The sequence below is a fragment of the Homo sapiens genome, chromosome 11, assembly GCF_000001405.40.
Source record: "Homo sapiens chromosome 11, GRCh38.p14 Primary Assembly".
Classification (NCBI taxonomy): domain Eukaryota; kingdom Metazoa; phylum Chordata; class Mammalia; order Primates; family Hominidae; genus Homo; species Homo sapiens.
This window is the reverse complement of record NC_000011.10, coordinates 66030861-67051865: the sequence shown is the minus strand read 5'-3', so window position 1 is coordinate 67051865 and position 1021005 is coordinate 66030861. Positions and strand designations below refer to the sequence as shown.

General features: G+C 49.5%; 35 protein-coding genes, 6 long non-coding RNA genes, 6 other non-coding genes and 9 pseudogenes across 169 annotated transcripts, besides 175 other annotated features; 25 read left to right on the top strand and 31 right to left on the bottom strand.

Moving 5' to 3' along the window:
• Positions 1 to 1002: 1002 nt before the first annotated feature.
• On the bottom strand, positions 1003 to 45095 carry SYT12 (synaptotagmin 12). Of its 9 annotated transcripts, XM_011545346.4 has the most exons (11): positions 44411 to 45095; positions 41744 to 41987; positions 40872 to 41043; positions 29953 to 29997; positions 21688 to 21744; positions 17028 to 17221; positions 11663 to 12055; positions 8013 to 8228; positions 7153 to 7273; positions 5989 to 6122; positions 1003 to 3282 (listed from the first exon to the last, which is right to left on the bottom strand). In XM_011545346.4, exons 3-11 carry the CDS (start codon positions 40906 to 40908, stop codon positions 3109 to 3111), a joined length of 1371 nt encoding a protein of 456 aa, XP_011543648.1. In that variant the 5' UTR covers positions 40909 to 41043; positions 41744 to 41987; positions 44411 to 45095; the 3' UTR covers positions 1003 to 3108. The 9 variants fall into 9 exon arrangements, with proteins under 9 accessions (XP_011543648.1, XP_006718800.1, XP_024304534.2 ...); XM_006718737.5 differs by lacking the exon at positions 40872 to 41043 and having other exon boundaries at positions 44411 to 45075; XM_024448766.2 differs by lacking the exons at positions 40872 to 41043; positions 41744 to 41987; positions 44411 to 45095 and adding an exon at positions 30092 to 30110.
• Positions 2563 to 3091: an enhancer, noted in NCBI's record as "H3K4me1 hESC enhancer chr11:66816246-66816774 (GRCh37/hg19 assembly coordinates)". NCBI's record gives its function as "activates a minimal SCP1, AML or CMV promoter by ChIP-STARR-seq in primed H9 embryonic stem cells {active_cell/tissue: H9 hESC(primed)}" and the evidence as "EXISTENCE:reporter gene assay evidence [ECO:0000049][PMID:30033119]".
• Positions 5461 to 5540: an enhancer, noted in NCBI's record as "active region_5066". NCBI's record gives its function as "activates an Ori minimal core promoter by ATAC-STARR-seq in GM12878 lymphoblastoid cells {active_cell/tissue: GM12878}" and the evidence as "EXISTENCE:reporter gene assay evidence [ECO:0000049][PMID:35858748]".
• Positions 5641 to 5770: an enhancer, noted in NCBI's record as "active region_5065". NCBI's record gives its function as "activates an Ori minimal core promoter by ATAC-STARR-seq in GM12878 lymphoblastoid cells {active_cell/tissue: GM12878}" and the evidence as "EXISTENCE:reporter gene assay evidence [ECO:0000049][PMID:35858748]".
• Positions 6158 to 6223, bottom strand: MIR6860 (microRNA 6860). Its single transcript, NR_106920.1, has one exon. It is a non-coding gene; the product is annotated as a microRNA 6860 (primary transcript).
• Positions 18779 to 19618: an enhancer, noted in NCBI's record as "H3K4me1 hESC enhancer chr11:66799719-66800558 (GRCh37/hg19 assembly coordinates)". NCBI's record gives its function as "activates a minimal SCP1, AML or CMV promoter by ChIP-STARR-seq in naive H9 embryonic stem cells {active_cell/tissue: H9 hESC(naive)}" and the evidence as "EXISTENCE:reporter gene assay evidence [ECO:0000049][PMID:30033119]".
• Positions 24020 to 24089: an enhancer, noted in NCBI's record as "active region_5064". NCBI's record gives its function as "activates an Ori minimal core promoter by ATAC-STARR-seq in GM12878 lymphoblastoid cells {active_cell/tissue: GM12878}" and the evidence as "EXISTENCE:reporter gene assay evidence [ECO:0000049][PMID:35858748]".
• Positions 27300 to 27800: an enhancer, noted in NCBI's record as "H3K4me1 hESC enhancer chr11:66791537-66792037 (GRCh37/hg19 assembly coordinates)". NCBI's record gives its function as "activates a minimal SCP1, AML or CMV promoter by ChIP-STARR-seq in naive H9 embryonic stem cells {active_cell/tissue: H9 hESC(naive)}" and the evidence as "EXISTENCE:reporter gene assay evidence [ECO:0000049][PMID:30033119]".
• Positions 27801 to 28301: an enhancer, noted in NCBI's record as "H3K4me1 hESC enhancer chr11:66791036-66791536 (GRCh37/hg19 assembly coordinates)". NCBI's record gives its function as "activates a minimal SCP1, AML or CMV promoter by ChIP-STARR-seq in naive H9 embryonic stem cells {active_cell/tissue: H9 hESC(naive)}" and the evidence as "EXISTENCE:reporter gene assay evidence [ECO:0000049][PMID:30033119]".
• Positions 27973 to 28072: an enhancer, noted in NCBI's record as "active region_5063". NCBI's record gives its function as "activates an Ori minimal core promoter by ATAC-STARR-seq in GM12878 lymphoblastoid cells {active_cell/tissue: GM12878}" and the evidence as "EXISTENCE:reporter gene assay evidence [ECO:0000049][PMID:35858748]".
• Positions 29243 to 30442: an enhancer, noted in NCBI's record as "P300/CBP strongly-dependent group 1 enhancer chr11:66788895-66790094 (GRCh37/hg19 assembly coordinates)". NCBI's record gives its function as "activates an origin of replication core promoter dependent on BRD2, BRD4, P300/CBP, MED14 and CDK7 cofactors, with strong dependence on P300/CBP, by STARR-seq in HCT116 cells {active_cell/tissue: HCT116}" and the evidence as "EXISTENCE:reporter gene assay evidence [ECO:0000049][PMID:35650434]".
• Positions 49005 to 49664: an enhancer, noted in NCBI's record as "OCT4-NANOG-H3K27ac-H3K4me1 hESC enhancer chr11:66769673-66770332 (GRCh37/hg19 assembly coordinates)". NCBI's record gives its function as "activates a minimal SCP1, AML or CMV promoter by ChIP-STARR-seq in naive H9 embryonic stem cells {active_cell/tissue: H9 hESC(naive)}" and the evidence as "EXISTENCE:reporter gene assay evidence [ECO:0000049][PMID:30033119]".
• LOC124902849 (uncharacterized) lies at positions 56241 to 56388 on the top strand (annotated as a pseudogene).
• Positions 69554 to 69848: a silencer, noted in NCBI's record as "tiled region #11253; K562 Repressive DNase unmatched - State 5:Enh". NCBI's record gives its function as "represses a minimal TATA promoter and a strong SV40 promoter by Sharpr-MPRA in K562 cells {active_cell/tissue: K562}" and the evidence as "EXISTENCE:reporter gene assay evidence [ECO:0000049][PMID:27701403]".
• C11orf86 (chromosome 11 open reading frame 86) lies at positions 74857 to 76562 on the bottom strand. 2 transcript variants are annotated; one of them, NM_001353554.2, is made up of 2 exons: positions 76228 to 76562; positions 74857 to 75689 (listed from the first exon to the last, which is right to left on the bottom strand). In NM_001353554.2, exons 1-2 carry the CDS (start codon positions 76501 to 76503, stop codon positions 75615 to 75617), a joined length of 351 nt encoding a protein of 116 aa, NP_001340483.1. In that variant the 5' UTR covers positions 76504 to 76562; the 3' UTR covers positions 74857 to 75614. The 2 variants fall into 2 exon arrangements, with proteins under 2 accessions (NP_001340483.1, NP_001129957.1); NM_001136485.3 differs by having other exon boundaries at positions 74857 to 75686.
• Positions 75378 to 75881: an enhancer, noted in NCBI's record as "H3K27ac-H3K4me1 hESC enhancer chr11:66743456-66743959 (GRCh37/hg19 assembly coordinates)". NCBI's record gives its function as "activates a minimal SCP1, AML or CMV promoter by ChIP-STARR-seq in primed H9 embryonic stem cells {active_cell/tissue: H9 hESC(primed)}" and the evidence as "EXISTENCE:reporter gene assay evidence [ECO:0000049][PMID:30033119]".
• Positions 93046 to 93405: a silencer, noted in NCBI's record as "silent region_3608". NCBI's record gives its function as "represses an Ori minimal core promoter by ATAC-STARR-seq in GM12878 lymphoblastoid cells {active_cell/tissue: GM12878}" and the evidence as "EXISTENCE:reporter gene assay evidence [ECO:0000049][PMID:35858748]".
• Positions 93476 to 93525: an enhancer, noted in NCBI's record as "active region_5062". NCBI's record gives its function as "activates an Ori minimal core promoter by ATAC-STARR-seq in GM12878 lymphoblastoid cells {active_cell/tissue: GM12878}" and the evidence as "EXISTENCE:reporter gene assay evidence [ECO:0000049][PMID:35858748]".
• On the top strand, positions 93483 to 203446 carry PC (pyruvate carboxylase). 15 transcript variants are annotated; one of them, XM_017017869.2, is made up of 24 exons: positions 93483 to 93544; positions 93870 to 93997; positions 97430 to 97617; positions 99398 to 99436; positions 179707 to 179842; positions 179995 to 180179; positions 180386 to 180551; positions 180669 to 180814; positions 180974 to 181091; positions 181413 to 181564; positions 182902 to 183020; positions 185517 to 185679; positions 187910 to 188092; positions 198483 to 198627; positions 199030 to 199119; positions 199206 to 199427; positions 199920 to 200076; positions 200586 to 200826; positions 200943 to 201192; positions 201402 to 201646; positions 201750 to 201929; positions 202007 to 202255; positions 202496 to 202636; positions 202719 to 203446. In XM_017017869.2, exons 5-24 carry the CDS (start codon positions 179707 to 179709, stop codon positions 202965 to 202967), a joined length of 3537 nt encoding a protein of 1178 aa, XP_016873358.1. In that variant the 5' UTR covers positions 93483 to 93544; positions 93870 to 93997; positions 97430 to 97617; positions 99398 to 99436; the 3' UTR covers positions 202968 to 203446. The 15 variants fall into 15 exon arrangements, with proteins under 15 accessions (XP_016873358.1, NP_001426284.1, NP_001035806.1 ...); NM_001439355.1 differs by having other exon boundaries at positions 93870 to 94126; NM_001040716.2 differs by lacking the exon at positions 93870 to 93997.
• Positions 93726 to 93825: a silencer, noted in NCBI's record as "silent region_3607". NCBI's record gives its function as "represses an Ori minimal core promoter by ATAC-STARR-seq in GM12878 lymphoblastoid cells {active_cell/tissue: GM12878}" and the evidence as "EXISTENCE:reporter gene assay evidence [ECO:0000049][PMID:35858748]".
• Positions 94689 to 95068: an enhancer, noted in NCBI's record as "active region_5061". NCBI's record gives its function as "activates an Ori minimal core promoter by ATAC-STARR-seq in GM12878 lymphoblastoid cells {active_cell/tissue: GM12878}" and the evidence as "EXISTENCE:reporter gene assay evidence [ECO:0000049][PMID:35858748]".
• MIR3163 (microRNA 3163) lies at positions 117360 to 117432 on the top strand. The gene has a single exon (NR_036121.1). It is a non-coding gene; the product is annotated as a microRNA 3163 (primary transcript).
• Positions 126871 to 127522: an enhancer, noted in NCBI's record as "H3K27ac hESC enhancer chr11:66691815-66692466 (GRCh37/hg19 assembly coordinates)". NCBI's record gives its function as "activates a minimal SCP1, AML or CMV promoter by ChIP-STARR-seq in naive H9 embryonic stem cells {active_cell/tissue: H9 hESC(naive)}" and the evidence as "EXISTENCE:reporter gene assay evidence [ECO:0000049][PMID:30033119]".
• Positions 128296 to 128796: an enhancer, noted in NCBI's record as "H3K4me1 hESC enhancer chr11:66690541-66691041 (GRCh37/hg19 assembly coordinates)". NCBI's record gives its function as "activates a minimal SCP1, AML or CMV promoter by ChIP-STARR-seq in primed H9 embryonic stem cells {active_cell/tissue: H9 hESC(primed)}" and the evidence as "EXISTENCE:reporter gene assay evidence [ECO:0000049][PMID:30033119]".
• Positions 129777 to 130717: an enhancer, noted in NCBI's record as "H3K27ac-H3K4me1 hESC enhancer chr11:66688620-66689560 (GRCh37/hg19 assembly coordinates)". NCBI's record gives its function as "activates a minimal SCP1, AML or CMV promoter by ChIP-STARR-seq in naive H9 embryonic stem cells {active_cell/tissue: H9 hESC(naive)}" and the evidence as "EXISTENCE:reporter gene assay evidence [ECO:0000049][PMID:30033119]".
• Positions 131818 to 131917: an enhancer, noted in NCBI's record as "active region_5060". NCBI's record gives its function as "activates an Ori minimal core promoter by ATAC-STARR-seq in GM12878 lymphoblastoid cells {active_cell/tissue: GM12878}" and the evidence as "EXISTENCE:reporter gene assay evidence [ECO:0000049][PMID:35858748]".
• Positions 132044 to 132103, bottom strand: RNU7-23P (RNA, U7 small nuclear 23 pseudogene; annotated as a pseudogene).
• Positions 146085 to 146732: an enhancer, noted in NCBI's record as "H3K27ac-H3K4me1 hESC enhancer chr11:66672605-66673252 (GRCh37/hg19 assembly coordinates)". NCBI's record gives its function as "activates a minimal SCP1, AML or CMV promoter by ChIP-STARR-seq in naive H9 embryonic stem cells {active_cell/tissue: H9 hESC(naive)}" and the evidence as "EXISTENCE:reporter gene assay evidence [ECO:0000049][PMID:30033119]".
• Positions 159259 to 159328: an enhancer, noted in NCBI's record as "active region_5059". NCBI's record gives its function as "activates an Ori minimal core promoter by ATAC-STARR-seq in GM12878 lymphoblastoid cells {active_cell/tissue: GM12878}" and the evidence as "EXISTENCE:reporter gene assay evidence [ECO:0000049][PMID:35858748]".
• Positions 168415 to 169152: an enhancer, noted in NCBI's record as "H3K27ac-H3K4me1 hESC enhancer chr11:66650185-66650922 (GRCh37/hg19 assembly coordinates)". NCBI's record gives its function as "activates a minimal SCP1, AML or CMV promoter by ChIP-STARR-seq in naive and primed H9 embryonic stem cells {active_cell/tissue: H9 hESC(naive and primed)}" and the evidence as "EXISTENCE:reporter gene assay evidence [ECO:0000049][PMID:30033119]".
• Positions 169153 to 169890: an enhancer, noted in NCBI's record as "H3K27ac-H3K4me1 hESC enhancer chr11:66649447-66650184 (GRCh37/hg19 assembly coordinates)". NCBI's record gives its function as "activates a minimal SCP1, AML or CMV promoter by ChIP-STARR-seq in primed H9 embryonic stem cells {active_cell/tissue: H9 hESC(primed)}" and the evidence as "EXISTENCE:reporter gene assay evidence [ECO:0000049][PMID:30033119]".
• Positions 172847 to 173585: an enhancer, noted in NCBI's record as "H3K4me1 hESC enhancer chr11:66645752-66646490 (GRCh37/hg19 assembly coordinates)". NCBI's record gives its function as "activates a minimal SCP1, AML or CMV promoter by ChIP-STARR-seq in primed H9 embryonic stem cells {active_cell/tissue: H9 hESC(primed)}" and the evidence as "EXISTENCE:reporter gene assay evidence [ECO:0000049][PMID:30033119]".
• Positions 174312 to 174812: an enhancer, noted in NCBI's record as "H3K4me1 hESC enhancer chr11:66644525-66645025 (GRCh37/hg19 assembly coordinates)". NCBI's record gives its function as "activates a minimal SCP1, AML or CMV promoter by ChIP-STARR-seq in primed H9 embryonic stem cells {active_cell/tissue: H9 hESC(primed)}" and the evidence as "EXISTENCE:reporter gene assay evidence [ECO:0000049][PMID:30033119]".
• Positions 174813 to 175313: an enhancer, noted in NCBI's record as "H3K4me1 hESC enhancer chr11:66644024-66644524 (GRCh37/hg19 assembly coordinates)". NCBI's record gives its function as "activates a minimal SCP1, AML or CMV promoter by ChIP-STARR-seq in primed H9 embryonic stem cells {active_cell/tissue: H9 hESC(primed)}" and the evidence as "EXISTENCE:reporter gene assay evidence [ECO:0000049][PMID:30033119]".
• Positions 182985 to 183094: an enhancer, noted in NCBI's record as "active region_5058". NCBI's record gives its function as "activates an Ori minimal core promoter by ATAC-STARR-seq in GM12878 lymphoblastoid cells {active_cell/tissue: GM12878}" and the evidence as "EXISTENCE:reporter gene assay evidence [ECO:0000049][PMID:35858748]".
• Positions 191391 to 194802, bottom strand: LRFN4 (leucine rich repeat and fibronectin type III domain containing 4). Of its 2 annotated transcripts, NM_001363524.2 has the most exons (3): positions 194570 to 194802; positions 192773 to 194131; positions 191391 to 192229 (listed from the first exon to the last, which is right to left on the bottom strand). In NM_001363524.2, the coding sequence occupies exons 2-3, from the start codon at positions 194119 to 194121 to the stop codon at positions 191671 to 191673; spliced, it is 1908 nt and encodes a 635-aa protein (NP_001350453.1). In that variant the 5' UTR covers positions 194122 to 194131; positions 194570 to 194802; the 3' UTR covers positions 191391 to 191670. The 2 variants fall into 2 exon arrangements, with proteins under 2 accessions (NP_001350453.1, NP_076941.2); NM_024036.5 differs by having other exon boundaries at positions 192773 to 194802.
• Positions 194917 to 195026: a silencer, noted in NCBI's record as "silent region_3606". NCBI's record gives its function as "represses an Ori minimal core promoter by ATAC-STARR-seq in GM12878 lymphoblastoid cells {active_cell/tissue: GM12878}" and the evidence as "EXISTENCE:reporter gene assay evidence [ECO:0000049][PMID:35858748]".
• Positions 195187 to 195716: a silencer, noted in NCBI's record as "silent region_3605". NCBI's record gives its function as "represses an Ori minimal core promoter by ATAC-STARR-seq in GM12878 lymphoblastoid cells {active_cell/tissue: GM12878}" and the evidence as "EXISTENCE:reporter gene assay evidence [ECO:0000049][PMID:35858748]".
• Positions 200464 to 201042: an enhancer, noted in NCBI's record as "H3K4me1 hESC enhancer chr11:66618295-66618873 (GRCh37/hg19 assembly coordinates)". NCBI's record gives its function as "activates a minimal SCP1, AML or CMV promoter by ChIP-STARR-seq in primed H9 embryonic stem cells {active_cell/tissue: H9 hESC(primed)}" and the evidence as "EXISTENCE:reporter gene assay evidence [ECO:0000049][PMID:30033119]".
• Positions 201043 to 201622: an enhancer, noted in NCBI's record as "H3K4me1 hESC enhancer chr11:66617715-66618294 (GRCh37/hg19 assembly coordinates)". NCBI's record gives its function as "activates a minimal SCP1, AML or CMV promoter by ChIP-STARR-seq in primed H9 embryonic stem cells {active_cell/tissue: H9 hESC(primed)}" and the evidence as "EXISTENCE:reporter gene assay evidence [ECO:0000049][PMID:30033119]".
• Positions 205314 to 208425, bottom strand: RCE1 (Ras converting CAAX endopeptidase 1). 2 transcript variants are annotated; one of them, NM_005133.3, is made up of 8 exons: positions 208226 to 208425; positions 208005 to 208107; positions 207827 to 207910; positions 207502 to 207580; positions 206830 to 206997; positions 206629 to 206700; positions 206304 to 206366; positions 205314 to 206006 (listed from the first exon to the last, which is right to left on the bottom strand). In NM_005133.3, the coding sequence occupies exons 1-8, from the start codon at positions 208408 to 208410 to the stop codon at positions 205771 to 205773; spliced, it is 990 nt and encodes a 329-aa protein (NP_005124.1). In that variant the 5' UTR covers positions 208411 to 208425; the 3' UTR covers positions 205314 to 205770. The 2 variants fall into 2 exon arrangements, with proteins under 2 accessions (NP_005124.1, NP_001027450.1); NM_001032279.2 differs by having other exon boundaries at positions 207827 to 207906.
• Positions 207848 to 208554: an enhancer, noted in NCBI's record as "NANOG-H3K27ac-H3K4me1 hESC enhancer chr11:66610783-66611489 (GRCh37/hg19 assembly coordinates)". NCBI's record gives its function as "activates a minimal SCP1, AML or CMV promoter by ChIP-STARR-seq in naive and primed H9 embryonic stem cells {active_cell/tissue: H9 hESC(naive and primed)}" and the evidence as "EXISTENCE:reporter gene assay evidence [ECO:0000049][PMID:30033119]".
• Positions 207848 to 208634: a biological region, named in NCBI's record as "NANOG-H3K27ac-H3K4me1 hESC enhancer GRCh37_chr11:66610783-66611489".
• Positions 208195 to 208634: a silencer, noted in NCBI's record as "silent region_3604". NCBI's record gives its function as "represses an Ori minimal core promoter by ATAC-STARR-seq in GM12878 lymphoblastoid cells {active_cell/tissue: GM12878}" and the evidence as "EXISTENCE:reporter gene assay evidence [ECO:0000049][PMID:35858748]".
• TOP6BL (TOP6B like initiator of meiotic double strand breaks) lies at positions 208350 to 307097 on the bottom strand. 2 transcript variants are annotated; one of them, NM_024650.4, is made up of 17 exons: positions 306947 to 307097; positions 303349 to 303487; positions 295361 to 295513; positions 292770 to 292823; positions 263597 to 263706; positions 255502 to 255585; positions 251170 to 251225; positions 250764 to 250835; positions 247676 to 247868; positions 237851 to 238001; positions 235667 to 235813; positions 230102 to 230223; positions 229192 to 229302; positions 223502 to 223600; positions 213421 to 213499; positions 208797 to 209017; positions 208350 to 208697 (listed from the first exon to the last, which is right to left on the bottom strand). In NM_024650.4, exons 1-17 carry the CDS (start codon positions 306974 to 306976, stop codon positions 208632 to 208634), a joined length of 1887 nt encoding a protein of 628 aa, NP_078926.4. In that variant the 5' UTR covers positions 306977 to 307097; the 3' UTR covers positions 208350 to 208631. The 2 variants fall into 2 exon arrangements, with proteins under 2 accessions (NP_078926.4, NP_001289013.1); NM_001302084.2 differs by lacking the exons at positions 295361 to 295513; positions 303349 to 303487 and having other exon boundaries at positions 213421 to 213496; positions 247676 to 247871.
• Positions 208745 to 208884: a silencer, noted in NCBI's record as "silent region_3603". NCBI's record gives its function as "represses an Ori minimal core promoter by ATAC-STARR-seq in GM12878 lymphoblastoid cells {active_cell/tissue: GM12878}" and the evidence as "EXISTENCE:reporter gene assay evidence [ECO:0000049][PMID:35858748]".
• Positions 210102 to 210228: a silencer, noted in NCBI's record as "fragment chr11:66609109-66609235 (GRCh37/hg19 assembly coordinates)". NCBI's record gives its function as "represses an EF-1alpha promoter that drives an FKBP-Casp9 reporter gene in an ReSE screen in K562 erythroleukemia cells {active_cell/tissue: K562}" and the evidence as "EXISTENCE:reporter gene assay evidence [ECO:0000049][PMID:32094911]".
• Positions 238505 to 239288: an enhancer, noted in NCBI's record as "H3K27ac-H3K4me1 hESC enhancer chr11:66580049-66580832 (GRCh37/hg19 assembly coordinates)". NCBI's record gives its function as "activates a minimal SCP1, AML or CMV promoter by ChIP-STARR-seq in naive H9 embryonic stem cells {active_cell/tissue: H9 hESC(naive)}" and the evidence as "EXISTENCE:reporter gene assay evidence [ECO:0000049][PMID:30033119]".
• Positions 279996 to 280417, top strand: FTLP6 (ferritin light chain pseudogene 6; annotated as a pseudogene).
• C1QBPP2 (complement C1q binding protein pseudogene 2) lies at positions 289410 to 290463 on the top strand (annotated as a pseudogene).
• Positions 306239 to 306328: an enhancer, noted in NCBI's record as "active region_5057". NCBI's record gives its function as "activates an Ori minimal core promoter by ATAC-STARR-seq in GM12878 lymphoblastoid cells {active_cell/tissue: GM12878}" and the evidence as "EXISTENCE:reporter gene assay evidence [ECO:0000049][PMID:35858748]".
• Positions 306509 to 306608: a silencer, noted in NCBI's record as "silent region_3602". NCBI's record gives its function as "represses an Ori minimal core promoter by ATAC-STARR-seq in GM12878 lymphoblastoid cells {active_cell/tissue: GM12878}" and the evidence as "EXISTENCE:reporter gene assay evidence [ECO:0000049][PMID:35858748]".
• Positions 306769 to 306878: an enhancer, noted in NCBI's record as "active region_5056". NCBI's record gives its function as "activates an Ori minimal core promoter by ATAC-STARR-seq in GM12878 lymphoblastoid cells {active_cell/tissue: GM12878}" and the evidence as "EXISTENCE:reporter gene assay evidence [ECO:0000049][PMID:35858748]".
• Positions 307019 to 307408: a silencer, noted in NCBI's record as "silent region_3601". NCBI's record gives its function as "represses an Ori minimal core promoter by ATAC-STARR-seq in GM12878 lymphoblastoid cells {active_cell/tissue: GM12878}" and the evidence as "EXISTENCE:reporter gene assay evidence [ECO:0000049][PMID:35858748]".
• Positions 307021 to 307044: a repeat instability region, noted in NCBI's record as "repeat instability region; expansion of the (CGG)n trinucleotide repeat is associated with fragility at FRA11A". NCBI's record gives the evidence for it as "EXISTENCE:polymerase chain reaction evidence [ECO:0000082][PMID:18160775]" and "EXISTENCE:Southern hybridization evidence [ECO:0000078][PMID:18160775]".
• Positions 307021 to 307046: a tandem repeat, named in NCBI's record as "fragile site, folic acid type, rare, fra(11)(q13.3)".
• SPTBN2 (spectrin beta, non-erythrocytic 2) lies at positions 307184 to 369369 on the top strand. Of its 20 annotated transcripts, XM_047427493.1 has the most exons (39): positions 323723 to 323880; positions 324445 to 324562; positions 325142 to 330516; positions 330604 to 330782; positions 335885 to 336036; positions 336471 to 336644; positions 337459 to 337550; positions 337695 to 337775; positions 338120 to 338235; positions 340837 to 340949; positions 341097 to 341284; positions 342847 to 342964; positions 343567 to 343725; positions 344048 to 344350; positions 346029 to 346182; positions 346398 to 347268; positions 350145 to 350282; positions 350584 to 351340; positions 352258 to 352460; positions 352784 to 352874; positions 353081 to 353227; positions 355326 to 355589; positions 357503 to 357727; positions 358005 to 358094; positions 358420 to 358680; positions 358766 to 358896; positions 359126 to 359330; positions 360208 to 360582; positions 361583 to 361827; positions 361923 to 362061; positions 362686 to 362770; positions 363017 to 363213; positions 363555 to 363697; positions 363787 to 363862; positions 363948 to 363998; positions 364219 to 364439; positions 364699 to 364872; positions 365426 to 365468; positions 365762 to 369369. In XM_047427493.1, the coding sequence occupies exons 4-39, from the start codon at positions 330626 to 330628 to the stop codon at positions 365993 to 365995; spliced, it is 7173 nt and encodes a 2390-aa protein (XP_047283449.1). In that variant the 5' UTR covers positions 323723 to 323880; positions 324445 to 324562; positions 325142 to 330516; positions 330604 to 330625; the 3' UTR covers positions 365996 to 369369. The 20 variants fall into 20 exon arrangements, with proteins under 20 accessions (XP_047283451.1, NP_008877.2, XP_016873663.1 ...); XM_047427495.1 differs by lacking the exons at positions 323723 to 323880; positions 324445 to 324562 and adding an exon at positions 307184 to 307324 and having other exon boundaries at positions 330334 to 330516; NM_006946.4 differs by lacking the exons at positions 323723 to 323880; positions 324445 to 324562 and adding an exon at positions 322650 to 323125 and having other exon boundaries at positions 330426 to 330516.
• Positions 307370 to 307870: an enhancer, noted in NCBI's record as "H3K4me1 hESC enhancer chr11:66511467-66511967 (GRCh37/hg19 assembly coordinates)". NCBI's record gives its function as "activates a minimal SCP1, AML or CMV promoter by ChIP-STARR-seq in naive H9 embryonic stem cells {active_cell/tissue: H9 hESC(naive)}" and the evidence as "EXISTENCE:reporter gene assay evidence [ECO:0000049][PMID:30033119]".
• Positions 331033 to 331990: an enhancer, noted in NCBI's record as "H3K4me1 hESC enhancer chr11:66487347-66488304 (GRCh37/hg19 assembly coordinates)". NCBI's record gives its function as "activates a minimal SCP1, AML or CMV promoter by ChIP-STARR-seq in primed H9 embryonic stem cells {active_cell/tissue: H9 hESC(primed)}" and the evidence as "EXISTENCE:reporter gene assay evidence [ECO:0000049][PMID:30033119]".
• RN7SL12P (RNA, 7SL, cytoplasmic 12, pseudogene) lies at positions 338857 to 339146 on the top strand (annotated as a pseudogene).
• Positions 356549 to 357049: an enhancer, noted in NCBI's record as "H3K27ac hESC enhancer chr11:66462288-66462788 (GRCh37/hg19 assembly coordinates)". NCBI's record gives its function as "activates a minimal SCP1, AML or CMV promoter by ChIP-STARR-seq in primed H9 embryonic stem cells {active_cell/tissue: H9 hESC(primed)}" and the evidence as "EXISTENCE:reporter gene assay evidence [ECO:0000049][PMID:30033119]".
• Positions 365588 to 366088: an enhancer, noted in NCBI's record as "H3K4me1 hESC enhancer chr11:66453249-66453749 (GRCh37/hg19 assembly coordinates)". NCBI's record gives its function as "activates a minimal SCP1, AML or CMV promoter by ChIP-STARR-seq in primed H9 embryonic stem cells {active_cell/tissue: H9 hESC(primed)}" and the evidence as "EXISTENCE:reporter gene assay evidence [ECO:0000049][PMID:30033119]".
• Positions 373777 to 374056: a silencer, noted in NCBI's record as "silent region_3600". NCBI's record gives its function as "represses an Ori minimal core promoter by ATAC-STARR-seq in GM12878 lymphoblastoid cells {active_cell/tissue: GM12878}" and the evidence as "EXISTENCE:reporter gene assay evidence [ECO:0000049][PMID:35858748]".
• RBM4B (RNA binding motif protein 4B) lies at positions 373979 to 386868 on the top strand. 7 transcript variants are annotated; one of them, XR_247214.4, is made up of 5 exons: positions 373979 to 374102; positions 374775 to 375198; positions 382575 to 383251; positions 385373 to 385594; positions 386288 to 386868. XR_247214.4 is itself a non-coding variant. In NM_031492.4 (4 exons), the coding sequence occupies exons 2-3, from the start codon at positions 374787 to 374789 to the stop codon at positions 383240 to 383242; spliced, it is 1080 nt and encodes a 359-aa protein (NP_113680.1). In that variant the 5' UTR covers positions 373979 to 374102; positions 374775 to 374786; the 3' UTR covers positions 383243 to 383251; positions 386288 to 386868. The 7 variants fall into 7 exon arrangements, 4 of the variants coding, with proteins under 4 accessions (NP_113680.1, XP_011543599.1, XP_016873891.1 ...); XR_247213.4 differs by having other exon boundaries at positions 386206 to 386868; XR_007062509.1 differs by having other exon boundaries at positions 382575 to 385594; positions 386206 to 386868.
• Positions 374257 to 374366: a silencer, noted in NCBI's record as "silent region_3599". NCBI's record gives its function as "represses an Ori minimal core promoter by ATAC-STARR-seq in GM12878 lymphoblastoid cells {active_cell/tissue: GM12878}" and the evidence as "EXISTENCE:reporter gene assay evidence [ECO:0000049][PMID:35858748]".
• Positions 383486 to 413163, bottom strand: RBM4 (RNA binding motif protein 4). 3 transcript variants are annotated; one of them, NM_002896.4, is made up of 4 exons: positions 413114 to 413163; positions 411743 to 412166; positions 407726 to 408416; positions 405398 to 405839 (listed from the first exon to the last, which is right to left on the bottom strand). In NM_002896.4, the coding sequence occupies exons 2-3, from the start codon at positions 412152 to 412154 to the stop codon at positions 407734 to 407736; spliced, it is 1095 nt and encodes a 364-aa protein (NP_002887.2). In that variant the 5' UTR covers positions 412155 to 412166; positions 413114 to 413163; the 3' UTR covers positions 405398 to 405839; positions 407726 to 407733. The 3 variants fall into 3 exon arrangements, with proteins under 3 accessions (NP_001185773.1, NP_002887.2, NP_001185772.1); NM_001198844.2 differs by lacking the exons at positions 405398 to 405839; positions 407726 to 408416 and adding an exon at positions 383486 to 386010; NM_001198843.2 differs by lacking the exon at positions 407726 to 408416.
• Positions 402332 to 402532: a silencer, noted in NCBI's record as "peak1306 fragment used in MPRA reporter construct". NCBI's record gives its function as "represses an SCP1 promoter by STARR-seq MPRAs in K562 erythroleukemia cells {active_cell/tissue: K562}" and the evidence as "EXISTENCE:reporter gene assay evidence [ECO:0000049][PMID:32103011]".
• Positions 405398 to 435236, bottom strand: RBM14-RBM4 (RBM14-RBM4 readthrough). 2 transcript variants are annotated; one of them, NM_001198845.2, is made up of 3 exons: positions 434809 to 435236; positions 407726 to 408416; positions 405398 to 405839 (listed from the first exon to the last, which is right to left on the bottom strand). In NM_001198845.2, the coding sequence occupies exons 1-2, from the start codon at positions 435143 to 435145 to the stop codon at positions 407734 to 407736; spliced, it is 1020 nt and encodes a 339-aa protein (NP_001185774.1). In that variant the 5' UTR covers positions 435146 to 435236; the 3' UTR covers positions 405398 to 405839; positions 407726 to 407733. The 2 variants fall into 2 exon arrangements, with proteins under 2 accessions (NP_001185774.1, NP_001185775.1); NM_001198846.2 differs by lacking the exon at positions 407726 to 408416.
• Positions 408059 to 408582: an enhancer, noted in NCBI's record as "H3K4me1 hESC enhancer chr11:66410755-66411278 (GRCh37/hg19 assembly coordinates)". NCBI's record gives its function as "activates a minimal SCP1, AML or CMV promoter by ChIP-STARR-seq in naive H9 embryonic stem cells {active_cell/tissue: H9 hESC(naive)}" and the evidence as "EXISTENCE:reporter gene assay evidence [ECO:0000049][PMID:30033119]".
• Positions 412287 to 412998: an enhancer, noted in NCBI's record as "H3K27ac hESC enhancer chr11:66406339-66407050 (GRCh37/hg19 assembly coordinates)". NCBI's record gives its function as "activates a minimal SCP1, AML or CMV promoter by ChIP-STARR-seq in primed H9 embryonic stem cells {active_cell/tissue: H9 hESC(primed)}" and the evidence as "EXISTENCE:reporter gene assay evidence [ECO:0000049][PMID:30033119]".
• Positions 412287 to 413712: a biological region, named in NCBI's record as "hESC enhancers GRCh37_chr11:66405625-66406338 and GRCh37_chr11:66406339-66407050".
• Positions 412865 to 413234: an enhancer, noted in NCBI's record as "active region_5055". NCBI's record gives its function as "activates an Ori minimal core promoter by ATAC-STARR-seq in GM12878 lymphoblastoid cells {active_cell/tissue: GM12878}" and the evidence as "EXISTENCE:reporter gene assay evidence [ECO:0000049][PMID:35858748]".
• Positions 412999 to 413712: an enhancer, noted in NCBI's record as "H3K27ac-H3K4me1 hESC enhancer chr11:66405625-66406338 (GRCh37/hg19 assembly coordinates)". NCBI's record gives its function as "activates a minimal SCP1, AML or CMV promoter by ChIP-STARR-seq in primed H9 embryonic stem cells {active_cell/tissue: H9 hESC(primed)}" and the evidence as "EXISTENCE:reporter gene assay evidence [ECO:0000049][PMID:30033119]".
• RBM14 (RNA binding motif protein 14) lies at positions 421932 to 435236 on the bottom strand. Of its 3 annotated transcripts, none has more exons than NM_006328.4 (3): positions 434809 to 435236; positions 426188 to 427652; positions 421932 to 425405 (listed from the first exon to the last, which is right to left on the bottom strand). In NM_006328.4, the coding sequence occupies exons 1-3, from the start codon at positions 435143 to 435145 to the stop codon at positions 425198 to 425200; spliced, it is 2010 nt and encodes a 669-aa protein (NP_006319.1). In that variant the 5' UTR covers positions 435146 to 435236; the 3' UTR covers positions 421932 to 425197. The 3 variants fall into 3 exon arrangements, with proteins under 3 accessions (NP_006319.1, NP_001185765.1, NP_001185766.1); NM_001198836.2 differs by having other exon boundaries at positions 427542 to 427652; NM_001198837.2 differs by lacking the exon at positions 426188 to 427652.
• Positions 434353 to 435286: an enhancer, noted in NCBI's record as "NANOG-H3K27ac-H3K4me1 hESC enhancer chr11:66384051-66384984 (GRCh37/hg19 assembly coordinates)". NCBI's record gives its function as "activates a minimal SCP1, AML or CMV promoter by ChIP-STARR-seq in primed H9 embryonic stem cells {active_cell/tissue: H9 hESC(primed)}" and the evidence as "EXISTENCE:reporter gene assay evidence [ECO:0000049][PMID:30033119]".
• Positions 434991 to 435220: an enhancer, noted in NCBI's record as "active region_5054". NCBI's record gives its function as "activates an Ori minimal core promoter by ATAC-STARR-seq in GM12878 lymphoblastoid cells {active_cell/tissue: GM12878}" and the evidence as "EXISTENCE:reporter gene assay evidence [ECO:0000049][PMID:35858748]".
• Positions 435651 to 435760: an enhancer, noted in NCBI's record as "active region_5053". NCBI's record gives its function as "activates an Ori minimal core promoter by ATAC-STARR-seq in GM12878 lymphoblastoid cells {active_cell/tissue: GM12878}" and the evidence as "EXISTENCE:reporter gene assay evidence [ECO:0000049][PMID:35858748]".
• On the top strand, positions 436776 to 436902 carry RNU4-39P (RNA, U4 small nuclear 39, pseudogene; annotated as a pseudogene).
• On the bottom strand, positions 445847 to 458681 carry CCS (copper chaperone for superoxide dismutase). The gene is made up of 8 exons (NM_005125.2): positions 458566 to 458681; positions 458152 to 458224; positions 452613 to 452750; positions 452230 to 452407; positions 451317 to 451377; positions 446450 to 446527; positions 446274 to 446377; positions 445847 to 446164 (listed from the first exon to the last, which is right to left on the bottom strand). Exons 1-8 carry the CDS (start codon positions 458602 to 458604, stop codon positions 446011 to 446013), a joined length of 825 nt encoding a protein of 274 aa, NP_005116.1. The 5' UTR covers positions 458605 to 458681; the 3' UTR covers positions 445847 to 446010.
• CCDC87 (coiled-coil domain containing 87) lies at positions 458803 to 461690 on the top strand. The gene has a single exon (NM_018219.3). The coding sequence runs from the start codon at positions 458851 to 458853 to the stop codon at positions 461398 to 461400; it is 2550 nt and encodes an 849-aa protein (NP_060689.2). The 5' UTR covers positions 458803 to 458850; the 3' UTR covers positions 461401 to 461690.
• Positions 458817 to 458906: an enhancer, noted in NCBI's record as "active region_5052". NCBI's record gives its function as "activates an Ori minimal core promoter by ATAC-STARR-seq in GM12878 lymphoblastoid cells {active_cell/tissue: GM12878}" and the evidence as "EXISTENCE:reporter gene assay evidence [ECO:0000049][PMID:35858748]".
• Positions 458817 to 459427: a biological region, named in NCBI's record as "H3K4me1 hESC enhancer GRCh37_chr11:66359910-66360498".
• Positions 458839 to 459427: an enhancer, noted in NCBI's record as "H3K4me1 hESC enhancer chr11:66359910-66360498 (GRCh37/hg19 assembly coordinates)". NCBI's record gives its function as "activates a minimal SCP1, AML or CMV promoter by ChIP-STARR-seq in naive H9 embryonic stem cells {active_cell/tissue: H9 hESC(naive)}" and the evidence as "EXISTENCE:reporter gene assay evidence [ECO:0000049][PMID:30033119]".
• Positions 458937 to 459046: an enhancer, noted in NCBI's record as "active region_5051". NCBI's record gives its function as "activates an Ori minimal core promoter by ATAC-STARR-seq in GM12878 lymphoblastoid cells {active_cell/tissue: GM12878}" and the evidence as "EXISTENCE:reporter gene assay evidence [ECO:0000049][PMID:35858748]".
• Positions 459217 to 459276: an enhancer, noted in NCBI's record as "active region_5050". NCBI's record gives its function as "activates an Ori minimal core promoter by ATAC-STARR-seq in GM12878 lymphoblastoid cells {active_cell/tissue: GM12878}" and the evidence as "EXISTENCE:reporter gene assay evidence [ECO:0000049][PMID:35858748]".
• Positions 459428 to 460017: an enhancer, noted in NCBI's record as "H3K4me1 hESC enhancer chr11:66359320-66359909 (GRCh37/hg19 assembly coordinates)". NCBI's record gives its function as "activates a minimal SCP1, AML or CMV promoter by ChIP-STARR-seq in naive H9 embryonic stem cells {active_cell/tissue: H9 hESC(naive)}" and the evidence as "EXISTENCE:reporter gene assay evidence [ECO:0000049][PMID:30033119]".
• Positions 472337 to 473150: an enhancer, noted in NCBI's record as "H3K4me1 hESC enhancer chr11:66346187-66347000 (GRCh37/hg19 assembly coordinates)". NCBI's record gives its function as "activates a minimal SCP1, AML or CMV promoter by ChIP-STARR-seq in naive H9 embryonic stem cells {active_cell/tissue: H9 hESC(naive)}" and the evidence as "EXISTENCE:reporter gene assay evidence [ECO:0000049][PMID:30033119]".
• Positions 476581 to 476781: a silencer, noted in NCBI's record as "peak1305 fragment used in MPRA reporter construct". NCBI's record gives its function as "represses an SCP1 promoter by STARR-seq MPRAs in K562 erythroleukemia cells {active_cell/tissue: K562}" and the evidence as "EXISTENCE:reporter gene assay evidence [ECO:0000049][PMID:32103011]".
• Positions 477392 to 478142: an enhancer, noted in NCBI's record as "NANOG-H3K27ac hESC enhancer chr11:66341195-66341945 (GRCh37/hg19 assembly coordinates)". NCBI's record gives its function as "activates a minimal SCP1, AML or CMV promoter by ChIP-STARR-seq in naive and primed H9 embryonic stem cells {active_cell/tissue: H9 hESC(naive and primed)}" and the evidence as "EXISTENCE:reporter gene assay evidence [ECO:0000049][PMID:30033119]".
• Positions 478143 to 478894: an enhancer, noted in NCBI's record as "OCT4-NANOG-H3K27ac hESC enhancer chr11:66340443-66341194 (GRCh37/hg19 assembly coordinates)". NCBI's record gives its function as "activates a minimal SCP1, AML or CMV promoter by ChIP-STARR-seq in naive and primed H9 embryonic stem cells {active_cell/tissue: H9 hESC(naive and primed)}" and the evidence as "EXISTENCE:reporter gene assay evidence [ECO:0000049][PMID:30033119]".
• Positions 481474 to 481768: a silencer, noted in NCBI's record as "tiled region #510; K562 Repressive non-DNase unmatched - State 23:Low". NCBI's record gives its function as "represses a minimal TATA promoter and a strong SV40 promoter by Sharpr-MPRA in K562 cells {active_cell/tissue: K562}" and the evidence as "EXISTENCE:reporter gene assay evidence [ECO:0000049][PMID:27701403]".
• Positions 483142 to 483211: a silencer, noted in NCBI's record as "silent region_3598". NCBI's record gives its function as "represses an Ori minimal core promoter by ATAC-STARR-seq in GM12878 lymphoblastoid cells {active_cell/tissue: GM12878}" and the evidence as "EXISTENCE:reporter gene assay evidence [ECO:0000049][PMID:35858748]".
• CTSF (cathepsin F) lies at positions 483260 to 488402 on the top strand. Of its 2 annotated transcripts, none has more exons than NM_003793.4 (13): positions 483260 to 483592; positions 483784 to 483882; positions 484204 to 484422; positions 484545 to 484620; positions 485462 to 485575; positions 485699 to 485844; positions 485939 to 486035; positions 486115 to 486195; positions 486860 to 486979; positions 487060 to 487124; positions 487218 to 487308; positions 487720 to 487778; positions 487859 to 488402. In NM_003793.4, the coding sequence occupies exons 1-13, from the start codon at positions 483380 to 483382 to the stop codon at positions 487931 to 487933; spliced, it is 1455 nt and encodes a 484-aa protein (NP_003784.2). In that variant the 5' UTR covers positions 483260 to 483379; the 3' UTR covers positions 487934 to 488402. The 2 variants fall into 2 exon arrangements, with proteins under 2 accessions (NP_003784.2, XP_011543630.1); XM_011545328.3 differs by having other exon boundaries at positions 483260 to 483695.
• Positions 486605 to 487104: an enhancer, noted in NCBI's record as "H3K4me1 hESC enhancer chr11:66332233-66332732 (GRCh37/hg19 assembly coordinates)". NCBI's record gives its function as "activates a minimal SCP1, AML or CMV promoter by ChIP-STARR-seq in primed H9 embryonic stem cells {active_cell/tissue: H9 hESC(primed)}" and the evidence as "EXISTENCE:reporter gene assay evidence [ECO:0000049][PMID:30033119]".
• ACTN3 (actinin alpha 3) lies at positions 488532 to 505471 on the bottom strand. 2 transcript variants are annotated; one of them, NM_001258371.3, is made up of 21 exons: positions 505080 to 505471; positions 500513 to 500627; positions 500219 to 500338; positions 497735 to 497821; positions 497243 to 497330; positions 496658 to 496736; positions 496499 to 496580; positions 495636 to 495721; positions 494641 to 494733; positions 493937 to 494167; positions 493692 to 493839; positions 492480 to 492630; positions 491790 to 491898; positions 491555 to 491695; positions 491111 to 491293; positions 490505 to 490639; positions 490229 to 490408; positions 489698 to 489844; positions 489544 to 489609; positions 488912 to 489070; positions 488532 to 488831 (listed from the first exon to the last, which is right to left on the bottom strand). In NM_001258371.3, the coding sequence occupies exons 1-21, from the start codon at positions 505353 to 505355 to the stop codon at positions 488673 to 488675; spliced, it is 2835 nt and encodes a 944-aa protein (NP_001245300.2). In that variant the 5' UTR covers positions 505356 to 505471; the 3' UTR covers positions 488532 to 488672. The 2 variants fall into 2 exon arrangements, with proteins under 2 accessions (NP_001245300.2, NP_001095.2); NM_001104.4 differs by lacking the exon at positions 505080 to 505471 and adding an exon at positions 504782 to 504963.
• Positions 502354 to 502648: a silencer, noted in NCBI's record as "tiled region #1034; HepG2 Repressive non-DNase unmatched - State 10:DNaseD, and K562 Repressive non-DNase unmatched - State 22:ReprW". NCBI's record gives its function as "represses a minimal TATA promoter and a strong SV40 promoter by Sharpr-MPRA in HepG2 and K562 cells {active_cell/tissue: HepG2 | K562}" and the evidence as "EXISTENCE:reporter gene assay evidence [ECO:0000049][PMID:27701403]".
• Positions 505216 to 505265: an enhancer, noted in NCBI's record as "active region_5049". NCBI's record gives its function as "activates an Ori minimal core promoter by ATAC-STARR-seq in GM12878 lymphoblastoid cells {active_cell/tissue: GM12878}" and the evidence as "EXISTENCE:reporter gene assay evidence [ECO:0000049][PMID:35858748]".
• Positions 505336 to 505395: an enhancer, noted in NCBI's record as "active region_5048". NCBI's record gives its function as "activates an Ori minimal core promoter by ATAC-STARR-seq in GM12878 lymphoblastoid cells {active_cell/tissue: GM12878}" and the evidence as "EXISTENCE:reporter gene assay evidence [ECO:0000049][PMID:35858748]".
• Positions 505516 to 505645: a silencer, noted in NCBI's record as "silent region_3597". NCBI's record gives its function as "represses an Ori minimal core promoter by ATAC-STARR-seq in GM12878 lymphoblastoid cells {active_cell/tissue: GM12878}" and the evidence as "EXISTENCE:reporter gene assay evidence [ECO:0000049][PMID:35858748]".
• Positions 505818 to 531241, top strand: ZDHHC24 (zDHHC palmitoyltransferase 24). Of its 10 annotated transcripts, none has more exons than XR_007062470.1 (5): positions 505818 to 506143; positions 507885 to 508162; positions 522378 to 523409; positions 524860 to 524930; positions 530400 to 530487. XR_007062470.1 is itself a non-coding variant. In NM_001348571.2 (5 exons), exons 1-4 carry the CDS (start codon positions 505863 to 505865, stop codon positions 524907 to 524909), a joined length of 786 nt encoding a protein of 261 aa, NP_001335500.1. In that variant the 5' UTR covers positions 505818 to 505862; the 3' UTR covers positions 524910 to 524930; positions 530400 to 531241. The 10 variants fall into 10 exon arrangements, 7 of the variants coding, with proteins under 7 accessions (NP_001335500.1, XP_005273931.1, XP_011543196.1 ...); XR_949860.4 differs by lacking the exon at positions 522378 to 523409 and adding an exon at positions 527590 to 527711 and having other exon boundaries at positions 530400 to 530482; XR_007062471.1 differs by lacking the exon at positions 530400 to 530487 and adding an exon at positions 527590 to 527634.
• Positions 505826 to 506065: a silencer, noted in NCBI's record as "silent region_3596". NCBI's record gives its function as "represses an Ori minimal core promoter by ATAC-STARR-seq in GM12878 lymphoblastoid cells {active_cell/tissue: GM12878}" and the evidence as "EXISTENCE:reporter gene assay evidence [ECO:0000049][PMID:35858748]".
• Positions 506544 to 506653: an enhancer, noted in NCBI's record as "active region_5047". NCBI's record gives its function as "activates an Ori minimal core promoter by ATAC-STARR-seq in GM12878 lymphoblastoid cells {active_cell/tissue: GM12878}" and the evidence as "EXISTENCE:reporter gene assay evidence [ECO:0000049][PMID:35858748]".
• Positions 511496 to 512266: an enhancer, noted in NCBI's record as "H3K27ac-H3K4me1 hESC enhancer chr11:66307071-66307841 (GRCh37/hg19 assembly coordinates)". NCBI's record gives its function as "activates a minimal SCP1, AML or CMV promoter by ChIP-STARR-seq in primed H9 embryonic stem cells {active_cell/tissue: H9 hESC(primed)}" and the evidence as "EXISTENCE:reporter gene assay evidence [ECO:0000049][PMID:30033119]".
• On the bottom strand, positions 518268 to 541231 carry BBS1 (Bardet-Biedl syndrome 1). The gene is made up of 17 exons (NM_024649.5): positions 541160 to 541231; positions 540777 to 540853; positions 540627 to 540661; positions 537188 to 537460; positions 536280 to 536326; positions 536135 to 536173; positions 535933 to 536005; positions 532118 to 532249; positions 530490 to 530596; positions 528290 to 528410; positions 527984 to 528142; positions 525674 to 525743; positions 525059 to 525217; positions 521914 to 522047; positions 520838 to 520972; positions 520124 to 520210; positions 518268 to 519915 (listed from the first exon to the last, which is right to left on the bottom strand). Exons 1-17 carry the CDS (start codon positions 541204 to 541206, stop codon positions 519829 to 519831), a joined length of 1782 nt encoding a protein of 593 aa, NP_078925.3. The 5' UTR covers positions 541207 to 541231; the 3' UTR covers positions 518268 to 519828.
• Positions 519913 to 520490: an enhancer, noted in NCBI's record as "H3K4me1 hESC enhancer chr11:66298847-66299424 (GRCh37/hg19 assembly coordinates)". NCBI's record gives its function as "activates a minimal SCP1, AML or CMV promoter by ChIP-STARR-seq in primed H9 embryonic stem cells {active_cell/tissue: H9 hESC(primed)}" and the evidence as "EXISTENCE:reporter gene assay evidence [ECO:0000049][PMID:30033119]".
• Positions 520491 to 521070: an enhancer, noted in NCBI's record as "H3K4me1 hESC enhancer chr11:66298267-66298846 (GRCh37/hg19 assembly coordinates)". NCBI's record gives its function as "activates a minimal SCP1, AML or CMV promoter by ChIP-STARR-seq in primed H9 embryonic stem cells {active_cell/tissue: H9 hESC(primed)}" and the evidence as "EXISTENCE:reporter gene assay evidence [ECO:0000049][PMID:30033119]".
• Positions 541320 to 541369: an enhancer, noted in NCBI's record as "active region_5046". NCBI's record gives its function as "activates an Ori minimal core promoter by ATAC-STARR-seq in GM12878 lymphoblastoid cells {active_cell/tissue: GM12878}" and the evidence as "EXISTENCE:reporter gene assay evidence [ECO:0000049][PMID:35858748]".
• Positions 542209 to 571432, bottom strand: DPP3 (dipeptidyl peptidase 3). Of its 3 annotated transcripts, none has more exons than NM_130443.4 (18): positions 571401 to 571432; positions 569396 to 569673; positions 566604 to 566693; positions 565189 to 565326; positions 564524 to 564598; positions 563859 to 563952; positions 560483 to 560613; positions 560242 to 560372; positions 560110 to 560168; positions 558956 to 559150; positions 558687 to 558799; positions 558233 to 558325; positions 556598 to 556660; positions 556377 to 556501; positions 556116 to 556236; positions 554389 to 554568; positions 547092 to 547254; positions 542209 to 542787 (listed from the first exon to the last, which is right to left on the bottom strand). In NM_130443.4, exons 2-18 carry the CDS (start codon positions 569663 to 569665, stop codon positions 542615 to 542617), a joined length of 2214 nt encoding a protein of 737 aa, NP_569710.2. In that variant the 5' UTR covers positions 569666 to 569673; positions 571401 to 571432; the 3' UTR covers positions 542209 to 542614. The 3 variants fall into 3 exon arrangements, with proteins under 3 accessions (NP_569710.2, NP_005691.2, NP_001243599.1); NM_005700.5 differs by having other exon boundaries at positions 569396 to 569670; NM_001256670.2 differs by lacking the exon at positions 566604 to 566693 and having other exon boundaries at positions 569396 to 569670.
• Positions 559997 to 560947: an enhancer, noted in NCBI's record as "H3K27ac-H3K4me1 hESC enhancer chr11:66258390-66259340 (GRCh37/hg19 assembly coordinates)". NCBI's record gives its function as "activates a minimal SCP1, AML or CMV promoter by ChIP-STARR-seq in naive H9 embryonic stem cells {active_cell/tissue: H9 hESC(naive)}" and the evidence as "EXISTENCE:reporter gene assay evidence [ECO:0000049][PMID:30033119]".
• Positions 566749 to 567110: an enhancer, noted in NCBI's record as "Amplicon_11_11:66008803-66009164 (NCBI36/hg18 genome assembly) insert fragment". NCBI's record gives its function as "drives selective reporter gene expression in differentiated C2C12 myotubes {active_cell/tissue: C2C12}" and the evidence as "EXISTENCE:reporter gene assay evidence [ECO:0000049][PMID:22144875]".
• Positions 571293 to 571462: an enhancer, noted in NCBI's record as "active region_5045". NCBI's record gives its function as "activates an Ori minimal core promoter by ATAC-STARR-seq in GM12878 lymphoblastoid cells {active_cell/tissue: GM12878}" and the evidence as "EXISTENCE:reporter gene assay evidence [ECO:0000049][PMID:35858748]".
• Positions 571603 to 571652: a silencer, noted in NCBI's record as "silent region_3595". NCBI's record gives its function as "represses an Ori minimal core promoter by ATAC-STARR-seq in GM12878 lymphoblastoid cells {active_cell/tissue: GM12878}" and the evidence as "EXISTENCE:reporter gene assay evidence [ECO:0000049][PMID:35858748]".
• DPP3-DT (DPP3 divergent transcript) lies at positions 571617 to 578376 on the top strand. The gene is made up of 4 exons (NR_120586.1): positions 571617 to 571827; positions 576762 to 576936; positions 577641 to 577722; positions 577999 to 578376. It is a non-coding gene; the product is annotated as a DPP3 divergent transcript (long non-coding RNA).
• Positions 572039 to 572606: an enhancer, noted in NCBI's record as "H3K27ac hESC enhancer chr11:66246731-66247298 (GRCh37/hg19 assembly coordinates)". NCBI's record gives its function as "activates a minimal SCP1, AML or CMV promoter by ChIP-STARR-seq in primed H9 embryonic stem cells {active_cell/tissue: H9 hESC(primed)}" and the evidence as "EXISTENCE:reporter gene assay evidence [ECO:0000049][PMID:30033119]".
• Positions 573545 to 574138: an enhancer, noted in NCBI's record as "H3K4me1 hESC enhancer chr11:66245199-66245792 (GRCh37/hg19 assembly coordinates)". NCBI's record gives its function as "activates a minimal SCP1, AML or CMV promoter by ChIP-STARR-seq in naive H9 embryonic stem cells {active_cell/tissue: H9 hESC(naive)}" and the evidence as "EXISTENCE:reporter gene assay evidence [ECO:0000049][PMID:30033119]".
• Positions 574529 to 585539, bottom strand: PELI3 (pellino E3 ubiquitin protein ligase family member 3). 6 transcript variants are annotated; one of them, NM_145065.3, is made up of 8 exons: positions 584839 to 584961; positions 583586 to 583738; positions 582962 to 583033; positions 580495 to 580624; positions 579396 to 579497; positions 578431 to 578625; positions 577941 to 578129; positions 574529 to 576268 (listed from the first exon to the last, which is right to left on the bottom strand). In NM_145065.3, exons 2-8 carry the CDS (start codon positions 583735 to 583737, stop codon positions 575699 to 575701), a joined length of 1410 nt encoding a protein of 469 aa, NP_659502.2. In that variant the 5' UTR covers position 583738; positions 584839 to 584961; the 3' UTR covers positions 574529 to 575698. The 6 variants fall into 6 exon arrangements, with proteins under 6 accessions (NP_659502.2, XP_011543186.1, NP_001230064.1 ...); XM_011544884.3 differs by lacking the exon at positions 584839 to 584961 and adding an exon at positions 584308 to 584469; NM_001243135.2 differs by lacking the exons at positions 582962 to 583033; positions 584839 to 584961 and adding an exon at positions 585421 to 585539 and having other exon boundaries at positions 580495 to 580518; positions 583597 to 583738.
• Positions 574776 to 575596: an enhancer, noted in NCBI's record as "H3K27ac-H3K4me1 hESC enhancer chr11:66243741-66244561 (GRCh37/hg19 assembly coordinates)". NCBI's record gives its function as "activates a minimal SCP1, AML or CMV promoter by ChIP-STARR-seq in primed H9 embryonic stem cells {active_cell/tissue: H9 hESC(primed)}" and the evidence as "EXISTENCE:reporter gene assay evidence [ECO:0000049][PMID:30033119]".
• Positions 584474 to 584823: a silencer, noted in NCBI's record as "silent region_3594". NCBI's record gives its function as "represses an Ori minimal core promoter by ATAC-STARR-seq in GM12878 lymphoblastoid cells {active_cell/tissue: GM12878}" and the evidence as "EXISTENCE:reporter gene assay evidence [ECO:0000049][PMID:35858748]".
• Positions 584834 to 585043: a silencer, noted in NCBI's record as "silent region_3593". NCBI's record gives its function as "represses an Ori minimal core promoter by ATAC-STARR-seq in GM12878 lymphoblastoid cells {active_cell/tissue: GM12878}" and the evidence as "EXISTENCE:reporter gene assay evidence [ECO:0000049][PMID:35858748]".
• Positions 585995 to 586494: an enhancer, noted in NCBI's record as "H3K4me1 hESC enhancer chr11:66232843-66233342 (GRCh37/hg19 assembly coordinates)". NCBI's record gives its function as "activates a minimal SCP1, AML or CMV promoter by ChIP-STARR-seq in naive H9 embryonic stem cells {active_cell/tissue: H9 hESC(naive)}" and the evidence as "EXISTENCE:reporter gene assay evidence [ECO:0000049][PMID:30033119]".
• Positions 586495 to 586996: an enhancer, noted in NCBI's record as "H3K4me1 hESC enhancer chr11:66232341-66232842 (GRCh37/hg19 assembly coordinates)". NCBI's record gives its function as "activates a minimal SCP1, AML or CMV promoter by ChIP-STARR-seq in naive H9 embryonic stem cells {active_cell/tissue: H9 hESC(naive)}" and the evidence as "EXISTENCE:reporter gene assay evidence [ECO:0000049][PMID:30033119]".
• On the bottom strand, positions 597126 to 597777 carry LOC100505524 (chromosome 5 open reading frame 63 pseudogene; annotated as a pseudogene).
• Positions 599240 to 599433: a silencer, noted in NCBI's record as "fragment chr11:66219904-66220097 (GRCh37/hg19 assembly coordinates)". NCBI's record gives its function as "represses an EF-1alpha promoter that drives an FKBP-Casp9 reporter gene in an ReSE screen in HepG2 liver carcinoma cells {active_cell/tissue: HepG2}" and the evidence as "EXISTENCE:reporter gene assay evidence [ECO:0000049][PMID:32094911]".
• Positions 612770 to 613029: an enhancer, noted in NCBI's record as "active region_5044". NCBI's record gives its function as "activates an Ori minimal core promoter by ATAC-STARR-seq in GM12878 lymphoblastoid cells {active_cell/tissue: GM12878}" and the evidence as "EXISTENCE:reporter gene assay evidence [ECO:0000049][PMID:35858748]".
• Positions 613018 to 616791, top strand: MRPL11 (mitochondrial ribosomal protein L11). 6 transcript variants are annotated; one of them, NM_170739.4, is made up of 6 exons: positions 613018 to 613234; positions 613607 to 613702; positions 614423 to 614516; positions 614603 to 614762; positions 614957 to 615050; positions 615754 to 616791. In NM_170739.4, the coding sequence occupies exons 1-5, from the start codon at positions 613112 to 613114 to the stop codon at positions 615027 to 615029; spliced, it is 546 nt and encodes a 181-aa protein (NP_733935.1). In that variant the 5' UTR covers positions 613018 to 613111; the 3' UTR covers positions 615030 to 615050; positions 615754 to 616791. The 6 variants fall into 6 exon arrangements, 4 of the variants coding, with proteins under 4 accessions (NP_733935.1, NP_733934.1, NP_057134.1 ...); NR_120589.1 differs by lacking the exon at positions 614957 to 615050 and having other exon boundaries at positions 613018 to 613084; NR_120588.1 differs by lacking the exon at positions 614957 to 615050 and having other exon boundaries at positions 614431 to 614516.
• Positions 613120 to 613259: a silencer, noted in NCBI's record as "silent region_3592". NCBI's record gives its function as "represses an Ori minimal core promoter by ATAC-STARR-seq in GM12878 lymphoblastoid cells {active_cell/tissue: GM12878}" and the evidence as "EXISTENCE:reporter gene assay evidence [ECO:0000049][PMID:35858748]".
• A 2172-nt stretch (positions 616792 to 618963) lies between the features above and the next one.
• LOC124900311 (small nucleolar RNA SNORA43) lies at positions 618964 to 619103 on the bottom strand. The gene has a single exon (XR_007063006.1). It is a non-coding gene; the product is annotated as a small nucleolar RNA SNORA43 (small nucleolar RNA).
• Positions 619104 to 625158: 6055 nt separating this feature from the next.
• Positions 625159 to 642708, bottom strand: NPAS4 (neuronal PAS domain protein 4). 6 transcript variants are annotated; one of them, XM_047426764.1, is made up of 11 exons: positions 642404 to 642708; positions 641818 to 642006; positions 640893 to 641713; positions 630512 to 630864; positions 629595 to 629746; positions 629313 to 629415; positions 628925 to 629192; positions 628634 to 628743; positions 628153 to 628288; positions 626596 to 628031; positions 625159 to 625905 (listed from the first exon to the last, which is right to left on the bottom strand). In XM_047426764.1, exons 3-11 carry the CDS (start codon positions 640943 to 640945, stop codon positions 625877 to 625879), a joined length of 2640 nt encoding a protein of 879 aa, XP_047282720.1. In that variant the 5' UTR covers positions 640946 to 641713; positions 641818 to 642006; positions 642404 to 642708; the 3' UTR covers positions 625159 to 625876. The 6 variants fall into 6 exon arrangements, with proteins under 6 accessions (XP_047282720.1, XP_047282721.1, NP_849195.2 ...); XM_047426765.1 differs by lacking the exon at positions 641818 to 642006 and having other exon boundaries at positions 640893 to 641010; positions 641498 to 641713; NM_178864.4 differs by lacking the exons at positions 640893 to 641713; positions 641818 to 642006; positions 642404 to 642708 and having other exon boundaries at positions 630512 to 630831.
• Positions 629942 to 630256: a silencer, noted in NCBI's record as "fragment chr11:66189081-66189395 (GRCh37/hg19 assembly coordinates)". NCBI's record gives its function as "represses an EF-1alpha promoter that drives an FKBP-Casp9 reporter gene in an ReSE screen in HepG2 liver carcinoma cells {active_cell/tissue: HepG2}" and the evidence as "EXISTENCE:reporter gene assay evidence [ECO:0000049][PMID:32094911]".
• Positions 629942 to 630785: a biological region, named in NCBI's record as "Sharpr-MPRA regulatory region 12876".
• Positions 629954 to 630248: a silencer, noted in NCBI's record as "tiled region #12876; HepG2 Repressive DNase unmatched - State 12:CtcfO, and K562 Repressive DNase matched - State 8:EnhW". NCBI's record gives its function as "represses a minimal TATA promoter and a strong SV40 promoter by Sharpr-MPRA in HepG2 and K562 cells {active_cell/tissue: HepG2 | K562}" and the evidence as "EXISTENCE:reporter gene assay evidence [ECO:0000049][PMID:27701403]".
• Positions 630189 to 630785: an enhancer, noted in NCBI's record as "H3K27ac-H3K4me1 hESC enhancer chr11:66188552-66189148 (GRCh37/hg19 assembly coordinates)". NCBI's record gives its function as "activates a minimal SCP1, AML or CMV promoter by ChIP-STARR-seq in primed H9 embryonic stem cells {active_cell/tissue: H9 hESC(primed)}" and the evidence as "EXISTENCE:reporter gene assay evidence [ECO:0000049][PMID:30033119]".
• Positions 633128 to 633628: an enhancer, noted in NCBI's record as "H3K4me1 hESC enhancer chr11:66185709-66186209 (GRCh37/hg19 assembly coordinates)". NCBI's record gives its function as "activates a minimal SCP1, AML or CMV promoter by ChIP-STARR-seq in naive H9 embryonic stem cells {active_cell/tissue: H9 hESC(naive)}" and the evidence as "EXISTENCE:reporter gene assay evidence [ECO:0000049][PMID:30033119]".
• Positions 633629 to 634129: an enhancer, noted in NCBI's record as "H3K4me1 hESC enhancer chr11:66185208-66185708 (GRCh37/hg19 assembly coordinates)". NCBI's record gives its function as "activates a minimal SCP1, AML or CMV promoter by ChIP-STARR-seq in naive H9 embryonic stem cells {active_cell/tissue: H9 hESC(naive)}" and the evidence as "EXISTENCE:reporter gene assay evidence [ECO:0000049][PMID:30033119]".
• Positions 637263 to 637781: an enhancer, noted in NCBI's record as "H3K27ac-H3K4me1 hESC enhancer chr11:66181556-66182074 (GRCh37/hg19 assembly coordinates)". NCBI's record gives its function as "activates a minimal SCP1, AML or CMV promoter by ChIP-STARR-seq in naive and primed H9 embryonic stem cells {active_cell/tissue: H9 hESC(naive and primed)}" and the evidence as "EXISTENCE:reporter gene assay evidence [ECO:0000049][PMID:30033119]".
• Positions 637782 to 638300: an enhancer, noted in NCBI's record as "H3K27ac-H3K4me1 hESC enhancer chr11:66181037-66181555 (GRCh37/hg19 assembly coordinates)". NCBI's record gives its function as "activates a minimal SCP1, AML or CMV promoter by ChIP-STARR-seq in naive H9 embryonic stem cells {active_cell/tissue: H9 hESC(naive)}" and the evidence as "EXISTENCE:reporter gene assay evidence [ECO:0000049][PMID:30033119]".
• Positions 642906 to 642965: a silencer, noted in NCBI's record as "silent region_3591". NCBI's record gives its function as "represses an Ori minimal core promoter by ATAC-STARR-seq in GM12878 lymphoblastoid cells {active_cell/tissue: GM12878}" and the evidence as "EXISTENCE:reporter gene assay evidence [ECO:0000049][PMID:35858748]".
• RNU1-84P (RNA, U1 small nuclear 84, pseudogene) lies at positions 658254 to 658417 on the bottom strand (annotated as a pseudogene).
• Positions 661698 to 662257, bottom strand: BRD9P1 (bromodomain containing 9 pseudogene 1; annotated as a pseudogene).
• Positions 665394 to 665688: an enhancer, noted in NCBI's record as "tiled region #15247; K562 Activating DNase unmatched - State 4:PromP, and HepG2 Activating non-DNase unmatched - State 4:PromP". NCBI's record gives its function as "activates a minimal TATA promoter and a strong SV40 promoter by Sharpr-MPRA in K562 cells, with weaker activation in HepG2 cells {active_cell/tissue: HepG2 | K562}" and the evidence as "EXISTENCE:reporter gene assay evidence [ECO:0000049][PMID:27701403]".
• Positions 668312 to 668812: an enhancer, noted in NCBI's record as "H3K4me1 hESC enhancer chr11:66150525-66151025 (GRCh37/hg19 assembly coordinates)". NCBI's record gives its function as "activates a minimal SCP1, AML or CMV promoter by ChIP-STARR-seq in primed H9 embryonic stem cells {active_cell/tissue: H9 hESC(primed)}" and the evidence as "EXISTENCE:reporter gene assay evidence [ECO:0000049][PMID:30033119]".
• Positions 668813 to 669313: an enhancer, noted in NCBI's record as "H3K4me1 hESC enhancer chr11:66150024-66150524 (GRCh37/hg19 assembly coordinates)". NCBI's record gives its function as "activates a minimal SCP1, AML or CMV promoter by ChIP-STARR-seq in primed H9 embryonic stem cells {active_cell/tissue: H9 hESC(primed)}" and the evidence as "EXISTENCE:reporter gene assay evidence [ECO:0000049][PMID:30033119]".
• Positions 679420 to 689345, top strand: SLC29A2 (solute carrier family 29 member 2). Of its 10 annotated transcripts, none has more exons than XM_017017632.2 (14): positions 679420 to 679508; positions 679601 to 679856; positions 680255 to 680303; positions 680541 to 680622; positions 682334 to 682497; positions 682667 to 682806; positions 683195 to 683329; positions 683997 to 684094; positions 684318 to 684402; positions 685302 to 685435; positions 685635 to 685740; positions 685845 to 685930; positions 687442 to 687641; positions 688319 to 689345. In XM_017017632.2, exons 3-14 carry the CDS (start codon positions 680275 to 680277, stop codon positions 688428 to 688430), a joined length of 1371 nt encoding a protein of 456 aa, XP_016873121.1. In that variant the 5' UTR covers positions 679420 to 679508; positions 679601 to 679856; positions 680255 to 680274; the 3' UTR covers positions 688431 to 689345. The 10 variants fall into 10 exon arrangements, 9 of the variants coding, with proteins under 9 accessions (XP_016873121.1, NP_001287797.1, XP_047282818.1 ...); NM_001300868.2 differs by having other exon boundaries at positions 680220 to 680303; XM_047426862.1 differs by having other exon boundaries at positions 680087 to 680303.
• Positions 679651 to 680410: a silencer, noted in NCBI's record as "silent region_3590". NCBI's record gives its function as "represses an Ori minimal core promoter by ATAC-STARR-seq in GM12878 lymphoblastoid cells {active_cell/tissue: GM12878}" and the evidence as "EXISTENCE:reporter gene assay evidence [ECO:0000049][PMID:35858748]".
• On the bottom strand, positions 688102 to 703875 carry B4GAT1-DT (B4GAT1 divergent transcript). Its single transcript, NR_135761.1, has 2 exons — positions 703796 to 703875; positions 688102 to 688597 (listed from the first exon to the last, which is right to left on the bottom strand). It is a non-coding gene; the product is annotated as a B4GAT1 divergent transcript (long non-coding RNA).
• Positions 703077 to 703577: an enhancer, noted in NCBI's record as "H3K4me1 hESC enhancer chr11:66115760-66116260 (GRCh37/hg19 assembly coordinates)". NCBI's record gives its function as "activates a minimal SCP1, AML or CMV promoter by ChIP-STARR-seq in primed H9 embryonic stem cells {active_cell/tissue: H9 hESC(primed)}" and the evidence as "EXISTENCE:reporter gene assay evidence [ECO:0000049][PMID:30033119]".
• Positions 703604 to 704193: a silencer, noted in NCBI's record as "silent region_3589". NCBI's record gives its function as "represses an Ori minimal core promoter by ATAC-STARR-seq in GM12878 lymphoblastoid cells {active_cell/tissue: GM12878}" and the evidence as "EXISTENCE:reporter gene assay evidence [ECO:0000049][PMID:35858748]".
• On the bottom strand, positions 703665 to 703746 carry TRS-GCT3-1 (tRNA-Ser (anticodon GCT) 3-1). Its single transcript has one exon. It is a non-coding gene; the product is annotated as a tRNA-Ser (tRNA).
• B4GAT1 (beta-1,4-glucuronyltransferase 1) lies at positions 704237 to 706492 on the top strand. The gene is made up of 2 exons (NM_006876.3): positions 704237 to 705376; positions 705626 to 706492. Exons 1-2 carry the CDS (start codon positions 704321 to 704323, stop codon positions 705815 to 705817), a joined length of 1248 nt encoding a protein of 415 aa, NP_006867.1. The 5' UTR covers positions 704237 to 704320; the 3' UTR covers positions 705818 to 706492.
• Positions 706472 to 707022: an enhancer, noted in NCBI's record as "H3K27ac hESC enhancer chr11:66112315-66112865 (GRCh37/hg19 assembly coordinates)". NCBI's record gives its function as "activates a minimal SCP1, AML or CMV promoter by ChIP-STARR-seq in primed H9 embryonic stem cells {active_cell/tissue: H9 hESC(primed)}" and the evidence as "EXISTENCE:reporter gene assay evidence [ECO:0000049][PMID:30033119]".
• Positions 706587 to 707016: an enhancer, noted in NCBI's record as "active region_5043". NCBI's record gives its function as "activates an Ori minimal core promoter by ATAC-STARR-seq in GM12878 lymphoblastoid cells {active_cell/tissue: GM12878}" and the evidence as "EXISTENCE:reporter gene assay evidence [ECO:0000049][PMID:35858748]".
• On the top strand, positions 706762 to 714527 carry BRMS1 (BRMS1 transcriptional repressor and anoikis regulator). Of its 4 annotated transcripts, none has more exons than NM_001024957.2 (10): positions 706762 to 706894; positions 709625 to 709770; positions 710243 to 710333; positions 710533 to 710660; positions 710820 to 710899; positions 710996 to 711092; positions 711653 to 711745; positions 713081 to 713145; positions 713584 to 713623; positions 714059 to 714527. In NM_001024957.2, exons 2-10 carry the CDS (start codon positions 709632 to 709634, stop codon positions 714196 to 714198), a joined length of 873 nt encoding a protein of 290 aa, NP_001020128.1. In that variant the 5' UTR covers positions 706762 to 706894; positions 709625 to 709631; the 3' UTR covers positions 714199 to 714527. The 4 variants fall into 4 exon arrangements, with proteins under 4 accessions (NP_001020128.1, NP_056214.1, XP_024304194.1 ...); NM_015399.4 differs by having other exon boundaries at positions 713977 to 714527; XM_024448426.2 differs by lacking the exon at positions 713584 to 713623.
• Positions 714098 to 714952: an enhancer, noted in NCBI's record as "H3K4me1 hESC enhancer chr11:66104385-66105239 (GRCh37/hg19 assembly coordinates)". NCBI's record gives its function as "activates a minimal SCP1, AML or CMV promoter by ChIP-STARR-seq in naive and primed H9 embryonic stem cells {active_cell/tissue: H9 hESC(naive and primed)}" and the evidence as "EXISTENCE:reporter gene assay evidence [ECO:0000049][PMID:30033119]".
• RIN1 (Ras and Rab interactor 1) lies at positions 715092 to 721625 on the top strand. Of its 6 annotated transcripts, none has more exons than XM_047427919.1 (10): positions 715092 to 715192; positions 715708 to 715888; positions 715990 to 716104; positions 716184 to 716256; positions 716368 to 716459; positions 716615 to 717352; positions 717828 to 717947; positions 718208 to 718339; positions 718457 to 718608; positions 719114 to 721625. In XM_047427919.1, coding segments are annotated over exons 1-10 (2082 nt in total). In that variant the 5' UTR covers positions 715092 to 715190; the 3' UTR covers positions 719591 to 721625. The 6 variants fall into 6 exon arrangements, with proteins under 6 accessions (XP_047283875.1, NP_001350488.1, NP_001350489.1 ...); NM_001363559.2 differs by having other exon boundaries at positions 717642 to 717947; NM_001363560.2 differs by lacking the exon at positions 715092 to 715192 and adding an exon at positions 715432 to 715549.
• Positions 724820 to 725569: an enhancer, noted in NCBI's record as "H3K4me1 hESC enhancer chr11:66093768-66094517 (GRCh37/hg19 assembly coordinates)". NCBI's record gives its function as "activates a minimal SCP1, AML or CMV promoter by ChIP-STARR-seq in naive H9 embryonic stem cells {active_cell/tissue: H9 hESC(naive)}" and the evidence as "EXISTENCE:reporter gene assay evidence [ECO:0000049][PMID:30033119]".
• Positions 731819 to 732318: an enhancer, noted in NCBI's record as "H3K27ac hESC enhancer chr11:66087019-66087518 (GRCh37/hg19 assembly coordinates)". NCBI's record gives its function as "activates a minimal SCP1, AML or CMV promoter by ChIP-STARR-seq in naive H9 embryonic stem cells {active_cell/tissue: H9 hESC(naive)}" and the evidence as "EXISTENCE:reporter gene assay evidence [ECO:0000049][PMID:30033119]".
• Positions 732319 to 732820: an enhancer, noted in NCBI's record as "H3K27ac hESC enhancer chr11:66086517-66087018 (GRCh37/hg19 assembly coordinates)". NCBI's record gives its function as "activates a minimal SCP1, AML or CMV promoter by ChIP-STARR-seq in naive H9 embryonic stem cells {active_cell/tissue: H9 hESC(naive)}" and the evidence as "EXISTENCE:reporter gene assay evidence [ECO:0000049][PMID:30033119]".
• Positions 734624 to 734893: a silencer, noted in NCBI's record as "silent region_3588". NCBI's record gives its function as "represses an Ori minimal core promoter by ATAC-STARR-seq in GM12878 lymphoblastoid cells {active_cell/tissue: GM12878}" and the evidence as "EXISTENCE:reporter gene assay evidence [ECO:0000049][PMID:35858748]".
• CD248 (CD248 molecule) lies at positions 734822 to 737372 on the top strand. Its single transcript, NM_020404.3, has one exon. It carries the CDS (start codon positions 734839 to 734841, stop codon positions 737110 to 737112), a length of 2274 nt encoding a protein of 757 aa, NP_065137.1. The 5' UTR covers positions 734822 to 734838; the 3' UTR covers positions 737113 to 737372.
• Positions 735377 to 736073: an enhancer, noted in NCBI's record as "H3K27ac-H3K4me1 hESC enhancer chr11:66083264-66083960 (GRCh37/hg19 assembly coordinates)". NCBI's record gives its function as "activates a minimal SCP1, AML or CMV promoter by ChIP-STARR-seq in primed H9 embryonic stem cells {active_cell/tissue: H9 hESC(primed)}" and the evidence as "EXISTENCE:reporter gene assay evidence [ECO:0000049][PMID:30033119]".
• Positions 739416 to 739665: a silencer, noted in NCBI's record as "silent region_3587". NCBI's record gives its function as "represses an Ori minimal core promoter by ATAC-STARR-seq in GM12878 lymphoblastoid cells {active_cell/tissue: GM12878}" and the evidence as "EXISTENCE:reporter gene assay evidence [ECO:0000049][PMID:35858748]".
• Positions 755202 to 759972, bottom strand: TMEM151A (transmembrane protein 151A). Its single transcript, NM_153266.4, has 2 exons — positions 759778 to 759972; positions 755202 to 757544 (listed from the first exon to the last, which is right to left on the bottom strand). Exons 1-2 carry the CDS (start codon positions 759850 to 759852, stop codon positions 756213 to 756215), a joined length of 1407 nt encoding a protein of 468 aa, NP_694998.1. The 5' UTR covers positions 759853 to 759972; the 3' UTR covers positions 755202 to 756212.
• Positions 762407 to 762546: an enhancer, noted in NCBI's record as "active region_5042". NCBI's record gives its function as "activates an Ori minimal core promoter by ATAC-STARR-seq in GM12878 lymphoblastoid cells {active_cell/tissue: GM12878}" and the evidence as "EXISTENCE:reporter gene assay evidence [ECO:0000049][PMID:35858748]".
• Positions 762407 to 763106: a biological region, named in NCBI's record as "Sharpr-MPRA regulatory region 5915".
• Positions 762414 to 762708: an enhancer, noted in NCBI's record as "tiled region #5915; HepG2 Activating non-DNase unmatched - State 1:Tss, and K562 Activating DNase unmatched - State 1:Tss". NCBI's record gives its function as "activates a minimal TATA promoter and a strong SV40 promoter by Sharpr-MPRA in HepG2 and K562 cells {active_cell/tissue: HepG2 | K562}" and the evidence as "EXISTENCE:reporter gene assay evidence [ECO:0000049][PMID:27701403]".
• Positions 762647 to 763106: a silencer, noted in NCBI's record as "silent region_3586". NCBI's record gives its function as "represses an Ori minimal core promoter by ATAC-STARR-seq in GM12878 lymphoblastoid cells {active_cell/tissue: GM12878}" and the evidence as "EXISTENCE:reporter gene assay evidence [ECO:0000049][PMID:35858748]".
• Positions 762723 to 767286, top strand: YIF1A (Yip1 interacting factor homolog A, membrane trafficking protein). Of its 2 annotated transcripts, NM_020470.3 has the most exons (8): positions 762723 to 762911; positions 763574 to 763785; positions 763950 to 764054; positions 764190 to 764268; positions 766108 to 766165; positions 766330 to 766485; positions 766900 to 766993; positions 767083 to 767286. In NM_020470.3, exons 1-8 carry the CDS (start codon positions 762881 to 762883, stop codon positions 767227 to 767229), a joined length of 882 nt encoding a protein of 293 aa, NP_065203.2. In that variant the 5' UTR covers positions 762723 to 762880; the 3' UTR covers positions 767230 to 767286. The 2 variants fall into 2 exon arrangements, with proteins under 2 accessions (NP_065203.2, NP_001287790.1); NM_001300861.2 differs by lacking the exon at positions 766330 to 766485.
• A 373-nt stretch (positions 767287 to 767659) lies between these two features.
• Positions 767660 to 773691, bottom strand: CNIH2 (cornichon family AMPA receptor auxiliary protein 2). 4 transcript variants are annotated; one of them, NR_073078.2, is made up of 6 exons: positions 773329 to 773691; positions 769513 to 769607; positions 769086 to 769133; positions 768719 to 768831; positions 768475 to 768618; positions 767660 to 768296 (listed from the first exon to the last, which is right to left on the bottom strand). NR_073078.2 is itself a non-coding variant. In NM_182553.3 (6 exons), exons 1-6 carry the CDS (start codon positions 773407 to 773409, stop codon positions 768269 to 768271), a joined length of 483 nt encoding a protein of 160 aa, NP_872359.1. In that variant the 5' UTR covers positions 773410 to 773691; the 3' UTR covers positions 767660 to 768268. The 4 variants fall into 4 exon arrangements, 2 of the variants coding, with proteins under 2 accessions (NP_872359.1, XP_047282664.1); NR_073079.2 differs by having other exon boundaries at positions 769539 to 769607; positions 773333 to 773691; NM_182553.3 differs by having other exon boundaries at positions 769539 to 769607.
• Positions 768917 to 769420: an enhancer, noted in NCBI's record as "H3K4me1 hESC enhancer chr11:66049917-66050420 (GRCh37/hg19 assembly coordinates)". NCBI's record gives its function as "activates a minimal SCP1, AML or CMV promoter by ChIP-STARR-seq in naive H9 embryonic stem cells {active_cell/tissue: H9 hESC(naive)}" and the evidence as "EXISTENCE:reporter gene assay evidence [ECO:0000049][PMID:30033119]".
• On the top strand, positions 773341 to 779709 carry LOC107984340 (uncharacterized). The gene is made up of 2 exons (XR_001748274.1): positions 773341 to 773371; positions 779274 to 779709. It is a non-coding gene; the product is annotated as an uncharacterized LOC107984340 (long non-coding RNA).
• Positions 773586 to 773915: a silencer, noted in NCBI's record as "silent region_3585". NCBI's record gives its function as "represses an Ori minimal core promoter by ATAC-STARR-seq in GM12878 lymphoblastoid cells {active_cell/tissue: GM12878}" and the evidence as "EXISTENCE:reporter gene assay evidence [ECO:0000049][PMID:35858748]".
• Positions 774374 to 783227, bottom strand: RAB1B (RAB1B, member RAS oncogene family). Its single transcript, NM_030981.3, has 6 exons — positions 783173 to 783227; positions 779997 to 780069; positions 779614 to 779709; positions 779406 to 779501; positions 775931 to 776062; positions 774374 to 775822 (listed from the first exon to the last, which is right to left on the bottom strand). Exons 1-6 carry the CDS (start codon positions 783184 to 783186, stop codon positions 775628 to 775630), a joined length of 606 nt encoding a protein of 201 aa, NP_112243.1. The 5' UTR covers positions 783187 to 783227; the 3' UTR covers positions 774374 to 775627.
• Positions 778781 to 779980: an enhancer, noted in NCBI's record as "BRD4-independent group 4 enhancer chr11:66039357-66040556 (GRCh37/hg19 assembly coordinates)". NCBI's record gives its function as "activates an origin of replication core promoter dependent on BRD2, P300/CBP, MED14 and CDK7 cofactors, and independent of BRD4, by STARR-seq in HCT116 cells {active_cell/tissue: HCT116}" and the evidence as "EXISTENCE:reporter gene assay evidence [ECO:0000049][PMID:35650434]".
• Positions 782127 to 783008: an enhancer, noted in NCBI's record as "H3K27ac-H3K4me1 hESC enhancer chr11:66036329-66037210 (GRCh37/hg19 assembly coordinates)". NCBI's record gives its function as "activates a minimal SCP1, AML or CMV promoter by ChIP-STARR-seq in primed H9 embryonic stem cells {active_cell/tissue: H9 hESC(primed)}" and the evidence as "EXISTENCE:reporter gene assay evidence [ECO:0000049][PMID:30033119]".
• Positions 783169 to 783498: an enhancer, noted in NCBI's record as "active region_5041". NCBI's record gives its function as "activates an Ori minimal core promoter by ATAC-STARR-seq in GM12878 lymphoblastoid cells {active_cell/tissue: GM12878}" and the evidence as "EXISTENCE:reporter gene assay evidence [ECO:0000049][PMID:35858748]".
• KLC2-AS2 (KLC2 antisense RNA 2) lies at positions 783455 to 784317 on the top strand. The gene is made up of 3 exons (NR_186342.1): positions 783455 to 783567; positions 783658 to 783811; positions 784035 to 784317. It is a non-coding gene; the product is annotated as a KLC2 antisense RNA 2 (long non-coding RNA).
• Positions 783619 to 783668: an enhancer, noted in NCBI's record as "active region_5040". NCBI's record gives its function as "activates an Ori minimal core promoter by ATAC-STARR-seq in GM12878 lymphoblastoid cells {active_cell/tissue: GM12878}" and the evidence as "EXISTENCE:reporter gene assay evidence [ECO:0000049][PMID:35858748]".
• Positions 783969 to 784018: an enhancer, noted in NCBI's record as "active region_5039". NCBI's record gives its function as "activates an Ori minimal core promoter by ATAC-STARR-seq in GM12878 lymphoblastoid cells {active_cell/tissue: GM12878}" and the evidence as "EXISTENCE:reporter gene assay evidence [ECO:0000049][PMID:35858748]".
• KLC2 (kinesin light chain 2) lies at positions 784006 to 807928 on the bottom strand. Of its 11 annotated transcripts, none has more exons than XM_047427414.1 (16): positions 801527 to 807928; positions 793044 to 793319; positions 789894 to 790124; positions 789674 to 789743; positions 788830 to 789052; positions 788119 to 788206; positions 787914 to 788015; positions 787647 to 787820; positions 787422 to 787521; positions 786794 to 786843; positions 786631 to 786698; positions 786103 to 786211; positions 785854 to 786012; positions 785649 to 785773; positions 785376 to 785433; positions 784006 to 784993 (listed from the first exon to the last, which is right to left on the bottom strand). In XM_047427414.1, exons 2-16 carry the CDS (start codon positions 793269 to 793271, stop codon positions 784910 to 784912), a joined length of 1869 nt encoding a protein of 622 aa, XP_047283370.1. In that variant the 5' UTR covers positions 793272 to 793319; positions 801527 to 807928; the 3' UTR covers positions 784006 to 784909. The 11 variants fall into 11 exon arrangements, with proteins under 11 accessions (XP_047283370.1, NP_001128247.1, NP_073733.1 ...); NM_001134775.2 differs by lacking the exon at positions 801527 to 807928 and adding an exon at positions 794378 to 794578; NM_022822.3 differs by lacking the exon at positions 801527 to 807928 and adding an exon at positions 793995 to 794163.
• Positions 784129 to 784448: a silencer, noted in NCBI's record as "silent region_3584". NCBI's record gives its function as "represses an Ori minimal core promoter by ATAC-STARR-seq in GM12878 lymphoblastoid cells {active_cell/tissue: GM12878}" and the evidence as "EXISTENCE:reporter gene assay evidence [ECO:0000049][PMID:35858748]".
• Positions 784469 to 784518: a silencer, noted in NCBI's record as "silent region_3583". NCBI's record gives its function as "represses an Ori minimal core promoter by ATAC-STARR-seq in GM12878 lymphoblastoid cells {active_cell/tissue: GM12878}" and the evidence as "EXISTENCE:reporter gene assay evidence [ECO:0000049][PMID:35858748]".
• Positions 784775 to 785657: an enhancer, noted in NCBI's record as "H3K27ac-H3K4me1 hESC enhancer chr11:66033680-66034562 (GRCh37/hg19 assembly coordinates)". NCBI's record gives its function as "activates a minimal SCP1, AML or CMV promoter by ChIP-STARR-seq in naive H9 embryonic stem cells {active_cell/tissue: H9 hESC(naive)}" and the evidence as "EXISTENCE:reporter gene assay evidence [ECO:0000049][PMID:30033119]".
• On the top strand, positions 786180 to 792299 carry KLC2-AS1 (KLC2 antisense RNA 1). The gene is made up of 6 exons (NR_186327.1): positions 786180 to 786514; positions 786646 to 786723; positions 787004 to 787162; positions 787986 to 788175; positions 789854 to 790141; positions 792024 to 792299. It is a non-coding gene; the product is annotated as a KLC2 antisense RNA 1 (long non-coding RNA).
• Positions 792597 to 793565: an enhancer, noted in NCBI's record as "H3K27ac-H3K4me1 hESC enhancer chr11:66025772-66026740 (GRCh37/hg19 assembly coordinates)". NCBI's record gives its function as "activates a minimal SCP1, AML or CMV promoter by ChIP-STARR-seq in naive H9 embryonic stem cells {active_cell/tissue: H9 hESC(naive)}" and the evidence as "EXISTENCE:reporter gene assay evidence [ECO:0000049][PMID:30033119]".
• Positions 792992 to 793071: an enhancer, noted in NCBI's record as "active region_5038". NCBI's record gives its function as "activates an Ori minimal core promoter by ATAC-STARR-seq in GM12878 lymphoblastoid cells {active_cell/tissue: GM12878}" and the evidence as "EXISTENCE:reporter gene assay evidence [ECO:0000049][PMID:35858748]".
• Positions 793202 to 793451: a silencer, noted in NCBI's record as "silent region_3582". NCBI's record gives its function as "represses an Ori minimal core promoter by ATAC-STARR-seq in GM12878 lymphoblastoid cells {active_cell/tissue: GM12878}" and the evidence as "EXISTENCE:reporter gene assay evidence [ECO:0000049][PMID:35858748]".
• Positions 793742 to 794351: a silencer, noted in NCBI's record as "silent region_3581". NCBI's record gives its function as "represses an Ori minimal core promoter by ATAC-STARR-seq in GM12878 lymphoblastoid cells {active_cell/tissue: GM12878}" and the evidence as "EXISTENCE:reporter gene assay evidence [ECO:0000049][PMID:35858748]".
• On the top strand, positions 794279 to 807156 carry LOC124902694 (uncharacterized). Of its 2 annotated transcripts, none has more exons than XR_007062737.1 (3): positions 794279 to 794546; positions 805493 to 805690; positions 806754 to 807156. XR_007062737.1 is itself a non-coding variant. In XM_047427981.1 (3 exons), the coding sequence occupies exons 1-3, from the start codon at positions 794324 to 794326 to the stop codon at positions 806815 to 806817; spliced, it is 312 nt and encodes a 103-aa protein (XP_047283937.1). In that variant the 5' UTR covers positions 794279 to 794323; the 3' UTR covers positions 806818 to 807156. The 2 variants fall into 2 exon arrangements, 1 of the variants encoding a protein (XP_047283937.1); XM_047427981.1 differs by having other exon boundaries at positions 794279 to 794373.
• Positions 797773 to 798274: an enhancer, noted in NCBI's record as "H3K4me1 hESC enhancer chr11:66021063-66021564 (GRCh37/hg19 assembly coordinates)". NCBI's record gives its function as "activates a minimal SCP1, AML or CMV promoter by ChIP-STARR-seq in naive H9 embryonic stem cells {active_cell/tissue: H9 hESC(naive)}" and the evidence as "EXISTENCE:reporter gene assay evidence [ECO:0000049][PMID:30033119]".
• On the bottom strand, positions 807122 to 981594 carry PACS1 (phosphofurin acidic cluster sorting protein 1). Of its 3 annotated transcripts, none has more exons than NM_018026.4 (24): positions 981024 to 981594; positions 858293 to 858380; positions 841415 to 841504; positions 840607 to 840732; positions 835603 to 835747; positions 835255 to 835346; positions 835091 to 835171; positions 832061 to 832120; positions 831075 to 831235; positions 830619 to 830712; positions 824282 to 824362; positions 821203 to 821318; positions 820926 to 821061; positions 819590 to 819694; positions 818800 to 818906; positions 817927 to 818081; positions 817624 to 817734; positions 816463 to 816565; positions 815926 to 815968; positions 813020 to 813062; positions 812589 to 812724; positions 810213 to 810439; positions 808835 to 808954; positions 807122 to 808701 (listed from the first exon to the last, which is right to left on the bottom strand). In NM_018026.4, the coding sequence occupies exons 1-24, from the start codon at positions 981377 to 981379 to the stop codon at positions 808586 to 808588; spliced, it is 2892 nt and encodes a 963-aa protein (NP_060496.2). In that variant the 5' UTR covers positions 981380 to 981594; the 3' UTR covers positions 807122 to 808585. The 3 variants fall into 3 exon arrangements, with proteins under 3 accessions (NP_060496.2, XP_011543466.1, XP_011543464.2); XM_011545164.3 differs by lacking the exon at positions 981024 to 981594 and adding an exon at positions 967636 to 967888; XM_011545162.2 differs by lacking the exon at positions 981024 to 981594 and adding an exon at positions 950992 to 951085.
• Positions 812147 to 812658: an enhancer, noted in NCBI's record as "H3K4me1 hESC enhancer chr11:66006679-66007190 (GRCh37/hg19 assembly coordinates)". NCBI's record gives its function as "activates a minimal SCP1, AML or CMV promoter by ChIP-STARR-seq in primed H9 embryonic stem cells {active_cell/tissue: H9 hESC(primed)}" and the evidence as "EXISTENCE:reporter gene assay evidence [ECO:0000049][PMID:30033119]".
• Positions 812659 to 813170: an enhancer, noted in NCBI's record as "H3K4me1 hESC enhancer chr11:66006167-66006678 (GRCh37/hg19 assembly coordinates)". NCBI's record gives its function as "activates a minimal SCP1, AML or CMV promoter by ChIP-STARR-seq in primed H9 embryonic stem cells {active_cell/tissue: H9 hESC(primed)}" and the evidence as "EXISTENCE:reporter gene assay evidence [ECO:0000049][PMID:30033119]".
• Positions 828090 to 828590: an enhancer, noted in NCBI's record as "H3K4me1 hESC enhancer chr11:65990747-65991247 (GRCh37/hg19 assembly coordinates)". NCBI's record gives its function as "activates a minimal SCP1, AML or CMV promoter by ChIP-STARR-seq in naive H9 embryonic stem cells {active_cell/tissue: H9 hESC(naive)}" and the evidence as "EXISTENCE:reporter gene assay evidence [ECO:0000049][PMID:30033119]".
• Positions 828591 to 829091: an enhancer, noted in NCBI's record as "H3K4me1 hESC enhancer chr11:65990246-65990746 (GRCh37/hg19 assembly coordinates)". NCBI's record gives its function as "activates a minimal SCP1, AML or CMV promoter by ChIP-STARR-seq in naive H9 embryonic stem cells {active_cell/tissue: H9 hESC(naive)}" and the evidence as "EXISTENCE:reporter gene assay evidence [ECO:0000049][PMID:30033119]".
• Positions 828591 to 829136: a biological region, named in NCBI's record as "H3K4me1 hESC enhancer GRCh37_chr11:65990246-65990746".
• Positions 828897 to 829136: an enhancer, noted in NCBI's record as "active region_5037". NCBI's record gives its function as "activates an Ori minimal core promoter by ATAC-STARR-seq in GM12878 lymphoblastoid cells {active_cell/tissue: GM12878}" and the evidence as "EXISTENCE:reporter gene assay evidence [ECO:0000049][PMID:35858748]".
• Positions 829197 to 829296: an enhancer, noted in NCBI's record as "active region_5036". NCBI's record gives its function as "activates an Ori minimal core promoter by ATAC-STARR-seq in GM12878 lymphoblastoid cells {active_cell/tissue: GM12878}" and the evidence as "EXISTENCE:reporter gene assay evidence [ECO:0000049][PMID:35858748]".
• Positions 861630 to 867541, bottom strand: LOC105369354 (uncharacterized). The gene is made up of 2 exons (XR_950219.2): positions 866213 to 867541; positions 861630 to 862299 (listed from the first exon to the last, which is right to left on the bottom strand). It is a non-coding gene; the product is annotated as an uncharacterized LOC105369354 (long non-coding RNA).
• Positions 899141 to 899245, bottom strand: LOC124902833 (small nucleolar RNA U13). Its single transcript, XR_007063018.1, has one exon. It is a non-coding gene; the product is annotated as a small nucleolar RNA U13 (small nucleolar RNA).
• Positions 912797 to 912956: a silencer, noted in NCBI's record as "silent region_3580". NCBI's record gives its function as "represses an Ori minimal core promoter by ATAC-STARR-seq in GM12878 lymphoblastoid cells {active_cell/tissue: GM12878}" and the evidence as "EXISTENCE:reporter gene assay evidence [ECO:0000049][PMID:35858748]".
• Positions 915961 to 916010: a silencer, noted in NCBI's record as "silent region_3579". NCBI's record gives its function as "represses an Ori minimal core promoter by ATAC-STARR-seq in GM12878 lymphoblastoid cells {active_cell/tissue: GM12878}" and the evidence as "EXISTENCE:reporter gene assay evidence [ECO:0000049][PMID:35858748]".
• Positions 923865 to 924524: an enhancer, noted in NCBI's record as "H3K27ac-H3K4me1 hESC enhancer chr11:65894813-65895472 (GRCh37/hg19 assembly coordinates)". NCBI's record gives its function as "activates a minimal SCP1, AML or CMV promoter by ChIP-STARR-seq in naive H9 embryonic stem cells {active_cell/tissue: H9 hESC(naive)}" and the evidence as "EXISTENCE:reporter gene assay evidence [ECO:0000049][PMID:30033119]".
• Positions 924355 to 924414: a silencer, noted in NCBI's record as "silent region_3578". NCBI's record gives its function as "represses an Ori minimal core promoter by ATAC-STARR-seq in GM12878 lymphoblastoid cells {active_cell/tissue: GM12878}" and the evidence as "EXISTENCE:reporter gene assay evidence [ECO:0000049][PMID:35858748]".
• Positions 924774 to 925068: an enhancer, noted in NCBI's record as "tiled region #6316; HepG2 Activating non-DNase unmatched - State 16:ElonW". NCBI's record gives its function as "activates a minimal TATA promoter and a strong SV40 promoter by Sharpr-MPRA in HepG2 cells {active_cell/tissue: HepG2}" and the evidence as "EXISTENCE:reporter gene assay evidence [ECO:0000049][PMID:27701403]".
• Positions 924774 to 925074: a biological region, named in NCBI's record as "Sharpr-MPRA regulatory region 6316".
• Positions 925015 to 925074: an enhancer, noted in NCBI's record as "active region_5035". NCBI's record gives its function as "activates an Ori minimal core promoter by ATAC-STARR-seq in GM12878 lymphoblastoid cells {active_cell/tissue: GM12878}" and the evidence as "EXISTENCE:reporter gene assay evidence [ECO:0000049][PMID:35858748]".
• Positions 938447 to 938536: an enhancer, noted in NCBI's record as "active region_5034". NCBI's record gives its function as "activates an Ori minimal core promoter by ATAC-STARR-seq in GM12878 lymphoblastoid cells {active_cell/tissue: GM12878}" and the evidence as "EXISTENCE:reporter gene assay evidence [ECO:0000049][PMID:35858748]".
• Positions 944063 to 944906: an enhancer, noted in NCBI's record as "H3K27ac-H3K4me1 hESC enhancer chr11:65874431-65875274 (GRCh37/hg19 assembly coordinates)". NCBI's record gives its function as "activates a minimal SCP1, AML or CMV promoter by ChIP-STARR-seq in naive H9 embryonic stem cells {active_cell/tissue: H9 hESC(naive)}" and the evidence as "EXISTENCE:reporter gene assay evidence [ECO:0000049][PMID:30033119]".
• Positions 950535 to 951442: an enhancer, noted in NCBI's record as "H3K4me1 hESC enhancer chr11:65867895-65868802 (GRCh37/hg19 assembly coordinates)". NCBI's record gives its function as "activates a minimal SCP1, AML or CMV promoter by ChIP-STARR-seq in primed H9 embryonic stem cells {active_cell/tissue: H9 hESC(primed)}" and the evidence as "EXISTENCE:reporter gene assay evidence [ECO:0000049][PMID:30033119]".
• Positions 950813 to 950892: a silencer, noted in NCBI's record as "silent region_3577". NCBI's record gives its function as "represses an Ori minimal core promoter by ATAC-STARR-seq in GM12878 lymphoblastoid cells {active_cell/tissue: GM12878}" and the evidence as "EXISTENCE:reporter gene assay evidence [ECO:0000049][PMID:35858748]".
• Positions 951263 to 951362: an enhancer, noted in NCBI's record as "active region_5033". NCBI's record gives its function as "activates an Ori minimal core promoter by ATAC-STARR-seq in GM12878 lymphoblastoid cells {active_cell/tissue: GM12878}" and the evidence as "EXISTENCE:reporter gene assay evidence [ECO:0000049][PMID:35858748]".
• Positions 951443 to 952352: an enhancer, noted in NCBI's record as "H3K4me1 hESC enhancer chr11:65866985-65867894 (GRCh37/hg19 assembly coordinates)". NCBI's record gives its function as "activates a minimal SCP1, AML or CMV promoter by ChIP-STARR-seq in primed H9 embryonic stem cells {active_cell/tissue: H9 hESC(primed)}" and the evidence as "EXISTENCE:reporter gene assay evidence [ECO:0000049][PMID:30033119]".
• Positions 951463 to 951532: an enhancer, noted in NCBI's record as "active region_5032". NCBI's record gives its function as "activates an Ori minimal core promoter by ATAC-STARR-seq in GM12878 lymphoblastoid cells {active_cell/tissue: GM12878}" and the evidence as "EXISTENCE:reporter gene assay evidence [ECO:0000049][PMID:35858748]".
• Positions 971354 to 971403: an enhancer, noted in NCBI's record as "active region_5031". NCBI's record gives its function as "activates an Ori minimal core promoter by ATAC-STARR-seq in GM12878 lymphoblastoid cells {active_cell/tissue: GM12878}" and the evidence as "EXISTENCE:reporter gene assay evidence [ECO:0000049][PMID:35858748]".
• Positions 973677 to 973796: an enhancer, noted in NCBI's record as "active region_5030". NCBI's record gives its function as "activates an Ori minimal core promoter by ATAC-STARR-seq in GM12878 lymphoblastoid cells {active_cell/tissue: GM12878}" and the evidence as "EXISTENCE:reporter gene assay evidence [ECO:0000049][PMID:35858748]".
• Positions 980650 to 980854: a silencer, noted in NCBI's record as "fragment chr11:65838483-65838687 (GRCh37/hg19 assembly coordinates)". NCBI's record gives its function as "represses an EF-1alpha promoter that drives an FKBP-Casp9 reporter gene in an ReSE screen in phorbol 12-myristate 13-acetate-treated (for megakaryocytic differentiation) K562 erythroleukemia cells {active_cell/tissue: K562(+PMA)}" and the evidence as "EXISTENCE:reporter gene assay evidence [ECO:0000049][PMID:32094911]".
• Positions 980915 to 981064: a silencer, noted in NCBI's record as "silent region_3576". NCBI's record gives its function as "represses an Ori minimal core promoter by ATAC-STARR-seq in GM12878 lymphoblastoid cells {active_cell/tissue: GM12878}" and the evidence as "EXISTENCE:reporter gene assay evidence [ECO:0000049][PMID:35858748]".
• Positions 981075 to 981204: a silencer, noted in NCBI's record as "silent region_3575". NCBI's record gives its function as "represses an Ori minimal core promoter by ATAC-STARR-seq in GM12878 lymphoblastoid cells {active_cell/tissue: GM12878}" and the evidence as "EXISTENCE:reporter gene assay evidence [ECO:0000049][PMID:35858748]".
• Positions 981355 to 981404: a silencer, noted in NCBI's record as "silent region_3574". NCBI's record gives its function as "represses an Ori minimal core promoter by ATAC-STARR-seq in GM12878 lymphoblastoid cells {active_cell/tissue: GM12878}" and the evidence as "EXISTENCE:reporter gene assay evidence [ECO:0000049][PMID:35858748]".
• Positions 981415 to 982034: a silencer, noted in NCBI's record as "silent region_3573". NCBI's record gives its function as "represses an Ori minimal core promoter by ATAC-STARR-seq in GM12878 lymphoblastoid cells {active_cell/tissue: GM12878}" and the evidence as "EXISTENCE:reporter gene assay evidence [ECO:0000049][PMID:35858748]".
• SF3B2 (splicing factor 3b subunit 2) lies at positions 982558 to 999502 on the bottom strand. Of its 4 annotated transcripts, none has more exons than NM_006842.3 (22): positions 999349 to 999502; positions 999147 to 999193; positions 998762 to 998839; positions 996551 to 996790; positions 996281 to 996331; positions 994911 to 995028; positions 994491 to 994600; positions 993716 to 993812; positions 993461 to 993552; positions 992821 to 993036; positions 992528 to 992665; positions 992271 to 992351; positions 991857 to 992084; positions 991135 to 991284; positions 990091 to 990180; positions 989868 to 989975; positions 988750 to 988857; positions 988324 to 988466; positions 988137 to 988238; positions 983821 to 983920; positions 983533 to 983718; positions 982558 to 983192 (listed from the first exon to the last, which is right to left on the bottom strand). In NM_006842.3, exons 1-22 carry the CDS (start codon positions 999479 to 999481, stop codon positions 983121 to 983123), a joined length of 2688 nt encoding a protein of 895 aa, NP_006833.2. In that variant the 5' UTR covers positions 999482 to 999502; the 3' UTR covers positions 982558 to 983120. The 4 variants fall into 4 exon arrangements, with proteins under 4 accessions (NP_006833.2, XP_005273783.1, XP_011543042.1 ...); XM_005273726.5 differs by having other exon boundaries at positions 994491 to 994597; XM_011544740.4 differs by having other exon boundaries at positions 996281 to 996328.
• Positions 983442 to 983491: a silencer, noted in NCBI's record as "silent region_3572". NCBI's record gives its function as "represses an Ori minimal core promoter by ATAC-STARR-seq in GM12878 lymphoblastoid cells {active_cell/tissue: GM12878}" and the evidence as "EXISTENCE:reporter gene assay evidence [ECO:0000049][PMID:35858748]".
• Positions 983582 to 983741: an enhancer, noted in NCBI's record as "active region_5029". NCBI's record gives its function as "activates an Ori minimal core promoter by ATAC-STARR-seq in GM12878 lymphoblastoid cells {active_cell/tissue: GM12878}" and the evidence as "EXISTENCE:reporter gene assay evidence [ECO:0000049][PMID:35858748]".
• SNORD13F (small nucleolar RNA, C/D box 13F) lies at positions 998638 to 998722 on the bottom strand. Its single transcript, NR_145738.1, has one exon. It is a non-coding gene; the product is annotated as a small nucleolar RNA, C/D box 13F (small nucleolar RNA).
• Positions 999295 to 999464: an enhancer, noted in NCBI's record as "active region_5028". NCBI's record gives its function as "activates an Ori minimal core promoter by ATAC-STARR-seq in GM12878 lymphoblastoid cells {active_cell/tissue: GM12878}" and the evidence as "EXISTENCE:reporter gene assay evidence [ECO:0000049][PMID:35858748]".
• Positions 999675 to 999884: a silencer, noted in NCBI's record as "silent region_3571". NCBI's record gives its function as "represses an Ori minimal core promoter by ATAC-STARR-seq in GM12878 lymphoblastoid cells {active_cell/tissue: GM12878}" and the evidence as "EXISTENCE:reporter gene assay evidence [ECO:0000049][PMID:35858748]".
• Positions 999953 to 1000504: an enhancer, noted in NCBI's record as "H3K27ac hESC enhancer chr11:65818833-65819384 (GRCh37/hg19 assembly coordinates)". NCBI's record gives its function as "activates a minimal SCP1, AML or CMV promoter by ChIP-STARR-seq in primed H9 embryonic stem cells {active_cell/tissue: H9 hESC(primed)}" and the evidence as "EXISTENCE:reporter gene assay evidence [ECO:0000049][PMID:30033119]".
• Positions 1000085 to 1000134: an enhancer, noted in NCBI's record as "active region_5027". NCBI's record gives its function as "activates an Ori minimal core promoter by ATAC-STARR-seq in GM12878 lymphoblastoid cells {active_cell/tissue: GM12878}" and the evidence as "EXISTENCE:reporter gene assay evidence [ECO:0000049][PMID:35858748]".
• Positions 1002705 to 1011101, top strand: GAL3ST3 (galactose-3-O-sulfotransferase 3). 2 transcript variants are annotated; one of them, NM_033036.3, is made up of 3 exons: positions 1002705 to 1002855; positions 1006339 to 1006575; positions 1008189 to 1011101. In NM_033036.3, exons 2-3 carry the CDS (start codon positions 1006451 to 1006453, stop codon positions 1009357 to 1009359), a joined length of 1296 nt encoding a protein of 431 aa, NP_149025.1. In that variant the 5' UTR covers positions 1002705 to 1002855; positions 1006339 to 1006450; the 3' UTR covers positions 1009360 to 1011101. The 2 variants fall into 2 exon arrangements, with proteins under 2 accessions (NP_149025.1, XP_016874008.1); XM_017018519.2 differs by lacking the exon at positions 1002705 to 1002855 and having other exon boundaries at positions 1006495 to 1006575; positions 1007949 to 1009914.
• Positions 1006224 to 1006423: an enhancer, noted in NCBI's record as "active region_5026". NCBI's record gives its function as "activates an Ori minimal core promoter by ATAC-STARR-seq in GM12878 lymphoblastoid cells {active_cell/tissue: GM12878}" and the evidence as "EXISTENCE:reporter gene assay evidence [ECO:0000049][PMID:35858748]".
• Positions 1006534 to 1006583: a silencer, noted in NCBI's record as "silent region_3570". NCBI's record gives its function as "represses an Ori minimal core promoter by ATAC-STARR-seq in GM12878 lymphoblastoid cells {active_cell/tissue: GM12878}" and the evidence as "EXISTENCE:reporter gene assay evidence [ECO:0000049][PMID:35858748]".

Genomic DNA, 1021005 nt, shown 5'->3' with positions numbered 1-1021005 from the left:
CCCAGCGGGGGTTTCTCTTATGCCCTCAGCCTTACATTCAAGGAGCTGGGGAAGGGGGCGTTGTTGCTGAGTGATCCAGAGCACTGGCTCTGTAGCAAAGACAGGCCGAGCTTGAGTCCCAGCTCTGTGACTTTCTGGCTGTGTGGCCTTGGGCTAGTTACCTAACCTCTCTGAGCTCTTTTCCACATCTGCAAAAAAGGGGATAGCAGCAGCACTTACTTTGAAGTGTTGCAGGCTGAACACCAGCACTCGCTGAATGTGGAAGGCCCTTCTACCCTTCAGAACTCCCCCTTGGCTCTCTTCTTCCCACCCTGCTCACTCCCTCCACCATCCCCCACTTTATTCTGGCCAAATGGATACACTGGCCAAGTTTTCGCCCCCTTGTGCCCTTTTGTATATGGGGTTCCCTGCTAGGAATGCTTCTCCTGCCGTGTCTACCTGATCTCCTCCTTCTGGCCCTGAAGCCTCAGCTGGGTGTCACCACCAGGAAGCCTTCCTTGATACTCCCCATCATCCTACTCTCTCCTGCCAGAGCTGGCTCAGTGGCCCCTCCTCTGAGCTTCCCAAGGAGTCTGATGCATTGGTCCTTCCTTTTTTTTTTGAGACCTTTTTTTGAGTCTTGCTCTGTCGCCCAGGCTTGAGTGCAGTGGCGCGATTTCAGCTCACTGGAGCCCCTGCCTCCCAGGTTCAAGCGATTCTCCTGCCTCAGCCTCCCGAGTAGCTGAGATTACAGGCACATGCCACCACACCTGGCTAATTTTTGTATTTTTAGTAGAGATGCGGTTTCGCCGTGTTGGCCAGGCTGGTCTTGAACTCCTGACCTCAAGTGATCTGCCCACCTCAGCCTCCTAAAGTGCTTAAATTACAGGTGTGAGCCACCATGCCCAGCATGCATTGGTCCCTGTGATGGTCTCCCCAGCAGAGAGAGGCCTCACTCCCCTCTGGGCACTCTGTAGCAGGAAGGAGGGTGCACAGTAACACATAGGAGGCCTGAGTCCCTGATTCCTAGAGAAGAGACGAAGGTGATTCAGGGCCGAGCAGGGCTCCCTGGAAGCCCCCTCTTCCTGCCCCAACTTTATTTTGGTTCTAGAATCATTCCAGTTGGCATACCCGGTCCCCACCACGGCTGTCCTGGGCACACAGTTAACATGTCATGCAGTTAGGGGGAGGGAGAGAGGGGAGAGGGCAGGGGGGGAGTCAGTGGCCTGCACCGCACAGCCACTGGGTTAGAGAAAGTCGGGGTCTCCCAGGCTGCAAAGCCTTGTCCAGCCATGTGTCTCCTGGCCCTGGGCTGACCTCCTGCTGTGGCCATAGGGTAGACAGCCTGGCCTTGGGGCTGGGCCATGGCTGTGTCAGGTAGGGAAAGCCACCATCCTGCCTCCAGTCCCCTGGGCCCTTGTTCTAGCCCCTCCTCCCCCCATATCACTGGGGATAATTTGTTGGCCTGGGTCTCCATAGCTCACCAGTTATGGACCAAGGAACAGGGGCAGCCAGCCTGAGGGTCCATGCTGTCACCTGTGGGTGGCCCCACCGAGCAGATGATACCCCACCTGCTGGCCTGGGTGAGCTCAGCCCTTCCCAGCACTCAGCCATGAAGGCAAGAAGCGGCTTCCTGGGACTGCGGGACACCAGGCTGGGGATGACAAGCTCTGCCTGCTCTCCTCCTACTGGGGCTGGGGGGTAACCAAAGACTGATGCCAGTAGAGGTGCAACAGCCCAGCCCCTCTGCTTCTGGGTGGGAGCCCCCAGGGTGCCCCTCGTACTCCAGGCCCCTGCCCCCACAGCGATCAGGCCAAGGCGATGGATCTTGAAGCCACACTTGCGTGGCTTCCTCCATCCAGCCTGAGCTCCCTTTCTTGATCTGGTAAGTTTCTCTGAGAACACTCACCCGCAAGAAACTACTTGCCCCAGAATCCCCCTCTCAGATTTCGCTTCTAGGGAACTCAAGCTAGGAGACCCGGTGTCGGGGGCACCCACCCCGTGATCGAGAGCCGCCTCCTTCCTAGCCTGGCATTCAGTCTTCTCCTGGCGTCCCTCAAGCCGCCCTTCCACCCTGGCCTTCCCCGGCTTCCCATCAGGCCTCAGCCACCTGGGCTGTCCTTCCGCTGCCACCCCTCCAAGGCCCAGCCCGAGAGCCTCCTTGTCCACCACATCTTCGCAGGCACGTGCAGCCCACCAAGACCTCTGCTGTCAGTATTCTCTCTGCCCCACCCCTGCCACCCCCAGGCTGAGACCTGCCTGAGGCATCTTTCTCCCAGTGGGCCTGCAAGGGCATCAACAAATGCTTGCAGGGTCTGGGCCTGGTTTGCGCAGGACTGAGCACAAGGACCTGGGTCTGGGCCTCTTTGGACCTCTGGTTCTTGCCATGGTTGAGGTCCGGGGAGTAGATTTGACAGAGAATAACTCCGGAGCCAGTGTTCCACGTGGCCGGTAGGCTGCTGCCCGGGCCTGGTCTCTTGGTCTCTTCTCCGGCCCCGAGAAAGGCCCTTCCTTGTATCCACTGCAGTGGGCTGAGAACTGCATTTGCGATGGGGAAGTTCACATCCTGCCATTGCTCAGGCTGGGCCCGCTGCCTGCGACATGCTCAGTTCTTTTCCTGCCCCTCCAAGCACAGCTCCTACCTTGTCAAAGAGGCCCTTCCTGTTTCCCTAGCCCTCAGAGCCCCCTGAGTCCACACAGCTGGGCTGCCATCAGCACTGAGCAGATCCTCCGGGGCAGGGGAGCTAGTCTTCCTGATGCCCTAAGGGCCGGGTCTTCTTCGTGTTACCCCTGCTGGTGCCTAGCACAGTGCCTGGCCCCCAAGATTCACTGGGTTCCAGAACATAGCCCAGCTCGGCAGCTGGCCTACCGGGAGGAGCAGGGTTGAGTCCTCTGTCCTGGCCCAGCCACAGCTGGTCCTCAGCAGGAGCAGACCCTGGGGCCCTGGACACAGAGCCACGCCCACTCCTCTGCTGCAATCTGGACAGAGAGACCAGGATGGGTCATGAGGACTCTGCCAGGGGACCCCAGTGTTCACGGCTCCAGCTGGGCTATGGAGAGGGCATCAGACAGAGCTGAGTGGGTACCGGGCTCCAGCAGCTCCATTGCCCAACTGGCCCGCCCTGGTTGCTAGTTTCGCCGGACAGCGTGCCACATGGACACGGGCCTGCGCAGCGTGGCCAACATCTGGTTCCAATGTGTGGTTCCCATGCCACTGGCTGACGGCCCAATGATGACATGGCCCACGTTGTCCCCACGGCCGTCGCTGCTGCTCTCAGCCACCGTCACGCGGAGAGACAGGTCCTGAGGAAGAGGCAACATGGGTGCTGAGGACCAGGGGCAGTCAGAGGTACTTCTTGGCCTCTGGGTTCAAGGTTACAAATGTCAGGCCCCAGTGGGGTGCCAGGCACAGCTCCCTGAATCCTCACCTCTGATCTAAGAGGTGAGGAGACTTGCCCCAGGTCACTCAGCAAATAAATGGCAGGCAAGAGTTTGAACTAGGCCTGCCTAGGCCCTCAGGTTTCTCTTGCTGCCTCCCTCCACAGTGGCAGCACCTGCCTGCCAGGTTTCAAATGCTGGCCTCCCCAATTCCCCCTGATCCTTTTTTTTTTTTTTTTTGAGACAGTCTCACTCTGTTACCCAGGCTGGAGTACAGGGGCATGATCTCAGCTCACTGCAACCTCCGCCTCCCAGGTTCAAGCAATTCTCCTGCTTCAGCCTCCCAAGTAGCTGGGATTACAGGCTCCTGCCACCATGCCCGGCTAATTTTTGTATTTTTAGTAGAGATGGGGGTTTCGGCCGGGCACGGTGGCTCACGCCTGTAATCCCAGCACTTTGGGAGGCCGAGGCGGGCGGATCATGAGGTCAGGAGGTCGAGACCATCCTGGCTAACATGGTGAAACCCCGTCTCTACTAAAAATACAAAAAAAAAATTAGCCCGGCCTGGTGGCGGGCACCTGTAGTCCCAGCTACTTGGGAGGCTGAGGCAGGAGAATGGCGTGAACCTGGGAGGCGGAGCTTGCAGTGAGCCAAGACAGCGCCACTGCAGTCCAGCCTGGGCGAAAGAGCGAGACTCCGTCTCAAAAAAAAAAAAAAAAAAAAAAAAAAAAGAGATGGGGGTTTCATCATGTTGGCCAGGCTGGTCTTGAACTCCTGACCTCAGGTGATCCTCCCACCTCAGCCTCCCAAAGTGCTGGGATTACAGGCATGAGCCACCACGCCTGGCCTCCACTTCCTTGCTGTGTGACCTTGGGCAGTGACTTGGGCTCTTGCTACCTCAGCTTCTCCATCTGTGAAATGGTGATGATAATATTTGTTCTGGCTGGGCATGGTGGCTCACATCTGTAATCCTAGCACTTTGGGAGGCCGAGGCAGGCAGATCACCTGAAGCTGGGAGTTCGAGACCAGCCTGGCCAACATGGTGAAACCCTGTCTCTACCAAAAATACAAAACTTAGCCAGGCATGATGGTGCTTGCCTGTAATCCCAGCTACTCGGGAGGCTGAGGCAGGAGAATCACTTGAACCTGGGAAGTGGAGGTTGCAGTGACCAAGATCACTCCACTGCACTCCAGCCTGGGTGACAGAGCAAGACTCTGTCTCAAAAAAAAAAAAAAAAAATTGGGGGTGGGCACAGTGGCTCACACCTGTAATCCCAGCACTTTGGAAGGCCGAAGTGGGTGGATCACCTAAGGTTGGGAGTTTAAGACCAGCCTGGCCAGCGTGGTGAAACCCCATCTCTACTAAAAATACAAAAATTAGCCAGGTGTGGTGGCAGGTGCCTGTAATCCCAGCTACTCAGGAAGCTGAGGCAGAAGAATCATTTGAACCCAGGAGGCGGAGGTTGCAGTGAGCTGAGTTCACACCATTGCACTCCAGCTTGGGCAACAGAGTGAGACTCTGTCTCAAAAAAAAAAAAATTGGTTTCTATCTCATAGGGCTGTTTCAGGAACAAAAAGAGTGAACTGTGTAGAACGGCACCTGCGCACAGTCAGAACATGCTAGAGGTTGCGTTGCTATTACTAATATCACCACGTTGCACTCACAACCGAGGACGGGAGAGACTGCTTGAGATGAGAGCGGGAGCTGAAACTCAAACCCAGCCCGATCTCTCTCCTCCTCCACTTCCCCCATGGTCCCAAGAAGTCTCTTGCTTTTAGAGGCTGTGGAGAAGTGGCACTATGACACCCAGGGAGAGGCAGAGGACACATGGGCAGCCTGCTCCACGAGGGTGGCAGGTGAAGGCTACGATACCCAGGATGGGCCAGAGATGCTGGGGTGTGCCCGGGTTAGGAACACTCAGAGTGAGGCAGATTCTGGGCCTTTACATGCTGGCGGGGTCCCCGGGTTGGGGGAGATTAGGCGGGTTCTGTACAGCCCTGGGGCTATGGAGGCAGGTTTTGGCTCAAGGCACAAAGGACTTTCTCATTGTCAGGAGTGCCGAGGAGGGCTAGAGATAGTGAGGGAAGGTGGTGCGAGCCCCATCCTCCGAGGCATGCAAGCAGGGCCCAAGCCCTATCTTCAAGCCCCACCCGTGGTCTGTGATGTCCCTGCTGGGAGAGGTCTCCCTGGAGCATGTCACCTTCTGAAGACCACGCGAACCTGGGGAGTTCAGCAGAACCCTGAAATGGAGCTTGGGAGATTCAGAGCAGGAACTCTGGGTGCCTGGCTCACCCCAGCTCCTCTCCAACCCTCTGCAGTTCCCTCCACCAGGAATGGTCCTCCCTCAGAGCTGGGTATCCCCTCCTGCAGGAATCCCCCCTCACCTGAGGACACTCTTAGTGGATTAGGGACTCTCCTGCCTGTCCCTTGTGAGCACCGAGAAAGCCATGCCTGTGTCCCCAGCACCCACCCTAGGGCTGGCCCCAGTGGCACTCAATAACTGCTAGAAAGTGATGGCTGGAGGCAAACCACTACCCCTGCAGGGGCCCTGAGAAGAGAAGGTGGAGAGATGCGGCAGCCCCAGAGCCCTGGGGTGACCTGGCCCCTTCCCATCCCCCAGCCCCCCTCACCTGGAGCACAATGGCTGGCACCGAGAAGATCATGGCTTCGTTGAACACCGGGTTGGGGTCATCCCTCTTCACGGCTGTCTTCTTTTTGCTCATCTTCCTCCCATCCTGCAGCAGGTACACCTTGACGAAGGGGTCTGTGGGCAGGCGGACAGGTGAGGGCCAGTGTCACACTCACTCACCACAGCCCTGCCCAGTTTGGCTCCACCCACCGACTCCAAACTCCCCAATGCTTAACTGTTGCTGTGACCTCCTGCAGCCCTGCCATTGGTCCTTTATTATTTTTCCCATTTCACAGATGAGAAAACTGAGGCTCACACAGCACGTCAGGTGAGGGCTGGGCTTTGTGCTCAGGCAGCTGCCTCACAGCCCACGCGCTCCCCTCCTAGGATGCTCTGGGGAACTCAGCAGCCCCACCGTGTTCCTTCTATAAATGGCCCGAGTGCAGACGTCAGCCCTGAGTCACCGGGCACCCGCACAGCAGAGCCTGACTCAACCGTGTGCGGCTCTGAAATAACAACTTGCCGTCTGCCCATCACCTATTGCCCACGGGGTGTCCTTGCCGCACCTGCCTGGAGCTGCCCCCCCCACCTACCCCCGCCCCAAGGCTTGCAACTCCCAATAGATCAGGCTCCCCCAGCCCCTGGTCTTCAGTTCTCTAGAATACAGCTGCCTCCACGGTCACTGCTTTGAGAGGGACTGGGGACTCCTGCAGACCTAAGGCATCGGGTCCTGCCTGGCACCCACCCCAACCCCGTGGCCCTGGTCCCTTTTTGGAGTCTGGGATACTGCCCTGTCTCTGGGAATGGAGTCTCCACCATGAATTCCAGTTCCAGGGAACAGATGCCCACCTTGGTTCCCTGCCCAGTGCCCCCAGCCCTGAGTGCGGCCTCCTGCCCTGAGACCCCCGCATCACTCTGACCCCCTTCACTCTGCCCTCACAGGGGCCCCTGCCACCCTCCAGGGATCTCATGTTTCCCCGGCTGGATTAATTGTCCCCATGCCACCCCCTATCCATCTGCATGACTTCTGGGCTCAGCAAAGCTGAGGGGGACCTTGGCACTGTGTCCCACACCTGCCGATGCCTCCGGGTGCCCACAGCACAGCAGCTGGGCCACAGCTTCCACTGAGCTACGTGGAGGAGCCGGGCTGCCGGCTGGGCCTTACCCGCTGTGGTCTTGTCGTTGGTCCAGATGAGGTTCTTGGCCTTAACCACGACCACGGTGAGGCGCTCGGCTGTGGGGAGGTAGCTGAGGGAGAGCAGGATCTCCCCCACAGCATCGGCGGCCTGGGGGACAGACAGGTGGCTCAGAGGGCTTCTCCCCACCCGACTTGAGGGGTCCAGGGAAAGCCTTGGTTGCCAGGGAAAGGCTGGGGCTTCCTTCTCCATAGAGAAGTGGCTGCACTGGGGGCCCCTTACCACAGGGCTCCAGGCAGGCAGGGACAGCCTGGAGAAAGGGACAGCCACCCACCCCCCGCCACTGCATGGAGCATGCCCCACTCCTCCCTTCCACCGGGAGGGTCCTGCCTGGGGCGGAGGGTCAGAGGCGGCCTGTCAAATGTAGCTATCAAATGTAGTTTCGTTCCCTCATTGCAGGCCAAGGAAAACACTGCGGTAGTAATACACAGCGATCAGAGTGGAATGGAATTAGATTCTTTGATTAAACAACAATGATGTTCTGTGAGCATTCCTACAATTATAAAACTAAAGTGCAGCTTGGTGTCTGTCTGAAATCATCCCCTCTAAGGCTAGAGGAATGTTTCTCTAGCAGAAGCTCAGTAGGGGTAGAACCTCTGAAGCTTTGGTGGCAAAGCAGCAGACGAGCTGTAAACAGTGGTCGGGATGTTTTTGAAATTTGCCTGCAGCAAGCAGTTTCCTCGGATGTGGCTCAGGTCTTCTTCTCTGCTCTCCTAATGATGATGGGGCTCAGGCTATTGCAGAGGATGATGAGGATGATGGAGTCCCTTCCTGGAAGTGTATGTGTGTGCACGCTCTTCCGAGGTGGACGAGCAGGCAAGTCACTTACCTTGTTCTGGTCCTGTAAATAGAGCCAGCCACTGAAGGGCTGCAGCGGGAGGTCAAGCACAGAAAGCTTCAGCTCCACCACCCCCGTGCTGACGTTGCGCTCATCCTCATCGATGCCAAATACAGAAAACCGCAGGCTCTTCTCCTCCAGGGCTGTGGGATCCAGGGGGATGGAGAACTTCTCATCAAAGAAGATGGAGTAGGCATTTCTCTGGATCTGCAGGAGAAAAGGCCATGGAGGGCGCTAGGGGCCTGAGAGGCCACAGCAGGGAGACAGCACTGGACAGGGAGTCCAGAGGCCCAGGCTAGAGTCCTGGCTCTGTTGTCTTGACACCCTCAATGCCAATCTTTCCTTTGGTGGCTCAGCCTTGAAGGTTTAAAAGCCTCCTGTCCTCTCCTCAGTGGCGGCCAATCTAGTGGCCTGGCGTTTTAAGCTCCCACAATCTGATCCCAACTAATTTCCGTCCTCAGTGCCCGTGGCACCCCAGAACCCTCAAGATGCCCTGGACGAGCTGGTCTCCATCTTTCTTGCATCTGTTCGAGTCTAGCCCTAGGCCAGGCAAGCAGTGGAGTGGGACAGTTGCCTGTGGAGTCACGAGCCACTGACGTCCCAGGTTCCTGCAGAGCCTGGCCCAGGACTGTTTGAACACCGTAGGCTGGATGGGTGGATGGAAGGGAGGACTAGGCGAGGTTGGGCCAACTCGGTTTCCAAGCCCAGTCCTGCCTGGTGGGCACCACTGACCTCCTCCCAGGAAGTTGTGGGCAGGCCCCCTGGGAAGGTGCATTGCGGGCTCTGTCTCTGGGGAATAAGGGGGATGCTTTAGTCACTGCCTGGTGATATTTAAAGAAAGGCGCTCTCATCCCTGGACCCTGCCTGAGGCTGGGGGGCTGCCTAGCCTGGGGGCAGCACCCCCTGGTGGGATTGCCCAGGCTGTTAAGCTGGGAAGCTTGCCTTCCCTGGAATAAATCCCCCAGCGCCACCGGCCACCATGACCACACTCTTCTGTCACTGCCTGGGTGTGGGAAGGCTCCTCGCACAGTGCTCACGTTCCCTACACAATCCCCTGCTCTTGAAGGGCTCCTTGCCCCCAAGTGATAAAGCCCACCTGGCCTCCTGACCTCCTGACCTCGGCATTCAGGCTCTTCATGATCTGGCTCTGCCTCTCCCTCCTTCGGCTAAATTAGCCTCTCAGCTGTCCCCTGCTCATGGGGGCCTGGGCTCCCCAACCAGCCATTCTCTGAGCGTGTGCTTTATGTGCACATGGGTGGAGGAGGATGGAACCCTGGGTTTGAGTCCTGGACCTCCTGCTTCCTTACTGGCGTTGTCTTGGGCAAAGCACTTTCCCGAGCCTCGGTTTCCTCATCTGTAAGATGCCCTAACAATCTGTCCTGTTGGCGTCAGGGGCTAATGAGAGAATCATGGATGCACTGGGCTCTGTGAACCAGGTTCTCAGCACACATCAGGCTGTGGCGGCTGCTGTCTGCCAATGTCTCTCCTCAAGGAATGCGTCCCCAAACCACAGGCAACATGGCTGGGCACGACAGGAGCTCTGCACGGTCCTGAGAGCCAACCTGCTAGGCACTGACCCAGGCTGGGCTAAGAACTTCACATACATTAACCCATCTCTTCCTCAATAACCATGATGCCCATTTGACAGATGGGGAAACGGAGTCATGGGGTACTAAACTGACTTAACCAAGATCATACTGCTAGGAAGAGGTGGAACAAGGATTTGAACCCAGGCAGTCAGGCTCCAGGGTCCTGCTCCTAATCGCCCACTATACTGCCTCTCAGAAGCTGGGCCACCCCAACTTGATGCCCTAAACACGCCCTCCTCGCACTCTGCTCACAGGCTATCCCCACCCTTCAGCCCAGATGTGGCTCTGTTGGCTTGGTTCTGTGAGTTACAGCGATGTGTGGAGGGTAGCCTAAGGGACTGGGCACCTTCCCTGCCCCTCACGCTTTATTCTCCACCCTTCCCCCCTCTGCTCTGGCCCTGAGAGTTGACCTCCATGGGCTGTGTCAACAGGTTCCCTTGGCCTTTGGCTTCTGGTTGGGTCAGCCAGTGGAGGTCACCAGAAGGAAACTGGAGGGGGAGGGAAGTCCCTCTCTGCAGTATTGTTGCGGGATGACCATGTCCCTTGGCCAAAGGGCAGAGCTTCCACCAAGGTAGCCCTCTCCACACAAGGTGGCCCTCTATCCTTTTGGGCCCAGTAACCTCACCTTCCCCTCACCCCTTCAGATCTAGAGTGGGACAGCCCCTCCTGTTACGCCCTTCCAGGGTACCATGCCATCCCTGAGGCTGCCCCACACCCCATCCGCACCACTCTAAATGGTCTTATTATTTTCATTTTTAAAATTTATTTATTTATTTATTATTTTTGAGACGGAGTCTCACTCTGTCGCCCAGGCTGGAGTGCAGTGGCATGATCTCGGCTCATTGCAACCTCCGCCTCCTGAGTTCATGCAATTCTCCTGCCTCAGCCACCTCAATAGCTGGGATTACAGGTGTGCACCACATGCCCTGCTAATTTTTGTATTTTTAGTAGAGACGGGGTTTCACCATATTGGCCAGGCTGGTCTCAAACATCTGACCTCAGGTGATCCACCTGCCTCAGCCTCCAAAGGGCTGGGATTACAGGTGTGAGCCACTGCACCTGGCCCTATTTTTATTTTTTGAGATAGGGTCTCATTCTGTCACCCAGGCTGGAGTGCAGTGGTGCAATCGTGGCTCATTGCAGCCTCAACCTCCTGGGCTCAAGTGATCCTCCCATCTCAGCCTCCCAAGTAGCTGGGACTATAAATTAGCTGGCACTACCACAGCCAGCTAATTTATTTTATTTTATTTTATTTTTTTTGGTAGAGAAGGAGTTTTGCCATGTTGCCTAGGCTGGCCTTGAACTCCTGGTTAGGCTCAAGCAATCCTCCCACCTTGGCCTCCCAAAGTGCTGGGATTACAGGCATGAATCACTGTACCTGGACAGTCCTGTTTTATTTTTATTTATTTATTTATTTTGAGACAGAGTCTCCCTCTGTCGCCCAGGCTGGAGTGCAGTGGCACGATCTCGGCTCACTGCAAGCTCTGCCTCCCAGGTTCACGCCATTCTCCTGCCTCAGCCTCCCGAGTAGCTGGGACTACAGGTGCCCGCCACCACGCCCGGCTAATTTTTTGTATTTTAGTAGAGATGGGGTTTCACCGTGTTAGGCAGGATGGTCTCGATCTCCTGACCTCATGATCTGCCCGCCTCGGCCTCCCAAAGTGCTGAGATTAGAGGCATGAGCCACCACAACCAGCCCCAGTCCTGTTATTAAGCCCTCCCCAAATTAGCCTTCTTAAGCATGTCATCCCTTTTCTGCCGGGACCCCATGTTGACACAGGGCAGATGTGGACAACGACAGTTGCCACATTCTGTATTCACCTGGTGGGACCGCTAAGAACTCCACACAATGGGAGCCTTCAGGTGGAGCCCCCCACCTCCCAGCTCTGTACAGAGCTCCCTCTACAGTCTGAAGCTTCAGCTCTGGGATCAGCATCCATACTTGCACTCTACTGCCTTTCTGGGATCCTGCCGGGCCCCACCGCCATGCCTGCCTGGGAGGCATCTAGTGAGCCCAGAGCACCCTTCTGCCCCGCCCTGAGCCCCACTTACCCGAGAAATGCCCACGATCTGCTCGTCCGGCAGCAGGCTGACGCGCATGAAGCAGGACTCGAAGCTGGCCTCCTCCCGCTCCAGGAGGTCCTTGCCCTGCATCACCGCCACGTTCAGCGTGTGGGAGGCAGTGTCGTACTCCATGCTCACCTCCACCTGGCCCAGTGTGAAGTCCTGCCCAAAGGTGTTGCTCACGGAGGAGATGGAGTTCAGGGAGTCGGCCGACTGGGACTTCCGGAGGGTCCCATAGGGGGCCAGGTCCAACTCCCGGCCCATCAGCTCCAGAGGCCCCAGTTCACTGATGCTCTCAAAGGTGTCCTCAATGCTGAGACTGCCTTTGCGGCTGGGTGGTCCCCGCGTGCTGGCCCGCTGGGCATTCCAGGCAGGCACTCTCTAGGGGTGAGAAAGAGGGACGTGGGAGCATCATGGGGGCCATAGGCAAGGTCACTGGGAGACGGCAAAGAGATGAGTAAGGCCTGTTCATTCTCGAATCTCCAAGTTCCCCTTTCACAGAAGCCCTGCATCCCTTAGCTAGGAAGGTCGCTGTTTAATATTATTTCATGTCACTTATTTATTTACTCATTTTTTTGAGATGGAGTTTTGCTCTTGTTGCCCAGGCTGGAGTGCAATGGCGTGATCTCGGCTCACTGCAACCTCTGCATCCAGGGTTCAAGTGATTCTCCTGCCTCAGCCTCCTGAGTAGCTGGGATTACAGGGGTGCGCCACCATGTCTGGCTAATTTTGTATTTTTAGTAGAGATGGGGTTTCTCCATGTTGGTCAGGCTAGTCTCGAACTCCCAATCTCAGGTGATCTGCCCACCTACCTCGGCCTCCCAAAGTGCTGGGATTACAGGCGTGAGCCACCGTGCCCAGCCTAGGGGTATATGAAACATTTGTTTTTTTTGAGAGAGTCTCACTCTGTCACCAGGCTGGAGTGCAGTGGCTCGATCTCCATTCACTGCAACCTCCCCCTCCCAGGTTCAAGCAATTCTCCTGCCTCAGCCTCCTGAGGACCCGGGATTACAGGTGCACACCACCACGCCCGGCTAATTTTGTATTTTTAGTAGAGACAGGGTTTCTCCATGTTGGCCAGGCTGGTCTGGAACTCCCGACCTCAGGTGATCTGCCTGCCTCGGCCTCCCAAAGTGCTGGGATTACAGGTGCGAGCCACCACTCCTGGCCAACTATTTATTTATTTATTTATTTATTTATTTTTTGAGACAGAGTCTCGCTGCATCGCCCAGCCTGGAGTGCAGTGGCATGATCTTGCCTCACTGCAACCTCTGCCTCCTGGGTTCAAGCAATTCTCCTGCCTCAGCCTCCCAAGTAGCTGGGACTACAGGCGCCTGCCACCACACCCAGCTAATTTTTGTATTTTTAGTAGAGACAGGGTTTCAGTATGTTGGCCAGGCTGGTCTTGAACTCCTGACCTTGTGATCTGCCTGCCTCAGCCTCCCAAAGTGCTGAGATTACAGGCGTGAGCCACCACGCCCAGCCCTTCAACTTTTTCTTAATATGTATATTTGTAGGGACAGAATTCCATACATCAAGTTGTCGATTGCAGTGATGTTTAGAAAAAGGAAAAGCAGCTAGCAATCTAAGTGTCCCAGAAGAAGAATGGGTAAGAATACCAGAAGCCAGCTACTCAAGAGATGATGGAGCAGCCACAAGGGAAGTTTACAACACAGGAAGCTTTCATGTTGGGTGACACTCACCCAAATATTAATTTTTTTTTCCCTTGGCCAGGCACGGTGGCTCATGCCTGTAAAACCAGCACTTTGGGAGGCTGAGGTGGCGGATCGCCTGAGGTCAGGAGTTCAAGACCAGCCTGGCCAACATGGTGAAACCGTCTCTACTAAAACTACAAAAATTAGCCGGGTGTGGCGGCATGCACCTATAATCTCAGCTACTCAGGAGGCTGAGGCAGGAGAACTGCTTGAATCCAGGAGGCGGAGGTTGCAGTGAGCTGAGATTGCGCCGCTGCACTCCAGACTGGGCGACAGGGTGAGACTCTGTCTCAAAAATAAATAAATAAATAAATAAATAAATAAATAAATAGTTTTATTTTCCCTAAATTGACCTTGGGATTTGAGAAAACAAGAACCTTTTATTCCATAAGCATCTTCCATGCCTTCATTACCATAATTTTTTTTTTTTTTTTGAGACAGGGTCTCACTTGCCCAGGGTGGAGTGCGATCACAGCTCTCTGCAGCCTCAACCTTCTGGGCCCAAGCGATCCTCCCCCCTCACTCTCCCAAGTGTCCAGGACCACAGGTGTGACCTACTACACCTGGCTTTTTTTTTTTCTTTTTTTTTTTTTCTGAGGGGGAGCCTCGCTCTGTCGCCCAGGCTGGAGTAGAGTGGTGCGATCTCTGCTCACTGCAAGCTCCACCTCCTGGGTTCAAGCGATTCTCCTGCTTCAGCCTTCTGAGTAGCTGGGATTACAGGCATGCACCATCACACCCAGCTAATTTTTTGTATTTTTAGTAGAGACGGCATTTCTCCATGTTGGTCAGGCTGGTCTCGAACTCCCAACCTCAGGTGATGCCCACCTCAGCTTCCCAAAGTGCTGAGATTACAGGCATGAGCACTGTGCCTACCCACACCTAGCTAATTTTATTTATTTATTTATTTATTTATTTATTTATTTATTTTGGTAGAGATGAGATCTTGCTTTGTTGCCCAGGCCAGTCTCCAACTCCTGGGCTCAAGCGATCCTTCTGCCTTGGCTACCCAAAGTGCTGGGATCACAGACATGAGCCACTGCACCTGGCTGCTTACCATAATTTTCATGGTTCCCCAATTTTGCATTGAGCAGATAATCATAATTTAATTTACTCTTCCCCACTGTTGGACATTTATGTTGCTTGTACTTTTTCAGAAATACAAATACTGCAGTACTGAATAGCCTTCTTAAAATCCTGGCTCAGAGGACACAGTCCCTTGAAGGTTTTTTGTTTTTGTTTTTGATGGAGTCTCACTCTGTTGCCCAGGCTAGAGTGCACTGCCACGATCTTGGCTCCTAGGTTCAAGCAATTCTTGTGTCTCAGCCTGCTGAGTAGCTGGAATTACAGGCGCCTGCCACCATGCTCAGCTAATTTTTTTGTTTTGTTTTGTTTTATTTTGTTTGAGACAGAGTTTTGCTCTTGTTGCCCAGGCTTGGAGTGCAATGGCGTGATCTCAGCTCACTGCAACCTCCACCTTCTGGGTTCAAGCAATTCTCCTGTCTCAGCTTCCCGAGTAGCTGGGATTACAGGCATGCGCCACCACACTTGGCTAATTTTGTATTTTTAGTAGAGACCAGGTTTCTCCATGTTGGGCAGGCTGGTCTCAAACTCACGACCTCAGGTGATCCACCAGTCTTAGCCTCTCAAAGTGCTGGGATTACAGGCATGAGCCACTGTGCCCGGTCAATTTTTGTATTTTTTTTAGTAGAGACAGGGTTTCACCATGTTGGCCAGGCTGGTCTTGAACTCCTGACCTCAAGAGATCTGCCCGCCTCGGCCTCCCAAAGTGCTGGGATTACGGGCGTGAGCCACCACACCAGGCCTGGAAAATTTTTTTCAAATTTACATTCCCCCAACAGCGTGTGAGATAGTCCCCCCAGACACCCTAAGTGAGTGAACATGAGGGACTCTAATCTGGTAATAGATTCTGGCTGTGCTCTCTGGAACTCTACATGACATTCGGAAAACTCTCTGCCATGTGTTAAATGATAAAACTTTCAGCAAGGTATAGTGAGAGCCCTAAGAATGTGTGTGCCCCCAATACAGCAGTTACACATCTGGACATCCATCCAAAGCACACTATCCCAAATGAAGACAAAGTTTTACCTACAGAACATCCACTGCATTATTTATCATGACATTTAGTCAATCATGGCACATGTACAAAAAAGAATCTCATACAGCCATTAAAATAATGTTTATGATGTGTGTTCAACAGTATATCAAAATGCTTCAGCTACAAGGGAGGTGAAAAGAGAAGGACCTGGCACGGTAGTGCATGCCTGTAATCCTAGCACTTTGGGAGGCCAAGGCGGGCAGATCTCTTAGCCCAGGAGTTCGAGGCCAGCCTGGCCAACATGGTGAAACCCCGTCTCTACAAAAAATAAAAAAAAAATTAGCTAGGCATGGTGGCTTGGGCCTGTAATCCCAGCTACTCAGGAGGCTGAGGTGGGAGGATCGCTTGAACCCAGGAGGTGTAGGTTGCAGTGAACTGAGATTGTGCCAGAGCACTCCAGCCTGGCTGACAGAGTGAGACCCTGTCTCAAAAGAAAGAAAAGAAAGGAAGGAAGGAAGGAGGGAGGGAGGGAGGGAGGGAAAGAAAGAAAGAAAGAAAGAAAGAAAGAAAGAAAGAAAGAAAGGAAGGAAGGAAGGAAGGAAGGAAGGAAGGAAGGAAGGAAGGAAGGAAAGAAAAGAAAAGAAAAGAAAAGAAAGAAAGGAAGGGCCGGGCGCGGTGGCTCACGTCTGTAATCCCAGTACTTTGGGAGGCCAAGGCGGGCGGATCACGAGGTCAGGAGATCGAGACCATCCTGGCTAACATGGTGAAACCCCGTCTCTACTAAAAATACAAAAAATTAGCTGGGCATGGTGGCGGGTGCCTGTAGTCCCAGCTACTCAGGAGGCTGAGGCAGGAGAATGGCGTGAACCCGGGAGGCGGAGCTTGCAGTGAGCCGAGATTGCCCCACTGCACTCCAGCCTGGGCAACAGAGCGAGACTCCGTCTCAAAAAAAAAAAAAAAAAGAAAAGAAAAAGAAAAAGAAAAAGAAAAAAAAGAAAGTAAGAAGAAAAATATATCAGGTTACTCTGGGCATTTGGCCTATGGGGTAGCCCTGCTCTGCAAGGAGCATTTTGAAAAAAAAAAAAAAAAGAAAGAAAGAAAACGTTAGCAGTTAAAAAGCAGGCCAGGTGTGGTGACTCACGCCAGCACTTTGGGAGGTCGAGGCAGGTGGATCACCTGAGGTCAGGAGTTCGACACCAGCCTGACCAACATGGTGAAACCCCGTATCTACTAAAAATATGAAATTGGCCAGGCATGGTGGTGCACGCTTATAATCCCAGCTACTTGGGAAGCTGAAGCAGGATAATCGCTTGAACCCAGGAGGCAGAGGTTGCAGTGAGCCCAGATCATGCCATTGCACTCCAGCCTGGGCAACAAGAGGGAAACTCTATCTCAAAAAAAAAAAAAAAAAAAAAAAAGTTGAAGATGTGAAAGGGGAAGAGGGAGGTCTACTCCCCTTTCAAAGGAGGACATTAACCAGGAGGAGGTGGTGACGGAGGGAGAGGGGCTGAAGACTGATCTGAGTGGATGGTAGGGGCATGGGGTTGCACTCGCTGTGCACCTGCAGGAGCAGAAGCCTCACCTTCTCCCTGGCCTCTGCGCAGCTCTCGCCGTACTTCTGCTGAAGGTACCTGTAGTCGTAATTGGGGAACGGAGAGGGGCTGGGGAAGCTCCCCGACGTCCAGAGCTTCCACAGGCTCACAGCTGCGATTCCCAGCAGGGCCAGGGCCCCTGCAGCATAGACACCCACCTCCCAGCCAGGGGGGCTCTTGATGACTGCAAGGCAAGGGCAGCCTCTCATTAGGGCTTCCTAGTGGATACAGACCCCCACCCGGGGAGCAGCACCGACTTCTACATTGAATGGATATTTATTGAATGCCTACTATGTGCTAGGTGCTGGAGATCCCATGTCGAACAAGACATACACTTTCCTGTGTTGCTTGGGACCAGAAGTGTTTTGGGTTTCAGATTTTTTCTGATTTGGGGATATTTACATTACACTTATAGTCTGAGCATTCCTAATCCAAAAATCTGAAATCCAAAATGCTCCAATAGACATTTCTTTCAGCATCATGTCGGCCCGCAAAATATTTCAGATTTTGGATTTGGATTTTTGGATTTAGGATGATCAGCCTGTGTACATAATATCCAGAAAAGGCAAATCTATGTAGACAGAATTGACACCAGTCTATACAGTAGATTAGTGACTGTCAGGGGCTGGAAAGTTGGGAGAAATAGGGTTTCTTTGGGGGATGATGAAAATATTCTAAAAATAGATTGTGTGGTTGGTTGCACAATATACTAAAAACCATTAAATTGTACACTTTAAGTGGGTAAATTGCTTGGTATGTGAATCTTTTCTCTCTGTGAATCTCTTACCAAAACAAACAACTCAGCCACAAGTGAGAGGTGGCTGCAGGCTGTGCAGGGCTTGGAGACAAATCCAGATGCTCAGAGGCTTTTGCTCTGCTGATGAGTCAATAACCTTCTCTCTCTGAGCCTTGCTGCCCCCGAAAACGGAAATTAACAACCTCCTCAACTGTGGCAGGCGAGTCCTCCCCAGCACCGCGCTTGGCACGCAGCAGGACCATACACGTTCCAAGGTTTTGCCTCCCTCTCCCAGGAAACCTGGCTCTGCTTCCCCAAAGGAAGCCAAGGAGACACTGGGATTCATTGTGCAGGTCACAGTGCTGGCAAATACAGTTCTCTAAACTGCTCTTAGTACTGCGTCTGTCTCAATTCAAGTGAGGAAACTGAGGCACAGAAAGGCTAAAGAACTTGCCCAAGGTCACAGAGCCCAGAAGGGGTGGTGCTGGGACCCCAACTCTAGCAGCCAGACCCCAAAGCAAGTGGGGTAACCACTGCCCCACCCGGCCTCGACCCCGCACAGTTCCCTGGAAGCAAGGTGGGGAGAGGTGCGAAGAGCACCTCAGGGCATGAGATTGATCACTGCACATCCATTGAGCACCCATCCTGGTGTGCCAGCAGCCTATGGGCATGGGTAGCCAGGGTTGAGTCAGCCCCAGGCCAAGTCCCTGTCCTTAAGTAGCTGGCAGTCTAGGGGGTGGGGTGGGGCAGGCAAATAAATAGACAGATCAGGGTACTGGGAATGGGAGCAGCCCAGGAAGGCCTCCTGGAAGAGGGACATGTAAGCTGAGATATGAGGAGGGGCAAGAAGTGTGCCAGGCCACGGCAACAGGAGCTGGAAGTCAAGAGCGGGAAGAATAGAGGGGTATAAAAAGCCCAGAGTGGGCAGAGTGGCCGGGGGAGGGAGGGAGGGGACCCGGGGCTAGAGGAGTTCCTCATCACTGCTGCCCTGAAGCCCGGCCACACAGGAATGGATCACACAGTGGGGCAGCCCCTCTAGCCTGCCCTGCTGTCTGCTGAGCTGCCTTTGGCCAGAGTCCACAGCACTGACTCACTGGCCTCCAGCCCTGACGCCCTCCCAGCACTGAGCACCCTGTAAGGCTCTACTTTCTTTTCTTTTCTTTCTTTTTCTTTTTTTTTTTTTTTTTGAGATGGAGTTTCACTCTTGTTGCCCAGGCTGGAGTGCAATGGCACGATTTCGGCTCACTGCAACCTCTGCCTCCCCGGTTCAAGCGATTCTCCTGCCTCAGCCTCCCGAGTAGCTGGAATTACAGGCGTCCACCACCATGCCCAGCTAATTTTTTGTATTTCTAGTAGAGATGGGGTTCCACCATATTGGCCAGGCTGGTCTCAAACTCCTGACCTCAGGTGATCCACTCGCCTTGGCCTCCCAAAGTGCTGGGATTACAGGCGTGAGCCACCGCCCCTGGCCAAGGCCCTACTTTCTAAAAGAGGAAAACTGAGACCAAGGAAGGGTAATGAGCACATCTGTTTCTCCACTCAAGGCCAGCGGTGAGAAACGGCAGAGCCGGGCACCGGTACCTTGGCTTCCAGGCAAGTCACCCAGCACCTCTGGGCTTCATACTCCGTTTGGAAAATGCGGATGACAAGAACATCCCCCATCCAGCGGTCCCACTCTGGTGAATTTATTCTAAAGGGAAAATCCCAACAGGTTTTGTGTCTGGGATGAGTCATCGAGGCTGTATTTATAACAGCAGAAATCTGGAGACAGCCTGAAGGTCCCACCGAGGGGGCCAGTGAGGGCTGGTGGCTCTGTCTTGGGAGGAAATGTCACTGGCCTTCGAGAATGACAATTGAGGTCATTAGGATGGCACTGTGGCAATGCAGAGACACATTTCTGGCATTGTTAAGAGAGGAAAAAAATGAATCCCCAACATGGTCTAATCACGCAATCGTGTGACGTGCGCAAAAGTCACGCAGCACATAGTCACGGGCTGGGCAGACCAGGGAAAAACAGAAGGAATGGGTAACGACGGTGGAAGGGCTGTGAAGAAACCCTCCTTCCTCCTGCCGCTGTTGACAGAATGTCACCTGTGGGCTACGTATGCCCATGACAAAGAGATCCATGGAGGCTCCCGGGCCCCGCCCTGCTAAGGCTTGGTGTATTCTGGGAGTCCTGGGAACAGGGTCACAGCAGGGCTGGGTAGTAGCCGGGGGTTGGCTAGAGGGCAGGACCAGAGGCCCAAGGTCTCTAAGCAGGCTGTGGGCACAGCCAGGTGGCAAAGCAGGTTCAGGCTCCCCTGTGCCTGAGGCTCTTTGGGAGCTGAAGGGTGGAGCCCATGCCCGGGGTGGCAGAAAAGGGGGCAGGGCTGGGGGCACAGAAGGAAAAGCCCCAGGAAGGTGACATGAAATGACAATTCGCATTCATTTATTGATTTTATGGAATACCAGTCTTGGGGTGATATTGGAAGTGGGGTCTAGGCGAAGACCAGAAACGAGTGGGATGAGGAGGAGGAGGAATAGCTCCCCTTATGAAGCACTTACTATTTATGATTTGCCAGGCCCTGTTCTAAGCACGTCACGTATATTAACCCATGGAGTCAAGGCAATCCTGTGAGGTTGGTTCTATTGTTTTCCCCATTTTACAGATGAGGAAGCTGAGGGACGGAGGAGAGATCTGCCTCCAGACAGACTGGGTCCAGATCTGCACCTATAACCCCACCACCAGGTGCCAGGACTCAGGCAGGCAGTGGCAGAGGCAGGGAAGGACTCCAGGACAGGGGAACAGCGTGTGCAAAGCGCTGCCACTGGAAGAGTGGCGTTTGCACCATGCTGGGCGCTGCACAACCATCAGCTCTCTAAATCTTCCCAACAGCCCTGAGGCAAGCCTCATCTTTTGCATTTTACAGATAAGTAAGTAGAAGTTCCGGTTTCACCACTTGCCCAAGGCCATACGGGTAGGGGGCAGGGTGGGGGCAGGGGGGCAAGACCTGTGAGCCTGAGGGTGAAAAGTGCGGCTCCCTGGCTCACTTTTGGGAAAAAGTGATGGGAAAGGTGATTCCCGGGCACACCCTTCAGATCAGCCCTGGGCTCCCCAGGGGCTGCGTTAGGGTAGGGGCTAGAGTGATGGGGAGCACGGGGCTGGGAGTCAGGAGACCTGAGTGCACATCCTGACCCCGTTACTCTCTAAGCCTCACTTCTCCCATCTGTGAATGAGGAGAGGAACAAAGGGAGAAAAGACGGCTGGTATGTTTCTTCTCTGACCCCATCCGCTGTCCATGGGGAGGGCTGCAGGAGTATGTCTGGAGTCTCGAGGCATCTCCCAGCCAGCTCCCATCTCCCTGCTGAGGCAAAGGGTGACAAGGTGGGAGCCATGGCCCTGGACTGGGTGGCCTCTTTTTTTTTCTGATGAGACGGAGTCTCACTCTGTTGCCCAGGCTGGAAAGCTGGAGTGCAGTGGTGTGATCTCAGCTCACTATAACCTCTGCCTCTGGACTGGGTGGTCTCTGAGTTTAACGCCCCATGAATCTAACCTTGACCTTCCTGGGCTTATTTTCCCTTGGCTACTTGACAGTCTCCACAGAAGGCCTCGGTGAGTGGATTCCGAGTCACAGGCTCATCCCCAGGGTGCAGCAGGATGAGGGTCTCCCCGGGGACCCTTTCAAGTGAAAGAGAGAAAGTCACTTTAACAAGAAGGAGCCACTTGAGTGGCAAGATGAGGAGACCTCAGACTGGGCCAAGCTTGATGTCCCCAGGGCGGGCTGTCTGACCTTGGGCAAGTCACTGACTGTCCTTGACAGTGAAGACATTAATGGCAAGGACTAATTATTCATGTCCCACAGACACCTCCCACCCAGGCCTGGTGTAAGGGTCTCGCAGGCGTGATCCAGGAGGGGTTTGCCCTGGGCACTCACCGCTCAGATGGTATTCTGCCACATCCACAGCCATGATGTCTGCTGCAGTGACTGTGACTGGAAGGGAAAAGAGAGTGAGAGGAGAGGGCTGCAGAGAGTCAGCGTCCCGCTCCTAGGTCCTGGCCTCCTGGCACCCACGTGCCTGTCATCCAGAGCTTACACTCAGCTATAAGGGGAGTGCCACCAAAGGGAGGCTTGGCATTTTAAGAAATGATGTTTAAAGCTCTTTTCAAGCATTCTAAGACTCTTCTCAGGATTGCCAGATAAAACACAGGATGCCCAGTGGCATGTGAATTTCAGATTTTGTTTTGTTTTGTTTTGTTTTTTCAGATGGAGTCTCTCTTTGTTGCCCAGGCTAGAGTGCAGTGGCGCGATCTCGGCTCACTGCAGCCTCTGCCCCTGGGTTCAAGTGATCTCCTGCCTCAGCCTCCCAAGTAGCTGGGATGACAGGCATGTGCCACCCCACCCGGCTAATTTTTGTATTTTTTGTAGAGATGCGGTTTCACCATGTTGGCCAGGCTGATATCGAACTCCTGGCCTCAGGTGATCCACCAGCCTTGGTCTCCCAAAGTGCTGAGATTACAGGTGTGAGCCACAGCGCCTGGCCAAATTTCAAATACGTTTTTAATATGTGTGTCCCAAATATTCCACAGGACATATTTACGCCAAAATCTTTTCCATTGTTCATCCAAAACATCAATGCTCCTGGGTGTCCTGTTTTTGTATTTGCCAAATCTGGCAACCCCAGCTCATTTCCATCCTAACAACATCAGGCTGACCAGCGGCGACGCAGTAGGTGACTCATTAGAGCAAGGCCCCCCTGGCTTGAGCCAGAGCCTTCCTTCAAATGCTTCCATTTTGATTGGGAAGGAAAGGCTGCGTGTCTGCAATATTCTATTATCAGTCCTTTCACTGCTTGGCATGGTTTCTTCCCCACCCCATCCTCCACCCCCAGCTTTTAGGAATGACTGAGGCTTAAGTTGTTCTAGAAAGGTCTGGGAGCTCGTACAACCCATTACCTGAACCTAGGTGACTGCTCATTGTTTTATTAGTGTGCTAAGAAGTAAATCTGGCTCACAGATGTGTTCTAAGTGGGTGTATGTGGGAGTCCTGGAAAAAGGAATTTGGGATGGGCTGCACTGATCTCAGGTCAAGGGCACCGAGGGCCAGGATAATGCCCACCCCAATTTCTGGATTCCCTTGTAGTTCAGAGAGGTGGTTACACATGGTAAGCCTGCAGGCCTGGTGCAGGGTGGTAGGGCAAGGGGAAGGGGAGGTAAGAACTGCAGAGTGATGGCCTGGCCCAAGGGCAGCTGCATTTTTGCCCCAGCAGGAATGCCAACCACCGTGGCTTGATCTTCTGGCACTTTAAAGAAAAGCCAGATACCTGAATTTTTTATGTGCCATTTCCTGAGTTTTAAAGGTAGCAACCAATTTGCAAAAAAATGCAAACACCATTCAGACGCAGTATAAAAAGTCCTTGGGGAGTGTGACCCACCAATTCCCAACCCCTCGGAGCATCCTGTAGGTTCCCTTTGGGACTGGGGTCGAATCAGAGGGTAAAGCTAAGGCCCTCCACATTTTCAGGAATTCCGGGGTTCTCCCCAGTCTGTGGCTTTGGAGTCAAGAAGCTTCGGTGCCATGCTCCAGTCAGGGTTATCCAGCACATTTGGGGTGCCATAAGTCCTAGTCTACCCCCTTAAGTCCTGGAGGTGCCCAGGAGCCTCTAGAAGCAGGTCAGATAAGGTGCACAGCCAGCTCCTGGCTTCCAGTTCTCCTGATGCTGCCCCCACTCCCACAAGGAGATGTGCGTTGTCATGGTGATGGAAGGGTGGTGCTAAGCCAGGAAGGGCTTCACCCATCCTGACTAGAGTGGAAGCTCATTCCTGGGCCTGGGCTGGAGATAATGATAGTAATAGAGAACCTTGTCGAGCCCTTCTTACACATCAAGCGCCATTCTAAGCACTTTGCATTTATCTGACCTCATTTAATTTGCCTAACAGCCCCATGAGGTAGGTACTATTATTATCTCTGGTTTGCGGGTGAGAGTCCCAGGGCGTAATTTGCCCCAGGCCACACAGCTAATAAACTGTTCAACCCAGGCCAACTGGCTCCATGCTCCTAACCACTGTGTCTCACTGCAAGTGGGCATATGGTTTCCAAAAAGTTTCCTAAGAATCTGCAGGTCAAATGGGTCACCATGTACCTGCCCAAGGTGGTCCTAGCTCCTGGCGGAAGCTGGTCTGGATACGCTGAAACACATGCTAATGTACACACACGCACCTCCCAGCCTGCTTCTGCCTTGCCGGGAATCAGATAAGCCATCGGCTTTTTCCTGCTTACCTGGCACAAGCTGACTTTGCAAGAGTGGGGCCAAGCTGGGACAGCCAATGCCCGCAGCACGCGAGCAAGGTATGCATGGCAAAGTACACCCCACAGCACAACAGGCGTGGTACGGGACAAAGCCTCAAGCTGCATCTGGCCTCTGGCTGTCGGGGGCCCCATCACCTCCATGGCTGGCCCAGCTCAGACCCCAGACTCCCACGCTGTCTGTTCTTTCCTCTCCCTTTAACACGACATCCTTTCCCAGGGAGCTGAGATTTCAGTGAGGGTGTGAATGACTGCTAGGCACACCCCAGACAGAAGTTCCTTCTTTTTTTTTTTTTTTTTTTTTTTTTTGAGACAGAGCCTCACTGTGTCACCCAGGCTTGAATGCAATGGCGCGATCTCAGCTCACTGCAACCTCTGCCTCCTGGGTTCAAGTGATTCTCCTGCCTCAGCCTCCCAAGTAGCTGGGATTACAGGCATGAGCCACCATGCCCAGCTAGTTTTTGTATTTTCAGTAGAGACGGGGTTTCATCATGTTGGCCAGGATGGTCTTGAACTCCTGACCTCAATGATCCTCCCATCTTGGCCTCCCAAAGTGCTAGGATTACAGGCGTGAGCCACCGCCCCTGGCCTCCAGACATATGTTCCAGCCTGGTGCCCTGTGAAGGCAGAGCTCATTTGCCTGAGTGGAGGGAGAAGAGAACTGGGAGAGAGGTCGAGGCTCCTAGAGGGTGTCATCCTGAGCACAGGGTTTGTAGTCAGCTGCACCCAGCTCTGACTCCCATACCTGCCCCTGGCTAGCTGCAGTGGCCTTGGGTAATTTTCTTAGTCTCTTAGAGCCTCAGTTCCCCACCTGTAAAGCAGATGTGAGGCTGCCAGGAGGGTGGAATGAGAAGGTACGTGTAGTCAGGCTTGGCACATATTGGTTGCTGTGGTTAGCAGCCTGGTGATGGCCCATACAGACCCCCTAACCCCTAGTCTGGGCAGTGTGGGCAGCACTGCCAGCCTACAGATGTGTTTATTTGTCTTACATTTAAGTGAGTTGCCAACATTTTAAAATTGAAAAATTTAGCTGGGTGCAGTGGGTCATGCCTGTAGTCCCAGCTACTGGGGAGGCTGGTGTGGGAGGATCTCTTGAGCCCAGGAGTTCAAAACCAGTCTGGACAACATAGTGAGACTGTGCCTCAAAAAAAAAGTGTGTGTGTGTGCGGGGAGAGTTTCCCATTAAAAATTGATTTAAAAAGGATTTCCAGCTTCCCTTTGAAAATTAGAAGATCTGGCCGGGCGCGGTGGCTCAGGCCTGTAATCCCAGCACTTTGGGAGGCCGAGGCAGGCGGATCACCTGAGTTCGGGAGTTTGAGACCAGCCTGACCCACACGGAGAAACCCCATCTCTGCTAAAAATACAAAATTAGCCGGGCTTGGTGGCACATGCCTGTAATCCCAGCTACTTGGGAAGGCTGAGGCAGAAGAATCGCTTGAACCTAGGAGGTGGAGGTTGCAGTGAGCCAAGATCGCACCACTGCACTCCAGCCTGGGCAACAAGAGCAAAACTCCATCTCAAAAAAAAAGAAAGAAAAGAAAAAAAGAAAGTTAGAAGATATGGGGACAATGGGTTTGCATCCCCCGACTCCAACAGGAGTTGGAGCTAAGTCGGCATTGCCCCTTCCCTGGCTGCTCCCATCCTTCCATTCACTGCTAGAACCTGTTGAGCCCTGGAAGCATCCCTGCTCATAAGCCTGGTAAAGTGGGCTTTGAATGAGCTACTTTTTTTTTTTAATTAATTTATTTTTTTGAGACGGAGTTTCGCTCTTTCACCCAGGCTGGAATGAAGTGGTGTGATCTCACCACGCCCAGCAAAGCTGTGGGAGATTAAGAGAGGTTAAGTGACTTGCCCAAAGCCACACAGCCAGCGGTGGTAGAGCTGGGCCTGGCAGTCATTCCTGTAGCCCAGTCCAGCCCCTCTTCCATTAGCAGTGACAACCCTCATGCCGTCTTCCCCATCACCCGTAAGACCCATGGGGCAAATCCTGTTACTACCCCCTCCTCCACGGAGGAGGAGAGGGAGGCTCAGAGAAGGGCAGTGAATTGGCCCGAGGTCACCCAACCAGTGAGGAGGAAGCTCAGACCAAGCCGCAAGTGCTGCTGTGCAGCCAGTGCCCTTCTCAAGGGCTTTGCTCACTATCCCCGAGACCCCTTGACTCTGTCTCACCTGGGACCACCTCAGTGGGCTCCCGCTGGCAGCCTGGAGGTCTGCCAGGCAGAAGGACTGTGTCTTTGGCTAGAAGAGGATAGCAATGAGGTACAGTGGGACCAGGGCAGCCTGTGACCAGAGCATCCCCGGTGTCCAGACACACAGCAAAGAGCATAACATGGGGGACCAGAGTGGCTCCAGACCCTCACTGAGCTCCCAGACTGCACATCCCTACCTCTGCAGCACCCCTCCCCATCTGACCAATTCGTTCAGTCCCAAATCCCCAGACCCTAAACTGCACAGAGCTTACTCATTGAAAACAGCTCTAGGTTCAAATTCCAGCTCGATCATACCTACCTAGCAATATCTCCTTACTGCTACATGCATGTGGACATAACATGTGCTAAGTGCTTAGCACTGTGCCTGGTTGTAGTAGGTACACAATGTGGACATGATGATTCAGTGGATTAATGGATCCCCCTTTTATAGATGAGGAAGCTGGGGCCCCAGGTCACCTAGCATACAAGTAGCAACACTGGGATTGGTGCCAGGGTGCAATGGATCTGGGCCTGGGCTCTTGGTCACCATGCTGACTCCTGAACAGGCAGGCCTTTTGGGGTGGGGAGTTGGAAGAGCCCCCCACTTCCCCCAGCTTTGCTGGAATCAGACCATGGCAGAGGCCCCTCCTGGGCTTGTCAGAGAATTGGCTTTCCATGAATGTTGTGCCTCGGCGGGGGAGAGGGGCCCTCTGTCCCTGCCTTCTGCTCCACCCCACCTCCTTGCCCAGTGTCCTCACATCATTCTCTGGCTAGCAAGGCAATGGGAAGGGTCGGGAGTTGGGCCCAGGAGAGCCTCATCCTTCAACCTGTGAGCCTCTTCAGGATCTTTAGGTTGAAACCTTTTCAAGTACCCCTCCTCCGCTTTCTGAGATAACCACATCCTGCTGCCATCCCCCAAACAGCCCACAGAAACCGCAGGACAGACTGGCTGGGAGGTGCTGGCTGGCATTTATTGGGCACCTACTGTGTGACTTGCCCTGTGTTATCTCAGCACCGCAGCCCTCTGAGGGGGCTGCTACCCTGCTCCTTGTACTGGAGAGGAAACTGAGGTGCAGTGTGGGCAGCGCTGCCAGCCTACAGATGTGTTTTATTTGTCAGTCAGTCACCAGAGCTGACAAGTGGCAGAGTCCGGGTTTGAAACCCAGGCTGGGAGCCCCCACTCTGCAGAGCTGCTTAGGAAAGCTTTCAGACTTCAGAGTAGGGAGGCTGGGGGCTTGGGGACTTGTCCTAACCCTTCTTCACACTGGCTGTGGTAACTTCGGTGGGTCTCCTGCCCTCTCTGAGCCTCAATTTCCCCATTTCTAATAGGAAGCACTATTGCTGCTGCTCTCTAAAACTGTCATCCCCTGACGGGGAGAAGGAGCTGACATTCCATGGTGCAGCTTTCCCAGGCTTTTGGGAATGGAGGAGGGTGCACACAGTCTCTCTGCAGCCCCTGGAAGAGAGCTCCCAGGATGGCCAGCTCAGGGCCTTCCACCCACAGGCCAGGCTCCCGGCCCCCCACCTCCCTCCCCCAACTTCAGCCCAAATCTACAGCCTTGAGGCCCTGAGTCTGGGCAAGCTTCCTCCCCTGCCCCGCCATACCCCTCTCCTAAGCTCTGGAAAGCCCCCCACTCAGGCTGGTGCCACCGGCGGCTGAGGGTCATATCTGGCTCTTCACACGGCCAGGGCCTCCTCGGGCTGGGGTGCAACGTTCCCCTCCAGATTGGGACGGTTCCTGCAGACCCAGCGCTCCTGCCTCGGGAACCTCCAGGGTGTATGGGGACCGGAGTGTCGGGAGGGGGTGCGAAGCCAGAGCAGGGACAGTGAGGACAGTCAGGGCGCTGAATGCGAAAGTGAGGGGCGTGTGTGCAGCGTGGGCGCGGGGAGGCGTGTAAATGGCCGGGTGAGCCGCGTGTGTGCACATGCGGGGCGTGCGATGCGATGCGCACTGCGCGGAGTGGCCGGGCCGGGTAAGGGCGCCCAGCGTGCGCGGTGCCCGGCATTCGTTCGTGTGCAAGCGCGGCGCGGAGGTGCAGGAGCGCGGAGTGCGCGGGGCTCTGGGGTCCCGGGCCCAGGGCCCGAGGAGGGGGCTGCGTGCGTCCGCGATCAGGGTGCGATCCCGGCCGCGCACGGGGGTCGGCGGGGTGCGTACTCACCCGGGCTCCGCGGAGGGGCCGCCGCTCCGGCTGGGCTCCAGCTGCCGGCCCGCCTCCCGCAGCGCGCACGCACCTGCGCCTAGCCCGGCCGCCGGCGGCAACGCCACCCCTGCAGTGTCGCCGGGCTCCCGCCTCCGAGGAGCGCGGCGCGGGCCGGGGGCTCGGCCGGGCCGGGGCGGCGGACCGGAGCTGCGCCGCAGTCCGGGCACGCTCCCAGGAGCCCGCCGCGCGCTCCCTCGCGCTCGCCCGCTTGCCCGCCCGCTCCCTCTTGAATTTAAAGTGACAAGCTCGAGCGCTGTCTCTGCTCCTGGGGTCCGAGCCGGAGATCCCCAAGCGCGTCCGGGATCCAGGGACGCCCTGAGGCCAAGCCCAACCCCTCGCTCCCACGCCTGGGGACAGGGGTGGGTGGGGACGTGCCCACAGGCCTCTGAGAGGCAGGCCAAGCACTGGACTCAGAGCCAGCCGGCCTGGGTTCTAGCCCCAGCCTCCGCGCCCTGGGTTATCCTGTTCTCTTTCTAGGCCTCAGTTTCTTTACCTTAAAAACGGACCCGATACTGCGCACCTCCGGGAGCCAAGGAAAACAGCGACAGGAGGCGCAGCGGAAAGTTTCCCCTTTTCTGAATGGATAATTACTCCCTCCCACCACGATTGAGCTGTAGGTCAGCTCTGTGCTGGTGCCTTACAACATCATCTCAGTCCTCACCGTGGCCTAATCTGGTCGTGGTGACTCCATTTTTTACATGAAGAAACAGGCTCAGAGAGGTGACCAAGGTCACAGAGCCAAAGGTCAGAGCCAGAATTGAACCCAGGTCTGTGTGACTTCAAACTCCATACCTTTAACCACTAAGGGGTCGTGCTTTCTCTCCCAAAGGAATGAATGAATCATTCAGGAGATATTTATGACGCCCCCGCAGGGGCTGGGCACAGTGCCAGGTGTGGGCGATCTTCCATCTTCCGGGAACAGGGGACAGGTCCCTCCCTGCCCGCGCAGTCTGGCAGTGAGGCACGGCTTGCACTGGGAGGGGCTGGGTGCGGGGGAAGGTGCCACATGTTGTGGGCACAGTAACCAGGGGAGCAGGCTGGGTGGACACCTGGGGAGACCTCTCCAACGGTCTGGGGTGGGGGAGGAAGAGGGGCGAGGATCCCAGATGGGGAGCAAGTGTGCAAGGGTGGCAGTGCTTCCTGGCTCATCTACACTCTGGGCCTTTAGAGCTGAGGGCAGCCTGTGGGCACTGACCTCTCAGTGGAGGCTGGGTCTGTGCTGGCTTGGTGCAGTGTGGGCATCCTTGGTCTAGAAGACAGGATGCTGGGGAGCCCTAGAAAGAGAGTTGCATCTGGCTAACACGGTGAAACCCCGTCTCTACTAAAAATACAAAAAAATTAGCCAGGTGTGGTGGCGGGCGCCTGTAGTCCCAGCTACTCGGGAGGCTGAGGCAAGAGAATGGCGTGAACCCAGGAGGCGGAGCTTGCAGTGAGATCGCGGCGACTCCGTCTCAAAAAAAAAAAAAGAAAAGAAAAAGAAAAAAAGAAAGAGAGCTGCATCTTACCTTCACCCACAGGGGGCGCTTTTGTCTTCATTTCATTTCCTGGACCTGGAACAGAACAAAGAGAAAGGGCATTATCATGGGGCGGGGGGCCTGGGTAATGGGCCCTGAGCTTTCACTGCCATTTCCCATTTAACTCAACCTTCACAGCCAGCTGCAGCTTTGGTACGATTGAGTCCATTTGAGTCCATTTTCTTCGCAGGACACCCAGGCCTGGGGAATGAATGGCCGAGTTTCTGGTTTGGAAGGGAGTTGGGAGTCAGACACATCATCAGGGCATAAAAGGGGCCAGACTCTAATAGGGTATTCTACCCAAGCAACAAAAGACAAAGTTGAGGCCAGGCACAGTGGCTCAAGCCTGTAATCCCAGCACTTTAGGAGGCTGAGGTAGGGCGGATCACTTGAGGCCAGGAGTTCGAGACCAGCCTGGCCAACATGGTGAAACCCCGTCTCCACTAAAAATGCCTGTAGTCCCAGCTACTCAGGAGGCTGAGGGAAAAGAATTGCTTGAACCTGGGAGCATAGGCTGCAGTGAGCCGAGATTGGCCTGGGCAGCAGAGCAAGACTCCATCTCAAACAAACAAAAAAAAAAAGCAAAGTTGAGGCTGGTCCAGTTCTGGTGTCACACTGGGGAGCTGATGCAGGGGCGGGAGTGAGCTTGAAATGAGAGATCTTGTCAATTTCATGTTGAACACCCTTCAATGATCAGAAAAGCGTACACGGGTGCACCAAAAGACAAGGATAGAATGTTGACAGTAGCCCCAAACAGGAGACCACAAATGCCCATTATGAATCAAATGCACAGATGCATTGTGGTGTAGTGACACAATGGAAGACTGTGCCACTAAGAAGAGAAGCAAAACTACAACCACTAATGAAAGGCGAGTGAATCCACCTTTCAGGCTCACGCCTGTAATCCTAGCACTTTGGGAGGCCGAGGCAGGTAGATTGCCTGAGCTCAGGAGTTCGAGACCAGCCTGGGTAACAAGGTGAAATGCCGTCTCTACTAAAAAATACAAAATTAGCTGGGCGTGGTGGTATGCACCTATAATCCCAGCTACTCGGGAGGCTGAGGCAGGAGAATCGCTTGAACCCAGGAGGTGGAGGTTGCAGTGAGCTGAGATCACGCCACTGCACTCCAGCCTGGGCGACAGAGACTCCGTCTAAAAAAAAATGGTGGGTGAATCTCACAAACGTACTGCTGAGCAACAGAAGCTGGACACAGAGAACGCTGCTGATGGATGCATTTATAGGAGGTTCAAAGACAAGCAAAACTACTCTGTGCATGGGACTCTGGTCCCCATGGGGGTGGTGACTAGAGGGGCCTACGGGAGGATGCTGGGGTGCTGGTCACATTCTGGTTTTGATCTCAGTGCCCATCTCCTGGGTGTGTTCACTTTGTGAAAATTCATGGCATTGTACACTGATGATTTGTACACTTTTGTGCATGTGTGATATGCTTCTGTACAATTTACAAAAACAAACACATCTCATGTGGCTGCATGCTGCACTGGAAATGGAAGCCAAACTCCTTTCTGGGGCCTACAGACCCTGCTGGCCTCTCTGAACTTTCATGCCACCATCCCTGTCACCTGCTGAGCTCCTGCCTCCTGGGCCTTCTGGCCTTCCTGACGCCTGACAAGCCATTCTCCGCCTCAGGGACTCTCCCTTGCTGGTCCCTTTGCTTGGAGTGTTTTCCCTGCTCTCACCAACAGCTTCCTCCGTCTTCTGTGCATCACATCCTACAGAAGTCACCTCCTCCGAGCAAAGCCCCTACTCATTCTTCCTTGACCTCTGGGACCTTTGGGACCAGTTCCTGAAGAGCAGTGCACCTCAGGGGAGGCCCCACCCTGAGGTTGGCCTGAAGGATGCTCCATCTGAGCATCACAGAGATGCTGTGCGTGGAGTCAGTGACACTTAAAGGTGAAGAGACTAGAAAGAAAAGGCGCCCAAGGCCACACAGCTGGGCCCCAAGACTAGTGCTCCAGCAAGCGGCTCGCCACTTTTTTTTTTTTTTTTTGAGACAGGGTCTCACTCTTTCACCCAGGCTGGAGTGCAGTGGCACAAAGACGGCTTACTGCAGCCTTGACCACCCAGGCTCAGGTGATCCTCCCACCTCAGCCTCCTGAGTAGCTGGGTTACAGGCTCACGCCACCACGCATGGCTAATTTTTTGTATTTTTGTAGAGACAGGGTTTTGCCACGTTGCCCAGGTTGGTCATGAACTCCTGGGCTCAAGTGATTCCCCCCTCCTCGGCCTCCCAAAGTGTTGGTGATATGGTTTGGCTGTGTCCTCACCCAAATCTCATCTTGGATTGTAGTTCCCATAATTCCCACGTGTTGTAGGAGGGACCCAGTGGGAGATAATTGAATCGTGGGGGGCGGTTTCCCCCGTACTGTTCTCGTGGTAGTAAGTCTCATGAGATCTGATTTTTTTTTTTTTTTGAGGTGGAGTTTCGCTCTTGTTGCCCAGGCTGGAGTGCAATGGCACGATCTTGGCTCACTGCAACCTCCGCCTCCCAGGTTCAAGCGATTCTCCTGCCTGAATCTCCTGAGTAGCTGGGATTACAGGCATGCGCCAACACGCCCGGCTAATTTTGTATTTTTAGTAGAGATGGGGTTTCTCCATGTTGATCAGGCTGGTCTCGAGCTTCCGACCTCAGGTGATCTACCCACCTCAGCCTCCCAAAGTGCTGGGATTACAGGCATGAGTCACCACGCCCAGCGATCTGATGGTATTATAAGGGGAAACCCCTTTCGCTTGGCTCTCATTTTCTCTCGTCTGCCACCATGTAAGATGTGCTTTTCGCCTTCTGCCATGATTGTGAAGCCTCCCCAGTCATGAGGAACTGTGAGTCCTTTAAACCTCTCTTTCTTTATAAATTGCCCAGTCTTGGGTATGTCTTTATCAGCAGCATGAAAATCGATGAATACAGTTGGAACAGTAGGCGTTGAGCCACTGCACTTGGCCTCAGTTCTCCGCTTTCCAGGCCCCGGCTCAGCTCATGAGGCACCAGCCACTTGTCTGCCCTGTGCACCCCACAGGCCCAACTCTTTCACTTTTGCACTTTTGTTTTCTTTTTCTTTTTTTTTTTGAGACGGAGTCTCGCTCTGTCGCCCAGGCTGGAGTGCAGCGGCGCCATCTCAGCTCACTGCAAGCTCCGCCTCCCAGGTTAATGCCATTCTCCTGCCTCAGCCTCCTGAGTAGCTGGTACTACAGGTGCTCACCACCATGCCCGACTAATATTTTTGTATTTTTAGTAGAGACAGGGTTTCACCATGTTAGCCAGGATGGTCTTGATCTCTTGACCTCATGATCCGCCTGCCTCGGCCTCCCAAAGTGCTGGGATTACAGGCTTGAGCCACCGCGCCCGGCCTCTTTTTCTTTTTTAAGAGACAGAATCTTGCTCTGTCACCCAGGCTGAAATGTGGTGGTAAGATCATGGCTCATTGCAGACTTGAATTACAGGGCTCAAGCCACCCTTCCACCTCAGCCTCCTAAAGAGCTGGGACTACAGGCACATGTCACCATGCCCAGCTATTTTTTTTTTCTTTTTCTTTTTTGGTACTGCTCCTTGTGGAGCAGGGCTACCCCACAGGCAGTGTACCCAGAGTAGCCAGCCCAGTTATTTAAAAAAAAAAATTTTTTTTTTTGAGACAGAGTTTCGCTCTTGTCCCCCAGGCTGGAGTGCAGTGGCACGATCTCAGCTCACTGCAACCTCTGCCTCCCAAATTCAAGAGATTCTCCTGCCTCAGTCTCCCAAGTAGTTGGGATTACAGGCACATGCCACCACGCCTGGCTAATTTTTGTATTTTTTAGTAGAGACGGGGTTTCACCATGTTGGCCAGGCTGGTCTCGAACTTCTGACCTTAAGTGATCCACCTGCCTCGGCCTCCCAAAGCATTGGGATTACATGTGTGAGCCACCGCGCCCGGCCTTTAAAATTTTTTTTCTTTGATATGTAGCCTCACTCTTGTCCTCCAGGCTGGAGTGCAATGGTGTGATCTCAGCTTACTGCAACCTCCGCCTCCTGGGTTCAAGTGATTCTCCTGTCTCAGCCTCCTGAGTAGCTGGGATTACAAGCGCCTGCCAACACACCCAGCTAATTTTTGTATTTTTAGTAGAGACGGGGTTTCACCATGTTGGCCAGGCTGGTCTCGAACTCCTGACCTCAGGTGATCCACCCGTCTTGGCCTCCCAAAGTGCTGGGATTACAGGTGTCAGCCACTGCGCCTGGCCTTTAAAATTTTTTGTTGTGGCTGGGCGAGGTGGCTCACTCCTGTAATACCAGCACTCTGGGAGGCTGAGGCAGGCAGATCACAAGGTCAGGAGTTCGAGACCAGCCTGGCCAACAATGGGGAAACCCCATCTCTACTGAAAATATGAAAAATTAGCCGGGCGTGGTGGCAGGCATCTGTAATCCCAGCTACTCAGGAGGCTGAGACAGAAGAATCACTTGAACCCAGGAGGTGGAGGTTGCAGTGAGCCTAGTTCGCACTACTGCACTCCAGCCTGGGCGACAGAGCAAGACTCCGTCTCAAAAAAAAAAAAAAAAATTGTAGAAATGGGGTCTCCCTATGTTACCCGGGCTGGTCTTGAACTCCCGGGCTCAAATGATCTTTCTGCCTCCGCCTCCCAAAGTATATGGATTACAGGTGTGAGCCACCATACCCGGCCTCAACTCTTTCACTTTTAGAGAGGCTCAGCCTAATGCTATGGGGTCAGGAAGACATGAACTTGAATTACCATTCTGGACCAATGGCTTTCCTTCCTTGAGCTAAATGCCTTTCATCTGTAAAATGGGGATGAAGCTGTTCTCACTCATGAGGTTGGAGGACGATTAAAGGAGCTCATGCCTGGTATAGAGCAAGTCATCAGCAAATGAGAGCTGCAGCTATGACCCTCCTCACATCTTTTCTTTGAAATAACAATAATTACAGAATTTACGTAATATTTGACATTGTGCAAAGTGCTTTCTTATTTACGACCTCATGTAATCCTCAACAGCGCTGGTGCTGTTGAGGCAGATGATCCCACTTTATGAGACAACTGAGGCTGGCCACAGAGAACTTTCCTGAGCTCCCAGGCAGAGCTGAAGGTTCCTCTGGGGCAGTGCTGGCTTCTAGGGGGAAGTGTGAAGAGCTGAGGGCCTCTTGGGAATGGCTGCATGGGCACGAGCATAGCTCCCAGACACCCTCAGCTGAGACCCACAGTTCCAGAGCTGGGTCTTGCAGCACCGCATCCCATCATGCCAACTTCTTCTAGGCTCACAGAATAGGGCATACGGTTTCAGAACAAGACCACCTTGGAAAGCTTTTGGGAAACTCTTTTTTTGGATAATATACACTACTTTCAGGCTCTGTTTTAGCATATTTAAAGAAACACCAGTCTAGCATGTAAACTGGCCGAGAAGTGATTTACATCTTTCTGAAGCCTCTCTAGAAAATGCCAAAGAAGTGCATTCATAACCCCTGGCAAGAATCCTTTCTTCCCATAGTCTCTTACCCATGTCTGCTGCTCCCCAAATTTCTCTCTGCCCCAGCTCCAAGCTCCTTCCCAGGCCCTCAGTTCACGCCTTCTCAGCAGCCCACTTCCCTCCCGCAACATCTTTTATTTATTTATTTATTTTCTTAATGAGACAGAAATCTCACTCTGTCGCCCAGGCTGGAGTGCAGCGGTGCGATCTCGGCTCACTGCAACCTTCATCTCCTGGGTTCAAGCTATTCTCATGCCTCAGCCTCCCAAGTAGCTGGGATTACAGGTGTGTGCCACCACTCCCGGCTAATTTTTGTATTCTTAGTAAAGATGGGGTTTCACCATGTTGGTCAGGCTGGTCTCGAACTCCTGACCTCAGGTGATCTGCCCACCCCAGCCTCCCGAAGTGCTGGAATTACAGGCATGAGCCACCATGCCTGGCCCTCCCATCATCTTTTCGTGTATGATATTTTTCTCTAGCATGAGCCCACTGGCCTTCCCAGTGTGACCTGGCCAGGCCTCTGGCTTCTCAAACCCCCTTCCTCCTGCTCCCAGCCTCCTGAGATCCAGAGTCCTCCTTCCCAGCAAGGGAGGAGGGAGAGGCTGTGGACCCTCCTGCACTCACATGGCTTCTGGCTATGAACGTGAAGGAGCTTTACGAAGATCCCAGCGTTTACCATATGAAGGGATTTTAGCAGTGAAAGCCACAACAGCTGGGAAGTGTCACACATGTCCCAAACCCTCTCCATATTCATTACCTCCTTGACGCCATGAAGGCGATGCTGTTTCTAACTCTTATTGCTAAGGAGGAATCCACGTCCAGGACAGCGAAAATCCCTGGGCCTGGCCATGTGCAGCCCACCAGTCCTGGCTCCAAGTCCTGAGCGCTTTTCTCTCCCGAGGAGAGAAAGCCCTTCCCTTTCCCTTCCCTTTGTTCCCAGCTGGGACTCCCATCATGCCACAACCCCCCACCACCGCCTCCACACCAGGGTAAAGATGTGGCCCCTGGAAGCAGCTGTCCATAGCACAGATCATTGGAGAGCAGCCTGTGGGGTGCAGAGAGGATGCTGAGGAGCTGGGCCTGCATTGGAGGCCAGCACTCATGGGGCCAGGCTGAGGCCAGCAGGGGTGGCAGGGACTTGCTCTCCCAGCATTGGCCTTGGCCGCCCTGCCCTCCTGTTGCGACCCCCTGCCCAGGGACTACTGGTCTCTACTTCCACAAGACACCTGCGCTGCCTTTCCACCTGTCACCGGGATCCCCTTGGTTGGGGGAAGCTTAAGAAGGAGCCGCGGCTCTGGATGCAAGGCAGGGATCTCCCATTGTTGTGGGAAAGTAAGGGGCCAGAGAGACCGAATTGGGTGAAGGAGTTTATTTAAGGTGCACACCGGCTCAGCGGACTTGCATCTAGAAAGTTTGGCACTAGACAAAGAAAGCAGCTGTCTTTTAAGTAGTTTGTGGCGGGAGCTACGTGATGCAGGAATATTTTACTGTGAAAAATAATTTTTTTTTTTTTACTTCATTCCAGCCACCCTGCATATACCCAAGGCAGCCTGACTGCCACCAGCCTCCAGGGAGCGTCGAGAGTGGTAGTAAGGAGGCCACGAGGATCCCTGCTGCCCTGGAGGGCAGGACAGGGAACCTGGCCAGGTTTGTGGGCCACGGACAGCCAGCCAGGGCACCTAGGCCCCTCTGGGTTCTCAGACCCCCATGCCATGCCTCAAGGCTGCCTCCAAATCAGTCAAAACAGCCTTGGGGCCTGCCTGCTACCCCCACCTCCACCCCAGTCCTACCTCCACTGTGATCCCTCAGCCCCTTATTGTCCAGTCTGGGTCTCACCCACAAGGCCCCAAGCTCCCAGTTGCTGGGTCCCCTGCCTGGCTCACAGACCGGCCTCAGTGCCTGGCAGAGGGCAGCCCGGCAGGAGCCGCTTCTCCAACCCTCTCCAGAGAAGCTGGTGCTGGGTGCGTCAGGGAAGCCAGCCCTTGGATCTGTGGGTCCTCGCCTGTTCCCCGCCCTCATACTCAGCTACCCCAGGCATCTGCTCTGGGCGTGCTGCTTGGATTCACAGTCATCAAACTCATTAACAAGATCTTCACTCCTTCCAATGAGCACTTTCCATGGGATGTGGAGGTGAAGGGACACCCTCCCTGATCCCGGACACATCTACACACATCTAGGCTGATGGGATGGTTGCAGCAAGTTGACTTGTGACCCCCCAAAAAGATACATCTGAGTCCTAACACCTAGCACTTGCGAATGTCATCTTTTTTGAAAATAGGGTCTTTGCAGATGTAATTAAGTGAAGGATCTCAAGCTGTAATCACTTTAGATTTACAGTGGGTCCTACATGCGATGGGTGGTGTCCTTATAAGAAAGAAAACAGGGACATCTCAGCCATGAAGGCACAGAGAGAAGAAGGCCACGTGGAGACGGAGGCAGGGGCTGGAGTTATGAAACCCTCAGCCAAGGAATATCAAGGGTTGCTGGCAGCCCCCGGAAGCTGGGAAAGAGGCCTGGGATGGATTCTCCCGGAGAGCGTCTGGAGGGAACCAGCCCTGCCAACACCTTGATTCTGGGCTCTGGCCTCCAGAACTATGAGAGAATTAATTTCTGGTTTTGTAAGCTGCCAAATTTGCAGTAATGTGTCATGGCAGCCCCAGGAAAGGAACGCAGACGGCATTAGCCCCAGCCTGTGCTAAGGGCGCTGAGCAGACTGCAGCTGAGTGGAGGGCAGGGAGGCCCTGCGCCGGGGGCCACACTTGACAGGGGCCTGTAACCTCCTGAGAAGACACACAGACAGGGGAGGATCCATTCAGTAACAAGGTAACTGGCTGGTGGGATCCTGGCCCAGGGAGGGGGCTTGTGGGCCAGGAGCCTCGAAGGGTGAATGGGATGGGCTCAAGGACTAAAGGCCTTGACTGTCAGGGTTGGGGCTGGGACAAAGAGGAGAGAGGCAGGAGCCCTGGCTGAAGACGAGAAAGGCCCAGACGCTCACTCAGTTCCTGGAAGGGCTGCAGGGAGAAAGGGGAGAAGGTGCAACCCTGCCAGGCCCTGAGCACCAGCGCCCTGAGGACCAGCACCCTGAGGAAGCTGCAGGGAGGCAGGTATCAGCTCGGCAGACACAAGAGCTTGCATGGCCAGGGCCCCCACAGTGAAAATGACCCCGAGTTGGGGCAAGCTCCCCATCAAGGGAGATATGTAAATAAAAGTGCCTGGTAGGGATCCTAGCCCCAACTAAGTTATGTTATGGGTGGTCCCTGAAGACCCCTTTGCAACCTGAGACACTACATATTGCCTGGCTGAGCTGCTCCTCCCCACTCTGCGTGTCAATTACACTGAATTGATCCGGCTCAAGCCACTTATACCCACTTTCCTTCCGGACTCTGGGGCCTGCACCTGTGAGGACAGGGACTCACTCCTGGAGATCTGGAACTCAGGAATGACGGGCAGATTCCCAACCTCCTCCCAAAGGAAAGGATGACCCCCCCCAGGTTTCAAAAGCCTTCTCTCTTCACAGTCCCCTCCATTTGAAGGAAGAAACACAACAGCCCCCTTTCAGTGTGTGGTTACTTCATGCTAAATCTCTGACACAGCACGTGTGGTTAAGAACACTAAAGTCACTGTGTGACCTTGGATTAGTTTCTTACCTTCTCTGTGCCTCAGTTTCCTCAACTGCAAAATGTAGTTAATAACCGTGCCAACCTCCTAGATGAGTGAGACGCTGAAATGAGACCCTGAAATGTGACAGCTCTTAGCATTTTAAGGTGGACACAGAACCAGCCCCAGTGCTGACTTCAAGGTTCTTTTGCCTCGTTTCCCTGCTGATATTTATAAGCACTTACATTTTAAGAAGGATGCTGGTCTGAGGGCCAATGAATGAGACAGACCCTACCCTCTTGGACTCATAATCTGATGGAAGAGGCCAACTCGTAGCCAAGAAGTGACAAGGCAGTGTGATGTGGCAGCACAAAGGTGGGATAGCTCAGTCAGTCTGAGGTGGGAGAGCTTCAGAGAGGGTTTCTTGGAGGAGGTGACTTTTATTTATTTATTATTATTTTTAAAAATTTTTTGAGATGGAGCCTCGCTCTATCACCCAGGCTGGAGTGCAGTGGTGCAATCTCAGCTCACTGCAACCTCCGCCTCCCGGGTTCAAGCGATTCTCCTGCCTCAGCCTCCCCAGTAGCTGGGATTACAGGCACACACCACCACGCCTGGCTAATTTTTGTATTTTTAGTAGAGACAGGGTTTCGCCATGTTGGCCAGGCTGGTCTCGAATTCCTGACCTCAGGTGATCCGCCCGCCTCGGCCTCCCAAAGTGCTGGGCTTACAGGTGTGAGCCACCATGCCTGGCTGGAGGCGACTTTTCAACCAAGACCTGGCCCGGGCGCAGTGGCTCACGCCTGTAATCCCAGCACTTTGGGAGGCCGAGGTGGGTGGATCACAAGGTCAGGAGTTTGAGACCAGTCTGGCTAACATGGTGAAACCCTGTCTCTACTAAAAATAAAAAATTAGCCGGACGTGGTGGTGGGCGCCATTAATCCCACCTACTCGGGAGGCTGAGATGGGAGAATTGCTTGAACCCGGGAGGCAGAGGTTGCAGTGAGCCGAGATTGTGCCACTGCACTCCAGCCTGGGCGACAGAGCAAGACTCTGTCTCAAAAAAACAAAACAAAAACCAAACAACAAACAAAAAACAAAACCAAGACCTGAAGGATGATCAGGCATCAGCCAGGCAAGGTGGGTGGGAAAAGACAGTCCAAGCAGAGGAAACTGGGCAGATACCAAGAGCCTCTGTGGAAGCGTTTTCATAGCCTACTGCCTCAGACCCAGTGTGGAAAGAGCCGGCAATGCCTGCCATCTGGGGACAATGATTGGCTTCCAAATAAGAAAAGAAAATCAGGCCGGGCACAGTGGCTCACGCCTGTAATCCAGCACTTTGGGAGGCCCAGGCGGGCGGATCACCTGAGGTCAGGAGTTCGAGATCAGCCTGACCAACATGGTGAGACCTCATCTCTACTAAAAATACAAAAATTAGCTGGATATGGTGGCACGCGCCTGTAATCCCAGCTGCTCAAGAGGCTGAGGTAGGAGAATTGCTTGAACCCAGGAGGTGGAGATTGCAGTGAGCCAAGATCGTGCCATTGCATTCCAACCTGGGTGACAAGACCAAAAGTCCGTCTCAAAACAAAAAAGAAAAGAAAGTCAAAGTTAATATACATACACTTTATTATTTCATTTCATTTTGTTAGAGATGGGGATCTCATTATGTTGCCCAGGCTGGATTCAAACTCTTGAGCTCAGATGACCCTCCCCCTCAGCCTCCCAAGAAGCTGGGGCTACAGGTAGGTTCTACTGCACCTAGCTAAAGTTAATATTGACCGTGCACAAATACGTTGTCAACTAGAATACTGCACCTGAATATAGTGTGATAAAGAATTCTACTTACTGTGAAATATGATGTTTGTTTGTGTGTTATGTGACATATTTGTGTGGCGTGCTGTGGGTTGAGGCCTTTAGGAGAAAGAAGACCCAGGCCCTAGGCAAAGTCTTAAACGGCTCTGACCCCAAAATTCTTTCTCCACTTTCCCAGGTCTGGAATTCCTTTGGTTCAACTTGTTCTAGGAGTCAAGACAAAAAAAGGTGTGGGCACCATCAGCGACAGACGCCTGTTCACACAGGACAACCAGAAGAACCACAGGAACGCATCTCCTGACCCCTCCCCAGGCTCTGAGCCACAGCTGGAAGCTGCCCTTTCCCAGGCTGCCTAGGGACAGGTCCCAGGGCCTCACTGGCATAAGCAGGATGTAGGGCAGCCACAGAAGGCATTTGGAGGTGGTGGCAGGTGTCACCAGCAGGGTACTGGGCAGCCAGTTAAGATGGAGCTGGAACAGGCCTGGCAAGATGAAGGGGCATGAGCTCAGGGTTGGGCACAGAGCCCAGGGAGGGGTGGGGGGACCCGAGGGTTACTGGGGCTTGGCTACATCATGTTGTCCACTGTCTGGACACTACCCCTGTCTTGGCTGCAATCTCTCCTGCCCAGCCCTTGGGGCCCAGCATGTTAGAGCTGGAGCCTGGACCTGGGCAAGGTGGCTCGCTCCAGAAGTCACACTGTCACCACCCGGCTCACCATGAGGGAGTCTGGGAGAGAAATGGCACAGATGTTGCTGTGGGGCAGAGTGGATGAGTGGAGATGCTGCTTCAGGGTAATCCCTAGGACTCAGTTCTGTCTTTTTCTAGCCTGGGAGGGACAAAACCTTTTCTCTACATGTCTCCGTAAAGCCAGAAATCAAAGGTCAGATGGTTTCAGTGTTTTCTCACCTGTCACTTCAGCTTCTTGTCCGGCTGTCACTGTCCACGGGCCATACACTTTAAGCTTCTGCCACCACCATGCCCTACTCACTGTTTCTCAAACACACCAAGCCCTTTCTTGCCTCCATGCTTTTACTCGATGCAGTTCCTTTTGCCTGGAATGCCTTCTATTTGCTTCTTTCCAGAGGATGTAAACTCTTCATCCTTTCAAACTCTCTCCCATGGAGCTGAGATCGCGCCACTGCACTCCAGCCTGGGCGACAGAGCGAGACTCCGTCTCAAAACAAACAAACAAACAAAAAAAACTCTCCCATGAAGACTTCCATAAATGCTCCAGCAAGCCACTCACTCCCCTTTCCCACAATAGCTGGACTCTCCTTCTAACACATTTATAGTGTCTGTCCTGGAATTATTTGTTCCTGTGTCTGTTCCTACTAGATGCTGGGAACTTGAAGCAGACATGAGGTGTCTTATTCATCTCTTTAGCCTTCAGGCCCAGCATATAGCAGGTGTTTTGTCAGTATTTAAATCAAGGGCTGGGGCTGGGCACAATGGCTCCCGCTTATAATCCCAGCACTTTCGGAGGCTGTGGTGGGTGGATCACTTTAGGCCAGGAGTTCGAGACCAGCCTGGCCAACATGGTGAAACCCAGTCTCTACTAAAAATACAAAAGTTAGCCAGGTGTGGGGGCACATACCTGTAGTCCTAGCTACTTGGGAGGCTGAGGCATGAGAATTGCTTGAGCCTGGGAGGTACAGGTTGCAGAGCCAAGATCGAGCCACTGCCCTCAAGCCTTTTTCAAAAAAAAGAAAAAAAATCAATCAAGGTCGGGGCACAGTGGCTCACGCCTGTAACCCCAGCACTTCAGGAGGCCAAGGCATGGGGATCACTTAAGCGCAGGAGTTCAGGACCAGCCTAGACAACAAAGTGAGACCCCATCTTTACAAAAAATACAAAAATTAGCTAGGCGTGGTAGCACATGCCTGCGGTCTCAGCTACTCGGGAGGCTGAGGTAGAGGATCGCTTGGGCCTGGGAGGGCGAGGTTGCAGGGAGCCAAGATGCACTGTACTCTAGCCTGGGCGACAGAGCCAGACCTTGTCTCAAAACAACAACAAAAGCCCCAAGAACCCACATGCATGAAGTCCTTATATACCTGGCACCATTCTCAGTGCATTACACATATTGGCTCATTCAATCCTCCCAGGACTCTCTATCACCAAGGTTCCTTTATCAGCCCACAGGTTACACATTCGGAACCTGAGGTACAGAGAGGTTAAGAAATGTAGCCAGGCTGGGTGCAGTGGCTCACGCCTGTACTCCCAGCACTTTGAGAGGCTGAGGCAGGCAGATCACATGAGGTCAGGAGTTCATGACCAACATGGTTGAAACCCCGTCTCTACAAAAATACAAAAATTAGCCAGGCATGATGCCGCATGCCTGTAATTCCAGCTACTCAGGAGGCTGAGGTGGGAGAATCACTTGAACCCAGGCGGTGGAGGTTGCAGTGAGCCGAGCTCATGCCATTGCACTCTAGCCTGGGCAACAGGGTGAGACTCTGTCTCAAAAAGAAAAAAAAAGAGAGATGTAGCCATCTCACACCTGTAGTCCTAGATACTCTGGAGGCCAAGGTGGGAGGATCACTTGAGCACCAGAGGTTGAGGCTGCAAAGAGCTATGATCACGACACTGCACTTAGCCTGGGCAACAGAGCAAGAACTTGTCTCTAAAAAAAAAGAAGAAATGTAGCCAAGAATAAACACCAGCAGGTGACAGAGGTGGGATTCAAACCAATAGTAACAAGTAATAGTAAAGAGTTGATGAATAAGCAGTGAATAAAAGAACTGAAAGGAGGAAAAATCAGATTAAGAAGGGCTTCCTGGCCGGGTGTGATGGCTCAAGCCTGTAATCTCAGCACTTTGGGATGCTGAGGCAGGCGGATCACGTGAGTTCAGGAGTTCAAGACCAGGCTGGCAAACATGGCAAAACCCTGTCTCTACTAAAAATACAAAAATTAGCTGGGCGTGGTGGCACGCGCCTCTAGTCCCAGCTACTCGGGAGGCTGAGGCAGGAGAACCGCTTGAACCCGGGAGGCGGAGGTTGCACTGAGCCGAGATCAGGCCATTGCACTCCAGCCTGGGTGACAGAGCGAGACTCTGTCTTAAAAAAAAAAAAAAAAGTTAGGGCTTCCTCAGGATCAGGAAGGAAGTGCTCCTTGTCAAAAATGAAAAGGAAAAAACCCTCTTTCCAAATCCACTTTTTAAAAAATAGGCCCGGGTGCAGTGGCTCACACCTGTAATCCCAGCACTTCGGGAGGCCAAGGAGGGTGGATCACCTGAGTTCAGGAGTTCAAGTCCAGGCTGGCCAATGTAGGGAAACCCCGTCTCTACTAAAAATACAAAATTAGCTGGGCATGGTGGCACATGCCTGTAAGCCCAGCTACTCTGGAGGCTGAGGCAGGAGAATCGCTTGAACCCGGGAGGCGGAGGTTGCAGTGAGCCGAGGCCGCCCTGTTGCACTCCAGCCCGGGCAACAACAGTGAAACTCTGTCTCAAAATAAACAAATAAATAAATAAATAAATAAGAAAAGAAATATACGAATTCCTCCTCCCCACCCACTCCCTTTTATTATTGCCTCCCACTCAGGAACTGAGAACTCCGCAGATAAAAATAGCAAACCTGAAGGAGTTTGAAGGAAGTGTTCAGTGGAGCACCCCACACAGCTGTGACCCCTGGGTCCTTCAGAACCTGAGAGGGAGGCCCCTGGGTAAGGCTGGGGACAGGCCATGGTGCAGTCCCTGGGAAGGCCCTTCGCCCACGAGCCCGACGCAGGGCATGAGAGTTCCTCAGTCTCAGGCTCCCCTTAGGGATGAGTGTCTTCTGGGCTTCCCGTACCAGCCCCTCTGGGCCAGGAGATCTGGAGCCCTGCTGTGGTTCCTTCGGCCTCCTACTCACTGGGTAGCCTACCCTGCCTCTCCATCACCCCAGGTCTTGGCCTCAACTTGCCTCCCAGGTGTTCAGGCGCCCTTAACCCCATCAGGAAGTCCACTCCCTCACCATGCGGCCCACTCCCGTAACTTGCTCATCCTTCAGGACCTGACTCATTTTCCCTTCGTCGGCTAAGCCTTCCCAACCACTAGCAAGTAACAGAAAACCGCTCAAGCTGGCTGAAGCAACAGAGGTGGCTTTAACAAAAAGATAAAGCATTGCAAGGCACCTCAAGGCAGCAGCGCTGCCAAATGTCCATAAAGGACAGGATCAGGGTTGGAGAGACCATTATGAGCCCAAGTGCCCTTCAGCTTCCTTTTTCCTTCTCTGCCAGCCACAGCTCCCCCAATTAACATTTTCTAGAACTTCAACCTGAGCCAGTGTCAGGAGAGAGCTCTGATTGGCTAACTTGGGTCAGGTGATCAGCCCTCCTCCAACCCACAGTGACCGAGAGAGGGGGTCACGTGATACATACGAACATGGCTGCCGAAGCCTTCCCTTGACAAGGGGTAGAGTGAGGGATAGTGACAGCTAAGAATGCATCTCTGATGGCTGCTCATTCTTCACTTCGCTTTTCCTGTCTCTGCTTGTGTTCTGCTTGCTGTTTGAACTGGTTATATGCGTGCCTACCTCTGTGCATGAGCACATATGAGGACTCCAGCCTGCATTAAACACGGACCCCTGACCTCTGTATCTAGTTCAAGGCCTCCATCCTGAACCTCTCTTTAGGATTGGCTTCACAGGTGTAAAACCTGAGCTTGCACACAGGGCCCAGTACATGGTTAATGCTCTGCTGTTGCTGTCTTAAAATTCTCTCTCTCTCTCTCTTTTTTTTTTTTTTTTTTTTTTTTTTTTTTTGTCGAGACAGGGTCTAGCTCTGTTGCTCTAGGCTAGAGTTGAGTGGCGCAATCACCGCCCATGGTGTTACCGGATATGGGTCCTAGTCCAGACCCCAAGAGAACGTTCTTGGATCTTGCACAAGAAAGAATTTGGGACGAGTCTATAAAGTGAAAGCAAGTTTATTAAGAAAGTAAAGCAACAAAAGCATGACTACTTCATATGCAGAGCAGCCCCAAGGGCTGCTGGTTGCCCATTTTTACGGTCCTTTTTTTTTTTTTTTTTTTTGAGAAGGAGTCCCACTATGTCATCCAGGCTAGAATGCAGTGTCACGATCTCGGCTCACCGCAACCTCCGCCTCCCGGGTTCAAGCAATTCTCCTGTCTCAGCCTCCTGCGTAGCTGGATTACAGGTGTGCACCACCATACCTGGCTAATTTTTTGTATTTTCAGTAGCAACAGGGTTTCACCATGTTGGCCAGGCTGGTCTCGAGCTCCTGATCTCAAGTGATCTGGCTGCCTCGGCCTCCCAAAGTGCTGAGATTACAGGCATGAGATTAGTTCTTGATTATATGCTAAACAAGAGGTGGATTACTCATGCCTCCCCTTTTTAGACCACATAGGGTAACTTCCTGGCATTGCCATGGCATTTGTAAACTGTCACGGCGCTGATGGGAATGTAGCAGTGAGGACGACCAGAGGCCGCTCTCATCGCCATCTTGGTTTTGGTGGGTTTTTGCCGACTTCTTTACTGCAACCTGTTTTATCAACAAGGTCTTTATGACCCGTATCTCGTTCCGACCTCCTGTCTCATCCTGTGACTAAGAATGCCTTAACCTCCTGCGAATGCAGCCCAGTAAGTCTCAGCCTTATTTTACCAAGCCCCTACTCAAGATGGAGTTGCTCTGGTTCAAACACCTCTGACAATTGCAGTCTCAACCTTCTGGGTTCAAGGGATCCTCCTGCCTCAGCCTCCTGAGTAGCTGGGACAACAGGTGCGTGTCACCACACCCAGCTAATTAAAAAATTTTTTGTAGAGATGAGATCTCACTGTGTTACTCAGGCTGGTCTCAAACTCCTGGGCTCAAGCGATCCTCCTGCCTCAGCCTCCCAAAGTGCCTTGAAATTCTCAATAATTTTTGAACAGGGAGTCCAGCGTTTTCATTTGGCACGAGGCCCTGCAAATTATATACCTGGTCCTGCCTTTCTCCTTGAGCCATCTTGAGTCATTATTCCCAACCTGACAATATTAGTCTGCTGGGGCTGCCATAACAAAACAGCGTGGACTGGATGGCTTACACAGCAAAAATCTATTTTCTCACAGCTCTGGAGACTGGAAATCTAAGATCAAGATGCCATCAGGGTTGGTTTCTGCCCTCTTCCTAGCTTGTAGAGGGCTGCCCTCCCCTATGTCCTCACCTGGCCTTTTTCTCTTTGCCTCGTGGAGCCTCTTCCTTTTTTTTTTCTTTTCTTTTCTTTTCTTTCTTTCTTTTCTTTTTTTTTTTTTTTTGAGACAGAGTCTTGCTCTGTTGCCAGGCTGGAGTGCAGTGGTGCGATCTCGGCTCACTGCAACCTCCGCCTCCCTGGTTCAAGTGATTCTCCTGCCTCAGCTTCTCGAGTAGCTGGGATTACAGGCACGAGCCACCACGCCCAGCTAATTTTTGTATTTTTAGTAGAAACGGGGTTTCACCATGTTGGCCAGGATGATCTCGATCTCCTGACCTTGTGATCCACCCGCCTCGGCCTCCCATAGTGCTGGGATTACAGGCGTGAGCCACCGCGCCCGGCCGCCTCTTCCTCTTATAAGGACACCAGTCTTGTTGGATTAGAGCCCCACTCTTATGACCTTGTTTAACCTTAATTACCTCTGAAAAGCCTTATTTCCAAAAATAGTCACATTGGGGTAGAGCTTTAACGTGGATTTTGGGGGACACATGAAGTCCTAACACCGACCTTGCACCCTATGCCTCGCCCGGTGCCCATGCCTTGGATCTCCCTGGTGGCACTGCCCTTTGGGGTTGACCTCTGGTTACCTTGCTTTGGACACTTGCCTGCCCTACCCAGTCTATCATGGACCTTGTTTGACACAGCATTTTAGGGCCAGCCTGGAGGAGGATGGGGCTACACACTGTACTCCACTGGACAGGGAGATCTCATGCCCTCCAGAACTTTGTCATCTGCCTCGATAGTGCTTTCCCCATCTGCCTAACTCATACTCAACTCGGCTGAGACCCCTCTTCATCTCACATGCCATTTCTACCCACTGCCCGTTGCCCCCATGGCTGGGTTCAGAGTCCTTTATATATGCCTTTATCTTAACCAATTAGAGCTCCTACCATCCCCTATCACAATGGCCAACCTTGTGCCTGTTGGAACCACTAGTCCATTTTTGATGTCAGGGGCATTCAGTAACATTATTTATTTATTTATTCGTTTATTTATTTTGAGACAGTCTTGCTCTGTCATTCAGACTGGAGTGCAGTGGCGTGATCTCAGCTCACTGCAACCTCTGCCTCCCGAATTCAAGCAGTTCTGTGCCTTGGCTCCCGGAGTAGCTGGGATTACAGGCACCTGCCACCACTCCTGGCTAATTATTTTTGCATTTTTAGTAGACAGGGTTTCGCCATGTTGGTCAGGCTGGTCTCGAACTCCTGACTTCAGGTGATCTGTCCACTTTGGCCTCCCAAAGTGCTGGGATTACAGGTGTGAGCCACCGAACAAGGCCAGTAACATTTTTAAATTACAGAAGTAATACACTTATATCCTCACTGTGCCAAAAATCAAACAAATGGCTGTAGTTTAAGATCCTAAAGATAAGAATTGGTATGAAAAACGTAACCTTTTCTAACTCTCTAATAACCAAACTCATCTCACCAGCCTGACCTACACAGAGACTTTTTGTAGTCTTTGAGAAAATTTTTCCCATATTTTTGGCCTTGACTAACAGTGGGAAATCCAGTGCACTTTGAAACCAGCACAACATTTAATCAATAATCATGTAGCAAAAGTTTCATAAAGTAATACTCTGTTACTTGATTTGATTCTATTGTATTTTGTCAACCCACTGAATTTCATGAAACCAGTTTTTCTCCCTGCCCCTTATCCTCTTGTGCCAGGGCAGAGCCAAGCACCGCAGGTTTAAGTTGGTCCTAACATTAGGAAGGGGGCACCTAGTCCCCACACCTTTCTCTGTCCTTCCCCTGAGGGCCTCTTGCCTCTCAGCTCCTGGACATTGGCCTTTGTCCCTGCTGGCCAGGGTCTGACGAGACCTCTGTTAACAGGTAGGCAGGCCACATGAGGGCGGGCAGCGGCCTCCCTTCCTGGTGCCAGGTCCTCTAGTCCTGCAACCCTCTCCCATCCTTATGAGGCTCGAGAAACATTTAGAAGCCCTTCCGTCTCCATGGGATACAAGGGTGGTGGCAGGGGTCCCCCTGCAGTTTCCTGAGGCCTGAGGACCCAGACTCAGCCTCCTGACCTTTCTGGTTTTATTTTTTTATTTCTGGTTTTTCGGGCATGGCTAAGTTATTCTCCCAGGGGCTTGAAGGCACTCAGCACTCCCGGGGGCAGGGCCCGGGGAGGTGAGCATGGAGAGAATGTCGGGTTGGGGCAAGGCCTCAGGCTACCTCAGAAACAGGAAAATGTGCCTACCTGCCCCCAGCTTCTTCTATTCCTATGTGGCTGCTGTACACCTTTGGCTGTGAGCCTGTAGCTCTTTTCTCAACAAACCTCTTCTCCCTCAACAGCCCAGCCATGAAAGGCTCCTACATGGGAGGCTTGTTCTCAAGGCCATTGTTCCTGCTGTGGGCTTTGAAAAAGTCTAATTTGAAAAGCATAGCTTAGCAACGACTTCTTTGTTCCCCTGCATCCGCCCTCCCAGGAGGTAGTGCTGGGAGAGCTGGTCCAGTGGCCAGTGTCTCTGTGCTGCGGGTGGGGCAGCTGCAGGGAAGAGAGGAATGAAAGGAAAAACACAAAAAAACCCCACAGAATCAAAATAATACTCGTTCATGCAGATCCGTCAAAGTCTTATCCACTCCCCCATCCTCCCGCTTTGCCCTGGAAAGGTAAGATGCTTATCAGGTTGCTGGGCTGTGGAGACCTTTCAGGTGTTGTTTATGTATTTGCATATATGTAAGCATATGCACACGGATTTGTGTGGGTACGTGTGTGTGAGTACGTGTGTGTGTGTGTGTGTGTGTGTGTGTGTGTGTGTGAGAGTGTATATAGTTGGTGGTCGTGGTTTTTATTTTTATTTTTGTGAGACAGGGCCTCACTCCATCACCCTGGTTGGAGTGCAGTGGCGTGATGATAGCTCACTGTAGCCTCGAACTCCTGTGTTCAAAGGATCCTCCCTCCTTAGCCTCCCAAGTAGCTGGGACTACAGGCATGTGCCACCATGCTCGGCTAATTTTTTTTTCTTTTTTGTAGAGACAGTGTCTTGCTATGTTGCCCAGGCTGGTCTCAACCTTCCAGGCTCAAGAGATCCTTCTGCCTCGGGCTTCCAAGTAGCTGCGACTACAGGTGTGTACCACCATGTCCAGCTAATTAAAAAAAATTTTTTTTTTTGGTAGAGATGGGTGTCTCACCATATTGCCCAGGCTAGTTTTGAACTCCTGGACTCAAGGGGTCCTCCCACCTTGGCCTCCCAAAGTGTTGAGATTACAGGCCTCAGCCACTGCACCCAGCCTGTTGTTGTTTAAAGCAGCTTACTTGGGTTCAAATCCTCACTCTGCTATTTATTAAGTGTGCAATCTTGAAAAAGTTACTTAACCCCTCTCTGCCTCAGTTTTTCTCATCTGTAAAATGGGGATAATAATAGTAATTAACTCACAGAGTTGTGAAAATTACATTTTGAGAGAGGCTGGCACATGAGTGCTGCACAGTGTTAACGGGGATCATTGCTCTATTTGCACTGTAAACGCGCCTCAGGCTTTTTCGTCATTCGCAGAGTATTTCATTGTGTATGTGCATCCTAGTCTCCTATTGATGGACTAAGGTTGTTTCTGATTTTTGTTATTACAAATAATGCAGCAAGGAACACACTGGGTATGTGCATTTTTATCTTAAAAGTCATAGGCTGGGCGTGATGGCTCATGCCTGTAATCCCAGCACTTTGGGAGGCTGAGGCAGGTGGATCACGAGGTCAGGAGAGCGAGACCAGCCTGGTCAACACAGTGAAACCCCGTCTGTATTAAAAATACGAAAATTAGCCAGGCATGGTGCAGATCAGGTCAAACCCAAAGCTGAGCAATGATTTCTTTGGTCCCCTTGTTGCTTGGTGGCACACTCCTATAGTCCCAGCTACTTCAGAGGCTGAAGCATGAGAATTGCTTGAACCAGGGAGGCAGAGGTTGCAGTGAGCCAAGATCGTGCCACTGCACTCCAGCCTGGGCAACAGAGCAAGACTCTGTCTCACAAAAAAAGAAAAAAAAGAAAAAAGAAAAAGAAAAGAAAACTTATAGCCAAATTGCCTCCTCCAAAGGTGGTACCATTTTATCTGCCTACACCACTCATTTCCCCATGCCCTCTTCAACACGGGACGTCATCAATTTTCTCTAACTTTTACCAATCTCATTGGGAGAAATGATGGTTTATTGTTGTTTTCATTTGCATTCTTTGATGACAGGGTGGTCAGGCATCTCTTCATGTGCGTATTGACCTGTTTGTCTCCTCCTCTGTGAACTTGCCATTTCCTTCCTTTGCCCATTTTCCTGCTGGATTGTTTTCTACTGGGTTAAAAAAAAAATTATAGGCCGGGCGCAGTGGCTCACGCTTGTAATCCCAGCACTTTGGGAGGCCGAGGTGGGTGGATCATGACTTAAGAGATTGAGACCATCCTGGCCAACATGGTGAAACCCCGTCCCTACTAACAATACAAAATTTAGCTGGGCGTGGTGGCGGGTGTCTGTAATCCCAGTTACTCAGAAGGCTGAGGCAGGAGAATCGCTTGAACCCAGGAGGCGGAGGTTGCAGTGAGCCGAGATCGTGCCACTGGACTCCAGCCTGGCGACAAAGCGAGACTCCATCTGAAAAAAAAAATTATAGGCATTCTTATGTTTTCTGCCTATAAATGCTCTCCTCACTGCAGCCTCAACCTCCTGAACTCAAGGGATCCTCCCACCTCAGCCTTCTGAGTAGGTGGGACTCTAGGCGGATGCCACCACGCCCGGCTAATTTTATTTTTTGTATAGATGAAGTGTCCTTGTATTTTCTCCCAGGCTGTCTCTTGTCTGTTTTCTTTTTTAGTATATTATTTAATTTAGAATAGTTTTAGATTGACAGAAAAATCACAAAGATAGTAGACAGTTCCCATATAGCCCACACCCAGCTTCCTCTATTATTATTTTGTTATTATTATACATTTGTCACAGTTAATGAACCAATATTGATACATTATTGCTAAGTCCGTAACTTATTCTGATTTCCTTAGTTTTTACCTACTGTCCTGTCGTGCCTGACCCCTATTGATGCCAATAGCGATGGCACTGTGTCCAAGAGGCTGAAGAAGAGACCTGGAGGCAGGGAACGAGACATAGGGTTTATTTATTTATTTATTTATTTATTTATTTATTTATTTATTTATTTTTACTTTTTTGAGACAAGGTCTTGCTCTGTTGCCCAACCTGGAGTGCAGTGGCATGATCACTGCTCACGGCAGCCTCATCCTGCTGGACTCAAGTGATCCTCCCGGACTCAAGTGATCCTCCCACCTCAGCCTCCCGAGTAGCTAGAACTACATGTGCATGCCACTACACCCAGCTAAGTTTTTTAATTTTTTGTAGAGATGGAGTCTCACTGAATTTCCAGGGCTGGTCTTGAACTCCTAGGCTGAAGCAATCCTCCCACTCAGCCTCCCAAAGTGCTGGGATTATAGGTGCGAGCCACCACGCCTGGCTGAGACACAGGGCTGATTGAGGGGGACTTACATATGAGGACAGTCCAGTGGCAGCAGGCTGGACAAGAGAACTGCTACTGTTTATAAACGGCATGCAGTTTATATAGCATTTTTACTTAGCAACCTCCACCTAACCCAAAGCAAAAGGGCCTTGACCCTGTACATGACCTGAGTTCCAAGGGATGGGCCAAGGGTTCTTCATAGATAAGGGGTGAATCTCTAGAGCGGCCACTCTCAGATTCCTTAGCTCAGGACCGTCACGCGTGTTTCTTACGTCTTTCTCAGGGTATGCTTACATTATTGGCGTCAGATGCATCTACCACACATGTCCTCCTTCTGTCCCAGGGTCCCCCCTAGGACACCACATTACATTTACTCATCATGTCTCCTTAAGCTCCTCTTGGTTGTGACAGTTTTTCGTCTATCCTCATTTAAAACCTTTTTTTGGTTTTGTTTTTTGTTTTGGGTTTTGTTTTTTGTTGTTGTTGTGTTTTTGAGACGGATTCTCACTGTGTCGCCCAGGCTGGAGGGTAGTGTCACAGTCTCAGCTCACTGCAACTTCCACCTCCTGAGTTCAAGCGATTCTCCTGCCTCAGCCTCCCGAGTAGCTGGGATTACAGGTGTGCACCACCATGTCTGGCTAATTTTTGTATTTTTGGTAGCAACGGGGTTTCACCATGTTGGCCAGGCTGGTCTCAAACTCCTGACCTCAGGTGATCTGCCTGCCTGGGCATCCCAAAGTGCTAGGATTACAGGCGTGAGCAACCACACCCAGCTTTGGGTTTTTTTTTTTGAGATGGAGTCTTGCTCTGATGCCCGGGCTGGAGTGTAGTGGGGTGATCTCGGCTCACTGCAAATTCTGCCTCCTGGGTTCCATCAATTCTCCTGCCTTAGCCTCCTGAATAGCTCGGATTACAGGCGCCCACCACCACGCCAGGTTAATTTCTGTATTTTTAGTAGAAACGGGGTTTCACCATGTTGGCCAGGCTGGCCTCGAGCTCTTGGCCTCAAGTGATCGGCCCACCTCAGCCTCCCAAAGTGCTGGGATTACAGGCATGAGCCACCGGGCCAAGTCTAAAACCATTTTAAAATTTTACTTATTTTTTATAGATGAGGTTTTGCTATGTTGCCCAGGCTGGTCTCAAACTCCCAGGCTTAAGTGATCTTCCCACCTTGGCCTCCTGAGTAGCTGGGATTACAGGTTTCCTTGTTTGTTTTTTAAATGACCTTGACAGTTTTGAGAAGGACTGCCATCTGTTTTGCAGAATGTCCCTCAATTGGCATTTGTCTTTCTCATGACTAGGGAAGGCTTATGGGTTTTAGGTGAAAAGATCATAGAGGGAAAGTGCCTCTTTCATCGTAACCCTCATGTTGCTGGTGTCGGCCTTGGTCACCTGGCTGAGCTAGTATTTGTCAGGCTTCTCCACTGTATTTTTATTTTTTTTCGAGTGGGAGTCTTGCTCTGTCACCCAGGCTGGAGTGCAGTGGCACAATCTTGGCTCACTGCAACCTCCACCTCCTGGGTTAAAGCGATTCTCCTCCCTCAGCCTCCCAAGTAGCTGGGATTACAAGCGCCCGCCACCATGCCCAGCTAACTTTTGTATTTTTAGTAGAGACCTGGTTTCACCATGTTGGCCAGGCTGGTCTTGAACTCCTGACCTCAAGTGATCTGCCTGCCTCAGCCTCTCAAAGTGCTGAGATTACAGGCGTGAGCCACCGCGCCCGGACTTCTCTACTGTAAGTTACTCTTTTATTCCCTTGTCTCTTGTCTTTTACTGTGTTTATGGTGCCTTTCATACAGAAATTTGACATATTCAGTCTTGTTAGAACTGGACATCTGTCGTCTAAAAGAGAGCAGCTGTGGCGGTGGCAGCCCCTAGGTTTCAAGTGCTCCTGGCACACCTAGCCCTGTGCTAAGAGCTTCCAAACGTCACCTCACTGATGCCTCAGGACAACCCATAAGCTTGGTCCCAACATTGTCATAGATGAGACATTTTCAAAGATGAGAACACAGGATCTTCCAGCCATGAGCCACACTGGAGCTGGCAAGTGGCAAAGTCAAGATTCATACCCGGGTCTGTGTGACCCTGCACATAACAGCTGAAATGTAGAATCAAAGCCCAGAGATGCTTGTCCAAGCTTTGCCCAGGGCCCTCCCTATGGCCAGGCCACCTCTGGCACCACTGAGTCTGCAGTTAGTTCTCACCCACCACGCCCTGCCTGACCTCAGTGTCTGCTTCAGGCTGCCCATTCCTGACCCTCCTCCAGCTTGTGTCCTTCGGCTGCCATGGCTTCCAGCAGCCCCAGGGGAAGAGACCCAGACTTCCCAGCAAATAAACACCGCCCACAGATGTCCAAATATACAGAGATAAGTGCTCCCTCTTGCCACAGCTGAGACTGGCTGGAATTCTAAACATCTCATTTAGCTTCTGCTTCTCCTGGTGATGGCTCTGGGTCCTGAGTTCTCATTGGAACAGCACGTGGCCTCTTCTGTATGGTGGAGGTGATACCTGCACCGTGAGGCATAGTCACCATCAACAACGGCAGTAATAGGAACTAACAGCCACAGTCCTGGTTTGGATGCATTTTATATTTATTTATTTATTTATTTATTTATTTATTTATTTATTTATTTATTTTTAGGGACAGGGTCTTCCTCTGTCACCCAGGCATGAATGCAGTGGGACCTTGTTTTGTTATTGTTATTATTGTTGTTTAAGGCAGGGTCTTGCTCTGTCACCCAGGCTGGAGTGCAGTGACGCGATCTCAGCTCTCTGCAGCCTTGACCTCCCAGGCTCAAGTGATCCTCCCACCTCAGTCTCCCAAGTAGCTAGGACTACAGGCACGAACCACAATGCCGGGCTACATTTTTTGTATTTTTTGATGGGTTTCGCCATATTGCCCGTGCTGGAAGTGCCACCTTCTTAGCTCACTGCAGCTTCGAACTCCTGGGCTCAAGCAATGCTCCAGCCTCAGCCCCCATCCATCAGTAGCTAGGTCTTGAATACGTTTTATAGAACAATTGTGAGCAAAGTCTTCACAGACATCTTGGAAGCATCTTCACCATCAGATGGAGCCCCTTTGTGAGTTTTGGAACAAGGCTGTTGTTCCTCTAGTCCCAGCTACTCAGGAGGCTGAGGCAGGAGAATTGCTGGAACCCGGGAAGCAGAGGTTGCAGTGAGCAGAGATCACACCACTGCACTCCAGCCTGGGTGACAGAGTGAGACTCCGTCTCAAAAAACAAAAACAAACAAGAAAACCCACTCTATTTTGAACATATACAAAATTAGATACTCCCAGCCCCACCCAGCACCCAAGCTGATCTTGCTTCATGTACATTCTCGTCCATTTCCCTCACCTTTGAAGCAAATCCCAGACATTAGATTATTCCATTCATCACAAGGAAAATAATCTAAAAGATGAGGAGTCTTTTATCAGCGTAACTTTTTTTTTTTTTTTTTTTTGAGACGGAGTCTCGCTCTGTCACCCAGGCTGGAGTGCAGTGGCGCGATCTCGGCTCACTGCAACCTCTGCCTCCTGGGTTCAAGCGATTCTTCTGCCTTAGCCTCCTGAGTAACTGGGACTACAGGCGCTTGCCACCACACCCGGCTAATTTTTGTATTTTTAGTAGAAATGGGGTTTCACCATATTGGCCAGGCTGGTCTTGAATTCCCGGCCTCGTGATCCATTCGCCTTGGGCTCCCAAAGTGCTAGGATTACAGACATCAGCCACCGTGCCTGGCCTCAGCATAAATATTATACCAAGCAAAAAAAATTTTTTTAGGAATAAATAAGGACTGTACTTTCAAGGATCATTTCTATAGTTTATTACTAAAGAAGTTTCTCTGAACATATAAAGCAAAACATTTTTTAAGAAGAAAAAATAGACCAGATGCTGTGGCTGACACTTGTAGTCCCAGCACTTGGGTAGGCTGAGGTAGGTGGATCACTTGAGGTCAGGAGTTTGAGAACTGCCTGGGCAACATGGTGAACCCTGTCTCTACTAAAAATACAAAAATTAGGCCAGGCACGGTGGCTCACGCCTGTAATCCCAGCACTTTGGGAGGCCAAAGCGGGTGGATCACGAGGTCAGAAGTTCAAGACCAGCCTGGCCAACATGGTGAGACCCTGTCTCTACAGAAAATCCAAAAATTAGCTGGGCTTGGTGGCACGTGCCTGTAGTTCTAGCTACTCAGGAGGCTGAGGGAGAATTGCTTGAACCTGGGAGACAGAGGTTGCAGTGAGCCAATATCGCGCCACTGCACTCCAGCCTGGGCGACAGAGCAAGACTCTGTCTCAAAAAAAAAAAAAAAAGTTAGCCGGGCATGGTGATGCACACCTGTAATCCCAGCTACTTGGGAGGCTGAAGCACGAGACTCGCTTGAACCCAAGAGATGCAGGTTAGTGAGCCGAGATTGTGCTACTGCACTCCAGCCTGGATGACAGAGTGAGTGAGACTCCATCTCAAAAGAAAAAATAAATTGTTATATCATTTTTGCTCCTAAAAAAAGGAATAGTTCTATAATATCAAATATCTGGTCAATTTCTAGTTAATGTTCAAAGTTCCAAATGTCTCATAAATATTTTCTTTATTTTTTTTTTTTTTGCAGTTTGTTTGAATTAATATCCAAATAGAAATAATGCAATTGGTTAATAGGTCAGGTTTCTTTTCATCTAGAGCTTTCCCATCTCTCTTTTTTCTTCATAATTTATTTGTTGAAATAAAGTGGCCGGGCGTGGTGGCTCATGCCCATAATCCCAGCACTCTGGGAGGCTGAGACAGGTGGATCACCAGATGTCAGGAGTTCGAGATCAGCCTGGCCAACATAGCGAAACCCCATCTCTACTAAAAATACAAAAATTAGCCAGGTGTGGTGGCGGGCACCTGTAGTCCCCGCTACTCGGGAGGCTGAGGCAGGAGAATCGCTTGAACCCGGAAAGTGGAAGTCGCAGTGAGCCGAGATTTTGCTGCTGCACTCCAACCTGGGTGACAGAGCGAGCGAGAGTGAGACTCTGTCTCAAAAAAAAAAAAAAGTTGGGCTGTTTGTCCTGTAGGAATCCCCACACCTGCATTTTGCTGGTTGCAGCCCCATGGTGTGATTTGATATGTTTATCCATCGCCAGGGGTTCTTGTAAATTGGGGTTGGATCTAGAAGCTTGATAAAACGCAGCCTTGACTTATTTGGGCAAGCATGTTTTATAGATAGTACTGTTGCTCCCATCAGGAGGTACATACTGTCTGGCTACCTCTCTTTTTGTGATGTTATCATATTGCTTTATTTTCTTAATTTCTTATTTTGTTTTGTTTTTTTGTTTTTCTGAGACAGGGTCTCCCTCTGTGGCCCAGGCTGGAGTGCAGTGGCGCAATCTTGGCTCACTGCAACTTCTGCCTCCCAGGTTCAAGCGATTCTCCTGCCTTAGCCTCCTGGTTAGCTGAGATTACAGGCGCATGCCACCACGCCCCGTTAATTTTTATATTTTTAGTAGCGATGGGGTTTCACCATATTGGTCAGGCTGGTCTCGAACTCCCGGCCTCAGGTGATCCACTCACCTTGGTCTCCCAAAGTGCTGGGATTACAGACATGAGCCACTGCGCCCGGACTTATTTTGAAAAAAATTTATACCTACGGAAAGTTGCAAGGGTAGTACAATGTATGCTCATATACCCTTCACCTTGATCCACCAATTTTTGCCACATTTGTTTTATTGTTCACATTCTTTTATATGAATATGTAATATGTGTATATGTGTATATATTTCCTTAAAATCATTTGAGAATAGGTTGTAAACATTATGTCCCTCACCCCTAAAAACTTCATTCAGCATGCATCTCGTAAGAACTCCCTTACATAACCATCAAATTTGGGAAATGTAATGGTGATACCATTCTATTCTTTAATATCTAGATCATATTGCAATTTTGCCAATTATCCTGTGTTGCTTTTTTTCTTTTAAGACGCAGTCCTGCTCAGTTCCCCAGGCTGGAGTTCACTGGCATAATAATCGCTCACTGCAGCTCCATCTCCCAGGCTTAAGCAATCCTCCTGTCTCAGCCTCCCCAGTAGCTGAGACTACAGACATGCACCACCATGCCCAGCTAATTATTTTTTTAGCAGTAGACATGAGGTCTTGTTATGTTGCCCAGGCTGGTCTCAAACTCCTGAGCATGCCTGTAATCCCAGCATTTTGGGAGGCCGAGGTGGGCAGATCACAAGGTCAGGAGTTCGAGACCAGCTTGGCCAACATGGTGAAACCCCGTCTCTACTAAAAATACAAAAAATTAGCCAAGCGTGGTGGCAGGTACCTGTAATCCCAGCTACTTGGGAGGCTGAGGGAGGAGAATCGCTTGAACCTGGGAGGCAGAGGTTGCAGTGAGCCGAGATTGAGCCACTGCTCTCCAGCCTGGGCAACAGAGCGAGACTCAATTTCAAAAAAAAAAAAAACAACTCCTGAGCTCAAGTGATCCTCCTGCTTCAGCCTTCCAAAGTGCTAGGATTACAGGTATGAGCCGCCATGCCCAGCCCTGTGTTGCCTTTTGAAATGAACTTTAAAAGACTTATTTCCAAAACATCTAATTCTGGCAGCCACGAATTCATGGCCTCATAAGTAATTTATAAATCTATGTTAAATCTATTATTTGATTTTATTTGATTTGATTTGATTTTTTTTTTTTTTTGAGACAGAGTTTCACTCTTGTTGCCTAGGCTGGAGTACAATGGCGTGATCTTGGCTAACTGCAACCTCCGCCTCCTGGGTTCAAGCAATTCTCTTGCCTCAGCCTCCTGGGTAGCTGGGACTACAGGTGTTAGCCACCACGCCTGGCTAATTTTTGTATTTTTAGTAGAGACGAGGTTTCGCCACTTTGACCAGGCTGGTCTTGATCTCCCGACCTCAGGTGATCCACCCGCCTCAGCCTCCCAAAGTGCTGGGATTACAGGTATGAGCCTCTGAGCCTAGCCTGATTTAAATTTTTATCAAAGCAACCTATGTGCTTAGTTTACAAAATCAAATAGTTGAATTCAACCTGGGAAAGCTGATTTCCAAAAAAAAAATCAAATAGTTGAAGACTTAAGAAAACCAGCAGCACTTGGCCCTATCCCATGCCACCCCCAGGGCAGCTGCTCTGGGAGGTGTTTCCTCTGAGATTTACCTCTGTATTTCTAGATTATATGCTTGCATTGCAATTTCTTGGTTTTTCAAATTTGGACACTATCTATTGACTTCCTACTATGGAAGATGAGAGCTTAGCTCTTCTATCTCCCTCCCACTCCCCACATACATACACACCTATCCTTTCTTCTGGCCCTCCCAACAGAGTTCCGTCGTGATTTTTGGTTAAATAAGTATTTGTTGATTACATTATTTTTACTATGTAAATATCATTTACAGCTGAGCTGCTTAGTGTTCTAAGTGTTCATTTCCATTCTTGTATTTTTTTTTTTTTTTCATAGCTACAGGGCTGGGGCTTGATTGTTCTGGGCTCCCAGAGTCCTACCCAGAGCAGAAGTTGGTACACATTTGCTGAATGAGCGAATGAGGCTTGAGAGCTGAGCATGGTGGCTCATGCCCATAATCCCAGCATTCTGGGAGACAGAGGCAGGAGGATCACTTGAGCCCAGAAGTTCGAGATCAGCCTGGGCAGTATAGCAAGACCTCATCTCTACTTTTTATTGAAAAAAAAAAAAAAAACTGTGGGCTGCGCGCCATGGCTCATGCCTGTAATCCCAGCACTGTGGGAGGCTGAGGTGGATGGATTACCTGAGGTCAGGAGTTTGAGGCCAGCCTGGCCAACATGGTGAAATGCTGTCTATACTAAATATACAAAAATTAGCTGGGCATGGTGGTGCATCCCTGTAATCCCAGCTACTTGGGAGGCTGAGGCCACTCACTTGAACCCAGGAGGCAGAGGTTGCAGTGAGCTGAGATCACGCCACTGCACTCCAGCCTGGGCGACAGAGCAAAACTCTATCTAAAAAACATAAAAATAAAAATATAAATAAAAAATATTTTTTTTGAAAAGAGAGTCGGCCGGGCGCGGTGGCTCACGCCTGTAATCCCAGCACTTTGGGAGGCCGAGGCGGGTGGATCATGAGGTCAGGAGATCGAGACCATCCTGGCTAACAAGGTGAAACCCCGTCTCTACTAAAAATACAAAAAATTAGCCGGGCGCGGTGGCGGGCGCCTGTAGTCCCAGCTACTCGGGAGGCTGAGGCAGGAGAATGGCGTGAACCCGGGAAGCGGAGCTTGCAGTGAGCCGAGATTGCGCCACTGCAGTCCGCAGTCCGGCCTGGGCGACAGAGCGAGACTCTGTCTCAAAAAAAAAAAAAAAAAACAAAAAAAACAAAAAAAACAAAGAGAGTCAGGGCAGACATGTGCCAGTAAATTCAAAAGATTAGAGAGGGAACCCCAAATTCTCAAGTTCCGCTACCTGACCCAAGTAAGCCTCCTTCCATGAAGTTTCCTAAACTCTTTTGGATGCTGAAACCTCATTCAATAAGTCATTCATTCATTCAAGTCAGTTAACAACTTTTTTTTTTTTTTTGAGGTGGAGTCTCACTCTGTTGCCCAGGCTGGAGTGCAATGGCATGATCTCGGCTCACTGCAACCTCCACTTCCCAGGTTCAAGCGATTCTCTTGCCTCAGCCTCCCAAGTACCTGAGATTACAGGCATGCACCACCACAACTGGCTAATTTTTATATTTTTAGTAGAGACGGGGTTTCTCCATGTTGGTCAGACTGTTCTCAAACTCCCGACCTCAGGTGATCCGCCCACCTCAGCCTCTCAAAATGCTGGGATTATAGGTCTGAGCCACCATGCCCGGCCTCAGTTAACAGCTATTAAATGAGCATCTATTAAGCACCAGGTATTGGGAATACAGCAGGACACAAAACATATCAAATTCCTGTCTCATGGAGCTGACATTCTGGTGGGGGAGACGATAAGTAAATGTCAGCCAGAATAAACAGGTAAGGAACAGAGAGAAAGGATGGGTTGGGGAGAGCTGGGTTTGTTGTTGTTGTTGTTGGAGACTGAGTTGTTGGAGGCTGGAGTGCAGTGGCACAATCTTGGCTGACTGCAACCCCACCTCCCGGGTTCAAGCAATTCTCCTGCCTCAGCCTCCCGAGTAGCTAGGATTACAGGAGTGTGCCACCATGCCAGGCTAATTTTTGTATTTTTAGTAGAGATGGGGTTTTGCCATGTTGTGCAGGCTGGTCTCGAACTCCTGGCCTCAAGTGTTCCATCCACCTCAGACTCCAAGAGTGCTGGGATTGCATCTGGAATTGGTGGGTTCTTGGTCTCACTGACTTCAAGAATGAAGCCGCGGACCCTCGCAGTGAGTGTTACAGCTCTTAAGGTGGTGCTTCTGGAGTTTGTTCCTTCTGATGTTCAGATGTGTTCGGAGTTTCTTCCTTCTGGTGAGTTCGTGGTCTCGCTGGCTCAGGAGTGAAGCTACAGACCTTCGCGATGAGCTCCTAAGGCAGTGCCGCCTGGAGTTGTTCGTTCCTCCCGGTGGGCTCATGGTCTCGCTGGCTTCAGGAGTGAAGCTGTAGACCTTCGCGGTGAGTGTTACAGCTTATAAAAGCAGTGTGGACCCAAAGAGTGAGCAGTAGCAAGATTTATTGCAAAGAGCAAAAGAACAAAGCTTCCACAGTGCAGCAGGCGACCCTAGTGGGTTGCCACAGCCGGCTCCCGCAGCCTGCTTTTATTCTCTTATCTGGCCCCACCCACATCCTGCTGATTGGTAGAGCCCAGTGGTCTGTTTTGACAGGGCGCTGATTGGTGCCTTTACAATCCCTGAGCTAGATACAAAGGTTCTCCACGTCTCCATCAGATTAGTTAGATACAGTTTCGACACATAGGTTCTCCAAGGCTCCACCAGATCAGCTAGATAGAGTGTCAATTGGTGCATTCACAAACCTTGAGCTAAACACAGGGTGCTGATTGGTGTGTTTACAAACCTTGAGTTAGATACAGAGTGCCGATTGGTGTATTTACAATCCCTGAGCTAGACGTAAAGGTTCTCCAAGGCCCCGCCAGAGCAGTTAGATACAGAGTGTCCATTGGTGCACTCACAAACCTTGAGCTAAACACAGGGTGCTGATTGGTGTATTTACAATCCCTGAGCTAGACATAAAGACTCTCCACGTCCCCACCAGACTCAGGAGCCCAGCTGGCTTCACCTAGTGGATCCCGCACCGGGGCTGCAGGTGGAGCTGCCTGCCAGTCCCGCGCCGTGCGCTCGCATTCCTCAGCCCTTGGGTGGTCGATGGGACTGGGCGCCTTGGAGCAGGGGGTGGTGCTCGTCGGGGAGGCTGGGCCGCACAGGAGCCCACGGAGGGGGTGGCAGGCTCAGGCATGGCGGGCTGCAGGTCCCGAGCCCTGCCCCGCGGGAAGGCAGCTAAGGCTCGTGAGAAATCGAGCGCAGTGCCGGTGGGCTGGCACTGCTGGGGGACCCGGTACACCCTCCGCAGCCGCTGGCCCGGGTGCTAAGTCCCTCATTGCTCGGGGCCAGCAGGGCTGGCCGGCTGCTCCGAGTGGGGGGCCCGCCAAGCCCACGCCCACCCGGAACTCCAGCTGGCCCGCAAGAGCCCCGTTCCCGCTCGCGCCTCTCCCTCCACACCTCCCTGCAAGCTGAGGGAGTGGGCTCCAGCCTTGGCCAGCCCAGAAAGGGGCTCCCACAGTGCAGTGGTGGGCTGAAGGGCTCCTCAAATGCCGCCAAAGTGGGAGCCCAGGCAGAGGAGGTGCCGAGAGCAAGCGAGGGCTCTGAGGACTGCCAGCACGCTGTCACCTCTCAGGATTACAGGGATGAGCCACCTCGCTCAGCCAAGACCTGTTTTTGGTAGAGGTCAAGGAAGGCCTCTGTGATGAGGCAATTAATGAGCAGAGAGGCAAGGAAGTGAGGCAGGCATTTCGGGGAAGGTATTTCAGGTAGACGGAAGGGCAAGTGCAAAGGTCCTGAGGTGGGATGTGTGTTGGGTTCCGGGAACAACAAGGGGCCAGGGTGAGTGGAGCCGAGGGAGAGGCCTCCTGATGAATTTGGAGGCACCCAGAGGGTAGAGTGTCATGGGCCGTGGAATTTACTCTGCATGAACAGGGAAGCCATTTCTGAATTTTGATCAGAAAAGTGCCTGGACATGGCTTTTGTTTTGGACCTTGTGTGGTAAGTAAATGGCAGAGGGTGAAGCTGAACATGGGCCACCAGGTAGGAGGCTGCAGAAATTATCCCAGTGAGAGATGACGGTGGCTCAGCCCAGGGCTGTGTTTCTGAGGATGAGGGGAGGAGCTCAGAGTGTGGATATATTTTATTTTGAAGATGGGGCTGACAAGGTTAGCTGGTGGATGTGGATGTACAGTGCCAGGAAAAGCGTTCCCTGCTTGCTTCGCTGCTTCCTCCATTAGTGCAACCGAGCAGCCCCATTTTCCCTGCAAGATGTTTATTTCCATCTCTCAGGCTTTTTCCTCGCAGGAAGCTCACGGGAAGCTGAGGAAGGTGTCTGGTCAGGCCGAGAGTCACACTGGTTTAGGAAGTGGGGCCTCCGTTTAATCTCCCTCATCTCACTGCCCCAGTTAGCACTTAACTCTGTTCTGCTTCGTGGCAGAGCAACCAGTCTGGAAAGAGTCACCGACCATGGAGGTTTCCATCCTTCCAACTGTCTCTTGTCTGTGGACATTTAATGTCAGCACACTAACTAGACATTGTCTGTTGTCTATGTTCAGGAGGTGACAACCATGAGAGTGAGGGTGGGGAGGTGGGACCTGTGGCTCCAGCTTGGGCGCGGGGACAGAGCAGGGAAAGGCCCAGGAGGCATCCCACACAGGCACAGGCAGAAGCAGGGGCGCAGGCATGCCACCAACCATCATTGACACATCCGCCTCCTGCTGTCAGGGCTGATGGCCTTGGCGGGGGAGGGGAGGCCCAAGTGCTCCTGGCCTCTGGGAGCAGCTACTGGGGGAGGTGGAACTCGGGCAGGGGGAAACAAGACAGAAGGTAAAGCTATGCCAAGGAGGCCAGATGGGGTGTTGGGTATAGGGCACTCAGCTGTGTGTGGCCCAGTTAAGCCCGCCCCTCCCTCTGAGCCTCTGTCTGCACTCCTCCCAGTGGACCCCACCCAACCTCTGTGCTCACATGACCACAAGGAATCTTTCTAAGCTGCTGCTCTCTCTCTTCTACTGAACACTCTGCAATGGCTCCCTCGTGCTCCTCAGGCCAAGTTCAAACTCTTGTTCTTGTCTTCCCAGTCTTTTTTTTTTTTTTTTTTTTTCCTTTTTTGGAACAGCATCTGGCTCTCTCTCTCAGGCTGGAGTACAATGTCGGCTCACTGCAACCTCTGCCTCCTTGGCTCAAGCGGTCCTCCCACCTCAGCCTCCCAAGTAGCTGGGACCACAGGTGTGCACAAGCATGCCCAGCTAAATTTTTTTTTTTTTTTTGAGAGGGAGTCTCGCTCTGTCCCCCAAGTTGGAGTGCAGCGGCATGATCTTGGCTCACTGCAACCTCCGCCTCCCAAGTTCAAGTGATTCTGCCTCAGCCTCCTGAGTAAGTGGGATTACAGGTGTGTGCCACCGCGCCTGGCTGATTTTTGTATTTTTAGTAGAGATGGAAGTTTCACCATGTTAGCCAGGCTGGTCTTGAACTCCTGGCCTCAGGTGATCCACCCACCTTGGCCTCCCAAAGTGCTGGGATTACAGGCGTGAGCCACCACGCCAGGCCCTTCCTGGTCCTTTGAGCTCTGTCCCTTGCCAAACTCTCTGTCCTCACATCCCCCAGTTCCACCTTTTCCCCAGGAAACTGAGTTTGCCTTGTTCTCCCAATATTCCAGCTGTTCCATATCTGCATGCCTTTGCACCTGCCGTTCCCTCTGCCTCATGTGCCTTTCCAACTCTTCCACTGGGGTAGCCCACACTCAGCTCTGCCGGCCCCTCCTCAGGAGGCTGTCTCTGGTGCCCACCCTCCAAGAGCTAACCTTGCCTTTCTCAGGGCACCTTTGTGCTGGGATGTGGGCTCTACCTGGCTGGACTTCAGTGCGCAGGCGCGACTCATCTTTGCTGAAGTCCTCGCCCTAGCAGGGCCCTGAGTGAGCCTTGCCAACTATTGACTAACTGACTGCTTGTACCTGAAGCTCAGAGAAGGGAGACATGGCCTGGCTGGGGTGGGACAGGGAGGGTTCTTTGGCAGCCACAGTGGGAGTAGGGGGCCGGGAGAAAGCTCCTTCCTCCCAAACCCACGACCATGCAGGTCATTAAAGGACAGCCCACCTCCTGGGAGGCCCCAGGGTGGCCATCTGGTCTGGGGCTGGACCCACTTTCCCAGATCCTGATGGCCCTTCCCTGCTGCCCATGGGCCTGCCAAGGCCAAGACCAGCCAAGGTGAGCTGAGGACACACTGGGCTCCAAATGCCAGGCTTCCGAGGCACTCATTGAGCCGGCGCTTCTGTGGGCTGGCCCTGGGCTCAGCACAGTGTGTGCCTTGGCCCTGCTCCATCCTCCAGGTCGCCTCCAGCCAGGTGCTATTATTAACATCCCCATTTTTCAGAGGAGGCTGCTGAGGCTCAGAGATGAGACCTGCCCTGGGTTGCACAGGGAGAACATCCTGGAACTGGCTCCTAAGAACCAAGGACCAACTGCTCCACATGTTTTACATGTACTAACTCAACAATCTTGTAAGGAGGGACAGCCAATTCGAGGGACAGAGAGGTTAAGTGGCTTGCCTGATGTCACCCAGCTAGCAAGTGGCAGAGCCAGGATTCAAACCCGGGCAGTTTGGCCACAGAGCTTTTACTCTCTAACATGATGAAGAAGGTGGTGAGGAGCGGGTGATGGTGGTGTTGCCTCTCTGGACAAAGCATCTGCAATTTGCAAAGCGCTTACAACACTCAGCATCTCATCTGCCCTTCAGCCCAAGGGAGAAACAAAGATCAGGATCCCATTTTACGGAGGAGAAAATGAAGACCAGTGGTGTCCCCAGGGTCACTCAGCAGGCTAGTTGCAGGGTGGAGGCTTGGACTCAGACTTCCACCGGAGCCTGAGCCCCTCCTGGCTCTCCTGACTGGCTGGGCACCCTGAGTTTGGTGCCTCCCGGGGAAGGGGGCTTTGGATACCCAGTGCAGGCAGAGAACTCTGGGCTGGGAGGTAGGAGTTCTGGAAGGGGACCCCCAGCATTGCCTCTGGTTTGCTGTGGGAGCCTCAGTTTCCTCATCTGTAAAATAAATGGGTTGCATCTGTTGGACTCCTAGGGCCCTTCCAGCCTGAGTTTGCAGTCTTCACTCAGAGGTGGGTGGGGGCACAGCGTTCCCTGCTTGCTTCGCCGCCTCCCCTATTAGTGCAGCCAAGCAGGCCCATTGCCCCTGCAAGATGGTTTTTTTCTACCTCTTGAAGGCTTTGCCCTCACAGGAAGCTTGCAGGAAGCTGGGGAAGATGTCTGGCCAGGCCCAGAATGTCACACTGGTTCAGGAATGGGGACCTCTGTGTGATCTTCACCTTGCTGCCCCAGTGAACACTTACTCCATTCTGCCTCGTAGCAGAGCAGCCAGTTATGTGTCTGTTGGTCTGTCTGCCTCTCCAGCCACAGTGAGCATCTTGAGGGAAGGGGTCATATGCGCAGATCAAAGCCTGGTAAGTAGTGAGCTCCCCAGCCCTGGAAGTGTGAGGAGAGGCTGGGTGAGGGATGTTGGGATGTTGAGCAGGAGAGAGTGGAGCTTGGTGGGGAGGGACTGAGGGGGTCACAGGCTTCTCCAGATCCTGTCTGTAGGACCCCATGAGGAGTACCTGAGACCGCATGGCATGGGAGAGGACTGGGTTGCTCTGCCCACTGGGGGCAGCTGAAATAGAACATAGAAATGGACTCGACTGCCAGGCGCTGTGGCTCACGCTTGTAATCCCAGCACTTTGGGAGGCCGAGACGGGCGGATCACGAGGTCAGGAGATCGAGACCATCCTTGCTAACACGGTGAAACCCCGTCTCTACTAAAAATACAAAAAATTAGGTGGGCGTGGTGGCGGGAGCCTGTAGTCCCAGCTACTCAGGAGGCTGAGGCAGGAGAATGGCGTGAACCCGGGAGGCAGAGCTTGCAGTGAGCCGAGATCGCGCCACTGCACTCCAGCCTGGGCCCTTCCTCTCACCAGGTTTGAACCCAGCCCTGCCATGGCTCTGGCCCAGCTCAGTGCGGTCCACGCCTCCTCCAGTCACCTCACCCTGCCCTAAGAGCTGGCAAGGAAATTTATCATCTCCCTTTGACAGAGGAGGAAATGGAAGCCCAAGGGCATGAGTGTGTGGGCGGCAGTTCCACAGCCTGGCCTGAGGCCCAGTCAGTGTCTTTCCCAGCCACCCACCTGCCCCATGACCGTGAAGTTCGTATGTGCAGACAAAACCAGGATGGGCAAGACCTGAAGAAGTCTTGAATGGGGCAGGGAGCAGGGAGAGGAGATGGGGAATCATTTGCAGCAAACGTGTGCAGAGCCTGGGCCAGGGGGCATCTGCTGTGTCCTAGACCACGGAATGGGTTGGCACTTCCCAGGTGAACTCTGTTCTCTCCAGCCTCTGGACCTTTCCCATGCCGCTCCACCTTTCCCTTCACATGAAAGATTGATCCCCTCCCTTTATCTGGCCAACTCCTGCTCATTCTCCAGGTCTCAGCCTCAATGCATTCAACAAATGCTTCTTCCTACAATGTGGCGGCCACTGTGCAGGGTGGGCTGCTCATGGTGAGTGGGAGACATGGTCCTGCCCTCAAGGAGTTTCCAGTCTCCTGAGGGAGCCACGTGTTACTAACATGGAATGAGTCAGGGTAGGCTCATGACTATAAAGAGCAGCCCCCAAATCAGTGGCTTAACATGATGAAGGCCTATTTTGTACCCAAGACAGTCCAAATGGGAGGCAGGGGACTCTGTTCCAGGTGAATTCTACAAACACACCTTGTGAGTTTCCTGTGGCTGCTGTAACAAATGACACCAAATCCAGTGGCTGAAAGCAACAGAAATGGGTTCTCTCGCAGTTCTGGGGAACAGCAGCCTGAGGTCAAGGTCAAGGTGCCAATGGGGCCACACTCCCTCTCGAGGCTCTAGAGGAGGGTCCTCCCTTGCCTTTTGCAGCTTCTGTGGTGTTGGCAATCCTTGGCTTCCAAGGTTTGTGGCCACATCACTCCAATCTCTGTCTCTATCTTTGTGTCGCCTTTCCTCTGTGTCTTTCCTTTGTGTGCCTCTCTGACAAGGACACCTGTCATTGGATTTAGGGCCTACCTGGGTAATCCACAATGATCTCTTCCTCCCAAGATCTTAACTTAATCACACCTGCAAAGACCTTTTTTCCAAATAAGGTCACATTCACAGGTTCAGGGATTAGAACATGGACACATCTCTTTGGGGCCACCATTGAACCCCCTCCACACCCGATGTCTAAGTGCCTGGGGCCCTGGGGACGAAGCCAGGATTCTGGGAAGGTGAAGGGAGACCAGCTCAGTCTGGGGGAGCAGGAGAGGGAGACATCCCTGAGGATGAGATACTTGAGCCAAAGATGAAGAGAGAATAAGCTAGAAAAAGGGAGAGAAGAGTGTTCTAGGCAGAGGGAACAGTATGTGCAAGCAGTATGTGCAAGGCCGAGGCAGGTGGATCATTTGAAGTCAGGAGTTCAAGACCAGCCTGGCCAACATGGTGAAACCCCGTCTCTACTAAAAATACAAAAATTAGCCAGGCGTGGTGGCAGACACCTGTAATCCCAGCTACTTGGGAGGCTGAGGCAGGAGAATTGCTTGAACCCAGGAGGCGGAGGTTGCAGTGAGCAGAGATCCTGCCACTGTACTCCAGCTTGGGTGACAGAGTAAGACTCCATCTCAAAAAAAAAAAAAAAAAAAAAGAATGGATCTCCATTTCTTCACCTGTAGAATGAGGACAATGATGCCAGCCCTGTGTGGCTGCCACGAGGATGATTAGATCATAAGGATACTTCCTCTGTTCTGGGCAGTGCTAAGGACCTTACATTCATGAGAGCCCCTCAGTGACCCTAGGAGCTGAGTGCCGTTATTAGCTGCATTTTACAAATGAGGAAACCGAGGCAGAGAAGATAAGTGACTTGCTCAGGGTTATAAACCACCAAGTGGTAGAGTCAAGATTCAAACCCAGGTAGTCTGGCCCCAGCACCAGCGCGGTTAGCCACTGAATCCTATTGTCTCTCCAGATGGCCCTGGCTGAGTGCCCAGAAGAAGGCGTGGACCCCGTGAGTGATTCAGAAACGCTATTTTCCTTCTTCCTGTCTTCCTCTGTTTAAAAATTCTTCAGGGACTATTATTGACAGAAGAGCGGTCACCCAATTTAGAAACTCTGTGGCCACCCTTCTGGCCTCCAGCCTGGGGACAAGTTTTCTTTCTTTTTTGCCTTTTTCCCCTGCTTTTCCAAGTTACTGGTAAAGAGACAAGTTTTTTTTCCTTTCATTAATTTTTTTTTTTTTTTTTTTTTTTTGTGAGACAGAGTCTTGCTCTGTTGCCCAGGCTGGAGTGCAGTGGGGAGATCTCGGCTCACTGCATCCTCCATCTCCCGGGTTCAAGCGATTCTCCTGCCTCAGCCTTCCGAGTAGCTGGGATTACAGGTGCTCGCCACCACACCTGGCTAATTTTTTTATTTGTTTAGTAGAGACTGGGTTTCACCATGTTGGCCAGGCTGATCTCGAACTCCTGACCTCAAGTGATCTGCCTGCTTTCTCATCCCAAAGTTCTGGGATTACAGGTGTGAGCCACTGCACCTGGCTGAGACAAGTTTTCTAATGGACCTCAGAGCCTGTTGTAAAGGTTTTACCCAGCCGTGGCAACCAGTCTGCAGCACCGCGTAACTTTATTCCTTCCAGGAAGGTTATAATCAAATGCCTTGATCCTCTCTTGGCATTGTCCTCAAGCTACTGTGCCCCAGCTGAGAGCTACCCTGCCACCAGTGTCACGGGAAGGAGGTGTGTGTGTTGCCTATTACACATATCAAACTACCCCCCTCTACTGGGTTGAATTTTGTCTCCGCAAAATTCATGCATACCTGGAACCTGTGAATATGACCTTATTTGGAAACCGGGTCTTTGCAGATATAATCAAGTTAAGGTCATACTGGAGTAGAGTGGCCCCTAAACCCAATACAACAGTTGTCCTTACAAGAAGAGAGAAATTAGCTGGGCGCGGTGGCTCATGCCTATAATCCTAGCACTTTGGGAGGCTGAGGTGGGCGGATCATGAGGTCAAGAGATTGAGACCATCCTGGCCAACTCAGTGAAACCCCCTCTCTACTAAAAATACAAAAATTAGCTGGGTGTGGTGGTGCGCACCTGTATTCCCAGCTACTCTGGAGGCTGAGACAGGAGAATCGCTTGAGCCCAGGAGACGGAGGTTGTAGTGAGCCAAGATCGCACCACTACACTCCAGCCTGGCAACAGAGAGAGACTCCATCTCAAAAAAAAAAAAAGAGAGAAAGTTTGGCCAGGTGCAGTGGTTCATGCCTGTAAACCCAGCACTTTGGGAGGCTAAGATGGGAGGATTGCTTGAGAACAGAAGTTCAACACCAGCCTGGGCAACATGGCAAAACCCCACCTCTACAAAAAATACAAAAATTAGCCAGGTGGTAGTCCCAGCTACTTGGGGGGCTGAGGCAAGAGAATTGCTTGAACCTGGGGGGCTGAGGCTGCAGTGAGCCAAGACCGTGCCACTGCACTCTAGCCTGCGTGACAAAGTGAGACCTTGTCTCAAAAAAAAAAAAAAAATGCTGAGCGCAGTGGCTCAGCTTGTAATCCCAGCACTTTGGGAGGCCAAGGCAGGTAGATCACCTGAGGTCAAGAGTTTGAGACCAGCCTGGCCAACATGGTAAAACCCCATCTCTATTAAAAATACACATACACAAAAAAATTAGCTGAGCATGGTGGCGGGTGCCTGTAATTCCACCTACTCAAGAGGCTGAGGCAGGAGAATCCTTTGAACCCAGGAGGCAGAGGTTGCTGTGAGCTGAGATGGCACCACTGTACTCCAGCCTGGGTGACAGAGTGAGACTCCATCTCAAAAAATATATAAAAATAAAAATTAAAATAAAAAAATTAGCCAGGTGGCCAGGCGTGGTGGCTCACGCCTGTAATCCCAGCACTTTGGGAGGCCGAGGCGGGCAGATCATGAGGTCAGGAGATTGAGACCATCCTGGCTAACACGGTGAAACCCCATCTCTACTAAAAATACAAAAAATTAGCCGGGCATGGTGGCAGGCACCTGTAGTCCCAGCTACTCGGGAGGCTGAGGCAGGAGAATAGTGTGAACCCAGGAGGCGGAGCTTTCAGTGAGCCGAGATCATGCCACTGCACTCCAGCCTGGGCGGCAGAGGGAGACTCCGTGTCAAAAAAAGAAAAAAAGAAAAATCAGCCAGGCATGGTGGCACATGCTCGTAGTCCTAACTACTCAGGAGGCTGAGGTGTGAGGATCCCTTGAGCCCAGTAGTTCAAAGTTACACTTGAGCTATGGTCATGCTACTGCACTCCAGTCTGGGCGACAGAGAAAGATGCTTTGTGTAAAAAAAAAAATAAGAAGAGGGAAATTTGGTCACAGACACACAAGGAGAATGCCATGTGATGATGGAGGCATAGATTGGAATGATGCTTCCGAAAGCCAAGGAATACCAAGGATTGCCAGCAACCACAGGAAGCTAGGAAGAGGCAGGAAGAATTCTTCCCTAGAACCTTCAGAAGTAGTGCAGCACTGCCAACAACTTGATTTTGGACTTGTGAACTCCAGAAGTATTAGAGAACAAATTTCTGTTGTTTTAAGCCACCCAGTTTGTGATAATTTGTTTTGGCAGTCCTAGGAATGTAACACACCCTAAACCTAGAGGTGTAAAGCAAAAAGGGTTTCTTAGATCTCAATTCCATGGGTTGGCTGGGCTCAGTTGGGTGGTTCTTCTGCTCCATGTGGTGTCAGCTGGGGTGAGCCAGGCTGCAGTCAGCTAGGAGCTGGGCTGGGGGCTCACTTACATGACAGGCAGTTGGTTCTGGCTGTTGGCTGGGGTACCTTGGTTCTCTTCCATGTGGCCCTTGACCTCCACATGGCCTTCCTATCAGGATGGCCCAGAGTTCTTTTTTTTCAATCTTTTTTTTTTTTTTTTTTTTTGAGATGAAGTTTTGCTCTTGTAGCCAGGCTGGAGTGCAATGGCACGATCTTGGCTCACTGCCACCTCCGCCTCCCAGGTTCAAGTGATTCTCCTGCCTCAGCCTCCCGAGTAGCTGGGATTACAGGCTTGCGCCACCATGTGCGGCTAATTTTTGTATTTTTAGTAGAGATGGGGTTTCACCATGTGGGCCAGGCTAGCCTCAAACTCCTGACCTCAGGCGATCCACCTGCTGGGATTACAGGTGTGAGCCACCGTGCCTGGCAGGATGGCCCAGAGTTCTTTATACGGCATCTGGCTTCTAGAGGTAGAAACAGAGGACAGCGAAAACAGAAGCTGCAAGGCCTATTGAGGCCTAGGTGGCAAAGTCCCAGAACATTATTTCCAATGCATTCTATTGGCCAAAGCAGGTCACACGGCCCATCTAGAGTCAAGGAAAGGGAAAATATATCCCACTTTTTTTTTTTAAGAGATGGGATCTTGCTGTCTAGTCCAGACTGTAGTACAGTGGCACAATCACATCTCACTGCATCCCGGAACTCCTGGGCTCCAGAGATCCTCCTACCTTGGCCCCCCATAGACTCCACTCTAGATGAGAGGTGTGACAAGACAATGCATGGGGGAGATGTGATGGGAGAGACGGTTATGGACATCTTTGGAAGCAACCTACCTACCAGAGTGTGTGAATGTTTGGGGGAGGCCTCAGCCAAGGACCCCAGAGATGTGGTCCCTGTTGATGGGGTTGCTGACAAGGCTAGAATTCCTCTGTCTGAACAGGACCCCCCCAAACCCATGAGACTCAGGCTCAGTTCAGCCATCAACTCACTGGGTGACCTTGGGCCAGTCCCTCATTCACTGAATGATAATTCATTAAACACCTACTATGTGCCAGGCCCAGAGCTAGGCACTGGGGTCCTGGTAGTGAACAGACCAGGTTTCCGTGGAACTTTCAGTGTAATGGAAGAAAAAAGCCAGGCACTGTGGGTCATGTCTGTAATCCCAGCACTTTGTGAGGCCAAGGAGGGCGGATCACCTGAGGTCAGGAGTTTGAGACCAGCTTGGCCAACATGATGAAACCCCATTTCTACTAAAAATAGAAAAATTAGCCAGGAGTGATGGCAGGCGCCTGTAATCCCAGCTACTTGGATGAAGCAGGAGAATACAGGCTGAGGCAGGAGAATTGCTTGAACCCGGGAGGCGGACGTTGCAGTGAGCCAAGATCATGCCACTGCACTCCAATCTGGGTGACAGAGCAAGACTCCATCTCAAAAAAAAGCACATAACTAGACAAAAAAAAAAAAAAAAAAGAGAGAGAAAGAGAAAGAAAGAAAAAGAAAGAAAGAAAGGAAAATAAAAAAGCACATAACTAGACTAACTGGTCAGTGTGACAATTAGAACTGCTGGGAGTTGGGCTAGAGATTCTCTGAGGATAAAGAGGCTGGGACAAACTTGGAGGGCAGCGTCCTGGAGGATGAGAAGTCCTGCCCCATTCTGGGCGCCATTTTCCTCCTCCAGACATTGAGGAGGAACATTGAGAGGTCCTCCTCCAGACACTGAGAGGTGGGTCAGAGCTGTGAATTTCAATTCTGTTCCCTGGAGTCCTGGGGTTCCCCAGAGGCACCTCAGGTACTACTGCAGAAGAAGCTGAGAAGGGTATCTGAAGCATAAGACCGGCCGGGCTCAAGGCTTCTGGTGGGCTCCTACCATCTAGCTTCCCAGCCAGGCACCCTAGGCTTCCTGGAAGAAAATTTTCCCAGCTCCCCCCTTGTTTCTGAATGGCCCTGATGGGGCCTGGTCTCTGGGGAAACGGAAGCCTCCCCTCTGTCCACTGGACAACACCCCCCGGAACAGATCCTGGACCAGGATACTTAGCTGCTCCCTCACCTTTGTCCTTGGGCCTGCTTGAGCCTGGAGAGCCCCAGGGGCCCTGCAAAAAGTGCCAGTGTCTCTCGAAGAGCTCAGGCTTTTTGGGGTCAGACCCTCTCCTTCTGTGTGGCCCTTGCCTCTCTAAGCCTCAGAAGGAGCCCCACCTCAGTGGGGTGGGCACAGAGGCAGGACACTGAGAGCCAGGTCCTCTGAAGCTGGCCTTGAGGTCAGCACAGGGTGGGCACAATCCCTCTGGGGAGAAAGGTCCAGAGAAGTGGCAGGAAAGGCCCAGCCTGGTGGGGGATCCAGCCCGCCCCGGGCCCTGGTGCCCCTGCCCAAGCATTCTGGGATGCTTTGGGCTTAGCCTGCCTCACAGGGGTCAGCAGGGGTGGGGGGGTGGGGGTCTGAGCCAGCGAGTTAGTCACCAGGCAAATCGTTGACTTTTTCTCAGCATCTTTATTACTGTGTTCGACTCCAGTGCTGGACACTGGATGGGGTGGGGTGGGGTCGGAGATGTCAAAACCAAGAAATCCCTTCCCCACTCTGGGCCTCAGTTTCCCCCTCTGTCACACAGGGAGGAAGACTTCCTCTGCTTCCTTCATCAGGACACCGTGAGGTTCAAAGGTTTTCAGCACAGAGTGCTCAGCCAGGAGGGCCACCCAGCTGTGGTCCTTGCCCCAGAGGGCTCACCATCTGGGAGGGAGACCTGCGCCCTGGCCCACCATCAGCAACTGACAAGAAGGGCAGTTGGGTCATGGCCCAGTGACCAGGCAACGTCCGTGAGCCTCTCGGCCATGGGTCTGGCTTCATCAAGCTCCGTCCTGGAAGTTGACAGCTGGTCGTGTGGGGCAGGAGCGTCCACAGCCCCCATTCCGGGCAGGCTTCTTCTAAACCTTCATAGAATCATAGTCCAAGGCCCCTACCCAAGCCCAGAGGGCAGACAGCTGAGCCCCCTTCTTTTTGACCCTGCTGGGATCTTCAAAGAGAGCTAGTGCTGGAGTGGAAGGGCCAGAGCTAAGAGTGGCAGCCACGTGGCGACTCCAGTGAGCTGGTGGCAGAAGCCTCCTAGGGCCACCCAGCCAAAGTCCAGAGAGCTGTGAAGAGGTAGGTCAGCAGACACGGTGGGCTGGTCCAGGCACAGCAAGGGGGCCACGATGGCTTCCAGCATCTTTAGCTGATGGTGCCCAGTGTGGGCTACGGGGAGGCCGGCTGACTCAGAGTCACGCTGGGGAAGATGGCGACAAAGCTCTCCCACCTTCTTCTTACCTGCTGGAAGACAGAGGTGGGGGAGGTCCCATGGGCTGAGTGGTGGGCTTAGATGTTGTTCCACCCATAGCCACGAGGTGGGGGTAGACCCCAGGTAGAGAAGCACTGCTCATTGGAGACCCTGTCTCTTAGAGGAGGGAGCCTGCAGCCCCCCACAAAGGGGTCCAGATCTCCCCTTTTTCTCTGGGGTGAGAGGGTCACACAGTGTACTTCCCAGGAAGTTGCACTGGCTGATCTCCTTGCCTCCTGCTCTATTCCCCCATCCAGCATACTATCAATCAGCTAAAAACAGCGCTTACCATATCACCCTCCTCCTCTAAAACCTTCAGTGGCTCCCCAGTGCCTGTGGGATAAATCCCAAATGCCTTCAGGGCCCTCTGAAACGTGGCTCTGGGGTGTCTCTCTCTGCACCCTCATCTCCAGGCAGCTCGGTTGTCATCTTGGTACACAGCCTGGGCTGGCTCTGTCTCTGAACCTTTCCTGCCCTGGAATCCCTGCCCACCTGCTGTGGTACCCTCCATCCTTCAGCCCACAGCCATACCTGTTGGTACCGCCTCAGCCACCACCGGCTGCCTCTTCGCTGGGCTTGGATCAGCTGCTCTGTGTCCCCCAGGCTCCCCGGCACCCGCTCCTGGGCAGTGGCATCTGGCCCTTCTGTGCCTCTCTCGAGGCCCTGGGACCTGGACTTCTCTTGCCCCTGTCTGAGGCTTAGCGCCCTGCGGAGTTGGCCCTCCTGGGGCCTCCCCCAGGGCTCCTGCAGCTTTCCATAGGAGGGTCGGGGCTCTCGCAAGGACTGACTTCGCAGCCCTGTTCCCATGGCTCCGGAGGCTGCAGGCACAGGACTGCTCCGGCCCCTCAGCAAGACACTGGCCCTCTGAGGTGGCCCAGTGCCTCCACCCATCTGACAAGAGATCACTGGGGGCAAAGGTTGGTGCTGCCAAGGTGGCTTTCATAAATCAAAGGGCAGGCCACAGGGCCAAGCATCCCTGAGTCACCTCACCACTGCCTCCCCACCTTCTGGGTCAAGGAGTGAAGGCCAAGGGGAGGAAATTGCCACTCCCTCCTTCACCTATCCTTCCCCCCTCCCCCTCCCCTCCCCCTCCCCTCCTCTCCCCCCTCCCTCCTCCCCCATCCTCCCCCCTCCTTCTCCCCTCCCCTCCCCCTTCCTTCCCCTCCCCTCTCCCTCCCCCCTCCTCCTTCTCCTCCTTCTCCTCTAGGCAGCTTCCCTGACTACCTCATCCCTGAAGAGTTTGTTCTCCTCTGAATCTCTATGGCCCCGGCATCCATTGACACTGAGCACCATGGCTTAACAACCAAACAGAGACAGCCTTTTAAGAATTGGGCCAGGCCCGGTGGCTCACGCCTGTAATCCTAGCACTTTGAGAGGCCGAGGCAGGCAGATTGCCTGAGATCAGGAGTTCCAGACCAGCCTTGCCAACATGGTAAAACCCCGTCTCTACTAAAAATACAAAAAATTAGCTGGGCATGGTGGCGGGCGCCTGTAATCCCAGCTACTCAGGAGGCTGAGGCAGGAGAATCACTTGAACCCAGAAGGCGGAGGTTGCAGTGAGCCGAGATTGTGCCACTGCACCCAACCTGGGTGACAGAGCAAGACTGCGTCTCAAAAAGAAATATATTTTTCAAAAAAGCATCAGTATGGCTCCAAGCTAGAACAATCACATTCACAAAGACAGCAAGGAGGATGGCCGTTGCCAGGCACTGGGGGAGGGAGGAATGAAGAATTTAATGGCTGTAAATTTTCAGATTTCATAAGATGAAGAGTTCCAGAGATTGGTTGCACAACAATGGTTGAAATGGTAAACTTTATGGTATATGTGTTATACAATACTGGAGAATTTCTTTTTTTTTTTTTTTTTTTTTAAGAAACAGAAGGAAACAGGACGGCTCCAGGCTAGGAGTCAGGAGGCCTGGATTTTTTCCAGGCCCAGCGCTGCCCCTAATGTCCCAGCAGCACAGCACTATCCTTGAGCACTCAAGCTCTGAGGACCAACTGCCTCTGGGTAAACTGTAGCTTCATTCCTTGCAGCCTTGTGACCTTGGGCACATTTTTCTCCTTCATTCGTAAGAGGGACAAATAACTTGGGTAATTGTTGTGCGTATTAAATGTGGTCCACAGGGCTTGGCACACAGCAAGCCCTCGAACAAAGTGAGTTGGTGGTTGTATTTGTCCGTTCTCCTGCTGCTATAAAGAAAGACCTGAGGCTGGGAGCAGTGGCTCATGCCTGTAATCCTAGCACTTTGGGAGGCTGAGGCGGGTAGATCACTTGAGGTCAGAAGTTCAAGACCAGCCTGGCCAATATGGTGAAACCCCTTCTCTACTAAAAATACAAAAATTAGGCCAGGTTGCAGTGGCTCACAACTGTAATCCCAGCACTTTGGGAGGCTGAGGCAGGTGGATCACAAGGTCAGGAGTTTGAGACCAGCCTGGCCAACATGGTGAAACCCCGTCTCTACTGAAAAAATACAAAGATTAGGCAGGCATGGTGGCGTGTGCCTGTAATCCCAGCTACTCGGGAGGCTGAGGCAGGAGAATTGCTTGAACCCAGGAGGCAGAGGTTGCAGTGAGCCGAGATCGTGCCACTGCACTCCAGCCTGGGCAACAGAGCAAGACTCCGTCTCAAAACAAAACAAAACAAAACAAAAAATTATCCAGGTGTAGTGGTGGGCAACTGTAATCCCAGCTACTCGGGAGGCTGAGGCAGGAGAATCGCTTGAACCCAGGAGGCGGAGGTTGTAGTGAGCTAAGATTGCGCCACTGCACCCCAGCCTGGGCAACAGAGAGAGAATCTGTCTCAAAAAATAATAATAATAAAAATAAGAAATACCTGAGACTGGGTAATTTATAAAGACAAAAAGTTTAATTGGCTCATGGTTCTGCAGGCTGTACAGGAAGCATAGCAGCTTCTGCTGCTGGGGAGGCCTCAGGAAGCTTCCAACCGTGGTGGAAGGCAAAGCGGGGATGAGGCATCTTACATGATAGGAGCAGGAGAAAGAGAGAGCGTGGCGGGAGGTGCTGTACACTTTTTTTTGAGACAGAGTCTCAGTCTGTCGCCCAGGCTGGAGTGCAGTGGCGCGATCTTGGTTCACTGCAACCTCCGCCTCCCGGGTTCAAGTGATTCTCGTGCCTCAGCCTCCTGAGTAGCTGGGACTATAGGTGCCTGCCACCACGCCCAGTTAATTTTTTGTATTTTTGGTGGAGACAGGATCTTGCTATATTTCCCAGTCTGGCCTTGAACTCCTGGGCTCAAGTGATCTGCCCACCTCAGTCTCCCAAAGTGTTTGGAATAAAGGCGTGAGCCACTGTGCTCAGCCTACACACTTTGAAACAACCAGATCTCACAAGAACTCACTATCATGAAAACAGCACCAAGGGGATGGGGCTAAACCATTCACGAGAATCCACCCCCATGAGCCAACCACCTCTAACGCTAGGGACTACAATTCAACATGAAGTTTGGTGCGGACACAAATCCAAACCATATCAGTGGTATTCACTGCCGTGGGCAGATCCTTTCAGTCTCATCTGTAAAATGGGTTGTTTCTTTTTAAATTTTTTTTTGAGATGGAGTCTCTCTCTGGCGCCCAGACTGGAGTGCAGTGGCGCGATCTTGGCTCACTGCAACCTCTGCCTCCCGGGTTCAAGCGATTCTCCTGCCTCAGCCTCCCGAGTAGCTGGGATTACAGGCACATGCCACCATGCCTGGCTAATTTTTGTATTTTTAGTAGAGATGGGGTTTCACATTGGCCTGGCTGGTCTCAAACTCCTGGCCTCATGATCCACCTACCTCGGTCTCCCAAAGTGCCAGGATCACAAGCATGAGCCACCGCACCCAGCCTGTAAAATGGGTTGTTTCAAAAATAAGATGAAATCATGAGTGTGGATGCTTCTAAAGGTGAGACTACTGGCAGCAACTCTTTCCCCCAAGACAGGAGGAAGAGAAAGAAGCTTGGGGCTGGGCCAGCAGATTCCTCAGAATGGTTGTTTTGTTTTTTGAAACAGGGTCTCACTCTGTTGCTCAGGCTGTAGGGCAGTGGCACAATTTCAGCTCAATGCAACCTTGACCACCTGGGCTCAAGTGATCCTCCCACCTCAGCCTCCTGAGTAGCTGGGACTACGGGTATGTGCCACCACGCCTGGCTAATTTTTGTATTTTTTGTAGAGATGGAGTTTCATCATGTTACTCAGGCTGGTTTTGAACTCCTGAGCTCAAGCAATCTGCCCACCTCAGCCTCCCAAAGTGTGCCACCACGCCTGGCCTCAGAATGGTAGAATTTGAGTGCTGAAGGGACCTCATACATCTGTTCCATGCTCCTTTTTGTTTTATTTTTATTATGTATTTCTTTGTTTATTTTAGAGAGAAGGTTTCTCTATGTTTCCCAGGCTGGTCACAAACTCCTGGTCTCAAGTGATCCTCCTGTCACAGCCTCCTGACTAGCTGGGATTACAGGCATGAGCCATCACACCCAGCTCCTTTTTGTTTTAACCACTGTTTTGAGTCAACCCCTTCACAGATTTCATTTAAACCTCATGATAGTCCTATGATGTGGGGATTGTCATCTCATTTTATAGATCAGAAAACTGAGGATCAGGGAGATTAAGCACCTGGCTGGAGAGCATGCCCACTAAGTGGCAGAGCTGGTCGGCCACCCTGGTCAGCCGGGCTTTAAAAACCCATGCTTCAGTCACTCAGGTCTCCTTCCCCAGACTCGGCAGCAGAGGCAGGACTGGAAGCCAGCTGTCCTGCCTCCTCCATGTTTGGGGTACTGCAGAGGGCACCCCTATTCAGGGCCAGGGAAGTGCTGGCTGCAGCTCTTGGCTCACACTAGCCTTGTCCCCTAGGGCCTGGCCTTGCCCTCATCCTTTCTGCTCCGTTTCTGAATCTTCCCTGGGTGAAGGGTTGCTTAAAATCTGCCAGGCTCAGCTCCCAGAGGACCTATGACAGGGCCAGTGTGAAGAGAATGTAAAAAAGGAGCCCTGACCTTCTGCCCCAGCCTGTCCCAAACACTGGCTCTGATTTGTACCCAGACCTTTTAATTTCAACCCTGACAACACACCAAAGGTCAATCCTGACCCTGGTTAAAAAGCAACAAAACCATTACACAATCTTCAACGCCCTCACTTCAACACACGTAGTCAACTCAAATCCCCACTCTCACAAAGGTCTGAGCCCAGGAAGAACTGGCTGACTCACAGACTTTTGAGATGTGGTGGGATGAATCACTCACTCTTGCGTCAAGCACATAGCTGCGGAGTACCCTCTTGCCAAGGATGCAGTCTTAAAACAACTTCCCAAATCCACTGAGGAGAGGGAGAAAATCTGTGTTCTCCTCCTTCCCTCCTCACTGCTTCTCTGCCTTCTTCACCTGGTATCTTAGGCTGATTAGTGTTGCTGTAACAGAGACAGGTTAATTTCTAAACAACTGTTCATTTGATTCATGGTTCTGGAGGCTGGGAAGTCCAAAAGAATGGCATCAGCCTCCGATGTGGGCCTTCGTGCTATGTCATCCCATGGCAGAAGGTGGAAGGGTAAGAGAAAGTAAACGTGAGCAAGGACAAGAGGGGGTTGAACTCACTTTTATCAAGAACCCACTTCCTGATAATTGCAGTAATCCAGTCACCTAATCACCTCTTGATACTGTCATAATGGCAATTATAGTTCGACATGAGTTTTGGAACAGACATTCAAACTATAGCAACTGGCAAGCTCTTACTCACCTTTCAAAATTCTGCTTTGTGAGTGACACCTCCCCAAAAAGCCTGCCCTGACACCTCCAGGCTGTGTAAGATAGGCAGTCCCCTCTCCAGCCCACCCAATGACCCAATACACACAGTAACACAATCACACATGTCTGCCTTACCTCACCAGACTAGGTACCCCTTGAAGGCTAAAAGAACACCTTAATGTCCCCACGACCCAACACAGTAAATAACTGGCATTAAATATTGGAGACTGTTAGTTGTCTATTGCTATCTAACAAATTACCCCAAAACTTAGAGACTTAAAACAACACACATTTATTATCCTGGTTTCTGTGGGTCAGGAATGGGGGCGTGGCTTAGCAGGTCTCTGGCTCGGATCTCTCGGAGGCTACAGTCAACTCTTCTCCAGGTCCTTCTGGGGTGAATCTGCTTCCAAGCTCATTCTTGTGGTTGTTTGCATAATTCAATTCTTTTCGGATTGTGGGACTGAGGGCTTCTGTTTGTTGATGGTTGATTGCTGCTACTTGGGCCTCTCCAAAGACCATCTCACTATGTGGCAGCTGGCTTTAATCAGAGCAAGCGAGTGAGAGCAAGAGATGGCGAGAAAGACAAGCCAGGATCTTTGGGGACCTAACTGCAGAAGTGACATGTGGAGTCCAGAGCAGCTCCATCTTGGATGCTAATCCACCATGTTGACTTCTTATTAACCCCCATTCTGGGAATGCCTCTAAGATTTCTACTTTATCTACTGTTACCAGAAATCTTACCCATAGGCAGATTCATATCACATTCTTGCCTTTCTCTGAGGTCTCAACTTTACTTGTCTTACACATTCCTGCCCTGTGGTATATAAGCCCTGGGTCTGGGGCTTTATGGCCTGGGGATCCACCATCACGTCTTGCTGCAGCCTGAGACACAGACTTGGCTTCTGTTCCTAAATCTATATTAAATGTTTCTTTTTTACTGGGTGTGGTGGCTCACACCTGTAATCCCAGCACTTTGGGAGGCCAAGGCAGGCGGATCATTTGAGGTCAGGAGTTCGAGACCAGCCTGGCCAACATGGCGAAATCCGGTCTCTACTAAAAATACAAAAATCAGCCGGGCATGGTGGCGGGCACCTGTAACCCCAAGTACTCGGGAGACTGAGGCAGGAGAATCGCTTGAACCTGGGAGGCAGAGGTTGCGGTGAGCCTAGATGGTGCCACTGCCCTCCAGTCTGGGTGACGGAGCGAGACTCCGTCTCAAAAAGAAACAACAAAAAAAGAAATGTTTTTTCTAAGAAACCGAATTTGTCAGCCGCTTTCTTTGGCCTCAGCTTCCTTGGGTTTTGGGGATACGTGTACATAGACTTTCCCACCCAGAACATGACAACCCATCACTTGCTTTATTCTGTTCCTTAGAGGCAAGTCACCAGGTCCAGCCTACCCTCAAGGGGTGGAGATTACACAAGGGTGTGAACACCAGGAGGCTAGGATCACTGGGGACTGTCTTGGAGATGGCCTACCACAGACACCGAGGATTCCAGGCCTCCTCCATTACCTGAGTTTAAAGCCTTGCCCTTTCATGTACTGGCTCTGTGTCTTGGGTGAGTGGCTTAACCTCATGTGTCTATAATTTCTCAGCTATAACACAGGAATAATGCTTTATTTCATCAAATCTAAGAGGACATCTACGGAAAGGTGGCAGTATTTTATATACCATTAAGAAAGAATATCTGGGCTAGGCACGGTGGCTCACGTCTATAATCCCAGCACTTTGGGAAGCCAAGGCAGGAGGATTGCTTGAGCCCAGGAGTTTAAGACCAGCCTGCACAACATGACACCCTGCCTGTACAAAAAAATAGAAAAAAAAAATAGCTGGGCCTGGTGGCATGTGCCTGCAGTCCCAGCCACTTGGGAGGCTGAGGTGGGAGGATCGCTTGAGCCCAGCAGGTTGAGGCTGCAGTGAGCTGTGATTGAAGCCACTGCACTCCAGCCTGGGCAACAGAGTGAGGCCCTGTCTCAGAAAAAAAAAAGAAAAAAAAGAAAGGAAGGAAGGAAGGAAGAGAGAGTACCCATTACCCACTCATTGGAAGGTGCAGGCCCTTTTTAGAGAGGTTAAAATGTGGAGGAAAAAAAGTGTGGCTTGAAATTAACAAAACACAGTAGTATCTATTTCCTGAAGTGAAGTAGGAAAGAGGTATTTCCTGTATTTATTCATGTACATGGCTGATGTCATTTAAAGTTCTGGTGAGGCTTAGACATACTGGAAGGCTGCAAGCTGGGGCAGGCTACCATGTTCCTTAGGAGTGAGCCAGTGAATGTGATCTACATCTACCTGCTGTGGGCAAGACCTTGTTTTGGTGAACAGAAGAGAATGAGAGACCACATCTGGTTTGAGGGAGGGGAGGATCTAGGCAGGCCTCTCGGAGAAGATGATGTTGGAGCCCAGTCCCGAGAGCCCACTCGCCAGAACCTTGAGAATTAGACATTGGAAGTCTGACTGACCTTGGAGGGCAGCAGGGGTGGGGCGTGCCCTCTACCCTGGAGACTGACCTTTGTGAGTGCACTTCACCCTTGCATCCCTCTGGAACTTATCCTCATTTCCTCTTCTCTCCGTTGAAATGACAGAAGCATAGTCAGTGATGGGCCTGGAATCCAGCCCAGTTGAGTCAGCCCAGCACATAAAGTCTTCAGCAAATGTGTGTTCTACCCTCCATGGGTGGGGCCTGAGTCTTCATATACCCTCTAGGAGGATCAGACAAAATTATAAATCTAGCAGTTAGTAGTACTAGACTTTCTCCTTGAAAATATGATGCCCAGGCTGGACGCAGTGGCTCATGTCTGTAATCCCAGCACTTTGGGAGGCCGAGGCAGGCAGAGCACTTGAGGCCAGGAGTTCAAGACCAGCCTGGCCAACATGGCGAAACCCTGTCTCTAAAAAAAATACAAAAATCACCCATGCGGCTGGACGTGGTGGCTTATGCCTGTAAATCCCAGTATTTTGGGAGTGTGAGGTGGGTGGATCACCTGAGGTCAGGAGTTCAAGACCAGCCTGGCCAACATGGTGAAACCCCAACTCTACTAATAATACAAAAATCAGCGGGTATGGGGCACACACCTGTAATCCCAGCTACTCGGGAGGCTGAAGCACAGCAATTGCTTGAACCTGGGAGGTGGAGGTTGCAGTGAGCAGAGGTCGTGACACTGTACTCCAGCCTGGGCAACAGACTGAGACTCTGTCTAGAAAAAGTTTTTTAAATAAATAAAAAAATGAAAAAAATAATGCTCACCAGAAGTAAGATGAGTGACTGTGCAGATATACATTTATTTAATTTGAAATTGTTTGTGGGCCAAGTGCAGTGGCTCACACCTGTAATCCCAGCACTTTGGGAGGCCGAGGCAGGGGAGGATCACTTGAGGGCAGGAGTTTGAGACCAGCCTAGGCAACAAAGGGAGTCCCCATTTCTATAGAAATTTTAAAAATTGGCCAGGCATAGTGGCTCACGCCTGTAATCCCAGCACTTTGGGAGGTGGGCGGTGTGGGGGGCAAATCATGAGGTCAAGAGTTTGAGACCAGCCTGGCCAAGATGGTGAAACCCCGTTTCTACTAAAAATAAAAAATTAGCTGGGCATGGTGGCGGGTGCCTGTAATTCCAGCCACTTGGGAGGCTGAGGCAGAGAAGCATTTGAACCCAGGAGGCAGAGGTTGCAGTGAGCCGAGATCATGCCACTGCACTCTAGCCTGGGTGACAGAGCAAGACTCTGTTTCAAAAAAAAAAAAAAAATAGTTCTTGGGTTTATCTTCTGTCCCTTATTCCCTCCTCACACCTCTACAAGAGTTGAGTTTAGCACATAGTAAATGTTTAATAGTCAGCGAATAGGAGTGCCCCAGAGACCAAGCAGAGTCCACAGAGTCCAGTGGACGCCATGTTTATGGGGGAGGGAAAAGTTAAAGAGATGATAACCTGGAACAGGTCAAATTGGGGGCATGGACCGAGAGGAGCAAATTCTGAGGAATTTCTGAGGCTCTGACAGTGTCCCTGGGCCGGGAAGGAAGATGAGGTGGTGGGAGGATATTGAGCCATTTCTGCAGCACTATGAAAAATGAGCTACTTTCCCAGACTCGTTTTGGGGGACAGACCTCAAAGCACCCCATTTCAAAGCAGTGTGGTGCTGGGCTAGAAATAATGCCCAGGGTGTTATGGGAGTCCTAAGAGGGCCCCTTACACCATGAGAGTGGCCTTGGAGAGCTTCATGAAGGAGACAATGGCTGGGTTAAGTCTTGAGAGAGAGAGAGAGAGATATGACAGGAAGAGAGTTTATCAGGTGAATCTATTGAGAAAAGGAATCCCATGCAAGGAAAACAGCCCAAGCACAGGCAGGAAGGCACGATGGGGATAGAGGAATGATGATACCTCATACCATTGGGGTGTAGGGAGGACAGCATACCAGCAAGTTCAGACAGCATGGTGGCAAGGACAGGGCAGTTAGGAACAAGAAGGTTGGAGACATCCAGATGGATGGGAGCTCCCAGACAAAGCTACAGATCCTGGCTGGGCACAGTGGCTCACGTCTGTAATCCCAGCACTTTGGGAGGCTGAGGCGGGTGGATCACCTGAGGTCAGGGGTTCAAGACCAGCCTGGCCAACATGGTGAAGCCCTGTCCCTACTAAAAATACAAAAATTACTTGGGCGTGGTGGCACATGCCTGTAGTCCCAGCTACTTGGGAGGCTGAGGCAGGAGAATCGCTTGAACCCAGGAGGTGGAGATTGCGGGGAGCCAAGATTGCACCACTGCACTCCAGCAGCCTGGCAACAGAGCGAGACTCTGTCTCAAAAAAAAAAAAAAAAAATTAGCCGGATGTGGTGGCAGCTGCCTGTAATTCCAGCTACTCAGGAGGCTGAGGCAGGAGAATCACTTAAACCCAGGAGGCGGAGGTTGCAGTGAGCCGAGATCACACCATTGCACTGCAGCCTGGGTGACAGAGTGAAACCCTGTCTCAAACAAAACAAAACAAAACAAAAACCAACCAACAAACAAAAAAACAAAAAACAAAGCTACAGATCCCTCAAAACACAGCTGTTACTATGAGACTGGAAACAGCCCACCCCTCTGTGTTTAGAATCCAGAAGCCTGGCTTTACCCTGAGGATCTCATAAGGACAACCCAGATGTCTCCAATCCCCACTCCAGAGATGACAAAAGAAAGATTTCTCCCGCCAGCATGGACTGAGCAAGCAAGGCATTGGCCAGGAGTGTTTGTGGTGTGGAAACTGCAAGTGTGTGAGGTGGCCCTGTGCCCTTGCCTGTGGCCACTCAAGTACCATTTTTGGCTTGGAGGGAGCCTAAATTCCAATGTTTCCCTGCACTGTGTTCCCAGGCTCCTTTAACCCCATGGCTTCTCACCCCTAGAAACCGCCCTGTCTTTTCAGCCTCCTCCTACTTTGGCCGTTCAGTCTGGACAATTCCACTGGGCTCGTGGAACCCATCATGGGATCGCCACAAGGTGGTCAGACCTTCCACCGGCCGAGGTGGACCAAGGGCCAGTGTCTCCCCTGTGTTCTCAGACTGCAGAAGTCTCTGTCAATTATGAGATCTGCCCTCTTCTGTCTCTGAGCCTCTGAACATGTCCCTAAGAAGCAAAGGGATGGGTTAGCTACTCCCAACGTGCCCCCCAGAGTTACTGGGGTAACAGTAAAGCCAGTCCTTTTACCTATCCACAGCCCAGCCTCTTAGCTGCAACTTCCTGTTTTTGTTTTGTTTTGTTTTGTCTGAAGACTGGATCTTGCTCTGTTGCCCAGGCTGGAGTGCAGTGCAGTGGCACAATCTCGGTTCATTGAAACCTCCACCTCCCAGGCTCAAGCGATCTTCTCACCTAGCCTCCCCAGTAGTTGGGACTATAGGCACACCCCACCAAGCCTGGCTGACTTTTTTTTTTTCAATTTTTTTTTTTTTTTTTTTTGTGAGACAGAGTCTCACTCTGTTACCCAGGCTGGAGTGCAGTGGTGTGATCCCGGCTCACTGCAACCTCCGCCTCCCGGGTTCAATGATTTTCCTGCCTCAGTCTCCCGAGTAGCTGGGATTATAGGCATGCGCCAGCCACCACGCCCGGCTAATTTTTTGTATTTTTAGTAGAGATGGGGTTTCACCATGTTGGCCAGGCTGGTCTCAAACTCCTAACCTCAAGTGATCCACCCACCTCAGCCTCCCAAAGTGCTGGGATTACAGGCATGAGCCACCGTGCCTGGCCTTTCTTTTTCAATTTTTAATAGAGATGAGGCCTCACATTCAGGAGATTGAGACCATCATGCCTAACACGGTGAAACCCCATCTCTACTAAAAATACAAGAAAATTAGCCGGGCGTGGTGGCAGTCGCCTGTAGTCTCAGCTACTCGAGAAGCTGAGGCAGGAGAATCGCATGAACCTGGGAGGTGGAGGTTGCAGTGAGCCGAGATCGTGCCACTGCACTCCAGCCTGGGTGACAGAGCGAGACTCCATCTCAAAAAAAAAAAAAAAGAAAAGAAATGAGGCCTCACTATATTGCCCACGCTGGTCTCAAACTCCTGGGCTTAAGTGATCCACCCACCTTGGCCCCCGCAAAGTATGGAATTATAGGCATGCACCACCACACCCAGCTCCCACTCCTGTTTCAAAGCCCACTTGCCCAAGTCTCATGCCCCTAAAGCCTGTGGGAGATACCTCACCATGGCTGCATCCCTTTATCATGGTGCCAGGTCCATACCAGGGCTGACGCCCACAAGCTGGGGCAGAGGAAGAGGAAGAGCCTCCTCACCACTTTTAGCCTCCCAAAGTGCTAGGGTTATAGGCATGAGCCACTGCAGCCGGCCCAAGAATTTCCTTTTTTTTTTTTGAGATGGAGTTTCACTCTTGTCATCTAAGCTGGAGTGCAATGGTGCGATCTTGGCTCACTGTAACCTCCGCCTCCCAGGTTCAAGTAATTCTCCTGCCTCAGCCTCCCAAGTAGCTAGGATTACAGGCGTGCGCCACCACGCCCAGCTGATTTTGTATTTTTTTAGTAGAGACGAGGTTTCACCATGTTGGCCAGGCTGGTCTCAAACCCCTAACTTCAAGTGATCCACCTGCCTCAGCCCTACAAAGTGCTGGGATTACAGGTGTGAGCCACCATGCCCGGCCCAGCCCAAGAACATTTTAGAGTGTTAGCTATTAAGAAATAATAAAGCAGGCCTACACTCCTAGCCTTAGGGCAGCCCCTCAGCTGCTCTGTAAGGGCCCCCTGAACATCATTTCCCTCCCAACAGAGTCCTGCGGCCTGTGTTCTCTGCACCAGAGCTTAACCTTGGCCAGCCTTCCATAGCACATCTCAGCCCCTCTGTCTGGCTTCAGCTGCTGCTGCATCCTCCTAGGAGCTCAGCTAAGTTTCCCAAGCTCCCCAGATCTCAGGAATCAATTGAGTGCTTGCTAAAAGAAAAAAAAAAAAAAGCATTGAAAAGATTACTAGGCCCCACCCCAAACTGACTGAATCATTATCCACAGGGGTGGGTGTGGGTCCAGGAATCTGGTTTTGTTTTTATTTTTATATTTATTTATTTATTTATTATTTGAGACCGAGTTTCGCTCTTGTTGCCCAGGCTGGAGTGCAGTGGTGCGATCTCAGCTCACTGCAACCTCTGCCTCCCGGGTTCAAGTGATTCTCCTGCCTCAGCCTCCCGAGTAGCTGGGATTACAGGCATGTGCCACCACACCTGGCTAATTTTTGTATTTTTAATAGAGACGGGGTTTCACCATGTTGGCCAGGCTGGTCTCGAGCTCCTGACCTCAGGTGATCCACCTGCCTCAGCCTCTCAAAGTGCTGGGATTACAGGCGTGAGCCACTGTGCCCGGCCTTGGTTTTGTTTTTAAAGGGCCCTGGAAGAGTCTTACCATCCAGGAAGCCTAGATAGTATTTCTCTAGCCTCCCTGTGGGTCTTCATACTGACTCCATTAGAACCACTTGGAGAGCTTCTAAAACTAGCACTGCAGTGCAGGGGGTCTTGTTTCTGAAACACCAGGGCCTCCATCTAGGTCCTGCTGCTTTCTCCACAGAAAGCTAATCACTGAGACAATTATTGCCAAGGAAGAAGGCTTTAACTGAGTGCTACAGCCTAGGAGATAGAAGATCAGTCTCAAATCCATCTCCCTGAGTGACTAAAATTAAGAGTTAACACAGAGGGAAGAAATGTAACAATGTGTAAAAAAACAAGAACTAGGGGCCAGGCATGATGGCTCACGCCTGTAATCCCAGCACTTTGGGAGGCCGAGGTGGGTGGGTCACGAGGTCAGGAGTTCGAGACCAGCCTGACTAACATGGTCTACTAAAAATACAAAAATTAGCCAGGTGTAGTGGTGGGCACCTGTAATTCCAGCTACTCGGGAGGCTGAGGCAGGAGAACTGCTTGAACCTGGGAGGTAGAGGTTGCAGTGAGCTGAGATCACACCATTGCATTCCAGCCTGGGCAACACAGCAAGACTCCGTCTCAGAAAAAAAAAAAAAGAAAAAAAAACAGGAACTAGGGAGAAGTAAGGAAGCAAGCAGGGTGAAAGTGGGTTCTGGCATCTTGTTGTCTGGATGCCTTGATCTGGTGAGTTTCAGTTCTCTGATACTTTTTTTTGAGAGGCCTGAGTGTCCTTTCCTGAGGAAGGAACTCAGATAAAACAAATGTAAGTTTCAAGCTTTAAGACCAAAAGGGTCCATTTCTATGTTTATTAAAAAAAAAAGTCTATGGGACTATTGGGTCAGTTTCAGTCTCAGTCCCTAGAGATGGATTGAAGAGGCAAAGGTGACTCAGGTATTCTGCTGATGATTCTAAGACCTCTGAGTTGGTGGTTAATATGCATAAGAGCAATGGGATGGGGCTCAGGAATCTGTGTTTCCCACCTTGTCCCCAGGAGATTCTGTTGCTAGTGGCACAGAAGCCTACGCTGAGAAGTACTTTTTCTTTTTCTTTCTTTCTTTTCTTTTTTTTTTTGAGACAGAGTTTTTCACTCTTGTTGCCCAGGCTGGAATGCAATGTGCAATCTTGGCTCACTGCAATCTCCGGCTCCTGGGTTCAAGCAATTCTCCTGCCACAGCCTCCCTAGTAGCTGGGATTACAGGCATGCACCACCACGCCTGGCTAATTTTGTATTTTTAGTAGAGACAGGGTTTCGCCATGTTGGCCAAGCTGGTCTCGAACACCTAGCCTCAAGTGATCCACCCACCTCGGCCTCCCATAGTGCTGGGATTATAGGTGTGAGCCACTGCACCTGGCCAATTTTTATTTTTTGAGATGGAGGTTTGCTCTGTTGCCCAGGCTGGAGTGCAATGGCGCAATCTCAGCTCACTGCAACCAATTTTCCTGTCTCAGCCTCCCGAGTAGCTGGGATTACAGGTGCCCACCACCATACCCAGTTAATTTTTGTATTTTTAATAGAGAGGGGGTTTCACCATGTTTATCAGGCTGGTCCTGAACTCCTGACTTCAGATGATCCACCCACCTCAGCCTCCCAAAGTGCTGGGATTACAGGCGTGAGCCACCGTGCCCAGCCCATTTTTTAATTTTTTTTTTTTTTTGAGATGGAGTCTCGCTCTGTCACCCAGGCTGGAGTGCAGTGGCATGATCTCGGCTCACTGCAACCTCCGCCTCCCGGGTTCAAGCGATTCTCTTGCCTCAGCCTCCCCAGTAGCTGGGACTACAGGTGACTGCCACCACACCCGGCTAATTTTTGTACTTTTTTAGTAGAGACGAGGTTTCACCATATTGGCCAGGCTGGTCTTGAACTCCTGACCTTGTGATCTGCTGCCTCGGCCTCCCAAAGTGCTGGGATTACAAGTGTGAGCCACGGAGCCCGGCCCCATTTTTTAATTTTTAAAAGACAGAGATGAGGTCTTAGTGTGTTGCCAATGCTGGTCTCAAATTCCTGGGCTCAAGTATTCCTCCCTACTCAGCCTCCCAAAGGTGAACTGGGATCTTAATCCTTGTTCTGTTACTAAAATAGCTGTGTCGGATCCAACCCAAGGTTGGAGTTCTTCAGGACGGGTAGAAGGAATGACAGGGAAGTTGGAGTGAGAAACTACTTATACAAGAAGTCTGAGAGAAGAGTCAGATCTCTCCAGGCTCAATAAACAATTTCTAGTTAGCAAGATGTTCTCATAGTCTTTGATTCTCCTTTTTGGAAGCAGGTTATTTTTTCTCTTTGCCCTTATCACCATCTGATGTACTATGTATTAATCTGGGCCGGGCGCGGTGGCTCACGCCTATAATCCCAGCACTTTGGGAGGCCGAGGCGGGTGGATCATGAGGTCAGGAGATCGAGACCATCCTGGCTAACAAGGTGAAACCCCGTCTCTACTAAAAATACAAAAAATTAGCCGGGCGCGGTGGCGGGCGCCTGTAGTCCCAGCTACTCAGGAGGCTGAGGCAGGAGAATGGCGTGAACCCGGGAAGCGGAGCTTGCAGTGAGCCGAGATTGCGCCACTGCAGTCCGCAGTCCGGCCTGGGCGACAGAGCGAGACTCCGTCTCAAAAAAAAAAAAAAAAAAATATATATATATATATATATATTAATCTGTCTGCTCTCCTTTGAAGGCAGGATTTTGGTTTGTTTGGTCACTCCCTTATCCCCTGGTTGGCACAGACCCCAGTTTACGCAGCGGTGAATGAAAGTAAAAATCTCGGGACCCCCCCCCAGCGCCCCAATTCATGCGAAAGTGAAGATTAAGCCTTGAAGCTGAGTCACTGCAACACCCTCTTCCAAAAGAATAGCTGTTACTAGCATTAGGCATCAGCCATATCCACACGGAAAGGTAAAAACCTCAGGCATTTGGGAAGGGCTGCCCCCACAGATCATTCACAAGTAAATTCTTGCTGGCCTCCCATAAACAAGGACAGGTCAATTGTAGCTTCAGGTCTACAATCTAAGTCTAGCTCCTAAAAATTCCACAATAAGAATGTCATTACAAGCTTATTTTCCCAGGTGCAGAACAAAGTCAAAACTACCTACTCAGAGACATCTGCATAACTGACTCTTCCTTTACTCTCTTTTTCTCTTCAGACATTCATCTCATCTTACGTAGATTTACCGGGCATTAGCTAAAGTCCCATAGGAATGTAACTATTGTCCTAATCGCCTACTTGCCCTTCTTCCTACATGCCTTCCCCTCATTCCCCCTTTAAGGAAATGCATAAATACTAAACCTCCCGAAAACCTCTTCGGAAAAACAACCACGGATGTGTCTGTGGTTCGTGTTTTTCCCGAGCACGCCCTCAAACTGGATTAATAAGCCTCGATGACAGAGACTTATGCCTCAGTCACTTGTTCCACTTGTCAAAGCTTTCCTCTTTGACAAGTGTCTTGGGTCTTGTCAAGTGTCTTGTGTCTCAAACAAGGCTTCCAAACCCCCTAGGTCCTGAGTAGCTTCGCTCTGCAGATGACAAAACCGAGACTCAGAGGTTAAGTTGCTTGCCCAAGGTCACACAGACGTACTGTAGACCCCCATCATCATCTACGCAGCTGTTAAAGGACATAGTCATGTAACCCGTGTGGCACAAGCGCCTTCTCCTTCCTCCTGCCCTTCGCTAACGTTAGCTTTTCCTGCGACCTCTTCTCCGCTAGCCAGCGCGTATCTGCGTCTAGCCGGGATGCCTGAGCCCCAGTGCGAACTGTTGTGCTTGCAGCTTCGGGAGACACGTGCTACTCGGGTGAATGAATCGAACGTCCCCACCCCCGCCGACAGCCAATAACTGCGAGCCACAGCCCGGCCACTTCCGCCTATTGCGGGCGTCGGCTAGGGTCCGGCGGCCCACGTGAGGCTCCGGAGACAAGGGAGTAGGCGGTGGTGCGCCAGGGGCGGGCTCTCCCAGCCTCGCCACTTATCCAGGCGCTCGCCGGGGACGGGAGGGGCGGGGCTGACGTGGGGCGCCAAGGCTTAAACGTGACGGACAGGCGGGCACAGGGAGGAGTCCAGAGCCTAGGGGCGAGGAGTGACGGAGAACACTGCCCAATAACGGGAGGGGTTGGGCTGTCTGGGCCAATAGGAAGTCCGTAAGGCGGGGCCGGGACTGCAGCAAGTTCGGTTGCACGGAGACCGCAGCTGTTCTCTGTCAGTGGAGGCAGCAGCGGTAGAGGCGGCGGCGAGGACTGGCGACGGCGAGGAGGTGAGTGTCCGCCGCGCTCCGCACGGTCCTCTTCCCGCGGCGGGTCGGAGCGGGTGGACGTGCGCCGGCACCGCTGCGAGGGACGCTTATGTAAGGGTCGCGCGCGCAAAGGCGGCGCGGGCTCCGCGAGTGACGGCTGGAGGAGACAGCGACGGGCTGTGCGCGGTGCGCGACGCGACGCAGCGGACGGCGCCCCTCCCCCTCGCGCGGGGGCTCGGCCGGCTGGACCCGCCCCCGGACCCGCCCCCGGCTGCAGCCCCCGAGCGCCCCTCCGCAGCGTCCGCCTGCGGGCTGCCTCATTCTTGCTCTCGGGCCCATTTTGCAGATGGAGAAACTGACTAAAGCGCCTCGCGCGAGGTCCCTGAGGGTTCGAACCCAAGTCTGTCAGGATCGGGAGCCCAAGTTGTCCCCATCGTACTGGATGTGGCTCAGCTCTGCAGGAAGCCGCGGCGTGTAAGGCGAGGGCTTTCCTTGTTCCTTGCTCTCGCACTCCGCCTCCCGTAGGATCCTCTACTTTGTTTCAGACGGGGAAGCTCCAGGCGCCCAGACGCAGTGATTCGCCCAAGGCCGCTCATTCAGGAGGTGGGGCTGGGCTCAGCCCCTTATTTCTCCAGCTTTTAGTAGTTTACAAAGCGCATCAGAGTCGGAAGCCAAGTCCCTAGGTCCCTGGCAACTTTGAGATTCTTTTGTTTTCTTTTCTTTTTTAGACAGGGTCTTGCTGTCACCCACCCAGGCTGGAGTGCAGTGGCGCGATCTCGGCTCACTGCAGTCTCGACCTCCCGGGCTCAAGCGACCCTCCTGCCACAGTCCCCCAGTGCTGGGACTACAGGCGGGCGCCACCACGCCTAGCTAATTTTTGTATTTTTTGGTAGAGACGAGGTTCCGTCATGTTGCCCAGGCTGGTCTCGAACTCCTACGCTCAAGCGAGCGGCCTGCCCTGGCTTCCCAAAGTGCTGAGATTACAGGCGTGCCTCGTCTGAAATTCTAAAAAATCAGATTGTGTCTTTATTTTGTGAGAAGAGGTAGGCCTGGGCTCCTTACCCGTTCTCCAGCTGAGAAAACAGGCTCAGAGAAGTACCAACACTTGCTGATGACAACCAGAACCTCCAGAGTGCCTGCCATCTGCCTCCCTATTGCTCCCGTACCCACTGCCACCATCAGCCCTGGCTGGCCTCCCCCAAGGCACCCTTTCCCTGTATGTGATGCAAACACTTGTGCTGGGGGTGGATGTGCTCAGCATTTCTCTCACTTGCAGCTACAGCTTCCTGCCTGCAGGCTCTCCTTAACTGTTGAACTCTTAATCACATTCTTTTGCACACCTACAGTGTTCCTATCCCTACACTGGGCCGAGAGACAGCGTGGGCGATGAGGTCAATCCTTGTCCTGCAACTGCTGACAAACCCATTGGGGGAGAGAGAAAATAAACAAAACCTAAGCAGCAAGGCAGCCTGCTGCAGATGTTTGTAGAGAGCCTAGTGGGTGAGGTATTGGCCCTAGGAGGACATGGAAGAGGAAGTTCAGTAGAGGCCAGTAAATCACAGCAAACCACACACTAAAGCGAGAGAGAGGAGAAATGGCCTGGAAGGGGATGGGCTTGGGAAGGCTTCGTGGAGGAGGTGAGTTGTGGACCTCTTTTTGATGCCGCTGCAGTGGAGAAACAGTGATTGGATTTCAGCAGCTAGAAAGTTTTATTCTGGAGAGGTTTTGTTAAAGAGGTTTTTTTGTTTTTGTTTTTTGAGATGGAGTTTCGCTCTTGTCGCCCAGGCTGGAGTGCAGCGGTGTGATCTCAGCTCACCACAACCTCCGCCTCCCGAGTTCAAGCGATTCTCCTGCCTCAGCATCCTGAGTAGCTGGGATTACAGGCGCATGCCACCACACCTGGCTATTTTTTGTATTTTTAGTAGAGATGGGGTTTCACCATGTTGGCCAGGCTGGTCTTGAACTCCTGACCTCAGGTGATCCGCCCACCTCGACCTCCCAAAGTGCTGGGATTATAGGCATGAGCCATCATGCCTGGCCAGTTACAGAGGTTTCAAGCAATTAGAACTGGAAGAGGAAGGCTGAGGAAGGTGGAAGGAGAATGTGGGGGAAACAGCTTCACTGTTGGGTGTAAGAAACTTGATTGGTCACTGGGAAGAGGCCTCTACAGGAGATGTAACCAGGTGAGGGCACTAGGATTTGCTAAGGTGCAGGTAAGTCAGTGACTGGAAACCAAACTGAGGAAGCAAGATTAGATGCAAAGGTAGACGGGGCTGGGCGCGGTGCTCATGCCTGTAATCCCAGCACTTTGGGAGGCCGAGGCGGGTGGATCACCTGAGGTCAGGAGTTCGAGACCAGCCTGGCCAACATGGTGAAACCCCTTCTCTGCTAAAAATACAAAAACTAGCCAGGCCTGGTGGCGGGCACCTGTAATCCCAGCTACTCAGGAGGCTGAGGCAGGAGAATTGCTTGAACCTGGGAGTTGAAGGTTGCAGTAAGCTGAGATCACGCCCCTGCACTCCAGCCTGGGCGACAGCATGAAACTCCCTGTCAAAAAAAAAGAAAAAAAAAAGCCCAAAAGGCAGACAGGGCTCTGAGGGCCCAGCTGCAGGCCTGAGCTGCAGATTGTGTCCCATGGTGTTCTGGTAAGCTCCCTGAAAGCAGCCGTCATTTGTTTACTAATGGCTCCTTCACCCTGCTGTGCCCTGCTCTTAGGGAAGGGGCTTTGTTCACTACAGTTGCTCAGTATCTGCTTTTTGAATTAATTAGGCTGTCATCCAAAGTTTCCTCAGTTTACCCCAATGTACCCTCATGTGTCATAACGCCTTCTGTCTTTCTACTGAAGCCCGCTGCAGCCTGGCTGACTCGGTTCCCTGTGCCAGTCCTCACCTCCAAGATCTCCCCTAGAAGGTTGTCCCTGGTAGCCCACAGTAGGTCCCCCAGGCCCTTTTCCCTTTTTTGTCCTGCTCCTTGCTTTCACCCGGTCTCACTTCCAGTGCCCCAGGCACTGTGATAGGTACCTGTCCTCCCACCACCACTCATGGGGGCTCTGGGACCAGTGGCAGGGCAGGACCTCAGATTCACTACTCTTATCCCAAGCCACAGTTCCCTGTGTCCCTCTTCCCTCTGTCCTCTCAGTACCTAATAGTGCCAGGAACAAGTAGGTGCCTAATGAGTGTTTTGGGTGAATTAGTTGAAAAGGGGTCAAACTGGGAACCAGTGAGGAGAGAAGGGTGCAAGATGGGGAATACGGAAAGGAGTTACTTTTGGAGGTGGCAGGGATGGCCAGCACCAAGGTCAGTATGGCAGTAAATCTGGCAATCCACATTTCTCACTGGCACCTTCTGCATGGGCTGGAGGCCTCGTTCAGGTCAACGTTTTCTGTGTTTTTTTTTTTTTGGAGACGGAGTCTTGTTTTGTTGCCCAGGCTGCAGTACAGTGGCACCATCTTGGCTCACTGCAGCCTCTGCCTCCCGGATTCAAGTGATTCTCCTGCCTCAGCCTCCTGAGTAGCTGGGATTACAGGCACCAACCCTTTGCCTGGCTAATTTTTGTATCTTTAGTAGAGATGGGGTTTCACTATGTTGGGCAGGCTGGTCTCGAACTCCTGACTTCAGGTGATCACCTGCCTTGGCCTCCCAAAGTGCTGGGATTACAGGCGTGAGCCACTGCACCCGGCCTCTGGTCAACATTTTCATTGAGGATGAGCATGGCCTTCTCTTTGGCTGCCTCCCAATATCGTCCTGCCCCCATCTGAATGGGCCCCGTTTCTTGTATCCTGAAAGTTCCTGCTTTGGGGCAGGTTTCTCACCCAGAGGCCTCCTTCACAGCAGCAGGGCATTTTGCCTGCTCACTCTGAAACCTCACCTGGGCCTGACTGACCGTGCCTTCCTCTCTTTCTCTTAGCTGCCTTCTAGTCTCACCTGTGGACACTTTGCCAAAGGAGTCGGGCCTGACGGTGGAAGATGGGAAATGGCCAAAAGAATAAACCATTTCCTCTTACTTACCGAATGAAAAGCTTGCTTCATCTTGGCGTTCAAGACTCTCTAATATGATTCCACCTGTTGGGCTCTTTCTTCCATTTGCCTCCGCAGGTACCCTCTTCTGTGTCAGCCCCCATAGTGAGATTAGTCACTGTTACCCCAAACTCACTTCTCACGGTCCCCCCTCTGCTCTTGTTCTTGTTGACTTTGTTTTCTGCAGGGCCTTGCTTCTTATCTTGTCCTGTCAAAATTAAATTATTCTTCGAGACACAGGACTTTATTAAGGCTTGCCAAATCTATTCAGTTGGACTGGGCTCTCTTTTCATAACGATGATGATAAGTAATGATTTATTGTTATTAATAATAAAAGTCAACTACTGTGTGGTGGTGACGGCCTTGCTAAGCCCCTTACATACACATAATGTGATTATCACAACAATCCTATTACGAAGGTCCTATTAGATCCATCTCTTACAAATGACGGACTCTCATAGGTGAAACTCAGAGAGGTGAAATAACGCCCAGAGTAACACAGCCAGGCAGGCTAGGTGGCTCACTGCTGGAGTCCCTCTCACGTGCCATCCCATTTTTGCTTCTTTTAACCAGCCCCTAACAACTTGCTTTTTGGCACTTTGTGGGCAGGGCCTGAGTGTACATACAGTTCCTTGTGCAAGGCATGTGCTCAATAAATATTTTATTGACTTGAGTGCCCCAGACATTGAATTTCAGCCTTGACGTTATCTGTCAAGGCAGCTGGTTTTCTCTGAACAGGGATTTGAGCTTGCTGGCCTGTTTTTCCATTTTGCTGTTCATTGACTAGTGGCTAGGGTAGGTGTGGCTTTTTCGGAAATAAGCAGTCAATAAAACTCCGAAAAGTGATTACACAATACCAACTGTGGGCTCCCATGGGCATAAACACGAGGTGGGCTCTTACTTATGGCAGAGAGGGGTCTCTGCAGGAAAGGATTTGAGGAAATAGCCAGGAAATAGAGTACACATCTCAGGTCACGTAAGACAGCTCCTTATTAGTTTCAAGTTGTGGAGTGAGAGAAGAACCAGACTCCCAGTATTCAGAGGGAGCTCCTGAAGGATTAGAGACAGCTCTGCGGAGATGCAGAGAAAGCGGGCCTGAGGCTGGACGGAGTGGGCAGGAAGAGAAAGCACTTCAGATAAAACGAACTGTTTCTAGAACTTCTTGTTCATGTGTAGTGGGTGGCAGAAAAGGGTTTTACTTAAGCGCTTCCCACCTAGCCTGTCGGTTAACGTCCCAGTGTGTCCTCTGTGCCAGGCATGGTGCCACTGCTGTGCGTGTGCTGCCTCATTGGGTATTCCCTAGTACGCTGTGAGATGGGCATTGTTATTATTCCCATTTTACAGATGAGGAAACAGACTTTGAGTGATTACAGAGCGGCTGTCAGAGTAACAAGAGGTGCAGTCCAGGCAGTGGGACAGCACAGCTGGCGCTTCCAGCTCTGTACCCTCCTGGTGCCCTCAGTGGAAGCAAAGAAACAGTTCTTGGCCGGGTGCGGTGGCTCACACCTGTAATCCCAGCACTTTGGGAGGCCGAGGTGGGTGGATCACCTGAGGTCGGGAGTTCGAGACCAGCCTGACCAACATGGAGAAACCCCCATCTCTACTAAAAATACCAAATTAGCTGGGCGTGGTGGCACATGCCTGTAATCCCAACTACCTCAGGAGGCTGAGGCAGGAGAATCGCTTGAATCCGGGAAGCAGAGGTTGCAGTGAGCCGGGATTGCGCCATTGCACTCCAGCCCGGGTAACAAGACTGAAAAAGTTCTCTGGGTTCTAAAATCGGTGTTCTTGCCACTCCTGTTTTCTCTGGGAAGTTCCTGGAGCAATGAGGGTAATGCTGTTTTTTCTTTTGCTTTAGATAGTGTCTGCCTTCTGGAGAGCTGACCAAACACTAAGGGTAAGTCCTGTGCCTGAATCCAGGCTGGCGGGATGCATGGGGGTCTTCACCAGGAGCAGCTGTGGATGCCAGCAGTTTGGCATGTCAGGTCTTAAGCTCAATCAATAAAAAAAGGCTGCGCTCTGATTTGTGGATAATATCCGTTTAAGCAGTCTTGTCTGTTTCCAGTTGCTCCTGATTTTTACAGGAAAGTGACATCTGGCTCCCTGCTGGCCCCATTTGGCAGCTGGCCAGCCTCAGCAGAAGGCCCTGGTTCTGGAAGGGTATGGTCAGCTTGGGAAGCTGGGCAGGAAGAATCCCTGGGGCTGGGCCGTCTCTGAGAAGACCCCTTGAGTCAGCATGGAGAGCAGGCAGCTGTGGTGTGAGGTGGTTCTGCCAGCTGGTTGTAAAGTCACTTGACACGGGTTTCCAGAGGGTGACGCTCAACCTTTGCCAGTCACGGTAACAACGGGGAAAAAGGGACCTGCCCTTCTTCCCCTGCACATTTTACAGGCATGTGCCACCACACCTGGCTAAGTTTTTTTTTTTCTTTTTTTTTTTTGAGACGGAGTCTTGCTCTGTTGCCAGGCTGGAGTGCAGTGGCGCAAGCTCGGCTTACTGCAACCTCTGCCTCCTGGGTTCAAGCAATTCTCCTGCCTCAGCCTCCCGAGTAGCTGGGACTACAGGTGTGTGCTGCCATGCCCAGCTAATTTTTGTATTTTTAGTAGAGACGGGGTTTTACCATGTTGGCCAGGATGGTCTCAATCTCTTGATCTTGTGATCCACCCACCTCAGCCCCTCAAAGTGCTGGGATTACAGGCATGAACCACTGTGCCCGGCCTAATTTTTGTATTTTTAGTAGAGATGGGATTTTACCATGTTGGTCAGGCTGGTCTCGAACTCCTGACCTCAGGTGATCCGCCCTCTTCGGCCTCCCCAGATGCTGGGATTACAGGTGTGAGCCAGCGCGTCCGGCCTCTACTGCTTTTACAGTTCCCCCAACATGGATTTCCATGGTGGCAGGTGCCTGGGAGATTCAGTGGCCTCCCCTCAGCCTAAATTCCACAGCCCTCCCGCCGGTCCCCTGCTAGTCCAGTCCCCTCTCCCCCTGCTGGTCTGCAGGAGCAGCCGAGCCAGGGAACCAGGTGCTCTCCCAGCATTTGTGACAACAATAATGCTCTTCCCTTCAGGCCCGCTGTGGCCTTGGGGACTTTGTGGCTCAGGGACAACTTTCTCCAGAGCTCATATCCAGTGCTGAGTGGGGATTCCTTGGTATAGGAGTTTTTCTCGGTTTTCCACCCATTATGTGGGGGTTTTCCTCTGACGACCCTTCATGACGCAGGAGCTGGTTTCCTGTGTGAGATTTCCCGCAGTCCTCCCTTGGAGCTAGGTCTTGGGCCAGCAGGTGCCGTCTGCGTGCTACCATTGAGTAAGGGCAATGGGCTCATGGTGGGAATGGCCGTAACGTGGAAGAACTCCACCCTCCACGAGTTTCACCCCCTTGTTCTCTCTCTGCTTGCTCTGTCCTCTTATTCTTGGCTGCTAGAGTTGGATGTTATTTCTCTTACTTGCATCCCTACAATGAGAGGTGGGCATGTTGGGGAAGGTTCCCCCCAAACCACTTGTCTTATGGAACTGAAGAAACTGAAGCCTAGAGAAGGCTGCTTAGCAGAATCCAAGATGCTGATCCCATTGTTTATTCTTCTTTTAAAATTGCCATATTTTATTGATGTCTTCCCTTAGATCCATCAATAGAGAGGGAAAATCAGTCACCAAGAAGGGACCTCTTCTTCCAGGTTATGTAATTTGTCAAAGCTTGTTTGGCTCCTCAGTTCCCAAGGCACTGCTGACTTGAGCTTTGCCTAGGGACTAAGGCTCTGTAGTCTAAGCTTGTCACCCTCCCCTCCTCTTCAGCTTTCTCCTGGGGGGACATGGATGTGGCCCTTTGTTGTGTTGTTAAGTGTTATGCCTGAAGGCGTTACCCCAGGTACTCCCAGCACTACCTCGGGTTTCCTACTCTTGTGTTACCTCCTTGTCCTGATATGCCTCGAGGCCAGAGAAAGAGGTGGGGCCGGGAGGGCACGGGACAGCTGGGAGTACATTTCCACTGCCTGTGTGTGGAAGGGCCTGACTGCTTCTGTGGCAGCTCCTTTCCTGATGACATCCACCATGACATCACAACGAGGCTTTGGGAAAATTCCACGACCTGGCCATGCTGAGTCATACTTAGTCTCTGGGGATGTGTGTCACCTTTCTCTTGTCTGTCACTGAGTGCTGCAGTTACTATGAAGTGACACATGCTGCCCATTTATTACGTTTGCACATCACTTTATGCTGCTTTGGAGCCTCTTCTCATGTACATGCTGTGTATCAATGTGAAATGTATTAATATTAAATCATTAATAATAAGTATATTATTTATTCTGGAAAATATTTGTCTCTTGCAATGTGTGAGGAACCAGAGGTTCAGAGAGACTAGAGACTAAGCGACTTGGTGAGTTTCGGGTGACTGGTGCGTGGCATGTCTGAGGGAGGTTTGGATGCCACACCCACTCCTACCCCTGGATTTTTATGTAATGCAAAGATTATTCAGAAATTACTTTGGTCGAAAACAATTGATTTTCAATTTGTTAAAATTATGAATTCAGAAACCTAGTTATTTTAAGGGCCAGTCTTTTAAGTTTAGCTTATAAGTGTAGCCTATAAATCTTTCTGATCTATTTACGATTCTAGGACATTTTAACAGTCACTTTCAGGGGGCTTTTATTTATTTATTTTTTTTGCGATGGAGTCTCGCTCTGTCGCGATCTCGGCTCACTGCAACCTCCGCCTCCTGGTTCAAGCGATTCTTCTGCCTCAGCCTCCTGAGTAGCTGGGATTACAGGCGCCCGCCACCATGCTGGCTAATTTGTATTTTTAGTAGAGGCGGGGTTTCTTCATGTTGGTCAGGCTGGTCTCGAACTCCTGACTCAAGTGATCTGCCCGCCTCGGCCTCCCAAAGTGCTGGGATTACAGGCGTGAGCCGCCGCCCCGGCCTTAGGGGGCTTTTTGATTAATGCTTGGTCCCATTTGCAAATTTGATGAAACTTCTGAAATGTTTCAATTGAACTTATAAATCATATTCAACTTCAGTTAACTATTTTAATAATTCTTCTGGCCGGGCATGGTGGGTGGCTCACGCCTGTAATCCTAGCACTTTGGGAGGCCAAGGCGGGCAGATCACGAGGTCAAGAGATTGAGACCATCCTGGCCAACATGGTGAAACCCTGTCGCTACTAAAAATACAAAAATTAGCTGGGTGTGGTGGTCACGCGCCTGTAATCCCAGCTACTTGGGAGGCTGAGGCAGGAGAATCGCTTGAACCCGGGAGGCGGAGGTTGCAGTGAGCTGAGATTATGCCACTGCACTCCAGCCTGGCGACACAGCAAGACTCCATCTCAAAAAAATAATAATAATAATAAATAATAATAATAATTCTTCCATTTTTCTGATTAAAAAAACCCTCTAATACCTAAATGACTCTTGTAAATCTAATAAATGAAGCTGAATATTACACTTTTCTTAAACTTTCCTATACCGTTTTATGTTTTGTTTGTTTATTTTTGTTTATTTTGAGACGGTCTGATTCTGTCACTCAGGCTGGAGTACAGTGGCACAGTCTCAGCTCACTGCAACCTCTACCTCCTAGGCTCAGGTGATCTTCCCTTTTCAGACTCCTGAGTAGCTGGGACTACAGGTTCAAGCCACCACACCCGGCTAATTTTTGTACTTTTTGTGGAGACGGGGTTTCACCACATTGCCCAGGCTCATCTCGAACTCCTGAGCTCAAGCAATCAGCCCGCCTTGGCCTCCCAAAGTGCTGGGATTACAGGCGTGATACATTTTAGTTTTTACAATAGCTTTATTGGAGTATTACTGAGATATAATAAGTTGCACATATTTAAAGTATACAGTTTAGTAAGTTTTAACATATGTGTACCCTTGTGAAACCATCACTGCAGTCCAGAGAGTGAACACATTCATCACCTTTGGAATTCCTCCCTCTGCCTCCTCACTCTTCAGGAAACCATGGAACTGCTTTCTGTTACTATAGGTTAGTTTCCATTTTCTGGAATTTCACATAAATTGACTCATACAGTATATATTCTTTTTTCTCTGCCTTCTTTTACTCAGCATAATTATGTTGAGATATGTCCATGTTGTTGCTTGTATTGATAGTTCATTTCCTTCTTTTTTTTTTTTTTAAGACAGAGTCTTGCTCTGTCACCCAAGCTGGAATATAGCGGCGTGATCATAGCTCACTGCAGCCTTGATCTTCTGGGCTCAAGTGATCTCCCATCTCACTGAGTAGCTGGAACTACAGGTGTGTGCCACTACGCCTGGCATATCTATCTATCTATCTATCTATCTATCTATCTATCTATCTATCTATCTATCTTTAGTAGAGATGAGATCTCGGTATGTTGCTTAGGCTTTTTTTTTTTTTTTGAGACGGAATCTCACTCTGTCGCCCAGGCTGGAGTGCAGTGGCATGATCTCGGCTCACTGCAACCTCTGCCTCCCGGGTTCAAGCGATTCTTCTGCCTTAGCCTCCCAAGTAGCTGGGACTAGAGGCGCCCACCACCACGCCCAGCTAATTTTTGTATTTTTAGTAGAGAGGGGGTTTCACCATGTTGGCCAGGCTGGTCTCGACTCCTGACCTCAAATGATCCACCCCACCTCAGCCTCGAAAAGTGTTGGGATTACCTGCGTGAGCTACCGCACCTGGCCCTTAGGCTTGTCTTGAACTCCTGAACTCAAGCAGTCCTTCCCACTTTCCACCTTGGCCTCCCAAAGTGCTGGGGTTACAGGCATGAGCCACTGTTCCTGGTCAGTTCTTTTTTTTTTTTTGAGACTGAGTCTTGCTCTGTCGCACAGGCTGGAGTGCAGTGGCACGATCTCGGCTCACTGCAAGCTCCGCCTCAACCTCCCGAGTAGCTGGGACTACAGGCACCCACCACCACACCCAGCTAATTTTGTTTTTGTATTTTTAGTAGAGACGGGGTTTCACTGTGTTAGCCAGAATGGTCTTGATCTCCTGACCTTGTGATCCTCCCGCCTCGGCCTCCCAAAGTGCTGGAATTACAGGCATGAGCCACCGCACCCAGCTTTTTTTTTTTGCTGATTTCATTATATGGGTATTACAGTTTATCCAGTCACCTTTGTTGGTCATCTCAGGTGCTTCTACTTTTTGGCATCTACAAATAAAGCTACTGTGAACATTTGTGTATAAGTCTTTGTGTGAACATATATTTCCTTTTCTCTTGGGTAAATGCCTAGGAGTGGAGTGGCTGGATCCTGTGGTAGCTGTATGTATGTTTAACTTGAACTGCCAAATTTTCTGACGTGGTTGTAGTATTTTACATTCCTACCAGCTGTGTATGAGAGTTCCAGTTTCTCTTCATCCTCCCCAACACTGGCTATGGTTAGTCTTTTAAATTTTAGCCATTTAAAAAGGTATATGGTGGTATCTCATGGTTTCAATTTGAATTTTCCTAATGATAATGATGTTGAGCATCTTGTCATGTGTTTGTCATCTGCCAGTACTGATTTTAAACTTAGTAAAATTTCTATGTAAAATCACACGTCTAAACTAACTACTCAGTTACATGTTTTTTGTTTTGAGACAGGGTCTTGCTCTGTGCCCCAGGCTGGCTTGCACTGATGCGATCGTGGCTCACTGCAGCCTCGACCTCCCATGCTCAAGCGATCCTCCCATCTCAGCCTCTTGAGTAGCTGGGACCATGGCATGCACGTCATGCCTGGCTGATTTAAAAAAAATTTTTTTTTTGAGATGGAGTCTCACTCTGTTGCCCAGGCTGGAATGCGGTTTCATGATCTTGGCCTACTTGCAACCTCCGCCTGCTGGGTTCAAGCAATTCTTCTGCCTCAGCCTCCCGAGTAGCTGGGATTACAGGCGTGGCCCAGCTAATTTTTGTATTTTTAGTAGAGACGGGGTTTCACCATATTGGCCAGGCTGATCTCGAACTCCCGACCTTGTGATCTGCCCGCCTTGGTCTCCCAAAGTGCTGGGATTACAGGCATGAGCCACTGCACCTGGCCTTTTAAAAAATTTTCTTTGTAGAGGTGGGATTTCACTGTGTTGCCAGGGCTGGTCTCAAACTGCTATCATGCGATCCACCTGCCTCAGCCTCCCAAAATCATGTGGTTACAGATGTGAGTCACCACGCCTGGCCTCAGTTACATGTTTTAATTGGAATCTCAAGACTGATTTGTTATTCTAAACAGACCATATTCTCTTAGAGTACATAAAGTAACAGACAACACACAGATTTCTTTTTTTTTTTTTTTTTTTTTTGAGACGGAGTCTCGCTCTGTCGCCCAGGCCGGACTGCGGACTGCAGTGGCGCAATCTTGGCTCACTGCAAGCTTCGCTTCCCGGGTTCACGCCATTCTCCTGCCTCAGCCTCCCGAGTAGCTGGGACTACAGGCGCCCGCCACCGCGCCCTGCTAATTTTTTGTATTTTTAGTAGAGACGGGGTTTCACCTTGTTAGCCAGGATGGTCTCGATCTCCTGACCTCATGATCCACCCGCCTCGGCCTCCCAAAGTGCTGGGATTACAGGCGTGAGCCACCGCGCCCGGCCAGATTTCTTAACACAAAAATATAAATACTATGGTTTTTATTTTCCTAGCCTTGTCTATATTTAATCTAATATTTTCCTGGAATTAGAGAAGCTTACCTAATAAGGAATTAAATACATGATTTTAAAGTATAGTAAATTATTTTTCTAATTAACTTTTGGCCTTTCTTTCTCAACTGGATGACATTTTCTTTATAATTAAAGAGACCCCTGGCAGGGATGAAACTGGACTTTGAATCTAACTGCTAAGCAGAGCCTGCTCCACTGCCACCATTTTGCCTCCAAATGGGGATGGTCTCACAGCCCATGTGCCTCAAATAGAAGTATCACATTACTAATGTCTTCCTCTTCTCATCTCATGTAACTCTGCAGTTCCGACCCGCCCCCCCAAACCATTTGAATTCAGTTAATCTATTTAAGGCTTCCTTTTTGTTATGCAGTATGGCCACAAAAATAGGTGGAACTAAATACAAAATAGATACAGTTTAGATTCTTTAGATTCTCTGTATCTCCCAAGGCTTTCTCTGACCAAGGACTAGTAAAATCATGTCTGACCCACCAGGGCTAGAATTTGAGTCCCAGTCTTCTGAGTCCATGTCTGGCATTTCCTTCCATCTCTTAAACCTTTTCAAATAAAGAGAAAGAGGGTGGTACTTAAGAGTTCTTACTTTCTGATCACGCCTGGTTACCAATAAATTATAGCATCTGGAACCAGTGCCACCTTTTTCATGTTCTTCAGTTCACGCCCCTGGAAATGGTGAGAATTTTGGCCTCTCCCTAACCTCCCGGTGGAGAGCTACCAATCTTTGGAGAGCCCATTGCCATCAAATTCTTGTTAGAAATCTGCGTCTTGGATGATAACTAGATGCAGAATTGCATTCCTGTCCTGGTCACTGGGTATGGCCCCAGGAAGCTTGTAGGTGGTGAGTGGACCTGGTTGAGAATTATTAATGCAGTTTGACCTCTCCGTTGATGTCTGATGCACATGTGGCCCAATGTGAGTAAGAGCAGAGGTTTGTAGAGTGACAAGAAAAGGACATTTGGGGGAGAAATTGGCAGGAGGCTGACTTAGGTTTTTGCGCTGCAAGAGTTTTTCGTCCCCCATTTTAAAAAATTGTGGCAAAATACATTGTCTTCATCCCTTTGGGCTGCTATAACAAAATAACCTTATTCTAGGTAATTTATAAACAATAGAAATTTATTTATTTATTATTTTTATTTATTTATTTTTTGAGACAGTCTTGCTGTGTCACCCAGGATGGATGCAGTGGTGCAATCTCGGCTCACTGCAACCCCTGCCTCCCAGGTTCAAGCGATTCTCCTGCCTCAGACTCCTGAGTAGCTGGGATTATAGGTGTGTGCCACCATGCCCAACTAATTTTTGTACTCTTAGTAGAGATGGGGTTTCACCATGTTGGGCAGGCTGGTCTCGAACTCCTGACCTCAAGTGATCCGCCTGCCTTGGCCTCCCAAAGTGCTGGGATTACAGGTGTGAGCCATTGCGGCCGGCCTGAAGTTGTTTTTTCTGAGACGGAGTCTTGCTCTGTCACCCAGGCTGGAGTGCAGTGGTGCAATCTCGGCTCACTGCAAGCTTCTCCTCCTGAGTTCATGCCATTCTCTTGCCTCAGCCTCCCAAGTAGCTGGGACTACAGGCGCCCACCATCACACCCGGCTAATTTTTTGTATTTTTATTGGAGACGGAGTTTCACCGTGTTAGCCAGGATGGTCTCGATCTCCTGACCTTGTGTTCCGCCCGCCTCGGGCTCCCAAAGTGCTGGGATTACAGGCGTGAGCCACTGTGCCCGGCCTTTTGTTCTTTTCTTTTTTTTTTTTTTTTGAGACAGTTTCGCTATTATCACTCAGGCTGGAGGGCAGTGGCTCACTGCAACCTCTGTCTCCTGGGTTCAAGAGATTCTCTGCCTCAGCCTCTCTATTAGCTGGGAATACACGCGCCTGCCACGACGCCCGGCTAATTTTTGCATTTTTTAGTAGAAACGGGGTTTCACCATGTTGAGAAATTTCTTTTTTTTTTTTTTTTTTTTTTTTTTTTTTGAGCCGGAGTCTTGCTCTATAGCCCAGGCTGGAGAGCAGTGGCGCGATCTCTGCTCACCACAAGCTCCGCTGCTTCCCGGGTTCATGCCATTCTCCTGCCTCAGCCTCCCAAGTAGCTGGGGGACTACAGGCGCCTGCCACCACGCCCGGCAAATTTTTTTTTTTTGCATTTTTAGTAGAGACAGGGTTCCATCGTGTTAGCCAGGATGGTCTCAATCTCCTGACCTCATGATCCTCATGATCCGGGCCTCGGCCTCCCAAAGTGTTGGGATTACAGGCGTGAGCCACCGCACCCGGCCGAGAAGTTTATTTCTTAACGGTTTTGGAAGCTGAGAAGTCCAAGATCAAGGCAGCAGCAGATTCGGTATCTGGTGAGGGCTTGTTCCTCACAAATCATGCTGTCTTCAGGCTGCGTCCTCACAGGGTGGAAGGGACAAGGCAGCTCCTTTTGACCGTGACCCCTTTTTTTTTTTTCCTCCGACTCCTGGGCTCAACATCTTCCCACCTCAGCCTCCTGACTAGCTGGGATTATAGGCGCCAGCCACCATGGCCAGCTCGACCTCTTTTATTAGGATGCTAATCCTACTCATAGAACAGGACCCTCATGACAACCTCCTCAAGGCCCCACCTCTTAATACGATTGCATTGGGAGTTAGGTTGAACATGTGAATTTTGAGGGGATGTCCATATAACACATGTATTATGTACACCTGATATTAAACTTACTTTTTTTTTTTTTGAGATGGAGTTTCGCTCTCGTTGCCCAGGCTGGAGTGTGATGGCATGATCTTGGCTCACCGCAACCTCCGCCTCCCGGGTTCAAGCAATTCTCCTGCCTCAGCCTCCCGAGTAGCTGGGACTACAGACGCCCGCCACCAGACCCAGCTAATTTTGTATTTCTTTTTAGTAGAGACGGGTTTTCTCCATGTTGGTCAGGATGATCTCAAACTCCCGACTTCAGGTGATCCGCCCGCCTCGGCCTCCCAAAGTGCTGGGATTACAGGTGTGAGCCATCGCACCCAGCCGAAACTTTCTTAACCATTTTCCAGCGTACAGTTCAGTGGTATTAAGTATATTTATATTGAGCAACCATCACCACTATCTGCAGACTTTTTTTCATCTTGTAAAACTGAAGCTCTGTAACCCTTAAATCCTGACTCCTCATTCTCCACTCACCCAAGCCCCTGGCACCCACCATTCTACTTTCTGTCTCTGAATTGGACTGCTCTAGGCACCTCATATAAATGGAATCATACGGTATTTGTCTTTTTGTGACTGGCATATTTCACATAGCATAATGTCCTCAAGGTTCATCCATGTTGTAGCATGTGTCAGAATTTCTTTTTTTTTTTTTTTGAGATGGAGTCTCGCTCTGTCGCCCAGGCTGGAGTGCAGTGGTGCGATCTCGGCTCACTGCAAGCTCCACCTCCCGGGTTCACACCATTCTCCTGCCTCAGCCTCCCGAGGAGCTGGGACTACAGGCGCCTGCCACCATGCCCAGCTAATTTTTTTTGTATATTTAGTAGAGACGGGGTTTCACCGTGTTAGCCAGGATGGTCTCGATCTCCTGACTTCGTGATCCGTCCACCTCGGCCTCCCAAAGTGCTGGGATTACAGGCATGAGCCACCGCGCCCAGCATTTTTTTTTTTTTTGAGATGGAGTTTCACTCTTGTTGCCCAGGCTGGAGTGCAATGGTGCGATCTCGGCTCACTACAACCTCTGCCTCCCGAGTTCAAGCGACTCTCCTGCCTCAGCCTCCCGAGTAGTTGGGATTACAGGCATGTGCCACCACACCCGGCTAATTTTATATTTTTATTAGAGACGGGGTTTCCCCATGTTGGTCAGGCTGATCTCAAACTCCTGAGTTCAGGTGATCTGCCCGCCTCAGCCTCCCAAAGTGTTGTGATTACAGGCGTGAGCCACTGCGCCTGGCCGGAATTTCTTTTTAAGGCTGAATGATGGGGGCCAGGCATGATGGCTCACACCTGTAATCCCAGCACTTTGGGAGGCCGAGGCAGGCAGATCACGAGGTCAGGAGATCGATACCATCCTGGCTAACACGGTGAAACCCCGTCTCTACTAAAAAATACAAAAAATTAGCTGGGCATGGTGGCGGGCACCTGTAGTCTCAGCTACTCGGAAGGTTGAGGCAGCAGAATGGTGTGAACCCGGGAGGCGGAGCTTGCAGTGAGCCGAGATGGCGCCACTGCACTCCAGCCTGGGCGACAGAGCAAGACTCTGCCTCAAAAAAAAAGAAAAGGCTGAATGATATTCCGTTGTATGGATTTTACTTATCCATTCATATATCTGTGGACACTTGGCTTGGTTCCATGTTTGAGCTATTATGAATAATGCTTCCATGAATATGGGTGTACAAATATCTCTTTGAGACTTTGCTTTCAGTTCTTTTGGATATATACCTGATTGCTGGGTCAATGGCAATTCTATTTTTAATTTCTCAAGAGCCTGCTATGCTATTTTCCACATCAGCTACAGCATTTTACATTTCCATTAACAGTGCATGAGGGTTCCAGTTTTTCCACATCCTCACCAACACTTTGTTGTTTTGATAGTAGCCATCCCAATGGGTATGAGGTGATATCTCATTGTAGTTTGGATTTGCATTTCCTTAATGATTAGTGATGTTGAGCACCTTTTTTTTTTTTTTTTTTTTTTAGATGGAGTCTTGCTTGCTCTGTTGCCCAGGCTGGAGTGCAGTGGCACCATGTCAGCTCACTGCAACCTCTGCCTCCTGGGTTCAAGCTATCCTCTTGCCTCAGCCTCCCAAGTAGCTTGGATTGTAAACATGCACCACCATGCCTGGCTAATTTTTGTATTTTTAGTAGAGACGTGTTAGCCAGGCTGGTCTCGATCTCCTGACCTCAAGTGACCACCTGCCTCAGCCTCCCAAAGTACTGGGATTACAGGCGTGAGCCACTGTGCCTGGCCTTGAGCATCTTGTGATGTGCTTATTGGCCATTTGTATATCTTCTATCTTCTTTGGGGAAATGTCTGTTCAAGTCCTTTGCCTTTTTAAATTTTTATTATTTATTTATTTATTTATTTTGAGACAGGGTCTTGTTCTGTTGCCCAGGCTGGAGTACAGTGGCACAGTCTTGGCTCACTGCAGCCTCGACCTCCTGGGCTGCAGTGATCCTCCCACCTCAGCCTCCCTTGTAGCTGTATTTTTTTGTATTTTGTATTTTGTAGCTGTAGTTTTTGTATTTTTTGTGGAGACAGCGTTTCACCATGATGCCCAGGCTGGTCTTGAACTCCTGAGCTCAAGTGATCTGCCTGCTTCAGCCTCCCAAAGTGCTGGGATTACAGACATGAGCCACTGCACCTGGCAAACTCCCAAAATTCAACACACACACACAAAAAACCACCTGATTCAAAATGGGCAGAGGGGCCGGGTGTGGTCCCAACTACCAGGGAGACTGAAGTGGGAGGATCACTTGAGCATGAGAAGTCGAGGCTGCAGTGAGTCGAGATTGTACGACTGCATTCCAGCCTGGACAACAGAGTGAGACCCTGTCTCAAAAAAAAAAAAAAAAAGTTTTGGGAACTTTCTATGTATTCTCGATATTAATCCCTTATCAGATACATGATTTGTAAATATTTTCTTCCATACTGTGGATTGCCTTTTTACCCCATGATAATGTCTTTTGATGCACAAAATTTTTACATTTTCTTGAAGTCCAACTTGTCTATCTTTGCTTTTTGTTGCCTGTGCCTGCCTTTGGTGTTGTATCCAAGAAATCATTGTTAAATCTAATATAAAGCTTTTCCCCTATGTTTTTTCCAAGAGTTTTGTCATTTTAGGTCTTATGTTTAGGTCATGGATATGGTGTCAGGTAAGGGTCCAATTTCATTCTTTCTCATGTGTCTCTGCAGGAGTTGTTTTTTTTTTGTTTTTTCTTGTTTTTGGTTTTTTTTTTTTTTTTTTTTTTGAGACGGAGTTTTGCTCTTGTTGCCCAGGCTGGAGTGCAATGGCACGATCTCGGCTTGCTGCAACCTCTGCCTCCCGGGTTCAAGTGATTCTCCTGCCTCAGCCTTCCGAGTAGCTGGGATTACAGGCATGCGCCACCACACCTGGCTAATTTTGTATTTTTAGTAGAGACGGGGTTTCTCCGTATTGGTCAGGCTGGTCTCAAACTCCTGACCTCAGGTGATCCACCCGCCTTGGCCTCCCAAAGTATTAGGATTACAGGCGTGAACCACTGTGTCCAGCCTCTGCAGGAGTTTTAAGTACAGTCTGTCCTCACCTGTGGCTGTGTTCCCCTTTAAGGTGGTAAAGGAGCACTGTGAGATACAGTATTTCATAGCACAGTTGTTTCTTGCTATCCCCTGGGGACTGGTTCCAAGACCCCCCTATGGATGCCAGAATCCTCCAAGATGCTCAAGTGCTTGATAGAAAATGGCATAGTATTTGCATATAACCTATGCATATCATCTTGTGTACTTTAAATCATCTCTGGATAACTTAAAATACCCAATCCAATGTAAATGCCATGTAAATAGTTCTTATACTGTATTGTTTTTATTTGTATTATTTTTTATTGTTGTATTGTCATTTTTTATTTTGCTTTTTCGAATATTTTTGATCCCCAGTTGGTTGAATGAGTGGATGTGGAACCCACAGATACAGAGGGCTGACCATATAGTAAACGAAGGCAGTGATGTCACTGAGTGACGACTCTGCTCTCAAAGAGGAGGGAAAATGTGCTTCACCATAGGGCCAGTATTAAATGACTGGGGGGTGCAGAGAAGATGAAACCTAAAATGTCAAGTCATTTAACACAGCAATTCCAGTTCTAGAAATGTAACCTGTGGTATCATGGGACAGGCGTGCAAACATATGAGGTGATAGCAGAAAATGGGAAATCACCAAAACGTACATCAGAAAATGATTGCTACATATGAAGTCTGTTCTGTGTCATATGATGTAGCCTTTAAAAATAGCTCATGTATCCTAATCAAGCTGTCACTCTAAATTTATTACCATAGGACGAGAGCTATGATGCCTTTACACAAAAAATATATATTATAAAACAGAATGTATAATATCTCATTTTTTGTTATTTTGGAATGCTATACCAACAATTTGTTCAGGTTGCTGGAGTTACAAAATTATGTGTTTAAAAAATTTTCTATATAGTATTTTTTTCTTTATAGGATGTTTTAATTTTAAGTTATCAATTTAAAAAATCTAATTAGAGAAGGGTGCAATTCATAACACTACTTGGGGCTTACGGTCGAGTACTAGGTACTTAAATATCAGAGTTTGACTCTTTTACCCCTCTTTTCCAAAAAATTGTTTTGGGGGATGAAAACCTCTTTCTAAATGCCATATGAGATATAGATTGCTGGGGAGTGGTGGAGTGAGGACTTCATAAATGCTGTTCCTCCATTTAAAGGAATGAGAAAACTGGCAAAAATGATTAAAACCAACTTTTTCAGAACTCGAGAAATTAACCAAAGGCTTGCAACAATCTAAGACACATTTATTCAGGAAAAATCGCAGAAAAAAGTTATTCTTGTTTTCAACAAAAAGTTATGAGGCATGCAAAGAAACAAGAAAGTATGGTTCATACACAGGAAAGACACAGTCTTTTCCAGCCTAGATGTTGGACTTCATAGACAATGATGTTAAATCAACTATTTTAAATTTGTCTAAAGAACTTAAGGAAAATGTGAGAAGAGTGTCTCACCAAATAGAGGGAGGCCAAGGCAGGTGGATCACGAGGTCGAGAGATCGAGACCATCCTGGCTAACACAGTGAAACCCCGTCTCTACTAAAAATACAAAAAATTAGCTGAGTGTGGTGGCACGCACCTGTAGTCCCAGCTACTCAGGAGGCTGAGGCAGGAGAATCGCTTGAACCTGGGAGGTGGAGATTGCAGTGAGCTGAGATGGCATCACTGTACTCCAGCCTAGGCAACAGAGCAAGACTCAGTCTCAAAAAAAAAAAAAACAAAAAAAACCCAGAAATTCTGGAGTTGAACTGTGTAGTTACTGACATGAAAAATTCACTAGAGGCTGAACAGCAGATTTGAGCAGGCAGAAAAAAATCAGCAAGCTTGAAGATGGTACCTTGAGATTTTTCAGGCTAATGAAAAAAGAATGAAGGAAAATTAACAGCCTCAGAGACCCATGGTGCACCGTCACACAAATCAACATATGCATCATGAGAGTCCCAGAAGGAGAGGAGAGAAAGGGTCAGAAAGAATGGCCACAAGCTGATGAAAAACAGTAACCTACCCACTCAGGAAGCTCAGTGAACTCCAATGAGGATGAATATCAGAGATCCACACCTAGATATTTCATAATCAAAGTGTCAAATGACAAAGAATCTTGAAAGCAGCAAGAGATGAGCAACTTATCTTGTTCAAAGGATCTTTGATCAGATTAACAGCTCATTTCTCCTCAGAAATCATGGGAGCCAGGAGATAGTGGGATGAACACTGTTGAAGGCAAAACCTTCAACTGTAATTATTGGACTTTTGAGTCTTAGATGGTCCTGACCTCTTTGTCTTCAGGGACAGTTTTTCAATTTAATCCCTAATAACAATTAGTCAAGCTTCCTTGACCTGTAGGAAGGCCTGTCTTTAGGCCGGGCACAGTGGCTTACACCTGTAATCCCAGCACTTTGGGAGGCCCAGACGGGTGGATCATTTGAGGTCAGAAGTTCGAGACCAGCCTGACCAACATGGCGAAACCCCCATCTCTACCAAAAATACAAAAATTAGCCAGGCGTGGTGGTGCATACCTGTAGTCCCAGCTACTTAGGGGGCTGAGGCACGAGAATCGTTGCTTGAACTTGGGAGGCGGAGGTTGCAGTGAGCCAAGATCGCGCCACTGCATTCCAGCCTGGGAGCCTGGGTGACAGAGCAAGACTCCATCTTAAAAAAAAAAGAAGACCTATCTTTTATAGAGTTCCCTTCCCCAAGTTTTTCTACAAATACCCAGGGATGCTTATGTGTTCCACCAAGTTTGGAACATAGTTAGGGAGTGAAAAACATAGGTTAAATGAATGTCATCTGTCTGGCTTGGTTATTTCCTTGGCCAGCTGTTCTCTTCTGTATGTTGCCTAGTTCTCCCTGCCTCAGGGCTGTTGCTTCACCCTTCATACCATATTGCCTTAAATACACAAACGACCTGTCAGGCATTTCACAACATTTTACTGAATGCTTGGAGATAGCAGAATGGAATTACAATACAGAAAAAGATGTTTTGCTCACAAAGGGGAATTTACCCTTTACCTCAAGAAAAATAGAGCAATTGCCAATAACAATATTGGTGGCCTCTCCCCTGCCCATTAACCATCAAGACGTCAGCAAATACTGGGGTCTAATCTCAACTAGTGTTACTCCAGGACACCATATGGAGCTGACTGCTGATGTTCTGTTCTTGATAATATCCCTTATGTGTGTGTAGCACTTTATAGTTTTTTTATTTCATTTTTTTCTTTTTTTCTCTCCCCCCCCACCTTTTTTTTGTGTGTGTGTGTGACAGGGTCTTGCTCTGTCACGAGGCTGGAGTACAGTGGCACCATCCAAGCTCACTGTAGCCTCCACCTCCTGGGCTCAAGCAATGCTCCCACCTCAGCCTCCCAAGTAGCTGAGACTACAGGCATGTGCCACCACACCCAGCTGATTTTTTTTTTTTTTTTTTTTGAGACAGGGTCTCACTCTGTCACTCATGCTGGAGTGCAGTGGTGCAATCACAGCTCACTGCAGCCTCAACTTCCAAGGCTCAAATGATCCTCCCACCTGAGCCTCCTGAGTAGCTGGGACTACAGGCATGTGCCACCATGCCTGGCTAGTTTTTGTATTTTTTGTAAAGACTGTGTTGCCCAGGCTGGTCTCAAACTTCTGAGCTCAAGCGATCCTCCTGCCTCGGCCTCCTGAAGTGCTGGGATTACAGGCATGAGCTACAGCACTTGGCTAGTTTTATTTTATCAACCAGTTTTCCCTGGAACTGGTTATGGTTGTGGTTTTGCTGCTTATGGATGACAGACCCGAGGTTCAGAGAGGTTCAGTGTCTCTCTCAGCTTCACTAGGAAGAGTTATAGCCAAGCTCTGACAGCAGCAAACCAGATTCTGGCCTGAGGTTCTCAGAATATGCTGCCGTTCCACAGGATGTTGCAATATGGTGTGGCAGGGTGTTACAGTGCACAGGGCTGAAAAGACCAACCTGAGACCCTCCCCTTTCCTTCTGAAGTTATCACTTCATGGACGTTTGCAGCTTTTATCATAAGAGCCATTTGTTGTCGCATGGCTTGTGGCCAACTGGGAGTCTACCTCCATCTAAGGCAGGGCTCTTCTCCCTGCCATGTTGCCCAAGGCTGTTTCAGTAAGACTGTAAGGTTTTCTTCAGCCCTCCTGGCTTTTGACTGCCCCATTCCAACTGGTTGCAAAATAGCTATTTGTGTTTTTGCTGACCTGAGCCATCTTTCTGTCCATTTATACTTCTGATATTCTTACGTGGCAATCAGTATCTAGCAGAATGAATGCCCCATTTTCTAATCCTGCGTTTTCTCAGTTGACTGAGTGGCTTAAGGAGGACAAGTTATTACTGGGCAGTACTCCAAGAAATGGTTCTTTCCTTCAGCATTTACTGTGCATCTGTGCTATGCACAGCTCCTTACTGGATGCTGTGAGGCCACAGGAGGATCTGACAAGGTGGCCTTGCCCTGAGTTGTTTATCCGTGGTTGGGAGAGAGGGAATGCACGTGCTGGACAAAATACATGCTTGCATAGTGACTGGCTAGCGTGGAAGAGTAGTAATGACCTCATTGATCCTGCTTCTGTGCCAGGTGAGATGCTAAATGCATAAACATACACAGGGGGCTGGGCGCGGTTGTTCACACCTGTAATCCCAGCACTTTGGGAGGCCGAGGCGGGTGGATCACCTGAGGTCAAGAGTTCGAGACCAGCCTGACCAACATGGTGAAACCTCATCTCTACTAAAATACAAAAAATTAGCTGGGTGTGGTGGGAGGCTGAGGTAGGAAAATCACTTGAACCCAGGAGGTAGAGGTTGCAGTGAGCCAAGATCGTGCCATTGCACCCCAGCCTGGGCAACAGAGTGAGACTGTATCTCAAAAACAAAAACAAAACACACATAGGGAATTACCGGGGAGTGGCATAGCAGAGTTGAGAGCATGGACCCTGGAGTCAGGCGGACAGGATGGAGTTCAGGCTTAGCCCTGATCAGCAAGTTCCTTAGCTTCTTCAAGCCTTGGTTTCCTCATCTATAAAATGAGGGCAGTAAGACCTTCCTTCCTTGTCTTACTACCCCCATTTTATAGATGAGGAAACCAACCAGTGGGGGCTGTTGGGTAGAGATCAAATGCAATAACTTTTGTACAAATGAAATAACACACGTTCATTCTGTACAAATGAAATAACACATAAACAAATGAAATCACACAGTCATGTGCCTGACACTTGGACACACCGTAATGGTGGCTCTGTTAATGGGACCAGTGATGAACAGTTAGAAGTGAACCCCTTGAGGGTAGAATATGTGAATCCGAGGCCCTGCAAGATGAGGGGACTCTCTCAGGTGGGTGGAGGAGCTGGTCCTCGCATGTGTGATATTTGAGTTCGTAGGAGGCGGGTGCCCCCGGACAGTGGCAATGGGAGTGAGGCCAGGTGATGAGACAGAGGGTGATGCCCCAGCCTCGCTGGCGTGGAGGAAGGCAGTGGGAAGCCGGCAAGGGTGGAGGTTGTGCCTGCATTGATCACTGTGGAATCCTCAGGGCCTAGCACTTGGGAAGCAATGTTGGAGTGTGCTGGTGGGGCGTAGTGAGCATTAGGGCTGGAAGTTCATTCTGTGAACCCCAGCTGCGTGTTGGGATTTGAGACAATAAGAAGCCCCTGAGATGCTTGAGCCAGGACTACCCAGAGGTGAATGGGATTTTTGGAAAACCTCTGGGCGGAGTGGGTGGCTGCCTGGGAATGGGGAGAGGCAGAGGTTGGGTGGGGACTAGCTCAGCAGGGAATGTAACTCAGACATTCCGGAATGATGCAAGTGGAGGTTAGGGAAGTGGTTGCAATGGGAAGGAGGTGGCAAATATAAAGTGTCACAGAAGAAAAGTTGTCATGGGGCCAAGTGGAGGGAGGGATTGGAGAGCTCTAAATTGCAGCTCAATCTTCATCTTGAAATGCAGGATGGAAAAAGCCACCCCATTTATTTAGCTAAAGGGAGCTGACTCCAAGACCTGAGGTCGGGGAAAAGTGGAGAGACAAATAGAAAAGAAATAGGGAATTGGGACAGGGCACCATCTTTCGGGATGGTGGGCTTTTAAGCCCAACTCAGCATTTCCTGAGAAAATTGAGATAGCTTGAGACCAGAGCAATAAGCGTTGAGACTTACCCGGAGAAAATGTTACCCAGAGAGGAGAAAGGGCTGGTAGGGCCTGAAGATTCTTGAGCTGATTTTCCCCAGTTCTTGCCTCTTAGTGCCTCCCATTTCTCCTCATCTGACGGTTTCTGGGTGAGACAGTTGCATCTCATCTGTGGTAGGCTGCCTACTGCTTGGTGAGCCTGGGCTGAAGGGCTGAGGCCTCTGGAAGAGCTGTCAGGAGAGAGACACCTTCAGGGTACTTGGAGCTTTCGCCTTGCTTCCAGGGCGGGATAGGTGGAAGCTGAAACTGCCTCCTAGCAAACAGATTTACACTGATCAAAACAAAGTATTTGTAGGTGTTAGAGTTAAGAGGTTGAGGTTTTCCGTTGGATTTTTTAGGTGCATGGTGGAAGAGGTATTTTAGACGAAGGATTCTCCTAGCAGACACAAAATATGAATTAAGAACACTTGTTTCTGTTTTTCTCCCAACTACTTCTTGATATTCATAGTTCCTGGTGCTGGGACTTTGGAATGGGTTTTGGTGTGCAGAAAAGACAGGGCATTTGCTGCCAACAGGGGACATAATTGAGACTAAATTCACAAGATAAGGGATGGTATGATTTACCTTCCAAGAAAAGATCTGTGTCTGGTCCTGTATCTGGCTTCTTTCTTTATTGCTTTTGCAGTTCTGAATCAGTTTTCTTTCCCCGATGGCTAGCTTCTCCAGCTGGAGAGAACACACAGTTTAAAGAGGCTTTCCCCCCAGGGCCAGATTAAGGATACTTCTGGGCTAAAGGGCAAATGCAGCCATTCCTAGCAGATTTATGGCCCCGAAAGGACATTTCGGCCACTGCATCTGCGAGATTTTTGTCCCACATCAGCTAGCCCAGCAGCGTAAGCCCAAGGGTTTAGTCATTGACAGAGTCCAACCAAGGGGTCTCTGTGGAACCCTGGGCTTGAATGGGCTGGAGTTCTACCCTCCCATTGAAATCATTTGAGATGGTAGAGTGCCTTCCATGCTGAAAACAGGTCTCATGTAACAGTTACTGATGGGGCCAAGGAAGCCCAGGTATGACCTAGGTAACTCCTCAGAGATGCTACTGTTGAACCTAATAGTCTTCTAGCAGGTTACCAAGCGGTAATCCAAAGAGTTAGTGTTTAACTTAAAAAAAAAGGTATTCAGTTTAGCTATGTAATACTTGCACCTTGTACAAACATTGAAATGTATGAGTCTCCTTTTTCCTCTCTCCCCAGTAACCCAGTCCCCTCCCAGGAGGCCACTTCCGGTTAAATTATCTTGTCTGTCCTCTTGGAGGTGGTCTGCCCTTTGAAATAGAAACATATTTCCTTTTTTCTTTTTCTTTTTCTTTTTTTTTTTTTTTTGAGACAGAGTCTCGCTCTGTCGCCCAGGCTGGAGTGCAGTGGCGTGATCTTGTCTCACTGCAAGCTCCGCCTCCCGGGTTCACGCCATTCTCCTGCCTCAGCCTCCTGAGTAGCTGGGACTACAGGCAACTGCCACTATGCCCGGCTAATGTTTTTTGTATTTTTAGTAGAGATGGGGTTTCACCGTGTTAGCCAGGATGGTCTCTATCTCCTGATCTTGTGATCCACCTGCCTTGGCCTCCCAAAGTGCTGGGATTACAGGCGTGAGCCACTGCGCCCGGCTACAGAAACATATATCTATTGTTTGTTTCTCCTGTGCCCTTTCTGCTCCATGCCCTTTTCATTTATCAGTGTATCTTGGAAATCGTCCGATGTCAGCACAAATAAAAAGTCTGCAGTACTCTGTGTGCCATTGCATGTTTTTTTTTCTTCATTTTGCCATTTGTTTATTGCAAAATCCCACACTTAACAGAAGACATGTTTAAAACATATGAGTATGTTAAAACAAAATAGTAAAATGAACATCTATGTTCCCATCCCTAGGTTAAGGTTAGGACCATATAAGCCCCCTATGTTCCCTCCCCGGTTGAAGTCCCTTCCCTCAGCTATTCCTTTTTTTTTTTTTTTTTTTTTTCTTGAGATGGAATCTTGCCACTCTGCTGTCCAGGGTGGAGTGCAGTGGTGCCATCTCGGCCCACTGCAACCCCTGCCTCCTGGGTTCAAGTGATTCTCCTGCCTCAGCCTCCTGAGTAGCTGGGACTACAGGTGTGTGCCACCATGCCCGGCTAATTTTTGTATTTTTAGTAGAGACGAAGTTTCACCATGTTGGCCAGGCTGGTCTTGAACCCCTGACCTCAGGTGATCCGCCCACCTCAGCCTCCCAAAGTGCTGGGATGACAGATGTAAGCCACCACACCTGGCACCCCAGCTATTCTGAATTTTGTGATATTTATTCTCTTGTTCTTGTTAGTTTTCCCACCGATAGCCAACCTCTGAATAACTTATTGTTGAATTTTGCCTGGTTTTGAACACCTGGACATGGAATCCTACAGTAGATTTCTGTGACTTGCTCAGCATTACATTTGTGATTCGTCCATGTGGATGCACATGGCTCTGTTCATGTTCACTGCCGTAGAGCTTTCCATTGAATGAATATCCACAGTGTGTTGATCCTTTCTGTTGCCCTGTTGCCAAGAAGGCCTTGGTCTGCCTTTTGTTTTTTTTCCTCTCTCAGGAATAACCCTGCTGGGAACTTTTTTTTTTTTTTTTTTTTTTTTAAGACAGAGTCTTGCTCTGTCGCCCAGGCTGAAGTGCAGTGGTGTGATCTTGGCTCACTACAACCTCTGACTCCCGAGTTCAAATGATTCTCCTGTCTCAACCTCCCAAGTAGCTGGGATTACAGGGGTGTGCCACCATGCCCAACCAATTTTTGTATCTTTAATAGAGACAGGGTTTCGCCATGTTGGCCAGGCTGGTCTTGAACTCCTGAACTCAGGTGATCCGCCTGCCTCAGGCTCCCAAAGTGCTGGGATTACAGGCATGAGCCACCACGTCCAGCAGGAACATTCTTACATATGGCTCCTGGAACACATGAGCAAGAATTTCTGTGGGGTATAAACTAGGAGTGGAGTTGCTGGCATGTCTAACTCTTCTAGGTTATCCGAAACCAAAGATTTGAGGTTTTGAAAACTAATTTGCCCTTCTCCTGCCATCAGTAGGAGCACTGAGTATTTTCTGATCGCCCAGGTAGTACAACTTTGGACTGCAAGTCTGTGTGAGGGCTGTTTTGTGATTGCAGCTTCTTGGGGGGAGTTTTTTGTTTTTCTACCTGCTTTTGTTTTTCTACCTGCCAAGGATTTAGACAGTTGATTTTTCTTGCAGGTAGCTCTTGGGGACAGGGAAGGGTACATCAAGTTTCTTGGTGGTTCACTGTTACGTTAAGGGAGTATCCTTTGGAAGTCCCAACTTCACTGGGGGTAAGATCTCTTTAGATTTCCCACCGTGGCTGGGCTCTGGGCCGTGCTTCTGTGACCTTTTGAGGCTTTGAAAACTGAAGCTCAGGTTTGCCTAGTTCTGCAAATGCCATCTAGATAAAAGCTTCAGTGTTAACTTACCTCCCTGTTTCTCCTCCTTAGGGTTTTAGCCTGAATGTTCCTTATTTTCTTGCCAGCTTGCCTATGCTTTTAAGACAAAATTTAATCTGGCCAGGCGTGGTGGCTCATGCCTGTATTCCTAACACTTTGGGAGGACAAGGTGGAAAGATCACTTGAGCCCAGGAGTTTGAAACCAGCCTGGGCAACATAGTGAGACCTCCATCTCTGTTTCAAAAAAATATGTAAAAAATAAAAAGAAGGCCAGGCACCGTGGCTCACACCTGTAATCCCAGCACTTTGGGAGGCCGAGGTGGGTGGGTCACTTGAGTTCAGGAGTTCGAGACCACCCTGGTCAACATGGTGAAACCTTGTCTCTACTAAAAATACAAAAATTAGCCGGGCATGGTGGCATACACCTGTGGTCCCAGCTACTTGGGAGGCTGAGGCAAGAGAATTGCTTGAACCTGGGAGAGAGAAGTTGCAGTGAGCTGAGATTGGGCCACTGCACTCCAGCCTGGGGGACAGAGCGAGACTCTGTCTCAAAAAAACAAAACAAAAATAAAGTAGCACTTTCAAGATGAGCCTTTGCATCCCTAGGGTTATGGCTTCCATTCTCAGGGGTTGCTGGATTTCACATTTGAGAAGTAAGGCTGCCAGCACCACAGCGATGAGACAGAAGTGGTTTCGGCCACTCCCCCAGAATTTTAGTACTATGCCTGGGCCTGGAAATCTGACTCATATTTCAAACTCACATGACACTGATTTGTCCCAGAAGGCTACTTTATGGATTTATAATGGGAGATAGAATCTCTGGGGTCAGCCTCTTCTGGTTTAAAGATCCTTGGTTGACCTGTCGGTACTAGGTAAGTCTTAGATGGTGGCTAAGTCCATTCTAGCATTCAATAAATAGTACAGATAGGGTTGCTTACAGAGCAGGAATCATACACAGGCCCTTTTAAAAAATGGTATGACCCTATTTTAGACCCTGACCCTCCTTGTCCCTGGTTGCAGATTCCCACTTTCATGTAGTGTTTCTTTCCCAAATATTTTGCTATTTTAGCCTTTTGATTTCTGAAATTGCCCATAATAAGTAATGCTCATGGCCAGGCACGGTGGCTCATGCTTGTAATCCCAGCACTTTGGGAGTCGGAGGTAGGTGGATCACTTGAGGTTGGGAGTTCAAGACCAGCCTGACCAACATGGAGAAACCCCGTCTATACTAAAAATACAAAATTAGCCAGGCAAGGTTACACATGCTTGTAATCCCAGCAACTCAGGAGGCTGAGACCAGAGAATCGCTTGAACCTGGGAGGCGGAGGTTGCAGTGAGCTGAGATCGCTCCATTGCACTTTAGCCTGGGCAACAAGAGCGAGACTCTGTCTCAAAAATAATAATAATAATAATAATTAATGCTCACATTATTTTTTTTTTTGCACTACTAGGTAGACTGAACACCCCATGGTCATTCTGCTGCTGCCAAGTTCATCTTGGTAGGTGCTAATTTCAGGCTGGCCTGATTCTTGTTTTTTTTTTTTTTTTTGAGATGGAGTCTCACTCTGTCGCCCAGGCTGGAGTGCAGTGGCACAATCTCAGCTCACTGCGATCCTGCCTCCTGGGCTCAAGCAATTCTTCTGCCTCAGCCTCCCAGGTAGCTGGGACTACAGGTGTCCACCACCGCGCCTGGCTAATTTTTTTGTATTTTTAGGAGAGATGGGGTTTCACCGTGTTAGCCAGGATGGTCTCGATCTCCTGACCTTGTGATCCGCCCGCCTTAGGCTCCCAAAGTGCTGGATTACAGGTGTGAGACACCATACCCGGCCTGCCACAGGTGGGCTTCTGAAGGTGGTAGACCCTGGAGCCAAGCAGTGGCACAACATAGGCATCTGAAATCCACACGTCCCTTTGTGGCTTCATGTCTGTGGCCGAAACCAACAAGCAGATGTATAGTGTTATGTTTGCTTGTATTGTTCATCTTAGAACTTAGTTCCCTCTCTGTCTCTTCATGTAAATTTCTCCTTTACATTATTTTCTTCTTTCTCTTAGTCCCAATTCGACAAACCTTTCTTGTTTCCCATGATCTAGTCTCCAGGCTTCCTTACTACCCTCTCCCCTTGAGTAGGCTTGACACCATCCAGCCCTTTCTAGTGGGGAAAGCAGAACCCAAAGTTGGCATCCCAGATTCTATCTTTTTTTTTTTTTTTTGAGACGGACTTTCGCTCTTGTTGCCCAGGCTGGAGTGCCGTGGCACGATCTCAGCTCACTGCAACCACTGCCTCCCGGGTTCAAGCGATTCTCCTACCTCAGCCTCCCTAGTAGCTGAGACTACAGGCACCTGCCACCAGGCCCAGCTAATTTTTTGTATTTTTAGTAGAGATGGGGTTTCACTGTGTTGGCCAGGCTGGTCTTGAACTCCTGACCTCAGGCAATCCACCCACCTCAGCCTCCCAAAGTGCTGGGATTACAGGCATGAGCCACTGCGCCCAGCTTGCCTGGCTGATTTTTAACAGTGACTTTTAAATTTCTACTGCCATCCAGCGCATTCCTGGGCTGCTGTGTGTGTTTCCTATCAGAGAATGAAAACCAGAGGAGTACGGGAGTACACTGGTGTGGCTGGGAGTCGAGCTCTAGAGTCATACTGCTGAGTTCAAGTCCTTGACTAATTAAAGCATGACTAGGGGAGGCCAGCCTGGATAGTTAAAAATTACATATTTAAAATGTAATATATGTGTGAGCGTTCACAGCAGCGTTATTCAAATACAAAAAAAAATTAGCTGGGCATGATGGTGCATGCCTGTAATCCCAGCTACTCAGGAGACTGAGGGTGGGAGAATCGCTTGAACCTGCGAGGCAGAGGTTGCAGTGAGCCGAGATCATGCCATTGCACTCCAGCCTGGGCGACGAGAGCAAAACTCCGTCTCAAAACACAAAAAAAGAGCCAAAAGGTGGAAACAACCCAGATGTTCATCAACCAATGAATGGCTAAACAAAATGTGGCCTACCCATCCAGTGGAATGTTGTTCAGCCATAAAAAGGAGTGAAGTTCTGACACATGCTACGACATGGATGAACCATGAAAACATTGTGCTAAGCAAAAGAAGCCAGACACAAAAGGTCACATACTATATGACATTTCTAGGAAATATCCAGAATAGGCCATAGAGATGGAAAGCAGATTACTGGTTGCCAGGGGCTGGGGGTGGGTGGGAATGGGGAATGACAGCTAGTGGTACCAGGTTTCTTTTTGGAGTGATGAAAAGGTTCTGGAATTGGATAGTTGGTTACCAACATTATAAATATGCTAAAAACCACTGAACTGTATAGTACTGGTAACCAGAATATGTGCATCATTAGGCCTATATATTAAACAATTCTAGTTGGTCATGTCCCTAGACCCCGGTTGTGTTGACTTGCCATGATTTGTTTAACTGTTTGCCTACTGTTGAATACTTGGCTTATTTCCAGGATTTTGTGATCATTGATAATGGTAAGCCTTACTTTCAAAGTCTGATAAGCTTTTTAAAAAATTCTGCTTCCTATGTGATGCCAAGCACTTAAGAAGTACTCTATAAATATTTATTGAATTATCTTTGCTTGCTATTCCTGTTTCATTAGTGTAGATAATTACTTTCTGTTCCAGATTATTTCAAAAGAAAATATTCCTTAAACTGTTAGCCTTTCAGTAAGAGCTGTACATTTTATATTTGTAAGTGGTATATTTCAGATAGAAATAGTTTGCTTGCCTTTTCTGATCACAAGGGTAATATCTGCTAATTATAAGAGATTCAGATAATGGCCTTGCCTGGACAGTGGCCTTTATCACAGTCCTCCAAGCAATTCCACATCTGCAAAGAAACATGCTTCTTATCTTTTTGCCATATCATTTCATTATCTTCTCTGCATCTTGAGTTTGACTCATTTTCTTCTAAAAAACTTCTTAGATACCTTCTGCTAGACAGTAGCCTACGATGTATGATGCCATTGCCTTCTTTTTTTTTTTTTTTTAACTCCCCTCCCTGTTGCGGGAAGTCAGGAACCCTGAACGGAGGGACCCGCTGAAGCCATGGCAGAAGAACATAAATTGTGAAGATTTCATGGACATTTATTAGTTCCCCAAATTAATACTTTTATTTCTTATGTCTATCTTTACTGCAATCTCTGAACATAAATTGTGAAGATTTCAGGGACACTTATCACTTCCCCAATCAATACCCTTGTGATTTCCTATGCCTGCCTTTAATCTTTCAATCTTATCATCTTTGTAAGCTGAGGAGGATGTATGTCGCCTCAGGACCCTGTGATGATTGTGTTAACTGCACAAATTGTTTGTAGAGCATGTGTGTTTGAACAATATGAAATCTGGGCACCTTGAAAAAAGAACAGGATAACAGCGATGTTCAGGGAACAAGAGAGAGAACCTTAAGCTCTGACTGCCGGTGAGCTGGGCGGAGCAGAGCCATATTTCTCTTCTTTCAAAAGCAAATGGGAGAAATATTGCTGAATTCTTTTTCTCAGCAAGGAACATCCCTGAGAAAGAGATGCGTCCCTGAGGGTAGGCCTCTGAAATGGCCGCTTCGGGGGCAGCCGTCTTTTATGGTCTAAGCCGTAGGGATGAAATAAGCCCCAGTCTCCCGTAGAGCTCCCAGGCTTATTAGGACGAGGAAATTCCCGCCTAATAAATTTTGATCAGACCAGTTGTCTGCTCTCAAACCATGTCTCCTGATAAGATGTTATCAATGACAATGCGTGCCCGAAACTTCATTAGCAATTTTAATTTCACCCCGGTCCTGTGGTCCTGTGATCTCGCCCTGCCTCCATTTGCCTTGTGATATTCTATTACCTTGTGAAGCACATGATCTCTGTGACCCACACCCTATTAGTACACTCCCTCCCTTTTTGAAAATCACTAATAAAAACTTGCTGGTTTTATGGCTGGGGGGCATCACGGAACCTGCCAACATGTGATGTCTCCCCTGGACACCCAGCTTTAAAATTTCTCTCTTTTGTACTCTGTCCCTTTATTTCTCAGACTGGCTGACACTTAGGGAAAATAGAAAAGAACCTACCTGACTATCAGGGGCTGTTTCCCCCGATACCTCCCCTCCTTCATTGTCCTTTTGTCCAAAGATCATGTCTGTCTTGTTTGCAAATAAGAAGGAATAATAGGCTAGGCTCAGTGGCTCACAAGGCCTGTAATCCTATCACTTTGGAAGGCTAAGATGGGTGGATTGCTTGAGCTGAGGAGTTCAAGACCAGCCTGGGCAACATGGTGAAACCCTGACACATGCTAATTTTTTGTATCTATAAGAAATTAGCCAGGCATTGTGGTGCGCACCTGTAGTCTCAGCTACTCAGGAGGCTGAGGTGGGAAGATCACTTGAACCTGGGAAGCAGAGATTATAGTGAGCTGAGATGGTGCCAAAAGAAGGAAGAATAGTGTGCCATTTGTTTTGCTAAGTCAGCATCCTTAATTTCTAACTTTTTTCCTTTCTTTCTTTCTTTTTTTTTAATTGAGGTGTGCACTGTCATGCCTAGCTAATTTTTTTTTTTTTTTTTTTTGGTAGAGATGGGGTCTTGCTATGTTACCCAGGCTGATCTTGATCTCCTGGCCTCAAGCAATCCTGCTATCTTAGCCTCACAAAGCATTGGGATTACAGGTGTGAGCCACCATGCCTGGCTCAACTTTTCCTTTCTTTTCTTTCTTTCTTTCTTTTTTTTTTTTTTTCTGAGATAGAGTCTTGCTCTGTCGCCCAGGCTAGAGTACAGTGGCGCAATCTCAGCTCACTGCAGCCTCTGCCTCCTGGGTTCAAGCGATTCTTGTGTCTCAGCCTCCCAAGTAGCTGGGATTACAGGTGTGTGCCACCACACCTGGCTAATTTTTGTATTTTAGTAGAGACATGGTTTTGCCATGTTGGCCAGGCTTGTCTTGAACTCTTGGCCTCATGTGATCCACTGGCCCTAGCCTCCCAAAGTGCTGGTATTATAGGTGTGAGCCACTTTTCTTGGCCACTTTTTTTCTTTTTCTCTTTTTTTTTTTTTTTTTTGCCTTGAGGTCTTGTGACATTCTGAAGCTATGTGCTTTTCTGTGACCTTTTAAACCCTTTGTATTGGCCGGGCATGGTGGCTCACATCTGTAATCCTAGCACTTTGGGAGGCCAAGGTGGGCAGATCACTTGAGGCCAGGAGTTTGAGACCAGCCTGGCCAATGTGGTGAAACCCCATCTCTACTAAAAATACAAAAATTAGTTGAGTGTGGTGGTGCACCTGCACATGTGTAATCCCAGCTACTTGGGTGACTGAAGCGGGAGAATCACTTGCATCTGGGAGGCGGAGGTTGCAGTGAGCCGAGATCGCGCCACTACTACGCTCCAGCCTGGGCGACGGAGCAAAACTCTGTCTCAAAAACAAAAACAACAAAAACAAACCCAAATCCTATGTATTCCATAGCTGTCTTGTAAGGAAGGAATGAACCGATGGGTCTCTTTTCTCTTTCCCTGTGTCATGTGGTGGAGCTGTGCCTAGCACGACTTCTTTTTTTTTTTTTTTTTGAGACGGAGTCTCGCTCTATCTCCCAGGCTAGACTCTGTCTCCCAGGCTAGAGTGCAGTGGCGCAATCTTGGCTCACTGCAACCTCCGCCTCCCAGGTTCAAGCGATTCTCCTGCCTCAGCCTCCCTAGTAGCTGGGACTACAGTTGCATGCCACCCCGCCCAGCTAATTTTTTGTATTTTTAGTAGAGACAGGGTTTCATCGTGTTAGGATGGTCTCGATCTCCTGACCTCGTGATCCACCCGCCTCAGCCTCCCAAAGTGCTGGGATTACAGGCGTGAGCCACCGCGCCCGGTGCCTAGCCCGACTTCTTGCCCCACATTATTGTGTGTTCGCCTTTCCCTGCTGCGCCATCATTGCTCAGCACGCCTCAAGATGGGATGTGGCAGCAATGGTGGGCCATTCTGTCCTTATGAAGCTAGTGTTATTGACTATGCCTTGCTTTTTTTCTTCAGAGTCATTTTTCTAGGAACAAGGACAATCTCATACCTTTGCCTCCCTGTCTGAGACCCCTGTTTTAGCTAACAGCAAGCTTGGACAAGATGGTTTATCAGAGTCAGGGTTAAAGCCTAAGAAGTGAAGTGAAACTAATGAGCCATCTCAGTGATGCAGAAGCCTCATCTTCTCCAGCTGTCTGTGGCTCTGGGCTTCCTTGTGTTGCTGTGTTGCTGGCAGCCATGTGGGGATCTGGGCCAGAGACAGAAATGAAAGAGTGGAGGAAGACCAGGTACTTATCCCTGATGCACCTCTGGAAGTGCTGGAGTTGTGGATGCACCTCTGGAAGTGCTAGCTAGGCTCATTGCTTTTTTTTTTTTTTTTTTTTTTTTTAAGACAAAGTCTTGCTCTTTCGATCTCGGCTCACTACAAGCAACCTCCACCTTCTGGGTTCAAGCGATTCTCCTGCTTCAGCCTTCCAAGTAGCTGGGATTACAGGCGCGCACCACCACGCCCAGCTAATTTTGTATTTTTAGTAGAGATGGGGTTTCACCATGTTGGCCAAGCTGGTCCCGAACTGCTGACCTCAAGTGATTCGCCCGCCCCAGCCTCCCAAAGTGTTGGGATTACAGGTCTCAGCCACTGTGCCCGGTCTAGGCTCATTGCTTTTTCCAGCCAATGCTGATGACTGAAAGACTGTTTTAATCTTAGAATGGTGCAGTTATTTATTGAGTGAAAGTTCAACTGTCTGTAGCTGTCTCCTCATCTTTCTTGTCGTTATTCTGTTTAGATTTCCAGCCCCACACTCTCCTCTCTGACTTAAGACTCTCTGAAACCCCTTTACTTCGTCAGTAAATCTATTCTGGGATTGTAGGTGCTGGTTGGGCTTTATGGGGACAAAGGGACCCCTACCCTCATTCACAAGCACAGGGGAATTGTCATGAGGAAGATGGGGTGAGGGAGAGAACTCCTTGCGAGTGATGTCACAGTGGGCAGCTTTCTCTTTGTAGATCCTTGACAGTCAGATCTCAGGGACAGTTCCAAAGTGTGGGGAAAACGAGATTAGAACTCTTGGGTGGTTTTGGATCTGCTGTTTGGTTTTTCCTCATCTAGAACTAAATTTATATAAAAGAATACAACAGTAGAATAATCATGGCAACTAAGTTTGTTCTGCTGTCCTGGGGCCTCTTCATGTATTATCTCTACTTACTGCAACAGCTCTGGAGGTAAAAGGCGTTACCTTGAAGAAACTGAGGCTCCAAGGGGTGAACTGCTTGTCCAGGGCCATCCAGCTCGGGAGTGGCAGAGCTCAGATCTAGGCTCCTGTCTCCCACCCCACCGCCCATGCCCCTGCCTTCCCCTGCACCAGAACAAAGCCACCACCCCCAGAGGGCCGTGTGTTTGTGCTTTTATTTCCCTGAATGGCTCCAGGTTTTTGCTTTGTCATTTCTGTGCTTGTGTCCTTTGCAGAGTCTTTGGCTTCCTTTTATTTTTCCTACCCCAGTAGCATCTGACGCAATGCCTGGGGTCTGGGAGGAAGCAGGGTTCTTTGCTTAGACATCTTGGTTTTCATCTGTTTTACAAAATTATCCTTGGCCTCTGTTCTCTTTTTCCTTTTATTTCCTCCCTGAAATACTGGTTCTTTAAGGCTATCGGGAAAAGAAAGATAATCCTACCCAAGAGTTTGAAGAAATGTAAAGGAGAAGTGTTTTTAGCAAGCAGCTGGGTTTTTAGCGGGGTCGTTTCCACGCTCCGTGTTGCCCTAGTGAAAGTGGTTTGTCTTCCTCACGACTCCAAGGGAACTGGCACATAAATGGATGCAGTCAGGTGGCCGTTGAGCCAAGGGCCAAGTAAGGCATTTCGTCCTCAGCCACGTTGCCCTTGCCTCATGCCTGTATTTCTGTTCTTTTTTTTTTTTTTTGAGACGGAGTCTCGCTCCGCCACCCAGCCTGGAGATCTCGGCTCACTGCAACCTCTGCCTCCTGGGTTTAAGCAATTCTCCTGTCTCAGCCTCCTGAGTGGCTGGGACTACAGGCACCTACCACCATGCCTGGCTAATTTTTGTATTTTTAATAGAGACGGGGTTTCACCTTGTTGGTCAGTCTGGTCTCAAACCTCAGGTGATCCACCTGCCTCGGCCTCCCAAAGTGTTGGGATTACAGGCGTGAGCCACCACGCCCAGCCTCATGCCTGTATTTCCATGTCCTGAACATGTTACATTTGCATCCAGGCCCAGCTCTGTTCCCTGAGGAGGTTGGAGTTCTGATACCCCACAGAAGGAAGGAGTCAAGGCGGGGAGGCTGCTTGGAGGAGGGTGCGGCGAAGACAAAGAAATGGCTCTACGATTCTTGGGATTGCTGGGAAGCTGTTGCTTATAGGGTTGGCTCTCTGTCCTCTCTGATGCTCCAAACAGGTCCCCAGGGGACAGGCCTTCCCGGGGCTGCCACTTTCTCCAGTGTTAGGTCCATATCCATTTTCCTGTCCCCCTCCGCTTGTCCCAGCTTTATCATCCGAGATATGGGGCTTCTTTCCAAAGGTGAATTTAAGTTTCAGGTTTTCCTAACAGTTTCAGCTGTTAGGCAGGGGCTTGTGGCAGGAAAAAGAAGACAGAAATTTCTGTTGCCCATAGGAGGGTGACGGGGTGCTGGGTAAATACCAGTTACAGGGAAGTTCCCTCCAATGAGTAGCCTGGCACCTTTCTGCAGGGTGTCTTCTGAGCCAGCTGGATTCATCGTGTTGGCCTGTGAAGTCTGAGAACACCATCTCTCTCGTCTTTCCCCTCCTCCCCTCCTCTGTGCCACAGCAAGAGGCGTGGTATACTCTGGGTCCTCCCTCATCACTTACACAGCCTTCTCTCTGTGTTTGATTACCAGAATGAGCCAGCCTTGTTCTGAGTCCGTTCATTCATTTATTCATTCAACAACCGTTTTGTGCTAGGCACCATGGTAACCTACATTTCAAGGCTGTAACTGCTATTATCAAGCCATTTGCAGAAGTTTGGGTCACTGATGTGCCTTTGACCTGATGCCCATTTTCTAAACCCAGGCATTCCTCTTGAGTGATACAGCATCTCTGTACCTCTTCTCCAGGACTTATGGCTTAGGTTTTTGTTTTTATTTTTAATGGGGCTTTCTGGCAAAGACCTGAAAGCCTGCTAGACAAATTCTAAAAGTGCTGTAACACTAACGCCTAGGTTTCAGTTCTGACTTCATGCAAAGAGGATGCCTGAACCAAGCTCCTCACTACCAGGCCTCATTCTTTTCTCAGTGACTTAGATCCCTCTCCCCAACCTTGGTATCTGTTTGCTGTTCCTAGCACAGATCCTCAGCACTGGTGTATTCACTGCCTCTGGCTGGAGCCCATTTGACTGTTGTCACTACCTCGTCCCCCTGCCCTTCCTCGCCAGCCAATGACTTCTCATCTCTTCCCAGCTTGTCAAGCTCCTGGAGATCTCAGAGTCACAGGCCCCACCCAGGGCTCTGCAAAAATATTCTTTAAGGGTGTGGGCGAAGGGATAATTGTTTTATTTTTGAGACAGAGTCTCACTCTGTTGCCCAGGCTGGAGTACGGTGGCTCAATCTTGGCTCATGGCAACTTCTGCCTCCCAGGTTCAAGTGATTCTCATGCCTCAGCCTCCCGAGTAGCTGGGATTACAGGCATGTGCCACCACGCCTGGCTAATTTTTGTATTTTTAGTAGAGACAGGGTTTCATCCTGTTGGCCAGGCTGGTCTGGAACTCCTGGCCTCAAGTGATGCACCTCCCTTGGCCTCCCGAAGTGCCGGGATTACAAGCCTGAGCCACCGCACCTGGCTTGAAGAGAGAATTTGAAAATAGAAAGTTTTTTCCATTCATTTCACCTTTTGAGGCTAACCTAGACAGCTTGAGGTAATCCACCTGGGCCCACAGTCCCAGGATTATGTGAGTCTTCAGGGACTCTCCAGAAACCCTCTTGTTGATATGGGTGCTGGAAACTTGACGGGGCTTGGTTTAGTTCCTCTCTGAGCTGCCCTATTAGAGGAACTTCTGGATAGATGAAATCTTCCAGGGAGAAGTTCTGAATGTTCTGAATGTTGCTGCTCCCTCCTCCTGGGCCTTCTTCACTGGGCTGGGGCTCTGCTTTGAGGCCAGAGTGGGAAGACTATTTGGAGGTCACACGTGTTTGGCGTGGCTTAGGGGGTGAGGAAGCCTTTTATTTATTCTTCTGCCTCTTATCTCCCTACTTATCTCTATACCCACACCCCTAAAAAGAGAATGGCAGAAGTAGATTTTGTTGGGCTGGGCATGGTGGCTCACGTCTGTAATCCCAGCACTTTGGGAGGCTGAGGTGGGCGGATTACTTGAGCTCAGGAGTTCGAGACCATCCTGGCCAACATGGTGAAACCCCATCTCTACAAAAATACAAAAAATTAGCTGGACTTGGTGGCGCGTGCATGTAATCCCAGCTGCTCAGGATCTCTTGAACCCAGGAGGCGGAGGCTGCAGTGAGCCAAGATTGCGCCACTGCACTCCAGCCTGGGCAATAGAGCGAGACTCTGTTTTAAAAAAAAAAAAAAAAGTAGATTTTGTATATGTTTTTTGAAATAAGGTCTCACTCTGTTGCCCAGGCTGGTCTTGAACTCCTGGGCTCAAGCAATCCTCCTGCCTCAGCCTCCCAAAGTGCTGGTATTATAGGCATGAGCCACCACGCCCTACCTAGAAGTATAATGTTAATTGCAGAGTTGGTTCTAGTGGACTCAAAACATTATAGTTTGTGTACCTCCCTTCTACAGGACTTGGGAATGGAAAGAGGAATTTTAATTGCCTTGCATGTGAATTTTTCTTTAATGCAAAATTCTTTAAGAGGAGGAAAAAGGATTCTATTTGCTGTTTCTATCACCACCTAGAGGGCTCACAGGCTGCTGTGGGGGAAAGGACTTGGGCATTTGACTAAAGATTTTGCAATTGATGGTGGGTGCTCTATCAGGTATGTGCTAACTTAGGGGAAAGCTAACCAGCTTCCAGTTTGTCCCCTTCCTGCAGCAGGAGGTCCTCCTGGACCATCCCAGGCTCTAGGCTGCCCATGGAGGTCTTTCCCTGCAGCTCACCCCAGGGTATGAGTGCCGTAATCCTAGAAGGCTGAGGCTGGGCTCAGGTGCCTCTTGCCCCAGGTAACCCAAGTTCAGGCCAGATAAATTTCTCCGTTATTATACAGAATGCCAGGAGTTTTCCAGACCCTTTCCCCTTATCAGTAATTTCATGTCCACCAGAGCAGTGGACAGGCATCATGTAGGTGTTAGACATTCTGAAGCTTACGTCTAGCTAAGGCAACACACATACACAAGACAAGATTGAGGACAGCGTCCAAAGCAACAAACGCAGCCTTCAGAATAGCATCAGTCCTCCCGGCCTGGTTCTAGTTTTCCTTGGAGCTTAGTTCTAGAATTTCAGACTTGACCTCTTAGCTTATCAATTCTCTATGCTCTTGAACTCCATCCTAGGTAGGAAAAAGTGAAGGGTGATCTCTGGAAACCTACGCCAATTTGCATAGACCCTTCTGATAAGTAGAGTGCTTTAATATACATTTCTAAGTGGGGACCAGGTACAGTGGCTCACAGTTTGGGCCCCCAGCACTTTGGGAGGCCAAGGCGGGGTGGATCACTTGAGGCCAGGTGTTTGAGACCAGTCTCACCAACACGATGAAACCCCGTCTCTACTAAAAATACAAAAATTAGCCGGGTGTGATGGCGCGCCCCTGTAATCCCAGCTACTCAGGAAGCTGAGGCAGGAGAATCCCTTGAGCCTGTGAGGCTGAGGTTGCAGTGAGCTGAGATGGTGCCACTGCACTCCAGCCTGGGCAACAGAGTAAGACTCTGTCTCAAAGGAACAAAAACAAAAACATTCCTGCATGGGGTGAGGGCTCTTGGTTTGTAGATGATTTGCTCAGGGTCATGACGAACTAGGGCTGGAATCTAGGTTTTGTGCTCCCAAATATTTTATTTTATTTTATTTTTTTGAGACAGAGTCTCACTCTGTCACCCAGGCTGGAGTGCAGTGGCACGGTCTCGGCTCACTACAAACTCTGCCTCCCGGGTTCACGCCATTCTCCTGCCTTAGCCTCCTGAGTAGCTGAGACTATAGGTGCCTGCCACCACGCCCGGATAATTTTTTGTATTTTTAGTAGAGACGGGGTTTCACCGTGTTAGCCAGGATGGTCTCAATCTCCTGACCTCGTGATCCGCACGCCTCGGCCTCCCGAAGTGCTGGGATTACAGGCATGAGCCACCACACCCGGCCTTTCTGCTCCCAAATCTTTTGTACTTTCTGTAGTGTCATGCTTTTCTCCCTTCCACGTTTATTGGTTCCCTATCTTTACCCAGTGCCTTCTTGGATCACTGCTCTGTTAGCCTTTGGGGAGACTAAGGTGACTAAACTGTGGTCTCAGGACTGGCAGCTCCTAGGAACTCAGGTCCCCCAGAAATTGAGGTGAGTAATTTGCTGCCTATAAGCCAGATCTGCTTAGACGGTGAAGTCCTCCTTAACCCTGTTCAGAGCACAGACTGCACATACAAAACTGCTTGGCAGGTCGGTCACAGTGGCTCACGCCTGTAATCCCAGCACTGTGGGAGGCCGAGGTCGGAGGATCACCTGCGCCCAGGAGGTGAAGACCAGCCTGGGCAACACAGTAAGAACTCATCTCTACAAAACAATAGTAATAGTAAAATAAAACTGCTTGGCAACGAGCAGGACAGGCTTGCTGTCTACAGCTGTGGGCCTGGCCTGACCTACGCTAAGGGAAAGACCACAGGGGCTGGGCCAAGTGTGGTGAGTGAGAGCTGGGGAACAGACGTGGCCCCTGCACAGAGCGCATTTGTTCCTGCTGATCCCCTCCAGCAATAGGGGAGTTCCAGCAGAAGCAGTGGCTGAAAGAAACACAGTTGGTGTGTTTGTTTTGGAGGGTAAGGAGGAGGAAGGACCAAAGCAGAGGGAGTGGAGGCTGTAAAGAGCGTTGTAGGAAAGACTGAGACTATGGGAGGGGTAGTTAGTACTGAGCTCAAAGTGCCGAAAGAGGCAGTGGCTATTGCCTGTAAAGGACGAAGAAAGAAGGGAGACAGAACCAAATCTGGGGCCTCAGAGGATTGGGACCAGGCTTCCCCCAACACCATGTGCTTGTCAGCACCAGGATTTTTTGCCTGACTGCCCTCTCTGTTACGTTAGCGTGAGACTTTAGGATAAATCGAGGAAGTCTCGGAACCTGGCATGCCACCTCTGAGGCCTGTGGTCCCTCCCCTGGTAGCTCCCCCTGCGGGCAGGGCCCTGGTACACCCCTCCATGGATGGAGCAGAATCACCCCTGGAGCCCTTGCTCCCTGCAGGATCACAGGGCACGGAGTGGTCCACAGCTGGCCCTCAGCTCCAGGGGCTGCCGTGTGGCTTAGGGAGACTTGCCTTTGCTCTACAACTGTTTACCGAGCAGGACTGTGTTCTAGGCCGCATGCTTCATGCTGGAGACACAGCAGGGAGAAGGCCTCAGCCATCTCCTGTCATCAGGGGGGACTGGCAGAAGGCCATTCCCTGTTCAATTATAGCTGTGATCATTGCTGCACAGGCAGCGGGTAATGAGAGTGCCCTAACCCTGCTGGCCCATCAGGGGAAGCCTCCCTCCCACTGTGGTTATCTGCCTCTCGCAGCAGGCAGTGCCTTGCTGTGGAGCTTGGCAGAACATGGGGAACCTTAGGCAGGTTTCAGAGACTCCACCGTGCTCTCTGTGAAATGGAGTGGAGGGCGGGAGGAGCTTATGGCAGCAGCACCCTCCCTCCCTCCCTCCCTGGCTGGAGTCTGGTTGCTGGAGCTGTCTGTTTGCCTTGTGAGCCCTCCCCATTGGCGCACCCTAGGACCCTGCTGACACTAGTTTTTTTGTTGTTGTTGTTTTGTTTTTGAGACAGGGTCTTGCTCTGTCACCCAGGCTGGAGTGCAGTGGCACCATCATAGCTCACTGCAGCCTTGAACTCCCCCAGGCTCAAGTGACTTTCCCACCTCAGCCTCTGGAGTAGCTGGGATCATAGGCACGTACCACCACACCCAGCTAATTTTTTTTTCTAGACGTGGAGTCTTGCTATGTTGCCCAGGCTGGTCTTGAACTCCTGGACTCAAGCCATCCTCCCACTTTGGCCTCCCAGAGTGCTAGGATTACAGGTATGAGCCACCACAACCTGCCTGGCACTACTACTAAACAGTCCCTGGTAGTGTAATTGGAGGCGACGGCAGAAATGCCTCGAGGGGACAAGGCCTGTTTGGAGTTGAATTAAATGCCTCCTTGCCTGGCAGTGAATTATCAGTTTGTAGATTATCTGTGTTTGTTCTTTACTTACCTTTTTTGAGCATTTACTATGGGCCAGACTCAGTCCTTCCCTCAAAGGGATCCTGGCAAAGTCTTTCTTTCTTTCTTTTTTTTTTTTGAGACAGAGTTTCACCCTTGTTGCCCAGACTGGAGTGCAGTGGCGCCATCTCGGCTCACTGCAAACTCTGCCTCCCAGGTTCAAGCGATTTCCTGCCTCAGCCTCCCTAGTAGCTGGCATTACAGGTGCCTGCCACCACGCCCAGCTAATTTTTGTATTTTTAGTAGAGACGGGGTTTCACCATATTGGCCAGGCTGGTCTCGAACTCCTGACCTCAGGTGATCCGCCCACCTCGGCCTCCCAAAGTGCTGGGATTACAGGCGTTAGCCACCGCACCCAGCTGCAAAGCCTTTCTTTTTTCCTGGCTTCTTACCTGTTGACCTTATGGAGAGAGAGGGGCAGGAATACATTGTAAAAATCAAAACAGACCACCCTGTTTTATCCAGTAGGGAGAAAGAGAAAGACCTGCTGACTTACCGAAGTGTTTGGATTGCCCAGGTAGCTTGATAACCCCAGAGAGGAGGAAACGAGACGTACCTGGGCTTTGAGTTCCTAGATTTCTTTTTTGAGGGCAACATTCTTAATCCTTCAAACCCATCTTTGTGGCTGTGTGTCCTCAGGGTCAGTAGCAGCCTTAGGCCTGGGCACATGTGGCCCCTGTTCAGACTCTACACCTGAGGGGTACCTTCCTCCAAATTTTCCAGGTCCTCCTCCAGTGCCTGGGGCTGGCTGGGGCTCCCAGTACCATTCTGGCCACGGGTGTTGCAAACCCACCCTGGGATCCTTTGGGGTACTCTCCATCCCTCTACGTTGCACAGGGACAACAGCTGTTCTGTGGAGTCGTCCTGGGGCCCAGTTCCGGGAGATGGCTGCAGTATTTCTTTCTTTCTTTCTTTTTTTTTTTTTTTTGAGACAGAGTTTCTCTCTTGTTGCCTAGGCTGAAGTGCAGTGGCGTGACCTTGACTCACTGCAACCTCCGCCTCCCAGGTTCAAGAGATTCTCCTGCCTCAGCCTCCTGAGTATCTGGGATTACAGGCACGCCCGGCTAATTTTTGTATTTTTTTAGTAGAGATGTTGGTCAGGCTGGTCTCAAACTCCTGACCTTGTGTTCCGCCCACCTCAGCCTCCCAAAGTGCTGGGATTACAAGCGTGAGCCACTGCGCCCAGCCTGCAGTATTTCTTTAGTGGGAATCATGTGAGATTGGGCTGCCAGAATGGTGCTGATGCACTAATTTTGAGTGACTCAAGTTTTTATATAGACGAGTCCCCATAATGTATTTGTCTGGGGCCCCATGCATCCTAGATCTGCCCAGGGGCCACCCATTGGGCCCTCTAGCTCTGCTTAGCAGCTCTGCGCCTGAACCAGAAAAGAGCATAAGGGCCTATTGTGTGTCCCCAGGGCCTGAATGGTACTTTGTTTTCTGCCTTTGGCGCCACAGGCCAAGCGGCTTTACTACTGCTGCTGCCGTTCTAACAGTCTCGTCTCCAATGAGAAATTCATTCCCACCCGGGTTTCACGTTGTTTTACTGAATATCCTGTGAGGAATGGGCTTTGAGCCAGCTTGGGGTCTCGTGTGGGTTGCTGGGTGGGGGCTTATCACTGCGGTAATGAGAGAAGGAGCCTTCCCTACCCAGTGACCTCAGCTGTGGCAGGAGGAAGCCCTTCGTTAACATTGAACTAGGGGGCTAAATGGCAGGAAGGGAATGTGGTGGGAATTGTTGGGAGACCCCTCCCCACCCCAGGGTGAACTGAGGCTGGGGGCAGCTGGGCAGAGGCAGGAGCTGATAGTATTTGCCGTCCTCTTCCCTTGCTGCTTCTTGCCCTCCTTCCCCAACCATCCCCATTCCCTCTTGGCCCACTCTAGTGGGGAAGCAGGAAAAGGATCCTGTGAATCAAAGCTGCCTATTTTGTGTTGAGGTCAAAGGAATGGAAAGGGTGGAGAGGAAACCAGCGGAGAGCAGGTTGTTAGATTTGGAAGTGCCCACAGGAAGCGGCTGCTCAGCTGAACTCCACCCTTTACGGCTGTCAGTCACACAGCGCTGAGGTCAGCCATCCCACCTACTCAGTGCAGGAATCACGCCGCTCACCTCGCTGCCTCTTCTTGTGTCCCAAGGTGAAGAAGCTTGTTTGTTTTATTCCAAAACTGGCATTACTTTCTCCCAGGCCAGCAAGGAGTGTCTTCCTAGACTGGTGGTTCTCAAACTAGGGTCCCCAGGCCCTTACACCTCCTCAAGTCTGTTCCAGGGGGGTCTGTGAGTCAAAAGGATTTCCATAACAATACCAAGAGGTTCTTTGACTTTTCCAGTGTGTTGACATTTGCACCCATGGTGCAAAGGCAGTGGTGGGCAAAACTGTTGGGACATCTAGGATTGCGATGGGGATTGTAGGTCAGTGTGGCGAGTATTCCCATCTTAGCAACAGGAAGTCTCTGACCCATGAACATGTGGTATCTTTCCTTTCCTTTAGATTTTTAATTTCTTTTGAGGGTCTTTTATAGTTTTCAGTGTATAAGGTTTGCTTTTCTTTTCTTTTCTTTCTTTTTTCTTGTCTTGCTCTGTTGCCCAGGCTGGAGTGCAATGGCGCGATTTTGGCTCACCACAACCTCTGCCTCCTGGGTTCGAGGGATTCTCCTGCCTCAGCCTTCCGAGTAGCTGGAATTTACAGGCATGTGCCACCACACCCGGCTAATTTTTGTATTTTTAGTAGAGATGGGGGTTTCACTATATTGGTCAGGCTGGTCTCGAACTCCTGACCTTATGATCTGCCTGCCTCGGCCTCCCAAAGTGCTGGGATTACAGGTGTGAGCCGCCATGCCCAGCCTAAGGTTTGGATTTCTTTTGCTAAATTTGTTCCTGAGTTTGTATTCTTTTCAATGCTTGTCTTTCTATTAATTTAACTTTATATTGTTTAATCTCTTCCTCTTTACGCCTTCCTTCTTAACTAGACTAAAGACAGGGATGTGTCTTATTTATTATTACTTTTTTAAAGAGGCAAGCTCTGGCTGTGTTGCCCAGGCTGTAGTGCAGTGGCTATTTACAAGTGTGATCATAGCTCACTGCAGCCTCGAACTCCTGCCTCAGTATCCAGAGTAGCTGGGACTACAGGCATCTGCCATTGCACCTGGGTTATGGTGTTTTTTTTTTTTTTTTGTCCAGGCTGCTCCTGTAAAGAAGGCTGGTAATTATTATCCCTGGTCTAGTGGGGGAAGAAACTGAAGCCCAGGATGGCGGGGTGACTTGCCTCTTGGCACAGCACTGGTAACAGTAGCAGAGATAGGGCCATGACTGTCTGATTCACATCTCGCAGCTCCTTCCAGTTGCCATCCTACAAGGGACTGACATTCTGTTCTTAGCCTCCCTGAGCTTGTGTCTAGGTCTCTACCTCTCTTGTATTGAGGCCCTAGGGCATGATGGAAGAGAGAAGGACTAAGGCTATTATTACAAGGGCTGACCATTGGGGTCATTTTTTTGGACATCTCTACCGTGCTAGACTCTCGTAGGTATTTCAAAAATACGTTACCTCATTGGGTTCTCATAGCAACTCCACAAGATGGCTCAGATCATTCTGCATTTTATAGATCAGGAAACTAAAGTTCAGAAGGTTACGTAAATTCCCAAGTTGAAGAGCGACTTAAGTGTTGGAGTTGCAATTAAACACAGTTCCCAGAGCTCAAACTGCAGTGCTGGGAGGGGACAACAGTGGGTTTATGTGACTTGTGTGGAGGAGGAAGGACACTGGGGCATTCTGGGACACTGTGAGACTGTCAGCACTAGCGTTGGGTTGGGTCAATCCAGAGCCTTTGCTCTCTGGCCTGGAGCTGGTATCACAAAGTGGTTGGTTTGTTGCATCTTTCTAGGGGTCATGGACAGTAGAGGCCTGGAAACCTTAGCCCCTGTGACCCCTGCCCTGCAGCCTTATTCTTTGACAATTAACTCTGGGGGTGGATGCTAATTTGCCACATGCAGATCTTGCTTCCACCGGCCGTATGGTGAGTTCTTAAAGTGTGGGGCCATCACGCTCTCTCTGCTTCCCTATAGCACCTAGTATCTTTTGTGTTACATAGTGGACAGTCCTCACAAGCTTTCCGAATAAATGAAAGAAACTCTACTTGCTTGTCTTGCTCCATAGAAGTCATACGACATCAATGTATGTGTGGCTAGATTTGGGGTGGCAGAGGAGAATGGGGGACCAAGGCCATTAGAAGGGTCCATCCAGCTGCCCTGATGGCACAAGGAGCTTTCTGCAGGATGGACCATGAGCCAAGACAAGGACGAGACAGATGTAAGCACTACCCAGAGCTGAGCACAGAGCGACTCGTTCTCCACCTGGAACCTCCAGCTGGAAGCCTGGTTCTGTTTGTCACCCAGGACTAACAGTGTTGTTGAGCATGTGAGCGACTCGTTCGCCAGGGCAGCAGCGCATAACCTTGCTACCGTTTAAGCCAGACACTTACTCCCCCCGCTTGTGTTTTTCTCAGATGAAGAAAACACCTATAAAGTCGTCATAATTGTTGGTTTCAGGGTATTTTACAATTGCATGGAAGGTTAATTGTTGAATTTTTCAACACCGGGCTTTCTGTGTAAATTGAAGACAGCATGGATCATGCTGTGTTGCTCTGCCGCAGTGAGTGGTCAGGCCCCTGCGTCCCCTTCTGCTCATACCCGGTGTTCCAGCCATACCAAACTGCATGGTTTGTGACCATACAATGGCCCGTGTCCTGGCCACACCACTCTCTTCCCTTTTCCCTTCCCGCCGGTCCTCTGTCACTCACCTTGTCTGTGAGTCTCAACTCCCATGGTTTCCTGATACCTGAGTCCCCTCCTCCCATCACTAGTTCAGCACTGGCATTTGCTTCCTTTGGCTCCCACCACACTTGGTTTCTCCTCTTTGTTTACGTGTCTAGTGCCTTCCCTGACGTGAGCTCCTGGAGGGCAGGGACTGTGTCTTCTTGTCCGCTCCGGCTCCCCAGTGCTGATGGAGACTCAGGCAGGCTGCGCTGGACCAAATAGGACACGTGGTGGTGATGACATTTTTGGTCCAATCCAGTAGCAGCCTGTGAAGTGCTCATTGCAGGCAGAGCTGAGTAAGCTGTGACCCCACTCTCAGGCAGCTTCTCTTCGGGGGGGAGCGGCAGGGACACCTGTTCCGAAGATCATGTCCTGCATGATCTCTGTGTGCTGAGGAATGAAGCATGAGTGGAGATGGCTGGGGTCCATGACGAGTATGACCTTGGGCAAGTCACTGTGAATGGCACTCCTGGGTGAGGCTTAGGCTGAGTGCAGGCTCCATGCAGATACTTCCTCCAGCTCTGGCCCCACACCAGCAGCACACCAGCCAGAAGGCAAATCTCAAGGCGAGTACGGGAGTTGGTGGCACCTCTCTGCCTCCAGCTGTGGAAGAGGCACCCGGTGCCTGTCTGGGTGCTAGGATAAGGACAAGAATTGTCACAACCAGCAGCTGTAGCACTGGACACGGGGAACAGGGACTTTCTGCCATTTCCCACTTTGGCATTCCAGCTGATCCTCTACTCTTTATTCCCAGATAGGGCCCCTGGTTTGAGTCTCATTCTGAGCTCACCTTCCGGGTAGCCCCCTTCCTTCATGGGCTGGAAGGGAAGCAGAAAGCTGCTTATTGTCATCTTGGGAAAAGATAGAGAAGAGGCGGAAACAGAGGTGCCAGTGCTGGTCAGGATCCTGGACCTGAAGGAATGTGCAGGATCCCTCCACCCTGACTTTTCAGTTAACGCGTGTTCTCGGGGACATCGGGGTGTTCAGACCTCTGCCTGGCTTGGATCAGGGCGCACTTACGTTCCCGTAGCAGGCTCAGCCTACCCGCTCTCTTCAGATGCCAGCTTCTGTCACACAGTGAGCGCGCCGAACCATGCAAGACCTCCGACCAATTAGCCTCGGGTTCGGGAGGCCAAGCAAAAGATCTAACAGTGAGCTATTGACTGTGCCTCCTCCAAGGAGCTGGTCAGAGCTCAGCCTGGTGTTTTGCTTCCTTGCGATGGTGGGGTGGTACCCAGTAGGTGGGAACTCTGTTCTGGCTTCTTACTGGGGTGCCCTTTAGGATAACACTTTGTTAAATGAACTGAGCTGGGTGGTTTCATAGTATGTTCAAGCATGTGAACATCTGCTTGCTGATAAATCGTACTGGGTCACCAGCTCACACTAATCACCAGGTAACATGTGCCCTGGTGAGGGATCCAGTCTTCTGGCCCTGTGGGGAGACAGGCCCATGATGTCACCAGTTCCCAGGTGGACAACCCAAGGCATAGTGAGGTCTCGGCAGGAAGGAGGAAGACATTAGACTCCTTCTTTTTTCTTCTCCCCATTGAATCTTCTGCTCCTTTCCTTAGGCCAGATGCCCTGTCTCTCTCCTGGCTGGCTTTCCCAGCCCTGGCCCTGGCCCTCCCTTCTTTGTGAAACTCGAACACCACTGCCCTTTCATCTTTCCACCAGAACTTGTGAGCAGTGGCTTTTGACCGCCGCTCTTCCAGCTCACCCCTGACCTAGTGTTTGTTTTTTTATCCTTCCCTCAGTCTACTCAAGGCCCACCCCTAAGCCAGAGATTGGCTCCCAAGCAGCCTCTCTCTCCTGGGAGCGGTAAAGGAGGGGACAGTTCTGGAAAGTCATTGACAGGGGATTAACCTAGAACATCAATTATAAACAGGCAGCAGGCCTCAGGCCCAGACTTGGGTGTTACAGGAACAGTGTGGCCTCTCTGGAACTCTGCAGACCAACTGCCGTGGTAAGAGAACCGACTTTCAGAGGCCTCTAGGCACTTTGTCCTGGGTAGGGGTGCCCACACATCCTGGCCATTGTTGCTCTTCCCTCTGGAACTTGGCAGCTTTCTAGCAGTTAGAAGAGCAGAGGGTAGAAGGATGGGAACAGTCCTTAGAGAACAGGAATCTAGGGGAGGGTTGGACTAGATCATTTCTCAAGAGCTGTGGGGACTGTTCTGGTCAGGCATGGGCAAGCTGAGGGGCAGGAGGTAGGCAAACCCTACTTGACCTGAGAACAGATTTGTTGTTGTTTTGTTTTTGTTTTTGAGTCTCGCTTTGTCATCCAGGCTGGAGTGCGGTGGTATGATCTCGGCTCACTGCAACCCCTGCCTCCCGGGTTCAAGCGATTCTTCTGCCTCAGCCTCCCGAGTAGCTGGGATTACACGTGTGTGCCACCACACCCGGCTAATTTTGTATTTTTCGTAGAGACGGGGTTTCACCATGCTGGCCAGGATGGTCTTGAACTCCTGACCTCAGGTGATCTGCCCGCCTCGGCCTCCCAAAGTGCTGGGATTACAGGCGTGAACCACTGTTCCTGGCCGAGAACAGGTTTTGCCTGAGACCTTGGACAGAAGACCTTGGCCATGGATCCAAGAGCTCTGGGCCAGAACACCCTTGCATGATGGTGACAGTTGAGGGAAAGGCCACATGGTTCCTTGTGTAAATGGCATGGCTGCCAGTGGTCATGGGGAGGCCCTGCTCATAGTTCAGCACCAGCCGGCCCTTCGTGTGCTGTGCTCCAGCTCCCCAGCCGGCTCAGTCCTTCACAAAATGCCCTGGAGTTACAGAACAGAAAGGCCCGGCTTTCCTTTAGGAATCTGGGAAATAGGAGGGCTGAGGTCATGCTCTGTTCAACATGTGAGACCTCCCAGACAGCAGTGCAGGAAAAACATGTTACTACCCGTATTTTGGGAGACCAGACCTCTGGCGTTTGAGTAGGACTCACTGCTCAGATCTAAGGGGAGAGAACATCTCCCATTTTGAAGAAAACCTTTTCCTCAGTTTAGGAGGAGGAGAAACTGATCAGGTTCCAAATGGCCTCTTGTTCTTTAACTGCAAACGGGCCAGGCTCCCTGCCAGGTCATGGGATAACAATCCAAGGAGAGGGGAGAAATGCAGTGTGCATGTGTGTGTACATGGGCATGCTCGTAGGGGGAAAGACTGGGGGGATGGAGGTGACGTGGACATCTGTGTATGCTTCAGCTCTATTTCCCTCTGCTTAGTCCCAAACTGCTCGGGATTAGCAATTGTTAAGAACATGCCTTTCTCCCCACCCCGGGAGTTCTAGGCCAGGGGTGGAGGGATTGAGCACCGTGGCTTTGTTCTCTGTCAGGTGGTGCCTTTCTCTGTGACACCGAGGGAGACCTGCCATCAGGAGGGAGTCTGAGGCCAGGAGACAGTACTTACCGATCAGGATGGATCTTTGGTCTTGTTTGTGTGCTTGGTTTCCTGGCTGGAATGAAATGTCAGTTTCATGAGGACAGGGACCTGTTCTCTCCTGCACAACTTTCTCTCTGATGACCGACAGTGCCTGGCATGTTGTAAAGGCTCGTTCAGAAGTGACTGAATGAATGAATGCATACTTTTTAGGCGGGGCTGCATATCGTTCCCTTAAACCTCCTGATTCATCTTCCGTTGCTTCCGTGTCAGCTTCTCACTGGGTCATTGTCTGCTTTGGTGCTGCCCTTCCCCACAACTTTGAGAGTTCATGTTACTGCAGGCTCCCCGCCCGCCCACCTCTGCCTGAAACTTCTCTTTTGGGCTCCTGTGCTGTGACATACTAGCAGTATTTGTTTGCCCCTCTTAAGACCATCCCTTCAGTTTCATTCCTGCCTCAGTTTCTCCTCCTCACATTTCTGCTGTTCCACCTCTGCTCCTGTGCTCTTCTCAGGAAAGCAGGTGAGTGGTGATGCCCTGGGCTAAGCTCGCCAGGGCCTGGGCAGCCCAGGCACCCGTGGTTCGGGTGGGGAGGGAGCATGCTGGTGGCCGGAGCTGGGCTTGTGGGCAGCAGCCCTCCCCACCTTGCTGAGGCCAAGCTCTTTCTCATGGCTTTGGCTGTCACTTCTATGCTGATCACCCCCAAATCATTGTGTCTATATTTCTCTATTGGTGCTTCTGACCTTCCAAAATCTGATCCCACCCTGGCAGTCAGACCTTATTTGATGTCAAGGATTATTAATTTGTAGCATGTATTACATCCCTAATATGGACCAGTTCACATGCATTCTCATATTTCATCCTCCCAATGAACATACAAAGTCAAATAATTATTCTTATTTTACAGAGTCTCAGACAACTTAGTTCCTCTAGGTAACCAGATTAATTAGCATTAGGGGGTTGTGATCAGGATTTGAACTGGCTCCACTGGCCCCTGACCCTGAACAGAGTCAGCTTGGAGTCCGCCCTTGGAGACGAGGACAGCCGGTCCTGTTTCTCCCTCTCACCCCAGTGCACTCACACAGCAGGCGTTGGCACCCTTGCTAAGGGCCAGGCCAAGCGTCTCCTCTGTGAGCCTTCACTTAGCTCTCCTAAGCTGCTCGGCCTGCCTCCTCTCCCTTTTCTCTAACAGCAGTGCCTTTGCACACACTATGTGTTTGTTATATGTTGGCTGTGCCAGTCTTGCCTCGTCAGCAGATAGTGATTTTCTTAAAGGCAGAGGCCATGTTTTATATGATCCTCCATCCCTCAAGTGTGTGTTACAGGCAGTTTGTTGCTCAGTAAACACTTGATACCTCTGATGAGGTGAAATCTAATCACAGTCCTTTGCATATGTATTGTGGTTTACAGTTTCTGAAACCGAAGAGCCAATTTGAAGTTTCCTGTAAAACAGATCCCTTAATTGTCAGCGCTCTGTGCTGAGAGGGATAAATCTGTTTTGTAGACGGACTAACAGGTCCAGAGGTAGAGTGAATTCCCCAAGGTCATATGATGGATGATAGCAAAGCCAGAACTTGAACCCAAGGTTTAACTCTTAATGCCGTTCCTCTTAATGCCGTTCCCTTCCCACAGAATCACAGCAGCCTGTGGTCCAGACTTGGCCAGGTGACCCCTGCCAGGCCTTCCATCCCACTTAGTCATACAGTTCCTTATTTGTATTTGTCCTTTCTCTTTCATTAGAACTCGTGTCTTTTTGTGTGTGTGTGTGTTTTGAGACAGGGTCTCGCTCTGTCACCCATGCTGGAGTGTGGTGGCACAATCACAGCTCACTGCAGCCTTGACCTCCCAGGCTCAGGTGATTCTCCCACCTCAGCCTCCTGAGTAGCTGGGACTACAGGCGCATGCCACCATGCAAGGCTAATTTTTGTATTTTTTTAGAGGCAGAGTTTCACCGTATTGCCCAGGCTGGTGTCAAACTCCTGGGCTCAAGTGATCTGCTTGCTTTGGCCTCCCAAAGTGCTGAGATTACAGACATGAGCCACCGCGCCCAGCCTTAGAATGCTTGTCTCTTGAGGGCAGGGACCCTGGCTGCTTTTCCCATTATCCTTCCAAAGCTCCAGCTCTGGGGCCATGAACCAGAAATCATTCCTTCAAGGATGTTGACACAGTGAGTCACCTGAGAAGGGGCAGGGTGCAGGAGGGGTGGGGCAGGAGATCAGGAACTGGTGTGGGACATTAGGGGTGGGAGATAGGCCAGAAAGCCCCATGCTCTGTGTAAAAGCTTCTGTCAAATGAAGATGTGCTTGTCCTACCTACCAGGCGAGGTTACTCTTAGTAGCAAGTGAGAGTGTCTGCTAAAGCGCCTTCTAAACTGCAGAGCACTAGCAATATTGTTGTTAAATATAATTATAGTCTGTAGCTGGGCATGGTGCTGGGTGTCTGTAATCCCAGCTACCCGGGAGGCTGAGGCAGGAGTATTGCTTGGGCCTAGGAGGCGGAGGTTGCAGTGAGCTGAGATCGTGCCGTTGTACTCCAGCCTGGGTGACGAAGTGAGACTCTGTCTCTAAATAAAAAAAAAAAAAATGTATATATGTGTGTGGGTGTGTGTGGGTGTGTGTATATATATATATATATATTTTTTTTTTTTTTTTTTTTTTCCTGAGATGGAGTCTCTCACTCTGTTGCCCAGGCTGGAGTGCAATGGCACCATCTTGGCTCACTGCAACCTCCGCCTCCCAGGTTGAAGTGATTCTCCTGCCTCAGCCTCCCCAGTAGCTGGGATTACAGGTGCCTGCCACCACGCCTGGCTAATTTTTTTTTTTTTGTATTTTTAGTAGAGACAGGGTTTCGCCAAGTTGGCCAGGCTGGTTTTGAACTCCTGACCTCAGGTGATCCACCTGCCTCGGCTTCCCAAAGTGCAAGGATTACAGGCGTGAGCCACCACGCCCAGCCAAAAAATATATTTTTTAAAATAATAATAATTATAGTCCGTAGGGATGAGCTCAACAACATGGTTGGATAGAATCATACTGGCCTTGTGAGTATTGAGGAGACAATCAGGATGGTGCCTCACCCAAGGCCTGGCACTCCAGCTATTATGAATTATTCTTGTTTTCATAATTATTATAAGACATGCCCTCTTCCTTCAGATTGGGGAAAGGAGTTGGCAGTGCTGAGAATGCATCGCTTCTGGATTGGGACTAAGAAGATGGGAAAGGCAGTCTGGCCCTAGGGCTTTCGTAGATCCACTCACCACCGCAGGTCCCCGACTCTGAATACCTCCTTCCTCCCAGTGGGGGTTTTCAGCAAGCTAATTTCTCACCCCTGAGGAGGAACTGTTATATTCGGATGAACACCCCCCTGCTAATGTGGAGCAGAAAAGTAAGGCCTGGCGAGTCAGCAGCTGCTCAGCAGGTGGATGGGCTGCGGTGGTGTAGCGGGTAGGCGCCTGACAGCCCGGCTTGCCGCAGCCGCTGTGCTTCCCTCCCATCCCTGGGGTGTGCATTTTAGGGTAAAGGCAAACTGGAAGCTCTTGCTATTTGCAGAACTCCAAAACAACAAAACAAAATGTCCACTCAGCTGGGGGTTGGCTGGGCAGCACCACTGTGATTACACAGTTAGCCTGGGGGAAGGGCTGTGGTCAGAGTTTGGGGGACACACAGGTGTGACTGTGATGTGATACAGCTGGAGGAGGAAGAGGAGGGTGTGATCACAGGCCCGGGAGTGGCCAGGGCAAGAGTGATGGTGGAGGAGAGTGGCTGAGGTTGGCAGGCAGGGAGGAGAGATTGGTAACTACTAATCACTAGCATGATCAGTCTTGACAATCTATCTACAAGGGACTCCCAGGTGGCAGGGCAGGACCTGAGGCACAGCTCGGCATGACGGGCAGACAGGGGTCTACGTGGCTTTGAGCTCTGAGACCATAGGCAAGCTGTTCATCTGGGTGTCTTTCCATGCTTACAATAATATTCCCCTTACAAGCCCTCTGATGATTGAGATCATAGAAATCACTCAGTGCAGTGGCTGGCACTCAGTAGCAGCTCACACAAATGATCAGCAATTCCGACACTTGCTATGTGGCCATCACAGTAAAATCAGCAATAGTGGATGCCCAGAGCTGCATCTCCGGGAAGCCTCTGAGCCAGTCAGTGTTTGTGCTCAAACTCCAAAGCATAGGATGAAAGGTCAGATCATGGGGCTATGAAGATATGTTCTCCTAGGAGTCACGAATAGGGAGAGAAAACAGCAGCAAACACAGTCAAGGCCATGTCCTGCCTGGGTTGCTGTTTACTTTCCTCTTCCAGGAACTGAAGCTGTTTCCCATTGGATTTCTTTACTATCGCCTTGGCTCATGGACTGGGTACTTTGGTAATCAGTTCGCCCAGAGAACCAGGCTTTCACATTGACCTAGGTTCCACAGTGACTTCCTCCACGGGATGTCGGGGTGTGTCATCTAGCAGAATAGCAGTCAAGACTACCCAGGAATGGTTGAGGGTTGCACACTATTTTTAATAAATTGAATTAAATAGCCAAGAAAAGTCAGACACCCAACAAGGGAAGTTGAGGCACCAAGCGACAGTGGAAAGTCATTACTACCACTAGGCTTGAAGGGGTCAGGAGAAGAAATAGCATTTCCTGGCTGGGCGTGGTGGCTCACGCCTGTAATCCTAGCACTTTGGGAGGCTGAGGCGGGCGGATCACCTGAAGTCAAGAGTTCAAGACCAGCCTGGCCAACATGGCAAAACCCCATCTCTACTAAAAATACAAAAAAATTAGCCAGGCATGGTGGCAGGTGCCTGTAATCCCAGCTACTCCAGAGGCTGAAGCAGAAGAATTGGTTAAACCCAGGGAGGTGGAGGTTGCAGTGAGCCAAGATCGCGCCATTGTACTGCAGCCTGGGTGACAGAGCGGGACTCTGTCTCCAAAAAAAAATAAATAAATAGCCTTTCCTGCAAACACCAGTGAGGGCTGAATAGTGGACACTGGGATGCCAGCAGGAACTGTCATAGCGACAAGACACAGCCTGGGTCAGGATGGTGGCATCAAAGCTGGTAGAGAGTGAGGAAGGCACACCCCACGTTCTCTCTCCACCGCCTCCTACCTACCCTTGTCTCCCGCCTGTGCCTCTGTCTCATCGGCTGGACCTACAGGAAACCAGCCAGGAAGGGAGCCCAGGTGCCTCCACCCAGAGGGCTCAGCCCCGCTGGGTCCAGAGAAGGGCATACAGGGAGGCCGCCAACCAGGTAGCCTTTCCCCAAAAGGCAAAGCTGTGGAGGAGGCATCCACTCAGCAGGTGTGGAAAGCAGGGGGGATGAGAGCTCTGGCATCCTAGGGTCTGAGCGGCTGCTGCTGCTACTTTTTGGGAAGGGGCTGCCAAATCAAAACTAGTTACTAGTTCAAAATTTGATCATAAAGGGCAATTAGGAAAGATAAGGAAATAAAGAACATCCAGATTGGAAAGGAAGAGGTAAAAGTATTTTTATTTTCAGTTGACATGATCTTGTATAGAAAAACCTAGGGAACTCATTAAAAATCTATTTGAATTAAATGAGTTCAGCAAGGTTGCAGGACATAAGATCAGTATGCCAAAATCAATTGTATTTCAGTAGCAGTGGGCAAATTGAAAATGAAGAAAACAATTCCATTTAAGATAGCATCAAAATAAAATATTTGGGAATAAATTTAATAAAAGTGCAAGACTTATACTCTGAAAACTATGAAACATTGTTGAAAACAATTAAAGAAGACCCAAATAAATGGAAAGATACCCCATGATCATGGATCAGAGACTTAATATTGTTAAGATGGCAATACTTCCTGAATTGATCTGCAATCCCTATCACAATCCAAGATGCCTTCATTAGCGGAAATTGACAAGATGATCCTAAAATTCACAGAGAAATGTAAGGGAACCAGAACAACCAAAAGAATCTTAAGAAAGAAGAACAGGCTGGGTGCAGTGGCTCGCACCTGTAATCCCAGCACTTTGGGAGGCCAAGGCGGGCGGATCATGAGGTCAGGAGATCAAGACCATCCTGGCTAACATCTCTACTAAAAATACAAAAAAATTAGTCGGGCGTGGTGGTGGGCGCCTGTAGTCCCAGCTAGTTGGGAGGCTGGAGAATGACGTGAACCCGGGAGTCAGAGCTTGCAGTGAGCCGAGATCGTGCCACTGCACTCCAGCCTGGGCAACAGAGCAAGACTCCGTCTCAAAAAAAAAAAAAAAAAAAACAACGTTGGAGGACTCACACTTCCTGATTTCAGAATTTAACTGCAGTGTGGTACTGGTGTAAGGATAGACATATAGATATATAGATCAATGGAATAGAACTGAGAGCCCAGAATAAACCCTCACATTAACAGTTAATTGATTTTCAGTAAGAGCGCCAAGACAATTTAATGGGGGAAAGAATAGTCTTTTCAACAAGTGGCGCTAAAACAACTGTATATCTGCATGCACAGGAATGAACTGGACCCCACCTCATACCATATACAAAAATTAATTCAAAATGGACCAAAGACCTAAATGTAAGAAGAGCTATAAGGAGAAAAATAAGTGTAATTCTTTGTGACCTTAGGTTAGGCAATGATTTTTTAGATACGACGCCAAAGCACAAGCAATAAAAGAAAATGAACTGTACGTCATCAGAATCAACCTTTGTACATCAAAGAACACTATCAAGAAAGGGAAAAGACAACCCACAAAGTGGGAGAACATTTTGGAAATCATCTATGTAACAAGGAACTTGTATCTAGACTACCTCAAGAACTCTTGGCTGGGTACGGTGGCTCACATGGGAGGATGGCTTGAGGTTGGGAGTTCAAGACCAGCCTGGGCAATGTCATAAGACCCTGTCTCTGCAAAAAGTAAAAAGGAAAAAAAAACTAGCTACTTGGGAGGCTGAAGCAGGAGGATGGCTTCAGGAGCCCAGGAGTTTGAGGCTGCAGTGAACTATGGTCGTGCCACTGCCCTCCAGCCTGGGCGACAGAGTGAGACTCTGTCAAGTAAAATCAATAATATTATGGGACCACCATCGTATATGCATTTCATCATTGACTGCAACATCGTGTGGCACATACCTGTAGTCATATGATGGGATATTATTTAGCCATACAAAGAAGTGAAGTACTGGCACACACCACAACACGGATGAACCTTGAGAGCAATATGCTAAGTGAAAGAAGCCAGACCCAAAACCCACATAATTTATGATTCTGTTGATATGAAATGTCCAGAATTGGCTGGGCACGGTGGCTCACCCCTGTAATCCCAGCACTTTGGGAGGCCAAGGCAGGTGGATCACTTGAGGTCGGGAGTTCAAGACCAGCCTGACCAATATGGAGAAACCCCGTCTCTACTAAAAATACAAAATTAGCCGGGCATGGTGGCGCATGCCTGTAATCCCAGCTACTCAGGAGGCTGAGGCAGGAGAATCGCTTGAACCCGGGAGGCAGAGGTTGTGGTGAGCCAAGATCGTTGCCATAGCACTCCAGCCCGGGCAACAAGAGCGAAACTCCATCTTAAAAAAGAAAAGAAAAGAAATGTCCAGAATAGGCAAATCCATAGAGACTGAGAGTAGATGAGTGGTTGCCAAGGGCTGAGGGAGCTAAGGGGGTTGGAGCATGACAGCTAGGGGATAGGAAATGTTCTAAAAGCGGATTATGGCGGTAGATGCACATATCTGTGAATATATTTAAAAAGCCATTGAATTGCACTTTATTTGTTTCTTGAGACAGAGTCTTGCTCTGTCGCCCAGGCTGGAATGCAGTGGCGCAATCTCGGCTTACTGCGACCTCCACCTCCTGGGTTCAAGCGATTCTCCTGTCTCAGCCTCCTAAGTATCTGGGATTACAGGTGCCTGCCACCACGCCCAGCGAATTTTTGTATTTTTAGTAGAGATGGGGTTTTGCCATGTTGGCCAGGCTGGTCTTAAACTCCTGACTTCAAGTGATCTGCCCACCTCAGCCTTCCAAAGTGCTGGGATTATAGGTGTGAGCCACTACACCCGGCCATTGAATTGCACTTTATGTGTCTCATCTATATGGTATGTGAATTGTATCTCAGTAAAGCTGTTAAAAAACAAAACCCTGGCCCTGAAGGGCAGCGCAGTCGGCTAAAAGACTGTGATTTAATGAGGAAACTTTCCCACCGGGCTGTGACCGCTGGCCCTGGCTCCCTTTGGCCGGGTGGAGGTGCTGTCTGCCACTGAGGGCCCTCAGCTGCTTTTTCAGGATCTCAGAACATGGGAGGACCCCAGCTCCAGAAGAAAATCTTAATTCCAGTTTAATCTTAATTCCAATTTAATTTGGTTGAGTTAAACATTTTTGGAACTGTACTGTGAGCTAGGCACCAGGCTAGCTGCTCTCATGAAAAAACAGGGGCCCTGGAGCTGGGCAGCCTTAATTATTCTTGAGTTTGCTACTTCCTGTGGGTCCTTCCCAGCCTCAATTTTCTTTTCAGTAAAATGAGGGTTGATAATACCCCATGAGATTGTGGTGACAATTCAGTGGGCTAAAAGGAAGATGCCTGGAATATTGTAGGCAGAAAATGAAAGTTTCTTTCCAGTGCTCCTGGAGCAAGTTATCTCTACCAAGTGGACATAACAAAGATGAGTTAGTTATGTCTGCCCCCGTAGAGCTCAAGGCTGGATACATGACCTGTACTCGCTAACCAGGGCCTGGGGAGAAGCAGGCCAGGAGGAGGGTCCCTGTCTTACTCTGGTCCTGGGTTGGGAACCGGGGAAGGCTTCCTCAGGGAGGGGGCAATGAAGTGAGGCTTTGAAGGAGGATAGCTTTTCGCATGTTGTATTTTATTCGCTTTTTGTTTATTTATTTTTTGTAGGCAGGTCTCTCTCTGTCGCCCAGGCTGGAGTGCAGTGGCATAATCTCTGCTTACTGCAACCTCTGCCTCCCGGGTTTAAGCAATTCTCCTGCTTCAGCCTCCCGAGTAACTGGGACTACAGGTGTGTGCCACCACATCCAGATAATTTATTATATTTTTAGTAGAAACGGGGTTTTGCCATGTTGGCCAGACTGGTGACGAACTCTTGGCCTCAGGTAATCTGCCTGCTTCGGCCTCCCAAAGTGCTGGGATTATAGGTGTGAGCCACTGCACCCCGACTTAGTCACTTTTTGAATAGATAATCAAGTACATGGTGCCAATTCAAAAGGGTCAAGGCTGGGCGCGGTGGCTCATGCCTGTAATTCCAGCACTTTGGGACGCCTAGGCAGGTGGATCACCTGAGGTCAGGAGCTCGAGACCAGCCTGGCCAACATGGTGAAACCCCATCTCTACTAAAAATACAAAAAAATCAGCCAGGCATGGTGGTGCGCGCCTGTAATCCCAGCTACTCTGGAGGCTGAGGCATGAGAATCTCTTGAATCCCGGGGGCAGAGGTTGCAGTGAGCCGAGATTGCACCACTGCACTCCAGCCTGGGCGACAAGAGTGAGACTCCATCTCAAAAAACAAACAAACAAACAAACAAAAAACAAAAGGATCAGCAGTGAAAGAGAAACCTTTCCCAGAGGCAGCCACTGTTACCAGCTCCTGAAGTGTCATTCTAGAAATACTCTATGTTTATGAGTGTATGTGCGTATATATAGGCGGACGCTTCTCATCTAGGCAGATTTTCACAGCATCCACATTGTGGTCCGTGGGGATCAGGGGCCTCCTGCTAAGGTGTGGGTTAGGCTTCAGGTGTTATGTTCTTGCTGCTTTCGTGTCTTGCGGTCAGGTTCGGCATAGGCCCTCTCATCAGTAAGAGTGAGGCTTCATTTTCCTTTAGTTCCCCTTGAAGGGAGCCAGCGGCGCTGTCCATCCTCCTTGCCCCTCTGCTCCCTTGGCGTGCCCTCTCCCAGGGATTTCCTCTGTCTTTCTCCTTTGTTCCCCGCTCCTCTTTCTCGTTTGCTTGCTCCCTTGTTTGGGTGCAGCATATTGACAGCAGCTTCCTAACAAAGACCTTTGCCTTTTCTTGTTATTTTACTTTCATACATGGTTGATAGTTTAGCTGGATAGAGAATTTCAGGTTGGGGCCAGGAGCCATGGCTCATGCCTGTAATCCCAGCACTTTGGGAGGCCGAGGCAGGTGGATCACTTGAGGCCAGGAGTTCAAGACCATCTTGGCCAACATGGTGAAACCCCATCCCTACTGAAAATACAAAAATTAGCTAGGCATGGTGGCACATGTCTGTAATCCCAGCTACTCGAGAGGCTGAGGCAGAGGATTGCTTGAACCCAAGAGGTGGAGGTTGCAGTGAGCTGAGATTGTGCCACTGCACTCCAGACTGGATGACAGAGCCAGACTGTCTCCGGAAAGAAAAAAAAAAGAGAATTTCAGGTTGGAAACAATTTTTCCTTGACAAGTTTGAAGGATTGCTTTGCACTTTTCTAACTTCTGAAACTGCTAAGAAGTCCAAAACCTTTCTGATTTCTGATACTTTTGTCTTTTTTTTCTTTTTACCCTCCTTTGGGAAAGCTTACAGGATCTGAAATTGGACACAGTGCCTTGGTGTAGGCCTGTGTTCATCTGTTTCGTGAGGCTCTCAGCAAGTCCTTCCAGTGTGGAAACTCATGTCCTATCCTGGGAGTTTCTTGAAACATTCCTTTTCTTGCCCTCTGTTTTTTACTGTTCTGTCTTTCTGAAACTCCTATTATTTAGTTTTTGGATCTCTTGGACTGACCCTCTAATTTTTTTCCCTTTTTCACCTATTTTCCATCTCTTTGTCTCTTTTCTTCAGTTTCTAGAAGATTTCCTTTTATCTTTCAACCTTTCTATTGCTTTGTCTTATTGTATTTTTTAATTTCCAAGAGCTTTTTTGCTCCCCAAATGGTTCTTTAAAAATGTGTGTAGCATCCTATGTTTTCACTGATGTAATCGTTTCTTATTTCTGTGAGAATGTGAATGCCATGTTTGTCTCTAAGTTTTCTTCTCCCTGCATAGTTGGTTTCCTCCAAATTGCTTTCTCTGCTCTTTCCTTTGGTCTCCATCCTCTTTGAATGAATCTGCCCAGGGACCTTTGGTTGCCCACTCATAATTATTAGGAGGGTCTAAAATGCTGCCTGGGAGCTGGAGCAGGTGGGGGTCCAGTTCTGAGTTTACCAGTACATGATCTGGGCAGGCTGTTTGTTGGGGAACCTCAGTGTCAACACCTGGGAGCTCAGTTGGGGAAGGGGGTAGCATGCAAAGAGTCACGTAACCTGCCACCCCCATTTTTGGCAAGGTCCCCAGGCCCTCAACTGTGCCTCGAATTTCCCAGTCCAGAGACCCCACACTTTTCCCTCCCCAGAAAGTAAACCTCTGTTCTTCCAGGGCTGGAGAGGGGAGGTCTCTGGCATGAGATGGGGGAGGTAGGGGTCTAACTGCTATTTTTTTTTTTTTTTTTCCTGAGACGGAGTTTTAACTCTTGTCACCCAGGCTGGAGTGCAATGGCACAATCTCGGCTCACTTCAGCTTCCGCCTCCTGGGTTCAAGTGATTCTCCTGCCTCAGCGTCCTGAGTAGCTGGGACTACAGGTGCATGCCACCACGCCCAACTGATTTTTGTATTTTTAGTAGATACGGGGTTTCACCATGTTGGCCAGGCTGGTCTCGAACTCCTGACCTCAGGTGATCCACCCGCCTTGGCCTCCCAAAGTGTTGGCATTACAGGTGCGAGCCACTGTGCCCAGCCCTGATTGCTTTTTGAAAGCTTTCAGCCTGCCCTCTTTATACACGGCAGCCCGTTCAGCCCATTGTGGAGGTGGGAGGCCTGGAGCTGCAGTTCCCTGGCCTTTGGAGGATTCCTGGTGGATGGTGGGAACCCGGGTGTTCTCAGCCTGCTCCAGACCCAGGCTGTGAGGTCAGCTGACGCGAGCTGCGCTCCAGCTTCTGCAGTCATGTTGCTGTTGTCTCCTCTCCTGTTCTGCCCTTGGGGGTTCATAGCTTTAAAAATATATATATATTTGCTGAAGTCTTAGTGGGATTTCATAAGGGAGGGAGAAAAATTAGATGCATACCTGAGACAGGAGCAGGACTTGCATGGGCAAAAGCTGGGACGGGAAGGGTGTTCTAATGGTAGAGGGAGTGCTCTGAGGGAGAGGGGCAGGTGCTAGGATTTCTGAGAACAAAGAGGAGGCAGCTGGGCTGCAGCTGGAGAATCCGGGAGGCTGGGGCATGGGGGGACAAGGCTGGACAGGCAGGGTGCACTAATTTTGGGGGAGGTCCCCAAGGAGACTTGAGTTTCCCACCTACAGACAGTGGGGAGTCAGAGAATTACCCCACTTTTCAGGAAGAGTGCCGTCATGCCTGTATTTGGGGATGCTAGCTATCCCTAGTACCTAATGTGGATTGGTAGCTAGAGCTGTGGTAATGAGTAGGAGGTTTTTACGATAGTTAAGTAGTAAGAAGAGGACATTTCAGGGTCCTCTTCTTAGAAATGAAAAGAGGGAAGGATGTGAGGGATTAAAGAGGTAAAACTGCCCAGACTTCTTGACCAGATGGTAGGTGAGGGAGGGGAAGAGCTAAAGAAGACCCTAAGCTTAACCCTTGGTGACCAGGGAGAGGGTGGTGAGGAAGGAAGGAGGAGGTGTCTGGTTGGGTTTGGTGTATGTGTGCAGTTTGGGAGGGGGAGTGAGGGGGTAGGGGGCGGGGGCTAAGTTCTGCTATAGAATAGGCATTTGCCATGTCCACCAAAAAGCGTGATTTTACACCCCCACGCTTCAACCTCCAAGTGCCTGTGTTGATGGAGAGAGAGAAAGAAGGTGTTGAGAGCAGGGGTAAAGAAATCAGTCCCTTAGAAGACAAAAGAATAATTTTCCAGTTGTTAAATGAGATTCTCAAAAGAATTTTTATGTTGATATCCTCAAAGATTAATTCATGTTGCAGAATGTCATTGGAACTACCTTAAGACATTGATAGAGTGCCTGTCTGCTGTCTTCCTTAGCTCATCCTCATGTTTTGATCAAATTAAGTACTTGGACACCAGGTCTGTAAAAAAGAAAAGAGCCTTCTTTATTTGGGTTCTGTAGGCAAAAGGGAGAGTGGAGAAGCGACTCTGTCTACGCTGCTCCCCTCACTCCCCGTCTCTGGGCCCTTCTGGGATTTGCATGCCACCCACTGCTCTGTCAGGAGTGGCTCTTAGGGAAGTGAGGAAAGGGCCTTGATTATAGTGTTTGCCAATTTCTGTGGCATAAATATGCCCACTGTGGCCCGTGTCAGGCTACCAACGTGATGTCATAGCACAGAGCTGGAGTCAGGCAAGCCCGTGGGAGTGAGTCGTGCCCTGGGGTCACAGTGGGGGTCCTCACTGACACGGTGCAGCTGGACAGCAGAATCTCATCTTTCAGGTCGTCTGACTTGTTCTAAGGGTCTGTCAGGGTTGAATCATGCTTGCCAAGTAGCATCTTAAAAGATATTTCCACTGCAGCAGCCCCAGCCCTTCAACCTGGGCTTCTGTGGCCTTCTAATTCTTCCTTCTCTGCCTCCCCTCCACCCACCCCCACATCATCAGCAGCAGATCCAACATGAATACCAAACACTCACAGTTAATACTAAAAGCCAACAATTTTTTTTTTTTTGAGATGGAGTCTTGCTCTGTCACCCAGGCTAGAATGCAGTGGCGCCATCTTGGCTCACTGCAACCTCCACGTCCTGGGTTCAAGCGATTCTCCTGCCTCAGCCTCCCGAGTAGCTGGGAAGCTGGGATTATAGGCGCCCGCCACCGTGCCTGGCTAATTTTTTTGTATTTTTAGTAGAGACGGGGTTTCACCATCTTGGCCAGGCTGGTCTTGAACTCCTGACCTCATGATCCACCCACCTTGGCCTCCCAAAGTGCTGGGACTACAGGCGTGAGCCACCGCGCCCGGCGACATTTTTCTTAAAGTTCAATCTCTCATCTCTGATGCAGCTCGCACTCATTATTGCCATCCTTGGAGCAGCTGTGGCAAACGAGTAGCTTGGATGTCAGTAGGAAGTCTTGTCTCTACAGGCTGACCTGCCTGGACTGTTGCTTTGCCCTTTTGGTTGTGCGTTCTGGAACGTGATGCCTGTGCTTGTCAGCCTTGATGAGTCACATTGAAAAAGCTCTTAGTCATCCCAGGCCCTGGCTGAGTCAGTGTATTGGGTGACACCTGTGGCCAAGCACTGGCTGTTTTACAACTGAGACTGTCCCAGAACTCTTAGGCACTCTGGTCTCAGGGGAAGTGTTCTTCATCTAGTTCAAGGCCAGTCTTTCACCCGAGCCTCGCAGCCTTGTTCCCGGACTCGCCCCACCTTTTATTCTCATCCTTCCTTCTTCAACTTGTCATTCCCTCTCAACTCCTTCCCCTTCCTCTTCCTATAACTTGCTAAACATCCTCCCAAGCGTCTGCCATGGGTATAACAGAGAATGGATTCATGCCTAGAATACATAAAGATTTATTACAGCTCAGTAAGAAAAAGACAACCAGCCCAGCAGAAAAGTGGGCAAATGATGTGAACAGGCAGTTCACAAAAGGAAAAACCTAAAAATATATCCACAATCATAAGAAAATAGCCAACTTCAGTAATAATCAGGGGACTGAAAATTAAAATGATACCATTTTATACTACAAGGTTGACAGAAATCAAAGTCTAACAATATAACAGTTGGTAAAGATGTGGGGAGATAGACATTCTGTTGTATTTCTAGTGGCTGTGTAAATTATTAGGATAACTACCTTGAGACTTATTTGGCAATATTGATATTAAAAACTTGCCTATTGGCTGGGTGCGGTGGCTCACGCCTGTAATCCCAGCACTTTGGGAGGCTGAGGTGGGTGGATCACCTGAGGTCAGGAGTTCACGACCAGCCTGACCAACGTGGTGAAACCCGTCTCTACTAAAAATACAAAATTAGTCGGGCATGGTGGTGCATTCCTGTAATCCCAGCTACTCGGGAGGCTGAGGCTGGAGAATCGCTCGAACCCGGGAGGCGGAGGTTGTGGTGAGCTGAGATCGCGCCATTGTACTCCAGCCTGGGCAACAAGAGCAAAACTCTGTCTCAAAAAAACAAAACAAAACAAAACAAACAAAAAACAAAAAAACTTGCCTATTAGGTGGGCACAGTGGCTCATGCCTGTAATCCCAGCACTTTGGGAGGCCAAGGTGGGCAGATCACCTGAGGTCAGGAGGTAAAGACCAGCCTGGCCAACATGGTGAAACCCTGTCTCTACTAAAAATACAAAAAAAATTAGTTGGGCATGTTGGCGCACATCTGTAATCCCAGCTACTCAGGAGGCTGAGCCAGGAGAATCACTTGAACCTGGGAGGCGGAAGTTGCAGTGAGCCGAGATCGCGCCACTGCACTCAAGCTTGGGCGACAGAGCGAGACTCTGAAAACAAAAACAAAAACAAAAAAAAACCCCATGCCTATTGTCTGACGCAGCAATTCCAATTCTAGGTATATGTCCTAGAGAAATTTTTGCACATTTTCTATATGGGGTCAAAGTTATTCATTTTTTAACACTTTTAATCGACTACTTTTATATAGACACAAAAATAGAGCAAATAGTATAATGAACTCTATGTACCTGTCGCCCAGCTTCAACAATGATCATTTTGTCAGCCTATACAACACAGTTCTTAATTGCTAAAAATTGGAAACAACCGCGGCGGGGGAGGTGGCTCATGCCTGTAATCCCAGCGCTTTGGGAGGCTGAGGTGGGTGGATCGCCTGAGGTTGGGAGTGGAGTTCGAGATCAGCCTGACCAACATGGAGAAAACCCATCTCTCCTAAAAATACAAAATTAGCCGGGCATGGTGGCACATGCCTGTAGTCCCAGCTACTCGGGAGGCTGAGGCAGGAGAATCGCTTGAACCTGGGAGGCAGAGGTTGCACTGAGCCAAGATCACGCCATTGCACTCCAGCCTGGGTGATAGAGTGAGACTCCATCTCAAAAAAAAAAAAAAAAAGATGAAACTGCCTTATTTATTTATTTATTTTTTGAGATGGAGTCTCGCTCTGTCACTCCAGCCCAGGCAACAAGAGTGAAACTCCATCTCAAAAAAAAAAAAAAAAATGGGAAACAATCTATTTGTCACTGCCTTAGTCTGGGCTGCTATAACACAATACCATAGGTTCATTAAACAGCAGAAATGCATTTCTCACAGTCCTAAAGACCAGAAAGTGCAAGATCAAGTGTCAGCAGATTCAGCGTCTGGTGAGGGCCCACTGCCCGGTTCATAGATCACTGTGTTCTCACGGACAAAGGGGAAACAGAGTTGTCTGATCTCTTCTGTGAGGCTTCTAATCCCATTCAGGAAGGCTCTGCTACCAGCCGCTAATCTTCTCCCCGAGGCCCCACCTTCTGACACTGCCACATTGGTTAGGGTTTCAGCATAGGAATTTGGTGTGGACACAAACATTCAGGCAATAGCAGTCCCTCATTCGGCATGTACAGATTGCGATATGTCTAATAGAACATTGTGCAGTCATTCGTGAAGTAGGTCTACTGTATTAACATGGAGAGATTTCAAATATATATTGGGTAAAACAAGTTAAAATGATTATATCATTTATGAAAAAAATTAGAACATATGGTTATGGGCACACAAATATCCAGGTGAAATCAACAAAGGGGAAGTAGTAACTCTGCATTGTGGGCCCCCTGGGAGAAAAGGAGAAAAGGACCCGGAATGGTATTAGGAAGAATCACAAAGGAACTGCACCTGTTTGCAGAGTGTGGTTTTTTTTCCCTTTTGGTAAGTTTAACTTTTATTTTATCAAAATAATACATGTGAGACTGGGCACATTAGCTCATGCTTGTAATCCTAGCACTTTGGGAGGCCAAGGCAGGCGGATCACTTGAGGTCAGGAGTTGGAGACCAGCCTGGCCAACATAGTGAAACCCCCATCTCTACTAAAAATACAAAAATATTAGCTGGGCGTGGTGGCGGGTGCCTGTAATCCCAGCTACTCGGGAGGCTGAGGTGGGAGAATTGCCTGAACCTGGGAGGCGGAGATTGCAGTGAGCCGAGATCATGCCACTACACTCCAGCCTGGGTGACAGAGTGAGACGCTCTCAAATAATAATAATAATACATGTGGACACTTCTGAAAGTCAGATTGTACCCTGAGGCTCATTTGCCCCCGCCACCCCTGTCCCACTGCCCTCCCCATGAGTGCCTCCCAGAGGCTGCCCTGCAACTCCTGTTCCCCACGGCATTGCTCTGTTTAGTGGTCTCCTTTGATGGAAGATTGAGCTCACTTTTACTGCCCTCCCCATCTCAAACCCTGCCCCACACATGTACCCACTTTCCCTCCCTTCACCCTGCATGGTTATATAGAAACACTTTTAAGTACATTTTCAGAATTTACATTTTTGTTTTGTTTTGTTTTTTGAGATGGAGTCTCACTCTGTCACCCAGGCTGGGGTGCGGTGTCGCGATCTCGGCTCACAGCAACCTCCGCCTCCTGGGTTCAAGCGATTCTCCTGCCTCAGCGTCCTGAGTAGCTGGGATTACAGGCATGCACCACCACGCCCGGCTAATTTTTGTATTTTTAGTAGAGACGGGGTTTCACCATGTTGGTCAGGGTGGTCTCGAACTCCTGACCTTGTGATTTGCCCGCCTGGGCCTCCCAGAGTGCTGGGATTACAGGTGTGAGCCACTGCACCCAGCCAAGATTTTACATTGTTAACATTAAGTTAATATTCACATCTGAAAATACAGAGTGTCTACTATGGTGGCATTAACTTTTCATTTTCCTGGAGTTGATGTTCATCCCCAGACAAGTTGTGCGTTGCCATCTCCTCTTCATTCTTTCGGAGACACCAGGTAATCTGCCTTTTTGTTTGTTTATTTAAGGCCACATCCCCAGGAGCTGCTGTCCAGGTGCCTGGCGGGTCTCCAGGCCTGTGGACAGCGAGCGACCTGGGCCTCCCTCCCCATCGCCGTGGGAGTTCCCTTTGCCTCCTCTGTGCTGGCTGCCCAGGTGCCTGGATCCCTTGTCTTCCTTATTCTTGGTTTATTTAGTCCTTTGTTTTGTTCGTGCCCATCCCTGGGCTTCTTGGGCAGACAGGCTCACAGGTGGCACACCTCCCAAGGCCTGGCGTGTCTCAAAAGATTGGTATTTTACCCCCACTGGATTAGTAGTCTAACTGGATAGAGGACTCCAGCTTGGGAAGCGTTTTCCCTCCAAAATTGGAGGACATTACTCCAGAAGCTTCTGACTCCATGTCACTGCTGAAGACAGTTGTGTGTGACCCTTGGTCTTCAGAAGTGTGGTAGGCTGGAGATGGCCTCCAAAGGTACCCAGGTCCTAATCCTAGTTGTTACCTTAGAAGGAAGAAGGGCTTTTTCAGATGTGATGAAGGATTCTGACCTGGAAAGGTGATCCCGGATCATCCAGGTGGGCCCCGAATGCCATCACAAGTGTCCTTAGAGGACAGAGACCTATGCTGAGGAGAAGGCGATGTGGAGACAGAGCCAGAGGTGGGAGTGATGTGGCCACGAGCAAAGGAGCCCGGCAGCCATAGAGGCTGGAAAAGACTCGGGAGGGATTCGTTGCAGGCCCTCGGAGGGGCGCAGCCCTGCCCTCACTTGGTTTCGGCCTGTGAAAGTGATGTTGGATTTTTGACCTCCCAAACTGAAAGAGAGTGGGAGGTCTCTTTTGGCATCCCAAACTGATCTTTCTTCTGAGTGGGACTTTTGGCATCACTCCAGGCGCTCCAAGACCTTTCCACATGGATACGCGTCCTTCAGTCCCGGGAGACTTTCCAGCAGGATTCCCCTGCCCCTGGCTCTCTCGTCTCCCCTTCCGGGAGTCCCAGGCAGCTGGATGCTGGACTTGCTGGACTGAGTCTCTTATTTTCTTATCTTTTCTCCTATTTTCCATATGTTAGTCTTTCTGGGTAATGTCCCAAACTATCTTCTAATTCTCTATTTATTATGTTTAAAAATTTTGCAACTCTATTTTTAATTTCCTAGAGCTCTTTCTTGTTGCCTTTTTAAAATAGCTGCCGCCTCTTACTTAATGGATGCAATAGCTTTTCTTGTTTCTCTGAGGAGATAAATTATAGTTTTTCTGAGTATCTGTTCTCTATATTACTTTTCTCCTCAATGTTCCTGTTTTTTAAAAATCCCAATTTGTTTTGGTGAATTTTTTGGTCATTTCCTCAAATATCTGGTGGTGGTTCGCTGACCGTTCACACTGAAAAATGAGACACCAACACCCATTGGCAAGTCTGGGTTGGGGTGGAGCTTGGTGGCCCCTGGTCCTCTCGCTGGGAGATGAGACTGGGCTCCCTGGGGAGCCCACTGCATACCAGTAGCTGCAGGACTCCTGGTTCCTGGAACGGAAGCTTCCAGTTCGCTGCCTGGAAAAGAGCCCAGTAAGCACTCTGTGGAGCCGAGAGGACCTTCCACACATTCCCCAACAGCCATGTGATGCCTCACCTCCTGGGCCAGCCCTGATGGCCGGGGCTGGAGCCTTGTATCTTGGGAAAGACGCTGTGGCACAGTGGTCAAAGGCAGGACCCTAGGTTCTGAAGCCAGGGGCGTGCACCGTGGCACTGACACATCCTAGCAGCGTGCCTTCCTGCCTTCGTCTCTGGAGCGGGCTGGGATGACTCCCAGGTCTCTGCAGCTCAGAACTCTTTACACAGGAGACTCACTGTCTAGCTGTCTGTTCTTTCCAGCCGGATACTCTTCAGGTTCAAAGCTGAGTCACTGTTTCTACCCACATTGGCTTCGCGTTCTTTAATTTGGTGTTGCCATCGTTCACCTTAAAACCCAGGGCCACCCTTCCCTGCTGCCTCTCTGCCTCCCATCTAATGGGTGCTGTTGATGCCACCTCCTAAGTATTTCTTGGCACAGTCCCTCTTCATTCCTATTCCCACCACCGTGGTTCAGGTCCTCATTGTCTCTTGCCCACATTAGAACATCTTCCTAGCTGACCTTCTACTTCTCATCTTTCCTTCTCAAATCCAGCTTCCCCAGAGCTGCCACAGTGGTCCTGAGCTCTCAGTTGCAAATCTGTCTCCCTGCTGCCTGGTATTTCCATAGCATCCCGACATAGAGGACACTGCCCAAGCTGCTGGTGGGGCCCACTAGCTCTGGACTGAGTCTCAGGCTCAGCCCTTAGGCTCCTCTCCCTGCCTGCACTCCCTGCCTCAGCGGGCCACGCCAGGCTGTTTGCTTCCTGCCTTATCTGCCTTTGCTCCAGCCGCCCCAGCACCTGGACCTCCTCCCCTCCTCTGCCTGCCCCCCTCCCTCCCCTCTTCTCCCTCTGGACGTCCCTTCCTCCTCCCACCCTGGAGTCTTTCCTTCAGGCCATCTTGCTAACTCTGCCCTGCTCTCCACGCAGGCGTGGCCCGCCTCATCATCCTTCACTTCTCATCTCTGCTGCCTCTCACTCAGCCTGCCCCAGCCAGCTGATCACAGTCCCAAATAGCGACATGCTCTGAAAGCCACCGCTGTGGCCTGCATCAGGATGTGCGGATGAGAGGGGGGTATTTTTACCATCATTGTGCTTCTCCAGCCCCTGGTGTTAGGATCTGTATAGGATCTGGTTATTTGTAGGCAACCTGGGTGTATTAGATTCCTACAGCTGCCATCACAGGGTGCCAAAAGCTGGGTGAAAACAACGGTGACTTCTTGCCTCACATCTGGAGGCCAGAAACCCCAATTCAAGGTGTGAGCAGGGCCGTGCTCTCTCGGATGGCTCTGGGAGGGTCCTGCCTGGCCACTGCCAGCTTCTGGTGTTTGCCAGCAGTCCTTGGCCTTGCCTGACTTGTAGCTGCCTCACTCCAGTCATGTGGCCGTCATCTCCTGTGTCTTCACATCTTCATTCTGTGTGTGTCTGTGTCCAGATTTCCCCCTTTTTATAAGGACACTAAGCATATTGGATTAGGGCCACCCTAATGACTTTATTTTTACTTGATTACCCTATTTCCAAATAAGGTCACTTTTTTTTTTTTTTTTTTTTAGACAGAGTCTCACTGTTGCCCAGGCTGGAGTGCAATGGCGCCATCTCGGCTCACTGCAACCTCTGCCTCCCGGGTTCAAGCAAATTCTCCTGTCTCAGCTTCCCGAGTAGCTGGGATTATAGGCAGCCACCACCACACCTGGCTAATTTTTTGTATTTTTTGGTAGAGATGGGTTTCGCCTTGTTGGCCAGGCTAGTCTTGAACTCCTGACCTCAGGTGATCAGCCCACTTCAGCCTCCGAAAGTGCTGGGATTACAGGCGTGAGCCATCGCGCCTGGCCCAAATAAGGTCACATTCTGACCTAGGTGCTAGGGGTTAGGACTTCAGTGTATCTTTTTTGGTGGGGGACACAATTCAACCTCTAACACCGGGTGACACCCGCTTGTCCTGAGCTTGACAGGTCCCGAAGTCCCCAAGGCCTCTGGGAGGCCCTCTCTAATCCAGCCAGCATTCATGTCCTGTCATCTTGGAACGAGGGGAATTGAGTGGGGAGCAGGTCCTGTGAAGCTCTCCAGCAGGGGTGGGGTGGCCTGAAGAGGGTCGGGAAATGTCCTGGGCCACCTGCAAGTGTCTGCTGGGTCCTGGCATCTTCCTCCCTGCAAAGATTGTCCAGTTCTGTTTAGAATTGAGTCTTTGGTGCCCCTAGCCTCTGTCGCCCCTCGCAGCCCTGAAACTCAGCTTCCCTGGTTCCCATTGCCAGGCTGCGTCTGAGTCCTTTTGGGCTTTAGTGACAAAATACCACAGGCTGGGTGGCTTTTAAACAACAGACATTTATTTCTCACAGTTATGGAGGCTGGAAGTCCAAGATCAAGGTTTCAACATATGGGTGTGGGGGGCACAGGCACGCTCTGCATTAGTCTGGGAGGTGCTTTTTGCTGACCTTGTCCTTCAGACCCTCTCTCTGTCCTGTCAACATCACTTTGGGCTCTAATCAATATGTATGGGACATTTGTGTGTCCCACTAGTGTGTGTGTGCTGTTCCCAGGAGGGGCCAAGCCTTACTAATCTTTATCTGAATGCTCCATAATATTTCTAGGTAAATCTTTTTTTTTAACTAATTGATTAATTATTTTTTGAGACAGAGTCTTGCTCTGTTGCCCAGGCTGGAGTGCACTGGGACCATCATGGCTCACTGCAGCTTCAACCTTCTAGGTTCAAGCAATCCTTCTGCCTCAGGCTTCCAAGCAGCTGAGACTATCTATGGGCACCACCATGCCCAGCTAATTTTTTTTTTTTTTTTTTGAGATGGAGTTTTGCTCTTGTTGCCCAGGCTGGAGTGCAATAGCACGATCTCAGCCCACCGCAACCTCTGCCTCCCACGTTCAAGCGATTTTCCTGCCTCAGCCTCCCAAGTAGCTGGGATTACAGGCGTGTGCCACCATGCCCGGCTAATTTTGTATTTTTAGTAGAGATGGGGTTTCTGCATGTTGGTCAGGCTGGTCTTGAACTCCCAACCTTAGGTGATCCACCCGCTTCAGCCTCCCAAAGTGCTGGGATTACAAGTGTGAGCCACGTGCCAGGCCACACCCAGCTAATTTTAAAAAGTTTTTTTTTTAATTTTTTGGCAGAGACAGGATCTCAATATGTTGCCCAAGCTGATCTCAAACTCCTAGACTCAAGTGATACCCCTGCCTCGGCCTCTTAAAGTGCTGAGATTACAAGCATGAGCCACCACGCCTCACGGTGAATCTTAACAGCCTCATGCCACTCTGCAACCTCATTGTGACCTGAAGTATTTCTTCACTGATTCATTCCCTCAGACATTTATTTAGTTCTGGTCTTACGCACTGTACAGAGTGCCAGGGAGATGTGGGGACAAAAGAGACCAGGGATCCTGTGCCCAGGGCCCTAACAGTGTCTATTAAAGGAGACAAGACGGGTCAACAAATCTTTATAACATTAAATGCTCTTTGCTGAGGACACAGACGCCACGGAGACCTCATGGAGAGCCCCCTGAGCAGGACGATGGGTGGGGCACAGACAAGGACAGAGCTGAGGGAGGTGGCTGCCCGGGGAATATAGGGAAGGCATTCCTGAGCCTACTCCTATAGGATGTGGAGGAATGGGGACAAGTGACCTTCCCATGTGAGCCCTGCCCACACCCCGTGCTGCAGGGTCGGCAGGAAGCTGGCTCCTCGTGCGCCAGGGGGCAGTGTTGGCCCTGAAATTCTCACTGCTTTCCAGTGAGGCTGGGATGGAGCAGCCACCTCACTGCAGGCCCTCGGGACCCCTCACTCTGCTTTCTCTGAGACCCCCTTTGTCCCCCAGTCCACAAGTCCCGAGACCATGGCGCCAGTCGCCTCGGTGCCACCCTTTCCCCCTCGGCTGCTCCTTTGAATAGAGGGTTGCCAGGGCGATGAGGAGCCCTGCTGGCACTGTTCACTGCTGTTCGTCGCCGCAGTGCCACTTGGAGCAGCCGGCGCTCCTGGGGGCCCAGAGCCCGGACAGCTGAGCCTCGGCGAGCACCCGTGCTGTGTCTGTTTCCGTCTTTGGTATTGTCTCTCTCCTGTCTTCTGTGTCTGTCACCTGCATTGTTTCCAGCGTCCTCCCTTCTGCCCCCCCTGCCCAGAAATCTCAGCCTCAGTCTGTCCTCTCTTGGGTGCTTTGATATCAGCCGTGGCAGCCCTGAGAGCCAGGTGGAGTCGTTCTTTCATCTGTCCCTCTTGGCTGCCAGCCCTGGGGCCCGTCGGACATGTTTAGAGCAGAGCCGCCTGGGGAGAGCGGCCCCATCCGTCAGAGCTGCCACCGCCGCAGCCCCGAGTGCTCTGCCAAGAGCTCTTTCTTTCTGGTTCTGACCTGCTTTCACTGGCAGCTGTGGAGCCCAGCTGGGGCTAGGGGCACAGCCTGGTGCGGGTGCTGGTGCTGGGGGCAGCTGGGCCCATAGGAAGTAGGTGTGTGGAGCTTTGTTGGTTCGGAGGTTCCTGGGGCCTGTTTCTGAACCACACTTCTTTCTTCTCTGCCCTCTGCTGCTCTCCAGCACACCTCTGAGGATTTGCTGAGGGACCCAGGTGCTCTGCTGGGCTTTCAGAACCAACTTGCTGGCCACCCGCCCCTGAAGCAGGGCCTGGTCTTTCCCTTCCTCTGCGGCCTCTTGCCCACTGCTGCCCTCTGAGGCTGCAGGAGACGCTCTGTGAGGACAGGAATATGTAGGACGAAGCGATGTGGGGCCTCAGCTGCAGCAGCTCTTAGGTGGCGCCCTGCCCTGGTCCCCAGAAAGGCTGCTGAGCACTGGGGCCACGTTGTTGTCTGGAACAAAACTTGGGGGATGATGGCCTGACAGCAGGATTCTGTGCTCCTTCTGGTTGCAAGAGGCATCCTGGGAGATGTAGTTCAGGTCTGAAGTAGTGGGATTTCAGGGACATTTTGATGATTTATTAGACAAATTGAAACTGCCTTGGCTTATCTGGGACATGTGACTGCTGACATTGTTCGTCAGCTCTCGTTGGGAAGCTCTGAGTGCCACTGGTGGCCCTGCTGGAGGCCAGGCCAGTGACAGTTTTATCAGAAGTGGGGTTTTTGGTTTTGGTATTTTGGTTTCCAAGTGCCTGTCACACTGTGCTCCTGATGAAAGCCGTGACTTACTCCTTTAGTTGAGTGAAGAGTCCATAGGCCAACTCTGATGGGTCCGAGCTCCTGCTCTGGAGGGGGCCATATGAAGCGGGCTCCAGGCCGGCTCTGCTGGTGGCCTGGGTGTGTCACTTAATCCCACTGCACCTGGTCCCTTACCTGTACAGGGAGGTGATGAGGGGCTGTGAGGGTTACTGAGTGAGTCTGCGTGAAGAGCCACAGTGGCCCCTGCCTGGCAAGGAGCAAGGCTCTGCTGGGGTCACTGCCCACCATTGTGCCCTCCTCCACTGGCACTGGCCGGGCACCAGGTGGAGCTCAGTGAGTATGTGTTGTGTGCTATGGAAGCGGCAGCTCTGTCAGGAGCGGGGCAGGTGACGGCCAGGCCCTCGCCCTGCCTCAGCCTGCAGGTCGTCGTAGGTGCCTTCCTGACTCCCTTCTGGAAGGGGAATGCTGAGTTATTGATCTGAAGCTGAAGCTGGGAGGGAAATGGAAGCTGTGGAGTCACCCGAGAGGCAGCAGGGGAGGAAGCAGGTGCCCCACACACTACTGGCTTCACTGTGGCTCATTCTTGCTTGCAAGGAGTTATTTACACGTCCCAAGTGACAGTCAAAGCTGTCTTATTTCTTGGTCTCTTATGCACAACCCGAGGCCAAGAAAAGGGATCTGTCAGCTGGCATTTGCAGAAAATAGCAAGTGGGTCTCTGGGCTGTCAGCTCTCTGGAGAGGAAAACAGGGTGAAGGATCTTTGGGTGATGGTGGTTGCTTTTCTCTCACTCACTCACTACTGTTTCCCCATTTCTGAGGTCAGAAAGGGAGAGCTTTGCTTGTGTGTATCACCAGGAGCAAGCAAGACAGTGGCATCCCCCGAGGCGTGTAACTGTAACCTGAGCTGGTTGCTGGCCCTGGCAGCATCCCAGAATGCCCTTCACACCTGGGGCTCTAGCAGCCTCCCTTGAAGAGTTGCGGCTCAGCTCGAGGGAGCAGGAAACGGCTCTGTGGGTTCTGTTAGTAAAGCCCTCTGCATTTCCAGGGAAGCTTCTCAGCCAAACTTGACAACCTTGAGAACTTCTTGATTGCCATCCACCAACCAAATACCCAAAAGCAGGGTGCAGCATGGGACTGCAGCATGGGACTGCAGCATGGGACCGCAGAGGGAGCCTGGCCCCAGCCATTGCTGCCCCCTGCTTCCTGTGCCTGGCCATCGCCTATTCTGTGCCGTGCTGTGAAGATGGCAGGAAGTGCCTGGAATGGTGCCAGCCAGAAGGGCTGCAGACTGGTGGCACTTGCTGGGAATGTGCCATTGTGAGTTGAAAGGCTGGCATACTCCAGTGTCTGGGCTTGGTTTCGTACAGCCTGAGGACCGGGAGTGTCATTAATACCAGAGGCAAGGCTTCTGGGGGTCTCAGGAAGGCCGTCTCCCACCCTCTGCTGCCACTTCCGAGGGTCACCATAGGTGCCTCCAGCTGCAGGGGTTCCTTCTTCTATACCCCAAGTGCTGTGCAGAGGCCCCTGCTCCCTTCGGCTTTGGGGAATGGTCTAGTATTGGGGAGCAGGGGGAGTCTGCCCACCCAGCTCCTCCCTTTGAACCATCCCAGACCCCTCAAGCTCAGCATACCCAGAGTCGGCTTATTCCACCATAACCTTGAAGACCCTGCTTCCTGGAGAGAGGGTGGTGTGAGGGGGCCACGCCCATCTTACAGTGCGGTTTCTCCCAGCCGATGTTGATTCTGGAAAGGCCTGGGTTTCAGATCTGGGAAGGCAGTGCCATTCGATAAGGAAAAACTGGGTTAACCAAGTTCTAGGAAGGGTGCAGGCGCCCTGGGAATGCAGTGGTGTTTCAGTTCATCTTTATGTCTGTTGGGCCCCATCCGTGCCTGGCATTGTGTGCGGGTCAGGGAGAGACAGGTTGGTGGTGGGGGTCTTGTGTGACCACAGCGGTGAGCTTAGTTTCAGGGCCATAACTAGGTTCTAAGGAGCAGTGCAGCCCTCACCCTCCGTCATTCACAGCAGCTCCTGACAGCCTTCCCCAGCCCCACACTGCCTGCTGGCCAACATTTCCGTGTCTTCCGCCTCACTCGGCAGCACATCCCAAATCCATCACAGAAACCTGCCCTCCCGTCTCTGACTGCCTCCTGTCTCAGACCACCTCCCTCATCATCTTGCCAGGTCCCTAGGGGGCCGAGGGAGCAGGCTGTGGGCTGTGGATCAGCTACTCTCTGCGTGACCCAACCTCCCGCCTCCCTGCAGCCAGCGGCCCATGCCAGCTTCTAGGCCTCAGGTTCACAGCCTCTAGGCTCACTGCTGCCCCTTCCCCTGATTGCAGCCCAGGCCTCCAGCAGCCTTGTGTTGGGGAACTTTGTATTCTGGGCCAGTAACCTCAGGCAGAAGAGCAGCTGTCTGTGGCTCCTCAGACACCCTCCTCTGTGCACTGAAGGCCGGTACAGGGTGAGTGCTCTGGGACAGGTGCCCCCCTCTCTGCAACACCTGACACTCCCAACTACTTTTGTTTGGGGTGGGTCTTCCTTTGCAGAGGAATGTTGGGGACAGGTTTCTGCATTGGCAAAAGCACGTGGTGTCCTCGGGCCTGTGTGTTTGCTCCAAGTGTATGTGGGCATCACACCTGCTGGCTCCCCTATGCAGTGAACTCTGCTAAGCATTGGGTGCATGGTCAGCCTGGCTTGGTGGGTGGGCTGCCTGTGCTGCCTTCACCCCAGGACGGCCTGGCCTGTGGGGAGGTCAGCATGGAGCTGCATCATGGTGCGAGTGGGAGGGCGCAAGTGTGTGGGCCTTCCAGCTGTGTGGGGCCGGGGGCTTCCTCCCTGGCCCTCTGTTCATCTGGGAGGGGAGGGAGTTGGGAAGATAGTGACAGCAGCTGATGTTTGTCACCCAGGCATGGCGCTTTAGCTGTACTGTCTCAGTCGACCCCCAGGATGACCTGCTTAGGGTGGGCTGGTGGAACCCCGTTTTACAGATGTGAAAGCTGGGGCCTCAGAGGTGCCCAAACCATGGAGCTGGGGCAGCCCCCGGCCAGTGGACTGTGGGCCTGCGCTGGGCTGTGCCCCAGAGGAGGCTACTCTCTGTTCCACTTTTCCCTGCTCTGACTTCAGCCGAAGAGCCCTGATCTTTTCCCTTCCATAAACATCTGCCTGGCATGCTGCCACCCAAAGAGCTCCCGTGCCCCGGGGACAGTCCTCTTGGCCTCAAGTCTAGGCCTGCTTTCGCTTCCCTCTGAGGGACACAAGGACTCACGGAGGCATTCCTGTGCCCCCCGCTGCCCACAGCCTCCGGCTCTTGGTGGAGTGGGACTGCTAAGGAATCCTTTACCCACCAAGAAAAAATGAGGATCCAATGCAAGAATGTATGTGAGAGGGGCCGCCGAGGGGGCGGCAACATGTCAGCACTCCATCATTTTCCTGCCTGAGCTAAGCAGACACTTGGTGGCCACGCTGTGGGGCAGGGTGCAGCCTTCCAGAGGCTCTGGAGGTGACCGGCCTTTGGCATATCTTCTGAGGAAATCTCTTTCTTTGCATGGAAAAGGCAGTGGGGAGTGAGTGTGGTGTGGACAGGGGAGGAGAGCAACAAAAATGACCTGTTTACCCACAAACCACGGGTAAGTGCCCCTGTGGTCGCAGGGTAAACCCACCCAGGTGGGAGGAAAGGACTGGGGCTCCCTGGAAAAAGCTTGAAACTGCCCTGGAGGTTTGAGAATCTCGGTGCCAGTGGGCTGCTGCCAGCTGTGAGGCTGCTCACCTATAGGCAGGCCAGCAGGTGAGGAGGGGGAGGGTGCTAGGCTCCTGGGAGACACATAGCCAAGTCCTCCCACCCAAGGAGTCGGTGTAGCAGGAGCTCCCTTCGCCTTTTCCTGCGGAGCTCTTCCTGTCCCTTCTGTATATTTCTTCTTTTTTTTCTAATTATAAATAACGCATCCCCAATGGAGAAAATATGGAAATTTTCCATATGGAAATATAGAAAAGCATAAAGAAGGAGGAAAACACAACTCTACAGCAATTCCATAGCACGTGGGAGTGAGGAGGGTGGCATGCAAGCAGTCCTACAGTTGTTGCCATTCCTTTAAAAAAACTTCATGAGATCATGTTGTTTACCATTAAATTTTCTTGGCTTCACATTACATCACAAGCATTTCCCATGTCATCAAAACCTGTGCAAACACATTATTGTTAATGGTTACATAATGTCTGTGGGAGCCAGGGTGTGGAATCTTTAAATTGCTTCTCATGATTTTCTGTTGTAAATAATGCTGCTTTGAACATCTTTCTGCGTACATCTTGGTTCCCATTTTGGAATATTTCCTGGGGTTGGATTTCTGGAATAGTAATGACTGGGCTCAGGGGCATAACCCGCCACCATGCCTAGCTAATTTTTTTGTATTTTTTAGTAGAGATGGGGTTTCACCGTGTTAGCCAGGATGGTCTCCATCTCCTGACCTCGTGATGCACCCGCCCTGGCCTCCCAAAGTGTTGGGATTACAGGCGTCAGCCACTGTGCCCGGCTTTTTTTGTTTTGTTTTGTTTTTGAGATGGAGTCTCGCTCTATCACCCAGGCTGGAATGCAATGGCGCGATCTCGGCTCACTGCAACTTCCGCCTCACAGGCTCAAGCAACTCTCCTGCCTCAGCCTCCCGAGTAGCTGGGACTATAGGCGCCCACTATCATGCTGGGCTAATTTTTGTACTTTTAGTAGAGACGGGGATTCACCATGTTGGCCAGGGTGGTTTTGAATTCGTGACCTCAAATGATCCGCCTGTCTCAGCGTCCCAAAGTGCTGGGATTACAGGCGTGAGCCACCGCGCCTGGCCGGGCATAAATACCTTAAAGGCTCTTGATAAGTTTTGCAAACAGCTTCCCGGAGAAGCTGCCGTGATGCTCAGCAGTGCCTGCGGGCCGCCTCCTGAAGGCCTTCCTGGCGCTCAGCACTGCATTTACAAAGCTCCCAGGCAGGAGTGGCACCTCATGGTTGTATTTTGAATCTCTTGCTTTCTCGTGGGTTCAAGAGCCACTTGTGTTTGCTGTCTTGTTGCTGTGCTTGTCCCGAAGGCTCCCCTCGCCTCTTCCTGACTTTGCCCTATGTGGTAACTTGAGCTCTTTTGACATGGCCTTTCCCAGCGCTCAGCAGAGTAGACATTTGGTGCCCAGGAGGAGGGTGAGATTTACACCCCACACCTGCTCTCTGATGCCAGTGCCGCCTGCTCCCAGCTGGGAAAGACCTGTCCTCCTAGTGGGCAGCATCCGATAACTCGCCTGGAGCAGGGCTTAGAGGATTGTAGATCTGCATGTGGGAGATAGCAGGGTGATAACGTCTGACGTTCATCCTGCTCTGAGCAGGGTGTCTCCACACCTGAGCTCCTCGCTGGTGCTCCCGGCACCTCTTGAGCAGCAGGTGCTGGGGCATGCACTCCCTAAGGTTATCTCCTCCAGCGGCATTAGCGGTGGGTATGGTTCTTTTCACTTGTCAATTTGAAATGATTTCAGACTTTCAGTAAAGTTGCAAGAGTAAGACAAAGAATTCTCGTACCCCTGACCCCAGTTCCCCCAATACTAGCATTTGCTTCATTGTTCCCGTTTTTCCCTGAACCATGTGAGTGGGTGTAAATTGCAGATGTGGTGCTCGTGGACCCTTGAGTTCCTCAGTGTTTTTCCCTAAGAATGAGGCTGTTCTCTAACATAACCACAGTCCACTGATCAAGATCAGGAAATTGATATCAACGCAATCCTCTTTCAAACCTGCAGACCTTATTTAAATTGTATCGTTGTCCCCTGATGTCCTCTTAGCAATAGAAACCCGGATCCAATCCAGGATCGTGTGTGGCTCTCACCATTGTTGCTTTGGTCTCCTTTCATCTGAAACCGTTCTTGCGTCTTTGTCTCTCACGACCTTTGACATGTTTGAAGAGTCCAAGCCAGTTATTCTGTGGAATTTCCCTGAATTTGAGTTTGCCCCTTGCTTTCTCCTGATTAAATTCAGGCCGTGCACGGCAGCGGGAACCCCATCAGGAGGTGTGTGGTATCCCTTCGGTGCTAGTGATATTAACCTTCATCTCTCGGTCAGCGTGGTGTCCGCCAGGTTTCTCCACTGTGCAATGAATAAGGACAAGGTATATTTTAGAAAGAGGAGGAGCCCAGAGTCCAGCAAGGTTACTCTACCCACGTTCACCATAGCCGGGTGTGACCTGGGTGCCTCCTGGTCACCGCAGTGGCCCCTTCCCAGCCCCCATCTTACCCTGCCTCTGGGAGTCATGCTCTGCCCAACTCGCGCCCCATCCTCCTGAGAGCCGCTCGCTTCTGCCCAGCGACCCGTGCGTCCCTCCCTCCTCCAGGCATCCCCCCTGGGCTCCTTCTTGGCTCTTCCTCCTCGGCCAGACTCAACTCCAGTGGGCCTGAAGACGCAGGCCTGACCCACTTCTCCCAGGCTGTTCTCTCCCTGGCTTCAGACACCACCGCCCCTGTGATGCTGCCCAGGTTCTTGTCCCTGCTCTTCCCCCTCTGTGAGCTTGCCTCACTCCCAGCCCTGCCTTTTCTGTCTTGCCCTTCTTATAGCAGGAAAAGTCATCTCCACCCACCCATACAGGATTTCTTCCTCTACCTTGCTTTCTATGGGGGGTCTCTCGACGAATCTTGTCTGTCATAGCCCAGATGTTTCCTAAGCCCCACCCCGACCCCCATAGCTTCCCCCTGTCAGAGGCTCCGCGTCTCTCAGCTCAGCCTCTGAATTGCCCCAGACATGCGTCGTCTGTCAGCCCCTGCTGCTCGCCAGTCCAGAGAGATCCTTTCCACTGTGCATCGATCATGTCCCTCCTGTCCTGTCCATGGCTGAAGGGAGGCCTCAACCACTGGGCCCTGTCTGTGGCTGCAGCCCCACCTCAGGCCGTGGGCTCACACTTCCCTCTCTCAGGACAGCACCAAGCCTGTTCTTCCTGAGAACTTCACAATTGCTATCCCTTCTTCCTGGAGCTTTCTCTGCGGATCTGTGCGTGGCCGACTTCTCCCCATCCAGGTCCCAGCTTCTGTGTCCCCTCCTCAGAGAGGCCTTTTCTAATATCCAGCCCCCAAACCCCTGCACCCGCCCCAGATCATTCGCAAAATGTCACCTGTTTCTTATCTTCCAGGCACTTGTGATCTGAAATGTTCTGATTTGTGTCTTGTTTTTCTTTTCTTTGCTCCTTTCACTGCCATTCATCTTCCATGAGCAGAACCCTTCACTGTTGTGTTCTCGACTCCTAAGGCTTAGAACTGTGCCTGGCATAAGGTCTGCCCCTAGTGGGGTTTTCTGTTTTTCTCCCCTGGCTGTGGGTCTTTCCTCCTCCTCCTCTTCTCTTTCTTCTACTTATTTCCTTGTTTCTTCTCTTTTCTTTTTCTTCTGTCTTTATTTCCCCTTTTCTAGGTTGTTGGCTGTAATATGGCACTAAGGTTTTTGCAATATTTGTTTCATTTCTTGAGTATGTTTTTATGTTCCTTACTTAAAACAAAATGGCTGAGTCAAGTGTTTTAAACGTTTTCTAAGAAATGAATCAGATCGGCCGGGTGTGGTGGCTCACACCTGTAATGCTAGCACTTTGTGAGGCCGAGGCGGGTAGACCACTTGAGGTCAGGAGTTCAAGACCAGCCTGGCCAACATGGTGAAACCCCATCTTTATTTAAAATACAGCCAGGCGTGGTGGTTCACACCTGTAATCCCAGCACTTTGGGAGGCCAAGGCAGGTGGATCGCCTGAGGTCAGGAGGTCGAGGCCAGCCTGGCCAAGATGGTGAAACCCTGTCTCTACTAAAAATACAAAAATTAGCTGGGCGTGGTGGCGGGTGCCTGTAATTCCAGCTACTCGGGAGGCTGAGGCAGGAGAATCACTCGAACCCAGGAGGCGGAGGTTGCAGTGAGCCGAGATCGCACCATTGCGCTCCAGCCTGGGTGACAGAGCAAGACTCTGTCTCAAAAAAAAAAAGAAAAAAGAAAAGAAACAAAACAAAAACAAAATTAGCCAGGCATGGTGGTGCATGCCTATAATCCCAGCTACTTGGGAGGCTGAGGCAGGAGAATTGCCTGAACCTGGGAGGCAGAGGTTACAGTGAGCAGAGATCATGCCATTGCACTCCAGCCTGGGCAACAAGAGCGAGACTCCGTCTCAAAAGAAAGAAATGAATCAGATGGTTAGATGAGGCCCAGATGCAGGGGTGAAAAGAGTGTGTCTGGTTTGGCTTGGGCTCTGTGCTGGGCAGCTGTCTTTTTAGTCTCCACTGTACCTTGGTTTCCTTCATTTTACAAATGAAGGGCTGGCCAACCTCTGAAGCCTCTTTGCATTCAGGGATATAAGTTGTCGTCAGTTGATTTAAATATATATATAATATTATATAATATTATAATATTATATATAATATATATTATAATATATAATATAATATATAATATTATATAATATATATAATATTATATATTATATTATATATAATATATATTTTATATATAATATAATATATAATATATATAATATATTATATATATTTATATTATATTATATATAATATTTTATATTTTATATATAATATATTATATATAATATATATATATTTTTTAAAGATGGAGTCTTGCTGTGTCACCCAGACTGGTACAGTGGTGCCATCTCAGCTCACTGCAACCTCCACCTCCCAGGCTCAAGTGATTCTCATGCCTCACCCTCCCAAGTAGCTGGGATTACAGGCATGTGCCACCATGCCTGGCTAAGTTTTATATTTTCTGTAGAGACAGGGTTTCACCATGTTGCCCAGGTGGGTTTCAAACTCTTGAGCTCACACAAATGTGCCTTGGCCTCCCAAAGTGCTGGGTTTACAGGTGTGAGCCACCGTGCCCAACCTGAAGTATTATACTTTTTTTTTTTCCTGGGACAGAGTCTTGATGTCACCCAGGCTGAGGGCAGTGGCGCAATCTCAGCTCACTGCAACCTCTGTCTTCTAGGTTCAAGCGATTCTCGTGCCTCAGCCTCCTGAGTAGCTAGAATTACAGGCGTGTGCCACCATGCCCGGCTAATTTTTATATTTTTAGTAAGAGGCGGGGTTTCACCATGTTGGCCAGGCTGGTCTCGAACTCCTGATGTAAGGTGCTCCTCCCACTTCAGCCTCCCAAAGTGCTGGGATTACAGGCATGAGCCACCGCGCCCAACCTGATACTTTTATTTTTTTTGAGACGGAGTCTTGCCCTGTCGCCCAGGCTGGAGTACAGTGGCACGATCTCGGCTCGCTGCAAGCTCTGCCTCCTGGGTTCATGCCATTCTCCTGCCTCAGCCTCCCAAGTAGCTGGGACTACAGATGCCCGCCACCACGCCCGGCTAATTTTTTTTTTTTTGTATTTTTAGTAGAGACGGGGTTTCACCGTGTTAGCCAGGGTGGGCCAACCTGATACTTTTAAAAGTTATAGTGCATATTATGCTGGGTACGGCAGCTCACACCTGTAGTCTTAACTACTCAGGAGGCTGAGGTGGGAGGATCATTTGCGACCAGCCTAGGCAACATAGGGAGACCCTGTCTCTACAACAATAAAGTCACAGTTAGGATATCAGGCTGAGCTGGGGGTTCCATTTGGGGTTGGATTTGCTCCCTTCTCTAGAGCCAGGAAATGTTGGGCTTGGCCAGGCATCAGGAGGTAGATGGTGCTAGCCTTTCTGTGGGGCCACTGTGGGGTTGGGAAGGGCCCTCACTCATTCTGAGGAGCCTCAGTGCTGAGGCTGCGCTAACCTGGGCTCTAACTTCCCTCCCTAGATGCTGAAGTTCCGAACAGTCCATGGGGGCCTGAGGCTCCTGGGAATCCGCCGAACCTCCACCGCCCCCGCTGCCTCCCCAAATGTCCGGCGCCTGGAGTATAAGCCCATCAAGAAAGTCATGGTGGCCAACAGAGGTGAGCACCAGTGGGGCCGGTGAGAGGAGCCTCATGGCCGCCCCAGCCTTGGCATTCTTCTCCCACTCACTGCCCCAGGCCCTGGCTTCCCACTCCCCTTTCTGCTTCTCCTAGGACCTAGGAATCTAACTTCTTGTTTCTTTGCCCTCTAGGTGAGATTGCCATCCGTGTGTTCCGGGCCTGCACGGAGCTGGGCATCCGCACCGTAGCCATCTACTCTGAGCAGGACACGGGCCAGATGCACCGGCAGAAAGCAGATGAAGCCTATCTCATCGGCCGCGGCCTGGCCCCCGTGCAGGCCTACCTGCACATCCCAGACATCATCAAGGTGGCCAAGGTGAGCCCAGTGGCCTGGCTGGGCCTGGACAGCAGGGACCAGGGAGTCTTAGTTGCCGCGGGGGTCTCTTGAGGCTGGCGTGCTCAGCGCCTCTGTGCGTGGGTGGGTAAACGGATGCAGCTCAGCAGGTTAGGCAGGGGAAGAGGCTGGCCGAGGCCTTGGAAGGGACTGCAAGGTACCGTCCTCTCCCTGACCCCCACCTGCAGGAGAACAACGTAGATGCAGTGCACCCTGGCTACGGGTTCCTCTCTGAGCGAGCGGACTTCGCCCAGGCCTGCCAGGATGCAGGGGTCCGGTTTATTGGGCCAAGCCCAGAAGTGGTCCGCAAGATGGGAGACAAGGTGGAGGCCCGGGCCATCGCCATTGCTGCGGGTGAATATAACGGGCAAGCAAGGGGTGGCCCCGCAGCTCCTGGAGAGGGTCCAGCAGGGAGGGGTGGCAGGGATTCCCGCCTGTTACAGAGACTCCCCCACACCTTTCTCCCAACAGGTGTTCCCGTTGTCCCTGGCACAGATGCCCCCATCACGTCCCTGCATGAGGCCCACGAGTTCTCCAACACCTACGGCTTCCCCATCATCTTCAAGGCGGCCTATGGGGGTGGAGGGCGTGGCATGAGGGTGGTGCACAGCTACGAGGTGAGTGAAGATGCCCAGGGCTGGGAGCAGGGCAGGGCAGCCTGCCGTGGGGGCAGGGGCGGACCACTCAAGGGATCTGGAAAGTGGGTGGGGTTCATGGCAGGGGAGAGGTAGCGCTGTGGGGTCTGAGGTCTGGCTGGCCCCTGCCCGCCCTCGCAGGAGCTGGAGGAGAATTACACCCGGGCCTACTCAGAGGCTCTGGCCGCCTTTGGGAATGGGGCGCTGTTTGTGGAGAAGTTCATCGAGAAGCCACGGCACATCGAGGTGCAGATCTTGGGTGAGTGGTCCTGACGCCCCGCCTGGGGCAGCTGGAGGCGGGAGCTGAGAGGCCCAGTCCTGGTGCCGTCACAGTGGCTGGCCTTGGGGACAGCCCTGGGGCCTGTCGGGCGCTTTTCCAGAGGACTCTGGAAAGTGGGCTCTAGGGGCCGAGCTGGCAGTTGGTCCTCACAGCCTTGGTGATGCTGGTGTCTCTCCTGGCAGCCTCTGTACCGCTGGCAGCCGGCACTGACTGGCGACAGTGGTTATGTGGGGGTGATGGGGCATTTAGGAGGCGTGTAGATTCCAGTAAAAGCTAAGCCCAGTTTACCTCCCTCCCCAGGGGACCAGTATGGGAACATCCTGCACCTGTACGAGCGAGACTGCTCCATCCAGCGGCGGCACCAGAAGGTGGTCGAGATTGCCCCCGCCGCCCACCTGGACCCGCAGCTTCGGACTCGGCTCACCAGCGACTCTGTGAAACTCGCTAAACAGGTGAAGGGTGGGCTTCCCGTGTTGGGACAGGAGCCTGTGCTCACAGGCCGGCAGGCCTCACAGTGGGGCGCTGGTTGGGGAAGGGGACCCTGAGTCCCCTTCTGGGGACTGGGGATGGGGAGAAGAGGGTGAAGGACTCTCCTGGGGGCCAGAAGTGGGTTTGTGGCATCCTTCCCATGTGCAGTTGAGGCACCTGGCCCAGAGGCCAAGCTTAGAGTCCAGGATGGCTGAGAAGAGGGAGGGAAGGAGCCCCAGCCGCCTCCTCAGCCCTGCTGCTACACAGACCTGGCTTCTCTGTGGCATCAGCTCATCCCTGTCATCAGGAGAATGAGATTCCGTGGATTCTGTCAAGATTGAGGACCATTATGAAGGCAGTCCTCCCTCATGTGCTTCTGTCTCCTACATCATGTTTATTATGATCTGTTTCCTTGCTCTGCACCCTCTGCCCATCTCTGCTTTTCTGGGACCTCTGGTCGGGGGGTCCTGGGCTGTGGAGGAGGCTGAGGTGGCAAGCTATCTCCCCACAGTGACCTGCCCCAGGACTGGCCTGGAGAGCACCTGCTGTGGCCAGGTGTGCAGCGGGGTCCTGCCCCCTCTTCTTCCCTGGCCTATAGGCAGCAGAGGATGCGTCACCTCCCCATGCCGAAGGCCGGGGTGTGCACTCTGCAGCAAGGCCTCAGCCACAGCTAATGCGAGGCATCGACCAGGGTCGCGTTTAAGTCAGGTCTTATTTACTGGCTTATACTATTTCACATTCCAGAACAGGTTTAAGGGAGGTGATTCAGTCTGGTTTATCGTTTTGGTGAGACCAAAAGTGAAACTGGAATTAGGGCTGAAATTTGAGTTAGAGTCATTATCTGTTGGTACCTCTCAAATGAATTTCTTTGGGTGGTGGTGGCCAGAGGTGACTGCGCAGTAGACTAGAAGGGGACTTTCTGAAAACACCTCCAAGCAGAAGCAGCGGCTGGGAGAGGCCTGGGTCTCCGTGTCTGGGTGGATGACACAGCCTTGGCGGGCAAGCCCAGGAGGCAGCAGGGCAAGGTGCCGAGCCTGGGATGGGTGGGGGCTTCTGCCCATGTCTCGTCCCAGATAAGCTGGGTGCAGCCATCTGTGGCTCCGGGAACCCTGGAGCCTAGTGGACTACTTGGGGGACGTGTCCAGGCAGGAGCATGACCTGGGCCCTGGGGTCTGTCTGCCATCTGTGGGGGCAGGGTTTGCCACAGGCCATTCTTTTACGGAACCAACCCAATGGGTGGGACGGAATCCCTGTCCTGAGTCCAGTGAGTTTGCCCAGGCCCTGCCTGTGCCCTCCCCTGCTCACGTGGCCGCCCCCACAGGTGGGCTACGAGAACGCAGGCACCGTGGAGTTCCTGGTGGACAGGCACGGCAAGCACTACTTCATCGAGGTCAACTCCCGCCTGCAGGTGGAGCACACGGTCACAGAGGAGATCACCGAGTGAGTGTGGGCGGGCAGGCGGGGCGGGAGGCGCGGCTTCTAGGATTTGCATAAAGTACAGGCGAAGTGGCTCCTGGGGCCAGCCAGGGGGCTTGCTCACTCCCCACATTGGTGGAGAGCAATGGGGATCCAGGTACTTAGTGTTTTAAAAGTCATTATTCTAAAAGCATTACGTGGTTATTATAAAAATCAGCACAAAGGAGCAAATAAAAATGACTGACAGCCCTCCTCTCTGTCAGGACGCTGCCGATTGCTCAGGCCCAGGTGCTCCCATCTGTCAGAGGAGTAAAGCAAGGCTCAGAGACATTTGGAGAGTTGCTCGGGGTCACACAGCTGGCGCTGGAACCCAGGCATCTCCGGCTGTCTTTGGTTTGCTCCTTTCCCGGTTTACCTGTTTTACTAGAGACATAGTTTGATGCAATAGAGATGTTTTATATAGAATTTTTATTCTACTTTTCAAATTATTTAATATTTGTTGAAGGCATTTCCCCAGGCCATAATTCTGTCTGAATACTTTTAGTGGCTGCGTACTATTCCGTCTTGTGTGTATTTCTTAACTTACATAGTCCTCGATTGTTAGGCAATTAGTTTGTGTGTCTGGCTTTGGTGGTTATTAAGCGTGTCACTTATCATCTGTGTGCCTGAATGTTTGGCTTCAGCTCTGAAGAGTTCTGAGGGTAAACCCTTCAACAGGATTATCTGATTGAAGGATAAGTAGCATCCCTCGGAACAGCCCTCTAGAGAGGTGGCACTAGCGTGCTCCCTGCAGGCACTGAGGATGACATTTTCAAAATCCGCCTGGTTTCTAAATGACAGTCATGATGGCCCTCACCCTTCAAGGTCTCTACTATGAGCCATGTAATTTCTTGACGCTGCTTTGGGCCAGCCCATCTCACTGTGGAGCATCCCTGACCCCAGTTCTGCCCCCAGCCCCAACCCCACCTGAGACTGAGGATGCTGTCGGGGTGGCTGCTGTGGCTCGCCGGGGGCATGGAGGCCCCTCCCTCCCCTTAGGAGAAGCTTAGAGACAAGGCCAACACTTTGGCCGAGTGAGACTCTTCCCCTCAAGCTGCTGTGAACTCCTCGGTCTTGGGTCTGCTTAGAGCGTCCTGTTAGGGATGGGAGTCTGTCTGCTGTGGAGCACGGGTTTTGTGTCAGACAGATTGGGGCTCAGGTGCTCTCAGGTCCCAAGCCACGTGGAGCCTGGGTGAGCTCCAACCTCTCTGACCCTCGAGCTCCTCCTCTGGTGGGAATGACAGGGCTCTCAGCACACCGTCGTGGAGATGAAGCATGGGAGGAGTGCAGCCTGGCCTGTGGCACTGAGTGGAAGCTGTCATCTCTGCTGCGAAGTGGGCCAGCAGGCAGCAAGAACACGGGGAAATCCTGCCAGTGTAGGTTCCAGGCTGCCTTCACCACAAGCCTCAGTGGCAATACATGTAAAACCTTGAGTGGTTTTTTTTAAGACATAGTCTTGCTCTGTCACCCAGGCTGGAGTGCAGTGGTGCAATCTTTGCTCACTGCAACTTCTGCCTCCCGGGTTCAAGTGATTCTCCTGCCTCAGCCTCCTGAGTAGCTGGGATTACAGGCACACACTACCAGGCCTGGCTAATTTTTGTATTTTTAGTAGAGACAGGGTTTCACCATGTTGGCCAGGCTAGTCTCGAACTCCTGGCCTCGTGGGATTCACCCACTTTGGCCTCCCAAAGTGCTGGGATTACAGGCATGACCTGCTGTGCCCAGCCTGGTTTTTTTGTTTGTTTGTTTTGTTTTTTAAACAGCTGTTCCACTTGGACTTGTGACTGCCCTTAGGAGCAGTAAGGCTGAGCTTGGAAAACCCTGCAGAGGTGGGGAAGCTTGCACTCTCCAAGCATCTCTAGGGGGTTTTGGGCACAAGTCCAGCAGGAAAACAGGCCTCAGAAGGACAGGTCCTGACCCAGCACCCACTGTGCAACCCTCTCACAGCTGTGGTTACCATTTCGAGGAGCCCAGCCTTCACAGCACCTGTTCCCTTGCACACTGCCCCCCTCACAACCACCCACACAGCATAGCACATATGGCCCCAAGAATGTGCTATCCTGGCCCTCTGACCTAGAGATCTGCTGAGGCTTCAAATCTAGGCTTTACCAAGGGGGAGTTTAGGGGAGTGGGGAAAACAGACCTCAAGGAAGGAGGAGGCAGAGTACAGGGAGGAGCAGCTTAGGGCTGTGTGGACGGCACCGTGAGTCAGGAATGCAGGAGCAGGTGGTCCTGGTATTTCAGCGGGCCATCTCCAGCTGCCAGGCACTGTGTAGTTTAGTCGGCTCCCGGCGGGAGCAGGGCAGGGGCTGGTGGAGCCACTGGTTGGGAGGAACCGGCTGTTCAGGCTGGCCCAGAGCCTATGGGCAGGAGTCGCACTGTGTGTGGACGCCCCACTGGCTGCGGTGCCCCTCGTCTATCCCCCGCCTCATGTTTCCCCCTTTCTCCCGTCCTTTCCCCCCTCCCCCCAATGCCCTACAGCGTAGACCTGGTCCATGCTCAGATCCACGTGGCTGAGGGCAGGAGCCTACCCGACCTGGGCCTGCGGCAGGAGAACATCCGCATCAACGGGTGTGCCATCCAGTGCCGGGTCACCACCGAGGACCCCGCGCGCAGCTTCCAGCCGGACACCGGCCGCATTGAGGTGGGCGGAGCTCGAGCAGAGGGAGATGCCAGCTCACCTGTGCACAGGTTCTGCCTGGTGCCTGGGGCTGCAGTGCCAAGTTGCCACAGCCCGGCAGTTAGGGAGGACCCGCATGTGGGCTCTGAAGTGGACATAGAGTACACGGAGGCAGGCAGTGCCCAGAGGAGGGGCGGCGCCTCCCAGGGGAAGAGACTGCTGGGCGCCCAGGTCAGGAGGAAGCCGTGAGGGTGGGAGCGGGGAGCAGGCTGGCTTGGTGGAGCAAAACGCAGGGACCCAGACACAAAGCCAGCCCCTGACCCTCCAGCTCCCACAGGAGCCCCACGCCTGGCTGCCGACGGAGCCCAAGCACCACCTCCCATCTGAGGGATGGGCTGACATGGCAGGACCTGGGGGTGGGGGTGGCAAAGGACTGGGCCCAGAGGTCCCAATGGAGTCTGAGCCAAGCTCAGGGGCCCATCAAGGATGGGGGAGGGAGTCGGAGATGGCGGCACAGGAGGGAGACCGAGAGGTAGATTCGGGGCCGCGAGATGGCAGCCTTGGTGGGGGAGAGAGTGGTGTAGGGGGCGCTGAGGCGGTCCACGGCAGGCTCCTCAGCACAGCAAGACTCGCGCCTTCTCCAGGAGGGCTCCCTGTACCTTTCTTCCTCTCAGCACCGGGACCCAGTCATTGGCCTCCGAAACCCATCTCCCCCGCCTCTGGTCCCAGCTGTGGGCAGGAGCCCTGCGGCCTGCTCGGTGCCTGTTCCCAGCCCTGCACGTGCTGCCAGCACCGTGCCAGCTGTGCTAGGGACTTGCTCCCTATCCAGGGGCCTGAGCCCCAAAGGAGGCAAGACATTGATGGAGCTCCAGCTTTGCTCCAGAGTCCAAGGCAGAGGCCCCCGGGCTTGTGTGGGGCGGTGAGGGGAGCAAACATGAGTTTGGGCCAGGCTCTGGGCTTCTGAGACAAGGGAGGCTGGGGAGGCTGGGGGTAGGGACCAGAGCTCTCTGGATTCTGGAAGCAGCAGAGCCTGTGGCTTCAGCAGGGAGCTGGCCACCTGCCTTCTGTTTCTGGAAGAGTCTGTAGGTGGCGGCAGCCCCAGGCTGAGTGCTGCCCGGCGGCCCCTGACTTCTCTGCCTCCCTCCATCCCCACTTCCAAGCCCTGGCTCTTCAGAGCCTGCCTCATCACAGAGTATTTTTAGCCGACAGTTTCTGCTCTCAGCTGAGTGTTCACCCTTAAATATTTTATGAAGTTCCTTTTTATTGAACACAGGCCTCTGCCCCCGAGAAGCGGAAATGGGCAGTGGGTGTCCCGAGCCCCTCTGGGCGGTCCCCCCACTCCCCTTCTTCCTTACCTGGGCCTGACGGGTCCCCCACCTCCGGGGAGCCCTTCTCTGCGGGGCTCACTCGGGCGGCACGAACAGGTGCAGGCGGCACGAGCCACCTGTGTGTGTGAGTGTCGGCGCCTCTGTCTCCTCCTCTCCGCTGCCCCTCCCATTGCCGTCTGGCCCTGGCCCTGTCCCGCTGCCCCGCTGCCCTCTCCTCGCCCTTGGTTTGCTTCCCTGATGGGTGTGGACCCTGCCTCTGGCACTTTCCCTTCATTTCCTCTCCCACTTCCTCCTCGTTGCCTCCTCTCCCTCCCATCCTCCCTTCTGGAAGGAAAGGAAAGGAAAGGAAGGGAGCATGGGTGGATGTTGAGGCCTTCCCCACCACCCTGTTAAAAACAAAAACAAACCCCCGGTCAGCCTTGCCTCTTGCCTCGCACATGGTCCTTTGGAGGCCCTGTCGCCGGCCTGCCGTCCCCTCGCTGTCTGGGAGCCCACGGCGAGGCCCTTTAGCGGCCGGGTCAGCAGACCTCAATCCGTGCTGTGGAACGAACGTGGATGAGTCTGAAAGGCTAGAGGGTTGCTCAGGCAGGTGCAGCAGGTCCGTGGGAATAGAGGCAGGGCTGGCCCCTGCCTGCCCGGGCCCCTCTCCCGCTCTGCGGCAGGCATTCCCTTCCTCCTCTGCCCCCTCCCAGCTCCTCACAGGGAGCCAGTAGCAGTGACTGCGTGGCACGTAGAGAAGGGACGCACTCCTGGGTTTGGTGGCAGAAACAGCAAAACCTGACCAGCCAGAGCTGGGATTCACCTGCAGACACCCCACGCTCTGCTCTCAGCAGCTGCTGGGTGCACACCTGGCCAGCCTCGGGGTGGGTGGGGCACTTTTGACCGCAGTTTCTGGCGCAGGTCCTCACGCCTCACCCTTCCCACAGGTGTTCCGGAGCGGAGAGGGCATGGGCATCCGCCTGGATAATGCTTCCGCCTTCCAAGGAGCCGTCATCTCGCCCCACTACGACTCCCTGCTGGTCAAAGTCATTGCCCACGGCAAAGACCACCCCACGGCCGCCACCAAGATGAGCAGGGCCCTTGCGGAGTTCCGCGTCCGAGGTGTGAAGGTGAGAGGCTGCAGCCCCCGCCTGCCTTTGCTCCCGGCCCTTGGAGGGCCCCCTGACCGTTCACTTCCCCACCAAGGGCCTTGCACATGGCTTCACCTCAGCCTTGCCCCTGACTGATGGGTCGAGGTCAGTGGCTCTCCTTGGCTGCAGCTGCACGCCAGACTCCAGCTGTTTTCAGAGTCTGCAGGCGCCTGGGCAACCCGCTGCCAGAGTCCCTGGCAGTGGCCTGGCCGGAGCTCGTCCTCACATGCCTCCTGTCTAGTCTTGTTCCGGGGAGACCCACGCTGTGTCCCGCCCCTCTGGGGTGAGAATCACCTGGAATGTGTGTTAAATATCATCAGGCTTCCCTTCTGGAAATCCTGATCCCACAGGTTTGGGTAGAGGCGCCAGAACCTGTGTTTTGAACAAGTTCTCCAGATAATTCTTTTTTATTTTTGAAGTGGAATCTTGCTGTCGCCCAGGCTGGAGTGCAGTGGCGCGATCTCGGCTCACTGCAAGCTCTGCCTCCTGGGTTCAAGCGATTCTCCTGCCTCAGCCTCCCGAGTAGCTGGGACTACAGGTGCCCCCCACCACGCCCGGCTAATTTTTGTATTTTTAGTAGACGGGGTTTTATCACATTGGCCAGGCTGGTCTCAAACTCCTGACCTCAGGTGTTCCACCCGCCTTGACCTCCCAAAATGCTGAGATTACAGGTGTGAGCCACCGTGCCTGGCCTCCCAGATAATTCTTAATTTCTGGAAAATGTGGATCCCCCCCCACCAGGCAAGAGCCCAAGTCATGTAGATGCGGTCACTTTGCACAGTGTCAGGCCCCCGCCAGCCCCCTGCTCTCCTCACCTGGCCTGGTGCACACAGTGTCAGGTGCTTCAGGAGCAGCCGAGGGTGGGGGCGCAGCAGAGACATGAGCAGGAGGCTTGGGAGGCAACCTGCCCTTGGTGGGCTGGCAGCTCGGCTTGTCTTTGGGTGGCCTTGGTGGGTGCCCTGCCTGGCATGAGGACTCTAAATGGGTATTTAGGATCTAAAGAGCCCTTTGCTGGGCTCTGTTACTGGCGTCTGTAGCTAGAGAGGAATCCACAGCCAGGAAATGCCGCCTCGGCCTTTGAAGCCAGCACGTGTCCCGTGGGAGCCACCCTCAGAATGGCAAGAAGAGCCGGAGGACAGGGGCTTTGGCCCTCAGCCCCTGTGGGAGTTACCACCCCATCTTCTTCTTGGGGGTCCCCACAGGGCGGGCTGTGCTGGGCACTGGCACCGGCCCCTCTGCCTTGGCCTCGTGTCCTCCTTGCAGCTTCTTCCAGCCCTGCCTGTCATCGAGGCGCAGTTGCTTGGGGGATGGGGGGGCATGTGGGCCGTGCTGTCCCCTCAGGGTCCTGCAATCACTTCTCACATGTCCACATGGCTGCTTGGTCGCAAGAGCCCCTGGAGGCTTCTGGGCCTATGCCTGTGTGTGTGGCCAGCCTGTCTCCCACCTTAAGAGGGAACAGCGCACTTCCTAGAGGCCAGGGGGTGTTACTCTTCCGTGGGGAGCCTCTCAGCCTCCCTGTTGGGGGTCCCTGTCGTGCACATAGGCAGAGGTGTGTCGCGACATCAGCTGTCGACATCACGCGCTCCCCCTGCACCTTGCTGCGGCTCCTGGTGTCCTGGCGGGGATGTCCTGCGGCTGCTTCGGTGTTGAGGGGATGCGTGGCCATGCACAGGGGTGACCCAGGCCATCCCCCTCGCCTGCCCCTGCCCGTTGCTCTGTGGTCCTGGCTGGCTCCTGGGGTTGTGCCCGGTTCCTCTGCTCCCTCCTCACCCTCAGCAGCTCCCCACGTGCCAAGCTGGTCCCTGGGCCCTAGAACCTTGCGCCTGCTAGGGGTGCAGCTAGAGGTGGGCTTCTGCACCCTGGAGGGCCCGGAAAGATCTTCCTCTTTAGACCGTCCCCCGCCCCCCAGGTGGAGAAAGGGGCACTAGAGACCGTGACCACGGGGCCAGCAGCAGGATAAGTGTCTCTGGTGTCTGGGGGTGCCAAGTCCTCCCCAAATGTGCACCAAGACCAGGCCGCTGGCTCTAGCCGCCTCCTGAGCCTCATGCTAGCGCCCAGCGTGGCAGCCCTGGCCCTCCTGTCCCTTTGCCGTCTGTGCCCACCCACCCTGTCCCGCGCCCCCGCCCACTCCTCCATGGCGTTCGCTCCCCACACCCTTCTCTGTCGAGGACCTTGCTCCCATTCATCTAAACCAGGCTCTCGAAGCCCACCTCTAGCTGCATGTTCTGGGGCTGGGAGGGCAGGCACACGCGTGTGAGCCAGGTCCATGCACACGTGAACACACGTATGCCTTAGAGCACCTGCCTCACCTCGGCTGCCCGGTGGCAGCGCCTTGGCCCTCACACAGAAAACACCAGGGAGTCTGTGCAGCGTGTTTGCCGTGGCCTGGGGTGCCAGGGCCGCCTTCTGAGTTTTCATACAGCACCTGGGGGAGCTTGACCCTCTGCAGGGCTGAGGGCCACGTCTGCCCATGCCCCCCAGCCAGTGCCTAGAAGCAGATAGTTCAGGAGGCTGCAGGGGCTGGGCCAGGTCGGAGGCTGCCCGGGCCTGGCCAGGGGTCCTAGCAGAGAAAGCAGGGCTCGTGCCCATCCGGCTGCCTCCCTGCAGCGAGGGAGGGCGAAGGCCGCCTTCCCAGGAAGGCCCAGAGCACATCTGAGCTGGCAGCTGCGGTCCTGCTCGGACCCACAGTTCTGACAGGAACCTTCCAGAGGATCACGGGCTGATGGCAGAGCAGTGGGGTTCCCTGCCCTTCCAGTCCCTTTGGGATGGCGTTTTACCAGTCCACAAGATGCCCTGGGAGGTGGCAGACACAGCTGTCAGCACCTGGAGCCATGAGGACTTTTCACTGTACGCTCAGCCCAGGTCCGTTCTCCCAGAGGGCTGTACCGTCCCCCACCTCCTCCTGTTGCTTAGTCCAGTCCTGTGTCCGCCCCGCAGACCCTGAAGTGCCATGGGGAAGGCGCTCACACGTGCTCCCCAGGCTTTACACTGGATACGGCGTCCTGTCGCCACCTGGCAGGAAGGGGCGTTCTTTGCACTTACAGGCGAGGGTAGGCCGCCTGCCCAAGCCCATGCTCTTGCAGGTCAGAAGACACCAGGCACAGCCCTTGGCCGCAGCCCTGGGCCGCCCCTGTGGACAGGAAGCCAGGAGGCCCCAGGCTGCTGTGACTGCCCCCACCGGCCCTGGTAGCCCCACCCTTGTCCGTGTGCCACCAGCGGCCCGTGTCCTGTCCTCCCGTCTCGGGGGACCTAGCCAGACAACACCAGAGACTAGCACTGAGGTGTCCCCAACAATTTTATTATAAATAAAAACAAGACTCCCAGTGGGTGGCTGCAGCCCCTGCCTCGGTGGCTGTGAGCACCTGTTGGAGGGGCCTGCCCTTACCCTGGTCTGGAGGCCAGAACCGAGGAAAGGGCTCCCTGCCCCTCCAAGTACACAGGGGAGCCTGAGGTACTGAGAATAAAAACCAGGGAGGGACTCCCAGGCCAGGCGGCGGCCCCGGGCCCTCTGCCCCACGAGGCTCATCCCTTGGAGCACACAGGAAGCTGCCCGTCCATCACACCACACTCTCTTCCAGCCGCTCGGCGCTGCCTCCTACCCCCCGGCACCCTGCCCCGAGCAGCCCCCCATGCACAGAGTGGCTCCGTCGGGCCCAAGCTCCTCCCAGGCGCCTGGCATAACCGTAGCACCCGGCATCTCCCAGGTCCAGAGAGCAGCTGCGCTGCGGCCGGGGCGGGGGGCTCCGCGGCGGGTGGGCCTTGGGTGTGGGGCTGGGGCCTCCATTGGTCTGGGACTGGACGTGGCTGAGCTTGAGGGGGAGGCGGCCATTTCCGGCCCCCCGGCCCCGAACCAGCAAGGCCACAGTGAAGACCAGTAAGGCAGCCACCAGCACACCCCCCACGGCCACGGTCAGGGTCCCGCCCAGCACGTGGGCCTGCAGGGCGTGGCACAGGGGCGAGGCCGGCAGCGTGGAGAAATGGGCACAGCCCAGCAGCCTGGTGGCCGTGAGGTCAGAGGGCCCAGCGGCCGGTGACAAGGCCAGCAGGCAGAGGTCATAGTCAGCGCCGGGGACGAGGTGCTTCAGCAGGAAGTGGTGGCTGGAGGCTGGGACAATCCTGCAGGCAAGGGCAGGTGGTCAGAGCCCGGGGCTGGGGTCTAGCCCCATCCTCACCTCCCCACTCCCGTGCTCCCAGCTCCAAACACCCCTCCCCCTGGGGCCACTCGGGCTCTTGGGTTCACTCAGGAAGGTGAACAGGCTGGAGAGTGTGGCCAGGAGATGGGTGTGTGCACTGGCACAGGACGCAGGCAAGCGAGGGGAATGGGGTGGGGGGATGGCACCAGCAGAGGCAGAAATAACACGCGGGCGCGGGCCATGTGCTTCAGACAGACCCAACCGCCACCTGCTGCCGGGGAGGCCTGCACAGCTCAGTGACACCTGGGACATCTCGGGGTGGGGTCCTTCTGCCGCCCCTTGAGCTCCAGCCCCCTCAGGCAGCCAGGCCAGGCCAGGCCACTGCTCCTCCAAGAGTCCAGCAGCCATGGTCGGGGAGGGGGTGTCAGCCCCAGAGAGAGGAGGGGTGGAAGCAAAGCCTTGTGGGGAGCAGAGGGCGGAGGAAGGGCGCCGGGAGTGCAGCCGGGTGTGGGGCACGCATCCTCACCGGTAGATGAGGGTCTCATCTTCGCTGCTGTTGTACTGGATTTGGAACATCCACACTGGGTCGGCTGGCCGCCCGGGACCCCAGCTCACCAGCCCTGAGGTGGCGGTCACCTCCGTCACCTGCACGGCTGGCTCAGACTCCAGCGTCCCCTCACCCTCGGCAGCAGTGCGAGCGGAGGCGGCGATGTCCGAGGGCCCGGGGCGGCCCCCCTCGGCACTGCTGTTCCCACCATGGGGCAAGGCCAGCACCCGCAGTTCTACTCGGGCTGTGGCCTCACCAGCAGGGTTGGTGGCGATGCAGGTGTAGCCCCCAGCGTCCCCAGCGCCGGTCACCCCAATCTCTAAGGTCCCGTTGGGGAAAGCCCGGGCTCGGGAGGAGTTGCCAACCAACCGGTCGTCAGGACCGACCCAGTGCATGGTAGGCGCGGGGTCACCCAGGGCCCGGCACCGCAGCGTGGCCCGCTGGCCTTCCAGCACCCAGAGGCGCTGCGTGTGGCGGGCAATGAGGGGCGGCTCACAGGAGAACTCGCCCTCGGGCACTGCCCAGAAGTAGCGGCCGGCCAGGCCGGGCGGGGAGGCGCACGTTTCCAGGTCGTCCGGCCGCGCCAGCCGCCGCAGCCACAGCAGCTCACAGTTGCAGTGCAGGGGGTTCCCGCTAAAGCTCAGCACCAGGGGGGCGGGAGAGGCCTCTGCATCACGCCCACGAGAGAAAAGCGGGTCCGGAGCCAGCGTGGCCAGGCGGTTGGAGGTGAGGTCCAGGCGGGAGAGCTGACCGAGCTGGGCGAAGGCGCCTGGGGGCAGTGCGTCAATAAGGTTATGGTCCAGGTTGAGGGTGTGCAGGGCAGGCATGGCGCCGATGCCGGCCCAGGGCACCTGCCGGAGGTTGTTGTAGGACAGGTCCAGGTCCTCCAGGCTCTCTAGGAAGTCGTCGAAGGCTCCCGGCGCGATGCGGCCCAGCTGGTTGCCGCTGAGGATGAGGTGCTGCAGATTGACGGGGCCCCGGAGGCTCCCGGTGCCCAGCTCCACCAGCCTGTTGCCGTCAAGGTGGAGGGAACGCAGGCTCTCGAGGTCCCCAAAGGCGCGGGCCCCAATGCGGGTGATGGCATTGCGAGACAGTGTCAGGTCCACCAGTCCCGTCATGTTGCGGAAGTCAGGGGGCCCCAGGGCCTGGATGAAGTTGTCAGCCAGCCGCAGCTCCACTGTGCGCCGGTCCACGTTGGGCGGCACAAACAGCAGGCCTCGGTGGGCACAGAGGGTGCTGAGCGACTCGGACAGGTTCTGGCAGACGCAGGGCAGCGGGCAGGCGGCCGCTCCACTGGCCAGCAGCAGCAGCAGGAGCGGCGGGGCCATGGTGAGCGCCCTGTAGGAAGGGGCCACAGCCCAGGCACAGGTGGGGCTGGCGCAGGTGCCCACTTGGGCCCAGGACAGTCCCAGAAGCCAGCTTCTGTGAGCCTGGCCCGGGGAGGGGCTGGGTCAGAGGCCCAAGAGGGCCGCCAGAGATGAGGGAAGGTTGGGGCCTGCAGGGCCAGGCCCCCCAGAGCAAAGGTCACATTTCCCAAGCAGTTAAGGGGGAGTCCAGGCGCTGGGGACAAGGTGAGGCATGAGGCAGGAAGCGGAGGAGGACCGAGAGCAGGGAGGGTCCCGGAACTTCCTTTCCCAGGCGTCCCCAGGAATCGCCAGCCGCCTCCCCACTCCCCGCCATACCCTCCCCCGCCAGAGAAGGCGCCCCCCGAACCTCCCGTGGAGTCCGTGGCCCCTCCCTGGCCGGCCCCCGCGCTGCGCCCGGCGGCCCCCTCACCTGGTGTCCGTCGCTCAGGGGGCGCGGGCCGGCCTCCCTGCGAGCCCGGCCGGCCCCCGCCGACTCCTGGCCGCTCTCCCGCGGGGACGAGGCCCGGGGATGACCGGCCGCCCGCCGCCCACCCTCGGGCCCATGGCGCTCGGGCCCGCGGCCCCGGCTCGCTCGGTTCCCGGCACCTTTTCCCGGCGCGGTTAGCGGTGGCGGCGGCGACAGGCGAGCGGGTGCGCGCCGGCGGGCGCGCGCGCCGCGGACACGCACGTGGAGGGCGGACGGGGAGGGGCGCGCGGGGATCCACCCGGGCCCGGGCCGGCTCCTGAGGTCACGGGGACACGCGGCCGCTGCAGCGCCCACGGGTGGCGCCCAGTCACGCCCGAGGCCCGGGCCGGCGCGGGCCCTCCGCGCTGTCCCCCGGCGCTGCCGCAGCGCACTCACCCTGGCACAGGCGCGCGCGCCCCCGGCCATCCTGGCGCCCCGGCATCCTGCACCGCACGGGCGCCCGCCGCCGCGGCGCGAACCTCACTCTGCAGACAGCCAGACAAAGCGCCTGCTCGCGGGCCCCTTCACCATCTCCCGGAGACGGGCGTCTTTGTCACATGTCGCTGGGCACCCTCCCCAACACACCCACACATGCCCACACACCCACACGTCCCTGCACCCACGGGCAGGGCCGAGCGCAAACCCGCACTGTTGCTGGGACCCTTGCGTTCACAGACACACGCTGAAGGTCATAACCGTTCTGCATCACCGAGTCACGTGGAGGGTCCCCAACCGGCACGGGGTTCGGCCGTGGGGGGGGCTGGGGCGGCGCCCCTGGCAGGGCTGCTGCGGGGTGGGGCCGAGAGGGCTTGGCCTCCGGGCAGGCGCCCCGCCCCCGCCGCCCCGCCCTGTCCCCAGCTGCCTCTCGCCTCTCCCTCCCTCCCCAGCTGCCCCGCCCGCCCCGCGGGCCAGGCGTTCCGGAGCCAACCGGCCTCCGCCTCGGGCCGGATTGGTCTGCGCGGCGCGGCTTCCCAACCGCCGGGGGCACGCATTGGGAAGCTGTGCGTCCTCGCAGCGCCTGCGGCCCCTCCCTCCCGCTCTGTCGCCGCCGGGCCATTTCCCTGGAAGAGCGGCTCGGAACCAGCTCCTCTCAGAGAAAGGGCTCCCGGCGTGAGGTGGGGGAGGTTCTTTGCTTCCTGGTTGAGAAAGCTGGGGCTTCGGTGGCTCGGCGAGCCTGGTTTCCTTCCAGCTGTGCCCGCCACCACCAGTGGTCTGCCCAGTTGGGAAACAGGAAGTCACCACCTCCCCGTGTCTCCTGGTCCTTAAGCCACCTAAACCTCAGCCATCCTCGTTCTCCCTCCAGCCCTGATCCCCATGGGCCAGGTGGCAGGAAACTCGGGGAAACCCAAGATTGGAATTCTGATCCTGTCAGCACAGCAGTGTAGTCCTGGGCACGTTACCTGACCACTGAAAACAAGTTCCTCCTGTAGGCCAGGAGAGTTGGATGGTACATACATAAGCATTTCCTAGGGGCGAGAGGGGAGGACAGCTGCAGCTTGTGAGGGGCTTACAGGCAGCCAGAAGCCATTCTGTCACCACTCACTGGGCCTCAGCTGTGGCGTTTGTAAAATGAGGGGGATTCAGTCCTGGTGCAGGTCAACTCTGATGTGCAGTGGCACCAGCTATGTCTTTGTTCCTCTTCTCCCCATCAAAAATGTTTTCCACCGGGTGCAGTGGTTCATGCCTGTAATCCCAGCAGTTTGGGAGGCCGAGGCGGGTGGATCACTTGAGGCCAGGAGTTCCAGACCAGCCTGGCAAACATGGCGAAACCCCATCTCTATTAAAAATACAAAAATTAGCCGGGCGTGGTACCGCATGTCTGTTGGGATGAGGCACGAGAATCGCATTAACCAGGGAGCCACAGGTTGCAGTGAGCTGAGATTGTGCCACTGAATTCCAGCCTGGGCGACACACTTTGTCTCAAAAAAAAAGTTTTCATTCACTCTAAATATAGATGTTTACCAGCATCCACCATGGCCACCCAGTGCTGGGAGCCGGGTTCATCAGGAACCAGATGGGCCTGGTTCCTGCCCCCATAGAGCTTACAGTATGGAGGAGAGGATGGGCAACCCGACAGTCACAAAGGGGAGACTCAGTGGGGACCCTCCACATGACTCGGTGATGCAGAACGGTTATGACCTTCAGCGTGTGTCTGTGAACACAAGGGTCCCAGCAACAGTGTGGGTCTGCGCTCAGCCCTGCCCGTGCAGGTTCCTCAGCGGCCTGCTGGAAAGGTGAGCATCAGCTCTGCCGAGGGTGTGAGGACAGGGCGAAGGCCTCCAAGGGTCCTTCTCACTCTGCGCGCTCGGGGCTCTTTGGATGGTTTCATTAGCTGCCTCCCTTCTCCAGTGCCATGCCTTGGCCCAGCTGAAATGTCAGCATCTCTTCAGGAGAGGCAGGGGCGAGGCTCAGGGGCAGACAGGCACAGCACTGCTGGCGGGGTCCCACTCTGTGGTGAGCACCTGACAGGCTGGTGGGGGAGGCACCCTTCCTGTCCAGGCCTCCAGGTAATAGGAGCCTAAGAGACGGAGAGCTCAGAGGAGTCTGGGTGGCCTTGAGTCCCTGTTGAAGGTGCCGACAGGGATCATGAATAAGTGACGCGTGGAGGTGTTTTCTTCGCGGTGGAAGCCAGGGCTGTCGCTACACAGCCACAGGCCATGCTTTCACAGGTCTTGGAGCACCTGTCACAGTGCTGGCTCGCATGTCCCCGTTTAAGTCATACTCACCCTGGCCCAGCCTCATGTTGTCACCCAGGCATTTAATGAGTGGAACCGAGGGCCCCTGTGCACAAAGTGCACTGACACATGCCTCAGGCAGCACCCTGCCCCCAAGGGTTCCCAGGCAGACAAGCAGAGGATGAAGCCGATGGGTGTGCTTGCCCACAGCGGGTTCCTCAGGGGACTGCTGGAAAGGTGAGTGTCAGCTCTGCCGAGGGTGTGAGGACAGGGCGAAGGCCCTTGAGAAGTTCAGGGAGAGCTTCCCAGGCAGGTGCAAAGGTGTGGAGCGCAAGGCAAGTTTGATGTGGCTGGAGGTGGCCACAATGAGGAAGGCGGTGGAGGGTGTGGCCTGGAGATGGAGAAGAGGTCACAAGGTCCCAAAATGGCCGTGGTCGAATCCTCTGGCTTGACCAGTGGCATGGGAGGAGTGGGTGATGAGGGTGATGGGATGCAGGTTTTGGTAACTGGGGGGACAGTGGGGCACCCACTGGGCACAGGAGGACTGGGTGCATAGGCAGGAAGCTGGCCGTGGACTTGCTGAACTTATGCGAGGGGTGAACAAGGAAAGGCCCGGGAGGCAGTTGCACCTCTGGGTCTTGCCCTGGAGGCAGAGCCTGTCACTGGCGCCACAGCCCCGGGACGGGGCCTCCTGGGGAGCATGTGGTGTGTGAGGAGCTGGGGAGGAAGAGGACAGGAGAGCAAGATGGCTTGGAAGCCCAGGGAACGAGCAGCAAGGCGGGAGCATGCCCGCTGGACTCAGCTGGGAGGAGTGACTTAGAGTGCCAGAGTGTGGTCTGTTGCGGTCAAGGCCCTCTTTCGAGAAGCGTGGACGAGGGGCAAGGGTGACTGCTGTGGGCCACGCTGCTGGAGAAAAAGGCTGAGCCCTGTTCTAGGCTGCGGGGAGGCAGGAAGGGTGGCCTTCAGCACATGCTTTGGTGTAAACAAGTATGGAGGGAGCAGGCCCAGCCCGTGACAGCTTAGGGGGCTCTGCTGGAGTGAGGAGAGGGCTGAGGGACGGGGAAGTGCCCCTCTGCAGGGAGGCCCAGAAGCTGTGCTGGCCCAGGGCAGCATCTTCAGCCTTTTCTCTTTCAGCCTTTTCTCCTCTGCCTTCCCTGTCTGTGCTGCATGGTGACCCCCTCCCACCCGCCTCTGTCCTGCAGACCAACATCGCCTTCCTGCAGAATGTGCTCAACAACCAGCAGTTCCTGGCAGGCACTGTGGACACCCAGTTCATCGACGAGAACCCAGAGCTGTTCCAGCTGCGGCCTGCACAGAACCGGGCCCAAAAGCTGTTGCACTACCTCGGTCTGGCCCGAGACTGCCCTGCCCTGCCCTCCCCTCCCCTCCGCTCTCCAATCTCTTGCTCCTACCTCCTTGCCACTCCCCATGACCAAAGAACTCCTTAGTGCCCCCTGCCCCTCACCCCTGCCCTCATTCTGGCCCTGCGTCCTCTTGTCCTGCACCCTGCCATTCACTGCTCTCCTTGCTTCTGATCTGAGAGACCCCACCTTTCCATCCACGTGGTCCTCAAGACGTCCCCACTGCCTGTACCCAGGAGGCCCTGGCTTTGGAGAGGACAGGGGCCAGCTGGAAGCCCGGGGATCCTGGAGGGATGTGTCCCTGTCCCTGAGCCCAGCCACTCTCACTGCTGCCCTCGACTCAGCCTCTGCCCAGCCCACCCTGACCCACTGCCCGCTTTCTCCCCAGGCCATGTCATGGTAAACGGTCCAACCACCCCGATTCCCGTCAAGGCCAGCCCCAGCCCCACGGACCCCGTTGTCCCTGCAGTGCCCATAGGTAGGTGAGATCCATTCTGTCAACTCATGGGGGAGACAGGAGGTTGCCACCTGCAGGATGGGCACCAATGCCCCTGTCTACCCTAGGCCCGCCCCCGGCTGGTTTCAGAGACATCCTGCTGCGAGAGGGGCCTGAGGGCTTTGCTCGAGCTGTGCGGAACCACCCGGGGCTGCTGCTGATGGACACGACCTTCAGGGACGCCCACCAGTCACTGCTGGCCACTCGTGTGCGCACCCACGATCTCAAAAAGATCGCCCCCTATGTTGCCCACAACTTCAGCAAGCTCTTCAGCATGGAGAACTGGGGAGGTAGGCTGGCATGCTGCGCAGCGCCTGGTAGGAATGGGCGCCCGCTCTGTGGCCAGTCCCACAGGCTTAGGCCACTGGGGACAAGCTAGAGACGCTGACACGAAGAACACCAAAGAGGAAGGACCGAAGAAGGCACAGCGCCCTCTCCGGCCAGGCCTGGTGCCGGCACGAGGTTGCAGAGCTGAGACCAGGTGCATCCTGGGAGGTCCAGGGTCAGGAGGAGACACCTGCCTGTTAATTATAGCACAGAGAGGTAGAGGAGAAGATGGGATTATAAAGGGGGCATAGAAGGGACACAAATGAGCCTGGTCTCCCCCTTAGAGATCAGACAAGGGAAAAATCTGTGGGGGTTGGAGCAGGGAACACAGGTATGGCGAAGATGAGCAGGACCTGGTATTGGGGCCAGAGGCTTGTGCTGCAGAGCTAGCTCCAAGGCCTGGTGGAGTTCCCCAGGCATGCAGAGCTGATCTGGGCCTCTCGGTTCCTGTGCAGGAGCCACGTTTGACGTCGCCATGCGCTTCCTGTATGAGTGCCCCTGGCGGCGGCTGCAGGAGCTCCGGGAGCTCATCCCCAACATCCCTTTCCAGATGCTGCTGCGGGGGGCCAATGCTGTGGGCTACACCAACTACCCAGACAACGTGGTCTTCAAGTGAGCCTGGGGTGGGGTGGGCAGACGCTACCTGGTGTGGCCCAGAGGGTACCGAGCCATGTCGTGATGGCCTCTGTTCTCCACGGTCAGCCTGACACCAAGTCTCTCTGTGGCCACACGCAGCAGGGGCTGCTGTTTGGAAATATCGAGAAGTGTAAAATTGGAGTTGCAGAACCAGACAGGCTTCTAAATCACTCCCTCACTCCTGGGGCAGTGGAAGGTCTGAGACTTGCCTGGGTCACTCGGTGCAGGGCTGGGATTGGAACCCAGGCCTCAAGACTCCTTGCTCAGTACCCTCTTCCACAGCCTGCCACTGGCCTAGCTGATCCTCCAGGGCCTGGTCCACACTTGTGTGGCCACCCCCCGCCTGTGGATGCCACACCCCCTGCCAGGCGAGACCCTCAGATCTCATTCCCCAGGGGCCATAGAGTGGGTCAGGAAGGAGCCAGGGAAGACTGTTCAGAGGGAGGTGGGGTGGGGCTCAGCCCTGGGCTCTCTCACCCTTGCAGGTTCTGTGAAGTGGCCAAAGAGAATGGCATGGATGTCTTCCGTGTGTTTGACTCCCTCAACTACTTGCCCAACATGCTGCTGGGCATGGAGGCGGCAGGAAGTGCCGGAGGCGTGGTGGAGGCTGCCATCTCATACACGGGCGACGTGGCCGACCCCAGCCGCACCAAGTACTCACTGCAGTACTACATGGGCTTGGCCGAAGAGCTGGTGCGAGCTGGCACCCACATCCTGTGCATCAAGGTGCCTGGGCCACTTGTCCGTCCCTCCCTCTCTGCCCCGGCCATGTCCCCGCCACCCACAGGCACACATCCTGCCCTCTCTACCATCTCTCTCTCTCTCTCTCCCACTTCCCCCAGGACATGGCCGGGCTGCTGAAGCCCACGGCCTGCACCATGCTGGTCAGCTCCCTCCGGGACCGCTTCCCCGACCTCCCACTGCACATCCACACCCACGACACGTCAGGGGCAGGCGTGGCAGCCATGCTGGCCTGTGCCCAGGCTGGAGCTGATGTGGTGGATGTGGCAGCTGATTCCATGTCTGGGATGACTTCACAGCCCAGCATGGGGGCCCTGGTGGCCTGTACCAGAGGGACTCCCCTGGACACAGGTAGGAAGAACAGCAGCCCGTGGCCACACCCCTCTCAAAGCCGCAGCCACCACCAGTCCCAGTAGTGTTGGACCTGCCTAGGATCCAGATGCCCTGCTCTGGCCTTGCCGCCTTCTGTCACCTGAGTCAGACATGGGACCTGAGCTAGCCCTGGGTCCTGGAAGAGTCACACATTTCTAAGGCCTCCTCTGACTCTGGCCTCCCTGCAGAGGTGCCCATGGAGCGCGTGTTTGACTACAGTGAGTACTGGGAGGGGGCTCGGGGACTGTACGCGGCCTTCGACTGCACGGCCACCATGAAGTCTGGCAACTCGGACGTGTATGAAAATGAGATCCCAGGGGGCCAGTACACCAACCTGCACTTCCAGGCCCACAGCATGGGGCTTGGCTCCAAGTTCAAGGAGGTCAAGAAGGCCTATGTGGAGGCCAACCAGATGCTGGGCGATCTCATCAAGGTGAGCCCGGCCCGGTGCTCCTTACCTGACCCAGCCCTGCATGCACCTGCCACTGGCCTCCTTGAGGTGCCTGGCACCCTAACCTCCAGGGCCTTCTCCTCAGGTGACGCCCTCCTCCAAGATCGTGGGGGACCTGGCCCAGTTTATGGTGCAGAATGGATTGAGCCGGGCAGAGGCCGAAGCTCAGGCGGAAGAGCTGTCCTTTCCCCGCTCCGTGGTGGAGTTCCTGCAGGGCTACATCGGTGTCCCCCATGGGGGGTTCCCCGAACCCTTTCGCTCTAAGGTAGGGAAGGCCCAGCATGGTGTGAGGGTGGGGGCTGGATGCAGGACTTGGGACTGATCCTCTGCTTTGCTCCCCAGGTACTGAAGGACCTGCCAAGGGTGGAGGGGCGGCCTGGAGCCTCCCTCCCTCCCCTGGATCTGCAGGCACTGGAGAAGGAGCTGGTAGACCGGCATGGGGAGGAGGTGACGCCGGAAGATGTGCTCTCAGCAGCTATGTACCCCGATGTGTTTGCCCACTTCAAGGACTTCACTGCCACCTTTGGCCCCCTGGATAGCCTGAATACTCGCCTCTTCCTGCAGGGACCCAAGATCGCAGAGGAGTTTGAGGTCAGTGGCTCTGGCGCTTCTCCACACTCCACCCTGGCCCCCTGCCCCAGAGCTCTGGAGTTTAGCTTGGCTGTCACCCAGCCTCGCAAGCTTTGGGAGCAGAAAGGACCCTTGAGACCGGGAGCTAGGCCTTTAGGAACGAGGAGCCAAGGCCCAGTGTGGGGACTTCCTATGGCCAGGGCCGGGGGACTGCTCTCCCACCTTGGCGTCCAGCTCTGAGTCTGCACACCCTCCCTGCAGGTGGAGCTGGAGCGGGGCAAGACGCTGCACATCAAAGCCCTGGCCGTGAGCGACCTGAACCGGGCCGGCCAGAGGCAGGTCTTCTTTGAGCTCAATGGGCAGCTGCGGTCCATCTTGGTCAAGGACACCCAGGCCATGAAGGTATTGTCTCCCCCAGGGCCAGCCAGGCGGTGGGGCTTGGCTGGGCCCAGGATGTCATGTCCCCTCTGCCCTGTGTCTTCAGGAGATGCACTTCCACCCCAAGGCCCTAAAGGACGTGAAGGGCCAGATCGGGGCGCCCATGCCTGGGAAGGTGATAGACATCAAAGTGGTGGCAGGGGCCAAGGTGGCCAAGGGCCAGCCCCTGTGTGTGCTCAGTGCCATGAAGATGGAGACTGTGGTGACCTCACCCATGGAGGGTACTGTCCGCAAGGTTCATGTGACCAAGGACATGACACTGGAAGGTGACGACCTCATCCTGGAGATCGAGTGATCTTGCCCCAGACCGGCAGCCTGGCCATCCCCAAGCCTTCAACAGAAGCTGTGCTGCCACGGCAGGCCCAGGCCAGCCAGTGCCCGAGGCCAGGAAGGCCGGGCCGTGGAGGTCCTGTCCACAGCTGGACAGGAGAGACACCGCCTGCGGTGGTTCATTCCTTTCAGCCATCGTCCTTTCCTCCGGCGGACAGCTGCTTACATGTTCATCTCTTGCCAAATAAGGGTCCCCTCCTCACTGGAGACTACAAGTGGTGGGTCAGGTGGTCCTAGGACCCAGGGGAGGTTTAGGGGTCCTATCTCCTGGGGGAAGGGGAGATCTAAGATGTCCCAGGTCCTGGGAAGTTTACTCAATAAAGCTGGCTTTCCCCTGCCCTCCATGCTGGATCCTGTGCAGCCCCCAGCCTGCACCACTCAGCAGTGGGGGGCTGCCTTTCAAGCTCCCCATGGGTGGGCAGGTCAGTTGTGTCGTTCTCCTCAGAGGGTAGTGAGAATGACCATCGTGGCCCTGTTTTAAGTCACTATTGGGTGCCTACTGTGTATACTCCCCAAACAGGACTAGTAGTACTGAACTTGCTTGAGGGGTGGGGCCTGTTCTAAGTATTTAACACCTATTAACACAGGGAATTAACCTTCATCCTCTTATGGACACAGAAATCAAGTCACAGGAAGATTAAATAATTTGTCCAGGACTTCACAAGTAGTAAGAGAGAGAGATGAAACCCAGGCCGTTGGCAGACTCGCCTCCCAACCCCGCTGCTTTATTTTCTAAAACCCAAGGCCAGCGTCCCACCTCAGTTAGCAGGTAAATGCAAGCAGGTACCACCTTGTGGGCAGTGGGTAAGACCCTCGGGAATGGTGATCCGGGAGTCTTGTGTGTGCTCTGGATGTGAGAATGTTGGTGGGAGGTGAGGGGGAGCACCGGGTCCAGGGTCTCAGGTTCTAACCCTGCCACTCCCCATGACCACCCCTCCAGACTCCTGCTCAGTTCCCTTTCCTGCAGTGGGGACAGTAACCCTGCCTGCACCACTGCCCTCCTGCCCACCTGCCCACAGGTAGGGAGAGGATGGTGAAGGGAGCAGGAGGCTGGGCAGTTCCTGAGATGGAGGGGTGGGTGTGGGGAGGCCGATGCAGGAAATCAGCCTCTGGATGGGAAGCACCCAGCAGGCCTCTGCCCAGTGCTCCCAGAGCCAGTCCAACCTCTGGGATGGGCAACTCACAGTGGGCTTGAGCCTCTTCCTTTCTGGACCGCCATGTCCTAGATGTACCCCAGGAGGCAGATGACTGCGATGCTGCCCCTTCCATCCGGGTGGATGTCGTTGTCATGGCCAGCCTGCAGGCATCGTGGGGGAGTGACCGCACATCCTTTTTCCCTCAGTGGCCAGCCTCAGAGAAGGGACCTTGGGACAACCTCCTTGATTGGGGAATGGGACCTAAAGGGCTTTCTTCCCTCCCCCGCCCCCCCTGCCCCCCACCCCGGAGATGGAGTCTCGCTCTGTCACCCAGGCTGGAGTACAGTAGTGTGATTTTGGCTCACTGGAATCTGTGCCTCCCAGGTTCAAGTGATTGTCCTGCCTTAGCCTCCTGCCACCACGCCCCGCCTATGCCCGGCTAATTTTTTGTATTTTTAGTAGAGACGGGTTTCACCATGTTGGTCAGGCTGGTCTCGGACTCCTGACCTCAAGTAATCCAGGGCTAATACTCTTTCAGGAATCTAATTTTAAAAGAGCACAGGCAGGGAAACGAGAGCCCTTCCAAAAATGATGGAGAGCAGGCAGAACACTTGCAGGTGCCGAGAAGGACCCTGGAGTCACTGTGTTGCTTGGCAAAGTCCCTGCTGCCCTCAGGGCTGCAGCCTGTGTTCTGGGTTCCTCTGGGGCAGAGGTCAGAGGTGGAGAGAACCAGAAAAGCCTCTACTTATGGTGACTCAGGGACCTATTTCCTCTTGTGAAAAACAAGACTGGCAGACTGTGGAGGTCCTGGCAGAGGCTTCAGGCCAGTCATCTTCCCCTCAGAGGAGATACGTCGGAGGCTCCATCGCTGAGGTCAGGGCCAGGGCCATGGTTCCCACTCCCTGACCCGTCAGCCAAGGCACAGGCCCCAGGATGAGCTGGGCTCACACCTGGTACCTGCAGTCTCAGAGCCAACCACACTAGGACTTTGGGGCATGGTTCAGGAAGGAGGAAGCCACAGGCTCCCAGCAACCAGAGCTCCCAGCCCATCCTGTACTCCAGGGAACTACCCGCCTGGATGCACCGCCCAGATGTCAGTGTTCAAGGTAGCTGGGACAGGTGGTGGGCACACTCCCAAGAGCTGCCTAGAGTCTTCACACAAGATCCCAAATAGACCGATTCCCAAAGGCCCAAGGCCATGTTACCCAAGTTAAATCTCTTTAATATCCCAATACAAAGTACTGATGCAAAAAGACAATGAGAAAACCCAGGAAGTTGGGGGGTGGGGGGTGGGGAGAGGTTTTATAAATAAAAAACCCCGAGCAGCTTTTCAGAGGCAGAGGAGCTAAGAGAAGCAGCAGTCCAAAGTGAGGAAGGGAGTGTGTGGCTCCTGGGACCTGCCCCTTGTCCCCTCACTCACAGCTGCTCGTAAACACCCCTTTCAAAAGGGGCTGCACCCTTTGGATATCTGCTTCTTTCTCTTGGTCCCTGGGACGCAACTAGCTCTGGCTTCAATCCCCTACAAAAATTCCTGAGATCTCGGGGACCCCAGCCAGCCCTTCCCCTGCAGTACCCCTTGGTGGGGAGGGCTGGGGAGCCGGTGAGAGTTCATAGCGTATCCAGGAGCATAGGTCAGGAGCACAGGGGAGCCTCTGAGTCCCCTGCCCGCTCCAAAAGCACACAAAGGGGAAGGCTGCCGTAGAGCTTGGGGTCCGTGAGGGGCTGGAGCAGAAGCAGGAAGAGTCCCACACCCAGGGCATAGCCTGCCAGCAGGGGCCGCCTCTGTGGGTGCTCCAAGGCCGCGCAAACAGCTGGGAAACCCATGTAATTGCAGAAGGAATGGCAGAGAACCGGCCCAATCAGGTGTCCTGGGGAAAAGAGACAGCAGCTCAGGGAGCAGCCCTACCACCTCCTCTGGCCCTTCCAGGGCTAGTGACCCTCATCCCCTGAAACAGGAGATCAAGATCCCACTACCCCAGCCATCCACCCACACACCACGGCCTCTGCTCCTTTCCACCTCTCAGACCTCACCAGGCTGAGGGCTCTGGCTCAGCCTGTCTCAAGGACTGGAGTAGAAGAACTTTTGTTCCTAGAACAAACAGTATTCCCATTCTCCCACCCGCTCCTGTGGGCCCCCAGGGACCCATGAGGGACTGAGGACCAACCTGTGCGGATGAAGAGGAAAGCAGTGTAGGCACCGAAGACAGCTGTGTAGGAGAACTGGAACGCTGGAGACGGGGAGGCCACGAGTGACCACACCTGCACGCCCTTCCTGCCCCCACACTACATACCCATCAGCCAAAGACCGACCATCCCCTCCCCCCGGGGCAGTAGCTGCCTGCCCCACCACCTACAGCTGTCCTGCACCCCAACTTCCCACGGTCAGTGGCCTCTCCAATACTGTGGCCCTCAGTTCCCAATTCCTTCTCCAGAGTGGCCATTAGCGACATCATCATACACCCTAACCCAGGCCAGCTAGCCAGGACTCACCAGCAGACAAGAAGATGTTCCCCACGCTGCTCTGGCGGAAACGCAGCTGCTCAATAATATGGTGAAAATGGGCTGGGAAAAAGGTGACAATCACATCACAGTCATTCCTCCCAGCCTCCCTTCTAGGACTGCCCCTCACCTCAAGCCCCCTTCTGAGCTCTCATGCTGAAAACACACCAGGACTAATCTGGCCAGACTCACCAACTCCAAAAAAGAGCGGGCAGGTGAACACAGCAGGGCCCAGGCCCATGCACGGTGCTAACATGGGCAGCATACAGGCCCGGAACACCAGCTCCTCTGTCAGCGGGGCGATCACTTGGTTCCGCAGCCAACGCATGTCTGTGAGGCAGCGGGCCCAGGAGCGGGGGGCTGCAGAGGGAATTCAGGACAAGCTGTGAGTGACGGGCTGTCAGACAGTGAGACCCCAGAGGCTCCAAGGGCTCCTCTCCCACAACTTTACCCTGGCCAAACTCAGGTTAGGCATCAATACTGCTGAGGACGGGGGTGTGGACCCAACATAAACCCAATGTCTTGAGATGACCTGAATGGAAGGCATTAGCTGAGGCAAGGGCATCCTGGAAGTAAACTCTGGAGACACCAAAATTTAAGCAAGACTAGCTCTGGTTGGGGAAGCAGGGGACAGTGCTCTCTGATCCACACCAAATACTGCTGGGGGTTCCCAGGGAACTCCTTGGACGTTGGCAATCAACCCTTAGAGGCCACCTAGCTCTATGTTTCCATTTTACTGATGAGAAAACACACCCAGAGAGATGACATTTCACGTGTCCAGATCACACCCTGAGCCCGCTGACTCCCTGCCCCAATGTCCTGGACTGCCTGTGCCTACTTTTCCCTTCAGCCTTTAAGACTCACCCAGGACAACCTTCAGCCCATCTGCCAGGTCACAAGGGCAATCCATAGAGAGCTGCATCAGTGGGCCCAGGAAAAGAATCTGAGGGCAAGAAAACACTTTCACCATAACCCACCGCTTTTGCCCAGACCTTTGCCCATGCTCCCTGAGACTCCAAGCTTGAAATCCTCTCCAGCCACGATTTCCAGACCATGCATACCGGAGGACCCTGGGGCCATCTCAAAAGTCCTGTCTCCCATCAACCAAAAACCAAAAACAAGAGTCCACGGCACTGCCCATCAGGCTGATAACAAAGACCAGAAGAAAAAATACAGCAGGAGCACTCACCATGGTCAGCAACAGGGGCAGCAGCGCCGCTGGGAAAATGCCCTCCAGCCTGAAGCCCATCAGGGTGAGCAGGGATGTGCCTGGCTGAGCCACAGGAAAGGGGGCATCAGTTTTGCTTCCTCCCCTAAAGACCCCTGAGCTCTCACCGCCGTTGCCCTTTGCCCCGCCTCCTTCGCACCTGGATGCCTGTGAGTTCCCTCCAGAGCAGCACGCACAGGGGTGAGAGACTGGACACCACCAGGACGCTGGTGAAGCGTCGCTTGATGACCGCGGGATGGTCCCTACGGAGGGGACAGTAAGTTCAGGGGGCCCGCGGCTGCCCATGAGCACGGACCCGCCCCCGGCTCGCCCAAGCTCCGCCCGCAGGGCGCGGATTCCGGTCGCGCGCAGCCCCCGCACCTGGGCAGTTCGCTCTTCCAGACGTAGAGGCTGCCCACGTAGGAGCAGGCGAGGCTGAGGCAGGAGAACACTGACACCCAGCAGCACAGCCCGGGGCCCAGGCCGCCCAGCGCCGCCGACTCGGGCGGCCGCTCCGGCCGCGACACCGACAGCAGTCGCAGCCCATCCCCGCCCAGCGCCGCCATTGCGCCCTGACCCGCGGCGCGCACCAGTGACGCAGTCCCAGGGAGGTGTGGGTGACGTCAGGCCGCGGCGCGGCTCCACGCCCCGCCCCGCCCCGCCCGGGCCCGACGCGGAAGCAGACGCGGAAGAGGACTTGGTGAGCGCGCGGCAGCTTTATTAAACCACGGGATAACGGCTGCCCGCAGCCTCCGGATCGGTGGGCGCTTGCGGAAGGGGACCCGGCTCAGGGCCCAGGGCTGGGACTCAGCCACTCTGACAGGTTGGAGACCTCCTGCAGCCACAGCACGTCCTGCGGGAACAAGGGGGCCCGGGGTGAGGACCTCTCAGCAGCGGCCCGTGGCCTGCACCTCCTGCTGAGCCCTTCCCTGCGCGGCCCTCGCCCAGTTACCTCCAGGCGGCTTCCGAGGCTCGCCCTGCCCGGCGCCAGGGCCCTGCCGTGAGCCTCGCGGTGCTCCCTTCCTCTAGGAGTGAGGGGGGCCGCGGTGGCTTCCGGGCGGCGCGGGGCGGCCTCTGACGGGCTCGGGGCCCTGGCAGAGCGCAGAGCTCGCATCTCCTCTATGCGGGGGCTGCCCCTCTTGAGCCTCTTGTTTTCTGCTTGCCCGCTGGTATCTAGGAGAAAAACAAGCCTCTTCATCTTACTTTCATGGCCCTGTGCTAGGAGCACCCTTGGCCAAGGGGAAGCCTGGGAGAACGGGCGCCGAGGGGCTCTTCCCACCGCATCCCTGTCAGCAGGTCCCATCCACACCAAAACCCTGCAGCTGTGGGCGCTTCTGGAGCAGCCCGAGGCTGCAGAGACGTTTCAGGGTCTCCCTATTCTCTCACCCAGGCGGGAGATTGTCCCGAGCCCTCACTTGGGGGACTCAGGCCGCTCAGTAACTTTCTGTATAGATTCTTCCTGGAGTCTGCACTGACAAGCTCCCCTCCCTGCCAGCCTCTGTCCCCCCTCACCTTTCTGGCCTCAGTTCTGTCTCCCTTTGTTGCTCACGTTGCATTGAGCAGTGCCCATAGGCAGCTTTCCTACTCTTAACTGATTCATTTGTCAAATTAAAGCGAGTTTAGATGGATAGATTCTTCCCCAGCAGGTCTTGGGGATGCAGATCAATGAGCTTTTCCCTGAGAGAAGCTCACAGATGCTAGGAGGGGATGCAGACCTGTGTACAAAGCCCAGGGTTAGAATAGAGAAGGAAGCCGACCACCTCTGGATGTGAAGAAGGGTTTCCATGAGGAGATACCTGAGCTGACCTTTTGTTTTTTTGAGACAAGGTCTTGCTCTGTTGCCCAGGCTGGAGTGCAGTGGCTCAGTCCTGGCTCACTGCAGCCTCGACCTCCTGGGCTCAAGCGATCCTACTGCCTCAGCTTCAGCTTCCAGAGTACCAGGAACCACAGGCGCATGCCACCACACCGGCTAATTTTTTTTACTTGTAGAGACAGGGGTCTCACCGTGTTGCCCAGGCTAGTCTCAAGCTGTCCTCCCGCCCCAGCTCCCCAAAGTGACGGTATTACAGGCATAAGTCACCACTCCTGCCCCAGAGCTGGGTTTTGAAGGATGAAGAGTGATATGCCAGACAAGGGAGAGAAAGGGAATTTCTTGCTGAAAGTTAACACAAACCTTATGCAAAGGCATAAAACAACTTCCTATGTAAATTTTTACTTTTTAAAGATGAGGTCTCGCCTGTCACCTAGGCTGGAGTGCAGTGGCGTGATTGTAGCTCACTGCAGCTTTGAACTCCCGGCCTCATCCTCTCGAGTAACTGGGACTAAAGGCACACACCACCTTGCCTGGCTAGAAACAGATTTTCATCTGTAGAAGACAGGAAGCCAATAAAGAGTTTTAAGCACTGGTGAAATATATTGGTAATTTTGTACTTCAGAAAGATCGTTCTTTCAAAGGTGTGGCTTAGATCAAACTAGAGACAGGAAGACCTTAAGAGCCCAATAACAAGTAAAGACAGTGGAGATAGAGGCGTCACCAGGAATCAGAAGTGTTCATCAGGCCTAAGTGATAGGCCTTTGTGAGCGCCTGGATGTGGGAGAGGCCTCTTGGCCGGGCGCGGTGGCTCATGCCTGTAATCCCAGCACTTTGGGGGGCCGAGGCGGGCAGATCACGAGGTCAGGAGATTGAGACCAGCTTGGCCAACATGGTGAAACCCCGTCTCTACTAAAAATACAAAAATTAGCTGGGCATGGTGGTGGGCGCCTGTAATCCCAACTACTCAGAGGCTGAGGCAAGAGAATCACTTGAACTTGGGAGGCAGGGAGGTTGCAGTGAGCCGAGATCACGCCACTGCACTCCAGTCTGGGCAACAGAGGGAGACTCTGTCTCAAAAAAAAAAAAAAAAAAAAAAAATGAGAGGCCTCTTGAATGAATCCAAGATTTCAGATGTGATAAATTGGATTAATCATGAAACAGACTAAAAGTCTCTTTAGTCAGGAGAGAGGAAACTGAGGTACCAATGGGACCTCCACGAGGAGCTGCCTAGTGAGCAAATGAATCTCCCAGCTGGCACTCAGCAGAGGCCTTGGCTGGTCATACCAATTTGAGAGTCTTGAGCCCAGAGGCAGTGGTCAACAGTTGGGATGGAAGATAGCTGGGTGGGAGAGCAGGATGAGCACTATTTAGGCATGACCAGAGGAAAGTAGATGAAGAGAAAAGCCCAGGGAGGGAAAAACCAGGCGAGTCATAGCCTTACAGTGCCAAATTTTGCACATAGTTCAGATACAATGAAGGTAAATGCAAAATTTGGTAATTAAGAGGCCTTCCCTGAGGAGAGAAGTTTCAGAGGCCACAGAAAAAGCAAGTACCCTAAGTGAGGGAGAGAATGAGAGGAAGAAAGGGAGACAGGGTGCATGCAGCTTGTGGTTTTGAGATCCTTGGCTGAGATGTGAGGGAGAGAGGTTGAGGATAAGTGGAGGAAGTTCAAGGTCACGGGAGATTTTCTTCTGATGAAATGAGAGCTTGACCTGCTGAGGGAAAGGAACTCAGGGGAAGGCTGAAGGTGCAGCAGTGATAACTGATGCAAGCAGGTCCCAAGAAAGCAGAAGGGACGATCCCACTGTGAGCCTGGAGGAAATGGGTCCCCACACTGATGAGGTTCTGCAGTGGGAGGGTGCAAGTTGGGTGAGTTTACTGAGAAAAGAGATCCGTAAGTATGAAGCAGGAGGCAGAGACTGGGTAGATTTTTTAAAGAATGGAGTAGCCACTGAGGGACAAAGGCCAGAAAGGCAGGGGGAAGGACTGACAAACCAAAGGCTCCTGAGTGAGTGGACCACCAATGGATGGTGGCATCAACACACAGTTTGGTGATTTTCTTCAGCAGGGCTGCCCATGTGAGGCGTAGAATGGATGCTGAGAGCCACAGGTCTGTAGGACAGAACAGCCCAAGCCATCCTCCAGGGGTTCCACCAGATTATAAACACCTAGATTTTAAAGCTCATGTTGCACACTGGAGAAAACATGGGCTTTGGAGGCGGCAAACTGAAAGTCATTACCTCCTGCTAAGCGTTCTGCCTCACCTGAGCCTGGGTCCTCTAGTTTGTTAGGATCCATGCCTCCCCCTGCCCCCAGAAGGGCACTGTAAAGACTAAATGAGATAAGGCTGTGGAAGACCCCAGCATCTCCCCAGGGTCCACAGAAGGTACTGAATTAAATGTTAATTTTTTTCCTTGTATGGGAAGATACTTATTCCTTTGTCTCTTCTGACTGCATAAATACTGAATTGTATGTATCATATTTGCATTTTTTAAAATCTCCAGATCTAAATTTATAAAAATAGATTCTTTGCTTTGTACAAGCGTTCACAGCAGGGTTCTTTTCAGTAGCAACAGCCCCCACAACATTTAAAACATGGTTCAGTTGACAGTGATTTCAGGGACACATCTTAGGCCTAAGCATAAACGCGTATGTGTTGTGGTTGTGACCCTAGAAAGAGGGATTTACCAACCAAGCATAGGTGCTGACGTCACGATCCCCAGCTTCCCTTGACCCAGATACTGTTTTATCTGAAGGACTCAGGATCTGTAGGAGGGCATCCCTGCTAATTCGGCTCTTCCAGAGACAGCAGAGCTAGGCTGCCTGGGTTTGAATTCTTGCTCTGTCATTTACTGGCTGTGTAGCCTTGGGTAAGTTTATTGATATCTGTGGGCCTCAATTTCCTCATATGCAAAATGAGAGTTAATAACAGTACCTATAGCTCCTAGGATAGTTTTGAGAACTAAGAGCATTAGTACATTTTAAAAGCTCAGAATAGTACCTGGCATCTCTGCTAGTGACTGAATGTGAGAGCTGCTGTACCCCTGCTGCTGTGGGCTGGGAAGGCTGTTTAAGCACTGCAGGAGACATGTATGGAGAAAAGACTTCAGTATAATTGCAATCACAACCCACGCACTGACACTTTCCCATAACACACATTAAGAGTGACATGGTGCCAGGCCGGGCGCGGTGGCTCACGCCTGTAATCCCAGCACTTTGGGAGGCCAAGGCAGGCGGATCACAAGGTCAGGAGATCGAGACCATCCTGGCTAACACGGTGAAACCCCGTCTCTACTAAAAATACAAAAATTTAGCCGGGCGTGATGGCGGGCGCCTGTGGTCCCAGCTACTCGGGAGGCTGAGGCAGGAGAATGGTGTGAACCCGGGAGGCGGAGCTTGCAGTGAGCCGAGATGGCGCCACTGCACTCCAGCCTGGGCGACAGAGGTGAGACTCTGTCTCAAAAAAATAAAAATAAAATAAAATTCAGGGCCCTGAATCTGCGTATTACCTACCCCCACCCCATCATGTGCAGCTATCTGTAACTGCACAGACTTTAATACAAATTTCTAGTCCTGTCCTAACATCTTGGGGAGGGAAGACCTGCTGCTGCCTTGAAGACCCACAGTGGCAGCAACAGCCCACTAAATTGCAGAAGGACGCCGCTGTAGTAGAAGGTACAGTGGAATAGTTTGAAAGTTTGAACTCACGTTTTTTACTTCCTCTGCTGCAGTCCAGGGCTCACTTGAAAAGCTAAAACCTTACCTGCTAGGAGCTCCAGGCTGCTGTTATCAGGTGCGTCCTCAGTGCCCTGGGCTGAGTCCTTTTTTTCTAGGGTTAGCTGCTTAAAAAAATTAGAAGTCCTAAGTGAGTTTTGTAGAAACATGAACGAGCCCTAGTGAAACAGGAGTGTGCCTGGTGGCTTCACTGACCTCACAAGGTTATCTGCCCTCACCTGGAACTCCCTCTTCCTCCTGGCTCATGAATCCCCCTACCCACCCTCCAGTCTTCAAGGTTTCCCTCTGTGGATCCTTCTCCACTCTGGCCATTCACGGCACATCCTTTCTTCTCTGAGCTCCAGTCTCTTGGCTACTGCCTGCCCATTCCTCGGGCTCTGCATACTCTGCAAGTATCCTGTGTGCCCATTCATCAAGTAATGTGCAAATGTCCATTTTCTACACCCTAAATCCCTTCAAAGGCAAGGGCCATCATGCCTTTATCACTTTACAGCTAGCAGAGTGCCTTACACCAGGTAAGTTTGACTGAGAAAGTCAAACCTGGGAAGCCACAGGGTATATTCTGTAGTCATCGGTAGCCTCCTAGAGCCCTGCCACACTGGTTAGTTCAATAATTTGGACAGAGAAAAAGAGGTTCTTACTGAGACCAGAACCCAATCCTCCCAGCTCCTTTTCAAGAATACAGATGTATAAAAATAGGTATCTTCTTCCTCAAAATTAAAAATTCATAGCCAGGCGCGGTGGCTCATGCCTGTAATCCCAGCACTTTGGGAGGCCGAGGCAGGCAGATCACCTGAGGTAAGGAGTTCGAGACTAGCCTGGCCAACATGGTGAAACTCCGCCTGTACTAAAAATACAAAAATTAGCTGGCTGTGGTGGTGGGCTCCTGTAATCCCAGCTACTCAGGAGGCTGAGGCAGGAAAATTGCTTGAACCTGGGAGGTGGATGTTGCAGTGAGCTGAGATCACGCCATTGCACTCCAGTCTGGGTGATGAGTGAGACTCCATCTCAAAAAAAAAAAAAAAAAATTAAAAATTTGTGCTTCTCGGCCAGGTGCAGTGGCTCAAGCCTGTAATCCCAGCACTTTGGGAGGCCGAGGCAGGCGGATCATGACGTCAGGAGATTGAAACCATCCTGGCTAACACAGTGAAACCCCGTCTCTATTACAAATACAAAAAAATTAGCCAGGCGTGGTGGCAGGCGCCTGTAGTCCCAGCTATGCGGTAGGCTGAGGCAGAAGAATGGCGTGAACCCAGAAGGCAGAGCTTGCAGTGAGCCAAGATCACACCACTGCACTCCAGCCTGGGCGACAGAGTGAGACTCTGTCTCAAGAAAATAAAAATAAAATAAAATTTGTGCTTCCTATGAACAAAAGTGAAAAGTCAATCCACAAGAATGGGAGAAGACATTTACAAATCATACCTGCTAAGGTACTGTTACCCAAATTAAAGAACTCTTTTTAAAATTTATTTATAGGCCACGCACGGTAGCTCACGCCTATAATCCCAGCACTTTGGGAGACTGAGCCAGGCAGATAATGAGGTCAGGAGTTTGAGACCAGCCTGACCGACATGGTGAAACCCCGTCTCTACTGAAAATACAAAAATTAGCCAGGCGTGGTGGCGCACACCTGTAATCCCAGCTACTCAGGAGGCTGAGGCAGGAGAATCACTTGAACCCGGGAGGTAGAGGTTGCAGTGAGCTGAGAATGCTCCACTTCACTCCAGCCTGGGTGGCAGGGCAAGACTCCATCTCAAAAAAAAAAAAAAAAAATCATATTTTCTGTAGTGACGAGGTCTCACTATGTTGCCCAGGCTGGTCTCAAACTCCTGGGCTCAAGCGATCCTCCCACCTCCGCCTCCCAAAGTGCTGGGATTACAAGTGTGAGCCACCTTGCCTGGCCCAAGGTAAAGAACTCTCATAACTCAATAATTTAACAAACCAATTTAAAAATGGGCAAAAGAGGGCCAGGCACGGTGGCTCACGTCTGTAATCCCTACACTTTGGGAGGCCGAGGTGGGCGGATCACAAAATCAGGAGATTGAGACCATCCTGGCTAACATTGTGAAACCCCGTCTCCACTAAAAATACAAAAAATTAGCCGGGCGTGGTAGTGGGCGCCTGTAAGTCCCAGCTACTTGAGGCAGGAGAATGGTGTGAATCCGGGAGGTGGAGCTTGCAGTGAGCCGAGATAGCGCCACTGCACTCCAGCCTGGGCAACAGAGTGAGACTCCGTCTCAACAACAACAACAACAGCAAATGGGCAAAAGATTTGAATAGACCTTTCTTCAAAGAAGATATACAAATGGCCAATAAGCACATGGAAAAGATACTCAGCATCAGTATTCACTAGAGAAATGCAAATCAAAACCACGAAATTACTTCACATGCACTAGAATGGCAGTAAGAAAAACAATGACAACAGTTAATGAGGGTATAGAGAAATTGGAACCATCACACAGTGCTGGCAGGAATGTAAAATGATGCAGACTGTGGAAATCAGCTCGAAAGTTCTTTAAAAAGTTAGAACATAGTGTTATCATATGACTCAGCAATTCTACTCCTAGATATATACCCAAGACAGTTACAAGCATGTCCACACAAATATGCTGTTCGTAACAGCATATTCATAATAGCCGAAAAGTGGAAAAAACTTGTGTTCATCAACTAATTAATGGATAAAATGTGGTATATCAATACAATGGATTATTATTCAGCCATAAAGAATGGATGAAATTGTTATATGGTACAACATAGATGAGCCTTAGAAACATGCTAAATGAAAGAAGGCACATAAAGGCCCATGTTGTATGGTCCCATCTATATGAAGTGTCCAGAATAGGCAAATCCACAGAGATGGGAAGCATACTAGTGGTTGCCAGGGGTTGAAGGGAGAGGGGAACTGGGACTCACTGCGAATAGGTACTGCTAATGGCATGATGGAGATGTTCTGTAATTTTAGTGGCGATGGCTGCACAGCACAGTGAATATACTTAAAATCAATGAGTTTTATTCTTTAAAGTGGTAAATTTTATGGTATATGAATTATCTCCATGAGAGATCTATCATATATTGTTTACTAAAACAAGTTTTAGTTCCCAAGTAATTATATTCCAAGGAACATAGGAGGGGCAAAAATAATTCTAAAGACATAAAGAAAGAAACAGGATATTTTCTAAATATTTTTATCTTGAGACAGAACTTGGTTTTTTTTTTGGCTTTAGCTTGGAAAATCTCGTGTCATAGATAAATCTTTCTCCTATCTTGAAATTGGTCTTATCAAGGAACTACCCGCATTGAGATATGAAGCTCTGGGCCTCTCTGGTAGCCTTGCACACCCTTCATTCATCACCTGGTCCCCCAGATAAGACAGCCCTGACCTCAGAATACACCTTGGATTTAACATTCTATGGGACATTTATTTCTAGTCTACCCCCTCCCCCGACCCGCCGGAAACAATGCCTTTCCTTAGAAAATTGCCTCCTTGATACTACTCCTGCTCATTCTGGGTTTAAGTTCTCAGTCCCTACATATATCTATGACACTAAACCCTGGAGTACTATCTTGTTCACTCCTTCCTGGCCCACTGTCTCTGTTCAAACATTCAGGCTTAAAATATCCACTCCTCGCCAGGTGCAGTGATGCACGCCTGTAGTTCCAGTTACTCAGGAGGCTGACACAGGAGGATCACTTAAGCCCAGGAGTTCGAGGCTGTAGTGCACCATGATCACACCTATGAATAGTCACTGCACTCCAGCCCGGGCAACATAGCGGGAACCTGTTTCTAAAAAAATAAAAACAAAAATAATACCTTCTCCATTCCTGCATGACCTTTCCCTGAATATGTTCACTCTGAATACACACTCCCTCATTTTTTCAGTTTCTCAATAAAGCATATAATAGATGGTTTTCTTCCCTGTTACTCAAGAGGTCAGCTATTCTACCTTTCCTGTTTAGAAATGGAAACAGAATGGCCCAGAGGTCAAAGAATTTGACCTATCATCCTTAGTCTTGTAGTTCTAGCTGAAGCCACTGGGTGCCACTCTTGTACCACTAACAAGTTATTTATCACTAAATGGCCATTACCAGAGGATGTTGAGTGGAGAATCATGGGTTCTACTCAATGACCTGGATCACTCATCTGCCCTGGGCTTGCAACCTAGTCCTCTGTGTTAACAATATTACCAGGTTTCAGAGCCGGGAGCTCTCGGTACAAATTCTAGCCTTGCTATTTACTGACTGTGATTCTGGGCAAATTATGAAAGTTCTGTAATCAGTTTCCTCATCTGTAAAATGGGAAAACTATGACCTAATTTATAACATCTTTGCAGAGATTAAAGTGAAAATCTCGGCACAGATTAGGGATTCAGTAAGTGTTCCTTCTTTCCAAGACCTATGACTACTGGTAAGACCTTGAGTTCACTAGCCATATGCCAAATTAATTGGGCTATGAATGGCCCTGAGGCTATGAGCCATGACTATAGCAAAAGAACAGGGTAAAAGAGGTCAGATCTTTTTTTTTTTTTGAGACAGAGTCTTGCTGTGTCACCCAGGCTGGAGTGCAGTGGCATGATCTTGGCTCACTGCAACCTCCGCCCCCTAGATTCAAGCGATTCTCATGTCTCACCCTCCTGAGTAGCTGGGACTACAAGGGTGTGCCAACAGGCCTGGCTAATTTTTTTATTTTTAGTAGAGACGGAATTTTGCCATGTTTGCCAGGCAGGTTTCAAACTCCTGACCTCAAGTGATCCACCTGCCTTGCCCTCCCAAAGTGCTGAGATTACAGGAGTGAGCCACCGCACCTGGCCCAGATTATCTTTTTTAGGTCTTACTGGGATACCACAGAGGCCCAAGTAAAAGTACTTCAGAGGCTGAAGCACTCCTAGATCCTGAGGAGTCCCTCTGCGCTTATATCCTGGGTCCTATGATAACAGCACATGCCTTACCCTGAACCTGTCCCTAGAAAGCTGAAGATGTGGATGGCTGTAGTGAACTGCATTCTCCCCCACCCCAAATATGTCCAAATCCTAACCCCCAGAATTTGTGAATGTGAGCTTATTTGAGAAAAGTCTTTGCACATGTAATTCCAGATCGCAAGACAGGATTAGCCTGGATTTAGGGTGGGCCCTAAATCCCTAATTACCTGCCTGTAATCCCAGCACTTTGGGAGGCCAAAGCAGCCAGATCACCTAAGGCTAGGAGTTCGAGACCAGCCTGGCCAACATGGCAAAACCCCGTCTCTACTAAAAATACAAAAATTAGTTGGGCATGGTGGTAGGCGCCTGTAATCCCAGCTACTCGGGAGGCTGAGGCAGGAGAATCACTTGAACCCAGGAGGCGGAGGTTGCAGTGAGCCAAGATCGTTGCCACTGCACTCCAGTCTGGGCGACAGAGCAAGACTCGGTGTCAAAAAAAAAAAAAAAAAAAAAAAAAGGCAGAAAGATTTGAGAGACAGGGAGAAAGCAATGTGAAGATGGAGTTACAGTTTGGAGTTATGCAAACTACAAGAAACCAAGGTACAGTTTTTATCAGAAGCTAGAAGAGGCAAGACAAGGAAGCACTCTCCTCTAGAAACTTTGGAAGGAGTGTGGCCCTGCCAACACCTTGATTTTGGACTTCTGGCCTCCAGAACTGTGACACAATAAATTTGGATTGTTCTTAAACCTTCAAGTTGATGTTAATTTCTGACAGCATCCCAGGAAACTGATACAATGGATTTTAGCTTTATTTGCGCAAGGCGTGGACAGCGGCTTTCCAAGTCCGAGGGAAACTGGCAAGAGTATTTGCGGTGAAGCAGCTGAAAGGAACAGTGGACACGTTCCTGGGAAGTGCATCGTAGAAGGCACAGCCAGCCATGGAAGGGGTGGTGAAGGGAGCACTAACGGCTTTACTGCTGCTCTGTGCCTCTCTAATCACACTGAAGAGGAGGATGGTAAAGTCCATAAGATGCTTTGATCCTTGGGTGCCTGGGCACCTAAACTTCCCCACCCAATCAGGAAAGCAGAAGTACAAGGGGCAGAGCAGATGCAGAGGAGGTACCAAAGGCCCTGTTACTCATTTTCTCAGAAACAGTGTCCATAGCGCGGTGGCTCATGCCTGTAATCCCAGCACTTTGGGAGGCCGAGGCCGGAGGATCACGAGGTCAGGAGATCAAGACCATCCTGGCCAACACAGTGAAACTCCGTCTTTACTAAAAATAGAAAAAACAATTAGTCGGGCATGGTGGCAGGTGCCTGTAGTCCCAGCTACTCAGGAGGCTGAGGCAGGAGAATGGTGTGAACCCGGGGGGTGGAGCTTGCAGTGAGCCGAGATCACGCCACTGCACTCCAGCCTGGGCGACAGAGTGAGACTCCGTCTCAAAAAAAGAAAAAAAAAAGAAAGTGTCCATACTTGTTATAACTGTTGAGATATAAACTGACAGAGTAAACTGCATACATAGAAAATGTACAATTTTTTGTTTTTTTTTTTTTTTTTTTTGAGACAGAGTCTCACTCTGTTGCCCAGGCTGGAGTACAGTGGCATGATCTCAGCTCGCTGCAACTTCTGCCGCCCGGGTTCAAGCAATTCTCCTGCCTCAGCCACCCAAGTAGTTGGGATTATAGTTGCCTGCCACCATGCCCAGCTAATTTTTTTTATATTTTTAGTAGAGATGGGGTTTCACCATCTTAGCCAGGCTGGCCTTGAACTCTTGACCTCGTGATCCACTCGCCTCAGCCTCCCAAAGTGCTGGGATTACAGGCGTGAGCCACCGCACCCGGCCGAAAATGTACAATTTTTAAGTACACATGTGCATACCTGTGAAACCATCACACAATCAACATAATGAACATATTCATCTCCCTGCAAGCATCCTGCTGCCCTTTATAATCATTCCAACTCTCCCACCTCCCATCCTCTAGTAACCACTGACCTGTGTAGATTAGTTGGCATTTTATAGAATTATATGTAAGTGCAATCAAACAGTATGTACTCCTTTAGTTTTTGATTTTTTCACTTGCCATGCTATTCAGAGATTCATCCATGTCACTGTGTGTATCAATAGTTCTTTCCTTTTATTGCCACATAGTGTTCCTTTATATGAATCTACTACAATTTTTTTATCCATTTACCTGTTGATACTGGGTTGTTTCTCATTTTTGGGGCTATAACAAAAGTGCCATGAAGATTTGTGTATGATTCTTTGTGTGGAGATATGTTCTCATTTCTCTTGGGTAAATACCTAGGAGTGAAAGAGCTAGGTCATATGATAGGTATATATTTAACTTTTTAAGAAACTGCTAACTGTTCTCCGAAGTGCTTGTACCATTTTCCATTTCCACAAACAGTGTATGTGAGTTCTTTCTTCCACATGCTTGTTAACATGTGGTATAGTCAGTCCTTTTATTCCAGTGGTATGAAATGATTATCTCATTGTGGTTCTTTTTTGAACCTTTGTTGTGACTGATGATGTTGGGCATCTTATGTCTTTATCTGCCATTTGTGTATCTGTAGCTTCTTTCGTGAAGTGTGTTCAAATATTTTGTCCATTTAAAAAAACCGAGTTGTGTTCTTATTAATGAGTTTTAAGAGTTCTTTATATATTGAGGATATTATGGTAAGGTTTTTAAACATTCAATTTTAAAAACAGATACAGTGCTATCAGGTATATAGGGGTACTTCTTCTTGAGTGGGCTTCGTATCTTTCAAGGAATTTGTCCATTTCATCTAAGTTGTAAAATATACTGTAAACTTGTTCAAAATATTCTGATAATCCTTTTAATATCTGATGCTACCTTTCTGATTTCTGATAGTGATAATTTGTGTTCATTCTTTTTATTCTGATTAGTCTGGCTAAATGTTTATCAATTTTATTAATCTTCTAAATGAGCCACCTTTTAGTTTCATTGATTTTTCTCCATTGTTTTTCTGGTTTCTATGTTACTGATTTCCATTCTGATCTTTATTATTTCATTTCTTCTGTTTAATTTGTGTTTAATTTGCTCTTCTTATTCTAGTTTCAGTTGGAAAGTGATCTCATGGATTTGAGCCTTTTTTCTTTTCTAACACAGGCATTTTCCCCTCTAAATACTACATCAGCTACATCTCACAAATTTTGATAATTTGCTTTTCCATTTAATTAAATTAAAATATTTCTAATATCCCTTTGATTTCTGTGTTTAACTCATAGGTTATTTATAAATGTGTCATTTAGTTTCCAAATATTTGGGGATTTTCTAGATAGCTTTCTTTTATTGATTTTGCTGTAATAATTCTATTATAGTCAGAAACATACTTTTATGACTTAGATCTTTTAAAATGTATTGAGACATATTTAATGCCTTAGAATATGTTCTATCTTGCTAAAAGTGCCTTGTGCACTTGAAAAGAATGCATATTCTTCTGTGGTTGAACAGAGTGTTTTTATAAATGCCAGTTAGGTCAAAGTGATTGAAAGCATTGTTCTGACTGTCTCTGCTTATCATAACTATTAATTATTGAGAGAATTATGTTGAAATCTCAAAATATAATTTTGGATTTGTCTATTTCTCCTTATAGTTCTATTAGTTTTATGTTTGTTTATTTATTATTTATTTATTTATTTATTTTTGAGGCAGGGTCCCACTGCCACCTAGATTGGAGTGTAGTGATATGATTTTAGCTCACGGCAACCTCTGCCTCCTGGGCTCATGCAGTTCTTCCACCTCAGCCTCCCGAGTAGCTGGGACTACAGGCATGTGCCACCATGCCTGGCTAATTTTTCTATTTTTTTGTAGAGATGGGGTTTTGCCATGTTACCCAGGCTGGTCTTGAACTCCTGGGGTCAAGTAATCCACCTGCCTCGGCCTCCCAAAGTGTTGGGATTACAGGCATGAGCCATCGTTCCCAGCCCCTCTGTATCATGGTTTTGTTTTTTTTTTTTCTGGGACAGAGTCTCACTGTCGCCCAGGCTGGAGTACAGTGGTGTGATCTTGGTTCACTGCAACCTCTGTCTCCTGGGTTCAAGCAATTCTCCTGCCTCAGCCTCCTAAGTAGCTGGGATTACAGGTGCATGTCGCCACACCGGCTAATGTTTGTATTTTTAGTAGAGACAGGGTTTCACCATGTTGGCCAGGCTGGTCTCGAACTCCTGACCTCAGGCGGTCCACCTACCTTGGCCTCCCAAAGTGCTGGGATTACAGGCGTAGCCACCACACGCGGCCTGTATCTCAACCTCCCCAGTAGCTGGGACAACAGGCATGTGCCACCACATGCAGCTAATTTTTGTATTTTTAGTAGAGACAGAATTTCACCATGTTGGCCAGGCTGGTCTCATACTCCTGGCTTCAAGTGATCCACCTGCTTTGGCCTCCCAAAGTGCTAGGATTGCAGGTGTGAGCCACTATGCCCGGCCTCAGCTAATTTTTTTTTTTTTTTTTTTTTTTTTTTGAGACAGAGGCAGAGGTTGCAGTGAGCCGAGGTCATGCCACTGCACTCCAGCCTGGGCAACAGAGCGAGACTCCATCTCAAAAAAAAAAAAAACAAAAAACACACACACACTTTTATCTTTTCACCTTTTTGGATGCTGGAGATCTAGAATTTCCTTAGTTGGGGTCTTTACCCTCAAGGAGGTCAAATAGCTTTTAACTGGTTTTGTGATGGTCTCCTCTAATGAGTGAACGGAGATCCTAGCAGGAAATTCTGTTTCTCCAGATTCCAGGTGTAGCTGGTAGTAGTTGTCTAACTGAAGCCCACTTTTCTGGCTTTCTTGGCTCCAGTCAGTACGATTGACTTATCTGGAACTAAAAATGTAGGATGAATAAATAAGAGAAATTAAAGATGAAATTATCCTACAGTGTCTTCTGGACAAGATGGAGTAACGGGGACTGAATCTACCCTCCTGCCTGAAATAACAAAAATCCTGGATACAACACATGAAACAACGGTTTTCAAGACATTGGACACCAGGCAACCAGTGGGATAGTCATTCCTGAGAGATAGAAAACAGATGATTTTGTTTCACAGACTTCCTTGCTGAAAGGCTGACCTCAGATTATGCAGTCTGAAACACTTGTACCTACCCACCCTCAATTCAGGATTCCCATATATCAAAATGGAAGATTCCCACCAAAGTACTGATTATTTACACTTACCTGCTTCACCTCACATGAGCAGTGGTGAAGAAATTGGTGTTGGGTGATCTCACGAAATACTTTGTGCAGTTTGGTCCTGAACTCTTGTGTGTCAGCTGCCTAAAATGGGCCAGAAATAGAACATGCTGAGTTCCAGTACTGGAAACCAAGGGGGAAAGTTCTCACAGAAAGTTTATACAGGGAGATGAGGAGGCAGACAGTAGGCAAGCCATTAAAGTTAAGAGTTTTCTTAGTTTTCATGAAGGCAGTAGAGAAAAAAAGAAGGCCTGAGATACTTGGTGTAAGACAGGCAGTTGTGGCTCCTATATGTCTTCCCACTTCTGTCATCTAAGCAAGATCCTTCAAAGAAGGTCTTTGTTTTCCCATCTCTCTTTTTTTTTTTTTTTTTTTTTTTTTTTCTGAGACAGAGTCTTGCTCTGTCACCCAGGCTGGAGTGCAGTGGCACAATCTTGGCTCACTGCACCCTCCGCCCCCTAGATTCAAGTGATTCTCCTGCTTCAGCCTCCCGAGTAGCTGGGACTACAGGCATGCACCACCACACCCGGCTCATTTTTGTATTTTTCGTAGAGACAGGGTTTCACTATGTTGGCAAGGCTGGTTTCGAACTCCTGACCTCAGGTGATCCACCCGCCTCAGCCTCCCAAAGTGCTAGGATTACAGGTGTAAGCCACTGCGCCTGGCCTGTTCTCCCATCTCTGTAGGAGATAAATATCCAGAAGATCCATCTGTTCATGAAGGGGTTATATAAACTGCTCTTCTATAAGAAGAGTTTCCAAGACAGCACAGGTTCTACTGCATAACTGAGGCTGATATGAGACTTTTTTTTTTTCTGACGAGTCTTTTAGGGAGGAGAGGAACAAAATAATACAGTTTGCACCCACAGGAAATAGGTAACAGCTTTCTACTTTTAAATATATAATTATAGGATGTTAGAATTAAAGGGGACCAGGGTAATAACCTAATACATCACACTAATTTTATGGATGAGAAAATTGAAATTCAAAAAGGAGAAGTGGGCTGGGCGCGGTGGCTCACGCCTGTAATCCCAGCACTTTGGGAGGCCAAGGCAGGTGGATCACCTGAGGTCGGGAGTTTGACACCAGCCTGACCAACATGGAGAAACCCTGTCTCTACTGAAAATACAAAATTAGCTGGGCGTGGTGGCGCATGCCTGTAATCCCAGCTACTTGGGAGGGTGAGGCAGGAGAGTCAAAAATTAGTCAGGCGTGGTGGCACATGCCTGTAATCCTAGATACTCGGGAGGCTGAGGCAGGAGAATCGCTTGAACCTGGGAGGCAGAGGTTGTGGTGAGCCGAGATCGCGCCATTGCACTCCAGCCTGGGCAACAAGAGCGAAACTCCGTCTCAAAAAAAAAAAAAAAAAGCCAGGTGTGGTGGCTCATGCCTGTAATCCCAGCACTTTGGGAGGCCGAGGCAGGCGGATCACCTGAGGTCGGGAGTTTGAGACCAGCCTGACCAACATGGAGAAACCCTGTCTCTACTAAAAAATACAAAATTAGCCAGGGGTGGTGGCACATGCCTGTAATCCCAGCTACTGGGGAGGCTGAGGCAGGAGAATTGCTTGAACCTGGGAGGCGGAGGTTGCAGTGAGCCGAGATTGCACCACTGCACTCCAGCCTGGGCAACAAGAGCGAAACTCTGTCTCAAAAAAAATAAATAAATAAAAAATAAAAAAAAAAGAAGTGACCCACCCAAGATCTCACAGCTAGTTAGTACAAAAGTTAGGGCTTTAATGGATACCTTAGAATTCCCAATATAGTGTTCTTTTCACTACCCTGTGCTATCCACATGACCCAGAAAGTTGAAGCTATGATAAAATGCACTAGCTTATAAATGTGTTATACACTTTGACTCATAACTCCATTTATAGAAATTTGTTCTAGAAAATAATTCAAAAGAAGCAAGATATTACATAAAGGTATTAACTGAACCACTATATAAGCAAGAATGTAAACAAATGTCTAACAGAGGAATGGTTTATTAAATTAGATTTAAACAATACAGTGGGATATTAACTAAAAATTCTAAGACTGTTGAAATGGGGAAAATGGCAAATTATATATGAAAATAGAATGCTTTGGTTACAAATATATATGAGATAATGAGTAAAAATTATAGTGATAAATTTTATTAGTTATTATTTTAAAATTTTTTTGTGTTATACTAGCTTTTCAAGAAAACTATACCAAAAAAATGAAGCAGGCCAGGGCGTGGTGGCTCATGCCTGTAATCCCAGTACTTTGGGAGGCCAAGGCGGGCGGATCCCGAGGTCAGGAGATTGAGACCATCCTAGCTAACACGATGAAACCCCGTCTCTACTAAAAATACAAAAAAAATTAGCTGGGCGTGGTGGCGGGCGCCTGTAGTCCCAGCTACTTGGGAGGCTGAGGCAGGAGAATGGCGTGAACCTGAGAGGCGGAGCTTGCAGTGAGCTGAGATCGCGCCACTGCACTCCAGCCTGGGCGACAGAGCGAGACACTGTCTCAGAGAAAAAAAAAAAAAAGCAACAAATATGGAATGATAAGTTGCCCATTGATAATACCAGTTGGTCAGCACACATTCCTAAAGGAAGGGAAACACTAACATTTATTGAGAATCTACCGTATGCTATGCACTTTGACACTGTCTTAGTCCATTCGGGCTGCTATACCAAATTCCTATAGACTGGGTGGCTTATAAACAATAGAAACTGATTTCTCACAGTGCTGGAGGCAGGGAATCTGAAATTAAAGTGCCAGCATGGTCAGGTTCTGGTGAGGGCCCTCCTCTGGGCTGTAGGCTGCCCACTTCCTCCCTGTGTCCTCACATGGCAGAAGGGGCAAGGGTCTCTCTGGGGCCTTTTTTTTTTTGGTTGGGACAGAGTTTCGCACTTGTCACCCAGGCTAGAGGGTAATGGTGCGAACTCAGCTCACTACAACCTTCACCTCCCAGGTTCAAGTGATTCTCCTGCCTCAGCCTCTCAAGTAGCTGGGATTACAGGCGCCTGCCACCACGCCTGGCTAATTTTTTTTGTATTTTTTTTTTTTTTAGTAGTGACAGAGTTTCACCATGTTGGTCAGGCTGATCTGGAACTCCTGACCTCAGGTGATCCACCCACCTTGGCCTCCCAAAGTGTTGACATTACTTACAGGCATGAGCCACCACGCCCGGCCTGGGGCCTTTTTTATAAAGGCACTAATCCGGCTGGGCACAGTAGCTCGGGCCTGTAATCCCAGCACTTTGGGAGGCCAAGGCGGGTGGATCACCTGAGGTCGGGAGTTTGAGACCAGCCTGACCAACATGGAGAAACCCCGTCTCTACTGAAAATACGAAATTAAGTCAGTGTGGCGATTCCTCAGGGATCTAGAACTACAAATACCATTTGACCCAGCAATCCCGTTACTGGGTATATACCCAAAGGATTATAAATCATGCTGCTATAAAGACACATGCACACATATGTTTATTGCGGCACTATTCACAATAGCAAAGACTTGGAACCAACCCAAATATCCAACAATGATAGACTGGATTAAGAAAATGTGGCACATATACACCATGGAATACTATGCAGCCATAAAAAATGATGAGTTCATGTCCTTTGTAGGGACATGCATGAAACTGGAAACCATCATTCTTAGCAAACTATCGCAAGGACAAAAAACCAAACACCACATGTTCTCACTCATAAGTGCGAATTGAACAATGAGAACACATGGACACAGGAAGGGGAACATCACACACCAGGGCCTGTTGTGGGGTGGGGGGAGGGGGGAAGGATAGCATTAGGAGGTATACCTAATGTTAAATGACGAGTTACTGGGTGCAGCACACCAACATGGCACATGTATACATATGTAACTAACCTGCATGTTGTGTACATGTACCCTAAAACTTAAAGTATAATAATAATAATAATAATAATAATAATAATAATAATAATAAATACAAAATTAGCCAGGCATGGTGGTGCATGCCTGTAATCCCAGCTACTTGGGAGGCTGAGGCAGGAGAATTGCTTGAACCCAGGAGGCGGAGGTTGCGGTGAGCCAAGATCATGCCATTGCACTCCAGCCTGGGCAACAAGAGCGAAACTCCGACTCAAAAAATAATAATAAAATAAAAATAAAGGCACTAATCCCATTCATGAAGGCCTAATGACCTAAATCACCTCTCAAAGGCCTCATACCTCCTAATATTATCAGTTCGGGGGTTAGGATTTCAACATATGAATTTTGGGGATATATAAACATTCAGACCATAGCACACATTTAGCTCTCACCTTCATAATAACTCTGTGAGGTACTATTACTTTTTCCAATTTGTAGACAAGTCTCAGAACTATAGGCCTAAACATAACTAATAAGTAAATGAGTCAGGATTTGAACCTGAGCCTCTGATTCCGTACTGCCACATACACGTAATAGGTAAGGTTGCTCAGTTATTTCCAGTGTATTCTGTCACCATGAGATAGCATTTTTCAACAAGGAATTAGATTAGGAATCACTGATCTAGTCCTAGCTCTGTTCTTTTTTTCTTATTCTTTTTTGAGACGGAATCTCACTTTGTCACCCAGGCTGGAGTGCAGTGGGGTGATCTTGGCTCACTGCAACCTCCACCTCCCGGGTTTCAGCAATTCTGCCTCAGCCTCCTGAGTAGCTGGGACTACAGGCGTGCACCACCACGCCTGGCTGATTTTTGTATTTTTAGTAGAGACGGGGTTTCACCATGTTGGTCAGGCTGGTCATGAACTCCTGACCTCAAGCAATCCACCGCCTCAGCCTCCCAAAGTGCTGGGATTACAGGCATGAGCCACCACACCCAGCCCTAGCTCTGTTCTTAACTAGCTGTGTGACCTAAAGAAAGCAGAAATCTTAAATAATTTGTTTTCTCATTTGTAAAATGGTATACATACTACTATTCCAACAAATATTTCTTAAAACTTAAGCCTGGTACTATGTAGCATCACAGTGGAGCAAATAAAGTAATGTTTCTAAAAATACTGTACATTTTACAAAGATAAGCAGTAGAATGTCATTAAAATCCTGGCTTTTTTTTTTTTTTTTTTTTTGAGGTGGAGTCTCGCTGTTGTCACCTGGGCTGGAGTACAATGGGGCGATCTCGGCTCACTGCAACCTCCCCAACCTGGGTTCCAGCAATTCTCCTGCCTCAGCCTTCTGAGTAGCTGAGATTACATGCAACTGCCACCACGACTGGCTAATTTTGTATTTTTAGTAGAGACAGGATTTCACCATGTTGGTCAGGCTGGTCTCAAACTCCCGACCTCAGGTCATCCACCCGCCTTGGCCTCCCAAAGTGCTGGGATTACAGGCATGAGCCACTGCCCTGGGCATTTTTTTTTTTTTTTAAGACAGGTCTCAGTCTGTTGCCCAGGCTGGAGTACAGTGGCATGATCACGGCTCAGCCTCAACATCCCGGGCTCAGTTGATCCTCCTACCTCAGCCTCCTGAGGAGCTGGAACCACAGGTGTGCACCACTCCACCTGGGTGATTTTTTAATTACTTGTAGAGACAGGGTCTCCCTGTGTTGCCCAGGCTGGTGTCAAATTCCTGGGCTCAAGCAATCCTCCTACCTTGGCCTCCCAAAGTGCTGCGATTATAGGCATGAGCCACCGTACCCAGCCAAAACCCTGGCACTTTTAAGCATCCCCAATCCCAATCTCCTACTAACTTGAAGGGTCTGGAGACACATCTTTCGGAAGCTGCTCCTAGTGCTTCCAGTCAGAATACTCATGATGGAGTTCACAGCCACTGAGAGTGAGGCCTGTAGTTTCTGCTGAGCCTGGGGAACATAACAAGTAAGGGGGAGACTGCATGAATCCCAAGATGTGGTTTAGAGAATCCCAGAGGGCCCACACATTTCCATCAGAGCAGGATTTCAACAATTCTTCCTATCCATCAACAAAAGTTACTGAGATCCTCACATATTTTTACATCATAACACTTAGGGAATTAAAATAAAATTTTAAAATGTTCTTGCATTTCACAGAGGTGACTTACTGACACAGACACATCAGAGAAGACAAGCAATAGGACAATGATCAAGAAAACAGACACACTATTTGGGAAAAAAAAAAAAAGCTTTTAGTTCTGCTCTCTTAGTGTGGTTGTTTTTTCCCTGAAAAGGGGGCCATATGAGGTAAGAAATGTGTTACCAAAAGTACACAGGATGGATGGATGTAGAAAATCAGGTAAGGAGAGAAAGTGGTGGTGTAAAGAATTAGGAAAATGGGGGAAGAATGTAAGACACAGCGAAACAGCAGCTCCAGAAGTCTGTGTGGGAAGGGGAATTATATGCATAAGGAAGAGGTGTGTTATCAGCCATTTTTCCCTATTAACTATTTCCCTATTTACCCAAACACACCTACTAGGAGGTAAGACTAAGCAAGCTGGTTACAGTGATCCATCTAAGCTAAAGTTTGAGTTGTAGGCTAGATGCAGTGTTACAAGATCACCCAGGTGACAGAAGAGGAGAGGAAGGGGCATTAAGGGAGGAAGGGCTCCTGGGCCCTGCCTGCCATATATGCTTGCTATCTTTTTCTTAGAGAATAGGAGAAAAGAGGCTGTGAATTCCTTATTACCTTGGCAGCCTGGTGATGTTGCTCCAAGACCTTGTCCACAGTGAATTGGATGGAACCTTGCACTACACTGTGGCTCTCCACAAGGATGGCATTGAGATGAGTTGTGAGCAAAGTATAGACTCCTAAGGGGAGGGAGAAGGTAAAATTATCACTATATCTACCTCCCCTCACTGTGCATCTGCAAAAGCTAGTCTTAAATTACCAGATGTGGCCTGTAATCCCAGCACTTTGGGAGGCCGAGGCGGGCGGATCACGAGGTCAGGAGATCGAGACCACGGTGAAACCCCGTCTCCACTAAAAATACAAAAAATTAGCCAAGCACGGTGGCGGGCACCTGTAGTCCCAGCTACTCGGGAGGCTGAGGCAGGAGAATGGCGTGAACCCGGGAGGCGGAGCTTGCAGTGAGCCAAGATTGTGCCACTGCGCTCCAGCCTGGGTGACAGAGTGAGACTCCGTCTCAAAAAAAAAAAAAAAAAAATTACCAGATGTGTAAGATTTAAGACACTTGTTTACTAATACACTGATGAATTTCTTTTAAATCCAATACTGAGTACAACGACTGAGATACTGCAGGCCCTCAGAATCAAGCTAAACAGAGGTGTACAAATTATCACAGTAGTTCAGGAATGATAACACTGGTTTCTGAGGAATCCGAGTTCTTTAGAAATGTTCAGTAGGGCTCAGAACATGGTATCAGGCTTGCATTATCCAAGGATTAACCATGAGCGAGGATAACTACTTCAAGATTGCTGTTCATGTGCTTTGAGTCAGGACTGGGAGTGGGAAAGATGCCTCTTGGAAGAAGAGACCCCTACATATCCACAAATAATTACCTTTTTTTAGACAAAATCTCCCAGCAACTTACACACCTACCTAATTCCCACTCATAAATCTAAGAAAGCTCAGGAAAATTAAGGTGGAGAATGACATTATTTTTTAAAGAAACAAATAAGGGATCCTGTTTAATTCATAGCAGAAATATATACCATGTACTATAAACAACAATCCCAGTGACTCCCAAAGGAGAGGAGAAAGGGAGAAGCAAAGGTCCTATAGAGTGTGTCTAACCCTACTCTACGTCTATGTGAACATCACTGTTGTGGCAGTGCTTTCAGACGTACTGTGGTAAAGAAAAGGTTAAAATTCACAGAGATGACACAGAACTGTTGGTATGAGGTCCTTTTAAATGGGAGATTATCTCTGTTAAAGTAACCACAGGCACCACTGCTCAGTCTCATTCAGAAAAGCTAATATGTGAGAGCAACAGGCAAAAAAACTATGCCATCAAACAATAGGCCACCATTTAATGATCCCGATGCAGCAGGCACAGGAAGCCAAATTTACAGGTCACCTGGAGAAAATCCTTCTTGATTATTCTTTGTTTTCAGTGTTCAGAATTCTATGGGAAGCAGCCTAAAACTGGCTGGCTTTTTCCAGGACTGTATTAAAAATGCAAACCAGAAGAACATTTTCTACCACAAGGCACCATGATCCTTTCCTGGTAGGGAACGTAATATATGGTAAGCTCAAAAGGATTCTGGAGCTGGAGTCAGGGAGAACATAGATTCTAGGGCCAATTCTGCCATCAACTAGTGGTGATGAAATCTTTTCTTCAGTATAGAAAATGGCTTTATACCACCTGCTCTCACAGGTATGTTGTGTAGATAAACTGCGATAATGTACACAAAGTGTTTTGTGGGTTTTGTTGCCCAGCCTGGAGTGCAGTGACACGATCTTGGCTCACTGCAGCCTCGACCACCGGGGCTCAAGTGATCCTCCCACCTCAGCCTCCCGAATAGCTGGGACCACAGGTGTACACCACCACCATGCCTGGCCAATTTTTTTTTTTTTTTTTTTTTTAAGACAAGAGTTTTGCTCTTGTTGCCCGAGCTGGAGTGCAATGGCGTGATCTCGGCTCACTGCAACCTCCGCCTCCTGGATTCAAGTGATTATCTTGCCTCAGCCTCCCGAGTAGCTGGGATTACAGGCGCCTGCCACCACACCCAGCTAATTTTTGTATTTTTAGTAGAGACGGGGTTTCGCCATGTTGGCCAGACTGGTCTCAAACTCCTGACCTCAGTGTGATCCGCCCGCCTCGGCCTCCCAAAGTGCTGGGATTACAGGTGTGAGGGACCATGCCCGGGCAAATTTGTATATGTAGAGACGAGGTCTCGCTGTGTTGCCCGAGCTGGTCTTGAACTCTTGGGCTCAAGCGGTCCTCCTGCTTTGGCCCCTCAAAGTATTGGGATTACAGGAGCCAAGCCACAGTGCCTAGCCCATGAAGTGTTTTGAAATGTACACTGTACAGTTTCAAAATATTGCTATTGCTATGTTAATGTATCATCTAGATTGGTATTTTCCATAGTTTGGTTTTAAGAACAGCTTCAAGAAATCAGATCTCTTTTGAAAGCAGACATTTAATTTAAAAGTCAAAGTTCATTCCTAAAACTTTTGACCACCAAATGCTTTTGACATTGGGGAAAATAATGAGTTAGTCACAAGAAAAAAAAAATGAGTTAATCACAGAAAAGTTACCATGACAAGGTAGGTGGGCATAAGGCCAATTAAGTAATTTTCTTAAAGACACATGGAAACAGACTAACTTTGCACCATCTGTTTCCTAAAAAAGAGGCTCTAGAGAAAGCTTTTAAGGATATGAGAAAGAAAAGGGGGAAGAGAAGGTAAAATTATCACTATGTCTATATCTACCTTCCCTCACTGTGCATCTTCTTCAGAGGCTAGTCTTAAATTACCAGATGTGTAAGATGGGAGAGCCTTACTGTGTTTACTAATACATTGATGAATTTCTTTTAAATCCAATACTGAGTACAACAACTGAGATACTGCAGGCCTTCAGGGTCAAGCTAAACAGAAGTGTACAAATTATCACAGTAGTTCAGGAATGATAATACTGTGTTTCTGAGGAATCTGAGTTCTTAAGGAATGTTCTTTAGGGCTCAGAACATGTTATCAGGCTTGCATTATCCAAGGATTACCTTCTGACAGACCTTAAAAAAAGCCTGCCAGAAGGTAGCAGATCTTAAGTCTTAAGAGGGTTTTAGACCTGGAAGGGCCTTTGATGGGGCCTAGCCTAACAATCTCATGTTAAAGATATGAAAAGGGAGGCTCAGATTTACGTGACATACTTCCCAAAAATCATTGAGGAAGTTGGTATCAGTGCTAAAATTAAACCCAGGTCTCTTGATTCCACCCTGATGTCTTTTCCACAATAATCAGCTGCTGCTCTTACCAACCTCTGTCTATGTGAGCATAAGCCACAGGGAACAGCCCCAGGAATCCTCACATTAGTTTAGGTATCTTCTATTTTCCATTCCCCTGGTGTTAATCATCAGAACGGCGGTACACCAAAGACCATTAGCTCCTCAAATAAAGAGCTACAAGCCAGAGCCCCAGGAAACAGTGCTTCTCTCCTAGTGTGTACAGCATGTGTTGGGAAAAGGCAGGGAAAAGTTTGCCTTATCTTACTTCTGAGAGGCTCAGAAGGAAGGTAGAAGGAAGAATACCACAGCCAACAATGGTTTGTTCAATAAATAATTGACACCAGTCAACATGAGCTCTTTTGATCTGGTGTAAGCAGTCTCTTTTTTCTTATGACTCAGTAGGAGCAGGGCCACACCAAATAGCACTAGAGTGCCTGGAGAATAGAGTCCCACGAAAACACATTGGCCCATAGAGAAAGGAGAACAGAGACATATCAGAAGCACCAAAAGGGAGGCTTACGAACCTTTCCCCAAATTTGTATAAGCTCCACTTCTCCTTGTAACTTTCCTCAAAGATTAGGAGGGCATTGAGAAACACTTAAATTTATGTCCCAGGGTTTATTGGATTAAAATGCAGAAGTCAACTCCTGCTCATGCTCAGTGGTTTTCAAATTTTACTCTATTTAAGAATCACTTGAGGCCAGTGCGATTGCTCATGCCTGTAATCCCAGCACTTTGGGAGGCCGAGGTGGGAGGATCACTTGAGCCCAGGAGTTCAGACCTTGCCTCTACAATAATAATAATAATGGCCTGGTGTGGTGGCTCACACCTGTAATCCCAGTACTTTGGGGGGCTGAGGCGGGTGGATCACGAGGTCAGGAGTTCGAGACCAGCCTGACCAACATGGTGAAACCCCATCTCTACTAAAAATACAAAAATTAGCCAGGTGTGGTGGCGTGTGCCTGTAATTCCAGCTACTCAGGAGGCTGAGGCAGGAAAATTGCTTGAACCCGGGAGGTGGAGGCTGCAGTGAGTCAAGATCACGCTATTGCACTCCAGCCTGGGCGACAGAGGGAGACTCTGTCTCAAAAATCATCATCATCATCATCATCATCATCATCCAGTGATTCTGATGCATGTGTTTCATGGACCAGAAAATGAAACCACTGTTTTATCTCTATCATAGATAACCTTTCTGATTGATAACAAATTGTCACCCATCTAATAGATAAACACCAAAGGTTCCCTGTTGCATACCTGAATAAGAACAGGTGTGCATTTTTTAAATCCACCTGGAAAGGCAGCATGATGATGAAAAGTTCCCAAGCCTTGCTGTACATCAGAATCACCTGAGAAGTGATTTTATTTTATTTTATTTTATTTTATTTCTTGAGACAGAGTCTCAATCTCTTGTCCAGGCTGAAGTGCAGTGGTACAATCTTGGCTCACTGCAACCTCTGCCTCCTGGGTTCAAGAGATTCTCCTGCCTCAGCCTCCTGAATAGCTGGGATTACAAGAAGCTGCCACCATGCCAGCTAATTTTTGTATTTTTAGTAGAGATGGGGTTTCGCCGTGTTAGCTAGGCTGGCCTTGAACTCCTGGCTGCAAGTGATCCACCCACTTCAACCTCCCAAAGTGCTGAGATTACAGGCATGAGCCACCGCACCCAGCCTGAGAAACTTTAAAAACATACTGACAAGCACTTGGGGATGCCGAGGAAGGAAGATTACTTGAAGCCAGGAGTTCGAGAACAGCCTGGGCAACAAAGCAAGACCTCCATACAAAAAATAATAATACAAAATATAATTGAAAAAGTTATCCAGGTGCACTGGCATGCATCTGTAGGCCCAGCTACTTGGGAGGCTGAAGCGGGAGGACCACATGAGCCCAGGAGTTTGATGTTGCATTGAGCTATGCTCGCGCAACTGTACTCCAGCCTGGACGACAGAGCATCTCTAAAAATAAAAAAAATTTAAAAACATACTGAACCCTAAGCCCCACCTCAGTCCATCTGGAAATCAGAATCTCTGGGGAGTAAGCATTTTAGATGCTCTCCAGGTAATATATTGTGCGGCTAACGTTGAAAACCGCTGATCCCTAGGGAGCAATATATGAAGTATCTGCTGATTTCTGGCCAACCAGACTAGAAATGTCATCATTTAAGCGATGCATCAATATATGAATCTTTTCTATAGGATATGTTCATTTTATTAAGCAAGGTTTTTCACTGAACTTATTTATTCTACAGAAATATATCTAATTTAGATGTGTGCATTACACAAAGTTTCCCTCTCTCTTAGCATTTGGCACACCCCAGCTGGCAACCCCATTCTCTTATACTTACCCCAGATTTCCATTTGCTGGACTGGAAATGCACTGTGGAAATCCACAAAGAGAAAAAGCAGCAGAGTTTGTCCTTGAGGATCCATAGTCTGAGACTGATCCTCCTCACTGGATTCCACCTGATAACTCACATCTGGAAGCACCAAATCTAGAGGACAAGATATTACACGAATTTCTAAGATAAGTAAAGCTCTTGAAATACAAAGTGACTACAGAACCTGTATTCTGAACAAAGAAGGATCTGAGAATAGGAGATCTAAATCTGAACACCCATTTACCCTCCTGAACCTGTTTCTCTATCCACATGATGGAAGCAAATCATAATGACTCACAGGAAGAACATTAAAATAGTAACTATGTGTGTAAAATGCAAGCCAAACAGCACTCCTTTACATTACTGAGAAGCTCTACACAATAAATTCATTGATTCCTTGTACAACTTTCTAAGGCAGGTATGGCTGGTAAGAGGTTAGATTCACCTGAGTGTAATGACAACAGCTAATTTGTGTTATGTGCCAGGTACTGCATCAAATGCTTATGTACTATTTCAACATTTAGACTTCACAACAACAGTATCGGATAGAACCTATTCTTATGCCCTTTTACAGATAAGAAAAGAGGCACAGATAGGTTAAATACCTCGTCCAACGGGAGCCAGTAGGTGGTGGAACTGAGTTCTAGACTTTGCTAGACTGACTAAAAAACCTGTTCTCTTAGCCCCAATACTATATATTTGTATCCCCAAATGTAATCCATTGCCCAGTGGTCACTTTCTAGCACCTTGATCCTTTAGAATACAATCAGGATAGTCCCATATTTCAGATCCATGTAGAGAAGTACCTCCATGTGGATCCTGGTTCTGTCCTTTAGAGTAATAAGGGAGGGAGATGAGAGGACATTTCCTACGTTATTCATTTCCAAAGTTAACTGAGAAAGTTCAGGACCATGAATTGGCAAAAAACTAAACCAGCAAAGCCCAAAAACAAAAATGAAAGAGAAAAGGAGGTATGGCGATCCCTAGAAATTCACCAGTCATATCTCTATTCGAAATCGGTGGAGTCTATCATTCCCTCTAAGATACTGCCCCATCCCAGTAGGCTTCAATGTTCTCATACCAGTCATAGCCGCAGAATACCTCTTCCCTACTGGTCGTCTTCTTCAGGAGCCAGACGACCAGACTACCTTCTAAATTTCAAAGGATTCTAGTTAGAACAGTCAATCTCAAAACTGCAACCCCTCCTAGATATCAGCCCATGGTCGCATACTCCAATTTCCCAGTTTTATTAGCTCAGTTATTAACCTCCAGCTTTTAGCATGATTCACCCAAAGCTGGTGTGGTTAGAGCTTATGGGAATATTACAGCCAGCTTCCTAGGCCTAATACTATTACATCTTGCATTTGTATGCGTTTTAACTTTTTCTAAGGAATTTTATGTGGATTTTCTCAGTTCATTATGAAGCATTTCTCTTCCACAGTAGTTCAGAGGTATCATTGCTCCCTTACTCACCTTTGTAAAGGCCCAGAGTTGACAGATTAGGTACATTAGAAATCCTCTGAACAAGTATCTAACAGAAGGACCAGGAATAGAGGAGGCAGCAGAGGAAGTAAGAGGAGAACCAGTATCAACATGCAATGCCAGGCCGGGTGCGGTGGCTCACACCTGTAATACCAGCACTTTGAGAGGCTGAGACAGGTGGGCCACTTGAGGTCAGGAGTTCAAGACCAGCCTGGCCAACATGGGGAAACTCTGTCTCTACCAAAAATACAAAAAACTATTAGCCAGGCATGGTGGTAGGCACCTGTAATCCCAGCTACTCGGAAGGGTGAGGCAGGAGGATCACTTGAACCCGGGAGGCGGAGGTTGCAGCCAGCCAAGATCATACCACTGCACTCCAGCCTGGGCAACAGAGCAAGACTCTGTCTCAAACAAAACAAAAACAAAAACAAGCAACAAAAAAAAACATGCAATGCCAAAACAAGCTCTGAAAGAGCTTGCCTGTTTGACACCTGTTTGCCTCACTTCAAGTGGTCTCTCACATTTGGCCAGACCCTGACCCCCAAACCCCAACCTGGGCCATCAGATCTCTGGTCATATTTTTATACACACGTTCTATTCATATTTCCTTTCATTTATCTAATATTCTTCAAATGTCTTAATTCCTGTGCAGAAAGAGGGAGGATATACCTCTATCCAAATTGAGATCCAAATTGGGTATCATACACAAATGGTATTTTTTCCAGTCAACTAAAGAAGAGGTATCTTTGAAGAAAGTAGTCATCGGCTGCTCCCAAGTTGACAATATCAGAGGCAGACCCAAAGGTCCATATAGAAATATGTGTAGTTGCTAAAGAAAACTGCCAAATTTTAGTATCTTATGACTATGTATTCACTTGTATAACAAACAAACAACACTGACCTGGTTTACACTCCCATAAGTGTGCTATGCAGTTACTTTTTTTTTTTTTTTGAGATGGAGTCTCGCTCTGTCGCCCAGGCTGGAGTGCAATGGCGCCATCTCAGCTCACTGCAACCTCCACCTCCCAGGTTCAAGTGATTCTCTTGCCTCAGCCTCCCAAGTAGCTGGGATTACAGGTGCATGCCACTATGCCTGACTAATTTTTGTATTTTTAGTAGAGACGGGGTTTCACCATGTTGGCCAGGATGGTCTCGATCTCTTGACCTCGTGATCTGCCCACCTCGGCCTCCCAAAGTGCTGGGATTACAGGCGTGAGCCATCATGCCCAGCCTATGCAGTTACATATTAAGCCTTTTCCACACTGAAGACAGATGTGAGGCACCAGAGATAGATCCACTAGGATCCCCAGAAATTTATTCTGGGTTTAATAAGTGTGAGCTACAGATATAATATTAAGACAGTTTATTTATTCATCCGGTTCACATGGTCATAGATTTGAAAGGCACCACAGGTTAACATTGTTTTAAGTTCTAAGTTCTTGGGGTACAAAGACAAATATCCAGATAATACCTGTCCTCAAGTTTATCATATTTACAACATGGGAGACAGACATAAAAGCCGGTAAGCTGTAATACAATGTGATACATGCTAGAAGTATATACAAGAGAATATCTTCTAGGAAGTATTTGAGTATACTTAGATTGAGAAGGAAACTTCCTCGGATTGTCTCCAAACCTATTATCTAAAACAAAGGAAGGCATGCCCCTGAAATGGTTTCTATCTCTGAACTTCCCATTCCCACTCTCACCCTACCTGTAACCCAGGGTTTCTTAACCTCTGCACTAGTGACACTTTGGGCCAGATAATTCTTCACTGCGGTGGGCAGTCCTGTGCACTATAGGATGTTTAGCAGAATCCCTGGCCTCTAGCCACCAAATGCCAGTAGCACCCTTCTTACGTTACCCCCTCCATGACAATAAAAAACGTCTCCAGACATTGTCAAATGTCCTTTAAGGACAAAATTACCCCATTAAGAACCACTGCTTAACCTTTCTTGTCCCCTGAACCAAGGCCAGAGACCAGAATGTGTGCTTTCCTTTATCTTTCATTCGTTTTCATCCTCTTTCTTATGGGGTAAACACAAGGTATTGTGAAGATTAAAATTCCTACCCAGTGGGCACTGAGGCATTATGGAAAGGCTTTATACCCATAAATGAAGTCTCCCTCACAAATCTCAGAAGGCATTAACACATGAACTAAGGCTGACTCACTGTTTAGGGCAAGGGGATTTTTAAGATGCAAACTCAGGGCCAGGCGCGGTGGCTCACACCTATAATCCCAGCACTTTGGGAGGCTGAGGTGGGCGGATCATGAGGTCAGGAGATTGAGACCATCCTGGCTAACACGGTGAAACCCCGTCTCTACTAAAAATACAAAAAATTAGCCGGGCGTAGTGGCGGGCGCCTGTAGTCCCAGCTACTAGGGAGGCTGAGCCAGAAGAATGGCGTGAACCCGGGAGGCAGAGCTTACAGTGAGCCGAGATTGCGCCACTGCACTCCAGCCTGGGCGACAGAGCCAGACTCCGTCTCAAAAAAAAAGATGCAAACTCAGAATAAGAGGGGAGTGTTTGAGGAGCCAAGATGTGCAGTTGTCTTATAATTGGGTTGTTTAAATCATTTACTTGTAATATGAAGATAGCTATAGTGGAGTTTAAATCCATCATCTTTTTTCCATTTCTTGCTTGTATTCTTTGTTTCCTTTTTCCTCTTTTCTATTTTTGGATTAGAAATTGTTTTTTACATTTTAAAAAGTGTTTTCTCTCTCTCCCCACCCTTTTATAAGACACAAGGTCTCATTCTGTTGCTCAGACTGGAGTGCAATGATGTGATCATAGCTCACTGCAGCCTCAAATTCCTGTGCTCAAGCGAGCCTCTCTCTGCATCAGCCTCCAAGGTAGTTGGGACTACAGGTGAGAGCCACCATGCCTGCCAGGAATTTTTTATAACTCCATTTTATCTCCTTTTTAAGTTATTAGTTATAACTGTTGCATTAAACCAGGGATTGCCAGGCTTTATTAGTATACAACTTTAACTTATCACAGTCTACCTTCAAATGATATTATAACAATTCATATAAAGTTTAAGAATCCAACAATATACTTCCACTTCTCTCCTCTTGGCCTTTGTGCTATTGTCACAGGTTTTATTTCCATAGATGTTATAAACCTTATACATTATATTTTTGCAGATCCATGATCAATGAACCCTAAGCATAAGAAATATGAAGAGTATAGGCTGGGCACAGTAGCTCATGCCTGTAGTCCCAGCACTTTGGGAGGCCAAGGCAGGCGGATCACTTGAGGTCAGGAGTTCGAGACCAGCCTGGCCAACATGGCGAAACCCTGTCTCTATTAAAAATACGAAAATTAGCTGGCCATGGTGGTGGGCACATGTAGTCCCAGCTACTCGGGAGGCTGAAATGGCAGAGATAGAAATCATTTCAGGGGCCTGATTGATTGAACTCAGGAGGCAGAGGTTGCAGTAAGCTGAGATCACACCACTGCACTCCAGCCTGGGCAACAGAGTGAGACTCCATCTCAAAAAAAAGAAATATGAAGAACATAGAAAATGATAGCAAGATATGTCACACACACACATGCAAAATTAGCCAGGTATGGTGGTGTACACCTGTAGTCCTAGCCACTCAGGAGGCTGAAGTGGGAAGGTCACACGAGCTTAGGAGTTCAAGGCTGCAGTGAGCTAAGATCAAGCCACTGCACTCCAGCCTGGGAAACAGCAAGACCCTGTCTCTACATAAATGAATAAAGCCTCAGTGAACTGCAGGATAACTTTAGGTGGCCTAATTCAGGAATGTGTAATTGGAGCCTGAAGGGAGAGACTTCAAGACTTGTTTTTTAAAGATTTTTTTTTTTCTGGTAAGGTACTTGTGAAAGGAAAATTAAAACTCAAGACCCCAAATCACTATGCCAAAAGGAAATAATTTAGCTGAAAGCTGAGTCATGCAAGAAGCTGTCTCTCCTTTTGTTCCTAAGCAGATAGCTACAGATAAAGGGTTAAATACCTCTACAGGTAGCTACTGTAATGTTCACCTTCTATTATATAAAGGGCCACTTTACTGAGCACAAGACAAATACATAATTGACTGTTCCCCTACTTGCTCCTTTTCTCTTGTAACATATGGATTCAATAATGTGATCATCCCCTCCATCTTTCCTCTCCAGCCTGCGTTTCCCCTTTAAATACTGAAGACCTCAAAACCATCTTTAGAGAAAGGCACAGACCTGTCTCCCAGGAACATCCTTAACCTTGGCAAAATAAACTTCTAAACTGATTGAAACCTGTCTTGGATGCTTTTTGGTTTATATACTCAAGAAGGATATTTTGTGTTTTTAAAAGGACAAAAGTATTTTGTATCTACCCGCATAGCCACCACTTCCAGTGCTCTTCCTTTTTTGGGTAGATTCAGAATTCCGTCTGGCAACATTTTTCTTCTACCTAAAAGATTTCTGTTAACATTTCTTATAATACAGGTCTTCTGGTGATAAATTCTTTCACCTTTTCTATGTCTGAAAAATTCTTCATTTTGCCTTTTTTCTCTCAGTACTTTATAAAGATGTTACCCCACTTTCTTCTAGCTAACACTGTTTCCAGTGAGAAATCTGCCATAATTATTTTGTTCCTCTATACATAATGTGTCTTATCTCCAGCTGCTTTTAAGATTTTTTTATTACTGGCTTCAAATACTTTGATTATGATGTGACTTGGTATAATTTTCTTCATATTTCTTACACTTAGGGTTCATTGATCATGAATCTGCAGGTTTATAGTTTTCATTAAATTTGGAAACTCGGGGGTGAGACCCTGTCTCTACAAAAAATAAAAATAAAAAAATTAGCCAGGCATGATGGTGCATGCTTGTAGTCCCAGCTACTCAGGAGAGGCTGAGGTAGGAGGACTGCTTAACCCCAGAAGTTCGAGGTTGCAGTGAGCTATGATCGCACAACTGCACTTTAGCCTGGGCAACAGAGTGAGATCCCTTTAAAAAAAATAGTTATTTCTCTGAATTTACACTCACATATCTTCTATCTGATGCTAAAAACTTTGGTTCCTAACATTGTTAACATAATTATTTATCATAAGTATGCATACAATAATTCCAATATAAAATACCAATATTATTACTAACAATCATGCCACTGAATAAATTTTAAGAGGTCTTTGGACTTCCATTTCATCCTTAGAGTATATCCTGCTAAGAACGTATAGTCAAAACACCATGTTCTAAAGTCTGTTGAATTAATTCTTCTTGTTACGTGGATTATAATTTTAACATAATATACAGGTAAGTTTATTACCTTTTATGTTGAGGAATATTTGGATTGGATATGAAATTCTAGGTTGGTAATGATTTTATTTCAAGACATTAACACTATTAGTCTAACACCTTCTGTTGGTATGGGGAAGTCAACTGTTAATTTATCTTTTAAAGATGATTTGTCCTCCTGACTGATTTTAAGATTCTTCTCTGTTTTTCATCTCTTTAGGTGTAGAAATCTTTTTTATTTATACTGCTTGATTATTCTGTTCTTAAATCTGTCTCAGCCATCCTGGCTAACACGGTGAAACCCCGTCTCTACTAAAAATACAAAAAATTAGCCTGGCGTGGTGGCGGGTGCCTGTAGTCCCAGCTACTTGGGAGGCTGAGGCAGGAGAATGGCATGAACCCGGGAGGCGGAGCTTGCAGTGAGCCAGATCGAGCCACTGCACTCCAGCCTGGGCGACGGAGCGAGACTCCGTCACACACACGCACACACACACACAAATCTGTCTCAGTTGTTTCAGCCATTAACTCTTTAAATATTGTTTCTGCCCTATTTTCTCTTCTCTCTTCTCTTTTTGGACATCAATTAAATATACATTAGACAGTTTTACTCTTTACTCTGTTAACCCCTCTCTTCTGTATTTTCCATAACTTGTCTCTTTGTTTTATTTTTGCTAAGTTCTTGCTATCTTTAGCTTTTAGTTTACAAATTCACTTAAGTTGTACTTAATCTGCTGTTAAACCAGTGTACTGAATTTTATTCAACATTGGTTATTATATTTCTTGATTCTACAATTTCTGTTTTGTTCTTGTTAAAAGGTATTTCATATTTTACAGTTTCAGTTTTCTAGTAAAATTTTCAAACTTTGCTTTCATTTTCATCAACATAGTAAGCATAATTTTTCATTTTTTTTTTTTTGAAACTGGTCTCACGTCACCCAGGCTGAAGGGCAATGGCACGATCATGGCTCACTGCAGTCCTGACCTCCTGTGCTCAAGCAATCTTCCCACTTCAGCCTCCTGAGTAGGTGGCACCACAGGCATGCACCACACATGCACAGGTAACTTGTATAGAGATGGGGGTCTCACTGTGTTTCCCAGGCTGATCTCGAACTTGCAGGCTCAAGCAATCCTCCTGCCTCAGCCTCCCAAAGTGCTGAGATTATAGGTGTGAACCACCACACCCAGCTAAGCATAACTTTTTAAAGTCAATATCTGATATCACCAGTATCTGGAGTCCCAGTGGGTGTTTCTGTGATTTTGTTTTTGCTAGCTCTTGTTCATATTATCTTGTCCTTTCTTACACCTGGTTATTTGTGACTGTGCATGTGTGTGTGCATATGCACCATGGGACACTGTATTTGAAAAAGTGTTAAATAATTGGGAGCACAGGATGCAGTTATTTTCCTCTAGAAATTTTTGTTTGCTTCTATAAAACATCTAGAACTAACAAATCTAAAATCATCCTAATCCAATTTCAAAGTTCAAGATTTTCTGGCCTGCCTAGATGACCAAAAAGCATATACAGTCCATGTGAAGAGTAATTTATTTCAGGTTCACCTTACTCCTTAAAATATAGCCTTCTAGTTATCCCTTGCCCAAGGCAAGAGGTGTTTTTAGCAGCACTCCCAAGCTCAGCAGGTCCTGGATTCTTTGGCCTTCTTGTCCTGCACTGATTTGGAAGTATTAATACATCTTAGCCTCTCAACTGCTTGCTCTAATTGGCAAACTGCTCCAGGGCAAAAGCATCCCCCAATGCTAGGCTCAGCTCTCTGTAATTCAAACCTCTCCTAAATCATGGCACAGAAACTCTTCCTCTTCACTAGCTCTTTGATGCTTTTATGATTTTTTTGTTTGTTTGTTTGTTTTTTGAGATGGAGTCTCACTCTTGTTGCCCAGGCTGGAGTGCAATGGCGCGATCTCGGCTCACCGCAACCACCGCCTCCCAGGTTCAAGAGATTCTCCTGCCTCAGCCTCCTGAGTAGCTGGGATTACAGGCATGCACAACCATGCCTGGTTAATTTTGTATTTTTAATAGAGACAGGGTTTCTCCATGTTGGTCAGGCTGGTCTCGAACTCCTGACCTCAGGTGATCCATCCACCTTGGCCTCCCAAAGTGCTGGGATTACAGGCGTGAGCCACCACACCCGGCCTGCTTTTATGATGTTTTAATATTTCATCTAGCCTTTGCCTTCATTGAGAAGGTTGGTCTAAATTATCAAGTTTGCCACTTTCAGAAAGTAAAATCTCAACAGAATTTTCATAGCTAGCTCTCTCTCTTTTTTAAAACATCACCTCCTTAGAGGCTTCACTGCCCATATTTAAAATAACATCTCCATCATTCTCTACTACTTTGTTCTATTTATCTCCACTGCACTTATCACTACCTAATATCTATCTGTTAAATTTTCCCCAAGAGGACAAAAAATTTGTCTGTCTTATCCCTTCTAGATGATGGAATGAGGAAGAAGAAGAAACTTATTTATTCTATACTGTTCTGTACTATCTAGATATAAAGAAAAAGCATGTTTTAAAATAGAAAATGTCCAAGCATAGTCTTCATCACTATCCTGCTCCCTCCACCTCCCTAAAAGATACTATGGTATCTTTTGATATCTGATATGCAACATCAGATAGCTGACATCTATCATACCACGCCTCTTCTGTTCTCTCTTTTTTTTTATTTTGAGACAGAGTCTTGCTCTGTCGCCCAGGCTGGAATGCAGTGCTCACTGCAACCTCTGCCTCCTGGGTTCAAGTAATTCTCCTGTCTCAGTCTCCCGAGTAGCTGGGACTACAGTCATGTGCCACCATGTCCAGCTAATTTTTGTATTTTTAATAGAGACAGGGTTTTGCCATGTTGGCCATGCTGGTCTCAAACTCCTGACCTCAAGTGCTCCGCCAGCTTCGGCCTCCCAAAGTGCTGGGATTACAGGCATGAGCCACCGTGTCCGGCCTGTTCTCATTGTTTATAATTTTCTATAACTTCATTTACTCCTATAGCTTCAATCATATGACAATAACAATTATTAATATTATTGAGTACTCATTATATGCTAGGAGCTTCACATGGATTATTATACTTAATTCTAAAACGAGCAAACAAACCCCAAAAGAACAGAAAACCAATTTTTGCAAGGGAAACTAAACCTATGAGATAAGTATCATCCTCATTTTAAAGCAGAGGAAGTAAAGGCTTAGGCTGGTTAAGTGAGTTGCCTACAGTCACACAGCTAATTAGTAGTGAATCCAACATTTACACTCCTGTGCCATGCTCTAAACACAGCACTACACGACTCTTACCTATGGAGGAAACTGAGACTCTAAAATTCTGTATCTCTAAATCTGACCATTTCCAAGTTCCAGACCAAATTCCTATATAGCTCCTTACTATGTTCAAAGGATGTCTTGAGACACCATAAACTCAACATGTTTAATGTCAAACTCATCTTCTTTATCTCCTAAATCTGCTATTAATGTTTTTTTATCTTGCTGAAAGTATCATTATTCTGTCAGTTATTCATGGAAATATTTTTAAATAGCTTTATTGAGATACAATTCACATACCATACAATTCACTCATTTTAAATGTGTAATAAAATGGATTTTAGAATATTCAAAGAGTTGTGCAGTCACTACCACCATCAATTTTAGAACACTTTCATTACTCTGAAAAGAAGCCCCTCCAGGCCGAGCACAGTGGCTTATGCCTGTAATCCCAAAACTTTGGGAGGCCGAGCCTGGTGGATCGCTTGAGTCCAGGAGTTTGAGACCAGCCTGGGCAACATGGTGAAACTCTGTCTCTACCAAAAATGCAAAAATTAACTGGGCATGGTGGCATGCACCTGTGGTCTCTAGGAGGCTGAGGTGGGAGGATGGTTTGAGTCCGGGAAGCAGAGGTTGCAGTGAGCTGAGATTGTGTCACCGCACTCTGGCCTGTGCAACAGAGCCAGACCTTGTCTCCAAAAAAAAAAACAAAAAAGCCCCTCCATCAACTTTCTCTCTGTATTTGCCTATTCTAGACAGACATAGAATAGAAATCTGACATCAACCTTAGACATTCCCTGCCCCTAATCTCTCCCTACCTTAATAATGAACTGGTTACCACATTTTGTTGATTAATTCAGGTGATAAGTCTGGCCTTTCCGTGCCTACCACACTTTAGATTCAAGCACTCATTATTATTGTTATTTTATTTTTATTTTTTCTGAGGCAGAGTCTTGCTCTGTCACCGAGGCTAGAGTGCAGTGTCGTGTTCTTGGCTCACTGCAGCCTCCACCTCCCAGGTTCAAGTGATTCTCCTGCCTCAGCCTCCCAAGTAGATGGGACTATAGGCGTACACCACCACGCCTGGCTTTAATTAATTTATTTTTTTGAGACGGAATCTCACTCTGTTGCCCACGCTGGAGTGCAGTGGCTGCGATCTCGGCTCACTGCAACCTTTGCCTCCCAGGTTCAAGTGATTATCCTGCCTCAGCCTCCTGAGTAGCTGGGATTACAGGCGCCTGCCACCATGCCCAGCTAATTTTTGTATTTACTAAGATGGGGTTTCACCATGTTGGCCAGGCTGGTCTCCAAGTCCTGACCTTGTGATCCATCCGCCTCAGCCTCCCAAAGTGCTGGGATTACAGGTGTGAGCCACCACGCCCGGCCTAATTTTTGTATTTTTAGTAGACAGGGTTTCACCATATTGGCCAGGCTGGTCTCAAACCCCTGACCTCAAGTGATCCGCCCACCTCGGCCTGCCAAAGTGCTGGGATTACAGGTGTAAGCCACTGCACCCAGCCGTCAAGCACTCATTATTTTTAATCCAGTTCACTTACTTATTTACTTAGTATTACTAACTTCTGTCTCCCATCCGTACTCTATAATGCTGCTAAAGACTTCTCCCAAAACATTCAATGGTTTCTTACTATACAGAGAATAAAATTCACAATCCTTAGTATGGCACTCAAGATCTACCATATTCAACTCCAGACTACTTTTCTAGTCCCATCTCTTCCTCGTGCACCATTCATTTCATGCTTCAGTCATATTGGATTGTATGAAAAACGCATGGCATGTGTCACATTTTACAGTTTTCAGTTCCCTGGCAAAATTTTCAAGCTTGGCTTTCACATTAGATTATATGTTTTTATACAAATCATATATATTTGTAGATGCAGAATTCACATACTAAAGGCTTTCCTAAAACTGGGATATAAAAACCCATTTCAAAGATAATTGGATGGAACTTTTCATCAAAAGGATATGGAAACTGAAGAAATCCTGTTAAGCTGGTTGGAAGAAACCTTTGGGCTGGGGCACAGTGCAGCTGCTGGAGTCAGTATCAGTTCTCCCAACAAGTCCATGCCAGCCACGTCTTCAGGGATGAAAAGCATTACTGGATGTCCTAGCACAGGGTGAATTCTGCTGCAGTGTGATTCAATTGTACCAAAATTTGGTCTACTGTCAGAAAACAGACAAGTCAAATTTAACATTTTTTCCTCTTAAGAAATTATTTAAAAGAGCATTCAAAATTATTTTTGTAACCTCTAGCATATGTACAACCACACAACCTGCCATATCAGTTTTGTTGGAATAAATAACTTATGTCTCACTCAGGGAATCACAGCAATGGAAGTAGTAGAAAAACTGGCATTTCAGAGATATCATTGCTCCTGCTTTTGCTGCCACTAACGGATGCTTCTTAGTTTCTCTTTTTAAAAAAACATTTTAGACCAGGCATTGTGGCTCATGCCTGTAATCCCAGCACTTTGGGAGGCTGAGGTGGGTGGATCACTTGAGGTCAGGAGTTCAAGACCAACCTGGCCAACATGGTGAAACTCCATCTCTACTAAAGATACAATAGCTGTGCATGATGGTGCACACCTGTAATCCCAGCTATTCAGGAGGCTGAGGCAGGAGAATCGCTTGAACCTGGGAAGCGGAGGTTGCAGTGAGCTGATATTGCGCCACTGCACTCCAGCCTGAGCAACAGAGCGAGACTTTGTCTCGAAAAATAATTACTATTATTTTATTTTATTAGAGATGGGGTCTCACTATGTTTATTAGGCTGGTCTCAAACTCCTGGCCTCAAGCAATCTTTCTGCCTTGGCCTCCCAAAGTGCTGGGACTACAGGTGTGAGATATCATGACCAGCCTGTTTCTTATTCTCAAGTATACTTCCTCCACTAAAATTAATCTTTGGTTCTGAGCAAATTTCCAAATTCATTCAAAGGTCAGCATTGTGTGAGGGGGCCCATGAATCACAAATGGCCTAAAACTGGCCCCATGATACTTATAAGTCTGCTCTCACGCATGCTACACCTTCCGCTGAAGAGGTCTGAGGTTGCTGTTTGATAGTAACAATGAGAAAAAACCAGGCCATCTTTCTCTCCTAGAAAGAATCTAGTAAAATTTTGTTACTTTCCAATAGCTCTTTTCTAAACAGAGAGAAAACAGTCAACCTGAGAAAGCTGATTAAGAATGAATGAATTAATTAATAGAGAGGAAATATTAATGAACCTTTCCCTTTGTCTCTAATCAGGTCATCCAAGGAAACACATCTACAAAAATTGGCTCAAAGGCTTAAACTTGTGTCAGTACAACTATGATGATGAGCTGCTACCTGTAAGGATTGTTTATTATTAGAGGATCACTAAAGAAAGATATGGGGTGGGGAAATTATTACCTGCATATTAAATGACAAAAATATTCTCATCTGAGGTGTAATTTTGGGTGAGAATAAGAAAACAGACTAAGAACCACAGGCAGTCTCTTTAAGCCTTAAGAGACTTTGACTACTAGTGTTGCCTCTGGGCACATAAATAGAGGCAGAAACTAATGAATAAAGACTAAATTAGGGCTGGACACATTGGCTCACATCTGTAATCCCAGCTCTTTGAAAGGCCGAGGCAGGAGGATTGCTTGAGTCCAGGAGTTTGACACCAGCCTAGGCAACAACCTCATCTCTACAAAAAAAAATTTTTTTTAAATTAGCAGTATATGGGCTGGGCGCAGTGGCTCATGCCTGTAATCTCAGCACTTTGGGAGACCGAGGCAGGAGGATCACGAGGTCAGGAGATTGAGACCATCCTGGCCAACATGGTGAAACCCCATTTCTACTAAAAATACAAAAAAATTAGCTGGGCGTGGTGGCATGCACCTATAGTCCCAGCTACTCAGGAGATTGAGGCAGGAGAATCGCTTGAACCAGGGAGGTGGAGGTTGCAGTGAGGTGAGATCTGCACTCCAGCCTGGGCGAAAGAGCGAGACTCCGTCTCAAAAAAAAAAAAAATTAGCAGCGTATGGTAGCATATTTCTGTGGTCCTAGCTACTAGCTACTCGAGAGGCTGAGGTGGGAAAATGACTTGAGCCCAGGAGACCAAGGCTGCAGTGAGCTATGATGGCATCTGGGTTGAACAGACTGAGACCCTGTCTCAAAAAAAGAAAAAATAAATTAATTGGACTTAAGCATATGTTAGGTCTTTTCTTGACATAATTCATTTTCACTTTGGATTCTGTGGTAGTTAAATGGCACAGGAAGGCAAGACAGAAGGGCTCTGTGTGTTCCATATTGTTTACCACCTCCTCCATGGATTTTTTACATTTTTTATTTATTTATTTTTTTTGAGACAGAGTCTTGCTCTGTCGCTGGAGTGCAGTGGCGTGATCTCGGCTCACTGCAACCTCCACCTCCTGGGTTCAAGTGATTCTCATGCTTTGGCCTCCCAAGTAGCTGGGATTACAGGCATGTGCTACCATGCCCAGCTAATTTTTGTATTTTTAGCAGAGACAGGGTTTTGCCATGTTGGCCAGGCTGGTCTCAAACTCTTAACCTCAAGTGATCCATCAACTTCAGCCTCCCAAAGTGCTGGGATTATAGGCATGAGCCACTGCGCCTGGCCAGATTTACTTTCTTGGAGTCTGAAGAAGATGGAGATGGGCAGAGAGATGATTTCCAAACCTATGCAAAATGCTGATGCACAGAAAATAATGTACACTGAATTCCTTTGTATTCATACTATCTCTCTAGCCAAGAATTCAAGTAAAGTTTTAAATTCATAGTCTTCTCTTCTCATGCCTAAATGGGATTGGAACTAGCAGGGTCTGTGTAAAATAAGGCCTGAAGAGAAGAAGGCACATGTCTTCAGGTCATTTAGAATAGATTCAAATACATAAATAACTTAAAATAGCAGTTTTCAACATAAAAAAAAGTTTTACTTCTGCTTTTCTTATAGAGAAGCTGACACCTGGCACTTACAAATGACAAGTGAGACAATTTCCAATTTCTACCCACATTCGTACTCGAGAGGAGAGTAAAACATGCAGAGGGACAACAAGGCTTTACGCCTTCACCTCACATAATGCTGGGAGTCGACCAAAAGAGCAATTCCATTCCCAAGGTTCAAAGTGGGTTCATTCTCCACCCTGCAAAGCAAAGCAAAGCTAAGCCATCTCTCAAAGATTCTAAAATCAATCTCTGTTTGACATAAATTTTGGCCCATGACTACTACCACCCCAGCGATTACTAGAATTCAGTAACTAATTAACCAAGGGGAAAATGGCAATCTTTAAGTTTACCCCCTCTAGAGACAGGGATGAATCTACTAAAATAATAAAATGTGGGGGTGTCAGAAAATTAGTTTCAAGGTGACTTTGGGTCAAGATATCAAACTGTGAACCTTTTGGAAATAGGACAATAATAGCTGAGAAAAATTGCAGAGCCATAGCATCATCTTAAGCCATAGACCTAAGAACTTACCCAAAGATCTCTGTGGAGAGGATTCCATTTACCTTTACACTGAAATGAAATCTGACCTGCAAAACAATAAGTTAAGTGTGAGATTTAACATGAGCCAAGATACAGATTAAAAACTTCCATATCTAATCCCTAAAGGAAAAGAATAAGCTTAAAAAATTTTAAATTAACATTACTTTTAATTGATAAACTATAACTGTATACATTCATAGGGTACAATGTGGTGTTTTGATATATGTATATAATGTGGAATGATTAAATCAAGTAGATTAACATCTATCACATAACTTACTAGCATTTTTTGTGGTAAGACATTTGAAATTTACTCTCAGCTATTTTGAAATATATAATACATTATTATTGACTATAGTCACCCCCCTGTGAAATAAGATTCTAAAGACTTATTCCTCCTGTCTAACTGAAACTTTGTACACTTTAACTAACAACTCCCTATTTCCTTCCTTAACCCACTCCCAGCCTCTGGTAACCACCATTCTATTCTCTACTATGAGTTTGACTTTTTCAGATTCCACATATAAGTGAAATCATACAGTATTTGTCTTTCTGTTGATTAAGAAAATGTGGTATATACACAATGGAATACAGTTAGTTTTTTGTGGTTTTTTTTTTTTTTTGAGACAGGGTCTTGCTCTGTTGCCCAGCCTGGAGTGCAGTGGTGTGATCTTGGTCTCCCAGGCTCAAGTGATCCTCCCACCCCAGCCTCCTGAGTAGTTGGGACCACAGGCATGTGCCACTACACCCAGCTACTTTTTGCATTTTTTTGTAGAGACAGGGTTTCACCATATTGCCCAGGCTGGTCTTGAACTCCCAAGGTCAAGTGATCCTCCTGCCTCAGCCTCCCAAAGTGCTAGGATTATAGGAATGAGCCATCATACCCAGCCTAGTCAGCCTTTAAAAAGAAGGAAATCCTGTCATTTGTGACACGGATGAACCTAGAGAAACAAGACTTTTTTTTTTTTTGAGACGGAGTTTCAGTCTGTCGCCCAGGCTGGAGTGCAGAGTGCAATGGCGCAATCTCGGCTCACTGCAACCTCCGCCTCCTGGGTTCAAGCAATTCTCCTGCCTCAGCCTCCCGAGTAGCTGGGACTACAGGCACGCGCCACTGTGCCCAGCTAATATTTGTATTTTTAGTAGAGATGGGGTTTCGCCATGTTGGCCAGGCTGGTCTTGAACTCCTGACCACCCAAGTGAGTGATCCACCCACCTCGGCTTCCCAAAGTTTTACTTCTGCTGGGATTACAGGCATGAGCCACCGTGCTCAGCCAGGAAAAAGACATTCTTTTTTTTTTTTTTGAAATGGAGTCTCACTCTGTCTCCCAGCCTGGAGTGCAGTGGCAAAATCTCAGCTCACCGCAACCTCCACCTCCCAGGTTCAATCAGTTCTCCTGCCTCAGCCTCCTGAGTAGCTGGGACTACAGGCACGCGCCACCATGCCCAGCTAATATTTGTATTTTTTTTTTTTTTTTTTTTTGGAGACAGAGTCTTGCTCTGTCACCCATGCTGGAGTGCAATGACACAATCTCGGCTCACTGCAACCTCCACTTCCCAGGTTCAGGTGATTCTCCTGCCTCAGCCTCCTGAGTAGCTGGGATTACAGGCGTGCGCCACCATGCCCGGCTAATTTTTGTATTTTTAGTAGAGACGGGGTTTCGCCATGTTGGCCAGGCTGGTCTCGAACTCCTGACCTCAGGTGATCTGCCCACCTCGGCCTCCCAAAGTGCCGGGATTACAGGCGTGAGCCACTGTGCCCAGCCAATATTTGTATTTTTAGTAGAGACAAGGTTTCACTATGTTGGCCAGGATGGTCTCAATCTCCTGACCTTGTGATCCACCCACCTCGGCCTCCCAAAGTGCTAGGATACAAGCGTGAGCCACCACGCCCGGCCAAAAAATACATTCTTTATCACTTGTATTTTCCCTAAACATACTTAATGCTTGCCTGTGTTTAAATTCTAAATCTTAAATATATTGAGCCCTATATCACAGCTCCAGGTTGTCACAAATTATCAGAAATCATCCCTGCCTCTTTGCCATTCTCTCAACCCCTATCCCTTAACTTTTTTTTTTTTTTTTTTTTTTTTGAGACAGAGTCACTTTGTCACCTAAGCTGGAGTGCAATGGTGTAAACACGGTTCACTGCAGCCTCAACCTCCTGGGTTCAAGCGATTCTCCTGCCTCAGCCCCTCAAGTAGATGGGACCACAGGTGCATGGAACCACACCCGACTAATTTTTGTATTTTTAGTAGAGACAGAGTTTCACCATCTTGCCCAGGCTGGTCTGGAACTCCTGAGCTCAAGCAATCCGCCCAAGTCGGCCTCCCAAAGTGCTGGGATTACAGGTGTGAGCCACCACACCCAGCCCCTTCACCTCCTTTTTAAAGGAACTATCCATTTTTATTTCTATTATTTTCATATGTGGAACATTCCATGCTTTTTTCTTTGCTTTTTCTTCCTCTTCTCCATCTGACTTTTATATCCTCTCCAGTGTACCTCACTGTTCTAATTATTCTCTCCATTCACCTATATTTTTCTTTCTGTGTAACATAAGGTAAGAAGTGACTCTAGAACCAGACTGCCTGAGTTCAAATCCTGACTCTTCAAGTTATTTACTCTCTGTACCATAGTTTTCTCAGCTACAAAATGCGGATGATGATGATAAAACTTACTTCACAAGGGGTGTTGTAAGAGTTAAGTGAGCGAGTGCACAAAGAGCACTTAGAATAGTGACTGAAACAATAGGCAAAAAGTAGGAAGATGGCAGAAGGGGGATGTCATAGATATGCTTAAGTGTTTATCTTTATAAACATATCTAACTACAGATAATAAAAAATTTAGCTCTCTAATATTCAAAATATTCTATCAAAATTTCTTGGCCAGGCATGATGATGGCTCACGCCTGTAATCCCAGCATTTTGAGAGTCTGAGACAGGTGGATCACTTGAGGCTAGGAGTTCAAGATCAGCTTGGCCAACATGGCGAAATCCCATCTCTACTAAAAATACAAAAATTAGCGAGGTGTGGTGGTGCACACCTGTAATCCCAGCTACTCAGGGAGCTGAGGCAGGAGAATGACTTGAACCTTGGAGGTAGAGGCTGCAGTGAGCCGAGATCAAGTCACTGCACTCCAGCGTGGGTGACAGAGCAAAACCCTGTCTCAGGAAAAAAAAAAGTCCTTATTTGTTCTTATAGTCACTTTAGAAAAGGAGATAAACAGCAAGGTTTATTATCTAGCTTTAACAAAAAACAAAGCACAGAGGAGGGAAGAGGTATCTAAAGTGATACAATAAAGCAATAAAAAAAAGTGAAAATAACCCAAAACAAAGCTCTCTCTATCCAGAGGTTTCTCGCTATAACACATAACCAACATTAAGATTGCCTTGGCTGGGTGTGGTGACTCAGGCCTGTAATCCCAGCACTTTGGGAGGCTGAGGTGTGTGGATCACCTGAGGTCAGGAGTTTGAGACCAGCCTGGCCAACACAGTGAAACCCTGTCTCTACTGAAAATACAAAAATTAGCCGGGCATGGTGGTGCACACCTGTAATCCCAGCTACTAGGAAGGCGGAGGCAGGAGAATGGCTTGAATCTGGGAGGCAGAGGTTGCAGTGAGCCGAGATCATGCCACTGCACTCCAGCCTAAGCAACAGAGTAAGACTCTGTCTCAAAAAAAAAAAAAAAGATTGCCTTGGGCCAGGTGCAGTGCCTCACACCTGTAATCCCAGCACACTGGGAGGCCAAAGCAGAAGGATTGTTAAAGCCTGGGAGTTAGAGACTAGCCTAGGCAATATAGTGAGACCTTGTCTCTCTAAAAAAAAAAAAACAACTGTCTTAAGGACATAGAAACCAAATCAATTCAATATTGAAAGTTGAAAGTTGTCTTTTTTTTTTTTTTTTTCCAAAGACAGGGTCTCGCTCTGTCACCTAGGCTGGAGGGCAGTGGCACAATCATGGCTCACTGCAGCCTCAACCTCCTGGGCTCAAGCAATCCTCTCACCTCACCCTCCTGAGGAACTGGGATTACAGGAGCTCACTACCACACCTGGCTAATTTTTAAAATTTTTTTTGTAGAGACAGAGTCTCACCATGTTGCCTTGGCTGGTCTTAAACTCCTGGACTCAAGCGATCCTCCCGCCTCGGCCTCCCAAAATGTTGGGATTACAGGTATGAGCCACCATGACCTCAAATATTAAACGTTTTAATCATCTTCATTGAAAGAAAAAGAACCAATCACATCTGTCCATGTCCTACACAGTAAAGGTCTCTGGAAAACAATGACTTAAATAAGAGAATCATTATTGTACAAAGGAACAGCTTACCTTAGGGTGCACCATGATGATTTTACGTAAAAAATGCTTTATAACCAGACAATCTGTCATCAAGGTTCTGGGCTTTTCATCAACCTGTAATAATACAACAAAAACACCTACCACACATACACAATCTCAAGAGCACAAATGAATTAAAACGGTATTTCCTCTTCTAAAAGTAACTATACCTCAGAAAGCTTTTTGGACAACCAAAGGGAGACATCTTTGGGAATGAGAATTGTATGCAAAAGAAAATCTAAATAGCCATCACTTCTTGGGTTAGAGTATCTATTACACGGAACTTCAGAAGACACGAGAATAAAGATCAGAGTAAAACCCATAATGTCAAAACCACCTTTGGGGACAAATTTAAAAGTAATTCAGACTGAAGTTGGTAAGAATAACTCCACCATCCTAATGTGCTTTGGAACAATCTGTATTAAGAATCTGAGTTATGCTTTTTTAGAAAGAAATTTTAAAAAAAGAATCTGAGTGGAGTCGGAAGGAGCAAACACTAAAAGGAACCTATTTTTGACATCAATCCATTAATCCAAACATTTATTTATAAGGAAAAGCTGAAGAGCAAAAAGCTCAAAAGTCAGAAGACCTGTGTTCTAGTACTGGTTCTGTAAAAAAAAAAAATTACTTAAATACTCTTGAAAAAAAAAAAATCACTGCTCTGGACCTCATTTCCTAATCTGCAAAATAGGGATAAAACCTACCGCTTTGACCTCACAGAACTGTTTTAAGGATCCATATATTTGAAATTGTAGGCTGGGCGTGTTAGCTTATGCCTGTAATCCCGGCACTTTGGGAGGCCGAGGTGGGCTAATTACCTGAGGTCAGGAGTTCGAGACCAACCTGGCCAAAATGGTGAAACCCCATCTCTACTAAAAACACAAAAATTAGCCAGGTGTGGTGGCATGCGCCTGCAATCCCAGCTACTCAGGAGGCTAAGGCAGGAGAATCACTTGAACCTGGGAGGTGGAGGTTGCAGTGAACCAAGATGGTGCCCCTGCACTCCAGCCTGGGTGACAGAGCTAGACTCTGTCTCGAAAAAAAAAAAAAAAAGAAGGAAAGAAAGTGTATATTATACATGGTAACAATAATAGATATCACTCATTGAATACCTACTATGTGACAAGTGTTGTGCAGTTGCTATATATATACTACCTCACAATAATCCTGTAAGGTAGGTATTACAATCTCTTCTTTGTATATATATATATATTTTTTTTTGAGATGGAGTTTTGCTCTTGTTGCCCAGGCTGGAGTACAGTGGTGTGATCTCGGCTCACTGCAACCTCTGCCTCCCGGGTTCAAGCGATTCTCCTGCCTCAGCCTCCTGAGTAGCTGGGACTACAGGTGCGTGCCATCATGCCTGGCTGATTTTTTGTATTTTCTGTAGAGACGGGGTTTCGCCATGTTGGCCAGGCTGGTCTCGAACTCCTCACCTCAGGTGATCTGCCCACCTCGGCCTCCCAAAGTGCTGGGATTACAGAAGTGAGCCACTGCGCCTGGCCCCTTCTTTGTAGATTTTTTTAAAAAGGCTCAGAGAAGTTAAGCAACATGCCTAAGGTCACTTAGCTGTTCAGTAGTATAGCCAGAACTTGACTGTAAGTCTTTCTTTTTTGTTTTGTGAGTGACCTTAAGTCTTTCTAATACTAATTGCCCATGTTCTTGCCAATATACTACAAACACTTCCCTACAAATATAAGATTTACCACTAGGTGATGATTTTACAGCAGGGATGGTGCTAAGGTATCTTATTTATATTATCTCATTTAACCTTCACAAAAACTCTATTAGGTACCCAAATTTTATAAATAAAAGATTGTGCAGGATCTGGATTTTTAAAAATGAAGGAAAATAAAAATAAATATTTTACAAAAGAGTCTCAAAAAGGTTAAACAGCTTGTCCAAGGTTAGCCAGGTCAACTTGGCTATAAATCTTTAGCATTAACCACTTACCTATACTGACTCACTATTATAGTGTTCCTAAAACCAAAGTTAGAAACAGTCTCCTAGAAAATGCAGAACTCCAAAAAAATGAAAGAAGAAATACAATCAGAAATCAGTAGGTTTTTATTGTTGGCTCAGAGAATACACAGCCATGTACTAGGTATATGTTAAAAACAAAAAACAAAAAAAATGGTCCCAGATGTCAAAATATGATAATACAAAAAGAAGAAACATGCAAATATAGAAGGATAAACTATTACAATATTTTTATTTTATTACTTTTTTTTTTTTTTTTTTTTAGAAACAGGGTCTCGCTTTGTCACTCAGGCTGGAATGCAGTGGCATGATCATAGCTAACTGTAACCTCGAACTTCTGGGCTCCAGCAACCCTCCCACCTCAGCTTCCCAAATAGCCAGGACTACAAGTGTGTATCACCACACCTGGATAATTTTTATTTTTTAATTTTCTGTAGAGACAGGGTCTCATTATGTTGCCCAGGCTGGTCTCAAACTCTTGGCCTCAAGCAGTCCTCCCACCTTGGCCTCCCAAAGCACTAGAATTACACATAAGCCACTGCACCTGGCCTTTTAATGTTTTTTATAAGTACACTGAAAAAGAAGTCAAAAACTGTGGCAATAGGTTGGGATTAAAGATAGAAAAAATTGGGCCAGGTGCAGTGGCTCACACCTGTAATCCCAGCACTTTGGGAGGCCAAGGCGGGTGGATCACCTGAGGTCAGGAGTTCAAGACCAGGGCTGGCCAAGATGATGAAACCCCGTCTCTACTAAAAATACAAAAATTAGCCTGGAGTGGTGACGGGCACCTGTGATCCCAGCTACTCGGGAGGCTGAGGCAGAGAACTGCTTGAACCTGGAAGGCGGAGGTTGCAGTGAGCCAAGATCACACCACTGTACTCCAGGCTAGGTGACAGAGAAAGACTCTGTCTAAAAAAAAAAAAAAAAAAAACAAAAAAAGAAAAAATTATTTGAAAAAGTATTTGAAAAAATTAACAAAAATGGGCTGGGCACAGTGGCTCATGCCTGTAATCCCAGCACTTTCGGATGCTGAGGCGGGCAGATCACTTGAGGTCAGGAGTTCAAGACCAGCCTGGCCAACATGGTGAAACCCCATCTCTACTGAAAAAATACAAAAAAAAATTAGCCGATTACAGATGGCGTGCACCTGTAATCCCAGCTACTTGGGAGGCTAAGACACCAGAATCACTTGAACCTGGAATGGAGGTTGCAGTGAGCTGAGATCGTGCCACTGCACTCCAGCCTGGGTGACAGAGTGAGACTCCATCTCAAAAAAAAAAAAACATTATTACCAAAATGGATGGGGGATTATTAGAAAATTCTGTAAATATGTCTAGGATTATTCATGCATGTTAACAGTGGTAATTAAATAATAACTGCAATTGGTATACATATCATAGTCACATCCTTCATTTTTAAAATTTTAGTATAAAATGTTTAAACCAAAAAGCAATAGTCTTTAAAGCATTTTCTGTGCTTACCACTTCCAAAACAACTTCTTGGAACACTTTCAAAGCTTTGTAACCTTGGTGATTATAGGGCGTATCATAGAGAGGGCTAATTATATCTAACAGTAAGACAACCGAAGTGAAAGTTCCTTGAGCAACTACTGGAGAGAGACTACAATGAATAATGATGATATTTACTGACTACTTGCTACATGTCAAGCAGTTTCTATGCAAGTAAGAAATAACTCCATTTTATAGAAGAGGATAATGAGACTCAATAAGCTAATTAATTTGTCCAAGGTCATACACAGCTAGTTAAGTGGCAGCACTGGGATTCAAACCTAGAGCTGACTAACTCCAAAGTCCACATTCTACTATCCAATGCTGCCTCTCCAAAAATGTTCATTTTCTGTGTATACAGGTAGCTATCTGAATGGGGTAATATATAATCCATCATTATTTTTTATGGAGCCTGACAAGCAATGCTTATGTATGGCTACTCAATATATGCATTTACTCACTCATAAAATATTAATGTGGCTTATTATGTACCTGGGCTTATAAAAATAAATAAGACAATCTCAGAATTAGAAGAGTTCACAGTTCAGTAGATGAGACAGACTAATTTATATGACAATGTGAAATTTAGATAAATGAGGTGCTAAAGGAATACAGCAGAAGGACCGACACCTATCCCAGAGTTAGGATAAAGTGACTAATGTCAGGTCAGAGAGGATAATTAATACAACACAACTAACCCCTTAAAAGGGGTTAGAGGACCCTTTTAAGATCTACTCATAGAATTATTAGAGAGAGGAAGCTGGGTGCGGCGGCTCACGCCTGTAATCCCAGCACTTTAGGAAGCCGAGGCAGGCGGATCATGAGGTCAGAAGATCGAGACCATCTGGCTAACACAGCCCATCTCTACTAAAAATATAAAAAATTAGCCAGGCATGGTGGCGAGTGCCTGTAGTCCCAGCTACTCAGGAGGCTGAGGCAGGAGAATGGCATGAACCTGGGAGGCGGAGCTTGCAGTGAGCTGAGATCGCGCCACTACACTCCAGCCTGGGCCACAGAGCAAGACTCCCTCCCAAAAAAAAAAAAAAAAATTATTAGAAAGAGGAAGAGAGAGATGACAAAGCCTTTTACAGTTGGGTGTTGGGTGTTAGAGACCCAGTACCCCAGCCTGACATACCTACAGAAGCAGTGAATTTACTTATTTACTGTTATGAAAAAAATAGATGCTGCCAGCCGTGCACAGCAGAAACTACTATTGAATCATATGGTTTTAGCCTTCACCTTTAAATATGTCTAATTATATGACAGAATATAGAAGTATGTTTTCAAATATGAACTTATACAGTCATGAGCCCTTATATCACTTTCTAGAAGAAAGTCTGTCTCTCTCTCTTGCCCCCTCACCTTAGATACATACACACAGAAGTACAGATGTATAAATATATAGATATGTTTGTGCATATATATGTTTGTATGTATATATGTATAACTCCATTCACTTGATCACTTAGTATTATTACAAAAATAAATATTAAACTGGATAAAGCTGTCAAGAAGATCTTATAAAATCAGATTGCTTTTGAAGGGACATGTTACCCAGCCTAATGAACACCAAGATGTAAGACTAGCTGTGGGCATAAACACAAAACCCAATATCTCTCCTAAATGAAACTTTCCTCAGTCTTCCTTGCAATTGACTTTCCTCGCAGGCCCAAATTAATGGATCATTTATTATAGCTTTTCCATGGAGTCTCTATTAGCCTTTGCTGTGAACCTTGCTACTTAACCTTTCTCCTCAATTGAGGCATCCATGATGAAATCTTTTACAATCTCCCTTTTATCTCTTCTCATTCTCTTCATTCAAATATTGTCTACATAGCTGCACAGTACCAAAAACAATGAGATATAATGGAAGAAATGCATGAGGAAATCCTTGTTCCCTTGAGGCTAATGCCGTTTGACTATACTATTATTTTACTTCTCATCTCCATCACCAGCTGACTGCTGGTCACTAAGCTCACAGTTTTCCTCTGTATGCCAAATGCTGTCATCATCTTGACTGACATCCATATCCAAGCAGATAACTAGCCTAAGCAATAACTTAGTCTCACAGTTCCCTGACCTCTTCAACAATAATGACCTTGACCTCCACTCATTCCCAGCCACCTATTTCCATGGCCACGGCTTGGAACTGTTCCATTCTGAAAATCTTAAATTGAAATGTCCCACTCTATTGTGAAAAGATGTACACCAAGGTGTTAATAACGGCTGCCTTGAAAGGCCAAATTATGTGTATTCTAAATGTTTGTTTTGATCATACTTTGATTTTTCTGAGGGAAACACTACTTTTGCAATAAAGAAATAAGAGAAACTTTATCACTCTGATAACAACTTCCTATTCTTTCAAGTGTCAGAATCTCCTACACCCAGCAAATCTGTTTTTCAGTCTCATCAAGACCTCCAGACTTCAACCTCTTCCCATGGATTAGATGCCCTTCCTCCATGCTAACATAGCATTCAGGGCTCACTTCTATCATCCATCCTGGGAATCACACCGTATTGTAATTACGTGTTTACTTCTTGATCTTTCTATTTATATTCCAGGTTCCTTGGGATCAAGTAACATATCTTTTTTTTTTTTGAGGCAGAGTCTCACTCTATCACCCATGCTGGAGTGCAATGGCGCCATCTCGGCTCACTTCAAGCTCCGCCTCCCGGGTTCACACCATTCTCCTGCCTCAGCCTCCAGAGTAGCTGGGACTACAGGCTGCCACCACACCCGGCTAATTTTTTGTATTTTTTGTAGAGACGGGATTTCACCGTGTTAGCCAGGATGGTCTCAATCTCCGGACCTCATGATCCACCCGCCTCAGCCTCCCAAAGTGCTGGGATTACAGGTGTGAGCCACGGCGCCCAGCCAGGATCAAGTAACATATCTTAAGACACTGTACCTACAGATAGTATCTAGCTCACTGACACTGACTTGAACAAACACACGTCTGGATGAATAAGTAAATATTGAAATAGCCCTGATCTATATGAGTCAGACTTTGGTTCAAGTTCTAATTCTGCCATTTAACTGTTGTATGACACTGGGAGAGTCAGTCAAGTTCTCTGAATCTCAACTTTCTGGTCTGTAAAATGGGGTGATAATCCTCATCCTACCCACTTCATAGACTTGTCAGGATGCTTACATAATATATATAAATGTTATGTATACAACTTACTGCTTGTTCAGGCTGACTGAAACACAGAACCTCATTTCCTAGAATTGCCCTTCTTGGTTCACTGGAATCACCTTTTTATTGCTACTTGACATGAATAGTTTCAGAGCTGACTAACCATTAATTGCTCCAGATTGTTTACCCTCCATTCTCCTAAAGAAGATAAGGCACAGCCAGGGATATCTGTTGTCCTGATACCATACCCATTCCTTTCAGAATGAGCATATAATTATTCAAACATGGAGAAAGGCTGCCCAAGGGCTTCCTGGGAGAATGTTTAAAGCACTCTAATTCGTTATGTCTCCACCAACTCTAAGGAAGGAAAATAGGAGATGAGAGACCTGTTAAAGGGAATGGAGAATGAATTATCACCCTCATAAATCTGGACTACAAATAAGTCGATAAAGAGATCTCTAAACCAAACTAATAAAAATGTATCCAGGTAGGATCTGCACTGGGAGTCACTTTTAATTTTCTTTATTAGGAGATCCAAATTCAAATAAGGGCTTGTTTCAGTGGTTCTCAAATTCATCTGCATATTAGGAATCACCTGGGATCTAAAAAATGTTCCAAAGCCTATGCCATACCTATTACGGACTGAGTGTGTCCCTCAAAATCCATATGCTGAAGTTCTAAGCCCCAAAGTGACTGTGTTTGGAGGCAGGGCCCTCAGGAGGTTATTAAGATTAAATGAGGTCACAAGGGTAGGGCACTGACCCCAGGTCTTAATAGGACTGGTGTCCTTATAAAAAGATACACCAGAGCCAGGTGCCAGTAGTTCCCACCTGTAGTCCCAGCTACCAGCTACTCGGCAGGCTGAGGCAGGAAGATCACTTAAGCTCAGGAGTTCAAGTCTGTAGTGTGCTATGACTGCACCTGTGAATAGCCACTGCACTCCAGACTGTGCGACATAGCAAGACCACATCTCTACCAAAAAAATTTTCAATAAAAATAAAGAGACATTAGAGATCTCTTTCTTTTCATCCACATGCAGAAAAAAAGCCATGTAAGGACACAGTGACAAGGCAGTAGTCTACAAGCCAGGAAGAGAGGCCTCACCAAAGCCAGCCCTGACAGCACCTTGATCTTGGACGTCTAGCCTCCAGAACTGTGAGAAAATAAATCTCTATTGCTTAAGCCATCTAGTCTGTGGTATTTTGTTATGGCAGCCCAAGAAGACTAATAATTACAACACCCAGACCAATTAAATCACAATCACTCAGAGTGGGACACAGACGACAGTATTTTGGGAGCTCCTAGGTGATCTAATGTCTGCACAGGCAAGTTTGGGAACCATTGCCTTATTTCATTCCAGCTTGGAACTTTGATGGACCTAGGCTTTTCTTTCTTGTTATTAGATTGCAGAAAAATAAGAATAAAATCATTAGTAATTTATAAGACCACAACAAAACCTGCCTCAAAAATCATCTGGAAGGGTGTTACCCCTGTCATATCCTGAGAATAGCTGCCTTCCTCTGAAGTCCAAGTCAGCTTTGCAGAGATTCCGGGCAGTATGGACTGTATTTCTGTGTGAGAAGAAATGGCAACAAAGTCAAACAAGCAGTTTGGATAAGAACCAGGATTTCTGGATTTGTTTATTAAACTGGTGAGCCAAGAAGGCTTTTCCCTGATGAAAAGATTATCTACAAGATTTAAAATATGACTGGAAATGGCTATGCATCAGCAAATTGCTTGAACATTTAGAATTACTTTATGGGATTAGGACATTTAACCTCATCTTTTCAATTTTTTACATTTGCTAAATCAATTTTTATTTTCTGTTAATTTCCACAAGGTCATGTTTAATGCCAGATAGCTTCAGAACTGATAGTTCTGATATTCTTGTATTTTTTAATAAATCAACTCATTATGTAATAAACACAAGTCTAGTACATGAACTAATTTAGAGCTGAAGGCTGAAAAATTCAAGAATGACTCTCAGGCATGTACCTTTTTTTTTTTTTTTGAGTCGGAGTCTTACTCTGTCACCCAGGCTGGAGTGCAATGGCGCTATCTCGGCTCGCTGCAACATCCGCCTCCTGGGTTCAAGTGATGCTTATGCCTCAGCCACCCAAGTAGCTGGGATTAGAGGCATGCACCACCATGCCCCGCTAGGCTTTTTTTTTTTTTTTTTGTATTTTTAATAGAGATGGGGTTTCATCACGTTGGCCAGGCTGGTCTCGAACTCCCGATCTTAGGTGATCCGCCTGCCTCAGCCTCCCAAAGTGCTGGGATTACAGACATGAGCCACCGCGCCTGGCCTGCTTTGTTATTGAGGTTGACAATGTTGATATTACACAAAAATTAAACTTTAAAAACCTAACGATGATTAAAAAAATATGCCCTAAAATAACAGCACAAGTTTCTCCTAAGGCATTCATGCTACATATCTCATAATGTTTTAACCACCTCAAAAAAGTGTGCACATTCCCAAGATCAAATCCTAGCTATCGGCTGGGCACGGTGGCTCACGTCTGTAATTCCAGCACTTTGGGAGGCCAAGGTGGGTGGATCACCTGAGGTCAGGAGTTCGAGACCAGCCTGATCAACATGGTGAAACCCCGTCTCTACTAATAATACAAAAATTAGCCAGGTGTGGTGGCATGCTCCTGTAGTCCCAGCTACTCAGGAGGCTGAGGCAGGAGACTTGCTTGAACCTGGGAGGTGGAGGTTGCAGTGAGCCAAGATCGTGCCATTGCACTCCAGCCTGGGCAACAAGAGCAAAACTCCATCTCAAAAAAAAAAAAACAAAACAAAAATTGTAGCTATCAATCTTAATGGGTAATATTGTTCTTGCCATTAGTTTGTTTTTCAAACCTAATTCAGTTACAAAGCCCTTGATAATAGGACAGCAAGGGTATGCTACACTGAAGTTTAATGAACTTAGCACTAAACCAGGATGTCTTACGTCAATCTTCAGTTTCACCACTGATCAACTTTCTGACCTAAGGCAACCCCCCTTTTCTGTGATTCAATTACCATTCTGTGAAATAAGAAAAAATTGTACCTGAATCCTATTTCAGTTTGATTAGTAAGACAGTACAGAAATGGGGTAAATGTGGATATATGAGAAAAGGTTTGTAAATAACTGAATTCTTCAGAAATCTTACTAATTTAAAATAAATTGTGTAGATATTTGGGGGGAAATCAATTTCAGTAGTCTCACTCCACACACACAAACATACAAATCCAGATAGGTTGACTACAGTTAAATGTAAAAAGGTGAAACAAAAACTAAGTAAAAGCCTTTGATTTCAAGATGAATTAAGCATATGCTGAAATCTCATCTTCCTGTTCAAACATATAAAATAATACAAATATTTTTAAATCTTAATAAATACATAGTCATGGTGAGAAAAAAAGAAAACAGAAATTTTTTTTTTTTTTTAAGACAGAGTTTTGCTCTGTCACCCAGGCTGCAGTGCAGTAGCATGATCTTGGCTCACTGCAACCTCTGCCTCCCAGGTTCAACAGGGTCTCCTGCCTCAGCCTCCTGAGTAAGTAGGATCACAGGGTTGTGCCACCATGCCTGGCTAATTTTTGTATTTTTAGTAGAGACAGGTTTTGCCATGTTGGCCAGGCTGGTCTTGAACTCTTGGCCTCAAGTGATCTGCCCGCCTTGGCCTCCCAAAGTGCTGGGATTACAGGTGTAAGCCACCATATCTGGCCAGAAGAGAGAAATCTTTATAGACCAGAAATGGAAAGGTGTTCTTCTTTCTCCTCCTTTGAAAAGAACAACAAAAAGGGAACAAAAGAGAGATTCCACAATAGTAGACAAGAACTAAAAAGATGCATAGTATTTGGGCCTAGACTAGGAAAAAACATAGAGCTAATACTGTAACACTCATAGGTTTAAGAGCAAGAGCCACACACAGGAGGTCTAAGCAAGGGAGCAACACATGAACAAGGACTAGAGGTGCACTGCCTGTCTACCTGAATGTTGGTTACAGCCAAGGGGATTCTGGCAGCAGCCTCACTGATATGAGATGAGGGCCATAGAGCCATTTCATGTAAGTGGTGAAAGGACTCAGAACTATATAATCTATTAAGATGCAAGAGCTTTGCATCTTACCACCCATACAAAGATTAATCCTAGGTATACATCATACAAGGCTAAGGCTCAGCAACTCAGAGAGCCTCCTACGGGACAGTTGTCAACACAAAATGTGTTCAGATTAAACATATCATGAACAATTAGCTCTTAATTAAAAATTACCAGGCAAAGAAGATTAATACCATGAAAACGATAATACACATCAACCAATGCACTTATACCTAAGGAAATAAAGTTAATAGAACAATCTGGGAGAGATTTTTAAATAAGTATCTATATTTTATACCTTTAAAAAGAAAAAGAAGCCATGAAACAAGGAAACACTGTCGTAAATTAAACAGAAAGTAATGGGGTATTAGAAATCTTGGAAACTGGCTCGGCACGGTGGCTCATGCCTGTAATCCCAGCACTTTGGGAGGTTAAGACGGGTGGATCACCTGAGGTCAGGAGTTCAAGACCAGCCTGGACAACATGGTGAAACCCCGTCTCTACTAAAAATATTTAAAAAATTAGCCGGGCATGGTGGTGAATGCCTGTAATCCCAGCTACTTGGGAGGCTGAGGCAGGAGGACTGCTAGAACCAGGGAGGTGGAGGTTGCAGTGAGCTGAGATCACGCCATTGCACTCCAGCCTGGGCGATAGAGCGAGACTCTCAAAAAAAAAAAAAAAAAAAAAGAAATCTTAGAAATTAAAGATACAAAAAAAAGAAAAGAAATTAAAGATACAGTGTTTGAAATTAAAACTCTATGGATGGTTAGATTGGACACAGTAAAAGAGCAAATGTAAAAGAAAACTTAGTACATGAATGCTCATAGCAGGATTACTCAGAACAGCTAAAAGTGGAAACAACCCAAATGTCCATCAAATGATGAATGGCTTAACCAAATGGGGAGTATTCAGCCATAAAAAGAAATGAAGTACTGTTACATGAAACAACATGGATAGGCCTTGAAAATATAATGCTTAAAGAACCCACACACTAAATGCTACATATTGTATGATTCCATTTATATGAGATGTCCAAAATAAGCAAATCGACAGAGACAGAAAGTAGATTAGTGTTTGCCAAGGCATAGAGAATGAAAGTAAGCAGAGTGACTGCTAATGAGTACACGGTTTCTTTTTCTGGATGAAAATGTACTGGAATTGGATAGTGATAACAGTTATACAGGCAGGAAGCAGTGGCTCATGCCTATAGTCCCAGCACTTTGGGAGGCCAAGGCGGGAGGACCACTTGAGCCCAGAAGTTTGAGACCACCCCTTGGCAAAACCCCATCTCTATAAAAAATACAAAAAAATGGCAGGGTGCAGTGGCTCACGCCTGTAATCCCAGCACTTTGGGAGGCCAAGGTGGGCGAATCACGAGGTCAGGAGATCGAGACCATCCTGGCTAACACAGTGAAACTCTGTCTCTACTAAAAATACAAAAAAAAATTAGCCAGGCTTGGTGGCAGGCGCCTGTAGTCCCAGCTACTCGGGAGGCTGAGGCAGGAGAATGGCATGAACCCAGGAGGTGGAGCTTGCAGTGAGCCGAGATCGCGCCACTACACTCCAGCCTGGGCAACAGAGCAAGACTCCATCTCAGAAACAAAAACAAAACAAAACAAAACAAAAACCAAAAAAAACAAAAACAAAAAAATTAACTAGGTGTGGTGGTGCACAGCTCTAGTCCCAACTATTCAGAGGGCTGAAGTGGGAGGATTACCTCAGGCCAGGAGGTAGAGGCTGCAGTGAACCATGATCACGCCACTGCACTCCTGCCTGGGTGACAGAGTGAGACCCTGCCAAAAAATATTAGTTATACAATCCCGAAAATATACTAAAAACCACCAAATTGTATACTTTAAAATGGTTGTGTTTATGATATATGAATTTTATATCAATTAAAAGAAAAGGCAAGAGACATTAAAAATAGATCCAGAAGAAATAATGACTGAGAAATATAAAACAAAGACAGATGTAAGTGCTATCTGAACAGTTTTACCAAACGTCAAGCAGGCTAAATTTCGAAAAAACAAGGCAAAAGCAAAAATTAAAAAAGCCACATAGTTAACACATCACAGTGAAACCCAAAATAACAAGGATAAGCAGAAAACCCTACGAGCTACCAAAAAAATTAAATTAGCAAAAAAAACCCATGAGTTAGCAATGCTAAATGTCAGAAGATGATCCAGTACTATCTTCAAAGATCTGAAGTAATTTTGAATCTGGACTCTTTTACTTACTTATCTATCTACCTATCATCTATCTATCTGTCTGTCTGTCTGTCTGAGACAGGATCATGTTCTGTGGCCCAGGCTATGTGCAGTGGGGTGATCATAGCTCACTGCAGCCTTCAACTTCTGGGATCAAAGGATCCTCCTACCTCAGCCTCCCAACTCACTAGAACTACAGGTGTACACGATGCCCAGCTAATCTTTTTTCTTTATATTAAACTGTTTAGGGAAATTGTTGTAATTTTTTGTAGATACAGGGTCTCACTATGTTGCCCAGGCTGGTCTCGAGAGATCTTCCTGCCTCAACCTCCCAGAGTGCTGGGATTACAGGCATGAGCCACCTCACCCAGCCAAATCTGAACTTTTAAGAGAGCCAAACTACCATTACAAAATGAGAGACTTAAAATGTTTACCATCTACAAGTCCTCAAATAACCACTAAACAAACCACCATGTCCATTTAAACATGAGTTTACATTTTTGCTGAGATCATGTGGGGATAAGGAGGAAGAAAGAGATCATTATCAGTATCAAGTTACCTCTTCACATAGGTCTTCAACTGTTAAAGATGAAGTAGATAGAAAATTTTCAATCAGATGACATTACGAACACATAGCAAAACTATGTACTGGGGCTTCTCCTCCCAGCATTAATGAAATAACCAAATGAGCCCTCAAACCAAAAACTACTGTAAAACTGGATAAAATATATGAGACAGTTGTTTTCAGGCACTGGACAATAGATAGCACAAGGTTACAATCCCTTGAGAGAAGGGAAACTCACCAGGTTAGTCCTGTTATTTCCCTGGGTGTCTGCCTGGGGAAATTTTCCCATCTACAGAACAGGGACATGGAACCCAAGCAGAGGACAGTGGTCCCACTAAGCTGAGGAGGCAGAGAATAGATTTTGGAGTTGTGAAAGTACCTGGAATCTGCAGGGCAGGGCACTGGAGAAGAGGGAGATACAAAGAGCAGGGTACTAAAGTCTGTGTAGGAGCTCCCCATGAGTCCTTGGCCAAGGTCTGGACTATCCATGCAGAGAGTGAGACTACATATGATTTCCCACAGAGCAGGTGCTATGGAGTTGAGAATGTAACAAGACACTAGCAAGATTTTCCAGTGCTGAAAAATGTTGGCCTTCAGGCCTAGCTAGAAATGGGGAGACCTTGTTAAAACTGCTGGTGTCTAGCTGAGATGCCCCACAGATAATGCTTTAGTAATAAAAACCATACTGTCGATGAAGGTGTGCTCTAGACCCACCCCAAAAAAGTCTAAAGCCATTCCTTGACAAAACCCACAGAGGAGATAGAGTTTGGAGGCTAAATGGTATCAAATTAGAAGAGTTTGAAAAATGCATTGGCTTTCTACAGACCTACCCTTTAAAATGCATAAAAACAAGCCTGTACAAGGTCAAGGTGCATAGCCTACTAGAGCAAAAATTAATACTCTCCAGAGATAGATAACACAATATAGAATATGATCATATTGCCCAGTATAAAACAAAAATGTACTAAATATGCAAAGAAATAGGAAATGATAACCCACAGTCAAGGGGGAAAAAAAGCAACTAATAGAAACAGAACCTGAGGGCCAGGCTCATGCCTATAATCCCAGCACTTTGAGGGGCCAAGGCAGGGAGATCGCTTGAGGCCAGGAGTTTGAGACTAGCCTAGGCAACATGGAAAGACTCATCTCTACAAAAAAATTTAAAAATTAGCCGGGCGTGGTGGTACATGCCTGTGGGTCCTAGCTACTCAAGAGGCTGAGGTGGGAGGATCACTTGAGCCCAGGAGTTGGAGGCTGCAGGAGCTATGACTGTGCCACTGCACTTTTCAGCCTGGTGACAGAGTGAGACCCTGTCTCTGAAAAAAGAAAAGAAACAGAACCTGATATGGTACAGATATTACATTTAGGAAAGACTTTAAAGAATCTATTATAAATATGTTCAAAGGCTTAAAAGGCGGCCTTAATGAGTGAACTGATAGGAAATGTCAGCAGATAACACTATACAAAAAGAACCAAAAAGAAATTCTATAACTGAAAAGTTAAATAATTGAAATGAAGAATTCACTTGATAGGTTTAATAGCAGATTAGAGGTGACAGAAGAGTCAGTAAAATCACTGAAGACAAATAACAAAAACTATCCAATCTGGAGAATAAAGAAAAAAAAGACTGAAGAAAAATGAATAGTCTTAGAAACCTGTAGGAAAATATCAACCAGTCTAAAATATGTGCAATGGGAGTCCCAGAAGGAGGATAGGAGAATAAAATGAGAATAGGACAAGAAAAACATCAAAAAACCATGAACAAAATTCCCTAAAATTTCATGAAAAATATTAAGGTGTGAAAAGCTCAGCAAACCCCAAGGAGGATAAATGCAAAGAAAATCACACCTAGGTATATAATAGTCAAAATGATAAAAACCAAAGATAAAGATAAAATATTGAAAGAAGCCAGAGGAAAAGCACACATCATATACACAGGAGGTATAAAATGAATCACAGCTGACTTCTTACCATAAACAATAAAGGCCAGGTCCACGCGCGGTGGCTCATGCCTATAATCCCAGCACTTTGGGAGGCCAAAGTAGGTGGATCGCTTGAGGCCAGGAGTTCATGACCAGCCTGGTCAACATGGAAAAACCCTGTCTCTACTAAAAATCAAAAAATTAGCCAGGTGTGGTGGCACATGTCTGTAATCCCAGTGCTACTCAGGAGGCTGAAGCACAAGAATCACTTGAACCCAGGAGGCAGAGGTTGCAGTGAGCCAAGATCACGCCACTGCACTCCGGCCTGGGTGAGAGAGTGAGACTCTGTCTCCAAAAAAATAAAATAAAATAAATAAATAAAAACAATAAAGCGCAGAAGACAATTGACAACATCTTTCAAAATGTTGAAAAGGAGAAAACTATCAAGCCAGATATTCCAGTGCAATATCCTTTAAAAATGAGGTTAAGGTAAAGGCATTTTAAGATAGAAGATGAAATAATCTGCTGCTAGAAGATTTGCTAAAGGATTTTCTTCAGGCTGAAGATGGAAACCCAGCTATAAAGGAAGAAATGAAGAGCACCAGAAATCATAAATAAGTGAATATAAAAGACTATTTTTTTCCTTGAATTTTTCTTGACAGCTAGCTTTTCAGAGCAAAAATAATCTCATAAGGCAGGGAATTATAAGTATTTGAGTATTTAAAAATACTCAAAATTGAGCAAAAAAACACTATTTACCTATTCTTTTGCCAATACCACAGTTTCTTTTTTTTTTATGAAAGTTTTAGGGTACATGTGCACAACGTGCAGGTTTGTTACATATGTATACATGTGCCATGTTGGTGTGTTGCACCCAGTAACTCGCCATTTAACATTAGGTATATCTCCTAATGCTATCCCTCCCCCTCCCCCCACCCCACAACAGGCCCTGGTGTGTGATGTTCCCCTTCCTGTGTCCATGTGTTCTCATTGTTCAATTCCCACCTATGAGTGAGAACATGCGGTGTTTGGTTTTTTGTCCTTGTAAAAGTATGCTGAGAATGATGGTTTCCAGCTTCATCCATGTCCCTACAAACGACATGAACTCATCATTTTTTATGGCTGCATAGTATTCCATGGTATATGTGCCACATTTTCTTAATCCAGTCTATCATTGTTGGACATTTGGGTTGGTTCCAAGTCTTTGCTATTGTGAATAGTGCCGCAGTAAACATACATGTGCGTGTGTCTTTATAGCAGCATGATTTATAATCCTTTGGGTATATACCCAGTAATGGGATGGCGGGGTCAAATGGTATTTCTAGTTCTAGATCTCCGAGGAATCACCACACTGACTTCCACAATGGTTGAACTAGTTTACAGTCCCACCAACAGTGTAAAAGTGTTCCTATTTCTCCACATCCTCTCCAGCACCTGTTGTTTCTTGACTTTTTAATGATCGCCATTCTAACTGGTGTGAGATGGTATCTCATTGTGGTTTTGATTTGCATTTCTCTGATGGCCAGTGATGATGAGCATTTTTTCACGTGTTTTTTTTGGCTGCATAAATGTCTTCTTTTGAGAAGTGTCTGTTCATATCCTTCACCCACTTTTTGATGGGGTTGTTTTTTTCTTGTAAATTTGTTGGAGTTCACTGTAGATTCTGGGTATTAGCCCTTTGTCAGATGAGTAGGTTGCAAAAATTTTCTCCCATTCTGTAGGTTGCCTGTTCACTCTGATGGTTGTTTCTTTTGCTGTGCAGAAGCTCTTTAGTTTAATTAGATCCCATTTGTCAATTTTGGCTTTTGTCGCCATTGCTTTTGGTGTTTTAGACATGAAGTCCTTGCCCATGCCTATGTCCTGAATGGTATTGCCTAGGTTTTCTTCTAGAGTTTTTATGGTTTTAGGTCTAACATGTAAATCTTTAATCCATCTTGAATTAATTTTTGTATAAGGTGTAAGGAAGGGATCCAGTTTCAGCTTTCTACAAATGGCTAGCTAGTTTTCCCAGCACCATTTATTAAATAGGGAATCCTTTCCCCATTGCTTGTTTTTGTCAGGTCTGTCAAAGATCAGATAGTTGTAGATATGCGTCATTATTTCTAAGGGCTCTTTTCTGTTCCATTGGTCTATATCTCTGTTTTGGTACCAGTATCATGCTGTTTTGGTTACTGTAGCCTTGTAGAATAGTTTGAAGTCAGGTAGCGTGATGCCTCCAGCTTTGTTCTTTTGGCTTAAGATTGACTTGGCAATGCGGGTTCTTTTTTGGTTCCATATGAACTTTAAAGTAGTTTTTTCCAATTCTGTGAAGAAAGTCATTGGTAGCTTGATGGGGATGGCATTGAATCTATTAATTACCTTGGGCTAACTACTGTAGCTTTATAAGTCTTGAAGTCAGGTAGTGCCAGTCCCCTGACTTTACTCTTCAATATGGCGTTGGCTATTCTGGGTTTTTCTTTCCATATAAATTTTATATTTTATTTTTGGAGACAGTCTCACTTTGTTGCCCGGGCTAGAGTGCAGTGCTGTGATCGCAGCTCACTGTAGCCTTGACCTCTTGGGCTCAAAAGATCCCCCTGAGTAGCTGGGATAGATGACCTATCTTTCCATAGCCAACTGAGCATCTTGAAACAATGGCATTTTAACAATGAAACTGAAATTCAGGGATTTGTACATCATGGTGTCAAGCTAATGACTTAATTCATCCTAAATTTCATCCTAGAAGTTTGTCCCTAAAGACATGGAGAAGGCTGGGTGCAGTGGCTCAAGTCTGTAATCCCAGCAATTTGGGAGGCTGAGGCAGGAGAATCACTTGAGCCCAGGAGTTTGAGACTGTCTCTTAAAAAAAAAAAAAAAGAAAGAAAAGAAAAAGACACAAAGTTCAGAAAACAGAAAATAGAGGTGGTAAACACTTATTAAAAGGTTCAGAGAAATATAATTAAAACTTTTAACCATCTCATTAACTTGTAAATTAGCTTAAATATTTTAAGTAATTGAAATTCCCAATGCTGGCAAAGTACGGTGAAGTTGGTAACTTTGCTACAAATGTTAGCATTACAAGACACAACTTTTTTTGGGGGGATGGAGTCTTGCTTTGATGCCCAGGTTGGAGTGCAGTGGTGTGATCTTGGCTCACTGCAACCTCCACCTCCCGGATTCAAGTGATTCCCTTGCCTCAGCCTCCCGAGTAGCTGGGACTACAGGCTATTTTTTTGTATTTTTAGTAGAGACGGGGTTTCACCATGTTAGCAGGCTGGTCTTGAACTCCTGACCTCAAGTGATCCACCCATGTCAGCCTCCCAAAGTGCTGGGATCACAGGTATGAGCCACCACGCCTGGCCAACACTTTTTACAAAGCAATTTCAGAGCCATAAAAATGTACACAGACTTTGATCAAGTTAATTCTATCTCATAAAATTAATCCTAAAATTTTCAATATAGTAAAGAGCTATATGCATTAAGATATTCATTCCAGTGATATTAATTAGCACTTATTGAGAACTGTGTATTCAGAATAACCACTGTGCTACATGCATTATACGTATTACTTCACTTAATCCTCAAAACAATTTTATGAGGTAGGTGCTTTCAAAAGATCAAAAACTTGTTCAAGAACACACAGTATAATCTCCTAGACACTAAACTATCCTGCTATTCATAATAATGGGGGAAAAAAAAGAATAAACCTAAATGTCTATTAATAGAAAAATGGCTAATTTATGATACATCTTGATGGATAATTTAGCCATTAAAATAATGACTAGAAGACTATGTCATAACATGAAAAATGCTTATGTTAAGTAAAAAAAGACATAGGACAACATTATAGATATAGATATAGATATATAGATATAGATATATAGATATATATAGATATAGATATATAGATATAGATATATAGATATAGTGATTACAACAGTATTAAAAAAACATGATGGGCATGATTCTGGCTTAGTGTAGCCTCCACCTCTTGGGGCCAAACTATCCTTCTGTCCCAGGCTCCCAAGAAGCTGGGACACTACAGCTGCACACCACCATGCCCAGCTAATTTTTGTATTTTTTTGTAGAGACTGGGTCTTGCCATGCTGCCCAGGCTGGTCTTCTACTACCAGAGTCAAGTGGTCCTCCCGTCTTGGCCTCCCAAAGTGCTGGGATTACTAGCATAAGCCACTGTGCCTGGCCTAGAAAAAGCATTTCAGGAAATACAGCACTCATTCATAACAAACACGCTGGCAAATTAGGAATAGAAAATAATTTCCTAAACTTAACAGGAGCAGGTATAAAAACTATTGCAAATATACTTAATAATGGACTTTTTTTTCTTCTAAGAGATGGGGACTTGCTATGTTGACCAGGCTGGTCTCGAACTCTTGGCCTCAAATGATCCTCCAATCTTGACCTCCCAAAGTGCTGGGATTACAGGCATGAGCCACTGCTCCCGGCCAGTGGTAGACTTTTAAATAATCCTTCCTTGTTTAATTTCCTTGTTTAAGGAAAGCAAGACAGATGCCTAATATTACCCCTGCTATTCTATTTAATACTAGTACTATTCTATTCAATACAATATGACAAGGAAAAGAAGTAAGCCATATGCCAGGCGTGATGGCTCATGCCTGTAGTTCCAGCACTTTGGGAGGCCGAGGCAGGCAGATCACTTGAGGTCAGGAGTTCAAGACCAGGCTGGCCAACATGGTAGAATCCCATCTCTACTAAAAATACACAAGTTACCCAGGCATGGTGGTGCATGCCTGTAGTCTCAGCTACTCAGGAGGCTGAGGTAAGAGAATCACTTGAACCCGGGAGGTGGAGGTTGCAGTGAGCCGAGATCACGCCACTGCACTCCAGCCTGGGTGACAGAGTGAGACTCTGTCTCAAAAAAAAAAAGAAGCCATATAAGGATTGAAAAGGAAAAGATGGAGTTGTCATAATTTAGAGATGCTTTGAGTGCCCATATAGAGGATCCAAAAGAATCCACAGATAAATTATCCAAATTAATAAGGGATGAATTCAGTAGGGTTGAAAAAAATGAATATCATTCATAATAGCAACAAAAACTATAAGACTATAGAAATAAATATAGCAAAAGATATCTAAGACCATTATGAAAAGAATTTTAAAGTGTTAACATAAAAGATCTAAATAGGAATGCCATCAGCAAGATGGCGGGATAGGAAGCCCCAGGTCCTCGTTTCCCCCACAGAAAAACCAACTCAACAGCAATATCAAATTATCTTTTGTGAGAACTCCAGAAGCCAGTTAAGAGGTTGCAGAACCATAAGTGAACTCAAAGCCAACAAGAGCCACATCTAAGCAAGACCTGGGCTAAAGGAGTACCCCCTCATCTGAGACATCCTAGCCTCATGGCAAAGGAAAAGAAGCTACCAGCAAAATACACATAGACTCTTAAAGCTTCTCCTGGAAGGCGACACATGTCACTTCCACTCACATTTCATTGGCCCTGGCAAGTTACATGACCCAGCCTTATACTCATAGGGCAAAAAATATAAATCTCCCAGGAGAAGAGCAGGCAATATTTTGAACAAATAATAACACCTGGCAAAATGGTCTCTAAAGTCAGGCAGACTTTGGCTTATAGCCATTTGCTCTTGGTCGAGCCCCTTATTCTCCCTTATAGTGCCTATCTCTTAAAAGTGTGACAACTAAAATTAAATAACATTTTTAAAAGAAAAATCTAAATAAATGACAAGATATATCATCTCACAAAAACAATGCTAAAAATGTTCATTGCCACCAACTTAATCTATAATTCCATTTAATAGCAATGAAAATCACAACAAGATTTTTTTGTGGAGCTTTTTTTTTTTTTTTTTTTTTTTGAGACAGAGTCTCACTCTGTCACCCAGGCAGGAGTGCAGTGGTGCGATCTCAGCTCACTGCAACCTCTGCCTCCTGGGTTCAAGTGGGTCTCTCACTTCAGCTTCCGGAGTAGCTGGGACTACAGGCGCCCGCCACCATGCCTGGCTAATTTTTGCATTTTGAGTAGAGACAGGGTTTCACCATGTTGGCCAGGCTGGTCACTAACTCCCACCTCCGGTAATCTGCCAGCCTTGGCCTCCCAAAGTGCTGGGATTACAGGCGTGAGCCACCATGTCCAGCCTGGAACTTAACTAATTATAAAACTCATAGCCAAGAGTAAAGGTTTTAAAAACCAAAGACAAGGTCAGGCGCGGTGACTCACGCCTGTAATCCCAGCACTTTGGGAGGCAAAGGCGGGCGGATCACGAGGTCAGGAGATCGAGACCATCCTGGCTAACACAGTGAAACCCTGTCTCTACTAAAAATACAAAAGAAACAAAAAAACAAAAAAATTAGCCAGGCGTGGTGGCGGGCGCCTGTAGTCCCAGTTACTCGGGAGGCTGAGATAGGAGAATGGCGTGAACCCAGGAGGCGGAGCTTGCAGTGAGCCGAGATTGTGCCACTGCACTCCAGCCTGGGTGACACAGCGAGACTTTGTCAAAAGCACAAAACAAAACAAAACAAAGAAACACCAAAGACGATTCTGAAAAAGAAAAACAAGGAGGAGAGATTTGCCCTATCATATAGCAAGATTTATTCTAAAGCTTTAGGAAATAAAACTCTACAATACTGGCCCAGGCACAGAGATAAAGACTAGATTACCCAGAAACAGACCCAAGCATATATAGAATCTTAGTATATGACAGAATAATAATATAAATTACTGGGTAAAGTACTATTCAATAATAAACTGAGTTGGGACAAGTAGCAATCTGTTTGGAAAAGGATTTAAATTAGATTCCTAACTTACATCATAAATAAAATAAAAATAAACTCCATTAAAGTCAGCTGGTTAGCAAAGCAAAACAAAAATAAACTCCAGATTCACTAGATGTAATAATAAATATAAATTTAAAACTTTAGCACTATTAAAGAAATTATATAGGCTGGGCATGGTGGCTCACACCTAGAATCCCAGCACTTTAGGAGGCCAAGGCTGGTGGATCACCTGAGGTCAGGAGTTTGAGACCAGCCTGGCCAACATGGTGTCTCTACTAAAAATACAAAAATTAGCTGGGCTTGGTGGTGGGGGCCTGTAATCCCAGCTACTCGGGAGGCTGAGGCAGGAGAATCGCTTGAACCTGGGAGGCAGAGGTTGCAGTGAGCTGAGATCACTCCACTGCACTCCAGCCTGAGCAACAGAGCGAGACTCTGTCTCAAAAAAAAGAAAAAAGAAATTACATAAAATGTCATTATGACTTTAGCGTAGAACTGTCTCTAATCAATGATTGCAGCTTTCACTTTATAAAACTAGAAACAGAAGAGCAAGTAAGACCCCAAACGAGCAAAAGAAAGAATAAAAGATCAGAGTGTAAATGAATGAAATAGAACAACAGGAAGAACCTGGTTCTAGCCAGACTGATCAAGGAAAATAAAAGAGAAGATATAAATAACCAACACCAGGGAGTAAGAAAGAGGATATTGCTAGAGATTCTACAAACATTAGAAAGATAATAAGGAAAATTATGAACAATTTTATGTCAATAACCCAATAACTTAGATAAAATGGACAAATTCCTTGACACAAATTACCCATGCTCACTCAGGAAAAAAAAAAAAGGCCAGGTGCAGTGGTACGTGCCTATAATCCCAGCACTTTAGGAGGCTGAGGCAAGAGGATCGCTTGAGCCCAGGAGTTCCAGACCAGCCTGGGCAACACAGTGAGACCCTGTCTCTACAAAAAATACAAACCAGGTGTGGTGGTGCAGGCCTATAGTCCTGAATCTGAGGCAAGAGGATCGCTTGAGCCAGGGAGGTCAAAGCTGCAATGAGCTGAGATCGCCCCACCATACTCCAGCCTGGGCGACAGAGACCATGTCTCAAAGAGAGAGAGAGAGAGAGACTGTATAATTATTAAAGAAATTGAATTTGTAGTTAAAATATTTCCTAGGAAGGAAAAAATCAGGCCCAGATGGCTTCCTTGATGATTTGCACCAAATATTTAAGGAAGAAATTGTACCAAATATTTAAGGAAGAAATAATATCTTCTACAAACTCTTCTAGGCAATTGAAGAACAGAGAATATGTCCAAAGTCATTCTATGAGGCCAGTATTACTTGTACCAAAAAAAGACAAAGACATTACAAGAAAAGAAAATTACACATATCCTTTGTGAACATAGATGCAAAAATTCTTAATAAAATTATGGCAAATCAAATCTAACAATACAGGCTGGAGTGCAGTGGCATGATCTCAGCTCACTGCAACCTCCACCTTCCAGGTTCAGCTGATTCTGCTGCCTTAGCCTTTGGAGTAGCTGGGAAGAAAGGCACGCACCACCACACCCAGCTAATTTTTGTATTTTTTAGTAGAGACGGGGTTTCGCCATGTTGGCGAGGCTGGTCTCGAATTCCTGACTTCAGATGATCTGCCCGCCTCAGCCTCCCAAAGTGCTGAGATTACAGGCATGAGCCACGGTGCCCGGCCAAGATTTTTATTTTTTGAGATAGGGTCTTGCTCTGTCTCCGAGGCTGGAGTGCAGTGGCAAAATTATAGCTCACTGCACCCTACAACTCCTGGTTTCAATCACTCCTTCTGCTTCAGCCTCCTGAGTAGCTAGGACTATAGGCATGCAGCACCATGCCCAATTAACTTTTAGAAATGTTTTGTAGATATGGGGCCTTGCTATGTTTCCCAGGCTAGTTTAGCAAGCTTGAAAAATATATAAACATCAATTGTATTTCAAATACTAGCAAGAAACAGTTGGAAAATGAAATTCTTAAAAAAATACCACTTACTGGCCGGGCCACATTTACAGTTAACTCTTCCACTTAAGTACTGAACCCCTCAAAGTCATCCATAAGGGTTGGAATCAATTTCTTCCAAACTCCTGTTAACGTTGATGTTTTGACCTCCTCCTATGAATGACGAATGCTCTTAATGGCATCTAGAATGGTGACTCCTTTCCAGAAGGTTTTTAATTGACTCTACTCACTATCTATGGCAGCTATAGTCTTATAAAATGTATTTCCTAAATAATAAGCCTTAAAAGTTGAAATTACTTCTTGAACCATGAGCTGTTCATGGATGTTCTGGCAGTGCATTTGACAGTCCCACCCATCTGTCTCTTGCTTCAATAGTATTTGGATGGAACAAACCCAGGGACTCCCTCTCTTCCAGCCTCCAACTGCCCTCCACTGTCCTCTCCACTTGCAACCTCCAGGACCATCTTCTCGGCCATCTCCTGCTTCTGAGACCAGCCAACACTGTTTTTGTGGTTAGCTCCTTCTTGCCAACTAGACTCATCAGAATTATTTCATCGAGTTGGAGGCAGCTGTCAATCGCCTGGTCAATTTGTATCTGTAGGCCTCCTACATCTCTCTCATTCTGGGCTTCTATTTTGACCACAATGATGTGGCACTGGAAGGCACTGGCCACTTCTTCCACAAATTGGCTGAGAAGTGTAAGGGTGCAGAGGATCTCTTGAAGTTGCAAAGCCAGCATGGCAGCCACATTCTATTGCAGTAGAGACGGGGTTTCACCATGTTAGCCAGGATGGTCTCAATCTCCTGACCTCATGATCCGCCCACCTTGGCCTTCCAAAGTGCTGGGATTACAGGCGTGAGCCACCACGCCCAGCCTCAAATTTAAATTTCTTAAAAAGAAATTGGAATGGCTGAGGATGGTGGCTCATGCCTGTAATCCCAGCACTTTGGGAGGCCGAGGTGGGAGGATTGCTTGAGCCTAAGAGTTCAAGACCAGCTTGGGCAACATAGCAAGACCTCATCTCTAAAAAAAAAAAAAGAAAAAAAGAAATCCAGAAGAAGTGCCATTTGGATAACCTCAACCTTTTCAGAAAAATAGAAGGTAAAGACATTTATTGAGTGTCAGGTAATTTGAAATATACACTATGAGAATTATATAAAAGAATAAACAAGATAAGAGTACTGAACAACCCCAAGAAGTTAGAAATTCTCCTTAAATTTATAGCGTACCCAACATTCAGTTTTATGATTTACACAAGTAACACTTGGCAGCTTGGAAATAAGAATGAAAAAATAATAATAATGGTGATTACCCAAGCCTGGAGACTGATAAGAAAGAAAAAGTAGAAAGTCAAGGCAGCAGGGGATTATACTATGCTAAGTGGCCAACGATGGGTAAGGAGGCCAGAAGGGGTGTCAGGAAAGAGAAGAGGGAAGTAAAGGGGAAGATGGAGTTTAAAAAACTTCAATTTCATATTACCACTGGTGTGTGGAGCATTTGTTTTGAGATAGAGTCTGGCTCTGTCACCCAGGCTGGAGTGCAGTGGTGTGATCTCAGCTCACTGTAACCTCCACCTTCTGAGTTCAAGCCATTCTCCTGGGTCAGCCTCCCAAGTAGCTGGGATTACAGGCACCGGCCACCACGCCTAGCTAATTTTTGTATTTTTAGTAGAGATGAGGGTTCACTATGTTGGCCAGGCTTGTCTCCAACTCCTGACCTCAGGTGATCCTCCCACCTCAGCCTCCCAAAGCGCTGGTATTACAGGCATGAGCCACCGTGCCTGGCCTCATTATGTTTTTGACTTGCATTTTTCCCTAATGACTAATGATGCTGAGCATCTATCTTTTCATGGGTTTACTGGCCATGTGTGTATCTTTTTAGGATAAATGTTGTCTTAGTCCACTCAAGCCGCCATAACAAGAGACCATAAACTAGGTAGCTTAAACAAGAGAAATTTATTTCTCACAATTCTGAAGGCTGGGAAGGCCAAGATCAAGGTGCCAGTTGATTTGGTTCCTGATGAGGGCTCTCTTCCTGGCTTTCAGATAGCTGCCTTCTCATTGTGCCCTCACATGGCCTTTCCTTGGTGGATACAAGGGAGGGAGAGGGAAAAAGAGAATAATCTCTCTCTCCCTTCCTCTTCTTATAAAACTGCTAATCTCAGGCCAGCCGTGGTGGCTCACGCCTGTAATCCCAGCACTTTGGGAGGCCGAGGCAGGCGGATCACAAGGTCAGGAGTTTGAGACCATCCTGGCTAACACAGTGAAACCCCATTTCTACTAAAAATACAAAAAAAAAAATTAGCCGGGCGTGGTGGTGGGCGCCTGTAGTCCCAGCTACTCGGGAGGCTGAGGCAGGAGAATGGCATGAACCCGGGAGGTGGAGCTTGCAGTGAGCCAAGATTGCACCACTGCACTCCAGCCTGGGCGACAGAGTGAGACTCTGTCTCAAAAAATAAAAATTAAAAAATAAGTAAATAAATAAATAAATAAATAAATAAAACTGCTAATCTCATGAAGGCCCAACCCTCATGATCTAATCTAACCCCACTTACCTCCCAAAGGCCCCATCTCCAAATACTATCACACTGGGGGTTGGGGCTTTACCATATGAATTTTGCTATTTGTCCTTTAATTGTTGTTGTATAAGTTCTATATGTACACTGGATACTAGACTTTTCTTATCTGTGGATTATTTATTCACCTTTTTTTTCTGAGTTTTGGAACTAGAGACCTTCATTTTCCAGCTTTTTTTTTTTTAGGTATAATTGATCTTTTCACTTTCTTAGTATCATCTTTTGAAGCATAAGAGTTTTTAATATTGATTAAATCCAATTTCTCTACTTTTCCTTTCGTTGCTTGTGCTTTAAATGTCATATCCAAGAAAACATTGCCTAATCCAAGGTCATGAAGATTTAAACCTTTCTTTCTTTTCTAAGAGTTTTATAGCTTTAGTTCTTTGATCCATTTTGAGGTAATTTTTCTATGTGATGTCATCTGACCATTTTTCAGAATGTATTAAATGGCTAGCCATAAAGTCTACTCAAGAAAAAATACAGTATCCCCTCTTCCCATTCCAGCCAAATTCCACTATACCACTATAGGGAGACAACTCTCCTTGTGTTCCCAGCTGAGAAGATGAAAGATGTGTGGTAACCCAGAAGGACAGAGTTGGAACAGTAAGTGCCCAGCTGATTACTCAATGAGGAATTGTAACAGTTCAAGCATTTTAAGCCAGCCAGGTACAAGGCAGGTTAGCTCTCATGGGCTGCTGAATAAAAGCAGTTATGTACCACTCAGCCAGAGAATGAGCCAGCTCCCAGGATCTCTAATAATAAGAGCTATCCTTTTCCTCCTGTTTTATCTATCCAAGTTCAAAAGGAAAAGGAATATGTCAGGGTTGGTAAAAACCACTTCTGTCCTTTCCATCCCCTTCTGTCACATCAAATCTTGAACATGTTCTCAATAGTGAAGTGCAATTAGATAAATGTAACAAGGAAAAGAGTAAAGAAATATTAAGGAAGCAAAAAAAAAAAAAAACAAAAAACAAAAATCTGTTTTAGCGTGTCTTGATCTTCAGCCAACCTTTATAAAATCTTACCAAGCGTTAGGTAAATTTGGCAACAACAGCCTGTTTAGAATGTATCAAAAGCTTAAAATTAAGTGTAGTCTCTCACAGTTTAATGGATAACCAGCAACCTATGAGTCTACAAATGTTTCCCTTCTTAGTATATGAGGCTAAGTCTCAGTTTTCTCATCTCTGAAACAGAGATGATGATAACACTTATGTCTGACTGCTCCTCAAGAATGAATGAGATCATGTCTACAAAATGAGCTCCCGGGGGAAAAAGCGTTAGATAAATTCTGAGCCTTAGAGTTGTTGATTTTGTAAGATATAAAATTATAATAGATTTTTATTCTTGAATACAAGAATCTCAGACTTAAAAAAAAAAAACTTGATTACGTCAGACATTCAAGAGTTCACCATTGTGAGTTTCTTACTCAATGTTGAGCAAGTCTGGACCTGTCAATCTCTCTAACCCATGAAAAGCACCACTCCTCACTTTCTTTCCCAACAAATTAACAAAGAGGACAAAAGTAAACTTGAAAATAAACAGGCTGGGCATGAAGGCTCACACTTGTAATCCTTACACTTTGAGAGGCCAAGGTGGGAGGATCGCTTGAGCCCAGGAGTTTAAAACCAGCTTGGGCAACATGGTGAGATCTCATCTCTACAAAAAATAAAATAACTAGCTGGGCATGGTGGTACACACCTGTGGTCCCAGTTACTCAGAAGGCTATAAATGGGAGGATCCCTTGAGCCCAAGAGGTCAAGGCTGCAATGAGCTGTGGTCATGCCACTGCACTTCAGCCTGGGAAACAGAGCAAGACCCTGCCTCCAAAAAACAAAACAATGAACAACAAAAAAGTCTCCCTGACACCAAAAGGGTAGCATATAGGGAAGAGGCAAAAACTGAACTATCATAGCCATGTAACCATATATCAACAGCAAAGCAGTCCTCCCTGTTTACAAGGACTGGTATTCTTATCTAGTCTTATGAAGAAAAAAGAAGGCTGTAAATTTTATTTGGGAAAAACACTTGCACATCTTTTTAAAATAACTGGCCATACTGTATAAAGAGCTAAGTTATGTCAATAAACATGGAAATGAGAAGCTATTTTAAAAAGACAAAAATAAAAATAATATGAATAGAAGAAAGAGGAAAAAGCAGCAAAATAAAGATCTATAAACATGGATTTTTTTCATATTCCTCCATCCACTTTCCTTTCCTCACTTGAATAAGGACATAATAGGAAGCAGAGCTGAGCAAATAGGACAAACTGAAACAATCATGTTTCACTAAAAGACATTTATGATAGAAATAGTTCTATATAAATGGATAAGTATACACATAAATGAATATATAAATGGAATTATACCTAAGTAGATAAGTATTCAATGCAGACAGTAGCACACATTTAACATGTAGTGACAATTTTTTAAACACATAAGAACTTATCTATCTTAATGGGCATTATTCTGCAAAGTAGAGGGGATTATCCTCTTGAGAGAAGGCCTTAACTCTGGTCTGAAGTACTTAGACCTAATATAATAATAAATAAGGAATCATTAAGGGAAGAATGTAAGCTATGTTTAAATTAATAAGAATTTTATATTATAAAGGCAGAATTAACGAAAAATCAATTACATAATGAGGAAACAAAAAAGGAGAAACCCCACCATAAAAACCAAGATTTTTAACGCTGGAGAATTATGAGTATGTCAATATCACTGAAAGGAATGCAGACATTACACAATAAGTTCATTTCAAGAAACTGAACCCCATGTTAGACATGTTACACAGGATATTTCAGAGGAACTCTCAAATGGAATAGTCTAATTGACATTCAAAGCTATTCCATTGGAGTTTAGGAGACATGTCAGTGATCAAGAGGGGGAAAAATAAGTCTCATCAGCATAGTTAATGTTAGTTAAAGTCTTGAAAGTAGAAAAGCTGTCTGAATTGAATGTAGAATAATGATGCAGAATAATGAAGGGAAGAAAAGCACATTGGTGACTGAACTTTGGGGAATATCCTCTGGGTTATGAGAGAAGCTCTTTCAACTTACACCTCCATTACAGTACTAATCACACTGCATTTTATTTGCAGAGCTGCCTCTACTTCCTGTGACTTCTTTGTGGCAAGGTAGATGTTACAATAAAAGTTTACTGAATAAAAGTATAAATAGTTAGGGACCAGAGAAGAAAGGGGAAAAAAGAGAAAATAAACCAGTAGAGAAGTAGGTGAGTAGGGAGATTACAATGGTCATTGCTTATTAATCCAGCATAAATAAAATACACAGAAATATGAGCCTATTTGGTACAGGAATTGATCTAAAGTATTCCAGATCCAGAGAAAAAAGTACCTTGATACAACCCTGGTAGAACAGATTGAAGAGTAAAGGAAACTAAAGCTGATAGTTCTTCAACAGTTCAGCTCCCCTAAAGAAGGGTCAGACCACTTGTTTTAGACACTGAGAGAAATCAGCCAAATAATGAAGAAAACAACAGAGTTAAACTGAATTTACAGACATATTAACTTTGTATAGATACACAATTTTTTAGCATCTAGAAAACTGATGAGTAATGAATCCAGCTGCCAGAGACTCCCTGATGAAGCTAACTAAACAGTGTAAAGATCAGTAAATGGACCAATTTAAAGCAGTTTGCTATTAGCTTAATAGTGTCAGAAATTCTAAATAATAATAGTAAAAAAGGCATAATTAATGGTGCATAAACCAGGGAGCTAAGGGATTCCTGTCTTATTCTTCACCAATTTCCTTTGTGAGGTTCACTGAGTAATTTTTGTTACTAATTAGTAAGAATAACTAGGCCAGGCACAGTGGCTTACGCCTGTAATCCCAGCACTTTGGGAGGCCGAGGCGGGTGGATCACCTGAGGTTAGGAGTTCGAGACAGGCCTGGCCAACATGGTGAAATCCCATCTCTACTAAAAATATAAAAATTAGCTGGCCGTGGTGGCAGGCGCTTGTAATCCCAGCTACTTGGGAGGCTGAGGCAGGAGAATTTCTTGAACCTAGGAGGCAGAGGTTGCAGTGAGCCAAGATCACGCCACTGCACTCCAGCCTGGGTGACAAGAGTGAGACTCCATCTCAAAAACAAACAAACAAACAAAAAGAATAACTAGCATTATTGAGTGGAGGTTAATATTAAGAGCCCTAACAACTGGAGAGAAGACTTAGGCTACAGTTGGCTACTAAATGTGATTGAGCATGAGCAAATGATTCAATTTTAATTATGTACTTGATGTGCAGTACTTCCTCTTTGTACGAAGAGTTAGCCACTCACACTTTATCACAATAAGGATTAAATGAAATTGCTTTGAGTTTTTAAAGTAACAGTTAAATTAAAACTAAGTCACCATGACAAAAATTGTCTAGAGTTTGTATTGGCATGAGTATGTGGTTATTCCATAAATGATAACCCATAAATGATACTCCCTAAGAGTAACAATGATAATAAAACTATTCTCTTGTAGTTACACGGCTTTTCACTTTTTTCAAAGCACTTTCACAAATATTAGTCAAACAAGTAGCCTTATATATGATCTGACCACTCCTTGTACAAGCACATTAAGTGTGGGTTTATTTTGCAAGGAATGCTCCTATCTCCTCCCTAGTGCTAATAATATACTCCATTTATATAGCTTTTTTTTTTTGGAGACAAGATCTCACTCTGTCACCAAGGCTGTAGTGCAGTGGCGCAATCACAGCTCACTGCAGACTTGACCTCCTGGGCTCAAATGGATCTCCTGCCTCAGCCCCCTAGTAGCTGGGACCCCAGGCACACCTAGCTGATTTTCACATGCCTGGCTGATTTTTGTATTTTTTGTAGAGATGGGGTTTCATCATGCTGCCCAAGGCTCGAGCAATCTGCCTACCTCAGTCTCCCACAGTGCTGGGATTTTAGTCAGAGCCACCATGCTTGGCCAGATTTTCACTTCTTTATTTTTTTTTTTTTTGGAGATGGAGTCTCGCATTGTCGCCCGAGCTGGAGTGCAGTGGCATGATCTCAGCTTACTGCAACCTCCGCCTCCCAGGTTCAAGCGATTCTCCTGCCTCAGCCTCCCAAGTAGCTGGGGTTACAGGTGCCCACTACCACCCCCAGCTAATTTTTTTTTTTTTTTTTTTGTATTTTTAGTAGAGACAGGGTTTCACTATGTTGACCAGGCTGGTTTAAACTCCTGACCTTGTGATCCGCCCGCCTAGGCCTCCCAAAGTGCTGGGATTACAGGTGTGAGCCACCGCGCCCGGCCGATTTTCACTTCTTTCAAAGCAATTTCACAGACATTAACAGGAGCAGGGCCACTAGGAATGATCTTTCCCTTCTCTGCATCAACCCAAAGACAATAATTCAAAAATGAACAAGGAAAAACTTATAAATAATTAGATGTTTTTGAAGCAGTCAGCCCATGATTCTTGAACTTGGATTCAGATCTCCCAAAAGTCTCAGAATCAGAGCAAACTCTTCAGGACAATAGCTGATATTCCCTTTTTTCTAGGCATAGGCTTAAAGAGGCAATAGAATAATTAAGGTATCTTCACTAGGGGTATAAAGGGAGAAACCAAATCTGTCTTGTTCACTACTATAACTACCTTTAAGTGGAGCACAAGGCCTAATGCATAGTAAATGCTCAATAAATTATCATTGTGATTAATACTAAAGGGAGAACATTCTTACCAAATGCTCACAGAATGTTCTGGAGCTAAAATAAAAATCTTGGCTGGGCAGGGTGGCTCACACTTGTAATCCCTACGTTTTGGGAGGCTGTTGCATGAGAGCTTGAGACCAACCAGAAGTTTGAGACCAGCCAGGGCAACAAAGTGAGATCCCATCTTTAGAAAAAATTTAAAAAGTAACTGGGCATGGAGGTGTGCACATGTGACCCTAGCTACTCAAGAGGCTGAGGCTGGAGGATGGCTCAAGTCCAGGAGCTTGGGGCTGCAGTGAGCCATGATCACACCATTGCACCCCAGTCTGGGTGACAGAGCAAGGCCCTGTCTCAAAAATAATAATAGGACAGGTGCAGTGACTCATGCCTGTAATCCCAGCATTTTGGGAGGCCGAGGTGGGAGGACTGCTTGAGCCCAGGAGTTCAGGACCAGCCTGGGCAACATAGTGAGACCTCATCTCTAATAATAATAATAATAATAATGTTTAAAATCTCATTTTTTATTACTTTTCCTCCACAATTAGTTTTTAAATGTGCTCAAAATAAAACAAAAAACATTAATGTGCTCACACCAAGTAGAACCTAAACAAAATTAGGGTCACAGAGCAAAAGCCGAAGTCTGTAAAATATCCAAGGATACAGACAGTTGGAAGGTAGATTCAGAGGGCCAAGACAATTTACAAAGGAAAAGGGGAATACATCTGATCACTTCATTTAGCAACAAGCATTTTTAAGTCCTCATTCTTTTTTATTTTAAAAACAGTCTTACTCTGTCACCCAGGCTGGAGCACAGTGGCATGATCATAGCTCACTGCAGCCTCAAATGCCTGGGCACAGGCAATTCTGCCTCAGCCTCCTGAGTAGCTGGGACTACAGGTATGCCCCACCATGCCTGGCTAATTTTCTTTATTTGTAGAGATGGGGGTCTCAATATATTGCCCAGGCTAGTCTCTAACTACTGGGCTCAAGCGATTCTTCCATCTTGTCCTCCCGAAGTGCTGGTATTATAGGTGTGAGACACTTCAGCTGGCCTGTCTCCATTCTTCAACTAAAAATTACTTCAGAAAAGAAGTTTCAAAAGGTAGAATTGTTTCCTATATATTTGTGTCTTTAGAGTATTCATCTTGTAACTGAGTTGTAAAAATAGTTTGTTTTCTTTGATATGACCAAGATAAAGAAAGGTATTGGCCGGGCGCGGTGGCTCACGCCTGTAATCCCAGCACTTTGGCAGGCCGAGGCAGGCGGATCACGAGATCAGGAGTTCGAGGCCAGCCTGACCAACATGGTGAAACCCCGTCTCTACTAAAAATGCAAAAAATAGCTGGGCGTGGTGGTGCGCACCTGTAATACCAGCTACTCAGGAGGTTGAGGCCGGAGAATCGCTTGAACCCAGGAGGCGGAAGGTTGCAGTGAACCAAGATCTCGCCCCTGCTCTCTAGCCTGGGCGACAGAGCGAGACTCCGTCTCAAAGAAACAAACAAACAAAAAAGGGTACTCTGGGTACCTAGGCCTGGGTTGTCCTTTGCATCCGCACATGTTCGCAGTCCTCTCCGCCATGCTGCCACTGCTGCGCTGAGTGCCCCATATGCTGGGCTTCTGCGTCGCCGGCTTCCACACCCCCGGGGCCCGCCCCGCCTTTCCGGCAGCTCCTGGCCGGCGCCCCGGCTGTGCGCCCGCCCTTCAGGCTGCTCAGTTTGCGCGCGTGTTCTGCGGCCGGGCCCCCTGCGGCCTCGCGGGCCCTGCACCTCCGGCTGTGGGTGTGGCGTGCGAAGGAGACAAAGCTTTGATTGATTTCCTGAGTGATGAAATTCAGGAGGAAAGGAAAATCCAGAAGCATAAAACCCTTCCTAAGATGTCTGGAGTTTGGGAGCTGGAACTGAATGGGACAGAAGCTAAATTAGTGCGGAAAGTTGCTGGGGGGAAAAAATCACTGTCACTTTCAATATTAACAACAGCATCCCACCAACATTTGATGGTGAGGAGGAACCCTCGCAAGGGCAGAAGGTTGAAGACCCTGAATTGATATCAACTCCCCATTTCGTGGTTGAAGCTATAAAGAATGATGGCAAGAAGGCCCTTGTGCTGGACTGTCATTATCCAGAGGATGAAGCTGGACAAGAAGAGGAGGCTGAGTGACATCTTCTCTATCAGGGAAGTTAGCTTTTGGTCCACCAGCGAGTTTGAATGGAAGGATACTAACTATACACTCAACACAGATTCCCTGGACTGGGCCTTATATGACCACCTAATGGATTTCCTTGCGGACCAAGGGGTGGACAACATTTTTGCAGATGAGTTGGTGGAGCTTCGCACAGCCCCGGAGCACCAGGCGTACATTACTTTTCTTGAAGACCTCAAAAGTTTTGTCAAGAGCCAGTAGAGCAGACAGACACTGAAAGCCATAGTTTTATGGCAGGCTTTGGCCAGTGAACAAATCCTACTATGAAGCTAGACATGTGCTTTGAAATGATTATCATCCTAATATCATGGGGAAAAAATACCAAATTTAAATTCTATGTTTTGCACCCTCATTTATTATCATTTTTTTCTTTTTTCCTTTTTATCTTTTTTTCTTTTTTTTTGAGACGGAGTCTCTCGCTCTGTCGCCCAGGCTGTTGTGCAGTGGCGCAATCTCGGCTCACTGCAAGCTCCGCCTCCCGGGTTCACCCCATTCTCCTGCCTCAGCCTCTGGAGTAGCTGGGACTACAGGCGCCCGCCACCACGCCCGGCTAATTTTTAGTATTTTTAGTAGAGACGGGGTTTCACCGTGTTAGCCAGGATGGTCTCGATCTCCTGACCTCGTGATCCGCCCACTTCAGCCTCCCAAAGTGCTGGGATTACAGGCGTGAGCCACCGCGCCCGGCCTATCGTTGTTTTCTATACAAATCTATTATTTCTAGATTTTTGTATAACATGATAGACAATAAAATGGGTTTATCTCCTCCAAAAAAAAAAAAAAAGGTGCTTTAAGTAATAATTGAGTTGCTATAAATTTGGGTATAAATTCAAATTTTAATTGATTTGCATTTTACAAAGCACGAAGAAAATTTGTCATTAAAAAATGGTAATACATTTCATAAACATTTATTTTATAACATTATACCTTTCCAATGTAGCTTTTTGGTTGTTCCCTTTTTTTGTTTGTTTGTTTGTGACCAAGTCTTGCTGTCACCCAGGCTGGAGTGCAGTGGTGTGTGATCACGGCTTACTACAGCCTTTACCTCCCAGGCTCAAGCAATCTTCCCACCTCAGTCTCCTAAGTAGCTGGGAGTACAGGTGTGCACCACCTTCCCTGGCTAATTTTTTTTTTTTTTTTTTTTTTTTTTTTTGTAAAGATGGGGTCTCGTGATGGTGCTAGGCTGGTCTTGAACTCCAAAAAGTTCTACTGGATCAAGCAATCCGCCTGCCTTGGCCTCCTAAAGTGCTGGGATTACAGGCATGAGCCACTGTGCCTGGCCAGTTGTTGCCATTTTAATACACAGTATGTTTTCTTTTTTTTTTTTTGAGACAGAGTCTCTCACTCTGTCACCCAGGCTGGAGTGCAATGGTATGATCTTGGCTCACTGCAGCCTCTGCCTCCTGGGTTCAAGGGATTCTCCTGCCTCAGCCCCACCAAGTAGCTAGGACTATAGATAGGTATGCACCACCATGCCTGGCTAATTTTTGTATTTTTAGTAGAGATGGGGATTCACCATGTTGACCAGTCTTGAACTCCTGACCTAGGTAATCTGCCTGCCTTGGCCTCCCAAAGTGCTGGGATTACAGGCATGAGCCACTGGGCCTGGCTACAGTATATTTTCTTAAAGCAAGGACAGATATAAGCTTTTAAAAATCTATTAATATTCCAGATTTAGTCTGGGAAAGTTTATTTTTAAAAGTTATTTTGTAAAATTTGTAAATTAACAATTCATTAGGAAAAAATAGGCCAATGGATAATACTTATGTAGCAAACAACCATAAGAAATAAAAATGAAAGCGTAAGAGTTCTAAGGTCATTTTGGCTTCCTTAAAATAAATGTTATGGCCTTTGGCTTGTAGAGTATTCTTAAGTCCAAAAAAATAAAAAGAAATTCTGCCAGGCATGGTGGCTCACACCTGTAATCCAGCATTTTGGGAGGCCGAGGCAGGCAGATTGCCTGAGCTCAGAAGTTCGAGACCAGCATGGCAACACGGTGAAACCCCATCTCTACTAAGATACAAAAAATTAGCTGGGTGTGGCAGCATGCAACTGTAGTCCCAGCTACTCGGAAGGCTGAGGCAGGAGAATTGCTTGAACCCAGGAGGCAGAGGTTGCAGTGAGCCAAGATCGCACCACTGCACTCCAGCCTGGGTGACAGAGTGAGACTCCGTCTCAATAAATAAATAAATAAATTCTTAAAACTAAGGTCAGCAAAAACTCCTAAACCGTACCAACTCTGGCATATAATGTGGAAAACATTATTACTGCTAGCCAATCATTTACAGTAAAAGCATTCTCCACACATTATTTCTTTGAAGTAGATAGAAACAAATACCTACTAAAATTTTTATTTTACATCTGGGAAAATTTTGCCTAAAGTTGTATACAGAGTATACAGAAAAGCTACAGTGATCTAGGTATCTTGTCAATTCTATACAGTTTTATATTAATAGATCATCTTTTAATCAGAAGCCAGATAAAATGTAGGATAAAGTACTGCATGAGACATACTTATGTTAAAAAAATTATTATTTATCTGAAATTCAAATTTAAGTGGGCATCCTGTATTTTTATTTATAAATCTGTCAGCTCTTTCTTTCATTATAAATTTGTTTCAGAAAATATCAAATTAATTGTCGGGAAGATATTCAGTCTCATGGAAGTTAGGTAATTCTTTACCTTTTAGGAACTTCTTGAGGACCATGCCACCAAAAAGGCTTCCTGCAGAAGCAACTGTAAGAAACAGAATACAAAGAAATATCACAAATAAGTAAATGCATTCTATTGAAAGAATCAAATGAGAGTCTAAAAAACTGCTTACAGACACAGAACATTTAAAAAGTGACCACTACTAATGAGTTTGGTAAAAATGGAAACATCAAAGAAATACTATAATGGTACAATGACTGTTTTGAGGAAAAATAACTTCTTAGAGATAACCGAATAGCAAGTATTTTCACCTATATTCAACATCCACCCACAATCAACACCAGGACTGCCTCTTTGGATGATACTCTACTTGACAGAAAAAGATTATGTGAAGACTGCAAATTGCAGCTAGTAATCAGAATATATCGTGTCAATAACTCATATCCTAATATACGAGTCAATTCAAACTTTGGCTCTTCTTCTAACCAATTTTACCCTTAAATAGAAAATACCGGCCGGGTGCGGTGGCTCACGCCTGCAATCCCAGCACTTTGGGAAGCCGAGGTGGGCGGATCACAAGGTCAGGAGCTCGAGACCATCCTGGCTAACACGGTGAAACCCCGTCTCTACTAAAAAAAATACAAAAAATTATCCAGGCGTGGTGGCGGGTGCCTGCAGTCCCAGCTACTCAGGAGGCTGAGGCAGGGGAATGGCGTGAACCCAGGAGGCGGAGCTTGCAGTGAGCTGAGATTGCGCCACTGCACTCCAGCCTGGGCGACAGAGCGAGACTCCGTCTCAAAAAAAAAAAAAAAAAAAAAAAAAAAGAAAAAGAAAATACCAGTATCAGGTAAGAATTCTCTTACCTAGAGTTCTAACTATAAATATTAGAAATTTTAGAGCAATAATTATTCAGGGTAGACAGTGAATAAGGAAGCAGGCACCAACGAGGGGACAAAAAGATCAGAACTACCTAGAGGCTTTTTATTTTCAAATTGAATATGCCCTTCCCCAGAGAAACATGACCTCATAGTTCAGAATCTAAGAATCATTGCCATAGGAACCAATAGAAATATATCTATCCCTCAGAAAATGTGCATCTTTCAGACAGGGAAATAAGGTTGAGAATCACGGAACTAGAGTGAGAGGCAACATCATTCTGTAAACTGCTGTTCAGTACAGCAGCCAGAAACTACATGTGGCTATTTACATTTAGCTAAATTAAATTAGAAATTTAGTTCCAGCCGGGTATGGTGGCTCACGCCTGTAATCCCAGCACTTTGAGAAGCTGAGGTGGGTGGATCACCTGAGGTCAGGAGTTCGAGACCAGCCTGGCCAACATGGTGAAATCCCATCTCTACTAAAAATAACAAAAATTAGCTGAGCGTGGTGGCAGGCGCCTGTAATCCCAGCTACTTGGGAGACTGAGGCAGGAGAATCACCTGAACCCAGGAGGCAGAGGTTGCAGTAAGCCGAGATTGCACCATTGCACTCTAGCCTGGGCAACAAGAGCGAAACTCTGTCTCAAAAAAAAAATTTTAGTTCCTCAGTCACATTAGCCACATTTCAAGCACTCCATAGTCACATGTGGCGAATGACTAGTCTGCTAAACAGGAGACAGAGAACATTTCCATCATCACAAAGAAGTTTTATTGGATAGTAATACTCTAGATTTCCAGATTTTAAGTGATTCTGGATAAATGATACACACTTCCAAAGGCCTAAGCCCAAGCAGCACAGAACATTTAACAACAGATAGTCTTTTTCATTATTATTTTATTTTATTTTTCACTGAGACAGAGTCTGTCGCCCAGGCTGGAGTGAAGTGGCACAATCTCAGCTCACTGCAACCTCCACATCCCAGGTTCATGCAATTCTCCTGCCTCAGCCTCCTGGGTAGCTGGGATTATAGACATACGCCACCGCGCCCGACTAATTTTTGTATTTTTAGTAGAGACGAAGTTTCACTATGTTGGGCGGGCTGGTCTCGAACTCCTGACCTCAAGCAATCCACCCGCCTCAGCCTCCCAAAGTGCTGGGATTACAGGTATGAGCCACAGTGCCTGCACCCGCCCCCACCCCCCACCGCCGCCTCCGCCCTTTATAAAGACCATCTTATGGCCAGGCATGGTGGTTCACACCTGTAATCCCAGCACTTTGGGAGGCTGAGGTGGGTAGATATTTTGAGCTCAGGAATTCAAGACCAGCCTGGGTAATATCACAAAACCCCATCTCCACAAAAAATACAAAAATTAGCAGGTCATGATGGCACACACCTGTAGTCCAGCTATTCAGGAGGCTGAGGTGGGAAGATCAGCTGAGCCCAGGAAACAGAGGTTGTAGTGAGCCGTGATGGCACCACTGCACTCCACCCTTGGCAACACAGAGCAAGACCCCATCTCAGAAAAAAATTTTGTTTACATTGTTTTAAAAAGATAATCTTCTGTTCTATAGAGGGGATTTGGGGGAATGCTTGCTTTAAAATATGTATTTTACAGATAAGTCTCTACTGTCATCTTTGCATCTGGAGGATAGAATTTTATCGTTTTTATATAAAAGCATTGGAAATATAACTGAAAATTGAGGGCTGGATAGGATGTGGAGCAGGTGGAAGCACTCCTCACCCATAATTAGCCAGGCATGGTGGTGGGCATCTGTAATCCCAGCTACTCGGGGGACTGAGGCATGAGAATCACTTGAACCTGGGAGGTGGAGGTTGCAGTGAGCCGAGACTGCGCCACTGCACTCCGGCCTGGGTAACAGAGTGAGACTCCATCCTGAGAAAAAAAAAAGGGGGGAAAAGGGGGTTAACTGTATGTAGCATTTCCCAAACAGTATGTTTCATAGTCCACACTGGCACATGAGAGGTCCTGAACAGACCTATAGTTTAAAAACTTATTTTAACTAACATTTCCCAAATTTAAATGACTACATAACTCCTTTCTTATAACTCATATAAATATTCTGTGGCATACATTTTGGGAAACATCATGAAAATCATATTTGTTAAAGCCTTCAATAATTACTGATGGAAAAAACTAATTATCTCTTGGCTTCTGATAGATGAATCATCTCAGATATCAAATTTGCTAGTCTGTTGTGGGTTGAACTATGTCCCCCAAAAGATAGTTTTAAGTACTAGCCCCAGTGTATATGACCTTATTTGGAAATAGATGCCAGCAAGTTAAGACAAGGTCATACTGGATTAGGGTGTTCCTGAGTCCATTGACTGGTGTACTTATAAGAAGGCCATGTGAAGAAAGAGAGAAATACAGAGGAGAATGCCATGTGAAGGCAGGGAGTGATACACCTACAATCTAAGAAATACCAAGGATTGTCAGCAATCACCAGAAGCTAGGAGAGAGGCATGGAACAGATTTCTGAGTCTCCAGAGCAAACCAACCATACCAAGACCTTGATTTTGGACTTCTAGCCTCCAGAACTGTGAGAAAATAAATATATTTTGTTTCAAGCCATCCAGTTTGTGGTACTTTGTTACAGCAGCCCTAGAGAGCAGAGATTTCAAACCAAATTTAAAAGATACCACTGCACACTTCCAGGTAAAGACAGCCGATTGAACACACACGTTTATTTTCATTCCCTCCTGAAACCTCAATAAAATAATAGAAAAGAGATTTATAAGGGCACAAACCCACAAGGATGGAAAACAAGAGACAAACATGATTGTAATAAAAATCTAGACACTACAGGCTAGGCACAGTGGCTCATGCCTGTAATCCCAGCACTTTGGGAGACCAAGGCAGGTGGATCACCTGAGGTTAGGAGTTCGACACCAGCCTGGCCAACATAGTGAAACCCCGTTTCTACTAAAAATACAAAAATTAGCCAGGCATGGTGGCACACACCTGTAGGCCCAGCTACTCAGGAGGCTGAGGCAGGAGAACCTCTTGAACCCAGGAGGCGGAGGTTGAAGTGAGCTGATATCACACCACTGCACCTCCAGCCTGGGCAACAGAGTGAGACTCTATATCAAAAAAAAAAAAAAAATCTAGAAACTACAAAGCAGAACGACTAGTAGGAAAGGATTTAGGAGACCTGAGTAATCTAAGTATAAGGGGACAGGGAAGGCCAAGAAACAACCTGATTTATATAATAAAATTGCAAAACACTCAGGCATGGCAGTATCAGGAACCTCTGAATGTATGGGTGAGGTAGAAGATAAATTAAGGAGAGTCTGTTGAAAAATGAATTTAAATAAATCTTTAGATTCCCTCCTCCACTCAGCATTCAAGGGACTGGCTCCTCCCTAACTTTGGTGTGGATTGGGGAGAAGATACTTGAAAATGGTCAAGGTGTCAATCTTTGGGACGAGAATCAAAATTGTACTAAAAACAAGTGGAGTTAGTGAACAGAACCCCTGAATGCTGAGATACCCAATACCCCCTTTTCTCTCTCATTCCCAGAATCAAGTCTGGCTTTTACCCACTTGGTAAGAGACTGAAAGATCTGGTCATTCCAAGAGCAAAGACCTAAAGATATTGATATTGAAGAGAAGAGAAAGTTCCCCAGTTAAAAGCCCAATTAGATCACCTTTTAGTGATGCTAAAATTTCAAATCAGCTTTATAGTCTCTAACTCTTAAAAATGAGCAACCAGTAATTTTAAGATATTTGAAGAAAGCTTCTAACATGAAAACAGACACCAGACTAAGAAAAGCAATACAAGGGAAACAAGAACGAGGTGGAGAAAAGAAAACTTTAAAAAAATCTTTATATACTCAAAAAGATAATGCCTAGAAAGTAGAAGAGATAAAAATTATGAGAGAAACGATTTTAAAAAGGAAAAAGAACCAGTCTAGGAAGTCTAATATCTAAATAATAGAAGTTGCAGAAAGGGGGGAAAGAAAAGAGAGAATGCAAGGGAAAATCTCCCAGAACCAAAGAACAAGGGTTTCCAGGTTTAAAAGTCTTGCTGAGTGCTGAGCACAATGTTTGAAAACACACCCACACCCAGGTGCATCATTGTGACAATGGAGACCACAGCAGAGACTGCTGGTGCTCGCAAACAAATACCCCATTCTCCTTCTTCCTGAACACATAATCTGACTACGTTTTTCAGTCTTCCTTGCAACTGCAGGGCTGTGGCAATAAGACTAAGTCCTGGTTGGCCAGGCGTGGTGGCTCATGCCTGTAATCCCAGCACTTTGGGAGGCTGAGCTGGGCGTATCACCTGATGTCAGGAGTTCGAGACCAGCCTAGCCAACATGGTGAAACTCTGTCTCTACTAAAAATATAAAAATTAGCTGGGTGTGGTGGCAGACACCTGTAATCCCAGCTACTGAGGAGGCTGAGGCAGGAGAATCACTTGAACCTGGGAGGTGGAGGTTGCAGTGAGCCGAGATCATGCCACTGCATTCCAGCCTGGGCAACAGAATGAGACTCTGTCTTAAAAAACATAAAAACATGGCCGGGCGCGGTGGCTCACGCCTGTAATGCCAGCACTTTGGGAGGCCAAGGCAGGTGGATCACGAGGTCAGGAGATAGAGACCATCCTGGCTAACACGGTGAAAACCCGTCTCTACTAAAAATACAAAAAATTAGCCGGGCGTGGTGGCAGGCACCTATAGTCCCAGCTACTCGGGAGGCTGAGGCAGGAGAATGGCGTGAACCCAGGGGGTGGAGCTTGCAGTGAGCAGAGATCATGCCACTGCACTCCAGCCTGGGTGACAGAGTGAGACTCTGTCTCAAAAAAAAAAAAAAAAAAGACTAAGTCCTGGCCAATAGAACGTGAGCAGCAGTAACATACCAATTCCCGAGCCTACCCCATAAAAGTCTTCCATTTATAAGCTCTGCTCTCTTTCCCCATCCTTAGCTGGAGAGAACTTAGAGGACTTAGAGAAGGATACACCCGCAAGACAGAGATAGCATAAAACAAAATACTTGCCTGCTTGCCTGCATACACACACATTCATCTGACTGTGAAATACAAGAAAACTAAACATTTTATGTGTTAAGCCACTGATATATATATATTTTTTTTTGGAGACGGAGTCTCACTCTGTCACCCAGGCTGGAATGCAGTGGTGTGATCTTGGCTCACTGCAACCTCCGCCTCCCAGGTTCAAGCAATTCTCCTGCCTCAGCCTCTGGAGTAGCTAGGACTACAGCCGCATACTGCCACACCTGGCTAATTTTTTGTATTTTAGTAGAGATGGGGTTTCACCGTGTCGCCCAGGCTGGTCTCAAACTCCTGAGCTCAGGCAATCCGCTGGCCTCACCCTCCCAAAGTGCTAGCATTATAGGCGTGAGCCACCGCGCCTGGCCAAGCCACTGAGATTTTAGGGTTTGTTATAGCACCTACCCTTATTTACTGTAATTAATACAAGGATAAAGAGAAGATTCTAAAAGCTTACAGAGAGGCCGGGAACGGTGGCTCATGCTTGTAATCGCAGCACTTTGGGAGGCTGAGGTGGGTGGATCGCTTGAGGTCAGGAGTTCGAGACCAGCCGAGCCAACATGATGAAACCCTATCTCTATGAAAAATACAAAAATTAGCCAGGCATGGTGGTGTAACGCCTGTAATCCCAGCTACTCAGGAGGCTGAGGCAGGAGAATCACTTGAACCCGGGAGGCGGAGGTTGCAGTAAGTCGAGATCATGCCACTACACTCCACCCTGGGTGACAGAGTGAAACTCCATCTCAAAAAAATAAAAATGAAAGCTTACACAGAGGGGAAGAAAAAAGAAAAAACAGGTCACATACAGAGTAATCAGAAAGATTTTTAGATTTTTCAATAGCAACACCTTAAGTTAGAAAATAATGCTGCAATGTCATCAAAATTCTGAAGGAAAAATGAATTCTGGCTTAGAATCCTATATGGCCAAACTATCAATTAGGTATACGTGGAGATGTTTTCAGAGATGTAAGGTCTCAAGAAATTTACCTTCCAAACACTCTTTCCAAGGAAGCTACTGGAGCCTGAGATCCATCAAAGCAAGGAGTAAGCCAAGTAAAAAAAAAAAAAAAAAGAGAGAGAGGGATTCAGGAAGCACAAAATCCAATGCAAGAGAAAAACTACAGAAACACTCTGAATAATGATGAAGGGAAGATTCCAAGGTAACAGCTGTGCACCAGATACAGAAAGCATCAAGTCAAAATTAGAGCAGGTCAGGATACACTGGAAAAGAGTTTTTCAGGAGGATGAAACTGATATATTATCTGATGTACTGGAATATATTGAGTAGATTTAGACAAATGCTGGAAGTTTGCGAGTTGACTAGATGATAAAAACAGAAAATAAAATAAGTATTAACTGAAGGGAAATTATAAAGAAAAGTAATCATAGTTTTCTATATGGCTAAACTGCATTTTATGGTCATGATGAGTAAATATTGATCTACGTGGTTGGAAAATTATAACTATATTAAAAGAAAGACACATGGTAGAGGTGAAGATATTAAAGAGAGCCATCATCCTCTATGGTGGAAAATCAATAAATGCCTATAAAAAGGAAAATTAAGATATAACAATTTAGGGCTGAGCACAATGGCTCATGCTTATAATTCGAGCAGTTTGGGAGGCTGAGGCAGGTGGATCGCTTGAGTCCAGGACTTCAAGACCAGCCTGGGCAACATAGGGAGACCTCATCTCTATAAAAAAAAAAAAAAAAAAATTAGTCAGCCAGGCACGGTGGCTCACGCCTATAATCCCAACACTTTGGGAGGCTGAGGTGGGTGGATCACGAGGTCAAGAGATCGAGACCATCCTGGCCAACGTAGTGAAACCTGGTCTCTACTAAAAATACAAAAATTAGCTGGGCGTGGTGGTGCACACCTGTGGTCCTAGCTACTTGGGAGGCTGAGAAAGGAGAATCGCTTGAATCTGGGAGGCAGAGGTTGCAGCCAGCCGAGATCCTGGCGCCACTGCACTCCAACCTGGTGACAGAGTGAGACTCTGCCTCAAAAAACAAAAACAAAACAAAACAAAAATTAGTCAGGCATGGTAGCACATGCCTGTAGTCCCAGCTACTCAGGAGGCTGAGGTGGGAGGATCACCTGAGCTCAGGGGGTCAAGGCTGCAGTGAGCAGTGATTGCACCACTGCAGTCCAGCCTGGGTGACAGAGTAAGACCCTGTCTCTAAATTAATAAATAAATAAATAACATCTTGGCCAGGCGTGGTGGCTAACACCTGCAATCCCAGCACTTTGGGAGGCCAAAGTGAGAGGACTGCTTGAGCCCAGGGGTTTCAGACCAGCCTGGGCAACATAGCAAGAGACCCTGTCTCTAGAAAAATACAAAAATAAAACAACCAGGCATGGTAGCACATGCCTGTAGTCCTAGCTACTCAGGAGGCTGAGTTAGGAGGATCATTTGAGCCCAGGCATTTAAGGTTACAGTGAGCTATGATTGTGCCACTGCACTCCAGCCTGGGTGACAGAGTGAGACCATATTTGGGGGAAAAAAAAAAGATACAACAACACAAACATGTTACTTAGATCAAAGATAAATATTAAATAATCAATTAACAGAGTTAAAAGTATTAGCCTCTAGGAGGGAGAAAGATGGGAAGGGAGAGATGGGGGAAGCACGCAGGGTACTGTCGGGTTTTTTGTTTGTTTGTTTTGAGATGGAGTCTCACTCTGTCACCCAGGCTGGAGTGCAGTGGTGCGATCTTGGCTCACTGCAACCTCTGTCCTCCCAGGTTCAAGTGATTCTCATGCCTCAGCCTCCCGAGTAGCTGGGATTACAGGTGTGTGCCACCACAACCCGCTAATTTTTATATTTTTAGTAGAGACAGGGTTTCTCCATTTTGGACAGCTGATCTCGAACCCCTGACCTCATGTGATCTGCCCACCTCAGACTCCCAAAGTGCTGGTGTTACAGGCATGAGCCACTACACCCAGCCAAAACCATATGTGTGTGTAACTGACAAAAACTAAAACTAAATAAGTGTACATTTTTTTACAAAAAAAATGAAATAGATCCCTTATGCTAACATGAAATGCTGCCCACAAAGTACTGGTACATAGCACAGTCATATGTATAGTATAGTTCTAGTTCTAAAAAATGGATATTGATAACTAAGAACGTAGGCATAGAAAAATCTAGAAGACAGATTATCCTTGGCAAGTAGGGGGAAAAAGGAAAATCTAGAATATATACTCAATGTTAATAATCATCTCAAAGGCGTGAGATGTGTAGAAAGTCTCACTCTCCACAATATATGTTTCTGTAATGTTTTTTATCAAGCATGTATCACCACGTTTCCTACCCAAAAAAAATATATAAACATAGGCTGGGTGCGGTAGCTCACGTTTGTAATCCCAGCCCTTTGGGAGGCAGAGGCAGGTGGATCACTATCACTTGAGGTCAGGAGTTTGAGACCAGCCTGGCCAATATGGTGAAACCTCCATCTCTATTAAAAATACACACACACACAAAATTAGCCAGGCATGGTGGCAGCTGCCTGTAATCTCAGCTACTCAGGAGGCTGAGGCAGAATTGCTTGAACCCAGGAGGCAGAGGTTGCAGTGAGCCCAGATTGCGCCACTCCAGCCTGGGCGACAGAGTGAGACTCCATCTCTAAATAAATAAATAAATAATTATAACCATAATTACTTAAAGCTCAGAGACAATAAAGAGAAGAGAAATGCCCCCTATTCTAGGTGGGCTAAAGAAGTTCATCAGGCTCAAAATGCAGAATCGAGTTTCTTGCCAAAAACTACTGTGGCTAAAGTCCTTTGCTTTGAATTAAATCAACCTTGCTACCCTGGCCAGAGTTTATTGGATTAGACTATTACAACCACACACAGACCAACCATCACCCTAGACACGTAGCCAAGCATTTCTCTCAAGAGTGGTGGGAACCCTGCCAGTCAGAGTGCAGTTCATGCAGAGTAAGAGCAAACCAACCTGTCATACTGCTCTTGAAGATGTTTAATATTAATACACAAAGACAAGACAGGTCATTCCTGTTCAGGTAAGCAAATGTCTTGTAAAGCCTAGTTCACTATCCAATCTCAACTTGGTGCCCAAGTGACTTCTCTAAGCCTGAAGGGGCAACTTCAATCCAAAGTACCCTTCAATAAACCTACACACACACACACCACACACACACACACAAAAAGCTAACACTTCAAGTTTAAGAAAATTCATGCTTCAGAGCCACTCACTGCATCAGGTTTCCCTCAAAGACAACAGGCAAAAATGATAAAAGCATGAAAGCCAAATGGAAGAGATATTTTCAAACTAATCACAGTATGCACCATTCATCATTTTTCCTTTTTTTTTTTTTTTTTTGCTACTGCCAAAATTTAGACTTGGGAAAAAAAAAGTAGGTAAAGCTCAATGTAATATAATTTAGCTGTGACAAAGTAGATTAAAATCAAGAGAAAAATAAGATTGTTTCTGAGCAATTTTAACTTAAACCAGTAAAATAAATAATCTATGGTAAGAGTCATTCAACTACTCACCTTTCCTGTATGATACATTTGTAAATCTACCACCAGACACTTATTACATAATCATTTCATTTTATAATTATGGAACAATCCTGGAATAACATGATAAAAGATTCTAATTGAAATTTTTAAATAAGCTACGACATAAACCATGACAAAAGAGATAGAAAATATTTTTTCTTTCTCTACTTACTAGTTGTTACACAATGAAGAGCATTTGCCTGGTGCTTAGAATTTAATCCTTCTATGGAAATCACTAGCTGCCCTTCTAGCAATGCTCCCTTTGATACATCTATGTCACACTTCCAGTGAATTATTAAAAATCTCAAAATCTGAAAAGAGCACAATTCAAAGAAAACATAATCTTCTTTAGAAATCACAGTAATAATACATCTCTATGACCCAGTTAAATTAGTAACTCTAATTTCCCCCCAAAAATTGTATTCTTGCTTCTAAAATGTCAGATTTAGGTTTGTTCAGAGTATTGTGTCTAAACAAAATAAATAGCTAGGAGAGTGACATAAGAAAAGAGTCAGTGAAATTCAACATAATGCCCAGTAAGACAGGAAATTGAGACAATAAATTCCTTTATTCAGAAGATAAATTCATCTGGAAATAATAATTAGGGAAAAATTAAGTGGGAGTTTGTTTTTCTTGTTTCTTTTTTCCTGCCCCAAATAAAAGCCAACATGAAGACTATGAATAAGAGTGGCATCTGGTTATGAATCATCTTGATCTTTCATTAAATCAACACTTTTGAGGGTCAGAATACTATTTAAGAGTGCTAATGCTGCCCTGCGCGGTAGCTTATGCCTGCAATCCCAGCACTTTGGGAGGCCGAGGTGAGAGGATCACTTGAGCTCAACAGTTTGAGATCAGCCTGGACAACATACGCAGACCTTATCTCTACTAACAACAACAAAAATTAGCCCAGCGTGGTGGCGTGTGCCTGTAGTCTCAGCCACTGGGGAGGCTGAGGCAGGATGATCTCTTGAGCCCATAAGATTGAGGCTGAAGTGAGCCCTGATCAGGCCACTGCACTCCACACCTGGATTTGAATCCCTGATGTGCCAAATTCTAGCATGTGACCTTGGGCAAATTACTTAATCTCTCCAAACCACAGACTCCTCATCTATTAAAATGGGGATAAAACTACCACATAGGGCTGCTGCTGAAAGTAAACAAATAAGGTACGTGCAACGCTGAGCGCAGTGGCTCATGCCTGTAATCCCAGCACTTTGGGAGGCCAAGGTGGGAGAATCGCTTGAGCCCTGGAAACATAGTGAGGCCCCATCTCTACTAAAAAAAAAAAAAAATTAAATAAAAATATGTGCAAAATGCTTAACACAGTACTTGGCAAATAGCAAATGCTTAACAGATATTAGCTATTATTTCTAAGTTCTAATGCAGTAAAGACTACACACAATATTTTAAGTTGAACAGGACTCCAAGATGTCTGGGTAAAACATTTAATCGACCGGGTGTGGTAGCTCACACCTGTAATCCCAGCACTTCGGGAGGTTGAGGCGGTGGATCACCTGAGGTCAGGAGTTCAAGATCAGCCTGGCCAATATGGTGAAACCCCATCTCTACTAAAAATACAAAAATTAGCCGGGTGTGGTGGTGTGTGCCTGTAGCCCCAGCTACTTAGGAGGCTGAGGCAGGAGAATTGCTTGAACTCGGGAGGTGGAGGCCACAGTGAGCCAAGATTGGGTCACTGCGCTCCAGCCTGGGCAACAGCAACACTCCGTTTCAAAAAGAAAAAAAAAAACACATTTATTCGAGACAAATTGAAAATAAAATATATTTCATTTATTTTTGGGGGGAGAGAGGGGACAGAGTCTCACTCTGACTCCCAGGCTGGAGTGCAGTGATGGCATCATCATGGTTCACTGCAGCCTCAACCTCCCGGGCTCAGGTGATCCTCCCACCTCAGCCTCCCAGGTAGCTGGAAGTGCAGCCGCCTGCCACCACACCCTGCTAATTTTTTTTTTTTGAGATGGAGTTTTGCTCTTGTAGCCCAGGCTGGAGTGCAATGGTGCGACCTCAGCTCACTGCAACCTCCGCCCCCTGGGTTCAAGCGATTCTCCTGCCTCAGCCCCACAAGTAGCTAGGATTACAGGCATGTGCCACCACACCTGGCTAATTTTGTATTTTTAGTAGTGACGGAGTTTCTCCATTTTGATCAGGCTGGTCTTGAACTCCCGACCTCAGGTGATCCGCCTGCCTCGGCCTCCCAAAGTGCTGGGATTACAGGCGTGAGCCACCGCTAATTTTTGTATTTTTTTCAGAGACGGAGTTTCCTCATGTTAGCCAGGCTGGTCTTGAACTCCTGATCTCAAGTGATCTGCCCGCCTCGGTCTCCCAAAGTGCTGAGAATACAGGCTACCCACCGCGCCCGGCCAACTCCCATTATTATTCATGCAAACAGATTCTCACTTTTACAGGGAGGCAACACAAGGAAAATTATTACCCCCTTTTTAAAGGCAGGGAGATCTGGGAACTAAGATCCTCATTTGTACCAGTTAACAAGAATGGTTTCCAGGTACGTGTAGAGTCTAACTATTCCTTCACACGTCCTCTGTTACGATATTCCCATATCGGGCCGGGCACGGTGGCTCACGCCGGTCCCAGCACTTTGGGAGGCGGAGGCGGGCAGATCACTTGAGGTCAGAAGTTCAAGACCAGCCTGGCCAACATGGTGAAAACCTGTCTCTACTACAAATACAAAAATGAGCCAGGTGTAGCGGCGTGCGCCTGTAATCCCAGCTACTCGGGAGGCTGAGACAGGAGAATCCCTTGAACCCGAGAGGCGGAGACTGCGGTGAGCCGGGATCACGCCACTGCACTCCAGCCTGGGCGAAAGAGCGAGACTCCGTCTCAAAAAACAAACAAACAAACAAACAAACAAACAAACCCTAAAGATATTCTCATGTCGGTATGACAGCGCAGTTGGGAAAAGAACACTGGCCTATGAGTCAGCGCCCTGGGTTCTAGCCTAGGTTCGGTTATTTGTAAAATGGAATCCCGCCGCCTTCTTTGATGACAACAAACAGGCAGGACGCCCGGGGGTACTCTCTCAGGTGCCCTCAGAGCCTGTGCTTCTGTCACCTGCCCAGTACCCCTCACAAACAGCAGCTCAACGTCCCATTGGGCACCGGCCGTGAAAGTGGGTAATGAAATGAGCACACGGGGCGTGGCCGGCGCCAGGCGCTCAGTGCCGTCTTCCAGAGCAGCTCCCCGAGCACAGGTGTGGCCTCTGAACCTCGCCCTTCCACGTCCAGCTGCTTCGAACCCAGAAACCTGCACCTGCACCGGGGCCTAAAAAAACTCTCCCTCGCTCCCAGTCTGCACTGGGTCCCTCCTTGCCTCTGTCCTGGCGCCCCGACTCCCCCCACCCCGCCCCGCAACGCCAGGGCTTGCCCCATTCCTTTCCTTCTTTCCGCGCCCCCTCCCAGCACCCGGTGCATGGAAGGCGCTGGGCTCCGGCAGGCACCTCCGAGGCTGCGTCAGGCTCTGCCCCTGGGTGTCCGCCGGTGCTCGGCAAACGCCGCAGCTTTCTGAGCCGTAGGCTGGAGAGAGGGCGTCGTTCCCCCACAGAGTACCCCGCGAGCGAGAGCCCTCATCTGCTCCTACTTCCTCGCTTCCCCGTGGGAGACGGGCCTCGATTCCCGAACCTTCCTCCTTCACCTTAGGCGACGCCCGACCCCTCTGCCCAAACTTCGCGGTCTCCTCACAAAGCCCGTCTCCTCAGAAAGTGTCCTCCGCTTTCTCTCCCTTCCCAGCATCACCTCGAACACGGCCACGGCCGTCCCCTCCATGCCGCGCAGGGAACAGCGGCAACGCCCAGTCGAAGGGTACCCGCCCGCCGCCGCCGCCGCCGCCGCCGCCCCCTCCTCAGCCCGGGCTTGGAACTCCGCCAGTGCCCACGCCCGAGTCCACGCCCACGCCCGGCAGCGCGAGCCCATCCCTTCCCGCGCGCGCGCCTGCGCCCGCGCACGCCCCGCCCACCTGCCCGCCGCGCCTGCGCACTCGACGCTGCAGGGCCCCGAGACCGCGAACCGCCGCCGGGAGCCACCTAGAGCCTCTGAGCGCCGCGGGTGCCAGTGGGCCCGCAGGTGGGAGGTTCGGGGCGGGGAAGAGCCCGCGAGAGGCGGCCAAGGCTGGAGGTGAGCGGGAATGAGGCCAGGCCACGACTCCTCCCTCCTCTCAAAGATAGTTTCCCACGGTGGCGGCGAGATGCGGCCCTTGGCCCTAATCCGGGCTTTGGCCGCCCTTCGCGCTTTCCAGGACCCTTCCCTCGGCCGGGAGGGGCGACGGTAACGGCGCGGGGCTACCAAGCGGGTTCGTGACCCCTCCAACAGCCTTGTCTGCGGCGGGGGCTGCCCCAGGCCAAGCCCTGGGTCCCAGACTTAGCAAAGAAAAAGACGGCCAATTAAAATTGAATTTCATATAGACAGCGAATTTTTTTTATAACCATACACATATCTCGGCAATTTTTGGGACATATACTAAAAAATTACTAATCTGAAATTAAAAACGACGCCCTGGGCCGGGCGCAGTGGCTCACGCCCGTCATCCCAGCACTTTTGGAGGCCGAAGCGAGTGGATCACCTGAGGTCAGGAGTTCGAGACCAGCCTGGCCAACATGGTGAAACCCCGTCTCTACTGAAAATACAAAAATTAGCCGGGCGTGGTGGCGGGCGCCTGTAATCCCAGCTACTCGGGAGGCTGAGGCAGGATAATTGCTTGAACCTGGGAGGCGGAGGTTGCAGTGAGCCGAGATCGCGTCATTGCACTCCAACCTGGGCAAAAAGAGCGAAACTCTGTCTCAAAAAAAGAAAAAACGACCCCCCGTCTTTTACCTTACAACCAGCCCCAAGCATCTCCCAGCCTAATCCAGGGGGACCAGCTTCCCCCGCAAAGGTGGGACCTGGGAGTCGACCCCTCCCTATCCAGGCCCCTTTCCACGTTTGACTGCACTGAATGTGCCAAGACCAGGAGCTGGCTTTTCTGGGCTCTGGCTGACAGGAGAAGCTCTGGGGTTTTCCAAGTGCATTCCTGGCTGGAATAAGGAGGTCCTGCAGAGTCCCAGCTGCTGCTCTCTGCCAGGTTCCGGGAGGGGCATGGTGACAGGGGCTTAAGCCTATAACTGCTGGTGATCTGACAGCCAAAAGAAAACCCTGATGAGAGATTCCTGCCTGGCAAAGAGTTGCCCAAGGAGAAGGGTGGGACAGGGTGTTGGCTGCTTTCCTTCAGGAAAAATTCTTCCACCCCAGCTCCAAGACGCCAGGATTGGACAGAACAGGCTGGCGAGCTGGCAGAGTGCCTGCCCAGTACACAACCTTGGTGCTACTCCAAAGAACATTGTCTATCGAGACCTGAATCATACCCTTCTCGAGTCTATGCTCAGCGCTCCTCCCCATTCCTCCCCATCTCAGTTGCTCACAGGTAGACCTATTGGAGCAAGGTAGCTTTTATTTCTGGAAAATCCATCGTAACCATCAAACTTGATAAACAGCTGGCATTTGAGGAATCATTGGAGTCTTCCTTTCATTCCCCCCACACCCCCCGCAGAGCTCCCCATCCCCACCCCCAGTCTCTTGTCCTTTTTCAGAAGAGGAGTTGCCAAGGGGAAGGGACCAGTAACATTGAATGACTGCTTGTTGTCGGACCCCACTAGCTCTTTACATAAATGATGTCATCCTCTCAACTATCTTGTAAGAAAATTGTTATCGTCACTATTTTATGGGTGAGAAACCAAGGTATTGAGGATGGTTCTTTAAAATATTTCCCATCGTGGCCGGGCGCAGTGGCTCACGCCTGTAATCCCAACACTTTGGGAGGCCCAGGTGGGTGGATCATTTGAGGTCAGGAGTTCGAGACCAGCCCAGCCAACATGGTGAAACCCCACCTCTACTAAAAATACAAAAATTAGCCAGGCGTGTTGGCATGTGCCTGTAGTCCCAGCTACCTGGGAGGCTGAGGCAGGAGAATTGCTTGAACCCGGGAGGTGGAGGTTGCAGTGAGCTGACATCACACCACTGCACTCTAGCCCGGCTGACAGAGTGAGACTCTGTCTAAAAAAAAAAAAAAATTATCATTGTGAGTGTTGGCCCAGCAGAAAATGCTCCACCTTGAGAATGGCATTGAGAATGAAGATGAGTTGGTTTCCTAGCTTCCAGCCCTTGTCCTTGGAAATGAGCCTCTAGCTTTCAGCCCTTGTCCTTGGAATGAACTTCAGGGATAAAGGTGTAATGGAGCACCCAATACCACCCTAGAGGCAGTGGAGGCCTCTCAAAGGTAGCCAGGGACACAGCTGTCCTCCCTACTGGACATAGGGAGAAGCAAGGAGGGAAGCCTTCGATATGAGGGTTTGCCATCAGGACTTCCGTAGCGTAAACCCACGTATTCAGGCAGCATGCAATATAGGCTTGATATATGGTGAGAATCCACTCTGTGCTAAGTGCTCTTCACTTTTTCTTATTCATCTTAAGCAGTTCTCCCAATTTTGTAATCTTGTAAGAAAGATGTTATCTTTGTTTTAGAAATGATAAAAATGAGAATCCAAGAAGAAGTTGTATGAATAAATCAGGCATGGTGGCTCATGCTTGTAATTCCAGCACTTTGGGAGGCCAAGGCAGGAGGATTGTTTCAGGCCAGGAGTTTGAGACCAACCTGGGCATTATAGTGACAGCCTGTCTCTACAAAAAAATTTAAAAATTAGCCAGGTACAGTGATGCATGCCTACAGTCCTAACTACTTGGGAGGTTGAGGTGGGAGGATCTCGAGCCCCTCGAGTTGGAGGTTGCGGTGAGCTATGATTATGCCACTGCACTCCAGCTTAGTGACAGAGCAAGACCCTGTCTCAAAAAAAAAATTAAAATTTTAAAAACGGTTTTTTGCTCAGACCTCATCCTCAGAACACTAGAATGTTAGAGCCAGAAGGGACTTTGGAAATTATCAGTTATCTATTAAGATGAAGAAATTTGAAGCCCAAAGAAACTAAATGACCTGCCCTTGGTTAAGGTCACCTTAGTTAACTAGGCCAACCAAGGAGGCTTTGAGTATGGCTCTCGATATTTTCAGCCCTGGCCTTCCAGGTCTCATTTATTGGCAGTGTCTGTAGGGAGCCAGTTATTTCCAGTCCTTAGACTGGGTGACATATTGATTCTGCTTCCATTTCTGCACCCACCTCAGAATTTATATTACTGTTTCATGTTGTATTAGTTCATTCTCATGAAGACATACCCGACACTGGGTAATTTATAAAGGAAAGAGTTTTAATTGACTCATTGTTCATCATGGCTAGGGAGGCCTCAGGAAACTTAGAATCATGGCAGAAGGGGAAGTAAACAGATACTTCTTCACATGGCAGCAGGAAGGGGAAGAATGAGTGCCCAGTGAAGGGGGAAGCCCCTTATAAAACCATCAGATCTCTTGAGAACTAATTCACTATCAGAAGAACAGGATGAGGGAAACTGCCCCCATGATTGAATTATCTCCGCCTGGTCCCTCCCATGACACATGGGGATTATGGGAACTACACTTCAAGATGAGATTTGGATGGTCACACAGCCAAACCATATCACATGTCTACTTTGGATATCTTGTTTATTCCAAAAAGAAACCCTCTGTCTGAGACACACTCCCTGCCCCCCTATAAGAAGAGCCCAAGACTGATTCTGACCCAAACTCAAGGGTTTGAGTGGAACCAGAACATCCTAGGGAGTGCTGCCAGATGAACAATGACATTTTAGGGACTGTTGAGCTTTCCTTTTGAATGTGCCCTCTCTGTGTCTCCTAGACACTTCTTAAGGCCCCACCTTGTTTCTTAGGCTCCCCTAGAGCTTTCAAATGCCCTAAAGAGGCTGACCCTAGGAACTTAAGTAGAAAATATCCTTGAGGTCCGCCTTTCCAAGCTGATGCAAAAGGAAGTCCATTTGAAGACTCCCTCCCCTGGGAAAGAACCAAGCAACTATTAAGCTGTTTCCCATCCAGACAGTAGGAAAGGGTTAACTGCTTCTCTCGGGTCCTGAGCAAAGTCTGTCCCATACCAGTTCCCATAACCGGGTTTCCTGAAATGGAGCAGGTCCCAGGTGACTCTCCACTAATCACATCCTTGGAAATGGGGCCATGAGGCTCAGATTAGCTCATCCCTTCACCTTCTTGAGGCCTTCTCCACCTGGAGCACAGAATCTGGGGCAGCTTCACCACTCACCTCCCTCTGCTTTCTTATCAGGGGTCAGACAGGGATGTTCTAGCAGAGGAATATTATTGGGCTAATGGGGGCAACTAGAGGCCATAATGGTGCTGACTTTTGTGCAATTCTTGGACTACAGCATCTGTTCTTCCCCTTTCTAAGACTTAGGGGAAAAGAGAGATTCTTTTCCTGGGACAGTACCAAAGTTTATATAACTCGAGTATTTCGTTCTTCACCCCCATTCCCTGTTTTCTTCCTCTCCTTGAATAACTGACTATGATACTGACTAACTTCCTGTTCTTCCTGGCCAAGTCACCCTTTGCACAAAGTCTGATTTCTCATCCACCAGTAGCAGGTGCTGGGCCAGCCCAGGAGATTTCATTCCTTTCCTATTATTGTCCAATTTTTCCTCTGCCTAGATAGCCAATAAAATCTACATCACAAAGTGGTTCTGCCCTGTGTAACTGGCTTTTTTTTGAAGGAGTTTTGTTCTTGTTGCCTGGGCTGGAGTGCAGTGGCAGGATCTCGGCTCACTGCAACCTCCATCTCCTGGGTTCAAGCTATTCTCCTGCCTCAGCCTCACGAGCAGCTGGGATTACAGGCATGCATCACCGTACCTGGCTAATTTTTGTATTTTTAGTAGAGACAGGCTTTCACCATGTTGGCCAGGCTGGTCTCGAACACCTGACCTCATGTGATCTGCCTGTCTCAGCCTCCTAAAGTGCTGGGGGGATTACAGGCGTGAGCCACTGCGCCCAGGCTATAATTGGCTTTTTACCTTATCTCTAAGTAGGGCTGGATTTGTCCTGCCAGCTGATGTCCACTGGAAGAGAAGTATTCTTTGTGACTTAGAAACCTTGGGAATGCAAACAGCACTGTAATGTGGTCACATATGGTCAAGTAAACCTATTGATCCAAAGACCAGATGATCAACTGTATTTGAAAGACAGGTAGGCTAATTGAGACAAAAATTCTTCCAGCAGCCTCATTAAAGAGGACATTGACTCCACATATTCTAAAACTCTCAGATTGTTTCATAGACATTATTTTAACTATATTCCTGGGAGAATTTTCCTATTTTAGCTATGGAAAACTAAAATATAACACCTAAAGAGAGGTAAAATGGGAAAAGAATTGAGACATCCTGACTGTGTGTGATTACAGTACTCCGAAGCACTTTGCCAGGGATACAGGTGTACAGTCTTTAAAGCTAGTTTTCTGGAACCTTAGTTGAGCTGATTTTTCACCGATCTCTAAAAGTTGACTTGGCTGTGCACAGTGGCTCACGCCTGTAATCCCAGCACTTGAGGAGGCCTAGGCAGGAGGATTGCTTGAGCCTAGGAGTTGGAGACCAGCCTGGACAACATAATGAGACCTCATCTTTAAAAAAATTAAAACTTAGGCCCGGCACGTTGGCTCACGCCTGTAATCCCAGCATTTGGGGAGGCTAAAGTGGGCAGATCGCTTGAGCTCGGGAGCCCAAGACCAGCCTGGCCAACATGGCAAACCCTGCCTTTACAAAAAATAAATTAGGCAGGCATGGTGGTGAGCACCTATAGTCCCAGCTACTCATGAGGCTGAGGTGGGAGGATTGCTTGAATCTGGGAAGCAGAGGTTGCAGTGAGCTGAGATTGGGCTGCTGCACTCCAGCCTGGGCAACAGAGTGAGACACTGTCTCAAAAAATAATAATAATGGCCAAGCGCAGTGGCTCACGCCTGTAATCCCAGCACTTTGGGAGGCCGAGGCAGGCAGGTAATGAGGTCAGGAGATAGAGACCATCTTGGCCAACATGGTGAAACCACATCTCTACTAAAAATACAAAAATTAGCCGGGCGTGGTGGCGAGCACCTGTAGTCCCAGCTACTCAGAAGACTGAGGCAGGAGAATTGCTTGAACCCGAGAGGTGCAGGTTATAGTGAGCTGAGATCACACCACTGCACTCCAGCCTGGCAACAGAGAGAGACTTCGTCTCAAAAATAATAATAATTTAAAAATAATAAAGTCAATTTGATTTTCATCTGTTCTGGCGTTAAGGCCACTTCTGACTTCTGTTTCCCCAACTTTCATTCTCACCAATTGGAAAGAGACTATGGGATCAAAGGTCTGAAAGGGTCAGGATGTCTCTATTCTTTTCCCATTTTACCTCTTTCTTTAGGTGTTATGTTTTAGTTTTCCATACCTAAAATAGGAAAATCCTCCCAGAAATATAGTTAAAATAATGTCTATGAAACAATCAGAGTTTTAGAATATTTAAATTAGAAGAAATCTTTTTTTTGTTTGTTTGTTTTTTTGAGACCGAGTTTTGCTCTTATTGCCCAAGCTGGAGTACAGTGGTGTGATCTCAGCTCACTGCAACCTCTGCCTCCCGGGTTCAAGTGATTCTCCTGCCTCAGCCTCCTGAGTAGCTGGGATTATAGGCATTTGCCACCACACCCAGCTAATTTTTGTATTTTTCATAGAGATGGGGTTTCACCATGTTGGCCGGGCTGGTCTCAAACTCCTGACCTCAGGTGATCCACCTGCCTCGGCCTCCCAAAGTGCTGGGATTACAGGCGTGAGCCACCGTACCCGGCCTAAATTAGAAGAAATCTTAAAGGTCATTTAATCTAGTATTTCCCAGCCAGAGAAGCAATATTTTTTTCAACTCATTTCCTTTATCCCCACCTCTTCTCCTGATTAGCTTCTCTCTACCTCCTTCCTCAACCTCTTTCTGGTATCCAAGGTAGAGTGTTGGTCCAGTTTACATAGTGTATTTAGTGTGTTTAGGGTTGGGAAACACTGACGTACTTCACCTCTCTATTTCATGCAGTAATCATTCTAACAGTCATAACAAGTTGGTATCTAGCTTTTACTTGAATATCTCGTGTTGGGAAATTTGCCGCCTCAGAGGCAACCCATTCCAGCTTTGGGCAGCAGTGGTTTTGTAGAGAGTTTTTCATTATATCAAGCTAAAGTCTACTCCCTTTCTCTGCCCCATGTCTTCCACCCATTGGTCCCAGATCTGCCTGTTGAACCCACAGAGAATCCATCTAATCCCTTTATAAAGGGGCGTGGAGAATACCCAGGAGTGTAATTGTTAACTTGTCACAGTGGCTCAGACCTGGCCTGAATGATTGTATTATAGATATCCTGTGCTTTGTATGCTAGCTGTGTTCCTAAAACATTGTATAAGCCAAGTTTTGTATGAATCAAATCATTTTAGACATACTGAGAAGTTGACTGTTTAAAAGAAACCCTGTTATCAGTTCTTTCATAAACTGAAGAATCCTTGTGTAATGCAAATAATCTCCCCCTTTAACATTTTATGCAAATCTAGATTTTCATACATTATACTTTACCTAAGGCAAGGTTTGCCTACATACAAAACAAGTAAAATAATGATAACAGTAATAGCTAACACTTATTGGGCCCTTATCTGGTACCAGGTGTCATGCATCTGACAAGCACTATTTAATTTCTCATCACAACTTCCTTCTGTAAAATTATCCCTGATTTACAGATGAGGAAGCTCATGCTTAGAGAAGTTAAATACCTTGTCCAAGTTCACACAATTAGAAAAAGATGAACCAGAATTCAAACACGGTCTGATATCTTCACACCCTGGAAGTTTCAGAAGCCATAGTAGTTGACATGACTAGCTACTAGCTGTGCGCCACAGCACAAGTAAATTAGGCTGAGATACAGAAAACTGACCTCAAATGTCTATAGCTTCAAAGATGTACACAAAACCTATTCTTCTCTGAGTGCCCTGGGTTTTCTAGTACAACTCAGTTTCTAGTGCAATTCAACTGAGGAACCCCGAAGCCTTCCCCCTCAGTTATTAGTATTAAACAGATGCCATCAAAATTTATTTTAAGCAGATGAGTGTAATCAGACACTTTTTCTTTTCTTGTTTTTCTTATTGCTGCTGAACAAATTAAGACACTTTCTCAAAGGTCTGTGTATTCACAGGGGTTAGTGGCATGAGCTTCTTGGAAGAAAAAGTGGTTCGTTATTGACTGATAAACTCAAAGGTATTGAGAATCATGGTTGGTCCCAGACTGCTCCCAGATGAGTCTGAATCATTCATATGGGCCCAGTTTTTAATGGCATTTAGGTTTGCAAGTTAAAAATCGTTTGAGAGGGATCGTCCATAAATAAGTGCTGGTTTGAGTCCCACCTGGAGAAAGATAAATGGATGTAATATTTCCATGTTCTCAAATCGGTTCTACTTTCTCCGATTTCATCAATAGCAGCATGCACTCACAGCATCGCTCAGCTTAGAACATCCCTTGGGGCTCTGAGAACCCACACTTTTCTACACTGTGTAAGGGAGCTCAAGGCATGACTGTCTTCAGTCCTCTGTACCCCACCTCCACCTACCCCCACCTGTTAGAATTCCCTATCTGATGTGGCACTTTATCTTGGCTCATTTGCAGACTTTTGCTTTCGAATACTTGATTATCCTTTGCAAACCATGCCCCAAGCTGGCCAAGACCAAGCTGACTTCATGGTCTAAGTAATCACAGGAAATCAGGTCAGTCCTCGGAAGCTATCAGGCTCCCCTAGCAAGCCACCTTTCCGACCTTTACTTGTGCAGCATGCTTGTTTACAATTTCAAGTCATAGACTCAAGTGAGGAAATATGTCATTTTCTTTATTTCTCAACTTAGTTCGTCAGCTCTCATTTCTACTGATAGCTAAAAAAGAATTAACTTCACCAATCAAGATAACGCAATCTGACATTTTGAGCTGGATGATTAAAAAAAATAAATAATGCAATCGTTGCAAGTTTGGTTTTTTGTTTTTGTTTGTTTGAGACAGGGTCCCACTCTGTTGCTCAGACTGGAGTGCAGTGGCATGGTCATGGCTTACTGCAGCCTCGACCTCCCAGGCTCAAGCAATTCTCCCACCTCTACCACCCAAGTATCTGGGACCATAGGCATACACCACCATGCCCAGATAATTTTTAAAGTTTTTGTAAAGATGGAGGTCTCACTATTATTGCACAAGCTGGTCTTGAACTCCTGGCCTTAAGTAATCCTCTTGCCTCAGCCTCCCAAAGTGCTAGGGCTACAGGCGTGAGCCACCATGCCCAGCCGTCAATCGTTGCAAGTTTTAAACTCAGTCTCTCAGTCTCTTAGGATTCTCCTCCCAGCCCCCTTCTCCTTAATTTTTTTTTTTCTTTTTTTTTTTGAGACGGTGTCTTGCTCTGTCACCCAGGATGGAGTGTAGTGGCACAATCTCGACTCACTGCAACTTCTGCCTCCTGGGTTCAAGCAATTCTCCTGCCTCAGCCTCCCAAGTAGCTGGAACTACAGACATGCGCCACCACGCCTGGCTAATTTTTGTATTTTTAGTAGAGACAGGGTTTCACCATGTTGGCCAGGCTGGTCTCCCACTCCTGACCTCAGGTGATGCACCTGCTTCAGCCTCCCAAAATACTGGGATTACAGGCAGGAGCCACTGTGCCCAGCTCTCTGCTGTAGATTTTAAAGGGTCTAATAAAGGGTTCCAAAGTGAAGAATTTAACTTTGATCTCTCTGTATCATCCCTATGCAGAGGGCAGTGCATCTACAAAGCACTTACTTGCTGTTGCCGTTGCTGCTGCTGCTGCTGCTGCTTAAGTGATGGAGATAGATTAGGGATAAAAGAAATGGGAAATACATCATTTGATATGAAAACATTTTGTTTCATCTACTGACAATAAGGACTCCTCTTCTCTCCCAAGGTCTTTTCTTCCATTCATTAGTTTATTGCACAGATATCTATATGTTTGCTCTGCTGGGGATACAACTGTGAAATAATTGTGTTCTCTTCCCTCATGGCGCTCATGCTGTAAAAGAGAACACAACCAATGGGCAGTGACAATCCAGTATGGAGTGCTCTCAGAATGCCCCTGTCCCAGACTTGGAGCTCAAGGAGGGCTTTCCAGAGGAAGTAACATCTAAATTGATACCTGAAGGATGAGTAAACATTGGGTGAATGGAAGAGGAAGAGCGATTCCAACCAGAAGGAAGAGCATGCTCAAAATCCCATAAACACTGGGGAAACTCTAAGAGGTTCCTTATGGTGAGGACACAGAGTGCCAAGTGCAAGTGGTGAGAGACCAGGCTGGAGAGGTAAGCAGGGTGTGCAAACTTGGTTAAGAACTTTGGACTTTGTCCCAAGGGCAGTGGGGAGCCACTGAAGGGTTTCCAGAAGAGGAATGATCTGTCTGATGTATTAAAGAGACTACTCTAGCCGCACAGTAGATAAGATGGCCCAGGAAGAGCGCAGAGAATAAGAAAAGGCCTAGACAAAACACCACCATCAATAACAAAATTAAGCGACAAGCAGAAAAGGAACTCACAAAAGAAACAGAGAAGGACCACAAGGGTTGAAGGAAAACCAAGAGAATGGCAACCCCATAACAAAAGAAGAAAATTTCAAGAAGCAGGGCATAATTAGAGTCAATTGCTGCCAAGAGGAGAAGTAAGACAGCAATTGGAAACTAACAGCTGGATTTTGCAATAGGATAATTTTTTTTTTTTTTTTTTTTTTTGAGACGGAGTCTCTCTCTGTCGCCCAGGCCAGACTGCGGACTGCAGTGGCGCAATCTCGGCTCACTGCAAGCTCTGCTTCCCGGGTTCACGCCATTCTCCTGCCTCAGCCTCCCGAGTAGCTGGGACTACAGGCGCCTGCCACCGCGCCCGGCTAATTTTTTGTATTTTTAGTAGAGACGGGGTTTCACCTTGTTAGCCAGGTGCAATAGGATTATTGACAACCTTGTTGAAAGCAGCTTTAGAGTGGAAGTTCTGTTGCATTGGATTAAGTCAATTGTATCAATGCTCATCTATCCCCTTCAATTACCATCTATTTCTACACTGATGTATTCCAAATGGGTATCTTAAGTCCAGACCTCCCCTTTAAAGTCCACGCCCATATACAATTGACTACTCAATATCTCCACTTGATTGGTTCAAAGATACCTCAAACCTAGGTTCCAAAACCAACAATCTCTCCACCCAAACCTGGTTTTCCTGGAGTATTCCTCATCTCAGCAAATAGTAGCTCCATTATTCCAGTTGCACAACTCATCCTTGACTAACCCTTTTTCCTCACCACCACCCCTGTATCTATCCCATCACCACATCTGGTTAATTCTTTCAACCTGTGCACTCCATCTCCACTGCCAGCAACTGAGTTCAAGCTACCATCTTCTCTGTCACCCTACCCACAGTGGTAGCCTCCTAACTGGTTTCTCACACATCTTTGCACCCCTCCATAGCAACTGGAGTAACCTATTCCCCCCATAGCAGCTACAGTGACCTTTTTAAAATACAAAGTTGATCCTATCACTTCCTTATTTCAACCTTTCAATAGTCTCTCAGGGCTCTAAAGGTGAAAATCAAAATTCTTTAAATAATGACATAAAAAGCTCTGCATGATCTAGCCCTTGCCTATCTCCCCAGTCGCAATTCTCTACACATTCCCTCTTCCCCTCTGTTTTCCCTGCACCCTGGTCTTTTCTCCATTTCTTTTGTATTGTTTTTTTTTTTTTTTTTGGTTGGTTGGTTTTTTGAAAAAGAGTCTCACTCTGTCCCCCAGGCTGGAGTGCAGTGGCACAATCTCAGCTCACTGTAGCCTCCGTCTCCTGGGCTCAAGAGATTGTCCTGCCTCAGCCTCCCGAGTAGCTGGGATTACAGGCACTTGCCACCACGCCCGGCTAATTCTTGTATTTTTAGTAGAGATGAGGTTTCACCATGTTGGCCAGGCTAGTCTCGAACTCCTGACCTCAGGTGATCCACCTGCCTCAGCCTCCCAAAGTGCTGGGATTACAGGCGTGAGCCACCGCGCGCAGCCTCTTTTCTCCATTTTTTTTTTTTTTTTTTTTTGAGAGACAGAGTCTTGCTCTGTTGCCCAGGCTGGAGTGTAGTGGAATGATCTCAGCTCACTGCAACCTCTGCCTCCCGGGTTCAAGCAATTCTCCTGCCTCAGCCTCCCGAGTAGCTGGGATTACAGGCGCATGCCACCACGCCCAGCTAATTTTTTTGTATTTTTAGTAGAAAAGGGGTTTCACTGTGTTAGCCAGGATGGTCTCAATCTCCTGACCTTGTGATCCGCTTACTTTGGCCTCCCAAAGTGCTGGGATTACAAAGTCGTGAGCCACTGCACCCGGCCTCTTTTCTCCATTTCCTATGTACACCATGTGTCCTGCAACATCAGGCCTGTTAGCCATATGCTCTGTGGCTAAGAACATGGGTTCAAGGGTCAGATTGGGTTAAAATCCCAGCTCTACCCTTGCCTGGTTTGATGACCCTGAGTAAGGTACTTAATCTCTCAATGTCTCCATTTCCTCATCTGTGAAATGGGGTTAATACTTACCTCTTGGAGTTGTTATAAAGGATTAAATGAAATGTTATGTGTAAAGTATTAGAAATACAGTTCCACGTTAATGTTAGTAACAGCTATTATTATTCCCCACTCTGTCTGGTTAATGCTTCTCATATTTCAGATCTCAGCTCAGGTGATCTGAGGTTATGACTCTGTTCAGTTCTCTCTTAACATCCTGAACTTTTCATTCATAACACTCATTATACTTTGTGGTTATATATCTGATGGGTTATTTTATTAATGTCTGTCAATCCCACCACAGGCTCTTCCAAGAGAAAACAGACAGTATCCATTTTACTCATCATTATATCCCCAGATCCCAGCACAGTGCCTGGTATATAATTAGCCATATAGTTTTTGCATAAATATTTGATTGAGCAGGGGCGAGGAAGTGAAGCCAATGAGTGCAAATGACTCAGGAAGACTGTGAACATAAAGAGCAAGGGGAATGCATGGAGGGAAGTCGGGGCTTCTTGATTATTTTTTAAGCTGGCAAATGCTTGAGCATGTTTAAATGCTGATGGGAAGGAACCAGCTGAGAGACAGCAGTGAGGGCCGTGAGGCTGCAGAAGGGGATGAGACTTAGCATAGGAGCCAGAAGAATCCATCTTAGGTGAAAAGAGGGACACCTCTTCCCTGGTATTGAAACAAGAACTGAGAATTCGGCTATGTATGTATGTTTGGTGGGCAGAGCCAAAACCTTTCCATGAATCTTGGTAATGTAAGCAGCAAATGTGGATTCACTGAGAAGCTCAACAAACTTGGTGGATATCATTCCATTCGCTTTTGCAACTCAAATAAGAAGGAACCAGATATTTTCTTCATCATTGACTGTACTGGTTCACTACAGAGCAAAATAACAAGTTTCCAAAGCAACCCAGTCACAGAGCTGAGATAGGTGATCTCAGTGTTCTCTTTATTCAATGTGCTTCCTCTCCAAATCGGGAAACAGTATGGGAAATAATACGGTAAAATCATAACGGCTGATACTGATTAAGTGCTTACTATGTGCTGCATATAATTCATTTACCTGCAATAATTCATTTGATGTTCCCCACATTATGGTGCCATTTTACATGTAAGGAAACTGAATCCTAGGGAGGTAACTTGCCCAAGGTCACATAGTCAGTGGGTGGCAGAACTATGTTTTAAACCCAAGGAGTCTGACTCCAAAATCAATGCTTTTAACCATTCTGCTATACTCCCTGTCTAGCAGAGAGGAAAGAACATATTAGGATTCAGAAGACCTGGAGTTTCTACCATGAACTAATTCTGTGAACTTGTACATTCACTTAGGTGTCTGAACATCAGTCTGTTCATCAATAGAATAAGAATGAGAATGTTTATCTTACAAGGCTTCTTGAAGGATTATGAAATGCTGAAAATAGGAAATTATAAAAGATATTATTTTGCTAATCATAAGACTTAATACCCTTGACTTCTAATTGGGTCACGATATTATAGGCTGTCATTGAGACCCTTAGTTCCCGTAACCAGTACAGCAGCAGCAGCTTGGTGGTTCCAGTTCCTTTGGCAGGGCAGCTGATTCTCTAATTTTTTTTTTTTTTTTTGGAGATGGAGTCTCGTTCTTGTTGCCCAGGCTGAAGTGCAGTGGCACAATCTCAGCTCACTGCAACCTCTGCCTCCCGGGTTCAAGCGATTCTCCTGCCTCAGCCTCCTGAGTAGCTGGGATTTCATGCCCACCACCACGCCTGGCTAATTTGTGTATTTTTAGTAGAGAAGGGGTTTCACCATGTTGGCCAGGCTGGTCTTGAACTCCTGACCTCGCGATCCACCTGCCTCGGCCTCCCAAAGTGCTGGGATTACAAGGGTGAGCCACTGCGCCTGGCCATGGGCAGCTGATTCTCATCCCATCAGCTTTAATGTCCCTGACCAAGTGTCCCTGATGACCGTCATGCACAGGTTGGTGCCTCCTTCCCCCGAACCAACCAACACATAATCCTACCTCTGGGAAGAGTTGCAGTTTATGCCCTTGTTTCTTTAATGCCATTGCCTGAAAGAGTGGCTATTAAAAATAATAAATAGCCTCAGGCCTGGCACGGCAGCTCACGTCTGTAATCCCAGCACTTTGGGAGGCTGAGGCAGGCAGATCACCTGAGGTCAGGAGTTCAAGAACAGCCTGGCCAACATGGCAAAACTCTGACTCTACTAAAGATACAAAAATTAGTCGGGCATGGTGGCATGCACCTGTAATCCCAGCTACTCGGGAGGCTGAGGCAGGAAAATTGCTTGAACCCGGGAAGAGGAGGTTGCAGTGAGCCGAGATCAAGCCACTGTACTCCAGCCTGGGTGACAGAGCACGACTCCGTCTCAAAATAATAATAATAATAAATAGCCTCAAATGCAGCTAACTGTGAGGTACACACCAGAGAGCCAGTTCCAGTTTCGTGGTAGAAGCACAGATATCAGAGCTAGGAGAGAACTTCAAAGTAATCTTTCAATGGAACTCCCCAACCCTCCTCCCAACCCATTTTATAGACTAGGAAAACCAAGGCGAGGTAGATGACACCACTAGTTAGGGTTGTCAAAACCATATCTGGAAAGTACTTCAATTGCACATATTTGTTTCAGTATGCATACCTTTTCAGAAAGGAGCAAAATCCTAAATTACCCATAAATCTATTATAAAACCTTAAATCCAATAATTCACTCAAAGCCCATTCTTTGAGTGCCCTTACTTGACCATTTCAGGCATTCCCTGGATAGAAACGGGCCCTCATCTTCAGGGGCAGTACATAACCTAACGGCTCTGTACAAAGCTCACCCTGTTACCACTGGCTCATCTCTGAGCTGAGTTCTCTAATCTGGAAGAACAGCACCTACTTCTCAGAGCTGGAGTGGGGGTGGGAGTGTCACATGAGATGATGCGCTTTTAGCACCCACCTGGCACTCTGTGAGTTTGTCATGATTTGGGCATAATTCCTTCCTCTCCTAAGCAGGCAGCAGTTCACCTTGGTTAAGGACCTTGGACCTTAGACCACTCAGACGCTAACAAACCAAGGAGAAACCCAGCCGTGTCAGGCCTAGAAATGTCTGCCCCCACCCCCACCCCCCTCAAGACGGTGACTAGGCCGGAATTCTCCTGGTTGATAAATGAGAGGAGCTGAGAAGCGCTGAGATGCCTGTTTGGAGCATCTGATCTGTAGAAGACGAATCTTCACTGTGCCATGGAGATGTTCTGGGAGGGAGAGCCGGCCCAGCTGCCTGAAGGAGGACGCGAGAGCGAGGGGACGGGTGAGAGGAATGCTTAGCGGAGACGGACTGGAGGTGCCCGGAGAGGAAAGGGGAACGGAGGCTGGATCTCGGGAAACCTCGTCGGCAGTGTCATTAGAGGAAGGATCGCGTGTCTCGGGGATACGGATTTTGGAGGAAAAGCAGAATAGGGACAAAGGTGAGGTGTCCGAACCGGGGAGATCAAGACCTGTAAGCTGTGGTGGGGGACCCAGGGACCAGCGAGGACGGGAAGGCGGGGTTTTGGGGGGACCCCGCACGGAAGGTGGCTGGGGGTCGGCAGCCGGCCTCGGAGCTGCTGCCGCGTTCGCCCCGAGGCAGGTCAACTACCCCGGGCGGGGAGCGGCGGGGAGCACCGAGAGGGGCCTCGGTTGCCATGGCGCTGGGCGGGGAAGGGGCGACTCGGGCCCCGCCCAGAGCCCCGCGGGGCCGCCGGCTCCAGATGGTCCCGGGCCTCCCGCGGGAGCCGGCGGCCTGCGGCAGGGGGAGGCTATTGTCCTCCTTCCGCGGCGCCGCAGTCCCGCCGCTCGCGCCCGCGCGCCGCCGCCACGCGCCCCGCCGCCGCCCGCCCCGCGCGCCCCCCGCGCCGCCTGCGCCCCGTGACAGCGCCCGCCCGCCGCCCGCCGTGCGCCCGGCCGCTGCCTGCAACCGCCCGTCGCGGCCGGGCTGCAGGCGCGGCAACTACCGGTGCGCCCCCGCCCGCCGCGCCCCCGCCCGCCCGGCCGCGGCTCCGCGCCGAGGTAGGTGCCGGCGCCCCGCCCGCTTTGTCCCGGCCCGCGGGGCGGCGCGCTTTGTCCGGCCGCGTGCGGTCGGCGGGGTCGGGGTCGGGGTCGGGGTCGGGTCCCGGCGGCCGGGGTGAGCCGGGGCGGGAGCAGGCGGGGACGGGACGGAGAGGGTCCCGTGCCAGCCACACAGGTACCGGGATGAGGGCGGTGGGGGCCAAGGCCGAGGGGGGGGGACTCGGGCCTCTCTGGAGCCGGGAGAAGAGTCTGGAACAGTTAGGGCTGACGGACACGTTCGCGGCGAGGCTGGGAGCGGGTCTGACAGCGCCGGCCCCTCGCGTCGCCGGGGCTGCGGGGCGGACGGGCCGGCGCCGGGCCAGGTGCTGGGGGCGCGCTCGGCCGCCTCTGCCCGGCGGACTGCGGGAGCCGGGCTCCCTCCTCCCCGGAGCCGCGTGGGCTCCTCCTCGCCTCTTTGGCAGCTGGCTCCACGCGCTCCCTTCTGTTCCCCCACAGTGTGTGGGAGAGGGGCACGCGGTTGGCTGTGGTGGCCGGAACTGGCCCGGGGAGAAAGCAGACGCTTCGGGCGGCGGGGAAGCGGCCGCGTGCGGCGTTTCTGTGGCCAGGAAGCTGATAGGGCTGTGCGGTCCGCCCCGCACGGAACTACCCAGCAAGGCCTGCTCGCGGGGGTGTTCCGGCTCCGGTGCCACAGTCGTGATTTACCTTCCACTCGCTTGGAACTTTACCCCATTGACCCCAGGACATTGCATGCTTGTGTGAGGTGCAGGTTTGCCCCGGTCTTAACCTGCTACATGTCGTCTGCCCTCCCCCTCTCGGAGCAGCCACAGTTCCAACGCTGGAGAGCCCGGGGGTTTCAGGTATGGGCAGAGGTAGCAACAAACCAGTTTTCCTTGAAGGTGAAGAGGGGCAGAGTGAGTTCCAAATATGTGTCTTAGCTTGAGGTGTGGGGCAACCTCTTGGCTTATTCAGAAAGGCAAAGGATTGGCCGAGGAGAAGATAGGATGGAGTTTACATTCTTCCCTTAGAGAAATTGATGTGACCCCGGGTTGGGGAAGGGAGATAGCAAGGGAGTGAAGAATCTGAATATTTGAATAAATCTGCCATAACTGGAGGATTCTAGAAGAGAAAATAAAATTTCAGTCCCCCTCTTCAGCCCAGTTCCTAACTTCCTCCGAGGGAATTGATCAGGAACACAGTCTGAGAGGTGGGTCGGGGTTTTGCTGTTCCTTCCTTCTGCCCTGGGCCCATCTTTCTCTTGCCTTCCTGGAGGCCCTGAGCTGATTTGTGACTTCTTTTTCGTTTTATCTCTCTGCCAGTCCACCCATTTATACTTAGAAGCAAATAAGATTTGAACTTTGCCAAAGTCCCCATTTCTTCTAATCTATTATTCATCTCACTGTCATTTGTTCAACTCTGCCTTCCCGTGACTTCTCTAGCTCTGCCGTTCTCCTCCCGCATATCTGCGGTTCGCTGTGCTGTTTCTTTCATTACCTGTGGTACCTACTCCATCTTCATCTTCCTCTCCCATCGCCTGAGCTCCTGAGGGGAAGTGATATTTGAGTTTAGTGTGGGGTAGGGCCTGAGCAGACCTAGAAGCTAACCCTGGGTCACACTCACCCCTGAAACTTTGTGTCTTCTCAACACTCATGGCTCCTCTAACCAATTCCAGCTGCTTCTCATCTTTGGACAAGGGTGGCCCTCAAAGTGTGGTCCCCAGACCATTAGCTTCAGTGTCACCCGGGAACAGGTTAGAAATGCACATTCCCAGGTACCACCCCAGAAGTACTGAATCGTAAACTGGGGGATGGGGGGGTGACCTGTGATTTAACAGTCCTCCAGGTTGTTGTGATTCATGGAAGTTTGAGAATCCCCAGACCTGAGCTGTTGAGCTCAACCCTGAAAGTATTCCAGCCCAGGAGCAGGTCTTCTCCAATCCCGTGTTCATTCTTTCCTTGAGCTTCTCTCTAGTCCTAAGAAAGACATTAATTCCATGGCCAAAAAAAATGAATTATAGTCAAGTCATTCAATATCTCTTTATTGAATATCTGTTGTACTGAGTCTGGAAAAACACCAAAACGAGTAAGACAGCCCTTGTCCTCAATGAGTTAAATGTGGAGCGGGCAGAGAGACACGTAAACAACTAACCGTAATGCGATGTGATAAGTACAATACTAGCTGCATGCCGAAGTGCCCTGGAAGCACAGAGGAGGGAATGATCAACTCTGAGGGAGGGAAATAATTCATCAGGAGCAGGATGTGGTGAGAGGAAGAATTAGGATACAAGGCAGCCTGTAGCCCAGGGTATAGGATTTCTAGCTTAACATGTCAGCTGAAAGAGAGGAAAACTGCCCTGGAGGATCGGCACGGTGAGCCTAGTCTGCCTCCAGCAGCGCCTGGAGTACATTCCAGCAGGACCCCAAGCCTGCAGCCGGCGGGGGTTGGCATTCTTCTAGCACTAACAGTGTAAGCTACTTGGGCCTGGCCTTGAGGTCAATTGCTAAGAATAAGGTATGATGAGACTGTAATCTGGATTAGCTACTGCACCACCCTATTGCCAGACTTCAGGAATCTGTGGAAGAGAGGACGATTGAGGATTCTCCAGCTTCCTCATGACAGGGGGTCATGAAGCTGGGGGGCTGCTGGCCGACTGAGGAAATGTGAGCATGGAGACCCTGGTCATAGGTGAGGAATGATCTACTCAGTGGCAAGAAACCAGCGCTGGATATGTGTAGGAGAAAAGCAAATAGAAATCAGTGGGAATCTAGAGATGGCAGCAGGGGACACAAGCTGAGAACACAGCATATTGTCCAAAAGGCCAGGGAGCTACAGAGCCAGAATGCTTGGAAACCAAGACCTAGAGACACAAAGGTAGCAGAGCCTCAGAGCCACATGCTGAACAATGCCAGAGAGCACCATTCACATGGAAGGCTGTGGAGTTGCAACATGGTGGCCCTGTGGGGGTCTGTGATCTAAGGACACCAGTGCCAGCTTGGTTCCTGATCCATATCACAGCATTTCTGGAAACTCAGAACACACAGCATGCATGCTTCAAATTCAATTTGGAGAGAGGAGCATTTAAGTGGCTGAGGTTTTATTTGGGGGAAGAGGAGGTTCTAGCTCCATACTTTCTCCTGGTAATGGTAGGAATCCGCAGAGACATTCTAACAGTTGGACTTCCCTGGAGGGTCTGGCTCCCAGTTGGGCCCCTTTGTAACTTTAACAAAACCCCCAATTCTGCATTTCTCCTGAGCCCTACTTCCTACCACCAGGGCTGTGGTCTTGGCAGTCTCTGGTTCTGGAAAGGAAGGAGGTATGGAGAAGAGAGAAGTGATGGGTGGTGAGACTCGGGTAGGTAGGGAGGTGTGTGCCCATGGACACACAAAGGCAGAACCTTTCTGGCTTCCATCATTAACTGGTTCCATGAAGCTGAACCTGACCTGCTTGAAGGCCAGGGTTGTCTGCCCCTCCCCTTGGGAGGACCAAGTTGGATCCCCAAAGATAAGCCTAAGCAGTCCATGTTTAGGTTCTGTGCAGCTTACAGGGGCCTCAGAGCTACTGTGGTTTGGAGACAGGGTCAGATGGTTAGCTTCTTTGAGTTTCTGCTCTTTGTGGAGTACAAAAATATGAGGCAGGGTTTGCAAACCTCAACAGTTGGGGCCAGGCAGGTAACATAGATATGTGAAGTGGCTGAGTCTGTAGACCCATCTAAAGGAATCCAAATCAGTCTTTTTTTTTTTCTGAGACAAATTTCACTCTGTCATCCAGGCTGGAGTGCAATGGCGCAATCTTGGCTCACTGCAACCTCCACCTCCTGGGTTCAAGCAATTTGACAGCCTCAGCCTCCCGAGTAGCTGGAACTACAGGCACCTGCCACCATGCCCAGCTGATTTTTTGTATTTTTAGTAGAGACGGGGGTTTCGCCTTGTTGGCCAGGCTGCTGTCGAACTCCTGACCTCAGGTGATCTGCCCACCTTGGCCTCCCAAAGTGCTGGGATTACAGGCGTGAGCCTCCGCACCCGGCCAAAAAATCAGTCATTTAAAAATAGCTTATTGGCCCAGCAAAACACTCCTGGGGGCTAGCCTTGGTAAGTTTGTGACTCCTAGTAAGGGGTCATGGAAACCGAAGCGGGGGCAGGGTGGAACTTGGGTGTAGGCATTTTTGTGGGCAGGTCTGTGCAGAGAGAGTTTGAGTGCTGGAGATGTCCATCCCAGAGCTGAGCTTAAGTGTGGCTGCTGGTTAGGAAGCACTAATCTGAGAGGCCGAGAGAAATGGAATTACACTTGGTCCTGAGGTGTGGACTACTTTCCCGTCTAGAAGCTGAGAGTATTAGGTGACGCTAGTTCAGGTCATGCCTTGCCCACAGCACTCTTTACTCAGGGTGATTCAACTCTGCCCTAGAATATATTTTTATATAAATATTTACAGAACAAATCCAGAGAATCTGTGGGGAGAAATGGTGGATTTTGAATGAGAAGAGTCCTAGGCCTCGTAGAAATTAAGCTCCCTTTCCTTCTACAGGGAATTAAAGCCCAAATCTACAAGCCTTAGACCTTAGCTCTCTTGCATCTCATTAATGCTCCTCCCAAGAAAAATCTTTGTGCACATTTTCTCTTTAGGAGAAAGGGGAGGGGCAGACAACCCTGACCTTCAAGTAGGTCAGGTTCAGCTTCATGGAATCAGTTAATGATGGAAGCCAGGTTCTGCCTTTGTGTGCCCATGAGTCTCACCACCTACCTGAGTCTCACCACCCAGCACTTCTCTATTCTCCAGACCTCCTTCCTTCCAGAACCCGAGACTACCGAGACTACAGCCCTGGTCCTAGGAAGTAGGGCTAGGAGAAATGCAAAATTGGGGGTTTTGTTAAAGTTACAGACCCAGTCCCCTCCTCCTCTCTTGAATGCTGCTGAATGCTAAATTACACAAGAACTTTGGACAGTAGAGGTTTTTTTTTTTTTATCCCCAGCAGATATTCTGAACCTCATTTTTTAGTTTTGAGGACAGAGTGTGTTTGCGTAAGTTAGAGCCGTAAGTAGTGCTGGTCCACATTTCCCCAGCCTGGGCCCTAGGCAGGAGCCACGGCTGCTCATCCGTCTGGGATGAGCCTCTAAGACGGTTGAGGAACCTGTGTATGTTCTATGTTCAAGAGGCTGCGATTAAGAGCGTGTCCCCCAGAGTCAGAAAGAACTTTTCAAAACCCGGCACTGTTTCTTCCGGCTGCGTGACCTTGAACCAGTAACTTAATGTCTTTTTTTTTTTTTTTTTTTTTTGAGGCAGAATCTCACTCTCTCTCGCAGGCTGGAGTGCAGTGGTGCAATCTCAGCTCACTGCAGCCTCCACCTCCTGGTTTCAAGTGATTCTCCTGTCTCAGCCTCCCCGGTAGCTAGGACTACAGTCGTGTGCTACCACGCCCAGCTAATTTTGTATTTTTAGTAGAGATGGAGTTTTACCATGTTGGCCAGGCTGGTCTCAAACTCCTGACCTCAGGTGAGCCACCCGCCTTGGCCTCCTAAAAGTGCTGGGATTACAGGTGTGAGCCAATGCCCCCAGCCAACTTAATGTCTTTTTTTTTTTTTTTTTTTTTTTTGAGACAGAGTCTCATTCTGCCGCCCAGGCTGGAGTGCAATGGCGAGATCTCGGCTCACTGCAAGCTCCGCCTCCTGGGTTCACGCCATTCTCCTGCCTCAGCCTCCCGAGTAGCTGGGACTACAGGCACCCACCACCACACCCAGCTAATTTTTTGTATTTTTTAGTAGAGACGGGGTTTCACCGTGTTAGCCAGGGATGGTCTCGATCTCCTGACCTTGTGATCCGCCCGCCTTGGCCTCCCAAAGTGCTGGGATTACAGGCGTGAGACACCGCGCCCAGCCAACTTAATATCTTTTGTGCAGCTTCCTCATCTATGAAATGGGGACAACAGTGGGCCCTCACCCCACAGGGAGTTATGGTGACGTGATGCATGTCAATGGCAGGGATATGTCACAGCCGACATTTATTGAGTACTTACTAACATTCTCTGTGGCAAACCAAAGGAAACAAAGCGGAGAGAAGCATACTGTGTCCTCCTTTGAACTCCTGGGCACTTGCTAAACAGTGTGTCAGTCTTCCTGGCGTATCATAACTTTTTCTTAACTCAAGAGCAGAATCTAGGTCTTTTTTTTTTTCTACTAGTCTCGCTCTAAGGTGCGCCCAGGTTCAAGCAATAATCCTGCTTCAGCCTCCTGAGTAGCTGGGATTACAGGCGCCTGCCACTACGCCCAGCTAATTTTTTGTATTTTTAGTAGAGATAGGGTTTCACCATGTTGGTCAGGCTGGTCTTGAACTTCTGACCTCAGGTGATCCACCCACCTCGGCCTCCCAAAGTGCTGTGATTACAGGCGTGAGCCACCGCGCCCAACAAATCTGGGTCTTTTTCTCTCAACTTGCCTACAGGGTATAGTAGGCCATCTTGGGTTGATCATGGGCTCAAAACAGTTTGTAGAAGGAAAGAATGCCACTTTCTAGTCATTATTGCCTGTGGGGCCCCATATGTGCTGCCTGCATTACCCTGGGCTGCACACTGCTGTCTGAAGCACTGAAGCCCATCACCCCTTTCTTCACCCCGCAAACCCGTCCCTCTCTGGCCCGAAGTCGTTGGAGCCTTTCCTGACCACCGCATTGCTCTGAGCTGCTGCTGCCTTCCTGCTTCACTTTCTGTGCTTCTGATGTATTCCCGTCCCCAGGCTTCCCAGGTGGCTTCCCCTCTTCCCCTGGGGGCTGATTTCCACTGAGCAGCCAACCGCAGCCTCTGGCCACAAGGAGAGCGGAGCACAGGTAGGGCAAGAAGACAGAAGGCCCCGGTGGTGAGTGGAGGGCTTGGTGGTCCCTGGACACCCCTCACTGGCCACATTCTCCTTGCAGGAGCAGGAAGCCGCCTACCACCATGAGCAGCACGCTGTCACCCACAGACTTTGACAGCTTGGAAATCCAGGGCCAGTACAGTGACATCAACAACCGCTGGGACCTTCCTGACTCGGACTGGGACAATGACAGCAGCTCGGCCCGCCTCTTTGAGAGGTCTCGCATTAAGGCTCTGGCAGGTGAGGTCAGAGGAGGGTCGAGGTGGGGGGATGCTGGAGGAGGCTTTGTCAGCTCGTCATGAAGAGCCCTTTAACTTTATGGGAAGACTGACTTTTCTTTCTAAGTGGGAGACCCAGAGCACTCTATCAATTCCCTGGTCCCCACATCCAGCCTCAAGAATAGGCTCCAGGCCATTCAGAACTTTCCCCAGCTCTTCCCCCCAAGCATAGAGACGCTTCACTGGCCCCTGGACTGGCTGAGCTGACTAAAACAGCTTCCCTCTCTGGCCTCAGCCCCCGGGTCATGTCCCTTCATCCTTCGGCACTCTCGCTCTTGCCACTCCTTTCTCCGCCTACCTCTCCCTTACCTGTCATGCCCTTGTTGTGTCTTCTTTGATTTCCACTGTCATTTCCCACACCTGTTCCCAGTCTATTATTCCCCTCTGCTCCCTCTCCACCTGTTCCTTCCACCTGCCACCTGTTACTCCCATTATCTCATCTGCCTGTTCCCTGAAGCAGGTTCCCTCCACCCGCTGCTGCTGGTTTCTGCAGCCGCCCATTCTCCCTGGTGTGCTCTCTGCCTGCCTTGGCTCCTACTCTTCCCTGCAGCCCAGGGCCTGGGCTCTCCGCTCTGAGCGGAAACTCGTCCAACGGCCTCCCTGTCTTCCGGGGGAGGAGTTGTCATGGCAACAAGAGTGCGGCTGCCACCTGACACCACCAGTGGCTGGCATGGGGCTGACTCACCCACACACCCCAAGGCCACCTACCCCGTCTGGCTTCCTCCTCCATCCCACTCTTGTCATTGCCATTGACCTGCTGGCTGCCCAGCCCAGCCCAACCCAACCCAGTCTGAGGGGTCCCAGCTACTCTCACCGAGAGGTGGTGCTCCGAGTGGGGGTGGGGGTTGGCCACTAGAAGAAGAGAGACTCCAAGGGGGAGGTTCCCAAACCTGGCCACATGTTTTACAGGATCACCCAGGGATGTTTTTTACAAATACAGGTTTCCAAGCCCCTCCCTAGACACAATAAGTTAGAATCTTGGTCCAGAACTCAGGATTTTTCAAAAGCTCCCCAAGTGATTCTTTTGAGCCAGCTCAGCACCAGTCTGAGGACCCCCTTGTGGCAGCCATAGCTTCCCAGGACCCCTTCTCATTTTCTCCTGGGCCTCTCTGTCCTTCTGGTTGGGTCTTCAGGCCGGCTGTGAAACACTCCTACCAGTGTGTCTATACATCAGAGAAGACAGAAGGTGTGGGTTATGGAGAATGTCATGTTTGGGGAAAATGTTCCTGGCACTCTGGTTTTGGATTCATGTAGCCTCTAGAACTGTCATGATGTCTATGTGTGTACAACATGTGCCACCCACCATGTTTGCACACATGACAAATGCCATCCAGGACTGTCACCATGCCTGTGTACATAGGACACATGCCTCCCAGGACTCTCACCATGCCTGTGTACATAGGACACATGCCACCCAGGACTGTCACCATGTCTGGCTGCACATAACTTGGGCCACCCAGCACTGTCACCATGTCTGTGCACACATCTGTGTGACCTCGTGCTCTCATTGGGTGTTTATCTCCACCACTGAACTGGGCTCTCCTGAAGAGGCAGCTCTGCATGGGATTTGCCTAGCACTGTGTCTCCAGCCAGTAGGTGTCAAATAAACACTGAATGAATGAAGATGAGGAAGGGCAAGTGTAGGCTGCACATGACAAACGCTGAAGCCCAGAGGAAGGGCGCCTGGTATATGTGCCCAGCAGCGGGGCGTCTGGGGGCAGGGATGGCCTGGTGGAGGATGGCCCTGGTGGGCCAGAGGGCAGGGAAGGGGCTGGCACTGGAGGTGGTGATAAGCAAGTGGAAAGGATGGTAACAGCCCTCGTTTCACAGATGAGGGAGTGAAGGAAAATGCCTCGCACAGTGCCTGGCTTTTCCTCTTTGAGGATTTCCTCGTTTCCAGATTTCTCTTTGTCTGTTTCTGAGCTGGGGCTCAAAGCCCACACATCCTGGAGAAGGACCTCCCAGAGTCACCCAGAGAGGGGTCGCCCTCGCTGTTCCTGCAAACCTCTGGGAAACAGGAGTTTGCATTGGGGGCCCCTCTCGTGGGTCCTGTGCATTGTTAGGTAACTTGGGGCCTGATGGGCGGGTCTTGAAGGCGCTGGCAGTGCCCTCCTCCGCCGCCCCGCAGGGCCTGGCCCTGCCCCCGCCGGCCACACTCCGCCTCTCTCCCCTCCCCAACACTGTCCAACCTGTTTGTCTGGAGCCGCCTGTCTCCTCTCACCGCAGCCAGGCGTGCCCCCACTCTCTGTCTCAGGAGTTCGGGACACCCCGTAACTCTTTTTGCCACTCCTTGAAATTCCCACCATTCTTGAATCCCCTGACGCTGGACTCCAGCCTGAGGTTCCACTGGGGAACAGAAACTGGCCCCCTGCCAGCGGGGAGCATGGACTCTGGGCCCTGGGCTCTGTAACTAGCAGCTGGCAGCATGAATGGGAACGGAGTGAGCAGGGTGCACGGGAACGGCCTGCATGAGGCCAGCGAGTTTTACTATGAGGCTGTGGAAGGGGCCCACAACCCCGGGGGCCTCCTGCTTTCACCAGCTGCTTTCATCAACCCTGCTCAGTATGCCAGCGTGCTGGAAGGACGCTTCAAACAGCTGCAAGGTGAGGCCCGGGGGCCCCCTGTGGGGACGACTGTGCCTGGGCGAGAGGGACCTGGGTGTGGGGAGAGTGGCCGGAGCTGAGGACCTGGCACAGGACACAGTGTGACTCCAGTGTTTGTGTTGGGAGACAACGTGATGCAGCTTAGAGGGGATAATTACAAGAGGCCGGAAAATACACAGATGTCAACGGAATGGGGAAAGGCTTGGACCTGCTGGCAGGGACCGTGTATGATGGCATGGGTGGGTGTGACTGCCGGGCCTTGGGGTGCTGCATGGAGCAAAGGCAACTAGCCATGGAGGGCGTGGGGGTGCCAGCACCTGGGGAGGCGCCAGCAGTGCCTCTGAGGTGGATCCGGATCTGGCGGTGGAGCGCTGGCCAGGACAGTTAGGGGAGGCGGAGGGGTGAGCCAGGCCCAGGGACCTGGAGATTGTGTTTTCCAGGCCTCTGAGCGTGTGTCTGAATGTGTACACGGGGGCAGTGTGTGTGGAAGCAAAGGGAGTGTCTCGAAGGAGAGGATCTGTGCAAACAGGCCCAGGTAGATGTCTGCGCAGGTGTGTGTTCACTCTGGCACAAGTGCTTAGGTGTGTTTTTGGGAATCACTGTTGTGTGTGTGTGTGTAAGGATCTAGGGATGCTGTGGGCGTCTTGTGACGTGACACTTGGTTTCTGGTGCTTGGCTTTGCCCATTTTCCTCCTAGTTGCCACTAATTCTGTGTCTTCTGACTGTGTGCCAAAATGGCCTCACCCCAGGGTGCCCAGCAGTAGGGCAGTGCCCCTGGATCCAGCAATGGCCTGTGACCCACGCTCCTCCTGGCTCAGATGGGGCCTGTAGACCTGCCGGGAGGCCCCAAGGCACCTTGGTTTCATGGGTGCTGGGGAGCATGGGGCCGTCCCATGTTATTAGGACCCCAGGTTTGGTGCCAGTATAGTGGCTGGAGGTGAAAGACACGGAGCGACGTGGGTGTGTTGCTGTGTCTTATGGGTGAGGTGCTTAGGAATGTGAGATTAAGGGATGAGTCTTTCCGGTTTCTGAGATGCTGGTGCTGAGACGGAAGCAAAAGTGACTCTTCAGACCCCAGCCACTTGGGTTGGGTCCTTGCACAGGGCTCTCTGTGGGAAAGTGGCAGAAATCCTCATCACCAGAGCAGTTTCTGATGCTTTCACTTTGTCACTTAGAACGTTCTTAATTTTTATTTTCCTACGGAACCTAGTATTTACTTCCCCTCTTCAGTAGCTCCCCTCCCCTGTGGGCTGGGCAGCAGGGCATTGCCTAACTTTTTTTTGAGATTGGTACCTAACTCTGCCTGGCTTTTTTTCCCCCATGTTTCCTGGCCTCACTGTTTTCCCAGTTCCCAACTCTCAACATCTTGTTCTTCTAAGCAATGGGGTGTTTATGTCCTGGAACTGGATCCCCTTGCAGCCAGCTGAATGTACTGTCCCCAACCCCCAGAAGCAGAGGAGCCTGCCTTTTCTTTAAGTTATCCAAGGACAGTAAGCTGACTCAGGAGGCCTGCAGCCTCTATACCATCAAGTCCTAATGACCGCTTGGAAGAGCCGCTGCAATAATTTTAGCCCACACCTTCTCCTTTGTCTGCAACCAAAAGAGAACAGCCATACCTCCCACCGGCCTGGGCAGCTCTTGCTCTCCTTCGGGCCAGATCACACCACTTTATAACAGCAGCTCACCAAGGAGCCATTTTGTGCCAGGCACCAACTAGTTGTTTTATATACCTTATCTCATTTAATCAACACAATGACCTGTTGAAGTAGAAAGTGATGTTCCCATTTTACAGATGAGACATTGGGGCTCTGATGAATGAAGTCACTTGACCAGCATTCCACTGCTTCCACGACTGCCCCATCCCAGCCCCTCCCTGCATGTCCCATGGTTTCTGAGGATGAAAGGTCTTCATCCTTTCTTCTCAAAGCCTATTTTCTTTTCTTTTCTTTTCTTTTTTTTTTTTGAGACGGAGTCTTGCTCTGTCGCCCAGGCTGGAGTGCAGTGGCACAATCTCGGCTCCCTGCAAGCTCCCCCTCCCAGGTTCACGTCAGTCTGCCTCAGCCTCCCGAGTAGCTGGGACTACAGGCGCCCGCCACTATGCCCGGCTAATTTTTTGTAATTTTAGTAGAGACGGGGTTTCACCGTGTTAGCCAGGATGGTCTCGATCTCCTGACCTTGTGATCCGCCCGCCTTGGCTTCCCAAAGTGCTGGGATTACAGGCATGAGCCACCACACCCAACCTTCGCCTATTTTCTGTCTTTCATCTTTCTTCTTTACCTTGCTTATGAGCTCATTGCAAGTTACGGGCTTTCCTCCCGGTCATCTTCCTTCCCTTCCTCCTCCTTAGAGGACCCCGCTTCCCATCTCTCAGGCTTCTCCATCCCCCACCCCTGCCAACTGGTGTTTAGAAGCAGGCATACTGAACTCGAGGGACAGAAATAAACCCATGTTGCCACCACAGATGAACGAGAAGCTGTGCAGAAGAAAACCTTCACCAAGTGGGTAAACTCGCACCTGGCCCGGGTCACGTGCCGGGTGGGGGACCTGTACAGCGACCTCCGGGACGGACGCAACCTGCTGAGGCTCCTCGAGGTGCTCTCGGGAGAGATACTGGTGAGCTGTGGTCATGAAGGGAAGTGGGGGGGCCTTAGAAAAGTGTCCAAGGGGACCAGCTGGAAGAACAGCCCTCAGAGAGAGTGACGGCACAGGGCGGGAAGCAGTGGCTCCCTCTGCTCAGAGGATGGGTTCATTTCAAGTGCCTTTGCCACTTAGATTACATAGGAGCATTGCTTCATGGAGACAGGAACAGTGGCCCCATTGAAAACATTTCTTTTCCCACCTACTCTGGGTGCAATTAATTCCCTTGGGAATCTTAATCTGCCCAAGCCTCATCTGTAAGCTCAGCTTTGGCTCCAGCCCTGGGGCTGTGCCTGTCTGTGTTCCTGAGGTAGGTCATGGGGAAGGTGTGCAAAGCTGGGCCCTGTGAAGGCTGGGGAAGAAGGTGGAAGCCCACAGTCCCGTGCCATTTTGCCCCCGTCCCTCCACAGCCAAAGCCTACAAAGGGCCGCATGCGGATCCACTGCCTGGAGAACGTGGACAAGGCACTGCAGTTCCTCAAGGAGCAGAAAGTGCACTTGGAAAACATGGGCTCCCATGACATTGTGGACGGAAACCACCGACTGACCCTTGGGCTGGTCTGGACCATCATCCTTCGATTCCAGGTACCCCAGCACACTGTCACACAGGGTGTGGTTCCTGCCCTGGCTCTGCACCGCAAGCCGTTCCTGCTGGCCCATGACACAACAAACACAAAGATGGAGGATCTAGAACCTTATGTAGCAGCTGCCATGGCGGCGCTATCCAAGCACCAGATCAGTGGACTCCCCTCTTTCAGCAGGGTAGAAACCAGCTTGGGTGAATGTCACACCCCTGTGGCAAATTCCCTGTGTTCTGGTCTGTGTGTTGGTCGTGTGCAATGGGACCAGGACCACAGGTTGGTCCACAGGAGACTGGAAGTTTTACCAACTGGTCCTTCACCACAGGGATTTGGGAACTTCTAGAGGGTCTGGTCACTGGCACCAATTCCCTGCCATAAACTCTGCCTGCCTCCCCCAATGGAACAGTCACCCTCCTCCTCCTCATGCCCCAGTGTCCTCATGCCATCACAGCGTTCCTGATCACCCCCTTCCTTCCCGGGTTCTGTCGGCTTCACCTTGGAGAGCCAGCTTTTAGAGACCTTGGAGAGCCAGCTCTCAGAAAATGTTCACTCTTCTGCCTGCAGTTCCCCACCTGGAGGGACCAGCACCCTCCACTCAGACACACCCATTCTTCAGCATCCTACCCTAATCTGCTGCCTCAAATCCCTTGCACCCAGTGTTTTGTGGTCCCTGGCCTAGGTTGAAAGGACCTCAGGCTATGCCTGTCCACCCCATTACCACAGTCTAAAGAGCAGTTTCCTGCCATTTATCTGAGCATCTCTGATAACACCAGGAGTTCCTGTCCAGGGACTGAGGGCCCTGCTTGCTTCCTTCCTAGATCCAAGACATCAGTGTGGAGACAGAAGACAACAAGGAGAAGAAGTCAGCCAAGGATGCCCTGCTTCTGTGGTGCCAGATGAAGACTGCAGGGTGAGGACACCCTGGGCGTGTGGCACTGGAGGGTCAGTGACCCCCAGGCTGTGCTGGGCTCCAGGAACCATGAGCTGGTGACTGCCCTGGAGTCATAGAACAGAGCTCAGCCCTACTCACCATTTTCTGAATCTCTGTTTATAGTTATCCCAACGTCAATGTACACAACTTCACCACCAGCTGGAGAGATGGACTAGCTTTCAACGCCATCGTGCATAAACACCGGTGAGAAGATGGGGTTAGCAAACGCAGCAGAGCTGCTGGGTCGGCTAATGACCTGGGGTGCACATGTGGAGACAGAGATGAGATGAGCTGCACAGCAGTCAGACGGAAGGAATAGCACTCGGAGCAGAACCAGAACATGGGGGTGCAGGGCTGCGCAGAGCACTTGTGATGGGAAGCAGGGGAGGTGGTGTGGGGAGGGGCTGTGAGCAGCAGTGTGGGTTTGGGATGCCTACTTCTGGACAAAATTGGGTCGGTGACTTAGGGATAAAGATTGGTGTGGGTTTCCTCTTCCTCTTCGAGATCTCACATGTTTCTGATCCCTTCTGTCTTGCCTCCCCACCCAGGCCAGACCTGCTGGATTTTGAGTCTCTGAAGAAGTGTAATGCACACTATAATCTGCAGAATGCATTCAATCTGGCTGAAAAGGAACTGGGACTTACCAAGCTGCTGGATCCCGAAGGTGGGGCCAGAGCTATGTGAAAAAGAGGTGGTAGGGTAGAGACAGGAGGTGGACCAGTGGTTGCCAGGGGCTGCGGAGGGGGAAGACATGGAGTAACCACCAACTGATACAGGGGCTTCTTTGGTGGGGGAAGAGAATGTTCTGGAATTAGAAAGTGGTGATGGTTACACAACCTTGTAAATATACTGAAAAACACGTGGTTGCTCACACCCAGCACTTTGGGAGGCCAAGGCAGGAGGATCACTTGAGCCTAGGAGTTTGGTACCAGCCTGGGCAACATAGTGAGACCCCATGACTACCCCTCCCCCCCAAAAAAAATATATATCTTTACACTGAAAACCACTGAATTATATACATTGAAAGGTTGAATTTTATGGTGTGACAATCATTTCTCAGGTTTTTTTTTTTTTTAACAAAAGACTGTAGGTAGGAAGAAAGGCAGCCCAGTGACAGAAAGAGCCCTGGACTGTGGGTTGTGTCCCAGGCAGAGCACAGAGGAGCTCTGTGACATACAGCCAGTGGCTAGCCTCTCTGTGGCTCAGTTTCCTCATGTCTTAAAAGAGAGAATTGGTCTCTAAGGGCTCTTCTGAAATTCTAGGATTCTAAATTAAGCTACATGTTGCTGGCCACGGTGGTACCTGCCTATAGTCCTAGCTGCTAGTGAGGCTGAGGCGAGAGGATCACTTGAGCCCAGGAGTTCTAGGCTGCAGTGGGTTATGCTGATTGGATATCTACACTAAATTCAGCACTGGTGACCTCCTGGGAGCAGGGGACCAGCAGGTTACCTAAGGAGGACTGAACCAGTCCAGGTCAGAATGGAGCAGGTCAAAACTCCCACACTGATCAGTAGTGGGATCACACCTGTCAATAGCCACAGTACTCCAGCTTGGGCAACAGCGAGACCCATCTCTATTTTTTTAAAACAAATTTTTAAGAAAAAAAATTAAGCTGCATGACCTTCCACTCTCACCCAGAACTGGCCTGTAGTCAGCTGACCTTGCTGATTGGTTCCTGTGGTTCTGGTCATAATGCCGATGAGATCGATGAGATCAGTAACAGCCACTGGGCTCTTTTTTTTTTTTTTGAGACGGAGTCTCACTCTGTTGCCCAGACTGGAGTGCAATGGCGCGATCTCGGCTCACTGCAACCTCCGCCTCCTGGGTTCAAGCAATTCTCCTGCCTCAGCCTCTTGAGTAGCTGAGATTACAGGCGCATCCCACCACGCCCGGCTAATTTTTGTATTTTTAGTAGAGACAGGGTTTCACCATGTTGGTCAGGCTGGTCTCTAACTCCTGACCTCGTGGTCCGCCCACCTCGGCCTCCCAATGCGCTGTGATAACAGGTGTGAGCCCCCGCGCCTGACTGCGATTAGGCTCTTATTTGATACCTGGTTCTGCACTTGATGTGTTTTAATCTTCACAACACCCCTTTGAAATCAGTACTGTTGTTATCCTCAGTTTATGGAAGAGAAGATGGGGGCCTATAATGGGTAAGCAACTTGCCCAGGTCCTCCGGCAGATGGAGCTGAGATTGGCGTTCAGGCAGCCTGGCTCCAGAGCCTGTTTCCTCCGCTGCCTCTGGGAAAGTGGAGACCAATCTTGGTGCAACCAGAACAGGGAGGAGAGAAAGGCTCGCCTGCTGGAGGTGCTCCTTAAGTTCACTGGGTGGATGTTCACTGGTCTTGGCCATTTTCTCCCTGTTTTCCATTCTACCTGTAGCCCTATCACCTGGGCCTTTTTACTGCAGAATGACAAGTGTCAGCGAGCTAGCAACAGACATAGGCTTCATGCAGTGCTCCTTGGAGAGCCTCTGGGTAGCATGGCTGTAATTCAGAACCTGGAAATAAAGCTAAGCATTCTGTAACTTTCCGAGATGACTTCAGTGGCTCCTGCCTGCCCATGTATTTCCAGAAATAGGCAAGAGGCTTCTGGTCTCATAGTCTTACCTTTAGGATAAAATCTGGCCTATTTAAAAGAACCCACAGATTTCAAGTTATGGTCAGCCTCAGTTGTGCGCTGGAAGCCAATTCGGCTTGAAAGACACTCCCCTCCTTGGGCCCACAGCTGAGCTTTAGGATTGAGGTTAGAAACGGCGTGATCACACCTGGAGATGGTGCTGAGAGCTGGCCTCTGTCCCCACTGAGCTGCAGGGATCACAGGGCCCATCGATCTGAGCATCCTAGGTTCAGGAGGCTTAGTTCATACCTTCCGTCCCACTGCCCCTCAATCCATTGACTTCTTAAACATTATTCTAGCCTAAAAGTCCATGATCCATCCCCACATAGCAATGCTGTTTCTTTTCTTGCTTTTCTTCCCCAAACAACTGATTTTGGTCTCCACGGGGAACTCTGGGTAAAAGCTTCCTTGTGCTTCTGGGGTTTGTGCTCTGCTTGGAGGGCCCTTCTTGTTTCCAGGAGAAGGGGAAAAAAAGATGAGCTTTTTGGTGCCCTTTTCATTTGAATGGGTAAGTTGTCATTTTGCTCTAAAAGGAGATGGAGAGATGTCAGCCTTGGAGGACTGGGCAGGCCCAGGGTTTGGGGTAAGTGATGCAAGTTATGGATGAACTTCTGGGAGGCCTGACCCAAATGGTCCTCTCTTGCAGACGTGAATGTGGACCAGCCAGATGAGAAGTCAATCATTACCTATGTGGCTACTTACTACCATTACTTCTCCAAGATGAAGGCCCTGGCCGTGGAAGGCAAGAGAATTGGCAAGGTACTGTCCATGGGCAGTAGGCATAAAGGCCAGAGGAGGCCCGGCTGAGGGGTCTTACTGCCCTAGTGCAAGGGCAGGGTGGAGCTGCAGGACTGGGCCAGGGACCCTGTGGCTGGGACTGTCACGTCCCTGTCTTCTGCCTCCCAGGTGCTGGACCATGCCATGGAGGCAGAGCGCCTGGTGGAGAAATACGAGTCCCTGGCCTCGGAGCTGCTGCAGTGGATCGAGCAAACGATCGTGACCCTCAATGACCGGCAGTTGGCCAACTCCCTTAGCGGGGTCCAGAACCAGCTGCAGTCCTTCAACTCCTACCGCACCGTGGAGAAGCCGCCCAAGTAGGTGTCCCTGGGGCCCCACCCTTCCCTGAGCTGTGCTCCCACGAGAGGAAGCCTAAATTAGCACAGCCTTCAGGGAGGGAAATTTGGCAGTACATAAATGCAGTGGAGATTTCCCACACCAGAAGCATCCAAACAACATAGTTGATACAAAATAAAATTTTTTAATGATTAGTCGTTTTTAAAAATCATGCTGTGGGCCGGGCATGGTGGCTCACGCCTGTAATCCCAGCACTTTGGGAGGCCAAGGCGGGCGCATCACCGAGACCAGTCTGGCCAACATGGTGAAACCCCATCTCTACTGAGGTCGGGAGTTTGAGACCAGCCTGGCCAACATGGTGAAACCCCGTCTCCACTAAAATTACAAAAAAATTAGCTGGGCATGGTGGCACACGCCTGTCATCCCAGCTACTCGGGAGGCTGAGGCAGGAGAACCACCTGAACCCGGGAGACAGAGGTTGCAGTGAGCCAAGATCACGCCACTGCACTCCAACCTGGGTGACAGAGCAAGACTCCGTCTCAAAAAACAAACAAACATGCTGTGGAAATGATTGCTATGATGTGTTGAGTCAGTGCGATCCATCAGATAAGATTACTGATCAGGTGTCATGGCAACCCAATCCTAGCATAGGATAGAGGGGACTGGACCTGACAGGCAGGTCACAACCGGCAACATGGGTGTGGCTGGTAACGTGAGAATTGCAGAGGTTCTTATCATTTCAGTATTTTAGCAATTAACTGTTCCAAGTATGTGATTGCTGTTAGGCAATTCTGTTCAGTACCTGCCAAAACGTCTGTGTTTATGCTGTCATGGAGTTCTTTTGGAGTTAATATATATCAGCTCTGAAACTAATATTAGTCCAGAAAACAATTGTTTCTATACATTCCAGGGAATGATTTAAGGTGTACCCTTTAACCTAGGAAGTTGTCTTCTGGACATTAAACAAAGATGTAGCTTCAAGGATGTTTATCAACACAACCACTAGAAAAGAAAAATAAGTCATGGGCAGCCACTGAAAATAATATTAAAGAAATGCATTTATTGACATGGAAAGGTGTTCATGAAAAATAAGTGGGGGAAATAGGTTATAAAAGAATTATTTTGGCTGGGCACCGTGGCTCATGCCTGTAATCCCAGCACTTTGGGAGACTGAGGCGGGTGGATCACTTGAGGTCAGGAGTTTGAGACCAGCCTGGCCAGCATGGTGAAACCCCATCTCTACTAAAAATACATAAATTAGCCAGGTGTGGTGGTGCATGCCTGTAATCCCAGCTACTCGGGAGGCTGAGGCAAGAGATTGGCTTGAACCCGGGAGGCAGAGGTTGCAGCGAACCCAGATCGCACCACTGCACTCCAGCCTGGGTGACAAAGCAAGACTCTGTCTCAAAATAAAATAAAATGATGTTCTTTTGGTTAGCCCATATTTTCTGGCTTCCACATAAAAAGTTTATATTGCTTTTGTAAGAAGAAAAGCAACACAGGACACCCATTTGGAAGAGTAAAGAGTCCTTGTGACCCTCGTGGGCTTTAATTCTGACCCCAACCCGGCCTCCTGCCTCAGGTTTACCGAGAAAGGGAACTTGGAAGTGCTGCTCTTCACCATCCAGAGCAAGCTTCGGGCCAACAACCAGAAGGTCTACACGCCCCGCGAGGGCCGGCTCATCTCGGACATCAACAAGGTCCGTGGCTGCCCACAGGCCACCCACCCTCAGGGCAGGCCCTGGCCCAGATGCCTTGCACACATCCCCAAACCCGGGGCCATGTCGACCTTCACCAAGTTCTACTATCTGCTGCCCCAACTTGAAACTCGAGCACTCTGCCCAGCTGCCCACACTGTGCCAGATGTGATTCTCCCATCCTCTCAGGCACACGGCTCCCTGTCCCTTTGTCTGACTCTCCATACGAGGTCACATAAGGAAATTATGCCCCAAGTTCCTCAGCTTGTTAAACCTGTCCCCAACTCACTATCCCTTCTTTTATTTTTTTCACAATATTGTAAGATTACTAAAAGTAAAAATAAGGTTCGCACACAGTCCTGCCAACACAAAGGAATCAGATGGTTTCCACTGTTCGTGCTCCCTCCAGTCCTTTTCCAGAAGCTTCTACATGGCTTCACAGACTCCCAGCGCTGCCCTGTTTCCTGTTTCCACGCCCAGGCGTCTCACCCACTGCATTCCACGGATCCACCAGACCGAGCTTCCATGGGACTTACCATGTGCCTCCAGCCCCACTGAGCCCTCCCCACCCTGTCCCTTCCACTAACCCTGTCCCCACCCCATAGGCTTGGGAGCGGCTGGAGAAGGCGGAGCACGAGCGTGAGCTGGCCCTGCGCACCGAGCTCATCCGCCAGGAGAAGCTGGAGCAGCTGGCCGCCCGCTTCGACCGCAAGGCTGCCATGCGGGAGACCTGGCTCAGCGAGAACCAGCGCCTCGTGTCCCAGGTAGGACTTGAGGCTCCTAGGATGCTTAGGCTGGTCAGAACTGGGAGAGAGACAGGGTGGATAAGAAGCCCCGCGGGGTGGAGAGACAATGAAACACAAAATCCGTCACCTGGGTAAAAAGGCCTAGAGGTCCGGGAGCCAGGGGCCAGAGGGTGGGACAGGAGAGAGGGTTGGTGAGACAGGATGGGGGTGGGATAGAGAGGGAACTTAGAGCCACCGCATGGAGCTGGGATCTTGCAGGCCAAGTGCCCTGCAGGACAGAGGAGCAGGCAGAGGCACTGTCCCTTGGTCCCCACACCTCCTCTCCCTGCCCCCGACACAGGACAACTTTGGGCTGGAGCTGGCAGCTGTCGAGGCAGCAGTACGGAAGCACGAAGCCATTGAGACGGACATCGTGGCCTACAGCGGCCGGGTGCAGGCAGTGGACGCCGTGGCTGCAGAGCTGGCCGCCGAGCGCTACCACGACATCAAGCGCATCGCCGCTCGGCAGCACAACGTGGCACGGCTCTGGGACTTCTTGCGGCAGATGGTGGCCGCCCGGCGGGAGCGGCTCCTCCTCAACCTGGAGCTGCAGAAGGTGTTCCAGGACCTGCTCTACCTCATGGACTGGATGGAAGAGATGAAGGTACCAGTGAGGCGTGCTGGGTGGGGTAAGAGTGATCAAGAGTCGAGGGGGCCCCACAGTGGGTGCGTCCGCCCGTCTGCTCGGCCGATCTCTGTGGAGTGTGAACCAGCACAGGGCCCTGTCCCCAGTTGCAGGGAACAAAGTAAACAGGGCCCTGTCCACATGGGGTTCGTGTCCACATGGAGGAGGCTGATGACAAAACCCACGGACCTTTCCGTAAACAAAAGAGCAGGGGCCATAAAACCACTGATGAAACTGGAACAGGGTGGTGTGAGGGGCTGGTCAGACAAGGCCTCTGAGAAAATACCATTTAAGCCGAGACCAGAATAGTGCCAGGAGCCAGCACAGAGAGCTCTCAGGAGAGAATGTTCCGGGCAGAAGGAACAGCCGGCACAGGCCCTCGGCCTGGATCAGCATGGTGTGTTCAGGATCAGAAGGAAGGCCGGTGGGCTGTGAGCATGAGGAGTGGGGGCCATGGACTGAGATTTGGGAGGGCACGGCCAGCCCACTAGGGCCTTACAGGCCTGGTCAGGGAGTTTGGATTTTATTCAAAGTAACATGGATCCTTTAAAGTGATTTGAAGGGGCCAGGCGCAGTGGCTCATGCCTGTAATCCCAGCTCTTTGGGAGGCCAAGGCAGGCAGATCACTTGAGGTCAGGAGTTCAAGACCAGCCTGGCCAACATGGTGAAACCCCGTGTCTATAAAAATACAGAAATTAACCAGGTGCGGTGGTAGCGCATGCCTGTAGTCCCAGCTACTCAGGAGGCTGAGACAGCAGAATCGCTTGAACCCAGGAGGCGGAGGTTGCAGTGAGCCAAGATTGCACCACTGCACTCCAGCCTAGGTGATAGAGCAAGACTCAGTCAAAAAAAAAAAAAAAAAGCAGCTAGGCAAGGTGGCTCACGCCTATAATCCTAAGACTTTGGGAGGCCGAGGCGGGCGGATCACCTGAGGTCAGGAGTCCAAGACCAGCCTGGCCAACATGGTGAAACCCCATCTCTGCTAAAAATACAAAAATTAGCTGAGTGTGGTGGCACACGCCTGTAATCCCAGCTAGTCAGGAGGCTGAGGAAGGAGAATTGCTTGGACCTGGGAGGTGGAGGTTGCAGTGAACTGAGATTGTGCTACTGCACTCCAGCCTGCACTACAGGAGCGAGACTCCATCTCAAAATAAATAAATAAATAAAGTGATTAGAAGGTTTTGAGAGGGGGAGAGATTTGATTGTACCTTATGTTTGTAAAAAAGTCACTTTGGCTACTCTGAAGAAGGCCTGTGGGCAGGCAGCATGACAGCGAGACCGTTAGAGGTTGCTGCCATCTTCCAGGCGGGCAGCGGCTAGGAGGGTGGATTGGGGAGAGATGTGGAAGGAAGGCTGCTGGGTGCTGGGGCGGAGCGGTGGCGGCAGGAGGGTGTCGATGATTCTGAGGCTGAGAAGATTAGTCACAGCAAAGCTTCCAAGAGCAGGAGTTAGTTAGAACATTGTTCCACAGCAGGGGAGTTCAGGATAAGGAGGTCGGGGTGCCAGGGCAGAACTGGGGTATCTCAAGTATGTGTGAGCAAGCAGGTTTCTCACCTGGGTGCAACACCTGGGGCCGTGGAGAAGTTGGAAGAAAAACGCAGCCAGGTTAGCGCGTCTGTGCTCAGGCGGGCATGTGCACTTCATGTGTGCCTGGCAGGGCCGGCTGCAGTCTCAGGACCTGGGCAGGCACCTAGCAGGAGTGGAGGACCTGCTGCAGCTGCACGAGCTGGTGGAGGCAGACATCGCCGTGCAGGCCGAGAGGGTGCGGGCCGTCAGCGCCTCTGCCCTGCGCTTCTGCAACCCAGGGAAAGGTGAGAAGTCAGCGAAGGCACTGGAGAGGGAGGGGCTGGGAAGGAGCACATCAAGAGCCGAGGTGGAAGGGTTGGGAAACCTGGGGACGGGAAAGATGGTGGCCAAACGATGGTGACTGAGCTAAAGCCAGGGAGGGAAGTCCAAGAGAGTGTGGTGGCAGGGAGCAGCCGGAGGGCTGGGTTAAGGCTCTGACCCTCTCCTGTGACTTTCTCAGAGTATAGACCTTGCGACCCGCAGCTGGTGTCGGAGCGGGTGGCCAAGCTAGAGCAGAGCTATGAGGCACTGTGCGAGTTGGCAGCGGCGCGGCGGGCCCGGCTGGAGGAATCACGGCGGCTCTGGCGTTTCCTCTGGGAGGTGGGTGAAGCTGAGGCCTGGGTGCGGGAGCAGCAGCACCTCCTGGCCTCAGCCGACACGGGCCGAGACCTGACCGGTGCCCTCCGCCTGCTCAACAAGCACACAGCCCTGCGGGGCGAGATGAGCGGCCGGCTGGGGCCCCTGAAGCTCACCCTGGAGCAGGGCCAGCAGTTGGTGGCCGAGGGTCACCCTGGGGCAAGCCAGGCCTCTGCCCGTGCAGCTGAACTCCAAGCCCAGTGGGAGCGGCTAGAGGCCCTGGCCGAGGAGCGTGCCCAGCGGCTGGCCCAAGCCGCCAGCCTCTACCAGTTCCAGGCCGATGCAAACGACATGGAGGCCTGGTTGGTTGACGCACTGCGCCTGGTGTCCAGCCCCGAGCTGGGGCACGACGAGTTCTCCACGCAGGCTCTAGCCAGGCAGCATCGGGCCCTGGAGGAGGAGATTCGAAGCCACCGGCCAACCCTGGACGCCTTGAGGGAACAGGCAGCAGCCCTGCCCCCCACACTGAGCCGCACGCCCGAGGTGCAGAGCCGGGTGCCCACCCTGGAGCGGCACTACGAGGAGCTGCAGGCCCGGGCAGGCGAGCGAGCGCGGGCCTTGGAGGCAGCCCTGGCGCTCTACACCATGCTCAGCGAGGCCGGGGCCTGTGGACTCTGGGTGGAGGAGAAGGAGCAGTGGCTCAACGGGCTGGCCCTGCCTGAACGCCTGGAGGACCTGGAGGTCGTGCAGCAGAGGTAGGCCCCTCAGGCTCCTAGTGGGACCAGCCTTGGGAGGTGGGGGTGGGGGGGCCAGGATGTGGGTGGTGAGTCCCTCCATAAACTTCCTGCCTCACCCCTTTGAGTCTTAATGGTTGTCCATTTCTAGTTTTAACAAAAAATGTTAACCATACTCACAAGTAGAGACATTTCACCACAAACCCCTCTACACCCGTCACCCAGATTCAGTCATTGCCAACATCTTGCTCTATTTGGTTCTCTGCCCTTTTAAAAAGCAAATCCCCAAGATTAGCACATCCCTCCTACCTTCTTCAGGGTGTGCCCTTTAAGAAATACAAGGAAGCGGCCGGGCACGGTGGCTCACACCTGTAATCCCAGCACTTTGGGAGGCCGAGGCAGGCGGATCACGAGGTCAGGAGGTCGAGACCATCCTGGCTAACATGGTGAAACGCTGTCTCAACTAAAAATACAAAAAATTAGCCGGGCACAGTGGGGGGCGCCTGTAGTCCCAGCTACTCGGGAGGCTGAGGCAGGAGACTGGCATGAACCTGGGAGGCGGAGCTTGCAGTGAGCCGAGATCGTGCCACTGCTCTCCAGCCTTGGCGACAGAGCGAGACTGTCTCAAAAAAAAAAAAAAAAAAAAGAAAAGAAATACGAGGAAGCATTCTTACCTACAATATATTATTTTCAAATTGTCTGTGTGGACTTAAAATAGCTGAGGCTTTGAAGTTATAAACCTTTTAGACAGAGACACTAAAATAGTTTTATTTACAGAATAAATCTTCAAATCATTTATTCAATAATAAATCTTAAAAATTTTTTTATAGAACCACAATACCATTATCACATAGAACAAAATTAGGAATTTCTTTTTTTTTTGAGATGGAGTCTCACTCTGTCACCCAGGCTGGAGCGCAGTGGTGCGATCTCGGCTCACTGCATGCTCTGCCTCCCGGGTTCCAGCGATTCTCCTGCCTCAGCCTCCCAAGTAGCTGGGACTACAGGCACCCACCACCATGCCCAGCTAATTTTTTGTATTTTTTTATTAGTAGAGACAGGGTTTCACCATGTTAGCGAGGATGGTCTCGATCTCCTGACCTCGTGATCCACCCGGCTTGGCCTCCCAAAGTACTGGGATTACAGGCATGAGCCACTGCGCCGGGTCAGGAATTTCTTGATATGATCTATGATCAATGTGTAATCAAATTTCCTGGTGTTTAAAAAAATATAATTAGGTCAGGCCTGGTGGCTCACACCTGTAATCCCAGCACTTTGGGAGGCCAAGGCAGGAGTATCACTTGATTCCAAGAGTTCATAACCAGCCTGGGCAACATAGTGAGACTCCACCTCTACAAAATTTTTTTTTTAATTAGCCAGGCATGGTGGCAGGCGCCTGTAGTCCCAGCTACTGGGGAGGCTGAGGCAGGAGGATTGCTTGAGCCCAGAGGTCGAGGCTGCAGTGAGCTGAGATCGTGCCACTGCACTCCAACCTGGGTGACAGAGTAAGACCCTGTCTCAAAAAAATAAATAAAAATAAAAATGTAATTAAAGATTTTTTTTAGTTTTCAAGGTATCCTAATGTAGAGGTTAACAAACTGCAACCCTTGGGCCAAATCCAGCCTGCTGCCTGTTTCTGTAAATAAAGTTTTTTTTGGTTTTTTTTTTTTTTTTTTTTTTTGAGACGGAGTCTTGCTCTGTCCCCCAGGCTGGAGTGCAGTGGCACAATCTTGGCTCACTGCAAGCTCCGCCGCCCGGGTTCACGCCATTCTCCTGCCTCAGCCTCCCAAGTAGCTGGGACTACAGGCACCCGCCACCACACCTGGCTAATTTTTTGTATTTTTAGTAGAGACGAGGTTTCACCGTGTTAGCCAGGATGGTCTCGATCTCCTGACCTTGTGATCCACCCATCTCAGCCTCCCAAAGTGCTGGGATTACAGGCGTGAGCCACCATGCCCGGTCTGTAAATAAAGTTTTACTGGAACAGAGCTACACTCGCCCTTTTGCGTATTGCCCGTGGCTGCTTTCAGGCTACAGCAGCAGGGCTGAATAGTTGCCGCAGCAGCTGCATGGCTCACGAAGCCTATAATATTTACCATCAAGCCCTTCACAGAAAACATTTGCAGACCCTGCCCTATTAGAACATCAAATGTCGGCCAGGCGAGGTGGCTCACGCCTGTAATCCCAGCACTTTGGGAGGCCAAGGCGGGTGGAGCATGAGGTCAGGAGTTCAAGACCAGCCTGGCCAAGATAGTGAAACACCCGTCTCCACCAAAAATACAAAAATTAGCTAGGCTTGGTGGCGGGCACCTGTAATCCCAGCTATTCGGGAAGCGGAGGCAGAAAATTGCTTGAACCCGGGAGGCGGAGGTTGCAGTGAGTCGAGATTGCACCACTACACTCCAGCCTGGGTGACAGAGCGAGACTCCATCTCAAAAACAAAACATAAAATGTCCCTGGAAGAAGTTATCCTTCACATTTTCATCACTCAGACAAATATTTTTGGTTATTACTTCATTTTCTAACACATATTAGTGGGATGAGACCCAGATAGGCAGCTAAGGGGGAAGTCCCAGGAGGCTGAGCAGCTCTGATAAAGGGTTGGCCCCATGCCAGGGTCTAGTTTGACTTGTGTGTCTGTTCCTGACCTTTACCTTTCACCATCTTTTGAGCATTTCTAGCGATGACAGTTATTCTGCTTGTTTTGGGGGAGTTGTGGGTTCCTTCCTTGATGCACAGATACTATGAACCTCATAGGCTGAGAGGCAGAGAGACTCCTGCAGATAAGCCTCCTGGTGAAGGAGACACCCTCCTGGGTGTTTAAGAGAGGTGGACTTAGGTGGACTGGGCACATCGCTGCCTCCCACAATTCACGCCTGGCTCTTCCACCCTCTCAGGTTCGAGACCCTGGAGCCTGAAATGAACACCCTTGCAGCACAAATCACCGCGGTGAATGACATTGCCGAGCAGTTACTGAAGGCCAACCCCCCAGGCAAAGACCGCATTGTCAACACCCAGGAGCAGCTCAACCACAGGTGGGTTTGGGAGGGCAGGACCAGGAAACTGACAGAAAAATGAAGCAATGGGGATGGCAGTGAGAGGCAGGTTTTGTAGGGCCTGGAAGGGTGGCTACAAAGGAGGAAGCAAACCAGTCTGGAATATGTTGGGGAAGGAAAAAGGATGAAAGAGATGAGAGAGGGGGTCAAGGTGGTCTGAAGCGGCTGCTGGCCAGAAAGGGAGGAGTGAAGGGGAGCTACCAAGAGAGAGAGAAGCAGGGAAGAAGCTTCCAAACAGGCCTGGCCAGGGCAGGAAGCTGAACCTTCCCCCTGCTCTCAGGTGGCAGCAGTTTCGGCGTCTGGCAGACGGCAAGAAGGCAGCTCTCACCTCAGCCCTGAGCATCCAGAACTACCACTTAGAGTGCACGGAGACCCAGGCCTGGATGAGAGAGAAGACCAAAGTCATCGAGTCCACCCAGGGCCTAGGCAACGATCTGGCTGGGGTGCTGGCCCTGCAGCGCAAGCTGGCCGGCACGGAGCGGGACCTGGAGGCCATCGCCGCCCGGGTGGGCGAACTGACTCGAGAGGCAAATGCCCTGGCTGCCGGCCATCCCGCTCAGGCAGTGGCCATCAACGCCCGGCTGAGAGAGGTGCAGACCGGCTGGGAGGACCTCAGGGCCACCATGCGGCGTCGAGAAGAGTCGCTGGGGGAGGCGCGGCGGCTGCAGGACTTCTTGCGCAGCTTGGATGACTTCCAGGCCTGGCTAGGCCGCACTCAGACTGCTGTGGCCTCTGAAGAAGGGCCGGCCACCCTGCCTGAGGCAGAGGCCCTCCTGGCCCAACATGCAGCCCTGCGGGGAGAGGTGGAGCGGGCCCAGAGCGAGTATAGCCGGCTGCGAGCCCTGGGCGAGGAGGTGACCCGGGACCAGGCTGACCCCCAGTGCCTCTTCCTACGACAGCGACTGGAGGCCCTGGGAACTGGCTGGGAGGAGCTGGGCCGAATGTGGGAGAGCCGGCAAGGTCGCCTGGCCCAGGCCCACGGCTTCCAGGGATTCCTGCGGGATGCTCGTCAGGCTGAGGGCGTGCTCAGCAGCCAGGTGAAAGTCCAGGGCAAAGTCCCAAGCAGGAGGAAGAGCAAAGTAGGGACCCGGGGAAATGTGAAGGAGCAGGATGGGCAGGAAGGACATGCTAGCAAAATGGGGCAGCGCAGTGGTTCACACCTGAAATTCCAGCACTTTGGGAGGCCAAAGTAGGAGGATCACTTGAGGCTGAGAATATCCAGACCAACCTGGGCAACATGGCAAGACCTTGTCTCTACAAAAAAATTTTTTTAAGAAAATAGAAGAATTTTTTAAAAAGAAAAATGGGAGCCAGACAGGATGGCTCACACTTGTACTCCCAGTATTTTGGGAGGCCGAGGCAGGAGAATAACTTGAGCTCAGGAGTTTGAGACCAGCCTGGGCAACATAGTGAGACCCCCATCTCTATGAAAAAAAAAAATTAACTGGACATGGTGGTGCATGCCTGTAGCTCCAGCTACTGGGGAGGCTGAGGCTGGTGGATCACTGGAGCCAGGAGTTTGAGGCTGCAGTGAGCTATGATATGCCACTGCACTCCAACCTGGGCCACAGAATGAAACCCTCTCTCAAAAAAAAGAAAAAGAAAAAAGAAGGAAAAATGAGAATGAAAAAGACGTGAATATAATTTACTAAAACTGACTTTAGAAGAAATAGAAAGCCCAGTTTGTCATGTAACTGTTAAATGGAATCAGGAGCTAGAAGTGAGATAGAACAGGATTTGGGCTGGGGAATGGAAGGTCCTTCCCACCCAGCTTCCCTGTGACTTTCTGAGGCTCCCATGCTGGCTGGCAGCCTCCCTGTCTTCAGAGCTCTCTGGGCTACCCTCCCTGTCTGCTTGTTGGTCCCTACCTCTCAGATTTGCCCCTGGGTGGGTCCCTCCTAGGGGGGTGAATTGTGCTGGGGAAAATGAGCTGAATGTCATCCCTCCCACACAGGAATATGTTCTGTCTCACACGGAGATGCCAGGGACACTCCAGGCTGCTGATGCTGCCATTAAAAAACTGGAGGACTTCATGAGCACCATGGACGCCAATGGGGAACGGATCCACGGGCTCCTGGAGGCTGGCCGCCAGCTGGTATCTGAAGGCAACATCCACGCCGACAAGATTCGGGAAAAGGCAGACTCCATTGAGAGGAGGTCTGATGAGGACAGTCCATGAATTAGGGTTCCCAGGGGGGAATCGGAGAAACAGGGTGACCTCAAAGATAAACGTGGCACAGGAAACCCACAGATGGGGCAGGAGCTGACAGAGAAGTAGAGGGGAAGAACTAAGTGGTTGGAGAGGGCTGGGAGATTCCACCCCCAACCAGGGCTAAAAGGAAGTCAGGATTCCTGGGTAGCCTCATTGTGCTCCCGGAAGGCGTTATTCCCCTAGAAGAAATGGAGGCCCCTAGGTTAGCCAAAGGGTCACAATCCTTTCACAGCAAATTCCAGAGTTTCACAAGAGGGTGTCGTTCCAGGCACAAGAAGAATCAAGACGCAGCGCAGCAATTTCTGGGCCGTCTTCGGGACAACCGGGAGCAGCAGCATTTCCTGCAAGATTGTCACGAGGTGAGGCTCCCTGGGGCCCCGGGATATTCCCTAGCCATCCCTTTCTCACCTTGAGCCTAGAATAAGTCCAGCACAAGGTACCGGAGACTGTGAGCCCCTTCATGGCTTCTTCCCAAGGCGCCCACTTCTCCTGGCTCACTGTGGCCCTGCTTTTATGCCCCCCTCTCCCCTCCCTTGGAAATGTCCCTGTTTTATGTTTGGTCCAGCTGAAGCTCTGGATCGACGAGAAGATGCTGACAGCCCAGGACGTGTCCTATGACGAGGCCCGCAACCTGCATACTAAGTGGCAGAAGCACCAGGCATTCATGGCCGAGCTGGCTGCCAACAAAGACTGGCTGGACAAGGTGGACAAGGTGAGCAGTGCTGTGGGGGCTGCCTCTGGGCAGAGTCCCCCATGGTACGGGGGAGGGCCTGGCTCCAGGACGTGGTTTTTGTCATGGTTAGAGATTGTGGGGTTCTGGTGCCACAGCTCCATGGTGGAAAGTTATGGCCTCTGGGAAACAAACGTCTTTGTTGGAGACAAAGAGTGGGACAGTGAGTCCAGAACCTTGATAAAGTACAAATTAGCAGGTAGCGAAACTGCAGCCTGGATTTAACGCCATAACTGTTCCTGAGTTCAAAGCAGGATGGTGCTCTTCAGCAGGCTCTGCAAACCTTGTCTGGAAAGGGCTTGGGCTGGATGGTCAATATCTGAGGCTTTGCAGTCCAAACAGTTTCTACTACAACTACTCATCTCTGTCGTTGTAGTGCAAAAGCAGCCTCAGAGAATAAGTGAATGAATGAACATGGCTGTTTCCCAATAAAACTTTATTTGTAAAAACAGGCAGTGGGCCAGATTACCCCGTGGGCTGTATGTAGTCTGCCAATCCTTATTTTCGAGTCTTGCCGTCCCTGGTTCTTGGTCTCCCACCCAGCTGTTCCTCAAGAGTCAAGGACAGATAAAGCTTTATATCTGCTCAGCAAGTATCCCTACAGAACATGGTACGTGCTCAACAGTCTGCGAGGCACTGCAGGGTCTACGAAAAGACACTTTCCTTTTCTCAAGGGCATGATGGTTGGGACAAAAGGAGACCAGTGTGCTTTCAAGTGTTTCCATTCGTTCAGCAAATATTTACTTGGTGCTACTATATCCAAAGCATTGTATTAGGCCCTGCGTGGGGTCCGAAAGGGATCCCATGGTAGGCTCCACCCTGAAGGAACAACACTGTAGCCAGGATATGAGGCATATATGCAGGTAGCTAAATCGAATCCAGAGCAGAATCTGATGAGTGCTGTGAGAGTGGCCCCGTTGAAGCCTGGGGAATAAGGAGAGAGGAGATATGGAAATTCTAGAAGCAGCAACATCCAGGGCAGTCCATGGAGGATGAGTAGAATTTGGACAAGTGGAGATATGGAGGAAAAGATGTTTCCAGGTAGAGAAAACCAAACAGAAAACCAGTGGTAGGCAGTGCCTGTTTGGGAGCAAGGGGGTGAGTGAGTCCAGCAGCAGCACAGAATGTGTGCAGGGCCCCATGGAAGAAGAGGTGGGAGAGAAGCCCCGGGAAGTCCTGACCACCACATGCGTGTGCTTCCAAGTGTTGATTGTGCTCAGGGTTGTGAAGCTACCCAGGCAGTGCTAGCCTTTGATGCTCTCCATCCTGACAGCCACAGCCACCTGCAAAATGGCCTGAAGGCAGTGTCTGGGTTTGTGTTCCCCTAGAAGCAGACCCTGAAACAGTGATTCTAGGGAGGTGTCCCCGGGAATGATCAGTAGGGGGGTGGAGCCATGAGAAGGGACAGAAGTCATGCCAGTTACCCCCATGGGCATCAGGAGCCCAACCCTCATGGGGCATTCTGCGGGGGTGTAGATGGAACACAGAACACAGCACTCTCACAGCCACGGCACAAGGATGCTGTGTGTTTATCCATCAGCTCCCTGTCTGTCACTGGTTGAGGGCTGCTTCTGGGCTTGTTAACTCTGTGGCTCTTCCAATTTGCCTTCCACACAGTTCAAGAGAGCACACTTCCCTCACCACCCCAGACACAGAAATCCTCAAGCAGAAAAGCTGGAAGTGGGGAAACCAGGTGGGACTCAACTTGCTATCACTGAAGTGAAGAGTAATGAGTTGAGAAATACAAAATGATGGCAAATAACTCAAGTCAATGTGCAGTGTGGTGCCAGAAACCACAGGCACCAAGGAACCCAAACTAAAGAGAGTGCAAGGGCTTCCTCGTTGAAATGCTGTTTGAGCTGGGTCTTGAAGGAGGAGTGGGGTTCATCAGCAGTGAGGGAACAGCAGTTTAGAAGGGATTTTAAACCTCCGTGAAGAGTGTGTCGATAAGAACACACAAGGACTTGGAATTATTGCCCACACTTCAGGTCTCTACTGCCCGTAAGGCCCCTGGTCTGCTCTCAGCCTCTAAAGTTCAGGCTAATTTGGGCACTTTGACATTTTCTGTCCTGCCTTCCAGGAAGGGCGAGAGCTCACCCTTGAGAAGCCAGAGCTGAAAGCCCTGGTGTCGGAGAAGCTGAGAGACCTGCACAGGCGCTGGGACGAGCTGGAGACCACCACCCAAGCCAAGGCCCGCAGCCTCTTTGATGCCAACCGAGCTGAGCTGTTTGCCCAGAGCTGCTGTGCCCTGGAGAGCTGGCTGGAGAGCCTGCAGGCCCAGCTGCACTCGGATGACTACGGCAAGGACCTCACCAGCGTCAACATCCTGCTCAAGAAGCAGCAGGTGTGCTGTGGGCCTTTGATGGGGATGGTGAACAGCAGAAGAAAGGGGCTGCAGCTTTCAAGATTTGGGAGGCCAGCTGAGGCCTGGCAGATAACACCTTCACTAGCATTTCCCAGAGTCATTTCTTTGGGCAGCCAGTATCAGAATCTCTAGGGATATGTCGCAGTCAGGGTTAGAGTTAGGAGACAGACCCCCTAATAATTTGACGATGAGAACTTCAGTAAAAAGAAATATTAATTAGGCCAGGCACAGTGGCTCATGCCTGTAATCTCAGCACTTTGGGAGGCCAAGGCAGGCAGGTCGCTTGAGGTCAGGAGTTCAAGACCAGCCTGGCCAACATGGTGAAACCCCGTCTCTACTAAAAATACAAAAATTAGCCAGGCGTGGTGGCGCACGCCTGTTATCCCAGCTACTTGGGAGGCTGAGGGCTGAGGGAGGAGGATAGCTTGAACCCAGGAGACAGAGGTTGCAGTGAGCCGTGATCATGCCATCGCACTCCAGCCTGGGCAAGCCTCTGTCTCAAAAAAAAAAACAGAAGTATAAATTAGTAAAAGGTGGTAAAGAGAACTCTATAGCAGGGGTCAGAAAACTTTTTTCAGTAAAGCACCAGATAGTAAATTTTTGGGGCTTCATGGGTCGTAAGGTCTATGTCACAGCCCTTCAACTCTGCCCTTGTAAGGAAAAGCAGCTGCGGATTATATGTAAAATAAGGGGTATGGCCAGGTGTGGTGGCTCACACATGTAATCCCAACACTTTGGGAGGCCGAGGTGGCCGGATCACTTGAGTCCAGGAGTTTTGAGACTAGCCTGGGCAACATGGCAAAACCCCATCTCTACAAAAACTACAAAAATTAGCTGGGCGTGGTGGTGGTGTGTGCCTGTAGTCCCAGCTACTCAGGAGGCTGAGGTGAGAAGATTGTTTGAGCCTGGAGAGTCGAGGCTGCAGTGGGCTGTGATCGTGCCACTGCACTGCAGCCTGGGTGGCAGAGCGAGACTTGTCTCAAAAAATTTTTTAAAAAGGGGTGCAGCTGTGGTCCAATAAAAACTTTATAAGGCTAGGCAGTGGGCTGGACTTGCTGGTCCCTGCTCTGAAGAATGCAGAATGGGAAGTGTAGGGAGCAGCTGACACCTCTGGGGTTGAGGAGTCCCCCAGGAAGGAGCAAGATGGCTGAGTCTCAGACCTCCTTGGAGAGGGCGGAGGCCCACTGAATGGCCTGGAAATTTGCTGGGGTATCACAGGCCAGAGCATGTCTGAAGCCAGCAAGCCAAGGCTGGCCAGCAGGAAGTGGCCACTAGAGTGCAGCAAAACTTGCCAGAGAGTAAGAGCCACCGGATCTCTTGCGCACTGTGGACAGTTTTGCTGTAGGAGGAAGAAAAGCACCTTGGAACCGTGGAATGCCCCACATCTGCTAGGCATTGTGGTGTCCCTCCAGCGCCCTCTGCTGACAAGGCCTAGATTGTGCCTGCTGGCAAAGGAGGAATGTTTCCAGGGGCCAGTTCCAGTGTCTCAAAGCAGGGCCACGATGGATTGGGGATGGAGAGACAATGAATTGATAATGGGCACAGTTATCACACTACCCTGGATTTTTTAATTTCAATCTTTTAGATTCGCGGGTGTGGGTGCAGGTTTGTTATAAGTTATATTGTGTGATGCTGAAGTTTGGGGTGTAATTGAACCCATCACCCATGTAGTGAGCACAGTACCCAATAGGGATTTTTTCAACCCCTGCCCTTGGATTCTTGTGCATATAAAGTTCGAGATCCACTGATCCAGCCCATGAGGGGATGCTCTCCCTGGGTGAGCTGCAGTGATGAGCAGCCACAGTGGGCTGGATAGAGACTGGTTGGTGTCTCTGCTGGGCATGAAGGCGGAAATGCAGAGCTAACATGTCCTTCCTCCTGGCGGTTTGCAGATGCTGGAATGGGAGATGGCTGTGAGAGAGAAGGAGGTGGAGGCAATCCAGGCCCAGGCCAAAGCACTGGCCCAGGAGGACCAGGGTGCAGGGGAGGTGGAGAGAACCTCGAGGGCCGTGGAGGAGAAGTTCAGGGCCTTGTGCCAGCCCATGCGGGAACGCTGCCGGCGCCTGCAGGCTTCTCGCGAGCAGCACCAGTTCCACCGCGATGTGGAAGATGAGATTGTGAGTCACTGGGGCCAAGGACGGCAAGCTGCCCCCAGCCATGTGGTTCTCCAGCCTCCCTCCTGGATGCCAGGGAGATGCCAGCAGGGCTCTATTCCCTCTTCTCTTTGGCATTGACCATCTCCCCTATAGGGAGACTTGGAGATGCCTCCCAGAACCAGAGATGACTGTTCCCCACACACAGGGCGGTAGCCCCAGGTGTCCCCACTCCCACTAATCAGTCCCTGCTGCTTGCCTTGCCCTCTGGGCCTCCACTGACCCCCTCTTCCTCTTCCAGTTGTGGGTGACAGAGCGGCTGCCCATGGCCAGCTCCATGGAGCATGGCAAGGACCTGCCCAGCGTCCAGCTTCTCATGAAGAAAAACCAGGTGAGGCAGAGGCTGAAGGCAAAAGAGAAGTTCCCAGGAGCCTGCCCAGACTTGGACGTGTTTTTTCTTAAGACCAGGCCCCCCTCGATGCTGAGTGTAACCCTGGACTTCAGTGGCTGTCTTTCCTCACCTTGGGAGGGTGGGTCCTCTCAGTAGGAGATAGTGGGGGCTGGGCGGCTGACGGGTGTTACCATCGCACCCCCAGGCTAGGAGAGGGAGCAGAGGACCCAGGAAGGAGAGAGGCACAGGGGTGAAGGGTGGTCTCCGGGAGCACGTGGGGCTGGGGCAGGACTTTCAGCATTTTCTCTTCTGTGGCCATGGGCAGACCCTGCAGAAAGAGATTCAGGGCCATGAGCCCCGGATCGCGGACCTGAGGGAGCGGCAGCGTGCTCTAGGTGCAGCAGCAGCAGGTCCAGAGCTGGCTGAGCTGCAGGAAATGTGGAAACGCCTGGGCCACGAGCTGGAACTTCGAGGGAAGCGACTGGAGGATGCCCTGCGAGCCCAGCAGTTCTACCGCGATGCCGCCGAGGCGGAGGCCTGGATGGGCGAGCAGGAATTACACATGATGGGCCAGGAGAAGGCCAAGGTGAGGGCCAGGACAGAGCCCAGTGTATGTGACCAGTTCTGCCCTCCCCTGACCTGATGCTGGATGCCACTGTCCCTTCCCCCAGGATGAGCTGAGTGCCCAGGCAGAGGTGAAGAAGCACCAGGTGCTGGAGCAAGCCCTGGCCGACTACGCGCAGACCATCCACCAGCTGGCGGCCAGCAGCCAGGACATGATTGACCACGAGCACCCAGAGAGGTGGGTGCAGCGGCAGCCCGGCCCAGCCTGGGGGTGGAGCCGGCTGCAGGAACAGGAAGGTGCAGGGAATGTGGAGCCTTCAGTGCTGTGTGCACGGAGCCTTCTAGAAAGCTGGAACACAGGGTGGGCGAGCTGTTGGGAGACTCAGAGGGACAGGGCTCCACAGAACAGACCGGAGGTCAGAGCTACACCCCTAAGTCCCACAGTGCCTCCCTCACTCTTCTTGCAGCACTCGGATATCCATCCGCCAAGCCCAGGTGGACAAGCTGTATGCCGGCCTGAAGGAGCTGGCTGGAGAGCGGCGGGAGCGCCTGCAGGAGCACCTCCGGCTGTGCCAGCTCCGCCGCGAGCTGGATGACCTGGAACAGTGGATCCAGGAGCGCGAGGTGGTGGCGGCCTCCCACGAGCTGGGCCAGGACTACGAGCATGTGACTGTGAGTGTAGGGAGGGCACCCAGCTCAGATCAACCGTGGGAAGAGTGGAGGACCCACAGGGAGACTAGGACCTAGTCCCAGGCAGAGCACTGAGGGGCTAAGGGGCAAGACCAGGCTGAGCAGGCACTGTCCTCCTGGTTTTGAGGTATATGATTTGAAGAGGCCGGGCATAGGCTCACACCTGTAATCCTAGCACCTTGGGAGGCTGAGATGGGAGGATTGCTTGAGTCCAGGAGTTCAAGACCAGCCTGGGCAACATAGTGAGACCCCCCATCTCTACAAAAAAAATTTTTTTTTATTAGCCAGGCACAGCCGTGCATGCCTGTAGGCCCAACTACTTAGGAGGCTGAGGTGGGAGGATCTCTTGAGCCTGGGAGGTCGACACTGCAGTGATTGCGCTAGTGCACTCCAGAGCAAGACCCTATCATCTCTAAATACATACACACACACACAATTTGAAGAATTGTACAGAAAGGGGACATGAAGCTGAGCTGAGACAAGGGCAAACAGGAAATTATCACTCACACTTTTCAACAGAATTCAACAAAACGGAGTATGATCCACCCCCCCGACAGTTTGGGGGCTTGGACCCTCAGTCGTACAGAAATATGGACCATAGTTAGGGTATCCTTGTCTGAAGCCTAAGGGTCCCAAGCACCTTGAAACGCCTTTGCTGGGGGTGGAGGGAGTCTGTCAAATACAGGGTCAGTGGGAAGCAGCTGCACCTACTCCTTAACCACAGGGAAGAAACCTGTCCCGGCCCCCATGCAGCGGGGAGAGGTGGGTTCTGAGTTTGGAGTGGAGGACTCGCTCCATCAGGCAGGGACCACATCCCCTAACATCACGGCATGGTCTGTCCATCTGCTTCCTCTACCAGATGCTCCGAGACAAATTCCGAGAGTTCTCCCGGGACACAAGCACCATCGGTCAGGAGCGCGTAGATAGCGCCAATGCGCTGGCCAATGGGCTCATTGCTGGGGGCCATGCTGCACGGGCCACCGTGGCCGAGTGGAAGGACAGTCTCAACGAGGCCTGGGCTGACCTGCTTGAGCTGCTGGACACACGGGGTCAGGTGCTGGCCGCGGCGTACGAGCTGCAGCGCTTCCTGCACGGGGCACGCCAAGCCCTGGCGCGGGTGCAGCACAAGCAGCAGCAGCTTCCGGACGGGACTGGCCGCGACCTCAACGCTGCCGAGGCCCTGCAGCGCCGACACTGTGCCTACGAGCATGACATTCAGGCCCTCAGCCCCCAGGTCTGACCCAAGCATGAGGAGGTGGGGGAGGCTTAGAGGAGGCCATGGGGGAAATGCCGGGGAGAGTTCCCAGGAGCTAGGGTAGAGCTCAGAAATGCTGGGAGGACGGCACTCTTTCGAGGGCCATTTCGAGATGAGGAAATTGCTCCAAGAAAACATCTCTGTTTGGCCAGGCGCGGTGGCTCTCGCCTGTAATCCCAGCACTTTGGGAGGCCGAGGAGGGCGGATCATCTGAGATTGGGAGTTCGAGACCAGCCTGACCAACATGGAGAAACCCCTTCTCTACTAAAAATACAAAATTAGCCAGGCATGGTGGCGCATGCCTGTAATCCTAGCTACTCAGGAGGCTGAGGCAGGAGAATCACTTGAACCCAGGAGGCGGAGGTTGCAGTGAGCTGAGATCCCTCCACTGCACTCCAGCCTGGGCAACAAGAGCGAAACTCCGTCTCAAAAAGAAAGAAAACATCTCTGGCAGGGGACATCTAGCCACTGCATTCACACTTTTGATGACAAGCCCCCTTGAGAGCCCATGATGTCTTCAGGGGTTCCCAGTGGCCAGGAGACTCTTCATGCTGCGCTAAATCAGCCTGTTAGTGCTTCCCAGGCTTGAGCTCTAGGCTCACACTCAGTAAGCATGGATCCTTCCTTCAACCACTAGAACCCATCAGCCCCTGCCTGAATCCCCTTTTCAGGCTAAGTAGCACGTTCTAGCAATCTCCAAGGTCTATCACATCCTAGACAGGCCTCTGAAAGTTCAACTGGCCAATGGCTCTTTTCCAGATCCTCCCCCAGTTAAGCCCAGGTGTCTAGATGAGACCCAACAGGGCAGAGTGTGGCCAGCCCCTGCCTTCATCTTTCCCAGCACCCCCACTCCCTGGCTCCTCCCCCTGCTTCTTTGGCTGTGAGACAGGCAGGAGGTGAGAGTGGCAGCCAGGACTGAGGCAGGCTGCGGCTCCTTGGAGTCCCCCGCTCTGCCTGACTCTGACCCGGGGCTCCGCAGGTCCAGCAGGTGCAGGACGACGGCCACCGGCTCCAGAAGGCCTACGCTGGAGACAAGGCTGAGGAGATCGGCCGCCACATGCAGGCCGTGGCCGAGGCCTGGGCCCAGCTTCAGGGAAGCTCTGCCGCCCGCCGGCAGCTGCTGCTGGACACCACAGACAAGTTCCGCTTCTTCAAGGCTGTCCGGGAACTGATGCTCTGGATGGATGAGGTCAACCTGCAGATGGATGCCCAGGAGCGTCCCCGGTGAGAATCCCAGGGCTCAGGGCCTCCACGGGTTGTGTGGCTGGGCTGTGATGGGGCTGTGGGCAGCAGGTGATGCTGTTTCTGCCTCCCCCCAGGGATGTGTCCTCCGCGGATCTAGTCATCAAGAACCAGCAAGGCATCAAGGCAGAGATAGAGGCCCGGGCAGACCGCTTCTCCTCCTGCATCGACATGGGGAAGGAGCTGCTGGCCAGGAGCCACTATGCGGCCGAGGAGGTGGGTGAGGCCTGGGTGGCCGGGCCATTCTCACTGTGCAGTGCTGAACGCTGACTTCTTGGTGGCTTTCTGCTTCCTCTCATTCTCTCTTTGCAAGAAACCTTTCATTCTCTCCCCTCAGTGCCATTCACGGGTTTCTCGCATTCTGGAAATCTCTCCCCAGAACCGTCTGCCTCTTGACATCAGAAATCACTGGTCCTGGGCCAGGCATGGTGGCTCACGCCTGTAATCCCAGCACTTTGGGAGGCCCAGGCGGGCAGATCACCTGAGGTCACGAGTTCGAGACCAGCCTGGCCTCCATGGGTTGTGTGGCTGGGCTGTGATGAAACATGGTGAAACCCCGTTTCCACTAAAAACACAAAAATTAGCCGGGCGTGGTGGCGGGCACCTGTAATCCCAGCTACTCGGAGGCTGAGGCAGGAGAATTGCTTGAACCTGGGAGGTGGAGGTTGCAGTGAGCTGAGATTGCGCCACTGCATTCCAGCCTTGGTGATAAGAGCGAAACTCCGTCTCAAAAAAAAGAAAGAAAGAAAGAAATCACCTGTCCCCCTGGATGACTCCCCAGGGGCCGTGGAAAGATCTCACATCCTGGTGCTAACTCATATCTCTGCCCCCCGCCCCCAGATCTCAGAGAAGCTGTCTCAGCTGCAGGCACGGCGCCAGGAGACAGCTGAGAAGTGGCAGGAGAAGATGGACTGGCTTCAGCTGGGTGAGCTGCCAAGGGGGCCCCAGGCCCTGTGGGGAGTGGGGGGCATCCTGCACCCTGTGGGTTCCAGAGTAGGTGAGACTAGGAACCCTGGGTGTGAAACTCACGATGCCCAATCTTCGTGCTGCCTGGCACAGCTCTGGGGCAGTGGCTTTCTCTGTGTCCCTGTTCTTGAGGTTGCCATGGCCACTGTGCCCTGCCAGTGGCCACTCTGACCCACCATCTTCCTGCAACCCCCGATCCTGCCAGTTTTGGAGGTGCTTGTGTTTGGAAGAGATGCAGGGATGGCAGAGGCCTGGCTCTGCAGCCAGGAGCCACTGGTGCGCAGCGCTGAGCTGGGTTGCACGGTCGACGAAGTTGAGAGCCTCATCAAGCGGCACGAGGCCTTCCAGAAGTCAGCAGTGGCCTGGGAGGAGCGATTCTGTGCGCTGGAGAAGCTTACTGCGGTGAGGGACACAGGACCCCGGATGCCCACTCCAACCTGCTCCCCTGACCTGTGCTGGCTTCTGCTTGGAGAAGACATGTCTTCTCTCTTCCCACTGCACCAGTGGCCCCCAGATGTGAGCTGAGAGTGCCATTGTCACCACACCTTTAGGAGGTGTCAGTTCCCCTGGGTGATGCCGAGACACCTTCTCCCGCTTTGTTTCTTGTCCCCACCATCTTCTCAAATTCTGTTCTCCTCTTATCATATTTCATCAAATTAGAGTTGAGACATTTCAGCTCTCCCTGTTTCCCTGGCCCTCTTACACGCAACCTTCTACACGCTGAATGCAGCATTTTTTGACAGCTAGAGGAGCGGGAGAAGGAGCGAAAGAGAAAGAGGGAGGAGGAGGAGCGGCGGAAACAGCCGCCTGCTCCCGAACCCACAGCCAGTGTGCCTCCAGGGGACCTGGTGGGCGGCCAGACAGCTTCTGACACCACCTGGGACGGGTGAGAGCCAGGATGCCTGGGTAGGAGGAGGCGGCTGAGCCCAGGCCACCCAGGGACTAATGATTCTGTGTTGCCTTTGGTCATCCCAGAACCCAGCCACGGCCACCACCATCCACACAAGCACCCAGTGTTAATGGAGTCTGCACAGATGGAGAGCCCTCACAGGTGACCCCACTGTCCCTCTGTGCCCCCATCGGAGTCGTAGCCCCTCCACCCCCGCACATCCTTTTACAGATTCTTGTCCTTGCAGCCCCTGCTGGGACAACAGAGACTTGAGCACAGCAGCTTCCCCGAAGGGCCGGTGAGTTCCCCTGCAAGTGTGGTGTTGATAACTGTGAGGCGAAGGGTCCAGAGGGGGTGGTGAGTGCGGGTGGGGGAGTACTGGGGATGGGATGGGAGAGGGCAGAGGCTCACAGGCAGCTTGGGGGCAGGAAGACCAACTCCTGGACACGGAGCTTCCTGGCACCCAGGTTAGGGATCTCCCGTCTCAACCTTTGACACTGACACTGATTCCCCCCCAGGGACCTGGCTCAGGGGACGAAGCCAATGGGCCCCGGGGAGAGAGGCAGACCCGGACTCGGGGCCCGGCCCCATCTGCAATGCCCCAGAGCAGGTCTACCGAGTCAGCCCATGCTGCCACCCTGCCGCCTCGAGGCCCAGAGCCATCTGCCCAGGAGCAGATGGAGGGGATGCTGTGCCGCAAGCAGGAGATGGAGGCCTTCGGGAAGAAGGCTGCCAACAGGTACAGCCTCTCTGGAGCCTGCTCTCAGAGGGCACTTCCCCAGAGCCTCTGCCCAGATAGAGGGAGGGATGCCCTTTAGAGTACATCTTCTGGGCAAAGGGTAGGACTTGGGACCAGAGCGGGGCCTCAGGGGAGGACCAGAGGGTGTGAAGACCGTGGCCTAAAGATGGGAGCAGAACTGGAAGTCCTAGGACACCCAAGAGGGCTCCAGGTTGCGGGCGCCACTGAGGCCGGCCAGTCAGCACCGCGTCCCTCGCAGGTCCTGGCAGAACGTGTACTGTGTCCTGCGGCGTGGGAGCCTCGGCTTTTACAAGGATGCCAAGGCAGCCAGCGCGGGAGTGCCATACCACGGAGAAGTGCCTGTCAGCCTGGCCAGGGCCCAGGGCAGCGTCGCCTTTGATTACCGAAAGCGCAAACATGTCTTCAAGCTGGGGTAGGAACAGGGAACAGTGCTCTCGGGATGGGAGGAGAGTTGGGAGTGACACAGGTGAGCCATGAGTCAGGTCCAGAGGGAGGGGAGTTCCTGTAAGGAGCCTGAGTGGAGTAACCAGGCCAGCCACTTGGGGATAGTGTAGATGAGGGAGGCGGAGATTCTGGTTGTCTCCACACCAAGGGGAGCAGGAGAACCAAGACCCAGGCCTGACGGCTGCCAATGTCAAGGTGAAAAATTACCCAGGGTGGGAAATCCAAAGGTAGGGATCTGGGAAGACCTCCAGGGGCCTGTCCCTGCCTGCCAGCAAGCAGCCGGAGCAGGAGGCCCGGGCTGGGGTGGAAGTGAGCTCCCCCTGCCTCTGGGGCCAGTCAGAAAGGATGTGCTTCTGCACAGTCTGGGGAAGCTGAAGAATGTGCAGAGCGTGTCTGGTCCGGCTCTGAGGGCTGCAGCCAGATGTCCCAGCCTGGTGTTGGGTCATGATTACGCTCTCACCAGCAGCTACCTGGCAGATCCGGATTCTCAGCTCTGCCCTGTGGCCTCTCTCTCCCAACAGCTTACAGGATGGAAAAGAATATTTATTCCAGGCCAAGGATGAGGTGAGCTGTCCTTCGTGTTCCTCTCTGTCCGTGCCATTCCAGAAGCTTCCAGCTGCAGACTCCCCTTCTTTCCCTGTCCTCCCTCTTTTTCCTGGTCTTGTCCTTTGTGGTAAGACTGGATGTGTGCGACGGCCGCACCAGGCCGCACTCCCTGTCTAAGCCGGCCACATTCTCCTAATAGCATGAAACAGTCAGCTCACTTTCTGCCTCCTCCTCTTACACTTCCCTGCTGTCCACTGCGGCCAACTCAGCACAGTGTCCTTGAAGCTGATTGAGGGTCTTTCCATCCACAGGCAGAGATGAGCTCGTGGCTACGGGTGGTGAATGCAGCCATTGCCACAGCGTCTTCTGCCTCTGGAGAGCCTGAAGAGCCGGTGGTGCCCAGCACCACCCGGGGCATGACCCGGGCCATGACCATGCCCCCAGTGTCACCCGTCGGGGCTGAGGGGCCTGTTGTGCTCCGCAGCAAAGACGGCAGAGAACGAGAGCGAGAAAAACGCTTCAGCTTCTTTAAGAAGAACAAGTAGTTGGGGGCAAGGTCCCAGGCCAACTCCCTCCCTCCGTTCAGGAAACTGCCAGGGACAGTCGACAGGGACCGCCCTCTTGTCAGGACAACTGCCTGCTGCTAGGGTCTGTTGCCAAGGTCAACCCATCACCAGGAACTGTCACTGGGGACGAGTCCATGTTCCCAAGGGCAGCCCTTCTCTTCTGCTGTTTAATTCCAGACTGGTGGTGGGACCCAGGTAACCCCCTCTCCCACCCCCGCCGACTTCTCCCCTTTCCCCAGCCTCGTGCCTCTGTCCCTCACCACGGTGTGGACAGTGCCGCACCCTCAACATAGGCCATGTGGGGAGTGGCTGCCCCTGCCTCAGGGTCATTCTCCTGCCATGCGAGGGCACTCGCCTTCTGCCTTCTGGTTCCTCACCCCTCAGACCAGCCAGGAACCTCTCAGAGCTGAAGCAGGCCCTGGGGGCAGAAGTGCCAGATGACAGTCAGAGGCGCAGGAGCCCTCCCTCCCCACCCCCACCCTGTAACTCCAGCTGCCACTCCATCTCCAGCTGCTCTCAATGGCTTCCAGGTGTGTTGTTCGGGGACAGCCACCGCCTTGAGTCTGGCCAAGGAGGTGATTAAACAGCTCAGCTTCTCTCACCGCCTCTGGGTGTCTTTGCTTTCCTGACCACAGCCTCTCTGCCCAAGCCTGTGTCCTCTCCTTCCGTTCTGGTCTCCTTCATCTCACGTTTCCCCAGCCTCCAAGCTCTTGAAGAGCCGTGTCACACTGAGAGCTTCCCTGACCTGGTCTCATTTCCCTCTGACAGTGACCTCCAGTGTGCTGGGTTGACCAATGCCAAGCCTCTTTTTAAACCAAAGTAGTTCACCATGGGTTGGGATGATGTCAACAAGCAGTATTCATGTTAAAAAGCAATGAGGGACTCCTTCCCTGGTGCACAATTTTCTTCACTTGTGATCTCTAAACTGTTTTCAAATTGGAAGACTGGGAAGCATTGCTACAGCCCCAGCCAGTCTCAGCCACTGCTCAGCCCAGTGGTGGAAAGCTGAGCACACAGCGGGTGCTTACTGCCCCCACTTGCCGTCTGCTCTCCAGTAGATCAAGGGACCTCAGACAGGGATCTGAGAAGTGGCAGGTTCCAATAAACTGATCAACAGAATGAAGTCACTCTGGGAAGCCATGAGGTGACTTTACAGCCCAAGCATGTAAATATACACACAGAGGATAATATATATTCTTTTTTTTTTTTTTTTTTGAGACAGAGTCTCACTCTGTCAGCCAAGCTGGACTGCAGTGGCGCAATCACAGCCCATTGCAACCTCCACCTCCTGGGTTCAAGCAATCCTCCCACCTCAGCCTCCCGAGTAGCCTGAACCACAGGCACATGCCATCATACCCGACTAAGTCTGTTTGTTTTTTGTAGAGACGGGGTCTCACTATGTTGCCCAGGTCGGTCTCGAATTCCTGGGCCCAAGTGATTCTCTCACCTTGGCCTCAAACTGTTGGGATTACAGGCGTGAGCCACCATGCCCAGCTGAGACTACCTTCTGGATCTGATGAAGTATTAGAAAGGAGCGGGTGGCTTCTCCTTTGTCTCTGGTTTGGCAATCGGAGCTTTCAGGGCACAGTGTTTGTCTCCAGATGTTGATGGAAGTGGGCACTCCTTGGTGGCCTCCAACAGGAAAAGCGTGTTCTTTCATTGTTTCCTATACACACAGACAACCGTTTTTCCAGGAAGGCAGCCCCATCTTTAGTCATTGACTGCGGGCCTATCATCAGTCATGACGAAGACCGAGTTAGGTGTGTGCAGGCCCAGAACTAGCACATCACAGCCCCAGAGTGGGCTCCAAACCGGTAGACCAGAGAGCCTGCAGGATAATTTCCCCCTTAAGATGGGTAGATTTACTGTTCCACAGCCAACAGGTGGATACGCGTAACTAGAACAATCTGTCATGGGACTAAGTGGAAGAATCCATCAGCACTACACAGCATCTTTTCTTCAAATACAACTGTAAAATCTCCACTGAAGAGACAGTCATACCTTGGGGGTGCTCAGGGAATCTAGGTATTTGCACTCCAAGCTGGCAAGCCTGGGGGCACTGAAGGGAAACAATAATTGGAAATGTCAGAAGGAAATGTATATGGAGAAATTAATAGAGAAATGATTATTTTAACACGACACGTAAGTGTAAATAGGACAGCCAATTGAAGCAGTCCTGCAGTAGGGGCAGGCATTGTCAACGGAGAGGTGAGACTGAAGACCCCGAGCAGCATCTGCATATGCGGCAGCAGGACTTCAGGGCATGATTCCTTAAGAACAGGACATAGAAGAGGGGAAGCATAGTGTCAGGAATTAAGTCAGAAAACACCTTCAGCTGTGAGTGGAAGAAAGAAAAAATTCCAGGAAAGACAACAGGATGGAATGGGGCGGTGAGGGCTATGAGACAAGTTAGACACAAAAATACAATAAATGCAGGCAGCACAAATCAATGGAGAGAGATGGCAGATAAAAATGGATTACTTGGGCCGGGCGCGGTGGCTCACGCCTGTAATCCCAGCACTTTGGGAGGCCGAGGCGGGCGGATCACGAGGTCAGGAGATCGAGACCATCCCGGCTAAAACGGTGAAACCCCGTCTCTACTAAAAATACAAAAATTAGCCGGGCGTAGTGGCGGGCGCCTGTAGTCCCAGCTACTTGGGAGGCTGAGGCAGGAGAATGGCGTGAACCCGGGAGGCGGAGCTTGCAGTGAGCCGAGATGCCGCCACTGCGCTCCAGCCTGGGTGACAGAGCGAGACTCCATCTCAAAAAAAAAAAAAAAAAAAAAATGGATTACTTGGCCAGGCATGGTGGTTCACGCTTATAATCCCAGCACTTTGGGAAGCCGAGGTGAGTGGGTCACTTGAGCTCAGGAGTTCAAGACCAGCCTGGGCAACATGGTGAAACCCCATCTCTACAAAAATTAGCCAGGTGTAGTGGCATGTGCCTGTAGTCTCAGCTACTTGGGAGGCTGAGGCAGGAGCATTGCTTGAACCTGGGAAGCAGAGGTTACAGTGAGCCGAGATCATGCCACTGCACTCCAGTCTAGGCAATAAAGTGAGACCCTGTCTCAAAAAAAAAAAAATAGGATTATGTAGAGAAAAATATATTTGCATTCTTAACATCACCTACAAGAGTGGACTTTAGGTCCATGCTGTCCACAGCAGCAGCCACCCAGCCATGTGTGGCTACTGAGATGTAGCCAAACCAAGTGTGTCATGACTCTGAAACACCAGGTATGAAGCATGGAAGAGGACAACAACTTTAAATACCTTAATTTTTATATTGATTATGTGTTGAAATAATATTTTAGATATATTGGGTTTCAAAAGTATCATTAAAGTGAATTTCAACTATTTTGATGACTTTTTAAATGTGTTTGCTGGAAATTTTAAAATTGCATATGTAGCTAACATATTTTTATTGGATAGCACTGCTATAAATGGGCTCCAGACCTAAATGCAAAAGGCAAAAAATATGTTAATAGGCCGGGTACAGTGGCTCACGCCTGTGATCCCAGCACTTTGGGAGGCCAAGGCGGGCAGATCACCTGAGGTCAGGAGTTCGAGACCAGCCTGGCCAATATAGTGAAACCCCATCTCTACTAAAAATACAAAAATTAGCCGGGCGTGGTGGCACGCACCTGTAGTCCCAGCTACTCGGGAGGCTGAGGCAGGAGAATGGCCTGAACCTGGGAGGGGGAGGCGGAGGTTGCAGTGAGACCAGATCACACCACTGCACTCCAGCCTGGACAAGAGTGAAACTCCATCCCCCCAAAAAACAAAAACAAAAACCTAACGTTAATAGAATAAAATGTAGGAGAATATCTTGTGACTAAGGAGGCTACAAAAGAACATCTTATACAAAAGTTCAAAAGCAGGCCAGGTGCAGTGGCTCACCTGTAATCCCAGCACTTTGGGAGGCGAGATGGGAGGATCACTGGAGCTCAGAAGTTCAAGACCAGCCTGGGCAACACAGTGAAACTCTATCTCTACAAAAAAAATTTCTTAAATTAGCCAGGCATGGTGGCATGCACCTGTAGTCCCACCTACTTGGGAGGCTGAGATGGAAGGATTGCTTGAGCTTGGGGGGTTGAGGCTGCAGTGAGCCATGATCACACCACTGCACTCTAGCCTGGGCAACAGGCTGTCTCAAAAAAAAAAAAAAAATTCAAAAGCACAGCTTTAAGATAAAAATTAATTTCATTGCACAAGAAATAAGGATTTCTGTTCAATGAAGGACACCATGGACAGAGTTAATAATTAGTGGAATGAGAGATGGTATTTGAGACCAATAAGAGATTAGAATATATGAAAAAGCCTTACAAATCAACAACAAAAAAGGAGCCTACAACCTGAAAAGAAAGATGGGCAAAAGATATGAACAGGAAATTTACAGAAGCATAAACTCGAAAATTCAAGAGGCCAGGTGTATTTGCCTCACACCTGTAATCCTAGTGTTTTGGGAGGCTGAAGTGGGAGGATCACTTGAGGCTAGGAGTTTGACTAGCAACATAGTGAGAACTCGTCTCTACCAAAAACAAAAAAATTAGCTGGGCATATAGTCCTAGCTACTTGGGAGGCTGAGGGCTGAGGGCTTCAGCCTCCTGAAGCAGGAGGATTATTTGAGCCCAGGAGCTAGAGGCTACAGCAAGCTATGATCGTGCCACTGCACTCCAGCCTGCATGACAAAGCAAGACCCTTTCTCAAAAAACAAGTCTGGGCACAGTGGCTCACGCCTTTAACCCCAGCAATTTGGGAGGCTAAGGTGGGTGGATCACCTAAGGTCAGGAGTTCGAGACCAGCCTGACCAATGTGAAACCCCGTCTCTACTAAAAATACAAAAATCAGCCAAGTGTGGTGACACGTGCCTGTAGTCCCAGCTACTCAGGAGGCTGAGACAGGAGAATTGCTTGAACCTGGGAGGCGGAGGTTGCAGTGAGCTGAGATCGCACCACTGCACTCCAGCTTGGGCGACAGAGCAAGACTCCGTCTAATAAAAAAAAAAAAAGGTTGTGCGTGGTGGCTTACACCTGTAATCCCAGCACTTTGGGAGGCCGAGGTGGGCGAATCACAAGGTCAGGAATTCAAGACCAGCCTGACCAATATGGTGAAACCTCGTCTCTACTAAAAATACAAAAATTAGCCGGGCGTGGTGGTGGCACACGCCTGTAATCCCAGCTACTCAGGAGGCTGAGGCAGAAGAATCGCTTGAACCCAGGAGGCAGAGGCTGCAGTGAGCCGAGATAGTACCACTGCACTCCAGCTTGAGCGACAGAGTGAGACTCCATCACACACAAAAAAAAGACAACAAGAAGGGATGCTTAAAATCATTAGTAACCAGAGAAATACAAATTAAAGCAACAATGAAATATCACTTTATATCTATTAGACTGACAAAAATTAGAAAAGCGGATAATGTCTATCACTGGCAGGGATGTAGAGATACAAGGCCCCTCATATGCTACAGGTGGAAGAGTATGCTGGTGCAGCTTTTCCAGAGAATTCAGTGCTACTTAGACAGGTGAGTTCTACGTATACTCTATGACCCAGCAATTCCACCTCTGGTTTTATATCCCCCCAAATTCTCACACAGAATTAGGGCACATACTTAAGCATGTTCACTGCAGCCTTGTTTATAATGACAGAGAGCTGGAAGCTGAGTGCCCTATGCCCAGAGATGAACAGGTACAATATGTGACTGTACACCACAGAGGACTGCGTTACTCGCTAGTTAGACATCATGCGGCGACATAGCCCTTAGTGGAAAAATAGTAAGACACAGCTATACAACTCAAAACACACCATTTACATAATGCATACAAATGTACAATGTTTAAGTCCAGATTAGAAGAAATCAACTGTAAAAAGACATTTGTAACAATCCAGGAGAAATTTGGGCATAAACATTAGATAATATTAACATAGGATAGTGCTATTTTAAATTAGCAGCACATATAAGCCGGGTGCAGTGGCTCACACCTGAATCCCAGCATTTTGTGAGACTGTGGTGGAAACATCTTGAGCCCAGAAGTTTGAGACCAGCCTGGGCAACACAGTGAGACCCCCATCTCTACAAAAAAAAAAAATTTAAATTAGCTGGATGGGGTGGCCCACACCTGTGGTCCCAGCTGCTCCAGAGGCTAAGATAGGAAGATCACTTGCGCCTGCGAGGTCGAGGCTACAGTGAGCCATAATGGTGCCACTGCACTCTAGCCTGGACAACAAAGTGACACCCTGACTCAAAAATAATAGTAATAATAGTTAAGGGCCGGGCGAGGTGGCTCACGCCTGTAATCCCAACACTTTGGGATGCCAAGGCCAGCGGATCGCTTGAGGTCGGGAGTTCGACACCAGCCTGGCCAACACGGTGAAACCCTGTCTCTACTAAAAATACAAAAATTAGCTGGGGGGTAGCGCACGCCTGTAGTCCCAGCTACTCGGGAGGCTGAGGCAGGAAAATGGCTTGAACGCAGGAGGTGGAGGTTGCAGTAAGCCGAGATCGCACCACTGCCCTCCAGCCTGGGCGACACAGTGAGACTCTGTCTTTAAAAAATTAAACAAAAAATAAAAATAAAATAAAATTGGAAGGACAGTGCCTCTTCTGAAATGGCTGAGAAACAAAAAGAACTCAGGTAAAGAACATATCCAAGTAGCTGGGGTGGAAGAGGGCAGCCTGGGGAATGTGTCCCAGATGGTATCAGAGAAGCCATTATGGAGCCACTAAAATGAGGAATGGTGGCTGACAACCTCCCTGGCGGGCTCTACTAGGAGATAAACCCAATCCATCAATCTCCATAAAAGGCTACTCTTTGCTGGAAGGTGACAGTGGGGAATCAGCCTAAACTTCTTTTTTTTTTTTTTTTGAGACCGAGTCTTGCTCTGTCACCCAGGCTGGAGTGCAGTGACGCCATCTCGGCTCACTGCAACCTCCGCCTCCCGGGTTCCAACGATTCTCCTGCCTCAGCCTCCCGAGTAGTTGGGATTACAGGCGCCCGCCACCACGCCGGGCTATTTTTTGTATTTTTAGTAGACACGGGGTTTCACCATGTTGGCCAAGCTGGTGTCGAACTCCTGAACTCGTGATCCGCCCGCCTTGGCCTCCCAAAGTGCTGGGATTATAGGCGTGAGCCGCCGCACCTGGCACGCCTAAGCTTGTTTTTACCGCCAGGAGGTGCCCTTGGACCACAGCTGAATTTTGAATGCTAGACAGTCGGGAAACTCAGTTGCCTAGACTTCCAGCTTGGTGTGTACGAGGAGACCCTGTCCCACCCAGAACTAGGGACCTCGCTGGGCCTCTCCACCAAGTATTCCTCTGGCGTGCTCACCACAGACCAGGACTGTGATGGACACACAATGAGTGAGAGAGAATCAGACCACGGATACTCACGAGCAAACAAAACATGACTAAGCGTAGCCTGGGTAGCAATGCCTCTTAGGCCTGTCCCAGTTCTGCCAGGTTATCTTTCTGCCCCTTGGTTCTCAGTTTCCGTAGCAATAAATAACACCTCTGCAATGACAAACTTTAAAATAATGTTTAAAGCGCTACAAAACAATGACTAGTTTTGCTTAAAATGTGGCGCACCTGTATTTTTGAAATGTTGCCCCAAGCTGCCACAGAAGCCGGCCAGCCCGCTACAAAAGCCCCTTTTTAGGGCCCTCGGGGAGATTCCTCTGTCATTAGCTCCCCGCCCCCCTCAAAGGGCCCAAGAGCAGGACCCATTGTGGTGAGCGACTCCCCAAGGCCTCCGCTTTTCTAGGCAGTGGTTGCGTTCAGAGCCCCTCTGACGCAGCAGTGGCGACCCTTTCCAGGGTGGTGACTGGCTGGCTGGGGCTGGGGGTGGGCTGACCTCCGCGGCGCCGCGCCACCACCAACAGGCCCCGCCCCCGTGCTGCGTGGTCATTTGTATGCAGCCTCGGGATTGGTCACTCGGCTCCCGCGAGGGGAAGGGGAGGGAAGCAGCGCGCACTCGCGCGTGCGTGAGCTGGCGCGCGAGAAAGGGCCCGGTCGCGTCCAGGCTCGAGCGGCCGTCGCCATTTTGTAAGGTTCTCTCTGACGTGGGAGCCGCCGTCGCTGCCGCCACCCGGAGGTGCGAGGGGGTCGTGTGTGTGTGATGTGGGGAGCTCGGGGGCGGGTCGGGCCGGGCCTCCGGCAGACTGCACGGCCCGGATTTGGGTTTCTCATTTTGCAGCGGGAGGTCTGGGAAGACAACGGGAGGAGGCGGGGCCGGGTCTCCGGAAGGAGGCGGGGCAGGGGTCGGGTCGAGTCTTTGTTGGGGCGAAGAAGCTGGAGGGTGGGCCGCTGGGGGCGAGGTGGTTGGTCCCCGGTTTGGGGGAAAGGGGACTTTTTTCTTTTTAGAGTATCTTGAAAGGCGCTAGTGCGCGCAGGAGAGGTACACAGATTTCCCTCCAAAACCTTGTTACCAGGCGCACTGCGATTGATGCCCCTTGCCTTTGCTTGGGCTTTTCTCTTCCCTCATTTTAAGACATGAAGCAGCTAATTCTGGTATTTCATTGCGCTCCACTTCACGGAGATGATAGACTGGGCTATGCATGCTGACCCTCGACCTCCTGTTTGCATGTCACGCATAGCTCGCACTTCTCGAGAACAAACCGCCCTTCTTCTATTGAGGAAGAATAATGAATGTCTGTACGAGGGTCTTGAAGGTGCAAGAACTTTGGAGGATTAGACGAAAATGCTGCAGTGCACCGAAATTTCCCACCACACCCCTGACTTTTGAAGTCTTGTGTTTCTCTCCCAGGCTCTTGTCAGGATGGTGAAGCTGTTCATCGGAAACCTTCCCCGGGAGGCTACAGAGCAGGAGATTCGCTCACTCTTCGAGCAGTATGGGAAGGTGCTGGAATGTGACATCATTAAGAATTACGGCTTTGTGCACATAGAAGACAAGACGGCAGCTGAGGATGCCATACGCAACCTGCACCATTACAAGCTTCATGGGGTGAACATCAACGTGGAAGCCAGCAAGAATAAGAGCAAAGCTTCAACCAAGTTACACGTGGGTAACATCAGCCCCACTTGTACCAACCAAGAGCTTCGAGCCAAGTTTGAGGAGTATGGTCCGGTCATCGAATGTGACATCGTGAAAGATTATGCCTTCGTACACATGGAGCGGGCAGAGGATGCAGTGGAGGCCATCAGGGGCCTTGACAACACAGAGTTTCAAGGTGAACTGCTCTGGGCCTGGGTAGTAGCGCCGAGTGGGGTCTAGCTCAAAACAGGCAAGAACACAAGACTATAGAACTTGCTGGGTGGTCTCTTCCATTCTGTTTTAGCTGGAAATAATAGATTATGTTTACCGCTCTTAAGCATAATTTACCCCTGGGGAAGCAAACACTTCCCCTTTTCAGGTTTGCTAAGATGTTGCTCACCGACTGCATAGAATCACAAACTGTGGGTTACTTTACCCTGCGGGATTCTTGCATTGATTCGAGTGCTGTTGGAAGTGTAATCTGCTTGGGGAAACGAGTACCTCATGAGAGAAGGGAGGATAAAGGTCCGTGGCTTACCTGCTTCTTTGGTGATGATCAGGAAGCCTTATATTTGAGGGTTTAAGTGCTTAAGATTTATATTCTTTACTGCTTTGGGTGGATACTGGTGGGAAAGAAGAAAAAAGACATCTAGAGGAAGCCCTATATTATAAATCTGGGTGGCAAGTCTGGATCTGCGGGAGTATCTTTTTGTTGATCAAAGTTGTGCAGTCTCTTCAAGCAGAGTCAAAAAAACATGCCATGGAGTGTTCTGCTCCACCTGTTCATTTCACCCTCAGAAAAGGAAATTTCTAAATATATCAGACTCAATGGGAATGATGGTCCCGCTTCTGAAGAAATTTCAGTACAAGCATCGTAGAGCATATCATACTATTTATACCGATAATAAAGGTACATATGTTGTCATTAATACCACAAGAGGTTGTCAGAAGACTCTAGAACTGTGCTAATATGGTAACCACATGCGGCTTAGTAAATTGAAATTAACAGATTAGATAAAATTTAAAATTCAGTTTTTCAAGTGTATACCAGACACGTTTCAAGCACTCAGTAGTCATGAGGCCTGTGGCTACCGTATTAATAGAGACACAGAACATTTCCATCATCATAGAACATTCTTTTGGATAGCACTGTTCTACAAGTGTTTTGTTAACAGTATCGTCTTGGACCTCATGTTCATAGCCACTTTTGTGGTTCCTAAGTCAACACCTTTTTTGCCCTGAGTGTCATTAAAGGGGTTGTTAAGAAGTACTTTTGGGTCTTCTATTAAAACTAAAAAACAAAATGAGAAAAATAATGGGAGAAGAGGAAAAGTTGACCAGAGAAGGGTAAGAAAGTTTGCATAGTGGAGATGGGTAGAGGAGCACCATCAAGTATCTCCAGCTTCAGCCAGTGATGCCTTGGCCTTTAGCTGCTCTTTAAAGCATAGGGCAAAGGTTGCAGATACTTCCTACCATTAACTAGTGTGTGACCTTGGACAAGTGTTTTAACATTTCTCTGCTTCATTTTCCTCACTAAGATTGTCCCCACTTATGGAGTTAATGATCCCTACTGTACCTCCCTCACAGGATTGTAGTGGGGCTAGAATGAAGAAATCGATGTGAAAGTGTTTTGATAGTAAAAGCTCTTTATGATGACAGGTGATTGCTCTTTGCAACCATGAGTGTTTCTATTCTGGTTAGAAAATTATTGAAAGTGTGATAGCGAAGCTTTCCTTATTGGTTTGCTTTTCTTACATTTGTTTTTCTTTTTCTTATTTTGGAATGTTGTTGCATTTTCAGCTTTTAAAAGTATCTTAATTATTTTCATTTGATGGGGGAAATCATCATGATGGACAGTGGAGACTGGGGAAGGAGGGTTTTCTCCTGACAGGTAATGAGCAAAATGTAAAAGAATGTAAAGTTGGGTACAAACTGCAGAGGTATTCTAGTAATGTCATACAGAATGCCCTTACCTTTTAAATATATTTAATACAGGCAGGGTGCGGTGCCTCACACCTGTAATCCCACCACTTTGGGAGGCCAAGGCGGGTGGATCACCTGAGGTCAGGAGTTCGAGACCAGCCTGGCCAACATGGTGAAATCCCATCTCTACTAAAAATACAAGAAAACTAGCAAGGCGTGGTAGTGTGTGCCTGTAATCCCAGCTACTCGGGAGGCTGAGACAGGAGAATCGCTTGAACCTGGGAGGTAGAGGTTGCAGTAAACCGAGATTGTGCCACTGTATTCCAGTCTGGGCAACAGCGAGACTCCTTCTCAAAAAAGAAAAAAAAAAAACCATATATATATTTAATACAACTGAATAAAAGGAAAAGGACAGGCCGGGTGCTGTGGCTCACGCCTGTAATCCCAGCACTTTGGGAGGCCAAGGCGGGGGGATCACGAGGTCAGAGATTGAGTCCATCCTGCTCAACATGGTGAAACCCCGTCTCTACTAAAAATACAAAAAAAAAATTAGCCGGCCATGGTGGCAGGCGCCTTGTAGTCCCCACTACTCGGGAAGCTGAGGCAGGAGAATAGCGTGAACCCAGGAGGCAGAGCTTGCAGTGAGCCGAGATCATGCCACTGTACTCCAGCCTGGGGGACAGAGCAAGACTCCATCTCAAAAAAAAAAAAGAAAGAAAAGAAAAAGAAAAGCTACCTGAAGTTAATAAAAAAAAAAAAAAAAGAAAAAAAAATCAGTTAATTGGGGGGAGTTGGCTTAGGATGAATATGTGTTTTAATAAGGCAGGTATAATTACTTTAGGATGTATCTGAATAATGCAGTGGATCCATAAGATTTTTAAAAACATCACTTCCTTAGAAAGTGCAAACACTAAAATGAATTGGAAAAGAAAAATCCTGTATTTGGTTTTCATGTTCTTAACTTGGCTCCTCTGGAGATAGCACTCTCCTCCTAGTTATAGAGACGTTTTTATAACTAGCTCTGGTTTTTTTTCTCCCAGATGACAAGAGCAAGCTTAGCACTGGATAGTAAGTTGTAGTTTTACAGAAAATACAGTCTGGATACCAGTTTGACACGTTTCAATTTAAGTTATTTTCAGTTGTCTACTAATGAAGGTGGCCTCTTAAAAGGGCCACTTGAGCCCGGGTGAGGTGGCTCACTCCTGTAATCCCAGCACTCTGGAAGGCCGAGGCGGGGGTGGATCACCTAAGGTCAGGAGTTCAAGACTAGCCTGGTCAACATGGTGAAACCCTGTCTCTACTAAAAATACAAAAATTAGCTAGGTATGGTGGCACACACCTGTAATCCCGGCTACTCAGGAGGCTGAGGCAGGAGAATCACTTGAACCCAGAGGCGGAGGTTGCAGTGAGTCAAGACCGTGCCACCGCACTCTAGCCTGGGCAGCAGAGCAAGACTTAGTCTCAAAAATGAACCAACAAAAAAGTGCCACTTGAACATCTTTTGAACCTTTATTTCTATATGTTAATGGCTGCCATTGAGGCTTTTTGCATTGTATGACTTCTAAAAGGAAGTAGCGGAATCTGAGTTTACTTTACTCTTTCAGGATCTGTTTCCTTTTTACAGCCAGCAGTGAACTCAACTTATTTCCTTAGACACATAGTTTGTATTGGAAGACCTAAAGAAGCTATTCCCAAATAACAATCAGGCAGCTTAATTGGGAAGAATGTGTGAGAGTTCAGGTGTCTTTTTTTTTTTTCCCTATATGTAAACAAGCATTAAGTCAGAATACTACTCTGTATTAGCTACATCCCCAGTCTTTTCTGGATCATGGCACTTGATAGGCGCTCAGAAATTAAGACCCCAAGTTTCCCACTTCTCAGCATTTTAATGCTCTTTTCTGTTACAGCTTTCAAAATAAAACACTTATAGGGCTGGTTTTCTGGAAAATGTTGGCAACAAACTTCAGTAACTTTTGGAAGTCCCAGGAAATTTTAAGCTTTTGGCCTACTTTGTCCAAGTGTAGTAGAGTAGAAGAATTAATCTTTCATTTTTCTTTGCCCTGGTTCCTTAAGGTATAATAATAGAGAGGCATAGTCTTTTTCAATTACTATAAAAACTTTAGGGTATTTAAATTTAAAGGCTAGGCTGGATGTGGTGGCTCATGCCTGTAATCCCAGCCCTTTGGGAGGCCGAGACAGGCGGATCACCTGAGGTCAGGAGTTCGAGACCAGCCTGGCCAACATGGTGAAACCTCGTCTCCACTAAAAATAGAAGAAATTAGCCAGGTGTGGTAGCGTGCGCCTGCAGTCCCAGCTACTCGGGAGGCTGAGGCAGGAGAATTGCTTGAGCCCAGGAGGCAGAAGTTGCAGTGAGCCGAGACTGCGCCACTGCACTCCAGCCTGGGCGACAGAGCAAGAATCTGTCCCCCCCCCCCAAAAAAATTAATAAAAATAAATTAAAAGGCTAATTATAACCGTTGGAAGGACTGGTTGTTTTGGTTTTTTTGTGGGTTTTTTTTTTTTTTTTTTTTTTTAGACAGTCTTGCTCTATTGCCTAGGCTGTAGTGCAGTGGCACAATCTCAGCTCACTGCAGCCTCCGCCTCCCGGGTTCAAGTGATTCTTGTGCCTCAGCTTCCCAAGTAGCTGGGACTGCAGGCATGTGCCACCATGCCCAGCTAATGTTTTGTATTTTTTTAGTAGAGAGGGGGTTTCACCATGTTGGCCAGGCTGGTCTCGAACTTCTGGCCTCAGGTGATTGGCTCACCTCAGCCTCCCAAAGTGCTGGGATTACAGATATGAGCTACCACACCCAGCTTGGAGAAACTGTTTGAAAAAATTTTTTTAAACTCGTCACCCCTATTATAGATTTTTTTAGTTCTAGGTTAAAAAATTGGGCCGGGTGCAGTGGTCACGCCTGTAATCCCAGCACTTTGAGGGGGCTGAGGCGGGTGGATCACGAAGTCAGGAGTTCAAGACTAGCCTGGCCAAGATGGTGAAACCCCATCTCTGCTAAAAATACAAAAATTGCTTTAAAACCACACCAATGGTGGCAGGTGCCTGTAATCTCAGCTACTCGGGAGGCTGAGGCAGGGAATTGCTTGAACCCGCGAGGTGGAGGTTGCAGTGAGCCGAGATTTCGCCACTGCACTCCAGCCTGGGCGACAGAGCAAAACTACGTCTCAAAAATCAAACAAACGCAACAAAAAAATTGATACCTGCATCCTTTTCACAACTACACAGAGGTAGATTTTACCACAGATAAACTTGATTTCCCACCCTCTAAATAAAAGCAGGAATGAAGATTGGATTTAGTTAAAAAACATCAAGGTAAAATTGCTGGGTTTTGTTTCTCCAAAAAATGGACCCAGAATCTATAAAAGTAAAGTGCAAATTTAATTGAATTTTTTTGTTAAAAATGTTACTTTTAGGTCTCTGGATTGGCTCCTTTTTAGACTGTCATGGTCACTCTGACTTCACAATTGGAGTATACTTTGTGTCTGTCACATAGCTTAATGTCACCATGTATATTTGAAAGCCAAGTCATTTATAATCTTTTAGTCTAAATTATAGGGAACTATGCATTTGAGATATAAATTGTGGCAGAAATCTGTGTTTCTGTTCAAAGCACAGTTAGCATTGTGGCCCCTAACATCTAACAATTAGGAGCATTTAAATCTCTGAAAACAATGGGATGGCAAAATGCTTTTAGAGATTTAGTGCCATTTTGGGTATCTGCTGACTCTATTGGTGATAGTGGATGCGGCCTGTCTCCTAGCAGTTGGAGGTATAAAGCCTGAGCACTTTTGTTTCTGCTAGAAACTGGAGTGATAGGACTCTTTGACATTGGGCAGAAGGAATTTGACTAAAGTGATATTGCCACACTAACCCGCTCCCCTCTCAGGGTCAGTGCATGGCACTGTTCTGGCTGCCGTCCTCAATAGGGCTATTTCCAACAGGATGGTGGAGCACAAGGCTTCCTCTCGCATAGCTGCATCCAGAAGAAGGTCTGTTAAAGAGAGAGCAACTTGCTGATTGCAGAGGGGGGATTTGTTCTCAGCAGTCCTTAAGAGTAATGAGAAGCCCTGTTCTTTTTATCTGTACTGACTGCGTTTTCCATTTTTTTTTTTTTTTTGAGATGGAGTCTCACACTGTTGCCCAGGCAGGATTGCAGTGGTATGATCTCCACTCACTGCAACCTCCACCTCCCAGGTTCAAGCGATTCTTCTGCCTCAGCCTCCCGTGCATTTTCTTTTGGCTACAATTTGGAAAGCACTGACTTGATCTCCAGGAGAGTCTTGTGCAACCTGGGACTAAATAATGCCAGGAATACTCCTTTTCTTTAACTGCTTTTAAAGACTTCAGATGCTTTCATCAGTAAGGGTCCATGGGTTTGGTGGTTCACAATCCCTGGGCAAAGATTGTTTTCTTCTCTTAGCTGTTCCTCAGTGCTGGTCATTTCCTGGAAGCCAAAATGGATGTGGCCCATTTGTGTGGGTTCCTAGAGGTCTCTAGGCAAATGCTGCATTTTTCTAACTAGTAGTTAATCCCTATAAAAATTGTAAGTTACATGGCAGGATGAAATGACAGTCATTTCATTACATGTCAAGACACTGTCCCTAAGAAAGCAGTACTGTTTCAAGATCTAATTCTTCTTGTTGAGAGACCTTGGTCAGGTAGCTTTCCACAGTAGCCTTGGGGGGGTCGGGGGTGGGTGGTGGGCTAAACTGAAATCTGAAAGGTCTTATAACTCCCAGAGATACTAGAGATGAAGCAGATGACAAGCCAGGTATGGTTTGTGTACCCATCATTGGAGCCTTCTGGTGACATCTGCAAAAATAGCTAGAGGAAACAAGATGGACGGACTATTGATGTGGTTTTTAAGCAGTAGTAAATACTCAGGCCTTAATCCTTAGTCAGTCAGTGAGAGATGGGCAAGATGCCGTCCAAATCTGGCTTAACTGAGGTTTTGTTGGTTGATTTTGGAAGTATTGGCAGAATTTGAATCATTACAAGTAATAACAATCTTAGTGAGAAGTGGAAACTTTTCCAATTGTTGTGTATAAGGGGAAAAAGGAAAGTTGTGGAGACAGAAACAGGAGGGAGTCTGGTCTATTCCTGGCCTAAGTAGAAAGTATTGACTGGTCTCTGAGGAATCAAATTTTCTAGCTCTCATCTGTATTAAACTTCAACTACTGGCAGGGCGCAATGGCGCATGCCTGTAATCCCAACACTTTGGGAGGCCAAGGCGGGCGGATCACCCAAGGTCGGGAGTTTGAGACCAGCCTGACCAACATGGAGAAACCCTGTCTCTACTAAAAATACAAAATTAGCCAGGCATGGCAGCGCATGCCTGTAATCCCAGCTACTCGGGAGGCTGAGGCAGGAGAATTGCTTGAATCCGGGAGGTGGAGGTTGCGGTGAGCTGAGATTGTGCCACTGCACTCCAGCCTGGGCAACAGGAGGGAAACTCCGTCTCAAAAAAAAAAACAAAAAAACTTCAACTACTTTTTAAAGGAGGTTGCTGAAATAGGGTCACAGGTGTGTGCGTCTATGTGTCTTATGACAACTAATTTACTTTCATTTGGGGAGGAGAGGAAAAAGAATGTCAAGTGAGTTAAAATAAATCTTCTTACATCTGTTCCCTCAAGGCAAAAGAATGCATGTGCAGTTGTCCACAAGCCGGCTTCGGACTGCCCCTGGTATGGGAGACCAGAGTGGCTGCTATCGGTGTGGGAAAGAAGGGCACTGGTCCAAAGAGTGCCCAGTAGATCGTACGGGTCGTGTGGCAGACTTTACTGAGCAGTATAATGAACAATATGGAGCAGTTCGAACACCTTACACCATGGGCTACGGGGAATCCATGTATTACAACGATGCATATGGAGCACTCGACTACTATAAGCGATACCGGGTCCGCTCTTATGAGGCAGTAGCAGCGGCGGCAGCGGCTTCTGCATACAACTACGCAGAGCAGACCATGTCCCATCTGCCTCAAGTCCAAAGCACAACTGTGACCAGCCACCTCAACTCTACTTCTGTTGATCCCTATGACAGACACCTATTGCCAAACTCTGGCGCTGCTGCCACTTCAGCTGCTATGGCTGCTGCTGCAGCCACCACTTCCTCCTACTATGGAAGGGACAGGAGCCCACTGCGTCGTGCTGCAGCCATGCTCCCCACAGTTGGAGAGGGCTACGGTTATGGGCCAGAGAGTGAATTATCTCAGGCTTCCGCAGCTACACGGAATTCTCTGTATGACATGGCCCGGTATGAACGGGAGCAGTATGTGGACCGAGCCCGGTACTCAGCCTTTTAAAAACTGGAGGTGAGAGATGGGTGGGAATGGTTAAAAGATTCCATTTAGTTCCCTTGAAAGAGACCCATGCTTCATAAAAGTGGCTAGAGCCACCTGTGCTCTCCGGACAGTATCCAAAAGGTGCAAATTACATGTTAGTCTTCAATATTTCTCTAGCTTAGGCCACAAGTTCCATTTGGCCTGTCAAGGTGTTAGTGTATGACTCCAACCAACTTGTTCCTTCTGAGAGAACAACAAATTCAGTTTGTTAGTGAGAACATTCTTTAATCAGTTGTAAGCATATTTGGGTTACAGAAAAACATTTGAGAGATCTAACATTTGTTATGTGCCCTCTGTATATCATCTACACGATAAGACTGAAATATTTTATTCTTTTACAGAGAAGGGAACTAAAGCTCAGAGAGGTTAAGTACTTTGCCCAAAGTCATTTGATAAATGAAAGGTAGAACCAGAATTCAAATTTGGACCTGTCTGATACCAAAACCCATACTCGCTCTACTACAGAAGTACTGTAGTGGTAAGCTGAAGGGTACAGGTTCAGGGGTTAGTAATGAATATCACAGTGAGAATTTTAACTATTACTTTAGGCTTATAGTTTGCTAATAAAATTGCTACCTGAAGGCAGAGGCAGTGGCTCACTCCTGTAATCCTAACACTGGGAGGCTGAGGCGGGAGGATCACTTGAGCCCAGGAGTTCAAGACCAGCCTAGGCAACATAGCAAGACCCTGTCTCTACAAAGAAAATTAAATTAGCAGGGTGTGATGGGGAGCACCTGTGATCCCAGCTACTCAGAATGCTGAGGTTGGAAGGATTGCTTGAGCCCAGGAGTTAAAAGAGGCTGCAGTGAGCTATGATCACACCACTGTATTCCAGCCTGGGCAACAGAGTGAGACTGTCTCTCCTTTATTTAAAAAAAAAAAAAAACCTACTTCTTGGGTCATTGTCCTTTGTCAAAGGAAACTCTTCTAATATCATACCTACATGCCAGAGGAAGTCCTATAAATTTTAAATGTTTACTTCCAAGACATTTACTTGAAAGTTGAATGTTTTGATGTTCTGTCCCATGGGGTCCTTATTGTAATCTAGACCATCTTGTTCTAGATGGGCACTTAAGCCCTGTTTCTTCATAGTCTGTTATGCTGTCATTTGGACCTGGATGCTTCCTGTTTCTTCCAGCAATTTTTGTTTGTGTTTTTTGTTGTTGAAGAGAGGAACATTTAAGGAGTTAGATAAACTGGTAATTTTCAGATGTGTAGAAAATTGCATAGGTGGTGAAAGCCAATGCCATAGGCTCTGAAATTTTACTATTTCCTACATCAGGAAATGTGTACCAAAAGTGCTAAAATGCCAAGAATAATTTTGAGTATCTAAAGATAGATAAATCTTTTCATCTGAGTGGAAATGGCATTATGACTTTATATTCTCATGGTTTTCCTTGTACCTTGAAATTGAGCATCACTTGAATTGGAGCCCCAGAAGCAAGGTTAAAGTGAGTTACTACTGAGTTTCTGGTGTTCCTAACTTATCCCTTTGGTATATATGTAGAAGATAACAAAGCAGCTGTGTACAGTGGCTTGTGCCTGTAGTCCCAACTATTCAGGAAGCTGAGGCTGGAGGATCCCTTGAGCCCAGGAGTGAGAGACTGCAGTTAGCCACTGCACTCCAGCCTGGGCAAGAGTGGCTCCTCTCTCTCTTAAAAAAAAAAAAAAAAATTAAAAAGCAAAGCCACAGCAATTTGCTCTTTTATGTGAATTGAGAAGCAAATGTTATGAACCTGTAATAAGTTGTACCCTATATGCATGTCAGCAAGACTTGAGATCTCTTGAGACCACCATGCAGCTAGTCTGTGTTTATGTGTGAAGCAAATGATCTTAAAATTTATAGTTTGCCATTAATTTTTACTTTTAATGCAGCTGGATCTAGCATGGGGTGGGACATGCTTCCGAAGTAAGCTGGTATAAATCTATCAGATAACCTGTCTCTTATGTTTCAAAGTTAAATATTAAATTCATATATTGTGGTCTTCAAAAGGTATTGCTAGGACATTTTAAAATGAATTTTGACTGCAAGCAGTGGTTGTTCAACTAACCTCTTTTTAGCGATGACTTTTAAAGAAACTTACCTTCCAGGTGTGAACCTCAAATGGACTGAATAACCCTGAGTTGGTTGCAGTCCCAGGAGCCTGATGTTAATGAGGCTGCCAGGATGAAATACTCCAGAACTGTTGGGGATCCAAATTCGGGTCTCACCCTAGCAGAACTGATCCAAGAACGTCACAACTTTTGAAGTCGATTGGCACAGATCAAGACCAAGATTTGGCCCTTTGTCTGTAATAAGTAGAGGAACTTGGTGTGAGTTAACTTTTTTTTTCCCCCAGCCATTGGTGTCTGGAGTTCCCATCATCAATAGAAGGATTAGAGAATTCTAGGAATGATTTCTTTTGATTTGGCAAGGGAGATTTGGTCAATTAGGGGAACTACTGGAACTGTGGCTCTCACTCTGTGACAGTGTGACATGTAGGTGTGTTGGAATTGGGTGAATGACTGGCTGCTCCTTGATATCCTACCCCTTGTGACCATCATTTCTGAAAGCTTGTTTACTGTGAAAGATTAAAACAAAACACATTTAGAATAGTGCAATTCGCCATATATGACATCTCAGCATCTTCTGCTTTTCCTGGACTCCAAAATTAAATTGCAGTTCTTGAAAATGTATGTATGCCCTTTGTTACAGCAACAGTAGCCTTCTGTCACAGGGGTTATCTTGCCTAAAAGATGGATAAGAAAGATGTATTTATCACCAACACATTCTTCAGCTAGATTGCATCTTGTCCTATATATATAGCCATAAGTGGATTCCTATATATAGCTATTGATAGACTCCTAGGTAATTACATGGGATATGAGTTAGATCCAGTCTGACTTGGTTTTGTTTTGTTCTTTTTTTTCCCCCCGGAATACAGGACAGGACCCAGGGCGCTTGTACGCGGAGCCAGGCTGCTCTCCAGGCATTGTGTAAGCCTCTTGTGTTGTGCTCTCTTTCAGGTAGGATAATTGCGGACTGAACCCTCGGGCTGCGGTCATATATGAGAACTTGCTCCGCGCGGTCCCCTTTGCCGGGATGTTTCCATTGCTTCATGTTTCAGTAAACAAAAGGAGTTTGTGACCAACTATGTTTTCTTTCTTAATTCTTCTAAGTTGACTTTTCTTTCCTCCTGAAACTAGTCTCTGTAGCCTTTCACTCTGTTCCTTATATTCTCAGCCTCTGAGCAGCCCTAGGTAAGGATTATGCTGGCATCCCCTTTTTCCTGTGCAGTGGAACCCCTCTTATCTTGCTTTCCCTAGGAGTTGAATCCTTCTCCCTGCCTACCTGCAGCATCTCCTTTCCCTTTAAAATGACCATGTAGTGGCAAGCAGCCTTTTACTCTTCTGTTAGCTCTGGACTCTTAACACTTAAGTTACTCTTCTGAAATTGCTAGGACCATTGGGGGTTTTGTTGTTTTGTTTGTTTTTTATGTCCGACCTGTGATCGTGGTACAGCATTAGCTGAAATTTACCCTTGTTTTACTCCACTCCTCCCTTTTTTAAAAAAATTTTTTGACAAATAAATGTTTCTAACACTTAAATATCTTTTTATGTTTGTCTTTTTATTCTCTCCCAGTTCTTAAGCTACAAAGTTCAAACTAATAGATGTCAGAAATTTAGATATAGAAGGAAGGATTTAAGCCCAGGCATGGTGGCTTACACCTGTAATCTTAGCACTTTGGGAGGTTGAGGTGGGCAGGTCACTTAAGCCCACTGAAGTTCAAGACCAGCCTGAGCAACATGTTGAAACCCTGTCTCTACCAAAAATAAAAAATCAGTTGGCCAGCTGGGCGTGATGGCTCACGCCTGTAATCCCAGCACTTTGGGAGGCCAAGGTGGGTAGATCACCTGAGGTCAGGTAGACCAGCCTGACCAATATCGTGAAACCCCATCTCTACTAAAATACAAAAATTAGCTGGGCGTGGTGGCAGGCGCCTGTAATCCCAGCTACTCAGGAGGCTGAGGCAGGAGAATCACTTGAACCCAGGAGGCAGAGGTTGCAGTTAGCCAAGATTGCACCATTGCACTCCAGCCTGGACAACAAGAGCGAAACTCCATCTCAAAAGAAACAAAAACAACAAAATTAGTTGGCCAGGCGCGATAGCTCACGCCTGTAATCTCAGCACTTTGGGAGACCGAGGCAGGCAGATCACCTGAGGTCAGGAGTTTGAGACTAGCCTGGCCAACATGGCGAAACCCTGTCCCTACTAAAAATACAAAAATTAGCCAGGCGTGGTGGCGAGTGCCTGTAGTCCCAGCACTTGGGAGGCTGAGGCAGGAGAATTGCTTGATCCCAGGAGGCAGAGGTTGCAGGGAGCCGAGATGGCACCACTGTACTCCCATCTCAAAAAAAAAAAAAAAAAAAAACAGCTGGGCATGGTGGTGCATGCCTGTAATCTCAGCTACTCAAGAGGCTGAAGTGGGAGACTCTTGAGCCCAGGAGGTTGAGGCTGCAGTGAGCTGTGATCATGCCACTGCACTCCATTCTGGGCAACAGGAGGCCCTGTCTCCAAAACAACAAAAAAGGATTTAGGTTAGTGCTGTGGCTTCAGTAATAGGTGGTAGGAAGTTAGCCAGATTCTTGAGACACTGCTAAATTTGCTACAGCTGGTGGTGAGGCTACTTTTCTCTAACCAGAGCTGCTCTTAAACCAGTTTAAAGGCTAACAGACTCAGATTAGTAGTGCTAGGAGTAAGCCCTGCATCAGAAAAAGGCTGAGCCAGATTCTCTCCAAGGACCTATCACATTAACTAAATTTGACTTCATAGTTTTCTGGCTCATATTTACAAAACAAAAAGAAAACATATATACACACACACACACACACACACACACATATACACACACATTTTTGCCTAGTTACCACCCCTCTCCAGTGTTTCTCCTTTTTTAATTTTTAAAAAACAATTAGGCCAGGCACAGTGGCTCATGCCTGTAATCCCAGCACTTTGGGAGGCCAAGGCACACGAATCACGAGGTCAGGAGATCAAGACTAAAATACAAAAAATTAGCTGGATGTGGTGGCGGGCGCCTGTAGTCCCAGCTACTCGGGAGGCTGAGGCAGGAGAATGGCGTGAACCAAGGAGGCAGAGGTTGCACTGAGCCGAGATCACGCCACTGCACTCCAGCCTGGGTGACAGAGCGAGACTCCATCTCAAAAAAATAAAAAATTAAATTCACTTATGAGCTATTAAAAGAGGTCTGTCTTCCCAAGGTGCTAATATTCTGCTAGGATTAGGCTTTGGCTAAAATATTCATACATAGTACTTTGAGCAGAAAAGCAAATCACATATTAATGATTAGCAGTGACATTTTGCAGTAAAGTATGTCTTCTAGATTATGGACATCTTATTTATCTTTGTTTAGATCCCCATAGAACACATTTAATGATGGACTCAACTCTACTTAAGCTTTATTGTACTTTATATGGAAATGTTGATGTGTAAATTCTGACTACATGTGAAATTTTACCTACAATAATAAAGCATTTACCTCACATATTTTATACTTAATCTTGACAGGTGAAGCAAAAATTTTCCCTTATTTCTTAGGGGAATGGTCTGACAATCTACAGAAGTTAACCTGTCCATCCATGCACACATTCCAACCAGTGGTGATGTACATAAGGCTCATGTTAGCGTCAGTATTCCCCAAGGAAGCAAGACTGTCTCTGTTTTACAAAAGGGAAAATAAGGCAAAGATGCTGGGATTTTCTTATGATCTGCAAGGCACTATGCAGAGCCAAGAAAAAAAATTTGCAGGTTTTGCTGGCCTCAGCAAAATCTCTGGTGGTTCTGTGCTAGGTTTCAACCAATTTAACATAGGAAGTTTAACATATACCAGGTGCGTGACTCACGCCTGTAATCCTAGCATTTTGGGAGGCTGAGGCAGGTGGATTGCCCGAGCTCAAGAGTTTGAGACCAGCCTGGGCAACATGGTGAAACCCCATCTCTACTAAAAATACAAAAAATTAGCCGGGCATGGTGGTGTGCACCTGTAATCCCAGCTACTAGGGAGGCTGAGGCACAAGAATCGCTTGAACCCAGGAGGCAGAGGTTACAGTGAGCCAAGATCACGCCAATGCACTCCAGCCTGGGCAACAGAGTGAGACTCTGTCTCAAAAAAATAAATAAATAAATAAAAGTATCTTGATTTCTATGTCATTGGCACAAGAAAAAAAATTTTCTGCAAAAGAGTTCTATATCATCACTGCCCAATAACACTCCTGGCAGTGATGGAAGTGTTCCATATCTGTGCTGTCCAATTTGTGGCTACTGTGGTTACTGAGTACCTGAAATGTGGTTTATTCCACTGAGAAACTGAGTTTTTTATTTAATTATAATTAGCTACATGTAGCTAGTGGCTACTCTATTGGACAGCAGTTTAGATAGTAAAATAAGCTGCTCATAGGTGGAGAAAAAGCCCTGCAGAATTGCATAATTTTTATTTTAGAAAACCTTTCACACCAAAAGAGTACTGTTGAGTAGGACAAATGTATTTTTTTGTTTTGAGATGGAGTCTCGCTCTGTCACTGAGGCTGGAGTGCACTGGCATGATCTCGGCTCACTGCAACCTCTGCCTCCCAGGTTCAAGCAATTCTCCTGTCTCAACCTCCCCAGTAGCTGGGATCACAGTCGCGCGCCACCACGCCTGGTGAATTTTCGTATTTTTAGTGGAGATGGGGTTTCACCATATTGGTCAGGCTGGTCTTGAACACCTGACCTCAGGTGATCCACCCACCTCGGCTTCCCAAAGTGCCGGGATTACAGGCGTGAGCCACCACACCTGGCCAATGTTTTTATTCCTAAACCTTACTTCTTATATGATAAATTGCATATTGTGAATACAAAATTCCTTTAGTTCACCAAGTTTCTCACTATAGACCATTTCAGAGTCCCATGAGGCCTCTCAACGCTAAAAGCTCCTGAATTCATTTATCAACTGTTTGAATTCCTACTATGAGCTAGGATGTGGGAACATGGTGATGAATGAGGCATATGTGGTTTCTGTAGCCTCAGATCTACCCCCTTCCTCAGGTTTCCAGCATGGCACAGAAAGACACTAGGCCCTCAGGGCACTCAAGGTGCTGTTAGAAACTTGTCCTAAGGGCAGAAAAAGGTTGGCTGCCTGCAAGATGGACCAGAAAAGGGAAGCAACTTGCCCCAGATTGGTTTCATAGCTTGTCAGGATTTTGCTTACAAACCTGGTCCTCAGGAAGTCACCTGGCCTAGGAGATTTGGGAAAAGGAAGGAGGGGAGAAATAAATATTCCTGGGAAGAGCTGTCAGTTTGTTGGAAGATCAATCTCGGCTTTCTTCAGACCAGAGCTAGGCTCTGCCGCTGAGGAGAAATGAAATGCAAGAAATGATAGAATCAGCTCCAGGAACTTGCAGGAGAAGAATGAAAAATCTGACGAGATGAATTCAATCTGAAGTGCCTTAGGTTTGCAGGGCCTTTGAGAATCCAGGCCAAATTCAAACCGTGTATCTGTCACCCCTGCAAATCCACAAGAACCCAATGAGGTAGCATCACTGGCTCTCCCAGCAATTAAGGCTACTGAGATTTAGAAAGTTTAGGCCGGGCACGGCTGAGCGCAGTGGCTCACGCCTGTAATCCCAGCACTTTGGGAGGCCGAGTCGGGTGGATCACGAGGTCAGGAGATCGAGACCATCCTGGCTAACATGGTGAAACCCTGCCTCTACTAAAAATACAAAAAAAATTAGCCAGGTATGGTGGCACATGCCTGTAGTCCCAGCTACTCGGGAGGCTGAGGCAGAAGAATGGCGTGAACCCGGGAGGCAGAGCTTGCAGTGAGCTGAGATCGCACCACTGCACTCCAGCCTGGGCGACAGAGCAAGACTCCATCTCAAATTAAAAAAAAAAAAAAAAAGTTTAGGTCGGGTGCAGTGGCCTACCTACACCTGTAATCCCAGCACTTTGGGAGCCGAGGTAGAAGGATCACCTGAGGTCTGGAGTTTGAGACCAGCCAGGACAACATGGCGAAACCCTGTCTCTACTAAAACTACAAAAAAATTAGGCAGAAGCCTGTAATTCCAGCTATTCAGTAGGCTGAAGTAGGAGAATCACTTGAACCCAGGAGGCAAAGGTTGTAGTGAGCCAAGATCGTGCCACTGCACTCCAGCCTGGTTGCAGAGCAAGACTCTGTCTCAAAAAAAAAAAAAAAAAAAGAGAGACTCCCATCTCAAAAAAAAAGAAATTGTGATAAGTACCACAAATTACACAAAATGGGTCCAATGGCAGGGAATAATGGGAGGACATATCTACTAAGCTACAGGTGGTTTGGGAGGGCATTCCAATACTTGATCCTGAAGCTAAGACCTGAAGTTAAGTTAGCTCTAAAGCAGTAAAGAGAAAGGTCCCTTCAGATTTAAAAAAAAAAAAAAAAAAAAGGCCCTGAGGCAGGAAAGAGCTCAGTGTATACAAGGATCTGAAAGGAGAGTCAGTATGGTCAGAAAAGGATAGATAAGCAGGGAAAAGGGCCTGAGATAATAAAGTGTGACAGAGGAAAGGCACGTTCAAACTAAGGGATTGGGCATTTTACTTTAGATAAAAGGGGAAGTTGCTGAAAGGTTCTAAGTAACGAAAGAAACATCTGATTTACATACATTTCACAAGAACATTCTGGCTATTAAATGGAGAATACTTTGAAGACCCAAGGGTAAGAAAAAGATGGACCTGGAGGTCACTGTAGTCATCTTGGTGGGAGAGGATAGCATGGTCTAGACTATGGCTGTGGCAAAGACATGGAGAAAAGAGGCAACATGTGATATAAACATGATCAAGAGCTGCTAATGGTTGGGGAGGGCGTAAGAATGACTACCAGCAATCTGGCTGAAAGAGAGAATGGGATAAGGAAGACTGAAGGAGAAATGATTTTAGAGTGGGGAGTCTCAGGAGCTCTATCTCAGATATACCAAGTTTGAGGTGTATTAAGACAACCAGCCAGGTGCAGTAGCTCATGCCTGTAATCCCAGCAAGTTGGGAGGCCAAGGCGGGCAGAACCCGAGGTCGGTAGTTCGAGACCAGCCTGGCCAATATGGTGAAATCCCGTCTCTAAATTTTGTATCTAAAGATACAAAAATTAGCCAGGTGTAGTGGCACGTGCCTGTAGTCCTAGCTACTCAGGAGACTGAGGCAGAAGAATCACTTGAATCCGGGGGGCGGAGCTTGCAGTGAGCCGAGATCGCGCCACTGCACTACAGCCTGGGCAACAGAGTGAGACTCCATCTCAAAAAAAAAAAAAAAAAAAAAAAAAGAACCAAGAAGAAATGTCAGCTAGGTGTCCAGATCCCTGAATCTTGAGCACAGAAGAGAGGTTTCAAACTGGAGATATCAAGAGTCTTTAGCACCTGGATCAGTGTTACATAACAGAAATACAATGTGAGCCACAAATGCAAACCACATAGGGAACTGAAACAGGTGAAATTAAATTGTATTAATTTTATTTTCCCCAGATAGTCTGGTGGTTAGGAAAAAAAAAAATTTTAATGTATTTTTACCCAATATGTGCAAAAAAATGACCATTTCAACATATAATGAGCATTAAAAACTGAATATATATATATATATATTTTTTTTTTTTGAGAGACACTCTTGCTCTGTTGCCCAGGCTAGAGTGCCGTGGCCCAATCTTGGCTCAATAGAACCTCCGCCTCCCAGGTACAAGCAATTCTCCTGTCTCAGCCTCCCAAGAAGCTGGGACTACAGGCACGTGCCACCACGCCTGGCTAAGTTTTGTATTTTTAGTAGAGATGGGGTTTCACCACCTTGGCCAGGCTGGTCTCAAACTCCTGACATCAAGTGATCTGCCCACCTTGGCCTCCCAAAGTGCTGGGATTACAGGCGTGAGCCACTGCGCCTGGCTTATATTAATTTTTTAAATCCCATAGGTATTTGGTACTCGCAGCACTGTATATGTCTCTGGCTACCACACTGAACAGCACAACTCCATATGGTATACAAAGCCAAAGCAATGAATGAAGTCTTGAAGAGGATTTCAAACTTGGCACTAGTGATAACTGGGAAAGGTGCCCCTCCTGTGCATTGGAGGATGTTTAGCCACATCCCTGGCGGGAGAAACCCCCTAAATTGTGACAATTAACAATGATTTCAGGGAATCTCTGAGCCTATTCTAGTTGCCCATTTAAAACAAAACGAAAAAAAAAAAAAAAAAAAAAAAAAGGTCAGACTAGGCCAGGCACAGTGGCTCACGCCTGTAATCCCAGCATTTTGGGAGGCCGAGGCAGGCGGATTACCTGAGGTCGGGAGTTCAAAACCAACCTGACCACCACGGAGAAACCCCATCTCTACTAAAAATACAAAATTAGACGGGCGTGGTGGTGCATGCCTGTAATCCCAGCTACTAGGGAGGCTGAGGCAGCAGAATCGCTTGAATCCAGGAGGCAGAGGTTGCACTGAGCCGAGATCGTGCCGTTGCACTCCAGCAGCCTGGGCAACAAGAGCAAAACTCCATCTCAAAAAAAAAAAATTTTAAAAAAGGGTCAGACTAGGTGGCTCACGCCTGTAATCCCAGCACTTTGGGAGGCTGAGGCAGGCAAATGGCTAGAGCTCAGGAGTTCAAGACCAGCCTGGGCAACATGGCAAAACCACAACTACAAAATACAGAAATTAGTTGGGCATGCTGGCATGCGCCAGTGGTCCCAGCTACTCGGGAGGCTGAGGTGAGAGAATTGCTTGAGCCCGGGAGGAGGTGGAGGTTGAACACGGCACTCCAGCCTGGGTGACATAGGAAGACCCTGTCTCAAAAAAAAGGTGGGGGAGGGGGCAGGCGAGGTGGCTCATGCCTATAATTTTTTTTTTTTTTTTTTTTTTTTTTGAGATGGAATCTTGCTCTGTCGCCCAGGCTAGAGTGCAGTGGCGCTATCTCATCTCACTGCACCCTCCACCTCCCGGGTTCAAGTGATTCTTCTGCCTCAGCCTCCCAAGTAGCTGGGACTACAGGTGCGCACCACGACAACTGGCTAATATTTTACATTTTTAGTAGAGACGGGGTTTCATCATGTCGGCCAGGCTGCTCTCGAGCTCCTGACCTCAAGTGATCCACCCCCTCGGCCTCCCAAAGTGCCGGGATTACAGGTGTGAGCCACCGCGCCCGGCCTAATCTTAGTAGTCTGGAAGGCTGAGACAAGAGTATAGCTTGAGCCAGGAGTTCCTAACCAGCCTGGGCAACATAGGGAGACCCCATCTCTACCAAAAGATAAAAATAAAAAATAAATTAGCCAGGTGCAATGGTGCATACCTCTGTAGTTCCAGCTACTTGGAAGGTTGAGATGGGAAGACCGCTTCAGCTCAGAAGGTTGAGGCTGCATTGAGCCATACTCATACCACTGTACTCCAGCCTAGGCAACAGAGCAAGACCGCACCTAAAAAAAAAAAAAAAAAAAAAAAAAGACTAAAAAATTGATCAGGGGCTGAGGATTAACTACAAAGGGGCACAAGGGCTTTTTGGCTGACAAAAATGTTCTGTATTTTGATTGCAACAATGGGAACAAGATTGTAACCATCAGTTACCAAAATTACCAGTACATTGTCAAACTGGGCATGGTGGCTCACGACTGTGCCTATAATCCCAGCACTTTGGGCGGCCAAGGTGGTGGATCACCTAAGGTCAGGAGTTCAAGACCAGCCTGGCCAACATGGTGAAACTCCGTCTCTGCTAAAAATATAAAAATTAGCTGGACATGGTGGCATGCATCTATAATCCCAGTTACTCAAAAGGCTGAGGCACAAAAATCGCTTGAACCCGGGAGGTGGAGATTGCAGTGAACCGAGATCATGTCACTGCACTCCAGCCTGGGCAATAGAGTGAGACACCATCTTTTTAAAAAACAAAACAAAAGGCCCCCCAAAAAAGTACATTGTCACAATGTGTCAAATTGTTTTCAAAATTGGTATATTTTATTGTTTGAAAATAATACTTCAGGCCGGGCATAGTGGCTCATGCCTGTAACCTCAGCATTTTGGGAGGCCAAGGTGAGCAGATCAACTGAGGCTGGGAGTTCGAGACCAGTCTGACTGACATGGAGAATCCCCGTCTCTACTAAAAAAATAGAAAATTAGGCCAGGCACGGTGGCTCACACCTGTAATCCCAGCACTTTGGGAGGCCGAGGCGGGTGGATCACAAGGTCATGAGATCGAGACCATCCTGGCCAACACAGTGAAACCCTGTCTCTACTAAAAATACAAAAACAAAATTAGCCAGGCGTGGTGGCAGGTGCCTGTAGTCCCAGCTACTTCAGAGGCTGAGGTGGGAGAATGGCGTGAACCCAGGAGGTAGAGCTTGCAGTGAGCTGAGATTGTGCCACTGCACTCCAGCCTGGGTGACAGAGCGAGACTCCGCCTAAAAAAAAAAATACAAAATTAGCCGGGCATGGTGGCGGGCACCTGTAATCCCAGCTACTCAGGAGGCTGAGGAAGGAGAATCACTCGAACCCGCGAGGCGGAGGTTGTGGTGAGCTGAGATTGCACCATTGCACTCCAGCCTGGGCAACAAAAGCAAAACTCCATCTAAAAAAAAAAAGAATACTTCAGGGCCGTCTCTTCCTGGTTCTTCCCAGAGTCAGGAAAAACTGGGTTGAAAGGGTGTTTAAAAAAAAAACTCAGAAAAGCTGATTTTTTAAAAAAGTAATCACATTATGACACTGCTTAAAAACCTACAAGACTAGTTGACTCAGAGTGAAGGCCAGAAAGGCCCTAGAAGATTAACTACTAGATCTGCTAACTACCTGACCTCTTCTGCTCCTCTCTCCTCCCACTCACTCTTTTGCCACTGGCCTCCTTACTGTTAGAACACTCCCACCTTAAGACCCTTGCTCAAGATATTCTCTCTACCTGGCGTACTTTTCCCCCAGATACCTGTTGCTAACTTACATCTAATTCAACTCATTGCTCAAATCTCACTTTTTTAAAAGAGGCCCAGGCCGGGTGCAATGGCTCATTCCTATAATCCCAGCACTTTGGGAGGCCGAGGTGAGAATCGCTTGAGCCCAGGAGTTCAAGAGCACCGTAGGCAACATAGCGAAACCCTGTATCTACAAGAAATACGAGTGGGATGTAGTGGCATGCCTGTAGTCTCAGCTACTCGGGAGGCTGGGGTAGGAGGACCAACTGAGACTGGGAGGTGGAGGTTGCAGTGAGCCAAGATCACCCCACTGCACTGCAGTCTGGGTGACAGAGTGAGACCCTGTCTCAAAAAAAAAAAAAGAAAAGAAGTGCCGAGTGCAGTGGCTCATGCCTGTAATCTCAACACTTTGGGAGGCCAAAGCGGGTGGATCACCTGAAGTCAGGAGTTCGAAACCAGCAGGGCCAACATGGTGAAACACCATCCCTACTAAAAATACAAAAATTAGCCAGGCGTGGTGGTGCATGCCTGTAATCCCAGCTACTGAGGATGCTGAGGCAGGAGAATCGCTTGAACCTAGGAGGCAGAGGTTGCAGTGAGCCGAGATCATGCCACTGCACTCCAGCCTGGGCAACAAGAGCAAAACTCCATCTCAAAAAAAAAATTTAGCTGGGCGTGGTGGTATGCGCCTGTAATCCTAGCTACTCAGGAGGCTGAGGGAGAAGAATCACTTGAACCTGGGAGGCGGACGTTGTAGTGAGCCGAAATGGCGCCACTGGACTCCAGCCTGGGCGACGTAGGGAGACTCCATCTCAAAAAATAAAAAGAAATTATCTGTAGGCTGGGCACAGTGGCTCACACCTGTAATCCCACCACTTTGGTAGGCTGAGGCAGGATGATCACTTAAGCGCAGGAGTTCAAGACTAGGCTGGGCAAAATGGGAAAACCTTGCCTCTAAAAAAAAAAAAAAAACAAAATTAATCAAAACTGAGCTGGGCGTGGTGGTGCGTGCCTGTAGTCCCAGCTACCCAGGAGGCTGAGGCGAGAGGATAGCTTCAGCCTGGGAGATCAAGATTGCAGTCAGACATGTTTGCACCACAGCACTCCAGCCTAGAGGACAAAGTGAGACCTTGTCTCAAAAATAAAAAAAATTTTTTTTTTGAGATGGAGTCTCACTCTGTCACCCAGGCCGGACTGCAGTGGCACTATCTCGACTCGCTGCAAGCTCTGCCTCCCGGGTTCACGCCATTCTCCTGTCTCAGCCTCCCGAATAGCTGGGACTACAGGCGCCCGCCACCACGCCCAGCTAATTTTTTTTTTTGTATTTTTAGTAGAGACAGGGTTTCACCATGTTAGCCAGGATGGTCTCGATTTCCTGACCTCATGATCCGCCCGCCTCAGCCTCCCAAAGTGCTGGGATTACAGGTGTGAGCCACCACGCCCGGCCAAAAATAAAATTCTTCTAATAGTAGGATTTGGTGGCATATGCCTGTAGTCCTAAGTACTTGGGAGGCTGAGACGGGAGGATCATTTGGGCCTGCGAGCTACGGCTGCAGTGAGATAGATAACACCATGGCACTCTAGCCTGGATGACAGAGCAAGACCTTGTCTCTAAAATAAGTAATATTTTTAGAGAGGGTCTTGCTGTTGTCCATGCTGGACTTGAACTCCTGGGCTGCTCAAGCGATCCTTGCACCTCGGCCTTCCAAGTACCTGAGACTACAGGTGCATGCCATTGTGCCCTGCTTATTTTTTGCCTTTTTAATTGAGGCATATATTCAAAGTGTGAGTCCCTATCCTGGGCGACAGAGCAGGACTCTGTCTCAGAAAAAAAAAAGAAAAAAAAAAAGAGAAAAAAGAAAACCCATGTATAATTTTTGACTTCCCAAAACTTAGTAGCCTGCTGTTGACTGGAAGCCTTACAGGTCATATGTCAATTAACATATTTTGTGTGTTATATGTATACTGTATTCTTACAATAAAAGCTAAAGAAAAGGTTGGGCGCGGTGGGTCACACCTGTAATCCCAACACTTTGGGAGGCCAAGGCAGGTGGATCACCTGAGGTCAAGAGTTCGAGAACAGCCTCACCAATATGGTGAAACCCTGTCTCTACTAAAAATACAAAAGTAAGCTGGGCGTGGTGGCATGTGCCTATAGTCCCAGCTACTCGGAAGGCTGAGACAGGAGATTTGCTTGGACCCAAGAAGCAGAGGTTGCAGTGAGCCGAGATCGCATCACTGCACTCCAGCCTGGGTGACAAAGCAAGACTCCCTCTCAAAAAAAAAAAAAAAAATCATTAAGTAGAAGTGAATCATCATAAAGGTGTTCATCCTGATAGTATTCATGTTGAGTAGGCTGAGGAAAAGTAGGAGGAGGGGTTGGTCTGGCTGTCTCAGGGGCGGCAGAGGCAGAAGAAAATCCATGTATTAGTGAACCTGCACAGTTCAAACCCTTGTTGTTCAATGGTCAACTGTACAAAGGAAGCCCCAAACTCAGTTTGGTGTCAATCTTCCTTACGTTGTGAAACTGAGAAGTCCCATCTTGTTGCATATCTGAATACAAACAATTCTGATGTTGGACAGAGGAACTCAAACCAGCAGGCACACACAACCCTCAATGGAACCACCAGCTCCCAGTGGACAGAGTACTCAGCCTCCCTGTTAGTTGTGACAACTTAAGACAAAAATGAGAGCAGTAATACAATGCTCAATTCACTCATCACTAGCTACGTACTTTCTCCTTTGGTGTCTTGTCTCCTTAAGGGACAGGAAGCACCATCCCTGTTTTGGTGGGGGTGCGGGTGGGGTTGTATGTTTCAGACAGGTCAGGTCTCACTAGGTTGGCCAGGCTGGCCTTGGAACTCCTGTGCTCAATCTTTGCACCTCAGCCTCTGTAGTAGCTGAGACTACGACATGCGCCACCACGCCCGAAACCAACCCAATTTTGTATCTGAAGGGTGCTATTTACCTGCCATAAAGTAACACGAGTCCCTATTCCTGTCAGATTTGCATCTCATGAGAAGCTGGAAGGTTCACTCATGTTAAGCCATCATAATCTGGCTTGACAAAATAGAGTTCTTAGCATGACACAACTTAATAATGCAAGAACATGGTTTAACAAAGCAAATATTAAGGCTTCAAAAAGTCCCCTGGCCCCACCTTCCCCAGAACCCAACTGCTTTTGCCATTTTAGCTGTTTTTTACCTTTATTTCTGAATAAGATGTTCATAATCCATTTGCCACTTTTAAAAATTTCCTCATTTCAGCCAGGTGTGGTGGCTCACGCCTGTAATCCCAGCGCTTTGGGAGGCCAAGGCAGGCGGATCAAGAGGTCAGGAGATCGAGACCATCCTGGTTAACACGGTGAAACCCCGTCTCTACTAAAAATACAAAAAAATTAGCCGGGCGTGGTGGAGGGTGCCTGTAGTCCCAGCTACTTGGGAGGCTGAGGCAGGAGAATGGTGTGAACCCGGGAGGCAGAGGTTGCAGTGAGCCGAGACTGCACCACTGCGCTCCAGCCTGGGTGACCAAAAAAAAAAAATTTTTTCATTTCTATGAGTTTTGCTCTTATACGTATTACCCACCCATCGCCACTTCATCAGATTATTATTTTAATATTCAGAGCTGCTACGATCATAACTAGGTAAATATCACACACAGTTGAATCTTGCTATAGTTTTGAGTGTTTATGTCCCCCCAAAATTCATGTTAAAATCTGAATCCCCATAGTGAAAGTATTAGGTACACTTTTGAGAGGTGATTATGCCATAGAACAGAGCCCTCATCAATGGGATTTGTGCCCTTATATAAAAGAAACTCCAGAGAAATCCCTCACCCTTCCTGCCTTGCAAACTCAAGACAGAATCCAGACACCACGTCTGCCACGGCCTTGATCTCAGCTTTCCCAGCCTCCGAAACTGTGAGAAATAAAATTCTGTTGTGTATAAGCCATCCAGTCTTACGGTCTTTTGTTACAGCACCTCAAACGGACTAAAAAAATCCTCCTGTTGGCGGGGCATGGTGGCTCACGCCTGTAATCCCAGCACTTTGGGAGGCCGAGGCAGGCGGATCAAGAGGTCAGGAGATCGAGACCATCCTGGCTAACACGGTGAAACCCTGTCTCTACTAAAAATACAAAAAAATTAGCCAGGTGTGGTGGCGGGCGCCTGTAGTCCCAGTTACTCTGGATGGTGAGGCAGGAGAATGGCGTGAACCCGGGAGGTGGAGCATGCAGTGAGCCGAGATAGTGCCACTGCACTCCAACCTGGGTGACAGAGCAAGACTCCGCCTCAAAAAAAAAAAAAAAAGTACTTTCTCTTGCTACAACCTGGACTACTGTTCTCCAAATCCACTGCAGAAAGGGAGTCCTGGGACTTCCCATCACCATCATCCTGGGAATTTCCTTTACCTCAGAATGAGATCATGTGTAAGAACACACAAGTACTGAGAGCAAACTGACCTGGGTAATTTGAAACAGCACTTAATACTAGTGCCAATGATCAATGATCTCACTCTCACTACTCCATCCCCCCCCGAGTCTACTTTAGTACTGATGTGTAGCTCTAGGGTAAGGAGCCTGGTTTAATTTAGCATTCACCCAAAACAACCCCAATTTTGAGGATGCCTGGGAAACTTTTGAGACAGGATCCCACTGTCACCCAGGATGGAGTCCAGTGATGCCATCTCTGCTCACTGCAACATCCGCCCCTGGCATCAAGCAATCCTCCCATCTCAGCCTCCTGAGTAGCATGACCGGCTCATTTTTAAATTTATTATTATTATTTTACTTATTTTGAGACGGAGTCTAGCTCTGTTGCCCCGGCTGGAGTGCAGTGGCGCAATCTCAGCTCACTGCAAGCTCCACCTCCCGGGTTCATGCCATTCTCCTGCCTCAGCCTCCCAAGTAGCTGGGACTACAGGTGCCCACCACCACGCCCGGCTAACTTTTTATATTTTTAGTAGAGATGGAGTTTCACCTTGTTAGCCAGGATGGTCTTGATCTCCTGACCTCGTGATCCGCCCACCTCGGCCTCCCAAAGCGCTGGGAATACAGGCGTGGGCCACCGCGCCTGGCCTATTATTATTAAGACAGACTTTCACTCTCGTTGCCCAGGCTGGAGTTCAATGGCGCAATCTCAGCTCACTGCAACCTCCTCCTCCCAGCTTCAAGCAATTCTTCTGCCTCAGCCTCCCAAGCAGATGGGATTACAGGTGCCCACCACCATGCCCGGCTAATTTTTTGTGTTTTTAGTAGAGATGGGGTTTCCCCATGTTTGACAGGCTGGTCTTGAACTCCCGACCTCAGGTGATCTGCCTGCCTTGGCCTCCCAAAGTGCTGGGATTACAGGCGTTGAGCCACCACGCCTGGCTGGAAAACTTTAAAGGCAAAGTTAACAGGGTTAACATCAAGTTAAATTCCAAGATCACCCTGAAAACTGCCCTCACAGGTCCTTTGACCCATGCAGAATCAGGCCGAGGCACATGTCATCAATACAAAATAGTATGACCATTCCCACCCCGAACTGACTTCCAAGGACATACCAGTTATTTGTACACCCAAGGCCCAGACAAGCAGCAGCTTGTGGAGGCACAGTGAGGACAGGCACAATGCCCTATTCATCTTTGTATTCGCCACATGGTAACCTAATTGCAGGTAATCAGGGAGTACCTAGCGAAATACAAAGCCAGCTAGACATTTACTAGACAGAATGAACAGTGAAATGCTATGGGGGAAAAAAATCAGTTTATTAAAGCATTACTCTTGAAAAACTACATTTTGACCAGACGCAGTGGCTCACATATAGTCCCTGCAAAAACTCTGGGAGGCCAAGGCGGGAGGATCCCTTGAGCTCAGGAGTTCAAAGTTACAGTGAGCTACAATCATGCCACCACACTGCAGCTTGGGTGACAGAGCTGGATGTCTAAAAAACAAAAAGCAAGAAAAAGTACTTTATTATTCCTAAGGAGTGGCAGCATAACCTTGTCAATTACACAGAGCCAACTATGTGGCTTCCACTCAAAGATACACTTGATTGGAAGCATAAAAACAACTTCATAATACATTGATGTTGAAAATCAGTGAGTTATAGTCAATCTTTTCAAATCACCTCTTAAAAATAATTCGTCTTGCTCTGTCACCTAGGCTGGAGTACAGTGACACAATCAGCTCACCACAGCTTGAAACTCTTGGGCTCAAACTATCCTCCCGCTTCAGCCTCTTAGTAGCTGGAACTTCAGCTGCGTATCACCACAAAGAGCTAACTTTAAAATTGTCTTAGAAATGGGATCCTACTATGTTGCCTAGGCTGCCATTGTTCTTGATAGAGTTTTTCCTCTCAACAAGTCAATAAATAGCTTAAGGCTGGGTGTGATGGCTCATGCCTGTAATTCCAGCAATTTAGGAGGCAGGCGGATCACTTGAGTCCAGGAGTTTGAGACCAGCTTGGCCATGGTGAAACTCCATCTCTACTAAAAATACAAAAATTAGCCAGGTGTGGTGGCAGGCGCCTGTAATCCCAGCTACGCAGGAGGCTGAGGCAGGAGAATCACTTGAACACGGGAGGCAGAGGCTGCGGTGAGCCAGATCATGCCACTGCACTCCAGTCTGGGCAACAGAGAGACTCTGTCTCAAAAAACAAAAACAAAAACAAAAGCAATAAATGGTTTAAAAAAGAGAAAATGCAAAAGCATCTAGTATGAATATAGCATTAAACCAGGCCAGATTCTGAGTCATGAAAAAACTACTCTTACATTGTCTGTTACAGGGAGATCAGGATCTCAAAGCAGAAAGCAAAAATGACTTGCTCTAATAGAATCAAGAAATTAAAAAAAAAATTTTTTTTTTGAGAGAAGTCTTGCCCTTGTCCCCCAGGCTTGAGTGCAATGGCTCCATCTCAGCTTACTGCAACCTCCACCTCCCGGGTTCCAAGGATTCTCCTGCCTCTGCCTCCCAAATAGCCACAATTAAGGCGCCTGCCACCATGCCCGGCTAACTTATATTTTTCAGTAGAGATGGGGTTTCACCAAGTTGGCCAGGCTGGTCTCGAACTCCTGATCTCAGATGCTCCACCTGCCTCAGCCTCCCAAAGTGCTGGGATTACAGGTGTGAGCCACCGCGCCTGGCAAAAAGTTTTTGAGACAAATTCTTTTTTGAGACACCCAGGCTGTAGTGCAGTGGCCTGATCTTAGCTCACTGCAGCCTTGACTTTCTGGGTTCAAGTGATCCTCCCACCTCAGCCCTCTGGAGTAGCTGGGACCACAAATGCGCACCACTATGCCCAGCTAATTTTTTAATTTTTTGCAGAGACAGGGTTTCACCATGTTGCCCAGGCTGGTCTTGAACTCCTGAGCTCAAACAACCTGCTTGCCTCAGCCTCCAAAAGTGCTGGGATTACTGGCGTTGAGTCACTGCACCTGGCCAAGGACTTAAAATTTTATTTTATAAAATAATTTTTTGAGGAGTTTTGCTCATTGCCCAGGCTGGAGTGCAGTGGCGCAATCTTGGCTCACTGCAACCTCTGCCTCCTGGGTTCAAGCGATTCTCCTGCCTCAGCCTCCTGAGTAGCCGGGATTACAGGTGCGTGCCACCACACCCAGCTAATTTTTTGTATTTTTAGTAGAGACAGGGTTTTTCACCATGTTGGTCAGGATGGTCACGAACTCCTGACCTCGTGATCCACCCACCGTGGCCTCCCAAAGCGCTGAGATTACAGGCGTGAGCCACCATGACTGGCCGGAGTTAAAATTTTAACTAGTTTTGTAATGCAAAAATATATCATATCCATGTTTATCATGTCACTTCTGAAAATCCTTCACTGACCATCCCCATCTAAACAGAATTCTCTACTTGACATTTCTGCATTTTCTGCTCCCTCAGAATAGAAGCTCCAGAACCGTATGTATCGCCAACACTTAAAACACCACCTTCCAGAGTATCACTCAATAAAATATTTGTTGAATCAATGAATACTGTTAGTCTCCAATGTTTGAAATTTGCCAACCCTACCCATCAGATCAAAGGGTATACTGACAAGAGTAAAAATGGCGTTCAGTGGTGGGTCTGTCCTTTAGAGAAAAAGAAACCAAAGTTAGGTATGTACGACCCTCCAAGAGAAATGGCAGAGAACCAACCCAGCCAGGAAGGAAAAACTAAAGGAAAAACATTTGCTGGGAAGATTAAATGAGAACACGAAACACCCAGCACAGGCTTCACGTACAAAAATATTCAATAAATTACATGTTGTATAGAGCTGTTCAAATCTTGGTCATCTATGATTAGAAAGAATCTAACAGGAGGAAACAATTAATTTAAAAAAAAAATCTGAGAAACTATCGAAGTAAAGACCAGCTTCTTTATCTCCCCATCATCATAACCCAACTTCCCTGAAAGGGTAATGCCTGGCATACAGTAGGTGCTCAGTATTTGTTGAATGATTCTGAGAAATGCTCTGACACAGTCCTGTATCTGTAGAAACTGGAGCAAGAAGGTACAGACCAAACATATGGAAGACAAATAACTGTTTCAAGAAAAACGTGAGGCTGAGGCGGCAGTTCTTGCACTCAGCCCCATCATTCAACAAGGTATCTAAAGCCTCATATGTTGGGTCATTTCTCCATGCCTATGATTTAAAGGCTGTAAACCCAAGTAATGAGGTGCTAGTGGGACCATTCAGGCATTCTTTGGATTTTGGCAGAGCTAAACAAATAGATGGTGAAAGGCATCAACACATGTCACTGGCCTAGTTAGCAAAGTACTCTTGGAGCCACAGCTTCATTTTTTCACATGGCACGAAGAGCGAAAACTGACTTCCTCTTCCCCTAAACCCCTCCTTTTCCCTGGAAATTAAGTTAAGCTAGATACACTGACTGGGTGATTGGAATGGTAGTCTTAAGGGAAGGTGGTGACTGTTTCTCTAGAAGAGAAGACCTACATCTGTAAACTAAAAGTAGTTGGTTTTATAACAAAGGTGGACCAGTGGGAAAAGTCTTCATTGGAATAAGGCTGCCTGCCTGGGCTTCTGTATAACCTCCTTCCTCTGGCACCTACAAGTCCTACTTACAATAAACAAAATAACTACAGTGACGTTCACCCAAAGCTGAGTGTCTTAAAACTTTATACCCTCCCCTTCAAGGTACAAATGAACCCCCAAACAAGCCCAAGCAAGAAGTCTCGCAAAGCACACATACCCTAAGTTGAAAAACCATTTATTTCACCGGAAAGAAAAAAAGTGATCCAACTCTATAGGTCTAGCCTTTGGACCAAAAAGAGACCCTGGAGCAGTGAGACTCTCACCAAGGTCATTCCCAAATCCAACAGCCGCAGGAGGCAGGAGGCAGGGAGGAGACAGCACAGCCCCCACCACAGTTTCTGCACACAATGAGGCCTGCTGGGAGAAGAGAACATGAATGGGAAGCTACAGAAGTATTGAAGGACAGAAGAACAGGAAAATGGGCAGGAGAGGAAAGGAAAGGAAAGGAAGAGAAGGTCTGAACTTAGCAAGGTAAATTAAGGTCCACGGTTCCTGAGGGACTGAACGCACAGAGCCGAGAACGTCCCGGAGATGGGGTACCACGAAGGGTGTATTCTCATGCACAACCGCAGCTCGGAATTTCAGCCCACACACATCCCACCTGAAAGAGAGCACAATACAGCGGCTTTACAGCAAAGCTCAAAAGGGCTTTCCCATTTAAAACTTCAACATCTTTACAAAGTCTGATAACTTGACACTCCTTTTAAGTTTACTTGTACCCTTCTCCCCCAGTATCACAGTAATCTCTAACAATGAAAAGAGCTTGAAGGCCAGAGAGTAACTGGGGAGGCTAAACAACCTCAGACTAAGGTCTTAAATTAATAGCAAATCTTGTTTCATAAAAGTAGGCAAAGAGACATTCCTTGCTCTTGATGATGTTAACATTAGCATTCCTCAGAGAAGGTAATTCCACATCACAAGCTGTCAGCAGAGGATAGGAAAAATGGAAAGGTTCCAATTAGCTCCCTGAGGTTTAAAAAAAAAAAATTAACAGTATTTTCTATCTAGGAGTTACTGCCAAGGTCCGAGTTAAAAATCATTCAAAGTCTAGATAGAAGTAGCATCAACTGCACAAGTTTTAAGACCTGAGGACATCCAATTCCAACTAGGGAAGAAACTAACTTTGGAAAGAAGGTGCAGAAGGGCATGTATAAGCTACACATCAAGTCTCTTTTCCAGCCCAATCAGTGACTGCCTACCCAATGACCCTGGGAAAGCCACATACCTTCTGCCCTAACTGCAAAGATGACAGTTATCTATCACTCACACAGTTACTATAATTAAGGATCAATGGTAATGTGTGGGACATACTGGGAGCTATTCAAAACTAAGGGCATTGAGATTTACCCTTAAGTACAACAATAATCTCAAACACCTAGAGCCCAAAGCTGGCAAGTATCAGAAGAGAATATATTCAAGGAGAGCCAAATGGATCATGGGGCTCAAAATGTATGACAGTGGAAAAAGCCAGCGGACTCAGGGTAGAGCTGCTGGCTCAAGAGTATTAAATGCCCAAAACAGCTAGTGAGAAGATGAAGAAGGGAGTGATTTGCTTATGGCAAAGCTCCCAACCCTGGATTTCAACATTACCAAAGGAGTAAAATTAACAGGTGTGCCTGCATTCTTAAAACATATACCCTGAGAAAGTAGATGATGTCAAAACTAGAACTGTGGGAATAGTTACTTAAAAAAAAAAAAAACCCTAAGTAAGTGACAGGCTGGGCTGTTATAGGACAGACTGAAAGATATAGCAATGGAGTGGGCACTCTATTCAGGGAATAAATCTGAGCTGGGCAGAGAAGGTGAGTGTTAGCATCTATGCCCAGACTTCCTTGTGGAACTTTATAAAAGATAAGTTTTGTATTTCTCTCTACCCCAACTTACCATCAAATAAGTTCTATAAAACTCATAAGGGTTGAACGGTTCAGGAATGTCAGAAATACGCTTCAAGATTAAGATGATGCCATTTTGGTAGTCTTCTTAGTAACTGGGACCTGAGCAGTGATGACCAGTTAACTACAGTTATGGACTTTATCATCAGGGGTCATATCAGAACTTTCACACAGCACAAAACAGAATAGGAAACTTGAAGACCTTAGGAATGTCGCACACGTAGGAAACTTAACAAAGGCTCTAAGAAACAAAACACCTGAGCCTGAACGTGTGGGTCCCCAGGTAAGGTTCAATTATAGTATAGTACATAGGTGACCCAAGATTCACCAGCACATCATTCTTTATTTTTCTAGGCACAAATAGAATCAAATTGACTCCCACTACCAGAAGCCCTGAAAAATAGCCATGAGGGCCAAGGAACTCTATGTATTTTAAAGTTAAGCAGTTAGGACTTCTCTCTAGCCTGTGAGCCATCCTAGTAACCTTCCCCTAACCCTGCAAAAGCAAGCAAGCAAGCAGGGCAGCCTAATTGGAGCCCTTTAGGCTGCAGGAGGGATGGCAAAACCAGAAGAGGGAACACCCCACCCCTCTCACCTCAAGCTTTAAAAGGCTGAGTACCGCGCCCGATCGGCATACTGCTCCCGCTCATACCGGGCCATGTCGTACAGAGAATTCCGCGCGGCTGCTGAAGCTTGGGACAACTCACTCTCATGCCCGTAACCGTAGCCCTCTCCAACAGTGGGGACTGGGGCTGTAGCGCGACGCAGGGGGCTCCGATCCCGCCCGTAATATGAAGTGGAAGCTGCAGTAACAGCAGCAGCGGCTGCTGCTGCAGCAGCAGCTGTGGCAGCAGCTCCTGAGGTCGGCAACAGGTGTCTATCGTAGGGATCGAGAGAGGTGGAGGTGAGGTGACTGGCCATGGCTGTATTCTGGACTTGTGGCAGCTGGGACAGGGTCTGCTCTGCGTAATTATACACGGAGGCAGCTGCAGCTGCCACTGCCTCATAGGACCGGGCAGCACGGCAGCGCTTGTAGTAGGCATCGAGCGCTCCGTACGCGTTGTTGTAATACAATGAATCCCCATAGCTCATGGTGTAAGGCGTACGCACTGCTCCGTATTGCTCATTATATTGCTCGGTCAAGTCTGCCACGCGGCCTGAACGATCTATCGGACACTCTTTGGACCAGTGCCCCTCTTTCCCGCACCGATAGCAGCCGCTCTGGTCTCCCATCCCGGGCGCAGTCCTAAGCCGGCTGGTGGACAACTGCACGTGCATTCGTTTGCCTTGAAGAAACAGACGCAAGAAGGGTTGCTATCACTCTTAGTCATAGCCCCAGCCCCTACCCCAGACACTGGTCATAGCAATGGCTTTATCTAGACAATTCTAATGCAGGACTCATCTTTAGGAAAAGATAAAAAGGAAAAAAAAAAAAGACTCAACATATAGATTCAGTATAATGACCTGATTTCAGGAAAAGACCACTTAGATGAAGAAATATTTCAGCTATAACAACAGTTTAAATGCTTAAGAAATAAACTACTCTTGCTCCAATCATCTCCAAACAGGTAAAAATCATCTCCAAACAGCGGCTCAAAGTCAAAAGAAGTCAAAGTAAGAAACAGTGCCCAAGTCTTTTCTGACACCTCCAATCCTTACTAGCAAGATGGATTTTCATTAAGCAAAGGAATATAAGTAAAGGCCAGTTCTCCACCCTCCTCAAAAAATTTAAAAGAACCGAATAAAAGACTCCAATGATTACCACTATTAAAGAATGATCTAGACTCAATCCACAGCTGAATGTGGCAAGCAAATCTCAAGGTACATCTCTGGAAAAACCCTCATGAACTGGGGAGACAGAGGGGCACAACAAGTTGAAGGACAGACTTCTCCCTTAACTGGGCCCTTTAAACTGCTGGTTCTGATCATTGCTTTAACGAGGATTCTTTACAATCTGACAGTTAATTTTAGTGACCCTCTACTAGGGTCAAAGGCAAACAGGGCAAAAACAGGACAGATTGTTCTCAAATGCCTGAAATTTTAGAATACTGTAAAAAACATGGAAGAAAACGTGCCTGAGGAAAGTGGAGAATAACTAGTTATACTAGTCAGTGGACCAAACTGCTCAGTTTAAGCAGAATTAAAGTACTTCTCCTGCAACTACATATCTGAGAGCGTAACTAAGAACATACACCTAATATTTTTCCTGAAAATTAAAATTTGCATTCTGGAAATGAAAAGTATTACTTCTGAAAATGTAATAAAAGCAGAAACTTTTCTAGAAAAGTTAAAACTAAGTTTTAGTAAGTCTCTACAGAAGCAATTTCTACCTAACATGATCTACCAGCTTACTGGTAAGCAAAATTCAGAAGAGATCCAAATCCTGCAAAAACTTCCCAATGCAATTGGTTATGATGCACCTAAACATACACCTGTCAAAGGAGTAAATGGTCAAAAGCAAGGGAGAGTCAACAAATGGATCCTCTAACATTAGAGAAAGTGGTAAACACACAATTTTCCTTGCAAAATTAATGTTAGATTCTGGGAGACCAGAAAACACAATAGGGAAACGGGGGTGGAAGGAACAAAATATCAAGGAGGTCTACACAGCTGGAAGTTTAGGTTGCAGGTTATTAAAAGAGAGTAGATATGCAATTATGCACTTAAGTGCCTTAAAGTGCTAGCTTGTCTCTGGCATTTGCCCAGGGGGCCACTTTGGCACCTAACAAAACCAGAGAAAACAAGTGCAACTAAGCAAGCAACTATGCACATTCCAGACATAAAGATCATTAATAAACGCCTTAATCTAAGGATCTGTTGGTTCTAACGCCAGAAAAAGAAGTTAAATTTTAAAAAATATCTAAAAGAGATTTTAAGTGGGCAAGCAATAGAGAAGATACCCAACACTGAGAAACGGAAAGGAAAAAAGACCACCCTAATAACTACTGCTCATCAATATACATCTATAATTCTACCAGAACAGTATTAAGAAATGAGAAACGCCAATATTACATAAAATAAGGTAAAAATAACTAAGCATAGGTTAGTGTCAGGGGACCTAGGGTTCAGACACCCAGAGTTTTATATAAGGATAATTTGTCCTGAATCAAGACCACACTGTCCTCTCCTTAAACCTAACTGCTACAAGCAGACACCACCTCTTCTGACTGGGCTGAAGTGTGGGAAACAGTCCAAAAATTAGGTATCACACCATAAACCCTCCACAAGAGCAACCTTTGCTCTCAATTAAGTTGTTGACAAAATAATTCTCAACTTGCCAATTAAAAAAAAGAAAGCAAACTAGACCTGAGAGACCTGTGTCACTTTTCTTTACTAACGCACAGCAATGCCCATGACACAGGGCACCCATTACTAGGGGAAATAATGATCAGACTCTCAGCTCTAAAAAAGCCCAATTTAAGGGAAATGGACGCCAAAGGCAGCAATGACTCTTAACAAAGGTAGTACCCAGAAAAAGAATCGGCAAACTACACTGTCAGAACACAGGTTTGAAATATAGCAAGGAGTCACGGAAATACTCCATAATTTGAATAAGGCTTTTTTTATTTTTTATTATTTTTGTTCAGTCCTGCTTAATTAAGCTAAAAAAGGACACCACTCTTTTTGACACTGGGAACCCAAAGGAGGTGAAAGAAGAGTTCAGATAGCAACTCACCATGATCACCACCCCTGAACTGCCACTGTTGCTTCAGACCTCAGATTTTGGAATATTTGCGTTCTACGTACCATTTTAGCATCCCAAATCTGAAAATTCAAAATCCAAAATGCTCTAACAAGCATTTCCTTTGAGCAACATGTAGGCATTCAAAATGCTGGGGATTTGAGATGCTTCCAAATGAAGTGACAATCCACATATCACCCATGCTGCCCTCCAGGCACAAAAGATTCATTTGGTTAAGACTCCAAGATAACACAAATCTAAGTGCTCTATTCACCAAAATCTTATAAAGTCCAGCCCCCCAAACCAATGAAAAGACAGTCATTACCGCCCCTAAAACCCCAGTGCCTCCTCCCCAGGAAGTCCTAAAATCAGCCTTGTAATTCTAGAGTGGCCTTAAACTCAAAATACAATCCCTTGGTACAGGTATAATATAAAAGCAACAAGAGCTGTAACCCTTTAAAGAGTTTGTGTAAGGTAGGACAGCTTAACAAGGATTCTGGTCCTATAAGTGTCGCTTGACATGTTTTTGAGAGGTTCTTCACGTAAAATGCAGAATTCTGATCCTGTGCTGAGGGCAATAAATTCAGAGTGAGGAACTCTGAACTGTGCTCTACTACAAAAAAATAAAAAATAAAAAAGGCCCAGTAACTCAGAAAGCCTTCAAAGAAAAGGGTTTCTGCACTGATAAGCACAAAAGCCGTAGGGGCTCCAAATAAAAGGTGAGTGGCTTTTCTCCAGGAGACATTTGCCTAAGGTAAAGCCCCTAAGTCCCATGCATTCTACATCATAAGAAGTCCATCACCCACACTTATTTCTTCATCACCAGCCAGCCAACAGCTGTTATCTTTACCAAACCTCTCCTTTTACTTATCCAACCATTTTCTGCACACAGCCTTGTGTTCAGCCCTCTACCCAAAGAGGGTGGTTCACCTTGAAACTCTGTGTTATCAAGGCCCCTGATGGCCTCCACTGCATCCTCTGCCCGCTCCATGTGTACGAAGGCATAATCTTTCACGATGTCACATTCGATGACCGGACCATACTCCTCAAACTTGGCTCGAAGCTCCTTATTGGTGCAGGTGGGACTGATGTTGCCCACATGCAACTTTGTTGAGGTTTTGCTCTTATTCTTGCTGGCTTCCACGTTGATGTTCACCCCATGAAGCTTGTAATGGTGCAGGTTGCGTATGGCATCCTCAGCTGCCGTCTTGTCTTCTATGTGCACAAAGCCGTAATTCTTAATGATGTCACATTCCAGCACCTTCCCATACTGCTCGAAGAGTGAGCGAATCTCCTGCTCTGTAGCCTCCCGGGGCAGGTTTCCGATGAACAGCTTCACCATCCTGACAAGAGCCTGGGAGAGAAAAACAAGACATCTGACAAAAGACCTCAGGCCCACATCCGTTCACAAAAGACAACGACTTTCACTCTAATGTATATTTCCAGTTTTCTCTCTCACACGCCTGCACACACACCTCCACACAATAATCAAATGGAAGTGGGAGTGAACTAAGGCCTGCTATAGTAGCCGCCATGAACCTGTAAGAATAAGAAGACGTCTGCAATAGGGAGGTCCTTAGTAGACAAAGGGTTTGGTAAGAACCGATACCTTCCAACAGAAATGGGCATGAAAGACAGCATATGAAGAAATGGGGGTACTAGGCTTTTCTATCCACTAGGAGGACAACAGAAAACAAAAGTCTACTAGGCTTGCTGACTGCCTGCCTGAAATTATCAACAGGCTTTTCCTCACGTAGGAACCAAAGCAGCCATCATTTCCGGGAAAATGGGCCTTGTAATAGCTACATTTGAGTTTCCTTTGGAAGTAATGAACGCGCGACTCGGATCAGACAGCGAGGAGTGGGAGATAAAGGAAATACTGGAGTGGTGAACGCCTCTCTCGGGGCACCGTCCTAGCTCCTGCCGAACACTGAAATGCGCGGCCGCGGAAAAGAGCTTCAGATTCATTAACCAGACGATGTCTCACGGCCCGAGAAATTCCCGAAACGAGAATGTAACTGTCAGATATAAGGGAAAGGGGGTTATCCCAGTGGAAATCTCGAGGCTCCAAGAGCAGCCATGTCGGGCGCGGGACAGGGTGGGCGAAAAAAAGCAAGGTATTCTCAGGGGGCGGTGGGGGAAGGGCTGCTCCCGGCTTACCGCGCAATGCCGAGGACCGAGGTCGGCTCTCAGTGACGGGTGTGGAGACTGCGGACCTACCAGGACACCCCCGAAGCCCAAGGGAGTGAGAGAAGATTTAACACAGTACAAGAAAGGCAGTGGAAAGGCTCGGAGTCTCACCCGCACAGAAACCAGCAGGGCCTCCTCCTCGCGGCGCGGACGCTTCTGACAAAACGCTAAAATGGCGGCGGCCGCAGCAGTGCTCTGAGTAGAAGGGGGAGGTGAGCCTACAACCGGATTGGCCACTCAAGAAAGTAAAAGGCCGGCGTTCCCTCAGATCCTCTTCCTGATTGGTTACCACGGACGCCAATTACCTAAGAGGCCGGCAAGAGGTGGAAACGTCTGTAACCTCGGAGCTTTTATGCGAAAGCCAATGGGCACCAACCTCGCGAAGCCGAACTCGCTGATTGGGCAAGAGATCAGCGTGAGGGCGGACCTACAAACGTGGGCTTCGCCGGCGGGGTGCGGCCCGCCATTAGGCGGAGCGAGCTAGAGCCCCGGGGTAGCAGTCTTTAGCTTCATGGCGCCAACTTCGTTAAGCTTCCACATTTCGCCACCTCCACGTGCACAGCCAGACAGTATTCCGCGCTCCATTTTGCCGTTCACTCTAGGTGTCTCCCTCTAACCTCCCAAGCACCACCCCCCCTCGCGGCCAGGACGCTGTGGAAATAGCTTATGCAGGCACATGCCAGGGAAGAAAAACAACGAAGACCCCCCCCAACCCACCACCCACCACTTCAGGAAACCAACCTTCTCCTTGGGCCAGCAGTCCACACTGTAGCCTTGAGAGTCCCGGAGCTCCCCCAAAATCAAACCTCTCACAGGTGGTGAAAGGACCTCTGTAATGGCCTTCCAGAAGTAGGCCCGGCAGGAGGCTGCACTGTCCAGGAGACGCTGAGGACAAGTTCCCTCTGGGAACCAGCCTCCCAGGGTCCGCGATGAAGAAACCTTTCTGAGACCATGGAGATTTAAAGTATACCCCGACCCCACCCTGAGAAAAAACTGGAGCAGCAAAGGTTTTTTTGTTTTATTTTATTGGGCGCCATCAGCCAGAGCTGTTTTAATCCCCTAGAACCGACTTTAGAGGACAGAGCTTAGTCACAACCAGCTGTAAACAAAATACAAAGTAACATTCTCCAGAGGGTCCAGCTGCTGCCTCGTTTTCTCTCATCCTTAGGCTGCTTCATATTCATTAAGCAAGCAACTTTAGTCAAGACCCTTTGCGAAGCAGCTTTTGAAAAGGGTTAAAAGGTGGAGTGCAGGGACTGGATGGAAGAACTTATAACACGAACAAAACAGGCTAAAAGCAGTGCAGAGTTTATGAGGAAAGGGATCATCAGGAGTGAAGATGACACAAGTACCACACACCACCATCCAAAGCAGCTTCTTCACCACCACCCCCGCCCCAAAAAGAGAACGGTTTCATAAAGAGAAAGGTGAAGTCAGAGTTTGGGGGGGAAAAAAAAGAGTGGGTTTTAAAACCCAACACGAGGGCCAGGTGCGGTGGCCCACGCCTGTAATCCCAGCACTTTGGGAGGCCGAGGCGGGCGGATCACCTGAGGTCAGGAGTTCAAGACCAGCCTAGCCAACATGGTGAACGCCATCTCCACTAAAAATACAAAAATTAGCCCAATGTGGTGGCAGGCCCCTGTAATCCCAGCTACTCAGGAGGCTGAGGCAGGAGAATCGCTTGAACCCGGGAGGCAGAGGTTGCAGTGAGGCAAGACAAGAGTGGCCTGGACGACAAGAGTGAAACTAAAAAAAAAAAAAACCCAACATGATTCAGGAATCTGACTGCAGAAAACTGGTCAATAATTTATCCTAGGGTAGAAAAAGCTAAGGAACTAAAAAAAGAAAATATAACATTTACAGATGTGTTGGTCACTAATCTTGTCCACTTCATTGTGGATTCTGATGCACCTCTGAGCCTGTGTAAAGGCCACGGGATCAGTGATGAAGAAAATCAATTTCGTCTCAGCTGCCACGTGCCCTTCAGAGGTGGCCAGCATTAGAAGGTAACGCATATGGTATAGAAATCCTCTCATCTCCTTCAGTTAGATCTCTTGTCTCAACATGTCTGGGGATAAAACTTTCTTCCAAAATACCAAAGTATAACAAGGATCAACTCATTGTAAGTAATAATCTCTCCAGATTGAAGGAGACTGGGAACATAAATCTCAGGATCACAGTTCAAGCCCAGTGTGCGGACATCAAAACTACTAACCACCTCTGCATGCAGCCCAAAACCTAATTACTTGATTTGACCTCTGAAACCCAACTAGGTCTAGTTAGCTATGTAACACTTTACAAGCTCATCCTGAATGAACCGCATTAAATAATCTCCCTGCCTTTTTTTGAGACAGTTCTTGCAGTGTCACCCAGAGTGGAGTACAGTGGCACTATCCATAGCTCACTGCAGCCTGGAACTCCTCAGCCTCCCAAGTAGCTGTGACTACACGTGTGTGCCACCAGGCCTCTCTATTTTTTTAATTTATTATAGAGACGAACTCTTTGTTGCCCAGACCGGTCTGAAATGCCTGCGCTCAGAAGCAATCCTCTCGGCCGGGCACGGTGGCTCACGCCTGTAATCCCAGCACTTTGGGAGGCCGAGGTGGGCAGATCACCTGAGGTTAGGAGTTCAAAACCAGCATGTCCAACATGGTGAAACCCTGTCTCTACTAAAAATACAAAAAAAATTAGCCAGGCATGGTGGCACGCGCCTGTAATCCCAGCTACCAGGGAGGCTGAGGCAGGAGAATTGCTTGAACCGTGGGGGCGGAGGTTGCAGTGAACTGAGATCACGCCACTGCACTCCAGCCTGGGCAACAGAGTGAGACTCCGTCTCAAAAACAAAACCCACAAAACTATGGCAATTGTTAACATATAATAAGCAAGGATTATGAGAATAGTACTTGGGGTGGTTTAATTTAGAAAAAAGGCTGGATAATAGCCAATAAATTTCCTGCCTTTTTAAGAGACCAGGTCATGCTGTCACCCAGACTGGAGTGCGGTGTCACAATCACAGGTCACTAAAGCCTTGATCTCCTGGGCTCAAGTGTTCCTCCTGTCTCTGCCTCCCAAGTAGCTGGGATTACAGGTGTGTGCCACCACACATGGCTAACTTTTTTTTAATTTTTGGGAGATGAGGTCTCTATGTTGCTCAGGCTGGTCTTGAACTCCTGGGCCCAAAAATAATCCTCCCACCTCAGCCTCTCAAAAGTGTTGAGATTACAGGCCTGAGATTACATGCCCAGACTTGGATTTTTTTTTTTTTTTTTTTTTTTTTTTTGAGACAGAGTCTCCTCTGTCGCCAAGACTGGAGTGCAGTGGTGCAATCTCGGCCTCCCAGGTTCAAGCAATTCTCCTGCCTCGGCCTCCTAAGTAGCTGGGATTACAGGCGCACACTTCCACGGCTGGCTAATTTTGGTATTTTTAGTAGAGACGGAGTTTCACCGTGTTGATCAGGCTGGTCTCCTGACCTCATGATCTGCCCACCTTGGCCTCCCAAAGCGTTGAGATTACAGGCGTGAGCCATCGCGTCTGGCCTAGTTTTTTTTTTTTTAAGGCAATTGAAATAAATTCAAGCGGCCAGGCGCGGTGGCTCACGCCTGTAATCCCAGCACTTTGGGAGGCTGAGGCGGGCAGATCACCTGAGGTCCAGAGTTCGAGACCAGCCTGACCAACATGGAGAAACCCCGTCTCTACTAAAAATACAAAATTAGGTGGACGTGGTGGCGCATGCCTGTAATCCCAGCTACTCCAGAGGCTGAGGCAGGAGAATGGCTTGAACCGGGAGGCGGAGATTGCTGTGAGCCGAGATCGCGCCATTGCACTCCAGCCTGGGCTACAAGAGTGAAACTCCATCTCAAAAAATAAATAAATAAATAAATTCAAACTCCTCTCCTTGCACCGTTAAGACCTTACCCCAATCTGGTTCTTGCCGGAATTTCCCAATATGTTTCTAACAACCACCGCCCTTGACCACCAGCTGTGCTCCCTTCAGACATACTGGCCTTATCCCAAGCTCATTTAGACTAGAATATTCTTTATTCAGGTTCTTACACCAGCCACCGATCTAAAAACATCACCCACCCCAACCCTACCTTGGAACTCTATCCTATGACTCCATGTTGTCTTTCTGAATACTTACTACCACTTGAAATCCTATACTTATTCTAAAAAAGCCTGTTATTAATTCTATATTATATCCTCAGTGTTAGAACTGTACTTGGCACATGGTAAGACCCTCAAATATTTGTTGACTAAGTTAACAAGTAAATGAATGAATGAATGTATGAGTTAACTTCTTGATAGCCGAAAGGAGGGAAATGACTTCGGATCTTCAGTCACTATCAGGTTAAAAACCTGGACACTTATCAGTACTGAAAACACGCACCTTTACTCATCACCTAGTACATGTTCCAGTCTTCCTCAAACAGAAAAGCAGGTACCCAACAGCCAGAGGTAACCCAAGCTAACAGATTTTGATCACCACTTTGACAACTGGAACAAAATGAAGCTTTGGGTAGAGAAGTTTGTAGTTCAAGTGTCTTCATACTGATATACACCTACCTGTATTTTACTGAGTACTAAAAGAACTTAATGCTTGCCCCTTAAAAAAAATATTTTTAACTAAAAGGCCAATTAATCCGGGCGCAGTGGCTCATGCCTGTAATCCCATCACTTTGGGAGGCTGAGATGGGCAGATCACCTGAGGTCGGGAGTTCGAGACCAGCCTGACCAACATGGAGGAACCTCATCTCTACTAAAAAAAAAAAAAAAAAAATACAAAATTAGCCGGGCGTGGTGGCGCATGCCTGTAATCCCAGCTACTAGGGAGTCTGAGGCAGGAGAATCACTTGAACTCAGGAGGCGTAAGTTGCAGTGAGCCGAGATCGCACCACTACACTCCAGCCTGGGCAACAAGAGCAAAACTCTGTCTCAAAAAATAAATAAATAAATAAAGGCCAATTAAAGAGATCTGATCCAAATCCTCTGCCTTACCAGCTCAACTACAGAGAATGACATCAAAAGAGATGTTTTATTTATTTATTTATCTGAGAAGGAGTTTTGCACTTGTTGCCCAGGCTGGAGTGCAATGGCACTATCTCGGCTCACAGAAAACCTCCACCTCCGGGATTCAAGGGATTCTCCTGCCTCAGCCTCCTAAGTAGCTGAAATTACAGGCATGCGCCACCACGCCTGGCTAATTTTGTACATTTAGTAGAAGAGGGGTTTTGCCACGTTGGCCAGGCTGGTGTCAAACTCCAGACCTCTGGTGATCCACCCGCCTCAGCCTCCCAAAGTGCTGGAATTACAGGCGTGAGCCACCATACCTGGCAAAAGGGATGTTTTAAAACCACCTTGTTGGTCGGGCACAGTGTCTCATGCCTTCAATCCCGGCACTTTGGGAGGTCAAGGCAGGTGGAGTTCGAGGCCAGCCTGGGCAACATGGAGAAACCCTGTCTCTACTAAAAATACAAAAAAATTAGCTGGGTGTGGTGGTGCACACCTGTAGTTCCAGCCACTTGGGAGGCTGAGGTGGGAGAATCACCTGAGCTCAGGAGGCAGAGGCTGCAGTGAGCCAAGATCATGCCACTGCACTCCATCCAGCCTCAGGAACCAGAGAGACCATCTGAAAAAATTAAAATAAGTAAATAAAAGCACCTTGTCTGGAACACGGTAGATGCTATTTTGGTGATTCTTAATTTGCTGACTAGGCTACCAAGCTCCTCAGAGGTAAAGTGACTTGTCCAGTCATCTAGAAAGCTGACATTTTTTCAGAGCCAAGAATAAATATGTAATCTGGCTGCCAATCTTCAATAAAAAGGGCAGTGTATACAGAAATATAACTGAGAAATAAGAGATGAGACTCTCGGAAATGAGGGACAGATACAAACTTAGGGTTAAACACTGGTGACAGTGAAAACTACTTAGACATAAAAATGCAAACTATATGAGTTTTTTTTTTTCTTTTTTTGAGACGGAGTCTCACTCTGCCGCCCAGGCAGCCGTACAGTGGCTCAGTCTTGGCTCACTGCAACCTCTGCCTCCCAGGTTCAAGCGATTCTTATGCCTCAGCCTCCCGAGTAGCTGGGATTACAGGCACACGCCACCACGCCTGGCTGATTTTTTGTATTTTTAGTACAGACGGGGTTTCACCATGTTGGCCAGGCTGGTCTTGAACTCCTGACCTCAGGTGATCTGCCTGCCTCAGCCTCCCAAAGTGCTGGGATTACAGGCGTAAGCCACCATGCCCAGTCCAATCTGAGTTTTACAGGCTCAAGGACAAATATGTAACTTAAACATCTTAATATAACTTATACATCTAATAAATAACTCTGGCTCCTGGTCCAGAAATGAGTTACAGTTCTGCTAAGGGTGCAAACTAAAAATCCAGCATTCTCCAGGGATGTTCAATGGGCATCAGGCAGAAGGCTTCCTAGGCCTCCAATCCTACAGCCAATGCAACCTCTTAGCCTTCCTTAATGTCTTTGAAAATCCCCTACACTATCAATAACCTTTATTCTCCATATCCACAAGAATTGCTCCCAGGACACAAAATAGTATTGCCAGAGACTGGAGGTGGCCAAAATTGATGTGGTACAGTAGCCAAATCACTTCTAGGTATCGCTAATTACAAATATTCACTGCCTTCACTACTAGAAGTATGTGCTGCACTCACACCTATATCCAAAATCTTTGGATCAGCTGTGTGCTGCTCTACTAGGCCATCCCAGTGTCCCCAGAATGTTCTAACTCATTTATATGAGATGGCTAACATTTCATGAGAAGTGACTACATACACGTGTCACATGTCCTCATTTGACTCTCCCAACAGCCGTATAGCATAACGATTATAAACAAAGCCCTAGATGGTTCCAATGTCTGGTTCAGTTCCTTGAGCCACCAACTTTGTAGCCATTTGATCTTAAGAATGGCCAGGCATGGTGGCTCACACCCGTAATCCCAGCACTCTGAGAGGCCGAGTGGGAGGATCATTTGAGGTCAGGAGTTCGAGACCAGCCTGGCCAATATGGTAAAACCCCATCTCTACTAAAAATAGAAAAATTAGCTGGGTGTAGTGGTGCATCCCTGTAGTCCCAGCTACTCAGGAGGCTGAGGCAGAATTGCTTGAACCCAGGAGGTTGCAGTGAGCCAAGATCGCACCACTGCACTCCTCCCTGGGTGACACGAGACTCCATCAAAAAAAAAAAAAAGAATAGTCACTTAACCAACAGCCTCAACTCCCATATTTCCAAAATAGGTTTAGAAATAGCTAATGTTGGCCAGGCGTAGTGGCTCACGCCTGTAATCCAAGCACTTTGGGAGGCCAAGGCGGGCAGATCACGAGGTCAGGAGATCGAGACCATCCTGGCTAACACGGTGAAACCCCATCTCTACCAAAAATACAAAAATTAGCCAGGCGAGGTGGTGGCAGGCACCTGTAGTCCCAGCTACTCGGGAGGCTGAGGCAGAAGAATGGCGTAAACCCGGGAGGCGGAGCTTGTAGTGAGCCAAGATCGCACCACTGCACTCCAGCCTGGGCGACAGAGCAAGACTCCGACTCAAAAAAAAAAAGAAATAGCTAATGTTGGCAGGGCATGGTGGCTCACACCTGCAATCCCAGCACTTTGGGAGGCCGAGGCAAGTGGATCACCTGAGGTCAGGAGTTCAAGACCAGCCTGGCCAACATGGTGAAATCCTGTCTCTACTAAAAATACAAAAATTAGCTGGGCGTGATAGCGGGCGCCTGTAATCCCATCTACTAGGGAGGCTGAGGCAGGAGAATCACTTGAACCCAGGAGGCAGAGGTTGCAGTGAGCTGAAATTGCGCCACTGTACTCCTGCCTGGGTGACAAGAGCAAGACTCCATCTTAAAAAAAAAAAAAAAAGAAATAGCTAACACGTGAATTGCTATGAAGATTAATATAATTGTGTTGGCTACACTAATATAAATTTAGTTTGTTGTATTAATATATTTAATTTACTGTAGTTAGCTATTATCCTCATTTTATAGGTAACAAAATAGAGGCAGCGTTCCTAATATGTCCAAGATCACACAGCCAAGAAGAGGGAGAGCCAGGATTCAAATTCAGGAAACCTCCTGTAGTCCCAGCTACTTGGGAGCCTGAGGTAGGAAGATCACTTGAGCCACGTGTTCAAGTGTAGCCTAGGCAACACAGTGAGACCCTCTTAAAAAAAAAAAAAAAACTTAAACTGATTAAAGAGACAACAGTCACTCTTGTCTATACCAAGTCGGTTTACTTTTTTGTTGTTGTTTTTATGTTTTCCTCAGACGGGGTTTTACTCTGTTGCCCAGGCTGGAGTGCAGTGGCATGATCTTAGCTCACTGCAAACTCCACCTCCCAGGCTCAAGAGATCCTCCAGCCTCAGCTGGACTACAGGCACTACTGGTACGTACCACCACGGCTGGCTAGTTTTTTATTTTTTGTACAGATGAAGTTTACCCATGTAGCCCAGGCTGGTCTTGAACTCCTGGACTCAAAAGGATCCAACCACCCCGGCCTCCCAAAGTGCTAGGATTACAAACGTGAGCCATGACACCTGCCCCAAGTCGGTTTTTAAATCAAATCATTTCTCCAAAAAATTTAACTACCTGGGATTACTGCCACATCCTCTCCCTCCTTACCTACCATTTGCCTATCAATACTTATTCATATAAACTCGCTCACTGAGGTAGGTCCTGCCTCCCAGACAATAAATCCCTCAAGGTCAGCCCAAAGCCTGCCTCAGCTAGCTGAGCAAGGCATTTGTTTGTTTGTTTATTTGAGACAGGGTCTTGCTGTGTCATACAGGCTGAAGTGCAGTCGCATGATCATAGTTCACTATAACCTCCAACTCCTGAGTTCAAGCAATCCTCTTGCTTCAGCCTCCCAAGTGGCTAGAACTACAGGTGCATGCCACCACAGCTGGCTTTTTTTTTTCTTTTCTTTTGGTAGAGACAAGGTCTCACCGTATTGCCGAAGCTGGTCTCAAAATCCTGGCCTCTAGCAATCCTCTTGCCTCAAATTCCCAAAGCGCTGGGAATTACAGGTGTGAGCTACCACACCTGGCCACATTTGAAGCACTACAGACAGATACATGATTTAAATCTAGACATAAAACCCAGTTTTAAGAATTATTTTCTGGAAAACTATAGACTTTTACCCTTTATGACCTTTCAAAGGTACCTATAGATTGTAAAATTCAGTTTTCCATCTGTTACATAGTATATACTAGGTCCATAAATCCAGTAAATCTGTTTTCATGATGACCTCATCCATCCCATGATGTCCACCTATTTGGCTTAATAGGACAATATGCCTGGAGGACCAACCGTCTGTGCAGACTGTGGCAGAATTTAAGTGATGGGTATGACTAGAACGGTAGCCTACCTGGATAGGCTGAACCCCTCAGTGATAGTCCCATTACCTCCATTACAAGAGAGTCTCAAGCCCACCATGCACACAATTTAAAACAAGGTCCAAACCTCAGAAGAGGGCAGGCTGACAAGGCTAAAAGCCTCTAGGTGGTCTTGTTCCAGGAATAAGCCAACTAAAACTTCTCCAATGAAGGCCAAGTTGTAGAGGTGATAGGTGGAGAAGCTGAATAATCTGAAGATAGAGAGTCCATTTTTCCAAAACACACATTCAGTGTCTGTCCTCCCATTCACTCAACCTAACTTTCCCCAAGTTATAGAACTTGAAATCAGTAATCCACAAAGCAAAGAAGCAGGCTATAGGATTAACACAGGTGGCATAATTAAAATAAAAGAGGGGAGGGAGATTTTAAAACAATCTGCCAGAGAAAAATGACAAATGATTTGGCTTTGTAGCTCCTTCTGGCTTGAGCAGTTAGGAGCCTGAGGGCTGAGGCAGCAGGGGCAGCAGGACCTAAAGATGACAAGCAGGCAGAGCTCATCTGGGCCAGGTCACTTTCAAGAGCTGGGGCTGCAACACAGAACATCACCACTGGCCCTGAGAGCACATTTAGCTGTTTTTTGCAGGAACCAAGGGATTGAGACAGTGGCAGAACCCTCACTGGAGAAAAAGGAAGATGACAGAAAGCCACACTGACAAAGAAAAATTGCAAATACACAGGCCACAATCATAACCCTACCATCAACCCTCAATTTTCCAGGGTAATAACCAAAGGTAGGCTTATTAACTTGGCCCTCAGACCACCCCATCACCACGCAGAGAACAAGAAACTTATCAAAATCCTCCTCCCATGCTTTCCCAGTCCTGCAAAGAAATAAAAAGGAGCAGCTAAGCACCTGAAAGCAAAGCAGTGAGCAGAAAGAGAAGCAAGGGAAAGAGCCATGGCCCCAGTACTCCCTGAGATTACCCCAGTTAGCATCCACAAATAAGAACTCACGGTCATAAGATCGAATGCTTTTGCACGATGGCAAGAGGGAAGAGGACATCTAGGGCAAGATATTCTGTCACAGGCAAGTTCACATGAAGCCAGTGAAGGAGGCAGAAGATAACCCACCTGACCTCCACTTGACTAACACGTACACCTCCCCAGTCGCCTTGCCCCAGTAGGCTCCCAAATCGAGTCTTTAAAGCACCTTTTCCCAAAAGAGCATCAGTAAGTTCTCCCATTATCATCCCACTCAACCAGTCTTCCATTTACCCATCACTAAGCCCAAGCCTCCATTTTGTCCCTGGTTGGAAATGTCATATTTTTTGCCCAGATCCTCGATCCCCAGCCCTACAATAAAAGCACAGAAGAGTCCTCAATTCCCCACCCAACCCTAGCATCCCTATTTGGTTAGCTTGCACCCCACCCTTTCCCAGATTCTATACCTTCAAATATAAACCCAGCGAGAGGACATCTGAAAACCCTAACAGATAGGGATAGGTAAAGGAGTCTCCGGTGACTATAATGGCAGGGGTTGGCAGGACACAGGAGGATGCTCCATGGTACAGCTCAACAGGCAAAATACGAGCTCTATGGCCAGAATGCCCCATACCTGCTTCAAGTTTTCTCTGCCCTTCCTTATTCCAACCATAGGGCAGTATCAGGCAACGCCATTACCCCCACTCCACTACTGGTTCCTTTCTGGGTCCCAGCCCCAGCACTCATTCCAGCCTACTGCCTAAAGGATCTACTAGCCTGTAAATACCACAGCAGCCCATTCCCCACTTCCTAAGAGGCCAAACCCCAGAACCATCCCATTGGAACACAGGTTATTCCTGAACTGGAGAAAAGTCAGTGAAAATGGTCAAGCACAGGCAGAGGAAAATGGGCATCATTTACTGCATTTTGGTGTGACTAACTCAAGTTGAGGGCTGAGGACCAGGCCACCTGCCCTGGAAAGTCTGAAAGATGGCAGGCTAGCAGGACGACGATGAGCTAAATCCTTCTGGGCCACAGGGCAATCCTTCTAATTCCGACATTCAAACCCCTTTCCTCACCAGTCCTGGGTTCTCTGACTGCCTTCCCTTTAGCTATCATGTCTTCCTGGATGTCAAATTGGCTCCTTTGACACTGAATGCAATCAAGACAATGACAACCAGGTTTCCAAACTGCAAATTGCCCCAAGTTTTATTTGTAGTCCATACAAAAGGGAAAAAAAATTAAGGTTTTCTAACACCACCTACTTGGGGAGATGGGGAAGTGGGACTGTGCCGCTCACCATCAGCTAGAACATTAGTGGTCAGCAGGGACTTGGATACATACCAACTGACTGTCCCAACAGGAACTCAGTCTCAACAGTCTACAGAGGGACAGTCAGGGTACCCTGGACTGCTGGCACAGCTTGGCACATAGGAAATGGTTAAGCTGACCCTTTCCTGGCCTCCTTCCCATCTAAAAAGAAAAAGGCGCCGGCGACCTCAGCTGCAGGTTGCTTCCCCATCCAGACGACCTTAAATATCGCGCACAAAAATAAAAGGGAGCCAGGAAAAAAATAAAAACATAAAAGAAATTCCCATTCTGGGGAGACGGGAGGCAGGGTAGAGGGGAAACCGCAGATCTAGAGCCAGTAGCAAGATTTGCTGCTGAGGCGAAGGAACAAAGTAGGTTACTGCCGAACACTTAACAGGATCATCTCCTGGGGAAGGCCCACATGGTAGAGGGCATGAAAAACCACAACCAGGAAAGGTATGGGCCAGAGTAGTTATAACCTGGATCTGTAACCCTACCCACCTCTTTTCTCCCTCCCTCCCTGTGGTGCCCCATCCCAGGATGGCCCTACATGCGGCGCTGGTAGCCAGAGTGCATCTGAGCCGCCCGCAGGTAATCATTATAGGAGCCCGAATAGCGTGCGTAATCGGAATGGGCATCGGGCAGGCGACGGTAATCCAGCGAGGACTTTGTCGGCGAGCGGCGGAACGAAAGCTGCGACTCTGATAAACGGCGGTAATCAGAGAGCTCGGCTAAACGCCGGTCGGAACCATACCTAGTCGAGAGAAGAAGACAGTTGGTGAATGAGACAATTGAGGGGAGGACTCCAGGTGGGCATTGGGGAGATGCCAATGGGGACAGGGAGGGTGTGATCACAGTGGTCTCCAAGAGATTGGTCTCCTTTTGTCAGAAGGCTCATCACCCTATCCAGGCCAAAAAAATCAAGCCTGGCTTCAACTCAGTGGGAAATCAAACCCTCCACTGAAGTCCTCCCCTCTGAACTAGCCAAGGTGGATTTTGGTCTACATTCCCACACCACAGCAAACTATCTCCGCCCCTGGGCCCTGCAGAGAAAGACCTTGGTTGTTTATCAACAGAACGGCGGATGAAAGCGAGGTCCCCAACTTCCCAGAGTGGACGCACCTCGTAAACTTGCCTTTAGCCAGTGAATGCCAAAGGGACTACTCTTTAACCCACATCCCTGCCAAAGCCAGGACAACCACGTAATAGGCTTAAGGATCCTTGAGACAGTGGGAAAGGATATGGGCCACAGTCCTGCAGGCAGTAGCTCCAATGACACTTGGGCTAGCCTAGACAGGTGACACTGTGCCTGGCCTGACTAGCAGGTACCACCCCAGGCTGAGCACTATGCTCCACCTGAACCCTGGTGACCAGGAAAGTTCATAGACACTGCTCCCCTCGGCCTCTGGACATCCCACAAAAATAGAGAAGAGAAGACCGAGGGAGGGGCCGATGCCTCCAGTTTCCCTCCCATGCCAACCTCAGCCCCTTGCCCTAAGCCCCAGCTGGGGGCAGAGGCGGGGGGGCATACAGTACCTTTTCGACATGGCGACAGCCTTTTTGTAGGGATCGTCGTAGCTGGCCCGGGGTGGGGAGAGGCGGGTACGCTCATAGGGCGGCGGGGTGCTGTTGGCGTTGGCAACGGCCCCCTGGGACATGGACAGGTAGGCTGCAGACGGCTGACCTGCCCCATCGTAGGCATTGCCTGGCTGGCCGCGGTAGGAGGCAGCAGCCTGGGGATGCTGCTGGGCAGCATAGGAAGCAGCCAATGAGGCTGATGACTGAGTGCGGTAAGGAGCTGCCAGGGTGGCAGAAGGTTGGGCCCCGTAGGCTGCTGCGGCACCATAGGAGCCAGTGGCCGCAGCAGCCGACTGAGCCCCATAGGAGCCTGAAAGGCCCATTGATGCTTGGGCCCCGTAACTATTCAGCTGGGTCTGCACAACCGGCTGGGCCCCATAGGAGCCAGCCATTGGGGTAGTGGCTTGTGCGGCGTAGGCTGCTGGCTGGCTGGCATAGGCAGCAGCTGTGGCTGGCTGTGCCACATAGGCAGCAGGTTGGGAAGAGTAGGAAGCAGCCTGCTGTGCAGCATATGGGGCAGACTGGGCATTGTAAGAGGCCGAGGGCTGGGCATTATATGAAGCTGCCTGGGCTCCATAAGCTAGTGAGGAGGCTGCAGACTGGGCCCCATAGGAGGCTGCCTGAGCCCCGTAGGAGCCTAAGGAGGAAGCTGCTCCCTGGGTGTTGTAGGAAGAAGCAGCTGCACGAACCCCATAGGAAGAGGCAGCCTGGGCGCCGTAAGAGGATGGCTGGTTACCATAGGAGGCAAGGGAGGAACCCTGAGCCCCATAGGAGTTGAGCGAAGAAGCTGCAGCTGCCTGACCCCCATAGGAGGAAAGGGCCGAGGCTGAGGGCTGGGCTCCACCATATGGGCCGAGTGAAGAAGCTGCAGCAGACTGGGAGCTAGGACTAGCCAGCTGGCCCCTGTATGGTGCCCCAAGGGAGACAGAGGGCTGAGCGCGGTAAGAGGCTGCCTGGGCTGTCATGGGCTGAGTCCGATAGCCAACACCCAAAGAGGCAGAAGGCTGGGCCCTGTAGGCAGCTCCCAGTGACACGGACGGCTGGGCCCGGTAGGTAGCTGGCTGGGCCGTCAGAGGAGCCACATAAGAGGCTCGGGGAGGTGAACGGCGCAGAGGGCTGCGGTCGCGACCAAAGAAGGGTGGTGTGGGCTGACGGGCTTGCCCATCAAAGCCACCAGTGCTGTTGCCAAAAGCCTGCTGGTAGTCGAAGGTGGCAGAGAAGCCACCAGTTCCAGGGAAGGCCGTATCCCCAGCCCCTGGTTTCTTGGTCTTGTCCCCAGACTGGACAGCCAGGCCAGGCCCCTTCTTCTGACCCTTGGTGGAGAGTTCCACGTTGATGCGCTTGCCCTTCACTTCTTTGCCGTTGAGCTGCGCGATTGCGGCTTTGGCATCTGCTTCCTTCTCCATGTGAACAAACGCGTAGTCTGATAAAGCAGCAGACAGAGGGTTAGCAATTAGGGGGGCAGGGCATGCTACCTGATGGGTCCCAAATTGGACACACAACAGCACCCAGCTGTTGCCAGCTACCTCCAAGGCCTCCAAACCCTCCTCTCCAGGAGTATGTCATAAAATGTAGCTCCCATATAACAAAGCTTCTGACTGTCCCAAGCAGTCATCTTTGCCTACAGCCTTCTTCCCATTCTCCCCTTTACAAACCCTGCCATCTCACCCAACTTCCTGGTGAGAGAAGAAGGAGCAAAGATGAACTGCAACACAGGATAAAAATCTTCACATCTCCTGTAAGTACAAACCAGCAGAACAAAATGCAGAAAGCGTTCCTAGATCACTCAGTTCTTCAGTGTTCTCAACCCAAACTCACCAAACACCTTTGAGGCCTAGCTCACTTTTGAGGCCTAACTCTCAAACACTGGAAATGACCACTCACGTTTTGGTATGACCCATCTCTCAGCCCATGTCCAATTAAGGCAAGAGAGATAGACTGCAACAAGCAAGCAGTTCACAACATTCCAATATGATCTCTCCGCTTTTTCACAGTACTTCCCAAGTTTTCAAAGCACTCTTAGGTACAGGAGGACCTCATTTGGGCCTCACAATCCTGTGAGGTAGGCAGGGCAAAGAATCATTACCTCCATTTAACAGGTGGACATACATGCTCAAGAGTTTTTATATGGCTTGCCCCACTCAAAGTGTGTTAGAGTCAGGACCAGAATCACAGCTCTTCCAATGCCCCTTTGCTACATAATCTATCCCTGAGAAGTCAAGGTATAAGGCAGGACTGTGTAATATGACTAAAAATTTAGGCTTAGAAGCAGAGAAGATGGACCCTGTGTAAGCCAATGAGGTATGGGAATAGAAACTAAGCCCACTGGCTGAGTTCATGCCCAATCCCCCTGTCCCAGACCACACTGCATCCTCCACTGTTTCCTCTTTAAGGGACAGAGGTATACCTTACACCTTGGGCTTCTGTTCACAGAGCAGACTGCTTACCAGAAAGATCTGGTTTCTCACCTATAAGGTATGAAGCTGCAATTACTGCAGCTAACAGGCTCTGCTAACCAGGTTACCCCTGCAGCTCTCATTATGACCTGAATAAGCTGTGGTAGGAGAAGACAGGATGCCGGTCTCAAAGCTATACTTATCTACTACACAGAAGGAGAAAACTTCAGGGAATGAAGGAATGGAAAGAAATTCTCATGTCCACACTCACAAAGCACAGGCAGAATCTGAAGGAGAGAATCCTGCCCCTAGGAAATAAGGCTCTAAGCTTAGCTCCATTCTCGACCTGTGGCTACTCTTAGATAGCATCCAAGTACCAGGATGCTATCTGTCACATCAGCTTAAGAAACAAAGAGCTACCCAGATGACAATACTAAGATAAGAAACATTCTTAATAACCTCCAAACAAGGGTCCTCATTTTTAGAAACTTTCGTACTGGGATGCCTTATCTAGCTGCTCCTACAGAACAAGTCATTTCCCTGGATTTGAAGACAATGACACAAGACTAAGGATAATGGGGAAAAAATGCAATCAATAAGTAGAAGTCAGAAGTGTGGCATAGCACAAAAGGGATCCTTAATTAGAAATTCAATGGTCTCAGTTCCAGACCCAGGTATCACTGACTTGTTATAAGATCTTAGGAAACTTACCATTTAGGCAGGTACAGGGGCTCATGCCAGGGCTTTGGGAGGCCAAGGCAGGCAGATCACCTGAGATCAGGAGTTCAAGATCAGCCTGACCAACATGGTGAAACCCTGTCTCTACTAAAAATACAAAAATTAGCTAGGTGTGGTGGTGCACACCTATAATTCCAGCTACTCAGGAGGCTCTGGGGCAGGAGAATCACTTGAACCTGGGAGGTGGAAGTTGCAGTGAGCCGAAATGGCACCACCGTACTCCAGTCTGGGTGACACAGCAAGACTCCATTTCAAAAAAAAAAAAAAAGAAAAAAAGAAAAGAAACTAGCCAAGCACGGTGGCTCACGCATGTAATCCCAACACTTTAGGAAGCCCAGGTGGGTGGATCACCTGAGGTCAGGAATTCCAGACCAGCCTGGCCAACATGGTGAAACCACGTCTCTACTAAAAATACAAAAATTACCAGGGCGTGGTGGCTGGCACCTGTAATCCCAGCTACTCCAGAGGCTGAGGGAGGAGAATCACTTGAACCCGGAAGAAAAAGAAGGAGGCTGCAGTGAGCCAAGATCACTGCACTCCAGCCTGGGTGACAAGCGCAAAACTCCGTCTCAAAAAAAATAAAAAGAAACTTACCATGTATTTCCTCCGACACATCTATCCTACCTACCTCAAAGTTAAGAGGTTCAAGAGAAAAGACAAAAGTGCCTTGTAAGATATGAACAGCTACAGAATAAGGAATTATGATTATTCAAACCTAGAAATAACCAGAGATTTATTTCCCTATAGAATATTATCTTTCATCTCAAGCAAAACACAATGCCATGCAAACTTAGAAGCTGGCACAGACGATAAAAGAACACAATGAGACCAGGCGCAATGACTCACACCATAATCCCAGCACTTTGGGGAGGCCGAGGCAGGCGGACCACCTGAGGTCAGGAGTTCAAGACCAGCCTGACCAACAAGGTGAAACGCCGTCTTTACTAAAAATATTAAATTAGCCGGCTGTGGTGGCATGTGCCTGTAATCCCAGCTACTCAAGAAGCCGAGGCAGGAGAATCACTTTAACCCGGGAGGCGGAGGTTGCAGTGAGCCAAGATCGTGCCACTGTACTCCAGCCTGGGCAAAAAGGATGAAACTCCCTCTCAAAAAAAAAAAAGAACAAAATGAATTATCACAACTCTGTCCTCAACACTCCCATGGCCAGAGCCTTATCTACCACCTGTGAAAAGCTACGTGTTTCCTTTGGCCTAGGCATAAGGCACTAAAGTTGTCCTGTGATCCTTCATCTCCACTTTGAATAGAGTAAGCTTAAAAAAAAAACACAAAAAACCAGCATGTGGCCTAAGAGCCCTTTAAAAGCAGAGGCTGGGCCAGGAATGGTGGCTCCCTCCTGTAATCCTAATACTTTGGGAGACTGAGGTGGAAGGATGGCTTGAGCTCAGGAGGTCAAGACTACAGTGAGCCACAATCACGCCACTGCACTCTGGCCTGAGCAACAAAGCGAGACCCTAAAGAATGAATAAATATTTTAAAAAATCTTTAAATAAAAAATAAAAATAAAACCAGAGGCTGAGGTAATCCTCGGGAATAGCAAAACCACCTGGAGATGGCAAGCAGAAAGGCCCAAAGTGAAGGGGAAGCAGAGTTGCTGGAGCTCATAGGCACTTGTTGCAGGGAGGGGCCTCCAGACATTCTGAGGGAATATTAAGGAACAATTCTAACAGTCCTGATTATTCTATCCACAACTTCCTGACACTAGAATGAGACAAAAACTTCCATGGGCTTACAAGAGCATTTGGACATCCCACTGTCTGTTTCCCTCCTTAGTGAGTTTTATTCAGACCAAGTGGTGAAATCTGAAAATTGAGATTTCACATGTATGATTCAAATGACTACCCAAATGAGTTTTATAACTGATCAAAAAATTTAAAAATCCAAGCCGGGCATGGTGGCTCACACCTGTAATCCCAACACTTTGGGAGGCCGAGGCAGGAAGATCACCTGAGGTCAGGAGTTCAAGACCAGCCTGGCCAACATAGTGAAACCCTGTCTCTACTAAAAATTCAAAAATTAGCCAGGTGTGGTGGCCTGTAGACCCAGCTACTTGAGAGGCTGAGGCAGGAGAATTGCTTGAACCCAGGAGACGGAGGTTGCAGTGAGCCAAGATCTCACCACTGCACTCCAGCCTGGGCAACAGAATGAGACTCTGTCTCATAAAAAAAAATAATAAATATATAAATAACATAAAAATAAATACAAAATTTAAAAATCCATCTGATACAATTATAACCAAATTGTATCAGGAAGTTTCTAAGCCTGACACTGGAGGGGAAAAGTGTGAATAGGTTGCCCAGCTAACTCAACTGCATCCTGTAGTGATAAGCCCCATCACAGTAAGTGCAAAGCACAGACCTAGCTAGATTAAAGATGCCCTAACACCCAAGTACTCCTAAGACCATTAAAACCAGAGATCTGAAAAATTCCAGGAACCTTCTTGCCCACAGATCTAATTCAAGGAAACTCTGAAGGAAATCACTGCATTGGGACTATCAAGTAATGTTTTACAGAGATCTCCAAATGGTCTGGTGGCATCACAAGTCCTCCAGTAACAAAGTTAAGTGAATCCAGAAAAACAAGTTCTCCTATCTTAAGACTAAAAATCTTAAACTTGAGGGCTAGGCGCGGTGGCTTGCGCCTGTAATCCCAGCACTTTGGGAGGCTGAGGCAGGCGGATCACAAGGTCAGGAGATCGAGACCATCCTGGCTAACACAGTGAAACCCCGTCTCTACTAAAAATACAAAAAATTAGCTGGGTGTGGTGGCGGGCGCCTGTAGTCCCAGCTACTCGGGAGGCTGAGGCAGGAGAATGGCGTGAACCCAGGAGGCGGAGCTTGCAGTGAGCCGAGATGGCGCCAGTGCACTCCAGCCTGGGCGACAGAGCCAGACTCCGTCTAAAAAAAAAAAAAAAGAAAAAGAAAAAATCTTAAACTTGAAACTACAGAGCTCTGTATAGGAAGAAGAAACAGTCACTCACAAAAATGAAGAGAAGATATTTTCCTCTTTTGTCTTTCAGATCTCCCCACAAGTCTGTACATGTTTCCGGAAGCTGTTCATCTTTGAACACCCAATAGGAGGAAGCTGTGGAGTGGTTACAATCCACTGTTGCTATTGAGATTTCTGTTCTACAAATCCTATCTAAGCTCCTGGAGTAACCAAGCAACTATGTTGTTTTTTTTTCCTGTGAAATAAAACAGAGCTGGTTGTCTGGTGCAACACCAAGCTTCTGTGCTTTTCAAAGCCCTGTCAGCCAACACAAGGAGACTCAATCAAATGACCATTCCCAGCATAAGAAATGAGTACGCTCTTTAGAGAGCCAGTCGCTTCTACTACACTCCCAACTTTCAACCCTCACTTTCCGTCATCACAAACAGATAAAAAGACATCAGTGGAGGATATGATGTTCAAATCTTTCCCAGTCTCTTACATCGAAGTATGTCAGGAGCTCTGTTACACAACAATGTAACTGCAAATAGTTGACCACCACTCCCGGAGTAAGTCAATGCATTTTTGCTAATCAAATGTTTACAAAGGAACAAGATGCACAAAACTCCGTCTAACTCTCACAAGGAGTCAGCCAGGAGTTCTAAAAATTCATGTGCAGTTATGCACTTCACCCGCATCGTCACTTGGTGTTGGGTCCCAAGCAAATTTCAGGCAAATTTTTGACTTTCTCTACCACCTGAAAGCCAGCAAGAAGCCTGAGTTCCAGGGAGACTGTCCCTTCAGATGTTTGACTCTAGACTCTCAACCTAGTAGCCACTCTACCTAACAACCACAAAAGAAACTTGGTAAGTCAATTAAACACAAAACTCTCACAAATGAGACTCATATACCCCACCCTTTTGCTGGACAAGTACCCAATCTGAGACCCTCCCCCACCACTCTTTTACTCTAAACAAAAGCAAAAATCCATGCACCATACAGCCTGCCTCAGAGCACCCAGCAGGAAAGCCCGATTCCGGATAGTCGTGGACTTGTATAACCTGAGTTGAGGAAAATAGAATGCAGTATTAATGCAGAACAAGGACTTGTTCCTAGTAGTGGACACTATGACCCTTTATATTTCCCCCACTTAAAGGACTAGGAATGGCCCCAAACATGTGCCTTTCCAGGACAGCAAATGAAATATCTTGGTGGGATAAATAAGCACTTGCACCCACATTTATTTCCTATCCCTGAAACTTCTCACACAGGGTATGAGCAGGTATGAACCCACCAGGAGTAGGGCATCAGATACTCCCAGGCTGCATCTTCCAAAATGACAGGGCAAAGTTAACTCTGATCTGTTCCCAAGTGGAGCAGAGACTGGCCACATACACAACGGCTGTCCCACCAAATCTTGCCAATGTAAAAGATAAAGAGCTTAAGGGATAAAAACTCAAGCTATGAAAAAGTCAACTGGGTCCCTAGTCAGGCTTAAATTATGGTGACACATTTTTCTCGAAGAAAAGGCACCGGGATCTGCCCTGAGAATCAGACTACTCAAGCAATGACTACTACTGATTCAGTAAACCGTGTTTAGCCACTGTTTAATGAAGAGCTCTCACAGACCCCTCCCCAGGACCCCCTCAGCCAGAGTATGCCCCCCTGCAAAGTCACCAAGCTTATAAAAGAATGACACTGCCCTAGGGCACTGGCTTGGCATGTAAAGACTACGCAGAAGGGGACTTCATAAAACAAGCTTTCTTGCACATGCAAAAGGCTGGGGTTTCCAGTTGACAGATGTAAAATCGAGCCCAAAGAAAAACCCCAAGTTTGAGGGAGGAGAAAAGCACAGAGCTGCCACGCCTAACCTACCTAATATTGAAAGGCCAAAGTGATTCGGAAGGGGCCCCTCTCGTACCCACGTGTAACTGTGCCCATGAGTAGACCCATGCCAGACAAGACTAAAAGACCCCAGCCCGAGAAACGTCCAAGGGCCCCGTTACCTTCCGCTTGAGCACATTCATCGGGAGGGAACAGGAGGGCGGCCTTGGGGCGTCAGCCCCCACCTTTTCCCTCTTCCCTTGCTCTGACCGACGTCTGGAGAGGAAGTGGGGAAGTGGAGAAATCTTCCCCGCTTCATGATCCGGCTTGTGCCCGTCACTTCCCAATTTCCGCTGGGTGCCAGGCCCAGGAGACCAGGAGAAGGCGCGCCCCCGGAACACTCGCAAGGCTCTCAGGCGCGTCCCCGGCCCCGTAGCTTGGCTCGCAGTGGCCGCCGCACCCACCCAGAGCCGCTTCCTCCTACTTGGTGGACGGTTCCTGGACCGCAGGGGAGGAGGGTGGCTCTACCCAACGCGCCCCCAACACCTCCGACCTGCTCCCGCGCACTTCCCCACCCCTCCCAACCGCGCAGTGACCGACCCCCGGGTAAGGGGCGTGGCTAACAGGCAGAGTGCCCCGAGCGCGCCCCCGCCCCCGAGCGCGCCTCCGCGTTACCTTTCACCACGTCACACTCGATGACGCGTCCGCGGCGCTCGAAGAGGCTGCGCAGTTCCTGGCTCGTGCATGCAGCCGACACATTGCCCACGAAAATCTTCCAAGTATTAAGAGGCCTTGGGCGCGACATCTCCACCACGAGCGCGCGCCCCGGCCGCAGCTCGTGGCCGTGCAGGGCTTCGATGGCGCGCAGCGCGCCCGCGTTCTCGCGCATGTGCACGAAGGCGAACTGTTTCATGACGGCGCAGCTCATGACCGTGCCGTAGGGCGCAAAGAGGGCTGCCAGCTCCTCCGGAGTCGTATCCGCCCCGTCGACGTTGCCCACGAATATCTTCATTTTGTCGCCGCAGCCACCTTCCTGGAGAGCCCGGACCTCTCCTCCAGCGACAGGCAAGACGTCCGAACGACCGGCAGTCCTCCTCAGGAATGGCTGGCGACCGAGAACCCCGCCGCGCAGGCGCCCTGGCCTAGCCAATGGGGACTCGCATCCCGCGCGTCCAGCGACCAATCAGAAACGCTGAGGGAAGATGTGCTCAGGCACAGCCAATCCCAGAGGGCCTAGAGCCCGCTCGTTAGCTGAGGGGGTGGGAAAGGGACGACCAACCGCCACAGCCCGTGGCGGGAGAGGGGGTTGGGAAGAAGAGGGAGGGCTGAAGAGAGGAGAACGCGCGCGAGCGGCGCCGGCGGCAGAGAGGCCTAGTCTGTAAGGCGGTCTCTGGCCCGGGTGGGGCTGGGACCGGCGGGCTCCCAGGAAAACTTTGTACAATTGGAAGTCAGGGCTCCTCCCATTCTGGAAGCCCTGTCCAAACCCGCGCCTGGGGGTTGCCGCGTGAGTGTACGGGGGAAGGCCGGGCCTGGCGGGAGAAACCAGGACAGGCGCCTTGAGTCGGCAAACGGCTCCCAGGACTGTGCTGAGCACCGCGAGGGGACCTGAGGCAGGCCCCGGAGAAGCCCTCGTGCCATTAATTGATTCTTTGGAAACATTCCCTGGGGTTGCTGAGGTCCTGGCAGCCGGTGAAAAATCAAAGGCCTCTGCCCTGATGGAATTCCCAGTCAAGAAATAATGGAATGACGTTATTGTATGTTGAAGGTTTTCATAATAAACAGTTTAATAAACGAGAAAATTAATTCTGCAGGAAGCAAAAGTTGAGCCTTAAAAAAAATTTTAGTCCGGGAGCGGTGGCTCACGCCTGTAATTCCAGCACTTTGGGAGACCAAGGCAAGCAGATCACCGGAGGTCAGGAGTTCAGGACCAGCCTGGCCAAAATGGTGAAACCCCGTCTCTACTAAAAATACAAAATTAGCCGGGTGTGGTGGTGCGCGCCTGTAATCCCAGCTACTTGGGAGGCTGAGGCAGGAGAATCACTTGAACCCGGAAGGCGGAGGTTGCAGTGAGCCAAGATCACGCCACTGCACTCCAGCATGGGCGACAGTGAGATTCCGTCTCAAAAATTTTTTTAAACAGATTTGAGTATGTAAATAAGATTGTTGCATGGCAGACAACATCAAAAACATAGACATGTGACAAACTCAGGGAAATATTTGCCTACGTGTTCAGTCAACAAATAGCACCTACCATGTGGACACCACCAAGAATATAGCAGTGAACAAAAAAAAATGACAGAAATCCCAACCTTCTTGGATCTTATGGTGGGGAGAAACAGGCAAGAAATAAGTAAAACATAAGCGTGTTAGATGGTGATGAGGACTTGGAGTAATCAAGGGAACTAAGCCATCCTCTGAGGGAAGATCATGCCGGCCAGAAAGTACAAGTCAAAGAGTGCTGGGGCAGAAGCAAATCTGGTTCAAGGAAGAGTCAAGAGCCAGTATGGGCCAGGCCCGGTGGCTCACGCCTGTAATCCCAGCACTTTGGGAGGCTGAGGCGGGCGGATCACCTGAGGTCAAGAGTTCGAGACCAGTCTGACCAACATGGTAAAACCCTGTCTCTACTAAAACTACAAAACATTAGCTTTGCGCAGTGGCAGTATCATAGCCAATGAGGTTTATCCGAGGCGCAATTATTGCTAATTGAAAACAAAACATTAGCCATGCATGATGACTGGCACCTGTAATCCCAGCTACTCAGGAGGCTGAGGCATTAAAATCACTTGAACCCAGGAGGTGGAGGTTGCAGTGGGCTGAGATCACGCCACCACACTCCATCCTGGCCAACAGAGCAGGACTCTGTCTCCAAAAAAAAAAAAAAAAAAGAGCCCAATATGGCCAGAACCTGGAACAGAGAGCAGAATAGGAGGGTGGGAGTTGTGTAGCACAAGGCCATTGAAATGGCATGTGCTTGGGCCAGGCGAGGTGGCTCACGCCTGTAATCCCAGCACTTTGGGAGGCTGAGGCGGGCGGATCATGAGGTCAGGAGATGGAGACCATCCTGGCTAACACGGTGAAACCCCGTCTCTACTAAAATACAAAAAATTAGCCGGGCATGGTGGCGGGGGCCTGTAGTCCCAGCTACTAGGGAGGCTGAGGCAGGAGAATGGCGTGAACCCGGGAGTTGGAGCTTGCAGTGAGCCGAGATCGCGCCACTGCACTCCAGGCTGGGCGACAGAGCGAGACTCCGTCTCAAAAAAAAAAAAAAAAAGAAAGAAAGAAAGAAAGAAAAGGGGCACTACTCTGGTATCTCCTGAAATCCAAACTGCTGGCAGTATTCCCAGAACAGGATATCAGCAAACCCCTAGCTACCCAGTAAGGATAGCCATTTTATTTATTTATTTATTGAGACAGAGTTTCACTCTTGTCACCCTGGCTGTAGTGCAGTGGTGCTATCTCGGCTCACTGCAGCCTCCGCCTCCTGGGTTCAAGCAGTTTTCCCTGCCTCAGCCTCCCGAGTAGCTGCGATTACAGGCACGCACGCCACCACGCCCGGCGTAATTTTTGCATTTTTAGTAGGGGTTTCAGCATGTTGGCCAGGCTGGTCCCGAACTCCCGACCTTGTGATTCGCCTGCCTCGGCCTCCCAAAGTGCTGGGATTACAGGTGTGAGTCACCCCACCCGGCAGGTGGGGTCTTACGTTAACACAGTGAGACCCATAGGTGCTTTTAATTTTTCTAGTAGCTGCATTTTAAAAGGTGAAAAGAAACAGGTGAAACTAATTGTAGGCTGGGTGTGGTGGCTCATGCCTGTAATCCCAGTGCTTTGGGAGGCTGAGGCAGGTAGATCGCCTCAGCCCAGAAGGTTGGGGACAGCCTGGGCAACGACCAAAATCCATCTCTAAAATTTTTTTTTTTTAAATTAGCCGGCGGCCGGGCGGGGTGGCTCATGCCTGTAATCCCAGCACTTTGGGAGGCCGAGGAAGGCAAATTATGAGGTCAGGAGTTCGGGACCAGCCTGGCCAACACGGTGAAACCCCGTCTCTACTAAACATACAAAAAATTATCTGGGCGTAGTGGCGTGCGTCTGTAATCCCAGCTACTCAGGAGGCTGAGGCAGGAGAATTGCTTGAACCCAGGAGGCGGAGGTTGCGGTGAGCTGAGATTGTGGCCGCTGCACTCCAGCCTGGGTGACAGAGTGAGACTCCGTCTCAAAAAATACATACGTACATATTTGTGTGTGTGTGTGTGTGTGTATGTATATACACACACACACACACACACACACACACATATATCTGCGGGTGGTGGTGCACCTGTAGTTCTAGCTACTTGAGAGACTGAGGGGGAAGGAATCGCTTGAGCCCAGGATTTTAAGATTATAGTGAGCTGTAATGGTGCCACTGCACTCTAACCTGGGCAAAAGAGTGAAACTCTGTTTCTAAATACATAAATTAATTAAATAGATGTAAAGAATCTTGCCAAATTTCACAGATCTGGCAAATCAGAATGCTGGGGCTTGAATAAGGATCTGACTCCTTGATCTAGAATAATGGAAATAGCATTAAATTAGCCCTAGTTCAGTTTTATGGTCCAGGTGGGCAACCCTCTTCGCTCCTGCAGCCCTCACTGAGTTTCTCATCTGTAAAGTGTCTAGCTTGGCTTGGCTGATCTCAAAGAAAAGTTTGCAGGTTTTTTCTTTGTTGTTGTTGTTTGTTTGTTTTGGTTTGGTTTGGTTTTTTGGAGACAGTCTCACTCTGTCCCCCAGGCTGGAGTACAGTGATGAAATCATGGCTCCCTGCAGCCTGGACCTTCCGGGCTGGTCTTGAACTCCTGACCTCGTGGTCTGCCCAGCTCAGCCTCCCAAAATGCTAGGATTACAGGCATGAACCACCATGCCCAACCACCCCCAGATAATTTTTTAATTTTTACTTTGTAGAGACGGGGGTCAATTTGTTGCCCTGGCTGCTCTCAAACTCCTAGCCTCAAGTGATCCTCCAGAATCAGCCTCCCAATGTGCTAGGATTACAGGCATGACCCACCACACCCAGCTAGATTCTTTACACATATGAGTATCATCTTACCTATAAAATAACTGGCTTTACCACATTTTTGTTTTTAGGTTTAAGAGTTTTTTAATTGTAAATTTGGGGATGGGTGTGGTGGCTCATCCCTGTAATCCTAGCACTTTGGGAGGCTGAGGCAGGAGGATCACTTGAGCTCAGGAGTTCAAGACCAGCCTGAGAAACATAGACCCCCATCTACATGAAAAGAATTTTAAAAATTAACCAGGTGTGGTGGTGTGTGCCTGTAGTCCCAGCTACTCTGGAGGCTGAGATGGGAGGATCACTTGAGCCCAGGAGGCTAAGGCTGCAGTGAGCTGTGATCGCACCACTGCACTCCAGCCTGAGCAACACAGGGAGGCCTTGTCTCTAATAAAAATTTCTCTTGGCAGGTATGTATGAAGGATAAGGCCATTTTGAGCAATAACAAGTGTTGAACACAATGTAAGACACATAGTAAGAAGTTTGGCCAGACGCAGTGACTCAATGCCTATAATCCCAGCACTTTGGGAGGCCAAGGCAGGAGGATCACTTGAGCCCAGGAGTTTGAGACAAACCTGGGCAACCCAGGGAGACCCCATGTCTCAAAAAATATAAAAATTAGTCCCAGCGCAGTGGCTCACACCTGTAATCCCAGCATTTTGGGAGGCCGAGGTGGGTGTATCACTTGAGGTCAGGAGTTCAAGACCAGCCTGATCAACATGGTGAAACCCCATCTCTACTAAAAATACAAAAAATTAGCCGGGAGTGCTGGCGCGTGTCTATAATCCTAGCTACCTGAGAGGCTGAGGCACAAGAATTGCTTGAACCCGGGAGGTGGAGGTTGCAGTGAGCCGAGATCATACCACTGTGCTCCAGCCTGGGTGACAGAGTGAAACTGTCTGAAACAAAAAAAAAAAAAGAAAAAGAGCAATTAGCCAGGCATGGTGATGTGCACCAGTGGTCCCAGCTGGGAGGCTGAGGCAAAAAGCTTGCTTGTGCCCAGGAGTTTCAGGTTGCACAGAGCTACGATAATCATGACGCTGGGCTCCAGGCTGGGCAACAAACTAAGAGATCATGTCTCAAAAAAAAAAAAAAAAAAAAAAGAAAAAGAAAGAAAGAAAAAAAGAAAAAAAATAGGTCGGCTGTGGTGGCTCACGCCTATAATCCCAGCACTTTGGGAGGCCAAGGCAGGCAGATCACTTGAGGTCAGGAGTTTGAGACCAGCCTGGCCAACATGGCAAAACCAATCTCTACTAAAAATACAAAAAAAAAAAAAAAAAAAAAAATTAGCTGGGCGTCATGGCACATATCTGTAATCCCAGCTACTCAGGAGGCTGTGTCAGGAGAATCACTTGAACCCAGGAAGCAGAGATTGCAGTGAGCTGAGATCATGCCACTGCACTCCAGGCTGGGCAACAGAGTGAGACTCCGTCTCAAAAATAAATAAAGAAAATAAAAAATAAGTTAGCTGGACATGGTGGTGCATGCCTGTAGTTGCAGTTACTCAGAAAGCTGAGGCAGGACTGCCTGATCCCATGAGATGGAGGCTACAGTGAGCTATGATCACACCACCATACTCCAGCCTGAGTGACAGAGCAAGACACCATCTGAAATATACATAAGTAGTGATTTTTCACCTACAAGGGTATCCTGTGGGCTATTTGGTGCAGGACTATCCTGCACATTGAAGGTTGGTAAGTATCCCTAGTCTTCCCCCAATACCAGCAGCATCCCCGCCCCCACCTAGCATTGTCACAGCCAGAAGAAATAGCCCTCACAAACTTCCATAGGGCCATACCATCCCCACTGAGAACCACTGATCTAAATCAAATTTTGTAAACTTAGGTAAACTTAGTTTTGGGTAAAAACAATCTCTGTAATAAAGCAATCTGACAAGTAAAGTCCTTATCTCTTTACAACGAATGGAGAGAAAGGCTAGAGAGAAATTCTGTCATGGAAACTAGAGTACCGTCAAATTTACTTATGAGACCTTTTCCTAAGTTAATTGTATCAATTTACCTGTGGTTTACTAGGTCACTGTAGCAGGTTTATTAATGGCCTCCAAAGATATTAGGTCCTAATCCCTGGAACTTCTGAATGTTACTTTATGTGGCAAAGTCTCTGAAGATGTGATTAAATCAATGGCCCTTGCTAAGAAGAGATTATCCTGGATTACTCTGGTGGTGTTAAATGCAATCACATGCATCCTTGTAAGAGGGAGGCAGAAGGAGATTTGACACAAATACATGGAGGAAAAGGCCATGGGAAGACAGAGCAGACTGAGTGGATGGTGCTGGCCTTGAAGATTGGAGTGAGATTCGGCCACAAGCCAAGGAATGCCAGCGGCCACACAAAGCTGGAAGAGGCCAGGAAGGGATGTTTCCCTATAGTTTCTGGAGGAAGCAAGCTCTTGTCCACACCTTGATTTCAGCCCAGTGATACTAAGTTTGTACTTCTGGCCTCCAGAACTGTGAGAATAAATTTTTGTTGTTTTAAGCCACAGTTTGTGGTACTTTGTTACAGCTGCCACTGTTACAAAGGAAACTGATTACAGGAAACTGATATGAGTTAGTAACAACACAGATAAAGACGTTTTCACAGCTAACTTTCATTATTCCATTGCATAGGTGTTCTTCTCTGCTAGAAAGGAGCTTTTCCCTTTTTGGTCTCCTTCCTTCCAGCTTTCCACCCTATCATGTGAATGTGTGACAATGGGAGGCTTGGTGCTGTGGTAATCACCCTTGCCACCAAAAGGGGAGGAGGGGACATGAAGAGAAACACACAGTTCATGATGACAGTATCCTGACGTTGCCACACCACTGGACCTGCTCTGAATCCTCAAATATCCAGACTGTTGATCTGGTGACATAATTAAATGTCTTAATTGCTTTGGCCACTATTAGGACTGTATTACTTACTGCAGAATTCATCCTAATATAGAATTCCACAGACAATATCAAGACTGAAAATAAGAAACAATGACACAGTCATGTTATTTAAAAATATGGAGGTATAGGCCGGGTGTGGTGGTTCACACCTGTAATCCCAGCACTTTGGGAGGCCAAGGCGGGCGGATCACAAGGTCAGGAACTGGCTAACATGATGAAAACCCATCTCTACTAAAAATACAAAAAATTAGCCGGGCGTGGTGGCATGCACCTTTCTTTAGTCCCAGCTACTCGGGATGCTGAGGCAGGAGAATCGCTTGAACCCAGGAGGTGGAGGTTGCAGTGAGCCGAGATCACCCCACTGCACTCCAGCCTGGGCAACAAGAGAGAAACTCCATCTCAAAAAAAAAAAAAATTTTTTTTTGGAGATGGGGTTCTTGCTATGTTGCCCAAGTTGGTCTCGAACTCCTGGCCTCAAGTAATCTTCCCATCTTGGACTTAAATTTTCCTTTTCATTTATTGATTTATTTTTGAGACAGGGTCTCACTCTGTCCCCCAGGCTGGAGTGCAGTGGCACAATCATGGCTCACTGCAACCTTGACCTCCTGGGATCAAGCAATCCTCCCATCTTGGCCTCCCAAACTGCTGGGATTAAAGGCCTCTTTTTTTTTAATTATTTTTATTTTTTTAGAGACAAGGTCTTACTCTCTCAAGCAGGCTGGAGCAGAGTGGCGTGACCATGGCTCACTGCCGCTGCACACTCCTAGGCACAAGCAATCCTCCTGCCTCAGGCTCCTAAGTAGCTGGGACCATAAGCCTGTGCCACCACACTCAGCTAATGTTTAAGTTATTATCATTATTATTATTATTATTATTATTATTATTATTATTATTTTGAGACAGAGTCTTGCTCTCTCGCCCAGGCTGGAGTGCAGTGGCGCGATCTCCACTCACTGCAAACTCCGCCTCCCGGGTTCACACCATTCTCCTGCCTCAGCCTCCCGAGTAGCTGGGACTACAGGCACGTGTCACCACACCCAGCTAATTTTTTGTATTTTTAGTAGAGACGGGGTTTCACCATGTTAGCCAGGATGGTCTCGATCTCCTGACCTCGTGATCCGCCCACCTCGGCCTCCCAAAGTGCTGGGATTACAGGCGTGAGCCACCGCGCCCGGCCTTTTAAATTATTTTTTGTAGAGACAGGGTGTTGCTTTCTTCGCTAGTCTGGTTTCTAACTAGCTTCAAGCAGTCCTCCTGCCCTGGCCTCCCAAAGTGCTGGGATTACAGGCATGAGCCACTGTTCCTGGCCAAAACAGAGCATCTTTGCCTGCAGTTCCACTTCTGCTTTGCAAATGAGGCTTCAAGATGTTTGAACAGTGTCCTGTGATTTAAAAATAAACTTTGAAAAACCACACAGCCAGAAGTTCAGAAGAAAAGCTAATGAGGATGTTGATCTTTTTTTTTTTTTTTTTTTTGAGACGGAGTCTCGCTCTGTTGCCCAGGCTGGAGTGCAGTGGCACCATCTCGGCTCACTGCAAGCTCCACCTCCCGGGTTCACGCCATTCTCCTGCCTCAGCCTCCCAAGTAACTGGGACTACAGGTACCCGCCACCATGCCTGGCTAAGTTTTTGTATTTTTAGTAGAGACGGGGTTTCACCCTGTTAGCCAGGATGGTCTCCATCTCCTGACCTTGTGATCCGCCCGCCTTGGCCTCTCAAAGTGCTGGGATTACAGGTGTGAGCCACCACGTCTGGCCGATCTCCTTTTTTTTTTTGAGATAAGAGTCTGGTTCTGTCACCCAGGCTGGAGTGCAGTGGTGTGATCTCGGTTCACTGCAACCTCTGCCTCCTGGGTTCAAGCAATTCTCCTGTCTCAGCCTCATAAGTAGATGGGATTTCAGGCACTGTAATCCCACTACACCTGGCTAACTTTTGTATTTTTAGTAGAGATGGGGTTTCGCTATGTTGGCCAGGCTGGTCTCAAACTCCTGACCTCAAGTGATCCACCCACCTTGGCCTCCCAAAGTGCTGGTATTACAGGCGTGAGTCACTGCATCCACCCTGCAGTGAGTCTTGATTGCACCACTGCACTCCAGCCTGGGCAACAGAGTGAAACTCTGTCTCAAAAAAAGGAAAAAAAAAAAAAAGAGGCTAATAGAGTCGTGTCATGGTGAACCGTTTAGGCTTAAAAAGGTTAAAACCCAGGCATCATTCCAGAATGGAGGTGAGAGGATGTCAGGGGTTAGCTGTGGGCAGAATCCAGGATGAATTTCTGCAATGACTTGGAAGTGGGGAAAGACAGCCTGAGTCTGGGCTTAAAAGGGTTTGGCTCCCAGCAACCACAGGGAGCTGGAAAAGAACCAGCATAGGTTTGGCAAGAAAGAGCAGAGTCCAAGGGTTGGGGCTAGAGGTGGAACCCACCCACAGCCTTGAAAGGGAAAACAGACAGGGACTGGGGAATGGGATCCGAGCCAGGGGCTCTGCCTCGAAGCCAAGGACAACTAACTGCGAAACCACCCACCCAGTTCCAAGCAGGCAGTGTAGGGACAACGTTTGTAGTCTGCCAGCTTGGGGCAAAGTTTGTAGTCTGCCAGCTTACCCTGTCATAAAAGCAGCTTTGTCAAGGATGAGCAAGGCACCCCATGGGGATGGGGGTACAGGGAAATAATAGACGAGTAGGGAGGCTCTGAACCCGAGGCCCCACAAACTGTACCCTGGTTAGCAGCTCATCCAACCATAGGAAAGGGGAGCTTGGCTAGGGCTGCCTCCGAGGGTCCCACGCAGCCTCAGAATCATAGCTGCTGCTCCCTTAACTTTATATGACAGGCTGTGTGCCAAGCACTTCACTTATGTTAATTGATAATTTTTACTTATGACTGAAAGGAATAAAGTCAGATTTTTGTTTGTTTGTTTTTGGTTTTGTTTTTTTTTTGAGATGGAGTCTTGCTCTGTTGCCCAGGCTGGAATGCAGTGGCGTGATCATGGTTCACTGCAGCCTCAACCTCCCAGGCTGAAGCAATCCTCCCACCTCAGCCTCCCAAATAGCTGGGACCACAAGCATGCACCATCACACCCAGCTAATTAAATTTTTTTTTTTTGTAGAGACAGGGTCTTACTCTGTTCCCCCAGCTGGTCTCAAACTCCTGGGCTCAAGAGATCCTCCCGCCTTGGCCTTCCGAAGTGCTGGGATTACAGGTGTGAGCTACCGTGCCCAGCCTCAAGCCAGATTATTTTAACAGGGGGATGCATTAGGAGGATTCGGGAGCATCTCTTCAATCCCAGGCAGGAGGCAGCTGGCCTCACGAAAGGCTCAGAGAGGGGACTCCAGAGTGACTGGGATTCTCCAGCAACTCTTAGATTCTCCCTGCCTCATTTTTCCTCCTTAGCCGACTGGCTTTTTCTGATGCTCAGTCAATAAGGCAGGGAGAAGAGGGCCACCAAAACTTCCCATATTCCCATGTTATGGGTCCAACCACAGGAAAAAACTAAAGCTGGATCTGCCCTGATTTCTCAGGGAAAGCATGGGCCACCATGGGTCAGGTGTCCATTTTGGTTCCAATCAGCCATAGTGAGGGGTTGGGGGAGGCCACAAACAGAAATTTGACTGTAGTGGCTCTTCATTATGGCTCCAAGGAGGAAGATGGGGACTTCAGTGTGTGTGTAGGTTTGAATTCAGGTTTGTTTGGCTCCAATGCTAAGGGGTGGCCCTGATACAAAGGAAAGAAGCAGAGCTATGTTCACCAAGCCCATAAGGGGCATGGAGACAAGCACAAAACACCAAGTCCCAAACGAAAATAAAACTTTCATTTGCCAAGGGAACACCACAGCAGCTCCTGCCCTGTACTGAGCTCTCCAAAGACTGGGCAGGCAAAGTCCCTCTGGCCCCCTCTGGAAGTGGAAAGTGCTCGCCCTGGAGGACAGCAACAGAGCCAAGGTGAGGTCCTGCTCAAAGGTGGGCAGGGGGCTGCGCTGACTCCTTTCGGCCCTTGCCAGCGATGGGCCGGCCTCGCTCCTCCCAGATGGTGAGGCCATCGCAAGAGCAGATCTGCTTGGGGTTCTGGAAAAGGCCAGCGGAGCGTGCAATGATGCCACAGGCCAACCTGCAGAAGAATGTGTGGTCAGGGGTGGGTACCTGTTTGGCCCCCACCCCTGGGTTCCTCATGCACCATCCGCAGAGCACAGCCTCCTACAGGGGCCGACACCACTCACCTCTCCCCGGAGTTCCCTGTGATCTTGGATAAGGGATGGCCTCCCCGGCCCAGGTCATCTTCTCCCTCATCAATAATCAGGCTGCGGCCAATCACATCCCACACCTTTGAGGGGAGACGACAGCTTCAGATGATGGACCCTGTTAGGAAGGGTGCCCACCTTCTTTTCCACCTTACCTTCAGCTGCTCATCCTCCATTCTGAAGATGGCGCGGCCGTCAGCATCAGCACGGACATTGCCCAGGTCTCCGCGGTGCTGGAATGAGATCCAGTGTGTGTATAGGGGATGTGTGCCACGTGGTGCCAAGCTGCTATCTTCTGATTTCCTGATTCCGACGCCTCTTCCTGCTTCCCTAAAGTACCCATTTCCTCCTGTGGGTACCAGTCTCGTAGGATCTGAGCTCCCCAAGGACTGGGCAGGCAAGGTCCTCTTGGCCCTGTCTGGAAGTGGAAAGTGGTCCAGGAAGTCCCGGACCATCTGAACACTCCCTCCCTGGAACTGAAATCCTGGGCAGGATGACAGTGGGCTGAAAAGAGCCAGTGGAAGTTTCCCCTGCCTGTGCAGTCATTCCCATTGGATCAGACTGTTTTTCCGGCGAGGCAATTGCCCAGCTCTGCTTCTCAGCCTCCAGTTAGCTCAGTTGTGCAGCCTCCTGATGGCTCTGTGAGCCCTTGGCTGTCTTCAATTCCTATAGGCTTAAGTTGGCCAAGCTTGGCTTCCCTGACCATCATAGGCAGCCAGTGTCATTTCCCTGACTCCCAGATTCCAGGAACAGAAGGAAATGCAAGGGGCAAAGGGCCTGTCCTAGCCCCTCGAAGCTGGCTCTGCCCTCCTTCTCCTTTGACGGTAATAAAAATTGTCATAACACACCTATGAGCACCTCCTAGGTCAGACACACTACCCAACATGGCAGGGAGTATGCAGGTCACCATCCTCAAGGGACTCAGAACATGGTGGGGGCCCAGATACAGAACAGACTAGGGGTGATGACACACAGGGTGAATACAACAGTTGGTGTGTTTTGGGGTGACAAGGCCTTACTAGTGAGCCACAGAAACCCACATCTGTGCAAATAAATTGTCCCCAACCTGACATTTTGGGCAGAAACAAGTGCCTGTGCCAGTACAGGTGGGCTCCCATGACCTTGCTGCTGAGTAACCAGGCATCTCACTGTGCCACCAACTGATGGGCAGGAAGAAGTGGCAGTTCTGCTTTATCTCGTTTTCCAGAGGGATATCTGCTGCCTGCACCTGGTACTTTTTTTTACGCCCTGCGTTGGAGATTTGAACAGTAGAAAGATCAAGAAGGGGGAGGGGATACAGAGCCCTGAAGAGCGGTTTTTTTTGCTTGTTTTGTTTTGTTTTGATACAAAGTCTCATTGCAATGCCCAGGCTGGAATGCAATGGTGTGATCTCGGCTCACTGCAGTCTCTGCTTCCCGGGTTCAAGCAATTCTCCTGCCTCAGCCTCCTAAGTAGCTGAGATTACAGGCACGCGCCACTACGCCTGGCTAGTTTTTGTATTTCTTTTAATTAATTAATTTATTTATTTATTTATTTATTTATTGAGACAGAGTCTCACTCTGTTGCCCAGGCTGGAGTGCAGTGGTGCGATCTGGGCTCACTGCAACCTCCCCACCCCCCAGGTTCAAGCAATTCTCCTGTCTCAGCTTCCCGAGTAGCTGTGACTACAGAGCACGCCACCATACCTGGCCAACTTTTGTTTTGTTTTGTTTTGTTTTGTTTTGTTGAGATGGAGTCTTGCTCTGTCGCCCAGGCTGGAGTGCAGTGGCGCGACCTCGGCTCACTGCAAGCTCCGCCTCCCAGGTTCACGCTATTCTCCTGCCTCAACCTCCCAAGTAGCTGGGACTACAGGCGCCCGCCACCACGCCTGGCTAATTTTTTGTATTTTTAGTAGAGACGGGGTTTCACAATGTTAACCAGGATGGTCTCGATCTCCTGACCTTGTGATCTGCCCGCCTCGGCCTCCCAAAGTGCTGGGATTACAGGCATGAGCCACTGTGCCCGGCCCAACTTTTGTATTTTTAATAGAGACAGGGTTTCACCATGTTGGTCAAGCTGATCTCAAACTCCTGACCTCAAGTGACCCATCCGCCTCAGCCTCCCAAAGTGCTGGGATTACAGGCATGAGCCATTGCACCTGGCCTAATTTTTGTATTTTTAGTAGAGACAGGGTTTCACCATATTGGCCAGCCTGGTCTCGAACTCCTGAACTCAAGTGATCCGTCTGCCTCGGCCTCCCAAAGTGCTAGGGTTGCAGGCGTGAGCCACTGTGCCCGGCTGGAGGAGCGGCCTCAAGGCAGGGGGCAGCCTGGACAGTGTGGCTGGAGGCATGACCCAGCAGGAGTTCAGGGAAAGGCAGCCTTTCCAGGCTGTTTCCTCAGCACACAGGCAGGGGCAATAGGCAGGGGGAGTGGGGTATTGAATGTCCACATCAAGAAGCTAGGCCCAGCTTGTACTCTCAGGCACTGGGAGCCAAGACAAGTTTCAGGCAGGGGCATGGCCTGGTTACTCCAGGCTTCAGAACAATCCTTCTAGTGCAGTCTATGAAAAGTAAAGACTGGAGCAGGGTGAGGAGAGAACAGAAGGGAGCTTAGAGATCAGTTAGGAGATGTGCAAGGGACAACCAGGCTTGAATGCAAATTCCCACATGGAATTCTTTTCCACCTGGGAAAAGCAGATGCTAAAACCCAACAGCAACTTGCCAGTCACCGTGGCCTTGGCTGGTCAGCTCCTGCTCAGTTCTTCCTTGTCTAAGTTAAGGGATTGGGTGAGGTACAGCTGCTGATGCCAGCCCCTTCTGATTCCCTGCCCCACCTGGGGCCCAGGAAGAAAACACAGGTCACAAGACAGGCTCCTGCCCTTCAGAAACACTCCCTGCCATTCCATGCCTTGAGGGCTTTGCCCGGGCAGTTTCTTTTGCTGGGCTTGCCAATCCCACTCTTACCCTCTTCAATGCCTACTTCCTGCCCATCATCTTTCAAGGCTGCATGAGGCGAATGGCCTCTATGATGTGCCTCCCTTGAGTGTGGGCTGGACCTAGTGTCACTTCTAAGATTAGGTTACAAAAAGAATGTGGCTTGAGTCTTGGACGCCCTCTCTCAATCTCAATCTCTCTCTCTCTCGCTCATTCACTCTGAGAGAAGCCAACTGCCGTGTTGTTAGCTGCCCTAGGGAGAGACCCATGTGGCAAAGAACTGATGTCTCTGGCCAACAGCCAAGGAGGACCTGGGGCCTGCCAACAGCAACATGAGCAAACCTGGAAGCAGATTCTCCCCACGTGGGGCCCTGAGATGACTGCAGCCCCGAGAGAGACCCTGAGCTGCAGGCACCCAGCTAAGTCACACACAAATTCCTGCCCCAGAGACAGTATATGTTTGTTGTTTTAAACTCCTAACTTTGGAGTCATTTGATTTGCAGCAGCAGATTACTAATCACTGAGCATAAGCATGGCACTGTGCAATGGACTCTATAAGAAATGCCTCTCCAATTTCCCAGAACAGGGAGTAAAAACTTTTGATCATTAGAAATGTGACAGGGTGGTTGGGCACAGTGGCTCATGCCTGTAATCCCAGCACTTTGGGAGGCCAAGGCAGGCGGATCACTTGAGGTTGGGACTTCAAGACCAGCCTGGCCAACATGGCAAAACCTCGTTTCTACTAAAAATAAAAAAAAGAAAAAGAAAAAAAAAAAATGTGGCAGAGGCCAGGCATGCTGGCTCATGCTCATAATCCTAACACTGGGAGGCCGAGGAGGGAGGTCTGCTCAAGCCCAGCAGTTTGAGACCAGCCTGAGGAACATAGTGACACCCTATTTCTACCACCAAAAAAACAAAAAAAAAAAATTAGCTGGGCATAATGGTACATGCTTGTGGTCCCAGCTATCAGGTGAGGTGGGAGGATTGCTTGAGCCCATGAGTTCAAGGCTGTAGTGAGCCATGATCACAGCACTGCACTCCAGCATGGGCAACAGAGTGAGATCCTATCTCGGAAAGGAGAGGGGAGGGGAGGGGAGGGGAGAAAGGAAAAGGAAAAGAAACAGAAGAAAAGAAAAGCATGATAGGTAACAGAGCTGTGAAAAGTCCAAAAAATCAGTAACATGCATTAAGCAACACATACCATGGTTTCAATTGTTTTGTGGCACAAGGTTGCAAACCCATCAAGATAGAAAATAGCCCAGTCAGAGCCGGGCACAGTGGCTCACGCCTGTAATCCCAGCACTTTGGGAGGCTGAGGTGGGTGGATCACTTGAGGTCAGGAGTTCAAGACTGCCTGGCCAACCTGGTGAAACCCCATCTCTACTAAAAATACAAAAATTACCCGGGTGTGGTGGTGTGCACCTGTAGTCCCAGCTATTAGGGAGGCTGAGGCAGGAGAATCGTTTGAACTTGGGAGGCGGAGGTTGCAATGAGCTGGGACTGCGCCATTGCACTCTAGCCTGGGCAATAAGAACAAAACTCCATCTCAGAAAATAAAATAAAAAAACCAAATGATTGAGTAACTAAAAATACAACTAGTACTCAGATAAGGCAAAAATCATTAAGGCAACACACAATTCCCTGAAGATTGGGAAATGATTCTCTGCTGAAAAATGAAACTCCAGGACCGGGGTGTTAGGGAACACCAGGGACAGCCTTTTCAGTTTAGGTAAAACCCTCAACTTCCATATTTCACTTCCTCCCACTGCCCCTGCCCCTCAGGCAGATGAACTATTCACTGTGGGCTCCAGGACCTCTTGCAGGCTCCTGCAAGGATGATCTCACTGCCTGGAAACCATGGAATTCAGTAATCTCCCCCAGAGACTGTGTGCTCCTTGGGTCAGGCACTGGGGCTGTAATCTATTGTATCCCCTGGGCCTTGATCACAGAAAGTGTCAACAAATGTTTCCAAACTCAGCAAAATAAAATGAGAGGAAAAGACTCCACCAAAAAGGAATCACACTGTTATGATCCCAAGAGCTGCCTGCCCTGCCTCTGAGACTTTGGGTCCTCTCTCAGCCCAAGCCCAAACCCAGACAGACACTTACCCGGTCAGAGTCCTGGGGGCCCCCATGAGATGCTCCATCAGGGTTAAAGTGATTCCCACAGCTAAGAAAGAAAGGAAACAGGTGGGCAGGAAAGCAGCTCACAGGCCAGGTGCTCTACCCTCTCATCTATTTATATTTGCTTCATTCATTCATTCATTCATTCATTCAACAAACAGGCCTACTCTGTGCTGGGCTTTGGGTAGAGGGCACCGAGAAGAATCAGACATGGGTCCTGTCCTGAATAAGCTTCTGGCTCAGGGGACTCACAGATGAGTAAACAACTAGTTATATCACAGCATGACAAACACCATGGCATGGGGACCCTTCCTTTGCTGTGTCCAGAAGTCCCCTTCCATCTCAGAGGCAGTAAGGTGGTTATAAGCAGGACCTTCAAGATCAGATTTTATTTTTTTTCTTGAGACAGAGTTTTGCCCTGTCACCCCTGAGCTGGAGTGCCGTGGTGCAATCTCAGCTCACCACAACCTCCACCTCCTGAGTTCAAGTGATTCTCCTGCCTCAGGAGATTACGGGCCTCCCTAGTAGCTGGGATTATGGGCACATGCCACTGCACCTGGCTAATTTTTTTTTGTATTGTTAGTAGAGATGGGGTTTCACCATGTTGGCCAGGCTGGTCTTGAACTCCTGACCTCAGGTGATCCGCCCACCTCAGCCTCCCAAAGTGCTAGATTACAGGTGTGAGCTACTGTGCCCAGCCAAGGTCAGATCTTGACTCAAACCCCAACTCTACCTTTTACCTGCTGTGGACCTTTGGCAAGTCATTTAACCTCTGTGAGCCTCAGTTTCCTCATCTGGAGGTTGTGCCTGTGTGTATGTGCCTCACAGAGTATTGGTGAGGGCCCAGTGTGAAAATGTGTAGCTGAGAATGCTACTGGGGAGACTTCAGACAACTCACCTGTTGCAGTTGTTTGTAAGGTCCCCGTACTGATGGACGTGGAGTCCATGCAGCCCAGGCTCCAGGCCGTCAATAGTTCCCTCGATGAGGCAGCGCTCAGGGGTCAGCTGTAGGAAGCGCACCACCCCCTGCACGGTGCCAGGCCCCCCCAGGATGGCCACTGCTGCCCCCAGATTCTCTGCAAGGTATTAGACACTTGGGCTGGCTTGCCACCTCACCCAGCACACCTCTTCAGCAGCTCGGGAAGGGCAGGGAGTCTCACATAATTTTCACACCTTCCTCAAAGCCACTCCAACCCAGAGCCTGAGAATCCTATGATTAGATTTGTACCAGCTCTGAGCCACCTCCCTCCGAGAGGGGCCAAGGCCACAGTGGTCACTCACGCAACTGGCCGCTGCCCATGCCCTTGAGTACCGCCTGCCGCCCCGTGCCTTCCAGGAGAGCCTGCACCTCCTGGCTGGGTAGAGTGGTGTGTACCAAGACCATCTGGTCCTCCAAGTGCACCTCCACATCCTGGACACCTGGCAAGAAAGAGAGGGAAGAGGGCAACAGAGGCTGGCACCCAGTGCTGGCAGCAGGGAACAGAAAAACAGACAGCAATTCTCCATCCCCATTTCCACCAAACTTCCCATGGTCAGAGGCAAGCTACTTCGTAACTGTGTAACCCTGAGTAAGCCTCTTCACTTCTGAGTCTGTCTCTTTTCATATAAATGGGGATAATGCCACCTTGCCCCCAGGATTTCTGTGAGTTCTAATACACGCCAGGCATTATTTATAACTTTGGAAACATACATCATTCTTTTTAAAGCAGTGTTTTGTTTTTTTTTTAAGTGGGCTATCCATAGTGGCATTATTCACAATAGCCAAAAGATAAAAATAACCCAAATGCCCATCAACTAATGAACAGATAAAATGTGGTATCCATACAATGAAATACTATTCAGGAACGAAGTGCTGATACATGCTACAACATGGACGGACCTTGAAACATTATGCTACAAGAAAGCCAGTCACAAAGCCACATATATAATGCCATGTATATTAGATATCTAGAATAGGCAAATCCACAAACAGAAAATATTCTTCCTGTAGGAGATAGCTTAAAAAATATTTTTTTTTTTTTGAAACAGAGTCTCTCTCTGTTGCTCAGGCTGGAGTGCAGTGGCACGATCTCAGCTCACTGAAACCTCCATCTCCCGGGTTCAAGCGATTCTCCTGCCTTAGCCTCCCGAGTAGCAGGGACTACAGGCACACACCACCACCATGCCCAGCTAATTTTTTTGTATTTTTTTCTTTTAGTAGACATGGGGTTTCACCATGTTGGCCAGGCTGCTCTCGAACTCCTGACCTCAGGTCATCTGCCTGCCTCAGTCTCCCAAAGTACTGAGATTACAGGCATGAGCCATCACGCCTGGCTGTGGCCTAGGATTTCTTTATGAAGTGATAAAAATGTAAAACTGACAGTGGAGAGATGGTTGTACAACTCTGAAAATACTACAAACAGATGAACTGTATCCTTTAAATGGGTGAATTTTTTTTCTTTTTTTTTTTTTGAGACAGAGTCTCGCTGTGTCACCCAGGCTGGAGTGTAATGGCACAATCTCGGCTCACTGCAACCTCAGCCTCCCAAACTGTTGGGACTACAGGCGTGAGCCACTGCGCCTGGCCTAAATGGGTGATTTTTATAGTACATGAATTATATCTTTTTTTATTTTCAAGATGGAGTCTCGCTTTGTCACCTAGGCTGGAGAGCAGTGGCATAATCTTGGCTCACTGCAACCTCTGCCTCCTGGGTTCAAGCAAGCCTCCCAAAGTGCTGGAATTACAGGCGTGAGCCACTGTGCCTAGCTGCCCAGCCTATGAATTATATCTTTTTTTTTTTTTTGAGACAGAGTCTCACTCTGTCGCCCAGGCTGGAGTGCAGTGGCGCCATCTGGGCTCACTGCAAGCTTCACCTCCTGGGTTCACGCCATTCTCCTGCCTCAGCCTCCCGAGTAGCAGGGACTACAGGCGCCCGCCACCAAGCCCGGCTAATTTTTTGTATTTTTAGTAAAGACGGGGTTTCACCGTGTTAGCCAGGATGGTCTCAATCTCCTGACCTCGTGATCTGCCCGCCTTGGCCTCCCAAAGTGCTGGGAATACAGGCATGAGCCACCACACCTGGCCTTTTTTTCTTTTTGAAATGGAGTCTCGCTCTGTCACCCAGGCTGGAGTGCAGTGGCACAATCTCGGCTCACTGCAAGCTCCACCTCCTGGGTTCTAGCCATTCTCCTGCCTCAGCCTCCCGAGTAGCTGGGACAACAGGTGCCCGCCATCACGCCCAGCTGATTTTTTGTGTTTTTAGTAGAGACAGGGTTTCACCGTGTTAGCCAGAATGGTCTCGATCTCCTCACCTCATGATCTGCCTGCCTCAGCCTCCCAAAGTGCTGGAATTACAGGTGTGAGCCACTGCGCCCAGCCGAATTATATCTTAATAAAGCTATTACACACATAAAAGGCAGGGACTATTGCCATCATTAGTAGAGCTAACACTTACTGGGCATGGACGGTGAGCGAATCCTGTGTTTTACCTGTCTTAACATATTTGGTACTCCTACTAAGCCTCTAAGTTAGGTACAATGATCCCCATTTTACAGATGAGAAAACTGAGGCACAGAAAGATGAAGAAACTTGCTCAAAGTCGCACTGTAGTAAGTTGTGCAACTGGACCTCTGACCATGCAGCCTAGCTCCAGAGCCCCAGCACTTAACCCAGATATTGTACTCACCCTAGGAAGCAGCCCTTAGGCTCCAAGCTGGGTTAGGACCACACCCCTTGTGGTCCTGTAGCAGCTCACACTCCCCCTCCTGTAATTCACATTGCACTGACTACAATCCTGTTTCACTCCTAGGCCGCCAGCTCTGTGAGGGCAGGAGCTCTGTGAGGTCCACAAGGGTCAAGTTCAAAAGTCAGTTGTCGGCCGGGCGCGGTGGCTCATGCCTGTAATCCCAGCACTTTGGGAGGCCAAGGTGGGTGGATCACAAGGTCAGGAGATCGAGACCATCCTGGCTAACACGGTGAAACCCCATCTCTACTAAAAATACTAAAAAGTTAGCCGGGCATGGTGGCGGGCGCCTGTAGTCCCAGCTACTCAGGAGGCTGAAGCAGGAGAATGGCATGAACCCGGGAGGCGGAGCTTGCAGTGAGCCGAGATTGCGCCACTGCACTCCAGCCTGGGCAACAGAGCGAGATTCCGTCTCAAAAAAAAAAAAAAAAAGTCAGTTGTCAGATGGCCAGGCGTGGTGGCGCACACCCATAATCCCAGCACTTTGGGAGGTTGAGGCAGGTGGATCACATGAGGCCAGGAGTTCGATACTAGCCTTGCCAACATGGCAAAACTCCATCTTTAGTAAAAGTATGAAAATTAGCCAGGCATGGTGGTGCACACCTGTAATCCCAGCTACTCAGGAGGCTGAGGTGGGAGAATCAAATGAACCGGGAGGTGGAGGTTGCAGTGAGCTGAGATGGTGCCACCGCACTCCAGCCTGGGCAACAGAGCAGAACAAGACCCTGGCTTTTATGTGCAAAAGCTATTAGAGGGGGCAACAGAAGCAATGGGGAACCCATCAAAGGATGAGGTTCTTACACAGGCTAGGGAGAGGTGGGGTGGCCTGGAGCAGTGTGGAGGCCTAAGTATGTTTTGGACACATAGCAGATAAGATGTCCTGATGACAGGCCTCAGCATAGGAGGGTTCCCAGACCCTCAGGTCTCCAGAGAAGAGCTGATTCTCTGCTCCTGAAGTGGGAAGTTCCTTGTCACTATGTACCTCCTGAATTATTGACTGAGTCTAAACCAAGAGGGAGGCTGGTACCTTAGCCAAGCAGCCATTCAGTTTGCTCCTTGAGTTAAGACTGGTAGACCCTGGAATGTAGCCAGGCCCACCCTTGGTTGGCTCAGAGCCCAGTGAGAGAGAAAACAGAAGGCCACAGAGAACACCAGGGCAAGTGATAGAGATTCAAGGGGGTGAGCCTTGGGCTGGGGGATCCTCCTGCTTACCTCCTGAGAAGGCCTTCCCCCAGGCCTCCTGAGATGGCAACTCTCTTTCTCTGTGTGTGTGTATTCTAGAAAACTACAGCTTCCCTCCCTGGCCCCATGAGAAAGCCAAGCCGGACCAGAAAACACAGAGTCACCAGAAGTCTTTATCTGTTGCCTAAGAAACATGCTGAGGGCTGAAAACTGCTCCGGGTCCAAGAGAAAGGCCAGCTGTCTGCTCTCCTCGCAAGCAAGTAGTACAGGAAGTGGAGGGCCCATTCACCACCCAAAACGCGTAGTCTAAGCAAACCCAGCTTCAACATTGTCCCCTCCAGCCTCCTTCCATCCAGATCACCACCTGTAAGCCCTTCTTCTCATAATCCCCTAGGATTTACTGGGCTGTTATTACATGCCAAAGACTTTTCTAAATGCTTTTTTTGTATTAACTCGGTTACTCTTCAGGACAATCCTCCAGATTAGCTTCTATTATCATCCCCCATTTAACACAGAAGAAACAGAGACACAAAAAGTAACATGCATGAAGTCTTAGTGCCATTAAGTGGCAAAGAGGGGGTTTGAACTCTAGAGCTCATACCCCTAATCACTTTACAGAGTCCACCACTACCAGGGTCCCAGCTTCAGAAGCCATCTTATCTCATTCCCTCTCACCATTGCTCTTTCCACGAAGCATTCTGCGAATGCCATCCAGGCAACGCTTGCATGCTCATTTCCACCTGAGTGCAGGGGATGTGCCTGATACCCATGTGAACTCTTCTCCCTAAAAAGCCCCAGTGTCTGGTCCATACCTGCCGAATGACTGGGTGAACTTGTTTTTTTTTTTTTTTTTTTTGAGAGAGGGTCTCACTCTGTCACCCAGCCTGGAGTGCAGTGGAGCGATCCAACTCACTGCAGCCTCCACCTCCTGGACTCAAGCAATCCTCCTGCTTTGGCCTCCCCAGTAGCTGGGACTACAGGAGTGCACCATGACGCCCAGCTAATTTTTGTATATTTTATAGAGGAGGGTTTTCGCCATGTTGCTCAGGCTGCTCTCAAACTCATGGACTTGAGCAATCTACCTACTTTGGTGTCCCAAAGTGCTGGGATTACAGGCGTGAGCCACTGAGCCTGGCCTGGATAAACACTTAACAGAATCAAAGGAAGCCAGTTCCCAGAGCCATGCTGGTGGCTCTACCTTTCCAGATCTTTCTCATTGTGCCAGGTCACCTCCAGACCAGCTGGCCTTTTATTTATTATTATTATTTTTTTGAGACGGAGTCTCACTCTGTTGCCCAGGCTAGAGTGCAGTGGCGCGATCTCGGCTAACTGCAAGCTCCGCCTCCCGGGTTCACGCCATTCTCCTGCCTCTGCCTCCCAAGTAGCTGGGACTACAGGCGCCCACCACCACGCCCGGCTAATTTTTTGTATTTTTTAGTAGAGACAGGATTTAACTGTGTTAGCCAGGATGGTCTCGATCTCCTGACCTGGTGATCCACCCACCTCGGCCTCCCAAAGTGCTGGGATTACAGGCATGAGCCACCACACCCAGTGGTATAGAAAGCTACCCAGGATGGTATAGGGCCTGAGCTGCTGTTTGCTTTGTCAAGATTATGTTGTTTCCCAAGCAAAAACTGCCTGTTTTCCCAGGAACTCCCTCAGCCTAGCTCCTCAGTCTCTGGGGCACCTGAGGTTCAGGACAACAAGACAGGCAGTTAGAATCTGTCAGGGCAAGCTGGACAGCTGTACTCTAGGCTCTGCCTCCAGGTCTGTGTGTAACTCTGAGAACATGCCTTTCACTCTCTGGGGTTCACTTTCTGCATCTGTAAAATGGGAGTAGGGTTCGCCTAATAGATTCGCCTGGTCCCTCCCAGAGGCTTCTGGACTGTCTGCAGAAAAGTTTACCCTGTTCTTACCTGCCACCCCTTGCAGGGATTTGCGCACCGCGTCCACACAGCTCTGACAGGTCATCTGCACCGCGAACTCCAACTGCAAGGGCGGCAGGGACCAACCGATGATCGCTGGGGAAGTGCCTTGGTATGACTTTGTTTCACCACCTACCCTATGACCACCGCAAGGGTCTGGGAACAAGCCCCACTTAACCCCTCTTCAAGCACCTTCTTCATGATCTCTCATGACCATTCCAGGACCATGGGAGTCACCCCCCAACACTCACGCAGGGCCCCTGCTACCCTCGCACCCTAGTTTCATCCCATGGCCCCAGGCCCCAACCCAAGTGCCCACTCCTTCTCCTCTTCCCAAGGTAACGATCATCCCAGGGGCCGAGGCTCTCTGCCCGGCGAGGCTCCACACGAAGCCTCGACCCTCACCGTGCAGAGGGTCCCCTGGTTCCCCGAATCCGAAGCCATTCTGGACCCAGTCACCACCCCGAGACGCAGAACTCCTCCGGCGCAGGAGCACCAACCAGCGCGGCGTCGCGGGGACTGAGCCTCTAAAGCCACCCTTAACTCCTCCTCCTAGTGCGTGCGCACGCAAGGCCCTGCTTCGTCAGCCACCGGGTGGCGGCCGCGCAGGCGCACTCGGGCCGTCGGGCTCCTGGTTGCCTTAGTAACCCCTCGGCTTTCTGTTCCTGGACGGTGGCGGCCGCCGGCTCTATGATGGAGCCCCCGAAGCCCGAGCCTGAGCTCCAGCGGTTTTACCACCGGCTGCTGCGTCCGCTGTCGCTCTTCCCCACTAGGACGACGTCCCCAGAGCCTCAGAAGCGCCCCCCGCAGGAGGGCCGGATTCTGCAGTCCTTCCCTCTGGCGAAGCTGACGGTGGCGTCGCTGTGCAGCCAGGTGGCCAAGCTGCTGGCCGGCAGCGGGATAGCAGCGGGAGTGCCTCCTGAGGCCCGACTACGTCTCATCAAGGTCATCCTGGACGAGCTGAAGTGCAGCTGGCGGGAGCCGCCCGCCGAACTTAGTCTGAGCCACAAAAACAACCAGAAGCTGCGGAAGCGGCTCGAGGCCTACGTGCTGCTGAGCAGCGAGCAGCTCTTCTTGCGCTACCTGCACCTGCTGGTGACCATGTCGACTCCCAGGGGGGTCTTCACTGAATCAGCCACCCTCACCCGGTTGGCCGCCAGCCTCGCCAGGGACTGCACACTCTTCCTTACTAGTCCCAACGTCTACCGTGGCCTGCTTGCCGACTTCCAGGCCCTGCTGAGGGCAGAGCAGGCCTCTGGGGATGTGGACAAGCTGCACCCTGTCTGCCCCGCTGGGACGTTCAAGCTGTGCCCTATCCCCTGGCCTCACAGCACTGGCTTCGCCCAAGTGCAGTGCTCTAACCTCAACCTGAACTACCTCATCCAACTCAGCCGTCCACCAGAGTTTCTCAATGAGCCAGGAAGGATGGATCCAGTGAAGGAATTGAAGTCCATCCCTCGGTTGAAGAGGAAAAAGCCTTTCCACTGGCTGCCCTCCATAGGAAAGAAGAGAGAAATCGACATCAGTTCCTCACAGATGGTGTCGCTGCCCAGCTATCCTGTGGCCCCCACCAGCAGGGCTTCCCCCTCGCCTTTCTGCCCTGAGCTCCGGAGAGGCCAATCCATGCCCTCCCTGCGTGAGGGCTGGAGGCTGGCAGATGAGTTGGGCCTTCCTCCACTCCCATCTCGCCCCTTAACCCCGCTGGTCTTGGCTACAGAGAGCAAACCAGAGCTGACTGGGCTCATCGTGGCTGAGGATCTGAAGCAGTTGATAAAGAAGATGAAGTTGGAGGGGACTCGCTACCCACCACTGGACTCAGGCCTGCCTCCTCTCCTGGGGGTTGTGACCCGTCACCCAGCTGCAGGGCATCGCCTGGAGGAGCTGGAGAAGATGTTGAGGAACCTCCAGGAGGAAGAAGCCTCTGGGCAGTGGGACCCCCAGCCCCCCAAATCCTTTCCACTTCACCCACAGCCAGTGACCATTACTTTGAAGCTTAGAAATGAGGTCGTGGTCCAGGCGGCTGCCGTACGGGTCTCTGATAGAAACTTCTTAGACTCTTTCCACATTGAGGGGGCCGGAGCCCTGTATAACCATCTGGCTGGTGAACTGGATCCCAAAGCCATTGAAAAAATGGATATTGATAACTTTGTTGGCAGTACTACCAGGGAGGTCTACAAGGAGTTGATGAGCCATGTCTCTTCTGACCACTTACATTTTGATCAAGGGCCCCTAGTTGAGCCTGCAGCAGATAAAGACTGGTCGACCTTCCTGTCCTCAGCCTTTCTACGTCAAGAAAAACAGCCTCAAATCATCAACCCTGAGCTGGTTGGACTTTACTCCCAGAGAGCAAACACTTTACAGTCCAATACTAAGAAGATGCCCTCCCTCCCATCACTCCAAGCTACCAAAAGCTGGGAGAAGTGGTCAAACAAGGCCTCCTTGATGAACTCATGGAAAACCACCTTGTCTGTGGATGACTACTTCAAGTACCTCACCAACCATGAAACAGATTTCCTTCATGTCATCTTTCAAATGCATGAAGAAGAGGTTCCTGTGGAGATTGTGGCCCCTGCCAGAGAGTCCCTAGAGATTCAGCACCCTCCCCCATTGCTAGAAGATGAAGAACCAGACTTTGTGCCAGGAGAGTGGGATTGGAACACTGTGCTAGAGCACAGGCTAGGAGCTGGGAAGACACCCCACCTGGGAGAACCCCACAAAATTCTGAGCCTGCAGAAGCATCTGGAACAACTGTGGTCTGTGCTTGAGGTCCCTGACAAGGACCAGGTGGACATGACCATTAAATATAGCTCCAAAGCCCGCCTGAGGCAGCTGCCTTCATTGGTGAATGCCTGGGAGCGGGCCCTGAAGCCCATTCAGCTGCGGGAGGCATTGCTGGCGAGACTAGAGTGGTTTGAGGGACAAGCTTCCAATCCCAACCGCTTCTTCAAAAAGACCAACTTGAGCTCCAGTCACTTCCTGGAGGAGAATCAGGTCCGAAGCCATCTCCACAGGAAGCTCAACTTAATGGAGTCTTCTTTGGTTTCCCTCCTGGAGGAGATAGAGTTAATCTTTGGCGAGCCAGTGATCTTCAAGGGGCGGCCCTACCTGGACAAGATGAAGAGTGACAAAGTGGAGATGCTCTATTGGCTGCAACAGCAGCGGCGGGTTCGCCACCTGGTCTCGGCCCTGAAGGATCCCCACCAGTCAACCCTGTTCAGGAGCTCAGCAGCCAGCCTTTAGTAGCTCCTGGGAATACCCCTATTACTCCTTGACCAGGCCCAGTGCCCTCAAATGCCTCCCTCACCCCTAAATGGCCAGCAGCTCATCTAGACCTCTTTACTGCTTTGGAAGAAGAAATATTTGTCTATATCTGGGAGTGGAGGGTTCAGGAACATTATGCTTCCAACTATGAAGGGATTGAGACTAAAACTATTGTTTTCTTAGTGAAATTCTCATGAAAGAATCCCCAAGCCTAGTAGTCCCATTATGTCAAGCCTTGCACAATACAAGCCAAATCTCCTATATCAAAAGAACTGAGACCTTGGAGTTAATTGTAGTGGGAAGGGTCAGAGGCAAAGGTGATCTTTGGAACAACTCACTTTAGCATTCCTATCACACTACATTAAATTGTCACCTCTTTTAGTTCTCAAACACTATTAGGAAGAAGAAAATTAATTAAATTTTTACCAGTTACGTGCACATGGTACAAAGTATACCAGGATGTGTACTGAAAAGTAAGCCTTCCCATACCCACCTCCAATGTCTGTTTCGTGCTGTGGGGATAAGTGTTACAATTTTTAAATTTAATTTAATTTTTATTTATGTATTTATTTATTTTTTGAGACAGAGTCTCACTCTGTTGCCCAGGCTAGAATGCAGTGGTACAATCTCAGCTCACTGCAACCTCTGCCTCCCTGGTTCAAGCGATTCTCCTGCCTCGGCCTCCTGAGTAGCTGGGATTACAGGCGCCTGCCACCACGCATGGCTCATTTTTGTATTTTTAGTAGAGATAGGGTTTCACCACGTTGGCCAGGCTGGTCTCAAACTCCTGAGCTCAGGCGATCCACCTGCCTCAACCTCCAAAAGTGCTGGGATTACAGGTATGAGCTACAGCACCTGGATTTTTTTTTTTTTTTCAATTTTAGAGATGGGGTCTTGCTCTGTTGCCCAAGCTGGAGTGCAGTGGCCTGATCATAGCTCACTGCAGCTTGAACTCTTGGGCTCAAGCAATCCTCCTGCCTCAGCCTCCTAAGTAGCTGGGACTACAGCTGCTCACCACTGCACCTGGCTAATTTTTTGAGTTTCTTAAAAAAAAAACAAATATATATATATACACACACACATACACACACATATATATGTGTGTGTGTATATATATATGTGTGTATATATATATATTTTTTCTTTTGAGAGGGAGTCTCGCTCTGTCGCCCAGGCTGGAGTACAGTGGCGCAATCTCGGCTCACTGCAAGTTCCGCCTCCTGGGTTCATGCCATTCTCCTGCCTCAGCCTCCTGAATAGCTGGGACTACAGGTGCCCACCATCACGGTCAGCTAATTTTTTTTTATTTTTAGTAGAGACGGGGTTTCACTTTGTTTTTTAATTTATTTTTTTATTGATAATTCTTGGGTGTTTCTCACAGAGGGGGATTTGGCAGGGTCATGGGACAACAGTGGAGGGAAGGTCAGCAGATAAACAAGTGAACAAAGGTCTCTGGTTTTCCTAGGCAGAGGACCCTGCGGCCTTCCGCAGTGTTTGTGTCCCTGATTACTTGAGATTAGGGATTGGTGATGACTCTTAACGAGCATGCTGCCTTCAAGCATCTGTTTAACAAAGCACATCTTGCACCGCCCTTAATCCATTTAACCCTGAGTGGACACAGCACATGTTTCAGAGAGCACAGGGTTGGGGGTAAGGTCACAGATCAACAGGATCCCAAGGCAGAAGAATTTTTCTTAGTGCAGAACAAAATGAAAAGTCTCCCATGTCTACTTCTTTCTACACAGACACGGCAACCATCCGATTTCTCAATCTTTTCCCCACCTTTCCCGCCTTTCTATTCCACAAAGCTGCCATTGTCATCCTGGCCCGTTCTCAATGAGCTGTTGGGTACACCTCCCAGACGGGGTGGTGGCCGGGCAGAGGGGCTCCTCACTTCCCAGTAGGGGCGGCCGGGCAGAGGCGCCCCTCACCTCCCGGATGGCGCGGCTGGCTGGGCGGGGGGCTGACCCCCCACCTCCCTCCCGGACGGGGCGGCTGGCCGGGCAGAGGGGCTCCTCACTTCCCAGTAGGGGCGGCCGGGCAGAGGCGCCCCTCACCTCCCGGACGGGGCGGCTGGCCGGGCGGGGGGCTGACCCCCCCACCTCCCTCCCGGACGGGGTGGCTGGCCGGGCGGGGGGCTGACCACCCCACCTCCCTCCCGGACTGGGCGGCTGGCAGGGCGGGGGGCTGACCCCCCCACCTCCCTCCCGGACTGGGCGGCTGGCCGGGCGGGGGGCTGACCCCCCCACCTCCCTCCCAGACGGGGCGACTGGCCGGGCAGAGGGGCTCCTCACTTCCCAGTAGGGGCGGCCGGGCAGAGGCACCCCCTCACCTCCCGGATGGGGCGGCTGGCCGGGCGGGGGGCTGACCCCCCCACCTCCCTCCCAGATGGGGTGGCTGGCCGGGCTGAGGGGCTCCTCACTTCCCAGTAGGGGCGGCCGGGCAGAGGTGCCCCTCACCTCCCGGACGGGGCGGCTGGCCGGGCGGGGGGCTGACCCCCCCACCTCCCTCCCGGACGGGGCGGCTGGCCGGGCGGGGGGCTGACCCCCCACCTCCCTCCCGGACGGGGTGGCTGCCGGGCGGAGGGGCTCCTCACTTCCCAGATGGGGTGGCTGCCGGGCGGAGAGGCTCCTCACTTCTCAGACGGGGCAGCTGCCGGGCGGAGGGGCTCCTCACTTCTCAGACGGGGTGGTTGCCAGGCAGAGGGTCTCCTCACTTCTCAGACGGGGTGGCCGGGCAGAGACGCTCCTCACCTCCCAGACGGGGTCGCGGCCGGGCAGAGGTGCTCCTCACATCCCAGATGGGGCCGCGGGGCAGAGGCACTCCCCACATCTCAGACGATGGGCGGCCGGGCAGAGACGCTCCTCACTTCCTAGATGTGATGGCGGCTGGGAAGAGGCGCTCCTCACTTCCTAGATGGGATGGCGGCTGGGAAGAGGCGCTCCTCACTTTCCAGACTGGGCAGCCAGGCAGAGGGGCTCCTCACATCCCAGACGATGGGCGGCCAGGCAGAGACACTCCTCACTTCCCAGACGGGGTGGCGGCCGGGCAGAGGCTGCAATCTCGGCACTTTAGGAGGCCAAGGCAGGCGGCTGGGAGGTGTAGGTTGTAGCGAGCCGAGATCACGCCACTGCACTCCAGCCTGGGCACCATTGAGCACTGAGTGAACGAGACTCCGTCTGCAATCCTGGCACCTCGGGAGGCCGAGGCTGGCGGATCACTCGCGGTTAGGGGCTGGAGACCGGCCCGGCCAACACAGCGAAACCCCGTCTCCACCAAAACCAGTCAGGCGTGGCGGCGCGTGCCTGCAATCGCAGGCACTCGGCAGGCTGAGGCAGGAGAATCAGGCAGGGAGGTTGCAGTGAGCCGAGATGGCAGCAGTACAGTCCAGTCCGGCTCCGCATGAGAGGGAGACCATGGAAAGAGAGGGAGACCGTGGGGAGAGGGAGAGGGAGAGGGAGAGGGAGAGCCGGGGTTTCACTTTGTTAGCCAGGATGGTCTTGATCTCCTGACCTCGTGGTCCGCCCACCTCTGCCTCCCAAAGTGCTTGGATTACACGCGTGAGCCACCGTGCCTGGCCCCAAATATATATATATATATTTTTGAGCTAGGGTCTTGCTCTGTTGCTCAGGCTGGAGTGCAGCCTTGAGTGGGGGATTTCATTTCCTTTTCATTCATCCATCATATATTTGATGTACATTGTCTATGGGTGTGGCAGTGTGCTAGGCAGTGAAGAAGCAGCAATCAGGAAAGCTGAGAAATCTCTGCCCTCAAGGAGTAGGTTCAGACAGAGCCAATAAACACATACAGTGGAAATAATGGGGGAAAGAGGCATGGGGAGTCCTGTGGATCACCCATGACCTGCAGCCTCAGAGACATTCCCTTCCTCCCACGAGAGTCTCGGCTAAGTATAGATTCTACCTGAGCCTAACCAAGCTCTGTGATCTGGCCTTTGTGTTTCTCACCTCATTATAGTTTTATCCTATGCCTACAAGACATCATCATGCTCACTTCACAGGTGAGAAATGCTCAGAGAAGCAGAGCAATTTGCTCAAAATCTTAGCGACCAGGTCCTTCTCTGTCATCCAGGCTGGAATGCAGTGGTGCAATCATAGCTCTCTGCAGGCTGGAACTCTTGAGCTCAAGCCATCGTCCCACTTTGCCCTCCCAAAGTGCTGGGATTACAGGTGTGAGCCACTGCATCAGGCCTGCTCAGGTCTTACAGTTAATAAGTGATAGATCAAAATGTAAAACTTGTGCTTCTGTGGACACCATCAAGCAAGTGAAAGACACAGAATAGGAGAAAATATCTGTGATCATAAACCTGATAAGGGAATCGTATCTAGAATATATAAATCTTAACAATTAAGAAAGGCAAATAACTCAGTTTTTACATTGGTGAAGGATTTGAATAGATATTTCTCCAAAGAAGATATACAAATGGCCAATAAACACATAAAAAGATGCTCAATATCATATTTACTAAAGACAGGCAAATCAAAACCACAATAAGATACCACTGCACACACACTAGGATAGCAATAGTCATAATAAAAAGGACAACATGGAGGCCGGGTGCAGTGGCTCACAGCTGTAATCCCAGCACTTTGGGAGGCTGAGGCTGGCAGATCACCTGATGTCAGGAGTTTGAGACCAGCCTGGTCCACATGGTGAAACCCCATCTCTACCAAAAATACAAAAATTATCTGGGTGTGGTGGTGCACGCCTGTCCCAGCTACTTAGAAGGCTAAGGCAGGAGGATCCCTTGAACCTGGGAGGCAGGGGTTGCAGTGAGCAGAGATTGCACCACTGCACTCCAGCCTGGACAACAGAGCAAGACTCCATCTCAAACAAAACAAAACAAAACAAACAAAAAAAAATCATGCTGAATGAAAGACACCAGACACAAAAGATCACATATTGGATGATTCCATTTATATGAAATATCCAGAATAAGCAAATTCATAGAAATAAAAATTAGATTAATGGTTACCAGGGGCCGGGGGAGGTTGGGGGAAATGAGAGTGACTGCTAATAGGTATGGGGTTTATTTTAGGGGTGACGAAAATACTCTAAAATTGATTGTGGTGGCCGGGCGCAGTGGCTCACACCTATAATCCTAACACTTTGGGAGGCTGAGGTGGGCGGATCACTTGAGCTCAGGAGTTCGAGACTAGCCTGGGCATGAGCTGGTAGATTTTGGGGGTCTTTGTGGGCATTAATGAGCGGAGGTATGGGAAACTCCCTGCTGGGCACAGTGATTGGGCTGCTCAGCACATAGCAGTTGCCCAGTTTGTTTTTTCTTTTTCTTTCCTCCCAGGCCAGTGGCCTAGTCTCTTAGCTGAGTTCATGGTTAAAAGCTGACAACAATTAGGAGTCTACAGGACAGAAGACTTTAATGGTTGGGGCAAAGTGGGGCAGTGGGGCTCTATGAATAGGCAGTGAGCACAGGGCCATGGCAGAAGATGAGTTGGAACCAATGTCAAAAAGGACCTCCTGGCCGGGCGCGGTGGCTCACACCTGTAATCCCAGCACTTTGTGAGGCTGAGGTGTGTGGATCACCAGAGGTCAGGAGTTCAAGACCAGCCTGGGCAACATGGCGAAACCTCATCTCTAATAAAAATACAAAAACTAGCTGGGCATGGTGGCACACACCTGTAATCCTAGCTATTCGGGAGGCTGAGGCAGGAGAATTGCTTGAACCTGGGAGGCAGAGGTTGCAGTGAGCCAAGATCGCACCACTGCACTCCAGCCTGGGCGACAGAGCAAGATTTTGTCTCAAAAAAAGGACCTCCTGGTGCCTTGTTCTCCCTTATCCCCATGGTAGCAGAAAGACACGGGCTTTGGAGTCACCCAATTTCTACTATTTATTTATTTATTTATTTATTTTTGAGATGGAGTTTTGCTCTTGTTGCCCAGGCTGGAGTGCAATGGCACGATCTTGGCTCACTGCAACCTCTGCCTCCCGGGTTCAGGCGATTCTCCTGCCTCAACCTCCCGAGTAGCTGGGATTACAAGCATGCACCACCACTCCCGGCTAATTTTGTATTTTTTTAGTAAAGACGGGGTTTCTCTATGTTGATCAAGCTGGTCTCCAACTCCCGACCTCAGGCAATCTGCCCACCTCAGCCTCCCAAAGTGCTGGAATTACAAGTGTGAGCCACCGCGCCTGGTGAGATTTCTTTTTAAAAATATTTTTCTTGTTTGTTTCTGAGACAGAGTTGTACTCTGTCAGCCAGGCTGGAGTGCAATGGCATGATCTCGGTGCACTGCAATCTCCACCTCCTGGGTTCAAGTGATTCTTGTGCCTCAGACCCCTCAGTAGCTGGGATTACAGGCATGTCCCACCATGCCTGACTAATTTTTGTATTATTAGTAGAGATGGGGTTTCACCATGTTGCTCAGACTGGTCTTGAACTCCTAAGCTCAAGTAATCCACCTGCCTCCCAAAAGTGCTGGGATTACAGGCATGGACCGTTGTGCCCAGCCCTTGAGATTTTTTAAAATTATTATTATTATTTTTTTTTAAAATGGAGATGGAGGCCGGGTGCGGTGGCTCATGCCTGTAATCCCAGCACTTTGGGAGGCCAAGGAGGGTGGATCCCAAGATCGAGACCATCCTGGCTAACATGGTGAAACCCTGTCTCTACTAAAAATACAAAAAATTAGCTGGGCTTGGTGGCAGGCGCCTGTAGTCCCAGCTACTTGGGAGGCTGAGGCAGGAGAATGGCATGAACCCGGGAGGCGGAGCTTGCAGTGAGCTGAGATCATGCCATTGCACTCCAGCCTGGGCAACAAAGCGAGACTCCGTCTCAAAAAAAAAAAAAAAAAAAAGGAGATGGAGTCTCTGTCTCTACAAAAAAAGAAAAAAAGAGAGAGGCAGAGGCAGAGAGAAATATGTTGCAGGTGCGACTGGCTGGAGCCAGTGTTGTGGGCAGTAAAAGAATTTACCAAGACAATCATGGGGAAAGAAAGGCAGATTTATCAGAGGGAGAGTACGATGCAAGGAAGCAATGGGAAGCACAGCAGAGACGGGGCTGTCTGCAAAGAGGCAGGGGCTGGAGGGAAGTTTTACAGGGTTGTCCTGGAGGGGCTACATGCGAAGAGAGGTATTGGGGAACAGAAGTTGTGCCAGTGACTTGTCTGTGATTAACTGTCTCTTGGAACAATTGTTCTCCCCCACCTGGGACTCCTCTCTTGTTGCTTACTGATTTTATAAGTGTAAAAAGTAAAGTAGAGATTCCTCTTCAAAGAGATTTTCCTCCCTGTCTAATTAGGAATAAATAGTAACTTCTCTTAGAAGCAAAATGTATTCAAATATCTGTGCTAACATTCTTAGATATCTGCTAGCTGTAATAAAAAAATCAATGTGCTTTGTGTTCTTAGCTCCCACAATTTAGCCTAAATACTTGCCCTGCCATGCTTATACTGGTCCAAGCAAGCATTAGGTCATAGCCTGTTCCTCCTCCTTATTTGGAGGTGTTTTTACCTTTCTCAGCATTCCACAAGTTACTTCCTTCTTCCTTTGTTCTCTGCCTTTGCCTCTTTTAGAAAGTTCTAAGTTGCTAGCCAATCGGGACAAATACAGAATGTGAGGTCCTCTTCCAGCCAATGGAAATTGGACACAGCAGTAGGGTGGATCCATCAGGTTATAAACAACCCAGTCTCCTTTGTTCAGTGCACTCTCGTGGCAAAACTGCTGGCGAGTATACCCTTTCTGCAGGAAGTAAAAATGGCCTTGCTGAGAAAATTAAATTTATGTTCAAGTGCTATTTCTTTGTGGCACTGGGGAAGAAGCATTTCTAACATCAGGACTCCACAGATATGGCAAAAACAGAGAGAGAGAGAATTTATAATTTTTCCATTTTCTTTAAGAAAATTTTTTTGGGCTGGGCGTGGTGGCTCACACCTATAATCCCAGCATTTTGGGAGGCCGAGGCAGGTGGATCATAGGTCAGGAGATCAAGACCATCCTGGCTAACATGCTAACACGGTGAAACCCCGTCTCTACTAAAAATACAAAAAATTAGTCTGGTGTGGTGGCGGGCGCCTGTAGTCCCAGCTAATCAGGAGGCTGAGGCAGGAGAATGGCGTGAACCCGGGAGGCAGAGTTTGCAATGAGCTGAGATGGCGCCACTGCATTCCAGCCTGGGCAACAGAGCGAGACTCCATCTCAAAAAAAAAATACTTTTTTTGTAGGCTGGGCACAACGACTCAGGCCCATAATCCCAGCACTTTGCGAGGCTGAGGTGGGGTGGGTCACTTGAGGTCAGGAGTTTGAGACCAGCATGGGCAACATGGTGAAACTCCATCTCTGCTAAAAATACAAAAATTAGGGTGGGTGCAGTGGTTCACACCTGTAAACCTAGCACTTTGGGAGGCCGAGGCAGGTGGATCACTTGAGGTCAGGAGTTCGAGACCAGCATGGCCAACATGGCGAAACCCTGTCTCTACTAAAAACTCAAAAAATTAGCCAGGTGTAGTGGTGCGCACCTATAGTCCCAGCTACTCGGGAGGCTGAGGCGGGAGAATCGCTTGAACCCAGGAGGCGGAGGTTGCAGTTAGCTGAGATGGCACCACTGCACTCCAGCCTGGGTGACAGAGTGAGACTCTGTCTAAAAAAAAAAAAAAAAAGAGAAAAATTAGCCAGGCATGGTGGCTCATGCTTGTAATCCCAGTTACTCCAGAGGCTGAGGCAGGAGAATCGCTTGAACCTGGGAGGCGGAGGTTGGAGTGAGCTGAGATTGTGCTGCTGCACTCCAACCTGGGCAACAGAGTGAGACTTTAATCTCAAAAAGAAAAAAAATTTTTTTTTGTAGAGACAGAGTCTCACTATGTTGCCCAGCCTGGCCTCAAACCCCTGACCTCAAGCAATCCTCCCACCTTGGCCTCCCAAAGTGCTGGGATTACAGGCATGGGCCCCCCACATCCGGCCCAGACAGATTTCTTGCAGCTCTTGCATCACAGGCTTCCACACTTGTACCCACCCCCACCCCACAGATGGTGGTGTTAGTCCAGGTGTGTGACTAGCTTCAGGTTTTAAATCAATATACGTAAATCTGACCAAACCTCCAAATGACGACTTGCCAGCTGGTTAAGGCAGGGATTTAATTGTTAAGATGTCATGCCCTCCTAGGTCTGCAGGCCTCAGACCACCTAAGATGACCTTTTTAAATTAAAAGATAATTCCTGAGAAGGATTTCGCACTGAGCCCAAAGCAAGCACTAGCTGAGTATTATTATGATTGTTGTTGAATGTCTCCTCTGAGTTATGCAAAGGTGAAGTGAGTTAGAGGTCATTCTGGGATTATGGTGTAACAGGAAGCTTTTGGAAAGCTCTAAAGTGCTATAGCCTGAGATCTTGGCAAAGAAAGTAGTGAGGAGGATGTGAATCCATTTGTGTATGAGGCCCTGGGGCTTTTAGGGGTGGGAGTGGAGGTGGGGAAAGTCAGTATCCCAATCTAACTCTTGACGTGATTCAGCAGGAAGATCTGGAGGTGGATCAGAGCTGCCCACGCAAGGCTAAGGGACAGTCCCTGAGATGAATTCAGTCCAGGAAAGAAGTCTGGTCTCAAAACATGAGGCCCATGGTCAGGCGCGGTGGCTCACAGCTGTAATCCCAGCACTCTGGGAGGCCGAGGTGGGCGGATCACCAGGTCAGAAGATCAAGACCATCCTGGCTAACACAGTGAAACCCCATCTCTACTAAAAATACAAAAAATTAGCCATGCATGGTGGTGGGTGCCTGTAGTCCCAGCTACTTGGGAGGCTGAGGCAGGAGAATCGCTTGAACCTGGGAGGCAGAGGTTGCAGTGAGCCGAGATTGCGCCACTGCACTCCAGCCTGGGGCCTGGAATGTCTATCCTTCTATCCATCTATCCATTCTATCCATTCATATGCCCATCCATCCCCATCCATTCATTCATTCTACAAATATTAGGGCAAACCAACTAAGGGCCAAGCCGTGCCATTTTTTCACCCTTGTTGACCTTAGTCCCTCTTGGGAGCCCCAACCTTATCATACTTGATCAAATTCACCTATACCCCATCTTAAGTAATGTGATATTGTAATTTTTTTTTTTTTTGAGATGGAGTCTCGCTCTGTTGCCCAGGCTGGAGTGCAGTGGCACGATTTCGGCTCTCTGCAAACTCTGCCTCCCGGCTTCAAGCGATTCTCCTGCCTCAGCCTCCCAAGTAGCCGAGATTACAGGCGCCCTCCACCATGCCCAGCTAATTTTTTGTATTTTTAGTAGAGACGGGGTTTCACTATGTTGGCCAGGCTGGTCTCAAACACCTGACCTCGTGATCCGCCCACCTCGGCCTCCCAAAGTGCTGGGATTTCAGGAGTGAGCCACTGTGCCCGGCAATCGTTGTTTTTGAGGCAGAGTTTTGCTCTCTTGTGCAGGCTGGAGTGCAGTGTCAGGATCTCCCCTCACTGCAACCTCTGCTTCCCGGGTTTAAGCAATTCTCCTGCCTCAGCCTCCCCAGTAGCTGGGATTACAGGTGTGCGCCACCATGCCCAGCTAATTTTTGTATTTTTAGTAGGGATAGGGTTTCACCATGTTGGCCAGGCTGGTCTTGAACTGCTGACCTCAGGCGATCCACCTGCCTTGACCTCCCAAAGCGCTGGAATTACAGGCGTGAGCCACCGTGCCGGCCGGTTTATGTTTAAGGAGGTCCCTCCAGCTGTGGCCTGCAGAGGAGCTTGTTGGAGGCAGGAGTGGATTCGGTCAGGCAAGCAATGGTGAGGGCTTGGTCATAAGCGGCGGCTACGGGAATGGGGAGAAGTGGACAGATTGGAGAGATATTGGGGGGAGGGCTGGACTCCAGGGCACTTGGAGATGGGCTAGACGTGCGGCATGAAGGCAAAGGAAGAATCAATGACATTTCCAATTCTCTGGACTGAAGAGCTGGGGGAATAGTGATGCCATATGCTGGGATGGGAGATTCCTGAGGACGGGTGAGGATGAAAACAATACGCAGCTCTGGCTAAGTTTGACATCCAGGCGTTGATGCTATGTAGGTGGTGTGAAGCGCAGGACCCAGATCTGTCCATTTTAACTTTTAGCCACACGTAGGGGATGTAAATTACGGCTGATTTTTATCCGGTGATGCCAAACTCCTCTCTGGCCCTGCCTCCCTGACTCAGTGGTTGCGCTTCGGAGTGCAGTGGCTGCGTGGGAGGTGAGAAGCCTGCAACTTCTTCCAGGGCTCCTGACACTCGGGAATGCGCAGGACCGAGCCTCAACAGCGCCACCGTGTGTCGATAGTCATGACCGCCGTGGACCCCCGACTCCAGTTGTTCTGCCAGCACCCTCAGAATCCAGTCCTCCCTCACTCCCCTGCTCTTTCGGACGAATTAATCACTGTGGATTCTGGAACGCTTAGCGGTGGGAAGAAGGGGTGGCCTCAAAAGAAAGAGGTAGGCCGGGCGCGGTGGCGCACGCCTGTAATCCCAGCACTTTGGGAGGCCGAGGCAGCGGATCACTTGAGCCCAGGAGTTGGAAACCTGCCTCGGCAACATGGCAAAACTCCATCTCTACTAAAATAATAATAATAAATAATAACAATAATAATATAATAGTGAAATATTGGCCGGCCTCAGTGGCACACACCTGTAATCCCAGCATTTTGGGAAGTTGAGGCAGGTGGATCACTTGAGGTGGAGAGTTCCAGACCAGCCTGGCCAATATGGTGAAACACCGTCTCTACTAAAAATACAAAAATTAGCCATGTGTGGTGATGCTGCGTACCTGTAATCCCAGCTACTAGGGAATCTGAGGCAGGAGAATCACTTGAACCTGGGAGGTGGAGGTTGCAGCAAGCAGAGATCGCGCCATTCCACTCCAGCCTGGGTGACAGAACAAGACTCCATCTCAAGAAAAAAAGAAAGAAAGAAATCTACATTTCCATATGCACAGCCTTGGTCAGGATCACACTAGAAGACATCTGAAATGGTCATTGTGAAGTGGGACTGTTCTCTTTTTTGTTTTCTCTTCCTTCCTTCCTTCATTCCTTCTTTCTTTCTTTTCTTTTTTCAGATGAAATCTCATTATGTTTCCCAGGCTGGTCTTGAACTCCTGGCCTCAAGTGATCCTCCCTCTTTGGCCTCCCAAGCAGCTGTGATTACAGGTGTGAGCCTGGCTTGGGACCACTCTTAAATACAGACTGATACAGGCATGTTAACTTCAGAGACATGATCTTGTGAATGGTGAATGACTCCTTGTAAAGATCTGAGCTCATGTAAGGAAAATTCTTTTGATTTACATTTAGCTACATTCCTGGAAAATTCAGTATATACTAAAACTGTGTATATAATATAATGTGTTTACATAACTAACAGAGTTAGGGTTTTCAGCTCATAACTATAAGCAGGTTTTCCACTCATGTAAATAACTTATAGGACATTAGAAAGTTGTGCAGGACATGGAACAATGATCTGTTTTGCAGGACTGTCCCAAACACTGCAGGGTGTCCAGCATGCCTGGCTCATGTCTACTAAAGATCAGAAGAGCCTAATCAGGCCAGGTGCTCTTTCTGTATGTACAAATAGGCTCCAAAAACAAAGTAACTTGCTCATGGTCACATAGTCAATTCGAAGAGGCAGAACCAGAATTAGAACCCAGGTTGGTCAGTCTGACTCCAAAGGCTATGATTTTACCCTCTTTTAAAATTTTTTATTTAAGAGAGATGCAGGTTTCTCTGTGTTGCCTAGGTTGGACTTGTGGGCTCAAGCAATCCTCCTGCCTCAGCCTCTCAAGTAGCTGGGATTAGAGGCACCCACCACCACACCTGGCAACTTTTTTTTTTTTGAGACAAAGTCTTGCTCCATCTCCCAGGCTGGAGTGCAGTGGTGCAATCTCAGCTCACTGCAACCTCTGCCTCTTGGGTTGAAGTGATTCTCCTGCCTCAGCCTTCTGAGTAGCTGGGGTTAGAGGTGCATGCCACCACCCCTGGCTAATTTTTGTATTTTTAGTAGACGCAGGGTTTGCCATGTTGGCCAGGCTGGTCTCGAACTCCTGACCTCAGGTGATCCACCTGCCTTGGCCTCCCAAAGTGCTGGGATTATAGGCATGAGCCACCGTGTTTGGCAAGAGCCTGTCTTTAAAAAAAAAAAAAAAAAAGAAGGCCCAGTGTGGTGGCTCACGCCTGTAATCCCAGCAGTTTGCAGCAGTTTGGGAGGCCGAGACGGGCGGATCACGAGGTCAGGAGATCAAGACCATCTTGGCTAACACAGTGAAACCCTGTTTCTACTAAAAAAATACAAAAAATTAGCTGGGTGTTGTGGTGGGCGCCTGTAGTCCCACCTACTCAGGAGGCTGAGGCAGGAGAATGGTGTAAATTAGCAAGACTCCCTCTCAAAAGAAAAAAAAAAAGAGAGAGAAAGAAAAACAAAATAAATTAAACTTTACTCCCATGTAAGCGTCTCATGCTCTACCGACTGAGCTTGCTGGGCCCTCCACTCTCTTGTAAAAATTGCTGCAGATTTTCATGCGTGTCCGTGTGAAGAGACCACCGAACAGTCTTTGTGTGAGCAACATGGCTGTTTATTTCACCTGGGTGCAGGCGGGCTGAGTCCAAAAAGAGAGTCAGCGAAGGGAGATAAGGGTGGGGCCGTTTTATAGGATTTGGGTAGATAAAGGAAAATTACAGTCAAAGGGGGTTGTTCTCTGGCGGGCAGAGTGGGGGTCACAAGGTACTCAGCAGGGGAGCTTTTGCTGGTTCTAGGACAGGTAAAATGGGGGAATTGTAAGGAGAGTTTATAGGCTTTAAAAGGCCATGCTGTAGCAGGCGAGTGATAACAGGCTTTAATCCTTTTAAAGCGTGCTGTGGGATGGGATCTTGGCATTGAGCGGGGTAAGGGTGATTCGGTTTTAATGAGATGGTAACGGGTGCGTGATCGGTCTCCAAGGAGGAAGTAGAGGTATCTTACACTTGTGGGTTAAGGTGGGGGGATACAAGAGGAGGACACAAAGGAGGCTTTGGATTGGGAAGAAGGGCAGCAATGAGATGTAGTTGTACTCCAGGAATAGTCAGGGAAGCAGATAATTTAGTTGAAGTGTCTCGGCCTAATAAGGGAACTGGGCAGGTGGGGATAAGTAAAAGGAGTGCTTAAAAGAGTATTGTCTAAGTTGGCACCAGAGTTGGGGAGTTTTAAGAGGTTTAGAAGCCTGGCCGTCAATACCCACAACAGTTATGGAGGCAAGGGAAACAGGCCTTTGAAAAGAAGGTAATGTGGAGTGGGTAGCCTCCGTATTGATTAAGAAGGGGATAGATTTACCCTCCACTGTGAGAGTTACCTAGAGCGTCTGTGATGGTCTTGTAGGCTTCCGAGGAGATCGGGCAGTGTCAGTCTTCAGCTGCTAAGCCAAGAAGATCTGGGAAGGAGTCAGTCAGAGAGCCTAGGGTCAGAGTTCCAGGGGCTCTGGGACTGGCTTCCAGGTGAGTTGAACAATCCGATTTCCAGTGGGGTCCCACACAGGTGGGACACGGCTTAGGAGGAATCCCAGGCTGCGGGCATTCCTTGGCCTGGTGGCTAGATTTCTGGCACTTGTAGCAAGCTCCTGGAGAAGGTGGTTCTGGAGGAACGCCTGGCCACTGCGGTTTAGGCGTTTGGAAGTTCTTGTGTGCTGGAGATGTGGCTGGGGTTTGTCTCACAGTGGAGGCAAGGAATTGCAACTCAGAAATATGTTGCTACTTGGCTGCCCCTATTATTGTACACCTTGAAGGCGAGGTTAATTAAGTCCTGTTTTGGGGTTTGAGGGCCAGAATTTAATTTTTGGATTTTTATTTAATGTCGGGAGCAGATTGGGTAATAAAATGTATATTGATAATAAGACGGCCTTTTGACCTTTTAGGGTCTAGGGCTGTAAAGCGTCTCAGGCTTGCTGCCGAATGAGCCATGAACTGGGCTGGGTTTTTTATATTTGATGAAAAGGAGTCTAAAAAATGCTAACTGATTTGGGAGAGGTCGGATAAAGAAAAAGGAGCATTAACCTTGACTATGCCTTTAGCTTCAGCCACCTTTTTAAGAAGAAATTGCTGGGCAGGTGGGGGAGGGCTACTCACGGAATGAAACTGTAAACCGGACCAGGTGTGAGGAGGGGAGGTGATAAAAAGATTATAGGGTGGAGGAGTGGAGGCTGAGGAAGAATTGGGACCTAGCTCCGCCTGGCAAGGAGCAGCCTGGGGAGCGGGGAGGAGGGAAGAGGTCAGATGGGTCTGCAGAAAAGGAAGATTAGAAAGACTCAGCGACACTTGGGGTTGGGACTGAGGGGACAGATAGGAGGGAAAGTCTCTGTGCACTGGGCACAGAGACTAGGGAGGGACCGATGTGTAAAAGAATGCCTGGACGTCAGGCACCTCAGACCGTTTGCCCATTTTACGACAAGAATTATTTAGATCTTGCAGGATGGAAAAATTGAAAGTGCCGTTTTCTGGCTATTTGGAACCACTGTCGAGTTTGTATTGGGGTCAAGCGGCACTGCAGAAGAAAATAAGGCATTTAGGTTTTAGGTCAGGTGTGAGTTGAAGAGGTTTCAAGTTCTTGAGAACACAGGCTAAGGGAGAAGAAGGAGGAATGGAGGGTGGAAGTTTGCCTATAGTGAAGGAGGCAAGTTTAAAGAAAAGGGAGAGTAGAGACATGGAGGGAAGCGGTTCGGGGGTTCTTACCCTCCAGAAAAGCAGGAAAGGGGTCAGGGCGCAGATACGAGGTTGGGGCACGGAAATAAGGGATCAGGGCGCAGAGACATAAGAGGTTGGGGTGCAGAAATAAGGGATCGGGGCACAGAGATATGAGGTTGGGGTACTTGCCCTTCCCCCAGAAAAGCAGGACTTGCCACTAAGGGTGAAGGAGAAGGGGTTGAGGGGTTCTTGCCTCTCCCCCAGAAAAGCAGAGAAGGGGTAGAGACAAGGAGAGAAGGGGCTGGGGTACTTGCCCCTCTCTCAGAAAAGCAGGACTTGCCGCTAAGGGTGAAGGACTAAGGCAGGCATCCCTGCGTGGTCTGACACCTCTGAAACGTGGGTGAATAATCAGAGAGGCATCCCTGCAATGATTAAACACCAAGGGAAAGCTGCCTTCCCAGTCCGTGACCGGCGCCAGAGTTTTGGGTCCATGGATAAAATGTGTCTCCTTTGTCTCTACCAGAAAATAAAAGGAACTGAAATTAAGAGAAGGGAGAGATTGAAGAGTGGAAAGGAGAAAGTGGTTGAGGGATAGAGAGGTTGGAGAAGAGAGTAAGAAGAGGCTGCTTACCCGATTTAAAATTGGTGAGATGTTCTTTGGGCTGGTGGGTCTGAGGACCTGAGGTCGTAAGTGGATCTTTTTCACGGAGCAAAGAACAGGACAGGGGATTGATCTCCCAAGGGAGGTCCCCGATCTAAGTCACGGCACCAAATTTCATGCGCGTCCATGTGAAGAGACCACCAAACAGGCTTTGTGTGAGCAACATGGCTGTTTACTTCACCTGGGTGCACGCGGGCTGAGTCTGAAAAGAGAGTCAGAGAAGGGAGATAAGGGTGGGGCCGTTTTATAGGATTTGGGTAGATAAAGGAAAATTACAGTCAAAGGGGAGTTGTTCTCTGGCGGGCAGAGTGGGGGTTGCAAGATGCTCAGTGGGGGAGCTTTTTGAGCCAGGATGAGCCAGGAAAAGGACTTTCACAAGGTAATGTCATCAGTTAAGGCAAGGACTGGCCATTTTCACTTCTTTTGTGGTGGAATGTCATCAGTTAAGGCGGGGCAGGGCATATTCACTTCTTTTGTGATTCTTCAGTTATTTCAGGCCATCTGGGCGTATACGTGCAAATCACAGGGGATGTGATGGCTTGGCTTGGGCTCAGAGGCCTGACACAGACCTTTTTTTTTTTGAGACAGAGTCTTGCTCTGTCACCCAGGCTGGAGTGCAGTGGCACGATCTCAGCTCACTGCAAGCTCCGCCTTCTGGGTTCGTGCCATTCTCCTGCCTCAGCCTCCCGAGTAGGTGGGACTTCAGGTGCCCACCACCATGCCCAGCTAATTTTTTGTATTTTTAGTAGAGACGGGGTTTCACCTTGTTAGCCAGAATGGTCTCAATCTCCTGACCTTGTGATCCGCCCGCCTTGGCCTCCCAAAGTGCTGGGATTACAGGCATGAGCCACCCCGCCGGCGGACTGTAACATTATTATGCAGATGAAGCCTACAGGTAGCAAGCTTCAGAGATAATAGATTGTAAATGTTTCTTATCAAATTTAAAAAGATGCCAGAGGCCAGGCATGGTAGCTCATGCCTATAATTCCAGCACTTTGGGAGGCCGGAAAGCCGAAGTGGGTGGATCACCCGAGGTCAGGAGTTCAAAACCAGCCTGACCAACATGGTGAAACTCCATCTCTACTAAAAATACAAAAATTAGCTGGGTGTGCTGGCACATGCCTGTAATCCCAGCTACGAGGGAGGCTGAGGCAGGAACTACTAGGGAGACTGAGGCAGGAGAATCGCTTGAACCCAGGAGGCGGAGGTTGCAGTGAGCTGAGATGGCGCCATTGCACTCCAGCCTGGGCAACAAGAGTGAAACTCTGTCTCAAAAATAAATACATACGTACATACATACATACATATGTAAGATGCCAGATTCGGCTGGGCACAGTGGCTCCCACTTGTAATCCCAGCACTTTGGGAGGCTGAGGTAGGCAGATCACAGGGTTAGGAGTTTGAGACCAGCCTGGCCAACACAGTGAAACCCTGTCTTTACTGAAAATACAAAAAATTAGCCGGGCATGGTGGCAAGTGCCTGTAATCCCAGCTACTCAGGAGGCAGAGGCAGGACAATCGCTTGAACCCAGGAGGCGGAGGTTGCAGTAAGCTGAGATCACACAATTACACTCCAGCCTGGGTAACAGAGCAAGACTCTGTCTCAAAAAAAAAAAAAAAAAAAGCCAAATTCTTAGTGAAGTCTCTCCTGGATCAGGAAAAAGACCTAGAAATGGAAAGGGACTCTGGAGAATGTAGATTTTCCCCACAGGGACAGCTTTGCAGGGCCATTTCAAAGTATGTCAAATAAGTATATTTTAGGGTAAAATACATCAATATCTATCATGTGATACTAAAGTCAGGATAGTGTCTTTTTTTTTTGAGACAGAGTCTCACTCTGTCGCCCAAGCTGGAGTGCAGTGCTGCGATCCCAGCTTACTGCAACCTCCGCCTCCCAGATTCAAGCCTCAGCCTCCTGAATAGCTGGGGTTACAGGCACGCACCACCATGCCTCGCTAATTTTTGTATTTTATTTTATTTTATTTTTTTTTGTAGATGGAGTTTTGCTCTTGTCACCCAGGTTAGAGTGCAATGGCGCAATCTCGGCTCACTGTAACCTCCGCCTCCTGGGTTCAGGTGATTCTCCTGCCTCAGCCTCCTGAGTAGCTGGGACTACAGGCATGTACCACCATGACCCACTAATTTTTTTTTTTTTTTGAGATGGAGTCTCACTCTGTTGCTCAGGCTAGAGTGCAGTGGCGCAATCTCGGCTCACTGCAACCTTCCACGTCTTGGATTCAAGCAATTCTCCTGCCTCAGCCTCCTGAGTGTCTGGGATTACAGGCTTGTGCCACCACGCCCGGCCAATTTTTGTATTTTTATTAGAGACAGGGTTTCACCATGTTGGCCAGGCTGGTCTCGAACTCCTGACTTCAGGTGATCCGCCTGCCTTGGCCTCCCAAAGTGCTGGGATTACAGGCATGAGCCACCGCGCCCAGCCGAATTTGATGTCTTATTGCTACATTCTTGAATGTACTGCAAAAAAGTCTTAAGATCTCTGGCTTTTTTTTTTTTTTTTTTTTTGGAGACAGAGTCTTGCTCTGTCACCCAGGCTGGAGTGCAGTGGCGCAATCTCGGCTCATTGCAAGCTCCGCCTCCCAGGTTCACGCCATTCTCCTGCCTCAGCCTCCCGAGTAGCTGGGACTGCAGGCGCCTGCCACCACGCCCGGCTAATTTTTTGTATTTTTAGTAGAGATGGGGTTTTACCGTGTTAGCCAGGATGGTCTCCATCTCCTGGCCTCGTGATCCACCTGCCTCGGCCTCCCAAAGTGTTGGGATTACAGGCGTGAGCCACTGCGTCCGGCCCTTTTTTTTTGTTTTTTTTGAAACAGGGTCTTGCCCTGTCACTCACGCTGTAGTGCAGTGGCATAATTATGGTTCACTGCAACCTCAACCTCCTGTGATTAAGAGATCCTCTCACTTCAGACTCCCAAGTAGCTGAGACTATAGGCGCACACCGTTATGCCTGGCTAACGTTTGTATTTTCGTAGAAATGGGGTTTTGCCATGTTGCCCAGGCTGGTCTCAAACTCCTGGGTTCAAGTGATCTTCCCAACTCTGTCTCTCAAAGTGTTGGGATTATAGGCATGAGCCACCATGCCCAGCCTAAAATCTCTGTTGTAATGTTAATGCTGGTCAGTTGTGCCTCAATTCCAAAGGGAGGAGAGTATAATGAAACATGCCTAACTTCCACTTCCCATTATGGCCTGAACTATTATCATTGTTGAGGTTAACGTTGGAATGTCTTTGACTGGGAGGAAGGGTCCATTCAGATGGTTGGAGGGGATTAGAATTTTATTTTTAATTTACAGAGGGAAGAGCATAATCAAGGAAAGATTAGTATCTGCTGCAATCCCTCAGATCCTCTCCTCTCAGACCTCAGCTGGCAACTGGAAGCATTGAGATGGCTCCACTCTGGCTCCAGCACTAATGTCTGAGTAGCTGGAATGTCACTTTGTCTCTCTAGACCTCTGCTGCTGTAGCAATTCTGGTTTGAACTAGATGATCTTGTAATTCCCAGATGGGTTCTTCCTGCCTACTGCACAAACAAAATCAATTCAGAGACCATAGCATTGCAGAAAAGAACGAGTTTAACTGACACAAGACCTGCCATGCCACACAGGAGACAGGGTTATTACTCAATCAGTCTCACTGAAGGCTTGGAGGTCGGGGTTTTTCAAAGATAGTTTGGTAGGCAGGCGGCTAGGATATGGGTGCTACTGATTGCTTGGGAATGAAATCATAGTAGTGTGGAAAATGGCCCTCCTGCACTGAGTCTGCTTCTGGGTAGGGGTCACAGGACTGGTGGAGTCACACGTCAGTGTGGGGCCATTCCATAGTCACAAATGCAAAAGCCTGGAAGAGATAGCTCAAAAGATCAGTCTTACATTCCATGATAGTGATGTTAATTACAGGAGTAACTGGCAAAGTTGCAAATCTTGTGACTTCCAGAACAATGGCTGGTAATCCTTTAACTATGCCTACATCTTAGTAGAATTCAGGCCCCTCTCATCCTCCTAACTTGGTGGCCTTTCATTAGTTTTACAAGGGTGGTTTAGTTTTCAGGAAGGCGTATTCTAATTTAAAGTATAAGCTAAATTTATCCAAAAGTTACCTTGGCCCATGCCCAGGAATGAGTGAAGACAGCCAGCCTGTGAGGCTAGAAAGCAAGATGCAGTCAGCCATGTCAGATTTCTCTTACTGTCATAATTTTGCAAAGGCAGTTTCAATTTTTTTTTTTTTTTGAGATGGAGTCTCACTGTCTTACCAGGCTGGAGTGCAATGGTGCGCTCTCAGCTCACTGCAACCTCTGACTCCCTGGTTCAAGCGATTCTCCTGCCTCAGCCTCCTGAGTAGCTGGGATTACAGGCACGTGCCACCATGCCCAGCTAATTTTTTTGTATTTTTAGTAGAGACAGGGTTTCACCATGTTGTCCAGGATGGTCTCCATCTCCTGACCTCGTGATCCGCCCACCTTGGCCTCCCAAAGTGCTGGGATTACAGGCGTGAGCCACTGCGCCCGGCCTAAAAATATTTTTAGTAGTGACGGGGTTTCACCTCGTTGGCCAGACTGGTCTCGAACTCCTGAGCTCAGGTGATCTGCCCGCCTCGGCCTCCCAAAGTGCTGGGATTACAGGCGTGAGACACTGCACCCAGCCCATCTGTCGTTCTTCTCTCTAGACTGTGAGCTCCAAGAACGCAGCACTATTCCTGTAATGCATCTGTGCATGCTTTCCCTTGGTAGACCCTGGAACACAGCAGGTGAATGCTTCAAGGGACAGTCTCAACCCTGTGCACCCTGCCTTAGTGGCTACTGAATGCTTGCATGATTGCATTTGAACCTCACAACAGCCTGAGACGCTGCCAGCACTCAAAAAATTACCTGCCATCTCGCTGTTGAGAAGAGGGGCCTGAAAGAGGCGATCAAGCTGCAAACCCAGGCTCAGAAGCCAACTGCCTGGATTTAAGTTTAGCTCAATTCCTTACCAGATATTTGGCAAGCCACTTAATATTTCTCTCTCTCTCTTTTTTGAGACGGAGTTTTGCTCTTGTCGCCTGGGCTGGAGTGCAATGGCACGATCTGAGCTCACTGCAACCTCTGCCTCCTGGGTTCAAGTGATTCTCCTGGCTCAGCCTCCCAAGTAGCTGGGATTACAGGCGCCCACCACCACGCCCAGCTCTTTTTTGTATTTTTAGTAGACACAGGGTTTCACCACGTGTGCCAGACTGGTCTCAAACTCCTGACCTCAGGTGATCCACCCGCTTTGGCCTCCTAAAGTGCTGGGATTACAGGGCTGAGTCACAGAGCCCGGCCACGCCATTTAATCTCTCCAAGCCTCGTTTCCTCCACTGTACGATGGGGATAGCACCTACTTCAGAGATTGCTACGCCGAATAAAAGGAGCTGGCATATCATGCCTAACATATAACAAGCACGTGATAGAGGTCAGTGACTAGCTTTAGCCTCAGGCCAGCAGCCTCCCGCTCTCCCTACCCTGCGCGCCCCACGTGCCTCCTGTAAACAAGAGAACGCGCAGGCGCCGCAAACCAGCGCCCATTGGTCGGCGTGCCGTCGCCCCGCTGGAGGGAGGACTCAGGCCCCGCTGGCCGCGGGCTCGGTACCCGGTGGGTCGGTGGAGCGTCTGTTGGGTCCGGGCCGCCGGCTTCGCCCTCGCCATGGCGCCCTGGCTGCAGCTCCTGTCGCTGCTGGGGCTGCTCCCGGGCGCAGTGGCCGCCCCCGCCCAGCCCCGAGCCGCCAGCTTTCAGGCCTGGGGGCCGCCGTCCCCGGAGCTGCTGGCGCCCACCCGCTTCGCGCTGGAGATGTTCAACCGCGGCCGGGCTGCGGGGACGCGGGCCGTGCTGGGCCTTGTGCGCGGCCGCGTCCGCCGGGTGAGGACGCGCCGGGGGCGGGGGCGCCAGGCCCGGGTCCAAGGGATAGGAGCTTTGACCTAACATTGGGATGGGGCCTGCCCGCTGGACGAACCGATCTCTGGTGATGGGGAATGGGCAGCGCCGCACGGGCGGGGCCTTGGGCGCCGTCAAGGGCCGACTGTGCCCGCCTCACCTACTCCTCTCTCCAGGCGGGTCAGGGGTCGCTGTACTCCCTGGAGGCCACCCTGGAGGAGCCACCCTGCAACGACCCCATGGTGTGCCGGCTCCCCGTGTCCAAGAAAACCCTGGTGAGTGATGAGGCTCTTGGGGTTCCCCGCCCCGAGGCCGAGTAAAGCAGCAGTTGGATGATGACGGGTCAGGTCAAGACGCAGGGATCTGAGGTAGCTGCTGCCCCACCTTGAGCCACTTCCCAGGCCCCGAGGGCTGGAAACCAAGATGCTATGAAGGGGAGGATGCCCCGGTGCAGGCCGTGCCTCACTGTCCACTGTGATGGGGTGATTGCCTTAGGGGTGGCTCTCATCTGAGGAGCCTCCAGCTCCATCTTGGCCAGATCTTGCTCCCCAGATCCAGATCCAGGCCCCCAGAGCAGCTTCTTCCTCTCCCTCCAGCTCTGCAGCTTCCAAGTCCTGGATGAGCTCGGAAGACACGTGCTGCTGCGGAAGGACTGTGGCCCAGTGGACACCAAGGTTCCAGGTGCTGGGGAGCCCAAGTCAGCCTTCACTCAGGGCTCAGCCATGATTTCTTCTCTGTCCCAAAACCATCCAGACAACAGAAACGAGACTTTCAGCTCAGTCATTTCCCTGTTGAATGAGGATCCCCTGTCCCAGGTGAGGAGCCCTCAGCTTGAGGAGCCCTCAGCTTGAGGAGCCAGCCGCTGCCTCATCACCCTTCTCCCTTCCCTCTGGAGTGGGTTTCTCTGGTCAGCCTAAAGACTGGTCTGCCTATCCAGGACTTGCCTGTGAAGATGGCTTCAATCTTCAAGAACTTTGTCATTACCTATAACCGGACATATGAGTCAAAGGAAGGTGAGGACCCAGCCTTGGCTGTACCTGTTCCTATCAGAACAGGACTTTCCCCCCAACTTGGCACCTTGGTGTGTGGGAGGAGAAAGACAAGAGGCAGTGTACCTGTTCAAGGACCCCATAATTCCTGAGCTCTCCCTAAGCCTTCCCAGCCTGGCAGCCACCCTGAGTACCTGGCCCCTTCTCCTACCTTATCTTCCCGCTCAGAAGCCATGGGTCTTGGCCGGGCGTGGTGGCTCACCTCTGTAATCGCAGTACTTTGGGAGGCCGAGGTGGGCAGATTACCTGAGGTCAGGAGTTCAAGACCAGCCTGGCCAACATGGTGAAACCCCATCTCTACTAAAAAAAAAGTACAAAAATTAGCCAGGTGTGGTGGCGCACACCTGTATACCAGCTACTCGGGAGGCTGAGGCAGGAAAATCACTTGAACCTGGGAGGCGGAGGTTGCAGTGAGCAAAGATTGTGCCACTGCACTCCAGCATGGGTGACAAGCGAAAACTCTGTCTCAAAAAAAAAAAAAAGAAGCTCTGCATCTCCATCACTCTGGCAGGGTGGGATGGGGCAGAGGCTGGATTTTTTGTGCTGGAGAGTCCTTGACAACATGGCCTTTCCCCACCACCTCTTGTGGGTGGTGTCCTTTAGACCCCATTTACTGCTTTTGCACCTGGGAAGTCATCACTTCAGTTTGGCCCTAAAAGTTGATCAGACCTCCCACTCCATCACTTGCATGTCTGGCCCCCACCCCTACCTGCTCCCCGGGGAAACCCCTGCCTGCTAGCCCCAATTGCCCTTCCTTTTATCTGCCTGGGGTCGAACCCCTCCTCTTCTGCTCCTTGGTCCTCAGAAGCCCGGTGGCGCCTGTCCGTCTTTGTCAATAACATGGTGCGAGCACAGAAGATCCAGGCCCTGGACCGTGGCACAGCTCAGTATGGAGTCACCAAGTTCAGTGATCTCACAGGTAGGGATAGTGGCCACAGTCCTCATGGATCCAGGAAGAGACAGGACCTTGCTCGCAAGGCCTCTGGTCAGGTCTGGCTTAGAACACTCTTCCTCCCCATGCCCTGCCCACCTTTGCCCGCAGAGGAGGAGTTCCGCACTATCTACCTGAATACTCTCCTGAGGAAAGAGCCTGGCAACAAGATGAAGCAAGCCAAGTCTGTGGGTGACCTCGCCCCACCTGAATGGGACTGGAGGAGTAAGGGGGCTGTCACAAAAGTCAAAGACCAGGTTGGACCCCTGGAAGTGAGGGTGGGACATGGGCACTGCACTGGGGCTGACGAAGGGGCCCGGCTCTGACTCCAACTCCACCCATCTCTTGTAGGGCATGTGTGGCTCCTGCTGGGCCTTCTCAGTCACAGGCAATGTGGAGGGCCAGTGGTTTCTCAACCAGGGGACCCTGCTCTCCCTCTCTGAACAGGGTGAGCATCTCGCTCTACTCCTCTGTCCCCAGCCTAGCCCCTCAGGAGGGCTTCTTGGGACCAGCCTTCTGTCTCCTAGAGCTCTTGGACTGTGACAAGATGGACAAGGCCTGCATGGGCGGCTTGCCCTCCAATGCCTACTCGGCCATAAAGAATTTGGGTATGCATTAATGGGGTCAGGAGGGGCAACCGGAGCCACTTCTCCCTGTACAAGAAGTTACTTCATAATGGGGGGGAGACATGAGCATGAGAGTTACACAGAACTGGGTCCAGGTCTTAATGCTGACCCAGCCAGGCGTGGTGGCTCATGCCTGTAATTCCAACACTTTGGGAGGCCAACTTGGGAAGATCACTTAAGGCCAGAAGTTCAGGACCAGGTTGGGCAACATAGCAAGACCCCATCTCTACAAAAAATTAAAGACATTAGCCAGGCATGGTGGCTTGCATCTGTAGTCTCAGCTACTTGGGGGGCTGAGGCAGGAGGATCGCTTGAGCCCAGGAGGTTGAGGCTGTAGTGAGGCATGTTTGTGCCACTGTACTCCAGCCTGGGTGAAAGACTGCTGGGATGAGCTCTTGGTGAGGAGTCAGAAGTTGGAGTTGAGTTCTGTCTCTGCCACTTTTCTTGCTGGCTACTGGTCCCTCCTCCCCATCTCTCCCAGCCTCAGATGTGTCATTTCTAGAATGAAGACATTCTTCAGAGGGGATGGCCTGTGGCCTGGGGTGGACGAGGAATGTGAAACCTCGCGTAGAGGGCTTAGTTCATTTCTGGCTGTGAATGGCAAATGGGAGCCTGCCCTTCTCTACTCACCCCCACCGTTCCCCAGGAGGGCTGGAGACAGAGGATGACTACAGCTACCAGGGTCACATGCAGTCCTGCAACTTCTCAGCAGAGAAGGCCAAGGTCTACATCAATGACTCCGTGGAGCTGAGCCAGAACGAGCAGAGTGAGTGAGGGGCAGGGTGAGGTGAGGTCAGGTGGGGCCGGGGCCTGGGTGCCTACTGATGCCACCCCTTCCCATCTCAGAGCTGGCAGCCTGGCTGGCCAAGAGAGGCCCAATCTCCGTGGCCATCAATGCCTTTGGCATGCAGGTGAGGCCCTAGCCCCACTGCCCCTGCCCCATCTCTTGTTGACCTCCCCGACCTCTTCTTGGAGTCGATCCCCTACTCCTTCTCCACCTCCAGTTTTACCGCCACGGGATCTCCCGCCCTCTCCGGCCCCTCTGCAGCCCTTGGCTCATTGACCATGCGGTGTTGCTTGTGGGCTACGGCAACCGTGAGTTCCGCTGCCTGTCCTGCATCCAGCCAGGCCACAGGCAGGGGTGGGATCACAGCATCTCAGGTCCTCTAGAGGGGAAATAGGGGGAATGCCTAGGAACCCTGTCCTTACCCACTGCCTGGGCCATGACCAGCTGGGCATCATCTGTCCTCTCTATGGCAGGGAAGCTGAGCTGTGGGAGGGTAAATATTGATGGCCTAATAACCTGCAATAGGCGGGTGGGTGCGTGCTTCCTCCCTGCCCCAGGGCTTCTCCCTGAGGCTGGTAGGTGGGCCCCTCGCTTTCTGCTCTTTTCCTAGTCCCTGTCACACAGTAGGCCCAGTGCAAGTATTTGAAGGGTGCAAAGTGATTAAGGCTCTGCCTGGAGAATTAAGGACCCTGATCCTTGCGCTCTGCACTGCACCCCAGGCTCTGACGTTCCCTTTTGGGCCATCAAGAACAGCTGGGGCACTGACTGGGGTGAGAAGGTGAGTCTTGCTGGCTTGGCCCCTGGCCCTCCAGCCGCCATCCTACCCTGGTGCCCTCACCAGCTCCCCCTCTCCCCCAGGGTTACTACTACTTGCATCGTGGGTCCGGGGCCTGTGGCGTGAACACCATGGCCAGCTCGGCGGTGGTGGACTGAAGAGGGGCCCCCAGCTCGGGACCTGGTGCTGATCAGAGTGGCTGCTGCCCCAGCCTGACATGTGTCCAGGCCCCTCCCCGGGAGGTACAGCTGGCAGAGGGAAAGGCACTGGGTACCTCAGGGTGAGCAGAGGGCACTGGGCTGGGGCACAGCCCCTGCTTCCCTGCACCCCATTCCCACCCTGAAGTTCTGCACCTGCACCTTTGTTGAATTGTGGTAGCTTAGGAGGATGTCGGGGTGAAGGGTGGTATCTTGGCAGTTGAAGCTGGGGCAAGAACTCTGGGCTTGGGTAATGAGCAGGAAGAAAATTTTCTGATCTTAAGCCCAGCTCTGTTCTGCCCCCGCTTTCCTCTGTTTGATACTATAAATTTTCTGGTTCCCTTGGATTTAGGGATAGTGTCCCTCTCCATGTCCAGGAAACTTGTAACCACCCTTTTCTAACAGCAATAAAGAGGTGTCCTTGTCCCGAGTGTGGTATAAATGCTCAGTCCCCGGGGGTGAGGAGAGATGGCAGGGACTCCTGGCGGGTCAAGGTGGGATAGCTGGTCCTGCCCAGGAGCCTGAGGGGCCAGCTTCTGCTTCAGGAACTAAAAGGAGATGGGGAGAGACCCAGAGAGGGATCTTTATTCAGAAGCACTTGGCTGGCTTTTCTCTTAGGCCCTTGCTCCGAGGGACGGATGGGATCAGCCACAGGGTGCATCCTCTCTCCATCTTGCATAGAGAACCTCAGTGGTTGGGGTCAAAGGTCGCTCTCCCCATAGAGGGCACTGGAGAAGGCCACGTAGTCCAGGGCTCCAGCCGGGGCCCCGGATCCCTTGTAGGGCACCATACGGCGGATGCAGTACTCGGCCTGCTTGGCAGGGAGCTCGCGCCGCAGCTCCTCGGGGGTGATGTAGTTCTGGGGAGAAGAGGCGTTGAGGACCCACAGGTCCCGTGCCCTGCCCTAGCCCACCAGCCCCTCCACCGCCTGGGACTCACCTTGTCTCCTGCCAAGATCTTGAAGGAAGCTACAACTTGCTCAGTCGTGTCAGTCTCGGCTGTCTCTCGGGTCATGAAGTCTATGAAGGCCTGGAAGGTCACCACCCCAGCTGCGTTGGGGTCCACCATGGTCATGATGCGAGCAAACTCCACTTCCCCCTGCAGGGATAGAGGCCAGGCACTATGCCCATGAGCACTAAAGCCAGGAGGGCTCCCAGTGTCCCCTCCTGGGGACTGTCCAACCTCAGCTAGCAGAGCCCCAGTAACAAGGGAGTTCCCTTCCTCCAGAGACCTTAGCCCTGGCTGTAGGAAGTCCTTTATGGTAGGCTGAAATCTGCATCCTACCCACAGCAGGAAGCAGATTTGCTCCCTGGTCCTGATTTTTTTTCCAGGGCCACACCCGTTTCTGTAGTGCTGTTTCCCTACAGGTAAAAATGTTGCAAGCTCAGACTTTGGGTCCACACAGAACTGGGTCCAAGTGAGTTTTACCTCCCTGAGCCTTGCTAGCCCCTGTGTGGATGTAGTGAAGATGCAGGGGATGGTGTATGTGAAGATGGGAGGTGCACAGTAGGTGATCAGCACAGAGGAGGGGGTACTTTGGGACTCCTGGGAAGGAGCTGGGGAGCTCTCACCAGGTCATAGCCCATGGAGATGAGGCAAGCTCGGAAGTCATCAGGCTCCATCATCCCATTCTGCTTCTGTAGGGGGTGAGTGGTTATCAGGCTTGGTCTCCAGCCTCCACCAGCCCCCAAGTGTCTTACCCCACAGGGCCAGGCCCCTGCTGACCCTGTCAAAGTGGTTGAAGGATGCTCGGAACTCGTTGAGCTGCTCCTGGCTCAGTCCCTTGGCGTCTCGGGTCAGTACCTGGTTCTCCACTTCATTGATGGTGCGGGCAATGGAGGTGAGCAGCTGCTCCCAGCCCACGCGGATGTGCTGGCGGTCAGGGGACAGGCCACTGTCAGTGGGCGGCCAGTGCCTGGCCACTGGCTCTAGCTCCACATCCAGTTCACTGAATGACCCTGGGCAAGTCCTCCCCCTCACTGGGCCTCCATCCCCATCTGGAGGCTCCACTGAGTAACCCACCCCCACCCCAGCAGTCCTTCCTGTCTTTTGATAACCAGCTATGGCCAATCTTGGCCTGGTTTTGGACGGCTTTGTGACTCTGGAAGGGTCACTTTCCATCGCTGGGTCTTAAGGGACCTGGCCAAGCTGAACTGGGGACTCTGCTGGGACACACATGCTCTGTCCAGCTGTGATCTCCCTGGGCCTCCTCAGCCAGTGCTGCCTCCCCACTCTCCTGAGAGGGTGTGATCCCACCTCCATGCTGTAGACGGTGTGCTTATTGTCGAACACCAGGCTCTCCTGCAGCAGCTGGTGGTCACCCTCCAGCCGGTCAATGTTAGTCTTGTAGTTGATAATGTTCTGCTCCTGCTGCCGTAGCCCAGCCATCTGCTCCTCCAGAGAGCCAGCTAGCCCTGCTGCCAGCCGCCCCACTTCCTGCAGGGGTTCCCAGGCAGCATGAGGGCTCCCAACTCCCTGTGGCCCAGCCCTGGCCCCATCCCCCCAGGTTGGACCCACTATCCCAGCCCTTACCTCCACCTTCGCCTGGATCCAGGGTCCAATGGCATTGGCCTGGGCCGCAAACTGTCGCCGGAGCCTCTCGTTTACCTGCTGCCGTGCCAGCTCCTCCTGCAGTGTCTGGTCACAGCTGGGCACCAGCTTTCGGACCTGGGAGGAGGGCAGTTATGCCAGAGCCAGCTCTGGGGGCTGGGAAATGGCTTTAGGGGAGATGGGCTCCAGCCCCTCAAACCTCAGCCCCTGTTGCTTTGAGCCAACTTGTCTGGGATATACGAGAAAGCTCTTGGGCAAGTCACTAACCCATGTGGGCTTCAGTTTTCTCATCTGCAAAATGGGGCTGATGGCATCATTTACTAATATGGGTGGATTTATAAAAGATGTCCACACACAAGGCTTAATTCTACTTCACATCAGTCCTGACAGGAGAATGCTGCTGTTACAGCTCATCATATACAGATGAGCCCGAGACAGGCAAGGCGATTTATCCAATCCCACGTGGAGTCTGTGGCAGACCCCACATCTGAAGATGGACTTTATTCTCCATATCTTGGGCCACCCGAGATTTCAGGGTGGTCACAGTATGCAGGAGGGGGTGGGAGGAAGGCTGCAGGTGGCACTGACCATATCCCACTTGGTGTTGATGTCCTGCGGGCTGAGGGTGATGTAGGGATTGGTGGAGCAGGGCCGCAGCCCATACGTCTGGCAGATCTTCTGGATCTCACCCTGGATGCCCATGATGGCACCTCGCTCTCGGTCAGCCTCGGGCAGTGTTGCCTTGAACTGATCGTGCGCTGTCAGCAGGCTCTGGGGACGACAGGCAGGAAGTGTCAGCTGGTGTCCCCCACTTACCACAGGCAACAGAAAGGGCAGCAGTGTGCCCCAGGCCACCCACCAGTCCTGGGCAGTCCTGACACAAGAACCCCGGCCTCCTGTCTTCCAGCCCAGCACTCGGGAACTGGGGTTTTCCTCCCATCCCTATGCCCCAGGAGCCTAAAGTTGTGGGTGGCAGAATTTGGGGCCAGCTTTCCTGTCATCCTATCCATCCCCTGCAACCCTGGCACCCACCTGGGTCTCCTCCACAGAGTGTACCAGCCACACGTCCTGCAGGTCCTCCACGGCACCATCCAGCCAGTTGTTGAAGGGCGCGGCCCGCCGGGCAAACTCCAGTTGCAGCCGGTCAATGGTCTCCAGGAGCTTCTCCATCCGCTAGAGGTGGGAGGCGTAGTGGGTCAGAAGCCTGCCCTGCAGACCTGGCCTCACCCACCTACCCACCCCCCAGCTCCCCGGCCCCCAGCCCCACCTCTAGCGCATCCCGCCTCTTCTGGGTCAGGGTGCCCAGGTTGTCCCACTGATCGCAGATGGCCTGGCAGCGGCTATTCACTGAGGCTGCCTCGTGGTAGTCCAGCTCACTGGGAGCGAGAAGTAGGGCGAGTGTGGGGCCAGCCCCAGCCCAGATGTCCTAACTGCACTCCCAGGGCTGGAACCTGCTCCCCGGATGGGGGTGAAGGCGTGCGGGAGCCAGGGCAGGTGGTGGGTAAAGCTGGGTGCTTTCCAAGAGGGGCGGTACCAGCGCATCCCTCTGGGCAGGTGGGCGCCCGCGGGTCCTTAGCTGCAGTCCATGGAGGTGCTTGGGTGGAGGGGCGGGGTTGCGCAAGAAGGGGCGGGTTCATGGGAGGGGGTGGCCAGGCCAAGGCTGATGGGGAGGGTTTGGAGCAGTAAGCCGGGTGAAGAGAGCGGGCAGGTTAGAGGGCAGGTCACGGAGTGAGACAGGTCAAGCGCCAGTGGGAAGAGTGTGAGCAGCAGAGCGGGGTCCGGAGGTGGGGGTGGGGTTCCAGGAGGGGCGGAGCGAATGGGACCTGGGTACCACGGCGGGGTTACAGAACCCAGGAGAGCCTAGTGTCTTGAGAAGGGCAATGGGGATCAGGGTGGGGCTCGCCACCGGGGGCGGGGCCGGGGGTGTTGGGGGCGGGCCCCGCGAGGCCCCGCCTACTTGAGCTCCTGGGCCAGCGCGGCAATGTGCTCCACGCGGTCCTGGTGCGCCGCCAGGTCGCTCTCAAAGGCCTCGTGGCGCCGCAGCAACGCCCGCACCTCCTGTAGCAAAGCCGAATCGTAGTCGCGCTGGCTCAGCATCTCCTCCTTTCCTGCTCAAAGAGATGCCGGCTCCGGTCACCCAGTGGCGGCAGGGGCAGGGGTGCGCGGCGGGCTGCGTGACCATGAAGCCTCATCTGCTAAGGTGGCGATCGCACCGGCCTAGCTCGTCCTAGGGATTTGCTCTGCGGCGTCGGTGTAATAACGTAGGTGAAAGTCCTCTTCCGTGGCGTGATCCGCAAATGACATCAGCGTCCCCTGAGCGAGCTACGTCCAGGGGGCCCTTGGTACAGTTTTAGCATAATTTGACCTTAAAATAGCTCTCAACGATTCTGTAACCCCCATGAGCCCCTGACCCGGCCTCCTTTGTTCACTACAGAAATCCTCGACAGAACAATGAATGGATGTTTCTATCCAGAGTAATATATTTGACTCGTGCAATATTTTAGCGTCAGTATACTTTGAGTATGACATAAGTGATGTTAGGGTGAGGAATGGACTCACCTTTGAACACCTGACACATATAAAATAAAATGCTAAATTGAATTAATCAGAGCAGATCTACAGAAGACCAGAGCAGGGCTGGGGGGTGAGGGGGAAGGCTGAGTTTATAGAAAACAGGCGGGTGTGCGGTGGCTCATTCCTGTAATCCCAGCACTTTGGGAGGCTGAGGTGGGTGGATCACTCGAGTCCAGGAGTTTGAGACCAGCCTGGGCAACAAAGTGAGAACCCATCTCTACAAAAAGTACAAAAAGTTACTGGGCGTGGTGGTGCACGCCTGTGGTCCCAGCTACTTGGGTGGCTGAGGCAGGAGGATCGCTTGAGCCTGGGAGGCAGAGATTGTAGTGAGCCGAGATTGTACTAGCCTGGGCAATAGAGCAAGACTCTGTCTCAAAAAACAAAACAAACTGTGGTCCACAGAGGGGCAGTGGCCAAAAGAGAGGCCTAGGTTGCACCACAGCAAGTCAGGGTGGGACTAGAAATCCAGTCTCTGGCTTTCCTGCAGAGCACCTACCCTTGTCCTGTGCATTTTGCCAAGAACCTCCCCTCCTGCCCCTGCACACCAATCTCCACCCCAAGAGACAGTCCAGCCCCATGAGGTAGGTCTACCTACCCCGGGTCCAGGCTTCGTGCAGGGAGGCCTTCTGCCGGAACTTCTCAGCCAGGTGCTGGAGTCGCTGCAGGCGCCGGATCTCCGAGAGCAGCCAGTCCTCATAGCCCTTTTCCACCTGCTCCAGCCCCCGCCAGGCGTTGGCGATGTCCTGTGGAGCAGGCAGGGGTGCGCTCCATCACGGTTTGCCCATTGTACAGATGGGATACGGACCTCAAGGTCACCTAGGGAATGTGTGTAGAGCTCACCGAGACCAGCTTGCCCTCGGAGGGCATGAAGGCAGGCCGGTGGCTGAGCCGCAACTTGGTCTGCAGTGTGTTGAAGTTGATCTCCAGCTGGCACTTTTCCTGAATGCGGGGCGGCTTGTGCAGACGCCGGTAGTCCCGAAAGTCCTCTAGTTTGCGCTGCATGGCACTCATGCTGGGCTCACCCACACGGTTCTCCAGCCATGGGACAGTGCGGCGGATCCACTCCAGCAGCTGACAGGGCCAGGCAGGGGCAAGGCAGACAGCTCTGCGCTGACCTGCCCAGCTCACCCACCCCTCTCCACCCACACCCAGGCTGTGGCCAGAGTGTAGGTGGGGGTGACTTTGACAACTACGAAAGCAGGATGGGGTAGTCCCCACAAGTCAGAGAAGAAGTGGGATGGTTGATTTCTGAGTCCAGGGGCTAGTATAGGTTGGCACAGAGCAGAGGGCCATGTGACTACTTAAATACAAGTGAATGGATCGATGCAGAAGTAAATGGATGAATGATGAGTGAATCAATGACTGACAGGAGCATGGGTTGGCAGAAGGGCAGGTGATGGGTGGGGATGGACAGGAGGAGGCTGGGAGGAAGCCAGGGCTACTCTGAGCAGAGGGAGGCTCTGCAGGCCCACGCTTGGGGTTAGCAGGGTTGGGAGAGCCAGTAGGGCTGGGGTGGGGAGAGCACGGTGGGAGCCCAGCCTCACCTCACTGGCAAGCTTCTCATACTCCTCCATCAGCTTCTCGTTTTCCTGGTTCACTGCCAGCACCTTGCAGATCCTGTTGGCAGCTGTCTCTGCCTGTGGGGGGAGTGGGCAGAAGGCTGGCATTAAAGCAAATTGCTTCTGTAAAGCCCTTAAAACCCAGAGCCCCGCCGAGCGCGGTGGCTCACGCCTGTAATCCCAGCAGTTTGGGAGGCCGAGGCGGGCGGATCACGAGGTCAGGAGATCGAAACCATCCTAGCTAACACGGTGAAACCCCGTCTCTACTAAAAATACAAAAAAATTGGCCGGGCGTGGTGGTGGGCGCCTGTAGTCTCAGCTACCTGGGAGGCTGAGGCAGGAGAATGGCGTGAGCCTGGCAGGCAGAGCTGGCAGTGAGCCGAGACCGCCCCACTGCACTCCAGCCTGGGCGACAGAGCAAGACTCCGTCTCAAAAAACAAAACAAAACACAAACAAACAAAAACAGAGCCCCCAGCTGGGCGTGGTGGCTCATGCCTGTAATCCCAACAGTTTGGGAGGCTGAGGTGGGTGAGTTACTTGAGTCCAGGAGTTCGAGACCAGCCTGGGCAACATGATGAAACACTATCTCTACAAAAAATACAAAAATTAGTCAGGTGTGGTAGCACGTGCCTGTAGTCCCAGCTACTGGGGAGGCTGAGGCAGGAGGCTGAGGTCAAGGCAGCAATGAGCCGTGATCACGCCACTTCACTCCAGCCTGGATGACAGAGTGAGACTCTGTCTCAAAAAACAAACAAAGAATGGAGTCCCTGCAAATTGGGAAAGGGATTGGGGGAGCACGGCTCTTAGGTAGGGAGTGAGTTTCCAAACCAGGGTCCTCTGCTCCTGCTGAAGACTGAGTGTGTGCAGCTGGCACAGTGGCACTCCAACCTCCGTGGTCTGGCGCCTCCAATGTTGGACTACAGCCAAGGTTGGGCCCTTGGGTCCACAAGCCCAGGCAGCAGCAGTTGGGCCGCCTTACCTGCTCAGCCCCGGCAAAGGCATGGTAGAAGCAGGACACATAGGTCATGATGGCCTTCTCATCCGGCTTTGGGGTGTTCACAATGTCTAGGGGAGGACAGCACGGTGTCTACTGGCCAAAGCCAGGGGTCCCTCCCCAGGCAGAGAACTCTCTCTGGGTGGGAGGGCTGGAAGCATCCAGTCATGGCCACCAGCAGCCAGCCACCCAAGCCCAGTGTCTTCTCTTCCTTGAAGCCCTCTCTCCTTACCCCAGGGCTCAGCAACTTCCCCATCTCCCCACCTTGGGGTGAGCAAAGTGTGAGGGACTGGGTGGGTGAGTGTGAGTGGGCAGCCACTGTGGCCCTCGTGAGGGACTGGTCCACGCTGTCTCATGCCTTGAACTATCCTATACCTCCCTCGGTCTGTGTGTCTTTCCCCCAAGTCCACAAGCTCCTCAGGGCAAGAAAAAGTTCTTCTCCAGCAGTGCCCACACAGCCTGGGCATCATGCATAGTAGATGCTCAGAAAGTGTTTGCTGCTTCAGTTGACTATTGCCTTGCCTAGGCATGGGGACCACAGGCAGGACGTGCCCCAGGGGAGCTGCCAGTCTTGGGGGACCAACATCCCAGGTAACCCAGGTAACTGGGATGTGAGGCAGAAGGTAGGGCCATTACATAGGGGAGAGGTGGCAGAGGATGGTCCTCTTTGGGGGATGGGGCATGGGACAAGATAGAGGACTCCTGGAGAAGGGGGACTGTGACCAGGGAGTGGGGTGGGGGTGGTCGGAGCATCCCAGGAGGAGGAAAGGGCCGTGCAAAGGTGTGGAGGTTGTACCAGGCCCAGTGTGGAGAATGTGGGGTCTTCCCCTGGGCTAGCTCACTCTCACCTTCTGCATCCAACATCTTGGGGATGTCCAGGTATTTCTCTGCCACCTCAAAGGCAGTGTTCAGGTTTCCGATGGGGTCATCCTAGAAGGGTGTAAGGGAGGAGGGTGAAAGGTCAGCTGCAGGCAGAGGCCTTGGGCTGGGGTGGTGGGGGCCTCTACCTTTCGCAGTTTGGCGTAGTCGATGAGGTCAGGGCGGTGTCGGTGGATGAGGGCACAGAGGGCCAGGCCATCCTTCCAGCTGGACAGAGAGAAGAGGGGGGTCAGGCCTGGGTTCAAGCTGGGGCCCCGTTCTCCCCTCGGCCCAGGAGCACCCCCCAGAAGGACAGCCTCATCTGTAAAATGGAGTAAAGTACAAATCCCTTAGCTTGGCGTTTGAGGCCCTTCATGACCAGATCTGGACCATCTCCTGCTAGCTCATCACGATTCCGTCACACACTCATGCTTAGGCCCGACCAGTTTCTAAATATTTTTGGCCTCCAGCTTCCCTCTGGCTGGAATGGCCTTCCAGGGAAGTCTCAAACACTCCCTCCTCCAGGAGTTACTGGAACCCTCCTGGATTCAATTCCATTCCACTCAACAGTTACTGAGCCCTCTTTTCAGACACTGTTCCAGGAACTGTGACCTTTCCTTCCCTGTGGCTTGTGACAGAGACCAGCTCAGTGCCCTTCACTGACCAGGGAGGGCTCCTCTCTATGCCCAGTACCCCACAGAGGCCCAGACACATTTGGTAACCACCTGACAGACCTGGTGTGGAAGTTCTGCACGTTGACGTTGCGGTACGGTGCTGTCTTCCTCTGGCACCACAGAAGCAAGCCTTCCTTGGCTGAGGTTTCTGGGTCGGGGGGAGGTGGGAGGATTCATTGGGAAGGGGTCCAGGTCAGCCCTCTCACACTTCTTTTTTTTTTTTTTTTGAGACAGGGTCTTGCTATGTCATCCAACTGGAGTGCAGTGACACGATCATGGCTCACCGCAGCCTCAACCTCCCAGGCTCAAGCGATCCTCCTACCTCAGCCTCCCTAGTATCTGGGACTATAGGCACATGCCACCATGGCCAGCTTTTTTTTTTTTTTTTTTTTTGGTATTTTTTGTAGAGATGGGGTTTCACCATGTTGTCCAGGCTGGTCTTGAACTCCTGGGCGATCCTTCAAGTGGTCTGCCCGCCTCGACCTCCCAAACTGTGGGGATTACAGGCCCCAGCCACTGCACCTGGCCCCAACCTCCTTTCCCATTGCTCACCTTCCACAGAGATGTCCTGGATGGCGAAGCGAAGGATGATGGTCCAGATCATGCCCAGGGTCATCTTCAGGTTCCCGTCAACAATCTCTGCAGGGCAGGGGTCAGGGGACAGATTTGCCTGGCATTCAAGGTCTGTGCTATCTGGCCTCAGCTTACCTTCCCCTCTGATCAGCCCTCTGGCCCTTGTCTCCCATTTCAGGGCTGGCACCTAGTAGGTGAGCACCTAGCAGGTGCTCAATAAGCATCTCTTTTTCTTTTTCTTTTTTTTTTTTTTTTTTGAGATGGAGTCTCGCTCTGTCACCCAGGCTGGAGTGCAGTGGCGCAATCTCCGCCTCCCAGGTTCACACCATTCTCCTGCCTCAGCCTCCTGAGTAGCTGGGACTACAGGCGCCCACCACCACGCCCGGCTAATTTTTTTTATTTTTAGTAGAGAAGGGGTTTCACCATGTCAGCCAGGATGGTCTCAATCTCCTGACCTCATGATCTGCCTGCCTCGGCCTCCCAAAGTGCTGGGATTACAAGCATGAGCCACCGTGTCTGGCCTCTTTTTCTTTTCTTTTTTTTTATTATAATTTTTTCCCATGGAGTCTCCCTCTTTGCCCCGGCTGGAGTACAGTGGTGCAATCTCAGCTCACTGCAACCTCCGCCTCCTGGGTTCAAGTGATTCTCCTTCCTCAGCCTCCCTAATAGCGGGGACTACAGGCTGCACCACCAAACCCGGCTAATTTTTTTGTATTTTTAGGAGAGATGGGGTTTCACCATGTTGGCCTGGCTGGTCTCGAACTCCCGACCTCAAATGATCTGCCCACCTCAGCCTCCCAAAGTGCTGGGATTACAGTCGTGAGCCACTGCACCCAGCTGCATCTATTTTTTGGGGGGTGACAGAGTCTTGCTCTGTTGCCCGGGCTGGAGTGCAGTGGCATGATCTCAGCTCACTGCAACCTCTGCCTCCCTGGTTCAAGCAATTCTTCTGCCTCAGCCTCCCGAGTAGCTGGGACTACAGGTGCATGCCACCATGCTCAGCTGATTTTTGTATTTTTAGTAGAGATGGATTTCACTGTATTGGCCAGGCTGGTCTCGAACTCCTGACCTCATGATCTGCTTGCCTTGGCCTCCCAAAGTGCTGGGGTTACAGGTGTAAGCCATCACCCCTGGCCCGCATCTATTTTTTTGTTTAGTTGGTTGGTTTTGGGAATTTTTTGAGATGGAGTTTTCTCTTTGTGTGTGTGTGTGTGTGTGTGTGTGTGTGTGAGAGAGAGAGAGAGAGAGAGAGAGAGAGACAGAGTCTCTCTTGTCACCCAGGCTGGAGTGCAATGGTGCAATCTTGGTTCACTGCAACCTCCGCCTCCCAGGGTCAAGGGATTCTCCTACCTCAGCCTCACGAGTAGCTGGGATTACAGGCGTGCGCCACCATGCCCAGCAAATTTTTGTGTTTTCAGTACAGACAGGCTTTCACCATGTTGGCCAGGATGGTCTCAAACTCCTGACTTCAGGGTGATCCATTTGCCTTGGCCTCCCAAAGTGCGAGAATACAGGGGTGAGCCACTGTGCCTGGCCAAGATGGAGTTTTGCTATGTTGCCCAGGCTGATCTCCAATTCCCGGGCTCAAACAATCCTTCCGCTTCAGTCTGCCAAGTAGCTGAGACTACAGCGCTACCATGCCTGGCTTGTTATTTAGCAATTATTTCACTAAACTCTTACTAGGGTTTGGGGGCTGAGCTGGCACTTTGGGTATATTGGCTTTTCTTTCTTTTTTTTTTTTGAGACGGAGTCTAGCTCTGTCACCCAGGCTGGAGTGCAGTGGCAAGATCTCAGCTCACTGCAACCTCGGCCTCCCGGGTTCAAGTGATTCTCTTGCCTTAGCCTCCTAAGTAGTTGGGATTACAGCCACGCGCCGCCACACCCAGCGTATTTTTAGTAGAGACAGGGTTTTACCATGTTGGCCAGGATGGTCTTGATCTCCTGACCTCGTGAGCCCCACACCTCAGCCTCCCAAAGTGCTGGGATTACAGGTGTGAGCCACCAGGCCTGGCCGGCATTTTTTTTTTTTCTTTCAGACAGAGTCTCTCGCTCTGTTGCTCAGGCTGGAGTGCAGTGGTGTGATCTCGGCTCACTGCAAGCTCCACCTCCCAGGTTCATTCAATTCTTGTGCCTCAGCCTCCCAAGTAGCTGGGATTACAGGTGTGCGCCACCACACCCAGCTGATTTTTGTATTTTTAGTAGAAATAGGGTTTTGCCATGTTGGCCAGGCTGGTCTCAAACTCCTAGCCTCAAGCAGTCCACTGGCCTTGGCCTCCCAAAGTGCCGAGATTACAGGCGTGAGCCACCGTGCCTGGCTGGCATACTGGCTCTTTACAGGCTCTCTTGCGAGGCAGGGATTATTCTCATTGCTGAGATGAGGAAACTGAGGCTCACAGAGGTGATTTGCTGATGTCAAGAGAGGCCCCTGTGCCCTGCCCAAGACCCTTCCTGCCACCTCCTCACCTTCAGCACCAATGGACACCAGTTTAACCCCCTTGCTGGCAATGAAGTCCAGGGCCTTGTTAACGTTGGCGATTTTGTGGAAGCGCATCTTGCCTTTATCTGGCCTAGGCAGCCTCTCACCTGGGTTTAAGAGGAGAGGCCAAGGGCCAAAGGTCATGAGAGGCAGCTGAAGCTATTGTCCGCAAACTCTCCCCTCCCCACCAAGTCCCGTCCAACACTCCGCCACCCTATTCCCCCTGCTGTCCAGATGTTCCTGGGTCCTGGGGCCCAGGTGCACTGATTTGCCATCCTCACCTGAAATGACCTCCAGGAGCAGCATGAGTTTGAGGCCATTGCGGAAATCTTCCTCGATGTTCTCGATCTGGGTGCCTGCCTTGCGCAGGTGTGAGTTGCACCAGGCAGTGAAGGTCTAGGGGCAGAGGACAGCACTCAAACCCTACGACTGGCTCTGGGGGATGTAGGGCACAGTCCTGTCTCCTCAGTCAGGGTAGGTCTCAGAGCCTTGTATTTCTGGATTCAAGTCTCAGCTCAGCTCAGCCACTGACTTGCTGTGCATCCTGGGCCAGTCCCTTTCCCTCTCTGAGCTTTCGTTTTCCTGAGAGGGGAGAAATGGGGTCTGTGACCCATGCAGGTCCCAGTTCAGACTTGGGGCACCCGGCCACCAGCACCCCAGCCTTGGGGGTCTTAAACACTGGAGGGCCCTTAGAAAATGTTAACACATTCAAAATGTGGGGCCCTCTGAGGTTTTGAACCATAGGAGCCAGTGCAGGGTGATATTGCCTTTCTGAAATCTGAAAACTCCTGGACTCAAGCACATCTGGCCCTCAGGGTTTTGCCTAAGGGACTGTCTCTGTGTTTCTGTTTTCTCAGTGCTACTGACCTTCTAGGGTTGTTGTAAATTGGCCTCCAAGTAGACCCTACATGAGTAAGGACTCTGAGGGCTGTTGGAGCGTCAGCTGGCACTCGGGCCCAGCCTGATCTCATTTTGTTTTTTTAGAGAGAGACGGTCTTACTATGTTGCTCAGGCTTGTCTCAAGCTCCTGGGCTCAAGTGATCCTCCTGCCTCGGTCTTATTATGTTGCCCAGACTGGTCTCAAGCTCCTGGGCTCAAGTGATCCTCCTGCCTTGGCTTCCCAAAGTGTTGGGATTACAGGCATGAGCCACCATGCCTGGTCTGATCTCATTTCTAGGGGTGACTGCCCACCCCTTCCCCAAAAGTCAGCCTCAGCCTCAGCCTCCTTCTGAGATGGGAGGGATGGTACAGGGCTGTGTGTCTGTTGGGGATAGGGGTGACACGACACTTGGTACACAAGTTTCTGCCAACCTACCGCCCTTCAGGTCCTGAATTCTGCCTTTCCATAGACTACTTGGTAGAGTCAGGGTGGGCTCCAAGGCCAACTGAGCCACTCATGCTCTGTGATCTAGGGTCAGCCCCTTTCCCTCTTCGGGGCTTGGTCTTCCCATTTGTGTAATTAAAGGATCAGAATCTATGATGTCTCAGGTCTTTCTTCTTCCAGCCTGGCAGGATTCTTGGATTCAGAGCATCCCCACACCACAAAGCAGATACTCCTGGGAGGTGGCCCTGGGAGCCATTTGGAATTCTTCCCCTCAGCCACCTTTCCTTCCTCAGACCAGCTTGCCAGATGCCCTGGGAGCTGGACATGGAAGATGATGCGTTAAATACTTGAGGGGCTGTCATTGCTAAGGAAAGGGAGTGAGCTTCCCATCACTGGAGGTATGTAAGTAGACACTGAGTACAACTTGATGGGAACCTAAGCACTGAATAGGGCAGTTAGATTTCCCACAGTTCCCTCCAACCCTGGAGTCTAAGATGCTTTGAGTTTGGAAAGGGCAGGGGGATAGGCAGGTCTGGGTGGTGCCAAACATGACTCTTTTTTTTTTTTTTTTTTTTTTTGGAGACAGAGTTTCGCGCTTGTTGCCCAGACTGGAGTGCAATGGTGCGATCTCTACTCACTGCAACCTCTGCCTCCCTGGTTCAAGCGATTCTCCTGCCTCAGCCTCCCAAGTAGCTGGGATTACAGGCATGCGTCGCCACGCCCTGCTAATTTTGTATTTTTAGTAGAGATGGGGTTTCTCCATATTGGTCAGGCTGATCTTGAATTTACAACCTCAGGTGATCCGCCCCCCTCCGTCTCCCAAAGTGCTGGGATTACAGGCATGAGCCACCACTCCCAGCCCAAACAAGACTCTTAATGAGATGTGGTTCCTGCCCTAAGGGAGCTCACAGTCCATCCAAGAGTCATTTTGGTCTGAGAAGCGCTGTAAGAGGTTGCCGAGGAATTTATGGGAGGGACGCTGCGGATCAGGGTCCCCTCTTGGGGAAGGCGAGTATTTGATCAGAGCTGTGATGGGCAGGAATTATTCAGGAAGGGAAGGGCAGGCAAGGGCATTTCAGGCAGGGGCTGCCATGCAGGCAAGTGCTCGGTGGCTGTGAGAAACACTTGCTACATTTGTCAGACTACAAGGATCTGGGCACTGCTGGAATGGAGCTGGGATTGTTGGGGTATAAGTGGTGAGAGGCAGGCCGGAGGGGCAGCAGGAGCCAGGTCATGTGTGATCTTGGGTGCTAAGCTGGGGAGTTAAAATTTGATCCGGAGGGCAACAGAGAGTCAGGGAAGCCTCAGGCAGGAGGGAGGTGGGCAGAACTGTCCATGCTGGTTGCAGAGTGGAGATGAATGGCTTGGCGTGGCAGAAGGCAGAAGTGAGGACGCAGTCACTGGGATCAGGGCAAGAGAGGAAGGGTGTCAGTGTGGGGGACAAGGCAGGATTGGATGGATGAGACAGAAATGTTGGAATGTAAGCTCCCATGGCAGGGGCTTTATTTTGTCTGCTGCCGAATTCCAGCACCTGAAACAGCGCTGGCACATGGTAAGACATCAGGTGGGAGGAGGCAGCGTGCTGCTCCAAGACTGTGTGAAGGAAGCCCTTGGATGGAGGAGTCACTGGGGAGAAAGGGAGCATAGAGCAACAGGGAGGGGTCAGGGCTAAAGCTGAGCACAAGGATGTTTATTACCACCTTGCAATAAACAACGCTGGACAAGAAAGAAATGAGCCAAATGTCCAACTACAAGGGATGCTGATTGATTTTCAGATCCTCTATGCTGTGCCAGCCATTGAATGAGTAGATGATGAGATGGTGACTGCAAGTTGGGATGAACAGATGTTCCTGATAATTTGTTAGGTGACAAAGGCAAGTTACAGACTGGCACGTGTCATATGGGGGGCACGCAGACCTGGATCTCGGAGAGGCCCGGGTGGGTGGGGGTAGGGATAGGAGATGTTGCAGAACAGGTGGCAGCTGGAGCCAAGGACAGGGATGACACCACCGGGAAATTGCCAAACCTGGGACTGCAGCCGTGCTTGGAGACAGGTGCAGGGGGAGCCTAAGGGGAGGCCTGTCACCCGGGGCACCCCAGCCGAGTCAGCGGAGCCTCTCGGCCCTTGGGGTCATCTCCTGTCATCTAACCCAGCAGAAGTACTCTGATTCTAAATTCTGGGACTCTCAGGTCATTTAAATTCCACTGAGTACCCCAGTACCCTGCCCTCTCCTGGAGTCATACAGTGTTGGCACACGCTGAGCAGGGTCCAATGGCCTCATAGTGCCCTCCTGGTTACCCCTGGCCTGCCACTCTCCAAAGTATTCTCCCTCTGGCCTGGATCATTTTCCCTTTGGGAACCCAGGTGTCCTGCCCCCTCTACTTGGGAAAGTCTGGGAGTGAAAATAGCTCAGGGAGGGAGGGGCCCTGAGTGCCCAACGGGCTGGGCCTGGGTAGCAGCTGCCCCTGTGCCCCTCTTTGGCGCCCCCGAGGTGCTGCCTCAGCACTAAGTGTCCATCTGGCTGGAGAGTCAGGTTACAGCGTAAGGGGACCCAGGTCTCCCCTCCTCCCCGACCTATGGCCTTTTCAGCAGACTCAGGGCCCCATGCCTGGGGTATCTTGGGAAAGAATGGGGGTAGGGAAAAGGGTAAAGATCCTCAGGTTGCGGGGGTCCTGATGTCTGACAGTCTGTGATGTGGGGCCTGTCTGTGCTCTTTCTGGGCTTCAGTTTCTTCAATTGTTAAATGAGATACAGCGACTATGGACCCCACCCTGGAGACGAGGTGGGGTGGGGTCTGAGAGGACCCTTCTCACTACCCCCACACTCCCAAGTCCACTAGTTGCCTGACTGCAAGCCTTCAGGGTGGGGTCTGGGAATATTTAACTAGAAGAAGATTCTTCTTTCTGAACCCCCCCTAACTTGGATCTCCTGGGGTTTGCCCAGCCTGTTTTCAGCAGCAGAAGTGGGGCAGTGGGCCCAGGGGAATGAACCCTGGTGGGGGTGGGGAGCCCAGAAACTCTCTTGTCATTTTAAACCCCTCTTGAGGGCTCCCAGCCCTCTCCTCCAGCCCTGGGGACAGCAGGCAGCTGATGGGCAGAGCCTGGGCTGGGGATTAGCACTCTAGGTTAAAGACAAGCTCTGCCCCTGCACTGCTGAGATGCCCAGGACAAACAGCCCGGCCTCTCAGGCCTCGGTTTTGCTGTCAGGAAATGGGCGAGCACTCACTTTCCGCTGCTGCTTCTCCCAGGCCGGGTCCAGCAGCAGGTCGCGGTCCCAGTCCTCCTCCTGTTCCATGTACTCGCCGCCCCCGCCGCCGCCCGCAAAGCGCCCCTCCCCGGCCCCCAGACCCTCGGGCTGCATAACCATCATCATCTCGATCGGGCTCCTGGCTTCGCTCCGCTCGGCACGCTCTCGGACACCCGGGCCCCATTAAGTAGGGCCCAGCCCAGCCCCAGATCGAATTCGCACTAAATATGGGGGAGGAGGGAGGGGCCGGATGGGGGTGAAGGAGCTCGGGTTGGACCTGGCAAGGGGTTGTCCTGAAGCCGGGAACTGCGGGACTCGGGGGCGCCGGGGTGGATCTCGCGGCGGAGATCCTGGGTTTGCATTCCTGCTCCGCTGCTGGGGCGCTGTGTGACCTTGAGAAATCCACGGGACCTCTCTGAGTCTGTTTACTCCTCTCCACAATAGAAAGGCCGATAATAATAGTGGCCGCGGGCCGCTCTAGAGGCTGCCCTCTGGAGCTCCTCGTGAGCCTCTTCCAGCACCTCGCTGGTGGGACACAGAGCCCTATCCCCATTTCACAGTCAGGAACACAGAGGCGCCGAGCTGTTTTGCATGTTTTCTGGGGTGATGGAGACACCCGGGCATGGGGAACGGCTCTGAGCCAGCTGGATGGGCTGCGGCAGGGCTATTAATATCGGGGCGGCTGTGGGGAGTAGGGGAGAATGTGCTGAGCCGGGAAACCCCGACACCACCCCGGCTGCAACTCAATCCCCCGGGCACTCCTGGCCCCCGCGCCAGCGGGCGGGGCTCCGACGGGATGGGAGGAGCCTCCAGGGTGGGCGGGTCAATCACTCCGCGGCGTTATCCGGGCTCCAGCGCCGCGGGATTCCGAGCGCCTCCACTGCTGGTCCGTTGGCCAGATCAACTCGCCGCGTGGGCCGGCCGTTCCCTGAGAGTCTGAGCGCTCGCCGCACCCCCTTCCGAGCTTCTATTGGCCGTAGCAGACGTCCGTCTGCCGCTATCTCCGCCCCAATACGGAAGCGGCCTAGTCCTCCGGCTCCGACAGCTGGGTGTCCAGGCCATGGGGCAGCCCTGGGCGGCTGGGAGCACGGACGGGGCGCCCGCGCAGCTGCCTCTCGTGCTCACCGCGCTGTGGGCCGCGGCCGTGGGCCTGGAGCTGGCTTACGTGCTGGTGCTCGGTCCCGGGCCGCCGCCGCTGGGACCCCTGGCCCGGGCCTTGCAGCTGGCGCTGGCCGCCTTCCAGCTGCTCAACCTGCTGGGCAACGTGGGGCTCTTCCTGCGCTCGGATCCCAGCATCCGTGGCGTGATGCTGGCCGGCCGCGGTCTGGGCCAGGGCTGGGCGTGAGTGGGGTGCGGGATCGGGCGGGGAGAAGTGGGAGCCTTGGACAGGGGGGAGGGGCCCCAAGACCTGAGATGTTAGAACCGGGTTACATTAGGATCCAGGTTGTTAGAATCAGACATTTTTTTAGAACCTGGGATGGAAGAGCTAGAATTGAGTGTTATTTATTTACTCGCAAATACTTATTGGGAGCCTACTAGGTGCAAGGTTTTGTTACAGGGACGAAGGGTACAATAGAACAAATTCCTGATTTGAGGGGGGTGCAGATGAGAAACTAGAGGAATAATAAGCAAATCATATAGAATGCTAGAAGGTGATAGTAGTTTGGAAACAAGAAGTAGAGCAGGGTAAAGGGGTTGCAAGTTTCAATATTAAATAGGTGGTTAGGCCGGGTGCGTTGGCTCACATCTGTAATCCCAGCACTTTGGGAGGCCGAGGCCGGCGGATCACTTAAGGTCAGAAGTTTACCAGCCTAGCCAACGTGGTGAAACCCCGTCTCTACTAAAAATATAAAAAAATTAGTCGGGCATGGCGGCACGTGCCTGTAATCTCAGCTACTGGGGAGGCTGAGGCAAGAGAATTGTTTGAACCTGGGAGGCGGAGGTTGCAGTGAGCCGAGATCGAGCCACTGCACTCCAGCCTGGGTGACAGAGCAAGACTCCCTCCGTCTCAAATAAATAAATACATAAATAAACAGGTGGTAAATTCTCATCACAAAAATATGAGTGTTTGAGGTAATGGCTATCCTAATTAGCTTGATTTATTCCAAGCTGTACTGATAAATCATAACATCACTTGGTATCCCATAAGTATATACAACTGGAATTTGTCAATTTATAATTAGAAAAAAAAATTACACCAGGTACAGGCTCTACACACACATTTTATGCCAGGCAGAGGCTTTTGCTGAGACTGAGGCTGTAGTGTGCTATGATCACACCTGTGAACAACCACTACACTCCAGCCTGGGTAATGTAGCGAGACTCTGTCCCTAAAAATTTTTTTTAATTAATTTTTAAAATAATATACATAAATGTGTGGTCAAGGTAGACCTCATAGAGAAGGAGGCATTTGAGCAAAAAACTTGGAGGGCGTGGGGGGCGGTTAGCCATGTGGGAATCTGAGGGAAAGGTGTTCCAGGCAGAGGTAACAAGTGGTGCAAAGGCTCTGAGGCAGTTGTGTACCCAGCATGTATGTTCCCAGAACAGCAAGAAGGCCAGTGTGGCTGGAGTGCAGTAAGAGAGGGGAAGAGATGTCACAGATAGAAGGATGTTGTAGGACACTGAAGGCTTTGCTTTTTACTAGAAATAAATTGGAGAACCACAGGAGGGTTTTAAGCAGAGGAGGGTCAGTTTGGTTGCTGGGGTGAGACCGTACGAGGTGGGGCAAAGGTGGAATCGGAGACCAGTCAAGAGGCTATTGCAGTAATCCAGAGAGTTCCTAGTGACCTGGACAAAGGGGTGACCGTGGAGGAAGGGAGGGATTTGCTGCTGGATGTCAGTGGCTTGAGAGAGGTCTCAGGACTGGGGATGTTAGGGCTGGAAGAGACCTCAGACCTGTAGTGCTAGAACTAGAAGGGCCTGGGACATCTTGTTTAGCCTGCATTTACTTGTAAAGAAATTGAGGCTTAGCCAGGGCAAATGGCTGTTGCCACTTCCGCAGGATGGGCTCTGGGGCAGCCCTGTGCACAATATGGGGCATCTGAGCTGCTGGGGGAACTGACGCTGTGGTTCCTTCCTGCAGTTACTGCTACCAATGCCAAAGCCAGGTGCCGCCACGCAGCGGACACTGCTCTGCCTGCCGCGTCTGCATCCTGCGTCGGGACCACCACTGCCGCCTGCTGGGCCGCTGCGTGGGCTTCGGCAACTACCGGCCCTTCCTGTGCCTGCTGCTTCATGCCGCCGGCGTCCTGCTCCACGTCTCTGTGCTGCTGGGCCCTGCACTGTCGGCCCTGCTGCGAGCCCACACGCCCCTCCACATGGCTGCCCTCCTCCTGCTTCCCTGGCTCATGTTGCTCACAGGTGGGGAGCCTGGGAGGCCTCTGCACAGAGGCAGGGGCCCTGGTATTGGGCTGGGGAGTACAGCCCATTCTGGTGGGAGACGGGCTTTCTGGCCTGGGGGACCCAGCCCCAGTGTCAGTGATGGCCAGTAAGGGCAGCTTGGTATTCACCCGGGGGTGCAGTATGGAAACTGGTGTGTTGAGACAAGTGCAGCGTTCTGGCTGGAGAATTGGGAGATTCCTGGAGTTGTTGAGAGAGGAGAAAGACTCGTGGGAGTCTCTGCATGGCGGGATGTGGAAGTGCATTCTAGGAGCATTTCTAAGTGAGAGAAGCAATAGGAACAAAGGCTTGGAGAGTGGGCAGGGAATTGTGAGAATTAAGGCCAGATTGGTAGGGGAGGCCTGGCTGGTGGGGTCCTGAGAACTGGTGTGAGGAGATGGCTCCTATTTGACTGGACAGTGGGGAGCCAGTGAAAGTGACAGGCAGGAGAAGGCCCAGTTATGGGAAGCTGGGGAGGGCAGACTTGGATCAGCAGGCTGCCTGAGATGCCATGTTCTAGACGACACATATGTTCCTCTTCCCCCATCTACAGATAGAAGCCTCGCTGGTCCTTTTTACTCTTTGTTCTCTACCCCCAGAATGCTTTGGCCTTTCTCGCCCCCATTCCTTCCTCCTGACCTTTCCATGGTTCCCTCTGTCACTTTGATCTGTGGTTGAGGAACCTCCCCGGCTACTCCGGGTAGTCACTGTGCCTCCTCATCCTATCCAAGCCCAGCTCTGTGCATGGACCCCACCTACAGCCCAGGGGAGGCCTCGGGAAGCGGCCCACTGGGGTTATCAGAATCTTCATCTGCCCACACCAGCTTCCCAATGGGTCCTCCTCTGCCTCCCTCCAGGAGTCCCGGCCCTTCAGCCGCACTGCCCTACCACCTTGTGGTCAACACTCACTCCCCTCAGTCACGGAAGACTCTGGCTCCAGTCACAGACTCTCTCTTCGCCCTGGGCCCTGTGGAAATCAAGGGTGTCTGGAAGTTTGCATGAACAGCCCCCTCAATGCCTGGATGGCTTAGCTCTTGGCCTCCTCCTTCATTTTTCCTTCCTTTCCCTCCTCCCATGTCCACACCCCAGTCCTGGTCAGAATCCAAAAATGAGTCACCCTCACAAACCACCCATCTTCCTCTTTCTGCTGCCCACCTCCTCTTCTCTCCGTCTTTTACTCCTCCACGCCCTGGCACCTGCTCCATGAGCCTGCAGGCTCGTGGCCCTCACCGCCCGTCTGTACCTTTCCACCTTCGCCACCGACGTCCAGCTCAGAGCTCATCCTTCTCACCATTCTCCTGCCAGCATCGCAAACTTCCTCCCTCATCTTCCTTCCACAGTGCTTTCCTGGCTTCTCTGTGTCTGCCTCTGGCTGCTGAGAGCCAGAGGCATTGGCAGTCTGTGGCAGGTTGATGCCATGCCATGTTCATGGCTGCTGACCTCAGCAGGCCCTCGGCTATGCCTGGCCTTCCCGTTTGCTTGTAAGCTTGCTACTCCCAGCAACAGCAGCTCAAACCTTCCCTGCTCTCCCACACTCCAAGCTCCAGCACTGAGAAAGTGAGACATCAGCTGGCACATCCCAAATTGTGCTGTCCTCAACTCCCCGAGCCCAGCTGACTGCCCCCAGCTTCTTGTATTTGGTGCCTACCTCCCTGCTTGGAGGCCTCAGGCTGTGGCATCTGCCTCTCCTGCAGGCCAGGCCTTCTCTGCCCTCCTGGTTTGCCACCTTGGACAAACCCTCCCTTGCCCTCATATCCTCCTCCAGCGCTTGCCCTGCTCTAAGCTTCCCAAGGGACTTGCCCAGGCTCATGGCTGCTCATTCCCTGCCTGCTCCAGCCTGGCTTCTGCCACCACCACTCACTCAGGGATCTGTCTCCACACACTCCAGGACCCTTTCTTGCTTTATGAGACCTTTTAGACTCATGACACTGCTGGCCCCCAGCCCCCGTGAAGCGTTCTCCGCCTGGCATCACCGATGGCTGGGACCTTGGTGCGTTCACCTTCCTTTGTGGTTGCCCTTTCTCATCTTTTATCTGATCCCCAAGAACCGATTTCCCCGTGCTCCTGTCTAGGTGCCATTCCCCCCTCACTCTACACACTTTGGCAGGTCTAGCTGCGCCCACAGTCTCAGGGTTGCCTTGCACCCCCTACTCGCAGAACTGTTTGTCCAGCCTGGGCTTCTCCCTGTGCTTGCAGACCTGCAGACCGTCCACCTGCTTGTCTCACAAGTGCCTCTGGCCTGCCTCAGGACCTTCAAACAGAATGGTTTTTTTTTTTTTTTTGAGATGGAGTTTTGCTCTTGTTGCCCAGGCTGGAGTGCAATAGCGCGATCTCGGCTCACCACAACCTCCGCCTTCCAGGTTCAAGTGATTCTCTTGCCTCAGCCTCCCGAGTAGCTGGGATTACAGGCATGCGCCACCACGCCCGACTAATTTTTTGTATTTTTAGTACAGACGGAGTTTCTCCATGTTGGCCAGGCTGGTCTGGAACTCCTGACCTCAGGTGATCCACCTGCCTCAGCCTCCTAAATTGCTGGGATTACAGGCATGAGCCACCACACCCGGCCCATTTTAACTATTTTAAAGTGTACAATTTAGTGGCTTTTAGTACATTCATGATGTAGTGCAACCATCACCACTGTCTAATTCCAGAACATTTTCATCCTAAAAAGAAACCCCGTACCCATTAGTGGTCCCTCCATGTTCCTCCCTAATCCCCTTAGCCCCTGGCAACCACTAATCTTTCTGTCTCTGTGGACTTGCCTATTCAGGATGTTTCACATAAGTGGGATGATAAACATGTGACCTTTGGTGCCTGGCTTCTCTCACTTAGAGTAACATTTCATGGCCTCTCGTAGTCCGTTAGTTCAGCAGGTACTTGTTGCTGACTGTGGGCCAAGATGGCACAGGATACTGGCTTTTCTGTGGCGGCACACATTAAGTAACTGAGAATGGCTTTTTTTTTTTTTCTCACTCTGTCACCCAGGCTGGAGTGCAATGGCGCAATCTTGGCTCACTGCAGCCTCCACCTCCCGGGTTCAAGCGATTATCCTGCCTCAGCCTCCTGAGTAGCTGGGATTACGGGCGTGCGCAACCACACCCGGTTAATTTTTGTATTTTTAGTAGAGACGGAGTTTCACCATGTTGGTCAGGCTGGTCTGGAACTCCTGACCTCGTGATCCACCCGCCTCGGCCTCCCAAAATACTGGGATTACAGGCACGAGCCATCGCGTCCGGCCTTTTTTTTTTTTTTTTTTTTGAGATGGGAGTCTCGCTATGTTGCCCATGCTGGAGTGCAGTGGCGTGATCTCAGCTCACTGCAACCTCTGCCTCCCAGGTTAAAGCGATTCTCCTGCCTGAGCCCCCCAGCCTCCTGAGTAGCTGGGATTACAGGCGCCTGCCACCACGTCTGGCTAATTTTTGTATTTTTTAGTAGAGACGGGGTTTTACCGTGTTGTCAAGGCTGGTCTCAAATTCCTGACCTCAGGTGATCTATCTGCTTCGCCCCCCCAAAGTGCTGGGATTACAGGTGTGAGCCACCGCATCCAGCCAAGAATGGCCTCTTTAATGTCTGTGAGCTCCCCAAGGGCAGAGACACCCTCTAGTGCCTGGCACCGCCTCCAGGGCTGAGGAGGTGCTCACCAAGTCTGTGATGCAGGAATGAAGCCGTATCCCAAGTAGGGGGCTGCGTCTGCCCAGTTTACCAGTGCGTTCTTGTCACCCAGCACGGGCTGGCCAGCGAGTATCGACACAGGGTTTGCTGAGCGGAGGAATGAGCCCTGCTTTGTGGTGGAGGGGAGCAGGTGGCAGGAAAGCCGGACCCCACTGCCCCTCCCTGACCCTCTCTGCTCTTTTATTGCAGGCAGAGTGTCTCTGGCACAGTTTGCCTTGGCCTTCGTGACGGACACGTGCGTGGCGGGTGCGCTGCTGTGCGGGGCTGGGCTGCTCTTCCATGGGATGCTGCTGCTGCGGGGCCAGACCACATGGGAGTGGGCTCGGGGCCAGCACTCCTATGACCTGGGTCCCTGCCACAACCTGCAGGCAGCCCTGGGGCCCCGCTGGGCCCTCGTCTGGCTCTGGCCCTTCCTGGCCTCCCCATTGCCTGGGGATGGGATCACCTTCCAGACCACAGCAGATGTGGGACACACAGCCTCCTGACTCCAGGAAGAGCCAGAGCTGTGCAGGGAGGAAGGGGTGAGAGGGGGGCCCCCACACCTAGACTCAGTAAGGAAGTCGGGTTGGACCTTAACATCTGCATTGGACAACTCCACCCCTTCCTTGGCCTTGCCCCTGCCCGCCTACACTCCTACGTGTCCAGGGCTTGGGCCGTGACTTAGGCAGAGGAGTGCAGAGGAGGGTCTGGCAGGGGCTGCTCAGGCCGCCTAGCTGCCCCTTTGCCAGGTTAATAAAGCACTGACTTGTTTCTCAGCCTCCCTCCATCTTTGCATAGTTTCTGGCCCCTCACTTTGTTGCTGGGGCTGTTTCTGGGACCCTCTGTAGGGCCTGGAAACTGCAGGATGCCTGAGGGTCTCAGGGGCTGGGGCTCTACCTCCCCTGGCCTGGGTGAGTTGGGGGTGGGGCACCAGCACGCCAAGGCAGTGTCCTACTGATCCAGGCTATGAGAATCCAAACATTCTTTCCCAGGTTTGGCATTTTATAGTTAGAAGCATTTCTGCAACAGCAGTTTCATGGAACCTCTCTTAGCTAACCTGGTCCATGGGGCAGCAGTTACGCTCTAAGAATCCATGTGGTAAGATCATGGTGCGGCAAATGGAGGCAGGGTCCAACCCAGGTCTTTGTGCTTTTGCCTTTACCCTTGCACAGCTGGAGGAAATGAGTAGGAAAGAAATCAAGGTAAAGAAATGCGCTGGGGCTGTTTGGGCATCTGTGGAGGGTGGTGCTGACAGGGCTAGGCCTGCACCTCTCTGGCCTCCTCAAGAGCTGCTTGTTAAATGTTTCCGTGTAAATAGAATGAATAGAGACCGCCATTTCCACATGGCAGGCCTAAACACATGTGTTCGTCTCAGTTTTCTCTTAGGATCTCTCTAAGATGATAGTAAAGAAAATCAAAAATAATACAAAGGGAAAGAAAACAGGAGGGAAGACAGTAGAACACAGAGCCTGACCACATTTTCTTTTTTCTCTCTGTTGCCGGGGCTGGAGTGCAGTGGCACGATCTCGGTTCACTGTAACCTCCACCTCCCGGGTTCAAGTGATTCGGCCTCCCGAGTTGCTGGGATTACAGACACCCGCCACTATGCCCGGCTGATTTTTTTTTTTTTCTTTTTTGAGACGGAGTTTTGCTCTTGTTGCTCAGGCAGGAGTGCAATGGCGTGATCTCGGCTCACTGCAACCTCCGCCTCCTGGGTTCAAGCGATTCTCCTGCCTCAGCCTCCCGAGTAGCTGGGATTACAGGTGCCCGCCACCATTCCTGGCTAATTTTTGTATTTTTAGTAGAGACGGGGGTTTCACCATGTTGGCCAGGCAGGTCTCAAACTCGTGACCTTGTGATCCGCCCGCCTTGGCCTCCCGAAGTGCTGGAATTACAGGTGTGAGCCATTGCGCCTGGCCATGCCCAGCTAATTTTTTTGTATTTTTAGTATAGACAGGGTTTCACCATGTTGGCCAGGCTGAACTTGAATTCCTGGCACCTGCCTCCACCTCCGTCTCCCAAAGTGCTAGGATTACAGGCGTGAGCTACCGTGCCTGGCTGACAATTTTTTATTATTTTATTTTATTTTATTTTATTTTATTTTATTTGAGACAGACTCTTGTTCTGTTGCCAGGCTGGAGTGCAGTGGCACGATCTCGGCTCACTGCAAGCTCCGCCTTCTGGGTTCACGCCATTCTCCTGCCTCAGCCTCTCAAGTAGCTGGGACTACAGGTGCCTGCCACCACGCCAAGCTAATTTTTTGTATTTTTAGTAGAGACGAGGTTTCACCGTGTTAGCCAGGATGGTCTCGATCTCCTGACCTTGTGATCCACCTGCCTCGGCCTCCCAAAGTGCTGGGATTACAGGTGTGAGCCACCACTCCTGGCCGGCCAGGATGGTCTTGATCTACTGACCTCGTGATCTGCCCGCCTTGGCCTCCCAAAGTGCTGGGATTACAGGTGTGAGCCACCGTGCCCGGCCGCCTGGCTGACATTTTCAAAGATGGAAAGTGGATGGAGAATTAAGAGCTGAAATTATGTGTTCCCAAAAGGTGGGGCCAAAAGGCAAGTGGAATTACCTGCCAGAGCCCCGGAGGGGCTCAGGAACTCCACCAGGACCATGGAGGGTGAGGTGAGGCTTCGGCCAACAATGGGGACCGATGGAAAGTCTATGTAAGGATCAGTGGGGTGCCGCTCCCCCACATCCCACCCACACCCCACCCACATCATGCAGCCAGCAGCTACACCTCTGGGTGGGGTGGTGTGACGTGAGGATTATTTGAAGGATAAATGGAACCAGAGAAGCTTCGGGTCTTAGGCGTACTGGGGAGGGGTGGGTGAGAGGCTAGACCAAAAAATGGGGTTAAGTGAAAGTCCATAGATACTGCTGGGGGGCCTCCCATGAAAGAACATGCTTGACCCCCAAGAACCTTCAGAGAAACCCACCCTCTGACAGGCTCTGCCCATGCCCACAAAGATCTGAGCTGCTTGGCTGGTTGTTTTTGTAACAGGCATGCTCTGTTGCTATTTTTTAATGACAGGAGGAACTTGGTGTACCTGGCACTTTGGGCTGCACAGACGCATTAGCAGACTCACCTTGTCCTGTTTCATCCCTCGCCCTCCACAATTTCTTATTTTCTTTCTTTCTCTTTTTATTTTTTGAGACAGAGTTTCACTCTTGTTACCCAGGCTGGAGTGCAATGATGCGATCTTGGTTCACCGAAACCTCCGCCTCCCGGGTTCAAGCGATTCTCCTGCTGCAGCCTCTCGGTAGCTGGGATTACAGGCATGTGCCACCATGCCCGGCTAATTGTTTTTGTATTTTTAGTAGAGACGGGGTTTCTCCATGTTGGTCAGGCTGGTCTGGAACTCCTGACCTCAGGTGATCCACCTGCCTCGGCCTCCCAAAGTGCCGGGATTACAGGTATGAGCCACTGCGCCCAGCCCACAATATCTTATTTTCATGTTTTTTTGTGTGTTTTGTTTTATTTTTCGAGATGGAGTCTCTCTGTTGCCCAAGCTGGAGTGCAATGGCGCGATCTTGGCTCACTTCCTGGGTTCAAGCGATTCTCCTGCCTTAGCCTCCCAAGTAACTGGGATTGCAGGCACCCACCATCATGCCCTGCTAAATTTTGTACTTTTGTAGAGATGGAGTTTCACCATGTTGGTCAGGCTGGTCTTGAACTGCTGACCTCAGGTGATCTGCCCACCTTGGCCTCCCAAAGTGCTGGGATTACAGGTGTGAGCCACCATGCCTGGACTCGTTGTTGTTGTTGTTTTTAATTAGTGAGGAGCTACAAGAACACATTTATAAAAATTAAGAGGAAACAGCCCCACTGCATTTGAGAAGGTTACCATTTCCTTCGAAGTTCCTGCTGTTGCCCCTTCCTGGTGGGGGAGACACTGTCCTGTTTCAGTCATTCCGTTGCTTTGCTTTATAGTTTTATTAATGTGTTTGTGTTGGCTTTGCATGTTTTCAAATATATGAATGAAATCATGCAGAGTTTATTCTTTTACAGTTTGCCTTTTCACTTGATTATGTTCCTGAGATGTATCCGGATTATTGTGTGTAGCTGTATGGCATTCCTTTTCCCTGCTGCCTAGTGATCCATTGAAAATACAATAATTGATTTTTCTATGTGGTTCCACTGGTCATTTTTCTGCCCCTGTGCCCTTTGGGAATCATCTCCTAAACTCTAGTCTCGGCCCTTGCTCTTCCATGTAACCTTGAGAATCAGCTTGTCAAATTCCCCCCAAAAACCCCTTGAGATGTAGAATGGAACCCAGCTGAATCTATAGATCAGTCTGGATAAAATCAGCACCTGTGTAAAATTGAATTTTCCCATTCATGAGCAGGGTTTATTTCTGCACTCAATGTTTTCAATAAAGTTGTGTACCTTTTCCCATAAAGATCATGCCTTTTTAAATTGGATTAATTCTTAAGTATCTGATATCGTATGCTATTATACATGCACTATCAAAATAGACTGTGAGCCTGGGCAACATAGTGAGACCCTGTCTCTGCAAAATACAAAATTAATGGGGGCTGGGCACTGTAATCCCACACTTTGGGAGGCTGAGGCGGGAGGATCACTTGAGGCCTGGCGTTTGAGACAAGCCTGGACAACATAGTGAGACCCTGTGTCTTAAAAAAAAAAAAAAAGCCTTGTGTGGTAGTGCGTCTGTAGTGTGGGGGATGGGGGTGGGCTGAGGTGGGACGATGGCTTGAGCTCAGCAGGTCGAGGCTGCAGTGAGCTGTGACCGTGCTTCTGCACTCCAGCCTGGGTGACAAGAGCTAGACTCTGTCTCAAAAAAACTAAAACAAAAACAAAAGTTGTGTCCAGGCCAGGTGTGGTGGCTCATGCCTGTAATCCCAGCACTTTGGGAGGCTGAGGCAGGCGGATCACCTGAGGTCAGGAATTCAAGGCCAGCTTGGCCAACATGGTAAAACCCTGTCTCTACTAAAAATACAAAAATTAGCCAGGTGCAGTGGTGCATGCCTGTAATCCCAGCTACTCGGGAGTCTGATGGAGGAGAATCACTTGAGCCCGGGAGGCAGAGGTTGCAGTGAGCCGAGATCACGCCAGCACACTCTAGCAGATCACGAGGTGAGGAGATCGAGACCATTCTGGCTAACACGGTGAAACGCTGTTTCTACTAAAAATACGAAAAATTAGCCGGGCATGGTGGCAGGCGCCTGTAGTCCCAGCTACTCGGGAGGCTGAGGCAAGAGAATGGTGTGAACCTGGGAGGTGATGCTTGCAGCGAGCCGAGACCGCGCCACTGCACTCCAGCCTGGGCGACACAGTGAGACTCCGTCTCAAAAAACAAATAATAAAATAAAATAAAATAAAATAAATGAAAAAAATCTTTAAAAACTCTAATGACTTTATTTTTTTTGGTAGGGACAGGGTCTCACCATGTTGCACAGGCTGGTCTCCAGCTTATGGGTTCAAGCGATCCTCCTGCCTTGGCTTCTCAAAGGGCTGGGATTACAAGTGTGAACCACTATACCCGGCCTCTAGTGACTTTTTTTTTTTTCTTTTCTTTTGAGACAGAGTTTCGCTTTTTTTTTTTTTTTTTTTTTTTTTTGAGACAGAGTTTCGCTCTTGCCCAGGCTAGAGTGGTGTAGTGGCGCGATCTTGGCTCACTACAACCTCCACCTTCCTGTTTCAAGCAATTCTCCTGCCTCAGCCTTCCAAGTAGCTGGGATTACACGCGCCTGCCACCATGCCTGGCTAGTTTTTGTATTTTTAGTAGAGATGGGGTTTCACCATGTTGGCCAGGCTGGTCTCGAACTCCTGGCCTTGTGATCTGCCTGCCTCGGCCTCCCAAAGTGCTGGGATTACACGTGTGAGCTACCACGCCCAGCCAGTTTCGCTCGTTTTGCCCAGGCTGGAGTGCAGTGGCACAATCTCAGCTCACTGCAACCTCCGCCTCCCGGGTTCAAGCGATTCTCCTGCCTCAGCCTCCCAAGTAGCTGGAACTACAGGTGTCTGCCACCACGCCTGGCTAATTTTTGTATTTTTAGTAGAGACAGGGTTTCACCATGTTGGCCGGGCTGGTCTCAAACTCCTGACCTCAGGTGGTCCGCCTGCCCCGGCCTCCCAAAGTGCTGGGATTACAGGCGTGAGCCACAGTGCCCAGCCTTCTGGCCATGACTTTTTAAAGAAGATATTTGAGGATATGTTTCACCAAATGAGGGTGAACTGAGAAATAGGAAGCCATCAGGCCCAGGAATCAGGATCTAGCCCAGGAGAGAGGCAAAGGCAATTTACCTGGAAAACAAACAGTCCTCAGTGAAGCAGGGGATGAAGGGAAGTGTCTAGAAAAAAGAGGAGCTGTCAGATGGTGGGGGAAGAATTAGCAATCAGTCCATCAGAAAACAAAGTAAATGAGAAACTCAGGGCAACTCATTAACTCCATTAAAAAGAAAGTACAAGGAAGGTAATTTAATTATAGTCCAACTCTTGGCTCCGCAGTTAACTTTCACATAGTAATAGAAATAGTAATCTGAGTATTTTTTAACCTAATAACTAGGGATGGGGGAGGGTTGCTGACAAAAGAGAGCTAAAGCCTCATGTATGACAACAGGGAGTCAACAGGTAATGTCTAAGATTGATATATCAAGCAAGAGTCATATAAGCACATTTTAAAAATAGCTGAATGAACTGGAAGTGACTGCTGGGTAGGGGAGCAGTACTAGAGAATGGGAGAGACTGTTTTCTTGTTACAAACTGTGTAATTCCACATTAGTAAGTGGGTATGTGTTTTTAAATAAGTATGTTTTAGAAAGACACCAATTCTCCTTGTCCTTAATGTTCACAATTTCTCTCTAGTGTGTGCACTGGGCACCCTGCACTGTTTCTTGCTTCATGTTGCTTTATGAACACTTACTGTCCTCATGGCACGGTTCATGTATTTCTTAGTGGTAGGTACATAATATTACATTATATAAACTTACATCAGGTGCTGGGCATATGTCTCCCATTTCATCCTCAGAAATAGCTATGACAAGAAAGGCCCCGCCTTTCCTGCTAATTCTCACGATGTGACCACTGCCCTGGGAACTTCCCACCCACATGACTGATTTGGGCTCCAGGATGTAGAAGGGCATCTATATGGGCAGTTCTGGACTTCTGCCTCCCGTGGCACTTCTCTGGAGCCCCAGAAACGCCTCTCCTGGTGCGCCTGGCCCTGGCTCTGCTCTGTCACACTCTGCCTTCCTCTCCTGGGCTTGCTTTCTGGGCATGAGCATCCCTGTCAGGAGCAGCTGCTGTGTGATCTTTAGGAGCTCTAGTGGGGCTGGAGCCACCAGCTCCCTGCGGGGCACCCTCTGCCTCCTGCACCCCCTTCTCCCTGAACAACCTTTGTGTGGCATCGTAGGCCTAAGACTGGCTAAGTCTAAGATTTCAGAGAAGTTTCCTGGGGAGAGGAGGGCTATTCCCTGGGTTTGCTCAGCTGACAAGGAGAGAGGAGAGCACGTATTTTGCCCGCAAGCTGAGTGGGCTGCAGCCCAGCCTCCGGAACTCCAGGGAGCAACAGGAGGCTCAATCTCACCCAAGAAGAGCTTCTGATTTCCCTGGCCAGGACTAGCCCAATTTTGGCCTTGGCCTGCAGCAGGAGATGAGTGATGTGCATGAGGGACGTGGCAGTGGAGAAAGGCTGGGCCTGTCCTGCTCAGCTCACTTTGACCGCTTCGGAGCTCTGATCTGAGCCCAGTATGGTTTCTGGAAAAGGCTGGGGAGGGGAGGGCGTAGTAGGACTTCAGTGGGACCATGCTGGGTTGGTGCTGTGGGAGGAGTTGAGCCGCCCTAGGTACTCACTAACCTGCTACTATAGGCCCAACAGTGGGGGTGGTGAGGAAGCGGGTGCTTAAGAGAGGGGAGACGAGCTGTCGCCCCAGCACACTGCTGCATGAGGAGTGGGCCTGGGGCCACTAAACCCGCCCAGTTCTCCCTGGCTGATTGTGCAGGGGCTTTCACAGCAGCTCAGGTCTCAGGCGGCCGCCAGCCCCTCGCTCCCAGGCATGTTGACGTGGGCACTCAGCAGGGGTGCACTTTGGCCTTCTCGAAGCACCAGCACCTATGGAGGAGTGGCCATGGCAGCAGGGGGCATACACCCCTGACCCCTTGCCTGGTCTGCGCTGGCCCTAATGACAGGCCACAGGGCTCCACTGTGCAGATACCCCCACCCCCACCCAGGAGCCCCCTAAGGTCTTTGTTGGCACTCACCCTTACTGTCCTCCCCAGGGTCCTGCTCACCTTCCACGTGGTACAAGTGCGGGGCCTACCTTGATGATGTCTGAGATGCCCTTGTTACTGAGACTCTCCACAAAGGTCTCCAGGGGGTAGTTGAGCCCTGGCACCAGCAAGGGTACCTAAGTTTGGGGACAAAGAAGTAAGGAAACCAGCCCTCGTGCCAGTGTTTGGCATATTCCAGTGCATTCAGGCCCGCAGTCTCCACTGAGCCTCAGCACCCCTGCAGGGTGGGCAGGACAACTGCTGGGTGGAGGAGGATGCAGGTGTGGTGGGGAAGTGAATGGCCCAGGGCCTCATGGTGAGTGATGAAACCTAGACCTCTGGACTCCCACCAAGTCTGGGGCTGTTTATTGCATATTCCAGCCTTTTGCATTTTCTGGTCCTCCCAACTTGGGGTCAGACCTGGGCCCTGGGGGAAAACCAGGCCCTTCACACTCTGGGGTCCCCCAGACCCTTCTGGGAGGTGTAGGTGGGGTTCAGGCTCTAGCAGTTTTCCCAGCACCTTCTGTATGGCTCGTGGAGACCCCTCACAGGCTGCAAGAAAAGCAGCAGAGGCAGGGCTTGGGGCTCCCTCCAGAGGCCCCTACTGGGGCCTTGGCCTGGTCTGTGGTGGGAGAGTAGGTCTGCTGGCCACCTGGCAGCCACCCGCACGCTCTGACCCTGACCTGGCGGGGCTCTGTGGGCATCTCATCAGGCCCCTGCCCTGGCCTTTCCCACTCCATATCTAAGTGAGGAGCATCCAGTACCTTGAAGAAGGCCCGGGGCAGGGAATAGAGCGCCTCGTTGTACAGGAAGCAGACCAGCAGCCCCAGGACAGGACGGGTTGTTGAGGTGTTCTGCAGGTGAAGTGTGAGCTTAAAGGTGGGGCCAAGGCCCTGAACCTATGGAGAGGGTGGGTGGAGAAAGCCCTTAGGACCTGGCAGCCTTGGGCACGGAGTACAGTGTGCTCTGCCTGCCTTCCACCAATGCCCTCATGTCCCCTCCTCCTACTCAATCTGCCTCCCAGCAGACACAGAAGACCAGAAGGGGCAGAGGGATCAGAAGAGGCCAGAGAGGGCAAGAGCCTGAGGGAGGCCAGGCAGCAAGTCAGAGGCAGAGCTGGCCTGGGACTGCAGGCCCCGACTCTCACCTGAGCCCCTCACCCCCACCCCCTGCCTGTTCCACCTCCCACTCTCATCCTAGGGTAGCTTGATCAGTTCATTTTTCTCCTGCTTCCCCAGAGTTGCCTTGTAGCCTCTTCCTCCTCTGCATCTATCCACTCTTTAGGAAAAGAGAACTCAGAACCTGGTTGGGTCAGATGCCACACCTCAGGGACGCATTTAGGGCTGGTCCGAGCCCTGCTGACCCTAAGCTCATTTGCGTCTGAGCCTTGCGGGGTTCCTCCTTTTGCCCGTGCTGGTCTCGGTGCTTGCGGGTGAGGCCGGGATGGCCCCTTCCCTGTACCCAGCAGTCCTAACACGTTGGGCTGCCCACAGTTACCAAAGTGACAGCCTTCTTCCTTGTACCATAGCTGTAAGGATCCCTTCAGGTTCTTGGGAAGAAATGTCCTAATATGACTATTCTGGGGGCCTATCTGAGCTGGAGAGTGTCCCACGGCATGGCCAGCCGAGGGGAGAGGTGGCACAGGAGGGTGGGAAGGTGAGGGCTGCTCTCACAAAGGAGGACATGAGACTCGGTCCCCAGGTCTGCGGGAAGGTGATGGGGAGCACGGGCTGAGTTGGCTTGGAATTGGCTCTGGGGCTTAGCTGTGTGGCAGAGGGGTTCCTGCGCATCCTGGCCTCTGCCCCTCTGGCCCTGACTCTGCCCTCACCCAGATGCTCACCACGGCGTGCAGCTTGAGTGGCTCTCGGGCTGTCGTGGACAGGGGGCTCAGGCTGGACTCGAGGGCCTGCAGGTAGGCGCGGGCAGCACGTAGGCGCAGCAGGTATAGGTCTGTCTGGAAGGCCCGGTGCATGGCTGTGGAGAAGGGTCCCAGAGGCTGACGGTGGAGGTGGGGGGTGGCAGGGAGGAGGCAGCAACGGGGCACTCCTGCTCAGGTTGGTGTGGGGAGGGTGCAAGAGGAGGGTGCTGCAGGAGGAGTCTGCAGGAGCTGGGGAGGAGGGAAAGAGCCCAGCCTTCTGGCAAAACTCGACGCCGTGGCCTCGCCCTGCCTCTTCTCACTCTCTTACCACCTCCCTGCCTGCACTATCTAGCTCCTTCACTGGCTTCTCTGTCCGGCCCTAGAGGCTGGTGTTCTCCTGAGTCTGGTCCATGGTCCTCTTCTCATCCTCCATCTTCTTCCCCCAGACAATCCATGTCCTGCCACAGCTCTGACCACCACAAAGAGGAGTCCTTGGTGTCCACGCTCGATATTGTGCATGTGTCTCCAGCAGCTTAGTGAGCACCCTCGCCTGCCTCCTGCTCATCTCCACAGGGAGGTCCCATCAACACCTCAGGCTCAATGCTGCGGAAACCAGCCTCATGGTCCTGCCTCCGTCACTGCCTCCCTGTCCATCAAGTCACCTAGGTCCACCCCTCACATCTCACCGTTTGCAGGATCACATGACTCTTCCCCAAGCCACCTCCAGGGCCCACCCCGCCCCCACCCCACTGTCCCTCCTCTTCCAGACTGGGCACCTCGGTCCCCCAGGCTGGCTTCGCTCTTCCGTTTATGTGTGAAGTGGCTTCTGCCATTCAAGAGTTTCACATTTTATGTGCTTTTTCTCTAGTACTTTTACAATTTATTTTTAATCTATCCAGAATTAATTTTTGTGGCTGGTATGAAGAAAAGGTCTGATTTTCTTCCTTTTTTTTTTTTTTTTTTTTTGAGACAGAGTTTCACTCTTGTTACCCAGGCTGGAGTGCAATGGCGTGATCTCAGCTCACTGCAACCTCTGCCTCCCGGGTTCAATCGATTCTCCTGCCTCAGCCTCCCGAGTAGCTGGAATTACAGGCACGCGCCGCCAAGCCTGGCTAATTTTTTGTATTTAGTAGAGACGGGGTTTCACCATGTTGGTCAGGCTGGTCTCGAACTCCTGACCTCAGGTGATCTGCCCACCTCGGCCTCCCAAAGTGCTGGGATTACAGGTGTGAGCCACCGCACCTGGCCGAAAAGGTCTAATTTTCTTTTCTAGAAGCAAGTTGTCCTGATTGTGTGTTTTTGGACAGTCTCACATCTCCCTGCCAATTCAAAATGACACCTTTCACACACTCTGACTTTCCACATGTTCAGGGTCAGTTTCTGGACTTCCTAATCCTGCCCTGATCTCCATTCTATTTCTGCATCCACACCACAGCTTCTGATTCCCACAGCTTGAGTTCATTTTGCTACCTGATAGGGTAAGTCCCCTCATTCTTATTTTCCCCAATCTTCTTAGGTTTACTCTTTGAATCAACTGGCCAGGTCCTTAAAACAAACCCCACTGGGATTTTAACTGCAACTTCAAGCTTTACAGCATTAGGTCTTCCCATCCTGCAACTTGGTAACTCTCTCCACTTAAGCATTCTTGAAGGTGGTCTTTTCTGTTCTTGAAGATAGTTTTACAACTTTATTAGACTTTGTACATTTTCTTTTTCTTTGAGACGGAGTCTGGCTCTTGTCACCCAGGCTGGAGTGCAGTGGCGTGATCTTGGTTCACTGCAACCTTTGCCTCCTAGGTTCAAGTGATTCTCCTGCCTAAGGAGATTACAGGCGTGTGCCACCATGCCCAGCTAATTTTGTATTTTTAGTAGCAAGGGGGTTTCACCATGTTGGCCAGGCTGGTCACGAACTCCTGACCTCAGGTGATCTGCCTGCCTCGGCCTCCCAAAGAGCTGGGATTATAGGCATGAGCCACCGAACCGGGCCTGCTTTCTTGAATCCAGGTCAACACCCTGTGCCTCTGCCTATATTACCCTGCCCTGCCCTGTCTGGGGGTCTGGCTATCATCTTTTAGGGTGAAGCCCAAAGTCACCTCGCTCTGAAGCCTTTCCCAAGCTTCCCAGGCAGAAGTCCTTACTCCCTCTGTGTGCTCCAAAAGCTCTTTGCAGAAACCCCTTCTACACATGATCATGAAGTTGGCCCCAGGTAGACTGAGTTCCTAAGGTAGGGACTATTATTTATTCTTTTTTTTTTTTTTTTTTTTTTTGAGACGGAGTCTCGCTCTGTCACCAAGGCTGGAGTGCAGTGGCATGATCTTGGCTCACTGCAACCTCCGCCTCCTGGGTTTAAGCGATTCTTCTGCCTCAGCCTCCCAAGTAGCTGGGACTACAGGTGCATGCCAACACGCCTGGCTAATGTTTGTATTTTTAGTAGAGACAGGGTTTCACCATATTGGCCAGGCTGGTCTTGAACTCCTGACCTCATGATCTGCCCATCTCCGCCTCCCAAAGTGGTGGGATTACAGGCGTGAGCCACTGCACCTGGCCCAAGGTAGGGACTATTCTAATTAAAGGCACCTGGCACAAGGCCTGGTGTAATCATAGGTACTGAATGAATGAATGAACGAACGATGAATGAATGAACAAATAAACGGGCAGGAAAAACTGGACAAGATGACACTGGTCAAATTCTACTTTTCTCTTTCTCTCTCTCTCTTTTTTTTTTTTTGAGAAAGAAGTATCATTATGTTACCCAGGTAGGTCTTGAACTCCTGGGCTCATGCTGTCCTCCCACCTCTGCCAAAGTGTTGGGATTACAGGCGTGAGCCACCATGCCCAGTCAAAATTCTACTTTCCTCATGAGAATTCCTGCGTTTGGAAGTGACTGCTCCCTTCCCTGAATTCTAAGGGCTCTTGCTGTCACCCACAGCACCTTCCAGCCTGAGGAACAGTGATTTGCAGGCAACGTGTACCTCCTAGGCTGTCCCTGGATTTGCAGAGGTGAGTGACCTACCTAGTTGGCCGAGATCTCCTCCCAGTGCACAGGGAGGCTGGGCAGCATTCCCCCAGCTTTGCTGTGTAGGAGCAGTGGAGGAGGAAGAAGGGAAAGGACCCAGTCTGAGGCTCACCGGTGCCAGCCTCCCGCTCTCGCAGTGTCTGATCCACGTAAAGCCGGGTCTTTCGGGGCACATTGAGTTTCATGGCCTGGGCTGGTGGGGGACCCACCTCACTTCCTCCCTCTACAAACACTGCTGTACGCTTCAGGATCTTGATGATCAGGCCACCACCTAGGGAAGTGGACAGTGGAAATGGATTTGTCCTCCCCAGTTCTACCCACATTCCCATTCTTTCTTCCCCAAACAATCTGCCTCCTATAGAGTTGCTTCTGTACACATCCGTCTTCCAGACGAGACTGTTTCTGGAAGTAACAAAGTGCATCTTAATAGTCTCTCATCATTAATTCATTAATCCACTTAGCAGTTATTTGTGGAGTACTGTGATGTTCCTGGCATCGTGGCAGGCACTGGGGATGCTGGGTGAACTAGAAAGATCGAATCCAGCCCAGGACCCAGCCCTTGGGCTGTCCCAGTGGAGGCCTAGCTCCAGAAGGACACTTCTGTAGGCCTTACTTTCCACACCCAGGTCCACCCATGCTTCATTTCCACCTCCTCCTCTTTCCCCAGAAGCAGGCCTGTCCCTTCACTCCCGACTTCAAAGCCCTTGCCAGGTCTGACTCCACTCACCTCGAGTGGTCATGATGAGGGTGTTGTCCTCCCGCCCGTACCGGCCAAAGCAAAGGCTGGTCACTGCATCCTATGTGGAGACGTCAGAGTTTAGTTGGGGAAATATCTTGGAGAGGAAAGCAAGACAGGGGATGGGTAGGGGAGGCCCCAGATATAATAGGTGAGAAGTGATAGAGACAGGCCTGGGGAATCGCTGCCTCTGAAATATTTCCTATATTTCTCATCTCCCCTCCAATCTCACTACCTCAGTTCCAGACCAAATATCACTGGCCCTCACTTTTGGGGTCAACCTCCTAATAGATCTCCCAGACTCGTCTTTCGGGTCTTTCTCCCCAGTCTGCCCTTCACAATGCTGCCTTTGCTACCTTTCAAAAACACAAATATGTCTGGTCTCTGATAGAAAACCTCCAATGGCTTTTGTTCTCTTTCTTAGGACACTGAAGGCCTTCCACATTTGACTCCAACCCGCCTTTTCTGTCAGTTCTCTCCTCTTTACCCTTCTTTCAACGAGCATACCACCGGCCCTCCCAGCACCTATGGCCCAAGCCAGTTGTTTGCAAATTTTATACTGTGACACAGGACAATTTACACACACATACACAGTTTCACTTGTGACATACTTTTTTTTTGAGATGGAGTCTCACTTCATTGCCCAGGCTGGAGTGCAGTGGTGTGATCTCCAGCTCACTGCAACCTCTGCCTCCTGGGTTCAAGTGATTCTGCCTCGGCCTTCCCAGTAGATGCGATTATAGGCATGCACCACCATGCTTGGCTAATTTTTCTATTTGTATTTGTAATTATTTATTTATTTTTGTTGTTTTGTTTTTTTGTTTTGAGACAGAGTCTTGCTCTGTGGCCCAGGCTGGAGTGCAGTGGCGCGATCTCAGTTCACTGCAACCTTTGCCTCCCAGGTTCAAGTGATTCTTCTGCCTCAGCCTCCCAAGTAGCTGGGATTACAGGTGTGCCATCACACCCGGCTTTTTTTTTTTTTTTGAGATGGAGTCTCGCTCTGTCACCCAGGCTGGAGTGCAGTGGTGCGATCTCGGCTCACTGCAAGCTCCACCTCCCAGGTTCACGCCATTCTCCTGCCTCAGCCTCCTGAGTAGCTGGGACTACAGGCACCTGCCACCATGCCCGGCTAATTTTTTGTATTTTTAGTAGAGACGGGGTTTTACCGTGTTAGCCAGGATGGTCTCCATCTCCTGACCTTGTGATCTGCCTGCCTCGGCCTCCCAAAGTGCTGGGATTACAGACGTGAGCCACCGTGCCCGGCCCATACCCGGCTAATTTGTTTATTTTTAGTAGAGATGGGGTTTCACCATGTTGGCCAGGCTGTTCCAGAACTGTGATCGCCTGCCTCAGCCTTCCAAAGTGCTGGGATTACAGGTGTGAGCCAATGTGCCTGGCCCTCACTTGTGACATACTTTGAATTTACTATTCTATTTTTAAAAATGTTGCTGGTTGTGATCTACTAAACTGATTTAATGATTCACAACTTAGAGTCTGAAAACCTCTGGTCCAAACTCATCAAATGACCTGGATTCCTTAATCAAGAGCCTTCATACTTCTCAGGCTTTGTGCATGCTATTCTCTGTGCAGAATGTTCTTCCTCCATTTGTCCACCTGACAAACTGTTCTGAGGCCCAGTTGAACTGTCACTTGTTCTGTGAAGTGTCCCATGGAGTCCATCCCCATTTATCTCACCCCCCACCCTTGTCACTCAGCACCCTCTGCGCTTTTTAGCACTTTGCTCTGCTTCAGTCGGCCCTTTTAAATTTGCTATGTCTCTGGCTGGCTGTTACCTTAGACTGTAAGCCTCCTGAAAACAAGGACTTAGTCATCATTTTACCCCCCACCCCTACCAATATGGTGACTGGTACATATGAGGTGCTCAACACATTTTTTTTTTTTTTAAGATGGAGTCTCGCTCTGTTGTCCAGGCTGAAGTGCCATGGTTTGATCTTGGCTCACTGCAACCTCCGCCTCCCAGGCTCAAGCGATTCTCCTACCTCAACCTCCTGAGTAGCTGGGATTACAGGTACGCACCACCATGCCCGGCTAATTTTTGTATTTTTAGTAGCAAGGGGGTTATGCCATGTTGGCTAGGCTGGTTTTGAACTCCTTACCTCAGGTGATCTGCCCACCTTGGCCTCCCAAAGTGCTGGGATTACAGGCATGAGCCACTGTGCCTGGCCTCAACAAATGTTTTTGAAATGCATCAATGTGTGGTCGGAAGAGGCAGCTAAGAAGCCCCAGAGGTGAGACGAGGGCAAGGAGGAGTGAGTGGCAGATGCCGGAGATGGGGCTCACCGGGGTGTGGATGACATTGAGCAGGGCCTTGTCACGATAAATGCGGACCTCTCCATTGGCCAGCCCAGCCATGACGGCCTGCAGGCCCCGGGAATGCTGCTCCAGGAGGTTCATGGTCAGGATGGCTGCGGGCATCTGCACTGTCCACAGCTTCTTCCCCTGGCAGGGAACAGCCAGCGTCTGTGGAGGGCTCAGGGCTTACAGTGGAAAGAACGGTTTCTGGGGTGGGGAAGCCAGAGGACTCTCTTGCCAAGTGGGGGCTAGGGACATAGGCGTGGAGGGGCTGCTGCTTGCTGGGGGCTGCACCTTGTGGGTGAAGCCATGCAGGCTGTCTTGGGTGCTGCCCACCACTAGGACCTTGTGTACCCGGATAAGTCCCACAGGCTGGGCGCTCAGCTCGATGCAGTACTTGGGGTGCTTGGAGTCTCTGTGGAATAAACAACACACTGTCTGGCCCCAGAGAAATCCTCTCCACTTCTATGGCTGACCCTCCTCTGTCTAAACCTCATGGACTCACCTGGGAGGAACACTGGCCCCAAAGCAGATGACCCTGGGATTATTTCCACTTCTGCCACCTTAGTAAATGTGTGGCCTTGGAAAACATCAAGTGTGTCTTCCTCCCACCTTCACTATGGTGTCTTGTCTTCCTCCCACCTTCACTATGGTGTCTTGTCTTCCGCCCACCTTCACTATGGTGGCTTGTATGATCATCTAGCATTTAACAGAGTTTTCAGTGAGTTTACCTTTGGCTGGACTAGCCAGGACAAGTGGACTTAGGCACTTTATTATGAGAAAAGGATGAAGAGCTTTGCCCTGTGTCAATGCAGTTTTTAGTTTACTGGCCTCTCAATTTTAGTTTCCCTTTCCAGAAAGTACAGTTAGTTCCTCTCTATTCGAGGAGCACACGCCAATGTCTTTCCCACTTTGAGTTGGCCTACAACACTCTTCCCGACTTTCTCACCAACTGGTTCCTTTTTAACTTTCAAGCCATCTCCACAGAGAGGTGTTCCTGATCACCCTTACCTGTTATTTTTCCCCATTGAGCTTGTATTTTTTCTCCATAGCACTCATCCAATTTGTAGTAACATCTTGGTTTCTTCACTTTAATACATCTGTCTTCGCCATGAGGACAGGGACCATATTTATCTTGTTCATCAATATATCCCTAATACCACACACTGCATAATGCATAGTAGGTGCTCAATAAATATTTATTGAATTAAAAAAATGCATGTTAGGCCGGGTGTGGTGGCTTATGACTGTAATCCCGGCACTTTGGGAGGCCGAGAAGGGTGGATCACAAGGTCAGGCGTTCGAGACCAGCCTGGCCAATATGGTGAAACCCCGTCTCTACTAAAAATACAAAAATTAGCTGGGTGTGGTGGCACGCACCTGTAGTCCCAGCTACTTGGGAGGCTGAGGCAGGAGAATCGCTTGAACCCAGGAGGCAGAGGTTGCAGTAAGCCGAGATCGTGCCACTGCACTCCAGCCTGGGTGACAGAGTGAGACTCTGTGACTCTGTCTCACAAAATAAAAAAAAAAAAAAGCATTTTATATGGAATATTAAACTAATGCATAAACAAGTGTCATGTCATGTACCCTAGAAAGTAACAAATATGGGAAATTTTTTTTTATTTCTTCCCATCTGTTTCCTTTTCTTTTTTTTTGAGACAGAGTCTCGCTCTGTGCCCAGGCTGGAGGGCAGTGGCGTGATCTCGGCTCACTGCAAGCTCCACCTCCCAGGTTCACGCCATTCTCCTGCCTCAGCCTCCCGAGTAGCTGGGACTACAGGCGCCCACCACCATGCCCAGCTAATTTTTTGTATTTTTAGTAGAGATGGGGTTTCACTGTGTTAGCCAGGATGGTCTGGATCTCCTGACCTCATGATCCACCCACGTTGGCCTCCAAAGTGCTGGGATTACAGGCGTGAGGCAATGCACCCGGCACCCCCCTGCTTTTTTTTTTTTTTTTTTTTTTTGAGACGGAGTCTCGCTCCGTTACCCAGGCTGGAGTGCAGTGGTGTGATCTTGGCTCACTGCAACCTCCGCCTCCTGGGTTCAAGCGATTCTCCTACCTTAGCCTCCCGAGTAGCTGGGGCTAGAGGCATGCGCCACCATGCCCAGCTAATTTTGTATTTTTAGTAGAGACGGGGTTTCACCATGTTGGCCAGGCTGGTCTTGAACTCCTGACCTCAGGTGATCCGCTTGCCTCGGCCTCCCAAAGTGCTGGGATTACAGGCGTGAGCCACAGCGCCCAGCCTGTCCTCTCATTTCTGATCACTCCTGTACTATAGCCACCCAGCCTAGTCTCTCACTGTGCCAGCCCCTATCTCACAAGCCTCCAGGTATCCTCCCCTGTGTTTGTGGGCTCAGCCTCCTTTATGAAGTTCTCAGCTCTTTGCATTTCCAAATTCCAGCCTTAAAGCCCACTCTCATCTTGCAAGCCTCTGAAGCCACCAGTTTTCTGAGATGTTCCTCCCGGCCCCGGAGACCACGGATGTGGCTACCTTCTCAGAATATAGATGTTTCCATTGCGGCAGGCCGCGGCAAGCCGGAACTCAACATCAAACTGGCCAGAAACCTCTAGGAAGACGGGGACGCTGGGAAGGCTCATCTGCAAACAAGAAGCGCAAACACTCCAATTTCTCTGGAGCCCCCGTCCCTCCCTGCCCTGTCAGTAACTCCTCTGAGTGAGTGCCTGGTCTAAAGTCCCAATCTCCTCACTTACACCCAGTTTAAACTCATACAGTTTTTCAGGAGGGAAACTTGGGGCAACATTTAGCAAAAGCCTTTTAGTCTGTGCCTTTTGACTAAACGATGCCACTTCTAGGACTGCATCCTAAGGATGTACTTAAACAACCGTGCAGCTGGGTGTGGTGGCCCACACCTGTAATCCCAACACTTTGAGAGGCTGAGGCGGGTGGATCGCTTGAGCTCAGGAGTTCAAGACCAGCCTGTCCAACATGGCAAAACTTTGTCTCTACCAAAAGTACAAAACTTAGCTGGGCGTGGTGGTCCCACAGATGAGAAGATGAGGTGAGAGGACTGTTTGAGCCCAGGTGGCATAGGTTGCAGTAAGCTGAGATTGTACCACTGCACTTCAGCCTGGGCAAGAGAACAAGATTGTCTCAAAAACAAACAAACAAGCATGCAAGGATATTTGGGTAAAAAGGTCTATAGCATTGGTATTAATAGCAAAAAATGAAAAACAGTTTAAATGTACAATAGGTGACAGGGTAAATAAATTATGGTACCTCAATATGATGGATATTGCGTGGTCTTTAAAAAGGCTGATGTGGGGTCAGGCGTGGTGGCTCACGCCTGTAATCCCAGCACTTTGGGAGGCTGAGATGCAGAGATCACTTGAGGTAAGGAATTTGAGACCAGCCTGGCCAACAGGGTGATACCCCATCTCTACTAAAAATACAAAAATTAGCTGGGTGTGGTGGTACATGCCTGCAGTCCCAGCTACTCAGGTGGCTGAGGCATGAGAACTGCTTGAACCCGGGAGGTAGAAGCTGCAGTGAGCTGAGATAGAGCCACTGTACTCCAGCCTGGGTGACACAGCAAGATTCTGCCTCAAAAACAAAAAACAAAACAAAAGAAAATAAAAGGCTGATGTGGTTTTATAGATATAGAAAGACACTGATGATATACTGCTACATGAAAAGAACATGTTACATGATCCTCCTGCTTTTATTTATTTATTTACTTATTGTTTTTAGAGACAGGGTCTCACTCTGTCGCCCAGGCTGGAGTGCAGTGCCACAATCATAGCTCACTGCAGCCTGAAACTCTTGGGCTCAAGCCATCCTCCTGCCTCGGCCTCCCAAAGCACTAGGGTTAGAGGCATGGGCCACCACACCCAGCTAATCCTGTTTTTATAAAGAGAAATATTTACATAAAGTTATATATCTATGTCTAAATATGAAAATGTCTAGAGAGACCTATGCCTCAACTTTAACAGTATACATCCATAGGCGGTAGGATTTTTGGATATATATCTTTTTTAATGCTTATCTAGTTTCTAATTTTTCTACAAGGAACATATATATTACCCAGAACTAACTGTGGAGCATGGGGAGAGAATGCAGCCTGGGCCTCCAGCGGGCCCAGGGCCAGACCTGACGCTGACCTTGGCTAAAATGGTGAAGGCCTCGGGGTCAAGCACCAGGAGCTCCTTGTTCTCGGTGCCCAGCACCAGGCAAGACACAGCATCCTCGTCAGCCAGGTTCTTCTTCAAGGTGGTCATGGTGGTGATGACTGTCTACAGAAGGACTCCAGGGGTCACCCAGGGAACCTCCACACACCACCCCCAAGATACTCCCAGAATGCCACATGAGGGAAGAAAGAGGGCAAAGGAGGATGAAGAGGAAATATCAGAGATGTGACAGAAGATTTAAGTACAAAGGTGTTTATTGCAACAAATCTAACTTTCTAACAAAAGAGGATTGTCTAAGTCAATTATGAGCCATCCATATGATCAAAAACTATGCAGTCTTTTTTTTTTCTTGAGACAGGTTCTCGCTCTGTCGCCCAGGCAGGAGTGCAGTGGTACAATCTCGGCTCACTGCAACCTCTGCCTCGCAGGTTCAAGCAATTCTCCTGCCTTAGCCTCCCAACTAGCTGGGATTACAGGCGCACGCCACCGTGCCCAGCTACTTTTTGTATTTTTAGTTTCACCATGTTGCCCAGGTTGGTCTTGAACTCCTGACCTGTGATCCACCCGCCTCAGCCCCCTAAAGTGCTGGGATTACATGCATGAGCCACCATGCCCGGCTGCAGTCATTTCTTAAAAGTCATATTTAAAAAGAATATTTGGGCCAGGCTCAGCAGATCATGCCTGTAATCCCAGCACTTTTGGGGACCAAGGCAGGTGGACTGCATGAGCCCAGGAGTCCAAGACCAGCTTGGGCAGCAAAGTGAGACCCCAACTCTACAAAAAATAAAAATAAAAAATCAGCCAGGTGCGATGGCATGCATCTGTAGTCCCAGGTACTCAGGAGGCTGAGGCAGGAGGATCCCTTGATCCCAGGAGTTCAATGCTCCAGTGAGCTATGATCCTGCCACTGCATTCCAGCCTGACTGACAGAGTAAGACCCTGTCTTAAAAAAAAAAAAAAAAAAGAAAAGGGCTGGGCGTGGTGGCTCACACCTGTAAGCCCAGCACTCTGGGAGGCTGAAGTGGTCAGAAGTTTAAGACCAGCCTGGCCAAAATGGTGAAACCCCATCTCTACCAAAAAATATGAAAATTAGCCAGGCATGGTGGCATGCACCTGTAATCCCAGCTACCCAGGAGGCTGAGGCAGGAGAATCGCTGGAACCCGGGAAGCAGAGGCTGCAGTGAGCCAAGATTGCACCACTGTACTCCAGCCTGGGTGACAGAGCAAGACTCCATCTCAAAGAAAGAAAAGAAAAAAAAAAAAAAAAGAAACCTCATCTGTACAGAAATACAACCATTAGCCCAGGCATGATGGCGGGTGCCTGTAATCCCAGCTACTTGTGAGGCTGAGGCAGGAGAATTGCTTGGACCTGGGAAATGGAGGTTGCAGTGAGCTGAGATCATGCCATTGCACTCCAGCCTGGGTGACAGAGCGAGACTCCGTTTCAAAAATAAATAAAAGAAAAGGCCGGATGCGGTGGTTCACGCCTGTAATCCCAGCACTTTGGGAGGCCGAGGTGGGTGGATCACGTGAGGTTGGGAGTTCGAGACCAGCCTGACCAACAGGGAGAAACCCTGTCCCTACTAAAAATACAAAATTAGCCGGGCGTGGTGGCACATCCCTGTAATCCCATCTACTCGGGAGGCTGCGGCAGGAGAATCGCTTGAACCCAGGAGGCGGAGGTTGCGATGAGCTGAGATTGCGCCATTGCACTCCAGCCTGGGCAACAAGAGCAAAACTCCATCTCAAAAAAAAAAAAGAAAAGAAAAAAAAAAGTGACGTTAGTATAATCCTAGTTTTAAAAATATATGAATATAGGCTAAATAAGGTGGCTCATGCCTGTAATCCCAGCACTTTGGGAGGCCCAGGTGGGAGGATCACTTTAGATCAGGAGTTTGAGACCAGTCTGGGCAACATGGTGAGACCCCATCTCTTAAAAAAATAAATAAATAAATAAGATGGGCGTGGTGGCTCACACCTGTAATCCCAGCATTTTGGGAGGCTGAGGCAGGCAGATCACGAGGTCAAGAGATCGAGACCATCCTGGCCAGCATGGTGAAACACCATCTCTACTAAAAATACAAAAATTAGCTGGGCGTGGTGGTGTGCGCCTGTAGTCTCAGCTACTTGGGAGGCTGAGGCAGGAGAATAGCTTGAACCCAGGAGGTGGAGGTTGCAGTGAGCTGAGATCACACCACTGCACTCCAGCCTGGCGACAGAGCCAGACTCTGTCTCCAAAAAAAAAAAAAAAAGGACAAAAATTTCAAAATAAAAAATACATGAATGCAAAAACATGTGGAAGGCTAAACCCTTAAACAAACACTAGTTATTGTTAGACAATGATATCACAAGTGATGTTTAATTCCTCATGATGCCTATCGTTTCTACAGTGGGCACATGTTTCTTTTGTAATTATAATTGGAGGGAAAACAAAAAAGATCCCCTTGTAAGGAATTTCTCCTACAGAAATTAGCAGAAGCAAAATGTTTTTCTTTTTTTTTTTGTTTTTTGGTTTTTTTTTTTGAGATAGAGTCTTGCTCTGTCACCAAGGCTGGAGTGCAGTGGCGCAATCTCGGCTCACTGCAAGCTCCGCCTCCCGGGTTAACGCCATTCCCCTGCCTCAACCTCCTGAGTAGCTGGGAGTACAGGCGACCGCTACCATGCCCGGCTAATTTTTTGTATTTTTAGTAGAGACAGGGTTTCACCATGTTAGCCAGGATGGTCTCGATCTCCTGACCTCGTGATCTGCCCGTCTCAGCCTCCCAAAATGCTGGGATTACAGGCGTGAGCCACCGCGCCCGGCCAAGATGTTTTTCTTTAGATAAAGGTGCTCATTGTGTGATTATCATCAAGATTGAAAAAGACAGCTGGGCACAGCAGCTCATTCCTGTAATAGCACCACTTTGGGAGGCTGAGGTAGGAGGACTGCTTGAGTTCAGGAGTTCAAGACTAGCCTGGGCAACATAGTGAGACTCCATCTCTACAAAAAATAAAAATAAAAAAATTAGCTGGGCATGGTGGCATGCACTTGTAGTCCCAACTACTCAGGAGGTTGAAGGGGGAGGATCACTTGAATCCAGTAGTTTGAGGCTGTAGTGAGCCACGATCACACCACTGCACTCCAGCCTGGGTGACGGAGGAAGACCCAGCTCCCTACCCTTCCCCAAAAGAGATTAAAAAAGAGGAATGATTTTCAGTGCCTAATGGAAGGCGAAAGCTTACAAAAATGTGGACAAATATTAGTGGTAACTATTCCCATCCCAAATGTTAATGATAACTCAAAAATGTGAGTGGTTGGCATGGCACGATGGCTCACACCTGTAATCTGAGCACTTTGGGAGGTCAAGGTAGGCGGATCACCTGAGGTCAGGAGTTCGAGACCAGCCTGGACAACATGGTGAAACCCCGTCTCTACTAAAAATACAAAAATTAGCTGGGTGTGTTGGTGCATGCCTATAATCCCAGCTACTTGGGAGGCTGAGGCAGGAGAATCGCTTGAACCCAGGAAACAGAGGTTGTAGTGAGCTGAGATTGTGCCACTGTACTCCAGCCTGGGTGACAGAGCAAGACTGTCTCAAAAAAAAAAAAAAAAAAAAAAAGCTGTCACTACTAACTGGAATGTGGAAGTCACTGCAGCTTTATGACTACACACACATGGCATGGCTGGAAGGGATATAGCAAAGAGATACTGGTTGGGTTTGCTTATAGAATTTACCACTGATGTTAAGTGGTCTTTTAAAAAAATGTAAATTTTTTTACAGGGAAATAAAAAGAGAAGGGGGTATTACCTGCCGCTTGATGGAGTTGGACTTGTGTTGGTTTACAAATGCCTCCATTTCACTTAGCTCCAGCTGCAGAAACCTAGACACACAGAGAACTGGCATCTGCAGGCCCCGGCCTCGCTGCCCTCCTCCATCATTCTGGCACATTCTGGCGGCTGCTTCCTCTCCCTGGAGCCTCCCAAACCCTGGCCCTCCACAGGGTCCTTACCTGAGTGACTGGATGGACAAAGGCTCCTCTGCCGTCTCCCTGCAAGGAAAGGGGCCAGCATGGCAGCCGAATGGAAGAATGGGGCCCTGGGGCTCAGATGGGATGAAGGAGTGAGGGGGGTATGAAGGGGAAGGCAGCCTCTCACCGGATGCTCTCCAGCATCTCCTTCAGGGTTAAGGGGTCGATTCGGTCCTGTGACAATGTGGGAAGAGAGCCTGTGAGCTCAAGCCAGGCAGGAAACCCAATGTCTACACCCCCAGACAGCTCCACACTTCTAGGGGTACCTCTTGGTCTCTGCCTCCCTGCCAGCCTACCTCTGCACTGAGCACCAAGCTCACGTCCTTTATCTGAATCCAGTCTCATGGCCATGTACATCATCCCTCCCCAAATCCATGCCTCCCCAAATTCCCCTCCTCTCTTGGTGTTTCCAGTCCTCCTTCTTCTCTGACAGGCCCCTACCTTCTTTGGTTTCATCTTCCTCAAATTTGGGCAGGGATGTGGCTAGTGCAGAGAAATTTTCTGGGTTCCACTCTCCAAGAGAACTGGCTCAGTGCCTCTCTGGGAGCCATGCTGAGTAGCCAAGCACAACACCTTGTCCAGAAGTGCCATCACTAGGCTGGGCACGGTGGTTCATGCCTGTAATCCCAACACTTTGGGAGGCCGAGGTGGGTAGATCATATGAGGCCAGGAGTTCAAGACCAGCCTGGCCAACATAGTAAAACCTTGTCTCTACTAACACATACAAAAAATTCGCCAGGCGTGGTTGCTGGTGCCTGCAATCCCAGCTACTCAGGAGGATGAGACAGAAGAATTGCTTTAACCCGGGAGCCAGAGGCTGCAGTGAACCAAGATCACGTCATTGCACTCCAGTCTGGGCAACAAGAGTGAAACTCCGTCTCAAAAAAAAAAAAAGTGCCATCACTGCTGCTGTCAGAGATGGACTATAGCTGACCTCCTGCCACCAGCCCACGTTCTTCCCAGGAGCCCAGCCCTCTTCACCCAGTGGCTGCCATCTTTGCCTTCTGGTTCCCAACTCCCATGTTATTTATTTACCTCTTTGGCCTGGTTCCAAAGGTCTTGTTCCAGAGGATTTGGAGGCAATTGGGGCAGGCTGAACTTGAAGTAGGGTCTGAGATTCTTATACACATAGACACAAGGGCCTGAAGCAAGTGCCAGAGCTGGGGTCCGGGGCTCATGTTGCTCCATGAGGAAGGTGGCAGCAGCAGCTGGCAGAGCAGGTAGCGGGCTTTCGGTCATCACCAGTGGTCCTTTGAGCACCTTCAGGCGGGGCTGCTGCCCACCAGGGCCAAGGTCCCCTACCACCAGCTGCAGGGAGAGGATGGCTCATTCTAGGCTCAGGGTCTGAAGACCTCTCCACTGACCCTCTTCTTGCCTTATTGCTGGTGCACATTCATTCATTCCTGCACCAATAAAGGCTTTGCCCTCAGGCTTTCAAGCTGCCTGACCTTGGGAAAGTTGACTAACCTTTCTGAATCTCAGGTTTCCCGCTTGCAGAATGGTGATACTTTCATGGTATGTGGTGAAAATCAAGTGAGATAATGAGTTACAGAACCTGGTAAGTGCTACTGAGGAATAAGTGGCAGTTGATGTTTTTATTATTCATTCAGCAAACATTTCTTCCACACCAGGCACTTCTAGAGAGATACTGGGACAGTGGTAGAGGTCAGTGTGGGAGGGGACGGGGACACCCATATCTGGGCTGCTGAAGCCTGGTTTCCAAATGCAGGGCAGGATGTGCTCTGTGGACACACAGAGGGGAAACAAGCTCCTTGATCTCAGCTTTCCACCCTCTAATCCATCTTCCAAGCTGCTGGAGCTGCCACACAAGCCCATTTCCCTGAATGAGGCCTGGAAGGCCTCTCTGATCTAGTTCCCAACTTGTTTCCTATCACCCTTCCCATTGCTGTGCTCCGGCCAGAAAGGGGGTACCCAAGAACTCCTGGATACTGAGCATGCAGTATATGCCAGGGACCACATCAGAAACTGCATGCATCGTTTCATTTAACCCTCTCAACAGTCTTATTATTTTTAAGCGACTGGGTCTTGCTCTGTCACCTAGGCTGGAGTGCAGTGGTGCGATCATGGCTCGCTGCAGCCTCAAACTCCTGGGCTTAAGCAGTCTTCCCACCTTAGCCTCCCAAGCAGCTAGGACTACAGGTGTGTGCCACTACACCTGGCTTTCAACAACCTTATGAAGTAGGCACCATTATTAGCCTCATTTCTCAAATGAGGAAGCTGTGTCTTAGAGAAGTTAAGTAAAAGTCATACAGCTATTAAGTGGTAGAGCTAGTTCTGTCTGAATCCAAAGCCATAGTCTTAACTACTATTTTATGTGGTAGTTATTTTATATGGGTCTCAACTTTCTAACTTCACATTTATTCTTTCCAAATATGCTATGAACTTCTAAGTCTCTGTCCTTCTGCTTGTGCTGTTTCTTCTACCTGAAATGCCTTCCCCATCCTCTCATCCTTGACTTCTTGATAGACTTCATTCATCCTTCAATGCCCAGTTCACACATTACTACCTCCTGGTGCCTCCAGACAGAATCCATTGTTCTCGTTGGCGCTCCCGTAATACTTTCTACATGTTCAATTTTAGCATCTACTCACTTCCCCACAAATATTTATCAAGTACCTACTTTATGTCAGGTACTGGACTAGATGCTGGGACTCAATGGTGAATAAACTAGCCATTAAACATTCTATTATGTGAAGATATTTAACATTTCTTTTTTTTTTTGAGATGGAGTCTCGCTCTGTCACCCAGGCTGAAGTGCGATGGCGTGATTTCGGCTCACTGCAACCTCCGCCTTCTGGTTTCAAGCCATTCTCCTGCCTCAGCCTCCCGAGTAGCTGGGATTACAGGCGCCTGCCACCACGCCCGGCTGATTTTTGTATTTTTAGTACAGACAGGGTTTCACCATGTTGTCCAGGCTGGTCTCAAACTCCTGACCTCGTGATCCACCCGCCTTGGCCTCCTCCTAAAGTGCTGGGATTACAGGCATGAGCCACTGTGCCTGGCTAACATTTCTTATTAGCTACTGTGTCTGTGGTTTCTCTTCCCTCACTATTGTAAGCCCAGAGCCAAATACAAACTAGGTATTCAATCAATATCATGGAATAATTGTCGACAGTGTATCTCCTCCTGACCACATGCTGATGCATTTCTGAGTGTAGTGTCCCCATGATGCCTGACACACAGTAGGGACTCACTATACACTTGCTGAATTACTGAATACATTATGGATAGGAATTTGGGGGCAAAAACCACTGAGTCCTATTGCACTCTCTGTGTGGGGTGGGATTCCAGGACTATCTTCTAGCCACCCACATGATATATCCATTGTGGTGTTGTTGCCCATGGTGAGGGCTGAGCTTTGGTAGAAAAAGCACAAAACTTGGAATCAAACAGACCCAGTTACAAATTCAGTAAACTTCACCTCTTTGAAACTATTTTCCCATTCACAAAATGGGAATAAATAAAATCCATGTTTATGTGCCTCCATGGAATGTCTAGTCCAGAAATGGATACTGAATCCATGCTAACTTCCTTTCTTTTATCCCAATATATTTCTCTACCTTTAAAAAACTTGTATCTTTTTAAATTTACATTTTTATTTAAAATTAAATATATGTATATATATATACATATATATACACATATATATACATATATATACATATATATACACATATATATATATATATTTTTTTTTGAAACTGTCTCACTCTGTCATCCAGGCTGGAGTGTAGTGGCATGGTCTCAGCTCACTCAACCTCCGCCTCCTGGGTTTGACCAATTCTCCTGCCTCAGCCTCCCAAGTAGCTGGGATTACAGGTGCCCATCACCATGCCCGGCTAATTTTTGTATTTTTAGTAGAGATGGTGTTTCACCATGTTGGACAGGCTGGTCTCGAATGCCTAAGCTCAAGCGATCCACCCACCTCAGCCTCCCAAAGTGCTGGGATTGCTGGCCTTAAAATTAAATTTAAAATGTAACATTTTTACTATGGAAAATTTTCATTCACATACAAAAGTAGAGAGACTCATATAATGAGTCCCCATATATCCCATTATCCAGCTTCAAAAATTGACAGCTCATGGCCCATCTTAAAATCTTTTGATAAACATCAAACGTTCACTTCCCTCCTTTTTACTTTCCCTCCAGATTCTAGTGCCCACCCCCAACCAAGGGATTTGCCCTTCCAACAAAGAAATCAGGTTAACTAAGAGGCTTTGTCTTAGTAGAATCCCCAGAAATATTTGATCTGCTTTACTTTCTGCAGTCTGTATTATGAAATCAATAAGTTCTCTTCACTTTCCATATAAAAACAAAATTTAACGCTAAATGTGCTTTTTCACAGTATATGTGAATTCCAGAGTATGCTGGGCCTATTTTCAGCCGTCAGGAAATCTCATTTCTGGGTACACCCCCCTACCCTCAACTCTCCTGGCTAGGGTGATATGCTTACCTTGTATTCCCCATCCCCATGTAAATCTGCCAGCGCTGGAAAACAAAAGGGCCAAAACCAGAGTCTCAGAATCCCAGAGGCTTCACTACAGGACCATTGTCTGACTCCCCATCCCACTAGAACCCAGGGTTCCTGGTTCCAGAGACTCACCTAGGCAGGCAGAAAAGGTGTGGATATTGGCCATTGGGTCGTAGTGCGCATCCAACCACTTCGAATTGGCCTCATTGCTGGAAGTGGGGGAAAGACAGTTGGGGAGTGAGTCCCATGGGAGGGGAAAAAAAAACTTTGAGGAAGCTGGTACAGGTCACTCTGAACATAAGGTACAGAACGTCTGGGTACAAGTCCAGGCTCCGCCACTGGCTCACCGAGCGACCTCCAGACACACATATGCACATCTTAGGCCTCGGTTTCCCTATCTGACCTCTTAAGAGTCCTTCCAGACTGCCCGAGAACAGCAGGAGCCCAGAGCCCGGGGACCAAGGGACCCTCTTTACACGGGTGGGAAAAGAGGCCTTGAGGAGCCCTGCCTTCACCTCTCAGCTCCGCAGGCGTCGGAATCCGATGAGGACGCAGCGGCCATCTTCGCAGGCGTCGTCCTGGCAACCGGCCCCGCCCTCGCGTAACGCCCAATAGTGCCCGAGCACAGGGAAGGGCGAGTACAAAGGTTCCGGGCGCCAAGCTTTCCCACCCAGGCTCAGGAGGACGCGCTGGCCACCTTCCTGGGTTGAGGAATCTGTCTCAGATTCCTCAAAGATATTTATCTTTGCTCCTTCCCAGTCAGAGCCACCTTTCCAGGCGTCTGGGTCCTACAATCTCTGGGTCAGCCACAGAGCCCTCTGGCTTCCAGGGTTGGAAAGAAGCCCCTTCTAGCATTTATGAGCAGCAAAAAGAACTCCTCCTGTCTCCATCTTCATGGTTACCCGGTTGAAAAGGACCATGTCCTGCCTTGCTGCGTTACTGTAGAGGTCCAGGCCCAGAGAAACAAAACACGAGGGTTATGGGACAAATGCAGAGGATTCTGACTGAAGTTGAGTTTGTAGGTTCCCAGAACTTTTTTTTTTTTTTTTTTTTTTTGAGACGTAGTCTCGCTCTGTCGCTTGCGCTGGAGCGCAGTAGCGCGATTTCGGCTCACCGCAACCTCCGCCTCCCGGGTTCCAGGGATTCTCCTGCCTCAGCCTCCCGAGTAGCTGGGATTACAGGCGCATGCCACCATGCCCAGCTACTTTATTTTTTAGTAGAGACGAGGTTTCACCATATTGGCCAAGCCGGTCTCGAACTCCTGACCTCGTGATCCCCTCGCCTCGGCCTCCCAAAGTGCTGGGATTACAGGCATGAGCCACCGTGCCCGGCCCCAGAACATTTAAAAATGCAAGGAATGCCACAAAGGAGAGCTGCAAAAATTGTGCTATGTTCAGCTCTGTGACTGCGTATCCTCATCTAGAGATAATGTCAACATCCTGTTGTGGAAGGGAGGCTAAAAATGGCCCTCCTTGCCCCCTCCCCAGGCCTTGAGCCCATCACTCTGCTGGGAGTAAATGAGAAGACAGGCAAAGGCAAGGAGGAGCCACACACGCCGCAAAGATGGTGGTTGTCTCTAATATTTATTTGTCTGGTTATAAAATTAATATGTGAGGAGCATTGGATTTGGTGAGAACGTTTTGAACCCTAGCTGTCACGTGCCACCTGCGGGATCTAGACCAGTGACTTCTCAGAACTGCCATTTCCTCATCTGGTAGACAGGATGGTAAGCCCTGTCTTGCTCACTCCACGTATGGCAGTGCAGATGAAATGAGATCACAGAGGGGAAGCAATTGGCAGGCTGGAAAGTGCTGACAAATGGAAGGGGTTGTGTCACCACCCTCAGCTGAGGTAGTACCAAGGTCCAAGCTCCTGCCCCTCCCCCTCCCCAGCCCCTAAATACACACACGAATGGAGGGCCACTTGCAGCCTTGGTCTGATGGAATTGGGGGCAAGGCCACACATCTTCCTCAAGCTTGGCCAGATGGGGCCTCACTGGGGCCCTTCCAGAATCGGGCATCGGCTGTGGCCAGCTGTGTGAGGATCTCCTCCAACTCGGGTCCATCCTCTGGGAAACGCTCAGAGAAGGATCGGATGAGGCCAGCAGCTGACGCCTCGTATTCCAGAAGCTGCACGTCTGAGCCTGGGGAGGAGATGGAGAGAAAACAGCAGGGAAAGGTCTGAATAGGGAAACTGAATCATCATAAAAATCTTAATAATCACAATTACAGCAGCAGCTGTTTCTTACTGAGCTCTGCCAAAAAAACCTGTGCTCTACGTTTTAGGTTAATTACTTAATTTACTCTTTACAGTAACCCTGTGAGGAAGGAAATACTACAGGGGGAGTATTAAATGCATTGCTGCTTTCGTTCATTCAGTCAATCAAATAAAGATTTAGGCTGGGCATGGTGGCTCATGCCTGTAATCCTAGCACCTTGGTAGGCTGAGGTGGGAGGATCACCTGAGGTCAGGAGTTTGAGACCAGCTTGGCCAACATGATGAAACACTGTTTATACTAAACATACAAAAAAATTAGCTGGGCGTGGTGGCATGAGCCTGTAGTCCCAGCTACTCGGGAGGCTGAGGCTGGAGAATTGCTTGAACCCGGGTGGCAGAGGTTGCGGTGAGCAGAGATCGTGCCACTGCACTCCAGCCTGGGTGACAGTGAGATTCCACCTCAAAATAAATAAATAAATAAATAAATAATAAAAGACACCAGGTGCCACACTAGGTGAAACAGATACAGTCCTTGGTGTCCTGAAGCTCACAATTCAGCAACGACTTCATCTGTCTACTGTGGGACCTGGGGCAAGTGTTGCAACCTCCCAAGCTTCAGTCTCCTCATCTGTAAAGGAGCTGCAGTGATGACATAGTCACACATCGAGGGGGTGCTCAACAAATGCTAGCCACCATGGCATCATTATCTCCGAACCTGTTTACTGATTTATTAAATGGGCTGTTCTGAGGGTCCCCTGAATACCCCCGGGAAGCACTGCCCTCAAACACACTTCAACTGCTCTACCCTCTCTGTGCACCTTGTCGTGTTCCATGACATCACAAGCTGCACAGCAGCAAAGAGCACAAGCTCTGGAGTTCAAGTTCTGGCTCTGCCACCCAACAGCTTTGTGACCGCAGGCAAATACACAGCCCCTCTGTGCCTCATTTTCCAGATGAAAAATGAGGATAATAACCATTTCTCTCTGGGTTGTTAGGAGTTAAGCCATAGAAAGCTTTTACAGCGACCTGGCTGGGTGTGGTGGCTCACACCTGTAATGCCAGCACTTTGGGAGGCTGAGGCGGGTGGATCACTTGAGGTCAGGAGTTCGAGATTAGCCTGGCCAACATGGTGAAACCCCATCTCTACTAAAAATACAAAATTAGCTGGGCATGGTGGTGGGTGCCTCTAATCCCAGCTTTTTGGGAGGCTGAGGCCGGAGAATCATTTGACTCCGGAGGTGGAGGTTGCAGTGAGCCGAGATCTCACCACTGCCTGCGGGACAGAGTGAGACTCCACCTCAAAAAAAAAAAAAAAAACTTTTTACAGTGCACCACCATCACAACCTTTGAAAATCCAACCTGTTCTTCAGATCTAGTGGGAACCACCCCTTCCTCCCCAGAACGTTCCCGGATACTCTTGAAGATGGATGCGATCTTCCCTCCTCTAAGTGTTCAGAGTTCTGTTTATATGTTTTGGCCACTCATTAACACTTCCCTTGTATGATTATGATGATGATTATTATTATTATTTTTTTTTTTAGATGGAGTCTCGCTCTGTCACCCAGGCTGGAGTGCAGTGACGCAATCTTGGCTCACTGCAAGCTCCGCCTCCCGGGTTCAGGTCATTCTCCTGCCTCAGTCTCCTGAGTAGCTGGGACTACAGGCGCCTGCAACCATGCCTGGCTAATTTTTTGTATTTTTAGTAGAGACGGGGTTTCACCGTGTTAGCCAGGACGGTCTCGATCTCCTGACCTTGTGATCCACCTGCCTCAGCCTCCCAAAGTGCTGGGATTACAGGTGTGAGTCACCGCGCCCGGCCCCCTTGTATGATTATTTATCTCCATATCTTATCATCCCCAGTGAGCTGTGATCACCTCCGGATCCCTAGTGGCTCCCCCATGGCTCGCACAGGGCTGGACATATCAAAGCAATTGAGAGTATTGTCCATGTGGCTGGCATGATTTATTAATGCACTCATTTGACAGTCACTGAGCAACTCCAGTGTGCCAGGCTGTGCATGAGGCACTGGGGTATGCTGCTCCTCCCATCATGAGAAGTGACCACCAAGAAAATGGGCAAGCGTGATGGGCGCTAGAAGAAAATGAAACTGGGTAGCAGAACAGAGAGGGACCGAAGCAGTTACTTTAGGTGGAGGGGTCAGAGACAACCTCTCTCACAGGGTGCCGTTTTACAAGGAGCGGAAGGACAAAAAGAACCAGACAGGCAAAGATCTGGAGGAAGATCATGCCAAGCAGCAAGAACAGCTTATTCAAAGGCTGTAGGAGTGGACCCAGCTCAGTGGGTAGAAGAAACAGAAAGGTCGGGAGACTGGAGTACAGTGAGCCAGAGAAGGGGTGGTGAGGCTGGCAAGGGTTGGGGCCAAATCCCAGGAAGCCTCTGGAGAGCATGGAAAAGCATCTAGAATGAGCGTCTTAATAAATGCTTTTTCCGGCTGGGCATGGTGGCTCACGCCTGTAATCCCAGCACTTTGGGAGGCCGAGGAGGGTGGATCACCTGAGGTCAGGAGTTCGAGACCAGCCTGGCCAACATGGCAAAACCCTGTCTCTACTAAAAATACAAAAATTAGCCGGGCATGGCGGCACGCGCCTGTAATCCCAGCTACTCAGGAAGCTGAGGCAGGAGAATCGCTTGAACCCGGGAGGCAGAGATTGCAGTGGGCCAAGATCGAGCCACTGCACTCCAGCCTGGGCAACAAGAGGGAAACTCCGTCTCAGAAATAAATAAAATAAAATAGCCGGGTATGGTGGCTCACGCCTGTAATCCCAGCACTTTGGGAGGCTGAGGTGGGTAGATCACTTGAGGTCAGGAGTTCGAGACCAGCCTAGCCAACATAGTAAAACCCCGTCTCTACTAAAAAAAATACAAAAATTAGCTGGGTGTGGTGGCGGGCGCCTGTTATACCAGCTACTCGGGAGACTGGGGCAGGAGAATCGCTTGAACCCAGAGGCGGAGGTTGCAATGAGCCGAGATTGTGTCACTACACTCCAGCCTAGGCGACAGAGTGAGACTCCGTCTCAAAAAAAACAAAAACAAAAACAAAAACAAAACCAACCCAAAAACCAAATAAATAAATGCTTTTTCCTCACCAATAATAGGTAGTGACTTTTTGCAAATATTATTCTATGTAACCCTCACAACTGCCCAGGACAATGCTTTTTTTTTTTTTTTTTTTTTAAAGAGTTGAGGTCTTGCTCTGTAGCATTGAACTCCTGGGCTCAAGCAATCCTCCTACCTCACTCTTTCAAGTAGCTGGGACTATAGGCAGGGGCCACCATGCCTGACTCAACCACTCTTAATTTGACTCTTGGCTCCTCCACTAAAAAGCCATAAGCCTTGTGCAAATTACTCTCTGTGCCTCAGTTTCCTTACCTGTAAAATGGGGATAACAACAATACCTACCTTATTGGGCTACTGCAAGGATTTAAAAGGTTAATCCCCAGAAAGCACTTAGAAACTCTAAGAAGGAATTCAGGTTCACGATAACATCAGCAAGCAGTCCACACTGCCTTTATGAATGAAGACACCAAAGTCTAGAAATGTCAGGTGACTAGGCCAAAGTCACAGGGTGGTTCTGAAGCTGGTGCTCTAACCTCTCCATAACACACATCATCTTAGGTATCTCAAGTGACAAGTAGCAGGAAAGATGAGTCAAGGGGTGAGAGGAAAGTGAAGGCAGTAAGGGGCTGGAACCCCAGGGGGTCTGAATACGAAAGATACAAGCACCGTGTGGCCAAGGCTCTGGAATTGTCGCTTGAGAAGGAAGCGGGATGATGCAGCTGTTGATCACCATCCTGGATGTGACCGAGTCCACTGTCCCCTGGGTTTCACTAGGCTTGCTGGATCCCAGCTCCCTCCTCACCTGACCCCCAGCCTGGGTACCCAACAGGTCTAATTCTTTGGTATGAACGCCTGGCTTCCCCCTAAGTCTGCATGTTCTGCTATCCCCTGCTCTGGTGGTCTTCTTCAAATCTTCTGTCACTGTCTTACAACTTGCATGACTGTGTGTGTGTCGGGGGGGTGGTGGGTGGTGACAGATACCAAGATAAGGGCCTGAGGTTTGGCATGGGAAGGACCTTGGCAGAAAGGGAAGGGCCATCCCAGGCTGGGTTAGGTTCTTATTGAGCCCTGGGATGGGTTCTTACTGCTTCCCAGAGGGCCCTGTGTGGTGCTCATCAAGGGAGCTCAAGAGCTCCCTCATTACCTCATTACCTTCAAGGCGAGTGTTGGGCTGAACAATGAGCTTCCGAGATTCCTTACGCAGCAGCACCGTGTCCCTGAGGGTGAGGAAGCACTCGGGGGGCGCATCAGTGACTGTTGCATACCCCTCGTACAGGGCCCGCCCTCCGGCCACATCCCCTGTGGACTTCAGCACCTGTGAGAAGGATGGAGTAAATGTCTAGGATGGGCAGTTACCCGGTGTCCACAGGGCTCTGCCATAGGCCACAGCTGATTGTGGTCAGCCCTGGACAGTCTGTGCTATGGTTTGAATGTGTCCCCTCCAAAATTCTGGTGTTGAAACTTATGGTTAAGTTTCAACTTAACCATTAAGGCTCCTTCCTCTTGAATGGGATTAAGGCCCTTATAAAAGAGGCTTCAGGCTGGGTGTGGTGGCTCACACCTGTAATCTTAGTACCTTGGGAGGAGGAGGCAGGGGATCACTTGAGCCCAGGAGTTTGAGACCAGCCTGGACAATATGGCAAGACCATATCTCTATGGAAAAAAAAAGGCCAGCCATGGTGGCTCATGCGTGCAATCCTGGGCACTTGGGGAGTCCGAGGTGAGAGGATTGCTTGAGTTTGAGACCAGCCTGGTTAACATAGTGAGACCCCGTCTCGTCTCTAAAAAAAAGGAAAAGAAAGAAAGAAAAAGGAAAACAGGCTTCATGCCTGTTTGGCCCTGTTGCCATTTTGCTTTCCACCATGTGAGGCCACAGCATTCCTCCCATTCCTCTCCTACAAATAAGGTATCTTCAACAAGGTATCATCTTGGATGGAAGAGAAGAGCAGCCTTCACCAGAAAATGAACCAGCTGGTACCTTGATCTTGGACTCCCCCACCTCCAGAACTGCCAGAAATAAATTTGTGATCTTTTTTTTTTTTGAGACAGAGTCTTGCTGTCACCCAGCCTGGAGTGCAATGGCACAATCTTGGCTCACTGCAACCTCTGCCTCCCGGGTTCAAGTGATTCTCCTACCTCAGCCTCCTGAGTAGCTGGGACTACAGGTGCGTGCCACCACGCCCGGCTAAATTTTTGTATTTTTAGTAGAGATGGGATTTCACCATGTTAGCCAAGATGGTCTCCATCTCCTGATCTCGAGATCTGCCCCGCCCCGGCCTCCCAAAGTGCTGGGATTACAGGCGTGAGCCACCATGCCTGGCCAATTTCTGTTCTTTATAAATCACCCAGCCTCTGGTATTTTTGGTGTGTTACAACAGCACAAGACAGACTAAGACACTCTGCAAAATGCTGGGCCCTGTCACTTACAGGCAGTGTAACCTTGGACAAGTTACTAAACCACTCTGACCTGTTATCTCTAAACAAGAATAGTTCTACTCTCTCATAGTGTTACTGTGCTGAATGAGTGAGAAACACAGATCAGTGATTAGCATAGAGTAAATGCCCACAAAATTAAAGCTAATGTTTCTCGTTTGATTATCTCATTTGACATGTAGACAAGGCAGGTATGACCATTACCCTTTATAAAATAAAACATTTCTGGCTGGGCACGGTGGCTCATACCTGTAATCCCAGCACTTTGGGAGGCCGAGGCAGGCGGATCACCTGAGGTCAGGAGTTCAAGACCAGCTTGGCCAACATGGTGAAACCCTGTCTCTACAAAAATATAAAAACTAGCCAGGTTTGATGGTGGTGCCTGTAGTCCCAGCTATTCAGGAAGCTGAGGTGGGAGAATCGCTTGAACCCAGGAGGTGATGGATGCAGTGAGCCAAGATTGCACCATTGCACTCCAGCGTGGGTGACAAAGTGAGACTCCATCTCAAAAAAATAATAAATAAATAAAATAAAACATTTCTTACACATACAAGATACAGTATGTATACCGTAAAGAATATTAAAACAAACACTCGGGCCGGGCGGGTGGCTCATGCCTGTAATCCCAGCACTTTGGGAGGACGAGGTGGGCGGATCATGAGGTCAGTAGATCAAGACCATCCTGGCTAGCACTGTGAAACCCCGTTTCTACTAAAAATACAAAAAATTTGGTTGGGCGTGGTGTCTCACGCCTGTAATCCCAGCACTTTGGGAGGCCGAGGCGGGTGGATCACGAGGTCAGGAGATCGAGACCATCCTGGCTAACATGGGGTGAAACCCCATCTCTACTAAAAAATACAAAAAATTAGCCAGGCGGGTGCCTGTAGTCCCAGCTACTCGGGAGGCTGAGGCACGAGAATGGCATGAACCTGGGAGGCGGAGCTTGCAGTGAGCTGAGATCACGCCACTGCACTCCAGCCTGGGCGACAGAGTGAGACTTGGTTTCGAAAAAAAAAAAATTAGCTGGGCATGGTGGCACACGCCTATAATCCCAGCTACTCGGGAGGCTGAGGCAGGAGAATCTCTTGAACTCGGGAGGCAGAGGCTGCAATAAGCCAAGAACTTGCCACTGCATTCCAGCCTGGGGGACAGAGCGAGACTCCCATCAAAAAAAAAAAAAAGACGGACACTCATACAACCCCCACCTCACCTCAGAGTTAGTTCAGCTGCTTCTGCTTGACTGCACTCTGTGGCTGTCCCCATCTAAGGAAACCACTATCCTTGATATTGTACTTTCTTTTTTTTGAGATGGAGTCTCGCTGTTGCCAGGCTGGAGCGCAGTGGCGTGATCTTGGCTCACGCAACCTCCACCTCCCAGGTTCAAGCAATTCTTCTGCCTCAGCCTCCTGAGTAGCTGGGACTACAGGTGTGCACCACCACGCCCAGCTAATTTTTGTATTTTTAGTAGAGACGGGCCGCCATGTTGGCCAGGATGGTCTCAATCGTTTGACCTCATGATCTGCCCATCTTGGCCTCCCAAAGTGCTGGGATTACAGGCGTGAGCCACCGTGCCCAGCCGATATTGTAGTTTTTAAAAAACTCTCTTGCTTTCCCTGAGTTTTACTCTCAATCATATATTAAGTTCTTGCCTGCTTTTTTTTTTTTTTTGGAGACAAAGTCTCAGTCTATTACCCAGGCTGGTGTGCAGTGGCAGATTATCAGCTCACTGAAACCTCCACCTCCCAGGTTCAAGTGATCCTCCTGCCTCAGCCTCCTCTGTAGCTGGGACTACAGGCACCTGCCACCATGCCCACCTAATTTTTGTATTTTTAGTAGATGTGGGGTTTCACCATGTTGGACAGGCTGGTCTCGAACTCCTGACCTCAGGTGATCCTCCCGCCTCAGCCTCCCAAAGTGCTGGGATTACAGTGGTGAGCCACTGTGCCCGGCCGGTTTTTGAACTGTATATATTGTGATTTTCTTTTTCTGCTTGGATTATGTTTGAGATTCATTTGTGCCAAAACATTCAGCTATAGTTCCCCTTCTCACTGCTGTGTATGTAGTCTTTTACTTATAAACACACAACTTCATCTCCTCTACTGTTCATGTGTAATTTGGTGCTTTTTTTTTTTGAGACGTAATTTTCACTCTTGTTGCCCAGGCTGGAGTGCAGCAGCACGATCATGGCTCACTGCAATCCCCACCTCCCGGGTTCAAGTGATTCTCTTGTCTCAGCTTCCCGAGTAGCTTGGAGTACAGGATGCGCCACCATGCCTGGCTAACTTTTTTGCACTTTTTTTTTTTTTTGAGACAGAGTCTCACTCTGTCGCTTGGGCCGGAGTTCAGTGGCACGATCTTGGCTCACTGCAACCTCCACCTCCTGGTTCAAGCGATTCTCCTGCCTCAGCCTCCTGAGTAGCTGGGACTACAGGCAAATGCCACCATACCCGGCTAATTTTTTATTTTTAGTAGAAAAGGGGTTTCACCATGTTGGCCAGGCTGGTCTTGAACTCCTAACCTCAGGTGATCTGCCTGCCTCGGCCTCCCAAAGTGCTGGGATTACAGGTGTGAGCCACCATGCCCAGCCTTTTTGTACTTTTAGTAGAGATGGGGTTTCACCATGTTAACTAGGCTGGTCTGAAACTCCTGACCTCAGGTGACCTGCCCGCCATGGCCTCCCATAGTGCTGGGATTACAGGCGTGAGCCAGTGCGCCCGGCCGGTGCTTTTTGCTAATAATGCTGCTGTGAACATCCCTGTATGTCTCCTGATGAACAGATGCAAGTTTTTCCAGAACTGATTCTGTGTCGGTGACAGGAGTGCTCAACTTTAAGAGATGACGCTGCTGTTTCTTAAAATTCGTATGTAATTCAGCCTTCCAAAAGCAGTGGATGGCAGTCCTCATTGCTCAGTCTACTAAGTGGATGCTGGCAGTTGTTAATTCCTGCCATGCTGGTGGGTATCAATTGTAACTTATGCAGTTTAGGTTGAGGTTGCCTAATTACTAACAAGGTTGAGCATCTTCCCTTAGTTGATCAAGGGCTATTCATTTTCCTCTTCTGTTCATTTTTGCTTATTTTATGTTGGGTTATCTTTTCTCCTTCACTTTTTTAAAAAAAGTTTCTTCTTTCTTTATTTTTTGAAATGGAGTCTTGCTGTATTGCCCGCGATGGAGTGCAGTGGCATGATCTTGGCTCACTGCAACCTCCACCTTCCAGGTTTGAGCAATTCTCCTGCCTTAGCCTCCTGAGTAGCTGGGATTACAGGCACCTGCCAATACGCCTGGCTAATTTTTTATGTTTTTGGTAGAGACAGGTTTCACCATGTTGGCCAGGCTGGTCTCGAACTCCTTACCTCAAGTGATCTGTCTGCCTTGGCCTCCCAAAGTGCTGGGATTACAGGTGTGAGCGACTGTGCTCGGCTGAAAAGTTCTTTATTTATTTTAAATATGAACCCTTTGTCAGTACAGTAGTCCCCATATATCCATGGCGTATATGTTCCAAGACCATGTAGTGGATGCCTGAAGCCATGGACAGTACAGGGCACTATATATACACTGTTTTTTTTTCACCATACATACACACCTATGAGAAAGTTTAATTTATAAATTAGGCACAGGAAGAGATTAACAATAACTACTAATAAAATAGAACACCTGTAACAAAATAACGCGATAAAAGGTGAATATAGCCTCTCTCTCAAAATATGTTTTTTTTTTTCTTTTTGAGGCAGTGTTTCGCTGTGTCACCCAAGCAGGAGGGCAGTGGCACAATCTTGGCTCACTGCAACCTCCAACTCCCAGATTCAAGCGATTCTCATGCCTCAGCCTCCTGAGTGGCTGGGATTACAGGCGCCTGCCACCATGCCCAGCTAATTTTTGTATTTTTAGTAGAGATAGGGCTTCACCATGTTGGCCAGGCTGGTCTTGAACTCGTGACCTCAGGTGATCAGCCCGTCTGGGCCTCCCAAAGTGCTGGGATTACAGGCGTGAACCACCACACCCAACCTAAAAATATCTTGTTGTATTTTACTGTGGCTAACTGCAGCCGCATAAAGCAAAACTGTGGATAAGCGGGGCCTAACCATATGTGTTATAAATATCCTATCCTAGTGTAAGACCTTTTTTTTTTTGAGGCGGAGTTTTGCTCTCATTGCAGAGGCTAGAGTGCAGTGGCGCAATCTCGGCTCACTGCAACCTCCGCCTTCAGGTTTAAAGAGATTCTCCTGCTTCAGCCTCCCAAGTAGCTGGGATTACAGGCACCAGCCACCATGCCCAGCTAATTTTTTTGTATTTTTAGTAGAGATGGGGTTTCACCATGTTGGTCAGGCTGGTCTCGAACTGCTGACCTCGTGATCCACCCGCCTCGGCCTCCCAGAGTGCCGGGATTACAGGCGTGAGCCACCGCGCCCAGCACCTAGTGTAAGACTTGACACCTTCTTTATGGTAACTTTTGATTAATATGTTATCTTTTCTTTTTCTTTTAGAGACAGAATCTAGTTCTGTCACCCAGGCTAGAGTGCAGTGGTGATCAGGGCTCACTGCAGCCTCTACCTCCCATGCTCAAGTGATCCTCCCATCTCAGCCTCCTGTGTGGCTGCGACCACAGGCGTGCATCACCACACTTGGCTATTTTTAAAATTTTTTGTAGAGATGAGGTCTCACTATGTTGCCCAGGCTGGTCTTGAACTCCTAGACTCAAGGAATCTAGCCTCCCAAAGTTCTGGGATTACAGGCATGAGCCATCACGCCAGGGAAACTGAGCAGTTTTATTGGTGTACAAAGTTCATATTGTATATTTACTCTCAGCATCACTCAGCCATATATCTTATGGCTTATCAAACCTTCTCTCTGGGGCTGTTTCTTTTTCCTAAATTATATCCTGTAGAAGTGTTGTTACTGAGGGTTTATTAACGGTAAACTGTTTTTGTTTGTCCAAAAATGTCCTTCGTTCTTAAAAGATGTCCTGGCTGGGCACAGTGCCTCACACCTGTAATCCCAGCACTTTGGGAGGTCAAGGCGGGTGGATCACCTGAGGTCAGGAGTTCGAGACAAGCCTGGCCAACATGGTGAAACCCTGTCTCTACTAAAAATACAAAAATTAGGCCAGGCCCGGTGGCTCACGCCTGTAATCCCAGCACTTTGGGAGGCCGAGGCAGGCAGATCACGAGGTCAGGAGATCGAGACCATCCTGGCTAACACGGTGAAACCCTGTCTCCACTAAAAATACAAAAAATTAGCCGGGCATGGTGGCGGGCACCTGTAGTCCCTGCTACTCGGGAGGCAGAGGCAGGAGAATGGTGTGAACCCAGGAGGCGGAGTTTGCAGTGAGCACAGATCACGCCACTGCACTCCAGCCTGGGCGACAGAGCGAGACCCTGTCTCAAAAAAAAAAAATTAGCCGGGCGTGGTGGTGAAAGCCTGTAATCCCAGCTACTCGGGAGGTTGAGGCAGGAGAATTGCTTGAACCCAGGAGAAGGTTACAGTGAGCCGAGATCACGCCATTGCACTCCAGCCTGGGCAACAAGAGCAAAACTCTGTCTAATAAATAAATAAACAAACAAATAAATAAATAAAAGATGTCCTTATTCTTTTTTTTTTTTTTAGAGATAGGGTCTCACTCTGTCACCCAGGCTGGAGTGTAGTGGTGCAATCATGGCTTACTGCAGCCTCGACCCCTCAGGCTCAAGTGATCCTCCCACTTCCGCCTCCAGAGTAGCTGGAACTACAGGTGCGCACTACCATACCTGGCTAATTTTTGTATTTTTTGTAGAGACGAGGTTTTGCCATGTTGCCCAGGCTAGTCTCGAACTCCTGAGCTCAAGTGATCTGCCCTCCTTGGCCTCCCACAGTGCTGGGATCACAGGCGTGAGGCACCCGGTGCGCTTACATGTTTACTGGCTACCTTTCCTCACTGCAGCATAAGAAACTGCTCACAGCTTATTCTCCGTGCCTGGTAACACTCAGTGCCCCTGGAGAGGTTGGTGGGGACCCATCCAGACGAGAGGCCTTTGCTTACCTGAAGTCTCCGCAGGAAGCGCTCTAGAGCAGGCTTGCCCACAGACCGGATCTTGCTGCGGTCGAGGCGGACCCGGGCATCTGGGCGCCCATCGGAGCCTGTGGTGGGAGTGATGGTAACGAGTCCCTCGCCAGCCTCCAGCAAGACTCTCAGGATCACAAACCGGGCCTGCATATGGGCCTGCCGGAGCAGGGGAAAGACAGCATTTGTAGCCCGTATCAAGTGCTTGGTCCTAGGCTTGGTCCTTGGCTTGGTCCTTGGTCCCAGGCTTGGTCCTTGGTCCCAGTTGCCCATTAACTGGCAACTGTTATTGTCATTCTCCCCAACCCTGCGGGTCCTTTTCTGCTTATTCTCCTCCCCTCAAATGCTTCCTCCTTCCTCTTCTCACAGAGAGGGCAGGCTGCCCTAGGAGACAGGGAGGCCATTTCCAGGCGGGACCTGGTGCCCATGCTCCCCATGTCACCCACTGTGATCCCTGCTGCTCCAGATCCCCTGCTGAGGACAGCAGCTACCCCCTCCAGGGTCCCCAAACACTTTCTCCTCCACAACCTTGTTTGTGCTCAAAAGGGGAACCAAGTAGGCATCATTATCCCCAGTTTACAGATGATAAAACAGAGGCCCAGAGAGGTAAAGGGACTTCCTTAGGGGCACACAGCTAATAACGGAAGAGCCAGGACTCAGACCCACATTTCTGGACCCTGAATGACGTCACATCGCCTCCTCAAACCACACCTATTTGATTTTGTCAAAAAGTTTCTATTGCTGGTGGGATGCGGTGGCTCACACCTGTAATCCCAGCACTTTGGGAGGCCGAGGCGGGCGGATCACAAGGTCAGGAGATCGAGACCATCCTGGCTAACACGGTGAAACCCCATCTCTACTAAAAATACAAAAAATTAGCTGGGCGTGGTGGTGCATGCCTGTAATCCTAGCCACTCGGGAGGCTGAGGCGAGAGAATGGCGTGAACCCAGGAGATGGAGTTTGCAGTGAGCCAAGATGGTGCCACTGCACTCCAGCCTGGGTGACAGAGTGAGACTCTGTCTCAAAAGAAAAAAAAAATACAAAAAATTAGCCGGGTGTGGTGGTGCGCCTATAGTCCCAGCTACTCGGGAGGCTGAGGCAGAATTGCTTGAACCCGGGAGGCGGAGGTTGCAGTGAGCCGAGATCCGGCCACTGCACTCCAGCCTGGTGACAGAGCGAGACTTTGTCTCAAAAAAACAAAAACGAACAAACAAAAAAGTTTCTATTGCTTACCCCATATCCAAAGGACACATAACTGAGCCGTGGCACTGAATGGCCCTGTAGGCACTGTATGGATGCGAATCCTGGCTCTGCCACTTAGTGGCAAGTTGCTTCATCTCCTTGTGCCTCGACTTCCTCATCTCTAAAATGAGGGTAACAATAGCACCTACCTCCTGGGGTAGTTAATTCATGGAGGGCGTTTAGAATTGTGTGTGGCAGAGAGTGCGTCAACTGCGAGGAGTCCTAATAAAGTCACCTCATCTGATTCACCGTGAAATGGTGGCCGGGGAGAGTCCTACTCCCATTTCACAGAGAGGAACTCTGGGGCTCACAAGAGTGATGTGACTTGCCTCCCAAACAGTGGAGTCTAGCATTAAACCCAGTTCATCTGCCTTAAAGGTACAGTGGTCCCATCCTTGCACCCTGATCTTGGCACCCACTGCAGGCTCCCTTCCGCCTCCAGGGGGCTCCACCTAGGCCCTACCTGTCGCCAGTTGAAGGCCTCAGGTGTGTAGAACTCCAGAGCGAGCAGCCCGGCCCGAACCATGTTGAGCCAGTTCACGTAGATCACGTCCTCCGCATCAGCCCCCTCAAAGCCAAAGATCCTGTGAGAGGGGCAGGCAGGTGGCAGGATGGTCAGAGGCTGCCCTGTCCCCATCCCACTGGCCACTACCACCCACCCTCCACGCCCCCAGGGCTGGCCACTGCAGCGGGACAGCCCGCCCCTCGGCCCTGCTGCTCTTACTCCAGCACTTGCGGGTGGAGACAGAGGTAGAGACCCACGCTCTCAGCCCGGCACTCTTCGTAGCTGGAGGCGATGGTGCTGAACTTGCTATCCCAGGTCTCCCCGCTCCGATACCAGCTCTGAATCTGGAAAAGGAGCTCCACTGTCGGGCTTAAGGTGGCCACTGCCCCACCTGTGCCCACCCTCCCAGTACCCTGGGGCTCTGCTGAGGCCTCCCTCACCTGCTCGCCCGTCTCTGGGTTGATCACTGTTTCCTGGTCAAAGTTGAATGCTCCTTTTTCGTCCTGCAGAACACACGGTGGGTGAGGGAAAGGCGCCCCCAACTGGATCCAGGCCTCCAGCCCCAGAATCCACAGGCCGGAAAGTGGCTCAGGAAGGCAAGCGGGAGCGCAGGAGCGGGCGGCGGGAGCAGCAGGTCTGTCCACACACTGACGCCTGCACAGCCCTGAGCCCTGTGACGCTGGCTGCCTCCTCAGAGCCATTGGGAGCCTGAGAACCTGAGCTGCCTACCCCACCACACAGAGAGGAAAACTGAGGACCAGACAGCCGAGGGACTTGCCCCAAGTCCTGTGAGGACCCAGATCTGGTGTCTCCAGACCCCAGTGGGAGATGCCCCAATGGGTAGGCCAGACAGCCCAGCTGTGCCCACCACGGGCTCCTGGCACTGCCAGAGGAGGCCACGGTGTCATTCTCACCCTCCCACTGCATGCCATGCGTCTTTCATGCAGCATCCTTTGAATCCTCACAACCATCTTCCGAGGACAGTGCCACTATCACCCCACTTCACAGATGAGGAAACTGAGGCTCAGAGCCTAAGAGCCCCACACTGGAGTCAGAGCACACAACCTCCGTGGACGCTGTCTCTCAACACTAACACCTGTTTGCTGTCAGGGCTTACTGTGTGTTAGGGCTTACTGTCTTCACCTTTACTCCTCACAACAGCCCACACAGCAGGGGTCAGGAATCTCATTTTACAGATGGGCCAACTGAGGCTCGGTGAAGGTGCTGAATTATCCAAGGCCACACACAGCCTTGATAAAGTCTGGACAAGGCGTTTCGCCAGACTGCTGACCCAGCAGCTGTTCTGCGCATCCTCCTGACCCCAGGGCCCAGTTCCAGCCCTTCCTGATCCAGGGAAGCAGCCCCACACCCCGAGAAGCAGGACCCACCCAGAACCCCGCCCTCGGAGGGGAGGGGCCACACCTCACCCCATTTCTGGTCATCTTCATGCTGGGGGTCCACATCAGCTTTTCAGCCCCCCATAAATGACTGTCTGTGTTTCCATATTCCCTGGGTAGGTATGGAGGGGGCTCCAGCCACTCTGGCCGGCTGGCAAGAAGGGTCTGCTCTGGGGAGAAGTGGCTCCCTACGATACCCGGAAAAGCCCAGGTTCCACGGAACAGCAGCGCAAACAAAGACAGCACTGCTGCCTCAGATGGGAGCACCCAGAGATGCCCCCTGCCCCAAGTGTCTGTCCTGGGGCTGCTGGAGCCACGCCCTAAGCACGCCCTTAGGGTGTGCTTCCTTAGCCTGAGCCAAACAATTCCTCCTGGTGCGGGGAACAGCAGCTGAACTGTCCCGAAGGGCCCTCTACATCCAGGCTCTACATCCAGGCTCTACACCAGGCTCATCCCTGAGCCCCAGATGTACACCCAGGCTCTACATCCAGGCATCTGAGCTCCTGGGACATCTTGAGGGAGGGCAAGACAGGGTCTTCTCTGCCTAAGGGGCCATTTTCCCCACTCAACCCATAGCTCCTGAGGGCAGAGGCTGGAGCAGCTTCACCGCTGGGTAGGGCAGGTTGTGGGGAGTGGAGCTGTAGGCTGGGGTGCCAGGGCTGGCCACTGCCTTCTCACCTGTACGAAGAGCTTGCCACTGCCATGGCCCAGCAGCTCGTGCAGGCCCACCTGCACATCGAAGGAGGGCCCCTTCCAGAGGATGTACAGGTCCTGCCAAGACAAGCAGAGACCCGCGCTGTCCACTGGCCAGCCCTGGCTATACAGCCTGTCGGCCTCCCCTCCCCTGGGCCATGGACCCATCTCAGTGCATGTGCTTGGTAAAGGCCAACTGTGCTCCACCCCACAGCCCATTTCATCCTTGCAACAACCCAGGAGGAAGGGAGGGATGCCTCCCTAGTGTGACCCAAGAGGAAACTGAGGCTCCAAAGTCCACACGGTCACATGGTTGGGAAGTGGCAGAGCCAGGACTGAAGCTATGTGCTTTCCTCTCTACTGCTCTGGGCTGTCTCTCTTCCTGAGTCTGCTGAGGAAGGTGAGGCCCAGCCCCGACCCTCCGACTGCTGGCGCCCACCTTGTCATCCTCCTCCAGAAAGGTAAGCTTCTCCCGCTGCGTGGCGTAGGCCACAGCCAGCACATTCCCCAGCGACACGTTCTTAAAGCCTTCCGTCTGCCTCAGATCATCGTCTGGAGAAGGTGGAGAAGGACCAGAAAGAAGAGGTGAGGGTCAAAGGTAACAGACAAGAGGCACAGAGCAGTTTGTGGAGGGTGTGTGTGTGGACAGGGAGGGGCGACTCTAAAGGAAGGTTTCTGGGGCTCGGGGGCTGGGCCTGAGACACTCACAGTTGGGGATGTTGATGCCGGCAGGGATGCCGGAGCCAGCGAAGGTGAGAACATCCAGGGAGGTGAAGTCAGGGGTGAGGAACTTGTCCTTCTCAAAGGTTGGGGGCCAGGGCAGCTCCTTCAGCAGCTGCTCTGCGCTCGCCACCAGCCGCTCAAACTTGGCACTCATGGCCTTGTTCACCACAGCTACGAAACCTGCAGAGGAGGGAGGGGGTTGTGGCTTGGCAGGGTTCCAGGAGGGCTCCCACTTCACCCTACTCCAGCCATCACGCATGTACTGAATGCCTACTGTATGCAGTCACCCTGGGCTGGAAGATGGGGATAGCAGTGACCCAGGCCTGGGCCCTACTGGGTCAGGACCTGGACAGGAAAGATGCAGCTGCACAAACCCGTCTCTCCCTCAGGCCCCTGGGCCGCCTGCCCCTTCTCCCTGGGCCTGGGTCATCCCTGAGCCCCAACAGGTGTGTGCTCTCCTCCCAGGCTAATCTCTCCAGCTTTAGCAGGCAGATGCTCAGACTCTTCTAAATCCAGGGGCTGGGGAGGATTAGGGCAGTCAGAGAAGTGGCTGAATCCTCAGGCTGGATGCCCTGCCTTGCACAGGTGGGTCCCCTGGGGAAGGGGGTGGGGGCCGCGGCAGCCTGCCACCAGCCTGGGATGACAGCCCCGGGTCAGGTCCACAGTCACAATGTCCATCCTGCTTCCAGCCACTGAGTGCAGCAGTCTGCATCCTAATCACATTGGTGCTCAGAGGTCTGGCTATTTGGCCCAAGATCACACAGCCTAGGAGTGGTAAAGCTGGGCTTGGGAGGCACATGGCTACCTGGAGCCTGTGCCCTGACCAGACACCAGAGGCAGCACAGCAAAATAGCTCAGAGCCAGGGTTCCTGGGCCACCCCCCAACTGTGCCCCAGTGCTCACATCTGCAAAGTGAAGATAAATATCCTCATGGGATGATGGACTCTAAATTAGTTAATATAGCTAAGCTTCTTACAACAGTGCCCAATACATTGTAAACGGTGTTTATTTACCATGGCTGTTCTTACTGTTATGGTTATGGCTGAGCGGGGGTGGGGAGAACCATCAGGGGACACTGGAAACGTGGACTTGGATGTGGGGGAAGGGACTGTGACTGACCTCCTCCCTGAGGAAGTTACCTTCAAATTCTCCTCGGGAACCAAAGGGGTCGCGGTAGCTCTCGATGAACCCGATGTAACTGGGGGAGAGAAGGGCAGAGGTGGAGGAGGGGCAGGCAGGAGGGGGCAGGTGGGGTGGAGCTGGCGCCTCACCTCTCCACGATGGGGCCTTTGTCCTGGATCCAGAAGCGGGAGCCCCTCTTGTGGGCCTCGATGGAGCCCTGGGTGAAGCTCTCTATATACTGGGCCAGCATCTGCCCCTGGTGGCTGTTGGCTGCATAGGCCTGAGGTGAGCGGGGGTCGGTCAGCCTCGGGCCACCCACCCACCTCCACACCCGCTCTGCTGCCCAGAGGGGTCCTCAGCCCGCACCCCTCAGCCCCCAGCCAGTCCAACCTTGGCTTTCTCCAGCTGCTCCACCACCTTCTGGAGGATGGGCGCGTAGTCCCCCCGGGTCACCTGGAAAGGGCTTCCCCGGAATTCATAGCTCTTCAGCTTGGAAGTCACCTCAGAGTCCAGGGAAGGCTCTGGGGAAAGAAGGTGTCATTCAAGAGAAAAGGCTGGAGTAAGAGGCCTCACTCAGAGAAAAGGCCTGAGTAAGACACCTCAGCCGGCTTTTCCCCATAGCACTCTTTCACTCTAAGATTTTCAATGGCTCCCTGTAGCCAACAGACATGAGCATAAACTCTCAACTTCAAAAAAATATATATCAGCCGGGCATGGTGGCTTACGCCTGTAATCCCAGCACTTTGGGAGGCTGAGACGGGCAGATCGCCTGAGGTCTGAAGTTCGTGACCAGTCTGGCCAACATGGTGAAACCCTGTCTCTACTCAAAATACAAAATTAGCTGGGCATGGTGGTAGGTGCCTGTCATGCCAGCTACTCGGGAGGCTGAGGCAAGAGAATCGCTTGAACCCGGGAGACAGTGGTTGCAGTGAGCTGAGATCGTGCTGCTGCACTCCAGCCTGGGCAACAGAGAAGAGACTCCATCTCAAAAAAAAAAAAAACAAAACAAAAAAAACAAAACAAAACCCCAAAACTAAAAAACAAAAATATATGTATCACATAACATGTGCTTTCCGTGTGTTAACTCCTTTAAGCCTGACTCCAACTCTGGGAGGAGGCGGACATTATCATTTCCATTTCACCGATGGGAAACTAAGGCACCGAGAGCTTAAGTGGATAGCAAGTGGCAGACTGGATTTAAAAAGACAGCCACATCCCAAATGTAATCGACAGTCCCATGGGGAGACAAGAGGGTGACTGGGAGGAGGAGCTGTGACGATAGCAGAGGGGAGCTGGAGTGAAGTTGGGGGGCTGGACAGCCTTCCAGAAGCTGGAAAAGGCAAGGAAGCAGGTTCTTCCTGAGACTCCAGAAGGAATGCGGCCCAGCCTTGCTTTTAGACTCTGGACCTCCACAACTGTAATAGAATAAGTTTGTGTTGTTTTGTGCCAGTAAATTTGTGGTAATTTGTTACAGAAGCAATGGGATGCTTACACACTACTGTATTTTCCTTGTTGTCTCTGATCAATAAAATATACTTCAAGGCTATGTAAAAACAAACAAACAAGCAAAAATAGCCACAGTATTTCCTGTCTTACTGCCTTTTTTTTTTTTTTTTTTTTTTTTTTTTAGATAGGATCTTGTAAGGTTGCCCAGTTGATCTCAGACTCCTGGGCTCAAGCGATCCTCCTGGCTCAGCCTCCTGAGTAGCTGGGATTACAGGTGTGAGCCATCATATCCAGCTCAACTGTGACTTTGCCCATGGAGATGTGGGATCTGTGTTCCCTCCTCCTGAAGCCAGGAAGGCTGTGACTTCAGCAGCAGGGACACCATGTGCTTAGGCCAGGTCACACAAGGTGAGCAGGCTTCTGCCTGGCTCTCCTGGGATGCTCACTCTTGGAGCCCAGCTACCACGAACAATAGGAGGGTGCCACATGAGGTATTTTAGTCAACAGCCCAGCTGGGTTCCAGCCGGCAGCCAGCACCTGCGTGTGAGTCAACAAGCCTGGGGATGCTTGCGGCCCCAAGCTGTCGTCTTCCCAGCTGAGGCCCCAGACATGGTCACCCAGCGACCGGCTGTTCCTACTGTGCTCCACCTGCATTCCTGACCCAGAGTCCATGAGCATGAAAAGGTGGTTTTGTATCACTAAATTTGCGGAGCATTTGTTCCACAGCAATAGATTATGACCCACTCGGGCAGTCCGGCTCCAGGGCCACATTCAACCACTGCCCGAAACTGCATCTTGTACTCTAAGTATAGGCCCAGCTTATGTTCCAGTGAGATCCACTCCTGTTCCTCTGAACCCACATCTGCCATCATCTCCCCAGTGGATGCTCGGATCCACCAAGCGCTAGGCACCAGGGAGACAACAGTGGATGAAACACACAGGCCCTCCTCTCGGGGAGCTTGTAGTCAGGGAAGCTACTGAATGTGCCGATGGGAAGAAAGAAGGGCACAGACTCAGTTATGGGAAGATAGGGAAAGGTCCTGGGGAAGGCAAGTCCATGCATGGCCTAGAGGATGGGGAGGAGGTGGCCAGGGGACAAGGAGAGGCTGGAGGGGGTTCCGCATGAGAAGCAGGGAATGGATTGTGCAAAGACCTGGACAGGGGCCAGGCGCGGTGGCTCACGCCTATAATCCAGCACACTGGGAGGCCGAGAGGCACGCGGATCACCTGAGGTCAGGAGTTCAGGACCAGCCTGGCCAAATGGCGAAATCTCATCTCTACTAAAAATACAAAAATTAGCCAGGTATGGTGATGGGCACCTGCAATCCCAGCTACTGGGGAGGCTGAGGCAGGAGAATTGCTTGAACCCGGGAGGCAGAGGTTGCGGTGAACCAAGGTCGCACCACTGCACTCTAGCCTGGGCACTCCAGCCTGGGCGATACAGCAAGACTCTGTCTCAAAAAACAAAAACAAAAAGACCTAGAGAGGGTCCATCAGAACTGGATGCTGTTGAGCATGGCCAGAGCACAGAGTCTGAGTGGGAGGATGTGGAGATGAAGCAGGGGCTGGGGTGCGAGTGGGGAACAAAGAGCCAGGTGGCAAAGGTCTTCATAAAGGCCTGGACACTTCTGTCCATACTATTTCCTCTCTCCTGGGAATGGACCCCAATTTCCCCTTGAGAATACCACCCCAGGCCCCACTACTACTACCCCAAGTGCAGGTGGTTTGGGAAGGGCCAGCCTCTTTTTTTTTTTTTTTTTTTCCTTGATCTGGAGCTTCGCTCTGTCACCCAGGTTGGAGTGCAGTGGTAAGATCTCGGCTCACTGCAACCTCTCCCTTCCAGGTTTAAGCGATTCTCCTGCCTCAGTCTCCCAAGTAGCTGGAATTACAGGCACACGCCACCACGCCCGGCTAATTTCTGTATTTTTAGTAGAGATGGGGTTTCACCATGTTGGCCAGGCTGGTCTCGAACTCCTGACCTTAGGTGATTCGCCCACCTTTGCCTCCCAAAGTGCTGGGATTACAGGTGTGAGCTGCCATGCCCGGCCTGAAGGGCCAACCTCATCGCCTGACTCCAGGGTAGGCTTGAGACCAGGTTGAGCCAATCAGAGACCTGTCCCTTGCCAGCCCTCAGGGATTGGTTCACAGACAAATAGGGGACTGATTTAGAGAAACTAGAGCCATTCCCAGGACTTATGTAGAAAATCCTGGGAGAGAAGGATGCTCTTTCTGAAGGAGTGGCAGAGTTGGTAGGACCTGAGCCACCCAGGTCCGGAAATGCCCAGGAGGGAGCAGAAGGGAAGCCTGGGGCTAAGCTCACCTGAGCCAAGCACAGAAGCCAGCCGCACCTCGTAGTAGGGCTTCCCTTCTCCATCGACCTCTTTGAAGAGCCGGGTGTTGTAGGCACTGAGGTTCTAGAAGAGACCAGGACAGGGGTTAAGAGTGAAGTCTGGAGAGGGCAGTGGGGTGGGAGGAAGGAAAATGGGTCAACCCTAGGGGAGAAGGCATGGAGGCAAAGCAGGCTGGGCCTTCTGGGTTGGCTGGGAGCAGGAGTGGGAGAGAGTGGGAGTGGGCAGCCCAGGGCCGACTCTCCTGCTCTGCTCAGGACACTGTGCACTTCTACTAAGCACTGACTGCAACCACTGTGCCAGGCACTGCACGGCCTCTGCGAACCCAGGGCTACTGGAGGTGGGTACCACTTCACAGACATGGAAACTGATCACATGGCTGGTGAGTGGCTGAGCTGGGAGCACCACTGACACATGGACCCCGGAGCCTCACACCCCTGTGGCCTGAGGTCCTGGTTCCTCGCCCTGCCCTGAGGCTGTCATTAGGCTCTATAGCCTGGGGTGGGCAGGGGTCGCGCCTTCCCTAGTACACAGGGAGTAGTCAAGCAGAGACCCAGGAGTGGTCACCAGTTGTGAGGGGGCTGGGACTAGGAACCCCACCAAACCTCTGCTACCTTGAGCTCCCCTAACCCCAAACCTGTGAGTCCAGAAAGTCCTGGGCCAATTTGGCATCTTCCATGGTACAATTCCCAGAGAAATAGGTGGTGATTCCCTGTTGGGGAAGACAGGGGACATGAGAAAGAGGAGTTGCCAAGGTCAGGGCTGCAGGGACGTCATATTCCCAGGCTTCCCGCCCCTCCCTCCTTTCAGCAGCCTCTACCCCTTACCCCTCCATCTACCTCCAGGGGAAAAAGTTATAAAACAAACAAACATGCTCATCTCCAGTGTTGCTGCAGCTCTGCCCAGGCCTCTCTCTGGCTGGCCCACCCCTAAGGCTTGCCAAGGTCCTCATCCCATGCAACGGATGTGGCCTCCAGAGGTGGGAAACCTGGGACCCCCCTCCTTCCCTGCCATCCCCTCCTCAGCTCCCTCCACCTCCAGCCTTCCTCTCCTTCCCTCCATCAGCACATGGCATCCTGTGTACAGAATGTCAGATCTGGGAGGGCATTCAGAAAGCATTCGACCCAACATGCTTACCATTCTACAGATGACAAAACTGAGGCCTGCAGTGGGGAGCAGCATTGCCTCAGGAGTGTGAGGCAGAGCCCACTGCCTCCCCATCCCGTGTCCTTCCCTCCTTACCAGGTGGCCTTGAAGGATTCCCTCCACTCCCTGTCCCCTCGGGGGAGTCAGGGGCCTCACCTCCTTCCCCAGTCCGAGGTGTCGAAGCCTTGGCTCCAGAGAGAACATAAGCTCCCCGCAGGTCTGCCAGAGGCCCCTGACTTCTTCTGGGTGCTGCTGAGCAGCCTCACTCCCTAGGATCACCCGTTCCAGCTTTTCCTGCAAGGAAAGGGAGGCCAATGGCCCAGTCACACCACCCAAACCTGCCTTCCAGAGCCTCCCTACCCACTCCCAAGCTCTTCTCCTATGATCTAAGAGCTCTGGCTCATTGTGTGGTCCATGGACCAGCAGCACTTGTAGGTCCTGAGAAATGTCAAGCGTCCATGTGTGGTGGCTCACACCTATAATCCCAGCACTTTGGGAGGCAGAGGAGGGAGAGATGCTTGAGGCCAGGAGTTCAAGACAAGCCTGGGCAACACAGAGAGACCCCATCTCTACAAAGAATAAAAAAAATTAGGCCAGACGCAGTGGCTCATGCCTGTAATCCTAGCATTTGGGGAGGCCAAAGCATGAGGATTGCTTGAGCCCAGGAGTTCAAGACCAGCTTGGGTAACACAGTGGGATTCTGTCTCTACAAAAAATTTTTAAAAATTAGCCAGGTGTCATGGTGACAGGCATCTGTGGTACCAGCTACTCTGGAAGCTGAGGAGGATCACCTGAGCCTAGGAAGTTGAGGTTGCAGTGAGCTGTGTCCGTGCCACTACCCTCCAGCCTGAGTGACAGAGTGAGACCCTATCTCAAAAAAAGAAAAGAAAAGAAAAGAAAAGAAAAGAAAAGAAAAGAAAATTTAGCTGGTGTGGTGCTGCATACCCATATTCCCAACTACTTGGGAGGCTAAGCCAGGAGGATCACTTGAGTCCAGGAGGTTGATGCTGAAGTGAGTCATGATCACACCACTACACTTCAGCTTGGGTGACAGAGCAAGACCCTGTCTCAAAGAAAAAATGTCAAATCTTGGGTCCACCACAGACCTGCTGAATCAGATGCTGCATGTCAGCATGACTGCCAGGTGACTTGTGTGCATATTGAAGTCCCGGCTCTTATACCTGCTATAAGAACCACCTCTGCCCGAGATAGGCTCAAGTCTCATAACCCTGGGAGGGATGCCCCCGGCCCAGCACTTCCCACTGTTCCTGGTGATGACCAACAAGCTCCATTTTTGAGAGCACCTAAAAGTTCACAGAACACTTCCACATCTCGCCCTTGTTCAGCCTGCGGATCAGCAGTCAGGGCGAGTGGTGCTTTTCCTTTATACACGAAGAGGCCGCAGCACCCAGTGAGGCTGGTGACACCCACAGTCATGCAGGGTGGAAGCGACAGGGTCCATGCTCTGCTCAGGGCTTCTGACACTCCAGTTGGGGCTCCTTCTACTGCATTTTCCATCTCTACCCCACCAGCCCCCCATCCCCACCTTCCCCAACCCTCCCTTGGCTCACCTTGGGCAAGTTGGGAACAAACTTGGTGTCACCAAAGGACTTGTAGTTGCCCATGTTGGAGTAAACACCCGCGGCATAGACCAGGAACGCCTGAGGGGGAGGCAGGCATCAGAGACCCAGGAAGCACAGCCTCCCTGACCCCAGCGACACCTCCTCCTGAGATGCGAATGCCCCAGCAGAGCCAGTGTGGGTGAGGCTGGGAAATGTGTGGGCAGGACCTAGGTCCTGGGAAGCCCCAGTCTGGCCCACACTCACTTCCACAGACCCATTTTCACACCCCCGTTGTCTGGCCTAACTGATCTTCTGGGCAGTTCCCAAACACACCCAAGCATTCGTCTGCCTTTTCCCTCCCCACCCCAGCACCCTCTCAGCCACCTGAAGCTACTGTGTCCTTTAAGGCCCAGTTCCAGCAGCACCTCCCTCTTTCTCCAGAGCCTGTCCTCAGCCTCTGACCTGTCAGGCAGCTGGCCTTGGAAGCATCACATGTTAGAGCCGGAGAGGCCTTAATCATCTGTCTATTCTATGGCTTCTGCTGGCCCCAGATCTTCCTCTGGTAACAAGACCTCAATCCTCCTTTTGTGGGTGGGAGGGTGGGGTGGGGGATCTCCCTTCCCCCAGCTCCAGGGGTGGGCATGTAACCTGGCTCAGTCAGTCTGAGAAACCACCATCCTTGGCTACAGGATGGACACAAGGCTCAAGCTGGCATAAGAGAGCTACCCAGGACATTTCCCATTGGCAAAGAGCCTCTGTACACCAGGGATCATCAGGCCTGGAACTCCTGGAGCTCCCCTCCAGGAGTAAGAAAAGCAAGCAAGCTGAGAGACGAAGACTGCATCCCAGTGGTAGCACTGAGTCCGAGTCCAGCCATGCCTGAAACTTCCTCTAGACCTGGACTTTTCAAGCATGTGACCCAACAATTCTCCTTTTCATGTAAGCCAATTTGAGCTGGGTTTCTGCCACTTGCAAACATATGAATTCCCCTAAATGGCCAGGCGTGGTGGCTCACACCTGTAATCCCAAGCACTCTGGGAGGCCGAGGCGGGCAGATCACGAGGTCAGGAGATTGAGACCATCCTGGCCAACATGGTGAAACCCCATCTCTACTAAAAATACAGAAATTAGCTGGGCGTGGTGGTGCATGCCTGTAATACCAGCTACTCAGGAGGCTGAGGCAGGAGAATCGCTTGAACCAGGGAGTTGGAGGTTGCAGTGAGCTGAGATTGTGCCACTGCACTCCGGCCTGGTGACAGAGCGAGACTCCGTCCCCCACAAAAAAAAAAAAGAATTTCCCTGAAAATAATAACGCTTGGGTTGCACCTTTCTGTTTATAAACATTTCCACGGATATTAGCTCTTTTAATGAGTAAGCCAAGGCCTCAAGATGGGAAGTGAATGCCCAAAGTTCAAAAGAGGTAGAATAAACAGTACATCAGCTCAGAGAGAAACAATCCAATCCCTTTATTTCACATATAGAAAAACAGGCCATATTCTTGTACATTCTTGGTGGGAATATAATGCAGTGAAGCTTTTTTAGAAGATGATTTAACAGAATCAGTCAATTGTAAATGTACAGAGCCTTTGACCCAGCAGTTCTTCTAGAAATAGATCCTCCTCACATGTGTGCACAAGTATGCTCACCATGGCACTGTTTGTAAGAAAAACGGGACAAGCTAAATGTCCAGTAATGAAGATTAAATTGATTATAGTGTACACTGCTGTGGAATGCTTTACAGTCAATAAAAAAGAATGAGGTACATTTAAATGTACCCCATTCTCCAAGTTCTTCAAGACATGGCATTCAATGGAAAAAGCAGGACACAAAGCAGGAAAAGAACATTATCTCATTTCTATAAAAAAGAAAATAAGGAACTGATTCACCATGCATATACACATAAATGTATGTAATACACAGATGGGATTGAAAAGGCTGTAACCAAGGCTGGGCACGATGGTTCACGCCTGTAATCCCAGCACTTTGGGAGGCTAAGGCAAGTGGATCACTTGAGGCCAGGAGTTCAAGACCAGACTGGGCAACATGGTGAAAACCCACCTGTACTAAAAATACAAAAATTAGCCCGGTGTGGTGGCACATACCTGTAGTTCCAGCTACTTGGGAGGCTGAGGCATGAGAAGTGCTTGAACCTGGGAGGTGGAGGTTTGCAGTGGGCCAACATTACGCCACTGCACTCCAGCCTGGGTGACAGAATGAGACTCTGTCACAAAAAAAAAATAAAAAATAAAAAAGAGAGAGAAAGAAAAGGCTGTATCAGCCTCAGTGGGTTACCTCTGAGGAGGGCACTGAGAATGAGTGATCTTTGTGTTTTCTTTTGTGTCTTTCTGCATTGCTGCAATGCACTAAGAATTTGTGTATTACTTGGCCAATACATCCAAAAACAAAAACCAAGGGACAGGCAGAACATTCTGCCCAGGGCCACACAGTGTGGTAGAGAAGAACTGGTCCTGAACTCAGACCTCCTGATACCTACTCTGGACTCCTTCTTCTGCCTTCCCTGAATCTCCACCACAGTTTCTTTTGTTATAATCACAGCAGCCATCATTTATCTTGAAGTCAGGCACTGTTCTAAGTGGGTCATCACAACACTAAGAGGTACAGACATCCCACATGCATATTTTACGGGTGAGAAGACTGAGGCTCCAGAGAGGGGAAGTGCCTGAATTTGTAACCTTTGGTCTAATCCTCCACCTACCCCTTGAAAGAGACAGACATTTGCATCCTGGTCTTTCACACCCAGAAGCCACTCAGGTAATGTGGGTTGGCCCAAGAGAACTGACCTGATACTCCTCCTCGGTAAGGCCTTCAGCCAGGGCATGTTGGCGCAGCTGGTCGGGGTCCTGGGCGCGGAAGAGGCGGCTGAGCAGAGCATAGATGTAGGGGGCCTCAGGGGAGGTCTGAAGCAGCACAGCCAGGCCTCCGTACCAGGCGGCACGGGACAGGTGGTAGGCATAGAGGCGCTCTGTGGGTGACAGCAGGCGGAAGGCCTCACGGCAGTCCAGGCTAGACACGCCGATGTCATTGGGCAGGATGTACTGGGTGTCCGCCATGGGCCCTGCTGAGAACCATCACTGTCATCACAGCTGTTGTTTACCCCATACCAATTGCATACCTGGCTCTGAACTCTTATGATCTCATTTAATCCTCCCAAAAGCCCATGTGGAAGGGAATACTATTGTACCCATTCACCAGATATGCTAACTGAGGCTTAGAGAAGGTGAGATGACTCACCCAAGGGGTCACAAAATACACTGGTGGACCATATTTGGTCTGTAGTCCCTAAACCTTAAAGATTGACTCTAAGGTCAGGCATGGTGGCTCACACCTGTAATCCCAGCACTTTGGGAGGCCGAGGTGTGTGGATCACCTGAGGTCAAGAGTTCAAGACCAGCCTGACCAACATGGTGAAACCTCCTTTCTACTAAAAATACAAAAATTAGCCAGGCTTGGTGCCAGGCACCTGTAATCTCAGCTACTGGGAAGGCTGAGGCAGGAGAATCACTTGAACCCAGGAGGTGGAGGCTGCAGTGAGCTGAGACCGCACCATTGCACTCCAGCCTGGGCAACAGAGTGAGACTCCACCTCAAAAAAAAAAAAATTGATTGACTCTAACTACCTAGTATTACAGATGGGGAAACTGAGGTTCAGAGAGGCTAAGAGCCTTGCCTAATCCCACAATGGAGACATCAGCAGCAGAGATCCTCATCTCTAGGCTCCCAGCCCAGGCCCCTCCCTGCTTCCTTGTTCAGTATTATTTTTTTAAGACGGAGTCTCACTTAGTTGCCCAGGCTGGAGTGCAGTGGCATGATCTTGACTCACTGCAACCTCCGCCTCCCGGGTTCAAGCGATTCTCCTGCCTCAGCCTCCAAAGTAGTTGGGACTACAGGCGTGCATCACCATGCCCAGCTAATTTTTTGTATTTTTGATAGAGACGGGGTCTCGCTATTTTGTCCAGGCTGGTCTCGAACTCCTGGCCTCAAGCGATCTGCTTGCCTTGGCCTCCCAAAGTGCTGGGATTACAGGCGTGAGCCACCGCGCCTGGCCTTTGTTCAGAATTCTTTACACTTTCCACTGTGCTCACAAGGATAAAGTGCCAGGCCGCCAGCTGGAAGGCTCAGCCTTTAGCCAGGACTCGGCCCCAGACTCCTAAAAGTCAAGTCCATTGCTTCACTTTTCTGTACCTCCGTTTCCTCCTCTATAAAAGAGAGAATAACCCCAATATTACCAGGTGGGTGCGCTAATCAGATGAAGTCGCCCTGGACGGAAAGTATCCACAGCAATAAATGATTTTGCTTGAAACTGTCCCATTCTCATCCCTCTAAATGCCTTTTCCTTGGCCCTCCATTCTCCTGCTCGCTCCCTGTGCTCCACCAGGGAAGCCACAGAAGTTCACAACCAGAAGAAAGCCCATTTTACAGATAGGGAAACTGAGGCTTGGAAAGGGCAACAATTTACTGAAGGTCTGACAGCCCCGTTGGAACCCGGGGATTCCCCAACCCGGGGCATTCTCCCCGCCACGCCCCGTCCCGGCTGGGACAGAGTGTCCAGCCTCCTCGCCCTGCCCCGGCCTCCAGAAGCCCCGCCCCAATAGCACAGCCTCGAGGTTCGGAAAGGGCTGTTAACTCTTTGCTCCCCGGAGCACTCCTTGGCCTCGAGGGCGGGGTGAATTTGGAGGGGGTACTGGAGAGTGGGCAGAAAGGGAACGATTTTGCGCTCAGTATGGATTCGCCTTGGTCCCCCGGGATGACACGCTTTGACCCCAAAAGCCCAGGCGCCGCGCCTCACCTGCAGCAGCTGCTCCGTTCGCAAACTCACTTCCTGCTTCCGGCTCCCCCATTCATTGGGGCTCTGCGAACCCCGCCCCCCTTGGCCAACTGCCTGGCCTCGGGGTCCGGATGGGCGTCAGTACCAGCCAATAGACGCGCCAAGACGAGCTTCTCGGCTCGCCCGCTCCCGCCCCCAGGCGCTACGGGGTGGCGCGCGGATTGGCCCTGCGGGCTCGGCCTTTTGTCAGCAGGCCGCACACGCGCCGGACCGGGTACCGCTGTGCCCGGCCTGGCCGCGGCCTAGTCCCGGCAGACGGGACTGACGAGGTCACCAAGCCCAGGCCGAGACGGCGCGGGTGTCAGGGACTTGGGAATCCCCCTCCCCCAGTCCCGATCCCGCTTTCCTTTGGGGTTTCACCTCAGAGGACCCGACAGCACTCTTGCAGGTGGGAACCTACACAATAGGAGTAATGTGGCTCCACCTTCCTCTCGGGACTCGGGACCTGGGGGTGGAGACTTGGAAGTTGCAAAGCTCTCGGTGCCGGGAATCGGGGCTACGGTTGAGTGGGATCGGGCCAGGGCTGAGGTGGTCCCACCCGTGTAGGGGCGCGGAGAAACGCCTCGACTGCTTCACTGTACCACCACCCACCCGCCACGGGCCTGGAAGGAGCCGCTAAACATTCCCGAGCCTCAGTTTCCTTAGCACAAACAGGCTGGTAGTTTCCTGGTGCTTGCCAGATGCCTGATGGATGAGAAAGCCTCCTGCGGCCCCGAAAGGGAGTCCAGAGCAGAGGCGGGCCCGCGGTCCACTTTTACAGGTCTGGACGGACTCACGGGACCACGGTCTGGGTGGGGCATGCGGAAGGGCCTAGGCCAAATGGGGAGTAGTGGTGAGGGCCCAGGGTCAGACTGGGGGGTGGAGTGAGGTTGTCTGGGAGTCTTGGCTTTATGAACCGGAAAACCAGGCTAATAATTGAATCCAATCCAAGGGATATTGTAAGTTGTGATGTGTTGACTGCAGTGCCGCTCCCTATAGTTGCGCAGGGTGAGGGGCGTTTGGGTACTGAAATCCCGCACGGTCTCCTTGCTACGCCCGTGTCTAGGCCAGACAGCCTCTGCTTACCATAGACACCAGTTTCTCATCCACAAAGGTGCCCAAGGCCCTGCTTGACACAACAGTGTTACAAGCTGTTAGCTTTGATGATTACTTGTTATATGGGGGAGTTCAACAAGTTGGTCGGTGTCCTTAGGAAAGTCACCCCTCTTCTTTCCTGTGCCTCCGTTTTCATTGTCTTTAAAATGGGTATAAAGTTGGCTGACAGGTGAAGTTGAAATGTGCACAGGTAAGGGAGGTAGTGCTGCCCACTGCCAGCAGGGGGCAGCTCAGGCAAGGAAAAGACCCCAGTGCTCTCAGGACCCCCCAACCAGCTACGTGATCACATTTTTATGATCACAGATAAGATGAGCATATACTGAGGTCCCTTGCTAGCAGTTTGGCATGGAGGACCTCATTTAATTCTTGCAAAAATCCTGAGGTATGATCACTTTACCCATTGTACAGATAGGGAAACTGAGGCTAAGAGGTTCGCCGACTCCTATAACACCACACAGTTCAGATATCCCTGGCCCCAACATAGAGATACACACACACAGTCACTCACATGGAGCAGTCTATCACTGGAGTCATAACTCCCCAGCCTTGGCTCTTCCCCATGGGAATGCAAAAGGGGTCGGTGAGGAGCAACAGTTACGAATCAACTGTGTTACAGGTGCTCTCTGTATATTCACAACCACCTGGCGAGGTAGTGACTGTTATCCCCTTTAGCACTGAGGAAACTGAGGCTCTAACAGCTGGCAAAGGCAGAGCTGGGACAAGACCAGGGCTCTGACCTCCTCCACCAATACCTCTGAATCCTCCCCAGCATCTACTGTGGTGCCCTTTGCTGGTCTTTCCTCCTAGGGTCTGAGGTTCCCCACTGGAAATGGGATCAGAATGTTCCCCTGCCTGGTTCCCAACAGGGTCAGAAGAGAGAACTTGGAAGAGTTGGATTTTGAGTGCTTTGTGTGTTGTGTGTATGTTGAGGGGAGAGAAGTTGGAATGCTCCCACACCTCCTGCAGCATCCCCACCCTCCCCTTCACCCCCACTGCAGCAGTGCCATGCTCTGGAAGCAAGAATCTGATCACACCCTCCTCCTTCTCTCATCACATTCGGGTGCCCTCTGTCTTCTCAATAACCCAGGTCTGATCTCCCTGGCCGCAACCAGCTGTGTGGCCTTGGTCAGGTCCATCCCTCCCCTTGGAATCTGTACTTCCCTAGGCTCTGTCATCTATTGGGGACGATGCCCAGGTCAGGCCTATACTCAGAGCCTTCTTCTCTTCATCTCCAGAACAGCCGTCTGCCTGTCTTCCTGGCTCGCTCCCTGCAGGAATGGTCTGGGGCAACCCCAGCAACACGCCCACCTGTGGCCAGGATGAATAGGAATCCAGTTCAGGCTTGGCTTCCATGGCAATCAAGGCCCACCAGGCCCCAGCAACCTTCCCTACCCCCCATTCCTTTTTGCTGCCCCCCTCCACACCAGGCATGTTCCCTGCCACACCATGCTGTTCCCCTCACCTGGGCTGCCCTCCCAACTCCTCTCTGCCTCTGGAGATGCTCTGCCATTCAAGACTTGGCTCAGGCTCCAGGTCCTCCCTGGGCCTTCTAGAGCCCCTGGTTCTCACTCCTCTGAACACTTCCAGCCTGGCTAATAGCCCACTGCATCCTGGCCTGGGGTACAGGTGGCCAGCACAGGTGTGGGGGCCAGCTTCCAACACAAGCACGGGTAGGTCCCTCTGCAGACCATGGGCTGCAAGAGGCCCGGCCTTGCCCACTGCAGGGGCCCTGCGCAGGGCTGGGCACGAAGCAGGTGGGTGTCCACCAATCTAGTATCCAAAACCCTGCTTGGTTCACCCCCACCTCTGTTGAAGGAAAGCAACACTGTGATGGAGAGGAGCAGCTGTGGATTCAAATCCTGGCTTGGCCACTTTCTAGTTGTGTGACTTGGTGCATCTGCCCTCATCTCCTCAGAGACAAAAATGGCAACACCTCCCTTCTTGGGTTACTATGAGGATTAAATAACAAAACCTCCAAGAAGCAGAGCCCGGTGTCTGGAGAGTGCTCAATGGACGTAGTTATTATTATCATCATCAGCACAGTGCGGGGCACATGGTGGGCATTCAGGGATGATGGCCCTTGTGTCACAGCCGACACTCTTGACCAGTGAGTCCTCTCTCCTCCCTTTGTTGACTCCTGACCGTCCACAAATGAGGTTCAGAATCCTCCATCCAGCATCTTCCCTGGTCACATGGTCCCAACCTTTTGCTCCACCCCCTTCTCTGTTCCCCCCGCAGTCCATGCTCCAGCCATCCTGACTCTGTCCCTGGATTTCTGGCTTACTGACACCTGAGCCTGTGCACAGGCCCTCCCTTCTGTATAGAGCACGCTTCCCATCTTGTGGACTTGCTTCCCATCTTGTGGACTCGGAGGGTTCCGAGCAGCCGTTGAGGCTGAGCTCCTATGACACCTCCTCCGTGAAGCCTCCCTCACTTTTCCATTACCAGTGAGGCCTGCCACAGCCTGATTTGTACTCTGATCCTGGCACGCATGAAGCCGTGTTGCCATTTGTTAACAGTCTGTCCTCCACTAGACTGTGAACTCCACCAGGGGGGGAACCAGGTCTGATTGCCTCTGTGTCCCCAGATACCACTTAGCACAGAGTCGAGCCCATAGTGGCTATCAGCAAGTGCTAGGCCCAGCCTGCCACCCACCCACCACTCACTTGGGGGCTGGAGGCATTGCACGCATGCGGGGCATGTGGGACTTGTGGGGGCAGCTGAGCAGCGAGGTTTATAGAGGAACCCAGGGCGGCAGCAGGAAGGATGAAGGATGAGTGTCTGAAACTGGGTTGGCAGGCTCAGGGCATAGCCAGCCTAAGCTGGGGGTCAAAGGCCCCTGGCCCCTTCACTCCCCCAGGGGCACACAGTGTCGGCGGCACGATGTGGGATGCCCCAGGAAGGGCAAGGCCATGGGGCTGGGCTTTCCTCCATCGACCCAGGACAGAGCTGGTGCTGAAGGCCCCATCAGCATGACTGGGGTGGAGATCTTGGGGACCTCCTTGGGGGGCCACAGTTGGGGGGAAGGGCACAGCCCATCCAACATGTCCATCTGGTGTGGCTGTGCCAGCAGGGAGTGTCCCACATGCAGAGCTCCCTCTGGGCTGCAGGAGGTGGGGACCTGGGTGGGCAGGTGGGCACAGCAGCAGGGGGCCCCAGGGAGCCTAATCCAGCGGGCCCTGGAAAATGAGGCGGACGCAGCCATGCTCGCCGGTAAGCCAGGCCCCGCAAAAGGGGCAGGCGGCATGGAAAGCATGGGTGCCGTGGGGCAGTGGTGTCTGGGCCCAGTAGCGGGCAGTCTTCTCAGAGCAGACGTGGCCGCAAGGTGCAAAGGCATGGCTAGGCGGCCCAGGGTCCAGGCAGAGGCCGGCCTCCTGGCCAAGCCATAGAGGCACATAAGGCCCCACAAGGCGGCAGAGAGGACATTCGCGCTCCTGGGGGCCCCGCTCCCGCCGGCAGCCCCAGCCGTGGTAGCCATGGACGTGCCCGCAGCGGACGTAGACCCAGGGCTGCTGTTTGTCGGGCGCTGTGCGGCCACGGGCTGGGCTGGGGAAGGCCAGAGTGCTGAGGCCCACGGGGCACTGGGGCCGCGCTGCATTTGCCTCCTGCCGCTGGGCCTCCAGTTGCTTCAGTGTGGGAGCCCGCAGCAGCCCCGCCGGTGTGCGCCACAGCAGTGTGGCCCCACACAGGTCGATGAGAGAGCCGTCCTGCAGCACGTTGGACTCGTTTTCCACCTGCCAGAGGCAGTAGAAGGGCCTTACTGCCCAAGAGGCCCCTGCTGAGCCGCGGGTCCATCCCACAGAGCCTCCCTGGAGAGGACACCCTGGCGGGCAGGGCAGGCAGGGCAGAGGAGCAAGGCAGGCTAGGAGGCCAAGTGGGCAGGCAGGTGCATCCCAGGCACATGCTGATCCCCCCTCCCAACGGGGCATGGGCCTTGGTTTCCCCATCTGTCTAATCAGGAAGTCTGACCCAGACAGGGTTTTTCTAAAATAAGATGTTTTCTGAAGTGCCCTCCTCCTGACAGAGGCAGGAAAGGCCTCTAATGAGGAATGCTGGGTACTTAGCTCAAAGCTAACGGGGAATGCTGGGTACTTAGCCCAAAGCAGCTGTCCCAGTAGTTACAGTTAAAAGCAAAAACTCAGGAGCTAGGCTGCCCAGGCTGAATTCTGGCCTCACCGTTGACTAACTGTGTCCCTTGTCGAGTAACTTAACCTCTCTCCATCTCAGTTTCCTCATCCTCAAGATGGACTGCACCTTCTGGCATCTCAAGTGGTTCTTGTGAAGATTAAATGAATCCATCAGGCCGGGTGCGGTGGCTCACGCCTGTAATCCCAGCACTTTGGGAGGCCGAGACGAGCGCATCACCTGAGGTCAGGAGTTCCAGACCAGCCTGGCCAACAAGGTGAAACCCCATCTCTACTAAAAATACAAAAAGTTAGCCAGGTGTGGTGGCTCATGCTTGTAGTCCCAGCTACGTGGGAGGCTGAGGCAGGCGAATCACTTGAACCCAGGAGGCGGAGGTTGCAGTGAGCCAAGATTGTGCCATTGCACTCCAGCCTGGGGGATAGAGTGAGACTCCATCTCAAAAAAAATAAATAAATAAATAAATAAATGGATCAATCAGTTTAAAAACTTAGAACAGTGCGTGGCAAATAGTGCTCAAGAAGAGTAGGCTTGTGAAACATTCACATGCATTGTTTTAACAAACAATGCTTCCCCAGACCTCCCCACAGAGTTGACGCTCTGGAAAGAAAAGCCAGGCTTTTCTCTGAGGTTTTGCATCTCCTTGGCCAATGTGCTCATGCCAGAGAAGAGCAGTGCATGGCCAGTTTGAGGAGCACGGCCATGTGACCTTGGACAGCCCCTGCCTCTCTCTAGGACTCACTCCCGGTCCCTAACCTCAGCTCTCTGATCTGTACCACAAGGAGCTGCCACTAACACCTGTGTCAGAACTACTGTAAGGACCCTTTCCTCCTGCGAGAGGAGAACAGTGCTAAACCTGTCTGAACGTGATAGACATGCTACAAACTGCCAACCCTTTAGGCTATAAACTGCTCACACATGGGCCAAGTGTCACTCTCATAAGAAGGTGTGATTTTTTTTAAGCTGCCAGCAGCCTTGAAGCCACCTGGGACTGCACAGTATGTCTGTGTGTGCCTTGATCGCATCACCCCCTGGACCTCCAGTGGTATGCATGCTATGCTTGGGGACCCTGGTCTGTCTGCCTGTCTGTGGGACAAGTGGCTCATGCTAAGAACCCCCTGGGCCTGGGATTCCCTGATATGGAGCCTGTTGGGGCTCCCTGGGGCAGAAGGACTGGAGATCATCTCCTGGCTTGGGCAGGGGGATGGGCAGCTTGTGAGGGCCTGGCAAGGATAGGGGTGGGGAATGGAGCGGGCCACCTACCAGCTTGCCCCGCTGCTGGGCTGAGCGGCTGTCCCGCAATGTGTACACATTCCCACAGACCGAGATCTCCCGCCAGACACCCGGGGCTGAGTCCTCGGAGAAGCCGCCTGCCGGGTGCATCACCAGGACTCCATTGGTGGTCAGTCCATCCATCAGGCCATCTGGGGTCCGCCATTTGGCCGCTCGCTCCTGGGACCACATGAGGGATCAGATCACATCCCCCAGGGGCCCCCCAGCAGGCCATGTGCCAGAGGCACTGCCCCCGCTACCTTCAAGTTCAGAGGCGGCCCAGAGAGGACTGGCATTGAAGCTGCATGACTTGAGCGTCTCTCTGGGCCTCACTTTGCTCATCAGTTAGGTGGGGTTGCTAACTGCCAGGACCACCATTTGGATTACTGTGGGCTGGTTCATCACCTCAAGATGCTGCACCTCCCAAGCCTACCCCTTGCCTCACAGATGAAGAGTTGGTCCCTTCCTGGGGCTCACTCACTCCAAGGAAGATGTTGCTAGAGGCATCGAAGCCAGCGGCATAGATGCGGGCAGTATAGGGTGGCCGGCGGTCACAGAGGATGCGGCAGGCATAGCGGGAGATGGTGCTCTGGGCAGAAGGGCCCTCGGCAGCCCCTCCTCCAGGGGACGTGTCTGTTACCACGAAGTCAATCATGTTCTCTGTGGAGCGGCCAATCTGTGAGGACAGGGAGAGCAAGCAGGGACTGTATGTACATAGGGGACTCTCATGGGCCTTCCCTCCCAGAGTACCAGCAGCTGCTCTGTATGCAAGGTCACCAAAAAAGGAGGCTGCCAGGCCCTGGAGAAGGGGCAGCACCAACTCCATAGGCCCTCTAGGCTCCCAGGTGGGGTCTCCAAGTCCAAGAAGCCGTGGCCTGGAGCAGCTTCTCCTTCTCTGTTGCCCCCACAGCACTAGGGATCGCCCCATTCAATAAATACAAGTTGATTTGCTGATATAATTATAAGAGGGTGCTCAAATGTTAGCAGCAGATAGTGACTTCTAAGTAACTATTTGCTATATGCCAGCCACCATGCTAAACATTTTATATGCAATGCCTAAGTTAATCTTCCCGTGGGGTGGGTACTATTATGGGCCTCATTTTACAGATGAGTAAACCAAGGCCCAGAGAACTTAAGTGATGCTTCCCCAAAGTCACCCAGTGGTAAGTGATGGAGCCAAAATCTGAACCCAGGCACTAGGCCTCTCACACCTGAACTCCTGAGCTGTGTGACCTCCCACAGTCTAGGAGTCTTGAATTTGATCCTTGATATAGCCACTGACTTGCTGTGTGACTCTGCAGTCAACAGCCCACACCGGGACATCCTGCTTCCTCGTCTGGAGAGAAGCAGCTTTCCCATGGCCTCCCAACCCGTAGCCTCACCTGAAATGCTTGCAGAGCCTAGAGGCCTGGTGGCCAGGAGGTGTGTGGAGAGGCCTGAGCATACCTGGAACATGTCTGTGTCGCTATCATGTGTATACTCCACTATGACCGAGTGGCTCCGGGACAGTGTATACGAGATGCTGTGCTGACCACGGTTACTCAGTGCCTGGTGGGGAGAAAAAAGTCACTTGCCAGGGTGTGCAGCCATGATAAGTGTATGCCTTGAGCAAGCACCTGGAGCTCAAGGCCCAGCAGCCACTCCCTGGGAAGGGGGCAGCTCCATCCTTCTCAGAGGGTGGACAGTGCAGCAGATGTTTCACATGATTTAAGCCCTACAGTCACCCTAAGGATGGGGTTATCAGGCTGGGTGCGGTGGCTCACGCCTGTAATCCCAGCATTTTGGGAGGCTGAGGTGGGCGGATCACTTGAGGTCAGGAGTTCAAGACTGGCCTGGCCAACATAGTGAAATCCCGTCTCTACTAAAAATACAAAAAAAAAAAAAAAAAAATTAGCTGGGTGTGGTGGTACACGCCTGTAGTCCCAGCTACTCGGGAGGCTGAGGCAGGAGAATGGCTTGAACCCGGGAGGCAGAGCTTGCAGTGAGCTGAGATCGCACCACTGTACTCCAGCCTGGGTGACAGAACGAGATTCCGTTTCAAAAATAAAAAGAATGGGGTTATTGTTCCATTTTAGAGTTGAAGAAACTGCAGGTCAGAGAGAAACTGGCCTAAAGGCACACAGCTGGAAATATCAGAGGCTGAATTCTAACCCAAATCCTCTAAAGTCAAAGGTTTTTCCTTTATCATTGCAGTATGACTGTCACCTCCCACTCTCTGAACCTTGGCTGCCTCTAAAATGGTGCAGCTCATTTCCACCCATTTCCATTTCCATTGGATGGAAATAAGCAGCACCATCTTAGAGGCAGCCAAGGTTCAGAGAGGTCCAGTGGTTAAGGCAACATTTTGCAAACTGTAAAGAACTGCGCACACTGCAAAGGATTTTTCATCACCATTCTCGGATGGCCCAATAAGCAGTGAGTGATGACACAAAGTGGGCTCCCCTGTTAAGGTGTGGGGGCTGTGGGCAGGTAGGACCTGGAAGGCCGAAGACCTGGGCCTTGGGCAGGGAGGGCAGGACCTCAGGTCTATGGGTCAGTTGCTTGCCTTGGAGACGAGCGGCGTGGAGATGTGGTGCATGACGTCTGGCTTCACCCCGTTGGCGTGCGACCGGCGGCTCAGTGCCAGGCGGCTTCGCCGGCGGCCCTTGTCCCCACTTGCCAGACAACCATTGTAGCTGTAGATGTCGGGGGTTAAGAAGAAGGGGTTGCAAGAGGAGAGAGAGAAAGAGAGAAAGTGAACCCCTGATGAGACTTGGAGGAAACTGCCAACTTCTAGGCAGATCCTACCTTAATAAACAAGCTCTACAAGCACCTGAAACTAGAAGACCCTACAATAACAAATTGGTACCTTGGGGAGTGGGAGGGGGGTGTCAGAGCAGTTTCAAAAGCACTTTCATTCAGTTAACCAAGTATTTCCTGGACACTTGAGCCATGCCTGGATGGGTGCTGTGCACTGGGGCGGTAGAGGTGATGCACCACGGGTCAGTTGTGGGCCCTCAGTGGAGGGGTTCCTCAGCTTCTCCAGGAACCTAGGTGCCACCTGCCACACCCAGGCACAAGCCAAGGATGCCATAAGCCTAGAGGAAGAAAAGGGAATTCTCGCCCTAGGATCAGGTTTCTGGGAGAGGGAACACCTCTACTGGGTTTTGAAGAACTAGAAAGGGTTCACCTGTAGTAAGCTGTCACTTATCACACCACTACTCAAAACCAAAATGGAAGGAAAAAATGACACACAATGCCAGTACCTCCATATGTCCATACATGTCAAATTTCCACCTGCCTTTCCAGCTCTTGTCTGGAGGGCATGGCTGTGAGAGGCACAGAGGAGGTGAGGCATAGCTCTCATCGCTGCCATGGGCTGCTGCCTCTGTGTTCCTGGCCTTCATGTTATCAATCACCTAATGGAATCTGTGCAGTGGCCTGCCAGGCAAGTGGCTTTCTGCCCATCTTACAAATGAGAGAAATCAAGGCTCAGGGAGGTAATGTGACTTGCCTCTGGCTAGTAGGTGAAAATGTCCAGATTTGAGCCCAGTCTCTCTGACTCCAGAAGCCCCTCTAGATGGAGGCTCACCCTAAGCAAAGGGCCCAAGGCTGGCAGGGTCTGATGAGATCAGGGAATGGTGGCTTTGGTGGTGAAGTATGTGGGGGAGATGACACTGGTGGGAGGGCTCTGAACTCCAGGCTGAGGACATTATTCAACAACCAGTGGGGTGCCAGGAAGGTCTGGGAACAGGAAGTGACAGGACAAAGAGCTGCCAAATACAGACAAGGCCACTTGAATCAGAATCTTCTAGTGAGTTTGTTAAAATCCAGATGAGGCCGGGCGCAGTGGCTCACACCTGTAATCCCAGCACTTTGGGAGACCGAGGCAGGCAGATCACTTGAGGTCAGGAGTTCAAGACCAGCCTGGCCAACATAATAAAACCCTGTCTCTACTGAAAATACAAAAACTAGCCAGGCATGCTGGTGGGTGCCTGTAATCCCAGCTACTCAGGAGGCTGAGGCAGGAAAATCACTTGAACCCAGGAGGTGGAGGTTGCAGTGAACTGATATCGTGCCACTGTACTCCAGCCTGGGTGACAGAGCAAGACTCTGTCTCAAAAAAAAAAAAACAAAAAAAAAAAACAGATTCCCTGGTCCCACCCACTGCGACTGTGATTCTGTAGGCTTGGAGAGGGCCTGTCAATGTGTATTTTCAGTGCCCTCCAGCCAGCTCTGATATGCAGCCAGTGTGGACTCTGCTCCCCAAGGGGGCTGACAGGAGGGTCCATACCCATGGGTCTGCAGCCTCCCACATTAGTGGCCTTGCCTTGGGCTGGAAAGCCAGTCCTGCCTTTGGGATATGAAGCAGCTGCTTTTCCAAGGCAGCTTCTCCCAAGGGAGACATCACTTTTGCCCTTGTGAGCTCTTCTCACACATGGGGGGCAGGTCTTGAGGTGGGACAGTTCAGGACACAGGCTTGGGACACAGATGGGCCTGGCTTAAATCTGGCTCTTCCACTTATCACATGACCTCTGTAAAATGGAGCTAATTTTTTAGGACCTACCTCGCAGGTTCATTTTGAGAACTAAATGAGACAAAGCATTTAAAAGCGCTTGGCACAGAGTTTGGCATATTTATAGGAAGCCCTTGATAAGTGTTCACTATTACTGCTTTTTTTTTTTTTAAAGCATGTGTCAACAAACAGCCATTAAAAAAAAATCTTAATGATAATATAGCTTATCAAATAGTTTCTTTAGGACTGATGGCAAAGAGAGGCCAAAAGGAGATCCAGATGGGGGAGGAGGAAGAGGGTCTGTCCCTGGGGAAAGATCTGAGTGGATGGTGCAGGGATCCTGGTCAGGCAAAGACCAGGAAGGGATGAGGTTGGCCAGGCCGCCAGATCACGTTGCTTCCTCTCTCCTGGCCTTGGCTTTCTCATCTGTAGTGTGAGGGTCAGCTGTGGCTTAGTGAAAGCGCACTAGACCTAGAGTAAGAAAGACCTGGGTCCAAATCCCAGCCCTGCCACTTACCAGCTGTGTGCCCTTGGGCCAGTCACTTCCCCTCTCTGAGCCTCGGTTTCCTCACCTCCTTCCTCACAGCATCTTTGTGAAGATTGAAATGAAATAATGTCCATGAAAGGGCTTGGCACAGGCCTGCCTCCCAGAACACTCGATATGTGCTAGGCGCTGTTCTATGTACTTTACAGAAATCACCTCATTCATTTCTTCCAACAACCCTCTGAGGAAGGGATTATTATCATCCCCATTTGCAAAACAGGGGAAACAGAGGCACAGGGAAGTTCAGCAACTTGCAGAGGCAGGATTTGAACCAAGCAGTTTTGCTGGAGAACCAGAGTTCTTCACCCCACACCACACACACTAGGTGCTTTAGGAAAGGCAGCTGGTGTTAACATTTTTCTCATCTGATCAGGAAGTTGGGTGGTTAGAGTTGTCACAGTACTTTGTGAAAAATGGGAAGATAAAATAATAATTATGAATTGAGGTGGGTTTGGTCAATTTTGTCTTTCAGCTAGGAAGGTGAGGAGGGACAAACAGCTGAAGGCCCTATGTGGGGGGAGGAGGGGTCGGGCCCTTGTTCTGGCTGCGTTGGGTGGGTGTCTGGTGCTTCACCCCTTCTAGGCCAGGGATGCTCACCCCAGGACGATGAGTTCACCATACTTGATGGGCTCCTCGCCTGGCTGCGCATCTTCACCGGGAGAGGAGAGAACGCAAGAGCCCTTGTTCCCCCGGTGCTGGAGGTCTGAGGTTCGGGGGGACCCCACTTCAGGGTTTCCTTCCAGCACCATTCTGGGCAGAGTGGGAGAGAAAAGAGCTTTGTAGGTTCCCACCCCAGCCCGGCTCAATTCCAGCTGCAGCCTGCTGCAGGGCCGCCTAGGCTAAGGCAAGGGTGACCTTTCACCGCCTCTACTGCTATGGCAACCACTTCCCCTCTGCCTCCTCTAAACTGCCCGAGGTTGCTGGGATACCAGGGAGGGGTGGCACAGTGAAGAGAGTCAGGATATTCAGTGGTGCCAAAGAGATGGACCAACTTGGGGTGGCCAGAGGCTGCTTTTTGGCCAAGATCCCAGTCTGGGATGTGCTTCAAAGCGGGGCACCCAATGAGTTGGGGGCCGTTACCCCTCATCTCAGACTCAGTTCCTGCTTATAGCTCTTAGCCTCTGGACCTCTGATTTAGCCTCTCTGACAGGTTCTTTGAATCTACCTGTCCATCTGAATCTTTCTTGCCCCTTTGAGGTCTAGGCCTCTGTCTGTCCATCTGCTTTCTCAATGACTCTCTGTCCTCCCAGCCGCTGTCCTTTTTGCCGTCTCTCTCCCCCCATTCCCCATCTCTGCCTGTCTGCCCGCCTCCGCCTCACCATCTGCCTCAGTCTCCCCATCTCGGCCTCCCCCTGCGGGTAGGCCAATAGACTCCTCCTGGGTGCGCGCTCTTCCCTCCCTCAGGTGTCTGTCTGCGTCCCCAGCCGCCCGGGTCTCAGGAGGCCTGCGGAGGCGGCGCTCCCCCCTCGAGCTCGGGCTGCAGCACAGCCGTCTCCCGCAGGCAGCCCGTTTGGAAAACATCCCCGCGCCAGAGGGACCGCGCCGGGGCAGGCCCGCGCCCTGCGCCCCGGGCGGGCAGAACGGGAACCGCGGCCCAGCACCTACGCAGGTCCACACCCGGCGGCCCCTCCGCACAACACGCGCGCGTGCACGGCCCCGCACGCCCCGGGCCCGGACGGCGCAGAGACCACCCGCACCCGCGACCGCAGGGACGCGCGGGCGCGCAGCAGCCACCGGCGCCCGCCCTCGGACCCACTCCCTCCACCACCCCCAGACACGCAAACACGCCCCCCGCGCCCGCCGGGGCCCGCCTGGCGCAGCCCCCGCCCCCTCCGCCCCGGCGGCCTCACCTGGCCACGCTCCGGGCCCCGCTGGGCGCCGCTCCCTCCCCGCCTAGCCCCTGCTCGGCCCCGGGCCGCTGCGGCGGGATGGGCCCGGCCCGCGGCGGCTCCGCGCTGCCTCGTCACGGGGACACCCAGGGCCGGGGGAGGGGGATGAGCGCGAACAGCCACGCTCCGCCCCCTGTCCGGAGGCCCCGCCCCATTTTCCCCGCCCCTAGGAGAGCTCCGCCTCGCTCCAGACTCCGCCTCTTGCGGCGATGCTCAGCCTTCGTAGGCGGAGCTCCGCCCCTTCGCAGGAGACCACGCCCTTCCCCTGGTACCGCCCTCTGACCAGGGAAGCCCCGCTCTCCACTCCGTCTGAGGGACTCCCTTGCCCCTCCTAGCCGGCTCAGGACTCCCCCGTAGTCTACACGACCCCTCCCCCATTTCAGACTCCCCAAACTCCGCCTCCATTTCCGGGGACTCCGGGGTTCTCCCAGAGACATGGGCGCCCCTCCCCACTGTCGGTCAGGGCCCTCACACGGCGCTGGAGGCCCCTTCCCTAGCCTTAGGCCCGGGACTACGCACCCCCAGCTCCGACACCCCGCCTACCATCTGGGGACGCCACGCAATTAGAGGAGAGGAGGAAAATGCTAAAGGCAAAGGGGGTGTGCGGCAGCGGTGGAGGCCGGGGAAAGCAGCTGCAGTTGACCAGAGTCGCAGACCTGTCTTCCAGCCCAGCTCGGGCACCCCCCATTCCCCTCCCCTCAGTCCCCTCCCCTCCGCCAGGATGCACACACCCCCCGCTGTGCTGCAAAGGAAAGAGAGTTTTGGGGGAGCACCGCCCCTTCTGGGCCTGGGGCTTGCGAGAGATCTATCAGTCTACGTTAGGCGCTGTGCGCTGTGCTTTGAGCAAATTAAACCCTTTACTTTAATCCTGGGAGGCAGGCACGATAGTTGCCCATTTTACAGATGAGGAAATAGATTTACAAAAGTGACTTGCTTGTTGTAGTTTGCTAGAAACGGGCCAAGAGAGAATCTCAGCTGTATGAGTGGCTTCAGTCTCAACTCCTAACTTCGTACCTTGTCGTTCTGACTAGGGATGGAGCCTCAGAGGTGCAGAAGAGAAACCTTGTCTGCATCAGGTAAGGTCCCTATTGCTCAGTACTCTTGGTCTGGAACTATAAAGGCTGGATTATAGTTCCAGATCAAGTCTTTGGTCTTGTGGGGGGCGGTGGGGGTGTTTAATGAGAAAATCAAGGAAGACTGCACAGAGGAGGTGGCTTTTGACTTCCATTATGAAGGATGCATGTTTAGTTTGCCTAAACATTCCTGAGAGGGAGCCGCTGCCACTCCCACCCCCACAAACTTGTTGCACCTGAAGTTCCCCATCTACCAGACTCCCCTGGGGCCCTACTATATCCACCCCGCTAACTCCTCCACCTAAAAATAGCCAAAGATACCAACTGCTTTGCCAACTGTTCTGGGGCCCAGCGGCTAGATGAAACAAGAAAGCAGCCGACGGCACATCCTTTAGGGGAAAAGACACTCGTTAGTCACAGAGAATCTCCCTGCGAGACTTCCACCAAGCAGGACACCACCAGACCGCTGGGCTGCTGGCTGCAGGTCACACAAACCCTGTGACACAGGATAGCTGCCCTCACTGATGCCACCAGAGGCGTCCATTGTGCTGGGTGTGCACGGGGACCCTGGGACAGCCTCACTCCCTTGTGTACCCCCAGCTTTTAATGCATTGCCTGCCAGAGCAGGTCCTCAGTGAATATATACTGAATCCCTGTTATAATCCCCAATTTACACACCAGGAAGCTGAGGCTCAGGCAGAAGAAGAAACTTGCCCCAGGTCACAAGCCAGGCAGATGTGGAGCTGATGCTTCACAGGAGCCCCAGTGCTTCCACCTGACACTGGACTGCATGGAGGAAGGTCTGAGAGGGATCACCAAGACTCACTGGAGGAGGAGGCAGGGATTTCTCCTGGGGCAGTACTGGGATTGGAGCTGCATGGTGGCACAGCCAGACCATCAGGCCTCAGGGAGGCTGAGGTGGGCCCGACACCAGGATTGCCCAAGTAAGGGAGAGGAAGGGAGAGTTAGGACACCAGTAGCAGATGCCTAAGTTCCAACCTTGGCTTCTGGCTCTAAATCCAGCGCTCTGCTCCAAGAACTCCAGCTTCTTAATCTCACTAAGCTTCAGTTTCCTTATGTGTAAAATGGGAATAATAATGATACTTGTGGTGAATAGGATTTTGCAGTATTGCTTTGAAATTCCTTTGTCAACCCTCCCTTTTCTCTCTTCAATCTAGATCTTGTCCCTGTTGGTTCAAAGAAAGGAATAAAATAGAAACTTTATTTCTTTCTTAAAAAATTTTATTATTATTATACTTTAAGTTTTAGGGTACATGTGCACAACGTGCAGGTTTGTTACATATGTATACATGTGCCATGTTGGTGTGCTGCACCCATTAACTCATCATTTAGCATTAGGTATATCTCCTAATGCTATCCCTCCCCCCTCCTCCCACCCTACAACGGTTCCCGGTGTGTGATGTTCCCCTTCCTGTGTCCATGTGTTCTCATTGTTCAATTCCCATCTATGAGTGAGAAAATGTGGTGTTTGGTTTTTTGTCCTTGCGATAGTTTGCTGAGAATGATGGTTTCCAGCTTCATCCATGTCCCCTACAAAGGACATGAACTCATCATTTTTTATGGCTGCATAGTATTCCATGGTGTATATGTGCCACATTTTCTTAACCCAGTCTATCATTGTTGGACATTTGGATTAGTTCCAAGTCTTTGCTATTGTGAATATTGCCGTAATAAACATACGTGTGCCTGTGTCTTTATAGCAGCATGATTTATAATCCTTTGGGTATATACCCAGTAAAGGGATGGCTGGGCCAAATGGTATTTCTAGTTCTAGATACCCCTTTTTTTTTTTTTTTTTTTGAGACGGAGTCTCGCTCTGTCGCCCAGGCTGGAGTACAATGGCACAATCTCGGCTCACTGCAAGCTCCACCTCCCAGGTTCACGCCACTCTTCTGCCTCAGCCTCCCGAGTAGCTGGGACTACAGGCACCCGCCACCACGCCTGGCTAATTTTTGTAGTTTTAGTAGAAACGGGGTTTCACTGTGTTAGCCAGGATGGTCTCGATCTCCTGACCTTGTGATCCGCCTGCCTCTGCCTCCCAAAGTGCTGGGATTACAGGTGTGAGCCACCACGCCCGGCCGAAACTTTATTTCTTTAATTCTTGGGTTCTAATGCCTGAAGGGGAGAGGCTTGGAATAGTTTGGAAAAGTAGTTGTATATCTAGTTGAGAAAACATGTGGAAAAAACAAAACAGGGCTGGGCGCAGTGGCTCACCCCAATGCTTTGGGAGGCCAAGGCAGGAGGATCGCTTGAGGCTAGGAGTTTGAGACGAGCCTGGGCAACATAGTAAGACCCTGTCTCTACAAAATTAAAAAAATTAGCTGGGCATGGTGGTGCCTGCCTGTAGTCCCAGCTACGCAAGAGGTTGGGTCAGGAGAATCATTTGAGCCCAGGAGATCGAGACTGCAGTGAGCTATGATCACATCACTACACTCCAGCCTGGGCAACAGAGTAAAATCCTGTCTCTAAAAAAAATTAAGAAGAGAAAAAAACAACAGCAGCACATTCTTTCTGGGCTGGGAGATTTGGAGAGGAGAAGGAAGAGCTAAGATGCTAGGTTCTGCCCTTGAGGCCATGCCAGACGGGGAGGGTGGGGTTGGGAAAAGACAGATCCCTCACATGGATTTGGGGATCCAGAGCAGAGGCGACCTGGGCTTCAGTTCTCGGTCTCTAGCTTTAGAGGAAAGCCCTTGAAGCAAGGCCTGAGAATAATAATCCATGGCTCTTGGTCTCTTAGTTCTACTTCCTGAGTCATCTTTCATTTTCCATAAAAGGTAGTCTGTGTTTGCAGCTGAGTAATTTTCTTGGCCTGCATCCTGTCTATAGAAGTTTGAGGGTTCGAATGCCTCTTTTCCATTTCTGTTGTCTCTGTCCTTTACAGTCCAAGTTGTCAGTGTTTCTGCCAATACAATTCTCTTAAAAACTTTGTAGATTTCTATGGACCTTATTCACTTCATTAGACTATGCCCACAAATCTCTTTGAGATAAGCCCCCCTACCTTGGGCTCATGCTGATAGACAAATCCTTTAACGTTTCTAGAAGCCCTTATTGTTTGAATGGTTCTATTGCCTTAGACCTGAAGTCTTAGGGAATTTACAGGCATACTGTTGGCCTCTTGGCTTCAACTTTATACCATGTTTTTCTGATGTGATCTTTTTCCAGAAGCCATTTCTTAATTTTAGCATTGTTTTTGGCTGGAGAGGCTGGGAATTTTCTTCTTCTTCTTTGTTTGTTTGTTTGTTTGTTTTTGAGACGAAGTTTTGCTCTTGTTGCCCAGGCTGGAGTATAATGGTGTGATGTCGGCTCACTGCAACCTCCACCTCCTGGGTTCAAGTGATTCTCCTGCCTCAGCCTCCCAAGTAGCTGAGATTATAGGCATGCATCACCACTCCTGGCTAATTTTGTATTTTTAGTAGAGATGGGGTTTCACCTTGTTGGTCAGGCTGGTCTTGAAGCCCTGACCTCAGGTGATCCACCTGCACAGCCTCCCAAAATGCTGGGATTACAGGCATGAGCCATTGCACCTGGCTGAGGCTGGGAATTTTCAAAATCATCAAATTCTAACTATTTTTGGTTTAACAGAGCTCCTGTCAGTTTATAACTTGCCTCTCAACTCTCATGTTTTACTCTAAGCAGGAAGAAGAAATAAGGTACTACCTGTAACATTTTGCCTGGAAATCTCCTTAGCTAGATCACATATTTCATTAGGCACATCTTCTACCTTTTTCTTCTTTCTTCCCTTCCCTTCCCCTCCCTTCCTTTTCTTTCCTTGCCTTTTGTCAGAGTCTTGTTCTGTTGCCCAGGCTGAAGTGCAATGGTGCATTACTTGCAGCCTTGAGCTCCTGAGCTCAAGCAATCCTCCTGCTTCAGCCTCTGCAGTATCTGGGACTACAGGCACATGCTACCATGCCCAGCTTAGTTTATTTCTATTTAAAAACATTTTTTTAGAGATAGAGTCTAGCTATGTTGCCCAGGCCGTTCTGAAACTCCTAGTGATCCTCCAGCCTCAGCCTTCTGAGTTGTCGAGATTGCAGGTAGGAGCTACCATACCAATCTACACATTATGAAGGATGACAATGTTGCTAAATTACCTGCCACTATACAACAAGGATCTCCTTCCCTTGAGATCCAATAATATTTTCCCACTTTCCTTTCAGCTTTCACTATCAGCCTTCTCTAAGGCCATCAGTCTTCTTAAAGTAGTCCCATGATCCCTCACTCCTGGTATTCACACCTTTATGTCAACCCCTTCCCTTGAATGTGGGTGGGCAGGACCTATGACTTTCTTCTAACCAACAGTATATGGCAAAGGTGATGGGTTGTGCCTGATTACATGCACATAGTGATGTTATTATGTTATATAAGTTTGTAGCACCTGTCTTGCTGGGGTCTCTCTCACTCCTTGCTGGCTTTAGAAAAGCAAGCTGCCATTTTGTGCACTTCCCATATGGGGAGGCCCATGTATCAGGGACCAAGAGTGATCTCTAAGAGCTGAGAATGGTTTGCAGCCAGCAGCCAGCAGAAGGAAAAAAAAAAAAACAAAAAAAAAACCTCAGTCCTGGAGCTGCAATTGAATCTGCCAACAAAAGTGATTCTGGGCTGGGCGTGGTGGCTCACACCTGTAATCCCAACACTTTGGGAGGCTGAGGTGTATGGATCACCCGAGGTCAGGAGTTCAAGACCAACCTGGCCAAAATGGTGAAACCCCATCTCTACTAAAAATACAAAAATTAGACAGGTGTAGTGGTGCACTCCTGTAATCCCAGCCACTAGGGAGGCTGAGGCAGGCGAATTGCTTGAACCCAGGAGGTGGAGGTTGCAGTGAGCCGAGATCGTGCCACTGCCCTCCAGCCTGGGCAACAGAGTGAGACTTTGTCTCAAAAAAAAAAAAAAGAGGATTCTTCCCCAGTTGAGTCTCAGATGAGACCACAGCCCTAGCAGACTCCTTGATTGAAGTCATGTGACACCCTATGCTGAGGACTCTGCGTAGCCATGCCTGGACTCCTGATCCCACAGAAACTGAAGTAATAAATGTGTGTTGTTTTAAGCTGCTATGTTTGTGGTATATTGGTATACAGCAGTGGATGACTAATACAAAGGCTTTCAGACTTTTGCTAACACTATACTTAAAGTCTTTCTAGCCTCTGCTCACTACTCCCACATTTTTAGGTATTTTTTATTGTCCTCACTCCTGGCATTAAATCTTTTTTTTTTTTTTTTGGCTGGGCACGGTGGCTGACGCCTGTAATCCCAGCACTTTGGGAGTGAAAGTGAAACACAGTGAAACCCCGTCTCTACTACAAATACAAAAAAATTAGCCGGGTGTGGTGGCGGGTACCTGTAGTCCCAGCTACTCGGGAGGCTGAGGCAGGAGAATGGTGTGAACCCAGGAGGTGGAGCTTGCAGTGAGCCGAGATAGCGCCACTGCACTCCAGCCTGGGCGACAGAGTGAGACTTTGTCTCAAAAAAAAAAAAAAGAGGATTCTTCCCCAGTTGAGTCTCAGATGAGACCACAGCCCTAGCAGACTCCTTGATTGAAGTCATGTGACACCCTATGCTGAGGACTCTGCGTAGCCATGCCTGGACTCCTGATCCCACAGAAACTGAAGTAATAAATGTGTGTTGTTTTAAGCTGCTATGTTTGTGGTATATTGGTATACAGCAGTGGATGACTAATACAAAGGCTTTCAGACTTTTGCTAACACTATACTTAAAGTCTTTCTAGCCTCTGCTCACTACTCCCACATTTTTAGGTATTTTTTATTGTCCTCACTCCTGGCATTAAATCTTTTTTTTTTTTTTTTGGCTGGCTCTGTCGCCCAGGCTGGAGTGCAGTGGCATGGTCATGGCTCGCTGTAGCCTCAAACTCTTGGGATCAAGCAATCATCCTACCTCAGCCTCCTGATTAGCTGGGACCACAGGAGCATGCCACTGTGCCTGGCTAATTTTTATTTTTATGTTTTGTAGAGGCAGAGTTTCACTATGTTGCTCAGGCTGGTCTTGAACTCCTGGGCTCAAGTAATTCTCCTGCCTCAGCCTTCCAAAGGGCTAGGATTACAGGTGTGAGCCACTGTGCCCAGCTGGCACCAAATCTGTCTTAGTTATTGCTGAGTAGCAAATTATCCCAATCTAAGCAGCTTAAAAGAGTAAGTGTTTAATCTCATACAGTTTCTAGGAATCACGAACTTGAAAGCAGTTTAGCTGAGTGTTATGAGCAGTTCCATGCAAACCTACCCCCAAAGTCCAAGAAAGCTGAGAGGCTGAAGAAAGAGACTGACAAATCCAGTTTCTCAGAAAGAAACATTTAATGACTTAGAAACAGAAGTGATGTCTTAGGCGGCTGCAAGACAATGGATCCCTGCACCCACACTCCAGAAGGTATCCTTTCTCTTTTAGGGTAAAACATGTGCAGCTGGTCACGTCTTCAGACTTCTTTTTGCCAAGATCCATGACCACTGGCGGGGTTTAGATAAGCATCTTTGTGAGGGGCTTTCTATGCTAGAAGGTGTTGTTTAAAGAGCTTACTGCAGAGCACCTTGGTATGTGGGGGTCAAACATCAGTCACCACAAGAGTTTCACTTCCAGATGGTGTCATATTTGCCATGAAATACACTGTTTTCCTATGCTGGGACCTGAGTTCTGGCTCAAGTGTCTCATGGGGTTGCAGTTAAGAAGTCAATTGGGACTTTAGTCATAAGAAAGCTTGAGGGCCGGGTGATCTACTTCCCAGAGGCTCACTCATATGCCTGGAAAGTGAGCGCTGGATGTTGGCAGGAAGCCTGGGTTCTTCTTCATGTGGACCTCTCTGGAGGACAGCTTGAATGTTCTTACAACACCAACACGGCAGCTGGATTCTCCCAAACAAGTGACCCAAGAGTCTAAGACAAAAGCCACAGTGAGGCTGAGCAGTGGCTCATGCCTGTAATCCCAGCAGCTTTGGGAGGTCGAGGTGGGAGGATTGCTTGAGTCCAGGAGTTTAAGAACAGCCTGAGCAACAATAGTGAGACCTCGTGATATAGTTTGGATATATGTCCCTGTTCAAATTTCATGTTGAAATGTAATCCCCAATGTTGGAGATGGGGCCTGGTGGGAGATGATTGGTGGGGCAGTTCCTCATTAATGGTTTAGCACCATCCCTTTGGTGCTATGCTTGTGATAGTGAATGAATTCGCATGAGATCTGGGGTTAAGTGTGTGGCACTTCACTCTCTCTTGCTCCTGCTGGCCATGTGACATGTCTGCTCCCCCTTCACCTTCCACCATGATTGTAAATTTCCTGAGGCCTCCCCAGAAGCTGAGCAGATACCAGCATCATGCTTCTGGTATAGTTGGCAGAACTGTGAGCCAATTAAACCTCTTTCCTTTATAAATTACCTAGTCTCAGGTATTTCTTTCTTTTTTTTTTTGAGACAGAGTCTCCTTCTGTCACTCAGGCTGGAGTGCAGTGGTGTGATCTCGGCTCACTGCAGCCTCCACCTCCCAGTTCAAGCGATTCTCCTGCCTCAGCCTCCAAAGTAGCTGGGATTTACAGATGTCTACCACCACGCCCGGCTAATTTTTGTATTTTTAGTAGAGATGGGATTTCACCATGTTGGCCAAGCTTGTCTTGAACTCCTGACCTCATGTGATCTGCCCATCTCGGCCTCCCAAAGTGCTGGGATTATAGGCATGAGCCACCACGCCTGGCCATCAGGTATTTCTTTATAGCAATCTGAGATTGGCCTAACGTGCCTTATCTCTATGAAAAATTAAAATACTAGTCAGATGTGGTTGCACATACCTGTAATCCCAGCTACGCTGGAGGCTGAGGCAAGAGGATTGCTTGAACCTGGAAGGTAGAGGGTACAGTGAGCTATGATTGCATCAGCCTAGACGGAAGAGTGAGACCGTGTCTCAAAAAAAAAAAAGCCACAATGTCACACAGTGTCACTTCTGCTTTATTCTATCAATCAGAACAATAACATGCCCACCAGATTCAAGGGGAGGAACTTAGACCCCAACCTTGATGAGAGGAATTGTTGCCTGTGGGCCAGTTCAGGTTTTTGACTTCACGATACAAGAGAATTTGAGAGCGAGTCCAAAGTAGGAGTAAGCAAGAGAGTTTATTGCAAAGCAAAAGTACACTCTGGGTCAGGCACAGCAGCTCACGCCTGTAATCCCAGCACTTTGGGAGGCCAAGGCGGGTGGATCACGAGGTCAGGAGTTTGAGACCAGCCTGACCAACACGGCGAGACCCCGTTTCTACTAAAAATATAAAAATTAGCTGGGCGCAGTGGGGCGCACCTGTAATCCCAGCTACACAGGAGGCTGAGGCAGGAGAATTGCTTGAACCCAGGAGGTGGAGGTTGCAGTGAGCCGAGATTGCACCAGTGCACTCCAGCCTAGGTGACAGAGTGAGATTTCGTCTCAAAATAAATAAATAAATAAATAAATAATAAAGAGAAATTACACTCTGACAGCTGATCAGAACTGGCTGCCCAAAGGTGAGACAGCACCAATTGACACTGGGGAGACTTTCTTTATGAGAGTCTTACATGATTATTCATAAAGGGGGGAATCATTATTCATGATTATTCATGTTCTATGTGGTCCCCTGCATGCACATGTGCTATTATTGTGCATGCTAGTACATACATGGCATATCTCATTAGCATCTTAAATCTCCACCCAGGAGTGTGTTTTTTACTATTATAATGAGCATAGGTCAGCCCAAGGACACTAAACAAGGGTTTCTGCACTTACATGAATTTGGGGATTTTCCCTTCTACTTTTTTTTTTTTTTTTTTTGTGATGGAGTCTCACTCTGTCGCCCAGGCTGGAGTGCAGTGGTGTGATCTTGGCTCACTGCAACCTCTATCTCCCGGGATCCACACCCGACTAATTTTTGTATTTTTAGTAGAGATGAGGTTTCACCATATTGGTCAGGCCGGTCTCGAACTCCTGACCTCAGGTGATCCACCTGCCTCGGCCTCCCAAAGTGCTGGGATTACAGGCATGAGACATCATGCCTGGCCCCCTTCTGCTTTTCTTTTTTTTGAGACCGAGTCTTGCTCTGTCGCCCAGGCGGGAGTGCAGCGGCGTGATCTCGGCTCACAGCACGCTCCGCCTCCCGGGTTCATGCCATTCTCCTGCCTCAGCCTCCCAAGTAGCTGGGACTACAGGTGCCCCCCACCATGCCCGGCTAATTTTTTTTTTTTTGATTTTTTAGTAGAGATGGGATTTCACCGTGTTAGCCAGGATGGTCTCGATCTCCTAACCTCGTGATCTGCCCACCTCAGCCTCCCAAAGTGCTGGGATTACAGACGTGAGGCACCGTGCCCGGCCCCACTTCTGCTTTTCTACCTCATTGATGCAGGATGTTCTAACCATGAGCCCAGGATGCAGTTTGTGCATTGTTGGGTGGTTTGTTTTCTCCATCTATTTAGCAAGTTTTATTGTCCTTTAAGGGAGGCTATTACCACCCTGTCTAATCTACCTCAGAATGGGAAAGAATTCCAGCCAGGGCAACATGGCGAAACTCTGTCTACAAAAAATACAAAAAGTTAGTTGGGCATGGTGGTGCGTGCCTATAGTCCCAGTTACTTGGAAAGCTGAGGCAGGAGGATCACTTGAGCCAGGGAGGTCAAGGCTGCAGTGAGCCATGATTGCACCACTCCACTTCAGCCTGAGCGACAAAGTGAGAGCCTGTCTCACAAAAACAAAAAACCAAAAATATAGGCCTCCCTCCCTCCCCTGCTCCAGGTCAGGGGGCTATCTTTTCAGGAGGGACTGGACATCAGCATTTTTCATCCTGCCCCAGCTACCTGTTATTGAGGCTGAGTTCTAGGTGAGTGTATCTGAGATGTGGAGGTGCCCCTCTTCCACCCAGCCCCCACTGGTAAGATGGATACCCAACACTGGGCATGGCACTGCTGAGAACACTGGGGCACAATTCACTCTTACCCCACTTGTGGAGTGGGGGTTCCATTCAGAGGGTGGAGGAGGGGAGCTGAGGAGACCTGGGGCTGCTGCACTTGCCCTCCTCCAAGCACTCAGCTCCTAACGTGGGGGTGTCACTCAGAGAGTGGCAAGCTATTGTTCCTGCCAGCGCCAGAGCCCTGGCTCAGAGATTTCTCTTCGGAACAGAAGTGGGTAGTAAGGCCGGGGCATGGTGGCTCACGCCTGTAATCCCAGCACTTTGGGAGGCTGAGGTGGTTGGATCACTTGAGGTCAGCAGTTCGAGACTGGCCTAGCCAACATGGTGAAACCCCGTCTCTACTAAAAGTACAAAAATTAGCGGGGTATGGTGGTGCATGCCTGTAATACAAGCTACTGAGGCAGGAGAATCACTTGAACCCAGGAAGCAGAGGTTGTAGTTACCAAGATTGTGCCACTGCACTCCAGCCTCCTGGGTGACAGAGCAAGATCAAGTATTGAAAAAAAAAAAAAAAAAAAAAAAGTAGGTAGTAAGAGAGAGAGCTCCAGATCTTTCCCTAAAGGAACATTTGTTACAGGTTGTAGAGAAGTTTAAGTTCAAGCCCAAGAGCACTCTCAAAATACTGGAGGTTATGGGGAAAAGCAATAGAGGGGAGATTGATGGACTTTGGAGATACAGGTTAAATTGCAGGCTGGCTAGTTTGCTGGAGAGAAACTGGGGAAAGGGAAACTGGAGAATCCTGCTAGAGTCAGAACAAATCTCAGACACTGACCTCCAGGACTGTTTCTTCAAAGGCATCACCAGGTTTGACTGGATCCATTTGTGGAGGAGTTTATACCCCAGAGCTTTGTTGAAAATACAGTAATAGACAACTCAGCTGGCAATTACTGGAGCCTAACAGCTGGGTGTGTCAGGGGACGAGTCAGTCAAAGAGAGTCCTGTCAAAACCCTTGTTAACCCATGATGACTGGGTACCCAAGGCTGTACCCCCTGAGAAGTGACATCTGAGGCTTCACACTCTGGCAGCAAGAAGGAGGAGATAGACTTCACTAAAATAATCCCTCCGGTAACCAAATGAGCAAGTAAGGATAACAAGCCGGAGATTTGTAGCTATCATACACAAGCAACATCAGCCTCTTGCTTGGTACCTGGGGAGCCCCCAGGAGGAGCAGGGAAGAGCAGACAGAGGAGGGGGAAGGCAGATGAGAGCGAGGAGTCTGGGCTCCCTTTTTTTTTCCCCCATCAACCAAAAGAGGAATGTCAACATTTATTTGGCACCACTGAGTTCAGAATATCCTTAGGGCTCTGTATAGGTGACAAAAGGAGTATCAGGCCATGGTCATTTCCTTAGGAAGATGCCGTATAGGAAGAGAGGGTGGAAAATCATGAGGGCATTCGTCAGCCTCCGGTACTTTGCTGCTCAAGTTTCAGGAGCTGTTTGTCAAGTTTTGAGGTGTTTTCTTGATGCATCATCAGAAACTGGCCACACAAGTGAAAGACAGGAATGTCAAATTTATACCTTTCATACCAGGCAGAGTTTTCTGGAAGTGTGACGTTCACTTCCTGTAAAATAAACCTGTTACTATAAGGCTTGAGTACTTCCTTGGCTTCACCACAAAGGGGGCGTGGGTCCTTTGTGAATAAGGTCAGCACGGGCAGAGTTGTCTTAGAGACAGAGCAGTTTATCAAGAAGAGTCCAAGGGAGGATCTGGCAAGCTGCATGCTATTTCCTTGAAACCAGAGCATCTTAATTCCAATCCAGATGATTTCTCCCCTTCAAAATAATTGCAAGCAAGGTTAAAACTGTATTCAGGAACTATTCCAGCTGGCTTTTGGCTTTCTCTGATGTATACTCCTGAGCTTCACGCCGCCAACATCTCTGCTTCTGCCCCACACCCAGGCTGGGCTCCCTTTGACCTTTGATTGGTGACATGGAGAGTTAGGGACCCAGAACTGCCTGCAAGTAGTTCATACCCCACCCCTGCCATTGCCCACATTCAACCTGTCACAAAGTCCTGCCTACTATGTCCCCACAGCTCCCATCAACCTTGCGATCCCCTCTGCAACTGTCCAGAGAGGCAGGGCTGAGATCTAGGTTCTGCCTCTCCTGACACACAGACAGACAACTCTCCCTAGTTGTGACCTTGGGCAAGTCTTTTCACCTTTCTGAGCCTTGGTTTTCTCAACTATGAAATAAAAATAAAGAGGCTGGGAGTGGTGGCTCACGCCTGTAATCCCAGCACTTTGGGAGGCTGAGGCGGGTGGATCACGAGATCAGGAGTTTGAGACCAGCCTGGCCAATATGGTGAAACCCCATCTCTACTAAAAATACAAAAAATTAGCTGGGCGTGGTGGCGGGCACCTGTAATCCCAGCTACTCAGGAGGCTGAGGCAGGAGAATTGCTTGAACCTGGGAGGCAGAGGTTGCAGTGAGCTGAGATCACACCATTGCACTCCAGCCTGGGTGACAGAATGAGACTCCATTTCAAAAATAAATAAATAAATAAATAAATAAATAAATAAATAAATAGGCCAGGCGCGGTGGCTCATGCCTGTAATCCCAACACTTTGGGAGGCCAAGGTGGGCAGATCACAAGGTCAAGAGATCAAGACCATCATGGTGAAACCCCATCTCTACTAAAAATACAAAAATTAGCTGGGGGTGGTGGCATGCGCATGTACTTGGGAGGCTAAGGCAGGAGAATCGCTTGAACCCGGGAGGCGGAGGTTGCAGTGAGCCGAGATCACGCCACTGCACTCCAGCCTGGTGACAGAGAAAGACTCCATCTTAAAAAATAATAATAAATAAATAAATAAATAAAGACACTGGCCGGGTGTGGTGGCTCATGCCTGTAATCCCAGTATTTTGGGAGGCTAAGGCAGGAGGATCACTTGAGCCCAGGAGTTTGAGACCAGCCTGAGCAACATGGCAAAACTGTCTCTACAAAAAAGCACAAAATTTAGCCAGGCATGGTGGCATGTGCCTATAGTGCCAGCTACTTGGGGGACTGAGGTGGGAGGATTGCTTGAGCCTGGGAGATCGAGGCTGCATGAACCATGTTTGTGCCACAGCACTCCAGCCTGGGTGACAGAGTGAGACCTTGTCTCAAAATAATAGTAGTAATAATAATAAAGATACCTACCATACAAGACTGTTGTGAGAAATCAGTAAGATTACCCAGGAAGGGTGCTTAGCTCAGGCCTGGCTCATGGCATATGTTAAACACTCTCTAAAAGTCAACCACTATTAGTATCAATTCAGACTTCATCATTTCTTGGCTGGGCACTCAGGACAGCCCCCTTGATGGCCTCTCTGTCTCCATTCTTGCCCCTCCAATCTATCCTCTCCAACTGAGCCAGTGTCAAGCCCCTGTTTACATCTCGTCAATGGCACCTGCATCTTCTTTGCTGAGGGTGGGTCTTGGTCCATCTGAGATACTGATTAAAGTGCAGCTTTCTAGGATGTCCCCTCCAAGGATCCCTGCACTTGTCACAATGTCCCAGGCAATCTTGCGGTGCACTGACACTTGAGATTCACCCCTCTGCAAGCTAGTCTACATTCATTGGTGCAGGATTCAAGGCCCTTCAGATCCAGCCCCTGCCAACATTTCCAGCCTGATACTCCCTACCTCACACCATACCCTCCACTGACACCACAGCATGTGCCCCTCCCTCCTGCCCCACACTATCCTGTACCTCTGCTGTTCCCTCTGCTTCCCTGTCCCCCAGGCTGGGGAACATGCCTATTTTGGGCCAAATTGTGTCTCCCGACCCCTGCAAATTCATATGTTGAAGCCCTGGCTCCCCAGTACCTCAGAATGTGACTGTATTTGGAGAGAGGGCCTTTAAAGAGCTGATTTAACTTAACATGAGGCCAATTAGGGTGGGCTCTGATCCAATCTGATTAATGTTCTTATCAGAAGAGGAAATTTGGACACACAGAGACACCAGAGCAGAGGGAAGACCTTGTGAAGACACAGGGAGAATGTGGCCATCTTTGAGTTAAGGTAAGAGGCCTCAGAAGAAATCAACTCTGCCGACATCTTGCTTTTGGACTTTCAGCCCCCACAACTGTGAGAAAATAAACTTCTGTTGTTTCCGTGCCCAGGCCGTGGTGTTTTGTTACAGCAGCTAGCTGAGCTGATGCACAGAGAGCACCTCCCTGCAGGGCAGCAGCTGTGCCTGCCCCTCACAGAGAACTCACCATGTGGTTCTGCACCTAGTGCTCTATTCATGTATTTACCTCTCCTGTTAGGTCAAGGCTTTTTGCAAGGTAGGGTTGTGAGTTACCAGCGAGTTATGAAATTGACTTCATGGGTTCAACCAGCATTTTTAATGAAAGAATTAGAATAGAATAGAATAGAATAGAATAGAATAGAATAGAATAGAATAGAACAGAATAGAACAGAATAGAAAATAGAGTACACTACCTAGAGTAAAGATATGAACTGTCTCATGAAACTGGTATTTCCCTGTGTATATGTCACATATGTGCATTGGGCCACAATGTAAAATGCATTTTTTTTTTACTAATACTCATGGCCAAGAAAGATAGAAAGCCAGTGCATAGCCTGTGTGACCCTCAAAGATGATGTCAAACCTTCTCATTTCTGTATGTCCAGTGGCTGACCTAGGACCTGGCATGCAGTAGGTCTTTGGGGAATATTTGTGGAACCAATGTGCACTGACACTTGCCTAAATGATCTTCTCTACTTCCCCCTTCATGACCCTAGTTGCAGCACCAAAATCTCTCACCTGGAGGACAACAGCCTCCTAACAGGTCCCTGCTTCCATCTTGGCCTCTCTGTAGCCTCCCTTCAGCAGCCAAGAGTCATCTTTCTACAGCATAAGTTGCATCCCATCACTTACCTATTCCAGTGACTTCCTACTGGAGCCCAAGTAAAGTCCTACGTCTTTACCTGCCCTCCAATGCCTGCCATGATCTGCTTTCCCCATCCTCTCCAACTTCCTCTCCTTCCCCTGCCCCCTCCCTCATTCCTTCCAGCTGCACTGACCTCCTTGGTGGTCTCCAGAGCCAACCAGCCCACGCCTGCCTCAGGGGTCCACACACACTTACTCCTGCTTGGAAGGCTCTTCCCCGAAACAAGTCCCTTGTCTTCCTTCTCTCAAGTCTAATGTCACTTCCTCAAAGAGGCCATCCCTAACCGTTCTAGTCAGTAAAATCCTATTTAGGAGGGATATTTCATAACATAGAAGACACTTGTTGATATGTTTTGGCTCTGTGTCACCACCCAAATCCCATGTTCAGTTGTAATCCCCAGTGTTGGGGATGGAGCCTGGTGGGAGGTGATTGGATCATGGGGGTGGATCCTCCTGAATGGTTTACCACTGTCCCTTTGGTGCTATTCTCATGATAGAGTTCTCACGAGATCTGGTTGTTTAAAAGTGTGTAGCACCTACCTCATTTCTCTTTCTCCTGCTCTGGTTGTATAAGATATGCTGGCTTCCCCTTCACCCTTTCACCATGGTTGTAAGTTTCCTGAGGCCTCCCCAGAAACTGAGCTGGTGCTGCCATGCTTTCCTTTTCTTTTTTCTTTCTTTCTTTTCTTTCTTTTTTTTTTTTTTTTTTGAGATGGAGTTTTGCTCTTGTTGCCCAGGCTGGAGTTCAATGTCATGATCTCAGCTGGCCGCAACCTCCACCTTCTGGGTTCAAGCAGTTCTCCTGCCTCAGCCTCCCAAGTAGCTGGGAATACAGGCATGCGCCACCACACCTGGCTAATTTTGTATTTTTAGTAAAGATGGGGTTTCTTCATGTTAGTCAGGCTGGTCTCGTACTCCTGACCTCAGGTGATTTGCCTGCCTCGGCCTCCCAAAGTGCTGGGATTACAGGCGTGAGCCACTGTGCCAAGCCACTGCCATGCTTCCTGTACAGCCTGTGGAACCATGAGCCAATTAAACTTCTTTTCTTTATAAATTACCCAGTCTCAGGTATTTCTTTATAGCAATGTAAGAATGGACTAATACACTTGTGATATAGCATTAAATGTTTGCTATGGCTTGGATGTTTGTTTCCTCCAAACCCACATGTTGAAACTTAATCCTGTCAATGGAAAGAGTCAAACTCTGTAACATATTTGAAGAGATTTATTCTGATCCCAATATGAGCGATCAATGGCCTGTGACACAGCCCCAGGAGATCTTAAGAATATGTGCCCAAGGTGGTTGGGCTACAGCTTGGTTTCATACCTTTTAGGGAGACATAAGACATTGATACATGTTAGATGTACATTCGTTTGGTCCAGAAAGGTGGGACAACTGGAAGCTGGGGGGAGGTGGTGGCAGCCTAGGGAGGGGAGCTTCCAGATCATAAGTGGATTCAAAGATTTTCTGATTGGCAATTGGTGGAAAGAATTTATCTAAGGACATGGAATTAATAGAGGGGGGTGTCTGAGTTAAGATGAAGGGTTGTGGGGACCAAAGTTTTTTTGTTTGTTTGTTTTTTGATACGGAGTCTCGCTCTGTTGCCCAGGCTGGAGTCCAGTGGCTCGATCTCGGCTCACTGCAAGCTCTGCCTCCAGGTTCACACCATTCTCCTGCCTCAGCCTCCCAAGTAGCTGGGACTACAGGCGCCCGACACCATGCCTGGCTAATTTTTTGTATTTTTTAGTAGAGACGGGGTTTCACCGTGTTAGCCAGGATGGTCTCAATCTCCTGACCTTGTGATCCGCCCATCTCGGCCTCCCAAAGTGCTGGGATTACAGGCGTAAGCCACCGTGCCCAGTGGAGACCAAAGTTTTTATTATGCAGATGAAGCTTCCAGGTAGCAGTCTTCAGAGAACATAGATTGTAAATTTTGCCTGTCAGATTTTTCTCCTGGATCAGGAAAAAGACCCGGAAAAGGAAGGAGATTCTCTTTAGAATGTCGATTTCCCCCATGACAGGACTATTTCAATATATGGCAAAGAAACATAATTTGGAGTAAAATACTTTACTTTCTTTCAGGGCCTGCTATCTGTCATGTGATGCTATACTAGAGTCAGGCTGGAATTTGGTATCCTATTGCTACAAAGAGTCTGCTTTATCAGTCTTAAGATCTGTTTTTACTGGTGAGTTGTGCCTGAATTCCAAAAGGGAGAAGGGAATAATGAGGCATACCCGACTCTCACTTCCCATCAAGGTCTGAACTAGTTGTTCAGGTGAACTTTGGAATGCCCTTGGCTGAGAGGAGAGGTCCATTCAGATGGTTGGGAGGCTTAGATCTTTATTTTTGGTTTACATTACTAAATGAGGAAGTGTTGAAATGTGGGGCCATTAAGAGGTGATAGGTTCTGCCCTATAGATGGATTAATCCATTTATAAATGAATGGATTAATGACTTAATGAATTAGTGGGTTATCACAGGAGTGGGACTGGTGGCTTTATAAGAAGAATCGGTCGGGCACAGTGGTTCACACCTGTAATTCCAATATTTTGGGAGGCTGAGGCGAGTGGATCACCTGAGATCAGGAGTTTGAGACCAGCCTGGCCAACATGGCAAAACCCAGGCATGGTGGCAGGCACCTGTAATCCCAGCTACTCAGGAGGCTGAGGCATGAGAATCACTTGAACCCGGGAGGCAGAGGTTGCAGTGAGCCAGTATCACACCATTGCACTCCAGCCTGGGGGATAGAGTGAGACTCTGTCTTGAAAAAAAAAGAAGAGGCAGAGAGACGTGAGCTAGACACTCAGCCCCCTGGCCATGTGATATCCTGCATCACCTCAGGACTCTGTAGAGAGTCCTCATCAGCAAGAGGGCTCTCACCAGTTGTGCCCTCTCAACTTTGGACTTCCCAGCATCCAGAACTGTAAGAAATAAATTCTATTTATTATACTCAGTTTCAGGTATTCTGTTATAAGCAACAGAATACAGATTATTATAAGCAACCAAAAACAGATTAAGACAGTGCTCAAAGTAAAATACCAATACACAACACACAAATTTTGTATACAGTGTGATTGCGATTGTGTTTCAGTTTCCTCATCTGTAAAGTGGGAATAGAAATAGTAGGCTGGAAGTGGTGGCTCACGTCTGTAATCCTGGTGCTTTGGGAGGCCGAGGCTGGTAGACTGCCTGAGCTCAAGAGTTCAAGACAAGCCTGGGCAACATGGTGAACCCCGTCTCTACTAAAATACAAAAAATTAGCCTGGTGTGACGCCGTGCGCCTGTAGTCCCAGCTACTTGGGAGGCTGAGGCAGGAGAATTGCTTAAACCCAGGAGACAGAGTTTGCAGTGAGCCTAGATCATGCGACTGCACTCCAGCCTGGGTGACAGAGTGAGACTCTGTCTCCAAAAACACAGAAATAGTACCTACACTTCTTAGAGTAGTGATGAGGTTTAAATGAATTACTGTTCATAATACAAACATTAGCTGGGTGTGATGATGCGCGCCTGTAGTCCCAGCTACTCAGGAGGCTGAGGGAGGAGAACCGCTTGAACCTGGGAGGTGGAGGTTGCAGTGAGTCAAGATCAAGCCACTGTACTCCAGCCTGGGTGACAGAGTGAGACTCCATCTGAACAAAAGAATTACTGTTCAGAGACACAGTTCATACTGCACAAGCATTGGTTGAATAAAATAAATTCTGTCTTCTAAATAGCTCATGAATGGGTGCCCCTCCTCTTCCCTGGTCCAAGTCACCATTATCTCTCTACCCTATTCCTTCCTTGGCCTAATGGGTTTCTTTGCATCCACTATTATGCTCCTCCAATGCCTCCTACCTACCCAAGCTCTGGTGACCTTTTCAAAATGCAAATATGATGCATATGGTTAACACCCTTCAATGGCTTCCTATTGCACAGTCCACACTCCTTAATAGGGCTGACAAGGCCTGAATGATTTGGCCCCTACCCACCTGTCCAGGCTCATCTTTACTATTGCCACTGAACCTCACACATGACCTCACTTTGATTTCACATATTACTGAGGTACCCTGGGGAGTTGCTTCCTGGTAGTCTATAAGAGCCAGAATAATCAAAACTGTGTTTCCATTGACCGGAAGTGGAAATTGCACCCCTAGAGCAGATTGCCCCAGATTGCACTCTTGGCTCTCTAGCCACCTGCTATGCCAGTCAACTTCCTGATTCTGTCAGAAGTGTTTGAACCAGAGTGACTCCATCTTGAATAGAGTCTGGGTAAAATGTAGATGAGACCTTCAGAGCTGCATTCCCAGGGGAGCAGGCATTCTTAGTCACAGGATAAGGTAGGAGGTCAGCAGGCCGATGTCATAAGATATAGGTCATAAAGACCCTGCTGATAAAACAAGATGTTGGAAAAAAAAAAAAGCCCCAAACCCAGTAAAATCAAGCTGGCAATGAAAGCAAACTCTGATTGTTCTCACTGCCGAAAATACGCTAAATATAATGCATTAGAATGCTAAAAGACACCCCCACCAGTGCCGATACAGTTTACAAACGCCATGTCAACGTTTGGAAGTTACCCTATGTGGTCTAAAAAGGGGAGGATCCCTCAGTCCTAGAAATCTCTACCCCTTTCCCAGTGTGAACTCCAAAGTATCTGAGACAGATCTCAGTCAATTTAGATGGTTTTATTTTGCCAAGGTTAAGGATGCACCCATGACACAGCCTCAGGAGGTCCTGACAACATGTGCCCAAGGTGATCAGGGTACAGCTTGCTTTTACACCTTTTAGACATAATACATCAATCAATACATGTAAGAGGCCAGGCGCAGTGGCTCATGCCTGTAATCCCAGCACTTTGGGAGGCCAAGGCAGGCAGATCACCTGAGATCGGAAGTTCAAGACCAGGCTGGCCAACACGGTGAAACCCTGTCTCTACTAAAAATACAAAAATTAGCCAGGCATGGTGGTGCATGTCTGTAATCCCAACTACTTGGGAGGCTGAGGCATGAGGATCGCTTGAACCTGGGTGGCAGTGGTTGCAGTGAGCTGAGATTGTGCCACTGCATTCCAGCCTGGGTGACAGAGAGAGACTCCATCTCAAAAAAAAAAACAAAAACATGTAAGATGTATATTGAGGTATTCCGTTATAAGCAACAGAAAGGTGGGAAAACTTGAAGTGGGAGAATTTGAAGTGATTTGGAAAGGTGGGACAACTTGAAGTGAGGGCTTCCAGGTTATAGGTAGATTTAAAAATTTTCTGACTGGCAATTGGTTGAAAGAGTTAAGTTATTATCTAAAGACCTGTTATCAACAGAAAGAAATGTTTGGGTTATCACAATAAGGGGTTGTGGAGACCAAAGTTTTATGATGCAGATGAAGTCTCCAGGTAGCAGGCTTCAGAGAGAATAGACTGCAAATGTTTCTTATCAGACTTAAGGTCTGTGTTGATGTTAATGCTGGTTGGCTTTTCCTGAATTCCAAAAGGGAGAAGGGTATAATGAGGTATGTCCAACCCCCAATTCTTATCATGGCCTAAACTAGTTTTTCAGGTTAACTTTGGAATGCCCTTGGCTGAGAGGAGGGGTCTATTTAGATGGTTGGGTGGGGGGGCTTAGAATTTTATTTTTGGTTTACACCAGAAAACTAATAAATAATCCACCCCTTGTTTAGCCTATAATCAAGAAATCACCATAGGTATACTCAGTCAATCAGCCCGCCCATGCCACTGCTCTACCTATGGAGTAGCTACCCTTTTATTCCTTTACTTTCTTAATAAACTTGTTTTTAGGTCAGGTACAGTGGCTCACACCTGTAATCCCATTGGGAGGCCAAGGTGGGTGGATCACCTGAGGTCAGGAGTTTGAGACCAGCCTGGCCAACATGGTGAAACCCCGTTTCTACTAAAAATACAAAAATTAGCCAGGCGTGGTGGTGGACACATGTAATCCTAGCTACTCAGGAGGCTGAGGCAGGAGAATTGCTTGAAACTGGGGGGCAGAGCTTGCAGTGAGCTAAGATCATGCCACTGCACTCCAGCCTAGGTGACAGAGTGAGACCCTATCTCAAAAATAAAATAAAATAAAATAAAATAAAATAAAATAAAAATAAAAAAACCAAACTTGCTTTTACTTTCCTCTGTTGGCTTGCTCTTGAATTCCTTCCTGCATGAGGCCAAGAACCCACGTGGCCTCCTAGGTCGAACCCCAGTTTTGGGGTTTGCCTTGTGACAATTCCTTCATTCAGGAGGGATTTATTGCACTGTGGGCACACAGAGCTAAATCAGACCCAGCCTTGCTTCCTCTGGGCCAGGCTGTTTTCTAAGTGCTTTACATGAATTAACTAATTTCCTGCCAGATAGGTACTATTTTTTTTTTTTTTTGAGATGGATTCTTGTTTTATCATCAGGCTGGAGTGCAGTGGCTTGATCTCAGCTCACTGCAACCTCTGCCTCCTGGGTTCAAGTGATTCTCCTGCCTTAGCCTCCCGAGTAGCTGGGACTACAGGTGTGTGCCACCACGCCCAGCTAATTTTTGTATTTGTTTAGTAGAGACGGGGTTTTGCTATGTTGGCCAGGATGGTCTCGCTCTCTTAACCTCATGATCTGCCCACCTTGGCTTCCCAAAGTGCTGGGATTACAGGCATCAGCCACTGTGCCTGGCCCAGATAGGTACTATTATTGGTTCCATTTTACTGGTAGGGAAAGTGAAGCACAGGGAGGTTAATTACCTTGCTCAAGGCTTTGTAGCTTGGCTCCAGAGCTGTGGTAAGGTTAACAAGCCTGAGTGCTATAAAGCCCTTGATGGACTTCAGAGGTAGAGACAATCATATTTAATTAGTGGGAGTCCAAAAGTATTCCTAATAAAAATTTTATATGTGTCCACAATTTCCAGGGTGGTTTTATGTGGATTCTCTGATTCTACTACATGAGGCATGTTAATGGAAAAACCAAACTCTGTAAAACATTTTAAAGAGGTTTATTCTCTGCCAATATGGGTGACCATAGCCTGGGGAACAGTCTCAAGATGTTCTGAGGAAGTGTGCCCAAGGTGGCTGGGTTACAGTTTGGTTTTATATGTTTTAAGGAGTTAGGAGTTATAAGCAAAGACAATAAATCAATACATGGAAGGGATACATTGGTTTGTGAGAAAACATTTTAAATGGTTCATTTTCAAGGCATGATAAATCTAAGCACTGAGAGCCAGCCTGCGAATGTAACAAACCGCATGGCTCATGCACCCAGAATGTCATAATAAGTGAACAGAATGTAGAGGATGAGTCAGCCCATAAAAGGGAAGAAAGTTTTGTTATTGGGAAATTGAAAAGCAGAGAAGGTCACCAGTGTATATCCTTATGAGGGGGATGATGAAACTTAGGCAATGTCTGGGATGATTGTAACGCCATAGTACTCAACCAGTGAGGAACTGGGGAAGGGAAGTGGGTGCTAGGAGATAAATTACCTGCTGTAGCTGCCCCAGGTATGCCTGCCTATCAGACACCCGATCTTGCAAGATGGCTATTAAATGTCTCACTTTCACTGTTCTTCGTGCCTCTGAGTCCGTTCTTTGGGTTTGGACGGGTGAGCTTGTTTCTCACAAATCTGGGGGCTCATCCGGGATCTATGTGCCTGTGCAGAGTGGGACTCTGGGAGAGAGGGGAGATGCATCCCACCTGATTTAGGTGGCCCACTGTTTCTGGCCATCCCGGCTCCCCACAGAGGCCATAGACAAACCTGAGACTGTTATTCAGGAGGCAGCAGAGGTGACATAGGGAGAAAAGCAGGGACCATGGCAACCAGGCAACCTCGTGCATGACCCAAGGTCAGAAAATTGGAGAGCCAAGGACAGAAAATTGGAATATAAGTACTGCCTTGTTGGATGGGCATTTTTGGAGGTCAAGTGTGTGTGACTGAGAAGTATCTTCGATATGAAGTGAGTGTGGAGTCCCAATCCATGGTCCCCTTCTCCTGCAAGGGAAACAGCTGGAGACAGATGAAGCGATTCTTGTGGTGTGCAAGAAACCTCTGGGGTGGGGGGAGGGTTGAGTACACAGAGAAAAGCTCCAACACAGAGACTGACCGAAAATGGGAAACAGGAATTCTAGGCCTAGGGAAAAAAGGAAAGATGGAGACAAATAAACTTTCTCTGACATTTCCCCAGATAGTCCTTTGGGGAGAATGTTGCAGGTTTGGAGGAATAACCCTCGAACCAGGGACAAGGAAAAGCAAAAGATGATAAAGTATTGTTCTTTTATCTGGCCCAAAGACCCTATTCGTAAGCCTTTGGTCTTTTGGCCTAAGTTTGTCTCAGATGAGGATTGGATGTGCCAAGCCTTAATTCTCTATGTAAATGATAAAATCCCATCCTCACAAGAAGAGATAGGTTACCTCTCTGTTGGATCAAGGAATTAGCCCCCATGAAGAGGAAAAGGAACCTAGTAAAAAGCCCTTGCCCACCAAAAAGCCCTGGGACCCCATATCATGCTTACCACCTTTGTACATCTCACAGAATAGGGGACAGGAAGATCAAGGGGCAGCAGGCGGGTTAGAGGAAGAAAGACTCAGAGCCAAACCAACTGCTCCTTTAGATCCTTATCCAAATTTACGAAAAGAATTAGAACAGTATTGGGAACAGGCCCCCAAATCTGGCCACAAACTGGCCCCAAAACTGGCCATAAACAAAATCTCTGCAGCACTGTGACATGTTCGTGATGGCCATGACGCCCACACTGAAGGTTGTGGGTTTACCGGAATGAGGGCAAGGAACACCTGGCCCACCCAGGATGGAAAACCACTTAAAGGTGTTCCTAAACCACAAACAATAGCATGAGTGATTTGTGCCTTAAGGTCATGTTCCTGCTGCAGATAACTAGCCAGAGCCCATCCCTTTGTTTCAGCCCATCCTTTTGTTTTCCATAAGGAATACTTTTAGTTAATCTATAATCCATAGAAACAATGCTTATCACTGGCTTGCTGTCAATAAATATGTGGGTAAATTTCTGTTCATGGCTCTCAGCTCTGAAGGCGGTGAGACCCCTGATTTCCCACCCCACACTCTATATTTCTGTGTGTGTGTCTTTAATTCCTCTAGTGCCACTGGGTTAGGGTATCCAAGACCGAGCTGGTCTTGGCAAACAGTGTAAGAGGGATATTCAGAACTTCCCTATCCCTTCCACACAGCAGGCATCTAGCATGTTCCCTCTTAGGGAAATTCCCATGGGACAGGGAGAGATTGACTTTTTAAAAAAATTTTAAATTATTTATTTATTTATTTATTTTAGACAGAGTCTTGCTCTGTCGCCCAGGCTGGATTCAAGCAATTCTCCTGCCTCAGCCTCCTGAGTAGCTGGGATTACAACAGGCACGTGCCACCACACCCAGCTAATTTTTGTATTTTTAGTAGAGATGGGGTTTCACCATGTTGGTCAGGCTGGTCTCAAACTCCTGACCTCGTGATCCACCTGCCTCGGCCTCCCAACGTGCTGGGATTACACGTGTGAGCCACCGTGCCGGGCCAGAAAGTTTTATTAGAAAGAACACTGCAGAGGAGTGCAGAGGGATGCCTCAGCAAGAGAGGACTGACCATGCTGGCGGATTTTCCTTAGGGGTATTTATGGACCTTAAAGAGGGAGCTTGAGGGCAATTTGGACCACACTAGCCACTTAGGTCTGATAAATGATTACATTTGTAGTAATTCTGGTGCCTTAATGTCAGCAAGGGTTGCAAAGTGAGTTTTGGCATGGCATTCCCGAGATGTTTAGAAATTCTAGTTGCTTATAAATTTTAAGTTGAAGAGTCCTGGAACCAGATGCCAACATTGGATACTAGAGAGAGGTGACAGCGTGCTGGCAGCCCTCACAGCCCTCGCTCGCTCTTGGCGCCTCCTCTGCCTGGGCTCCCACTCTGGCCCCGCTTGAGGAGCCCTTCAGCCCGCCGCTGCACTGTGGGAGCCCCTTTCTGGGCTGGCCAAGGCCGGGGCCGGCTCCCTCAGCTTGCAGGGAGGTGTGGAGGGAGAGGCTCGGGCGGGAACCGGGGCTGCGTGCGGTGCTTGCGGGCCAGCGCAAGTTCCGGGTGGGCGTGGGCTCGGCAGACCCCGCACTCGGAGCGGCCGGCCGGCCCCACCGGCCCCGGGCAGTAAGGGGCTTAGCACCTGGGCCAGCAGCTGCTGTGCTCAATTTCTCGCCGGGCCTTAGCTGCCTTCCCGCGGGGCAGGGCTCGGGACCTGCAGCCCGCCATGCCTGAGCCTCCCGCCCCCGATGGGCTCCTGTGCGGCCCGAGCCTCCCCGACGAGCACCACCCCCTGCTCCACGGCACCCAGTCCCATCGACCACCCAAGGGCTGAGGAGTGCGGGCGCACGGCGCAGGACTGGCAGGCAGCTCCACCTGTAGCCCGGGTGCGGGATCCGCTGGGTGAAGCCAGCTGGGCTCCTGAGTCTGGTGGGGACGTGGAGAACCTTTATGTCTAGGATTGTATGGGATTGTAAATGCACCAATCGACACTCTGTATCTAGCTACTCTGGTGGGGACTTGGAGAATCTTTATGTCCAGCTAGGGGTTGTAAATTCACCAATCGGCACTCTGTATCTAGCTCAAGGTTTGTAAACACACCAATTAGCACCCTGTGTCTAGCTCAGGGTTTGTGAATGCACCAATGGACACTGTATCTAGCTACTCTGGTGGGGACTTGGAGAACCTTTGTGTGGACACTCTGTATCTAGCTAATCTAGTAGGGACATGGAGAACCTTTGTGTCTAGCTCAGCGATTGTAAACGCACCAATCAGCACCCTGTCAAAACAGACCACTCGGCTCTCTGTAAAAGGGACCAATCAGCAGGATGTGGGGCGGGGGCCAGATAAGAGAATAAAAGCAGGCTGCCCCAGCCAGCAGTGGCAACCCGCTCGGGTCCCCTTCCACACTGTGGGAGCTTTGTTCTTTTGCTCTTTGCAGTAAATCTTGCTACTGCTCACTCTTTGGGTCCACACTGCCTTTGTGAGCTGTAACACTCACCGCAAAGGTCTGCAGGTTCACTCCTGAAGCCAGCAAGACCACGAACCCACTGGGAGGAACAACTCCAGACGCGCCGCCTTAAGAGCTGTAACACTCACCGCGAAGGTCCGCAGCTTCACTCCTGAGCCATCGAGACCATGAACCCCACCAGAAGGAAGAAATTCAGAACACATCCAAACATCAGAAGGAACAAACTCCAGACACGCAGCCTTTAAGAAATGTAACACTCACCGTGAGTGTCCACGGCTTCATTCTTGAAGTCAGGGAGACCAAGAACCCACCAATTCCGGACACACTAGGGAAGTTTAATTACTTTTCAATTCCTCAGATAAGGAGTTTTTGTCTCTGGTCACCAGGTGATTTTTGCTCTCCTCATGATTCAAAGGTCACCAGGTGATTTTTGCTCTCCTCATGATACAATAAGATGCTGGCTTATTTGGTCACAGATGATATATCGAATGTTCTGGGTCTGTTAAGCCTCACAACAACTCAGGTTTTATCTTAATCGTACGGTTAATAATAGCACATGCTGACTAGGTGCCGGGCATTGTTTTAAGCACTTTGCTAACTTAGTCCTCACAGCAATCCTAAGAGGTAGGTGCTACATATTACAATACCTGCTGTAGTGGGGAGGAGACAAAGCATAAGAAACTTGATTAAGTTCACATGCAGTGGCGCAATCCTGGCTTACTGCCGCCTCCAACTTCTGGACTCAACTGATCTTCCCGCCCAGTAGAGATGGGGTCTTGCTGTGTTGCCCAGGCTGGTCTCAAACTCCTGGGCTCAAGCGATCCTCCTGCCTTGGCCTCCCAAAGTGCTGGGATTACAGGCGTAAGTTACCGTGCCCAGCTCAGGGTCTACACTCAACCGTACTGCCTTTCAACAGCATGTGAGGAACAGAGAGAGGAGAGACTTCCATTACCAATCAGGAGCTCCAGGTGTATTTCAAACCCTAGGATTATCACCGTGTGCAGCAGATGGCGCCCTGGCGCATAGCAATTGGCCGGACCTGCACACGGAGTCAAAACTACCATACCCACAATGCTATGGGGTATCAAGGTCCCACCCTACTGGTTAGCTGTCCGAGGTAGTGCCTGTGCGCGTTCCTGTGGGAATGTGTGTACCTAGGCCATTCGGGCCCTTCCTTTATCTGCATAAAACAAGTTAAAAAGTGTTTTATCCTCCTCTCATCCTCCTTGTCTTACTAGTTGGCGAGCAATAGGGTTGAAACAAGGCTGCTGTTTGTTGGCCTCACCTGCCCTAGCCTAACGTGAGGACCCTTGACCTCTGGCCCAAGATGGTGGCGCCCAGAGCTTCGCTCTTGCTGCTCCCCTGAGGTGAACTGAAGCCAGCAGCCCCGCATCATGTCAAAGCTCGGCCGGGCCGCCCGGGGCCTCAGGAAGCCCGAGGTCGGCGGTGTGATCCGGGCGATCGTGCGGGCAGGCCTGGCCATGCCCGGGCCCCCACTAGGCCCAGTGCTGGGTCAGGTGCGGCCGTGGCGGGAACCCGACGTGGGGGTTGTCTAGGATGGTGGAAGCTAGGACGCGGATGGAGGGCGCTGGCCCTGGAACCACCCGGGCCTCGGTTCAGAGCTCGGCTCTGCTTCTCACACGCTTTATGTCCTTGTGCTGGTTACAAAGTGTCTTCCACCTGGGCTTCCTCATCCCTTCTTCAATGTGCTGTAATGAGGATAACGTGGGAAGATGCGTACGATCTTCTGGCTCACGGAGGGGTAGTTGAATCTGGGTACAGATGGGAACCCAGAGAAGTGAAGACGAAGGAGGGAACGGACGGCGCCTCCTGGGCGATAGGAAGCCGTCCCCTCCTCTCACCACTAACCCCCTCTGCTTCCCTCACAGAGAGGCGTTTCCATCAACCAGTTTTGCAAGGAGTTCAATGAGAGGACAAAGGACATCAAGGAAGGCATTCCTCTGCCTACCAAGATTTTAGTGAAGGTGGAGTCTGGACTCTGATCCCTGGTTTCCTTCTCCCTCTGTTCTTCCTCGGCCCTGGGACTGGTCATCTGGGGTTGTTTCTCTGCTCCTGACTTGACTTCCTATTACTGGGCTCCACTTTCCCCATTTAGGACTAGATCATATTTTTTCTGAACCAGCCCCATCTTGCCATGTTGCAGTTCCTCCCTTTGCCCCTCCATCTCACTGGGGCTTCCAGAGCAGAATGAGGGCAGGAATAGAGGGGACAGGGATGTTTGCTGCAGATTTATTTTTTTCTTTCTTTTTTTCTGAGATGGAGTTTTGTTCTTGTCGCCCAGGCTGGAGTGCAGTGGCACGATCTCCGCTCACTGCAATCTCCTCCTCCCGGGTTCAAGCAATTCTCCTGCCTCAGCCTCCCGAGTAGCTAGGATTACAGGCGCCCGCCACCACGCCCGGCTAATTTTTTGTATTTTTAGTAGAGATGGGGTTTCACCATGTTGGTCAGGCTGGTCTTGAACTCCTGACCTCAGGTGATCCACCCGCCTTTTCCTCCCAAAGTGCTGGGATTATAGGCATGAACCACTGCGCCTGACCCCGATTTATTTTTTTCTTGTGATTCTGTGGTCTTTTTGAGGGATGCCATTGGAAAGTGAGATGAAGGAAGCAGGGGGCAAGACATTAGAAGTTCCCTGGGATGGGGCAGTAGGAAGAGAGAATCTCATATTTCTTTTTTCTGTTAAGCCTGACAGGACATTTGAAATTAAGATTGGACAGCCCACTGTTTCCTACTTCCTGAAGGCAGCAGCTGGGATTGAAAAGGGGGCCCGGCAAACAGGTGAGGGCCAGGGTAAGCATCTGAGATTCTGGGGGCTCCAGAAGGAAGCAGTAACACCTGAAGAGCCACTTGTTCCTTCCTCCCAGGGAAAGAGGTGGCAGGCCTGGTGACCTTGAAGCATGTGTATGAGATTGCCCGCATCAAAGCTCAGGATGAGGCATTTGCCCTGCAGGATGTACCCCTGTCGTCTGTTGTCCGCTCCATCATCGGGTCTGCCCGTTCTCTGGGCATTCGCGTGGTGAAGGAGTAAGTATCCTGGCATGTGCAGTGTGACGAGAGGGCCCAGAAAGCTCTGGACTCGGGCAGAGCTGAGAGGGCCCATTGCAGTGGGAAAGTCAGCTTTTAAGTCAAGGGACCCTAGATTCTAGAGGATGGGGTGGGGGTGGGAGGCCACATTCATTGATCTGGAATACTCTTATTGGGCACCTGTTATGTATTAGACGTTGTTCTGCAAATGTTCTAAGAAATGGAAAGATCTCCATGAAGGATCCAAGTGGGAGAAGTTCAGTGTGACCTGGGTCTGTCGTCCTAGAGGCAAGTGGAGAATGGTATGAGGGAAGGACCAGTGCGAAGGACTTTTGAGCTGTGTCAGGTTCATGCTTGCTCCTGAGGCAAACAGGGACCCCTGTCATGGGGCTTCGGATGACTTCAGGAATTGTTTCATTGAAGTAAGATGTTGGGTGGGAGGGTGTCTGGCCTAGACAACCGCCGGGACAGAGATAGCATTCAACCCTTTACTGGCCTCTTGCTGCTGTGTTACATCCCATGTCAAGGCTGACAATTGATTATTTCCCAAGAAGAATGGGGTTAAGCATGGAGCAGACACAGACTTGAATTTTCTCAAATCTTTTTTTTTTTACTGGGAGCATGGAGATGGGTAAATCTGACCCCTGTCCTGGGAGAGACACACATGCTCAGCCCCGTGACGTCATTGTACAGCATATTCTGGGGCACAGAGTACCCCAGTTAATCTGGACTGGGGCCTGGCTGATGCCTCAAAGGATGAGTAGGGATTTAATAAGGGAACAAAAGATAGGGGTGTTGGGGGTTGGGAGATGTTGTCCCTGGAGAGGAAATGAGCAAAGGTATGGAGGCTGGGAAGTCAGGGAGGCAGAAGGGGCCAGGCAAGCTGGGCTTGGAGACAGGGGCCCCTTCAAGCCCCTGCAAGACATAGGGTCCTGTGAGCTCCCACTGGTGACCAATCATGCGCCAACCATTTGTCTTTTTTCACTTGCAGCCTCAGTTCAGAAGAGCTTGCAGCTTTCCAGAAGGAACGAGCCATCTTCCTGGCTGCTCAGAAGGAGGCAGATTTGGCTGCCCAAGAAGAAGCTGCCAAGAAGTGACCCTTGCCCCACCAACTCCCAGATTTCAAAGGAGGTAGTTGCAAAAGCTGTGCCCAAGGGGAGGAAGGAGGTCACACCAATATGATGATGGTTTTCATGACTTTGAATGATATATTTTTGTACATCTAGCTGTATCGAGGCATCAGGCCTGAATAAACATCCTTTCTTACCCACTGTCATCTTCTATCTTGGGACCTCAGGGAAGGGAACCAGTACTGGTGGTAGCCAATATGGGCAGACATTAGGAAATTGGGGTCTTCATACTGCTTCTCAGATGTGCAAACTGAGGTTCAGCCAAGCAAAGTAACTTGCCCAGGTCCTTTTTTTTCTTTTTTAAGTTATAATTTTGTTTTATTGCCCAGGTTCTGAATTGGTGCCAGAGGTAGGAATAGAACCCAGGCCTTCTCATTTGAAATCCTGTGTTCTTCCCCTCCCCAGGGTGGGAACTATGGTTGCTAGGGCTGAGGTGTATTGCTTACTTCTTCCATCAAAAATCTCTTTTATCTCTGAACAACTTGCCACCTCTGCAGAAACAAGTCCCTGTGGAGATCTCAGTTCAGCCCCAGGCAGGGTTACTACATGGAGTACCCAGATCCCAGGGGCTACTTCAGGCCCTTCTACTAAGCTCCTGACCCTGGCTCTGGGTCAGATGTTGGCTGAACATGAACTATTGTAGGGCTGACAGCTACAGACCACAGAAAGAGCAAAGCTTCAGTAGGTTCCTGCCTGATGGAGAAGTCCTCGGGAAGCCCTTGGCCTTCTATTTCCTCATTGTCCTTTCAGAGAAGAGAGCAGGAGTTGGGGGAGAAAGGAGATTCGCATTTACTGACCATCTGTTATGTGCTAGACACTTCATTTTACACTGAGAAAATATGGAAAGCATAGATAAACACCTAAAAGAAAATAAAAACCTCATGTTATCCCACCACCCAGATGAGACTTCTGCCAATATTTGGTGTATATCTTTTCTGCTCCTTTTTTTCTTTGTGTGTGTATTTATGTATAATGCTTTTTGAAAAAACAAACTGGGGTCATACTCTATATAGCTGTACAACGCTGTATACTTTCAAGTTAGCAACTATTTAGAACATTTAAAAATTGTCTTTCTTTTTTTTTTTTTGAGACGGAGTCTCGCTCTGTCACCCAGGCTGGAGTGCAGTGGCGCCATCTCAGCTCACTGCAAGCTCTGCCTCCCAGGTTCATGCCATTCTCCTGCCTCAGCCTCCCAAGTAGCTGGGACTACAGGCGCCTGCCACCACACCGGCTAATTTTTTTTGCATTTTTAGTAGAGACGGGGTTTCACCATGTTAGCCAGGATGGTCTTGATTTCCTGACCTCATGATCTGCCCGCCTCGGCCTCCCAAAGTGCTGGGATTACAAGCGTGAGCCACTGCACCTGGCCTAAAAATTATCTAAAACAATTTTAAATGATGGCTTAGTGGCTTAGTTTTTTTTTTTTTTTTGAGATGGAGTCTCACTCTGTCTCCCAGGCTGGAGTGCAGTGGCACAATCTTGGCTCACTGCAACCTCTGCCTCTCAAGTTCAAGTGATTCTCCTGCATCGGCCTCCCAAGTAGCTGGTGTTACAGGCGCTTGCCACCACACCTGGCTGATTTTTTTGTATTTTTAGTACAGACAGGGTTTCACCATGTTGGCCAGGCTGGTCTCGAACTCCTGACCTCAGGTGATCCACCCGCCTTGGCCTCCCAAAGTGCTGGGATTACAGGTGTGAGCCACCGTGCCTGGCCAAGACTTCATTTAAAAAAAAAATTTTTTTTTAATTAATTAATTTTTTTTTTTTGAGACAGAGTCTTGCTCTCGTCACCCAGGCTGGAATGCAGTGGCAGTGGCACGATCTCAGCTTACTGCAGCCTCCACCTCCCAGGTTCAAACAATTCTCCTGCCTCAGCCTCCCAAGTAGCCAGGATTACAGGTACCCACCACCACGCCTGGCTAATTTTCGTATTTTTAGTAGAGACAGGTTTTGCCATGTTGGCTAGGCTGGTCTCAAACTCCTGACCTTGTGATCTGCCTGCCTCGGCCTCCCAAAGTGCTGGGATTACAGGCGTGATCCATCGCGCCTGGCTTTTTTATTTTTAAATGTTTTAGAGACAGGGTCTTACTCTGTAACCCAGGCAGTGGTGCAGTAATAGCTCACTGCAGCTTCAAACTCCTGGGCTCAAGGGATCCTCCAGCCTCAGCTTCCCAAGTAGCTGGGAATACAGGTGCATGCCACTATGCCTGGTGAATTTTAAATTATGTTTATTTTTTATTTACTTTTATTTTATTTTTATTGTTGTTGTTATTTTTGGAGATGGAGTTTCATTCTTGTCTCCAAGACAAGAAATGGCACAGTCTTGGCTCACTGCAACCTCTGCCTCCCACGTTCAAGCGATTCTCCTGCCTCAGCCTCCCGAGTAGCTGGAATTACAGGCATGTGCCACTACACCCAGCTAATTTTTGTATTTTCAGTAAAGATGGGGTTTCACCATGTTGGCCAGGCTGATCTCAAACTCCTGACCTCAAGTAACCTTCCCACCTTGGCCTCCCAAACTGCTGGGATTACAGGCGTGAGCCACCATGTCTGGCCTATTTTGTTTTTTTAAAGAGACAGTATCTTGCTATGTTGCCCAGGCTGGTCTCAAGCTCCTGGCCTCAAATCCTCTCGCCTCAGCCTCTCAAAACACTGGGCTTACAGGCATTAGCCACTGTGCCAAAAGAAGTCTCTTTCTTTCCTTCTTTCCTTCCTTCTTTCTCTCTCTTTCTTCTTTTTCTTTCTTTCCTTTTTTGAGACAGGGTCTCGCCCTTTTGCCAGGCTAGAGTGCAGTGGTGTAATCATAGCTCACTGTAGCCTCCAACTCCTGGCCTCAAGTGATTCTCTCACATCAGCCTCCCAAGTGGTTAGGACCACAGGTGAACACCACCATGACTGGCTAATTTTTTTTTGTTATTTTTTCTGTAGAGATGAGATTTCGCCATGCTCCCCAGGCTGGTCTCAAATTTGTAGGCTCAAGCGATCCTCCCACCTCGGCCTTCCAAACTGCTGGGATAACAGTCATGAGCCACCATGCCTGGAATCTTGTTTAACTTTTTCTTTTTTCTAAGAAATGTCAGGCTATAAACCATTCTTAGAGCTCACTGGTTTCTGAACACCAAGTGTAGAAATAGCCACTTCCTCTTTGCCCAATATCACGGGCACAGCAGACTGCCAGCATCTGCGGTGCTGGCATGTTCCGGAAGGCATCTTCAGGGTAGTCACCCACACCTACTCAGCAAGCCAGAGACACCCAGCCTGTGGCCAGGGTGGGAATCCTTTCTTATCTTTTAAAGCTTTCTTGGCCAGACGTGGTGTTGCATACCTGTAATCCCAGCACTTTAGGAGGCCGAGGTGGGTAGATCACCTGAGGTCAGGAGTTAGAGACCAGCCTGGCCAACATGGTGAAACCCTGTCTCTACTGAAAAAAAAAAAATTAGCTGGGGATGGTGGCGGACACCTATAATCCCAGCTACTCAGGAGGCTGAGGCAGGAAAATCACTTGACCCCGGGAGGCGGAGGTTGCAGTGAGCCAAGATCATGCCACTGCATTCCAGCCTGGGCAACAAGAGCGAAATTCCATCTCAAAAAAAAAGGAAAACAAAAACAAAACTTTCTTATCCATTTTTCCATCTTTTTCTCTATTTTTTTTTCTTTTGAGACACTCTGTCACCTAGGCTGGAGTGCAATGGCACAATCTCGGCTTACTGCAAGCTCCACCTCCCAGGTTCAAGCAGTTCTCCTGCCTCAGCCTCCAGAGTAGCTGGGACTACAGGTGCGCACCAACACGCCTAGCTAATTTTTGTATTTTAGTAGAGATGGGGTTTCACCATATTGGCCAGGCTGGTCTTGAACTCCTGACCTCGTGATCCGCCCAGGCTCCCAAAGTGCTGAGATTACAGGCGTGAGCCACCGTGACCAGGCAGTTTTTTCTAAGTAAACAACAACCCTTCACTCACTCACTAAAGTCAGAAACAGGAGACTTCTCTTTTCCTCACCCCCATTTGAAATCCATTAGCAAATCCTGTCAGTTCTGCCTCTGAAGCATTCCAAAGCCAGTCACTCACCTCCGCCTGGACTTGAGGGAAGCACTTGGGTGTGAGTTCTCGTCCTATTTGCCTGGATCACTGCAGAAGCCTAAACTGGTCTCTGCTTCTCCTCCTACCTCATTCAATCCATTCTCCACACAACTTTCAGTGGGATGGCTTAAAAATGTGAATTATATGTCGTTCTCTCACTTAAATTTCCCCAGAGGATTCCTATTGCACATGAAATAAAATCTAAGTTTCTTATCCTGGTCCAAAGGCCCTGGGTAATCTTCCTTCTCTCCAGCCACTCTTCCCCTTGCCACACTGACTTCTTTCCTATTCCTTAAACAGGTCAATCCTTTCCCATTTTGATACCCTTAGTTTTGCTTTTCTTTGACCTGGAGCACTCTTCTTCCTCTTTCCTTCCTTCTTTCCTTCTTTCCTTCCTTCCTTCCTTTCTTCCTTCCTTTTCTCTTTCTCTCTCTCCTCTCTTTTCTTTCTTTCTTTCTTTTTTCTTTCTTTCTTTTTCTTTCTTTCCTTCTTCTTTCCTTTTCTTTCTTTCTCTCATTCTGTCACCCAGGCTGGAGTGCAGTGGCACAATCTCAGCTCACTGCAACCTCTGCCTCCTGTGTTCAAGTGATTCTCCTGCCTCAGCCTCCCGAGTAGCTGGGACTACAGGCGCCCGCCACCACGCCCGGCTAATTTTTTATATTTTTAGTAGAGACGGAGTTTCACCGTGTTAGCCAGGATGGTCTTGATATCCTGACCTCGTGATCCGCCCGCTTCTGCCTCCCAAAGTCCAAAGTGCTGGGATTACAGGGGTGAGCCACAGCGCCCGGACTTTTTTTTTTTTTTTTTTTTTTTTTTTTGAGACGACGTCTCACTCTTGTCACCCAGGCTGGAGTGCAGTGGTGTAAGTGCAATCAAGGCTCACTGCAGCCTCGCCCTTCTGGGCTCAGGTGATCTTCCCACCTCAGCCTTTTGGGTAGCTGGGACTACAGGTGCACACCACCACACCTGGCTAACTTTTTGCTTTTTTTTTTTTTTTTTTTTTTTTTTTGTAGAGACGGGGTTTTGCCTTGTTGCCCAGGCTGGTTTCAAACTCCTGGACTCAAGCTATCCACCTGCTTCAGTCTCCCAAAGTGCTAGGATTACAGGCACAAGCCACCGTGCCCGGCCTCTTCTTCTTTCTTATCTTTTAGGTCTTAGCTCAATGTCACCTTAGAAGAGCTTTCTGATGCCACATTCTAAATTAGCACCCCCTCCTCAGTTCCGCTCGGCCACAGTACACAGGTTCTTTCTTTCACTGCACGCACTGCATGCTCCCTTTAAAGAGTTATTTTACTTTTTGTTACGTCTCCCCACAACTTCAGTGTAAGGTCTGTGAGTCCAGGGACCTTGTCTGTCTTGTTCAGTTTTCCCCAGGACCCAGCAAAGCCCTTGGCGCATGTAGGTGTCATAAGTGTTTATCACATGCAAAATGAAGTGCCAGAGCCAATATTTGACCTCAGTCTTTGTGACTCCAAAACTTCAGCCCTTTCTCATACCTTTTTGCTCCCAGGGCAGCAACCTGGTGTTGGTGGCAAGGGTGCTTGAGAGTCAGATTTGGCTTCTGCAGCCACTTTGGAAGTGCCATTGGGCAATTCCTTTCTTCTCTCTGGGCCTCAGTTTACCCATCTATTCTAAGATGCAATATTGTTGATGCTCTGAGCCACAGGGACCGTGCCAGGGAAGGGAACAGAAGCAGATGGTTCTATGTCCAGCAGGGGGCGCAATGGGCTCGCTCAACTTCTTTCTCCGCATGGGTCGACGGCCTGGCTCTCCAGTTCTGAGTGTCAGGGTGCCTTCTTGTCCACACACACTCTACCATCTCCTGTCACTGCCACCAAATACCAGGGAGGGGTTTCTTTTTTTCTTCCATAATTTTTACCTTTTAAAGTTGTGGGGCGGCTGGGCATGGTGGCTCACGCCTGTAATCCCAGCACTTTAGGAGGCTGAAGCTGGTAGATCACGAGGTCAAGAGATTGAGAGAAGCTTGGCCAACATGGTGAAACCCCGTCTCTACTAAAAATAGAAAAATTAGCCAGGCGTGGTGTCATGCGCCTGGAATCCCAGCTACCCAGGAGGCTGAGGCAGGAGAATCGCTGGAACCCGGGAGGCAGAGGCTGTAGTGAGCCGAGATCGTGCCACTGCACTCCAGCCTGGGCAACAGAGCAAGACTCCATATCAAAAAATAAAAAATAAAAAAAGTTATGGGGCTTTTTTGTTTTGTTTTTTTTTTTGTTTTTTGAGACAGAGTCTCACTCTGTCACCCAGGCTGGAGTGCAATGGCATGATCTCAGCTCACTGCAACCTCCGCCTAATGGGTTCAAGTGATTCTCTTGCCTCAGCCTCCCGAGTAGCTGGGATTACAGGCTCACGCCACCATGCCCGGCTAATTTTTGTATTTTTAGTGGAGACGGGGTTTCACCATGTTGGCCAGGCTGCTATCGAACTCCTGACCTCAGGTGATCCACACACCTCGGCCTCCCAAAATCCTGGGATTACAGGCTTGAGCCACCGTGCCTGGCCTATTATAGATTTAGACTTAGAGAAAAGTTTTGAAGATCCTACAAAGTTCCCACAGACCCCACAGCCATTTCCACCTGTTACCAACATCTTACACTTACATGATACATTTGTCACAATTAATGAGTCAATGTTGATACAGTATTATCAACTGAAGTCCATACTTTATTCAGACTTCCTCATTACCTTGCATCCTTTTTCTGCTCTAGTATATTACATTCTATTTCATCATTATGTTTCCTTAGGTTTCTCAGATTTTCCTTTTTGTTTTGTTTTTGTGGCAGGGTCTTGCTCTGTTGCCCAGGCTGGAGTGCAGTGATGTGACCATAGCTCATTGCAGTCTCTAACTCCTGGGCTTAAGCAATCCTCCCACTTCAACCTCTCAAGTAGACGGAACTACAGGTGCATGCCACCACGCCCAGCTAATTTTTGTTTGTAGAGATTGGGTCTTGCTTTGTTGCCCAGGCTGGTATTGAACTCATGGGCTCAGGCCGTCCTCCCACCTCGTCCTCCCAAAATTCTGGGATTATAGGCATGAGCTGCCACAATTGTGTGGCCAGACTTTCCTTTTTTTTTTTTTTTAATGACCCCAGGGAGGTTTTTATATGGGACTCCAATGCATGTCTTGAGCTCATGGTCACTTAAGATTCCCTCTGGGGAACTTAGGAACACATTTTTACAGTAGAAACTGATGAGTCTAATGAAACCCTTTGACTGAACTTCAGAAGTGTCCTCTCAGCCATGTGCACCTGCAATCCCAGTATTTTGGGAGGATGAGGCAGGAGGATCACTTGAGCCCAGGAGTTTGAGTCCAGCAATATAGTGAACATTGCCAACAAAGAAAGAAAGAAAGAGAGAAAGAGAGAAAGAGAGAAAGATTCCTTTCAAGAAGACATTTTGAGTGTGTCTGTTATGTGCCAGTCCTGTGCTCCATGCCAGGGTCCTCCTGGGGCTGACAATCCAGTTATTTTGTCCAAGTTGGAGAACAGATGCACAAGGAAGGCAGAGGGCAAAACTCCACCCTCCTTTTCCACCCAAGGACCCATCCAAGTTGGAAAAATAGTGACAGGTCCCTAGGAGTGTCTTCCTTCCCATGGGACTGTCTGAAGGGCATGGCCCCAGAGCTGGAGGATTTGGAATAAAAGGAGGCTTAGGGGCTTTCTCAGGTTGTGCCCTCAGTTCCTGGAACCCAGCCTCTGTACTTCACTGGGGAAGCCTTTGAGGTCACCGTTGCCTTCTAATTCAATTGAATAACTTAAGTCAATTCTGTGCTTCTCTGCTTATAAATGGACACTATCAAGTTCTAACAGCATCTTTGGGAGATAAGTACCATGTTTGTCAGCCCTGCTTCACTTGTGGAGAAACTGAGCCTCAAGTCCCATTTGGCAAATAATTGGTGGAGATGAGATTTGAATCCAGGGTTCGCTCTGTCGCCTAGGCTGGAGTACAGTGGTGCAGTCTTGGCTCACTGCAACCTCCACCTCCCAGGCTCAAGAGATTCTCCAGCCTCAGGCTCTCATGTAGCTGGGACTACAAGTGTGCACCACACCCAGATAATTTTTGTATTTTTTGTAAAGATGGGATTTCACCATGTTTCCCAGGCTGATCTCAAACTCCTGGGCTCAAGCAATCCTCCTGCCTTGTCCTCCCAAGGTGCTGGGATTACAGGCGTGACCCACTGTGCCCAGCCCATCTCCTCATTTTCATTTGCCCCTCACCCTACCTTGTGGCTGTTTGGGCTTCAAGCTTGGAGGAAAACAGCATTTTTGGAAACTTTTTTCTCTTGACTTACTGAGTTATATTCTGCTCAGCTCTACTTTACAGACCTGGAGAGCAAAAAGAAGGGGTTTCTCACCCCACACTTGGGAGAGAGGACCCTGCTCCAGCCCACATTTGCCCTTCTTGAGTAATCTGGGATGAGATGATTTGGGATGGGTGGTGATTCACTGGCTCTGCCAGCAGAGAAAACAGCCCAGGGCTGGGATGCAGATGCTCTGGGTATGTTGCCCATCCACCCATGCCTGTCATCAATTGTGGGAACAAATAACTTTTTACCTGTGGTCCTCAGTTTCTTCATCAGTGAGATGGGCTAATATGCCTGCCCAGAAGAATTGTTGCAGCAAATAAGAGAGGTAAAAGTGTGTGTCAGCTGAAAGCCCTGTGCAAGGATAACAGACGTGGTTATAATTTCCAGTGAGTCGATCCAGGGCCCCACAAGGAAGTTGCTTCCCTGAAGGACCAGGTGAAGAAAGAACTTGTGAGCAGAAGCTTCAAACCCATGCCCAGACCCAACATCAAATTGAATCCTCATGTCCACTCCTAGGCCCTCTGTCCCCTCCCACACCACGAGCACTGCAAGCCTGGCGCAGAGAGGAGATGCCAGTATTCTCTAGTACTGGACGCCAAGCACCTTGAGGGCAAGACATAACATCTGTTTCAGCCCTAAACTTTCCAGCTTCTAGCACAGTATGGGCCACACAATGTACATGTGGACGTTGAGTGAAAGAATGAATGAATGAGTGAATGAATGAATGAATTCACAAGTGGATGAAGAAATGCTGGGGCCATAAACAGGTCCAGCTTTTACCTCCTGGCCCCCAGGCTCCCATCCAAGCCTCCCAAACTTATCCTCCACCCTTCCTTTTACACAGCAGCGCATGACACCAGAGGTACCAAAAAGGCAAACTGGACTTTATTATAAAGTTGGCTACAAAGTCACCGCAGCACCACGAGGTGGCCATCTGGGCAGGCCCAGGCAGTCTGGCGGCCGGGTGAGTCCCGCACCAGGTACACGCACTCGTGCAAGCACACGTGTGACGGCAGGTCTGCCTTCCTCCATCGGAAAGGAACGTAGCGTCTCTTCGCACCCCCCACCCCAGGCGCGGGGCGCAAAAGTCACAGGAAGGGCCGCCAGGGCGGCAGAGTCCATCGGAATTGAAATCCCGTTACTGGTGTGTAGAGAATTCTACGTGGGTGTCAAGAGCCCCTCAGGGCACGGGCTGGCCCGGGTGGGCCCTGCCTTTCCCCCACCAAGGCTAGGGGTGGCTTGGCCCCTAGGAGTGGAGAACTGGCCCAGGCCAATGGGGCAAGGCGGCGGGGAAGTGAGACTCCCCCATTCTCCGCTTGAAATCCCATTCAAGGAAACTCACTACGAGTGAATACAGATTGAAATGGAAACTGGGATCGCTCGAAGTCTCTTGATTTTAAAAAGAAGCTCCCCTCCCTTGCCCTCCCACCTCCCCCCCCCCAAAATCCTGCAGGGCCTGGGGAATCATATATATCCCCCTCTGGCCCTCAGAATCCCCCCAACAGTCCCGGGGGGGTGGAGAGCGGCTCCACGTCTTGATGACAATATGCCATACTTGACGACGTTAAGTCACAGACTTATTCAAAACGTTGGTTCCCCTCCACTTCCATCTGCAGAGAGATAGATAGAGAGAACACAATCAGTTAGACCAATTAGCACAGAGGATCCTGGGGCTGAGAATGTGTTGGTATTAGTATAGGCTTCAAAGATATTGGCTCAATGATGAAATGATGGCCAGAGGCTCAGTAGATTAGGGGGCAATTTGGATGGACGGAGTGAAACTGTGGCTGTAGTTTAGGAAGGATGGGGCTGTAACCAGGGAGCTACCTCAATGGAGTCAGGGGCTGAGCCTCGTCTTTCTTTTACCAACTTGCATAAATTCTTGCTCTGTATCCCCTTCAGGGAGCTAGGATACTAGGATAGAGCTCTAGTCCCTCTTCCATCAGTTTGTTGTGCACCCTAAGGAAAGTCTGTTTAACTCTGGGACCTTGATTATTTTCATCTGTAAAATGGGGTGCTGAAGACTGATCTAGGCCTCTCATGGAGTTAAGCACAAGCCCTTACTTAAGAATTCCCTAGCACTCTATCCCACAGCCCCAACCCCTGCCAAGTCTGCTTGTTCAAACTTTCATATTAAGTCTTTCATTTTTTCTTATCTCCACTGCTACTCTCTTCAGCAGGGGATGTCATCCCCTTAATAAAATCAATGTACAGAGAGGGGGAATTGATTTGCCTAAATCTACCCAGCATTTCATTGGCAGGACAGGGACTTGAGTTCTTGGACCTTTTGGCTGACTCACCTTCATGGAAGCTGTCTTGAACTTGGCTCTGGAGTTGATGCAACTCATCAGTAAACCCATCATAGGGGAATGCTGAGACACCTGTCTCAAAGGCGGTTTCATATGTGGCCAGGTCCTCCAGGAAGCTGTGGTCTTCTGGGGACAGGTTGTTGCAAGGCGATGGGGCCCCTCCTGGGCCCTCTGCCTCAGGATCCCCTGAGCCCCATTCCTCACTGGGATCTGGGGTAGAGAGATCCATGAAGATGTCTTCCACGGGCGTCTCTTCCAGGAACATGTTATCAGGGTCAGCCAGGAAGTCCAGCTCCTGGCATTTCCAGGGTTTCAGGTCCAGGCTGAGCACAGGGGGGCCTGCCCCTGACAGGGACAGGTTGGAGTCCAGGGGCTCCAGTCCTCCAAGTGGCTCTAGTCCGCCAGTGCCAGCCTCAGCTGAGAAGGGTCTGTCCATGCCCTGAGCCAATTGGCTAATCTGCTGGATGAGACGGTCTATCTCATTCTGCTCCTTTTCAGAGTAGTGGAAGAAACTCTGCTTGACTGGAGAGGCCTCAGGTGTGAGCAGGCCTTCGGGCACCAGGGGGACATCCACAGAGAGGGGGCCCCGGAGCTGGGCTAGGGCCAAGAGCGTGCAGTCCCCATTACCAGGGCTGCTAGGACTTGGGGGCAACTTCTCATAGAGAAAACTGCATCCCTCCTGGGCAAAGTAAGTCTTGGTAGGGTTGGGGCTCAGTTGCTCTGGGAAGGTTTGGCTGGGGCTGTCCAGGTGTGCTTGGAATGCTGTGCTGGGAGGAGTCAGCTGTTCATGGGCAGGGCTGCCCAGAGGCTCTGGGAAGGTGGCTGTGCTGGGAAGCAGCTGGTCTGGGAAGGTGGAGGTGCAGGGAGTCAACTGGTCTTCATAGCTTCTGACCGAGGTTTCAGTCAACTGGCCTTGCAGTGGGCTAGTTAGTGGATCTGGGAAGGTTGCACTGCTGGGCGTCAACTGATCAGAGAAGGTCGCAGTGCTTGGAGTCAGCTGTTCTTGAAGAGTGCTGGATGGGGTGGGCAAATGGGTCTGGAAGGGCTCATGGAGGCTGAAGAGGAAGGCACAGCCTCCTGGCTGATGGGGCGTGTAAGGTGGAGTGCACACAAGATCCTTGCTTAGTTCTGCTTGGAGAGAAGGCTCAGGCCCAGAAGGGAATGTCAGGTAACTGAAGTCCAGTTCTTTGGAGGGTCGGGGAAGCTCTTCTGATGCAGAGACAACACTCAGTTCAGGAGCACTGGGGAAGCTGGTGCTTCTGGGAGCCCCCAGTGCTGCGGTGAAGAGTGGGTTAGTGCTGGAGCACTCTTCCTGGGAAAGAATGTTTTCAGGGAATGAGGGCAGCATGGTCGGAGTGCCCAGGACATAAGCTGCCTGGGTGTCTTCAGAGTTCAACTGCTGGCGGAGGCTCCAGGCTTCCATGTCACTGGAGAGGAGAGAAGAGGCAGCTGGTAAGGGTCCGACGTCCATATCCAGAGCAGTTCCCTGATTTGTGTCTCCTCCATGACGACCTCAGCTGCCCCCTAGTCCCCTGGCTTGTGGCTTACCTGATTGGGTAGTTATTGGCAGTAATGGGTCCCTCTGGACCTTCTGAGTATAACAGGCAGTAAATCCATGCCCAGCCTCCAGTCTTGGCCTGTAGCCTCACCACCATCTCTGCCTGAATATCTCCACTCTCAGCCACTGGGGAGAAAGAAGATGCAGAGTTAGGATGTCCACCAGGCAATTCTACCTACTCCCCACCCTTGGTCACCTCTCCACTGAATTGAGATAGCCGTGACATCCTCTCTTCTGACTACCCTCACCTGAACCACTCAGCTCTCTACCTTGACCTCACCACTCAGAGTCCCCCAGTTCTGATTTGATTATTGCCTTGAATCCTCACCTTCATGTTCACCCTATAGCATCCGAAACTGTTGGCCTCTGTTATCTCCCCAGCATCACTCTTGACTACAGATCATTCTTTGTCTGGTCTCCCATGCCCTTTCCCAGCTTGCTATCTTGTCCCCAGCCTCTCTGGACACTCACACAGGCGGTAGTGTTGAGCAGAAGCGTGGGCCAGGTCCTCGGGGTGCAGCAGTCCATACCATGATTTACAAAGCAGTTCACTGCGCTCAAAGCCCAGGTAGATTAGGACACTGGGAAGGTGGAAAGGGTGAGGTCAGCTTTCTGTTTTCCTTGCTTGATACCCATGCATCTCACTCCCTCCCAGATCCTCTGCCCCCCTAAACCCCATCCTCCCTGCCCCTGACTCCAGAATCTAGGGTCCCTTCATCTCTGGCCTGCCTTTCTCTTGGAATCTGAACACTCCAGGCTTACCTCTCGGAGATGTCCAGTAGAGCCAGGTCTTTAGCATGGCGGCTCTGGAACATGGCCAGGAAGAGCGAGGCAGGGCCAGGGCCAGGGCCAGGACCTGGGCGGGGTCTCGGCTCCAGAGGGGCACAGAAAGCTGTGAACACGGGATTTCCTGCCCAGTAGGCTCCAGGTGGGTGAGCATGGAATCGGCCTCGAATAAGCACGAGTTTGTTGCCTGCACTCTGGCGCCTGAGGGACTTGGAGGTGTTGAAGCGGCAGCGGAAGAGGCGATCTAGATAGATGAAGAGAAAAACAGATAAGAGGGTGAGTGGCTGAGAGAGAGACAGTGGATGGTGGGGAGAAGGGCAGCAGGTGGGAAATTGGACCGAGGAAGGGAGAAGGGAGTCCTTACCAGTGTCCAGGGCAGAGGGCAGGGTGAGTTGCTGGCGCACAGTGAGGTGGTCAGCTGGGTCAATGATGTCGTAGATGCTGTCACCCTGGGCAACCAGGTCCACCTGGAGGGAGGAAAAGAAGAGATGACCATTAGGGAGAACAGCAGGAGCCAATCTTTGATCTACAGTATCTTGTAGGGTATAACCTCTCCCTCCATAGTAATTCCCAGTTCCTCAGGAGTGGAAGGCTCACGGCACCCACTCCATGCCCAGCCTCAGCTGAAAGGACCCTTAGCACTCACCATGGAGTGGCCCAGATGCTCGCTCACACTCTCAGACAGGTAGAGCAATTTCCCCTCGGCTGTGAACACAAGCAGAAAGCCGGGTAGTGCCGCTACGATGTCCTCAAGCTCTTGAGCTGAGAGAAGCCCCGTGGGGCCCGCCAGAGGAGTGCCTGTAGGGCGAGAAGACGTAGTGCGTCAGGAGTAAGACTGGGAGGCAGAGAAGAAGTGAGGAAGGCATGGTCTGAGTTTCAGAGAATCCAGAGGAATTTCTCATGGACCTGCCTCTGCAAACACCTGTTGACCCGCTGCCCGCAGCTCTTGGCCAGGGAACCTGTTGCTGTATCTCCATAGCCCACAAGCCCTCGACTTCTAAAGCGGGGTCGGCTCCTCTCGGCTCTTAATTTCAGAACCGCGGACAGAGCTCCAAAGCGGCTCTGAATTTCAGAACCGCGGACAGAGCTCCGAAGCCGACTGTGGGTTCAGAACCATGGACAGAGCCATACACGGCCGGCGCAGCCGTCAGCACCATGGGCAGCGCCCCGAAGGCGACAGGAGATCCCTTTCAGCACCGCGGACAGTAGCTATGTTCCCCTAGGCTCAGGCAGCTCCATCCCTGCAACTTCCCGGGCTTCCCTCCCCGGCTCCCGGAGCGCTTCTGCACTGGCGGGCACCGAGGCCGCTCTGTCCTGGCTCTTATCCTCTCATAATCTGGTGTTAGGGACACCGTCCAGGCTCTCTAACTCTCATTCAGAACTAAGGTGAGGTCTGGAGGGAGCTCAGGAGGAAAAGTAGAAAGTCCCGAATCTCCCGAGTCCCGAATCTCCCCAGCTCGCCAGCACGCTGCCCTAGACATGCGACAGCCCCAGCGGGTTCCCTCAGCTCCAGGGTCTCCGGCGCCTGGCAGCTCGGATCTGCGGTAGCCCCAGCATGCTCACCACCAGCGAAGAAGACGCCCTTGCGAGTGTAGATGCAGGCGAGGCTCATGATGTGCAGGTAGGACAGCCGGACCTTGTCCGCTTCGGCCAGCGGCAGCAGCTCCTTGAGGTTCCGGATCTCGGCGTTGATCTGGTCCCGGCGCGCCTTGGAGGCGCCCTTGGTGGAGCGGTACATGACCGGCGGCTGCGGAGCTCCAGCTCGGGTGCCCGAGCACCTGCGCTCCCGTCCCGACGCACCGGCGGCTTCCTCCTCCGTGCTTCCCCGTCTCTCGCTCAGGCTCGCTCTCTGCTCTCCTGGGCTCCGCTCGGCTGCGCTGCCCCCCTCGCCTGCCTCACGCCGCCTTATATAGCTCCTGCCAGGCGTGGGGGGCTCGTTTTAGAGCCGGGGGGGCGGGAGAGCGGGAGGCTGGGCTAAGCAAGCTGCAGCGGGAGCCGCTGACTGGGGAGGGGGGCTCCTCCTCCCGCCCGGCTTCCGACGTCATCTCATGACGTAGAATGAGAGAGGGAGGGAGGCGGGCGAGGGGGGAGCAGGAGGCTGCGGAGGGGGCCAAGCCTGGCGGGAGCTGAGCGGAGAGGAAGGCGCTGCGTTAGGAAAGCTTGAATGGAGTGTGGGGACCCTGGCGTCTGAATGCGTTCAGTTGAGGGAAGCGACAGGGCCAGGTTTAGGGCGGCCTGAAGCCCGCGGCAGGAGTCCGCAGAGGGCAGAGAGGGGCCGGCACTGACACTAATTTTTCTGAGGAGTTGAGGGAATGGGGAAGAACAGGGTTGTCTACAAATCCCCCTCGTTACTTGACAGACAAGGTCACGTTCACATGCAGGGAAGGAGGACTTTCCTTGGCCTCCGTGGGACAGGTCACTGCTGGGGTTCCTCTCTGGGGACTATTTAACCTGGGATTCCCTTGGCCATTTTTAGAGAACAAATTCCCGCCCCCGCTTCCCAAATCGGGCCTTGGCGGCTTATCAGGGGGTGTTCATGGGGGTCTAAGTCCCGAGGATGGGTGGAAAGGGAGTCCGGTGGGAAAGGGACCAGCTGAATTTGGCGTTGATCCTGTTTTCCCACAGCCAAGAATAGAAACCAACATCAGCGCTGTAGTCTGCAGTGATTCGTGGTTTCCCTCTCAGCTAATTAACCTTACTGAAGGGGAAACTGAGGCAGGGACGTGGGGGCACGGCGAGGACCTGGGTCTGCACTTAGGCATCCCTTCCCCCCGTTGCCGGCCCCCAAGCGAGCGCTTCCCCCCGCCCTGCTGCCAGCCTCTGTCTCCCCGCGGGCCGGGGGCGGGGGCGGGGCCGGGGGAATCCCAGCTCCATATTAGGACAGGAATCCTCCGGCGGCTGCCGCGGCTGCGGCGGGCGGGGCCTGGCTGCCTCCGCACCGCTCCGGAGGGCTCCCCGCCCTGCCTAGGCGGGCAAGATGGGGGAGCAGCTGAGAAGCGAAGGGGCAGCGCCGGACCCTCCATGACCCCTGCACCTACCAGGGACCCTGTATTTTTGCCAGGTTCCCTCCACCCCTCTCCACATTTGCGCCTCTAAGGCTCCTGGCTCTGCCTCTCCACCTTCAGCTCTCCACTTTCCACCTTCGTTTCTTTTTCTGTCCTTTCATATCCTTTTCTATCCTTTTCATATCCTGTCACCTTTGCCCTATCCCCACCCCCCCACACACCCGCTTTTTTTCTCTTTTCACCACAGATGATTGCTCTCTACAGGGGCGAGGATGTGCCGTTCTTATCCTGGGATTCAATAATGCAAGAAGCAAGTGGGCTAGGGAATGTTCTTATCTGAAATCTCGTTTGATGGAGTAGCTGTGTGCGCATGGAATCACTTAAGTGGCTGGAAATGAGGCCACTTAAAAATTGGAGGGTGGGACTGGGAAGTCCCAGTCACACAGGAAGCATGGAGATGAACTTTGACATCAAAAAGGACAATTTGGGGCCAGGGAACTCTCCGCTCCTCATGGAAAGGGGTGGTAGTAAGAGAGGTAGAGTGGGAGGAGAGGCGGCTGAGGAGAAGTATGTCTTAGAAGAGGTGTACAAGGTGTGGAGACCCTATTCTGGTGTCTTATGCATTTTGGCAGAGGTTGGGGCCATCCTGTGGTCAGTGTCACAGCTGAGGTGGAGGGAACGATGTCCGCTTATCTGTCTGCCACTGTCTCTAACCCCATTGACCTGGATGACAGAGAGATGATTCCTCCTGGACATGGGTCTGTGTTGCTTCTTTCTTCTCAATCTGACCTCTAATGTACCTACCCACCCCTCTCTCAATCTTCCATTTGAACAATCCCTTGATCTTTGGATCCCCTTCCGTATGAAATTCCAGGGGGGTTGTTCCTGTGTTCTTCATTCACTGATGCTAAAGCTGCCTGTGAGGCATTCTGAGTGTCCCCCTCCACAATAAGAGGAGTCTACTGGCTGGGTGTCATGGCCTCCAGCAATCTGAGCGAATCTGCAGTGAAGGAATACTGCGCCGACCGCTGTCCGTGGTGCTGAAAGAGTCACCATGGAAGTCATGCTACGGTTTGCCGGGGACATCGACGTAGGGCTTGGGTACCCACAGGCCTCAGAGTGAGCCTACTCTTTGACTGTCCCCTTATTCTCTGTGAATGAATATGGAGGGTTTGCAGGGGGCCAAGATTTCTGGGCTCTAAGGGTGAAGTAAGCAAGGGAGGAGAACTGGGCTCAGGGGAAGAGCCCCTGGCTTTTTCCAGGAGAATGGAATGGGAAGAAACACTTTGGAAGGGAAGAAGGGTCTAGAAAGGGACAAGGGAGGGGGTAGAGAAGGGCTCATCCTAGTTCGCCCACTCTGATTCAAGTTGAGAAGCTCTGTGTGCCCCAATGTCTCCTCTCCCTAGGCCAGCTCCCACTCCCCTTGCCTCCCACCTCCGTGAAGCTATTTTTAACTGTGCAGAACCAAAAATAGCTTGGCAGCAGCTTCAGGCCGTGGGAGAGGAGCTATTTATATCACCAGTGACGGTTCCGAAATAGCAAGCAGGAGGAGGGGGGCGGCTGGCACACTAGAGAGCTCCTGGCCGCTGCTAAAAATACTGGCAGTGTGAGTCATCCTGGCCTGGCTGAGTCACCCCACTCTCTCCCCCAAGTGGCAGGCAGCAGCAGAACAAGCTAAGAATTAGAAGCCTGAGATGGGGGAGGCATCAGAGCCTGCTGGCTGTGGGAAAGTGGGCAAGGGAGTGAATTGGGAGAGGGGCTTTGGGGTGAGCGTGTAGAAGGAATGGGAGAGCAAGCCTCTCAGCCAAACCTACTGGGCAAGCGTGCAGCATCCTCAGCTATGCACTACTGCTCAAGGATGCTTGGGCAATTGAAGGAAAAGAGCCAGACTCTGTGTGTGTGTCTGTGTGTTTGTGTGTGTGTGTGTTCATTTGACTGAGACTGTGTTTGTGTGTCCTGTGTGTCTGCCTCCAAACCTGTCTGGAGGTGGTTGGATGTCTACATCTCTATCTGTTTGCATGTGTCTTTGTAGCTGCGAGTCTGTACCCCTGTATATCTATGTTTACCTATGCCTGCATCTATGCTTGTCTTTTTTTTTTGTCTCCAACTTCCTATGTTCTGTGCAGTTCTATGTTTGTGCCTGTGTGTATTTATGTCTACAATTTTCCATATGCCTTTCTGTCAGTGTCTGTGTTTGTGTCCATATCTGAGTCTGCTCTGGGTCTTTCAGCATCTGATGGTGTGGTGGGATGTACATGCGTCCCCAGACTCAATATAGCTTCTGTTGCCCTCTCTGAGGTCACCCGTTGAGTTCCTGCACCATCTATATCTTGCTCACCTCTTTCCACCTAACATCTTCTCCTCTTTCCAAAGGCCCCCTAACCATTTGCAAAGCTCTCTTGTTGCATGCAATCTCTAGTAAAAACATGGAGGAAAGGAGCCCCACATGACCTCTCCCTTTTCTCTTGAATCATCCTGAATTCTCCCTGGCCTGCAGGAGTAAGTGGTTTTCCATCACTCCATATTTGGAGAGCTGAGAGAAGAGAAGGGCTTTCTTTAGTTCTAAAAAAAAAAAATTCCTGGTGTGGGCACAGGCATGTGTAGCGCGCATGCACACACACACAGGCGCACATACACATGCACGCACACACACACAACTGAGAGAATGAGAGAGAGAAAAAAATATCAAGGTCCCTTCTTTACTGAGACGAGCTCGCATCTGTTGCCATAGCAACCCACCCACTCCTTCCCCGAAAAATCACCGAGAAGAGGTGATGGCATCGAGGAGGGATTGGCTGATTCCTTTCTTTATTATTTTTTCCGAAAAAGGGTTTTTGTAGCAAAAACAGGCCGTGAGATCCCTTGCTCCTGTCTTGCATAGCTTTATTGGGAAACTGGGGGAGGGGCATCACCCCCCAGCCTTTATCAGAGAAGAGGAGGTGTATCTTTTCCAGAGATTTGGAGGAGGATTACCTCCTGGGAAGGAGTTGAAGGGTGGGTGAGGAATCTGCTTCTTCAGAACAGCATGGAGACTCCTGGCTGCTAGTCTGGAGATTTGGAGCAAGGATCTTGACAGAGGGCTGTCAAAGTGTGATCTTGTCTTGCTCTGGACAAATGTGTCTATGAGAAAGAGAAAGGGGGAGGAAGGGAAGGGAAGTGGGGAGAGACAGAAAGAATATGAATGAATGAATCACTGAATGGGGCTTCAGAGAAAATGACAATATGCCAAAGGATGCAAGCTTGCAGTAGTGGTCAGACCAGACAGGTGGGCAAGATGGTCCAAGAAAGATGCATTGATGCAATTGGTGGTGCTGCAAGTTACCAATGAGACCACAGCTGCAACTACTTAACTTATGGCCATAGGTTAATGTTCCAGAGGAGCACTGAAGCCCATTTTTCATAGTTCTATTCCCAGCCTGAGTCTCCAAGGCCTCCTCCAAAGCCTGGCCACCAGCCACTGCAGCCATATCACTCTCTCAAGTGAACTGTAGCTTGTTGCCAAATGACTGGATGGTGGAAAGAAAGGGATTCCTTGTTTCCTCCCGTGCTTGGCTTGCTACAGAAATGGGGTCACTTGGGGCTCGAGCTTGGAAAGACAGATGAAGAATCTGACCCTGGAGAGAGACACCTTCCTTTCTGGCAGGCTGCTGCTACCCTCAGCAGGCAAGGGCATGGCCAGCTGAGGTTGGCATGGGCAGTGGGTGCAAATCCACTTAACGTTATGAAGCAGAGGGACAAAAAGACTTCAGATTTGCTCTGGCCTGTTAGACACATTCTCACGACAAATCTGGCTGATATCATTATTGTTATTTATATACAGTCTTGCTCTGTCATCTAGACTAGAGTGCAGTGGCCTGATCATAGCTCACTGCCACCTCAAACTCCTGGGCTGAAATGATCTTCTGTGTCAGGATCTCGAGTAGCTGGGACTACAGGCATAAACTACTACACCCAGATAATTTAAAAAAATTTTTTCTGCCCAGGCTGGTCTTGAACTCCTGACCTCAAGCAATCCTCCCACCTTGGCCTCCCAAAGTGCTGGAATTACACGTGTGAGCCACGACACCCAGCCTTGACTGATATTATGATGCTCATTTGATAGATGGTGAAACAAAGGCTCAGAGATAGATAATGACTTAATCAAAGTCACACAGCAAGTCTGGCAATGCTGAGCCTCACCCCTAGTTCCTGCTCCCAACCCAAGCTTTCTCTTTTGCACCACGTGATAGGGCTAGGGTTTACAAACTATGGACTGCAAATCTAGCCACATCTAGCCTGCTGCCTCCTTTTGTAAATAAAGTTTTATTGGAACACAGTCACATTCATTCATTTACTCATTGTCTATGGCTGTTTTCACATTACAATGGAAGAGCTGAGTAGTTGCAACAGAGACCATATGGTTCAAAAAGCCTAAAGAACTTTTTGACACTTTTTACTAATTGATCCTTTAGAGAAAAAGCGTGCCATCCTTAGACCAGAGGATGAGTTCACACCAGGAATATCTCCACTTGTTTCTCTTTCTCACCCAGAAAGCTCTCTTAACCCAGGGTATACCAAGCTATCATTTCAGCCCCCTTTACTGTTCCAAAGGCCATGGAGAAGTAGTGCTCCTGGACAACTTAAAGGAGGAGAGGTGGGAAGCCCAATGGGTCAGGCTCCTTATTGGTTTCCAGCCCCTTTTGTGGCTGTGGAGATGTACCCTCCCCATGCAGGATGATGCTCCACTTCCTGCACCAGGAGTTGGAACAGGCAATGAGGAGGCAGGGTACCCCATTCCATCCCTATTCCGACCCTAGTCTTCAGGACTGCATTTTGGGCAGGGGGGTCTCAGGGCTGGTGATTAACGAATTGTCAGGAAGACAAAATTTACATATGGGAGGAAAAGGAAGGTATTGTGGGATATTGGGCCTCCCGAAGCCTCCAGTCTGACCCAGGGGGGAAGAATCTCTCTATGCCTTCTCAGAGAGGTTGATTAACTTGCCTAGGATCACACAGCTAGAATGAGATAAATCCACAATTGAACCCAGGTTTTCCTGACTTCTACTGTTTTTTTTCTAGGTTGTTCTTTTGAATTGGTGGATTTGAAACCAGGGAAAGGTTTTCTAACAGATTCCTAAGCACCTCCCCATCCTGCGTCCATGGCTCCGCGGTCAGTGCAGTGAGAATAGGAAACCCACGCAGAGCTGGCTTGTGCAGTGACCGTGTTGTCTTCCGCTGCATCTTAGCAAGCTGTTTTCCTTTTCCTGAGGCCTTTTCATTATGCTATCACTCCCTCAATTCTACTTGCACATGAAAGCATTCAGAACATTTTATCTATTTATGGTTATGAAATCAACAAAGCTCATGTAAAGAGGGTGCAGGCTGGCACCCACGCATTGAGACGGCCAGAGCTGGGTGAATGAGCTGAAAGCCAGGAAGGTGAGGGACATAGAACCATGGAGGGGGTGGGAGAGGGAGAGTAGAGCCCAGGTGGGAAAAGATGAAACTTTTGTGGGCAATGTCCTGAAGGCAGGGCTGAGAGAAGAGGATGCAAGGAATGCAGTGAGGAGCAAGTCAGAGCAGCCACATTCCAAGAGGGGAAAGAAACCTAATCAACTAAAGCCACTTTTCAAATGCAGAGCAGCGACCAATACTCTTGACCTGCCCTGGGGAGGCTGGAGGAGGCGGATTTTCCTCACATTCATTTTCAGAGTCCTCTCCACCACCACTCCCAGCTGGCAAATTCTGGCCCTTCTGGTCCTCCAGTGAGGTCCGGGGACCCCCTCAGTGCCCCCCAGCCCCTGTGCTTCCTCGTCACCGCACTCTGCACCCTGCATTGTCCCTGTGTGTTTACTTGGCTGTCTCCCCTACCAGCATCTACAACTGGTCTTCATGTTCCCAGCATCCAGCACAAGGCCTGGCACAGGGCAGGGGCTCAGGCATGTAAGTCATTCATGCAACAAACAGCTGAGGGCAGAGTTTGTGCCAGCCTCTGCAGTGATGTGATGGTGCCCACAGACAGCTGGTCTTGGCCTCATGGAACCTGCAGGCTGGTGAGAGAGCAAGGGGTCCATCCAGCCACTTCAGTGGGATACTGCTGTCAAGGAGGCATGCTGGGAGTTTGGGGAGAGCAAAAGGAGGGGTGACCCTGCCTGAGGAGTTGGCACCGGCCTCCCCAAGCAGGTGCATTTGAGTTGAGCTGCTGGTGGCAAGTCAGTGTTGACTGGGCCAGGCTGTGCTGGGTGGGTGGCTGGGTGGACAGAGGAGTGTGGCCTCATAAATGAGATTCAACACAGTGCCAGGTAGCCACAAAAGAAGCCACTGTAGCTGAGGTTGTGTTAACAGGGACATGCAGCAAAAGTGGAGAGAGGGCAGCCTCTGTCAGGGCCAGGAGGTTTGGCTCTAGGACTTATGCTATGGGTCCAAGCCTAGCCTTGAGCAGAGCAGCCAGTGAGGAGGAGCCAACTGCACCCAGGGCTGTGAGGCAGGGCCCAGGCCATCCCCCAGGCCTGCCTCTGGTAAGCCCTCCAGCCTGTCTGGCCTCATGCACCCCCTTGCCTCTCTTCCAGCTGCATAAGCCTTCTTCCAGTCCCTGGCCTGCCACCCTCCCGGCCGCCACAGTGCTTTTGCACATGCTGTTCTCTCTCCTGGGGTGCTGCTGCCTCTCTCCTCTGCCGAGTTCTTCCTAATTTCCCGTTAGTTCAGCCTAAATATCGTCTCCTCTGGAAAGCCTTCCCTGACATTACCGCTGAGGCCAAATCCTCAGTTACAGGTTTGCAGGCACCCCAGGCCTCTGTTGGCACTTGGTGAAATAGCGATTTAATCCTTTATTTTGGTGAGGAATTTATTGTCTCTTGTCCACTAGACTGTGGTCACCATGGCAGGGACTGTGACTGCTTTGCCCACTGTCAACTCCAGCGTAAAGTGCTTCATAAACATTTGTAAGAAATTTTTAAAAGATGGAAGGAATGGAGAGATGTTCCTCAGAGAAGAGGAGGCTTGAGGAGGTGGTGTGGCATTTGCAGATGTTTGAAGGACCATCAAGAGGCAGTGGGAGAGACACGGTCCACGTGGAAAGGCCAGTGGGAGGGGATGTACCTGAGGCAGGAGAGGGTGGCGGGGGAGGAGAATCTGGGCTGAGTCCTGCCTCCTCCACAGACTGCCTTTGTGACATCGGTCAGTTAAGTGACTTAACCTTTTGTGCCTCAGTTTACCGATTTGTTAAATACAGAAGTGGGGAGAATGATGGCACCCCTATCAAGGGACTGATGTTAGCATTAAAGGAGTTAATTAGTTAAAACACTCAGAAAATGCCTGATGCATAAAAGGAGCACAAGAAATGCTCACATGGCAGAATGTTGGTCATTATCTTAACTTTATGAAAAATATAATTTTGAACAAGGCTATGCAGAGACGGCAGGGGCTGGTTCAGGAGGCAGCACATGTCCTGGCACTGCAAGTGTAGAAATAGCCTGGGTACCCACCGGCAGCTTTGATCCAGGCCAGGTCTGAGAGCACCAGATGGAGTAAACCAGGCTAAGGCTGCAGCCTGGAGAAGTGGAGGGATGCACATAAAGTGCCCCTCAGGGCTCTGGCTCGGGCCCCAGCAGGCTCCTTCCCCGGGCAGCAGCTGCCCCCTCCACTGCTCACCAAAGCCAGAGACGGAGGTCCCGGGCCGGGCCCAACACACCCTTCTGGTGCTCAGCAGCCCAGCTCCCCTTGCCATTCTTCCGGAAGCCAACCTGACCATGTTCTTCCCAGCTTAAGACCCTTGTGGCTCCCATTATCTCCCATTACTAAAAACTCCTCCAGGCTGGCACCTCCTTTCTTCCCCTTCCACCAACAGATACCTCAGCCTCCAGAGGCTCCAGCTTCAAGTCTCTCCTTGTTACTATCAGGGCACAGCTCGTAACATAGGAGTTTACAGATGAGGCACCTACCCACACCTTGTGTACCTGATGAGTGTATTAATTCATGAAAACCTCACAGCAGCCCTATGACATGCCAGCCATCATTACTCTCACAGGCCCTGGGCCAACAGAGAGGAAATCTACAGGGAACAGTCCGGGGGTCCCAGGAAAGACTGATGGGATTTAAGGCTCCAGTGGTCAGAGAAGGTCAGGGACTGGGCCGAGGGGCAACAAAGAGGAGACCCCCACGAGCAGGGAGAATGGTGCTCCCCATGCTGGGGAACGCGGGAACCACAGGGAGTTGGGTGAACCATGGTGAGCAGGGGAGAGTGACCCTTACGGCTGCTGATGGAGCAGCTTCTGAAGCCAAGAAGGGCTGAGCACTGGTGGGAGGGGAGGAGCACCAGGAAGCTTTGGTGGAAAGGACCATCAGGTTGAAGGGAAAGCCCCTGAATTGCCATCCCTGACAGGCTGTGAGTTGGGAGAGCCTTCTGCCAAGGAGTCCAAGGTCCAGGAAGAAGACGAGCTGAGCTCAGTCTAGATGTCAGCGGATTATGTTTGGTGCAGGGGAATAGTTCTGAATAGGAGCAGCAGAAGATGCAGATTCTGTTCCCAGCTCTACCACTAGCCTGCTGGGCGTGTTCTGCAAACCTCTCTCCCTCCCTGGGCCTCAGTTTTTGTATTTGCAAAATGGCAGTGGGTCAGACCCCTTAGCCTCAAAGGGCCCTCCCAACCTCTGGCACTTGAGCATCTCTGAGCCTGCTGGGCCACCTGTCCCAGTGCCTCTTGGGCTTTGGAAGTTGAATGCTGCAACCCCAAGCCCCAGTTTCAGGTAGGGATGAGCCCATTGCCCAATGCTGGGGTCCGAGTGGGCCTGAAGGCTCCCAGAGGACCACGTTCTCAGCCCTGGATGGGCAGGGACCCTGGAGACCTGGCCTGTGTGGACACAGGGGAGTAAGTACTGGGACTGAGCCTGTAGTTTTGCTTCTTCCACCCAACCCGTTGGGGGTCGTTCTCACAGCTTGGTGCTGGGTACACCAGGGGACTCACCATTGGAGGGATCCGATGGGTTCCAAGGTGCACAAAACAGACCCCCAGGTCATCCTCAGGTGGTCTACACAGCCTGTGGCTAAAGCAACTGCTGTCTCCAGCACTTCTTAGCTTCAGTCTGGTGAAAGGAAGAAAGTCCCCTTGGCAGTGTCTTACAGGCAGTCATAGAGGGACCCCACAGCCTGGCCAAAATGCTCAATTTCAGAAAATCCCAGACTCATAATTGGAGTGACGGCCCTTGAAAGATGGTCTTGGATGACTGAGACCTAATGCAGAGAGTGGAGTGACCCCAGTGACACACGGCCAGCACTTGGTGGAGGTGGACCCGGACCAGGTCCTTGGTTCATGGTGCAGTGGCCATGTGGGCCTCCCACAGGCTGTCCTCTGGGGCCCAGGTGCTGAGGAGCCTGGGCCAGGAGGCAGAGCTGTAGGTCCTAGTCTTAGCGGCACCCTGACTTGCTGTGCGACCTTGGCGAATTGTGTCTGAGGGCCGCCTGAGTCTCCCCCTCTGCACTGAGGGCTTGGCGCTGGGAGCAGACGCTCTGTTAAAGCACCATTCAAGGTCCCAGAGCTAGGCGCTGGGAGTGGACGCTCTGTTGAAGCACCTTTCAAGGTCCCAGGGCTGTACCAGAGCAGGAACTTCTCTCCTTGCCACCCTCGGAGCCCTCAAGTGCTGCTTGTGTGTTCGGCTCCACCTCTGGGTCCCCCATCCCGGTCCAGAGACCAGCCCAGAGATGTCTGGAATCCACGCAGCTCCTTGAGAATGGTCAGGCACTTCTCAGCTGCCCTCCCAGGTCCCGGTCAAACGCCTCCAGGAAGTGCTGCAGGGAGAGAGCAGAGGTCAATAGGACCGGGCAGGGGGTCCAAAGGGCTGGGTCCACTTGACTCTGGGGAGCCCTGCCGGACCCCTGCAGGCCACACCTACATCCAGAGGCCAATTGGTCCTTGTAGGCAGTCTGGGGAAATGTTTGGTTCCAGAAAGTTCCAGAGCTGGTGGCTGCAGGAATCCTTCAATGGAGGCGATGTTTGCAAGCAGCAGCAACCTAGTTGGTTGGTCGTGGAGTCCGTGGCATCCAGAAGCTTTTCCAAAAAGTCCGCCCAGGTCCAGACTGTGCTGGGGAAGGAGAGGCAGCTGGTGCCATGACAGAGGTGTCCAGCCCCTCTGCTTGGTGCAGGGCAGGGGCTGGATACTGGCACACGGGGCTGGCTATGCTCAACCATAAGGAATGCCTTGACCTCTGGCCAGGAGGTCAGCATCTGTGGGTTCTGGCCCATGCTCTTCCTCTAGGAACGTGCCATGTGGCCCTAGTCAATCACTACTTTTCTCTGGGCCTCAGTTTCCCTTCCAGTTTAAGGAGGGGGTTGGAGCAACTGGTAAGGGGCTTTCCCAGGATCCTAACTCTGCTCCAGGCTGAGCTCAGGGAGAAAAAGTTTAAGGGGTCGGGGGCGCCTGGAGGGAGGCAAAGGTCTCCAGGGTCCCATGGTGGCCCCAAGGGTAGTGAAGTCCTCACCTGGTGTTTTCACCCTGTGGCCTTGTCCAGAGAGGATCCCCGAAGGCGCTAGGCCTGGCATCTCGTTTCTTTCCAAGGTTTGGACAGAAGTCTCCCCTGTTGGAGGAGCAGGGCGGGGGCGAGGGGCAAGGGCAGGACTTCCCTTCTCCCTGGTTGAAATGTCTCCATAGAGGGTGGGGGGCGCTAAGATGGGGGTGGTGGGGGCGTGTGGCGCCGGGGACTCCCCGGCCCGGCGCGGGGCTCGCGGCTCGGGGGCGGGGGCAGCTCCCAGGCTCTGGTGGAGCCGCCACTCCGCCAGTTGCCTTAAAAAGGCGCCAGCGCGCGCGCATCAGCAGAAGGGCTGCGGCTCTCTTCCAAATTAGGCAAGAATTGGGAGGCCGCGGGAGACTAGCTGCGAGAAGAGCGCGGACGTCACCCGGGGCCTCCCTCTCCCTCCCGCTCCCCGCGCCTGCATCACGTCCCCATGGCAACGGCGTGCCTCGGCGGCGATGAATGAGCCACTGCGAAGACCGGCGCGCGCCGAGATGCGCGCCCCCTCCGCCAGGCGTCACGGCCCCGCGGCTGCCCAGGGTAAGGGGGTGCAGCCCGGCGCCCGGAGGAAGGGATGCCCCACTCAGATTCCCAAAAGCCCAGGACCCATTCATTCCCAGCTGATCTTGTTGTGTCCCGGGAGCCCGGGGAATACTCCGTCCAGGGGTCCTTGACCCTCTGGTTCAGGGCTCCCTGGCTCCCAAGGCCCCCCTTACCCGGTCTCCGCTCTCCCCCGGTCAGCCCTCTGCTCCCCAAAGCCTGCGGCAAACCAAGCATTGTGTGGCTTAGCGCCACCGCGTGGCCGATTGTGGGGCTGCGGCGGGCGTGCTTGGCGGCTGGAGTCCCGCCGTCTATGTCGCCCTCTGGCGTCTGCAAGAGGGGAAGAGCATAAAAGAACTCAGCAATTTTCACACCAGAACCCTGATTAACGCGGGACTCATTCTTACCACTTAGGATTAACTTGTGATCAATCACACTTGTGATTAACGTTCAGCGAGCGCGCTCCATGTGTTAGGCACTTGCTACGTGCTTTCCTCGTATTACTCCATTCTCACAGCAACTCTGTAATGCAGAATATTATTATCATTTTATTTTACTTATTTTTTGAGACAGGGTCTCACTCTGTCATCAAGACTGGAGTGCAGTGGTGCGATCTCAGCTCACTCCAGCCTCTGTCTCCTGGGTTCAAGCAATCCTCTCGCTTTAGCCTCCTGAGTAGCTGGGATTACAGGCGCGCACCACCACACCCAGTTAATTTTTGTATTTTTAGTAGAGATGGGGTGTTGCCATGTTGCCCAGGCTGGTCTCGAACTCCTAGACTCAAGCAATCTGCCTGCCTCAGCCTCCCAAAGTGCTGGGATTACAGACGTGAACCACCGCTCCTGGCCTATTATCATTTTAAAGTGAGAAAAACTGAAGCCGAAAGAAGTTGTGGCTTTGCCTAAGATCCCATAGCAGCACGGGGCAGAACGGCCTCCTGCACTCAAGACTGTGAAAAGTGCTCTTGGGCCCTTTCACTTCCACACCCCTTGTCTCTTTTGACCAGCCTCACAGTCTCTTGAGATAAGCAGGACAGTGAGCATTAAAATCATTCCCATGTACAGATAAGGAGACTGAGACTGGGAGAAGTGAAATGGTTTTCCGGAGGTTTCAGACAGCCAAGGGTGGAACTCAGGTCTCTGGGCCTCTGACCCAGAGCTTTTTAGGATGAGGTAGCAGGGTGAAAGTGAGTCCAACACATCTCTGTGAGCCCCTGCTCCTTAGGATGAACGAAGGAGCCCATCCTAAGCTACTCCACCGTTAACAAACCAAGCAGCCCACAGTCAGGAGAGGGTCAGGGGGTCTCCCTATCTTCCAGCGTTTTGGGTGTTCATAGGAGCTAGATGCTCCAGTCTCTCCCCCTCCTCCCCAATTATCAATATCTCTAATTTTATTTTATTTTATTTTGAGATGGAGTTTTGCTCTTGTTGCCCAGGCTGGAGTGCAGTGATACAATCTCGGCTCACTCACTGCAACCTCCACCTCCTGGATTAAAGCAGCTCTCCTGGGTCAGCCTCCCAAGTAGCTGGGATTGCAGGTGCAGCTAATTTTTGTATTTTTTAGTAGGAACGGGGTTTCACCATGTTGGCCAGGCTGGTCTCAAACTCCCGATCTCAGGTTATCCGCCTGCCTGGGCCTCCCAAAGTGCTGTGATTATAGGCATGAGCCACTGCACCCAGCAATATCTCTAATTTTATATATACTGTGTTTCGTGTTTGAATGTTGTTGTCTTACGATGTAATCTTCCTGCTGTGGTGGAACCCTTGTACGTATCTACTATTTAGTGAGAAAAATGCCTCCTCTTTGCTTGCTGTTCTTAACGGGTTGGCGTTGTTTTTCAATGAATCTTCTTGGGTCTATTGCTTTCTTGATTTTCTTGCAGAAATACTGATCTTATGTAAGTCTTTGGAGGCTGTTGATAGCTTGTTCTTACTGGCTTGTATTTTCTTTTTTCTTTTTTTTTTTTCAGATGATGTCTCACTCTGTCACCCAGGCTGGAGTGCAGTGGTGCGATCTCAGATCACTACAACCCCCACCTCCTGAATTCAAGCGATTCTCCTGTCTCAGCTTCCCAAATAGCTGGATTACAGGTGCCTACCACCACACCTGGCCAATTTTTGTATTTTTAGTAGAGATGGGGTTTCACCATGTTGGCCAGGCTGGTCTCAAACTCCTGACCTCAAGTGATCCCCCCACCTCGGCCTCCCAAAGTGCCAGGATTACAGGTGTGAGCCACAGTGCCCAGCCTGTGCTGATAACATTCTATGGCTTTCTCTGTGCACCATTAGGTGAGAGAGGTTGGGAGGCACTGCTTCAGGACTACTTAGGGGCATCATCAAAACTGTTGATCTGGTGGATGTGAAAATGTATCTCGTTGTGGTTGCCCTTAATACTGATGGGGTTGAACATCTTTTCAAGTTTATAGAACATTCTTATTTTTTCCCTCTGGAATATTCATGTCTTTTACTTAATTTTCTCTCTCTTTTTCCTTTTCCTTATTGATAAGTCATTGTGGATACTATTTATTGCTGTATCGATCAGGGTTCTATTGCAGAAACCACTCTTACCATTTTAAGCATTAAGGGATTCTGTATAGGGTTTTAGTGTTTATAAAATAATTGGAAGAGCTGGAGAAATGGGCTATTAATTGGACCTTCAGAAATGACATAAAAAACAACCCTGCAGAATCAGCCCACCCCAGGGTACTGTGAACTCTGCCGCAATCTGAGGCTGGAGAATCCTCTGTCCTAACCGCTGGCTCTGAGTGACATCACTTTGGCCAAGGATTGGGAAGCTGCTATTGAGAGCGTTGATTCCAGGAATGCACTGCCTTGGCTGGCGTCTGAGGGATAGAAAGTCAATGTCAGGACTGTTGGCTCCAAAACTGGTTGTGCCTGAGCATTGCACGGCAGGACAGATGCCTCCTGCACAGCTGCCCATCTCACGGGAGTGCCTCTGGCTGGCGGGATCTAAGTCCCTTGCTGTAAGCAAGTCTGGGAAACAGAGTGTTTCTCTTTGTAGAATCTGAAGAACAGGAAAGCACACTGGAAAGAGATTGGGAGAGATCGTGAGTTAACCAATTTACCACGCCTGCCGAATCCCACCCTTTCAGACACTCAACATTCATTTGTGCCCTCATCCTCAAACATCCAAACAATGACATCAACCACCATCCGGCCCCAACACAAAAACTCTCTCTTTCTCATACAAAGATAAAAGTACTAAGTCACTCTGTATTAGTCTGTTCTTGTACTGCTATAAAGGAATAACTGAGACTGGGTAAATGATAAGAAAATAGGTTTAATCGGCTCATGCTTCCGAAGGCTGTACAGGAAGTATGGCAGCATCTGCTTCTGGGGAGGCCTCAGGGAACTTACAATCATGGTGGAAGGCAAAGTGGGATCAGGCTTCTTCACAGGACTGGAGCAGGAGGAAGAGAGAGCAGGGAGAGGCGCTACACACTTTTAAACAACCAGATCTCACTCACTTACTATCACAAGAGAACAACATGGAGGGGACGGCGCTAACCCATGCATGAGAACTTCACCCACCTGGTCCAGTCACCTCCACCAGGCCCCACCTCCGACATGAGATTCGGTGGGGACACAGATCCAAGCCATATCACACTCCTTAAAAGAGAACATAGTAGCTCAGTCATCACACCCATTTCTGGGTATTATTCAACCTTCTTTGGTTCAATCCCAATTCCATCTTGATATCCTGTAACTTGTGGACTTAAAATATGAACCACCATCTGTACTCTCTATCAGTTCTCCACCTTGAGAACACTGACATTTTGGGCCAAATAATATCTGTTGTGGGGGACTTTTCTGTGCATTGTAGGATATTTAGCAGCCTCCCTTACTCTACCTGATAGATGCCAGTAGCGCTCCCCTTTCCCAAGTCATGGCAATTGAAAATGTCTCTAGACATTGGCAAGGGTCCCTGTATTAGTCCGTTTTCACACTGCTATAAGGAACTTCCTGAGACTGGGTACTTTATAAAAGGAAAGAGGTTTAATTGACTCACAGTTCTGCATGTCTGAGGAGGCCTCAGGAAACTTACAATCATGGTGGAAGGTGAAGCAGGCACCTTCTTCACAAGGCGGCAGGAGGGAGAAGTGAGAGCGCAGAAGAGCGCAGGTTTTAAAACCATCAGATCTCGTGAGAATTCCCTATCATGAGAAGAGCATGGGGGAAGCCATCCCCGTGATCCAATCGCCTCCCTCCCTGTAAACATGGGGATTACAATTCTAGATGAGATTTGGGTAGGGACACAGAGCCAAACCATATCAGTCCCCCATAGGTCAAAATCACCCCTGGCTGAGAAGGATCACCATATATAAAACAGAAGAGGAAAGGGAGAGGGGAAGAAAAGTGAAAAGGGTCACATAATAGGACAAGGACAAAGCATTTGATGCCTGTTGGAATCTTTATTTCTGCAACAGGCCTAAGGCTGTAGTTGATATTTACAACTACCTTTCTTCATAACCCCCTCCACCTTCTCTTTGCCTTCAGCCTGTACCATGCTGATCAGCATTCTTTCCCTGGTGGGGGAAATTTTCAACCCTATAGGATTTGAACCATTTGTGAATCTGCCAGAATTTTTTGTTATGAATCCTAGCTCTGTTCCTTCCAAATCCCTGACTATTGGGCATCATCATCACCATCATCATCCATTGCCGATAAACTTACACAGTGTTTACTGTGTTCCAGGTGCTAAGTACTTTACCTATATTAATTCAGTCCTCACCACAGCAACTCTATGAGGTAGATGGTATTATTACCTTCTTTAAAATGGTAAGAAGAGGTAATAGGGGTACAGAAAGTTTAATCACTTGCTTAAAGTTGCATGGACAGTAAGTAGCAAAGCCGGGACTTCAACCCAGGCAGTCAGCTCAAATCCAAGCTTTTAACTCCTAAGGTAATAATATTTCTCACAACAGCTAAACTGTTATTCACAGCCCTTGTGTAGAACCACAGTTCAGAACTACTCTCCATCAAAACAAAGTGGACAGATGTACCCCTCAAAACTCTATCTGCTTGGAGATATCTCTTTGCATTGTCTTTCAGTGACACCCATGCGTGCGCTGTGATGCCATAGCAGTCCACTACCAGCTGGTGCCTTGTCACACAGAACCCTCTGTGTGCTGGGCTCAGAACTCCCCATCAGGCCATGGGTGTAAGTTGAGGGAGACGTGGCCAGGCAGGGAGAGTCTGGGGACACTGGAAGTGGGAGCCCCCTGCTTGTTAGACCCACTTCGGCTTCCAGGCTATGCTTGAGCTTGAGGTCATGTGCACAACTTTCATTAAGGATGGGGAATAACTTTGCAAGCCCAGCCATGGCTTGGTGGATCAGGCAAAACTCAGTTCTTTATGAGTATCTCAGCTTGTGTTCTGAAGGGGGCATGGTGCCACAAAGTACCATAGACTTGGGGAAAGCACTGTGAGAAATTTATATCTCACAGTTCTAGAGGCTGGAAGTCCAAGATCAAGGTGTCAGCAGGATTGGTTCCTTCTGAGGGCCTTCTTCTCTCTATCTTCACATCATCTTCCCTCTGTGTGTGTCTGTGGTCAAATTTCTTCTCCTTATAAGGACATTGGTCATAATGGATTAGGGACCACTCTAATAATCTCATTTTAATTTTACTTCTTTAAAGATTGTATCTCCAAATATGGTTATATTCTGAGGTACAGGGGGTTAGGACTTCAATACATGAATTTTGGGGCAGAGGAGAAGAGGGACACATAAGCCCATAACACAGGCTAAAGAAAAAAAATCACATGATCATATCAATTGATACGGAAATTGCATTTCAGTCCAGGTGCGGTGGCTCATGCCTGAAATCCCAGCACTTTTGGAAGCCAAGGTGGGAGGATCACTTGAGCCTGGGAGTTTGAGACCAGCCTGGGCAACACGGTGAAACCTCGTCTCTACAAAAAATGCAAAAAAATTAGCCAGGCATGGCCGGGTGCGGTGGCTCACGCCTGTAATCCCCTTACTTTGGGAGGCTGAGGCGGGTGGCTCACTTGAGATCAGGAGTTTGAAACCAGCCTGGCCAACATAGTGAAATCCCGTCTCTACTAAAAATACAAAACTTAGCCAGGCATGGTGGTGCATGCCTGTAATAATCCCAGCTGCTTGGGAGGGTGAGGCAGGAGAATCGCTTGAACCCAGGGGTGGAGGTTGCAGTGAGCTGAGATCGCGCCACTGCACTCCAGCCTGGGCGACAGAGCAAGATTCCATCTTTAAATAAATAAATAAAAATAGGAATAGGGGAAACTCTCTCAACTTGATAAAAAGCATCTACAAAAACTCGACAGCTAACACTATACTTAATGGCAAAAACTGAACGGCTTCTAAGATTGGGAACAAGGCAAGGCTGTCAGATCTCCCCGCTTTTATTCAAAAATTTTTTTTTTTTTTGAGACAGAGTCTTGTTCTGTCCCCCAGGCTGGAGTGCAGTGGTGCAATCACAGCTCACTGCAGCCTTGATCTCCTGGGCTTAGGCAATTCTCCCACCTCAGCCTCCTAAATAGCTGGGATTACAGGCGTACTCCAGCATCTTAATTCAATTTAGTACCAGAAGTTCTAGCCACTGAGATAAGTCAAGAAAAGGAAATAAAAGGCATACAGATTGAAAGAAGGAATGAAACTGTGCCTGTTTGCAAATGATGTGGTTATTAACATACAAAAATCCCATGGAATCGGCCAGGCGCGGTGGCTCACGCCTGTAATCCCAGCACTTTGGGATGCCAAGGCGGGCAGATCATGAGGTCAGGAGATCGAGACCATCCTGGCTAACAAGGTGAAACCCTGTCTCTACTAAAAATACCAAAAATTAGCCGGGCGTGATGGCGGGCTCCTGTAGTCCCAGCTACTTGGGAGGCGGAGGCAGGAGAATGGCGTGAACCCGGAGGCGGAGCTTGCAGTGAGCCGAGAATGAGCCACTGAACTCCAGCCTGGGCAACAGAGCGTGACTTTGTCTCAAAAACAAAACAAAACAACACAACAACAACAAAACAACAACAACAACAAAAACAAAAACAAAACACTCAACTCTAGAAGTAATAAGTAACAAAACTGCAGGATATATGGCTGGGTGTGGTGGCTCACGCCTGTAATCCTAGCACTTTCGGAGGCTGAGGTGGGTGGATGGCTTGAGCTTAGGAGTTCAAGACTAGCCTGGGCAACATAGTGAAACCCTGTGCTTATTAAAAAAAAAAAAAAAAAAAAAAAAAAAAAAAAAAAAAAAGCTGGGCGCAGTCGCTCACACCTGTAATCCCAGCACTTTGGGAGGCCGAGGCGGGCAGATCACGAGGACAGGAGGTCGAGACCATCCTGGCTAACACAGTGAAACCCTGTCTCTACTAAAAATACAAAAAAAATTAGCCGGGTGTGGTGACTGGGGCCTGTAGTCCCAGCTACTCAGGAGGCTGAGGCAGGAGAATGGCGTGAACCCGGGAGGTGGAGCTTGCAGTGAGCCAAGATTGCGCCACTGCACTCCAGCCTGGGCGACAGAGCAACACTCCATCTCAAAAAAAAAAAAAGATTGTAGGATGTAAGCTCAACATACAAAAATCAATTGTATTTCTATGTACTAGCAATAATCACATGGACACAGACATTAAAAATATGATGTTATTTGCTTTATTTATTTATTTGGTTTTTGAGATAGAGTCTCGTTCTGCCGCCTAGCCTGGAGTGCAGTGGTGAAATTTTGGCTCACTGTAAACTCTGCTTCTCGGATTCAAGTGATTCTCGTGCTTCAGCCTCCCAAGTAGCTGGGATTACAGAGATGGATGCACCACCACACCCAGCTAAGGTTTTTTTTTTGCATTTTTAGTGGAAATGGGGTTTCGCTATGTTGGCCAGGCTGGTCTTGAAATCCTGGCCTCAAGTCATCTGCCTACCTCGGCCTTCCAAAGTGCTGGGATTACAGGCTTTAGCCACCGTTCCTGGCCATATAATGTCATTTACAATTGCTTAAAATAGAAAGGAAATACTTAGGTGTAAATCTAAGAAAATATGTAAAGGAATTGTAGGCTGAAAATTACAAAATGCTCATGAAAGAAGTCAAAGAAAATCTAAATAAATGGAAAGCCATAGTGTGTTCACGGATTGGAAGATAGCATAATAAAGATGTCAATTCTCTCCAAGTTGATATATAGATTTAATTCAACTCCTATCAAAACCCTGCAGGATTTTTTATAGGTATAGACAAGATTATTCTAAAATGTATATGAAAAGGCAAAATAACTAGAATAGCTAAAATAATTTTGAAAAAAAGAATAAGTTAGTGGAATTACTCTAAGAATTAAAGACTTATTATATAGCTAGAGTCATCAAGACTGTGTGTGGTGTCAGCAGAGGGATGGACACCTAGATCAATCAAATGAAAAGAGAACCCAGAAATACACCTGCACAAATACGCCCAATGATTTTAGACAAAGCCTCCTCAGTGGAGGAAAGCCAGCCTTTTCAGCAAGTAGCATTGCAGCAATTGTACATACATAGGCAAAGAAATAAAATCACAAGCTAGGTTTCACAATCTAACGGAGGAATTAACTCTAAATGGATCACAGACAACACCAAATGCTAGCAAGTTTACAGAGAAACTGGGTCACACACATTGCCGGTGGGAATGTAAAATGGTGCAGCCATTCTGGAAAAGAGTTTGGCCAATTCTTTTTATTACTTATTTATTTATTTTTGAGATGGAGTTTCGCTCTGTCCCCCAGGCTGGAGTGCAGTGGCACGATCTCGGCTCACTGCAACCTCCACCTCCCGAGTACAAGTGACTCTTCTGCCTCAGCCTCCTGAGTAGCTGGGATTACAGGTGCCCATCACCACATCCGGCTAATTTTTGTATTTTTAATTGAGACGGGGTTTCACCATATTGGCCAGGCTAGTCTCGAACTCCTGACCTCGTGGTCCACCTGCCTCAGCCTCCCAAGGTGCTGGGATTACAGGCGTGAGCCACTGTGTCTGGCCTGCCAATTCTTGAAAAGTTAAACATGCATCTACCAGACAACCCAGCAACTGCACTCCTGGGCATTATGAAAACTCATATCCACATGAAAACCTGTACAGGAATGTTTGCAGCAGATTTATTTGGAATAGCTCAAAACTGGAAACAACCCAAATGTTGTCCAACAGGCAAATGGTTATATAGCCTGTTAAACAATCAATACCATGGAAGAGTGCTAGCAATAAAAGTGAATGAACTTGGCCGGGCATGGTGGCTCACGCCTGTAATCCCAGCACTTTGGGAGGCTGAAGCAGGTGTGTCGCCTGAGGTCAGGAGTTCGAGACCTGCCTGGCTAACATGGTGAAACCTCGTTTCTACTAAAAATACAAAACTTAGGCCGGGCGCGGCGGCTCACGCATGTAATCCCAACACTTTGGGAGGCCGAAGCAGGTGGATCACCTGAGGTCAGGAGTTCAAGACCAGCCTGACCAACATGGAGAAACCCTGTCTCTACTAAAAATACAAAATTAGCAGGGCATGGTAGTGCACGCCTGTAATCCCAGCTACTCAGAAGGCTGAGGCAGGAGAATCGCTTGAACCTGGGAGGTGGATGTTGTGGTGAGCCGAGATCGTGCCACTGCGCTCCAGCCTGGGCAACAAGAGTGAAACTCCTACTCAAAAAATAAAATAAAATAAAAATAAATAAATAAAAATACAAAACTTAGCTGGGCGTGGTGGTGCGTGCCTGTAATCCCAGCTACTCAGGAGGCTGAGGCAGGAGAATACTTGAACCTGGAAAACAGAGATTGCAGTGAGCCGAGATGGCACCACTGCACTCCAGCCTGGGCGACAGAGCGAGACTCCGTCTCAAAAAAAAGAAAAAAACGGAATGAATTTCTGACACACAGAACAACCTAAATGAACCTGCAGTGGATGCTGCTAAGTGAAAAAGGCCGATCCCAAAATGTTGAATACTGTATGATTCCTTTTTTTTTTTCTTTTTTTCTTGAGACAGAGTCTTGCTCTGTTGCTGAGGCTGGAGTGTAGTGGCTCGATCTTGGCTCTTGGCTCACTGCAACCTTCACCTCCCAGATTCAAGTGATTCTCCTGCCTTGACCTCCTTAATAGCTGGGACTACAGGTACACGCCACCATGCCAGGCTAATTTTTGTATTTTTAGTACAGATGGGGTTTCTCCATGTTGGCCAGGCTGGTCTTGAACTCCTGACCTGAGGTAATCCACCCACCTCGGCCTCCCAAAGTGCTGGGATTACAGGCATGAGCCACCACACCTAGCCTATGATTCCTTTTATATAATATTCTTGAAATGACAAAGTTATAGAAATGGAAAACTGATTAGTGATTGCCAGGGGTTGAGGATGTGGGGAAGGAGAGGGGAATGGGGAAAGAAAGTGAGTATGACCATAATGGGCAGCATGGGGGATCTTGAAGTGATAGCAGTGTTCTGTATCTTGACTGTGTCAATGTCAATATCCTGGTAGTGATATTTTACTATAGTTTTTTGTTTTGTTTTGTTTTTGAGACAGCGTCTCGCTCTGTCGCCCAGGCTCGGAGTGCAGTGGCACGATCTTGTCTCACTGCAGCCTCCGCCTCCTGGGTTCAAGCAATTCTCCTGCCTCAGCCTCCAGAGTAGCTACTGGGACTACAGGCGCGCGCCACCATGCCCGGCTAAATTTTGTATTTTTAATGGAGACGGGGTTTCACCATGTTGGCCAGGCTGGTCTCGATCTCCCGACCTCATGATCCACCCGCCTCGGCCTCTTAAAGCTCTGGGATTACAGGCGTGAGCCACCGCGGCCGGCTTCGGCCTCTCAAAGTGCTGGGATTACAGGCGTGAGCCACTGCGCCCGGCCTCGGCCTCTCAAACTCTGGATTACAGGCATGAGCCACAGCGCCCGGCCTCGGCCTCTCGAAGCTCTGGGATTACAGGTGTGAGCCACCGTGCCCGGCCAATATTGTACTATAGTTTTGCAAGATATTATCAATGGGGAAAACTGGGTAAAGGATCGCTCTGTATTATTTCTTTGAACTGCATGTACATCCACAATTATCCCAAAATAAAAAGTTTAACGGCCAGGCGTGGTGGCTCACGCCTGTAATCCCAGCAGTTTGTGAGGCCGAGGCAGGTGGATCACTTGAGGTCAGGAGTTCAAAACCAGCCTGATCAACATGGCGAAACCCCGTCTGAACTAAAATACAAAAATTAGCCGGGTGTGGTGGTGGGCGCCTGTAATCCCAGCTACTTGGGAGGCTGAGGCAGGAGAATTGCTTGAACCCAGGAGGCGGAGGTTGCAGCAAGCTGAGATTGTGCCACTGAACTCCAGTCTGGGCAACAGAGTGAGACTCTGTCTCAAAAAAAAAAAAGTTTAACTAAAAAAAAAAAAAAAAAAAAAAAGACAGGGAGTCCAGTCACAGTGATTCACACCTAGAATCCTAGCACTTTGGAAGGACAAGGTGGGAGGATCGCTTGAGCCCAGGCGTTCAAGACCAGCCTGAGCAACATAGTGAGAACTCATCTCCACAAAAAATTTAAAAATTAACCAGGTGTGGCAGCGTGTACATGGAGTCCCAGCCACTCAGGAGGTTTGGGCTGGAGGATTGCTGGAGCCCAGGAGGTTGAGGCTACAGTGAACTATGATGTGCCACTGCACTCCAGCCTGGGTGACAGAGTGAAATCTTGTCTCAAAAACAAAAACAAAACAAAAAACAAAAAAACAGGCCAGGCACAGTTGCTCACACCTGTAATTCCAGCACTTTGGGAGGCCGAGGCATGAAGATCATTTGAGGTCAGGAGTTCGAAACCAGTCTGACCAACATGGTGAAACCTTGTCTCTACTAAAATACAAAAATTAGCTGGGTGTGGTGGCAGGCACCTGTAATCTCAGCTACTCGGGAGCTTGAGGCAGGAGAATCTCTTGAACCCAGGAGGCGGAGGTTGCAGTGAGCTGAGATCATGCCACTGCACTCCAGCCTGGGCAACAGAGTGAGACTCTCTCAAAAAAAAAAGAAGAAGAAAGAAAAAAAAAGAAAACAATAAAACCCCACCAAAACCAAATAAAACCAACAAAACACAGGGCACGTGCTCCAATTCTCCCATACAGCCTTTCCCTGAGCTCCATACAGTTTCTCCATCTGGTGTCATTGGCTCCACAGAGTAATAAGAGACAAGAAGAGGATTGCTTAGACTGCAGCCTGGTTTGGCTGGAGAATCTTTTCTCAGTCTGGGCCACACTGTAAACCATAAGGTTGGCTGTAACAAATTACCACAAACTTAGTGACTTAACAAACTTTTTTTTTTTTTTTGAGATAGGGTCTTACTCTGTTGCCCAGGCTGGAGTACAGTGGCACAATCTAGGCTCATTGCAGCCTCGACCTCCCAGGCTCAGGCAATCCTCCCACCTCAGCCTCCTAAATAGCAGGGACCACAGGCATCCACCACCATGCCTGGTCTTTAAACTGGTGATTTTAACCTTGAGTGCTTGGTTAAGGCAGTGTTTGCTCTGAGTTCCTCCACTGCAAAATAACTACGTTTCTCTTTGCAATTAATAAATATATTTTGAGGAGCAGCTGATGCTTTTAACTACCCTGGAGAGTTTAAAGAAAATGAAAAGCTCTGGCCAGGCACGGTGGCTCACACCTGTAATCTCAGCACTTTGGAAGGCCTAGGGGGGCAGATCACAAGATCAAGAGATCAAGAGATCAAGACCAGCCTGGCCAACATGGCGAAACCCCGTCTCTACTAAAAATACAAAAATTAGCTGAGTGTGGTGGCGCACCTGTAGTCCCAGCTACTCGGGAGGCTGAGGCAAGAGAATCGCTTGAAACCGGGAGGCAGAGGTTGCAGTGAGCCAAGATCACGCCACTGCACTCCAGCCTGGCAACAGAGTGAGACTCCATCTCAAAAAAAAAGAAAGAAAAGCTCAGGTCATTAAATGCTTGGCTCAAGACACAGAGCACCAAGTACTTCGCATGCCTGCCGTATGAGAATTTCTTACCCCTCTAACCACAGGGCTGCTGCAGCTGCAAATCAAAGGTATAATTAACAAATAAGTTAAATTCATACTATTTCCAAGTCTTTTCTGTGAAATCTAGGGCATTGATGGGAAAGTCTGGAAACCTCAAGAATTCAAATGACAACTTTAAAAGGAATCAGATAACTCCAAGTATCATGCACCTTCAAATTATATGCCAATTGAAGTATATAATGACCTTACCAGGGGATACCAGTTTTCTTCATGCCCAGTCCCTACCTATTGATAGTATTAATTCATGTGAATAATAAGCTACACATATTTAAAGTATACAATTTGGCCAGGCGCGGTGGCTCACGCCTGTAATCCTAGCACTTTGGGAGGCCGAGGCGGGCAGATCACCTGAGGTCAGGAGTTCAAGACCAGCCTGGCCAACATGGCGAAACCCCCATCTCTACTAAAAAAAAAAAAAAAATACAAAAATTAGCCGAGCGTGGTGGTGTGCACCTGTGAACCCATCTACTCAGGAGGCTGAGGCAGGAGAATCACTTGAACCTGGGAGGCGGAGGTTGCAGTGAGCCGAGATCGTGCCACTGTACTCCAGCCTGGGCAACAGAGTCAGACTCTGTCTCAATAAATAAATAAATAAATAAATAAATAAATAAATAAATAGTACAATTTGATAAGTTTTGACGTATGTGTATACCCATGAAACTGTAACCACAATGAAGATAATGAACATATCCATTACCTTCAAAAGTTTCCTCTTGACTTTTTTTTTTTTTTTTTTGAGACAGGGTCTTGCTCCCTTTATCGGGCTGGAGTGGAGTGGTGCGATTAAAGCTCACTGAGCCTCAGACTCTCAAGCTCAAGTGATCCTCCAACCACAGCCTCCCAAATAGCTGAGACCACAGGCGTGCACCACCACACCCAGCTAATTGTTTTACTTTTCGTAGAGAGGGGTCTCACTATGTTGCTTAGGGTGGTTTCAAACTCCTGGCCTCAAGCAAGCCTCCTGCCTCTACCTCCCAAACTGCTGGAATCACAGGCATGAACCACCATGCCCAGCCTCCTCTTGACTGTTTGTAATCCTTCGTCTACCCCCTGCCCAGCCCTATCTCTAAGCAACCACTCACCTGCCTTTTGTCACTATAGATTATTTTGCATTTTCTAGTATTTTATATGAATTGGATTATACAATGCATACTATTTTTTTTGAGGGGGGAATCTGCTTCTTTCAGCATTAGTATTTCGTGATCCACCCATGCTGTGTATGTATCAATAGTTCATTACTTTTATTTATTTATGTTTTAGACAGTTTCACTCTATCACCCAGGGTGGAGTGCAGCGGCACAATCTCAGCTCACTGCAACCTCTGCCTCCTGGGCTGAAGCGATTCTTATGCCTCAGCCTCCTGAGTAGCTGAGATTACCGGCACCCACCACCATGCCCAGCTAATTTTTGTATTTTTAGTAGAGATGGGGTTTTGCCATATTGCCCAGGCTGGTCTCCAACTCCTGGGCTCAAATGATCTGCCCGCCTGGGCCTCCCAAAGTGCTAGCATTACAGGCATGAGCCACTGTGCCCGGCATCATTGCTTTTAAATTGTGAAAAGTATTCCTGTGATTTGTTTATCCCTTAACCTATTTATGGACATTGGGTTGTTTCCAGTTTTGTGCCATCACAAATAAAACTACTATGAATATTTTTGTACAAGTCCTTGTTTGGACCTATGCTTTAATTTCTTTGGAACTATACCTAGAAGTGAAACGCTGAGTCATGTGGTAGTATGTGCTTAATTTTTTCAGAAACTGCCAAATTGTTTTTCCAAAATGTACCACTTTACATTCTCATCAACAGAGTATAAGAGCTCTAGTTTCTCCTTCATAGCCAACACTCAGTATAGTCAGTCTTTTTAATTTCAGTCATTCTAATAGGCGAGTAAGTGGTAGTTCATTGCATTATTTAAAAAAAGAAATTTGACACAGTAAGCCAGGCATGGTGGCTCCCGCCTGTAATCCTGGCACTTTGGGAGGCTGAGGCAGGTGGATCACGAGGTCAGGAGTTCGAGATCAGCCTGGCCAATGTGGTGAAACCCTGTCTCTACTAAAGATACAAAAAATTAGCCAGGTGTGGTGGTGCGCACCTGTAATCCCAGCTACTCAGGAGACTGAGGCAGGAGAATCGCTTGAACCTGGGAGGTGGAGGTTGCAGTGAGCCGAGATCGCATCACTGCATTCCACCCTGGGCGACAGGACAAGTCTCCATCTCAAAAAAAAAATAGAAAAGTAAAGAAAAGAAAAAAAAGAAAGTTGACACAGGAGAAAGCGCAAATGCAGTCCCCCACTGCCACAAACAACGCAGTTGAGTTTCCCACGTTGAGGGAAATTGCAAGGGTTAGCACACCTGGAGTGCAATGGATGCACCTCACCCTGGGAAAACCACCTATGTGATCATGGCATCTCCCCTGCCAGGTAAGTCATTGTGGTTTAAATTTGCATTTCTCTAATGACCAATGACATTGAGCATATTTTATTTGCTAACTTATCATCTATATACCTTCCTTGGTATGGTGTCCGTTCACATCATCTCGTTTTTTTGTTGTTGTTTTATTTTGTTTTTTGAGACAGAGTCTCACTCTGTCAACAGGCTGGAGTGCAGTGGTGTGATCTTAGCTCACTGAAACCTCCGCCTCCCAGGTTCAAGTGATTCTCCTGCCTCAGCCTCCCAAATAGCTGGGACTACAGGCACGCACCACCACACCCTGCTAATTTTTTGTATTTTTAGCAGAGACGGGGTTTCACCCTGCTGGCCAGGCTGGTCTCGAGCTCCTGACCTCAAGTGTTCCACCAGCCTCAGCCTCCCAAAATGCTGGGATTACAGGTATGAGCCACCGCACCCAGCCAATCATCTCCATTTAAAAATGAGGTTGTCTGAATTATTATTACTTAGTTATATGAGTTATTTTAATATATTCTAGGTCCAAGTCCTTTGTCAGATATATGTTTTGCAAATATTTTCTCCCAGTCTGTGGCTTGTCTTTTTATATTCATAACAGTGTTTTTTAAAGAGCTAAAGTTTTTGTTTTTGTTTTTGTTTGAGACGGAGTCTCGCTCTGTCGCCCAAGCTGAAGTGCGGTGGCGCGATCTCGGCTCGCTGTAACCTCAGCCTCCCGGGTTCAAGCGATTCTCCTGCCTCAGCCTCCTGAGTAGCTGGGAATACGGGCTCATGCCACCAAGTGCGGCTAATTTTTTTGTATTTTTAGTAGAGACAGGGTTTCACCATGTTAGCCAGGATGGTCTCGATCTCCTGACCTCGTGATCTGCCCGCCTCGACCTCCCAAAGTGCTGGGATTACAGGCGTGAGCCACCGTGCCCGGCCAAGAGTTAAAGTTTTTAATTTTGGTGAATTCCAATTTATAATGTTTTCTTTTATGGATCATGCTTTTTGGTGTCATAACTAAGAAAATGGTCCCTTAACTAGATCAAAAATATTTTCTCCTATGTTTTCTCTTAGAAGTATCATTTGTAGGCCCGGCACGGTGGCTCACGCCTGTAATCCCAGCACTTTGGGAGGCCGAGGCAGGAGGATCACGAGGTCAGGAGATCGAGACCATCCTGGCTAACATGGTGAAACCCCGTCTCTACTAAAAATACAAAAAATTAGCCAGGCGTGGTGGCAGGCTCCTGTAGTCCCAGCTACTCAGGAGGCTGAGGCAGGAGAATGGCGTGAACCCGGGATGTGGAGCTTGCAGTGAGCCGAGATTGAGCCACTGCACTCCAGCCTGGGCGACAGAGTGAGACTCTGTCTCAAGAAAGTAAAAGTATCATTCATATAGTGCTTACAAGTAGATTTGCTGTCTCATACTCCACTGTTTTGATTACAGTTCACTTGTAGTCTAGATTAGGGTTTGTATTAGAAATATGCGCTTAGAGGTTTTTTGTTTGTTTTGTTTCTTTGTTTGTTTGTTTTTAAATGGAGTCTCCCTCTGTCGCCCAGAGTATAGTGGCGTGATCTCGGCTCACTGCAGCCTCCGCCTCGTGGGTTCAAGCAATTCTCCTGCCTCAGCCTCCTGAGTAGCTGGGATTACAGGCGCCCAACACCACGCCTGGCTAATTTTTGTGTTTTTAGTAAAGGTGGGATTTCACCATGTTGGCCAGGCTGGTCTTGAACTCTTGACCTCAAGTGATCCACCCACCTTGTCCTCTCAAAGTGCTGGGATTACAGGCGTGAGCCACTGCACCCGGCGTACTTACAGTTTTAATTAGAAATGTAAAAATGTTATTTCTTCTGATTTTAAAAATAGAAAATGTTCTCGATTTGGTTTTTAATTCATTTATTTTTAATTACATAAATGACATCAGAGAACAATCTCTTTGTACAAAAAAGAACAAAAGCACATAGAATGGGGAAGCGAAAATCACTGACAAGCACTGTTGATTCAAGAAATCTGGTTTAGCTCACCATTTACGTGTTATTTTCTTGTCTTTATTTTTTTCTTTTTTTAAATTTAGAGACAGGGTCTTACTCTGTCACCTGGGCAGAATGCAGTGGCAGGATCATAGCTCTGTGCAACCCCAGACTCCTGGGCTCAAGCAATCCTCCTTTCTCATCCTCCTGAGTAGCTAGCACTACAGGTGCATGCCACCATGCCCAGGTAATTTTTAAAGTTTTTGCAGAGACAGGATCTCACTATGTTGTCCAGGCTAGTTTCAAACTCCTGGGCTCAAATGATCCTCCCTCCTCGGCCTCCCAAAGTGATGGGATTACAGGCATGAGCCATTGTGTCCAGCCTTACATATTATTTTCACGATTCATTAATCTCCATTTAAAAAAAAATGCTGTATACAGTATGCTGTTGATATATTTTTTCCGTAGCTGTTTTTCTTATTCCAGAAATAACATGAAAGTCTTTGTGTTGGCCGGACGTGGTGGCTTACGCCTGTAATCCCAGAACTTTAGGAGGCCAAGGCGGGTGGATCACCTGAGGTCAGGAGTTCAAGACCAACATGGTGAAACCCCGTCTCTACTAAAACTATAAAAATTAGCCAAGTGTGGTGGTGGGCGCCTGTAATCCCAGCTCCTTGGGAGGGTGAGACAGGAAAATCGCTTGAATCTGGGAGGCGGAGGTTGCAGTGAGCTGAGATTGCGCCATTGCACTCCAGCCTGGGCGACAGAGTGAGACTCTGTCTCAAAAAAAAAAAAGAAGAAAGAGAGAGAAAGAGAGAAAGGAAGAGAGAGAAAGAAAGAAAGAAAAGAAAGAAAGAGAGGAAGGAGGGAAGGAAGGAAGGAAGGAGGGAGGGAAGGAAGGAAGGAAGGAAGGAAGGAAGGAAGGAAGGAAGGAAGGAAGGGAGAGAAAGGAAAGAGGCCGGGCGCGGTGGCTCACGCCTGTAATCCTAGCACTTTGGGAGGCCGAGGCGGGTGGATTACGAGGTCAGAAGTTCGAGACCAGCCTGACCAACATGATGAAACCCCTATCTCTACTAAAAATACAAAAATTAGGCGGGCATGATGGTGCACACCTATAATACCAGCTACTGAGGCAGGAGAATCACCTGAACCCGGGGGACAGAGGTTGCAGTGAGCTGAGATTGTGCCACTGTACTCCAGCTTAGGCGACGGAGCAAGACTCTGTCTCAAAAAAAAAAAAAAGAGAGAGAGAGGGAGAGAAAGAAAAAGAGAAGAAAGAAAAGAAAGAAAGAAAATTCTTTTTGTCACCACAAAAACTTTGTACGTGCAAGTTTAAGTTTAAAAAATAATTCAGAGGATTCAGGCTCTGGAGACAGAAGAAATTCCTATGAGTTACGACTATGTCTTATTGTTCCCTGAGAGGAGGCTTCCCAGGTGGTGCAAAGGCTTTCGGATGTGTTAGAAAACTGAGGTTGAAAGACCTCCTCATCACGTCTGCGTTTCCTAAAGATATTCCAAGAGTTTAGCTGTTGTTTCTCATCTAACTTCAAATGGCTTTCGCCATGGTGCAATTTCTTTTGTACTTTCCCCAATGAACTAAGCATGGAAATAGCAAAAGAAACATACAATATGATTTCTTTGACATAAAGTCCAGAACAGAGCTGCTAGCATCTCCAAGGGAATCACCAACCTTGGCTTCATCTGTAGGTCAATGGAATGTTTCTCCTCTGCTTCAGCTGGAAAATTATCTTGGCATGATCCCACTTGTAATTGAGTCCTGCCACTCATCCACCTGTTTCTCACCATAACTCTGATGTCCCTCTCAAATTTCTGCAGTCTGCTCTTTGGAGATGAAACAGATCAGTTTCATTTCAACAGATTTTAAGTCATCACATAATAAATCATTTTGCATTGATTCCCGGGTTCAAGTGGTCCTCCTGCCTCAGCCTCCCAAGTAGCTGGAACTAAAGACATGCGCGACCTCGCCCGGCTAATTTTTGTCTTTTTAGTAGACACAGGGTTTCTCCATGTTGGCCAAGCTGCTCTCAAACTCCCGATCTCAGGTGATCCACCCACCTCGGCCTCCCAAAGCACTGGGATTACAGGTGTGAGCCACCGCGCCCGGCCCCTCCTACCATCTTTGAAGCCTAGAGTAGTAAGACCAAGGAGCAACTTCCTTGAGTGGGAGCTCACATCCACTGAGTAAGGTTTTCCCCTTTGGCTTTAAGATCTGACAGGTAAACTACACAGTTCAGTTGACTTCCATCTTCATTGCTTATAGAAGCCCATCTTGCTAGAAATCCCGTCCTCGGCCTCATCAATAGAGGGCGCTGAAGAGACACAGGAGGAGACAAGCGCAGCACCCACTTTCTGTGGCGCTCAGCTCTTGGGTAGGCAAAGTTTTCCACACCTGGGTCCTGCAGGCCACAGCTTTCCATAGCCTCTGGCCCACACATAATAGTTTTTGCAGGGACCAGATCCTGCTGAGGTCACCTTCTCCAGCTCCCAATTCATGAGCATGCAGTGACCAGCAGCACCCAGCAGCCAGCAGCTTCCCCTGGCATAGCCTCCCGCAGCTTTGCAGTGTTGCCCGAGGCACTTCAGATGTCTCATCAGCCATGGCCTTGCTCTCTCCAGCATGGTCTGGATCCCTGTCTTGGAGTGGGGCTCTTCCTTGGGTGCTCTATGTTAGCCCTTAGGGCAGCGGCTTCTCCCTGTATCTATTTCTTTCTTTTTTTCTTTTTTCTTTTCTTTTTTTTTTTTTTTTTTTTTGAGACAGGGTCTTACTTTGCCACCCAAGCTGGAGTGCATGGTGTGATCACAGCTCACTGCAGCCTTGACTTCGGGGGCTCAGGCGATCCTCCCACCTCAGCTTCCCGGTTAGCTGGGACTATAGGCACAAGCCACCGCACCCAGCTGATTTTTAAAAGTTTTTATAGCGACAGGGTTTCACTATGTTGCCTAGGGTGGTCTCAAACTCCTGGGGCTCAAGCAATGTGCTCACCTTGGCCTTCCAAAGTGCTGAGATTACAGGTATGAGCCACTGCGCCCGGCCTATGTTTTCGTTCTTTAGTGTTCTCTTCAACTCTCATTAGTCAATCCCCCATGATTTCAATCCCCTAATCATTCCTTATGTTGGACTTTTGCTTCAATGACTGTGTGGATTCTGTCTCCTGATTAGCCCTTGACTGATATAATACTGTAGTAGTGTTCTTTGATTTTCTTGTTCTTTTTTTTTTGACAGGATCCTACTCTGTTACCCAGGCCAGCAGGCCAGGGTGCAGTGGCATAATCATGGCTCATTGCAACATTGACCTCCTGGGCTCAAGTGATCCTCCCACCTCAGCCTCCCAAGTAGTTGGGACCACAGACATGTGCCACTATGCCTGGCTAATTTTTTTATTATTTTTTTGTAGAGATGGGGTCTTGCCATGTTGCCCAGGCTGGCTGCGAACTCTTGGGCTCAAGCAATCCACCTGCCTCAGCCTCTCAAAGTGCTGAGATTACAGGTGTGAGCCACCATGCCTAGCCCATGGTTGTTTTTAAATCTGTCATTAGGCCGGGCGCGGTGGCTCATGCCTGTAATCCAAGTACTTTGGGAGGCCAAGGTGGGCAGATCACTTGAGGTCAGGAGTTCAAGACCAGCCTGGCCAACATGGTGAAATCCTGTCTCTGCTAAAAATACAAAATTTAGCCGGACGTGGTGGCAGGCGCCTGTAATCCCAGCTACTCAATGGGCTGAGGCAGGAAAATCACTTGAACCCAGGAGGCGGAGGTTGCAGTGAGTCAAGATTGCACCACTGCACTCCAGCCTGGGCAACAGAGTGAGACTCTGTCTCAAAAAAAAAAAATTAAATCTGTCATTAGTTATTCTCTCTCATGTCTTCTCCAAGATGAATTTCAAAAGCAGTTTTCATATGCTATAAAATAACCCTAAGAGTTTAATTATAACATTAAAATAACATGTTAAGTTGTTGAGAAAATAACAAGTTAAGTTGTTGAGAATTTTTTTTTTTTAATGGAGTCTCACTCTGTCACCTAGGCTGGAGTGCAGTGGTGAGATCTTGGCCCACTGCAACCTCTGCCTCCCAGGCTCAAAAGCAATCCTCCCACCTCAGCCTCTCAAGTAGCTGGGACTACAGGTGCATACCACCAGGCCAGGCTAATTTTCTGTATTTTTGGTAGAGACAGGGTTTTGCCGTGTTGCCCGGGCTGGTCTGGAACTCCCAAGCTGAAGTGATCCTCCCACCTCGGCCTCCCAAAGTGCTGGGATTACAGGCCTGAGCCACTGCGCCCAGCCTGTTGAGACTTATTATAAAGCTTCTACCCAGAAACATGAGTTAGCCCCTAAAGGAGGTAATGCTTTTGATGGCTGTCTGCTCATTCTTGCTCATGGGAAGTTGTTTCTTCATATGGCTGTGAGCATGTTGAGAAGGGCTGTGTTCCACCAAAGTGTTCTTGTAGTTGCTTCTGCTGTTTTAGTCTGTTAGAGCTGCTGCAACAAAATACCATAGACTGAGTGGCTTGTAAACAACAGAAATTTATTTCCCAAAGTTCTGGAGGCTGGGAAGTCTAAGATCAAGTCACTCTCAGGTTCTTTATCTGGTGAAGACCTGTTTCCTGGTTCACAGATTGCACATTCTCACGTGTTCTCACATGATGGAAGGCGTGAGGGAACTCCCTGAAGCCTCTTTTATACAGACGCCATTCCATTTATAAGGAATCTACCTTCATGATCTAATCACCCCCCTCCATAGTATCACATTGATGATTATGTTTCAACACATTTATTGGAATAGGAGGACAAAAACTCAGACCATGATATAGAAACAGCCTGGGATTAATTTTTATGATAATGTATCAGCTTGAATTTCCCACGGAATAGACTGATTTAGGCTCCTTGCCCGCCTGGAGATTAGGAAACCTTGTTTTATTCCCAGCCAAGGCAACAGCTGAGATGAGCTTCCCGGTTGCCTCCCTGGCCAGTGGGAAGTTTACTGGTCTTCCTTACAAAGTGATTGCAGCCCTTCAAGGGTTCTGGCTTTGTGCAAGGATCTTATTTCTAATTTATCGACCGTCAAAGCCCGAGATTCCATCTTCCGTTCCTGAATGAGGTTAAAAACCGATCTTTCGCCCTTGGGGAACTCGTAAGCAAATGTTCGACTGCCCCCTTGTGGACACTCCTGGCAAGGCCGAGCTGGTCTTTTTAGCCAAGCTGTTTTTGTTTTTCTTTGAGATGTAGTCTCGCTCTGTTGCCCAAGCTGGAGTGTAATGGCGCAATCTTAGCTCAGTGCAACCTCCGTCTCCCGGGTTCAAGCGATTCTCTGGTGATTAACAAATTAGAGTGGTAGACACCCCCTCCCGGCCATCCATCTATAATCTGAGCTCTGGAGGACCCTAGGATGTGAAATCGTGTGATGTTCTTGGTTCCTGTCCCTCTGCTTATGTGTGTGTGTGTATATATATCTATATCTATATATATAGATATATAGATATAGATATAGATATTTGTTTTGTTGTTGTTGTTTGTTTGTTTTTTAAGAAACATGGTCTTGGCCAGGAGCGGTGGCTCACGACTGTAATCCCAGCACTTTGGGAGGCCAAGGCAGGTGGATCACCTGAGGTCAGGAGTTGGTGACCAGCCTGGCCAACATGGTGAAACCCCATCTCTACTAAAAATACAAAAATTAGCCAGGCATGGTGGCTCTTGCCTGTAATCCCAGTTACTCGGGAGGCTGAGGCAGAAGAATAGCTTGAACCTGGGAGGCGGAGGTTGCAGTGAGCCCAGATGGCGCCACTGCACTCCAGCCTGGGCAACAGAGAGGGACTCCATCTCAAAAAAAAAAAAAAAAAATTACATTAGCTGGACATGGTGATACATACCTATAGTCCCAGTTTCTCAGGAGGCTGAGGTGGGAGGATTGCTTGAGCCCAAGAGTTCAAGGCTGCCATGAGGTATAATCACACCCCTGCACTCCAGCCTGGCAACAGAATGAGATTCTGATTATTAAAAAAAAAAAAAAAAAAAAAAAAGGCCAGGCGCGGTGGCTCATGCCTGTAATCCCAGCACTTTGGGAGGCCAAGGCGGGCAGATCGCCATGTCAGGAGATCGAGACCATCCTGGCTAACACGGTGAAACCTCGCCTCTACTGAAAATACGAAAAAAAAATTAGCCGGGCGTTGTGGCAGGCGCCAGTAGTCCCAGCTACTCAGGAGGCCGAGGCAGGAGAATGGTGTGAACCCGGGAGGCGGAGCTTGCAGTGAGCCGAGATCGTGCCACTGCACTCCAGCTTGGGCGACAGAGCAAGACTCTGTCTCAAAAAAAAAAAAAAAAAAGCCTGTCACATGTCACAGGGCCATGGAAGCCAACTTGAAAGAAATTCCAGCAGCCAATGCTGGAACAATTTGAGCAACAAAGTAAATAGCATGGTATTGAATTATAAGTCAAAGTATGAAATATATCCACATGAGTCTATACTGATCATACTGATATAAAATAATTGAATAAATAAGCAAATAGGGGAGAAGAGACAAATCATCCTTACAGAAGAATTTCAAATAATATGTAATATATAGAGATACTCCTTAATCCAAGAGGTAGAGCTTAGTACCATCCTCCTGTAACTGTAGGCTGGACTTAGCAACTAGCCTCCAAAGAATAGGGTATGGAAAGGACAAATAATAACTTTTTTTTTTTTGAGACGGAGTCTTGCTCTGTCTCCCAGGATGGAGTGCAGTGGCATGATCTCAGCTCTCTGGCTCCCAGTTTCAAGCGATTCTCCTGGCTCAGCCTCCCAAGTAGCTGGGACTACAGGGGTGTGCCACCATGCCTAGCTAAGTTTTGTATTTTTAGTAGAGACGGGGGTTTCACCGTGTTGGCCAGAATGGTCTCGATCTCTTGACCTCATGATCCGCCCGCCTCTGTCTCCCTCCCAAGCTAGGATTACAGGCGTGAGCCACCGTGCCCGGCTGACAAATAGTAACTTTATACTAGATAAACTTGGCAAACGTGACTTAACCAGGTGACCAAAGTCGACATCAAGAATATCTGCATAGGCCAGGTGCAGTGGCTTATGCCTGTAATCCCAGCACTTTGAGAGGCCAAGGCGGGCGGATTGCTTGAGCTCAGGAGTTTGAGAACAGCCCAGGCAACATGGTGAAACCCTGTCTCTACCAAAAATACAAAAAATTAGCCGGGCATGGTGGCGTGCATCTGTAGTCCCAGCTACTCAGGAGGCTGAGGTGGGAAGATGGCTTGAGCCTGGGAGGTGGAGGTTGCAGTGAGCCGAGATCATGCCACTGCACTCCAGCCTGGGTGACAAAGTGAGACCCCATCTCAAAACAAAAACAAAAACAAAAAGAATCCGCAGAGAAAAACCACCATCAGCAAAGTCAAGTGACAAACTAAGAAAAAATTCACAACTCGTATGACACACAAACGTTTAATTTTCCCAAAATAAAGACCTCTTGCCGGCCGGGTGCGGTTGGCTCACGCCTGTAATCCCAGTACTTTGGGAGGCCACCTCTTGCCGGCCGGGTGCGGTGGCTCATGCCTGTAATCCCAGCACTTTGGGAGGCCAAGGTGGGTGGATCATGAGGTCAGGAGATCGATGCCATCCTGGCTAACTCTGTGAAACCCCGTCTTTACTAAAAATACAAAAAATTAGCTGGGCGTGGTGGCAGGCGCCTGTAGTCCCAGCTACTTGGGAGGCTGAGGCAGGAGAATGGCATGAACCCGGGAGGCGGAGCTTGCAGTGAGCAGAGATTGCGCCACTGCGCTCTCCAGCCTGGGCGACAGAGCGGGACTCCGTCTCAAAAAAAAAAAAAAAAAAAAAAGACCTCTTGCCATTCACTATTAAGAAGCAACAAAAAGAGCAACAACCCAGTAGAAAAATGGACAAATAACAGAAACAGTTCTCAGAAAAAGAGGCTTTTAAATAGATTAGCTTGAACCATATATAAAGTTGCCAATATTGACTTTTGACTTATAAAACTGACAACTTTATATGATTTAACTATTAAAAGTTGCTAACCCACAGCAAAAGGTTAATGCCAATTGAAACTATACTGATACCAGTTTCCACCTACAGTTTGGTTAAGAACAAAACATTTAGGCTGGGCACGGTGGCTCACGCCTATAATCCCAGTACTTTGGGAGGCCGAGGAGGGCAGATCGCCTGAGGTCAGGAGTTCGAGACCAGCCTCACCAACTTGGTGAAACCCCATCTCTACCAAAACTACAAAAAATTAGCCAGGCGTGGTGGCGCGCTGCTGTAATCCCAGCTACTCGAGAGGCTGAGGCAGGAGAATCGCTTGAACCCAGGAGGCAGAAGTTTCAGTGAGCCAAGATCGCCCATTGCATTCCAGCCTGGGCAACAAGAATGAAACTCTGTCTCAAAAAAAAAAAAAAAAAAAAAAAAAAGTGCTAGGTGCAGTGGCTGACACCTATAATCTCAGCACTTTGAGAGGCTGAGGTGGGCGGATTACCTGAGGTTGGGAGTTCAAGACCAGCCTGACCAACATTGAGAAACCCCGTCTCTACGAAAAATACAAAAAAAAAAAAATTAGCCAGGCGTGGTGGCGCATGCCTGTAATTCCAGCTATTCAGGAGGCTGAGGCAGAGTTGCTTGAACCCGGGAGGCAGAGTTGCTTGAACCCGGGAGGCAGAGGTTGTAGTGAGCCAAGATCGCGCCATTGCACTCCAGCCTGGGCAACAAGAGCAAAACTCTGTCTCAAAAAAAAAAAAAAAAAGAACAAAACATTTAACAACATCCTGCTGGCTGGATAACAGGCACCAACATATATAGCTGGTGGAACTGTGAACTGGTGCAATCTCTGTGGAGAGCAATTTAGCAGCATCTATTAAAATTACAGGTGTAAAAAAAATTTAGCTGTATATATCCTCGAAAGCATTTCCACTTCTAGGAATTTCACCTACAGATAAACTCCCAAATGTTATTCATTGCACCATTATTTATAATAACAGATGAATGGAAATCATCTATTTTATTTTTGTGTTTGTTTTTGTTTCTTGTTTATTTTATGCTTTTTTTTCTTTTTGTACTTTTTTCTAGATTGGAAACAATCTAACGTAAATGTCCATCGATAGGGGACTACTTTTTTTTTTTTTTTTTTGAGATGGAGTCTCGCTCTTGTTGCCCAGGCTGGAGTGCAGTGGCGCAATCTCGAGTCACTGCAGTCTCCACCTCCCGGGTTCAAGCGATTCTCCTGCCTCAGCCTCTCAGCCTTTTTTCTTTTTTCTTTTCTTTTCTTTTTTTTTTCTTTTCTTTTTTTAAGACGTAGTCTCGCTCTGTCACCCAGGCTGGAGTGCAGTGGCGTGATCTCGGCTCACTGCAAGCTCCGCCTCCTGGGTTCCCGCCATTCTCCTGCCTCAGCCGCCCAAGTAGCTGGGACTACAGGCCCCAGTCACCACGCCCTGCTAATTTTTTTTGTATTTTTAGTAGAGACGGGATTTCACCATGTTAGCCAGGATGGTCTCGATCTCCTGACCTCGTGATCCGCCCGCCTCGACCTCCCAAAGTGCTGGGATTACAGGCATGAGCCACCGCGCCCGGCCATTTTTTCTTTTTTTTAAGAGATGAGGTCACACTATGTTGACCAGACTGGTCTCGAACTCCTGGTCTCAAGAGATCCTCCCATCTTGGCCTCCCAAAGTACTGGAATTACAGGCGTGAGCCACTACACCCAGCCAATAGGGGACTACTTTAAAACATTATGGTTTAGCTATACAATGAACAACGTTATTAAACAAAAACAAGTTTAAGGAGTCAGGCAATATGATTCAGAGAAACTGCTCCCGGTATAGTGCAACTAAAATGCCGGAGAAGGCCAGGCACGGTGGCTCACGCCTGTAATCCCAGTACTTTGGGAGGCCGAGGTGGGCAGATCACCTGAGGTCGGGAGTTTGAGACCAGCCTGACCAACATGGAGAAACCCCGTCTCTACTAAAAATACAAAATTAGCTGGGCGTGGTGGCGCATGCCTGTAACTCCAGCTACCTGGGAGACTGAGGCAGGAGAATCGCTTGAACCCAGGAGGTGGAGGTTGTGGTGAGCTGAGATCACAGCATTGCACTCCAGCCTGGGCAACAAGAGCAAAACTCCATCTCAAAAAAAATGCTAGGGAACATATAAAAACATCTTTCTTTCCAGCACTTTGGGAGGCCAAGGCAGGTGGATCACGAGGTCAGGAAATTGAGACCATCCTGGCTAACACGGTGAAACCCCGTCTCTACTAAACAAAATACAGAATATTAGCCGGGCGCCTGGTGGTGGCGGGCGCCTGTAGTCCCAGCTTCTCGGGAGGCTGAGGCAGGAGAATGGCGTCAACCCGGGAGGCGGAGCTTGCAGTGAGCCCAGATCGCGCCGTTGCACTCCAGCCTGGGAGACAGAGCGAGACTAAGTTTCAAAAAAAAAACAAAAACAAAAAACAAAAAAAAAACACTTTCTGACGAATGGTTAAATAGGAAAAGTAAGAGAAATTCTTACTTTTTAAACTTTTTTTCATAGAAAGCTTTGAATCCACAGAAAGATAGAATAGCACAATGAACACTCGTAAACCCACAACCTAGGTGGCAATTGTTGATATTTTGCAACATTTTTCCATCTATATGAAAAAACATAATAATACATAATTACATATAAAGTACATATAATATATAAAGTAAAAACCAAGTATCATGATATTTCAACCCTAATTACTTCCCATACATGCTGAATAGTTTCCTCTTAAATTACCAATGTTCAGAGTTAAGAGTTGGTGTGATGCAGCCAACCGCTTCCAGCAGTGGCAAAGAGGGTTGGTTTTTATTTTGTCTTGTTTTTGCTTGTTTGGTTTTTATTTCTATTATTATTATTATTATTTTTTGAGACAGAGTCTAGCTCTGTAGCCAGGCTGGAGTGCAGTGGTGCAATCTCTGCTCACTGCAACCTCCCCCTCCCAGGTTCAAGCAATTCTCCTGCCTCAGCTTCCTGAGTAGCTGGGATTACAGGCACGTATGTGCTGCCACGCCTGGCTAACTTTTGTATTTTTAGTAGAGACGGGGTATCACCATGTTGGCCAGGATTGTCTTGATCTCCTCACCTCGTGACCCGCCCACTCAGCAAGTTACTGCATTGTTCATCGACAATACTTGGCCATCAAGAATGTTCACAAAATACTACAAATCAATGAATGTTTTCCCACGTTGTTATTAGGTTGAATCATGGGAAATAGACATTTTGTGGGTTAGAAAGCAACTTGATGAAGAGCATCCACAAAAAAACTACAGCTAACTATATACTTTATAGCGACAAACTTGAAGCTTTTCTGGTAAGATCAGGGACAAGGCAAGAATGTCCCCTCTCACCACTGCTTTTCAACATCCTACTGGAAGTTTTAGCCAACACAATAAGTTAATAAAAGGAAATAAAAGGCATACAGATGGGGAAAGAAGAAATAAAACTGTCTTTGTTTGCTAATGACATAATTTCCTAGGTAGAAAACCTGAAAGAATCAAAAAAGCTTTGGAAATAATAAGCAATTATACCAAGGCTGGAGGATACAGGTTAATATTCAAAAGTCAATCTTTTTTTTTTTTTTTTTTTTTTTTTGAGACAGAGTTTTGCTCTTGTTGCCCAGGCTGGAGTGCAATGGCGCGATCTTGGCTCACCGCAACCTCCGCCTCCTGCATTCAAGCGATTCTCCTACCTCAGCCTCCCGAGTAGCTGAGATTACAGGCATGCGCCACCACGCCCAGCTAATTTTTTTGTATTTTTAGTAGAGACGGGGTTTCTCCATGTTGGTCAGGCTGGTCTCGAACTCCCGACCTCAGGTGATCCGCCCGCCTCGGACTCCTGAAGTGCTGGGATTACAGGCGTGAGCCACCCCGCCCCGCCCCATATTCTTATATATAGCAATGAATGAGCAAAATTTAAAGCACATTATAATTTTTTTACCGCATTAAGAATGTACTCCATAGCCGGGCGTGGTGGCTCACGCCTGTAATCCCAGCACTTTGGGAAGCCAAGACGGGCGGATCACGAGGTCAGGAGATCAAGACTATCCTGGCTAACACGGTGAAACCCTGTCTCTACTAAAAATACAAAAAAATTAGCAGGGCGTGGTGGCGGGCGCCTGTAGTCCCAGCTACTAGGGAGGCTGAGGCAGGAGAATGGCGTGAACCTAGGAGGCGGAGCTTGCAGTGAGCCAAGATCGCACCACTGCACTCCAGCCTGGGCGACAGAGCGAGACTCTGTCTCAAAAGAAAAAAAAAAAAGAATGTACTCTATAAAAAGAGGAAAAAAATGCAATTTTTTTTAGCAACTTGTACATTTCAGAAGGTACAAACTGCTTTGTGAAATCAACCAAACATTTTTAGTGGGTGCTCCTCTTTTCTTTTTTTTTTTATTATTATACTTTAAGTTCTAGGGTACATGTGCACAACGTGCAGATTTGTTCCATAGGTATACATGTGCCATGTTGGTTTGCTGCGCCCATTAACTCGTCATTTGCATTAGGTATTTCTCCTAATGCTATCCCTCCCCCTGCCCCCCACCTCACGACAAGCCCCTGGGTGTGACGTTACCCACCCTGTGTCCAAGTGTTCTCATTGTTCAATTCCCACCTATGAGTGAGAACACGCGGTGTTTGGTTTTCTGTCCTTGTGATAGTTTGCTCAAAATGAGGGTTTCCAGCTGCATTCATGTCCCTGCAAAGGACATGAACTCATCCTTTTTTTTTTTTTTTTTTTTTTTTGAGACGGAGTCTCGCTCTGTCCCAAGGCTGGAGTGCAGTGGCACGATCTCGGCTCACTGCAAGCTCCGCCTCCTGGGTTCATGCCATTCTCCTGCCTCAGCCTCCCGAGTAGCTGGGACTACAGGCGCCCGCCACCGCGCCCTGCTAATTTTTTTGTATTTTTAGTAGAGACGGGTTTCACTGTGTTAGCCAGGATGGTTTTGATATCCTGACCTCGTGATCCGCCTGCCTTGGCCTCCCAAAGTGCTGGGATTACAGGCATGAGTCACCGCGCCCAGCTGAACTCATCCTTTTTTATGGCTGCATATATTCCATGATGTATATGTGCCACATTTTCTTAATCCAGTCTATCATTGATGGACATTTGGGTTGGTTCCAAGTCTTTGTTATTGTGAATAGTGCTGCAATAAACATACATGAAAGCACATTATAATTTACATTACCATCCCAGAAATGGAAATAGTTACGTGTAATGAATATAACAAAATATGCAAGATCCATATGAGGAAAACTGTAAGACTCTGATGAAAGATATCAAAGAAGAATTAAATAAATGGAGAGGCCTGGGACCGGTGGCTCATGCCTAGGATTCCAGCACTTTGGGAGGCCAAGGTAGAAGGATCACTTGAGTCCAAGAGTTTGAGATGAGTCTGGGAAACATAGTGAGACTTATTCTCTACAAAAAATTAAAAAATTAGCTCAGTGGTGGCACATGCCTGTGGTTCCAGCTACTCAGGAGGCTGAGGAGGGAGGATCGACTGAGCCCGGGAGGTTGAGGCTGCAGTCAGCTGTCACTGCACCGTTGCACTCCAACCTGGACATCCGAGTGAGACCTTGTCTCAAAATTAAATAAATAAATAAATAAATAAATAAATAAATAAATAAATAAATAAAATGGAGAGATATTCCCTGTTCATGGATAGGAGAGCTTCATATTGTCAAGATATCTCTCCTTCCCAACTTGATCTATAGATTAAGCATGATTCCAATCAAAATCCCAGAAAATTATTTTGTGGATATTGACAAACTGATTCTAAAGCTTAGGTGAAGTGGCAAAAGACTCAGAATAGCCAACACAATATAGGAAAAGAGCAAACTCAAAGGACTGACACTACCCAAGTTAAGTATTTAATATAACGGCCAGGAGCGGTGGCTCATGCCTGTAATCTCAGCACTGTGGGAGGCCGAGGCAGGCAGATTACGAGGTCAGGATTTCAAGACCAGCCTGACCAATATGGTGAAACACGGTCTCTACTAAAAATACAAAAATTAGCTGGGCATGATGGCATGTGCCTGTAGTCCCAGCTACTCAAGAGGCTGAGGCAGGATAATCGCCTGAACCCGGGAGGTGGAGGTTGCAGTGAGCCAAGATCGCACCACTGCACTCCAGCCTGGGCAACTGAGCGAGACTCCATTTCAAAAAAAAAAAATTAATATAGCTACAGTTATCAAGAGAGTGTGCTATTAGTGAAAGAATAGACAAATAGATCAATGAAACAGAACTCAGAGCCCAGAAATAGAGCCACATAAATATAGTCAAATGATCTTGGTCAAAGGAGCAAAGGAAATACAACAGAATAAAGACAGTCTTTTCAACAAACGGTGCTGGAACGACTGGACATCCACATGGGAAAATTGAATCTAGACACAGACCTTAAATCATTCACAAACATTAGCTTAAAATTGGTCATGTAAAACACAAAGCTATATAAAACACTTAAACTGTACATAACTATATAAAACTCCTAGAAGATAACATAGGAGAAAACCTAGATCATCTTGGATATAGTGATAACTTTTTAGATACAACTCCAAAGGCACAAGGCATGAAATAAGTAGTATAGGTTGGACTTCGTTAAAATTAAAAACTTCTGCCCTGCGAAAGACACTGTTGAGAGAATGAAGAGAAAAGCCACAGACTGGATAAAATATTTTCAACACACACATCAGATAACAGACTGTTATCCAAAATATACAAAAAAGGGCCAGGCATGGTGGCTCACATCTGTAATCCCAGCACTTTGGGAGGCCGAGGCAGGTGGATCACCTGCGGTCAGGAGTTCAAGACCAGCCTGGCCAACACGGTGAAACCCCATCTCTACTGCAAATACACAAAATCAGCTGGGCATGGTGACGTGCACCTGTAATCCCAGCTACTGGTGAGGCTGAGGCAGAGAATCACTTGAACCCGGGAGGCAGAGGTTGCAGTGAGCCGAGATTGAGCCATTGCACTCCAGCCTGGGCGACAGAGTGAGACTCCGTCTCAAAAAAATACAAAAATTAACAAATAAATAAATAAATAAAACAAGATATCGCTGCACACTTATTAGACTGGCTAAACTCTAAAACATTAACACCAAGTGCCCACAAAAATGTGGAGCATCAAGAATTGTTTCATTGTTGCTGGGAACAAAAAATGGTACAGGCACTTTGGAAGATAGTTTGGCAGTTTCTTACCAAACTAAACAGTCTTACCATATGACCTAGCAATGGTGCTCCTCGGCATTTAACCCAAATAAATTGAAAACTTATGTCCACACAAAAACCTCCACACAATTGTGTATAGCATCTTTATTTGTGATCACCAAAACATGGAAGCCACCAAGACGTCTTGAAATAGGTAAATGGATAAACAAACCATGGCAATTCATACAATGGAGTATTATTTAGCAATAAAAATAAATGTGTTGCCTGGGCGCGGTGGCTTATGCCTGTAATCCCAGCACTTTGGGAGGTCGAGACAGGCAGATCACTTGAGGCCAGGAGTTCGAGACCAGCCTGGTCAACATGGGGAAACCCTGTCTTTGCTAAAAATACAAAAATTAGCTGGGCATGGTGGCAGGCACCTGTAATCCCAGCTACTTGGTAGGCTGAGGCAGAAGAATCACTTGAACCTGGGAGGCAGAGGTTGCAGTGAGCTGAGATCATGCCACTGGACTCCAGTCTAGGCGACAAGAGTGAAACTCCATCTCAAAAATTTAAAAAATTAAAAAAAAAAGAAATGAATTATCATGCCAAGAAAAGACATGCAGGATCCTTAAGCACACATATAAATGAAAGAAGCCAGGTTGGGCCCAGTAGCTTATGCCTGTAATCTCAGCACTTTGGGAGGCTGAGGCCGGTGGATCACTTGAGGTCAGGAGTTCGAGACCAGCCTGGCCAACATGGTGAAACCCTGTCTCTACTAAAAATACAAAAATTAGCCAGGTGTGGTGGCTCGCACCTGTAATCCCAGCTACTCGGGAGGCTGAGGCAGGAGAATCGCTTGAACCTGGGAGGTGGAGGTTGCAGTGAGCCGAGATCACGCCATTGCACTCCAGCCTGGGCAACAAAAGCAAAACTCCATCTCAAATAATAATAATAATAATAATCATCATCATCATCATCATCATCATCATCATCATCATCAATGTTGAATGAAATTCAGTACACAGGTTTAACATTAGATTAAGTACAACCTAAAAATAAAATCTATTATTTATTTTTTAAAACCATGTTGATAATTTTTCTGAGCCTAGACTCTAAATCCTTTTTACATTTAGACAAAATGTATTATTTGCAAGGCTTGAATATACACAGCATTCTTCAGTAACACAGCTACTGTCTGTGTTGACGGACAGCTGCCCTTTGACTTCTTTGGAACTTGACCAGGACTTGGTCACATTTAAGAAAATCACATCCTAGCATAAAGAAAAGACAAATATTTAAGGTGATGGACATCTCAGTTGTCCTAGTTTGATCTTTACACATTATATGAATAGATTAAATTATCACATACACCCTGAAAATATGTACATCTATTATGTATCAAAAAAATAAATAAATAGGGCCAGGAGCGGTGGCTCACGCCTGTAATCCCAGCACTTTGGGAGGCCGAGGCAGGTGGATCACGAGGTCAGCAGTTCGAGATCAGCCTAACCAACATGGTAAAACCCTGTCTCCACTAAAAATACAAAAAAATTAGCTGGGCGTGGTGGTGGGCGCCTGTAATCTCAGCAATTTGGGATGCTGAGGCAGGAGAATTGCTTGAAACCGGAAGGTGGAGTTTGCAGTGAGCCAAGATTGCACCACTGCACTGTAGCCTGGGCAATAAGAGCAAAACTCTGTCTTAAAAAATAATAATAATAAGTAAAATAAAATAAAATAAATAAAAATAAAATTTAAAACATAAATGAGGAAAAAAGTTTTTTTTTAGGCCGGGCACTGTGGCTCACGCCTGTAATCCCAGCACTTTAGGAGGCTGAGGTGGGTGGATCACGAGGTCAGGAGTTCAAGACTAGCATGGCCAAGATGGTGAAACCCCATCTTTACTAAAAAATACAAAAATTAGCCGGGCATAGTGGCTTGTGCCTGTAATCCCAGCTACTAGGGGAGGCTGAGGCAGGAGAATCACTTGAACCTGGGAGGCAGAGGTTGCAGTGAGCTGAGATTGCGCCAGTGCACTCTAGCCTAGGTGACAGAGCAAGACTGTGTCTCAAAAAAAAAATTGTTTTTTTTTTTAAAGAAAAGAGGCTGGGTTTAGTGGCTTATGCCTGTAATTACAGCACTTTAGGAGGCTGAGACGGGCAGATCACCTGAGGTCAGGAGCTCGAGACCAGCCTGGCCAACATGGCGAAATCCTGTCTCTACTAAAAATACAAAAATTAGCCAGGCATCATGGCACACGCCTGTAATCCCAGCTACTCAGGAGGCTGAGGCAGGAGAATCGTGTGAGCCCAGGAGGCAGAGGTTGTAGTGAGCCAAGATCCTGCCACTGCACTCTGGCCTGGGCAACAGAGAGAGACTCCGTCTGAAAAAAAAAAAAAAAAGAAAAAAAAAGAGAAAAAGAAAAGAAAAAAAAAGGTAAGAAAAGAAAAGAAAATCCTGGCAAACTAGTGGGTCTCTGAGTGGCCAGTTTCACTGCATGCCTGTATCGCATGTGAGTTTGTAGCCGTGGATTCACTGCAGTTTTAGAAAGAAGGGCAAGCATTTGACAGCTTCATGTACCATGAATATTAACACATTCACACACACCATGTTATTACTAAATAATTTCCCTTATGATTCATCTGCAGTAAAATCAGGATATTATCTCGACATCAAATGTTATTGTGTATAGGTAGGTTTTGTTTTATATGAGTTTCATTGCAGGATAGTAACAAAATATTTATTACAAGGACGATGGAATCGGCTCCAGCTGACCGTCTGTGCTTTGAAATGAAATCTGAACTCCTTAATCAGCCCTCAGACTTGCCATAACCAGCCTGGCTGTTGTAGAGGCTCTGTCCCCTCCTCCCACCAATGCCAGCCAAAGGGATCTATTTGTATGTCCCAGAATGTGTCAGCACTCTCTTGTCCCTTGTCTTGGGACAGGCTGTTCTCTCCCTGAAATGCCCTCATCCTCTCCCTTCACTGTCTCAACAAATTCAGTGCTCCCTAGCCTCCATTCTCAAGTCCTTCCTTCACAACCTGTGCCATAGCTGTGCTGCACCAGCGGCCTCGCTTTTCTTTAAATAACTCATTTTCCATAAATAAATTGATTTTTCAAAGAAAAGTTGATATCATAATCATAAATAGGAAACCAGTATGAGTAGCCCTGAAAATAAAGTTGCTATAAAAATAAATATAAGAAAAATACAAGTTAATAACTTTTGATAAAATTGTCAGCAGACCCTCTGAGGCTAACTGAGGGGAAGGGATGGGAAGGCAGATTAAGAAGTGTTAGCAACCTGTTAACACCCTTGACATATTCAGAGGCTTGAAAGAAAATGGGAAGAATAACTTTCTCTTTCGGTGTAATTTAATGCTGTCTCTGTTCTCCCTAAAATCACCTGCATTTTACTGCAACCACCCATTTATCACTCAACGGCGCTAGATGCTGCCAGTAAACCAATGGACCAGATAAGCACAGCCTCTGCCCCTACAGACTCTCAGTCGGCTGGAGGAAAAACATAAGCAACCTGGGAATGGCTATAAAATGTCATTGCTTAAGAAAATAGTTTGTGGCCGGGCGTGGTGGCTCACGCCTGTAATAGCAACATTTTGGGAGGCCGATGCGGGCGGATCACCTGAGGTCAAGAGTTCGAGACCAGCCTGGTCAAAAGATGAGTTCGAGACTAGACTGGCCACCTCTTCAGTAGAGCTGGTGAAGCCCCGTTTCTACTAAAAATACAAAAATTAACCGGACGTGGTGGCATGCGCCTGTAGTCCCAGCTACTCCTGAGGCTGAGGCACCAGAATCGCTTGAACCTGCCTGGGAGGGGGAGGTTGCAGTGAGCCAAGATCACGCCACTGCACTTCCGCCTGGGCGACAGAGCGACACTCAGTCTCAAAAAAACTAGTTTGTGTTTTGGAGCCTCTCACTTCTCCAGCGTCCCCGATACGCCCGGGGATTGCAGAGAACCCACACCTATTCGTAGATTATGAGAGTAGGAGCAAATTAATGATTTATAGTCTTTTCAAATTTTTTTTTTTAACAGAAAAAGAGTAGGGAGTTGAAAGTAATGCTGTTTTTTTCCAGGCACTCCCGGGGACCCAGCGCGGCGAAGCCCGCCAGGATCGCGGGCGACCTGTGGCAGCTCTGGTTCCCCCGCCCGGGCCCGGCTCGGGTTACGCTCTGGGCGGGGACTCCGCAGCGGCTCCCTAGTTAGGGGGCGCCCCGGTGGGTTCCAGCTTTAGGGGTCGCAGGAGCGGCTCTGGCATCACCTCGGAGCTGACGAAGCGGGAAGAGCCCCGCACCAGTGCTGCCCCTACAGAGCTCTCGGCGGGGGGTGGAGGTGAGGTTACACCTCGTCCCTACCCCCGCCTTCCCCTCCGCCGCAGGGATCCGGGACCCGCCCCCGCGGAGAGGACGGGGGGCTGCGGGGAGGGGCTGTGCGGGGAGCGGGCGGGTTCCGCAGGCCCCTAGGTGGGGCGGGGCCCGAGCCAGAGTCGAGTCCCTGAGGCGGGTGGGGGAAGGAGAGACGGGTGGCGCGACCCTCTGTCCCCGCCTCGGGGCGGAGCCCAGGTCCCAGCCTGCGGAGCGCGAGACACGCCGAAATCCGCCCGAGGCTACCTGTGCGACTCCAGCCGCCCTGCACCGGAATCTGGGGAGACCCGCCCCCCGCCCCACCGGTCTGCGGCCCTCCGCCCCAGCGCAGGTGCAGGTGCGGCTTCTCTGCCCCTTTCACCCCAGGCGCATCCGCCGCGGCGGCCATGGCGCGAGGAGACGCCCCGCGGGACAGGTGAGTGGGCCCGGGTGCGTTGCAAGTGGCCGGGGGCGTTGCAGACCCGCTCCCTGAAGGCGCTCCGAGGCTCAGAGAAGACCGGATCGAACTACAATTCCCATCAGCCGACTCCCTCGGCCGCCGGAACCGGGGTGATCGGGGTTGTAGTCCGCTCCGGAGGGGGTGGCCTGGGAGGCGGGAGGGCCTGCGGAGGCGGGTGCGTCCTCGGGGTGACCTTCCCACCGATCCCCACAGCTACCACCTGGTCGGGATCAGCTTCTTCATCCTGGGGCTGGGCACCCTCCTTCCCTGGAACTTCTTCATCACCGCCATCCCGGTGAGACTCCTGGCGGCGTGGCAGCCTCGTGGCCACAGCCAGCACCCCTCCCTCCAGCCCTTTGGATGAAGCTTAGCGGGCGCTTCCTCACCGCGCACCTGTGACCCCTCGTTGAGCTCATTATGGGCTGAAGCTCGGAGAGGGGAATGCTTCCCCCGTGGCTAGGAAAGTAGAACTTCAGCAATGCCCACATCTCAGAGGGGCAAGGCCACCAGCCCACAGGGTCTGGAATGAGCAAAGGCGCTGCCACCCCTCTCTGTGTGTCGTTATTCCTGAGTCAGTCACCCCAAAAGTCGGTTATCGAACGTTTGATTTTCTTTGAAATACCATGAATTTCATTCATTCACTCATTCATTCAACAAACTTTTTTTTTTTTTTTTTTTTTGAGACAGAGTCTGGCTCTTTCGCCCAGGCTGGAGTGCAGTGGCGCCATCTCGGCTCACTGCAAGCTCCGCCTCCCGGGTTCACGCCATTCTCCTGCCTCACCCTCCCGAGTAGCTGGGACTACAGGCGCCCGCCGCCACGCGCGGCTATTTTTTTTTGTATTTTTAGTAGAGACGGGGTTTCACCGTGTTAGCCAGGATGGTCTCGATCTCCTGACCTCGTGATCCTCCCGCCTCGGCCTCCCAAAGTGCTGGGATTACAGGCGTGAGCCACCGTGCCCAGCCTCATTCAACAAACTTTTAATGTGCATCTACTGTGGAGCAGGCACTGGGGACACAGGAGGAAACAGCAGGGAGGCTCTTCAGGGAAGGCAGAAATGTGGGGTTTGCATTGTCTTTGGGACCGGGTTATTCATCTGTATTCACTGCAACAACTTTGCAAATGCTTCTTGGGTACTGGCTCTGTGCTGGGCCCTGGAAACCCAGAGATGAATCAGCCCCTGGGCTTGAGAGCAAGAGGGGGCCAAAGAGCTATTAATAATGTAACATGATGCGTGACATTCCAGGCTTGCAGCAGAGTGCAGTGGGTCCCCAGGGGAGGGAGAAAGTTCCTTCTGCTTCATGGAAGAGGAGATTTGTAAATTGGGAGTAGGGTAGGCAAAGTGCATGTGGAGGGGTGTGGTCAGTAGGGCATTCCAGGCCGAGGCGACAGCCATGCCAAAGGCAGGCAGGCAAGAGACGATCAGCCTGTTTAGAGGGAGATCCACAGCCAGGGCTGCCTGGAGCTTAGCAGGATGGAGCAGAAGATGGGGCACAAAGGGAGACTAGGATCTGATTCTGAAGAGCTGTTCCATTTGGGGCTTTGCCCTGCAGGCAATAGGGAGGCATGAATCGGGGTGTTGAGGAGTGAGGAGGTTAAGCAGAGGAGTGGCAGGCTATGTGCTCTAGAGAGAATGCAGTTGTTCAGCACCTAGGCCAAAGCCTGGCTGACAGTAGGCGCTCAATAAATACCCGTGGAATGAATGAATGTAGCAGCTGCTGCAGGAGTGGGGATGGGGGCTGGAACCAGGGCACTGAAGAGGAGGGGCCGTCCAAGGCTGGATCGAGGCTCTTGCTGGGGGCTCTTAATGCTTAGGCTGTGTCCCAGACTTCAGCCATTTAACTCAGCACACATTCATGGAGCTCCGACTGTGTGCCGGCTGCTGGGAACAGAACAAGGACAAGGCAGACAAGTCCCCACAGACATTAGAAAGCAATCACAAGTGAGGGGGAAGGCAGCGGGGGAAGGCTGAGAGGTGCTGACCCTCCACCACCTCCCCACCTGGCAGTACTTCCAGGCGCGACTGGCCGGGGCCGGCAACAGCACAGCCAGGATCCTGAGCACCAACCACACGGGTCCCGAGGATGCCTTCAACTTCAACAATTGGGTGACGCTGCTGTCCCAGCTGCCCCTGCTGCTCTTCACCCTCCTCAACTCCTTCCTGTACCAGTGGTGAGAGGCCTGCCCTGGCTCCTGCGCCCTCTGCCGAGGCAGCTTCATTGAGGCCCTCCCCTGCGCCCCCTGCCCCCCAGCCCTACTGCCCAGCCCCAGGTGTCGAGCCTCCTTCCCCAGCCCCCTCTGGCCTGGGCCCCACTGATGCACTCTGCCTGCTTCTGAGCAGCGTCCCGGAGACGGTGCGCATTCTGGGCAGCCTGCTGGCCATACTGCTGCTCTTTGCCCTGACAGCAGCGCTGGTCAAGGTGGACATGAGCCCCGGACCCTTCTTCTCCATCACCATGGCCTCCGTCTGCTTCATCAACTGTGAGCACCTCCACCCCCTCTCCAGCCAGCCTATGCAGGGCTTCAGCCTGGCCTCATCATTGAAAGGGCCCAGCATATCCGAGAAGGGCAGACAGCATCATGGTCGCTCATATCCCTGGTGAAGAAACTGAGGCCCACAGGGAGGGGAAGAGTCACTTGTCCGGTGACCTAGGAGCAGGCCTCCTGGTCAACAGCCCCACAGACCAATGGCTGCACCTCAGAAGAGGACTGAATAGCGGGTGTTGCCCCCGAGTGCTCAGAGTCCCTAGGGAAGCTCACACCTGCGCAACCTTGTCCAGAGTCCCCTGTGTATCCTGCCGGCACCTCCTCCAGGGAGCCTCTGAGTCTTGCCTAGTTGAGCAGCAGCCCCCATCCCTGTCCTCCACAGCCTTCAGTGCAGTCCTACAGGGCAGCCTCTTCGGGCAGCTGGGCACCATGCCCTCCACCTACAGCACCCTCTTCCTCAGCGGCCAGGGCCTGGCTGGGATCTTTGCTGCCCTTGCCATGCTCCTGTCCATGGCCAGTGAGTGCACTTGGGTGGCTGGAGGGCTGGGGTGGCCTCTGAGGTTTGGGGAAGAGAGAGGGCATGTGAGAGCAAGACACATGGGTTCTGGGTGAAGATGGAGGTAAGCAGGTGATATGGAAATGGGGATTGGGTCTGGGGCTAGGGAGTGGGGCTCATGGGCCCTGCAGTGAGGAGTAATAACCAAGTGAGGACTGGGTTAACTCAGGGACAGGGGCAGGATTCCTGGGGCTAATACTGGCATGTGGCAGCAGGTTGAAGTTGAAGGATAAGGGGATGGGTTTGGGATTCAGATAGTCTTGGGTTTGAATCTGCTTCACCGCTTACCAGCTAGGGGTGTTGGACAAGGCTTGTCACCTCTCTGTGCTAGCTTCCCCACCGACGTGATTGGTATAGCTCCCTGCTCAGATTGTAATGAGCATGCAATGAGAGAAGGCTACTGGCACATAGTACGTGCTCAACAAAAATGACACATGGGGAAAGTGAGAGAAGTGCAGGGCTGCTCTGGGGCCCTGTACAAGATTCCCATTTGTCAGTGAAGGGAGGAGCGGAAGAGGCTGGGAGTGGGTCTGAGAAGTACACAATGGGAAGTGGGACAAGAGTTGGAAGCCCCGTGGGAGCCGGCGGGACCAGGTGCCTCTCTTCTGCAGCTGAAGTTCCTCCGCAGGTGGCGTGGACGCCGAGACCTCTGCCCTGGGGTACTTTATCACGCCCTGTGTGGGCATCCTCATGTCCATCGTGTGTTACCTGAGCCTGCCTCACCTGGTGAGCCTGCTGTTGGGCTCGAGGCCCCACCTCAAAGCATCTTGGATAGAGTCCTGAGCCTGAGGCCCTGAGAGAGGCCAGGGGAGGTGGAGGAGACCTGGTCTCAGCCCTGACCCCCAGAGAAGACACTGAGGGGCCCCAGCCTCCAGGCCAATGGTATGGGGAGGGATCCAGACACCTCAGGCAAGCCAGGCAGGCCCAACACTTTCCTGTCCTTCTGCAGAAGTTTGCCCGCTACTACCTGGCCAATAAATCATCCCAGGCCCAAGCTCAGGAGCTGGAGACCAAAGCTGAGCTCCTCCAGTCTGGTAAGCCCTGAGACCCTCCTGGGGAGGTGGGAGATGCAGAGGAAGCTAGAGCCACCTCCCCTGGGAAGCTGTTCCATCTGTTCCCAGCCAGAGCCCACCCCTAGTAGCCTTGTGCAAACAGGAAGATCATGAAGGGAAGTTGGTAGGATTAAAGTCATCCCTGCTGTTGTTTGGGCCTCAGTTTCCACCTCTATAAAATGGGGAGGCGACAGAGGTTCCATGCATGCAAACTTTGGATCCGAAGACCTCTGAATTGGAATACTAGTTTCACAACATCCCAGCTGTGTGGCCTGAGACAAACCACTTAGCCACTGCACCCCTCTGAACCTCAATGTGTCATTTGTAAAGCAATGGTAATGAGATAATCCATCTAAGGTGCTTCGCTCATCACCCGACCCATGCACGCGCTTCCTGGTAGCTATGCATATTTCCATCATGAATTCCCTTCGCCTGCAGCCTCAGCTTAGGCTGGAGGAAGATCACCTTTTTTTGTTTTGGGGTGAGGGGGTTGTTGTTATTTTGAGTCAGGATCTCACTCTGTCACCTAGGCTGCACTGCAGTGCTATCACAACTCAACTGCAGCCTCGACCTCCTGGGCTCAAGTGAGCCACCTCAGTCTCCCGAGTAGCTGGGACTATAGGTGCAGGCTGCCATGCCCGGCTAATTTTTTTATTTTTGTAGAAATGGGGATTCACCATGTTGCCCAGGCTGGTCTCGAACTCCTGGGCTCAAGCAATATGCCCGCCTCGGCCTTCCAAAATGTTGGGATTACAGGCGTGAGCCACCATGCTGAGCTGAGGATCACTTGTTTTAACTGCTGGGAATCTCCCTTCGTTGGGCCTGGCTGTCGGGAAACCTGGGTCACAAGCATGACCCTTCCCCGTCCCCCCTCACCCCAGATGAGAACGGGATTCCCAGTAGTCCCCAGAAAGTAGCTCTGACCCTGGATCTTGACCTGGAGAAGGAGCCGGAATCAGAGCCAGATGAGCCCCAGAAGCCAGGAAAACCTTCAGTCTTCACTGTCTTCCAGAAGGTTTGGCTTGGATACAGCCCCCAACCACCATCTTTGGGGAAGAATGGGGCTCACATTGACTCCAAGGTCATAGGGTCACAGTGGGTCAGGGACACAGCTGGGCCAGGCCCCAAGTGTCCTGCTCCCACATGGGGCTTGGGCAAGAGGGTGGGGCCCTGGGACTGCCCTGCCTGCTCACACCCCTGCCTCTGGCTCCCAGATCTGGCTGACAGCGCTGTGCCTTGTGTTGGTCTTCACAGTCACCCTGTCCGTCTTCCCCGCCATCACAGCCATGGTGACCAGCTCCACCAGTCCTGGGAAGTGGAGTGAGTGTCAGGGTGGAGAAGACGGCAGGGCAGGGGGTACAAAGGGGAGAGGACGGGAGAGGGGAGTTGGAGACCAGTATGAGCTGCAGCCGTTTCCCTCCCAGGTCAGTTCTTCAACCCCATCTGCTGCTTCCTCCTCTTCAACATCATGGACTGGCTGGGACGGAGCCTGACCTCTTACTTCCTGTGGGTAAGCACACCAGGGCTGGGTGATCCGATGTTTTAGGAAGCAGTTTGGGATCCGAGGGCTTGAAAGAGCATGGAGGTGATTTTCTGGTAGTCCAAATGGCCTGGTAATGCAACCACTGGCCAAGCAGCAGGGAGCACTTGGGCCCTGGAGGCGTGCAGGCCAGGGCTTGCACTGTGAGCTCCCTGAAAGCAAAAATCATGTCCAGCTGACCTCTGTGTCCCCAGCATCCAGCCTTTGCTGCTCAGAGAATGTTACATGGAGGTTCCTGCACCAGGTGAGGGACTGAGCAAGAGTCTTAGTTTTGGGGTTGGTTTTAGCCATGGTACTGTATCTTTAAATGAAATCTTCCAAAGAGACAATACATAACGCAGGTGAAAGAGGAGCTGGTCTCATCCAAGTCAGGACAGGAGCTGATCTACAGCTTCCAATCCCACTCAGAAACCCCATCTGCCCCCAAGGGGGTCTGTGGAACCACCAGTGGGTGCTCTGAGGAACCGAGTACGTAAACTGTAGATGCGGTGGAGAGCACAAGCTGGAGCCTGGGAGAGGCAGAGGTGAGCCCCAGGCCAGTCCCTGATTTCTGGGTGGACTTGGCCCAGGCCCCAGTGCTGGGTCCTCCCTCACTGGCTCACAAGGTAGGTCAGGTCAGAGGAGGTCAGGGGGTGACAGATGGGTCTATCCTATGGGTGGGCCAGGCGTGGTGGCTCACACCTATAATCCTAGCACTCTGGGGCTGGACGCGGTGGCTCACACCTGTAATCCCAGCACTCTGGGAGGCCGAGGCGGGTGGATCACGAGGTCAGGAGTTCGAGACCAGCCTGGCCAACATGGTGAAACCCCGTCTCTACTAAAAAGATAACAATTAGCAGGTGTGGTGGTGCACACCTGTAATCCCAGGGAGGCAGAGGCTGCAGTGAGCCGAGATCGCACCACTGCTCTCCAGCCTGGGAGACAGAGCGAGACTCTGTCTCAAAAACAAACAAACAAAAAAACCCCTAAAATCCGAGCACTTTGGGAGGCCAAGGCAAGAGGATCGCTTGAGCTCAGGAGTTCAAAACCAGCCTGGGCAACACAGTGAGACTTTGTCTGTACACACACACACACACAAATTTTTAATGAAAAAAATAGAGGCCGGGTATGGTGGCTCACGCCTGTAATCCCAGCACTTTGGGAGGCTGAGGCAGGTGGAACACTCGAGGTCAGAAGTTCGAGACCAGCCTGGCCAACATGATGAAACCTGGCTCTACTAAAAATATAAAAATTATCTGGGCATGGTGGTGGCAGGCGCCTATAGTCCCAGCTACTCAGGAGGCTGAAGCAGGAGGATTTCTTGAACCCAGGAGGTGGAGGTTGCAGTGAGCTGAGATCAGGGCCACTGCACTCCAGCCTGGGCAACAGAGCGAGACTCCATCTAAAAAAAAAAAAAAAAAAAGTACTCTATGGGTGTCCTGAGATGCCCTGGAGCAGAGACCTGGCTCCAGGGACCATGCTGACTTCAGCTTCTACCACAGCCAGACGAGGACAGCCGGCTGCTGCCCCTGCTGGTCTGCCTGCGGTTCCTGTTCGTGCCCCTCTTCATGCTGTGCCACGTGCCCCAGAGGTCCCGGCTGCCCATCCTCTTCCCACAGGATGCCTACTTCATCACCTTCATGCTGCTCTTTGCCGTTTCTAATGGCTACCTGGTGTCCCTCACCATGTGCCTGGCGCCCAGGTCCGGGGCAATGGGGTGGGGTGGGGGGCTGGGAGTAGGGAGGTGGGTTCAGTCTTTGGGAAGGGACCGCCTGCAATGGAGGGACGGCCCATCCTGCTTCTGGCCAGCCCAACCCTAGCTGTCTGCAGGCCTTGCTGGCGCCCCCTACTGGGCCAAGCCTTAACTGCAGGGGAGAGAACTGGGCTAGGGAGGTACCCGCCCAACCAAGTAGCCCAGGCACTGGTTCTGGGGCCGCCTCAATGTGCCTCAGTTTCCCCATCTGTAAAAAAAAATGGGTTGAACTGTCATCCCTCAGGGCCCATCTAACTGTAAAATTCTCAGTTGAAGGAGAGCTAAGGTTTTGACCAAAAACAAGGTCATGGGCTATTTCCTCAAGGGGCAATGGAGTGGAGAATCCAGAGAGAATGAAGCTGGCAGGGCAGACAGGCTGAGAGCACTGTGGAAAGGGCAGGCTGTGGAATCTGGAATCCCATCATGTTAGACTCAGAGGCCCTGAGAGACATCCTTATCCAGCAGCCTCATTTACAGACCAGGAAACTGAGGCCCGGAAAGAAGGGGCCAGTTATGGTGACAGAGGGGTTGGGTCAGAGCCCAGACTGGATGGGCAGAGGGCAGTGGAGCTGGGTCCAGATTTAGACCCAGCATTTTCTAAGAGCTCCTGTTCCCGGGTGTTCTAGGCAGGTGCTGCCACACGAGAGGGAGGTGGCCGGCGCCCTCATGACCTTCTTCCTGGCCCTGGGACTTTCCTGTGGAGCCTCCCTCTCCTTCCTCTTCAAGGCGCTGCTCTGAAGTGGCCCCTCCAGGCTCTTTGGCAGCCTCTTCTCGACGTCTCCTTCCGGAGCTGAGATCCAGCCCAGGGCGAATGGCGAGCTTGGCTCAGGCCTCTGCGGGGTGGAGGCCCCTGGGCCTGAGGCTGCCAGCAGCGGGCAGGAGCTGCTCTTCATCCACTTGGAGTGCTGTGGGGAAGAAATCACCACCGGTCATTCTAACCCTCACCCAGGAATGGGGGTGACTCGCACAAGACCTCATGGAAAGGGTGATGACTAGGGAAAAGAGGGTGCAGGGCACGGCTGCTCCCCACCACCAGGTCTGCATTTGTTCATCATCATCAGGAGCAGAGGTGACCAGAGGGTTCAGAGTGGGAGGCGGGGCCAGCCCAGGCCAGGAGCGCCTCATCTTCCCAGGCCTCAGCCACCCAGGGTAAAAGGTGCCAGGGAAGTTGTGGGCACCTGAGAGGAGGAACAGATGTGGAGGACCTGAGGGTGCTCAAAGGGCCAGGCTCAGCCTCAAGCAGTGTTTTCATTGCCAACACTTACTGTACCCACTCCGCAGAGCCCAGCTGGGCCTGGGCCCCAGGGCCACAGCTAGCCTGCATGTGTGTACTGCACTTTACAGTTTGCAAAGCTCTTCCATACCCACTCTCTCACCGAAGCCTAATTGAGGCTCTTGGAAGGAGTCAGGCAAGGATTGTGCTTCCCCCATTATACAGGTGACAAAACTGAGTCCTGGGGAAAGTGACTGGTCCGTGGTAGAGCCGGGACCCAATCCCCTCTCTCTCCTCCCTGTTGGTGCTGTTCTTCCTGCCCAACACCTGTTTCTCTTTTCCTCAAGGGGTTTGGGGCAGGAGCCTGGGCACTTACTCCCCGTTTTTGCTGTTTCTCCTTCTGACCCTGCTCTTGGGTCTAATAACCCCATTTATTTGTATGATGCGTTCACCAAGTCTTTATTTCCGAAGTGCTGTTGGCTCTATTGGCCTCAGTGAACTGGGTGGGGTCGGAAAGATTGTACCCCCTTGACAGGTGGGATGACTGAGGCCCTGAGAGGGGTAGGGATTGGTGGGCATCTCTGTGCTGGGTCCTCTGGACCACATGATAGCTGGGGGGTACTGACCTGCAAGGAATCCTGAGCTCCTGGGCAGAGCACCTAGTTGGATGGACAACTATTGCTCTCCCACTCCATGAGCCCCTGGGCTCTCACCAGCATCCTCTGCCTCCCCAGGATAGCTCCTCCTTGGAAATCTGGCCTTAGAGAGGCAGTCAGTGTGGGCAGGGCTTTGGCGACCCCACCAATTCTACACACGGATGGAGGAAAGGCCTGCTTCACCACACACCTATACTACCCTGCCCGTCCCAGAGAAAAGCAAGGGTTTTCTGCCCACCTGCCTTTGTGAACATTCACTGAGCACCTATTAGATATTAGGTGCTCAGCCAGCACAGGGTACCTGCTCAGAAGCCAGGGGCTTTTTGGCATCAAGGAGGAAGACAGGCAAGATATGACCTTGGTTGCTGAAATAAGCCACAGGGCAGACCCCAAGGAAGGATTCATTCCTTTGAGCACTGTTCACAGACAGCTGCCCCGAGCCAGGCCCTGCCTGGTCTGGAGACTTTGAAACAAAGGAGACACAGTCCCCGCTCCCAAGGCCACAGGAAGCCAAATATAACTTGTGATACGTCTTGTGAGGGCCCTGCAGAAGCATGTCGAGGGAGCCACTGATTCCACCTGAGAAGTCAGGGCAGCCATTCCAGAGGAGGTATTTCCCCAGCTGGGCCCTGAGGGATGAATATGAGTTTGCTAGTCTGAGGTGGAGGAGGAGCAGAAGCAGAGAAGCCACAGAGGAGTTGATCCCAGCAGTCCAGCGGGGAGGTGATGGGGCCTAGACAGTGGCTTAGAGAGGACGACTGATACAGGAGATATGAGGGAGACTGCCTCTATGGAGGCCAGCTAACCTCGTGGATAAGTGCATGCATGCTGAGCCAGAGTCCTAGGTCAAATCCAGGCCCTTTTCTTTATGACCTGCCTGAGCTAGAGTCCTGGAGTGAGGTTGGAACTAAAGTACCACCTCTGATGATATTAGGGAAACGGTTGTTGGAGTCTTGGAGTCTCTTGCAAGACCAATAGGCCTACTTGTGCTCTCTGGGACTGTTGGAGGCAGGACCCCAACACTTGCTGAGTCTCCTTCTCCTCTACCTTCAGAGGAGAGTACAACTGTTGTCCGTTGTACCTAAAAGCTCCCTAGAAGCCAGGCGCGGTGGCTCACATAATCCCAGCACTTTGGGAGGCTGAGGCAGGTGGATCACCTGAGGTCGGGAGTTTGAGACCAGCCTGACCAACATGGAGAAACCCCATCTCTACTAAAAATACAAAATTAGCCGGGCGTAGTGGCGCATGCCTGTAATCCCAGTACTTGGGAGACTGAGGCAGGAGAATCGCTTGAATCCGGGAGGCGGAGGTTGCAGTGAGCCGAGATCGTGCCACTGCATTCCAGCCTGGGCAATAGGAGCGAAATTCTGCCTCAAAGAAAAAAAAAAAAAAAGCTCCCTAGACCTGCCAGATCCACCTGGGACCAGGAAGGCAGACACCCACCTGCCCACCTCCCAGGCCAGACAGTCCCAGGAAACCCACTGGGGCCACCCGTCACCCACAGCAAGCCCAGGTTCGGGCTGGGCAGTGGAGGATGGGGCCCAAAAAGAGGACACTTACCCCTCAGGATCATGATGTCACAACCTGGGATTCCGTCTTCCCATCCTCCTTCCCAGTAGACCCAGCACAACTTCATCAGCTCAGGGTGCAGGGGCTTTGATGTTGGAAACAAATTCTTGGACTGGTTGGCTACACCTGCCTGCCCCTCGCCTGATGCCTAGTCCCCAGCTACTGCTGCCTGCCCACCCTGTTACAGCTCTGCCGACAGGCCCGGATTCCCACAGAAGCAGCCAGTTTCCATCAGCAAACACTCGCACTGCACAGGGCACTGAGCTGGGCTCAGTGGAGACAGACATCCTTACCCTCAAGTTGCTGACCCTTTTATGGAAGAGGAGACTGGTAGTTAGAATTATACTACGTGAGGCCAGGCATGGTGGCTCACACCTGTAATCCCAGCACCTTGAGAGGCCAAGGTGGGCGGATCACTTGAGGTCAGGAGTTTGAGACCAGCCTGGCCAACATGGTGAAACCTGGTCTATACTAAAAAAATACAGAAATCAGCCGGGAATGGTGGCAGGCGCCTGTAATCCCAGCTACCTGGGAGGCTGAGGCAGGAGAATCACTGGAACCCGGAAGGTGGAGGCTGCAGTCAGCCGAGATTGCGCCACTGCACTCCAGCCTGGGTGACAGAGCAAGATCATCTCAAAAAAAAAAAAAAAAAAAGAATTCTACTACATGAAAAGCATTTGACATTTGTGATCTGCTTTTCCACCTGCCTCAACATGCCACATGTTGTCAGAGTTTGGCCCCTTTTGAGTGGCCCCAGAGGCCCCCCTACCTAACCCTCACGCCCTGCTTTGTATGGGAATGGCATCTCTAGCCAGGGCTGACTGGACCAGGGCTGGGGTCTGAGCAATGGCAGCCACTCACTGACTGGCCAGCAGCCTATGAGGTGGCCCGGTCCAGCTTCCCTGATGAGAGGAACCAATCAGATCATCTCTCTTGGGAGAATGAAGCCACAACATGAGTGGGGGTTGTCTCGAGGTTACTGGCACATTAGAAGGAATAGGTCATAGGCAGGGTCAAGGTCACAGGCAGGGTCAACAACATAATAGAATGGGGAATTGCTTTGTGGTCACTAGAGTCATCATGATATCCTAGATGGAGCCAGGTGGCATCCTTGTTCTTCTTGCTCTCTTTCTTTCTTCTCAAGGTTTCTTGAACAAACTACTGTTGACTGAGGTCACCTGGCTAGACTCCCCCTTATTTATTTATTTTTTTTGAGATAAGAGTCTTGCTCCATCACCCAGGCTTGAGTGCAGAGGTGCGATCTCGGCTCACTGCCACCTCCGCCTCCTGGGTTCAAGTTATTCCTCAGCCTCCTGAGTAACTGGGATTACAGATACGTGCCATGATGCCCGGCTAATTTTTTTGTATTTTTAGTAGAGATGGGGTTTCACCATGTTGGCCAGGCTGGTCTTGAACTCCTGACCTCAAGTGATCTGCCCGTCTTGGCCTCCCAAAGTGTTGGGATTACAGGCATGAGCCACTGCACCCGGCCTGGACTCCCTTTTCATTGCAGCCCCAGAGTTTGTGAAGTAGAAGCCCTGCGCACTACCACATTTTACAGATGAATAAACTGAGGTTCCATGGGGCTCAATATTAATAGAATGTAAGCAAAAGTAGTAAAACAGACAGCTCCAAGGGCCTGTGCCTTAAAAAAAAAAAAAAAACGGAAAACATGAGCAACGACTGTTGGAACAACCTTTGTCGGAACTCTGGAAAATAATCAAAGATTTACAACAACCAAGCAAGTGCTGAATCAAGAAAGTGGCAACTTAATATAATGAGAGTTTTGCAGTATTTTACCTGCCCTTGCCCCATTTCCCTTCTGAGTTAGTGGTGGTGTGAAGATGGCATTCCCATTGTGGGACCCTAGCCTTTGGTTCTCAAGGGAGCAAAGCAGACTTTGTTCTCAAAGGATTGTATCTATTAGTTCCGACCTGTCTGGGGACTACCTAAAGAATGGATGCCAGACATTCGCTTTTGTTTTGCCTGACTCAGAAATCTCTCAAGATGGAAAAGCTTCTACTTAAGAGGACAGTTCTCCAAAACACTGAAAGGCAAATTAACAAACCTCTGCTGTCCAGAGCAAAGATTACAGTTTACATGAACAACAGACAAGCTGAAAGGTTGTAAGGAAAAGGTGGGGAGACATTCTCTGGGGAACTGAAAAGCTCCCTCAAATATGAGGGAATTGAGAAAGCCATATACATGCAGGGCAAGATGCATGCTCATAAAAGACTCAAGAAGTCCAGGTGTGGTGGCTCACACCTGTAATCCCAGCACTTTGGAAGGCCAAGGCGGGAGGATCCCTTGAGGCCAGGAGTTCGAGACCAGCCTGGGCAACATAGCAAGACTCCGTCTCCACAAAAATAAAAATAAAATAAAATAAAATAGCAAGACACATGGTGGTACATGCCTGTAGTCTTAGGTACTTGGAAGGCTGAGGCAGGATAATCATTTGAGGCCAGGAGTTCAAGCCTGCAGCAAGTTGTGACTGCACTGCTATACTTCAGTCTGGGCAACAGAACAAGACCCTATCTTTTAAAAAAGGAAGGCATTAATGGAGGAAATGAGGAACGAAAAGATACAAGACGTAGAAAACAAATAGCAAAATGGCACAAGTAAGTCTTTCCTTATCAGTAATTACTTTTTTTTTTTTTTTAAACAGAGTCTCACTCCGTCGCTCAGGATGGAGTACAGTGGTGTGATCTCGGCTCACTGCAACCTCCGCTTTCTAGGTTCAAGCAATTCCCCTGCCTCAGTTTCCCAAGTACCTGGGACTACAAGTGTGCACCACCACACCCGGCTACTTTTTGTATTTTTATTAGAGACGGGGTTTCACCATGTTGGTCAGACTGGTCTTAAACTCCTGGCCTCAAGTGATGTGCCCACCTTGGCCTCCCAAAGTGCTGGGATTACAGGCGTGAGCCACTGCGCCCAGCCTCAGTAATTACTTGAAATGGAATTGACTCAACTCTCCAATTAAAAGGCAAGATTGTCAGAATGGATTTAAAAAAATTTTTTTTTTAGAGGCAGGATCTCTCTGCCCAGGCTGGTCTCAAACTCCTAGAGCTCAAGCAATCCTCCTGCCTCAGCTTCCCAAAGTGCTGGGATTATAGGTATAAACCACCGTGCCTGGCTCAAGAATGGATTTTAAAAATGATTCAACTAGGGCCGGGCGCAGTGGCTCACGCCCGTAATCCCAGCACTTAATTTTTTTGTTTGTTTTTTTCTTTTTGAGACGGAGTCTCGCTCTGTCGCCCAGGCTGGAGTGTAGTGGCGCGATCTCGGCTCACTGCAAGTTCCGCCTCCCGGGTTCACGCCATTCTCCTGCCTCAGCCTCTTGAGTAGCTGGGACTACAGGCGCCCGCCACCACGCCCGGCTAATTTTTTGTATCATTTTTAGTAGAGATGGGGTTTCACCATGTTGGCCAGGATGGTCTCGATCTCCTGACCTCATGATCCACCCGCCTCAGCCTCCCAAAGTGCTGGGATTACAGGCATGAGCCACTGCGCCCCGCCAATCCCAGCACTTTAGAAGGCTGAGGCGGGCGGATCACCTGAGGTTGGGAGTTCGAGACCAGCCTAACCAACATGGGGAAACCCCATCTCCACTAAAAATACAAAATTAGCCAGGCATGGTGGCGCATGCCTGTAATCCCAGCTACTTGGGAGGCTGAGGTAAGAGAATCGCTTAAACTCGGGGGGTGGAGGTTTCAGTGAGCCAAGATGGCACCATCGCACTCCAGCCTGGGCAACAAGAGCGAAACTCCGTCTCAAAAAAAAAAAAAATGATTCAACTGGGATTACAGTGGCTCACGCCTGTAATCCCAGCACTTTGGGAGGTCAAGGAGGGCAGATTACTTTAGCCCAGGAGCTTGAGACCAACCCAGGTAACATGGCAAGACCTCATGTCTACACAAAAAATTTAAAAATTAGGCACACATGGTGGCGTGCGCCTTTAGTCCCAGCTACTCAGGAGGCTGAAGTGGAAGGATTGATTGAGCCTAGGCAGTAGAGGCTACAGTAAGCCGTAATTGTGCCATTGCACTCCAGCCTAGGTGACAGAGCAAGACCCTGTCTCAAAATTAATTAATTAAACAAAAAGTGATTCAACTATAAACTGTCTATAAGAGACTCACTTTAGATCCAAAACCACAACAGACATATATAGAATACTCTACCTATAAACAAAAGAATATATAACCTCAAGTGCTTGTGAAATATTCTCCAGGACAGATCCTATGTTAGGTCACGAAACAGTCTCAATAAATTTTAAAAGACTGAAATCATATAAAGGGTCTTTTCTGATCACAGTGGAATGAAACTGGAAATCAACAACAGAAGAAAAGCTGGAAAATTCACAGATACGTAAAAATTAAACAACATATTCTTAAAAATTAATGAGTCAAAGACATCAAAAGGGAAATTAGGAAATACTTTGAGATAAATGCAAACGAAAATACAACATAGCAAAACTTGCAGGATGCAGTAAGAGCAGTGCTTAGAGGGAAATTTATAGCTATAAATGCCTACGTTAAAAAAGAAGATCTCAGAACAATAACCTGACTTTAGAACTTAAGGAACTAGGGGTCAGGCGCAGTGGCTCACACTTGTAATCCCAGCACTTTGGGAGGCCAAGGTGGGCAGATCACGAGGTCAAGAGATTGAAACCATCCTGGGCAACATGGTGAAATCCTGTCTCTTCTAAAAATACAAAAATTAGCTGGTCGTGGTGGCACACCCCTGTAGTCCCAGCTACTTGGGAGGCTGAGGCAAGAAAATCACTTGAACGCGGGAGGTGGAGGTTGCAGTGCAGTGAGCCGAGATTGCACCACTGCACTCCAGCCTGGCAACAGAGCAAGACTCCGTCTCAAAAATAAATAAATAAATAAATAACTTAAGGAACTAGTAAAAGAAGAGCAAACTACACTCAAAGGTAGCAGAAGGAAAGAAATACTAAAGATTAAAGACAAACAAAATGGAGGGAAAAAAGCAATAGAGAAAATTAATGAAACCAAAAGTTGGTTCTTTGAAACGATCAACAAAACTGACACACCTTTAACTAGATTGACTAAGAAAAATAGAGAGAAGCCTTTAAGGTACTAAAATCTAATACTAAGAAATGCAAGTGGTAATATTACTACCAATTATAGGCACACCTAAAACATATTGCAGGTTTGGTTTCAGACCACTGCAATAAAGCAAATATTGCAATAACTTGGGGTTTCCCGGTGCATATAAAAGTTATGCTTGGCCGGGCGCGGTGGCTCATGCCTGTAATCCCAGCACTTTGGGAGGCGAGGCGGGTAGATCAACTGAGGTCAGGAGTTTGATACCAGCCTGACCAACATGGTGAAACCCTGTCTCTTCTAAAAATACAAAAATTAGCTGGGCGTGGTGGCAGGTGCCTGTAATCCCAGCTACTCGGGAGGCTGAGGCAGGAGAATTGCTTGAATCAGGGAGGCGGAGGTTGCAGTGAGCTGAGATCGCAGGATTGCACTCCAGCAAGACTCTGTCTCAAAAAAAAAAGTTATGCTTATGCTACATTGTAGTCTATTAAGTATGCAATAGCATTGTGTCTAAAAAACAATGTATATACCTTAATTAAAAATATTTATTGTGGCTGGGTGCGGTGTCTCACACCTGTAATCCCAGCACTTTGGGAGGCCATGGTGGGCTAGGGCAGATCACCTGAGGTCAGGAGTTTGAGACCAGCCTGGCCAACATGGAGAAACCCCGTCTCTACTAAAAATACAAAAATTAGCTGGGCATGGTGATGCGTGCCTGTAATCTCAGCTACTCGGGAGGCTGAGGCAGGAGAATCACTTGAACCTGGGAGGTGGAGGTTGCAGTGAGCTGAGATCTCGCCACTGCACTCCAGCCTGGGCAACAGAGCAAGACTCCATCTCAAAAGAAAAAAGAAAAAAAAAAAACCTTATTGCTTAAAAATGCTAGTGATCACCGGAACCTTCAGTAAGTCATAATCCTGAAACCTTTAGCAAGTTGTAATCTTTTTGCTGGTGGAGGGTCTTGCCTCGATGTTGATAGCTGCTGACTGATCAGGATGGTAGTTGCTGAAGATGGGGGTGGCTGTGCCAATTTCTTAAAATAAGGCAACGATGAAATTTGCTGCACTGATTGATCCTTTCATGCAAGATTTCTCTCTAACATGCGATGCTGTTTGATAACATTTTACCCACAGTAGAAGTTCTTTCAAAATTAAAGTCAATCCTCTCAAATCCTACAGCTACTTTATCAATTAAGTTTACATAATATTCTAAATCCTTGTTGTCATTTATCAATGTTCACCGCATCCTTGCCAGGAGTAGATTCTATCTGAAGAAACCACTTTGATGATCCAGAAGAAGCAACTCCTCATCCATTCAAGTTTTCTCATGATATCGCAGCAATTCAGTTACATCTTCAGACTCAACTTCTAATTCTAGTTCTCTTGCTATTTCCATCATATTTGCAGTTACTTCCTCCACTGAAGTCTTGAACCCTTCAAAGTCATCAGCGTATTCCAAGGTCTCCAGTGCAGTGGCATGATCATGGCTCACTGCAGCCTAGACCTCTGGGTTCAGGTGATTCTCCCGCCTCAGCCTCCTGAGTAGCTGGGACTACAGGTATGCGCCACCATGGCTGGCGATTTTTTTGTATTTTTAGTAGAGACGGGGTTTCGCCATGTTGCCCAGGCTGTTCTCAAACTCCTGGGCTCAAGGGGATCTGCCTGCCTTGGCCTCTTGAAGTGCTGGGATTACAAGCGTGAGTCACGACGCTCGGCCTCACTTTCTTATCTTTTGTGTGTTCACTGGGGTAGCACTTTTAATTCCTTCAAGAACTTTTCCTTTGCATTCACAACTTGGCTGACCATTTGGCACAAGAGGCCTAGCTTTCAGCCTATCACAGTGTTTACCATGCCTTCCTCACTATGTGTAATCATTTCTAGCTTTTGATTTAAAATGAGAGAAGTGCAACTCTTCCTTTCACTTGAACACTTAGAGGCCAACATAGAATTATCAGCCTAATTTCAATATTTTTGTGTTTCAGGAAATAGGGAGGTATGAGGAAGGGGAGAACAGTCAGTCGGTGGAGCAGTCAGCACACACACAACACTTACTGATTTTTTTTTTTTTTTGAGACGGAGTTTCGCTCTGTCACCCAGGCTGGAGTGCAGTGGCACGATCTCGGCTCACTGCAAGCTCTGCCTCCCGGGTTCATGCCATTCTCCTGCCTCAGCCTCCTGAGTAGCTGGGACTACAGGAACCCGCCACCTTCAATCTGTAAAAAAAAAAAAATGCAATTATCTGTGACGTGCAATAAACCAAAGTGCAATAAAGTGAGGTATGCCTGGCTGGGCGTGGTGGCTCACGCCTGTAATCCCAGCACTTTGGGAGGCGGAGGGGGGTGGATCACAAGGTTAGGAGATTGCAACCATCCTGGCTAACAGGATGAAACCCCGTTTCTACTAAAAATACAAAAAAATTAGCCAGGCGTGGTGGCAGGCACCTGTAGTCCCAGCTACATGGGAGGCTGAGGCAAAAGAACGGCGTGAACCCGGGAGGTGGAGCTTGCAGTGAGCCTAGATTGCACCACTGTACTCCAGCCTGGGCAACAGAGCGAGACTCCATCTAAAAAAAAAAAAAAAAAGTGAGGTATGCCTTTACCCAGAAGTAAAAAGGACTATAAGAGAATACTATGAATAACTGTATGCTAACAAATCAGATGAAATGGACAAATTCCTGAAAACACACAAACTACCAAAACTGATGCAAGAAGAAACAGGAAATCTGAACAGACCTATAACAAGTAACCAGATTTAATCTGTAATCAAAAACCTCCCAACAAAGAAAATCCCAGGACCAGATGGCTTCACAAGTGAATTCTACCAATCACTTAAAGAATTAACATCAATCCGGCTGGGCGCGGTGCCTCATGCCCGTAATCCCAGCACTTTGGGAGGCGGATGAGGGCAGATCACCTGAGGTCAGGAGTTTGAGACCAGCCTGCAACATGGTGAAACCTCGTCTCTAGTAAAAATACAAAAATTAGCCAGGCATGGTGGCGCACACCTGTAATCCCAGCTACTCTGGAGGCTGAGACGGGAGAATCGCTGGAACCCAGGAGGCAGAGGTTGCAGTGAGCCGAGATCATGCCACTGCACTCCAGCCTGGGTGACAGAGCGAGACTCTGTCACAAACAAAACAAAACAAAACAAAACAAAAAGAATTAACAACAATCCTATAACAGTGTAGTGTGCAAAGTAAAAAGAAATTTACAACAATCCTTCTCAAACTCTTCCAAAAAATAGAAAACACTTTACAACTCATTCTATGTGACCTGAGGCCAAACTAATATACAGACCATCCCAAGAAAACTACAGACCGTATCTCATATGAATATAGATGCAAAAATCCTCCACAAAATACTAGCAAACCTAACCCAGCAACATATTAACAGAATTATACACCATGACCAAGTAGGAATTATTCCAGAAATGCAAGATTGTTTAACATACAAAAATCAATCAGTGTGGCCGGGCACGGTGGCTCACCCTGTAATCCCAGCACTTTGGGAGGCTGAAGCAGGTGGATCACTTGAGGTCAGGAGTTTGAGACCAGCCTAGACAACATGGTGAAATCCGTCTCTACTAAAAATACAAAAAATATTAGCTGGCTGTGGTGGTGCACACCTGTAATCCCAGCTAGTCAGGAAGCTGAGGCAGGAGAATCACTTGAACCTGGGAGGTAGAGGTTGCCATGAGCCAAGATCGCGCCACTCACTCCAACCTGGGTGACAGAGCGAGACTCCATCTCAAAAAAAAAAAAAAAAAAGAAAGGCTGGGTGTGGTGGCTCATGCCTGTAATATCAGCACTTTGGGAGACCGAGGCGGGCAGATCACTTGAGGTCAGGATTTCAAGACCAGCCTGGCGAACATGGTGAAACGGCATCTCTACTAAAAAATACAAAAATTAGCCAGGCATGATGGCGCATGCCTGTAATCCCAGCTACTCCGGAGGCTGAGGCATGAGAATAACTTGAACCCAGGACGCAGAGGTTGCCGTGAGCCAAGATCGCTCCACTGCACTCCAGCCTGGGAAACAGAGCAAGAACGTCTCAAAAAAAGAAAAAGAAAATCAATCAATGTAATACACCACATTAATAGAATGAAGAGGAAACACCAAGTGATCACCTCAATTTATGAACAAAAAGCAAGTGACAAAATCCAACACGCTTTCAAGATAAAAAGCATGTGACAAAGTCCAACACTCGTTCAAGATAAAAAGCATGTGACAAAGTCCAACACTCGTTCAAGATAAAAATGCTGAATAAACAAGGAATAGGTGGAAACTTCCTTCACCTGATAAAGGGCATTTATGAAAAATCCACAAATAACATCATACTTAATGGCGAAAGACCTAAAGCCTTCCCCCAAAGATCAGGAACAAGAGAAGGATACGTGGTTTCACCGTTTCATCTCCTCAACATTGTACTAGAAGTTCTAGCTAGAGCAATTTGGCAAGAAATGAACTTCTGCACTGGGGTGGGAAAAAAAATGGCAAGAAAAAGAAACAAAAGTTAACCAAACTGAAAAAGAGGTAAAACTATTCATAGTCACAGATGACATAATATATACATATATAGAAAATCCTAAGGAATACATGCATACACACAGAGACACACACACACACACACACAGACACGTACACACATACACAAACTTTTAGAGCTAATAAAGTCAGCAAAGTTGCAGAATTCAAGATTAACACACAATAGCCTGGCTCAGTGGCTCGTGCCCGTAATCCAAGCACTTTGGGAGGCTGAGGTGGGTGGATCACTCGAGGTCAAGAGTTCAAGACCAGCTTGGCCAACATGGTGAAACCCTGTCTCTACTAAAAATATAAAAATTAACTGGGTGTGGTGGCGCACGCCTGTAGTCCCAGCTACTAGAGAGGCTGAGGCAGGAGAATCACTTGAACCTAAGAGGCGGAGGTTGCAATGAGGTGAGATCACTCCACTGCACTCCAGCCTGGGAGACAGAGTGAGACTCTGCCTCAAAAAAAAAAAAAAAAAGTTAACACACAAAATTCTGGTTGGGCACAGTGGCTCATGCCTGTAATCCTACCACTTTGTGACGCTGAGGCAGGTGGATCACCTGAGGTCAGGAGTTTGAAACCAGCCTAGCCAACATGGCAAAACCCCGTCTCTACTAAAAATACAAAAATTAGCCGGGTGTGGTGGCATGCACCTGTAGTCCCAGCTACTCGGGAGGTTGAAGCTGGAGAATTGCTTGAACCCGGGGGGCAGACGTTGCAGTCAGCCAAGATCGCGCCACTTCACTCGAGCCTGGGTGAAAGGGCGAAACTCCATCTCAAAACAACAACAACAACAACAAAAATTCAGTTATATTTCTATACACTAACAATGAACAACGTGAAAAGGAAATTAAGAAAACAACTCCATTTACAATAGGATACAAAAGAATAAAATACCTAGGAAAAAATTAACCCAGGAAGTAAAAAACTTGTCCACTGAAAATACAAACACTGGCTGAGCTTGGTAGCTCACTCCTGTAATCCCAGCACTTTGGGAGGCCGAGGTGGGCAGATCACCTGAGGTCGGGAGTTCGAGACCAGCCTGACTAACATGGAGAAACCCTAGTCTACTAAAAATACAAAATTAGCTGGGCATGGTGGTACATGCCTGTAATCCCAGCTACTCCGGAGGCTGAGGCAGGAGAATCACTTGAACCCAGGAGGCAGAGGTTGCAGTGAGCCGAGATTGAGCCATTGCACTCCAGCCTGGGCAACAAGAGCGAAACTCTGTCTCAAAATAATAATAATAATAATAGGGCTGGGCGCAGTGGCTCACACCTGTAATCCCAACACTTTGGGAGGCCAAGGTGAGTGGATCACCTGAAGTTAGGAGTTCGAGACCAGCCTGGCTAACATGATGAAACCCCATCTCTACTAAAAAATAATACAAAAAATTAGCCAGGCATGGTGGTGCACTCCTGTAATCCCAGCTACTCAGGAGGCTGAGGCAGGAGAATCACTTGAACCTAGGAGGCAAGGTTGCAGTGAGCCAAGATCGCGTCATTGCACTCCAGCCTGAGCAAGAAGAACAAAATTCTGTCTCAAATAATAATAATAATAATAAATAAAAAATAAAACACTGAGGAGGTCAAAGAAAATCCACATGGCAGCATGTCTGACTTCTGAGCCTCCAGTCTATAAGGCCTGTGCTGAAAGGATCTGCACTTACTTTTCTCCTCTTTACAGCCAAGGTCACCAGTGGAAACTCTCAAGGACAATACCTGTGTCTCCTCCAAGGCCCATCCCTCGTGCCTAACACAGTTCCTGGCAGAGACCAGGTACTCAGTGTGTGTTTTTGCTCTGGGCTGCAAAATAAAGGTTTTCTGATCACTCTTCAACTCAACAACCTTGGCACCCTACTGCCTGTGGAATAGTGGGACAAACACTTTATCCTTATTTGAAGCCCTGCCCAGTCTGTCCTGACATCCCAAGATTCAGAGCACTCTGCCCTATAGGGGCCTCCCTGGCTCAGCCTAAAAAGTTGAGTAATATACGGTAATTGATTTAGCAGTGGCAGTGTCTGCCCTTCCCACGGCCTCTCCTGTTCTAAAGAGTCCACAGATGAATTAATCCACAAATACTTATTAAGAGTATAGTGGCCTGATATTGGAATGTTCAAAGCCTTCTGCTTAAGAGTTTGTGTGCGGCCGGGCGCGGTGGCTCACACCTGTAATCCCAGCACTTTGGGAGGCCGAGGTGGGCGGATCAGGAGGTCAGGAGATCCGAGACCATCCTGGCTAACACGGTGAAACTCCGTCTCTGCTAAAAATACAAAAAATTAGCCGGGCGTGCTGCATGCGCTAGTAGTCCCAGCTACTCGGGGCTGAGGCAGGAGAATCGCTTGAACCTGGAAGGCAGAGGTTGCAGTGAGCCGAGATCGCGCCACTGCGCTCCAGCCTGGGCGACAGAGCGAGAATCCGCCTCAAAAAAAAAAAAAAAAAAAAAAAAAGAGATTGTGTGTGTTGGGGAGCAGGGCATGTGGACACAAGGTCTCCGCCCTAGGAGAAGTGCTGGAGAGTAGGACAAGTACCACTACTTCGGACGGGGAGGGCGATGCCTCCAATGGGGGGCTTCCCTGATTCCTGCAGATCATACGTTGGCCCCCAACTTCACACTGGCCAGAATCCCGGTTCTAGTCTTTTCCGTGCCACCAACCCCTGGGCCCTCTTTCTAGAAGGAAAGAAAACACCTTTGGCCTCTGCCCAGAGCTACAGACACCTGAAGTAGGAGCAGGCAGGAGATGCGTGGTGGATAAAGACCAGAGAGACTTGGGATCGAATTCCACTCTCACCCCCAGTTCAGTTTTCTTCAGCTTGCTGCTCCACAGGCAGGATGTGAAAATTTAGATGCCTCACCCCTCGCACCTCCAGCTTGCTGCTCCAAATAGGCAGGATGTGAAAATGTAGATGCTTCCCCCCCAACCTCTATAAAACAGGGCCGACGAGGATGGGATTCGAACCCACGCGTGCAAAGCACAATGGATTAGCAGTCCATCGCCTTAACCACTCGGCCACCTCGTCCTACGTGACAGGTTTGTCCACATTCACTTATCTCTCATCTACTCCGCACCTTCCAAGCACTACCACGTAAGTCGCAACGCAGACCTCTTCGGACACAGGGAAAGAAGAAGCCGCGGAAGGAAGGGAGCGTTTTGATTTCCTTTCTGCTGAGCCCGCGCCATCCTTTACCACGCTGCAGCCGAGCTCTGCCGCGGTTTCCCTCCGAGTCCGGCCGAGCGCGCCGCGCGTTCAGGGCGCGCCCGGTCCAGGGTGCGCGCGCCGGCGGGGAGGGAGAGGAGTGCGTCCCGGGAAGCCGGCGGGGCCCGGGCGGGCGGGCGTCTGCACGGCGCGCGGCCGAGCGGCGGGGCCGTGGCTCCTCCTCCCTCGTAGGGGGCGAGCCGGCGCGCCGGGGGCTGGGGGCGGTGGCGGGCGGCGGGCGGCGGGCGGCGGGCGGCGGGCGGGGCGGCGCTCGGGGCTCGGCTGGCCTCGGCTCGCCTCGGCTGCGCTCGGCAGGCTGCGGTAAATCCGGGCTTGCGGCCGCTGGCGTAGTCTGTGGCCGGGTGGTCGTTGCTGCGCGCCCCGAGCCCCGAGAGCCATGCAGATGTCCTACGCCATCCGGTGCGCCTTCTACCAGCTGCTGCTGGCCGCGCTCATGCTGGTGGCGATGCTGCAGCTGCTCTACCTGTCGCTGCTGTCCGGACTGCACGGGCAGGAGGAGCAAGACCAATATTTTGAGTTCTTTCCCCCGTCCCCACGGTCCGTGGACCAGGTCAAGGCGCAGCTCCGCACCGCGCTGGCCTCTGGAGGCGTCCTGGACGCTAGCGGCGATTACCGCGTCTACAGGGGCCTGCTGAAGACCACCATGGACCCCAACGATGTGATCCTGGCCACGCACGCCAGCGTGGACAACCTGCTGCACCTGTCGGGTCTGCTGGAGCGCTGGGAGGGCCCGCTGTCCGTGTCGGTGTTCGCGGCCACCAAGGAGGAGGCGCAGCTGGCCACGGTGCTGGCCTACGCGCTGAGCAGCCACTGCCCCGACATGCGCGCCAGGGTCGCCATGCACCTCGTGTGCCCCTCGCGTTACGAGGCAGCCGTGCCCGACCCCCGGGAGCCGGGGGAGTTTGCCCTGCTGCGGTCCTGCCAGGAGGTCTTTGACAAGCTAGCCAGGGTGGCCCAGCCCGGGATTAATTATGCGCTGGGCACCAATGTCTCCTACCCCAATAACCTGCTGAGGAATCTGGCTCGTGAGGGGGCCAACTATGCCCTGGTGATCGATGTGGACATGGTGCCCAGCGAGGGGCTGTGGAGAGGCCTGCGGGAAATGCTGGATCAGAGCAACCAGTGGGGAGGCACCGCGCTGGTGGTGCCTGCCTTCGAAATCCGAAGAGCCCGCCGCATGCCCATGAACAAAAACGAGCTGGTGCAGCTCTACCAGGTTGGCGAGGTGCGGCCCTTCTATTATGGGTTGTGCACCCCCTGCCAGGCACCCACCAACTATTCCCGCTGGGTCAACCTGCCGGAAGAGAGCTTGCTGCGGCCCGCCTACGTGGTACCTTGGCAGGACCCCTGGGAGCCATTCTACGTGGCAGGAGGCAAGGTGCCCACCTTCGACGAGCGCTTTCGGCAGTACGGCTTCAACCGAATCAGCCAGGTGCTCATAAGGGAGAGGGCAGGGGTAATGGGGCAGGAGGGGTGGTGGGATCAGGGAGTTATGAGGAGTGGCCCTGGATGGAAAGGAGGCAATGAAGCAGGAGGGATCATAGTTCAGGAGGTGGGTGGATGGTGTGGAAGATCCAGGATACTTCCAGAGGGGTGAGGACGCTGGACTGTGGCTTTAGGGAAGTCAGTCTCAGGCCTGTCAATGTCATCAAACTTTGCTAACCTGTCTTTCCTCCTGCAGGCCTGCGAGCTGCATGTGGCGGGGTTTGATTTTGAGGTCCTGAACGAAGGTTTCTTGGTTCATAAGGGCTTCAAAGAAGCGTTGAAGTTCCATCCCCAAAAGGAGGCTGAAAATCAGCACAATAAGATCCTATATCGCCAGTTCAAACAGGAGTTGAAGGCCAAGTACCCCAACTCTCCCCGACGCTGCTGAGCCCTTCCCTCCCCTAATCTGAGAAGTCAGCCTCTTGGCTCCTCAGGCCACCATTTAGGCCTGACTGGGGTAAGAAATGTCGCTCCACTTTACAGAGGTAGCTGTGGTGTTGAAACACTGGACTTGGATATGGGGTGCTGGGATCGATTCCTAGCTTTACCACTAACTAGCTGTGTGGCCTTGAGTAAATCCCGTTACCTCTCTGAGCCTCGGTTACCCTGTCTGTAAAAAGGGAGGTGAGAATACCTACCTCACGGAACTGTTGGGAGGCTCAGATGAGATGCTATATGTGAAAACATTCTGTAAGCTTCGTACAAATGTGAAGTATTAATATTATCGCAGTATTATTGTTGTTATTATTATTGTTATTATTAACAATCTTGGGTGGGTAGTAGGAGAGCAAAAAGTATGAATGGGATGGAGCTAAGAAGTCTGAATACTTAATGAAATGGACTTTTTGGAAAGAAATCAGATGAAGGCATAAAATTTAGTTCTTAGCTCTTGAACAGAAGCCTAAAATTCCTGGTTCTCTCAGGGCTTCGCCTTCAAGGGTTCTGGAGGAGGGAAGGGTCTGCAGGTTCCATGGGTGACAGCCTGAGATCTGTCCCTTCAACGGGCTGGGCTGGGTATGTGCCTACCGATGACAATGTGTAAATAAATGCGTGTTCACACCCACAGCTGGCTCCGTTACTCTCCTGAGCTGGGGGTGGGGGGATCGGGGCCGGCTTCTCCCCTTGCACGCCGTGGGGAGATGGCCGCGGACGAAGGGCACCGTCTGCAAAGCACTGAACCATCAGGGCCTTCCCTGCAGGCCGAAGGCCTGCGCGAATGTCGGCCAGTTACTATGGAGACCGGCCCGCGGTATCCCAGCATGCCTCGGGACCAAACTGTCCAACTGTGAGCATCCCCGACGGTCGCCTCCTGATGACGCACACGGAAGCACCGATAGGCTCTGCCTCCCGAAGAAAAGGGAGCCGCGCAGCGCCTACGGGAGTCCGGCGGCAGCAGCCGGTACCGGCAACCACGGGCAGCTCTCAGGGAATCTCCGTCGTGAGGCCAGAGGCTCCAGTCCCCGCGGTGCGTATCGTCATGCATGGCTTTTGGTTCGCCCTCTCCGGTTAGTCGAGCAGGGCCGGCACAACCTCCTCCTCCGAGGCCGAAGCAGAGATTTAACCGGCCTGACGCGTGCTGGGCTGCGGGCGAGCCAGTGATATTCCGGCCCGCTCCGGCGCATCTAGAAGGGAGCGGGAGGCCCCCTGGGCGCTGCGGAGAAGCTGGATTGACCTCTGCGAGAGTGGGGAGGGTCTGCCTTCCCTAGGGGCCTGCCCCGGAGGAGCTGCCATTCTGAAAAGATAAATTGCCTGTGTACAGCGCTTTACAGTGTGCTTTTCCATCCCTTACCACCTGTGAGCTCCTCAACACTCAGAGCAGGAATGGTTATCCGCTTTTTGCACCCGGGGTAAGGTGGGAAGGTTGTGACTTAACTCACTCATAATCAGAACCAGGGGGAGGAAAGAAAGGCTTCTGGAAGAGATAGACTTAAGCTGCATCTTACAAAGTGAATATACTAACAGTGAAGAGGCATTGCAAATGTTGGGAACTGAGGCTTGATAACGGGAAGATGAAGCTGGTTTAGAGAACCGAGCCTTTCAAGTCAGGTGCAGGTCATTAGTGAAATTGTTGAGGAATATGACTAAACACTCACCTAGGCCAGGCTTACTATACACAACTTGAACTGGTGTCAAGGAAAGCTTGCTACCATTACAGGGACCTGGGACTACCGAAAAGTAAAAACTAATGTCTGTCTCACAAAAAATTTTTTTGTTAAATTTGTATTTGCAAATCCTCCAGTCATCAAGTGAACCAGCACTGTGCTAGGTAAATAAGTTACATGTGCAGCCCCTGCCCTAGTGAGGCTCATAGACTGATTGCGGGGACAGATATGAGAACAGGCAAATAGATATAAACAAAGCTTCCTGGAGGGAGTGGTGTCTGCACTGTTCTAAAGGACTACAAAGCAGTGTCCAGAGAAGTTGGAAGAACACAATAAAATAGAAGCCTGCAGGAGGTTGAGAGATTATCTGCTGAGAGGACTGTTTTCTTCTTCTTAGGTGATCTCTTGGCAGTACTTGGCACTATCAGTGCAATTACTCCTTGGCAGTACTTGGCTTTCTTCTAAAACTCTTTCTCCACCACTTCGGGTTTTGCCTCCTCCTTTGTAGGGGTCTCCTCATCTGCCCCTTTGGTGACCCTGGGCGTCTTCTGATCGCACACATTGTGCCTTGCTGGTTGCACCTTCTCCTGTGGCATGAAGAACTTGCTGTATGCTGACGACCAAATCCCTGCAGCTCAGATTTCTCACTGAGACTTAGACCCATGTTCCCCCAGCTGCTTTCCTTCTCTTATTTCTGGGTCTTTGCTACTGACTCTACCTGGAATGTTCCCTCAATAAGTGCAGCTCACCCAGCTGGTCCATCTTTGTCTGGAAGCCTCCCTGCTGCATCGGGCTCCAGGTCCTGGTTATATACCCCTCCCTTATGCCCCTGGTCTTAACTCTCCTCCTATCATGGTTATAGTGTGCTCCTTTGCCCCTGTCTCCCAGGAACTTGTAAACTCCGTGAGGTCAAAGACATTCACACTTGGGCGCCTGCATACCATAGCGTCTGACGGTACCTAGCATATGTTAGATGTTCAATACATGTTAGATGAGTCAGTAAAAGAAGGAATGCTTACCAGTGTTGGATGTTGCCGAGCAGACAATTAAAATAAGCACTGAAAAATATTGGCATTAGCCACAAGGAAGTCATTGGTTAATGCTACGGGATCAGTTTCAGCTGAGATTGAGGACATCGAACAAGTGGGAGGTGAAAGTAGGAACAGCCAGTGTTCATGAGACCTTGAAAAGTGTAACTGTGAAGTGGCAAATGGAGCAGTTAGGTGGAATGGGTGAGGTTTTGTGTTTCTGTGTTTTGTTAATGCTAGGAAGTACCCAAGCACATCCAAAGTTTCATGGGAAGGAGGTTGCTAAGAGTTAGAAGCTGAAGACACAGAAAAGAGAGGGGAGCACTGATGACCTGCGGTCCAAGAGGAAGCAGAAGGAGATGGGATTTGACCCAGAGCACAATGAAAGACAAGGAGATTGTAACATTATCTGGAAGAGAAGCCGAGGACATTATAGGCAGAAGGAACAGCTGAGGCAGAGGGTGGATAGTGGAAGTGCAAGCACTAGCCATTATATGTTGGGATGAAGGAGCTGGACCGGTAGGTCAAGTCCAGTCTGGGAAAGACCTTGAAAGCCCCAGTTAGAAATTTAGGTCCAGTTTGGGTGTGGTGCGGGCGCCTGTAATCTCACTACTCAGGAGGCTGAGGCAGGAGAATCGCTTGAACCCAGGAGGAGGAGGTTGCAGTGAGCTGAGATCGTGCCACTGCACTCCAGCTTGTCAACAGAGCGAGACTCTGTCTCAAAAAATAATAAGAAGAAAAGAAATTTAGGTCCAGTTGCAAAGGCAGTGGAGAGTGCCCCCTGGGCCTTTCCTTTCTGTGGATCACAGCCTTGGCCAGTATTGCTAGGATTAGGATCACCAGTGACATCCAAGAGCAGGAGCAGTTCCACAGCTCCCAGCCTTCTGTGAGAGGTGCAGATGGCCATTTGCACCCTTGTCACCCAGTTTGTGCTCAAGGTGTGGCCAGGCCAGTTACTTCCCTGGCTTTCCCCATCTGGGATCGAGTTGTGTTCAGCATCCTGCTGCCTCTTTCCCCCTCTGAGCTGTGGGCAGCCATAAGTGATAGCTCCATTCCTTCTCCCAGAGTCCAGATGCCTGTCCAGCCTCCAAGCAAAGACACAGAAGAGATGGAAGCAGAGGGTGATTCTGCTGCTGAGATGAATGGGGAGGAGGAAGAGAGTGAGGAGGAGCGGAGCGGCAGCCAGACAGAGTCAGAAGAGGAGAGCTCCGGTGAGCCCCTACACACACAGACACACACACACACACACAGAGCCCCTACACACACACATGCACACACACAGCCCCTACACACAAGCATGCACGCACATGCACATACAGCGCCTACACACAAGCACATACACAGACCCTGCACACAAGCGCACACACGCACACACAGCCCCTACACACAAGCACGCACACACAGCCCCTACACACAAGCACGTATGCACACACACAGCCCCTTCACACAAGTACACGTGCACACAGCCCCTTCACACAAGCACGCACGCATATGCACACACAGCCCCTACACACAAGCACACACGCACACACACAGCCCCTTCACACAAGCATGTACGCGCACACACACACAGGCCCTACACACAGGCATGCATGCACACACACACATGCAGGACGCACATGCACACATGCGGGTACCCACCACTCCTCCCCAGAGCTAGCCCTTACTGGCCTCTTGTCCCAGAGATGGATGATGAGGACTATGAGCGACGCCGCAGCGAGTGTGTCAGTGAGATGCTGGACCTAGAGAAGCAGTTCTCGGAGCTAAAGGAGAAGTGAGCGTGGGGACACCTTGGGCTGGGTCTGCGAGGATCTGGGATGAGGAGGTGGTGGGCCTGGTACTGGGCAGGCGTGGTTGGTGCCCAGGAAGTGCGCGCCTAACACCGGGCTTGCTGTGGAATGGGTGCTGGGTATGTGTTTGCCCAAGAGCGATGGGTGAGCAAATGGGTGCACGGCTGCCTTTTTACCACGCAGGTTGTTCAGGGAACGACTGAGTCAGCTGCGGTTGCGGCTGGAGGAAGTGGGGGCTGAGAGAGCCCCTGAATACACGGAGCCCCTTGGGGGGCTGCAGCGGAGCCTCAAGATTCGCATTCAGGTGGCAGGTCTGTGGGTGGTTCTGTACCCTCTTCCCCTCCCAGAACCCGTGGCACCCTGTCCCCTTCCTCTCTCGTTCCTGCCCGGCCTTGCCCTTTGCTCTCAGCCCTCCTATGTGGGCACCGGGCTCCCCAGCCAAGCAGGGACCCTCCTCCCTTTCTCTGCAGGGATCTACAAGGGCTTCTGTCTGGATGTGATCAGGAATAAGTACGAATGTGAGCTGCAGGGAGCCAAACAGCACCTGGAGGTGGGCCTGATTGGGCACACTGGGGGTGAGGCAGGGCACAAAGCCTGAAGTGGCCTCACCCCATCCGTCCTGCTGAGCTATTGCCCCCTCTTCCAGAGTGAGAAGCTGCTGCTCTATGACACGCTGCAGGGGGAGCTGCAGGAGCGGATCCAGAGGCTGGAGGAGGACCGCCAGAGCCTGGACCTCAGCTCTGGTAAGCGCGAGAGCCTGGGCACCCCGGAACTGGGCCCCGCTCAGTCCACGCCCACCCCTCTTTGGGCTTCAGATGTCCTGAAGTCAAGGGGACAGCCAGAGGACCTGCCTGTTGGGGTCAGTGTGAGGGCTGAAGGAGACCAGGCCTGGAAAGGGCCTGGCACATAATGGGGGCTCAAGCAGAGTGGGTCTCCCTGCCTCTTCTGCCCCTGCTCTTTCCAAAACAGGTATCAGTGTGACATGCAGTCACATGCAATAGCTCTAGTCCCCTCCATGTTCATAGTACCTGTGTTCACGTGGAGTCCTGGGGTGGCAGGAATTGTCGTCATCCCACTCTCCACTAAACAGATGAGGCTCACAGAAGTGCAGTGACCTCTTCCCAGGGTTGTGCAGCTGTGCAGGCAGGACCTGAACAGCCCTAAGGGGCTTCTACCCCAAGCCCAGGGTGGTGATGGGACAGGGGAGATGAGGCCAGGCCGGCCCATGGTGGAGGCAGAGGCTACAGAAAAGGGAGTATCCTGTGGGCCAGCACCCCAATTCTAACTCTGGGTCTCGGGGCAGAATGGTGGGATGACAAACTGCACGCCAGAGGCAGCTCCAGGTCTTGGGACTCCCTGCCGCCCAGCAAGAGGAAGAAGGCACCTCTGGTTTCTGGTATCCTTTCACCCAAGGTGGCCTAAAAGTGGGCAGGATGTAAGGGTCAACTCCAGACCCAGGGGAGGGGGTTGGAGGGGACATGGAGGACAGTCACACTAGATGCACTCGTGGTTGCTTGGTGTCATGTGAATATGTCCAGGCAAATCCAGCTGTCAGCAGTTTCTTACGGGGTCCTGGGTCTCTCTGGGCTATGTGAACCCTAGGAAAACAGAAACGGGCTGGGCTCCGTGGCTCACATCTACAGTCCCAGCACTTTGGGAGGCCAAGGCGGGTAGATTGCTCGGGCCCAGGAGTTCTTTTCGAGACCAGCTTGGGCAACATGGTGAAACCCATCTCTAGAAAAAATAACAAAAATTAGCCAGGCGTGGTGGTGTGCACCTATAGTCCCAGCTACTCTGAAGGCTGAGGTAAGAGGATTGCTTGAGCCTGAGAGATCAAGGCTGCAGTGAGCCGTGATGGTGCCACTGCACTTGAGCCTGAGTGAGGTTTGGCCTTTGAGGCCTTTCCATCTCCCGGGGTTGTCCGAGCGGGTCCCCAGCTTTCCCTGGGGAGCCTTTGCTCATATCCCACCCTCCTCTTGGAAGTCCTGCCTGTCCCGACTGTCCAGGGCTCATCTCAAACGTTACCTCCTCTGTGAGGCCTCTTCTGGTCTTACCCTGGTGCCTATGGCTTCACTTTCCTGTGTGCTTCTGTGCCCTACCATGGGGTACCCACATCCCAGAGGGCACTGGCTGCCTCCACCCCTTCCTAGGCAGGGCTAGCTTAAGCTTAGTCCAGGGCCTGCTGTGCTTTCATCTGTCCTGGCAGAGCTGAGTCCTCCTGCACCCCTGAGGGTATTCCTGCAGCAGCCAGTCTTAGTCATTATGGCAACCTGGTGCTGGAGAGCAGGCCCAGGCAGGGAGGGAGGAATCTGGAAGGCCATGACTTGAGTGAATGGAAGGTGAAGGCATGGAGACATCAAGTAGGGAGCACTGGGGGAGGGAGAGTTGTCTCTGAAGGGATAAGCCCTGCGTCTGTCTTTGGATCAGGGAAGGGGCCAGGTTAGGGCCAGTGCTGCAGAGTGAGATGGGATGGGCCTCAGCCAGCTGACCTAAGACGAGGTGAGGGTGAGCAAGGGACAGGGAACAACATTTGGTGTCCTCCATAGACTTGGTTCCAGGACGACCCCTGGAACCAGGGGGTTAAGAGGTAGGAGGTGGAACCTGACCTCGGACCCAGGTCCTCAGCTCCCACTCCATGCTGTCCGCTGTACCCCCACTCCTGAATGTCAGGTGGGTGGCCCTGCCCTCGTCACCTGCCACCTCCACTAGGCTTCCTTGACCCCCACCACAGGCCCATACATCGTGTACATGCTTCAAGAGATCGACATCCTGGAGGACTGGACAGCCATCAAAAAGGTGGGGGCCGCTGCTGCCCACGTGACCTGCCCCACCTCAGGGCCCCCCACCCTGGCAGCAGCTCTGCCATCTGCAGGCCTGGGAGTTCTCTGCTCACCAAGGCTTCCCCATCTTCAGCCCAGAGTCCCTGGATCGCAGTTGGCTCACAAGTCCTCTTGCTCAAGGCGGCCCTGGGAAAAGGGATTTCTAGTCTGTGTCAGCCCCTTCCCGTTCTGGGGCAGGTTTTGATGGGGTGGGAGGGTGGCGGGGAGGCGGGAGAGCCGCTGAGCTGGCCAGCAGTCAGGAGCATGGGAGCTCTGCCTGGGTGGGGCCTATGCTCCCGGTCCTGGGGGCACAGCACTGAGGCAACAGCCCACAAGCCACAGAGGTGGGGGGTGGGGCAGGGATTGCCAAGCTGGAGGTGGGCTCTCAGGGGAGCTTTTCTTCTCACCCACCCAGGCTAGGGCAGCTGTGTCCCCTCAGAAGAGAAAATCGGATGGTAAGAACCATGGCTGTTGCATGGCCTTCCCTGCCCCCTTGCCATCACCTTTCCTCAGCTCAGCTTCCAGGAAGGAGCCCAGAGAAAGGCTGTGACTGTGTCAGAATCAGTGGCTCAAGAAAGTTAGGATGGTCTAGATTTGAGGGGCTTGTGGGAGTTTGAGGAGCAGGAACCAGGATGGGGCTGGGGAAGCTCTGGGTTGATGGAGCTCCCACTCAGGAGGGGTCAGGGAGGGCTGTGGAGCTGCCCAGGAGGCCTGTTCTGGGCCAGCCCAAAGCCACTCAGTAAGTGGCTGCCTCCTTCCTTTCAGCTTCCTAACTGGTGACAGTTTTCTTCTTCCCACATATGCACAGGACCTTGACCCTGCTGTTCACAGCCAGGGGGACCCTCAGAGCAGCTGGCACTGCACCCAGGATTCTCGTCTTCCTCCTGCAGACAGGCGGACCCACAGGCCCCTCAGGGTCTGCCCAGCCAGGCTCCTGTGGTGCTGCTGGGCCCTCCCACTCCATCTGGCACTGGCCTGGACTCCTCCTCTGCCCTCCTCGAGGCCTGCACAGCTGTGGCCGTGGAGCTGACCTGACCAGGCAAGGCTGCTGTCTCCATCCCTGAGCCGCCTGCCACCTCCCACTCCTGAAGATCCATCTCTTGGGGCTCCCCTGACAGAGAAGACAGCCGAAGTCAAAGCCACATCCTCTTGCTGATGTTGGATGCAGGCTGTCCGGCCTCAGGGCCAGGGAGCCAGTTTCCACTGTGCGGGAACTCTGAGTCAGACGTGATTATCTGGGGGTCTGTCCACCCTGGCTGGATCTGGAGGCAAGATGCCAGGCCCCCCAGGTGTTCTCAGGGCAGTTCTTGGTGTCTGCTTCTCAGATTCCAAGGACTGGAATTAAAACCTTTCCTGGGACTCTGGCGTGCCCTGTGTGTGTGTGTGATTTACCTTGCAAGAGAATCAGGGCTCCCGTGGGGAGCACCTGAACCAGGCCGACTTCTAGGGTGCCTGCAGATTGCCACTCCTCACACTACCCAGCAGAGGCTAGAGCACTGTGCGTGGGGCCAGGCTGGGGAGGGGGAGGTGGGCGCTGGGCTGCCTGGCGCTGGGCAGAGTCAACATATGGCACCGGGAGAGTGCCTCGGCGGGGAGGGTGGATGCGTGTGCTTGGAGCCTGGGTCATGTCTGCACCTGTCCCAGTTGCCTGGCAGATTGGCAAGGCAGGCTGGCAGAGCCTGCGTGCGTGGGAGGCAGCCGGCAGCACCGCCATGTGCTGACGACCTCACAGCCAGACTCCCCCTGGTTAGCACTGAGTGTCAGAACCACCCCCAGAACCTCAGTTAAGCAAATAGGTTGGTTTCCATGGAGACATGGCATATTTTCTCCATGGCAACCTAAAATCCTAAAACCCAGGTTCAGGAATGAGTCATCTATGGACAGTAGAGGGTGCTCTCCCACAAGGCTGACCTGAGGCCAGGGGCAGATGAGCAACTGACCACAGAGCCAAAGGTGCCCCCAGAGCATGGCTGGGGCCTGTGGGGACTGAGGCCGCTTAACCACTTCCCGCCCACGTGTGCAATGTGAGTAGCTGGTGAGGCTGCAGGAGGCCGTGTGTGGAGGTGGCATCCCCCAGCTGGGGCCCTCAGAGCAGGGCTAGCATGGAGGGGACCCCTGACCCCCAAAGCAGGGTCCAGAACAGAGGAGGCGGGCACTGGCCAGGCAGGGTGGACACACAAGAGTTAACTGGCGGGTGTGACAGGCGGACCGCCCTCAGGAAGTGTTACTCACTGGGGATGTGCGTGCCTTGCCTTGGGACTGGATTCTCTTCCTGAAGCGAAGGAGCTCCCAGCCATGGAAAGCCCTGGAGAGTCAGGCGCGGGCTCTCCTGGAGCCCCCAGCCCGTCCAGCTTCACTACTGGGCACCTGGCGAGAGAAAAGTTAGTGAAGTTGGCAGGGCAGCCAGGTGGGGCAGGGAGGGGCTGCGAGAGGAGGGCCTATCCGGGGATAGAGAAAGTGGGAAACCCGGGAGTGGGGAAGAGGAGAGCAAGGGTCCCAGCCCCTGGCTCCCTGCTCAGATCTGGGTGCCTGCCCCCAGGCCAGCCCAGGACCCACTGTATGACGTGCCCAATGCCAGCGGCGGGCAGGCAGGCGGGCCGCAGCGGCCGGGGCGCGTTGTGAGCCTGCGGGAGCGCCTGCTGCTCACCCGGCCCGTGTGGCTGCAGCTGCAAGCCAACGCAGCGGCCGCACTGCACATGCTGAGGACCGAGCCCCCGGGGGTGAGTCTTGCCCCACACTCCAGGGACTGGCCAGCCAGGGGTGGGAGGGAGAGGGATGGGACGCCAAGGTCCTGAGCTGCCTGAGCCCTATCCACTTGCAGACGTTCCTCGTGCGGAAATCTAACACCCGCCAGTGCCAGGCCCTGTGCATGCGGTTGCCTGAAGCCAGTGGCCCCTCCTTCGTCTCCAGCCACTACATCCTGGAGAGCCCTGGCGGTGAGGGGCTGGCCTGGCGGGAAGGGGCTGGAAGCAGGGAGGTTCCCCAGAGAAGCACCTCACTTCCCTCCTCTCTCAGGCGTCTCCTTGGAGGGCTCGGAGCTCATGTTCCCAGACCTAGTCCAGCTCATCTGTGCCTACTGCCACACCCGGTGAGTCTGCCCGCAGGGTGCCTGGTGTCCACGGGCCCTGCTCCTTGGGACAGCCCATCCTTCCCGCCCTCTTCGGCCCTCACTCCCTTCTGCTCCCCTCTCTGGCCTCAGGGACATCCTTCTCCTCCCGCTGCAGCTCCCCAGAGCCATCCACCACGCAGCCACTCACAAAGAGCTGGAGGCCATCTCCCATCTGGGCATTGGTAAGGGCTTCCTGCCACCCATTGCACAGATGAACAAGCTGAGGCCGAGGGGAAGGCAAGGCTCGCAGCACACCGCCCGAAGCCCCTGCCTTGCCTTGGTTGGGAAACTTCCCCTAACCAGTCCCGGAGGCCCCAGTCGGTTTCTTGTTCCCTAGAGTTCTGGAGCTCCTCCCTCAACATCAAGGCTCAGCGGGGCCCGGCTGGAGGCCCAGTGTTGCCCCAGCTGAAGGCCCGGTCCCCTCAAGAGCTGGACCAGGGCACCGGAGCCGCCTTGTGCTTCTTCAACCCCCTGTTCCCGGGGGACCTAGGGCCCACCAAGCGGGAGAAATTCAAGAGAAGCTTCAAAGTGCGCGTGTCCACAGAGACCTCCAGCCCCCTGTCTCCACCTGCCGTGCCACCTCCCCCCGTCCCCGTGCTGCCAGGGGCAGTCCCCAGCCAGACAGAGCGGCTGCCCCCTTGCCAGCTGCTACGGAGGGAGAGCTCAGTGGGGTACCGCGTGCCAGCAGGCAGTGGCCCTAGCCTTCCGCCTATGCCCTCCCTCCAAGAGGTGGACTGCGGCTCCCCCAGCAGCTCCGAGGAGGAGGGGGTGCCAGGGTCCCGGGGGAGCCCAGCGACCTCACCCCACCTGGGCCGCCGACGACCTCTGCTTCGGTCCATGAGCGCCGCCTTCTGCTCCCTACTGGCACCGGAGCGGCAGGTGGGCCGGGCTGCGGCAGCACTGATGCAGGACCGACACACAGCCGCGGGCCAGCTGGTGCAGGACCTACTGACCCAGGTGCGGGCTGGGCCCGAGCCCCAGGAGCTGCAGGGCATCCGTCAGGCGCTGAGCCGGGCCCGGGCCATGCTGAGTGCGGAGCTGGGCCCTGAGAAGCTGCTGTCGCCTAAGAGGCTGGGTGAGGCTCCGTCTCTCCATAGCTCCAGCACTGCCCCATCCGACCCTCTGCTCCCCTCCACAGCGCCAGCCTGTCTGATTCTGTTCTGCTGCTTTACAAATCCATCTTGTCTTACCACTGTTCGAGAGAGTTCCATCCCCTCTCTCCCCCAACTCTTCCGTCTCACCCAGGCTACCTCCTCCTGCTTTCCTTGCCTCTCCTCCCCGATTCTACCCCTGCTCCCTTCTCCCCTTGCCTCTGCCCCCCATACCCCCAGTCTTCCCCTGACCCCTCCCTGTCCCTCCGGCAGAACATGTCCTGGAGAAGTCATTGCATTGCTCTGTGCTCAAGCCTCTCCGGCCCATCCTGGCAGCCCGCCTGCGGCGCCGGCTTGCCGCAGACGGCTCCCTGGGCCGCCTAGCTGAGGGCCTCCGCCTGGCCCGGGCCCAGGGCCCCGGAGCCTTCGGGTCCCACCTGAGCCTGCCCTCCCCAGTAGAGTTGGAGCAAGTGCGCCAGAAGCTGCTGCAGCTGCTCCGCACCTACTCACCCAGCGCCCAGGTCAAGCGGCTCCTGCAGGCCTGCAAGCTGCTCTACATGGCCCTGAGGACCCAGGAAGGTATGTCCCTGCCACCACCTCACCCTGCCCTGCCCCTTTGAGTCAGAGGCGGGCCCCCCAGCGGCAGGTCCCCAGGACCCTAGAACAGCCCTGCAGGAGAGAATGAGCCCACCCTCCCCTCTTGCAGATGGCGAAACTGAGGCCTAGAGAGGAGCGCATCCTTTCTGAAGCCCCTCAATGGTTGCTAGGGCATGGGGAGGGGTCACTGCCTAAAGCAAGGACTGTACCTGAAGCTTCTTCCTCTCACCATGTCCCCACAGGGGAGGGCGCGGGTGCCGACGAGTTCCTGCCTCTGCTGAGCCTCGTCTTGGCCCACTGTGACCTTCCTGAGCTGCTGCTGGAGGCCGAGTACATGTCGGAGCTGCTGGAGCCCAGCCTGCTTACTGGAGAGGGTGAGGGACCCCCACCCACCTCCCTGTCTGGGTGGGCCCTGAATAAGCAGGGAAGGGGAGAGGGGATGGGGTGCCCCACACCCAGCCTGAGCCGTGTTCTTCCACCCTGTGTCCCAGGTGGCTACTACCTGACCAGCCTCTCTGCCAGCCTGGCCCTGCTGAGTGGCCTGGGTCAGGCCCACACCCTCCCACTGAGCCCCGTGCAGGAGCTACGGCGCTCCCTCAGCCTCTGGGAGCAGCGCCGCCTGCCTGCCACCCACTGCTTCCAGGTAACAGGCCCTCCACCGTGTCCTCAGAGCCAGACGCCATCCCCGCCTTTCACCTTCCTGTCCTTGGTGAAGAGTCCAGACTCTGTAGACAGATCCTGGGTTCTAATCCTGGCTCTGCCACTGGGTTGTGGGGACTTGGGCGAGTTACTTAACTACTTCGTGCCTCAGTTTTCTCATCAGTAAAATGGGGTAATAGGACCTACCTCCTGGGGTTGAGGTGAAGATTAAATGAGTTAATGCAGGAGAGTGCTTGGGGCACAAATTACTCACTATCAAATCTTCATCTCAGGCTTGTGAGCGCCCCACTGGGCTGTCCTTGCACCTGCGGCTGTGGCCCACAAGCCGACCCCTGGAGCACATAGAGCTTTTGCCGCTTGGTTCTCCCACTGGATCTCCACCTACCCACCCTGTCCCTGCACAGCCCAGAAAGCTGATGTCTCAGCTTTGGAGCCAGATGCATGCCAGCCGGGGCTGAGTACTTGTTTTTGCTTCTCCTCCTGCATAGCACCTCCTCCGAGTAGCCTATCAGGATCCCAGCAGTGGCTGCACCTCCAAGACCCTGGCCGTGCCCCCAGAAGCCTCGATTGCCACCCTGAACCAGCTCTGTGCCACCAAGTTCCGAGTGACCCAGCCCAACACTTTTGGCCTCTTCCTGTACAAGGAGCAGGGCTACCACCGCCTGCCCCCTGGGGCCCTGGCCCACAGGCTGCCCACCACTGGCTACCTCGTCTACCGCCGGGCGGAGTGGCCTGAGACCCAGGGGGCTGTGACAGAGGAGGAGGGCAGTGGGCAGTCAGAGGCAAGAAGCAGAGGGGAGGAGCAAGGGTGCCAGGGAGATGGGGATGCTGGGGTCAAAGCCAGCCCCAGGGACATTCGGGAACAGTCTGAGACAACTGCTGAAGGGGGCCAGGGTCAAGCCCAGGAAGGCCCTGCTCAGCCAGGGGAACCAGAGGCAGAGGGAAGCCGGGCAGCAGAGGAGTAGCTTGAAGTGGCCAGAAGGGTCATTCGGGGCGGGAGACCCTGAGCCTGCTGAGAAATCCTTTTAGCGCCAGCAAGCCCCACCCAGGGCCCTGTCCTGTGTCTGCCACCACCTTTGTCTGATACTTGTTTCCAGGGAAGCTGGGGGAACTGCCACATCTGAGGAACTGGAATAAAGATGAGGGGGCTTCGGGGGCCCCCAGACTGTGTGCCCAAGGCCCCTTGCCTCTTGTTCTTCTCCCCCAGCTGAGGGTGAGCCAGCCTGCAATGAGGGTGTGCCAAGTGGGGGCGAATCCGACAGATGCCCAACCTCTGACGTGGGGAGGGTGACGGTCTCAGCTCCTTTTACCCTTCCCCTCATGGGCATGGCTGAGGCAGGGCTCCACCCAAGTATCTCCCACCAGGCTGGGACTTCCAGACCCTAAAAGGTTCCAATGGCTCTTAGGTGTCAGGAGGATTTAGAGAGGCCACAGAACAGCAGCAAAGGCTTGGGGCCCACCCCTGTCCTGGACACCAGAAGGACCTGCACCTGCAAGCCTCAGTACTCTCATCTGTAAAGTGGGGACACTATTGCTGCCCTGCTCGGCTCCCAGAAGTGTCCCAGTGATCAAAATGGGTGATTTTGCTACAAGCAGAGCTCATGGCAGAAAGGGAGGGAGAGAGCTGGGCTGCTAACTCTCTCCCGGAGTCCGCTCTCTGCCAGACAGGGCTCCCACCTGCTGATGCCCAGTTCAGGGAGGTTATTCCCCTGGAAATCAGGCCCTGGGGAGAAAGTACCCAAGTTACAGTCTCTCCCCAAGATTTGGAGTCCTCCCAGGCCCTCCAGCATCTCTGGGGAGATCCACCAGCTGGCAGATAAGCTTCCAGAATGGAGAGGGGGCTCAGAAACCATGCTCTCTGCACTAAACTCTTGGCCCTCACAAAAGCTTTACTTGGCCATGACTTGTTGGGCCCACTGAGGGTCAGGAAAGTGACTCCCAGGATGTCATATAGCAAGTCCTTAAGGGTTCCCCCGCCCAAACCAGGGCATCAGGTTCCAACTCCACCCTCCATTCTAAGCCACCCACAAAGGCCGGGGCAGCCCCCAAGGAAGCCCAGAGCAGGCAGCAAATCCAAACAAGGAAAAGTGCCGACCACCAACCACGAGGGGGTGTGCACGGCCCGGGAATCTGCCGAGAGGGTGACCACCCAGGGGTGAGGGCGCCTCCAAGGCTGCAGCAGCAGAGGGGGTCCCGGGCCTTGCAGTCCAGCAGCATCAGGCAACCTGGGGACAGCGCAGGGGCCAAGGCCACTGGCCCCCAGGTCCCTTAGATTCTGGGGTCTGGGTAAGGCCAGCCTCTTGGGGGCCATCCCCAGGAAGGAAGGAATTGTCCCCTTATGGAGGATGACCCCAGAGGCTCTCTCCTCGGGCACTGAGCACAGAGGGGACGTCAGCCCAAATGTCAGACATGACAACTGGGAGGTAGAAATCGTGGACATTGGCTTTTTGGGTTTTTTTGTTTGTTTGTTTGTTTGAGATGGAGTTTTGCTCTGTCGCTCTGGCTAAAGTGCAGTGGTGCCATCTCGGCTCACAGCAACCTTCGCCTCCCAGTTCAAGTGATTCTCCTGCCTCAGCCTCCCGAGTAGCTGGGACTACAGGTGTGCACCACCACACCTGGCTAATTTTTGTGTTACTAGTAGAGACGGGGTTTCCCCATGTTGGCCAGGCTGGTCTCAAACTCCCGACCTCAGGTGATCCGCCCGCCTTGGCCTCCCAAAGTACTGGGATTACAGGCGTGAGCTACCACACCCAGCCAGACATTGACTTTCAGATGAGCAGTCCAGATACAGCCCAGTTGCACGGCTCCCATTTTTTTTGTCACTAGGCCACCAGCAGCTCTTCCCTCCCCACTTCCACGCCCTCCCAAGGTTCTCGCTGATAGGAAGTGTCCCGTTGGCTCTTCTATTCCCCTCCCTGTTTCACCACTCACCCCTAGTGCCTCACACAGTCCAATGCTGAGCACAAATGCCATAGGTGTTCAATAAATGTTGTTCACTGATTGGAGTTTGATAACCAGGAGTGAGGGACAGTGAGGCAGAAACCTGGGGAGTATAAGGGAGGACTCGGTTCTGGGAATCAAACACGGGATGTGTCAAGCTCAGTCCCAGAGGAAGGACCTGGAATGTTTGTAGAGGGTGCTCGGAGGATCCCAGGGGCCGGATGTACAACTGGCCTCATGGGAATGAGGCTCTGGGGCCTCTACAAGCCCTTCCCACCCTTGCCAGGCTCAGCATGACCTGACCCCCTCCCTGCCCTCCCCAGTGATGGGGCACCACAGGGAGCTGCTGCCTGGGTCTTGTGGTTTTTCTTCTCAAGAAACTCTGGGCTGGGCCTGGTGGCTCACGCCTGTAATCCCAACACTTTGGGAGGCCGAGGCCGGTGGATCACCTGAGGTCAGGAGTTCAAGACCAGCCTGGCCAGCATGGTGAAACCCCGTCTCTACTAAAAATACAAAAATTAGCCAGGCGTCGTGGCACACACCTGTAGTCCCAGCTACTGGGGAGGCTGAGGCAAGAGAATCACTTGAACCCGGGAGGCAGAGGTTGCAGTGACCCGAGATCACACCACTGCACTCCACCCTGGGCAACAGAGCAAGACTCCATCTCAAAAAAAAAAAAGAAATGAAAAGAAAACAAAAAAGAAACTGATTGGTCAGGGGTCCAGGCCAAATCAGCATCAACAAGATTATGATCCTGGGGCAGAGCCTCCAGGCAAGGCAGACAATGATAGGCCAGTGTAAGACCAGTCTCACTAGCCCCATTTTACAGATGAGAAAACTCAGACTTGCTCAGGGAAAGTGCCTTGTTACAGGACAAAGGGCTCAGACACCAGGTTCTGTAGTCCTTCAAAGCAGAGGGGCTGATTTATATGTCCACTCAGCACATCTATCAAACATCTGTTATAGGCCGGGCAAGGTGGCTCAGGCCTGTAATCCTAGCACTCTGGGAGGCCGAGGTAGGCAGATCACCTGAGGTCAGGAGTTCAAGACCAGCCTAGCCAACATGGTGAAACCCCATCTCTACTAAAAATATAGAAGTTAGCTGGGCAAGGTGGCTCACGCCTGTAGTTCCAGCTACTTGGGAGGCTGAGACTGGAGAATTGCTTGAACCTGGGAGGTGGAGGTTGCAGTGAGCTGAGATCACACCACTGCATTCCAGCCTGGGCGACAGAGCAAGACTCCAAAAAAAAAAATCAAACAACAACAACAACAACAGAAGTGTCTGTTATAGACCAAGCACCAAGCGCCCCCAGCTCCAGCCAAAGGGAAATAGGTCACATCTCTCCATTTGCATGGCGTGATCTGGGTGGTAACTGAAAGCTCACTGTGTCCTAGGGATTCCATGCCACCCCTTCCCCAGCCTTTGTCCTTATGGAAAAAGAAGCCAAGGCTCCAAGAGGTGACATGCCTGGCCCAGCGTCCGCTGCTGCAGGGCAAGACTGGAACTCTGACGTTTGGATCTATGAAAGAGCAGTCGGGTCATTTCCTTACTTGGAAGCATTGACCTTATCACTCCTAAAGTCACGGTGGTTCTGTATGCAAGTTTATTGTCTGTTTCCCTCACTAGAATGCCAGAGCCACCCCCACCTTGTTCGCAGTTAAATCTCAAGGGCCTTGAACAATGGCCGGGCCGGAACTGGCACTTGTGAATCTATGTGGAATGACTGATTCGGAAAGACGCAGCCTAAACTGTCCCTCCGCTTTCCTGGGTTGCAGGGTGGCGCATCCTTCATTGCTGCCACCAGGGGGCAGAGCGCACCTCATTCCTGGCCACGTGCAGGGTCCCCTCTGCTGAGGCGGAGGACCCAGGGGACTCAGTGCTCCCAGCCTGCTGCTAGGAGGAAAGCACCCAGTGGTGGGTCCCTGGGACCCTGCGAATGGGGGGTGAGGGAAGGGCTGCATATCCCTGGTTCTGTGGGCCAGTGTGCTCTAGGAACCAGGGGCCTACTGGTGGCCTGAAAGGGTTGCAGCAGAAGGCAGTCATTGAGACCCACCCTACCCTGCCACACCTTCAACACAGAGCATCTAGCACCCTGCCATGGCCTTGCAACCCATGTTCACACCCACAATTAACACACAGTGACACTGTCTGACCCACATTCCCACACAGGGTGCACATCCTGCCAGCCACGGGCACGTGCAACAACCCTGGGGCACCCCCAGGGTTAACAGGCACACCCTGACACTGTCAGCCATTCACTCCTGCGGGATGGGGTGCAGGGACACACTGGCGCCCCTCCTCCCAGACACACCCTGACACAGACCAGCCACCCACTCAGACATCCCTGGATCTGCAAACACTGAAATATTTCAGCACCCTTGTTCTTGGGTTCAGAGTGTGACTCCTGGACACACACATGGGGACAGGCTGACACAGAGACACATGGTGACCACCTACACTGGGATCCCATGATGCACTAGACCTACCTGTGCAGAACTGCCACCGGCACACTCCATCCCCCACTCAGACGCAACGGCGCACACTCTCCCGAGACACAGCACACGGCTGCCCCTTCCCACTCTCCAAGCATTTGAAGTGCAAACACACACAGAGACACACTCACAAAGACACACACAGAAACTCACAGAGACATACACACACAGACACACAGAGACACACACACACAGACACACATAGACACACAGAGACACACACACAGACACACAGACACACAAAGACAGACACACACACACATAGACACACAGACACACACACACAGACACACACAGACTTTTATACTTTGGAGCACACAGAAGCGGTCCAAGCCCTCTCCCGAGTCTCCTCACTCCAGCCCTGTCCTGTCCCACCACCACTCACCCACCCCAGCCCATGCTAGACCCTGGTGGGAGATGTGGGTTGCTGGAAAAGACCCCCATGAGGGGTGTGGTGACCCCACTAGCCAGGCAGGAGGCAGAGGCAGGCAACGCTGGGTGGGGAGGCCTGAGCTCATCAGATTCCAGCCTGAGTGATTCACAGGAAGAGCCTGGGGAGGACCCTGGAGGAGACACTGGCCCAGGGGCTGGGGCATTTGGGGCCTGAATGGGCTTTGGACCAGAGGGTCCTGGGTCCAGAGCGAGCCTTGAGTCTGGGGGCAGAGGACTTCCTGAGGGGGTGGCCCAGCCTGAAGGGTGCCTGCTGGACGCAGCCCCTGGGAGGGGCTCGGGGCTCAGCTGAGCCGCAGGATGAGACAATCGGCCCTTCCCACCCACCCCACCCAGGGCCAGGGCCCCTGACCCCACGCCTTCCAGGTCCTAGCAGCTGGGTGTCTTTAGCAGGGGTTAGGCCAAGGGTGGGGGCAGGGGTGTGGTGACCCTCTTGGCCCATTTTGGCCCCTCAGGCCCTCAGGCTGACAGCTCAGAGGCCCCAAAGGGCTGGGTCCGCCTGGCTGGGTTGGGGCCAACTGGGTTACAGCCCCGCACAGCCCTGCCAGGCGAGGCCTCTGCCAGAGAGCCGGGAACGCACGGGCTGTCCCCATGCCAGGGATGTTTTCCTGCTGAGATCGAGCCCTGTGCTTCTGCCACCCTCAGAACCCCTGTCTCCCAGGCCAGGCTGATGCTCAGAGGAGGTGGGGCCTGCAGCGCCCAGACCCAGCTGCAGGGTGACAGGAAGAAAGGATGGGGCTGGGGGCAGGGCGGGGGTGCAGGAAGTGCCTTTCTTGGAACTCTGCACAAAAATAGTCCATTCTGTCCCTACGCCGAGTCTCAGGGTCCCACAGGGAGGTGTGTGTCACCAAGGAGACCCTCAGCTGGGAGGGGCCGGTGCTGACCTTAGTCTGGCTTCTGCTAGCACCTCCCTCCCTCCCTCCACCCTCCGCCCTCCACCCCTCCACCCCCACTGCGGCCTCTGCCCCACTTTGAAGTCCTAACATAAATACCATGTCTGCTTGGGTTCCCCTTCCCGGCCTGGTCACAGCCCCCAGACCTGGCTTCCACCCCAGCCAGCCCCGTGGGAGTGTGGTGCCAGCAGACAAGAGGGAGGTCTGGACCACCCAGGGAAGGTGGCGAGCCAGAGACCCTGAGACAGAGACAGGGAGACACCGGTGGTGGAGGGGGAGACCAAAGTGAGCAGAGAATGGAGAGACAGACCCCAGAAACCAAGCAGGGGACGATCCTGAGGGCAGGAGAGGAGAGAGACAGAGACTCCAGAGACAGAGAGGGAAGAGAGGGGAGCAGAGAGAAAGAGACCCCTGCAGCCAGAGAGAGACGGAGTGAGACCCTGGGGACAGTAAGGGGCAGGAGGAAGAGGGCACAAGACAGGAAGCAAAGGGGAAAGTAAGAACCTTCAGAGAAGGTTCCAGAGATGGGGTGGGGGGAGGCAGGGACAGGGGTAGCAGGGGGAAGGATGTGGTGGAAAGAGAAGTGTCCCTGGCAAGTGGGACCAGCCATCTCGATTTCCTGGGATTGGCAGGGGTGTTGAGGGTGTCCCAGGACATGGGACTTTCAGTGCTGAAACCAAGAAAGTGGTCAGCAAACCTGGACGAGTTGGTTGCCCTGGGTGGTAGGCCTCTGGCAGACACCACGGGGACCACAGTGTCCACTCCACAGGCACCCCTTGCACAGGTGAGGAACCTGTGACCCTGAGAAGGGCTGCTCCTACACTGGGGCAGGAGGCCTGGGCCCTTCTAGCTCTGACACGTGCTCTGGGACTCCCTTTCTTGTGGGCAGATGGGGCCAGATGTTCAGGTCAGGCTTCTGCCACGAGAGGGAAGTGGGGTCCCAGCTGGGCCCAGGTTGGACAATCTGGGGGCAGCCATATGCTGCTCCCTCACAGCTGTGGGCACAGGTGTGGACTCGCGGGGACACACGCACATCACCCAGCTGTACACTCACAGCAGTCCCAGGCCTTTGCAAGCACACACATGCACACGCACACACACATGCACACACACATGCACGTGCACACACACATGCACACATGCAAGCATCCAGGAACACGAACATGGCCTCTCACCATGGTAAATACACCCCCAACCCTCAGCCCCCTTCGGTCGGCAAGATCCTTTACCCTCAGGGGCTAGGCCTGGTCTGGACCACACTTTTCCTGGGTCCCCCTTCCCCAAGCCTATTCCTCCCACCCGGCCCACTCCCCAGCACCACTGCCTCCCCTTCCGGCAGGGATCTCCCATCCAGAAGCACACAGGTTGGGGGGGAGGAGCAGGAGGCTGCAGTCGCTCCCTTCCCTCCCCAACTCCTGCCTGGGGTAGATGCCTGGACTTGGGTGGCAGGGACCCCCCAGCGCCCACCCAAGACCAGTGGCCTCCCACCCACCACACATCAAAGCTTCCTCCTGACAGTCCGAAGGCTGGGGTGGTTTGGGAAGAATTTAGGCGTGGAGGGAGGTGGGGGATGGGAACAGAAGAAAAGGAGAAAAGGAGGTGATTTGTACACAAAGCAATGTGCTGGCTCAGCGGCCTGGCGTGCCAAGGCCGTCCAGGACGCCTGCCTGGGGGGCGTCCCCTAATCACACTCGATACCCCACCCTGGCTGTTCCACTGGGCCCTCTCTGGGCCAGCCCTTCTTCAGGCCGCCCTCACCCTCACCCCCACAGGCCCACACATGGCATCCAAAACCACCATCTGCTTCTTGCCTGTCCCAGTAGCTGCAAGACAAGGCTCCTTCTCAGGCCATGGGCCTCTGTGTTCATGCTGTTCTTCAGATGAGCTCCCCTCATATGGGCCATGATCAGAGCAGGGAACCCCAGCCTCCTGACCCCTGATGTGAGCTGAGCCTGGCCTCCTGAGCTTGGAAGGTACATCGTCCCTACCCTCAGCCAGGGAGACATGTTGGCCTCAGAACCCAGCAGAAAACAGGCTGTTTGGTACCACGAGAAGCATCACACCTGATCCCTGCCAGTGGTAGTCTAAGTTGTCCTGTCCTGGGCTGCACTTCTGCAGAGCCGCGGAGTTCTGTTCTGAGCATGTCATTCATCATGGTGGCTGCTAGTTATGACTCAGGACCTCCCACTTCTGCCTGTGGCCCTATATCCAAACATGCATCTCAAAATCTTCTCATCCACACACCTGCCCACCTACCCATCTATCCATCCATCCACTTACTCATTTCTACATCCTTCCATTTAGCCTCCCGTCCACCCAACCACCCATCCACCTATTCTCCACGTAAACATCCTCCCACCCACCCATGCATCCATGCATCCATCCATCTATTCACTCTCCCACCCATGCATCCATCCATCTATCCACCCATGCATCCACCCACCCATGCCTTCATACATGCATGCATGCATCCATCCACCCACCCACCCATGCATCCATCCATTTGCCCATCTACTCATGCATCTACCCACCACGCACCCATGCATCATCTATGCATGCCTCTGCCCACTCATCCACCCACCCATGCATCTGTCCAGCCACCCACCCATGCATCTGTCCAGCCACATACAGCCCTATGCATGCATACATCTATCCATCCATCCATCCACCCATCCATCCATCTTCTGCCCAAGCATCCTTCTACCCACTCATACATCTGTGCATACATGCATTCATCCATCTACCCATCTACTCATGTATCCACCCACCCACACACCCATGCATTCACCCATCCATGCATCCATCCACCCACACACCCACCCCAGATCAACATCCATGTATCCACCCAGCCAGCCACCCCACTCATTCATTATCCATGCATGCATTCATCCATCCGTCCATCAGTCCATCCACTCATGCATGCCTCCATCCATCCATGCATCCATCCATCCATATATCCACCCACCCATCCTCCAAGCATTTATTGTATCAATTAGCATCTTCTCTCTGCTAGGCTGAAAGACTAGCAGGAAGAACAAGACCCCAACCAACCCCTCTCCAGCCCCTTAAACCCAGATCCCTGATGCTATGCCCGCTACATCCTCCAGCCTCACTAGATAAAACAGTTCTTGGGCAGCCTCAACCTTACCTCACACAACCTTGGGGAGGCTGCTGAGTGCTGGGCACCCTCCCGAACTGAGCAACCAGATACCTCTCCAAGTCTCATTCCCAATCCACCAGACGCTTAGCCTCACAGAGGCCAGAGGTGCCCCTTCCTGCCTTCTCCATCCCTCATGCTGGCTCAGGCCTCCTTCCACTTGCAAGTAGGCCCAGCCAAGACATCTGGAATTTGGCCTTTGACCTTTCTTCTCCTGCTTTGCCTGCTTGCCCCCCAACCCCTCACCCCCACAGAGGCTGGACTCCTGACCTCTGATCCCATCCACCCACTTGTCAGACGGCCTGCAGCCATCCGTCCCCTTAGACGCCCTAGTACTGGCCATTGCCCGACTCATGACTGGGCTCACCACACCCTTGGACCAGGCTCAGGACTGCCCCTAAGGAGCCTCTGGAGGCTGCCTCCCCCAGCCCGGCCCGCCCTGCCGCCGGGCTCTCCAGCCAGCTCCCTCCCCTTTCCCAGACTATTGCAACAGCCTCCTAACTGGTCCCTGGCCTCCAAGCCCCCTCCACCCACCACACACAAGCCACAGAGATCTCTCATCATGCCTCTCTTCCCCATGGCCTCCAGAAGGGAGCCCCGGACTTTTAGGGACAACTTCAACACCTTTCAAGACAGGCCCCTACTCCTTTTCTCCACTCCTTACTGTCCCTAACAATGTCCCTCACTTCAGCCTGGTGGAGTCCTTTGTATTCTCCAAACCCATCTTGAGCTCTGCCACCTCAGTAGTCTTGCCCAGGCTGTGCCTTCTTCCTGGTATGCCTTCCTCCCATCTTGTTTTTGTTTTTTCGAGATGGAGTCTCTGTTACCCAGGCTGGACTGCAGGGGGTGATCTCGGCTCACTGCAGCCTCCGCCTCCAGGTTCAAGCGATTCTTGTGCTTCAGTCTCCCGAGTAGCTGGGACCACAGGTACCCGCCAACACGCCGGGCTAATTTTTGTATTTTTAATAGAGACGAGGTTCCACCATATTGGCCAGGCTGGTCTCGAACTCCGGGCCTCATGTGATCGGCCCACCTTGGCCTCCCAAAGTGCTGGGATTACAGGCGTGAGCCACTGTGCCCTGCCCTGTCTTTGGTTTTTGACTTGAGGCCTAACTCTCAGAACTTTGCTCAAATGATGCCTGAGGGTGCTACAGCAAAAAGAGAACTGGAATAAGAATAAGGAGACCTTGGCTCTAGTCCCATTCCTGCCACCGACACTCTTTGAAACTCCTTGTACCTCAGTTTCCCCATCTGCAAAAAGGCCTGCCGATTGCCAGAGGTGGTCTGACTTCATGTGGAAGGCCAGTGAGTGTTGGGGACAAGTGAGCTTTGGCTGCAGGAAGAATCCCAGCTCCCCACTGCATCTCCCTGAGCCAGGTTCATCACTTCTTTGAAGCTCATTCACGAGGCATCGTGAATGAGTCAGGAGCTTTCTAGGCTTGGGGATAGAGCAGGGAACCAAATAACAACCCTGCTCTCATGGAGCTCACAGTCTCCAAGGGCAGAAGTTCTCCCCTGGGGGTGATGCTGCTTCCAGGGAACATGACATTTGGCAATGTCTGGAGACATTTTGGATGGTCCAACTGGAGGGATGCCACTGGCATCTACATAGGAGCCAGGAACACTGCTAAACACCTTGCAATGCACCACGCAGTCCCTACAACAAGTAATTACCGAGGCCTGAATACCAGTAACTCCAAGGTTGAGAAACACTGGCTAGGGGAGATTTGGGCCATAAGCAATAAGCAAATCCACAAGTAAATTTCTTTTTCTTTCTTCCTTCCTTCCTTCCTTCCTTCCTCTCTCTCTTTCCTTTCCTTCCTTCCTTCCTTCCTCCCTCCCTCCCTTCTTCCTTTCCCTTCCTTTCCCTCCCATCCCCACCCCTCCCTTCCTCTCCTTTCCTTCTTCCTTCCCCTTCTTTCTTCTCCTTTCCTTCCTTCCTTCTCTCTTTCTCTCTTTCTTTTTAAAAAATTTTTTTTATTATTATTATACTTTAAGTTTTAAGATACACATGCACAACGTGCAGGTTTGTTACATATGTATACATTTGCCATGTTGGTGTGCTGCACCCATTAACTTGTCATTTAGCATTAGGTATATCTCCTAATGCTATCCCTCCCCCATCCCCCACCCTACAACAGTCACCGGTGTGTGATGTTCCCCTTCCTGTGTCCACGTGTTCTCATTGTTCAATTCTCACCTATGAGTGAGAACATGCGGTGTTTGGTTTTTTTTGTCCTTGCGATAGTTTGCTGAGAATGATGGCTTCCAGCTTCATCTATGTCCCTACAAAGGACATGAACTCATCATTTTTTATGGCTGCGTAGTATTCCATGGTGTATATGTGCCACATTTTCTTAATACAGTCTATCATTGTTGGACATTTGGGTTGGTTCCAAGCCTTTGCTATTGTGAATAGTGCCGCAATAAACATACGTGTGCATGTGTCTTTATAGCAGCATGATTTATAATCCTTTGGGTATATATCCAGTAATGGGATGGCTGGGCCAAATGGTATTTCTAGTTCTAGATCCCTGAGGAATCACCACACTGACTTCCACAATGGTTGAACTAGTTTACAGTCCCACCAACAGTGTAAAAGTGTTCTTACTTCTCCACATCCTCTCCAGCACCTGTTGTTTCTTGACTTTTTAATGATCGCCATTCTAACTGGTGTGAGATGGTATCTCATTGTGGTTTTGATTTGCATTTCTCTGATGGCCAGTGATGATGAGCATTTTTTCATGTGTTTTTTTTGGCTGCATAATTGTCTTCTTTTGAGAACTGTCTGTTCATATCCTTCGCCCACTTTTTGATAGGGTTGTTTGCTTTTTCTTGTAAATTTGTTTGAGTTCATTGTAGATTCTGGATATTAGCCCTTTGTCAGATGAGTAGGTTGCAAAAACTTTCTCCCATTCTGTAGGTTGCCTGTTCACTTTGATGGTGGTTTCTTTTGCTGTACAGAAGCTCTTTAGTTTAATTAGATCCCATTTGTCAATTTTGGCTCTTGTTGCCATTGCTTTTGGTGTTTTAGACATCAAGTCCTTGCCCATGCCTATGTCCTGAATGGTATTGCCTAGGTTTTCTTCTAGAGTTTTTATGGTTTTAGGTCTAACATGTAAGTCTTTTCTCTTTCTTTCTTTCGTTCGTTCTCTCTTTCTGCCGAGACCAGCTCGGTCGGGGAGACCCTAACCCAGCGGTGCTAGAGGAATTAAAGACACACACACAGAAATATAGAGGTGTGAAGTGAGAAACCAGGGGTCTCACAGCCTTCAGAGCTGAGAGCCCCGAACAGAGATTTACCCACGTATTTATTAACAGCAAGCCAGTCATTAGCATTGTTTCTATAGATATTAAATTAACTAAAAGTATCCCTTATGGGAAACGAAGGGATGGGCTGAATTAAAGGAATAGGTTGGGCTAGTTAACTGCAGCAGGAGCATGTCCTTAAGGCACAGATCACTCATGCTATTGTTTGTGGCTTAAGAATGCCTTTAAGCGGTTTTCCGCCCTGGGCGGGGCCAGGTGTTCCTTGCTCTCATTCTGGTAAACCCACAGCCTTCCAGTGTGGGCGTTATGGCCATCATGAACATGTCACAGTGCTGCAGAGATTTTGTTTATGGCCAGTTTTGGGGCCAGTTTATGGCCAAATTTTGGGGGGCTTGTTCCCAACATCTTTCCTTCTTTTCTTTTTCTCTCCCGCTCGCCTCTCCCCTCCCCTCCCCTCCTCTCCTCTCCTCTTTTCTTTTCCACAGTCTTGCTCTGTCGCCCAGGCTGGAGTGTGCAGTGGCGCAATCTTGGCTCACTGCAACCTCCACCTCCCAGGTTCAAATGATTCTCCTGCCTCAGCCTCCCGAGTAGCTGGGATTACAGGTGCACCACCACGTCCAACTAATTTCACAAGTAAATATATTTAATGTCAGATAGTGATAAGTGCAGAGCGAGAAAATGCAGGAAGATCCAGTGGTCAAGGAGCCCCAGGGGGCGGTGTGGGGTGGGGTGAGATGGTCAAGGACTCTGGTACTTGAGCTGAGCCCTGGAGAAGGTAAAGAAGCAGAGCATTTTTATATTGGAGGAAGAGCATTCCAGGCAGCAGGAACAGCCAAGACCAAGGCTGTGAGGCAGAGTGTCTGGAGCATTTAAGGAACAGCAATGAGGCCAGAGTTTGGAGGCAGATGACATAGACCAGGAGGCCATGGCAAGGACTGTGGCCCTTCCTCTAAGCGAGATGGGGGGCTCAGAGGGTTCTGAATGGAGAAGTGATCAGATCTGACTTGGATTTTGAAAGGATCCCTCTGGCAGGATGGAGAGGGCAAGAGAGACACCACGGGAGAGGCTGTTGGGGAAATCTAGATTGGCGTTGCTAGCCACCTGGGCCGGGGGTGGGTGGCAAAGAAGGTGTCCAGGAGTGGTCAGATTCTGGATCTCTTTTGAAAGTGAAGCCAACAGGATTTGCTGAGAGACTGGATGTGGGCTGTGGGAGAAAGAGAGGAGTCAAGCATGACCTCAAGGTTTGGGGCCTGAGCCAACAGAAGGATGAACTCCTCCATCTTGACTTTTGTCTCCTGAGAAGGGGAGTCATTCTGTGTGCTTCACATGTATAGACCTTGTAAGAAGGAACTTCCAGGCATATGGCAAGAACTTCCTAAGCCCTGGTTCTCGAGGGGCTGGCTGGGTCTGCAGGGCCAGCCTAGGCACTGTAAGGTGGTTTGCAAAAACGCACCCTGGTCTCCACCCACCACATATGCTCAGAAGACAGGAACATTTGCTTCAGGCTCCACAGCTGACAAAGCACATTTGCAAACACTGAGCGCTGTGACGCAATATCTCAGCCCTGCTGAGCTAAAAATCCTGGACTCATTGCCCTCATGTTGCAACTGAGAAAAAAGGAGACCCAGAGAGGGCCAGTGACTCCCCTGCAGTCACAAAGTCGATCCATCTGTGGCAGAGGGGGAAGCTGCATCAGGGCAGTTTACTGAAGGGCGGAACCTCTCCCCCACCTCCCCACACTGTTTCTAACTTCTGCTAAGAGTGCAGCGGGTGTGCATGGGTTAATCCGCCAGCCAGCTCCCCAGAGGCCATCCTGGATGATGGGCTCAGTGCACATGCCTCCAGAGGCCTCCAGGAAGGGCGGGAAGAGGACCCTGGCCAGGCCGAAACAGCAGGCCCCGGGGGCAGGGAGGGCTCCACACACGTGATGCCTGTGTCACATATACACATATATGTCACTGTGTGCCCCATGCCCATACATGGCCTTGCATGGGTCCCCTCACAGCCTTCCACATCCTGCGTGCAGCCCAGCCCCCACCCAGCCCCCTAAACCACGCACCCTGCCTTCCTGACGCAGGAGCCCAGAGAGGCATTTCCTGTTTAGGGGCTGCCTCCTCCCCCTCTAAGCCCAGGTTCCCAGGGCCCCAGGCTGAGCTGGGGTGAGGGGAGGGCAGCCCCTGGCCCCCTCACTCCCCCAACACCCCCACACGCTGGCCCAGCTGGAACCAGAAAGCTTGAGTATAGGGGGAGAGGCTGACGCAGGGGCTCAGTAAATAAATGAGAGGCTGAGGATGCCTGTGCCTGGGTGACCAAGCTGTTTCCATTCAGGCCGAATCGGAGGTCTTCATATGTCAGGCCATGTAGAATGCCACACCATTTTTGTATGTGCACCTAGGGTCTCAGCATGTCAGAATGTGTGTACGTGTGGCAAGGGAGTCATCTGCAAGCCAGCATAGGTCCACGGTGAGGTGAAGGGACAAACAGCTTGGCAGAGAGTGCACTCTTGCATGGGGTTGGGGGTGGGGGAGGCGCATGCGCGCGTCTGTGGGGCAAGAAAGGAGTGGGCATGAGGGTGTTCCCGTGCATGGCGAGCAGCTGGGCTGAGACTGCTCCCGGGTGTGATGGGGCTGCTGTGTCCAGATTTGGGTCTCTGAGTCTCTGGGAAGCGACCTCACCCCACAGCCCCGAGCCCCAACTTGAGGGTCACAGAGCTCGGCAGGCAGGCTTTTCCCACCCCCTGACTCTCAGCCCCATGGGGCCTGGGGCAGCCGTCAACTGCGCCTTCTCCCCTCCTCCGCCCCCAACCTTAGAGCCCCCCACCCCACTGCTTCCTGCTCTAGCGGCCCCCGGGGAAGAGGGAGCAGGGAGCTGGCAGCCGCCCCAGCCCACTCCTTACAAGGCCTGAGCCCGGCCCCAGGCCCGCCCCCGGCCCGCCCGCAGGAGGCCCCAGGCCCTCCCCCTGTCAAGAGCTGCCGCCAGCCCGGGGCCGGACCAGTCCGGGGGCATCGCGATGCTGCTGCGCCTGTTGCTGGCCTGGGCGGCCGCAGGGCCCACACTGGGCCAGGACCCCTGGGCTGCTGAGCCCCGTGCCGCCTGCGGCCCCAGCAGCTGCTACGCTCTCTTCCCACGGCGCCGCACCTTCCTGGAGGCCTGGCGGGCCTGCCGCGAGCTGGGGGGCGACCTGGCCACTCCTCGGACCCCCGAGGAGGCCCAGCGTGTGGACAGCCTGGTGGGTGCGGGCCCAGCCAGCCGGCTGCTGTGGATCGGGCTGCAGCGGCAGGCCCGGCAATGCCAGCTGCAGCGCCCACTGCGCGGCTTCACGTGGACCACAGGGGACCAGGACACGGCTTTCACCAACTGGGCCCAGCCAGCCTCTGGAGGCCCCTGCCCGGCCCAGCGCTGTGTGGCCCTGGAGGCAAGTGGCGAGCACCGCTGGCTGGAGGGCTCGTGCACGCTGGCTGTCGACGGCTACCTGTGCCAGTTTGGCTTCGAGGGCGCCTGCCCGGCGCTGCAAGATGAGGCGGGCCAGGCCGGCCCAGCCGTGTATACCACGCCCTTCCACCTGGTCTCCACAGAGTTTGAGTGGCTGCCCTTCGGCTCTGTGGCCGCTGTGCAGTGCCAGGCTGGCAGGGGAGCCTCTCTGCTCTGCGTGAAGCAGCCTGAGGGAGGTGTGGGCTGGTCACGGGCTGGGCCCCTGTGCCTGGGGACTGGCTGCAGCCCTGACAACGGGGGCTGCGAACACGAATGTGTGGAGGAGGTGGATGGTCACGTGTCCTGCCGCTGCACTGAGGGCTTCCGGCTGGCAGCAGACGGGCGCAGTTGCGAGGACCCCTGTGCCCAGGCTCCGTGCGAGCAGCAGTGTGAGCCCGGTGGGCCACAAGGCTACAGCTGCCACTGTCGCCTGGGTTTCCGGCCAGCGGAGGATGATCCGCACCGCTGTGTGGACACAGATGAGTGCCAGATTGCCGGTGTGTGCCAGCAGATGTGTGTCAACTACGTTGGTGGCTTCGAGTGTTATTGTAGCGAGGGACATGAGCTGGAGGCTGATGGCATCAGCTGCAGCCCTGCAGGGGCCATGGGTGCCCAGGCTTCCCAGGACCTCGGAGATGAGTTGCTGGATGACGGGGAGGATGAGGAAGATGAAGACGAGGCCTGGAAGGCCTTCAACGGTGGCTGGACGGAGATGCCTGGGATCCTGTGGATGGAGCCTACGCAGCCGCCTGACTTTGCCCTGGCCTATAGACCGAGCTTCCCAGAGGACAGAGAGCCACAGATACCCTACCCGGAGCCCACCTGGCCACCCCCGCTCAGTGCCCCCAGGGTCCCCTACCACTCCTCAGTGCTCTCCGTCACCCGGCCTGTGGTGGTCTCTGCCACGCATCCCACACTGCCTTCTGCCCACCAGCCTCCTGTGATCCCTGCCACACACCCAGCTTTGTCCCGTGACCACCAGATCCCCGTGATCGCAGCCAACTATCCAGATCTGCCTTCTGCCTACCAACCCGGTATTCTCTCTGTCTCTCATTCAGCACAGCCTCCTGCCCACCAGCCCCCTATGATCTCAACCAAATATCCGGAGCTCTTCCCTGCCCACCAGTCCCCCATGTTTCCAGACACCCGGGTCGCTGGCACCCAGACCACCACTCATTTGCCTGGAATCCCACCTAACCATGCCCCTCTGGTCACCACCCTCGGTGCCCAGCTACCCCCTCAAGCCCCAGATGCCCTTGTCCTCAGAACCCAGGCCACCCAGCTTCCCATTATCCCAACTGCCCAGCCCTCTCTGACCACCACCTCCAGGTCCCCTGTGTCTCCTGCCCATCAAATCTCTGTGCCTGCTGCCACCCAGCCCGCAGCCCTCCCCACCCTCCTGCCCTCTCAGAGCCCCACTAACCAGACCTCACCCATCAGCCCTACACATCCCCATTCCAAAGCCCCCCAAATCCCAAGGGAAGATGGCCCCAGTCCCAAGTTGGCCCTGTGGCTGCCCTCACCAGCTCCCACAGCAGCCCCAACAGCCCTGGGGGAGGCTGGTCTTGCCGAGCACAGCCAGAGGGATGACCGGTGGCTGCTGGTGGCACTCCTGGTGCCAACGTGTGTCTTTTTGGTGGTCCTGCTTGCACTGGGCATCGTGTACTGCACCCGCTGTGGCCCCCATGCACCCAACAAGCGCATCACTGACTGCTATCGCTGGGTCATCCATGCTGGGAGCAAGAGCCCAACAGAACCCATGCCCCCCAGGGGCAGCCTCACAGGGGTGCAGACCTGCAGAACCAGCGTGTGATGGGGTGCAGACCCCCCTCATGGAGTATGGGGCGCTGGACACATGGCCGGGGCTGCACCAGGGACCCATGGGGGCTGCCCAGCTGGACAGATGGCTTCCTGCTCCCCAGGCCCAGCCAGGGTCCTCTCTCAACCACTAGACTTGGCTCTCAGGAACTCTGCTTCCTGGCCCAGCGCTCGTGACCAAGGATACACCAAAGCCCTTAAGACCTCAGGGGGCGGGTGCTGGGGTCTTCTCCAATAAATGGGGTGTCAACCTTACCCAAGGCTTCTGACCCCCACTGGTGCTTAAGGGAGGTTCTGGGAGGACTCAGCAAAAAGGAGGGGATCTTCCTTCAGTTTGTCTGAGTCCTCAAAGAGATAAGGTAAGATCCCTTTAAGGGAGGGTATGCCTCAGAGATTCTCAGGGAAGCAGGAGCCCAGAGAGGGCAGAGCCTTGCCCAAGGTCACACAGTTGAGCCCAGCAGTGGGAGGTTTGGCATGGGGAGAATTTCATATTTATTCCTTATTTTACCAAAGCTCCAAGAAGGTGGGGCTGAATCTGGGGGACGGTTGTGGAATTAGGGCATCTGCTGAACCGGACTGGGGTTTAGGGGTCAAAGTAGGCTCTGGGGCTGGTGATTCAGAGGAGTGAAGGAGGGGTCTAGTGGGTGAGTTGCTCCTTTCTTCAGACACTTCCCTTCCCATCCCTGTAAGCTTCGCGGAAGTTGGGGGCTGGGGCTCAGGGTAACTCAAGGGGACTGCCAACCCCTGGTTTGTGGGTGCTCTTGGAGGCATTCCTCCGCTTGCTCCGGGGAGGAGGCTGGGATGGGAAAGGCCGGGAACCTGGGAGAGATCCCATGCTAACTGCTTGGACAGCCGCAGGAGCAAGGCCTCCTTTTGCCAGGGCCGCACGTTGCTCTTGTCCATGTTGGCTGGGGGTGGTGGGGGACAGACAGAGCTCAGCAGACCTGAGCTTGAGCGAGGGCTCCGGCTGCTCAGGACTGAAGTGTCCCAGGAACTGGAGGGCCTGGTCAAAGATCACAGCCTGGTGGGAGTGACCTCCCTCATTTCGTGCTCACTGCCTTGGGGGGCGGGGGTGAGACCTGGGGAGGGGAGGCGCCAGTTCCCACCGCCTCTGTAATTTTTCAGTTACAGCCTCTTGGGGGCCTCTAATTAGGACGGGGCAGAGCCGCCACGACCACCCGGGCAGGCGAGGAGGAGTGGCCCAGCGCCCCCTTCGGGCCTGGACCTGAGCTGGAAGGCTGAGCTGGGCCCCAGGGAACCAGGAAAGGAGGGGCCGGAGCTGGGGATGAACCAGGGGGTCGCGGAGGGGGCGGAGGGAACGCTACGCACCGCCCCCGGTCCCCGCTCTCACGTTCCCCTAACTCAAACCAGACGTCCCCGCCAGATCCTGCACAGCTTTAACCTCGGAGACGCCGTCGGGCAGGTTTGCTGGATGCCAATGAGGGTTGCGAGGCGGCCCAGACGGCTGAGTCTGGGAAGGAGGTGAGGAAGCCTGGGGAGCGACAAGGCCTGCAGAGACGGGATGGTCTGGAGTCCCCTCCGTGACCTCGGGTAGGGATCTAGAGCGCCTCGAGGGCAGGAAACAGTTAAATACACTGCAGTCGGAGGCGGGGGATGGGAGTGGGGAAGGGGGCCCAGAGCCGGCTCTTTGTCATCTGGTAATGAGCACCAGATGCGGAGCTGCGTGCGGGCCTAAACAGACGGCCTCCCAGGGCAGAGCCCCGGCCTGCGCCCAGCCCGGGCTCAGCCCACTTACTCGCAGGCCCCGCCTCATTCGGGCGCGGCGGCGAACTGCATACTCCAGCGGTATCAGCCCGGACCTGGGAGCTACGAGCCACGCCTACTCGCTGCAGAACAGAAGAGAGCCCCCGGGAGCTCTCCAGAGGCCCCGCCCACAAAGCCACAAGCCCCGCCCCTGCCAACTCAAAGATTCCAGCAGCGATTGTGCCCGCCCCCTGCCCTCTTGGCCCCGCCCAGTCCCCCGCCCACAACCTACAAGCCCCACCTCCTCCGCTCGGCGCGCGCAGATTGGCGGAACTATTAGTCTCGGCTTCTAGGAGGTATGAACTTCGCCCCGAGTTTACACATTCTCTTCACGCGGCGCTACAGGCCCCGCCCAACACAACTGCAAGCTTCGCCTCACAGAGCCCTGGACACTGCAGGGAATCCCTCAGAGGTCTTAACTCTGTTGGGGGATGATGTAAACTCCGCCCTCCAGGGAAACGTGTGAAGTTCCCCTCAACCTCCTCTTCAGGCTCCGTCCCCAGCTACAAGCTCCGCCCCCTCTCAAGCTCACAAAAGTGGAAGAACTGCGCCCTCGTAGGACTGTCACACCTCACACATCGAGCGGAGGTAGCGGTTCACCTACACGGAGCCCCGCCCCCGGGGCCGCCCACGAAAGATGCAAGCCACGCCCCTGGGGGCCCTGGAGTCCCGCCCACCCAGAGCGCCCTGGCTGCGGCGTAGCGCACAAATACGGCTCTGCGAAGAGCGCTACCGAGCGAGCCTCTTATCGCACGCCCCGCCCACACTCAGGCTCACCCTCTTGGCGCAAGCACCGCCCACTCCACCCCTGGGTCCCTTACCACCTTCGCGATATGCCCAGATCCACCAGTCCTCCGAACCCCTCATCTCTCACCACGATGCCCTTGAACCTGGCCCTGGAGCCCTCTTCTTCCTCCACCTACGGTTTCCGTTTGTCCAGATTTCGGGTTCTCTGGGCGAGCCCGGAGACTGGGCCCGGACAGCCGGGCAGATGGCGTCGATGGGCCTTTGGCGCCACCTGGCCTCGGCCCCACGGACTTACAGCCACCGCGAGGCCTCGGTAGGGCCTCTCTCTCAAAGCGTACTAATTGCTCAGTAAATAGAAATAGCTGCTTAATTCGTTAAATGTTAGTGTTACTTAAATATCTGCCGACTCCCCCCACGGGACAGCCCATCCTTTCGCAGATGCCTTTCGTCGTATGTGGAAATTCGTCCCTAAGGGAGCTTCGCACTGGCCCTCGAGCCACCCTATGAGCTGAGCGCCCCTGACAATCTCTAAAGTGGCTGGCTGGTCGAACTCTTGCTGTCTCTCCCCGACAAATCCTTTCGCCTGGAGGGCGAAAGCATCGCCTCTCATCTGGCGGCCTAGAATTCCTAGGACCAGGTTTCCCCCGCCCCCACCTAGTGCTCCAAAGGCTAGACACCTTCCCTGGGGGCTGTGTTGCGAAGGGGTGGGTTTGGGCGGGGAAGCCCTCAATTAGGAGCTGAAGGTCGTAGTTTTTAGGGACAGTGTCTCAAGGGAGACCCTATCTCAGCTCTCATCTCTACCTCTGAAAATAACAGCCTGGAGGGCAGGAGACGCTGAAGTTCAGGGCTAGGAACCCAGTAAAATATTTTTCAAACATTAGTGGGACAGACAGGGAGCAACCCTTGAGGAGGAAGGGAGTTGACACCACTGAGCTCCAGTTGGGCCCTTTGCTTCCTGCCTTAGCTGCCAACCTTGCCCTTACCCACCTCCGGGCAAATCAGGCCTGGGGAGAGGGATACTTTCCAGACCAGGTTCCAATGCTCGTGCACTAGCCATTACAAATGTAAATAGGGTTTAGCGCTAAATACTGACGATAATAATAGTGAATGCTTGAAGCACTTCTGTTTTGTTTTTGTTTTTGTTTTTTGTTTTTGTTTTTGTTTTTTCGAGACGGAGTTTCTCTCTTGTTGCTCAGGCTGGAGTGCAATAGCGCCATCTCGGCTCACTGCAACCTCCGCCTCCCAGGTTCAAGCGATTCTCCTGCCGCAGCCTCCCAAGTAGCTGGGATTACAGGCACCCACAACCACGCCCGGCTAATTTTTGTATTTTTAATACAGACGGGGTTTCACTATGTTGGTCAGGCTGGTTTCGAACTCTTCGCCTCAGGTGATCCACCCACCTCAGCCTCCCGAAGTGCTGGGATTACAGGCATGAGCCACCATGCCCAGCCTTGAAGCACTTCTTACATGCCCGGTCCTTTTTTAAGGGCTTTACTTGGCTTAATCCATGTAAGATTCATAACAACCTCCAAGAAGTAAGTGCCGTTCTTACCACAATTTACAGAGTAGGAAGCTGAAGGCACTTGCCTAACTGCATTAAGCCATCTGCCCTAGTTGACCAACTAGTAAGTGGGGGTTTGAACCCAGGCAGATCCTGTGATCTTTACCCCCTACAGCAAAGCCAGTCCATATGTGATAGCCAAGTCTCTAATCAGAAAATGCCCACACCTGGCCAGACGCGGTGACTCACGCCTGTAATCCCAGCACTTCGGGAGGCTGAGGCGTGGGGAATGACTTAAGGTCAGGAGTTCGAGGCCAGCCTGGCCAACATGGCGAAACCATGTCTCTACTAAAAATACAAAAATTAGCCAGGCATGGTGAGGGTACCTGTAATCCCAGCTACTCAGGAGGCTGAGGCAGGAGAATCGCTTGAACCCAGAAGGTGGAGGTTGCAGTGAGCTGCACTCCAGCCTGGGTGACGAGTGAAACTCTGTTTAAAAAAAGAAAAGAAAAGAAAATGCCCACACCCTGGGAAACTCACTTTTAAGGGTGAGGCTGCAAGACGCAGACTCTCAGAGAGGCTGACGGCACTGAGATTGACCAGAGAGATTGAAGCCTTCTTCCCCCAAGGAGAGTTTGTCGTCTGTGGCTTTGGCAGGTGATGCTGGTAAATAAAGCATTTGCTGGGATCGTGGGATCTGGACCATGTGCCCAGGCGAGGTGCGGCCTTGGGGCATCTGTTGGCTCATGTGTTAGCCTGGTTTCAGTGAGTCCAGTGATTTTTCTGGGAGGCCAACTAGCACAGTGGTAAGAGCTAGCACTCTGCATCAGCCTTGTTTGCATGCCAGCTCCACTGCTTAATGGCTGGGGGAGCTCAGGGACATTCCTTTATTGCTCTATGTTTGCCTCCTCATTTGAAAAGCAGAGATACTATAGAGGAGGAAGGATTCTATATGAGGAAAACTAAGGTTTCCTGCTTGAAGCCTATGAGTATCTTCAGGATGGTGCAGGAAGCTGCTATCAAAGACACCATCTGCTTTAGCTGGCTCTGGGGATCCCTGAAGACAGAGTCCAGAAACTGATCACGGGGAGAGCTGAATCAGCAGAAACTGACGTCTGAAGCCCACCACATCCCTGAGGTAGAGGCTTCGAACACTCTCCTTCACTTGTCTTGGGTGTCTCAGTAATTTTTTCCTGACACCATTGGCCAAAAAATACCTAACAATTTCATTTCATAAATAGGTCCAACAACATAGTAATTTTTTCATGACACTATCGAACTGCTGTTAGGTATTTTTTGGCCTATGAATGTCATGAAAGAATTACTCCACAGTTCCATTTCATAATGCAGTGGCTCACGCCTGCAATTTGGGAGGCCGAGACGGGCAGATCACTTGAGCTCAGAAGTTCGAGACCAGTCCAGGCAACATGGCAAAGTCCTGTCTCTAAAAACAAACAAACAAAAAATACAAAAATACTAGCGGAGTGTGGTGGCATGTATCTGTGGTTCTAACTACTCAGGAGGCTGAGGTGGGAGGATCACATGAGCCCAGGAAGTGGAGGTTGTAGTGAGTCGAGATCATGCCTCTGCATTCCAGCCTGGGTAACAGAGAGAGAGAGAGAGAGACCCTGCTTTAAAAAAAAAAAAAAAAAGTTAGGTCCAAACAACATAAGAAATACTTGTTGGCGGCCTGGCGCGGTGGCTCACGCCTATAATCCCAGCACTTTGGGAGGCTGAGGCAGGCGGAACACGAGGTCAAGAGATCGAGACCATCCTGGCTAACACGGTGAAACCCCCTCTCTACTAAAAATACAAAAAATTATCCAGGCACGGTGGCACGCGCCTGTAGTCCCAGCTGCTTGGGAGGCTGAGGCGAGAGAATTTCTTGAACCCGGGAGGCGAAGTTGCAGTGAGACAAGATTGCGCCACTGCACTCCAGCCTGGGCGACAGAGTGAGACTCTCTCTCAAAAAAAAAAAGAAAAGAAAAAAAAAGAAATACTTGTTGGCCAGGCACAGTGGCACACACTTGTGATCTCAGAACTTTAGGAAGCTGAGACAGGAGGATCGCTTGATCCAGGAGTTTGAGGCCAGCCTAAGCAATACAGCAAGACTTCGTGTCTAAAAAATTAATTAATTAAATAAAAAAGTATTTGTACAGAAAAGAGGTACTTGTGTTTTGGCTTTTTTTTGAGATGAATTTTCACTCTTATCGCCCAGGCTGGAGTGTAATGGCATGATCTTGGCTCACTGCAAACTCCACCTCTGATCTCAGTACACTGCAACCTCCACCTCCTGGGTTCAAGCAATTCTCCTGCCTCAACCTCCCGAGTAGCTGGGATTACAGGCACCTGCCCCCATACCTGGCTAATTTTTGTATTTTAGTAGAGACGGGGGGTTTCGCCATGTTGGGCAGGCTGGTCTTGAACTCCTGACCTCAGGTGAACCTCCTGCCTTGGCCTCCCAAAGTGTTGGGATTACAGGCGTGAGCCACCGCGCTCAGCCACTTGTGTCTTAATACCAGCTAGATAAAAAGTGATGGGCAACTTTTATGTGGCAGTTTCTCTCACTAATAGGCAAATAATAAAGTGTAGATTTCATTTTCTGCCCTCCCAGGTGTTTTGCCCTCCCAGGTGTTTTTCCCTCCCAAGTGTTTTACTGCAGGACTTGCCCACAGAGCACCTAGGCTATTTTCCTGGTTCCTAAGAGGGTAACTTACACTCAGAGTTCCCATATTGCCTTCTGACCCAAGGGCTATTACAGGTAGAGGCCACTGGAGCCCCCTGCACACTAAGATAATAAACTGTGCATTCATTTATTCAATATTAATTGAGACCCTGCTATGCCTCAGAGACTCCACTAGGGATGAGGGATACTAAAGTAACTAGATAGGAGAACAGCAAGTATACTTATGATAAGACCACTTAGGGCACTGCCCAGGCAAGAAGAGACCTTAGGCAGAGGCAGAGTTGGAACAGGAGAAGACGGCAACATTGAGGGGTGGCCGGCAGGAAGATTTGAACAGGACCCAGTGACTGGCTGAATTGAAGGAGAAGAAAGGTCCTCTCCTGGGTAATGCCACGCACGGAGATGGAGACATAGGTGAAAAAGGTGCTTTGGGAAGATAGATGGTATGGTCAGCTTGGGCTATGTTGAGTTTGAGGTGTTGGGAAGTTATCTAAGTGGACTGCTTGGTAAGACACCTGGCTACCCGAATCTGGGGCTCAAAACCGAGGTCCAGGTTCAAGGTCAGATTTGAGTTTCCATTATACCCCACTGCTGGGAGAGTCCCAGAAACCACCAGCACCACCACCTTAAGCATGACGAGGAGTCCTAGCACTCCTACCCGTGGTTTCCCAGTTTGGCTTTGGAAAGCAACAGAGGGCACTCCTACTCCTGACTTCATGTATGTCCACATTGTTTGAGTTTCTACATGATTATGTTTTCATCTCAGAAGTTAATTATGGAGGTTTGAACTTGATCTTTTTAAAATTAGGCTGGGCGAGGTGGCTCACACCTATAATCCCAGCACTGCACTTTGGGAGGCTGAGGCAAGAGAATCGTTTGAGCGCAGGAATTTGAGACCAGCCTGGGTAACATAGTGAGACCCTGTCTCTTAAAATAAAACAAATGAAAAATGTGGTGGTGCATGCCTGTAGTCCCAGCTACTCAGGAGGCTGAGGAAGGAGGATCACTTGGGCCCGGGAGGTCAAGGCTGCAGTGAGCCGTGATCACAGCACTGAACTCCAGCCTGGGTGACAGAGTGAGATCCTGTCTCAAAAAACATTTTTTTTAAACTTAATTTAACTAAAGATAGGGGTTTCGGTATGCTGCCGGGACTGGTCTGGAAATCCTGGCCTCAAGCAATCCTCTGGCCTTGGCCTCCCCAGATGCTGGGATTATAGCCTTGTGCCACCATGCCCAACAGGAATTTGATCTTTATTAAAATAGTCTCTATACTTTTTGCAGTCTTTTTTTCTCTTTTCTTTTTTTTTTCTTTTTGAGACGGGCTCGCTCTGTTGCCCAGGCTGGAGTGCAGTGGCACGATCTCGGCTCACGGCAGCCTCTGCCTCCTGGGTTCCAGCAATTCTCCTGCCTCGGCCTCCCGGTAGCTGGGATTACAGGCACGTACCACGACCCCCGACTAATTTTTGTATTTTTAGTAGAGACAGTGTTTCACCATGTTGGCTAGACTGGTCTCAGACCCCTGACCTCAGGTGATCTGCCCACCTTGGCCTCCCAAAGTGCTAGGATTACAGGTGTGAGTCACCACGCCCGGCCCACTTTTGCAGTCTTTTATAGCACAATGTTATTGTCTTTTATAATGTATTGTGCTTTTTTCTTTTGAGACAGGGTCTCACTCTGTCACCCAGGTTGGAGTGTAGTGGTACAATCATGGCTCACTGCAGCCTCAACCTCCCAAACTCAGGCGATCCTCCCACCTCAGCCTCCCAAGTAGCTGGGACTACAGGCGTGTATTTTTTGTACAGACAAGGTTTTGCCCTGTTGGCCAGGCTGGTCTTGAGCTCCTGACCTCAAGTGATCTGCCTACCTTGGCCTCCCAAAGTGCTAGGATTATAGGCATGAGCCACTGCGCCCAGCCTGTATTGTGCTTTTATAACACATAAATTGAAACTATTCTACTGAAAAAAGTATTCGTATTTTGGTCCGTTTTATTTTATATGTTTTTTAAAAAGAGAAGAAAAATACATCTATGGCCAAGCGCAGTGGCTCATGCCTGTAATCCCAGCACTTTGGGAGGCCGAGGTGGGTGGCTCACAAGGTCAGGAGATCGAGACCATCCTGGCTAACACAGTGGAACTCCGTCTCTACCAAAAATACAAAAAAGTAGTGGGGCGTGGTGGCACACACCTGTAATCCCAGCTACTCGGGAGGCTGAGGCAGAAGAATCACTTGAACCCAGAAGACGGAGGCTGCAGTGAGCCGAGATTGCGGCACTGGATTCCAGCCTGGGTGACAGAGCGCGACTCCGTCTCAAAAAAAAAAAAGAAAAAAAGAAAAAAGAAAAATACATCTATCTTTTGGACTGTGACCATGGGTTACTGAGAACTAGCCAATTTCAGTCTCAGCTGATATTCTGGACAGAAATGCCTCCTTGGAGCAGATGTGGCACAGCTACATTTGATATGTAGTCATCAGTTTAACCAATCTGTCTGTCTTGGTCTCTGTTGAATCTGACTTCCAGGAGCTTTGACCTTTACCCAGAAGGGCAGCAGCGCACCTTCCCCATCCTCACTCAGGGTGTATCCAACTTTTGGCTGGATGCCTGATCCTCCTTGCCCTTTCCAGATACATCCCAGGCCATCTCAGCAGTGACTTCATACTCACGGGCTCTGAAGAACAGAAGGCAGCAGGTGTGATGTAAGAGGGAAGATGAAACTCACAAAAAATGAATGCACCTGGGCCTGCCACCTCGGGGAAGCTCTAGGGGTCTAGTGGTCTGGGGTCTGGATCCAAGGAGGAAACATAGAATGCCATGGTTTGCTGGATTAGGTAGTTGGCAAATGCTTCCCTGGGTGCCCTAAGTTCTCAAGCCCACTAACCAAAGATCAGAAAAGCTCCACTGCAAGTGTGGCCAAGCAATGAAAACTTTGGCTGGTCTGGGCCGTGGTCCACTTGGCCCTCAGGACCCAGCTAACCCCAGGAAGTTGGAAGTGTTGGTAGGAGATCGGGAATCATTCACTTAACACAGATTGACTAGACATCCATTATGTGTGCCAGGCACTGCGCTGGCTGCTGGTGAAGTGTGCGTATGTTGTAAGAGGGAGCGTCCACTTGTAATTTATAATAATGCAAATGATGATGATAGCAATCTTTATTGAGCACTTCCTATGCTTGAGACCCTGATTTAAGCACGGTCACATAGTATCTTTTAAGAAAATATTTATTGGCCGAGTGCAGTGGCTTCTGCCTGTAATCCTAGCATTTTGGGAGGCCGATGCAGGTGGATCGCCTGAGGTCAGGAGTTTGAGACCAGCCTGGCCAACATGGTGAAACCCCATCCCCACTAAAAATACAAAAATTAGCCAGGCATGGTGGCACATGCCTGTAGTCCCAGCTCCTTGGGAGGCTGAGGCAGGAGAATCGCTTGGACCCAGGAGGCAGAGGTTGTAGTGACCCAAGATCATGCCACTGCACTGCAGCCCGGGAGACAGAGCAAGACTCCGTCTCAAAAATAAATAAATAAATAAGAGAGCCTTAGATAAGGCCGTCTATAAGATTAGATGGGGAATAAATAAATATTTAAAAATATATATTTATTTATAGGCCGGGTGCAGTGGCTCACATCAGTCATCCCAGCACTTTGGGAGGCCAAGGCAGGTGGATCACTTGAGGTCAGGAGTTCAAGACCAGCCTGGCCAACATGGTGAAACTCTGTCTGTACTAAAAATACAAAAAATTGCTGGCCATCGTGGCTCATGCCTGTAATCCCAGTTACTTAGGAGGCTGAGGCAGGAGAATCTCTTGAACTTGGGAGGTGGAGGTTGCAGTGAGCCAAGATCTCACCATTGCACTCCAGCCTCTGTGACAGAGCGAGACTCTGCCTCAAAAAAAAAAAAAAAAATTTGACTGGGCACACAGTGGCTCACACCTGTAATCCCAGCACTTTGGGAGGCCGAGGTGGGAGGATTGCTTGAGATCAGGAGTTTGAGACCAGCCTGGGCAACATAGGGAGATCCCATCGCTACAAAATATAAACATATATAGCTGGGCATGGTGGCGTACACCTCTGGTCCCAGCTACTGCAGAGGCTGAGGCAGGAGGATCTTGTGAGCCCAGGAGTTTGAGACTAGCCTAGGCAACATGGCAAAACCCTGTCTATGAATTTAAAAAAAAGTATATATCTCTATCTATCTATCTATCTATCTATCTATCTATCTATCTATCATCTATCTATCTGTCTATCTATCTTTTTTGAAATGGAGTCTCATTCTGTCACTCAGGCTGGAGTGCAGTGGCGTGATCTTGGCTTACTGCAGTCTCCACCTCCCAGGTTCAAACAATTCTCCTGCCTCAGCCTCCCAAGTACCTGGGACTATAGGCACACACCGCCACACCTGGATAATTTTTGTATTTTTAGTAGAGATGGGGTTTCACCATGTTGGCCAGGATGGTCTCGATCTCCTGAACTCGTGATCCTCCCGCCTCAGCCTCCCAAACTGCTGGGATTACAGGTGTCAGCCACCGCGCCCGGCCTGAAGTAAATAGGTTCTATTGTCATCTCTCATTCTGCAGATGAGAAGACTGAAGAAGAGAGAGAATAAGTGACTTGCCCAGGGCTTCTCAGGTTGTAGTGGAGAGTTGGAATTATTCCAACCAACTCAAGGGTCTGGCCGTGTAACTATTCGCCTCCCATGGCCTTGATTCTTTTTTTTTTTTTTTTTTTTTTTTGAGACAGAGTCTTGCTCTGTCGCCCAGGCTGGAGTGCAGTGGCGCCATCTCGGCTCACTGCAAGCTCCGCCTCCCAGGTTCACACCATTCTCCTGCCTCAGCCTCCTAAGTAGCTGGGACAACAGACACCCGCCACCACGCCCCAGCTAATTTTTTGTATTTTTTTTTTTAGTAGAGACAGGGTATCACCGTGTTAGCCAGGATAGTCTCGATCTCCTGACCTCATGATCCGCCCGCCTCGGCCTCCCAAAGGCTAGGATTACAGGCGTGAGCCACCATGACCAGCCCCATGGCCTTAATTCTAATAGAAGAAACAGATAAAGAAACTCGTGCATAAATAAATGAAAATAATTGTAACTTATGGTGAGTGGCCGAAAGGAAATGCAAAGCGAGCTGAGAGTTGGTGGGAGAGAACTTTAGACAGAAACCAATGGGGACGTGATTTGATTTACATGAGGTCTCTGCATAGGCCGCAGGAGTAAGTGGGCGTGGGAGGCCTGTCGGAGTCATGGGGGAGGAATCCTGGGCACTTGGAGCAAGGTGGCTTGGGGTGGAGAGGAGGTGGGGTGTGTTGTGTTCTGAGTAGAATCTTGGGTGGTCGATATCACGCGTGGTGGGGCGGGTGAGGGGAGCTGACGAAATGCTACAGCTTCTAGGTCTTCTTCAAATAATCCAGTTGGAGCTCAAATAAGTGGGGCTGAGTGTGGATGGAGCCCAGAGTGGTTGCAGGTGGATGATCATCACAGCACTGGGTGCTGAGTAGAAGGGGCCTCACTGCACCAATCTTTCTGCTTTTGTGATGTTTGAAATTTTATTTTATTTTTTAGAAAAATTAGCCAGGTGTGGTCGTACACACCTGTAATCCTAGCTACTCGGGAGGCTGAGGCAGGAGAGTCACTTGAACCCAGGAGGCAGAGGTTGCAATGAGCCAAGACTGCACCATTGCACTCCAGCCTGGGTGACAGAGCGAGACTCTGTCTAAAAACAAAAAACAAAAAAAAAAAGAAAGAAAGATATTTTATTTTATTTTTGAGACTAGAGTCTTGCTGTGTCACCCAAGTTGGAGTGCAGTGGCACAATCACGGCTCACTGCAGCCTTGACCTCTTGACCTCCCAGCTCAAGCGATCCTCCCACCTCAGCCTTCTGAGTAGCTGGAACTACAGGTGAGCTCCAACACACCTGGCCAATTGTTAACTTTTTGGTAGAGATGGGCTCTCACTATCTTGCCCAGGCTGGTTTCAAACTCCCAAGCTCAAGTGATCCTCTCACCTCAGCCTCCCAAAGTGCTGGGATTACAAGCTGAAATTTTACATAATACAAAGTTTTAAAGAAAGAACAGGCCAGGCGTGGTGGCTCATGCCTGTAATCCCAGCACTTTGGGAGGCTGAGGCAGGCAGATCACCTGAGGTTAGGAGTTCAAGACCAGCCTGGCCGACATGCAGAAACCTCATCTCTACTAAAAATACAAAAATTAGATGGGCGTGGCAGCGGGTGCCTGTAATCCCAGCTACTCGGGAGGCTGAGGCTGGAGAATCGCTTGAACCCTGGAGGCGGAGGTTGCTGCAGTGAACGGAGATTGCGCCACAGCACTCCAGCCTGGGCAACAGAGCGAGGCTCGGTCTCAAAAAAAGAAGAGACAGCCGGGCGGGGTGGCTCACGCCTGTAATCTCAGCACTTTGAGGGGCTGAGGTGGGCGGATCACGAGGTCAGCAGTTTGAGACCAGCCTGACCAACATGGTGAAACCTCGTCTCTACTAAAAATACAAAAATTAGCCAGGCATGGTGGCATGTGCCTGTAATCTCAGCTACTCAGGAGGCTGAGGCAGGAGAATCACTTGAACCCGGGAGGCGGAGGTTGCAGTGAGCTGAGATCACGCCTCTGCACTCCAGCCCGGGTGACAGCGAGACTCCATCTCAAAAAAAAAAAAAAAAGAGGCGGCTGGGCGCGGTGGCTCATGCCTGTAATCCCAGCACTTTGGGAGGCCAAGGCGGGCAGATCACAAGGTCAGGAGATCGAGACTATCCTGGCTAACACTAACACAGTGAAACCCTGTCTCACTAAAAATACAAAAAATTAGCCGGGCATGGTGGCGGGCACCCATAGTCCCAGCTATTCGGGAGGCTGAGGCAGGAGAATGGCATGAACATGAACCCGGGAGGCGGAGCTTGCAGTGAGCTGAGATTGGCCACTGCACTCCAGCCTGGGCGACAGAGTGAGACTCCATCTCAAAAAAAAAAAAAAAAAAGAAGAGGCTTGCCGTGCTGGTGCCTGGCTTAGGCAACTGGCTGAATGGTAGCTCTATTTCCTGAGATGGAAGACAGAGAGGAGCAGATGGTGGTAGGGGTGGAAATTACAGGTTCTGTTCCTGCCATGCTGTGGGTAGCCTATGTCAGGAGAGAGCAGAGGCAGAGGCCGCTGGGGTTTGGGAGCCAGGCTTTGCACCCCTTCTCAGGCATGAATTCTTCTCTTGAGAACGGTTTAGAACAGAACACCTTGGCTTGATGTTGACTCCAAGAGAGTCTGAACACGTGGCCACCCCATCTCCCATCAGGAGATTGTGAGCTGAGAGCTGTCCATCAAACAATGGGGCTTCTGGGTCCCTCCTCTTCCTGGCTGTGCAGGCCCAGTGCCCTCCCTCATGAGGTGCAGGTGGGTTTAGAGCCTTGTGACAGTGATCATGTAACATGTAACAAATCACTCCAAAATGTAGTGGATTAAAACAAGGATTTATTTCCCCTCATTCTATAGGACAGCAGTCTGGGCTGGGATCAGCTTGGTAGTTCATCTGCTGGTCTCACCTTGGGTCACTCCTGAGGCTCCTGTCATCTGCGGCTCAAGTGGGGCTACAGTGTCTAAGATGGCCTCTGTCATCCCATATCTGGAGCTGATGCTGGCTCTTGGCTGGGGGCCTCAGTTCTCCACGCAGCCTCAAATCTGTCAGGAGGCTTGGCTGGACATCTTTACAGATGGTGGTCTCAGGATTGCAAGAGGGCAAAGGTGGAAGCTGCGAGAGTCCTTGAGGCCTAGCCTCAGAAGTGGGCCAACATCTCTTCCCTCACATCCAATCAGTCACAGCAAATCACAAGTCCAGCCCAGATTTAAAGGGCGAACAGATTCCACTTCTTTTCTTTTCTTTTTTTTTTTTTTTTTTGTGAGATGGAGCCTTGCTCTGTTGCCCAGCCTGGAGTGCAGTGGCGTGATCTCAGCTCACTGCAACCTCTGCCTCCTGGGTTCAAGTGATTCTCCTGTCTCAGCTTCCTAGGTAGCTGGGACTACAGGTGCACACCACCACGCCCAGCTAATTTTTGTATTTTTAGTAGAGTTGGGGTTTCACCATGCTGGCCAGGCTGGTCTTGAACTCCTGACCTCAAGTGATCCACCTGCCTTGGCCTCCCAAAGTGCTGGGATTACAGGCGTGAGCCACCGTGCCCGGCCTGATTCCACCTCTTGAGGAGAGGAGTGGCAAAGAATTTGTGGCCATATTTAATCTACCATAGGCCTGAAGGTCCCCATAAATGATCTGAGCAGCTCACTTTGCCCTGAGCAGGCCCATATCTGACATGCCACCACCTTCCTTCCTTAAACCAGCACTATAAAGAGCTTGGTGTTCATTTTGCAGATCACTTTACAGGTATCAATCAGTTAGGAATGGCAAATGGCATTTGGCTCAGCAGTTGATTGCATTTTTGAAGATGACCACTAATATATCTCCCATCCCGCATGCTTTTCTAACAATGTGACATTGACAAGCCTCCACAGAGAGATGAGATCCTATATTCCCTCCCCTTGAAACTGAGTGGACCTTCATAGTAGCCTTGACCGATGGAAAGGGGCAGAAGTGATGCCATGTGACTTAGGAGGCTAGATCACAAAGTGCAATACAGCTTTCACCCTCTCAGTATACTTGTTCTTGGAACCTAGCCACCATGTTATGAGGAAGGTCAAGCCGCTTGGAGAGGACCTGTGTGGGTGTTCCCACCAACAGCCCTAGTTAGGCTCTCAGCCCTCAGCCCTCAGCCAGCATCAACTGCCAGACATGTGAGTGAATGAGCATTCAGATGATTCAAGCCCCAGCTTTTGAGTCTTCCAGCAGAGGCCCTGGATGTCGTGGAGCATAGAAGCCATCCCCATTGTGTCCTATCTGAGTTCTTGACCCACAGAAGCCAGGAGAGAGCATAATAATTATTGCTCTTTTAAGCCACTAGGGTTAGGATAATTTGTTATGTGGCAGTAGATAATTGGTAAAAGCTGCTGGTAACAGAGACAAAAAAAAAAAGCAATGGGCTTAAGCAGACTTACAGTTTATTTCTCTTTCTCATTGAAGTCTGGAGGTAGGCGACCCAAGGGATGACATGGAAACTTGCATGGTGTCATCAGAAGCCCAGGATCTTTTCCCTTGTTGCTCTGCTGTCTTCAGCATGTGGCTACAATTTTCTTTTTCTTTTCTTTTTTTGAGACGGAGTCTTGCTCTGTCGCCCAGGCTGGAGTGCAGTGGCGCAGTCTCGGCTCACTGCAAGCTCCGCCTCCCGGGTTCATGCCATTCTCCTGCCTCAGCCTCCCAAGTAGCTGGGACTACAGGCGCCTGCCACCTCGCCTGGCTAATTTTTTGTATTTTTAGTAGAGACAGGGTTTCACCGTGTTAGCCAGGATGGTCTCGATCTCCTGACCTCGAGATCCGCCCGCCTTGGCCTCCCAAAGTGCTGGGATTACAGACATGAGCCACCGCGCCCAGCCTGTGGCTACAATTTTCAAGGTCATTTCCTGCTCCAAGATGGCTGCTGGCGTTCCAGCTATCACATATGCATCCAAGGCTGAATGCAGGCTGAAGCAGAGAGGACAAAAATGGCCTTCATCAATACTGCTTCTATTCAAGGGGCATTCTTGGAGATCCCTTCCAGCACCTTCTGTTTATATCTAATATCCTAGAATTCAGCCACACAGTCATACCATATATGCCAGGGAGGCTGGAAATGTTGCCCTTTAGCTGGGCACATTGCCTTCTGCAGCAAAACTGGGGTTCTGTTATTGGGGAAGGGAGGAGAATGGACAGTGAGTGGCCAGTGGGCAGTTGTTGGCTATGGTGTTAGAGCAGAATGGTGGAAAAAGGGTCTTTCCCATGGCAAGGAGCTGAAACCAGCATGCTGGCCTCCCTACCTGCTGGAGCCTTTTTTTTTTTTTTTTTTTTTGACAGTCTCAGGTGGAGTGCAGTGGCGCAATTTCAGCTCACTGCATCCTCTGCCTCTCGGGTTCAAGCGATTCTCCTGCCTCAGCCTCCTGAGTAGCTGTCACAGGTGCCCGCCACCACACCCAGCTAATTTTTGTATTTTTTGTAAAGACGGGGGTGGGGGGTGTCTCACCATGTTGGCCAGGCTGATCTCAAACTCCTGACCTCAAATGATCTGTCTGCCCCGGCCTCCGAAAGTGCTGGAATTACAGGCATGAGCCACTGTGCCTGGCCACCCCCTGCAGCCTTGTTGAATGTTTGGGCACCACAGGGTTTTCCACCTAATTTGCTTCTGAACGAGGAACTGATTTCACACCCAAAGAAGAGAGGCTGTGGGTTAACGCACAGGGAGAACTCTGGTCTTTCACTCCACCCTCCCGACAGAGCCAGCAGGTCGCTGGACTTTTGCTAAATATCCTAAAATGCAGCCTTGACTGTATCACGTCCCTGCCCAACCCCCTTCCATGGTTCCAGATTGCCCAGTTTGCTCCAGTTTAAGGACAAATTCTAGGGTTTGGCATGGAAGCTGCAGCAAAGCCTTCCATGGCTTCTTGCTTCTATCTCCTTGTCACACCTCAGCTCATGCCCGACAACCAGGCCTTTGTCTGGGCAGCATCGGCTGTCCAAGACATTGCTTGCCATGTCTTTGCTTAGTGAAATCCACCCATTCTCAGCACACTTCCCGGGCCACCACTAGCCCTTAAGCCACCTTTGCGTGAAAAGGAAAACGGTCCCCTTTCTCCAAGTGGATGTAGCTCCATGCCAGAGTTTGGGGAGTGGCCTGTAGGCTGGATTCCATGCACGCTTGCCCCTTAGCCCACTGCCCTTGCACAGTGAACACCCTTTACTGCTGCACATGTGACAATGCCACGTCCAGGAATCTTTCAGAGCTCCATCAGGGAGTCAGGACCTTCCTTTTCCCTGATGTTTTCTCTGCCTTTGGATTCCATGCCAGCCTGCCCTGGTTTGGGGCTGCCCTTTCCAGCTTTGTGTCTTCTGACCTGCTTCATGCCCTTTCCCTCAGATTGATAATGTCAGTAGCCGCTGGGGGGGCACCGAATTCGAGTCACAGACCATAGCTCTTTCTCCCCACTTTGGGGACCGGCCACCACTCCCTTAGCCCTCGGCATGCCCAGCAGCAGAGTGGAATGTCCCACTGAGCTGGAACAAGGGCCACCTTGACAATGCCTTAGCAGTGACCCAGGCCCAGATACCGGAGTCAGGGGAGCCAGGTGCTCAGAGCGCCTCACACTTGAGTCTCAGAGGCCCCAGGCTAGGCAGGGGAGGTTTCCTCTCCTCTGCTTACTTGGTTCCTGGGAACACTGGAGCCCAATTCTGAGTCCCTTCCCAGAACCCCTCATCGTGCCCTGAACCATGGGGGCCCATAATGCTTGCAGTGGAGGCCTTAGACCCATGACCCAGGAATGCACAGGCCTTCCATTCCATACCTTTATTTAATCTGCATCTTCTCAGCCTCCTCCCTTCCCCGCCACCCCTTAGAGGGCGTGGAAGCCCTCGTTGAAAGGGAAGGAACTCCTCTCTCCTCCCTGGGGGAGGGTCAGTGTCCCCTGGGCCAAGACTCGTTGATGGGAGAAGCAAGGGCCTGCGTGGTGGAGCAAGGACATCATCCAAGAGGCTGTGGCCAAGGCCCAGCCCCTCGGATGCCCTCTAGGCCTGGGCCCCATGGATCATCAGGAAAGTGAAGAGTAGATAAGTCCGGGAGGGCAAGGAACGGGCGTCCCTGCGTGTGTGTGGCTGATGGAGGCAGACATGGACTTTGGGAGGCAGGAGCAGAGGCCAGGGGATGTGGGGACCAGGTGAGGCCCTGAGAAGGAACCCCAGGTTGTAGGGGTAGCTGCATGTGGGGGGAGTGACTGGCCCTGAGCAGCGGGAGAGAGGGCAGGCAAGGAGGAGGGGCCTATCAGGGGAGGATGGGAATGTTGGGTGAGTAGCAGGGCCAAGGCCATGGTGCCACCACAGCCAGCTCTTCAGCCCCAGGGAAGCCAACCTGGCTGGGCATGGCCCCAAGCCTCCAATTTGTGCTTCTGCGTCACTGGGGGGGCTCCCAGCATGGCCTCAGCCCCGGTAGGGAAGTGTCCACAGGCAGCCTCTGCTGCAGGCAACAGCTGGCCGCAGGACTCCTCCTCCATCCCAGCCTTTCTGGAAGCTTCTTCTCCTGCCCTTTGTGAGAGGCCTTCAGGCCAGATCATCGGCCATCTTGGGGGATGAAGCCATGCTGGGGGCGATTCTTAGGCTTCCACTTCCTCCAAAATGACCACAGGTAACTGCATTTTAGTCTGTTTAAGGACCCCCACCCCCACCCTCACCCCTGCCCCTTGTGTGTGGCTGGTCTGTTTTCCCGCCTGTTTTGGACAACAATCACTCGGGCATCTAAGCCCATGGTGGAATGGTGGGGAGGGGGCCACTCTGGGGGCCGTGGGGGGTCTCAGAGAGCACCCTGCCCATCCCCCTGGCAGCCGCTGTCTCCGTGGACAATGAGCACCGGGAAGTAGAGGGCGTCCTCATAGCAGGGCGGGCTCTCCAGGGGTTCCGTGTCCTCTCCACGGCGCCCCAGCGGCCCCCCGCTCAGGCTGCGGAAGACCCCTGGCGTGGCCCGGCCGCCAGCGCCCAGCGAGAGGCGGCTGCGGCTGAAGGGCAGGCGGGGCCCGCTGGGCCGGGCGGGGGGCAGCGAGTTGCTGCTGACAGAGCGGCGGCAGCGCTGGCAGCCTCTGAGGTAGGCGCCCGAGCCCGCGCCCATGACCACGGCCTCCGAGTAGCTGGGCACCAGCTGCCGGTTGGAGCAGATGTGCCACTCGAGCTCAGTGAAGTCCACTGTGGCCACGCGGGACAGCGGGGGCCCGCTGGGCACGGCCCCCGGCGGGGGCGAGCTGGCGCCAAAGAGCTTCTCCACCTGGTAGTGCACGTGAGCCGTGCCATAGGCGGCCACGACGCGCAGGGGCCACGACAGCGTGGCCGCCGACACGAGCCAGAAGACCCAGGCGCGCGCGTACCAGGGCGGGCTGCGGGGGTCGGCGAAGACCATGAGCGACTCGCGGAAGTCTACGTCCTTCAGGTGCATGCCCTCGCGCGCCTCCAGATAGTCGTCCAGGCCCTCGTTGGCGCTGAAGAAGCGCGCCCGCTGCGTGAGGTACGAGGCCTCGGCCTCCGCGCTGCCGAAGCTGAAGCACTTGGTGAAGCGCAGCCGCGTGGCCGCGTGCTCCGCCAGCCCCACCAGCTCCTTGGAGACGTCGCGGACGCCGTGCGCCGAGTAGTCAAACTCGCCGCGGGCCGTGCGGCTGTCAGCGCGCTCATGGTACACCTGCGTGGTGGTGTAGGCGTCGCCGTTGCGGTAGCGCGTGATCTGGCGTGTGCGCCGCACGTAGTGATAGCTGGTGGCCTTCCACCAGACGCACGGCGGCGCCTGCTGCAGCCGGCGGATCAGCGCCAGCACCGTGTGGGCGTCGGTGCGTGGCGCCTGGCAGGACCGCACGTGACAGTGCCAGCACTCAGCCAGGTAGAGGAGGTAGAGGAGGGAGACGAAGGCCAGCGGGATGTACAGGTAGCCATCGGAGCAGGGGCTGGCCGGGTAGGTCGGTGGCGGGCCCCCGGCTCCCCGGGCCAAGGCGGCCTCGGGCCCCAGGACCAGCCGCGGCACTGTGGCCAGGCGACACCAGGCCACCACGGCCCCGCAGGCGTGGATGAGCAGCGTGAGGAGCAGGCACTTCCAGTGCGACTCGCGGCACAGGGAGCTTCCCAGGGACTGTTTCAGGGGCCGCTGCTGCAGGTGGGCAGAGAAAGGGAAGTCTGTGTCAGGTGGGGCCATCAGTGGGGCCTGCCACTTTGCTTAACCCGGCTGAGGAAGGTGATACCGTGAGCCCCATTTTACAGAGGAGGAAACTGAGGCTTAGAGGGATGAGCAGCTTGCTCCAGGCTTCACATTTCCAGCTCACTCACAGTGGCGCTGCATATTCAAACCCAGGACTCGCTGCCCCAAACCCATCCTCCACTGTGCCGTGCTAGCACTCGGCAAACCGCACACAGGAGACAGCAGGCCCACCTCAGCCAGGAGGGATGGATCCTTGCACTGGCTATTGTGGGTTCTGGTCCTGGCTCTGCCCTGATTTGCTGTGTGGACTTGGCTATATCTCTGCCCTCTCTGGGCCTTGATTCTTGGTCCTGTTGGTTTGGGAAGCCAGGGTGGAAGGGGTCTGAGGTGTAAACAGCATGGGCTTTGGAGTTCCACTGCCCAGGAGCCAGTGCTGGCTCCACTACTTACTGTATGACTTGGGCAGGTCCCTCATCCTCTCTGGACCTCAATTTCCTCATCTGTAAACTGGTTCTATTGTGAGGATTCAACAAGATCATATGTGTGAAGAAGTGAGCACAGGGTCTGGCCATGGGAATAAATATGATCACCATTACCCTGAGACTCCCTCTGGTCCCTTGTTCCATAGGGACTCAGAAGTCTCGGCAGAGGCTTTTGAGTTGATGAGAAAGAGGGAGCCTCAAGAACGGGGGAGGTGCGAGTCTTGGGGTGGGGAGCAGATGGAGGGCCATCCTCCACTCCCCATCTGTGCTGAGCAAGGGGGTGGGACACAGCTACTGGGCAGCAGGGGCCACTCCCTGGCTCAGAGGGCTTGCCACACCCTCCCTGGCAGGGCTGCCAGCCTAGCCACCTCACCCTCAGGTGCCATGGAGAGAGAAGCAGGTAGGGATAAAGTGGGGCGAGGGGAAGGGTAAAAAGGGGAGGAAAAAAGTGGAAACAACAAAAGGGGGGTTAAGGGGCCACCTCTCCTACCCCAGACCTACCAGGCCTCCAGAGGCCCAAGAGGAGAGGAACCACCCCCTAGCCCAGCCCAGATACAGCCTGTCCCCATCACCCAGCATGGGAGCACAGCGCCAGCTGACCTGCAAGGCCTGTCAGGTGCACACACACTTGTCCACGCCCCTCCAACACATGCTCATCACAGACCCACCCACCGTGGAGGGCCACACTGCCTGTCACCCAGGAAACTCCAGACCCTCGCCTGTCCCCAGGGCACAGACTCCCAGAACCGTAGCATGGTACACACACATACACACACACACGCACACACCACATACCCATCCACCACAGGACACACACGTGCACATACACGTTGCACGTGCAGTGAAGCCCAGAGACATACCAGACCTTCACCTGACCACAGTGCACATCTCCCCACCCCCCACTGCAAACTGACCCCCAGGCTCCTCAGACTCCACAGGGAGAGACCTGCCCACAAAGGGACTCACTCACATGCGCACACCTAGACCACTGGGTGACAACCCGAGCCAGGCACCCACTCGCCCCTCACCTGACTACAGGGCGCACACACCCAATTCACACACCCACACAACACACACACAGAAGCAGGCTACATTCACCCAAATGCATGCACAGCCCCACTCACCACCCTATCACCCCACACATCACTCGGGGCCCCAGGTCCTGCAGACCTTCCTGGCTAGGGCTGAGGAGGGGCCGTCGGGGGTCCCAGCCAGCAGAATGGGCCCTCAATCCTCACCTCGAGGACAAGGAGAAGGGGTACCCAGGCGCCTCCCTTCCTCTTCCCCTCCTCCCCTCTAGGCTCTGCGACTGCTGCTGCATTGCAGGCGCTGCCCGGACACCTCGTGAGCGGCTGGGCCGGGCTGGGGACCTGACCCCGCGGCCCTGGGGGTGGGGGCAGCATCCCCCGCTGCGCTGCGGCACTGGGACGCGTGGGGGCCAGGCACTGACGTCACAGGACGGGCGAGGCTGGATGAGGGGACGCCGGGGGCGGAAGTCGCCCCGCATATTGCTGTCCAGCCGCCCCACCCCTACCCCCAACGCGGGCCCCTGGACCCTTGGCAGGGCGCAGGTGACCCCAATGACGTCATTGGCCGTAGGGGCTCTGGGACTTCCCTCCTCAGCCCCTCTCTTGGGGTCGCCTTTTGCACTGGTCCCTCTCACGCCGCCCCAGGCCCGGCTCCGGCCCCCCCAGCGCCGGTACCTCTTCCCGCAGCGGCTCGCCGTCCGGGATGAGCGCGGGCACCTCCCCGCCGTCGCCAGCGCCGTCCTCGGGCATGGTGTCCTGGCTGCTTGGGCGGCCCCAGCCTGGGCACCGGGCATGATAGGGGGGAGCACGGAGGGCTGCGACGCGGCCCCCGGGGGCGTCCGCTCGGCTCAGCGGCCGCGGAGGGAGTGCGCGGAGCTCGAGCCCGAGCGCGGCGGCAGCGGCGGCGGCGGCGTTGGCGGCCCGGGTGCCAGGCGCCCCGCCCTCCGCTGACCCCGCCCCCGCGGCACCGGCGGCGCCGCCGGCAGCGCCTGGCACCGCGGGCGCTCCGCCCGTCCCCGAGAAGCCCCCGCTGGGCGGCTGGACCCCTGGGTTCTCCTCCGGCCGCGCTCGCGCTCGCGACCTTGAGCTGGTCTAACCCTCTGGCGCCTGAGCTTCCCGGGCTGTAAAACCCTCGAGGAAGGAGAATCTCCAAGGTGGGTGGGCGCTCGCGGGGTCCCATCTCTAAGGAGTAGGCCCAGAGTTAAGCCCACCCAGATCCCATCCCTGAAGCCTCACTTGGAGAAGAGGGTAGTTACAGCTGAGAAAAGCGTGACGAGTCTCACTGGCTGGGCAGGGGTGCTGGGCTCAGCTTAGGACAGGCAGGCTGGGGCCAGGACACAAGGGACCCTAGGCTGCGTGACCTTGGGCCAGCATGCTCCACTCTCAACCTCAGTTTTCCCATCTGAAAAATGGGGATAAAAGCTGGACTGAGTGGCTCATGCCTGTAATCCCAGCACTTTGGGAGACCGAGGTGGGAGGATCACTGGAGTCCAGGAATTCCAGCAGCCTTGGAAACATGGCGAAACCCTGCCTATACAAAAAATTAAAAAATGAGCTGGGCATGATGGTGTGGTGTGCACCTGTATTCCCAGCTACTTGGGAGGCTAAGACAGGAGGATCAATTGAGTCTGGGAGTAAGAGGCTGCAGTGAGCTGTGTTTGCACCACTGTTCTCCAGCTGCGTGATAAAGTGAGACCCTGCCTAGAAGGAGAAGAAGAATGAGAAGGAGAAGGAGAAGAAGAAGAAGACAGAAAGAAAGGGAGAAAAAGAAATAAAGAAAGAAAGAAGGAAAAGAAAAGACATAGAAAGGTTTTGGATTCAGTTTACAAGTATCCATTGTGCCCTGCAGTGACATGGGAACTGACTTGCATTAGATGACCCCCTCCCAGGTACACGTGGCCCCAGTGCTACCTCCTAGCCCTCCAGGGCCTCAGATCTTCACATCTGTGTCTGGGTCTGGCTTTGCTCCCAAACTAGACAATATGGGCAGAAAATGAGCTGCAATACTGGTGGGTTAATTCATTTTTGTATGTGCGTGTGTTCAGGCAAAGAGCAACTCAAAGACCATTCAATTAAACATCCTTACCCACTTAAAGATTAGGTAATTGAGATGTGGACACAGGAAAGGACTGGTCCAGGGTTTTATCTATTTATTATGAATTTCTTGGACACAGATGTTTATTGGGTGTCTTCCATATGCAAGTATTGTGCTTGGCACTGGGAAGACAAGGGTGGAAGTGGAGAATGACAACAGGGCCTGTCCTCATGGAACTTACATGCAGGGCAAATTGGGTGCACCCAGAGGGGGCCTAGAACCCAACCTATGACCTCCACCCCTGACCGGGTCAGGTCTCTGTCCCCTTTGTCCCTCTGAGAGGCACGAGATGAACTAACTCTTAAAGATAACTAGGCTTATGGACAAGTGGATATGAGGGGGAAGGGCATCCCAGGTGGAGGGGACCTCTGGGCAATGGCACTGCAATCAGACCACGTGGGCTGAGTTTGGGGAGCAGGAAGGTCATCTGGTGTAACTGGATACCTGGTAGCTAATTAGAGAGGTCGCAGAGAACCTGCTCATGCTCTCTAGAAAGCGGTGGCTGAAGGTCTGTGAGAGGGAGGCCCCTGAAGACTGTCTCCGCGGGGTTGGGAGTGATCAGAACCTGGGTGGAGAGAAAGGAACCCCCGGGACTACAAGTGAGGCTTAGGGGCCTCACTTCAAGAAGACCACAGGCCCGGCGATGACTCAGGAGTTTAGGCTGCAGCTTCAGGACGCAAATCAGCACACCTCTGCCCCCAAATCTGCTGGACTACGGGAGAGTCTATGGGACAGGCCCGGGGCAGGATCCTGCCCCACCTATACCACCCAATCTCTCAGACTTCGGATCCTCTGGGCCCCAGTTTTGCAGTATGCGTGTATGTGTGCGTGCGGCCACGCGCTCGCTAGGAGCGTGTGGTTCGAGACCCCAAATCTTCCCATACGCAGGCCCCCGGGAGTCTACAGGATGGCGGCTGAGGCGGGAGGACATTTTCAGCACCGGACGACGGACAGCACCCGCGCGGAGAAGAGGAGTGGGAGGCGGGTGGAGTCAGCATCCTGGGGCTTGCTTGGCAGCTCTGTCACTGATAGGTCCGGCCTCCCACCACCACCTCCGGGTCTGCCGGGGCTCCGTTCCAAGATTGGGTGAAGTGTAGGTGACGGGGGAGGAAAACAAGCCCAGAGAGGGAGAAACAGGCGCCCCGAAGGGCAGGGCTTGGTTGGAACTCGACCGCCCCGTTCCCTCCTGGAGTACGTCCCACCAAGGAAGCTTTGCTCCTGACTCCGGCTGCAGGTTACCTCTCGACTCCCTGGTGTAGTCGTGGCAGGGTGCGTCAAGTGCCTCACCGCGCAGGCGCGCAAATAATTCTCGCCCACCTTCTTTCTTAACTCTTCTATTGGCTGTTCCCACCGTGAACTGGCAAGCCCGTGATCCAATCCCAGGCACCGCAAGTCGCTCCGCCTGTCCCTCACCCGGATGTTGCCTTCTGCCGAATCCGCTCAGGCCAGAGCTCGTCAGTGGCCAATTGGGAGAGGGGAGGGGCGAGCCGGCGCCGCCGAAGAGCCAATGGCAGGCGCGGGGGATGACGCCACGGACATGGTGGCCGAGACCGGCGGGGTGGGGGACGTGTCGCGCGGCCGGGTGGCCTCGGTCGGTACCCTGGGCGCGGAGCAGCTGCCTCATTAGTATTCGTACCCACGAGGCGGCGCAGCGGGCCCTCGGGGACAGCGAGCGTCGCGGCCATGGCTTATCACTCGGGCTACGGAGCCCACGGTGCGTGGGGCGCGGGCGGGGCGCGGCGCGGCCGGCGGGGGGAGAGTCGGCGGCGTGGCCCGCTCACCCCGAGGGAGATAGCGACTGGGACCGCCGCCCAGGGCGGGGGTGTCACTCGGGTTCCTGCCCCTCGTAACACTCCAACACGTCCCGGACTTCGCCCTCTCGGCCCAGTCCTGGGAATCCCATGCCGGAGTCGGGCAAAAACGGGGTCCGCCTCCTCCTCCAGAAACTCCTTTGACTGTTGTGAACCTGATGAGGTCCCTGATCACTGTCCAGGGCCTCCAGGTAGCCAGCTGTCGCCTCTCCCAGCTTTGTTCACGGAAGGATGCCCTCCCAGTTATTTTCACCTAGCACACTTCTACTCACTGTGGCTCAGTTCAGAGGTCACTTCCAGTGAGAGGCCTTCAGAAACCCCAAGTGGGCAACCAGTTCTAGGCGCTGCCTCAGCTCTTTCTTTGCCTACATTTAGCAACGGATTTCTCGCAAAGGATCCCTCATCACAGTTTTTTCTCAGTTAGCTCCCCCTCACCCAGCTTGGGGTCCCCTCACTGATCGGTGCCTCCAGGACCCGTGCAGGGCTGTCCAGCCAGGGAAGGGGCGGTGGTTTGGGCTCATGCTTGGTATTTCTGTCATCTACTCTGATACCTCCAAACCCACAGGCTCCAAGCACAGGGCCCGGGCAGCCCCGGATCCCCCTCCCCTCTTCGATGACACAAGCGGTGGTTATTCCAGCCAGCCCGGGGGATACCCAGCCACAGGAGCAGACGTGGCCTTCAGTGTCAACCACTTGCTTGGGGACCCAATGGCCAATGTGGCTATGGCCTATGGCAGCTCCATCGCATCCCATGGGAAGGACATGGTGCACAAGGAGGTGTGGCCTGCCCCCGGGGCACGGGTGGCAGAATTTTTGGCTAGGGCTGGGGCATCATGGGATTCCACCCGATTCCTCACAGTGCCCTCAGGGATGGAGCACACAGAGGGGCACCCTGAGGCCTGGGGTGCGGCTTGCCCACAGCTTCCTCTCTCCCCTCCCAGCTGCACCGTTTTGTGTCTGTGAGCAAACTCAAGTATTTTTTTGCTGTGGACACAGCCTACGTGGCCAAGAAGCTAGGGCTGCTGGTCTTCCCCTACACACACCAGGTGAGCTTCCTACCAAGGGAGCTGGTGGGCCTTCCTCATTCTGCCCGAGTCTGGCCCCCAGACCTCAACCCCCTTCTCTCCTCTTTTCTCTTCTTCCCCTCCTGATGTGGCCGCTGCTGCCACTGCCACTGCCAGAACTGGGAAGTGCAGTACAGTCGTGATGCTCCTCTGCCCCCCCGGCAAGACCTCAACGCCCCTGACCTCTATATCCCCAGTGAGTCTCCAACCTGGGCTGGGGAACGTGGTGGGGTGGGGTCGGGGGGGACTTGTGCCTTGAGGGATGAATGGGAAGAGAGGCGCAGCTACTGAGTCAGCATCTGTTCTTGGTGCTTTGTGTATGTGTGGCAGTTGCAAGACACCAGGCAGGCAGTGCAGGGTGACCAGTAAGGAGCTTCCTGAATGCGCCTTCAGTGTCCCCAGGACACCCTTTTGAGACCTTCCTGTTTCTTGATTTGGACTGTATCCCTCCCCAGCCTGGAGCTCTGGGTTTAGACCTGGCTTTGCAGACTCCAGCTATGGGATTTCAGGCTGGTTATTTGTACTTTTCAGTAAAACAGGACTAATGTAGTCCCTACCCCAAAGGACTGTTGGAGAGATTCAGCAAGGTGATGTTTGCTCAGCACCTCACCTGGCACACAGGAAGGACGTAGGAAACATTAACTCTTATCATCGTTATTGCTTGTCCTCCAAGGCGTGCTCTGTTATCCCTTCTTCCAAGAAGCCTTTCCTGACCCCCTGAGCAAGTGGTGGCTCCCTTCTGGGTTCCCACAACTGCCTGTCCACATGGCATTTTTCAGGCTGCCCACACATACAGCTGACTCTTCTCTGTCCTGTTGGCTGCACAGGGCCAGGCCCATCGTGGACACCCAGGGTGAGTGAGTGTGCAGGGACCAGCCCGCAGATGAGCTTCCAGTGAGGGCAGCCAGTGGGACTGAGGGCAGGCAGCCAGCCTAGGTGTGCTGGGCAGCACAGGGGCTTCCATCCTTCATCCCGTGTGCCCATCGTAGCCACCGTGTAAGGCTGGAACTGGCATCCCCATTTTACATGTTGAAGCCAAGCCTCAGAGGAGCTTCAGTATCATTGAGGCCTCAAAGTTGACAGGTGGTACAGCTGATTTCCTGACTCCAGAACTCCAGACACTCCCCGCTGGTGGTCATGTCAGTGCTTTTTTTTTCTTCTTCTTTTGAGACAGGGTCTCACTCTGTCACCCAGTCTGGAGTACAGTGGTGTGATCTTGGCTCACTGCAGCCTCTGCCTCTCAGGCTCAGGTGGTGATCCTCCTGCCTCAGTCTCCTGAGCAGCTGGGACTGCAGGCTACAGGCGCCTGCCACCAGGCCCAGCTAATTTTTGTATTTTTAGTAGAGACAGGGTTTTGCCATGTTGCCCAGGCTGGTCTTGAACTCCTGGGCTCAAGTGAGCTGCCTGCCTCAGCCTCCCAAAGTGCTGGGATTACAGGCGTGAGCTACTGCGCCCAGCCAATTCTAGTGCTTTAAGCGGGGCAGAAGACAGAGTTAAAACTGCTGCTAATGCCCGGCTCCCACTGGCTCTGAGCTTTTATGAATACTGCCCAAAGTTAAACTTGGAGTTCCCTGCATTGTTGGGCAGCCAGAGCCCTAGCCAGTGCTGAGACTTAGAATTGCTGACTGCGGTGAGGTCATCTCCATGACCCCAGACTCAGGACAGCATGGGTGTCCACTGAACCTGGCTTCTGGTCTTGCCAGAAACCAGTTTGGTCCCTGTATAGGCGGAACAATGGCCTTGGCCCATGATACAGTTTCTGAGATGCAGCAGAACACTGATGAGCTTCCCAGCACAGGGACAGGAAAGGTGGCTTGTGGTTCTGGAAGAAGGGTCAGGTGGCATTTACACAGTGGGAGAGGGCTGATCGGAGACAGGCATTCCAGGCAGGGCATTTGGAAGCAGAATGTGGAGGTCAGGCCATGCTGGGCTATTCAGAGAAGGAAGTATGGGACATGTCGGTGAACCCGAATGCCTAGTAAGGCAGCTCTGATGGAGGAAGCCAAGCTGATGGCATCTCTCTGGCACTTGGCAGCGATGGCCTTCATTACTTACGTGCTCCTGGCTGGGATGGCACTGGGCATTCAGAAAAGGTCAGTGCCAAGCCCCTCCCTTACCCTCCCCTCCCTGTGAGCTCTTCTCCCAACCTCCCTAGGGCATATGTGGTGGTCCCCAGCTCACCCTCTGTTGCCCCAGTCTCTCTTCCTCACCCCTGCCTCAGGATGCCTGGCTCTGAGCCACCCCTGCTTTGGCGCAGGTTCTCCCCGGAGGTGCTGGGCCTGTGTGCAAGCACAGCGCTGGTGTGGGTGGTGATGGAGGTGCTGGCCCTGCTCCTGGGCCTCTACCTGGCCACCGTGCGCAGTGACCTGAGCACCTTTCACCTGCTGGCCTACAGTGGCTACAAATACGTGGGGTGAGCACTTGTGGGCCAGGGGGAGGTGGCCTTGGATCTGGGCCTGCATAGCTGTAGCCTCGAACTGTGACCCTGGACATGTCTCGGCCCCTAGTGACCTCTAGCACTGCTCTGTTAAGAGGGAGCAGCTGTCTCCAGCAGTCTCCTGAGGATCTGCGTGCCATGCAGAGGTTGGGGAGGTGTTGAGAGTCACTCTGCGAGTCTTGGGGAGAGAAGGGGGTCTCAGATCCAGGTCCTGGGGCTGAGTCCTGGGCCTTCCATATCCCTTTGGGGTCTGGGTCCCTGTGGGGACAGATTGAGAGTAAAAGGTGCTGTGGGAGGTGGGGTCTAGCTGGGCTCTGGGCGTTGGGGGTAGGGCCAATCTCAGGCCTAGACCCCTGGGGGTCACCAACCCTTTCCTCCTCCCACCCCCAGAATGATCCTCAGTGTGCTCACGGGGCTGCTGTTCGGCAGCGATGGCTACTACGTGGCGCTGGCCTGGACCTCATCGGCGCTCATGTACTTCATTGTGAGTCTGGTGCACCCCCCCATTCCCCTGCCTTCACTTGAGGGCAAACCTCCCCCTCCTGGCCAGGCTTCAGTTCTCCTTTCTTCCAGGTGCGCTCTTTGCGGACAGCAGCCCTGGGCCCCGACAGCATGGGGGGCCCCGTCCCCCGGCAGCGTCTCCAGCTCTACCTGACTCTGGGAGCTGCAGCCTTCCAGCCCCTCATCATATACTGGCTGACTTTCCACCTGGTCCGGTGACCCCCTGGCCCCAGATGGCACTGAGTTTTTCATTCATTGAAGATTTGATTTCCTTGACTTTGTCTGACCCTTGTTCCTGGGGCCTGATGGGGAGCTACAGATACCTCTGCGCCTCTGCATTGCCCAGGGGATCGGGCTTGGGGCCGTCTAGGAAGAAGGTGGACCCAGGGAGGGCTTCATGACTTTGGTGACCTTGATACTGCCTTGTAAGGGTTTCAGCAGCCTCAGCTGGGAAAGAGAAGATGGAAGGAGGCTGCTGAGGGGACCTGGAAGGCGTCTGATCCCTCTGGGGGGCTCCAGCAGGGTCTGTGGGCTAGTGGGGTGAGACAAGCCAGGCTGGGGATTCAGCTTAGGGCTGCCCCCTATACAGTCCCTGTAATCGGCCCCCATCTCCTCTTCAAGCTTTCCAGGAGCAGAACCGGGGCCCACATATTTGCAGTAGTTTATTCATATTTTGTCACAAATGGCCGGGGAGGGGGTGCCGGACTCCTCCAGGCGACATAGAAAATAGGTCCAAGAGACAAGGTGGGCTGAGGTTGGGGCAGATGGAGACAGGGCTGGAGAAAGAGCCTGGGGGAGAGGGGAGGGCAGACTAGGGGTGGGGCTGCCCCCCTGCTGAGCCTGCTCATTCCCGGTGCGGGTACCCCCCCACCTGCAGGGGGAGCCTCAGGGTGGGGGTGGAGGGGGATGGCCCAGAATTTCCAGGGTCAAGCTCTGCCCCTTGGCAGGGCCCAAGTTTCCCCCGAAATGGACAAGGCCGGAGGTCCTGCCCCTTCCAGGAATGACTGCCATGCCCACAGGCTGGCAGAGGAGCCCCTGCCCCTGTTTAGAGCTCTGCCCAGCCGCTCTAGTCCAAGGGGGAGGGCTCTGAAGGCGGGGTGGGGGGGGTTCCCCGCAGCAGCAGTTTGGGGGTTGGAGAGGCTGGGGGCACCAGTGCCCCCTCCCTCCCCAGGGCTGAGGCCTCTGCGGCCAAGGGGCAGGGCTGGGGGTGCACAGGCGTCCGGTCCGTTCTGGGCTCGCTCCCTGGCCGGCTTCCCCCTTAGAAACTCACCAACGTATAAACCATACTGTAGGAAGATGAGCCAGTGAGCCTAGCCCTGCACACACACAGCCACCCAGATGCCCACCTGGTCACACCCTGGGCTGCCCTCAGTCCTCAGGGGCAAAAGGCAGGAACTTGGGATTGGAAGCGTGATGCTGGGACATCCCTTCCCTGAGTTCTGACTGCTGTGGGCAAGGCCTCACCTGTACAGGTAATAGAAGAAGGAGAGCAGGTAGAAGGCAAGTTTGCACCAGGACTCCTTCTGGCAGTAGTTGAGAATGTCAGCATTCATGATGGAGACCGCATCATACATGACCTCAGAGCCATCTGCAGGACGGTGGAAGTACCTGGGGCAGACAGGGGCCTGAGTGTCTGCCATCAGGACTCCCACCCCCATCCTGCCCCTGTTCCCCATCTCAGCCTCCCCAAGGCAGCTGCTACCCTCACCTCCAGAGGTGGTAGAAGAGGAGGGGGATGTTGAGGCCCAGGGTCACCCACTCTGCTGCACACAGAAACATCAGACAGAAGAGGCCGTGGATGGAGTATTCTGGGACCACCAGCTGGGGGAGTGAGGGTGAGAGGTCAGCGGCCTGGTGCTATGACAGACCAGCCTTCAAGGGGACAGAGAGGAGCTGGGGTTTGGGAGGTGCCCACCCACCGTGACCTCTGGGGATTAAAAGGCCTCTGGCTTCCCACTCCCTCCCAAGTAGAGTGGATCAAACAGGCCCAAAGCAGGGGAAGGCCTGGTTCTGGGCCACAGACAGTGGGGGCAGCGCTGGGCTAGGAGCCTCCTGCCCCCAGCCCTGACACTGACCTTCCTCAGGAGGCAGCAGATGCGTTCGATGTTTTTTAAACGCTCGCGCTGTTGGGGGAAGGAAAAGGCCGCGATGGGGTGGCGGAGAAGCAGGTACTGGAGCAGCTCCCACCGCTCCACATGTGGCCGCCAGGGGGCGCCAGAGCGATCTCTGCGGCACTGTCGGCACGGCCGGGAAGCAGCCGCGCCGTCCCCATGGCGACCGTCACCATGGAAGGGCCTTCACCCGCGTCTCCATGGCAACGGCCCAGAGCCTGGCAACCACCGCCCCGCCAAGAGGAACTCAGCCCTGAGCCCGCGCCAGGTGTTTGCTGGGGGCGGAGACAGAGAGGAAGGGGGCATGGCCGTAGGCCCCCCACCCCACCCCCGTCTTCCCGTCTCCCACCCCCAGCCCACGACAGATGGAAAGACAGACGGACGGACACACCTCGGCACAGCACATGTATCACTTACTGCCCGCGCAGGGTTCCCCTGGTCGATGGGGTTCTTGAAGTCGGTCCGCAGCTCATCAAAGGCTATGATCTGGGGGAGGGGCGTGTGCCCGTCAGGGTTGGGGCAGCAGCTTATGGCCTTCCCCCAAGTCCTTCTGTGGGATAGTTTACTGAAGAGGACCAGCCAGGTGGAGCTTGTTGCAAAGGTGGAGAAACCGAGGTCCAGGGAGGAGCAGGGCCTGGTCCAAGGTCATTACAACAGTCCAGAAGGGAACCCTAGCGTCTGGATGCCCAGTTCAGGCCCATGTCCACTACACCCCCTTCCAAAACATCCCAAGACATGGCTTCGTGTCTGCCCTGCCAAGTCTCAGGCCCTGTGCTGAGCACTGGGGCTCCAGAGGCCTGGGATGCAGCCCCTGCCCAGGAGGAACCCAGGCCCAGAGGGATGATCACTCTGCCTTCCAGGTGATCAGGGTTTGGGGTACAGGGAGGACCTGGAGTGGGCGCTTAACCCTGTGTGGGGGGTGAGGGAGTTCAGGCTGGACTCGGAGTAGGTGTTGGTGAGCAAATGGGGGAAATGCAGTCCAAGCAGTAGAAGGTGCAATGGCAGAGGGGTGAAAGGTCAGGAGACATTCAGGAGGCTGCGGGTTTCATGGGGCTGGCGTGACAGCGCAGCGAGCAGGAAGAAAAGAGAGAGTGGTGGAAGAGGAGCTGGAGAATTCAGCAGAGCCAGACATGGGCGCCCTGTGAGGCCAGAGCAGGAGTTTGGACTTACTTTAACACAAAAATTTTGGGGGGAGGCATTGAAGAGTACACAGCAGCAGAGTGGGGTGGTCAGGTCCATGTCTTAGGATTGGTCCATGTCTCAGGATTGGTGGGGCAGGAAATCCGAGCTCACTGACAGTCACAGCTGAGATCTAAGTGGTGCTTCTCCTGGCCGGTATGTGGATTCACTCATTTAATTCTTAACAACCTTATGACTTAGGTACTAGTTTTATTTTCATGTCTGTTTTGCAGATGAGGAAGCTGAGGCAGGTTAAGTGACTTGTCCAGGGCCACACGGCTGGTTAGTGGATTCTAACCCAGTGTGACTCCAGAGTTAAAATTCCTAACCACTGTGTCATACTCAGGCCAGACCAGCAAGGGGACGGTTTGGAGGGTTAGGGGCAGGGCTGATGGTGGTCTGAGTGAGGAGAGTTGTAGTGGAGACGGAAGGCGTGCATGGGATTCTACAGCTCTTTAGGAGCCAGACTCCAGAGGGTTCAAATGGCTGAGAAGTGAAGGCAGAAATCTAAGGTGGCTTCAGGTGTTGGGGTGTCTGGCAGACGGCAGTGTCCTCACGGGTGGAAACTCTCCAGGGGAGCAAGTGTTTGAGGGGATGATGGGATGGGAAGGAGCTGACAGGTGACTTGGGGGAAATGGGCTGGCAGAGGAGCCTGCTGGGGTCCCCTCCTGTCGGCTCCAGCCCTAGGATGAGGCAGCAGGCCCACCACCCCCAGGCATCCCAGGCCCCAGACGGCTCAGAGAGAAAGAACATGGGCTTCCTGGAGGGAGCTGAGGCCATCTGGATCATCCCCCCTCCCCGCCCAGCTCCCCATTGACTCTGGGCAGCGCCACTTGGCACGCACAGCAACAGGGTCCACAGGGAGCAGAAGGGTGCCGTCTGTACCCCAGAGCTGGCACCACCAGCAGGCGGCGGGCGTCACCCCTCCCACCCCCCAGGCTGCCTGGCGCTGACTCAGCCCCCCGGAACAAACAATCCCCCATGGTGACAGCTGACACGCGTCACTCACCGCCAGGGTTGCCTAGGAACCACTGGGGCCTGGGCTGAGGGTCTGGAGTGGGATCTGGGGTCCCGCCCTGTTAAGAGTCTAGTTCTTAGCAGCTGTGGACTGAGGACCACGCCTCCTATCCCCTACCACCCAGCAGGCCGCACTAGGCACTCTGATGTGCACAGGTCCACTTTGCCGGCGAGGAACCAGACTTGGGACAAATGACTTGCTAAGATTGTCCAGCTAAATGGCTGAGTGGACAGAGTACCTCACACAGGTGCTCAATCAATATCTGTTGAATGAACAAAGACATTTCTTCAAAGCTTGGGCCTTTCCTCCCAGCCTGGGCACTCCACAAGGGCAAAGTCTGGGTTTTATTCATCCTTGACCCCCTCAAAGCCACCCAGAGCCTGATCTTTGGGAAGCATCAATGCAGGCGTGGTGGATAAACTGCTGAGGATCCCCTGAGGACAGGGACCCCACAGGGGCTGTGGGAAGGCCCTGGGTGGGGAAGGCCCCAAAAAGAGGCTTCTTGAATTCCAGGAGCCCTTCTCCCAGGAGCTGGTCAGCTCTGCATTCCCTAGCCTGTGGCCCCCAGCTCCCTCCAGTCCTTAGAACCCTAGCCCTCCTGCCCCTACCCCACAGAAAGAAAAATAGAGTAACTCGGGGTGCGGGGGAGAGGGGGAAAGACAAAGCAACCAAGACCCAGAGAGAGAGCAGAGCCAGGCCAAGGAGTGACAGGGCTGGAGCTGGGGTGTGTGCTGAGGTGCCTTTGGGGGCTCACTCTTCACACAGTAGGGGTTCAGTCTATGGATTCCCGATGTCAAAGAGCAAGGTGGCAGGGGATGGCAAAGGGAGCGCAGGGGGAACCATGGAGCAGGCGGCAGGTCCCAGGAAGAGAAAGGAGAGAGGAAGTGGAGAGCCCGGGAAAGAAGCAGGTGAGGCACCGGGAGGAAGGAGGGAAGGGCTATGGGAAATGGGATTGAGGGAGGGATAAGAGGACCCCTGAAAGGGAATGACAATCAGGGAGGTGTGCGCGGGAGGTGTGAGCAGAGGATGCTGAGCTGAGCCAGCCAGGGCCGAGCTGGGCAGGCTGTTACAGAAACAGGCACGGGGTTTGGGTGGGGGTGGGGACGGAGGGCAGTAAAGTGGGGCCAGGGGCCCCCAACAACCAGCTGGAGGCTGATTGATAGTTCTGTAGTGAGGGGACGGGAGCCAGGCAGAGGAGGCCCTGGAGGAGAGGAGCGGGAGGGGAGGAGGAGGGAGCCTGGGGGAAGCGATGGGTCGGATGCAGGATGAGGAATGGACATTTTGAAGAACCAGGTGTGAGGCTAGGCCAGGGCGAGGGACAGACCAAGGGGTATGTGAGAGACAAAGGGGAAGGGGGACAGGAAGAGGAGGGAAGCTGGAAAATGGAGAGGAAACCTGGGGGGCTGGGAAGCCCCCAACAGGAGGGGTAGGGAAACCCAAGGTGAGCCGGTGGTGGGGGCTAGGTCTCTGGGGGCTGATGAGAGCCAACTGCTGCTTGGTCAGGGAGGGGGCTGGGAAGGCAAAGGGTTAATGGACTCTGAGATCTGTGGGTCCTGTAAACAGATGCAGTTGCCATAGCAACCAGCTCCATCACTCTGGCTGGAAAAACCCACAAAGGCGGGGGGGGGGGGGCAGCAGACAGACAAACTGCCCGACGGACTAATGGAGGCGGCTGGATGGTGGTGGGGGGGGACATAGAAGATAAAGCAACAAAAATGCCAGAATTCCACCCCCCACCTCACGGGCTGCATGGGAGCAGAGGACGAGGGCAGAGGAGGGGGTCAGAGACCGACTGACATACACACAGACAGGCGGGGGCGGCGGAGGAAGGGGGGCCCCGGGAAGAAAGCCGACCACGGGGGGTGTTAATGGGGGCGAAGCCGACAAGCCGACGGCTGGGGGATAGCAAGTTTCCCCTGGGCTCTGAGACCACCCGCCCTGGGTCCCTCCAGCTCCGCGTGGCCCCTGCCCCCCACCCCGCCCCCAGCCCCAGCCCCAGCCCGGCCTTACGTGCCAGATGACAAAGAAGATGAGGGAGGCGCACAGCACCAGGGTGAGCATGTAGCAGAACGCGGCGAAGGTGAACGCCATGGCCCCCGCGCCGGGCGGCGGCCCGGGGGGCGCCAGCGCGGGGCCCGGGCGCAAGGGGACGCCCCCCGGCCCGCGCTTAGGGCCGGCCGGGCATGGCCCGTGGGGCTCGGGGGACGTGGGTGATGCGGCCGGGACCGGGACCGCGGGGCCGTGGGGGGCGCGGGGCGCGGGCCGGTGGGCTCGGGGGGCGCGTCCGCTGCCGGCTGCCCGGGCCCCGATCGCTCATCCTGCGATCCCTCGCCCGCGGCTCCCTCGCTCTCCAGCCCGCGAAGCCGGCGGGGCGGAGCCGGGGGCGGGGCCGCCGCGCGAGCGGCCTCGGGCGGGGCTGGGTCTCCGCGGGCCCCTCGTCTGCCCGCCCGGCTCGGGCGCCACCCCCAGCCCCGACAAGCCCGCGGCCGTTCACCCTCCGGACAGCGTAGACGCGGCCGCCCCCGGCACCCCGCACCCCTCGGCACTCCAGCCACCGGCACAGCCGCACTCGGCCCCCTCGGGCGGGCGCTCAGGGCAAAGGCTGAAGTGCGAGGCACTTGTCACTGTCGGAGACGGCAGAAGCACCTGGCTGGGACACACAATGACGCCAGGACAGGGGCTGAATGGGAGCAGTGGGGTTTTGGGGGGCGCTGAAGGAGGTTGGGCCAGGTGCAGTGGGGGCCCTCTCAGCGGCTGCGCGACCCCACACCTCTGCCGTGTGCCCCGCGGGAGTTGGCGGCGGCACGCCAGGTATGAGCTGATGGCCGCCTGCCTCTTTCCCTGACAGAACGGTGCTGGGCCCTTGGGGACAGACCACAGAAGCACAAGCAGCTTTCCTGGCCTCAGGAAACGGGGTCAAGGGCTTTTGCCAGCAGCCTTAGGACACAGAAACCAAGCCAGGACCCCCGTGCACCCCACCAAGCCCAGGGTTCCAGTTCCATCCCCCCACCCCAAGGCTGGGCTTAGACCACAGACCACACTTGGCCACCACAACTTCCTTGCAAAAACCCTCAGCTCACCCGAGGGCCAATGGAAATTTATTAATTTTTTTTGTCCTTTTCCATCTTTCCCCAAGTGGCTTTTCCTTGCAAAATGCCTGACATGACACCAGAGGGGAACCTGGGAGCGGGGGGCACCCCAAGGGGGCAGCCCAGGGACTTAAATACAAGCTGGAGGGCAGGGCACAGGTGGGACAGGCAAGAGACAGCACGAGGGACATGGCTTCTCAGGGAGACCAAAGACTTGCTTTCTTGCAGGAAGCAGCTGTGCCAGAGGGCAGGGGACTAGGATCCTGGGTGCAGAGTGGGTGAGCAGAGAGGCCCCCAATCCTGGATGGAACCCACATTCCCCAGAGAAGTAGCGGCAGGGGATGAGGGCCTTCCCTGGTGGGCTCCAGAGACGGAGTGGGGAGTGAGCCAGATGTGCTACCTTGGGGAAAGGGAGGAGGTGCTAGCAGAGTGAGGGTTAAGGCTGGTGCCCAGCCTCTGGCACGGTGGGCCTTCCGCCTCCGCCTGACATGGGGACAAAGGGGCACGGTGGGCAGGCAGCGCATGGGTCTGTCTCTGGCAGGGCAGAGGGCGGCAGGAGCAGACTCCCTCCAGGCTCAAGACACAGGCCCAGCACTGCTACCCGCCCACCCGCCCTAGATATACTCAGATCCCACCGCAGCTGGACGGCTCGAGCTGGGAGTGTAGGAAGGGAGAGGAGGCAGTGGGGAGAGGAAAGGGTGGGCTGCTGGGCCCCTGTGGCCTCCATGCCTGTCCTGAGGTCCAGCCCAGGGCCCTGGATCCCAGGTCCTGGATCCCCTGGCCACATTCCTCGCCCTGGGCACTGACTGCAGCCAGGGCAGTAGAGGCCGGGGAGACCCTCAGTTCTTGGGCAGGACAGCAGGAAGAAGAAGGAGAGAACCCAGTGCAGCATACATGGGGGTGGGAGGGACACCGACAGAAGAGCCCTCGTTCCAAAGAAAGGTGTGTAGGGGGGCATCTTGGAAAGTCACCTAGAGGCAACAGCACAGCAGGCCTCCGCCCTGCCTGGCCACAGGCCCTGAGTGTCCTCCCTTAGGGACCCTGACAGAACCGGGGCTCAGGGCAGCAGGCAGATGGGCCAGAAGGAGATGGGGAGCCCAGGACACCCCAAAGCCACAGACTCAAATGCCCCAGGAGAGGGAGAGGGAGGTACCTCCTGCCCCCTCCAGGGACATCATCTGGAGAAGGTGCCCCCTCCTGTCCCACTCCATGTGCCCCTCCTAGCAACAGCCACCGCCAGCCGGCTTTACAGGGGTGCTGTCGATCTTGAGATTGGGCCGCTCGCCCCCAGAGGCTGCTCCAGGCCCCATCCGCTTTTTGATTTCAGCAGCCATGGTCATGAACGCCTGCTCGACATTGGTGGCATTCTTGGCGCTCGTCTCCAAGAAGGGGATGCCCAGAGAGTCTGCAAACTCCTGACAAGGGAGAGGAGAGAAGAGGAGGGGAGAGAAGAGGAGGGGAGAGCAGGTGAGGGGCAGCAGGCCCCAGCGCCCCGACCCCGGGCAGACCGGCCCGTCTGCTACCTTGGCTGTGGTGTTGTCCACCACCTTCTTGGTGGTGAGGTCGCTCTTGTTGCCCACCAGGAGCTTATTGACGTTCTCGCTGGCATAGCGGTCAATCTCCTGCAGCCACTGCTTCACGTTGGCGTAGGATTCCTAAAGGGGGCCAGGGGCCAAAGTTATTTTGCTCCCAACTGTCACCCCTACCCCAGGCCTGGAGAAGACCTTCTCTGAGGGGAACAGTACAGCTCCGGGCCCCTTAAGTCCTGGGCTCAGCGATGCAGAGATGCAGAGGAAGCCCTCTGCTCCAGGCTGAACCTTCCTCCCTGCCCTCTTCCATCCGAGACCCAGAACAGCCCCAGCAGCCTGCCAGCTGCCCCAACACCTCAACAGCTGCCCCAACTTGGGCCTGCCAGCTCTGCTCCCTGCAGCTGTCTCTCTCCCTGAGACACTTGCAGGCCCTAACCACATGTGAGAAGCAAAGAGAGAGCGGACGGGAGATAGGAACAGAGAGTAACGGGTCCGCAAGAGCCACAGTTCCCACCGTGGCCTGAAAATCCCTTTAAGGTTTGAAGCCTTGGAGCACAGGAGTTCGAGGGTCCTCTCAGAGGTGGCCCTGGCCTGTGGGGAGACAGGAATCCTGGGAACAGCCTAAAATTCATCCTACTTTTGGCACCAACAGCCTCATTACTTGGCTTCAGACTCTCCCAGCACTTGCGCCCCTACCCCACACACAAAGGACAGGACTTTCAGGAAAGTGCTCAAGCTAGGGCCACTTATACTCCTTAGGAGCCAGAAGCCTGGTCATATCACACTGGCTCAAACTTAGACCTCTTGCCATGTTCCAAGTTGGGTCCTGTGCTAAGTGCTGGGGACAAAGGGGGAAATCATACTTGGGCCCTGCCCTAACACATTCACGGGACAGTAGATGAATAGACCAGGCCACACACAAGGGCAAAACAGGTTAGAAGGCAGGGGCTGGGGAGCCCCCAGACCACCTCTGCTTGAGGTGGGAGCAACAGTGGACCTAAGCCTGCAGGTGGGAACTGGCCTTGTGCAGGAGAGGTGCCAGCTGGGGAGCCAGCATGTGCCAGGTCACTGAACGGGAGGGGCATGGTGTGTCTGGGGAATGGGAGGAAATGGAATGTTGCTGGGATGCAGACACTCAACAGGGAGGGGGGACAGGGAGGGGGAATGGGGGAGTGGGGAGGAGAAAGGCAAGAGGGGAGAGGGGGAAGAGGGGAGGAAAGAGGGGGGATTGGGGAGAGGCCAGAGCACAGACTGTCTTAGCATGGCTAAGTCTTGGACTTAGACCAGGAGCCAGTGGGCGTTTCTTAGGCCAGAAGCAACAGGATCACACCTATGCTAGTCCTGACAGGAGGCAGAGCCCAGATCAGAATAGCAAGATAGAGACCAACTGGGAATGGCTGGAATAACTCAGGGAAGAGAACGTGCACTGAGCCAGGGAAGCACACAGGATTTAGTCAGACCACTGCTGCTGAAGGCCTGGCTCAGCCATTTACTGTGTGACCCCAGGTATGTTACCTGACCACTCTGAGCCTCAGTTTCCTCATTTCTATAAACAGTACCTCCTAGAAGGGCTGATTGTGAGCATGAAGAGAATGAACACAGGCTTGTCTCATAACAAGTGCTTAATTGGCAAGAGCTGCTATTATCCTCATCACTGCTATTATTATGAGGGGACAGATTTCAGAAAGATGATGGGGAGAGAATAGAGGGGACTCGAGACTGACTGGATGGGGGAGGGAAGAGTTTTCTGGTCAGGCTGACAAGGATTGTGTCACAAAGATGGGGATGCAGCTGGGGCATGGTGGTGTGTGTCTATAGTCCCAGTGACTTAGGAGACTGAAGCAGGAGGATCCCTTAAGCCCAGGAGGTTGAGGTTACAATGAGCTATGATCACACCACTGCACTGCAGTCTGGGTGACAGAGTGAGACCCCATGTCTTAAAATAAATAAAAATATTAAAAATGGGGATAGAGGCGCTGGTTTGGGGAGAGACAGTGAGGCCAGCGCTGGACATCTGAGTTCTGCAGAGGCTGCTTGAGGGTGGGAAAGGGTGTGCTCAAAAGCCAAGAGCCCTCCAAAACTGGCTTTGCCCTTCCCGTGAGACCGGTGGCAAGTTACTTAACACCTCTCCAAGCAAGTTTCCTCATCTAGAAAACACAAACCTCACCATTTAGTTTACTAGAGAAGATCATGAAGATCAGGATTAATACAGACACAAAGTGCCAGTGTAGACATGGACAGAGGAGGGAAGCCACAGCCACGGCTGTTAGATGCAGGAATCACAGAACACAAGGCAGAAGCAAACCACAGAGTGGCCGCAGCCATGCACAAGAGTAAGGAGGAGAGTCCAGGGCAGTGGGGAAGCACCAAACACAGGGTGATGGGAGGCAGCACTGGACAGACCAGCAAATAGACACTGACAATAGAGAATCGAGTGCTGCAGGAGACTGAGGAGCGGGGGATGGTCCACTTTTCAAGGAGAGAGAAGAGAGCAGTGTCCAAAGCCACGAGAGGTCAATGTGCTGAAATAAGATCACTGGATATATGGCAGTCAGGTGGGCCCTGGTAACTTGTCTGGGTGGTATGTAGCTTCCCCACAGCTCGTCCAGAGCTGGGGACATCATGAGTCCCTGGTGAGCTAAAGAGCCCGGCTGCTCCTCAGACAGGGACTCTTCCCGGCCCACGGCTGATTTAAGCTTCTCCTTATCTTCAGGGATTGGCCCTGTTAAGCAACAACATTTGGTAGAAAAAACAAAGCAGGTGGAATGAGCCATCCAGGCTTTCTGCCTCTGCCACCGGACTAGCTGAAGGACCCTCGGCAAGTCACCTCACCATCCTGAGCCCAGCTCCTTACCTGTGCGATGGGAACACAGACCTCTTCTGAGCATCAGAGGCAATCTGAGGGCTGGGCCAGGTTCTGTAAACTATAAGGTTTCATGGAACCATTTCCAGCCCTTGCTACCACCACTGCTAGTCACATGGGACTAACGCTGCTGCTGGAGGCAGAGCTTCTGGATCTCTGCTCACATTGGGCCCAGAGCTCAAGCTTCCCTGCTTCTTTGTCTAAGGCCCTCTAATTGTCCCCCTGCACTGTGTCTTCACACAGGAAGCCACAGGCCCAGCATAGCAGCCAACCGCCTGACTAAACTCCCACAACACAAAGGTGCCCAGAAGGTCTACAATAAGGTGGCAAGTTTGGCTTGGTGGGGAGGGAAGGTGTGAGGCCTTGTCCTGCCAGAACCTGCAGCAGGGCCTTCAGAGGATCCATTTCTGTGGCTGTTTCCCTCCTTGTGAAATGAGTCCAAGTACAGTCACCTATTTTTTTTCTTTTTCCTAGTTAGTTCCTGTAAGCAGACAAATAGTGTCCTTTCCAGGAAGCATCAGGAAAGAGAGGATGGAAGGAGGAAAAAGAAGAGTCAAAGACCTAAGGCTAAGGAGGCCAAGCTGAGGATGGCTAGTCCAGGAGTACCTGGTCAGTGACGTCATACACCACGATGATGCCATGAGCCCCCCGGTAGTAGCTGGAAGTGATGGTCCGGAACCGTTCCTGGCCCGCTGTGTCCCACTAGGAGACAGTAGGCAGAGGAGCAGGTCAGCTGAGGTCCAGAGTCCCAGAGTCCCTTCCCTCCCAAGGTGGATACCTCTGTACTGGGGATTTTGGGAAGAGCGACACTCACGATCTGAAGTTTGATAGTTTTGCCATCCAGCTCGATGGTTCGGATCTTGAAGTCCACCCCGATGGTGCTGATGTAGCTCTCTGTGTACGTGTCATCCTGAAAGTTCAGGGGCCAATGAAATCATGGGAGTTAATGAGGTGAGGCCCACTTGGAGAGCCTCCCTCCAGTTCCCTGCCCCAGCTGGGTCTCCGAACCACCAAGCCCCAATTCCCAGCACTCAGCTGGCCAGCCCTGTCTTGTTCAGGGCAGATGTGCTGGTGGCAGGTCTTACAGCTTCACCCCTGGTTCCCAGATCTTGCAACTACTGTGCTCTGTGTTGTCCCTTCTCCCCCCAGCTGCCAGTCAGGACCCCAGGTGGATGGTATGGGAGGCTTCTTACTCACAGCAAACCGCAGGAGCAGGCATGACTTGCCCACGCCTGAGTCGCCAATCAAAAGCAGCTTAAACAGGTAGTCACTGGAGAGAGAAGATGGGAAGGCGTGAAGGGAGGCAGGGAGCCCACCTACCATCATCCTGGAGTCACAATTACAGGATTCCCCCACCCCATGAGGCATCCCTTGGTTTATTTTTATTTTTTTTTTAGCAATAAGGTCTCACTCTGTCACCCAGGCTACAGTGCACTGAAGTGATCACGGCTCATTGCAGCCTCTACCTTGCGGGCTCAAAGTGATCTTCCCACCTCAGCTTCCTGCGTAGCTGGGACTTCAGGTGTCCACCACCACCACCACTTCTAGCTAATTTTTTTTTTTTTTTTTTTTTTTTTTGAGACTGAGTTTTGCTCTTGTTGCCCAGGCTGGAGTGCAATGGCGCGATCTTGGCTCACTGCAACCTCTGTCTGCCGGGTTCAAGCAATTCTCCTGCCTCGGCCTCCCGAGTAGCTGGGATTACAGGCACCTGCCACCATGCTTGTCTAAGTTTTGTATTTTTAGTAGAGACAGGGTTTCACCATGTTGGCCAGGCTGGTCTCGAACTCCTGACCTCAGGTGATCCACCTGCCTTGGCCTCCCAAAGTGCTGGGATTACAGGTGTGAGCCACCACACCCGGCCCCTGGCTAATCTTTTCATTTTTTGTAGAGATGGGGTCTCACTATGTTGCCCAGGCTGGTCTCAAACTCCCGGGTTCAATTGATTCACCTGCCTTGGCCTCTGAAAGTGCTGGGATTACAGGGGTGAGCCACTGCGCCTGGCCATCCCTTGGTTTAGAATACTATGGTGCTCACCAGATCTTCCCAACAGTCCCGGTCAGGGAGGGCTGATGCCTCCCTCCACAAACAGCTAGCCCAAAGGGCTCTCAGCTTGCTGAGTCTAAATTCTCACTTTATGGAGAAAGAAATCAAGACACGTGACCTGCCAAGGCAACAGAGCTGGGTATCCTAACCTGATTTCTGAAACTTCATGGTTTGGTCCAGTAGGAGCTATTTAGGGAATCCCCAGTACATGCCCTGCGTGTGCCTAGCTTGGCAGAGAAGGCCCCAGAAGTAGAAGCCAGGGCCCAGCCTAGAACCTATTAAGTTGAAAACCCACGTAGAGAGACTGATGGCTGGGTGCTGTGGCGTGTGCCTGTGGTTCCAGCTACTGGGGAGGCTGAAACAGGAGGAGGATCCTTGGAGCCTAGGAGTGTATGACCAGCCTGGGTGATGCAGCACAACCCCGTCTCTCTTTTCTTTTGTTTTTTCGAGACAGAGTCTCGCTCTCTCACCAGGCTGGAGTGCAGTGGCACGATCTCGGCTCACTGCAACGTCCGACTCCCTGGTTCAAGTGATTCTCCTGTCTCACCCTCCAGAGTGGCTGGGATTACAGGCATGCGCCACCATGACTAGCTAATTTTTGTATTTTTAGTAGAGACGGGATTTCACCATGTTGGCCAGGATGGTCTCGATCTCCTGACCTCGTGATCCACCCACCTCGGCCTCCCAAAGTCCTGGGATTACAGGCCTGAGCCACCGCACCCGGCTAACCCCATCTCTTTGGAGACAACAACAACAACAACAACAACAACAACAACAACAACAACAACAAAAACCTGTTATGAAGTCACCAGGAAGAGGTGGTCAAGTTGCAGTGAAAATTGCACTTAAGGCTGGGTGCAGTGACTGACACCTGTAATCCCAACACTTTGGAAGCCCGAGGCACGAGAATCATTTAAGCCCAGGAGTTTGAGATCAGGCTGGGAAACATATCGAGACCCTGTCTTTACAAAAAATTAAAAAATGTGCCAGGTGTGGTGGTGTGCCTCTGTATTCCCAGCTACTCAGGAGGACAAGGCAGGAGGACTGCTTCAGCCCAAGAGTTGGAGACTGCAGTGAGCCATCGTCACGCCACTGCACTCCAGCCTGGGTGACAGAGAGAGACCCTGTCTCAAAATAAAAAAAAAAAAAGGCAAAAGGTAATCACATTTAATATACTTGAGTTCCAACCTGTGGACGGACCCTGTGTGAAGTACTTTAAATGCATCATCTCATTTAATCTTCACAACAGTTCAATGAAGTCAGTTTTGTCATTGTCAACTAATGAGGAAACCAGAGGCCAGAGAAGGGAAGTGACTTGCCCTAACTTACACAGTTTATCGCTTTAAGACTCAAACCAGGTTTCTCAGACTCCAAAGTCCCTTCGAGAGCCTGCTGGTTCCCTTCTCTGTTCCCCTCCCAATCCAGCTCAGAGCTTCACCCTTCCCCAAGGAAATCTGAGACCTGGATGTGGAGTAGAAAAAGGAAGTGGCAGAAAAGGAAGAAGATAACTGATACTTGGGGAAAACTATTAGTCCTGGGCATGAGATGTGGGCCACCTACCCGCAGGGGGAGTGACCAAGAGTGAGGAGAGTTTGAGGACCAGAGAATCCCACAGGAAGGGGGAGAGCAAATTCCATATTCATCTAAACTTCACAGGCAGTGTGACAGCCAAGGGAAGGGGTGTGACGGTGGCGTTGGGGGCCTGAGCAAAAGCGAGGAGAGGGCGGGAAAGGACGGACCGGCGGGAGCGACAGGACAGCGCGACCCAGGCAAAGGGTAGGAGGCAGCCCCGGAAGAGAGGACCTGCGGGAGACGCGACCCAAGCGGCGCTTCGGGGCCTCCCGCGTAGTTGGCTAGCTTCTGGGCCGGCCCCAGGAGCCGGGCTTCAGGAGAAAGAGAAGGGTAGAGGGATTCACTGCCCGACCTAAAGGGCCCAAGCCTGAACCCGAGACCAGAAACTATCAAGACGGGCTCCAAAACTCCGGGACAGTTGTCAAGCAGCAGGTGGGGAAACTGAGGCCTGAAGTGACCGGGACTGCGGGGTCATCTGACCGATAAGGCCTGGTAGGACCGATGTCTCGAGCTCCAAGAGCTGCCCCTGGGGGTCGCCACGTCTGGGCCCCGGGTGCGAGGGCTCGGGGTTTTGAGCCGGGGTCCTGGGGCCCCTGGGGGGAGGGGCAGAACCCGGATGTGGGGGGGGGTCAGCGGAAGAGGGACCCGGATGTGGGGGCGCCGCACAGTCCTGACCCGGGCCAGACAACCCCGGTAAGCGTACAGCCCTGTATTCGGGATCGAGGCTGCGCTGGACGGCGCGGGCGGGGCTCACTCACTATTCGGGGTTCATGGCGGCGGCGGCGGCCCGCTCGGTCGCTCCCAGTCGACTCTGCTCCGCCTCCCGTTCCAAGATGGTGGCCGCTCCGCCCCAGAGGCCCCGCCCGCGACGCGCAGGCGCAAACGTCTTCTTCTCAGGCCTCGCCGCGCTGATTCCCGGAACTTGTAGTCTAAGACGTTCTCCAACTCAGCCCCGCTGCGCAGGCGTAGTCGGGGAGCCCGCGCCTCCGCGCCCACTCCCATCACTGCTGGCGCATTGCCTTCTGGGGCTTGTAGTTTGCACTCCGGACGCACTCAGGCTTGAGGACAGTGCTGGAAAGCCTGACCGCGACTCGGTGTTTAGAAAGCTCAATTTAGGGCTGGGCTTGGCACGTTTCACATCTGTCTGACGGAGGTAGTCATCCTTGCCCTCCCAATACCCACGTTGTGAACATTAAATGAGAATGTGGGTTCTAGTAAGACTAATAAAAGTACATTTGTCCAGGGTTCTTCGTGTACTGGGCAGTCCTAACTCGCAGCCGCGCGTCATCACCCGCATTTCATAGATGAAAAAACTGAGTCTCGGGAAACTCACTCAAGGTCAAAAACTTTGTGAGGAGCAGAGCTCATAAGAGCCCGCGGTCTCCAGAACCCCACAAGTGAGTGTTTTAGGGAAAGCCTGACTTGTGGGCCCCTCACGCAATTCCGGGGTGGGGCACAATATCTGGGCCCAGCTGCGCGGACAGCGGTTGAGCGAGACACACTGTCCCCCACTCACGCACGACCCTTCCCGGCTCCACCCCAGTCTAGAGACGCTGGGGGCCCCCGACCTCCGTCTCAAAACAAGCCCAGCTCAGATTTAAACCGTCTTTATTTCTACAGCAACATCTGAAAATATGAGAGCAGCCGCCTCACCCGCAACAGGGGGAGCCCCTCCTGCCACCAGGGGACCGTCGCCGCCCCTCGCGAGAAGCTGCAGGCGTGGGGGGAGGCGAGGCAGGATGGCTCGGTGGGCGGTGCCCGGGGCGGGGTCGGCCGTGCCTGGGCGGGGCCGGGTGGGAGGGGCAGTGCATAAGGCCGGGATGCGGGGCAGGGCCCGGCGGTGGGAGGACGGACTAAGGGGAGGTCCCCGTCCTGGGCCACGGGGCGATGGCGCGGGTAGGACGCATCCCTCAGAGGCCAGGAGGAGCGCGAGAAGGTCCCAGGACCCCCTTGGGAGGCGCCGCTCCCGAGAATGTAGAGCCTGGGAGATACCACCGCACGGAATGGGGGTGATTAAGGCCTGGGCGGTACCACTAGAAGAGGGACGAGGGGAGGCCCGGGTAGTACCGTGGACTGAAGGGAGGCGCGCGGCCAATAACTTATTTCTCTATATACAGAAGCAACGGCCGGGTTGAGTCGGGAGGGAGGGCGAGGGTGCCGAAGGGCCGGCGAGTGCTTAGTGTTCTTGGCTCTGGGGTCTGGGGAGGCCAGGCCACTGAGTCTATGGTGGAGACTCCAGCCGGCACCTCCTGCTGGCCCGAACCTAGGGAAGAGGGCCCTGCTGGAAGGAATAAATAAGGGATGGAGCTGGAGTGGGCAGGCCCAGCCTCCAGGGCTCAGGCTGAGATGACAAGGGAGAAGGTTACCCTGAGATTGAACAGAAAAGACAGGGGCTGTGGGAGAGACAGGCGGGACAAGCAGCAGGCCCATGCGCAGGGCTGGGGTGAGGGGGGTGTGCCAGGTGGGCGCTCTGGTGACTGGCTGCCCCTTCAGCATTAGCCCACCAGGGAGCTTCGTCGGGAGAGGTCCATGGAGCTGGAGCTGAGAGTGCGGCTGTCAGAGAGACCTGTGCCTCCAGGCTGTGGGCAGAGGGGGCAGGTGGCTCAGCCCTGTGCTGCTGCCAGTCTGTGCCTCCCTGGCCTGAAGGGGTCTGACCTGGCAGAGGCAGCCGGAATCCCTGAGCTGGGCAGAGGCAATGGCAGTTCTGACCCAAGGCCACACCCTGGTGCCCTGACACTCCCGTCCATCTCCACAGTGACGGTGTTAGCACTGGCCGTTTACACGTCCACCCCCAGGAGAGGCTGGGTTCCCCTCGTGTCTCCCCGTTGTCCAGCCCAAAGTAGGCCTGAGACAGAGCCAGGAACTGTTGCTGGATGAAGAGGCATGCTGGAGGGAAGCTTGGCAGCACGCATGCAGCCCCGGCCGCAGCTGCCCAGTGCCCAGACACCCGCCTGCCCCTACCTGGGTCGGCTCTTCCACGCTCTTGTTGAGGAAGTTGAGGGAACTGGCCCGCTTCATCCTGAGGGAAAAGGACAGCCTGGGATTTGCCCAAGGAGGAACTCACGGGAGATGGGGGCAGGGAGAAGGGTGGGGCTGGGGAGGGAACAGACTGGTGGGTGGTGGAGCCTGAGAGGGATGGGGAGGTTGCCTGGGGTCAGTGGGGCACACTCTGGGTCAGGAGCTCATCCGGGGTTGCTGGGTGGTTCTTGAGGCTCACCTTGGTGGGGGGCTCACCTGGGGTTAGGGGGCTCCTGGGGGGTGCCCCCCTGCAGCTTCTTTACCAGCATCTCACTGCTGCGCCTCAGGGCATCCCGGAGTTTCCCAAAGGAACCGCTGCGCCTCAAGGAGCCACTGCCATCCTGCAGGTGGACAGGCTTGCCTCTAGGCCCCGCTGGCCACCTAGGCTCCCAGCCCGACCCGGCCCAGGCCCCGGACTCACCCCATTCCACTCAGCTGTAGGTCCCACGTCCTCGAGGTCAGACTCAGACCGAGGCCCGGCACCCCCAGCCATGTCTCGGCTGCTGCGGCGGTCTCCCCGCCTGCCACTGCCATCTTTCAGCAGTTCTACCACCTTGGTCTGGCTTGCGGGGTCCAAACCCTGAGGGAGGGGCAGGGGCATCAGGCAGTGAATGGACCACACCCAGGGCCACACAGGTGTCTGCCCACCCCCTCCTGCATGGAGCCCCACCTGCTTGCGGTTACGGCTGGCACAGTCCTCTAGTGTGTGCGCGGCTTCCAGCTTGCCCTGGCGCCGGTATAGGGCCCCCAAGCTGCGCAGGGTGGTGTTGACTGTGGGGCTGTGGATGGGACAGTCTCAAACTCCATGTTCCCCCAGACCCAGGGCCCATCCTGGCACCCAGCCCACAGTGGGCCCTGAGGAAGCATGGACCTCCGGGGTAGCCAGAATCCATTCCTTCCCATGTCAAGCCCTGTGCTGGGCCCACCCAGCCTCTTCTGTCCTGGGGAAATCACCCCAGGGCTGGGGACCTGGCCCCAGGGCCCTCATGGGATGTTGTCACCAGGACCAAAAGCTGGGAGACCCAGAGCCAGAGAATTAGGCTGAGAATTGGGAGACAGAGCCTTCTTGGGACAGGTGACCTGTGAGTTGGGCCTTGCCAGATGAGCAGCAGAGGAGGGGTGTGTTGGGGGTGAGAGTATGGAATGTGGAGCCCGCCCTGCCGTGCCCTGCTCCCCAGCCCAGCCCCGCCCCACTCACCTGTCTACTTTACAGGCCTTGTACCAGCTGCCGTATTCCCCATAGGGGGCGCTGTCCCGGCGCTTATCCTGGAGGAAAGAATGGTCACAAGAAGTGAGAGCAGGCCCCCCTCTGCACATCCCAGCCTCCCCTGACAACCGCCCAGCCTGCCCCACAGAGCTACCTTGCTTTCCTCCCGCTCCTCTGCGTGCATCCAGATGGGCTTGTTGTCCCCTGGGGAGAGAAAGGGGACTGTCACCAGCCTACCATATAGGTCTCACCTGGTTGGGCTGGACACAGGACTGGGGTCAGGGGAGGGGAGACCACGGTTGGGCTTCGTTGAATGCATGAACAAGAGTAAGACCCAAAACACTGCTGACCCTCTTCTGGACAGAGATGAGCAGAACAGACCCTTGCACCTCAGGCCACAGCCCAAGACATGTGCTAGGCCTGAATGATGGGCCAGGCTCCGAGGGACTCAGGAGCAGATGACTGACCATCCGGGGCCAGAGGTGGTTTCCCAGAGTGGGAGACACTGGGGCAGGCCCTCAAGGTGAGCAAGAATCGCCAGTGGAGAAGGGGGATGCAAAGGCGTGTGAGGCCCTAGCAGGCCAAGGGGGCTGCGTGAGTTGGGTGTGTGCTCATGTGTGCAAACGTGAGCACAGGTGGCTGGGCACCATCTGAGGGTGAGGCTGGTGACCAGCCAGGCCAAAGCCTGAGGGCCTGCCCTGCTGAGGGATTTGTCCTGGGTGCTGATGGCAGAGTGGGCCTGGGATGGATGGGCTAGAGGCACCTGGTGACCACGCACTCACCATTGACAGAGCCAAACTCTTTCTCATGAGCGCGGGTGAGGATCTCCTTGTACAAGGTCTCCGCATCCTGGTACTTGCCCTGCTTCAGGTAGCAGGAAGCCTGGAAGCGGGAGACCCAGAGAGTGAGCGGGATGCATGCAGCCAAGCCTTTTTCTCTCCTTCTTCCCCAACCTCATCCCTGCCTCCCTCCTTCCCATCCTCCAGCTCCTCTCAGCCCCAAGGTACCAGGTTGTTCTTGGTCTTGGCCACATTGGGGTCATCGGGCCCGAGGCGTGTAGCATAGATCTCCAGTGCCCGCCGATAGTAATATTCCACCTCCTCAGCTTTGCCCTGGTTCTGGCACAGCAGGGCCAGGTTGCTGAGCTGCTTGGCCACATCTGGGTGAAACTTGCCCAGGACCTGGGATGGGAGAGGGAGCCAGGGGTTGGGCTCAGGGCTGCCCGGGCCCCTGCCTCCCAGACCCCCAGCCTGCCCAGCCCTGCCTGTTCCCACCTTCTCCCGGATCTCCAGTGCCCGCTTGCACAATGGCTCAGCCTCCTTGTACTTGCCCCTCTTGCCATACAGGACTGCCAGGTTGTTTAGTGTCGCAGCCACCTGGAGGTGGGAGAACGGAAGCTTCTTGACTCAGGCCCTGCAGGACTCTGGGACCTGCAGGGGATGGGGCACAGCCCCCACCTCCCACCCAACCCTCACTCACGGCTGGGTGGTCCTTGCCCAGTGTTTTCTCCCGGATGGCCAGAGCATCATTGAGCAGGTGGGCAGCCTCCTTGTACTTGTTCTGATCCCTGGGAGCAGGTAGGAGCATGGTCAGGGCTGTCCTCCAGCTCAAGGCCCTCCCCAATGGTCTGCAATCCCTGTGGTCACTCCTGTACTCACTGAGTGTGTATGACAGAGTGAGACCCAGAGTGTGGGGAGACCTGCTCAGCTCCTGCTCTCCAAGCTCCAAGGGCTGTAGGCAGTTTTCTCACAATTGGCTGGGGTGCGCAGTGCTGGGGTCCCACCGACTGCCTGGTGCCTAGCATTCCTGGGCGCCACATGGCTCTCCTGCTGCCCCTTTAGCGTGTCCTGCTCTCCAGGTCCCAGTGCCTTTGCTCATGCTGGCTTTTTGCCATGGGAACCTTTTCTAGCCCTCTTGTGTTTGGGCAAACTCACTTTCTGGCAAAGCCCCTCCTCCAGCCTTGGTGCCTGGAGAAGCTGTGTGGACTCCCCAGGACCCCTGGAGTCCTCATGTGCAGTCCCTCCCCAGTTCTGGCCAAGCCTCTCTCTTACACTAGACAGTTTTACTTGCATCTGTAGCCCAGCTCCACGCAGGTGGGCCACGAGTCCTGGCCCACAGCAGGCACCAAGGGTTAGTGATCCAGGGCTGGAGCCTTCCAGAAGAATTTGGGCACCCCCAGAGAGTCCTCACCGATAGACCAGTGCCAGGATGTTCAGCATGGTGGCAACGTCAGGGTGGTCGTGGCCTGACGTCTTCTCCAGGTCTTCGAGTGCCTGCTTGCAGAGTGGCACAGCTACCTCGTAGCGGCCCTGTGAGGCGTATTGGATCACCAGGTTGTGCAGGGTGCGGAGCCGGGCCGGGATCTCGTAGCCCCCATGCTGACCAGACACATCCCCTCCTCCTGGGCTAGGGGCTGCAGGGCCAAGGGCAGGAGGTCAGATGTACCATCTGCCCACTGGACTGGGATGGCACATGCCAGCTGTGCCTTTGAGCCACTTGACACATGGCCCTGGGCAAGTCACTAACCACTCTTTCTCAGTTTCCCCATTTATAGAATGGGTCTAGTTACCCCATAGAAAGAGGGGGTAGAGGCCCAGCTCCAGTACTTCAGGCTCTGTGTCCTGGGGCAAGCTGCCTAACCTCTGAGCCTGTGTCCCTGTGTACAGAGTGGAGGCCCCGATGCATAACCAGTACCATCAGCAAAGCAGGCACTGGCCCCATTGTGGCTGTCTGCATGTGCCTCCTTCAGAGGTGATTCGGAGAGGAAGAGAACTCTCCCAAGGGTCAGGGAAGCTAGTGGCAGAGCAGCACTGGAAGCCAGGCTGGTGACTCCACAGCTAATTGTGATGTCTGCTCACCACAGAGCTGGGGGGATGTGAGAAGCAGCAGCACGTACAACTGTTCTTGAAGCTCTAACACACTAGGATGTCATGATCAGAAGTGAGGCAGGAAGGAACATGGCAGCCACTCGGTCCCAAGGACCAAGAGTTCACACAACCTTTCCTTCCCCCACTCCAGAACTGCCCATCCGCACCTGGGCTCTGCTCATCCTCATTGGGGAACAGGTCATCCAGTGTGTCTTTGGGGACGTCCCCCTTCTCCTCCTGGGAAGGAAGACAGGATGAGCATCAGGGAAGGAGGCACAGGGCAGCCGGGGTGTCCATGGGCTGGGGTGGAGCCGAATCTGCTCCATGCTGCCCCTCCCTGCTCCCAGGCCTCCTTGCTGGGCAACAGTGACCATGGTAGGAGCTCACGTTAGGGGAGGCGTCTTCATCCAACTTGCGGATCTGGCTCATGAACAGCAAGTGCTGCTTCTCCTCCTCGAGCTGGGCCACGGCCTGCTCACTGCGCTGCAGCTTCTGCTGTGTCCCCGCCAGCTCCTCACGCAGCCACTGGTTCTCCTGCACCAGACGCCGCACCTGCGCCCGCAGCTTCTGCTTCTCTGATTCTACAGCCCCCAGGTGGCTCGACAATGCCAAGATCACCTGTGCAACCAGCCCAGGTAAGGGTCGGAGGCCTGTCGACCCCCTCGCCTATGACTGTAGCCTGGGCCTAGTTGGGCTCTGGCACCCAGTGAAGGGCCAGGCCTGGCCCTACAGTGAGGAGCTGCAGGTCTTTTCTCTGCTTGTCAAGGGAGAATCTCCTCAAGGCCCCCGACACACCATAATGCAAAGCCCAAACCCAGGAGGCTTGGGAGTCCCCAGTTCCTTCCTTCTAGGATCAGGAGAACCCCAAAAGGGCTAGTTGGGGTGCTGTGCTTTCCCTGAGCTACTAGCCCCTTCCTTCGTCTCTCCCTGGGTTGTACTCAAGCCTCTGCTGCCACAGCCAGTAGGTTACTGCTCCCTGCCTCAGGGCTAGCGCTTGCCCACAGAACTCTGCTAGATGGCTGAAGGACCACCCAAAGACTCCATCCCCACTTCTGCTGAGGGGCCACAGCATCCCCTGCCTTTCTGCAGCTCCCAGGTAGGGAAGGGGCATGTGTCCCAAATGCTCAGTTGGCATGAGGAGCCACAGGGGCAGGAAAAGTATCCAAAGGCCTTGGCCTCAACCCCCACCCCTCTCCCCAGCCTCTGCAACTCCTTTCCTTAGTTTCCAGTCTCTTCCTGCCTTCCTGCCTAGGGTCCAACCTCCCTTCTTGCTCTCTCTTTTTTTTTTTTTTTTTTAATTTAAGACAATGTCTCACTCTGTCACCTGGGCCGAAGGGCTATGGCACCGTCACAGCTCACTGCAGCCTCTACCTTCCAGGCTCAAGTGGTCCTTCCCCCTCAGCCTCCTGAGTAACTGGGACTACGGGTGCACACCACCACAGCTGGCTAATTTAAAAAATTTTTTGGCCAGGCACGGTGGCTCACGCCTGTAATCCTAGCACTTCAGGAGGCTGAGGCGGACAGATCACGAGGTCAGGATTTCAAGACCATCCTGGCCAACATGGTGAAACCCCATCTCTACCAAAAATACAAAAATTAGCTGGGTGTGGTGGCGCGTGCCTGTAGTCCCAGCTACTCAGGAGGCTGAGGCAGGAGAATCACTTGAACCTGAGAGGCAGAGGCTGCAGTGAGCTGAGATCGTGCCACTATACTCCAGCCTGGGCAACAGAGCAAGACTGTCTCAAAAAAAAAAAGAAAAATTATTTTTTGTAGATACAGGGTCTCATGAAGTCCGGGATTTAAGCAGTCTTCCCACCTGGGCCTCCCAAAGTGCTGGAATTACAGGCGTGAGCCACCACACCCGGCCTCCACCCTTTCCCAGTCCTTCCCGGTTCAGGATCATTTCTGCAGTTGTGTCTCCAGCTAGTCACACCTCCCACTTTGCTCCAGCTTCACACATGGCCTTGATGCCCATGCCCTCCGTGCAGATTGTTCCCCCTCTGTGAGAGTGCACGTGCTCCACCAGGTGTGCGGCCCCTGAGTGGTCCTCTCTACCTCTGACGGCCAACTGGCAGGGAGTGAATGTCCTTGCAGAGGGCCAGGCTGTCTGAGACCCTGTACTTTGTTGTTGGTTAGCAAATGCCTAAGTGACAGGTGTTTCCATAACCACTAGCTTTAAAAAAAAAAAAAAATTCCCCCAACAGCCTGGAAGTGTACACAGCAGATGGCATGATCCCTATTTTAAAGACAAGGAAACCAAAATGATACAACTTCCCCAGGGTTCACGTGCCAGGCAGGGGCTCAGCCAAGCTCTGAGGGGAATAAAACAAGTCTAACTCCTTGTACATCCCAATGGCTCCTGGACATCTCCAACTGCATATCATCCTGGCAGCCTCAATTAAAGGAGGCCAAAACAGAGTTCTGATCCACCAAGGCCCTCTCCTCCCTTAATTTGCTTAAATCACAAACTTGGGAGTGATGCTGCCTTCCTCTCTCTCTCCCTTATTCCACCCCCAGGTCTTGCTGGACCTACCTCCAGAACATCCAGAACTGGTCCCTTTTCTCCACCGTCATAGCCACCCCTTAATTCCAAGCACCAGCTCTCATTTGAATTCCAGCAGTGGCTTCCTAACCACTCATTGGAGAGTGATTCCATCCTCGACCCACTGAGGTTTATTCTCCACATCTCAGCCAGAGAGAGTTTTTAGAAACTCAAGTCAGACTGTGTTGCCTGCCTGCTTAAAGCCCTCCAGAGGCTTTCTGATTTCCTGAGAATAAAACCCAAACCAACCAGGCCATGATCTGGTTCTTGGCTTCTCCCCAGGCCTCTTCTGTCCCTGTCTCCCTTCCATGAAGCTCCAGTCACACAGTTCTTCCCTGAGTTCCTCCACCACAAGCTCTTTCCTACCCCAGGACCTTTGCACATGCAACTTCTCCCCTGCCTCCCTTTCCTGGAGGCTGGTTCATTTCTTCCCTCAGGTTTCAGTTTGTCATTTCCTCACAGAAGTCCTGCCTGACCAGTAGACAAGACTCGCTGCTGCGAGCTATCATAAAATCTTGTTCTTTTCTCTGCAGAACTCATCACAATTTGTAACAACCAATTATTTCTGTATGTGTGTTTTTGTCTCTAATAGGGCAGGAATCTTGTCTATTTTGTTGGGCCCTGTATCCACCTAACACCCTGGCTGGCCCTCAATAACTCATCTGTTAACGAGTGAATAGAAGAATTAATTGGTGGGAGGCTATGTTTCCTTAAGGATTTTCTTTCTGTTCTCATATGCCATCCAGTCTCCCTTAGGTAGAGGGGAGCCGGAAATGGGGCTCTGCGTGGGGGCAAGGGTGATCATGGTCTCTTAGGGCAGGGCTGGGGTCGCCAAAGTGCATTTATTTCTTCAAAAGGTATTTACTGGGGTCCTAACATGGGGCTCCAGGAAACAGACGGTTCCCTGCTCAGATTCTTCTCCTACATTACCGGATTCCTCTTGAAGGCTCGATCCCTCCAGTGACCTCCCACCTCAGTGCCCCAGACTGACCTACCTGGGCCTCCCCCAGCCCAAGCTCAATGGCTTCCAGGGAGCGACGCAGGAGGATGCAGCGCTCCTGCGAGCCAGGCTCGGCTTCGCCGGCCTCAGGTGCAACCAGAGGAGCCAGCAGGGCACGATGCTCCCCACGCAGAGTCTCCAGTCCCTGGATGACAGCCTTGGTGCCCAGCACGATCTCATCCTGGCTCAGCTTCTCCTCCCGCGGAAACACCATCATGGCCATGGCTGTGGCGTCTGTGAGGACGAGGGTGCGGGCAGGCGGGCGCCGGGCCTGGGGCCACACCGCCGTCCGCCCCGGATTAGGTAAACAGGCGGTCCCCGGACGCCTGAGTCTCCCGTGTGCCCAGGTCCCCCAGCCGGCAGCCCGCACCGTGCCCGCGCTTGGCCTACAGAGGGCGCGCCTAGCTTGTCTAGGCCTGGGAGACGCAATGCGGTGCAGCCGGATCCTGCTTCGGCCCCAGACCACCGGCTCAGGCCGACTTAGGCGGCTCAGTGTCCGGGTTTCCCCGGGGACCCCCTAACCAGGACAGGTATGGGGAACGTGGGGGCTCACTCCTGTGCAGGAGACCCTGGCCCCTCCGGCGATCCGGGCCCAGCCCCTCGGACAGCCCCATCCCCAAAAGGCAGGCCAAGCCGCGGAGCCCATCCTCCCGACGAGCCGACCCTGCGGAGGCGCTCCCACTAGAGGGGCTGAGTACGCGGCCCCCAGTCCTTCCAGGCTACGCCCACGACGACCCCTCCCCTAGGCCAGCGCAACGCCCTGAGGCCTTCCCTGAAAAGGCCGCGCCCCCGCCCCGGGCCACCCGGGACCGCGCCCCCTACCAGGGCTGGCCCGATCCTCCCACAGGCCGCGCCCATGACGACCCCCTCCCCTAGGCCGACCCGGAGTCTCCTCCCCCGCTTTAGGGCCTGACCCCGTCTCCCGGCCCAATCGGCCCGCGCCGACCTGCGCCTGGTGCTCGGGCCCGGCTCCGACTCTGGCTGCCTCCCGCTTCACCCGGACCCGCACCCGCGAGCCGGTCCCGCCGCCTCCATCCCGCCGGCCTTCCCAGCAGCCCCCGCGCCGCCTTAAAGGTGAAGCCGCTACCTCGGTGGCGTCGGAGGGGGCGAAACACGCTTCTCTTGGCCCGTTCGCTGCCTTAAAGGAGCGCGGGCCGGGCCGGCTCCAGCGGGAGGGGGACGGGGCGGGGCCATCGAGGCGGGGGCGGTGCGAGGACCCGCCCGGGGCGCAGTTCCCAGGGCCCGCCAGCCCCGAGGGGTGCCCTCGGCCGCAAAATGCCGCGGGGCCTCAGCGTGTGGAGCTGCTCGGGAGGTCGAACCCGAAGGTACCTAGTGTGGCGCCATGGCGCCATCGAGGACGTCGGGAGAAACTGAGGCGCAGGGAGAAGGTTGGGCTTCCTGGAGTACAGAGCGAGGCGCCACTAACTGAGCGCCTACTGCGTGTTGCGCGCTTTGGTGCCCTGGGTTCATTGACTTAATGCTCACGAAGACCCGAGAAGTGAGTGCCGCTGTTATCTGGCTCGCAGATCTGACCCCAGGCTCCGCATCCCGGGGTCACATCCGGTGGGGGATGCACCGTCTCTGACAGAGGTGGTTCAGCGCCCTTAGCTCAAGCACATCCGGTGACAGGTAGCTTACTACGTTTGGCTCTGAGACAACTCGGAAGGTTAGCAAAAATTTCCTCTGATAGACCCCGAAGTGCCTTCCTGCAGTGCTCATCCACAGCCCTAGCTCTGTCTTCAGAAAGAAGGCTGCTCCCTTGTGTCAGTTAAGGTATTTGGAGACAGCGATGGTGCCCCGCGTGGTCTCATCTCTTCCCTGGGCTGCCCCTGGTCCCTTCACTCAGTCCTACCGCAGTTTCCTGACCCTTCCCCATCCCAATTTCTCCTTTCTGGGTGTAGTCTAGCTTGTCCGTCTGGGTCCTGCTCAGAAGGTGGTGATCAGCCCAGGGCCCAGTGACCAGAGACAAGGAATGAACTGCAAAGATCAGAGGGACGTCCCCCCATAATAAGGATGCCACCTGTCCACAAAAAAAAAGCTGTAAATCAGGCTGCCTTTGACACAAGTGAAGACCCTCTATTTTACACATCTCAGTTACATCCAACCAGGTTCTTCTCAAACCTGTGCTCTGCCAATGGTTTTTTTTAAGTGACAGGTTCTTACTTTATCATCCAAGCTGGTGTGCACTGGTGTGATCATAGCTCACTGTGACCTTAAACTCCTTTTTTTCTTTTTGAGATGGAGTCTGTCTCCCAGGCTGGAGTGCAGTGGCACGATCTTGGCTCACTGCAACCTCTGCCTCCAGGGTTCAAGCAATTCTCCTGCCTCAACCTCTCCAGTAGCTGAGATTATAGCACCCACCACCACACCTAGCTAATTTTTTGTATTTTTAGTAGATACGGGTTTCACCATGTTGGCCAGGATGGTCTCAAATTCCTGACCTCAGGTGATCCACTCACCTTGGCCTCGGCCCAGCCTGTAACCTCAAACTCTTGGGCTCACAAAATCTTCCCATCATAGCCTCCCAAGAAGCTAGGACTACAAGTGCATGCCACTACACCTGGCTTTTTTTTTTTTCCAATTTATTTTCTTAGAGACAGGGTCTCAATATGTTGCCCAGGCTGGTCTCAAGTAGTCCTCCATCTCGGCCTCCCAAAGTGCTGGGATTACAGGCATGAGACACCGTGACTGGAATGATTTTTTTCCGGATAGCAGATACTTTCATTTGTGCAACATTCAAAAGACATACAAAGACTGGGCTCAGTGGCTCACACCTGTAATCCCAACACTTTGGGAGGCTGAGGCAGGTGGATCATCTGAGGTCAGGAGTTTGAGACCAGCTTGACCAATATAGTGAAACCCTGTCTCTACTAAAAATACAAAAATTAGCTGTGCGTGGTGGCGCACGCCTGTAGTCCCAGCTACTGGAGAGGCTGAGGCAAGAGAATCGCTTGAACCCGGGAGGCGGAGGTTGCAGTGAGCTGAGATGGCACCACTGCACTCCAGCCTGGGTGACAGAGACAGACTCTGTCTCAAAAAAAAAAAACTAAAAAAAAAAAAGGCAAACAAGCAAGTTACAATGAAATGTAGTTATCTCTGTGACTGCTGTCCTCAGCCATCCAGCCCCCCTCTCCGGAAGCAACTTCTGTTGTTTCTTATGTCCATTGATTATGTTATTTGCATCAGTGCTGAGCTTGTGTTTATCCTTGTCCATTTCAGCTGGTCAATTTTCCTCCAGGGCCCCTGAGGTTGGGGTCTGTTGCGTTTGGGATCTGTGATCCTTCAGCCCTCACATTGGCCTTATTTTCCAGATATATTGCCACTGGTTGGGCTGGGCTCAGTGGCTCACACCTGTAATCCCAGCACTTTGTCAGGCCAAGGCGGGCAGATTGCTTGAGCTCAGAAGTTCAAGACTAGCCTGGGCAACATGGTGAAACCCCATCTCTACAAAAATACAAAAACTAGCTAGGCATGGTGGTGTGTACCTGTAGTCCTAGCAACTCAGGAGGCTGAGGTGGGAGGATGGCTCAAGCCAGGAGGTGGAGGTTGCAGTGAGCAGAAATAACATCATGCCACTGAACTCCAGCCTGGGCGGCAAAGCCAGACCCTGTCTCAAAATATATACCTACATATATGTTGCACTGATTGCATTTTGGTAAGTCTGCCTCTGTGCATAGAGACTACATCCGACCATGACTGGACTCCCACCTGCCCAGCATGTTCTGTTCACAGGGAGGAAACAGAATATGGAGCACAAGGCACTTTTGTTCTTCATGACACTGGGTTTCAAAATCTTTTGAGAAATAACTTTCTTAGAAGGCTTTCCCTCTAGAGATTGAGATTTGGTGGTGCCAGGGTGAATCCTGGGCACCTCTTGGGACTTTTTTTTTTTTGAGATGGAGTCATGCTCTGTCGCCCAGGCTGGAGTGCAGTGGTGCAATCTTGGCTCACTGCAACCTCTGCCTCCTGGGTTCAAGCGATTCTTCTGCCTCAGCCTTCCAAGTAGCTGGGACTACAGGCGCATGCCACCACACTGGCTAATTTTTGTGTTTTTAGTAGAGATAGGGTTTTACCATTATTTTTACCATTTACCATTTACCATGATCCGCCCACCTTGGCCTCCCAAAGTGGACTTTTTTTTTTTTTTTTTTTTAAGAGCCGAGGTCCCACTGTCACCCAGGGTGCAGTGCAGTGCCACAATCATAGTTCACTGCAGCCTTGAACTCCTGGGCTCAAGTGATCCTCCCGCCTCAGCCTCTTGAGTAGCTGGGACTACAGGCAGGTGCTCACCATGCCCAGCTAATTTTTATTTTTTGTAGAGATGGGCTGTCCATATGTTGCCCAGGCTGTTCTTGAACTACTGGGATCAAGCGATCATCCCACCTCGGCCTCCCAAAGTGCTGGGATTACAGGTGTGAGCCACGGAGCCCGGCCGCCTCTTGTGGCTTTAAAGCTTAAGTGGTGCCTGTGCTGTGCGCCCTGGATTGAAAGTGCTGTTTCAGTGTCTCTGTTTTGCAGGTGAAGAAACTGAGGCTCAGAGAAGTGAAAGGCGGCTGCACCGGGCTCAATGGGCTTTTTTGTTTGTTTGTTTGTTTTGAGACAGAGCCTTGCTGTGTTCCCCAGGCAGGAGCGCAGTGGTGCAATTTCAGCTCACTGCAACCTCTGCCTCCCAGGTTCACGCCATTCTCCTGCCTCAGCCTCCCGAGTAGCTGGGATTACAGGCGCCTGCCACCACACCTGGCTAATTTTTTGTTGGCCAGGCTGGTCTCAAACTCCTGACCTCAGGTGATCCACTCGCCTCAGCCTCCCCAAGTGTTGGGATTACAGGCGTGAGCCACTGCGCCCGGCCAAGGAGCACATTTATTTTATCACCTTTTTCCCGGTAAATGGAGAGAACACTTCTCAATCTCCCTTTGTGACTTGTGCAGGTTCCTGGCTCCAATTGTTCTGCTCACCATCTGTGGGCTTCAGTGGTTCCTTTGGGATTCTCCTTAGGCGCTGGCTGCTCCGCCCGGTGTGCTGGTGGGGGAAGGCTGGGCCTTCCCTGCTGGTTCTCATTCTCTTGTCGCTTAGCCTCGCATGTGTTCGGCCCTTTCAGCCACTTGGCTTTTTATCTTGTCTCTGAGGATTGCACTGTGTGTCTCCCAAAGGAAGAGACTGTTACTTCATCCTGCACTGTCCTGTGCTCCTCCAGCAGCTGCTGATCTCATGCCAGGCTGCTGATGGGCACTCAGTAAATGGAGAATAAAGGAAGAAATCCATGCCCAGTGGTGATTCAGCTCCTTATGCTCTTTCCACAGTGCTCAGCAGCCCCCTGCCATCCCATGCCTGGGAAGTTGTTCTTGCTACTTTTAATATTACTGTTTCCTCCCTGAAAATCACTCCCACTTCTCCTACTGCATCCCTTTAGATCCTCAGAAGCCCTCGTCCCACTGAAATCTGCTTTCTTAAATTATTCTTTTTCTTTTGGCTAGATTCCCTCCCTTTCTCTGAAGTGGCTGGGGCACTTTTGCCAAGGCTGTCGTCCCACTTGAAATGTCAGCAGATATGGCCGGGCACAGTGGCCCACGTCTGTAATCCCAGCACTTTGGGAGGCCGAGATGGGCGGATCACTTGAGGTCAGGAGTTTGAGACTAGCCTGGCCAACATGGTGAAACCCTGTCTCTACTAAAAATACAACAAATTAGCCAGGTGTGGTAGCTCTTGCCTGTAGTCCCAGCTACTTGGGAGGCTGAGGCAGGAGAATTGCTTGAACCTGAGAGGCCTGGGCGACAGAGTGAGACTCTGTCTCAAAAAAAAAAAAAAAAAAAAAGTCAGCACATTCACCCATAAGTGCTCAAGATGGGAGGCTCCTTAAAGACCATGTCTCCCCAGCTTCCTGAGCTTCCTGAGGGGCCCTTGTCTACCTTGGACACCACTAGTTGTTGGTTCTTTCTGCCACTGAGCCAAGAATCAGTCTACTCAAAGCTGTCCCCAGAGGCTCCTGGTTCCTGTCCTGTGGCCTTATGGCAAATCTGCACCCTCTCTTCCTTGTGACCTCCCAGCCAGGGTAGACCGGTCCTGCCCTGCTCAGTGGAGGGACCGCAGGCCTTGGGGTCAGACTCAGCTAAGTTCAAAGCCGCGTTTCTCCATTTGCTAGTGGTGTCGCTTTTTAGGCATGGTCTGTTATTTTACCTGCTTCCTCATCTGTAAAGCAGGGTTCCTATTACCTACTTTGTTGGGACATCCAGAGAATGCAATAAAATGGCATAAAGGGGCTGGGCACGGTGGCTCACGCCTGTAATCCCAGCACTTTGGGAGGCCGAGGCGGGGGGATCACGAGGTCAGGAAATCGAGACCATCCTGGCTAACATGGTGAAACCCCGTCTCTACTAAAAATACAAAAAATTAGCCGGGCATGGTGGCTCGGGAGGCTGAGGCAGGAGAATGGCGCGAACCCGGGAGGCGGAGCTTGCGGTGAGCCGAGATCGCGCCACTGCACTCCAGCCTGGGGGACAGAGCGAGACTCTGTCTCAAAAACCAAAAACAAACAAACAAAAAAGGCATAAAGGCTTAACATTAGGCCTTGTACATAACAGACACTATTCCTAGTGGTTGTTTATTCTCATCACCATCAAGCTTAGTAGTCAACAGACCCTGAGTGCAAGGTGTGGGAAAAGAATGAGAAATACGGGGCAGCTTCTGCCTGCAGTGTTGTTGGACAGAGATGCACTCAGAATGAAGGTGAGCCACAAATGAGGCGGCAGAGACTGAATAGAAGCAAGCGTGAGCTGTGTAGTGTGGACCGTAGGTGCCCATGTGATCAGGAAGGAGATGAGCCCAGCGAGGGATGAGCTCACCTCTCCCCAGCGTCAGCTCTCCCACACGGTGGGGAGGCCCACATCTCCATCTCTGGCCCAGATCAGTCCCCTGAGCTCTACCCAGACCCATATATTCCACTTCCAGTTGGAATAGCACTAAGTCCTGTCCAAATCTCCTGCAGGGATGTTCACACAGGACAGTCAGTCTGTCCTGGACTCTCTTTCAACTCTGTTTTCTTTTTTTTGAGATGGAGTTTCACTCTTGTTGCCCAGGCTGGAGTGCAATGGCATTGTCTCGGCTCACTGTAACCTCTGCTACCAGGGTTCAAGTGATTTTCCTGCTTCAGCCTCCTGAGTAGCTGGGATTACAGGCATGCGCCACCATGCCTGGCTAATTTTGTATTTTTAGTAGAGACGGGGTTTCACCATGTTGGTCAGGCTGGTTTCGAACTCCTGACCTCAGGTGATCTGCCCGCCTCGGCCTCCCAAGGTGCTGAGCCACCATGCCAGGCCTCTTTTTTTGAGACGGAGTCTCACTCTGTCGCCTGCCCAGGCTGGAGTGCAGTGGCGCGATCTTGGCACACCGCAACCTCTGCCTCTCAGGTTCAAGCGATTCTTGTGGCTCAGCTTCCCAAGTAGCTGGGATTACAGGTGCCCGCCACTATGCCCGGTTAATTTTTGTATTTTTAGTAGAGACAGGGTTTCACCATGTTGGCCAGACTGGTCTCAAACTCCTGACCTCAAGTGATCTGTCTGCCTTGGTCTCCCAGAGTGCTGGGATTACAGGCATGAGCCGCCATGCCCGGCCTCAACTCTCGTTTTCTAACCAGCTACCAAAACCTATTAATTCAACCTCTTAAGTCGCTCTCAGATTTATCTATTTCCCTCTAACCCTTCCACCTTTACAATGTCCTCATCACATCTTTTCTAAATGGCTGCTGCACCCTTCAAGCTCATCTGCTGGTCTGCAGAGCAGGTCTTGTTTCTCCCGGTGTGTTGTATTAAGGAGATCTTTCTGAAATATGTCGTCTCACTTCTCTGCCTAGGTCCCTTCGCCAGCTCCCCTGTCTCTCAGGACAGAGTGTGCAGTCCTTGCTCTGGCTCACAGTGGTAACAGTAACAGCTACGAGGTTCCTCAGGGCCTAGACTCTTCCTCCGCTCCCACTGGCACTCACCATCCCCATGGTCTCCAGCTGCACTGAGCCCTGTGTGGTTCTTGGCATCAGCCACATTCTCCCTTATCTCTCTTATCTCCCTTATCTCATGCTACTTCCTATGCCCAGAACATCCATCCTTGTCAGATGTCTTCAGTATGCCACTCAGGTGTCATTCCCTTTGGGACATCTTCTTGGACACCTCTTCCTGCAGGGTGGACATCCCTCCTGTGTGCACCAGTGCAACCTGTCATGCTGTGTGGCGATGGTCTGCTTGTCTCCCCTACTGGCCTTAGCGTTCCTGTATAGGTTGGGACCCAACCTAGGTTCATGCTGTACCTAGGACACGAACTAGTAGGAAGTTAATAAAAGCCAGATGTATGGATGGTTGGGAAGATGGGATCTGAGTAGGGCCCTGAGATATGGCCTGAGTCAGATGATGGGGTTTAGAAACCTGACCTCTTCTCAGCCGATATGTGTGCATTGGACGAGTGACTTAACCCTCACTCATGCACTGAACCAACCTTTATCGAGGGTCCGCCGCATGCCAGGGTGCTGGATACTGCAACAATGAGTCCGGCGGCTCGGGTCTTTGTCCTCCTGGAGCTCTCATTCGAATGTGGTACAGAGACATTTGCTGCAGGTAATAGTGAACTCTATGACTGAAGAGACAGAGGCTAACAACCAGGCTTTGGGTGGGGTGGTTGGGGAAGGCTCTTGGAGGAGGTGATACAAAGGCCACATCTTAAAGGAAAAGGAGCTTACTCTGGGGTTGGAAGAGGGATGTGAGCACTGAAAGGTCAGGTGTGGCTCGAGGGTGGTGAGCATGGCAGGGGGAAAGCAACTAGAAGTGAAGGTAGTGAGCCAGACCACGGGCCTGGTGGACGGTGGTTGGCCTCTATTCAGAGGGCACTGGGAGGATAGGACGACAAAGGATACTCTATGCGAGGAAGGTACCCTGGCTTATAGTTGGAAACAGCGTTTGGGAGGCAGCATGGACAAGAGTTGCTGATGGATTGGGAGGGGCGGCGCAGGATGAGTCCGGGTTTCTGGCTGGAGTAACAGGATGGAGGCTGGTGCCATTGCCGACTGGGGAAGATCAAGGGAAATCAGGAGTCTTGCTTTGGCCATGTGAAGTCTGGGATGACTGTGAGTGTTCAGGTCGCAACATAAGTGGTTAGATGGGAGGCTCTAGAGTTGGGAGGGGAGGCTCTGACCTTTGGTTTCCTCCTTTGCAAAAGGAAGCATCAGCAGAATTGATTTCACAGGGAGGGCTGCTTTAAGGACTCGATGAAATAAACCATATAAGGCACTCAGCAGCAGCCTGGCTCAAAGGCAATGCCCTGTAGGTGACGGTGACAGCTATTAATGCTGTCAGTCCTTGGACACGGCAGGTGAAAGGGGTGGCGAAAGAAGCAGTTTAAAGATTAGTCTGAAACCTCCTGTACAGCAGAATCCCAGATGATGCATGTAGGGATAATCAACACCTCACCCGAGTGTGGGCTGCACCAGCAACTTCCTTCCAAAGAGAACAGCATGGGAGCAGGTGTGTGGGACTTTACAGTGAGGAGCCCAGGTCAACCTCATCCATGATGTCATGTTGACGGCATGTGCCCTTCACAGGCTGCGCTGAGAAGGGCATTCACCTTTGAGGTCTTCCTCCCCACAACCTATAACCTCCATCCAGCCACGAGAAGAACATCAGACAATCCCCAACTGAGGGACATTCTACAAAATGCCTGACCAATACTCCTCAAAACTGTCAAGGTCATCAAAAATAGAGATCAAAAAGTCTAAGAAAATGTCACAGCCCAAAGGATCCTAAGAAGGCAGAATGGGCTGGATGTGTTGGTTCACGCCTGTAATCCTAGCACTTTGGGAGGCAAGGTAGGAGGATCGATAACTGAGGTCAGTTCAAGACCCTATCTCTACCAAAAAAAACGAAAGAAAACAAAACAAAACAAAGAGCCAGGTGTAATGACACATGCCTGTAGTCCCAGATACCCAGAAGGCTGAGGTAGGAGAATGGCTTGAGCCCAGGAGTTCCAGGCTGCAGTGAACTAGGTTGGCACCACTGCACTCCAGCCTGGGCAACAGAGCAAGACCTGGTCTCTAAAATCAACAACAAAAAAGAAGACAGAATGACCAAACGTAGTGTGGCATTCTGGGTGGGAGTCTGAAATGGAGAAAGGACATTAGGGAAAAACTAAGGACATGCATAAAATAGGGACATTTATTTATTTATTTGAGAAAGAGTCTCACTCTGTCGCCCAGGTTGGAGTGCAGTGGTGCAATCTTGGCTCACTGCAACCTACGCCTCCCGGGTTCAAGCGATTTTCTTGCCTCAGCCTCCCGAGTAGCTGCGATTACAGGTGCCCACCACGCCTGGCTAATTTTTGTATTTTTAGTAGAGATGGGGTTTCACCACATTGGCTAGGCTGGTCTTGAACTCCTGACCTCAGATGATCCACCTGCTTCAGCCTCCCCAAGTGCTGTGATTATGGGAGTGAACCACCGTGCCCGGCCAAAATAGGGACTTTAGTTAATAATCGTGCATCACGATTGACTCACTAGTTATGACAAATGCACATGAATGTAACATGTTAACAGTAAGGGAAACTGGCAGGGCGGTATATAGCCACTCTTTCTACTATTTTTGCAACTTTTCCATAAATCTAAAGGTATTCTAAAATAGTTTACTTAAAAATAAAACCAGTCTGGAGTTGGCGTGCAGGTTAGATAGAGGCTCTTCCACTTTCTGCATCAAAAAGCCTTTAGTCTCTGGCGGACCTTGGGCAGCTCTGCTCTGGTCCAGCCTTAACTCCTGGTGACTGGGCACAGCTGCTTCAGGGTCTGAGTCAGCACCTTCCACCTGAGTTGCCTTGTGCTCCAAACTGTCCCTACACAGCTGATTTCCTCTTCTTTGCCCGGGGTAGGAGTCTATCTTCTTACTTCTGAGCCTATGAGAAAACCCAGGTGTCTTTTGGGCTAAGGCATCAGTTAAAATGTCTTGAGTAGCACATCTGGATTTGGAACCCAATTCCAGCAGCAAGAGGGAACTTCATTCTGCAAACGAGTATTTATTGTGCACCTGTGATGGGCCAAGCAGTATTTTGGGTGCCAAGGATACAACAGGGAAAAACATTTCCTCTTTTCTTGGAGCTTGCATTCTTGTGGGAGAGACAAATGAATAATTAATGCCAAGGAGTGGGAAATATGAGTAAGAAAAAAAAAAAAGAGGGGTTGGAGAAGGGAAGGCCTCCTGAGGTGACATTTCAGCCAAGACCTGAATGATGGAGCAAGCCACACGGGCCTGAGGGCAGCAGCAGGATGGACAGGACCAAAGGTCCGTGCAAAGGCCCTGAGGCTGAGTGGTGTTTGAGGAATGTTGAGAGGCCAGTGAGGAGGGGAAGCGTAAGAGGAATTAAGATCCAGCAGCTCCTGGGAGATCAGACCATGTGGGCCCCTCACAGGTAAGGCTTCAGCTTACACACCTAGGTAGGTGGGACACTCTGCACAGTTTGGATCAGCAATCCAACACGATCTGCTCAGCTCTGAAAAATCTCTGGCTATTGAGTGGAGAACAGGCTACAGGGAGAAGAGGGTGGGAGCAGGGATAATTAGGAGCCTATTGCAATATCCAGACAAGAGATAATCGCAGTAGAGGAAGGGGCAAGGCACTGTCAGGATAAGCCTGGAGGATTTGCTCATGGATTAGATGGTGGGTACAAGAGAAACAGGAATCGAGGAGGATTCCCCAGTTTTCGGCCTCGGAACTGAAGAACCGAGTTTGCATTTACTAGGAGGGAAGTCTCCCCAGGGGAGCACATTTCACACCATGGGGCCGAGTGAGCTCCCTTTAGGGCTGAGTGTGGGGAGAGAGGAGGCTATATTAGAGGCTGGAGCCCCGAGTCCTCCAGGGTTTTGAGGCTGGGAAGCTGAGGACACCATAGCAAGGGAGGCCAAAAAGGAGAGGCCAGGGAGGTGAGAGGAGAGCACAGAGCTGTCCACAGGCCAGGTGGAAAGACTCAAGCGGGTGATTATTTGCATCCAATGCTACTGATAGGACTGGGCAACCCAGGTCACTGGCAACTGTGGAAAGGAAACTTTTGGTGGGATTGTGAGGAAAAAACTGGAAGGGAGTGGGCAGAAGTGGAGACGGGGAACACACACAGCTCTTTGGAAGAGTTTTGCTCTAAGGGGAGCAGAGACAAGGCATGGCAGCTGAAGAGAATCTGGAAGTCTCTGGTCTTTGATATTGAGCTATACCCACTTGGGATGCATGTAAGTGGGTGGAAAGTCCTGGCAGAGGGGAGAACCCGCAGTGCAGGAGAGAGGGCGACTGTAGGAGAAAAGCCCTCAAGGAGTGAAGAGGGATGGGCCCCGAGGATGGGAGCAGGGTGGGGCATTTATTGCCACAGAAGGGGAGGCTGAGGATATGGTGTCAGATGCAGACGGGCTGAGAGTTCACCCTTCACCCTCTCTCCTAGCTCTAAGCCAGAACCTAAGGGGGCCAGAAGCTGGGATCCAAGTCTACTTGTCCCACCCCCTCCACTGGAACTCCCTGGCCCCCAGCTCTGCACAGCTCCTGCCCTGCAGCCCTCGCCTGGCTGTGCTCCGGGAAGTCCTCGTGGGCACTTCACCCTGCTCTGCAGCCACACTCACACCCTAGATCCAGGTCACACTAGGTATGATTTGCTTCTCCTGGCCTTTCCTCTCACCAGCCCCGCTATCACCTCATTTAGAAGGCAGGTATGATTTTCATTTTCTAGGCTCAGAGAGTTTGCGCAGGGCCACACAGCTGGGTCCCCAAGCCTCTCTATGTGAGGTCGTCTGGGCACAGGGCTTGGGGAACCCAAGACTGAGGCCAGTGACAGCAAGCTCTGGATGGCCATCCACTCCTCTGGGGCTATACCTGTAGGGCAAGGATGCCAAGCGCTGCCTCTCCTGCAAGCCTTCACCTCTGGACACTTCTCTTTTTTGAGACAGAGTCTCATTCTGTCGTCCAGGCTGGAGTGCGGTGGCACGATCTCAGCTCACTGCAACCTCCGCCTCCCGGGTTCAAGTGATTCTCGTGCCTCAGCCTCCTGAGTAGCTGAGATTACAGGCACATACCACCACGCCCGGCAAAAATTTTTTTTTTTTTTTTGAGACGGAGTCTCGCTGTGTCGCCAGGCTGGAGTACAGTGGCGCGATCTCGGCTCACTGCAACCTCCACCTCCTGAGTTCAAGTGATTCTCCTGCCTCAGCCTCCTGAGTAGCTGGGATTACAGGCACGTGCCACCACACCCAGCTAATCTTTGTATTTTTAGTAGGGACGGGGTTTCACCATGTTGGCCAGGATGGTCTTAATCTCCTGACCTCATGATCCACCCACCTCAGCCTCCCAAAGTGCTGGGATTACAGGTGTGAGCCACCGCACCCAGCCAATTTTTTATATTTTTTAGTAGAGACGGGGTTTCGCCACATTGCCCAGGCTGGTCTCAAACTCCTGAGTTCGGGCAAAACGCCTGCCTTGGCCTCCCAAAGTGCTGGGATTACAGGCGTGAGCCACTGTGCCTGGCCACCTCTGGGCACTTCTTCATGGGGAAGGCACACACTTCTTCGTGTGTGCAGGCCTGTCTTGGAAGCTAGTGGAAAAACCGGGCACCCAGGGGACAGTGGCTACCACTGCTTTCCATCTCTAAGTCAAGGGCGGGCAGGAAAAGGAACTCCACAGATGTCCCTCAGCCCTATTCCCTCCACCTGCAGAGGCAAAGACCCCACTGGCTCGGACTTCACCAACCTGGAGCAGGGGAGAGAAGCTAAGTTCTGACCTTTGATCAGAAGATGGGGAAGCCACACTCAACACGTCACTGCCTTGGGAGGTGGATTTGGGGATGGTGGGTCCTGGGGAAAAACGGGCTTTTGGTGTGGAAATGACATCTTTCCTGTTTCCGACCTCTGCCTGCCTCATGCCAGGTGAGACACCTTCATGCCTGTTTCCATGATTGAGAACATGGGAGTACGCTTCTTTCCACCTACGTTCCTGGTGGATTTTCACTGGAGTTGGGCTGCACTGTGGAAAAGGGGTTGGGCAGCTCCTGTGGCACAGTGAGGGGGCATAGAAGCCCAAGGCAGTCGGTAAGAAATCACCAATTTATTGAATGAAAAACCCAACATCAACTCAGTCCCTCCCACCCCCATCTCCTCTCTCTGGCCCAGGAGACGCTCAGGACAGCAGGGCTGAGCCCTGGGAAGGGCTGGAGGAGAGCTTGGGGGAGGTATGGAGAATGAGAAAAACACTTTCAAAATGAAGTTCTGTGCAAAAACTTCTGGGAAGGAGTGAGAGGACAAGAGAAAAGCTCCAAAGGGGCTGTGGGGCGCAGATGGCCGGGCTGGGGGGTGCAGAGGGCTGGGCTGGGGCCCTGTGTCCTCAACCACTCCTGAGAACACGGACGGTCAGGAATGAGGGGCTCAGACCCCGGGTTGGTGAGAGGGAGGTGACAGGGAGGGAAGGAGCCTGCTGGAGGGAAACCTGGCTGGGAGGATGGGTCTGGGCCCAGGCTGGGGCCTAAGGAGGGGGAAGAACAGAGCAGGGAAAGGCAGAAAAACTGACACGGTGGGAGGAGGGAGATGAATGGGAGATGAAACAGAATGTCTGAGGGGCCACAGACAGCATGTATGGTGGTGGGGGTCTGCCTCCCATCTCTCCAAGTCCAGGCAGAGCTGTGCTGGGTGAGGGGCTGGGAGGCAGAGGCAGGAGCATCATTAACAAGGGTGGAAGCCACGAAGACAGCGACCAGTGCACAGGGTGTGTCACATGGTACAACCAAGAGACTTGGCGTGCAAAGAACCAAAGAAACACTCAGGACACACACGACATCTGCAGGGAACCTGGGGGTGGTGAGGAAGTCGTGCACGGGTGGTGGGGGGAGACTGGGAGGCCCCTCTGTCCTAGAAACGCTGTGTCACCATAGCAACAGGGTCCTGGAGGCAGGGGAGCTGCCTCCTGCCCCTGTGAGCTGTGAAGTAGGGGTCCTGTGGGCTCAGGGTGCCCCCTTACCCTCCCTTGAGAAGCTCTGGGGCAGGTGGAGAACCCCATAAGAGTTGAAAGTGGCCTTGGGTCCTGCTGGAGGCAGCAGAGTGAGTGGATCTGGCAGCTGCATCCTAGAGGACACCCTGGTGGCTGGAGGGGCTGGGGGAGGACTAGGCTCTCCTGCTGGGGACCAGGATTCCAGCTTTCTCATTTCCGAGAAGGAAACTGATACCACAAGGAAGAGTTTGGAAGTCGGGTGAAGGAAGGCCTGGGGGACTCAGTCCAGGGGACTATGGGCACCAGAAGGCAAAACCAACACGCCTTGGGCCTGGAGCAGGAGGGAGAAGGGGAAAAGCGGGAAGGAGGAGGGGCTGTGCAGGGGTGGGCTGGAGGGGAGGGGAGGGAAGGCGTCCCTGTGGCAGTGTCCTTCGGGACCTGGGCGAGTGAGAGGCAGACCCTGGTGCCAGGGAAGGGGTGCTGGGCCCGGGCCTGCTGGCCTCCCCCTGCCCGCAGGCGGTGAGGCTGGTGGCAGTGCCAGGAGGGAAAGTGGCTGGGAGACAGGGCCTCAGGTGGCCTTGCTGCCACTGAAGAGTCCCACTGGAAAGTGCTTGACATGGGTGGGCCACTGGGCTGCCAGCTGGAAGAACTTGATGTCACTCCACTCGACCCCATCGATGGACACTAGGGGTGACAGGAGAGGAGGGGTGACCAGACTGCTCAGGCCATCTCCCCAGGGCCCCTTGGGAAAGGCCATTGCCTGCCTCCCTCTCCAGTCCCTTTCTTGCCCTCCTCCCGGCCCTGCCTGCCCTCGCACCTCTCAGCATAGTCTGCTGCTGCTTGGCTGAGCAGATGAGGCGGCTGATGCCTTCAATGACCTGGCTCTTAGAATCCACCTCCTTTTCTCGGGGTTTCTTGCTCAGGAAGATGGTGGGAACTGGAAAGCAAGCAAGGCCACCTGTGTCCCAGCCCCTGGGGAAGCCGCCACCCCTCTCCTCCCCAGCCGACTGTCCCCTTCTTCCTGTGGCGAGGGGAGGTGATCTGCAAACCAACCCCTCCTCCCTGGCACTGGGCTGTGGGTCAGGATCTTCAGGTTCCTGACTCAGTCCCAGCACTGGGCTGGTGACTTTGGCTAAGGTCCCACTTCTCCCCCTGGGGCTCGATATCTTCGCCTGTTCAGTGAAGACCTTGGTCCAGATGGTCTCTGAAGTCCTTTCCAGCTGGAACGTTCTAGGCAGCCTGTGGGGCAGGGGCCTGCCTCCCTATCAGGCGCATGCTCTATGCAGGAGCCAGTGCAGCATGAGTTTGTCCTCACGCTGTCCTGGGGATGCCGGGGAGTGCTCCCTGTTCCACTCCCACTCCAGAAAGGAAGCAAGGGCAGGGAGGTCACTGCTGAGCAGGCAGCTTCCCCTTGCAAGTTTCTGTGCTGCAGGCCGTGGGTTTTGGCTGTGGGCCTGGCACAGCCCCATGCCTGACCCCCCAGGGGAACTCTGCAGAGGGGAGTCACACACAGAAATAGGCACAGCTGCTTTGCAGCACCCAAAGGAGGCGGGGTTGGGGTCATGCCAGTGCTGCAGGTGCACTACCAGTTGCGGGTCCCCAGCTGGCACCAACGGTGGCAGGCGCTGCCGCAGCACTGGCCCAGCCATGGGGGTTCCTGCCTCACTCCCACGCACAGGAGCCGGGCCAGCTCCAACTCCCCTCCAGCTCCTTAAGCTACCCCTGCTATCCAGAATGGACTGTATGCCCCTTAATCCTGAAAACACAACCACGTCCTTTTGCTCATGAGGCCTCTTTGGAGAGGCCTCCAGGGCTGGGTGCAAGTTCTCTACTCCTGCGTCACAGGGACCTGGAGCTGTGATATAGAGAGGCCTCTCCCTGTCTGCAGTCCATCCCGGACAGCAGTGGCCAGAAAGGCCCCCTTCATTACACAGTGGCAGCTGCCTCAGCCCCTAAAGTACTGGAGCTCAGCAGAGAGTGACCAAGCGACTCTCTGCAGCCTCGGTTTCCTGCATGACAGAAGGAATGGCCTTGTCCCTCGAGGGGAGGTGGGACTGCCCCCTCTGCACCCCATGCCAGACCATGGGATGCTTCTTCATCCCAAATATCCCAAAAGCAGATTTATTCCCAGGCCCTGAGAGACGAGACGGGAGGCCTGGTGGCCCATGGTCTTCCCCGGCCTTGGGGGTACTTACCTTTCTTGTTCTTTTCTTTGGTGACCACAGTCATGGCCATGGTGCCAGAAAGCTGGGCCTCCCCACTATGGGGCAGGCGGGACACCTGCACTGAGCGGAAGACACTCTTGAGGGTGTTCTTCGAGCTGGCGTCCCTCTTGTCGCCTTCCCTCCTCCGCTCCCCGGGGTGGCCCAGCCAGTAGTCCACCTGGAGGCCAATCACGTCCCCATATGGGCTATTAGGGCTCCTGAGGAAAGGGAACAAAGAGGAGAGGTCAGCTCTGCCTTCAGCTCCCAACTACATAGGCCTGATGGGGTAGGGGCCATGCCAGTCCCCGGGAGGGCAGGCTGAGGAAGGCTGCAGCTCTGTTCCCTCCAGCCACACAGAGCAGCTCATGTAGGAGAGGAGAATCAGGCTGATCTGAGAACAAAGCTGGGGAGAATAAAGGCCCAAGTCACGAAAAGGAAACCAAATAAAATCTTCACAGGATGACAAGGGCAGCAGAGAAGGAAGCTTTATGAAGGAAGAAAGTGTGTGTGTACATAAGTGCATGCGTGCACACACATATACACACATATAACACACACACACACACATACACGCCCAGCAGGCAAAGCCTGGGCCAAACTGAGCCTCGAGCTGGAGAGAAGGCCTGAGCCCGGCAGAAGCCCCTGCGGGCGGCTCCAGTGCAGCCTCAGGACAGCAGCTGGTGCCACCCGACCTGCAGCTTTCTCCTTTTCATGGCACTCTTAGCTCAGCGATAATTTTAGCTCCCGGGAGAAGGGCTGGTATGTCTTGAAAGGAGGTGTCAGACACAATAGGTACACAGGCTAGGAAAGTCATCTGACTTTTCTCTTTCTGCCTCATTTTGGAGGTTCCATTAAAAAACAAGATTAACTTGGAAGGGAAAGGAGGTAGAGGAAAGGGTTGGTGCCAAGGCTCCCCAAACCCATGCTGGACAGAAACCCTTCCGCTGTGGGGTGAGATGAGAGAAAACGCCTCCAGGAGGCCAGGAACCTGAGGTCCCCAGGGCAGAACTTGGCTGCGTGGGTACTTCCTCCTTTCCTCTACTGTTCCCTCCAGAAGACCCTGAAGGGAAGTGCCCCGAGGAGCAGAGGCTGAGGGAGACCAGGGACTGGGATTCTAGCTCCGGGGCAGGCTTCGTGCCACCCAACACATTACTAGCACTTTGGGGGAAGCCACCGGCCAATGCCATCCTCGCTGTTGCTACAAGGAAAGGGAAGAGGCGAAGGCGGAAGGCAGCGAAATGGGGGAAGGGAAGGCAGGCTGCTCCTTCCCAGCGCTGACCACGCCTGCTCTCCTCACCTCGGCCTTCTTGTCAGGAGCCCACCCCTCCACCCTCTCTCTGCCCCCTGCTGCTGGACCCTTGATCTAAACTGTAGATACTTGAGATCCTAAAGACACGGCCTCCTGCTATATCACTGCTTCCAGTGGTCTCAGAGATTCAGCCTGAACCCGAGCTCCGCCGCTTGCTCCCGCGCCGGCTCCAGCTCTAGCGCCTCAGCAGGGCTGCCTCACTGTGCCAGGCACTGACACGCATGTTCTTTTTCTCTTTTTTAGAGACGTGGATTGTTTCCTTTAGAGAGGCCCTCTGACTGTCACCAAAGGAGACAATCCACGTCCCTAAAAAAGAAGAAAAAAGGAAGACACTAGAAAGAACAGCCCAATCCACGTCACTACGTGGCCCAGGCCTAGCTTTGAACTCCTGGGCTCAAGCGATCCTCCGGCCTTGGCCTCCGGAGTGGCTGGAACTACAGGATGAGGCCTGGTTTCCACGTTCTTATGTAACCTGCTCCACAGTCCTGCAAGGTGGCCACTTCACCTCTTTTCATTAGATGAAATTGAAGTTCAGTAACTTGTCTAAGCTAAGGCAGTGCAGAGACAAGACAGAACCACTCAAACCCACGTGTGTTTTATTTCCCAAGTGCCATGCTCTTTCTTGCACCTGGGAGGTCCCATAACAACACCTGGGAGGTCCCATAACAAGACACTTGCACAGCACTTCACAGGCCTCTGCCAACATTGTCTCATTCAACCCAATACTGTGAAACAGGGCAGAAAGTGTCCTCCCATGACCAGGCCGGCTAGTGATATGTCTCTGAATTCTAACTTTAGTGTTTTGGGTTTTTTTTTGAGAGACAGGGTCTTGCTGTCACACAGGCTACAGTGCAGTGGCGCAGTCATGGCTCACTGCAGCCTCAAATTCCTGGGCTCAAGCAATCCTCCTGCCTCAGCCTGAGTAGCTAGGACCACAGGTGTGCACTACCACGCCCGGCTTCCTGTGGCTACCTTCTAAGCCCATGCGCCTGTCACTGGAATCAGCCGGGTGGGCCTGATGGAGGGCATGGCAGGACAGGTACGGGCAGGAGCCTTACCCCACGATGGCCAGGGCGCTGCTCATAGATGGGGAGGAGGGAGGGGTGGCCGTGGCGTCTCGGCTCAGGCCCGAGCTGGAGGGTGGTGATGTGGAGGGCACAGTAAGGCTGACCACAGGAGAATCGTCCCCATCGCCTGTCAGGGGACAAACGACAAACACAGTTGGCCAGAGGAAGCTATCTCTGACTTGGTGGTGGCAAGGAGCCGGGGTTCCTCCCATCCTGTGGCCTGCTTTCCTCCTTTGGCCCCAGGCTCCTTCCACCTCCCCCAGCCACCACCGCAGCAGGGGAGTGAGGGCGCCCATAGGCTTCCTGCTCAAGCTCTGACTTCCCTCAGGGCATCCAGAGCTTAACTTCTGGCCTGCTGGACTAGAGGGAAGACAGGGAGGGCACCAGCCTCACTCCACAGAACAAGGGAGCCCCAGCCTCACCTGCTGTGGAGGGAGAGTCTTCAACCAGACCCACCTTCACCACCTGCAAGGAGAGAAGAGGCACTCATTAGATCCTCCTGTTAAAGCAGGCATGTTCTGATCCAACCAGAAACACATTGGTGGCACAAGAGCCATCACTACACATTATTTTATTGCCGACTTTAAAATCTTTGCAAATCTGGGCTGGGCGTGGTGGCTTATGCCTGTAATCCCAGCACTTTGGGAGGCTGAGATAGGAGAATCGCTTGAACCTGAGAGGCGGAGGTTTCAGTGAGCTGAGATGGCGCCACTGCACTCCAGCCTGGGCGACAGAGCGAGACTCCATCTCAAAATAAATAAATACATCAAATAAATAAGTAAATAAAAAAATCTTTGCAAATCTGGAGCAGCCCAGCTGTAGAAACAAACAAACAAAAAACAACAAAACCTAGTTGCAACAATGAGATGGGGCATGCGAGACTTTGCAGCTCTTCTCTGGGGATAAAGGGCTGAAGGCAGGAATCACTGTGATGTCCTGATGTTGTTTCTCTAAGGTCCTGTGGGCAGAGGGCCTAGGAAGATGGCTCTGTCTCTGCCAGGTGGGAGAGTCTAAAGCCAAGTGGACGTGCTAAGGTGTGGACACCAGCCTTCTCCTCTCTGGTCTTCCTGGAATCTGGAAGTGTACTGAATGGGGGTGGGGGGGTTCTTTAGGAATTTTCAATTCTCCATAGAGAATTCTGGAAAGGACAGCCTGGGCCCTCCAGTGGCTAGAAAAGAACACAGCCACAGACTAGGTGAGCATCCAGGCTGTGGTCTGAAGTGACAGGTAAAGTCCTGGGCCCTATCACCTGGGCCCAGGCCTAGGCAAAGAGGCAGCTGGGCTGGGAGTCCAGAGGGCTGGACCCTGATGGGGCGAAATCTACCGCACAGGCCTGCAGGTGGTTGCCTGGAGGCTGCCGCGACAGCAAGGCTGTGTTTGCTGAAGTCTGTCCCGATTCTCTATGCGCCCTTCTTTTGATTCCCAGAGAGGAACAAATTGCCACTCTGGGGCTTCCTGGATACAACTCCCCTTCTCTCCTTGTTTGCCTGGCATTTGGTGAGGTTGCTAGCTCTTTTGGTTTTTAATTTGTTTTAAATTTGTTATCTCTCTGTCTCTCTCGGTTGCGAGGCCTGAGTGAGCAGCAACTCACAGCTCCACGAAGATGTGTCAAACCACCAGCCACAGCTATGGGCCATGGTCTTGGGGCCTGTAATGTGGCTATGGGAGCAGCCCAGGGGCTAACCGGGGACTGGCTAGACTGCAGGACAGGAGGCTCTGCAAGGCACGAGAAAGGGCTGCTGGATTTCCCCAGCTCAGGTATCTCCTGAGATCACTCAAGACACCCACATCTTGGATGCGCAGAAAGCAGGGAGAGCAGGGAGCTAGGCCCCCTCATCCACATGAGCCCCTCCCTGTCTAGAAGCTACGAGGGAGCCTCAAGGAAATTACAAAAAAAGATACAAGCTGGTGGGGCATGGTGGCTCACGCCTGTAATCCCAGCACTTTGGGAGGCTGAGGCAGGTGGATCTCCTGAGTCCAAGAGTTTGAGACCAGCCTGGGCACCATGGCGAAATGCCATCTCAGCAGAAAAATACAAAAATTAGCCGGGCATGCCGTGCACAGGGGCTCAAGCCTGTAATCCCAGCACTTTGGGAGGCCAAGGCAGCCGGATCACGAGGTCAAGAGATCGAGACCATCCTGGCCAACATGGTGAAACCCCGTCTCTACTAAAAATACAAAAATTAGCTGGGTGTGGTGGCACGTGCCTGTAATCCCAGCTACTCGGGAGGCTGAGGCAGGAGAATCACTTGAACCTGGGAGGCGGAGGTTGCAGTGAGTCGAGATCGCGCCACTGCACTCCCGCCTGGCAACAGAGTGAGACTCTGTCTCAAAAAAAAATTAGCCAGGCGTGGTGGCATGTACCTATGGTCCCAGCTACTCAGGAGGCTGAGGCAGGAGGATCACTTGAACCCAGGAGGCAGAGGTTGCAGTGAGCTGAGATTGTGCCATTGCACTCCAGCATGGGCAACAGAGTCAGACTCCATCTCATAAAAAAAAAAAATAATAAAAAAAGATAGAAGCTGGTTTCGAAGGGAAATGTAAAGCTCTTTTAAGTGGAAATCGGAGTTTTCAGTCCTGCTCCGGTGCCATGCTCTGGCCTCTGGCAGGACTGCACAGCTCCCCCGGACCCCTCCCTAGGTCAGGCTGAGCCTGTGGCCCAGCTGCTGATGAACAGACAGCCGGCAATGCACCTGCCATGAGACATCCACGGGGTTCTTCCTTGACTTTCAAAGTTTACTAGTATAGAGATTTCTCCTTGGTTAAATAGAAAAGGAAAGAAGAAAGCCTTCCTCTCAGTGGCCTATCCAACCATGAAGACAGAAGTATCTGTTTTCAGACTTTTCTGAATGCTGCCTTCCACTACTACCAAAGCAGCTCCCTTTCCCGTGAGCCACGTCTGGACATCACTCCCCGGGTGAAGGCAGCGAGGTCAGGGCCTGGTGTAATAAACAGGAGACATCAGTGATGGACCCAGGAACAGTTCGTGATTTGGAAAAGGCGGACACTAAAAGGGACAGCCCAATCCATGTCCGGCCCAGGGTTTCTCCACCTCTGCACTACTGACACTTGGGGCCAAGCCATTCTCTGCTGCGGGACCTCCTGTGCACTGGAGGATGACCAGCTGCATCCCTGGCCTCCACCCACTGGGTACCCCCCGTATAACAACCAAACACGTCTCCAGACACTGCCAGGTAGTCCCTGGAGGCAAAATCTCCAGTGTCTGGAGAACCACTGTTCTAGATGAATCTTTTGTTTTCCTGTGTAAGGGGGAACAGGAAGACCAGGAGAACGGGTGGGGTGCCAAGCAGAGGGAGTCAGTACTCACGCCAATGAAGGGAATAAACTTCTGATAGGAGTCTTCATCAGGGCTGTTGGGAGACACAGGAGAGCTTCATAGTTAGTAGGAGAGACAGGGAGGAGTGCTGGGGAATTGGCCTTTCCTATCTCACTGTGGCTGCAGCAGAGTCCAGGATGCTGGGCTGCCTCTGCCCATCACATCCTGGGGTGGCATGGGGAAGGTCTGGGACTTGCTGTGCATGTGGAGCTCACAAAATGAGGGCAAATGACCTGATCATGCAAGCTACGCTCCCTGCTTCCCACGTCTGAGTTCCAGCTATGAGGATGGGCTGCTTTATACTGAAGGGCAGGAAAGGAAACTGATGAACTCAGGCTCCTATGGGTGGGAGGCCTTGGGCAAGGAAGGAGTGCTGGGGAGGTGGTGGTAAAAACCACTCATATCCTTTTGGGTTCCTATGAAGGAATATAGCATGTGGAGAAGGAAAATGTGAGAAAGCAAGGAAGACTCAAGATTCCTCTAACCCACCCAACCTATTTTTAAGAAACCCCTCAAAGTCAAACTTACAACTTATGCCGGCAAGTCAGCATGGCTTCGGCCACGGGAAGCTGGTGTGTCGTGGCTGCCCCGTTGACGTACTGCATCACCCGCCCTGCCACGTCCAGTTGCTCTGCAGAAAAGCCAAGAGATCACTAACTGCCTACTGACTTCAGCTGGCAAACCTGCAGACCCTCTCGGAGAGGGATCCCTTCCTGAGACCCGTCAGACTCTAGGAGTTGAGTGAAGGATGGGGCTCTACGGTCCTTCTGGTTTGAAGGAATCATGAGCCCAAGGATGGTCCTCTCCCTTCCAATCTTTGCAGTTCCTCAAAGCCCTGCTCTTTCTTGGGCCACGCACACCCTTCTTCTCATGTCCACTTGCTCCTGCCTGTCCTTGCACATACCCATCCGGTGGCCTGGAGGAGCCTCACCCCACAGACTTTTGCCATCACCTCCTTCTCAGTTGCGCCAGGCCCTCACTACCTCTCAGCCTGGAAGAGCTCAACCTCTTTCTGATCCCTGCCACCTTTATTTTTTTATTTTTATTTTATTTTACTTTTGAGACGGAGTTTCACTCTGCTGCCCCAGCTGGAGTGCAGTGGCATGATCACACTGCAGCCTCAACCTTCTGGTCTCAAGCAATTCTCCCACCTCAGCCTCCCGAGTAGCTGGGACTACAGGTGCACACCAACATACCCAGCTAATTTTTGTATTTTTGTAGAGACAGGGTCTTGCTATGTTGCCCAGGCTGGTCTTGAACTCCTGGGTTCAAGTGATCCACCGTGCCCTTGACCTCTGCCACCTTTATTTGATATTCAAGAAAGCACCTGGTTGGTGGGGTGCTATTCATTTATCAAGTGACTGCTTTGTCACTTGACTGCTATTCTCTGCTCCTTGTATTTCATCTCTACAACTAGAGACGCCCTGGCCACTATGCCAGCATGGCCCTTGTTCCTTCCAGATGAACAGGAGCAGAGCAAATAGCAGAGGATGAAAACTGGCAGAGTGGAGGGGCTGTGCACAGTGAGCCTCCGCTTAATAAACACTTATGGAAAAATGAATGGACAGAGTGACCGGGAAGGTGAGAGCTGCAGGGAGGAAAGCAGCATGACCTCAGCCTCCTTCTGCAGCCAGGCTGGCACCTGTGGACCCCGGGGGTGGGAGTAAGCTCCTTACACGGGGCCATTACCTGACACTGGTGGCTCCGAGCGACTGAACAGATCTCTCCAACCAGAATCCAGGAAGGAACTACTGTATTTACTGTCGACTGACCCCAAGTATTTGGCCACAGGGTGAGAACCTGGTAGATGGAAAACCAGAGGTGGTGAATTCGTCAGGAGATGAGACAGTGTGGGAGCAGCTGTCCCTGGCCACGGCCTTGGTCTCCTTGACTGTCCCTTCCTAGGCCCCAACCCCACCGTCCTGTTCCAGATGAGGCATCTGTCTATGGAACCCTCATGCCCGACGCCCTCCTGGTGCCTCCCGTCTTTACCGAGGGGGATGATGAGGAAGCGCATGTAGCCAAGCCAGTCGGAGGTCTTGTTGGCCAGGGACTTGACAAAGAACCTGAGGATGGAGCTCAGGTAGCTCTGGCCTCCCACAGCAGCCACCTTCACTGGCCTCGGCATGGAAGAGTTGCAGTTGCAGCTGGGGAGGAAGGGGAGCGTCATAGCAGTGCTCAGGGGTGCCAGGATCCTGCCCGGGGGAGGCCCAGAGCTGACTTTCTGTGATCTCAACAACCCACAGGGGAAAAGCAAACCAATCCACAAAATAAAACAGAGAGGATCATACAGGGAATAAGCCACAGTGCTTTCACAACCAAGAGAAAAATCCAGGGTCAGAGGGCATTGCCCATGAAGCAGACGGAACAGCTGAGGCTAACGTAGGACTCGGCAGTGTGCCTGGGATGCCCGCAGGGTGTGTGCCCCCAGGCCTGGAATCCATAGTTCTCTTTCACAAGGGCAAGGGACTTGGGCCTTTTAAGAAGGCCCTGAGGGTAGGGGAAGCACTGACTCCTGAGTGTCTAGCAGCATGTTGCAGATGGAAGGAATAAAAGATCTTTTTAAAACCAGTGTGTCCTCTCCTTCATCATGGGTTTAAGAGGATAAAGCAAGTCAAGGCATGGCGGGGGTCCAGGCAGGGAGGCAGGGAGCACAGGAATTGATATTTCCACCCCCGATCCTCTGGGGTCTGCCGGGGCCTCAAGCCCTACAGCCTGCTGCCGCCACCCCCCTAAACATACGCCCCTCTGCAAATTCTTGGTCTGATGAGGCCAGGAGGGTCTATCATTGCTTAGAAGTCAGGGTTGGAAGATGAGGTCAGAGGGAATCTCTAAGGGCAGGAGAAGGGAGGCCAGAGCCCTTACTAGCGCTGGATCCGGGTGAGCAGGGCGGACAGCACGGCCTGGACCTCCACGGTGGAGCAGGTGCACACCACAGGCTTCCGCTGGTCCTGGAGCAGCTCAGCCACATACTGGGATAGGGAGGGAGGAGAGCAGGGACACAGGTGAGAACACATCACTCCTTCACAAGGGCCAAGAGGCAAGTGAGACCCAGACCGAGCTGCAGGGCCCCTGTCCTCTGCAGTTCAGACCGAAGCTGGGCAAAGGCAGCCAGGTCTCCGGACTGCCAGTAAGGAGGGGGTGGGGCCGACCCACGAGACACGCAGAGTGTGAGAGATGGGAAGCCTTAGGGGGTTTCACATGCTAGGACACTCCAGGTGTCCCCGGCACCAGTGTCTAAGCCAGGTGGACAGCGGTGAGGGAGCAGGCAGGGATGCTCTGCCTTGCTGACCTGCCTTCATGGGGCAGCCCTGGAGGTTACAGCCGGGTGCTTCTCTACAGGCCTCCGTTCCACTATGCTGCCTGACGCATGTGGCGCCCTGGAGGAATTACTGTTGCTTTTTGTTTGTTTGTTTTTTAACGTATGAGGAAGCTGAGGTAGAGCAAACTTAGTGATTTAAGATCCCACAAGTTGGATAATGACAGAAGTTGGACTAGAACTCAGAGTTCTGGGCTCAGTTCAGAGCAGGTGGGGGCTGATGGAGGGGTGAGTTCCCCACCTCCCCACGCAATAGTATGGAGGCCACACTGACAATGCAACCGGGCATTGCCTGCCCTCCAGGACCCCACATGGCCTCGCAGTTTCAGCACTTACCTGGCCCTGCCAGTCAGTGGTGTTCACCAGAATGACATTTTCTGGGAGGGCTGCATCTGACACCAGGATCTGATTGAGCTGGTCATACACCACCTTTCTTGGAATCTGCAGGAACAAAAGAAAGTGTCTCTTGTTAGGGAGTCCCTGGGGAGCCTGAGGACAGGGCTGCTGGACTGGTGCATGGGGAGTCTCTGGAGCAGGGGTGTTAGAGAGAACAGATATCAGGACTTTGGGAGGGAGACTCAGTCTCCCACTGGCCAGACCACGATGGAAAGGAGGAGAAAGAAGCAGCAAAGCGAGTCCTTAGAGGACACATGGAGATGAGGAACAAAGCCACAGCGGTTGTCCTGCCAGGGCAGGTGGAGAGGATGGAGGTGCAGCAAGCCTCGCGGATGGGAAACGGTGTGGGTGGCAGGAGGGGCAGCAGCGTAAGAACCAGGAAGGGAGAGGCAGAGGGCGGCCAGCAGGTGCTCAGAGAAACAGAAACGAGGGCAGTGGGGAGAGAAATAATGAGAGTGGCAATGAGTGCTGTGTGGGTACCTGCTGTCTGAGGGAACAAAAGGTATTTCAGGAACAGTGATTAACAAGAAGGACAATACCTCACCCCAGGCACTGGGCTATTCTAGTCTCAAGTTCATTTTCAGCCATGTAATAGCATGGAGCTCAGGAGGCCACACTGACAATGCACTTGGTAAGTTATCAGGGGAATGAACAGGCTGGCTGTTTAACCCTAGCAGAACTGGAACTGTGTAAGGTGTGCCGGGAAAATCCCTGTCCCAGATCTCTGACACCACAGGCCTTCAAAAGGAGAACACGATTCCTGAGGCCCAGTTCTTCTGACTTCTTCTCCAGCCCACTCTCGGGTCCTTCCATTGAAACAGTTTAATATTGTTGGCTTCCCGGCTTGAAAGCACGATGACCGCCCACAGCAATACTCAGGTTGGGAGCTCGGGTCAGGATGTCCCATGAGATCCAGAGGCTGCTGTCCTCTGCAACAGTGGATTCACGGCACAATCTCCAGACTGACGTCTGATGGAGGCAGAGACACCGGTGGTGTGGAATCGACACTCGCAGCCGTGGCAGGCCACGACCACACAGCGTTTTTGGCTCCCCTGCCTGCGCCCTAGAGGTCAGCGTGGAAGCCAGTTCCACACTGGCAGTAAGCAAGGAATATAGGAGACCTCTCTAATTTAGTCTTTCTTCAAGAGTTTTTGTTCAGAGCATTTCCAAGTATTCCTCTTCTCTCCAACTAACTGTCCAAGGAAGCCAACAAAACAGAGCCTGAAGTTCAGGGAATCTCAGAGGGTCCTGGTGTTTTGGGGGCACCCAGAAGTACCTGCGTGCTGTGGCCCAGATCTGGGGAGCGCTCGCTGTCGGAACTGTTGGTCCTCTCACTTAGGGGCTTGGAGAGCTGCCGCTCCTTCAGGGGCGTGCTCCTCTTCTGCCGGGGTGTGTGCACCCCCTCCACTTTGCTGCCAGGGAGGTGGAAAAAGGCTGGTGAAATAGCCCCTCCAACCCCAAAGCTGCTGCCAGCCCCGCTTTCCCTCAGCCCTGAAGCCCATGCTAAGCACAGCTGCAGGCTGTACCCCCTGCTTCCTTTCCATCTGCAGTACCTGGGGGAGGCAGAGCCCTGGAGATCCGTTTTACTGGACTTCATGGGAGTTTTGACTTTCTCCGGCACAACCAGACTCGTGCTGGCATCTCCAAACATGTCCTGGTCAGTGATTTCCTACCATGGAGGAGAGGAAACAGTGAAGATGACCTCCCACTCAGTGACCACCCAGGAGCCTCCTTGGACTGGCCAGGCCCCATCACCATCCTGAAGAGAGAGTTACTCATTTTCTTTTCCTGAAAGCAAGTGGTCCTAAAGCTCCTGCCTCAGCCGAAGGAAAATCGCCACTGTTCACGGGTGACTGAGTACACCCCGTGTGGGCACCATATGCTGCAATCCAGTAAATATCCAGTTACAAACGACCTGCTGGCACAAGAAGAGTGGACTGATGATCTGCTGTCTCCAGGAGTGAAGAGGGGACCCCTAGATGCATCTCCCTGGTGCCCTGACCGGACCTTATCTGGTCTAGGAGAGCAGGGAGGGCCATAGCCCCATTCCTTTTTTTTTTTTCTTTTTTTTTTTTTTTTTTAGCCCCATTCCTTACCTTGGCCAAAGCCACCTGCATCTCCGTTGAGATTCTCCCTTCCTTCCTCATCCCCAAGCCACTGCTGTGTGTCCCGCTCTGGCCACACTCTCACATCCACCCTCTCTATCCCACCTTCTGAGCCCAGGCCTTTGCCTTTCCTCAGATCACTTTTTTTTTTTTTGGGATGGACTTTCGCTCTTATTGCCTAGGTTGGAGCGCAGTGGCACAATCTTGGCGCAACCTTGGCTCACCGCAACCTCCGCCTCCCAAGTTCAAGCAATTCTCCTGCTTCAGCCTCCCGACTAGCTGGGATTACAAGCATGTGCCATCATGCCTGGCTAATTTTGTATTTCTTTTTTAGTAGAGACGGGGTTTCTCCATGTTGGTCAGGCAGGTCTCGAATTCCTGACATCCTTTTTTATTTATTTTATTTACTTATTTTATTTATTTATTTATTTTTGAGACGGAGTCTTGCTCTGTCGCCCAAGCTGGAGTGCAGTGGCGCGATCTCGGCTCACTGCAAGCTCTGCCTCCTGGGTTCATGCCATTCTCCTGCCTCAGCCTCCCGAGTTGCTGGGACTACAGGCGCCCACCACCACGCCCGGCTTATTTTTAGTAGAGACGTGTTAGCCAGGATGGTCTCGATCTCCTGACCTCGTGATCCGCCCGCCTCGGCCTCCCAAAGTGCTGGGATTACAGGCATGAACCACCGCCCCCAGCCTAATTCCTGACATCCTTTTAAATTTTTTTTAGACAGGGTCTTGCTCTCTTGCACAGCCTGGAGTGCAGTGGCATGGTCTCAGCTCACTGCAGCCTTGAACTCCTGGGCTCAAGTGGTTATCTTACCTCAGCCTTCCAAGTACAGGTGCATGTCAGCATGCCTGGCTAATTTTTTTGTATTACTATTTTTTTTTTTTTTTTTTTTTTGTAGAGACGGGTTTTTCCATGTTGCCCGGGCTGGTCTTGAATCCCCAGGCTCAAACAATGTGCCTGCCTCAGCCTCCCAAAAGTACTGGGATTACAGGTGTGAGCCACCACACCTGGCCAAGTCTGATTCTTTAGTGGGGCCTCTGAGGCCCACCATGACCCAGCCTGGGCCACCTTTCTAAATTAACCTCCCGTGCCTCCTCCCTGGGCCCACTACCTCCCTAATGATCCAGCCCTCAGGGAGGACTCTGCTACCAATACAGGCCGCACACCTGCCTACTTCCCTGCCTCTGCCTGGTCTTTATGTTTTCAAAATGTTTACTGAGGGCATAACTTCTATAAAGTAAGAAGCACAAATCTAGAATAGTCAACTTGAATTTTTATGCAAATATGCCCCCAGGTGACCATTAACCAGATCAAGACAGAACGTTCCAGCATTCCTGAGGCCTCCCGATGCCCCTCCCTCTCCCCTGGGTAACAGGTATGCTGACGTCACCCTCATGGATTAGTTTTGCCTGTTTGTGAGTTTCACAGAACTGGAATCCTATGGCGTGCATTTTTTGGCATTCGGCTTCTTTTTACTCACTCAACATTAAATTGCTGAGATTTGGCCAATCACTGAAGAGTTTTAATCAGGAAGTGACACAATTGGAATTTAATTTTGAAAAGGCCACACTGTACTTGCCACGTGCAGTACGGACTACAGTGGGGCCACGGTGGAAGTAGGATTATTCAGATTACTGGTGAACTAGAAAATGTAAGTTAGGGTAGTGAGTTTCAAATTAATCTTGAATCAAGCCTAAATACATAAGATCTTTAATGTAGTCTTATTTACTATAGAAAACATAAGGCTAAAATAATTCTTTCACAGATTCTAGTCAACTCCCAGCAGGTCCCACCGTGAGGCTCATCCCTAGATGGCATTCTGTAAAGTTCTCTGCTCCTTCCCCACAAGGGTCCTGCCTCTGGTCCCACGGGATGAACTTTGACGTAACCTGCAAAGCCCAGCTCAGATGTCGCTTCTCCAGTTTGCATCCCCTGTACCTCCCTGGGCCGGAGGTACAGGGGATGCAAACTGTGGCTCACTCATGTTTGCATCTTCAGTGCCCAGCACAAGCAGGGGCACAGTAAATGTTTGTGCAATTCGACCTGTAAAAAAACTGGGCATCCCAACCAACTCAATTCCACTTCACTGGGGCTTAGGCCTGCACTCCTGGGCAGCTCCAGCACCTCTTAGAACACGGACCAGTACCAGTCAGAGACTGAATGTTGTGGGTTGCCTGGCCACGGAAACAGCAACATCCAATGAGGAAGGGATGATTTTCCAGGGAGAACGCTGGTGACAGATGGTGAGAAGTTTCCCCAGCTAGCATTTGGTCAGCTCTTATTAAAGGGCAGAATGAGGACATTTCTGGTATACTAAGTTTGAGAGCAACCTGGTGTCTACACCAGGTAGTAGGTTGCATTCCACGGGTAAGGATTTCAGGAGAAAGAGAGTGCAGGACATTCATAAGCCTGCAGATTTAGGTGAAATTTCTATGGTGGTCCTGAGGGTCCTTCTGCCGTTATTTCTAAAGGGACAAACACTATTTGAAACAGCTGAAACAGGAAACTGACCCATACATACCAGAGTGTCTGTTTCAGTCAAGCTGTCATCTTGGTTTTTAATCCAAGTAGATTTAATTTTTTCTAGAGCAGCCAATTCCATCTGCAAAAATTATAAGAATTAGTTATCACTGATCCAAATAACTACCACTTTAATTTGTTTTACTAGGTCCCTATGAAGCTTAAAATACTTTCATTTAATCTCAAACCTCATAAAATCTTCAGGGCTTTTTTCTTATGTGGGCCGGGGAGGCGGGTACATTTCTGTGAAAACCAGGTTTTGGAGGGATCAGTTATCTTTGTCATCAAGTCAATAACACGGAGATTCAGAACCCAGAAATTCTGACTCCACGAGGTGTCACTAGGCAAGAGAAGCTCAAAATTTAGATGGCTTTGCTATTGCATCCATGAAGTCTTTGACCCTGGATCCAGTGAATACACTTGCCCAGGAAGGACATAGAGGGGAGGCCTCCTTTGCTTGCCAGAGAAAGGAGTATGCTAGGTTCAGGTCTTTGATTTTGAGACTAAAGACATCCATGGTAGCCAAATGCTTTTTGCTTGGTGGGAACATCCAGAAAACCCTCTAACAGGATATACTAAGCAGAAAGACACCCAATGTTAAGCCATTTAGGTGTAAATTAATTCTCCATTTGTCCCCAACTCTTATTAGCATTTCTCATAAATATTAAAAATTTCCTTTGCAAATATAGACACATAACCAGATTTTCGTATTTGTTAATATTGCTTCTTGCTGTGCAGACAGCAACTCAAAGTCACCAGCAGTGACGTGTGGGTTGTAGGTCTTAGATGCAGGGAAGGTACTGGCTTTAGTGAATCTTTTTGTTTCTTGTAGGGAACCATAGGAGGCAGAAAAATATAAATGATATCCCACTTCCTCCCAATGACTCAAAGTCCTTTCTCTGAGTCAATCATATAATACTGAGAAGCATCAGGCTAGTAAGTTCAGGGTCACCTAGTAAACTATGGAACAAGGATCACCACAGCAGGCTCCCTATGTCACACTCTAAACCAGGGTTCCTCCACCTTGGCACGATTGACATTTGGGGCTGGCTCATTCTTATTGTGGGGGCCTGTCCTGTGTACTGTGGGATGTCTGGCAGCATCCCTGGCCTCTACTCACTAGGTGCTGGTAGTGGCAACTCTCCACTCCCTCATTTGTGACAAACAAAAATGTCTCCAATCATTGCCATATGTCTGGGAGGCAAAATCATCCCCAGTTGAGAACCCCTGCTCCAGGCCATTTGCAGGACTAACTCAGCATGCCTGAGCCAGACTCTGGGACCCCAGATCTTCAGATGGTTTGGCTTGTGTAATGGCTCACAGCCACAGAACAGGTTGCTTCCAGATTGCAGAGCTAGCTCATTTACACCTTCTCTATATGATCAGCCAATGTTGTTGTTGCTGTTGTTTTTTTGAGACTGAATCTCACTCTATTGCCCAGGCTGGGGTGTAGTGGTGCAATCTTGGCTCACTGCAACCTCTGCCTCCCGGGTTCAAGTGATTTTCCTGCCTCAGCTTCCTGATTAGCTAGGATTACAAGCGTCTGCCACCATGCCTGCCTAATTTTTGTATTTTTGGTAGAGACAGCTTTTACCATGTTGATTGACCAGGCTGGTCTTGAACTCCTGACCTCAAGTGATCCACCTGCCTCAGCCTCCCAAAGTGCTGGGATTACAGGTGTGAGCCACCACGCCCAGCCTCGGCCAACATTAATAGAATCTAGAATCATGGAAAAGCTCTGGTTAGACCTGAGACTAGAGATAATTTCACTCCATTTTCGATCTCAATATGACAAATTAATTAAACGCGTTTTAAAGAGAATGAACTGGGTGATAACACAGGTCTGCTGGGAGGTTTTGAAGTAGCACGCCTTGTTGTTAAGCCCTATGACAGCTACAGCATTGCTTCCATGTCAAAGCTGCAACATTTATTAAGATCTTTATTCCTCCCAGCTTTATTAAGCTATAATTGACAAATAAAAATTGTATATATTTACAGTATACAACATGTTTTGATGTATGGATACACTGTGAAATGATTAAATCAAGGTAATTAGCATATCCATCTCCTGATAATATCTTTAACTTGGATTGGGCTTAGAGGACACCTGCTGGCTATTTACTGGCTCTTCCAGATGTCCCAGACAATCCTCCTGGGGACAAATTCCCAATTTCATCACATTTCTGTTCCTGCTTCTATAAACACTAAAGGGCTTTTTCCCCCAAAAGATGTTGGAACACCAGCAGGACTCCAGCTGTGTCTGACCAAGTGTTTGGCATGGGATATGGATGAGGTATCACTAGAGGTCCCAGAAGTCTGCACCACTGTGCTCATGGACAATGTCAGCTGCTGAAGGGTAAGAGTGTAGGCCCGTGTCAGAGAGAAGGGGGCAAGAGTGGGTAATGTGTAGGCTATCATTTCATGAAGGACTAGGCTCTAATGCCATTATTTATAGTGCTGTGGAAATAGCGACTTAGCAGCAGGCAGTCCTGGCTGGAAGTCTGCATCTGTGGCTGCCCTGACGCACTGTCAGGGCTCATTGTTATCAGCTTGGAGAACCAAATTATGTTGCCATTGTGTGCTCAAGCCTTGGGAAAATTCAACAACTGGAATAATTCGTATCAGGAGAAATTCTTTCTGGTTCTAGCGATAAACTGAATCCTCTAAAATGTGGGGAACAAAAAGCAAGATTAAGAAAAATAAATAAATAACAGTGCTAGGAAACCAGGGAAGAGAGGACACAAGTTGAGGTGGTGCGTGCACACCTGCCTACAGGTGCACAATCTCGTGGTTTTTCCTAATCCATTCAGAAGTTCTCCATTTAAGAGCGCAGTCTGGTTCTGCTGTTCCCAAAGCGCCTTTCATACCAAAGGATTCCAAAGTTTCACACCCACATCCAGACATATGGGGCTCTTCAAAATAGAAATATCAGCACAGAACCAGCAAAGTGAGTCTGAAACGTGGCCAAGGGAACCAGAATTTGAAGGACTCACTAAAAAGACATCTAGATTCTATCAATTTTAGGAGTCCACAACTGAAATGGCACTAAGGAATTATAATAATAAAAGCAATAGTAGTCGGTGAGCAATGAGCAGTGCTCTGTGTGCAGTAAGTCAATCAGGCACACCCCACGCAGCAGTCTGATGTGCATGATCCTGTTCCATCTCCTCACTACCTTGGGAGGCACGAGCTTTAACACGTACCTTGTAGATGAGGAAGCAAAGGCGTGGTAACATGCCCAAGATCACACAGTCAGTGGAGTGGTGGAGTCAAGACTCAAACTCAGAAGCTCTACCCTGTCCCAAATGTGTTTTTGCCCTGACAGAGGCCCTTAGGCCATCATATTATAAAGGCTGACACTCACCTGGCTTTTTTTTTTTTTTTTTTTTTGAGATGGAGTCTTGCTCTGTTACCCAGGCTGGAGTGCAGTGGCGGGATCTTGGCTCAATGCAACCTCTGCTTCCCAGGTTCAAGCAATTCTCTGCCTCAGCCACGCGAGTAGCTGGGATTACAGGTGTGCATCACCATGCCTGGCTAATTTTGTATTTTTAGTAGAAACAGGGTTTTGCCATGTTGGCCAGGCTGGTCTCGAACTCCTGACCTCAAGTGGTCCACCCACCTCGGCCTCCCAAAGTGCTGGGATTACAGGTTTGAGCCACCGTGTCCGCCCTCAACTGGCTTTTGAGCCAAATGGGCTCCTATACCGACACCACAACCCTACAGATGAGGCACCGAGGCTCAGAGTGTCTAAGTAATTTTTTCTGTAAGTTTTATAAGTCAGGTAACTAACATTTATTGAACATCCACAGTGTTAGGTGTTCTGCTTACTGCTTTTGGGGCACTGTCTCAGTTAGTGATTTAGTTACATTTTGTTATATTAGGGCACTTGCTCTACATTCCTAGAACACTAAGAAAGAGTCCTCCCTCAGCCAGCTCCCAGGTATCTTTCTAGAGTCATCCCATATAGTTAAGAGGGAATTTAGCTCTCATGGCCAGGGGTAGGGTTTGCCCAGTAGGGTTTGCCCATGTGGATGCTGTCAATTCAGCAGGGCCATTCAGCAGTTCCATGTGAGGAAATGCATCTCCAAGCCACATCCTAAACACTAATACCAAAGAAAGTGAGGTGGCTGGGTACACACTGCACTCCAGCCTGGGGAGTACAGCGAGACCCTATCTCAAAAAAAAAAAAATAGGCCGGGCACAGCGGCTCAAGCCTCTAATCCCAGCACTTTGGGAAGCTGAGGCGGGCGGATCACCTGAGGTCAGGAGTTTGAGACCAGCCTGGCCAACATGGAGAAACCCCATCTCTACTAAAAATACAAAAATTAGCCGGGTGTGGGTGGCACGTGCCTGCAGTCCCAGCTACTCGGGAGGCTGAGGCAGGAGAATCGCTGGCACCCGGGAGGTGAAAGTTGCAGTGAGCCGAGATCGCTCCATTGCACTCCTGCCTGGGCGATAAGAGCAAAACTCCGACTCCAATAAAAATAAAAAATAAATTTAGAAAGAGTTTTTTTTTTTTTTTTTTTTTTTTGTAAATCGAGGTCTCCTCAGTTCTTGGATCCCCATGAACCCGGCCTGGAACGGCGTCTAGGGTGCAGGGTCTGCAGGGGCAGGGCTGGGGTTTCTCCCAGGGAGGAGTCTGTTTGGGCTGCAGTTTCCCATGCATTGCCTCACTAACGTCACGTGGGGCGCTGTCCTAAGCAGGAAGAACGGTGAGCTGGGAGAGAGCCCCACCTGGTGGCAACAGGCAGAAGGGCAGCCAGGGGATGCCCCAAGAGAAGGTGGTTTCCAGGACAGGCACCTGCCCTTTCAGACCCGTGCTTTTCAGCGGTAGAGGCCTCTCCTGTTTCCTATCATCTCCGCACAATTACTACCGATCTGCAGGGCGAGTTTGGTATTCCCCCTGGTGAACCATGAGTAGGCTTCATCTGCCAGTAAAGCAGGTGAACAGGAGGACTTAAAGGATTTGTTTCTTTGATCTACAGAAAAGACACTGGGCTTTGGAGGGCAAATCCTAAGCTGGGCACTCACATCGCGACAACACTCACTTGCCTTCCATTGTAAACGAAGGAAGAGCAGCTTCCTAGGGCCTGAGGTCACTTCAGGCTCACACCCACCCCTGCCTGTGATCTGCTGAGGGAGCAGGGCCTTTCTAGGAGGGGCGGAGCAAGGCCCAGGTCGTGGCTCCGGCTGCTACAGTACATGCCCCCTTTTCCCCTTGCTCACCAGAAAAAATGGAAACCTCTTGACTAAATTATAAATTTTCTCGGGGCACTGCTCCCCTCTATGGATTCTTGGCCCAATAAAGCCTACTAGGGCCTCCTGAGCACGTCTCAGTGGCTCCCCTCCTCTCCATACCTGCTCCTTCCCCAGTCTGGTGCAGGGCCACTCACTACTGGCCAAACGCCCACTCCATGCCACACTCTCAGCTACCACAGAACAGACACGAAGGGAGAGGTTTTTGTTTGTTGAGATAAGGTCTTGTTCTGTCACCTAGGCTGGAGAGCAGTGGTGCGATCACAGCTCACTGCAGCTTCTGCCTCCTGGGCTCAAGGGATCCTCCTGCCTCAGCCTCCCAAGTAGCTGGGTCTACAGACGTGCACCACCATGCCTGGCTAACTTTTGCATTTTTCGTAGAGATGGGCTTTCACCATGTTGCTCAGGCTGGTTTCGAACTCCTAGGCTCAAGTGATCCACCCGCCCTGGCCTCCCAAAGAGCTGGGATTATAGACATGAGTCACCACGCCCAGCAGAGGGGGAGATTGTATGTATTCTGAGAGGGAAGGCGCTGGGCCATGGCAGAAACAGACCAAAAGGAACAACCCAGCCTGACACAGCAATGACCCCAAAGAGCTAAGCTCCCAGCCAGACTGAGGGGAGGAAAACTGAGGCTGAAACAAGATGAGGCCATTTTCTTTTTTCTTTTCTTTTTTTTTTTTTTTTGAGGGAATCTCGCTCTGTCGCCAGGCTGGAGTGCAGTGGCTCAATCTTGGCTCACTGCAACCTCCGCCTCCCGGCTTCAAGTGATTCTCCTGCCTCATCCTCCTGAGTAGCTGGGACTACAGGTGCACACCATCACGCCCAGGTAATTTTTGTATTTTTAGTAGAGATGGGGTGTCACCATGTTGGCCAGAATGCTCTCAATCTCTTGACCTCATGATCTGCCCGACTCCACCTCCCAAAGTGCCAGGATTACAGTTGTGATCCACCATGCCCAGCCAATGGGGCCACTTTTCTAAGGTCACAACATGAGCCCTGATCAGAGATGCAGAGGGCCAGAGCGTCGAGCCCTGACATGCCACGGTCCCACCCCGCCCCGCAGTCGCGGTTGCGCTCACAGGGCTGGTGGTGTCTTTTCCGAGGCTGCCTTTGCTGTTGAGGCTGCCAATCTCCGTCTGGGAGCTGGACTGCGACATCCCCTCAAAGAAAGGCCTGTGGTGAAGAGCACAGCCAGGGTCAGTGCTGCCAGGGCTCAGAACAGCATGCTGGGAGAGTTGAATGGAGCTGGCATTCAGGGTGGGTCAACAAGCTACAGGTGTCCAGAACGCCCGGTGAGCAGGGAAGTGCAGGGTGAAGAGGAGGGGCGGGTCAGGAGAGGGGGTACTTCCTGAGAGTCCTATAGGACTTCTGTCAGTGAGAGGCAAAACAGTGACCTTCTCCAAGACAGCCAGAGGTTCAGAAAGGATGAAGGACCAAGATTCTCTGGTAATAGAGGGGACAGCGAGGGAGGGGTCAGGAGACTGCTATGGCCAGGAAGGAGAGTCTGGAGGCCAGCTACAGAGAGGGGGGCTCACTTGAGCTTGGGCTTTGGCGTGCTGAGGATGCTTTCTGTCTCCTCCATCTCAGGGCCACTGTCGCTGGGGTTGTACATCTCCAGACTGTCATACAATTCATCCAAGTCCTCTTCCACTTCCCGGATCTGCTCGCGGGACACATGCTCCAGCCCAAAGCCCACCTGCAGGGAAAAAGGAGTCTCTGAATTTAGGGTCATCCCTATTAACAATTTTGGTTGATGAGCAGCTCCTTTCTCCTGGGCTGCCCTTATAGTCCTGCTTAAGGGACATGCCAGAGCTTCACACTGGCTGGAGTAACCTTCACGTCATTTCCATGATCCAGCCTGAGGGCGGGGACATGGTGAGGCCACCTTCCCCCCAGTTCCTGCCACCGCTCCACACTGTGAAGCTGTGCCAGGAGGGACAGCTGAGGAATCCCGAGGCCCATCGCCCATGTGGGTTCTTCCTACCCTCCTTACAGCTCACAGGAAGGCGAAGCAATCGCTCTCAACAATTTTCATCTTTATCCCTCTGTTAGCCCACTGAGAGGCCTGTGGAAACGGGCCCCTCCCGGAGCCCAGGGAAAAGACTGCTTCTCTCTCAGCAGCCCCATTCCTGGTTATTCCAGGGCTGACCAACAAGGACATTTCCACCTCACAAGCTGCTGCTCACTGATGTTCCCGTGGGATAAGAGGGGAAATTAAGTGACAACCGCAGCAGCATCCGCTGGGTCTGTCCCTGTATCGCATGCCAGAGGCTTGCGCATCACCAAGGGTCGGGCGTAGCTGTGCTGCCCTGCGTTGTGTGCATAGCCTCTCTCTCCTCTGCTTGCTTAAGTCCTTCTTAGCCACCCTCTCCCTTAGGGCTCTACCAGGTATGCCACGGGGAGCAGGAATATTAATCCTAGAATCCTGACTCTCAGTGGCAATACAGAGTGTACTCCAGGGATGCTGGGTGAAACCCGGGGAATTCTACTCACCATTAACCTTGGGAGTAAGAGGCCATACCTCATCTGAAACTTTAAACCGCTTCAGGAGGGCCACAAACTTCTGTTTGATGTTAGGTTGCTGTAGGGACAAATCGCATGACAGTTCTCAGCAACGTCCACTTGGGGTCAATTCAAGTCAATAAACACCCACCAGAGCCCACTTTCATGACGAGCTGTGGGAAGACACGAAGACTGGAGGACTTGGTCTCTGCCCTTGGCACTCAAAGCCTGTCAGGAAGACAGGCCAAATTCCAGTGTAGCTCCTGGGCCTTGGGTGCAGCTGCGGGGAGAAGGAATGTCTATCCCCAGGTCCTCCACCCCCCTGTGCCCCAACACCTCCCAAATGTGGGTCTCCAGCTCATCCCTTTCTCTTGCCCTTCGGATTCACAGTGCCCACTGCTGACTCCTACCTGCGCATGCACAGCGCGGGCACCTCAGCCTTACCACCTCCACGGTGGAACGCAGCGTCCCGTCTTCTCCTTGCACCCCGATCCTCTTACTGATGTCGCCAACACACCTGAACCAACATCTACGCCTGGAGTCTCTCCTTCTCGTTCTCCCCGCAGGCCCATTCTAGCTACCCCAGATCCTCCCTTTTCCATCTGTGACACCACTGTTTCCAGTCAGGCCTTTCTCCTTGCCTCTCTGGGATCATAGCAACAGCCTTCAGCTGACATCTCATACCCTGCCCACCTGCTTCTGGTCTTTCTCCCTCCACAGCCCACAGTGGTCCTTCCGAGTGCAAACCTGCTCATGCTACCCTCCGACTAGAAGTCTTCATTGGCCTCCACTACTTGAACAGAGCTCAGCAGTCAGGCCTGTACGTGTCCGAAGCCTGGGTCTGCCTGTTTCTAGCCTTATCTCTCTATTTGACCCTTCACACCCCATAGTCAAGTGGAAACTCACTGCTTTGAGTTCCTGGGAAAAACTGCATGCTGTTGTACTGGGCCTTTTTTTTTTTTTTTAGAGATGGAGTCTTGCTCTGTTGCCAGGCTGGAGTGCAGTGAGGTGATCTCGGATCACTGCAACCTCTGCCTCCCTGGTTCAAGTGACTCTCCTGCCTCAGCCTCCTGAGTAGCTGGGATTACAGGCACGTGCCACCACACCAAGCTAATTTTTGTATTTTTAGTAGAGACGGGGTTTCACCATGTTGGCCAGGACGGTCTCGATCTCCTGACCTTGTGATGCGCCTGCCTCGGCCTCCCAAAGTGCTGGGATTACAGGCGTGAGCCACAGCACTGTACTGGGTCTTTATATAGGGTATCTTCTGCCTTGAATAAAAATTTTCCCCAAATCCACTTGGTGAAGTTTTATTTTAAAAAACCCATCTCTCAGCATCTCATCTGGGAAGCTGTCCTGGCACTCCTGGGACAGGTGGCCACAGTCCCCTGGTGTCATTGCAAAGCTCTGTCTTATGGCACCTGTCCTACTGGGCTGTAATTATTTGTTGAAATGTGTGGTGTCACTAGACACTGTGCGCTTGATGGCATGGACTGGGCCCTATCTCTTTGTCTCTGGGCACGATGCTTAGCCTGTGGTTGTATGTACTTCCTGCCTGAATGACAGACTCGCCATCTGGGGATGAAAACAATGAACTTGCGAGGCTGATAGGTCTTCAGAGAAAGGGCAGAAAGGGCATTCACAGCAGAGAAAAAAAGTCGAGCTCCCAGTGACAGAGCAGCATGAGACATGTTCACAGAAGGTCAAGTACATCTGTGTTCTTGGTGGGAGAGAAGAATGCGCATGCACAGAGGAGACAGGCACTAAGGGAGGTCACTGAGTCTCTGGGATAGAACTGGAAAGTGCCTGCAGCTTAAAAAGAAACACCTCTGGGGGAGTATACATTAGCAGGAGCACTGAACTCCAGTCATGTGCCAGGGTCATGCCAAGGAAGAGACCCCACGTAGGAAGAGGTGACTTATGAAGCTCTGGGGGCACCCGTTGGGAAGAAAATAGGGCCGCTTTCTGGTTACAGAGCAGGAAAAAGAAAGCCTCAGCAGTAGGGGCTGACTAGAGAGAGATCCTACAGCCACTCCCTATTTCCAGAGTGCAATGGAGGTCAAGCATTTGGGGTACTGGTGACACACCTCATGGGGACCATTTGGAGCACCAATTGAGAGGTGGATACCTGAGGACAAGGAAACAGTCCTCCCGCTCCCTAGTTGCTGACTGGATGGGAAATCCAGGTCACAGTCTCACGGATTTACCTGAAGTCCAGTGACACCTCATTGTGATGGGAGAGTGATCTGGCCTCCGTTTCATCCCTGAAGGGGTGGGCATCTCGGCTCTCAGGGGTTTGGTCCCTAGGCTAGCTCTGCACTGGGGAGAATCAGGATGCCTCTGGGTAAATGGAGCTGTGAATTCCCCTTCGGAAATGCTCCCAGCACTTCTGGCCCTCCCACACTTCATGCAGGCACTCCAGAATCTGTCAAAGACCACCTAGGAATTCAGGTTTTTAGCTTCTTAGTTCAGGACTCAAATGTCATCAAAACAGTGACTCTTGAGGAAGTCTTATGGAGGAAAAGTATCAAAAGGCACCTGGTCTCCAAGGTTATGGATCCGTTAAGGCAGGAACGATATCTGATGTAATTAAAGCTTAGCAAGCCCAGGGTCATAGGAGCACCCCATGACTAGCCTATTATCTCTGCCTAAGTTCAGCACATGATTAAAACTAGTGCTACTCCTAGAGGGAGCTGGCTTTCTCGCTGCAGAGGACAGCATGTGACATGAAGCAGCCACTGGAGTGGGTGGGAGGCGGTCTGTTCCCTGATGGACCACTATCTGTTCTGAATTCTACAAGAAGGGTTCTCCTCCTTTTTTCTATCTGACGATAACCTGAAGGATATAACACTCTTATCAGTAATTGTGGTTCCCAACAACAGTGAGTCTAATTGGGCGGTGGTGAGGATATAGAGCGTTCATTGGAATCGTTGAAGGGATGACCCTGTGTTGATTTTAAGAAGTCTCCACTAGGCCTGAATATGCTGCTGCCAACCTACCCCCAGACTGAAAATCTTAGCCAACCACTCCCCAGACCTTTGAGGCTCACCCTTGTGATGGCAGAGGTTGAGGTTAGTTTCCTCCGGGTCTTCTTCACTTTCCGGAGATCTTCGTCTTCGTAGAACAAGTCCTAAGTGGGTACAGGGACAGAATGAGGGTGGGAAACCCCAGGAGCTTCTTGGACACGCCATGTGAGGGACCACAGAAAGTTACCTGCCCATGCAATGGATCATCACTGCCTTCCTGTTCTGATGAGAAACTCTCTTCCTCTTCCTCAGAATAATTGTCAATATCAGGAGAACGATCTGCAACAGACACCTGAGTAAGATAACCTTGCAATGGGAAGATCTGGCCTAAGAAACTTCGATGGGCTGGAATCAATGGTTCTCTTTGGGTGGAAACACAGCCAGGGTGGAGGGGAGGGCCAGGGCCGAAGCCACATTTTACTTTCAGGGGTCTCTAAAGGTCTCTTGCCCAGGAACATCTCAGGCACTGTCTTGTTCACCTTTCCCAGGATGGGCTCCCTCTTCGTAGGGTCTCCAGATGCTGCATGCTTCTTACCAGAAAGCTTGGATTTGATTCCTTCATGGTCAATGGGTTGGCTGGACAGGGAGTAGATCTTTATTTCTGCCACAGGCACAGAGACATCCTTCACGTTGCTGTGTAGGCCAAGCACCAGTGCGCCTTCATTAGGATGCTGCATCACCTAGGAGCCAGGGGAGGTGGTGGAGGCGTGTTACTACAGAGGCACCTGGAGAAACACAGCCAAGGAATGCACAAGACCCCAGGGGCAACAGCATTCTGCTGATACGTTTTCTTCCTTACTTTCAAATCCATGCCTACTGTCCTACTGCTTCACGGTCTTACTTTGTTTATTATTATTATTATTATTATTATTATTATTATTATTATTATTATTATTTTTGAGACGGAGTCTCTCACTGTCGCCCAGGCTGGAGTGCAGTGGCGTGATCTCGGCTCACTGCAACCTCTGCCTCCCAGGTTCAAGCGATTCTCCTGCCTCAGGCTCCCAAGTAGCTGGGATTACAGGCGTCTGCCACCACGCTCAGCTAATATTTTTTGCATTTTTAGTAGAGACAGGGTTTCACTATGTTGGCCAGGCTGGTCTCAAACTCCTGACCTCATGATCTGCCCGCCTCGGCCTCCCAAGTGCTGGGATAACAAGTGTGAGCCACTGCACCCAGCCTGTTTTTTATTATTATTAAAGGCAGGGTCTCACTCTGTCACCCAGGCTGGCACGCACTGGTGTGATCACAGCTCACTACAGTCTCGACCTCCCAGGCTCAAGTGATCCTCCCGCCTCAGCCTCAGTAGCTGGGACCACAGGCACACACCACCATGCCTGGCTAATTTTTAAATTTTATGTAGAGATGGGGTCTCACTATGTTGCCCAGTCTGATCTCGAAATCTTGGGCTCAAGCAATCCTCCTGCCTTGGCCTCCCAAAGTGCTGGGATTACAGGCGTGAGCCACTGCATTTGGCCTAAGGTCTTAACTTTAAAATTATCCCCAGAAGTGCTGGTCAGGGCCATGTGCTTAAAGATAACAATCAAAGATTGAAAATGGCTGCTCGGGCCAGGTGTGGTGGCTCACACCTGTAATCCCAGCACTTTGGGAGGCCAAAGCAGGCGGATCATGAGGTCAGGAGATCAAGACCATCCTGGCTAACATAGTGAAACCCCGTCTCTACTAAAAATACAAAAAATTAGCCAGGTGTGGTGGTGGGCGCCTGTAGTCCCAGCTACTCAGGAGGCTGAGGCAGGAGAATCACTTGAACCCAGGCGGCAGAGGTTGCAGTGAGTCGTGATTGTGCCATTGCACTCCAGCCTGGGTCACAGAGCAACACTCCATCTAAAAAAGAAAAGAAAAGAAAATGGTTGCTTGGCCGGGCACAGTAGCCTGTTCCTGCAATCCCAGCACTTTGGGAGGCTGAGGCGGGCAGATTGCTTGAGTCCAGGAGTTTGAGACCAGCCTGAGCAACATGGTGGAACCCCGTCTCTACTAAAAATAAAAAAATCAGCTGGGTGTGGTGGCGCATGCCTGTAGTTGCAGCTACTCAGGAGGCTGAGGTGGGAGAATCACCTGAGCCCAGGAAGTCGAGGCTGTAGTGAGCTGTGATTGCACCACTGCATTCCAGCCTGGGTGACAGAGTGAGACTCTATCTCAGGAAAAAAAAAAAAAAAAGAAAAGAAAAAGAAGAAAGGAAGAAAGAATGGGAGCGAGAGAGAGAAGGAAGGAAGGAAGATGGAGGGAGGGAGGGAGGGAAAGGAAAGGAAGGAAAGGAAAGAAAGGAAGAAAAAGGAAGGAAGGAAGGAAGGAAAGAAATGGTTGCTAATCTCTAAGACTAATTTTAGTGTAAGTCCTTCACAGAGAAACTTGCTCTTGAGTCTGGGTGAGGCCAGGCCTATAGGTGGTGGTCGCCTGTCACTGGCAATGAGGAAAAGGAGCCCAGTCTACAGGGAATGGCAGAGCCTGGCGTAGCAGGGGCAGTGGGTGCTGGCGGGAATTCACTGCCCCGTCTCCACACTGACACAAACACTGACTGAGCAGGACAGAAAGACGGGCTGGAACTATCTCAAATTTTCTATCATGGCCACAAAATTGTTCCTATTTAATTTACTAAAGTACAGAAATAATTTTAAAAACAGATTAGCGGCTGCTTTCTTCTTCCTGTTAGGATTGAGAGGAACTGCCTGGCACACAGGGAGCTGCACCAATGAGTACATGTATTGAGAATAATCACAGCCTTTTTTTTTTTTTTTTTTTTTTTTTGAGATGGAGTCTCGCGCTGTCGCCCAGGCTGGAGTGCAGTGGCGCAATCTCGGCTCACTGAAAGCTCCACCTCCTGGGTTCACGCCATTCTCCTGCCTCAGCCTCCCGAGTAGCTGGGACTACAGGCGCCCGCCACCATGCCCGGCTAATTTTTTGTATTTTTAGTAGAGATGGGGTTTCACCGTGTTAGCCAGGATGGTTTCGATCTCCTGACCTCGTGATCCGCCTGCCACAGCCTCCCAAAGTGCTGGAATTACAGGCGTAAGCCACTGCGCCCAGCCCACAGCCTGACTTCTTACCATTCCAAAAGGGAATTAGAAACATGGAGAAAGAAAAGCTATAAAAAGGCATTGGGTTGGAACTGAAATTATCGATGTGTGCTCACGGTTAGATAGATCTGGACCTAGACCTGAAAGGAGCTGTGACGTGTGTAGACACGAGCACATGTGTGCATACAGACAGATCTTTCTCAGCTCTGTCTGCTCAGTGGGAGTGCATGACACCCAGTTGGGGACATGGGCACTCCTGGTACCCAGATCTTGGTTTCTGAACACCATCCTCTACTGAAAAGAACCAGGGCTCCTCAGAGAATCTGCTCATTCTGGGAGCTGGGTCAGGGAAAGTACAAGATGAGCCTGAAATGTTTTGTACCAGAAAGTACGGTAGGATGTAACGAATGATGAGACATATTACTAAGGACTCAAAGCTGGCATGAAGGGGCTCCCATGGGCCAAATCTGATAAGTTTGTGCATCAAAATAAAAAAATGATAGTAGCAGATTCAGCCCCATCAAATAAAACAGGAACCCACGGTCCATAACTGATACAAATAAATGAGAGCAAAGGAAAAGCACTATCTTACTACAGAAAGCCAATTAATGAGGCCGGGAGCAGTGGCTCACGCCTGTAATCCCAGCACTCTGGGAGGCCAAAGCAGCGGATCACTTGAGGCCAGGAGTTCAAGACCAGCCCAGACAACATGGTGAAACCCCATCTCTACTAAAAATATAAAAAAAATTAGCCGGGCATGGTGGCGGGTCCCTGTAATCCCAGCTACTCTGGAGGTTGAGGCAGGAGAACTGCTGGAACCCGGGAGGTAGAGGTTGCAGTGAGCCGAGATTGTGCCAGCGCACTCCAGCCTGGGTGATGAAGTGAGACTCTGTCTCGAAAATAAATAAATAAATAAAGCCAATTAATAAATATGTAAGGAATGGTGGGATTAGAAATTCACTGTCTGGTAAGCATCCAAGTATAGTGATGACCAATTCAGGCAAGAATCATGAATAGATGCTAAAACTAGTGGGTGAAATGTGATAAGGAAAAAGATAGTTGCCTTTCTTCTTCTCCCCTTAATATATTTACCTCCTCGTAAAATATTTTTTCCAGTAAGTACAAAATGCTTATTAATTAACTTTGTGGTGGAAAAACCCTGCAGACTCCATGTTAACCAAGTGATAATATCAGGCCGGGCACAGAGGCTGATGCCTATAATCCCAGCACTTTGGGAGGCCAAGGAGGGAGGATTGCTTGAGCCTGGGAGTTTGAGACCAGCCTGGACAACAGAGCAAGACCTCGTCTCTAAAAAAAAAAAAAAAAAGTTAAGGCCAGGCGCAGTGGCTCATGCCTGTAATCTCAGCACTTTGGGAGGCCAAGGCGGGCGGATCACAAGGTCAGGAGAATGAGACCATCCTGGCCAACATGGTGAAACCCCGTCTCTACTAAAAAAAAAAAAAAATTAGCTGGGCATGGTGGTGCACGCCTGTAGTCCCAGCTACTCAGGAGGCTAAGGTAGGAGAATCACTTGAACCCGGGAGGCGGGGGTTTCAGTGAGCCAAGATCATGCCACTGCACTCCAGCCTGGCGACAGAGCAAGACTCCATCTCAAAAAAAAAAAAGTAAAAATAAAAAAAATTAAAAGTTAATATCCCCAGGAAAGGAACCAATTGCCATCAGGTGCTGCCTAAGCTGCACTGAGAACAGAGCACTTCTGTGGTAATGCTGCCAGAAACACACAGGTGGAATCTAATCTTGAGGCAACATCAGGCGAACCTGGACTGAGGAGTATTCAAAAAAGTAACCAGCCTGTGCGCTTAAAAAATGTCAAGGTCATGAAAGGTAAGGAAAACCGAGGGGCTGCTGCAGACCGAAGGGGACGAAGGACACAGTGATATGCGGCACATAATCCTAGATCGGATCCCAGGCCCATAAAGGGTATCACTGAGACACTCAGCACAATCCGAATAGGGACTGTGGGTTAGACGGCAATCTTATCTCAACGTTAGTGTCCTGATCTTGATGGTGGCAGGGAGTTTAGACAGCAGAGTATTCTCATGTTAAGGAAATTAACGTGGTGCAGTATTAACGTGTAATGGGGCATCGTGCCAGCAACTTACTCTCGGATGGCTCAGAAAATAATACCTATCAATATATCTATGAGGAGAGCATATGAAATGTGGTGATATGTTAAAGAACTTGGATGAATCCACATATGGGAACTCTTTGTACTATTCTTGTAACTTTTCTGAAAGTTTGAAATTTTATGTAATTTTTTGAGTTTTACCTGTTTAAAAATTAAAACTTTTCATGAAGGAGACAGTATTTGATAAAAACAAGTATACTCTGAATTTCCAGCAAATAATTAACTCGTAAAACAGAATTAAGCACCTAGCCAGCAGGCTGGGAAAATCATCTGGAAGGCTCAACTGGCTGGGCTGGGGTGTCCCTTGGGCTCTGTGACTCAAAGGCCAACAGTCTGGAGACTGTGTTCCTCTCACCTCTGCCATGTTGATGAGTCCCACGGCCAAGGTCTTATAGCCCAAGATGGTCCGATTCTTGTAACGTTTTCTCCTTTGCAGCATGATCTGCAGCTTGTTGGCATCTCGCTTAAGGAAATGAGGGTACTACGAAATACAAAACAGAGTCGAGCGTGGTTAATGGGCAGCTGGGTCCTTGAGGGGTTCTGGAGGACACACAGTCTTTCTGTGCTTCAATTCTTCCTGTCTCTAAAAGGGGGCAGTCAGGGTTGAAAGGAGAGCCATGAAGTTGCTGCTGGTGGAGCTGATTCGGCTTGATGCCTGGCTTCTACGCCACAGCTCTGGGGTCCACACCTATTCAGAGAACTGTCTCTTCCCTTGCCACTTTATCAGGTGTTTTCTCCATGTGTTTCAATTTGGGCATTGAATTACTGGAATTACGATGAGAGGGACACCGACTAGGAGGGATACGGAGTAGAGGGGAAGGACGGAGATCCCGACGTGGAGGCTGATGGTGGCACAGTCCACGGGGTGTGCGAGGATCACTAAGGAGATGTGATGTGGTGCAGCAGATGGCTAACAGTGTTAGCCAAGGCAGAGGAAGGGAAGGGGCCACGGTGCCTACCCAGGTCTCCACACCCTTACCGTCACTGGCTAAAGGGTTGCTTTGGCCCTCCAGGCCAGCCATAAACCTCCAGGTGACTTTTATTCATTCCTGCCCAAGTTGGGGAATGGGGGCTCTGGGATAAAACAGTCTCTGGGTTAGAGGACTGTCTGGGGACTAGCCAGGATATAGCATGTTAGGGGCCTAAGATTAGGAGAGTCTCACCTGAAGGGAGAAGGTTAATTGGAGCTCTGTTTCCACCAGTCCACTAGCTGGAAGGACGATCTCGTTGGAGCGAAGAATTCTTTTTGAACCCTGAAACCAAGAAGAAAAGTCTGTTTGGCCAGGTGCAGTGGCTTGTGCCAGTAATCCCAGCAGTTTGGGAGGCTGAGGCAGAAGGACTGCTTGGACTCAGGAGTTTGAGACCAGCCTGGGGCAACATAGTGAGACTCCTGTTTCTACAAAAAATAAAAAAAATTGGCTGGGTGTGGTGGTACACATGCCTGTAGTCCCAGCAACTCAGGAGGCTGAGGTGCGAGGATCACTTGAGCCCAGGAGTTCAAGCCTGCAGTGAGTCATGATCCTGCCACTGCACTCCAGCCTGGGTGACAGAGAGAGACCCTGTCTCAAATAATATCAATAATAAAAAGAAAAAAAAAATCTGTCAAAGCTGTGTCACCAAAAATCAGACCAAAAGAAATACTATGTTTGCAAACAACTTCTAAACTCTACAAGCATTCTTTAAAAAAAAAAAATTAAATTTTATTTTTTTTGAGACGAGTCTCATTCTGTCACCCAGGCTGGACTGCAGTGGCGTGATCTCGGCGCACTGCAACCTCCGCCTCCCAGGTTCAAGCGATTACCCTGCCTCAGCCTCCTGAGTAGCTGGGACTACAGGCACCTGCCACAATGCCCGGCTAATTTTTTTGTATTTTTAGTAGAGACAGGGTTTCACCATGTGCTGGCCTTGAACTCCTGACCTCAGATGATCAGCTTGCTTCAGCCTCCCAAAGTGCTGGGATTACAGGTGTGAGTCACTGAGCCCGGCCCAAACATTCTTACCAGTCCAAATATTTCATGAGTCTTTATTGTACTTATTTGAATCAAGCCTCTACCATAAGTCTGATTTTACATATATGATGCTGTAGGGTGCATAAAAGGTTATCACAGCAAAATGATTTGTTAACGTCTGTGAGTTCCCAGCACTCCTGGGGAAGAGGCCGGTAGTGTCAGTCCCCAGGGTGTGTAAGACCCTCCCTGCCCACTGTTCCTTTTTTTTCCCAGGAACTTCCTCTTTAACCTCCCTGCTCTCCAAACCTAATATTTGGGTTAGACAGCCCTCTTACTGCCATGTTGGCCGGGCTGGCCTCGAACTCCTGACTTCAAGTGATCCTCCCTCTGACTCCCCAGGCATACTGTCTTGTCTCTGGGCCTTTTCATGTGCTTTTCTTCTCTTCTTGGATGCTTTTTTTGGCTTCTGAACACAAGTAACCAACTCATCTTTCAGGTCTCAGCTGAATTTTTTTTTCCCAGGAACTTCCTCTGTAACCTCCCCGCCTCCAAACCTTGTATTTGGGTTAGACAGCCCTCTTACTGCCAGTTACTGAATCTCACTAAACTTCAAGATCCATGAGACAAAGATATGTCTTGTTCAGTATGATTCCCAGCACACAAATAAACAGTGTTGAATAAATTTGTCTAAAAAAAAATCAGTTTTAAAATTAATACCAATAAAAAAAACCCCACAACATCCAAAGTTGGTAAGGATGTGGTAGAATTTCCAAATTCATTCATTGTTGAAGCAAAGTAAATTACAATAACCCTTTTAGAAAGTAGCCTGGCAATAAAGAAACATTTCTATTCAAAAATTGTAATCCAAAAAAATAAATTCTAAGGGCATGATTTTTATATATTATTTTCTTTTTTCTCCCTTGATCCCATGAACTTGGAGGGAATGATTTTTTTCTTTCTTTCCTTCCTTCCTTTCTTTCTTTTTCTTCTTCTTTTTTTTTTTTTTTAATAAAAAGAGAGACGAGGTCTCACTATGTTGCCCAGGCTGGTCTTTAACTTCTGAGCTCAAACGATCTTTCCACTTCAGCCTCCCAAAGTGCTAGGATTATAGGCCACCAGGCTGGGCCAGGAATGAGTTTTAAAAAGAAGCAAATCTGTAAACAAGGAGCTGTTCATTGAAACATTATTTTTACCGTTTTTATTTTTTATTTGTAGAGATGGGGTATCGCTACATTGCCCAGGTTGGTCTTGAACTCCTCGGCTCAAGTAATCTTCCTGCCACTGCCTCCCAAAGTGCTGGGATTACAGATTTGAGCCCCACACTCATCCCTGTTTATAATTAATGACAAATTTTTGAGCTGCTCATCTCTCACGTGTCTTCAGCAAAGCTGTGATTACTCTGGGAGCTGTTTCTGTTGAAATGGTACTATGCCGCGGTGCTGACCCTTAGGGGAAAACTCCACACATGGAAAAACGCCTCAGCCACTCATGAGGCCAAAATGAGACCAAGGAAGTGGAGCCCTGATGGTTATGTCATTATATAGCGATGCTGCCTATGGGTAATGGCCATAGGGGGAAGGCTGGGTATAAAATCAGCAGAAGCCTGGGTGTGGTGGCACCTGTAATCCCGGCACTTTGGGAGGCTGAGGTGGGCGGATCACCTGAGCTCAGGACTTCAAGACCAGCCTGGGCAACACTGGGAAACCTCGTCTCTACGAAAAATACAAAAATTAGCCAGGCATAGTGGCGTGCACTTGTAATCCCAGCTACTCAGGAGGCTGTGTGGGAGAATCATTTCAGCCTAGGAGGCAGATGTTGGAATAAGCCAAGATCATATCATTGCACTCCAGCCTGGGCAACAGAGCGAGACTCCGTCTCAAAAAAAAACAAAACAAAACAAAAGCCAAGATTATATCACTGCACTCCAGCCTGGGCAACAGAACGAGACTCTGTCTCAAAAAACAGCAAAAATAAAATAACATCAGCAGAAGCACACAGCCAGCCCGCACACAGGCCAGGGCCTCAGGACACCCGGAAGCTCGAGTGCTATAGTGGCAACTGAAGACCGAATGCATCAAATAAACTATAAAAAGCAAAACCAACAGCCACTCTCTCCCACAAGACCCACACATTTATGAGATTCATGCCACAACTGGAAATTTGAACACTGATTTTGTGATATTAAGGTTTTTGTTATTTTAGATAGAGTCTTGCTCTGTCGACTAGGCTGGAGTACAGTAGTGTGATCTCGGCTCACTGCAATCTCCGCCTCCCAGGTTCAAGCGACTCTCTTGCCTTAGCCTCTTGAGTAGCTGGGATTACAGGTGAGTGCCATCACGCCCAGCTAATTTTTGTATTTTTAGTAGAGATGAGGTTTTATCATGTTGGCCAGGCTGGCCTTGAACTCCTGATCTCAAGTTATCCGCTCCCCTTGGCCTCCCAAAGTGCTGGTATTACAGGCATGAGCCACCGCGTCTGGCCAAGGTGTGATAATGGTATCGAGGTTTTGTTTAAATATACTGCCTACATTTTTGAAATACATATCGACATATTTGTGGGTGAAATGTTATGATGTACGGATTGCCTCAAAATAACACTGGTGAAGGGAAACAGTGGGGACACAGACGAAACGAGACTGGCCATAAGTTGATAACAACTGCAGCTTAGTAAGGGGTTCGAGGGAATTGTAAACTACTTCGTCTACTTTTGCACGTTTGAGATTTTTCCAAAATAAAAGTTGAAAAAAGTAATCAGTGCTTAGGGTTCTTTTAAGATTTCTCAGCTCAGAGCATATATTCACAGAATATGAAGGCCTGAGGGCCTGGTCCTGGGTCTTCCCTCTGCCTGGAAGGCTCTTCCTCCAGATACCTGCATGGCCCTCACCTCCCTCAAAGTCTTTGGGTAAATGTCATCTTCTCAACCAGGTCTACCGTGACCACCGTAGGGAATCCGTTAACTTCCTCCACCCCAGCCCTCTCGGTCCCCTTTATCTTAGTTATTGTCACTATAGGACATCACCTTCCAACAGCAGTAGCCTCATTATATGATTATATGAACTCTCACCACCCAAGTATGTGCTCTAAATACCTGTAAAACTTTGTATCCCAAATTCACTATCTGAATTTCAAATTCGCTAGAAGTAATCTGCGTGTGCAGGTAGCAGGATGCGGAGTGCAGTGTGTCACGGGATCGCAGCCAGGCCCAGCCCAGCCCAGCCCTTTCAAGCATGGTGCACTACTGTCCTCATCTTTACTACCCTTCCCCAGGGGTTTAGCTTTCATGGGTTCCAGTATTTGCTTCTTCCAGGTGCCTGGGGCACTACCAACCAGGGTCCAATTTCAAAATTATTTTTAATATACTTTTGTATCATTTGTTTATCTATATAACAGTATATCTTCTTTTGCAGTATAGAAGCAAAACCATTTATATTTAATACTAAAGTAACATAGCACATTAAAATATCCAATATTAATATTATTTTAAAAATTAGGTTACTGGTGTTTTATTATTATTATTTTGAGACAGAGTCTCACTCTGTTGCACAGGCTGGAGTGCAGTGGTGCAATCTTAACTCATTGCAACCTCCGCCTCCCAGGCTCAAGCGATTCTCCTGCCTCAGCCTCCCCAGTGGCTGGCACTACAGGCATGTGCCAAAATGCCGGGCTAATTTTTGTATTTTTAGTAGAGATGGGGTTTGACCATGTCGCCCAGGCTGGTCTTGAACTCCTGACCTCAGGTGATCCACCTGCCTTGGCCTCCCAAGTGCTGGGATTTACAGACATGAACCACCGTGACCGGCCAGGTTACTGCTGTTTTAAATGCTTCTTATTTAAACCAAAAATTCTTATCATATAGATATTTAACAGTATTATTGCTGAATGTGGTGGCTCATGCCTGTAATCCCAGCACTTAAGGAGGCAGAGGTGGAAGGATAGCTTGAGCCCAGGAGTATAAGAGCTGCCTGGGCAACATAGTGAGATCCCATTCTCAAAAAAAAAAAAAAAAAATTAAGAGTATTGTAGTGATATTTGAGGAAATTTGTTGGGGTTTCTTGGATGTCTGAAAATAAGCTGTTATTTTTCATTTATTCTTTATTTCAATTTTTAACTAATAATTTTTATGGGTACATGGCATATATATTTATGGGGTACATAAGACATTTTGGTACAGGCATACAACATGTAATAATCACATCAGGTTATATTGGGTATCCATCGCCTCAAGCATTTATCATTTATTTATGTTACAAATATTCCAATTATACTTTTAGTTATTTTTAAATGTACTATAAATTATCATTGACTGTAATCGTCCTGTTGCACTATCAAATATCAGATCTTTAAAACATTAAAAAAATTTTTATAATTAAAATAATTGTTTTGGCTGGGCGTGGTGGCTCATGCCTGTAATCCCAGCACTTTGGGACGCTGAGGCGGGCAGATCACCTGAGGTCAGGAGTTCAAGACCAGCCTGGGCAACATGGTGAAACCCAGTCTCTACTAAAAATACAAAATTTAGCTGGGCATGATGGTGCACACCTGTAATCCCAGCTACTTGGGAGGCTGAGGTAGGAGAATCGCTTGAACCTGGGAGGTGGAGGTTGCAGTGAGCTGAGATTGCGCCATTGCACTGCAGCCTAGGCAACAAGAGTGAAACTCCGTTTCAAAAAAAAAAAAGTTTTTAAAAAATAGAGATGGGGTTTCACTATGGTGCTCAGGCTGGTCTCAAACTACTGGACTCAAGGAATCTTCCTACCTCAGCCTCCCAAAGTGCTAGGATTACAGGCGTGAGCCACCATGCTTGGCCAAATACCAGGTCTTATTCATTCTATGTTTTTGTATCCATTAACTATCATCACTGCCCGACTGCCCATATGAGCCTGTGGTAACCATCATTAGACTATCTCCATGACTTTAATTTTTAACTCCCAGAAGTAAGTGAGAACATTCAAAGTATGTCTTTCTGTACCTGGCTTATTTCATTTAACATAATGTCCTCCAGTTCCATCCATGTTATTGCAAATGACAGGAACTCATTCTTTTTTATGGCTGCATAGTACTCCATTGTGTATATGTACCACATTTTCTTTATCAGTTTGTCTGTTGATGGACACTTAGGTGCTTCCAAATCTTGGCTATTGTGAATAGTGCTACATGGGACTATTTTGGTTTTTTGAGGAAACTCCATACTATTTTCCATATTCGCTATACTAACTTACATTCCTACCAACAGTGTACGAGGGTTCCCTTTTCTCTACATCCTCACCAGGATTCACTATTGCCTGTCTTTTGGATAAAAGCCATTTTAACTGGGGTGAGATGATATCTCATTGTAGTTTTGATTAGCATTTCTCTGACAATTAATGATGTTACATACCCTTTCATATGCCTGTTTGCCACTTGTAGGTCTTCTTTTGAGAGATGTCTATTCAGATCGTTTGCCCATTTCTTAATCGGATTATTAGATATTTTCCTGAGTTGTTTGAGCTCCTTATATAGTCTGGTTATTAATCCCTTGTCAGATGGACAAGGGATCCCTTGTTGGCCTCTCAAAGTGCTGGGATTACAGGCATGAGCCACCGTGCCTGGCCCAGAAGCTTTTTAACTTGATGTGATCCCATTTGTCCATTTTTGCTTTGGTTGCCAGTGCCAGGTATTACACAAGAAATCTCTGCCCAGATCAATTTCCTGGAGAGTTTCCCCAATGTTTTCTTTTATTTTTATTATTTTAGTGGCCAAAGCAGTTGGAAAAATGTTTTCTTTTAGTAGTGTCATAGTTTCAGGTATTAGAGTTAAGTCTCCAGTCAATTTTTATCTGATTTTTGTATATAGTGAGAGACAACAGTCTAGTTTAATTCCTCTGCATATAGATATCCAGTTTTCCCAGCATCATTTATTGAAGAGATTGTCCTTTCCCCAGTGTATGTTCTTGGCACCTTTGTTGAAAATTAGTTCACTGTAGATGTATGGATTTATTGCTAGATTATCTATTCTCTTCCATTGGTGTAGGTGTTTGTTTTTATGCCAGCACCATGCTGTTTTGGTTACTATAGTTCTGTAGTATAATTTGAAGTCAGATAATGTGATTTCTCTAATTTTGTTCTTTGTGCTCAGGATGGCTTTGGCTATTCTGGGTCTTCTGTGGTTCCATATACATTTTAGGATTTTTTTTTTCTATTTCTGTGAAGAATGTCATTGGTATTTTGATAGGGATTGCATTGAATCTGTAGATTGCTTTGGGTGGTATGGACATTTTAACAATATTGATTCTTCCAATCCATGAATATGGAATATCTTTCCATTTTTTGTGTGTCTATTTAGATTTCTTGCATCAATGTTTTACAGTTTTTAATATAGAGATATTTCACTTCTTTGGTTAAGTTTATTCCTAGGTATCTTATTTGTAGCTCTTGTAAATGGGATTACTTTCTTGATTTCTTTTTCAGATTGTTCACTGTTGACATATAGAAATGCTACCTATTTTCTGTATGTTGATTTTGTATCCTGCAACTTCACTGATTTTATCAGTTCTAATAGTTATTTTGTGAAGTGTAGGTTTTTCCACATAGAAGAGCATATCATTTGCAAACAAGGATAATTTGATTTCTTCCTTTCCAATCTGGATGCCTTTATTTCTTTCTCTTGCCTGACTGCTCTAGTTAGGACTTCCAGTACTATACTGAATAACAGTGGTGAAAGTGATGATCCTTGTCTTGTTCCAGATCTTAAAGGAAAGGCTTTCAGTTTTTCTCCGTTCAGTCTGATACAAGTGATAGGTCTGTCATATATGGCTTTTATTGTGTTGAGGTATGTTTCTTTTATACCCATTTTTTGAGGATTTTTATCATGAAGCCTTGTTGAATTTTATCAAATGCTTTTTCAGAATATATATATATATATATATATATATATATATATATATATTTTTTTTTTTTTTTTTCCTAGAGATGAGGTTTTGCCATGTTGCCCAGGCTGGTCTCAAATTCTTGGCCTCAAGCGATCCATCTACCTTGGCCTCCCAAAGTGCTGGGATTACAGGTGGGAGCCACAACACCCAGCCATTTGGCATCAATTGAGATTATCACATGGGTTTTGTCCTTCATTCTGTTGATATGATGTATCACATTAATTGATTTGTGTATGCTGAACCATCCTTGCACATCCCTGGGATCTCACTTGGTCATGATGAATGATGTTTTTAATGTGTTGCTGAACTCTGCTAGTATTTTCTTGATGATTTTTGTATCAGTGGTCATCAGAGATACTGCCCTGTCACTTTCTTTGGTTTTGGTATCAGAGGAATATTGGTTTCATAGATTGAGTCTGGAATTATTCTCTATTTTTTGAAACAGTTCTTCTTAAATGTTTGGTAAAATTCAGTAGTGAAGCTATCAAGGCCTGGGCTTTTCTTTGCTGGAAGACTTTGTTAATGGCATCTAGCTCATTTTTTGTTATTGGTCTATTCAGGTTTTGAATTTCTTCATGGTTCAATCTTGGAAGGTTGTATCTTTCCAGGAATTTATCCATTTCTTCTAGGTTCTCCAGTTTATCGGTATATAGCTGCTCATAGCAGCCACTAATGATCCTTTGAATTTCTGCAGTGTCAGTCACCTCTTTTTTCATCTCTGATTTATTTGTGTCTTCTCTCTTTTTTTCTTATTTGGTCTGGCTAAAGGTTTATCCATTTTGTCTTCTCAAAAAACAACTCTTTGGCCGGGTGTGATGGCTCACACCTGTAATCCCAGCACCGAAGGCCAAGGCAAGCAGATCACCTGAGGCTGGGAGTTCAAGACCAGCCTGGCCAATAAGGTGAAACCTCGTCTCTACTAAAAATACAAAAATTAGCCGCGATGGTGGTGCGCGCCTGTAATCCCAACTACTCAGGAGACTGAGGCAGGAGAATCACTTGAACCTGGGAGGCAGAGGTTGCAATGAGCTGAGATTGCACCACTGTACTCCAGCATGGGCAACAAGAGTAAAACTCCGTCTCAGAAAAAAAAAAAACAAAAACCCAAAACATTTTGTTTTGTTGACTTTTTTTTTTCAATTTCATTTATTTCTGCTATGATGTTCATTATTTCTTTTCTTCTACTAATTTTGGGTTTGGTTTGCTCTTGCTTTTCTAGTTCTTTAAGAAGCATCATTAAGTTGTTTATTTGAAGTCTTTCTTCTTTTTTGATGTAGGCACTTATAGCTACGAATTTCCCTCTTGGTACTGCTTTTGCTGTATCCCATAGGTTTTGATATGTTGTGTTTCCATTATCATTTGCTTCAAGAAAATTTCAATTTTCCTTTTTAATTTATTCATTGACCCACTGGTCATTTAGGAGCATACTGTTTAATTCCATGTGTGCCTATTGCTTTCAAAATTCCTTGCTATTGATTTCTAGTTTTATTCCATTATGGTCAGGGAAGATGCCTGATATTATTTCAACTTTTTTTTTTTTTGAGACAGAGGCTCACTCTGTCACCCAGGTTGGAGTGCAGTGGCGCAATCTCCGCTCACTGTAACCTCCACCTCCAGGGTTCAAGCAATTCTCCTGCCTCAGCCTCCTGAGTAGCTGAGACTACAGGCGCCTGCCACCACGCCCAGCTAATTTTTGTATTTTTAGGGCAGACGGGCTGTCACCATTTTGGCCAGGATGCTATGGATCTCCTGATCTCATGATCCACCCACCTTGGCCTCCCAAAGTGCTGGGATTACAGGCGTGAGTCACCACACCTGGCCTCAACTTTTTTTTTTTTTGAATGTTTTAAGACTTGTTTTGTAACCTAACATATGGCCTATCCTTGAGAATGATCCACATGCTAATGAAAAAAAAAAGTGTATTCTGCAGCCATTGGAAGAAATGTTCTGTAAATATCTATTCGGTCCATTTGGTCTATAGTGCGGTTAAGTCTGATGTTTCTTTATTTTGTCTGGATGATCTTTCCAATGCTGAAAGTGGGGTGTTAAAGTCTCTAGCTATTGTTGTAATGGGGTCTAACACTCTCTTTAGCTCTAGTAATATTTGCTTTATATATCTGGGTGCTCCAGTGTTAGGTGCATATATATTTACAATTGTTATATCTTCTTGCTGAGTTGACCCCTTTATCATTATATAATGAACTTATCAATTTTTACAATTTTTGTCTTGAAATCTATTTTGTCTGATATAAGTATAGCTATTCCTACTCTTTTTTTTTTTGTTTGTTTCCATTTGCATAGAGTATATTTTTCCAACCCTTTATTTTTAGTCTCTATGTGTCTTTACAGGTCAAGTGTGATTCTCGTAGGCGATAGATGTTTGGATCATGTTTTCGTTTTTGTTTTTCTGAGACAGCGTCTCACTCTGTTGCCCAAGGTGGAGTGTACTGGCACAATCATAGCTCACTTTAGCCTTAACCTCCTGAGCTCAAGTGATCCTTCTACCTCAGACTCCTGAGTAGATGACTCTACAGGTGCACACCACCACATCCAGCTAATTTTTCAAATTATTTGTAGACCCAAGGTCCTACTATGTTGCCCAAGCTGGTCTCAAACCCCTGAGCTCAAGCAATACTCTCACCTCAGCCTCCCAAAGTGCTGGGATTATAGGCATGAGCCACTGTGCCTAGCTGGGTCTTGTTTTTTTTTTTGTTTTGTTTTGTTTTTGTTTTTGTTTTTTTGAGACAGAGTCTCGCACAGTTGCCTGGGTTGGAGTGCAGTGGTGCAATCTGGGCTCACTGCAACCTCCACCTCCCAGATTCCAGCGATTCTCCTGCCTCAGCCTCCCGAGTAGCTGGGATTACAGGTGTACGCCACTACACCCAGCTAATTTTTTGTATTTTTAGTAGAGATGGGGTTTCACTGTGTTGGCCAGGCTGGTCTCGAACTCCTGACCTCATGATTTGCCCGCCTTGGGCTCCCAAAGTGCTGGGATTACAGGCATGAGCCACCGTGCCCAGCTGGGTCTTGTTTTTTAATGCATTCAACTACTCCACGTCTTTTGATTGCAGAATTTTGTCCATTTACATTCAATGTTATTATTGATAAGTAAGGCCTTACTATTGCCATTTTGTTATTTGTTTTCTGGTTGTTTTGTGGTCTTATCTTCCTTCCTTCTTTCCTTCTTGTCTTTCTTTTTGTGAAAGTCATTTTCTCTGATGGTATGTTTTTAATTTCTTGCTTTTTATTTTTTGTGTATCTGTTTTAGGGTTTTTTGATTTGCAGTTACCATGAGGCTTGCAAATAACATCTTATAAAACATTATTTTAAACTGAATGGTAAGTTAACTCTGATTGCAAAAACAAAAAACAAAGAAGCAAAGAGAAAACCAATAAAAACTCTATAGTTCAACTTCATCCCCCCTCCCTCTTTTTTTTTTTTTTTTGAGATGGAGTCTCGCTCTGTTGCCCAGGCTGGAGTGCAGTGGTGCGATCTCGGCTCACTGCAAGCTCCGACTCCTGGGTTCACGCCATTCTCCTGCCTTAGCCTCCCAAGTAGCTGGGACTACAGGTGCCCGCCACCACGCTTGGCTAATTTTTTGTATTATTAGTAGAGATGGGGTTTCACCATGTTAGCCAGGATGGTCTCGATCTCCTGACCTCATGATCCACCTGCCTTGGCCTCCCAAAGTCCTGGGATTATAGGCGTGAGCCACCACGCCCGGCCCTTTTTACACTTTTAGAAAGAATCCCAAATAGCTTTTGTGTATGTAGGTATATCTATCAATATTTTGTTTATGTAGGTTTATCTATCAATAGTCACCATATTATGAATTAAAACAGATATTTTAAAATATTTATTAATCCATTTAAAATTAACAATAAACCTATTATGTGTTTACATACAAAGTTTTAAAATGAAAAATATATGTTCCCCAAACAAAAATAATTTAGTGAGAAGACATAGTTTTTTAAAAAAATTACAGCTTTACTGGGATATAATTCAAATACCACACAATTCACCCATTTAAAGTGTACAATTCAATGGCTTTCACTATGTTCAGCGCTGTGCAACCATCACCACAGTCAGTGTCAGAACATTCTCATCATTCAACAAAGAAACCTCATATTCTTTAATTATCACCCTCTGCAGTCTGCCCACCCCCACCCCTAACCCCTGGCAACTACAATCTATTTCCTGACCCTAGGGATCTGCCTATTTCATATAAATGGAATCATACAATATGTGGTTTTTTGTGTCTTGCTTCTTTCACTTAGCATCATGTTTTCAAGGTTCATCCACCTGGAGCATGGAGGTACTTCATTCTTTTTTATTGCCAAATAGTATTCCGAAGCTGTATGACTAGACCACATTTTATTTATCCATTGATCAGTTGATGGACTTGGATTGTTTCTACTTTTTAGCTCGTGAATAATTCTGTTATGAACATTTGCATGTTAGATTTTGTGTGTTTTCATTTCTCTTGTGGACATACCTAGGAGTAGAATTGCTAAGTCATATGGTTACTCAGTCTTTAACCTTTTGAGAACCGGGCATGGTGGCACAAGCCTATAATCCCAGCACTGGGAGGTCAAGGCGAGAGGATTGCTTGAGGCCAGGAGTTTGAGAGCAGCCTGGGCAACACAGCAAGACCTTGTCTCTAAAATAAAAACAAAAGCAAAACAAAACAACACAGTGGCTGCATTATTTTACATTCCCAACAGCAGTGTATGAGGGAGATGGCATAGTTTTACATTTCTGTAAATCTTTTTAATGAATGACTTAATAGAAAACAACTAGATTCTCATTCCTATTTTGGACTCAATGTGTTGCAAAACATTACTTTGGTTGAGTATATGAAAAAAATCCAGACGCAAAGTGATATACAGTTGGAAAACAGAGGAGCATTTTAACAGCCTTTTCAGACAACTGTGGAATTTTTTATTTATTTTTTATTTTTTATTTTTAGAGACAAGGTCTCGTTCTGTTGCCCAGGGTAGAGTGCAGTGGTGTGATCATAACTCATTGTAAACTTGAACTCCTGGGCTTAGGCAATCCTCCTGCCTCAGCCTCCCAAATAGCTGGGACTGCAGGCATATGCCACCATGCCCAGATAGTTTTTATTTTTGGTAAAGATGGGGTCTTGCTGTGTTGCCCAGGATGGTCTTGAACTCTTGGGCTTGAACAATCCTCTCACCTTGGCCTCCTAAAGTGCTGGGATTACAGGTATGAGCCATTGTGACCAGCCAGTTGTGGACTATTTTCCTTTGATACTACACCATTAACTCTCTAAGTGGTAGTTTCCTAAAGATTAGTTGCAAAGTAAAAATTTTTTTTCCAAAGTAGAATTTTAAATAATATCAATAAGACTTTTGTGCTCTTATATGTTAAAATCCAATTAACAGAAAAAGAACGTTAATGAAAAAACTAGGAAATCTGAAGTCGAATTTAATTAATAGTATCATACCAATGATAATTTCTTAGTTTTGATAAATGTACCATGGTTAAGAGAGATATTAGTGTTGGGAGAAGCTGGGTGGGGTATACAGGAACTCTTTAGACTAACCCTGCATCTCTTGGATACATTTAAAAGTATTTTAAAATAGAAAGTTAAAAACCCAATCCACTGGTCTATTTTGTTCTTTGAAAGGATCTTTTATCCAGCATGATTTTGTAAACTCATGCATTAGTCATTTAGAAAATATTCAAATGTTACATATTATACAATATAAAAAACTAAAAATGTTTAATATCACTTCTGACTTCTTCAGAAAAGTCTTTAAGAACTGGGAAGCTGTTAAGCTTTCAGTGACAGAAGCAAGTTTTCCAAAATTCTAATTTTTACTTAAAAGCTCAAATTTTGGCCAGGTGTGGTAGCTCATGCCTGTAATCCCAGCACTTTGGGAGGCCAAGGTGGGCAGATTACCTGAGGTCAGGGGTTCGAGACCAACCTGGCCAACATGGTAAAACCCCGTCTCTACTAAAAATACACAAATTAGCCAGGCATGGTGGTGGGTGCCTGTAGTCCCAGCTACTCAGGAGGCTGACGCAGGAGAATCACTTGAACCCAGGAGATGGAGATTGCAGTGAGCCGAGATCACGCCATTGAATAACAGGGCGAGACTCTGTCTCAAACAAAAAAAAAGGTCAAATTTTATTTATCATTGGCAACCAATATTAAGTTGTTTTCCCTGAATTGATAGGGTAACTCTGTTCAATTTTAAGGAAACACCTTCCAAATACCTGAGTCTAAATAACCTGTTTGTCTGGAAGTCCCTCTTTGAAGTAAAAATGGTGTTCATGAAAAAAGCAGCTACTGTGGTTCACAACTCAGTAGCTCCACCTCACACAGGCTCTAGTCTTAGAGACAGACATCGAACTTTGCTGCAAGGCAGAAGTGCTCAGTGTACACGTCCCATCTCATCACACAAAATATGAAAAAGATGCAGACTCAAGGTTGAGATATAATAAATTAACACGTTTTACTGCTTTCTTAAGAACATTCTTAAGCAAAACTGGCTTTCTCTCCCTTGTTTGGGTCGGAGTCTTGCTCTGTCACCCAGGCTGGAGTGCACTGGCACAAACAGCTCATTCCAGCCAGCTCCTAGGCTCAAGTGACCCGCATGCCCCAGCCTCTTAAGTAGCTGGGACTACAGGGGTGTGCCACTGTGCCCAGCCCTTTTATCTTCTTATTTCACTCATGAGATGGTAAACAACACAATGACCTCTGGGACATTGGGGGCATTTGTGCTGAGGCACCAGCAGCTTTATCCACTGTTGCTCTTGTACTTTCAGTGCAAAAGTCAACATGCTGAAAAAGGCAAATAATGCCACAGTATTATCATGAAAATAGTTGTGGCCTCCTGTACCCCCTGGAAGTGTCTTAGAGACCTCAGGGTCTGCAGATCTCCTTTGGGGAATTACTGCTCAACGCTTCTTAAAGGCAGGGATTTTTGTCTGTTTTGATCACTGCTGTATCCCCTGTGCCTAGAACAATGTTTGGCACATAATAGATGCTCAATAAGTATTTATTATATGAATGCATAAATAAGTGACTGAATAAATGAATGTGGTGACATCTGTAATTACTTTCAGCTGCTTGGAAGTAGAACAATTTAAAAATTCAAAATATTTGTAGTTTTGGTATAATTTAGAATTATAGAATCTTAAATATTTAATCAGGAAATAAATTATTTCTTTGGCAAAAGCATTTAGCTGCAGGGATGGCAAACGCAGTGGGGAACTTTCAAAACCACCCCAATGGTGTCGGCACAGGACAGCAACATTCTTTAGCAAAGGAAGCAATTCCTGAAAACGGGAACACTGCCTGTGACCTAGAAATGGGGACCAAAATCGGGAGAGGAGGACAAGACACTAATAGTTCACATTGCTGTCCCACACTTGCTTTCCCAACACAGTGTCTGGGAACATTTCATAGATTTGGAAGGAATTATGCATAAAATGAACAGGGAATTAGAATATAAGGTGGGACACACAGGAATTCATGAGTAATTAAAACATTTTAAGTTTTTGTTGTTGTTGTTTTGAGATGGAGTCTCATTCTGTCACCCAGGCTGGAGTGCAGTGGCACAATCTCAGCTCACTGCAACCTCTCCCTCCCAGGCTCAAGCAATTCTCCTGCCTCAGCCCCCTGAGTAGCTGGAACTACATGCACGCCTGGCTAATTTTTGTATTTTTAGTAGAGATGGGGTTTCACCATGTTGGCCAGGCTGGTCTCGAACTCCTGACCTTGAGTGATCCACCACCTCAGCCTCCCAAAGTGCTGGGATTACAGGTGTGAGCCACAGTGCCCGGCCCAACATTTTAAGTTTTGAGAACTAAATTATGTATTTGGGACTAACGTCTTTATCCCAGAAAGAGGCCGAGGCACCTCAATATATGATTCACACACTGAGAGTGATATAGAAGTGGATTTTAATGAAGGTGATATAGTACAATAAACTGCAGCATAGTAGGTGAACTAGCTAATAAAATATTCTGGTTAGTAGGGAGTTATCATACAGTTTGCTATTTTTCAATGAATAAGAATTCAGTAAATACACCATCCTTAAGCTGAAGACTCCAGTCATTATTTAGTGACTCCAGAGGCACTGCAGAATCTCACTCTACTCCAGGGAGTCATCAGCAGAAAGGATTAATCAGTTAAGGGAGGTCTGGTGATGGGATTTAATGAGCACACAAATTACCCACTCTTTAGTTTCTGGTCCAAGTTCTGTCGCTTGGTAATTAGCTGGCAACAGGTAAATTCCTGAGCCCTTCTATAATTCAGCTTTTCCCTTCTCTTTTCCTTAAATTCAGGAATACTTAAGAATACAAATGTTTGTGAAATATTTTGGGTCCCTTGAATATACCAAATGTAAGGAGTTATAAGTGGGATTTATATAGAGATAAAATATCCCAGTAAACTTTAAATTGCCAAGTCTGAAATAACAATCTGTAAGTTTCTTCCACCCTATAGAAAACCTCTGAAGTGCAGGCTGGGCGCGGTGGCTCACGCCTGTAATCCCAGCACTTTGGGAGGCTGAGGCAAGCGGATCATGAGGTCATGAGATCGAGACCATCCTGGCTAACACAGTGAAACCCTGTCTCTACTAAAAATACAAAAAAATTAGCCGGGCGTGGTGGCAGGCGCCTGTAGTCCCAACTACAAGGGAGGCTGAGGCAGGAGAATGGCGTGAACCCGGGAGGCGGAGCTTGCAGTGAGCCGAGATCGCGCCACTGCACTCCAGCCTGGGTGACAGAGCGAGACTCTGTCTCAAAAGAAAATAAAAGAAAACCTCCAAAGTGCTTCCCATACCCGTGCATCTACCTGGATCTAGCAATCCTGGGACTAAGACTGAAACCAAAGCTAGCCAGCCTAGTAATTTCTGAGTAGTTTACAATAAACACTTTAGGATCTATATCACTTGATCCTCACAGTATGTGTAGGAAAAACCATTTCTGTTCTTCAGACAAAGATAGGTTTGAAGAAACTGAGTGCCCTAACCAAGAGGCAGAGCTGGGCTCAGAAGGTCCTGTGAGCTCTGTTATCTTTCCACTGTGCACCTTGCTGTGCTGAGAGGAGGAAGACAGAGGTGGTCCCAGTAGTGTTTCTGAAGCCGCAGCAGTGGGCAAATGGTTATCCAGCTTCCCTGGGCCCTGAACAAACAGTCCTGCCCCACTCACCTGCAGCTTCACAGCGATGACCACTGAGTTAAGATCTTTGTCCATTTCTTTTAGCATGACGAGTTTCTTCAGGGTCAAGCTGAATAGCCTAGAAAAACAGAGAAGGAAGATGCTGTCATATGCGAGGAACTTGCGAGAAAAGTGATGAACAATTGGTTAGGCAATCTGCCTTACCTGAAGTAAGAATGTGAGAACGCTGTCCTCAGTCCCAGGGGTCCCCTCTCTCAGTAGAAGAGCATCCCCTCTTACTTAATGTTTATACTTTTAAGAGATGGGTCTCACTATGTTGCCCAGACTGGAGCCCTGGGCCCAAGGATCCTCCCCGTCTTGGCCTCCTGAGTAGCTGGGACCACAGGCACATGCCACCATGCCCAGCTTCTAAAGTTAAGTGTCAAAAGGTACATTATTGCATGAACTTCCATGGATATCATTCATCTCAAGCCAAAGGCAAAATATTCTCCATGCCTAGTATGTTGGAGCCATTTCTGAGGGGGAAGAGGAGACCAAGGGAGGAGAATCACACAGTTCCTCTTCTACTTTCCACCTGATCACACCTGACAGATGTACAGATGTAAATCTTTAGCAAGAGGAGATAATCCACACAAACAAAACATACATCATTTGGCAGGAAATAGTTAAATGGTCACAAATTCTATTTCAGCTGCATTTTGCTCCAAATATGCAGAAAATCTTCAGTGCCACAAATCAAGAAATTCCCCGCAACTCAAAAGTGACAGGATTGTCCCTCACTGTGGAGTCTCAGTAACTCTGCTCTGACTTTACCTTGGCCTTACCACAGCAGGGCCACCCTGGACTTCCAGCAGGAGTGGGAGGGAGACTCTGGAAGCTGCCTTTCTATGGCTGCCTGGGTGGTCAAAGTCTTTACACATTCTTCTCCTGGGAGAGGTTCTGGGGAACGGTACACATGAGGGATGTTGCTTACCAGAGTCATGACAAGTCCAGAGAATCCGGCTGGATTTCATACCTCTTTTTTCCTCCGTGCTGAGGCCCTCTAGGCCCTGCTCAGGCCCCTGTCTTGCATCTCCACAGCCCTCCCTCAGCTCCAGCCACACTAACTTTCCTTTGGCTCCGTGGCAGTGCCACCCTCTCTCGCCTCAGGGCCTTTGGAGGCTGCTGTTCCTTCTGTTGGCACCACCCTGCCACCTAACGCCTCCTCAGCCTTGGGTTATGCATTTTTGCCAGGAGAACTTCCCCCGATGCCTTGCAAAGTCTGTGATGTGTCCCCAGCACAATTCCTATCATGCCACTGGAGTGTAACTTCCGGCGGGCAGGCAGCAGGCTTGCCTCTCCACCGCTCTCTCCCCAACATCTGCCCAAATGCTGGGCACAGTATATAGTTGCTCAGCAAATATTTGTTACATTAAGTTTCCTAAAATGGCTTCTAGCTAAAATCAGATTAACAAGAGTATGTGAAGAAATTAATATAATTCATGTTTTGTTTTTTTTTTAAAGGAGGACAAATCCAGGTCAACAGAACTAAATTCTGGTTTTGAATTAACCTCACTCAAGAACTTTCTTTCTTTTTTTTTTGAGACAGAGTCTCACTCTGTCTCCCAGGCTGGAGTGCAGTGGCATGATTTTGGCTCACTGCAGCCTCCACCTCCCGTGTTCCAGCAATTCTGCTGCCTCAGCCTCCTGGGTAGCTGGGATTACAGGCACCCACTATCATGTCTGGCTAATTTTTGTATTTTTAGTAGAGACCGGTTTCACCATGTTGGCCAGGCTGGTCTCGAACTCCTGACCTCAGGTGATCCGCCTGCCTCGGCCTGGCAAAGTGCTAGGATTACAGGCGTGAGCCACCACGCCCAGTCACCCAAGTACTTTCAAAGATCTGCTGACTAACACAAAGAAAAACAAATAAATCTCTTTCTTTGCTTTAAGCTAGAATCAAAATCAAATAAAATGTATGAAAGCTTATCAGGTCTCTTCATCTATATCATTTTACCTAGACCTCAAAAACAGGACTGTGTGGATGTGTGTTGGGGGGCTCACTGTTCTACGCATGCAACAGAAAAACATTTCAAGTGGAGTAGTGACCTGCCCAAATTCACTTACAGCCAGTAAATGACAGAGCTGGATTCTAACTAATCTCTTTGTGGTGGACCAAATACCCAGCCCCCACCACCCAGATGTCATCTCCTAATCCCCAAAACCTGTGAATATGGTACCTTGGCAAAGTCCCATGGCAAAAGGGACTGTGCAGATGTGATTAAGTTAAGGCTCCTGAGATGGGGAGATTATCCTGGATTATCTGGGTGGACCCAATATGATCACAAGAGCCTTTAAAAGAGGGGGCCAGGGAGGAAAGAGTCAAAGGAGGAAGCAGGGACTGGAGATATGGCTGATGGCCTTGAAGATGGAGGGAGGGGGTCAGGAGCCAAGGAATATGCAGCCTCAAGAAGCAGGAAAAGGCAAGAAAACAGTCCTTCCTTGCAGCCTCCAGAAGGAGCACCACCCTGTCCACACCTTCCGTGCTGCCCAGTGAAACCTATTTTGGACTTCTGACCTGCAGAAATGCAAGATAATAAACGTGTGTTGTGTGAAGTCACGAAGTTTGTGGCCACTCGTCACAGCAGCAGTAGGAAGTGAACCACCCCTCATCCCAGGGCCTGGCCCTTCCCCATCACGTCACCGCCTCCTCAGCCTGTGACCTGGGTGCCCTCAACTCTGATGTCCTAAAACACTCTCCTGACATCTGTTGCTCTGGAGCCATCTGGGTTCATGCTGTTTCCTCCAAAATCCCCCCTTCAATGACTGCCCACAGTACCGCCTGTTTCTCCCTTCCCTTCAGAGCAGAGATGTGCTGTCCCACAGGGAACTCTGGTTCTACTGATATCAAAGGGATTATTACAGTTCACAAATGGCTATTCAGAAATGTAGTTAACTCCTGCAGTCCCAGCTACTCAGGAGGCTGAGGTGGGAGGACTGCTTGAGCCCAGTAGTTCGAGGCCAGCCTGGGCAACATAGAAAGATCCCATTCTCTTAAAAATAAAAAGAAATGTGGGAGGCTGAGGCAGGAGAATCGCTTGAACCCGGGAGGTGGAGGCTGCAGTGAGCCAAGATTGCGCCATTGCACTCCAGCCTGGGTGACAGAGGGAGACTCCATCTCAAAAAACAAACAAACAAACAAACAAAAACAAATGTAGTTAACTACGTACATTGTTTAACTGAATTTTGTGCCTTCATCAAGGCAAAAAATGATGGCTCAAAATGAAATGGGACATGACTGGGATGAGCCAATGGAAAAGACTGAATATGCCCAACGTTCGTCCTCATCTGAGGCTTGCCAAAATCAAATAAAATAGAAACAAATCTCTGAAATTCAAATGTTTTATTTGAGAAGAAAAAAACTGCTGCAATTGGGAGCATACCTGTAGATCAGGTAGTCTTCAGTATGTCCAAAGAACAAAGAGAAGCTTAGATGTTTTATAAAAAAGAGAAATGTTACTATTGCTCTTTGAGAAAGTTCATCGGCACAAGAAAGGTTTTGGGAAACTGGCAATCTCTGATAGGTGAGTGAGAGTGGTGGGCAAAGCTAGTCTTAGAGCTGCAGCACGTCGTCACAGTAGACATCAGATAAAACAGGTTTCAGGTTATAGCAGGCAGTTTCAGCAGCCAGGTTTGCAGAGAATTCCATTTCTGGAGCAATGCCTTGAGTGCCTTTCCCCTAGTTTCTCGGCTCTGTTTTGGTTGGGTATGACGAGGATAACTCAATGTGTATGATCAACTTTTGCAGACTGCTAATCATGAACGCTTCTGATGGGTTAGGTTTTTCCTTGTTTTCAAAGCAAACATTTTCCACCTTCAAATTGATTTGTGGCTGCTGAATAAACTCACTGCAAGATAAACGTCTCACAGGAGTCAGTCAGGGACATGAGTTTCTTCTCTGCTTAAGATTCTTCACTCATCAACACTGCCCACATTTAGAGAACATTCACTCTGCGCCTGGTACTGAACCAGTTGTTGGAGTTGTAGAAGGATGTGGGCTACACAGCGCAGCGGGAAAAGCAAACAATCACGTTACGTTCTGTGCTGCTGCTCTATTATGCCCCAGAAGGCTCTTACATAACATATAAAACATCATAGGATAATATGGCAGAATTATGTTAGGAGGAAAAAACATCACAGACCAATAAATATTTGTTGAATAAATAGACAAGACAGACCTTTATGCCACGGCACCTCATGTTAACAAGATGGCCAAGAAAGATTTAGTACCTTAGGTAAAGCAACAGCAAGACTGGATATGTTCCATGTTTTCACAGAAATGCCACACAACACACTGATTTTGAAACCTGTGGCAATCAGTTCAACAGGATTTTTTTTTGTTTGTTTTCAATGGCATGACTCAAGGGTACTTGGGGACTCAAATGTATTCTAATTCTTCAAAGTACAAGAAAATGTTTATCCCTCATTCAGTATCTATCAGGTACTAGTTGCCTGACATGCATTTCATTATCTCTTTTAAGTTTCACAGTAATGCTAAGAGGTGGGTATTATACCTATTTTACAGATACGGATGCTGGAAGTTAAGAAAATGTCCCCAGGTCACATAGGAAGTAGTCAAGACATGATGCACACTTAGGCCTATCACAGTCCAGAGACCAATTGAAGTTGGTATAAAGCATTTTATTAGCAAATTAGAAGAATTATTTTAATTATAAATGAACTTTTTAACATATACCTTAATATAACAGAGAACACTAAGGAAGTAAGATAAATTTCTCCATAAACCCGCATTTGCACACATTTGATGGAAAGACTCCTAGATATAGTTGTGAGGATGACTCATGCTGACTGTGTCTGGCAAGACATTGTAACGAAGTAGTCTCAGTGATTAGGAAGCTGGGTTAGTTAGCTGCCCACCCCAGGTTTCCTGCTACCCTGTGTTTCACTGGTGGGCGCTTCTCATGCAGTGAAAATGTAGGATACAAGGCCTGAAGAGAAGAGTCTTTCCCTGATGACACTCCTGCTTTAATTGGTTTTTCTACAGCAGAAAATAATTTTACAGCAAAATTATAAAGGCTGATAATTCCAAGTGCTGGTGAAGATGTAGGGTAACCAGAACTTACACTCATGGCTGGGGACAGTGGAAAATGGTACAGTTACTCGAGAAAACCATTTGGTAGTTGATTAGATTTTACATATATGTGTGTGTGTTTGTGTGTGTCTACTCCTATAACCAGCTCCCAAGGGAACCCAAGAGAAAGGAAGGCACACCACAACAAGACAGGTACAAGAACGTTCAAAGCTTCTGCACAGCAAAGGAAACAATCTACAGAGTGAAAAGAATAAGACAAAATATTTGTAAACTACTCATCTGATGGGGGGATTAATACCCAGAATATACAAAGAACTGAAATATCTCAACGGCCAAAAAAAAAAAAAAAAAATCCGATTAAAAAAATCGCCAAACGATCTGAACAGACATTTCTCAAAAGAAAACATACAAATAGCCAACGAACATATAAAAAAAAAATTCAACATCCCTAATCATCAGGGAAACGCAAATCGAAACCACAATGAGGTATCATATTCCCCAGTTGGGCTGGCTACTATCAAAAAGACAAAAAATAACAAATGCTGGAGAGGATGCAGAGAAAAGCGAACTCTTCTACACTGTTGTAACTAGTGAATGTGAACTAGTGCAGCCACTATGGAGAACAGCATGGAGGTTCCTTCAAAAAACTACAAATAAAACTACCACATGATCCAGCAATCCCACTACTGGGAATCGGTTCAAAGGAAAGGAAATTATTGTATCAGGGAGACAATGCAGACCCCCATGTTTACCGAGCACCGTTCACAATAGCCAAGAGAAGGAATCAACCTAGGGGTCCGACAACAGAGGAACAGATAAAGAAAATGTGGTGTGCACATACCATGGAGTACTATTCAGCCATAAAAAAGTGTGAGATCCTGTCATTTGCAGCAACATGGATGGAACTGAGAATATTGTGTTAAGTGAAATAAGCTGGGAATAGAAAGTAAAACACTGCATGATCTCACTCACACATGGAAGCTAAAAAAGTTAATCTCATAGAAGTAAAAAGTAGAACAGATGATACCAGAGGCTGAGAATAGCAGGGGAAAGGGAGGAAAATGGAGAGATTTCTTAAAGGGTACAAAATTACAGCTAGATAGGAGGAATAAGCTCTAGTGTTCAGAAAGATGACTACAGTTAATAATAATATTAATTACAGATAGCTAGGAGGAGGAGAGTCAATGTTCTCAACACAAAGAAATGATCAGCGTTTGAGATGATGGGTATGCTAATCCCCCTGTTCTGTTCATCATACATTGCATGTATCAAAACATCTCTACGTACCCCATGAATATGTAAGATCGGTCAATTTTAAAATTAAATAAAAAATTAAAAAATAAGGTTCAAAGCAGCTCCACTCACAATGGTCCTATACTGGAAACAACACACCCACCAACAGAAGAATGAACAAACAAAATGTAGTACACAAAAAAGACCAAGCTATGATACATGTGTCAACATGGATGATTCAAAACCACTACACTGAGCCGGAAGAGCCAGACCCAAAAGACCACGTACTGTCTTACCATCCACGTGAAGTTCAAGAACAGGTAAGACCAACATGTGGTGATGCCAGTACAGTGACCAAGGCAGGTGGAGGCACTGATTGGAAGGGATATGAGGGAGCCCTCTGGCCAACAACGGCAACGTTACGGGCCTACACACCAGCAGAAACCCACAGGGCTTATATCCAAAACCCATGCACTCCACTGTATGCAATCTGCACATTGATTTAAAACAAAAAAAATGCCTGAATGAAGGCTGTAGAGTCAGATACACTCTGGTTTGAACTGCAGCTCTGTCACGTTACTCTGTCACTCATCTGTCAGCCTTATAATGAGGCACATGCTGTTCTGGTCACTTGTGATACATCAGTAAACAAAGCAGACAAAATGTCTTGTCCTTGAGTTCACACTCTAGTGAAAGGACACAGTCAATAAGCAATAAACATAATAATTAGGTAAATTATGTAGTAGGTCAGATTGTGTGAAAATAGAGCTAGGTATTGCGAGCAAGAGGCAGAGGAGAGCGGGGAGGGCTGAAATTCTGAGTTAGGTGGCCAGGGTGGGCCTCCTTGAGAAGTTCTAGGTTGAGGGGAAGAAGTACATAGGCCTTAAGCTGGCTGCATGCTTGGTCTGCCTGTGAAACAGCAAGGCCAGGGAGCCTATGTGGGGCTGCTTCACATGCAGGCCTCTGTAAACCATACGCAAGATGTGGCTTTTTTTTTTTTTAAGAGACAGGGTCTTGCTCTGTCACCCAGACTGGAATGCAATGGCATGATCAAAGCTCACTGCAATCTTGAACTTCTGGGACTCAAGCAATCTTCCCATCTCAACCTCCTAAGTAGCTGAGACTACAGGTGCATTCTACCGCACCCAGCTAATTAGAAAAAAAAAATTTTTTTTGCAGCGATGGGGTCTCATTACACTGCCCAGGCTGGTCTGTAACTCCTGGGCTCAAGCGATCCTCCTGCCTCGGCCTCCCAAAGTGCTGAAATCACAGGTGTGAGCCACTGCTGCCAGCTGATTTTTTCATTTTTACGTGAGAAAGAAAGAAACCTCTTCTTTGTGGTTTTTCTGTTGTGTATGCAGGTGAACCTATCTTTAAGTAATGTTCACCAGGAACAGATTCCCAAGGTGTTAGGACTTTAGTTACAACCCCCAAACATTAATACTTTCAAAAAGAACCAGTTGGCCAAATTATTCCCAAAGTCCATTTTAAAGGGCAGTGCCCTATCAGGAAACCCTGGGTCTCATCCTTATGAAGGAAGAGAAGATATCTCAAAAGCTGAAATAACAAAGTTCTCTCCAAGATCCCTAGGAGAGCCAAATCTCTACTTTCTGCTCTCTAGCTACCTCTCTGCTACAGTGCGCTGGAAGTCAGGTTCCATGGTCCGGCATGGGGATATGGCAGCTGGCTGAAGACTCCTCTGTCACTCCCCTCCCGTCCTTTTCATCTGGGGATCAGGCAGAAGAACACCTCTAGCCGAGTCCCTACTTAAAGGGATTTCAAACACAATGGACAGCTGGGGTTCTCCAGCCAGTCCACCTTTGGAAGGTCAGTGAAAAGATGGATGAGACAAACAGGGCTCAATGTGCTGGAACTCTAAGAAGTTGAGTCTGCCTTCAAAGTAAAACAGAGTATTACAAAGATGATTAGAGTCCAAAGGACTTTTAAAGGAGGATCCCACGTTACTCAGCTGAGAAATAATCTTCCTCTCTACATAGGCATTCTGAAAATATATTAGTAACAGGTCATTTATTTTCAACTTTTAAAACTCCATTTGGAAGTCCTAGACCATCATTAATAAAACAATAACAAAACAACGAATCTTGGTCCCTTGATCTGCTCTCACCGCTTACTTTTCATATTTTTATGAGTTCAGTGTTTTAGCCTGTCTTTGACTCTCTTTGGGATCAATTTCCTTCCAATAAGAGCAGTCCAATAAAAGCAGCGAGGCAATAGCTATTATAATTAGGCCGAGAGTTCCTGGCCTGTCCCCTCATTCCCTGCACCTCAAGCCATTTCTCTTCCACTTCATAGGCATGCAAGCCCTCGTGAGCCCTTGCAGAGAACATTCCCATTGCCACCAGCAGGAAGGACAGAGTACCGCTGATAGAGTGTTCCCAGAAAGACCTCCATCAGCCTTTTACTGTACATATTCTCTGTACTTAGCTCTGTGCTAGGAGCTGAAAAAGAAAAAAATGGGCATAATCTCTGCTTTTGAGCAATTCATAACCTAGTTGAAAGGACAGGATTTAAGTATATCAAACAATTAACCAACAAACGTGACAGTGCATAATTAAGTTCTGAATTACACAAAAGGAGATCACTGAGTAACTGGGCTAAGGCTTCAGTGAGGACATATTTGAGCACAAGCAAATTCTCTCAAGAAATTATTTAGCTCTCATTAGACTAAGTCTGAAAGAATAAGGCTGTCTACTTGATAACTGGGTACAGAAAAGAACAAAATATAGTGACAAGAATCTTTTGAAACCTTCTAAATAATTCTAGTTTATACGTGACTGTAGGATAAAGGAGAAACAGCCTTGAATAATTTCTACAAATGATCCTCAACTTGCATTTAACAGCTGTTTCTAACCTACTCTCATGCAAACTTGAGAGGCTCACTAAGAGAGAAATGGTCATATTCCATTCCCCTCTCATCTCTTTTTTTTTTTTTTTTTTTTTTTTTTGAGACAGGGTCTCACTCTGTCACCCAGACTGGAGTGCAGTGGTGCGATCTCGGCTCACCGCAGCCTCCGCCTCTCAGGCTCAAGCGATTCTCCTGCCTCAGCCTCCCAAGTAGCTGGGATTACAGGTGCATGCCACTACCACCCGGCTAATACCCTTCTAATAAGATATCAATAAACAGCAAAGTGGTCAAATTTTGCACAGAAAAAGGGGAAGAAAGGAGAAACAAAGATCTGGATGAAATAAAAACCTGACTAGTTAGACCCCAAATCAAAATGATGGTCGTGAGGTAGGAGGCAGAACTCTGGACCAGATTGAAGACTGGCTGTAACAGAAGAGGCAACACCACCACTCCCTAAGACACACCCACTGGTGTATGTTAGTTTACCATTGCCATGGCAACACCCAGATGTCACTACTCCTTTCCATGGCAACAACCTGCAGGTTACCACCCCTTTTCTAGAAAATTCTGAATAATCTGCCTCTTAATTTGCATGTAATTAAGAGTGGGTATAAATACGACTGCAGAACTGCCACTGAGTGCTGCTCTTGAGGCTGCCTACCAGGTCTATCCCTGCTCTGCAGAGCAGTCACGGTGCTGTAACACTGCCACCTCAATAAAGCTGGTTTCTTCTACCACTGGCTCACTCTTGAATTCTTTCCTGAGCAAAGCAAAGAACCTTCCTGGGCTAAGCCCCAATTCTGGGGCTTGCCTGTCCTACACTGGTCCCTTTGTGACCAGAGCAGATAAATGCAAGGAACAGAAGACAAGTGACCTGGATTACTCCTTTGTCCTACCAAGAAATGGCTGTGTCATATGAGCAAGGCATTTTCCTCTCTGTGTGAGTTCTTTAATCAGAAGATGGGAAGAATAAGCCCTGCCTCTTCCCTTAACAGCATTTATTCACATAAAGAGTAAACCAAGAGAAAAAAATTGTGAAAAAGGTTTTCCTTTGTGAGAGTAAAAACATTTCTAAAATTGTTTCTATTTTACAGGCACCTGTGGAAGTCTCAACAAGCTTCAATAACACCAACAAGTAAATTTCTGAGCACTATATTCTTACTGCTGAAGAAGTTACCCAAATATATGTAGATACTGAACCTATTATTTCATATGAAATAGCATAATTTTGATTGTGAAACAATGAACTAAGGCATTATTTATTTATTTATCTATTTATTTTTGAGACAGGGTCTCACTCTGTCACCCAGGCTGGAGTGCAGTGGGATGATCTCAGCTCACTGCGGCCTCCATCTCCTGGGCTCATGTGATTCTCCCACCTCAGCCTCCCAAGTAGCTGGGACCACAGGTGCACACCACCACACCCAGATAATTTTTGTATTTTTAGTAGAGACGAGGTTTCACCATGTTGCCCAGGCTGGTCTCAAACTCCAGTTCAAGCGATCTGCCCGCCTCAACCTCCTGAAGTGTTGGGATCACAGGTGTGAGCAACCACACCCAGCTTAAGGCATTATTTTTAAACCAGTAACCTTAAAGCAGATTTTTCAAAAGCAAAGCAACTAGACCAGGTATGGTGCCCCATGCCTATAATCCCAGAACTTTGGAGGGCTGAGGCAGGAGCATTGCTTGAGCTCAGGAGTTCAAGACCAGCCTGAGCACATAAGTGAGGCCTTGTTTCTACAAAAAATAAAAACATTAAAAAATACTAGCCCAGGGTGGTGGCACACGCGCCCATGTGCCTACATGCCTATAGTTCCAGCTACTCAGGAGGCTAAGGTGAGAGGCTCACATGAACCTGGGAGATGAGACTGCAGTGAGCTATGATCACGCAACTGTACTCCAGCCTGGGTGACAGCAAGACCATGTCTCAAGAAAAAAAAAAAGCAAAGCAACTAAATTTTCTTCCCGAAAATGTTTGAATGGGGCAATTTCATCCTGAAATCACTCAGATGGGAGAATATCAGCGAATGAGAAAAAACTTAAGCCTAAACAATAAACAGAACTAAGGAACATCCTTAGGGATATTTTACTCCATAGCCATAAGATGTGGCTTTCTATGAAGTAGAGGGACATAAGATTCTAAGAAAATTTTCAGTTACTCAGGGTATGTTTATCTTTGGGTTATGAATGCCAATTACTTGCACAGACCAACACAATGTATGACATTTTCTATCTCTCTCTGCAATCTCCTTGATGATAATTTTCTGGATTGGGAAACAGGCCTCAGAGGTAGGGTGTGGACTTTTGCTTATTAAAACCAGATACAAAAAGTCTCAGGTCCAAAGTAGCTCCTCTAGTATTGCAGAAGAGACTTAAATGTAAGCTTTCTCATCTATAAAATAGAATTGCTGTGTGAACTAGCAAATGTGAAAAGTTCCTAGCATAGACTCTGGCATACAGAAGTGCTCAAAAAGGTGAACTGCCTTCCTTAAACTTTGCTAAAGAGAACCTTACACGTCATCAGCATTTGACGAATCCTAGTCACTTAAATTCCAGTTCTTCATTCATGACAACCCATTAGTACATGTGTCTCAGTGACTGAGGTAAAGCAGGTATGTGGGAGGAACAAAAACAAACAGAAACTGTCCAGGGTGTGTGGGGAAAAAAAGAACAAACAAAAAACCATCCAGGTTCCAGCCAAAACTAATTTGGGCAAGAACTAATCAAACAAAAATATATTATATCTAAGGGAGACTCCTAAGACAAGAAATATTAGAAACTTAATACATTATCACATTAATAAGCTCAAAAGAACAAATAAGCATAATTATTTTATTAGATGCTAAAAAAGGCACTTAATAAAATTCAACATACACTACTAATTTTAAAAGAGCAATAGGGCCGGGTGGGGTGGCTTACGTCTATAACCCCAGCACTTTGGGAAGCTGAGGTGGGTGGATCACCTGAGGTCAGGAGTTCAAGACCAGCCTGGCCAACATGGTGAAATCCCGTCTCTACTGAAAATAAAAAAAATTAGCTGGGTGTGGTGGTGGACACCTGTAATCCCAGCTACTCAGGAGACTGAGGCAGAAGAATCGTTTGAACCCTGGGAGGTGGAGGTTGCAGTGAGCTGAGATCCCGACACTGCACTCCAGCCTGGGAGACAGAGTGAGACTCTATCTCAAAAAAAATAAAAAATAAAAAATTAAAATTAAAATAAAAAAAAAAGCAACAGAAAAAATACTTCCTTAACATAATTTAAAAAATATATACCTTCCATAAATATATACAGCTACATATTTGTGTATAATTAGCATCAGGATTAACAATGAGAGACCAGAACATTCCTTCTGCAGACAAGAACAATATAAGGAAGGGCTTATCTGTGTTACTTACATAAAACTCTGGAAAGCTGGCTGAAGTAATTAGAAATAAAAGGGATAATGGTTGAAAGGGCTGAGCATGGTGGCTCACACCTGCAATCCCAGCACTTTGGGAGGCCAAGGAGGGTGGATCACTTGAGCCCAGGGGTTTGAGACCAGCCTGGGCAACATGGTGAAACCACATTTCTACAAAAAATTAAAAAATCTGTTAAGTATGGTGGCTCATGCCTGTAGTCCCAGCTACTAGGGAGGCTGAGGTAGGAGGATCACTTGAGCCCAGGAGGTCAAGGCTGCAGTGGGCTATGATCATACCACTGCAATCCAGCCTGGTTGAGAGAGCAACATCCTATCTCAAAATTAAGTAAGTAAAAAAATAAGGCTGGGTGCGGTGGCGCACGCCTGTAATTCCAGCACTTTGGGAGGCTGAGGTAGGCGGATCATGAGGTCAGGAGATCGAGACCATTTTGGCCAACATGGTGAAACCCTGTCTCTACTAAAAATACAAAAATTAGCTAGGCGTGGTGGTGCGTGCCTGTAATCCCAGCTACTCAGGAAGCTGAGGCAGGAGAATTGCTTGAATCAGGGAGTGGGAGGTTGCAGTGAGCTGAGATCACGCCACTGCACTCCAGCCTGGCAACAGAGTGAGACTCCGTTTCACACACACACACAAAAAAAAAAGCTGAAAGAAAGAGACAATACAATCCTTATTTGTAAATGTATGACTGTGTATTATTGGATCTCAAGAGAATCAACCAAAAAAGCTGGTGGCAGCATTAATATCTTGTTTTTTGTTTTTTTGAGACAAAGTTTCTCACTGTTGCCCAGGCTGGAGTGCAGTGGAGCATTTGTGCTCAGCCAAGATAATATCAAATTAAAATATAAAAAATCTGCTGGGCACAGTGGCTCATGCCTGTAATCCCAGCACTTTGGGAGGCTGAGGCAGGCGGATCACCTGAGATCAGGAGTTTGAGACCAGCTTGGCCAACATGGTGAAACCCCATCTCTACTAAAATACAAAAATTAGCCAGATGTGGTGGTGAATCCTAGCTGTTCAGGAGGCTAAGGCATGAGAATCACTTGAACCTGGCAGGCGGAGGTTGCAGTGAGCTGAGATCATGCCACTGCACTCCAGCCTGGGCAAAAGAGGGAGACTCTGTCTCAAAATAAATACATAAAAATAAACAAACAAACAATGAGAGCAAAAGGAACAGGCTGAACAGAATTCAGAGGGCCACAATTAACTGTTAAAGGGCACTTAAAGAAAAAGTACCTATGGTTCAAGTTAATTTCAAGCCCCTTTATACAACTGAAGTAAAGATTAAACAAAGTCAATTAGAACCCAGAGTACTGGAGCTGAAAGTACTATTTCCAGTTTACTGATGGAAACTGAGGTCCAAAGAGATAACAGAAACCTTTTAAGTCAAGATACATTTCCTCTGATTAGAATGGGTATATATGTTAATACTGAATGTTATACTGACCCAAACATTACACAAGTTTCCCCCTGCAAAAGTGCCAGTTAATAGCTCCCAAAGAAATCTAGGAAACCTCTAGGCCTGGCACAGTGGCTCACGTCTGTAATCCCAGCTTTGGAAGCCTGGGGCGGGCCGATCACCCGAGGTCTAAACAATATTCTTAATCTTAAACATTTTCCTTAATGTTTAAATTACTGCTTAAATAAAACTGGGAACAGTCCATTTGACCCTCGAATGTGTACTTTAAAAAGAAACATTTTAAATTACTTTACAAGGTAGAATGAAACTTGAGTTATGGCTGAAAAATACTGGATAGGTACTTAACAGAAAAGGAGAGCAAGTGGTCAATAAAATATAAAAAGATGGTTAAGTTCATTAGTAACAAAGAAAATGCAAATCAAACCACAGGGAGACAGTATTTCATTTTTACCAGACTGGCAAAAATTATAAATCTGACAACATCAAGTGCTGTGATAAGAGTGACTAAAACAATTAAACACTGCTGGTGGGTGGCAGGGGACAACTTAATACATTCATTCACTTTGGAGGGGTCTGGCCTTACCAGCAAAGGGGGAGAATGGACACACCCTGGGGCAGTGGTTCTTTAAGTGTGATAGTGTGATCTGGGACCTGTGGGAGTTCCTGAAACCCTTTCAGAAGATGTGCAAGGTCAAAGCTATTTTCAAAATAATTATATATTTTATTTCCTATTTCAACCTCATTCTCTCTCAAGTATAGTGAGGTTTCTGACTATTGTTGATACTGTAACAGATTGAATGCAGAAAGAGATGTGAGAACTTAGCTATTTTCTATTAAGCCACACAGTAAAGAGATCTGAAAAAAATATAAAATAATGCCACACTTCTGTTTTTTTGTTTTAAAACAGTTTTTTCATAAAAACATCCATTTTTATTTTAATTTTATTATTTTAAATTGTTATTCTAAATGAGTTACTAAGTAAACATTTAAAACATTTCTATTTCAATTTTAATACAGTAAATACTGATAGATATAATCCACCATAAAACAGGAACAAGAATTTTTTAGCACTGCTCTTTGGAAAAAGCAAAAAATCAAAAAACTGCTTAATACTGTGAATGTCTATCACACACGCATGCACATGTAGTAATACAATGGAATACTACATAGCAGTGAAAAGGAAAGAATTACTGCTATACACAGAAATAAGAAAATAGAACACATCCAGTACGGTTCCATGTACATGAAGCTCAAAACATGCAACACTAACAATATACTGTTCAAGAAGGCAACACTCAAGGGAATGATAACAACAGAATTTAGGATAGCAGTTACTTCTGAGAAGAAGGGAAAGGAATGAGAAAAAAGGTCATACAAGGAACTCCTGATAATTAAATTAATTTTCTTAAATTGGGTGGTAGGTTATTGGGTGTTTGTTGTAATGTGATTCTTTACATGATATATATACTAAATATTCCTATATATCTACTCAATACTTAGTAAAACACTTGATATTTAATATAACTAGATATCATATTGGTTCAACTCTCTGGAAAAGATGAAGCAGATCTAAATATTAAAAATGGAACCTAGACACCTGGATGCATTAATTCACTACATTTTTCTTAAGCATCCATTATGGACTATTGTGCTAATTGTTGAATACAAATACTATTATGCTACAAATACAAATGTGCTAAATGTTGATACAAAATACGCAAAGTTCCCACTCTTAAAATGCTTACTGCAGCCTGGACAGCAATGTGAGACCCCGTGTCTACAAAAAAAAATTAAAAATTAGCTGGGCATGGTGGTGTGAGAGCTGTGGGCCCAGCTACTTGCAGGGCTGAGATGGGAGGATTGCTTGAACCCAGGAGGTCAAGGCTACAGTGAGCTATGATCGCACCATTACAGTTGGGCCTGGATGACAGAGCAAGACCAGTCTCAAAAACAAAACAAAACAAAAAAAACCTTACAGGAAGAGAAGGTGGACTTTTAATAGAAGGATAGAGTAGGTGCAGCAAATCAGCACACCTGCCAAGAACAACTGAAAAGTCTAGCTGAAATACAGAAATTATCTATTTTGGCCGGGTGCAGTGGCTCACACCTGTAATCCCAGCACTATGGGAGGCCAAGACGGGTAGATCACCTGAGGTCAGGAGTTCGAGACCAGCTTGACCGACATGGAGAAACCCCGTCTCTACTAAAAATACAAAATTAGCCAGGCATGGTGGCGCATGGTGTAATCCCAGCTGCTTGGGAGGCTGAGGCAGGAGAATCGCTTGAACCCGGGAGGTGGTGGATGCACCACTTTCAATTTGGGGAGAGGAGGCTGCTGTTTAGTAATATGCTCTCACAAAAATTAACACAAATTTCTCCTCTCAGAACATTTCTGAAAGTATTTTTAAACCTGGAGATCCTTTCCCCTTTCTAAGAAATCTTCCTTTTCCTTTTTGCTATCCTTGCATTGCCCAAAACAGACTTGAAAAAGAACTACCAGTAGCCCTGGGATAGACAGCCACTGTTGAAAAAGACAAATGAAGGAACAGGGATGGAGCTAAGTAAATCAAGAACGATCCCTGACCTCAGAGCATCCTCAGTCTAGTGAGAATGGCATGCAAACAACAGCCTAACTTATAAGTGCTTTACCTGAGACATATGCAAGTTACTATGGAATGCAAAGGAGTGTCTGACGTCTTTCCTGGGGAGTAAGAGGAGGCTTCACAGAAAATAAGGATGAGTCGGAGCTCACCTGGCAGGGAGGGGGAAGATCATTCCAGTCAGAGAGAACATCATGTTCAAAGCCACAGAACTGGTTCTTTAAGAAAGCAGGTAAGTAGGTGGAAATTAAGAGTGTATATGGACCGGGCATGATGGTTCACGCATGTAATCCCAGCATTTTGGGAGGCGGAGGCAGGCGGATCACTTGCTATCAGGAGTCTGAGACCAGCCTGACCAACGTGATGAAACCCCATCTTTATAAAAAATACAAAAATTAGCCAGGCGTGGTAGCACATGCCTGTAAACCCAGCTATTCGGGAGGCTGAGGCAGGAGAATCCTTTGAACTCAGGAGGCAGACGTTGCAGTGAGCCGAGATCACGCCACTGCACTCCAGCTTGGGCAACAAGAGTGAAACTCCATCTCAAAAAAAAAAAAAAATCTGGATCTTATGCTGGGACATAGAAATTAAAGGATTTTAGACAGGGGAGTAACATTAAAATGCAGATATACTCTCTTTAACTAAAATGCATGTTCTCACATAAGTGAGCGCTAAATACTGAGCACAAATGTACATAAATATGGGAACAACAGACATTGCAGACTACCAGAGATGGAGCTAGGTGGGGTGGTTTGTTTAAAACACTACCTATTGGGTACTATGATAACTACCTGGGTGACGGGATTTGTACTACAAAACTCTGCATCACACAATGTTCCCATGCAACAAATCTGCACATGTATCCACTATATCTAAAAGAAAAGTTGAAATTTTTAAAAATGAAGGAAATAATGTCTATATTTTTGGAAAGTCCACTTTGGTCAAAGTGTGTGGAGTAGATTGGAACTGGTGAGTATAAAGACAAGAAGAGTTAGGAAGTTACTGTAACTGTCCAGGTGAGAAATGATGAATTCCTGAACCTGGAATGTGGTCACTGAGATCAAAAGGAAAAAAATTCAATCTGAGAAACATTTAGAAAGCGGAATCAACCCTGTGATATTTCAACCTACAGGATGCCAAGAGTAGAGAAGGAAAAATCAGAGACGACGCTCAGGTTTCTGGGTTGAATGATCAGTATATGTGATTGCCATTCACACCCCTCCCCAACATGGTTTGTGGAAATCCACTTGGTCCTGGAGAAGGTGACACCACCCTGGCTCCAGAAGTAAAGCCCGTGACCTATGTATGGGAAGCGATAAGCACACTCCATGTCCCCTAAAGGCCACTGGGACTGATGGAGTTTGTACAGTGGAAGACAGATCACAACTTACACAAAACGTAGCAAAGTGACAGTGAAAGTGTAAAAGAAAAGTTAGACCTAGAAAACAGAGAAGTTAGAGCTGAAATCTAATCTAGATGCAATGAGTCTCCAAGGAAATAGACAGAACAGGTGAGGGGCATTATTCAAAGGGCCAATGGCAAAAAAATTTCCAGAATTTACCAAAGCCACCCACTGTCACATTTTAGAAAGCCCAACAAATTCAAAGGGAGGGTAAAGAAAAATGAATCCACAATCAAACATATTACTGTGAATCTGTAGAATACCAAAGACAAAGAAGACTTAAAAGCTGCCTGAGAAAAAGACAGAAGCACCCAGACTGACGACTTAAAACAAAACAAAACAAAACAAAAACAAAACCGTATTGGTTTAATTTACATATTATAAAATTCACCATTTTTTTTTCTTTTTTTTTCAGACAGAGTTTTGCTCTGTCGCCCAGGCAGACCAGTTGCACCAATACAATGGTGCAATCTTGGCTCACTGCAACCTCTGCCTCCTGGGTTCAAGCGATTACCCTGCCTCAGCCTCCCGAGTAGCTGGAATTACAGGCGTCTGCGACCACGCCCAGCTCATTTTTGTAGTTTTAGTAGAGACAGGATTTCACCATGTTGGTGAGGCTGGTCTTGAACTCCTGACCTCAGGTGATCCACCCGCCTAGGCCTCCCAAAGTGATGGGATTACAGGTGTGAGCCACTGCCCCTGGCCAAAATTCACCTATTTTAAACGTACAATTCAATGCTCTTCAATAAATTTGTTAGATAGTGCAACCATCACCCCAATACAGTACTAGGATATTTTCATCATCAAAATACGACCCCTTGTGCCCATTTATAGTTAATCCCTATTTCCATTCCCTCCCAGGAAGCCAATCATGTCTCCATCTCTATAGGTCTGTCTTTTCTGGATACTGCATACAAAAGGGACAATACAACATGTCTGGCTTCTTTCATTTAACATGTTTTGAAACTGACCCATTTGTAGCATGCATCAGTATTTTATTCATTTTATTGGTGAATAATATTTATTTATCCATTTACAAGTTGGTGGACACTTGAGTGGTTTCCACTTTTTAGTTTTAATGAATAATGATGTTATGAACATACAAGTCTTTGAATGTTTTGGACCCAGCTTTCATTTCTCCTGGGTGTATATTTACCACTGGAATTGCAGGGTCATATGGTAAATTTATGTTTAACTTCTTATGAAACTGTCAAAAGTATTTTCCAAAGTGGCTATGCCATTTTACATTCCTACCAGCAATGTATGAGGGTTCTTGTTTCTCTATATCCTCACCACCATTTATTATTGTCTGCTTTTCTGATTAAGGTCATTCAGTAAGTGTTATCTTATTACGGTTTTTTGATTTTTTTGTTATTTTATTTAATGTGGTTTTAATTTGGATTTCCCTCGTGACTAATTTGCCTTTCTCAAGCGACTAATGATTTTGAGCATCATTTCAAGTGTTTATTTGGCATATCTTCTTTGGTAAAATCTCTATTCAAATCTTTTGCCTTTTTTTTTTTGAGACAGAGTCTTGCTCCGTTGCCCAGCTGGAGTGCAATGGCACGATCTCGACTCACTGCAACCTCCACCTCCCAGGTTCAAGTGATTCTCATGCCTCAGCTTCCTGAGTAGCTGGGATTACAGGCGCGTGCCACCAGGCCAGCTAATTTTTGTATTTTTAGTAGAGACAGGGTTTCGCCATGTTGGCCAAGTTGGTCTCGAACTCCTGACCTTAGGTGTTCTGCCCACCTTGGCATCCCAAAGTGCTGGGATTACAGGTGTGAGCCACCACGCCTGGCCCGAATCTTTTGCCCATTTTTAAACTGAGGTGTTTGTTGAGTGTTAGGTTCTTTTTCTTTTTGAGATGGAGTTTCGCTCTGTCGCCCAGGCTGGAGTGCGGTGGCATGATCTTGGCTCTCTACAACTTCTGCCTCCCGGGTTCAAGCGATTCTCCTGCCTCAGCCTCCCAAGTAGCTGGGATTACAGGCACACACCACCATGCCCAGCTAATTTTTTGTATTTTTTAGTAGAGACAGGGTTTCACCATGATGGCCAAGCTGGTTTCGAACTCCTGAGCTCAAGTGATCCGCTTGCCTCGGCCTCCCAAAGTGCTAGGATTACAGGCGTGAGCCACTGCGCCCGGCTGAGTGTTAGGTTTTTTACATAGTCTAGATACAAGTCTTTTATTTGACAATGGACTTTTAACAGCAATAATGGAACTCAGAAGAAAATAAAAAATGTCTTCAATATGCTGAAAGAAAATAATTGTGAATACAGAATTGTATATATAGATAAAATATATTTTAGGAATGGGCATTAATTAAAGACATTTTCAGATGGCTGGATGTGGTGGCTTATGCCTGTAATGTCAGCACCTTGGGAGGGTGAAGTGGGAGGATTGCTTGAGCCCAGGAGTTTAAGACCAGACTGAGCAACATAGCAGGACCCTGTCTCTACAAAAAAAAACAAAAAAAAAAAACCAAAATCAAAAAACATTTTAAGATAAAAACAGAGTTTACTACCAGAATACTCTCACTAATGTATATTAATTACTGCTGTGTAACAATACTGATAACACTTTTTTTTTTTTTTTTTTGAGACAGAGTCTCGCTGTGTCACCAGGCTGGCGTGCAGTGGTGTGATCTCAGCTCACTACAACCTCCGCCTCCCGGGTTCAAGCGATTCTCCTGCCTCAGCCTTCTGAGTAGCTGGGACTACAGGCACGCGCCACCACGCCCAGCTAATTTTTGTATGTTTAGTAGAGACGGGGTTTCACCATGTTGGCCAGGATGGTCTCGATCTCTTGACCTTGTGATCTGGCTGCCTCGGCCTCCCAAAGTGCTGAGATGTGAGCCACCGCACCTGGCTGCAAAACACATTTATTATCTCACAGTTTCTGTGTGTCAGAGATTCAGAAGCAGCTGGGCTAGGTGGTCCTAGCTCAGGATCTCTTGTGAGGTTGCCATCCAGTTGGTGGCTGGGGCTACAGTCACTTGAGGGGGCTGCAGGATCTGCTGCCCGTGTGGCTGCCTTGCAAGGCTGGCAAGTTTGTACTGGCAGTTGACAGGGAGCCTCAGTTCCTCTCCACATGGAATCTTCCCAGGACTGCTTGATAACCTCATGACATGGCAGCCGGCATCCCACAGTGAGTGGCCCAAGAAAGAGCAAGGCAAAAAGGTGCAACGTATTTTATGACCCAGCCTCAGAAGTCACGCTCCATCACTGCTGCAACGTTCCAATGCTTACACAGGTCAGCCCTCTTCGGTGTGGGCGTGTGAGTCACAGAGAGCCACAGTCATAAGGGAGACCGTGGAGGCTGGCTCACACATTTCATGAAGTGTCTTAAGGATATACCGTAAAAGTAAGGAAAGGTCCCAGAAAGAAGATCAAGGATAGAAAAATAAATGATGGACAAAGAAAACTGTAAAAATATAGGGAAATTTAAACAAACATTGCTTTTATAAAACAAGAATGGCAATGTCTGATTTACGCACAGTAAACGGTACGGCAAGCGTGGTGGGAGGAACTGACTGAATTAAAGCATTTTTTAGGGCCTTTAATTGTTTCAGAAGAGAATGGAAATTGACTAACTTTAAACTCTTAAGTATTCACATTCAAAGCTTGAGAGTAAACTAAGAAAATAAAAGTTGAATGTCTATCTTTCGAATGCATAGTTTAGAAAAATGGAATGAGGCCGGGCGCGGTGGCTCAAGCCTGTAATCCCAGCACTTTGGGAGGCCGAGGCGGGCGGATCACAAGGTCAGGAGATCGAGACCATCCTGGCTAACATGGTGAAACCCCGTCTCTACTAAAAATACAAAAAATTAGCGGGGCGTGGTGGTGGGCGCCTATAGTCCCAGCTACTCGGGAGGCTGAGGCAGGAGAATAGCGTGAACCTGGGAGGCGGAGCTTGCAGTGAGCCGAGATTGCGCCACTGCACTCCAGCCTGGGCGACAGAGCGAGACTCCGTTTCAAAAAAAGAAAAGAAAAGAAAAGAAAAATGGAATGAGAGAAAAACCACCAACGAATTCAAAAGGAGACAAAGAAGGCTAAAGAGTCATCCAGAAATAGAGACACCGCCCCCCCAAAAAAAGAACAAATAGAAAGCATAAGTTAAGATGGCAGAAAAAAACACCTATGGATATCAATAGCCACAGTAAGTATAAATATATTAAACTCCTAAGGTAAAAGATATAGATTAGATTTATAAAACAAAACCTACTTATATGTTCTTCATAAGATTCACCTAGAATAAGACTAGAAAGTTATACCAGATATATAATAATCAAAAGAAAGCTGGAATAGATAATATTAGACAAAATAGAATTACTAGAGAGAGAATCATCAGGAAGAAAATTCTAGACCTATATAAACTTAATAAAATGTCTTAAAAATAAATACCACAAAAACTGACAAAAGTATAAGACAGTGACAAGCTTACTTATCAGAGGGGCATATTTTAACATACCTCTCTTAGTAATTGATAATTAAACAGAAAAAAATGCTAACATTACCAATATTCAAACGAACACATGAAATCCGGAACCCCACAACAAGAGAATACACAATCTTTTCAAACATACATAGAATGTTTTCAAAAACTGATCTTGTATTTAGGTATAAAGTAAGTTACCAACAAATTTCCTTTTTTTTTTTTTTTTGAGACAGGGTTTTTTTCTGTCAACCAGGCTGGAGTGCAGTAGCACAATCTCGGCTCACTGCAATCTCTGCCTCCCAAGTAGCTAGGACTAACGTGCATGCCACCACACCCTGCAAATTTTTTTTTTTTTTTTTTTCCAGAGATGAGGTTTCATCATGTTGCCCAGGCTGGTCTCGAACTCTTTGACTCAAGCTATCCACCTGCCTCAGCCTCCCAAAGTGCCAGGATTACAGGCATGAGTTACCATGCCCACCCAGCCTTTACCAATAAATTTCAAAGAATCAGTAATATGAGAACTACTTTTTCTCATTAAAATGCAATTAAATTAGAAATCAGTAATAAGAAGATAACTTTAAAGATAATGCATTTGAAAGTATAAAAACAACCCTGTAAAGAACTCATGGGTCAAAGAAGAAGTTATAATATAAATCAGACAATATTCAGAACCAAACACTAAAATATGACGTATCAAAACTTTGCTATGCCATTAAAGCAGGTATTAGGGGAAACTTTATTTTATTATTTTTTAAAGGAAACAACAGCTTTAAGTAGTTATATGAGAAAAGAAGAAATGCTGAAATTAATGAATTAAGCAGCCATTAAGAAGTAAAAAATAAAGGGACAGCCAAATAAGCCTAAAAATCTAAAAGAAAGCAGGATAAAAGCAAATTTCACAGAATAGAAAGCATATATATATTAGTCTTAAGAGGCTAATAAAATCTAGAAACCTAGAATTGTTTTTCAAGGAGCATACTCCAGATTAAGCGAAGATTCATAAGACTACACTATGCCACAAACCACTTTATGCAAGTAAAGCTGGAAACTTAGATGAAAAAGGTAGATTTCTAGAAACATATAATTTAACAGAAATTATTAAGGAAGCTAGAGAATACCTGAAAGTTTCTACAACTATTAAAGACAGTGGTCAGTAGTTTAAACTCTTCTGAAAATGAGAACACCAAGTCCAGATTATCTTCACAGGCAAATTCTACCAAACGTTCAAAGAAAATATCATTTTAATCTTATATACATTCTTCCAGAGGATCAAAAGGAGGAAACACTTTCCAATTCATTTCATAAAATTAACATAACCTCAGTACCCAAGAAAGAAAAATAATTAGCCAATCTCTTTTATGATCAGTAATGAAAAATTTTAAAACAAAATATTAGCAAAACAAATAATGTATTTAAAAAATAGCCGGGCACAGTGACTCACACCTGTAATCCCAGCACTTTGGGAGGCCAAGGCAGGTGGATCACAAGGTCAGGAGTTCGAGACCAGCCTGGCCAACATGGTGAATGAAACCCCATCTCTACTAAAGATACAAAAAAAAAAAAAAAAAATTAGCCGGGCGTGGTGGCACACACCTGTAATCCCAGCTACTCAGGAGGCTGAGGTAGGAGAATCGCTTGAACCTGGGAGGCAGAGGTTGCAGCGAGCCAAGATTGAGCCACTGCATTCCAGCCTGGGTGGCAGGGTGAGACTCTGTCTCCAAAAAAAAAAAGTAATGAACCAGTTAGATTTAGATTTATTTCAGGAATGTAAAGATGCTTTAACATTAGAAAACCAATGCCTGTAATCTTCATCATTAACAGATTAAAGGACAAAATATATTATCATTTCAACAGATTTATATCAAGCATTTGGTAAAACTCAACATCCATTTATGATAAGTCCTCTTAGCAAACTTGGAATAGAATACATTCCTTGACATAAAAGATACACATCAGAAATCTACAGCAAACACTTTAATAGTGAAACATTAGAATGTTCTCTTAAAAACTAGGAATAAGACAAGGTGTTCACCAGTCCCACTTTTATTCAAGGTTATACTGTTGTCAAGACTAGCTATTTGAGAAGGCTGTTCAGCTAAAAGCAAAAAAAGACCAGCTCAGTAAAAGAACAAAAAAGACATAAAAATATGAAGTTTGAAATGGAAGAAACAAAAGCCATTATCTGCAGGTTGATTTATGATAGCCCATTTGGGAAATCCAGAAGAATTCTCATTATTAGGATTAATGAGAGATTAACCAGGTTGCTAGATTTCTGAAACTCAAATGCATTTCTAAACACCAGCAACAAAGAATTTAAAAATGTAAAATTAAAAAATGTAAATGTGTGTAAATGTATACACACACACACACACACACACACACATATATATATATACTATTTAGGAAGCAACAAAAAATAAGACACCTAGGGATAAAACAAAATAATAGCAACAGCTACCAACAACTGAGCATTTACTATATGCCCCTATGAAGTAGAAATATTAGCGCCTATTTTACAGATGAGGAAAATGAGGCACAGAGAGGCTGACTTGCCCAAGATGACATTGTAAGCAGCTAGGTGAGGATTGAAACCAACAGGATTGAAACCCAAGATGACACCGTAAGCAGCTAAGTGAGGACTGAAACCAGGCAGCCTGGTTCCGAAGCCTTTGCTCTTAAAACCACTACTCTACGCTGTCTCTACACTGTCTCGCTCCATAAGATGTGCAAGACCTGCATGGAGTTGTAAGTTATACTGTACGTATACAAATGTCATTGTAAGACAAAAGAGATGCCATGTTCATGCACAAGAGACACTCTAGCATTGATACGTTGATTCTCCTCCAAATTGATATAAAAAATTAATACAACACCGATCAAAATTCCAACAGGATTTTCCACAGATGCTAATTCTAAAATTTATAAGGAGGAGCAGGCCAGGCATGGTGGCTCATGCCTGTCATCCCAACACTTTGGGAGGCCAGGGTGGGCAGATCAGTTAAGCCCAGAGTTCAAGATCAGCCTGGGCAACATGGCGAGACCCCATCTCTACAAAAAATTTTTAAAAAGTAGCCAGGCATGGTGGTGGCATCCAGTTACTTGGGATGCTGAGGTGGGAAGACTGCTTGAGTCTGGGAAGTTGAGGTTGCAATGAGCCATGATCACACCACTGTAAGACACTCCTGAAGAAAAGAAACAAGGTGGGGAAATTAGGCTATCAGGTATCTAGATTTACTGTAAAGAAACAGTAGTTGAAGCACTATGGTATTAGTGAAGGAACAACAAAAAGATCAATGAAACAGAATAGAGTGCCCAGAAATAATCCCACAATCATGCAGAAACAATATAAGAAAAAGGCAGTATTTCAATAACTGGGAAAAAAAATAAACTATGAAATGCAAAAAAGGAAAGTTGGATCCACACCTCACACCATACATAAAAATAGTCTTCATGTAGCTTAAATACTTATATGTGAAAGGCAAAATTTTAGAATATTGGACAATATTTTTATGACTCTGAGGTAAGAGTAGATTTCTAAAAATAAGACATTGAAAACAATGAGAAATCCAACTATATTAAAATTAGGAATTTCTATTCATCAAGAGACACCAAAAAGAGACTCAAAGGACAAGCCAAAGGCAGCTGTGGTAGCTCATGCCTGTAATTCCAGTACTTTGGGAGGCAGAGGTGGGAGGATCAGTTGAGGCCGGGAGTTCAAGTTCGAGGTTGCAGTGAGCTATGACTGCACTCCAGCCTGGATCACAGAGTAAGACCCTGTCTCAACAAAAAAAAAAAAAAAAAAGACAAGCCAAAGCCATGAACCCAGAGAAGACTGAAACTCCTAATACTGACAAAGGGAAAGAACTATAAGTCAGTAAGAAAAAGACTGACAAATCAATGGAAAAGTGGGCAAAAGACATGAACAGACGCTCCATGTTTCCGGAAGAGGAAACACTAATGGATAATAAATATACAAAAATATGCTCAAATCATTAGGAATCGGGGAAATGCAAATTGAAATCAAAATACCATTTTACACCCACAAATTTGGCAAAACTAGGTGTGTGTGAAGATGCGGCACGATGGGAACTCATATGCTGCTGGTGGGAGTATCAACTGGTACAATCACTTCAGAAACTATTAGGCATCATCTTTTGAGGCTAAACATATGTGAAGTCCATGATCCAGCAATTTCACTCATTACCAGATGACAAGGGTAAGTTACTCATCTTCCTATGTCTCTGCTCCCTCATCTGAAAAATGAGCATCGTAATAATACCAACTCATAGGGTTGCTCTTAGTGCCCATATATATAAAAGCACTGAGAACACTGCCTGGCCCATTATAAGTTCCTTATATACTAGACAATATTTGCACTGTTCTCATCAGAACCCAAGTGTACACTGTCAGAGGAGTAGACAAACCTGTAAATTCACACAATCAAAAGCGATCCAGCAATGAAAGTGAATGAACTAAGCTTAAGCTGCAGAAGACTACCTATAATATTGTACTATATCAAATTCAAAACCAAGCAAAAATAAACGATTAATTGTGCAGGGAAATACATATAGAGTAAAACTTTAAAAAAGAAGATGAAACCTAAATAAAGTGAGGCTGGGATATTTGAAGGAAACAAGGCAAGGATGTCTAGTGCATGGCAAATGACGACAGCTGTAAGATGTGACATCAGGCTGTGCATGGTGGCTCACGCCTGTGATCCCAGCACCTTGGGAGGCCAAGGCAGGTGGATCACCTGAGGTCAGGAGTTCGAGAGAGCCTGGCCAACATGGTGAAACCCCATCTCTACAAAAAATACAAAAATTAGCTGGGTGTAGTGGCGGGCACCTGTAGTCCCAGCTACTCGGGAGGCTGAGGCATGAGAATTGCTTGAACCCGGGAGGCAGAGGTTGCAGTGAGCCGAGACCATGCCATTGCACTGCAGCCTGGGTGACAGAGTAAGACTCTGTCTCAAAAACAAAACAAACAAACAAACAAAAAGATGTGAGGTCAGAGGCAAACGGAGCCTGGACTATGCAGTAGGGACCTTTATTTTGTTTATGATGGAAAGCCACTGAAGAATTATAAACAAAGGGGTGATAGAAAATGATTTGTGCAAGATCGCCCTGCTGCTAGGTGAATAATGGACAAAGAAAGGGGAGAGTGGAAACAGGAAAACCAGTTAGGAGGCTGTGGCGTGGCCCAGGAAAGGCAGGAAGAAGTTTGTTCTGAAGCAGTAGTAAAGCTGGATTTAAGTGTGGAACTCAGGAACACTGATAGAACTGACGGGTCTTGCTGATGATGAACTGAAGCAGGAGGATCCTTTAAGCCCAGGAGTTCAAATCCAGCCTGGGCAACATAGTGAGATCACTGTCTCTTAATACATATATATATTTTACCCTTAATACATATATATATAAATACCCACAGGGTATGGGGCAAATAGAAAAACTCCAATATGTTTCTGGGCTTTTGGCTTGAGCAACAGGGTGGATGGATGGTGGTGCTGTTTAATCAGACAAAGGAGACTGGGAGAAGTTTTGGGGTAAATAGGGCAGAAAAGTCAGGACATGCAAGTTTGACACATCTTAAATATCTGAGTAGAAAACTGAATTACTATTAGGCCAGCTGCTTATGAGTTTTGATCTCAACGGAAAGATCAGCCTAGAGAGACAGATTTAGGAGTCGAGGCATAGAGATGGTATTTAAAGCAATGGGATTGGCTAAGATCTTCCAGAGGAGAGTTCAGGTAGAAAAGAGAATAGGCCAAGAATGGGACCCTGGGTATTCCAAGGCTTAGAAGTCTGGCAGAGGAGAAAAGTTCAGCAAAGGAAACTGAGGAGCTGCCGATGAGGGAGGAAAACCGGAAGGACACGCCTTCACAACTTAGAGAAGAAAGTGGTCCAGAAGATGTGTCAGATGCTGCCGAAGAGTGGAATAAGCTGAGAACAGAAAACTCATCACCGGATCTGGCAGAATGAAGAATACTGGTGACTACAATAGTAGACATTTCAGTGGAGCAGGAAAAACATTTGACTAAAGGATCTTTCCTTCTTAGGAAGACAATCAGTTGCAGATGAAAGTGAGGACAGAGGACAAGATTTCAAGCTGCAATAAAGGGCATGCTGTACAGCAGAAGGAACCTGTACCTGCAGCTTGGTCTCCACACTGGCCAGCAGTAAGGCCACCAACTCAATTTCTAGCACAGCTTGTTAAGATGTTGGGACCACATGTTCTCTAAGATCTCTTGTGGTTCTGAGGATTCCCTGTTAAGAGAGAAGTGAAGTTTCACCTGAGAATATAGGGAAGAGATGTGAAGGGGGACCTGAATGTAATGTCAACAAACTATAAACAATGTTTTAAAACTGTTATTTAAAAAAAATTTTAGAAGGCCAGGTGCGGTGGCTCACACCTGTAATTCCTGCACTTTGGGAGGCTGAGGCAGGAGGATCACTTGAGCTCAGGAGTTCAAGACCAGCCTGGGCAACATAATGAGACTTCGTCTTTACAAAAAAAAAATACATATATATATGTATTATATATTATATAATACATATATAAAATATATATATGTATTAAGAGACAGTGATCTCACTATGTTGCCCAGGCTGGATTTGAACTCCTGGGCTTAAAGGATCCTCCTGCCTCAGCCTCCCCAGTAGCTGGGACTATACTCACAAATGAAAAAAATTTTTTTTTTAATAGATCTGATGTCACTCTAGAACTACATACAGGACAAATGACATAGCACACAAGTGCCCAGAAAGGTTCAATTATGTCCTACCATATCATTACCCCAGGGTCACTGTGCTATTTTTGAAATCATATAGATCAGGAGTTGATCTGTATCTCCTCTGTAACGAGACTTGAGTGATGAACTGAAAAACGCACATGGAAGAAATCATTAACTCTGTAGAGTTCGAAAGCTGCACAGTAATACCCAGAGACTAAATATGAAGATTTCTGCTCTTTTTCCCAATTATGGAGGCATTAAATCCAGATTCTGCCACTTCCCATGAACCGAAAAGCCAGGACGGGAAACACCAACTTGTGATTTCACTCTTTTTCCTTTCTTACTTGCATTCTCTCCTCACTTGACTCCCCTCCCACAAAGTTCAGCTTCTGACAGTCTTACAATGCTTAAACAGAGTAAGAAAACTGCAATTTGGACTCAAGATGTCTTTATCTACAAAGACAATTAACATTTTTTAAAAATAGGTCACAGAGGCCGAAACAACTTGCTATTTTACCTTTAAATGGTACATTTTAAAGCATTGTATAATCAGCTGGGGTTTTTTGACCAGAGATAATTCCATCTTTCTCTGATCTCCCTATCTATCCCACCTCAAGGCAAGACCTATATTTTGCTTTAGAAACAAACAGCTGCACTCAGAAAGAGAAAACAAAATAATCCTTAGACATTCCTGATAAAGGACTTCACAGACAGAAAATACCATTATCTTACTGTTTGAAACCAGAAGACTTTGATTCAAATAACAATACACGTCACATCATAGCTACCTATTCAAAGATCTTCCACCTTGTAAAGAAGAATTCTGGGATATGAATGAGCATCTTTAAGTCTACTGTTGAGACCTCAATACAGGAAGTATAAATTTTAGACCTAAGATCTGAATAATCATCTAGCTTTGTATCAGAAATGTTAGCAGCAATACAAAAACAAAGCATGGTTTCCAGGTAATTATAAATGCTGGGTGTGACTGAGATACTGGGATAGGACAGCATCAGGTCAGACTACCAATAACTTTTTTTTTTTTTTTTTTTTTTGAGACAGGGTCTCACTCTGTCGCCCATGCTGGAGTGCAGTGGAGCAATCTCAGCTCACTGCAACCTCTGCTCACCTCGTTCAAGCAGTTCTCTCACCTTAGCCTCCCTGAGCAGCTAAGACTACAGGCACGCACCACCACACCCAACTAATTTCCGTATTGTTTGGTAGAGATGGCATTTCACCATGTTGGCCAGGCTGGTCTCAAACTCCTGACCTCAAGTGATCCAACCACCTCGGTCTCCCAAAGTTCTGGGATTACAGGTGTGAGCCACCACACCCGGCCACCAGTAACTATTTTTAAGGAGAAACTGCAATAAACTTTTTTGTATTAATAGGAAATGAGACTTACTTGTATCACTTTTAGATTTCTAGTTATTCTCCAATGGCAAATTTAATAACCATATTCAGTCTTCAAATTTTCCAAATAAAAAGGGTCATTTTATTATACCCATCAGGATTGCTGATATCTAAAATGGTATCTTTGACTTCTCCAACCCCACATTTACTGCGGATAAAATTTTAACATTGCTTACTTGGTTTCACATAATAGACGCATTAGTCTTAGCAAATATATTTTTGCATATGTACATAAAATAATTTTCCCATTGACAACTTCAAATTATGCCTTGTTTTCATCTCCTAAAGCTGCCACAACAAATTACCACAAACTTGGTGGTTTAAGACAACCATAATTTATTCTCTCATAGCTCTGGAGACCAGAAGAGCAACACCAAGGTGTAGGCAGGGCTGTGCGGCCTGTAAAGGCTCTAAGGGAGCATCCCGCCTGGCCCCTTCCAGCCCCCAGTGGCTGCTGGGAATCCTGGGCATTCTTGGCCCTGTCACTCCAACCTTGGCCTCTGTCTTCACATAGCCTTTCTCCCATTTCTATGTCTTAAAACTCTCTCTCCTTCCTCTTATAAGAACATCAGGCCAGGCGCGGTGGCTCAGGCCTGTAATCCCAGCACTTTGGGAGGCCGAGGTGGGCAGATCACCTAAGGTCAGGAGTTCTAGACCAGCCTGGTCAACATGGAGAAACCCTGTCTCTACTAAAAATACAAAAATTAGCCTGGCGTGGTGGCGGGTGCCTGTAATCCCAGCTACTGGGAAGACTGTGGCAGGAGAATCACTTGAACCTGGGAGGCAGAGGTTGCGGTGAGCTGAGATCACACCACTGCATGCCAGCTTGGGCGACAGAGACACTGTCTCAAAAAAAAAAAAAAAAAAAAAAAAAAAAAAACCACCACCACCACCAACAGAAAACATCAGTCATTGGATTTCAGGTCTGTCTTCAATCCAAGATTATCTCATCTTCAAAGACTCTCGATCCAAATAAGGTCACATTCCTAAGTACCAGGGGTTACTTGAGGGCCAATATTCAACCCACTACACCAATTAATATCCATCAGGTTGGGCTCCTAAAATAATGTGTGTTTGCCTCTCATGGCAATCATCACATTCCTCCTGGAATCCAACCTGACTGTGGAAAAGCTATTATTTATAGGAAGTCAATAGGGAATCTCTCGAGGCTGTGAATGCTCATTCTCTAATTTATCTGTTTTGCAAATCAGAGTAAGGGTTTTTCCGTAGGAAAAAAAAATGTAGCCAATTGAATTTCTACTTACTTTTCTGGCTGAGATTTAAAGTGGGAATTTATTCATTGTCCCAATGAAATTAGAGTAATAGGATCTTTTTTTATTACCCACAATATAGACATTCTTATCTTTTACTTGAGTTTTAAACCACAGATTTATTCACTTTTTTTTCTAATTGCCCAGGAAGAAATTATTTTCCAGTTAGCTAGGGGGAACTAAGATTCCATCCGCTCTACTTCAGTTTCCTTTCTCCACTCTAGTGCCTTCTTTATTTTTATTTATTTGGTGTTTTTATTTTCGTTTTAGAGATAGATTCTTGCTCTGTCCCTCAGGCTAGAGTACAGCAGTGTGATCTCGGCTCACTGAAGCTTTGAACTCCTGGGCTCTTATGATCCTAACTCCCTCAGCCTCCTGAGTAGCTGAAATGACAGGTACATGCCACCACGCCCGGCTAATTTTTTTTTAGTGCCTTTCAGCCATCTGCCAGTCACGGAAATTACATATTTGTGTATGTTTGTTTATCCCCTGTAGCACTTCTTGCCTGCCGGCACCACTCATGAGTGCCATATATATATTCTCTATTTCAGAGGCTGATGAAATTTCTTTAAACTTTGGCCATACACACAGAATAACAACAACAACACAAACACATACACTTACCTCTGCCTCGCCTATTCTAGATGCTCTACATATATTAGCATCTTTTATCCTCACTAAGTGAGGGGTACTATTAGCCACATCTTACAGATGAGGAAACTGAGAGAGATGAACAGAGATTAGTAAACAGCGGGACCTGAATATGAACCCAGGTAGGTGGCTTCAGAGTCCATGTTCTTAACCACAATGCAAGCAAGACTGCCTCTGAGGATGTGCCCAGATGCTAACACTGTTCTATTAGTGGTGAGGTGATAGATGAGTTTTTAAAAAATGCTTTTTGGTCAGGTGCAGTGGCTCACACCTATAATCCCAGCACTTTGGGAGGCCGAGGCAGGAGGATCGCTTGAGCCTAAGGAGTTCAAGACCAGCCTGGGAAACATAGTGAGACGTCATCCCCACCCTCACTCCCCTGCCAAAAAAAAAAAAAAAAAAAAAAATCAGCCAGGCATGGTGGCACATGCCTGTAGTCCTAGCTACTTGGGAGGCTGAGGTGGGAGAATCACTCGAGCCCAGGAGATTGAGGATACAGTGAGTCATGTTAGGGCTACCGTACACCATCTTGGCCAAGGGACCTCATCTCAAAAAAAAATAAGCTTTTCTATATATCCCACATTTCCTATAAAGATCATGCATTAATTTTTTTAATCAGGAAAATATATTTTTAAACAAAACTTTCACAATTTGTGGGGGTGTAACATCATACTGGCAAACATATAACACTATAAGCCAGATACTGTTATGTGCAATGTATATAATTTAATCTTCAAAACAATTATAATCTTTATTTTATATTTGAGAAAACTGAGGTGCAGAAAACTTCAGTAGTTTACCTGAGGTCACGCAGCTAGTAGGTGTCAGCCAGGATCTAGCACCAATCTGTGTTAACTAGGTTAGGCTGCCTAAATTAGATATAAAACTTGGGTGTCAAACTCCAATTTGAATTACAGTCACATTGCGCTAATGTGTTGAAGAACAGAGACCATGTCCAACTCTTAATGAATCTAACTCCTAGCACAGTGGTTTAAAAGAAAACAGGAAATGTGTAGCTTATTTAATTAAACTATAACCTTTACCATTCAATATAAATATACTAAGGGGAGAAAATAAATCTGCTTCACCACACTAAGTATTAAAAAACCCAAGTGTTATCATCCTAACAGACTTCTTAATTGGACAATACTAGCCCAGATTAAAGGGCATTTAAATTACCCCTTTCTAAACAGTGTCACGAATGCAGAATATTTTCTCCCTCTCCCGCTGGATGAGCTGGGCATGTTGCCAGATCTTTTTCTAATTAGGTCCTGTGGTTAATTTCTTAATCCATTAGCATTTCCTTACAGCTTGTTAAATGTAAAGATAGCTGGACTTTTTCCACTGTTTCTGTGAAAGTGGAGTAACCTTCCATGTCAGTCTCATAAGGGTGGATTGATCAACACTAAACAGCTGCCATCCTACATTTACCAGATCAGCAAATACCACCCGCTCCCCCACCCCCAAAACTGAAAAACCTACGACAATCTCTTGGCCAGGCTGTGGGGAAGCAGGCACTGGTACCTAGCTTGTGGGAATGTAACTGGCACACCCCTATGGAGGGCAGTTTGGTAATGTCTCCCCACCTTGCATATGCACATACTCTTTGACTCAATATTTCTTTTTTTTTTTTGAGACTGAGTTTTGCTCTTGTTGCCCAGGCTGGAGGGCAATGGCGTGATCTTGGGTCACGGCAACCTCCGTCTCCCGGGTTCAAGTGATTCTCCTGCCTCAGCTTCCTGAGTATCTGGGATTACAGGCATGTGCCACCACGCCCAGCTAATTTTGTATTTTTAGTAGAGATGGGGTTTCCCCATGTTGGTCAGGCTGGTCTCGAACTCCCGACTTCAGGTGATCCACCTGCCTTGGCCTCCCAAAGTGCTGGGATTATAGGCGTGAGCCACCACGCCCGGCCGAGACCCTGCATTTCTGAAAACATTTTTCACTCTTGATTTGACAGTTTGACTAGGTGTAGAATTATAGACTGAAAATTTTTCCATCAGGCTTTAGATGGCATTCATCTATTATCTTATAGATCCCAGTGCTATTGTTAACTGGTCTAATGTCACTTGTTTTAGATCATTTTTATGTGACTTTTCTCTCTGATGCTTTTAAAATTTGTCATCAGTGTCACAAAATTTCATGACAATGTACTCTGTTGAGGGTCTTTTTCATCACTTTTTTCATTCTGGACACTGGGTGAGCTCTTATCCATCTGAGACATTTTTGGGGAAAACCTCTTGTGTTGCTTTTTAAATAATGCCTTGTCCTTCATCTTTCTAGAACTCCAATAGTCAGATGTTGGACCTCCTAGATGTCCTTTAATTTTCTTTTTTCTTCCACTTATTGTCTATTATCTTTGACCAACTGCTTTACTTTACTCTCTCTGCCACCCAGGTTGGAGTGTGGTGGTGTGGTCATAGCTCACTGCAGCCTAGAACTCCTGGGCTCACGCAATACTCCCACCTCAGCCACCCAAGTACTTAGAACTAGGGGTGTGCCCCACCATACCCAGTTAGTTTTTTCTGTTTTTGTAGAGACAGGGTATCATCACCATATTGCACAGGCTGGTCTTAAAGTCCTGGTCTCAAGTGAGCCATCAACACTGGCCTCCCAAAGTGTTGGAATTACAGTTGTAAGCCACCACGCCCGGCCTATCTTCCAACTGCTTTACTGCAATCTTCACTTAGTGAGATTTTTCAATTCTCAAGAACATTCTTGAATAGTTCCTTTACATGGCATCCTGCTCTTGTTTCCTTGATGTAACATCTTATCTCTAAGGAATTTGTTTTTCAAAGTGCAGGCCGGGCACAGTGGCTCACACGTGTAGTCCCAGCACTTTGGGAAGCCAAAGCCAGTGGATCACTTGAGCTCAGGAGCTCGAGACTAGTCTGGGCAACATGGCAAAACCTTGTCTCTACAAAAAATACAAAAAAATTAGCCAAGTGTGGTGGCGCGTATCTGTAGTCTCAGTTACTCGGGAGGCTGAGGTGAGAAGATCACTTGAGTCCAGGGGAAGGAGGCTGCAGTGAGCCAAGACTGTGATCATGCCACTGCACTCCAGCCTGGGCAACAGAGCCAGACCCTGTCTCAAAAAACAAAAGAGGTGCTAAAGAGCTAACTAGAAATTCTATGTGGATAAGCACCGCTTGCTTCCTGTGGGACCTCACAGCATGTGATGGGATAAGGAAATTCTAAATACCATGTTAGGTTTTTTTTTTTTCCCATAGGCTAGTCAATTTCCCCAGACAGAAATGTGATAATGTCCTGGCTGAGGGGCTTATAAATGAGTATTCTAGGAGCCAAGGATGGGTCAGTTGCTCTGAGGTCTTTCAATGTCTTGGTGGGCAGAGATGGTGTCTGTGATAACAAGTCCCACAGCCAAGACAGGAAGGTAGGTGGAAAGATCTGGCTGAATATGCAGACTTCAACTTGATCTACTATTTTGGGTAAGAAACCTGCCTCCCACCCTCATTTATAACAGGGTTTCCCCAGGTTAGACTTTGACACACATATTCTTTGGGGATGGGGATCTGGGGTGCTAACTCTTCCACATTCAGACTTTCAACTCATTTTCCTGTTTTCAGCCCCAGTGTATATCCTATATTCACAGGTACCTAAAACTTATCTCAGAACATGGCCCACATGTGGCTGAAAACAGGATTGCTTCCTGTTAGCTTCCTCCACTGCAAATACTTAGTGGAGCAGATGAAGTTGAAACCTAAATGACTCATCATATATGCACCTACATTTCAGTTTTCAAAATTTTGTAGGGAAAAATTCTGGCCCACTGTGATCTCCTCTCCCAATCTCTTCATCCTTATAGATTTGTAACTTTTTTAAAAGAAAATTCCTTTACTGTCATTTTAGTGGGGTTGGGGAGGGAGGAAATATAATCCATCTCATTTCTCCATCTTTTCTAAAAGTCTCTCCTGACCCTGAAGACATCTGTTCATTTGTCATTGGTCACAACTTGGTAACATGTACCATCCTACGTAATTGAGGGGAGACAAAATTATCAAACAAAGCAAAATGACCAGAACTTGGGGTCAGAACATTCTTCCTAGAAGAACATCACCACAAAGAAGAATCTGATACCTGAACAAGAAAGAGGTTCTGGGAAAGAGAATAAACAACCTAAAGTATAATCATCACCTAGAGAGTGAATACTGAATAGCTGCCTTTATTAAACCATGGAAAGATTTTTTTTTTTTTTTCGAGACAGAGTCTCGCTCTGTCGCCCAGGCTGGAGTGCAGTGGCGCCATCTCGGCTCGCGCAAGCTCCGCCTCCCAGGTTCACGCCATTCTCCTGCCTCAGCCTCCCGAGTAGCTGGGATTATAGGTGCCCACCACCACGCCCGGGTAATTTTTTGTATCTTTAGTAGAAACAGGGTTTCACCGTGTTAGCCAGGATGGTCTCGATCTCCTGACCTTGTGATCCGCCTGCCTCGGCCTCCCAAAGTGCTGGGATTACAGACATGAGCCACCATGCCCAGCCGGAAAGATTTTTTTAAAAAACAACTTTAGGCCAGGTGCAGTGGCTCACGCCTGCAATCCCAGCACTTTGAGAGGCCAAGACGGATGGATCACTTAAGGCCAGGAGTTCAAGACCAGCCTGGCCAACATGGTGAAACCCCATCTCTACTAAAAACACAAAAATTAGCTGGGCGTGGTGGTACATGCCTGTAATCCCAGCTGCGGAAAGCAGGAGAATGGCTTGAACCCGGGGGGCAGAAGTTGCAGTGAGCCGAGATCACACACCACTGCACTCCAGCCTGGGGGACAGAGCAAGACTCTGTCTTAAAAAAAAAAAAACTATATATATATATATATATATATATATATATATATATATATATATATATAATTTAAAAAATGAAACAACTTTGTGGAGGATATAATTTACAGACAATAAACAAAATTTACATACAATATACCAGTGGAAACACCCCCACAATAAAGACACTGAGCATTTCCATCACCCTTGAAAGTTCCTTTACGCCTCTTTGCAATCTTCCCTCCACCCAAGCCCCAGGCAATCACTCCTTTATTTTATTGTCACTATCCACTGGTTTGCACCTTTGAGACTTTTATATAAATATACAGCATGTACACCTCTGGGTCTGGCTTCTTTCACAAAGCATGTTTTTGAGCCAGATCCATGCTGTCTAGAGCTCCTTTTTCCTGCTCAGAGCTCTCATTGGACTGGGACAGCACAGTTTGTTCATCCATTCACCTGATGAGCCCCCGGATTGTTTCCAGCCTTTGGCCGTCATGAATACGCTGCTACAAACACTCATGGAGAAGCCTCTGCGTTTTCATTCCTCTCAGATAAATATCTAGGCATGGAATTACTGTATCCTTGAGTAACTGTTGTTTAACTTTAAAACAAACTACTGTTCTCTAAACTAGTACTACTTTACATTCTCAACAGAGGATATGAAAGTTCTGCTTGTGCCACATCCTTGCCAACACCTGGAGCTATCAGTCTCTTAAATTTTAGCCATACGTAGAGGGTAAAGAGCGGTAGTTCATTATGGCTGGAAATTGCTTTTCTCTGATAATTAATAATATGAAGTATTTTATGTAGCTCCTGGCCACTGTTTTATCTTACCTTGTGAAGTATACTTTGAAATCTTTTGTGCATTTAAAAAATGGGGTTACTATTACTGAACTGTAAGAGTTCTTTACAATCCTTTGTCAGATTTATCTATTGTAAACATTTTATCCCATATTGTACATTTTCTTCATTCCTTTCTGAAAAAGCACATTTCAATTTTGATAAAGTCCAATTTAGCATTCATTTATTTTATGGTATGTGCTTTTTGTATCCTACTTAGAAAATCTTTTCACACCCAGAAGTCACATGAACGTTTTCCCCTATAATTTTTCCAGAAGCTTTATAGTTTTAACTCGTTTAGGACTTTGGTCCGTTTTGAGCTTTCTGGGCAGTGTATAAGGTATGGGTTAATGTTTGTTTTCTTCCACACAGATATTTAGTTGCTGCTGTACCATGTGTTGAAAAGATGTTCCTTTCCCCATTGAATTGCCTCAGGACCTTTGCTGCAAATCAATTGTCTATTTACGTGTGGATCTCTTTCTGGATTCCATCTTCTCATTTATGTACATGTCTATTATTTTGCCAGTATCACAGCCTTGCGGTGCTGTAGAAGTCAGTCCTCAATTTTTGCTGGCTTTGCCAGTTTTAAGTACTTTGCATTCCATACACATTCTAGAACCAGCTTTTCAATTTCTACAACAAAAATACGCAGAAATTTTGATTGAGAATGTATTGAATCTACAGATGAATTTGTAGAAAATTGATTATGTTTATGATACTGAGATTTCCAATCCACGAGCCTATTTATACTAATATTTTGTAGTTTTCAGTATGTAAGTTTTACATACATTTTGTTAAATTTATCCCTAGTACTTCATGTATTTGGATGATATGGCAAGTGGAATACTATACTTAAAATTTTTTTTCCAGTTATCTGTTATTTTGGTATTCTGACCAAAACATAAATGGTTTTCTTGATATACTGACCTTGTATTCTTACAGTAGTGAGATCCTACTGTATCTCGCTAAACTCACTTACCAGTCCTAGTAGCCTCTCTATTTTTATTTTTTAGAGACAGGGTCTCACTCTGTTGCCCAGGCTGGAGGGCAGTGGTGCTATCATAGCTCACTGCAGCCTTGAATTCCCAGGCTCAAGCAATTCTCCTGCCTCAGCCTCTAGAGCAGCTAGGACTACAGGTGTGCACCACTACAATAAGCTAATTTTTAAAACTTTTTTGCAGAGATGGGATCTCACTATGTTGCCCAGGCTGGTCTTGAATTCCTGGCCTCAAGCAATACTCTTGCCTTGGACTCCCAAAGCACTGGGATTACTGACGTGAGCCACTGCACCTGGTTCAGTATTTTGAAGCTCTGTTATCAGGGACATACACATTGAAGATTTTTATAGCTCTGTAAGATACTGACCCTTTTATCATTATAAAGTATCCTTAATCTCTAGCAATATTCCTCATCTTAAAATTTATTTCATTTGATGTTAATATCGCCACTTCAGCTTTCTTATGTGTATTCTTTTCATGGTATAATCTTTTTCCATCCTTTCACTTTTAACCTGTGTCTCTGTGTTTAAAGTGTGTCTCTTCTAAGCAGGTAAAATGTACAAATCTTACAACAGTAAATTTCCATTTGCCCTGCCCCATCTTAGTGCTACTGTTGTCATAATTACACCTATATACATATTATGTTTAAAAGGTTTTTTTTGTTTGTTTGTTTTGAGACAGTCTCGCTCTGTCACCCAGGCTGGAGTGCAGTGGCACCATCTCGGCTCACTGCAAGCTCCGTCTCCCGGGTTCACGCCATTCTCCTGCCTCAGCCCCCAGAGTAGCTGGGACTACAGGTGCCCACCACCATGCCGGGCAATTTTTTTGTATTTTTGGTAGAGACGGGGTTTCACCGTGTTAGCCAGGATGGTCTCGATCTCCCAATTTCGTGATCCGCCCACCTGAGCCTCCCAAAGTGCTGGGATTACAGGCGTGAGCCACCGCGCCTGGCCAGGTTTTTTATTTTTTAGGTAGAGAAAAGGTCTCACCATGTTGCCCAAGCTGGCCTCAAACTTCTGGGCTCAAGCAATCCTCCCACCTTGGCCTCCCAAAGGGCTGAGATTACAGGTGTGAGCCACTGTGACCAACCTATATGTACATTATAAACCCAGCACTAGAGTGTTATAAAATCTTTAAAATCTTGTTTCTTATGTCACCAGCAGGCACAGTGGCACATGCCTGTAGTCTCTGCTACTCAGGAGGCTGAAGCAGGATGATAGCTTGAGCCCAGGAGTTCAAGGCTATAGTGCACCATAATTGTCCTTGTGAATAGCCAACACACTCAAGCCTGGGCAACATAGTGAGACCCCCATCTCAAAAAAAAACACATATGTATCTTAAAGAAATTAGAGAAGGAAAAAAATCATAGTCTTTTATATTTACCTACATATTTACTATTTCCAATGCCCTTTATTTCTTCCTGTAGATGAGTTACCACCTGGTATCATTTCCCTTCATTCTGAAAACTTCTTTTAGTGGAAGTCTGCTGGTGATGAATTCTCTCAATTTTTGTTTTTCTGAAAATGTCTTTAGCCCTCATTTTTGAAAATGTGTTTCTCTGGATACTGGATTCTTGGTTGACAGGGTTTTTCTCTCAGTATTTGACTATACTGTTCCAGTGTCTTCTGGCCTCCTTCATTTCTGATGAAAAGTCAGTCACATTTGTAACACTGATCCCTTTTATGTAATGTGTCACTTTTCTCTACCTGCTTCCCCTCCCCATGCAAGTTCAGAGACGTAATGTGCTGATGTTGTAACAAGGTTCAGAGGGTGGCACACCTCACACACATGCATGAACACCCAATCGTCACACTCATGAGCTGCAAAAGGATCTCTATCTGCTTTTAAGATTTTCTTTTTATCTTTGGTTTCAGCAATTTGACTATGATATGCCTATGAGTGCTTTTCCTTTGTGCTCAGACTCCACTGAACTTCTTGAATCTATAGTGTTTTCTACCATATTTAAGAAGTTTGGGGATATTATTTCTTCAAATATTGTTTTTTGCCTATTTTTCTCTTCCCTTTCTAAGACTCCAAGTACACTTATGTTAGGCTACCTGATATCGTCCTACAAGTCTCTGAGGCTCTACTCACTTTTCTTCAATCTTTGCTCCTCTCTTCATTGGATGGGATAATTTCTATTGATCTATCTTCAACGGCACAGATTCTTTTCTCTGTCATTTCAAAACTGCTGTTGAGCACATCTAGTGAACTTTTTTTTTCTTTTGAGACATGTTGTCAGCCAGGCTGGAGTGCAGTGGCACGATCACAGCTCACTGCAGCCTCGATCTCTTGGGCTCAAACGATCCTCCCACCTCAGCCTCCCAAGTAGCTGGCACTACAGGCACATACCATCATGCCTGGCTCATTTTAAAATTGCTTTGTAGAGGTGGGGTCTCACTATGTTGCCCGGGCTGGTCTCAAACTCCTGAGCTCAAGTGATCCTGCTGCCTTGACCTCCCAAAGTTGTGGGATTATAGGTGTAAGCCACTGCACCCGGCCTCCAGTGAGTTTTTATTTCAGCTATTACTTATTTGAGCTCTACAACTTCCATTTTTTCACTTTCCATTTCTTTGTTACAATTTCTCTATCTGTTCACTTATTTTTCCTTTAATTCTTTGATCATAGCACAGTGGCTTTGCAGTCTGCCTGCAAAATCCAACACTGTACCCACTTAGATGCTCAGAGTCAGTCTCTACTGACTGCTTTTCTTCCTGAGTATGAGTTAGACTTTCCATTTTATTTACATGTCTAGTAATTGTAGATTGAAAACTTGGCATTGTAGATAAGATGTTATAGCAACTCTGGATTCTACTGTGTTCTTCTGAGAACTTTCTCTTTTTATATTCTAGTAGGCAGTTAACTTGCCTGGATTCAAACTGCGAACTGTCTCTCCTGTCGTATGAAGCAGCTGCTATCTCTGCTCAGCTCTTACAACGTCTAGCCTAGCTCCCTGGGGTCTCCCATGCTTCTGTGTAATCTGGCAGACAGCCAGGGATTTAGGCTGATCATACTCAGATTTAGGGGCTCACACTCTGTGACTTTTGTGTTCTTGTGATTTCCTCCTAAGTTTTCAGCTGCTTGGGCAATATTAGGGTCTTTCCTCTGAACCCCAAGCCAGTAAGGCTTCAGCTTTCCACTGCTTCGCTGCTCACAGTTTAGGGATATACTGTTTTAAAAAGCATGAACCTCACAGATCTCATCTAGTATAGGTCTGTCTTTTAAGGGTAGATTCCTCTCTAGCCTCTGCCTGCTTGCTTTGTTTCATTGGTTGGCTGGTTTTTATTTTTGTTTTTGTCTTGCTGGGCTCCCTGGGATTTCACTATACATTTAGAGTTTAATAGTCAACCAGGAATTTGGGCAGTTTTCACTCAGATGTGGGGCCTCCCCCTTTCTGTAGTCCTCTCTTGTTTCCAGGATTCCCCCCTGAACTTTCCAGCTTGTCTTCCATCCCTGACTTCTCTTCTTTGGCACCTCTCATCTGTAAGGCTGCAGCTTTCCACTATCATTTCTTTCTACTGAAACCACCATGGGTACTGATGCATAACCTCTGGCAAAAAAGTCACAAACTTGCAATTCTTGCTCCTTCTATTATAGTGTTTCAGGAGTCAATTCTCCTCAGGTTCTAGGGACAGCTTTTGGATGCTTTTAGTTGTTTCTTATATTTTACCCAGATCTTTCAATTGTTATCTGTAGGAGGGTTTATGCAACCACTTCAATCTCCCTTAATGGAAATTTCCTCTAATCCAACAGAAAGTAATTTACTTTTTGGATTTTTAAATATAACACCTTACTTTTAAAGGCATAGTGCTATAAACAAAACATTTAAAAGTAACACGTTTTCAAGTAATGAACAATAACACTTCAGTGGCAAAGTCCTAATTGTCTTTAGAAATTTATTAGATCAAATATTCCAAATGTTGCATGTGATAAAGTCATATAGCAAAGGTAGAAAGGCTTAAAATGTTTCTTTTTTTTTTCTATTTTAGTGAAAAGGAAACAACATAAAAGAAAAAGAATAGCTCAGTTAGATATAGGAATTCTGTTCCTAGAAATAGAATCTGTTTCCTGCCTAGAAGTCAGCAAAACCCAGTCTGTTCTACATTTAGTAACTGGAGAAGATGGGAAAAGCTAGAGCTCTTTGTTTCGGTTTTGTTTTGGTTTTGTTAGTCTCAATGGTTATTTTTGGGAGAAAGAGAAAGAACGTATGTCAGTGGATCAAATAACTGTATATAGATTACTGTATTGGATTCCAATTGCTGTAGAGAATAATTACTATTTTATATGTCTTTAATAAAGTATAAATATTCACAGATGGTCTGTTATGTGCAAAGCACTATATGATAGGAATAGAGAGAGGGGATGTGGGGGAGAAATTGAACAAATATGAATAAGATCAGTTTTGGCCGAGCGTGGTGGCTCAAGCCTGTAATCCCAGCACTTTGGGAGGCCGAGACGGGTGGATCGCCTGAGGTGGCAAGTTCGAGACCAGCCTGACTAACATGGAGAAACCCCATCTCTACTAAAAATACAAAATTAGCCAGGTGTGGTGGTGCATGCCTGTAATCCCAGCTACTCAGGAGGCTGAGGCAGGAGAATTGCTTGAACCTGGGAGGCAGAGGTTGCAGTGAGCCGAGATCATGCCACTGCACTCCAGTCTGGGCAACAAGAGCGAAACTCCGTCTCAAAAAAAAGATCAGTTTTGCCCCCCAAAGATCTTATAATGTACTGAACAGACATGTAAAACACACACACACACACACACACACACACGAACACAAGATGTGGAATGGATGTAGAAAGTGCTGTTTATAGACCGGGTACTTGATTTCATCTCACAATTTCAAATACAAAGTTAATGTTATGCTATGAGCTACTTTTTAAAATGTGTATGTTTATAAAATATTTGTTTTTAAAGTAATAGTTTGAAAAGTAGAAAAAGTAGAAACACACAGTAGGAAAAAAACCTCTTATTTTGGAAATATATAATAAAGTGGAACAATCCTATAAATCGCCAGAGAAGATCACTATTAAAAGGCTGAAGAAAAAAAAGTGCGTGTTGGCTGGGGATGGTGGCTCACACCTGTAATCCCAGCACTTTGGGAGGCCGAGGCAGGCGCATCACCTGAGGTCAGGGGTTCGAGACCAGCCTGACCAACGTGGTGAAAACCTGTCTCTACTAAAAATACAAAAATTAGTCATGTGTGGTGGCGCACGCCTGTAATCCCAGCTACTCGGGAGGCTGAGGCAGACTTGCTTGAATCCAGGAGGCAGAGGTTGCAATGAGCCAAGATCACACCATTACACTCCAGAATGGGTGACAGAGGGAGACTCTATCTCAAAAAAAAAAAAAAAAAAAAAAGTGCGTGTGCATGTGCACATGCTCACACATACCTTTGAGCATATACTTCTGTGCTGCTCAATCTCTTTTCGACCAAATGCATCACATTTAGCAGCTGTTAAGTGGACACCTTTCCATGTTAAAACATATATAGTGACTTCATTCTTTTTTGTTTTGTTTTGTTTTGAGATGGAGCCTCACTCTGTCACCTGGGCTGAAGTGCAGTGGTGCAATCTCGGCTCACTGCAACCTCCACCTCCCTGGTTCAAGCAATTCTCACACCTCAGCCTCCCAAGTAGCTGGGATAACAGATGCACGCCAACATGCCCAGCTAATTTTTGTATTTTTAGTAGAGAAGGGGTTTCACCATGTTGGCCAGGCTGGTCTTGAACTCCTGACCTCAAGTGATCCGCCCTCCTTGGCCTCCCAAAGTGCTGAGATTACAGGCGTGAGCCACCGCACCCGGCCTGACTTCATTCCTTTTAATGGTTATAATAGTTAGTCAAAATAAATATACTACTTACTTAATCAGTCCCTTTCTGATGGGCATTTGACTTTTTTATAGTTCTTAGTTATTACAAAGTTATTGTAGTGTTTCTATGATATGTGTTCTTAAAACTGAAAGTGCTAAGTCAAAAGGACTAAACATTTAAATTTTTAATGGCAGGCCAGGCATGGTGCTCACACCTGTAATGCCAGCACTCTGGGAGGCCGAGGCAAGAGGATCATTTGAGGCCTGGAGTGTGAGTACAGCCTCACGAGACACCCATCTCTATAAAAAATACAAAAATTAGCCAGGCATGCTGGTGTGTGCCTGTAGTCCCAGCTACCTGGGAAGCTAAGCTGAGAGGATCACTTGAGCCCAGGAGGTCAAGGCTGCAGTAAGCTGTGATCACACCACTGCACTCTAGCCTGGGCAATAGAGTGAGACTCTGTCTCAAAAAATAATAATAATAATTAATTTTTAAAAAGTACATTTTTAATGGCTACTGCCCAACTAGCTTTCAAAAGGATTATGCCAATTACACTCAACAAACTACAAGAGAGTCTCAGGTATTTTTTTTTCCTTATGTCTTTTGTTATTATGGCCGTATATTTCATTTCTAAATTTTAAAAATTTATTTTTAATTTTTGTGGGTATATAGAAGGTGTATATATTTATAGGTTATTTGAGATGCTTTGATATAGGCATGCAATACCTAATAATCACATCAGGGTAAATGGGGTATCCATCATCTTAAGCATTTATCATTTGTGTCACAGACAATAATTAGTTATTTTTATATCACAATTATTTCTGATTACAGTCACACTGTTGTGCTAGCAAATACTAGCTCTTATTCATTCTTTCTTTTTGTACCAATTAACTAACCCACTTCCCTCCCACTACCCCCTAACCTTCCCAGCCTCCAGGAATCACCCCTTTACTCTCTATTCTACATGTTTTAACTCCATAATACATTGTTATTATTTTTGCTTTTTACTGTCAATTACCATTTAGAAAAATTACAACATTAGAAAATTTCTTATGTTTACCTACATACTTACTATTTTTAGCATTCTTTATTCCTTTAAATTGACTCAAGTTTCCATTGTTATCATTTTCCTCTTACCAGGAGAATGTTCTTTACTACTTTAAGCCTCAGCTATTTTTATATATTATCTTACATTTACCCAAATATTTGGCAATTTTGGTGTTCTTCCTTTAGTCTTGTGGATCTAAATTACTGTCCATTGGTAGAATTTTCCTCTCAGTCAAAAAAACTTCTTTCAGGTAGATCTCGTAGCAAGCAATTCCTAGTCTTTGTTTATCTAGGAATGTCTTTATTTTGCCTTCATTTTTGAAGAATACTTTTGCTAGATATAAAAATTTTGTTTTGTTTCGTTTTTTCTTTCAGTACTTTGAATATGTCATTCCATTGCCTTCTACCCTACACTGTTTCTGCTGAGAAGTCAGCAAACATTCATACTGTTACAATAAAAAACTTGAGGAGTTATCTTTTTCTTGCTGCTTTCAAGACATTCTTATTCTTTTTGTCTTTGTCTGTTTTTAGACAGTGTCTTACTTGGTCGCCCAAGCTGGAGTGCAGTGGCAGGCATGATGTCGGCTCACTGCAAGCTCCACTTTCCAGGTTCAAGCGATTCTCCTGCCTCAGCCTCCTGAGTAGCTGGGATTACAGGCATGTGCCATCATGCCTAGCTAATTTTTGTATTTTTTAGTAGAGACGGGGGTTTCACCATGTTGGCCAGGCTGGTCTCGAACTCCTGACCTCAAGTGATCTGCCCACCTCAGCCTCCCAAAGTGCTGGGGTGCTGGGGTTACAGGCGTGAGCCACTACACCCAGCCTCTTTTTGTCTTTGCCTGTCAATTATTTGACCAGGATATGCCTAGGTGTGGATCCCTTAATATTTATCCGATTTGAAGTTTTCATAGATTCATGATTTTCATCAAATGTAGGAAGTTTCTGGCTGTTACTTCATACATTTTTTTTCTGCCCTTTCTTCTCCTTTCCTTGTAGGAGTCTGTGACATGTGTGTTGGTATGCCTGATGTTGTCCCACAGATCTCTGAGGCTCTGTTCATTTTTTTCTCTCAGGTTCTTCAGATTGGCAGTTTCTATTGATCTATCTTTAAGTTCACTGATTCTTTCTTCTGTGTCTCAAATCTGCTGTTGAATTCCTGTAGTGAATTTTTAATTTTAGTTACTGTATTTTTCATCTCCAGAATTTGCATTTGGTTCTTTTTTACAGTTTCTGTTTTATTGAGATTTATTGAGTCACTGTCATCATACATTTCTTTAAATATTTAAACATGACATGCATAGTTTCCTGTATTTCCTGAACACATGTATAATAGCTGTGTTGAAGTCTTTGTTTACTAAACCTAACATCTAGGCTCTCTCAGAGACAGTTTCTATTGACTGATTATCTTCCCTGAATATGAACCACCCTTTCCTGTTTTTTTTGTCCCATTAGTGTTTGTTTTTCTGTTTGTTTTCTGTAGCCATTCCTTACAGACATAACCATAATAAATTACAGACATAATCATAATTTTAAAAAACTAGATGTTTTAGATAATATATTGTAGCAACTCTCAACTGTAATTTTTCACGTGTGTTATTTCTTTAGTAATTTGCCCTGACTAAATCTACAAAATCTGTCTCCCCTGTGATGTGTGGCTATTTGATGTCTCTACTCAGTTTCTTTTCTTCTTTTTTCCAGTTTTTCTTTTCAAATTCTTGTTTTTATTTTTAAGCCTGACTTGCTGACACACAGCTTAGTGATCAGGCAATGATTGGTTACAGGTTGTGTTTGCATCTCTTGAGCCTACTAGGCTTCCAACCTCTGCCCATGGGTCTGTGCAGGGTTAGGGAGCAAAAGTTCAAGCAGTTTTCAGGTCTATCCCACTTTTCCTTTCGGATCAGCCCTGTCACATTTCCTTCATACGTTCATGCAGATTCCCAGCCAACCAGGGACAAATGGGTACCATGGGATCTCTCTAGTTTTACCTGCATGTGTGCAGAGGCTTCTAAGTCAGCCAGAAATGTGTGGACAGCCCTTCAGACCCCTCTGTAACTGTCTCATTTCCAGGATCTCTGTTAATTAAGTTTTGGGCTAGTTTGCCAGTCTGTTGCTTGACCCACTTGGGATAGCTCTCTCACTACCAGAACTGTTGGCCTTCCTTGTTCTCTTGCTACTGAGGGTCATTACTTTCACTGTCAATGCCACCGGACAGGGGCTTTTCACCTGCTCCAAATCAAGCGCATTACCTCTGGCAGCCAAGCTGTTAGTTTTCACGGCCTGCTGTACCCTAACAGAATTACCACACCAATGGCAGGAAGGGATGGGAGTAACCCCCTACCATTTAGGCAAGGAGTCAAAGACTCCCATTGTTCTTACCTGAAGTTTGGCAGTTTCTCTTGGATAAATGCTTCTCCATTTCTTTCTTGCATTTATTCCATTTCTAGAGCCCTGAAACAGTTGCTTTTAACAATTTTGTCTGGTATTATTGTTGTTTTGTGGGGAGAGATTTTGACTTCCTCACTGTAACTACTAAAGTTCTGATTCTGTCCTCAGCTACTTTTAAATGCCCTCTTTCATCTTCAAACGTATCACCTCATCACATGACATAAAAGTGCACTGTAAGTCAAATGTGAGATCATCAAGAATAATGAACAGGCCTGGCGTGATGGCTCACATCTGTGATCCCAGCACTTTGGGAGGCCAAAGTGGGTGGATCACCTGAGGTCAGGAGTTCGAGACCAGCCTGGCCAACATGGTGAAACCCTATCTCTACTAAAAATACAAAAAATTAGCTGGGCGTCGTGGTGCATGCCTGTAATCTCAGCTACTTGGGAGGCCAAGGCAAGAGAATTGCTTGAACCCGGGAGGCAGAGGTTGCAGCGAGCCGAGATTGTGCCACTGCACTCCACCCTCGGCCACAGAGCGAGATCCATCTCAAAGAAAAAAAAGAATAATGAACATACTTCACACCAGTTGTCTTTCTAAGCTATTATACCATGCATTTCTAGGTCTTGAGAGTGGAAAATGTAAAAGATTGCCGTACAACTCTATATTGATCTAACAATAAACCAAATAAATGCCTGTGTTTCCTTCAAGTCTTATCTAAGCACCTGGAGCAAGTTTTACCTTCATTCTCACACATGAAAGAAAACTCAGACAGCCCTGATAGCCTTCTATGTATATTTGTACAAATAACAAATTCAAGATTTGTTTTCCTCTTCTCTAAAAAACTTTGTTTACTCTTTTGACATGATACATTTCCTTTTTGTTATAGAAATGGTTCATAGTGCTGTACCTTACCCTACTAAAACTGCAAATCACCTGGCTAGCTCTTGTCATACAGCAAACACATATTATTGTTACTATTAGTTAGTCTTCTCATTCTTTGATAAGGACCCAACCCAAGAAAAGGCTAAATATAGTCCATTATCAGTAAGAGGCAAACAGGAATCAAGGTTCAAGAACTTCTGACTCTTAGTTCTATGAATACGCATCTCACAAAATTAAAAGCATTTTTCAATATTGTTACCATGTTGACACCGTTAAGTTTGTGACAACACATTTACTTCACACAGTCCACTCTAAGTTAATTCCAATATTACTTAAGAAACTTTAAAAAATGCTTTGTTTCACAAAAGTCTTCAACAGGGGCCAGGTGCAGTGGTTCACCTCTGTAATCTCAGCACTTTGGGAGGCCAAGGCGGGCAGATCACTTGAGGTCAGGAGTTGGAAACCAGCCTGGCCAACATAGCAAAACCCCATTTCTACTAAAAATACAATAATTAGCCAGGCATGGTGGTGTGAGCCTGTAAACCCAGGTTCTTGGGAGGCTGAGACATGAAGATCGCCTGAACCCAGGAGGCAGAGGTTGCAATGAGCCGAGATTGTGCCACTGCACTCCAGCCTGGGCAACAGAGTAAGACTCTGTCTTAAAAAAACAAGAAAGAAGGTCTTCAACAGCAAATGGCTTCCCAAACTAAGTACCGTATGTTAAATCAGGGCAAAAATCATGGCAAACTAAATTTCCCATTCATTTCTTCCTGGGGGTTAGTGGTAGAACATGACAGGCAGATGCGAATGGGAAGTGCGGTAACAATACTAACAAGGACTCAGAAGCAACCAGCCCCAGCCTCTGGAGAACCCACAGCACGTTGGCATCAAGCAGACAAATGAGCCTTTGCTCTGAGGGCTTCAGACCTGTTCCAGAACCCTTCCCAGACAGGGCAGAGCTCATAACACTGCAGCCTCCAAAGTGCTCCAACAGGGGATGCTCCACCTGGGGAAGGGGAGATGCTACAGGTGATGTCTCCTTTACAGCAAGAAGTTTTAAATAATCCAGACTCAGTCTCTTGAAGCCAGCAGTCCATTACAAGTAGAGTTAACTGATAAGGCGGAATTGATTACAAAAAGGTAATTCAATTGCAAGACTCCTGACAACACTATAATCTAATACTGCTTAGGAAGGAAATCACTCTTTCTCTTTGGCATTTTCATTAACAGCACCACCTTACTGCAGTTTAAAAAGTACCATCAGGAAAAATAGCCTCTTTCACTGTCCCTCCTAGATAGATTAATCTGACCTGTCTGTAAATAATGGAATTTCTATTCAAGCCCCAGCTTGTGATTCATTTTGTTTGACCAGTAATGGCATGCGAGATGACAAATATTCATGGATTGCGGGTTTTTTCCATGAAAGTGGCTAACAAGTAAGGGGACAATGTTGAAACCCAAGACATCATTCAGAGAAACCCAAGCCTCACAGGGCTGCTCTCCTGGGAGAAGCAGTGTTAAATGGCAGCAGGTTGAACCTTCTTCCCTCTTTTTTTTTCTCTTAGTAGAGACATTGCCCATGCTGGTCACAAACCTTCTTTTTCAGGAGCCCCACTCCCATTCAGCTTAAATTGAAAGTTCTAACTATCAGGTTTCAACGTAATTATCTCCTTCCTCTTTTTTTTTTTTTTTTTTTAATAAAATGCTGATAAGCCAGACGCAGTGCCTCACGCCTGTAGTCCCAGCACCTTGGGAGGCCAAGGTGGGAGGATTGCCTGAGCTCAGGAGTTCAAGACCAGCCTGGGCACCATGGCGAAACCCCATCCCTACTAAAAAATACAAAAAATTAGCTGGGCGTGGTGGCAAGTGCCCATGGTCCCAGCTACTCAGAAGGATCAGGCGTGAGGATCAGGTGGCGGTTGCAGTGAGCCGAGATTGCGGCATTGCACTCCAGCCTGGGCGACAGTGTGAGACCTTGTCTCACCCAAAAAAATAAAAATTAAAATTAAAAAATGCTGATTCTTAAGCGATGAACACATTTTACCTGGGTTTTGGAAAAAATATATGCAGCCCAGCTGGGCAGTGACTGCACACCCAGCACACATTGGTACAGAACAATGTCCATAATCCCAGCACTCTGGGAGCCGGGGCAAGAGGATCAGTTGAGCCCAGGAGAGCAGCCTGGACAACATATCAAAACTGCATCTCTGGCCGGGAGCGGTGACTCATGCCTGTAATCCCAGCACTTTCGGAGGCTAAGGCAGGCAGATCTCTTGAGGTCAGGAGTTTGAGACCAGCCCAGAGGCCAACAATGGTGAAACCCCGTCTCTACTAAAAATACAAAAATTAGCTGGGTGTGGTGGTGGGCGCCTATAATCCCAGCTACTCAGGAGGCTGAGGCAGGAGAATCGCTTGAACCCGGGAGACAGAGGCTGCCGTGAGCTGAGATGTGCCACTGCACTCCATTCTGGGTGACAAAGTGAGATTCCGTCTCAAAAAACAAAACAAAACAAACAAAAAACAACTGCATCTCTACAAAAAACAACAAAAAATAGCTAGGTGTGGTGGCACATACCTGTAGGGCCCATTACGTAGGAGGCTGAGGCACCAGGATCACTGGAGCCCAGAAGTCTGAGGTTACAATGAGCATTTTTTTTTTTTTTTTGAGATGGAGTCTCATTCTGTTGCCCAGGCTAGAGTACAGTGGTGTGATCTCGGCTCACTGTAGCCTCCGCCTCCTGGGTTCAAGTGATTCTCCTGCCTCAGCTACCTGAGTGGCCAGGACTACAGGCACCCACCACCATGCCCGCCTAATTTTTATATTTTTAGTAGAGATGGGGTTCTACCATGTTGGTCAGGCTGGCCTCAAACTCCTGATCTCAGGTGATCCGCCCGCCTTGGTATCTGAAACTGCTGGGATTACAGGGGTAAGCAACAGTGCCTGGCCTACAATGAGCTTTCATTGCACCACTGCACTCTAGCCTGGGCCACACGGCGAGACCCTGTCTCTGGGGAAAAAAAAGGAAAAATGCATATAAATATATTTAATCTGTTCTGTGTTAATAACATTAGGAATGTGAAAAAGCATTCCAAACTCATCAAAGGAGAACTTAAAGATATAAAAGTAATATTTCATTAAACATACAAAAAGTTCAAGATACATAAAATTTTAAGACTTCATAAAATAGAACATTGCTGAATAAAAGAAAACAAAATGTGTAATGTACATAAAATATACAAATGTGAATTTATTCTTTGCATTTTAACAGCAAGAAATTGGAAACAATCTGAAGTCCATCAGTAAATAAGTTTCTAGTTAAATTATGGTAGAACCATACAATAAGATACCACGATATGTATGGTAGATCCATACAATAAGATACCAATAAGAAAGAAAACCAAAAAAAGCTCTTCATGTGGACATGTGGAAAGATCTCCAAGATTAATTTTTTCATGAAAAAACAAAATCAAGGTGCAGAACAATGTCCATAGTATGTTAACATTAATTTGTTTTAAGGTGAGAAAGAGACACTATATATAATTATATATAAATAAATTTATGTTTGCTTGTATTACATAAAAATAGTTGGAAAGATGCACAAGAAACTAATAAAGTACTTTTACTAATTTGGCAGGGTTGGAGGGGTGAGGAAAATTGGGAACTGAGCAGATGGGGAATTAAGGGGAGGACACTACTCGCTGTGTATCTCCTTCTATATCTTTTGAATTTTGAACCTTGTAAATGTATTGCCTATTCACACATTTAAAAAAACGAAACAAAGTGTTCTACCCAGTGGGCATCCCTCTCTCAGCCATGCACCGTGACGGCAGAGTACAAGTTACAAGTCATGCCTGAGTCTGGGAGGTCCACGGTTGGGAATCCATCACTGGCTTTTGTGAGCAAGGCAGGTCACGCGGATACAAAGCATCTTTCCCTGTCTGCTGAAGTAAAATCCATGAATAACTTCTCCAAACATTCCTAACCAAAACTCTCATATGTTAGGAAAAAGTTCCGAACTAGAGCTCAGTCAAAAATCTCCTCGGTTTGCAAGCACAGCTGTAGAGCTAAAGCTTCAGCACCCTCTAAAAGCTTGTCAGAAATGCAGACTTATAGGTCCCACCCCAGGCCAGCTGAATCAGAATCTGCATTTTAACGAGACACCCAGAACATTCTTACCCGCATTAGAGTTTGAGAAGCACTGAGCTATGGTCCACTTTCAATTAAGGTTTTTACCACATCAGAGTTGGATTTTGAGCAAAAGCCACGTTATCAGATTCAGTACGTGGGTAAAGGTTGGTTTTGCCAAATACAAGTAGGCCTTCTCCTGTAGTTTGGCACCACTTGAGTAACTACTGTCAATATTTGCAACTTTACAACCACTATGGAGAACAGTTTGGAGGTTCCTCCAAAAATAAAAACAGAGCTACCTTACAATCCAGCAATCCCATTGCTAGGTATATACCCCAAATAAAGGAAATCAGTATAGAAAAGAGGTCTCTGCATTCCCATGTTTACTGCAGCACTATTCACAGTAGGCAAGATTTGAAAGCAAGTGTCTATCAACAGATGAATGGATAAATAAATGCAGTACATATATATACAATGGAGTACTATTTGGCCACAAAAAAGAATGTGATCCTTTGGATGGATGGATGAAACATGGATGGAACTAGATCATTATGTTAAATAAAATAAGCCAGGCACAGCAAGACAAACTTCACATGTTCTCACTTACTTGTGAGAGCTAAAAATTAATACAATTAAACTCATGGAGACAAAGAGTAGAAGGATGGTTACCACAGGCTGGGAAGGGTAGTGGTGGGGTTAGGGGGGTGGATGGGAGGGAAGTGGGGAGGGCTAATGGATTAAAAAAAAAAGTTACAAAGCATGAATAAGACCTAATATTTGCTAGCACAACAGGGTGACTATAGTACAAAATAATTTAATTATACATTTTAAAGTAACTAAAAAGTATAACTGGATTGTCTGTAACACAAAGGATAAATGCTTGAGTTGGACACCCCACTTACCCTCATGTGATTATTATGCATTGCCTGCCTGTATCAAAACAAATGCAACCCATAAATATATACACCCACTATGTACCCACAAACATGAAAATTAAAAATTTATATATTTCGGGCTTAGCCACCACTATCTCAAGCACATCATGAAAACTAAAGGTAAACAGTAGCATGATGTTTTCAGGTTGCAAGCACTGGTTTCATAACAGGCTGTAAATTAATCCTAAAAGTCAGAACTTCTCTTTTTCAGTGGTTCTCAAACTTTGGTGTGCCTAAGGGTCGCCTGGGGAACCTGTTTAAAAATACAGACAGCGGCCAGGCACAGTGGCTCACACCTGTAATCCCAGCACTTTGGGAGGCTGAGGCGGGCGGATCATGAGGTCAAGATATCGAGACCATCCTGGCCAACATGGTGAAACCCTGTCTCTACTAAAAATACAAAAATTAGCTGGGCGTGGTGGCGCATGTCTGTAGTCCCAGCTACTCGGGAGGCTGAGGCAGGAGAATCACTTGAACCCGGGAGGCGGAGGTTGCAGTGAGCCAAGATCGCGCCACTGCACTCCAGCTTGGGCGACAGAGCAAGACTTTGTCTCGAAAAAAAAAAAAAGTGCAGACAGCAAGAGCTCACCTCTCAAGAGTCCTATTTAGTAGCTTCATCAGCAGTAAGCCTAACAATAATAAGAAACACAATATCAGGGCTGGGATTAGGGTGAGGCAAGCAAGGGACCCAGGGTACAAAACTTAAAGAAGTGCTTGCTCTCAGGTTTGTGCAAGTGCCAAGACAGTAAGTGCCTCCTCACACACTTCGTGGGGCATGTCACTTGACTCACTCTAGTCTTGGTCCTGCAAAGTATAGGGTAGTCCATGGACCATCAGCATCAGCATGGCCTGGGGACTTATTAAAAATGCAAAAGCCGTCTGGGCACCATAGCTCACCCTGTAATCCCACTTTGGGTGGTTGCTTGGGGACAGGATTTCAATACCAGCCCAGGTAATATGGCAAGACTCCCATCTCTGTAAAAAAATTTTTTTTAATTACCTGGGCATGGTGGCAGAAGTCTACAGTCCTATCTACTAAGAAGGCTGAGGCAGGAGCATCACTTCAGTCCATGAGTTTGAGGCTGCAGTGAGCCATGATCAGGCCACTGCACTCTAGCCTGAGTGACAGAGTGTGATACTGTCCAATAAATAAATAAATAAATAAATAAACGGGGCAAAATCTTGGCCTACCCCAGACCTACTGAATCAGAATTTGCATTTTATGCTGGGTGCTGTGGCTCATGTCTGTAATACCAGCATTCTAGAAGCCCAAGGCAGGTGGATCACCTGAGGTCAGGAGTTCAAGACCAGCCTGGCCAACATGGTGAAACCCCGTCTCTACTAAAAATAAAAAAAGAATTTGCATTTTAACAAGATTCTCAGGTTATTCCTGTTCACATTAAAGTCTGAGAAACAATGAATAGAAGGGATGCTCAAATTTAGTTCTGCAACTGAAACCAAAACCCTAAGCACTTTTTAACCTATCATGCTGCATTTCTAAAATAGGAAACAGTGAGTAATGGCTCTCCACTGGAGTCCAAAGGACAGCCCTACAATGGCCAATATTATTGTCACCCCTTGGTCAATGGCCTGGATAATGACATAAGAGATGCTTATTAACCTGCAGGTGGCACAAAAGAGGAGGCTGCTGAGGCAGGAAGGAGCAGAGTCAGACCATCCTGACCGGCTGGATGCCAGGTAAGCACATAACAAGTTTTACATTTAGGTTAAAAATTTCAGTAATGAAGGTATAAGATGTGTGTGGTGGTTTGCTTGGAAATAAAACATATGAAACACTCTAGGAATAAATCCAAAAGTGTGTCATGAATTTAATATAATGGCATTTCAAAACAGGAAAAAATGAGTAATTCAATAATGTTGGAGTAACTAGACAGCTAGCTGGAAAAAAATTAATTTGAACCCCTACCTCACATCTTATCTTAAAATAAATTCTAGATGCATAAAAGATTTAAGTACACACACACACACACAAACACAAACACACACACTCACACAAATCCATTTAAGTACTAGCAGAAAATATGGGTATTTTTTAAACAGCCTCAAGTGGACAAGGCCTTTCTAAGTATGAATAAACTCCAAACACATGAAGTCCAGAGGTCATTTTAAAAAAGATGGCTACATTTTATTACATTAAAGAAAAACTTCTGCACGGCAAACACCAATGTAAACAGAGCTTGGAGACAAATGACGAAATGGTGGGGGGGGGGGCAATTTGTGACTCATATCCAAGACATAGGGCTATTTTCAAAAATCCCCAAAAATCAAGAAGAAAAAAGCCCAACAAGCCAAGAGAAAAGTGGGCAATGCTGAGGCTGGAGAGCCTACGGAGGCCGGGCACTGTCCTCCAATAGCTGAAGACCACTTCTGTGGGAGTGAAAAAACTGAGTCATTCATTTCTACAAATGGTTAAATCAGGACTTAGGGTGGAAATTCCCATGAGTTAAGTTTTAGCCGAACATAGAGAACTTATTAATAATTCGGGCAGTCCATACAATGGAATGGGCCTGCTTAAAAAACTGCTGAATTCTTGTTCAGTGGAAGCACTCGGGCCAAGGCTAGATGAGGGTCAACTTGTATGAAGTTTTTTGGAAGGCATGAGATGGGAAACTAAACTGCACGATTACTGAGGGTGCTTAAAACCCTAAAATTATGCAATTCTATTCAAAGACTACATCCGCTCTGGAAAAGATAGGAGAATAAATCAAATAATGATGGGCTATCACAGCTCCATAAAGACTGAAAGCCATGGTGCTCATCACTCCTAGCTTTTTATTCTAAGTAGGGTGTTCTCTGGAGTGGGGATGTTAGAGGATATGAAGGTTTTGTTAAATCATAACTCCTGCACTCAGGAATATTTTGGTTTGTTTTGGTTTTTGGTGTGTGTGTGTGTGTGTGTGTGTGTGTGTGACAGTGGGATTGGGCAGTCCTGTTTCACATTCTTGGCGTGTGTGTGTGTGTGTGTGTGTGTTAGCGGGATTGGGCAGTCCTGTTTCACATTCCTCTCCTGGGCTCCCCAAACACTGAAAGCAACAGCACAATTTTGAAAGAGAGTGAATTAGTGCTGGAGGGTTGAGTGTGAGGTCTCAGCAGCATAGCCACATAACCCGTAGGACGTACTTACGTATCTACGTCATTTACGACAGTCCAATTATGAGCTAAAAGTCACAGACAAATCAGTAGCTCAATAATTCAACTGACAGGTGGACAGTGTTTCAGAAGCTAGTCTGGAAGGCACGTGGGCAGAATCTGAAACCACGTTAAGAGGAGCGCAGGAGGCTGGGTGTAGTGGCTCACGCCTGTAATCCCAGCACTTTGGGAGGCCAAGTGGGGTGGATCACTTGAGGTCAGGAGTTCGAGACCAGCCTGGCCAACATGGTGAAACCCCGTCTCTACTAAAAATACAAAAATTAGCCAGGCATGGTGGTAGGCACCTGTAATCCCAGCTACTCGGGAGGCTGAGACAGAAGAATTGCTTGAACCCAGGAGGTGGAGGTTGCACTGAGTTGAGATTGCACCACTGCACTCTAGCCTGGGTGACAGAGCAAGGCTCTGTCTCAAAAAAAAAAAAAAAGCGCAGGAGAGGAGGCCAGCAGGGATGAGGGCAGGCCTCAGGCAGCCATGGTACATGCTGAACCTGTGCACAGTGTGTCTGGGTGACAGTGCTGGCATGTTTTCCACACAGAAAATCGCTCTGTAATACTAGTAATTTATCAACTAAAGTTAAAATGAAGAACTTTCATTTATCTTGAGTTCTAAAGCTTAAGCCAAAGCAATTTTAGTTGGAGAAAGCTGAGGAGCTAACAAAAACCCATAAAGATTCTGAAGGGCGTGCCTTACCTATCTCAGAGCTCGTGAAGATGGCAACCATGAGTCCTTAGCGTGGCTTCTAATTTCTCTTCAAAATCAAGGGCTTCCTTTCTTTTTGATATGGACACACCACTAAGTACTCTTTAGCCATTACCAGGACAAGCTTTTAGTTCAAAATATAATGAAAAGAATGAGTGGTGAGAAGAAATAAGATTTTTTTTTTTGAGATGGAGTCTATCTCTATTGCCCAGGCTGGAGTGCAGCGATGTGACCTCAGCTCACTGCAACCTCCACATCCCGGGTTCAAGCCATCCTCCTGCCTCAGACTCCCAAGTAGCTGGAGTAGCACCACACCTGGCTAATTTTTGTATTTTTAGTAGAGACAGGGTTTCACCATGATGGCCAGGCTGGTCTCGAACTCCTGACCTCAGGTGATCCACCTACCTCAGCCTCCCAAAATGCTGGGATTACAGGCGTGAGCCACTGCACTTGGCTGAAATAAGATATTTTTGAGGTAAGAGAGCAATAAATAAGGAAGAAACAAGAAACCCAAAGAGGAGATAAGAAGGATTATCTCCGGCATAATTATCTAAGATTCAAGACAGAATAAAAGTGAGTAATTGCTGGGGAGTGAAGGGAATCCCCAGTGATAGTGAGAAAAAGATGACACCGTGACCAAGTTTCTACACTGGCCATCAGGGGGCACCATCGGTCAGAACAACGCCCTGGCGCCAGGGTACAGGGAGCCCTACCCAACTGGACTTCCATATGTACAGGCTGCTCCCACTTTGGGAACACATACTAAACTATAAGCCATTGGAAATGCTTTTACAGCCAGATTAAGAGAGAAAAAAAAATACATCAAAAACAAACACAAACCCATCTGTCCCTATATTTGTACATCCAAATCAGAAATGGCAACGATACGTAGCGTGTCATTTGGATCCTAGAAGTAGGGAGGGCCAGAGAAAGCTGAAGAAATTTCATCACCTAGCCAGGTGTAGTGGCAGGCACCTGTAGGTCCCAGCTACTAGGGAGGCTGAGGCACAAGAATCACTTGAACCTGGGAGGCAGAGGTTGCAGTGAGCCGAGCGAGATTGCTCCACTGCACTCCAGCTTGGGGGACAGAGCGAGACTCCGTCTCAAAAAAAAAAAAAAAAAAAAAAAAAGAAAAAGAAAAAGAAAAAGAAATTTAATCACCGAGTCCCTGTTACTGAAACTCAGCCGGCCTCACAACAGTCGAGGGCAGCAGCACAGTGGGGCAGTGGACTCCGCACAAGGGGATGGTGGGGAATTACGCTAATGGGGATTTCAGGGAGCACAGAGAGGAACCTGGAACAATGACAATGTGATCAATGCCTCAGGAATAGGCATTTCATGCTTATGTTAGAGCTAGGTTCTCATATCTTTAAGAAATTAGAATAAACATGGGGTATATATCACAGGCATCTGAAGAAGGAAGTCAACAACTTGCCCAGTATCACACTTAGCCAGGACAAGTATCTGTCTGGCTTGCTAATCCAGTTTCTTTCCATTAGATATTTTTATAAATAATTAAATTTGTGATGGGAAAAAAAAGAAGAAAGCATTGCTTTAAGGTACATTTAACAAAAAAGTCTGGCTGGGCGCAGTGGCTCACACCTGTAATCCCAGCACTTTGGGGGGTTGAGATAGGAGGATCGCTTGAGGCCAGAAGTTTCAGACCAGTCTGACCGACAGATGTGGAACTCCATCTCTACAAAAAAATTGAAAAGTTAGCTGGGTGTAGTGGTGTGTGCCTATAGTTCCTGCTACCCTGGAGGACAGCTTGAACACAGGAATCGGAGGCTGCAGTGAGCTATGATAGCGCCACCCCAGCCTGGGCATGGTCTTCAGACTCAGACCTGCTGGCAGGCAAAAATCTTTCAATGACATCTCTGGATCTACATCAGGTTATAAACCACGGACATTATCAGCTGTTCCAGTGACCTGCATCGAGGTTGGCAAGATCCTTTGCCCCAAGCATCTGTGCACAGTGATGCCTCCAGCAGCCACTAGTGAAGCCAAGGAGCAGAACATAGGAAAAAAACTCAGCTCCTCCATCTGGCAGCATATGGCTAGCCAGACCTAGTGCTCTATCTTGCAAAACTAGCTATAAAGCTGAGGTGAGAGTCTTTAATGAATAAATGCAACAAATAAACTCTGCAAAGCAGAGTAATAATGGCTATACGAAGACAGGTGACACGGGTTAGAGTAGCAGCAGGAGGCCATAAAGTGCCCAGGACAGATTCCAGAAATTTTCTGGAGTCAGAATGTATAGAACTTGCTGATAGATTGCACACACAGAGCATGAAAAAGAAGCAAAGATGACTCCGGGGTTTTTGGCTTGAGCAACAGGGTGGAAGGCAGCACCATTTACAGTCGGCCCTCTGTACCCACAGGTTCCATATCCATGGATCAAAAATATTTAGGAAAAAAGCCAGGTGCCATGGCTCACTTCTGTAATCCCAGCACTTTGGGAGGCCAAGGCAGGGAGATCACTTGAGGTCACGAGTTCGAGACCAGCCTGGCCAACATGGTGAAACTCCGTCTCTACTAAAAATACAAAATTAGCTGGGCGTGGTGGCATGTGCCTGTAATCCCAGCTAATCAGCAGACTAAGGCATGAGAATTGCTTGAACCTGGGAGGCGGAGGTTGCAGTGAGCAGAGATCCCACCACTGCACTCTAGCCTGGGCAAGAGAGTAAAACTCCATCTCAAGAAGTATGTACCTATATGTATATTTAGGGGGAAAAAAAGGCTGGTTGCATCTATACTGAACATGTACAGACTTTTTTTTTCTTGTTTATTCCCTAAATAATACAGTATAACAACAATTTACATAGCATTTACATTGTATTAACTATTATAAGTATTCAAGAGATTAAAGTACGAGGGAGGATGTGTGTAGGTTATATGCAAATACAGTGTCACTATATAAGGAACTTAAGCATCTGTGGATTTTGGTATCTGTATTAATCCGTTTTCACACTGCTATAAAGATACTACATGAGACTGGGTAATTTATAAAGGAAAGGGTTTTAATTGACTCGCAGTTCCACAAGGTAGGGGAGGCCTCAGGAAACTCACAATCATCGTGAAGGGGAAGCAAGCATGGACTGTCTCACATGGTGGCAGGAGACAGAGGTGTGTGAGAGCGCAGGAAAAAAGCACCATTTATAAAACCATCAGATCTTGTGAGAATTCATTCACTGTCACAAGAACAGCATGGAAGAAACCGCCCCCATAATCCAGTCACTTGCCATCAGGTTCCTCCCTTAACACTCAGGGATTACAATTCAAGATGAGATTTGAGTGGGGACACACAGCTAACCTATATCAGTATCCATTGTGGAGGGCTGCTCGTGGAACCAATCCCCCAGAGATACCAAGGGACAAGTGTACTTAGATGAATAAAGATTGGGAGAGGAACAGATTTTTTTTTTTTAATGAGGAAGGGATAAAATAAGTTTTAGCAATGCTAAGTTTGAGATATCTGTTAGATATTTAGGTGGGGCTATCAGGTAGACAGTGAGTATACAAATTTAGAGATCAGAGAAAAAATCAAACTGGAGATGTAAATTTGAGACACATATAAACCTAATTAGAAGAAAATACAGGATAATGCCTTTTTTTTTTACATAGAGATGGAGTCTTGCTATGTTGCCCAGGCTGGTCTCGAACTCCTGGCTTCAAGCAATCCTTCCACCTTGGCCTCCCAAAGTGCTGGGATTACAGTCATGAGCCACCACGCCTGGCCCAGAAAAGATTTCTTAAGTAAGACATCAAAAAGCACAAATCTTTATAAATGGAAAAACCAAAGGAAATGTCTAAATTAAAACAAAAGATTTCTGCTGAATAAAGGACACCACAAACAAAGTTAGCAGGTAGATGAGGGACAGAAGAAGACATCTGAAACATTTATAACTGCCTTAGGATTAATAGCTACAATATATAAGAAACTCTACTGGAAAAATGGGAAAATGATATGACCAGGTCATTCATAAAAGGAAAATCCAAAGACTACCCAGTATATACAGAAATCTAGCCATGCTCATTAGTAATCAGAGAAATGTGAGTTTAAAAAGATATTAATAACATGTGAAACCTGCCAAACTCACAAAAGTTTTAAAGTCAAATACTAAGGACTGCACTTAGTAGTGGAAATACAAATTAAGCAATCATGCATTACTTAGTGAAATTAAATATGATTATACTCTGTGACCCAACAATGATACTTGTTGGTATTTAGCCAGAGAAACTCTTGTACAAGTTCGTAAGAAGACATATATGAGGATCTTCTTATTAATTTATTTAGTTTTATCTTTTTTTTTGAGACAGTCTCACTCTGTTGCCCAGGCTGGAGTGCAGTGGTGGCACAATCAAGGCTCACTGCAGCCTGAACGTCCTGGGCTCAAGCGATCCTCCCACCCCAGTCTCTCAAGTAGCTGGGACCACAGGCACATGCCACTGTGCTCAACTAAGTTTTTAATTTCTGGCAGAGATGAGGTTTTTGTCACATTGCCCGGGTTGGTCTCGAACTCCTGGGCTCAAGCGATCCTTCTGCCTCAGCCTCCCCAAAGTTCTGAGACTATAAGTGTGAGCCACTATACCCACAGAGCATTGTTTGTGGTACAGGGAGAACAAATAAGGTGTCTGTCACTTAGGGGAACAGGCAAATAAAACGCAGTAGACAGAGCAATAAAAATACAATGCAGTGGCTAAAAGCACCATATAAACACAACACCAACAGAACTGAAAAACATAGTTTTAAATGAAGAAAGGATCAGAATGAGAATTATCATGTAATACTATTTATATAAATTTACAGAAAACACCATGTAAGAATACATATATATCCAAGGATACATATTAAACACATCAGAGAAGATGCTAATGGGAGTGGGATGGGAATGGGAGAAGAGATACAAAGTGACAACAGAAAACAATAAAAACATCAGGGACCCTTGCAATGTCAATATAATGGTATTGTAAAAATAACACATTTTTAATTGGAAGAAAAAGTAACAAATTCAAAGGGGCAGAAGGAAGTTTCCTTCTGCTTCAACTCTCCTTTCCAAACTGTTTGACATTTGGTTCATTTGACTTACCAGGTAAGGAAGGGGGCTAGAGGGGAGGGAGGGAGGAGGCCAACATGTATAAATGCGGCCTACTATATTGCATCTTGCACCCACTTTGACCATGGCATTTGTCATGCTGCTGAAATTATACATATACACAGCTATCTTCTCACCCTGAAAGTTACATCCTTAAGGGCAGGACTGTATCATATTCATCCTCATGCACCCAAAACCCAACTCGGGGGATGGTGCAAAGAATACATTCAATAAATGCTGACTGGCTGACTGGTTGGTTGGTTGGTAGACTGGATGGAAAATAAATCAAAATTATAATCCAGCTGAATTGTTTTCAGCTCAGGTGTACCCTTAGTGCTTGACTATTATAATGTAGCCAATTGAATGTTTAAAGAATTATCATAAATGGGTAGATGTCCTCCTAACATCATTTATTCTAGCATAAAAATGCATGTCCTTTTGGATGGCAGACACATGGACAAACATCACAAAATTCAAGCTGACTCTACAGCTGCAAGGAGAAATTAGAGACACTACTGCAAAATCAGAAATATGAACGATAAAGTTAACTTGAGGTGAAGGGAAAAATAAAGATGCAGCACAAGCCAGGTAATCCCTGCTGCCTGGCAGTGCTGGGTGCCTCACACTTCTGACACTACTGATTCCACACTATGTGTATAATACACAAAAACCCTTCTTACTGGCCAAGCACAGTGGCTCACACCATTATCCCAACACTTTGGGAGGCTGAGGGTGGATCACTTGAGCCCAGGAGTTCGAGACCAGCCTGGGCAATATAGTTAGGCCCCGTCTCTATTTTAATAATAATAATAATAATAATAATAATAATAATATTTTTTAAACCCTTTTTTTTTTTTGATATGGAGTCTTGCTCTGTCACCCAGCCTGGAGTGCAGTGGTGCGATCTCAGCTCACTGCCACCTCCACCTTCCAGGTACAAGTGATTCTCCTGCCTCAACTTCCTAAGTAGCTGGGATTACAAGTGCGCGCCACCACACCTGGCTAATTGTTGTATTTTCAGTAGAGACAGGGTTTCACCATCTTGGTCAGGCTGGTTTTGAACTCCTGACTTCAGGTGATCTGTCCACCTCGGCCTCCCCAAGTGCTGGGATTACAGGCATGAGCCACCACACCTGGCCCCTTCTTACTAACTTTAATCAATTTTTAAATTGACATTACAGTATAATTTACATACAATAAAATACACACATTTAAATGAACAGTTTGATTAGTTTAAATGTACGTACCCATGAAATCACCATCATAGCCAAGACGCAGATCATTCCCATCACCCCAAAAGATCCCTTGTGCCCCTCTGCAGCCACGCCACCCCTTTACCCAGGCTCCAGGCAACCACTACTCCGTCTTTTGTCAAGATATCTCACTCACATTTTTTTTTTTTTTTGAGATGGAGTCCGGCTCTGTTGCCCAGGATGGAGTACAGTGGCACGATCTCGGCTCACTGCAACCTCCGCCTCACGGGTTCAAGTGATTCTCCTGCCTCAGCCTCTTAAGTAGCTGAGATTACAGGCGCATGTCACTACGCCTGGCTAATTTTTGTAATTTTAGTACAGACAGGGTTTCCCCATGTTGGCCAGGCTGGTCTCGAACTCCTAACCTCAGGTGATCCACCCTCCTCAGCCTCCCAAAGTGCTGGGATTACAGGCATGAGCCACTGTGCCCAGCCCTCACTCACTTGTTAAATTTTAAAATTTAATTCTAAAATTTTCAAACATATACACAGTAGAACAGTAGAATGAGCCTAGTTTGCCCAACACCCAGCTTCAACGATGTTTAATGCATAACCAGTCCTGTGTCAGTGATTCTCCCACCTACTCCCTTGCCTGGGCTATTCTGAAGCAAATCACAGACAGCATTTCTTTTCATATGTAAATATTTCAATATGTATGTCTCTTTAAAGGATATTCTTTTAAAATGTATCCACAATTTTCACACTTAACTAACAAATTTTTTAAATTTAATTATTTGTTGTCAATATTCAATATAAGATAAATTTCCTCTTGTCTTTTTTGGTTTGTTTTATAAAATAAACTTCTTAATACCATTAATACCATCAAATAATCAGTCAGTGTCCACATTTCCCAGATTGCCTCACATTTTCTTCATTTTGTCTGAATCAATCATATATGACTATTGGTTCATTCATCTCTTCAATCTCTTTTTATCTATAGAGGCTTTTTTCTCACCTTTTCCCCTTATGATTTATTTGTTGAAAAAACTGTTCTGTTTATCCTATAATGCAGTTTGGAATTTGCTGATTCTATCCCCAAAAAGCCATTTACAATGTTTCTCCATCCCTCGTATTTCCTATAAATACACAGTAAGATCTAGGCGTTTTATCAAACTCGGGGTCTACTTTAGCAGCAAGGCTGCTTCACAGGTGGTGGTGTGCACACATACCAGGACATACATACAATGTCCCATATGCCTTTTTCTGTCTCACTTTTTGAAAAATACCATCTTTTCCCTCAAGTAACTAAAAACAAAAGCATTTATTGTAGAGTATTAGGACGATTTAATCTAGAAAAGTGTCACAGGACATCAACTCCCATTTAACAGACTGATTCTGGCCTACAGTGTTCCTACAAAGAGACAAGCAGTCCTTGAGCCGCTGTCTGAAATACACACAGTTCTGCCCACCACACTATGTCTGTCGCTTATTTTAAGTTACACACTGAACGTACCCTGATGCACTTGTCTTTGTGTGCATGTCTTGCTCCCCAGTTACACAGAGAAGAAGCCTTCTTACACCTCTTCAACATCTCCCATGAGCACCCTGCACACAGACAGCACGTATGAGTGAGGAGGACCAGGCGGTTCTCTGCTAAGGGGAGGCTCTTGATGCAGTCGGGCCCACTGGTTCTTCTCCACTTTCCTCCAGAGTCAGGATCCTTTCCACTTCCCCAACCGGAAAACAGAGGCACAGAGAAGAAACAGGAACGGTGAAGCAGGGGAAGGTTGCACTAAGAACTCAAAATTCACCGGGGGTTCAGAAAACCTGTTGACGTAAATGTGTTTCTACTTGAATGCCTCCTCCTTCCCTTCGGGGAGACATGTGAGTCTCAACACTGAGTCTTTGAGAGAAGGGACTACAGACATTGTGTAGACAGGAACCAGAGGGCCTTCCCGTTCTCCTTGTCAGGACAAGTCCCTGCTTGACAGCTAAATAATTACTAAGAGAACAAGAATCAGTTAGAGAGAACCCATGATGAGCTTGGGATGGGAAAGAAAAGAAAGTCGTTTACATCCTAACCTCACTGCAGGCCTGCAAAGACGTGGCATGCAGGGAAGTTGGAGTCATAGGCAGAAAAGGCCTCCCCTTCTTCCTGCTTTGATGAAAAGCTCCTCCACCCGCAGCAGTGTTGCACTAATAGCGACGAGGCCCTTGCTGCCAGTCACCTCCCACTCTTCTCTCTGCTTGGCTGGCTCTTTACTGCCTCCAGAAATAAAAGCTAGAATATGATACTTATTATGCTAATAATCACTCCCTAGTAAACATAAGTTCCAGAAGCACAAGCCTCTGCTTACAAACAGCATAACTGCCAATGCAAAAGGACATCACTTCTCCCTCATCCCCACCCCCACCTAGGACAAGTGCAGATTAAATTAACAATTCTCAAAATTCCCAATGGTGTCAAAAGCATTTAAAGTTGCTGGGTCAAAGATTCACTTTTGCAGCAGACAACCACAAAGGATTTCAGTGTTACATACAGTGGAAATGATTGCAAGAAATTCTAAATAGGGACAGACCAGTAATTTAAATTCATTTTCTAATGGCTAACACTTATTTTTTGTTTGTTTCCCAGTTCAATAGCTGATTCTAAGTCAGGTTCCAATTAAGGAAAACAAGACCCAGTTTTCTGGTTCCACTGGGATTTACTTGTTCAGGGATTACCTGTCTGCCAGTTGTGAACCTGTTGTGACTAACACAAGCGTGTTTCAGAACAAGGAAACACCCTGATTACTGGAAGTCAAGGGCAAAGTAAAGCCCAAAACAAGGAACTCTCACTTTCCGTCTGGTGTGTTCCCCAGCAGGCCACTGCCTCTGTCTCTAACCAGAGATTACTGTATACAACTATGAAACCACTGGTGATAGAAATCAGAAAATAGAGCATGAGAAGCAAAATCCCACTAGTAATGTCGAACACTAACACATAAAGTGGACTACTGAAGCAAATACCTAAAAGCTAAGTATTAGAGTTGCCCACATTTTTTTTTTTTTTTTTTTGAGGCAGAGTCTTGCTCTGTCACCCAGGCTAGAGTGCAATGGTACAATCTCGGCTCACTGTAACCTCTGCTCCCTGGACTCAAGCAATTCTCCTGCCTCAGCCTCCCGAGTAGCTGGGATTACAGGCATGCGCCGCCATGCATGACTAATTTTTGTATTTTTAGTAGAGACGAGGTTTCACCATGTTGGCCAGGCTGGTCTTGAACTCCCGACCTCAAGTAATCTGCCTGCCTCGGCCTCCCAAAGTGCTGGGATTACAGGCATGAGCCACCATGCCCGGCCTGCCCAGATATTTTAAACAGGACTGATTTTCTTCAATTACTTGAATACCTGAATTATCCCAGTTTTCTATTTTATTTTATCTACACAGGCATAGTTAGACACTGGTTAGAGTAAGACTAGAGGCAAAAGACACCCCTGGTTACTCTACTTGAATCTGTGAGTAATGTGTATTTTCATACACTTTGAATTATTTAACATGACTTAGCTCTCTGACCCTGGAAAATCACTCTGAATCCAGAACATCTTCAAAATAGAGGATGGAATAAAATTGCTTCTAAGATCCTTTTGACTTACTTGGTTTATATCTTCTTTACTATGGGATCAAATCCCATTAAACAGCAAGTCAGTGGCTCAAAATATTTCAAATACTAGAACTTCATTGTAGCAAATGATGCTAAAAGTAGAAATTTAATTGCAATAAGATTTGGTCTACGCATTAATTGATGTGGTACTTTAATTTTTTATTTCCGTAGGTTTTTGAGATTTTGGTGCACCCAACACCCAAGCAGTATACACTGTACCCAATTTGCAGTATTTTATCCCTCACCTGCCTCCTGCCCTTTCACCCGAGTCCCCAAAGTCCATTGTATCATTCTTATGCCTCTGCATCCTCATAGCTTAGCCCCTAGATGCTGTATTTTTAAAAAGAATTTATTGTTCACCAATGTTCATAGCAGCATTATTCACAATGGACAAAAGGTGGAAGCCACCCAAATGTTCATCAATAAAGAGACAGACATGGAAAGAAACAGTTCCTCCTCCTCAATGGGATGTTCTGGTGTCTCCCTGTGGCACCTGGAACTGCGACAGGCCACCTGAGACCATGGGGAGCCAGCGGGCAAGCCTGTACTGAGGATGACAAAGCAGGAGGGCAAAATGAACTTGGCTCCTTGATGCCTTTGCCAGGCTGCTCAGTTAACCAGCACTGGACTCACCCTTGCCCCAGACTTTTGTTTTCTGAAATGATAAACATCTGTGTGTTTAAGTCATTGAGCTGGCTTTTCTGTTTCTTGAAGGTGAAAGCATTCTAACTGATGACACACACTGACCTAAGATGTCTGACACACCATGAGACTTATGCAGTAATGAAAGGCAGAGTTTGATCTCCATAATTAACAAACTCACTGAAAGGCAAAATACACCGTTCTTGTCATTAAAATGCAAGAAAGGCTTCAGAGCAGGTAAAGAACAAGGTTAAAGTGCAGTAAGCAGATCCATACATTTAGCCATTCAATACATAAACGTGGACCCAGAAGTTATCCTGAATGAACCAATTATGCCCCACTTCAGAAATATTAGAAGATGATGACTTAAAATACTGTCTTTATGATCACAACAACCCTAACTATATAACTCTAGGTTATATTATTCCCATTTTATAGATGAAGACACTGAAGCAGAGAAGAAGCTGAGTAACTTGCCCAAAGCCATTATGTCCACAGTTTTCTCTGCCTGGAACTCTTCCTTCTCTTCACTTAGCTAATTCCCACACATCCTTCAGGTTTCAACTTAAGCAATCACTCCTTAGGAAAAAGGCTTCTTTTATGTGTTCAGACAAGGTCCAGAGCTCCTATTATGCTCCACTGCACTCCTGTTCTATGGCAGCATTTTGCACACTTGAGATTAAATATTTGTCTTCCCACTAGAATGCCCATGGCCTGAAACAGTTCCGTCTTTTTTACAACTAGACGGTATTGCCAAAGCTGCGCAGAATGCCTGCCCTTGACAGTCTCACAGTCTGATAGCGAGACAGCAAGTAAACAGTTCCTTGGAGATATTGTGGCTTTAGTTCCAGACCACTGCAATAACGCAAGTGACATGAAATTATTTATTTCCCGGTGCATATAAAAGTTATGTTTACACTATACAGTAGTCTATCAACTGTGCAATAGCATTGTCTTAAAAAAAAAAAAAGTATATACTTTAATTTAAAAATGGGCTGGGTGCGGTGGCTCACGCCTGTAATCCCAGCACTTTGGGAGGCTGAGGTGGGTGGATCACGAGGTCAGGAGATCGAGATCATCCTGGCTAACACGGTGAAACCCCACCTCTACTAAAAACAACAAAAATTAGCCGGGCGCGGTGGCAGGTGCCTATAGTCCCAGCTACTTGGGAGGCTGAGGCAGGAGAATGGCATGAACCCGGTAGGTGGAGCTTGCAGTGAGCCGAGATCACGCCACAGCACTCTAGCCTGGGCGACAGAGCGAAACTCTGTCCCAAAAAAATAAATAAATAAATAAAATAAAAAAATAAAAATGGCTTATTGAGCCAGGCGTGGTGGCTCACGCCTATAATCCCAGCATTTTGGGAGGCCGAGGCAGGTGGATCACCTTAGGTCAGGAGTTCAAGACTAGCCTGGCCAACATGGCAAAACCCTGTCTCTACTAAAAATACAAAAATTAGCTGGACATGGTGGCACGTGCCTATAATCCTAGCTACTTGGGAGGCTGAGACAGGAGAATTGCTTGAACCCAGAAGGCGGAGGTTGCAGTGAGCCAAGACCATGCTACTGCACTCTAGCCCGGGCAACCAAGCAAGACTCCGTCTCATTAAAAAAAAAAAAAAAAAGCTAACAATTTTCTGAGCCCTCTGCAAGTTGCAATCTTTCTCCTGGTGGAGGGTCTTGCCTCAATGTTGATGGCTGCTGACTGATCAGGATGGTGACTGCTAAAGGTTGGGGTATCTGTGACAATTTCTTAAAATAAGACAATGAAGTTTGTCACACTGACTCTTCCTTTCATTAAAGATTTCTCTAAAGTATGCAATACATTTGATAGCATGCTACCCACAGCAGAATTTCTCGCAAAATTGGATTCAGTTCTCTCAAACCTTACTGCTGCTTTATCACTAAGTTTATGTAATACATAGTTATTGTTATAAATTATTGTAATACATTATCATTTCAACAGTGTTCACAGCATCTTTACCAGGAGTAGGTCCCATCTCAAGAAACCACTTTCTCTGCTCATCCACAAGAAACATCTGTTCAAATTTTATCTCGAGATTACAGCAATTCAGTCATATCCTCAGACCCCACTTCTAATTCTAGTTCTCTTGCCATTTCCCCCACTTTTGCAGTTATTTCCTCCACTGAAGTCGTGAGCACCTTGAAATCATCCATGAGTCGAAATCGACTTCTTTCAAACTCCTGTTGATGTTGATACTTTGACCTCCTCCCATGAACCACAAATGTTCTTAATGGCATCTAAAATGGTGAATCCCTTCCAGAAGGTTTTAAATTTACTTTGCCCAGATCCATGAAAGGAATCACTACCTATGGCAGCTATAACCTTACAAAATGTTTCTTAACTAATAACACTTGAAAACTGAAAATATTCCTTTATCCATGGGCTGCTGCATGGATGTTGTGGTTAACAGGCATGAAAACAACATTAATTTCTTTGTACATCTCCATCTGAATTTTGGGTGACCAGGTGCACTGTCAATGAGCAGTAATATTTTGAAAAGAATCTTTTCTTCTGAGCAGGTCTCAACAGTGGGCTTAAATATTCAGTAAACCATGCTCTAAATAGATATGCTGTCATCCAGGCTTTTTTGTTCCATTTATAGAGCACAGGCAGAGTAGATTGAGCATAATTTTTAAGGGCTCTAGAATTTTCAGAATAGTCAATGAGCATTGGCTTCAACTTAAAGTCACCAGCTGCATTCACCCCTAACAAGAGAGTCAGCCTGTCCTCTGAAATGTTGAAGCCAGACACTAACTTCTCCTCTCTAGCTATGAAAGTCCTAGATGGCATCTTCTTCCAACAGAACACTCTTTCATCTCCACTGAAAATCTGTTGTTTAGTGTAGCCACCTTCATTTCATCATCTAGCCACCTTAGCTATATCTTCTGGATTACTTGCTACAGCTTCTGCATCAGCACTTGCTGCTTCACCCTGCATTTTTATGTTGCTTTTTTACTTAAAACTCATGAACCAACCTCTGCTAGCTTCAAACTTTTCTCCTGCAGCTTCCTCACCTCTCTGAGCCTTCATAAAATTGAAGAGAGTCAGGATCTTGCACTGAATCAAGCTTAGGCTTAAGGGAATGTTGTGGCTGGTTTGATCTTCTGTCCAGATCACTGAAACTTTCTCCACATCAGCAATAAGGTTGTTTTGCTTTCTTAGCATTCCGGAGTTCACTGGAGTAGCACTTTTAATTTCCTTCAGGAACTTTTCTTTTACATTCACAACTTAGTTAACTGCTGCAAGACGCCTGGTTTTTAGCCTGTCTTGGCTTTCAATATGCCTGGTTTTTAGCCTGTCTTGGCTTTCAATATTCCTTCCTTACTAAGCTTAATCATTCCTAGCTTTTGATTTAAAGTGAGAGACACGTAACTCTTCCTTTCACTTGAACATTTAAAAGCCATTGTAGGGTTATTAATTGACCTAATTTCAATACTGTATCTCATGAAATAGGGAGGCCTGAGGAGAGGAAGAGAGATGGGGGAATGGCCAGTCAGTGGGGCAGTCAGAGCACATGCCAACATTATCAATTACGTCTAACGTCTCGCACGGATGCGGTTCATGGCACCCCAAAACAATCACGACAGCAGCATCAAAGACCACTGATCACCGTAACCAACACAATAATAAAAAAATTTTAAATACTGCAAGAATTACCAAAATGTGACACAGAGATACAAAGTAAGCACATGCTATTAGAAAAACAGTGCCGACAGACTTACTCAACGTAGGGTTGCCACAAATCTTCAATCTGTAAAAAATGCAGCATCTGTGAAGCACAAGAAAGTGAAGCACAATAAAAGGAGGAGGTAGGGCCCGCACACAGTGGGAAGCAGAGAGAGGCGTGCACAGGCCCTGTGGAAGCACAGGGCTGGGGCAAGGGGGACTTCATGAAGACGTCCCTTGAACTGGGCTCTGAAGGATAAGTAAGTTAGGAGAACAGGGAAGTGAGGAGTTCTAGCAGACAGAGGATAGGTATGTGTCCAGAGAGTAGGAGGCCATGAAACTTTAGAGTGGCACTACTTAGGTACCATGCTAAGCATTTCACATGGGTAATTTCATTTAATCTTCACAGCAAGTATTATTATCATTCCCAGGAGGAAATGGAAGGCCAAGATCATACACAGCTAGTAAGTAAATGGCAAAGCCAGGCTTTGAACCACAGCTATATTATATGGCTCCAAAGCGTATGCCCTTAACCACAATCTAATACATGTCTAGCTTCCTATGCATTGATATGATCTCATATAATTGCATGTAATTCAAATAATGTTGATTCTAGTAGAAAAGCTGGCTTTTAAAGGAACGTCATATCTCTTTCATTAAGCAAATCCTAAATCCAGCTATTTCACAAATTGAGTTTGATTAAAATGAAGTATATAATTAGTATTCAGGCTGGGTCCAGTGGCTCACGCCTGTAACCCTAGCACTTTGGGAGGCCAAGACAGGTGGATCACTTGAGGTCAGGAGTTCAAGAACAGCCTGGCCAATAATGGTGAAACCCCATCTCTACTAAAAATACAAAAATTAGCCGAGAGTGGTGGCACACAGGGGGCAGAGGTTGCAGTGAGCCGAGATCGTGCCACTGCACTCCAGCCTGGGCAACAGAGCGAGACTCTGTCTCAAAAAAAAAAAAAAAAAGAGTTCACAGACATAATTTTCACAGTTATAGTAGATTAAATACCTATTAGTGCCAAGAGTTTTAAGAATATGATCTCAGTCCATTCTCATGAGGTCATTCTTACAGCCACATTTTCAGATGAGCTAACAAAGGCACACAGCATTTAGATAAGCTGCTCAAGGTCTCCTGGGCAGAAAGGGACAGAACCAGGATTCACACTGAGGTCACTCCTTCCACCATGCAGCAATGTCTCTACTGAGCTGAACGGTGCCTAGAGATGATCTAGTGTAATCCCCAAACAATCCTACCATTTAGAGACCTGCAGGGAGGTTAAAGGACAGTTCTGACGTCCTTCAGCTAACAGCACACCAGGAGTGGATCCCGCATTTCCTGTTCTCCAGGCAAGCATGTTCTATAATCATTCTGACTCACACCAGATACCCTATTTTTGAGAGATATTAAAATATTCCCATAACTAAATTCAAAACAGACAAAACAAGAATGAGGCAAATGCCTGTGCCTGTGCACTGAGATCCGCCTGAATTATCCTTTGGTGGGAGATAGGAAAAGAGATGTCTCAAATATATCCTGTGTACTACTTGCAATCAGCTAACAGAAGACAACAGGATTTCATGCATTCCTTTTGACTACCATCATTTTTTCAACCTCCTGCCTTTCAGTAGGGCAGTTAAAGCATTAAACAGGAGCCAGCAAGCTTTCTCTGTAAAGGGCTTAACATTTCTGGCCTAGCAGGCCATAAGGTCTCTGATGCAACTGTTCAATTCTACCGTTGTAGGGAGAAAGCAGCCACAGACCATATACAAACGAATGAGCATGGCTGTGTTCCAGTGAGGTTTACAGACAGAAATTTGAATTTCATATAATTTTCACATGTCACAAAATATTACTACTCTTTTGATGTTTTTCAGCTATAGTACTTAGAAAGGTATGTCTTATGGGCTACACAAAAACAGGTCGTGGGCCACAGAGTCTGGTGATCCTGCATTAAACCAAAGAAGTATTAACGCTACCGGTCAGAAGAGAGCAGAGGACAAGCAGGGAGTAGGGGGCCTCTCCCTTGTCCATCTGGTGCCACTGGTTCAGGAAGCCTTCTTGGGCCACCCCCACTCCCACTCAGCTCAGGCATCCCACTTCTGTGTTTTCCCTGACACTTGTGCCTACCTTTATCTTAGCACTTACTATAACATGTTGTGGTTGATTATTCAATTGTCTATATCTCCCCAGTCACAAGGGCAAGCAATGTTTTTTAGTTTCTGTATTCCTAGCTGACACAGATGCTCAAAAAAATATTTGGGAAGGGAGAGAAGGAAATAACGAGAAAATAAGCTCAGAATATCTTTTTTTCTTTTTCTTTCTTTTTTTTTTTTTTTTTTTTTTTGTAGACATGGGGTTTCGCCATGTTGCCTAAGCCCAGGCTGGTCTTAAACTCCTGAGCTCAGGTGATTGGTCCACTTCAGCCTCCCAAAGTGCTGGGATTACAGGCGTGAGCTACCACGCCTGGCCTAGAAAATATCCTTTTTATTTATTTATATTTTAGAGACAAGATCTCACTCTGTCACTCAGGCTGGAGTACAGTGGCACAATCATGGCTCACTGCAGCCTTGACTTCCCAGGCTCAAGTGATCCTCCCACCTCAGCCTCCCAAGGAGCTGGGACTACCAGTGCACACAACCACATCTGGCTGATATTTTCATTTTTTGCAGAGACAAGGTCTCCTTATGTTGCCTAGGGTGGTCTTGAGCTCCTGGGCTCAAGCAATCCTACTGCCTCAGCCTCCCAAAGTGCCCGGATTATAGGCATGAGCCACAGCGCCCGGCCCCTGGCTGGAAATTCTTATCTTTATACAGACACTAGGTAGCAGCTCAAGGTCTTGATAGTGGCTCAATGGCATACACATAACAGGTTAAATCAGTGGTTCACCTGTGTGTAGCATCTGTTAACCATCTATGCTGTTTATGTTCCATAAATATGCACCAACCCCTTAGTCTATTCTCTTTACTTATACCTACCTCAAAGCCAGGCATCTGATTACTTGTTTAGACTAACGTAGATGAATAATCCAAACATACGTTTAAAATGACCCCCACATGTGCCAAAAAGGCTTCAGGGTACCCTGGGGTTCTACAGAACACAAATGGAAAAAACATCCTACAAACACTAGTCTCAAAAGTGAATGACAGCTTCAAATAATTTAAAGCCACAATTACCAGATATAATAGGGAGATATGTGGAAAGTCTACCGCATCATTATCACATAAAGCATCAAAGAGGAAACAAACATCTTTTTTTTTTCTTTTTTTTTGAGATGGCATTTCACTCTTGTTGCCCAGGCTGGAGTGCAATGGCGCAATCTCGGCTCACTGCAACCTCACCTCCTGGGTTCAAGCAATTCTCCTGCCTCAGCCTCCCAAGTAGCTGGAATTACAGGCATGCGCCACTATGCCCAGCTAATTTTGTATTTTTAGTAGAGATGGGGTTTCTCCATGTTGGTCAGGCTGGTCGCGAACTCCCGACCTCAGGTGATCCGCCTGCCTCGGCCTCCCAAAGTGCTGGGATTACAGGCATGGGCCACCACGCCCGGCCATAACAAACATCTTTTAATCACATGTTGAGGGCTGGTCTTGTAACTCTAATGAGGGGTCCTTAACCTTTTCTTTTTCTTTCTTTTCTCTCTTTTTTTTTTTTTTGAGATGGAGTTTTCCTCTTATTGCCCAGTCTAGAGTGCAGTGGTGCGATCTCGGCTCACTGCAACCTCTCCTCCTGGGTTCAAGCGATTCTCTTGACTCAGCCTCCTGAGTAGCTGGGATTACAGGTGCCCGCCACCATGCCCAGCTAATGTTTGTATTTTTAGGAGAGACACGATTTCACCATGTTGGCTAGGCTGGCTTCAAACTCCTGACCTCAAGTGATCTATCCACCTAGGCCTCCCAAAGTGCTGGGATTACAGGTGTGAACCACTGCGCCCAGCCTCCTTAACCCTTTCAATGCCAGGGTCCCTTTGGCAGTCTGGAGAAGTCAGAGGACCCCTTCTCAGAGCAATGCTTTAATGCATAATACACATCGTTTTTAAAAGGAAACAATTTATAATAATAAAGCCACAGTACTACTCCTGACACTTCCTGTCTTCTTCCCCTGCTTAGTTTTTTCTACCCAGCATTTGTCCCTACTGAATTCACTATATACTGCCCTTTATTTGTGTTATCTTATTTAGTATATGTCTCCCCAACTAGAATCTGAGTTGTTTTTTTTTTTGTTTTTGAGATGGAGTCTCACTTGGTCACCCAGGCTGGAGTGCAGTTGCACGATCTTAGCTCACTGCAAACTCCACCTCCCAGGCTCAAGTGATCCTCTCACCCCAGTCTTATGAGTAGCTGGGACCACAGACACACACCACCACGCCTGGCTAATATCTTGTATTTTTGGTAGAGATGTGATTTCAACATGTTGCCCAGGCTGGTCTTGAACTCCTGAGCTCAAGTAATCCACCTGCCTCAGCCAAAGTGCTGGGATTACAGGCGTGAGCCACTGTGCCCAGCTAGAATCTAAGTTCTATGAAGGCAGAGATGTTCATCTATTTTGTTCACCACTCTATTTCCAAAAAGCTAGAAAACTGCCTGGTATAGAATAGTTGCTCGTAAGCATTTGTGGGATTATTAAATGAACTTTATGTCTCATAAGAGCTGTTTTCTAGCATTAATCAAAGGCAGTTCTTCTAGGTTCTCACAACCTTAGGAAAGATAATATGTAATACTTCGTATTTACAAACAGCTTTTGGTGAGCACTGGAACCCTTTTGTAGACAGTCTCATTCAACCACAGTAGACCTAATATCTAACGACTGAGGGCAAAGAAGGGATGTGAGATGAGCAGTCAAATGCTTTCAGGCCAGAGAACAAAATAGATGACCCAGGCCCCTGCTTATTCGCTCTGCCCTTTGCCCCTGGAGCTTTAGCTGCTTTGCTTAGAGGACAGTCTCTCCCTCACTGAAGATACCTAATTGCACATTAGCAATAGGAAGGTTTCACTGGACCCAACCAGACTCATTCATAACAAATAGCGACACATTCCTTTGCAACAAGGTTCTAGGATTTCCAACTTCTTGCCAAGGCAATTCTTAAATAGAGGAAATGGCTTTCTTTTCAAATTCATCTTAATCACAATAAGTTAAAAGGTTAACAAGAATTTAAAACCCTCAGATATGACAGCTGCCTATATTATTTGTCTAAGAGGAAGAAAGCTTAAAGTCAAGATAACTGAAACCGCCAGAGAACAAAATAATCTCTAACAACTGCAACGCCTTCGTGCTTTAAGCGTACTTGTAACAAATTGAAAAGGAAAACCAGAAACCAAAAAAAGAAGGGGAGGAGGGAAGGTGAGGTTAATACCGAGGTCAGCTAATACGAAAGAAAAACAGGGTCTCAGGCTGTCTCATAACTAAACATGCAGGCAAAACCTAACAGGAAGGCAATTTTGGTCCTTCTTGGGTAGCTAAGACAAATGTCAGCCTGCTCTGCAGTCCCACTATTTGCTGAAAAGCAGGGCTGAAGAAATATACTTACCTCATGTGGGGTTTTGAAAGATTCAAATCCATCTACCTGAAATATAACTAATTCTGCTTAAACATCAGAATTTTCCATATTTGTGCATCTCCATATACAGGGCAAGGAGATGGAAAGACAGGTTTCTTGCTTGTTTTAAATATTTTGAGTGCTAATAAACCAGCAACTGCTGGTCACCAGTAGAGGCTGGTAGAAAGTTCCACAGAAATTAGTGTATTAGCAGGATTTCAAACTGAAAAAGGGAGAGAGAAAAAACATTTTTCACAAATGCTTGGCTCCAGCTCCATGGGAAAACATTAATTTAAAGCACTCATTATAACCAACTGCTGATCATGTTACAACCAAAGGTCACTGTTCTAGTTTTTTTTTTTTTTTTTTTTTGAGATAGGGTCTCGCTCTATTACCTGGGCTGGAGTGCAGTGGCACAATCACAGCTCACTGCAGCCTTGACCTCCCAGGCTCAAGCAATCCTCCCACCGCAGCCTCCCAAGTAGCTGGGACCACAGCCATGAGCCAGCATGCCCGGCTAATTTTTGTATTTTTTTTTTGTAGAGATGGGGTCTCCCTATGTTACCCAGGCTGGTCTCTGACTCCTGGGTGCAAATGATCCTCCCACCTCAGCCTACTAAAGTGCTGGGATTACAAGTGTGAGCCACCACACCTGGCTTATGGTTCTAGTTCTAATCCTTAGAGATGTATGCTTCTTTTGAATGAGGTATACAAACTGTAAGAAAATTATGTAACCACTTATAGTGCTTTTGGTTTATAATCATACCTAAAAAGAAAGCCCTGAAGACACAATGCTAATGAAGTCCGCAGTCACAGAGAACTTACATTCAACTTTTTCTTCTGAAACAAAGTTTTCAGTGTAGTTCTAACATTACAGTATCAGTGAGGCACTTCCCACCCTAATAAGCTTTTTTAAAAGCTAGAATAATTATATAACTAAATAAGAAATGAAAGACCCTAAAAACACAAATTATTTGCATTTTCTAAATTCATTTTTTGACTATTAGAGTGAAAATTAGAAATAAATGTCCATTTAGTAGGATTAGTTAAATAAACTGTGTTTTCTCTATTCTATGGCATACTAAGCAGCCATTAAAAAGTATGAGATAGGCCTGTAAGTACAAAAACAGAAAAATCCCCAAGGTACTTTTTTTTTTTTTTTTGAGGCGGAGTCTTGCTCTGTCGCCCAGGCTGGAGTGCAGTGGTGGGATCTCAGCTCACTGCAACCTCTGCCTCCTGGGTTCATGCCATTTCCCTGCCTCAGCCTCCCGAGTAGCTGTGACTATAGGCGTCCGCCACTACTCCCGGCTAATTTTTTGTATTTTTAGTAGAGACGGGGTTTCACCGTGTTAGCCAGGATGGTCTCGATCTCTTGACCTTGTGATCCGCCCGCCTCGGCCTCCCAAAGTGCTGGGATTACAGGCGTGAGACACCGCACCCAGCCCCCAAGATACGTTTTTATGTGAAAAAAAAACAAGCTGAACAACTCATAGTGATTCTGCTTACGTAAACAATGTCTATGTATCTGTACACATGTCCTATGTCAATGCTTAGGAAAAGATCTGGAAGAATGTCTGCCGAACTCTTAATCGTATTTTTGTCTGGGGAGGTGGAGAGATGCAAAAGAGCTTCAGTGGCACTTTCACATCATACCCTATGTGTTTGCTTGAGTACTTTATGAGGCTGTGGTCATATATCACTTGCAAAATAATGTATTAATAAAGGAAGAAAGGACTGGGTGATTCTGTGAACTAAAGGGAGGAAAAATAAAAGATGAAAATTAGACTTGATACTAAATAAAGTATATTAATGTCAGAGCAAGAGTTTGATCACGAGACAGTCAACTATTCATCAAATCTCTATACAGCTTTCAGTTCAGCTGCTGTATTAACAGGAACAGGAGGAATCCTAAACATAAAGACTACAACTTCTGAAGAGGAAGTCTGATCAAAGTATACAAGTCATCATACCGAAAGGAACTGAGAGTTTAAAATATACTCTTATGTCTTCTTGTCAAACTACATGTGCTGCAAACATTTTTTTTCCTTGCTTGTTACGTTGTAAAAGTATCTGTTTGGAGATACTTAGTCTTTGAGGTGGAGACCCAACTAGCCTTGATGGTAAGTAAGTTCCAATAGCATATCTGAAGATAACCAATAACCCTGCAATTAGAAAGATGTTTTGCCAACTAGAGATTGAGGACAAGAGACCCAAAGGATGTTGGAACTGATTCAGAAACAGGAATGTAAGTACGTCTGGGATGAGTCAGCAGGTAGCTAGGAGAACTGGAAATTAAAAGAAAAGTCATCTGCCCAAGAAGTGGGTAGGTAAACAAAAGAAATCCAAAGTACATTTAAATGTCAGACACCAGTTCAACTTTGAGAAATAGTTTATATACAATAAAGTGGACTGATTTAATTGTACATTTTGATAAGTTCTGACAAATTTATACCTGTGTAATCACCACCATATTTAAGATACAGAACATTTCCATTACCCTAAAAGTTCTGTGTTCCATCCCAGTCAACCCTCTCCCATCCTGGGTTCTGGTTAGCCACTTTTCTCTTACTATAAATTAAATGCCCTTCCTAGAATTTCATATCAATGGAATCCTAAGTATGTGCTCTTCTGTGTAAGGCTTCCTTTCATGCAGCATAATGCTTTCAAGATTCATCCATATTCCACCATGTATCATTCTTTTTATAGCCAAATCATAGCCACAGTTTATTCATTCATGTGTTGATGGGCATTTGGGTTCTTTCCAGCTTTTGTTATTATGAACAAATCTGCTATGAATAAGCAAGGCACCAGAGGCTTTTGATAACTTTCATTTCCCCATTCAGCACTGTCCATGTACTCTCAGTTCACTACAACTCGACCCCTGGCACTGGCCCATGCACAACGGGAAAAGCAGTCACTTATTCAACAAATAGATATAAAGGGTCTACTGGATGTCAGGAACTGTTCAGGCACTGAGAACTCAGTCATGAACGAGACAGATATAACCCCTCTCCTGTAAAACACACAAACAAAATCATGTCGGATAAGGTATGTAATAGAAAAAAAGTTTAAAGTAAAATATTAAGAAAGCAACGAGAGGCATGTGACTAACTGCGCAGCGAGGGAAGGCCTGTCTGCGCTGAGTGAGACCTGAATGACACCAACGGGACAGCCATGTAACCTTCTGACATCCAAGCATTTCCAAGAACTGCAAGCACAAAGGCCCTAAGGAGAGACTGAGCCTCTCCTATCCAAGCAGCAGCAGAAGGCAGGCCATGTGGCAGGCATGCAGCAAACTAGGCGAAGAGGGTAAGAAACAGGCTGGAGAGCAGGCAGAGGCCAAGCCAAACAGGATCTTGTAGGCCAGGAGAAGAAGTCTGGGTTTTACTGGAGGGGATTAGGCAGGTGAGTGCAACAATCAGATCTGCATTTCAAAGAGACCACTCTGCCGGCAGTGTAGAGAAGAACTGCACAGGCAGTGAAACAGATCAGTCTGGTGGCTACTGCGTGATGCAGGTGAGACAGGGTGGTGTGAACGACAGGAGAGCAAGGGAACCACGGGGGATGGGAAGGGTTCAGAATCAATAGCTCCTGCTGAGGGACTACATGAGGCAGGCATTATAAAGAAGAATCTGAGCTGGGTGCAGTGGCTCACACCTGTAATTCCAGCACTTTGAGAGGCCAAGGCAGGCGGATCACTTGAGGCCAGGAGTTCAAGACCAGCCTGGCCAACATGGTGAAACCCCATCTCTATAATACAAAAATTAGCTGGGCGTGGTGGCGCATGCCTGTGATCCCAGCACCTAGGGAGGCTGAGGCAGGAGAATCACTTGAACCCGGGAGGTGGAGGTTGCAGTGAGCAGAGATCACGCTACTGCACTCCAGCCTGAGCAGAGTGAGTGAGTCAAAAACAAAAAACAAAACAAAACAAAAAAAAGAATAATAATCTGGGATAATTCCTAGGTTTCTGGCTTAGGCAGCTAGGTGGATAATATAGTTGACTGAGGTGGGGACAATTAGAGGAAAAACAGGTTTGGCGTTGTGGAGAGAATCAAGAGTTAGGTCCTTGTATTAAATTTGTGATGCTGATCCAATATCCAAATGCAGATGTCAAATAGGCACTTGGATACATAAGTCTGGAGTTAAGAAGAAAAGTCAGTGCCACGTGTCTGATATTAGGAAATAGTACCTGAAGCTAAGAAGTGGATTATAGAGACAGTTCTGCTTTTAAAACTAGTACAGTCATGCACCGCAGAACAACATGCAGTCAACAATAAACCACATATACAACAGGGGTCCCATAAGATTATAATGGAGTTGTTCTATACAGATGCAACATTTTTTATACTGTATTTTTACTGTACCTTTTCTATGTTTAGATCCACAAATACCACTGTGTTACAATTGCCTAAAGTTGAATCAGTGCTGTACAGGTTTGTAGCTTAGGAGCAACAGGCCATACCACACAGCCTAGGTGCGTAGTGGGCTATGCCATCTGGGTTTGTGTAAGTACACTCAATGATGACATGTTTCTCAGAACACATTCTCATCCTTAAGTGACACATGACCCTGTATATATACCTCTAGCAGCGTACCAGGATAATACCAGATAAATAGGTCAAGTGACTCCGAGATCAATTTTACTTAGACTTGGGAGGGTTGGTAGGGAAGAAAGTTTTGTAGCTGAACACACGTATAAAGAGTAAAATGTTGGCTGGGTGCTACGGCTCATGCCTGTAACGCCAGCACCTTGGGAGGCTGAGGCGGGAGGATCACTTGAGGTCAGGAGTTCATGACCAGCCTGGCCAACATGGCAAAACCCCGTCTCTACTAAAATACAAAAATTAGCTGGGCATGGTGGTGCACACCTGGAGTCTCAGGTACTCAGGAGGTGGGAGGATCACTTGAACCCAGGAGGCAGAGGCTGTAGTAGTGAGCCGAGATCGCATCACTGCACTCCGGCCTGGGCAACCAGAGTGAGACCCTTTCTCAAAACAAAACAAACAAAAAAAAACTACAGGAAAGAGAAGGATCATTTCTATCAGACTTTAGAGTTTTTTGTGGAATATGCTATGAAGACAAGACATGCCATTAAAATCAAGAGGCATTTAGCTAGACGCAGGTGCCTGTGGTCCCAGCTACTCGAGAAGCTGAGGCAGGAGGATCCCTTGAGCCCAGGAGGGCGAGGCTGCAGTGAGCTATGATCATGCCTGTGAAAGCCACCATACTCCAGCCTCGGTGACACAGTGAGAACTTGTCTATATATGTATAAAAAAAATTTTTTTTTTTAAATCAGGAGACATTTGATATGAGTGTTGGTAGTTTATCAAAGGGTCATGAAGCAATCAGGCATGTAATAAGTACTTTTTAATTATTTCAATTCCATGAATCATCAATGAGACTAAGGTAAGATATAACTACTCCCTCAATCTCAATGCTTTCAGAGAAGTCAATTATACTCTCATAAACATATCTGAGCACAGGCACCAGATCCGTTTAAAGTAAATGGCAACCAAGACAAACTTAATTTAATGTTATGTGTGTCCCGTTGAGAGGGGAAAAAGAAATACTGGCATACTATGTAAGGAAGTCTCTGGAGCTATAACTTATCAAATCACTTGTGCCGTTTATATCTTAAGAACTTCACAAAATACTGCATCAGTAACTGTAATTTCATAAACAGAGTATTAATGCTGGCTGACAACCTCCCTTATCACTTATTAATGGCAAACAGTAGGCTCTAACAGGAACAGCTTTCACTTAACACCAGGAATTGCCTTTGTAGAAAGCGAGGAGATGAGGAGAGAGAACTAAAGGTTCAACTCAAACTTACTAAGGAAAAGAAATCAGAAACAAATCAAAATCAATTTTTACTTCATCATCAATAGAGTATGAACAGAAAAGTCACTGGCTGTTGAAACAACACAGCAGAAAATGTGGAAGATAAAGGCTGGGGAGAGAGGCTGGAGTAACTGTAGCAAAAGAACCAAAGCCAGGTGAAGATGAAGAAAAAGGGCTTAGGTTAGAGTGTGAAGGAACTACCTTCTTGTTACTATAAAGATGGGTGATGACAATAATGATGGTGACATGACTCATATGCTGTTGTGTGGTAAACTATGCACACACTTCTTCACAGACCTGAAAGACCATATGCGACCTTCTCTTTTTCTTTTACTTTTTGTTAAAATAGAGATGGGGTCTCACTATGTTGCCCATGCTGGTCTCAAACTCCTTGGCTCAAGTGATCCACCTCAGCCTCTCAAAGTACTGGGATTACATGCGTGAGCCACCACGCCTGGCCATATGCGACCTTCTCAATGAAACTTTTCCTGACACATCCATCCATCCCCAGGTACTCACCACCCTTCTCTGAAACTGGCTCTGTCTCCTCTACTGGTGGAGGGTACGGGATATCCCCTGCAGCTGGCATAAAACTTGGCACATAGTTTTGTCTTCAATAAATGCTAGTTTAAAAAGTGAACGAAGGCCATAGTGTCTGTGTGAGATATTGCACCTGAAGCATAAGGTTATTTGTTCCAGTCAAAGAGGTATCACTTGCTATGGACTGAGTTGTGTCATCCTAAAATTCTTAGTTTTGTTTTGTTTTTAGAGACAGGGTCTTGCTGCTCTGTCATCCAGGCTGGAGTACAGTGGCACAAACATAGCTCATTGCAGCCCTGAACTCTTGGGCTCAAGCAATTCTCCTACCTCAGCCCCAAGTAGCTAGGACTACAGACACATCAGCACACCCAGCTAACTCATTCATTCTTTCTTTCTTTCTCTTTCTCTCTCTTCTCTCTTTCTCTCTTTCTTTTTGAGACAAGGCCTCTCTCTGTCACTCAGGCTAGAGTGCAGTGGCACAATCATGGCTCACTGCAGCCTCAATTACCCAGGCTCTAGTGATCCTCCCACTTCAGCCTCCCAAGTAGCTTGGACTACAGGTACATACCACCCTGTCTGGTTAATTTTCTTTTTTTCTTTGTAGAGATAAGATCTTAATACTCAGGCTGCCAGCTTTTGTAGAGACAGGGGGTCTTGCTATGATGCCCAGGCTGGTTTCAAACTCCTGGGCTCAAGCGATCCTCCCACTTTGGCCTCTCAAAGCTCTGAGATTGCAGGTGTGGGCTGCCATACCTGGCCCTAAATTCCTATACTGGAGCCCTAATCCCTAAAGTGACTGCATTTGGAGATAGTGCCCTAAGGATGTAATATGGTTAAATGAGGTCAGAAGGGTGGGGCCCTAATCTGATAGGGCTGGCATCCTTATTAAAGGAAGACACAAGGGCTTACATATGCTCTCTGTGCACAGAGGAAAGGCCACATGAAGACACACCTAGAATGTGCCCGTCTGCAGCCAAGAAGAAAGGCCTCACCAGAAACCAACCCCTACTGGCACCTTAATCTTGGACTTCCAGTCTCCAGAACTGTGAGAAAATGTTTGCTTTTTAAGCCACTCATTCTATGGTATTTTGTTATGGTAGCCCATGCAGACTAACACAACACTCAAACTAGAAAATGAGCCTTGCTGGGTTCTCTTGGCCTTGTTGGCAGCTGTCATGATGTACAAAAGGGAGCTCCTTAGTAACAGATTATGAGATGGTGCCACATGCAGGGCATCAAGGCAAGGTCAGGACTAGTCCTATGAAGCTGGAATTAGATTTCTCCTAAGTGGGTAGATTAGGATGGGGCCTGCAAAATATGAGAACAAGCTAGATATGGCAGCTCCAAGAGTGAAACACTGTTAAGCCAGACTGTTGTAATACTTGTTGCATTCTCTATGCTGGTTTCTCTATTGTTCTTAGTACTCAAAACACTTCCTTGAACTCTCCAGCCTATCTCAGTTATGCTAAGAAAGAATCAAGAGAAGATGTTTTTGTCCTTGTTCATTAAAGGGGGAACAGAGCATCCCTGGCCAACGTGGTATAGTGGTAACAATCATATAAGTAAAAGAATTCCAAGCAGAGGGTGAAACTCAGTGTCCCAGCCATTTCATTCATTCAACAAATATTTACCAAGCACTTACTATGTGGTTGACCCTAATCTAACCACTGGGGATAGAACAGTGAACAAAATCAGTACAAATCATGGCCCTCATGGAGCTTTCATTCTACCTGGAAACAGGGAGACAGTAAACAATCAGCATAGTATACAGGAAAAGGATATAGTGTGTTAGCAGTTGACAAGTGCTATGGAGAAAGGGAAGCAGGAATAATGTGGGGGGAGGGGAGCACAGGACAGGCCTCACTGGGATGGATGACACATGAGCAAACACTTTGAGGAGGAGTGAAAATGAACCATGACTCTATGTGGCAGAGGCAGTGCAGAGACCAAGGCAGATCATAATTGACATTTTCAGGAAAGAGCAAAGAAGCCTGCGTGGCTGCAAGGGAGTGACCTGGGAGGAAGTAGTAGGTGGTCAGACTGGGGGAGGGTGCTGTCCGCAGGGAGTCATTTCATGTAGACTCACAGACCACTGAATGGCATTTGAATGAAATGAGAACAGGTACTTCATGTCTTCCCAACTGCTAAACCTGGGAGGTAATATTCCCTTAAGGAGTAGGCTTCTCAAAGGGTAAAATCTTTAGTACTTTGTTTTGTGCTGCAGAATTCCTGCCCGGGGCAAGAATGCTCACATGAAGCCCAGAGGCAATGGCTTGAACACCAACTGTAGATATCCTGGAAAGGTAGTTTGGTAGAAGAAACACAAAAACCTATTTAGCAGCAAACTCACCACACAACCTTCGGAAAGGTATAAAGAACCAGTTTTGCATGTGGAGAAACTAAGGTACAAAGACAAGATTTATCTTTTTTTTTTTTCTCTGAGACAGGGTCTCGCTTTGTCATCCAGGTTGCATGCAGTGCAGTGGTGTGATCCTGGCTTACTGCAGCCTCAACCTCTTGGGCTCAAGCGATCCTCCCACCTCAGCCTACCTCTTCACCTCCACCCAGTAGCTGGGATTACAGGCATGCACCACCACGCCTGGCTAATTTTTTTATATTTTTTTTTATTTTTTGAGATGGAGTCTCATTCTGTCACCCAGGCTGGAGTGCAGTGGCACGATCTCAGCTCACTGCAACCTCCCCGGGTTCAAGTGATTCTCATGTCTCAGCCTTCCAGGTAGCTGGGATTACAGGTACGTGTCACCACGCCCGGCTAATTTTTGTATTTTTAGTAGAAATGGGGTTTCACCATGTTGGCCAGGTTGGTCTTGAACTCCTGGCCTCAAGTGATCTGCCCACCTCAGCCTCCCAAAGTGCTGCGATTACAGGCGTGAGCCACTGCACTCGGCCATTTTTGTATTTTTTATTTTTCATTTTTTGTAGGTTCTCCCTCTGTCGCCCAGGTTGGTCTTGAACTCCTGGGCTCATGTGCTCCTTCCGCCTCAGCCTCCCAAAGTGCTGGGATTACAGGTGTGAGCCACAGCGGTGGGCCTCAGCTACATTTTTAAAGGCAGGCTGAAAGTGAAATGAGAAGAAAACCAAATGACTACTTCAAATGACTTGCATCTTCTAGAAAATGCTGCCTCTTTACATGACACTGTGGAAAAGCTAGCCAGAATAAGAGGAAAGGAGGAATGACGCTTTGAGAAAACCCAAACATTAGACATTCTCACCCAGGCCACTCCTTTCTACCCTGCCTGTATGGGTTTCATCTCAAATAAAAAGGCTTTTATCTAAATGTAAGCTTGTAAACCCAATTCAGGTTCCAGCCAAGGATGCTTATAGGCATACTCCTCCCAGAAAGTATACTGTAGCTGTGTATCTCAGGATAAAGTGGAATATCTATCCATAAAGCCTATTCTCATTACCAATGCTGAGATTCAACACCATCTCTAATTTCTGATTATTGTGTTATTTGTGATCCACATTAAAGATTCTATTTCTGTACATAGTGCAGGGAAGGGCATGGAAAGTTTATACATATTTAAAATCATTTCTGAAAAGATGAGTAAGCAATAGTATTAAAGAAAATTTTGGAGAGAAAAACCACCAAAAATTCCACTGTCTTAAAATGATTTCATTTTCACATTATCTTCCAGTCTTTGTCCATATTCATTCATATTTTAGGGAGGCAGTGTGCCTACGATTTTGACCTACCATAAACATTTCTCCTCATTTCTATAGTTATCATAATTACCAGTTTGTTTGTTTGTTTTGAAACAGAGTTTCACTCTTGTTGCCCAGGATGGAGTGCAATGGCGCAGTCTCAGCTCACTGCAACCTCTGCCTCCCCGGTTCAAGCGATTTTCCCTCCTCAGCCTCTGGAGTAGCTGGGATTATGGGCATGCACCACCTCGCCTGGCTAATTTTGTATTTTTAGTAGAGATGGGGTTTCTCCATGTTGGTAAGGCTGATCTCAAACTCCCTACCTCAGGTGATCTGCCCGCCTCGGCCTCCCAAAGTGTTGGGATTACAGGAGTGAGCCACCGTGCCCAGCCCATAATTACTAGTTTTAACTGCTGCTTAATACTCCATTGTACTAATGAAACAATTTTCTGAACTTTTGGGAAAAATTATAACAGATTTACATAGTAACATAATTGCCACCTACAAATATATCATCCTTGTTCCCCCAAGAAACTCCAAATGTGTGTAATACAGAAGAGAAGCAAAAAGACTAAAATATTTGCTTACTTATTCAACAATTACTTACTGAATGCCTACTAAATGTCTGGCACTGATCCAGGCCCTGCCAATAGAGTAGTGAGGAAAAGACAAAAACCTCTGATTTCACAGAGCTTAGTTCACAATATAAAATCAAATAATAAACAGAGGCAGAAAGATTCTTAGACTTACTTTCTCAGGCTATAAAATGAATGATAAAGACAGAGCAAAACAAAATCCACTGTTTCTGACTCCTGTATACCCCTGTATATCACAAAGACATGGCTGTTTCTAATCCATATACTCTACTCAACTCCTCTGAGAGCAAGCACTAAATCCAGGGCCCAGTTTCTTCTAGATCAGAGGTTGGCAAACTTTTTCTATAAAGGGCCAGATAGTAGTAAGTATTTGGGGTTTTACAGTTCATAGAGTCTCTGCTGCAACTGCTTGACTCTGCCCATTGTGGGGTTCATGAAAGCAGCCATACACAACAATACATCAACAAATGGGTGTGGTTGTATTCCAGTAAAACTTTATTTACAAACACAGACTGAGAACAGGATTTGGGCTACAAACCATGGTTTGTCAACCCTGTTCTATAGGGTTCAAAATGACTACTATTAACCAGAAATAGAAGGAAGACACACGTGCTGTCCTCAACTGGAAAATTCCATTAAGTTTACCTCTGCCGTGACTGACATTTGCAATTTCCTTTCCGCCCAATGCCACAGCCCTAAATCAGACTTTTATTACCTTTCACTTACACACGGTCCCTGATTTTCCATGTGTTATTCCCTCTATCTGAATTCCCTTCCTCCCATTCACCATCTATTAAAATCTTCTCTTTGTAAATTCCAACTAAAGTGACTGCAAATCAGATAAAATTAAGGACTTACTATTATTTTAGGAGAGATAATGGTATTGTGGTTATGTATTTTTTAAAGTGTCCCTATCTTTTGAAGATACATATTGAAATTATTACAAAAGAAATGTGATGATGACTGGGATTTGCTTCAAGATAATCTGGGGGTGGGAGTGGGGGGAGGGGATGGGGGCACAGATAAAACAGCACTGCCCCTGAGCTGATAATAAAGCAGGGTGGTGAGTACACAGGGATTCATCACACACCTTTCTCTATTTTTGTATATTTAAAAAATTTTCCAGCTGGGCACACTGGCTCATGCCTGTAATCCCAGCACTTTGGGAGGCTGAAGCGGATGGATCACTTGAAGTCAAGAGTTTGAGACCAGCCTGGCCAACATGGTGAAACCCCGTCTCCACTAAAAAAAATACAAAAATCAGCTGGGCGTGGTGGTGCACACCTGTAATCCCAGCTACTGGGGAGGCTGAGGTAAGAGAAACACTTGAACTCAGGAGGTGGAGGCTGCAGTGAGATGAGATTGTGCCACTGCACTCCAGCCCCAGATTCCGCCTCAAAAAAAAAAAAAAAAAAAAAAAAAAATTCCAAACAAAAAACTGAAAAGAAAAATTCCAGGTCAAATGCCAGATTCCAAAGGGACTAATGCCCTTTTCTCCTAAATTACCCCACATGTAACTCTAGTTGTTACTTATTTCAATCTGCTCTGTCTTGCAGTGAGCTGTAGATACCAAGATGGGGAGCTCTCTAAGGACAGGCCTGAGCCACCCACATCCTTGCAGCTTTCTCCATGTACTTTACATATAATTGACACCCCACTGTTGAACTTATCTGAAAAAAGACCAAACCAAACAGAATACAGGGAAAACCAACAAGAGGAATACCTTTCACTCACTTCCCCTAATCAAAATTAAATCTTAAGGACGTTTATCATTTCAACTGTGCCATTTATATAAAACTCACAGGTTGGCCAGGCTTGGTGGCTCATGCCTGTAATCCCAGCACTTTCAGAGGCCAAGGCAGATGGATCACTTCAGGTCAGGAGTTCCAGAGCAGCCTGGCCAACATGGTAAAACCCATTCTCTACTAAAAATACAAAAATTAGCTGGGCGTGGTGGCACGTGCCTTTAATCCCAGCTACTCGGGAAGCTGAGGCAGGAGAATGGCTTGAACCTGGGAGGTGGAGGTTGCAGTGAGCTGAGATCGTGCCACTGTACTCCAGCCTGGGACACAGAGTAAGATCTGTCTCCAAAATAAATAAAATGAAATAAATAAAAATAAATAAAACTCACAGGTCATCTCACTCCGAGGTTCAGTAATCCAACCTACAAAGAGAAAATAACAACCATTTCCCTCAATTTTCCTACAGCCAGTGGGGCATGGGGAGAGCAGTATTTTTATTCCTAAAAAGATGACATTATTATTTTACACTGATTTCAAGGCCACCAGTATTTTTAATAATAATAGTAAACTTGGCTGGGCACAGTGATTCAGGCCTGTAATCTCAGCATTTTAGGAGGCCAAGGTAGACAGATCACTTGAGGTCAGGAATCCCAGACCAGCCTGGCCAACATGGTGAAACCCCTTCTGTACTAAAAACAGAAAAATTAGCCTGGCGTGGTGGTATGCACCTGTAGTCCCAGCTGCTTGGGAGGCTGAGACAGGAGACTCGCTTGAACCTGGGAGGCGGAGGTTGCAGTGAGCCGAGATCGCACCACTGCCCTCCAGCCTGGGTGAGAGAGTGAGACCCGTCTCAAAATAAAAAATAAAATAATAATAATAATAATAATAATAGTAAATCCGATGGATGCAGAGTGGTTATCAGGGTCAGAATCACGTGTCTGTCCTGTTCATTCTGCATCCCTTTTCTAGCTGTACTGTGGATCTCCTCTGTAACATAAAAGGGGCAAATAAATCCTTCTTCAGCCATTCAATTGAACTAATTATTACACGTGGCCTAGGTTGGTTTGACTTGGAGAAGAGATCAAGGATGTTCCCATCAGGTAGCTCTGGTTTCAAATTTTAAATGCCTTCAATGCCTCAGAAAGACTAGCAAACTCACATTGTTATATTTAGCAAAAGATTCCTTCAGCCCACACCATATAAAATGAAAATAAAAACTCTCCTTCTAAAAAACTGGCAGCTTTTTAAAGATCAGAACTTAATGCATCAAGTATAAATACACTGGACCCTGGTCTGGAATGAAAATATTTCAGTCACTGTCTGGGCCCACCACTAACAGCAAGTGATGCTAAGCGAGACAGAGCTCTCCCCCCAGTAACCGTCTCCCTTTATAGCTTTGTCTATCAACTCCAGTCCTATCCTTGGACTCACTCCCTGCTCCTATGTATTCAACTGCCTGGTAGGTAATTTTAGTGCATATAAAAAAATACTCATTTCCCCGCTAAAACCAACCAACACACCTCCCCACCACCATTTTCCCAACTTCCCACCCACTTCGATGACACATCAGGTTGAAGACCCCAGGAATACCTAGCACTCCTCCTCTTTCTCTTTCCTGACTACCCTTTCTTTGAAGCCTGTCCCTCTCTATTCCTACCCCGTCATGATCAAATAACCAAATCAGAAAACAGAGTATGTGCAGCATCTAAAAAGAACAAATTAGAATGAAACCTCTTGATTTATAGGGATTTCTCCAAGGTGTTCAGAAAAACAGGATGCAAAAATTAGTTTCAATGTGATTCTATTTTTTAAAAACAAGATTCCCAACCCACTGTATGTATGTGTATATACATTTCTGTATCACACAAGAATGAACAAAAGCATGAACGGACGCATACATGAGTTAGCTTGCAGCAGGGTTCTGTAAAAAGAGAAAGTGAAAAGAAAAGGAAATGGGGCAAGCATACCTATATACCAGTAGATGTAAGTGTTTAAAACTTTTAAAAAAAATGAATTAAAAATACTGAACGAATGCAACTGTACAAATGAATCTTCCATTCTTCCAGAAAATAGTATATTTTTAAATTCTGTGCCAGTCTTAAAACATATCTATAAATTCTTTAACAGTCCTCTCATGAAAAAGTGGAAACAAATTACCCTCCCCCTGAATATGGCTGGCTTTAGTGACTTCCTTCTAACCAGCAGAATGCAGTAGAAATGAGGCCATGTGACTCTCCACGCTGGAGGAGGACAGGCACTGAGGCTTCCGCCAGCTCGCTCTTGCTTGTGTGATGCCTGCCCTTGGAACCCAGCCACCGTACCGTGAGGAAGCCAAGCAGCCACGTGGAAAGGCCATAACAGGTGTTCCAGCCACAGTTCTCATGGAGGTCCCAGCTAATAGCTGGCATCAGCTGCCAGACATCACACGGTGAGGGAGACTGCACAAGATTCTAGCCTCCGCCCCTGGATGCTCCAACTTTGAACCAGCCCACCTCACTTGAGTGCCGCAGAGAGAATTGAGTATTATTGCTGAACTCTGCCCAAAGTGCAGTTTGTATGCAAAATAGTTCTTCCCTTATTTTAAGTGATAACTTTTGGAGAGACTTTTTTACACAACAGTAGATAATGGAACAAATACTACTTATGATTTTGCAGAGTAAATCGGCTTCTCGCTTTCCACCTCTATTGTCTTATGAGTCACTGTTATGAAGTTTACACGTCTGTTTTCCTGCTTCCACCTACTAGTGCTCAAGGACGCAGGGTGCTGAGGCAGGGGTGTGAGGGCACGTGCAGATGTGGTAGACAGAAGGCAAGGTCAGGGTAGGTGAAAGACCAGTTACAAGGAGCAAATAAGTAAATATACTGAGAATAGTGAAAGCCAGGTTTCTTCCAAGTACCTCTTGGAAGAGGTACTTACAAACATGCAAAGGGCTTAGGCTGGAGAGAACCCTAAAATGTTACATTGGAATTTAAGAGATCAGTCTGAATACATGGTTTTTAAGATATATAAAGAAAAAGGCAGGCGTGGTGGCCCACGCCTGTAATCCCAGCACTTTGGGAGGCCGAGGCGGGCAGATCACCTGAGGTCAGGAGTTCGAGACCAGCCTGACCAACATGGCGAGACCACGTCTCTACTAAAAATACAAAATTAGCTGGGTGTGCTGGCGGATGTCTGTAATCCCAGCTACTCAGGGGGCTGAGGGAGGAGAACTGCTTGAACCCAGGAGGCGGAGGTTGCAGTGAGCCGAGGTTGCAGCAAGCCAAGGTTGTGGTGAACCGAGATTGCGCCATTGCACTCCAGCCTGGGCAACAAGAGCAAAATTCCATCTCAAAAAACAAAAACAGATATAGGCCAGGCATGGTGGCTCATGCCTATAATCCCAGCATTTTGGGAGGCCAAGGTGGGTAGACCACTTGAGCTCAGGAGTTCAAGACCAGCCTGAATAACATGGCAAAATCCCAACTCTACAAAAAATACAAAAATTAGCTGGGTATGGTGGCACATGTCTGTGGTCCCAGCTACTCGGGAGGCTGAGGTGGGAGGATGACTTGAGCCCAGGAGGCGGAGGTTGCAGTGAGCTGATATCGAGCGACTGTACTCCAGCCTAGGAGACAGAGCCAGACCCTGCCCTCAAAACCCCCCCAAAAAAGAAAATGATATAGAAAGTGATAGGCTGGGCACGGTGGCTTATGCCTGTACTCCCAGCACTTTGGGAGGCCGAGGAGGGTGGATCACGAGGTCAGGAGATTGAGAACATCCTGGCTAACACAGTGAAACCCCATCTCTACTAAAAATACAAAAAAATTAGCCGAGTGTGGTGGTGGGCGCCTGTAGTCCCAGCTACTCGGGAGGCTGAGGCAGGAGAATGGAGTGAACCTGGGAGGCGGAGCTTGTAGTGACCAGAGATTGTGCCAATGCACTGCAGCCTGGGCGACAGAGCGACACTCTGTCTCAAAAATAAATAAATAAATAAATCAATAACTATTAGCCCGGTGTGGTGTCATGCACCTGTAGTACCAGCTACTTTGGAGGCTGAGGCAGGAGAACTGCTTGAGCCCTGGAGGCGGAGGTTGCAGTGAGCTGAGATTGTGCCACTGCATTCCAGCTTGGGCTACAGAGTGAGACTCCATTGAAAAGGGAAGGGAAAAGGGAAAAAAGAAAAGGAAAAGAAAAGAAAAACAATGGCATTACAGTAAGAAAAACAGAGATACCTGGAAGACACCAACATGAGCAGGTGATGAGGGCCAACAACAGCAGTAACAGGGCTGGTTAACAGAATGTGCCCCTTGATGTGATGTGCTGAGACTATTACAGCATCATTTTTGTGATACTTTTGCCAAGAAATCATGACCTGAATTTGGTCATAAGGAAATACTATAAGATCCGCCTTGCCAATCACCCTACAGGATATCTAACGGTTGTGGACAAGAACAACCGGGATGACAAAGGATGATCCCAGACTGGAGGGTGTGAAGAGACGCTGACAGCTAGGTGCAATGCACACTCCTCCCTGGGATTCTGGGACAAAACAGAAATGAGATATAGTTGGGGCAGCAAACTGTGAATGGGGTCAATAGATTGGACAATAGGGTTTTATCACTGCAAATTGTCTGACTTAAAGGAGTATGTAGTGGTTATTTGGGAGTGCCCTTAACTGGCGGAAAATAAACACTGAAATATTTAAGGGTGCTAGGATAGCATGTGCATAACATGGTCTCAAATGACCCAGAAAAAACTGATTTAGAGAGAGAAATAGTACAATAGAGTAAATGCAGTAAAACGTGAACAGTTTGGAAATCTGCATGAGGTGAGAGGAATGTGCAAGTTCCTCCCCATCACAGACTAGAAGAAAACTCTATCAGATACACACACAAACATACAACACACATTCATGCAGAGACACACACACACACATCTGATAAAGAACTTAACCCGTCATATATAAAGAACTTCTACAAATAAATTATAAAAAGACAAACATATTGATTATTCTTACTCTTATTATTTTTATTATTTTTGAGACGGAATCTCACTCTGTAGCCCAAGCTGGAGTGTGGTGGCATGATCTGGGCTCACTGAAACTTCCATCTCCCGAGCTCAAGTGATTCTTGCGCCTCAGCCTCCTGAGTAGCTGGGACTACAGGCGCCCACCACCATGCCCAGCTAATTTTTTGTATCTTAGTAGAGACGAGGTTTCACCATGTTGCCAGGGTGGTCTCAAACTCCTGAGCTCAGGCGATCCACCCACCTTGGCCCCCAAAGTGCCGGGATTACAGGTGTAAACCACCATGCCCAACCTACCTATTTTTAAAATAAGAAAAAGACTTGAACAGATACTTCGCAAAAGAAGGTATCCAAATGTCCAATTAGCAGGTATTCAATGTCATTAGGGAAATGCAAATTAAAGCCTCAGAGTTTCCATTTCATGCCCACTAACATGGCTAAAATCTAAAAGACAGGCACTAAATGTCGGTGGAGATACAGGGCAACAGGAACTATATTGCTCGTATTAGTTATCCACTGTAGCATAATAATACTAGCAAAGCTTAGCAGCAGCTTAAACTAATGCATGTTTATTATCTCACAGATTCTATAGGTCAAAAGCCCAGGCACAGTTTAGCTGGGTCCTCTATAAGGTGCCACCAAGGTACTGGCTGAGACTATGGTCTCATCTGAGAACTGAGTGGGATAGGATCTGTTTCCAAACACACATGGTTGTTGGCAACACTCAATTCCTTGTGGGCTGCTGGACTGAGGGCCACAGTCTCTTGCTGGCTGTGGGTTTGAAGCTGCCCTGAGCTCCCTGCCACAGGGCCGTCTCCATAGGCAGCTCACAACACAGCACCAAAGCCAGCAAGGGAGAGAGTCTCCTCACAAGATGAGCATTACGATCTGACTGGGAATAATCAGGTATGCATGACCATACACATCCTGTCACCTCTGCCATATTCTATCAGTGAGGAGTCAATCACAGGTCCCACCTGCACCCAAGGGCACAGGACTACTAGGCCATAAATACCAGGGGGTATTTATCATGGGGGCCACTTCAGAATCTGTCTGCCTCAGTTAGTGGGAATGCAAACTGATACAATCACTTTGAAAAAATTGGCAGTTTCTTACAAAGTTTAAACATACACCTACTCTAAGACACACCATTCCACTCCAACATATGTACCCCCAAAGAAATGAAAATGGGGCTGGGCGTGGTGGCTCATGCCTGTAATCCCAGCACTTTGGGAGTGTGAGGCAATAGGATTCCACAAAGCCAGGAGTTCAAAACTGGCATGGGCAACAAAGCGAGACTGTCTCTACATTAAAAAAAAAAAAAAGAGAGAGAGAGGGAGAAATGAAAATGTATGTCTGTAAAAACACCTGTGTAAGAATGTTCACAGCGGCTGGGCGCGGTGCTCAGGCCTGTAATCCCAGCACTTTGGGAGGCCGAGGTGGGCAGATCATCTGAGGTCAGGAGTTTGAGACCAGCCTGACCAACATGGAGAAACCCCGTCTCCACAAAATAAAAAAAATTAGCCAGGCATGGTGGCGCATGCCTGTAATCCCAGCTACAAGGGAGGTTGAGGCAGGAGAATCGCTTGAACCCGGGAGGCAGAGGTTGCAGTGAGCCAAGATCACGCCATTGCACTCCAGCCTGGGCAACAAGAGTGAAACTCCCGTCTCAAAAAAAAAAAAAAAAATTCATAGCAACTTTATTCATAAAAGCTAAAAGCTGTAAAGAACCTATATGTCCATCAACAGGAGAATGGATATGCAAATTATATCATGTTTCAATGAAATACTTGGAAATAAAAAAGAATGAACTACTAGCTGGGCGCAGTGGCTCACACCTCTAATTCCAGCACTTCGGGAGGCTGAGGCAGGTGGATCACTTGAGCTTGGGAAGTTAAGGCTGCAGTGAGCCATCACTGTACTCCAGCCTTGGTGACACAGCGAAACACCCTACATCAAAAAAAAAAAAAAAAAAAAAAAAGAAAGAAAAAGATAAAAAGAAAACCAGGCATGGTGGCTCACTTGAGGGCAGGAGTTCAAGACCAGCCTGGGCAATTGGCAAAACCCCGTCTCTACTAAAATAAAAAAATTAGCTGAGCATGGTAGTGCATGCCTGTAATCCCAGTTGCTTAGAAGGCTGAGGCAGAAGAATTCCTTCAACCTGGGAGGTGGAGGTTGCAGTGAACTCAGATCACGCCATTGCATTTCAGCCTGGGCAACAGAGTGAGACTCTATCTCAAAAATTTAAAAAAAAAAAAGAAGAAATTACAAACTTATTGGGAAAATGTGGGTGCTGATGAAAAAGCCAAACAGTTTTCGACAGCTGGAATTCACCAGATAATACCTAAAGATTGTTTTCTAAATAAGTCTGTAAAACTACGTGACTCTCTAAAATATATGTATAACTTTGATTAAAAATAAAAGCAATAATGAGGCCGGGCGTGGTGGCTCACGCCTGTAATCCCAGCACTTTGGGAGGCCAAGGCGGGTGGATCACTTGAGGTCAGGAGTTCGAGACCATCCTGGCCAACATGGTGAAACTCCGTCTCTACTAAAAATACAAAAATTAGCCAGGCATGGTAGCATGTGCCTGTAACCCCTGCTGTTCAGGAGGCTGAGGCAGGAGAATCACTTGAATCCAGGAGATTGAGTTCGTAGTGAGTGGAGATCACATCACTGCACTCCAGACTGGGCAACAGAGTAAGTCTCCGTCTCAAAACAACAACAATTCTCTTTGAAGCAATTGTGAATGGGAGTTCACTCATGATTTGGCTCTCTGTTTGTCTGTTATTGGTGTGTAAGAATGCTTGTGATTTTTGTACATTGATTTTGTATCCTGAGACTTTGCTGAAGTTGCTTATCAGCTTAAGGAGATTTTGGGCTGAGACAATGGGGTTTTCTAGATATACAATCATGTCATCTGCAAACAGGGACAATTTGACTTCCTCTTTTCCTAACTGAATACCCTTTATTTCCTTCTCCTGCCTAATTGCCCTGGCCAGAACTTCCAACACTATGTTGAATAGGAGTGGTGAGAGAGGGCATCCCTGTCTTATGCCAGTTTTCAAAGGGAATGCTTCCAGTTTTTGCCCATTCAGTATGATATTGGCTGTGGGTTTGTCATAGATAGCTCTTATTATTTTGAGATACGTCCCATCAATACCTAATTTATTGAGAGTTTTTAGCATGAAGGGTTGTTGAATTTTGTCAAAGGCCTTTTCTGCATCTATTGAGATAATCATGTGGTTTTTGTCTTTGGTTCTGTTTATATGCTGGATTACATTTATTGATTTGTGTATATTGAACCAGCCTTGCATCCCAGGGATGAAGCCCACTTGATCATGGTGGATAAGCTTTTGGATGTGCTGCTGGATTCGGTTTGCCAGTATTTTATTGAGGATTTTTGCATCGATGTTCATCAAGGATATTGGTCTAAAATTCTCTTTTTTGGTTGTGTCTCTGCCCGGCTTTGGTATCAGGATGATGCTGGCCTCATAAAATGAGTTAGGGAGGATTCCCTCCTTTTCTGTTGATTGGAATAGTTTCAGAAGGAATGGTACCAGTTCCTCCTTGTACCTCTGGTAGAATTCAGCTGTGAATCCATCTGGTACTGGACTCTTTTTGGTTGGTAAGCTATTGATTATTGCCACAATTTCAGAGCCTGTTATTGGTCTATTCAGAGATTCAACTTCTTCCTGGTTTAGTCTTGGGAGGGTGTATGTGTCGAGGAATTTATCCATTTCTTCTAGATTTTCTAGTTTATTTGCGTAGAGGTGTTTGTAGTATTCTCTGATGGTAGTTTGTATTTCTGTGGGATCGGTGGTGATATCCCCTTTATCATTTTTTATTGCGTCTATTTGATTCTTCTCTCTTTTTTTCTTTATTAGTCTTGCTAGCGGTCTATCAATTTTGTTGATCCTTTCAAAAAACCAGCTCCTGGATTCATTAATTTTTGAAGGGTTTTTTGTGTCTCTATTTCCTTCAGTTCTGCTCTGATTTTAGTTATTTCTTGCCTTCTGCTAGCTTTTGAATGTGTTTGCTCTTGCTTTTCTAGTTCTTTTAATTGTGATGTTAGGGTGTCAATTTTGGATCTTCCCTGCTTTCTCTTGTGGGCATTTAGTGCTATAAATTTCCCTCTACACACTGCTTTGAATGCGTCCCAGAGATTCTGGTATGTTGTGTCTTTGTTCTCGTTGGTTTCAAAGAACATCTTTATTTCTGCCTTCATTTTGTTATGTACCCAGTAGTCATTCAGGAGCAGGTTGTTCAGTTTCCATGTAGTTGAGTGGTTTTGAGTGAGATTCTTAATCCTGAGTTCTAGTTTGATTGCAATGTGGTCTGAGAGACAGTTTGTTATAATGTCTGATCTTTTACATTTGCTGAGGAGAGCTTTACTTCCAACTATGTGGTCAATTTTGGAATAGGTGTGGTGTGGTGCTGAAAAAAATGTATATTCTGTTGATTTGGGGTGGAGAGTTCTGTAGATGTCTATTAGGTCCGCTTGGTGCAGAGGTGAGTTCAATTCCTGGGTATCCTTGTTAACTTTCTATCTTGTTGATCTGTCTAATGTTGACAGTGGGGTGTTAAAGTCTCCCATTATTATTGTGTGGGAGTCTAAGTCTCTTTGTAGGTCACTCAGGACTTGCTTTATGAATCTGGGTGCTCCTGTATTGGGTGCATATATATTTAGGATAGTTAGCTCTTCTTGTTGAATTGATCCCTTTACCATTATGTAATGGCCTTCTTTGTCTCTTTTGATCTTTGTTGGTTTAAAGTCTGTTTTATCAGAGACTAGGATTGCAACCCCTGCCTTTTTTTGTTTTCCATTTGCTTGGTAGATCTTCCTCCATCCTTTTATTTTGAGCCTATGTGTGTCTCTGCACGTGAGATGGGTTTCCTGAATACAGCACACTGATGGGTCTTGACTCTTTATACCTAGGAATCCAACTTACACGGGACGTGAAGGACCTCTTCAAGGAGAACTACAAACCACTGCTCAATGAAATAAAAGAGGATACAAACAAATAGAAGAACATTCCATGCTCATGGGTAGGAAGAATCAATATCGTGAAAATGGCCATACTGCCCAAGGTAATTTATAGATTCAATGCCATCCCCATCAAGCTACCAATGACTTTCTTCACAGAATTGGAAAAAACTACTTTAAAGTTCATATGGAACCAAAAAAGGGCCCGCATCACCAAGTCAATCCTAAGCCAAAAGAACAAAGCTGGAGGCATCACGCTACCTGACTTCAAACTATACTATAAGGCTACAGTAACCGAAACAGCATGGTACCAAACAGAGATATAGATCAATGGAACAGAACAGAGCCCTCAGAAATAACGCCGCATATCTACAACTATCTGATCTTTGACAAACCTGAGAAAAACAAGCAATGGGGAAAGGATTCTCTATTTAATAAATGGTGCTGGGAAAACTGGCTAGCCATATGTAGAAAGCTGAAACTGGATCCCTTCCTTACACCTTATACAAAAATTAATTCAAGATGGATTAAAGACTTAAACGTTAGACCTAAAACCATAAAAACCTTAGAAGAAAACCTAGGCATTACCATTCAGGACATAGGCATGGGCAAGGACTTCATGTCTAAAACACCAAAAGCAATGGCAACAAAAGCCAAAATTGACAAATGGGATCTAATTAAACTCAAGAGCTTCTGCACAGCAAAAGAAACTACCATCAGAGTGAACAGGCAACCTACAAAATGGGAGAGAATTTTCGCAACCTACTCATCTGACAAAGGGCTAATATCCAGAATCTACAGTGAACTCAAACAAATTTACAAGAAAAAAACCAACAACCCCATCAAAAAGTGGGCGAAGGACATGAACAGACACTTCTCAAAAGAAGACATTTATGCAGCCAAAAAAGACATGAAAAAATGCTCACCATCACTGGCCATCAGAGAAATGCAAATCAAAACCACAATGAGATACCATCTCACACCAGTTAGAATGGCAATCATTAAAAAGTCAAGAAACAACAGGTGCTGGAGAGGATGTGGAGAAATAGGAACACTTTTACACTGTTGGTGGGACTGTAAACTAGTTCAACCACTGTGGAAGTCAATGTGGCGATTCCTCAGGGATCTAGAACTAGAAATACCATTTGACCCAGCCATCCCATTACTGGGTATACACCCAAAGGACTATAAATCATGCTGCTATAACAACATATGCACACGTATGTTTATTGCAGCACTATTCACAATAGCAAAGAGTTGGAACCAACCCAAATGTCCAACAATGATAGACTGGATTAAGAAAATGTGGCACATATACACCATGGAATACTATGCAGCCATAAAAAATGATGAGTTCATGTCCTTTGTAGGGACATGGATGAAATTGGAAATCATCATTCTCAGTAAACTATCGCAACAACAAAAAACCAAACACTGCATATTCTCGCTCATAGGTGGGAACTGAACAATGAGAACACATGGACACAGGAAGGGGAACATCACACTCTGGGGACTGTTGTGGGGTGGGAGGAGGGGGGAGGGATAGCTTTAGGAGATATACCTAATGCTAAATGATGAGTTAATGGGTGCAGCACACCAGCATGGCACATGTATACATATGTAACTAACCTGCACATTGTGCACATGTACCCTAAAATTTAAAGTATAATAATAATAAAAGAAAAAAAAAAGAAAAAAAACAACAACAACAACAATGAGAAAAAAAACTACTGGGGAATTTGGACTACCAAAAAATAAAACCAGGCTGGGCGTGGTGGCTCATGCCTGTAATCCTAGCACTTTGGGAGGCCGAGGTGGGTGGACTGCTTGAGCTCAGAAGTTCAAGACCAGACTGGACAACTTGGTGAAACCTCGTCTCCACTAAAAATACAAAAATTAGCTTGGTGTGGTGGCACACACCTGTAATCCTAGAGACTCGGGAGGTTGAGGCCTGAGAATCACTTTAACTTGGGAGGCGGAGGTTGCAGTGATCTGAGATCCACTACTGCACTCCAGCCTGGGCTGGAGTGAGAGTCTGTCTCAAAAAAATAAATAAGTAAAACAAACCAGGGAGGAAAGTAATCAAATGCTGAAACTTCAAATGAAACAAAAACACAATTAAAAGGAGCATTTGTCTTTTCTAAGAATCTGTATGCTAAATGTAATGCTAATTAAAGAGACTAAGATTTACTGGGGTGGAGAAATCATATTGAAATTCAATATTTTATTAGTATTAGGCATATTCCATATTAAAATTGTAAAAACTGTATCCCTTCTTCACAACTTACATTCCAAGTTCTCATTATCTTTTTATCCACTAACAGGCCAAGGATTTCTCAATCCATTGGCTGGAAAGTCAGGGTTATCGTGCATTTATATGAAAGAAAATCTAATTATAATAATATATCACCTATATTCATCTGATACCTTTCACTGAGGAACATAAAACTCTTTAGTGATTCTATCTTTCTCCTCAGAGCATTTCTAAGCAGTAAGACAATGAAGGGTCTGGAAAGTGAGTGGTTTGCCTACTTTCATTTAGAAAATCAGAATTAAGACACAGGAATCCCAACAGATCAGTGCTCTTGTTGCCTTCCTACATACACACACTTTTAGAAAACAGGTGCCACTTTTAGGCAGGGCACGGTGGCTGATGCCTGTAATCCCAGCACTTTGGGAGGCTGAAGCAGGAGGATCACTTGAGTCCAGGAGTTCACCAGCCTGGGCAACAGTGGGACCTTGTCTCTACAAAAAATAAACAAAATTAGCTGGGTGTGGCAGCACGGGCCTGTAGTCCCAGCTACTTCCGAGGCTGAGATGGGAGGATTGCTCGGGCCTGGGAGGTTCAGGCTGCAGTGAGCTGAGATCATGCCACTGTGCTCCAGCATGGGCAACAGAGCAAGACCCTATCTGAAAAAAAAAAAAAAAAAAAGAAAGGAAAGAAGAGAAAAGAAGAGAAGAGAAAGAAAAGAAGAAAAGAAAAGCCAAGCCAAGCCAAGCCAAGCCAAGTCAAGTCAAGCCAAGCCACTTTCTGTAAGTTATGGCTAAAGTGTCCATGTTCAAAGAACCCCAAACTGGATGGATCCAAACTATTTAGGAGGTTTCCTCTTGGTAATTATGCCCACAGTCCCGGCAAAGAAGAGTTAACAAATACTTGAATTTATACCAATGGCATTTCTTTTTTTTTTTTTTTTTTTTGAGATGGAGTCTCGCTCTGTCCTCCAGGCTGGAGTGCAGTGGCGCGATCTTGGCTCACTGCAAGCTCAGCCTCCCGGGTTCACGCCATTCTCCTGCCTCAGCCTCTCGAGTAGCTGGGACTACAGGTGCCCGCCACCACACCCAGCTAATTTTTTGTATTTTTAGTAGAGACGGGGTTTCACTGTGTTAGCCAGGATGGTCTCGATCTCCTGACCTTGTGATCTGCCCACCTTGGCATCCTAAAGTGCTGGAATTACAGACGTGAGCCATCGCGCCCAGCCACCAATGGCATTTCTATGGTGCTCTGAGATACAAAGCATTTATAAGTTGTCTCGTCTGTTCTTCCCAAGAACTCTGAGTAGTCAGCTAGATAGTTATATTTACTTATTTCTATTTCGAGGAGAAGATTGAGCTGCAAAAGGTCATAGACCCCAAATCACAGAGTTTCTAATTGCTAAAAGAAGGATTTAATTCTTCTGGTTCCAAGTCCAGCGTTCAATCCACTCTACCAGGAAGCTTGTAAGCAGAAGTCTGTAAAGATTAACTGTTTGCTAATTTTTATAAAGTCTAGGTTGTATTAATAAATGGCAACACTTGAAACTGTTGACTTATTTTAGGTCTCTTCCTGCAAAAAAATCACACGCACTTGGGGACATTCAAGCATGCTTACATTTATGAACTATAATAACTGTCATAATAAGAGCAAAATGTCTTTAACAATTGAGTCTCAAAAGAATGATGGTGGTGGTAATGTCTCTGGGGTTGTCACAATGATTGAGAATTCACTGACATTCAGTGGTGGGAAAAATAAGAATGCCAAACATCCTACGACCCACAGTTGTGGGAACCTTCGAGTCCTGCACAATTAAGAAATGACTAGCTTCCCACATGATTTTCAACATTCATGTGAGTGAAAACATTCTGCCCAGGGATAGAATGAGGTTTTGTAGGGCCTACAGCTTAAAAAAGAGTCCTCTATAAGAAAAAGCATACAAAATTACAATTACAAAATTAGCTTTAGGGTTTAAAAATATCAAATATATAGGAATACATCTAAAGAAAAGTACAGAATACTTATATGCTAAAATATGCAAAACCATGACCTAAATAAATAAAGGGACATATGTCTATGAATTAAAAGATTCAATTTTAAAGATTTCAATTATCTGCACATCAATCCATAGAGATCAATGCAATCCTGAATAAAATTTCTCCCCCAAGAGAAGTTTTTAAGGAAACTGAAAAGCTGATTCTAAAATTCCTAAGGAAACACAAAAGGCAAAGACTACCTTAAGGCAATTATGAAGAAGCACAAAGCGGGAAGACACACTACGTAACAGGCCTATTATAAAGATACAGTCACGGAGACAGGGCGGCATTGATGCAAGGATGGACAGACTGACCGATGGTACAGAACAGAAAGCCTAAAATTAGAACTGCATGTAAAATATCATGGGACTTATGATCAAGGTGATAATGCAGTGCAGTGGGAAAAGGATGACCTTGTAAATAAATGGTACAGGGTTGAGTATCCGTATCAGGGGAAATGTGTCTTAATCCATACCTCACATCACATACAAATATCAATTTCAGATGGACTGGAACTCTAAATGTCGAAGGCAAACAATAAAACTTTTAGAAGAAAACAGTAGAGGACATCTTCATGATCTTAGAGTAGGCAAAGATTTCTTAAATAGAAAATAAAAGGTACTAAACAAAGGAAAAAATTGATAAATTGAATTATAAGATTAAGAATTTCTGTTCATTGAAAGACACCACTGAAAGAGTAAAAAGGTTGCTTGATATCGTCATAAAAATAAATAAATAAATAAATAAATATAAAGAGTAAAAAAGGAACACACAGAGTATGAGAAGATATTTTTGAGAAAAACAACTCCTAAAGGTAAATAAGAAACAGAGAGACAACCAAAATAGATAAATGTGCAATCAACCTGAACAGACAGTTCATAAAAGAGGATACACACACGGCCAACAAATACATGAAAAGGTGCTCAACATCATTGGGGAAATGCAAATTAAAGCCATAGGAGAAATCATTTTACTCCAGCCCAATTCTTTGCCTTGAAAAAGGCAAAAAAAAACCAAAAAACAATTGTTGGTGGAGATGTGCAGCAACAGGAACTTTCATATATTGCTCAGCTGAATATACTGTCCATATACCCCACAGCCCGGCAATCTGACTCCCAGGTATATACTGCAGAGAAATGAGTGCTTTGGTCTACCAACAGACATGTACAAGAATGCCCACAGTAGCACTATTCAGCATAGCCCAAACTGGAAATCTCCCATATAGCCATCAACAGCGGACTGTACACAAACTACGATATACTCACACCATGGAATACAGTACTACATAGCAACAAGATTACATTCACTACAACTCCATGCAACAAGGTGGATGCATCACATAAACATAATGTTGAGCAGCAGAAGTTAGATACAAGTGTTCTTGGCTGGCTCATGCCTGCAATCCCAGCACTGTGGGAGGCCAAGGCAGGTGGATCACCTAAGGTCAGGCATTCAAGACCAGCCTGGCCAACATGGTGAAACCCTTCCTCTACTAAAAGTACAAAAAATTAGCGGGGCATGGTAGCGCATGCCTGTAATCCCAGCTACAGGGGAATGCTGAGGCAGGAGAATCACTTGAACCTGGGAGGCGGAGGTTGCAGTGAGCAGAGATCGTGCCATTGCACTCCAGCCTAGGCGACAGAGCAAGACTCTGTCTCAAAAAAAAAAACAAAAAAAAAAAACAAGTGTTCTTTTGTACTTCATCCACTGTGTGAAGTACAAAAGCAGGCAAAACTAATGCGTGCTGCTGGAAATTAGGAAACTAGCTATCGTTGGTGGAGTGGGAGGGGTGGTATTAGAAGGGGGCATGGTAATGTTCTGGGGCGTTGGTAATGTTGTTTCTTGATGTGAGTGCTGCTTATATGTTCAGTTTATGAAAATTTATCAAGTTAGGCTTATGATATATGTCCTTTTCTGAGTGTACATGACATTCCAAACAAAAGGTTTTTTGTTTATTTCCATGACACAGCCTCAGAAGGCCCTGAAAACGTGCTCAAAAGGTGTTTGGGGCCGGCCCCACGCCTGTAATCCCAGCACTTTGGGAGGCAGAGGTGGGTGGATCACTTGAAGTCAGGAGTTCGAGATCAGCCTGACCAACTTGGTGAAACCCCATTTCTACAAAAAAATTAAAACACTGGCCAGGCATGGTGGTGTGTGCCTGTAATCCCAGCTACTCAGGAGGCTGAGGCACGAGAATCACTTGAGCCTGGGAGGCGGAGGTTGCCATGAGCTGAGATCACACTACTACACTCCAGCCTGGCGGACAGAATGAGACCCTGTCTCAAGGGAAAAGAAAAAAGGTGTTTTTGCTTTTGTTTTTCTAATTAGGGCCCTGGAAGTAGCCTGTGCATGTACAGGGCCCTAAAACTTAAAAGCTTCATCAGGTTCATAACAAATCGGCCTTTGGCCCTGCCAGACACATCATCTAAGTAAAAAGCAGTTTATAACTATCTCAGCCTAGACCTAAAGAGATCTTACAGGCCGGGCGCGGTGGCTCACGCCTGTAATCCCAGCACTTTGGGAGGCCGAGGCGGGTGGATCACGAGGTCAGGAGATCGAGACCATCCTGGCTAACACAGTGAAACCCCGTCTCTACTAAAAATACAAAAAATTAGCCGGGCGAGGTAGCGGGCGCCTGTAGTCCCAGCTACTCGGGAGGCTGAGGCAGGAGAATGGCGTGAACCCCGGGGGGCGGAGCCTGCAGTGAGCCGAGATCGCGCCACTGCACTCCAGCCTGGGCGACAGAGCGAGACTCCGTCTCAAAAAAAAAAAAAAAAAAAAAGAAATCATAAGCATTTTTTCACCACTAAATATACACTAAATTTTCCAGGAATGTAACCACTATGTAAATAAGGGAAAGATTATACTTTGTTTTGTGTAGAACTTTATGAAGATTTATTCACCATTTTAGAAAATCATATCGCCAGTGGCATTGCTACATATCTGAGTGACCAACACAATACACCTGTATTGGCCTCTATTTATAGGTGTCATATTCACACAAATAAAGCCACGTGTACCCACAAGCACCTGATGGCTCCAGTTTCCAATGTGCTGTGAGCATTTACATTTGTCTTCTGAGAATTTACACAGAAATACATATTTTATTACCATAATGTTCCTTTTATTTTTCTTTCATATTACAGTTAAGACTTTGTAGACAGGTCAGTAGATTTTATCTGGGAATTTTATTTCAGGATATTAAAGGGAGTCACAGGGTATGACAGGGTTGAGAACTAGTTACAAACCATCAGTCTATTGTTAAGAACTGTAAAGAGAATTCTAATTCCTAAACTTGGTAACTATTCTTTTATACTACTCACTTCATCAATACCACAAGTTGAATAATATACTTAACTAAAATGTAAAAGAACGAATGAAAGAAACAAATGAAAACCCAGCTGTCATTTTCAAGAGTAATTATCTAAGTATATCTATCATAAATTTGATCTAGATATAATGAGCAGAACGAGAGGGAAATAGGAGTTCAAACTGCAAACTCTGAGTCCTTTGCCTTTATAAAACAGTAAGATCCAGTTTGGCAATCTTGAGCAAAGGGCTCCATTATTTTTCTGTTCTCTTTCAAAAATAGCTCCACCTTCAAGATTACACAAATTAGATCATTCTGCAGCAGGATTCCTCCTCACAGAGCAGCTCCTAGGAAGTGCAGACAGGCTGTCTGATACAGCAAACCAGTCTTTCAAAAAAGAAAAAAACTCTTACAGTTACATTAGAAAAGAAAAAATATTAAAAAAGAAAAAAACATGATGTTTTGGACTTTTCTATTTCGCTGCGTTAGTGACAAAGGCTATGGGGCTACAGTTATTAATGGCTTCTGCAATCTACCTCTTTGGAAACCATCAAATAAATAAGGATTGCAGAGGGGACACCAGACAGCAAACACAACAGCAGAGTAATTAGGGATATTGAGACTCAGCCATTCCCACAGCATCACTGTGGCCTAAAGCATAAGAAGAACTCATCCAGGTTTTTAAAACAATCAGGTGCCAACCTATGGATTATTCTATCACCCAGTACATTCCCAAGAAATTTTATTTCCAATTAATTACAAATGGTAAAAGTGGAAACAAAAAAAACTCCCTCAAGAGCTCTGTTACACAGATCTCATTCTCACAGAAAGTCGCTAAGATAAAGAGACGACAATAATTATTTTTAAAGAAAACAAACAGAAAACTGACACAAAGAAGTTAAATGAACTATTGGTGTCATCCTTGAATCCTTTTGTTCTGTCACACCTCAAATCCAATCCATAGGCAAATCCTTCAGGCTTGACAATATGCCCAGACTCCCACCACTTTCTCATCTCCACCTCCACCACCCTAGTCCAAGCCAGCATCAGCTCCCACCTAGATCATCACAGCAGCCCCCTGACCGGACTCCCTGCTTCCACACACAGTGGTCAGGGGTTCTTTTAGGGTGGAAGTGACCATCATGCCTCCTCGCTGGCTCAAAAGCCCCAGTGACTTCCCATCTCACTCAAGATCAAAGCCAGAGTCCCACAATGGCCTGTGAGATCACCTGTTTTACCTCTCTGACTTTATCCATTACTCTCTCTTTAATTCACCTGGCTCCAGCCAAACTGGCCTCCTGGATGCTCTGGAACCTGCCAGTACTTCTTGTTCCCTCTACTGGGGGGCCTCATCCCATAAAATGCACCCAGCTTACCTAAATGTGTGTTCCATGTGGCCGGCTCGCTTTCTGAGGTCTTTCTAGACCACCTTGTTTAAAACCGTGACCTCTTTCCTCTGCCCACTTATCCCCATCCAGCTTTATTCTTCCCGTCCAACACACCCTAATATTTGCTCACTCACTCACTACTGCCTGCTGCCCACCCTGTCCCCAGAAGGTAAGCTCCGCAAGAGCTGGAATTTCTGTCTGTTTTGTTCACTGCTCTCTCCTCAGTATCCAAGCAGTGACTGGTCTGTAATGTGTGCTCAATAAGTATCTTTCAACTAAATGAGGAAACAGTAAAGGTATGTGCAGGAAGAGTTACAAAGACTTATCCAAACCCACATGGTGGGGTAAAGCCAAGTGAGAAATCAAACTTTAATGTCAAAGCATTTCTGGCACATGGTTTTAAAGAGACTATAGCAATTTGCTGGCTTTTTTTTTCCTCCACATTTATTATAATTGGCAGAAATATCTAAATGACAAACAAGAAAACAGAGCCACAGTCCTAAACAGTCATTCTTCTATAGCTGTTCTCTTAAGTGGATTTAAATATAATGAAGCCTCTCCACACTTGATACAAGGCATTCATTTATCAGTGTGGCTGCCTTAGAACCAGGCCCTTCTGGAGCCTAAGTAAACATATCACTTGGCCCAAGTCCAAAGCATACAAAACCAACCTTCTGCCAGATCTTAGATTTGGGAGACCATGACCCATTTCCAGCCCAAGCTTGCTTCCCCAGTGAGATGATACTTTCCTTTTTCTCCATGGAGGAAAAAGTCAACCAAAGGGATTAATGGCCAGTGTTTAATAATTACGGCCATTCTTTTTATACTTTTTTTAAAAGGAGAGATAGGACTACCTACAAGTAATAAAAACAAAGCAATAATGACATTACATGCGTTTAATGAACAATTCTCCCCACTAACGGCAAGGGCATAAACAATTTATTGCATATCTTGGTGGCAGAGAGGAAATACAATTAAATCCATTAATAGCCACAGGAGTTTTTATGTTCCCAGAGGACCTTGGTTTCCAGAGTTGCTTATTCATTTTCATCCACAGCAAAAGCAGTGCATGGGAGAGATGACAGAATGCTGTCAACTACTTTCTACATATTTTAACTCTGAGGACATAATTTCATAAACAATAGACTTAAGGCATATTACACTGCCCCATTCCATCGCCTGTGATTTAAAGTACCAAACAAAAACCTGCTTGTGAAGACAATGTAAAAGGTGGCTGATATGAGAGCTGCTGCAGTATAAATATTATACCATCATATTCATAGTTTCACTGACACTCCTCAAAGATGTGAAGGTCATGATTTCTATGAACATAGATGCTCAGACATTTTATTTTATATTTTTTGAAACAGAGTTTTGCTCTTGCTGCCCAGGCTGGAGTGCAATGGCATGATCTTGGCTCACTGCAACCTCTGCCTCTCGGGTTCAAGCGATTCTCCTGTCTCAGCCTCCCAAGTAGCTGAGATTACAGGCGACCGCCACACGCCCGGCTAATTTTTTTGTATTTTTAGTAAAGATGGAGTTTCACCATGTTGGCCAGGTAACTCCTGACCTCAGGTAATCCACCCACCTCGGCCTCCCAAAGTGCTGGGATTACAGGCGTGAGCCACAGCGCCCGGCCTGATGCGCAAACATTTTACAAACAAACATTTTATCTATCTTCATAACAAATGAGGTGTTTTTTTGTTTGTTTTTTTTTAAGGTGGCCAGACATAGTGGCTCACACCTGTAATCCCAATACTTTGCGAAGCTGAGGTGAGAGGATCACTTGAGGCCAGGGCAACATGGCAAAACCCCATCTCTATAAATAATTTAAAAATTAGCCGGGTATGGTGATGTGGACCTTTACTTGGAAGACTGAGGTTAGAGGATCACTTGAGTCCAGGAATTCGAGGCTGCAGTGAGCTATGATTGTACCACTGCACTCCAGCCTGTGGGACAGAGTAAGACTGTCTCAAAAACAAACAAACAAACAAAACCAAAAAACTAAAGAAAGCAGTTGTGCCCCATGTACCAGTCTACACTCTTCATTAAGCCCTGATGTTTACCATGAGAATCCATTCATCATTAAGATCCAGATTCAAGGAAATGTTAATCTGTGTTTTATACATTCTTAAAGAAGAACCAGAAACAAGTAAATATAATTGTAGATTTCCAACCAAAATGGAAAAATAAAGTCCTGATGCTTATTAAAGGTGAAAATTAACATACACCCAAAGATCTACATGTTTCAGGAGAGACCACAAATGTATTATCAGGTTTCTCCTGTAAAAGTAGAATGTAGTTTTTCTATGGCTTGAGACACAAAAAGGAAAACTTAAAAAGACAAGAGAAAAAAAAATTAACTACATTTAAACCCTCATTTTCCTAGGAGTTGCTCAGTTTTCACCGGTGACAAATGGCAAGCTGTAAACCGGTTCAGTTGCTCTTCTGCTGCCAAACCAGGGCTAAAGAAGTCAGCAGGTAAAACAGGGAAGCTGTCAAGTCAAGCTGGCTCAAAACAAAGCTGTGGTTTGCAGGCGGGGCCTGTACCATCTCTTCCGTTCATATAAGCTGGCAGGATGTAGAAACAGGATCCCGACCCAGCCACTGCTTCAGAGAACCAAAATATTTTGTTTTGACTTTGTAGTCTAATAAGCTTGGGGTTTGGCAGGATCTGTGCCTCAGGTGAACCCAAGACCTTGTGATGGTCCCACCGAGGAAATCTGAATATTACCCTAATTCTAGAAAGAAAGCATGTTTGTTTTGTTTGTTTTGTTTGTTTTGTTTTGGTTGGGGGGGGCAGGGAAGACGGAGAAATTAGGTTGACAAGAAAAACAGCAACAGTAATAGCTGATATTAAGTGCTTTCTATGTTGCCACACACACGATTAACATGTGTTAATAACAAAATTAACCTTATTTAATTCTGATGATAATCCTGTGAGACAGGGACTTTTCTTTTCTTTCTTTCTTTTTTCTTTTTTTTTGAGACAGGGTCTTGATCTGTCGCTCAGACTGGAGTGCAGTAGTGCGAACACAGCTCACTGAATTCTTGACTTCCTGAGCTCACACAATCCTCCAGCCTCAGCCTCCCAAGTAGCTGGGACCACAGGCGTGTGCCACCAAGCCCAGCTAATTTTTTTTTCTATTTTTTGTACAGACGGGGTCTCCCTATGTTGCCCAGGCTGGTCTCGAACTCCTGGGCTCAAGCAATCCTTCCACCTCAGCCTCCCAAATTGCTGGGGTTATAAGTATGAGCCACCACACTCAGCAGGGACAATTATTATGCCCATTTACAGATGAGAAAAGTTGAAGCATTATAGAGGTTAAAAACTTGTCCAGAGTCACTCAAATAGTAAAATCTGACCTGACTGGCTCCAGAACCCACACTCACAGCCACTATACCACACAGCCTCTCGCTGTCTATGATGGAAATTGAGCAGTGTTTTGTAATTCCAGCTGGCAAAGAATAAGGCATTAAATATTATTTGTCAGCTATGAGAACCAGACAGGGCTTGGGGGACCAAGTTTAAACACAGAAACGGCTCTGGTGTCTGGCAATCATGAGTCATGAGACAAATTCCAGCCCCGCCCACTTTTAAACTGTGTAGTCTTAAAAAAATGCCTTCACCTCACAGGGCCTCAATTTTCCCTTCTGAGAAAAGGGATCGTAGCACCTGGCTCTGGCAGTTTTGTGGCACACAGTAAATGCTCTGGTCATCAGCTTCACTGCAGCGAGCATCAGCGCAACTGTCACCTTACCAGAGGCCCTCCCTCACCAAGACAGCCTTTCCCCCCACACTCAGTTCCCCACCACACTATTCTTTGTGACCCTACTCGCTATCTGACCATTTATCACAGATATAACAATATAATTGTTCCTCATCTGTCACCCCCACCAGAAAGCACACCCCGGGAGAGAATGGACTTTGTCAGCCTGTCTGCTGCTGCTTCTCCAGAGCCTAGATCAGTGCTTGGCACACAGAAACACTCAGTAAATATTTGGTGAATGGATGAATTGTGCATAACAGATAGTCATTCAATAAACATTATAAAACACTATAGGAAAATCAGTGTCATTGATTTGACAAATGTAGTTATTGAGCATCTATAAAGTAACTAAATAAAGGAACAAGATTATTTCCAGTAATGGCGAGTAGGTGTGAAGTAGCTTTATAAACTCCCAGAAGGGGTTGGGCAGGTGAGGACAGCCTTCCAAGGTAGCAGGTCAGTGAAGAGCTGAATGATACCCAGGAGCTAGTCTCAGCGATCCAAGGATCCAGGGAAAGGGTATCACAGGTAGAGGGAACAGCAAGTGCAAAAGCCCTAAGGCGAGGGTGACCCACCGCAGGAACAAGGGGAGAACGCAAAGGTGAGGTCAAAGACATGGGAAGGGGCTGCATCGTTTAGCATCTCCTGAACCATGAAAAGGGGATCTTTTTTAAGTATGACGGAAAGTTACTGGATGGTGTCTCTTATCTTCACCCACTAGAATGCAGACTTCATGAGATCAAGGATTTTGCTTGCGGCACATATCAGCTGGTCTATAAGCTTTTGCTGAATGAATGAACTGGAAGATTATAGAGGGGGTGTGACAAGTTCTGATTTTCATTTTAAAATATCACTCTGAACTGCCACTAGTGGTTACTTTCTGGGAAGGACTAAGGTGGCAGAGGTTGGGAGGGATTACAATGCAATGTGTTTGAGAGGTACCATAAAACAGAAAAACAGAAGGGAAAAGCTGCTCCCTAAACCCTGAAGCCATTTGGTGTTTGTAAACAAGAGGCAGGAAAAGGTTAGTGAGGAGGGATCAGTAAATGATGACTGATGCCCCAAGCCTTAGTGTGTTCTAAACTTTTTTTTTTTTTACCCAGACCTTTTCCCAGCAATAAACTATTAAAAAAAAAAAAAAAAAACCTGCTACAAAGAATGTCTCACCTACCAAGAGGAACAAAAGAAAACTCACAGACAGATACAGAAGTGCACATACTCACACACAAACACACACAATGTTTCAGAAAAACAACTGAAAAGAGGCTGGGCGGTGGCTCACGCCAGTAATCTGCTGACGCGGGCTTGAGGTCAGGAGTTCAAGACTAGCCTGGCCATCATGGTGAAAGCCTGTCTCTACTAAAAATACAAAAATTAGTCGGGCATGGTGGTATGCACCTGTAATCCCAGCTACTTGGGAGGCTGAGGCTGGAGAATCACTTGAACCCGGGAGACAGAGGTTGCAGTGAGCCAAGATAGCGCCACTGCACTCCAGCCTGGGCAAGAGAGCAAGACTCTGTCTCAAAAAGAAAAAGAAAAGAAAACAGCTGAAAAGAAAAAACGCCTTCCTATATCTCAGCACAATAACCAGCCTAGCCTGGGTGCGGTGGCTTACGCCTATAATCCCAACACTATGGTAGGCTGAGGCGGGAGGATTGCTTGAGCCCAGGAGTTTGAGATCAGCCTGGGCAGCATAGTGGGACCTTGTCTCTGCAAAAAATTAAAAAGTTAGCAGGGCATGTTGGCATGTGCCTGTGGTTCCAGCTACTTGGGAGTCTAAGGAGGGAGGATCACTTGAACCCAGGAGGTTGAGGCTGAACAGAGTGAGCTGTGTTCATGCCACTGCATTCCAGTTTGGGCAACAGAGTGAGAGCCTATCTCAAAATCAAAAACAAAATAACCAGTCTAAAATCCTTCAGAGACAATTAACATGCCAGTCATACCCAAAATGTTAGCTGGGGGAAATCCTACTCATAATAAAGTTTTGAGAGGTAGTTTGGAAAACTAGTTTAGAAAGAAATCACATAACCACTAATGTGTCCAAAAGATCTGTCATTTGGAGGAGTTACACAGACTACAAAGAAGGGAACAGGTGTTACAGTAGGGAGCAAATTTAAGGCGTCACTCCTTTCACATCTACCTATATTTATACGAGGTCACTAAAAAACATACACAGCAAATTACCCACATCACAATTTCTAAGACGCATACAGTTCTAAAAAGTGTTTTTGCCAAAATGACCTGTGGATACCACTGTATTTACAAAACTAAAAGTACTGAAAGTGTTGAAAGGATGAAGGGAGCCCAGGTTGATCTGAGAGTGGACACAGATCATTACTCACAAGGAGAAAAGAGGAAGAACGATATTTGAGATTCAGAAAAATTGTTGAAGCTAGCACTAAACTCAAATATTCCAACCTTTGTTGTACCTTAAAAACCTTACAGTTGGCCAGGCATGGTTGCTTACAACTGTAATCCCAGCACCTTGGGAGGCTGAGGTAGGTGAATCACCTGAGGTCAGGAGTTCGAGACCAGCCTGGCCAACATGGTGAAACCCCGTCTCTACTAAAAATACAAAATTATCCATGCATGGTGGTGCATGCCTGGAATCCCAGCTACTCGGGAGGCTGAGGCAGGAGAATTGCTTGAACCTCGGAGGCGGAGGTTTCCGTGAGCCGAGACTGCGCCTTTACACTCCAGCCTAGGTGACAAGAGCAAAACTCCGTCTCAAAAAAAAAAAAAAAACAAACTTACAATTTAAAAGGATCTGCACAAAATTAAATAAACAAACCTGCCATCAACACTATTTTATCACCTATGCCTCACCATCTACCTCAACACAAGGAAAGTAATGACTTAGAACATTCTCTATTCACCCATTTTTGTTTGAGACAGGGTCTTACTCTGTTGCCCAGGCTAGAGTACAGGGGCGAGATCATGGCTCACTGAAGCCTCGACCTCCAGAGCTCAAGTGCTCTTCCCACCTCAGCCTCCTGAGTAGCTGGGACCACAGGCGCACGCCACCACACCTGGCTAATTTTGTTTATTTTTTGTGGAGAGGGGTTGCCATGTTGTCTAGGCTGGTCTCAAACTCCTGGGCTCAAGTGACCCTTCCGCCTCAGCCTCCCAAAGTGCTGGGATGATAGGCATGAGCCACCACGCCCAGCCTTGGAATGTTTTAATAAACTATTTTCTAGAAGTTTTCTAGATGTGTTTCATTGGTTAGCTGTCTGTTCTACTGCGATTCCCAAGGTCAAGAGGCAGGGTGCAGGTCTGCCTAAGTGGCGATCCCTGAGTTGTGACCAAAGCCATTCTCTGGTTTTTAATGAGATAACGGGGAACACAGGTCCAGCTGACTGCCCTGTGAACATCTATAAGGGGTAACACTCTAGAGCTGGTGCATATCTTGGTCTCTAAAACCTTTGGAAGCTGGTTATTCCTCTATCTAGGTCCACAAAGAAGACCCTGTCAGTGCTTGCCAACCTAAGAGACTGCCCACCTTGCTTGATGGCCCTCTGAAAGAAGTTCTAAGTCCAACTCCAAACTCTGACTTTCCTCAAGAGCCCTCAATATCACCTCAAGCCCTGTGCTGGAAGAAGACCAACGTTGGCAAATCATTCCCACAGCTACGCTAGATTCCCACGGAATTTCCGGAATGTGACAACATGGGTGCAAGCCAGGCCAACACCAAATTTCAGAGGACCCACCATGTAGATGCATGCTGGCATCTACATCAACACCTTCAAGTCCAGGCCAGTCCAGGCACAGTGGCTCACATCTGTAATCCCAGCACTTTGGGAGGCCGAGGCCGCCGGATCACTTGAGGTCAGAAGTTCGAAACCAGCCTGGCCAACATGGGGAAACCCCGTCTCTACTAAAAATACAAAAATGTGCTGGGTGTGGTGGCGTGCGCCTATAGTCCCAGCTACCTGGGAGGCTGAGGCTCAAGAATCCTGGGAGGCGGAGGTTGCAGTGAGCCGAGATCGCACCATTGCACTCCAGCCTGGGCAACAGAACAAGACCCTGTCTCAAAAAAAAAAAAAGTCCAAGTCCAAACTGGACAAGCCTCCTGAACTGAGGTAGTGAAAAGACGCAGCTCTAACATTTTCTGAGGCGTACCCGCCCTCATTCCAGCACCTACAACAACAGTGACAACTTACTGGCTTAGCTAAGAAATTGGAAAACTAGTTTAGAAAGAAATCACATAACCGCTAAGGTGTCCAAAAGATCTGTAAATCAATACATGTAAAATGGACTCTGTGAAAGTCATTATCTTTCTAACTCATGTAATCTGAGCTTCCACAGGGACGATGGATACTATTACCCTGATAGAGATGATATTCTATTACAACACTCACAATGTGAAATTCAAATCTCCTAAGGTACAAACATGCTTTTAAGACTTTTAATGTGGCTGAGCGCGGTGGCTCACGTCTGTAATCCCAGCACTTTGGAAGGCCAAGGCAGGTGGATCACGAGGTCAGGAGATCGAGAGCATCCTGGCTAACATGGTAAAACCCCGTCTCTACTAAAAATATAAAAAATTAGCTGGGCGTGGTGGCGGGCACCTGCAGTCCTAGCTACTTGGCAGGCTGAGGCAGGAGAATGGCGTGAACCCAGGAGGCAGAGCTTACAGTGAGCCAGATCGCGCCACTGCATTCCAGCCGGGGGACAGAGCGAGACTCCGTCTCAAAAAAAAAAAAAAAAAAAGGACTTTTAATGCTAGGGTAGTAATAGAAATTTCATCAGGTCTTTCTTATTTGATCAATTACATTTACTTTATACCTATAATTTAAGAAATACTTTCTCCCATGCTTCTATAGATCCAATTTTATATATATTTCATCCACATCTAAGAATGGATGGTAAGTAAAAGTATTCCCATAAAGATGAAAAAACTAAGGCATGGGCCAGGCACAGTGGTTCACACCTGTATCCCAGTACTTCGAGAGACTGAGGCGGGAGGATCACTTGAGCCCAGGAGTTCGAGACCAGCCTGGGCAACACAGCAAGACCCCATCTCTACAAAAAAATCTTAAAATCAGCCTGGCATGGTGGCAAGTGCCTATGGTCCCAGCTACTCAGGAGGCTGAGGTGAGAGGAATGCTTGAGCCCAGGAGGTCTAGGTTGCAATGAGCCGTGATTGTGCCACTGCACTCCAACCTGAGTAAAAAAGCAAGACTGTGTCTCAAAAAAACAAAACAAAGGCTGGGCATGGTGGCTCACGCCTGTAATCCCAGCACTTTGGAAGGCCAAGGCGGGCAGATCACAAGCTCAGGAGATCGAGACCATCCTGGCTAACACAGTGAAACGCCATCTGTACAAAAAAATACAAAAAATTAGCCAGGTGTGGTGGCAGGCGCCTGTAGTCCCAGCTACTCGGGAGGCTGAGGCAGGAGAATGGAGCGAACCTGGGAGGCGGAGCTTGCAGTGAGCCGAGATTGCACCACTGCACTCCAGCCTGGGCGACAGAGCGAGACTCCATCTCAAAAAAAAAAAAAAAAAAACACCAAAAAAAAATTAATAAAATTAAACTAATGCATGGAAGAGTTTGTCCTAGTATATAGTAAGAAGATAGAGTAGTATATCTTGGCTCGTATAGTGCTTCTGTGGTTAAAGGGGCAAATGCCCCCAAGCGTTTTCATGAAAGTAACACTTCTGCTGCAGACCAGTCATGCCAACTCAGCTATGGCCACCTTCTGTGATTCCAACGCTTTTGTCCATTAAGGCTTGACCTCAGCACCCACTTAAAAAAAATGTGACCTAAGGAGAAAAGTGACTGATAACTGCCAACTCCTACCCTAAGTTCACATACACATAAGGGTATGCAAATGGGCTTTGGATATGGTTTGCGAATGATACAGCAGAGCACATTTCATCTCTTAATAATCACTTTTATGCCACTGAGGAAATTTTGAATGCTTGTAAAATTTAGTAATTTTTCTGCCTCTCCTACTTACAGCAACACAAAAAGAAAAGAACATCAGGGAAACCTCACCATACAAAGGCAGAAGGGAAGGGATCAACAATGAGGCTCTAACACCCTTCCTTTAACATCAAGCAGCATGCCACCTGGTCCCCATAACCCTGCACCACGGTCCATGCCATACTGGACCATAGTAGAGGAAGTACTACTTAGCATGAAGGGAAAACAATGCTAACTTCTAAAGCTTGAATTTCATAAAAGATAAAGGAACTATAGCAAAACTACCTTTTTGTAACAGAATCTTAAAAGCCAACTGTATTTCACAGTGATTACCTCTGGGAAGTGAGAAGAGGGATGGACTGGGGGCTTTTTCCTTTGTGCTTTCCATCTTTCCATACTGCTCAAATTTCTAATCATGGACATATATTAATCATTTTGTCTTTAAAAAAAATGCTGGTAAAAGGCTGGGCACAGTGGCTCACACCTGTAATCTCAGCACTTTGGGAGTCCGAGGTAGGAGGACAGTTTGAAGCAAGGAGTTCAAGACCAGCCTGGGCAACATAGTGAGACCCTGTTTTTAAAAAAAAAAAAAAAAAAAAAAAAAAAGCCAGGTGTGATGTCACATGCCTATAGTCCCAGCTACTTGGGAGGCTGAGGCTGGAGGATTGCTGAGCCCAGGAGTTGGAGGCTGCAGTGAGCTATGACTGTGCCACTACACTGTAGCCTGGATGACAGAGCAAGACTCCATCTAAAGAAAAAAAACAAAAAATGCTGGTGAAAAATGTGATCAACAGAACAATTTCATTCTTTTAAAACCAGCTGTGAGTAAGCTATTCACCTATATAAAGTTTTTCAAAAGTACTATGTATTCTGGGGGAATTTAACAGATGTTAAATAAGAGCAGACACCTACCTGAAGAACAACTACACTGCTCTTTATTTAAATATCTAATACAGGAAACGGTATTTTTTTCAAAAGAAAATTATATTTTGACAGGCATCAAGAAAAGCAGCAGGACCTTCCTAACACTGTACTGTTCGAGCCCCTCTTCTCTGCCCTAAGAGACCAAATCCCATGACATTCTTATGCACACCTAACCTTAGATCCACAATCATGTTTACATTTCTAAGGGGCATGTATCTCATATATTTGTGTCCCGTTTGAGTTACATGAGACAAGAATGTTAATCCCTCCACAGAGTGCTGCATGTTGCCTATATATTCTAAACAACATGAACAAGGACACCCAGGAGACCTCAAATTAACCAGATGACTCTAATAATTGGAAAGACCAATGGCAGGCCATTTTCTCCCCACAGAGTGTTATTCTGGCCTGCAAAATGCTCAAAGAGCACATGTGTTCCACAAGGAGTGAGGAGGTACAAGGGTGATGGATGAAAAACAATGTCGGAGCAGGACAGTGGACAAGCTCAAGGACTGGTCAGTAAACGTGACGTAACTGCACACTCCCGGAATGTAAAAATAAGTCCGCCTAAGCCTCTCACAGCAAGTTAGCATAATAATTATACATTTGATCAGGATGCCTGGCTGTTTCTTAGGCTAATAATTTATTACGTGGACTTTGCAGTGACCAAAAGACCTAGGGGCAGACCAAACATCAACAGCAGTCAATGATTTCATTCACGCCCCTCTGCTGCAGCTCCTTGCCAGTAGGCTCGCGCCTTTTCAACCTAACGAGATGGAGAAGGCAGCTGCCCAAACGTCACCAAACACAGGCATGAAAGTGAAGGAGAAATGGGAAAGACTGGACCCACGTAGGAAGGAACACAGTGTTTCTATGTGTGAAAGAGGTGGGTTAGGATACTTCAGCGATAGATGGGCCTGTATAGAAAGAGAGAGGCCTGCTTAGGATCAAGAGAGGAACACCATCACATACTCAACTCTCGCTTGAGCTTGGTGTTGTGCTATGGATCTGGCCACAGCAAACTAAATTAATGTGGCTCCTGATTTCCCTAGAGAAAGGACAGAGAAAAAAAAAACAATGTGTAAATCTGTTAAGTGATGTGGAAACACAGAGTGGAAGCAGCCTGTGGAAACAATCTACTTTTGCCTAGTGAAGTCCCAGATCTATACCCTGCGAGCGGCAATCCCACCCCTCCATATGAATACAACCTAAAGAAACTTCTGCACAAGAGCACTAGGAGTCCTGGGGGGAAATGTGTGCATTACTGTGGGTGTTAAACAGGAAACAACCTACATATTCAAGAGAATTACGGTATATTCATTCACACAACAGAATACTACCCATCATGAAAATATTTAAACTATGGCTACCATACCACATGGATGATTCTCACAAACCTAATGCTGATTTAAAAAAAAATAAAAAAACCAATCAAGTCACAGAACACATACAGGATGACACCATGTACACAAACTTCAAGAACATTCAGAACTATAAAATATATAGAGATGCATTATGTAGTAAAACTAATTTTTTTCTAACAAGGGAAATGATAAACACAATTCAAAATAGTGTTTACCTTTGTAGAAGGAAGAGGGGAGACAGTCAGGAAGGGGCACCCTGAGAGCTTCAACAGAAGCGATAATGCTCTGTTCCTTAAGCTGAGCGAAACAGAAAGATGTACTCTCATCATTCCTATCTGGGATATATATATAAAACAATATTATCCAGAATAAAGGTGGGGAAAGGAAGACAGTCGAGGGGGGAGCCCAGCAATCCTCTCTAACTCTGACTTACACATCCGTCTGCCTAACCAACAGTGAGGAGACAGCCCAAGACTTCAAGGCAACAGAATCAACTCAGCTACAAGGTGACAAAAAAGAACACCTCCAGGCACTTCTCTGGGCTTTCTGGGTGAAACCAGCTCCACACACCGTCTTATTCAAGTGGCAAACTGTAAGACACAGCACCCTGTCCCCAGAGTTGGAGACAGACTGCCTTGCCAATACAAAAACAGAAAATATTCCCAAACTCAGGCCTATTTTGCCAATGGAAGGAAAGTCCCCAGATGGTTCCAACAGACAGAGAGCAATGGATTGAATTTAGGAACAAGGCAGTAATTTCATACAGCCCTGCAGAGCTGGGAGATTCTGGGACCAGTTTTAGTGGGGGAGGGGAGGTAAAAATACACTTGAGGACACATTAAATAGGGCCCCAAAACTAAGAGCCTAGCGCTTGGGACAGAACGTGTGTAATATGAAGTTCAAATGAACATGTGTGCCGAAGGCTAATGAGAAGCCCCTAGGGTGATTATATGAGCTTTACCTGCAAGAGGTGACAATCGAGTTTGGCACATGCTGAGTCTATTGGGAAATAATAATATCAAGAGATCTATACCACATCCATGTATGTACAGCTCCCGGCGCCGGCGAGGCAGGAGAGTGACTTACTCAGGGAAACTGACTGCCAGGAAGGCCGGATTCGGTCAGCCCAATCGGAGAAAGCCCGGGGCCGAGGCCAGAAGGTCCCTCGGGGAGGACAGAAGGGTGGTCCCGGCCCCAGGCAGAAGGTGGGGCTGCCAGGAGAGGGCGGGTCCCCGTGGCAGGAGTCCCGGGAGGCCTGGCTGGAGCCAGGCCGGGCCGCGGGACAGTCGGGGAGATGGAGGGCGGGGACCCCATGGGCGCTGGGGCGGGGAGGGCTGGGCCCCGGCGGCCACCCCGCTCCCCCGGCGCCCCGCCGCACCCTCCCGCGCTCACCTAGGCACGCAGCTGGACGAGCTCCGGTCCACCTCCCAGGTGGCGTACAGGTTCATCTGCACCGGGGCGGGGGTGCGGCCTGGCCCCGGGCCACCGGGAGGCGCGGAGCCCGAGGCCACCGCCACGGCCATGGAGGTGGAGGTAGACGAGGACGAGGAGGAGGCAGCCGCCGCCGAGGTGGACGAGGACGACGAGGTGGCCTGGGCCAGCTTGGGGGGCGTCGGCTGCTGCGGCGGCTGCTGCTGCTGCTGCTGCGGCGGCGGCTGCTGAGGGGACTGGGCGACCCCGGATCCCCGCTGGCCGCTGCCGCCCCCGGCGCCTCCGGGACCACCGCCCGCCCCTCCGCGTTCCGCCATGGCCCGGCTAGGCGGGGGTTACGGAGGCCGAGGCGACGCCGATCTGGCTCCCAGGCTTCCCCCGCGGCGGCGGCGGCGGGGGCGCGGCAGCCTCCTCAGCCCGCCTGCCCGAGCGCGAGCAGCCAGCGAGCTGCACGCACGCGCGGGGCCTCTGGGCGCGCGGGCCTCGCGCTCGACCGCCGCTGCCTGTTGCGGCTCGCGAGGCCGACACGGGTGGGCGTGTCCGGGAGGGGGCGGGGAGCCCGGCCCGCGCGGCCCCACCCAGCGCGGAGGGGCCGGGCCGGGCGCGCTCGCGCCCTGCGTGCAGCCACGCGCGCCCCTCGCTCCCGCGGAGTAGAAGGGGTGGTCTGTGGCCAGCGCGCGCCCACGGGTCCTGCCCTCAAATCCGCTGCCAGTCTGCCCCCGCTCCTCCCCTCCCCGCCCACGGCCGGCCGCGGCCCCGCCAGCGGAAACCCGGCTTTTCCGGGATTCGGTCCCTGCAGGGAGGGGGCCGCCGCGGGAGCGCGCCTCGGCCCCTCGGGTCTTCGGAGCCAATGCGGAACCCGCCCCCAGCGGTGGGGGTCTGCCCGGGGAAGCCGGCTCTCCGCCTGCCGACCTAGCCCTGCCCTGCGGCCCCGGCAAACAGAGAGGTCGGCGGAGACCCGGGGCCCGCTGCCACCGCGGGTGCCTGTGATCCGGGAAGTTCCCGCCCCGAGGGCAAGCGGGGGCTCAGGGACCTGGAGTCCAGAAGGTTCTTCGCATAAGTGAATTCTCAAGCTACCCCGGGGCCCATCTGGAGCCAACCTTCCTCTTCTTTCCCTACCCCCCAAATGCCTCTTTAGAGTGCCAGTGCTTTGTTGCTTACCAAATTTCTAAAATTCCATTCCTCCTAAGGCCTAGCTCAGCTGCCACGTCCTATCTGGATCATGCCCCCCACAACCCCGAGACCATCTTGAACCCTCCGGCAAGTGAGCGCCTCCACTGGTGCACTTAAACACCAACAGTAGTACAACAGCAGCGCATGACTACCCTCCCCACAGGCTGGCAAATGCCCATGGGAGCCAGTGATCCAGCCTGCTCTAGTCTGTCAGAAAGGCTGCTCAGGACCAGATTACAACCTGGAGAAAGTAAGTCCCCCCATCCCACATACAAATCCCAAACCCCAGCGACTAGTGTTGCTTGAACCCAAGGGTTCATATGGACTCAAGACAATTTAGCTTTTGAGCTATGTTGTCGCACAGGTAAGGACTTGAACTTCTGGTCACAAGGTCAGTTGGGAAGGCCTGCCCTGGCCTACTTCCCAAGCCCACTGTTACTTCCTCTGCCGCGCTAGGGCGCTAATCTGGCTATTTTTACTCCCCAAGGACAAAGTAGTAAGGTCAAACCAGACCTAGAGGTACTTCCCCCAAGCCTTCCTACAAAGCAGGGCAGTGGTGAAACACAGATTTCAGCCTGGGGTTGGCGTCACCACCAGTCAAATGCGCCGTCTAATCCCAGTTTATGTTCGTGGTTACTGGGGCAGCCCAGTGATTGTAGAAAGAGACTATTTTAGTCCTTTTGCAAGAAGGGGCTAAAAGGAGATGAGGGAGGCTCAGGAGTGTTAAATATTCATCTCTTTCCTTGGGAAACAGCTTTATTTACAAAACAGGTCTAAAATAAGAACATGAAATGACAAGTCCTTGGGAACTGCGGGAGAGGTGGTTCTTGTGTGAAGCCCAGGCATCCAGACGTAGGGCCAAAAAAAGGGCTAGTGTGAGGGGACCTAAAACTTGAACTCCTTATATTTCTTGCTGCCCCCACGGCTGTCCTGGGGCTGAGCTTTCCGTTTTTTTTGCTGTATAGGGAGAAAGAGACACAGGTTAAGACAGGTTGAACCACCCCCGGACCCCCAAAACAAGGGTGGGCAGCCTGACATAGACATAGAAGTCTGTGGGAAAGGCGCTGAATCTGAATTCTCTTCGAGCTCCCTCTCAGACTTGGCTGAGTTCCTCCCCCTCATCGTCCTTAAAGAGGGCAGCCCACTGGAGGATTTCTAAGACTTCCAAATCTAAGGAAGCACAGAGCAGCAAGCAGAGGCCACCCTCACTCTCACCACTAGAGGGCACCATGCCACTGAAAACGGCAGGCCAGGGTCCCTGGCTCTCACCCAGCCCAGCGCCCCTGGAAGCGCCTACCTTCTGTTTGGCAGCGTGCTCAGCCACCATGTCACTGAAGTCCTCCTTCTCTACTTGAGCCTGCTGCTCCCGCACATGCTCCTCATACTTCTGGGTCATGGCCATAGGATCCAGCTCCAACTCTTCAGGCGCCAGCGCCACTTCCACACCTTGCAGCTCAGGAGCCGGGCCCTTCCGGCTCATAACCTGGAAAGGAGATCAGGGCCTGGTCATCTCCAAAGAGTCAGAGAAGCCCTAGCTTCTGCTGCCTTTCTCAGCCTCCAAAAGCAGTATCCTCCAAGTACTCACCGTGGACATGTCATAAATGTGGGTTGATCCCATCATGGCCCCTCCAACAGTGGCTGTTCTCTTCTCTGGCAACACAGTGAAGAGCTGAGGTGTCTCACTTCTGCGAAGGACAATGGGATCAGGCCCAAAAAGCAAGGGACAAAAGGGTCTCCAGAAGCGGAAACAAAAGATACAGGTGGCACCTCCACTCAGCGCCTTGGAGAGCTTCTGAGCTCCCCAAGGATGCAGCCTCTGCAGTTCTGCCCATGACAGAAAAGAATTGGGCGGGGGGGTGGCACAGTGCTGACTCCAGGGAACACAGATGGAGCTAAGGGGCCCCCTGAATCAAGTCAAGGGATCACAGACCAGGACTCCCACATGCACATAAGGGTCAAAAGGTCAGAGAGGCTCAAAGTTTCCAAAAGAACTTTGGTACAGAGAAGCTGGCAAGATAGAGCAGGCGACAACAGTTCCCACCCGAAGAATGTCATGCCTGGAGTTCTCATGTATGTAATTCACACTTCCAGGCCTTCCAACGCAAGAGCCATCCACAGCCAGTTTCACCACTAATTTCAAGGATTACACTAGGAACAAGAGCAAATCTACCACTATCACCCCAGACTATGCCCATCATCTCCACCTCTCCCGCTGGAAGAGGTGACAATCTATTGTCCACACAGGAGCCAGAGAAAATACCTTAAAACGGATGTCGGGTCCTGTCAGACCTTTGCTCAAAACCCTCTGAGGCTTCTGATCATTATCTGAATAAAATCCAAACTCCTTACCATGACCTAAAGGGTTCATAGCCTGGTCCCTTACCCAAGCCCTCCTCACTATACTCTGTCCACAGTACCCTTCTTTATTTTTCTTCCTTGAATATGCAAAGCTTGAGACTTCTGCTTCCTGACAAGGAGCAAGAGGAACCAGATACACCCTCCTGCCTGAAACAACCAAAAAAAATGGGCAAAATATATGAAACAGTGGTTTTCAAGACACTACACATGGGGCAACAAAGCACAGTGATTCCTGCGAGACAGGAAACAAATGTGATGAGCCCTTCAACTGCCCCAGCATACCACACCTGAGAGTTTGCAGGCCACAGAACAGAGGGGAGACTCATGGAGAGCCCTGAGGACTCCGTGAGTTGGGAGGATGAAACTGAAAGTCCAGGGAGATCAAGGCAGCTAGAGTTCACAGGATAGAGTACTGGAGAAAAGAGCAGAGAGAGAACTCGAGACCTACAGAAGGTCCTCAAGTATGCAGGGGAGTACTAAGCAGCACATGCCTACCAAGGACAGGGAAAGAAGCACCCAAAAGGATTCATAACAGCAACTGCTGCTCACTCAGAACTGGGAATAGAGTAACTCCCACTAGCCAGCCGGAAAAACCTCCTGATTCACAGGGTGGTGGGTAGAGTACACAGGTACTTGTGCCTCACAATGGGGAGGACTGCTTCAGTCCTGCCTCAAGAACCCCAAAACAAGACCTGAAAGGATCAAACTATCTCCATATAACTATATTCCCGAATGAGCTGAAGAAAATGTACAGGAATACAAAAATATCTTGGACCCAACAAGGTAAATTTCACAAAGCCTAGCATTCAATAAAAAATTACCAGGCACTGGACAGGCCTGATGGCTCACACCTGTAATCCCAGCACTTTGGGAAGCTGAGGCAGGATGATTGCTTGAGCCCAGAAGTTCAAGACCAGCCTGGGCAACACAGTGAGAACCTCTCTCAAAAAAAGAAAGGAAAAGAAAAAAAAATTACCAGGCGTGCAAAAGAGTAGGAAAATACAATCCATAATGAGGAAAATGAATCAACTAATGGCAGTCAACCCAGAAATGGCACAGATGTTAGAGTTAGCAGACAATACATTAAAATGTTGTTATAGCCAGGTGTGGTGGCTCATGCCTGTAATCCCAGCACTTTGGGAGGCCGAGGCAGGCAGATCACCTGAGGTTAGGAGTTCAAGAACAGCCTGGTCAACATGGTAAAACCCTGTCTCTACTAAAAATACAAAAAAATTAGCTGGGTGGGGTGGCGCACGCCTATAGTCCCAGCTACTTGGGAGGCTGCGGCACAAGAATTGCTGGAACCTGGGTGGCAGAGGTTGCAGTAAGCCGAGATCACGCCACTGCACTCCAGCCTAGGCAACAGGGCAAGACTCCGTCATAAAATAAAATAAAATAACATAAAAATAAAATATTGTTATAACTGCATTCCACATGTTCAAAAAGTTAAGAGAGAAAGAATAGATTTAAAAGACCCGAAATCAAACTTCTAGAAAGGAGAATTATATTGTATGGGATTACTGTTAGATCAGAAATTACAGAAGAAAATAATAGTAAACTTGAACATATAGCAATAGAAATTTTCTAAAGTGAAATACAAAGAGAGAAGAATTTCTTTAAAAATGAAGAGCATCAGTGAGCTCTTCATTTATTTTTTCATTTATTATTTCATTAATAGAGGAATAATTTGAGTTCCCAAAGGAAAGAGAAGGGAACAGAGAAAATATCTGCAGAAATCATGACAAAATTTTCCCCAAATTAATAAAAACTAAAAACCCAGATCTAAGATGCTTAAAAAACCCCAAGCAAAGAAACATTCAGAAACTACACCAAGGCACATTGTAGTCAAATTGTTAGAACTAGTGATAAAATCTTAAAAACAGCCAAATAAAAATGACACATTATGTACACAGGAACAAAGGTAAGAATGACAGCAGTTTTCTCACTAGAAACAATGCAAGAAAGAAGACACTGGAGCAACATCTTAAAAGTACTGAAAGAAGGCTGATGCGGTCACTCACACATGTAATCCCAACAAGCTGGGAGGCCAAGGCAGGCGGATCACTTGAAGCCAGGAGCTCGAGACCAGCCTGGCCAACATGGCAAAACCCCATCCCTACTAAAAATATAAAAATTAGCTGGGTGTGATGGTATGCACATGTAATCTCAGCTACTCGGGAGGCTGAAACAGGAGAATCGCTTGAACCCAGGAGGTGGAGGTTATAGTGAGCCAAGATCACACCACTACACTCCAGCCTGGGCGACATAGCAAGATTCCATCTCAAAGAAGAAAAAAAAAAGTGTTGAAAGAAAAAAGATTGTCAACCTAGAATCCTAAACCTGGCAAAGATCTTTCAAAAATGAAGGCCAAATAAAGAATTTTTAAGACTACTCAAGCAGAACAAATTCAAAACCAGCAGACCCACAATACAAGAAATGTTTTTTTAATATTTTGTAGAAATGGGGTCTCACTATGTTGCCCAGGCTGGTCTCAAATTCCTGGAATCTAGCAATCCTACCACCTCAGCCTTCTCCCAAAGTACTGAGAGTACTGAGATTACAGGCTTAAGCCACCACGCCCCCTAACTTAAGAAATGTTAAAGGAAGCCCTTCAGGCAGAGGAAAAATGATATCAGATAGAAACCTGGATATACACAAAGAAATGAAAGAAACAAAAATGGTAACTACATGGCTTCATGCATGATTCTTATTTAAACCTCCCTAAAAGATAACTGACCATTTAAACAAAAATAATAACTATATAGTATAGGATTTATAACATATGTAAAAGTGAATATATGACAATATAGTGCAAAAATTGGGAGGAGAGAAATGAAGTATACTATAATGGCTCTTAATACTATCTGGAAGCAGTGTAACATCAAGAGAAGGTAGATCCTGATAAAGACATGATCTATAAACCCCAGAGCAACAACTAAAATAACAAAGCAAAAACTTAACAGCTAATTAACCAACACTGGAGATAAAATGAAATCATAAAAATTGTTCAAGTAATCCAAAAGAAGGTAGAAAAACAGGAAAAAGGGAACAAAGAGCAGAATGGATAAAGAGAGGGTCATTTCATGATAAAGGGGTCAATTCATGAAGACCTAACAACACTACACATTCAACTACCTAAAAATGGAGCTTCAAAATACTAGCCCATCCCTGTCTCAGTGCCTTTGCACTTGCTTGCATTTACTGTTACTTCTGACCCAGATGATCCTGTGGCTGGCGCTTTTTCATTCGGGTCTTAGTTCAAGCACCACCTCCCCAGTGAGGCCTTCCCAAAGGCCTCCCTGCCACCCCATCCCATTACCCAGTTTCCTCTGCTTCAACATCCTTATCTACATCTGAAAGTATCTTGTTCTCTGATTACCAGTTTACCTCAACTGCTGACTCCTCACTGCCTACAGTAGTGCCTGGCAGAGAGTTGGTTCAATAATTGTTTAAAAAAGGATGAGGGAGAAAGGAACAACAGTCAGCCAGCCAGCCAAAGGGAAGTGAAGGTCCTCCCCTCTCAGCCCTGTCTGGTACCCTTACCCGTCCATCGCCTCCTCAATCTTCTTCTTCCTCAGCTCAATGAGTTCAGGGGTCTCCATTCCAGCAGGCACTGATGAAAAGCCTCCAGGAGTGATAAGGCCACTGTAAAGAGAGGAACAAGCTCTGGAGTAAAGAGAAGGACCCCAAAGATAGCCCACTTCCAAGAGGCATTCTCTGCTTCCCCCACCTGTCTGCAGGGGTAATAAAGCCTGTCTCATCTGGTTTGTCTTCATCACTTTCTTCCTCTTCCTCTTCTTCTGAGGATTCTTCATCAGATGGTTCCAGTTCCCCCCAAGGGGTCCGATCAATCTCTTCTTCCTCAGTCTTGGTCTGAAAGAGATCACTTTATCATTCAACAAATGTTTTCTAAGTACCTATTATGTGCCAGGCTGTTTTAAGCTGAAGGGGTGTAAGAGTCAAAACACAATAATCCCTACCTACCTAGAGCTCAAATTCTAGTGAGGAGCTTACATTAACATCTCAGGAAAATGTATGCCCTTTTCCAGGCTCTGCTGTGTCAGAACACACAACTCCCTGATAATGAAGCTATAAACCAACAATCTAACCTTCATGACATTAAGTAAAACCAAGATCGCTAGTACATGGCCCATACCTGAAATTCAGCAGCATTGGTTCCAAACACGTCCCCATAGAGCGGTTTCCCAGTCTCATCCACTGGAGGTTTGCCCCAGCCACCAGCATGGTACCCAAAGGAACAGCTCTGCAAGACAGTGAGCACAATCAGTTCACTCCTTAGCTGCAAAAGAAATTCTGAAGCCCTAGAGAAAAGGCACACTCAAAAGTACAGAGCTGATACTTGGGAACTCCGGAAATTATGACTGCAGAATTAAATCAAATGTTATGAAGCATTAGAAACCAAAATTAATAAACAACTAAAATCTGGAGGCAACAGGATAAGGAGACAGGAGGCAGAAAGTATGCTAATAACTTCTGTCATGGCAGAGTCTTTACTGTCTGAAACCAAAATACGTACATTGAAAACATGACTTCAATTTCTTATTGAGTTTTCCTAACTTTGGAAAGCTAGCTTGTTCAGAATCTATTTATCTTAAGGGGCAGAAATTTCTATCTAAAATTTAACAATACTACTGTTTTACTTTAATGACTCATCAATTTTTTTAATGCTTATTTTAAAATAAGAAATTTGAAGACATTCTTGAGATAAAATTATTTCTGAGAGACTGAAGTGAAGCTAAAAAAAAATTATTTCTTTTTTCTTTTTTTTTTTTTTTAAAGTAGAGGTGCGGTTTCACTATGTTGCCCAGGCTAGTCTTAAACCCCTGGCCCCAAGGGATCCTCCCACCTCAGCCTCCCAAAGTGCTGGGATTACAGGTGTTGAGACACCACATCTGGCTGAGATAAAATTATTTCTCTCTGGTCATTCTTAATATTCAGAGACATATCTGGAAACACATTCACCAAACAGTGAATTTGGCTATTTCTGAGTGGTAAAATTGTGACTTGCTTTCATCTTTGTACTTGTCAATTCTGACTGAATATTTTATGATGAGCATGTCAGTTTCTTTAAAAAACAAAAACCATTATTTGTTTTTCTACACATACACATGGTATATGACAAATATTATGTCAATAAAATATTTTTTAAGTAAATAAAGAGACACATGGTGGAGTTAGAGAAGGAAAACAAACAAATTACCTTCCAGTTCAAAAGCAGAAATGGCCAAGAATGAACGAAAGGACAATGCTCACCTCAGGGATGGGCGAGTTCAGCCCAGGGATTTTCAGGTTGGGATACGATGGGGGTGGTCCATATCGCTGCATGGCAATCAGCCATGGGGGAGGGACCTTGTGGGCATTCTGCAGGAAAAAGAGAACAGGATACCATCTGCCAAACCCTATCCCTGTCTCTGCCTTCCACTCCAATCCCCACCAGCCTCTTCGCTGCTTCCCCAGACAGCTAACTGACACTCACTGGTCCTACTGGCATCCCCAAGGAAATCCTTAGCTCATCAGACAGATCTCCTGGCTTCTTCTCCTTCAGTCGTGTCTCGAACTCCTTCCCCTGAGGGAAAAGCAGAGCATGCTACATTGTAGACCCAGACACTCAGTGGGAGCACAATCCTAACGCACATCAGATATAAAATCCCAGTGAGGGCTACCTGGCTCCCACTCTGATTCTCATCACTTCTTTCCCTGGCCAAAGTCGGGGAAGGAATAAAAACCAGGCCAGACTCACAGTGCTGTCAATAACCCACTATGAGAACACGGCCAACGTTAGGACCTGCCTCCTCATCTGTAAAATGAGGGCACTCGACAGGAAGATATGCAAAATTCTTCCACCTCATAAATTCCATGACATCATGGTGACTACGATTTCAAGGATCAGAAAAAACCAGCAATTTCTCTACCACTCCCAATATTAAAAGTTTCCTAAAAGCATCTGCCCCTTGGCCCCTCCATCCCTAAACCACCTACCACAAACTATTATCATTTCTAAGACAGGATACGAAGAGTCTATCAGGGAAAGAAGCCACCAGATCTGCATCTCTCCTCCAAATAGAGCCTCATTTTTAAATTCCATCTCATCCGAGGGTAGTCGATGGGCAATTCTAAGGCTGAGGAACTATCGTAGTTGCTTCAAAAGCCCTCCTTGGCCAGGTGCGGTGGTTCATGCCTATAAACCCAGCACTTTGGGAGGCTGAGGCGGGTGGATCACTTGAGCTCAGGAGTTCCACACTAGCCTGGGCAACATAGCGAAACCCTGTCTCTACCAAAGATACAAAAAATTAGCCAGGTGTGGTGTGCCTGTGGTCCCAGCTACTCAGGAGGCTGAGATGGGAGGACTGCTTGAGCCCCCAAGGCAGAGGTTACAGTGAGCCGAGATCCCACCACTGCACTCCAGCCTGGATAACAGGGTGAGACTCCATCTTTTTTAAACAAACAAACAAACAAAAAAAAGCCCTAGACAGTCTCAACCCCAAGGCCCAGCCTGACCTCTCCCAGCCCCCTCCCGAACCTCATAGTACAGGTCCCCATGGATGGTCAGCTTTGGCTTGGTCTGCCACTTGAAGAAGGCATCATGCAGTTTCTGGTAGTCGATGTCAATTTTGCCCATCTTAGGCCGAACTTTCTCTCGCATTTTTGACTTCATGGTCTTCTGTTCTTCCTGTGGAGAATGGCAGCAAACAAGCCTTAACAAGTACTCACCAAATTCATGTAGAGAATCCAGCTCCCAACTCCAAATGAGATCATGGGAAGCCTCAATTATCTCACCCTGAAAGTCATCAAAATCCTTCCTGCTAAAACCTTTCAAAATTACATAATCCATACTGAACAAAACAGACTATACAATATCAGCCTCAGCCGTGTATATCAATAACTAGTTTTTAAACCATCTCATCAAGAGATGAATCTCAACAGTTCTCTGGAAAGCAGAGACTTCCCCATGTTCTTTTCTACCTCCTGAATTCAAAGCATTTAACTAAAAGCTTTAAAATTAAGAAGTTACACAACCACCACGAATCTCTAGCCACAAAGTACATCTGAGAAAGGAGTCACCAGGTGAGCTGGCAAAGTGAAGGCAGAGGGGAGGAAGAGCAGAGGAGGAAAACAAAAGGATAATTAGACAAGTAACAAGTAGGTGGTAGGTGGGTTTCAAACCAGATTCCCATTTTGAAGCACACTGCTATGAAGGATGGGGACACCCGGGGGCAGGTCTGAGCCCTGCCAGGCCCTCACCTTCTCCTGCAGGGCCTCTCGCATCTCCTGGATGCCTGTGCGTTTGATGAAGTCTGGCAGCTCGAAGGGGGGCTTCTCAATGCCCCGTTTGCCCTGCAGGTATTTGCGCTTAAAACACCAGTGGCGTGGCACAGGCACAGAGTTCCGAGTGGCCTTGAGGTGAACCAAGAGCTTAGGGTCCTGCGCTGTCACATCGTGCATCTCCACGACATCGGGCCGAGCCACCAGCTGGAAAACACATAGTAATGCGTGTTCTCGAGAGCCCCGACTTCTCAGTTCTGAAGCTCTTCTTCCTCAAAGGACCCAAACCCAAATCACCCACACCTCCTTCAAAGAACTCCTTTTCACCTCCCTGGCTCCCCAGGTGGTCTCCCAGCTGGGCTCCAGGGCCTGCAGGATCCTCTCAGGTCTTACCTGCTTGAGTTCAGCCACAGTGAAGCGGTTCATTCGGCGCAACTTCTTCTTGGACAGCTTGGGGGCTTCTGGCTTCTTTTCCTAGAACAGAACAATCAGCCCTTTTAAGCAGGACTCAGATGTGAATGAAACTGCCCAACCCACCCCAACCTTAAGCCACCAAAGCTCTGTAAGAGTTCACCATGGTCCCTCTCTGGATGCATCTCAGCCACCTGTGCCCAGAGTCCCTGCTTCCCACCAGGAGGGCTGGGCCTGACCTGCTCGTCATCACTGCTGTCATCATCACTGTCCTTGTGCTCCTCTTCAAATCCCTTCTTCTTGGGGGCTGCAGAGTTCTCCAGTTTGTCAAGTTTCTCTGGCTCCTTCTCTTTCTCCTTCTTCACATCATCAGTGAGCTAAGGAGGCAGACAAGGTGAAACCCCTGCCCTCTGAGCCCCTTCCCAGTTCCTAAGGCCAGCACTAAAAGATGCCTGTTCACCGCTGCCTCTCACCCACCTCTGAGCCCCTTCCCTGTTTGGCACTGCCCCTTCCTAGTGTGCTCTCCTTGTACCTTAAAAGCCTCAAAGATCCTCTTAAAGAAGATAAAGTTGGGCTCGTAAATTTCAGGTTCTTCAGTCACATACTCAATCTCAACATCAGCTGCTGGGGAATCAGAGCCACGGGACCGGGTTGAGTCTTTCTCCCGGTCCCCAGAGCTCTCAGAGGACACCCCTCGCACCCGCTGGGGCTTTTTCTTCTTCTTTCGGTTCCTACGCTTCCGGTTTTTCTGTCAAGAGGAGGAAAACCAGCTGGGTCAGGGAATCCAAGCACTGTGCCAGCACCCCAACCCCTAAACTCCTCCCCCATTCTCCCCCACAGTTCAACAGTCAGGCTTTTCCCAAGGAGGCCATCTCATGAAGTAGCTGCGAAGGGGCCTTGGAGTCAGACTCCAAAGTTCTGCCACTCACAAGCTGTATGCCTTTGGGTAAATTACTGTGCGTCTCAGAACCTCTGCTTTTTCAGCTGTAAAATGTAGGCACGTATAGTACTTGGAACTCAAAGCAATTAAATGAAAAATATCTATAAGATGCTGAGGGCGGAAATTGGCACAAAATAGAAGCTATTACTTACTGAACACTTACAAATTGTGTTATTTCCGTACCCAAGTCCCATCTCCTGGCTTTCCTTCCACACTCAGCTCCAATCCCTACCTCCTTTTTAGATACGGACACTGTGTCCTCCTCAGTCTCTGACGCTGACTGGCCCAGGGACGAGCGAGCATCTGTTTCCATTTCCTCTTCCTCTGTAAGGAAGAAGGTGGTGATGAGTCTTCACGGTGCCACTGCCCTGCACTCGTTCACAGTAACCTGCCTTTACCAAGAGCCAGGGAAAGGGACAGAGGGATGAGGACTCAGCTCAGCCTCTCCAGGTTCTGTGGCTACAGCATCAGAACGCCTGGCACTCACCCTGCTGAGAATTCATCTCTTCCTGGCGGCTCTCCTTCAGCTGCAGGATCTTCTCCAAAGCCTGGGGGATCTTGGGGCCCACAGAGGGGTCATCCATCTGCCAGAGACACCCAGTCAGAGAAGGCAAATCACAGTGCCCTTTTTCTTTTTTTTTTCTTTCTTTCTTTTTTTTTTTTTTGAGACGGAGTTTTGCTCTTGTTGCCCAGGCTGGAGTGCAATGGCGCGATCTCGGCCCACCACAACCTCCGCCTCCCAGGTTCAAGCAATTCTCCTGCCTCAGCCTCCCGAGTAGCTGGGATTACAGGCATGCACCACCACACCTGGCCAATTTTGTATTTTTAGTAGAGATGGGGTTTCTCCATGTTGAGGCTGGTCTAGAACTCCTGACCTCAGGTGATCCGCCCGCCTCGGCCTCCCAAAGTGCTGGGATTACAGGTGTGAGCCACCGCACCCAGCCCACAGTGCCCTTTTTCCACCAACTTCCACCTCTTGGACTAGAAAGGCTGCTGCCCAGGTGATGTAAGCAGCAGAGAGTGGGCAACACCAACTGGGCTCAGTGGGGTTTAGTGTTCCTCAGAGGGACCCCAAGACTCTGCCTCAGTAATGTCTCCCCAGTCCCTCTGCCATACCCTTAGTTTAAATAAGAAGGGCTCCCCACTACCCCCAGGAATTTAAGTCCCCCCATCTTCTCACAGAACCTTTCTCTAAAAATCCAAAAATAGTCCCATCCTAAACTACCACTCTCTTATCCCTAGGAATAAATCATCAGTCTCACCTCTCTGTTCTCATCTCCAGGGGGCGGTGGGGGACCACGAGGCCGGGGAACAGGGGCTCCCATGGGCAAAACTGTAGGAGTGGGGCCCACTGGGCCCACTGGAGCAGCTACTAAGAGACGGGAAAAAGAAATCCAATGTCAGAAGAGGCAAAACACTCACGTAAAAAATTACCTCTCTTGCTGAAAGGGTGATGGTAAACCTGCAGGGGAGGAGGGCACGTGGCGTGGCTTTTGGAATGCTGGTAATGTTTTGGATCATGGTCCAGGTGCTGGTTGTACAGGTGTGTTCAGTGTGTAAAAAACCATTAAACTATATATTTACTATATATGCCCTTTTTAAATGTGATAGATACCTTAAAAGTCTTTTTAAAAATGTCTAAATCACCTTCCTTGCCCTTCCCCTCGGTTCCAGGGTCTCACCTCGAGGACCCAGAGGAGTGCGCACACCAATCTGGCCCATGTCTTGTGGGGGCCGAGGGACTGGGGTGCCCATCTTGGCAATCTCCTGCTGTCGTTCCTGCTCCAGTAACACAGCTGCCTACGGGAGGGAAGTGGGAGTAGATACTGCCTGAAAACGCATTTGGCAGGCAGCCCCTGGCAAATGCATTCTTTCAGCCGGGTAATGGGCCCAAGGAGAACAATCACGAACCACTTGGGTGCTGACATCCCCTCCACCCCCACACTTCCAGGCTACTAATCCAAACGGAGGAGCCCTCTCATCACAACGGAAAATCCCTAGAAATAACACCAAGGAAAACCCCAGGAAACTTCTGGTTCCTAGCAGAGAATTTCATATTGAGCCAAACAGTGCCTTCTACTTTTCAGAGAGTTTTCTTCCCCAAAAGATTAAATTATACAGAAGAAACTTTTGAGCTCTTTTCTTATATCCACCCCTCAAGATCCAGCACAATCTGGGCAAAGACAGTACTTTACCCACAGGTCCAGACTTGTGGCTTTTTTTTTTTTTTTTTTTTTTGAGACAGAGTCTGGCTCTGTTGCCTAGGCTGGAGTACAGTGGCATGATCTCAGCTCACTGCAACCTCGGCCTCCCCAGCTCAAGCCATCCTCCCACCTCAGCCTCCCAAGTAGCTGGGACTACAGGCATGCGCCGCCACACCTGGCTAATTTTTGTATTTCTGAGAGACAGGGTTTCATTATGTTGGCCAGGCTGGTCTCGAACTCCTGAGCTCAAGCGATCCACCCACCTCAGCCTCCCAAAGTGCTAGGATTACAGGTGTGAGCCACGGCACCCAGCTCATACTTGTTGCTTTTTAACACTTACTTTTTAATACTCCTGAGTAACCCACTGGGTAATGACTGATGCAATGCACCTCTGGGGCCAAACATCTTATATAACATTCCCAGACTTACAGTCCTATTCTGTCTAAATCCAATACAAATAACTCAATTACCCAGAGTCCTATCTAGAATGATGTCATGTAAGGCGAGCAGAGGTCAGCAGGCTCTTTTTATAATAGGTCAGAAGGTAAATATTTTAGGCTTTATGGGTTGCTGTACAGACTCTGGTACATATTTTTGGTTTGGGTTTTCTTATAACCCTTAAAAAATTTTAAAGTTATTTTTAGCTCATAGGCCATACACATGCAGGCCACAGGTCATAGTTTGTCAATTCCTGAACTTCAAGAAAAATTGAAAGCTTTGGAAGATACTAGAACTTAGTTGAGAACAAAGTAGCCTCCAGGGAAAACTTGAATGGTGCACTCTAAGCACTATAAATGACAGCCAACTGACTGGACCACGAGGTCAAAGGTTAGGGGGAGGGGTATTACCCGCTTCTGCTGCTCCAAGAGCTCATGTTCCTTCAGCGAATGATCTCCCTGCTTAAAAAAGAAAACAAGTTCATACCAGCACCAATACCCAACACGCCAATCTGCCACAACTCTTGCTTCTTGAGATCCTCTTCCAGTCAAGGGCCCATGTTCCAATCTTTAGTCCCGACCTTCCCAGAAGCCTTAGTTCTAGGACCCAGCTTTCTCTAAGGCTCCACTGCCCCTTCAGGGACCTAATGAGTCCAAGGCCAGGGCTGCCACCTGCCCTACCTGCTTGGCACGCTCCTCCTGCTGCATCAGCAATGCCGCCTGCTGCTGAGCCAACTTCAGCCGCTCCTCCTCTGACAGTGCCACTGGCTCACCCACACGGAGAGGAGGCGGGGGCCCCAAATTTGGTGGGTGGGCCATAGGAAAGCCAAGGCCAAGGCCTGGTGGAGGTGGTGGGGGTGGCGGAGGAGGCTGCAGAGGGGGGAGTCCCAAAGGTGGTGGTGGCATGGGAATTCCAGGGAGCTGTGGAGAAAATATGATCATAAAACTAGGAAGCATTTATCTACTCATTCTGCAAATATCTGGGGGATCTACTTTGAGTCAGGAGCTGGAATTCTAAGTCAAATGATACATAGTTACCACTCCATAAGAGAGAATGCTCCACAGCTCTATAAAGATATGAGAATGTTAACTTCTGGCACCAACCAAAGGAAGCTATCCACTCTCTCCAAAAAGATATCCTGAATATAGATTCTGCATACAATTCTAGGAGACTCAAAGACGCCTCTGAGGCCATCTAGGGACTCCTCATCCTACACACAGAGATCAGTAGATGCCAGGTCAGAGCCACTGCTTTAGAGAAAATGAGGCAAATCCTGGATCAGAAGGAACATGGAAATTGAGAGGACTTACATAAACAGGAACCACTGTATCTGGGCAATGCAAACCCCAATGACTACTAAACGCAAGGGGTGTGAAATCAAATCAGGGAGCCCTCGATGTCACACAAAAGAACATGGGAACTGTGCCTGGGGCAGGCAAAGAAAAGGGTGATTGCTTCCAGCTGGGTAAGGACAAGTCAGTCTTCCTTGTATTCAAGCTGTATTTTTTTTTTTTTTTTGAGACAAGAGTCTCGCTCTGTCACCCAGGCTGGAGTGCAATGGCGCAATCTCAGCTCACTGCAACCTCCGCTTTCCAGGTTCAAGCAATTCTCGTGCCTCAGCCTCCCAAGTAGCTGGGATTACAGGCACCTGCCACCATGCCCGGCTAATTTTTATATTTTTAGTAGAGACAAGGTTTCACCATGTTGGCCAGGTTGGTCTTGAACTCGTGACCTCAAGTGATCGCCCACCTCAGCCTCCCAAAGTGCTGGGATTACAGGCATGAGCCACCATGCCCTGCCTCTTTTTTTTTTTTTTGAGACAGTCTCGCTCTATTGCCCAGGCTGGAGTGCAGGGGCTTGATCTTGGCTCACTGCACCGTCCACCTCCAGGGTTCAAGTGATTCTCCTGCCTCAGCCTCCCAAGTAGCTGGGATTACAGACATGTGCTACCACGCCCAGCTAATTTTTGTATTTTTAGTAGAGAGAGTTTCGCCATGTTGGCCAGGCTAGTTTCAAACTCCTGACCGCAGGCGATCCACCTGCCTTGGCCTCTCAAAGTGCTGGGATTACAGACATGAGCCACCACGCCCTGCCTCTTTTTTTTTTTTCCTATTTTTTGGTTTAATTTTATTTTATTGTAAGTTTTCGGGTACATGTGCAGTATGCGCAGGTTTGTTACATAGGTAAATGTGTGCTATGGTGGTTTGCTGCACCTATCAACCCACTGCCTAAGTATTAAGCCTGGCATGCATTAGCTATTTTTTCTGACACTCTCCCAGCCCCTCCCCCATCACCTCCCCCCTTTTTTTTTTAAAGAAGCAAAGTCTCATTCTGTCACCCAGGATGGAGTACATGGAGTACAGTGGCGCAACCAGAGCTCACTGCAGCCTCCAACCCCAGGGCTCCAGCAATCCTTGAGCCTCTTTATAGGGACTTTATAGGCGCGTGCCACCGTGCCCAGCTAATTTTTAAAATTTTTTGTAGTAACAGAGTCTCACTATGTTGCCCAGGCTGGTCTCGAACTCCTGGCTTCAAGCGATCGTCCCATCTAAGCATCCCGAAGTGGTGGGATTACAGGCATGCGCCACTGCACCCGGCCACAAGCTGCTTTTGGAGAAGCAGACAGTGGAAAAGGAGGCAAGTGTCAGCATCAAAGAGAGAACTGAAGAGCTCACAATTCTGTCATGGCAGTACCTCCCTGCCCAACAACTGCAAGTGAGAGGAAGGGCTACCCTGAACATATGGAATCTTTTTTTTTCCCCACTCAGGTCAGGCGAGTAATGTGCAAGGGTGTCACATCTCACACATGCACGTGAACACCCAATCATCATGCTCATGAACTACAAAAGGATCAGCAGATGGAATCTTAAAAAACAGAAGAATCTCCCTACCTGTGCCGACATGGGAGGTGGAGCGGCTTTGTCCCCATCTTCCCCTCTCAAAACCGGCCGATTCAGCACGATGCCAGTCTGCAAAAGAGAAAGGACTCTAGGTCAGTCCAAAACTAGCTGTTTCACTAAACGACGTTCGCTCCCAATTCATTCAACAAAACGTACCCAGTGCCTGTCTGCCAGCGCTCTGGCTGGGCACTGAAGAGGACCAAGATGGATACAAGAAATTACAACTAAGCTGGCAAAGGCAAGAACAAGCTAAAAAGGGCAAGCCTCCGCCTTGCTGTGCCGAGATAAAGAAAGAATGAAGACCGAGCCGTGATGGGGTATATAAGGTCTCCTGGAGAAGCTCGGCCTATCCTGACGTCCCGCCGCCAACACCTACCTGGCGGGTGTAGCTCTGCAGCCGCTCCACCAGCTCCTCGCGATTACCTGCAGGGCAAAGTACACGATCAATGGGGCAGGCCAGCCCGGCCAGGTCAGGCCCCAGCGGCCTGCCTCCGCCCCTCGCACCCGAGTCTCCCGGGTAACCAGGCTCCGCTTCTCCGCAGGCCCGTAAAGGCCCCTCGACTTCCTGTGTTCCTCACCCTGGATCGGAGCTCCGATCTCTGCCAACTTGGCCTGAAGCTCCTGGGCAGCCCAGGCGCCATAGTGGCCTGGAGGTGGCGGCGGCGGCAGCTGCAATTCTGCTTTGGGAGGCTCGGGATGCTCCGTCGCCATCTTAGCCGCAGGAAGGCGCGCGACCAACCCGGAAGCTGGGGCCAGCCTCAGGGCCCACTTGCCGGAACTTCCGGTGGCGCCGTATGCCACGTCCTCTCTGGTTGGGAGGCGACGCGCACTCAGGCACACCCGCTGCCGTGCGCTGGGCGACGGGATTCGCCGCAGACGCACCTTTCTCTAGTGGCCCCTCGGCGGTCTGGTCGCGAGGCCTCCTGGGAGTTGTAGTGCGCAGGTCTCGGTCTCTGCGGGCCCTGCGCGCCGCTACGGCCCCGAAGGCCGGCGGCGGGCCGGAGGGCGGGGCTGCGAGGAGGGCTGGCACTTCCCCGAGGGAGTGTTTTCTGCGCCTCACCTGCGGGAGCGAAGGCTCTCAAGCTTTCCGGCCCGGCCCTCCGGTCAGATCCTCGAACGCTTACGCTCCCAGGGAGTCCCGAGAGACTCATTTCCCCGGCGGCCCCGCGTTGCGGGCGCCAAGCGGGAGGCTGGAGCCGATGCCTGGGATAAAACAGTGTCTGATTGTCTGCCCGCCCACCCCCGGCCCAGGCCCGGATGAATGGGCTGAAAGGGGATCCAAGCCGGGAGAGCAGCAGGCCTGCCCGGGCTGAGCTCCAGCTGCCGACCTGGGGGAAGGGCGACTCTAAAGCCCCCTTTTCCACCTTCCAGGCCGGCTCAAATGTCGTCTTCTCCACTAAGCCTCCTCCCGCTTTCCTTTCCTTTCTTAGAGCTCCCATAATACGTTCGAATCTCCACCGTTTGTTAAGTCTTTCTTGCCCTTTCTTCCTACCTCTATCCCAAAAATGTGAGCAGGGACTTGATCATTTTCAGTCTCGCATCGCCTGGCGTTCAAGAGGCGCCCAATAAATGATTACTGGAAAAAAAGGAACAATGTTTCTGGTGAAAGCATTTGTGTCTTTTTTAGTCTCAAAAATAAACTCAGGCCCTTTTCCCTCAGCCGCACCTGCACTGGGGGCCCCACCTTGCCTCCCACTCCCCACCCCAACTCCCCTTGGCCTTTGGAGACAGAGGCAGAGACTGGCAGGGATTCTTGCCTGCCTAGCATCCACCTCTCCCTGTCCCACACCATCAATTCAGTTTCTCTCCCCACCTCTGCCACTAGCTCTGCCCTCTCACCAACAGCTAGCCTGTGTGTGTTTTTTATGTGTGTTGAGAAAGGGAGTGGGGAGACTCAAGTGAAATGGTCTCATTTTCCCCCTACACATCCCCTTCAGATCTTTTCTCCAGCTCCATTTTGCCAACTGCCCCCAGTGGAGAAGAAGCTGGGAACAGGGAAAAAAAAAGAATGGGGCACCAGGTCGGGGGAAGGTGAGGTTTGGGAGAGACAGGGAAAAGGACTGGGTTGAGAAAGGTTGGCTCACATCCTAGCACTGGGTGGGAAGTCCTCTTCCTCCTACCCAAACCTTGACCTTTCCCCTTTCCATCAATATCACTATGGGAGGCTCCTGCAGCCACACTCCCAGAGGAGAAGCCAAACCCGGAAAGGACAGTAACGAAGACAGAAAAACAGCGCCCTTCCCTCCAGCTTGTCAGCCCACTCAGGCAGAACCTTTCTAGCCCAAAGGAAGGCTCTTCTGCTCCCTGTAACTGGAGAGCCCAGGGCAGGTCATCTGAGGCTGAGGGCCCCAAGGCATGTGTAGGTGCTAGGGAAGGGGGCGGGGTCTCTGAGGCAGGATAAACTAAAGGCTGATGGAGTCTCATTTTATTTATTTATTTTTTATTTATTTATTTATTTTTTTTTTTTTTTGAGACAGAGTCTCAGTTGCCCAGGCTGGAGTGCAGTGGCTCTATCTGCGCTCACTGCAAGCTCCGCCTCCTGGGTTCACGCCATTCTCCTGCCTCAGCCTCCCGAGTAGCTGCGACTACAGGCGCCCGCCACCACGCCCAGCTAATTTATTTGTATTTTTTTTAGTAGAGACGGGGTTTCACCGCGTTAGCCAGGATGGTCTCGATCTCCTGACCTCGTGATCCGCCCGCCTCAGCCTCCCAAAGTGCTGGGATTACAGGCGTGAGCCACTGCACCCGGCCTGGAGTCTCATTTTATAACAGCCCTGGGAAGGAGGCAAGGTCTCAAGATCCTCCTCCCCCACGATATTGTACACAGCGGAAGATTGATGGGCAGAGAAGGTGACATGCCCAAGAGGCCAAACTGGGGCCACCAGCAGTCCTTCTGACTCTGAGAGTCCCTATTTCCTCCTCCTCAACCATAACAAGGACCCTCACACTATTTCCTATGTGGGCCTAGAAGGGCGTATCCAGCCCCTTCCAGTCCCACCTTTGGGTGGCTACCCAGCTCCAGGATCCTTGCTTTACCAGGCCCAGAGCAAAATAGAAAGCAGGTGTGCAGGCCAGCCACAGAACTCAGTGTAGGGCTCTTGATGTCTGGCATGGCTTTGGGAGGTGCTGCTGCCCAGCTCCCAGGTGATGGGAGCTGAGGACTAAGAAGTTCACATGGAGCCTTCGTGTGTATTATCTCTGCTACCTCAGAACAGCTTCCCATTTTACAGCTGGAAGCAATAGGGCTTAGGGAGTTGCCTCTTGACTCTGGGATTTAAGAGCAAACCAGGATTGAACTTGGGTTCTTTGATGCCTGGTGGCAGGTGCCTAGGCAGGGGTCCCAGCCTCACTATAGCTCTGGTCAGGAGTGAGTGGGTCTGGAGTCCTAGTGAGGAAAAATGGGTGAGCAGCCAGAAGCTACATCAGAGGGTATGGGGGACACGCTGGAAGGGAAGGGGGCATGTGGGCAGAGATGGGACCAGACAAGGCTGGAGCACTGCTTCTCTACTGGAGGAGGACAGAGGATGTGAGTACCTGCACGTGTACCAGCATCTGGCTCACCCAGAAGCCCACGTATGACCGGCGGTGCCCCAGAATACCCAGCAATGCAGGAGTATCCAGACACCTTCCCGGCCTCAGTTTCCCTGCCTGAGTGAGAGAAGGGAGCTGGCCACATTAGTGTCCAACTCTGCAAGGTTGCCAGAGTAAGACAACTGCATCTGAAGATGCCACCCAGAGACTGTTCACGGCAGCCAGCGGGCAAGCCAGGGAACCACCCCCCCTCCCCCGTCCCCCTTCCTTTCCCCTCTCTCCCCTCTCCCCTACTTGCTCGTGGCCTGGCCCCGCCCCTCGCCTTCCTCCGGTGTGCGATGGGGGGCGGGGGGCGGGGGGCGGGCAGAGCCGGGAGGAGCGAGCCTAGCGGACGCTGCCACCTGATCCCATCCAGGCGCTGAGAGGCAAGCCACCGGCACTCGGCGCGCAGGGCCCCGGGCACCCTCGGACCCCGTGCGGATTTCGAGACAAGGGTCCAGAGATAGCGGCGGCCGCCCCCAACCCGGGCCAGAGGCAGAGCCCAGGCGTGCGGTGTGAGTACTGCAGTGGCCGGCATGGGGTTGGAGGGGTGGGAGTGGACCAGACCGGGATGGGGGCCGAGAGGCGGGCGGGAGAGTGTCTTGGGGGCCTAGTGGTTGGAAAGCATGAGGAGGGGGGCGCTCTACCCCTGGAAAGTGGGAGAAGATAGGGTGAGCGGGCCAATCTGGCCTATCCCCTATGGTGATCAGATCCCACTGGCAGGATCCCTGGGGGATGCTGGGATGAAATTGAGGGAGTGGGAGGTATGGTGCGGGTGGGCAGTAATGGAGACAGGAGGATGGAGGGAATTCCAAGGCAGGGATGATGCGGGGGTGGATGAGAGAGAGAGGAGGCTGGGGGGCCAGGGGCAGACCTGGTGCAGGCTGGGGGGTGGGGGAGGAGGAAAAAGAGGGAGGTGGAAAGATTTGCTCTCCCAGGCCAGTACTTTGCAGACCCCCTCAGCCCTTCGCCCCTCCTCTGGAGCACCCTGGGTCAGCGTCCCTCAACACTGGGCTGTCCCATCCCTCAAGTCAGGACAGGATGGAGTCTCCGGGCCATCCAGCAGTCAGGTCCAAGTGGTCCAGTCCAGGGCACCCCTTCCTCTAAGTGCATCGGTTTCAGCTCTAGAGCTCAGAGGAGACAGAGGAGAAAGGGCTCCTTTAGGAGGGTGGGCACCCCGGCCCATTTTCAAAGCTTTGGTCGGCTCTACTATTTCTTTGGTTCCCTGGAGAAAAGCTAGCAATTTGCAAAACTGGGCAGCAGCGTGAGGTAGATTGTTCTGACTAAAATTAGCACTGACATTCTGATGAGCCTGGGCGTCCTGACCTGCCTGGGATAGCTGGGAGAACTCTCTCTATGGAGAAGACACCAGGCACAATGGGGAGTCGTGTGAAGCATCTGAGGGCAGGAGCCAGGGCCACTGCTCTAAAGCACAGCTCCAGCAGCACCATCATGCACCCCACACCAGCCAGAAAATCCGATGGAAACCCAGCCCAGTGGCCCCCTCCCTGAGAGGCACTGCCTTGGCCCCATCTCCAAAACAGGCATCTTGGAGTCAAATTGCCAAGGGAAGGCAGGCCTCCCACAGTGTCCGAGCAGCACCCTCTCTCAGGACCTGGAATGTTTAGCCTGGCCGAGTGCCCACCCAGAGGAGACAGGGTTACTGCTTCCAAATACCTGAAGGTCTGTCATGGAGAAAAATGTTCTATGTGCTCTAGGAGGGCAGCACTACCAAGAGTGCAGAATGGGAGGTGTAAGGGGCAGGCCGAAGCAGGTGCTACCACTGGCAGGGTAATCCTGGCTGTCCCGGAAAGAACCTGAACAAGCTGTAAGTTGCTCAGAAATGGACCAGGCTGTATCAGGAGGTGATGAACACCCTGTCATTGACAGTGGCCATACAGAAGCTGGTGCCCGCCTTCAGGGGCTGGTGTCCAGGGAATTCCTGCACTGAGGATGCCCTGTCCCCTGTCCCTAAGCAGGCCTCAGACTGGGGCCTGGCTAGCTCCCCAGAGCTCAGCCATGTAGGGAAGTGGGGAAAGGCCCAAGAGTGGGACAGAGGGGGATACCAGGCACCTGTCACTCTCTCTGTGCGGCCAGTAGAAGCTCTGCCCTCGGGAAAGGTCCCCCATAGCTAGGCTTGACTTCCTTGGCTGACCCTGAATCCTCTGAGAAATAGGGTGGTTTCTGCAAGTTTAGCAAAGGTGGATGTAGACTCCCCTCTTCCCATCTTGGGACACTTCTGTCTAATCACCAAGTTCTCTAAGCAGCAGGAGTGACAGAGGAAAAAGGTGTGTATCCTTAGAGGGCCAAGGGCTCTCACTTCCTCCTGCAAGCAGCCCCAGCCAGGCCAGGCCAGCCCTTCTCTGCCCCAGCAATCCTTGAAGAGACAGGGAGGGCCTTAGACTTCCTCTGCTGTGCCCTTGGTTACCCTCTGTGGCTGGACCCTTTACCCTTGGCTCCGGCCGGATTAAGTCTGTCTGCAGGCAGGTGGAGGGAAGCAGCGATAAGGCCTAGAGAGAAGGGGAGGCATAAACAGAACATCTTTCCACCCAAACAGGTTTAAATGTAATCCAGGATTAAGGGAGCAGGGTCAAGAAGAGAGACTGGAAGCCAAGCCCAGGGCTCCCAGAAAAGGTGATGATCAAAAGGGTTTTCATATTACCTTACCCCTCCTGGGACCCAGGTGTCCTAGTTCCACATGCACATGCCCATCAGGTTCCAGGCTCCCCCTCCCCCGTGGAGAAGGATATGTGTGAGGGCTGAAGCTAAACTTGAACCTGGAGACTGAGGCCCCACCCTAGCTTGGGGACAGGCATCACTGCTGAAGTGGACTTTCCACGGGAGCTGCCCAGGATTGGGCTGCCCTTAAGCCAAGGCATTCCTGTGGGGAAAGGAGACTTGTGTGTGACCAAGCCCTCCTCCCCTCTCTTACTCCTGGGCTTACCTGGGATGGAAGCTCACCTTCTCCTGGAGATCCTCCGTAGGGCAACAAGCAGGAGCCACCTCTTACCCAACCCACACCCCGCCCAGGCTGCCATCTCATTGCTTTGGTCAGGCACTTTTCCCTGCAGAGTCAGCTGATGGGGCCGCCTGGGTTTCAGGTGTCTGGGGATGGAATCCAGATAGGGCTCCAGGATTTCAAGACCTTCCTTTCCCTCATGAATTTCTCAGTCTTGGGCCCTCAGGGCAGGAGCCCAGCTAGGAGCGCTCAGGACTCAGAAGGATGCAGAATTGCCAGAGTCTAGGGCAAGGTTGGGGAAACCAGTTCTCTACAGAAATAGCATATACAGTGTCTAAGGGCATGGACTTTGGAGCCAGAAACAGCAGGTATGAATCTCATTTCTACTGTTACCAGCTGTGTAGCTATGGACAAGTGATATAATCTCTTAGAGCCTCAGTTTCCTTATCTATACAGTGGGAATAATACCTAGGTCAGGGCTGTGGTGAGGACTAAATGGGATTAAGTATGTAATAATACAGTACATAGAGTAAGCCTGCAGTATCGACTCAAAGCCATATCGATCCAAGGAGGTGAAGGCCTGATCAGTGTTTCCGAGGAGCTCGGTTTCTCTGGGGAGTCAGGACCAACCCTGGGCTAAAGCAATTGGGCAAGGAGTCCTGGAGGAGAGGAAACTTTGAGTTGAGACCTCTATGTTCTGAGCCAAGCCCTGGCGCTAAAGCCACTCCACTGGGGAGACATGTACAAATAACCATGAGACAAAGACGAGTTAGGAGCAGGCAGAGAGACAGAGACAGGGCTGAGGGATGGGAGTGGCTACAGCCTGAAGGGCTGGCTACACCCCAGACCCTGTAATTCCACCCAAGACTAAGTTATCTGGAGCAGTGAGGAGATAGGGTCTTGATAACGGGAGGTAGGAATCCGATCTGCCCTGGCCTCTCTGCTTACCCCACCTGTTGGAGCTCTTTGCATCAGACCTGCTGGGGGCCAGATCCCATCTCCTCTGCCCACTGCAAACCCGTCTGCCTTCTTCTGCCAGGCTTCTCGGGAACACTGGCCCTGCTACCAGAGCCGCAGGATCCCCCATGAGTGCCTGTGAAGGGAGTCCTGGATAGTGAGGCCCTGGCTGGTCCAGGGGTGGGTACTCCGCCATGCCACCCATCCTCCAGCGCCTGCAGCAGGCCACCAAGATGATGAGCCGCCGGAAAATCCTGCTGCTGGTGCTAGGGTGCAGCACCGTAAGCCTTCTCATCCACCAGGGGGCGCAGCTCAGCTGGTAAGGGGGCGGGGCCCCAGGGGGGCCGGAGCTCCCCTCCCCATTCTTCCACCTGCTAGAAGGGTCCTGCTAGGCTTTGCTCCTCCCCTCTATTCTGAAAGTGCTTTCCCTTTAGGGCCACACAGCCTCCCTGGACAGGGACTGCTCTTCAATGAAAGGGCTGAGTGACTTGCTCAAAGTTACAGAATCAGTTAGCTGAGATCCGAATCCAGCTCAACTCCCCACAGCATGCAGCTAAGCATTTCCCCAGTGGAAACAACTTCTCACAACTTCCGTAGTGCTGGGCAAGGCCAAGTCCCCTCACTTCTCCGAGCCCCCGTTTTCTCATCTATAAAGTGAGACATGATATGTGTGACACAGCCAGTCACCCTCACACAGGATACCATGTGATTCATGGGAACCCCAACCCTACTCCTGACTCACTGTGTGAACCCAACAAATCCCTGCACCTCTCGGAGACTTCATGTCCCCATTTTCTACACTGTCTGCCCCTGAGAATGGTGTGAATGCGCCCAGCCCCCCTTGCCAGATAATTTGGTTTGAAATCCCAAACACCCATGTTTTAAGAATGAAGCAACAGAAATGAAAGCTTCACGAGGGCTAGGATTGTTTTTGTATATTACTGTATTTCTTGAACCTAGCATTAACCTGGCACATAGTGGACACCCAAAAAATATTTGATGACTGAATTAATGAGGCTTTAGAAGCCTCAAGAGAAACATAACAATGGGTTGCTGCAAAGCCCAGTGCCAACCATCTACAAAGTGAGGAGCCAGTTAAAGAGTAAAAATGAGAAAGAGCAAAAGGATTTAGTGACCATGTGAGTCGTCTCCAGACTTTGTGTAAGTGATTGTTCTCCTTTTGGCCCTCAGTTTCTACATATACAAAGTGGGATTCCTCAAAGATCTCCAGGGGTCTTTGTCCCTTATTTATTTCTACATAAACAAATTATCTTAAAGCTTAGCAGCTGAAAACACAAACATCTGTTATTTTGGGTCAGGAAGCCAGGTGTGGCTTACTGGGAACTTCTGGACCAAGGTCTTTCATGGGGTTGCAACCAAGGTGTTTGCTGGTGATGCAGTCTCATCCGAAGGCTTGATTGGAAGGGATCAGCTTCCAAGCTCACTCACGTGGTTTTGACAGGCTTCAGGTCTTCAAGCCGGCTGGTGGACTGAGGGCCTTAGGTCCTTGTGGGCTTTTCCCACTTAGTGGTAGCTCCCTATAGGGCTGCCCACTATATGGCAGCTTGCTTCCCCCATCATCTGTCATCCCAGATTGAGTGAAAGACACCAAGATACTAGCCAGCCACAGTCTTTCTATGATGAAATTTAAGAAGTGACATCCCATCATTTCTGCCCTCTTCTCTTCTTTAGATGCAATGATAAGTCCAGCCTAACTCAGGTGAGGGGAATACTCAAGGGCATGAATACCAGGAGGGCAGCAGGGATCATAGAGGGCATCTTAGAGGCTACCAAGCACCGCCCTCGACCTTTCCATGAGTGCAGCCCAGGCGGGGCCGCGCTGTGGGGCATCCCACAGTCCTTGGGTAAGGGCAGGGGTCAAGCGGCAGCCCCCTCACACCCTCCTCTCCGCACACTCCCTGGGCCTGGCAGGTACCCCAAGCTGTTCCCCTTGAGCTGCCCTCCTCTGCGGAACTCGCCGCCGCGCCCCAAGCACATGACTGTGGCCTTCCTGAAGACTCACAAGACGGCAGGCACGACGGTGCAGAACATCCTGTTTCGCTTTGCCGAGCGCCACAACCTGACGGTGGCCCTGCCGCACCCGAGCTGCGAGCACCAGTTCTGCTACCCCCGCAACTTCTCGGCGCACTTCGTGCACCCGGCCACGCGGCCGCCGCACGTGCTGGCCAGCCACCTGCGCTTCGACCGTGCGGAGCTGGAGCGCCTCATGCCGCCCAGCACCGTCTATGTCACCATCCTGCGCGAGCCGGCCGCCATGTTCGAGTCGCTCTTCAGCTACTACAACCAGTACTGCCCGGCCTTCCGGCGCGTACCCAACGCCTCGCTCGAGGCCTTCCTGCGCGCGCCCGAGGCATACTACCGCGCTGGCGAGCACTTCGCCATGTTCGCACACAACACGCTGGCCTACGACCTGGGCGGCGACAATGAGCGCAGCCCGCGCGACGACGCCGCCTACCTGGCGGGCCTCATCCGCCAGGTGGAGGAGGTTTTCTCGCTCGTCATGATCGCCGAGTACTTCGACGAGTCGCTAGTGCTGCTGCGGCGCCTACTGGCCTGGGACCTGGACGACGTGCTCTACGCCAAGCTCAACGCGCGCGCCGCCAGCTCGCGCCTGGCCGCCATCCCCGCGGCGCTGGCGCGGGCGGCGCGCACCTGGAACGCCCTGGACGCCGGCCTCTACGACCACTTCAACGCCACCTTCTGGCGCCACGTGGCGCGCGCGGGCCGCGCGTGCGTGGAGCGCGAGGCGCGCGAGCTGCGCGAGGCCCGCCAGCGCCTACTGCGGCGCTGCTTCGGGGACGAGCCACTGCTGCGGCCTGCCGCGCAGATCCGCACCAAGCAGCTGCAGCCGTGGCAGCCCAGCCGCAAGGTGGACATTATGGGCTATGACCTGCCCGGCGGCGGCGCCGGCCCGGCCACCGAGGCCTGCCTCAAGCTGGCCATGCCCGAGGTCCAGTACTCGAACTACCTGTTGCGCAAGCAGAAGCGCCGGGGCGGTGCGCGGGCTCGGCCCGAGCCCGTCCTGGACAATCCCCCGCCTCGGCCCATCCGAGTGCTGCCTCGCGGCCCTCAAGGTCCCTGAGCTCCGCAGGCCTCCAGGAGTATGGGTCCTGCCCTGCCCTCCCAGGAGTCCAGCCAGGGGCTGCCTCCATGTCCTGCCCCCATGAGAGCCCTTTCTTTTCAAGGGGCTTGAGTCCCTCGCTGAACTTTGGGGTACGCCTCCCTATCTGAGCCCCCGCTCCCGATCGTGGGCTGAACCTTGCCTTCGGGCACGGCGCTGATAGGCTGGATCCAGCGCTGGGCCACCCTCTCCTTCCCAGCTGGTTGGTGATTTTGACAAGAGGCCTGAGGGCTGTCCAGAACTGCTCACCCTGCCTTTTTCTGGGGGCTGAGCCCCCACAACCTGTCTTTTCCAAGTGGATAAGCCCAGGCCCCATGGAGAGAGGCTCAGCCCTAGGGAAAGGCTGCTCTTGCTCTCCCTCCCAGGGCTTGAGGCTCCCTATACTTTTCTGTCTTCCAGGTTCTACCCTCCCCACAGACCTAAGCTGCTCCCAGTCTCCCAGAACCAAGAGTTCTTGGGTTGGGATTTTTGTTTGGTTGGTTTTTCTTTTTTTTAATAAAACATCTTTAAAATGTGCGAGTTGTATGTCAGTCATAGAAGCCGGATTCCCCACATTTGAGGATGAAACGGATGCCCAGGAGGAGCTGTGGCTGGACCCATGAGGATGGGGGCCTGGACTCAAGGTCCCCCGCCACCTGGCATAGGCCTACAACCCTCCTCAACCGCTTGACCGACTGGGCCCCCAACACAGACTGGCCACCTTAGCCCCACTCACTTTCCACATCGTTCTTTTTCACAAAATTCTGCGACATTTACTGAGCATCATCTCTGTAACTTGGGGATACAGGTGAACCAGATAGATAGGGCCTTATTTTCATGGAGCTTATGGGGAAACATTGGAACAGGAGCAAGACAGGTAAGCAAAGAGGAAGGACTGGAGGGGTTAGAGCACAACACCTCTTTGGGTGGAAGGAGGATCATTTTCAGATAAGGAGCTGCCTAACTCAGAATTTGACCTCCTCCTGTGAATCACTGACTTCACTAATGGCCTGCTTTCCTCACAAGAAGACAACTTGGACTCAGATGAAGACCAGTCCCTTTCTGCAGTTTCCTTTAACACAGCAAGATAGCCAGCACTTCCAGGTGAAATCTCCCTTAAGACTAGCAGAGAATTGGAACTTTTTCTGTTACTTTCTTCAGAGCTATATCGACGTATCTGGACAAGTGATAAAAAACAATAGCTATTATGGTCTACGGTGTGCCAGCCACTGTTTAAGGGCTTTATGTATGTTAACTTTGGAGATGGGTGCCGTTTTCCAGGTGAGGGAACTGAAACTTGGGGGAAATTAAGTCAGGGTCACACAGCCAGAAAGTGGCCACTAGGATCTCAACCAAGGCAGTGTGGCTTCAGAGTTTGTGCTCACAAGTGCTGTCTGTAGTGCCATTCAAATAAAAAAGGTCACATGCCACAAGCTAGGCTGATTCCCAGCACCTTCCCCCAAAAGAATGTAAAGGGAAGAACCAGGACACTGCTATCAGCAACTCTTTATCCAGTTTTTCATGGAGACAACGGTTGACCTGTTTGGACAATGGACATTACAGTGATTGATTGGCAGGATGCATGACACGCTGGGCTTGAAAAGGGACTGTTTGTATGGCACCCCACTTTTTACCAGCAGAGCTCTGAAAAAGGCAATAATTAGAATCATGCAAAAGCATAATTAAGTTTCTGACATTAAGCAGCAGTAAAGAATTGTACCAGACTCAAAGTGATCTATCCAAAAACAGGTGTCCTCTGGCCCCCAGCCAATAAGGTGCTTGCCATTGTCTCCATCTGCACCCCCAGCCCTAGCCTCTGGTCATACCTCTGCCAGGAAAATCCTTCACCTTGCCCTCAGTTGGCCTGGAAAATTCAGACGTGCCTTTAAGTCTACTTTTTTTTTTTCTAGACAGTCTCACTCTGTCACCCAGTCTGGAGTGCAGTGGTGCAATCTCGGCTCACTGCAACCTCCACCTCCTGGGTTCAAGTGATTCTCCTGCCTCAGCCTCCTAAGTAGCTGGGATTACAGGTGTCTACCACCACGCCTGGCTAATTTTTGTATTTTTAGTAGAGACGGGGATTGGCCATGTTGGACAGGCTGGTCTCAAACTCCTGACCTCAGGTGATCTGCCCACCTTGGCCTCCTAAAGTGCTGGGATTACAGGCGTGAGCCACCATGCCCGGCCAAGTCTACTTTGATAAGTGTCCTAGTTCATTATGTGTTGCCATAAAGGAGTGACTGAGGCTGGGTAAAGAAAAAGGTTTATTTGACTCAATCCTGATGACTAGAAAGTTCAGGATTGGTATCTGTATCTGGCGAGGGTCTCAGGCTGCTTCCGCTCGGGAGCCCAAGTATGCAGAGACCACAGGGTGAGAGAGGAAGCAAGGGGGTCAGAGGAGGTGCCAGGTCTTTTTAACAACCAGCTCTTGGAACTAAGAGTGAAAAAACTCACTTATCCCCCAGGAAGGGCATTAATCTTTTCATGAGGAATCCATACCCATGAGCCAAACACCTCCCCCAATTAGGCCCACCTCCAACATTGGGGATCAAATGTCAACATGAGGTTTAAGGGACAAACAGCCAAACCACTGCAATAGGCCTCCCCTGGCCTCCCTGGCCCTCAGGCAGGCGGGCCCTCCTTTAAAAACCTTGCCCTGCTTCAGCAGAGAGCACAACTCTGGCCTCAGAAAAATCTGGAATCAGGGGCAAATGGAATCATCAGGCACTAGGAGAGGGTGCTCTGTTTGACTCAGGGGCAAGGGCAAATCCTAAAGCTGAGCAGGGGCTCTGGAACTCTTTGGTGGGAACATCTCCAGCTTCAGCCACAAGCCAGGGGAACAGGCCTCAGCCCCTAGGACTCCTGCAAAGAGGCTCCTTCCACCAACAAACACTTGGTGCTGCCTACCTCTGTGCCTACTCCGAACAGTGCCAGAGCTTTGGCAGTGAGTGAAAAGTGGTCCCTGCCTTGAGGAGCTTACCCTAAGGTCTAGAGACGATGTGGAGGCAGTAAACCTGGCCAACGGTGACTCGATGGGGATGATCTTGCCTAATGATTAAACACTGGGGCTCTGGAGTTCAAACCCTGGCTCTGCCATCTACCAGTTACATACTTTGAACTTAGCCTTTGAGCCTCACTTTCCTCACCTGTGAAATAAGCAGGCCCCTAGTACAGGGCCTGGCACACAGAGGCTCTCCCAAGATGGCATCTCTGGTTTCATCAGGACTCCTCCAGGGTCAACACCTTTCATGTTACAGATGCTATAGTTTGACACATCTATTACAAGAGTTTTTCAGCAGATGGAAGAAAGCATTTTGAGGAAGGGGTGATTTCTTCTACTTTCCCCACAGCCATGGTATGGGCTATGAGCAGCCTTGATTTTTTTTTTTTTTTTGAGACAGGGTCTCACTGTGTTGCCCAGGCTGGAGTGCAGTGGCATGATCATAGCTCACGGCAGCCTCGAACTCAAGTGATCCTCCCATCTCAGCCTCCCAAGTAGCTGGGACTATAGGCTCATGCCACCATACCCAGCTAATTATTTACTCTTTTTTGTAGAGACAGGGTTCTCAGTATGTTGCTCAGGCTGGTCTCAAACTCCTGGACTCAAGTGATCCTCCCGCCTCAGCCTCCCAAATTGCTAGGATTACAGGTGTGAGCCACTGCACTCAGCCTTGTCATTCTTTTCTTTGAATAAATGTGACTTTTGAGGCAAAAAAAAAAAAAGGAACAACGAACATTTAAGACACTTTTTTTCTTTGGGTGGGGGTGCGCTCTTGCCCCAGATGCCATCTGTTCTCTCAAAAAACATTTATCCATTTCTCCTGATCCCAGCTGAATTCCTCTGAGAATGATTCAAAAGGCCATACAGTGTCAGTCAGTCTCATTTGCTGGGCCAAATCAGGAGGAGATTTTAAAATAATTTTTCTAAAACTTGGGATTGTTTTGCCTGGGATGCTGGCATAAGTGGAATGTCCAGAGATGACCAGCAGGGGAGGCCAGGCTGTCCCCAGAGCTGAGGAAGTCACTGTCTCTGTCCATCTGCAGCCGTGGCATGTAAGGACAGCTCTCTGGTTGGTGATGGGGAGCCACTGAGGTAAGCAGGAGAAAGGCCTTTAGTAACAAGCTGCATGGCCAGGTGCAGTGGCTCATGCCTGTAATCCCAGCACTTTGGGAGGCCAAGTGGGGGTGGATCACTTGAAATCAGGAATTTGAGACCAGCCTGGCCAACATGGTGAAACCCCATCTCTACTAAAATACAAAATTAGCTGGGTGTGGTTGTGCATGCCTGTAATCCCAGCTACTCAGGAGGCTAAGGCAGGAGAATGCCTTGAACCCAGGAAGCAGAGGTTGCAGACAGCCGAGATTGTGCCACTGCACTCCAGCCTGGGTGACAGAGAGAGACTCCATCCAAAAATAAAAGCTGCAAATGCCACTGAGAGAAGGCACGTTAATAAGAACAATGCTACTAACTTTTACTGAGCACTTACTCTATTAGGCTGTTTTTGCATTGCTATGAAGAAATACGTGAGTCTGGGTAATTAAAGAAAACAGGTTTGATTGGGGCTGGGCACAGTGGCTCATGCCTGTAATCCCAGCACTTTGGGAGGCTGAGGCGGGTGGATCACGAGGTCAGGAGATCAAGACCATCCTGGCTAACACAGTGAAACCCCGTCTCTATTAAAAATACAAAAAAATTAGCCAGGCATGGTGGCAGGCACCTGTAGTCCCAGCTACTCGGGAGGCTGAGGCAGGAGAATGCCGTGAACCCAGGAGGTGGAGCTTGCAGTGAGCTGAGATCAGCCACTGCACTCCAGCCTGGGCTACAAAGTGGAAAAGAAAAAGAAAAGAAAAGAAAATAGTTTTGATTGGCTCCCAGTTCTGCAGGCTGTACAGGCATGGTGCTGACATCTGCTCGGCTTCTGAGGAGGCCTCAGTAAGCTTACAATTGTGTGAAAGGTGAAGTGGAAGCAAGCATATCACATGCCAGAAGCAGGAACAAGGTCAATGCCCTCTGAGGGGAGGTGCCACACACTTTCAAACAACCAGATCACTGTGAACTCAGAGCAAGAACTCGCCGATCACCAAGGGGATGGCACCAAGCCATTAATGAGGGATCTACCCCATGATCCAAACATCTCCCACCAGGCCCCACCTCCAGCACTGGAGATCACATTTCAACATGAGATCTGGGCGGGTGGGGGGGACACACAGCCAAACCATATCACTTACTATATGCTAGGTCAGTGGTCCCCAATGTTTTTGGCACCAGGGACTGGCTTTGTGGAAGAGAATTTGTCCGTGGTGTGAGGGGTTAAGGGGGATGGTTTTGGGATGAAACTGTTCCACCTCAGATCATCAGGCATTAGATTTTCATAAGGAGTGCACAACCTAAATCCCCCGCACATGCAGTTCACAATAGGGGGTTCACACTCCTAAGAGAATCTAATGGTGATCTGACAGGAGGCAGAGCTCAGGTGGTAACGTCCATGGCCTGGGGGTTGGGGACCCCTGTGCTAGGTGCTCTTCTCTACACTTTATGTATTTTAACTTACTCGATTTTTTTTTTTTTTTTGAGATGGAGTTGCGCTCTATCGCCCAGGTTGGAGTACAGTGGCATGATCTCGGCTCACTGCAACTTCTGCCGCTCAGGTTCAAGTGATTCTCCTGCCTGAGCCTCCCGAATAGCTGGGATTACAGGCACCCACCACCACACCTGGCTAATTTTTGCATTTTTAATGGACACAGGGTTTCACCATATTGGCCAGGCTGGTCTCAAACTCCTGGCCTCAAGCGATCCACCTGCCTTGGACCCTCAAAGTGCTGGGATTACAGGCATGAGCCACCAGGCCCAGCCAACTTACTTGATTTTTACAACACCCTAAGAGGTAGCTGTTACTCTTCTCTCCCTCTTTTATTTATTTTAGAGACAGGGTCTCACTTGTCACACAAGTCTCAGCTACTCGGAGGGGGCAGTGGTGCAATCGTGACTCACTGCAGCCGTAAACTCCCAGGCTCAAGCAATCCTCCCTCAGACTCCTGAGTAGCTGGGATTATAGGCAGGTACCACTAAACACCCAGCTATATCCCCTCTTGTAGAAGAGGAAACTGAGATACAAAAAGTTGAAGTGCCCAGGCTCATACAGCCGGGAGAAGCTGAGCTAGGACAGAAACCAGACTGCTCAGGCTCCAAAGCCCAGGTCCTCCCACCATAATACATTACCCGACCCCGTGAAACACCCTCCCAGCCATCCCTGCAGGCTCCTTATTAAACAGCCTCATTATAAAAGCCTCCTGGGAGCAGGTTTGAGTGGGAGGGAGAGGCAGAGAGCCCAAGTTCTTTGGGAGCCCAAGGTGAGGTGAGGCAAAGAGAGAGAAGCTGGTGCTCTGCCAACACAACCGGGCAGCTTCCCAGAATGGGCCAGAGGCGTGCAGAGGGGCTGTGGGGCAGAGGTGCCTGAAGAAAGGGGCTAGACAGTCAGTCCCAGCCAGAGAAGGGCATGGAGAAGAGGAAGGGGAGCCCCTCTCTCAACCTCATAGATTCTAGATTAGCTCCTCTGGCCCAGCAGGGCTACAGAAATCTGAGGATCCCTGCCAGCCAATCCTCTTCTCCCCAGCAAGAGTTTCCCTGGTGCCCTCCAGTGGGCAAAGGACAGGACAGGATCACCCTCTGCCACCCCCATCCTCCACCTTCATCCCAATCTCATGGGATTGCTACAACGCAACAGAGGGCGAAGGAGTCAGGCTCTCATACTCCATTACAAATGGGAAGACTCAGCCCGGGCATGGTGGCTCACGCCTGTAATCCCAGAACTTTGGGAGGCCGAGGCAGGTGGATCACTTCAAGTCAGGAGTTTGAGACCAGCCTGGCCAACGTGGTGAAACCCTGTTGCTACTAAAAATACAAAAGTTAGCTGGGCATGGTGGTGCGTGCCTGTAATCCCAGCTATTCGCAAGGCTGGGGCAGGATTGTTTGAACCTGGGAGGCAGAGGTTGCAGTGAGGTGAGATCACGCCACTGCACTCCAGTGCACTCCAGCCTGGGCAACAGAGTGAGACTCCATCTCAATAAGAAAAACAAAAAGCAAAAAAACAAACAAACAAACAAACAAACAAACAAAAACAAATGGGAAGACTGAGAACTAGAGAGGGAATGTGGCTCCCAGAGGTGGCCCAGAGCCAGGGCAGAGCCCTGAGAATAAGGACACCCCCATGAGCTGGGGCCACAGGAGTAGGACCCTGGCTCCTATATCCCAACTCTGTCTCCAGCCCAGGGCTCCCCGCCTGGGTGTCCCCCAGCTTGATCAAACCCACTATTCTCACAACCAAACATCTCATCTTCTACCCAAACTGGCTCCATCTCCAGTCTGTCAGTTTCCATGACTGAAACCCCCCACTCAAGTTGATGCTTGAGCCCAAACCTTGGCACCTCCCAATGCCTCCTTCCCCCTTCCCCTTGTGCCACCTGTCACCACGTCTATAGATTCTGACTCCTGAATAACTGTGACTCTGCACACCTCTTTCCCTACAACATCTGCCTTAATCCAACAGTTTGCCTCGGACGTTCCCCACACCAAACGTGCTTCCCACTCTGTATTCAGGGTGATCCTTGTTAAAGCAATATGATCCTTTCACTCCCCTGTTTGAAACCACCTCTCCCCACGCCAACCTAATCTGATCCCCAAAACCTTCCACCTACATCTCCCATTGCCCCCTACGCCATCATATTCCAGCCACACTGGATTACATTCCATTCCCTGAACACAACGGTATGTCAGGTCAGCCTCTTATTGGCTCTTGAAAGCTGAATTGTGGCCGGGCACGGTGGCTCATGCCTGTAATCCCAGCACTTTGGGAGGCGGAGGCGGGCGGATCACAAGGTCAGGAGATGGAGACCATCCTGGCTAACACGGTGAAACCCCATCTCTATTAAAAATGCAAAAAATTAGCCGGGCGTGGTGGCGGGCGCCTGAAGTCCCAGTTACTTGGGAGGCTGAGGCAGGAGAATGACGTGAACCTGGGAGGCAGAGCTTGCAGTGAGCCAAGATCGCGCCACTGCACTCCAGCCTGGGCAACAGAGCGAGATTTCGTCTCAAAAGAAAAAAAAAAAAAAAAAAAAGAAAGCTGAATTGTGCAAGCCAGTTGTTGGACACAACCATTATTAAAAATTAAATTTTCCTTGGGCGTGGTGGCTCACGCCTGTAATCCCAGCATTTTGGGAGGTCGAGGCAGGTGGATCACTTGAGGTCAGGAGTTTGAGACTAGCCTGGCCAACATGGTGAAATCCCATCTCTACTAAAAATAGAAAACTTAGTTGGGCGTGGTGGCACGTGCCTGTAATCCCAGCTACTCAGGAGGCTGAGGCAGGAGAATTGCTTGAACCCGGGAGGTGGAGGTTACAGTGAGCCAAGATCATACCACTGCACGCCAGGCTGGGCGACAGAGCAAGACTCTGGTGCAAAAAGAAAAAAAAATTAAATTGTATAAAATTACAATTAAATAAATTGTATAAATAATAAAGACAATAGGCCGGGCTCAGTGGCTCGCACCTGTAATCCCAGCACTTTGAGAGGCCGAGGCGAGCGGATCACGAGGTCAGGAGTTCCAGACCAGCCTGACCAACATGATGAAGCCCCGTCTCTACTAAAAATACAAAAATTAGCCAGGCATGGTGGCGTGCGCCTATAATACCAGCTACTCAGGAGGCTGAGGCAGGAGAATCACTTGAACCCGGGAGGTGGAGGTTGCAGTGAGCCAAGATTGCACCACTGCACTACAGCCTGGGCGACAGAGTGAGACTGCGTCTCAAAAAAATAATAAATAAGTAATAAAGACGATAAATACTCAAAACTCATCACTTACTAATTAGTTTACTACAATTTACTTTTTTTTTTTTTTTTTTTGAGACAGGGTTTCACTTCCGTTGCCCAGATGAGTACAGTGGTGAGATCTTGGCTTACTGCAGGCTTGACCTCCCTGGGCTCAGGTGATCCTCCCACCTCAGCCTGGCATCCCTGGTGCCACTCTGTCAGGCTAAATCTTTTTTTTTAGTAGACAGGGTCTTACTATGTTACCCAGGCTAGTCTCAAACTCCTGAGCTCAAGCGATCTGCAGGCGTTGGCCTCCCAAAATGCTGGATTACAGGTGTGAGCCACTGTGCCCAGCCAGTAGTGTGTTATTTACTGCCTATCTCTTCCAGGACAGCACTTGGTGGTGTTACATTGATAGCCTGAAATCAGCCATCGTGAGAGTATTTACACTACAAATCAACAAACATTATACATCAGAGGTTTTATTGATTTGTTGACTGTCTAGACCAGGGATGAGCAAACTACAAGCAAATCTGGCTTACCACCTGTTTTTGTAAATAAAGTTTTATTGGAACACAGCCACATTCATGCATTTACTTCTTGTCTAATGCTGTTTATGCTCTACACTGGCAGAGTTGGGTAACTGCAATAAGATCATATGGCATCCAAAGCCTAAGACATTTACCACTTCGTGGAAGGAGTTTGCTGACCTCTAGCCTGGATTTAAGAAAACACTGGAGGGGCCAGGCACGGTGGCTCATGCCTGTAATCCCAGCACTTTGGGAGGCCAAGGCAGGCAGATTACTTGAGGTCAGGAGTTCGAGACCAGCCTGGCCAACATGGTGAAATCCTGTCTCTACTAAAAATACAAAGATTTGCTGGGCGTCAGATTTGCTGGGCGTCAGGGCAGGTGCCTGTAATCCCAGCTACTTGGGAGGCTGAGGCAGGAGAATTGCTTGAACCTGGGAGGCAGAGGTTGCAGCGAGCCAAGATTGCGCCACTGCACTCTAGCCTGTGCAACACAGTGAAACTCAGTTTTTGTTTTTGTTTTTTTTTTGAGACGGAGTCTCGCTCTGTCACCCAGGTGGGAGTGCAGTGGCGCAATCTTGGCTCACTGCAAGCTCCGCCTCCCGGGTTCACGCCATTCTCCTGCCTCAGCCTCCCGCGTAGCTGGGACTACAGGCGCCTGCCATCACGCCCAGCTATTTTTTTTGTATTTTTAGTAGAGACGGGGTTTCGCCGTGTTAGCCAGGATGGTCTCGATCTCCTGACCTCGTGATCCACCCACCTTGGCCTCCCAAAGTGCTGGGATTACAGGCGTGAGCCACCGTGCCCGGCCGAAACTCAGTTTTTTTAAAAAAAGAAAAGAGGCTGGGCTTGGTGGTTCACGCCTGTAATCTCAGCACTTTGGGAGCACAAGGCGGGTGGATCACCTGAGGTCAGGAGTTCAAGACCAGCCCAGCCAACATGGCGAAACCTCGACTCTACTACAAATACAAGAATTAGCGGGTCGTGGTGGTGGGCACCTGTAATCCCAGCTACTTGGGAGGCTGAGGCAGGAGAATTGCTTGAACCCGGGAGGTGGAGGTTGCAGCAAGCCGAGACTGCATCATTGTACTCCAGCCTGGGTAACAAGAGCAAAACTCCGTCAAAAAAAAAAAAAAAAAAAGCAAAAAGAAAAGGAGGGAAGGAAGGAAGGAAGGAAGGGAGGGACAGACAGACAAGACAAGAGCGCCAAGCATGGTGATTTATGCCTGTAATCCCAGCATTCTAGGAGGCTGAGATGAGAGGATCACTTGAGCCCAGGAGTTTCACACCAGCCTGGTCAACATAGTGAGACCCAGTCTTTACAAAAACAAGGTTTAAAAATTAGCCAGGTGTGATGGTGCATACCTGTAGTACCAGCTACTTGGGAGGCTAAAGGGGGAGGGAGAATTGCTTGAGCTCAGGAGTTTGAGGTTACAGACAGTGGTGAAGGAAAATTCTCCCAGTGGGTGGAACTTTGGGGCAATACATCTGTGGATGCTTTCTGTGGAGGAAAGGTGGCCTAAGGTACAGATTTACATGGACTGGTGAGCAGCATCTGATAGGCTGGCCAGCTGCAGAGACTTTGAAAGAGCACAACTGGCAATCTGATGGCCTAGGAGACAGGACTGTGGCCAGCTTCTCAAAATAGTCACAGGGTGGGAAGATTCCCATATGAAGTGCCCATCAGAGAGCCATCGGTGCAGCAGCCCTCGGTGATGAGATGGGATGACTCATGCTGTAGATTGTGTCAGCCTCTTTACCTGGCCAGACCCAGGCTTTCTCAATGGTCCCATACAGAGTGCTCCACCACCAGATGTCTGCGTGTGCTAGAAAATGGCTGTGCTCAATTGGCCGGGCGCGGTGGCTCACACCTGTAATCCCAGCACTTTGGGAGGCCGAGGCAGACGGATCACTTGAGGTCAGGAGATGGAGACCATCTTGGCTAACACGGTGAAATCCTGTCTCTACCAAAAAAATACAAAAAAATTAGCTAGGCCTAGTGGCGGGCGCCTGTAGTCCCAGCTACTCGGGAGGCTGAGGCAGGAGAATCCCTTGAACCTGGGAGGTGGAGGTTGAGGTGAGCCGAGATCGTGTCACTGCACTCTAGCCTGGGCGACAGAACGAAACTCCGTCTCAAAAAAAAAAAAAAAGAAAGAAAGAAAAGAAAAGAAAATGGCTGTGCTCAGGCCAGGCGCAGTAGCTCATGCCTATAATCCCAGCTACTCGGGAGGCTGAGGCAGGAGAACTTGAACCTGGGAGGCAGAGGTTGCAGTGAGCCAAGATCGCATCATTGC

What these genes read in the sequence shown, in the direction of transcription:
- ZDHHC24 (XM_047426709.1), top strand. Translation starts at nt 505,863, where the DNA reads ATGGGGCAGCCCTGGGCGGCTGGGAGCACGGACGGGGCGCCCGCGCAG. An exon ending in GGTCTGGGCCAGGGCTGGGC is followed by an intron (nt 506,144 to 507,884) that starts GTGAGTGGGGTG and finishes TCCTTCCTGCAG; the next exon opens with TTACTGCTACCAATGCCAAA. An exon ending in CTGGCTCATGTTGCTCACAG is followed by an intron (nt 508,163 to 522,377) that starts GTGGGGAGCCTG and finishes TTCTTCCCCCAG; the next exon opens with ACAATCCATGTCCTGCCACA.
- LOC124902694 (XM_047427981.1), top strand. Translation starts at nt 794,324, where the DNA reads ATGCCGCGGGGCCTCAGCGTGTGGAGCTGCTCGGGAGGTCGAACCCGA. An exon ending in TCGGGAGGTCGAACCCGAAG is followed by an intron (nt 794,374 to 805,492) that starts GTACCTAGTGTG and finishes CCTCTCTCCTAG; the next exon opens with CTCTAAGCCAGAACCTAAGG. An exon ending in CTAGATCCAGGTCACACTAG is followed by an intron (nt 805,691 to 806,753) that starts GTATGATTTGCT and finishes CTCCACCTGCAG; the next exon opens with AGGCAAAGACCCCACTGGCT.
- CCS (NM_005125.2), bottom strand. Translation starts at nt 458,604, where the DNA reads ATGGCTTCGGATTCGGGGAACCAGGGGACCCTCTGCACG. An exon ending in ACCAGGGGACCCTCTGCACG is followed by an intron (nt 458,225 to 458,565) that starts GTGAGGGTCGAG and finishes CCGCCCTTGCAG; the next exon opens with TTGGAGTTCGCGGTGCAGAT. An exon ending in CTTACAAACAACTGCAACAG is followed by an intron (nt 451,378 to 452,229) that starts GTGAGTTGTCTG and finishes TTTCTTTCTTAG; the next exon opens with CTGTGGGAATCACTTTAACC.
- PC (NM_001439353.1), top strand. Translation starts at nt 179,707, where the DNA reads ATGCTGAAGTTCCGAACAGTCCATGGGGGCCTGAGGCTCCTGGGAATC. An exon ending in AGTCATGGTGGCCAACAGAG is followed by an intron (nt 179,843 to 179,994) that starts GTGAGCACCAGT and finishes TTTGCCCTCTAG; the next exon opens with GTGAGATTGCCATCCGTGTG. An exon ending in GGCCATCGCCATTGCTGCGG is followed by an intron (nt 180,552 to 180,668) that starts GTGAATATAACG and finishes TTCTCCCAACAG; the next exon opens with GTGTTCCCGTTGTCCCTGGC.
- LRFN4 (NM_024036.5), bottom strand. Translation starts at nt 194,121, where the DNA reads ATGGCCCCGCCGCTCCTGCTGCTGCTGCTGGCCAGTGGAGCGGCCGCC. An exon ending in GATGAGACCCTCATCTACCG is followed by an intron (nt 192,230 to 192,772) that starts GTGAGGATGCGT and finishes CCTTGCCTGCAG; the next exon opens with GATTGTCCCAGCCTCCAGCC.
- TOP6BL (NM_024650.4), bottom strand. Translation starts at nt 306,976, where the DNA reads ATGGAGGGGACGGCCGTGGCCGTGTTCGAG. An exon ending in GACTCCCAGCATTATGTGAG is followed by an intron (nt 247,869 to 250,763) that starts GTGAAGGCGTAA and finishes TTCTGACAGTAG; the next exon opens with ACCAAATTTTGGTACAATTG. An exon ending in TGTGTCTCCAGACCCTTCAA is followed by an intron (nt 223,601 to 229,191) that starts GTTAGTAGGAGA and finishes GGCCCATTTTAG; the next exon opens with GCAGCTGACACACAAGAGTT.
- RBM4 (NM_002896.4), bottom strand. Translation starts at nt 412,154, where the DNA reads ATGGTGAAGCTGTTCATCGGAAACCTGCCCCGGGAGGCTACAGAGCAG. An exon ending in TGATAACACAGAGTTTCAAG is followed by an intron (nt 408,417 to 411,742) that starts GTGAACCACCCT and finishes TGTTTCTTCAAG; the next exon opens with GCAAACGAATGCACGTGCAG.
- SPTBN2 (NM_001411025.1), top strand. Translation starts at nt 333,246, where the DNA reads ATGAATGGGAACGGAGTGAGCAGGGTGCACGGGAACGGCCTGCATGAG. An exon ending in ACCGTGGAGAAGCCGCCCAA is followed by an intron (nt 341,285 to 342,846) that starts GTAGGTGTCCCT and finishes CTCCTGCCTCAG; the next exon opens with GTTTACCGAGAAAGGGAACT. An exon ending in GCAGACTCCATTGAGAGGAG is followed by an intron (nt 352,461 to 352,783) that starts GTCTGATGAGGA and finishes GTGTCGTTCCAG; the next exon opens with GCACAAGAAGAATCAAGACG.
- NPAS4 (XM_047426764.1), bottom strand. Translation starts at nt 640,945, where the DNA reads ATGACCTGGGGGTCTGTTTTGTGCACCTTGGAACCCATCGGATCCCTC. An exon ending in GCCCTCTGCCCTGGACACTG is followed by an intron (nt 629,193 to 629,312) that starts GTAAGGACTCCC and finishes TCATCTATCTAG; the next exon opens with ATCGCCTCTTCCGCTGCCGC. An exon ending in TCAAGACAGCTTCCATGAAG is followed by an intron (nt 625,906 to 626,595) that starts GTGAGTCAGCCA and finishes ATCTCTCTGCAG; the next exon opens with ATGGAAGTGGAGGGGAACCA.
- RBM14-RBM4 (NM_001198845.2), bottom strand. Translation starts at nt 435,145, where the DNA reads ATGAAGATATTCGTGGGCAACGTCGACGGGGCGGATACGACTCCGGAG. An exon ending in CGAGTGTGACGTGGTGAAAG is followed by an intron (nt 408,417 to 434,808) that starts GTAACGCGGAGG and finishes TGTTTCTTCAAG; the next exon opens with GCAAACGAATGCACGTGCAG.
- SYT12 (XM_011545346.4), bottom strand. Translation starts at nt 40,908, where the DNA reads ATGTCACATAACACACAAACAAACATCATATTTCACA. An exon ending in GGCAGAATACCATCTGAGCG is followed by an intron (nt 17,222 to 21,687) that starts GTGAGTGCCCAG and finishes CTTGCCTTGCAG; the next exon opens with TCATCAAGAGCCCCCCTGGC. An exon ending in CAACGACAAGACCACAGCGG is followed by an intron (nt 6,123 to 7,152) that starts GTAAGGCCCAGC and finishes GCCTGCCCACAG; the next exon opens with ACCCCTTCGTCAAGGTGTAC.
- YIF1A (NM_020470.3), top strand. Translation starts at nt 762,881, where the DNA reads ATGGCTTATCACTCGGGCTACGGAGCCCACG. An exon ending in CTCGGGCTACGGAGCCCACG is followed by an intron (nt 762,912 to 763,573) that starts GTGCGTGGGGCG and finishes CCAAACCCACAG; the next exon opens with GCTCCAAGCACAGGGCCCGG. An exon ending in TCTTCCCCTACACACACCAG is followed by an intron (nt 764,055 to 764,189) that starts GTGAGCTTCCTA and finishes TGCCACTGCCAG; the next exon opens with AACTGGGAAGTGCAGTACAG.
- B4GAT1 (NM_006876.3), top strand. Translation starts at nt 704,321, where the DNA reads ATGCAGATGTCCTACGCCATCCGGTGCGCCTTCTACCAGCTGCTGCTG. An exon ending in GCTTCAACCGAATCAGCCAG is followed by an intron (nt 705,377 to 705,625) that starts GTGCTCATAAGG and finishes TTCCTCCTGCAG; the next exon opens with GCCTGCGAGCTGCATGTGGC.
- RCE1 (NM_005133.3), bottom strand. Translation starts at nt 208,410, where the DNA reads ATGGCGGCGCTGGGCGGGGATGGGCTGCGACTGCTGTCGGTGTCGCGG. An exon ending in TGCCCCTGTTGCTGACCATG is followed by an intron (nt 207,581 to 207,826) that starts GTGAGTGCTCCT and finishes TCTTGCCCTCAG; the next exon opens with ATTCTTTTCCTGGGCCCACT. An exon ending in TGGGCTGAAGGTTGTCCTGG is followed by an intron (nt 206,998 to 207,501) that starts GTGAGTCTTAAA and finishes TTCCCTCTGCAG; the next exon opens with CCCCCCGCTCCTGGGCCCGC.
- BBS1 (NM_024649.5), bottom strand. Translation starts at nt 541,206, where the DNA reads ATGGCCGCTGCGTCCTCATCGGATTCCGACGCCTGCGGAGCTGAGAG. An exon ending in CCAACTCCATCAAGCGGCAG is followed by an intron (nt 532,250 to 535,932) that starts GTAATACCCCCT and finishes GTCCTTCTGTAG; the next exon opens with ACAGTCATCACCACCATGAC. An exon ending in CACTCAAGCTGCACGCCGTG is followed by an intron (nt 520,973 to 521,913) that starts GTGAGCATCTGG and finishes CCCTCTCCATAG; the next exon opens with GTTCAGGGCCTTGGCCCCAC.
- SLC29A2 (XM_047426860.1), top strand. Translation starts at nt 680,275, where the DNA reads ATGGCGCGAGGAGACGCCCCGCGGGACAG. An exon ending in CTCCGTCTGCTTCATCAACT is followed by an intron (nt 682,807 to 683,194) that starts GTGAGCACCTCC and finishes TGTCCTCCACAG; the next exon opens with CCTTCAGTGCAGTCCTACAG. An exon ending in CATGCTCCTGTCCATGGCCA is followed by an intron (nt 683,330 to 683,996) that starts GTGAGTGCACTT and finishes GTTCCTCCGCAG; the next exon opens with GTGGCGTGGACGCCGAGACC.
- ACTN3 (NM_001258371.3), bottom strand. Translation starts at nt 505,355, where the DNA reads ATGGGGATAGGGCTCTGTGTCCCACCAGCGAGGTGCTGGAAGAGGCTC. An exon ending in AGAGGCGGGATGCGCTAGAG is followed by an intron (nt 491,696 to 491,789) that starts GTGGGGCTGGGG and finishes TCCCACCTCTAG; the next exon opens with CGGATGGAGAAGCTCCTGGA. An exon ending in CCTTCAACCACTTTGACAGG is followed by an intron (nt 489,610 to 489,697) that starts GTCAGCAGGGGC and finishes CACCCCCTACAG; the next exon opens with AAGCAGAATGGGATGATGGA.
- RIN1 (NM_004292.3), top strand. Translation starts at nt 715,464, where the DNA reads ATGGAAAGCCCTGGAGAGTCAGGCGCGGGCTCTCCTGGAGCCCCCAGC. An exon ending in TGAGGACCGAGCCCCCGGGG is followed by an intron (nt 715,889 to 715,989) that starts GTGAGTCTTGCC and finishes ATCCACTTGCAG; the next exon opens with ACGTTCCTCGTGCGGAAATC. An exon ending in GCTGTCGCCTAAGAGGCTGG is followed by an intron (nt 717,353 to 717,641) that starts GTGAGGCTCCGT and finishes TCCCTCCGGCAG; the next exon opens with AACATGTCCTGGAGAAGTCA.
- CCDC87 (NM_018219.3), top strand. Translation starts at nt 458,851, where the DNA reads ATGATGGAGCCCCCGAAGCCCGAGCCTGAGCTCCAGCGGTTTTACCAC.
- CD248 (NM_020404.3), top strand. Translation starts at nt 734,839, where the DNA reads ATGCTGCTGCGCCTGTTGCTGGCCTGGGCGGCCGCAGGGCCCACACTG.
- PACS1 (NM_018026.4), bottom strand. Translation starts at nt 981,379, where the DNA reads ATGGCGGAACGCGGAGGGGCGGGCGGTGGTCCCGGAGGCGCCGGGGGC. An exon ending in ATCTGGGCCACAGCACGCAG is followed by an intron (nt 819,695 to 820,925) that starts GTACTTCTGGGT and finishes TTGTTCCTGCAG; the next exon opens with ATTCCAAGAAAGGTGGTGTA. An exon ending in CCACTGACTGGCAGGGCCAG is followed by an intron (nt 818,907 to 819,589) that starts GTAAGTGCTGAA and finishes TCCCTATCCCAG; the next exon opens with TATGTGGCTGAGCTGCTCCA.
- GAL3ST3 (XM_017018519.2), top strand. Translation starts at nt 1,007,998, where the DNA reads ATGAATACCAGGAGGGCAGCAGGGATCATAGAGGGCATCTTAGAGGCT.
- DPP3 (NM_130443.4), bottom strand. Translation starts at nt 569,665, where the DNA reads ATGGCGGACACCCAGTACATCCTGCCCAATGACATCGGCGTGTCTAGC. An exon ending in TTCTGGAGGAGGATGACAAG is followed by an intron (nt 558,326 to 558,686) that starts GTGGGCGCCAGC and finishes TTGTCTTGGCAG; the next exon opens with GACCTGTACATCCTCTGGAA. An exon ending in GCTTCCTGCGGAGACTTCAG is followed by an intron (nt 547,255 to 554,388) that starts GTAAGCAAAGGC and finishes TCCTTCTCACAG; the next exon opens with GTGCTGAAGTCCACAGGGGA.
- BRMS1 (XM_024448425.2), top strand. Translation starts at nt 709,632, where the DNA reads ATGCCTGTCCAGCCTCCAAGCAAAGACACAGAAGAGATGGAAGCAGAG. An exon ending in GATTCGCATTCAGGTGGCAG is followed by an intron (nt 710,661 to 710,819) that starts GTCTGTGGGTGG and finishes CTTTCTCTGCAG; the next exon opens with GGATCTACAAGGGCTTCTGT. An exon ending in GAGCCTGGACCTCAGCTCTG is followed by an intron (nt 711,093 to 711,652) that starts GTAAGCGCGAGA and finishes GTCTCGGGGCAG; the next exon opens with AATGGTGGGATGACAAACTG.
- RAB1B (NM_030981.3), bottom strand. An exon ending in GCCTGCTCCTGCGGTTTGCT is followed by an intron (nt 779,710 to 779,996) that starts GTGAGTAAGAAG and finishes CTGAACTTTCAG; the next exon opens with GATGACACGTACACAGAGAG. An exon ending in TGTATGACGTCACTGACCAG is followed by an intron (nt 776,063 to 779,405) that starts GTACTCCTGGAC and finishes GGCCCCCTTTAG; the next exon opens with GAATCCTACGCCAACGTGAA.
- CNIH2 (NM_182553.3), bottom strand. Translation starts at nt 773,409, where the DNA reads ATGGCGTTCACCTTCGCCGCGTTCTGCTACATGCTCACCCTGGTGCTG. An exon ending in CTCTTCTACCACCTCTGGAG is followed by an intron (nt 768,619 to 768,718) that starts GTGAGGGTAGCA and finishes TGTCTGCCCCAG; the next exon opens with GTACTTCCACCGTCCTGCAG. An exon ending in TTCTTCTATTACCTGTACAG is followed by an intron (nt 768,297 to 768,474) that starts GTGAGGCCTTGC and finishes ATCTTCCTACAG; the next exon opens with TATGGTTTATACGTTGGTGA.
- PELI3 (NM_145065.3), bottom strand. Translation starts at nt 583,737, where the DNA reads ATGGTGCTGGAAGGAAACCCTGAAGTGGGGTCCCCCCGAACCTCAGAC. An exon ending in GGTGAACTCATCGTCCTGGG is followed by an intron (nt 583,034 to 583,585) that starts GTGAGCATCCCT and finishes ATCTTCACAAAG; the next exon opens with ATGCTGTGAGGAAGGAGGTG. An exon ending in GCGACACAGACATGTTCCAG is followed by an intron (nt 578,626 to 579,395) that starts GTATGCTCAGGC and finishes CTGTCCTCACAG; the next exon opens with ATTGGCCGCTCCACAGAGAA.
- KLC2 (XM_047427414.1), bottom strand. Translation starts at nt 793,271, where the DNA reads ATGGCCATGATGGTGTTTCCGCGGGAGGAGAAGCTGAGCCAGGATGAG. An exon ending in TGAGGATGAGCAGAGCCCAG is followed by an intron (nt 789,053 to 789,673) that starts GTGCGGATGGGC and finishes TTGGCCCTGCAG; the next exon opens with CCCCTAGCCCAGGAGGAGGG. An exon ending in TGGGCAAGGACCACCCAGCC is followed by an intron (nt 788,016 to 788,118) that starts GTGAGTGAGGGT and finishes TCCCACCTCCAG; the next exon opens with GTGGCTGCGACACTAAACAA.
- MRPL11 (NM_016050.5), top strand. Translation starts at nt 613,112, where the DNA reads ATGTCAAAGCTCGGCCGGGCCGCCCGGGGCCTCAGGAAGCCCGAGGTC. An exon ending in AAAGGGGGCCCGGCAAACAG is followed by an intron (nt 614,517 to 614,602) that starts GTGAGGGCCAGG and finishes CCTTCCTCCCAG; the next exon opens with GGAAAGAGGTGGCAGGCCTG. An exon ending in GGCATTCGCGTGGTGAAGGA is followed by an intron (nt 614,763 to 615,753) that starts GTAAGTATCCTG and finishes TTTCACTTGCAG; the next exon opens with CCTCAGTTCAGAAGAGCTTG.
- C11orf86 (NM_001353554.2), bottom strand. Translation starts at nt 76,503, where the DNA reads ATGGGAACAGGGCTGCGAAGTCAGTCCTTGCGAGAGCCCCGACCCTCC. An exon ending in GGCTGAGGCGGTACCAACAG is followed by an intron (nt 75,690 to 76,227) that starts GTATGGCTGTGG and finishes TCTGTCTTCCAG; the next exon opens with CAGGTAAGAAGAAGGTGGGA.
- SF3B2 (NM_006842.3), bottom strand. Translation starts at nt 999,481, where the DNA reads ATGGCGACGGAGCATCCCGAGCCTCCCAAAGCAGAATTGCAGCTGCCG. An exon ending in GAGAGGCCCTGCAGGAGAAG is followed by an intron (nt 991,285 to 991,856) that starts GTGAGGGCCTGG and finishes CATTCTCCACAG; the next exon opens with GAAGAACAGAAGACCATGAA. An exon ending in TGAACTCGCCCATCCCTGAG is followed by an intron (nt 988,858 to 989,867) that starts GTGAGCATTGTC and finishes ACTGTCTTGCAG; the next exon opens with AGCTGTTCCTTTGGGTACCA.
- CTSF (NM_003793.4), top strand. Translation starts at nt 483,380, where the DNA reads ATGGCGCCCTGGCTGCAGCTCCTGTCGCTGCTGGGGCTGCTCCCGGGC. An exon ending in CAAGTTCAGTGATCTCACAG is followed by an intron (nt 485,576 to 485,698) that starts GTAGGGATAGTG and finishes CTTTGCCCGCAG; the next exon opens with AGGAGGAGTTCCGCACTATC. An exon ending in GCTTGTGGGCTACGGCAACC is followed by an intron (nt 487,309 to 487,719) that starts GTGAGTTCCGCT and finishes ACTGCACCCCAG; the next exon opens with GCTCTGACGTTCCCTTTTGG.
- TMEM151A (NM_153266.4), bottom strand. Translation starts at nt 759,852, where the DNA reads ATGCCCGAGGACGGCGCTGGCGACGGCGGGGAGGTGCCCGCGCTCATC. An exon ending in GCGAGCCGCTGCGGGAAGAG is followed by an intron (nt 757,545 to 759,777) that starts GTACCGGCGCTG and finishes GCCCACCTGCAG; the next exon opens with CAGCGGCCCCTGAAACAGTC.
- RBM14 (NM_006328.4), bottom strand. Translation starts at nt 435,145, where the DNA reads ATGAAGATATTCGTGGGCAACGTCGACGGGGCGGATACGACTCCGGAG. An exon ending in CGAGTGTGACGTGGTGAAAG is followed by an intron (nt 427,653 to 434,808) that starts GTAACGCGGAGG and finishes CTGCTTTATCAG; the next exon opens with ACTACGCGTTTGTTCACATG. An exon ending in GCTGTCGCCATGTCGAAAAG is followed by an intron (nt 425,406 to 426,187) that starts GTACTGTATGCC and finishes TCTCTCGACTAG; the next exon opens with GTATGGTTCCGACCGGCGTT.
- RBM4B (NM_031492.4), top strand. Translation starts at nt 374,787, where the DNA reads ATGGTGAAGCTGTTCATCGGAAACCTTCCCCGGGAGGCTACAGAGCAG. An exon ending in TGACAACACAGAGTTTCAAG is followed by an intron (nt 375,199 to 382,574) that starts GTGAACTGCTCT and finishes TGTTCCCTCAAG; the next exon opens with GCAAAAGAATGCATGTGCAG.